Raw genomic sequence first — 1,124,123 nt, 5'->3', positions numbered from 1 at the left:
CGACCCCAGGACCCTGGGATCATGACCTGAGCCAAAGGCAGACACTTAATGACTGAGCCACCCAGGCACCCCTGTTCATTTTAATTTTAGACAGTCTAGAGACAGTATAGTGGTTTCTTATTGTAGTTTTTATTACATTCCCTTGATTACAAATGAGGGTGAGCTTTTTTTTTTTAGAGGTTGAGAGAGAAGAAAGTATGATAGGGATGAGCAGAGGGAGATGGAGCAGGGCTCGATCTCACAACTCCAAGATTGTGACCCCAGCTGATACCAAGACTGTGCTGCCTAACCGACTGAGCCACCCTGGCATGCTGAAGCTGAACATATTTTTATATCTTACTGGACATTTTATTAATCCCTTTTGTCCAGTGCCTGTTCAATTTACCTATTAATTTTTCAATTAGTCATTACCTTAGGGATTTGTAGTTTTAAAATATATGTATATTCAAAATATGAAACCCTTGTCAATTAAAGTGTAAAACATGTCTTCAACTTACTGCTCACCTTTTCACTCTCTTAATAGCATTCTTTGAGCAGAAAATTCTAACTTAATGTAATCCCATTTATCAGTCTCTTTCTTTTGAGTGTATTTGAGATGTCTCTTCCTACCTTGGGATAGGGAAAGATATCCTCCTATGTTATCTTTCTAGAAGCTCTATTGTTGGGCTTTCATATTTAGATGAGGTATTTGCTTCTGGTGTGAGGTAAGCTCAAGTTTCATTTCTTTCCATAAATAACTATTCCACTGACCCAGCATCATTTATCCTAAACTCTCTATAGTGCAAACTTGATAATTACCAAGTGAAATGTCCTGTTAAGCATGGATCTGTTTCTGGGCTCTCCTTTCTCTCTATTTGTCTACTGCACTGTTTTAACTACTTAAATTTTAAAGTAAGTCTTGATACATTTAGTATAGCAAATCCTCCCAACTCATCTTCATCAAAAATTCTTATCTATGCTTTGCCCTTTGCATTTCCAAATGAATGTTTAGGTAAGCTTATCAACTTACAAACACACATACCCACGCATACATCAGTTGGGATTTTGATTGGAATTACTTTGAACCTATAGTTCAAATAGAAAATTAATTGCATTACATTATGAGACTTTTTATTTAAAAATATAGTATATCTCTCAATTTATTTGTCTTCTTTAAGTTCCTTCAATAATGCTTTTGAGTAGAGTTCCTTAAACCTCAGCATGCCTCAGAATCACCTAGATTGCTTGCTCGGGTCCTGATTGGTGGGTCCTCATCCCAGGGTGTGAGTACATCTGCAATGGGACCTGAGTATATGCATTTCTAAGAAGTTCCCAGGAGACGCTCATGATGCTGGCCCTTGGACAATATATTGAGAATCACTAATTTGTGATTCCTAGAATACTGGACTTGTATAAATTTTTTAAAGCTAATTCCAAGTTATTTGGAATTTGGGAAAGTATTTTAATTTTGTTTAAATTTCATTTTCTCTCTACTTTTGGTATTTTTAATATTAACTTTGTATCCATGGACTTGATATTCTCATTTGTTAATTTTTAAAAACGTATCCATAGGTTGTTTGGGTTATCTCCGCAAACACTCCCCAGAAGAGTGTCAAAGTGCTAATTAGCCTCTCATTTCTATTCCATTTTGTAAATGAGTGAAGGTCAGGGGTGGCTTACATGTCTGACTTACCTCTGGACTTCTTCTTCCAGCATCTTGGTCTAGTACAATTCCACAATCTTACTACCTCTCTGATGCCTTTAAGCAGACACTTTATATTTTGTCCATATGTTCTGACTGTCCTCAGCAGGAAGGTTTCTCTGAATTACTTTGCTACCTATACCAGAACATGCCTGCTTCCCGTAACTGGAAAACAAGGTCTTCTAATCCTTCTCTATAGACTAATCTTTATTTCCTTCTTGAATACTCTTCTATTAAACCCCTCACATCAACCATTTGCCTGGGATTAATAAAATACTCTATTTAAAATACCCTCTAGAGATCAGTTAACAGAGTAAAAAAGGGAATTAACAAAGGTGGTAAAGATAAATTTAATGATTCAGTTTTGGCTGATATTGGTGTTAGAAATGACTGGTAACCAAATACATTTTCAAGTGATTACATCTTATGTATTAAATATTTTGCCTACACCATTCACTGAACAAGAGTCTTGGGTAAGTCCCTTAAGTTAAGCCTCAGTTATGACTTCTGTAAAATGCAAGACAGAAAAGAACTAATATGGCAACTTCTAGCTCTACATTATAAGCCCTATAGAATAAGAGCAAAAACCTACTCTAGGACCTGGAGAGATTCTCTTTATATGGTGGTACTCTTATAAATGTTGGTTGAGTAAAAAAAAAAAAATAAGTATTTTAATTGATAAGTGACTTTTTCTAGTTTATTGTCCTTTCTGAGAACTGAGAGATCTTATCTCCAGAGCCTTCTATCTAAGAATGGTAGTCCCCTTCTCCCAGCTGCCCCTCCCCCATAGAGAATTGTAAGACATGGAACATGTAAAGGCATACATTGGAACGGAATCATGAGGAAGGAATTTCTTGTGATTTTTTAGAATCTGGGGTGACACTGTATGCCAGTGTTTCTGCAGTTTGAGTTTGTTTACAAGGGCTGGAAATATTATATGAGTTTCATCGTGTCTAAACTTAAATATCAGTTACATTACTGAGTGTTTAATAGACTGGTCATAAAAAAACCTTTTCATGAGAAGGTGAAGATGGTATGATAGGAAGCAGAAACAATGTTAGGTAGAGCGATTCATGTCACATGCCCCCATACCCTTGCACCAATGCACATGAAAGAGACATCACTAACTGGATCCCAGTGTAATCAGCAACATTCAGTATAAGCCTGCTACAAATCTTAGAGGAGAAATGCCAGGCCAGGAATTAATTGTTCAGTAGTCCTCCAAGACCACATATTCCTAGCACTATTTGGATGAAATCTGTTTAGGAAGGTGGCTGGGAAACAAGTGATTCCAATCTGTAAGTGAAGGCATGCCCCCAGATTTGCTAATACTAATTTTGAGATTTTCACTTTTCCAAGTGTTTCTGGCTACAATGATTTTTAGGGGCCAAAGAGTTCAAAGAGATAACCATGGTAGGCAATAACCTTGAATCTTTCATTCTAATGAAGGGATGGATAAACTCCTAACTGCTCCCTTGTATCAGAATTAAATCCTTCATTGGTCTCTAGAAAGAAAGAATAACTCTGACTCAGCTTTTAGATTGTCATTAGTAAAACTGATTGGTAAGGTATCTTTCCAATTCAGTTCAAGACTAACAAGTAAAACTGAACTCTTGGCCAAACAATCTTCACTATAAAAGTGCAAAAAGTTTCCACTATTGGTATGACTTAGAATGCTCTCAAACTGGGGGAAATTGGTTTAATTTGGTGAACTTTTGGCTCATTAATGCCACACATCAATAGGATGAGTCTTACTGGTAAGTGAAATCTAAATTCTTACACCCCCTTTCCTCTATCTTTACCACTAACCAAAGATTAATTTATCTGCTTGGGTCTTTGGGGAATAGTCTTCTTATTGTATTATGTAAGAAGGTTGAGGAAGGAACACCATAAAATTAATTTCACAACAAGATACATGCTCATTGAGTATCACTGAGTCACTTGACACATAAAAGTATAAGAGGACCATAGTTGTTTAGAGAGAGAGAGCTGCTCCAGAACTTTGCATTCAGTAGTATATAACGTTATTGATGAAAATTTCTATAAGTATCAAGACCATGTTTTTTTTTCCTTTCTCAAAAACCTGTTGTATAAATTGCAATGTCAAAACTAGTAGATAGAAGACATAAATAAAGAACCATGTGAATATAGAAAATGGAACAACTTATTTATTTCTGAAACTTTTAGGGAATTTTTCCCAGGACTCTTGAGTTGTGTCTTAAAGGATGAATTGAATTTTCCCAACTTGGGAGGAAAGAAGATCATTTTATACAGGCAAACTGCATAGTCTCCATGGCTTCTTGGCACATGTCCTAAATTTCATTGCCATTTAAATGCTCTATCCATTGCTTATAATCATGCTTGGGAGCTGAGGAAGCACTGGCTTGTCCATCCTCACAATTCATTTGATATAGATAAGCACACCTTGCCTTGCCAGTTACTGTCCTTTGCACTGTCTGCTGGAAAAGCAGGGCCATCTGTTCTAACAGACGTTCCCCAGATAACGTCAGCAACGCCAAGGGCTTTTTCTTTCTCCTCTGACCTACTTAGTCTTCCACAATTCAACATCTTCTCCTCTTTGTTACCATGTTGTGTGAGCACTCATAGTTTGCTCCCTTCTTTTCTGCTCAGCATTGTTCTCTTTGCTTCTAGGAAAACTTAGCCATGGAGCCAATGTCAGTTATTGTGCTCCTACATCCTTTTGTAATCCATATGCAATCATCTGCTTATTAAGGTTAAGTGAGTTCAACTGATATTATAAAACCTGATTAATAGCAACATATGGATAACACTTCTGGTTAATTGAATTTTCAGGTTAGCTGAGGGTTAAATGGGAGATTTAATAAAATTGCTTAGCACTTATCTTTATCTGTTTTATGGCACTTATCACATATAGCTGACTTGGCATTTTTCAAGTTTGTGTCCTATCTTTCCTAATAGACTGTGAACCCTTTGAGGGTAGAGTCTGGGCCCTATACTTGTCTGTGACTCGATGTGGCCCAGCAGATAGTGTTTTTAAGACTGTTACGTTGTCTTCAATGTATCATCATCATCTTCAGCATCATCACATTATCACAGTTGTGTCATAGCTACTAGCACAGACTCTGTAGCTAGCCGTCCTGAACTGGGATACTGCCTCTGTCATTTACTAATTCTTTTCTTTAAAAAAGATTTTATTTATTTATGAGAGAGAGAGAACGTGAGGGGAGGAGCAGAGGGAAAGGGACAAGCAGACTCCCCACTAAATGCACAGCTTGGTGTGGGGCTCAATCTCACGACCCGAGATCATGACCTGAGCCAAAACAAAGAGCCAGATGCTTAACTGGCTGAGCCTCCCAGGCACCCCTGTCATTTACTGGTTCTATGGGCTTAAATAAGTCTTTTCACTTCTTAGTGCCTCAGTTTCCTCATCCATGCAACGGGGATGACAATAGTAATTCTTTCACAAAGCTGTTAGGAGAATTAAATCATTATAATGAGATACTTTATAAGCAAGCACTTTACTAAGTGTTCTATATGCACAACCCCATTTGATGTCAAAGGAAGATGCTATTGTTAGCCCGTTTAACATATGAGAAAACTGGTGGGCAGAGAAGTAACTTTCTCATGATCATGTGGCTAGTAAGCAGTAGAGCCAGGTTTGCATTAAAGAAGCTTGATTTGGTAACCTACCTTCTTAACATAAAGCTCTTTTGGAATCACATTTTTGCATTTTCAGAAGGATCATACTCTTGGATCTGCCTAACTGTGGGGAAACCATTTACTAACAGTGTATGTCCAACATGGCAGGGAGCTCTGCTCGTCATAGTAAATGAGGAAGCCAGGCAGACAAAGGCTTCATTGTGACCTCTGGCCTGTGTTTCTAAGACTGTCAAAGTAGAGAACACAGTGAATCACTTATTAGCCTTAAAAATTAAGCATGTCACTTGCACTCACATTTCACTGACCAAATCAAGTCACATGGACACACATATTTCAAAAAAGATAGGAAAGGACAGCCCTACCGTGACTCAGAAGGCAGAGAGCTAGAGATACTGTGAACAGCAGTAGTTACCATACCCAAAGACTCTCAAATTACCAGGCAAAACCTGGGCACTGAGGCATAGAGTTAAATGGGAAGGTGCACCAACTAAAGAAAGTTACTTTCTTACTCTGGAGCAGACTTTTTCAACCTTGGCCCTGAGTGTATGCTGAACCAGAGGATTCTTTTTTGTGGGGTGGTGGTCTCAGCAGCATCCCTGATCTCTGTTCACTAGATTCCAGCAGCACCTTGCCTCCTCCAGTTGTTACATGTGAAAATGTCTTTACTCATTGCCAAATGCCCCATGGGAGGCCAAATCACTCCCAGTTGAGAACCACTACTCATCAGTGACCTATTTGTATCCACAGCTGTTGAGTCCCAGAAAAACTCCTCATACGATGACCCCATTATATAAATGAAGGATGTATGGAAGATTTTACAGATGGGAAAATAGCCGCAGAGGGTCAGTGGCTTACAAAATAAAGTCATGGGTTTCAAGTTGGCACAGGAGCCTACATCATCAGGATCTTTGTCAAGGCTTCTTTTTGCTATACCCTATTTCTAAGTCCCCTGACCACCCCCTTTTTTTTTCAGTTGTCTGCAGTGACTTTAATACTCTGCAAAGTTCTTCAGTGAATCTACCTCAGATTGTCAGCCCCTGTAATTTTCATCCTATTTATCTTTCTTGGTTCTCTGTGGAAGTAGGGAACAGCTGGTCATCATGTTCTGTGTAATAACTTTTCATATATTTGAAGACTATTATTAAACCATCCCCAAGCTTCTCTTTGCTGGGTAATTGTTATGCTCAGACATGCTCTAGGAATTGTGCAAAGCCTGGGAGAAGATAGAGTCTCCAAACTAACGTTTGTGTATTAAATTTGAAGAAAAACAAATTTTGACTGAAAATATCAACTGAAAAATAAGGCTAAAATCTGAAACTATCAGGTTTAGTTTTCAGCATTTTTTTCTTTTTTTTTTTCCCTGTTTATTTATTATAGTTACTGTAGCTGACCTGGAAATTTTAATTTATTACTGTGGAAATTAATGTCCTAATTAAGATTTTATAGTACTTTTAATCTTAATGACATTTTAATAGAAATCCAATGATGGACAAGATAGTGCATCTCTGCTTGTCACATCTCAGGACATGACCAAACATAATCCAATTAACTGCAATGGCACTGATGAGAGGCCGTGGTTTGAAACAAGGCTTTCCCACAATAATATATAACTTGGACAATCACTGATAAGAAGACTACCATTTTTTCCATGCCTTCCATCTGTAAGGCCAGATGCTAAGAGGTTTACAAGAATTATCTCATTTAATCTCATTAACTCTAAGAGGTAGTTGCCAATATTATCCTTATTTTTCAGAATTAGAAACTGCAGATCAGAGAGGTTAAGTAATGTGTCCAACATCACAGAACTGTTAAGTGGTAGAGTGAGAGTTTAAAATCAAGGAGACACCAGAGCCCATGGTTTTAACTGTAATAACACATGACCTCTGTGCAAGCGGGAGCCATCTCTTATTAATTTGTCTATCCTCGTGTCCAGCTTCTGGAGTCAGTTTTCAGAAGCATTTATTGAATGAATAAGAAAGTCATGAGTGACAGAGCAGAAATGTGGAACAGCAATGTGGGCTATGGTTTAGAGTATTATGAGAGCAATATGTTTTCAGGCATCACTATTCCACTTCACCCCAGCCCGCCCAGGGTAGTTTAGATGCCATCTCTAGGATTCCATACTATCTTGTGTGTGTCTCTATCCAGGAAATGACCTCACTGCATTATAATGCTATCTATGTGCCTGTTTTTCTTGCTAGAGCACTGATTCTCAACCTGGGGAAAGTTGGTTTCCCAAGGGACCTTTGAAAATGTCTTCAGACATTTTTGGTCATCACACTGGGGGCTGCTACTACCATTTAATGGATAGAGGCTGCGATGCTGCTGAATATCCTACAATGTACAAGATAGCTCTTTATCATGATTATTTACTCAAGATCTCATTATTGCCAAGAATAAGTAGCCCTGTCCTACAAGGGAAGCTCCTTTATGAAAGCTTCCTTGTGTTCAGGATCACCTTTGTGTCCTAAGAGCCAGCCACAGTGCCTGACATATCACTGGAGCTCAATATACATGTATCAAAGGAGTAGAGACCAAGAAAATTCATGACTGGATGACAGAAGGAACAAGGCAGACTGGGTCTCATTTTTGAAGAGTGTCAGTAATCACCTGGGTCCTACAAGAACCACTGCCAGTTAATGTGAGACTCTACCAGGCTAGGAGAACTTGGGCATGATGAGTTCTGATACAGCCCATAGGCATTTGGTATAAGGGAAGAGTAGTGAGTTACTACTTTGGTGTATTAATCTATGTTTTCCCCCTTTGTCTTATTTTATAATCCTTCCATTTATATAACTGCTAAAATATTCTGTCACTCCTGCCCTCAAAGGGGCAAGGCAACCAGAACCAGAAAATAAAAGAATAAAGTTTCTAGCTCTGGAATTTCAAAAGCCAAGGTTCAAGTATAAGTTAAAAAGACTTAGAAAAATATAGTCAGTCATGTCCAGTTTCCTTGTTTCTGACACTAGATTCAAAAGTCCTCTGAGTAGAAGGAGAGAAAGAAGTATCAGAATGGTCCTAGGAGGTTAGCAGAGCCAGACCTGCCAAGGCCCTGGGATTGGGGAAAGGAGGATACAGCAGTGATCTCAATGAGACTAGATTAGAATGAAATTATCTCAGAAAGTGCCAACATGGATGGATGATAATGATCCTTATCAGTTTCTCCCCTACCATGGTTCCATGTGACCCTGGGGGAAAGGAAGGGGGGGGGGCATTCTGCATTGAGTGAGTTCAGTTTCTACAAAGAAGGAAAGTTCAGAACAGAAATTAAATTCAATTTAAGAAAAACATAATTACATTTCTTGTCTCCAGTCTTGTGGTCTACCATTTATAGTTGCTACAGAAGTTGATCAGATAGCAATAGCATCTCAGCAGCAATCTTGAAGTCAAGGGCAAGCTCTGTATATCAAAATGGGTTATTTTTGGAAGCGAAGCCTGACTTCACTATTGAGGGGATGGTATACAAAAAAAATGATCAACTCAGAACTTTATTCCCTAAGAGCAAGGCAGGATTCCTGACACCAGAACTGCACTGCAAGGAGCTGACAGAGCCTGGGAAGTGAATGAAGTTGTTGAGTTCCCAAACTCAGGGACAAGGTCAAGCTGAATTAGCAAGGGCAGAGACCCCATATGGTGCTCTGAGCATGGAATGTAACCTGCTAAAGGTCTTCTTTCAAGAATCATCCTTGGCTGGGTGCCTGGGTGGCTCAGTCATTAAGTGTCTGCCTTTGGCTCAGGTCATGATCCCAGGGTCCTGGGGTAGAGCCCCACATCAGGCTCCCCACTCCATAAGAAGCCTGTTTCTTGCTCTCCCACTCCCCCTGCTTGTGTTCCCTCTCTTGGCATGTCTCTCTTTGTCAAATAAATAAAATCTTTTTTTAAAAAAAATCATCCTTGACTATAATGAATGAGAAGGGCAGAGTTTAGAGAGAGGGTGACATGGCCTCAGTCCTGGAGAGAAGGACTACAAGCTTGAGAATACTTGTCTAAATGATTCAGTCTTTGACAAATGAATCTTAAAAAAAAAAAAAGTGTGAATTACCAGATAAAAAGTGCCCATAGTATTCAAATTGCATTTTAAAAATCTAGTTTTTTTAAAAAATCTTTATTTAAATTCAATTTAATTACTATATACTATATTATTCGTTCCCAGGGCAGAATTCAGAGATTAGTTATAATACTCAGTGCTCATTACATCATGTGCCCTCCTTAATGCTCATCACCCAGTTACCCCTTCTCTCCCAACCTCCCCTCCAGCAACCCTCAGTTTGCTCTTTTGTTTTTTTAAGATTCACTTTGAGAGGGGTGGGTTAAGGGCAGAGGGAGAGGAGAGAGAGAAATAATCCTCAAGCAGAATCCCCACTGAATGCAGAGCCCAACGTGGGACTCAGTCACACAACCCAGACATCATGACCTGAGCTGGAATCAAGGGCTGGCCGCTTAACTGACTGAGCCACCCAGGCACCCCTCTTGCTGTTTTTATTTATTTTTGTTTATTTATTTATTTTTAAAGATTTTATTTATTTGATAGAAACACAGCAAGAGAGGGAATAGAAGCAGAGGGAATGGGAGAAGAAGCAGGCTTCCCGCCAAGCAGGGAGCCTGATGCGAGGCTTGAACCCAGGACCCTGGGATCAAGACCTGAGCCGAAGGCAGATGCTGAATGACTGAGGCACCCAGGCGCCCCACCCACCCCCTTACTGGTTTTAAACTAAGAGTCGTATCATTAAAATATTAATTTTTCTGTCAAGTATTTTTGGTACTTAATAATTATTAAGTAATCTGACATTGGGGGAGGGGCTCCAGGAAGCATGACTGGAAAAATATTTCTGGAGTCCCTTTTGGGCTGATCCAGTCATGTAAAACACATTCTTTTACCTTTTCTTTTCTTTTCCTTTTTTCTTCTCTTTTCCTTCCTTCCTTCCTGCCTGCCTGCCTGCCTGCCTTCATATCAAATTACATGACAATATCCTTTCCCACCCAGCCCTCCAAAAAAGGGTTAGAGGAATTTCCTCTATCATTGGCATGTCCTTCAAGGGCCCCTAGCATTGATCCCATTTCAGTCTCTCAAGCCTCGTCACTTGACATTCTTCATTTCTCATCCTATATTCCTTTGTACTGGTCTTTGTGAGTTCTTTGACTACTATAGTTTTTTGAGTTTGGACCCACAGAATATATGTTCATGTAGAACTTAAAAAGGTGGACTTGGGGCCTCTGTTGCTCAGTCAGTTAAGTGTCTAACTCTCGACTTTGGCTCAGGTCATGATCTCAGGGTCCTGGGATTGAGCCCCACATCAGGTTCCCCACTCAGTGGGAAGTCTGCTTATCTCCTTCTCTCTCTCTGCTCACTCTCAATCTCTCTCTCAAACAAATAAATAAATCTTAAGAAAAAAACCAATTTGGACTTACTTGAACTAAGGGTCTTTGTAGATATAATGGAAGCAAGGATCTTGAGATAAAATCATTCTGGATTAAGGTGGGTCCTACATTCAACGACAGGTGTCCTTATAAGAAACAGAAAAGAATAAGATTCAGAGACACAAGCAGGGGGTGCCATGTAAAGATGGGGGCAGAATTCAGAATTATAGATCTACATGCTAAGGAATGCCAATAGTTCCTAACAGAAGCCAGGAAGGTGTGAATGGAACTCTCTTGGAACCTCCGGAAAGAACCAATCCTACTGACCCCTGTATTGACATAAGTACTGTAGACTTATAACTTCCAGAACTGTGAGAGAATACATTGCTATTGTTTTAAACCATCGAATACATAATAATTTGTTACAGCCACCCTCGCAACTAATGTGATTTTTGTTACATGTTCTCACTTCTCAGGGCCAGGACATATTGCTCTAATTTCCATCCCTTTAATCCCCTCTCTTCAGGGACTTTTAGTTAGTTTTTAGCAAACTTTCTGTAAAGGACCAGATTACAAATATTTTAGGTTTTGAGAGCCATGTGGTCTCTATCACAATGACTCATCTCTGTCATTGAATCAGGAAATAGTCATAGGTTTCATGTAAACAAATGAGCATGGTTGTGTTTCAGTAAAACTTTATTTTTAAAAGTAAATGCTTAGCTGGATTTGCCTGTGGACAGTACCTTGCTTATGATTGCTTTTGGTTATTCCTCAGATCTCAGCTTAAATATAATTTCTTCAGGGGGCACCTGGGTGGCTCAGTGGGTTAAGCCTCTGCTCTCTCTCTGCTTGCCTCTCTTCTTACTTGTGATCTCTCTCTGTCAAATAAATAAAATCTTAAAAAACATAATTTCTTCAGGAACCTCACCTGATCTCTTTAGGTCTCTATATCTCTTATCCCATTTGTGAATTTTTTTTTCCAGCTTTACTGCAATATAACTGACATATATTGTGTAAGTTTAAGGTATACAATGTGATGGTTTGATACACGTATATATTAGGGAATGATTACCACAATCAAGTTAGTCACACCTCTATCATCTCACATGATTACTTTTTCTTTTATAATGAGAGCATTGCAAATCCACTCTCCTAACAACCTCTGAGCATACAATATAGCTATTTTAACTATAATCACCATGTTGTACATTAAATCCCCATAACTTACTCATAACTTGAGTTTGTACCCTTGGACCACAACATTATAAGTGGTGCTACTGAATGATACACTTAAAATGGCTAAGATGGCAGTTGCAATTTACAAATATGCAAGAGGAATTAATCAGATTAGTTGTGGAAAGAAACTAAGCCAGGCTGGAATAAAAGAGAACAGAAGATAATGGATCATAAAAAAGGACCTCAGAGATCAAGAAGTTCAATACCCCTGTCCCATTTTATGGAGGAAGGGACCAAGGGCCAAGGTGGCTCTGTGGAAAGCAAACTGGATTTCAGATGACCTGGATTCAAGCCTGTCTGGACCACTGATTTGCTGTGTCCTTAGACATGACTTTGGTCCACATCTCTGACTAAAATCTGTGAGTACAAACTGCGGTTGCTCTATTGTCCTGGCTTTTGGTTTCAATCTGGATTTTCTTCTGGGTCTTCTAGGCAAATGTATTGTTTGCTTTTAGTGAAGGGGCTTTTCTGGCTAACTTTACTGATTACTTCCCTCTGCTTAATCTCTAGACTCACTCCAAATTCCTGTGCAGTTTTGTGTAAAGGTGACTTCATTAAGAAACGCTTGCTTGGCTCATTTTGCTTCACACATGTTTCAATTCTAGCTTCAATGGATGCAGACATCTAGCTTCAATGGAAGAAACCAGAAAGTTTAGCATCTACCTAAACTCTGACTCAAACTCACCTTAAAATACTCAGTCAATTGACTTCTAGGGGTTTCAGTTTTCCTAAGAATAATGGACACAGCAACCTCTCTCTCTCTCTCTCTCTTTCTTTCCCTTCCTTCCTTCTTTCCTCCCTTCCTTCTCTCTCTCTCTCTCTCTTTCTTTCTGTTAACTCAGTAGATTTTTGTGAGGATCAAATTATTAGGTGAAATTGAATCTACTTTAGTGGACTGATGACAAAACAAAACGAAACAGTGGTTATGTCTGTTTGGTATTTTTCTATCAGAGGGGATGCTTCAGAGGACAGAGACTCTCTCTCTGCACGGGCAGGCAAGGAAAATGAGTAAAAATTCCTGTAGATTCAGAGTGAAGAAGATGGCTCCCAGTTCTGGTTCTGTCACCATTTACCTTATGATGCTGGGCAAATCACATGTTCTGCACTGACTTGTTTCCTCATCTGTAAAGTGAGGAGCACCGAATGAGATCATCTTATCAGTTTCTTTTTCGCTCTGACAGCTCATGATTTGTGTACTTCTCATGCTTAGCTCTGTGCCTTACACATATTAAAAAATTAATAAATGTTTACTGAATTGAATTTAGTTAATTGCTATTTATTATTAGTCAAGTGTCATTAACTCATCACATCATTTAGGTTTCTGGAAAGAAGTCTGGTACTTTTTTATTATTCTTAGGAACATGCAGATTACTCAGAGTTGGTGGTTGTAAAGATGACTGGAAATAAGAGTCATAGTGATAATAATAAACACAGATCAAGTGCTTTTTACGTTTTAGAATTAAAGTTTTAGTTCTCAGCACACATGAGATAGATATATATGCAACTAATGAACTGTTGAACTGTTGAACATCAAAAACTGATGATGTCGTATATGTTAGGTAATTGAACATGATAAAAAATAAATAAACAATAAAAATAAAGAAGATATAGACATTAACTCCATTTTACAGATGAGAAGATGGGCATGTTTATATAACTGGACACGTTCATATACAGGTTCACAATAATTGACCAGAGGCAGCAGCTGGTAGAGCCAGACACTGAACTTTGTTTAATTGGGTTCCAAATGGGGTTGCCACACTCAACAAATAAAAATACAGGATGCCAAATTAAATTAGAATTTTAGATAAATTATGAATAATTTTTGTAACCTAAGTATATCCTATGGGTAATATATTTTTTACCATTAGCTTATAGACTCAGCAGGTAAAATAGGTTCACCTGGAGAAAAATTGAAACAGAATTCTTGTTTTTTTTTTTTTTATTGGAAACTGTCAGACTGATGGGCAATCAGGGTAGAATTCAGTAGTAGGTGGTTAAAAAAAAAAGACATAAAATGAATAGTTTCCACATTAGGAAGATGGCCCCACATGTTGTGAAACTTTCTTTTATCCCATATCTCTTACATTGAAGGGTTTTGTGTCTTAATTTTCTTTTTTTTTTTTTTAAGATTTTATTTCTTTATTTGACGGACAGAGATCACAAGTAGGCAGAGAGGCAGACAGAGAGAGAAGAGGAAGCAGGCGCCCCCCCCCCCCCCCAGCAGAAAGCCCAACGCCAGTCTGGATCCCAGGACCCTAGGATCATAATCTGAGCTGGAGGTAGAGGCTTTAACCCACTGAGCCACCCAGGAGCCCCTTAATTTTCTCTCTTGAACACCGTCTCTGCTTCTTAGCTTTTCTGTTTAAATTGAAGGATGGAACAAATGGGAATTTTTTTTTTTTTTAATTCACACGAAATCTGGAATGATGACTCTGAGCAGACGCACGTGCTCTTGGGGATCATTTGAGAATGTTGCTCCCGTGTGCTGGAGCTGGAATATCTGATCTGTCTGTTGCTATGACAATGGATTCTTGTTAGTGGTAATGTAGAAATTCGATCTGTACATTCAGAATGAGGGCTCGTGTTCCAGCCTCTTTGTTACAGTTCCAAATCTCATCAAGTTGGAGGTGTTCCACCTTAAATCTAAGAAATTGAATTTACAGCAGGAGGCAGTGTATCTCACTGATTGACGCTGGGGCTCTGGAGGAAGTTGGTCCACTAACCAACACTTTAACTCAATTTCCATCACTGTGAAATGGGCATAATAATAATTTGTACTTCCCAGGCTTCTGTGAAAAGGATTCAGGAGGGGATTTATGTAAAATATTTAGCACAGTGTCCGGCAGTCTTCAATAAAGGCCTCCACTGTGGTTATTTTTATCATTATTCCTCAATTCAAATAGTCTAGTTCAGGGAATCTTAGTGAAGGCTCATAAAGCCACGCAGTTTATCCACCACAGGAAAGAAGCAAAGTTAAAACCGGAAACCGGGGACCAGAACCGGGAAAACGAGGGATCTCACACTAGTTTACCAATCCCACTGCGGGAACTGGGGCCGTTTGTCTGAAAACTTTGAACCTCATTGTCTTTTCTGTCAAACCGTAATGATGAGTAACTTGGCCCTGCCCTGCCCTTCACCATGTTGAGATTAAATGAGATCATATATGTGCACTACCTCAGGTGTCAGGAAGTGCTAGACAAATGTAGAGAATGCCTCCTTATAAAGAGCCGCCACTTTTCCCTTCTGTTAGCCTGTGCTCCATCATTCTAGCATTTCTTTCCTCAGATTCAGGAACTGATCCTTATCTGTCATGAGACAAGGCGACTCTTTGCCCTAGCCAAACACAGGCACCATAGTTTTTGTTTGTTTTCATGAGAGGTTTGTTTGTTTTGCTAGTTTTGTGGTTTGGAAAGTTCTGTTCTTTTTTAGGTATGTCAGCTTGGACTAGGCTCTTTGTGACTCAGTTACTTTAGCTATAAAATGGGCTGAAAAATGTACTTAGCTCATGAAACTGTGGTCAAAGTTGAAGAAGATAGCATGCCGAAAGGATTTAACATGACAGAGAATACTCTAAAAACTTAGATAATAATCATTATTCAAGTTCTTTCTCTACTTCCATCTATTTCTTACAGTGTATAGTACTATCTATCTGGTCTCAGGTTGGTTTTTCTTGCTTTTTCTTGCTTTTTAGGCTGCAAGAATCTGTAGCTATAACTTGAGGAGGCTACCAATAAATGCCATGCTTTTCAAAAAACTCTGCATCTGCCCTCCACATCTAAGCTCCATAAATCAGGAACTGCTACTCCACTTCTTAACACATAACCATATGCTTTATATCAATGCCTACCTACATACATTAAAACAAAAATCCTGTTTTGAGAAAAACTACCTTCAGCAAGCAACAAGACAAAGAACTGTATACACAGACAGTGTTCTCATATATTAGATTTAAGACATATCATTATTTTTCCATTTTCTTTATTTGGGACCTCTGTCTAAAACTGGGTGCTCTCCACTTGGATTCTGCCCCTGGTGCCACTTGCTTGTGATTATTGAGCTGCCGGCAATTGAGAATATTTAGTTTAATTTGGTTAATTGATGGCTCTTGGCTATTAAATCAAGTCCTTTCTGTTTCATACTATTAGGAGAGAAGTTTCTGATTCCTGTTCAGATCCTGACTGCTTCTCACTGCATTCTGCAGGGACAATGGAAGTTCATTTTTTATTTTATAGTTTTTATTTATTTATTTTTATTGTGTTATATTAGTCACCATTCAATACTTCATGAGTTTTTGATGTAGTGTTCCATGATTCATTGTTTGTGTATAACAACCAGTGCTCCATACAATACATGCCCTCCTTAATACCCATCACCAGGCTCACCCATTCCCCACTCTCCTCCCTCCTGAAACCCTCAGTTTGTTTCCTGGAGTCCATAGTGTCTCCTGGTTCATCTCCCCCTCCTACCCCACCCCCCTTCATTTTCCCCTTCATTCTCCTAATGTCCTCTTTAGGATACACCTTGCTTCCTTGCTTTCTGGCTCCCTTGTGAGAACAGAACATGGAGTGCCATTGTGGGGACAGACTGAGTTTCCCGAGCTTTATCCTCAGTTTTCAATCTTCTTCTCCTCTCATGCAGCAGCTCCCATGTATTTATGATGTCCTAGAAGCAGTCAGGCCTAGTCTGAGTGCCCAGCAAAGGCAGACAGCAGGCATCAGATGGTGGTTTGAGGTGGGTCATGTTTTAAAATCATCGGTAATCCCAAGTTGCTATAGTTCCATGGCCAGTGCCCAGACAGTAGTTACTTATTCAAGTCCTGTCTCTAAGCAACAGGAAACCCAAGTCAATTTAATTTTTACAGACTGAATTTTGAGTCATATTCTTTGAAAACCTGTGAGCATTCTTTCTTAGAAATTAACCAGTAAAATTAGGTTTGTAATAGTTGAGGTGATATTATTTATCTTTACAGCATCACCACAATTGGCCCATTGGGGATAATTTTTCTCCTGGTTCAAAAGTCATTTTTCTAATGATAAAGCCCTAGACTATCATGAAGTTAAAATCCACTAACTACCCAAGACATACGATCAAGACATTAGGACTATCACACGTTACTGGTGGGAATGTAAAATGATACAGCCACCTTGGAGAACTGTATAGCAGTTTCTTATGAAACTGACACACCATATTATCCAGCTGTTGCACTCTGAGGTATTCATACAGAGAAATCAAAATATATGCCTATCCAAAGATCTGTATACTGATGTACAGCTTTGCTTGTAACCGCCCCAAACTGGAAACAGCCAAAGAGTGCACAGCACATGGACAGATAAACAAATTGTGGCATATCCATAACATGAAACACTACTTAGTAATGAAAAGGATAAATTACCAATGCATACAACAGCATAAATGAATCTCAAAGGCACCATGCCAAGTGAAGAAATCTGAAATAAAAGAGCATATATTCTGTGAGTGCATTGGTGTGAAATTCTACAACAGTCAGATCTAATACCAGTGGTGACCTGGGTGAGGTTCATGGGGGAAACGAAAGCAGAGGACCCTGAGTCAGCTTCGTGGGATAAGAGATAAGTTCTTTATATTGATTGAGACGGTGTTTACAAAGGTATATACTTGTGTCAAAATGCATCAAAACAGTTGTATTTTGTTGTAGGCAAATTATTTCAGTAGAATTAATTTAAAAATAAAAATGTCATTAAGACACCATAAGCACCATAGAATGAGTTTTCAAATAATAAGGTTACTACTTCTATATTCCTTATCATATTATAAACAGGTTGTGTATGTGGTTGGACTCCGAAGCATAGATTTCTGCAAGAGATTTGAATAAACTCTAAGGAATGAATATGGCAGGTAATCCATGTCTTCTCACTGCTTTGTGTTCCAATAACACAGATGTGACATGCTTTTGTTGGTCGCTAAATCCCTAAGGAACAAGAAACACCCTAGCATGTCCCAAATCTATCATTTTCATCTTAGATAAAACATATGTTATCATTTCCTAGACTTTGTGATCCACTGCCCAGAGCAAGCCTCGTGGAAAGAACACTTCATTTTTTAGTCCTTTTTTTTCCTGATTAGGAACACCAAATCTCTTTATTATTTATGTATGACTCAAGTTATTTATCTTTCGCTGGGGAGATTCTGGAAAAGGGACCTTGAATGATCTGTCAAAGTAAAACTTGGGCAAAGCAAGGGGCTCTATTATGGATTATAGTTTCTGAGAGCAGTTTTGGGGATTAGAAGTTCTAGGTTCAAACCCCAGGTATGTCACTTAAAAGCTACGTAACTCAAGGCAAATGACTTATTTTCTCCAAATGTCAATGTATATACTTGTCAAAGGAAGAGGAAAGATACACAAGGTGGAATAAGGGTTAAAAGAGATGATACATATGAAGCAGGCAGTATACTTTTTAGCATATGATGGGAAGGATACTTTTTTGTATGCTAAAGGGCTAGGAGAAAATGAGGGGCTTATTAACAAGACAAAATATGGAGGGGAAGGCAGGTAGAGACAATGAGTGTTTTTGATTAGGGAAAGACTCATTAGGTTTCAAACACCAGCAGCCTGACGTTTTTACATAACTTTTCTCTCTTTAAAGCAGAGATCTATCCTGGCTCTCTGAGAAGGAGAGACAGATCAAGAGCAAGCAACTTGGAAGGGCATTTGCCAGTAATTTGCTCACTGACAGGCATCTTTTGACAGGGAGGATCAAAGGCTAAAAGGAGAATGCCTGCCAAGGCTTTTGAGAGAGAATGGTCCAGAAAGCCTGTAAGGTTTTTATTTTCTTTACATATAAGATTTCCATGTGTGGAGATGGAAATCTTCTCAAGTGTGAAGATATAATCAAGATTATATTAATTAGTGGTGGAAAACTCTAATGCTTAGTGAGAAGATATCTCTAAGTATTTATGGTTGTGTTTCTTTAAATTGTGCCTTAGATCAATTTTTCAAATACAGGAATGTGATATTAGTTGATGATTCTGGTTAACACTTTAGTAAAGAATTTCTACTCAAAATTTAACTAAGTAGCCAAGTGCACATTATTCTCTTTATTTGATTTACCTCAGGGTAACAGGTGGGGTGACCACGCAGTCCTAACCCACCTGTCACAGCTCAGCTAGGGGAAGGGCCCACTAACTAGCTCCAGAACAGATACCAGAGGGAAAAATTAACCACCAGCCGGGACTTTGAAGTCTTGTCAAAAGAAACCTGAATGTAAATGAGAAGAAATATTAACAGAAGGGCAATTTTGTTAGTTCTAGTATAGTCAATTCAGCTGGTTAGAGCAGGGGTCGGCAAACTTCTGAAAAGGGCCAGGCAGTAACAGTTTTCAGCTCTGCAGGCTTTCCTCTCTCTTCCGCAACTGCTCCGCTCTGCTGGCTTTGGAGGAAAACAGCCGTGGACACTGCATAAACACATAAATGTGGCTGTGTTCCAATAAAATGATGTATCTACCCTGACATTTCAATTTCATATTATTTTCACATGCCACCAAATTCTTCTGATTTTTTTTTTCAACTATTTGAAAGTATAAAGACTCTTCTTAGTTCATGGGCTATGCTGAAACAGGTGGTGGGCTCAGTTGGGCCCATCGGCCGTTGATCGCCCACCCTTGAGTTGGGTTTTAGAAAGCACAATTCATAGCCCTCGCTGATGTGTTACTGGGGTGGTGGAGGACAAAATCTTTATCTCCATTTACAAAGAAATGTCATCTGCCTTTCCTGCCTGATGCTTTTCAGTGAAGCTCACTGTGTCATTCAGAAAACCCTCTTCTTAACCATAACATCAAGGGCAAGTTTTCCAGGAGTCCTCTGATAATTTGAATACTTCAAAAGTCTTCCCAAAAACACTTGCCTTGTAAGAACGTGGCTATTGGGAAAGAATTTTCCCACTCTCCCAGGGGAAAAAAAAATCTATAGAGCTTAATACAGTTTGTACCCAGGCAGCTCTCGCTTAAAGCTAATTTTTCTTCCAGAACTTTAAATTTGCAGTAAGTACATGCAATTTAGCTGGAGTGGCAGAAAGCTTATAAATCAGACCACATCACTCTCTGGCTAAAATCCCTCCAATGGCTGCATTCTACACTTACAATAAAATCCAAGCTTCTTACAATGACCTGCCAGGTCCTGCATGACCAAACCTTGGCTCACTTGTCTAATATTGTTAATACTCCTCTCTCCCTCTGCTTGGTACTCACCAGTCACGCTGTCCTTTTTCCTCTGCACATCTGGGCCTTTGCACATGCTCTGCCCTATCCCTGGAATGTTCTGTCTCTCATCTGTACATTTCTGACTCCTTTTCAGCTTCTAGGTCTATCTCAATACCGGTTTTCTTTTCTTTTCTTCTTTTTTAATTTAAATTCAATTAGCCAACATAAAGTACATCCTTAGTTTCAGATGTAGAGTTCAGTAATTCATCAGTTGCATATAATACCCAGTGCTCATTGCATCAGGGGCCCTCCTTAATTCTTTTTTGTTTGTTTGTATTTTTAAGATTTTTATTTATTAATTTGACAGAGAGAAATCACAAGTAGACGGAGAGGCAGCCAGAGAGAGAGAGAGAGAGAGAGAGAGATAGGGAAGCAGGCTCCCTGCTGAGCAGAGAGCCCGATGTGGGACTCGATCCCAGGACCCTGAGATCATGACCTGAGCCGAAGGCAGCGGCTTAACCCATTGAGCCACCCAGGTGCCCCCTCCTTAATTCCTATCACCCAGTTACTCCCTCCCCTCACTCCCCTCTCCTCTAGTGACCCTCACTTTATTTCCTAGAGTTAAGGGTCTCTCATGGTTTTTCTCCCTCACTGATGACTTCCCATTCAGTTTTCCCTCCCTTCCCCTACGATCCTCTGTGCTGTTTCATATATTCCACATAGGAGTGAAACTGGAGTATTATTTTTCTCTGATTGACTTATTTTGATTAGCCTAATAGCCTCCAGTTCCATCCCTGTTGATGTAAATAGGTAGGTATTCATCCTATCTGATGGCTGAGTACTCTTCCAGCGTGTGTATATGTGTGTGTGAGAGAGAGAAAGAGAGGGAGTGTGTGTGTGTGTGTGTGTGTGTGTGTGTGTACCACATCTTTATCCATTCATCTGTTGACGGACATCTGGGCTCTTTCCATAGTCTGGTAATTGTGGACACTGCTGCTGTAAACATTGGAGTGCACATGCCCCAGTACAAACTACAGTTGTATCTTTGGGATAAAATGCGATTGCTGGATCAGAGGTCACTCTATTTTTAACTTCTTGAGGAACCTCCAAACTGTTTTCCAGAGTGGCTCTACCAGCTTGCATTCCCACCAACAGTGTAAGAGGGCTCCCCTTTCTCCTCATCCTTGTCACCATTCGTTGTTTCCTGCCCTTTTCTCTTTTTTTAGAAGAGAGAGGACAGGGAGAGAGAAGGGCACAGGGAGAAGAGGAGAGGGAGAGGGAGCAGGAGAATCTTAAGCAGGCTTCACCCCCAGTGCACAGACCCCAGGGAGGGGCTCTTGTCTCATGACTCTGAGATCATGACGTGAGCATAAATTGAGAGTTGCACACTTAACCGACCGAGCCAACCAGGTGCCCCTGTTTTATTTTCTTGATAACATGTGTCACTTTTGAAATAATCTTGTCATTTGTGCATTTGTTTCCTTGTCTGTCACTCTCCACGTACATGCCAGCTCCTAAGAGGGCGGAGCCTTGTCTTGTTCACCCCCTAGCCCTGGGGCCTAGTGCAGATATTCAATAAACATTTATTAAATGGAGAATGAATGGCTATTCTGGAAAGCCAAAGAACCAGGCCTTACCTTACCATGACAATGCAGACTAATCTTATCCTTTGATCACATCTTGGGTAGAGCAGACAGATGAGAAAGTTGTGGAGGTCTTCTTGGTCAACAAATGTCAACTCAGATTTATACTACTTTCTTGTCCAAACTTCAAATTCATTATTAATGTACAACAAGTTGATAAGTTTAAGTTTCCTCAAATATGTCTATGGCCAAGAAAATGGACAATATATTGCGCAGTGAGCTATTGATTTATAAGCCCCCAGCAGACATACACATTATTCTGAATACATAATTACATTGCAGGCAGCACATTTTTCACCTGGGATGTGGCACATCTAGATAAAAACTAAGTATGCTAAGCTGAGTGCCTTGTCTATATCTGGGTATGGAAAATGCATATAAAATTAGCAGTCCATTAAAAAATGAGCAAAATGTGGGATATGGTTATAAAGAGGTGCTTGCATCATCTGGAGTAGGAAAATGACAGAAGCAGAGCCTTGAAGCTCTGGCTTCTTTGAAGCATTAAGGTATGTGTCAAAGCTATTAATGTCTTAGGCTTCAGTTGACTTTTCAGAGGTAACAAAGATGGAAACTATTTGTTTATCAAAAGCACATAATGGGGGCTCCTGGGTGGCTCAGTGGGTTAAGGCCTCTGCCTTTGGCTCAGGTCATGGTCCTGGGGTCCTGGGATCAAGCCCTGCATTTGGACTCTCTGCTCAGCAGGGAGCCTGCTTCCTCCTCTCTCTCTGCCTGCCTCTCTGCCTACTTGTGATCTCTGTCAAATAAATAAATAAAATATGAAAAGAAAAAAAAAAGCATGTAATGATCGAGTAGTTAAGAAAAGAGTCTTTTAAGTCAAATAGCTGTAGAACTTGGGTCAAATCCCTTAATGTCTCTGGTGCTCTGTTTTTCTCAACTACAAAAAGAGGAGAGCAGTAATATTTATCTCGTGGGTTAAATGAGATGATGCAGGGAAGTTCTACTACCAGAACATAATAAGTAGTCTGGTAATATTAAGTACCAATGCCTTTGTGTTAGTGCACCCTCAGAGTAACTAAACTCACCTACTATACTGATGAAAGAATATTCAAGTGAAAGACGACCGGGGTGTGAGTGCTCATTCTTCCAGTTCCCATGTTACGTGAGCAGGTTTCTTGCCCTCTGTGCGTTTGAATACAGAATCTATTTTGATTCAGTCTACAAGATCAGTTGACCAGCAAGTATTTTCTGAGCATCCATGCTCACAAAAATAAACTTTTTGTAAGCTCATGCAGTCAATTGCCCTCCATTTTCAGAAAAGACTAACACTACCCCCTACTTTGTGTAGTAGAGTTTATTTTTTAAAAAAAGCTTAAGATTTGTTTCTCATTCTCAATAAAGATACAGTGCAGCTTGGAACATAGGACAGACAGACATGAAAAGGTTAATATTATGAAGGAATGTAGGAAACCAAATCAGGAACGACCTGATCCATACTGTGATTTGTTCTCCATAGAGAAAGGGGAGGCTGATGAAGCCTGGAGGAGTTATAGAGGACTCTGTACATAGCGAGACTTAAGTTTTGAAAGGTATAGGATTTAGGTAGAATGAGGACAAAGTAAAACACAATTAGGAAAGAAGGAACGTTATTACCAAAATTGAAATGCATTTATCGTAGAGAGTGACAAGTAATACAGATACAGCCAGTCTTAATAATGCAAATGATAACAAATAACATTTTTAAATGGAGTCAAGTTTAATGTCTGTACTTATGACAAGTAAGGCCAGAAACAAAATATCTGGGACACCTGGGTGGCTCAGTCTGTTAATCTGCCTTTGACTCAGGTCATGATCCCAAGGTCCTGGGATCAAGCCCTTTGTCAGGCTCCCTGCTCAGTGGGGAAACTGCTTCTTCCTCTCCCTCTTCCTCTACCCCCTGGCTCCTGCTCTTTCTCTCTCTTTCACTCTCTCTCTATATCAAATAAATAAATAAAATCTTTAAAAATATATATCCACCAGACACCCTGCTGAGCTTATTATTTTTAGCATTACCTCATATAGGCTTTCCAACAACTGAATTCTTCAGGACTCTTTAGGTTTGTGAGTGACATTGAATACAAGCTAGCTTAGCCATGAAAGGAAATGTTTTGACTCTCATAACTAAGAGGTCTGTGGAGCTGAGTTTGTGTCCAGCTGGATGGAGGGCCCAGACACCATCATTAAGACTCTTGTTTTGTTTTTCCTCTACCTCAGGCAGGCTTTCCTTCTGAGGTAAGAAATATAGATTCCTGCAAACTCACACTCACCACCAACCGATGTTGTAGCCGCAGTGGAAAGGAATTGCCTTTCTAGGTATCTTCAGGAGTAATGTTCGAGGGAGAATTCTGATTGGCTCAGCTCGAGTCCCATGGTGGCCAATCACTGAAAACCTGCCAAGAAACCTGCCCAAATAACATGTGAACTGGACAGTGATGGGTCAGACCTCAGTCTGCCACTGTGATACTATGGTATAATAAGAAACATGTACTTGGTCTTCATCCCTAGTTCTTGGCACAGAGGTTCTGAAGTCCTTAGAATTTCCTGAGGGGTTGGTATGAGAGGAGTGTCTTTCCTTACTCATAAGTCTCTTTCAACCATGCCTGGGTTTATGTTAGTGAGATTAACTGGGGACCCCAAGCCCCTAGGTAGGTTCAGGATGAAGGCTAGTTGCCAGAGAAACTGACCCTGTGATTAAAAGGTTGGGACTTTTGGTCCCAATCTAGACCTCTAGAGTTAGGAGAAAGACTAGGGATCTAGTTAACTTACCAGTGGCCAGTGATTTAATCAATCTACCTATGAAATGGAACCAGTATTTAAACCCTAGATGAAGGGGTTCAGAGAACTTCTGGGTTGGTGAATGCATCCATATCCCAGGAGGCTGGTGTATTTCGTACCCCATGGATACAGAAGATCTTGTGCTCAGGGTCCTTCTGGACCTCACTCTATGTACCTATTTGTATCTGGCTATTCATTTGTGTCTCTTATAATATTCTTTATCATAAATGGCTAATGGTAAGTAAAGTATTTCCAGAGTTTCCTGAATTGTTACAGAAAATTGTGAAACCCAAAGCACAGATCATGGGAACCCCCAATTTGTAGCCAAGTCAGATAAAATTATGGGTAACCTGAGAACTCACTACTTGTGATTGGTGTCTGAAATGGGGGGCAGTCTTATGGGACTGTACCCTTAACCTATGGGGTCTGTGCCAACTGTCCACTTAGTGTGAAAATTCAGTTAAATCATAGGACACCCAGTTGATATCTATAGAGAACTGGAGAATTGTCTGATATGGAAAACCCACATATTTGGTGCCAGAAGTATTGTGTATAGAAGCAGATTGTAGTATCCCCTTAAGTGACTGAGGGCAAATTGAGCTGGTCCATCGGATTACACGACGAAGGTTCTCCATAGGAAGGAGGGGCCCTATTAGCACAAAAGGATTGAATAGAAGCTCTAGGCAGGCAAAGACCACAGCCATTACAGCAGATGCTGTGGCATCAGTGTTGACAACTTATTGTTAACCCAGTTTTGCAGATGAGGAAACAGAAGCTTGAGGTGGTTAAAAGATAAGAAGTGCTAAAACCAGGAATGAACCTAGGTCTCTCTGTCTCCAGAACCTGTGCTTATCACCATTATGTCCAGATGTGGTTAGAACACTTGATGGTTATTTCTGAGGGCTGTGGTATCATTTTCTTAGTTTTTTTTTCTAGTAAATTTTTTCTAGTAAATTTTTGTCATTTTTTTTTTTTTTTTTGCTTTTCTACCTGTACTTTCTCCCACTGTTTGAGCAATTTATCAAACCCAAGTCTCATCTCTGACTGGAGAGGCTGAAAACGCCAGAAATTTAATTTTCCAGCTGGGGTACAGGCCCACGAGCTAAGCTCTCACGTAGACTCCCCCAGACTTTCTCTCTGGCAAACGGGGCTCATTGTAGTGAGGTGGTGTTTTTGGGAAGGGCACTAATTAGCACTGGACTCACCATCTGTGACTGGCCTGACTGTGACAGCATGTGGGGTATTCCCAGGCCTGATATGTGAATCTGGGTGCTGTTTCTGACCACTTTGCTGCTGAGTCTCTTGTTCAGCCCTCCCAGTGATCAGGGGCTACCCAACATCCTTCTGATGAATCATTTTCTGCTTAAATGAACCACAGTTTGTTCTTGTTGCTGGCAACTTGGAGCCCTCTCTGATCTACATACATCCAGAGAGAATGGCGTGGCTTCTCCCTCTCTCCTCTGGTGCTAAAGGACTAGGACATTTTTGAATCATTTATACTGTCTTAATGGCTCCTCCTGCCTCTCCTTTTTTCCACGTCTGCCCCACCAACATTTTCTAGAGACCTTGCTATTCTAGGGTAAAATTCTGTGCCTTTAGAAGCACCATAGCTTCCCTCCCATCTGTTCTAGTCTCTTCCAGTTCTTGTGAAATCACCTGCTTTGTTTAATTCCCTCCCTGGCTTCCCTCTCTTCTGGGAGTACTTTTCTTCCATGCTCCCAACCCTTTCTTTCTAGGTTAAAGTGTCTTTTAAAAAATTGTAATTAAAAATAACTTTGAATCTGACTGCCCCAAGTTCAAGTACAAACCCATAGGCACAGATCTGGCCTTGAACACCTTCAGGAACTCAACCCCAACCTCATTACAGAAGATGTGACTTGGATCAGTGGCTGTCTTCCCTGGAGAATTAAAATGGATGCTCTTTTAGATAGAGGTTTGCTCCCAATAAATATGGAAGCTTTGGGGCCAACGCCTCTGAGAGAAGCTTGCAGGTGCCCTGACCAACTTTGTAATGGACTTGACCTGAAACGCTGTGTTTATTTGCTGTTTCCTGAAATAAGCCCTGCTCAGCTTCAGGGAGTTGCTTGAGGCAATGTAAGCCAGCCAGAAAGGGCAGGGCAGAGCTGTCTTTAAGTGGAGATTTCAGGGTGAATTTCAACTTCACCCTTACCACTGACTATATCCCCCTAAGCTTGGATGCTCCAAAAGCCAGGCTTAATTGGGGCTCTTTAACATAATTTAATACTTTTCTTTTTAAAGAAGAAAGATAAAAAGTTTCCAGAAGGGAATATTGAGCTCAAGGTATTTAAAGAAATTATTCTTTGAGGACACAGATCACTATCTCAGCCTCCACAATTCATTTAATAAAATGAGATTAGCATTTCAATATAATACTTGTTTTTTTTTTCTCCCACTTCATTTCTCCTCTGTTTTTTTAAGAACAAAAAGGGGTGAGGGAGATGCAGAAAATAGAAAACTGAAACTGTAACCTCATAGTGAATGAAGGGGGTAGTCTCTGGTTCTTGCCGCGGGGAGCCTGCAGATGTTACCCTCTGCCAAGAAAATTTGCTTTCTCTGTCTGTCGTTAGCGCTGGAATCAGAGATTCTCCAGTTGCACAAGCAACAGAAGGCTAGAAGTTTGCAAGCCAGACACCTGAAATACACACTTCTGCCAGGGAAACTGAGCTCCTCATCTCTGGTGGACAAAGCACGGTATTAGAAACCAGGATTGGAAATAAGCATAAATCGTCCCTCTGGCTGGAAGGAGCTCCCAGTTCAAAAGACAGACGGGGAGTTGATAGGGCTTAATTTCACAGTAAGCTTCGTACTCCCACTTACTGAGCATTGTCTTATGCCAGCAACTGTGTCAGCTAACTTGCAGATCATTTCATTTAATACCACCCAAAGCCCTATTACGTATGCTGCTTTTATCTTCATCTTACAGCTAGGAAAACTGAGGCTCCAGGCAGACAGGTGCCTCGTACCAGGTCATAGAACTAATAGTCCATCTAAGAGAATGAATTCAAATTCAGATGCATCTAAAGGCAAAGTCTGTGTTCTATTAAACTCCCCTTGGGTACCTGCAACCAGGTTTGGATCTTGAGATGAATAGAAGATGCTTGCTGCCCTCTGGGTGTTTATATTCTAGTGGGGAGGAGGACAGTAAGAGCGCATAAAGCTGTTACACGGAGTAAAGCCTCGTGTCATAGGATTGTGCAAAGGAATGAGGTATGAAACTTCAATGGGAGGAAACACTACATTTGTCTGAGCAAATGACATCGGAGTCGTCTCAGATGGTAGAGCTGGTTCTTCAGACGGAGCCGGGTGTTTGATAAAACCAGAAAACTCAGATTTCCAACCAGAGAGGATTTAAAAATGTTCACCACTCATTCTCCCCGCTTGTTAGGGTCATGGTGACATTGGACACGGGGCTGATCAAAAGCAGCAGCAGGAGAAGCAGATCAGGTGGGACTCCTCGCAGCGCTGTGCCAGCCTAAACAACGGCAGCAAGTAGACCCTGCGAAGAAAACAGAAAAATTTTCTTGTCTTTTTACTCCGAGGTATGACCCACAAATATCACCAAGGACAAATACTCTCATAGGGAACCACCATGTCCCTTAGGAGACATGGGTGTTCTCCCATTCGCAAGCGCATTCCCGCTGACGAGGCTGTGGCACCTCCGGTAGGAGAGTAGGACCTTTGCAGACATGACAGGGTTGCCTGTAGGTTCCTGCACTCTGCCTCAGATAGGCTGCTGGTTAATTCTTTCTTATTTTGAAAGTCAAAGCCATTGTAGACTTTGCATCACATTCCATTCCTAGAACCTAAGAAATCAGAGGTTTGGCCCAGGAATTGTCTAGGTATCTACCCATTCTTACCCCAATCAGTGTGGTTTTGTTGAAAGATAAAAAGAGTGTTGTTAATTCCATCATCCCTTAAACACGCAGATATTTAAAAGAAATTTTAATGATTACAACAGGAATTTCCTCTGAATTGGTAGGAATGGACGCAGTATGGCTATAGACAGTTAGCCTCTCCTTTGCTCTTACCCCTTGCAGCAGAGTCAAGTGTGGGTGTCATATTTGGGCAGGGGATGTAGGTGTCAACCGAGAATTCAGAAGCTGTTGCTCTAATGGCGAGCTGATACATGATGGGCATGTGTGACATGTGTGACTCCAGTAGTTTCTTGGTTTGAGTCAGATTTACAATTTCTTCGGAATGATACCTAGAAAGTTACTCTCTGATCATTGTAAACATGCTCTACACTTGCTTCTCCAGCACCAAGGAAGAGGGTGTGGTTCCTAAGCAGCAGGGAGAAAGTCTAAGCTTGGCTGTTGCCATCTGCCATCTAGATCAATGTCACAAGATTCTGCAAGAGGAAAGGCATTAAGGTTACCAAAAAATCAGAAGGATTTGAATGGGGGGAGGGGTGAACCTCCCTTTGTTCTGTCATTTGCTGAGTCTTGTACTGGTAATGTTTTAGATGGATAACCAAAGCCAATTTCCCTAGACATAAAGGCAGGGAGGATGGGCCAACCTGGCTTGCAGCATTTCACATGGCCATGCCATGCTCCCGTGTAGATTTGTGGGCCCAAGAGGAGTTTAAAAATAGGCTGTGAGGACCACAAGGGGCCCCTTCCCCTTAGCAAAGTGAACAAGTTGTTTCTTACTTCCAAAGCAGGTTTTCCCAGAGTTATATAGGTTACCTTGTATTTGAGTGGAGACATATCCTCAGAACCTTGCTCAAGAAGATCACTCTGCAGGCAATAATAAATGAATGAGTGAATGAATGAATGTCTTTCATACTCCCAATTCCCACTCACTCCTTATTTTTGGAAGGTTCTTCAGGATAAAGGACCCTGACTGTATTTGAGTTCAGTGGAATATTTCAACCAATCAACCACCAAGCATAATAGCAGCCAGTCAATTAATTAAGGGACAAACCAAGCACAGATTCATCAAAGCCACTATTCTGCTTCCTAATTAGTACTCATAATCACTGTGCTGGGTTTTTTCCTCCAAATTCATCAAGGTCTGATTTAATTGTCACAAAAACCTGAATAGAAAATTAAAATTGTTAGGCATTTCAGGCATTCTGGCTGAAAGTAGGGATGATGAGGCTTACCTTCTTACTTGGGACGTGCTGATCAAAATTTATGATCATTTTTGGATCCTTTTGGTGTGTGTGTTGGGAGTGGGGGATGGTTAATTCCTATGGTCTAGATTTCTAAGTCATAAACTTGAGGAGAGAGTGGTGGGGATGCCATTCATTTTCCTCTCCCTGAGTACAAGGATCAGATATTCCATGCGTGGTGGCATCAACTGTTGGCATTGATAGCCAAGGTTCTCAAAGGCCACTTCTCCTGTGAGGGCTTCTTGATGACATGCAGCTGGCCTGAACTGAATGGATCTGTTTGAATCTCTAATGGCGAGTGTGTAAGTTGGTCATCTCACATGACGAATAGAAAATTACAGATGAAGGCCTTTGGTTCTTTTTGTCTCTTAGAAAAGAGAAATGGAATTAGATGTAGGTTCTGTTTCTAAACATTCTCGTAGATTCATCCCGCCTTCTCCATCACTGCCATTAGGGACCAAGATCTCGATGACCAGGTCAATGCGGGAACTGCTTATGCTTTCTTTGCTTTCCCGTCCCCTTCGTCCCCTTATCCATTCTTCGTTGTGAAGCTAGGGTGACATTTTACAACCTAAAGATGATCGTGTCTTCCTTGTACTGAGATGCCTTTTGTGGCTTCCCCGTGGTATTTAGGACAAAAGCTCAAGTCCTTATAGCCTAAAGTACCCTAACTGGTATGTACCTTGTGACTTCTTCTGAGCCTACACTACTCCTCTGACTTCCCCCTGCTCCTTACCAAAAAAATGCATGGGTATGCATACACATCCACATACGTGCACCCACAGCTCCCAGCCATGGGCAGTGGTGGAGGGAGGGGATAGACAGGACAACAAAGGCATTCAAAATTGCCCTTTCCATAGTTGCTAATGCTCTTCCTGACATTTTTTTCCTCTTAAAGCACAGGTGTGCTGAATTAGAAAAATCATAATCCTTGGCTTACAAAATTCTCTTTACATTGGTACTAGTTGGGAAATCAGAAGACCTACAATAATTTACATTTTACCCATGTGATTCTCCACTGTTCTGATGTCCTGCTTTCCTCCATCCAAAGGAAGCTATCAGAATCCTGAATTGATCTTTCCTCTCTCTCTCTCCTTTTCTTTCTATCATATCGGCATATTCCTAAAATGTATATAATTTAATAATAGCTTATTTTATTTCTAAAAATGTTATCATGATATATATGATTTAAAATTTTTCTTTTTTAACTTTTTTTTGTGTGTGTGTGCTTTTTTTGTTAACACTGTATTGTTAAGATTCACCCATCTGGTAGTAAGTTCCTATACTACACTCATTTTGACTGCCATGCTCTCTCGAATGAGCATACCACATGAATTTATCCCTTCTCCTGCCAATGAATATCTGGGCTACTTCCCAGATTTTGTTGTTATCTGATTAGAGCCACTGTGAGCTTTCTTATACAGGTTTCCTGTTATGTTAGACTTTCTCTTTGGTATATATCCTAGGAGGGGAATTGTGCTGAGTTCTAGGTATATGCATGCTGACTTTATGCTATAATGCTGTTATCCAAAGTTCCTCCACTAATTTTTATACCATAGCAATGTATGAAAGATCCCTGGTCCCTTACTCTCCATTGGCAGAAATCAACAAGTTCAACAATCATATTATCTTTGATTAGTGCTATTATAATTGTGTAAATTTTTTATTTTATTATGATCTTCATTTACATTTCCTGGTTACCAAAAAGGATGAATTCTTTCTATCTTCCCTATGTTAAGTCCTATTCAAACTTCAGGTTCAACTTAAGTGCACCTCCTTACATTGTCCTTTTTAAATTTTTCCCTCATAAATCCAAGTCAGTTCCTTAAACATTTGGTACTCTACGAATCTCTGGGCAATTTTGTTGTAATGAGGACATCTCAATATTATCTTCTTTGTCAGGAAAAGCCCCTTTAACACAGATAGCCTTAACCATATGATGAAGAACTAATGTGAAATCGGGGCCAAATAATTTCAGAAATGGGAAAACCCTGAGGCACCTGGCTAGCTCAGTCAGAAGAGTTTGCAACTCCTGATCTCAGGGTCATGAGTTCAAGCCCCACATTGGGTGTAGAGATTACTTAAATAAAAACTTAAAAAAAAAAAAATTAAGAGGAATGGGAAAATCCATGGAAGTTGTTTGATAAGATCCTCTTGTATTAATTTGAAAGTCGAAGAAACCCAATTTAAACTGCCTTTAGGACAAAAGGAGAGTTCATCAACCCATGTAACTGGTATTTCCAGAGGTTGAGATTCAGGTCTGGTTGGATCAAGTCATTCCTATAAAATTGCCAGGACTCCGTCTCTGTGACTGTCACTCAGCTTTGTTTTTCTTTGTCTGTGTTTGTTCTCTCCTATTGTGGATGGCTTTTTTATGCTGCCAGGTAAGACGGTCCTGGCATCTTCAACTTCACATCCCCAATTTTGTAACTCCAGAAGGTAGAAGAGTTTCCTCTTGATACATAATAATACCAGGAAATAATCATAGTAAATAGCATAGCTAACATTCCTAACATTCCTTAGTTCTTTACTTTGTGCTCCTGGCTTTAGCTTATTCATGCATTAAGTTACACAGTTCTTTGAGAATTCCCAGTTGTTATCTCTGCTTAGAAAACTGAGATCTAGAGAAGTTAAGTATCTTATCCAAGTTGACACAGTCTGCAATTGACAAAGCTGGATTTCGAAACCAAAGAGTCTCACTGGCTCTGCTAGGGTCATATTTCCTGAATTCCTCACTGGCCAGAGGATGGGACGCCATGATTGACCCTGCCTTCGCCTTATGGGCACCCCCAAGTCAAGGGTAAGGGTGTGTAGAGGACCACTAGATTCCCACAGAGAAGTTCCGCAAAAGAAAAGGGAAAGTGACCAAAAACTAGGAGATAAGAGTTCATTCTGGGAAGACAGAACAACAGTAGCCACCGCAGCCCACCACGTCTCTCATAGGAGACAAGGAAATGTGCTCCAGAGGGAGGAAATGTCTTTTCCAGGGTCTAGAGCCATGGGAAGGTTACAGTCAAGACACAAAGCTAGAAACTCTGATTCTTTTGCCTGCTTTCTCCGTTGGGCCCCAGCTGCTTTGCAAAAGAGTAGAGCATGTGTTTCCAAGGCCACAAATATGAGAGATGCCTCCCAACCCCCAGGCTCTCTGCATAGGGCCCGCAGTCCATCAGCTGAGTGTGCTGGTCTGAAATAACCATGAAGGGTCTACAACACACAATTTGAAGAGGCTATTTCCCAGCTCCTACCCTGAAGTGTCTGTAAAAGCTTTAACGATTTCCCACTGCTTCCATGGTGACAGCAATGGGGTTGACCAGCAAGTGCACATGCAGAAATGGGCGGGCGTGCAGTTCCTCCGTTTGCCTGAGCACATACCTGACACATTGCCGTGCCTGTCACTTACCATTTTAGAGCGATCCGTGCTTCTCAGCATCTGACTTGATTGAATTTCCATAGGAAAAAAAAAATGGTAATTCCTTCCTCGGCTTGTCAGAAGCCCTGCCTGGAGTTAGCAGCAAATGTAATCTGTTCAACACACGAGAATTTCCCTTGATACACGGAGTAGTTGATAATGACAGTGATTCACTTCCAGCCTCCCATCCCTCTCCACATTGCTTTCTTCCATCCATTTCCACGTTCACTTAACCAATCACCAAGGCAGTCCTGGCTGGCATGGGTTAGAGCGATAGAGGAATGGGCTAGTACCACTTTCTGCGTTGGGTCTAAGAATCTCGAGTGCAGAAATTTCTGCCGCAGTTGAGTTCTACAATTGAGCAAACTCCGTTAGCAAAGAGTCCTCCTCTGACTTTCCTGTGGGCTCAGAGAATCCTGTCCCCGCGGGAAGCCTGGATGGTCTGCAGGGAACAGGAAGACCCCTAGCAGGAAAGCCAGGGGACTGATACTGGCCCTGGCTCCATTGTCTCATTATTCTTAGGATCTGAGCCTCTGATTCTCATCTGTAGGGTGGAGCCCTCAACCCCTTTGAGCACAGAAGACATAGAAGGCAAGCATCAAGGCCTTGCAATTGCAAAGTGGGGGTTTGTAAATTGTATGTGTTAGCCTGGCCTCGGGAAATTTATGGCATTTCATACTGCTCTTTGTTGGAGCCAAGAAAACATTTTCCAAAGGACAAAACTTAAAAATGTTTTGGCTTTCGGTTTGTGTTCCATGCTAGCCTTTCTGAGTAATCTGCATTATACCGTATATTCCTCCAGGTATGACCTCCAAGGGGAAGCCTATATAATGTCAACTGCCTTGAGCATTGATAGCAGTTATAGTGTTTTTAAATAAGGTAATATTTAGCTGGTAAAGGTGAGCATTTAGGATTAACTCCCTTTCCTCACTGAGATCCAATTCCTTGTGAAAACATCCAGTGGAAAGATTTATGACTGAAGGTATCTCCTGGGAAGATTTACTCTGGAAGTTCAGGGTTAGGGCAGATGCTGACAAAGTCACAATACAGCTTCTGAAGAAGGACTCAGCTTGTACAAGAGTTTTCAACATGAATAAATCCGTATTCTGTGAGGGGCAACGACACTGTTCTAAACAGCAGCTTTAGTTCATATGACAGTATTCACACGCTTGCCTCCCCAACCCGCACCCCAGGCCGCTGCCGGCAGACACGTTTCCTAGGCTGCAGTGAGCGGTAGACTTGACATTCACTCATCCCATGTCAATTACTTTCTGAGTATGTACATACCATGTGCCGGGGTCTGGGCTAGCCTCTGGGCCAGTAACCCTGAACAACACAGGTAAGGCCTGCTCATATGGAGACGTGGCCAGACAAGTAACAGACCTCCAGAGATGTGTCCTCATCCCTGGAATTTTCTAATGTTATTTTATATACCAAAGGGAATTGTGCAGGTATGATTAAGTCAAAGATCTTGAGCCAAAGAAATTATCCTTATTATCCAGTGGGCTTGATATAATCACAAGGGTCCTTAGAAGATGGAGGCAGGGGCGAAGAATCATTTGTAGGCGCTTGACAATGAAAGCAAGAGCATGAAATGATGTGGGGAAGTGGCCATGAGTCAAAGAATGCAGGTGACTTCCGGAAGCTAAAAAGGCAAGAACTGGATTCTTCCCTGAAGTCTACAGAAGGAACGCAGCCCTGTTGATACCCTGACTTTATAGGACATTTAGGATCCCTTAGCTCCACCCACTAAATGCATGCAAAGGCCCAGAGGCAAGAACACGTAGAGTGTGTTGGAAGGACAGTCCATCTGGAGGAATGTTTTTGTCCCACACCCTGAATTCGTAGGTTGACGCCTAACCCTCAAAGTGATGGTGTTAGGCTAGGGGGTTTTGGAGAAGGTTATAAGGTCGTGAGGGCAGAGCTCTAATGGGATTAGTGCCCCTATTACAGAGACCCCAGAGAACTCTCTTGCCCCTCCTGCATGTGAAATAATGGCCATCAGTGAGAAGGCAGGTTCTCACTAGACACAGAATCTGCTAGGAGTGTGATCTCGGACTTCTAGCCCTCTGGAACTAGGAGACATAAATGTTTGTTATTACAAGGCACATGGTTTATGGGTTTGTTTGTTTGTTTTAGCAGCCCTAACAGACTAAGATAAGTAGGTTGCTTCAGAAGCAAGGAGAGGGAGTTGGGAGAGGAGACTAGGAAGAGGGAGAGCCTTCTGTGTAAGGATGGCAAGTGGTGTTAAGGCATATGGCTTCTATTCAAAGGAATTCAAAGTGATCTCAGTTATCAGTGCAAGGCATATTAACTTCATGTGTTCATTGGATAGTTGACTTTAATGCAGAAATTGCAATGGATTGCAAGCAAATTACAGTGAAGGAAAGAAAAGGAGTAAACAAAATAAAAAGAAAGATCAAAATAAAAAAAGAAAGAAAAGGTCAAGTAGTTTTCTGTTGGATTCTTTCAACAGACTCTGTGTTCAGGGGAGTATGCTTGAGATTCTCTCTCTTTCCCTTTATCCTTCCTCCCTCCAGCCCTGTTAAATAAATCTTTATTTAAAAAAGTAATATTTATGATATTGCTAAGAAATTTTTTCTGTGTTGCAGAGTGCTTTGCAAAATAGTTTTTTACATAACTTACCTCCATGTAGTTTTCCCAAGTCTTATAAAGTAGACAAGGGTTGTTTCCATTTTCCAGAAGAGGAACCCTGACCCCAAGGATAGAGCCATTAACTGGTGAACACTGGTTTTATCCCTGGCTTTCTGTTCCTGACCCCAGGTTGTTTCCACCACGTAAGAGGGCCACTGCATAAAAGGATAGAGGGTTGGAGATCTTCTCAACCAAGATATTGATTTTTTCATTTATTTCCAACAATTCCTTACGTTTGTGTGATGATTGGGATTTTCTGAAATATTTTCCCAGCTGACATATATTTGATCCTTCCAATAACCCCAGAAAGGTATAGAGTCCCTTTCATGGAGTGGGGAAACCAAGGCTCGGGTCTTGTGTGAGATCCCAAGGAATATGTTTTCTGACTCACAATTCAGTGTTGGTTTTTTTTTTTCCCTCCAATGTTATACCATTTGTCAAAGTTTTTTATTCTAGAGTTTCCTTTCCATTCATATTTGTTTTATGTAAATCTTATATAGTTTAGATTTCAAGACCTAATGCTAGCACATGTGTTTTTAAGCAGGCAATTTGCTAGGCAATGACTCATACTTAGTTACAGCTAAGGAAGCTAGTCTTTTATTACATCAATCACATATCCTCATTGTTGGGACTAGGTAGATTAATATGGTTCATTTGATGGAGCAGTGACATGCTGTTTTAGCTGCACTAATTCTACATAACTTTGATTGTGCATTATATTGTTTAGTTAGGAGAAAATTACAGAGAAGCCAAACTCCTAGAAGGCACTTAGAGCAAATTGTGCTTTTCATTTTAGGTCAGATTTGAAGATGTCCCTAATAATGTGATGGAAATCTGTGAGCTCCCCAGAGGAGACACTATCATTTCATTCTGCTGCCCCCAGGAACTGGAGCCAGCCACAATCATCCCAGTAGCTACAAAATATAATCGTTGTTCTTTTCTTCTCTTCTCCCCCCAGTTTAGATTCTGCAGAAGTTTCTCTTCCCTCATTTCCCATTAAACCTTGATTGCTTAGAAAGATATTCATGAACATCTGCCCAACACTTTGTAGCTTACTGAACAGTTAGTTACATGCGATGTAGCAGCTTGATAAGATCTTGTCCCCATTGTTTGGATGAGCTCACTGAGTTTCTGGGGAGTTAAACAGGGTGACTAAGATATCACAGTTCTGGCAAATTCATTGGGCTTTCTTTTCTTTTTTTCTTTTAAGAGTTTATTTATCTGACCGACAGAGATCACAACTAGGCAGAGAGGCAGGCAGAGAGAGAGAGGGAAGCAGGCTCCCCCCTGAGCAGAGAGCCTGATGCAGGGCTCGATCCCAGGACACGGGGATCATGACTGGAGCCGAAGGCAGAGGCCTAACCTATTGAGCCACCCAGGCACCCCAATCATTGGGGTTTCTGAGAAAAGTCCTCTGGCTTCCAAGTTTGGGATTGTTCTATTACTTTGTGCTACTGGAGTCTCTAGGTTCTTTTAAGTGGACTGGGAATTTCATAACCTGAGTAAAAAGAAAGCACTCCAGTTTGACATGGTTTGGTCCCAGTTCTGAATCATGGTTCCCATCCCGAGAACTCAGGAAAGGAAAATAGTAACACAGAATAGAATGGTGGCAGAAGCCAGACACAACCAATTAAAGGAAGGAACTGGAATCTGGAGCAAAGTGGGGAAATTCTAATGGTAGCCATGCATTATTTCTGGAGCCGTTCCAGTATGTTAGCAATAGCGTTAAGCATATATGTGCATTATCTTTGTTAGAGCTTCATAATGACCCTAGGTAGTCAATATTATAATTACCCCCGTTTTCTACAGGAGCCATTTCAGGCCTGGAGAGGTTAAGTAACTTGCCCAAAGTTAGACAAGATAGCAAGCTGGCAGGCTGGGACGCAAGCTCGATCTGTCTGACTCCCAAGTCTGAGCTCTTCATCATTCGATTACACTTGCTGACGAGGCACCAGGAGATTGAGATCATTTCCCAGGCTCCCTACTCACTCATCAAGGTTTCCCTGACATACCATCCCCCTTTCTAGGCTCTCAGAGATTAATGGGACGGAGAACGATATGTCTTCTTTGTGTATCTCTCAGCGGTGCCCATCCAACTGGTGCAGGCGTCAGAGCCAATCCTGGACCTCAAGATGAGTCAAAACACCACAAAGAGGCTTTTTGGGCCTTGCCTCCCTGTGATTTAATATCCCGGCACTTACCCTTCATCAGCAGCTCTGGGCAATTGGTCAGGCATTTAATAAACGCATCAACTTACTTTGAATTCTTGAGCACAAAGGGAAAATAGATATAAGCGCGGACAGATTTATTACGGTCTAATTTAATAAAAATGTCAACAAATAAATGCACATTTAGCTGGGAAATAAATATCGACGACGAGGAAAGCTGACAGTGGAGTAGGTTGTAAGAAATTAACATTAAATGGTTTGGGTTGACAGTGACTATAAAACAAAATTGTACCTTGGAGACATCTCGAAACAGTTTAACAAATGTGTGCTTCGAACGTGAGAGGAGGCAAGTGAATCCAGGCGGCTTTGATGGAGGACAGGGGCCCACAGAGCTGTGGAGAGCCATCCCTCGTGTTCTGTCCCATACGTCTGCGAGATGCCGCTGGGCGCAAACCAAAACCTATAATCTGAGGGTCATTTCTTTGAATTTCCCAAGCACCTACTACGATGCTGGCTATAAAGGAGAAACTCAATAAAATCCTACTCCCTGAAAATATTTATTTATTCAATGAAAAATTAACTGAGCACCTCCTATCTGCCAAGGTCTGTGCATCAAGGAAGAAAAGGGAGCAAGAGGTACAGGAAGGGGAGGTTGTCATTTCAATGAGAAAGATCAAGGCTGGTTGCAGTGATAAGACGACGTTTGAGGAGAGTTGCCAGACTTAGCAAATAAAGATACCAGTGGCCCAGTTTCATCTGAATTTTAGACAAACAACAAATACGTTTTATTTATTTTTTTTAAGATTTTATTTATTTATTTGACAGACAGAGATCACAAAGTAGGCAGAGAGGCAGGCAGAGAGAGAGGAGGAAGCAGGCTCCCTGCTGAGCAGAGAGCCCGATGCGGGACTCGATCCCAGGACCCTGGGATCATGACCTGAGCCGAAAGCAGAGGCTTTAACCCACTGAGCCACCCAGGAGCCCTAACAAATACGTTTTAGTGTAAGGATGCCCCCAAATTAAATGTCCCAAGTATTGTTCTGTTTCAAATACTGTATGTCCTATATCACTGTTTACCCAAAATTCAGATATTACTGGGTATCCTATAATTTATCTGCTGACTATGATTTGTACCAAGACTAGAAGCTATCTGAGTGTCTGTCTCCTTGTCTCCCGCACAAAAGCGTACCAATGAGGTTTTTATTTTCCTAGTAAAAGGATTTTGCAGGAGCCCACCTAATAACCTAGAACTTCCTAGTTCCCTTCACTCTTTCATTGGAGTGAGTTCATGGCCGTCCTTCCTTTTTTTTTTAAAGATTTTATTTATTTATTTGACAGACAGAGATCACAAGTAGGCAGAGAGGCAGGCAGAGAGAGAGAGAGAGGGAAGCAGGCTCCCTGCTGAGCAGAGAGCCCGATGCGGGACTCGACCCCAGGACCCTGAGATCATGACCTGAGCCGAAGGCAGCGGCTTAACCCACTGAGCCACCCAGGCGCCCCATGGCCGTCCTTTCATAGCATTGCTGGTCCACCACCTAGGCCCTCACCTCACCCCCCACATAAGCTCCTGCTGAGTGAGCCCCCTGGTCATCCATTCAGAAATCTCTCTATGCTTATGAGGCTCCACTTTCTGGTATGAATCTCCTCAAAGTCTTTTTAAAATAAATTCTGTACTTTGGAATAATTTCAGATTTACAGAAAAATTGCAAAGGTAGTACAGAAAATTCTCCACCACACCTCACCCAATTTCCCCTCGTGGTAGCATCTCCCATTGCTGTGGTACATATTTCAGAATGCCGACATCAGCACTGCCATATACCCTTTTATTTATTTATTTTTTAAGTATTTATGCTGCCAAAGCGAGCACACCATATACCTTTAATTAAAGTCATGACTCGATTCAGATTCAGACCCACTAGTGGTCTACTAGTGATCTTGTTTTTCATTCCAGGATGGAAGCCAGGACACCACACTGAATGCCATTGTCATGTCTCCCCAGTGTCCTCTGGTCTGTGGCAGCTTCTTGGTCTTTTTATATTTTACTTGACCTTGGCAGTTTTGAGGAGCACTGGTCAGTTCTGCACTTTGTAAAATGGAACTCAACATGTGCTTGTCTGATGCTTTCCTTACGATGACACAGGGGTTAATGGCTTTTTTCTTTTGGGGGGAAGAATGCCACAGAGATGAAGTGTCCCTCTCATCCTATCACATCAGAGGACACATGCTATGACCTTCTGGCTGGTGAGGTTAATTTTGATCACTTGGTTAAGGTAACATCTGCTGAGTTTCTCCATAGTAAAGTTACTATTATTCCCCTTTCTGTATTCTTTTCTTTGGATGCAAACCATGAAGTCCAGCCTACATTCAGAGAAGGTGGGGGATTAAGCTCCACTTCCTAGAACAAGTTTCATTCAGTCAGTCAATCGATTGATTGATTGATATCAGATATCAGTATTTTATTTTATAAAATAAAATAATTTTTTAAAAATTATTTTAAATTTTTAATTTTTAATAATTTTTATAAAATCAATTTTATAAAATAAAATAAATTGATTTATAACAGTAAAAATCAAAATGAACTCCTATGTATTTATTTTATACTTTGGGTTATAATCCAGTACTATACTACTTATTTTTGTTTCGAATTACTCCAGCTTTGGCCACTGAGAGTTCTTCCAGGTGAATCCTGTGTCCCTTTGACATGCCCCACCCTTGTGGTTTTCAAGCAGATCTTCACTGGCAGGCATTGCAAGATTTTTCCAGGCTCGTCTTGTGTTTTCCCTGACCAGCCCTAGATCGAATTATTTCAGCAAGGAGCCCTGCTTCCTTTTATTGGTGCATGGCAATTAAAAGAAGCAGAATCTGGGCAATGGGTACCCAAAGACACAAAACAGGGGCAAGAGCATTCCTTCTTCCAGGAGGACTCATGAACCGCCTGCACCTATCATGTATTACCCAGGGGACGCCAGCAGAGGTCACCAAGTGACTGGATTGGGGGTGTGACGGTCTTGACAAATTGGGGGGTAAGGACAACTTCGCATTCTCCCAGTTGGAGCTGACCTTACAGGTAGGCAGAATATTGTCTGTGTAGCATGGTTAGAAAGGGAGTCAGAAGACTCTCTTTTTCCCTACCCAACGCCAAGATATCGCCCTTCCTATAGATAAGATGCTTGAGATTTCTGCATTGAAGTCCCAACCCTTCAGTCTTTTAAAATAGTTTCCAATTAAAATAAAATCATAATTTGTTTCATTAACAGTTACCTTTTATTCCCCTTTAAATTTTAGATAAATCAAATGCCTCCACTGGCATCTCATTTGATCATCTGTGAAGTAAAAGTTTGGACCAGACTGGATGTCTTGTGTATTCATTCACCAAACTTGCAATGTGCCAGGTAGAGTTGCATTCAAGGAATACTTCTAGAGTTTAGGCTTGGTCAGACAGGTCATCAGCAACCCCTAAATGTTCTCGACACGATCTGCTATATGTTCTTTATGGTGCTGATGTTGGGGTCATACTGGTTCCCCATATGGCAGAGAGTAGCCCTGGGCATGGGAAGAGGAGGCAGGAGCCTGCTGCTGCCAGGAAGGCTCAGAGTGAACAGAGCCCAGTGCTCACTTGGCAAGGGAGATTCTTCGCCTGCCAAAGCCTCAGGCCATAATCCCCCAAGGATCTTAGGGAGTAATTAGGAGGAGACTGCTTAAGATGACTGATTTTAATTTTTTAAGAGCCTTGTCATTTGTGTGCAGAGCTGGGTTTACTGACCTGTCACATGCTGACTTTCCAGCAGTGAGATTGGGATGTGCTGAGTCATCTTCATACCCTCCCCTGGGGTGTCTTAAAATTAATAGCAAGGACTTTTGATAGAGCTGCCCAGGGCTGGAATGTTCTGTTACTACTGCTACTACTACTACTACTACTATTACTACTACTGCTGCTACTACTACTATTACTACAACTGCCAATTAGAGCAAATGCTCTGTAGCTCCTACTGTGTGCCAGACACTAAGAGAAATCTATATCTTTATCTATACATCTCACTGACTTTTCACAAGCACCCTCTTAAGTTGGTTCTATTGTTATCGTCCTTTTAAATGTTAAAAAAATTGAGGCACAGAGAGGTAATGTCACCTGTCCTAGAGTCACACTGTTACTAAATAGCAAAGCCAAGATTTCAACCAAGGCAGTCTGGCTCTAGATTTCTGGCTTTTCACCATATTCTGCACTGCTGATTCAAACATGCCTTCTCTCCTTTGCCTTCTGGGAGAGAACTCTCTCAAATCACCACCAGGATCTGTCCTATTTCCTGTGCCTCCACAACCCTACTCTTCAGATGCCTTCCCTACCAAGTTTATTTTTCATGGGCCATGCTCATAAGCTCTCTCCTATACCCCCAGTGCCCTCATGACCTCCTGGGGTCTTTCACATTTGTTGACTTCACTTTGCCCTGTTAGTACTGACTTTGTGGCATTTGATATATTGAGCTGATGTGATGAGGGAACTAATTTTTCTAGGGGAATATTCACATTTCACAACAGGATGCCTAGCTTAACTGAAAAGAATACTTTCTAATGACGGAATAGGAACTGATAAAAGGCAAATAATAAGGATAGTAATAGTAACACCACCAACTTAGCTAGACATACATGAATGTAGCAGCTAATCTTTATTGAGTGCTTACTTTATGCCTAGCACTGTGCTAAGAACTTCACATAGATAATTTCACTTGATTCTCACAGTAATCCTAGGCAGTTGCCACTGCCAGAGAGCTTGAGTGGTTTGCCCACGGTCACACAGCCAATACAAGGAGGAGCAGAAATTTGACTGGCAACAGTGAGTCCCCAAGAGCCTTTCTCCTTAAGCCTGACACAGTACTGGCTACAGTTCCCCTCAGATGATACCATACTGCCAGACCCAATTTTTAGAAAAAGATTTATTTATTTTAGAGAAGAGAGAAAGAGCATAAGTGGGAGGGGAGAGGCAGAGGGAGAGAGAAAATCTCCAACAGACTCCCTATGGAGTGTGGAACCCGATTGTGGGGCTCACTCTCCCCCGCCCATAGATCATGACCTGAGCCAAAACCAAGAACTGATTGCCCAACCAAATGAGCCACCCAGACACCCCTGCCAGACCCAATCCTATCTAATTAATCCCTATTCAAAAACTGTCTGTAGAGGAGGACAACTTACACATTTTATTTCCTACCTATTATGGATTAATACTTCTGTAAAATACAATAACTATGAATTATACAATAACATGCCTGGATATCCTGTCTATGTCAACTTGTTAACAAACTCTCTAAATGCTTTCTCTTAATTTTTGTACTTACCCAGCAGGCTTATAACAGCTCATGAGCTGACACTAGTCTGTGGACCATGCTTTGAACAGCACTGGTCTAACTGCATTCTTTTCAATAATACGGTTCCTCAAATGTCTGTTTAGATATAATTGAATTTTTATTTCTTTGTAGAATTTGTTAAACCTCTTCTTCCAAGTATCAGTTATTAAACCCATAGATTTTAGGCAGATTTGAAGCCAGACAAATCTGGAATCAAAACTAAACCTACCTATCTGTGTGACCTTGAGTTACAATGTCAAACTATTAATTTAGAGTCAGCATTGCTAGGAGAGAAGCTAAAAAAAGACTTCTTTTAGCCCATGGAGTCAAGTGGATTATATTGTTAGTTCTTAGCCCCAAAGTAAGAGAGTGCATTGCTGGCGGGGGCCTTGGAGGCCTAAAAGGTTATTGTAGGTCATTGATAGGGGCTGAATTGTTGGAGGAACACCAGCTAATTTTCTGGAGATTATAGGATTGGAGAAAGTTATTGCTGGACAGGGCCTTAGGGGATCAACCTTCCATTTAAAATTGGAAGGATAGGGCTGGTCAAGAGGTCAGGGTTAGGACATCTCTTAGATCTGCCACTCATTAGTGATGTGGTTACCTCTCTGAACCTTGGTGTCTGCATCTATACAATGGACATGGAAAGGCCCACATTATAGATTATACCTGTAGATTAGTCTCTCACACACATCATTGGTTCTCTAATTTTTTTTTTTTTTTGAGACAGAATGAGAGAGAGAACAAGAGATAGCATGTGACCAGGGAGGGGCAGAGAGAGAACCCCAAGTAGTTTCCATGCCCAGCACAAGCCTTATGTGGGGTTCAAATGGGGCTTGATCTCACAACCCTGGGATCATGACCCGAGCCAAAATCAAGTCAGATGCCTAACCAACTGAGCACTCAGGTGCCCCAATTGGCTCCCTAATTCCCAAGGGTTCAAAAAATGTCTTCCTTCAAAAGACTTTAATTCAGTGATTCATTCATTATCTCCTTTGCACCTGTGGTAGGTGGTGCCAAGGAGAGCAAAAACAGACATGTTCTCCATCCCCATGGAGTTAAGGTTTGATGGGAAATACAGATCCTGATGAGCTCCCTACACCAGGTACCATAAGTGCAACAGCAGTGTGTTCAGTTCCAGCCACTTTGAGGGACATCACATAGGGATGTGATTAAGTTTGGGTGGTGAGGCAGGCTTCCTGAAGAAGCAGCAGCTGATCTGAGATCTGATATGTGGGTAGAAGTTTGGGCAAACAGGAGAGAGCAGAGTAGTGTAAGCTGGTAAAATAACATGACTGGGTCTCCATGTTGCCTGCTGGGAGAGGGGCAGGGTACAGATTTCTGGGTAAAGTGGCAGGCGGAGAGCTTGGAGGGGGAGACAGAGGCCAGGCCAGGGGCATGGCCATGCTGAGGATTTGTCATCCTCATCCCAGGGATGGGTTGGTGGTTGAGTTTCCTGAAGATCAACTTGGCTGCAGCGAGGACAGCAGAACCTCTTCACAAGCCTGTGTTCTCAAGAGTCCTGTTGTTCTCAGTGTGAGGTACAAGCTCTGCCTTCTGCCTTCCTTTTCCTTATCAATCCAGTTCATCCTTACCTTTCCAGCCCCCAGACTCAGACCTGCCTTTCTCCTTGCTGCGCTTTCATTGCTCTGAGGCAACTTCCCCCTACCCTTGTTGGCAACCTCTCTGCCCTGCTTTATCGTCCTCATACATGTGTTAGGTTCCCTCGTCCTCCGGTCGTCCTTCCCCTAACCAGCCCTCAGAGAGATTTCCTGCCTCCACAGATTCTTGTGTATGCCAACAAGGACAACCCCCATCTAGTACGTAATATTTTAAAATTTTACAAAGCCCATTTGTATTTGTTTCTCTATTAACTCCTTATTATAATCTCATAAAATAAGTAGGACAAGAATTATTATCCCCATTTGCTAGATAAGAGAACAGTTCCAGAAAAGTCTAGAGACTTATGCATGGCTGCGCAGATTGTAGGTAGTAGGGCTCACACTATGAGTCATGTCCTATGATTCCAAACTCCTTGATTTTTTTTTTCTGTGCTCACTTAGGATTTATGATGATTGTTGGCTGTTTTACGTTTAGCAGCTTTATTGATAAACTGACATGAAGTTAGTTTATCCAACAAAATAACACCTGTGCAATCATCACTCCTAAAATGTTCCTTGTGCCCCTCTGAGCCCCTTCCTCCTACCCCTCCACGCTCTGTGACCCCTCACCAGGCAATCCCTGTCCTGTGTTTTATCACTATAGTTTACATTTTCTATAATTGAATAAAAATGGAGTCATACAGTATGTGGGCTACTTTTCAGGCTTCATCCACTCAGTGTAATCATTTTGGGATTCATCCATGCTGATGTCTGTATCAATAGTTCATTCCTCTTTATGGCTGATCAGTAATCCATCATGTGGACATGTCACCACTTGGCTATCCTTTCACCTGTTGCTGAACATTTGGTGGCTTCCAGTTTGGGGCAATCACAAATAAAGCTATTGTGAACAATGGCATTCACATGGACTTTTTTTTAAAATTTATTTTCAGCATAACAGTATTCATTATTTTTTCACCACACCCAGTGCTCCATGCAGTCCGTGCCCTCTATAATACCCACCACCTGGTACCCCAACCTCCCACCCCCCGCCACTTCAAACCCCTCAGATTGTTTTTCAGAGTCCATAGTCTCTCATGGTTCACCTCCCCTTCCAATTTACCCCAACTCCCTTCTCCTCTCTAACTCCCCATGTCCTCCATGCTATTTGTTAGGCTCCACAAATAAGTGAAACCATATGATAATTGACTCTCTCTGCTTGACTTATTTCACTCAGCATAATCTCTTCCAGTCCCGCCCATGTTGCTACAAAAGTTGGGTATTCATCCTTTCTGATGGAGGCATAATACTCCATAGTGTATATGGACCACATTTTCCTTATCCATTCGTCCGTTGAAGGGCATCTTGGTTCTTTCCACAGTTTGGCGACCGTGGCCATTGCTGCTATTGTTGCTTTTCTCTTGGATAAATACCTAGAAGTTGATTGGCTAGATTGTGTATTTGGTGTATGTCTTACTTTTTAAACAGAGTGGAGTTTACCTATTTTCTAAACTGTTTTATGAAGTATTTTTACCACTTGGTTATCCCACCAGCAAGGTGTGAGAGTTCCGGTTGCTTCACATCTCTGCCAAAGCTTGATACAGTCTTTCAAATTTTAGATGTTTACATAGACATGTTGTCTATGTAGCATCTCATTTTGGCTTTATTTTGCATTTCCCAAGGGACTAATGGTGTGCATTTTAAAGGATCCCTGCCTGTTTAGAGCGCTGATTCCATTCAGTTTTAATAATAAATTTCTTTAATTGCACATGTTATTAGATTTGTTAATACATGTCATTAGATTTGTTTGTGATCATGAATGAGATAGTCATGAATGAGATAAGGGAATGGCTCTTTACATGTATCTGATATGGTCCCGCTATATACATTCATCAAGAGTGATGTTTATCCTGTTGTACAATCTTTCCTTTATAGAAAACTACCTTTTCTCTACTAGATGGTGAAGAAAATGTCAAGTAAAAGCCCATGTCTGATTTATTTTTTTTAATCTCCTAAATCCGTCACAGTGCCATGCTTATAGTAGGAAATTTGTGAATGTTTAATGACTTGAATTCATGTGTTTATCTATGAGAGCTGGCCCTGTGGTAGCTGTCCAAAAATACTTAAAAGACCAAAAGAATGAGTGAATTTTGGATCTTGTGCTATGTAGCCATGTTGCTCTGTTGGCCTCAGATCCTCAATTCTCTTATCTCCCTATTGGACAAGTTTGATTACATGTATTTTAGGTCTTTCTAGTGTTAGGATTCTATGGTTCTAAGTGTTACCAATATCCCCAGACTTTAGCAACTGATGATAACAAAGTAAGGTCATATTTCTTTGAATGCTCAAATTATGCTAACTCTAAATCACACTCAGATGAAGTCTGGACCTTAGATTTCTTACCCCAAATCTTCCATGGATACTTACTCTGAGAATCATCTGACCACAGCTGAGAAAGATGCATCTTACAAGAGGGCCTAGAGTCCTCTTCCTCCCCAGGCTTTGCAGAAAAGTTTTACTTTACATTCAAGTTAAGAGTTTCCCACAATTGAAATGCACAATAAGCAAAAACTTTGCTCTAGATCTTTGAGATGGGACTATTAGGAAGTGCTCTTTCAGTTGAGATCTGCCAGAGAGGCTGAGTTGGGAAGAGTGTGAGTGTCATATGAAGTAGGCCTTCTGTTCATTCACGTGTGCCCAGACCTCTAATCCAATCTTCCCATAGGGGTTCTTCTCTGGGCTATGGTAATCTTCTGTTCATTCCCCTGCCTCAGTTATAACCAACCCATCTTCAATCAGACACCTTCTAATAACATTAAACTTTGAAGGGAAGGTGCCCCATACCTTTTCCTTCAAGAAACCTCTTTGGTTCCTTTGTAAACTTGTGTGCAAATAAATCCCTAGGAAAAGGGTACCACCTAATTGACTCTCTACCACCACTGAAGCCCTAGCATGTGATTTTTCAGAATGGGCCCTATGAACTATGTATCAGAGTCCTCAGGTTCTCGTTTGGGATTCTTTGGCCTTACTATTGAATCTCTAGAGAAAGGCACTGGAGTTTTGTTTAATGTACTGGGTGTTTACTCTGCATGTGACACATTCAAAATGGCTTTAGATCCCCACCACCACACAAAATTATGATAATAAGACTCCATTTTCTTCCCCCAACAGAGACCTGGTGGTACTTAGCTTTCAATTCTGTAACTGAAAGTTCTACTCAAGTGGTTCATATTGAAAAGGTAGATTGACCTCTTTTTTCCCCTGCATCCTTCATCAGTAAGTATTAAGTGAGTTCCTGAAAAGCTAGACAGTGCACTAGGAACTGGGCTTCTGCTGAGAACAGGGCAGACACAGCTCTCAAACTCACTGAGCTTATGTTCTAATTGGGGGAGACAAGGAAAGAAAGAAAAGAACAAGACAGCACAATAAAGGAAAGGAACCAAGAGGTGACAGCTAGGTGACTTAGGGGACGGACAAGGAGCACAGTCAGAGTCAGAACACCTTCTCTGAAGAGGTCGTATGGAACAGAGTGGAATCTGACACCAGACCTGAGAGTCAAAAAGAGAAAGTTCTTTGTTCCAGAAAAAAGAAAGAAGCCCTCCTGGCTAGGGTACAATGAAAGAGAGGAAGAAAAATGGGGCACCTGGTTGGCTCGGTTGGCTAAGTGTCTGCCTTTGGCTCAGGTTGTGATCCCATGGTTCTCTCGTCTTGGCTGGGGATGCTTGCTCAGTGGGGAGCCTACTTCTCCCTCTACCTGGGGGTCCCCCTGCTTATGCTCTCTCTCACTCTTACTCTGTCTCTCTGACAAATAAACTCTTTTTTAAAAAGAGAAAAAGAAAGAAAAAACAGATACAGATTCAGTCATGGTAAGGGATTTAGAGACTAAAGAGTGGTAGGTCCTCTTTGCCTTGTGAGAAAGAGATGGAGGGGAGTATATAGAGGTGGGAGAGAGGGGGTTGGGAAGAAGAGGACAGGGGATCCCTTCTCCTCTCTGCAAGGAGTATTGCAAAGATGAGCAGAGTAGCCAGGGAAACAAGTGAGGTGCCCATATGGCCACTTTATGGAAATGGCAAGTGAATTCCTTATCATGGAAGGTAATTAAGCCAAGAGAGTGAGAGCAGGTCCAAGAGTCAACACACTTTATTTATGGAGATAGAGAGAAGGAAAAGATCTGGTGACAATGCTGGGAGATGAGATTAAAATAAATGTAAAAAGGGTTGGCATATTGACTGTGTGACCTTATACTGCTCTAAAATTTAATTTTGTTCAAAGACTCATATTAAATATGGAAAGTCTGTTGCTCTTTAGAGTCATCTAATATTCTGAACAATGTCCTTGCAACAATCAGATCATTTTAGTTCCATGGCTGTGCTAAAAGCAATGTTTATTTCTTAATTTCTTTTCATAGTACAGTAACTACCTTTAAATCTTTTGAGAAGTCAGGTCTTTTTGATGAGGAAAAAATTACTTTTTCTTGTGGGATAAGTTACATTTTGTTGTAATAATTACATAATTATTGCTGGCAAAACCGTCTTCATCTTCACTTGGAGGTTTGCATATTAGACGTCATAACCTTGCTTGTTCTCTTTTCCCAAATTCTTAAATGAGAAACCAAGGGAACTCTGAGAAGAAGGTCAACATCTGTGGTAAATTATTGGGGTGGTCATTTAGTGAGAGGGCCTATGTGCTAACCTAAGACACTGAAAATGTTTATCTTTTGAAATTATTTATTATGGGATGATCTGTGCAAAGACACTTGAAATATTGCATCTAAAATATCATTTGTATTGCTAACTAATAGAACCTTCTGGTGGAGAACATTTCAAATTGTATATAACCCTGGCAGTTAAATCAGGTAGTTAAATCAGGGAAGCTTCCTGAAGGAGGTAGTGACTCTAGACTATTAAGGTAGTAATTCCAAACTCTGATGTTCACAGGGGCCAACCAAGTAACCCAATTGTATGAACCAGGACCCACTCTGTCTTTTTAGCCGAGACCTTTGGTAGACATGTAGGTAGAAAACCTTTTATTTTCTTCAACTGTACTATTACATAAAACAACAGTTGACACTTGGCCTCAGTGTCTGGGAACAACAAGGAGTGATGGAGACTCACAAACAGGAGATTGCCTGGGACCTACGGGGACAACCTCTACCTGGACCCAGCTGATTTTTACTTGGAAGTAGTGTCAACCTAGTATTGTCAGATCATTCCATCTCTTCAGAGAGAAGCTGGAATTCTAGTTTTTTGTTTGTTTGTTTTTCAGTGTAAAATTATCATCCTTTTTATTAGCAATTCATTCAAACACTTTAGACTCTTCTTAGGCCACCACCATGTGGACCAAATCAAACACACTTACTTGTTGGGACTGTTTAGACCACTGGCCTCCGGTTATATCCTCTGTTCCAGGGGAATCACTGTGTTCCTCCCCAGTTCACATGTTCTACTTCTTTTCCTCCAAATGCAATCTTAGCTCAGTGGAAATTTGCAAGAAAAGCAAACAAATTATGTGTTTATGAGCTCAAAGACAAGTTCTTGCTAGATATTGGAATTTCTAAGAAAGGTCAAATTTGGAGTCTTATAAAATGTTGTCTCTATTACTCATTCTTGAAGAAGCCCGGTTTTATTCACAGCCATGGCTCTAACTTAGTTTTGAAAAATACCTCCAGCTCTGAGAAGAGATATTTTATGTGACATGGTAGCAAAACTTGGATATTTTCCTGTTTAGATTTATGGCTATTTCTTGCTCTCGGAAGGGCTGCTGCTGGCTCTATCAGTGAAATGGTGAATTGTCTCTGACAGCAATGAATTCACTCAATGTACTCTTAAACCTTCCCAATTACTGGCTTTTTCCTAAGCCTCAGAGTACATTAATCATGTAACCAAGAAAAGACTTATTATGACCTTCTTTTGTATTGAGTTTAGGTATATCCTATATGTGAAAAAGCTATCTGCAGATGTGTTTGGTATTTTCCATGAGAATTTAGGTAAATCTAATAAGAAATGGAAATGGGAAGTTGAGAAGGGAAATTAAAACCTTTTAAGGATAGGGCAGGGTCATCATAATCCCATTTAACTTGGGTGGATTTAGTCTTTGTGGCAAAGAGAGGCAGAAAGCTTAAGGAGAGAGTTCTGCCTGTCATTTTGATCTCAGCCAAGAAGGAGTGAAGGCAGACAGGAATCCGCTTCTGTTCAGTTTGTTTATGTGCCCATGTGCTTCCAATGTGAGCATCTTATGGATAGTACGAAGGTAAAAATTGTATCATTTGGGGGCGCCTGGGTGGCTCAGTGGGTTAAGCCTCTGCCTTTGCCTCAGGTCATGATCTCAGAGTCCAGGGATCAAGCCCCGCGTTGGGCTCTCTGCTCAGCAGGGAGCCTGCTTCCTCCTCTCTCTCTGCCTGCTTCTCTGCCTACTTGTGATCTCGGTCAAATAAATAAACAAAATCTTTAAAAAAATAAATAAAAATTAAAAAAATAAAAATCGTATCTTTTTTAGAAAACGTGACCCATAATTACAAGCCAAGTCCATCACTTGACACTCCATTGGGGCAATCTGGATATTGCATAAACTGTTACATAAATGTAATGAGTTTTATTAAGCAGAATACTTTGGTGTCCAACATGACACCTTCCTTTGGTATTTTTCAGGGATATACTTAATCTCTTATATTTATCACTTTATATGCTGACTTTAACCCACTGAGCCACCCAGGCTCCCCTATATGCTGACTTTAGAACCTACCCTCTATTGAGATATTTTCTGCAATATTCTCTGTCATTCTCAGTCATCATCATCATCATGATAAACTCTACCATTACTGTCCCCAGCAGGTGGGCCAGTCCACGTCTGTCTTTCTAAACAGAACGTTGCTGCCATTCATACTGGAAAAGTGTTTGAAGAGACCACTTTCTTGGGTTGATTCATCGGAGCATTAAAAAAAAGACTCATACAAGGAATGATTCTTTTTTTCCAATTTCTCATAGGCCATTTTTATTTGCCACCAAACATGAACTGCGCGCTAAGTGTTGGCCATTCATAGGAACATGTTTCTTGCTTGGTGAGCATGCCCAGTGCGTCATGCCATCTTTGCTCTCTATTTACTAAGGGTCTGTCACAGGTAGAAGTAACCACCTGTTAAATGCTAGAATAGCATTCCAAAGTGCATTCTTCAGGAAAATAGACTAGTTTTTTGTTGTGGTCCCCCCCCACCCCAATTTAAATGTGGTTGGGAACACGTGATCAGAGGAGAAAAAGTGAAAGAGAAACCATGAAGTTTTTAAGAGGAATTTGGAAAGTTCAGTTGCATCTAGTTATTCCGAGTACTAGGTGGCCATCAAGGATTCATTGAATTCTTATTAACTGTTCAGTGTTGTGTTAATTTCAGTGAAAGGAAAGAAGAAGGATCTGACAACAAACCTGACAGTCTAAAACAATGAAATAGCAAAAGAAGTGCACAGTGGAGTCATTATTTATCACGTGCCTTGTAGCTTAAAAAGCACTTTAAAAACACATTACCTTCTCTGACTCGCTCAATTACTTTAAGACAAAGATTATAATACGAATCTACTAGAAGCAGAAACTGAGGCCTCGATGAAGTACAGTAATTTGTCCAGCTAGGTACCAGCTTAGCCTGGGTTTGAACTCAGATTTTGGCTGCGTACTCTAACCACAGAAGTCCAGAGGATGCGTAAGCGATTGGTGTTCAGAGACCATTCTCCATCAGGTCTCTCAAATTTTTTGGTGCCCGACACACAGAGGCACTGACTGCCTTTCTGATATACTCTCTTTTCAAGGATGTTAGTAGAGCACAGAGCCTTGGAAGATAGAGCTTGTGTCTTCCTTGAGAGTATAGGGTAGGTTTGTTTACTAGCCAGTGAGGTAAAGATAATGTCTTCCTGTAGGGCAAAAGGTCAGGCTCATTCAAAAAGAGTCATGATTCTCCAAGAATCACACTTTATGGACTGAAGGGATATTAGAGGTTCTAAAGTTTAACACCCCTCCTCCTTTTTAAAAAAAGCTGCTATATTGAGATGTAATTTAAATACAGTAATGTTTACCAATTTGATAAATTTCATCAAACTGTACAATACTATCACTACCAACATAATCAAGGTAGAAAGAATTTCCTTCGCCCTCAAACGTTCCTTCCTGCCCCTCTGCAGTTAATTTCCTCTCCTAACCTTCTTGCCCCTGGTCACTACAGACTTCTGTCCTGTGAGCTTTCTGTCTCCACAGCTTTGCCTCTTCTGAGAGTCTATGTAGACGGAATGGTCCACAGTGCTCTCTAATCTCTTTTACTTAGAAGAACTGCATTTGAGTTGAGTTCCACCTGTGTTTTGGTGGGGATCAGTAGTTCATGAGTATTTCGTTTTTATTTGCTGAGTAGCAGTATATGCATATACCTCAACTTGTTTATCCATTCACCACTTGAGGGTCATTCAGATTATTTCCAATTTTGGGGTATTGGGAACCAAGCTGCTTTGGATATATATGTAAGATACTGTGTATAAGCATATATTTTTTTTAAAATTCTCTTAGATAGATGAGGATAGGACAACTGGGTTATATAGTGATATATTTTAACTTTATTTTTAATTTTTTTTAAATTTTTAAATTTTTTTACAAACGTATAATGTATTTTTAGCCCCAGGGGTACAGGTCTGTGAATTGCCAGGTTTATGCACTTCACGGCACTCACCATAGCACATACCGTCCCCAATGTCAATAACCCCACCACCCTCTCCTGAGCCCCCTCCCACCAGCAACCCTCAGTTTGTTTTGTGAGATTAAAAGTCTCTTATGGTTTGTCTCCCTCCCAATCCTATCTTGTTTCATTTATTCTTTTCCTACCCCCCAAACCCCCCACGTTGCATCTCCACTTCCTCATATCAGGGAGATCATATGATAGTTGTCTTTCTCTGATTGACTTATTTTGCTAAGCATAATACCCTCTAGTTCCATCCACGTTGTTGCAAATGGCAAGATTTCATTTCCTTTGATGGCTGCATAGTATTCCATTGTATATATATACCACATCTTCTTTATCCGTTCATCTGATAGAGATCTAGGTTCTTTCCATAGTTTGGCTATTGTAGACATTGCTGCTATAAACATTCGGGTGCACATGCCCCTTTGGATCACTACGTTTGTATCTTTAGGGTAAATACCCAGTAGTGCAATTGCTGGGTCATAAGGTAGCTCTATTTTCAACATTTTGAGGAACCTCCATGCTGTTTTCCAGAGTGCTTGCACCAGTTTGCATTCCCACCAACAGTGTAGGAGGGTTCCCCTTTCTCTGCATCCTCAACAGCATCTGTCATTTCCTGACTTGTTAATTTTAGCCATCCTGACTGGTATGAGGTTATATCTCATTGTGGTTTTGATTTGTATTTCCCTGATGCCGAGTGATATGAAACACTTTTTCATGTGTCTGTTGGCCATCTGGATGCCTTCCTTGCAGAAATGTCTGTTCATGTCTTCTGCCCATTTCTTGATTGGATTATTTGTTCTTTGGGTGTGGAGTTTGCTAAGTTCTTTATAGATTTTTGGACACTAGCCCTTTATCTGATATGTTGTTTGCAAATATCTTCTCCCATTCTGTCAGTTGTCTTTTGGTTTTGATAACTGTTTCCTTTGCTGTGCAAAAGCTTTTGATCTTGATAAAATCCCAATAGTTCATTCTTGCCCTTGCTTCCCTTGCCTTTGGCAATGTTCCTAGGAAGATGTTGCTGCGGCTGAGGTCGAAGAGGTTGCTCCCTGTGTTCTCCTCAAGGATTTTGATGGATTCCTTTCTCACATTGAGGTGCTTCATCCATTTTGAGTCTATTTTCATGTGTGGTGTAAAAAAAATGGTCCAATTTCATTTTTCTGCATGTGGATGTCCAATTTTCCCAACACCATTTATTGAAGAGGCTGTCCTTTTTCCATTGGACATTCTTTCCTGCTTTGTCCAAGATTAGTTGACCATAGAGTTGAGGGTTTATTGCTGGATTCTCTATTCTGTTCCTTTGATCTATGTGTCTGTTTTTGTGCCAGTACCATGCTGTCTTGATGATGACAGCTTTGTAATAGAGCTTGAAGTCTGAAATTGTGATCCCACCAACTTTGGCTTTCTTTTTCAATATTCCTTTGGCTATTCGAGGTCTTTTCTGGTTCCATATAAATTTTAGGATTATTTCTTCCATTTCTTTGAAAAAAATGGATGGTATTTTGATAGAAATTGCATTAAATGTGTATATTGCTTTAGGTAGCATAGACATTTTCACAATATTTATTCTTCCAATCCAGGAGCATGGAACATTTTTCCATTTCTTTGTGTCTTCCTCAATTTCTTTCATGAGTACTTTATAGTTTTCTGAGTATAGATTCTGTGCCTTTTTGGTTAGGTTTATTCCTAGGTATCTTATAGTTTTGGGTGCAATTATAAATGGGATTGACTCCTTAATTTCTCTTTCTTCTGTCTTGTTGTTGGTGTAGAGAAATGCAACTGATTTCTGTGCATTGACTTTATATCCTGACACTTTACTGAATTCCTGTACAAGTTCTAGCAGTTTTGGAGTGGAGTCTTTTGGGTTTTCCACATATAATATCATATCATCTGCAAAGAGTGATAGTGTGACTTCTTCTTTGCTGATTTGGATGCCTTTAATTTCCTTTTGTTGTCTGATTGCTGAGGCTAGGACTTGTAGTACTATGTTGAATAGCAGTGGTGATAATGGACATCCCTGCCATGTTCCTGACCTTAGTGGAAAAGCTTTCAGTTTTTCTCCATTGAGAATGATATTTACGGTGGGTTTTTCATAGATGGCTTTGATAATGTTGAGGTATGTGCCCTCTATCCCTGCATTTTGAAGAGTTTTGATCAGGAATGGATGCTGTACTTTGTCAAATGCTTTTTCAGCATCTATTGAGAGTATCATATGGTTCTTGTTTTTTCTTTTATTAATGTATTGTATCACATTGATTGATTTGTGGATGTTGAACCAAACTAGCAGCCCTGGAATAAATCCCACTTGGTCGTGGTGAATAATCCTTTTAATGTACTGTTGGATCCTATTGGCTAGTATTTTGGTGAGAATTTTCGCATCTGTGTTCATCAAGGGTATTGGTCTGTAATTTGCTTTTTTGATGGGATCCTTGTCTGGTTTTGTGATCAAGGTGATGCTGGCCTCATAAAATGAGTTTGGAAGTTTTCCTTCTATTTCTATTTTTTGCAATAGTTTCAGGACAATAGGAATTACTTCTTCTGTAAGTGTTTGGAAGAATTCCCCCAGGAAGCCCTCTGGCTCTCAGCTTCTGTTTTTTTGGAGTCTGTCAATCTCCTTACTGGTTATGGGTCTGTTTAGGTTTTCAATTTCTTCCTGGTTCAGTTATGGTAGTTTATACATCTCTAGGAATGCATCCATTTCTTCCAGATTGACAAATTTGTTGGCATAGAGTTGCTCATAGTATGTTCTTATAATTGTTTGTATTTCTTTGGTGTTGGTTGTGATCTCTCCTCTTTCATTCATGATTTTATTTATTTGGGTCCTTTCTCTTGTCTTTTTGATAAGTCTGGCCAGGGGTTTATCAATCTTATTAATTCTTTCAAAGAACAAATTCCTAGTTTTGTTGATTTGTTCTATTGTTTTTTTGGTTTCTATTTCATTGATTTCTGCTCTGATCTTTATTATTTCTCTTCCCCTGCTGGGTTTAGGCTTTCTTTGTTGTTCTTTCTCCAACTCCTTTAGGTGTAGGGTTAGGTTGTGTACTTGAGACCTTTCTTATTTCTTGAGAAAGGCTTGTATCACTATATATTTTCCCCTCAGGATTGCCTTTGCTGTGTCCCACAGATTTTGAACCATTGTATTTTCATTCATTTGTTTCCATGAATTTTTTCAATTCTTCTTAAATTTCCTGTTTGACCCATTCTCTCTCTAGTAGGATGCTCTTTAGCCTCCATGTATTTGGGTTCTTTCCAAATTTCCTCTTGTGATTGAGTTCTAGCTTCAGAGCATTGTGGTCTCAAAATATGCAGGGAATGATCCCAATCTTTTTTTTTTTTAAAGATTTTATTTATTTATTTGACAGACAGATCACAAGTAGGCAGAGAGTCAGGCAGAGAGAGAGGAAGGGAAGCAGTCTCCCTGCTGAGCAGGGAGCCTGACTTGGGGCTCGATCCCAGGACCCTGGGATCATGACCTGGGCCGAAGGCAGAGGCTTAACCCACTGTGCCACCCAGGTGCCCCATGATCCCAATCTTTTGATACCAGTTGAGACCTGATTTGTGACCCAGGATGTGATCTATTTAGAGAATGTTCCATATGCACTAGAGAAGAATGTGTATTCTGTTGCTTTGGGTTGGAATGTTCTGACTATATCTGTGATGTCCATCTGGTCCAGTGTGTCAGTCAAGGCCTTTATTTCCTTGTTGATCTTTTGCTTGGATGATCTGTCCATTTCAGTGAGGGGAGTGTTAAAGTCCCCTACTATTATTGTATTATTGTCGATGTGTTTCTTTGATTTTGTTATTAATTGGTTTATATAGTTGGCTGTTCCCGTGTTAGGGGCATAGATATTTAAAATTGTTAGATTTTCTTGTTGGACAGACCCTTTGAGTATGATATAGTGTCCTTCCTCTTCTCTTATTATAGTCTTTGGCTTAAAAATCTAATTGATGTGAAATAAGGATTGCCACCCCAGCTTTCTTCTGATGTCCATTGGCATGGTAAATTGTTTTCCACCCCCTCACTTTAAATCTGGAGGTGTCTGGTTCTAAAATGAGCTTCTTGAAAACAGCATATTGATGGGGTTTTTTTTTTAATCCATTCTGATACCTTGTGTCTTTTGATTGGGGCATTTAGCCCATTTACATTCAGGGTAACTATTGAGAGATATGAATTTAGTGCCATTGTATTGCCTGTAAGGTGACTGTTACTGTATATTGTCTCTGTTCCTTTCTGATCTACTACTTTTAGGGTCTCTCTTTGCTTGGAGGACCCCTTTCAATATTTCCTGTAGAGCTGGTTTGGTGTTTGCAAATTCTTTCAGCTTTTGTTTGTCCTGGAAGCTTTTTATCTCTCCCTCTATTTTCAATGACAGCCTAGCTGGATATAGTAGTCTTGGCTGCATGTTTTTCTCATTTAGTGCTCTGGACATATCATGCCAGTTCTTTCTGGTCTGCCTGGTCTCTGTGGATAAGTCTGCTGCCAATCTAAAGTTTTTACCATTGTATGTTACAGACTTCTTTTCCCGGGCTGCTTTTAGGATTTTTTCTTTGTTGCTAAGACTTGTAAATTTTACTATTAGCTGACAGGGTGTGGACCTATTCTTATTGATTTTGAGGGTGGTTCTCTGTATCTCCTGGATTTTAATGCTTGTTCCCTTTGCCATATTAGGGAAATTCTCTCTAATAATTCTCTCCAATATACCTTCTGCTCCCCTCTCTCTCTCTTCTTCTTCTGGAATCCCAATTATTCTAATGTTGTTTCTTCTTATGGTGTCACTTATCTCTTGAATTCTTCCCTTGTGGTCCAGTATTTGTTTGTCTCTCTTTTGCTCAGCTTCTTTATTCTCTGTCATTTGGTCTTCTATATCACTAATTCTTTCTTTCTTCTGCCTCATTTATCTTAGCAGTAAGGGCCTCCATTTTTTATTGTACCTCATTAATAGATTTTTTTATTTCAATTTGGTTAGAGTTTAGTTCTTTTAGTTCTCCAGAAAGGGCTTTATCTCTCCAGAGAGGGTTTCTCTAATATCTTCCTTGCCTTTTTCAAGCCCGGCTAGAACCTTGAGAATCATCATTCTGAACTCTAGACCTTACATATTACCAATGTCCATATTGATTAGTTTCCTAGCCTTTGGTACTGCCTCTTGCTCTTTTTTTGTGTGATGTGTTTTTCTGCCTTGTCATTTTGTCCAGATAAGAATATGTGAAGGAGCAAATAAAATACTAAAAGGGTGGCAAAGACCCCAGGAAAATGTGCTTTAACCAAATCAGAAGTGACCCCAAGTCATGGGAGCGAGGAAGGGGAGAAAAAGAAGTTCAGAAAAAAAAAAAAATTAAAAAAGGAAAACAAATAATGGAAAACTATAAAAAAGAAAAAAAAAATATATATATATTAGACTGGCAACTAGAACAGGGTCACCCACTTAATTTGGGGAGTATTTTGGTCTCTTAGAAGAAACTTGCATGGAGCACTGGGTGTAGTGCAAAAACAACGAATACCATTACGCTGAAAAGAGTTGGAAAAAATAAAAGAAAGAAAGAAACTACCTCCCAAAATTTTAAAGAATGAAAAACATATATAAGAGTAAACACAATGAAGGGATGCAATATGCCTATAAAGATGAAAAAATTTTTTTTTTAATTTCTAAAAAAGTAGTTGAGAAAGTAAGTTGGTTGGGAAAATAAAGAAAAAAAAAGTGGGGAGAATTTGCTCAGGCTGGAGACTAGAACAAGCCCGAAGCTAGATTTAGGGTATATTTTGATCTATTAGAAGAAGTTGTACCCCAAATTTTTTAGAAGAAAAAACCCTATGTGTATACAAAAAATAAAGTTAGATACAATGAAGGATAAAATATGACTATAATAATGAAGGTTCAAAAAAGTTTTTTTTTTAATGAAAGGTATTGTTATGATAAACTCGTTAAAAAACGTTAAAAGAGGAAAGAGTAAAAGTTTAAAAAAAATTTAGCAGAAGAAAAAGGGAGGGAGACAAACCATAAGTGACTTTTAATCTCACAAAACAAACTGAGGGTTGCTGGGGGGAGGGGGTTTGGGAGAAGGGGGTGGGATTATGGACATTGGGGAGGGTATGTGCTTTGGTGAGTGCTGTGAAGTGTGTAAACCTGGTGATTCACAGACCTGTACCCCTGGGGATAGAGTATTATGCCTCCATCAGAAAGGATGAATACCCAACTTTTGTAGCAACATGGACGGGACTGGAAGAGATTATGCTGAGTGAAATAAGTCAAGCAGAGAGAGTCAATTATCATATGGTTTCACTTATTTGTGGAGCATAACAAATAGCATGGAGGACATGGGGACTTAGAGTGGAGAAGGGAGTTGGGGGAAATTGGAAGGGGAGGTGAACCATGAGAGACTATGGACTCTGAAAAACAATCTGAGGGTTTTGAAGGGACGGGGGGGTGGGAGGTTGGGGTACCAGGTGGTGGGTATTATAGAGGGCACGGATTGCATGGAGCACGGGGTGTGGTGCAAAAGTAATGAATACTGTTATGCTGGAAATAAATAAAAAAAAATAAATTAAAAAAAAAAATTAATTAACTACAAGACTAAAGAATCATGGGGAGAAAGCCATGAATTCCATGCTTTGCTTTCTCCTCCTCCGGAATTCTGCTGTTCTCCTTGGTAAGTGAACCTGGTCTTGGCTGGATTTCTTGTTGATCTTCTGGGGGAGGGGCCTGTTGTAGTGACTCTCAAGTGTCTTTGCCCCAGGTGGAATTGCACTGCCCTTACCACAGGTCAGACTAAATAATCCACTTGGGTTCACTTTTAGGTGCTTTTGTTCCCTGAATGCTTTCCGTAGAGTTCCAGAGGACGGTAATGAAAATGGCGGCCTCCCAATCTCTGGCCTGGAGGAGCCGAGAGCTGGGAGCCCCACTCTTCAGTGCGCCCTCAGAGAAAAGCACTCAATCACTCCCATCTCCCTGGCCTCCAGCTGCGCTCTGAGCTCACCCAGACTGTGACCAGCTCAAGGTAACCCCAAGCTAAGAGCTCATTTCTCAGCTCTGTCTCTGTAGCCGGCTTTCCCACTCTAGTACCTGTGAGTTCTGCGACACTCAGACACCCCCGATCCTTCTGTGACCCTGCAGGACCTGAGGCCACGCTGACCCCGTGTGGGCTTCACCCCGGTTTAGCCTCTGGAACAATGTCCCTCACTGAAGCAGACTTTTAAAAGTCCTGATTTTGTGCTCTGTTGCTCTGCGGCTTGCCGGGAGCCACCCCCCGCAGTCTATCTTCCTGTCATTTTGGATTCACTTCTCCACAGGTCCTACCTTTCAGAAAGTGGTCGATTTTCTGTTTCTAGAATTGCTGCTCTTCTTCTCTTTGATCTCCCGTTGGATTTGTAGATGTTCTCAATGGTTTGATAAGCTATCTAGCTGATCTCCTGCTACCCAATGGCATCAGAGCCTGCTACTTCTCCACCGTCTTGACTCCTCCCTCCTTAACTTTATTTTTTAAAATGGCAAAGTGTGTTCCAATGATTATACTATTTTTGCATTCCCTTTAGAAATCCATGAGTATCCCAGTTGTTCCACATCTTCACCAACACCTGTTATGAAGAGTTTTTTCAACTGTAGGGGGTTACACAATGATATCTCATTTGTGATTTTAATGTGCATTTCCCTGATGACTGATGATGTTGAGCCAGCATTCCTGGGCTTAGTTGCCAACTATGTGTCTTCTTTGGTGAGGGTTCTGTTCAAATATTTTGCATACTTTTGAAAAATTATCTTGTTTTATCTTTTTACTAAGCTGCAGATGTATATTTGTATATTCTGGAAATAGGAATCAGATGTGTGTTTTGCAATTATTTTTTCCCATTCTGTGTCACACCTTTTCATTTTCTATATAGCATCTTTTAAAGAGGAAAAATATTACTCTTGATGATACCCAATCAGTCAGTGTTTTTACCTCTGATCTCTTTGCACTTTTTGCTACCTTAAAAAAACAAAAACAAAAACAAAACCCTTGGCTTAACTGAAAACCGCTTATATTTTCCTCAAGAGATGTTATAGCTTTAGCTTTTCCATTTAAGTCTGTGACTCCTTTTAAGTGAATTTTCTACATGTTACATGAGCTAAAGGTTCAGGTTAATTATTTTACATCTCCAATACTTGCACGCACTTTTATTGAAAAGATTATTCCTTTTCCACTGAATTCCTCAATAATTTTGTTGCAGATTGATTGATCATGTAAGTATGGGCCTATTTCTGGACAGTCTATTCTGTTCCATTAACCTATATATCTACCTTTGTACCCTACTATATTGTCTTGATTATAATAGCTTTGTGGGAAGGTGATATGATCCCTGCAGGGAAGGTAAGGCACTTGTCCCAGGTCACACAGCAAGGCAGTATCCAATCCAGGGTTAGCACTGACATATCCTTAATCCCAATCCAGTTCTCTTCCCTCTTCCCCTACATTGCTTCATGGTACCATTTCTTCCTAAATTCCTACCCTTACTCAATTCCTCTATTGCAGAGGAGAGGTAAAATGTAGTGACGTGTTTTTATGCTAAAAAACATGAGATTTTTGCATTCTATTTAATCACATACTCTTTGATTGAATACAAAACAGAATATTTTTCTCCATTCCCTTTCTTCACCTCCCTCAATAGCCATGTCAGCTTGACACTAGGAAAAGGAATCCTGTCTATCCTCTCTCTATGTCTCTGGGGCATGTACCTCCACTGAATGGAATGGATTGCAGCAAATCAGAAATGATTATTGCTCCATGAGGACACAAGCCAACAATGGCATAAGGTGGGCTGGCCAGTCGAGTCTCCAGAGTCACACCTGGGAAGTTTTCTTTGGCTTCCCTCCTTAATCAAAACTTCTCAATAGTAACAGATGGCCGGGACAATATGGTGAGAACAGTCACATGAGTCTGCTTCTCTTTCCCAACTTTCCTGTCAGTAGTCAGCAAACATGAAATTTAGGACATCTGACAAATCACCAGACATGGGATTCCCAAATAGGTGTTCACTCTCATGCATTCTCTCCACTTTGGAATGACTGCTTCACCACAAGGATTTGCAGAGACCTCAGGCCTTCTTTCTCAGTATCAGGAATGCTGGCCATATGGATGGTAGGAATCCATCCATAGAAAGAGGATCCAAAAGCAGCCTTCAGTGGAATGTAGGCTCCAGCTGAGAACTGTGTTGCTTGAAATAGGTATCTGAACCAAGTTTTATTCAGATGCCATTACCACTGCAATTTTGTGCTTCTTTGTATTTAAGCTCTCAGTCTAATCTCTCCATCCTGTCTTCAAAAACACAACTAAAATATTGATTGAAAATTTTGTTCTCTGGTGGAGAACACAAGTGCGTGCATGTGCACGTGCACACGTGTGTGTATGTGTGTGTACGTCTGTGTAACCTGCTGGATGGGGATGGGGTATTCAAACCTGCATTTTAATGAAAAGATTTGAAAAAGAATTAGTAAAACCAGGAGGAGAAAACAAAAGAAGGGTAATGTATTTTAGAAATATATTATGTGTTATCAGTCAAGGAAATTGATTTCCTACCTTTTCATACCTAAGATAACCCTTTATTCCTTCCCCTCCCTAAATAAAGAAAAAGAAAATCAGTTTAGTATAGATAGTTTATGGAGTCTCATGCATTGACAATTCATTGTATTTAACTGCTAAATAGAGTAAAATCTCACTTAACTAAAGGACCCTTAAGGATAGCATTTTAGTTATTTTACTTTCCTGATTGAGAGTTTAAATAGAATCTTCCTCTTCAGCTTATGTTGAAAAACCTTCCAGAATGTATGAATATGCTTCCCTGTCTTCATAATGCTGGCGAACGTAATTGCGTTCTTCTCATGATTCAGGATCTAAAGACTTAGGGGTCATTTGGAAAAATGCATTTCCTCATTTAAGGTAATAACAGTCTAGTGAAATTGTGAGAGTTCCATTAAGAGAGCGAGGATTCCAACCCTCAGTTTCCTGATTGTACTAGGAGGGAATGGGGCTGAATTGCTGGCTTCTTTGCTACATTGTGGAAAGCTCCCAGCTTTCTCTGTATAATGCACAGCCTGAGATGGTGTACAGAGTTTATTTCCAAACCATCATACCCGTGCAGGAGGTGGTTAGGACCCTCCTCTTTTTGTCCATGTAGAATCTAAGGCTGGAGAGGCTGCATGTCCTACCTGAGGTTGTCGAGTGAGTTGGGGGATAAAGTCTGCAGCAAATTCAGAGGCCGTGCTCTTTCCTCAGACTTCTTTCCACTGGCCCCAAAGTTGTCAAGTTTCAGTGATCTCTTGCAACTTTACTTTCCCCTCCCACTGGCCTCTGTGCCCAGAAAGATTCTGGCTTTGGCTTGCCCTCTTTGGGTAATGAATCATGCTAAAAACTGTCCCCACCCAATAGCTACTATCTCAGGACCTAGTGCCAGCTAGCTCTAATCCGAGTATGTCCCTATTTTGGAAGCATACAGAGAAGTCATTAGGGCAAAGCGTGTCATAGCGGCAGAAAGGTCAGGGGAATTCGGGGGTTGGTGGTCTTCCCCATGTCCAAATACTACCATCTAGTCAACCCAACCTACTCTGCATATAGAACCAAGTGGTCGGGTGCCAGGGGGCAGGGGTGGGGCTACCAAGAGTTTCTTGCTATACATCATGTCCCAGAGCTCTCAGTTCTGAATAGGACTGGAACTTTGCCTCCTTAGAATGACAAGGGTCCCGTGCAACATCTGTTGCTCCAGAAAAGGAGACCAAGTTGCTAGAGGTCAGCCCTCTCTTCCTCTCTCTTCGTTAGAGCAGAACATGCATAAAGTTGGAATTTATTTAGGACGTTCCTAACAGCAGCTAAGCATGTCACATGCATGCAAGAGAGATTTTGGTTGGCTCATTTGTTTGCACTGTAACAATAATTTTACCTGCTGCACTGAAGGGCACAAGCCAGGGGGCATTTGAGACCCTCTGCAAGGCCTTCCTTTAGCGGTCCTGAACTTGGCTCTTGATGTTTGTTCCCAGGTTTGGGTAAGTTTTAGGGAGTTGTCAGATTGCAAAACAGGGGCTGGAAGTTTATTTTTCATCCTGTTTTGTTCTTTATTTTTAAAAATTAAAATATTAATCTTTATCACAGAAAATTTGAAAGAAACACGTTATAGAGGAAACAGTAATTGTTTTAAAGTGCAAATTCAGTCATATCATTGTGCTGCTTAACACACTTAAATGGTTTATATTTACACTTAGAATAAAATCCAGACTCCTTCTTGCTTATCCCAGGGTTCTGCACATAGGTGTCTTTCATTACATCTTTAATACATTTTGTATTGTTAAGAGCACCATTTCATAAGAACTCTGCAGTGAAAACAAACTAACAAAACTCTGAAAACCTCATTGCTGTAACTTCATTGTATCATATGTATATATCATAACACACTCATTTCCCTCAAATTGAACAACTGGGTGGTTTTCATTTATTTTCTTTTATAAAGAGCACCAAGAGGAACATCTTTGTGTGTAAATATTTATAGGCATTTTTTGATTGGAAAGACTGTAGCAATTAGGAGACTGAGCAGGTCATTTAAATGAGGTAATGGATGAAAGCACTTAACCGTACCTCCATGAGCATTTTCATAATGAATGTAAATTGCTCTACTTTCAGATTCAGTTCATGCCAGTACTGACTTTAGGAATAAATTGGCCATCTCACAGTATGACTGAGATCCAGCTCTCTAACCAGTCTGCCTCCCGATCCTGCCATCTACGCTTGTACACCTTACTGGGCCAAAGTTTGCTGTGGCCGTTCTTCTTAGAGCCTGGGTCCAAATCCTTTGGGGAAGATACACATTGGTCTTTCCTTCCTTTCCTTGGTGGTTACTTGGCATCATACCAGCTGGGTGGGGGAAGTCCTCTAGAGGCAAATGTCCCAGGAGCACACTCACAAGCACGTCTTCAACAGTCTCATGGGAAGGTATTATTAAAATAAATTATCTAATAGTTGAATTGATGCTTTGAGAGAAGCCTGATTTCTTCTCTCTCTTTTTTAAATATCTCTAAGCAGGAGGCTTTGTGGGAGTTTGTTTGCATTTGACAGGGCCAGGAAAGGATGGGAAGGCAAAAAAGAACTAGTTGCTTTTTTAGTTGTAGCTTGTTTTTAAAAAATCCTGTTCACTTGCAATTGGATTTCACAACTTCATCCTTTTTTTCTGTTTTGTTTTATATTTGTTCTGTTTTGGAAAATGCTTTCTTTACTCTATCAAGTAGTAAAAGAGAAGAACATCCTTATAATAGGAAATGATGGGGAAAGAGAAGGCTCTGAAGTATTAGCAGGAGAAGTCAACTGGTTATTTTGAGCCAAAAGAGAAACCGAGATCCTTCCTGACCTGTCTAAGCCAGTGTGTTCAGCCCCAACTTTCTACTTCCAAAGCCTACATCTAAGGTCCTGAACTCAAACATCTACATGATCTAGGTAGATGACTTTAAGGTAGTCAACCAGGTTGGGACAGAGGAGAATAGAAGGATTTTTTTTTTTTAAGATTTTATTTATTTATTTGACAGAGGGATCAGAAGTAGGCAGAGAGATAGGTAGAGAGAAAGGGGTAAGCGGGTTCCCCGCCGAGCAGAGAGCCTGATGCAGGGCTCAATCCCAGGACCCTGGGATCACGACCTGAGCTGAAGGCAGAGGCTTTAACCCACTGAACCACCCAGGTATGCCTGGAAGGATATTTCTAAAACATGGTGCAGGCCTTGGGGTGCCGGGATGATGTAGCTGGGTAAGTGTTGGGCTCTTGCTTTCCGGTGAGGTGGTGATCTCATGGTTGTGAGATGGAGCTATACGTAAAGATCCATGCCCTATGCGCCCAGCCATGGGGCTCTGTGTTCAGCATGGAGTCTGCTTGAGACTCTCTCTCCCTTTCCCCCCATGCTCAATCTCTCTCTCTCAACTAAATAAATAAATCTTAAAAAAAAAAAAAAAAAAAAAAGGGATGCCTGGGTGGCTCAGTTGGTTAAGCAGCTGCCTTCGGCTCAGGTCATGATCCCAGCGTCCTGGGATCGAGTCCCACATCGGGCTCCTTGCTCCGCAGGGAGCCTGCTTCTCCCTCTGCCTCTGCCTTCCATTCTGTCTGCCTGTGCTCGCTCTCTCTCTCTCTCTCTCTGACAAATAAATAAATAAAAAATCTTTAAAAAAAAAAAAAAAAAAAAAAAAAAAGAATGCCGGAGGCCTTAACAAAACACATCTACAAGCCAAATTCTGTCCATATACAGGAGAGTGCATATCGATATCATTATATATTCTCAAGAAATGTGTGTGTCCTATATTACCCAACTAGGTATGTATCTATAACCAGACTATCCTTGAGTTTTTAACCTTAACCTCAGCTTATTCAAGAAAGCAGTTTGTATTATTAAACAGAATGCTTAGCTACTTTGTCAGAAGCATTTGCATTTGTATTAATACCTCAGTTTGGGGCTGCTTCAAGAACAATGGGGAGAGGCTTAGGAATACCTATTAACATCCTACACAAGTTTTGTGGAATGTACTTGAAAAATGGAAAATGTTTTTCTGTAATATTTAGTTCTTCTGTATATCTATGTAAAAATGTAATTACAAGCATCTTCTGCTTAGCATCAAATCACTACTCTATTCTTGAAAAATCTGGTATTCTATACAAAAACACTAACCAGGAGCATATTTGTTATTATTTTAAAATGGGAAAAATTATAATGCATTATTCATCAACCCCAAATTTACAACAAATTTACTAAAACATAATTTAAACACACATACATATACATGTAACAAATTATCATTTAGGATATCAAATGCCTAAAACATTGCTTCTTGATAACCAAATTGTCAATATGATTGTTAGCAAATGTTTATGTACAGAACATAATAATCTGATGCCTCTTTGCACTAGCAACATTCCCTTTGATGATAATCAGCTTTAAAAAATGTGATTCTGATGTTCCACTGTTTGTAACTGGAAAGTAACTTGAGAGTTTTTTCTGTGCATTGTCTTGTTAAAAATGTAGTATTGAGTATTTAAGACTTAAATGTGAAATTTTCATATATAAACAGTAGTGAAAACCACTGTATGGAGAGATATATAAGTTCTATGAATTTGAGTATAAAAAACCAAGACTTGTGTGGTACCTGGATGACTCAGTTGGTTGAGTCTGACTCTTGGCTTCAGCTCCAGTCCCGGGACCCTGGACTGAGCCCAGGTCAGGCTTCATGCTCAGTGGGAATTCTGCTTGAGGATTTCCTTTCTCTGCTCCTTCCTCTGGCCCTCCCCCTGCTCATTCTCTCTCTTCCTCTCTCTAAAATAAATAAATAAATCTTTTAAAATAATCTTAAAAAAAAGAAGAGTTTTTACCTTAACAAACATTAACTGTAGAGGTAAGCTTCAGGGCAATGACCAAATGAGCGAATGCTCATAAGCAAAATGATATAAAAAAATGCCATGTTAGGGGTCTAGTACAGTTCATGACACTTGGTTAGTTCTTTGATAATATTACAGGTATTATTTTCTCGTAATAAATTCCACCAATAAATTCATTAACTGGGATTACGTTTATATTTCCATTGTGAATTTAAAATCTAATTCATTTTAAGAAACATTTATGAGCCTCATTTGTAATCTGGGTCTAAGTTCTCACACACAGTAAATTGAAGGATGTATCTGGGCACCTTCTAGATTAAAAAACAGAAAAAAACAAAACAAAACAAAAAAAACAGTCAATGAGGACTAGTCTGAGTGTGGTTTCCTCTTCAAAGAAACAAAATCCAGTGATCAAAAATCAATTAAGTTCAGCTATGGCAAAGTAAGCTCCTAATAGATCTATTTTGCTGCAGATAATAAATTCTGGACAAAATATAAAACCCACCTACTTTAAAGATCTGAGAATAAACAAAAGCTGGCAGATTCTAGAGAATAATAGATTATTTGCAAAAAACCATTAGCATAGGATAAATTTCCTATTAATATGAATTCAAGCCTGACTTCAGGCATGGTTGGTACCATGTACAGCACCTAAACTTTTGATAGGAACACTATAGCCTTTCTGGCCTGAAGAACCAGAGAACAGACTTCATGGAAACCTAATCATTAAGAAGTAAAGAGGGGATCCTTGAAATGAGGGACTCAGAAGGAGAGGAAGAAGGAATATTATTTATGTAAACTTTTCCAGATCCCTGGCTGATCCCTGAACCACACATATCTCTGTCATACTGCAAACTATTTAACTAAGGAGTAAAAGAACTAAACTGATTTGAGCCACATCCCTACAGACACAGTTTTAAGTTGTATTTCAACCAAGTAAATTGTCTCATAAAATAAACAAACCAAATGTGTCAATAATTTTTGGAATTATATATATGTATGACTGAATATAACAGAATTCAGTCTCCACATCATAAAATTACAATGCCCAGAATACAATCCAAAAATTCCTTGACATAAAGAATAAGAAAACATGACCCATTCTGAAGAGAAATGACAATCAACAGAGGTCAACCCTAATATGTCTCAAGTGTCAGAATTAGCAGACATTTTAAAGCAGTTATTATAACTATAATTAATGAGGTAAAGGAAAATACAGTCCTGAATGGAAAGATATAAAATTTCAGCAGTTAAACAGATGATATAAGAAAGAGCCATATAGAAATTTTAAAACTAAAATAACAAATCTGAAATAAATATACAAAAAAGAATAATTCTCATCTTTAATGCAAATCTTTTTTTAAAGATTATTTATTTTTTTTTTGATAGAGATTCAACAATTTTATACAGTATTCAGTGTCCATCATGACAAGCGTTCTCTTTAATCCCTGTCACCTATTTCACCCATCTCCCCCCTTGTCTCCCCTCTTATAACCATCAGGTAATCAGTTAAGAGTCTGGTTTGGTTTGTCTCTTTTTTCTTCATTTCTTCATTTGTTTCATAAATTCCACATATGAGTGAAATCATATGGTATTTGTCTTTCTCTAACTTACTTTTCTCCATCTCCTTGTCAACACTTGTTTCTTGTGTGTTTGACTTTAGTCATTCTGACCAGGGTGAGGTGATATCTCATTGTAGTTTTGATTTGTATTTTTCTGATGTTGAGTGATGATGAGCATCTTTTCAGGTATCTGATGTGTCTGTTGGTCATCTGTATACCTTCTTTGGAGAAGTGTCTATTCATGTCTTCTGCCTATTTTTTAATTGGATTTCTTGTTTTGCAGTATTGATTTTTTTTTTCATTCCAGTTCATTATATATTTTAGATGTAAACCCTTTATTGGATATGCCATTTGCAAATATCTTCTCCCATTTAGTAGGCTGTCCTTTAGTTTTGTTGATTGTTTCCTTCACTGTGCAGAAGCTTTTTATTTTGATGTAGTTCCAATAGTTTATTTTTACTTTTGTTTCTCTTGCCTCGGGAGACAGAACTAGAAAAATGTTGCTATGGTTAATGTCAGAGAAATTACTGCCTATGCTCTCTTTTAGGATTTTTGAGGCTTTAGGTCTCGTATTTAAGTCCTTAATCCATTTGAGATTATTTTTGTGTACAGTGTAAGGAAGTGGTCCAATTTCATTCTTTTGCACATAGCTGTCCAGTTTTCCCAACACCATTTCTTGAAGAAACTGTCTTTTCCCCATTGTATAGTCTTGTCTCCTTTGTTGAAGATTAATGGGCCATAGAATCATGGGTTTATTTCTAGGCTTTCTATTTTAGTCCATTGATCTATGTGTCTGTTCTTGTGCCGGTGCCATATTGCTTTGATTCCTGTAGTTTTCTGGTATATCTTGAAATCTGGGATTATGATGCCTCTAGTTTTGTTCTCTTTCAAGATTTCTTTGGCCATGCAAGAGTCTTTTATGGTCACATCCAAATTTTAGGATAATTAGTTCTAGTTCTATGAAAAATGCTGTTGGTTTTTTGATAGGGATTGCACTAAATGTGTAGATTGCTTTGCATAGTATGGACAGATTAATAATATATGTTCTTCTAATGCATGAACATGGAATATCTTTCCATGTGTTTGTGTTTTCTTCTATTTCTTTCATCAATGTTGTGTAGTTTTCAGAGAATAGTTCTTTCACCTCCTTTGTTAAGTTTGGAGCTCAATTTGACACCCTAGGTAATAGTGTTCTGAGAAAGATTGAGAGAAAGAGAATGAATAAATGAATGAATGAGTGAATGAATGAAAACATACAGTGACTACTGATGTATTTTTGTTCTTAAGCATAATAAATAAAGTGTAATGATGTATCCATGGACTTGTCTCTCTGAATTCATGTGTCACATTTACAGGTATATCCTGTTCTCGTTCTCTAGTGTGCAGTGCTTCTGACTTTTTCTTTGATCATTATTTTTTCTTCTTTTTCATTGATCATTATATATTCAGCTGCATGGTTTTCTGTCCTACTACCTACACCACCATCCCCTTCTACTGTATCATTGAGCCCCAAGACCACCATTGCCTTGGAACAATTTAATTCCCCCATGCCACAGAATGCACTACTTTTGTCCTTCTTTGGTTAATAGGAAAGTTTTCATTCTTTTGAAGACCACTCCTTCAGAGGGAGTTGCCATAGCATCATTGTTGGTTTGTTAGTAATCTAGTTTTTTTCATTTATACTACAGTTCTTGACCTATAAGAGGGCATGGGTGAGTAGTGGAGCAAAGAATGGATGGGAGTTTGGTGAGAGCCACACTTTCAGATGGAGGAGCTGCTTTTCAGTCTGGATCAATGCAATGAGGGGGTGGGGGGGGTGTGCGTGCGCACTGCACACGCATGCACACACAGATGAGTGCATTTTTTTTCCCTCTATACTATGATGTTTTGACATTTTAAAAAATCTTTCTGGCTGGGAAGAGACTGCCACTCCCTGGGCTAGGCAATTTACTATCTTCCTGAGACAACAAAGGGCCCAGTCAGGGAACATTCCTTTGATATGCAAACTAACTAATCCAGAGCCATAGGTCCACTATCTGGCCCATGCATCCCAGGAAGTAATCTTTCTCTGTATTAATCATCCTACACCAGGTACAAAACAACCAGGGCTACCCCTACAACTGAAAGTGCACTGAAATTATTCAAACCCTGTCCTGCCTTGCCTTTCCCAAGCAAACCCTAATAAAGCCTGGGGCCTGAGCGTTTTCCCTGTTCCTATCTTCTGCCTTCTGTTCACTTCATGTCTTTCCCATGGGACCCCATGTGGTATGCTGTGCCTCCTGTCTCCAAGAACTGTGAATGTAGTAAACCCTGTTTTTCCTAAACCTTTTCTTGGTCTCTGTGGCAGAACCTGACTCACCATGTCAAAAAATAGTAACAGTCACTCTATGGGGTTCTTTTCTCTCAGGGTCTTTACTTCCCCTTTTCCCAAGCTGGCCTCTTCCAGGAGCTCCTTATCCATCAGGCTTATCTGGATACCAACTATAGTCTAGTTTGAAATTCTTAGCCACAGTTCTCCTTTGTTCTCAGTAGTTTTAGAGATGTGGCTGGATATCTGTTTTTGGTTAGACTATTCCATGACAAAGAACATATAGAGAGACATTTCAAGAAGTTTCACTTAGAAGTCTGGCTTTCCCAGAGCATGCAGAAGACTTCCGATTGGAGGTATTGCTGGCCATAAAGGAATTATGGGAATACAGAAGAAGCAGTGACTATATTTCATAAGGGAAGTTAATTTTTTCCTACATTCAGGGTCTCCAGCTGGGATTGATAAAAGAGAGATTAACAGGAGAAAAGCATACAAAAATTGTAAAAAGTAATTTTTGCATGTACACAGGAGAGACTTCACAAGAAAAGTGAAGACCTAAAGAAATGGTTAGGGTCTTGGGGCACCTGGGGGGCTCAGTGGGTTAGCCCTCTGCCTTCAGCTCAGGTCATGATCTCAGGGTCCTGGGATCAAGCCCGGCATTGGGCTCTCTGCTCAGTGGGAAGCCTGCTTCCCCCACCCTCTCTGTCTGCCTCTCTGCCTACTTGTGATCTCTATCAAATAAATAAATAAAATCTTAAAAAAAATAGAAAGGAAGGAAGAAATGGTTAGGGTCCAAAATTTATATGTTAGGTTAGACAAAAAGTAGTGAACTGTGGAAAAGTGACAACACAAAGGGGTTTGGGCTAGGACTTAGTTATGGAAAACTAACTAGGAAAGTAAGGGTTAGTTTAATAAGGTTTATTTGTACAGATTTCTTTTGACCTGCTCTCCATCTCTGGTAATACCAAAGTCTTCCTTCTTCCTGGTACAGGGAGGGCATCCTTCATATGGGAGTTATTATATCTCCTGCTTTGAAGAAGAAGAAAAAGGAAAGTCAGAGTATGCATTTTGTATCTATTGTTTTTCAAGTGCCTTTAACTCAAAATAGTCAATATTCCACGGCAGAATATTTTTGGGTGATGTGCTCTGAATCCCTACAATTTCCAGCATTCTAGGGTGCATTTTTTTTTTTCACATTTAATGTTTCTAGAATTTTCATAGGCCATTTAGTTTCTCACCATCTATAAGAATGTGATAGTAAATCTAGAAGGCATCATGTAATCCATAGTGTCTTAGAATTGAGGAAATACCATACTTTTAACAAAGGTTGGGTGGTTAGTGAAATAAGGTTAGTGGTGGTGGTTATTCTAATAGAGAAAGTGTCATCTACTAGACTTTGAAGGATAGTTGAAACTTTGTCAGATGGAGACTGACATAGAGGGTATTCTGGGAAGAGAAAATAACGGGAGATGACCCAAACAGAGATGGTGAATTTGGGGCTTTTGAGGCTTCGTAAAATGTTTGGATGAATAAGATGGGTTTTACAGATAGAATGGGATAAATTTGAAAACCTATGTATTTTAGTTTATATTGGCTGAGAATTGAAAGCTAAGAGCATTTATTTTCACCTGACATTGGAACAACTAAAGGGTTTTAAGTTGGGGAATGTTTTTAATACATTGAATTTTTAGGACACATTTGAGGCAATAAGATCAATCAGGTAGTTATAGCAATAATCAAGCAAGAGATGATGAGGATTTGATCTAGAAACAGTCAGAGAAAGACATAGGAAAATGGTGATGGAATGAATCCAGAGAGAGATGTGGTAAAATATGCATATGGAGGGTTCTGGGGAGAAATGAGGTAAAAGATGAATCAAGAGTTTTTATCTTGGAGACTGAATAGATGATGGAACCATTTATTGAGAGAGTAAGTAAATACAAGAGGAGAGGTAGGCTTAAGGTCTTAGAGTATAGTATGAAAAAGATAGCAGTAGACTATATGTATGCAAACTTAGAGGCATCCTAGGTAGCAAAGAATTAGATAGTATGAAAATCTGCAGAATTTCTTGGAGAGGGATTTGAACTAAAAATATGATACATTCTTTATTTTAGTCTGTCATAATTGGGGGAGGGTCTCCTATATGCAAGTTTCTACTGTAGGTGCTTATGATACAAAATGAGAAAGACCCAGCTCCTGGGGTGCCTGGGGGGCTCAGCTGGTTGAGCAACTGCTTTCAGCTCAGGTCATGATCCTGGAGTCCCAGGATTGAGTCCCGCATCAGGCTCCCTGCTCAGCGAGGAGTCTGCTTCTCCCTCATACCCTCTCTCCTCTCATGCTCTCTCTCTCTCTCTCAAGTAAATAAATAAAGTCTTAAAAAATAAATAAATAAAATCTTTAAAAAAAAAAAAAAAAGACTCAGCTCCTGGCCTGAAGAAGGTCACAAGAGGTAATACATCAACCCATCTGCATTTCTCATGTAGATAATTAGTAGTATAATTAAGGTGTGATAATGTCCTGAAGGAGACCCTGTTCATGCTGAACATACATATCTAATCAGCTCTCAACATTACTGTGCAAACAAACCCACAACTTCCAGCATCAAGTGCCTGCCACTTCCAGGGGTGGGGGCAGTTTCTCTGGCAGTGGGAACTTTCTGAAAGTGTCAGAAGGTTACCACCATCTCCTCCACAAGTAACTCTCCACCAATAACTGTGAGGCTCGTCCACAGTTGCTTCACAGTTGGGATAACAGTGATGCATATTCTATGCTGCATCACATAGTTGTCATTGAGCTTGAGCCCTACTTGCCCACAGGACCACTCTGCTGGTTAAGTGACCCTGAATTCTTGCAGTTGGCTCAGCACTTTGTTCTGCAGAAGCTTGTAAACATGGCTACAAACTCTGACATACCTTCATTAAGTGATTGGATTTAGATCCCTACCCACTGAATCTGGCTGAGTTTTAACCTGTAGATTGTGGTGGAAGTGATGCTGTGTGACTTTTGAGACTGGGTCATAAATGACCATGCAGCTTCTGTCTGGTTCACTGGAACATTTGTTGGAACTCAAAACTACCATGTGAGGAATCTAGTTTCCTTAAGGCTGCCATACTGGAGATGTCACACTGAAAGACCACATGGAGAGTCTGGAGACTCTAAACATATAGTGAGATGCCCAAAGAGCCCCTAGCTCTTTATGTCATTCCAGTTGAGGTGTGAAACATATGAGTGAAGAAGCCTCCAGATTATTTCAGGCCTCAATATGGGAGTGACCCCCAGTCATCCCAGTCTTCTCACTTGAATTCCTAGACATCATAAAGCAGAGACAAGCTATCTCCACTGTGTACTGGCTGAATTTCCAGCCTGCAGGATCCATGAACATAATAAAATGGTTGTTTTACACCACTGAATTTTGGAATGGTAATCAGAACATTGACCTAAGAGACTTTTGATTTACATGGTCAGAACATCATGAACATATGCCAACAAATTTGACAATCTGGAAGAAATGGATGCATTCCTAGAGATATATAAACTACCACAACTAAACCAGGAAGAAATAGAAAGCCTGAACAGACCCATAACCAGTAAGGAGATTGAAACAGTCAAAAATCTCCAAACAAACAAAAGCCCAGGGCCAGACGGTTTCCCAGGGGAATTCTACCAATGATATGACATATCAGATAAAAGGCTAGTGTCCAAAATCTATAAAGAACTTAGAAAACTCAACACCCAAAGAACAAATAATCCAACTAATTCCTATTGTCCTGAAACAGTTCCAAAAAATAGAAATGGAAGGAAAACTTCCAAACTCATTTTATGAGGCCAGCATCACTTTGATCACAAAATCAAACAAGGATCCCATCAAAAAAGAGAACTATAGACCAATATCCGTGATGAACACAGATGCGAAAATTCTCACCAAAATACTAGCCAATAGGATTCAACAGTACATTAAAAGGATTATTCACCACAACCAAGTGGGATTTATTCCAGGGCTGCAAGGTTGGTTCAACATCCGCAAATCAATCAATGTGATACAACACATTAATAAAAGAAAGAACAAGAACCATATGATATTCTCAATAGATGCTGAAAAAGCATTTGACAGAGTATGGCATCCCTTCCTGCTCAAAACTCTTCAAAGTGCAGGGATAGAGGGCACATACCTCAATATCATCAAAGCCATCTATGAAAAACCCACCGTGAATATAATTTCAATGGAGAAAAACTGAAAGCTTTTCTGCTAAGGTCAGGAACACGGCAGGGATGTCCATTATCACCACTACTATTCAACATAGTACTAGAAGTCCTAGCCTCAGCAATCAGACAACAAAAGGAAATTAAAGGCATCCAAATTGGCAAAGAAGAAGTCAAACTATCATTATTCGCAGATGATATGATACTATATGTGGAAAACCCAAAGACTCCACTCCAGAACTGCTAGAACTTGTACAGGAATTCAGTAAAGTGTCAGGATATAAAGTCAATGCACAGAAATCAGTTGCATTTCTCTACACCAACAACAAGACAGAAGAAAGTGAAATTAAGGAGTCAATCCCATTTACAATTGCACCCAAAACTATAAGATACCTAGGAATAAACCTAACCAAAGAGGCTAAGAATCTGTACTCAGAAAACTATGAAGTACTCATGAAAGAAGTTGAGGAGGACACAAATAAATGGAAAAATGTTCCATGCTCCTGGATTGGAAGAATAAATATTGTGAAAATGTCTATGCTACCTAAAGCAATCTACACATTTAATGCAATTTCTATCAAAATGCCATCTATTTTTTTCAAAGAAATGGAACAAATAATCCTAAAATTTATATGGAACCAGAAAAGACCTCAAATAACCAAAGGAATATTGAAAAAGAAAGCCAAAGTTGGTGGCATCACAATTCCGGACTTCAAGCTCTATTACAAAGCCATCATCATCAAGACAGCATGCTACTGGCACAAAAACAGACACATAGATCAATGGAACAGAATAGAGAGCCCAGAAATAGACCCTCAACTCTGTGGTCAACTGATCTTCAACAAAGCAGGAAAGAATGTCCAATGGAAAAAGGACAGCCTCTTCAGTAAATGGTGTTGGGAAAATTGGACAGCCACATGCAGAAAAATGAAATTGGACCATTTCCTTACACTACACACAAAAATAGATTCAAAATGGATGAAGCACCTCAATGTGAGAAAGGAATCCATCAAAATCCTTGAGGAGAACACAGGCAGCAACCTCTTTGACCTCAGCTGCAGCAACATCTTCCTAGGAACAATGCCAAAGGCAAGGGAAGCAAGGGCAAAATGAACTATTGGGATTTTATCAAGATCAAAAGCTTTTGCACAGCAAAGGAAACAGTTAACAAAACAAAAAGACAACTGACAGAATGGGAGAAGATATTTGCAAACGACATATCAGATAAAAGGCTAGTGTCCAAAATCTATAAAGAACTTAGAAAACTCATCACCCAAAGAACAAATAATCCAATCAAGAAATGGGCAGAAGACATGAATAGACATTTCTTCAAAGAAGACATCCAGATGGCCAACAGACATGAAAAAGTGATCCACATCACTTTGCATCAGGGAAATACAAATCAAAACCACAATGAGATATCACCTCACACCAGTCAGAATGGCTAAAATCAACAAGTCAGGAAATGACAGATGCTGGCGAGGATGCAAAGAAAGGGGAACCCTCCTACACTGTTGGTGGGAATGCAAGCTGGTGCAACCACTCTGGAAAACAGCATGGAGGTTCCTCAAAATGTTGAAAACAGAACTACCATATGACCCAGCAATTTCACTACTGGGTATTTACCCTAAAGATACAAACATAGTGATCCGAAGGGGCATGTGCACCCGAATGTTTATAGCAGCAATGTCTACAATAGCCAAACTATGGAAAGAACCTAGATGAATGGATCAAGAAGAGGTGGTATATATACACAATGGAATACTATGCAGCCATCAAAAGAAATCTTGCCATTTGTGACAACGTGGATGGAACTAGAGGGTATCGTGCTTAGCGAAATAAGTCAAGCGGAGAAAGACAACTGTCATATGATCTCCCTGATATGAGGAAGTGGAGATGCAACATGGGGGGTTAAGGGGGTAGGAGAAGAATAAATGAAACAAGATGGGATTGGGAGGGAGACAAACCATAAGTGACTCTTAATCTCACAAAACAAACTGAGGGTTGCTGGGGGGGAGGGGGGTTGGGATAAGGGGGGTGGGGTTATGGACATTGGGGAGGGTATGTGCTATGGTGAGTGCTGTGAAGTATGTAAACCTGGCGATTCACAGACCTGTACCCCTGGGGATAAAAATATATGTTTATAAAAAAAAATAAAATTAAATAAAAAAAATCATGAACATTTTCAAGATAGCTGAAAATTGGAGTATGAAATAATTCATCAAGGGAGAGAGTAGAGCTCAATTGTTTTTTTACCATGCAGAGATGATGTGCTTTATCTATAGAAAGAGAAGGAGGAAGAGGAGGATGGGGAAGAGGAGGAGAGGAAGAAGGAGAAGGAGAAAAGGAAAAAGGTGTAGGGTTCTTGGATGGCTCAGTTGATTAAGCATTTGACTCCTGCTCAGAGTCCTGGGATTGGGTCCCAGGTCAGGCTCTCACTCAACAGGGAGTCTGCTAGTCCCTCTCCTTCTGTCCCTTGCCCTGCTCCTGCTCTTTCTCTTTCTCAAATAAATAAATAAAATCTAAAAAAAAAAAAAAAAGTGTGTATTCTTTGTATATTCTTTCTCCCAAAATAGGACCAGGCTCAATTGATATTAAGAACATTGGCTTTCAGGAAGTCACATGGTCTGAATTAGACTAATAAATTACAAAAGAACTACGAAGGGGCCACTGGCTAATAAGTTTTCAACAGCGTTTTTTAAATAGTTTTTGTGTTTTATCATTGGTAATGTACCTACATTTGGTTAAAAATATATGTAACCTGAAAAAAGACACTATAGCAGAGATTCTGCGTGAGGTAAGCTCTAGATTCTATGTGGTGTGAACATGAGGTGAAGGGGAGGGGATAGTTCTCAGGTGATTGGAAATTATTTCTGTGTTGGATGTGATATCTGTCACATCCAATCACCTGGTGCCTGTTTAGGATCAGACATATGACAGCAGGTGGAAGCGTGCCTTTTGATCCCGAAATGGCAACAGACCCTCACGTCTGCAGCTTCATCTGACAAATTTGGCAGGAGGAAAGAGTTCTGGAACCAGAAGCATCTGCCACTGAGTTGGGAGAGCTGAAATAAATGATTTTATTAAAGCTGTTTCCTCCCACTGCTATCCAGTGAGTTTACTATGGACACAAGACTAAACCCAAGCATGTTTATCAATATGAGGATCCTGGGATCATCTGTCCATGTCTATCGTGCTTCTGAGATTCCATTTGACTCAGTCGAATCCACATCAGTTTGAGAGACATTTCCACAGTGTGTTAGGTGTGTGTATGTCTGTGCTGGGACCATGGAAGAGACCTGAGCAAGACGTAGTTCATGCCTTCCTGATGGCCATTCCTCATTTAGTCATTAACCAGGGATCTCATCACTGGATGGGAAGTCTTATGTCACACTGGATGAATTATAGTTACATTAAAAAAAAAAAAAAAAAGAACAGTTCAAATGTGGAAGAAAATACATGTCACTCTTTGGTACCATGGTAGGCAATCCTTTTACTCTAAGAAAAGGTGGAGAAATTCACAAAGGTAAGAGATGAGTTTGTATATGAGTGAACCAAAGCTACTGTATGTCTTAAATCTAAATAAAAAAGGAAATGACAATCTGAGGAAAATGTTTGAAAGAAATATTTGGTTAACTTCCTGAACTTATGGAGAAATCTTACCAATCAACTACAAAGAAAACCACATACACACACACACACACACACACACACACACACACACACACACACACAACAAGAATGAGTAAAGAGCATGAAAAAATAAATCATTCAGTGAAACTGTAAGTGGTGGGGTGCCTGGGTGGCCCAGTTGACTAAGCATCTGACTTGGTTTCAGCTCAGGTCATGATCTCATAGGTTGTGAGATGGAGCCCCGCTGTGGGTTCCACTTTGGTTGGGGAGTTTGCTTGAAGATTCTCTCTCTCTGCGCCTCCCACCACACATGCATGTGTGCTCACTCACTCTCTCTCTTTGTCTCTAAAATAAACATTTTTTTTTTAAAGTACAAATGGTTGGGGCACCTGGGTGGTTCAGTGGGTAAAGCCTCTGCCTTTGGCTCAGGTCATGATCTCAAGGTCCTAGGATTAAGCCCTGCATGGGGCTCTCTGCTCAAGAGGGAGCCTGCTCCCTCCCACCCCCACCACTGCCTACCTTTCTGCCTACTTGTGATCTCTGTCAAATAAATAGATAAAATCTTTTTTTAAAAGTACAAATGGCTATTAAATGTATGAATAAGAGAAAAGAAATAAATATGCCACATTCTGCCTGTCAGATTTGCCAAGGTTTCTTAGCAGCAATAATATCCAGGAGGTGAGGGCATGTGAGGTGAGTAGTTTCACACACTGCTAGTAGGGACAGTATTTCTGCAACACTCTGAAAAGAAAAGTGACAATTTGTGTTAAGATATTGAAGGAATTCAAAAGATTTTTGATTCGGTGATAGCACTTTTGGGAATCTGTCCGGAAGATAAAAGAGATGAACATAAAGATTTATGTAAAGAATAATTATCTAAATGAGTTTTATTATAAAAGAAAAATGAAAACAGTAGACTGCCTCCAAAGGGCATGGTTAAATAAATTTTTACATGTACATAGAATATAGTGATTGATAGAAGTTAAATTTTAAGGTAATGTTTGATAACATAAAAAATACTCTTGTTAGAACACTGATTAATGGGGTGCCTAGGTGGCTCAGTCGTTAAGCGTCTGCCTTTAGCTCAGGTCATATCCCAGGGTCCTGGGATCAAGCCCTGCATCTGGCTCCCTGCAGCGGGAAGCCTGCTTTGCTTCTGCCTCTCACACTCTCCCTGTTTGTATTTTCTCTCTCACTGTGCCTCTTTCTGTCAAATAAATAAATCTTATTTTTTAAAAAAGAACACTGATTAACAAAATAGAAAATGAAAGAAGAACAAAATTTATTAAATTGAACATGTATTTGTAAATACTAGAAACAAATACACTAAAAATGTCAGCATGTTATGTTAACAGGTAATATTTATTTTCTTCTATTTAACTCTTTTTAGAGTCCCAAATCTCTACAGTAAACACTGAATTAGTTCTCTATCACTGTGCAACAAATTACCACCACTTTAGCTGTTGAAAACTAAACCATGTATGACTTCTTAGCTTCTGCAGATCAGAAGTCTGAGGTTGAATTAGCTGGATTCTCTGTTAAAAGTCTCACAAAGATGAATTCTCACCTAGAGCCCAAAGTTTTCTTTCAGGCTCAGTCAGGTTGTTGGTAGAATTCGGTTCCGGAGATTGTAGGACAGAGGCCCCTGTTTCTTGGCTGGTCATCAACCAGGGACCACTCCTAGCTCCTAAAGGCTGAGCACAGTTCTTTCCCAAGTGACCCTGTAGGCAGTCTGCTTTCCGTTCAGAAGAGCTAGAGTACGTGAATCTCCTATTCTGTCACCAGCTGGAGGAAATTCTTTGCTTTTAAACGACTCAAGTGACTAACTAGGTCAGGTCTACCTGGATAATTTCCCTGTGTCAAGGTCAACTGATTTGTGAATTTATTTACGATGGTCTGGCTGCCTTCTTAGAATTTTCCTGACCACTAGTAGGACAAGCATATACTAGTAAGTCAAGCTTTGGGAGCAGACTCCTTGGTTTTAAATTCTGCTTCTGATTGATCATGTGGCTTTGGGCAAGTTACTTAAACTCTCTGAGCTTCAATTACTTTTAAGATCAGAGAGGAGGAGGAGGAGGAGGAGGAGTGGTGGTGGTGATAACAGTCTCAAAGGATTGTTATAAAATTCATTGCAATTTTAAAATGTAATGACATTACTTAATTTGGCATGAAGTGTGGTTTATTAGTATCAGTATCAGACAATGCAAAGCAAAATATAAAATCCCACAAAAACTAGTTAGGCAGAAAATAATTTGACCGTCCACAAGAGAAGGCTTCACATTATTCTCATTCTCTCTTTTCTAGTCATTGGTGAGGAGCCTATTTATTTGCTACCTCAGTGTAGCGAGATGAAGCCGTGCAATAACCCTCCATCGCCGCAAACTCTTTTTACTTTTCTTGACGCTCCGCTTCCATGTCCGGTACAGAAAAATAGTTTGTGCTTCCCCATCGCTGGAAAAACCTTATAAAAATGCATATATCACCTAAAGAGAGAGAGCAGACATGGCAGTTAGCCATGACTTGTGTTATTTTGAAAGTTCTGTAATGGGACGCTGGGGGAAAGGTATAGTAATGGGGGTGGAGGCTGTGGAAGTAAAAGAAGGAAGTGCCCTGGTGAACTGCCAACTCTTACAGGTATCAGAAGGTGAAGAAAGTCAGAAAAACATTAGCTTCTGGAGGAAAAATGTCCAAGAGATAGAAGGAATACTAGAAGCTTATTTCTTAAAAGGCCCTGAGTGTGGGGTAGGAAAGGAGACTACCATCCCTACAAAAATATCTCAGTCGGTTAAGCGTCTGCCTTCAGCTCAGGTCATTGATCCTGGGGTCCTGGGATGGAGCCCCAGGTCAGGCTCCCTGCTTGGCAGGAAGCCTGCTTCTCCTTCTCCCTCTGCCTGCTGTTCCTACTCTCTCTTTCCCCTTATGCTCTCTCTCAAATAAATAAATTCATAAAAAAAGAAAAAAATATCTTGGAGAAATGTCATCCTGCCTCTGTTGTTCAGGTGGCTCAGTGCCTCATTGGGGTTTATTTCTGGTTCTTAGGAGGTTTTACCTGAGGAGACTTCTGCATCTTTTGTTAGGAGCCCTATGTGACAAATCTAAACCTGCTTCTTCAGGTCAGCCTCCTGAGGTTTCCAGGGTGGAAGAGGGGATAGAGAGATGTTGAAGACAGACTTTGCCTGCTTCGGGTCAGCCTACTCTCTGTGGCAGGCTATCTCTGCTCACTGCCCCTCAATCCCACACTTATTTTCACTCATACCCAACTCCTGAATGCTGTCTCCTTTTCTTGAGCGAGAAGAAAATGACTACAAATAGGTCAGGTCTGCTCTTGGATTTCCTGAAAGGCACGACATACCATGGCCAGGTTGCTGCGTACTGAGAAAAGACCTCTCCTTATCCTTCAGCCCGAGCTAATGGAATCATGGAAGCAGGTAGCCAGGTGAATGAGGCCAAGATCTCTGACAGATCTCTGTGGATTTTTACAGAATTGGTATTTATTAGCCCAGAGTGTATGTTTAGTAAATACCTTTGAAAAGAATGAGTGAGAATAAATTATGACAGCTCCTAAAGATGAATGCTCGAATACTATTAATTATAAAAGTTACTCTCTTATTGTGCATGAGAATAGGGCTATTTGAATTTGGATTGAGTAAAAAAAAGAATAATGTCTTATAAAATATAGCAATAGCTGGGTTTTCTCATTTTAGTTTTGTTTTTTTATGTACGTAGTCTGTGCTAAATACTGAGCTAGGTGCTTTATACACATGATCTTAGTTCATCTCCACTAGACTATAAACTGCAGGAGGACAGAGACCAGACCTTCACTAGTGGCATGGTGCCCTCAGTGTCTTGTGTAGAGGCTGAGCTACAGCCGGAGAGAATGTCTGTGAATTCCTTCGACATATATTGATGGAGTATCTACTGTGTGCCAGAGCAGCTGAACCAATAGACACTGATGTTAATTCTCAGTACCAGGCAATTTTCAGGGCACAAGACACGCAAAATTCCTGACCCTCATGGAAAATAGTCCTTAAGTATGAAGACTAGATGCATATTAAAATTCTCTCTTTGCCACTTATTAACCATGTGACTTTGGGCAGTTATTTCATATCCCTGGGACACTGTTTCCTCATTTGTAAAATAGACTTGATAATAATAATACCTAGATCCTAGACTGGCTTGAGGATAAAAGAACAGTACTTGGCCTATGGTATGCTCCTAGAACATGGCAACTACAGTATTATTTTTTATAACAACCACTCTATAAGAATTAGGTAAATGAGTATATGAGTAAGTTCTTCCAACATCTCAGATAGATGTATATTCTCCATTTCATGAGTAAGAAATCTGAACTGGAGAGGAGTTAAGTCCCTTGCCCCAGGTCCAACATCTGATGGTAAGGAACAGAACTGTGATTTGCATCCAAGACCACATGGCTCCAAAGTCCATTCTATTCCATGCTATTGCTGTTACTGTCTTTGTATGAATGGTAAATGTTGACAAGCAGCATAAACACTTGGGACAGAAGTCCTGAGGAGAATTAAGGCAAGAGGGCAAAGGCCGTGTTGTTTCGTTCTAAGAGTGGGGCCAGGGAAATTAAAAAAAAAAAAAAAAAAAGTACTGCAAAACTCCACCAGGGTCCAGCTGCCCGTGCGAGAGTATGACTCAGTCTAGCTGTTAAGCATTGTTGTGTGCCAGTTGGAAGTGGTCTGCGTTTTCCTCATGTGACAGCTGGTCTTGGTAGCAAGGAATGCCTCGAAGTTGGCATCACAATTCAGCCCCGAAAACATTTGACTTGATTCACAAATATGTAGCTGAAAAACTAAAGCCGGAGAGATGGTGGGCTCAGAATAGAGTCTGAAGAGCAGGCATAGGAGAAATGAAACTTGATTACTCTGTTTTTATAATGGAAGGTGCTATGTCTAGGTACAAATCTCCAGTTTACTAATGTATACTTTTGAACATGTGCTTAAGTACAACAGACACTAATTCTCTGTTGATGTTGTTTTTGACCAACTTACAGACCTTGTTCTTGTGGGATTTGTAAAGTGGTCCCATTCAGGGTATAGTTATATAGTGGTCCCATTCAGGGTATATACAGAGATAATAGTGAGTCTTGTTTAGGTTTTCTATGGACTTATCTCAAGTGCTGCTTACTCCAGAATGATTTATTTGATGCATTTATCATCCATTCACTTGTTCACTCAGGTATTTACACAATTTAATACATATTTGCCAAAGATCTACTATATAAAATACCCTGGTGGAAAGCTTGAACAAGGTCCTTGCTCTTATAGGATTTGCATTATATTAGGGAGACAGATTTAAATAAGCAAGTAAATCAATAAGCAATAAATCAAAAATACTTACAGAAAGCAATCATTTCTATGAAAAAAGAAAATACACTGTGATACCTCTCTGAAATGGCATTTGAGCTAAAAACTGAATATTGGGGTAGGATGGCCATGGGTAGAGCTGAGAGAAAAGGTGCCATGGGCGGTGCAATAAGACTTATAACTCTGTAATAGAAAAACAACTCATTTTAAAAGTGGGCAATAGACATGAATATATTCCTCTAAAGATATACAGATGGTCAATAAGAACATGCAAAATTCTCAGCATCATTATCATTATCTCCCTGAGAAAGTCAATCAAAACCTCAATGAGATACCACTTCCCCTCAATAGGATGGTTATAATAAAAAATATAGGTCATAACAAGTGTTGGTTAGGACATGAAAAAATTGGAGTCATCATACATTGCTGGTAAAAAATATAAAATGGTGTAGCCACTTTGGAAAAGAGTGTGGCAGTTTCTCAAGCATTAAACATAGAGGTACCACAGGTTTCAGCAATCCCATTTCTAAGAATGTACTCAAGGAAAGTAAAAACATGGCCACAAGAAATGTTTACACAGCATGTTTCATGATACTCAAGTAGAAATAATGCAAATGTTCATCATCTGATGAATGGATACATAAATTGTGGTATATGTATACAACAAAATATTATTTTTTATTATAAAATAAATAAAAATAATAATAATAAAAATAAATGTAATGATTACATATGATAAAACTCATATGAACTTGGAAAATATTAAGTAAAAAAAAGCAGTTACAAAGGACCATGTATGACATGATTATATGTATATGAAATATCAAGAACAGACAAATCTGTAGAGGCAAATGTAGATGAGTGGTTGCCTAGAGCTAAGGGAAATAGGAGTTTGGGGGATATGGTCGAGGGGAGAGGGATTTCTTTTTGACATAACGAAAATGTTCTAAAATAGATTGTGATGATGGATGCACCATTCTGTGAATATAATAAAGTCATTGAATAGTGTACTTTAAGTGGATGAATAGTATGGTATATGAATTATAGCTCAATAAAGCTGTTTTTTTCCCTCACAAATTTTTATTTAAATTCTGGTTAGTCAACACACAGTGTAATACTAGCTTTAGGTGTAGAGTTTATCTATGGGTGCAGATAAAGTTATCAGGTGTAGATTCATCACTTAGACACAACACCCAATCCTCATCACAGGGGCCCTCCCTAATACCCATTGTCAGCAGAGCAAGACTAGAGATATGTAACCAAGTTAGAAGGCTGTTGCTGCTATCCAACCGACAGATGGTGGTGGCTTGAATAAGGGTAATCTGGTTACCCCATCCACTACCCCAAGCCCAGGCAAAAGTCATATTTCTCTCATTTATTCCCATATGCCCACCTACATCATTATTACCTAGGGCATTGCATTGACATGATCCATAGAACTCTCTGTCTCCCTTAATACACTGTAAATTTCCCATGAAGGACTCTGCTCTTATATTTTACTTCCCTATAGCTAGAATGTCTGTACAGAGTAGGAACTGAATAAATATGCAATGAGTTGATCTGAGGCAATAGTTGATAGCGTTAAAGATGTTTCAGATTTCTAAAAAATATAAAGCTTGGTAAAATTAAAACTGTATCCATTTCTCTCTCATTTTCTCTCTCTCACATATTGATCTAGAGTTCATTTCAGAAAGTTTACCTGGAAGAGAGAATGATCCACAAAAAGAAAGTCTTAGGGGTCAGAATGGAAGGGAGTGAAAGAAATAAGACCATCTCTATTTGTAGACAGCATGATTATCTATACAGAATATCCGAAGGAATTTATAAAAACAACTCCTAGGACTAAATAAATGAATTTAACAAGGTCCTAGAATATATGGTGAATGGACAAAAATCTGTTGTATTTCTATGTACTAGCCATGTACAATAGATAAATTTTAAAATAATATTTACAATGGTACTCAAAAATAGAATATATTTATATAAATATAAGAAAACACATTTAGGGTTTTCATGCAGAAAACTACCCCCAAAAATGTAAATGAAAGATCTAAGTAAATGGAGACATTATGTTCATGGTTTGGAGAACTCGACCTAATTAACATGTAATTTTGTTATATTTTAATACAATTCTATGAAAATCATAATGGGCTTTTTGTACATGTGGTAAAGCTAATTCTGAAAGTTATATGGAAGGAAGAGAACTAGAAAAGCTAAAACAATTTTGACAAAAACAAGTAAAGTTGAAGGAACCTGTTTTAAGATCACTTAGAAAGTATTAGTAATTGGGGCGCCTGGGTGGCTCAGTGGGTTAAAGCCTCTGCCTTCGGCTCAGGTCATGATCTCAGGGTCCTGGGATCGAGTCCCGCATCGGGCTCTCTGCTCAGCGGGGAGCCTGCTTCCTCCTCTCTATCTCTCTATTTCTCTGTCGTCTGCCTCTCTGCCTGCAGATCTCTCTCTGTCAAATAAATAAATAAAAATCTTAAAAAAAAAAAAAGAAAGTATTAGTAATTGAAAATGTATTATTGGAGAAGGAATATACATATAGGCCAATGGAATGGTATAGAGTCCAGAAGTAGACCCACACCACCATGGCTAATTTTATTATCTTTAGTTAACAGATTTATTGAGATATAATTTACATACTATAAAATCCATTCATTTAAACTCTACAATTCAGTGGCTTTGGAAAGTTTACAGAGAGGTCTGATCATTATCCTAATCTAACTTTTGAAGACGTTCATCACCCAAAAGGAATTTCACGTCAGTTATCAGTTGCTTTACATTTCCCTGTTTGGTCAGTTAAGTTTTTACAAAGGTGCAAAAGCAATTGAATGGCGGATGGATAAACTTTGCAACAAACGGTATTGGGGCATTTGAACTTTCATACGAAATAAAAATGAAAGACGAAAAAAATGTGAGTCTTGACCTAAGCCTCACACCTTATTCAATAATTAAATCACAATGACATCATCAATCTAAATATACAACGTAAACAAAAAAATTACAAGAAAACACACACACACAAAATCCTTCCAGACCTAGAGTTAGTCAAAAAGTTCTTAGATCTGACATCAAAAGTATGATCCATTATAAAACTGGTAATTTGTACTTCATCAAAATTCAAACCTTTTTACTCTGTAAAAGATACTGATAAAAGAATGAAAAGACAGGGTAGAGATTTGGGAGAAATGTTTACAAAACATATTATTTGACCCAAGACTTGTATCCAGATTATATGAAGAACTCTCGTAACTCAGTAGTAAAAATAGAGAAAGGAAAACAAATTTTAAAATGAATGAAAGACTTAAACTTTACCAAAGGGATATACAAATGGCAAGTAAACATACGAAGAAATGTTCAACATCATTAGTCATCGAGGAAGCACAAATTAAAACTCCAGTATGATAGAGAACCACACGCCTGTTGGAATAACTAAAATTAAAATACTGAAAATATCAAATGGTGACTAGAGTAACCAGAACTGTCCTACGTTGCTTGTAGGAGTGAAAGATAATCAGCCACTTTGGAAAAGAGTTTGGCAGGTTTCTTACAAGTTAATCATATGACCCATCAGTCCTACTCCTGAGTATTTACCATAGAGAAATGAAAACTATGTTCACACGAAAACCTCCTCATGAATGTTTATGGCAGCTTCATTCATAATTGCTCAAAATTGGAAGCAATTCAAAGCCCTTCAGTGAGTGAATGGGCAAACAAACGAGTATATCCATATAGTGGAATACAGTGCAGCAACAAACCAGTGAGAAATGCACAACCGGATCAATCTCAAAGGCATCGCACTTGAGTGAAAGAAGCCAGGCTCAAAGGTTACATGCTCGGAGTACCTGGGTGGCTCAGTGGGTTAAAGCCTCTGCCTTCAGCTCAGGTCATATCCCAGGCTTCTGGGATTGAGCCCCACATCAGGCTTTCCGCTCCCCCTCCCCACTCCCTCTGCCTGCCTTTCTGCCTACTTGTGATTTGACAGACATGTCAAATAAATAAATAAAATCTTTAAAAAAAAAAAGTTACATACTCTATCATTTCATCTACAGGACATTTTTCTCTTGTTTTTTTTTCATTGAAATATAGTTAACATGCAGTGTTATATTAGTTCCAGGCGTACTATCCAGTGACTCAGAAGTTCTGTTCAATACTCAGTGCCCAATATGATAAGTGTACTCTTAATCCCCTCATCTGTTTCACCCATCCCTCCACCCACTTCTCCTCTGGCAACTACCAGTTTGTCCTCTATATTTAGAGTCTGTTTTGTTTTGTTTTGTTTAATTTCTTTGTTTGTTTGTTCAATCTCTTTTTTTTGTTTGTGCTTTGTTTCTCAAATTCCACATATGAGTGAAATAATATGGTATTTGTCTTTCTCTGTCTGACTGACTTCACTTAGCATTATATCCCCAGGTCCATGTTGTTGCAAATGGCAAGATGTCATTCTTTTTCATGGCTGAGTAATATCCCTGTGTGTGTGTGTGTGTGTGCGCACGCGCGAGCGCGTGCATCTTTCTTCTTTATCTGTTCATCTATGGATGGACACCTGGATGGCTTCCTTATATGACACTCTTGAAGAGACAAAATCACAGTGAAGGGGAACAGATCAATGGTAGTTACAGGTTAGGATTAGGCACAAGATGTGACAACAAAGAGGTGGCTAAAAGAAATTTTAGGAGCAATGAAACTCTTCTGTATTCATACTGTTGTGGTTTTAAGAATTTATATACGTGAAAAAAAATTTAAAAAAAAGAATTTATATACATGGGGTGCCTGGGTGGCTCAGTCATTGAGCATCTGCCTTCAGCTCAGGTCATGATCCCAGGGTCCTAGGATCAAGTCCCTCATTGGGCTCCCAGCTTGGCGGGAAGCCTGCTTCTCCCTCTCCCTCATCTGCTCCCCTGCTTGTGTTCTCTCTATTGCTGTGTCTCTCTCTGTCAAATAAATAACTAAAATCTTAAAAAAAAAAAAAAGAATGTATACATGTCTTAAAATTCCTAGAATTTTACATCAATGCAAAAGTCAATTTCACTGTAAATTAATTTTTAAATAAACAACAAAAGGAAAATAGCTTTCTTCACTTTCAGGAGCTCTGGGGCCAGACTCACCTAGCATTTGATCTAGGTCTGCTACCCATTCCCTGGGAGAATTTAGAGTCACAGCTTACCCTCAGTTTTCTCATTTGTAAATTGGAGATGATAATGGCACCTGTCACGTGGTAGGAAAAATTCAACAAGAGTGATGCCTGGCACGTAGCACAGTACTTGGCACATGGTAAGAGCTCAGTAACATTCAGCTGGTGTTCCTGTTGCTCTTTCTCTGCTCTGTACAGCTATCATATTGCAGAGAGCAATGCCAATTAAAAAAAAAATTAGTCTTGTATTTTAACCCTTAAAATGTTACTGTCAGGACATTTTGAGAAATAGCAACATGGAGGCAGCACTGTGGTATTTTATCCTAAAATCGTATCCTAGGGCTAGGCAAGGTGCAGGTTGCTCATCAGTGCCCTCAACAAACAGAGGCCATTGTTCTACAATACCTCCGTGTGACTGATTTAGCTCCATCTAGAATCTCTGATCCTACTGTTCCCTTGTTGGTTAACCTTGGAAGAAGGTTCAACATAATAGATCAAAAGAAAGTCTTTTGAGAGGTCCTGTGCATCTTTACCCTGAGGATGTTTTCCGAAAGCTAATAAGAATTACCATTGCTATTCTGAGTGTGTGTGTGTGTGTGTGTGTGTGTGTGTGTGTAAGCATGGCAGTCTTCCAGACTTCTCTGCCAGTATCTCACAGCCACAAGAGCCTGGATTTTAAGCATTTGGATTTCCAATTCTTATCTCCCAGAGTTTGGCATTGAGAACCCAGGACAGCTTCCTATGTAAGTGCCTGATGTCACTGATAATCTATAACTGATAGAACTGGGATTCCTGATGGAGTATGTCCAATCGCTTAAGTTAATAGAGAAGCTTTATCATGTGTCTCTAATCTTTGCCATCTGACTTGCAGTCCTGTTTCCCCCCCCACACACTCTGAGCTGGCAAATTTCCCTCCACCTGCAATCTCCTGGGCTAGAGCATCTCTCCAGGAGGCAGCAGAGGGTCAACTCCTGGGCCATCTTGTTACCTTCTAATCAACTCTAATAGCCCTCCATGCTTGCCACTTGAGAATTGTATTAAATAGAGCTTCCTGGTGTGTATGTTAGCATTTGTTTAGAAACATGTCTGTGATGGGCGGGCCAGGAAGCTGCAATGTTGGCTCTAGAGAAGGAAGTTGCTCAGCCCTGGACCAGTCTTTCTTCTCTCCCTCCGGCCTCAATTTTCACAACCAAGAGGGTTGAATCAGGTTGTTTGTATGGTCTCTGGCAATTTTAATATTCTAGGACTCTAGTTCACAGACAAGTTTTTGTTGTTAAAAAAACTCCTTGCACTCTGAAATACACATTGATTAGCATTCTTCATGTTTTTTTCTCCCAAAATAATGATCACATTTAAATGGAGTGAGGAGCACTATAATGTATGTTGCCTGATTCAGGACGGTGACAAAAAAATTAGCTCTTGAACTATCAATAAATGGACACTAGCTAGTGGTTGTGGTTCAAGGTAGATTTGACACCCACCGTAAACTGAGGAATTTGGGGAACATGTTGTTCATATCAGAAGTGGTTGAAAATGCATTAGGTTATTTCAAGGGCATGTATTCTCTACTAGGAGGTGGGAGTGGAAAAGTTCGTAGTGGCGGTGGTTAGGAGAGAAGGCTGGGGATTCACTAACCTCAAGTGACAGCACAATCATAATTATGCAAACCTCCCTTCATGCTCAGAGGAGAATGTGCTAGCTATTTACCTTCCAAATCTACTCCTGAGCCAGAGGGGCATGGAGACAAGCAACAGCACCTTTAAATTAGAAAGGAGTATCTGAATGGCCTTGCTCTTGCTTCATGTACAGCTCCCAGCACCCGAGATCGAGGAGGAATGACAGAATGAGAAGGACAAAGCCTAGATTTGGTCTACTGGGTCCAGTGGTTTTCTTCAGAGCCAAGCTTCACAAATCCACATTCACAAATGGAGACCTTTCCTGGACCGCACTTACACACTGGTGAGATAAACTCTTGTCCTCACCTCTTCCTTCAGTTAAGAAGGCTGGAGGACCAGTGTAGTGTAAGGAACAGTCGCTATTACTGGAAAACAGGAGGTTGGGTTTTGCTCTGTTATTTATCAAGTATATGACCTTGGAAATCATTTAACCTCTATAGTCATTTTTTGATTATTTGGTTGAGCAGGTATATACTGAATAGCTCCTGTTATGCCATCCATAAGCGCCAAGATAAAATGAGACATTCTTCTTGATTTTATTAACCTGAGAACCTTAATTACACTGGTAATTACACTAGTTGGCATTTGTTGAATTGGTTCCATTTCAGGTCACATGCATTTTATGTAAATTATGATACTTCATCCCTAAGAAAGTTATTGTTATCCCCATTTTGCAGAGAGGGAAACTGAGATTCAGGTAACTTGGGCAATTTATTCAAGAACACATAATAAAACTAGGACGTTCCGTCCAGAGCATGAGAATTTAACCACAGTGCTACAGAGTATCTTTTTATTGGCAAATCTGAAAATGCACATAATACTCCTTAATTACATATATTTTGTATATTTGTTCAACTGACAAAATAGAGGAAATTCTGGTCAGTTTGTCTTTCTTGAAGATTGTTATGAGGATAAGAAAAAAATTGAGAATGTGAAATTGTGGATAAAGTAAAGGCCCAGGAAAATTTAAGCTCTATATCATTATACAGTGAACATTTATATTTTGATAAGCCAGAGGGACACTCATATGGAATCTCAGAATGTTCTATATTCTAATCCTGTGTTTATTAATCACTGAGTCTCTGACGCTTGTCTTCCTAAGAAGTCAAACAGAAAAAGCAATGACATGGTTGTCTCGGAGAATATTAGAGTTGCCACATGCCTTATGAACTTTGGAATGCCTTAAGAGGCAGCTTCTAGATCCTACCACGCAGATACTCTGCCTTGTAGACTGGGCTATTGGAGTCTGCCACTTTAACAGAACCCTTGCTCTCATTCACTGATTCAGAGAAAACCCAAACCATCCTTCGAATCTCCCATCTTGTTCAAGTTCTTCCCTTTACAGATTCAACCCAAGGCAGCGTGACTTCTAAGGAAACACCCTTCACAAAATACTCTCTTGGAAGTGAATTCACTGATTCATTAAGTATTTACTGAGTACATACTATGTGCCAGGAATGGTTCCTGGTGCTGGGGATACAAGCAGTGCACGCGCTTGCCCTCATGGAGCTGCCGTTCTAATAGGGGAGATGGGCAGTCATGTGATAAACACATGGGTAAAGGATATGGTGAGTCTGGTACCCAGGAAATGCAGGTATATGAAAGGAACTTCAGCAGAGAAAGGAGATAGAGTGTTACAGGTGGGGCCAGTCTTCCTCATAAAGTGATGTTTGAAAACAAACATGACAGTGGCAAGAGAGAATGGCTCTATGGGTAATGGAAGGAGTAGAATCTTGGGAAGAGGGAATAGCAGGTACAAAAGCCCTGAGGCCAGAACATGCTGGGCATCCTCAGAGAACAGCTCAGAGGTTGGGGGCTGATGCATAGGATGTAAGCTGTACATGCCTTCCTGATTCTCAAAAACAAAAATCTGCACCTGCTTCCAGATCCTCAATTTCTTAACCTGGCATTTAGAGCCTTTTACACTCCTGCTCCAAACTCCCTTTTGATCTTTTCTCATCTTGAACATGAAAGCTGAGGTCAGGCTGACCTTCTCTGGTTTTGCATGGCCTCCCTCCCTTGGGGTCCCCTGATCTCTGGGCTTTCTAACTTTCTCTAAGGTAGTGGTTCTCACAGTGGGGAGTTTTGCCCCCAAGGCATAGTTGGCAATGTTTCCAGACCTTTTTGGTTATTACAGTTGTGGATTTTTACTCGCATTTTTATTATTATTATGTTCAGTTAACTAACATATAATACATCATTAGTTTTTGATGCAGTGTTCAACGATTCATCAGTTGCATGTAACACCCAGTGCTCATCACAACATGAGCCCTCCTTAATACCCATCACCCAGTTACCCCCCACTCCCCTTTCTTCTGTAACCCTCAGCTTGTTTCCCGGAGTCCAGAGTCTCATGATTTGTCTCCCTCTCTGATTTCTTCCCATTCAACTTTTCCTCCCTTCCCTGTGGTCCTCCGTGCTATTCCCTATGTTCCACATATGAGTGAAACCATGTAATTGTCTTCCTCTGCTGACATATTTCACTTAGCACAATCCCCAGCAGTCCCATCCATATTGATGTAAATGGTGGGTGTTCATCCTTTCTGATGGCTGAGTAATATTCCATTGTGTATATGGACCACATCTTCTTTATCCATTTGTCTGTTTAAGGGCATCTTGGCTCCTTCCACAGTTTGACATTTAGTGGGTAGAGCTTAGGGATGCTGCTTAACAGCGTGTACATGCACAGCATGCACAAGACAGCTCCCCACCACCAAGAATTATTTGGACTAACATGTCAATAATGTGGAGGTTGCAAGACCCTCATTCTTCAAAGTCAGAGCCTCCTTTGTGCAGCGTCTCTAAACCCCATAGCCCACCTACCTGATTCTCTCTCTGAATTGTGTGGACCTTACAAACTACCTTTCATCGTTTCATCTATTCGGACATGATTATATGCACAGGTTTTGGAATTATACAGCATGCATTTCATTTTCAGTTCTATCTAGACAATCTTAGGTATATTCTTTAGCTTTTCTGATCTACTTTTTTCCTTATCTGTAAAACAGGAAAAATACATTGTTGGAAGGATTAAATGAGTTAATGTGTATAAATCCCTCTACCATACTGCCTGATGCAGAGCATAGTAAATATTAGTTATTACTGTGATTGCAATTCTTCAGTTTCCTGACCTGGTTTGTATGACCCTGGAAGCCATTGATTATAGCTTATAGCTCTATACCTTATCCCTCCTTGCATCCCCAGGGCCTTATGAATTAGAGTTGTTTACCAGAACTTTCCTGGTAACGGTGAGGTATGAGTAAGACTTCAGTATCTTTCCTAACGATGGGCTCTAAACCTGGGTGCGTAGGGTAAGTGCATCTCCCTCTGAGAAAATAAACTGCACACTTAGGTCAGTGAATAAACTCTTCTAGCTTACCAAATACTGATTCTTGATCCAGGACAAATCCATCACTAGGACTGCACCTGAGTTTTCAGGGATAGCTTTCCTCTTTTCTGTGTTAAGGTAAAAAAGAAAGAGAAATGGTCAGAATAGAAAGTTAAGCACTGACTGAATCTGATAAGAAATAGGACCCTATGGGGCATTGCTGGACGAAGGAGTAGAGAGAACTGAGAAATGAGCTGAAGACAGAATGAAAGCTGTTCATTTAGAGAAATCCTACGCCTCCTTCTCTTTTTTGAAAACGGTCCACTTGTATAATTTCAGTGGACGCTTGGTGGAAAACACATCTTTGTTTTCTCTCTGCTCTTCAGTTTGCCGTCTAGAGATGGGAGCAGTTAAACAAGACAGAGGCTAACATATGTGTGCAAATACTCATGACTTCACACTCCTCTAATTTCTTTGTTTGGAAAGTCAAGATTTTTAGCTATGGAGCTTGCTGATCTTGGGAAATACTGGGCTGCAGAAGGCAGCAGAGGACTGAGACCTTGCCCCTTCCCACCTTTGACACAGGACTTCCAAGAGGCATCAGGAAGCGATGGGCTTTTTTTTTTTCTTATTGGCAGAAACAGGGTCGAAGGGGATGCCTCCGACTGTGGAATATATATGCTCTGAAGGCAGCCATTCTTTTTCAGTTCTGAGGCCACCTCTCTCTGTTTGTCTGTCTGTCTCTCTGTCTCCCTCTCCTCCTGGGGACTTCTTACCTGCCTTCTGGCCCTCTCTTCACTGTCCAAAGCCTGCTCAGCCTTCGTCATAACTTAAATGTCTCTTCCTCAGGAAAGTCTTCCCTCACTGCCCTTGGCAGTTTGTCTTGCTCTCATTCACTTCACAGCACCCTCCACTTGTCCTTCATAACATTTACCGCAGCGGCGGTACATGCAAATCCCATCAGCCTCTACATGGTAAACTCCAACGACAGCAGTAACCGAGACTGTCGTGCTCACCCCTCCATTTTCTGCACTCACAACAGTGCCCGGAACCTGGTAGTGTCACAGTAAATGTTTCTTGAATGGACCCTTGAAGTGGAAATTAAAAGGCTTGGGTTTTAGGCCCTGCTCTGTCATTGACTTGCTGTGTGACCTTGAGCAAATGTTTTCTTCCATAAAACACTTCACAGCTACAAACGTTTTAAGTGCCTGATTCTCTTTGGTCCTCCTGAGACCCAGGAGCAGATAAGGGCTATTTTTTTCCACATCTTTGTAGATGAGAAGACCAAGACTCAGAGGTTAAATACTGGGTCCACGTTCACACAGTATTCAAACTATGCTAGAGCAATGCCTCAGTTTCCCCACCTATAATGTGAAGCTGTTAAGTTCGGTAATTTCGGAGATCCCTTCAGAGTCCCATTTTGTAAAAGTTTGCAATTCTGATATTAAACTGGAACTAGTAAAATAGACTGGCTGGGGTGGGGATGGATATAGGAAGATCATTTTAAAAACGATTATCATGTTGTAGGTCTAGGAATATGAGAGCCAGGGGACAGGGCCAGCAGTAAGAAGGTCCACTCATATAAGATGTTGTATCTCTTCTCATTCCGACTTATCCAAAAAGTTAAATGACTCCAGCGACTTTCAGCCGCTGGTACAGCACTTACTTTATAAGATTTGACAAAGATCAGGCAGGAGTCAATCATTTGCCAAAAGCTAAATGATACATTCTGCATGTGGCATATCATTTATGGTCACTCTCACTCATTCCCCTTCCTCCCCACCCACATTATTTTGTCTCCTTGCTCTGGCATTTCCTGCTATCTGACAGCAAAGCAAATGAGCTATGCCCAGTGAGGAGTGAAAGCACAACTCCTGTGCCTTGCTTTGCCCACTGCCTCTATTTAATCGTGCATGACTTCCTGAGTAATTGGAGATGTTGGATGGGAAGTGAGGAATGTGCAGATTCTCCAGCTTTCTCAATGGTCTCCATCTGGCTTTGAGGAAGCTTGGATTCAAAGCCACCATCGTAAGCAAGGACGGTAATGCTGTTGACGCGCAAGGTGAGAATGAGCCACCAAGAAAATGGGTGGGCGAGGCTTTCCCCAGATTTCTAGATCTGGCATCCCTGGCAGTGCAGACTGTGGGTGCTAACCAAGCTGCTGATGCAGTGGCTTCCTTCTCAGCTCAGTCACTAACTCCTGTGACCTTGGTAAATTCACTCTCTGGGGCTCAGTACTTCTCCATCTATAAAGAGAAGATAATGGAGCATTACGGGGGTTCAGAGGCTTAATTATTGTTTGCAGAGGACTTGGATATTCTTGGATGAATGGCGCAATCAAGGTGCTGTGCAAAATATTATCATTTTGCATGTCAGTTAGCAGGATGGCTTACACCTGTCATTGCATACTGGGCGAGTCTTAATAGAAAAGTTGCTATAGATATAGAAAGAGGAAGAAACAAGGGGCCAGAGAATGGCTCTCCAGTGGAGATAACAGCTTTTCAGTCCAACTGACCATCCTTCAAAATTCTCATTATTCCTAGGGTTAGGTACTGTGGCAGATTAAAGATGGCCACAAATTCTTTGGTTATCTTCCTATCAAGAAGCATTCCCCCTACCCTTGAACCTGGGCTGGACTGTGATCACTTCAACTACTGGAGTATGGTGGAAAGGACATCAAAGAGAGCCTAGTCTTGCAGCCATTTGTCTTGATCTCAGGGAGCCCAGGGGTTTCATGTGAGAATTCCAACTAGTCTGTTGGAGTGTCCAAGTGAACTCATCCTGTGACTACAAGGAGTGTGGTCGTCAAGGGACTGGGTATATGAGCAAAGTTTCATGGACCTTCTTGGAGCTCTAGGTCAGTCCAGCTGCTGGCTGAACACCCCTGGGTAACCCAATCAATGCCACATGGACCCTAAGAATCATCCAGTTGAGCCTCGTTTGAATTTCTGATTCACAAAATAAGAAGATATAATAAAACAGGGATTTGGATGTGCATCATGTGTGAATAAGACTGGAGCTCATGGCCTTTCCATGGCAATACCCACCCTCCTTGGCCCATCTTTCCTTAGGGCCTGCCCTGGTACATGAGGTATTGACTTGATTTTAATTCTTCATTTTTGGGGGGCTGAGTACTGCCCAAATTTCAATCTTATGCAAGTGCAGAATTGTATGTTGTCATTCAGTAGTCAATAACATGAATTAGCTCTCAGATCAGAAGTGATCATCTCTAATAATGATCACTAACTCGTATTGAACAGTTCTCTGTGCCAGGCTCTCTGCTTTATCTCTTTGAATCCTCACCAGGACCCGTGAGAGATGTACTGTTATCTCCTATAAAATATGAATTAGGTCCAAGATCACCTGGCTGGCTCACCAAGACTAGATTAGTCCCATTCAGGTCCTGTGTTGACCAGTTCTCAGGATGGGTGGAGCCACAAGTCCCTGTACAATCAGTGGTATGGGGATGCTACTGTTCTAAGCCAGCTCTGTTCAAGGAGCTGATTTCAGTAGAACCTGGGCAAGTTGCTGCTTGTCCTGCCCAGATCAGTGATTTGTTTCCCTGTGGTCAAACTGCCACCAGTCTGAGATGCATGGTCCTCAAGGAGCAGGAACTGGGCTCCTGACCCCCGTACCAATTCCCAGATTGGTCGCCGTGGAGGTGAGGCAGGCGGTTGGGGCATGCTGACACCTGCTCATGGGCTACAGGTGAATCTGAGCTTACACACTTACACTTGGTAGGTGAACTACAGTATCTTCAAAGGGTCTCAGAGATAGAGGAACATTAAGTAATGATTTTTCCAGACCCATAATTTCAGACAGGTGAATTATTTTTAACATTCTTTTATGGATGATTTATAGATGTCATCTACCACTACCCTCTCCATTGCTAACTGCTCTGCACTGCACTGGCTTTCCTTCTCTTTCTCAAAAACGCCAAGCTAACCTTGGAACTTGCTGTTTCTTATACCCAGAGTACTCTCCCTCCACACCTGTCCAATTGGATTTCTTTTATTTAGCTCTCCCTTTCAGAACCCTTGCTGTGTACAGGGCACTGTCCTAAGACTTTATATATATTCACTTATTTAAACCTTTGTAATCATCTAAGGAACATGAGGCACAGAGAGGTTAAGTCACTTGCCCAAGGTCACACAGCTGATAAGTGATAAAGCCAGGATTTGAACTCAGATTGTCTGGCTCTGGCACCCATGCTCTCAACACATCCTGTGCTGCCTCTCCTTCCTAACATTCAGTCCTGAGCTCAAGGTCACATTAAACTGTTCTTATTACACATTCCACACCACTTACCACAATCTGAATTTGCCATATTTGTTTGTTGTTGGTTATCTGTCCTCTCCTCCTCACACATGTACACCCCGTGAATGTGGGTGTGTTGATTTGTCCTGTTTACCACCATATTCCTAGTGTCTTTGGTAAGCAGTAGATAATAGCTAAAAGCTCACAAATTGAGTAACTTTGTGGGGGAAGTGATAGTGTCCTGAAGTCAATATGATCCCTACTTTGTTTCCTTTTTCTCTCTTTTTCACTCTTTCTTCTTTGCTTTTGCTCTTTCTTGGAGAAGTGGTCCTTTCGAGTGGGAGAAGCACAAATCTAGCAAGAGTAGATCTGGCTTTGAGTCTGTTGGGTCCCTGCCAACTGCTGGTGGGAAGACCTGGGCAGGCCAGCTAGCCATCTAGAGTCTAATTTCTTCCCTGAAAAATGTGGGAAGGAGGGGCTTCCCCCTTTTTTTCCAGGGCTGGTTTGAGGCTTAACTAGCAGTTATACCAGTCTTAGCTCATGTGACTCAAACCAAGTCTGCCAGGCTCAGTACAAAGCCTGTGACATGGATTGTCTTATTTAGTGCTCCTCAAAAACATGAAGAAACTGAGGCAGAGAGACATTTGGTATCGCGTCAAAGAATCATATTTTGAACCCACGCTGATGTCTGATTCCAAAATCCAAGCTCAGAATCCCCAAGAATGCGTGTCTAAAGTGCTATGAAAAATGGTGATGATTATCGTTGGTATGAAACGCTGCATAATGTCGAAGTGGTGGTTGCCTGTTGGGGCTAAATCTATAGCCAAAAGCAGCGCTGTGTTTGGCCCGCTGTGGGTTGAAGTTAGCATCTTGTAACAGATGTGCTTCACCCCGGCAGGGGGCTGACAGGATGATAGACTGTTACTCCCAAGTTGGCAGGGTGGGCAGAGACAAAGCAGGAGAGAAGAAAAATAAAAAATAAGGTTAAAACATCTGAACGTTTCCCAGAGCAAATGCTTCCCTTTCCTGCCGAGCATTAGCTGGCATTTAAAGAAAATTATGTAACTCTGCAAATTCCATATAATAAATTGGCTTACAGCTGGTACAGTATGTTTCATATCTTTTTAAAAACTAGAGCAATATGTTGGTAGAATAAACACAGTTGTACTTCAGCACGTAAAAATGGAGATAGATATTAAAACGCCTGTTTCCTGTTGTGTAAACCAATAGGAGGTATTAGAATCATTTTTCCTGATTATAGTAATACATGTTGCTATTGAAATGAACAGCTCACTTACAAAAAAAAAAAGTCATGAGGATTATTAGCTTCTTTGCATGACAGTAGTTCCTCATACATTTTTAATGTTTTAATCTGGAAAGCTCATTGACATTTCATGTTGGAAAGACATAGAGTGCCGTGTTGCAGTGCGGGCACGTGGGGACTAGAGCATGTCAAGATGGCAGGCAAGGAGCATTGGGGTTGGGAGGCAGAAAGTGCTGATTTCAGCTGTGGTCTAGGCTGAATCAAACATTTTCATAACTCAACTATTTACTTATCAATACGGCACCTTAGGAGGTAATAAAAACTAACATTTCCATAATGTGCTATAGTTTTAGACAGACTGGTGTGTACTGCCACCACTCTGAGAAGCATGGTTCTCAAGGAGCAGGAACTGGGCTCCTGACCCCCGGTACTAATTCCCAGATTGGTCGCCGTGGAGGTGAGGCAGGTGGTTGGTTCAAATAATTTCATTTGAACTTGGAGTCTATTATCCCCATGACAAATGTAGAAATTGACAGGCAGGGAAGATGTCATATGCCTAAGTTCTTGTCATTAGGTCCCGGAGATCCAGGATTTGAACCACTGTCTTCTGACTGCAAGATGTGTTGAATTACATTCTTCTCTGATACTAATACTATTTTGTCTGATTCCATGACAGGGAATAGGAACAAAAGATCTGGCCTATGAATCCAGTGATATTGCTAATGTTTTTAACATCAGGTTAGCTGAAAAAAAAAATGTAGTTTGTCTTTTCAGAATAGTATATAGCATTTTTGGTGTTCATTCACTCATTCATTCATTTCATTCATTTATATATGGCACCAATATTTATTTAACATCTGTGTTAAATATTTAACATGTATGAACATCTTTAATGTTCTTAGTTACATTATCTATGTTAAAATAAATGCAATTGGAGGAATATTATGCAAAAATAAACGAATGAGGTAAATCTCTATGGAGTGACAAATCAAGATTTCCAAAGCTTATTGTTTTATAGAAAAGGAAAAATGGGGGCGCCTGGGTGGTTCAGTGGGTTAAAGCCTCTGCCTTCAGCTCAGGTCTTGATCCCAGGGTCCTGGGATCAAGCCCCGCATCCAGCTCTCTGCTGAGCAGGGAGCCTGCTTCCTCCTCTCTCTCTGCCTGCCTCTCTGCCTACTTGTGATCTCTGCCTGTCAAATTTAAGGAAAAAAAAAAAAAAGAAAGAAAGAAGAAGAAGAAGAATAGGAAAAATGCTTACAATAGATATAATTGATATACCTAAAAAATCAAGGAAACAAGAATATGTATGTTTGTGTGTGTCTATCTATTGAGAGATACAGCTGTACATACAGAAAGCCAGACACACACCCACATACATACACTAAAAACTGGTCTTAAAGATTACATTTCATCCAAATGGTTACCCACCGTTGGTTGGTGGGTGGAAGGTTGGAGGGTTAACGTAAACACAATAGACAAAAGTTCTGCTTTATCTCTGCTTTTTGAATTTTTTACTCATAGACCAAAATTAAAATAAAAACTGTTTCATATGTTACTGTAAAGAACACTTATTTCCCAGGGGTAACAGAGGAGTCCAAGCTCTGCATCTCAGTCGGTTAGGGCCTGCTATAACAAAGTGGCATTGACTGGTGGTTCAAAAATAACAGAAATTTACTTCTCACAGTTCTGGAGGCTTGAAGTCCAAGATCAGGTGCCAGTTTGGTTGGGTTCTGGTGAAGGCCTTCTTCTAGGTTGTGGACTACTGACTCCTTATTGTAGCCTCCAGGGTGGAAAGAGGGCAAGAGAACTTTCTGGGGTCTCTTTATAAGGGCACTATCCCATTCATGATCTAATCACCCCCAAAGTCCCCACCTACTAACACCATCACATTGGGGGTTAGGAGTTCAGCATATGTATTTAGGGCAGGGGCACAAAGATTTAGCTCACTGGACTCTGAAATATATAGCATGGTTACATCTTCATAAAAAACAAGTTTTACTCTGGACCCCAAACAACCTCCTTTTTTTGTCTTCTCATACTAAAATGGCTAGAAGAAAATGGAAATTACCAATAGTATATTAGTTTTCTGATAAAAGAAAATTGTTTTCTCATTTTAAATAGTTACGTTTTCTCGTAGGATCCTTTCATATAATTTTGGAGCGCTGGTTGGATAGTATATGACATCAGCTGGGCTAGGGAAATTACACTATTCTTGAGCCATATTGTGATTTCAGGTGAGTTACCTGTCACTTGCCAACTTCAATAACCCTTAAGAAAATTGAGTGACCATGGGGGTGCCTGGGTGGCTCACTAAGTTAAGAATCTGCCTTCAGCTCAGGTCATGATCCTGGGGTCCTAGGATCAAGTCCTGCATCGGGCTCCTTGCTCAGTGGGGAGTCTGCTTCTCCCTCTGTCCTTCATCCCACTTGTGCTCCCTCTCTCAAAAAATAAAATAAAATCTTTAAAAAATTAAAGTTGAGTGGCTTTCAGTGGAATAGATTGAACACAGAGATTTACCTCTGTTCTTTCAAAAAAAAATCACATGAAAATTACTAAATAAGGCAAACAAATAAAAATATAAGTGAATACAGCGGCAGCGGAGGGACCTCATTCCCATGTCCCTTCAGAGGAGCTGGTGTGAGCAGTGTCGCTGGCTGACAGGTACCAGCTGTTGTACTTCTAGATCTACTGTGTTGTTCACATTGAGATCACATTCCTGCTGGGATGCTTCCTGGCCATAACAGACGGTGGCGAGGGAGATGGAACCAGGCCATCTATGCCCAGTATAGGACTTCTCCCATGGGCTTCTCTGCCTGGGGGTTTCCACTGGCCTGGCCACAGCTGCATTAGAACTGCCCCAGAGAACCCTCCTACACTGTTGGTGGGAATGTAATCTGGTGCAATCACTCTGGAAAAGAGCATGGAGATTCCTCAGAAAGTTGAAAATAGAGCTACCCTATGACCCAGAAATCACACTACTGGGAATTTACCCTAGAGATACAAATGTAGTGATCCGAAGAGGCACGTGCACCCGAATGTTTATAGCAGCACTGTCCACGATAGCCAAACTATGGAAAGAACCTAGATGTCCACCAACAGATGAATGGATAAAGAAGATGTGGTGTATATATACACAATGGAATATTATGCAGCCATCAAAAGAAACAAAATCTTGCATTTTGCAACAATATGGGTGGAACTAGAGAATATCATGCTGAGCGAAATAAGTCAATCAGAGAAAGATAATTATCATGGTGATCTCTCTGATATGAGGAATTTGAGAGGCAGGGTGGGGAGTCCTGAGGGATAGGGAGGGAAAAAATGAAACAAGATGGGATCGAGGGGGAGACAAACCATGAGACTCTTAACCTCAGGAAACAAATTGAGGGTTGCTGGGGGGGTGGGAAGGTAAGGATAGGGTGGCTGAGTTATGGACACTGGGGAGGGTATGTACTATGGTGAGTGCTGTGAACTGTGTAAGACTGATGATTCACAGACCTGTACCTCTGGGGCAAATAATACATTATATGATAAAAAAAAAAAAAAAAAAAAGAACTGCCCCAGGGTCTGGGCTCTTCCTACCCACCTTGCTGCCCTCCCTCCTTCCTTTCAGAAATGTCAGTATGCCAGCACCATTCACAGGCTTTCCCTACCGACTCTGCCTTGATTTCTCCCCCCGCCCCCTTACCCTTTACAGATGTTTCCTCTCATCGCTTCAAGTCTGACTCTATCTTGTCACCTGCCCCTCAGAGGACCTGAGCTGACAAAAAGCATAAATGAGACTTAAATCCTTGAAACGATGACAACAGGAGTGGGGATTTCAGCGATCTTCGGTCATAGTTTGGAAGAGGGAAAGTAGACAAATGAGTAGTAAGTGACTTAGAGTGCTATAACATTTGTGCCATGGAGACTGGGGTGGGAAGCGTGTGATTCAATCTGAAGAATTCTAGAAAGTCTGAGATTAACAGCATCATGTAACCTTCATGCTTGTGATTCAGGATGGGGCTAAAATCAGGGGGTTGATGGAAAGTCTGCAAAAGGAACATTTATGAGACATCATAAGATCCTTCACTCCTCTCAGCTAGGAAGGAAAGAGATTTAAGCTCTTTAATTCAGAAAGGCGCTCTACCCCTGGGACATAAGGCACAACAAAGACAGAACAGGATGTCTCCTTAGGTGAGAACATGAGAATTTCTACCACTTTCTTACCATTAGGTTTCCAGAATGCTGGCACCAGCCTTATGTAATGCAGGCAGGAGACTGGAGGCTTTCTCTTGGAAAAACCTGTTTATGGAAAAAATAAAGTGGTACTGACTTCAAGAGGTCCCCCAAGGAAATTCAAGGCCCTTGCTTATTCACCCTATAACGCTCTGCTCAGTCACACATAGTTTTCCATCAGCTTTTTAATGCCTATCTCTTAAGTATGGCTCAACAACCAACCTTAGCCAGATATGAAAACATGAAACAAACAAACAAAAAGGAATATAACAGAAAACAGAGACATGACATAGAACGGAATAAAGCCTAAAACAACACCCCAAACATAACTAAAAACCCTTAGATAAGAGAAGAAATTGCAGCTGTGAAACAAAAATGTAAAAAAATTTTAAAAAATGTTTCTTCTTTCAAAGAAGAAACAAGTAATGTAAATTTTTAAAAATAGCATAGCAGAAATTATGATTTCAATAGAAGAGTTTTTTTGAGGATTTTGTAGGATTTTCCCATAAAGTAGGACAAAACTAGAAACTATAAGAAGAGATTTATAAGCTGAGGAATTTGTGTAAGAGGAATAACACCTGACATCAATGAACTCCAAATGGGAGGAGAGATAAATTGAGGGGAGGAAATAAGAAAAGAAACATGGAAAGATTGTCCGCAAAAAGAGTGCGCCTGACATTCCAGATGAGAAGTTCCCAAGTGCCAACCGTAACAATTGCCAGACGTACATACAGGCTTTAGAACACGGGGGAGAAAGAGTTTTCTCTGCTGCCAGGAAGAAATTGGGAATGATCTGGCTTAAAACTGCCCTCCAGGGGAGCCTGGGTGGCTCAGTGGGTTAAGCCTCCACCTTCAGCTTGGGTCATAATCCCAGGGTCCTGGGATCAAGCCCCATATCCAGCTCTCTACTCAGCGGGGAGACTGTTTCCCCCTCTCTCTCTGCCTGCCTCTCTGCCTACTTGTGATCTGTCAAATAAATAAATAAAATCTTAAAAACAAACAACAACAACAACAAAAAACAAACAAAAACCACTGCCCTCCAACATAATTGCAAGTTAGATGGCAATAGAATGATACTTTCAAAACTCTCCTCAAAAGTGGTTGGCTACTTAGAATTGTATGCCCAAAGCGACTGCAAGTGAACATGTAAACCAACAGTATTTTTAGGGAAGCAAGTTCTCAAAAAAAAAAAAAATTCTATGTACCAAGACCCTTTGTCAGAAAGCTATTGGACAGCAGCCGCCCAGCACCTCCCCCTGCCCCCACAAATGAGAGAGAAAATCAAGAAAAAGAAATGAAGCAGAGAATTCAACACAGGAATGAAGAATTCTCAGATGGCGGGGAAGGGAAAAAAACAAAACCAAAACGGGGTACCATCTGCATAACAGGCTTAGAAAAGAACAGGCTGAGATTAGAACTCAGTGGGGGTGGGGGTGGGGAGGCGTTTTTCGGGAGCCATATCTCCAAGAGAAAAACAAACAAATGAAGGATGAATTGACTAGGTTTACTGATCTGTGGGACTCAACTGAGGATCAGGGATCTGGGGGGCAGAGTCTGAGATACATATGTAAAAAGCTAAGCAAACAAATGAAAGCAGCCATTAGTAGCTCCTGAGAACATCCGTTTTGTATCAGAAAAAAATTCTGTGAAACACTGTGTGCTACAGCTAGGCACAATAACTGGAGAGAAAATGATGTGAACACTGCTACTGATTAGCCTTAAAAAGTATTATGTGGCTTCACTGGGAGGATGGAGGGAAGGGACTGGTGTGGGAAGTAAGGGCTTCAGAGAGCAAGAGCACCAACGCTCTTTGAAGGAAGTCAATAAATAATAATAGAAATAGGAAATAGGGGCGCCTGGGTGGCTCAGTGGGTTAAAGCCTCTGCCTTCGGCTCAGGTCATGATCCCAGGGGCCTGGGGTGGAGCCCCACGTCAGGCTCTCTGCTAAGCGGGGAGCCTGCTTCCTCCTCTCTCTCTCTGTGCCTGTCTCTCTGCCTACTTGTGATCTCTATCTGTCAAATAAATAAATAAAATCTTTAAAAAAAAAAAAAAGAAGAAGAAATGGGAAATAAATCAAGAATGGCAGTATAAGCATGCTATCTAGAACATGGAAGATAAATAACAGAAGAAACATCAGCGATGTGGAGGCAGCTTCCTGTGAGAGCTAGAGCTAGAGGAGCAGGGCTCCTTCCGCGTCTAAGCCTTGTGCTCTTCCTCACCTTCTAAACCACACAGAAAGCCACTTTGATAAAATTAAGAAATAGATGTTATAAAAGGCATGGATTAGAAAAAGGAGGGGAGAAATATCCCTCCCTGTCACCGAGGATTTTTCGAGGTAAAAATTTCCAACTTCCCTATCCCCTTCCTTTTCTTCTGATGTGCTCTGGGGAAGACAGTAAAACAGACCCTTTCAAGATCAAAAGTTCTGAATTTAGCTTCTTTGCTTTGTTTCTAAAACCCATGAAACTTTGTGTGCACTGTTTGATTTTTTTAAACAAAAATCTTTCATTTTTTGGTGAAAAATCAATGATCACAGCCATCAAAATGGAAGTGCTGATCTTAGTCGATGTCCTGTGTATGCAAATTGTCCACTGGTAATACAATAAAAAAAGATTCGGTAATTCACTATAATATGAATGCAGAAGAGAAAGGCTATTAAGGTCTTTCTGTGAGGCAGACACTGGGCTGAGCACTTTCTATTCACACTGTCATTTAATCCTTACAATTCCAACAAGTACTTATAGTCCTCACCGTCTTGAAGGCTTCCCAAGGCGAAGAGGGTCCAATTCCACACATGTTACTCCTCAAAACTTTATGTAACCTGCCAGTTCCTCAGACAGTAGTAGCCAAAAGAGGCCTGCTACCTTAATGTGATTAGACCTCACCATCTAACTCAGTGCTCGTAGCAACTTTGGAATGAATACAGTGCAAGAATTCCTTTCCCTGTTTCACAAACAAGAAAAAAAAATGCAGTTTAAACAACTCGAGGGATTTGTTAACAGATCCCCAGGGTAGTAAGCGACATTGCTGGAAAGAACCCCTGTCTTTCAGCTCTGAGACCCCAGGAGGTTTATTAATTAAAGAGAGAGACTTTTTTTTTTTTTTTTTACCTTTATTATGGTGAACTTACATGCTTCTGCTCAAACTGGGATATCCCAGAGAAGCTGTGTACCCAACTCACACACTTGCATTCTTTGTAGATGTCAAACCGGGGAGAATCTGCAGCTCTAGTTCTCTGGACCTTGTTTGAAATACATATATATATATTTTTTTTCTTTTTGCAGTGGTGTGCCTTTTTCATATAATGGAAAGTCAGAATTGTTCCAATCAACCTAGACTCATTTCTGGTAATTTATACCCTTACACATCCAAATGTCATATTTCTAGCAGGAGCCTGAGAATGACAATCACATGTAAAATCAGAATGCTCTCCAGGTCCGTTGTGTATAACTGGTGAGCAGGGAGCTTTGCAGGGGAGCTCTTAAATTCCAGAGCAAGACTATAATTAGCTGTAATAGGGCCCAGAGTAACTTCACTGCCATAATTCTCAGCAGGAAAACAATTACATTGCAGCCATATAACTAGACAGACATGCTGTAAATACAAAACATTCTCTGGAAATATATGCTCTATATTTCTAAATACATGGAAAATTAAGTCAGACACTTCCTTGCTAATTGTAATTCAATGCAGTATTATTTTCTTTTCTTCAAATTTTTTTCTTTCCTTTCCCTTCCTGTATGGTTTCCTGCCCAACTTTAGAGATTCTATTTTAACGTGTATGTTTAAGAAAGGCATATCTCATTTAGGAAATATAATAAGGGAAACAATGATGAATTTAAAATCTGGCATGTTCCAGACAGGCAGTCTGGGGCCAAGAGAGCCCTGGTGTGGAATCTGGGAGACTGGATTTTTTTTAATTGGCATGTAATTGACATACAACATTGTATTAGTTTTAGGTGTGCAACGTATAATTCCATCTATGTATATATCGCAAAGTGATCACCACAGTAAGTTGATATTCATCACCACACAGATTCACAAATATGTGTGGGTATGTGTGTGTGATGAGTGATTTTAAGATCTCTCTTAGCAACTGTCAAACATACAGTGCTGTATTGTTAACTACAGTCACTACACTGTACATTACACCCCCAGGGTTTATCTATCTTATGACTGAAAGTTTGTACTTTTGACCACCTTCACACATTTCGCCCACCCCTGCCTCTGGCAGCCACCAATCTGTTCTCTGTGCTTTGAGTTTGGCTTCTTCTTCTTTTCTTTCTTTCTTTCTTTCTTTCTTCTTTTTTTTTTTTTTTTAGATTTCATTTATTTATTTGTCAGAATGAGAGAGAGCACACAAGCAGAGGGAGTCGCAGGCAGAGGGAGGAGCCTGATACGGGACTTGATCGCAGGACCCTGAGTTCATGACCTGAGCCAAAGGCAGATACTTAACCAACTGAGCTCCCCAGGCATCCCCAGTTTGGCTTATTTTTAGATTTCACATATATATGAGATCATATAGGACACATCTTTTTCTGTCTGACTTATGTCACTTAGCATAATGCCCTCAAAATCCACCCATAGTATTGTTAATTTTTTGTTTGTTTGTTTTTGGGATTTTTTTGTGAGTGAACAACATTCTAATACACACACACACACATACACCATTTTCTTTATCCATTCATCCATCCATGGACACTTAGGTTGTTTCTATGTCTTAGCTATTGTAAATAATCCTGCTGTGAACATGGGGTGAAGATGTCTTTTCGAGACAGTGATTTGGTTTCCTTTGGGTAAATACCCAGAAGTGGAATTGCTGGCTCATATGGTAATTCTGTTTGGAATTTTTTGAGAACTCCATACTGCTTTCCAGAATGACTATACCAACTTCATTCCCACCAGAAGTACACAAGGGGGTCCTTCTTCTCCACCTCCAATGCTTATTTTCCTATCTTTTCCATAATAGCTATTCCAGCAGGTGTGAAGCAATATCCCATGGTGGTTTTGATTTGTATTTCCCTGATAATTAGTGATGTTGAGAACATTTTCATGTACCTGTTGACTATTTTATGTCTTCTTTGGAGACACTGGATTTTTTTGTCTAGGCCTGCACCTGACTGAGCCAATCATTTTATCCTGAAGCCATAAAATGGCAGCTTATTTATCAATTCCGACAAACAGATGACAGATATCTTTATTATAACCTGTACAGTATTTGTGGGGGAGGAAATGAGCCGACCTTTAAAAATCAAGGGACTTCCTTAAAAAAAATCTTAATTCCTCGCTTCCTGTGACAACATCAGAATATGTGGCCCCAGTGGGTTCACAATCCCTTAAGGCAACTGTCAGCAGGAAATGGGTAACAGCTGCTTCCTTTGGGTGAGGCATCCGCTCTCCAGTTCACCATAGAATTTACCCCCTTATTTGCTCATTTAAATGATCCACCTTGTAATCACTTTCCTCGCTTGCAAAGAGGGGAGGTTGGCTTGAATCTTCCAAGTTGGACCAGTTACATATTCATTCAGCTTTTTTAAAATCTAGAATTTTGTAACAGGTCTAACTGAAAGACTGATTTAGAATTGACTAAATCATATAAGGATTTTTTAAAAGCCTAAATTATGTATTTTTCCTCTTTTCAGTTTGGGTTCTTATGTTGCTGATAGTCTGTTTTTACCCCTAGGAGCAAAATAATGATAAATCACGGATACCTGCAGAAATTGCAGTCTCTCTCTGCATGAGAATTTACACCACGTTAAATGGATAGTTACTTACACATCAAGCTGTTTAAGCACTTGGAAATCTTTAGCTTTAGTGGGGTTAAATCAGAACCTTGACATCATTTTAACAGTTTTATCTTCCTACGACCTCCAAGGATCCTCTATAATCCTAAAATCATAGTTGTTCCAAAGGAACCGTTTCCTCCTGCATTCTGCCCTACAAAGACTGTGCAGCAAAGAGCTTCCCAGGCACCAAAGAGGGAAAGAAAAAATTTCTGAGTTCAGATGTGCCAGGTTCGGTCCAACGCACAAAAGCCTTGGTGCTCTTGGCCCCACCTTGACCCTACTCAGGTCTCCATGCAGAGAAAATGACTAATGAAGATGGAATTAGATTTCATTGTGAAAAAAGTCACAGTTTCAGGGTTCTGAGGCTAAAACAACCCCCACCCACCCGCCATGACTTGCCATCAGGATGGAGAAGGGCATGGATGATTTTTACAAATCATCAACACTGTGAATATCTTTCGTTCAGTTAGCAAAATGGAATTCTCAGCGGCCAAGCTATCTCTTCCAGCAGGTTGACTGAAGAAATGGACTTCTATAAGACTTGGGTGAAATACATTATTACTCCCTAATTAATTAAAATAACTTATCTGTGGATTATTTGGGGCTCTCTCTGGTGCCAATAATGTTAACTTCAAATACTAATTGTTTTGTTTTTTCCTTTTCAGTTTTCATGCTTTTGTATACCTTTTTGCTTTTTACCACCTTAGCACATAGAATAGGATCTTCAGCACCAGACTGAATGGTTTTATCATTTTACCATTATCTCAAATCTTTGTCAGTGAGGTCTTTTTCTTGCCTGTTTGTTTGTTTTTTGATATGTGTTATCAGGCTAAGGAAGTTCTTTCTACCCCTGTATGCTAAGAGAGTCTGACATGAGTGGATGCTGAGTTTTATTTATTTTAATTTTTCAGCCCCCAAAATTACCCTCTGTCTGATTGCCTTAGTAGCCACTGGTTCCTTTCTCTGTACTTAGAGTTATTTTTTAAATTTTTTTTCCAGCATAACAGTATTCATTATTTTTGCACCACACCCAGTGCTCCATGCAATCCGTGCCCTCTCTAATGGCCACCACCTGGTTCCCCCAACCTCCCACCCCCTGCCGCTTCAAAACCCTCAGATTGTTTTTCAGAGTCCATAGTCTCTCATGGTTCACCTCCCCTTCCAATTTCCCCCAACCCCCTTCTCCTCTCTAACTCCCCATGTCCTCCATGCTATTTGTTATGCTCCACAAATAAGTGAAACCATATGATAATTGACTCTCTGCTTGACTTATTTCACTCAGCATAATCTCTTCCAGTCCCATCCATGTTGCTGCAAAAGTTGGGTATTAATCATTTCTGATTGAGGCATAATAGTCCATAGTGTATATGGACCACATCTTCCTTATCCATTTGTCCATTGAAGGGCCTCTTGGTTCTTTGGCAACTGTGGCCACTGCTGATATAAACATTGGGGTACAGATGGCCCTTCTTTTCACTACATCTGTATCTTTGGGGTAAATACCCAGTAGTGCAATATCAGGGTCATGGGGAGCTCTATTTTTAATTTCTTGAGGAATCTCCACACTGTTCTCCAAAGAGGCTGCACCAACTTGCATTCCCACCAATAGTGGAAGAGGGTTCCCCTTTCTCCACATCCCCTCCAACACATGTTGTTTCCTGTCTTGCTAATTTTGGCCATTCTAACTGGTGTAAGGTGATATCTCAATGTGGTTTTAATTTGAATCTCGCTGATGGCTAGTGATGATGAACATTTTTTCATGTGTCTGATAGCCATTTGTATGTCTTCATTGGAGAAGTCTCTGTTCATATCTTCTGCCCATTTTTTTTATATGATTGTCTGTTTTGTGTGTGTTGAGTTGGAGGAGTTCATTATAGATCCTGATATCAACCTTTTGTCTGTACTGTCATTTGCAAGTATCTTCTCCCATTCCGTGGGTTGCCTCTTTGTTTTCTTGACTGTTTCCTTTGCTGTGCAGAAGCTTTTGATTTTGATGAAGTTCCAAAAGTTTATTTTCGCTTTTGTTTCCTTTGCCTTTGGAGACAAATCTTGAAAGAAGTTGCTGTGGCTTTTATCGAAGAGATTACTCCTATGTTCTCTTCTAGGATTCTGATGGATTCCTGTCTCACATTGAGGACTTTTATCCATTTTGAGTTTATCTTTGTGTACAGTGTAAGAGAATGGTCGAGTTTCATTCTCCTACATATAGCTGTCCAGTTTTCCCAGCACCACTTATTGAAGAGACTTTTTTCCACTGTATATTTTTTCCTGTTTTGTCAAAGACAACAAAGAGAAATAAAAGATATCCAAATTGGCAAAGAAGAAGTCAAACTCTCTCTCTTCGCAGATGACATGATTCTTTATATGGAAAACCCAAAAGACTTCACCCCCAAACTACTAGAATTCATACAGCAATTCGGTAACATGGCAGGATACAAAGTCAATGTACAGAAATCAGTGGCTTTCTTATACACTAACAATGAAAATACAGAAAGGGAAATTAGAGAATCGATTCCATTTACTATAGCACCAAGAACCATAAGATACCTGGGAATAAACCTAACCAAAGAGATAAAGAATCTGTACTCGAGGAACTACAGAACACTCATGAAAGAAATTGAAAAAAGACACAAAAAGATGGAAGACCATTCCATGCTCTTGGATCAGAAGAATAAACATTGTTAAAATATCTATACTGCCTAGAGAATCTATACTTTTAATGCCATTCCAATCAAAATTCCACTGGTATTCTTCAAAGAGCTGGAGCAAATAATCCAAAAATTTGTATGGAATCAGAAGAGACCCCGAATCACTAAGGAAATGTTGAAAAACAAAAATAAAACTGGGGGCATCACATTACCTTATTTCAAGCTTTACTACAAAGCTGTGATCACCAAGACAGCATGGTACTGGCATAAAAACAGACACACAGACCAGTGGAACAGAGTAGAGAGCCCAGATATGGACCCTCAACTCTATGGTCAAATAATCTTCAACAAAACAGGAAAAAATATACAGTGTACTTAGAATTTAACTTGACTTGCCTTGGATGTACTCTTATGTCTGGCTTCTTTTCATCAGTATAAGGTTTTTAAGCATTCATCCATGTGTTATTTGTGTCAGTAGTTTATTACTTTAAAAAAATTTAGATATAATTCACATAAAATTCACCATTTGAAAGTGTACAATTCAGTGGTTTTTACTATAGTCACTGTGTTATGCAACCATCCCCACAGTTACAGAACATTTCATCACCCCAGAAAGACACCTCCTACCCATTAGCCATCACTAGCCATTACCCCTCCTCCTATATTCCCTGACAACCACTGATCTACTTTCTATCTTTATGAAGCTGCCTCTTCTGGACACATTATATACATGCAGTTACACAATCACGGAATCTTTTGTATTCAGCTTCTTTCAGTTGGTATGTTTTCAAGGTTCAGAGTGGATGGGAAACTTCATCTAATCTTTTTTTCCCCTTGCATCTATTAAGATGAGTCATGTGATTAGTTCTCTTTTACTTGGTCAGTATAATCAACTACATTAATTGAAGTTTAATGTTAAATTACCCTTGCATTCCTAGGGATATCTCAACTCAGTCCTGGTTTCTTTCTTTTTATTTTTTAATTAACATATAATGTATTATTTGTCCCAGGGGTACAGGTCTGTGAATTGTCAGGATTACACACTGCCCAGCACTCACCATAGCACATACCCTCTCCAATGTCCATAATCTTACCACCCTCTTCATACCCTACTCCCTCCAGAAACTCTGTTTGTTTTCTGAAATTAAGAGTCTCTTATGGTTTGTGTCCCTACCAATCCCATCTTGTTTCATTTTTTCCTTCCCTACCTCCCAAGTCCCCCACTTTGTCCCTCAAATTCCTCATTTCAGGGAGATCATATGATAATTGTCCTTCTCTGATTGACTTATGTCACGCAGCATAATACTCTCTAGTTCCATTCTCATCATTGCAAATGGCAAGATTTCATTTCCTTTGATAGCTGCATAGTATTCCATTGTATGTACATACCACATCTTCTGTATCCATTCATCTGTTGATGGACATCTAGGTTCTTTTCATAGTTTTGCAATTGTGGACATTGCTGCTATAAACATTTAGGTGCATATACCTCTTTGGATCACTACATTTGTATCCTTAGGGTAATTACCCAGTAGTGTGATTGCTGGGTCATAAGGTAGCTCTATTTTCAACTTTTTGAGGAACCTCCATGCTGTTTTCCAGAGTGGCTGCACCAGCTTTCATTCCCCCCAACAGTGTAAAAGGGTTCCCCTTTCTTCGCATCCTCGCCAACACCTGTCATTTCCTGTCTTGTTAATTTTAGCCATTCTGACTTGTGTGAGGTGGTATCTGATTGCGGTGTTAATTTGCATTTCCCTGATGCCAAGTGATGTGGAGCACTTTTTCATGTGTCTGTTGGCCATCTGGATGTCTTCTTTGCAGAAATGTCTGTTCATGTCTTCTGCCCATTTCTTGGTTGGATTATTTGTTCATTGGGTGTTGAGTTTGCTAAGCTTTTTATAGATTATGGATACTAGCCCTTTATCTGTCATTTGTAAATATCTTCTCCCATTCTGTCAGTTGTCTTTGGTTTTGTTAACTGTTTCCTTTGCAAAAGGTTTTGATCTTGATGAAGTCCCAATAGTTCATTTTTGCCCTTGCTTCCCTTGCCTTTGGCAATGTTTCTAGGAAGAAGTTGCTGTGGCTGAGGTCAAGGAGGTTGCTGTCTGTGTTCTTCTCAATGATTTTGATGGATTCCTGTCTCACGTGAGATCTTTCACCCATTTTGAGTCTATTTTTGTGTGTGGTATAAGGAAACGGTCCAGTTTCATTTTTCTGTATGAGGCTGTCCAATTTTCCCAACACCATTTGTGGAAGAGACTCTCTTTTTTCCATTGGACATTCATTCCTGCTTTGTCCAAGATTAGTGGGCCATAGAGTTGAGGGTCCATTTCTGGGCTCTCTGTTCTCTTCCATTGATCTATGTGTCTGTTTTTGTGTCAATACTATACTGTTTTGATGATGACAGCTTTGTAATAGAACTTGAAGTCCGGGATTGTGATGCCATCAACTTTGGCTTTCTTTTTCAACATTCCTCTGGCTATTCAGGGTCTTTTCTGGCTCCATATAAATATTAGGATTATTTGTTCCATTTTATTGAAAAAAATGGATGGGATTTTGATAGGGATTGCATTAAACGTGTAGAATGCTTTAACTAGTATAGTTAAGTAGCATAGACATTTTCACAATATTTGTTCTTCCAATCCATGAGCATGGAACATTTTTCCATTTCTTTGTGTCTTCCTCATTTCTTTGAAGTGTACTTTATAGTTTTCTGAGTACAGATTCTTTGCCTCCTTGGTTAGGTTTATTCTTAGGTATCTTATGGTTTTGGGTGTAATTGCAAATGGGATCAACTCCTTAATTTCTCTTTCTTCTATCTTGTTGCTGGTGTATAGAAATGCAACTGATTTCTGTGCATTGATTTTATATCCTGACACTGTACAAGTTCTAGAAGATTTAAAGTGGAGTCTTTTTTGTTTTCCACATAAAGTATCATATCATCTGAAAAGAATGATAGTTTGACCTCTTCTTTGTAAATTTGAATGCCATTCATTTCTTTTTGTTGTCTGATTTCTGAGGCTGGGACTTCTAGTACTATGTTGAATAGCCATGGTAATAATGGACATCCCTACCATGTTCCTTACCTTAGCAGAAAAACTCTCAGCTTTTCTCCATTGAAATTATATTCACGGTGGGTTTTTCATAGATGGTTTTGATGATATTGAGATATGTACCCTCTATCCCTACACTTTAAAGAGTTTTGGTCAAGAAAAGATGCTGTACTTTGTCAAATGCTTTTTCAGCATCTATTGAGAGTATTATATGATTCTTGTTCTTTCTTTTATTAATGTATTGTATCATATTGATTGATTTGTGGATGTTGAACCAACTTTGCAACCCTGGAATAAATCCCACTTGGTCATGGTGAATAATCCTTTTAATGGATCCTATTGGCTAATATTTTGGTGAGAATTTTCACATCTGTGTTTATCAAGGATATTGGTCTGTAATTCTCTTTTTTGATGGGGTCTTTGTCTTGTTTGGGGATCAAGGCAATGCTGGTTTCATAAAATGAGTTTGGAAGCTTTCCTTCCCTTTCTATTTTTTGGAACAGTTTCAGAATAGGTATTAATTCTTTAAATGTTTGGTGGAATTCCCCTGGGAAGCCGTCTGGCCCTGGGCTCTTGTTTTTGGGAGATTTTTGATGACTGCTTCAATCTCCTTACTGGTTATGGGTCTGTTCAGGTTTTCTGATTCCTTGTGGTTCAGTTTTGGCAGTTTATACTTCTCTAGGAATGCATTCATTTCTTCCAGATTGTCAAATTTGCTGGCGTATAATTGCTCATAATATGTTCTTATAATTGCTTATATTTCTTTGCTGTTAGTTGTGATCTCTCCTCTTTCATTCATGATTTTATTTATTTGGATCTTTTCTCTTTTCTTTTTGATAAGTCTGGCCAGGGGTTTATCAATCTTATTAATTCTTTCAAAGAACCAGCTCCTAGTTTCGTTGATTTGTTCGACTTTTTTTTTTAATCTATTTCATTGATTTCTGCTCTGAACTTTATTATTTCTCTTCTCCTGCTGGGTTTAGGCTTTCTTTGCTGTTCTTTCTCCAGCTCCTTTAGGTGTAGGGTTAGGTTGTGTACTTGAGACCTTCCTTGTTTCTTGAGAAAGGCTTGTACTGCTACATATTTTCCTCTCAGGACTGCCTTTGCTGTGTCCCACAGATTTTGAACGATTGTGTTTTCATTGTCATTTGTTTCCATGAATTCTTTGAATTCTTCTTAAATTTCCTGGTTGACCCATTCATTCTTTAGCAGAATACTCTTTAGTCTCCATATATTTGGGTTCTTTCCAAATTTCCTCTTGTGATTGAGTTCTAGCTTCAGAGCATTGTAGTCTGAAAATATGCAGGGAATGATCTCAATCTTCTGGTACTAGCTGGGACCTGATTTGTGACACAGGATGTGATCTATTCTGGAGAATGTTCCATATTCACTAGAGAAGAATGTGTTTTCTGTTGCTTTGGGATGGAATGTTCTGACTATATCTGTGATGTCCATCTGGTCCAGTGTGTCAGTCAAGGCCTTAATTTTTTTGTTGGTCTTTTGCTTGGATGATCTGTCCATTTCAGTGAGGGGCGTGTTAAAAGTCCCCTACTATTATTGTATTATTGTTGATGTGTTTCTTTGATTTTGTTATTATATGGTTTATATAGTTGGCTTCTCCCATGTTAGGGACATAGATATTTTAAACTGTTAGATCTCCTTGTTGGACAGACCCTTTGAGTATGATATAGCATCCTTCCTCTTCTCTTACTATAGTCTTTGGCTTAAAATCTTATTTATCTGTATAAGGATTGCCACCCCAGATTTCTTTTGATGTCCATTAGCATGGTAAATTGTTTTCCACCCCCTCACTTTAAATATGGAGGAGACTTCGGGTCTAAAATAGGTTTCTTGCTGACAGCATATGGATGGTTTTTGGTTTTTTTTTAATCCATTCTGATACCCTGTGTCTTTTGATTGGGGCATTTAGCCCATTTACATTAGGGTAACTATTGAAAGATATAAATTTATTGCCATTGTATTGCCTGTAAGGTGACTGTTGTTGTATACTGTCTCTCTTCCTTTTTGGTCTACTACTTTTAGGCTCTCTCTTTACTTAGTGGACGCCTTTCAATATTTCCTGTAGGGCTGGTTTGGTGTTTACAAATTCTTTTAATTTTTGTTTGTCCTGGAAGCTTTTTATCTCTCCTTCTATTTTCAATGATAGCCTGGCTGGATATAGTATTCTTGGCTGCATGTTTTTCTCATTTAGTGCTCTGAATATATCACCCCAGTTCTTTCTGGCCTGCCAGGTCTCTGTGGACAAGTCTGCTGCCAATATAATATTTAACATTGTATATTACAGATTTCTTGTCCCAAGCCACTTTCAGGATTTTCTTTTTTGTTCTTTTTTTTTTTTAAGATTTTATTTATTTATTTGACAGACAGAGATCACAAGTAGGCAGAGAGGCAGCAGAGAGAGAGGAAGGGAAGCAGACTCCCTGTTTTGCAGAGAGCCCAATGCAGGGCTCGATCCTAGGACCCTGGGATCATGACCTGAGGAGAAGGCAGAGGCTTTAACCCACTGAGCCACCCAGGTGCCCCACAGGATTTTCTCTTTGTCACTAAGACTTGTAAGTTATACTATTAGATGACGGGGTGAGGGGTGTTCTCTGTGCCTCCTGGAATTTGATGCTTATTCCTTTTGCCATATTAGGGAAATTCTCTATAATAATTCACTCCAATATGCCTTTTGCCCCCCTCTCTCTTTCTTCTTTTTCTAGAATCCTAAATATTCTAATATGTTTCATCTTATGGTATCACTTATCTCTCAAATTCTCCCCTCGTGGTCCAGTAGTTGTTTGTCTCTCTTTTGCTCAGCTTCTTTATTTTCCATCATTTGGTCTTCTATATCACTAATTCTCTCTTCTACTTCATTTATCCTAGCAATAAGAGCCTCCATTTTTTATCACACCTCATTAATAGCTTTTTTTATTTCAGCTTGGTTAGATTCTAGTTCTTTTATTTCTCCAGAAAGGGCTTTTATTTATCCAGACGGGGTTTCTCTAATATCTTCCATGCATCTTTCGGGCCCAGCTAGCACCTTGAGAATCATCATTCTGAACTCTAGATCTGACAGATTACCAATGTCTGTATTGATTAGGTCCTTAGCCTTTGGTATTGCCTCTTGTTCTTTTTGTGAGAGTGTTTGGTGAGTTTTTCTGCCTTGTCATTTTATCCAGATAAGAATATATGAATGAGAGAATAAAATACTAAAAGGGTGGCAAAGACCCCAGAGAAATGTACACTGACCAAATCGAAAGAGACCCCAAATCGAGGTGAAAAGAAAGGTGGAAAAAAGAAATTTTTAAAAATTTTTAAGAAAAGTAAAAAAAAAAAAAAAAAAAAAAGAATGTGTACACACACACATACATACACTAGACTAGTGAATAGAACAAAGCTACCCACTTGATTTTGGGTGTATTTTGGTCTCCTAGAAGAAACTACCTCCCAAAATCTTAAAGAAAGAAAAACTTATATATATACAAAAATAAGAGTAAACATATGAAGGGGTGGAATATGACTGTAACGATGAAAGTTTTAAAAAATTCCAATAAAGGAATTTATACAATAAGTTGTTTGGAAAAAGAAAAAAAAAGGAGAGATTTGCTCAGGCTGGAGACTAAAACAGAGTGCTGTTCTAGATTTGGGGTATATTTTGATCCATTAGAAGAAATTGTATCCCACAATTTTTTAGAAGAAAAAACCCTATATGTATTAAAAAAATAAAGTTAGATACAATAAAGAATAAAATATGACTATAATAATCAAGTTTTAAAAATATTTTTAGAAAGATATTGTTAAGATAAACTAGTTAAAAAACATTAAAAGAGGAAAGAGGAAAGTAAAAAAATTAGAATAAGAAAAAAATAAACTTAAAAAAATTTAATTAATTTTGCAAGATGAAAGAATCATGGGGTGAAAGCCATGAATTCCATGCTTTGCTTTCCCCTCCACTGGAATTCCGCTGTTCTCCTTGATCAGTGAGCTTGGTCTTGACTGGATGTTCTTGTTGATCTTCTGTGGGAGGGGCATGTTGCCGTGATTCTCAAACGTCTTTGCTCGAGGCAAAATTGCGCAGCCCTTGCCAGGGGCTAGGCTAAGTAATCTGCTTGGGTTTGCTCCCGGGAGCTTTTGTTCCCTGAATGCTTTCTGTAGAGCTCTGGAGGATGGGAATGAAAATGGTGGCCTCCCAGTCTCCAGGTGGAGGAGCCGAGAGCTTGGGGCCCCACTCCTCATGTGCCCTCAGAGAAAAGCTGTCAATCACTCCAGTCTCCCTGGTCTCTGGCCACGCTCCAAGCTCACCCAGCCTGTGACTGAGCCTTTCTGTCTCTGGCACAAAGCCTCATTTGGAGTCTCCAAACCCAGCAGATCCTGCCACTCTGCTCTTCCAGCGGATGAAGTTTGGTCTCCCCGGATCTGCCAATTGTGGGGTTCCTGTTCAAAGAGCAGTGGTTCGACTGTGCCATGGATCACAGTTTAAGGTAAACCCAAGCTGAGAGCTCATCCCTCAGCTCCATCTCTATAGCCAGCTTCCCCGCTCTGATACCTGCGAGCTCTGCTACACTCAGATACCCCCAATTCTTCTGTGACCCCGTGGGACCTGAGACCATACTGTCTTCGCAAGGGTTCCAGCCCCACTTAGCCTCGGAGTGATGTCCCTAAGTGGAACAGACTTCTTTAAGTTCAGATTTTGTGTTCTTCTGCTCCCCTGCTTGCTGGGAGCTGGCCCCTGCCCTCACAGTCTATCTTCCCATCACTTTGGATTCACTTCTCTGCATCTCCTGCCTTTCAGAAAGTGTTTGATTTTCTGTTTCTAGAATTGCTGCTCTTCTTCTCTTTGATCTCTTATTCAGTTTGTAGGTGTTTGGAATGATTTGATAACTATCTAGCTGAATTCCTGCGACCTGATGTCATCTCAGTCTGCTACTCCTCCACCATCTTGACCCCCCCACCACAGTTCTCGTTTCTTAATTAAACTGCATGCCTAATTCATTTACTTCTAGCCTTTATTTCCAAAGTGTGTATTTAGGGGCACTTGGCAGGCTAAGTCAGTAGAACATGCAACTGTTGATCTCCCGGTTATGAGTTCAGGCCCCATGTTGGGTGTAGAGATTACTTTTTTAAAAAAAGGAAAGAAAAGAAAAATAAACAAAATGTATATTTAAAGCTGGTTACATATATTCCTAGTAATTTTTGCTGTCACAAAACCCTGAAAGGTTTTATATGTAATATTTTAATTGACATTCAGTTATAAATTCTGAAATTTTCTAATTTCTATCATGATTTCATATGGACTCTTAATGATTTTAATATGCTTTTGAATTCTCAAATATATGTACATTTTATATTTTTCTGGGTTTTTAAAAAATATTTGGAATTTTAACTTAGTTGCATTGTGGTCAGAGGATTTTTTTGTTAACTAATCCTTTTAATTTGTTGACTTTCATGTTAATTGTGTTGTTAAGATTTTCTGTATCCTAATTTTCTTTTTAGTATACTTAATCTACCAATTACTGAGAATATTCTTTTTTTGTTTTTTTAAAGATTTTATTTATTTATTTGACAAAGAGAGAGATCACAAGTAGGCAGAGAGGCAGGCAGAGAGAGAGGGGGGAGGCAGGCTCCCCGATGCAGGGCTTGATCCCAGGACCCTGAGATCATGACCTGAGGCAAAGGCAGAGGCTTAACCCACTGAGCCACCCAGGCACCCCTAGAATGTTTTTCATTGTGGTAGATTTATAAAAGGCTTTGGCAAATCTGCACATTTTGATTGTATACATTTTGAAGCTATTAATTAGGTCCATATCAGGTTAGAATTATGTCTTTCTGATGAGTAGAAACATTTATTAACAGTGACCCTTTTTATCTTTATTAATGTTTTTTTGCCTGATGTCTAATTTGTCTATTATTAATATAGTTCTCCTAGTTTTCTTTTATTATTTTCCTAATGTATACATTTTTCATATTTTCCCTTTTTATATTTAAGTTCTTTTGTATTATTAACTATAACTTACATTAAAAAGAAATATGAAAAAGAAAAAAAGGGGGGGAATCTCTTCTGTAGTTGCAAAAATATCATATAGCTGGGGTAACACTTCAGAGATGTCCCAAGTGGGTACGGTTGTCTGACCCCATAATGCTGCGCCACCAAGACTACCTTCAAGGAGAAGGCCATATACTTGAGTAAAGGGCAAGTCTTGGGAAGGGGCACAGCTTTGAGCATCAGCAGACAACACTTCTAGATAGTGATGCAATAGCTAGCTCTATATTGAAGAGTGAACTGGGGTATAGGCACAGCCTCCACTAGGTAATTGTATGCACTCTTCAGACCTGCTTGCTTCATATAATAAGCTCATGAAATGGCACCAATTCCTCCTGGATTCTTTGTTATTCTTCCTCGAGAAACCCAAAAAGAGCATGATAAGTTGCGTGGACTGCTGTCTCTGTTATGGTAGCTGGTCTGAGAGTCAACTGTAACTCATTTCTTTCCCACCCCTTTCTCCTCTGGGTAGTATATCTTTTGCTTAGTTTCTTACCCAGTGAGATCACAGACCTTCTTGGATAACTCTGAGCCTCTGCTCACTCTTTGCAGGTTGGGACAGCTGTACTTGTCTATGGACCTTCAAACTTGGCAAGGGAATACCAAGAGATGCTCTTGGAGATCACTTGGGTGCCAAATATACCTTTCCCTGATGACCATTTGCAGAATGGTGACACTTTTTTGCCTGTTGGGTTGTTGGTATAAGAAGCCAAAAGAGATAGGGTGGCAATAATAACTTAAAGTCTAATAGAACATTTATAGTGTCATCTGCTGGAAGCACTGCACTCTTAGAACCAGGACCCATAAGTTTGAAAAGCATGAATTTTGGAAAATGGTATGCGCAAATTCCCCAGGTTGGTCTCTGGGAATGATAGTTAGCAGAACCACTCCAACTCCATTTCTTAGTTCCAGGACCCACATATTCTACCTGTTGTGGGCATAGCAGCATATAATAATCATTGAATTAGGGTGTATTTTGTGTGTGTGGGGGGGAAAGCCTCTATTAATAAATAGGTTACGATGAAATAAATAGAGTGAGAGTTTGTTGGGGGAATAAAAACTCAGGCAGGATCTCTGTCTCTCCATTCCAGCTCTAGCTTTCAGCCTCTACCTTCCTACTGGCCAGTTTGGACGATGAGGTCTTGTTGGGTATGTCCAGCCCCCCAAGCCCTTGGGAGTCTCTGTCTTCTGGCCAGGGACTCAGGCATGGTCTTAGACCTGCCACCCTTGGGAGAAGCAGTGGCCTTGGCTTTGGTCCTCTTCTTGGCCACATGGACAATGACCTATTTAGGAATGTGGTTTTCCTTCTTTTTGGTTGGAGAAGCAGCACCATTCTTGCCCTTAGGGACCACAGATTTTGCACTCTGACTCCCAGTTTTTGTCTTCATGTGGGCCTCACCACTTTGGCTCTTCCTTCTGCCTTCGACCTTTGTATCATCTCTAAGCTGGCCCCTCAGGTGTGCCTTCAAAAGGCCATTCTATCACTGTGTCAGGCCATCAGCTTTTAAGAGTAAGGTATGTGCAAGACCATGCCTTTCATTTGCCCATTGCCTTTCTTCATTGGTCTGAGGCAGTGTTAATGGAATCCCCTGCTGCTGGACCAAACTTTCTGGGTCTTCATATAGTGGAGCTAGTTGAGAACTTATGGGAAGGAAAGGCAAATCCATTACCAAGAGAATTTTTCAATTTGCATCAAGGTGAATTGCTATGACTTCCAGGTTGGAAGGAATCCAATGGAATCAACTTATCACCAGAGAGTTGGCTAATCTGGAATGGTTGCTAGATTAAAGCCTCAGTATGGTATCTTTTGCTGGAAAGTTACGCATTGGCATTGGCAATAGCTAGATCTGCCTTCCTGAGTGGCTTCTCTTACTATTGGGCTAATGCCTGTCCTCCATCTCAACCACCATGACTGTTCCATTTGTGGTAACACTGTACTGGCACTGAAGTGGTCAGTGACAGAGGTTGGATGATGTCACCTTGCCAAGTCATCTGGTCTATTTCCTTGCCAGTACCTCTTCTACTGTGATACTCTCTGGTCGTTATTAGTATCTGAATCAAAGATTTTTACTATCTGTTCCTACTCCTGTAGTTCATCCACATACTTCTTCCTCATACCCCTTTGGTCCTGATCTTTGAAACTTTCTCTCTCCAACCCACTTTCTTCCCAAACAGAGTGGATAACTATTAGCATCACCTGTAACTCTGCCCACTGAGGGGAATTCCTCTCACCATTGCCTTTCTGGGACATTCCTGAGTGAGGCAGTAACATACAGTCCATTTTCAGCTTGTATTCACATAGTGAGTGTTTGACCCATGAACCATGCTTAGCCTTTTTCTCCTCTGTTAGCTGGTCATAAGGGACCTCCCTGCAACATGGCACTAGATGTGAGTGGAGGCACTAGAGAAGCACTAGTATAATACATGTGGACATTGTGGAAATCTAGGTTATCAGCTTGTACTTCTTATTTATGTCTTATGGCCCTGTTCATACTTGATCCATAACCACTGGTTCATTCATTCATTCTTTCTTTCTTTCTCTTTCTTTCTTTCTTCCTTCCTTCCCTTCTTTCCTCCCTTCCTTTTTTCCTTCCTCCCTTCCTCCCTTCTTTTTAAAAATATACCACAATTTATTTCTTTTAATATTTCATTTATTAGAGAGAGAGAGAAAGAAAGAGAGCAAGAGTGAGCACAATCAAGGGTGTGGGTATAAGGAGAGGGAGAAGCAGACTCCCCACTAAGCAGGGAGCCCAATGTGGGACTCAATCCCAGGACCCTAGGGTCATGACCTGAGCCGAAGGCCAATGCTTAACCAACTGACCCACCCAGGTGCCCCTAAAATATATCACAATTTAGCTAGAGGGTATTATGCAAAATAAAGTCAGTCAGAGAAAGACCATATGACTTCACTCTATGTGGACTTTAAGAAACAAAATAGATGAACATATTGGGGGAGGGAGAGAAAAGAGAGAGAGAAACAAACCATAAGAGACTCTTAAAGATAGAGAACAAACTGAGGGTTGATGGAAGGGGGGAATGGGGTAGATGGGTGATGGATATCAAGGAGGGCACCTGATATGATTAGCACTGGGTGTTGTATGTAATTGATTTATCACTGAATTCTACTCCTAAAACCAATAGTGCACTGTATGTTAACTAACTGGAATTTAAATAAAAATTTGGAGAAAACAAATATAAATAACTAAAAAAATAAAAAATAAAAAAATAAAATTCAAACTAAAAAAGAAATACTACAATTTACTCATGTATTTCCCTCTTAGTGAGAATTTGGGATTTTCCAATTTTTCCAATTACAATTTTGGTGAGATCCTTTGTACATATCTATTTGTTCACATATGCAAGAGCCCCTCTAATAGTATATACCTAAAAAAGAATTGCAGTAAAATAGGGTAAGTGCATTCCCAATTTTATTATGTGTTTTATTTCCCTGAGTTCTACTAGAGTTGAACATAAATGGCCAATTATTGTTCTTTTTTCCTATTCATTTCCTTGCTCCTTAGTTTAGTGAAAGTTTTTCTTTAATGTTTGTACTGATGTACTATATGTCAGCTAACTGACATAATGTTTGTAATGATGTACTATATGTCAGCTAACTAAACATAATAAAAAATAAAAAAAATAAGAAACTTCTACAAAGCAAAGGAAACCACCAACAAAATGACCATACAACTTATTTTTTCTCACTCCCCACCCCCTGCTTCTGGCAACCATTAATCTGTTTAATGTATTTATGAGTTTGGTTTTATTTGTTTTGTTTTTAGAGTCCACATATAAAAGAGATCACATGGTATCATTCCTTCTCTGACTGACTTATTTCACTTAGCATTATGCCCTTGAAGTCCATCCATGTTATTGCAAATGGCAAAATTTCATTCTTTTTTCATAGTTGAATAATATATATAGTAATATTAATAGATTCAATAATAATGTATGTATATATGTCACATATATTATGTATAATATATATTTATAAATGCATACTTATTATATACTTTTTATATAAAATGTGATATATATATTAACAATTTCTTTACTCATTTATCCATCAGTGCACATTTAAGTTGTTTCCATATCTTGGCTATGGTAAATAATCCTGAAATGAACATGAGGTTGTGACAATATTTTCATTTTCCTTGGATAAATACCCAGAGTGGAATTGCTGGATTGTGTGGTAGTTCTATTTTTAATTTTTTATGGAACTGCTATACAGTTTTCTTTAGTGGTTGCACTAGTACACATTACCACGAACAGTGCACAAGGGTTTCCTTCTCTCCACATCTTTGCCCATACTTGTTATTTCTTGTCTTTTTGATAATGGTCATTCCAACATATGTGAAAGAGTATCTCATTGTGGTTTTCATTAGCATTTCCCTGATGATTAATGATGTCGAGCATCTTTTAATGTACATGTTGGCCATCTGAATGTCATCTTTGGAAAAATATCTGTTTGGATCTTCTGCCCATTTTTAATTGGATTGTTTGGTTCTTGATGTTGAGTTGTATGAGTTCTTTATGTAATTTAGATATTAACCTCTTATGAGACATATGATTTGCTGTTGTTTTCTCCCATTTAGTAAGTTGTATTGTCATTTTGTTGGTGGTTTCCTTTGCTTTGTAGAAGTTTCTTATTTTTTTTATTTTTTATTATGTTTAGTTAGCTGACATATAGTACTTCATTAGTTTTTGATAGTGTTCAATGATTCATCAGTTGCATATAACACCCAGTGCTCATCACAACATGTACCCTCCTTAATTAATCCCTGTCACCCAGTTACCCTGTCTCCCCACTCCTCTCCCTTCTGTAACCCTCAGCTTGTTTCCCAGAGTCCAGCATCTCTCATGGTTTGTCTCCCTCTCTGATTTCTTCCTATTCAGTTTTCCCTCCTTTCCTTTGTGGTCCTCTGTACTACTTCTCATGTTCCACATATAAGTGAAATCACATGATAATTGTCTTTGTCTGCTTGACTTATTTCACCTAGCATAATCCCCTCCAGTTGCATTCATGGTGATGCAATGGTAGGTATTCATCTTTTCTGATGACTGAGTAATAGTCCATTGTATATATGAACCACATCTTCTTTATCCATTCTTCTGTTGAAAGGCATCTCGGTTCCTTCCACAGTTAGCTATTGTGGACATTGCTGCTATGAACATTGGGGTACATGTGTTCCTTCTTTTCACCACATCTATATCTTTGTGGTAAATACCTAGTGCAATTGCTGGATCATAGGATATCTCTATTTTTAATGTCTTGAGGAACCTCCATGAGGTTTTCCAGAGTGGCTGTACCAACTTGCATTTCCAGCAACAGTGCAAGAGAGTTCCCCTTTCTCCACATCCTTGTCAACATTTGCCATTTCCTGTCCTGTTAAATTTTCCCATTCTAACTGATGTAAGCTGGTATCTCTTTGTGGTTTTGATTTGTATTTCCTTGATAGATAGTGATGTTGAAGAGTTTTTCATGTGCCTTTTAGCCATTTGTATGTCTTCTTTGGAGAAGTATCTGTTCATGTATTCTGCCCATTTCTTGACCTTTTAGTTTGATGTCATTTCACTTGTTTATTTTTGCCCTTGTTTTGGGAGTCAGATTTAAAAAGTCATCACCAAAACTTGTCAAGGATCTTACTTCCTATGTTTTCTTTTAGGAATTTCATGGTATCAGGTTTTATATTCAAGTTTTTAATCCATTTTTAATTAATTTTTGTGTATGGTATAAGATCTCATTCTCATGTGCCTGTCTAGTTTTTCCAAAATTATTTATTGAAAAGACTGTGCTTTCTCCATTGTATATCCTTTATTCCTTTGTTGTAAATTAATTGAAAATATGTGTAAGTTTATTTCTGGACTCTCTATTCAATTCCATTGATCAATGTGTCCATGTGTTTTTATGCCAATACCATAATATGTTGTTACTATATTTTTGTAATAGAGTTTAAAATCAGGGAGTGCAATGCCTACAGCTTTTTTTTCTTCCCCAAGATTGCTTTGGCTATTCAAGGTTTTTTTGTGGTTCTGTACAAATTTTAGGATTGATTGCTTTTTTTTTTTTTTAAAGATACTTATGTATATATTTATTTGTTTGTTTGTTTGTTTGATAGAGAGATCACAAGTAGGCAGAGAGGCAAGCGGAGAGAGAGGGGGAAGCAGGTTCCCTGCTGAGCAGAGAGCCCAATGCGGGACTCAATCCCAGGGCACCGAGACCATGACCTGAGCGGAAGGCAGAGGCTTAACCCACTTAGCCACCCAGGCACCCCAGGATTGATCACTTTATATATGCGAAGAATACCATTGGCATTTTTCAGAGATTGCATTGAGTCTGTAGATAGGAAGAAGCTGCTGTGGTTGATTGGGTAGTTATGGACATTTTAACAATGTTAATTTTTCCAATCCATGAGCATGGAATATTTTTCCATATATTTGTATTGTGTTCAATTTCTTTCCTTCCTGTCTTAGAATTTTCAACATGCAGGCCTTTCACCTCCTTGGTTAAATTTATTTCTAGGTATCTTATTCTTTCCGATGCAATTATAAATAGGACTTGTTTTCTTAATTTCCATTTCTGATAGTTCATTATTGGTATATAAAAGTGCAACAGGAGTGCCTGGGTGGCTCAGTGGGTTAAAACCTCTGCCTTCGGCTCAGGTCATGATCCCAGGGTCCTGGGATCAAGCCCTGCATCCGGCTTTCTGCTTAGCAGGGAGCCTACTTCCCCTTCTTTCTCTGCATGCTGCTCTGCCTACTTGTGATCTCTCTCTCTGTGTCAAATAAATAAATAAAATATATTTTTTTTAAGTGCAACAGTTTTTTGTGTATTGGTTTTGTATTCTGCAACTTTACTGAATTTGTTTATTAATTCTTACAGGTTTTTTAAGGATTTTCTATATATATTATCATGCCATCTGTAAAAATTGACAGTTTTGCTTCTTTCCAGTTCGGATGATTTTTGTTTCTTTTTCTTGCTTAATTGATCTGGCTAGGACTTCTAATATGATGTTGAACAAAATTGGAGAGAGTGGGCATCCTTGTCTTGTTCCTGATCTTAAAGCATGAATATGATGTTACCTGTGAGCTCATCTTAGATGACTTTTATTTCACTGAGGTATGTTTCCTCTACACATGATCTTTTGAGTTTTATTTTCTTAAAGATTTTATTTATTTGAGAAAAAGAGAGAATACAAACAGGGAGAGTGGTAGAGGAAGAGGGAGAAGCATACTTCCTGCTGAGCAGGGAATTGGATGTGGCGCTCAATGCCAGGAGCCTGGGATCATGACCTGAGCTCAAGGCAGATACTTAACTGACTGAACCACCCAGGTGCCTCCTTTTGAGAGTTTTTGTCTCGATGTTAAATGGTTGTTGAATTTTGTTGTGCTTTTTTCTACATCTATTAAAATAATCACATGATTTCTACCCTTCATTTTGTTAATGTGGTCTTATCACATTCACCGATTTGCAGATGTTGAACCATCCTTGCATTCCTAGAATAAGTCCCACTTGATCTTGGTGTATGGTACTTTTAATGTGTTGTTGAATTTGGTTTGCTAATTTTTTGTTGGGAATTTCATCAGGGGCATCGGCCTATAATAATCTTTTCTTGTGACCTCTTTTTTCATTTGATTATCAGAGTGATGCTTGCCTCATAAAATGAATTGGGAAGAGTTCCTTCCTCTTACGTTTTTTGGAAAAGTTTGAGGATTGCTATTAATTCTTTGAATGTGTGCTAGATTCACCAATGAAGCTAATGGCATCTGGACTTTCGTCCAATGGGTAGTGATGACTGCTGATTCAATCTCCTTACTAGTAACTAGTCTGTTCAGATTTTTATTTCTTCATGATTCAGTATTGGTAGGTTACATGTTCTTTTAGGAATTTACCTATTTCTTCTAGGTTGTTCAGTTTGTTGGCAAATAATTATCCATAGTCATCTTTTATGATCCTTTGTATTTCTGTAGTACAGTTGTAACATCTCCACTTTCAGATCTGATTTTATTTGTTTAAGCCATATCCCTTTTTTTCTTGATGAGTCTAGTTGAGGTTTCTCAATTCTGTTTATTTAAAAACAAAACAAAAACTTATAGCTTGATCAATCTTTTCTATTATGTTTTTAGTCTCTCTTTCATTTATTTCTGCTCTGATCTTTGTTATTTCTTTCCTTCTGCTAACTTTGGTCTTTTCTTGTTCTTCTTTTTCTAGTTCCTGAGATTTAAGTTCAGGTTATTTATTTGAGCCTTTTCCCATTTCTTGGTGTGGGTCTGTGTCACCATGAATTTCTCTCTCAGAACTGCTTTTGCTCCATTCCATAAATTTCAGTATGTTATAGTTCCATTTTTGTTTGTCTCCACATATTCTTCATTTCTCTTTCAATTTCTTCTTTGATTCATTGGTTGTTCAGTAGCATGGTGTATAATCTCCACATATTTGTGAATTTTTCTAGTTTCCTTTGTGTAATTTATTTCTAGTTTCATATCATTGGAGTTGAGAATGATGCTTGATACTATTTCATTCCTGTTGGGGCACCTGGGTGACTCAGTTGGTTAAGTTGCCAACTCTTGATTTCAGCTCAAGTCCCGATCTCAGGGCCCTGGCATCAAGCCCTGTCATGTCTCATGATCTGTGGGGCAGGGGGTAGTTCAGTTTGAGGATTTTCTCTCTCCCTCTTCCTCTGCCCCTCCCCCAACTCATGCTCTCTTTCTCTCTTAAATAAGTAAACCTTAAAACACACACACAAACACACACACAATTTCATTCCTGTTAATTTTATTAAGAGTTGTTTTGTGGCCTAACATATGATCTGCTCTGGAGAGTGTTCCATATATGCTTGAAAAGAATGTTAATCTCTTGCTTTTGGATGGAATGTTTGATATATATATTTGTTATTTCTATCTGGTCTAATGTGTCATTTAAGGTTGATGTTTCCTTACTGATTTTCTGTCTAGATGATCTATCAATTGATATAAGTGAGATATTAGAGTACTGTACTATTACTGTATTACTATCTATTTCTCCCTTTAGGTTTGTTAATATTTGCTTTATGTATTTAGAGGCTTCTATATTATGTGCATATATATTTACAAATGTTATATCCTCTTGTTCAATTAAGCTCTTAATCATTATATAATGCCCTTCTTGATCTTTTTTGACTGTTTTCATTTTAAAGTATATTTTGCCTGGTATCGAGATAGCTACTCAATATTTCTTTTGTTAGTTTGAATGGAATATCTTTTTTTCTTTTTTTTTTAAGGGAGAGAGAGAGTCTTTTTTTTTTTTTTTAAGATTTTATTTATTTATTTGACAGAGAGAGATCACAAGTAAGCAGAGAGAGAAGGGAAAGCAGGCTCCCTGCTGAGCAGGGATCCCGATGTAGGGCTTGATCCCAGGACCCTGGGATCATGACCTGAGCTGAAGGCAGAGGCTTAGCCCCCTGAGCCACCCAGAAGTCCTGGAATATCTTTTATCACTCCTCCTTTTTCAGTGTATGTGTCCTTGCATCTAAAATGAATTTCTTGTAGACAACACATAAATGGGTTGTTTGTTTTCTTTGTTTTGTTTTATCCATTCAGCTACTCTATGTCTTTTGTTTGGAGAATTTAGTTTCTTCACATTTAAAGTAATTATTGATAAGTATAGCTGTGTATTTATTGCCATTTTGTTAATTGTTTCCTGGCTTTGGTTGTAGTTCCTCTCTACCTTTTTCTCTTTCTCTTTCTTTGTGGTTTGAGGACTTTCTTTAGTGGTATGCTTACTTTTCTCTTTAGCTTTTGTGTTATTTATATATATTTTTTCTTTTTAGTTACTATGAGGCTATATATAACAACTTATATCTGTAACAGTTAAAGTTAATAACAACTTATTTCTCCCTCCTAAAGTTCATTTTCACTCTATGCTTCAGACTTTATGTTTTTGATGCACAATGCATGTCTTCTAATCTTGTGTATCTCTTACCTAATTATTGTAATCACAGTTGTTTTTACTGTTAGTGTTTTAACATTCATGCTAACTTTATAAGTGATTTCTCCACAACCTTGACTATTTATTTCCCTTTCCAGTGAGATTTATTCTTTCATATATTTTCCTGTTGCTAATATGTACCTTTTCTTTTCAGCTTAAAGAAGTCCCTTCAACATTTCTTGAAAGGCGTGTTTAGTGGTGATGAAGGGTGAGAGAGGGAGAGGAAACAATGCAACAGGAGTCAATACTGCCATCATTCTTGCTATCTGGTCTTGCTTATCTTAGGAACTCTTTATCTCTCCTTCAATTCTGGATGTTAACTTTGTCAGGTAGAGTATTCTTGGTTGGAAGGTTTTTTTTTTTTTTTTTTCTTTCATCACTTTGAATATATGGTGCCATTTTCATCTGGCCTGCAAAGTTTCTCCTGAAGTCTTCTAATGGTCTTATGGTAGCTCCCTGGTGTATAACACATTGCTTTTCTTTTGATGCTTTTGTGGTGCTTTCCTTACCTCTAACTTTTGACATTTCAAATATAAGGTGTCTTGGTGTGGGGGCTGGGGTTCCTCTTATTTGGAACTCTCTTGGTGTCTAGATCCAGATATCTGTCTTTTTCCCCAGGTTGGAAAGGAGGGGATGCCCAGAATTTGCACCCAGAAGGAGAAAAAGAAGGCAAAGTGACAGAAAACTTATTTGAAGAAATAATGTCTAAAAACTTCTACCTCACCATGGATTGTTTTGGGACCTTTCTAAACTTATGACTTGGAGGTCTGAAAGAATCCAGCTCATGATAGACAGTTCTGTCTGCATGGTTATTTAATGTTCCACGATTGGATTCTCGGTCTTTACCAGCAACTAGTTGCATGCCAAGAGAAGCTTTTTTATTTATTTTTTATTTTTTAAAGATTTTCTTTATTTCATGGAGAGAGACCCAGAGAGAGAGGGAACATAAGCAGTGGAGCCGGAGAGGGAGAAACGGGCTTCCTGCTAAGCAGGAAGCCTGATGTGGGCCTCGATCCCAGGACCCTAGGATCATGACCTGAGCCTAAGGCAGCCACTTAATGACTGAGCCACCAGGCACCCAAGAGAAGCTTTTTCAATAGTGAATAGCTTTCTGCTTCAAATGATATGGACTTTCTCCACAAGCCTGTAGTGTTGACGATACAATTCTTCTTTGAAGTGTATCATAACACTATACAATAGCTTCCCACTTAAATATCTTTAAAACCTAAAGACTGATAGCATATGTGGCCCACAAGTCAGGGCTGTTTGCATGATGTCATGCCATGGACCTGCTGGAGAGACCTTTACTGCTCTGAGCCCACTTAATGGAGGCAGCCTTTGATTTAGTTGATCAATTGTTCAAAGGGACGTTCTTAAGTGTGACAGCTATCATTTTATTGCATGTCAGCTCCAAATCTACTTTTCATCACCCTGTTTGTGATATTAGAGGTATATTTTATAACCGTCTTTCTTTTGCTAGCTCATAGGTAGTAAAGCTTTGCCAGTAGAGAGTGGTGGAAGGTGTTCTGGTTCTGTTTGTTTGTTTGTTTGTTTCCTTTTTGTCTAGTTCTGGTGTGCTTTCCTTGCATCTTTCCCCTCTGGCTCTTAACTAGCGTGTATGACATCCAAGACATTCCTTGATTTCAATAAGTATGGTGGTATGATAGAGTAGCAGAGGCCAAGTGGCAACACTTCTAAATACAAGCTGGCTGCACCTTGCAACCATAGAGAGCAGCAGGGACATACTGGTAATTAGAATGCCTTGACCTTCAAAGCCCTTTGGAAGTATTTAACTGATTGTGTTGTCCCAGTAACAAAATTTATGGACGACTTGCTAGCATATTCCTTGATCCATATAACTAAAGAAACCTCTAGCTCTGATAACAGAGATCTTGGAGAAGGACTGTGGACTATCATAAATTTAAGCAGGTTTTGATTCCAATTGCAACTGCCATCTCAGATATAGTGTTTTTACTAGGACAAAATGACATGGCCCTTGCATTTAGTATGCAGCTATTGACCTGGGTTACTGTGTTTTCTCCATACCAATTTTCAGGGACCACCAAGAGGAGTATGTTTTCTCTCTGCAGAGACAACAGTATATCTTTACCTCTTGCATCAGGGTTACATCAATTCTGCTCTCTGCCATAATATAGTCTACAATGAACTTGATATTTTGACCTCTACAGAATACCATACTGGTCTACTACTACATTGTACTACATTGTATACAATGTACTACTACTACATTGGTTATATTATGCTATTTTTATCTAATAAGCAGGAAGTAGCAAGTAATTTGATGCCTTGAAAAAAAATATGAATGAGAGGGTAGGAAATAAAGCCCATAAAATTTCAGGACCCCACCACTTCAATGAAGTTTTTTGGGGGATTTATTCATTTGGAATATGTCAAGGTCTATCTGCCAAGGTCAAATACAGGTTGCTCAGTCTTATACCACATACCATGAAAAAAGAGGCACGATGCTTGGTAGACCTTCTTGGACTTGGAGTCAATATATACCACAGTCAAGTGTGCTACTTCAACCTTTCTACAAAGTCACCTTGTATAGTTGCCAATCTCAAATGGGGAACAGAGCAAAAATAAAAGCCTCGGCAGCAATCCTAGCCTGCATTACAAGCTGCTTTATCACTTGGGCCTTATGATCCTACTGATTCAATTATACTTGAATTATCTGTGGCCACTAGGAATGCTGTATAGAGTCTCTGACAAGCACCAATAGATCGCAGCATAGATATCTACAATGTTGAAGCAAACCTCTGCCCTCTTTTTCTGATCCCTGTTATCATTTGGAGAAAGAGCTTCTTGTTGGTTGCTGGTCCTTGGTAGAGACTATATGCTTAATGGTTTGCACATCAGATGACTATGCGACCTGAAATTCTTGTCGTCAGCTGGGTTTGTCTGACAAACCTTGCCATAGGTTGGGTGTGCATACAATCAACCTATCAAGTGGAATGGTAAATGAGAGGCTGAGCTCAGACAGGTGCAGAAGGTATAAGTAAGTCATGACCAGATAGCAAGAATAACAGGAGTAATGACTCCTGTTGCATTCTCTCCTCTCCCAAAATCTATGTCTATGCCTTGTTGGGGAGTTTCTAAGAGTCTTCTCTGCAGTGGATGCACTTTGGGGGCACTCACATGAGACCCAAGTATCTTTAAAGTCCTTACTCATTTAGGATTCAAACCCTTAGAAATAAAGTTTTGCTTACTCCACCAGGTGAAAACTGACCAGCTTAGGTTCTGGCTGAAGGCCAGGAAAATATGGAATGAACAGTGGAAGAGGGAAGTCACAGACATCAATTCCAGCCTCTGTGACCCCTTACAGAAACAAGGACTGTTTTCTCTTTGCTTGTTATATTTGTATATGCTAATCATTTTCCTTCTTTTTTTTTCCCCATTACTAATGTTTATATAACTTTCTGAGGTAAACTTACAGTTAACAGAATATTCATCAGGACTCCAAATTTGAGGAGTCATTAATATAGTCTGACATGGATACAAAGATTTTGTGTCTATTTTTCTGGGGCAAGAGTGAGAACTTCATTTGTACAGAGGATTGCTGTATCTTGTAAGGTAGAACGTATTTGGTTCATTGTACCTAAGTTTAAATATCTATACGAAAATGCATAGAGAAGCTCAATCTTCAAAGGGATGAACTATGCCTGAAACCTGTTTATAGCCTGTCAACTCCAAATCTATTTATCATTGCCCTGTTTCTAGTACGAGAGTTGCATGTTGCAGACATTTCTACTTTGCCAATGAGCATGATGTTAAACTTTGCCAGTAGAGTGCCTGGGGAGTCACTGCACGAGAAAGGGCCTTCTTTTTCTGTTTCTGGTGTATGTTCCTCGTTACTAGCTTCTAGGTGGCTGAACTGGTATGTGGGATGCCTACTAGAGCTCTCTCCCAGTGAGTTTCTGCTAAATCTTACAGGAAACTTGTGAATTCCACAGGCTTCAGCTGATTTCCCAGGGAATTCAACAGTGCCTCCTACTGGCAGCTTCCCAGAATGCTTTCTTGGTAGCCCAAGAGGCAGTTTTCTCCTTAGTCAGTCTTAAAAGGCTGCATCTCAGAGATGAGTTTCTTTGCCATCCAATGGGTCACAGCTGCACTCTCTCCACTGAGATCAGTATCCTAATCTTAGGTGGCCCTTTTCTAAATCCTTGGGTACTTGCCTCAGCTCTAGCTAAGTAGTAGCTGTTTCTGTATCGTGATTCCTGTATTTTTCCAAGATCTCTTTAGCCCTTATTAGCCAAAACATGTCAATAGCTAATTCCCTATATCACATTTTCCTGAGTGAATCCTAAACTAATACACCAGGTTTAGAAACTACTTCTCCCAGAACCTGTGCTCCCTCCTTAGGAGGAGAAGGTATAAGAAGAAAGATTTTGTTCCTTCCTTTGGAGGAGTATCCTGAAAAGTCCCACTCCACTGAGCCCCTAAAACCTTCACTGATGTGGTAAGATCCCATATCTCTGTAGGGTTTAATTTTCCACCCTCTGTCTGGTAATGTGTTCTATCAAGTCCCCAAATATACCTATTTACTTCTTGCTTATCTAAACCAGTTAATATGATGTCATCCACATAGTGTATGACCACATGGTGAAGGACCAGTGTCAAATTCTGCAGAATGTCCAAATTGTTGAGATTCAACAGTGGGCAAAAGAGTTAATATGACTCTGAGGCTAGACTATAAATGTATACTGTTGTCATTTTACCCAGATGTGAACTTCCCCTGATCTTCCTTCCTGATAGGGATGGAAAAGAATGCACCCACTAGACCACTGGCTATGTTACATATACCTGGGTCTGTCTTAATCTCTTCCATCAAGGTTTCCACTTTTGGCACAGCAGGTGCAATGGGACTAATGCTTTCTTGAGTATGCAATAGTCTACTTTTGCTCTCTAGAATCCATATGGTTTTTATAGGGACCAAATTTTAACTTATGAATTAAGTAGGAAAAGTAATGAGTGCATTATCTCTACATACTTCAGATTTTAAATTTGGCATCTTTGCTATGGGATCCCACCTGCTCCACCTCTTTAATACAATTTTTGATTTATTGTTTTAGCCAGTTTCAGAAGTCTTCACTTGGCCTTTCTTACCATGACAGGACAAGGAACTAATATGGGGACTCTCTCAGCTACCAAGTATGCTTTTGCTAATTATACAGTCACAGACTTAAGACATATCCACTGGTTGGGTCCATGGACCAAGTACATTTATTGGTAACCAGATCTGGGCCAATGTTCCATTTATTACCTGGTTCTCCCAATATGCTTCCACTCAAAAAGCGGGGGGGCATGATGACACTTAAGTTCCCCAGATATCAGTGCCAATTCAGATCCTGTGTCTGACAATTCTTAAAATATCTGAGTATCCCTCTTTTCTGGTATACTGGATTAAATAACAGTAAATCTTTGAGGGAAAGAACTGTATACACTGGCTAAAGTATTGTTCCATCCTCCCTCCCAGGGACCTGGCACTATTCAATAATTAATTCTTTTCTCAAAACTAGTTTGGATCTGAAAACTAGGAAAGGAACATTAGTTTTTCTTTGGACAGTGGGCCTCAGTATTTTTTATATTCTTTTTATTATATATTATAAGCCCAGAGTTGGTAAACGTATTCTATAAAGGGCTAGATGACAAATATTTTAGGCTTTATGAGCAATAAGGTGGCAATCACAACTAGTAAGATCTTCCATTGTAGGATAAAAGTGGCCATAGACAGTATATAAATGAATAAGCAGGGCTGTGCTCCAATAAAACTTTGTTTATGGATATTGAATTTGAATCATACAATTTTCACATGTCATGAAATAGTCCTTGGATTTTTTCAGCCATTAAAAGGTGTGAAAAACATTCTTGGCTCATGAACTATATACAAAAACAGGTGGTAGGCTGGATTTGACCTGGAGGCCTTAGTCTGTTGACTTGTGGTTTAAGCACTGCCATTGTTGATTGCCCACTTACCTTGTTCCTAGGGATGCTCTGTTCTTTTGACTGTTTCTGTAACTCTCTGCATATGAGACCTCTTTGGCTATCACTATAACTATAATTGCAATATGATAATTGTGCCTTGATTCTGATAGTCAAGCATGACCACTTGTATTTATTATCATTCTCAGTGCTATTAGGGAGTCCAGTTTGTAAAATAATTTCCTATTAGCTCTGGTCTGGAAAAGGACAGTCACCAGTGAACTTCTCGACTCACCAGTATTCCCAAGTGCATTATACTACATGATATCCTCCATGTTCTCTACCTCCTCACACAGAGCACAGTTTGCTATTGGTTTTTAGCTTTATATAATAAGTATCCTCCAGGCATGCACACACGTTTTTTAGCCTTTTTTTTTTTTTTTTTTTTTAAGATTTTATTTATTTATTTTTTTGAAGACAGAGATCACAAGTAGGCAGAAAGGCAGGCAGAGAGAGAGGAGGAAGCAGACTCTCCGCAGAGCAGAGAGCCCGATGTGGGGCTCGATCCCAGGACCCTGAGATCATGACCTGAGCTGAAGGCAGCGGCTTAACCCACTGAGCCACCCAGGTGCCCCGTTTTTTAGCCTTTTGATCTCTCTTTTGATCATCTGCCATGATAGTTCTGGCATTTCTACTTCACTTACTTTAGGCCAAACTGCGAAGAGCCATTCTAACTCTGTGTTATCACTGTCTCCTTGGGTCTTTGCCAGAATATTCAATCCTTGGTCATGGGAGTGGATTTCTATGACAGAAACTCCTCCTTCTCCAATTTAATGTTCTATCCCCCTTATCAGCAACACCAGGATTCATACCACATATATTCTCTCAACTCCTGCTGATGCATGTTGGCTACCATGTTGGTTATGATTCCTTCATTCATGCCAGTTGTACCCAGTTAACTATTAAATCATCAGATGTTATAAATCATAATCTCTATGAGACTTAGCTTTCCATCTATAAAATAATGTTTATCTTCCATGATGTTTATTTGAGAATAACAGAACTCTGTGCTAAGGAGTTCTATAGAAAAGATTCCATCTTTATGGAGGGCAGAAACCCAGGCTTAGAAACTATACATCTGAGAAAAATGCTCAACTTACTCTGTTTCTCCTAGTAGAGACTCTTTTGCTGCTAAAGTTGCTGGAAACAGATATGAAACTAGCATCACATACAATGTGTGCAATGCTACCCATGAACCACTATCTCTGCCTTCAGCACTTGTTTATTCTTCATGCTCACCAGAAAGTAGAGTCCACATGCCTATGCCCACACATCATTCCCTTCTGAACAGAAGGCCCAAGGGAGCATGACTGACTGAAGAAGCCTGGATGAAATGACTGTATCCTACTTCCTAGGAAGTCTGGGGAAAAAACTGGTTCTAGCTTCTACCTTGGGAAGGCAAGACTCATAATATGGGAAAGCCCACAAGAAAAAGAAGGCTTTAAATGGTGCTGAGTGGCTACACATATGACAAGAGTGTACCAGAAAAGGAGAGCTATAAACAGTAGAAACTTAGTACTCAAATTAAGTAATCAAGATAATCTCTAACCTCCTCCAGCTCTCACATTCATTGCTGCTATGATCCTAACAAGAGCATGTCTTTGTATTTAGAGCACATGGACAAATAACATAAAATTAAGATATTTATAAAACTCTTTGATATGATTTTATAAATTTGGATGTCTAATTCCTTTTAGTCCCAAATGCATGTACACACACACACACACACACATTTATATAACTAACCTGGTTTGTCTGATTTTTAAAGCTAATGAATAAACTTACTCTCTTGTTCATAAGGAGAACTTTTAGGTTACAGGTAAGATTATTTATTTATTTATTTATTTATTTATTTATTTATTTATTTCAGCTTTGGAATTCAGCCGAAGCTGAATTTTTGTTTATTATTATAATTTTTTTATTGTGTTATGTTAGTCACCATATGGTATATTGCTAGATTTTGATGTAGTATTCCATGATTCATTGTTTGTGTATAACACCCAGTACTCCATGTGATACATGCCCTCCTTAATACCCATCACCAGGCTCACCCATCTCTCTCCCCCAAGAATCCTCAGTTTCATTACCTTGTCCATTGTCTCTCATGGTTCATCTCCACCTCTGATTTCCCTGCCTTCGTTTTCCCCTTCCTTCTCCTAATGTCCTCCATGCTATTCCTTATGTTCCACAAATAAGTGAAACCATATGATAATTGTCTTTCTCTATTTGAGTTATTTCACTTAACATAATCTCCTCCAGTATCATCCACGTTGACACAAATAAATATTGGGTATCCTTTCTGATGGCTGAGTAATATTCCATTGTATATATGAACCACATCTTCTTTATCCATTTATCTGTTGAAGGGCATCTCAGCTCCCTCCACAGTTAGGCTATTGTGGACATTGCTGCTATGAGCATTGGGGTGCATATGGCCTTTCTTTTTACTACATCTGTGGTAAATACCCATTAGTGCAATTGCTGGATCATAGGGTAGCTCTGTCTTTTACTTTTTGAGGAATCTCCACACTATTTCTGAAGTGGCTGTAACAATCTGCATTGCCACCAGCAGTATAAGTGGGTTCCCTTTTCTTCCCATCCTCTCCAACATTTGTTGTTTCTTATCTTGCTAATTTTTGCCATTCTGACTGGTGTAAGGTGTTATCTCAATGTGGTGGGATTTTTTAAATTTTTATTTTATTTTTAAAATTTTTATTTTATTTTTTCAATTTTCTTAGATTCATTGTTTATGCATCACACCTAGTGCTCCATGCGGTATGTGCCCTCCTTAATACCCACCACCAGGCTCACCTAACCCCTGACTCTCCTCCCCTCCAAAACCCTCAGTTTGTTTCTCAGAGTCTACAGACTCTCATGGTTCGTCTCCCCCTCTGATTTCCCCCAACTCACTTCTCCTCTCCTTCTCCCAATGTCCTCCGTGTTATTCCTTATGCTCCACAAGTAAGTGAAACCATATGATAATTGACTCTCTCTGCTTGACTTATTTTACTCAACATAATCTCCAGTCCTGTCCATGTTGATACATAAGTTGGATATTCATCCTCTCTGATGGAGGCATAATATTCCATTGTATATATGGACCACATTTTCTTTATCCATTCATCTGTTGAAGGGCATCTTGGCTCTTTCCACAGTTTGGCTACTGTGGTCATTGCTGCTATGAACATTAAGATACATATGGCCCTTTTTGCTCGACATCTGTATCTTTGATGTAAAACCCAGTAGTAAAATTTCAGGTCCATAGAGTAGCTCTATTTTTAATTTCTTAAGGAAGCTCCACACTGTTTTCCAAAGTGGCTGTACCAACTTCCACTTCCACCAACAGTGTAAGAGGGTTCCCCTTTCTCCACATCCTCTCCAACACTTGTTGTTTACTGTCTTCTTAATTTTGGCCATTTTAACTGGTGCAGTTTTGATTTGAATCTCCCTGATGGCTAATGATGATGAACATTTTTCATTTATCTGTTAGCCATTTGTATGTTTTCTTTGGAGAATTGTCTGTTCATATCTTCTGCCCATTTTCTGATGTGATTATCTGTTTTTTGAGTGTTGAGTTTAAGGAGTCCTTTATAGATCTTGGATATCAGTCCTTTGTCTGTTCTGTCATTTGCAAATATCTTCTCCCATTCCATGGGTTGCCTTTTTGTATTGTTGACTGTTTCCTTTGCTTTGCAGAAGCTTTTGATCTTGATGAAGTCCCCAAAGTTCATTTTCTCTTTTGTTTCCTTTGCCTTTGGAGACATGTCTTGAAAGAAGTTGCTGTGGCTGATGTCAAAAAGGTTACTGCCTATGTTCTCCTCTAGGATTTTGATAGATGCCTGCTTCACCTCAAGGTCTTTTATCCATTTCAAGTTTATCTTTGTGCATGGTGTAAGAGAATGGTCAAGTTTCATTCTTCTATACATAGCTGTCCAGTTCTTCCAGCACCATTTATTAAGAGACTGTCTTTTTTCCACGTATATTTTTTCCTGCTTTGTTGAAGATTATTTGACCATAGAGTTGCAGGTCCATATCTGAACAACCCCATTTATTTTATTTTATTTTTTTTCTTCTCCAAATGTCATAGTTTAATATAGTATTGCATTCTGAGCTAGGTGAAGGTAAGTCCATGAAAATAATTCTTTTTTTTTAACATTTTAAATTTTTATTTATTTATTTTTATTTCTATTCAGTGTTCCAGAATTCATTGTTTATGCACCACACCCAGTGTTCCATGCAATACATGCCCTCCATAATACCCACCACCAAGCTCACCCAGCTGCCCACCCCTCCCCTCAGTTTGCTTCTCAGAGTCCACAGTCCCTCATTGTTTGTCTTCCCCTCCAATTTCCCCAGCTCACTTCTGATTTAAATTTTCCTGATGGCTAATGATGATGAACCCTTTTTCATGAGTCTCTTAGACAATTATATGTCTTCTTTGAAGAAGTGTCTATTCACGTCTTCTGCCCATTTTTTTGACTTGATTAATTGTTTTTGGGGTATTGAGTTTGAGAAGTTCTTTATAGATCTTGGATAGCAGCCCTTTATCTGTAGTGTCATTTGCAAACATATTTCCAAAGGCAAGGGAAACAAAAGTGAAAATGAACTTTTGGGACTTCATCAAGATCAAAAGCTTCTGCACAGCAAAGGAAATAGTCCACAAAACAAAGAGACAACCCAGGGAATGGGAGAAGATATTTAAATATTTTAATTTATAAGGTGAAACAATTCTAGTCTCAGTTATTTTTCTGTGCACTTTCTCAAAACCTCCTTGGCTACCTATTCAATTAAAAAATTTGGAGATTATTCAAGGAATTTAAGTTTTAGATTACTTTTTCATACATCAAGGTCACTCAAATCTCAGCTCAAATATCTGATCAGTTATCTTTTATCCCTCCACCAAAGCTCCTAAAGATTACAATTTACTCCTATAAGCACAAGCCTTCACTGAGAATACAATTCTTAACTGGGGAGGGGGGCATCCTCACTAGTTGAAAATCATTATTTTAGCCCATCTTACTTCTTCATCCTTTAGCAGCTTGGCAAAATGGAAAGGGTATGGCTTGTGGATCTAGGGAAGACTACATAATATCCATTCTTCCTTCATTCTTTCTGTTAGATTCTGGAAGCAAGTGCCCACACTCCTTTGTAGCTGGAAGTAGACAAATCAAGAGGAAGTTTTTAAGAAGAGCTTCTGAGAGGTTATCTTAAAAGGAACTGACTCACCTGGGAGGCTTATCCTTTTTGTACCTTGCTGTTCTCCTTTTCTCCCCCAGGAATTTGGAGGTGATGGCTAGAAACTCTTGCATCCATCTGTGTCCTTGAAGATAAAAGCAGTGCCATGGATGACTAAACAGAAAGATAGAAAGATCCTGGGTCCATGGGGACTTCATGGAGCTGCTATACCAGCAGTGTGTAGCTTACCTCTAGACTTCTTTTTTTTTTTTTTTTTCCCAATGAGAGTAAACTGCTACTCTTAAAAACAAAACAACCAAAAAAAAAAAAAAAAACCACCTTTTTAAAGCCACTGTTTGTATTACTATCAGCCAAACACATTTCTTAACCAATAAAAACCATATTCAACCTGGTTAAAATCTCTTGGTCTATGCCTCTCTAGCTATAAAGTTCTGAGTCCATAATTTATATACCTGAGATTCATTTTTATTATATATAAAATTGGGGTGCCTATTTTATTGGGTTACTCTGAGATGTCAGTGAGCTAATATATAGGGAGTATACTGTCCAGTTCCTTGTACAAAGTTGATTCCCGATAAATGTTAATTCCTTCTGACTTTCTTTTTGTAGTTTCTCTCATAATGGAAACTTTGGGAGCAATAAAATCTTCCTAAGGGGCTACTGACTCACAGGACAAAAATGAAATTGTACATCGTAAAGTTTTGTGGGAAGCATATTTTGTTTAATTTATATAAAAATTAGTTGACTTTATATAGTATATTTAAACTTTCTATTAATAAGAACATATTTGACTAAACAGACTACCTTTTTAGTTAAGAAACATGACACTGCTAAAAAAATAATAAATTCTCTGAAACTGGAGGGCCTCAAAGGAAGGCAGCTGACCAGGGACCTAATTTCAAGCTTGTAGTAGGAATTAAAATTCAGATCTGGGTTGTACTACACTAATTTTTCTTAGTCTTTCAAAATCTATGGACCCTAGTGGTTCTCCTTATTTTATACTCTGTATATTTTATACTGGCCAAGAAGACTTTGCAGACATTTACTGACCCTCAGCTTTACTAAGCATTATAAAAATAATAAGTATATATGCTCCCCTTCATCTACCTTTTCCCTCTTCCTCCCATGGAGAATTTTTTCAGTACAGCACAAGGATTAAGAGCACAGACTTGGTGTTAATGGATCTGGATTAGGAATTACTAGATAAACACATATTAAACCATACTCACACAATTCTAACATTGACATATTGGGCAAGGTGGTGGGTCATTTATGGAAGTATTTTGTATGAAGAAGACTTCTCACATTATATCTTGATATAGCAGGGGGCTGTCTTCTAGAACCCTTGTAGAGACTGATGTTCTGGAGTCTACTGGAGTCTAACTGGAGTCTACTGGAGTCTAATCACAGAAACCTCTGATTTCCTATCTTTCATTTAGGGAAAGAACATATTTAGTGGTAATAGCAGCACCAACAGTATCAGAGGAATAATAATAGCCATAGTAACTTCCTTTATCCTTTTCAAAATCTGTTCACTATGGCTTTTATGGAGGCATGCCACCCAGATCCCCTTTCAGGGGAGAACCTCCTGTGAGGAGTGTAATAAACTGAAAGCTTCCAGCTGTATGGCTTTTGGGATCTGCACACAGCCTTAGAGCCAGACGATTCCTGTCCAATGGGGCACCTTCTCTAATAGGCAGTCTGTGTTCCAAGCTCTCCCCTGGCCTGCCTGAGACTTTCTCAGAACTGCACTGCAGGATGAGGCTCTTTCTCCCCAAGTGGCCTTTCTTCTGTCTTCCCTTTTACAGGTGTCCAACTTGCACTGGGGCCTGAAGGCTCTTCTTGATCACTCATGTTCTCTTTCTGCTTTATTCTTCTGTATTAGTTTGCAGGACTGCCCTAACAAAGTATTACAGACTGGGTGGATTATACAAAAGAAGTTCATTCTTCCACAGTTCTAGAGGCTACAAGTCCAAAATCAAGATATTGGCAGGATTGGTTTCTTCTCAAGTGTCTCTCCTTGTCTTGTAGATAGCAGCCTTGTCACTGTGTTCAAATGGTCTTCCTTCTGTGAGTATGTTTGAGTCATACTGTCCTCTTCTTATAAGGGCAACAATCAGCTTGGATTAGGGCCCACCCTAATGGCATGGCCTTAATTATCTCTTTGAAGATAAAAGCCGATATCCAGGGGGTACCTGGGTGGCTTGGTCAGTTAAGCATCTGTCTTTGGCAGAAGAAAGAGAAATTAAGGAGTTGATCCCATTTACAATTGCTCCCAAAACTATAAGATACCTAGGAATAAACCTAACCAAAGAGGCTAAGAATCTATACTCAGAAAACTGTAAAGTACTCATGAAAGAAATTGAGGAAGACACAAAGAAATGGAAAAATAGTCCATGCTCCTGGATTGGAAGAACAAATATTGTGAAAATGTCTATGCTACCTAATATATATACATTTAATGCAATTCCTATCAAAATACCATCCATTTTTTTTCAAAGAAATGGAAGAAATAATCCTAAAATTTATATGGAACCAGAAAAGACCTCGAATAGCCAAAGGAATATTGAAAAAGAAAGCCAAAGTTGGTGGCCTCACAATTCCGGACTTCAAGCTCTATTACAAAGCTGTCATCATCAAGACAGCATGGTACTGGCACAAAAACAGACACATAGATCAATGGAACAGAATAGAGAGCCCAGAAATGGACCCTCAACTCTATGGTCAACTGATCTTCGACAAAGCAGGAAAGAATGTCCAATGGAAAAAGGACAGCCTCTTCAATAAATGGTGTTGGGAAAATTGGACAACCACATGAAGAAAAATGAAATTGGACCATTTCCTTACACCACACACAAATAGACTCAAAATGGATGAAGGACCTCAATGTGAGAAATGAATCCATCAAAATCTTTGAGGAGAACACAAGCAGCAACCTCTTCGACCTCAGCTGCAACAATGTCTTCCTAGGAACATCGCCAAAGGCAAGGGAAGCAAGGGTAAAAATGAACTATTGGGATTTCATCAAGATCAAAAGCTTTTGCACAGCAAAGGAAACAGTTATCAAAACCAAAAGACAACTGGCAGAATGGGAGAAGATATTTGCAAATGACATATCAGATAAAGAGCTAGTGTCCAAAATCTATAAATAACAGCAAACTCAACACCCAAAGAACAAATAATCCAATCAAGAAATGGGCAGAAGACATGAACAGACATTTCTTCAAAGAAGACATCCAGATGGCCAACAGACACATGAAAAAGTACTCCACATCACTCGGCATCAGGGAAATACAAATCAAAACCACAATGAGATAGCACCTCAGACCAGTCAGAATGGCTAAAATTAACAGGTCAGGAAATGACAGAGGCTGGCGAGGATGCAGAGAAAGGGGAACCCTCCTACACTGTTGGTGGGAATGCAAGCTGGTGCAACCACTCTGGAAAACAGCATGGAGGGTCCTCAAAATGTTGAAAATAGAGCTACCTTGTGACCCAGCAATTGCACTACTGGGTATTTACCCTAAAGATACAAACGTAGTGATCCAAAGGGGCATGTGCACCCGAATGTTTATAGCTGCAATGTCCACAATAGCCAAACTATGGAAAGAACCTGGATGTCCATCAACAGATGAATGGATCAAGAAGAGGTGGTATATATACACAATGGAATACTATGCAGCCATCAAAATAAATGAAATCTTGCCGTTTGCAATGACATGGATGGAACTAGAGGGTATCATGCTTAGCGAAATAAGTCAGACAGAGAAAGACAACTATCATATGATCTCCCTTATATGAGGAAGTGGAGATGCAACATGGGGGGTTTGGGGGGTAGGAAAAGAATAAATGAAACAAGATGGGATTGGGAGGGAGGCAAACCAGAAGTGACTCTTAATCTCACAAAACAAACAGGGTTGTTGTGGGGAGGGGGGTTGGGAGAGGGAGGTTGGGTTATGGGCATTGGGGAGGGTATGTGCTGTGGTGAGTGCTATGAAGTGTGTAAACCTGGCGATTCACAGACCTGTACCCCTGGGGCTAATAATACATTATATGTTTATAAAAAATAAAAATTTAAAGAAAAAAAGAAGCATCTGTCTTTGTCTCAGGTCATGATTCCTGGGTCCTGGGACGGTCCTGGGATTGAACCCAGCTTCAGGCTCCCTGCTCAACAGGGAATCTACTCCCCCTCTCTCTGCTATTCCCCCTCCCCATCCCTCTCCACCTGCTTGCATGCTCTCTCTCGCACTCTCCCTCTTCAATCAATCAATCAATCTTTAAAAAAAAAAAGAGAGAACCGATATCCAAATTCACTCATGTTCTGGAGTACCGGGATTAGGACTTCAACATAGGAATTTGAGAAGAGCACTATTCATCTCATAGCACCTTCACAGGTATTTCCTTCAGTAAATCTCGTCTTGTGCTTCTCCTTCTGTCATGCATTTGCTTCCCAGGACCTTAGTGACAAACTAACAAAGATGATTCCCCCAATCTCCCAAACAATCCTGTTTTAGAAGTGAAAGGTGAAATAACGTCAACAGGCTATCGTTACTAGATTGTGGCCAAAATCTACATCTTTTCTCAGCCTAATGCAATTTTCCCAATTTTCCTGGAGCAAACTATTTGTTTCACATAATTGAGCAAAGATGCAAAATTTTCCCTCCAGGCCTTCTTACACTGAACTGGCAATAACATTCTATAGTTTGGTACATCTTTAACAAACTCACATTTATTTATCATTCTCTGTACTTTAATTACTAGTAGACTTTTCTTTTTATTTTAAATGAATACCATCTCTAGACCCTTGTTTCGAAGGCTGGGATCTTTTCCCTCTCTGTTCTCCTACAATGTCTAGGAGAGCAACTCACACAGTAGGTACTCCGTGAATACAGCCGACTTTAACAACCACTGAATGTGTGCTTGTTTTAACCTGCATCCCTAATGCCTAACGCAGCACCTGACATAGAATATTTCTCAATGTACATGTATGGAAATGGAAAACTTGTTAATATTTACTGAGCAATTACTGCATGCTAGACATGGCATTTTCTCCCTTCAAACCTGTGATAGTCCCTTGCTAGGAGGTTTTGCTATGAAGTCCATTATTCAGACGTGGTTTGAGGAGATTCTCTTGCTTGTTAATGCCACATAGTTTGTAACAGAGCTAGAATATAAACCAAGGTTGTTCAATTTAACAACCACTTTACACTGCAGAACCTCTTCTGTTGCTCAACGGCTTTACTAACACAAAGACTGTAGAAGAAAACTAATTATAGGTAATAAATTATCTTTCAAAGCTTGGAAACAACTCCTTGGCCTATATTTTCTAGTCATACAAAGTATCATGACTCATTAACAGCAGGAGTCCCCTTGTTGTGTTCACAGGATTAGTTATGGTGCTATAAGGTATCCTTGAGAGAAACTAAAAATAGTTCTTCAAGTGAAGAAAAACTTTGGGGAAGGATTTATAGGAAATAAAGTTGACCTTTAATTCTTTCTTTGGTATTTTTGGTCATGGACCGTTTGATGTAACAGCTGGTGGAAAATTAAAACTGTAGTCAGATTTCAAGTTTTTCATTTGATTACCTTCTAATAGGACTCTGACCATGGTCAAAAGTAAGTGAGACAACAGCATGTTTTATTCAAAAAATAAAAAAAAATTTTTTTGAGGATCTAACCAGGAAAGGACACAGGGTGGGAGCTAGCAAGAGTCCAAAAAGGAATCACTTTCAGTCTGTCTTCCAGGAGTTCGAGGTCTTGTGGAAAAGACTGACACATAAATCATATATCTGAGCTAGTTTTTGGGTGGCCTCTGTATCTCAGACACTGAGCTGAGGCGGGCCAGGACCAGAGTGATGGAAGTTAGGCACTCATTGTGGGTGTAAAGTTTACAAGGTGCCCCAAAGTCAGTACTCAAGAGAAAAAAACATTTTATGTATTATTCTTAATCTCACAAAACAAACTGAGGGTTGCTGGGGGGAGGGGGGTTGGGAGAAGGGGGGTGAAGATATGGACATTGGGGAGGGTATGTGCTGTGGTGAGTGCTGTGAAGTGTGTAAACCTGGCGATTCACAGACCTGTACCCCTGGGGATAAAAATATATGTGTATAAAAAATAAAAAATTAAAAAAAAATCAAAATAAATGCAAGCAAATCCATAGTGGAAAAATACCAAATTTTTAATAAAGGCAGCAACGGGCACCATCCAGGTGGCTCAGTCTGTTGAACGTCCGCCTTCAGCTCAGGCCATGGTCCCGCGGTCCTGGAATCAAGTCCCTCATCGGGCTCCCTGCTTGGTGGGAAGCCTGCTTCTCCCTCTCCCTCTGCTTGCTGCTCCCCACCCCCACACTTGTTCTCTCTCTCTCACTGTCAAATAAATAAAATTTAAAAAGAAAAATAAAGAAAGAAAGAAAAGAAAAGAAAAGGAAGGATGGATGGATGGATCAGGATTACTGATTTTTCCTTTTGCCTCAAGCTCATTTCTCAGGCAGACAACTGGAAATTTGGAGGAAAAATGTTTTTCTTTAATGTAGTGGTTAAAAGCACAGGTTTCTGGCTCAAGCACACCTGAGTTTGAAGATCATCTCTGATGCTGATCCACTGTGCTCTTGGGAGACGGGCTTCATCTCCTGAGTCTCTGTTGGCTTTTTTCTGAAATGGTGCTAATAATACTTAGCTCCTAGAATCGTTATTTTATTTTATTTTTAAAGATTTATTTCTTTATTTGACAGACAGAGATCACAAGTAGGCAGAGAGGCAAGCAGAGGGAGAGGGAGAGGCAGGCTCCCCACTGAGCAGAGAGCCTGATGCGGGGCTCGATCCCAGGACCCCCAGGCGCCCCTAGAATTGCTATTTTAAATGAGCTAATAATGCCTGTGAAAAGCCCAACTAACGTATTTGATAAATGTTATCTACTCTTCTCATATCGTAAGTGACAGGATGTATTAAACTATAGCGATATGTATAAATATATCATGCGTTGGGATTGCAACACTGGGAGGCATTTATACTGGGGTGTGGACTGCGGGGTATTAAAGGTTTAACAGAGACAGTCGTCTTGAATCTTGAGGAAGGAGTAAAAACTTGACAAGTTAGAAAAGCCATTTGAGACCAAGGAAGTCTCTATTATAAGAAGGCATGAAATCGTGAATGTAAATGGCAAACTGTGAGTAGAGCATATAGTCTGTAGCGTATGTGAGGAGGGAATAGAGATTCGGACCTGGAGTTCTGACTATTCTCTATTTAATGGAAAGTGCGAGAAGGTTTCTGAGGTAGGAAGTGCCATATACTGATCTGACTTTTAAAAAAGATAACTAGCCCCAGGAGGAACAACCGATGGCCAAGTTGATGTTTTCAGAAGTAATAAACCTTAATATACATGGATATGGAGAATATTTCATAGATTATATGAAAGAAGAAACTGGTTTGAAGTTACATTTACTACAAGTGATATTTTTAAATGTTCCACTAAGGAGAATAGTAGATCAGATTTTCAAAATTTTAGTCATAACTGGAGGATTCAGGAAGACTCAAAATTCCTGTTTCACAGAGCTCTGTGGTATCTTGAAGAGAATGTGGTGCCGGAGATGTCACGTAATTATCCTGGATTGCCAACCCAGGGCTCAAGCAATGATTCTGCCTAAAGCAATCAGTTTGCGGGCACATTCTAACTTGTTTTCCTACACCTAGATTTTTTTCAGGTCTTCGTTATTCTTAAAATAACATTATAGCAAAATTAAGCAAAATGTTAAAAAAGATTATCCTTGGTCTCACCACTCTGATTACAACTCTTTTATCCTCGAGGCTTCCTGCTGTTTCAGTTGTATGTATGTGCGTTTTCACACAGTCACAATCAAAGCATATGTATCATTTGGCATTCTTTTTTTTCTTTTTTGTCTAATGTTTTATTATAATTTTCATTTTTTTCCCTAAAAAATACATAATCCAATAATAATCAACTCCCTCCTCACTAAAAGGATGGGTAATCTATTATAGAAAATAGAGTGGTGAAAATATCTGGATTTGGAGTCGTAGAAATTAGGGTTTGAAACCCAGCTCACTTTTTACTAGATGGTTGAATTTGGTGAAATTATTCGCGCCTCCATTTCTTTGTCTGTAATATGTGTGTTTCTCGTGTGCTGGGAGGTGGACACGAGACCTAGGTTTCATAAAGCGCACCTTTCCAAGCTTACATTAAATGCTTAGTCAAAGGTACCAATATTATTATTCCCATCAGTTACTATACCAGCGGTACCATTTTATTGATTCCAGAAAATGTTTATTAAAGGCGTACTGTATACTAGATGCTGTTCTCATCACTGTGGTGAAAACCTCAGGGTTCATGCCTTCCAGGGACTCTCCATCTAGTAAAGGCGATGGTTTGTGTAACTGGATGAGTGCAGTGAAGCATGTTAAGTTTACTTTTGGTATCTCTCTCCTGCTTCACACGTCCTCACATCCTGGTTTTTGTGCTGTCTTCACTCGTCAGCAGCGGGTCTTTAAAAGCCCCTTTGCAAATTCCTTGAGTCCAGTTATTATAGGTGTAGGATGCCCTAGCTTTTACCCTGAACACTTTCTGTGAGGAGGGAAGCCACAGAAGATAGCTCTGTGACTAAAAGAGCCGGCGCTGCGGGCTTTCAAACACTAGCTTGGCCACCAGCTATGTGTGAGACCTTGAGAGAATTTCCTGACCTCTCCGAGCATCTCCAAGTTTTAAGTCCCCATTGAATGGGGATGGTACCTGCCTGTGGGTAATTTTGAGCCTTAAATGAGACAATCCTTGTGATGCTCTTTACTCAGGCACGATGCTGACCGGAGTCAGCATGATGCAAACGGAAGTTGCCCTTATAGTCAATATTTATCTTGTAACTCTGAACGATCCCTGGTTTCCCCTCATCGGTGTGTTGCTCTGACTCATGAAATGCTAGTGCCTTGAGAAGTAAGAAGAGAGGTCCTACCACACCCAGAAAAGAAACATGACACCTGATGTAGTTGGCAAATGCTACTTTGACTTGACTTCCTTCATGATTTCCTGTTTATACCTTGTATCTTTCTCAGGTTTATGCCTCTTCACTGATCAGCTGTCCCTCCGTCCTCTCCACCTGTCTAATGTCCCTCCAGTCAAGATCTGGTATGTGATGGGTCTGCTAAGCAACTCCCATTGCAATCTGGCCAGATCTGCCATTGGCTTCGCAGACCACACTGGATATTCTGGATGCGCTTCTCAAAGACCATACATGGTCCATGTACCCACCACAGCCTCTCCTTGGCCCAACAGACCATCTCAATTCCATCTGCTCCTCCACCTGCTGGGAGGTTGCTTTTTGATCTCTGCTTTTGATGTTTTCGGTAGCAAAGAACAGCTGAGTGGCAGAGTGGCAGTAGGGAGTTGATTGTCCTGGGGAAAAAAAAAATTAGCTCTTTTTCTTGGTGTTCTTTGGCCTGTACAGTGTCAATGCCTTGCTAATTCCTGCTACTTTCCATGTGCATGCTCTCCGTAATTACAGTTACGTGGGGCTTGTGGTTCAGTGGGCAGGTGCTCCACCATCTGTGTCCTCATGACATACACATATATGTGGAAAGTTTTTCAAAATTTTATTTATTTATTTGTTTGTTTGTTTATTTATACAAATTAGGGGAGTACCAGAGGGGGAGGAAAAGAAGAAGGAAAGAATGTTGAGTAGACTCCCTGCTGAGCTCAGAGCCTGACATGGGGCTCGATCTCAGGACCCTGAGATCATGACCTGAGTGCAAACCAAGAGTCAGTTGCTCAACTGACTGAGCCACCCAGGAGCCCCTAACTTTTTTACTGACATAAAATTCACATAACATACAATTCACCATTTTAACCATTTTAAAATACAAATGCAGTTCGGTGACTGAGTTCATTCACAGTGTTTTATGACCATCGCCGTTATATGGTTCTAGAACATTTTTATCCTCCCATTGGAAGAAATCACGTTGCACTTCCCACTTGTTTCAGTCCCTTGAAACCATTATCCGCTTTATGTCTCCATTAATTTGCCCATTCTGGACATTTTATATAAATGGAATAATAAAATATATGGCCTTTTGTGTCTGACTTCTTTCATTTAGTGTTATGTTTTCAAGGTTCATCCATGCCATAGCATATATCACTCCTTTGGTGTCTGAATAATATTCTGTTGTATAGATATACTAGATTTTATTCATTTACACATCAGCTGATAAACATCTGAGCTCATCCCACCTTCTGGCTATTGAGAATAGTGCTGCTGTGAACATTCCTATACATATTTTTCTAGTGGATACCAGTTTTGGGGTGTACAGCTAGGAATGGAATTGCTGGAATGAGATTTGCACTTCAATATTTTGTCACAATTACGTTTACTAAATTCACAGAATCCGTCTCTTTTATTGGTAATTTAATCTCATGAGATTCCAGAGCTCTGAAGGAAATATTCCGTTCCATTGGTATGCTGGGTCTCAAATTGGCATTCTGGAAACATTTTCTGGGAGAACAAATATCTTGCATTGAGGTAATATTTGTGTGACTCACAACGACAACAACCCCAAAAAGAACCCACATCAAACATGCTTTCCAAAGAAAATACTGTACGGAGAAAGCATTGGTGAAAAAATTACACAGCTTTTGAAGTCCAAAAGAACAGTTCTGTTCTGCCTGGTTCACCATAGCCAGAGAATAATGGAATGCAGAATCCTTTCTTTTAGCAATTTGGAACTGGCTGGCAGTCTTCATTTTGTTGCTCTCTCCTCCAACAAGCCAATGAATAGATGAGGAAAATGGATTGGAATGAGTATTTGAATCACCTCCTAATTGTTTTACTCAGTTCAAATGGCCACAGTTATCATACACATATTTTTCTCTATGAAAGAACCCCCAGATGATAGAAAACAGTCATTTTTTAACAGATTCCCTCATTTCCTCATTTTCTGTCCCATAAATAAACGGGCACATAGTATTCTCCATCTACACTTGCATTTTGTTATTGGTTTCTAAACCTAGATCAAACTCTCCTGGTGAAGTTTGATTTTATCTGCTTAGTAGAGATCGAATCTAATAGCCACTGAATACATGCTGTTGACAAAATATCATTAATGTGCACTCAGGCAAATGCCTATGCAATGAAGGGGCATTTTAATAGTGGCATGCTGAATAATCAATTCCACTTTAAGACACAGATCAATATTATCTTGGAGATGTCTAAATAGCCATTAAATATGAACAGAACAGGTCTAGCAAGCAGAAAAATGAGAAAGAAGATTGTTTTTGACAACAGCATGAGGCTTCTAATGATTTTGAATGGGACATTGACCTGTCTGGAAAATTAACTGTTATATTTTTCTCATTGATGAGTCTAAATTAGTTAAGCTTTATTTTCATTTTTGTTTTGTTATGGATTTGTTTTCTGCTTTTAATATTTTATTATTCTAGGGGTGCCTGGGTGACTCATTTGGTTGGGTGTCCAACTCTTGATCTCGGCTTAGGTCATGATCTCAGGGTCCTGGGATCGAGCCCTCACACCAGGGTCTGCGTTTGGCAGGGAGTCTGCTTGGATTCTCTTTCTCCCTCTGCCCCTCCCCCTCCTCTCTCTCAAATAAATAAATAAATCATGAAAAAAAATATTTTATTATTTGAGAAAAGAATTAGTATTCTTTTAGATAGATAGCCTATCTCCTGGGGATTTACAGTTGTTTTTTGGTTTTTGTTTGTTTAATTTTTTTAAAAAGCTTTTTGTTTTATAATCGTTTTAGATTTATACAAAAATTACCAAACTAGTAAGAGAAAATTACCAAACTATATGTACCTATATACATCATATCTATTTCTCCCTATTATTAGCATCTTACATTATTAGTATAGTAGATATGTCACAATTAATGAACCAATAATATATATATATTTTTTTTAAAGATTTTATTTATTTATTTGACAGACAGAGATCACAAGTAGGCAGAGAGGCAGGCAGAGAGAGAGAGAGGAGTTAGCAGGCTCCCTGCAGAGCAGAGAGCCCGATGTGGGGCTTGATCTCAGGACCGTGGGATCATGACCTGAGACGAAGGCAGAGGCTTTAACCCACTGAGCCACCCAGGTGCCCCGAACCAGTAATATATTATGGTTAACTAAAGTCTATTTTATTCAGACATCTTAATTTTTAATCTAATGTCCTTTTTCTGTTCTAAGATTCCATTAGATACCACATTGCATTTACTTGTCGTGTTTCCTTAGATGTATCTTGGCTGTGAGTTCTCAAACTTTCTGTTTTTGATCATTTTTGACAGTTTCTGGTACACTGCTCAGGTATTTTGTAGAATATCCCTCAAATGGCATTTGTTCAATGTTTTCCTCATGATTAGACTGTGGTTATGGGTCCTCGGGAGGAAGATCACAGATGTAAAATGCTGTTCTCATCACATCATATCAAGAGTACATACTCTCAACATGACATCACTGCCGATCTTAACCTTGATCACTGGGCTGAAGCAGGGTTTTTCAACTTTCTCCACTATAAAGTTTCTCCTTTATCTCTCTTTATATACTGTGCTCTTGGGAAGAGGGGACAATGCCCTGCTATGAAGAGTTATGCTTCATCTCCTTGAGGGGAGAATATGTACATAAAATGTTTGGAATTCTTCTATATGGGAGATTTGTCTCTACTTATTTATTTATTAGGTCAATCATTTATTTATATCAGTGTAGACATGTTAATATTTATTTTAGACTTTGGGTTATAAATTAATATTACCTTATTTAATTTATTATTCCAATTGTTCCACCTTTGGCCATGGGAGCTCCTTTAGTTGGCTCCTTTGTCCATATGACATATCCTCAATACTGTGTGTGTGTGTGTGTGTGTGTGTGTGTGTGTGTTGAACACTTCCTTACTTTCTGGCAAGATGCTCCAGGCTCGTTTTATATATTTCTGGCCCTAATTCTAGAATCAACCAATTCTCTAAGATCCTTTGTTATTGTTTTCCTAACTGGAAAATGGTATTAGAAACTAGGATCTGGGTGTTAGGCATACTTATTGTTAAAGGGTGTTGTTGCTTTTGGACATTCTCAGATGACAGAACAAGGAAATATATGCATGTATACTAATCTGTGTATGTTTACATATCTCTAATGATTTCTGTATACATCCATCTTTATCTGTATGAGTTCATACTGATCTCTCCATCTCCAATTCATTATTGCAGGGATCATTCTAGTCTTCTCTCATGCCTTATCTGAAACTTCTCACTCCAAGAGGGAGAAGCCAGACTCCTACCATCATTCCTTTACATAATTGTTCAGTTCCAGTAGATATTCAGAGTGGCTTCATAATTGTTAACTTGTACTCGCATGAGAAACAACTTTATCAGCTATAGAACAGTGATTATGTACAGTTCCTTTTGCTTTTAGTCTTACAGGCTCTACTTATTTGTAGCTATTTAAGTCAGCACCTTCTTCCTCCACTTCTTCCATTGAGAGTGTTTCACATATTTGTAATGCAATTAAGAGTCTCTTGTCACAGTCTCTATTCCCTCCTGGGATCACCTGGTCTCCTAAATGATTCTTTAAATTTGCATACATAAAGTTTACTCTTTGTGCTGTGCTTTGTTTCTATGGATTTTGACCAATGCACGGTGTCATTTATCTACCATTATTGCATCCTACACAACAGTTCAATCAACCTAAAAAAAATCCTCTGTGCTTCACTCTTCAATCCTCCTCCCACCAAAGTCCCTGGCAACCACTGATCTGTTTACCATCTCTGCAGTTTTGCCCTTCTCCAGAATGTTACATAAATGGAATCATCTAGTATGTAGCCCTTTCAAACTATCTTCTTTCATTATCAGTATGCACTTAGGTTCATCTGCGTCTTTCCATAAATTGATAGCTCATTCCTTTTGATTGATGTATACCATTGTATTGCATATATCTATGGATGTACTAGTTTATCCATTTCCCTATTGAAGGACATCTTGGTTGCTTCTGGTTTTGGTGATGAATAAAGTTATGATAAACATATGCCTGTAGGTTTTTGTGTGGACATATCTTCAAATTAATTGGGTAAGTACCTAAGAGTGCAATTTCTCAATTATATTGTGACACTATGTTTAGCTTTTAAGGAACTGCCAAACTATTTTCCAAGTGGCTATGCCATTTTGCATTTCCTTCAGCAATAAATGGGCATCCCTGTTGCTTACCTTCTTCACCAATAATTGGTTTGTCATTTAAAATTCCATTTTGGGAGCACCTGGGTGGCTCAGTCAGTTAGGTGCCCGAATGTTGGGCTATTGATCAGTATATCAGGGACATGAGATCAAACCCTGAGCCATGCTCCACACTTAGCATGGAGCCTGCTTGGGATTCTCTCTCTCCTTCTTCATTTCCTCCCCACTTGTGCTCTCTCTTTCCCAGTTTAAAAAAAATCCATTTTAATAGGTGTGTAGTCATGAAATTAAATTTCATTCAGTGACCATCTATATTCAGTGGAAAAATACACACATTCAAAATATATGTGGGTTTATAATGGAATCATTTTGATTGTTAGAGGCTTCTCTGTTTATAGTACTTTTTGCATCACCAAAACTTTGCATTTATCTCATTTTTTTTCTTTTTTCTTTTTTTTAATTTTTTTAAGTTTTTTTTTTAAGATTTTATTTATTTATTTGACAGACAGAGATCATAAGTAGACAGAGAGGCAGGCAGAGAAAGAGGAGGAAGCAGGCTCCCCACTGAGCAGAGAGCCCGATGCGGGACTCGATCCCAGGACCCTGAGATCATGACCTGAGCTAAAGGCAGAGGCTTTAACCCACTGAGCCACCCAGGCGCCCCTCTCATTTTTTTTTTTTCCTAAGGACCGAAAATACGGAATAGCATATTGGTTACTTCCTTTAATTCTGGAATGAAGTAAACAGAGTTTTAATCTAGACTCTACCAGTTACCATTTTTGAGACTGTGGGTAAGTTATGAACTTGTCCTGTTTCAATTTCCTCATCTTTAAAAAAGGGACAGAAATGGAACTCAACGAGTAAAGTTATATGAATTTAATGAGTGAATGGGTAGAAAGCATTTAGCACCCAGATGATGGTGACCATAGTGTTTTTATTGTTATTACTGTTTTGCTGCTATTGTTCTTCCTAGTACTGCTATTCCTACTACTGCTACTGGAGGCTCCACTTATTTCTTTAAACTATACACTGTCAGTCCTTCGCTTTTGAGCTGCACTGATCATTTTCACCCAACCATGCCTCATAGAAATAGAATAAACACACTTCACATTCATTACATTTCTTGCAGCATGCCTTTTTTTTTTCTACTCCAAAGAACAGGGTGGAATAGATATTTGCAAAGGTAACCTAAGTGTTACAACTCATTGGCTTTCTGTTATTTCTTGTATTACTAATAATTTCTTACATTTGCTCAGTGCTTTAGATTTTGCAGAGTGCTAGCTTCACAGATATTATCCCATTTGCTTCTTGAAACAGCTTTCTGAGGTAGGTAGGGCATGCTTATTAACCCCCAATTTGGGGGAGGTGAGATAACTTGCATGACAGGTAAGGGCAGAGCCTGGGTTTGAATCCAGGTTCTCTGTGTCCCTGATTCAGTGTTCTCCCCAGTAAACCAGGATGAATCCGAGTGAATTGAAACAGAATGAATATCCAGATCAATGTGCCTGGGATAATCACTGGTTCCTATTAACTCTGGTTCATCTGTACAGGTTCATGGGTTCCTGGGCAGGGACCTTTACATAATTTTCATTGCATTTCATGGCTTTAAATCAGCGGTAACATTACCAATACTCACTTCATGCTAGCAATTTCCTACAAACAATCTACTGTGTGCAGACTGAGATTCTCCACTCCACTTCTTAAGCATTAGATTGCTCATGTTAAGGAGTGTAGTAGCCACATGTCTGCGTTCTGTCTGGGATTTACACCAACTTTCCTTCCCCACTGCATATCTAAGTTATAGGGCTCAGCTCCCAGCAGCTTTGCTGGTACTATGACTGCATTTTTCTGGTTCCATCTGATAGTTCACAGGTGGACATTTGACCAATGAGATACCCTCTTCTCATAAAAAAGACTTGAGGCCCAGAGACAGCAAGTTGAGAAATCCAGGGGATAGATATTATTTTCTAGAGAAGCAGAGAAGCAGGGAGCCCTTCTGCAGCAAGGAGGGAAAGAAGAAGCAGAGCAAGACAATGAGATGAAAAAGAGATCAGGAGAGGGAAAGAATAGATAAGATCTAGTAGGATTCCATTCCCACCTTCCAGTGCTTTCCAGAGGTCTTGTAACATGCCCTTCATTACTTCCCAGGTATGTCTTGAATGTCTTGATTCTTTAAAATCAGTTTCCTGCCCCACCCCTCAAACTTGTTAGTTAGGTTGGTGTCTATTACTCTGAAAAAGCAAAGAACATGAATTTACACTGGGAGTGAAATTCTCCCGATGCAAAAACTTCCTTTTGAGCAGCAGCCAATGCAACCTTCAACAGCAGCATTAACTTTCAAGTGTAATGGAGCACCACTGAGTCAGTTTGTGGATTCTGCACAGCAGGGGGTACTCAAAGTACTTAATAGTATTTCCACCTCAATGTGAACAACCCTTCACAGCATCCCAGAATCTCAGCACAAGGGGGCACTTACCAAGTAAGCTCTTCAATCCTTTGCCCCCGTCAGAATTTTGTCCTTCCATCTTCCTGCCGATTTTTGGTCTAAATCTTCCATGGCTGGGAAGCAAAGCATAAGAAAGGAGGGAGTATGGACTTAAGAGTAACACAGACTCTTGTTCAAAACCTCCCTGGAGGGGTACCTGAGTGGCTCAGTGGATTAGAGCCTCTGCCTTCCTGCTCAGGTCATGATCCCAGGGATCCTGGGATTCAGCCACTTTGAGCCCCTCATTGAGCTCTCTACTCAGTGGGGAGCCTGCTTCCCCCTCAGTCTGTCTCTGCCTTCCTCTCTGCCTACTTGTGATCTCTCTCTCTCTCTCTCAAATAAATAAATAAAATCTAAAAACAAAAAACAAAACAAAATAAAACAAAACCTCCCCTGGAACTTTCTAGCCTTAAAATCTTAGGCAAATTATTTGCCTTCTTTTATCCTGCCTTTCATCACTTGGAAAATGGTGATTAAAGCCTCCTCCTTCACAGGGTTTTTTAAAAGAGAATTTTATGAAATGAAAGCATGCAAAACATCTGCTACAATGCTTAGTACATAGTAGATACTCAATAAATATATCCATTGCCAGCCTTTGCCAGTAATTCATTGATCATCTTCACAATGAATGAGAGATTCCCATTCTGTCGTCTATAGCATTTCTAAGTAAAATATATATGCCTGAGTTTGAAAGACTGAGATAAAATCCTTCATCTGTGGCTTTCTTATGTATCTCATGATGAGATCTGATCATTTCCACATATTCCTTTAAACTGAGGAGTCGAACTAGTGGACATTTGAGATGACTTTAGAGTATGAGATACTGTAACTATAATGTTCACACTTAAGGTTGATTTTATTTATATTAAATCAATCAGTACTCTCCCCTCATTCTGTTGGCTTGTGAACACTAAGTACTTCTTCATTCTTTGTGGTTTCTTTCCTGTGGCTGGGAAATTATTGCCTCCAAAAGAAACTATTTCGAGTTTTGGAAAAGTATAATTGCCGAGCCTCTCTGTGCAGTCAGACAAAATCTGCTTCCGATTATTTAGTACCAGCTTTTCACTCCTTTTGGTCAGTGGCGCTGGTCCCAGAAAGACAAGATCACGCACAAGAAGCTTCCCTCTTTTCATGTCAGATTTGCATGGACATGTCCTTGTCATATCTCCGTTTTGTTTCCTTGTGTAAGAATCTGTGTTAGTTCTTCAGCTGCTTTCCTCCTCCTTAAGTCCCCAACGTTTGGAATTTGTGAAGCAATAAAGGTGAACTCTGTTGGAAAATAAGATTCTGGCCGGTTGGAGCATTTGGAATGCATGACAGTTTTAGAAACGACCTTTTCTGCTCATAGTCCATTGATACTGCTGCAGGACCTGGAGTTTTGGGTAAATATTTTCATAGCTTAGACTTTTCTTGCACTTCAAGCTTCACTCTCTTCTTCCTCCCGCTTGCCTCCAATCTCTGGGCTTCCATCCACTTAGACATTCATTGGTTGATTTACTCATTGAATACTTACTGAGTTGCTACTACGTACAAAACTCTCTACTAACTCTGATCTATATTTCAACGTTAAAAATATATATATATATCTGAACCTTGCCCTCAAGTCTCAGTTTAATAGAGGTGGTAAGATATACACACATACAAACAAAACCCAAGATAAAATAATTAATAGCATTGTTCAATATTTCTCAAACCACAAGTAGCCGCCTATTAGGCGGTTATGGAATCAATCAGTAGTTCATGACCAGCATTTTTTTTAATGAAATAAATTGAATAGAACATATTGAAGTGAATCACAGATTAAAGATATGTGTTGTTTTATGAAACTTTTATTTAAATTATAAGGAAGTTGTGTGTAATATATATATGTGTAATATATGGCTTTAAAAAAAGTTATACACTCAAAAGCTTGAACACTAGCTTAGGAGGGGACAGATAGAGATATTCATCTCTAACTTAATGTGCATATGAATCAGCTAGGGGTGTTCTTCAGACAGAGATTCTGATTTGGTTGCTATAGGGAGGGGACTCAGATTCTGAGTCTGGCAGGCCTGTGATGCTGGTGGTGCTGGTCCTGTAAGGAGACAGAGTGCTACATAGAGAAAAACTATTTCCTTTGGAAGAACCTGAGAAAGCCCCTGAAGCCATTCATTTGTGACTTCAAGAGCCTTCAAGGAATGAAAGGAAACAGGATTTCGCCTTCCCTTTCTGGTTTTTGGTTTTGGTTGATTGATAGAAATCCTAATTGAACCCATTCTTCTCTAAAGACTGCTGCTGCCAGGCTCCCAGGCATTGAATGTTGAAACCAAGGGACCAGATTAGCTTCAGGTCAGTTACTGTGAAAAGCTCCACTGCAGTCCCTGAGGGTTGGCCCCCAGTTTTCTGTTGTATCTCAAACACATGTACCTTTCCATACAGTGTCCCCTGCAATCAACAGCAGAGTACTTCCGTATGGCAAGCTTAAAAGAACGGGGTTGTGAAGAGTTTCATTGATTTCAGCTTTACCTGCCACCACATTTCATCAAGCTTGCATCACTTGCATCTGGATAGCTGCCTTGAACTCCTAATGGTTTTCTCTGCCTGCAATTCCTTCCCTTTCTTCCCTCCCCTTTTCCGCCTCTCCCTCACCTCTTCCCCTTTTAATCCATTCTATACAGGGACATATTGATCATCCTAAAATGAAACTTTCACTATTTTCTTTTACTGCTTAAAACCCTTCAGTGACTCCCCATCACCTAGGCAAGCTCTCTGGTCCTGCCGAACTTGTTTGCTGCTCTTGTAACATGTCCTTCTTCATCTGTCTTTATGACCTCTCTCCCTCCCCATGCATGACCTCACTTTTCTTCTTCTTCTTCTTCTTTTTTAAATATTTTATTTATTTATTTGACAGATAGAGATAACAGTAGGCAGAGTAGGCAGGCAGAGAGAGAGAAGGAAGCAGGCTCCTCGCTGAGCAGAGAGCCTGATACAGGGGCTCTATCCCAGGACCCTGGGATCATGACCTGAGCAGAAGGCAGAGGCTTAACCCACTGAGCCACCCAGGCATCCCTGTGATCTCACTTTTCCGGATATCTGAATCCTTCCTATTCCTTGGGATTTTTGCTTCAGTCCTAGCTCTTTCATGAAGCCCCACCCCCCCTTTTTTGGGGGGAACCCCAGAGGGAAGGGATGTCTCCCCCCTTTGCTGATGTCTCATCACAATACTGCTGAGTATAGCTTGTGTCCTGGTATGCGGCACAGAAAGAAAGCACAGGTTTGGCAGTAGAAAACCAGGGCTAACCAACTGGATAGGTGTGACCTTGGACAAGCCATTTGTCTTTTCTGAGCTTCAATGCTTCCTTTAAAATAATGATAGGATTGGAGACAAAGATCTCCAAGTGTCTGCCCATGAACCCAGTAATGGGAACATTTTGCTAGAATTTGTTTCCCTCGAGGTCTCCGTTCCTATTCTGTAACTTTTTAAAAAGAGTAATGTTTCTTGTTGATATCAAATTATTTGTTACCATCTTTTGAAGTGTCTTTTAATTTTAAAATTCTCACCTGTACTTATTGTGTCTTCCTTACTCCTATCAGGAAGGAGGGTCATTTTATGGTTGGAGCCCGGAGGCCCAGGGAGGGCCTAAGGGCGCGCAAAGCACAGAACACAACTTGCGACCAGGGAAGGCCCTATTGATTCAGGACACTGCCTGGCATTGCTCAAACTGAGTGCTCAGTAATTATTTGTCACTTGAGTGGAGGTTGTCAAGCCCATCTTTTGCCAAGACAACTCCTTTCTCCCTGGAAGGAGGAGCCCCTTAGAGTCTGTTGGTTAACGGGAAAAGTGCTTACTCTGGGAGGAAGGCGGGGCAAGCCGGAACGAGCTCTCGCCGGGAGCCCACATATTCCCTCACTCGGTGTTTCCGAACCCCATTCTTCGCCCGGGAGAGGTGAGGGGGTTCAAGGATACTTGGAAGCTGTCCCTTTAGTGGAGACACGTAGCCGCCTCCGGCAGCGGCTCCCGGCTCCAGGCTGATCCTGCGGAGTGGAGCGCCCCCCACCCCCCACGCCCCGGGTTTCGCTCAAGCTCTCTCCGTTCTGCAAAGGGAGGAGGGAGCTGGGGGAGCCTTGCACACCAGTCTTCCCGGAGCTGCAGACGAGGAGCCCTGCGCCCTAGGGAGCCTCTCGGCGGCTTCCCCTCCTCAGCTGCGCGGGTGTGCAGGCTCTCCCCGCCACCCCCACCCGCGGCTCGCCCTTGCTCCCTCCCTCTAGCCCGGCCGGCCGGAGCGCGCACACCGGGGCTCCGGCACGTGGGCGCGCGGGAGGCGGCGGCCGCTGCTGCCGGAGCCCAAGCCCGAGCCGAGCCCGAGCCCGAGCCCGAGCCCGAGCCGGCGAGATCGCCCTCCATGCTGCGGGCTCTGCGGTCGCCTTCCGCTCAGCCCTTGGCCCAAGCCCAGCCCCGCGAGCCCAGCAAGCGGGTGAAACAGCGGAGGGGAGGAGGACTCGGACAAGAGGAGGGGCGCGGCGGGCTGGGGCGAGCCGGGCTCTAAGCAAGGGGCGCCGGCAGCCCGGCTCTTTCGCTCGCTCTCTGCTCCAGCCGCTGCTGGGGGTTCCAGGCAGCGCGATGCCGCTGTGCTCCTTCTAGGCGGCGGCCAGCAGAGGCTTCCTGCAGCCTCTCGGCCCACGCCGGCCCCCGTTCCACCGGCAAGTCCCCTGTCTATCCCAGAGGACGCGCCCGGACGCTCGAGCCGAAGCGAGCGCGAAGTCCGAAGTCCACCCCCAGCGCTGCCAACTTCCCCGGGAGCCCCTCTCCCCACTGCAGCCTGCGCCAGCCCTGGGAGCGATGCGCCCCCAGCCGGGCGGCGCGCCCTCTGCCAACTCGCCACCCATGGGATCGACTGCCCTCGGCTGCCCCGCTTGGAGCGCGTAGCCTTAGCCTCGTGGCCCAGGAGACGAGCGAGACACCCAGGCGTTTCACGGATTCCACGCGCGCCAGTCTGCTGGGGTCCCCTCCGGGGGCAGCGTTCATACCCCGGGGTGAGTAGCCCCTTCGCGGCGGCGAACCTTTCCGCCAGCTAGTTGCTTGCGGGGATGGCAGAGAGACACGAGAAAGTTGAGCCCCTTTGCACCTATCCTGGGATTTGGCAGCGAAACGCTACATTGGTTCCCCCAATCCGATTGCCTTCGGGGTTTCCCCGACTGCTCTCACGTCTGAACCAAGGAAGGAGACCCCTTACGTTTCCATAGGAGAAAGGGGGCTCCCTAGAGCAGGCCACTGACTGTTCCCCACCAGTGAGCCATTTGGGGCTTTTCTGCCGCCCGCGCATTAAGCAGACACCCAGCTAAGCGCTTGGAGATCAACTGCCGCCTGGGCGCGCTCGGAGATCATGGGCAGCCCGGGCCCCTAGGGGAGGCTAAGCGCGTTTCATTAAAGAGTAGTGACTGCTGGGATATTAAGGAAGTGTGTATGTGTGTGATTGGGAGCCGGAAAGGTGGCCATGGGAGGAGGCTCAAGGGAAATGTTTCTGTTGCTGATGAATTGGGTACACCGAATGCCTCGCGCCTCCATGAGGGTTTGTGGGCGCAAGATTTAGGGTGGCCGGACAGAGTCCAACAGGTGGCCTGCACGAGCTTCCCGTGGCCAGGCACATGGGAAGGGAACCGCAACTGAACCGCATCTAGGGGCGCATCTGAACATGGGCAATGAAATGCGCTCTGCTCTCAGGCCCGATTTGGGCTGAGTGTGTGAGGCATCCAAATGCCTCCTGTCGGAAAACAGCGGCCTCATTGTGTGCCTGACTGAGGTTTCAACTTGCAGGCAACTGAGGGGCCATTCAGCCCGAGCGACGTGGACTTGGCTGGTCCTCGGACGCGAGCCCCTGCCCTTCTTCTTCGGTCCCTGGTGGCGGGTATTCCCGCTCCCTGGGCTGGGCAGCGAGCCAGACCCCAGCATTTTGTTCCTCTTTACTCCACTAAAGGGAGGGGGAGTTGCGGGAGCACTGGGAGCCGCGCCTGAGTATATTCTTCACCTGCCTCCTGCACTTTCCTCCTGTCTCGGAGAGAGGGCTCCAGGTGGGTGGAAAGGGCGTGTGTAGGTGGTGTGCCGGGATGAGTGTGCGGACAGGTTGAGTTTGAGAGCTGCCCTGAAAGAAGCTAGAGAGAGACGAAGTGCTGCCCCCGCCCACGGAGATTGGAATTGGGAGAGGCTGTGGCTCAGCTTTGAAAAAGTTTCTTGGGAACTCGCCATCCTTTGGTGTTGTCCAATGTCCAGAATACTCTGGGTCCTTAGAGGGACTGCACTCCGGAGTTAACATCTTCTCGAGCCTGCTGTGGAACCTCTCTGCCCCTGTTTGCCCAACTGTAGGTCTGGAAAGTGATTCCTGATGATGGCAGAAACTCTGGGATTTCTGTCTATAAGGCAGGTACCTAGAGATGGGTGGCGTTGGTAGATGGAGGAGCGGCTTGGGGACGAGGTGGGGGGGGGGGTTGTCTGGAGGCTGCGTGCCAAGCGGATGCTCAATTTTTACCTAGATCTTGTCTTTTGAGGTTAATGGGCTTTGAGAAGACTGGTAGACATTTAAGATGCTGAAGCTTTCCCAACAGCCCCTTGGCGCCGCCACTCCACTGCCTGCTCTGGGTGTATGGAGCCGCGCGGATCTCAGAAATGAAGTGATCAACATTCCAAAACGCAGAAGAACCCTCCACTGCTAGCTAGGCTTGGCCCCATAACTTCCAGCCCAAAGGAAGCTCTGGGTACTGGAGCTGTTTGGCCTTACTGTTTCTACTCTGCAATCCTGTTGCATCTTCCCCAGGGTGGGGGTGGGGGGTTTCATTTCCCTGCTGCATCCTGAGAGATCCTCCTCACTGGGGCTCTCTGGCAGCAAATTTCCAAGAACTTGTAACTGGCCACAAGTGTCTTGTGGAGGGCGCCGGCTGACTGAGCGCGGGGCACAGGCTTCCTAGCCAGCAGTGTGCCCCCTGGAGGCTCCTTGTTGAGAGGGGAGCCGGGAGCTGGGCAACAAGAAGAGAAATGGGCTGTGAAGTATGGTGCTGGATAGACTGAGACACACAGACGGAGGCAGAAAGAGAGGGGAGTCCGAGAGAGACACACATATACAGAAGCAAAAGGAGAGAGAAAGAGACAAAAGAAAGCTATAGGGTAGAGGGGGCAAAAATAGGGGAGATGTGTGGAAAGAAGGAAGAAAGAGAAAATAAATCTGAAGAAAAGAGCCTGAGAACAGAAAGCATCAGGGAAAGGAATGGGAATCAGGGTGGCAGGAAAGAAAGAACAGAACAGAGGGAGGAAGTGGGGAGGCATTCTCTTGTCTTTAATTTTTACAAACCACGCTGCCATTCTAAGGAAGTTGACATAATCCACATCCTTAAGTAGCCCTTTACTAGCGTTCCTTTCTCTGGGGAGTCTTGAATTATGCAGAAATCGGACACACCGGCTTGGAACCCAGCTGTACTAGAGATGACAAGAATGAAAGAAGTTTAGATTCTTGGTAAATGCACAGACCCAGGAGCTTATTTGCCTTCCCTGTTTTTGTTTTTGCTTTTTGTTCTTTCCTTCCTGGGTAAACACAGGAGTAGGGGGGCGTGTTTCATGGACTGTGTGTGCCAATGTTTCTCTAGCCCCTGTTTATGGAAAAGTCTCCTGCATAGCATCTGAGAAAAAGCACTTACTAGACCCACTCCCTTTCGAGTCTGATCTGGCAGGCACTGGACTGTGCTACTTTTAATGACCACCCAGGCCCTCCTACAGCAGGTGACCCCTGAACTGTGCTTTTATAAGCATGGCATAGACTGTATAGTACCCTTTTCTCATTTGTTCCCGTATTTCCTCCTAAGAGGCATAGCTTTCTGCCTCCCTCCAGTAGCCCACCCTTTCCAAAACAAGCTCATTTCTTGTGAATTTCTCTTGCTAAAAGGCCAAGGCCAAGGATTGCTCAGCCAGGGTCACCTTTCCACGAACCTCATTAATCACAGGAGCTCCAGGGGACAGCGGCAAGCTCTTCTGGCTGACCTTGTCAGGGTTAGCCACGACTAACAGGTAGTGAGCGCTCAGCAGGGCTCTGTCTTGGGCACTCTCTAGACACTGCCTATTTAACAGGAAAACTATTTCATCCAAAAACTCTGCCAGAGGCACTGTTTTTATCATCAGGATTTTAGAGTTGAGGAAATGGAGACATTAGAAATGAGAGATCTATTAATGAGAAGAATTAGAATGCTTGTTATAGATATATTCATTATAATATTAAGGTAGATATTCTCATCCCAGAGAAAGTATAGCAGTTGGCCGGGGTCCAGCCGCTGGAAAGCAGCAGTGCTGAAACTGGAACACAGGTTTGGGGACTCTAATCTTAGGTCTTACTTCTGTGCACCATAATGGTTCCTAAGCCCAACACTCCGTTCCAGACCGATGGATCCAAAGATTCTTGGAGATCTTTCCTGAGGACTCTCTCCTGCTTTATCAGTGGAGGATAAGGAGAAGTGGCTGAAAAAAACAAAGACGTGATTTGCCAGACATCCCATACCAGTAGGTGCCAGAAATGGGGCCATCACCCTGAGAGCTTGGATCTCAGTCCGCCCTTGTCCCTGGTCAGACTGGTGAAGATTGCATCTGGCTGATTGTCAAGCTCACATGAATGTCTCAGTTGGAACACAAGTTCCGGCCCCCACTAGAGGCTTCCCGAATCCAAACCCTGGGGGCAAAGAGCTCATTTTCATCCATGCCCCCGGTCTACATCTGCACATTACTGTTCATCCCAGTCCTAGCTCCTGGATTCCGATGTTGTAGGCCCCTTTCAAACAGCTTTGAGAGCACGCCAAGCCCTTCCTGCTTCCATCCAAACAAATACCTAGAAAGTCATACACCCCATGTATTTGTAGATCTTGCTAATGTTCCACAGGTAAGGAAACAAGCTGGTCAACCCAGAGGCAACTTTGAAAGGTCTTTGCGAGGTATAGCGATCACCCTGATGTTTGTGGTACTTGGGTTTTTTTCCTGTGCCACGTTGGAAGCCATTTAAGGAAACATCAATTGCTCCTCAGTGCATCAGTGATGGTATTTGTACTAATATTTGACACAGAATGACACTGTGAGCCAGGCCAATGTGCTGTTGTGTCAAAAGTGTCAAGCTCCGTCTCCCAATTTAGTGGATCTTGTCGTGGTGTAAGAAAAAACCCTTTCCTCCTCTTCATTATTACATGGTTGACTCCCTCAGACGAAGTCAGTGTCTCCTGCAGGTAAAAAGGACCCGTCACACACGTTCTCTCTCTTTCTGGCCCACTTAAATTGTTTTCTCTGTGACCTCAACATCTTTTCCCTTCTATTTCATTGAAAAGTGGCCAGAGGTGCCAGACATCTTGTCCAGCAAACCGTTTTGTCATCTTTCCCTTTTCAGATCCAGATTTATTTTCTGAATCTGATGCTTTTAACCCTGACCTCTTATTCAAGGATGGTAATTGAGCCTCAGGTAGCTTTGATAAGCGATTGTCTGATAACATGTGTTTTAAATAATGACTGCCCTTCGAATAGCACACAAATCAAGGAATAACTCCATTTACAATGTCTGCATCTTTAATATCCTGGGAATGTTTTGCCATTTTCATGCTGAAAGGCTCCTTTTCTGGCATAGCTGGCAGTGGAGAAATAGAAGCTAGAAGGAAACACGGTTAGTGATTAAGACTCTGGTTTCCCATGCAGACAGCTGGGGGATCGAGGCTTACCTTCACCTTGCTAGCTGTTGTCACTGGGGTCTGCTTATTGAACTTCTCCAAGCCTTCTTCTCTTCACCTGGACATTGAAGACAATAATAGGAGGCCCCTTCTGTGTATGCTGCCAGGACTTAACTTCATCAGTGACTGAAGTGCTGAGCACAGCATCTGGCATGTGGTAAGGACTCATCTATTAGCTAGTGTTTGTTCAACATTCGTCCTGTGCCAGGCTCCATTTAACTGAGGCTGAAACTGACAACAGAGACAGAGGTTAAGGGACTTGCCCATGTATCACCCAGATCCTAAGGAACAGAGTGAGACTTGAAATCCATGTCTGTCCTTTTAAACTTCCCCACGCTCTTACCGTGGCATTGGTTTGAGTCCCTGTTCCTTTCTTACTCATGAAGAAACAGTGTTGCCTATGCCACCTATTCTGGTTTGTATTTTAATTAAACCCACTAGCCAGAACATTAAGTAGAGCAAGCCTAGGTTTGTATTTTAATTAAACCCACTAGCCAGAACATTAAGTAGAGCAAGCCTAGGGATCTTTTGAATTTGGTGGAACAATTTTTAGGCTGTTACTTCACCTCCAAATACTGGCTTTTGGTTTTCCAGTAAGAGTTTCATTGTGCGGTAAGTGTTCACAGCTAGCCTAGGTGGCTCAGTCAGTTAAGTTTCTGCCTTCAGCCTTCTGCCGGCCGTGATCCCAGAGTCCTGGGATCTAGTCCCACACTGGGCTCTCTCCAGGGGAGCCTGCTTCTTCCTCTCCCTTTGCCCTTCCCCGTGGTCCTTCTCTTTCTCTCTCTCAAATAAATAAATAAAACCTTTTAAAAAGAGAGTTTCTAGCGACTTTTGCTTGGTTAACTTTTTCTTGTTTGTAAGATCTCAGCATAGACATTGCTGCTTTGGGAAAATCTCCTTAACTCCTCAAGGGCTAGGTTAGAAGTCATTATAATGTGTTCCTCTACTTAAACTGTAGTATGCATGTCTGTTTACTTCTGTCTATATGCTACTTGGTCTACATATAAACTTCTTGAGATTAAGAATCTGGTCTTAATTGAAGTTGTTTCTATAGTGGCAGGACGGTGAAATATAGAAAACTCACAAAATAGTTTTGAAGGGCCAGCTGAACCTTTGAGCTAATTCTTGGTGGCCCAGAAAAAGTGGTCATTTTCCTTAAAAGACAAGCATCCCACCATCGGGATTGAAAATCGGGAGGTATCCTGTGTCTCCAGAGGCACCACCAGTCCTTCAGATGGGAGGGGGAGTGTAGTGGTATCAGTGGTTGTTGATTAACTACTTTGGTAGCTTTGGGCAAGTTCCATGGTGATGTTGCTTAAGATGTAATTAGAAGGGACATTCTGATTTATAAGCTAATGTGATTTTATCTGTATATTTAATTAGTTGCTCACAAAGACACTTTTGTTTCTCAGCCCAAAAGTTTTGAAAATTAACAGACTTTCAGTGTTAGAACCAAAGTTAGAGATAATTTAGTTCTACCAGCTTGTCAGAGAGAAGGGAAGATGGAGGCCAAGCATGCTTGCAAGCCTTTCAGCATGGACTCAGCCTGGCCTTTGCAAAATTCCAAGATAAAGCCCATGCTGAAAAGGAAGGAAGGAAGACTGACATGGTGTGCTGCCAGGGCAAACCCCGGATTTTAGAGAAGCTTGAGAGCGAGCCTGTTAGGTCCTATGTGGGTAAGGTCACATGGGCTTCTGGGATTCCCAGTCTCCTCTTCAAACAGGGAAAGGTGGCTTCAGAGCGATCTTCCATGGATGTTCAAGTGTGGTATTTCAAGGAGATTTAAGGACATATGGAAGTGCATTGCCAAGCCTCTGGCTGAGGGCTATTGGCAAAGTAATGGTTCAGATCAAGGCTCCCCCTTCATTCATATATATATATATATATATATATATATATATATATGCACACACACACACACATACATACATATATATAATTTTAAATTTTTTAAATTTTTTATATGTTTTTTATATATATATATTTTATTTATTTATTTATTTATTTATTTATTTATTTATTAAGATGGGGGCATAGTCCCCTTGGGACCCTTCTCTCTCCCTCTGAGGTGCTTTGGTGACTGAAAGGTCACCAGAAAGGGCCAGCCTAAATACATCCTCTGGCACAGAAACAGGTGCACTGTACTCTGACATTGTTAACACACAGATCTTTATCACATGGTGTCAATATTAGGGAAACAATAAGACACAGATCATTGGTGCAATATATTGTGGATGATCTTTGGGAAATATTATAATCAGGGGTGACAAGGCAGCAGAAACACCTCAACATAGCATGCTCCTCGCATCCCCAGGGGCTTCCCAAACCAATCCGAAGTAACAGAATTGTGATTATTCAGGGAGAAAAGGCCCCGATAAGAATTCTCTTTCTCCTCAACCATCAACAGGCTGAGGTGACTGGTGCTATTTCTGACTTGGTGTTCAGGGGCTGAGTGCTAGGGAGAGGCCCTTTCTTTGTACCCCTACCCCCAGAACGAATTGCTCCCTTTCCTGCCCCATCTGGGTTCCTAAAATCCCTCCATTAAGAGTAATTCCTGGGGCGCCTGGGTGGCTCGGTGGGTTAAGCCACTGCCTTCGGCTCAGGTCATGATCTCGGGGTCCTGGGATCGAGTCCCACATCGGGCTCTCTGCTCAGCAGGGAGCCTGCTTCCCTCTCTCTCTCTCTCTCTCTGCCTGCCTCTCCATCTACTTGTGATTTCTCTCTGTCAAATAAATAAATAAAATCTTTAAAAAAAAAAAAGAGTAATTCCTTTGGGCTTCAGATAATTTTGAAATTTTTCTGTGGTCCTCTATTAAACCGTGAAAGTTTCTGAGTAGGGTGTCGTTTAGCTACCTTAGTTGTCTGACCTCAGCAGAGTCATTTTGATAGGCACTGAGGATAAATCCTACCATCACCACCACCGCCACCTATTACTAGGACTTCTTCTATTTCCTCTGGTACCATTGCCATGTGTATTAGGTCCTACCGTGTACTGACATGGTCCTGGGTTCCTTCCATGTTTTTCTCATTTCTGTGCCCAGGAGCCAGTGCCTATAGTTATGTATACAGGAATCATGATATTACCATAGAGAGGATAAATATGCCGAAAAATTGAGGCAGGATACAACTACAATAGTAAAGGAAAAAAAAAAAAAAAAGGTAGTCTGAGCAGGAACATATTGGGGAACAGCAGTGCAAAAGGGGCAGTTTGAGGGTTAAGGTTAATATGTATCTTCACTGCCCACAGTGCAGAGCAAGGCTTTGAACCCAGACTTTTCTTTTCTTTTCTTTTTTTAAAGATTTTATTTATTTATTTGACAGACAGAGATCACAAGTAGGCAGAGAGGCAGGCAGAGAGAGAGGAGGAAGCAGGCTCCCCACTGTGAGCAGAGAGACCGATGTGGGACTCGATCCCAGGACCTCAAGATCATGACCTGAGCTGAAGGCAGAGGCTTAACCCACTGAGAAACCCAGGCACCCCGAACCCAGACTTTTCTTATTTTCACAGGGAATACTGTTTCCAGTTGACTTAGAAAAACTCTGGCTTGAAAGGAGCTTAGGGAACATCTCTCTTGTCCTGTGGCTTTCAAATGACTGTAATGGACATCAGGAAACATATTTTAAACCATGCTTATCTAGTACGTAGCCACGCACAAGTGACACAGAGGTTTAAAAGAACACCTTTACTAGGTTTATTTTCTGATATTTCTTATTTTGTTCTATTCTATGACTTCACACGTATCCACGTCCAGACACACCATGCTCACAGATATAATTGAAACACCAGTTTCAAAAAATAATATTTACCCTTACTATGGGTGATATACTCAGATGTTTTCCATTCTATTCTAGTTAATTATTAAAAAATTATGCTGTGACCCACAAAATTAATTTCATGACTCTAAGGGTGTGAAGCCCACAGTATGAAAAATACTTACCTAATCGGTAAACATAGATTTTTAGAGGTGAAGAAAAGGAGGCCTGGGGAGGTAAAGGCATTTTCCCCTGGTCCAAGGTTGGGTGGCAGGCTAGGGATGGCGGCGTCAGACCCAGGCTGCCAGTGTCCACTCTGACCTCTGAGTAGAAGCATCTTTGGCTTTGAATGCTGGGCCATTACTTAGCTTCAGTGTGATAGCAGATGGTTATCACTGAGGTTGGGAATAAACAATTGTGTGTTACTGAGACTTCTACCAGATGCTCTCTAGGAGATAGCTGCTAAAAGAACCTTCCACACAGAAGAGAGAGCAAGTACACAGGCCCTGAGGAGGGACTGTGAGTTCACAAAGGAGAACCAGCAAGGAGGCGAGTGGTGCTTGAAGTAGAGACTGTAGTAGCTCATGTTTTCCTAGGAAAAGAGATGCTTAAGGCCAACATGTACGTATGTGGCAGAAATACAATGTTCCATCGAAGATTTGAAGAAGGCTATCTGGCTATTTCTCAACTACAAGAAAGAGATTTATTTTTCTTTATGTAAATATACAGAGTTCAGGATTTTTCACTGAAACTCTCTTACCTATAGCCCTGGTGTCTGAAAGAAGCAGTTGTAGCCAATAAACAATTGTTCAGTGAAGGAACATACAGTTGAACAAATGAATGAATGAGAGTGAACTCACTGGTTTGGCTAGTGTGAAAACAGTGCAAGAGCCTGAGGCAGCTCGCTCCTGATGGGCAGAGAACTCAGTGACATTTGTCAAAGAAGCTGGTTTCCTCTTTTCTTTTCCTCCTCCTCTTCTTCTTCTTCTTCTTCTTTTTAGTTTTTATATAATATTCAGGGATTCGTCAGTTGCATGTGACACCCAGTGCTCATGGCATCATGTGTCCTCCTTAATGCCCATCACCCAGTAACCCCCCCACCCCCAGCCTCCCTCTTTGCAACCCTCCGTTTCCTTTGTTTCCCAGAGTCAAGAGTCTCTCTTGATTTGTCTCCCTCTAGATTCTTCCTCATTCAGTTTTCCCTCCCTTCCCCTATTGTTCTCTGCACTATTCCTTATGTTCCACATGTGAATGAAACCCTATGATAATTGTCTTTGTCTGATTGACCAATTTCACTTAGCATAATCCCCTCCATTTCCATCCAAGCTGATGCAAATGGTGGGTGTTCATCCTTTATGGTTTTATTTTATTTTTATTTATTTATTTATTTTATTATTTATTTGACAGACAGAGATCACAGGTAGGCAGAGAGGCAGGCAGAGAGAAAGGAGGAAGAAGGCTCCCCACTGAGCAGAGAGCCTGATGCGGGGCTCTATCCCAGAATCCTGAGATCATGACCTGAGCGGAAGGCAGAGGCTTTAACCCACTGAGCCACCTAGGCACTCCATCCTTTATGGTTTTAAATGGTCAGTTGGGAATATCCATACCAGCCAAAGGAGGGAGGAAATTTTACTTTGTACTCGAAGTTGTAAATTTTTGTCAGTTTCCACTGTTTTGAATGAAACAGAATGAAATGAACAGCCTGGAGAGTTAATCCCAGGCAGGTCTCCCCTTCCCACTCTGCCTCCTGAAGCTTTTGGTGTGCTTGTCTCCATCAGCTCAGAGAGAGGGAGAGAGAGAGAGAAGGTGGACTGTATCAAAATGCTTGAAATGTATTAGTATATATTTTTTTATCAACTGACATATTTTTAACAGCAAAAGTATCTCTTAATTCTTAGCAAGATCTTTATTTTTATACATCATAGTGAAGAGTGTTGCAGAACAGTGTAGAGTAGGATTACTTGATTTTGAGAAAATATTTATATTGGATGTTTTCTGTGCATTTATTTTTGTTCACAAAATAAAATAGCGATGAAGAATGCTATCTGTTGGGGTGGGAGTGGTTCTTTTTCAGATGCAAAATCCCTCAGACTGACATCCTTTTTGTATGGGAATTGGACCAGCCGGCTTGGAAAGAGGGCAGTTGGGATAATATGATAAACCAGCCCACACGTTCGATCTTAGCTCATCAAGGCTGCACCAGGATTGACATTTTCGTACAGTATGGCTTGATGCTCTGATTACAAATTGGTCCTGAGTAGCTAGATTCTTTGTAATTTTATTCACTAAGGGACGGTGCTTGTATCATTAGGTCTGTTTTGCTTTTGAAATCTGGAGGAGGAAATAGAATTCTGGTTCCCATCTCTTGCTTAGGAATGTGATAGAGGCGGAGACTCCTACAGGAACAAATGCTATTTATTATATGCAAAATTAAGAGTTTCATTTTCCCTTAAGGCAGTGGTGATAACACTTCCCCTCCCACTTCCTCCAGGAAGTTTTGCTGTGAACAGCTTAAATTGTAGTTTTAAGAAGGGTATTGGGTTTTGCTATTTCTCCTCATTGATTTTACTTATAATAAATGGATCAATTATTTTGGAAAAGAGAGGGTCTGTAATTTTATCTCTCTTGTGGTTGTTTTCAAGAATCCTGTTTTTTTTTTTTTTAAGATTTTACTTATTTATTTGATAGAGATCACAAGTAGGCAGAGAGGCAGGCAGAGAGAGAGAGGGAGAGAGAGAGAGAGAGAGGAGGAAGCAGGCTCCCCGCTGAGTAGAGAGCCAGATTCGGGGCTTGATCCCAGGACCCTGGGATCATGACCCGAGCTGAAGGCAGAGGCTTTAACCCACTGAGCCACCAGGCGCCCCAAGAATCCTGTTTTTAATTCAATTGTATGAACTTTTTTTTTTTTTTTTAAACACATGAAATTACAAACAATTATTTTTTGGTCAAGGACCTTTTGGTGCTTGGGGTTCTGGGAGAATAGAAGACAAGTAAAGACAATGTTTTCTGTCTTTGGGGAACCTAGAGAAAGCACGTACTTACTCAGAGCAGACTGAGAATAATAAACGATTGTGTGTCATTAAGACTTAAACTGGATGCTGTAGAGGGTGAATCCCCAAAGATCCAGAGAAGGAAGTGATTCAGTAGGAGGGACATAATCGGATGACATTTCCAGCATATCACCAGAGAACCTTCATATAAGGGAGAGCGAACATAAGATTTTTATTTATTTATTTGACACAGAGAGATCACAAGTAGGCAGAGAGGCAGGCAGAGAAGAAGGGAAGCAGGCTCCCTGCTGAGCAGAGTGCCCTATGCTGGCTAGATCCCAGGACCCTAAGATCATGACCTGAGCCAAAGGCAGAGGCTTTAACCCACTGAGCCATCCAGGTGCCCTGAGCGAACAGTTTTTCTATGACTCTGATTACATCAACTGAACTCTTACAACATGAAATTAAAAATAAGTACCTTACGCTTTCATTTGGCAGACTATCTCAGAGGGTCCATGTGCTTTAAAATACCTAGATCATGGTTCAACCTAGGTGTCAAGGCACTATTAGATTTAGAGTAAGGAAGTCTCTAATCCTCCAAGTACCCACCCCCAAACCCCAGAGAAAACAGTAACAAACCTTGAGCAGAAACTCAGGTAGGAAGTAATAAGGGAGGAACAAGTGAGAAAGGCCAGAATTGTTTTGAGGCAAATACTTACATAGTTGTATACCTGAGAAGCAATCAGCCTTGAGTATGCCATTTGGAAACCAGAAGGCAGGGAAACTGAACTTGACTCCTGCATGAAATCAGGACCCGGAATGGGACCAGGTGATCCTGGGTTGGGAGCCTCCCATGGTTTCCAGCAAAAGCAACCACAGAGCCTGTAGGAGGAAAGCATACCCTATAGGAGATTGTAGGAATCCCACAGGTAAAGATTAAAAAAAATGATCCCACAATCAAAGGTAATAAAAATACGTAAGAAAACCAGCCATTACTAATCAGGGATAGCATAAAGAAAACCACAGAAAACAGACCTAATCCCCTGAGATTTTTACTTACTGGAATTATCACATATGGAATATAAAATAAAGAGGTATGGATCCTTAAAGAAATTAAGTTGGTTATTTAAAATGTTAACCTGCAATGACAGATTAAGTTTGTTATATGTTTAACCAGAACCCTGGAAAGGGAGCAAAATGGAGGAGACACAGCATATGGAGAGAAAATGTCTGGGAATTTTCTAAAACTGACGGATGATTTCAATCCACAGGTACAGCAAGTACAGGCAAGATAAATAAAAAGAATGAATCCATACGTAGACTTGCTGTAGTGAAATTGCAAAACATAACAAAACATAAACACAGAATGAGAAGGTCTAGAAGCATCTAGAGAGCAAAGGCAGATCATCTACAAAAGACCCACAATTAACATTGACAGTGTGCTGTTCACACCGGGAATAGTGTCTTCAAAGATTTGAGAGAAAATAACTGGGACGCTACACTTGTTTCCCTTCTAATAATAAGAACAAAATAAAACACATTTCCAGACAAATGGCACTTCGCTGCAGCAACTACAAAAGAAAAGTAATCCCAAAAAGAACCCTCTCTCTTTTTCTCATCAGTCTCATTCAAGCCTTATCGATTTTATTAGACATTGCCAAAAAAACTGACTTTACAGATCCTTTATATTTTGTTCTTCAAAAGATACATAAAATGAAGAGCTAAAACACAAACTGGAAAGTTGGGTTTTTTTTCAATATATGTAAGTGATGAAGTAATGAGTACAATATGTAAAAAGTTACTGCAAAAGAACAAGAGTAAAATAACCTAATGGAAAAATGGTTACAGGGCTTCAATAGGAGTTACTCTGAAAAGGAAGAGCATATGATATAGAGATGTGTGAAAAATTGCAAAATCTGATTAGTAATCAGGTGAATGAAAAATGAGTCATCGGTAAAATATTGTTTATACTTGTTAGGTTAGGAAAGATGAAGATATCTGAAAATAGGAAGCATTGGCGAGAACTTCAGCACGTTGTTTTGAGAGTGTGGAGTGCCCATCATTTAGAAATTTAGTGTTTTCTTGTGAACTCAGACATTGGTGTACTCTGCACAATTCTGCTACTTCCAGATACTCTTGTACATGTGATGCAGTTGACACATACCATAAGATTCATAAAAGCATTGTTTATGATAGTAAGAAAATGGAAATAACCAAAATGCTTATTGTTAGGAGGGTGAATAAATAAGCCGTAGGAAATTTATGCAGTGGATGATATGGCAGAAAAAACAAGATGGGTCTTGGGATAGAGATGAGTCTTGGGCTCAAAACACTGAATAATAATTACATTACTTATGGGATGATATTATTAATAACATTTTTGCCTTTTGCTCAAAAATAAGCAACACTAAACTTTTGTTGTTTGTACCTGTGTGATATCTTTTACATATATATTTAAGAAAAAGGAAATATAAAGTTAAAAGTAGTGTATGACAATGGTCTCCTTGAGGGGGCAGCAGAAGGATGTAAGGGGAAAGGTGCATGACCAGTGGAGTCCGGAGATGGCCTGACTTCTAGAAGCAGAGGGTTTAGGGATTTGGCTGCCCTTTGCCTGAGGAAGTGTGGTTATTAGAATAGATTGACTTTGGGGGCACCTGGGTGGTTCAGAGGGTTAAGCCTCTGCCTTTAGATCAGGTCATGATCTCAGGGACCTGGGATCGAGCCCTGCATCGGGCTCTCTGCCCAGTGTGGAGCCTGCTTCTCCCTCTTTCTCTGCCTGCTGCTCTGCCTGCTTGTGATCTCTGTCTCTCTGTCAAATAAATAAATAAGTAAAATCTTAAAAAAAAAAAAAGAATTGTTTGGCTTTGGGCAAGAGAGACTCTCCCTTGATTAGCTGGCTTTTAGATTTTGCTTGGTCAATTTGTATGAGCTTAAAACCAGTTCCTTGCGCTAATGGATGCAGAATTATCAATCTTTTCCTGGGAGGGTCTGGATCTTTTATTCTCCCTTGTAAAGTAAGTCTTATACCTTCCATTTTAAAGGTGTCGTGGTTAACCATTTGCTCAAGAGTTGACAGTTCCTTAGTGGGAGAACTGGGATTTGAACCTCTGCACTCCCACTTCACAGTCTGCCATAATACAAGGTATATTATATTATATCTGAAGTATAGCACATATCATATTCCATCTTATAAAGTTATAGTAAGGTTATCCTGATTAGAAGTCTTAGGACTTTTCCCTACCTTGCTGAAGCTATCTTCACTAATGTCACTTGGTAAACTGGCTATAGTTATGCAAACCAGAGGCCCAGGCACTCCCTAACATTTCTCAGTATTTCCCCCTACCTCTCATCAGCCAGAGTCTTACCATTCCTAAACAACTTGACCATTTACCTCGGTCTTTAAGAAGGGCAGATCTGATCCTGTCCCTTCTTGGCTGTCTTAAACTTGTCTTGTTCTTTTCATTCTGTCTTAAGGTAAGAATCGAATCCTTCCCCTACTTCTCCATCTTAATGCACACCTGTCTTCCCCTCCCCCCGGTTGGGTTGACCTTTGGGGTTTTTTCTGGGCACAGGGCCTTTCTATGTGCCCTTTGATTTAAAAATCAAACGCTTGACTATGTTAGCCAGTACCCTCCCTGGTTATGGTAGGTGGTCCACAAACCTTCAGGTCATGCCTCCTAAATTCTTGACGATTTTAGCTCCTGGTTGGCTCTTTCACTTTAATTAAAATATAACTTTGGTCATAATTCTTGATGATTGCTGTTTCTGTGCAGATAATTTCCCCCAATTCCTGGTCAGATCATTAGCTTCTCCTCCTTCAGTGAGTGATCTTACTCTCTACCTCACCTTGTCTGACTGCTACCCTGGACCTATCCTAGGTTTCTGGTTCTCCAGAATCACCTGGAGGACGTTTTAAATTTTAGCATGCTGGGCCCCACGCTTAGACCTAGTAAATCTGGAGTAGGGCTGGAGAATTTATATTCCTAACAGCCTCAGAGTGATGCTGATGTTGCTAATCTGGGGACCACAGTTCCAGAACTGCTGAGTTACGTCTCGTTCTTGCAAACAACTGCACTATTTCCATGATCCGAGTTCCAGCACCTTCTCTCTAACTGCCACATTGTAACTCTGCAGCTCACTTTTCCTACTTGTAGTAGCTTCACTCCAATGATTCTTTGACAATCCCTGTCTCTAATCAGATGTACAAAAATGGAGAGTTTTGTAACAATCCAATGCATGTGATGTATGCAGCAATTAGGATGAGTCATTCAGGAGTGGTGTTATTTTCTCTGTGTCAAGTTTGTTTGAAATTTCTGGAAATTGCCAGGGTTCTACCTTCTTTTCTCCATATATATATTAGTCTAACTTAAAAAAAAAGGGGGAATTGTTAAGCTCCAGTAGGCCGATGTTATAAAGCAGATGTAACATATATTAATAAACTTGGTTCAACTTAGGGATAAACATGTTAAACCAATACATATCCATACACACAATTTACTGTTGGATTTTTATTGTTTCCATCAGGCCTTATTTGATTTCATCTGTGTTCCTTCACAATACAGGTATTTCACATATTTATCACATTTGTTTTTATTTTAAGACAATACCAGAAGCCATATTACTCGCTTCCCGAGATGAATGAGAAGACCATCTGTGTGTTGGGTGATGGTATCTTACATTTACATGTGTTGTGGTGTTGCTTGCACAAAGGATTTCACATCATTCTTTTTTTGTTTTAAAGATTATTTATCTATTTGGGAGAGAGTGAGGGTGAGAAAGAGTACATAGAGGGAGAAGGAGAAGCAGATTCTCTGCTGAGCAGGGAGCCCAATGTGGGGCTCGATTGTAGGACCCTGAGATCATGAGCAGAGCTGAAGGCAGAGGCTCAACTGACTGAGCCACCAGGCGGCCCGCTTTCACATCGTTCTTCAGTACCCCCTGTGAGATGGTTAGAAAGCAGGCTTGTTCCTCCTTTAGGAAAATGAGGACTAGAAAACTCAAGCAGCTTGTCCAACGAGACAAACTCAGTCAAGTTGGACCATATATGGACCTTCTGCTTCAAAACCCAGAATTCAAAACCCCAAATTCCTATTTGGATTAGAGAATCCTAATGGTTGAAGAAACTCCAGAGATTGTTTAATTTAGGAATCATGAGCGGATATGAAAACAAATGGTGTCAGCCACCGAATATGATAAAGACCTCAAAATCAGACTCCAGCTGATAGTCAGTGACTATAGACTACGAGCTATTATGGTATAGCCCGTAGTGTTCCATAATAATATCCCTTACCCAACAGGTACAGTTAAGTTTTGATTTACCATTACAGTATCACCCAATAGGAGTATTGCCTTATCTTCTGATTTTCAAAGGAAGCAAAAAATACGGAGTTTGAGTTATATATTTTCAATTTGAAAATGTTTGTACAACTCACATTAGAAGGAAAATACTATGTGAGGCCAAATTTAACATGTCTGATTTGTCTGTGGGGGTGTCAGTTTGAAACCTGTGATCTAAAATTATATTGCAGGTGGGAGGTATTCCTTCTACAACAGTCTTAGCATCTGGTAGTTTGGCCTTTGCTCAGATATTTTTAATGATGTAGAATTTTCTTTTTTCCTTTTTTTTTTTTTTTAAAGATTTATTTATTTGAGAGAGAGAGAGGGAGAGAGCATGGATGGGAAGAGGGACAAAGGGAGAGAAGCAGACTCCCCATTGAGCCTGGAGCCTGACGTGGGGCTCCATCTCCTGACCCTGACATCATGACCTGAGCTGAAATTAGAGTCAGATGCTTGTGCTCACTTCGCCAGCAGACATACTTTAAAAAAAAAAAAAAAAGATGCATAACTGAATGAGCCACCCAGGCACCCCATAATGTAGAATTTTCTTTTTTTCTAAAAAAAGATTTTATTTATTTGACAAAGAGAGAGATCACAAGTATGCAGAGAGGCAGGCAGAAAGAGAGGGGGAAGCAGGCTCCCTGGGAGCCTGATGCAGGGCTTGATTCCAGGACCCTGAGATCATGACCTGAGCCAAAGGCAGAGGCTTAATTAACCCACTGAGCTACTGAGGTGCTCTTTCTGCAAATGTAGAATTTTCTGTAACTTCATGTGTTTGGGTTCATTGTTGGTCATCTCACTGTTCTTGGGTTACTTATCCTGAGCTTCTTGGTCTTACTTATATCCTGTGTCTATCCATGATTCCACAGGGATTTCTTTCAGACATTTCAAGAAAGTACCTTTATTTTCCCTTAACTTTTCTCCACCCCCCACCAATCTTCACAAGCTGAACATTCATAGTCTTTCAACTATTCATCCTCAGGCATGGTGTTTAGAGTCTTTCTAATCCTAGCTGCCTTCTTCTGGATGTTCTCTAAATCTGTTAAAATTTCTCCTAATCAGAGTAGCCCATAGTGTTCCATAATAACATTCCTTACCCAACAGGTACAATTAAGTTTTGATTTACCATTACAGTATCACCCAAAAACATAGATTTTTGACATAGTTTTGAAATTTTGTTTGGAGCAATATGGCCAAAAAATGTGGTCTTTGTCGCAATATTTTTGTATTTTATTTTATTTTTTGAAGATTTTATTTTTATTTGACAGACGGAGATCACAAGCAGGCAGAGAAGCAGGCAGAGAGAGAGGAGGAAGCAGACTCCCTGCTGAGCAGAGAGCCCGATGTGGGGCTCGATCCCAGGACCCTGGGATCATGACCTGAGCCAAAGGCAGAGGCTTTAACCCACTGAGCCACCCAAGCGCCCCTTTCACAATATTAAATTCAGTCTTCCAAGTGACCCAGAATGATGAAGGTCAAGAGGCATGTGTGATCATGAGATCACTGAGAAAGACAACACTTCTTAAGATATCGTGAGCACAGCAAACCTTCTAAAGAAGGGTCTGCCTTTGAAAGGTTCATAAACTCATTAGACTTGTGATGGAGCTGGTCCTCACAAGGGCAATGTTCTCTGTGGCTTGCTGTAAAGACTAGACTCTTGAGTTGAGAGTCAGGAACTGTGGGGATGTTTTAGTTACATGCTTGTGAGTGATTCTCCTAGATAATGTTGTAAGGCCAACCAGTTCCTAATGAGAGCCTTATTTTATTAGAAACCTGCTATGTGCCAAACACATAGATGTCAAACCCACATAATAGAAAACAGATGAATGTGATAGTGCCTGTGGTTAATGATTCAAATAAGTGATAGTTGTTTTTATCAATATCATTAGTATGTTCAATATGTTACTTAGTCATTATAGGAGATATTTACTACTGCCATTTTATAGAGAAGGAAGTGGACTTAGGTGAAGTCCTGGGACCACACAGCTCACTAGCATCAGAGCCTGGGGACTTACACACTATACCGCGTGTTCCTCCTCCCCCTCCTAGTACTTCCCCTTGCAGCCAGAGATGGACTTGGAATGAGGTATAACACTTTGTTTCTTTTGAATAATTGTCAAATTATTTCTCTGGTGATTTGGCAATGGATTTAATTTTGACTCAGATGCAGAAATACATGTTCATCCTTGTCAGACATTTATGTGTGGTATTGGCCCTGTATTCTACTCTATTTGGATCATGTTAAACTTCCGAATTTTATTCGTTGTATTAAACTTGTGCCATTCACACATTTGACAGGCAGTATTAGACTTCTAGGACTTTTTCCTAGTTTTTGATGAACAGATTTCTAAAGGGGACACAGAAAAGGGGGAGGCAGCAAAACAGACAGAGCCTTGGGGCACCGTCTGAGAGATGCTTTCATTCTGGTAAGTTCCCATCTTTGTATCAATCATGAATTAAAGTTCTTTGTGTATGGTGGGCTGACCTGATATACATTTACCATCCTAATCTTATCCTAATCTAATATTTTTTTTCTTCTCATTCATAAATTTACCAAGAGATATTTTGGCAGATTCTTTACTAAAACCTATAGATCCCACAACTACTCATTAGTCTGTAAGACTAGTAAGCTTATTTAAAATTCAGGTGACTTTGGTATGAATTGTTTTTGTTGAACTTAGAATGACTTTAGTTATCACTGGTTTGTGACACTGACTTGTTCTTATTTGGCTTGAGAGAAGTAACATTTCTTTCACATAAAGATTCTAAAATGACGTCAACTTTTTTTTTAAGACTTTTTTTATTTGACAGAGAGAGAGAGATCAGAAGTAGGCAGAGAGGCAGGCAGAGAGAGAGGAGGAAGCAGGCTCCCTGCTGAGCAGAGAGCTCAATGCGAGGCACCATCCCAGGACCCTGAGATCATGACCTGAGCTGAAGGCAGAGGCTTAACCTACTGAGCCACCCAGGTGCCCCAAAATGATTTCAACTTTTAAACTGACTTCAGGGAGAAGACAAGGACTGGGAACCTACAAAGTTTTGAAAAAAGCACAGTTGTTACAGTTAGAATCTGGGCACTTGTAACAATTTTGTATAATCAAATGCCATCAAAATAAATGCACAGGGGCGCCTGGGTGGCTCAGTTGTTAGGCCTCTACTTTTGGTTCAGATCATCATCCCAGGGTCCAGGGATCGAGCCCCTTGTAGGGCTCCCCTGCCCAATGGGAAGCCTGCTTCTCCCTCTCCCACTCTCCCTGCTTGTATTCCCTCTCTTTCTGTCAAATAAATAAAAAAATAATCTTTAAAAAAATGAATGTACAGATGTACTGCAAATAGAAAAGATATTTTTATATGATTTAGATAAATAATAGTTTTGGCGTGGGAGGATTGTTCTAAGAATGTACAGAAAGTAAATGCATTACTCATTCCTTTGCATCCTGTCCTACCATAGGGCAGGGAGTTTATTTAAACACAGACCAGAGCTGGTTTGTTCCACATATAATTTTCCTATATCTGCTGGGTGGTAAAAGGAAACCACCCTGGAGAGATGCACGAAGGGCTGCATTTCATCTAGGAGGAAAAAAATAACCTGTATTTGTCCCTTTTAATTAGTGTATGAAGAACAATATTCCTCCGAAGATTGCGTTTCTAGTCTGTATTTATAGAACAGCCTCTTTAAATGACAGTTTCCTTGAAGAACGCGAACTTTAAAAAAAATCTTCATACTTTACATTATGAAGTGGATTTTAAAAGACACTGAACTTAATAATTTGTGAACAGTTAAGGATCTTTCTCTATTTTATTAGCAAACTCTGAGATGTCCCTGGGCTACTTCTGGCCCTCGGCCAAAGTTAACAGGTGAGTCCAAGAATCTGTTGGGTGTAGGTGTTTTGTAGTGAAACCCAATTGCCCTTGAGGTGGGGTGTGTGCTCCCTGGTTTAGTGTGTGCTCCTTCACACTGTTGTATACATTTGTTGTCTCTCAGGGGCCTCTGGAGGCATCCGGTGGGTAACCCCCGGGGTTAGAAGGAAGGAGGGGGTGGTCTTGTGGATGTAACTGAGATGTGTTGATGATAACCCTTCTATGGAGTGCAACCTCCTGGGGTCCCATATTTCAGATTTTGAGTTTTGAGTTTTTTTAGACTGGACTCAGTTCTTTGATAATTTTAGAGCTGATTAGCATCTAAGTAAATACAAGCACAAGAGGTGTTGATTAAATATATACACAGAATTAAATAATAGATATATTTATTTGCAATGATGATGATAAGAGACCATCCCATGGAATGCTTTTAGGGAAGTGGGTGGTAAAAATACTTGCCAGCGGGAGTTCTCCATTTTTGAGTTTGACAAATTATCCGTGGATAGGTGCGCGCATTTTTTTATATGCTCTTTGATCTATGTACATAAGCACCCTGACAGCTTCAGTCTTGAAGTTGCTATGTAACTTTGAAATGACTGTATTTGTTTGTGGTAAAGGTTTGAGATCCAAGCTCTAAAATTTTAAAAAAAGGAAAACATTCTTCTGTTCAAACAAAAGCTAGGGTTCAACTATTTTTTGTGTTGCCTTTTTGACTCATTTGATGCCATCTTTTCAGGCATTGCAGTCTTTGTTTTGTGGCCTGACTGTCCACAGGCAATCAGGGATAGTGCAAAGAACTTTGAAGTCAAGCCTGTGGCCAACCATCTGACCCTGGGTAAGCCACATGATGTCTTCCAGACCTTGTTTTCTTTCTACTTAATGAGACTAGTGGCCTTCCCTACTGAGATTTTATGAGGATTAAATGAGATAATGCATGTAATGTCTGTAATAATAATAATAATAATAACAATAATGTTATTTTCAATAACACTAAGCATGTTCTCCCACTTTCCTTCATCTCATTGCCAAAACTGTGGCCCGAAGGACCATTTGGTCTTATCTGGCAGGACTTAATATCTATTTAACTTCCCCCTGCACTGCCTTACTCTCCACATCCCGGACAACTAGAGTGATATATTTCAAAAGTAAATATGATCTGCCCTGTTCAGAGGCTCTCCATTGCTCTTAGAAACAGTCTACAGGTTTCTGCAAGGGTATGGTCCCTGCTGCCCGCTCAGCCTCATCAGTTATGCTCCCCATGGCTCTCATCACTCAGGGCATCCTACCTGTGTTATTTCTTTTCTGTGTCCTGCTCTGCCTCGCTGTCCCCTTCCCCGGGGGACCCTCACTTAGGCTAGTCTTTCTTCTCAGAAGATTTTCTCCCATTTCCAGCTGGTTAATACCTACCCGTTTTCCAGATCTCTCCTTCTCTCCAGCTACTTCCCTTTGGTCATGACCCCTAGCCTCGCCAGGCAGATCTGGTTCCCCCAACCCCTATCTCCTAGTGCCATCATATTTAGCGCAGTTATAATTTTATATTGATTTGTGTGATGAATCAATCACTATCTTACCTGCTAGATGAAAACTCCATAAGGTCAGGGACTAGTGGAAGCATCCACTAGTCCAACTGCTGGTCCAAGGCATCCACTAGGTGGATGCCTTATGATAGCAGACCCTTATCAGTATCTGTTGAATGAATTAAATTGTGAGTAACAGGGAATACTTACTCTCTTTACAGTGAAGCCTTATAATGGCACTGTGAGGCGGGCATCATTATTCCTTTTTCTGGAGAAGGAAACTGAGGTTCAGAGCATTTTTAAAGTGTTTGGTTCATACAACACAGCACATTGGTAGTGGTGTTGTAATTTGCCTTCAGGTTACCCTGGGTCTAATCCTGTACTCTTAACCTCTAGCCTTGACTGCTTCTTAGACGACCAAGTGTAAGTGCTCAGTGTCGTTGCTCTTGTTACTTTTAGAAACTATTTTATTTCAGCTACCTCTGTTTGTTTGGTTTGTTTGCCTTCGGAATACATGAGTTTTCTTGAAACCTTCTGTAATTCAGGGTCAAACATTATTGAGTGCTGGGAGGGATCAGGCTTTTTACTATGTAACTTTGGGAACGAAATCACTACACAGTTTCTCACAATGGCACACAAAATCGCACACAATTCTTTCTCATTGCAATATGTGCAAAGGACTATGAGAATTTATGAGAAAGTCTGCAGAACTCTGATTGGGAACAGGAGGTGATGAGAGGCTTCACTGAGGGGGTAATGTTTTGATGAATGTCTGTCATTTCCCAGTGGACTGTGAGGTCCTCAAGACCATGGACAGATTTCCTTTTGTGAATTAATTTCTCAGTTGTTGATGAATATGGTTCCAAGGTGTACTCCTGTGTGCATCAGTGCTTTTATTTTTTAGGAACAAATATGTACGAATACGTATAATGCCGGAATCACCCAAGGTCCAGATTTACTGCCTCTCTCACCCATCCCTAAGTGTGTATCTTTTGGCCCACATCACATTTAAAACAGTTTTGAATTGACATGTTTTTAGGCAGAGTTTCTCCCAAATCCCTACCACTTCGCCAGAGTCCCCAGCATGCCCTGCTGTCTTGCACTGATTTGATTTACTCATTGATATTAATTACTTGGTCCCTTTTGAGTTTGCAGACCATGTATGAAGTACCAGGGTAGAATCCTTCTTGGATCAGGGAAAAAAGCACCATATTCTGGGAAAAGAACTGAACTAGCCTTTGGAATCCCAGACTTGCTCTTGACCTAACATGGCCTTGAGTGCTTCTCGGATCCTGTTTCCTCATCTCTAAACTGAGAATAGTAATCCCTGCACTGTCTTTCTCACGGAGATGTTGTGAAAACCAGATGAGATGATGGACCTGGGAACAGTGATTAGAATGAGACATGTTCAAGAGTAAGGGGCTTTAGACAGAGCAAGATGGCTATGGACAGCCTGCCCTGTAATTTTTGGTACCCACCACAGAGAGAGGACTAATTAAAAGGGCAAGAGTTACAGAGTGATGACACAGAGGCACAGAAGGAGAAGATACCCTGCTTCCAGTCACCGGCATGAAGGAGGAGAGAGGAGGTAATAGGAGTTTGAATGGAGTTCCAGAAAACTGTACAATTATGCAAATAATCACACTGCATTGTATCATGTTGTTTCTGGAGCAGCATGTTGTGGCATCAGTTATAAAGTGGACCAGAATGGAGTTCCAGAGAACTGTACAATTATGCAAATAATCACACTGCATTGTATCATGTTGTTTCTGGAGCAGTATGTTGTGGCATCAATTATAAAGTGGACCATTAAACATTCTATTTTTAAACCACTTTATGGTGTTAAAAAAAAACTTTATTCAAAAGTGAGCTTCATTTTTATTTTCAACAGACAAGAGTGAGGAAATATAGTTTCTCTAGCCTTAATTTATAACTGAAAGTTTATCGATAATGCATTTCATTTCATAAAGCTTAATTTCATGCTTAGTAGTAGTTGCCGAGTTGTCTGTTGACGATTTATACACTTGTAATTATTTCTAACCTCCTACTTATAATTCTCCCTCAACTTCGTGCACTTGATTTTTTTCCAGATACAGTTTTTGGCTTACTGTCAGCCTCATTTCGCAGCCATGAAAGCTGGCTAGAATCCAGAGAAGTAGGTGACATACAGCCACATACCTCTGAACCGTGATGGGGACACACATTAACCTTTGTCTCTTCAAGGCAAGGGACTGCTGGGGTGCACAAGGCCCCTGTTGCTACCTTTCCATACAACATGGTGTATTTTCTTTGTGATTCACCCTGAGATGTCCTCATAGCTCATGGAGAAACGTTATTAACTTTAATTTACCAAAATTGAGTGCTCCGTGAGACATTGAATCAAGCTGCATTCTCCTAGCTGGTAAACACATTTATTAAAACAAAAAGATTAGTAACTTACTGTGCCCTACCTGGGTGGATTCACATAAACCACGAAAATAACATTCTCATAACCCGGGACTCGATACTTCATTTTATTTCTGTTTGTGCTGTTCCGAGACCAATTCTGTGAGACTAATAGAACTATCAGACCTCTCAAATCTAACATCATAAAACATTTTATCGTGGAGTCACTTAATTTGTGGGGGAAACACATAGTTGGCCCTTTCCTCTAAATCAGGGCACCATCCAGCATGTTGTCAGAGCCGAGCATGTTCTAGCTAATGCATAGTGATTGGTAAATTAAAAGGACTGTCTCTTAGAGTTCTTTCTTTTCTGGCAAGAATTGCACTGTGCCTTTCTTATCCTCATGTATTCATGAGCATGCCTGTGTGCTAGCCCAGGTCATTTTGTGTTCTGGTAACCCTGATGATATTTCTGAGAACACACTGATTCTCTTTTACATAACTCCATTTAAAAAAAAAAAAAAAGCTATTTCCCCACCTCCAGACTGTGAGTTAGTCAGGAGCTGGTGTTCAGTTTGTTAATGTGTATGGTCCTAATAGGAGCAGAGTGCTGGGTAGATAGTTGGTGTGTAGCTGATGGTGGTTAAAAACATCAGTGGTATTTGTATTTTTCCTTTTCATAGTCACAGTGGGGGAAAAAAAAACAATAAGAACTGCAGTTTGATGATTTAAACTTAGAAATAATTTCACCACCTGGTTGGAATTCACATCTTGGCATTTGTTAGATTACAACGTGTGTATGTAACGATTAAGAGCGTGGGCTCTGGAGCTAACTACACCTGGGTTCAGGTGTTCCTTCTGGCACCTACCAGCTGTGTGCCCTTGTGAACTCCACTGCCTCAGTTTTCTCATCTCTAAAACGGGGGCCACAGTAATAAAGAATGCTGATCTCCTTAGGTAAAACAGCCCTGAACAGTCTCAGATCTACATACAGAAGTCTGAGTGGACTGAGGCACTTTACTGAGAAATGGGGTGCACCCTTTGAGACACGTGAGAAGGTTACTTGGAGTTCCAGAAAGGGGGAGGGGAGTTCAGGCTGTACTTGGGATGACACTTATTTTTTATTAGAAGAAGCTCTTTCCCTGTTGCTGGATGATAGTCTTTTATTGCACAGGTCAGTCTCTCCTCTTCCGAGGTCCCCTTGGGTGACTCTCCCCCAACCATGGGGGACTACCCCAGACCCCCTCAAAATTCTTGATATGTTGGCCAATGAAAGAGATAAACTGTGAATGTCACCTGAAGCCTGGTTAACCTCAGCAGGTGCCTCTGGAGTTGCCACAGGGATTGAGTAGGAGGATGTTGACATAGAAGTTCCCAGCACACAGTTCACCATTCAGTAAGCATCACCATTAGATTTATCAGTGACCCGTCTATAGGTGCAGTTGGATATGACTAGAATTGGTATTAAAACATCACTGGTTTTTGAGACATGCAGAGTATTTTTTAGGTATACCTCATTAATATAAACTAGTTCCTTGAAAAGCTGTCCAAGGAGTGGCATTTACCTCACCTCGAATGGCAACTCTATAAGCTTAATTAAGTTAGACATGAACTGGACACACTGGTGAGGAGAAGACGTCCACCATAAGTCTAGAGTCAAACTGACCCTTCCTCAAAACACTCAGATCTCAGTTACATCTCAGGTTTCCAGGGTAAACGCACAGTTGGATGTGCATGTCTGTCAGTCCTTTTCTATAGGACGTGGTACAGACACAGGGCTGTCAGTGTGTATTCTGACTCAGTTTCTAAACAGGGTAGCAGCCAACATTCTGGGCTGGGAGACCAGAAAGGTAGGTTGAAGTTTAAGTAATAAGAAAAAGGTTCTATGATCATGAAAGTCTTAAAGCTAGAAGGCACGTCAAGGGCTTATTATGTCTGTAGGAATAACGAGCTAGTATTTATTGAGTACCTACTATAGGGTAGACGCTGCACTAAATGATTTTCGTATATTACAACTTAGTTAATTCTTGCAATAGCCCTGCAAATTAAACGATATTTTACCCATCTTCTCTGTGCCAGAGCCATGCCGAAGGTTTTGTATATATTACCCCATTTAATCTTTATAACTGTCAGTGGGGCTGGTGAACTTGGAAATGGAAAGACTGAACCTTAGAGCACTCGGGTGACTCATTCATTCACAAATAGTGACTAAATGGCAGAGCCAGGTGGTAAAATCAAGTGTCTTTGAGAGCAAAACACAAACACTGTCTCATCTTTTGCTTACTGTGGGTGACACAAATGGCTTTAAGGAACACACGCCAAGTTGTACAGGATGTTGGGTGGGTGTTCTTCAGAATCTAAGTTCTTAAACTCCCTGTGTACACTTGCCTGACCTCTGGAGCCCACCCAGCTCTGGGCTGGTGTTGTGTGTCTGCTCCTAACTCAGCTGTATGGTCTTGTAAGTGAACACATTGAATCAAAGTTCCCTCTAACGGTTAGCTTCTTAGCTTCGTTCTGAGTTATGTGCAGAGCCAGGATAAAACATCCGTGACAAAATGACTTTCCTGATCGCTAATCATCTCTCCTGAATTTACTGTTTCCTTACGCTGTTGCCAGGGGAAGGACAGTCTCTGCATTCAGGTTGATCCCAGTCATGGAGAATTTTATTATTACAGGAGTGAAGTTTGCAAAAAGGTAATTTGCAAGTGTAGTTTCTCATTTCATGTGGTCTGGGGTGAGGGTGGCTTTTTTTCTCTCTCCTTGTGGATATGATCAATTCTGGAAGGCTAATAGCCTTCAATTTTATGCTTTTATTGTCTTCAGGGCAGTTGGTGGTCACTTTACTGTGGTATTTGGTCATGGGGCTGTGGTTGAGAAACTTTCCAAGATGGGATAAAGTCTCTGGTTTGTCCAAAACTTTCTTGAACCGAATTTGCATTGTACTACTTAGACCTTAACCTTGGAGGGAAAATATTGGCAGTATCATAGCCAAGGGGCTGCAATTAGTATTTTAGCTATGTGTAATACAGAACGTGACTGTGTTACAAGTGATTCACATCACCTCTCTCTGTCCTGTCCATTGCCTCTTTTCCTCTTTGGTGCTTATTTATTTTACTTTTCTCTTCTTCCTTTCAGAATGTAACACATTTGTCACAGGTTATAGTGATGCAAAATAGTGATGCTTGTATTTATTAATTCTGTAGGACTTTCCGGAAGTCCACAGTATTGGTGCTTAGACCTTGCGTGTAAGAGTGCATGTGGACAAGGGTGCCACGTTCTTTGAATTGTACATCAGCGGTGTGCATATTTCACTGACAAGAATAATTATGGTGAGACGTTCACCATCAGGAAGTAAATGACTAAATGCATTATTAATTAGTAAAGTGCTGTATTTTAATACACACTCTTGCCTTTCTTAACCTTCTTCTGAACCTCAGGTCACGTGATTTCAGCTCCCAAGCTTTGTTGACCTCTAGATCTTAGTAGCCCTCAAGTTACTCTTCATCTGTTACCAAATGCATTGGGTCAAACAGCTTCAGAGCCATTGGCTCTGCAGCCGGGACCCAAGGAAACTTCCGTGAGGTAACTCCTGTCATGTCTCTGCACATAAATTTCATCAATCTGACCCACAAGCAGTTCCCATCCTGCTCTTTGGCATCTCCTCCGTCAGCCTCTCTATATCATTACCACCACCAGCGGCAGCGTCAGGATCTTCATGCCTGCTGATGATTGAGCCCTTATTATGTATCACACGTGGTGCTAAGTACCTTTCCTAGCTGTGTCATTCTGCAGGGCACATATTAATTTCCCCTCTCTACAGATGAGACACCCGAGTCTGAAATGACTTGAGCAAGTCCAAACAGTCACTAAATGGCTGCTCTGGGATGGGACATCTCTTATGTTTGGTTCTGAAGCCTATGCCGAAGTGTCACTGCATAATTATACTGCTCTTGTCTCCCTCTTGACTGTCACCTTCCCTTTCCTGGGCATACCCGGGCTTGTTGAAGAGGGACAAAATAAATGCAAGGCTTGACCATGGTGAAAGGTTATCCTCTAGCTCATGCACTTCCCACCCAGTGGGGATGTGCAAGTCACATCTGGACTATAGGTTCCCCATCTGGAAAAAAAAAAAAAAAGGTATTTGAATGAAATGATGCTTACTGTCCCTTCCAGTAAAAATTTCGGTGACTTTTTTGACCTCTCTGCTAACCCACTATAAAAAACAACAGTCATAACTTTGATTTTCCTAAAATTGCTCTCTGATAATGATATTATCAGCTGTGGTACTTTATACTTTGCAGTGCATCTTTGCTTAATATTAATAATAATAATAATAATAATAGTAGTAGTAGTAATAGTAGTAAGCATACTCACAGGTTTCACCTCTGTAACACCTGTGTGCCAAGGACTTACTTTATTATCTTCATGGTGGCTCTCAAGGTTGGTCTTCACCTGCGCGGCTTTCTTGAAACCTCCCTGCGTGTTACAGGAGTCCTTTCAATACTTAGTGCTTTATTTCCCGTTTCCAACGTCGGAGCAGCAATATGTATTTCCTTAGGTGTCCAGAGTACCCTGCCTGAGTCCGTGAATGAGATTCATATTGTCAGGAGCAAAGCGAAGGTGGAGGGACATTGTTGATTTGTGGTTTCTCCTTGTGCCGCCACCGCCCCCCCCCCCCCCGCCCCCCGCCGACCCCGGACCTGTTGTAGAGCAGCTGAGTTGGCGGGCTGAAAGGATAATGTGTCCAGCGCAGAAATCTCCTGCCTTGCCTTTGTTTCAGAGCCGCAGAATTGATTTTTGTTCTTTTTCCTTAGTTTTGCTTTGTAGTCATTTAATACTTCAATTAAACTCTCTTGTTATTGGGATTAAAACCATTGTAACTGGCCCTAGTTTTTGATCATCTCACTCTTTGAAGACATGACAGTACCAAACTTTCTAATCTCGGGGCTGAAGGAATTGCCACGGAACCCGATGCTTCAGAGTGGTCATTCTCAACCAGCGAGCGGGGCTGCCAATCGGTGGAGAGTTTCAAATGCAAATTCTAAAAATAATGTTATAGCCAAGAAATGAGAAACAGTGAATAGAGTTTTGTTAGCCAAGTTATAGAGAATTAAGCTGTTTAAAATCTTCTTGATAGGTTGGGCAAAAAGTTAAGTATTCCCAGCCAGAGGGGTTCCTCTGTCCACACCGAGTTTTAGCATGTCAGTGATGTGATTGGCTACGTCTCCATTCAGGAGAAATATGCGAGGTAATTTTCAGAAGCACCATTTGTAATGGCAGAACCAAACAGAACTGGGGAAAAAAAAAAAAAACCATCAAAAGGAGAGTGGCTGAATTTAGTCAGTGGGCTATCATAAAGTGGGGTATCACTGTGCCAACGGTGTGAATGAACGGCGGTGTGGATATGATTGAGAAGATCTCCAAGATACATTTCAAGTTAAAACAACAATATAAAGGGCCCAGTGAATAGTGTGAAATCATCACTTGAAGGCCTCAAGTCAGTAACCAATTAATGCCTATCCCGAATGCCATTTCAGGCCCACAGAAATATAACCTTTAACAAGCCAACATGAGAATTTGCTGGTCAGCACTTAGGTAGTTTACTCAAACGCCCCTTCTGTTCCCCTTAGGAGGGTGACCTTGACTAAAACAATAGATTCTTTGCTAATTTCTTTTTTCCACAAATTCCACACCCTCTCTGCCTTGAGAAGCCTTTTCTTTTCTGTAGCCCTTTGGAGCTTTCCTCCACTTGCTAGACAGGCTTGCTGCCCGATTCATGAATTGATTAATAAAGCTAATTAGGTCTTCAAAATTCACTCAGTTGGATTTTTGTTCTTTAACAGTAATATGATTCCGTTAGTATAAAAACAGTCCTCAAACCTTACAAAAGCAATGGACATCTCCCTCTCTTTCTCTCTCAATTATAATCCCTCTCTCCCTGTGTCATATGTGTACATAGACTTTGCTCTTCTCCTGGAAGGATACATAAGAATTAGGCCAGAAAGGTTACCTTTGGGGAGAGAGACCGCAAGAAAAGAAACTCAAGTTTTTCACTTAGTACTTTTTTGCTTTTGAAAATTGCCTAATCAGTCATCCAGTCATGTATTCAACAAATATTTGTTGAAAAATTACTGTTCCAGGCAGTGTAATGCTCTCTACAACAATGGCAAGACCCCAACTTTCAGAAGGCTAGGTCTACTGAAGAAACAGTAATAAGAAAACAGAGAACGGAATTCCAGAGAGTTCTAACAGCTAAGAAGAATTAAAAAATTAAAGATTAATAGGGGAAGGACCATTTTAGATAGCATAGCCATCAGCTCTTGCCCTTTAAATGCTCCATAAAATAAAACAAATAAAACCACCTGAGTGATGCCTCACCACAGGCATTTATCCTGGTGCTCAATTCTGCTCATCAGCTGTGACTACAAAGCTGTAACCTGGGCGTGGTTGGGAAGCCTTGGGTCAGTCTTCTGGGTTTGCGGGTTGCAGGTTGAGCTCAGGTCCACTCTGTATTTGTCCACTGCAAGGCCCAGTCTGAAAGCAAAACAGCTACTGCAGGAGGCTTTTTTTGTGTTAGAGGACTAGAGTGCAAAGAGCCAAGCCAGACTGTGCAAGCCCATTGAAGGCCTTTGTTTGCATCATTGCCTGCTAAGGCCCCACCGTCAAAGTGAGTCATATGGCTAAGCCTAGTGCCAGCGGGGTGGAGAATTTACTGCATTCATGGGAGAGTGCATGGAAGTGAATATTTGTTGCAAAATAATTGACACTGTAAGTCAAGGCCACTGTGATAGTTGAGCTGGGAACAAGATCACTGAACATGCTGAGATCTAGGAGTGAGGGTGAGCGGATCTTCCTAGGGAGAGAAAATAATAAGTGCACAGAATTATCATCTAAACCATCAACTGGAATTGATGGATCAGATCATAGGCCTTTTTTTTTTTTCAATCTTTTCCATAAAAGTAAATGCAAATAAATAATCATTCAAGAAGGAGTAGTAGGATTTGAAAAAACTCTTAAGAAAGACTGAATCTAGAACCCATTAGTCTAATTTTCTGCGTAAGAGAACATTCATGGTCATTAATGTAGTAGGGCATGAAATTCAACAATTCAGAGTCACCAGGATGCCCCTGGGGCCATATGCAGGATTCCAAAGTGGATAACCAAAATCTGTTGAATGACCATTAAACCCCCCACTCACAAGAAGTGTTAATTTAAAAAACAATAAAAAGATGGTTTTGTGAGGGTTTCCTTCAAAATGTTGTCCTGAGATTCTCAGCTCCCTCCTACCACCAAGTGGGAGTGGTAGAGAACATCTCCCTCTCACCTCAAGTCCACCAGGAAGGTCATGATTTGTACCACCTGGGGCAGAAGTTGAGAGATATGGTTGTCTGAAGCCAGACCCTTTCACCTGTGAAAACTCATGCAGCCTGTGGAGGGGGTGCTGCTCCTGGGTATTACTGTACTCCCTTCCTTTGGGGTCAGGGGTGCAAAGTCCTGGAGCCACATATAGATCTTACAGCATGCCCAATTGGCCAAGGGTCATTTAAAAGGATTCCTGCCCAAGAGGGCAGCACACCAGCGTGAGGGGACCCTTACTGGGAGAGTCTGGAATGTTTTCCCAGGGGCAGACGCTATGGGACAAATGCTCAACCAGCCAAAGGAAGTCCAGTGGAGGCACCTAGCAAGGAGAGCCCATGACTGTGCCCATGGGAGAGAGAGTGTGCTTTCAAAATCTGCCAGGTGCAGGGACGGGAAAGCCATCAAAGGACAGTACAATCCATGGGAAAGTTTTCATCACTCTTAACTCTCCCAGTTCCTCCCACATGGACTTTAAACAGGTCATATGCAGCAGCTGTTGGAAGGGAAGTCGGTAAGCAAGAGGGGAGGGAAGCCAAGGGCAACCGCAACCCATTGTCAAAGGCAGATGGCCCATCCACAGCAGACTGTGGCTGGTGGGGGAAGGGAGAGAGGCCCTACCTTTGAGAGAAGAAAGAAGTGTGTGCTTGTCCGCTGCGCCACACTTGCTCATTTCTCAATCAAGACTGGTATTGAGTTGGAGTGATAAAGCTTTTCAAGAATGGTCGGAAAATGTTGCTGGACTGCTTCTGTTTTTATCCAGGGTAGCGCTTCAGCTGTATCACAGAGCAGATTTTAGAGGCTGTGGTAAGTCTGAAATAATCTGCTCGTTTGATTACATTTTTTGAATCTTGTCCAATCTTCTGGTTACATTCACATTCATTAAAAGATAGAGATTGAAGCATTGGGTTAAGATCTTGTTTTATAGACATTATTCCCAAGAACTCTGTAAGGTAAATATCGTTATGCCCATTTTACAGATAAGCACCACTGAAGCCAAGGGGAGATTAAGTGATTGTCTGAGGTCAAAGCATAATCAGTGTCAAAGCTAGGATTCAACTCACAGCCAGTCCATCTGATTCCAGAGTCTGCGTTCTTAGTGGATTTGATTTCTCTCCCTCAGAGTAGCCTCGGTGGTGTATGTGGGGAGTGATCATACTCACCCAGGCTCTCTCTCCAGCCTCCAGACCAAGCAGGCCCAGCTTCTTCAGGTACCGCTTAGGGTGTGGTTTCAGTCTTCCCCCATCCTGCTCACTCTCCTGACCTTATTCCCGTGAGTCATGTGTGACCCTGTGCACGTGTGAATGCTAAAAATTGTATTGATCACAGATGTGCGTGACTCAGTAGGTGCTTCAGTACTTGACCATCAGCGGTTGCAAGGGATTGGGCAAGGGCCTGCCGCAGGCACAGTGCACGGGATCCCCTGCTGGGATGTTCCCCAGAGTGGCTGAGGGAGACCCTCCACGGGACACCCTGGGGAAGGCCTAGTCATTGCCTCCTTATACAGATCTCCTGTTCCTTGGATTTTATGAGATGGAGAGAGAATTTGATCGTGACAAAGCATGAAAACAAAAACAACAGCTCTCTCTTTCCCCAAGAACTTTCTAATAATACTGCAAATAGTTTTCCTATGTGGCCTCTCGTGCATTCACTCGCTTATACCTTTGTCCAAGCTTTGGTTCACACAGAGGATGCTGCTGGAGTGTGTTCCCTGTACCAGCCACAGAGGTACAGTCATGGATGAATAGGGATGTTCCCCGGGGAGCTCAGAATCTAGACTGGGAAGCGGGTAAGTCAGTCAGTTGCCATGCTGTGGTGGAAAAAGTACTAAGTTGAGGTGTGAACCAAACGCTGGGAGAGCATCCAGAAGAGGTAGCTGGGAGTGTTCAGGAACGTCAGACTGTGTTAGTCACGGTGTTGGACCTAAATTAGAAAACCAAAAAAAAAAAAAAAAAGAAGAAGAAGAAGAAGAAAAAAAAAAAAAAAACCCAGCAAAACTGTCAGAGGCCCTCCTTTCAAGTTATGCCTTTTATTTTATAGGAAACTGTTGATCTCTGAAGGGTTGGGGTAAGGAATGCTGTATCTTTTGTATAGAAAGACCTATCTGACCTTGAAGTGAATCACTCCAGAAGTTCCTCTTGATTTGCATGTTGTCTTTTCATAAAGGAAAGCTTGAGTTGCTGGGCCCAAGGCTGTGTCTCTGATGCCCTTCTTAGCTCTGCTGACTGGCCTGTAGTGCTTTCTAGAAAGATGGACTCATTTATGACCTCTGCCATGTGCTTGCAGAAATAATCAAATAGCTACATGAAGACATGTATTCAAGAGTGTTCACTGAGGTATTGCTTATAATAGTAACAAATGAGGGTGCCTAGGTGGCTCACTCAGTTAAACGTTTACCCTCAGCTCAGGTCATGGTCCCAGGGTCCTGGGATTGAGCCTCACATCAGGCTCCCTCCGCAGCAGGTAGCCTGCTTCTCCTTATTCTCTGCTCCAACTTGTACTCTCTCTATATACAAATAAATAAATGAAAAAAATCTTTAAAAAAATCAAAATTACAATTGAAAATATCATAAATATTCACAAATAAGAGATTGACTAGATACATTGAAGACCACACCATAATGAAATACCAGACTCTCCTCTTAAAAAGATGAGTTGGATCTGTATGTATTAACTAGGAAGAGTGTTCACAATACATAAAGTAAAAAAAAAAAAAAAGAAAAAAAAGAAAAAAGATACCAGCTTTTAGAAGTGCATGTAATACTATATTGTGTGTGTGTGTGTGTGTGTGTGTGTGTGTGTGTATTTTAATGACTCCATATATGCACAGAAAGTCTACTGGGATGGATTCCAAGCTGTGAACAGAGGCTGTTGTGGGGGAGGTAGTGTATGAGGTGCCTGGAAGGGGATTCACTTTCTCTTTTAAGCACACCTGTATTTTATGCATTTTTAATTATTTTTATAAAGAGCCAACAAACTAAAGGCATATTCAATTGCAGAAAGAAAAAAAAAAAGGAAATTTAGAAGAGAGACTTGTATAGCAGAAGGACAAAGTGGCTGCAGGTGACATGGTTCTTCTCTAGAGCTTCAAATGAAAGCCAGTGTTGAACATACCATCTCCTGCCTGTAACCCAAAACCTTTCCTCTGCCCAGATTCTCCAGTTTCCAGCCTTACTGTAGCCCTGGAAGAATCTGTTTCTCCTTATTCTCTTGCTCTTGATTCTCCAACCAATTGCAAAAGGTGTTTTGGGCATTCTCACTTTTTCCTTTGACTTTTATTACTCTTTTATGATGCTTTGCCCTGGCCTATTGGTATGCCTCTCTTTTGGTCTGTGCCCTTTATACATTTGTACTGGTAGAAGACTGATTGTTCTTCTTTTTTAAAGATTTATTTTTTACTTAGAGAGAGAGAGAGAGATATTGAGCAGGGGGAGGGGCAGAGGGAGATAATCTTTCAAACAGACTCCAGGCTGAGCGTGGAGCCTGATGTGGGGCTCAGTCCCGTGACCCATGAGATTGTGACCTGACCTGAGCTGGAACCAAGAGCCATCCAGGTGCCATCAGACTGATTCTTCTAAAGCACAGGATAACAATTTTGTCTCCTTATTAGAAACTTTAAATAAATCCTAGTTGCTCATGGAAAAAATGCAAATTCCCTTGCGTAGCCCTTAAGACCCTACATGATGTGGTCTCACCCATCGTGTCTTCTCATATATCTGACAGAAGACTATGTTTACACTTTTTTCTTTCATCTTTTTGTTTGTAACACTTGCTTCTCCTTTTTATCCTACCATATAAACACTTAATGTATAGTACCCTGCATTATAGTTATTGTAATTATATGAATCTCCTTTTTTCATTCATTCACTAAATCAGTAATTCTTCATAGCATGATTTCAGTATACTTGGTATTGGATAGAGCAGTGAATAAAACAGACCACCACACCCTTGTCCCCTCCCCAGACCCAGGCAGAGCTAAAGGAGACAAGCAAATACAAGTAGCACTTGGGAGAAGCCCTGGGAAGAGAAGGATAATGACAGTGGTGACAGTGGGGCAGGAGGAGAGAAGGTGTTATTTGGAGCAAGTTGCATTTAAGTTCCACCTCAAGAATAGGAAGGAGCCAGCCAGCCATGGCGTGAGTGGGAGTAGAGCATTCCAGGCAGATGGAATATCAAGTAGGAGTACATTCAAACTTCCTGAAGCAAGAAAATGCTTGGCTGCTCCAGGCTCTGAAATAGGATTTCAGAGGAAGGAGGTTGAGGGAGAGAGTGGCCCAAGATGCTGGGAAGGTGGGAGTCTTCGAAGTCAGGCCTTAAAAGTCCTGTAGTGAATTTGGATTTCAGTCCAAGTGCAATGTTCACGGAGGGTTTTGAGTAGGAAGGTGAGATGATACCTCCCATTTATCCCTTCCTGCATTCCCCTCAGAACCTGGCACGATGTCCTGCATGTAATTGTTACGATGTCCTGCATGTAATTGTTGCTCAGTGAGCACTTGTTGCCATATTGAGTGATGAGCCTGTGATTGATTATAGAATTAGTTGCACTTTGGCAGGGGATGAATTTAGTTCTCCTGATCAGTTTTTATCCAGAAAGCTAGATAAGTTCATAAAAAGGTAACTTTCCTGGTAATCTCCTATTTCAGTTCATTAATCATATACTGAATGATGGCTCTGGCTTTGCTTTGAAAACTTGCAAGATGATCTCTTAAGTATTCTGATATTTGAACTTTCTTTTAAATCACATGGAGAAGGGCACCTGGGTGGCTCAGTGGTTAAAAGCCTCTGTCTTCAGCTCAGGTCATGATCCCAGGGTCCTGGGATCGAGTCCCATGTCGGGCTCTCTGCTCTGTAGGGAGTCTGCTTCCTCTTCTCTCTCTGCCTGCCTCTCTGCCTACTTGTGATCTCTGTCTGTCAAATAAATAAATAAAATGTTTAAAAAAAATAAATAAATCACATGGAGAAGTTCTTTAGTCTTTCTTTACGGAAATACATTTACATTTTTGGCATAGAAATCAGGGGAGTGCTGTTGTTTTCTGAACCACACAATGTATGTTTGCTGGTGGTTTATTTTAGCACATAGGTGGATCCTGGCAACTTGTGGATGAAGAAATGAGGTCCAGAGAGTCAAAGTCCCTGTCCAAAGGCATCCAGTTAGTTAACATTCAGATATCCTGGATCCCTACTATGTTCTGGCATGTTGCTACTTCTAGCGTTCCTCTTTGTCGGGATTCATCTGTAAAGCACCGTAATGTCGATAAGCTCAATGCCTGGTAAATACTTGTATTATGATCCTGAAAAAAATAGCTTGAAAAACCTATTCAAGAAGAAATAATTTGAAGAAATAATTGAAGAAAAGAAATAATACATGAATAAATAATTTGAGAAATTTGCTCCTCTTTACTTTGTGGTTAGGGATGTACATGAGTCAGGAGTCTGTTCCAAGAGATAGAAAGCAAATTCATAACCAGGACTATATTGGTGTCCATTGGGAAGCCATGGGAGGTAGAGCTGGCCTCAGGTACTGCAGGGTCCCCAACACTTCAGGACCTGCCCTCTCCGGCTCTCACTTCTTCCTGGGAAAAGGCAGCACCTCCTGTTTGTTTGATCCAATGAATAGAGAGGGAGAGGGGAACAGTTCACTGCCATGGAAGAGGAAAGTGCTGCTTCTGGGGAAATAGATACAACCTGAGTGTTGGTGACTCCATATTGTAAGGACTGACTGTTCAGACTAGCAATCATGATAGCAAATATCTGTGTAACACTTGGATATTTCCAAATGCTTTTGTGTATAGTGTATTATTGTATCTTCATGAAAACCCAGTAGGTTTCCAGGAGGGACAGCGATTTGGTTGTAGGCAAGTAAATGAGGGAAGGAGTAGTAGGAGATAAAGTCAAAAGCATGTAAGAAGTAGGCTGTGGCAGAGGTGGGTTGGTAGTGTAGGTCTATCTAAGCCAGAATCCATTTTTTTTTTTTTTTTGCATTTTGTTTTGTAGACCCTCTACTGTAGCAAATTTTTTTTCACGTGTACATTTGATTTTTATAAACAGGTGTTCTTTGGAGTCAAGTCTTCAAGATATGGAAGATAACTGAGATAGGTAACAAGTTATTGACACTGGTTTTCTGAAATTGCTGCATTTATGCATTGATTTCTTTCACAAGCATTTTTAAATGCCTGTTATGTTCCAGGCACAGTAGTAAGCATTTAAGATTCAAAGGTGCATAGGGCAGGGGCAACTGGGTGGCTCAGTGGGTTAAAGCCTCTGCCTTCGGCTCAGGCCATGATTCTAGGGTCCTGGGATCGAGCCCCACATTGGGCTCTCTGCTCCTTAGGGAGCCTGCTTCCTCCTCTCTCTCTGCCTGCCTCTCTGACTACTTGTGATTCTGTCTGTCTAATGAATGGATAAAATCTTTAAAAAAAAAAAAAAAGGTGCATAGGGCATAGTCATTGCTCAGGAGAGACCTCCAGGTGGTTGGGGTAACAGATGCATAAAAAAGTGATTTTACCAGTGGCATAACTGCTAATGATACTCTGTCCCAACATGGCACATGATACAAAAAGGCAGGGAGCTTGTCTCTGGGTAGTCAAAGAGAACTACTGAAGGAGACGACATTTGGACTGAGTCTTGAAGAACATGTAAGACCTAATGCCTTTTTCTAGGTCTTGGGGTTAGGAAATGTAAGAGGGATACTACAAGCCAGGGAACAGCATGTGCAAAGAAAGGCAGGAGGAAAGGTAATCCTGTGACCAAAGCATGGGATGTTGGGCGGAGAGGTGATGGTGGTACAAAAATAGAATGAGTGTGATCCGGTCTCCTCACTCCAGAGTCAGCTTTAACAATTACAGCATGCACATGGATGACTTCTAGAATGCTTGATAAAAATTGGACTCCTTGATACTTATGCTTTAACTCTCAAGTTTTCAACTTCTTCTTTGAATGCATTTTGCCATAGAGTTAGCACGTAAGGATGGAGACAATGAGTAATTTTCCTTCAAACTCCAGGATGTCGGGTTTTCACTTTGCTCAAAATCCTGGGTCACTTCCAAGATATTTTTGTGCTTTTGGAAGTTAGCCTTTCAGCTTTTTTAGAGGACTGTTGTGGTAGAAAGCTCTTCTCACAATTTTCTCACAGTTGCTACCCATCTGTAAATGAACTCTCTCAATTAGGGATCATCTGCGTGCTTTGTAACATTCTCATTAAAAATAAAGCAGAAATCAAACAACAGGGGCCATTTTTTTCCCCTCTGTCTCTGTTGTTTCTTGTGGCTGGAATCAACACAAACTTAGGGGTTTAAACAACACAAATGGACTCTCTTACAGTTCCGTAAGTCAGACGTCGAAATTCAGTTTCATTGAGCTGAAGTTAAGGTGTCAGGAGGGCTGGTTTCTTCCAGATACTCAGGAGGAAATTTGATATACTTGTGTATCTAGTGGGCACCTGTACTCCTGTACGTATGTTCTCTTCCTCCATTCAAGACACGTTGCTGTAGTCTTTGCTTCCATTGCCACATAGCCTTCTCCTTTCACTCCTGTGTTTATCTTATAAGGGCCCTGTGATTATGTCAGACCCACCCAGATGATCCATGATAATCTCCCCATCTCTAGATCTGTAATTTGATCACCTCTGCAAAATCCCTTTTGCCATGTAAGGTAATTTTCACAGGTTTCAGGGATTAGATAAAGGACATTTTTGGAGGCTATCATGTGAGCCTGCCAGGGTCCCTTACCAGCTTATGAATCTTTTGATGGTGGTAGTTCTCTAGTTATCTTCTTGACCATATTGAAGCCATGTATATGTCCGTGGTTGAAAGTTAGTGTACAATTTTTTTTTTCAGTTGGCATCTAAGTGCTTTTAGATTTGTTGTGCAGAACAATGCATATAAATTCAATGACTGATGCTTAATATCACTGTTTGTAACAGAGTTTCTCTTTTTTGTAAAGATTTTATTTACGTCTTTATTTTGGAGAGGGAGAGAGAAAGAGTGAGCACATGAGTGGAGGGAGAGTCAGAAGAAGAGGTAGAGAATTTCAGGCCAAGTCCATGTTGAGTATAGAGCCCAAGGTGGGGCTCGATCTTATGACCCAGAGATCATGACCTGAGCTGAAACCAAGAATTGGGCACTTAACCAACTGATCCACCCAGGTACTCCTCCTTATAAGAGTATCTTAAGACATGCTTGAAAATGAAGATAATGCTTAGTATAGGGATACTTTAGTAATTTTAGAGAGAGAAAAATGTCCACTTTCATTTTTTTATTTTTGTTTTTTTAAGTTTTTTGTTTGTTTGTTGCTGTTTATTTACTTGACAGATGGAGATCACAAGTAGGCAGAGAGGCAGGTAGAGAGAGAATGGGAAACAGGCTCCCCACTGAGCAGAGAGCCCGATGTGGGACTTGATCCCAGGACCCTGAGATCATGACCTGAGCTGAAGGCAGAGGCTTTAACCCACTGAGCCACCCAGGTGCCCCGAAATGTCTACTTTTAAAGAACTAGAGTGACCCACCCTGTTATTTACCTGAAGGAAATGAAAACACTAATTCAAAAAAAAATGTATTCCTCTGTTTATTGTAATATTATTTACACTAACGGAAATGTAGAAAAAACCCAGATTTCCGCTGATAGAGGAACAGATAAAGAAGATGCAGTGGATATATACACAATAGAATAGTGCTCAGCCCTAAAAAAGAATGAGAGCTTGCCATTTCTGACAAAGTAGATGGACCAGAGGGTATTATTCTAAATGAAGTAAGTCAAACAGATAAAGACAAACACCATATCATTTCACTTGTGTGTGGAATCTAAAACAAACAAACAAATGAACAACAACAACAGAAAAGCAGAAACAGACTCGTAAGTAAAGTGAACAAACTGGTGGTTGGCAGAGGAGAATGGAGGAGGTGAAATAAGGGATAGGAATGAAAAGGTATATACTTTCAGTCTTAAATATATAAGTCATGAGGATAAAAGGTACAGCATGGGGAACATAGTCCATAACATTGTAATAACATTGCATGGTAACTATGCTTATCCTGGAGCATTGTATAATGTATGAAATTATTGAATGAGTGCATCATACACTTGAAACTCATAACATTGCACGTCAACTATACTTCAGTAATAAATTTTAAAAAAGAACTGGAGTGACTGGTTTCTCATGATTCTCCATGATGTTTTATAGTACTTCATATCTCTTTTAGGTTCCTAAGTCCATCTTACATTAAAGCTTTTACATATATGATTTATCTTCTTACTAGACTGTAAGCTTCTTGGAGACAGAGCCCTTTTTTGATTTATCAGTGTATCTCATAGAACACTTAACCTACCTAAAATATAACTAGGTGCTTTGCATGTGTTAACTTTTTTAATGCTCATGAAAACCTGAGACAGAGGCTCAGAGAAGATGCGTAACTTGTCCCAGATGAGGCAGATAATAAGATACAGTGCTAATATTCCAACCCACTCTGACTCCTGCACTCTTGCTTTTATCAACTCCATTATGTTCCTCTTTCTATTGCACTAAAGTATATGCTGAATGAATAATAATTACTGCCTTGTAGCTAGCACAGCACTTTCACATACATTAGATTATTAGATCCCCATTTAAAAAAAAAAGGCAGGCAACAGTCACCTGCTTCTTTATTTTAGAGATGAGCAAACAGGCTCAGAGTGGTCAAGTGTGTTCACTCACTTGATCTTCATTCATTAAACAGTCATTCACAGTGCCTCCATGAGGTGCTAATGTTGGGCGAGGCCTTGGGAAACAGTAGTCAACAGAGAGAAAAGGAATTTACGTGCGCTGGGGAATCCAGTGTTGCCTGTGCCATGACTCTTCCACAGGAGAAGTAGTGTTTTGTAGAACAGATAACAGGGGCCATCAAATCTATGGCATCACAAAAGGTTCTCTGAGCAGGGAATATTAATCAATGAACTTTTGCTTTTCCAGTAACAGAAACTCTATTTAAAATAGCTAAAACTCTCAAGTATATATTGGCTCATATTGCTGAAAAAAAATCTATGCATATAAACTAGCTTCTGGATTAGATCTGGAAGTTTATATGATGCTATTAAAACTCTGTGCTGGATTAATTTTTCCTCCATGGTTAACAAAGATGGCTACGAGACAGTTAGATGATTTTATTTTTCTTACTGTTGGAGACCTAGAAGTGAAGAGGACAATTGTTTTCTGATAGCTCCAGGAAACATAGTTCTTTAGGAGGACTCGGTTTGGCTCTATGTGGACCACATGTTCAAGCATGATGCTGGCCTAGGGTTTAAGCTACTCTTATTGGCTTGATGGAGTCAAGTGTGGCTGTTTGTTCTCTGGAGAAATCAGGTTTCATAGTTGATATTTGGGGAGGGACAGTTTTCTGAAGGGCAGATTTATTAAGTGGACCAAATTAATGGGTATACCCTACAGGGTCACATAGTTTGTATAGGCATTTATGCAATAACATGAACGATGTATTACTCAAAGTCACCGTACTATGCAAAGTCAAGCAATAAAAACCACAAGGCTTATGGGAAAAATGGAGTTAGGGACACCACAAACAAATTTAGTTGGTTATACATAAAACAATAGATCTAATAAAAATAGGAGCATAGCTGTGTCCATAAATACTTCAGTAAATATGACACTTTATCCTGAGCAACTTTGTCTGAAATTTGCTTTTGGAGGTGGACGAAGGATAAGTTTCTCCTTATGAGTTATTGTGAAGTGGTAGAAGAGGGTAATACAGATTTGTGGGCTTTCGCAGGCTTAAAGCTTGGAATACGTTTTTGTGCTTTTGGGAATAGGTCGTTAGAGGCATACATTTATAAGTGATACTTATTTCATCAAATTGAAAATTTGATCCAATGTATACCTTTCTTCGTTAATTAATCTTGGTAACATTACTACAAATTCTTTTACAGCTCTCTCATACTCACTTGTGTCTTCACCCAAAAGCTTCACTCTTGAAAATTTGTAGAGATGTGGTGGTAGTGGTACTGCCACTTCTAGCGAAAGGGGCCATTTATGTAGGATTTGGCAATTTCTGCTTAAGGTCTTTTTGTATAGATGGTGCTTTCTCTTTGATCATGAAAAGGGTTGTTTCTGATTTTCTTTTTTCTTTCCTCTCCTCTCCCTTCCTCTCCTCCCTTTCCTCCCTCTTTCTTCCTTCTTTCCTCTTTTTCTCTCTCATTCTTTCTTCCTTCCTTTCTAATTTTTCTGTCTTTCCTTCTTCCTTTATTTTCTTTCTTCCTTTCTTCTTTCCTTACTCCCTCCCTCTACCTACCCCCTTTCTTCCCTTCCTCTTTCTTTTTTCTTTCTCTCTTTTCTTTCTTTCTTTCTTTCTTTCTTTCTTTCTTTCTTTCTTTCTTTCTTTCTTTCTTTCTTTCTTTCTTCTTCCTGTTTGTTATCCATTCTATATGCTCAGTAATCTCTTCAGTTTCTTTAGGCTGTGTCCTTATTGAATTCAAAACAGTTTGAATTATTCTAGCTACAAACCATTTTTTTCTCTCTCTCATTGTCTCTGATGGTCTACAGTCTTGATTTCTTTATGCCCACTGCTCGGGGGAGCAACATATTCTCTTGCTTTCTAATTCTTATTTAAAGTTTTTTACTGAAGATTTAAAATTCTCCTTTTGCATGTACTGGCATTTTTGAATCTGGATACTTTGCATAAATATAATATTGAAAGAGTGTTTCTTCATGTAGGCAAGTTCACAAGTGTGAAAGAAGAGTGAAACACAACATTGTAGGATAATACACACAGTGAAGTGATTGCTGTTAGATATTTGAGATGTATGTATTTTGTGCCTTCTTGCATGGCTGGACTTACCTGGATGGAGTTTCTGTGTTCACCTAGTATAGTGTGTTTGGTGGACAAAGTTCTGCATATGAAAATATCAAACTTGTGTTATACTCAGATTTTTTTCCAATATATCAATTACAATACATCTGCTTTTTCAAAATAAACATTTCAGAACAACTGACTATAATTGAAAGAGAAGAGAATAAAACTTAGCCTTCTAACTGCCACTTTTTACTCTACACAGCAGTGTTATTAGGGCTAGCAGTTGTGTGAACACTCGATTTCAAATAGGATGAAATTAACACAGAAATGCCAGAGCCTAAGTGTCTAATCTTGTTCCTCTGGGAGCTTACAAGGCTTTACATTTATTTTTGGATTTTTATAGCTATTGTTTAAAATGCATTTGCAACATTTTGCCTTTGCCTTTGCTTATAGAGCCATTTCATGGCATATTAAAATATAATTTTCACTATTTTATTACCAAGTTTCTAACAAGTATCCCTACTTCATCATTATTTTTTCCCTGATTATGAAACACATTGCCAAAAGACAGTTTATTCAAATGAAGTGCACTAATAGAAGTTGTTACTTTAGTCAATAGTTACTAAAACATGAACCATATCTTTCAAATATAAGCTTTTCCACCATTGAGGATTTCAGAAATAAAGTGGCAGAGACTCTGAAGGTAGTTCCAAAAGAACTCTTAAAGTCAATTAAACTTCTTTGGGGGAAAGTTGTATTGCAAGCTTAGTTTGAATGAACGTCCTGAATCTCTAATGTGTGTTACTTTTACCATTTTATAATTTCTGAATATGTTTCTAAGATTTTATTCCTTCCCAGTAAAACCAAAGTGACAAAACTTGAGCAACGGGTCCATATTTTAATCCTTTGTATATTTAACAAAGCCCAGTCTGGTATCTCATACAGAGTAAGTTCACAACTGATGAACTTGGCTGCTTGGCTGGTTTGTTGGTGGCTTTCTAGTGGTGTCCTATGCGTAGAAGTTACTCAGTGAACATTTGAAGCTGTGACTCTTTTACTGTTGAATATAGTATTTTTTTTAATATAGTATTTTGTAAGTAGGTAGGATTATATTTAAGTGAGGCAATCAGTGGAATAAAATAAATTTTTCATTTTGTTTTTTGTTTCCTTCCTTTGAATCTTGATTATAGAAATGTGAGCTTGTAACACACTTCAGCACATAGCAAATTTCCATAGCAAATTCCATTCCATAGCAAATTTCCTGCAACTCCTATCTCTTGTTTCAGTATATTATTTCCTTTTTATCTCCAAATCCCAGGCTTATTTCACTCCCCTTGGAGTTGCTCTAAAGTGCCTTTATGTGTCCCTACATTTGCACATATTCTGATGAAATACATAGTACTAGTTTGGAGGCTGGGGGGTTTTAATTCTCATAAAAATCATGTGCTATTATTTATCTTTTTTTTAATCAACAGTGTTTTTGTGATCTGTCCAAGTTATTGTTTTAAACTTAGTATTGTTTCTGAATTATATTTCGTAATATGTTCTTCACACCTTAAATGATCGACTTTCTTATTGATAGATCTCTAGCTTGTCTCCAAACCACTCTTGTCAAACAAAATGCTGTCTTTGTTGAATATCCTTGTACATATCCTCTTATAAGCCTCTTAGGAACCAATGTGAGAGATTCTATAGGCCAGATATTTAAATGTGAGACTTCTGATCCATAGTCTATATTCATACTTGTCATCTAAAAACAACCATGTTGACTTGTTAATTTTTAAAATTTTTTTTTAAATTGTTATTTATTTATCTATTTATTTATTTATTTATTTGACAGAGAGAGAGAGATCACAAGTAGGCAGAGAGGCAGGCAGAGGGAGAGGGAGAAGCAGGCTTCTTGCTGAGCAGAAAGCCGGATGTGGGGCTTGATCCCAGGTACCAGGAATCACAACCCGAGCCGAAGGCAGAGGCCTTAACCCACTGAGCCACCCAGGTGCCCTGACCATGTTGACTTTTGATAAAGTTATTCTAATTCACATTTCCCAAATCAATGCTTGTCCTCTCACATCCTTGCCAATGCATGGTATGACTTGGTTTTCCATATTTGCCTTTACAGTGAGTAAGAAGGGCTATCAGATTATTATTTTAATTTACACTTTACTGATTAAAGGTAAGTCTGAGTCCTTTCTCATATTTAGTGTACACTTAGGTTTTCCCTTTTGTGAATTTTCTATTCATGTACTTTTGGGTGGCTTTTAAGCATCCTAGAGAACATATGTTAATTCACTGAAAGAAAAAAAAGCTACCTTTAGACTTGTGGGGATTAAAACACAAATAAAATGCAGATAATCTTAGTAGATTTGGGTCATTATGTCCAATTTTTTTTCTATCTGTAGGGCAACAGTATAGACAAATTCTGGATTCCCTATTTCTCCATCTGATTACAGCATGGAGGATTATCTCATGGCATGACACTGAGGTCTTCCCCTAAACAACGTGACACTGTCACTTTTTGAAAAGACACGTGGGAAGCTTTGTGGCATTCAGAGTCATATTGTGTTGTCTGCATAATGGACTAACTTTTATGTGTTCTGGCAGGATTTGATTTCAAATGGTTAGAAAATGCTCTCTTTGTGGAGCCAATTAAAATAGTGACATGGATAGTGCATTATTTTTCTTCCTCTGGAGTGGAACTTCTGTCAGAGTTCCTGTATCTTAATTGGCTCCGTTTGAAAGGAGACTTCGAAATCCCCCACTGCACTATAAATGTACTTATTTATCCCATGAATTTCCATCTGGTGCCTTTACAATGATTGTTGAAAATTACTTGTCTTACTCCTCGTTGGGAAATGAGGTGCAGTGTCATTTGAATTGATGATAACTCTACCACTTCAGCTGAGGGAGCATTCCAGTATAATGGGGGCTGAAATGCAGTTCCAGTCGGTGCAAAGGGGAAAACAGGATTCTTAGAAATGCAGAGTGCACTATGAATTAATAGTAATTCATTAACATTGATTTATAGCAGTGATTCTCGAACTTCCCTGTATTCACAAGGCACTGCAGAATATTTACTTTGACCCCTCATTGGAAGAGAATGAGAGACCTCAAAGGACTCTGAGCAAGATAACACTATATGAAAGAGTCAGTATGACTGATCAAAATGTCTCACAGACTTTCTAAAGCTCCTAGAATTATTGCCCAGCTGACTTCAGCCATTCTTTCGCTCAGTGCTGTAGTTTGAGTGTTAAGGTTTACATGCTCTGGCTTATCTAACTGCCTATATATTTAAAATAAAATCATGGAATGACTTTAGCTTTTATTATGTATTCAGCTTCCTTGAGGGGTAACGTCTGGCTTTCAATTCAGTGAAATGATGGACTGTTCGTTTTAGAAATGGGACAATACATCATCTAGCTAGATTGTGTTAGAGGTGAGGAATCTGAGACTCTAAGAAACCAGGTTTCCTGAAAGTGGAGAATCATGCTGATCTGTTTTTTAAGTTCTAGGAAACTCTTCAAAGAGAAATTTGTCCTTCCTCCCATCTTGTGGGAGACTTTCCTGATAAATTGGCCATGGAGTCACGTGGGTCTTCTTATTCACTAGTGGTAATTTCTATCCATCATAGAGCCCGGCAAACCCTCAAATGAAAGGAAATGGAAATAAGTGGTTCTTTGGTGTGATTTTTTAAAAAAAATTTGTCTATGTTCAGATATTTTATAAACTGAATGATAAACTAATAGATATTTTCAATTAATTATTCTAAATGTTTGTGTTTCTTAGACTCCTTGATCATTAGGGTCAGTCCAGCCCATCTGGCTAGATAAAGAAAGACTACAAGAGTAATAGTAGTTAGGGGCGCTTTGGTGGCTCAGTCTGTTAAACATCAGATTCCTGATTTCAGCTCAGGTCAGGATCTCAGGGTCATGAGATTGAGCCCTATGTGGAGATGGGCATGGAGCCTGCTCTCTCTGATTCTCTTTCTCCCTTTCCCCCTTCCCACCCCCTGCTACATGCTTTCTCTCTCTCTTTCAAAAAAGAAGGAAAAAAAAAAAAGAAAAGAGTATTAGTTGTTGTTAGTGGCTTATACTTCATATACTTGAAGTCCAGGGAGTCCTTATGGGTTACAGGAAATGGAGGTCCCATGGAGAGGAAGGGCTAAGTGGATGGAGCAGGGAAGGTCAAAGAGAATAAACTCCAGATTCTTCACATTTGTTTTAGTCAGAGCCATTCAGTTTTTTTTAAGAGAGAGAAAGTGCAGAACCGGGACAGGGTGGGGGTTGGGGGAGGGATTTGGGGGAGGGGTAGAGAGAGAAGGAGAGAGAGAATCCCAACTACTCTTTTTTTTTTTTTTCAAATATTTTATTTATTTATTTGACAGAGAGAGATGACAAGCAGGCAGAGAGGCAGGCAGAGAGAGAGGAGGAAGCAGGCTCCCTGCTGAGCAGAGAGCCTGATTTGGGGCTCGATCCCAGGACCCTGGGATCATGACCTGAGCCAAAGACAGTGGCTTAACCCACTGAGCCACCCAGGCGTCCCCCCAACTACTCTTAATACCCAAGTGTGGAGCCCCACACAGGGCTCATCTCAGGACCCTGAGATCATGACCTCAAGTGGAATCGAGAGTCCACTGCTCAACCAACTGAGCCACTCAGGCACCTCCTCCCCGTTTTTTATTTTTTTCTTAATGTGTGTTTGGATTTTATTTTACAAAGAGTTTGGTTGCCCCAAAGAAATTGAAAAACTGCTGAAGTTCATTTAGGGAGAAGGTAAGTTGAACAAGCCGGAACTAGTTCATTATTAGTAGTAGTTTCAGTAACTGTCTTAGGTTAGTGAGTATGGACCTCTTATCTGACAAGAGCTCTTCTATGGAAGATGATATTGCCCCTGAGAGTTCTGAGGGATAAAATAAAACCTTAAGTCTCAGTTTTTTGAAAAACAATGCACAGGGCAACTCTGTATAAGTAAGAATGACCTAAAATCAGAGGATTCATTCTAGAGCTGGAAGGATTAGGTAGAAAGAAAGAGATGGAGGGAGGGAAGAAAGATGTGAGATGGAAAGGGAGAGATCTTGTGACCTCTCTGAGCTTCAGGTCTGTCATCTGAAAATTCATAGATGAGCATCTGTTATTGTGAGGCGTTCTGAAGATGAAATGATACAGTGTATGAAAATCGTGTATGGAAGTATAGGTATGTATGGAAGGGAACTCGATCAGTGGGAATGCCCTTGGTGGGAAATTAAAAGTACCATTCCTCATCCTATTAAAGCTTGAAGAGGCAGAGAAGAATAAGTGAAAAAAATTTCAACAGAATTTAAAGAACTTTAAAAATTTTAAAGTGATACAGATTTAAAACATGAATACCTTGGAAGTCAGTTTATATGAATTCATAGATGAATATTGAACTGTTAAGTGGTACTAGAGTCATATTCCTAATTCCAGTGACCTTTGGGGTTGCTCTTGAGGACAGGAAATCTACCTGCTGGGTGACTGGTTTGAACTAGTACAGAACTCCTATATTCTTAAAGGTTAGGATCTAGAAAGGACTTTTTCATAGACTGTAAAAGCATAGTCACTGAAGGTATTCTGTATTTGTCACAGAACACAGAATAGGGAACTGATAGAACATGATGAAACTAAGCAACCCAGAAAGAATAAGACAGACGAATTGTCCCAGATTAATAACAATAACACTCGTTCATTCTAAAATTAATTCATGCTGAAAATAACATTGCAACAATGTCAAACATCTCCCTCTCCAGACCTCAAATACCAGGAAAGCTGGGCTAAAACATTCTGTCTGGTGTGGAAATGAAGAGCATCAATTGTTTGGAATACAATGTGTGGTTGTAGCAAAACTACAGGAATAATATATGACAAACAGAAGAAAAAAGAAAAGTAGAACACAAAAGAAAGAGAATCGAGTTACCATCATCTTTTGGTCTTGCCTCCTTATCATGTCCTCTCTGTGGCTCCAGGCTATGCTATTACATACTTTCTCTCACAGAGATTTTGCAAATCATGAGTATGAGAAACTGTAGTGAGGCAACCAGCCTCGGTTCCCGCTCCAGAGAGGCTCCAGCCCAGTGGGGAGACATCAATACAGAGGAGGCAATGTGGTCTACAGGGCCCAGGTGCCATGCTTGCTGAAGCCACGTGCTGTGTGTGCCTTTGACACCCCCCAAATTCTGAGAGGTTGCAGTAGGTTTCCTGGAGGGAGTCATATGTAAGCTGTTACCTCAGAAAGGAATAGAAGTTAGCCTGGAGCTCAGGGAAAGAGGGGTAGAAGTGGATAGTGACAGATTTCCAGGCAAGTCTGAAGACAGAACTAATTGCTATTGAATAATGTTTGGAGCCTAGAGAGTTTCAGGGTTGAGGCAAGAGGTGATGCTACAAAGGGAAATGTGATGGGCAGACAGTACTAGCCATGCTGACAGGATTTGGAATGAGCGAGTTGTTAGTGAGGTGTGGGAAGCAGGGGCGAGTCATGATCCAGCTGGATTAGGACCACCAGCTGCAGCTGGGAGAGACCAGTTAGAAGGCGGTTGTGGCGATCTGGGCTAGAAGCACGATGGGGCGGAGTTTTTGTGGGACAGTGTTGGTCTTGGTTATAAAATGAGATGCCAGAGCCCATTTTTTATTTGTGTTTCATCTTTTTTTCTGATCCCTTATCTCCAGTATCTATAGAAAGTTATATGTTTAAAAATGGTTTGAAAATGATAAAGTTAGACACAAGTATCAGCTATTAATAAAAAAGTAGGTTGAAATGGGTCAGGTTATACGTAGTACTTTGAAGTCAGGTGTTCTTAGCTCTTGGACTGTTGAGAGTCTTCACATGCATTTATTTTTTATTTAGTAATAGAGAATTCTATTTTTCTCAGTAGTCAAGATATTCAAATTGCTGGTGGTAATATAAATGGGTCTGTCCATATTAGAGGACAATGCATTATGCATAGTGAGTTTGAAGTGATTTATATCCTATGATCCCTATACCCACTTCTGGCTATACGCCTCAGACAAATTCTCACACAGTTTGTGTAAGAGATGTCTGTAATACTGGGGTATACATCATACTACTGTTTGTGATAATACATGGTTGAGGAAGCCACCTAATGGGTCATTATAGAAAAACTGGTAAATAAATTGTGATTTATTCACATAACAAAATGCTATAGAAATCTGTGTGTGTGTGTGTATATATATATATATATATATATATATATATATACATACATACATATGGACAAATTGAAAAAAAAATCAATTAAGGCCAAAAAAAGGAAGTCTTAAAAGAATATACTATGATATCATGAATGTAAATTTTGAAACTCATAAATCAAAATACTTTTGTTACTTATGCATATGTACATATGTGGTAAAATGTACACAAAGACATGAGGATACTCAGACCAAATTCTTCACCAGTCTCTTTAAAGATATCCCCACAGTCTTTAATATATTTATCTATAAATAGCAAGATAAGTTCCACCAGAAGATGGATAGAGCTATAAATTAAGCCTTTCTTGGTATAAATAACCTGACTGTTCCAGATATTGCTATGATTGCTGTTCTTTCCCTTGTATTTAGTGCTTCCATATACCACATATACATTTATGTGCTGGACTGGCCCTTTGGGAGTTAGCTAATGTTTCCTCTGGGAATATGAAAGCAATATTTGTCATTGATGACAGCATCTGTTTGGAATATGTGATCGTATTTTCTCTCTTTCTCTAGAAATGTGCTACTTAGGAAATGTTCAATAATGAAAAAAAGGATTGTGAATAGTGTTGCTTTTTGGAACAAAATGCATTGTTCCATTTGCAGAAATGTCTCTTGTTTAGTCTAAATTCATTCTGTTGCAAATGTTAGAAACTGAAGTCCCCCGAGTTTTTTTTTTTTTTTTTAAGATTTTATTTATTTATTTGACATAGAGAGAGAGAGATCACAAGTAGGCAGTGAGGGGGAGAGGGAAGCAGGCTCCCCAATGAGCAGAGAACCCGATGTGGGCCTTGATCCCAAGACACTAAGATCATGACCTGAGCCGAAGGCAGAGGCTTAACCTACTGAGCCACCCAGGTGCCCTGAAGTCCCCCGAGTTTAAGACAAAATGAGAATTATCAGCTTGATTCCTGAAAACCTGGATGATGTTTTATTAGGCGTGGCTAGACCCAGACATTTACACGTTATTGTAAGGTCCGTCTCTGTGTTGGGCATCACTCCCAAGCAGAGCCCCAAACTCACATACTCCCAGCTTAGCCACCAAAGCGGCCAAAGACCATCTCTCCTGCAAGGAAGTCTCGAGGAGGCTTTGGATCGGTTTTCTTTGGGGCACAAGCCCCTTTCTGAAACAATCGCCGTGGTACAGGAATTAGTTGGGGTATCTGGTCAGGCAAAGGAAGTTTGAGGCACTAATTAGAAGGAATAAGGAAGGAGTATTTCATTAAAGGGACTGATGTGGTCCAGGGCCAGGTCAAGTGACCACATGAAAACTGTAGATGCCGTGGAACAGCTTTAATTCCCTTTTTTTCATTTTTCTCCTTCACACGCCCAAATAAAGTGCATAATATATAGGCGATGCATGTTTTAAGCAGTCTTGAGTTTTGCTGAGGCATAATTGACTGCTAGGAATGAATGGACTTTCCCCAGGTGAGACTCTTCTTTCCAACACTAATATTCATCATCAGTAGCATTTGGCTGAATGAGAATTAGGGAAGCTCCTCTAAGAGAGGTACCAGAAATTGCCTTGTTCAATGATGGGCTTAAAGATGAAACCCGTGCTTTCCCACTTCAAGAACATTAGCGATCGGAGCTAGTTCATTAGCTGTCTTAATTTGCGCAGATTCTGATGGAAGACGGGAGGACCCACCTTCATCAGAATGCTGCCAGAGTGTGATCTGAGTGCAAGGGAGCTCTGCTATTAAAAGCCCAGTAATGACTTGTGTCGGTTTATGCAGATTGGCTCTGCTGGGTTACTCTGTGCCCTGCACTTGGCAATGCCCAGATAACATTTAAATCAGGCACTAAGTGTAATTAAGTACCACCCTCAGCATAGCTCTCCTTTTAAGACATTTTTATTCACCATGATTTAGAACATGACAATTGGGTGAGATTAAAGCAGCAAATTGTGCCTATAAAACAAACCCCTGAAAATAGCAAGGGACTATAAAATTTTATAAAGGGAATACTGCACATGCCTCCAATCCGATAAAACTTTTGTGAGCTGGGAGATTAACTGTGAAATAAAAGTGAGCCAATACAGTATGTGCCACATCCAGGCTATAAATTGCATATTATTGTTTAGTATAACTTTTGTGTTCCCTCCCCAAATGACTCCTTTGCCTCTTGAGAATAACCCAGACAGCATGCAATTAATTAACCTTCAAGGGAATCAACTCAGGAGACAGTGGGGCCGTTCTGAGGGTGTAAGGGATTTGGGTGACAGTATCATAATGCAACAGTATCCGGTCTTTAGGGATATCTGTGGTTCTTACAGTTGCTACTTTGGTTTCCTTATTTACTCCGTTCTTGTTTATATCCTGTCTGTTGCAAAGGATGGAACTGATTTCTCAGGCTCTTGAAAGCGATCTGCTTTTTGCTGAGGGTTCGGTGTTTTATGTCTACATGGTACTTGAATACTCAGCCACCCCAGCACCTCTTTTTAAAAATAAGGAAGGTGAGGACACCTGGGTGGCTTAGTCTTTAAGCATCTGCCTTCGGCTCAGGTCATGATCCTGGGGTCCTGAGATGAGCCCCTCACGGGGCTCTCTGCTCAGCAGGGAGTCTGCTTCTCTTTCTGCCTGTTGCTCCCTGTGCTTGTGCTCTCTCTCTCTCACTCATTCTGTCTCAAATAAATAAATTAATAAATGTTAAAAAAAAAAAAAAGCTGAGTTTGCAAGCATTGAGTGGCTTGCCTAGGTTCACATGGTAAGGTAAGGGGACGCTGGATTCTCCTTCAGGGATAGTCATGCCCTGTTCGATCCTTCTGTCTAAAACTTGGTTTTCTTCTGTCGAAATGGAAAAAATGTATAGTTATTTTTTCCTGATTATAATAACAAAAGATTCTGTTTTAGAACATCTAGAAATTCCAAAAATTATTTTGAAGTAAATTAAAAAAAAATTCATCTACAGGGGCGCCTGGGTGGCTCAGTGAGTGGGTTAAGCCTCTGCCTTCAGCTCAGGTCGTGATCCCAGGATCCTGGGATTGAGCCCCACATCAGGCTCTCTGCTCAGCAGGGAGCCTGCTTCCTCCTCTCCTCTCTCTACCTGCCTCTCTCCCTACTTGCCATCTCTCTCTGTCAAATAAATAAATAAAATATTTAAAAAATTCATCTACAATCTCACCAATCAGAGATAACCACTTTTAAGATTATATTCTGCATCACTCTGGCCTTTTACCTATGTACAGGAAGAAATATAGATGAAACTATTTACTCAGAAAAGTAAGAATAGTCTTTTTTAATTCATTTAATACATTTCTTGAGAAGATTTTTCCAAAAGTATGGTTTTTAGTAATTTTATGTTACACCCAAATAATATGGCTCTTTAATAATTTGTTTAATTATTCTACCATTGTTTTATTGCTGGTCCCTTTTTCCCTGTGTCCAGATATGGAAGACTTTTAAAAGTAAAAAATGGCTGGGAGACACATGAAAAATGACAGAATATTGATGGAACATAAATCTTTTTAATGTTTCATATCCAGAGTAGTTTTATGTGAAACAATTGAATCAAGTTTTATGTGATAATATGCAGGATTTTCACACAGGATAAGATTAGATAATATTATTTCTACATCAGGATAGATTTATAAGTTAAGGAGATTTTTTTTTATTTGAATTTGCTCTCCTGCCAAGTGTGTGCTGGCTTGTAAGTATCAGTCTGTATAACTTAAAAATACTACGTCTGTCACTTGGCCTTCTACAGCGGCCATTCATTCATTCATTCATTCATCTGTTTTTTCTTTTACATCCTTGCCTTCTGAGCATATGCCAAGCACCAGGGTGCTGTGGACACATGAAAGATGAATATGACATTGTCTTTGCCCTCCATAGTTGATTTGTTAGCTGAAGAAGTGGGTAAGTGAACAATTCACCATTACAAGGCAGAATATCCTTGGAATAATGGCAAGGCATGGCTTCACAGCCTGAAAACAAATGAGGGTTTTGGTGGACACTGGATAGTCCAGGCCAAGAGAAAAACAAAGACACAGAATAGTCAAGATACCTAAAGTGCTTGAGGAAAGCTGTCATATTTGGGAAAAGGTGAGTGTGGAGGAGAGAAATAAGAGATGTCAGACCATAAAGATGAGCTGCTTTTATTTTCCACATTTAAATTCAAGGAGATAAATATCTTTTTACCTGATTCTGCTCGTGCCCGTGATTCAGGTGGGCAACGAGGGATTATCAAGACTTAAATGAGCTGGAGACGAGGGAGTTGTTAGTTCTAGTCTATTTGTGTTATTTAATCTTATATGGTAATATCTCTTGATCTTAACTTTCTTTTTTTATTTGTTCTTATTTATTTTTAAAAGATCTTATTTACTTATTTGAGAGAGAGCTCGAACAGGAAGGAGAGGGAGAAGCAGGTTCCCTGTGAGCAGGGAGCTCGACACAGGGCTCCATCCCCGGACCCTGAGATCATGACCTGAGCCGAAGGCAGATGCTTAACCCACTGAGCCACCCAGGTGCCCCTTAACTTTCTTTTTTTACATATAAGTTCTGCTTCTCAGGGGTGAAGTGGAAATGGCAGAATACAACCTAATACTTAGATATTGTCACCAAAGAGAGTGTCAGTAACTCTTGGAGTTTGCACTGAATGTATTTTGCAAATTTAGGTTTTCCTTTCTCACAATCAGAAAGCATAAAATTTAGAGTAATACTTCAGTTAGTTGGATTAATGGAGACTCTTTGAAATTATTATTGAAAGAGAAATGCAGCTTTATTACTTTCATATACATAATTTGAATTAAGCTAATAAAGAATTGCTTAATAGATGCCCTGATGAACCTGCTGTAATGAATACATGAAAATAATTTGTAATTAGAATAATAATTTTATGCAAATGAAAGCTGACGAGGCTTTCAAGTGCCTGAAGATAGTTTGTTTTCTGAAATAGGATAAAAATACCTCTTAGAGTTATACACATACTGGTTCTTGCATTTGCATGGTTCTCTCTCATTTTTCAAATATAATACTTTTAAAAAACCCTTCTCATTTGGTCCTCACAAAAGTTGTGATCCCCATAACGTAGGTTAGGAGTTTTAACCTCATTTTATAGATAAGAAGTCTTAGAGACATGAAGTTAAATGATTTGCCGTAGGTCATAAAATGAGTAATTGATGGAACGGGGCCTAGAGTGTAGGGCCTTTGATTATTAGCATACAGTTCTGTATCGTAGTTTATACTATTAATTTTCTTAGTATTTCCTCTTTTACCTGCTCGAGTATAAATGGCCATTAGTACCATGTGCTTTGAATTTTACGTAAATTCAGGAAGCAATAAGGATCAAGGAGCCTTAATTATATTTCTAAAAACAACATGAATGGTATGGTGCTCCCTTATGACTGCCTCAGTAATTTGAATCAAGCCCATAGAATCCAAATTCTAAAAACAAAGCTTTACTCCTTTATTTTTAGGATTAAATTGGCATTTTCTAGATTTAGAGAGTATCACCATAGGTCTTAGGTATTAGCAAGTTGGAAATTCTTGGGGATCCTGAGTGAATCAGTTGGTTAAGCATCTGCCTTCCGCTCAAGTCATGATCCCAGGGTTGTGGGATCAAGCCATGCATTGGGCCCTCTGCTCAGTAGGGAGCCTTTTTCTCCCTCTCCTTCTGACTACTGCTCCCCTTGTTTGTGCTCTCTCTCTCTCTCTCTGGCAAATGAATAAATAAAATATTTTAAAAAGTTGGAAGCTCTTTAATTACATCATAAAGACTGTGTCTTTTGAAAAGTTGGAAAGTCATCCCAAGTATCATGTTTGTAAAGAATATATTCCAGAAAGAAAGAGATAACTTTATATTCTTACTTTTCATCAGTTGCTTTCATGAATGAATATGGAGTAGTGAAACTTTCAGAGAATTGCAATAATTTGGGGGCTTTCATTTAGACACTAGTTTGAAGACTGATGAGATCCATTATTGCAAAGTTAAGTAACAAGATGTAAGGATAGGCACTTCAAACTGACATGTTTTTAAAGAATTGCATAAATATAATGACCATTATATCAAAGTGATTTTTACACATTTTAGTAAAAATGTTGCTGTCTTTGAAATATACAGATCTAAAGGGGGGAAAAAAAAGCAATACCATATCCTAAAAATATGAGCAATTTGGAATGTCACTGTGTTATTTCCTTGTTATATTAGAGAATTGGTATAAGACACTTCTTCCTTCAGGTCTATGCATCAGGTTTGCTGCTTGAAATAATGGGTGTATTGCTTGTTCTTCTATGTCTTTTATATAAAAGCTGGTGACATGCATACTCATTGCAGTGTTATGCTTAGGCTGCAACACACTGTTTTTGCAGTATTCTAAGTAGCATTTTAAATTCCTTTGCACTGTACAAAGCTCTTCTCAGCTTCTAATATAATACTTTCCCATCTGTCTGTCTTCCATGACAACTTTTGAAGGGACAAGTGGAATTTATTTTACAATGAACAAAAGTATGATTAGGGTTCTGGATAGGATGGAGTGACTTGTGGTAGAATAATGCTGTTGCTGAGGACAACCAGAAAATTTGGATAACCATTTAAAAAATTATGCTTAAATGCATCAGAGAATTTTTGAAGTAGTGAGAACTAGAATGGCTAGAATTTCAGAGGTTGTAACACCATGAAAAGCTGAGCTGATGACTGATATCTCCTTTTTCTCTAGGGAAGATGTCCCACTTCTGGCCATGGGTAGGAAGTAGAGAATGGGGCTTCTGCCCAGGCAGAGGGCTGCTAATAATGGAAAAGGAAACTCAGAACTTTTGGTGGTCTTGTGAAGTGGAATAAAAGAGAAAAAAAAAGTGGCTCAAAACACAGCCTCCTTTTTCTTAATTATCTTTGCTGAATTCTGAAAATAAATGGGGGGGGGCAAGAAACAAAATAAAACAATCAAGAATTTCTGGAAAGTATCACTGGAACATCAAAGATTAGTGTTCAAGAACTATTGGGGTAATGATCCTGGTGATCATACTACTTGTTGAGGTGGAGGCATTCAAGACTGCAATGTAGGGGGAGCAGACTTCCAGAGGTTGGTTGAGTCTTAGTAAAACAACAGCACAGCCTCAGAGCATATTATTCTTTGATTGGGTAAAGGTGATCAATTGGGACTCCTTCTGCCTAGCAGAAAAAAGGGTAAATTTTCTCCAGCTGAAGACAATGTGTTCTACAATTTCTTTTTCTTTTTTTCCATTTTATTTTATTTCTTTTCAGTGTTCCAGCATTCATTGTTTATATACCACACCCAGTGCTCCATGCAATATGTGCCTTCCTTAATACCCTCTACCAGGCTTAGCGACCCCCCCACCCCCTTCCTTCCCAAATCCTCAGTTTTTTTCTCAGAGTCCACAGTCTCTCATGGTTTTCTCCCCCTCTGATTTCCCCCAACTCACTTCTCCTGTCCATCTCCCCATGTCCTTTGTGTTATTCCTTATGCTCCACAGATAAGCAAAACTATATGATAATTGATTCTCTCTTCTTATTTCACTCAGCATAACCTCTTATAGTCCTGGCCATGTTGCTATAAAAGTTGGGTATTCATTTTTTCTGATTGAGGCATGATACTCCATTGTATATATGGACCATATCTTCTTTATCCGTTCATCTGTTGAAGGGCATCTTGGTTCTTTTCACAGTTTGGTGACTGTGGCCATTGCTGCTATGAACACTGGAGTACAGATGGCCCTTCTTTTCACTACATCAGTATCTTTTGGGTAAATACCCAGTAGTGCAATTGCAGAGTAGCTGCATAGGGTAGCTCTATTTTAATTTTGTATGGAATCTCCACACTGTTTTCCGAAGTGGCTTCACCAACTTGCGTTCCCACCAACAGTGTAAGAGGGTTCCTCTTTCTCCACATCGTCTCCAACACATGTTGTTTACTGTCTTGTTAATTTTGGCCATTCTAACTGGTATAAGGTGGTATCTCAACACATGCAAAACAGATAATCACGTCAAAAATGGACAGAAGACATGAACAGACACTTCTCCAAAGAAGACTTACAAATGGCTAACAGACACATGAAAAAATATTCATCATCATTAGCCATCAGGGAGATTCAAATCGAACCTCTACAATTTTTAACACAGTGCCTTACATTCATTTAACTGTAAGTGACAAAAAAATACCAAGACAAGAAAACCATCTATAGAATATATTCACAGGTGATCTGGAAATTGGTGTTAAAAGACAAAGATTTAAAAGTAACTGTGATTAATGTGTTCAAGAAGATAGGGAAACTGAGTAGCAATGGATAAAAACATGGGTACTTTTGCCATAGAAGGACCATCTATAAAAACAACTGAATGGAAATTGTAGAACCAAAGAATTTAATACCATAAGTTAATTACTTAGTAAATTTATCTTATAGTAGAATACAAGAGCAATAATCTGGTAGGCAGCTCAACAGAACCTGTCCAACTAAAGCACAGATGAAATAAAAGAATGTTGATAGATAGAGGAAGGATAAGAATTGTAGAATGTAAATGTCTAACATACAAGTAATTGGAGTACCAGAAGTAAAACAGAGGAAGACAAAGTTTTGAGATGGTGGTATAGAACATTATTTTCTTGTTCTTTATCCCAAACTCACCTTCTCCCATGAATACAGCAAACCTACAGATACATATGGACTAGTTCCCTCCGAAAAATGACCTGAAGGCCAGGCGAACAGCACCTCTACAACAAAAGGGTCACATTGAGACAGGTAGGAGAAACAGACACATTGTTTTGCAAGAAACCCCATACCAGCTGTAGTGACCCACATTTGGGAGGGATTTTTTTTTTTTAATTTTTTATTTTTTATAAACATATATTTTTATCCCCAGGGGTACAGGTCTGTGAATCACCAGGTTTACACACTTCACAGCACTCACCAAAGCACATACCCTCCCCAATGTCCATAATCCCACCCCCTTCTCCCAAACCCCCTCCCCCCAGCAACCCTCAGTTTGTTTTGTGAGATTAAGAGTCACTTATGGTTTGTCTCCCTCCCAATCCCATCTTGTTTCATTTATTCTTCTCCTACCCACTTAAGCCCCCATGTTGCATCACCACTTCCTCATATCAGGGAGATCATATGATAGTTGTCTTTCTCTGCTTGACTTATTTCGCTAAGCATGATACGCTCTAGTTCCATCCATGTTGTCGCAAATGGCAAGATTTCATTTCTTTTGATGGCTGCATAGTATTCCATTGTGTATATATACCACATCTTCTTGATCCATTCATCTGTTGATGGACATCTAGGTTCTTTCCATAGTTTGGCTATTGTGGACATTGCTGCTATAAACATTCGGGTGCATGTGCCCCTTTGGATCACTACGTTTGTATCCTTAGGGTAAATACCCAATAGTGCAATTGCTGGGTCATAGGGCAGTTCTATTTTCAACATTTTGAGGAACCTCCATGCTGTTTTCCAGAGTGGCTGCACCAGCTTGCATTCCCACCAACAGTGTAGGAGGGTTCCCCTTTCTCCGCATCCTCGCCAGCATCTGTCATTTCCTGACTTGTTTATTTTAGCCATTCTGACTGGTGTGAGGTGATATCTCATTGTGGTTTTGATTTGTATTTCCCTGATGCCGAGTGATATGGAGCACTTTTTCATGTGTCTGTTGGCCATCTGGATGTCTTCTTTGCAGAAATGTCTGTTCATGTCCTCTGCCCATTTCTTGATTGGATTATTTGTTCTTTGGGTGTTGAGTTTGCTAAGTTCTTTATAGATTCTGGACACTAGTCCTTTATCTGATATTTCGTTTGCAAATATCTTCTCCCATTCTGTCAGTTGTCTTTTGATTTTGTTAACTGTTTCCTTTGCTGTGCAAAAGCTTTTGATCTTGTAATATGAAGCTTCCCTCTGAGGAGTGAAGTGTTGTGCCCCACACTAGGTATCCCAGTCATTGGGAACTGCATTGGAGATACGAGCCCCCAAAGTAGCCATGAAAAAAAAATGGAGCTTACTTCCAGGAGAACCATAGGACTATAGGAAATGCAAAAATCTATTCTTAAAGGCCTCCCACATAGACCTACTCTCCTCACAACCTAACACAAGAGCAACAGTTTGAAAAGCACCTAGACCATATGAGAAGGAGACTTATTTGTTAAAGTGTCTGCCTGAAAGTTAGGAACCTGTTAGGATTTTTGCCAGGGATGGAGGTGCTGGTAGCTGCCATTTTTGCATTCTTCTTTTGCCTAGGTAGTGCTGGCACTAGAGGCCATTTTCACAACACACTCTCTAGCCTTTGAGTTCTCTAGCCTTTGAACCCCTCCCTGCATGCCACAGCCACAGACTGCCTCACCACAGCCAGTGGGTATGCACACTCCTTGAGTGCTCAACTCTGGTGGCCAGGGGAGATTGTGTTTCTGGGTCTCATGGGTTTGAAACAATTGAAGAAACAGTCCTTGGCAGGCTACTTCTTCCAGGCACTGCACAAATAGCAGACTGAAACATACACCCATTCTTCATTTCTTCATTATTTTCTTGTTCAGAGCTTTAGCCCAAGGGACAGGCTTCATATATCTCACATATCCCAGAGATTCAGAGGGGCCCCCAGGGAGCATGGGCAGGGACACACCACATTGGCATGCTCCCTTGGCCTTTCCATTAGCTCATTGATACTTTCAAGAAAGAAGCTTACATCTAAAGCCATGATTTTTGCAACCATTACTCAGGAGATACCTTCATACCTCCTGGTCTGAGCACAGCAGGTATGTGTGGTATATGATTGTGGACTCAGGAATATGATTGTGGACTCACAGGACTCTACATATTTACATACCTTAGAAGCTGCTGCCTGCAGATTTGGCTTATTGTTAGTCTAAAACTAGGCAGTGTCTGAGATCCCTCCCTGTGGAACACTGATTCATCATAGCATACCCTTAACAACTGGGAACTGTCAAGAACAAATCAGGCTATTTAGACAATCACAAAGGTTTGAGAAACAACAAGACTAGGGCACCGTTGAGTGATAAGGTTAATCTCTACATGAGTCTACTCTTTCAAGTCTGAGAAATAGTGGTTTTGCCTAATACATAGAAACAAACAGAGATTTAAACAAAATGAGGAGATAGGAATATGTTCCAAATGAAAGAATAAGACAGGAGCTCAGAAAAGAACCTGATGATATGTAGATAAGTAATCTCCCTGATAAAGAGTTCAAAGTAATGGTCATAAAGATGCTTACTGAACTTGGGAGAGAATAGGATGAACACAGGGAGAACTTCAAAAGAGATAGAAAATATGAGAAATTACCAAATGGTACTTGAAGTTGAAGAATGAATTAGCAACCTGGAAGACAGCACAGTGAAAATCACCCCATCAGAGCAACCAAAAATTGTTTTAAAAAGTGAAGATAGCTTAAGGGACTTGTAGGACAATATCAAGCAGAATAACATTTGTATTATCAGGGTGCCAGTAGGAGAAGAGAAAGAAAGATATAGAAAACTTGTTTAAAGAAGTAATGACTGGAAACATTTCTAACCTGGGGAAGAGAACAGACATCCACATCCAGGAAGCACAGGAAGTTCTAAATAAGATGAACCCAAAGAAATTCATATCAAGACATATACTTAAAATGTTAAAAGTAAAACCAAGAATATTAAAAGCAAAAGGAAAAAAACAACTTGTTATATACAAGGACTATCAGGTGACTTTTAGCAGAAACTGTGCAGGACAGAAGGGGGTAGTATGATACATTCAAAGTGCTGAAAGGAAAAAAAAACTTCCAAGAAATAATACTATACTCAGCAAGGCTATCATTCAGAATTGAAGAGATAGAAAGTTTTCCAGACAAGCAAAAACTAAAGGAGTTAATCACCACTAAACCAGGCTTCAAGAAATGTTAAAGTGACTTCATTAAGCTGCAAAAAAATGGCACTAAATAGTTATAAGAAAATATGTGAAAGTAAAAACTTCATGTAAATGAAAATATACAGTAAAGATAATATATTACTCATTTATAAAGCTAATATGAAGGTTAAAACAAAAGTAGGTTAACAATAGCATAATAATTAAGGGATAACAAAATAAAAAGATGTAAAATACGACAAAAGCACAGCATGTTTAGGGGGAATAAAAATGTAGAGTTTTTAGAATGTGCTCAAACTTAAGTTATTATCAATTTAAAATAGACTTACATGTATATATGATGTTATATATGAATCTTATGATAACCACAAAGCAAAATCTATAGAATGTGAACATAACACTAAAGGAAATTGTCAAGCCACAAGAGAAGAAAGCAAGGGAGGAAGAAAGGAGCAGAGAAGAACTATTAAAAACAGGCAGAAAACAATCAAGAAAATGGTGATAAGTACATATCTATCAATAATTACTTTAGATGTAAATGGACCAAATTCTCCAATCAAAAGACAGAGTGCCTGAGTGGATTAAAAAATGTGACATGGATGGGACTGGAGGATATTATGCTGAGTGAAATAAGTCAAGTAGAGAGAGTCAATTATCATATGGTTTCACTTATTTGTGGAGCATAACAAATAGCATGGTGGGCATGGGGAGTTAGGAGAAAGGAGTTGGGGGAAATTGGAAGGGGAGGTGAACCATGAGAGACTATGGATTCTGAAAAACAGTCTTAGGGGTTTTAAGTGGTGGGGGGGGTGGGAGGTTGGGGGAACCCGTGGTGGGTATTAGAGAGGGCACGGATTGCATGGAGCACTGGGTGTGGTACAAAAACAATGAATACAGTTATGCTGAAAATAAATAAAAAATAAATTTAAAAAATGCGACTCATTCATATGTTTTTAAGAGACTCACTTCAGAACTGAGGACAGACTAAGAGTGAAAGTAAAGGGATAGAAAAAGATAACTCAATGCAAATGGAAGCAAAAAGAAAGCTGGTACAGCTATGTTTACATTAGACAAAGTAGACTTTAAAGCAAAGACCTAATAAAAGACAAAGAAGAATATTACATAATGATAAGAAAAGGTTGTAATAAGAGGATACAACATTATATATATTTATGTCCATAGCATAGAAGCACCTAAATATACAAAGCAAATATTAACAGAACTAAAGGAAGAAATTGAGAGCAATACAGTAGTAGGGGAACTTAATACCCCACTTACATTAATGGATAAATCATCTAGATGGAAAGCCAATAAGGAAACATTAGTCTTACAGTAGACCAAATGGACTTATGGATACATACAGATCATTTCATCCAAAAGCAGCAGAAAATACATATTCTTCTCTAGTGTGCATGGAACATTCTCTAGGATACATCAGATATTAGGCCATAGCACAAGTCTCAGTAAATGTAAAGAGATTGAAATCATGTCTAGCATCTTTTCTAATCACAGTGGTATGAAACAAGAAATCAATTATGGGAATAAAACTGGAAAAATAAAAAATATGTAGAGATTAAACAACATACTATTGAACAACCAGTGGGTCAATGAAGAAATCAAAAGAGAAACTTAAAACAAACAAACAAACAAAAAAACCTGAGTGACAGACATTAAGAAGGGCATGTGAAATGATGAGCACTGGGTTTATATGCAACTGGACCCTACATCTGAAGCTATACTATAATGGTGGCTAATTGAATTTAAATAATAAGACCTCTGGATACGAGAAAGACATGAAATTGGAAATACAAAAGTCAAAAATCTATGGGATGCACAAAAGCATTTTTTTGGTATAATTGCAGGATACTAAATCAATTTACAGAACTCTCTTGTATTTCTGTACACTAATAATGAACTATCAGAGAAATTAAGAAAACAATCCAATTTACAATTGCATCAATAAGAATACCTAGGAATAAATTTAATGAATGAGGTATAAGATGTGTACATTGAAAACTACAGACAATGATAAAGATGAACACAAATAAATTGAATGACATTCCATTCTCATGAGTTAGAAGTATTAACGTTGTTAAAGTGTTCATACTATTCAAAGCAATCTGCAGATTCATTGCAATCCCTATTAAAACTCCAAAGCCATTTTTCACAGAACTAGAACAAATAATTCTAATAATTGTATGGAACCACAAAAGACTCTGGATAGCCAAAGTGATCCTGAGAAAGAAAAAAAACTGGAGGCAACACACTTTCAAATTTCAAAAAATACAGAGATCTAGTAATCAAAACAGTGTGGTATTCACATAAACAGACACATAGATCAATGGAACAGAATAGTGTCCAGGAATGAACCCAGACATATGACAAAAGAACCAGGAGTATGCATTGGGAAAGAAACAGTCTCTTCAACAAATGGTGTTGGGAAAACCAACAGGTACATGTAAAAGAATAAAACTAGACACTTTCTTACACCATTTACTAAACTCAAAACAAATAAAAAAACTAGCATGTGAGACCTGAAATCATAACACTCCTAGAAGAAAACAGAGGCAGTAAGCTTCTTGAGATCAATCTGAGCTATGTACTTCTGGGTCTTCAAAGGCAAGGGAAACAAAAATGAACAAGGGAATATGTCAAACTGAAAACACTCATGTGTAGGGAAGGAAGCCATCAACAACATGAAAAGGCAATCCTACTGAATGGGAGATTTGTGGAGTATATTTGATATATTCTATAAGGGGTTAATATCCAAAATATATTCCTACAACTCAACAACAACAATAGAAACAACCCAATTAAATAGCTGGAAGGCCTGAGTAGACATTTTTCAAAGAAGACATAGTTCAATAGTTCAATAGGAAAAGATGTTCGACATCACTGATTAGCAGGAAAATGCAAATCAAAACCTTAATGAAATATCTCTTCACACCTGTTAGAAGACAAACTGTAAGAGACTCTTATTCATAGGAAATAAACTGAGGGTTGCTGGAGTAGGAGAATGGGGTGACTGGGTGATGAACATTGGACATGTGTTGTAAAGAGCACTGGGAATTATATAAGACTGATGAATCACAGACCTGTATCCCTGAAACAAATAATACATTATATGTTAATTAAAAAAAAAGAATAGCTCTTCTCAAAGAGACAAGTTTTGGCGAGGATATGGAAAAAAAGAACCCTTGTACATTGTTGGTGGGTATGTAAATGAGTGTAAATTATTAAATAATTAAAAAATTGTTGTTCCACTACTGGGTATTTATCCAAAGAATATGAAAACACTAAAGTCAAATAGATCTATGCATTTCCGTGTGCGTAGCAGCATTGTTTACCATAGCCAACATATGAAAAGAACCTAAATGTTAATTGGTGGATGAATGGATAAAGATATGATATATGCATATATACATGGAAAAGGGCATAGCCTGTATATTTATGTGTATGTTGTATTACTTAGCCATATATAGGAAGAAATCTTGCTGTTTGCAACAACCTGGATGGAACTTGGTGATATTATGGTAAGTGAAATAAGTCAGATGGAAAAAAATGCTATGTGATTCACTTATATGTGGAATCTAAAAAGAAACCAACAACAAATGAACAAAGCAAACTGATGAATATTCATAATCTTTTCTAGAATAAAGGAAAAGAAGGAATATTATCCTTATTTCTTGATTCTTTAATGCAAAAAACTGGAAGAACTTTAATAAAGTTATGAACCTAGGTATTCTACTCTCTTATATAATAATTTAAAAGGAGTTTTAACCCACATAACAATCTTTATTAGGAAAATGAAAATCATTTCCTTATACACGTTTGAATATGTAATCTTATTATTCAAGACTGATTTGTGTCCCTCATCTTAAAGAAAAAAAGGCCAATATAATTGTCACTACATTTTAGTAAATTTTTATACAAGTGGTTGAAGTACAGAGAACTCTATGATTCCACTGAGTTCTATGATTTAAAGATCTTTTGATGATAAATGTCTAAGAGTGCAAAGTACATTGGTTTGGGATTTAGAAGAACCAGGTAAAAATGATGCCGCAAATTAACTGTGACCTTAGACAAATAAGCTAATTTCTTAGAGCCAGTGTTTCTTCATCTGTCTGATGAGGACACTGGGCTTGAAAATCTTTAAGACTCCTGGAAAATCTGATGAAATTCAAGTTGTCTTCCCATTCTACCTTATTGAGAGAGGCAAGTGGCAAGATGTAGAGATATTTTTCTAGGCATTGAGTTGCCATAATTATTAGCACCCCAGGAAAGCTATCCTAGGAATGATGTTGCTGATTTCCTTTGTACAGTGATGCTGACAAGTGGGCCTTGACAGTGTGAGTTCACAAGCTCTTGACTTATTCACCCAGTTGTTTCCAAGCTGGTGGGAAAAGAGGGAGGCACTGAAGGCAACACACTCTCTAAGTCATAATTTCCAGGTACCTGCTTTGATAAAAACCCTTATCTGTACTAAGAGATTTTTCTCTGCCCACGATTCTCCCATTCTCCCATACACACTACTTTTTCTTTTGTTGTTATAACAATGTCAAAACTAACTGAGGGTTTTGGAGGGGAGGGGTGTCGGATGGGTGAGCCAGGTGGTGGGTATTATGGAGGTCATGTATTGCATGGAGCACGGGGTCTGGTGCAGAAAAAATGAATGCTGGAACACTGAAAAGAAATAAAATATAAAATGAAAAGAAAAGTTTCAAAAAAAAAAAAAAGAACAGGGAAAAAAAATGTCAAAGCTATTGAGTCTCCTCATTTTTGCCAGTGTCTTCAGGTAACTTGCTGATAGCCACCTGTGAAAACTGACTGATGTTCACCGATTTCAGATACTTTATTTTGAACTAAGTGACACAAAGTATTTCCAAACAGATCAGAACCATGTGGTTATACATTTTCCTCAATGATACTTCTAACCACAAGTATTTGATCGACTATTTAACTTAATGCTTTTTCCAGCTTTGGTGTGGTCGATTTACTAATACGGATAGTACGTATCACACTCTTTCTCTGGAATAAATTGCAAAAATCTCAATATCACTCTTTTTAAGTAGTAGTAATTGTATGGTGTGCATCTTAACTCATTTTATCAGTTTACGCCAGAGGCTCTTCCATAATCAGAATACACATGACTAATTTGCCTTCCTTAGACAAATTCTCTTTTCTAATGACACATGCCATGTTGGTGCTGTTTTCATCGATGGTTTCAGCCTCTGTCTAAGGGAGGCGATAGGGGTGGGGATGCCAAAAACAGCTGTGTGAGGGATGCTTTCAAAGGAGTCCATTTAAAGCTAAGGAAATGAAATGATTTTGGTTATGCTCTTTTCCTGCATCCTGCAACCTTGCCTTGGGGATTTCTATGGGAAAACAGTTACACAGTGGTTCCTAAACCATAGCAGTGAGACACGTGTGATACCTATGTTCATTCCAGATGCCAATAAAATGATCCGTAGAGGAAACCTGGGAATTCATGCATATATGTAAACATTAGTTTGTCGTCTTCTTTATTTTCTAGGTAATTCTTGAGTGATTTTTTAAAAAAAGATTTTATTTATTTATTTGACAGAGAGAGATCACAAGTAGGCAGAGAGGCAGAACAGAGAGGTGGGGAGGCAGGCACCCTACTGAGCAGAGAGCCTGATGCAGGGCTCGATCCCTGAGATATGACCTGAGCTGAAGGCAGAGGCTTAACCCACTGAGCCACCCAGGCATCCCTCCTGAGTGATTTTTAGATGCTGCTACTTTACCCACAGTAATTAAGGTACTTCTTACATTCATTTGGTGGGCAACTCATCATGGCAGTCTGTTCCTTATCACTGTTCAGGGGACAAAGACCTGTCTTTTGGCTGGACATCTGTCAGTATAACTTTAAAAAATATGTTTAATAAGCAGCTCATGATTCCATATCTGATATACATTTTATACTAAAAAAATTAAAACTGAAATCCAAACAGTTGTCTTCTTGACATGGAAGTTCTGCTTTCATCCCAGTAATAATTACTGACACCCTTTCTGCTATTTCAAATACAGATGACTATGATTCTGTGGTAGCAAGATACAGTCCCAACCCAAAGGCATTCTTTTCTTCATTATAACCAGCCCATTGCTCCCTTTCTCCTGCCCTGTTACTTCCCACAAAGGACAATCACGTTTATTTCCCCATCTTCTTTGCCTTCCATACTTGCAACATAACTCTTTCCAAATGCTTTTATCTTCTCCTTATTTCTACCTCCTACTTCTTCTTCTTTTTTTTTTTCCTCCTACTTCTTTTAACTTTTTTTTTTTTTCTGGTATAATTGAAGGAAACGAAATCTCCTTTATAGGTGTTTGTTGTGTTTCCTGTGTCCCTACTTAGCACTCATATTACACGTGCCCTGAGAGCCTTTGCACTACACGTCAGTGCCCGGGGCTGTATCCTCTTTAGTTCATCTTCTCTTTTATTTATTTATTTTTTAAACTCAGCTGGGGCTCCTTTGTTGTTTGTTTAGAGGATTTTTTTTTCCAGATATTCCAGATTAGGGATGCGTATGATATACTTGCTCAGTTTACTGTAAGTCCTAGATGTTCTTTCTTCCCCTTTGATTGGTGAATTATACGTTGGCAGGTAGAAAGTTCCTGAGTTTCAGACCTTCTGTGAATGTAGTCTGTTGATGCTGTGGCTTCCAGTAATGCAGATGAAAAGTCTGATGCGTGTTCAAGTTTTGTTTTCTTTTTAGGTGGACATGTTTTTTTTGTTTTGTTTTTGTTTTTGTTGTTGTTGTTTTTTTTTTTTTGGCCTGGCAGTTTATAACATTTTTTTAAATCCTAAAACTTCATACATTTTGCTAGAATAAGCCTGGAATTATGAGTATATGTGTGTGAGTGTGTGTGAGTGTGTGTGTGTGTGTGTGTGTGTGTGTGTGTGTGTTTCATTAGTGCTTTCTGGAAATCACAAGCCCTTTCAATTTCAGGTTCAGGAAGGTATTTTTGTTTAGGTCTCTGTTTTGTTTTCTCTAGTATTGGCTACTAGGAATTAACCACTATTATAGCCTTTCTGCCATCTATTCTTTTTTTTTTTTCATTTGTATTATGTTGCATCTACAATCTTAGTTTCTTGGTATTTTCCTTTGTGATTTCCACATTTTATTCTTTTCTTTTTGTTTTGTGCGTTGAGGTATCACCTGTATTCCATCTTCTGGACCACTAATTATTATCTCAGTAGTCAACTTATTCTCAGTTTTAATTCTTTTACTGAATTTCATGGTTCAAAACTGTGTTTTTAAGTTCCAAGATGTCTTTTGATACTTGCACTTGAATCTCTCTAGAAACTTGATTATTTCCTATTGAGGTGCGCCCCTCTTTTGCAAGGGTGCACATTTACCTGGCCCACTGCTCTAGTTTTGCTTGGCCTCCCAAGAAGGGAAGGCATTTTTCTCTCTTGACTCAATGGGACTCAAGTTTAGTTGTGACAATATTTTTAATTGTACCTAACCTGTATTTGGTGGGGGTGAGGTGGGGTGAGATTTCTTGCCTTGTGGGTAAGGGGCTTAGGACTGTTAAACTCCTTTTACTACAATATTAGGAAGTCATTTTACAATCTGATCTCCCCCCACACTCCAAACCATGAGAGTAGGGAAGAAGATGTATTATGTCCATTTAGTCTCTTCTGGACATGGAGTGCTCAGGGAGTCTTCGCACTCTCAAAATGGATAAAGTTGAACTTCCTTCACCCTACTCTGCTGTGCTGTAAAGATCTGGAATCACCATGCTTTATATTGGGCTCTGAAGGTCTCTGGCATTTGCACCGAATTTGTTTGAAGTTCTCTCTATGGGGATTTCACTAGATTCTGAGTCCTACTAAACATTTGATAGCAGCTGCTGACTTTAGAGAGGCAGATGGCTGAGCTGATGGTGGTGGACAAATAGTATAGGGTCATGTTTTTAGAACACTTGCTCGGTTCCTTTATAATAAAAATTTGTAAATTTGTAATTTTATTAAAAATTTTAAAACCCAGTATGAAAAATAACAGTAAGTACTAGTAGTAGTAGGCTGCAAGTTTCCGCATTCTGCCTGCCACAGATTCCATTATATAGGTGTTAACTTAGAACTGAGAAGAAAAAATTCTGGAGATTTGATTCAAGTAGTGGCTTTGACATTAATCAGCTGATACTGGACAGATGGCTTAATCCCTCTGTGCCTGCTTCTTGTCTGAAAAATCAGAGTAATCATAATAATGCCCTTTTGAAATTGATATACTTAAAGGGTAGCTCCTTAGCCTATTACTCTCTTCTTCCCTCAAACTTGTCTCTTAGAATTACTTTGTCCGTAGGGTTAGTTTAGCAGTTCTGCTTGTACTATAGGACTTTGTCTCTCCCAGAAACAGCTGGTGGGGTCAGGAGTAGACGGTTGACCCGTGCTGGATTAGATGAAAGCAATTTGTCCTGAATTGGGAATTTAGAGATTCTGTTAGTCCCAGAAGGCTACCTGAACAAAGGGCAGGCTAACATAGATGTAAGGATACTGTCTTGGGAGACCAGCCATCTCAGCCATATGTAAAGAGAAGCCAGGGAGTCCACTGGCACACAGACGAGAGAAGATGAATCCTAGATTGAGGGAGAATGACAGAGGAAGAATATTTCCTTGGTTCCTGAAGATTTTCTAGTTCTTGGATGAGTTCTTCCTCAATTGGCTTGACTGAATTTTCTGTTCTTAGAATTCATGAGTTTTCTTCTAGGTTAGATTTACTTCTACTGATTTTCTGTGTCATTCCAAAGATACTTACCATTATAACTGGCCAAGTGAGTATACGTAGAAAGTAGTAATGAAAAAATGTGTTGGAAAATTATTAGAATCATAATGACGAAACCTCTCCTTGCTCTCCTGGCCAAGTACATATGCTTATATATCTATAATTTAGATAATTTATGTGTATTTTTATTCATTTCTTTTTTATTTGTATGTATTTTAACAGCATCTTCACTTTAAATTGCGGCCATTCAGCTTATATCAATGGTGTTCCTTTCAGAAGTTGGAGAAGTTTTAGCAACTAATTGAGCTGGTCACATTTTGGAATCAGTTTCCTTTTTCTTTCTCCAGGATTTCCAGAATTGCAGGGAAAGTGGGTGAAAAAAAAGCCAGTATGCTGTCTAGCGTCCATCTACTACTCACAGATACTTCCTGTCTGAGGAATCAGTCTCCTTTGGGGAAAGGGTATATTTTTCCATAAAGGAAAAGCATGTCCACATAGAGAAAAGTTGTCTCCACTTTGACTGGTTCTCCTAAACTTGTATCTCTATAAGAAAGAAAACATTATAAAATTCATGTTTCCTTGGAAGTCACTATATTAGTGCTCCACAGGGCATGGAAAAAAAAAAAATCCAGAGATAATCCCTTTCGCTCCCTTTTCAGTCATTCATCCAAGATGGAAATAAGAAGAAACATCATCCCTAGCTGTGTGTCTATCAGTGTCCAGTCAGGAAAACAGAAACTGCTCAAAGTGTTTCAACAGAAAGGATTTAATGGCGCAGAAAATTCATTCCCTAGGTGGCAGAAACCTTGAAGGAGCAATCAGGGGCATGAGGCCATTCAGGGATTAGTAGGAAGCTTGAAGAGGCAAGAGGGAGTATCATCAAATCCTGTGGTCAGAGTCCACAGGAACAGGAACATGGGCAGGGCTACCCTTGTAGGAGTTGGACTGAAGGCTCTTGGATCCAGAAAGGCTAAGTGCCTTCCAGAGAAAAGAAACCACACAAGACAGAGTAAGAGAGGAATAAATACTGACTTCCCTCCTTTTCTCACACTCCAGTATCTCTCATTGGATGAAACTGCCCGCAAGGCAGTTGGCCAGAGAGCCCATGGAATGTAATTCCTTGAGAGTCAGAGCAGGAAAAGGGCAAGAAATGGATCTGAGAGCTAGAAGGCAAAGTCTACCATATAGCTCATGAAATGACTGAAATATCAGTCATCTCTGAGTCTTCCTACTTACATTTCTTTCAAGCTTAAATCCAGGAGGGAGATTTCAGCTTTTGAAATAGTCTTTAGCAGGTGATGGTACTACCTTTATAGGGAACATGGGAAATATACAGGGACATTTGTTGTGGTTGTTGTTGTTGTTTCTACAATAATTGTGTGTGTGTGGGGGGCGTGTGTGTGTGTGTGTGTGTGTGTTTATGTCTGTGTGTGTGTGCAGGCTACTGGTATATCTAGAAGGCTATAATGCATGGGACAGGCCAATACCATAAAAAAATTGCCACCTCCACAAGCTAGTAGCGCCCCATGGGGAAATGTGGTGATTTTGTGTTCCAGTCTTCTGAAGTGGAAAGAGCTGCCTCAAGAAGCAGCCGGTGCATGGATGTTAGAGGATGTCAACTAAAGGCTGAATAACCCTTGGTAAGAATACTGTAAAGAGGTTAAAGACCTCAGACTGTGAGGACAGAAGGTGGGGTTTGAGTTGGATGTGACCTCCCAGTCTCTTCTATCTTTAAAGATTATTTTTTGTAATTATGAAAATAACAATGTTTATTCATTGCCTGTTATGTATCAGCCTTTGTGTTGAATGCCTCATATATTATCTCCTAATCCCTTCAATAAAACATTGAGGAAGATAAGCGATAATGTTATTCTGTTATTCACATTTTATATATAAAGAAAGTGAAATTCAAAGGAGTCAGTGGACTTGCCCCGAATTGCCCTGTTAGAAGTGACAGAGGAGGAACAGGGAGGGACCCAAATCTGACTCTAAATTCTGGTGTCCTTTGCCAGAGGCTTCCCTGTTCTGGTTCCTATTTATCCTCATCTCTCTAGGCTTTGATTTTCCCCTTAGGATCTGTGTTCTGCATTATAATTGTATTATCTCTTTGCCTTTCCTCATTGTGCCCAGGGCTCAGCTGTACAGGAAGCCATTCAGGAGAGACTCAGTTTGGCCAACTATCACTTGGCTTCTCGAATGTTAATTTCCTGACCCGTGACCCTGCTGTTTGCCCTGGTGCCCTGGAGTTTATTCATGACTCAGCCAGACTATATTTTGCCTGTCATGACTAAGAGCCTGCTGTGCTGACCACTAGCAAACTGGGATTTTCAGAAAGTTTCTGTCTTGGTTGTGCTTTTTCTTTTTTATGCAAATAGAGCAAATGGAAGTTAGTACACCCACGATCCCTGTACCTTCATTCACTCACATAAATGTTTATGGCATACCCACTGTGTCCTAGGCATGTACATGAACACAGATATCACCCCTTACTCTCCTGAAGTTGATGGTCTCCATGCTGTGCTTCACAGTGGAACCTTCTAAACTGTCTAGTGCATTAGCTACTAGTCACATGTGTCTCTTGAGCTTTTGCAGTGTGGTTAGTGGAACTGAAGAACAGAATTTTCAGTATTGTTATATTTAAAATTTAAATTTAAATTCTGTATTTGGACAGTGCAGGTGTAGAGGGGCAGATAGAATATTATGAAAGGGGTATACATACTCATTGAGTGTTTATGGAGTATCTGCAGTAGGCCAATCTAGGGGGAGAAAGAAAACTTGGCAGATTGGAGTCCACAGATGGGGAGGGTACAAACACTGAAATAGCTCTCTGTCTTCTATGTAGGTTGAAACATAGTTTAAAAGCAAAAGGGGGTCGGAGAAAGTGAGGGAGTGACTGGCAGGCTGGAAAATCAGAGGCTGTTTCAAGGACAAGAAGAGTTCTGAGTTGGACCTTGAGAAATGGAGGAGCTGGCTGGATGGAGAGACAGCATTTCTGATAGGGAGGGTTTCTCAATCTGGGTACTACTTTGGGCTCAGTGATATTGAGTGATAGATATTTTGGGCTGCAGAATTCTTTTCCATGGGGCCTGTCATGTGCTTTGTAGAATGTTTAACAGCAGCCCTGACCTCCTCTCATTAGATGCCAAGAGCACCATAAGCCTCATTTGTGACACCCCCAAATGTCTCCAGTCCTTGTGAAATAGTCTCTTGAAAAACAGAATAAGCTCTGGTTGAGAACCTCCAACGTAGAGGAAATGCTGTGTGAAAGCCACAGGTGTTAAATGTGGGAGTGTGAGTCCGATGAGCTGGGAGGGATGGAGCTAAGGAGAGGGAGCGCCTTGCTGGGGTGTGGGGCCAAACATGGCAGAGCTGCAGACAACATCCACAACATCCGCGGAGTGCAACCTGTGTAGTAAGCAATAGAAAGCCAGTGCAGGGTGCCTGGGTGGCTCAGTGGGTTAAGCCGCTGCCTTCGGCTCAGGTCATGATCTCAGGGTCCTGGGATCGAGTCCCACATCGGGCTCTCTGCTCGGCAGGGAGCCTGCTTCCTCCTCTCTCTCTCTCTGCCTGCCTCTCTGCCTACTTGTGATCTCTCTCTGTCAAATAAATAAATAAAATCTTTAAAAAAAAAAAAAAAAAAAGAAAGCCGGTGCAAACTTACGTAGAAGAGCGAGAGGATGGATTTGGTTGTTTGGAAAGGCGAAGCCGAAGTGGGGTGTTTGCCGGAGGAGCAATTGGAAGCCAGCAGTATCAGGGCTGACATCATGGGTTGTGCCAGGCACATAGTGAGGGCTTGACTGAAGGCTGTAGGAGCTGAGAAGGTAGTGGGGCTGGCTGAGGTACTCAGCGGCATTGAAATAAATGAAGCCTTGCAGTGACATCTTGATGACATCTGAACTGATGGACACATCCTTGGAATGACAGACCTTGAAGACATTTATGTGATTTTTTTTTTTGTTTTGTTTTAACTCCATGTTCTCCATTTTATGTTTTCATTAGAAATGGAACCCTTCGGGCGCCTGGGTGGCTCAGTTGGTTAAGCAACTGCCGTCGGCTCAGGTCATGGTGCCAGAGTCCTGAGATCAAGTCCCACATTGCGCTCCCAGCTCTTTGGGGAGTCTGCTTCTCCCCTCTCATGCTCACTCTCACTCTGTCTCTCTCTCTCAAAATAAATAAATAAAAATCTTAAAAAAAAAAAAAAGAAAGAAAAGAAAAGAAATGGAGCCCTTTTCCAGAGTGATTTTATGTGTGGATTTATTGAATTGTCAGAAAATATTGTTTTTCTTACTTTCAGGTTTATTGTTATATTGAGACAGAGGGTAAGAGTGTGATTTTCATCTCGATTTATAAGAAATTCTGATGAATTTGAATATATATGTTATATATGTATATATTGTGATATGTGGGTATAGTAAGATAAATGTTAGCTATCTTCATGGACAGTTTGATTATTAGGGAGCAAGGCTTATAATTACTTTATATAAATGTGTCAAATCAGAGAAGACATCAGTGAAAGAGTGGAAATACTGTGGCTTTTAGGTTTCTGCTGGTGTTAGAAAACATTTTGCTATTGTGTTAATTTCACTTGTAAGTCATGTGATTAGTTCATTTAAACAATCTACTGTAATTTAGAACATGGAGCAATTAGCACAGAAGGGCTTATAAGTTGAGGTTCTGAATATTCAGGGCCAGAATGATCTCTAGGGAACAGACTAAGTCCTCCCTGAGACTGTGGCAGCGAATGAGCCAAGTGAATGGATAAATAATAACACTTACACAGCATATAGATACATGCATTATGTATACGAGCAAAAATATCTGCTTGATTTTCTTAGGTTCAGTGCAGGAAAGCAATGTCCCCAGAGATGTTTCTCTTTTCTGAGATTTAAATGCTTAATGGCATAAAGTACAGCCTTCCCTGACTGAATTCTCATCCCTTTCCCATTAGTCCAGTGGTTTAGCTCTTAATTTATTCTATCTTGTACATTTAAATCTCTGTAAGTTAAACCATGAACTGTATATATTAGCATACAAGGAATTGTGTATGGGATCATTATTTCCTTTAGTTGGAGAGTAAGAGAGTAAGCTCCTTGAAGGCAAAGACCATCTCCAGTATGTTCTTACGTGAATCTTCTAGAAAACCAATTTGGATGCCTTTGTGTTTTAATTCCTCTAATGCTGCAGTTTGTGGTTAATATACTTCATTGTTGGTCCGGCCAGTAGGTTGTGTGTATAGAGATTAAAACAAAGCCAAATGCCAAACTGTCAGTGAGTTGTGGTTTTTATGGTAGAACTATGATCTGTTGTTTGAGGTAAGTCCATAAATCCCATGAAACATTCCCTCTGAGTTTTCTAAGACTATTTTTTTAAGTGCAGCCCATAAAATATTTCTTGGTCAGTTCAAGTATTTTTGTTCAAAAGAAAGTTTTCCTTGTTTTATAATATAAAGCATTTGGTGTGTTCTTATGGGAAAGTGGTAGTTATCTATTTGTTTGTTTGTAGTGGAAGAGTAGTTGCAGAACCTTTGGACTGTAAGATGCTACTCCAGAAAGATCCATATTTTTGAGAGAAGATAGTTTTCTTTTTACCTCTTAGGCTTATCTTTGGGTGGGTAGGGCCTCAGGGGCCAAACATAGATAATTAGGAAAGAAAGCCGGATTTATTATGAGAGACAGAAATAGCACCTTGTGTTAGTAATATGTTGGCTCTCTAGATGTATTTAATTGAAATTGCTGTGTCAGATAAAAATTCAGATTTGGATGGATGAACCTGCCACGGGCAATTGAAGACCCCCGTAAGAGTTCTGAGAGTTCTGTCCTGTTTTTAGAATTTCATCTCCCAGACTTGCTTACAGTTAGGCCACATACTCCCCTGGACTTCATTCTTTCTACTCACAGCAAGAAATTGCAATTGGTATCTTGCCACTTTGTGGTTTACCTTTTTTTTTTTTTTTGTCTTGTTTTTGGCGTCTTGAAATTTTTCATTTATTTCCAGATCTTCTTTCTGGCCACTGAAAAGCAACACCCACCAGAGTTCTATTTTAAAAGGTGTCTGTGTAGCATAAACAGTGGCTGGATAGTAAATCAGCCTGCTCGCATTTTGTTTTCATTAAACCTCTGGCCTCCCAGTGTTGGTTGGTAGAGTGGGGAAGACTCATGGGAGGCAGACAGAGGCGCTGACACGCTGCTGTTGTGAAAAATGTGTTCTCTGCACGCAGTAGCTACCAAATAACTTTTCTATCCCATAATTTCTTCCCGCTCAGGAAGGTCCGATGGCAGCTGGACCCTGGGCAATCTGTCCCATCTGTAAGAAGTAGATAAAACACAGAGCCATTTACTTGAACACGAAAGAAGCATCGAGATTATCTAGCTCATGGGTTACCATTTTGATTTTGGTAGGACTCCTGAGTGGGTAAAATCTTTCATGAAAGAATGATGTTTGAGACAATAATGCTAATGATAGAAAAACATATTGAGTGCTGTCCAGTGCCATAGTTGTTCTTATAAGGAACTGGGGTGTGTGTAGGATCATGGATGCGCTAAAGTCACATAGTTTCTGAGAAACGGATCTGAGTCCTTGCTGTCCCAGAGCCGCCTTCACCAAACTCTCCACCTCTAGACTTCTTTATGTTATAACCAGGTTGATTATACATTTTTATTGCATTAGCCGTTGCCACTCAGGTAACTTATGTGAGCTGGATACATCTTAAGAGTATTTATTTATTTATTTATTCATTTATTAAAGATTTTATTTATTTATTTGACAGAGATCACAAGTAGGCAGAGGCAGGCAGAGAGAGAGAGAGAGAGAGAGGCAGGCTCCCTGCTGAGCAGAGAGCCTGATGTGGGGCTCGAACCAAGGACCTTGAGACCATGACCTGAGCCGAAGGCAGAGGCTTTAACCCACTGAGCCACTCAGGCACCCCCCTCTTCTTAAAAAATATTTTATTTATTTATTTGACAGAGAGATCACAAGTAGGCAGAGGCAGGCAAAGAGAGAGAGAGGGAGGCAGTCTTAGGTGTATTTAAAGAGAACTTGGCCATCCAGTCATGCACTCCTAAGTGTAGAGCTGATAATTGGCCAGTTACTGCAAGTCTGTAAGAGCCAGCCGGGCCCAGTGCTAAGAATGGAGGTATTTCTCTGCCAATCGCAGGAAACTCAGAGACTGATGCCAGGGATGATGTGATAACGTTCTGATTAGAGAGGTTGTACTACGAAGTAAGAGAGAGAATATGAGATGAAGAATGTCCATGTTACTGTGTTTTAGTCTGTTCAGGCCACAATAATGACATATCACGGATGGGTAGCTTATAAACAATGAACATTCGTTTCTTAGTTCTGGAGGCTGGGAAGTTCAAGATCTAGGTGCCTGCAGAGTTGGCGTCAGGTGATAGTCTGCCTCGTGGTTGATAGACGGCTCTCTTCTCCCTGTGTCTTCATATGAGGGAAGGAACAGAGGAGCTCTTTGGGGTCTCTTTTATAAGGGCACTAAACGCAATCATGAGGGCTCTACCCTCGTGACCAAATTAACTTCCACAGGACCCACCTGCTAATACTATCACTGGGCATTAGGTTTCAACATAGGAATTTGGGGGAGGGGGACATGAACCTTCAGTCTGTCGTACACTGTTACCTGTAAAGGGCAAGAAAAGAACTTATTCTGGTGATGAGAAGAACCAAATTATTGAGAAGAACCAAGAGATGATGAATGTAGTGGGTTAATAATGGAAACTAATGTGTTCAGCGCTACTGTTGGCTAAACTTTGAGGTTAATATCCCCACCCTGTTCAACAAGGGTCTTCAGTCTTGCTGACTAGCTTCCATTCCCTAATGCCTGAGTGTATGATTGTACATTCTCAGTTGACAGAAAAATTGAGGAGGGGGAGAGAAGAGAGGAATAGAGGCAGGGAGAAGAAAAGTGAAGATTAAGAGGAAGGAGGAGGGTGGAGAAAAGGGTCCAACGTCTTTGGGAAAGATAAGCATCTTGTGGGGAATGCACAAGTAGTAAAATATATGAGTGAGCATCTTGGGCCCCAAATGAACATCAAGTATGCATAAACATGGCAACATGGCAATGGATATTCATCATTACTTCATGAAAGCATTATTTTCCTTTCTCCCAGACTTCACAAATAAAACCATAACTCTGTAATAGTCATTTGATGGAAGACTTTCTGGAATGTGTGATCCTGGCAAGTGAATAGATGTCTGTGGGCCTCAGTTGTCTTGTGTAAAATGAAAGGGTGCAATGAAATAAAACCCCCTTTTCAGTGCTAATATTCTCTTCTCTCTTTCCTTCCTGTAGGCTTAGAGGTTGGTCATTTATTGTTATAACAGTTAATTTATCCAGGGTTATTACTTTCATTAGAAGTAATTAACAAAGAATGCAGATGCGCTGATATTTTTATTTTCACTAAAGATAATGGGGATATTAATTTAGGATTGTACAATCTCCAATAAAATTAGCCATTCTAAATTTTAATGTCATTGCTTTAAACTAACGAAGCCATGTGTTCCTGTACTTAATTTTTTTTTTCTTGTCAGATGCTCTTTCCTTATGCTCCTTTATTTCTATGCAGAAGCAACACACCTTTAATAATTTGGACTTTTGTCTTGCTCTTTAAAAATAAAACAGAAGCTTTGCAAGATATCTTGTAGAAGATTGTATATGTTATTTCAGTGTTGTTTTTCTTCTTCTTCCAAATGTCAAGCCAATTTTTAGAGTATTTTGAAGGGTTTAGATGCCTCTCTCTCTCTGTACCTACCTACCTATCTCCCAATAGCGTAGGTATCCTCCTTTGCTTGGTCAAATCAGTTATGTTAGTTTACTCTCATACAGTTACAGTTAACCTTCCTAACTTAAGTAAAGCTAAAATGAAGAATTGAATGTTGATAAAATCCGTAAAAAATCTTGGGAATGAGAAAACAATATCCCCATGAAAATAAGATATATGAAAACTTTTGCAGTAAAGCATGGATAAAAAGATGAGGCTTAACATTATCAATGATGTGATTTTGTTGGGCAAAGAGGTTTTTCTCTGAGTAATTTCCTTTTAAAGTCTGCTTTTTCCTGATAAATTCCACTCAGTGCTAGATTGCAGGTCCCAAGGAGCTACCAATAAATCATTATGTTTTCCAATAAATGCTCTTTTCTGTTTGTCATTTAGCCGGTGCTCGATATAATAATCATCTGTGAAAGTATGGCATATGATGTCTGTTTCACAGAACCAGAAACGATGTCAGGATTTTAAAACTAGCACCCAGTTCCATGCCTGGAAATTGGCAGACACTTGAAAGGTACTTGTAGAATAAACCTGGATTCTTACAAGGAGACACGTTCCTTATAGAATAAATTGGGCCAAGAAAGAAGTACTAATCCATGGTCTGTTGTTTAGAAGGCTGCTCCAATGTCAGTCTGACGTCATCATGATAATTTCTTATTGAAGGCAGTATGCTGAGGACGAACATCCTCAGACCATGAAAAACCAAATAAACCGCCATGTGTTTGTACTCTAAAGTTATTTTCAATTCTTAATTTCCTTAGAAAATTTCCATCACCAAAAATGGGTATTCGTCTGAATTCTGCCTTTAGCATGTCAGTAGAGAAATATAATTAATTAGAAGAACAGTCTGTTTGAAGCCTAGGTGGTCCACTTCAATGCTACAGAAACACTGAAGTATTTCTCCACCTATCACCTTTGGACCATTGAAATCAGAAGCAGGAATAATGCTAATTATAAGGTGGATTCTTAGGATCTACCGAACTTTGTCAACACAGTGTTTAGAAGCACATTCAGAAATCTGTGTTTTTAACTGGTTCTCCCAGGGCATCTTCAATTGCTTAAATTAAATAATCATCCCCATGAAGCACCATTATTGTGGCTTTAGTTCGGTGGCCATCCTGGGAACAAAGTAGACATTATCACGACTATACTTTGTACAAAAAAGTAGTATTTTCAGCGGGAGAACCGGAAGGTTTGTTTTAGACTCGCATGACTCCTGTGTCTTTAGTAAAATCCTGTGATTTTTAGTTGCAGAGGTAACTGCTGGTGGGATTAAATCAAATGAAAGGGAAAAACAAAGGAAGGACATTGGGATGCTTGAGACTGGTTGTCTTTGTCACTGCATCTAATGAGCAAAACAATGGCTTGATCACAGTGAATATGTGGAAGGCAAGTGAGAAGGGGCCAGAGAAGCATGTTTGGCAGGTAGGAGGTATGGGATGTTCTATGGCAAGCTTAGAAGTTTTCATTTCATTCTTTAGGCCATGGTGAGCCACTGAAGGTGGAGCAGGGGAGTGAGATGATCAAAGCTTGTCTTCAAAAAGCAAAGAAAGAAAGGCAAACTATCAAGTGAACTGCAAGGGAGAGGGCAATACGTTTGAAACTGCAAGAGATTTTTGTTTGCATGCTTGAAAAGAAAAGGCCTGTGCATGCCTGAATTCAACTGAGAGCAAAGGGCTAGCTGGAGAACAAAAACAAAACATCCCCAGGTCAGAAGAACACCCTGAGCGCGCAGGTCCTAATCAAAGCCTCCAATTTCATCACTTCTCATCACACTCCCAGGTTCCTGTTGGAGGACAGCAGTTTTCCTCTAGACATTTTCTGTGTTGTTGAGCAGGCTTCCTCTTTGGGATTGTTCTGAAGGCTTGTTGGTTGACTCTGTAACCTCAGAACCTTGGCTTGTGATTTGATAGTTTTCCAGGGAGACTTTGTTGGGATCCTGCCCTGGCCAGAATTTTGCTTTGATTATGGAGCAGTTCACTTGTCTGGTAGCCTTGGCCAACAGTTGCAATGGATACATTTTTAAATGCCACTGGAGAAGGATGGGTAGGGAAACAGTAGTGGTCGTCTCTCTCCTACCACCCCCATTAAATCAGTCCTCAGGAACTCAGAATCTCTTAATTCTTCGAGGAGAGGCAAAGGATCATTCATTCATTCTATCAGTCATCCAGCAAACATTGAACATTCACAGTGTGTCAGGTGCTCCCCGAGGTGTTAGGAATATGGGATTATGAAATAAGAACATTCAGTATCAAATGTGGAGGGACAGGCATTTACCTGACTAATTATTAGTTACTATTTTGTTCTTAGTGTAGCATCATACATTTTCCATCTGGCCTTTTGGGTCCCAAGGCTTCTGTCCCTGACGTAGTTTCCGGGTCCATCTTGCTCTACTCTGTTCATGTTAAATACGCCATCACACTGCTCTTGTTTCCACCAGCACGTTGTCTGCACCAATATCCTCTCCACTTCAGAGCTTTTCTATTTGCCCGTTATGCTTCCAGGAGTGTTTTTCCCTCTCCCATTTGTCTGGCCAGACTCCACTCATCCTTCAGTATTCATCTCATACTGTTATTTCTCCAAGGATTCCTTCTTTGTCCTCCAAGACTAGATGTTTACCTCTTGCTGTATCTTTTCATCACTCCCTCTGCTTCTTTTCATAGTACTTATCAACAGCATAATTGATTACTTTCATGATTGTTGCTGAATTTCTATTTCTTATTCTAGACTCTCAGCTTCATGTAAGAAGGGATGGAGGCTGTCATTCATTGCAGTAACCTCAACATACTGCCCGGTCCATAAATGGCCGTCAGTAAGCATTGTTTGGATAGTTGAATGAATGAATGAATGAATGAATGAATGAATGGTGGTAAGGGCAGTCACTCCATACACATGCAGCATAGAGGGGGCATACCAAACTCAATTTTGGAAGCATTAGTGGAGACCTTGATGCCCATCCTTTAAACTTAGTATCTACTTACCATGCAAAACAATGCCCTGTATCTCTTCAAGATCCTAAATCCTCAAACCACAAACTAAACCCTGTTGACTCTATTTACTAAGATGGTAAAAGCTGCTACTATCTTAGAAAGAATAGCCATGAAAGTTAAAATCCAATGGTTTTGCATGTAAATTTTAGTTACAAGAAAATAAAATAACCAAAAGGTTTTTAATCAATGGATATTTCCTAGAGAGTAAACAAAGTAATCAATGATTATTTCTTATGGCTCATCAATTTACAAATAATCCTTCCAGATATTAAGTAAACCTTTTACTACCCAATTTAATAATTTTAACATAATTCCTAGAGACTAGTATTATTATTTGCTTAAATAATCTTAATTTTCTATTAGTATACCTGCTGTAATTTATCTCACTTATTTTTAAATTTTAAACATATCTGTGTTATTATCCACCAACTCAAATCATATTCTGACCAGACTGTGCATTTCAATCTTTTCTGTTTTCTTATTCTTTAAATTGACTATCATCTTTGACATTTTTGTTCTTCAATAATTTTTGCTTGTTATTAGCTGTTAATGCAGTTCATAGAGAAAATTATAATCCAAATTCCTGAAGTTGAGACATAGTTGCTGCTCTCAATATAAAGTTAGAATCCAAAGGATCTATTTAGAATATTAGTTGGACAATGTATGAAGCCATAAAACTGATACATAATAAAAAAATTTCAGTTGAACCATTTCTCCAGATTATCATAGACATGTCAGTAATTAATAAAAATTGGCAGTCAGTAAAGACTGTGAGGCAACGAGACAAGCCAGATGTGGGCAGACTGAGCACATTGGATAACATTTATTGATGGTTGTATTTGTTAGCAAACTAACTAGATATATTTTGAAGTTGGAAGACTTAGGGTTCCATTCACTGAGCAAATTTACTGAGTAGTCTCTGTGTTAACAACCTTTGTACTGGGCTTAATTGAAAATAGTGAAAGGAAAAAAAAATGGGAAGAGGACTGATCTTTTCTTTTGAGAATCTGAAATTTGTTTAGAATAGTAAAAGCACACATTGTCTGGCAATTGGTAGATGCTTAGAAAATGATGTATTAATTAGTAAAAATCATTATCACAAAGATAATGGATAAATAAATGATACTGTGAGAAATCACTAAGGAAGACTTCCTAGAGATGAGTTTTGAGCAAAGTGTTGAAAATATAAGAGCTTACAGGTTATGTAAGGGCTTATAGGGGCAAGGCAGGGCCATGACATACTTGAACTTGCCTTTAATGGGAATACAAATTCATATACAGGTTTCAGTAAGCATTAGTTTAGCTAATAAGGTAATGGCAGAAAAAGACTGAGAAATCATGTGGGCTCGGCAAATGGTCGATGTAAAAGTAGGTTGGATAATAAAAATTACTAATTTTTAAGAAGTTTTGAGGACTTATGCATATAAAATATAAGTCCCTCCTTCTTTGATGCCTGAATATAACTATTGTGTACCTGCTTCCCATTTTTATATATTGCTCTCGAAATTTCCATTAGATACGTATATTTTATGTTCTTGCTCTCATAGGGTATGTAGCATTTTGTATTTTGCATTTCTCATTTAACTGAAACTCATAAACATTTTCTACATTTCCTTATAGTTACAATAATTTAAATGTATAAAATTTCATCATGTTGATCTATTGCAATTTACTAAATCATTGCCTTATTGTTGCATATTTAGATTGCCTCCTGATTTCATTTTATTTTTAGTAATGCTGTAATAAATACTGTTATACATATACTGTTTTTCCTTCCATTCAATTATTTTTAGAGTACATATTCACAAAAATAGATTTATTGGATCTGAAGGTTAGAATATTCTTATAGCATTTGCTGCTTGCCATTCTGATTTTGGAAGGATTCTGCCAATTTTGCTCTGCTGCTAACAGTGTATATAGGAGATTATTGTCCTCCTATCTGTGTCAACGGTAGGTTTAATCATGAGAATTTTTTTTTTAATTTTATGGGCTTAAAATTACACTTTAAGTTTGATTTAATTATGGTTTCTTTCTTCCTTGTGAAGATGGTAATTTTCTTAATTTGTTTGCTTATTATTTGTTTTCACATTCATGTATTATGTATTCCTACTCATTTGGCTTTTTGGCTAATGAACTCTTTTCTTTCCCAGACAGGAGAATTCTTTAAAGGCTGTAAGGTTTTGTGTAGGGCCAAGGGAAATTATTAGGTCAAGGTCAGAACAGGAAAATTTTTTTTGTTCTCCCCATTTGAAGCCTGAACATATCTTAATACATAATAAATAACTAAACAAGCTAATGCCATGGTGGTTGAAATGGCTGGTAGTGGGTCCGCTTTCTTGGACTTCCCACTTCCTTGGCTGCAGAAGCACCTCAGAAAAATGAGCATTCACATTCTTTTATGGTAAGGGATGCATACACTTGAAAAAAATAGCCTACAACTGACATTCAGATCACAAATTAAAGATGTTTTAGACTAGAGAGACTATAGAGAAAGTCTATAAAGAAAGTTTCACTATAGATTTTCTGAAGAATCTGGCATGTAGAATATATTTTCCTTTATCCATTCAGTGAGCCCTTTATAAAGAGAACATGTTGATTGCTGGGAAGGATACAAAAATGAGCCAGGTTATGATTAAACCGTGAACAAGTTTTCTGTATTGTGGTGGAGATAAGATATGTACACAGCAACATATGGGATTATGAGAAAATTCTCTAGCTAGAGAACAAGTACATTTTATTTACATATACAAGAGGAAGATAATTACTTTATTGAGGTTGTTGGGGGGAGCTGAGGTTATCTCAGAGTATTAATAAGATTCCTGTAGGAGTAGAGGTTACCTTGAAGTATTAGCAAGATTTCAGTAGGAAGGATTCAGCGATGGGAGGGGGGTATTCCAGGAAGAAAGGAAGAGGAAAGATGTAGCTTGTGGCCACAGTGTGAGGAGAGATGCTGGAAGGGATGGACAGAGTTGAGATTAGACTGGACATCCTTCAGGGAGAGGGACGGGGCAGGAAGAGTCCTTGGAAGGCAGAGGGAGAGGTGGAGTTTAGGAATATTAATTTTCATCCCTTGGTCTGGGAATGAACATTTTGAGGAGGAGGGTAGCAAGATCAGAGCTATCTTTACACCATTTCTAGCATATTTCTTTTGGAGATAGTGGATTTTCCTTTTGCAGCTTCCATACTTACAGTTTTTCAAGAATGTTCTGGAAATTGTTAGAGACATGAGAAAGAATAACATGACGTAGTGAAAAGAGAATCGGACTGAGCGTCAAGAAGCTGAATTATAATCACAGATCACTGCGTCCTTGCGGGCCAGTAACTCCATCTCTCTGGAGTTCAGCTTTTCTACATGTATTGTACATTTTGCTTCTTTATTTATTTAAAGTAGGCTCCATGCCCCGGGTGGGGCTTGAACTCACGATTCAGAGATCAAGAGTTGCATGCTTTACCAATGAGCCAGCGAGGGACCTCCAGCTTTTCCACCTATAAAAGGGAAGAATAGACTGTATAATTTTCAAAATTCCTTGTAACTTGAATGTTCTAAAATCCCAAATGTGCTTTGAGAAACCTTAAAATACCTTTCTATCTATTTATCTGTCACATGCATCTTCATTATATGTATACACACCTGAAATTTTATTTTGAGAGATTAGTTTCATTGCATTTTAGCTTTTCAATATTTGCGGGTTTTCTCCCCATATGAAAACGACACAGGGGTGAGATGCCAAAGTGTTTGGCTATTATGAGTTCAGAGTGTTAATTACATTAACCATTCTCTGTATAGCTGGAGGAGTAGGGAGGAGTCTTGTGAAAAGGAACTCTCAGCCGAAGGAATATTAAACAACCAAACACTTGCCTGTCACTGATGTGCATTCCCATGTATTAAATTGCTTAATCATCACAATCCTACAACATCTGTACTATTATAATCTTCATTTTAAGATGAGGATGCTGAGGCACAGAAAGACCTAATTACTTCTTTAAAGATGCACAGCTCGTTAGGGCCAGAGCCAGGATTCGAACCCGGGAATCCTGATTGAGAGTCCCCATTTTTTTCCGCCATATGGTACTTCTTCTTGAGGGTCTATGGAGGGAAACATCTGTGGAACTGGCTTCTGTCCATGGAAAGCACAGAGATGGCAATCTCCACAGGAAATGAGGAGAAGAGTTTTGAAAGGGCAGATACAGTCATGCCAGGAGTGCTCTTGGGACTTCAATATTTTGCTCAGGAATGTCACTCTCAGAACTGTAATTACAGCTGATCAAGACAACATCAGCCTTTCTCTTACCTGAACTGTATGTTACAATGTGGAATCATAGTTCTGCCCCTGTAGCCTGTATTGATTTCACTTCGATCTGCAGTGGCATGGATTTGGTGGTTATCTTGAACAAGACCAAGCATTCTGGCTGTGAGAATGAGCATCATTGGTTGTTGTCTTTGCAGTTTCTGGGTCCTATTTAGGGGCCACTGCTCCTTCCTGCATCTCCCAGTCCTGCGCTTTGAAAGGTCAAGCTGTAATCAAAGTCCTAGTCTTGTGCCAGTTCCCCCTGGGTAACAGTTATATAGAGAGGTGAATTTGGTCATCAGTTAAAATAATTTCATGTGGCTGTGCTTTATGTCCTATAAAGTGCCATAAAGATAAAAGGGTTGTAATTGTAGCAGACTTAGTATTTATACTTCAAGTGGCCATTACGTGTGAGTTTCCTCGGTTAAAAAGTGCTGGTTGAATGGTCAAGATCACAGCTTTGACAACAAACAGACCCAAAGCTCCAGTGCCTAGATTTATTCTTAACAGTTGTACATCATGAACAAAATGGGATTAACATCCACACTGGCCCCAGCGGTTTGTAAAGCTTAAATGGGATAGTGCATGCAAATTGCAAGAGCCCAGCCCCACACGAGGACGCCATACATCATAGCTTTTTATGATAGTGGTGGCGATAGTAATAGAAATACCCGTCTAAAGCAAAAGCCAGAAAAAACAATAGCACAATTAAATATGTTACCTGGCACATACCTGAAACTAAATCTATCACTTTTAAGCGGAAAAAACATACAAGGTAAATTTTAAGAAAACAAGGTCATGTCCTGAGACTTGAGAAACTCATTCTCTTTGACCCAGTTTTTTCTCCCCCACATGGAGCACTCAGTTCTAAGTTAATAATCAGGGATTAAGGGAAAGGCTTATATACTAAAATAGTCATTGAAAGTTATTTTTAACAATGACAATTAGAGCCCAAATGTCCAGCCATAGGCGAAGGCTTTCATGTGTTAGAATACAACTTTGATGTGATAGGATATTTATTGTGTAAAATATTTAAAAAGTTATAACTCAAATGGATATGTTATAACAAGGAACAGTATATATTAAATATTTCAGAGAAAAGGCAAGATCCTACTGTAATTTTAACATATTTAAATATATTTTTGCTCTTCAGCTAGAAATGGGGTTAAAATAGTAATGATAATGCGTATGTTAGAGAGTTTTTGTGAGGACTGTACAATGATTACTACATTCCTAACATATAACACATACTAGTTTTATCATTGGATGTTGGCTAAGGTTAAATTATTTTCCTTCAATGATTATTTAAGGAAATAATGATTAAATTAATTTTATTTAAATGTCTCATATATTAGCCATTCTTCAGGGAGAATCTGTTATGTTCCAGGCACTGAATAAGATCCTGGGAATACAAAAATGATTAAATAGGGCCCCTGGGCCATGAAGTTCACATTCCAGTGAGGGGGTGGTGTGTGTGGGAGGTATAAAAATAAAGGGGCAGTGAGATATTAAAATAAGATAAAATAAAGCCTTTAAAAATAAAGGAGCAGTGAACTTAGATCTAACTATTTAAATTTATAAAGTTAGCTTCTAGAGTGGCCCCTCTCTGACACTTGAATTACAAAATAGTATTCTTTGCTCCCAGCTGAATCAGTTAAACAGTAGGAAATAGGCTGGGCTTCAACCCCCCCCTACCCCCCACCCCCGCCTTGCCCTCTCAGGTGACTGTGTTGGTGCTGGTTTCTTGTGCTGGTTTCAACCTGCTTAAGTTTACACAGAGTCCCTGAAAATAACCTTGAAATGCCCTGAAATTGACCATGAAGCTCAGTAAATAAGATTTGGTGTCTATAACCCTGGACAATGATTATTTTGCTCACCAAGGTTTGAGAAATACTCAACTAGATTAAATAATAGAACAAAGAAAAAATCTATAGGCAGTTGTCTGGATAATTCCTCGCACTGAGTGAGAGATGGATGCAGAATTCGAAAGTATTTCTGTTCAACTGCAGGATTTTATCCATTACGTTTTAATATTCAGTCTCTGTAACTTGAATGCACATTGATATTTTTATTGGTTCTTATGGGCATTACATAAAATAATACATAGGAAAGCATCTCACTCAGGGATTGGTATGTAGTAGATGTTTACTAAATATAATTGATCTAAATATCAATCTTGCTTGATCACATCCAAAAGCATATTGTCCTTTGAAAACTTACAGAGGAGAAAGTGCCTCCTGCTTCCTGTCTGTCCTCATTGAGGTCCTGCTAAATAACTCTGAGTAGCAATCTCTCCCAAGTGCTTGGCCATCTGTCTCCTCATTCTCCAAAGTTAGGGAATCAGCCCATGAGCTAAATGGCATATGATGGGGCTCCCCTGGGATACGGTGGATGTCAGCACAGGGTTCTGGACAAAAGTGAGGGGCCCAGTAGAGAGGCAGGATCTTTTCTGCTAGCTAACTGCACATTTCACTGTTTTGCTCTAAATGAACAAATGTAAACCGTGGCTGTAAACACTGGCCTAGGTACAGGAGAGAAAGCATCACCTAGTCTTCATTCCATAGGGCATCATTATTACCAGTTTGCCCATATCTGATCCTTTCCACCTGGGAGTTCAGAACTCTTCAGCTGCGAATTCATAGTTGATGTTCCTGTTCTAATCCCAGATTACCACACCAGGACAGCTGGAAGGGACAGAAAGAGAGAAACTGTTCAGGGGGAGGAAATCATTAGCCTGTTGTGAGTTACCAGGACTGATGAAAAGTCCGATTAGGAAAGGTTTAAGCTGCCAAGGGGAAGCCGATGATATGCTGTGGGAGTATTATCTTGAAAATTTCCATTCTGTTAAACTTGCCCGAAAATACTTTAACATTCACCAGAGACACAGGCGTGGTGTCTTTTATTCAAGAACTGATACCTTTCTGTAAAAACAAACAAACAAACAAAAACAAAACAAAACCAAAAAAAACCCCAGATTTTTTGAAGATGGATTTTCAGTGCCCGCTGTAGTCCTGCATTGTAACTAAATGTGACCAGGGGAGAGGGGCCGTCTGGGTTCACATTCTAATGTTTTGTTTGACCAGTTACTTTACCTCTCCATGTCCCTTGCTTCTCTGTAAAACAGGGCCTATTAAAACAGAGATGCTGGAGAATCTATGAGTTAACACTTAGAATCTTGCAAAGGCCAAGCACTCAATAAATGTGACATTATTATTATTACTGTCATTATTATGATAGGTTGAAAGCTTCCCAATACCAGTGGATTTAATCAGTATCAAATCTCCCATTAGTAAAATTTTTATATTATTAAATACTTGAGAAAATACTTCTCAACATTTTGCAAGTTGCTTGTAGGGAAAAGAAGTTCAGTTTATTTTATATGCACCATCCTTTGCTTGTTTGACTTTTATTTCACTGTCAAGATTTATAATGATTTGTCATAAAATTTATGGTTTATAAAATACCTTCACATGCATTACTCTCTCTCTCTAAGTCCCATAAGGACACTGAAGCTGAGGCCCTGGGAAATTTGGTTATTTAATCCACAGTCTCTCTTTTTTTTTAAGTTTAATTTTATTTTTCAGTGTTCCAAGATTCATTGTTTATGTACCCCACCCAGTGCTCCATGCAATATGTGCCTTCCTCAATACCCAGCACCCTTCCCCCCACCCCCTCCAAACTCTTAAGTGGTGATCCTTTTTTTTTTTTTTTTTAAAGATTTTATTTATTTATTTGACAGAGAGAGATCACAAGTAGGCAGAGAGAGGAGGAGGCAGGCTCCCTGCTGAGCAGAGAGCCCGATGCGGGACTCAATCCCAGGACCCTGAGATCATGACCTGAGCCGAAGGCAGTGGCTTAACCCACTGAGCCACCCAGGCGCCCCAAGTGGTGATCCTTTAAGCCTTGCACCCACATCTTCAGACCCACATTCATCTCTCTGTTATGCTGAGTGGAGGGGAGCCTGAGAGAGGAAAAGAGCATAGGCTTTGGAGTTGTTAGAATCTTGCTTTGAGTTGTAGGGGTGCTCCTTACTATATGGGTGGTGGTCACCAAGTTGCCTGGTTTCATTGAGGCTCCATTTCCTTATCTGTGAAAGTTAGAGGGCCATACCTTCTCTAGCCTTGCTGTGTAGATGAAAAGCCGACTTGATTCCATGTAGGAAAGGTGCCTGCCCATGGCCATTTCGTGGTTAAAGACAGTTTCTGTTCCAGTTCCGTACAAGCTGATGCAAATGTTGGGAACTAGAGGAGATTGTACTAAGTGAAATAAGTCAAGTAGAGAAAGACAATTATCATAGTGTTTCACTTATATGTGGAAGGTAGGAATAGCATGGAGGACGTTAGAGGAAGGCAGGGAAAAATGAAGAGGGAAAATCAGAGGGGGAGATGAACCATGAGAGACTGTGGACTCCAGCAAACAATCTGTGGGTTTCAGAGGGAAGGAGGATGGGGGGATGGGTGAGCCCATTAATAGTTATTAAGGAGGGCATGTATCGCATGGAACATTGGGTGTTAAATGCAAACAATGAATCATGGAACACTACATGAAAAACTAATGATGTACTGTCTGGTGACTAACATAACATAATAAAAACAAAGACAGTTTCTGGGGGAAAAAAAGATAATTTCTGCCTTCATTTCTTTAGTATTGATAATGTACTGGGCATAGTGCTGAACTCTCCTTCCTTCCTGTCTTTCTTTCTTTCTCTCTTCTTCCTCCATCCTTCCTCCTTCCCTTTCTACCCCTCCCTCTCTCCCTTCCTTCCTCTCTCTCGACCTAATGAGTATTTCATCAACAAGAGCCTATGTCAGAATGTGATTCCAGTTGCACCATGACTTCTGTGATCCCTGTGATTCCATACCCAGCCAATCGTGATGACTAATGCACTTCTGTGAAGAAGGAGAAGAGATAGGAGGGGAGGGAAGGTAAGAAGGCACAAAGAAAGAAAAGCCAACCTCCTCCAGTCTTAGGGAACTTGTAAAATGCATTAGCAGCTAAGCAGCAAGGGGAGTTTTCTGAACAGTGATTTCATCTCTTTGCTCCTGTGAACTAGTTGTTCCAGACATAAAAAGAGAGGGAAGGCAAGAACATGCGTTCAGTGGGTAAATGGTGCACTGCACTACACTAACCTGGTGATGTTTTCCCATTTATTCAGAATTAATATTTGGTTGTGAAACAACTGGTTGGTCTAAGGGGTCTTTGGATTAGACGGTGTGCTCCTGGTTCTTCATTAACATAGGGTGCTAGGATTTTAAGGTGAGATGATAGAAAAAGCCGGAGAATGTTAATGTCGCTAGAAACAGGCAGAGAGGTGCAAGGTGTTGTCTGTTCATACAGTGGTGATTATTTTGTACATTGATTTCGGGGGGGTCTTAATAGATCAGGGAAAGCAAGTAAATTATTGCTCAGACACTTGATTTTTTGAATAACAGTGAATGTTGAAGGCAGCTCCAGTGAACAGATCTATAAATACAGAGGGGAGGGGGGAAAGGAGATGGGCAGAATGAGGGAAGGAAAGTAGCGATACAGGCTTCTAGTTAGAGAATGAATAAGGCACAGGGCTGAGAGGTACAGCATAGGTAATGTAGTCGATGATATTGTAATAGTGTTATAGGGTGACAGATGGTAGCTATACTTGTGGTGAGACAGCATCACAAATAGAGAAGTTGAATCACTATGTCATACACCTGGAACTAATGTAGCATAATGTGTCAACTGTACTTTAAAAAAAAGAAAAAGAATAAAGGAAACTCCACTGAAAAGGTGAATCCTGCTGCCGTTGTAAAATGCCATCCATTAGCCATTCAGGAGACTCTAGCTCTAAAATGTACCCCAGATCTGCCAGTCACTCTCCAGGGGGGGTGCTGCCCCACCATGCCCACCATCTTTGTTTCTTCATTGGATTACAGCATTGGGCGGTCAACTGGATGGAATCCCCGGGACTACTCTTTAAGCCCTCATTATTCATTTTCCACCCAGCAGTTGGAATGATCTTTTATTAACATAAATCTTATTCTCTGCTTTAGAATCTTCCAATGACTGCCTATATTTCTTATTGCACTTGCAATAAAATCTAAGTCTGCTGGCATGGTCTATAAGATCTGACAGAATCCAACCCTCTATCTCTGATAGAAGAGACTATTACCAACATCATTCCATATATTCTAACCCTCTTTGGCTTTCTTTCTGATTCTAATGGGCCAGATTTCCTTCTGGCTCATGTCTTTACATTTGCTGTACTCTGAATGACTGGGTCTTTCTTGGCATGTAGCTCTCAGTCTGTGTATCACCTGTTCAGATAGACCTTCATTTCTGCTCAGTGTCAGGAACTTTATCTGAAGAATCCTAAGTGAAGTTCTGTTGTTCATTTATTCACTTGTTTATTATCTCTCTCTCTCCCTCAACCACAGTACAAACTCCATGAGAGTGAGAATGATGTTTATGTCTTGCTGCTGCCATGCCTGGTGTTTAGAAGGCATTCTTAAGAAACTATGCTGACTAGCCAAATGAATGAATGAATGAATACAACTAGACCACAGGGATCCATGAATAAATGGATGATCATAATTAGACTATAGGAGTGTCAGAGCAGGACCTGAGCCTTGTCTGTTTCCCTTGTACTATTTTGCATACAGGTGCTCAGACAGTATCTGTTCACTTGGACTCAACTAAGAAATTTATTTTCCTGTTCAGTGAGAAAAAGTGTGAGAGGAAATTTCAAAATATGTTTTGATATACTCTTCGGGGAGGAAACATGCTTTTCAGGTAACTAACCATCCCCATTTGCCTAAAATTGATTTTCAAGATGCAGGATTAGTAGGTTACCCTCATGCTTTCCCTGACTTTAGAGTCAGAAAAGCCTAATATATACCATTTAGGAATTGCATTTGGCTGCTAATAACAGAAGCCAGAAAATAAACACTTAGAGATTACTCTTTCACGTAAAATGCATTCTAATGAGCATCATACCAAACACTAATGATGTACTATACCTTGGCTAATTAAATTTAAATTAAAAAAATTAAAGTAAAAAAAAATACATTTCAGTGTAGGCACAGCAGAGCTGCATGGCATCCTCAAGGTCATTGGTGACCCAGAGTCCTGTTTCTCGGAACTTCACCATCCCTAGTACATGACGTTCAGTCTCAGAGCAACCTCTTGTTCTATCGTGCCTGCTTGGAGCCTTCAGCCCTCATGTCTTCAGTCCAGACAGGTACCATGCCAACTCTCTGTCCTCTTAAGGAGACTTCCTGTGGCTAAGAGCTCGTGTTTGCATCTCACTGCCTCTTTGTAGCTAAAAGAGAGCCTGGATAATATGGGATGATCTTTTAGTTGGGTAGATTGCCTCTCTGGATAATTCTTAGTAACATGTTACTGAGAGAGAGAGACTGGTTAGTGAGTAATAGACACTTAGAAGCCTCTGCCATATTTGGATTCATTATTTTTATTTTTAAGGATTTTATTTATTTATTTGAGAGAGAGAGAGAGAGAGCACAAACAGAAGGAGAGGCAGAGGGAGAGGGAGAAGCAAACTCTTCACTGAGCTGGGAGCCCGATGGGCTCGATCCTAGGACCTGGAGATCACAACCTGAGCTGAAGGCAGTGGCTCAACATTCTGAGCCACCCAGGTGCCCCTGGATTCATCACTTTATTGGTGTTTCAACCTTATGAAGGCTGTTGCATTTCTTGGTGCCTGTTTCTAGGCACTGTGATCATGAAAACAACAGTAATAGCAAGATCTCGCTTCCTGTGTATTGGGTTCCATTCCTTGTTGGGAATCTTACGTACAGTAATTTTGCAAGGGGTGTGTTATTATCCTCATTTAGATGAGAAGAGTGAAGTTAGCAGGTAGGGATGAATCTGAAATTTAAATTCAGAGCTGTTTGACTCAACACCCATCCTTTCTGTTACCCTTCAGGTTCTATCTCATTGGATACACAGATGAAATGAGAAACTAAATGTGAACTGAATTGCTTGACATGTACATTTCTGAAATAAAGTAGTATCTCTGTAAAGACATTTTTGAGTTTTCTAGAAGAAAATGTCCATGGTACCGGGGTGCCTGGGTGGCTCAGTCAGTTGAGCATCTGACTCTTGGTTTCGGCTCAAGATCATGATCTCAGGGTCATGAGATCAAGCCCCACATGGGTTCTGTGCTAAGCGTAGAATCTGCTTGAGACTCTCTCTCTTTCTCTCCCTCCCCTCTGCTCCTCTCCTCCCCTGCAAATAAATACATAAAATCTTCAAAAATAAAAAAGAAAAGAAAACGTCTATGATAGATGCATATAGAAAATGTTTTGATGTCATCTCTCAACTAAATGAGTCTGATGAACAATTTCTCCTTTCCCCACCCCACCCCGGCCTCTCCTGCTGTAAAAGAACTCTACCAGGAAGTGAGTTGGCACAAACTGTTGTTGGTTTTTTTTTTTTTTTTTTCATTTTCTATTTATTTTTATTTTTATTTTTTCAGTTCTGTCCCCAGTGTAAAGCTGGAAGACCTGGCCACTATTTTTGAAATGTCATTTGAAGGGAATGATAAAGTCATTTCTCACTCTCTTCTTTTCAAAATATTTTAGAGGTGAAGGAAATCTCTGAACTGTTGAAAGGAAATGAAAGTCCCCTGGTATTGGGCATGGATGAACCAGGTCCTTCCCTGAACATGGGCAATAAACATTTAGGTAATGCAATGGATTTGTTTGGCATTCATGCACCTCTAAGCCTGTACCTGAGCAAATGGGCCCCCCAGCCCTGTTGTTCCATGTTCAAGGGGGTTGAGATTTTTAAAAATGCATGAACTTTTAAAAGAGCTTTCTTTTTTTTTTTTCCTGAAGCCTGCTATAGATACTGTTCTCCCTAATGTCTTGTAAATAGCTGATGTTTGATTCCCCTAAATTGCACCAGACTTTTCTCATCCCAGAGCCTTTACAAGGGATTTCCCCCCAGACACATTGAATGCCTTTTCAGAGAGTGATGGATGTATGTATTTCCAGGGAATAACAAATCAGAAGTAAGCAGAGGGAATATACATCGTCTCAAGCCTCAAAGGAAACTGTTAACAGGTGAATTAAAGATACCTGGTTTTGGTAAGCTGACTCATAACCTGTTTGGGGGTCCACTTTGGAGGAAATTGAATGGAAGATTTAAAAGCCAAACTAGCAATTTTTTAAATTTGTCATTTATCATCATCTTCCTTAAAAAAAAAAAAAAAATTCTTGGTCTAGGAAAAAAATGTGGGTGAGACATAATCCTAGGGGTAAAATTTCATACAAGAGTATGAGGTAATTGAGTGAGAAAAGCCCTGGAATGGAATCTTAAATTGTGTTAGTGATTCAGAGTCATGAAAATCATCCTTAATGTTAATACTTATCAAGGGCTTCCTAGATCCCGGACACTGTGCTAAGATCTTTAAAGCATCCTCTCCCTTAATTCTCCACATAGCCAAAATAATGATGTGTATTCATCAGTGATATCACCTGTATTCATCCACGAGGGAATGGAGACCCAAAGCGGCTTCATACTTTGCCCTCCATTAGCAAGTGGTTGAGACTGGATTTAGATGCACTTTTGTCTACCAGGGCATTGTAGTGTATTTGTGTCGCAGGGCTGTCCTAACACACAGCTGAAACTACAGAGATTTACTTCCTTACAGTTCTGGAGGGACCAGGATCAAGGTGCAGGCTGCGTTTCTCAATCTCCTTGATCTGCACATGGCCGCCTTCTCACTTTGTCCTCACGTGGCCTTTCCTCTGTGCGTGTGTGCTCCTTGCCTGGCTTCCTTTTCCCGTAAGGACACCAGCCCTGTTAGATTAGAGCTCCACTCTTATGACCTCATTTAATCTTAATTACCTTCTTAAGGGCCTGATTTCCAAATACAGTCACCCTGGGGATTAGGGCTTCAGTGGGTGAATTTTGGGGGAAGTGTGGACCCACTTCAGTCTATAATTAGAGCCAATGAACATACCCAGTTTCCCCAGCTATTCTGATAATAGGACTTTGATCAAAATCATTATACTTCTCTGGCCCCCAGTCTGTCATGGATTTAAAAAAAAAAATCCTTTTTAAAATAGCTTTATTGAGGTATTATTGATATACTATAAAACTACACTGATTATTCAGTTTTTGAAGACTTCTCTCATTCTAAAACATGATTAAGAAAAAAATACGGTATAATTCATCAACATATTCAGACATTATTGGTACAGATTTAAAATGGGGTCATTCTGTGGGCTCCCTGGGTGGCTCAGTTGGTTAAGCATCCGACTCTTGATTTCAACTCGGGTCTTGATCTCAGAGTCATGAGTTTGACTCCATGTTAGGCTCTGTGCTGGGTGTGGGGCTTACTTAAAAAAAAAAATAAGTAAAATAAAATGGGTGCATTCTAAGGGTAACGCTTATGAAGGTGGGGGAAGTACTGTGACCCCCTTTAGGGCTGTGTCATTACTTCACTCTAATTGCCATCTTCCCATGGTTTCATTGGCCACTCTGTTTTTCACAAACAAAAGCATTCAAGTTTTCTTCTTCCTTCTTTATGACATTACCCAGCAAACAATTATTGCTTTTTTGATGTGTGCCAACGCATTCTTTCTTCAAGCTTAAACTCACCGAATGCTTCTTATGTGTGGGACACTCTTTGAAGGGCATACATTCACTGTATCTGATTTAGTCTTTTTAATAAGCCTATACCATTGTGCATGTGGGGGAAATTGAACCTTTTGGTGCTTAAATAATTGGCCTCAGGTCAGTCAGCTCGAAAGGGTAGAGCTAGTATTTGACTTCAGGTCTGAGGCGCAAGCCTGGATCTTTAGCTTTTAAGCCACAGAGATGAACGGCCTCTTGTGCTCTTGTAAAGACTCTGATGCCTTCACCTGCTCTCGTGGTTTCGATTTTTGTTCCTACTGACTGCCTCTTCAGGATATCTGTACCTCTCCTTTCCCCTTCCTTCCCCTTGCTGGTTCATTTCATCTTTTACCATGTACACAGTGTGAAAGAGAGAGTTCTGCCTCTGTTTCCCTCCCAAGTTCAATTGCATCGCCTGCTGTAACCTCTCACCGATTAAATAGTGGTAAATGGGGAAACCATTGGCAGATTCATAGGAGAAAGCAGGTTGAGAAGGGCAGTGCCTTTTGGAAGGATGCGGTTTTTTTTCCCCACTGACATTACCTGGACTTTCGTATGCAGTTGCTTTGTGCCTTCCATTATTTTTAATTTCAGCTTACAATTAGACCTCGCAAATTGAATTGCTTTCTCCGAGGAGCTCCGATTTCTCTATTTGGCAAGTAGCACAGCTCCTCCCCGCCATTGCTCAGCTGAAATTAACATGGTTGATTTTGTTTCCTTGTACTGCAAACTCACCTGATCAGTAGAATCATGACCGCACTTAGTAATTGCTTCCACAGAGTCTGTAGGGAGAGTGGGTATCAGCAGTGCTCCGCCTGATGAGAAGAATGGAGGTTCTCCAGGGAGATACACAAGGAGCTTTAGGCAACGATCTTGGGGATTAAAGAGAGCTGTTCCTTTTCGCTTGCACTCAGAAGTCTTGTGGCGTTTACAAAAGCCATGAAGGGCCCTGCTGTTGTAAGTGTCTTCTTTAGAGTCAGGATAAATTCAGAGACTTGGTTATTTATTATGGCTCACAGATGCTGCAGAGGGACCATCTTAACCCTGGATAGTCTCATTCAACCTCGGCTTAGCGCTGATTATATTTACTGGTGAAAATGCAGTACTTAGTCAATTCTACGGTACTTCATGTTTCATCCCAAAAAGAGTTGAATTGATTTTAGTTCCACGAATGAGAGGGGGATTACTACACAGGGTGCAAAATGAAAGCCAGTGCAGCCATACAAGGGGGTCGGTGTCAGGTTACCGAAAGTGTTCTGGAATCTCAGCCTTAGATGGTCTGTAATATCCTTTCAACTCCTGTGATTAAGGGTCACCCCCCACTCCCGGCTCTCAGCATTCCCTGTATGGTAGTACCCTACGCCTCTGTAATATTTATGAACCTGATGGTCCCTTAAGACCTTAGTCTGTTTTATGTCTCTATGCCTTTGTACTTCCTCTCAGGTATTTCTGGAAAACCATTTTCTTTGGTCTTCTGCATGGTTGATTCCTAGCTACTCTTTAAGATACAACCCAAGCATTACCACCTTTCTGTATATGAACATCTGTCTTGAGGATTGAGTTGGGGGCTCTACTTTTTTACCATGTGTACTTCTACAGTAGTACCTGTCACATTGTTTCGTAAGTGTTGGCTAGCTTATTCTTTTCTCCATGTGTGAGATCCATGACAATGCCCTATTTATTTTGTAAATCATGGGTTGAGGACAAAATAGGCTTGTGAAAAATGTTGTTGAATAGGTGAATGAAACAAAGCAGCCACTAATTTTTTTGTGTTTCTATAGAACTATTAAGTTTAAAAGACATTATTTTGATGAGCTTTGAAAATTTCGATAATACTTTTCTATGCTTTACAGCACCTAATTTCCTCTTTTATGTACTTTGAGGAATCCTGTGTACATCTTATGGAGTATTGTCAATGATAACATATATTAGTTTTTAAGAAAGTCAGAAGGTAAGGTACTAAAATTTAAGAGTTAATATAAAGTAATAACCATCATGCAAAACTTATTTCTGTAGAAAAAGATTTTGTATTTATAATATCAGCTAGAGTGGGTAAGAAAATCTCTGCCACTGGTGAATGGCTGGATCAGTCAGAGAGAGCTGCTACCCCTTTCATCTACAAATTAGGAAGGTTTTCCTAGTAGTTATGGGCACTCAAGAGACCTCCTCTCCAATAGAGGGCACTGCTACTCCATAAGCTGTGATGGACCCCCACAGATGAAGACATCAAAAGAATTGGTCTAAATGCATCACAGCTGGCTACTTGAAATTATGATTTATGTTCAGCTGGAGCCCAATTTGAAGAAGTTTTAAGCAAAGGGGAAGATGTCTACCTGCTCATTTTGCAGGCTCCAGTCTTGGTACATGCTATGTTGCAGCACTTTTCAGGTGAACTGGGGAAACCACTGCCAAGCTCTCGGAGCCTAGTGTAAGAGCCTCCCACGTTGCCCCTGCTTGGTGGATGAGTACCTCTCTCTCTCTCAAGGAACCCACATTTGCTGAGCGCATTTCTACTTTGCTTTCTCTTTCTAATAATTTCAGGCTAGGTCTGCCTACTTGGCCTCTGGCTACAGAAGGAAAGTGAATATAGAATGTACATGATTAAGAGTCTCATTGAACAGGCTCGTGAATGCCTTTTCTTACAGACCTGGCGCTAGGCGTGGAAGGACCTCAGCCTTCCTTTCTCGCTTCCTCACTTTTATTCATGCTGTTTTCTTAGCTTTGACTCCCCTTGCCCCTTCTCTGCCTGCTCTCTCCTACTGGTCTGAGACAGCAAGCCCGAACACCCACAGAGGATTAAATACTCCATCCTTTGTACTCCCCTGGCTACTTTCTTTCTTTCTTTCTTTTTTTTTTTTTCTTTTTTATTTATTTGTCAGAGAGAGAGAGAGAGAGAGCGAGAGAGCACAGGCAGACAGAGGCAGAGGGAAAAGCAGACTCCTTGCTGAGCAGAGAGCCCGATGCGGGACTCGATTCCAGGACGCTGGGATCATCACCTGAGCTGAAGGCAGCCGCTTAACCAACTGAGCCACCCAGGCATCCCCCCTGGCTATTTTCTTATAATTATTGTGGCACTTGCTTTATCTTGCCTTATGTCATTATTAGCTATTTACGTGTCTCTCTCCCCTGTAAGACTATAAATACCCCAAGGCAGGAGCTGGGTCTTACTCATCTCTGTACTTCTCTGGCACTAAGAATGGACCTTACGGGGCCCAGTAAACATTTGTCAATTGGAGATGCATGTTTCTTGGGACTGTACCACGGGCACCCATGGAAATCAGAGTAACAAAATCGTCTCAGCTCTGTGGAATTTTTAGAAATCTACTTGTCTACATGGGTTGATGAAAATAGTGGTTGAACAATGACTAATTTTGTGATGGGCATAGAGGTTGTACTCGAATTTAGGAGATGGTCTTTGTTGACTTTGACATACAGCGGTATTCAGCGGTACTCAGCAGTTGTACTTATTAATATGCTTTCTTATTATTTCTATATTAATATGCTTTTTCATGAAAAAGTTGTCTTAGGGTGGTGGCAGAAAAGGCAGTGCAGTGACATGCTTTACACCCTATACAGCTCTTGCCAGACACTTTTGACAATTCTTTAATATTTTTTTCCCAGTTACACCTTTTATTCTATGTGACGTGACAAGTCACCTGGGCCTCCCTGTTCTTCCCTGACACCATCTTTTCAATGAAGCCATAGCGTCTCATGGTAAATGCGTGATGGCAGACGCCCTGCCAGTCGTCCGTCCCTGGAATTGCTTGGGAGAACCTTTGGCTTTCATCATTGTTTCTTACAAACCAAAACCTTGACCACAAAAGTAATGTGTGCTCAGTGTGAAAAACAGGAGCAATTTACAGAAGTACAAATGCGGTGAAAAGTGTGATTCTTTTCTTTCATGCGTTCTCCACATCCTACTCTGACCCCTAGAAAAACACTGCTTTGGTCATTTAGCACTGTTTATACATGTGCACATGCGCACACATACACACACACACACACACACCTCCCATTTTATCTAATGACAGAAAACTAATCAACCCTAGCAAAACTCTTCTTCCAAGTTTAAGTCCTGATAGTTCAGCATCTCTGTGGCTTGTCTAAATGCTGATGTTTGAAAGAGAGTCATGGTTTCTGAAGTGGAAAAAAACGAACAAACAAACAAACAAAACAGCTGGACTCTATGGGGTATGTTCACCCTAGAATTTTCTAGGATCATTCTCCCTGGGGCCTGGGTCTAGGTTCACCCTAGAATTTTCTAGGATCATTCTCCCTGGGGCCTGGCTCCTGGGAACCCAGTAAGGTGCTGACAGTCATATTTGGTCCTTGGCTGGATTGTTTATGTCACTATCTGCCGGTCTATACAAGGGCCCTTCAAGTATATAGATATCCTTCCTCCTGTGCTTTGGAGGAACAGTTCTTCAAGATATGGGGAGCTAGGTGGGGCTGATTGCCTTCTCACACCCCTGCCCCCATATGGTTATCCCTCTTCAAGCTCCCTCTTTCCTTGATCGAGTGAGAACCTCCTTTGGAAGTGCTAACCCCAGTACAGAGGGAAAGCAGGTGGCAGGCATCTCTGCTCTTAAACCTTGTACTTACCAGAGAGTTCGATTTCACCATACCCTTGAAGTTAACCTTGGTGGAGAGAGCGGAGTACAGGGCCCTCGGAGGTATGACTGGTTTGTCATATTCTTTTTTTCCTTCCTTGTTCTTCTATGTAGGGAGAGGTGTCCTGCCCACCCACATCTTCTGGGATAGAAAACAAACAAAAGATGATTTTGCAAGTGTTGTACACATGGATCTGAGCTTTAAAAAACTGAAACATCAGGATTTAGATTTCTTTTTCTATCTGTAGTTCTACAGTGATATCTTTACCTTTATAGTAATGGAGTACTCGAAGTGGAGTAATGGTGCAAAAAGGAGTTTGGGGGAAAGCTTACTAATTGCTCACAGAACTGTCCAGACCCGTGTAAGATACATATGGGCACATATATAATGTTTTTGTTTTATTTCTGTTGGCTTTTTACATATGTGGGATCATACTTAGCATATTGTCTGTGAGGTGCTTCTTTTTCTTTAGTGAAATGTTACAAACATATTTTAATTGCTGCATAGTATTTCTTAGTATATTAGCCTGCTTGGATGGCCATACAAAATCCTTTATTTCCTGTCGTTTGAACCATAGGAATTTACCTCTCACAGCTCTAGAGGCAGGAAGCCCAGACCAAGGCACAGCAGGGTTTGATTTCTTTTTTTTCTTTTTATTTTATTATGTTATGTTAGTCACCATACAGTATATCATTAATTTTTTTTTTAATTTATTTGACAGACAGAGATCACAAGTAGGCAGAGAGGCAGGCAGAGAGAGAGGAGGAAGCAGGCTCCCAGTATATCATTAATTTTTGATGTAGTATTCCATAATTCACTGTTTGCATATAACACCCACTGCTCATTATAACACGTGCCCTTCTTAATACCCACCACTGGGCAAATCCGTTTCCTCACCCACCTCTCCTCTAAAGCTCTAAGTTTGTTTTCTGGAATCCATAGTCTCCCATGGTTCATCTCCCTCTCTGATTTCCCCCTTCATTTTTCCCTTCCTACTCCTCATGTCTTTCATGCTCTACCCATGCTCCGCATGTAAGAGAAGCCATATGGTAATTGTCCTTTTCTCTTTTTTTTTCTTTTTTATTTGTTTTTCTTTTTTATTAACATATCATGTATTATTTGTTTCAGGGGTACAGATCTGTGAATCATCAGTCTTACATAATTAACAGCACTCACTATAGCACATACCCTCCCAATGTCCATCACCCCACCACCCCATCTCTCCCACCCCTCTCCCCTCTAGCAACTCTGACTTTGTTTCCTGAGATTGAGTCTCTTATGTTTTGTCTCCCTCCCCAGTCCCATCTTGTTTCATTTTTCCCTCCCTTCCCCCCACAACCCCCCACTGTGCCTCTCAAATTCCTCATTATCAGAGAGATTATATGATAATTTTCTTTCTCTGATTGACTTATTTCACTTAGTACAATACCTCTAGTTCCAGCCATGTCATTGCTAGTAGCAAGATTTCATCTTTTTGATGGCTGCATAGTATTCGTGTGTGTGTGTGTGTGTGTGTGTGTGTGTGTGTGTGTATGTGTATACCACATCTTCCTTATCCATTCATCTGTTGATGGACATCTAGGTTCATTCCATAGATGGGCTATTGTGGACATTGCTGCTCTAAAGATTTGGGTGTATGTACCCCTTCAGATCACTACATTTGTATTGTTAGGGTAAATATCCAGTAGTACAATGATTGGGTCATAGGGTAGCTCTATTTTCAACTTTTTGAGGAAACTCCATGACATTTTCCAGAGTGGCTACACCAGTTTGCATTCCCACCAACAGTGTAGGAGGATTCCCCCATTCTCTGCATCCTCATCAACACCTGATAAATGTATTTTTCTGCTTGACTTATTTCACTTAGCATAATCACCTTCAGTTCCATCCATGTTGATGTAAATGGTGGGTATTCATCCTTTCAATGGCTGAGTAATAGTCCATTATATATATGGACCACATCTTCTTTATCCATTCATCTGTTGAAGGGAATATCCGCTCCTTCCACAGTTTGGCTATTGTGGACATTGCTGCTATGAACATTGGGGTGCATATGTCCCTTTCACTACATCTGTATTTCTGGGGTAAATACCTAGTAGTGCAATTGCTGGGTCATAGCTTTCTGAGGAACCTGCATACTGTTTTCCAAAGCAGCTGCACCAACTTGCATTCCCACCAACAGTGTAAGAGTGTTCTTCTTTCTGGTGAGCTCCCTCTTCCTGGCTTGCTCACTGTTGCTTAGCCTTTCTTGCATGCACACAGAGAGGGAGCAGCTCTCTGGTATCTCTTTTTGTAAGGACATTTAGTCTATTGGATCAGGACCCCACATGACCTCATATAACTTTCATTACCTCCTTATAGACCCTATCTCCAAATACAATCACATCGTATATTAGGCCTTTAATATATAAATTTTGGGGAGACACAGTTCAGTCCATGGCACTTAATGTAGAACATTATAAATGCCTTCTATAGGGTGAACATTAACTATTTATTACATATGTTTTAATACTGTTTTCTAGTCTGTCACTTGAAACAAAGAGGCAACCCACGGAATGGGAGAAGATATTTGCAAATGACAGTACAGACAAAAGGTTGATATCCAGGATCTATAATGAACTCCTCCAATTCAACACACACAAAACAGACAATCATATTAAAAAAATGGGCAGAAGATATAGACAGACACTTCTCCAATGAAGACGTACAAATGGCTATCAAACACATGAAAAAATGTTCATCATCATTAGCCATCAGGGAGATTCAAATTAAAACTACATTGAGATATCACCTTACACCAGTTAGAATGGTCAAAATTAGCAAGACAGGAAACAACATGTGTTGGAGGGGATGTGGAGAAAGGGGAACCCTCTTACACTGTTGGTGGGAATGCAAGTTGTTGCAGCCTCTTTGGAGAACAGTGTGGAGATTCCTCAAGAAATTAAAAATAGAACTTCCCTATGACCCTGTCATTGCACTACTGGGTATTTACCCCAAAGATACAGATGTAGTGAAAAGAAGGGCCATCTGTACCCCAATGTTTAATAGCAGCAATGACCATGGTCGCCAAACTGTGGGAAGAACCAAGATGCCCTTCAACGGAAGAATGAATAAGGAAGATGTGGTCCATATACACTATGGAGTATTATGCCTCCATCAGAAAGGACGAATACCCAACTTTTGTAGCAACATGGATGGGACTGGAAGAGATTATGCTGAGTGAAATAAGTCTGGCAGAGAGAGTCAATTATCATATGGTTCCACTTATTTGTGGAGCATAACAAATAGCATGGAGGACATGGGGAGATAGAGAGGAGAAGGGAGTTGGGGGAAATTGGAAAGGGAGGTGAACCATGAGAGACTAGGGACTCTGAAAAACAATCTGAGGGTTTTGAAGGGGCGGGGAGTGGGAGGTTGGGGTACCAGGTGGTGGGCATTATAGAGGGCATGGATTGCATGGAGCACTGGGTGTGGTGCAAAAATAATGAATACTGTTATGCTGAAAATAAAAAATAAATTAAAAAAAATTCTGGTAGTTTTCATCATATAAAATTTTCTTATATCAAAAAATCTATAATTTTTGATTTGGCAGAGGCATCACAAAATGTTCTGATAATCCAGTGCTTCCCAAAAATTACACAAGGAGAGACCTCATCATGGCATTCATTAGTAGCCTTACTTCTCTCCATGCACCCACATTCACAAGGCCCCACACAGGTCCCACCTTGTGGACTATAGCACAGAGCAGAAATGCTTAGAGTGCCTATGGCCATAAAAACAATCAGAAAAAAAGCTAACTGAATGTAATTCAGCCTGCTTCTCATATGCAGAAATTGGCAAAAACTCTCTTATGTCTCCTTAAATTGTTATTGTTGAGTTAGTGGCTGTTTTGTGGGTTGTTGAACTGCCCTCATTCAGAATTGCATTTGGAGACTTCAGAAAGGCATCTGGCCCCCTGAGCACCAAGTTCCAGTGGACATATCTGGAGACATCATCCTGTTTCTTTCTTTTTCCTTTTTTATTATGAAAACATACAAAATTAGGGAAAATAGTGTAGTGAGCTTTGTGACCTCATGACCCAAACTTGGCTCCTCCCCACCTTCTTTCTCCCACTGCATTGGATTATTTTGAAGCAAGTCCTGAGTGTTGCATCCTTTTTTCCGTCACTATTTCATCCTGTAGTTGCCCATATTCTGTACTTTGCTGACACTTCCTCTGTGGTGTCATTTAATATGTTCCTCTGCATACCTTGTAAATTGGTAGTTTGTTCTGGAGCAGCAGTTCTCCAAGTGTGGTCTGGGGACACATGTCAGGGTGTCTCTGAGACACTTTCAAGAGACACATGAGGTCTAGACTGTTTTTACAGTAATACTGAGATGTAAGTTGCCTTTTAAATTCTCATTCCCTCACAAGTGGACAGTGGAATTTTCCAGAATTTGTGTGACAGGTGGTATCACAACAGATTGGATGCAGAAGCAAGTATGAGAATCAAGTTCTTTTCCATAGAGCCAGACATTAAGGAGACTTACACAAATGTAAAACAATCTAATTTTCTCATTCAGTTGTTTTTGTTTTTGAAAAATAGCTATTTTTTTAATTGGGTTATGTTAGTTACCATACAGTAAGTGAGTGCATCATCAGTTTTTGATGTAGTGTTCCATGATTCATTGTATGCTATTTTTCATATAAATATGCTATTTATGTTAACATGTGATGGTTTCATTATTGTTATTTTAAAATAAATTAGTAAATAATTATTTTAACATATTTGTGTCTTCTCTCTCATTTACTAATGTTTCAGTTACTTTTTTAATATCAGTATAGAGTCATGAATATTTATTTTATACTTAGGATTACACTCCAATACTATTATTTTATATATTTTGTTGCTCAGAATTTTCTAGCTTTACTATCGGGAGTCATTTCAGTTGGCTCCAGTGTCCCTTTGACACACCTCCATCAGGTTTTTGTTTTTTTTAATGTTTCCTTATTACACGATTCTTTAGGCTCACATATTTCTTGCCCCAGTTTTGGAGTCAGTCATTCCTCCCAAGAGTTCTGGTTCCTTTTATTGGTGAGTGCCGTTAAAAACCACATTCTGGGTGCTAGGTGTGCTCATTGCTACCCTGGTGGTATTTCTTCCAGATCTCTCAGCTAATGGGGAAAACACACACACACACACACACACGTATATGTATGTATACACACATATATGTATATGTGTGTACACATGTATATATACACATATGTATACAAATATACACACACCTAACCTGTGTGTATACATGTAACTGAATATTTCTTCATGTAAGCATCTGTACGTGTATTAATCTAAACATGAGTTTATACTGGAGTCTCCAAATCTGTTCTCAAATGAATCATTCTAGTCCTCCTCCCTTGCTTGTCTTACTCTAACACTGAGAAACTTGTCTTCTAACATCCACCATCCACTTACCTAATTGTTCTGTCCAGTATACAAGTGTAGCTGTATTAGAATTAATGCACAGTCTCTTGGGAAACAACTTTATCAACTAGAGTATGGTCTGCTATGTGCAGTTCCTTTGATGCTTAGTCTTAGAGACAACACTTTTCCCCCAGTTCCCTTTAGTGAGGCTTCATATATTTGTAATATAGTTAGATTCTCTTGTCACAGAATGCATTGTTTTCTGGGATCCCCAACTTCTTAAATGATTTTTGAAAATTTACATACATTAAGCTTCACTTTCTATGCTATAAAGTTCTGTGAGTTTTGATAAATGGATGGTATCTATCCACCATCACAGTATCATACAGAATAGTTTCACCACTGCAGAAATCCCTTCTGCTTCAGCTCTTCAACCTTTGCCACCTTTTGTTTATCACATAGATAGTTTGGGAAATATTTTCTCCAAGCTTATGGACTGTCTTTTGATTTTTTTTTTTAATGATGTCTTTCACAGAGCAGAAATTTTAACTGTAATAAAGTCTAAGTTATCAGTCTTTTCTTTCATGGATTATACATTTGGTGTTGTATCTAAAAACTCCTTGCCAAACCTAAGATCACTTCAAATTTCTCCTGTTTCTTTTGAAAGTTTTATAATACTGCATTTCCTATATAGGTGTGTGATCCATTTTGAGTTCATTTTTTTGTCTCCCTCCCAATCCCATCTTGTTTCATTTATTCTTCTCCATTTTTTTGTAAGACATGGAAGGGCTGAGTATAAATTCAGATTTTTGTATCTGCACATCCAGTTGTTCTAGCATATTTGTTGAAAAGACTACCTTTGTCCTTTTCTCTTTTGTCAGATATCAGTTGGCTATATTTGTGTGTGTCTATTTCTGGGCTTTCTATTATGTTCCATTGATCTGCGTGTCAATACTGTGCTGTCTTGATTATGATAGCTTAATAGTAAGTCTTGAAATTGGGTAGTGTCAGTCTTCCACCTTTGTTCTTCTTTGGTATTGTGTTAGATATTCTGTCTCATTTGCCTTTCCATTAAACTTTAGAATCAAAATAACTTTCTCTTTCGAGATTATGTTTTATAATACAAAAAATTGTAAAACATTCATGTGATTCAAAAGTCAAATCTAGAAAAACCCACTTTTGTCCCCTCCATTCTTTTTGTTCCTTGCCCTACTAGATGTCTTTAAACACACACACACACGTGTGTAAGTTTATATATTGTATATATACGTGTGTGGGTGTACATGCCAGTGTCTGTTTCCTCATTACTTTGTTAATATGCTTTTCAAACTTAGGGATTTTTTTTCCAGTCTGAGAGGTGAGAAACAGGATCTCAGTATAGTTGTAATTCACATCTCTCTCATGACTGAGATTGAACATCTTTTCAAATGTTTAAAAGCCATTTGCATTTTATTTTTTGTGAATTCTCTGTTCATAGCTCTGTTCATTTTTCTATGTTGATGGTCTTGTTCTTTTTATTTTCAGAGGTCTTTATTTATTAGGAATGTCAACCATTTGTCAGTCAGGCAGATTGCAAATATTTTTTTCACAGTGTGTCACTTCTGAAAGTTTATCTTGAAGCTTGTAGCAAGCACAATTTTTTTTTTTCATTCCATAAATCCTGTGGGATAACTATCCCTTTGTCATTTAAAAATAGTCATGTTTAGTCTATGTGGTTTAGTATGTGACTACCCTTTTTTTTTTTTTTTCCCCACAAAGGTCAGGGGGAAGGAAGGAAACCCAGAGGTGGTTACATGATTTCTGTCCTACTCCTTCACCCAGACCTGGCCAATTAGGTAGCACATCATTCTAGACAGAGTGCTTTTTCTGGCAATGGAGTGGGGCATGGTCCCACTGAGATGACAGGAATCCTTTTGGGGTAAGTAACATGCTATTGGGAAGGCCTCCCAACTTCTTCATCATGAGTCTGGGCTGCTAAGAAAAATGTCTTCTTTCTCTTTGAAAGAGTCAGCCTAAAAATGAGGCCAAAATAGAGGAAAGAAGAGAAGAGAGACAAGTAATGAAAGAGAGAAAGATGCCTGAAGATAATTTTTGAACGTTTGGATCTAACTGAACCTCCATTTCAACCATTTCATTGTATGAGCCAGAGAATTACAAATTTCGCTTAAACTAGTTTGAATTTGTTTTTTTCTTAGTAACTAAAATCTGACCCATTAAGACAAAGTTGCTTGTTTTCAAAGGATGCTGGTTGCTATCTTGATGCTCAGTAATACTGGTTCAGATAAGCAACTGTATAATCATGGAAAGTAACTGACACATAGAATGTTATTAAAATTAGCATGGCATCACAGAAAGTCTTCCAATTAATGGGTAAAAGTGTCTAATTATGTTTGTCATTAATTCAGCTTTTTGGTAACTATGAAAGTAAAATAAAAACAAAATAGAAATCTCCAAACCACTTGCCTGTTCTTCTGTAAAAATGATTAATTATGAATATCAGGGCATCATTTATCTTCTTCTACTTCTGCTAACACTTTGATTGTAATGATGTCTGATCAGTTGTTATGTGAATCTTTTCTCCAAACTGATTCCAGATTTATAAACTCCCTGTAAAAGCTTCCAGTTTCCCAGGGTCCATATTCTTTGTAGTCACCTTGAAAGCTATGTCTGTATCACTTGTTCCAAATTTCAGATGATCGACTTCTATCCTTGAGAATAGGTCTGGTTAAAGAGAGATGTTTGTACAGAGATAGTGTGTCATATGTGAGGATTATGTTTGAAAGTCTACACATAAGGTAAAAAACACATATGCTCATAATTGACCTTGAAAAACAAATAAGAAGTTTCCATTTGGAACATGACAAATAGCCTCTCAGAGTTGGGCACAGCCATTTTTTCCTTCAGTTTTGCACCAGGTGGCCATTCCTCTGATTAGGTAAAATACTTGGCATTGGCCTAAGTGGTATGTTTCAGGAAAAATTCATATCTTTAAATACTAGACTGGCACTTATGCTGAGGTAACAGCAAATTTGTGTTTTCCAAATCATGTGTACACTTGGGGTCTATGCTCATTGAGTCAGTCAGCAGGCAGAATCTTCCATTTTAAAATTGTTGTCTTTCTCTCTCTCAAGTGTGTACATTAGGAGTCTCAAATTTATATGGGTAAGTCTCATGGATTAAATGGCTATGAGTCCCCCCACAGTCCAAATCATATGTTGAACCCCTAACCCCCGATGCCATGATATTTGGAGGTAGGCCCCCTTGAAAGTAATTGGGGTTCAATGAGTTCATGAGGGGGAAGGACTTACGATGGGATTAGTGGTTTTCGAGGAAGAAAGGGAGATCCCTCCCTATATGTACACTGAGGAAAGACCATGTGAGCACACAGTGAGAAGGTCACTGCCTGCAAGGCAGGGAGAAAGCTCTTGCCAGAAGTCAATGGTGTTTGCACCCTGATCTTAGACTTCCATGACCCAGAATTGTGAAAAATATATTACTGTTGTTTAACCCCCCCCACACACACACCAGTCTATAGTATTTTTTTATAACAGTTCAAGCTAAGATAAGTGGTATGAGTTAGTTGAACTGGGTGACTCATTCCTTCTACCCAAGGCAAGGCCAAATCGAACAGAAGAGGTGACTTCTGATTCAAGGCAAGACAGTCTGATTTTCTTGCGTATAAATACAGATCTGGGAGTTTAGTAGGTGGACACTGACCAGGGATGCTACAGCTAGGACATGATGTGGCCCCAAGGTTTGCCTGTACCTTTGACTCTCAGTGGCTTCCCAGTCCTTTGTGCCAGTCTCACAAAACACAAAAGCATTTCTTCCCTTGACTTAGTTCCCCTGGAGACCTGTATATTCTTCTAATATGTAACCTGTCTATTCTTCTAATAAATCCTGAACCTACTGTCTCCTCCTACATACATAGCTTGGCTCCAGGTAACTTGAAGTGAGTTTCTGTTGTGTTTAAAAATCCTTGATTTATGGAATGCCACGCTTGGAATAAACACAACTGATTGTTATTAGAATGGTATGAATACCTTCTAGTAGGACCGATATTTTGAAACTCAATATTAATTTTCTCTGCAATGTTGAATAAAAGGCAGTATTTTGAATCAAAAAACACAGTCCGCTCATGGACTTGTGTGTTGATCCTGAGTTTGTGTTTCCCTTGACTTTATAGTCCTTCTTTGCACAGAGCCCTGCCCCTTCAACTGGCTATGGCAGCTTCCCACTTTTCTAGATTTCTAAAATCTTGTATTTATTTTAACAAAAATTATGTCACCCTGTATTTCCCTTCTTCATTGTAAATTCTCCATTTTCCTTAATTGGGTTCTTCCTACACTTAGTGCATAAAAGCTAATCTTAAGCAAGTTCGTTAATTGCCAGAGGGTGTTGCTAAGACTTCATGTGTAGTTTTATTTTTATAAACAAGGCTGTTTATAACATATTAGAAGAAAGTTATGACTCAGGAATCCTGGAAAGAGGCATAATTCATTAATAGAAGTCTTTTTACAATGGTGCAGGGAAAGAGTAGATGGTATGGTGGATATAAACGAAAGAAAGCAATAATCTCTTAGCACTATCATTTAGTTACTTCTTAATTGCTTCTTACCAAAACTTGATCGGGGAATTTTCTCAGTGCTGCCATTATCACATTGTTAACAGAACATAAGGAGGTGCAGGTGCCTGCGTGGCTCAGTTATTAAGTGTCTGCCTTAGGCTCAGGTCATGATCCCAGGGTCCTGGGATAGATCCCTGCATCGGGCTCCCTGCTCCGTGGGAAGCCTGCTTCTCCCTCTTCCACTCCCCCTGCTTATGTTCCCTCTCTCACTGTCTCTCTCTCTCTGTGAAATAAATAAAATCGTTAAAAAAAAAGAACATAAGGAGGTAAAGGACAGTGATTTACCTAGGTTCGCCTGCCCACTTGAAAACAGCATCATAAGGAGGAGGTTTTTGTGTCATAAGAGTATTTTAGGAATGGTCATCCAATCCGTGCTGCTTGATAGCTGGGTGACATTAGTTATTTCAGACACAGAATGTTTCCATCATCTTACTTTGAAAATGTACTAACTTCCCTTGGCCTCAGTGAGATAATATATATGAAGCACTTGGCATGATCATTTTTCAGTCTTAACAGCTGTTACCAAATTCTAATCCACAAATTGCCCATCCCTGCTGCCTTCCACATTGTCTCAGTGGCTGAGTAGTTTGATCGTTATAGAAAGGTATGGGATACGTGCCACCTTCTAAGTGGACTTTGAATAAAAATTAAAGGGTCAAGTTGTAAGGCCCATAGCTGTTTTTACACATTACCTTCCCTTCCATTTCATTTTGCCCAAATGAGGCTATAACAGTGAACAATTTTATTATAACCCCTTTCTCCATAAATGTGTAACCTTTCCACCCCACTTAACTTCCCACTGAAAAACAGAGCTCAGAAATATTTCATGGATGTACTCATTGTAGTGATGAGATGAGAGACTTCTAGGAAGACCAAATGGCTTTTTGTGTTTCATCCAGCCTCCCAGGCAGTGGAGACCCAGAGTCCCTGGCAAAGCTAATTCGCTCTCCAGAAACCCATTTTTTGTGCAAACCCAGGGTTCACAGAGGACCAGGAAAGACTCCTATAGGAATTATACTGACTCTTCAGGACATTGCTGTCTCTTTTTTATCTTTGATGTTCTCCTGTCTGGAGTCCTCACTTTTCTTTTTTCTTTCTTTCTGGTGATTTTTTATTTTCATTACAGTATACCTAACATACAGTATATATTAGTTTCAGGTGTACAATATAGTGATTCAATAATTCTGTGTAGTACTCAGTGCTCAACATGATAAGGGTATCCTTAATCCCTTTCACCTACTTCCTCTAACTCCCCCACCCCATCCCATCTCCCCTCTGGTAGCCATCAGTTTGTTCTCTATGGTTGAGACTGTTTTTAATTTCTTTCTCTTTGTTTATTTGTTTTGCTTCTTAAATTCCACATTTAAGTGAAATCATATGGTATTTGTCTTTCTCTGACTTATTTTACTCAGGATTATACTCTTTAGCTCTAGCCATGTTGTTCCAAATGGCAAGATTTCATCTTTTTTATGGCTGAGTAGTATTCCGTTGAGTATATACTCCACTTCTTTATCCATTCATCTGTCAATGGATACTTGGGCTGCTTCTAAATAAATTTGGCAATTAAGTAAATGATGCTGTATTAAACATAGGGGAGCATGTATCTTTTCAAATTAGTGTTTTCATATTGTTTGGGTAAATATCTGATGGATCACATGGTAGTTCTGTTTTTCATGTTTTGAGGAACCTCTGTACTGTTTTCCACAGTGGCTTCACCAATTTGTATTCCCACAAACAGTTCACAAGAGTTTTTTTTTCTCCACATCCTCACCAACACTTGTTTCTGTTTTTGACTTTAGCCATTCTGACAAGTGCGAGGTCAGATCTCATGGTGGTTTTGATTTGCATTTCCCCAATGATGAGTGTTGTTGAGCATCTTTTCATGTGTCTTTTGGCCCTCTGTCTGTCTTCTTTGGAGAAATGTCTGTTCGTTTCTTCTGCCCGTTTTTTAATTGGATTCTATGTTTTTCAGGTGTTGATTTGTATAAGTTCTTTATATGTTTTGGATACTAATCCTTCATAGGATATATCATTTGCAAATATCTTCTCCTGTTCTGTAGGTTGTCTTTTAGTTTTGCTGATTATTTCCTTTGCTGTGCAGAAACTTTATTTTCATATCTCCTCCCCTCTCCTGGCAGCTCTGGGTTGGCACATGAGTATGGGGCCAATTTAATGCTTCCTCCTTGTCTGTGTGGTCTTTAATTCTTTTCATCAGTGTTTTATAGTTTTCAGAGTGCAGGTCTTTCATCTCTTTGGTTGGGTTTATTCCTAAGTATCTTACTATTTTTGGTGTAATTGGAAATGGGATTTTCTTAATTTCTCTTTCTGTGACTTCATTATTGGTGTATAGAAATACAACAGCTTTCTGTACATTGATTATTGTATCTTACATCATATTATTTGCAAGTAGTGAAAATTTTACTTCTTTGTTACTAATTTGGATGTCTGATTGCTGTGGCAAGGACTTCTAGTACTAAGTTGAATAAAAGTTGGGAGAGTGGACACCTTTGTCTTATTTCTGACCTTACAGGCAAAGCTGTCAGTTTTTCCCCATTGAGTATGATATTAGCTGTGGGTTTTTCATATTTGGCCCTTATTGTGTGTGGTACATTCTCTCTAAACCTACTTTGCTGACAGCTATTATGAATGGATGTTGTACTTCATCAAATGCTTTTTCCGCATCTATTGAAATGATCATACGATTTTTAATCTTTTCTGTTGTTGATGTAATGTATCACAGTTGATTGATTTGTGAATATCAAACTACCCTTGCATCCTGGGAATAAATTCTACTTGATCACAGTAAATGATTTTTTAAAGGTATTATTGGATTTGGTTTGCTAATAATCTATTTATTTATTTACTTATTTGAGAGAGAGAGAGAGAGTTCAAGCTGCAGGGAAGGACAGAGGGAGAAGGAGAGAGAATCTCAAGCAGACTCTGTGCTGAGCATGGAGCCCAGTACCAGGCTCTATCCCATGACCCTGAGATCATGACCTGGGTTGAAATCAAGAGTCAGACTCTTAATGGAATGAATCCAGGCTCCCCAATGTGCTAATATTTTGTTGAGGATTTTCACATCTATGTTCATCAGAGATACTAGCCTGTGGTTCACTTTTTTAGTGGTTTCTTTATCTGGTTTTGGTATCAGGGTAATGCTGGTGTTATAGAATGAATTTGGAAGCTTTTCTTCCTCTTCTATTTTTTGGAGTACTTTGAGAAAAATAGGTATTAACTCTTCTTTCAGTGTTTGGTAGAATTCACCTGTGATGAAGCCATCTGGTCCTAGACTTTTGTTTGTTGGGAGTTATTTTATTACTGCTTTGATTTCATTGCTGGTAATAGTCTGTTCAGATTTTCTATTTCTTCCTGATTTGGTTTTGGGAGGTTATATGTTTTTAGGAATTTACCCATTTCTTTGGATTCCTCATGTTTCTTGGCCTCTTGGCCACGTGCTTTGGTCTGTATAGGTTTGCCCTTTTTTTTTTTTTTTTTTAATTTCACATATAAACCTGAGAAGAATAGAACATGTATTCTGTTTGGCAAAGCAATTGGCTCTGTGGCCTCCCATGGAAGATAATGCCTATGCGTATAACAAGCATTCTGAGCATCATCTCCATCAAGAAGTGGTAACTGGAACCTTGAAGCCTCTCTTAGGAATTTTATTGATGATTACTTCTGGTGACTTGAGGAAATCAGGGTATTTTTCATAAAGACAAGAATTTGGTGATGCTAATTTTATTATAGTTTCAAATACAATTAGAGTGTTACTAGCTCATCCATCTCTTTGCCCAGATACACCATTCAGTCTAAGAATATGAAATCAGCCACTTTGTAGTGGTTTCCTTTAGATTTTTGATGATATAGATTATTTAAAGTGAGTAAAATTCCAAAATGAAGGATATACTCTTGAACACTCTGAATTCCTTATGTGTTTGTGCTAACAGATACACTTAAAAATTGGGTGGAGGCTTTTTCAGCTATTTCTTCTTTCTGTTTCTCCCATTGTCATCACTTGTGGTTAGAAGAGGACTTTTATCCATGTTGTTATGTTCTGATTCCCTGTAAAACTTGAAGGTGATTTTTAAAAGTCATTTATCTGATTCACCAAAGAGATTTCTCTTTGGTTCTAAGAATTTATACTCACTTTGGCCACAAACCCATGACTGCCATCTCATTGTGCTCTCCCGCACTTCTTTTAATCTCTAAGAGAATTGGTTCAGAATCTCTGCACAATACAGAGTAAAGAGACGTGGGAAATAATATTTTTCTTATAATGCTACTGCCTGCTTAGATCTATTTTATTTCTTCTAGGACACCATTATGTGGACCTTGCCTTTTTTTGTTTTGTTTAATATTCAACCTTTCCTTGAGCTGCTGGTAACTAAGTTTGATTTTTTTGTTCAAAAAGAATTCCATTGTTTTCAGTCATCTTTGTAGATGTGATTATTCAAAAGAATATATTTGAAAATATGGCATGTAAGATTATTGAGTCATGAAATGGTCATATTTACTTTATTTGTACTATTGTGTTTTTTTTAAGATTTTATTTATTTATTTGACACAGAGAGAGAGAGATCACAAGTAGGCAGAGAGGCAGGCAGAGAGAGAGGGCGAAGAAGGCTCCCTGCTGTGCAGAGAGCCCGATGTGGGGCTTGATCCCAGGACCCTGAGATCATGACCTGAGCCAAAGGCAGAGGCTTAACCCACTGAGCCACCCAGGTGCCCCTATTTGTACTATTGTTAATGAGAACAGCAACTAACCTTCCTTGAGTGTTTGCCCTCTCCCAATGTCTGGGCCAGGTGTGTGCTCTGTGTCTGTGGATGTGTATGCATGTGTCTGCAAGTGTCTGCAAGTGTGTGTGTGTGTGTGTGTGTGTGTGTGTGTGTGAATGAAATCTCACCTCCTTTTTAGAAAAGATATATGAAGCTGGGTGTAATTACAGTTTCGTTTTGACAGATAAGGAAACAACATTCAGAGTGGTTAAATAGTTTACCCAGTGTCACATATCTAGTTAGTACATAGTGGACTCAGGACTCAAAATCATGTTTGTCAGACAATGAGGTCTTACTTTTGATGACAGCATGCTGCCCTATTGATGCTTTGTATTTTGCCTCAAGGCCCAGGCTTGGGTCACTGTAGTGGTTGAAAGATGCTGTCAGTTTTTTGACACTCTTCCTATTGAGGGATGGATCTCTTTCCTTCACCTTGGACTAGCTTGCAATGTCATTGACAAGTGCGATGGAAGTGAGGCTAGGGTAGTTCTGGCCTCACCTTTAAAAGGACTGGCATGTTCTACTTTGACCTCCAGGAGTTCTGAGCCAGCATTAGAGATTCAATACCCTGAGGCCTCCTTGCTGTAATGAAATTCAAACTACATCAATGGAAAGACCATATGATCAGAGTAGCTGCACAGTCAGTCCTCACTTGTTCCAGACCCTCGCAAAACCATTTTAGCTCAGATCCCAGACCTGATGGAGCAGAAATGAGCTTATTCCTTCTATCCTCTGTCCTAATTCTTGACCAGTAGAATCATGAAATATAATAATAATTTGTATCAAGCCATTAAGTTTTGGAGTAGATTGTAATGGAAAATAGATAAACACCCACCCCCTTTATGAATGATACAGTCTTCAAAAGCAGGAATGCTGTCTCATTCATCTTTATACTCCCAGTTCTTAGTACAGTATCATTCATGTACTTGCAGCTCAGATAACTTTAGTTGATTAAAGGAACAAATGAGTAGATGGAATGAAGCTACAAAGAAGACAGGTACCCCAGTATCATGCAGCTTGTGTTCTAGATAGTGTGGGGAGAGACAGATAATAAGCAAAGAAATACTCTTAAGGTGGAGTGAGTGCTATGAAGTAAAATAAGGTAGGGTCAGAGGACACTTGCGCAGAGACTGAATGGGTCATATAGTAGTACCTGTGTGTCACCTGGATGGTGGCTTTGGGGCAAAACCCCCAAAATTTGGCATCTCTGTTATCACATCTCAGGGCCTGGAAAGGGGATGGTGCCAGAGCAAAAAGGAAGTCTGGATGGAAAAAGCATGGGTTAGGACGTCGCTCAACAACATCACTCTGCGAACATGTGTAATCTCACACTTCCACACCCTTGCAAATGTAGTCCTTTGCATGGACTGTTCTTAGCTGCTGAAAGCCTCTCATCTTTATCTGGTCAAGTTCAATGTTCCATTCTCAGACACATAAATTTCTTCCTCCGCTGCCTTAGATGTTTGTTTTGACAGCACCTTTCTCTAGTGCTTGCTCATCCCTCTATTATAAAAGCTGTTTATGTAGCATTTTCCCCCAGCTGTTTGAGAAATCAGTGAGAGTAAGGGATGTGTGTCCTACCTTCATCTCCATGGTGGCACTTCCTACAGTGTTTTGCTATAGCAGATGTTTAATATGCTTTTCAAAGTGAAAAACAAAGGAAAGAAATAAGAAGGGAAGAAACCATGCCTCCTTAACTTTATTTATGTAAGGTCTGGTCATCGAATGTATTCAATAAATAATTGATGAATGAATGAGTGTGTGAATGAATTAATTAGTGCATAGCTAACATAGCACCATTTTCAATTAGTTTTCATCATGAACAAGTTCACTTTTGTCATAAGATCTCCCTTATTAAATTCCTAGTGGCAAACAGATTTCTGCAAGTAGTATTTTTATAATGGATTAAAAAGACCAGATCACCCAGTGATGTAAACAATGGTCATCAGATCATGTCCTCAAGTTTTGTACACTTAATTTAATTAATGTTGTAATGGAAATCAGATCTTTCCAGTGTGAAAGTTGCTCCTGGAAATAACATGAATTTTGAGAAGCTCATGTTTGTTTCCCCCCTACCTGTTCACATATCCACCATCAGTCCATAGCGTATAGGTATTTGAGCCCACTAACCAAAATACTGCCAAACAGAAAATGCTAATTTTTAATACTGAAAGTGCTCAGTCTATATCTAGGAAACACCTGATGGGGTGAGATGCCTTATGTGAGAGATCATACCTATCAGTCGTATTAGATACAATCCCAAGAAAGATTTTCAGAAATACATTTTCATCACATGTGCCTGTGGTCTCTTTCCAGGTCATGGCTATACTTAAAACTTAGCTTTCTCCTATAAGTTTCTAGAAAGTTGTTGATTAATCAGGAGAACATAATGGCATTAACTGTGCAATTCTTATTTGAGTAGCTCTTTGGATTACACAGGGGTAGAGTATGGTAAAAAGGCATCAAATATGTTGCTTTTGCATTAATATAGACATGGATTTTGTTTGTATCATTCCATTATATCACACAGCACAGAATAGCTTAGATATGTTAATAGATACCCCAAGTGCCACCTCTCCCTTTTAAGTACCATTAACTGGCTGAAGTACAAATTTAGTGAAGGTACAAAGCTAATGTCTGATTCTGTGGAAGAAAATGACGTTGAATGAATTGACAAGAGTTAAAAAAATTAATGATTCTGATTCAATACATTTGAAGAATTAAAGCCAGAAACTTTAAACTGGGACATTAGAATGAATGACCGTATCATTTGCTATATAAATATCAGGAACTGAATGCTTGTTATTTGCTGTTTGTTTAATTGGTTGGTTTCTGGCTATAAAGAGAATATTGGGCTCACTCTAATTGATTAAGTACCTTGTTTCCCCATATTCTTTAATTTTGGATTCAAGGCTTGTATGTAATCCATTTGATGGTTTTATTTGTTTTTTTTCTGTCGTGCAACTTTGCTGACTAGGAATTGGTTTACTCTTTCATGTCTGAAGGCTCTGATAAATTGAGGAGCTTGGGCAGACAGCTCTTTTATCCAAGAATCCTTACTGGGCTGGTGATATTGCTGAAACCTGCCTTGACTTAAGAGCCTGCAGGGAGGAAGAAACAAGAAAAAATTTTTTGCAGTGACCTCAAGAAACACACACACACACACACACACACACACACACACACAGAATTCACTCATGCGGCAGCCTGTGCCAGAATAAGAGGATGAGAGTAGGCCTGTTCTGCTTTGGCTGATGAAAGGATGGTGAATTGATAAAATGATCAAAAGTGACATTGCAGGCCAACTAAGAAATATCAAAGGAGACTGTACTGCCTATCAGTCATGGGACTCAAGTCCACTGGGGCGCAGCTCCACAAATGTTTGCTGAGTGATTACAGAGAAACCATAGTGGGTGGTGTGGCAGGCCCAGTGATAACACTTGCTAGGTTTGTCTGTCCCTTGGTGTTCTTGGCTGTTCTCTTAACTTTGCCCTTGACCTTGCCCTTCTCATTCCCTTTGTGTGGTTGTCACCACATTCTAAGGGATACAAAGTTGCATGAGACACAATTCCTGCCTTCAAGGAAGTCTCAATCTGTTGGAAGAGATGGAAGTAGAACTGGAAATATTTATCTGTATGTTTTGTTTTGCTTGAAAGCAGATTCTGATAAAATCACAGGAAATCAATGGGGTGTGGAGGCCTTGTTACATTAATAAATGAGCTGTGATTTTTATTATTGTCAGAGGATATATATTGTATCTGATTTCTTCTATTTTTGGAGTGCCAGTTAATTAGAAGCTTTACTAATTACAGTTCCAAGCAGCTGGTATCTTTCTCTTTCTGAGAAATTCATTTTCCATCCCGTCTTTTGCCTGTGTTAGTCACACATATCAACTTAAGGCTTTGACTTACAAATCTGACATGAATATGGCAAAACACAGTGTGTTCTTTGGGATTAATCTGTAATATTTTCAAGATCCACATCAATTGAATGATCTGAACTTATGAAAAGACTGTATCTTCCAGCTTTCCAGAGGAACACAGTATCTGGGGAGTTGATTGTGTTCTTGGATGAAAGAGAAAGGAATTTGTTGTAGGGATAAAGCAAAGGCGGTTTCAACTGAGAGCTGATATTTTTTTCTTTTTTGTTATTTTTCTGGCTGCTTTGAGCAATTCATCATTGGAGGGTCCAGCAGTGTCTTTGGTCTTTCCTGTGACAGAAACCTCAGCCAGTGGAGGAAACCGATGTTAATGACCCATGCTAATGGTCAGTGGTGTCCTTAGCTGGTGTGGAGGTTCTGGCCCTGGCAGCCTACCTGCATGTCAGTGAAAAGTGGCCCCGGTGGTACTGTTGCAAAAGCACAATTCCTTATAAAGTGTTACCCCTTTGCCTAAAAGGTTCTTCCCTACGTATTCTACTTGAATAAATCATTCTGGTTACGTGGACCTCTACTGATCTTGCCTGCCTAGAATCCATCCCTCCTTTCGGTACCACCATTTTGCTTTTCTTTGGAGAGCCACTTCTTCCATCCTCAGTGCCAGTCAGTGGGAAGTAGCTTCTCATGGTGTTGCACTGAATGGCATCTTGATACAGACTTCTTGGGTTTGTATCCTAGCTCCATCAACACTGTCCCTTACCATCCTGTCCACATGCCCATCATCTGTTGTGACCACACATATGTGTTCTTATCCATCTGCCTGTATCGCCTCTCAATTGTCTGAGATTGGGTGTTCGTTCAGTTGCCATTTTCATTTGGGCAACCTGAGCTTCTCCCCCAGAGCCAGGATCATGAGAGGAGCTCAGAGGACTAAATGAAAAGCCCCGGTCCTGGATAACGATGGGCAGCAGAGCAAGTGGACATTGTTCATGCTCCCTCTAAACTCTTCAAAGTTCAGTGAAAAAATATTTTCATGGTTTGATGTTTAAAGAACCATGTCTACTTCCACCTAAAAATAATCCCATTATTTCTCAAGCTTCTTTTTCCTGGCAATATGTTTTCTCTAATCATGCTATCACTTAGCATTCAGATCATTGAACAAATGCAGTGTTTCAGGTCGTCCAACACTTTGGAGATTGTTAATGGACTCAAAGCTGTGCTGATGATGGCCTTATTATTAGTTCAAAGTTTTTGTTTGGTGTAGATTGGTCTTTTTGACAAGTTGAAGACTTGCGAACTCATATGCTTTCTGTTTTTTGGCATGTATTTGTGATGGGGACTTCTTGAAGGTATTAACAGAACTTCTATCACAATTACTCTGTTGTAAATAAGATTATTTTAAAGACTCATTTTCCCCTCCCCCATAAGGATTAATTGTCAAAGACAAAGGAGAATGGACCAAACTGGGATGTGAATTTTTCCTGTTAAAATATAGTTCACTGAAAGCTGTGCTGGTCAAATGCATGAATGTTATCTTTGGGGAAGAAGAAAAGTGAAGGAGAGAAGAATTTAGAAAAATTACAATTCACCCTTTCACTGTGGTAGAATAATAAATTTTCTGCACACTTCTTTTCATTGTTGTTCATTGGCCTTAATGTGCCGATGTCTTCCATCCCAGATGCTAAATCACAGCTCAGTGCATTTTTAAGTGCTGGAGGCAGGGTTGTCTGGGTGATAGGGGAAAAGTCCCATTTCATAGGGTCTGGATCTTGACATCAAAATGACATTTTTCGTCTCACTGATATTTACGTTTTATATGAATTGACAGATGCTTTTAGTAATTCTTCTCTGACTTGAGTCAGTTGATTTCATTTTGGGTTTCAGTATGCTAAATGTCCAAACCTTAAGATGGGAAGAATTCCAGTTATAGTGTAATGGATAGAAACATCAGGGAAATGAAAATAGTTTTAGTACTGTTATTTAAGGGTTTATTATTAGCATGCATTAACATATATTTAGTAAATTGAAAACTCAGTGTGCTTACATCCTTGGATCTCATCTTATTTAGCTTGTTTAGAGAAGAAAATGTGTTTTGAGCTCTTTAGTCTTGCTACAACTGTGCTGTAACAAAGCAATTTTAGTAGAAAAAATGGATTTGGATCACAGTTTCTTGTTGAGTTTGGTGGAATTTGTCGGTTAGGAAAAAAATTGCCTTGCTGAAAATGTGTTTGCTTCTCTGCTTACAAGTTCTAATCTTGGTTCTGATATTATTTGAACAATTGTCGACAAGCCTCTTTACCTTCCAGTAGTTGGGAGTAAAAACATTCATTCTCAATTTTTATTTTGTTCTTGTACCTTTAAAACTTGATTAAAAGTCAGCAGGTTGCTCAGAGTTCTAAGTGAATAGACATTGTCATTAGCTCTTTGATAATGTTCTCTGTGTTCTATAAACCAAGTAATCAGGTTTAGCTTGTACTTGTTATGTTCAAGTTCCCAGAGGGTTTACTAATGAAAACAAAAGGCAATATATGTTGTTGCAATAAACCATCATTTTGCTTAAAATAATTTGAAAATGAAAATTTTAGCCCCATGTGCCACAGCTTTGACATTAGAATCTCTGGGTTCCTCTCTGTCATCATTTTAGCTATTGCAAGTCAGGGTGAATTAACCAAGGTCATGTCTATACCAACATTTTAATTACCTGGCTTTGTTGATGGCTTGTTGAAATTGCTTTCATCTGGCAGCTGGAAACACAACAAATTTATGGTAGGGAGTGCTACTCAGGATTCAAGGCTTCTTCTTCTTCTTCTTTTTTTTTTAATTTAATTTCTTATTTATTTTTTTTTCAAGATTTTTACTTATTCTTTTTTTTAAAATTTTTTCAATTTATTTATTTTCAGAAAAACAGTATTCATTATTTTTTCACCACACCCAGTGCTCCATGCAATCCGTGCCCTCTATAATACCCACAACCTGGTACCCCAACCTCCCACCCCCCCCACTTCAAACCCCTCAGATTGTTTTTCAGAGTCCATATTCAAGGCTTCTTGATGTGTACTTCTTGTCATAGGAAGCCCCCCCTTTTTTAACATTTAAAAAGTATACTGTATTTTATGATTTAGAGAAACACTTGCATATCAGGAGTGTTTATTGTTTAGAGACTCCAGTGATTTATGACAGTATAATATTAACTCTAAATCAGGATTCCTTCAGTTTAAGCACAGCCTCAGGAGTGGGGTTTCCTTGTATTGTAGGATGTTTGGGAGCAGGTCTGGCCTTCAGTCACCAGATGCTGGTAGCATAGTCCCCACCCTCACTTCTGAGAATAAAGTATGTTACCAGACATAGCCAAATGTCCTCTGGGGAGATGGGAAAAGAATCACCCTAGATGGAGAACTACAGCTCAAAATTACAATTTTATCCAGATTTTATGTTATCATTTCATTCCATTTTTTGTTACCCCTTTGGTGTGTTTTTATATAGAGAGTTAAGATTTTTATACTTTTCTCCTAAGAAATGATTCTCTTTCTTAGGTTAAAAAAAATTAGTTTTAATTTCTACTGATACTTCACCTTGGAGTATAGCTCTTATATTTTATTTAAGCTGTTTTGATTACAGGTAGATTATACAGATTCAAGTTTTTAGAAAGAATTTTTTAGCCGTTAAGAACAAAACAACAAATTATTCCTCTATGGTGAAGACTTCTGTCTAGTACATTTGGTAATATTTGAATCAAAACCCAGAATAAAAATGCTCAAGTGAGGACCTTCCCATATTGATGTACCCTTATCTCTGAATGTGAATAGCATGCTTCATACAAAATTCATAACTTTAAATACAGTAATAATATAAATTATTATAATGGGGGCTGGTAGTCATCAAGCATTGATTGCGCTGGGCACTGTAACAGAGTTTTACTTACACTGAGTCATTTAATGCTTGTTTAACTACCCGGAGGCCAGTATTACTGTTGTTTGTCATTATTTTATGTGGAGAGAATAAAGAAACTTTAGAAAAGTTTAGTCATTTACCCAGGGTCAACTCTTGGTCACGGTTGGCACTACGACTTGAACCAAGGGTTTCAGATTTTCAAAGATCCTGCTCTGAATTTCTGTGGTGTTCTGCCCGCCACTTTCTTTTTACTGCTGCTTCTCCTCAGGCTAACCGTCGTAAAACGTTCCAGACCCTCATTGACTGCCACTCTCTGTTTCTTGGCTTGAAGGTTTGCCTTGCTCCTTCTTGGACTACCATACCCACACTTGAAGCAAGAAGTGTCAGAGGGTGAACACCCATGCTCCTTCAGCAACTCTCAATTAATGACTGATGGGAGTGGTAATACATACCTTAGGTCCCTCAACCCTAAAATGAGATCACTCTTAGCTGCTCTGCTAGGTTCCAGGGTTTTCCAGAAGCATTGAGTCCATGATGATAGTGTATTTGCTGGCTAATGTACCCTTTGTTCGCTGCTTTCCCTTTCCTATATTGCTCCCCTCCTTCCCCGACCAGCCATTCACTTCCCAAGTAAACTACTTACCCTGGGATCCTTTATATCAAGGTTGATTTCTGGGGAAACCCACACTGAGTCAGTTATCTTTCCAAAAATTTGCTTTGCTGGAGAAGATGATACATGATTAATACGGAACCCACACTAGAATTCAACATTAATGGAATAAAAGCTTTTACATTTATATAATGATAGAGCAGCAGTTGAGATATTTTCAGCTAATGTATCACAGTGTGTTTCTTATGTTGTAGTATATTTGTATATTACATTGAAATTCAATCTCCCAAAGTGTAAAGCCATATGTTTAGCCTAAATAAAATGCCATATGGAGACTGGGTCTCATTAACAATCAGTTTCTCAACTTCCATAAGGTCTTTGGTGACTTTGACATTTTTTTTTATGAGTTTTATTTGTATCCTATTTCAAGCCATAGTATCTGAATACATACTATGTTTTCAATGAATTCCTTCAAGGACTATGCTCTATGGGGTGTGCTTCTTACTCTTAAGAAGCTTGCAACCAGGAGCACCTGGGTGGCTCAGCCATTTAAGCATCTGCCTTCAGCTCAGGTCATGATCCCAGGGTCCTGGGGTCCAGCCCCGAGTGGGACTGAGCCCTGAGTCAGGCCCCCTGCCCAGGCTGCTGCTTTCTTCCTCTCCTCCCCACTCGTGCTCTCTCTGTCACTATCTCTGTTTCTTTTTCTCAGCACATAAATGAAACCTTTTTTTTTTTTTAAAGCTTACAACCGATTACAGGAAACAAAACTGTACTCTTGAAACAAATTGAAGACCAATTGAAATAATAACATAAATTTTGAAGTTTTACGATTTACAAAGCACATATAGTGTGAGACAAGCCAACTGTATAATGAAAAGACTCTGAGGCAGCAACCTGGTATATTAGTATCCTAGGGCTGCCATAAAAAATAGCACAAATTAGGTGTTTTAAGACACAATAATTGGAGTCTAGAAGTCCAGACTCACAGTATTGACAGGGCTCTGCTCTCTCTAGAGGCCCTGGGGGAGGGTTACTCCTTGTTTCTTCCTAGCTTCTGGTGGTTTGCCAGCATTCTTAGCTTGTAGATGCACCACTCCAATCATCTGTTGCCACATGGCATTCTCTTTGCGTTCTTGTCTTCACATGGCCCTCTTCTTCTAAGGACCCTCACCATATTGGATCAGGGTTTCATTGTATTCCATAAACTTCGCCTTAACTAATTACCTCTGCTGCACTCTGTCCAAACAAGGGTACATTTTGAAGTAATGAGGGTTAGGGCTTCAACAATCTTTTGGGGGGGCACGTAGTTCAACCCATAGCCCCAGGGTTGTGGTTCTACCCCTGTTTTTAACTAGCCATGATTGCCTTGGGCAAATCCATTAGCCTCTCTGTCCTCAATTTTCTCATCTATAAAAAAAGAGGTATAGTTAGAAGTCTCAGATCTGAGATTATTTTCTTATTCCTCCTAGCCATCTTGAGCTATAAGCAGAAAAGTCATTATTATTATTTTGTTACCTGACACACTCAGACCGAAGAATGATACCACTTCTTGACTGCAGATGGCGGATTAGAGCCCATCAATACTCTTGCCCAGTAGCAAGTAATTTCTCTACATGACAGTCTCCTTTCCAGTGTAAATGATATCAGTATGAATAACTCTCATTCACTGAGCACCTACTAAGATCGAGGTATATAAATCTCAACTCTTAAAGTGTGTCCAAATCACTTGGGGATCTTTAAAAAAAGCACAGATGGCTAGGGCTAGCCATCACAGATTTTCATTCAGGTGGTTTGAGGTGGGGCTCAGGCATCGAAACATCTTTTTAAGGTTCTCCAGGGGAAGCTAATGTGCAGACACGGCCGCAAACTCCTGATCTAGTCCCTGTGCTAGATTTCTGTACAGGAATTAGGTAGAATCTTTGCAAGATACCTTGATATATGTTTAAAATCAGATCTTTTGTCTGACATAATCAGCAACAGTTGATGAAACAATCAAACGTGCTATATTGATACATCAAATAATTTAACTTAAAGCCTATAAATATACATATATTTGCCACTTTTTAGATAGAAAACCAAGGCCTTTTCTTTGAGGCTATGCCTCTTTATTGGGGGTACAGGGACTTTTTGTTCTTGTACACACTGTATCCACAATGAATCATTGGTGTCTTAATGTGCAGCAAAAATTAAGATATTTACAAAGACTTCCAATACCAGCCAGGATGGAGTAACAGGTATGAGACTTATTCTCTCACTTGAGACAACTAAGGGGGCATACAAAATATATGAAACAGGATTTTTCAAGACCTTGGACAATAGGCAGTAAGTCATGATGATGCATGAGAAACAGGAAACAAGTAAGCAACCTCTACATTTGTCCCAATTTACTACCTGGATTGAGTTTCTGGGATCGATTTCATGGGTGGAAAAAACTAGGCAGAGTGAGCAGAGGAAATAGAATCAGGAGCCCAGTGAGGCCAAGACAGCTCAAATTTGCAAAGTAGAATACAGGACAGGAGAGAGTTACACAGAGATTGAAGAACTCCAGGGATCTTTAGTAGACAAGTACATTTAAAGAGTTGTAACTACACTCCATATGTACAAGGAGCAAGAGAAAAGATTGATCATGGTAGGATACAGAAAAGATTTTGTAGATCTATAATATCTATAATATGTTATATATATATATTTAAATTAAATTTAATGGAGAGAGGGAGATCACAAGTAGGCAGAGAGGCAGGTGGGGAGTGGGGGAAGCAGGCACCCTGCTGAGCAGAGAGCCCAATGCAGGGCTGGATCTCAGGACCACAAAACCGTGACCCGAGCTGAAGGCAGAGGCTTAACCCACTGAGCCAACCAGGCGCCTCTATACTATACTATAATATATATTATATTAATATACTTTGAATGTTACTTAAATTATATTGTATATTATATCATTAATATAATACAGAATTGTAACATTATGTTACATAAATTATGTTATGTATTTAATATGGCCAAAACTTGGAGACAAGGAAATTAAAACATTAGAGATGAAAAATATGATGGGTGGAAATGCAACAGATTAAACATGGCAGAAAAAAATATTAATGAACTTAAAGATAGCAATAAAAACAAAAATGATCTAAAATGAAACAGAGGAAATATACTAAAAAAGAAATCAAAACAACACCTACATACACACGAACATATATATATATACACTCTATACATTTTAAAGAAACAACTAAAATAGTACAAGCTATAGTTCAGAAGGCAGCACAAGAGATAAAAATCGAATCATCAAAAACATCTATCAAAAAAAAACCCCAAAGCCAGAAAAAGAGGGAAAGAATAACAAAGAATGGATAACACAAGTATTAAGATAATATATTTTAACTCAACCATATTAATAATCATATTAAATGTAAGTTGTCTAAAAACTCTAATTCAAAGAGATATTGTAAGTTTAAAAAATAACATCCATCTGCATGCTGCGAACAGGAAAACCACTTTAAATAAAAAGCCCCAAAAGGAAGAAAACCCAAAAAAGGAAGAAAAAAAAATTAGACTTTCTCAAAATTAAGAACTTCTATTTGAAAGACATCGTTAAAAGAGTGTGAAGACAATCCAGTGTGGGAGAAAATATTTGTAAATTGTATATGTGATAAAAGAACTGTATCCAGAATATATTTTTAAAAAACTCTTACATCTTAGTAATAAGAAAACAAAAAATTCAGTTAAAAAAATGGGCAAAAGATTTGAACAGATAGTTTACCAAAAAACATGTAAGGGAGGCAAATAAGGGTATGAAAAGATTATTAGTGTAGTCCTTAGAGAAATGCAAATTAATGCCATGAGATACCTCTAATACCACACTTATTAGAGTGGCAAAAATTTAGAGAAGAATGACCGTGCCAATTCTTGTCAAGGACGTGTACCAACAGAACTTTCATACACTGTCAGTAAAATGTAAAATGGTGCAACCACTTTGGAAGACCGTTTGGCAGTTTTGAAATAAGTGAAACATGTATCCATTCTATGACTCTGTTGTGCAACCCCTCATTGTTTACTCAGAGGGAATCAAAATATATGTTAATGGAAATATTTGTACAGAAACATCCCGGGCAGCTTATTTATTATGGACAGAAATGGGAAACAACTCAGTGTCTATCAGCCAGTGAAGAGATAAACAAAATGTGGTATACCCATGAGATGCAATGCCAATTGGCAAGAAAAGGAACGAAATAGTGCACAAGAAAACACACATGGATCTCAACAAAATCATGCTGAAAGAAGTCAGCCCCCAAGACAGAATATATGTTCTACAATCCCATTTATTTAAAAAAACAAAACAAAACAAAACAAAACCAAAAAAACCCACAACTAGAAAATGTGACCTATAGTGACTGAAAGCAACCCACTGGATTTTGCTAGAAAATGGAGGAGATGGGGGGGGGGTCCTAGGAGGTGGAGGCAGATGGAAGAGATCACCAGGAGATTCAAGGAAACACCAACATGTGATATAGTTGGGTTCATTAGGTTTGTGCGACGGTTTCATGCGTATCTGTAATGCCAACCTCATCAAATTGTACTGTTTAAGTATCGGCATTTTATTTGATATGCTACATTTCTAAATTTATATAACATGTGCAGTTGTCCACACTTGATTTTATAAACCCACCTTTATCGAGTCTTTCTGGAACACACAGTTTTTGGCAAATCAGCTCCTTTTCACACTCAAAGTACAGTGTTTCCTCTAATATTTAATTATGTTATCTAATCAAGATGGCAAGCAAAATGACACGGGTGCAACTAGAGGGTGTTATGCTAAGTGAAATAAGTCAGAGAAAGACAATTATCCTATAGGCTCCCTGATATGTGGAATTTAAGAAACAAAGCAGAGGATCATAGGGGAAGAGAGGAAAATGATGAAACCAGAGAGGGAGACAAACCATAAGAGACTCTTCATCTTAGGAAACAAACTGAGGGTTGCCGAAGGGGAGGGGAGCGGAGGGATGAGGAATGTGCGTGATGGACATCGGAGAGGGTATGTGTTGTAATCAGCAGTGGGTATAAGACTGATGAATCACAAGCCTGTACCCCTGATATACATTATATGTTAATAATACATTATATGTTAATTAAAAAAAAACTGGCAAGCAAAATTTAAGATATGCTAGTGAAATTAGCATACACTGTGTTAGGAACAAACAGGATGCCTGGTAAGCAATCAGTTTCTGATAGCAGGAGGCACTGTGGGGCATTCAGAACCTTGTTCAGGGTATCTGCCTATGGACCAGCACCATCAGCATCCTCTGGGAACTTTTTAGAAATGCAAAATCTCTGTCCCCAGTCCTAATTACCTAGGTGAATCCTATGCACAAGGAAAGTTGAAAAGCATTGCATTTGAGAATACCTACTAGCTTTGAGAATGCAACATGTTCTGCCATTAGGTCATACCTTTATTTTCCTCTTATGGAGTTGGAGGACTTTAGTTCCCAGTATTAGTTAAATAGGGAGTGATCCCCTTAATTTCTGTGGTTATAATTTTTATTATTTTTAGATCAGGCCTAATGAGGAGTAATCATCGTTAATCATCACCGACTTTATGTATACAAGTCAGTGAATTTTGAAAAGTATATTCAGTTCACAGTTTCCACAATCAGGATATAGAATAGTTCCATTTCTTCATCAAGTCTCCTTGTGCCTCTGTGAATTCAGTCCCCTACCCTTAATCCTTGGCCTTTGCAATCACTGATCTGCTTTTCTCCAGCTAGAGTTTTGCATTTTCTAGAATTTCATGCACAAGGAATTACCTAGTCTAGAGTGTTTTGGGTCTTTATCACCTGCATATGCTTTTGAGATTCACCAGGAGTTGGTACCTTTTATTGCTGAGTAGTATCCCATTGTATGGATATACCTTAGAATTGGTGGTAGGAGGCAGGCCTGAGCCTAGTATTCAGGGAACCCAGATAGAGCCATGGGATCCTGTGTGGCTGCAGAGGATACACCATGGTGATGACCTTAAAAATGGGCCCAAAAGTTGGAAACAGGGATTCTTGAGGAGGGTGTGCACATTTGCTTCTAACCCAGAATTCCAGGTGATACTCACATTGTAGAGCAAGGAGTTGGTCAAGCCATCCATTCATCACGGGGCTCTGAGAATCCAGAAGTTTCTCTGAAAATTTCAAAATCCTCATCTCTGGCCATTGAGAGATCACTCTAGGTACACCCCTTCTCTCTCTCTCTCTCTCTCTCTCTCTATATATATATATATATATATATATATACACACACACACACAAATCTGAGGTTTTAGATAATTCTGGATTAAATAATTCAGGGCTCTCTGGGATTTCAGTTGTCATTTTTGATTTATAACTGACTTGTGGTCACTATCTATTGCCTCATTGATCACATTCCGAGACAGGTTTGTATCTGTTCCTCTGATTTGGATCCCTGTTTGTAAAACAACTTTGGGAGTTGCTGCCCAGTCTCCATTCATTTTCTTCGTTTATTCACCCCTCCCTCTTTGTCCCCCACTATTAAGCAGTTTTATTTTGTGTTTCTTTAAATATTTATTTTGACAGCAGTTGTTGATATTAAGCTCTCTCTCTCTATATTATAATATAGAATGCCCTTTGGAAAGGAACATGAAGAGAGAGGGACTGAACAGTTTACAGTTTACTTGAAATGCTGTATATTTACCTAAAGTTCTTTTAGTATTACACATTATGTAGTATATGTGTAGAGGTGTGTGAGGAAGGCCAGACCAATCAGTAGGAAAACAGAGATGCGATGTGTTCTAAGGAACCTTGTCACACAATGTAAATTTTGGGATGAATTTGTGTCTAAGTGCTTCTAATAGAAGTTATTTGAAAAGGTTACTCTGGAAACTCAAATGGTTATTTTCTGATTTTAATGGACAATCCTGACATTTAAATAGTTTTGTTCCATTGGTGCATTTCACCATTTTAGGAAAGTTGCATCTCAGTTTCATTATGATTTTCAGTTGAGAAACTGAGTCAAACCTCAATTCAGGTTCACTAAAGTCTTAAAGTTACCTTTTCTAAGCACTCTCTTCTGGTGATAATGACTAGCCATTGGACAATGTTAGCAGAAGTGTGAGATCCGTGCTGAAACGAGAAAGACAGAAATAATCAGAAGATTTGCAAACAATTAAGTACTGAATTTGAGGTCTGTCTTTGAAAAATGCATTTTCTTTTGCCCGCTACTGAAATCTCACTTCCCTAGATACCTTGCAAAGTATTCTTGATGAAATGCAGTACTTCACAGGCATCATTTTCCCCCTGTATTTGGGAATACGCATTTTGGTATTTTGGAATGCCCTGTATTGGAGAGCCTACTTAGAGCCTCTCAGGAGATGCACTTAAGGTTTTCAAGATTTCTGCATTAGGTATTTTAAAGAACAAAATAAAATCCAGGGAATATAGCTTGTGAAGTGGAAAGTCTGAAACAAAAACAATTTGATGACTGTCACAGACAAAGCAGCTAGTCCTAAAGTATAATTCAAGGTTTTTATAAACTCCCAAGTTGTAGGTTACTCTTTGGCAAATAAAAAAATGCATTCTGAGTCTAGAAATGGTTTAATTTGAAAACTTAAGTTGAGGAAAGGAGCACAGAATCTGCACACATGGGAGAGCTAACATACATACATTTTTCGGTATACGCATATACGCACATAGAGCAAACATTTATCATTTATCCAACAAATGTTTGTCACATACCTTTAATGTGCCAGACCTAGACTTTGATCTTCCTGAACTTAGAGCATACTGGGAAAGACTTACAATAAACTTTACTTGTCATTGAAACGAGTCTTGGGTAAGTATTATGACCGGGGCGGCACCTGCCAGTACAGGAACATATATCAGGAGGAAATAGCTTAGTTTAGGAGTCAGAAAAGATGTCCTTGAAGAAATGGTGTCTAAATGTATTGTTTCTGAATAATATCTTCCTTCTACTTAACTTCAACCTCCTGGAGAGTGGAGAGGGTCATTCAGGGCTCCATTGCCTGTTCCTGTGGACCCTGTGGGCCATGTGGAACCATGGCCCTGCCTCTCTAGGTTTGGATCTTTCTGGCTTAATTAAAATTCCATGGGAAGAAGATCTGAGAGCTAGAAGATTTTACCAGCAGGTGGGGGTATCCTGTTTAAGTTCCATGATGGAATCCTAGATGTTTCTCCTTCATTATTTCCCCCCTAGGAGAGTTGCTTCCTGAGTCGCACAGATGCCATGCGTGCTTCCGTGACAACCCTTCTCCCAACTTTATATTAAGTAGTTAAATAATCAGAAACAAAAATTAATAACAATGGCTGGCGTATAGCGGGTTTGCTTTATACCAGCCACTGAGCCATGCACGTTACAGAAGGGTCCCATGGTGTATGCCTTTAACTGTATGCACCCGCTGTTCTTCCCTTCTCCCAAGAAAAGGAGACAGCTAGAAATAAAAAATGTATGTAACATGACTTGATGCTGCTAGTGGTTCCTCTCAATGAGCACTGGTCCAGAGATAGATGTCTTCAGCGACTTGGCACCTGCAGAGCTTGGACAGCTTGCTGAGAACTGTATGTGATTTCTGGGGTACAAATGATATTTTGACCTATGCAGATTTTCACTTTATGAACTAACATTTGAACACAGAGCCCTTGTTGCTCACACCCCGCTTATTGCCTTACTTCATTTCATTCTTCCAGCAGTTCTGCAAGATAGACACACACATGTCTCTATTTTGAGGGGCAGTGGAACTATGGCAGAGAAGTTAAAGAACTAGTCTGTCAACCTAGTAAGGGGCGGGGGCAAGATTTACGCCTCACAGATTCCCCAAGGCGTGCTGCGTGTGATATGACCTTCTTACTGTCAGCGGTTTGTTAAGAAGCCTGGAGATTTTGTTTGGAACCCTAACTAATTGTGCTTTTCATGCCAGTGGGGAGAGAAAATCCAGAGGGGAGATGCCTGCCCTTTGGTGCCGTTTTAGGAAATGTCATCAGGGAAGCAATGAGCCCCGATTGAGCTTTGCTGAATGGGGAAGTTTCTCAAAAGAACCATGGAGATATCCGAATGTGTGTTGGAGTGGACACTTGGTACACTCTGGCTTGACTGAAGGAGAGCGGGTGGGAGTTGCCAGCTGAAGCCAGCAGCCAGACAACTTACGACAATATTGACCCGGAGTGAACCCCCCAGGGAGCGATTCCCCCCAGGGAGTGGGGACTCCGTCCAGATGCAGAGCTGTTGTCACCATCGCTCTTTGGAACCTGGCTTCCACCTGGCTGCAGTTCGAGGCAGCAGGTTCTCATTATGCTTCAATTTTTTTTTAAATGCGTTCTTGAAATTGAATTAAATTGGCTTCCTCCATGGTGTGTGTTGATTTTGAAATGATTTCCTGGTGGTTTTTGTTCAAGATCTTCCCCTGCAATGCAAAGGTTCTCAGGGTAAAATGGGAGATCCAACCGGATGAGAAGACAATGTATGATTTTCTTACCTTTTAACTCAAAGATTTAACTCAAGGATGCTGCATTTTGACCAATCACAGGTTTTATTTGCTCAAGTGATTTTGCTTTCCCTGCTGGGATGGCCTAAGTCAATTACCCTTCTCTCCCTGAGGTGTTAATGGTCGTCATTGGCACAGCAAAAACATTCCTACTCTCCTCCAACAAAATTGCCCATCTTCTTGAAAGGATTGTGTTTTCCCTGGACACTGAGATCTGCTCTCCTTGGGGGAATTGGAGATGAGGGTCAAGATCCCCTGTCAATGTATACCAGGAACATGTTCATAAAAATGCCTTCTTCCCTTGCATTCTTGAGACGGGATCAGAATTGGTAAGCTCCGAGTAGTTGTCATTTGTTTTTTCTTTCAGTTCATCTAGTCAGCAAATAGAGATTGGGCAACTACTATGTGTCAGGTCCTTAAGAGAAAAAAGAGACAACAATCCTACCCTCCGTGAAATTGTACTTAAATGGGGAACACAAACACCACAAACAAATAATCAAACGAGTATGCGAGCCGGGGCTAATTGCCAAAGAGAACCCATGTGCGGAGGGAAGCGGGTGGGTGGAGTGGTCCTGGTGTGTGGGTGTGTGGGAATGGGGGCTGCTCGCTAATGGAAATTCTAGGCGGGTCTTTGGAGGAACATTTTCCAGAGATGAGGAGGATAGTGAACGCAAGAGGTCTGGTGTGTGAGGAGGCTAGCAGGGAGGCCAGGGAGGTCAGAGCAGAGGGACCGGATCAGGAGGGGGAGAAGTAGCAAGTGCGTTCAGAGCAAGATGTAGCCTTCTTGGCAGGGACCCTGGCTGTGCTGGGAGCTGGCCCTCCAGGGTGTGGTACACAGGGGATGCTTCTCCAGGGTGTGCTACACAGCTGCTGGCTGTGGTACAAAGCTGTGGGAAATAGAGGCGTGATGTCAGTTATGTTTTAACAGGATGTCCATGGCCGCAGTGTTGGGGATGCTGAAGGACGTTGAGGGTGGAGACAGCAGGGTGGTTTAGGAGATGGTTGAGGTAATTCCAGCAAGAGGCTGGGTTGAGCCTGGACTGATAAAATGGAAAAGTGGTTTCCAGGGCTGGGTTATTGGAGTGATCGGAAGAACGATCTTTAAAGTCAAATGAAAATGTTTCCATCACAGAGGTGTATGAAATTTACTGTGGCCATCTTGACAAATGACCTTCTTTAAAATGGAATTTGTATATGGATTTAACTACATGAAGTGTTAATGAAATGCCTATGAACACCCAGCGAAATGGAAGGACTCTGGGAAATCTTCTCCTAAACAAGTTACTTTCATCTCATTGATGAAAACTATAAAGACATATGAACATATGTTCTGGTATAAATTATGCTTATGTGTTTGTAAGAAAACTAATGTTATTGAGTGTCCACCAGCTACCAGAGTTGGCGCTGGGTATTTTCCATAAGCAAGCACATTTACCCTTCAGAACAACTCTGTGACAGCAGTTTTCAAAATTCTTGGTTCTGGGATCCCTTGAGACTTTTGAAAATCACTGAGACCCTGAATGAGCTTTTGTTTATGTGGGTTGTATACACTGATATTTACTATGAGGTTTAAAACTAAAACTTAAGGTTTAAAACTAAACATTTAACAGCGATTAATGAATTTAAAATAATAGCCCATCATATGTTAACAAATAACATATGTTTTATGAAAGTACTATCACTCACAAAATTTAAAAATTGGTATGAACTGCACTGATACACATTTTTGCATGTCTCATTAATGTCTGGCTTAATAGAAGACATCTGGGTTGTTGCATTTGCTTCTGCATTCACTCTGTTGTGAGGTATTGTTATGGTTAAAGTGAATGAAGAAAATCTGACCTCATACAAATAAACAGTGGAAAAGGAAGGAGTGCCTTAATATTCTTTTTAGATAATTGTGAATATTGTCCTTTGATACCAAACTAAAACTCAACGAGTGGTGGCTTCTAGAAAGTTAGTTATAATGTGGAATCTGAGGTAATGTTAACTTTTTTATTCTATTAATTTAAAATCCATTGATCCCCTTGCCTATTACCCATGTATGATGTTGTAACATCATACATTGGTCCCTTAAAAAATATTGCCTCACTGAATTATGCAGGTATATAATCGGTGACACATTTCATTATGTATTTTTTAAATGTCACATGTGTCTCACCAGCAGTCATATTGGAAAAGTCTTTATGTTTTAGGAAGCTCTCAAGCCATTGTGGTGTCAAATGTAGGTTTTTCCAAAATTGGTAATGAATGCTGTCATTTGTTTTCCTTGAAGTGACAGGCTTGCTTTTTTCATTTTCAGGAAAATTTCTACCACATATCCAAGTCCCAAGAACCACAGTGCGTGCCAGTTGCTATTTCAAGTGAAAATGAGGGTCTGTGGAAAAGACTGCTGGTTTACCTCACACCTCAGACAGTTGCCCAGATGCTTCTCCTTGAGACGTTTTTTAAACAGTGTTTCAATGGGCAGAGGAAGTGCTTCTGTACCACCCATTTTGTCACAGAGAACATTAAAAAGATAAGCATCCAAGGGTCGAAATTTATTGTTATTCATCCTATTTACTGCTTCATTCAAGGCATTTGTCTGGGAAACCAACCTTTCCTCTTCTCTCTCTCAGTCAGCACTGAGTGGCGAGAATATAGTGATTACAATGATAGCTTGGTTGGGGCTGAAGTGCCAGCAGTGGTACCTTCCAGGGCTTCTGCAGTTTCAGGGCAAATGTCAACCCAATGACAAAGGCAGAGAACATCTTAGTATTCTTATGCAATAGTTTTGTCACTGCAGACTCCTTGACAGGATCTGGGGATATGGTGCCTATGCGCCAGCCCCCAGCCTAATGGGGCTGGGGCCACACTTTGAGAACTGCTATGTGCAGTATATGTTTTACAAATGAGGAAACCGAGCCTTCGGAGAAGTGAGGCAATTTGTCTCAGATCACATGTGTTGTCAGAGGCAGATTGGGGACTCTCACTCAGGCCTGTCAGACCCACAGTTAGTCTGGAACATCAGTCTCCTCTGTGCCTCTCTGCCTCCTTACCCACACAAGACTAGGATTTGTGTAAAATTTTGAAGGAAGTATGAACTTGATTGTTCAGAAGGACGCAGGGATCTGGATGAGAAGAATAAAAAAGGTGCAACAGCGAGGGACCGGAATGGGCCTGGTTTATGTGGCAGATGAAGAGAAGATGGAGACGGAAGTGGGGCCCCCATGGGCCATTTCTTTTTTTTTTTTTTAATTTTTAATTTTTTATTAACATATATTTTTATCCCCAGGGGTACAGGTCTATGAATCATCAGGTTTACACACTTCACAGCAGTCACCAAAGCACATACCCTCCCCAATGTCCATAACCCCACCCCCCTTCTCCTAACCCCCCTCCCCCCAGCAACCCTCAGTTTGTTTTGTGAGATTAAGAGTCACTTATGGTTTGTCTCACTCCCGATCCCATCTTGTTTCATTGATTCTTCTTCTACCCACTTAAGCCCCCATGTTGCATCACCACTTCCTCATATCAGGGAGATCATATGATAGTTGTCTTTCTCCACTTGACTTATTTCGCTAAGCATGACATGGGCCATTTCTAAAGACAGTGTTGGATGGGAGAATAGGATGAATTGATGGAGGACCTGGTTGTCAGAGTGAGCTGTCCAACCTTGACTTAGAAAGGTTTCTAAGGTCTCAAACAGCACAGGGGATGACAGGAGCATTAAACTGGCATTAATGGTGGATGTTTCACCAAGGAAAAGAGAATGGGGTCAGAGAAAGTCTTGAAGGTAATTGTGGTTAATCATTACATGGTAGTGGCTTGAGCCACTGTCAAAGGGAAAGAAGAATCAGAAAAATAGAGCAGAGATGAAGTACCAGAGTGTAGTAATCGGTGATGGGGAAATGCAGAGGAAAATGATCTCATTGGATTCCCAGCTTTCAAGTGTGAGACTTCAAGGGAGATGTGACGTTTCTCAGAGGTTGGTGGTGAGGATGCTGATGGTTATGGTGAACCTGTGATGGTGATGTCAGTGTAGCCAACTGAAGATGTCCCCAAGTATTTTTTCTTTTGAGGGTGTTGTATTGAGGTTATGGTAGGTGTCTAGATGGATTCCTTGCGAGTGGGTGGCCAAGGGCTTTATAAGGGAAGGTGCCTACTGTTAGGATGGAATGAAGAAGAAGGGCCAGTTTAGGAGAAGGGGGCTGAGACTTGAAGGTGGGTGCACGTTGGAGCTGGAGCTGTCACCATTGTCACTGTCACCATACATTAGTGATGGTAATAGTGGTAGTGGCTAACACTGAGATCTCATTACATGCCATGCTTGACATGCAGTGGGTCATCTGATTCTCAAGAACACTTTAAGGAGAGGATAGGTTTTAGTCCCAGTTTTGTTTTGTTTTGTTTTGTTTTTTAAGATTTTATTTATTTATCAGAGAGAGAGAGCAAGCACAGGCACACAGAATGGCAGGCAGAGGCAGAGGGAGAAGCAGGCTTCCTGCTGAGCAAGGAGCCCGAAGTGGGACTCGATCCCAGGACACTGGGATCATGACCTGAGCCGAAGGCAGCTGGTTTAACCAACTGAGCCACCCAGGCGTCCCTAGTCCCAGTTTTTGAGATGAAGAAAAAACAGGGTTTAGAAACATTAAAGATTTGTCCAGCATCAGACAGCTAGGGAGCTGGGCCGGCCAGTCTTGGACCGACCCGCAATCTCTCTGCCTCCAGCATCATTCCTCCATCCCGATGCAATCTTAGGGAAAAGCAGGACTGGGACACATTCAAAAAGGTCTGTGTAAAACTTACAAACGAAGCTGGAAATATGAGAACTGAGGAAGACTGTCTTCATAGGACGTCGTGTGAGTTGTCAGCAGAATGATGATGTTGGAAGCAAATGGCGGAAAGTGGGGGGCTGTGCCTAAGGAAATAGAGCAAAATGGACTGCTCATGGGAAAGGTTTTTGCATAAAAGAAAAAAAAAAACCCTAAAAGAGCTTAATGTTGGCCTGGCTATTAAATGAAGTGACTGAAGGTTTATGTGAGAGGAGGCTGAGGTTAGTCAAAGGACGATGGGAACAGTGTGTCCCATGATGGAAGAGAAAGAATTAACAGGTTGATGTGAGAGGAGACGGGTACAGGGGAAGCCCGTAGGGGAAATAGCACACAGGGTGCAGGGAGAGGGGCAACCTTGGCATAAATGAGGGGTCCTTCTCCCCAAACAGCAAGGATAGTGAAGAATTAATTATTATAGAAAGTAGGATTAGCTAAAATGGATAAAAAAATGTCTGGTAATCCTAGGCCGTCGGTGTGTGGGACTTCAGGAAGGATAGAGATGATCTCTTGAGATGAGGCTAAAAACTGAGTTGTAAATCTCACGGTTGAAGGGGACTTTGGATGGCAGTGCTTTAAATGATCCCTCTATATTGTAATTAATTATTTCATCATACACTTTTAAGGGATCTGCTGATTCATAATCCTGACCTTCATGTCCCTTTCTGTCTTGTCTTTGTTGGCCAGAAGGATCCCTGCTTAAAGGCAGAGACCCTACTGATTGTTTCTGGGTGCTCCTGGGTGCTTAGAAGCCAGACTACTGCCTGATACATAGTATGGACTCAGAAATAGTTGTTCTGTGAATGAATGGATGAAGTCATCTGATGCTTCCTTTCCCTTTGTTCCTCTACTCTTTCCTTACATTTGGGTAAAGCTCTGCAATTTGTAAAATGATTTTAATTTTTTCAGTTGTGATAGTGAAGCTATGACTTAGGAACACTGTTATCATACCTGTTTGAGAGCTGGGGATACTGTCTCATCTAAAGCCACAGCACAACATGGTTGTCTGTGGCCTGGACTTTAGAGTCAGCTCCAGTCTGAGCCCCAGCTCTGCCATTTATAAGCTGCATTTCTCTGGAAAGTCTCTTTACCTCTCCTAGTGTTGGAATTCTCATCTAGAAAGGGGAGAAACAGAACTATCGTGTACAGTGATTGGAAGGATTAAATAACATAGTGCCTAGAAACTATGTAACACAAAACCCGGCCCAACATAGGAATTTTGGGATAGTGTAGATAGTGACAAAATGGGGGTCATGATAACACTGCCTAACTCGTGGTCGTAATGAAGATTAAGTGAGTAAATATCTGTAAGATGCTTAGAATAGTGCCTGGCATATGTAAGTACTTGTTAATACGAGGTATGTATTATAATCGTTAGGGTCCCAGTGTCAGTGAATTGTCCCCTAATTTCTTCTTGACCATCACTGCTGAATCATAAGTAATGACCCCAATCTCATTTACCTTTGTTTTTGCCTCATCCCTTCCCAGATACTCCAAAAGGATCTGTTATTTAGTAAACACCCTTTCCTGTCCTGTCTTTTTTTGACTTTGCCGGAAGGAGCCCCAGAATGTCTAGTGATGGGCAGAAATAGGGGAAGCATCCAGGATTTTAATATTCTGATGAGTATGTCATTTGCCCCATCCTTGTAAATGCTACCTGAAAACTGTTATTTACCCTACATCACACTTCATTAGACTCCTTCTCCACCTGCCCTGAGTTCTTAATATTGAGAATCCTACCATGCAGGTGTCCTGCTCCCATGTCAAAACCCAAACAAAGAAACCACCAAAAGCGGTTTCAGAGTAGACACGTGAAAACATCCTGTTGAAATGCTCTCAAGATGATGCCTTTTTTGTAGGTGACCCTTGTTCTATCTCTGCTGGTTCAATCCAGAGGTTTCTGCACCCGATTATTATTTTAGCTTATCACTATCAACAGAATGAACGGAGTCCATTTTCACAATTGTTGCTTTCAAAATAAATTACTCGGGATGAAAATCTTTGCAGGGTCAGAAAAACAGATAAATATTCTCAGCAGGATGTAAAGATGGGCATGGAGCGCACGGTACTGTGGATTTAGCTGTATAACTTGGCCAGAGGTCCTCGGAGGGAACATGTCTGGAATCAGAGAGGGGACCCAAAAGAGGCATTTGTTGTAAACTCCTCCTCAGTTGTGTGAGGGGCTTTTCATGCTCATCATCAAGGTGACGTCCCCCTTGATATCTGAGCCCTTGTTTATAGAATTAGAAACATTTGGTACAAAAATCTTCTAATGGAATGAGTGTCTCTTGTACAAATGAGATGTCCATTGTCAAGGACTGTTGCCAAAACTGCATGGCTCAGGTACCTCCAGAATGTGGTCCAGGAAACCTGGGGCCTGTGTTTGTGCCTTTAGGATGTACTGCCCATCTGCCAGAGTCCTTACTTATTCGGAAAAGCTTTGCTAGGGACTGCAGTGTTCTGGACTTTATGCCAGGCAGTGAGATGTTAAGAAATGCCTGGATGGGAATCTCCATCGGCCTGGGGAGCCAGGTAGGTGGGAAGCTGTCATTTAAAGGTGTGTTGGATCATTAACAGAATGCTGGGGGAACACAAGAAAGAAGGTGAGAAGAAGAGGAAAGGCTCTTTTGAGCATACGGTGTGAGCCAGGCATGGTGCTGTTGCGTGGGGGCCCGAGAGGAAAGCAGGGAAGTGGGCGTTCGGTCGAAAGTTAGGCTGGGATGGAAACTTTACCTGGAGGTGAACCCAGGGCAGAGGTTGCTGAGGGAAGGCTGGGAGGGAAGGGCTTCGGGTGAAGCTGAGAAGACTTCGGGCATTATTCTGCCCAGGAGTGGGAACCACCCATGACCGGAAAAGTACATCATTAGATCTGTGGTCTTCAAGCTCTGAGGGTAGCATGGAGGAGGAGGTGGAGACGGGAGGTGCCAGAGTGAGAAAGTCTCCTGAGGAGAAAATGACAGGTGCCCTGGTAAGAAATAATGAGAGCAGGACAGTTGTGTTAGGGGAGAGAAGGGCAAGGACAATGGATTGAAGCAGCGGGAGGTGTACAGAGAAGGGGAAGTTGGGACATTCCCGTGTCCTGAGGGAATGGGGGCCTATCGTGTTAGTTTCCGTCCCTGCAAGGAGTATGAGAATGTCTCCCATCAGGATGGTTGTGATGATTAAATGAGATAATTTATGTGAAACCTTCAACATGATGCCTAGTATGGGATACTTCTCAGTAACTGTTGTCTTCTCTTCAACTTCATACCCCCCCCACAGCCCCCACAACACATAAACTCAGAAAACTATAACCTATTGACATTTTAAAAATCCTGCCCCATATTTAATTATATTTCTAATGCTTGCAACATAATTTTTGAAGTCCCAAAACATTGCTGTTAAAATAGAGAGACTGCCAACATACAAGTGACTTTGAATAGAATTCTTTCCCAGAATACTGGAGGAACACTAAAGGTTGCTCTGTGTTTGTAAGAAACTGGTAATGTACATCATGTACATTTCTTTTGCCAACTATTGAGTAGTTTGTCCTAATTTTTTTTAAGTACTTCTCTAAGTACCATGTATTGCCAGATGCTGTTCCAAGAGAATTAATTGCCATAGCTATGAACTGCTTTTCTTGGTCTGTTAGTGGACGGCCATTAACAATGAAAACATGGCTGGTCTGGGGTTGGCAAGCTTTAGGTTTATAATTCAGCCCAGGAAAATGATGAAATCGGCATTTGTTGTTATTTGAAATGTTTTTATAATTAGAGAAACAAATCCATATCCAAACTTTAGGGGCAGAAAGTGAAACCTGTTGTGAAAAAAGCTTGGACATCTTTTCCAAAACTTAGTAGATATCCCCTTGCCAGAAGCCAGTTTTTTGGGCAGATCTCTATGCCGGTCAAAGGAACAGTGTCCTGGATACTCCTTTGCATGCCTGCGCAAAGGTGACATGCCTCCGGGTCATCTCCTTTGGTTTCAACCATCCTCAGCTGGGCCCCAGGAGAATTCTAAGCTGCACTTGGTAGATGTCCAAGTCAGTTACCACCAGTCCAATATGCTTCAGTTTAGCCAAGATTTCCATTAGCAGCTTGCTTCTCTACTCAGGAATGTTAATGCCTACCTGCTCTTCCCCTGGGACTTCTCTCTTAGCACCCGATATTGCCTGTGTAATCAGGATCTCATAGAAATGAAAATTGGAGTGGCGTGGTGGTAAGAAATTCCTTAAGAGTTATAAAAGTTGAATGCTAATGAGGCTTATTAGCTGTGTGACCTTGGGCAGGGCAGACCCCTCTAAGTCCCAGTTTGATTACCTCTAAAATGTGGATAGTGATGCCTGGTACTCAAGGTTGTCGGGAAATTTAAATGAGATACTGCGTATATGAGCTGCAGGAAGGAGGTCCGGCATATACAGTTGCTCAACAAATGTTGACTCACAAAGAGTTTATTTAAAAAAAAAAAAAAAAAAAAAGCTCTATCTAAGGAGTTGTATGTTAGAGGACCGAGGTGAATATTCTTTCTGAGCTACCTATGTTACGAATGTCAGATTTCCTTGGAAAGAAGCCTGAATTCAGAACTAACAGGATCAATTGAATCGGAGACTTCTAAATATTCATTCACACTTATCCTTTGGGCTTCAAGAATTTTAGCTTTGCAAAATGCCATGCTAGTGAGGCAAAATGCCTTGTTACGGCAACAAATTCACTAGTGGAAATACCTTGCTGACTTTTGGCAGTTTATCTTTCAGTAAATATTCTTAAAAATAACATGCATGAGAGTTACAACAACTGCCACTTTTGAGAGCCTTTTCTGCTCTAGGCATGGGGCTAAACTCTTTACATACGTCTTCCCACTTACTCTCTGCAACATGGTGAGATGGGGGTTCCCTTCTCAGTTTTACAGATGAGAAACCCTAGGCTCAGAGAGGCTGAGGAACTGACTTCAAGTCATACAGATAACGAAAGTAAGACTTGAACGACAAAATGTGAGATCCTTTCTTACCTACTGAACCTCTGCCAGAGCTGCCGAGAGGGTGATCCACAGGCCAGGGGAACTCTGTATGACATATGGGTTAGGTTGTAGATTCGATTGGGTTCTAGGTAGTGGTTGAATAGAGCCAGATGCTATATGAGGCTTGGGAAGGGTGGCTGAATGGAAGATAAATGTGGGTGGTGATCACTCCCAAGGCCTTTGTGAAGGTTGTACATATGTTCTTCCCCGGGACACCTGCTTGAGGGGGTGAGAGGTTCTGAGTCCTACTTCCACTCTGCTCATGAGGCTGGGCCTCTGAAGGGCTGTGGCTACCCTGGGGATGGGTACCATTTTCTCACCTGCAGGAACCGAATGGGTAGCAACCCAGTGTCTGCTCATTTCCCACCCACCTGGCCAGTACTCCGTCAGCACCAAGAACATGCAGTCACAAGAGGTAGGAATGAAGAAGGTTGAAAAGGGAACAGAGACCCATTCTTTAGCAACTGGAGTTCAAAGGAAGGTCGCAATAAAACAAAATATTTTGGAAAGAAGAATCAAAGGCAATTAGATGTCTTCAAGGACTATAAACCCACTGAGTAGAGTATCGATCTACTATTTGAGAGGCCCATGACGAAGCTGGGGGAAAATTACCTCTTACAGAAGAAACATGCTCAGACACCCACTAAGTAGCCACGAGCATATGAGAAACTGTAAATATTAATGAAGTGACAGGGCAAGCATTTCAAAAGGAGCTTTATTCTCAGAGTATCTTTTGTAGAGGGGAGAAAAAAATCTTTACGCTTGAAAGGGATATATTTTCTCTCCTGTATACTGGAGTTTTATAAAGCACTGCCTCCTGCCAGACCCTACAATGGACTGTATGTTCTTTTGCAGAGAGGCATTTGAGAACCTATAAAGGCGGGTCAAGCCTAAGGTATTATGAATTTATAGTAACAAAGGAAAGAAAAAAAGAGACAGGCCAAGACAATGCAAGATGAGCTAAGGCTGCCGTATTTTGTGACATGGTGGCATTATCAGGGAAAAATGAAAAGAGTAGTGGGCCGATGGGGCTGATGTCTGGGGACACTCCGTGTAAGGCAGGGGCTTGTAAATGAAGACATGGTCACAAGGAGAAGGCTGAATTAATGTTTTGGCTTCTAACGCTAGTGAAAAAGATCATCTGTATAAGAGGGATGTTGTAGTTTTTAAAATCAATCCCCAAGAAAACATTCTAGATAATTAACAAAGTCAGTTTTCATCTCTATCTTTATTTCCATGTATCTTTGGAAAATTATTGATATATGTTGGTCTTTGCTTTGGCCTGTAAATTAAATAATGTCAGCTGTGGGATTGTCTGCAAATCAGCTTGTGGGATTGTGATTTCCTTATATTTATTGACTAAGTGTGCATCCATGTGTTTGAGTTCCAGGTTTATCAACTGTTAGGTGACAACAATCATATAATAATATAAGCCTGCTTTCTCTTCAGGGTTGTCATGAGATTCGGTAGCATCAGGAACTTGCAAAATGTTATGGCTGGAAGAGACCTTCTGGGTTATTTGGTCTCTGTTCTTTGTTGGAAGCATGAAACAGCACAATGACTAAATGAGACAATTTATTTATTTATTTATTTGTTTGTTTGTTTGTTTGTTTGACCGACAGAGATCACAAGTAGACAGAGAAGCAGGCGGGGGGTGGGGGGAGCAGGCTCCTTGCCGAGCAGAAAGCCCGATCCGGGGATCAATCCCAGGACCCTGGGACCATGACCTGAGCCGAAGGCAGAGGCTTTAACCCACTGAGCCACCCAAGTGCCCCTAAATGAGATAATTTAATGTGAGGTACTCTTATTTATCCTTATTCCTATGACAGGGCCGTGTTTTTACTGTTGTCAAATCAGAATGGTGAGTGGTGAGTGGTTTCCTGCTGGGGCTCACTGGTTTCTGAGCTGCCCTCTTTAGACATTTCCCAGTAGTGGTTCTTTTGTCAAATGTGTCACCGGGAAATGATTGAAAATGGGCAGACCTACCTAGTAATACAGGTCCCTCTGTGTGTGTTGGGGGGAGGGATAAAAAAACAGATACTTCCTGCTAAGAATGTTTATGTATTTTTTAATACAGATTAGGATTTAATTCACCTACCATGTACACTTCACTCATTTAAAAAGTGTAGAGTTCAGCAGTGTATGATATATTCATAGTTGTACAATAATTGCCACAAGCACTTATAGAATGTTTTCATTATCCCAAAAAAGACACCCCAGACCCATTAGCCATTACTCCCCATTTCCCTCCCCCACTCCAAGCCCCTCTTTCATGTAATCTCTTTCATGTCTCTGTAGATATGCTTGGACATTTTGTACAAATGGAATGATACAATATATAATCTTTTACAACTAACTTCTTTTACTTAGTATGATGTTTTCAAGGTTCATATATGTTTTAACAGGTATCAGTACTTCTTCCATTGTCGTGACTGAATAACATTCCATCATACGGATATACCATGTTTCATTTATCCATTTATGAGTTGATTGACATTTGAGTTATTTCCACTTGTGCCTCTTATGAATACTGCTGTTTTGAACAATTTGTATACAAGCTTTTTTTTTTTCTTTTAAAGATTTTATTTATTTATTTGACAGACAGAGATCACAAGTAGGCAGAGAAGCAGGCAGAGAGAGAGGTGGGGAAACAGGTCCCCGTTGAGCAGAGAGCCCGACGTGGGGTTTGATCCCAGGACCCTGGGATCATGACCTGAGCCAAAGGCAAAGGCTTTAACCCACTGAGCTACCCAGGTGCCCCTGTATACAAGCTTTTGTTGTGGACATGTTTTCATTTCTCTTGGGTGTATATTTAGGATTACAATTGCAGGCTCATATGATAACTCTGTGTTCAACTTTTTAAGGAATTGATTGACTTTTTTTCCAAAGTAGTTACATCATTGTTTTCTGCTTTATTAATTTTTGCCCTCTTAATTTATTTTCTTACTATTTTCTTTATTCTGTTTGCTTTGCATATGATTTGCTCTTCTTTTCTACTTTACAGTGATGGAAGTTGGGGTCACTGGTTGGAGACCTTTGTTTTCTAATGTAGTTGTTTTCTGCTATAGATTTCCCTCTCCATGTTGTTATAGATGCATCCCACAGGTTTTTGACACATGGGTTCTCCTTTTCATCCTGTTAAAATGACCTTTTAAATTTCTATTTTGAGGGCGCCTGGGTGGCTCAGTGGGTTAAGCCGCTGCCTTCAGCTCAGGTCATGATCTCAGAGTCCTGGGATCGAGTCCCGCATCGGGCTCTCTGCTCAGCGGAGAGCCTGCTTCCCTCTCTCTCTCTGCCTGCCTCTCCATCTACTTGTGATTTCTCTCTGTCAAATAAATAAATAAAATCTTAAAAAAAAAAATTTCTATTTTGATTTCTTTTTTTAACCAACAGTTATTTAGAAGTATATAATTTAATTTCCAAATATTTGGGCAACTTTAAGTTACCTTTCTCTTATTAACTGAATTTTTAGTGAGAAAGTATATTTGGTGTGACTTGAGTCCCTTTAAGTTTATTCAGACTTTTAGATGGCCCATATATAGTCTTATCTTGGTGCATGTTTTGTGTGTACTTGAGAAGAAAGTGTATTCTATTGTTAGATGGAATATTCTATAAGTATTAGGTCAGGTTTTTGATAGTGTTGTTCATGATTTCTATAGCATTACTGATTTCTACCGATTCTGTCATTTATTGAGAGGGGAGTGTTGAAAAGTCTGGCCATAATGGTGGATTGAAGGGTAGTGTTTTTAAGGTTTGGATAATATTCATTTATTCATGACTTTATAGTGCTAAATGCTGGAGATGCAAGGGTGAGTAAGGAAACCGCGACTCGTAATCACAGAGCATACAGTAAAGAACAACGTGCACCCTTACGATAGCTCTGAGTCAACTGCGTTTGCTTTTTCCTATTTCTACTGGTCCTCCTTAGCCTGGTCTCTCTTACTTCATACTCAGGTTTCTGCAGATACTCCTTTGCTTTTTTCCTTCCTTTCTCCGAGACATTTTGTCCTCCTCCTACTGTATGGCTAATCTTCGAAGGACAGTTGTTACTGTATTCATCCTTCCTTGTTGGTCCCGACTCCATGAACACAATGGCTCATGGAGTGAGTCATGCTTAGATGTCATTGACACCTTGTATCTTAGAAAAAAGAACTCTTTTCTTTGGTCCACTTGTATTTTTCTAGCACTTCATGTCCAAGCTTCTCCTAGTTACTTTTGAGGTAATCCTTAAACTAGCTCTTCCCTACTAATCCTAACTTTCTAACACCTCTTGGTATAGCACCTCTTTGTTGTCTCCAGGTACAAGTCATTTCTCCATCTCCTGATCTTTGCATTAGATGCCGTTGTTTACGTGAGATTAAATATCTTCCTAACTAATAGGATGCCTATCAGAAGTTAATATTTTTAAGGGCAGAGTTCATTCGTCATTCAGCTTTCTCTCTCCTCACGGCCATAACTGGCGTTCCCCACATCATTTGGGTATGATCGTAGTAGGAAACCAATAACGTTTTCATTGAGCTTAATTCAAATACTGTTCTTTCCTCTTTTTTACAGAGAGAGACTGAGTACACATGTGCGTGCATGAGGTGGGGGAGGGGCAGAGGGAGAGGGAGAATCTTTAGCAGGATCCTCATCCAGCAAGGACCCTGACGCAGGGTTCCATGTCACGACCGAGATCATGATCTGAGCCAAAATCAAGAGTCCCCTGCTTAACCGACTAACCCGCACAGGTGCCCCTGTTCTTTCCTTGGTTTAAATCATGTGCCACCATTTCTCATGGAAAAATCATTACCAAAAGAATATACACATAATATTTGTATTTCAGTAAGAGCATACCTCTTAAAAAGTTAAAAAAGCATACCACTTTGCAGTTTTAATTTTATGACTCACTAGGGGGAAAAGTACTTCTAAAAGGAAGAAAAGAAGCTACTCATCCAAAGTTTTAAATTATTTAGTCTTCAGTTTTAAATACCATCTCAGAAAATTTAATGTGGCATCTATTTTTAATCTTTAAAAATTCTTCTCTTCAGCCAGGATCAATTTTTATATCATCCCAACACACTAGAAGGAAACAGTTCACTATACCATAGACTTCTTTGAACATTTACACCATTGCTCATATCAGCAGGAGGCTTCTTGGAATTCAACAGCAATTTTTGTGACCATATATGTTTTATACAATGTTGCACATTTTTTTCCCTCTTATTCTGCCTTAGGTTTTCAAAAGAAGGGGAATGGAACACTCCTCATCTTATAAAAAATGAGCATCACCCTCTGGTCTAACTCAATTGTAGGGAACATGTTTTCATGATAATATGAAAAAAAGGGAAAGAACATTTTTTACACTTTACCACAGTGTGAGTACAACTATATATTAAAAATAATAGTGACAACAGAAATGACTGGATTTCTAGAAACTTCTGGAAGTAGGAGAGGAAACTTAGTGACTTAGGGTTTGTCAAAGATTTTTAATATGACACAAAAAAAGTAAAAAAATATAAAAGAAAAAATTTTACTCTTCTTTTTAAGATTTAAGTTATTTATTTGACAGAGAGAGACAGCGAGAGAGGGACTATAAGCAGGGGGAGTGGCAGAGGGAGAAACAGACTCCCCCAGAGCAGGGCGCCTGATGTAGGGTTGGATCCCAGGACCCTGGGATCATGACCTGAGGTGAAGGCAGACGCTTAACGACTGAGCCACCCAGACACCCATTTTTGCTCTTCTGAAAAAGAACATGGAGAACATGAAAAGGCAGGGTACAGACTGAGAGAAAGTATTTACTTACCAGGTATGAAACAAAGGATTTGTATCAAGTCTATATAAAGAACTTTCATAATTCATTAATAATAAGGAAAGCAAACCAGTGATTATGGGACAAAGATCTAGACGGGGTTCACCAAAGAACGTACACAAATGGGAAAGAAGGTTGTGTAAAAAAGTGCTCGACACCATCAGTCATTGGGGAAACACACATGTAAGCCACAAGGAACAGTCATTACACATCCTAGAAAGGCTAAAGTTAAATTTAAAACAAATCCTGAAAATACAAGTGTTCTTGAATATGTGAACAACCAGAAGTCTCCTTCATAACCTGTGGGAATGCAGAACGGTACTGGTGCTTTGGAAAAGAGTTAAACAGTTTCTTAAGAAGTTAAATGTACATTCACATAGCATATGGCTGAGCCATTGTACTGCTAGGTATTTACCCAAGAGTGAAGCAAACATATGTCCACACAAAACACCGATACGTGAAGATTCACTGGAGCTTTTTTTGTAGTAGCCCAAACCTACAAACAACAGAAATAGCCAGCAAACAACAGAAATACCCAGCAAGAGATGAGTGGATAAACACATTGTGATGTATCCATACAGTGGGGAACTTCTGAGCAAACCATGGGTGCATACAGTACCATGGGTGAAAATAAAAATAATTGTGGTGACTGAAAGAAGCCGGACGAATAAATGAGTACATGCTGTGGGCTTCCCTTTATATGAAATATGGGAAAATGCAAGCTAACCTATAGCCATGCATAATTCACGTCAGTGATTACCAGGTTTGGAAGCCAGCAATTAGAGAGGGGTAGGAGAGGGAGAGGACAGGGGGATACAAAGAAATTACTGGGTCTGACGAAGGCATTCATCATCCTCAGTGTGGAAGTACTTCCATAGGCGTGAATATATGTCAAAAATCACCACACTGTACCTTTGGAATATATGTGGTTTAGTTTATGTCAATTACAACTCAGCAGATCTTTTAAAAAGCCAAAATAATATAAATAAGAAGGCTAGAAAGGAGCACTTTGCAGAGCATTTTACTTGGGAAATTTCTATCAAACTTAACAACCTGGTACATTTGCTCTTAAGGACTCTTGCAAAACTTGTGATATTTCTCTAGATCTCCATCTGCCTTCCACCAAGCTGTGGCAATTTAAAGATGTTTCTATATTCTCAGAAACCAGTCTATTATTTTTAACCAGAATTTAGAATTGAGTCAAGATGGCTTGACTTTTTTTTTTTTTTTAAAGTAGTTAATGGCTTTTTTAACCTTCCCTTCAAAGCCATGTTGGCAGTTTCCCGGGCCAGAGGCAGAGATGTCTGGCAGTCCTGTCATAGTGCTGTCACAGCCTTCTGAGGAGTGGGCAGAATCTCCTAACACCCACCTCTGTCTGTTACGAATTGGTGACACATTGGGTGGCCTGATAGGGTTGGAAAGATGTGACTAATAAGGAATGTACATCATTGCAGCCTTCCAAGGATTGATGAGTGAATAAAAATTGAAAGCCTATTAAACATTATCTGAGAAATAGGTCTTAACATCCCCACCCCTTCCCTAGCCTCCAGCTTGATTTTCAAAGATGTTTTGAAGCTGATGTGGATAAGAACAGTTCATCTCTCTCCTCTGTTTGGAATGACATCAGTATAAGAACATCTGTATATCTTCCCATTTTAGGAACAGTATCACACTTTTTAAAAATAAAAAAAAAATGCAGAACACATTGAAAAGCACCCTGTGAATGGAGGTGGTTGTGTTATATTTATGTAAAATGTACCTTCCTTCTGGAATGCCTTCATAACGACACTTAGGGTGAAAGAAACTTCTAGAATTTGAAAAGTAATACATTTTTTACTTTAGAAGACAATTTACATTTTATTAAGAGTTACAAGTTATGTTTTTTTGTTTTTTGTTTTTTTCATGTACAACTTAGCTGTCTTTCTTCATGTCTTCTTTTTGTGATAATATGAGTACTTGGGCTGATACCTCTCTCCATGGTGTTTGGCCATGGAGGCTTACTTTAGATATTAAAATGACATTTTGATCACTTGTCAGATGACAAGAGCCCATTAAAAGTTTTTTAAGGCATTTCAAGGACACAGATATTTTACCTTCATATGATCTTCACTGTACTTAAATAAGAAGATGTATTTCTACATAACAATTATGTGAAAATACTAGGTAAAGGATCTACTAGGCAGAATGATTTTAATAAAAACAGGTAACAGTGGAAACTAAGACATTTTAATTTTTATAACCACCATACACTCAGCATTTTGGAATACCTTCAGTTGTCTTCAAGAAGTTTTTGATTGTGCTGAGATGCTCAGAAAACCTTTTCAACTTCTGTAATCTTTTATTTGCAAACGATCTACCAAGGTCTTATGGGCTTAAAAAAAAAAAAAGTTAAAGCCTAAAGAATCCCAAAGGGTTTCTGCAAATGCAAATGTTGTTAAGAGGAAGGCTGTGGCTATTTGTGCCAGGATTAAATTAAATCCAACTGTGTCTTTAATTAGAAGTATCTCCAGATCATATCAACACTACCGCATCCTAAAGCCCTCAACCTAGGTTTTAAGATGCTAGCTGACACTGAATCCCCACATAGCTTTCTGATGGGGTTTGCCAAGTTACTCATGGCCAATTTCAGTCAGTGAGGAATGCACGTCTAGCAATAGGATTTGGCTAGTAGTTTCAAGTGTGAGATAAAGTTCTTTTCGGGAACTGTGAGGAGTGTGAGTGGTATAAATCAGAGCATAACAGGGGCCTATAGTTTTCCTGTGCTTCTTCGCTTTTCTCATCTGGGAAGTGAGGTTTATGACAGTATCTGCAATTGATGACTTAAAGTGTTCTTGACAATGTCCAGTCCAGAGTAAGCATTCAACAATTGTGAGTTATTCTCACTTAAAAACATTTTTTACTATGCATAGGCATAGGCAAGCTTAAATGGTGAAGTTTCTTCAATACCTTTTGTTCCCATGTCTTTGTATAAAAATTCTTGGGGGTTAGTGCTTCTCAAAGTGTGTTTTGAGCAGCGTTTATTCTGCTTGATCAATGAATATGTTTCATGTGGGGAAAAAAGGGACCTGTGATTAAATGAGGTTGGAAAACAAAGCTTGCCCAATAAAGCTAATTAGATTTTATTGCTACAAGACTTCTCAGAGCCTTGACTATGATGGTAAGCAGTAGGACTGTTCAAAAGGGCTATTATGTAGAACTTATGTGTTGAGGTCAAAACCTTTCCTAATACTATTTGTCTTTCCTGGGACCTTAGTTAAGTAAGAATCACATTTTGTTTAGCAGACAAGGGATAATTGCTAAAACACCATACGTTCAATTAGCCCATATTTTCCCCATTCCTATAATATAGAGGAAGCCATTAATGTGGGTGACTCTGAATTAATTTGAGACTATGTATGTTTAGCAGTGGGCTTATGGCAGAAGCAGAATCTATCTATCTATCTATCTATTTATTGAAGAAGTGGAATTTTTAGCATGGGTGTAGAATTTGGGAGCAGTTCAATTTCTTTTAGATGCAAGTAACTAAAATAATCAAAAATGACAAACTGCAAGAATATTTACTATCTGATTTTATAAGCAGTCTAGAGATAGGTTTTAAGGTTGGTTAATCCAGCAGTAAAGTGACTCACCATGGACCCAGGTTTTTAAGTTTTTTTCTCTACCATCCTTAGCATGTTGGCATGTCCTCTTATGTGGGCTGCCAAGTTCAAAGCAGTTCAAAACATGCAAAAAATAAACAAACAAACCAAAACCTCAAAACAGTGACCAATTCAAAAACTGGAGCATCTAGTATTTTTTCTTTATTCAAAATGAAAAGATATTTCCAGAAATCCTCAAACAGATGTTGCTTTATACTTTATTGGTCATATTTGGGTCACAGGTCCATGCGTAAGGCATGGAGAATAAAAGCACCCTGACTGGCTCAGAATAATCAAGATTACCACCCCCTCCACCCCACCCCCGCACCCCCTTGCAGCCAGGGGGGAGTCTAGCCTCCCTGAAGGATGTGGCCATCTAGAGGAGGGTAAACAAAAGGAAGAAATGACTTAAATAGGCCAAGGAATGTTGTTACAATGTTGCATAGGACTCCATTTTGTTAACCCATATGACATTATGGGTGCTATTTTCAGATATAGTAGAATTAAAATAGTCATGTGGGATATATAAAAATGGGCTCTGTTACATTTGAGGGGGTAAGAAGCAAGTTCAAAACTGAGCCTCATTTTATACTTTAAACCAAAGAACACATTCTTAATTTTTGCTACTTCTAGCAAGTTTGATGGTTTTGGTTTATTAGTGACAATTAACATATAAAACTGAATTTGCAGTTTTGTAATTAAGATGAAGATATGTATGTTTTGCATTTCACACCACAGAGCTAAACCCACCCAGTACTCAAAAGGAACTCGCTCTGATCATCACGCACATCAGCAAAATTTAGAAACAGTATTTGGGGCTGGAGTCTAGACAGATTGAATTCTTTTATCCCCTGCTATAAAAATTACCTAGCTTTTAGCCAAAACCTATATACTTGTCATCCTAAGCATCAAATGTCCTAGTATGTGTAAAACTTCAAAGTTAAAATTCACGGATGTGGCATGTATTTAATTAAATATATAAAACAGAAAACTCTGTTTCTGGAACTGTAAACGGCTCCTTTTGTACACCAGAGTGAATTCTCTTTCCATGAAGCAGAGTTTTCATGCTTCCCATCTGTGAAGTGGGTACGAATGCTCACTGGTTTGTGAATTAGGCATTGCTGGTTGTATCACTGTCAGGGTCAAAATGATGCTGATCGGAAATGTTTTTGACAGGTTCTGCTGATCGTTGTTATCCCCTCAAAGTTACCCGCCCCCCCCCAGAGTTGGGGGATTGAGACAATTGAGTGAAGAATTTCTTTGGTTGCAAATGTTCTTTCTTGGAAAAAAACACTTTCTGGCTTCTAAAGTTCCTTATCAAATTAAGCACAGTTTTGAAGGAGAATATTTTTTTATTTTTTTAAGATTTTATTTATTTAACAGAGGAAGAGAGAGTGAGAGAGAGAGCACTAGTGCAGTGGGGGAGGGGGCAAGGGGGAAGGAAAGAGGAAGGGGAAAGAATCCCAAGCAGAACATGAGCTGAGCTCAAGCGCTCCATGCAGGGCTTGATCCCATGACTCCAGGATCATGACTTGGGCTGAAACCAAGAGTTGGAGGCTTAACCAACTGAGCTACCCAGGCATCCCAAAAGAAGGCATTTTTAAAATAAAATATAAGAGTAAAGGAATTTTTCCTTCTCCAACCACTGCATTTTATCTTATTATGTTCAAATGATGATGAAAATAATGAAAGCAAATTATATATAGCTTTTCATTTTTCCAAAGAATTTTCACATTAAAAAAATGTCATCCTCATCACAACTCTATAAAATAAGGCTGTGTTTTTAGTAAATTGATAGATGAGAAATCCCAGGTATGAAAATAGAAATAGGTTTGTCTCTATTCTCAGAGGCATTGCATAGGTTGGTTTAATTTAAATTTTGGTATTTATGTTGTCCTTCATAGTAAGAAAGACAAAGAGGTTTTATTGTCATTTTTTTGGTACCCATTTTCTGGCTGGAATAGCTGAATTAGGGAGTTCAACAGTAACTCACCCAGATTTGTGTAGCAACTAAATAACAGAAACGTAGGAACTCTTAGAGAACAGCAACTATGTGGATTTTAAGACTTCTGAAGTAGCCTTATCTCAGTTCAAAAGCTAGCTCTGCTGCCGAATATGTGTGTCCTGGGGTAAAGAACTCAGTGACTCTGGGTTTCAGTTTTGTTCCCTTTAAAATAGGAAGAGGTATACACCAACCCTCTAGATGATTATGAGGATTTAATGAGAACATGCCAAGATGTGCTTTAACACATTGCATGGCGCATGGAAATCTCCCTTCGTGCTTGGTCCCTCTGGGGTTTCCGACGATTCCTTTGCTGTAAAATGCTTAGAGGCACTGTTCTGGAAATTAGAAATTGAAATTATCTTAGCAGTAGCTGGTATTCTGACTTAACTATTGAATGGGTAGAGTTTCCTTCAGATGTGGAGATGGTGGCATGTGCAGAAATCTTGAATTTTGCTACTTCATAGGCAGTTTGAAAATTCACTTTGATATTGGAACATGTATCTCTCTTGGGGTCTGTCACAGAGCACTCCCAAAAGCGGTCAGTCAGAGATATCTGGGTATGCTTTAAACACACACATGCACACACACACACACACACACACACGCACACGCACGCACACTGGTGGGCGCCTGTGCATGCCGTTATAGGAGAGGAGATGGTGGGACTAAGAAGTGTTTACAGGTGTCATTAGGCGTGAGTTCAGACCCGTGCAGTTCTTCCAGCTGCTCTGACCTTGTGACTCTGCACAGCTGAACTCCACCAAGCAAACCTGCATTTGTATTCTCACCAGGAAAGTTTTGGAAATGTTTTTTCTGTTCCTAAAAATCCAGCCTGTACATTTCCCCCATGGATAAGGACATGAGTTTGTTAGTATTGTCACAACCTGACCTATCGTTCTGCCGTTTTTACTTAAGAATTTTACTTTTATTTGACTCCTGGGTAAGCAGAAAAGATTCCTTCTTCTTATTCTTAGAGGCAAAATGATCACCCACGGTATTTCTGAAAGTTAATATTCTGAGATTGAGAAATAGAGTTGAGGAGTGCCTGGGGCCCCGTGGGTTAAATGTCTGCCTTTGGCTCAGGTCATGATCCTAGGATTATGGGATTGAGCCCCACTAGGGGCTCTCTGTTCATCGGGGAGCCTACTTCTCCCTCTCACACTGCCCCTCCCCTCCCCCATTCGCGCTTGCCGTCTTATGCTTGCTCTTTCTCAAATAAATAAAATCTTTAAAAATAGGGGCACCTGGGTGGCTCAGTTGGTTAAGCGACTGCCTTCGGCTCAGGTCATGATCCTGGAGTCCCGGGGTCAAGTCCCGCATCGGGCTTCGTGCTTGGCAGGGAGTCTGCGTCTCCCTCTGACCCTCCCCCTTCTCATACTCTCTCTCTCTCAAATAAAATCTTTTTTAAAAAATAAATTAATTAATTAGGTAAAAAAGAAGAAAGAGAGAGTCTTAGACCTCTGTAGTTAAAAGAGGCTTTGGAGACCACCTAATAAGATGTCATTATTTTAGAGACGGGGAAACTGAGGCTTGGGTGTGTGTGTGGTAGGGACATTTCTCAGTTAGTAGTCAGACCGGAGCCCAGGTGTCCTGATTTTCCATCTACCGAGATTTCCATAAATGACAGGCTTCCCCTTTAGTCAATACCTGTTAAAAATTAAGAATGAAAGGATTCATCAGCCAACCACTTATTTGCTAAATGGAGAAATGAGGCTCAGAGCATTTCATCAGAATCCTATAGGCTGTTGATGGCAGAACTGGGGAGTCGAATCCAGATTTCTAGACTCCATTTTAGTGCTCTCTCCAATAACATGGCTTATGCAGATGTGCCCGTAATGGGGATTCACGCTCACCAGTGATGTTCAAATGCTCCTATTGCCCTATTCTTCCTGGCTTTCTGTATCTCCGATCTAAGCCATCCTACACGCAACGAGAAACCTCTGTGACGACCCAGGTGACACCTAAAGATGATGAATCCTTTACCAAGGTGATTCATAGCCCTTTTGTGAGGGATGAGGGAGCTTGAGAGACTCTGCTTTCGTTTACTTTCAAGCCACTTGTTTGTCTTTCTGTGTGTCTGGAAGAGTCAACAGTAATCACTCTGCTGATGTATGATCTGATTAGTGGTGCTGGGGCTGCTGCTCTCCTCGGGAACAATAAATCGCACACAAGGCCTGCCCCATTCTCTGCGGTGATGCTTGGGAGCCCTCCAGTGTAGCCTTTGGCAGTAAATTCGGCTCATCCTCAAGCTTTCAACTACTGTAGAAACTGTTTTGTACCCTCACTTAAGGGCTTTTTCTTCAGAAAAATTGCTTACAACTGTTATAATTTTATAAAGTGTGTATATGCCTTATGTCTAAGTTAGAATGTCTAAGTAAGGATTCTCAAGTTGAAATACTGTGAGATACAGCGAGAGTTTTCTTTGTCGGGCCTCATTGCTCTTTCGTTCTCTATGCAGTTAGTATCTTCGGAGTTGGCGTTGTTCTCTCCGGCATCCAGTTGGTATTAACGGGAGAGATAGGCAGACTTGAGTTCGCAGTTCTGCTCTGCCATTTGTTGGCCGTGACTCCAAACGTTGTGGACCCCAAGCTTCTCAGTCTGTGAAATGGGGACAGGAAGAGCACCTATCTGGGAGAAGCTTATGATCGTGAAAGGAAATAAGACCACACCTGACATTTAAGAAGTGATCCATGAATGGGCTGCTGCTGCTAACGATAGTTCTGACATGTTTCAGAGGATATAGACTTTCAGTTATGAGATGAGTAAGTTCTGGGGACCTACACGCAGCATGCTGACTGTCTTGAGTAGTAATGTATTATATATTCGGAATTCGCAAAGAGTGTAGATATCAAGTGTTCTCTGCATGAGCTCGTGTGTAAGAGTAGCTATGGGGTAACGGGTTGTGGTGATCATTTCACAGTGTGTACCTTAAATATATACAACTTTTCTTTGCCAGGTGTATCTCAGTAATGCTGGAAAAATAGTCAGGATATGTTTTATATAAGTACTTTCGAACCTTCATCGAAGTAAGAATAAATAATGCCTTATGCTTTTTTTCCATCCTTCTCCCCGACCCCAGAGCTTAGTGTAGAAGCAGAGCATGAATGAAAGAGCATGTATTTAGTTAATAAACAAATTTATTTCCGCAGAGTCCGAAGTGACATTCTTCTGGGATACTTAGATTTTATTTGAGAGGATAAAATGCACCCACTTTTTACCGTATAGCTAACAGCTAATAATCGCTTATGTAATAGACATTGTCCTAGCTGTTGAGAACACAAAGGACAAATTTCATGTCCTCAGTAAGTTCCTACCTGGTATAGCTAAGCAGATGTTAATCCAATATAACATTTGTTGACACAGAAATAAGCATAAAAAATCAGGTGTTATGGAAGCCCAGACAAGTGAAGTAGGAGTTAGGGAGAGAAGGGCAGTCGAGAGGTGGAGGGAAACCACTTGAAAACCTAACAGATGATTGAGTTAGGAGACACAGCATTATGTCTAGGTATGATCAAAGTAAAAATAATAGTGATAATCGGGCGCATACATTCTGATGCTCTTAGAAATGTTATGAACAAAATGCTTATTTTATGTAGTTTGAATTTTGAGCCGCCAGTAATCTTGCTTATTAAATGCCAGCTCTGGTGTTTGATGACATGCACACCCACTCTCTGAATGGGAAACTTGAATGCGTGTCATCTGTGCTGTAAGCAGGTCTAGAGGAATTTAACTTTCTATGTTACTTTTAGAAAAAGAAAAAAGTGACGATTAGCAGTTCATCATCAAGGATCCATCCATCTCCAGAACGCGGTAAATCTTCAGATCCACTTATTCTAAACACGGAGATGTAGGAGATCCAGGAGTGCCGACAGGCTGGGACGGATGAGGGTGTTCGGGACAGAGGAGGGTGTTTTCTTGTGTTTCAGTCTCACCATCCGCCTACAGACTCAGAAATGGCATACCAATGGTCCTGAGTAAATAACATCAAGTCTTTGCAGGCGTTCGTTGAAACAACAAAAACAAACTCTGTGTATCTTCTTTGTTATTTTTTCCTACACATTTATTACAGAGAAAGTCCTCCCTTCTGCCTCATCTTGGGCTTCTGGAGAGTACAATTTCCAGCAATATTTGCATGATATAAACTTCCTTTGCTGCCTGTCTTTGTGGAGGCTCTTTAGGTTATAAGTCACAGATGCTGATTTTAACTAACTTAGTCCCAGAAGAGGTAATTTATTGGAAAAAATACAGGGGTATTACATATAATTTAGAAGCAGGAAGTTCAGTGAGGCCTTGGAAAGGGCTGGAGGAGAGTCTGGCTTCGGTGTGTATCTGCTTCCTGCATCTGTCTTTCGAGAGCTGAAAGGGGCTCCCCAAAATGGTGCCCTTGGCTCTCAGCTTCTGTGAGCACCTGCCATCCAGATTCCAGATTCCCAGATGAGAGAATCTGATTGATGGAACTTGAGTCACGTGTATGTCCCTGGTTCAGTGAGAACCTCATTTGACACAAACCTGATGGCAGAGGCGTGTGAGTGTGTGTGTGTGTGTGTGTGTGTGTGTGTGTGTGTGCATATTTGCATATGCACAGACTTAGCGTGAGTAAGTCATGGGCCAGGCAGACGACCCAGATGTTTTCTCCTCCAGAGGAGGACATTCCAGATACCAGACATAGCTGTGGAAGGATGTTCCTGTAGGAAGGATGGAAGGAAAATGTACAGGCATTAAAGAATAAGGACAGGTTCGGGGTGGGGGGGAGGTTTAATAGGCAAGCTTCCAGGACTAGCAGCTGAGACTCCAGCTTCCTTGCAGCCTTCTGTGAGTGCTTTGTCAGGGAGTGTGCCCAGGGGCCAAATCACTCAGAAGGAAGGCTTACTGATTCGGGATGTTCTCCTCAGAAGCAGCTGCCGAGTTAGCTCTGTCATTCAGAACCAGAGAGAACATGCCGGCTGCAGATCTCCCAGAAGCCTCTGGTGAAGCCCTTGGCAGGGAAGCCACATTCTTCCTTTCTCCGCCATCTGAAATCTCTGATGGGCAGTCCCGGCAGGAAAATTCCTGGTTTCCCTTTTATTTCACTGAGACGGTGCCACTCGAGGAACAACACTAGGGCTCCAACTGCATATCACAGTTGACATTGGGGATGCAAGTGTTGGGGGAATGGAATCATAAAGATACTTCTCTTCACACATGGATTGCTTCCTGAGAAGCTGCGCAGAAATCAGACTTCTGTTATTCCAGTTGTATTTTCTCTCTGCCTTGCAAAGTAATTTTTGAGACACTTCTGCATTTCTGATTAACCTTCTGCTAACAGTAGCTCTTCATGCTTTACTGCCTCAGGCTCTCTGTTCCTTGGTCTTTCTTTTGAGTAGAAAAATGATTGATGAACATCCTGCATATCCAACCTCACTACTCCTTTACTCCATGTTAGTGTCTCTGAGTGTGTGAACCTAATGATACCTCTCTCCCCTCACGAAGGTTCCTTTACCCCATCCCAGAACTTCTCTGGCCTTCTGTGAGTTCTGGTGTTCAGGCTCTGTGTTCCTTTCCCTGTTAGTGGTCTCACTCAAGCTACCTCTCTGTGCTTTAGTTTTTACCTCTGTGAATAACACTACATGGGTTCCTAATAAGTATTAAATGAGATCATGTGTGTGAACCTTCTAGAACACCACCTGGCATACAGTAAACCCTCAATAAATGTTAGTTTTTTCAATTAATGCCGTATTTCAAGTATGGCGTCATCATTTGCCAGACTTCCATGCTAGACTGTTATTTCTGATTCTCTTCCCTGCCATCTCCCAATCAATGATTCATTACAGTCTTTGTAATTATAATGATAGTAATAATAACAATGTTCAGTGAGTATTGAGCATTTAGTATGTGCTTTAAATTATACTGAGCACTTTACACCATTAGCTTATTTGATCTTCTCAATAACACTGTCTTTATTTCATTTTATTTTTTTAAAAGATTTTATTTATTTGGCAGAGAGAGATAGAGAGAACATGAATGGGGAGAGGAGCAAGGGGGGAGGGAGAAGCAGGCTCCTTGCTGAGCAGGAAGCCCAACTCTGGACTCGATCCCAGGACCCTGGGATCATGACTCTCAAACAACTGAGCCATGAGGGAGCCCAACACTGTGTGTGTTTTAAAGATGAGAACTTGGAGAGATAAGATAGCCTGTGTGACATTACATAGCTATTAAGTGGCTACAGTCTATATTCAGTGCCTTCTGATTCCAAAACTCATGCTATTAACAACCATGAGTCTCTTTAGCCAAATACAGCCCATTTTGGTTCTGTGTTATCTCTGAAATAGATCCCCTCTCTCCATTGCAGCTTCTACAGATCTCTCTTCTCATCTTAGGATAGGTTTCTGTATGCTCTCTCTGCCCCCAGGTTTTCCTTCCTCAAACCATCCTCCAACCTCAAAGTTATTTTTCTAAAACATTTAGTAGATTACAAGCCATCCATTACAAGCCATTTACGAAACATGTCACTCCTTCACAACCATTATTCCCAGTCTACCTTTGTCTTTCAGTCTTACTAGATCATCATTGATTCTTCTAATGTCTGTGTGCTTCTTCTCCTCTGCCCTTTTGTACAGACTGTAGGGTCTGTCTTAACTGGCCTCCACTCTCCTCACTGGATTAACTTGCTGGTCTTACCAGACCTTGTTCTTGTATTCTACGTTCCCCATAGCATTGCCTAGAGAAAGAAGCCAGTAAATGAACTCAACCTATGTAGAGACTGATTAAGTAAACTCCCAAAGTAGATCTCTATGTATTTTTGTAGAATAATTTTTAAAAATAAGTTTTTCTTTCTCATTTGTAATCTTTGTAAGTTTGGGTACATTTGGTCATATGTTTCCTTAAAAATGGGATTTAGTCTAGTAACTTCAGACCTAACATTTCATAAAAAAGTTTGGGGCTCTTCATGAAAGCATTATCATTCTTTGAGAGGTAGGGTTTTTGTGTTTTTGCTGCATAGAAGATCTAGGAGGCAATAATTAAAGTGATTAACAAGAGAATACTGGTGTTTAAGTAATCAGCCTACCAATTATTCATTAGAGGTCTGTACCTCCTAGATAGGAGAATAGTTATTTTAAACACATTTCATTATATCTTGGATCTTATTTTCAAAAGATGAATTATGTTGGAGAGGCCTTGTAAAATGGAGGGTGGTCAGAGGAAAAGGTACTGGGAAGGGAGTCAGGAATTTGCTTTCTTATTCAGATAACTTGCAACAACAAGTATGTTGTCTGCCACTCATAACCTCTTATGAACAAAACCATACCCCAGATCCTACATCAGGGTTGGCTGCATGGACCTTGTGACCCTGTCCTACACCTACTCCCATCTCATGGCCCATTGGACAGAGAGTAGTCACCTAAACTGTTCTAAAGCCTGGTTAAATCATGCATGGGAAGAAGATTGGGGTTCAACAGACTTTTTCTCTCAGACACATGAATTAAGAAATACTGAGATAAGACAGTCAGCCTAGAAGGAGCAAATGCTGAGTTTATGATATACAGAAGTGTATTTTAGAGACTGCCTCCCTCAGAATCAGCTCTTATTAAAATGCTGATTCTCAGGTCCCATCTCTATATTTCAGATTCATGGTTGACACAGACGGAAGGGGATATTTAAGAAAACACTCTCACCTACTTACATTAAGGTTTACTAATCCAGGCTATATAGGGAGTCTTGGAGAACTATGAAGATACATGGGCAAACTCAAGTTGCCAGAGACAAGCAACATGAATAGAAGGAAGCACTGTGGAGACAGACACTTATCCACTACAATTTATTGCTGTAGCTTCTTTGGATACAGGAGACCGGTTATGGCCAAGCTTAAAGATACCACCAATTCATTGGAAGCATATAAAATGTATAAGGGAAGGATGTATAAGGGAAGGATGGAAAATGAGGCTCAGAAAAGGAAGGAACACAAAGAAACTGTTGAGTAGCTTTGGGATAGGAGCAGAAACTAATGATCTTACCAAGGCTGTCTTCACTGTTGATACGCACGAGCCCCAACCTATGTTTTCCCATCTTTCTGCCTCTCTGGTCAAAATTCATCATCTGGAGAGGTGGGGATGGTAGAGTAAGAGTTTCTATTGGCCAAGCATAGGTCATATGCCCATCCTACTGTCAAGAGAGGGCAGAACAACCTGATAAGCCAGCCTCATTACATCTACCCACCATGAAGGATAGGCATTCCCCACAATGATTGGGATATCCCCGAAGCATTAGAAAATGGTTGCTAAATATCTCCTAAAACAACAAATATCCTATGGAAGATCAAAACTCATATTGGAAAAGAGAAACGCCCATACATGGAGATTGATATTAATGAACGAAAGTCTTCAAACTCCTGTTACTGATAGTCTAGATAGGGATATAGAACCAACTCCTGGGGCTTATTTTTCTAGAGGCCCAATGTTCAGATTTTCCTTATTTCTCAGATATGTTTCTCATTCTGGTCAACACTCATTCAGCCCAAATGTGTGTGTGTCTCTCTTCAGTTTGTTGTGGCTAAAAGTGAAATAAGACTTCTGAGCTGTACCCTAAATTGCTGACTGGGTCATGGGCAGTAAATATCTGTCTCCTTGGGCCTCAGTTTTTTCCATTTGTAAAATGAGGAGGTGGGCTTATTAAGCACCCCCCACTCTAATCTCTGCAACAGTAGTACTTATCTTCCCTTGTATTTCTCCGTCCTGCTATTTACGATGACTATAAATGCAGTCAAGGAGTTGCCAAATTCAAGAGGAAAATAATTTTAGGAGTTTCTTTAATTTTGTTTTGTTTTGTTTGGAATATGCATTTGACAGGCTTCTCTGCTCTTACCTGGTCACACTCTTGAGTTTGTCCTTCAAAAGAGAAATGAAAACAATATGGCAGTGCTTCAAGCTGACCTGAAGTACTTTGGCGTACATGCTCACTGTCTGGCTGATAAATGGTGTTCATGTTGGATGTTGGTGCCTACAGAATTTCCATCTTGGAGAAGTCTTGGGAACTAAAACCCCCAGTAGTCACCCCAGTGCTAAGGCACAGTCTACTACTTATGAAATGCTTCCTTGTATTTTTCCAGCTAACAAGAAAAATCCTTAAGTTTGTTTTCCTCTGCTTTTAGTGGCAACAGAATTGAAACCTGTATCTGCCTCTTGAGTTTCTCTTGAGAATTATAAAGTAATCTCTGAAATGGTGTGTGTTACTTTGACTATAGAAAGTACATTTGCGGGCGCCTGGGTGGCTCAGTTGGTTGGACGACCGCCTTCGGCTCAGGTCATGATCCCGGAGTCCCGGGATCGAGTCCCGCATCGGGCTCCCAGCTCCATGGGGAGTCTGCTTCTCCCTCTGACCTTCTCCTCGCTCATGCTCTCTCTCACTGTCTCTCTCTCAAATAAATAAATAAAAAATCTTTAAAAAAAAAAAAAAAAGAAAGTACATTTGCTTAGGGGGCTAAAAGATTACTATAACCTAAAAACATAGGTTATTACTAAAAACCTATGTTTTAGTTATTATTACTAATAACTAATAGCTATTATTACTAATAATTAATAAAGGTGGGGTTTTTTGAGCTGTATTTTGAGCTCTTTGGAGAAAAGAAGGAGTCGTTGCATCTGTCTTGTGTCTAAGGCAGGAATTAAAATCTTTGTTGCTTACAGCAGCTCAGCAGGACATAAAAGGATAAATTAGTCGGTGTGATGGGCAGTGGACAGGACTGTGGAGGACACATGCCCCATGTGAAGGAATGCCTGAGATTCAGCACTAGTCAATTTTTTTTTTTTTAAGATTTATTTATTTTAGGATGCCTGGGTGGCTCAGTGGGTTAAGCCGCTGCCTTCAGCTCAGGTCATGATCTCAGGGTCCTGGGATCGAGTCCCGCATCAGGCTCTCTGTTCAGCAGGGAGCCTGCTTCCCTCTCTCTCTCTGCATGCCTCTCTGCCTACTTGTGATCCCTCTCTGTCAAATAAATAAATAAAATCTTTAAAAAAAAAAAAGATTTATTTATTTTAGAGAAAGAAGGAGCATGAGTGGGAAGGGCAGAGGGAAAAGGAGAGAGACTCTCAATAGACTCTGCATGGAGCCTGACACGGGGCTCCATCTCATGACCCTGAGATCCCAACCTGAGCTGAAACCAAGAGTCAGACAACCCCACGGTACCACCCAGGCACCCCTAGTACCAATCAATTCTTGCCCTTTGAAAATGCAGGTTTTGTGTTGCCTCATCTTTTTTTTTTTTTTTTTCAGGATAACTTAGAATTTGGGTTATTTGTATAAATTCTCTTGATTTCTAAATGTTGGTGTCCATTTTACCTAAAATGGGAAAATATTTAGGTCAAGTAATAGACATCCATAGTCTGGATGTCACTAATTCTAAACTCTGTTCTGAAGCATCCCTAGTATGTGGAGTAGAAGAACGAAAAAAAGTTCAGGCTTCCAAATGTTGAGATGAATGGTGTTAAAACTTGATTCATGGGAATTAAGACTGCACTTACTGGGCTGAGCATGGAGTAAAGTATAGAATTGTTAAATCATTATGTTATATACCTGAAACTAAAATAACACTGTAGGTTAATTGTATTTGAATTAAAAGAAAAAAACAAACCCTGAACTATTTCTAGTTATTGGTATGTTCAGCATGATTCAGTTGAATTATGTGAATGGTTGATGAATTTTTTTGCATTTGATTATTGAGATCAGTGGTCAGAGAAAGGTATAATGAAAGAGAAGCATGGATCGGCCTTTAGAGTCCCAAGGCCTGGATCTGAATCCCAGCAGACTATAACTTAGCCAGATTGAATGAGGGTAACTTACATGACTTCATTAATTTTTTCTTCATTTGTAAAATGTGACAATAGTTCAAATATTATGGGTATAGGTAAATATTAAATGAGATAATATATGTACAACTTATATGCCATGTGAGCCTTTTTTGCCCTTGACCGGACTCCATTTCTAAAGCGTGGGCTAACTCAAAGCACACCCCAACTCACCCCAATTTGGGATGGTCAAACCCTGCTTATTGTGCTTTTATTCCAACAGATCTGAGTCCCCATGGCCTTTTCCCTTCTAGACTGGCATTGTGCCCGGAAACAGAACCTGAGTCCTCCATAGTTTCCTTAAAGACCCAGCCACACTTAACATTCTGTAGACTGGTAACTTGATTTAGATACTTTGGGGTTGCAGGCCAGGGCTCACTTACACTTTCCTGTTCCTTTGTCTCTCTTACTCTCCATCTCCTCTATGTCTCTGAGTTCTTGCAACTTACCCTTGACTCACCCCACCATGTGTAGATCCTGGGAAGTACAATCCCTCCTCCTCTTCCTCTTCTGTTTTATTTATTTATTTATTTATTTATTTATTTATTTATTGTTTTGTTTTACACAGAAAGTGGCCCCACTTGGCTAGTTTGCCTTCCCCATCCCTTCTGGAACTCTGATGATTAAAATGTTTTTCCACCTGACCCTCAATTGACTTGCCAGGGTTCTCACCATTCGTACAAAGCTCTATACATTCTGTCTTTTCCCTGTGTCCCTGCATTTCTTTCAGCTACTGATTTCTGGATCTCTGATTATTCCCTTTTTCCCTGAGACATGCTTGGTAGTTTGCTTGGGGGTTCACTCCTGACTGATCTCATCAATTTTTAGCTTTTTAATTATAGATCTCCAAACTGGTTTCTTCCCAGAATTGATCTCCAGCTTGGACCCCATCCTGAACTGCACACTGTTTACTTAACACCTCCCTTTAGATATCTAATAATATCCATCTGAGATTTTACTTGTTTAAAACTGAACTGAGCTTCCGAAAGTGCCCACAAGAACCTTTCAGTGCTTCCAGTAAGATAGGATGTCATTTAGCATCAAATGCTGATCATGGGTAAAGTTATATGATGACTGAGAACGGGTTTTCAGATTTACCAGTGTGGGAGGTATTCACCAATGGAGAAAGAATCAAAAGCCTGGTTGGATTTAAGAGAAAATAGGAGAAGGATTAGAGATAACAGTGGTGACAGCTCTGAAGAGCTTTTCGGTAAAGGGAAGTTGTTGCTTGGGAAGAGAGGTAGACTCAAGCCATTAAAAAAAAAAAAAAAAAAAGTGTGTGTATTTTCTCCTGACTAGTGCCATGGAGGCAAACAGAGACTACAGGCCTTTGAGGCTTCACAGGAAAATAGTCAATCTTCCTACCCCTAAAAATAAGGTACAAGAAAGCCACACCTCCACAGTGGGTTGTCTCTACAAGTAGGATTGACACTTTGGATTCAGTTCTTAAGTAGCCAACGCTCTAGGAAAATTTTGAGATCTGATTAATTAAGTGCAGCCTGATTGGGTCCTTTGTCTTCAAATACATTTCAAAACCTATTCATAGCCAAAGTTTTTCTTTCATGCTTTAATGTGATTGCTAGGTGAATTCAATTGAGTTCTTTGAATGATGGGAAGGAGAGACAGTAGTTGGAAGTTCTCTTTAATGGGTTCATGGTTTGAATTTAGAATATTTGAGCCTGATGATCCATGGTCAGGGGCTCCTGAAATAACAATAAGGCAGACGTCACACTCTGCTGTCATCTTGCAGTCTTCTCAAATGTCGTGGTGGTGAGTGAAACCTTGCATTTCAATAAATACATTTGGACCTAATTTCTGCCTTTCATGCTGTGCAAGAACTGTCAAATTTGAAGTGTAATGACTGTATGATTTCTTGTAATGGCACCAGAAAAAAACCCTGAAAAACAGATTTGAATGTCATCTCAGTAAATTCTCTGTGGGATGCAGGCCCATTTACAGATTACTTTCCCTTTTGGCTTTCAAACAACAAAGCAGGAGCACATTGCAAGGATGTGAGTATGAAGTGTCTGAGGGAGAATAGAGAGAAGGAAGCCTTACAGAGCCCAGACAATTAAAATCATTGACATTATTTTAGGTGAACCACCCCATTTCCCTGACAGAACTGACCTGCAGCGGTGCCTGAGATGTATGGTCTTTGGCTTGAACACATTCTCTCTCTCTTACATTCTGATTTGTTTGGTGAAACAACCATAAATCCTCAGTTTTCCCAAACTGATTTGGTCTTCCTATGTTCTGCTCCATTTTCCCTGTGAAATAGTAATATGTCCGAGAAATCCTGATGTTTTAACATCCACACCAGATGCTCAGTCCTTCATCAGATCTCTCTTGATTTTTGGATTGGCTAAGTCAGTTGATCTTGAAGTAGAACAGAATGTGCTGGAATGGAGAGGCAACGGATTGGAGTTCTAATTCCAGCTCTGTTAAGATGTTAAGTTGAACATCTTATACCTATAGACTTTATTTTCCTCCTTTTTCAAATGAAGGAATAAATTGGACATTTGCAAACTATGCTCTCTTGAGTGCCAGGATTTTTCCAAGATGGCTCAGAAGTCACCATGGGGTTTGCCAGCCTAACAGGCAGGGTCTTTTCCTCAGCTGTCACTTAAGTTTGTGTTTGGACAAAATCCCCCTACAACTTAAAATTTGAAAGTCAGAATCTTGGATAATCTTTGTGAGTTTCTTCTAAGTTCAACATCATATATGTGTAGCTCTTTGTTTCTTCATTAAAACAGTTTTCAGCAAAACCACATGTTGTGAAGTGTGCATTTGTGCAATTTTTTTTTTTTTACTAAATTCAGTTAGCCAACATATAGTATGATGTAGTGTTGAATGATTCATTAGTTGCGTAGAACACCCAGTGCTCATCAGATCACATCCCTCCTTAGTGCGAAGTGTTGATGATGCTGTATGGTGCATCTCCTAGAAGGTGATGACATACTTGTAATGGCTTATTCCTTCTGCTCTGGAAGGTCCATAAGGGCAAGGATTGTGTTTATCTTAATCATGAGGAATTGCTGGCTTGTAGTCCATAACATAATATATAGCAGATGCTCAGTAAATTCGGGATAGATGAGTGAATAGGTCGATGGATAAACACATGAACCCCTTTCTGATATTTTTGGCTTGAATTCTTAAATTCAATTCTGAAGCCTCTTCCAGTGACACTTTGTATCAGCCCCCTTTCCTTCTGCTGCCTTCTCAGTTGGCAACTTATAAGAATTACGCCTGGGATATCTTGGAGCAGTTGCCTCTGGGTGAACTGTCCTGATGTCCCAGGTGAAGATCAGAAGACTTGGGAACCAATATAAGTTACAATGTGGGAAACCATTGTCTTTAATAGCAGATATGAACAAGATTAATAGAGAAGTAAATGTGAGAAGAACCTAGTACTCTTTCTATGTCTCTGTTTATGTTTATCAATCTATTCATTTATTCATTCATTTACTCATTTAACAGACTTTAATTTTCTCTCTCTCTGTTTTTTTTTTTAAAGATTTTTTTTATTTATTTGAGAGTGAGAAAGGGAGAGAGAAAGAGAGAGAGCGTGAGAGGGGAGAAGGTCAGAGGGAGAAGCAGACTCCCCATGGAGCTGGGAGCCCAACATGGGACTCGATCCCGGGACTCCAGGATCACGACCTGAGCCAAAGGCAGTGGCTCAGCCAACTGAGCCACCCAGGCGCTCTCTTTCTTTTAAAAAAAGATTTTATTTATTCATTTGACAGAGAGAGAGGTCACAAGTAGGTAGAGAGGCAGGCAGAGAGGGAAGCAGGCTCCCCACCAAGCAGAGAGCCTGATGCGGGACTCGATTCCAGGACCCTGAGATCATGACCTGTGCTGAAGGCAGAGGCTTAACCCACTGAGCCACCCAGGTGCCCCTAAACTTAAATTTTCTTCTCTGTGCTTGATCCTATGCTAGGGAATGGGGAGTTCACAGTCTTTGTTTTTATTTATTTTATTGTTTTAAGTTTCCTTTCTTTCTTTTTTTAAAGATTTATTTATTTTAGGAGAGAGAGAGAGAGAGACAATGCATGAGCAGGGGAGGGGCAGAGGGAGTGAATCCTGAAGGAGACACCTTGCTCAGTGTGGAGACCAACTCGGGGCTTGATTCCAGAACCCGGAGATCATGATCTGAGCCCGAACCAGAGTCCAGTGCGTAACTGATCCCACCACCCAGGCACCCCAATGGTCTTTGTTTATAACTTTGTTTCTTTTGAGGTATAATTACCATGTAACAGTGCATAATTTTAAGGGGTCCAATGCATTGATTTGCTACATTTATATATTCCAGTAAGATTACCACTGTAGTATAGCTAACACCTCTATCACATCCCATAGTTATCATTTTTTTTTGTGATGGGAACAATCAAGATCTAGTCTCTTAGTATCTTGAAAGTTTATAATACAGTATTGTCTGTAATCACTAAGCTGTGCATTAGATCTTCAGCACCTATTTGTTTATGAGTTTTAGGTTTGTACCCTTAAACATTATAACCACTTCTCCCGTCTCTGAGCCCCTGGTAACTACCATTTTACTCTCTATTTCTAGGAGTTCAGCTCATTAAGATTCCATGTACAAGTGGCATCATACAGTATTTGTTTTTCTCTATCTTATTTCACTTAGCATAATGCTCCCAAGGCTCATCTGTGTTGTCATAGAAGGCAAGATTTCCATCTTTCTCATGGCTGAATAATACTTCAGTGTGTGTGTGTGTGTGTGCACGTGCATGTGTGTATGCATGTGTGTGTGTGTGTAAAATGATATCTTTATCCATTCATCCATTGATGCACACTAAGGTTGTTTCTATATTTTGGCAACTGTGAATAATGCTGTAGTGAACATGGGAGTACAGATAGATATTTCCTCAATATCCTGCTTTCATTTCCTTTGTATGTATTACCAGAAGTGGCATTGCTGGATCCTATGATAGTTCTAGTTTTAATTTTTTGAGGACCTACCATCATGTTTCCCATACCGGCTGCACCAATTTGTGTCCCCACCAGCAGTGGGTAGGTGCTCCATTATCTTCACACGCTAGCCAGCACTTGTTTTCTCTTCACAGTCTTTTAAGCGAGGCACACATTTGCACAGATATGGTACCATTGTGAACAGGTGCCTTTAGAAAGATAATGTAAGAATGCTTCGGGAGCCATGGGTGAGTATTTCTCCCTGGGTAGGAATATCCATTAGATGCTCTCAAAAGCAGAATAATGCCTAAACAATTCCAACCTTTTTGGTAGGCAAGCCAGGGTGGGTACAGTATCCTGCATGATATAATAAACGTGCATTTCCCTCTGTTCTTCCCCTCTGCCACCCTCCCCATTCAACAGTCCCTTCTCACAATTGCAGAATGACTCCTGGAGCTCAGGAATACCGTGCTTTTGAAGGTTGCTTTAGAAGAAGACAAACCAGCCAGAGTGGTGTATGGAGGAAGTTCTCTCTTGACACATCTACTTATTTAGTATGCAGGGTTACTCCTAGAGGCCTCTAAGCAGACACCCCTCATGTCTCATTGTCTAGAACTCAGTCACACGATTGCATCAAACTGCAAGGGAGATTCGGAAGCTGAGTATCTAATTTTTAGTGTCTTAAATGGAAGGCCAGCAAGGAAGAAAGTGATTGGAAATGGCTGTTGAGCAGACAACTGGTTGGATCTGCCAAACCAGAAGAGTCAGGAAAGATAGTACCAGAAAAGGTGATATTTGGTTGTTTTGAAGGACTTGCTAGAGCCTGGAGAAAAAGTAGGGGAACCTTCTAAGCAGAGAAATGAAGAGACTTGAAAGGATATGGGGACTTGAAAGGATATGAGGTTATAGAAAGTCACCACGTGTTTGAGAAGCAGGAGAAAGTTACATGTGGCTATGGGAAGTTGCCCTGGGGAAGATGGCATGAAACAGCACTGAAAAAAGAGAACTATGTAGACTTGTATATTGTGCTAACGACTTTATAGGACATTTTGGTTATAACTTCAAAGGGAAATCTGTTCCTGTTGATAACCCTAGGACAATATTGGGGGAAATTATGTGGAGGAAAAGCCATCACAACTTGCCCCTAGAAATCAATTTTGATGAGAAATAAATGATTGAATTAGCTGAAATGGGAATACAGGTAAATAATATCTGTGTAACGGATGATTTTATTTTAATCAGGGGATGTATTTTAGCTCTAGTCCTAGGGCTTTGAGAAAGTTAACTAACATGAAAGAGCATTGTTTCAAAAATCCTCTATTTTTAGAAATGCTATTAGCGAAACCATCAGCTCTAACCTTTTCCTTGTTCTCTCTATGTCATGCACATTAATTAACACTTCCACCCTAAAAGAATGTGTTTCTTCCCATGCACTGGGAATGATATTTTAGAAGCATGCTTTAGATCAGAGACCTCAAGAAAAATAAATAAGATCATTTAAAAATATTCTTTGCTGCACGTAATTTCCTGTTTAGACTTTTTTTTTTTTTTAAGATCACAACTAGTTAGAATTTATGATCTGCTTTATGTAGGGCAATGAGATTGAAACTTAACTTTTGCAAGATCTTTGAAAAATAATTTCATACCAATTAAATGGTATACAAAAAATGTGGGAGAACTATGATAAATACTAAGGAGAATAAAGTTTTAAACATTTTGGAAGTTCCCTTTTGCAGGCAGTTCAGATGGAATGTTGAGAGAATTCTTAACTATTATAAAATCAGGATTATCAAGAAAACCCTAACCAGGGGAAATATAGCATGATTAAACTGTTGTTCATACTTGAATCAATGAATCTTCTTTGTAAGATTTATGGTTTAGTTTTTGCTAATTTAGGTTGGTTTTTCCTGACTTGGTAAAAAATGATATCTATTTCCTTGTAACCCATGCATATTCTGCTAAAAGTAAATTTGCATTGTTCATTTGGCGTCTTCCATGATATTGCAGATTTTCGTTGGCTATTAATATTGCAGAATAATCAAACCACTATAAATTTGCCCCAGTCTTTGAAAACCTGTAATTAAACTTTTCTAGACTATTCTTGCAATTGAGACCTGGTAGATGCCTCCACTTCACATCAATTAATAAAGGCCTCACAAAAAAACAACACAGAGAAAGCTGATTAAAATAATAGCAGCAAGAAGATAACAATTGCTCTTCTACCAGTGACCCCCCACCCACAATTTCTAATTTTTTTTTGCCTTTTTATAGATGTGAGGACCTGTTCTAGTAATAATTCCAATTCAAAATGTAGAAATAAGAATTTTAATAGGGTGTTTTACAACAGTATATTAAACCCTTTGAAAATATGGACAGTAAGTAAATTATGTTTTCACTTTTCAATAAAGGGCTTAAGGAACTATTTAGAACTGTATTTTATCACCAAATGCTAGAATTTGGAACTATATCCCATGTTTCAAAAGTTGGTATAAAATATAAAGGATACACAGAAACCAAGTTAGTTTTAAATGGCTAGATGGATATGCCAATCAAAAAGTGATGATATAAATGAAATTACTAGGGTTTCAAGAACCTCTGAAATTGAGATTCAGAAATTGAATCAGAAACTCTGAGTTGGACGGAGGCTCAATGCTCAGCTCCGATCTGGGAAAATGGAGTCTGGAGAAGCTCACTGATTTGCCACAGTTCATTGAATCCTAAGTGGCAGGTCAGGATCATGTATGAAGCACTTCTGAATATGGTAAGAAAGTTAACGAAGTTCACTGCTCTTTGTATAAAGCCACCTGGTAAGGGAATAAATTCACATTTAGTTTTTAAAACCGTCCTGACCTCACATATCTGAAAGCTTTCAGGAGTCTTTTATTTGGTATCTAGCCATGAGGATGAACCTTTTAGAACACTGAGAAAGAAACCTGTGCATTTGTCTTGAACTCTGACTCTCAGATGGCTCCCATATCTACTTTAACATTTAACCTTCTCACTTATGAACTTGATTACCTACTTATAGCTGGTAGTTTAACCCTGTTTTATGGATTCAGGGACAGAAATGAGACAGTAATTGTTTAGTGGGATTTTACCCCAAATAAGAGATTTCTTATTTACAACTGTGTGTAGATTTCCCAGAATCTTGCCTGCCTCTCTCTTTATTCGTAGAGTGGTAGAAAAAATCAACTAAAGATTTAACAACTTGAAGTTGTGGACTCACAGTTTTTACCTTTTCTGTCCAGGTCCGTGTTTTGATTTGAGATTACTTGCCTTGAAGCTACGTCTGTCACTTACTGTATGCCTTTTAAGCAAGTCACTTTTTCCTAAGGATTAATTCCTGTACTTATAAAAGGCACTAGTAGCAGTAACTGTCTTAAGGGTGTGAGGAGTAAATAAGATGATGTATTTAATAAGACTAGCATTTTTTTTATTAATTCAGCTGATTTTTATTGGACCTACTGGGTGTCAAACTACACTCATAATGAGGGCTTATGTGAATATTAGTTAGTATTGGTAATAATATTCCCTTCCTAAACTCAAAAGTTATTTATTTGAGCAATACCATTTTTAAGCCAGAAGCAATTTTGGTCATTATCTATGCCAATACTCTCATTTTACAGTTGAGGAAGCACAGGGTGGTTAATTGGTTTCTTAGGGTCATATAATACATAATTGGCAGATGAGTATAACCATTAAAATATGGTCCTTATATACATGCAAACCAGGTCAGGATCCCCAGCTTGCCCTTTAGTTGTTCTGTGACCTGGGCTGCTGACTTCACTTCTTGACCCTCAGTATTCTAATTTGCAATTTGGAGACAATAATGGTCTTCATGGAATTATTATCAAAATTAAATTTGATAATTCAGCAGAATGCTCAGTAAACATTAACTATTACTCTGCTGTTCCTTTGTTTTCTTGAAATTAAGGATGTTATAGTTATTCATTCATAAACATTTGCAGCTGTAGAATTCTCCAGATAGGTGCCCATATTTGTTTTGTTCTCCATATCCAGTGCATGCAAAAGCTCCAGTGTCGACCTATTTGATAGCATTTTGTAGAAAAGAGTTATTTACAGGCAATCTCATTTCTCCTGAGCCTTATCTGGACTTGCAAATATTTTCCACCAAGTCTTTGGAATATGATTATGCCTGTAGTTGAACTAGTTATGCATTACTGGAACATGAAAAATGAAGGTTGGAATTTTTCTCATAATCAGATTTTGTTAATTGTATCAAATCACACGTGTTCTACACTACAAGAAACAAGAGAAGGACTTTCTAGATGTCATACCAGCTCCTCCCAAGTGTGCTGCAATCTGTGTTTCTCTGTGTTTCCTTCCCGTGGACTTTTCTGGGTTCTCTGTTAGTCTCTTCATTTCTCATTCTCTCCTGCAATTTTTTCAGTTTCTCTTTAATAAAAAGATAAATATTAACAACTGGCTGGTTCATTCCATATATTCTTACAAAAACTCCAAAGGAGAACATCTTTTTGGACCAGCTAATTACCACTGTTTTTCATGGGACAGAGTTTTCTGTGGTTGTTTTGTTGTGTTTCCAACAAGTGTTCCACCTAGGTCTCTAAACAACAATGCGTTAAAACCCACCGGTTTGACCAGGGCCTGCCGGTTGTTCAGGGAAAGGCCAACATGCTTCTTTAATAAGCAGGAACCTTTGGGTGAAGCAGCTTCCCATTCTCGGGACAATGAGTAAAGTTGGAGCTCTGATGGGCATGAATTACACACTTGGAAATTTAAAACAGAACAAAGCTTTCTTGAACTAGCCAATGGATTATGAACTAATTTCTTATCGGTGATAATGGTAGAATAAAGTTTGATAAATAGTGTTTAAAATACTTCCTATGTCTGAGGTTCACGGCTCCAAGGAAGTTATAGAGAAATATAAATTTGGGGCATAATGCATTTGTTTCTCTTACCCTAATTCAGCCTTGGTTAAATATGTAGTTTCTAGTTGGCTTGAATAGAAAACAGCTCTCAACTCACTGTGGACATTCTCTTAGAATCAAAGGACTTCGGGAGCTTTGGCAGCACAAAGATCTCGACAGGGCTTTGGAGCTGTAGCTTTGTGTCAGAAGGACTTTTGCCACTGATTTCATTCCAGCCCTGACTCACCAGCTATCAGAGAGGCGATGCCCTGATTACTCCCAGTGCATTTCTCACCCTGACGCATGTGAGTGCTAATGTGGGACCGTGCACGTGTGTGAGAACGTGTGAAAATCTGTAGATGCGAGTGCCTTTGGAAAGAATGTCTTTCTTTGTTTTCCATGACCTGGCTTAAATGAAAAGGAGAAAGGGTTTGGGGAAACATTCATGATATATTTCTGCAGCTGTTGGAGATCTTCTTCCAATGAGGAGCCGGTTTCCTTGGCAACCATGTTGTAAGTCACTCCTTATGGTCTTGCCCAATCTTGATAGAATACAACTCAGCACTAGGAAGTGTAATAGGCTTCTTTGAAGAATCTCAACCTCCTTTTTTTTTATTGTGGTAAAATTCATATAATGCAAAATTAATCATTTTCACTATTTAAAAGTGTATGGGTCAGTGACATTTAGTACATTCACTATATTACACAACCGTCATTACTATACCTTTTTCTTAACGGTTAAAGAAACCATACTTTATTTACCTTTTTTGTTTATTCATATGTTTTATTTTTGTATGTATTGTGGAATGCTTTTCAAAAGAGTAATACCTTCTAAATGTTTATATAGGATATAGATGAAGGAATTTTATAGACAATTTTTTAATATAAAGGGTTGTACTTATGATCTACCAAGCTAAGAGAGATGGGGAGAAAAGAGAGAGCTATTGAATGTCGCCTTGCTTTTTGACTTGTGATTTTTTTAAATTATAGTTTTTTGTATATATTTTTTTGGGGGGTGCTTTTTTTTTTTAGTAAAACCCATACTCTCAAAGAAATTGCATGAAGTAGCCTCTTATTTTTGGACCCAGTATGCCTCACTTAATGTTGACTACCACCCTCCATTTTTTAAAAAAATTTTATTTATTTATTTGACAGACAGAGATCACAAGTAGGCAGAGAGGCAGGCAGAGAGAGAGAGGAAGGGAAGCAGGCTCCCTGCTGAGCAGAGAGCCTGATGCGGGGCTCGATCCCAGAATCCTGAGACCATGACCCGAGCCGAAGGCAGAGGCCCAACCCACTGAGCCACCCAGGCGCCCCACCACCCTCCATTTTAATTAGCAGTCATACCATGTTTAATCTTTGTTGCGGCCGGCATGACAAATCGACCAGGAACGTGAGGGTAAGAGGATGGTGAAAAGAAATCAAGAGACAAAGAGATGGGGGCAGGAGGAGCACTGAGGAGGATGTCCAACAGAGCTGATTTTATTCCACATCTTACAAGCATTTATAAGGCAGATCATGATAGAAGGAGTAACCGCAAGTTCCTATAACAAGTTTTACATGAACTACAAACAAATCTCAAGATGCCAGGTAGTCACAGCTAATGTCATTAGCTACTATTGATACAAGAAGTTACAATCAACCAGGGAGTGGATTATGGGAGGATCAGGAACAACAAGGACCAACTAAGAATTCATGACCCTGACCACATTGTTCCCTTCCGTAGGGAGGACGTGTGGGAAGTCACGTAGGCGAGCACACGACACAGCACAGACCTTTTCTCAGTGCTACTCAGGCTTTCCTGTCTAACCCTTTATTAAGGCATTTGGACTTAAAGGGAGACACAAGTCAGGGCCTGGTTTGGTTCTCATCTCAAGCCTCATCGAGGCCTCCAACAAATCTTCCCATGCAAAGAGCACCCACAAAGAAGTTAGGAAACTGCCACTTACTGATTGAATAACTTCAAGTGTGACAGTTTCCTTCTCTGAGTCTGTTTCCTCCTTTATAAAATGAATGAGATTTAGTCACTCAGCAAAGATCCAACTGTGTCCCTGGCTCTATGTCATCAATTGGAGATACAGAGAAAATAACAGAATCTATATTGTCTTTTTTGAAGGATTGTGGAGAAAACTGCTATAATAAAGGAATTTCTTCCTACTATAGCATTGTGCTGACACAAAGTATACTACTGATTATCATCATTATTAGTCCCTCTGTAAGTTTTAATGTGAAAAAGAAAAAAAAAAGAGACAAAAAAACTTTGCCCCAAGACAATGGAGATTATCCACTTCACCCTGGCCACCTAGAATCCTTATATAAGGATAAACATAATTCCTAGATGACCTTCACATTGGGATGGCTGTCATCAAAAAGACAGATATCTGGAGCACCTGGGCGGCTCAGTCAGTTAAGCATCCAACTTTTTTTGTTTTTTGTTTTTTGTTTTTTGTTTTTTTTAAGCATCCAACTCTTGATTTTGGTTCAGGTCATGATCTCATGGTGGTGATATCATCAGGCTCTGGGTTGAGTGTGGAACTTGCTTCAGATTCTTTTTCTTCCTCTCATCTGCCGCTTGGTCCCTGCTTGTGTGCTTTCTCTAAAATGAAACAAAACAAAACCAAACACACAAAAAACAAACAAAACCAAAACAAAACCAAAACCAAAACCATGACAGATAATAGCAAGTGTTGGTGAAGATATGAACATACTAGAACCCTTGGGTTGGCAATTCTTCCATGTGTTAAGTGTAGTTACCCTAAGACCCAGCAATTTCACTCCTCAATTCATACACTTAGGAGAAATGAAGACTTATGTTCACATCAGCACCTGTGCATGAATGTACATAGCAGCATTATTTCATAATAGAAAATTTGGATATAATCCAAATGTCCATCTGCTGATGAATGGATAAATAAAATATGTTATATCCATTCAATAAATGTTATTTAACAATCAAAAGAAATAAAGTACTGATACATGCTATAACATGGATGAGATTTGAAAATATTATGATCAAGGAAAGGAACCAGACATAGAAAGCAATAAACTGTATTATTTCCTGTATATGTAATATCCAGAATAGTCAGATTATTTATAGAGACAGAAAGCAGGTTGATGGTAGCTGTGAGTTGAAGAAAGGGAGAAGTGGGGAGCGGCTGCCAGTGTACAGGGATTTTTGGGGGGCTGATGGATATTTCCTGAAGTTAGATGTGCTGATGATTCCACAACTTTGTGAACGTATGAAAAACCATGGAATTGTATAATTTAAAAGGGAACTTTTCATGTGAATTATGTCTTAATTTTAAAAATTCTAAAAACAAATAAAGGATAGAGTGGTTTTTACCTCACAGTGGTTTTACCCTTCATCCATCTTTGCAGAAACTTTGAAAGGAGGGCACTACCCTTAGAGAAATGTTTTGAAATTAACACTCTATCAATCAGAATTCAACCAGAGCAGCAGAAACCCTAGATGATAAATGAGGAGATTCCAGTTTTACAATCGTGGAGAGCTGGTTACATGGGAAGCTGTTGCTTTGGTATCTTGTACTGGAGTCTGAGTCAGCCAATCAGGGAGTCAGAAAGGAAAGATAGATGTGATGTGGGGGAAGCAAGTGTAAACCGGAAACTTCAGGGTAGGCGGTGCCCCAGAGAACAGATGGACCCATGTCAGTTTCTCGCTGCTTCCAACTATCCAGGTGAGATGTCTCATATAGCCAGGGTTGCAGGGATGGGGATTCTAGGTAGCACAGTTCTGGTTTAGTTTACTTGGTGCACAAACAGATATACCACAGTATTAACTGGATTAAAGAAAACAGATGGAAAAATCATCAGAGGGAGGACCACATCCCCAGTCGGAGTGAAGTCATTTTATCCAACACATGGTATAAGCTTAGTAAGTATTAGCTAGCATTAGCTTTTTGGAGATGCATGTTCAGTGTAGCCATCCATCAGAAGGGACATTGGACAACAAAAATGTTTAGGAAATGAATCAGAGGGAACCTTGGCAGGATCCAACCTGCTTACCTGACAGAGAACGGCTCTGACTACAACTGGCTCTGTGAAGCATACAGCCAACCCCCACATACTAATGGACTCCAACTTTCTCTTCATTTCACTCCACTTGTCTCCAAAAGCCCATGGAGACGTTTGGTTCATACATTGTTATAGCCCTGCTGGTTTTTCGTTTGTTTGTTTGTTTTAGATTTTATACTTATTTATTTGACAGAGAAAGAGAGAGGATAAGTACAGCAGGGGGAGTAGCAGAGGGAGAGGAAGAAGCAGACTCTCCATCAAGCAGGGAGCCCGATGTGGGCCTCAATCCCTGAACCCCAGGATCACGACCCAAGTGGAAGGCAGATGCTTAACTGACTGAGCCACCCGAGTGCCCCATTCCCTATTGTTTAGTAGAGTACGTAGTGCATGGTCAGTAAATATTTATTGAATTAATGAGTGATAAACACTGTGTAAAGTGTATGTCACTTAACAGCAACAATTTTGTGGAGTAAGTTTTGATTCACTGAGGATCTGAGAGTTTGGTGAACTTGCACAAAGACAGAGGTTTTGAAACTTTTTTTCATGTAATTCTAAAGAAGACCTTGGTTGGGAGCCATTTTACCAATCGTTGATCTGCTTTGCAATTGTTCTTACTGGCTTATGCATCAGTTTCCTGTGAGCTTTGCTTCTGCAACTCAGCCTCAGTAAGTACAGATAAATTTAGAAATTAGGCAGCATCATTTCTGAACCTCTTTGGGCTTCGAGTCTGACCTGAGATGGTGACAAGTTCAGGTTCGTCACCTTGTGGGTCTACCTTGTCAGGGGGGGCGCTCTCTGTTTTTAAACTCCAGAAGATGCACTTGATCTTGTACCATAGAAGGTATTTAGTAAATACTTGTGGAATGAAGGAAGGAATGGCTAGGTAAAGTACTTTCCAAATGTGTTTTGATAGAACACATGTCCTACCGCTGATAAATCATCAGTGGCTTCTTCATTCATGAAGGACACAGGAAGCATGATTTCATTTTTTAAATCATTGATTAGCTTCAGGCTAATCATCTGGTGACTATTAGGCTCTGAGAAGGTGAGTGATAATCTTTCTGCAATTGTGAGCAATTCTCCTCCAGATGCTCCAAACAGGTCCCCTGCTGAACTCTTTTAAGGAACAACGTGTATCTTCCTTCTCTAAAAGGAAGTCTGGTTTCAGCCTGTGAATCATTAAGTGCCTTTTATACCATAGCTATCTTATTCCAATAAACCTTAAAAACAGTTGGTTTGCTTAGTAAATATTCTGAAGACAGAAAGTGTGCATTTTCCAAGGGGATCTTCTTTATTACTTGATGATAAGTGGGGTCCTGATGGAACAGTGCTGTAAATATCTCTATAAATAACCACCATTTTCTCCTTTAGTCACCGCTATTGCACAATGCTTTTATGCGGAGAATATGCTCATGTTATTGAAGAAGAGCTCTATTTCGTAGTTAAGAATTGTCTGCAGATCACCAGAATGCGGCTTTGAGGATGGCATGCATTTGAAAAATAAGATTATAAGAACTAAAGCCAAGATTATAGAGTCTTTTTGACTGGGACGAAGGAATAATAGCAAATGCTTCCAAGGGCATCAGAAAGCACCTCTCTTTTCAGAGACGTTGCACACTCTTTAGCTTCCGAGAATTGCTGTGCACTTCCTTCAGGTTTCCTAGGCCCTAACAAAGTGAGAGGCACTTGAACTTTGCCTTAAATCTTTTGTAGTGGACCTTAGGCAAAAATATTAAAATTCTTACTGACATTGAGTGCACTGAGTTTCTTCAATAGCTCAAGAGATGAGGGCAACATTTTTCCAAATTTTAGGATTTATTTTTCCGAGGAATTTTATGCTTGATCTTAGCCAAAAGTCTAAGAAGCGATTTTTCCAAGGAATCTTATTTATTTATTTTATTTTTTATTATTTTTTAAAAAGATTTTATTTATTTAATTGACAGACAGAGATCACAAGTAGGCAGAGAGGCAGGCAGAGAGAGAGAGAGAGGAGAAAGCAGGCTCCCCGTGGAACAGAGCCCGACGCAGGACTCCATCCCAGGACCCTGGGATCATGACCTGAGCCAAAGGCAGAGGCTTAACCCACTGAGCCACCCAGGTGCCCCGCCAAGGAATTTTAAATAAAAATCTTAACATTTGCTGCTTTTTCCTGGAAGAGTATTGTTGGGATTAAATCACAGTATGAATCTTCAGTAGTCTAGGCACAAAATATAATCGATAGCCCTATTTAGAGCAGGTTGATGATGTCACGTGTACTAATTTCTTTTTTCAGATGAAATATATTCAACTCTTTTCATCCTAAAAATTCATTTAAAAAGGAAGTTGTACAGTGTCATGACCTAGCGGTTTTCAAGTTTTTCATCTGAGAGATACAGAAGGTGGTAGTCGGGTGAGGAAGGGAACTATCTTGTCAGTGGTGGCCCAGACCTATTCTCACCACCTTCTCAGCTCCTTTCTCCAATATTCTTGGTTAGCATAACGTCTCTTTTTACTTTTTTACGGTTTGGGGGTCTGCCTGGTATGCCATTAAGAACAAAAAGTTTCCTCTACTCAGTAAGGAAGTTTAAAACTCAGTGATTAAGAGAAAAATTTTAAAAATTTAAGAGACTTAAATCGTCCCTTCTCCTTTTTCAGTACTAGGGTTGTGGGATTCTGGTGACAGATTTAAGGAAAAGAAGCAGTGTAAGAAATCTAGCAGTGAGAAGTTAGATGACAGACAAGTAGAATCAGGGAAGAAAGCTAGTTTAGGGCTCTGGTCCCAAGAAGGTCATTAGATGCCCCAACACAGGGGCTTTTAACCAGGACAGTAGCTTGGTGGTTGCATATCATGTCAATCCTGATAGTAAAAAATATCCACAAAGGACCATGAAAAAGCACACCACTAGGACCATTAGGAAGACAAATTTACGTGGGTCTGTGCAAAAGAATCATAAAAGGACTGGCTGTATTCTGGCCTTTGCGAGGATTATTTTTTCTTCTTGTGGACAAGAGGAATAAATGGTAACTAATCTGTCACTTGGTAATAGAGAAGAGAAAATGAATCAGTTACACAGAAGTTTCCCAATTTTAAGGGAGTATGCTGTCAAAATGGAAGATACTCCTCAACCTGATAGTACATTTGCTTTCTCTTCATTCCTTCAATTGCTTTATGACCTGCTGTGTAAATATTTGGGCTTTGTGGCTCAGAAGAGAAAGCTCTACATCTTCTGCATGGGAATTATGAGAGGGTGATTTCAGGGCCCAATTTGGTATTTAGCTGTTTGCTCCATCACAGAGCAGACCTCTTTGGCTCTCATCTCAAAGGTAGGTCGGATGAATGTCGGCTGACTAGGGGCTGCATTATTTGTAATTACCTGTACGATCACAAACATGATGTTGCTGATTCCAGAAGGGCCATGATCCATCTCAGTCGATAAAATCCGAGATTCACAGGGTCTCAGAATATCCAGGCTCTTACATGTTAACCACCATGCTCAAATATTATTTATTGCATGTGAATTTCCAAGTCTTTTCCAACAGCTTCATTCATATTTTATTTTTTTAACTTATAGAAGATAATCTTATTTATATGAGTATATCACTTACATTCCCCTAGAGGAATTCTTTACCAGCCCTACCTAGATTACCAAATCGTAAGCAAAGAAAAGTGGAATGATATCTAAACATCTTCTTGACTTCAGTAGCCTCTGAGTACAAATAAGTTCACAATGGGATTTGTATTTCAGACATGCTGATTCCTGCTCATACCTGTTCGTGGCCAGCATCCTATCAACTGGAAAGGCATTTCTGGAGAGTTCTGAAAGTGCTCCAGTGGCTTCTCAGCCAGCTACATTCATGATGTGGTAGCACCATGTTCTTCTTTTGCTTTTCCTCCAGTGTTGATGTCCTCTACCGGTGGATTCATTTGTTGGTGCCTCTCTACTCCACCTCTCCTAGCATCCACCATGAGAACATTAAATGTTACAAAGTGGCGTGTCCTGAAACTCTGGAAGTTTCTTGTCAAGGGATTAGGTCAGAGCTTTGTGACTCTGAAAAAAATAAAGAGAATGGCCCTCTTCTCCCATCAGTATCACTTCTGTCCCCTGGGCTACACCTGCTTTGTTGCGCCCTGTGTCTCCCGGGGTCTCATGTGAGAACACCCTCCTTTGCTCCGCCCCAAAGCTTTCTCTATGATTTGGGGAGCTGGACAGGCTTCACTACACTGCCCACTCAATCTCAAGGATTTGGTGCATAAACACTTGCTCTTTCCAATAAATGAAACAAGATGGGATTGGGAGGGAGACAAACCATAAGAGACTCAATCTCACAAAACAAACTGAGGGTTGCCTGGGATAGGGGGCTAGGGAGAGGATCGTGGGGTTATAAACATTGGGGAGGGTAGGTGTTATGGTGAGTGCTGTGAAGTCTGTAAACCTGGTGATTCACAGACCTGTACCCCTGGGACTAATAATACATTATATGTTTATTAAAAATTTTTTTAAAATTATAAAAAATAATTTTAAAAAATCATGCAGAAAAAAAAAAAAAACTAAAAAAAAAAAAAAAAAAAAAAGAAAACAAAAATAACCTTGCTCTTTCCAAGTGCCTTTCCTGCCAGTGAATTAGGTGAAGGTGTGTGGACCGGGTCTTCACCTACTTGTTCTCAGCTTTGATGGAACCGACACCACCCTTATCTCTGGAATTGCATAATTAATGTGTGATAGGACAGCTCTTGAACTCACCATAGTACAAGGCCAGAAAGACGCACACTCGGGTGAAACCCCAGGTGTGCTCACGCATGTCATCTCCAGAGTGAGTTGTAGAGGGATGCAGGAGACTCGGGAACCGGGGGAGGGGGCGGGTGGGAACAAGAACTGCCCATGTTTATCTCTCTGCTTCCTTAGCTTTGGTTCACCTTCAAAGCATTTCTCGTGCTGGCAGCAACATTGAGAAATTACACACCAACCTGGCAACCGCCTTCCACATTTTTCTTGTAACGATTTGTGCTTCTTATTGGGGCATGAACACCTTGGGTTCTGTCCAAATGGTGTTCGGGACAAGTTTCTTCAAACAGTGCCAGGATGAAGCCGTACAGCCTGCTTGGTGCACAGTAACCACTTACGAAGTCATTTTGTTCCAGTTCGCATGGCTTTTGTGGCTGTATTTTAAACACAGCTTGGAAGCCAGTTGTTGTATTGGCTGTATTTTTCCCTTATTATGAGGTCTTTATTTGTTCACACTAATTTTCTTTGGAAGCCTGTGTGATAGCTAGTTCATCTTCGTTTTGACTGGCATGCTTTCCTTCCTGCCTCCGTGCCTCTCCACTCTGTCTGTTTTTCTTTCTGATGATGTCCTTCTCTCCTAGCTTCTTTCCATCCTGTTTCCCTTCCTAATATCGTCATTGCTAACATCCTCAATTCCTTGAATATTTCTTCCCCAATCCCTTGCTTTCCTGATCTTACTCCTTCCACCCTCCCTTTGTTTTTTTTTTTTTTTCTTTGAAGATTTTATTTATTTATTTGACAGACAGAGATCACAAATAGGCAGGGAGGCAGGCAGAGAGAGAGAGAGAGAGAGAGAGAGAGAGAAGCAGGCTCTCCACTGAGCAGAGAGCCCGATGCGGGCCTCAATCCCAGGACCCTGGGATCATGACCTGAGCCGAAGGCAGAGGCTTTAGCCCACTGAGCCACCCAGGTGCCCCCTCCTCCCTTTGTTCTTGACACTTGATTTTAGAAAAATAATTTCTACGAATTTTCCCTTTAAGGACCGTTTCACATCTTAATCCATACTCTAAGTCATAGATTTTTTTCATATTATTGTAGTGTGAGATTTTCTCCAGTGGTGATATGGTAAATGTCTTTCCAGACTCCTTTTTTTAGCAAGATCTCTGACAGTCTTTCCTACTCCTGGGTTATTCAACTTTGCGTTAATCCTATCTAAGAGATTTAGGAAGGAGGGCTACCTTTTGAATAGGGAAAAGGATGAGGAATAGGGGTGGGATGGGTAAAGTCTAGACAAAGTAATGGTAGAAGGAACTGGGAATGATCACCCAGGTGAAGAAAGAAATGGGGTTGAGCCCCACCTATTCATTTGGAAGAGGATTTCATTTGGAAGGGGATTCTACTTACTCTGTGGGACTCCAGAGAGTGGAATATGGAACAGAAGAGTACAAGAAAAGTCAGCGTTAGGTCAACATAAGGCCACTGTGTAATAAGAGGGGTTGAGTGAGAAAGAAACGGACTTTCTAATGAACTGTTGACTTCTCCATCAGTAGCAACATGTCTCTGGATAATGCAGCTGGATGGCTGGGGGCATGGGATCCTATAGGGGTAATGGTTTAACTTACTCTAAGGCCCCTTATAGTCCCAGATGCTATCGTTCCAAGGCACTGCCTCCTTCACTGAACCTCTGGGGAATTCCATTAGCATTGGCTTCTTTCCATTCTGACCATGCTTAGCACTAGTTATCTGCATCTTTGCTCCTGAGCACATTCAATGAAAATGTTGAATATATATTATCTCTTCTTGTTATTTGACTATTATATATGCCTACTTTTTGTTTCTTCAATAATTGTAAACACCTTGAGGGTTAGGAAATTCTCATTCTTTTTTTTATTTAAGGCAAAATTTAGACATTATATTGAGTTACATTTGAAGTAGGGTTTCTTTCTCTCTTTCTTTCTTTCTTTCTTTTTTTTTTTTAATAGATCAAAGACTATACTGTTGTGGAAATGTGTTTGAATTTAGCAGGCATGCCCTGATGAGTGGAAGCTTTTTGCACAGTCTGTGCTTACCATGCAAAATTCAGAAGCAGAGATATTAAGACTGTTAAAACAGTTTTCTTGATGCTAACCTTTTTGAGCACAGGAATATATGCTTGAAATTTCAAACCCAGGATGGGCTATAAGAAATTGCTGGTGAGCTCTTACTAAGCATGAAACTCATGCAATTTTACAGGTAAAATGTTGGCTCTATGGTGTCAGTTATCCAGTGCATTCATTTTAGTAATGGGGAAATCAAGGCACAGGGACATAAGTAACTCCCCCAAAGTGTCAATCTTAGTGCCTGGAGGAAAACCGTGAACTTGGATCTTCTCATTACCTTCCCATTGTTGCACCTTGTATTACTGGTGTGGTTTTCATGGTGTACTGGGAGCCCTTCACAGGTTTGCCATCAAGTTTTAATGAAGTTGTAAATGTGTGTCTGTAATAAATGGGATGTATACTGTCATCACAAAGGGTATTTGGTTGTCTTCCTGCATGACCAAGACCTTACATCCAGTTAAAAAATAATTCGTTTTCATTTCTGTGTGCCACATACTAGGCCAGGTGCTGAGAGCCCAGGGTTCCAGATGACGTTAAGGTATGCCTTGTCGCTCTTCTGCAGTTGTTTCCAGTGCTAGATGTATCATAAAGTCTACTTAGATCAGCATTCCAAGTGAGAGTCCAGCTACAGTGATATCTGTTTCGTTGATCACAGATAATAAAAAATGATTATGATAATGGAATGACCAAATTCTGCCCTGCTGGTTGACTTTATGTATAATAGTTAAACAGATTTTTTTCAAACATCTCTAAACTTATTTCGTGTGTGTGTGAGTGTGTGTGTATTATATCTATAATAAACACACATATATATTCTGGAATAGTTGTATATACATATATGTATATGTCTGAATATATATACATGTATAATTGTACATTATGTATATAATTATACTTAAACATACAGTGGTTATATATTAGGTTTCTACACGTATGCTTCAACAGATTCTAGTATATTAATTCATTTTACTAGAGAGAAGTGTTTCTACAGACTTCACGTAATTTGTTCCCTGCAAAAGATGGAGGGAATTTCTGGGCCTACAATGCTGCCACCTGGCAGTAAACACAATTAACAATTCACTTACCTTGCCAGCTTTGAAACCAGGCAATTCTTGGCAAATTTTTAATTTGAAGAAATTTGCATTATTTCACATTTTGAACCCTGGGTATTTGTTATGACATTCTTCCAAATTTGCATAATTCAGAGTTGCATAAAATTAGACCACAGTATTTTCCCAGGAGGGTGAAACACACACAAAAAATGTTGGGAACTTTGAGCAGGTGGTGCTACTACACACAGAAGTAGAAGATATATTCCTTGTTCTTCCGTAGCTTCAGCTCTGTAGGAAAACCAAACAGATACATATGAAACCCATGAAAACAATCCGGAGCAATGTTGCTTGGTCTTTATGCTATTTTCGCCCCTTCTAAAGAGCCTTTTCAGACATTTTTTTTCCCACTTGGCCTTCTACCCCCTTAAAATGTGTATCATGGATATACTATATATCTGGTTATGGGCTATGTGCCTCTATCTGTGCTTCACCCACAATTAGAGTACAATTTTTCATTCCCCACAAACCAATTTTCATCTTCATAGGAGCATTATTTCCCCATTGAGAATGTATGATTTAACATAATCCATGCTTAAATATATGATAATAAAACAAGTGACAGATTAATTATATACAAGATCCTGAAGGATCAGAACAAAGACACAGGCCTTAAAGAAAAAAATTATAGATCAATGGCTATGGAATACAAGACAAAATCTGCAAGATCAAAATTAATCAACATGTAATTAAATATCTATAAAACATTGTATCCATTTCATTTCAATCGCAAACTTTTGAAAATTGGGTGACATTTGAAAAAATAAAAATTTGTAGGTAGATTTTTTTCACTTCTTAGTCATCCCTGAGCCTGAATCAGATTCTCAAGCATGTCAAATGAGGTACCCATAACAAAGAAGTTCAGAGGCTGAATTATTTAAACATTTCAAAAACTTGATAGCAATAATACATATTTAAAGTGGTATATGGGTACCTTTACTATGTGTGAGAGAATGTTGGGTGGTGCTTCTAAAAATAGGCTCAGGAAGGTTTCCTGATAAAAGTGAAATTGGAACCAGATCTTGACTGCCCATGTGCCAGACATGGCACAGAGATGACAGAGAGGGGGAGAGGGAGAGGATGACAAGAAAAAGGTAGACGTTCTCTTTGTGCTTAAGTGTTGTTATCTTTATATATATGTAAGAGAAAAAACACTTGACAGAATTATCTTCAGTTGAGCAGCTCTTTTTACGAACCTCCAAAGGCCATATGTTCATTGCACAAACTGAGTTCTTAGCAAGTGTGAAACATACGAGGCTGTACACACAGACCTACCATGTCAGCAAAGAAAATAAGGAAGCCTTGTTGATGTTTCCCAACAGAATCCTGTTACTTCCCACAAGCCCAGTTTAAGGATGTTTTTCATTAGGGGGGAGTTTTGGGAAGAGGTGAAAATCTCATGATTTACAACAGAAGATAAAACAAAAGTTGGATGTAATATAATTTCTTTCAGAAATAACTCTTGCCTTTATTCTACTTATATTTCAGCAGATTAGTTTAGTGATTGTTTGAAAGTTCCTAAAAATTATAAGTTAGGATTGTTAGTGCATTTTGACATGAGGTCTGTCATCTTGAGTTTTTACCAAAGAATGCCCCAGTGGCCTGGTCATCATGGCCTGACATAATCCTGTTTTTGACAGGTGGGGTGTGGGAATTGTTCCAAATGGAACTTGGCTTAAGTAGGAACATTGGGTCTGTATTGATCTTCATTTATCCAACCTCATTTCTGGTTTTTTTGAAGTTGCTTCTGGGAGGACTATAATTTTATGGCTAAGGTACAAAGGATGCCTTGTGTTTGAGAAAAGTTTGCTGTGATTATGATTGAAGTTTACTACCATAGAATTTCAGGTAAATGGAGTTGAACTAAATTAGAGTGGTGGTAACAATAATAGCTTGCAGTATGGGTCATTCTGACTTTTCTGAAATGTTTTTGGTATTGTTATCTCATATGCATCTTGCAAATGTCCCCAGGAGTGGAAAAGGCAAGGGGTAATATGTGAATTCTAGATCCCATAAAAAGTAAACATGGCAGTGAAGTAACTTGCCTAAAATTACCTAGCTGACTTATCACTTGAATTCCTTCTATTTGCTTTCGTTTAAACTGTGACTTTCTTGCTCTCCTGTATTTCTCTTTGTCCTTTAAGAGGACATTTGTCCTGAGTATTTCCAAGGGTGTTAAAATGAAAGTAAAATCAATCATTATACCTAAAGGGCGCCTTACATTTGAATTTGACATTTGGCCCTCACTTTTCTCTTCTGACCCCACAGACATGCGCCTCTCTTAAATCTCCAGTGATCTTTTGTTGCCCTTCTCGCCTCTAACTCCATTTGATCAGGGCCAAGTGGAGGGTTTTTTACGTGCTGTTACCCTACAGTGGTAACCTTGTCTCCCTACAGGCAAATGATGGGACATATGTGGAGCTCTGCCTAGGCTGGTCATCTATTGAACGAGGTTGAGTGTAGCATGTACTGATCTCACAGGACTGCGGTGAGGAGTGAAAGGAAAGTTGTTGCATGTGAAACATCTAACATGGGATCTGGTCCATAGTAAGTCAGTAATTTAATGCTAGCTGTTCTTATTAGACATTATTGGAACCGAGAATAACATTACCCAGGAAAACTGAGAATTAAAGAGTGAGTTTTTAGTGGAAGTATCACCTGTAGCCTAGTCAGTTGGGAAGTAAACATTGTTAGATAGTGAACAGAATGTCCCCAGGAACTTGGCTCCTAGAATTTCGAGTGGCCAGGCTAAAAGAAGAGGATTCATCCTGCTCTTACGGCAGAGAGCTTGCACTGGTCGAGAGATGGACATGAGTGTGCCCCTCTACAGATGCTGGCTGTGGTGTGCATCTTTTCCCAAAGAAGGAACTCTTTCCTGAAGGATTAGGACTGTTTTAATGTGACCACTGATAAGACTTTTTCAAAGAGCTCTTGGACTTATTTCAGTGGTTCTGGTCACAGAGGAGAGTTGCCTTGAAGTAGGAATTAAGGGTTTCATTTACTTTATTAGGAATAGCATATGCTTAATATGCATATGTTAATATGTTTTGGCTCTATTTCTCTTGATCGCTAACTCATACTGTGTTTTTTTTGATCTATAACACCTTGAGGCATTTGCTAAATGGCCAAATATTACAAGTGGTCTGGTTTTTATTCAAGTAATTTTTTTTCATATTCTATTCACCTCAAAAGAATGGAAAATATATCAGCCCATAAGATAAAATTTTGATATGAATGTCCTTTTTTTCTTAAAGATTTTGTTTATTTATTTGACAGACAGAGATCACAAGTAGCAGAGTAGCAGGCAGAGAGAGAGAGAGAGAGAAGCAGACTCCTGCTGAGCAGAGAACCCGATGCGGGGCTCAATCCCAGGACCCTGAGATCATGACCTGAGCCAAAGGCAGTGGCTTAACCCACTGAGCCACCCAGGTGCCCCAAATGTCCTTCTCTAAATAAGAGGAAAAAAATTGTAATAATGGGATCCCGAAAGCTAACCAATATATGAAGATCCCAGAATAGAGTTTAAAAGTGGGTAAAGTGATACAGTCCATCACAGACATTGTGGCACACATCCTTGTAGAGCACCAAACTTGGCTTCATACCTCATCAGATATTTTTTCTTCTCTGATTTAAGCAAGGTATGGGAGAGAGGTTGATTACTGTGTAGATCCAGTCACTGTCTGTCAGTAGTCATTGTGTTGCCATTTCTGATTCAGTTTCTCTCCCAGACTTTTCTGTGCATCGCTGGCAAGTCAACAGTTGCCTGCATTTCCATGTTCTGTCTTCTCCTTCCTCCTCCGTAGGTTGACTTGGTAAATAATTATGTGTGGTTGCTCATTATCTCTTCCCTATTTAAAGCACATACTTTAAGAGGTGAAGAACAGGCTGAAAATGTTCCTGTAGAAAGCTTTCAGCTTGCTGAGATGCATTGTTTTCACAGAGTAGTTTCCTGGTTTCGGTTTTAAAGTTTATTTTTGGCTAATTCTAATAAAAGAGTAGCCAGTTTGATTTCGTTTTCTAGTTTGCAGAAAACACTGGATTGACAGACATGACAGACATTGAGAGAGTTAAAAATAACTAGGACAGAATGAAATTGAATTTTAGAGCTAGAAGTGGGCATCATCAAGTTCAGGCCTTTTTTCCTACCAACAAAGAAGTGCAAGTTCATAGAAGTTAAGTGCCTCCCCCAAGGTCACACCCCTACTGTGTGATTGAACTGGGACATGAACACCTATTTTTCCATTTGTTGACTGTTTTTCCACTATCAAAAAGAGTTATAATGTACCATGCAGGACCAGTGGTATAAAATTTCCATTCCAGGGAAAGATTTGCTTATTTAGCCATTCTAGTTCTGTCCTCCACCTACTTACTCCTCCTTAATTCTTATCATCAATTAGTATTTATTGATCCCTCTCTGTTGAGTAACGACTTCACTGCACAAACTGGTATTATTAGCCCTCTTGGAGATTACAAACTAAAAAGGACAAAATGAGAAAATGTAGCTATAATTTAAAACCTTGTTCCTCAGAACTTTACCAACCTTCCTCTTATCTTCTAAGATAGATCATTTATCATGACAGTCAATTCAACATCAGGAATGAGACTCCTAAAGAATGAAAAAGAGGTTTCTTGTCCTCTCCCTTTCTTCTGTTCATTATTGCCTCCTTTCCATTCCATTTCCATTCATTACTTCTTATGAAGAACTGATTGATGGGTTTGTTGATTTCATCAACAAATATGTGGTGAATGTCAACTATTTGTTAGTCTTAGGCTGAACATTGGGAACTAGAAAAACAGGAGATACAGAGTCCCCATCTTCAGGGCTTACCACCAACCATAGGAGAGGACTGATGGTTGGTAGGGTGACAAATTAGGACCTTATAGTGATAGCAGTGTTTTCTGTGTTTTTCACAGCATGACATACACACAATGATAATATCGTATAAGAAATTACAGGGCTCTGGTGGTGATTTGGAACTCTGGATGAAGTTATTTCTTTAAAAAAAATTAATTCCTTCCTTCCTTCTTTCCTTTCCTCCTTTTTCTTTCTTTGTGAGAGAAAGGGAGAGAGTAGGAGAAGGGGGATGGGGAAGAGAATCCTCAAGCAGATCCCTGCTGAGCACAGAGCCCGACACAGGGCTTGATCCCGGGACCCTGATATCATGACCTGAGCCAAAATCAGGAGTTGGATCATCAAGCAGCTGAGTCCACCAAGTGTCCCTGGATGAAGTTTCCTCAGATAGAGGTAAGTGAGTGGTCAGTCCTGACTGTCTTGGCTTCGTACAGACACCCCAGGGGTGAGGGAATCAGCTGGTTAGACAGCACTGCAATAATTAGAGGAGATATTTTCCTGAACCAGGAAAATTAGAGTAAAAGTGGAGAAAAGATTAGCCTGGGAGGTTATTTGGGAAGAAAACTGGTATGACTTGGTGAGGGACTGATAATGTGGGGGAAAAGTATGTAGGTAATGGTCTGGTTAACCGAGATGGCGAATGTTCAGGAGGTGGGAAGGGAGGATGAAGAAGCTGTGACTACCCCTGAACCACGCCCTTGGGTGCGGTTCAGCCACGATGCAGTCCACTCCCCTGGAACCAGAACAGGGAGAGAATAGGGTGTGGCCCCAGCTTGAGTGGGTCTGGCTTGGTTTAAACTCTTCTCAAGTCTGACAAATAAAGGAAAAGCTAGCTCTTCCAGGAGTTCTGCTTTGGCCTCCGAGTCCTAATGTGACTATTTATTATATGGTTGATACTTAAAGAGTCAAGTTTTAAATAAGTAAAAAACCAAGGTTTATAAGTTTATAGGGGAGGGTGATGAGTTTTCTTTTGATGTGGATGGTGGTCCCCTGAGATGGAGAGCTGAATGCTGAAGATGTACTGGGAGTTTCCACAGGAGATAACTCTACAGGGAAGTGATGGATGAAGGAACAAGCAAAGAGACAAGATGAAAAATGCAGTTGTAACTGAGAAGTCAGCCAGTTCTACCCAGAGCTCTGGGTGGCACTTTATAGTCCTACAAAATGCAGCAAGAGGTCTGGGCCTTTTTTCCCCCACTAACCAGTCATTTACTGCGGGCTTCCTTGATGGTGCAGGGTCAAGTCAGGGCTACAGCTGTGAGCCGTCCACAGCTAATACTCCTGGCAGCCAGGGGACAGTGGGATGGATAGACAGTCATGAAGAAGGGATCTAGGTAGAGCCTAGGGTATTCACCACTTTGCTAGGCTATCCAGGAGGCAGTTTACACAAGGGTCTGGGGATCAGAAGAGAAGCCTGCATCAGAGAAGTGAACTTGACATCCATTACAGCATAGAAGATGCTTACAGTCATGGATAACAGTGAAGAAAGAAGAAAGACTAGAACAGAACCTTGGCCAATACCAAAAAGTGGGCAAGGTGACAAAAAAAGAGCCCTGGACACAAAGAAAGAGTGTCTATAGAGGTTGGAAACTCAAGGGAGATTGGTTCTCGATGCAGATCTATAGGGTCCTGGATATGAAGAAAAAGTTTCTACAGAGGTTAGAAATTCAAGGAAGATTGGTTCTAAAAGCCAGGAAGAAAGGCATACCTCTGGGGTCCAGTGTTGCAGGAAGGACTTGAAAGTCTCCCCTGGATTTAGAAACCAAGAGACCACTGTGATTTGAAGGAGAGCTTCTGTGGGACCCTGGGAGCAGAAGCCAGGTTGTGGGAGAGAGGAAAGAGAAGAAGAAAAGATAAAATGAGAACGTGTGATGCAGTGTGTGCAGACAGCCTTCTTCAGAAGTTTAGCTCTTGAAGGAAGGAGATGGGGTGAAGTAGAGGGAGTGCACAGGATGGAAGGTTCTGCCTTGTTTTATTTTAAGAAGGGAAAGATTTGGGCATGTGAGCGTGGTGACAGGGAGTAGCAATAGCAGGGTAGTGGGCTGAGAGTCTGAAAAGACATGGGTGAGATGAGGAAACTGGAGAGGGTGATGGTCAAAGTTCAAGCACAAGTGGAATGTGAGGTCGCTGAGAATTTTAGCTGCTTAAAACTGGGAAGAAACCTAAATTCACGCAGTGAGCAGCTCTTGTGAGAACTACATGATAAATGTTGGGTATATTGGCAGATGGATTTCGATTTGAATCTCCATTATCAGAGGCGGTGCTGGAAAATCCTCCCCCACCCCCCTCCACACAAGCCTTTCTGAAGCCACTGGAAAGTACTTAGAAAATGTTTTAAGTTTAAGAGGCAATACTAAGAATGCCACCTGTAGTGAGTTCCAAATGTCATCCCCTAGCTAGAATAATTCAGTTTATTTTAACACGCATGGTTTATGCGCCAACTGTGAGTGAGGACCAGAGACATATACCACAAAAAGAGTGGTGGGTTTGTACTTGAGATGCTAGGTTCAGTTCCTGATATAGTGAGGACTCTCACGGAAAATTCTTTTTTGTGAGGCAGTTTTTCTCCTTGAATCAAAATCATTTCCAGTGTTTAAAAATATTAGCTCTATGAGTTGGGCAAGTCAACCTTTCTGATCTTCTATTTCCTTATCTTCAAGATGTTCTTTGATGATCTAGAGGCCTCCTTTAAAAAAAATTTTTTTTTTAATTGAAGTATTGTTGACACACAATGTTGAATTAATTTCAGCCATCCAACAAGAGTGATTCAAGAACTCTACACGTTAAGTGAGGTTCCCAACAAGGGTAGCTCCCATCTGTCACTGTGCAACCCCATTACAATACCGTTCACTATATTCCCTGTGCCGGACCTTTCATTCCCATGACTTTCTTATTCCAGAGCTGCAAGTCTATATCTCCCACTCTCCTTTTCTACGCCTTCTTTGAGTTCTTATGCTCTGGATTTACAATATGAGATCTTTCAGGTGTAACTTAGAAGAAAGAGTGTTGGCACATAGAAATTGTCCCCAATTTTCCTTGTGGTAATTAATGCTCTTAAATGGGATTTAGAGAAATTAAGTGACTTGCCAAAGCCCCATAAAGGGACAGTGAGCAACATGGTGGGACCAGGTGGAGGCCCCATCCTTTACTTTTGAGCTCCTCTAGCTGGGCGAACATAATCCTGAGCAAAATAGGGATACCCACAGCAACAGGGTAAACATGGACCATCTCCCAGAAGGCATCCATCTACATGCTATTCATGACTTTAAAACTCTATTTTTGCATTAAAATTAAAAATGGCTTAATAGGGGTGCCTGGGTGACTTAGTGGGTTAAAGCCTGCCTTCGGCTCAGGTCATGATCCCGGGGTCTTGGGAACGAGCCCTGAACTGGGCTCTCTGCTCAGCAGGGAACCTGTTACATACTCTCTGCCTGTCTCTCTGCCTACTTGTGATCTCTATCTGTCAAATAAATAAATAAAATCTTAAAAAAATGACTTAATAAAGAAGAAAATAGACCTTTCAGGTAAAAATGAAACTGCAAAGACATTTTGCCATTTACGAAATCCCAATTTTCTGATGGTGTCAGAGAAAATGTAGACGTGCGTGGGGATTTTTCAGCACTGCCTTTCAGGTTACAATTCCAGGCTGTGAGGACACCTATTTTCTCTCTCCTGCCAGTGCAGCTATTTTGGTGCCAAAGCTTGCAAGTACTTTCAATAAAACTGCAATATTTCCAGCCCCCAAAGAAAAGTAAGTTGTAGAAGAAGAGGGCATGTGAGGTTGACCACTCCATCTGGGAAGACCAATGAATCACCAGAGGCTCCAGCCCAATCAATGCCTGCTGAGAAATTTGGACATCAGACAATGCCCCGAGTGCTCCAGGGGGTAATGAACAAATGTGTACAGTGGTGAATAGATCGATTCCTAGGATGAGCCCTATTAACATAGCCATACAGCGTGAAACATAGTTATTATTTGGGACAGGATGGGGCACAAGCAGATAATGCTCACCCCAGTCATCTCCTTGATATGATAGAACTGGATAGTCTCTAAAGTGGGGTTCTCACCTGGGATGGAAGTCAGCAAGACTACTCAGATGCTGGAGGCAAACATGGAAAGTTTTGTATTTATCTATTTTGACTTTATCTTTTAACTTTTGTACGTTTTCTAAAATGTATACTATGTCAGTATAATGGAACATATGGCTTTACCAGAAAATACATGTGCTGGGATTGTATCTCAAATTCGCTTTAGGCATAGCTGCAAGATCAAAAATCTGTAGAGATGTATCTCTGGGATAACTTTCTGTGCTTTGATAGTATGTTAGTGGAGCCCCCGTGTTTTGTAGAGGACCAGTGGTTAAAGTCAACTGTTAGGCGCTGAACTGTGAGTCCTCATTTCTTACTTCATCAAAGAGAACTAAAATATGTCAAAGATGGGCATTGGTAATTATCTATTTTGCACTCTTTATCTAATCGGCTTCTTGTGAATGGACGTTTCCACACTAGGCCCTTGGAAAAACCATCACTTGATCGATATGTTAATGTGACAGAGGCCCTGCCAACTGAAGAATATTGTTGCATTTTCAATTGGAGTTACAGAGAAGCAAGAAAAGGAATCAAGGAAATTGGACAAAGAGATCTGGCTAATGCAAATAATATTTCTTTACCAGGAGCACTTAGTATTGGTTTTGTGCTTTCTATTTTAAGGTTTTTTTTAATTTTTTATTTATTTTTTTTTATTTTGTTTTGTTTTTCTCAGTAGGAATTACTCATTTTAACTAGTAAGATGATAATTACTTTCTTTCATGTAACACCTTATCATTTATAGAACATTTTTATGCTATTTCATCCCCATAAACACCCTGCTAAGTAAATAGGCTCAATTTGAAATTCCCACATGGTGAAATATACAGACTGAGTCTTAGAAAAATTAAGAACATTAAACAGAGGTCCTTAGAGCTCCTGACTGGGGTATTTTCTGATGCATTGTACTGCAGAGAAAGAGCAGTGCAAAGTAGATGATTAGGAAAGTGCTCTCTGGTGAGACAAAGAATTAAGTACTTCCATTCTCTTCCCTCGAGCGTCCGATCACCTACCTTTGCCGTTTTGTTATTGTCTTCCTTTTGCTATAGAATGACAGCATTGTAACCTTAAAAAGTCCAGAACAGCCTTATAATTTTAATCCAACCCAAACATATCTAGCCACAGGAGATGTGGGAGGAAATACTAATCACTAAAGCACAAGGGAAGATAAAGCAAGAGAGAGACTATACGGAGGAGAGCATGGAAGGGGAAGGGTCTGGTTCAGTTAAAGAATTTACTAGAAGGATGAAGGAGGGTACTTCCCACCTGTAGCAACAAGACTTCATCACAGCTGAAGGTAAGCCTCTGCCTGTTTCTTCTCTTCCACGTCTGTTAAACAGACAGGCACTGAATGCTCAGCCAGAAAGGGAACCTGGAAGGATACCCGAAAATATTGAAGGTCAAATAGTCTTTGACCTTTAAGTGCTTAGTCTTGAGTTGAGGAGGTGAATCACAAAAAGTGAAGCTGGGAGAAAACCAACCAAGGCAAAGAATAACAGAGAAAAGATCACTAAAGTTGGAGTTAACCTATATGGTTTCATTTTTTTAAATAGATTTTATTTATTTGTGACAGGGAGGGAAAGAGAGAGCAGGGGTGGTGGGGAAAGGTAGAGGGGGAAGGAGAAGCAGACTCTGTGCTGAGCAGGGAGTCCCCCCATGTGGGGCTTGATCCCAGGACCCTGAGATCATGACCTGAGCCAAAGGCAGAGGCTTAACAAACTGAGCCACCCAGGGGCACCAGCTTGTATGGTTTCAAACAGTCCTAGCTTTGCTGTATGTGGGTTGAGTAGTCAGCACTAAGTGTTTCTGCTTTCTGGGTCTGAGTATCTCGTTAGGTTCTAGGAACAGCTGGAATTGGCATCTCCAGAATTTATTTCATTTCAAATTCTTATGACTTATTCCTTGATAAACCTAAATCATTTGTGCATATGAAAATATTGAGGAAATGAAAGAGAGTATGTTTGCGTTCTAGAGAAGGTTTGCAAAATGCTGATGTGGCTCCCATGTCCCTTCCTGTGTCCATGGGGATGCCTCTCTTGGGGCATGGTTGTATCTGCAGATAGGCTAGAATCAGTAAGGGTTTAATGAACCATGGGGGGAAATTGTGCTGATCCCTGACTGAATTTTGACCAGTCTTTGGCAAAATGAGGACATTCAGAAATTACAAATATTATATTTAAGTTTTGATAATATTCTGAGATGATTGTCAGCCTACATTGGTATTATAATATTCTAATCTTTATAAAATGATGGTGAAATTAATAAACACACACCTACACACACATACACACACATCACCATTCTTTACTAGAAAATTAAAAAGACATCTTCTTTCTCTTCCTTCCCCACCTGTGGATTACTGAGCCCTCTTTTCTTAGGATACTAACAAGTTCCTTCTGAATTTTCTTTAGTGGCCTTTCCTTGACAGAGTAAAGGCCAGGCCCTTATCCTGGAGTATGAGTTTCCCCCAAGCTGCTGGCACGGAGTAGCACAGACCAAATGACTTAAAACAGCACGGATTGATTTGCTCACAGCCTGGAGGCCCAAAGTCTGCAAGCTGTCCGCAGGGCAGGACTCCTCCTTCACGCTGCTGGTTGCTGGTAATGCTTGGCCAAGTTTGGCTTGTGCCAGGTCTCTGTTGTGCTAGGTCTTTGCCTTCTGTGTGTGTGTAGGGGGGGCACTGCCATTTTCCCTGTGAGTCCAAGTTGCCTTCTTCTTAGGAGGACACTGGTCATTGGATTATGCCTCCTCCTCCAACCCAGTATGACCGCATCCTAAGTTAATCACATCTGCAGAGATCCTCTTTCTAAATAAGTTCACATTCTGACGTTCAGAGTAGACATGAACTTGGGGGTACTCTCTTCAACTCGGTACCCCTCGCGTGGAAGGTTCTTCACAAGTTTGTGGTTCACAGTCTTAGGCTCCATCTACTTCATCCCATTCATCCTGTGTTTTGGGGGTCTGTGGTTGTTTAGCTATGGATGCTGGATTCTGCCTCCAAATATGGTGCTCTCTGAATGCGGCAAAGACTGAGCTCTATATATTTCAGCAAAAGAATAGAAATGAAATTTAGGTTGTTCAGAGAGTTTGAAGAGAAACCTCTATCGTGTTTTAATTATATTAGTGGAACCAATTGGTGAATAAAAAGAAGGTAAAGGAGATGTCATTTTTTTCTGAAAAGTAATAAAAAGAAAAATAAAGATACCCTGTTGTCCAATCAATCCTTTTTCCTAATAATTGAGTCTAAGGAGATAAGTTAGAGGAATAGGAAAGAATTTGTGTGCCAAGATATTCTTTAGGGGATTATTTTCAACAGCAAAATAATTGAAAATAAATGAAATGGTCCATGGTAGGGAATCTGTAAATATATTGGGGTATATCCATTTCTGTACCCATTAGAATTTATGATGGCAGAATTAAAAAATATGTTAACTGTGGGAAAACACAATAAAATCTCAAATAAAAAACTGGAAATGAAGATGTACCGTGTCATCCCAGTCATTTAAAGCAGTGGTTCTCAGTTGGGGGAGATTTTTGTCTTTAGGGCACATCTGTGCTGTCTGGAGACCCTTCTGATTATTATAGCTCAGAGAGAGGAGGACAGGGCTCTGGCATCTTGCGATTGGAAGTCAGAGATGCTGCTGAACTTTCTGTAATGCCCATGACCACTCCCCACAACAAAAACTTATCCAGCCCCAAATATGCCATGGGGGAGAATCCTTGATTTAAAGCATCATTGCTTCATCTTTCCATTTCTGTCTGTCATCTTTAAAGTAGAAATAATCATATGCACTTGGTAGGGTTACAGTGACAATTGTCGGATAATATAGGGAGAACACTAGGACAGCGACTGGAACACAGTTCCTCATTCAGGATGTGCTCGTTGTTCACTATTATCTGTCATGGTGCAAAGAAGGGGAGATGTAGCAGATGTAGCAGAATATGACCTGTAAGACTATAGGCCTTATCAGTGCCTTCCAGCCAAAGATCTTCGGGAACATTTTGATAGTTGAACAAGTTACAGCCACGGAGGACACAAGCCATGGAAGATCATGGGATAGCTTGGCATGAGAAAGGACCTATGATAGGGTTTGGGTTTCCGTTGAGTGACTTGTGGGAGGTTCTCAGGAAGCAAGGGGTTCATGCTAGATTGGGCACTGTCAGAAAGTGGGGATGGTTCTGTCACTGGGCATCTTAAATTGACCTTACCTCTAGGATGAGTGGACGAGGGTGAGTTGTAATCCATAAAGAAGTAGCTGTCATCCGCTTGGACTGAGAGAGGGAGTGCTTGATTTTGTGCGGGAGGCGCAGTGACCTTGCAATAGTCTGTGCCCACAAAAAACTAAGAAGTGCCTGTTTTGTGTCATTTTGTCATGGTCTCAGTGTAATCGTGTCTGAGGCTGGTATTCCGCAAGGTGGCTTATTTCCAGCAGGAGAATAGCGTGGTGGGCTAGGAGTGTCAGAGGCTGCTCTTGCTTTTGTTCTCAGTCCTTTTCATTTCCTTTGCAGTTTTAACTATTTTTGAATCTTTCTACTTTGAACTTAACATTACATTTGTAGTAAGAACAAATACACATTAATTAAAAAATAGTAAAAGGCATGATCACAGTAAAATGAGGCAGGTCTACAGTATTGTAGAATGAAATCTCAGACCCAGGGGCACCTGGGTGGCTCAGTGGGTTAAAGCCTCTGCCTTCGGCTCAGGTCATGATCTCAGGGTCCTGGGATAGAGCCCCACATCCGGATCTCTGCTCGACGGGGAGCCTGCTTCCCCCCCTCTCTCTGCTTGCCTCTCTGCCTACTTGTGATCTCTGTCAAATAAATAAATAAAATCTTAAAAAAATAAAAAAGAAAAGAAAGATCTGTAAAATAGGGAGAAGGAGACAATTATAATTTGCATTCTTCCCAATAATATTTCATGACCTGTGCTATGAAGGAGTTTGGGGAAAAAAAGTGTAGCTCTTTTTTGATACCCTCTTTGGGTGGTTCTCTTTATGTACTATATAGAAGCTGTAGGAAAGGTTCTTTGTGGTAATGGCTTTTTAAATGAATTACACATGCAGAATTGACTCGGTTCTTAAAGGTGTGTATCAAGTTTGGATGGCATTATGTATCAATCAGTTGGATATTGATAGATAGAAAACAAAATGTTCTTTGTCTTTATTCTTTTAAAGAAGAGAGAAAAAAAACCAGATGATGCACGTGAAAGGATATATGAATGTCTTCAGGGTCTCACATTCAATAACGAGCAAAGAAAAAAATTAGATTTTCCCTCTTTCACATTTTCCAGTAACATTCAGAGGAAGAAAATTAAATTAAGCATATTTATGCAACAACCCAAAGCAAGAATCTTCAAGGACATCTTTAAAATATACATGAATTCTCTTTATATTCTGAATCCTTTTGAAAGTGGGTTTGGGGAGGCCTATTGAATTTTGTAGTTTTAGTTACTTTGTAGTCCTTATTGGATTTTTAAATGTTAAGAATAGTGTTTTCCCATTATAGTTATTTCCAATGATCCAAAGGTCAAAAAGGAAATGGTAAAACCGTTTGTCTAATTTTAATCCCAAGAGTCATTCCAGATCTAATCTAATTGTAATTTGTGGGAGGTTTTGTTGACTTGTTTCTAGCTTTAATTGGTGTGAATACATTTACTTCCATACTTGAAATATTGGTCTTCAGTATGACATGAGAAGGTTATGCTACACGAGGCCAAGGTCATGGCTGCGTTTTCTCCCTCTGCATCATCCTGGGTCCTGAGCTCCATATGTAATTGCTCAGCAGTTTGAATGAGAGGACTCCTCCAGTGGAACCCCAGGGATTTTTTTATATCAGTGATTCCTTTTGTGTGAATCCAGTGATTCAGAAAAGAAACATTTTGTATTCCTTATCCTTTCATAGAGACTTTGCAACTTAAGCTCATCTTCTCTTCCAATTTTTTAAAATTTTTTAATTTTTTTACCTTCTATCACCGATCTCTTTCACTCACTCATCACATTTGGTCTCAATTTTTAAGTAGCTCAGATCTTGAGATAGTTTCCCTCCCGCATTTCTTATCTTCCAACCAGTTCCGTTGGAGGATAGCTCCGTAAGTGATTTTTCTAAAACATGAATCTGGATCCTTACGGTCTCCAAAACTTCAGATGACTCTCATTGCTTCGAAGATGCGGTCTTCACTTTGTAGCATGGACTTGAAAGCTCTTCTGTCCTTACTCTCAACCTTTTTCCCTGGCTTTACGCACCCTCCCTTACTCTTCCACAACCTTTGCCCTGATAACCATTCATTCAGCCAGTCGTTTTTCTGTGTGCCCGTTGCGCTGTCTGACTGTGTCCTTTCCATCCCCTTCCCACATTCACTGTATACTTGTCTTCACTTATTTTATTCCCTTTTCAACATGTCATTCTCATTGTTTTCCATCGGGAAAAATCTACGTGCCCTTTTTTTTTTAAAAATTTTATTTATTTATTTGAGAGAGAACATGAGAGAGGAGAAGGTCAGAGAGAGAAGCAGAGTCCCCAAGGAGCTGGGAGCCCGATGCGGGACTCAATCCTGGAAGTCCAGGATCATGACCTGAGCCAAAGGCAGCTGCTCAACCAACTGAGCCACCCAGGTGCCCAATCTACGTGCCCTTTAAAGCCTAAAGGTTTCCAGGGTGCTGGCTGTTAAGTGTCTGCCTTCTGCTCAGGTCATGATCTCAGGGTCCTGGGATCGAGCCCCTCACCTGGGCTCCCTGCTCCCTGCTTCTCTCTTTCCCTCTGCTGCTCCCCATGCTTGTGCTCTCTCTCTCAAATAAATAAATAAAATATTTTTTAAAAAGCCCAAAGGCCCTCTCTAAGCAAAACTTCCAGGGTTCTCCAGATTGACCTCCTTGTTCTGTTTTCTTTGTGCTGATAGTATTTTGCTCTCCCTCTGTTTTGAAGGTCTGGGATACGTACATCTTCCCCGTGTCCTTGGCATTCCCCTGCCTTTCTTGCCAATGAAAACTTCTCGAATGTAAGAGATTCTTTCATCTGTTTGTCTGCATATTTCTCACACCACATAGCACGTGCCAGTGTGGTTACAGAGGTGCAGGACATGGTGAAGATCTGAGACAAGGAAGTTGAACAAGTGCAGGAGCTGAGGCAAGAAGACTTTGCTAATCGGTCGGGCATACTGTAGAGGCAAACTGGGTTTCTTTTGTCCGGATGATAGAAAGAGGGCAAGAGAGAATATTAGCAAAATACACACTAGGTTCTGTGATATTATTGGAGCACTGTGGTCAATGTAAAGTGCCTTTTGAATATTGGTCCCCATGGGTCATTGTGCCCCACCTTCAAAGTGTGGGTTAGAAGCAGGTGTGGGGGCATTTATGGCCAGAAGGAGTGTGGTTTCACTCTGGCTCATAGGCTTTTCATAATGAACAAGTTTTGTTCTACATGTATTCTGATGGCCTGAAAATAACACTAGCAAAATATCATTAATTAGGACATAGGAAGATATGACCCAAAGGGTCCCTTCTAATTCAGAAATTCTGCAATCTGATACCACTGAGAGTTATTGAAAATGTTAGGGTTAAGAAAACTCTTGCCCTCATTACTTGGGATGATTTTGAGGGGAAAGGTCACGTTTGAATGAAAACCAGCATAATAAACATAATCCCTGACGTTGCATCAGGTTTTATGTTAAGCTTCATATATCTTGTTTTAGAATTAATGGATCTAGGATTACCTGTTTTTATGTTCCTGCTTCCTTCTTAATAATGATGTCAAAGTACTCTGATTTTCCGATGGTTAGAATAGCTTAATATTTGCAAATGGTTGTGTGTGCATGTGTGTGTGCGCACGTGTGTGTGTGCGCACGCATGTGCACGTGCTGCTGGAGAAGGTTACTAAACCTAATAATCATGTGACATTTGAAAAAAAAGTCATATGAAAGGTAAAATTACTAAGCACCAAGCTAAAGCTCTTCTCATTCTTTTTAGTTTTCTTGAAGTTTTTAAAGATTTTATTTTATTTTATTTTATTTTATTTTTGAGAGAGAGAGAGGAAGAGAGAAAGGCAGAGGAAGAGGGAGAGAATCCCAAGTGGGCTCGATGCAGGGCTTGATCTCAAGACCCTGAGATTATGACTTGAGCCAAAACCAAGAGTCAGATGCTTAACTGACTGAGCCACCCAGGCATCCCAGTTTTCTTGAGGCTTTTAAAATCAAAAGGCCTTGGGGCGCCTGGGTGGCTAAGTTGGTTAAGCAACTGCCTTTGGCTCAGGTCATGATACTGGAGTCCCCAGATTGAGTCCCACATCGGGCTCTCTGCTCAGCGGGGAGTCTGCTTCTCCCTCTGACCCCTCCCCTCTAGTTCTCTCTCTGTCTCTCTCAAATATATAAATTAAAAAAAAAATCTTTAAAATCAAAAGGCCTTTTTGGTTATTTTTAGTGGATAAAATGTAGTATGTGCTTCTATATTCTGAGTTGCACGGGGGTTATAAGAAATTAGAAAGAATTAGGAACCATTCAAATAACCATTTTGTTCAGAATTGCTTCAACACCTCAATGGATTATTTTTTCTATTTATATTTTGTTATAAATACTTGTCTGTGAATATATTTCAATGTAAACACATTCAGTTATACCTGCACCGAAATATTCCAAGTTCTTTGTAGTTATCTTCCTTTAATGTCATTTATATAATTACTTCTATATGAGGCATAAAAGTTGTGCGGTTTTTGCTTTTTCATTGCTTAGGAGCTCTAAAAGAAATAAGCAAGACTATCCAGTTGTGTCGAGCAGGTGTTTCTGGTATCCCACTAAATAATACATTTTCTTCATTATCATAAACAAGTATTATTAGCGTTTTGGCACTGAGTAAATTTCTGGTTAATATTAAGTCTGGAAATAGGTTAGCTATTCTTAGCATTTCATTTGGCAATATGGTATCTAGCTTCAAAAATGCTAAAGCTGGGTTCAGATTTGCTTTGAAATCACTTGCGGTCTATCATTATGCAGTTTACTTCCTTTCCATGTTGACTCAAAAATGACATAGGCTTTGTGAGCCTATCGTGGACTTCCATGATGCTATTCCATTTTATTGTAGTATTTTCCACATGTTGACTCATATACTTAATTGAGTAATTACTTCCTGACTATAGATTTTCTCTAGAATATACATTTCTTAAAGGAATGAATAGATTTTTCTGGAACTTGGACACACTGGGTAGCAAACTTGACTCCAGACATTATCTGTGCCTTTGCTTATCAGATTATTGTTATCCAAAGGTAATTTCCTATGCATATTGTTATATCACAAGGAAAAATCATGAGAAATGTGTTTAGGTTAGCTTTATATTCTGTATGTGACTAAATTTCATCTATTATTTTGACTTGTTTTGGTTCAAAGATGATTTGACGACTCACCTCCACAATAGCTGGTTCTAGGAGCTATTTTTCTAGAAAAAAAAAATCAGCAAAGTAGAAGTGTCCAGTAGATATCTCACACTGGACCTCCATCAGATTAAAATGTTTCATCAGCGGGGTGGGGCATTTCACTAATATCCAACATGTTTCTAATTTCCTTGAATAAAATGTCAGGGGCATTTGGCTTATCTCCTTGTATTTAATGAATGATGAAACAAACATGTTATCAGATGGACCTACAATACTTGGAAAGAGTAGTTTTATCTACAAACCCTTGACTCACTTGACTCACACACAAGAAGATGGAGACGTTCAAGGTGACCACTAGTGAGGCTGGATTCATTATTCAGTCTTTGCCTTTTCCTGTCATCCATTGTATTCTCTAGCTCACCATAGAATCTCAGGACAAGAAAGACCTTTCAGGTCCCCTCTTCCTACTTCTACATTCTCTTTTAACAAGTAAGGACACAACTCAGGTAGGGTTAGTGAGTTTGCTGAGGGCAAACCACTGTTAGAGACGGGACCACAGTTGGAAGTTCCCATTATCATCTGGCTTCTGCCTGTCAATCTGACTTAAGTTTCTACTCATTTATCCTCTCTCACTTCACGGTAGACATTAAAGCTTTCTTGTGTCTTGCACACCTTAGGCTCATGCCTGCCTCAAGGCTGAAAGCTCTTGGTTTGTGTCTGTCTCAGATGCACTGTGTGAGATGTTTGCCTGGCTTCTCATCGTTTTGCCACATAGTCATACCACTTCTGTTCCACTCTGTTTCCTTAGCCTTTAGTCTCCTGCTTTGTCCTATTAATTAGAACCTATAAGGTTATTTTATTTCTTATTTACTTATTATTGCTTGCCTCCACCACTGGATTGTGATTTTATAGGTATGGAGACTCTTGTTTTCCTTTTACCCCTCGTTTGTAGAACAGAATCCAGCAAAACATAAGTGTCCAGTCAATAATTAATAAATGGGTGAATGAGTGAATGAATGAACCCATTCTTATAGTCCAGTGCAGAGGGGGCAAGTGCCTGAGCCTTGGCTTAAGATGGGACTGGTAACTTAGCCATTTCCATGAGTGTATCCTTGGCTAGGCAATTAACCAGTCCAAGCTGCAACCTTCTCAACTGAAAAATGGACATAAAATTAGTATCTTCCTTGAAGGTTTTGTGAAGGCTTTGTGATGTTTATAAAGCATTTTCCAGAAGCCTGTGACATAATAGGTGTCTCATTAAGCTTTAATCACAAATAATATTCTATAAGTTATTATTTATAATATATTATTTATAACTTATAAATAATATATTATTTATAACTTATAAATAATAACTTATAAATAATATATTATTTATATATAATATATTAATATAAATAATATATTATTTATAACTTATAAATAATAACTTTATAATTATAAATATAATATAATTAACTTATAACTTATAAATATAATAAACTTATTAATATAATATTTAATAAATATATCTATATAAATATGAGTTATAATTAAGTTATAATATAACTGATAAATAATTTTATAATTCTGTTACTCTATAAGTCATCATCAGGTTACCTCCAGAAGGGATTATATATTTTAAAGCTCATTATGAGCTGACATCAGCAAAATGGCAGAAAAGAGTTTTCTCTTGTCTTCCTCCTCAGAGTGCACCGATTTGGACAGTCACCCGAGGAAGACAACAACTTTGGAGAAAAGTCAAAGTGCTCAGTAGAGCAGTTCCAGAGCACTACTGGAACTAAAACAGTCACATATTGAACACATTGAAGAGGTATGAGGAACTGTTTTACTTTACCTCTGTCACTTCTCCCTTGAGGTGGCACAGATCATTGCCAAGAGAGACCTTCTTGGCCCACAACTTTCCCCTGGGCAAAACTTAATGAGTGCCTGGTTTCCCCAGCTGTGTGAGATGCTGCCAATGAGGCTTATTTTGGTTTTGCCTCATGCAGAATGCTGTGATGTGCTGTGCAGCTGGGAGGTGGTGGTGGGGTGCTGGGAGAACAGTTATCAGGGCTCTGGGGGAGCATTAGAGGGACACAGGGCTTACGAACCAGTTTGTAGACTCCATCAGGAAGCCCATCTGTGAGCCTCTGGGGATACCTCATCTGGAGATCACCTCAGTGGCCAAGTGGCCACAGAGGCTCCTCATGCCTCACCACTTATGATGATTCTCTACCCTCGGCCTTGTGTGGGCCCCCTAGGGTGGTAGGCGCCAGCCTCTGCAGATGACTGGTCAGTATGCACAGAAAGATCCCCCTGCTCTGTAGGCTTGGGTGAAAACACACTCACTTGAGGGTTCAGCATCGTCCTAAGGAAAGCAAATAGGAAGCTGTCATCACCTAGCCTGTCTCTGCAGGATAGGGAGAGATGGCACAGAATCTTAAGAATTCCCACCTAAGAGGGAACAAGAAGTATGGAAAAGACATATCCATAGAAGGAGTCCAAAGAAGTCCTGAACAGGGCTGACAGAAGGTATTTCTCTCCTGAAGCCTACATTAAGAAAAAAGAGAATTCCCAAATAAACAGCCTGACTTTATGCCTTGTGGAACTAGAGAAAGAACAAACTAAGCCCCAAGTTAGCAGAAGGAAGGCGATAATAAAGATCACAGTAGAGATAAATGAAATGGAACATAGGAAAACAGTAGAAAAGATGAGTGAAAGTAGTAATTGGTTTTTTGAAAAGGTAAACAATATTGACAAAACTTTAACCAATCTTATTAAGAAAAATAAAGAGCAGATAAATAAAATGATAAACAAATGAGAAGGTATTAGAGCGGATTCTATAAAAATGACAGAAGATCTTAAGAGACTACTGTGAACAATTATATACCAACAGATTGGATAACTAGAAGAAATGGATAAATTCCTGGAGTCATATAACCTAATAAGACTGAATCATGCAAAAATAGAAAATCTGGACAGACCAATAATGAGTGAAGAGCTTGAGCATATAATACAAAATCTCCCAACGCAGAATAGCCCAAGACCAGATGATATCACTGGTGAATTTTACCAAACATTAAAGAGGAATTAATTCTAACCCTTCTCAAACTCTTTCAAAAACCTGAAGAGGAGAGAACACTCCCAGATTCATTTTATGAGGCCAGCATTACCCTGATACCAAAGCCAGGTAAAGATACTATAAGAAAAGAAAACTGTGAGTCAGCATTCCTGGTGAATATGGATGCCAAAATTCTTGACAAAATACTAGTAAATTGGATTACACAATGAACGTAAATGATCATACACCATCATAAAATAGGACTTACCCTCAGTGATGGTTCAACATCCACAAATCAATGAATGTGATACACCATGGTAATGGAATGAAACATGAAAACTATATGGCCATCCCAACAGAAGCAGAAAAAGTATTTGAAAATATTCAGTACTTTTTCATGACAAAAACTCAACAAATAATAAAGGCCATATATGACAAGGCTACAGGTAACATCGGCCTCAAAAGTGAAAGGTTGAAAACAGAACAGGAAGAAGGCAAGGATGCCTATCACCACTCCTTTCAACATAGTAGTGGAAATCCTAGTAGAGGTGGAAATTCAGTAAAAATGCAGGATATAAAATCACTGTACACAAATCAGTTGCATTTTTACCCACTAACAATGAATTATTAAAAAAAGAAATAAAGGAAACTATCCCATTTATATCAAATAGCATCAAAAACCAATAAAAACAAAACCAGAAATAACTTAACCAAGGAGGTAAAAGATCCATACACTAAAATCTGTTAAGAAAGAAGTTGAAAAAGACACAGATAAATGGAAAGATATCCTGGGTTCATAGATTGGAATAATTAATCCTGTTTAAATGGCCATAATTCCCACACTATCTGTGTGGGATAGATCCATTGCAGTCCCTATCAAAATTCTAATGGCATTTTTTTCACAGAAATAAAACAGTCCTAAAATTTATATTGAACCATCCTAGCACCTTCATAGCCAGGGGAATCTTGAGAAAGAAAAAGAAAGCTAGGGGCATCACACTTCCTGATTTCAAACTATTGCAAAGCTGTAGTCATCAAAAACATTATGGTACTGGCATGAAAGTGAACACATAGACCAGTGGAACAGAATTAAGAGCCCAGAAAGAAACCCATGTATATATGATCAACTGATTTTTAACAAGCAACCATCAGTATTTAATGGAGAAAAGACAGTCTTTTCAATAAATAATGTTGAGAAAGTTGGACATTCATTTGTGAAAGGATAAAATTAGGCCCCTATCTTACACCATTCATAAAACATAACTAGAAATGGAATAAAGACTTCAGTGTAAGACTGGAAACCATAAAACTCCTAGAAGTAAACATAGGGAAAAAGCTCCTTGACGTTGAAATAGGCAATGATTTCTTAAATACGACACCAAAATCAAGCAACAAATGTAAAAATAAACAAATGGGACTATGTCAACTTAAAAAGCTTCTGCAGAGCAAAAGAAACTATCAACAAAGTGAAGAGGTACCTTACAGGATAGAAGAAAATATTTTTAAGCCATATATCTGATAAGGGGTTAGTATCCAAAATATATTAAAGAGCTCATATAACTCAATAGCAGAAAAACAATCAGATTAAGAAAATGAGTAAAGGACATGAATGGACTACAAGTAGCCAACAGCTCCATGAACAGCATGAAAAGACGTGCAACATCGCTAATCATCAGGAAAATGCAAATCAAAACCAAAATGAAAAAAAAACGCCTCATGCCTGTTCAAATAACTGTCATCAAAAAGACAAGAGATAATGAGTGCTGGTGAAGATGTAGAGAATAGGGAAGCCTATTGTGCTGTTGGTAGGAATGTAAATTGGTTTATGTCAAACAGTATGGAGGTTGGTCAAAACTTAAAAATAGAACTGTCATAGGGTCCAGCAGTTCCCTCTTTTGGTTATATATTCAAAGGGAATAAAATCACTCTATCAAACAGGTATTTATCCCCCCCCACTCATGGTTCACATGATACACACATGCACACACATATGTCCGTGCTCAGTGGAATATTATACAGCTGTAAACAAGCAATGAGATTCTGTCATTTGCAACAACGTGGATGAAACTTGAAAACATTATGCTAATAAGTAAAGTACATCAGATGGAGAAAGACAAATACTGTATGATCTCACATGTGGAAGCCAAAAAAGCTGAACTCACAGAAAAAGAGAAGAGACTGGTGGTTGCCAGTAGCTGGGGGTAGAGGAATTGGAGAGATGATGGTTAAGGGTACAAACTTGGTGTTAAAAGATAAGTTTTGGACACACTCATGTACAACATTAACTATAGTTAATGGTACTGTGTACTTCAGAGTTGCTAAGAGGGAAGATCTAGATGTTTCATCCCACACACCCACACAAAGAAGAGTTTGTGGGTTAAAGCAACAGAATCTGATGCTATCTATGTGAATGATTCACAGAATTAAGGAAAAGCTCAGAACCAAGTTCAGAAAAGAATGGGAATTTGAATGAAACTGTGATCTAGGTACCCAGAACTTGAGGGAATACCATCTCCTGTTGTGTTGTTGTTTTTCTAGGACATGGGTCAAGATTCAGATTCCAGGGAGAGTGACTCAGATCGATGAAGTTTTGTTAGGAGTAGTTGAGGTTCCTGCTGCATACTTGCCATCAGTCTGTGTCAGAGAGGACTGGGCATCCCCAGACCAAATCATCAACTCCTGTTGGAGAATGTTGGCAAGTTCAGAGCCCCAGGAAAGCAGCAGCCACCTTGGTCAAAAGTCTTGGACATCTGCATATTTGGGAAGCAGTTGAAGGTTTCTTTTCCTTGGTGAGCAGTAAACCATGAAAACGGCCGGGCTGATTTGTCAGCAAGCTCACATCCCCAGAGCTGTGTTGGCGAGAAACCTCTTTAACGATCGTGTGTGTGTGTGTGTGTGTGTGTGTGTGTGTAGCACTGAACTATGCAGGACAAGCATTGCCTCAAATCAATACTGAAGCCCATTTAATATCCAGCTAGGTGACAAACCGAATAACTCATGAAAAAGTTGTCAAATGTGTGTTCCCACCTTGGTATAGCTTTAGAGAATTAAGCAGTAGGTTTTTTTCTGTTTCTTCCCTTTTCAAAAAATTGACAGTTGTTTCGCAAAAGGGGAGCTCTTGGTAATTGGATTGTTTTGCAGTTAATATTTATCGAGCATTGTAGCAGAAATTTGTCATTCTTTTTGACTGTTCAGCATCTGAACCTTATTCCCATGTTTGGAAAACTCACTTGATGATTCCAGGTCAGAGTGACAACCTTTCTTCCATTGGAGAAGCTGAAACTGTTGGCTGCTTGCTTTCTCCATACCCTTATAACGGAGTGGGTGTCTGGCCTCCAGTCTGTCCATTGGCTGTGCCAGCCGCAGACCTGGACTATGAGCTCGTGACGTGTTGAAGCTGGGGCGCAGGGACTGCTGTGGGGGCAGGGTTCCTGTTGTGTTAGCCCCATTCCTGGAGCAATGGCATCAACACCACTGTTCACTGCTGCTCTGTCCCTAATCGTGAGACAGTCTTGTGGCTCAAGCTCCCTTGTCTAGTGCTGGAGACAGCAATAGCAGTGATGTTCTTACCATAACATCCTGTCACTGGATTTGGGCTCTAAATAGTCAGTCTTCAGCCCATAGCAGATTTTGAATCCTCCCAGGAAGTCTTCAAGTTAACTAACACCCTCCCGTCAAATTCCTTTTGTGCTTCAATCAGCCACAATTGGGATCTGTTTGCAACTAAGAACCCTGGGGACACCATACTCAATAGCGACTTTTGCTCCTTCATTCATTTACTTACAGATTCCTTTATTGCTTAATTCATTTATTCAAAATATTTTTGTTGAAAGGACAGTTCTTGCCAGGCACTGTGCTCGGGGCTGGGCCCCTCTGGTTAACAAGGTGAAGGTTACTGTCCTCATGGAACTTCACTTTTGCAGGGGGAGACAGGTGCAACAATTAAACAGACCAGATCAAATGACCCAGCAGGTGAGTGCCATGGAAGTACCTGAAAAGGATAGTGAGATTGCAAGCAATGCGTGTGGACTCAGGGACAGGCTTTCTGGGAAGTTGTGTGTGACCTGGACCTTTAGAGACAGTCAGGAAAATATTCAGGTGAAGAACGTTACAGGCATGGGAACAGCAAGTACAAACCACCTGGCCATGAAGGTGAGAGAGTGGGCCAGTATGTCCAGCCCCTTGCCCAAGGTCACCCATCTCAGAAAGTGCTGGAGCCCAGGTTTGAATCCAGATAATCTCCTACCAAGGTTTGTTTTCTCAAAAACTGTAATTTGGAAACTAGAGAAACAGAACCAGGGAAGCTAAGAGGTTAAACTGATTAACATTAAAAAGGGCAGGGGGGTACGTGGTGGAGAAAAGCAGGATCTGTGACAGAAGAGGAGGAAGAAAGGAAAAACCCAGAAAGAGATGAGTTTTGGAGAAAAGTCTTTCAGGAGTCTGGAGCCCATAAAAAGAGATATTTGGGGATGAGCAGACGGAGGGGAGATGAATGTGCTGGGCAGATCGGCTTTGACAAGAAAGATGCAGTCTCGGCTCTCATGGAGTTGACAATGTAGTGGGAAGATGGACATTGAATTAACAAGTAATCAGCACTTGCCTAATTATGAGTAGAATGCGAACACCATGCAAGATATTATTCAACTATATTGTAAGGGGACTGGACGTTGTCTAGGAGTGGAGGTGATCAGGGAAGGATTTTCTGAGGAAGTGACATTTAACTGCTCAGAGTATAGAAAGGGGATGAGAAGATTGCAAGCTGAGGTACAGAAGATTAATGACTTACCCTTGGCCCCATAGCTCGTTAACGGCCAAGTCAGGGTTGGAACTCAGCCTTCCTGTACTCTGGGTCTAGAGTGATGGAAACTATCTCTACTCTCACAGTCACACACACACACACACACACACACACACACACACACACACACACATATCTGCATATATGGACACCCAAGGGCTGCATTCTCTCTTGCATCCTTGGCCTGGGGGTGCTTCCTACAGGGGAAGCAATGATTGTTAATGACATTCTTGGTGCCTAGGATACTTAGATCACTTTATCAATCAAATGTGGCATTTGGTGGCAGTCCTGCCACCTGTCTCTTTTCATCAGTGTCAGAGACTCTTTCACTGCAGGCCACAGGTGCCAGCTGTCAGCCTGAAATAAAGTGGGGTCTGCCCCAGGATAAGTGTGCCTAGGGAATCGTGTCAGATTGAATTTCTCATCTGACAGCCCTTTCTGAGTTTGGAACTCAAAAAGGAAAAATAAACAAATTATGGATGAATAAACAAACATGTGGTTGTTGATGAAGCATCAGGCTGGCTGTTACTGGGGGTTCATTAATCACTGTGCCTTTTTCTCTCCTCTCTTGGTCCTGGTATCACGTATGGTTTATCTAAATATACATGAGTTTAATAGGCATTAGCGTAATTGGGCAACTAACCAAAGTGCTGTTACTCTGGCAATGATTTTTCTCATAAGGCAGTAACTGTTTCCTATCGGGGCTGTTTTGATTTGAGAGTTGGAGAAAGAAGGGGAAGGAAATGGAACAGTTTTGCTCCCGTAAAGCTGGGTACTCTGGTAGGCGTATCATATATCCACATACTATCTCTAATCCTACTCGGATACTGGTGACAAGTAGACATCATTATTCCCATTTCACAGATGAGACAAGTGCCCCCTAAGAGTTTAAATTGTTTGTATAAGGACCCAACTAATAATTGTCAGAACTGGATTTAAACATGAAATCCAGGACACCTGGTTTGCTCAGTTGGTTAAGTGTCTGTCTTCTGCTCAGGTCATGATCCCAGGATCCTGGGATCGAGTCCCGCATCAGGCTCCTTGCTCGGTGGGGAGCCTGCTTCTCCCTCTGCCTGCTTCTCCCCCTGCTTGTGCTCTCTCTCTTCTCTGTGACAAGTAAATAAATAAAATAAAAACAAAATAAACAAACAAAAAACAAACCATGAAATCCTATTACTGTCTCCCCTTTATCATTATACCTCCTGGTTCTCGTCATCACTTTTATACTTCGTGTCACCGTCATCACCCAGATGAGGCTGCAATATTTGAGTTTCAAACAATGTCAGCGTCATATCACATTTAGCAGAGATGAAAATATCTCATGCCCCCAAACCAAAAAGAATTTAAAAGCAGCTTAAATCTTTATCTTGGTCTTGAAGCGTTCGTAAGAAGGAAAACAGAGCGTGTGGCATAGTAATGTGTCTAAGAGATACATTCCATCCATCTTCCCCAAATCTGCTCATCCCCGAAGTTCTCATGTGAGTGCTCCAGCCCCCCAACCCGGGATCTCACTCCAAAATTCATCCCATTCAGGGCCTTCCTTTTTCCCTCTGCTTGTAGATGCAGGTTTTTCTCCATCAGGGAGTTCCATGCTTCTTTCAGTGCAAATTATTTTAACCTTTTTACTTTTTCCAGTTCTATTTCTTTCCTTCCCTAAGTATGGTTTGTTGAGAAAGCAGATCTTGGTAACACATTCCCTGGATTCAAGCCTTGGTCCAGCCCTTTTTAGCTGTGTAATCTTGGGCGAGATACTTGACCAGTCTGAGTCTCAGTTTCCTCTTTGGCAAAGAACAGATAATAATATCACTGTCCTGGGACTGATTTGAGGAGTAATAAACGTGTAAAGTGCTTACAACAGTACCAGATACAACCAACCCCTAGGAAATTACTAGTGTTGGAAAATTAGCTACCATTCCTACTGCTTTTATCCTGATCAATTCATTAGGAGCCAAGTACAGGAACCTAGTAGCAGGCCTATTTTCCTTACAAGGTGGGAGGTGGAGAAACTCTGAATAGTCTCGTGGAATTTGGGGTGGGGTGCTCCTAACACACTTACACTACCGTGATCATCATACATTTCCATAAATAATCACGGATATTATTTAAATCAACAAAGTTATATTAGCATTAGTAGTTATTCACAATTTAAAAGCCAACAATATTAGTATCATACCAAGGTTTTTCTGAGTAGCTCAACATTCATGGTCTCACACATTACCTCCCATGACCTACATCATCCAATTTTTTCAAAGATTTTAATTATTTGTTTGGTTGTTTATTTATTTATTTGTTTATTTTAGAGAGAGAAGGGGAGGGAGAGTGAAGGAGCAGGGAGGGGCAGAGGGGAAGTGAGAGGGAGAAAGAATCTGAAGCAGACTTTGCACTGAGCCGGGAGCTTGACGTGGGGCTCTATCTCAGGGCGGCCAGCTTGCAACCTGAGCCAAAACCAAGAGTCAGATGCTTAACCAACTGAGCCACCCAGGAGCCCCATCTTCTTGAATTCATGCAATAACTCTTTCAGGTAGATCTCATTACTGTCCCTATTTGGCTGATGGGAAAAAAGTCAGGCTGTAAAGAGATAAGAGGTAGAATAACTTTGCTAAGACAGTGTTTTTTAATCTTTTTCATGTTGTGGCACACTTAGAAAATGAAAATATATTGGGCTAAACTGTGGTGGAAATAAGTGGCCCTAAGAGCTGAGAGTCACTTGTAATCCATTATCAGTGTGATGGCTAGAATGCCATGTTCTAAGGGAAAAGCAGGGTAGCGACTCAAGTCTATCCAACCTCAGAATTCTTGGCGGATGGAGTAGCTCCCATTGGATCAACCATTCCCCAGATCATTACAAATGACGGATAGTGCGTGTGCAGTATGTATGTATGTATATATAAACTACATGAACACAATGGAGAGTGACCTAAGGAAGATAGAAACTGGCAGGGAGTTCATACTTGCAAGAAGGGCATGGCACTGAGGGAGTTCCCTGTTTTTATGATTTTACTTAGTGTTTTTACTGCTGTGTGAGCTAAAACCTGCAATCTTATTGGTATGAGGAAGTGAAAGAGAGATTTTGGGGCCACTTAAGAAGCTGGAAAGTGGAGGAGAAAATCTAGAAAGGAGAGCACCTTAAGGGAAGCCTTGTGATCTCTGCCCAAATCACTGGGTGACCCCTCAGTCATTTAAGTGCAAAAGCTAAAAAAATCCAACAAGTTTCAGCGGATGCCATAGTAGAGGCAGGACTTGGAGTTTAAGTCAAGCTGAATGTCTGCTTAAATAAGCAAATGGCAACAACAGCAAACACACCTATTCAGAGGAACATAATAGAACCAGGCACATATAATCATGGACAATATCCAGGATACGATCCAAAATTACTAGATACAGACATGTGAGAAAATAGGAAAATGTGGACATACTCAAGGCAGTGAACAGAGATAACCCCAAGGTGACTCAGATGTTAGAACTGGCAGACAAGGATTTTAAAGCGAGTATTCTACTTATGTTCAGGAGTATGGAGTGAAATGTGCTCGTAGTGAACAAAGTCCGTGCTCTCCATCATCTTGCTATGCTGCCTCCCAGATTTTTCTCAGTATACTCTTTTCCACATAACAGGTTTGAAAAATAAAGGATAGAGAAGTTCCTTGCCCAAATTCTTCACGGAGTTCAGAGTTGACTCCAAAGCCCAGGTATTACAATTATCCTCTCAGTAGAATTTTCTCTTGAAGTGAAGAGCTCACATGCTATAGTTGATCTGCCTTGATTTGACTCACTTCCTAGCTATATAACCTTGATAAGTCATTTAATTCATCTAAGCCTCATTTTCCTTAAATAGTTGCTGTGAGAATTATTCATGCTATTACAAATAAAATGCTTAATGAAGTGCTTGACACATAGTACGTGCCTAATAACATTTTAGTTATCATCACCATCATCATTATCATTGCACACCGACTCCTATATGGATTCCTGCCTTACTGGTGTAATTACCCCATCAAGCAGTCAAAAGGGAAAAATTTTGTCAGGAATATCTGCTCCTGGATTGCTTCCTGTATTTATTCAACATTTAATAAGCACTTACTTCATACAAGAAGATGTGCTTGATATAGAGGAAATATAGCCCCATGTAAGACATTGTCCTTGCTCTCAATAAACCATAACAAGTTATTTTGAACATTACATAATTTGTGTAGAGGGAGAACCAAGAAACCCTAGAACTGCATTTTTTTTTCTGATTTTTAATATCTGGCATAGATGAGCTGATGAAGATTTCAAGAGTGCGTGAATCCCCTTGATGACAGTAATGAGAAGGTAGTTTTCTGGTCCCTGTTAGTGCTCCTTTATTTGGGGGCCACTGGATCCTACAGGAAGTTGAAGCAGGTTATGGAATGCTCCCTGGAAAAATGTAAATGCCTACACAGTTTTAGAAGCTACTGTGAGGGGCTCACTGACCCCGGAAATCTATTCACAGACTCTTTGTTGCCGAGATCGTGATTTCTATGATGTGAAACTGGCTACCTCAAGGCAGCGCATTTTACTGTTGAACAGCTCAAAGGTAGGAAAGACCTCTTCTTCACTGAGATTCGTGTCCTTGAACTTTCTGCTCATTCCGTGGTCCTCCTTCTTTCCTGCAGAGGGCAGTCTGCTGCCTTCTGCGGGCCAACAGCCCTCCAAGAATTTGAAGGCCTTTAATGTGTTCTGCCTTGGCCTTCTCCAGGCTGAATGTTTCCATTTCTCACAGGGTTAGTCCTTTCTCTTGGGATCCAGACCCATTAATAGCCTGGGCTCTCTATAATAAGTCTGTAAGTTGTTTCCTTTTATCACAAAAGTAATATACATTTATTGTAAATTAAGGTAAAACCAGCTGAAAACCCAAACAAACCAAAAATGATACAGTTTTGTATGAAATGCAAAGTAAATGTATTTGTGAGCCCCACTTAGGCAAGTTACATTCCTCCAAACGACTGTCAAGGGTTTGTGGATGCTAGACAATGTCTAGGTGTATACTGTACATTTATTTATATATACTTACTTTTTTTTTTCTCAAATGGAATCACTCTGTGTACTCTTTTATAACTTTAAAGAGCATAACCTTTTATAGACATTGTTCTATCTCTGGCTTTTGATTACCTCACTTAAGAAAATATTTTCTTATTTTACTTTTTTATTTTTTTTTATTTTTTATTTTTACCCAAATGGCATCAAAAGTTAGAGTCCAGAATAAAACACAGGTTTTCATTATTCAACTTAGAATCACGGCTCTTGTAATAGTGATCATCGTTTCATTTGTTCAACAAATACATATTGAGGGTAGAGAGTACTATGTGCTGGGACGCAGACCTATACTATGAAGCTAGGAACTTACCCTCGAGAAACTCACAATTTAGTGGCAAAAATGGATAGCCCACCCAAATGGATATTCCTTCGGTGGTAGCCGGAGCTAACAGAAACATCTAAGAGTTTTGTAAATACCAATGGTTTTATTCCGATTTTGAGTGTGAAACATAAGCCATGTATACAGACAAATAGAAGTTGCATAGAGATAAATTTTATAAAGTTCTTGTTTTAAAAAAAGAACTATCAGAACTGTCTACAAATGAAGATTTTGGGGAATGATGAGGTCCATGTTACTGGAGATGTTCAGAGCTTGGAAAAGAATGTTGAGTATCAAGTGGAGGGACACCTCAGTGGCTCAGCTGGTTAAGCGTCTGCCTTCGGCTCTGGGGATGATCCCGGGGGTTCTGGGATTGAGCCCCCGGTGTTGGCCTCCCTGCTTAGTGAGGAGTCTGCTTCTTCCTCTCCCTCTGCCTGCTGCTCCCCCTGCTTGTGCTAGCTCTCTCTGTCAAATAAAGTCTTAAGAAAGAAAGAAAGAAAGAAAGAAAGAAAGAAAGAAAGAAAGAAAGAAAGAAAGAAAAGAGTACCAAATAGAGTAACTGGTATACAGCAAATATTCAGTAAATATTCATGGAGGGTTGAGAAGGAAGGAGACAAGGAGAGGAAGATAGGAAAGGGAGAGAATCTTCATTCATTCAAAAGTATTTATTGAACAGCTGCTCTGGGCCTGGCTCTGTGCTAGTGACCAGAAAAACGAGAGTAGGAACTGAAATGATCTCATTGACCAACTGAATTTATAGAATGTAGCAAGGGTCACATACAAGCAAAGAATTACACACGTTTAACTGCAGGTGATCGGAGGTTCTAAAGGAAAAGCCTGGCATGTTCTGAAAGCATGTGTAGAGGGCAGACCTAGGCTGAGGTGTGAGGAATGACTTAAGAATAGAGGTGTATGTGGGAGCTGGAGAGGGGGTACTCAGGCATCCGTGTGGAGTGTGTAGGTGGAGAGCACCCGAAACCCTCAAAGCCTGCAAGAAAGGCCAGTGTCACCGAAACCCAGAGAACGGGGTGGATGGTGAGTTAAGTGGGAGCTGGAGAAGTGGCCGGGGCAGCCAGCTAAGGCAGAGTCGTGAAGTCCTCTGTGAGCAATGGGGGCTTATTATTTTAAACAGCAAGGGAGGGACATGCAGAGATTTGCTTTTTACAAGATGATTTTGGCTGCATTGTGGAGAGTCATGGGGAGGGGAGATAGAGGCAGATGTGAAGAGCCCAGTTTAGGTGGGACAGCCCAGTTCAGACATGTCAGGGTGGGAGTGTGAAGAGTGACAGTGGGGATGGATAGAGGGGGGCGCATTTGAGAAATTTAAGAGGTAAGACGGGCATGGCATCTTGGCGAAACTGTTGAGGAGGGGGTGTTTTCGGCGGTAAGAGGGTGACGAGGAGCGCTCTAAAGTTTCTGGCTGGTGCATCTGAGTAAGCAATGGTGTCCTCGGAGGCAGGAAGCACTGGATTGCAAACCTCAAGGTCAAGGAAGAAAAAAATCCTCATTTCTCTTTAGCATATGTTGACTTTAAGGTACTCTGAGCCATAGGCATGGTTAGATATTTTGGATATTTTATTTAATTCATTCTCATAATCATTTTATAAGTTAGATACCATTTTACCTGTGTTCCAAGCAAAGATATCAAGGTACTAAAGATCAGATTAGAAACCCAAAGTCCTTCAGCGACTTACGGTGGAGCTGGGTTTGGAAGCCTGGTCTAGCCAACCTCCAAGGCGCTGATATTTCTACTCTGTTTTTCTTGCTGAGAGTTTAATCAGATGTTTGTCAAGTAGTTAAATTGTTGATAAATATGAAGGCTCTTTTTCTAATGGTATTTTGAAGCCTTAAAAAAATAACATTATTTTTATACTAATAGGGTTATGCACTCCCTGATTTCTCCTTTCTCAATTTTTCTAGAGATTTAAATAGGAGATCGATGCTCCTAGCTTAATCAGAGCAGGTTTTCATGCCAAAACAATGCAGCCACAGTGACTTGAAAGTGACTGTTTATATAATCACAATGAAATTATCTTATGAAATGCATCAGCTACTACCCAGACTAGTTATAGCTTTCTACAAAATGCATAGCCGGCCAAAGCAGCTGAATCATTAGGACAGAACTGTCCATGAATACCTTCTTTAGCCTATTGATCTGGCAAACTGAATGTGGTTGTCTCCTAAGTAATGGAGTGCTACCATTGTGATGGGCTTGTGTGGACTCTGAGCATACTGGGCTTTTTAGATGTAATCCAGCAAAACCCTTCCCTTTTATCAATGGGGCCCACACAACCTGGCAGAGAAAGTGACTAGAGCAGGAGATCTGGTAACAGAGCTGGGCCAGGAAACCATCTTTACACACTCCATTTCCTTTTCATTCTGTCACCAAATGTATGCTCTTGTATAATTTAATTGTTCAGACAGTCTACTGGTGTTGGTATTATTAGCCCCATTTAGCAGATGAAGAAGCTGAGGCTCAATACTAGTTTAGTATTAGCACAAACACCTAAACTCTATGTATATAGTTTATATATGCATACATTTTTAAGGATCTTAGAAATGACTTATAATTTATATTTATTTTTATATGGTTCTTTCAAAAAAAGATGGACCTTTCTATGTAAGAATGGGAATGCAAAGGGAACTTTTATGACTTTCCTCAAAGTCTTAGAATCTTAGAAATACTGTGATCTTTGAACCCAGATCTAGATAAGAATGGGACTCCTCCACCCCCTGGTTTTGAACTTTGATAAAGTGACCTTATGTCCCTCAGGATTTAGTTTCTTCATGTGCAAAGTGTGTATTAAAGAGTTCAGCTCCCAGGAGCACCTGTGTGGCTCAGTCGGCTAAGTGATCAACTCTTGATTTCTGCTCAGGTCATGATCTCAGGGTCCTGAGATCCAGCCCCCGTTATGGCTCCTTGCTGGATGTGGAGCCTGCTTAAGATTCTTTCTCTCCCTCTCCCTCCCCACTGGGATGATCTCTCTCTCTCAAAAAAAAAAAAAAAAAAAAAAAAAAAAAAAAAGTATTCAGCTCCCAGAGGGAAAGAAACCTCTTGAAGAGGTTCTTTTGAAAATTAATGCAATCAAGATTAAGTTAAAGAATAGCATGCTAGAGATGGAGGTGGAAAAGAGCAGATGGATACATTTTTAACTCTGCCTGCTATCCCCCACAGGCACATGTTGGTTTTGAACACAGTGCTATGTTGTTCGCTGGGACACCAAAAGCCAGTAGAGAGAGACACTGGAAAGACAGAGAAGGAAAGCTGAGAGCACAGGCTCACCAGCTCTAGGAACTTGGGCGAGAGCATGATCTCTGAGCCTGACCTTTCTTACCTGTAAAACTTGGAAGATGGGACCTGCTTCCTAGGGTAATTGTTAAGATGTCATAAGGTGATACATTTAAAGGTCTAGTGCAGTGCCTGACATACAGACTGAATAAAGACACGTTGCTTATTGGAGCAGGAGTTAGAGAAAAATACCTTCTATTGGAGGTTTATTGCTATAAATTCCCATCTCTTGCCTTGACAAATTTATTCAACTGAATTACACTGTTTTTTGTTTGCATCATTCAAGCAAGAGCAAATTCTGATTGGCTTCCCTGTCGTGTGGACCAGAGAAATCAAACTGGCTCGGTGCCCTCTTATACAATGAGCCACAAACCCTCTCTAAGTCATCTCATTAGCTCCCCTGTGATATTTATGAAGACTGGGATTTGCTAATGATCTTAAATGGGGTTAGGATCTTTAGCGTGTGCTGGAGAGAATCAGGGGACCTTAAGAGACCTTAAATGCAAATCTTTACTGAGCCATTTTTGGGTTATCAGTTACCCAGTGGGGTGTCTGACAAATACAGTATGGGGTCTTATTCCCCTATTGTCTATGTGATGGGGTACCATCTGGGCTCCTAGAAAGAGACATAGTCTCTAAGATTTGGCTGAACTAATTAGTCAATGAATAAATTATCAACACCGACAAATGCAGTTCAAACCAGAAGTGACCGTGGGTTTTTAAATTTTTATTAGTTCAGCTGGGTCTCTGTGAAAGAAATTTTTTTCCCCCTAAGGAAATGCATTGCATGAGACTGGAAGCATGGGCCCCTCCTCTTAAAAAAAAAAAAAAAAAAAAAAAATCCTGACTTTAAAAAGAAAAAAAAAATACTAGGTGTTGAACTGAAGTGAAAAGTAAGATGCTAATAAACATGTGAGTTCCCTAAACTAGAGACAATCCACACTTAGGTTACATTAAATAGGTACTCATTTTCTAACCTGTCCTTCTGACAGATGCCTTTGTAAATTTCCAAAGTTTGCATATGTAAATTTTTTGCTCAAAAAACACTGATGGCTTGCTTGCTTGCTTGCTTTCTTACTTTCTTTCTTTCTTTTTTTTTTTTTTAAAAGATCTTTATTTATTTATTTATCAGAGAGAGAGAGGGAAAGAAAGAGAAGGAAATCACAAACTGGGGGAGGGGTAGCAGGAGAAGCAGGCTCTATGCTGAGTTGGGAGCCCTATGTGGGACTCGATCCCAGGACCTTGGGATCATGACCTGAGCCAAAGGCAGATGCTTAATTGACTGAGCCACCAGTTCCCACTGATGACTTTCTATTATTAAGGTACATAACCTTTGATCAGCAAACTTTTATAATCAGTCATAAGAAAGATGGCTAGTTTTTAGTCCGATGCTGTGTATTGGACACTTTGCTAAAAGCATTTCTATATAAATTAGAGTATTTAATTCTTGGAACAAAATTATGAGTTATGCCCTATAACGATCCCTCTTGTTTCAGTGAAATTACAGATGTAGAGAGATAAAGTAATTCATCCAGTGTTAGCCAGGTAGCTAGCATATGGTGGAAGAAGAATACAAACATAGAAATCTTGTGTTCGCTCTACCTCAGGGAGCAGCAAGTGATGGCCCATGAGGTAGGAATGATTCTAGACTTTTCAATGATTAAAAAAAAATCAAGGGGCGCCTGGGTGGCTCAGTGGGTTAAGCCGCTGCCTTCGGCTCAGGTCATGATCTCAGGGTGCTGGGATCGAGTCCCGCATCGGGCTCTCTGCTCAGCGGGGAGCCTGCTTCCCTCTGTCTCTCTCTGCCTGCCTCTCCATCTACTTGTGATTTCTCTCTGTCAAATAAATAAATCAATAAAATCTTAAAAAAAAAATCAAAATGAGGACAGTATTTTGTGGTATGTGGCAGTTATGTGAAATTCAAGCCTAGTGTCCATAAACGAAGCTGCATTGGAACATGCTTGTTTGTTTACGTATTCACTGTGGCTGGTCTCTTATTACAGTGGTAGAGCTGAGTAGTTGTGACACACACCATCTGGCCTGCAAAACCAAAAATATTCACAAATATCAGAAATGCTCCTAACCTCTGATCGGTCTTGACCCAGTGCATAACCCAACTTCCCACCATGCTGTGATACCTTTCTTGACTTGGGTTTGCCCACAGATCTTCCTTTACACCCTTCATTCCTCTTGTGCTTGCTCCTGGAACAAAACTGAATGCCACCTCTACCTGTTGAAAGCCTCTTAGCCTTTCCAGGTCCAGATCAGACATCAACTTATTTCCCCTGTGGATGTGTAGGTTACAAGCAAGCAGAAAACAAAACTCAAATTGGATTTTTAAAAAGACAGTCTCTTACCTTGTGTAAGACACATCCAGAAATTTATCTCACATCACACGCACACACTTCCATCTAAGACAAAGATGATACTATCAGAACATGACTCATGCCCTTCCTGCCATACCCAGCCTTTCTCCCCAAAGTTTCTATTTCACGCCACTTAGTCCAGAATGGACCGGTAGAAAGGGTAGGTGTTTTAACCTCCACAAGAAAGACTGGTGTCAGGACGATTGATTGAATTGTTTAGGTCCTGTGTCCTACTGTCCTCTGGCTAAAGTCTGCGACCAAGAGAAGGATTCATGCTCATTGGAGGTGGATTAAAGCCACCTCTGAATCAGGCTAAAAGGATAAGCTAACCTGGTTGGATTAAGTCAGTCAGTATCCACCTCTCAAGCCAGGGGTCGTTCAGTACCACTGCAATCACGGAGGTGAGAAATTTGGGATGTGATGAAGAAAGAATGGGAGAATCATTGCTAGGAAGGACCCACAGATGCCTGAAGCATCTCCCTGCCCCCAAAGTCTTCCATGTTTCTGTCTACCTGAGCTCACTCCTGGCAGGCAGAATTTATCTTTCTTTCCTCTCCATTTCTATAGCCTTTCCCATCTGAAGGCTTGAATCCTAGTGAGTTGTATATATTCTGTCTTTCAGCTGCTAGCACGTGGTACTCTTCAAATTCTCAGAGTCTGTTATAATTATTGATTCTGGTGCCAGAGGCAGGAAACCCACTTACCTAAAATTTCCCTTTTAAGGAATCCTTGTCTGGTTTTTAAAAGCATATTTTGTTGTCTCTTTTAGGAGGGTGATGAATGTTGCCTGTGATCTCTCAGGCTTCTTTAGTGTTCATTTCTGGGTATTTCTCCCCACTCTCAGCCTCTTGAACTGGGTAGGATGGTGACGGATGGGGACAGAGTTGAAGATAGTGGGGAGGTCAGGGACAGAATGTACATCAGGAACGTCCCCTTCATGTGCTACTTTAAATAAAAGTTGGGGATTTCACATTTTAATAGGGCAAATTAGAGATAACCATGTCGAAAAGCCACACCACCATTTTTCTCCACATTAAAGTGTCAAAATCAAAATCTCTGGTGGCCATGCTCACCAGAAGGCCGGGGAGCACTATTTCTGGCGATAACACAAGCCACCGTCAACAGCAGACTAGGTGAATAAATTGTAGTATATTTACATAATGGAAATCTACACAGCAGTGAGGAAGAACAATCTACAACTCGACTTAATAACATGGGTAAATCTCACGAATTTAATTTGGGCCCAAAGAATCAAGTCATAATAGCGCATACTATATATGATTCCATTTCTACAAAAATGCAAGCCATGCAAAACGACCTTTTGTTGCTAGAGGACAGGGCAGTGGTTCTCCTGAAAGAGGATATGAGGGTAACTTCTGGGTGCTAGTAATATTAATGAATGAATGCATTAATTATTTTGCCTAATTATTTGCTACAGAGTTGTGTTGGAGATGATCACGAGAGGTGTCTTTTTCTCTGTGTGTATTGTATTTCAGTATAACTGAAATTAAAATAGAAAAAATAAAGCCATGTCAGGTATGTTAAAACATCCTCCTGTTCTCTGGTTTTTCTCCTTGCCTCTGAGGTGGGGTGGTAGTCTGAACTGAATGTCACATTTGGGGTAGGGCTTTATCTGCCTGGGGCTGCGGGTAGCCTGTCTAGGAATGGGTGTCCTTCCTGTATGAGGAACAGAATGAGGACTTTAGCTTACTCCAGACTGAGGCTTTTGCCGAGCTAACCAGCTATGGTTTAAGTACTAGTGAACTTCCCGGGTCGGAAGCTCTTGTCTGACATAGCCATGTGTACTCCGCCCACAGATCAAAACTGCCTGCCACCTTGAACTTCGCTGAATCACTAAGCCTCCCCATGTTGGTGGTGGTTCTTTCTCAGGATGAAATGATTTGTCTGACCTCCTGAAGTTAAGCTTTTCTTCTCTCCTTGATGGTTAAGGAATAAGGAATTAGCGGGTGTCCACTGTGTACCACTCTCTCCCCTCTGGCCTACTGCTCCTCACTTTGGGGTCTGTAGGTTCATAAAACGTGCGCTGTGCCTTCATCTTCCAAGGTCAGAGAGCCAAGTAATTGGGATACAGTGCTTCTGAGAGTTTCCACAAACCGAGCAGGAAGACGTGAACTTATAATTAAGGTCACTTTCATCGTCTTCACTGTGAATACTTCCATCATACATTATACTGCATCGAAGTGGGTGTTTTCTGATTCCTGAGAATTTTTTTTTTACTGTACTGTAATTTACCTATGAATGCTTTATGTTAATTGGCCTTTAGGTGTTCCTGTCTCTGCCTTTGAACAGGTCAGTCCCTCCTAGCTTTTCATCATTTTCCTGACCACACTGCAAATGTCCTCCATGTATCAATGCCTGCCTTGGTCTCGCTGGTCCTTGGCATGCATCGTGTTGCAAAATGTGGTTTCAGGGATGCTGAATGAGAGAGGGAATGGCTGGCTGTTTGCTTTCTGCTCTTTGGTATTTCACTCCCCTTTGCATCCTGGTGCTGTAATGAAGTATCATGTAGAGTTCCTATAGGGCTGATAAGCCACCCTCAGCCCCTAAAGATAGCTCTGTCCCTGCATCACTGCTTTCCAAGAAAATCCCTGTCATTATGCAGAGTGTTATGCATTTCCTTTCAAACCTAGTCATTTGCATTTTTCGCCTTTGAAAAGGCAAATTTGCTTTGAAAAGTGTAATGAAATGTGCCCGAATGAAAAATGGGCCCTGAGGATGGCTGGTGCCAGCATGGGGCTTTAATTAAATGATTAGATGGCAATTTGATATGACCAGCTTTTGAACTGCATCATGTTATCATTTAGCTTTGGGAGGGGAAACGCAACTTGACCTTTCGAAATACTGAAAGATAATATGAACTTTGCCTCCAACCACCACAGAGCTATGTACAGAAAAGCTTTTTTCTAAATCTCTGTTCATTTTTCTCTGACCCCGTTCTCCCAGTTCTCATGGTACCTCACTCTTCCGGAACAAGTCTCAATCTTTAATGGCTCCGTTGCTTTTTGTTGTTGTTGTTTTGTTTTGTTTTGTTTTTGTTTTTTTGTTTTTTGTTTTTTTGCTTTGTATTAATTTCACTTATACCAAAGTGTTTCAGAATATGAAATATATTGCTTCTAGACTATAACATCTACTTCCTGAAAAGACTGTTCTGTAATATTTCACTTTGTTTTCTTATAACTTCAAATTATCTTAAATATTTTCCTAATACTACATGGGAATGCTGATTTTTCTTCCTTTGTTATGCAGTAGAAACATTTTACACTGTTTATTACATAGTTCTCATGGAACATAGAATTTTTTGAAAGCAAAAAATGATACACATTTTTTTGTGTACATATTCTAATTACTGTGAATAAAATAGTCATTGCATTTAAAAAAAAAAAAAAGAGAGAGAGCTACCTTTTTTCTTCCCTTCTCACTTTCTAGGGGGCCCATTGTTTCTTCAAAGCACAGCTCCCTTAGCAACCTCTCCCTTTATTGAAGCTCTTCTTAATTCCCCAAGACTGAGTTAGTCGCTTCTTTCACTGTCCAGAGATCTGCAGACTCTAGCCTGCCTCTTTCCTGTTTTCACAAGTCAAGTTTTACTGGAACTCGCCCATGGCCATGTTCATTTATTTACATGTTGTCTAGGGCTGCCTTGTGTTTCTGGTGGCAAAGTAGAACAGTTGCATCAGAAACCTCTGCCTCCAAAGCCTAAAATATTGACTCTCTGGCTCTTTGAAGGAAAAGATTTCCCAGATAAGCATTTCCTTTAGTTGGTCATACCCAACTAGTTAGCGGCTGTAAATTCTATGAAGCTGTAAGTTCTATTAGGAACTCCAAATTTTGCTCACCACTGACTCTGTGGCACCAAGCGGGGACCTGGATCACAGAAGCTACTTAGGCAAATTCGAGCTGCACATGGCAGCAGTGACAAGTGGGTGTGCTCATGGAGCTGTCTTGTCCACGGAAGTGCCTGGTCTCGACCAGGCACTCAGGAAATGCTTGTTGGCTGGGTATCTCTCCTCCCATCCTAACACCTGGGCAACCAGGTCTTCCTGTATGGGATTTGCACCCACCAATGGATGTTTCTCTTCTCTGCCAGGTTTAATATTAATTTTGCCCATATGCATTAAAATGTTAAATTGATGCTTAAGTTTGACCTCATTATCTCTGTTCATTATTTTCACCTGTAGCGAGTGAAGGCTTCATCTGGTCTAGGCACTGTGCCTAGAACTTTACATCTGTTGCTCATCAAATTGTTGATGCCTTTGGAGGCAAATATTCGTATTATCCCCACTTTGTAGGTCAGAAATGGAGGCACTGTTGGGGTCAGCAAATAGCCCAGTTTCGTAAGTCTGGTCAAACTGAGACCTAAAACCATGATCACTGGCCACTAAACCTCTCCCTTCTCTACCATCCCAACTACAGACGTCCCACCGTGCCCATCTGTTGGTGAAGGAAAACAAAGCATTATTTCAAAGAGTGTTTGAAAGTATCTCTGGCTCATCAATAATTTTAGACTATTTCTTGGTAGTTTATTGCTTCTTGAACTTTGCCTCCTGAAGAATAGGACCACTTTTGCTTCCCACGTCCTAAATCGGCAGATGACTGAACTTGTGGAAGGATATGTATGCACACAAAGGATATGTGTGCAAACACACACACACACACACACACACACACACACACAGAGTGTATAGTAGCTAAACTGATGAGATGTGAATCAGTGAAATCAAAGATAAAATGGACCCTGCTAAGATATACTAGTTCTATGCAATAGCAACTTGGAATCCCCTTGGTCAGTGACCCAGGTCTGGGCTAAAGCAATTCTTAGTGCCCTCTCTGTGAAACAGGAATAAGAGACTATTATTGGGGTACATTATGGTTCTCTTTTCAGATAAAATGATAGATTGTAAAGCCTCTGAGACATGGATTTTGTTTGACTAAATGTCTGAGCTTTCCCTGACATAAAATTAGCTATCATGCACTCTAAGTATTTGATGATTTAATAAGTGAGTTCAGGGAGCAAAAACCATTTAGAACAGTGGCTGGATCAGAATAACTGCTCAATGAATGTTATTATTATTAATTTTCTCTAAATTATTTGAAGTATTCTTGAACCAGGGTTGGCTTCTAGCTAATTATACACAGTGCAACATGTAATATTTCAGATCGGGACATTTGGGGCATTTTGGTTCTAATATTATCTCTGCAAACACCTTATTGTCTGTGATATTGACGACGTTTTCATCTTTCTGCTTCTCCTTGGTGAAAAATAATTGCTTCCCATATTATTAGAGCTGTCAGATACGACGCTAGTTGTTACGAGAGGTGATTTGGGTCAGATATTTCTGTTGCATGTTAGAGCGTGTGTGGGGGGTGTTGTATAGACACACATAAATGAACATGCTGCTTCTATCTTTTTTGGGGATCTTGTGCTCTGATATAGCAGTGCATCAACATTCATGCATCAAAGGGCTTATAAGGTTGGAAGGCTTATAAGGCTTATAAGGATGGACGCTTCTGAACAGGCAAATAAGGATAAAAATCAATTAATATTTGTCCCTTAATTATCTCCTCTTTGCTCGTCTCTGAAAAGAAACTGGGGGTGTAAGAAAAAAGGTATATGAATGGTCCCTGGCCTAAAACAGCTTACTGGATTAGCTATAAAAGCAGTTACGTGACAATTAACTGGCAGTGTAAAACTTAAGGAATTAAGTGTAGAATGTACGACTCTGATGGTGAGCAACAATATAATTCAAAAGAGAAGGCATCAGTATTACCATATTGGAGGAGGCAAACGTTGAAATAATTGCATTTCCACTGTAAAGATGTATAAGGCTGTTTTCAGTATCCCACTGAACTTGCCTCCTTGCTATTCTTTTCTCAAGTTTTCGCAATACCTTCCACGGCCTGGGCCTTCCCTCTGGTCCATCTGGGGTGGGCGTGCCATAGGCTCAAGTGCTTGTGTTCATGATTTAGATCCTTCTCATCATTTCTTGTAAATCTATCACAGATGTTACCAGCTTACAAGAGGTGATTTTATTGACTTGGCATCTGGTTTGTTTAAAACTAGATTATTTTTGAAGTTAGGAACCACTGTGACCAATGGAATAATGAGTTTAAAGAAATCAAGACTGGATTTCATCAACTTCGAGGAAAAGAAATTAAAACTCTACATGCATGGAGATTTCTTTTCTGATGGGTGATGCCTGCTTGTATCTTGATCTTGTGTAGAGGATAAGGAAGGTACTGTTGTTTACTTTTTCTCATCCCCGGAATACTTACTATATTAGACTTCTAAGGCTGCCATCATATATCATGGCAAACTTGATTCATTAAAGCAACAGAAATTTATTCTTTCGTGGTTCTGGAGGCTATAAGTCCAGAAACAAGGTGTCTGCAGGGCCATGCTCCATCTCAAGGCTCTGGAAGAGAATCCTCCCTTGTCTCCTTCAGCTCAGGTGGCTTCAGGCATCCCTTGGCGGTGGCAGCCTATCTCTGTCTCCGCCTCTCTTCAGGTGGCTTTCTCTATGTGTCCCTGTGTTTCTCCTCACTGAGTCCTCTCTCTCAGAAGATGCTCTATGCTTCTCTTCTGAGTTTGTCATTGGAGTCAGGGTCCATCTGGTTAATCCAGGATGATCTCGTCTTGGGATCCTTCACTTCATTACATCTGCAAAGACCCTTCTTCCAGATAAGGTCACATTCACAAGCACCAGGGATTAGAACTTGGGCAGATCTTTGGGAAGCTACAGTTGAACCCTATTTGCTGATTCTCCCTGCTTTTTGGTCCACACAGGCTCTGGAGAGGAGCTACCCTGTTGCTAGCATAGCCTTGCTGAGACCCGGATGTGAAAGGGCATTCACAGGGTGACGTGAGAGGGTCTTGACTAAGTGGTTTGCAGAATATCTTTAAAAAAATTATTTTATTTGCTCCCCTATTGATGGGGAAAGTCTGTGTAGAGGCCACATGGAACATGAAAAGCAAAAACATTTTCCAGTCTTTATAATTCAAATCACTTCTGTTAGATTAACATTTTATCAAGATATTCAGTGACTTTTTACTTTTGCCAAAATGCTAGTTCTCTTCATTACTTGAGATATCATCTAGAACATGAGCTGTGAAATCTGTATTTTTTTCCTTCCATTAGATATCAGATCTGAAGAGGAAGTTTGATTTCTGATGAATAGCGTTTTTCTATCTGACTCATGTATTATCTTACTGCCTAAATGTATAGTATAGGATGAGGCTGTCAGAGGCCAGAGGGTGACAGGCATGTCACCCTTGTTTCACCAATTGTAGTCCCAGAGCCCAGTACAGTGCCTGCCATATAGTTGATATTCTGTACTTTTGTTGGATGAATAATGTTCTATGAAAATCATATTTTCAAATGAATTAAATGGTGTGTTTTGAGTCAAAATCTGGCTACTCGTTATTGATTATACTCCAGTATAGTCTCCCCCCCCCGCACTTATTTCAAACTTCACATGCAGATCTGCAGAATCATTTTGATCAATTCTCCATATTTGATTTTGTTCTTTAGTTACAATGTATGAAGAGAGATCAGGGAGGATACCTCGGTTGTTTAGTGAAATTTTAGAGCACTAGGCATAGAGTCTGAAACCTTCGATTTCTGTCAGGAATCTTGCTAGTTTTCACACTTGTTTGTGATCTTGAGCAAGTACTCAGTGTCTCTCATCCTCTACTGGCCTGTATCCCTCATCCATTCATTCAACAAATATTTATTGCATTTCTGCTAGAGGCCACGTGCTGTTCTGAGGGCTGGGCATAAAGCTGTGAATAATAGAGACAAGAGTCCTTGCCCTCAGGGATTTCAACTTCGTGTGAGGAGAGAGATTATAAACACAAAAATAATAAGATTTTAGAATATATTGGATGAGTGCTATAGAGAAAGTAGATCAGGAAGGGGATAGAGAACCCTTGAAGTGGAGAGGCAATGCCTTTTTGAGTAAGGTTGTCAAGGAAGGCATCACCGAGCAGTGGTATCTGGTTTAGGTCTGAAGAAGTTGAAAAGAGGGGCTTGCCTGTATTTGGGGGGAGTGTTGCAGGTGGAGGAAAAGCTCATGGGAGGTACCTGTTCTGGGTGCTGAGTCTCCCTTCATTACCAGGACACTCATTCCCAAAGCTTCTGGAAACTCTGCTGAATCCTCTGAAAAATGCTCTTGATGGAAGAGAGCAAGAGAGCTCCCTCCTCCAAGCTCAGGCTACCTTCCCAGGGCAGCCTGCATGCTAGCACTAGCTCATACTGGAGCTGTAAAGCCAGGTTCCCTTGCCTCCAGGCAGGATTATGTTTCTGGAGCTCAGATGTCTGAAATGGGATTCCCTAGGCCAAAACGGAGGTGTCAGCAGGGCCACGTTCCTATCTGCTGGCTCCAGGGGAGAATCTAGTTCCTTGTGATGTCCAGCTTCAATGACTGCCCTCCTTTGCGGTGGCTCTCTTCTTCCATCTTCAAGGATGACAAGAGTAGGGCCAGTCCTTCTGCCATCAGATTGCTCTGACCTGGCTCTTCGACCTCCCTCCTTCTTATTTGAAGGACCCTTGTGATTAAATTGGCTCTACCCAGGTAATCAAGAAGGATCTCCCTATTATCCAATTAGCTGAATGATAACCTGAACTCCATCTGCTCCCCCAGCTCTCCTTTGTCACCTAATATAACATATTCACAGGGTTCGGGGGTCGGACAAGGACATCTTTAGGAAGCCAGTATTCTCCCTATAGCACAGTTGGGAACACGAACCCTTCATCTGTGCTAAGTGGAAGGCAAGAATGGGTCCTGATGGGGCGAGGTAGGTCAATATGATATTAAGAACTTTTAGAAGTTCTTTCCTGATGACTTCACTTTTCTTAGTAAAGTAGGAAGGAGGGTCAGTAATTGAGAGGGGCCTGGGCTTTAGAGGAGAGAAATGATGAAAGTCCTCTGAGAGAGGGGACAGTGACATTGCTAGGCAGTCCTGCAGGCTCCGATCTCTCCTCCCTGCCTCACAGGACTGTGGTGAGGGCTGCGGTGAAGAAAGAAGCATAAAGAAGCAGTTTTTAAACTCTGAAGCTTAGTATTAATAAAAGTTAATATTCACTGATTGCTTCTGTTGGGGTAGTTCCTGTTCTTGTATTTTACATGTAGGAACTAAACGAATCCTCCCAAAAGGCAAGGAGCTACCTATGATTATTATCATCATCCCCATTTTACAGATAAAATAACTGAGGCCTTAAGAGGTGGGGGGCATGCCCAAGGCCCCACAGCTGGGGAAAGGCAGAGACAGGGAATAAACCCAGGCCGAAACTCAGACACTTCTCTCCTCACCATTTTCGCCTTCCTCCATCTAATTCTCGCATCCAGGCTCCAACCAGACTTTGTGCGCCTTGAGGAGTCAGACCAGTGTCTTCTACTCAGAAGGAGGTAAAGTTGCCCCAATTAACATAGGCCAACAGTGAATATCTCTGACGGTATGTAAGCACAGTGACAATCATAAAAATAGTTAAAAACATCCACCTTGGAAGCAGCGTTTGAGTCCGACCTCAACCCTGTACTACAAAGACCGTGCATTTAGTAACTCCAAGCCTCAGTGTCTTCTTCTGTGGGATGGAGATCATTATATCAGCCTCCAGGGGCTGCTGTGAGGTTGAAGGGAACTCATGCATGGAGAAATCCTGTGCCTAGCACTTAGGAAAGATACATACGCATGAGGGGCTATTTTGATAAATTAATACTGTGTGGAGAAGGAGTTTTCCTAACTCGAAACCAAGTTCTTCGCACAATCACATGGCAGGACCTGGCTTGTCCCCCGGTGCTCCCACAATGCGGGAGTTGACTCTCCCAAGCCATATCCTTCACCCTTTCTTCTCTCTGTACTTCATTTGCCACAGCAGAACTCCAGTGAATGTAATTCGAGGTCAGCCAAAATACAAGTTTGCCGCAAACGGTGGAGCGCGCATTGTGCCTCGTAGCTACGGTGAGGTCATTTATGGGTCCCTGGCCTCATTTCTCAGTTTAATGTGACATAGTTTAGCGCATCGATCAGCCTCTCTCTGTCACCTCTAGTTTTTCTTCCTATTCCTTGGTTCCTTCGTTTATCCTCCTTATATTTACGAGCCGGGCCCTTCGGGTGCCCTGAGCCGGCCCCGCACTGTGTGCCTCTGTCGTCAGCTCCACCCTGGGTTTCTCCAAGCTTTAATCCTGGGTTCAGCCTGGGGAGCGTGACAGTGGCCTTTCTGAGTACATCCCAGATTTCATACAGCTTATGGTAGGGGGCGGGGACTGACTTCTCTTGGTGCAATCTTTCTCTTTGGATGGTCTTTGTTGTCCTAAGATGGTCCAACTTTATGGTGGAGAAAGACATATTTGGTTTCCTTGTTTGGGCTTTTGAGAAGAATTTGTTCAGCTGCCTTTCAAGTAATTTCTGGTTGCTAGAATTTCAGTAAATGATGAGTATGCCATCAATGTCTTAGGAGATATTTTTTAAAAATGTGATTCGGGGGGCGCCTGGGTGGCTCAGTGGGTTAAGCCGCTGCCTTCGGCTCAGGTCATGATCTCAGGGTCCTGGGATCGAGTCCCGCATCGGGCTCTCTGCTCAGCGGGGAGCCTGCTTCCTTCTCTCTCTCTCTCTGCCTGCCTCTCAGTGTACTTGTGATTTCTCTCTGTCAAATAAATAAATAAAATCTTTAAAAAAAAAAAATGTGATTCGGGGGACGCCTGGGTGGCTCAGTTGGTTAAGTGGCTGCCTTCGGCTCAGGTCATGATCCTGGCATCCTGGGATCGAGTCCCACATCGGGCTCCTTGCTCGGCGGGGAGCCTGCTTCTCCCCTCTGACTTTGCCTGCCACTCTGTCTGCCTGTGCTCTCTCTCTCTCTCTCTGACAAATAAATTAAAAAAAAAAAAAATCTTTAAAAAAAAAAAAGTGATTCGGAAGTGTTAGTAGTATACTTATAATAGAGATATTTTCTATTAGCACTATGTGCTATGTATCCGAAAGTATACTAGGCATGATATATATTCATTTGTTTCACTCTTCCTAACAGCTTCAAGTAAAACAGATTTTTAAATTTTTTTTATTTATTTTTTATTTTTTTGAGGAAACTGAAACTCAGATTAACTGATTCTGTCAAGGCCACACAGTAGTCGGTTTCAGAAGGCCCTCATCTGGACTCTGAGACTGTGACACTCAATTCCCAAATCCTTGCCCTAACCCTAGGACTAGAGAGAGAGAAAAGAAACAGAAGTCAGCAACTGTGGATCAGAAACAATGGTCTTGCGGCGGTTTCCCAGAACGTAGTATAGGATCTGGCGTTCTCCCCGGCCCTCCCCGCCTCTCCTTCCGCTCTTTCCCCTTCCCTTCTATTCCTTCTCCTTCTGTCTTCTTTTCTCTCTCTCCCTTCTTCCCTTCTATCCTCTCCCTCCCTCCGTGTCTCTTCCCTTTGTTTCTAGGTCCCTTTTGTTGCTCCACAACTGACAGAACATCCATTTCCTTCTGGGGAACCCTGTCAGTTTCTTGACCTGGTCTGCTGAGGTCCAGGGGAGGCCCTCCCGGGAGCTGACGGAACATTCACTTACTTCTGAGTTCTCCCTCATGCAGGGGTAGGACACCAGTAGTCTTGGCCCCAGACCGACCCCAAGGCCAGGCCCTTGTCAGCCTTGTGACCTTCTCCCAGCACGAGGTGAAGAGAGGTCCGGCCTGCGTCTGTCTCCTGTCAGCCTCCAGCCTCGTGATCTTCCTGGAGCGAGTCCTCTGATGAAAATAGTAACGGCCTGGACACGACCCCCCACTCACCCCAAACAATAATTTTCAATACAGTCTAGTAAGAATTCACAGTCAGGAAAAAATGAAATGTGGCCAGAAGGAGGGAGTCCTGATCAAGATGAATCCATTTTAGCTCACTACGCTGAAAGCCTGACATCTTAGGGCACCTACATTTGGGTTGTTTTGCAACCAAAGGCTTCCACAAGAATGGTAAGTAGGTACTTTCTTAATATCTGCATAGCTAAATGCTCTCACACAAGGTTCCTGATAGGACAGAGTTATAATCTACCTAAGGAAACTCTGGCTTCTGTCCCCACATGCTGAAGTTGACACTCACAACGAGTAGTAGTTTTCAACTTCCGTACTGGGTCTGGGGGCCCCTTACTCCGTTTACCATAACCTGGGATTCCACGTCTCCCTTGGGAGGACTCAAGCATTTTGAGTGTGTGATGATGGCAAAATTGGGATGGGGGCTACGAATGGTTTTGGAGAAAATCTAAGTAAGAAATCAATAATTAGAACTTTCAGGAACACAGTTATTAGTTCTAACTTTTTTCTATCAGTTTCCCTAACTGAAATTTTTAATGTTATAATTCATGTATCAAGATGATCAGATAGCAACCCAACTTCCCTTTTGCTTGCTGTAGTTTCCTCCTTCTAGTGTCTTTTGTGAAATAGCTACAATTTGGGGAATTATGCCTTGCTTAAAGACACAAGTAAATATGCTCCCCTTTATTTGCTTTAAAATTTATCTTCGTTTTCTATTTTATTATTCCATGTATTTTATTTTAATTTTTGAGCAATTACATCTCAGTGAGTCTTTAAAAATGATGTTCCATGGCTGATGAGTATTTACATTTCTTATTTTAATTCAGCAGTAGCTTTAATTTGTATACTTTCAATGGGAAATAATTTAAAATGTTTCCCCGAAAACAAAGTATGAATCTCACTATAAATATTCAGGTAACCATTTGCTTTCTTCGGCATTTAACTGGCTGGCAATTTCACATGGTGACCCATAAATAAGCATTGTTGAATGTGTGTTGCTAAAGATGAGTGAAGATTAAAAACCCAATTAGCCATCCTGTACGTTGCTTGCCTCCTATCACATGGCAAGCCTCTCCACTGGGCAGAAATGAAGACTGAGAGTTACCAGTTACTTCATAAAGTAGGCAACTAAGGCATTTCTTAAACCAAATGTGGGTATTTTGTCTTGTTTGGGTATTTTTTAGGTCTGTCTGTTGCAGAATCACTTTTTGGATCCTTGCTTTAATCCAAGCCTTTTGGGACAAGTGTAGATTTTCAATGAAAAGAGTGTTTTTTAAACACATGAAAACAATGTTATGTGATGTGGTAGAGGCTTTATGCACATATATTTGGTAGGTACATATTTTTTAAAAAATTTTTTAGGTACATATTTCTTATGAAGAAAATTTCATGCAAGAGTTTAACAGATTGATAGAAAAGGGAGTAAGCAAATATGATCTGAACTTTTTTTTTTTTTTGGTCTGAACACTTTCTAATCAGTATTAATGGTGATAACTACAGCCATTGTTAAGTGCTTACTATATGTCGAATGCTTAATTGCATTTAATGATTGTGACATCTAATGAGGTAGGGACTCTTAAAATCCCTATGTTATAGATGAGAAAACTGAGGCTTCCAGAGGTATATGATTTGTGCCTGGTCACATAGCAATCAGAGGGTAGGGTCGGAATTAAAACCCAAATCTGCTTTAGAGCTGATCTTTTTTTTTTTTTTAAGATTTTATTTATTTATTTGACAGAGAGAGAGATCACAAGTAGGCAGAGAGGCAGGCAGAGAGAGAGGGGGATGCAGGCTCCCTGCTGAGTAGTGAGCCCGATGCAGGGCTCTATCCTAGGACGCTGAGATCATGCCCTGAGCCAAAGGCAGAGGCTTAAACCACTGAGGCACCCAGGCGCCCCAAGAGCTGACTTTTACAGCCAGTATTTTACTGGCTGTAAACTCATGATGCCTATGGATGCCTATGGTGTCTCCGAGCACCTGGAAAGTGTGTTTCCCTTGGGAGGTGGTTCTGAATCGTTCCCTGCAATGTCCTCACCTTGTTCCTAGGCTAGGGTGTAACTGGGCTTTGGCCTTCAAATGACACTGACATGACTCTTCCTGTCCCTCCGCTGAACTGAATCCTAGTGAGGACTCCCAGTGTCCTCCACTTGATACTGTTCCAGTGGTTTCTTCACAGCTATGGTACCTCGAAGGAAACTTGCCAGCCTGCATGGTAGGAAGCCTTCGGAGGTAGTCGCGGGAACAGCAGGAAATGCAATTGTAGCAGAAAGCAATGGGTTATGCTTCAGTTGAGTGTGGCAAGGCTGAAATGAGAAAGTGTCCTGAACCATCCAGAGAAATTAGGGGGGTAAAGGCATGGGTCACCACCTGGGGGCATCTCTCACAGTTGGTAGAATAGGTGCTTGATTGAGCTTGTACTGTGTGTGCCAAACTGTGATAAGTGACACGGGAAGACACAAAGGGACAGGAAATCTTGGCTCTGCTACAGGGGAGGGTTTTAAAAGACTGATTTCTGACAAAAACCACCAGGTCTTACATATTGAAATCATAATGCTGTCTCTTTCAGTGTAGCCCCCTTAGTGATCCATGTCTTATTTCAGCAACGCTGTCAATGCTCTGTTGCAAAAGCTCGTTGAAAATGACTTTCGGAATTGTGTGGAGACATACAAGAAAATCTGCCTCCATTCAGAGCAGGCCTCAGTTTTATTCCCCGGCTTAGTCGCCTGCCTGGGTTTGAACCGTTTCCAGTAATCAGTGCTCACATTCAAGGACAAAGGCTTTCTATCATCGTGAAGATGGACAAGAGGGCCTTACGCCCCAGTGAGGCAATATGGAAGCTTGCCTTGGTATCCTTTGTAGCGACAAGCACATCAGCCAACTTATCATACATATTCAACAAAAGTTTATGGGCTTGAATTGAAAAAGAAATAAAAAATATTATTTTTCTTAATGCTGGTATTATCTTGAATAACTTGGTATCTTAAAGCACATGCTTTACTTCAACAAGCTTTGAAATTTATGTTTATAATTTTAATATATTATTTTAATATCCCTGAAGCAATTGTCTAGTTATAACCATACCTGATTAAAATTAGACAAAAATTCTTTAACTCCCCTATACTCTGGATGTCTCCCTGAGTCTTTGGTTTGGTCGAGTGTTGCCCTTGTTGGCTCGCTAGATGATCTAGAACAGTAACCGTGGTGATGATGATGACATTTTTTGAGCACTCACTCCATGCTAGGCATTGTTCTAGTTATAGGTCATGTATTGTCTCACTTAATCTTCACAACTACTATAGGATGAAAAAAAAAAAAATCATTGCTCTTATCTTCTCATTCCGGAGCTAAACACACAGAGACATAGGGAGTGGCCTGTACAGAATTTGATGACTGATAAAGGTGATCTTTTACCCAGGGAGAACCCAGCCTTCCTTATTCTCCTCTTGGCTAGTACAGTGATACATTCAGTAGGTGCTCTTTTAACAACAACAAATCCCTAAAAATTTAGTGTTTTATTCTATTTTATATAAATAATTCATCTTCCTCATATTAAAAAATGAGCCTAAAAAGTCACCTGGAATTGAAGCACCAAAATGTTGATGCTTTGAGGCATGTCATCATAGATGGTGGGGTTTTGTTCTTAATTCCTACCCCCACGACATTCATCATGCCTGACCTCACTTCCACCGGGGCTATCTGTAGAGGTACCTGCTCTCTGACGGCTCCTTATTCCTATAGTCAGAGAAAACCATCTAGATCTGTTTTTGCTTTGCTGTGACTTTATAACCAGGGTGGTGTTTCTTCTTTAAGACAGTTGGGCATTTCTTTCCAGCTTAAACAACTTTTTCACCATGAAGAGGAGGAAGGGGAGGAAAGCAGAGAAAGATACTTTTCCTGGTATGGATGATGGGCTGGCTTTTATGTTCAGCAACAAATAGAGATTTATCAGTATAAACACTCTGTTATGACTCCTATGGCTCCTCATTCCCTAGATCAGAGTTCTGGGCTTCCAGGAAGGGAACTAGGAATGCACAGGGAGTCTGTGACACAGCTTGGATGGCATGCTGAACTTAGGATCCCAAACTCCAAATCCCCTAGGTCACATGGCCAGAACCCCTGTATTTCTGCTGATGGGCCAAGACCTGGGATATTGGCCCAGCTCTGCTAAAGAAAAGACATTCAACCCCTGCCCGAATACTCAGCCTACCCCAGCTACTCACGCAGGTGATTACCAGTACAGATTTCATATTCCTCTCAGGCCCCCAGGATACCCAGCTGTAGGGCACTGTAGCAGACTTCTCTGTGCAGACCAGTGAGTTCTGGAATTGTTCCTGGCTGCCTGAATGCAAGAAGTGAAAACTCTTGAGGGCAGCTTTCAGTAAATGGGCGCAGAGTCCCCACTCTCTACTGCTCAGACACTCCACTTGTGCATCTCTGTCCTGTACAATAGGAAAAGCTGAGTGTGGTGGTGCACAACTCTTTCTGATTATTGTTTATCTGAATTTAGACCTTGCTTCAGCATCCTTCCTTTTGTTTTAAGTAGACTTCCAAGGTACACACGGCTCACAGCTCCTTCCTCTAATGCATCCTAGTCCTTAGCCTACTTCGTCAGTATCAGGAGGGCTTTCTCTATCCATGATCCCGGTCCACCCCCAGCAGAAGAGGAAGCTCCTCTCCTAAGGATGGTCTTTGCCCCCGGGACTGTCACAGTTCAGATCCTGTCTGTGGCTAACGCTGCCCAATTGATAACATCCCCAGCCATCAAAATAGGGAAGTTCTTCTTTGTGTCTCACTCTAATTCTCTTTCCACATCTCTTAGCTGATTGTAACAAGTATGAGTAGAAAGACTTGAGACATAGGGAATTTCTCTGCCCAGTGATCTCTTTGTGAGATGATAGATTTGCATCTTTGAATAAAAGTACCTTTTAAAAAACAACCATCAAATGCTTGAAGATCTTATAAACTTCCTAAAACAGCATGTATTCAACTAAAACACAAGCTTCAAGAAATTTCTTGATGCCAAGAGAAGCATCCGGAAGTCCTGCATTCCATATATTCTTGTCAAATGCAAATAGAACCATCGCCCTGTTCATAAATGCTCACCGAGTCAAGTGAGCATGATGTCAGCCTCCTGAATGTCAGCATGCATTGCAGCTATAGAGAAGGCAAATTTTGATATCTAGCTCCCAGTTCAACTTTTTTTTTTTAAGATTTTGTTTATTTATTTGACAAAGAGAGAGCACAAGTAGGCAGAGAGGCAGGCAGAGGGAGAAGGAGAAGCAGGCTCCCCACTGAGCAGGGAGCCAGATGTGGGACTCGATAACATGACTGAGCCACCCAAGCACCCCCTCCCCAGTTCTACTTTTGTATCTTCCCTTGCCAGTTGTGAAATCTGGGGCAAGTCTCTTGACTTATTTGGGTCTCAGGGTCATCTACAAAACAAGGCTCATACCCTTGCTTACTAATGGGGTTGAAACCATAAAGAAAGAAGGCAACTTGTGGGATAGTACTTTATGTACTATGTAATGTAAGGCAGGGGCGCCTGGGTGGCTCAGTGGGTTAAACCTCTGCCTTCAGCTCAAGTCATGATCTGGAGGTCCTGGGATCAAGTCTCGCATCGGGCTCTCTGCTCAGCAGGAAGCCTGCTTCCTCCTCTCTCTCTCTTTATCTGCTTGCCTCTCTGCCTACTTGTGATCTCTCTGTGTCAAATAAATAAATAAAATCTCTGAAAAAAATAAAAAATAAATGTAAGGCAGTGGCCAAAAGTTTTCATGACAGCGCTTTGCAAACAGTCTTGTGAACCACATCAGCAAGTTGCAGGAGGCAGTGGGAAGCTGACTCCAGGTCCGTGCACCATTGTTTGATTTGCCTGTTCTACCTAAGACCAGCTATGTAACTCTGTATGGTGTGAAACCTCTCTGAACCTCATTTCTCACATTTCTGAAACGGAAGTGACGATAATGGTTCTCACCTCTTGGTATTGGGAGAATTCGCTGAAGTTGGTTAGCATGAGGGTAAGTGCTCACTCAAGGTGGCCGCAAATAAATACTACATCAGTTTTAACACCAGCTTGCATCCGATTGCCCCAGACTACAGCAGACGGTCACCAAGTTAACTTCCTATGATTCTGTCCACTGAGCAAGTTTTAACCGGTGGTAGTTTTTGGCAGTCTCGTGTTTTCTTTTCCGTTCTTTCATAAGGGAGGTTTCAGTTTTCTAATTGTCCCTATATCTAGATCTATATCTGTACTTTATTTTGTGCAGCTCTGCCTTTGTCATTTTACATACTGGAGCTCGGCTGTGATCATTGGTGGGCACTCCTTCCTGGAGCACTCCTCTCTCCTAGAACACTTGCTCGTTTCACACACACGGAGTTGAGAGAGTACGAATTTGCCGCTCGTCTGAGCACCCAGTGGAGGTCGAGCTGCCCTGGAAACTGAGGCTGAGTTACCCCTCGCCTGTGATGAGCGTCTCTTCCAGGGAAGGTCTGCTTCTCATCTTGAGCCCTGGGCTTAGCCCAGGAAGACTTGCTGCGCTTGGAGGGACGTGTCCTATGTCATCCTCGGAGGGAGAGGAGCATGTTGTGAAACCAGCTGCCATGAAATTGAATTACAGGTGTCGTATTCTTCTAGCCTTAAATTGCTCCATTTTACCATGGGCTTTTCTGTTTGTTTGGAACAAATAACTGCAATTTACCAGGATGCTAAGAGATGAGGGTAGGAGCAGTCAGAGGTTGTTTAAGGTGTCTATAATGATGGAAAATTACTCCTATCCATTTCAAGTATGGTTTCTCTCCCAAGCCACCACATTTAAATGTGAAGCGTGGAAATGCCTCACATTTTAATTCTCCTCTTTCAGCACAACTCTCTTTAAAGGCGCTCCAGGTTTCTCTAATGTTCTTAACCACACACCCAATCAGTTTTATTTATTATCCTGTGGAATACGTTCAGTAATGACTTCTGAGGCGGCCAGGAGGGAATGGACAATTTGCTTTCACTGCCTCCATCTCCTCAACCCATTTCCTCTTAATTTGGTGGAGATGGTGAGGAGCTTCTGGGAAGAGGAGTCACATGAACACTTTAAGGAGGAGAGCTCTCAGACACCTTTCTTCTTCCTCATAATTGAACATTGTCAGAAGTGATTTCTCTGTCTCGCCTTCTTTCTTCAGTGCCTTTTAGCTTTCTAAGGAGTGTTACTGTTTTCTTTTCAAGAAGGGATGTAAATAATGATAATCTCTGCCTAGGACCATTCACAAACAGATAACTGCCTCAGTGTTACCGGGTGGTGCGATAAGGTGGTGCTGATGATCATTTCTTTTTCCTTTCTAAGATTTTATTTTATTTATTTGACAGAGAGAGATCACAAGTAGGCAGAGAGGCAGGCAGAGAGAAAGAGGAGGAAGCAGGCTCCCCGATGAGCAGAGAGCCTGATGTGGGTCTTGATCCCAGGACCCTGGGAACATGACCTGAGCTGAAGGCAGAGGCTCAACCCACTGAGCCACCCAGGTGGCCACGATGATCATTTTTATGTGACACAGTCATACAGGTGATTCTCAACGTTCTCGAAGCTGAGCCAAGGCATTATGGGAGGCTGACCAAAATGAGTATTTTTTTTGTGGTCGTTCTAAATTTAAAAATAAATGGTTGGGTTTCATAAATGATTAACAGTCTATCGGTAATATTTGAGATACTTCTCGTGAAAAGACACTTGGAATTAGGTGGGGGATTTGCTTCAGTTGTACTCCATGTGTTGATGTTTTCTGAATCTAGTTTTGAGCTACTAATGGTTTTAGTAATTTCTTTTGTTATACCAATGGAATGTAAAATGGAATTGTAAAATTCTCATAATAAAGGACAGAGGAATTTTACACTTGCATCCCTCCCCTTCAACCTATTTCTTACTAGTTAAGTGTGTGTATGTGTGTTTTACAGAAGTTTTTGCGTGAATACACATATATAAATTGGTACAGAGAGTAATATATAGTTTTGATTTGTAATTATATAAGTAAATGGGATAGTATTTTATTATATTTTTCTGTAGCTTGTTTTTTCCACTTAATGCTATATTTTGTCACTCTGTCCACATCAGTACATATAGATCTAGGTCAGTCTTTCTGAGAGCTGATTATTATTCCATGTTATGGAGGTACTACAATTTACCATATTGATGGCATTTACATTGCATTATTTTCCTTTTAAAAAAAAAAAGATGTTGCTGTGGACATCTGTGTATGTATCTTTTTATGCATATACATGTGCTAAGGCTCTAGTGTAGACATGTAGTGTTTAATGCAACATTACATTATTGGAACCTGCTGGATGGTCATCCTAATGATGGACTAACAATGGTTTATGTAGACAGTACTAACAGATAAAAATTTGCAAAAACACATAAATGTTGGCTCATGGGTTTGTTGTTGGGCAAAGGTGTTACATTAGAATAAAAACATAATGGTGATTTGCAAGTGTTTATTTGCCTGTGAGAAATCCTGCAGAGCTGAGTATGCACACTTCAAATGTGAGAGGACTGTGAAATTTTATTTTAAAAGAAAGTAAATAAAAGAATCTGTGGTAATCAACTTCTGGATCATTTTCTATGAGAGTGAAAATGAGTATGTGTTTAAGAATGGTCAAGGGACATTGAGTTTGAATTGTTTTTGTGTATTAGGCAGAGAAAGTGTGGCTTGAGGATCACATACTGCATGTATGGGAATGAGATGTGGAGCCAAATAGCCTGGGTTCGAACCCTTGGCCAAGACACAGGAGGCTTTGAGGCCTCTGGTCTCTCATTATTTCTAAGCTTCTTTATAACAGGGTTAACCATAACCTGCCTCTTGGAGTGGCCATGAGTATGAGAAGAGCTAGCATAAACACTATCACCCGTTGGGCCATCAACATTATATTATCTAGAAAGTACTATTACTCTAAACATTGTCCTTATGATGTTGGCCAACTTACTTTACACTTGATCTTAGCCAAAAGGCCGACTTACTTTAATCTCACAATGTTTGCACTTTGCATACTACTGAATAGGAATATAATATGTTAGAAATTGATTCCATAATAAAAGGAAGCCAGATTGGATCATCTCAAAGATCCATGGCAGTTTTTCTGTTTTATTTTATTTTTTATTTATATTATTATTATTATTATTATTATTAGTTTTAGTTTTTCTGTTTTCTATCCAAAGGAAGTCGTTCTTCCTTTTGAAAAAGTGCACGTTTATTCATTGTTTTTGTAAGCCCCTTCTTTAACAGGACACACACACGTAATATAGATTAGGTTGACGACCCCGTAAGTCTCAGCCCTTCCAAGACAGAGCCTAAAAACAGTCAAGAAGTGACTATCTCAGTCTAGAGCAGTTTGGGTGTGAGAGATTCCCTTTACCTAGGACAAAAGGTGATCCGTTAAAGCGCCTCCCCCCTCCTTTCTAAGTCCTCACCCCTTTCCGCCCTTCTGCTCACGCATGCTCTGTCAGAATGACCCTACTATTGCATGATATGTGTGCACCACAGTCTATTTAGCATATTGGTGGACATTTGAGTTGCACTATTTTGCTGTTACAAAAAAAAAAAAAAAAAAAAAAAATGCTGCTGTGAACGTCTGAGTATATGTCCTGATATGCGTGTATGTGTGTGCTCAGTCTCTTAGGGTGGACCTAAGGACCTATGCCTTCAAGCTATCTCTCCTGGTAGATGCTGCTTTTATAATTACCATTATTCCCTACTTTACAGCAACAAAGAAACCACTATCATTTATTAACACATTTATATTCCAAACATTTTACATACACGACTTTGTTCATTGGTTAGTTGACAGTTGTTCGTAGAACGCAATTTATGTGCTAAACACAATTCTAAGTTCTGGATTGTAGCAATAAGCAAAATACCATTTCTGGCCTCATGAAAGATCCATTTCCGTGGAGAGTCCCAGAAAATAAATAGATAGAAACCGGATACTAAATTTTTCTTAATATAAATTGGTATGAGGAAAAATAAAGCAAATAGTGTTGACAGATGCTAATTCTAGAGCGTTGTCGGGTGGCACCTCTCTGAGCACTGGGACTTGAACAATAATTTGAATGATGTGAATATATCATAGATTATACACACACACACACACACACACACACACGCACACTGATGCTTAGGGAGGTTAAGTATGTATCAGACATGTTTTTCAGTAGCAAGTAATGAAGCATCCATTGAACAGTGACCTAAACAAGCAGCAGGTGATTTTTCTAATATGACAAGAACTCTGGGGAAGGAGGCAGCTCTCGGCTCTGATTAAGCAGCTCGGCGACATCAAGGCTGGCGGCTCTGTGATTTTCTTACCTTCTCTTGGTGGTCTTAGTGGGGCTTTCCCAGGCAGCGTTCCACATCCCAGGCAGGGGAAGGGAGGAGGGAAAGCATCTATTCCATTCCTTTTTCTCGGGAAAAAAAAAAAAAAACTGGACAGATTTCCCCTGTAGTTGAGAAGAGTAGTGCTCCCTGGCTGCCCTTGGCTCTGAAGAAGACGGAGGAAGTGAGTGTTTCATTCTTACCTTCCTCTAATGGAAGAAAGGAAGAAAGTGGAAGCGCGTGCCGTCTTTGTGTTTACTTTGCGGTGAGTTGCATTCCCTGCGGCACATCTCTCATCAACCAGGTCTGTGTGCAGCAAAGTTCTACTCCTCTAATCTGTCTTTGTCCAGTTCCTTTGGAATGGTCATAGTCTCTTACAGGATGTAAAGGAGGTGACACATACCAGTGACAGCTCCTTCCCAAATACCAGCAGTAGCAGCACTGTTTGTTGTGTGGTTAGTATTGGGATAATGCTCTCTATTCCTCCCACGATAATTTCCAGGCATTGGGATGTGTCTGGCTCCACTTTTCCTCTCATCAGCCTACCATTTCATAAGAGTTTGCCCCATAATGATGAGCAGTTTGTGGCTAATTCAAAGACCAGAAACATGCTTGCAGGTGTGATTTAGATATACTGGTTGCAGGGAAAATATTGAAATAACTAATTTATCTTCTGAGGAAATACTGATATGCTGTTAGTTGGGAGCTTTCCAAGGTCACAGAATCCTTCATACCCATTGAGTGTCCTCCAGTTTGCAAACTGTTTTTACCTGCATTGATTCATCTGCTTTGCATAGCTTTCCCGGGAAATAATGCCGTTCTTCTTACAGGGGTTAAAGTGATACCTAGAAAAATCTAAGTGGCTTAAAATGGTAAAGCAAGCTTATCATTCCCTAATCATGTGTTCTTCACTCTTATAAACAAACAAAAACACTCTACTAAAGCTGATTCAGTTACCCCCTTCAAACAGATGAGTGTCCCGAATCCCGTCCGATGCAGAAATCCTGAACTTTCAAGTTGGTTAAATGGGGAATCATCTTTGTCGCAATTTACACGTAATCATTTGTACTGGCCTATTCTTAAAGTCCTTTGGGGTGAAAGATTATATCATCAAGTCTTTTAAAAATACTTTCTGACATTTTCTAGTTGGAGGACAGAATAATACAGGCTAGTTGTCCAAATACAAACTAATATAGAAATGTTTACATGACACGGTGAAATTTCTCTTTATTCATGACTCCAAAAGATAACTACCACTAGAGATTAGTTTATATCCTTTCAAAAGTTTTTCAATAACTATTTGCAATGGTTATTTTTTTTTAATTATTCTGGTTATCAATATTAATGGAATATGATAGTGTTACAACTTTAGTTACCTAACACTATATTATGAACAATATATTGTTGTCTTTTCATACCAGCATATCTACATGTACCTATTATTATTATTATTAAGATTTTATTTATTTATGACAGAGAGACATAGCAAGAGAGGGAACACAAGCAGGGGGAGTGGAAGAGGAAGAAGCTGGTTTCCCACTGAGCAGGGAGCCCGATACAGGACTCAATCCCAGAACACTGGGATCATGACCTGAGACTTGACCTGAGATCATGACCTGAGCTTAACAACTGAGCCACCCAGGCACCCCATATGTACCTGATTATTTTTAAAGCTATGTGGTATTATTTAAGAATGAAATACAATTCTTGTAACCAACCCCCTAATAATGGCCATTTCATTTTTTCCCAAAATGTTTAATATCATAATAGGTATTCTTGACCATTGTATCTTTAAGCAGATATTTAGCATTTACATAGAATAACACCCAGACATGCTAATAGTTAGAAAGTAGGTGCGCATTTATGATTTCATAGCTGTTACAAAATTACCCTCCATCAGTAGTGTGTGAGAGTGCCTATTTCTTTACATTCTTACCAGCACTAGGTAGCTTGCATTTTTAGGTCTTATTAATGTGAAAGACAAAACAATTATACATTTATTTTAATTTGCATTTGTTGGATAAACTGTGATTTCAGGAAACTTTCATATGGTTTTGGGTCACTATTTCTTGTCATATTTATGCTTCTTGCCCACTTCTCAAGTAGGTTATTTCATTTTTTGATGAACATTTTTAGATGTTATAACTATGAACCTTCCATGGGGCACCAATGTTGTCAATCTTTTCCTCTCTGTCCTTTGTCTTTTAACTGTGTTTATGGTCTCTTTTGCCATCACAATTTAAAAATGTTTCTATAGGCAAACAGGTCACCTTTTTCTTTCTTAGTTTCTGGCCTTATGCAGTGAAAACAGTCTGAATATACAGTATTTCAAGCTGGAAATCTACTCAGCATGGAGCTTTGACGGTGTGGGGCCTCGTCAGACTTGAGTAATTACCATTACTTGGCTGATATTTACCCACACCCATTTGCAGTGTAGTCCAAACGGGGATTTAATAACCCATAGCATATTTGCACAGACTTTCTCATTTTCTAACCATTTAAAATTGGTTCTGAGAAATGAATGACTTATTTTTTAATATAGTCCCCTTTGAATCCAGCTATACCCTGAGAAGTTTTTTAAGGGAGAGTCAGTGGCTCATTTGCGACAGTATGGGTATAACTGAAGGTCTTGGAAAGTTTCTGGCTTTTGTTTTGCCCAGATGTTCTCTCTAATGAATGAAATTGTAGGGTCAACCCAAACTTGTCAGTGGTGATAGGTTTTCTAAGTTCAGGAAATTGGAATAAAAATGATTAGGCAAGAGGATGCCTGGCGGGGCTCAGTCTGTTAAGCGTCTGCCTTTGGCTCAGGTCATGATCTCTGGGTCCTGAGATCAAGCCTCACATTGAGCTACCTGCTCAGCAGGAAGCCCGCTTCTCTCTCTCCCTCTGCCTCTCCCTCTGCTTGTGCCCTCTCTCACTCTCTCTCAAATAAATAAATAAAGTCTTTTTTAAAAAATGATTAGGTGTGAGGGGAAAAAAAAAAAAAAAAAGCCTTGGTATTTGGCCATCCAGCTAAATCTGAAAGTTAGGGAAAGAGAATATGTATTCTCTGATTATGAGTGTGGTCTTTGAAATCCTGTAGGTCTGGCCCTGAATTCTGGCTTCTCCACTTAATATTTATGTGGGACAAGTTACTTGGCTTCTCAAAGACTCAGTTTCATCCATGAAACAGGGATCATGCCTGCATGTCCCATTACCTAAAGAGCACTTATTTGATCATTTCTGACGTTCATTTCACTGTTGGTTGTAAAAATCTGGGTGATCTGTTATAATGTCAGTGTGCTCTGGCCTCAGATTTGGGCAGCGTTTAAAAATCATAACAGAAGAAAGTGACAGAGGTGAATAAAAACTGAGTAAAACTATCATTAATTTGGCATTTTATAATCATGTTCTCTGTGGTGCTCGATTCCTGCTGTCTGCTAAAGTAGCCCAACTTTTCATTTTTAATTTATTTTTTACCTCTCAATCTTTCACGCCTTAAAACTGATGACATCTGAATATTTCTCAAACAGTTACTACATATTTATGAAGAACAGTTAATCTGTGCAAAAGTAGAGAGAGAGGAATCATAAAATTTTAGAACTAAGTGATTTCAGACTCATGTACAGTAGAGGAAATTGAGACTCAAGCATGTTACGTTACTTGCCCGGCATCAGGTATGAATAATACTGGTAAAAAATGACTTCTACAACATTGAAATGTGACATGGGAGTCTTGTTGGGTTGGTTCTGTTGTGTCCCATCTAAAGGTAAGGGTGCAGGGTGACTTTCTCTTCACTTTCTCCAGGGCTTCAGGGGCCATCCAGGTGTCTAGGAAGGGTGTCTCCACAGGTGACAATACATGGGTTATCCTGCAGTGTCCAGGTTACAGATAATGTTAGGCTCCCATTGGCCAACCAACAGCAGTGAAAGCATGGTGTGCTAGCAGTCAGTGTGGTGTTCCCTGCGGGACACAGCCTGGGAACCCAGCTCCTGGAAGCCTCAGCCAGATGATGAGAACTGTTCATGGTGACAGAGTAGATAAGATATAGAGTTTGGGGTGCCTGGGTGGTTGAGTCGTTAAGCATCTGCCTTCAGCTCAGGTCATGATCCTGGAGTCCTGGGATCGAGCCCTGCGTGAGGCTCCCTGCTCAGCGGGAAGTCTGCTTCTCCCTCTCCCACTTCCCTTGTCCCCCTCTCACTGTCTCTTTCTCCCTGTCAAATAAATAAATAAAATCTTAAAAAAAAAAAAAAAAAAAGATGTGGGACTTTGCCTGCCTGTTCCCTAGGTGGTGGTGGAGGGTAGGGGGCTGACAGTGGACCCCTAAAGGGGTCCGTAAGACAGGAGGCCTATGGAAGTGGCGCCTACCCCTTTGATATGCCCTTCAGGTCGGATCCTCCTATCTAGGACTTCTCTGACTTCTTATCTTCCTAGGAATACCCATTCTCTCCATTTCAGCCCAGGATGTCAGTTCTAGACCCCAACAGGGAATTTTTCTCTAATTGAGTACATCCTCTCTTAAATCTATTTTTTTTTAAGATTTTTATTTATTTATTTGACAGAGAGAGAGATTGAGAGAGAGCACAAGCACGGGCAGCAGCAGGCAAAGGGAGAGGGAGAAGCAGGCTCAGTTGGATGCCGGGTTTGATCCCAGGACTCTGGGGTCATGACCTGAGCCAAAGGCAGACGGCTTAACTGACTGAGACACCCAGGCGCCCCTTATATCTATTTTCTGTGTCCATGAGACATCGTCTTTCCCTGGGCCTGGCTGTTGACTCGTCTTCGTGGTCTCCGGACATTTGTGCTGTGTCATCCCTCCTGGAGGAAATGACTGTGGAAGGCCTCCGTGATGAATGAAGAGGGCCCCAGAGAAAGAGGAGAATCCTGAGAACAAAAACACGTTTGTGTGTGTTTCAGCAATACCGCTCTGCCCTCGGCAACACTGACATCCTCACCATCACCACAACCACAGTCAAACAAGTATATGTCTTGATATCTTACTGTGAAATTGCCAGCAAATAGGATAAATACATTATATCATGTTACTGCAGAGTCCCTGTAGTGTCGGTCCTATTATTTTCTCCATTTAGTTAAGTGAGAAAACGGAATCTCATGGGGATTAATAACTTGCCTAACACAGTGGTTCTCAATCAAGGGATATTTCGTTCCTTGGGGGCATTTGTAATGTCTGGGGACATTTTTGACTGTAAGGAATGGGAAAATGCTGCAGGCTAAATCTTCTTCAGTATACACATAGCCCCTCCAATGAGGAATCCTCCAGCGCCAAATGTCAGTAATGCCCAAATTAAGAAACCCTGGCCTAATACGATGTATTAGCAAGTTGAAGAGACTTTTATTATGAAGGGGTGGTAAATATTTATTAAATCCTTGCACTATATCCAGATATTCATGTGTTATTTTCTTATTAATCTGTTTATGTGATAAATTGTAGCAATATAATTTTAAATGTTAAAACCATTCTTTCAAAAAAAAATTCTTTCATTCCCAGGATAAATTCCTCTTAGTCCAGTTTGATGCCATTTATATGAAAATTTTAAGCCTACAAAAAAAAAAAAGAAAATACCATGGGGGCACGTGGGTGGCTCAGTCAGTTAAGTGCCTGCCTTCAGCTCAGGTCACGATCCCCAGGTCCTGGGATCGAGTCCTGCATCAGGCTCCCTGTTCCGTGGGGAGCCTGTTTCACCCTCTCCCTCTGCTGCTCCCCCTGCTTGTGCCCTCTCTCTATCTCTCTGTCAAGTAAATCAATAAAATCTTTTTTTTTTTTTTTCAATAAAATCTTTTAAAAAAAAATACCATGTATATTTTATGGACATTTGCATATATAGTACAAGCATTTTTAAAAACCTGTAGGAAAGAGACATGTGCCAATTTCAGAATAATAGTCACTTCCATGAAGGAAGGAAATGGAACTTAATGGAGTGAGTTCTTTAACAAGATCATACCCCATTTTATTTCTTTAAATATACATCTGAAGCACCATGTAAACAATTGTTAAATCTGGGAGTGAGCACGGGGTGCCTGAAGCATTATTTTCTATATCTTTGGATATTAGCAACATTTTATATTTGGAAAAAGAAAGAAAAAAGAAACCAAGAGCTATTTTTTTTTTTAAAGAAGTAGAGCTAAAATGATATAAATGGCTAAATAGTAACTAGTAAGTAAATACCAAATAGGATTCAGACAGAAGTGTCTTTAGAGCCTACGGTGGAAATTGCCATACAACGCTGCTTCTGACCCCGGGAGCCAAGGCAGGACAAGGTCAGAGGAACAGGAGCTCATGGTCTGCCAGACACTCTTCCCAGTAGCTGATACAGTCACTCATTTCATTTCCCTCCTAATTCCTACACTGTAAGTGCAGACTGTCCCCAACTCCTGATGTTTCGACTTAATAATTTTTCGACTTCATGACGGTGCAAAAAGGATACACATACCATAGATACCATACTTCAAATTGTGAATTTTTAAAAAGATTTTATTTATTTGTGAGAGAGAGAGAGAGAGAGAGAGAGAGTGGGAGCACACAAGCAGGGCAGCAGGCGGAGGGTGAATCAGGCTCCTTGCTAAGCTGGGAGCCCGATGCAGGACTCGATCCCAGGGCCCTGAGATTACGACCTGAACCAAAGGCAGACGCTGCGCTGACTGAGCCCCCCAGGTGTCCTGGTAGACTGTGAATGTTGATTTTTCACCAGGCTGGTGATAGGTGCTATATGATCCTCTCTCACACTGCAGGGTGGGGGTCAACAACCACTACACTTCCCACCATGCTGCTCCCGTACAACCGTTCTGTTTTCTGCTTTCCGTACAGAAGTCAGTAAATTACACGAGACCTCCAATGCTGTATTACAAAGTCAGCTTTGTGGTAGATGACATTGCGCACCTCTGGGCTAATCTAAGCGTCCTGCGTGTGTGTAAGGTGGGCTGGACTCAGCTCTGACGTTCAGTAGGTAACCTGTATTAAATGCATTTTGACTTACGATATCTTCACCATGTGCCAGGCTTATCCGGACATCACACCCTCTAAGTCCAGGAAGATCTGTACTCTTCTTGTTGTCGATGAAGGCTTGGAGACACAGGCAGAGCACGTGCCATTTGGAACACGTGCACTTAGTGTTGTTTGTTCCTCCTCCTCTTCCCCAGGGAGAGACCCTGAATCAGGATTCACATGGGCCCCGGGAAGAGTATGACGTCATTCTCTGGGCGTCATGCTCAGCACTGCCTTCCCCTCCTCTCGTGTTTCCATCAACCACTACATCTTCCCGAGTCCTCCCTGCACCTCCACCTGCACTCTTCTCAATCCCTCACTTGCTTTTTGCCGGCTCTCCCTGGGGTCCCTCCTGTTCATCTCCTCTGTGCAAGCAGAGTAGCTTGAAAGGCAGGTTGGATTTCCCACCCCCACCCCCATTCAGGGCATCACATGGTTCAGGGAGTAAGAAGACAGTCTTTAATGTACTTACAGATCAAGCATGATCCTCGGCTGTCAGGCCCTTTCTTGCTCTTCTTCCCTGAGCTTTCCCGCCGCTGGGCTGAGCACCGTCCCACTGCAGGGGCTTAACACACGCTGTTTCCTATGCAGACAACCACGTTCACAGGGCCCCTGGCCCCACGCCATTCACGTCTCCTGCCCTTGGCCAAGTTGTTGATTCTCACCCACTGTTGAGTGTTCCCGTGGAGTGTTATTTCCTTAGGGACTTTACTGTATCTTCCAAATCTAGGCAGATCCGCTGCTATACATACCTCCCATATGATGTCAAAATCCTTCAGAGCACTCACAACTTTAAATAAACAACCATTACATAATCACTTTCAAGTTGCTCAAATATAACACGAGTTCCAAGCGTTTTTTTTTCCCCGTTCTTTCTTTCTTTGTTTTTAAATTGCTGTATCTTCAGGGCATAGCACAGTTCCTGGCTTGTAACTCAGTTAAGACACATTGAATAAGTGAAGGAGTGAATGGGTAAGGGAGTGAGTGGGTTTGTCTCTGTTGATGTGCTGCCAGGGCTGGAACGGGACTCCGCTCTCCCTTCACCTGCGGCCTGAGTTTGTCTCTTCTTGGTGTCATAGTGTGTGGATCTGAGGGACAGGAAGCTAGTCCAGAATGGCTGGACTAGGGAGGGTCAGGTTGCTATGAGGAGTCCAGCTGTGGAGGCTGGTGGGCCAGGAAACCAAGGAAGTCAGTAGTGAGGAGTTACAGGTGAAGGAGGATGTCTTCATGGGTGGGGCCGCCCCTATAAAGGGTCAGAATGCACACATCTAGAAGACCAGGAGATGGTATATAGTTCCTTTATACTTGGGGGTTTCAGTTGTGGTTTCACTTGTCAGACCAATCAGTTCTAATCATTGTTGTGCATAACAATCACCTGGTGCTTGCTAAAAACGCAGATTCTTGAGCATCTTTAGAAAACCATTCTCAGGGGCTCCTGGGTGGCCCAGTGGGTTAAAGCCTCTGCCTTTGGCTCAGATCATAATCGCAGGGTCCTGGGATCGAGCCCTGTATCGGGCTTTCTGCTCAGCAAGGAGCCTGCTTCCTCCTCTCTCTCTCTCTCTCTGCCTGCCTCTCCGCCTACTTGTGATCTCTGCCTGTCAATTAAATAAAATCTTAAAAAAAGAAAAAAAGAAAACCACTCTCAGTCAGAAGGCTAAAACCAGTTCCAGGTGTCTGCTGGGTCAGGTTGGCGGGTGAGTGTGGAGAAAAGGACCAACACTAAAATTCCTTGGGCCAATTACAATTTTTGGAACTAATGAAACACACATCATGGCAAAGGTCTCAGGGACGTGGTGACTGCCGTGTTGGTGGCCGGCCTTTCAGCTGGAAAGACAACGCACAGTCACTGTACCAGTGACATGCAGTCACCTCTCGTGCGTGGTGACTCCTGCTTTTAATTCACACACGGCCAGGCTTAATGTTGATTTTTACCGCCCTGGTCTGACTCAGCCCTCACATGGTGTCCACAGCACCCCTGGCCTTGGCTGCTGACTCTCCCTTCATGAAGCTCTCAAACCAGAGTCACTGTGAATCCGCAGACCTGTAGAAATACAAGCATTTTATGTTATTTTTCCAAGTTAATCTTCAGGAGCAGAACTGTTTCTTTGGAGATAATAGGAGGGGGAAAAAGATGGAGTTATGAAAACAGAGTTAAGGGGAAAAAATGATAGAGCTCCACAGCTGTCTTAAAAAAAGACAGTATATTTACAGCAAGAAAATCATTATTTAAAGACCCGGTTAAAAAAAAACAAAAAATGCGGCCTCTCAGATGGCCCATTAGGTCATAAAGCTGGCCTCTTCCTGATTTCATTAGCATGTCGCACAGGGTGTCTCCTCGGGGACTTGTATTTTCTGAGGCAGGCAGGGCTTCACAGCTGGGCTGAAAATGCTGCCACATTATTTTTGAAGGCAAGAAACTTGTGATTCCAGTCTCTCCCAGGATTTTAACTCTCTTGCCTGAACAGATTGACACAACAACAGATGGTCCACGTTGAATCATTGCAACTACCATGGATATTAAAGATCAAACTCTTTGGAATAACAACTAGTGCGTTAGGCTTTGTAGACCAACGTCTAATGGAGGTACACCTGTGAAAAAGACTCCAGGTTCTAGAGGGGAGCTGTCTGCTTCTGAAGGCGACACAAGGCTCGGCACACAGCAGGGCTCACTAAATGCCCGAGGTATGTGATGAATTCGGTGGGAGAATCCACATGACTGTACCAACAGTCTCTGGTTAGGACAGCTCAGGTTTTCTAGGAAGCAGACTCTGAGGTGGGGAATTGGCATGTGGGGATTTTCCTAAGTAGGACTGCAGAATCAATACCTGGAGGAGAGGGAAGAAACCATTCAATACTGAAAGGATTGCAGGGAGCAACTGGGATCCAGTATAATTTTCGAGAAGCTTCTGCTGACTCCACGGGGAGCTATGAAGCTGGGGTACTTCTTTACAATTATCCCTAGTTGAGAGGTGGAAACTGAGCCTTTATCCACCTGCCTGGACCAGGCGTTGGATGTAGGCTGACTCACAAAGACAATTCTTAAAGAGGGTTTACAGCTGAGGGCTGTCTGCTGGCATCACTCCTGACAGCTAGAGGAATAAATCCTTCCTTCCTAAACAGGGATCTGGTAGCACCCGTTGTGGTATGCTCTTTGCTGATGTTGGGGTCCCCCTGAGGCTTGCTCAGCTGAGACTGATTATGGCCAGGATACGCACTACTGGTGATCATGACCAGTTTAGACCTCTCAAGATTCTTGTCAACTGCACAGATGCCTCTCAAGGGCATGGGTTTAGTGCATGGACTGCAAGTGTGATCCCTGTTTTCCTAATTCCTTTGGACCTCTATAAAACTTACTCAGATTTGGAAAAAACAAAAACAAAAAACAAAAAACAAACTTAATTATATTCGGTTGGAGAATGCAAAAATAATTCTCAAAAAACCCCACAGAATCAGGTAAGCTTATTTCCTCCAGAAGATATCAGTACCACATGCTGGATGCCCTGGAATGTAGATGGTCTCTAAACTGAGAAAGAAGAGTGGTCAGCTGCAGGGAACCAGCCATTGAGGATGGCACCTCAAGCCAGTGGTCCAACTCACAAAACCCAAAGGGGCAGAGCAAACTCGAGCTTAGTCTGGATCCTTGTTCATCTCTGGAGGATTCTATCTGGCTCATTACGGGGGTGTGGCAAGAGGAGGAGGGATCTCTGTAGTCCAGCAGATGGAGGAGGGGGAATCTAGCTGGGGAAAGCTCCAGCCGGCTGGGGAGAGGGTTAGATCTGAATAAGGAGATTGGTCAGAGCCTGAGAGAGGCTGTGTGGCTTTGCCCAAGTGAAGAGAACTGGAGGCTGTGTTCCTCGTGGTGGGTGGAAAGTTGCTTCTTGGTGTGCCGCCCATCATACCCTCTTCAGTACTACTTATCATTTGTTTCACGTGCACATAGGCTTTGCTGCCCCTTGAGAGTTAAAGAAACAACTTTTTTAGAAGGCAAGGACAAGGTTTCGCTTCTTTTACATCCTCCTTAGTACTTAGAAGAGCTCACGGATAATTCTCAAACCGTGCGGGGCTGGCTGGCTGGCTGGAATGAAGGAAAGGCAGAAAAAGGGGAACTAAAGGAAATGGGAGACCTTGAAAGCCTTCATTCTCCTGGAATGCTCCTCCACTCTTCATGAACGTACTGAATGTCTGTTTTGCTTTAGTCTGAAGCTTAAATATCACCCCTCTCTTTCCCAGTTCAGATGATGTCCTCTGCCCCAAAGCTGTTTGTCTCTCACAGTACCTTGTCCTTTTCCTTGAAGGCACCTATCACAGTTTATAATGACCAAGAGTTCTGGGTGTTTCTCTCTTTGTTTTCTGTTTTGCTTCAGTCTTTTAGGGGCGTGAGGACAGGGCTTAGTGTATTTCTCCATGCTGGGCTTTGTGTTTGATGCATGCCCTTTTTCAGTACATGTTTAGATGACTACATGGCATGAAACAGACTAGAAAGAACTTTTTGCTTTGGTGAGTTAAGGAAGTAAATCAAACCTTAGAAAGTTCTCAGTGGCTGGTTTTGTCGTACATCTCAGCTTTCTGTGAATGAACCCAACCCACATCTACTTGGACACTGAAAACAGTCTTTTCTGACCCTACCAGACTCGTTTGTGCTTGCAGGATGGTAGGATTTGAGGTGCCCAGAGACCAGGTCTGGACACGGCTTCTCACCACCCTTACTCTGGCCATCTCTCTCCAGGTTACCGCTTGTCTTGCTGTGTGTATGAGCTGTCGTTTTTTGTGTGTAATTAACACTGCCCATGATAAGAATTTCTTTGACAGGTTTCCCAGTCATTTGAGTAAATTTAGAGACCTAATTACCACATGCCTGAACTCTAGGCCTGGCTTTGAGGCCACATCTATGAGATATAGCAAATGAATGACTCGGTCCGCTCAGCTTTCTAAGGGTGAGTCTTTTTTGAAATTATGATGACTCCTGTCTCCACAGAATTTCAAATGCCAACGGTTGAGATTGATCTCTGAAGTAAGGATCTTCCACTTTGCATGCTTAACACAACCCTGAGTTTTGCAGTTTCCTTTTTGCCCTAAACAGACACCCCCTTCGACCTCCCAGTGAAAACAGATCCTCCCTTGCGAAATCCTCTGTAGGAGATTTCAGTTCATTTTGTTTTTCCTTTGTTAGTAGTATGGAGAAAAGAGATAGGCTGCTGAACGATTAGTGAGAGACTGCTTGCATTTCTGAAACATTGTTTCTTTTTTGTCTTAAAATGATTCAGACTTTCAGATTCTTACAGGAAATACAGATCAACAGTGATAATAGTATGTGCCAAATATTTTAATACACTGGGCACTGCACAGAGCCCAACCATGGGTGTTAAGTCCTCTTCCCATTCCTATTTTGCTGATGAGAAAACTGTCTTTGTCTTTAAGCAACGTCCCTACTCTCAGCCAGGGCTGTGACTCAAACCCGGTTCTCTTGGACTTCAAAGCTCATGCTTTCAGCACTGTGATACTCTCTTTGTGATATGGAATGACACAGGCACTCATTCTCAGCCAGAATTATAATCTCGGAAAGAGAGCCCCCATAGAAACAAAATTTTCTCAGATTTCCAAGGAGGGAATGGTTCTGGCAGATATAAAAACCTTATGTTTTAAAAGAATGTCAAATTTGTGCTGATTGCAGTTTTTGGCAGATTTGACTCTAATGATAACCACATGTTGCATTAATAGCCCCCAGAGTCACTGGGCCCTTGTACTATTCTAGTTGGAGCAGCTTTCCATAGAAACCTAGGGCTCAGGTTTCCTTGTCTAGTCTGATTCCTGTTCCCTCTGCTGACATCTCCCTAATCTGTCGATGGCTATTGGCTGCTAGTCTAGGTGTAAGTGGGTGAAAATTCCATGACCTTCTTCACTGACCTGTTCCTGTCCATTTGTTAGTATCACTAGCACTACTCTTCTTTTTAGAAACACAAGCCATCTCTTCTTGTATGAAGACACTGTCAGCTTGCTAGTAACAGTAATTACTCACATTTGTAGAACATACTCCACTTTGCAGAGCACATTTGTGTACTTGGTTTTCATTTGACCCTGACTCAAGCAGGGCAGGGATTTATTTACCTCTACTCAGCGAGTATTTACTGTGTGTCTCCTATTTGCATAAAAGTATCATTTCCATTCCGCAGATGAGTAAATTGAGTCTCAGAGAGAATAAATCACTTTCTCTACATCTCTCAATTCTTATAATGCCAGGATTAGGGCTTTTTCTAAACCTGTCAGTGATCTGAAGTTTGAAAGGCATGCCTTGTACTCACTTTCCTAAACTATGGATTATATAATGTTAAAAGCCTGCAGCTCCCAGGGAGAGCCCGAGTATCATTTCATGTATGTAGCAGTTTCTGTTCTCATTAATCATCAAGTAATTCTATTGCATTAAAGGACAGGTTTTTTTTTTTTAACATTATGCTTTTTTTTTTCTTTATGGAAACTCCTTAGAATGAGTCACAAAGCACTCACAATCTGGCTATCGCCTGCTTCTTCAACCCAACACTACTACCCCAGCATTTTCACTGTCTCCCATGCCTTATGTTCCCTCTCACTTCATTGCCTTTGCTGGTCCTTCTGACCCCAAATCCCTGCACCTTCCCATCCTTCCTGCCTAGACTGCAGATCTCAGTTTCATTGTCAGGACCATACGGAAATCTCCATTAGCACACTCCCACCAGGACCTCTGGTAGAGGCTCTCCTGGCACCAAGCACCTCCTCTCCATTTTCTTGATCAGAGTTTAATATTACAGATGTATTTATGTGAATAGTGTTGCTTAATATTTAAGTCCCCAACCAGCATGAAAGCCCTGGAAGAGATGCCTGGTTTGGCTCATCACTGGGTTAGCTCTTGAAAAGGTTGTCACCATGCATCTGCCCAGAGTAGGTGAGTTGCTCCAAAATCAGATACTTGGGTGGGTGAATCAAAATAATGCTCACCAATGTTGGCACTTTAATGTAAAATGAGGTTAAGTGAACAAATGCTGTATTATTTTTTCTAATGCAGCAGTAACAAATTAGCATATATTTCCTGACCTGAAACAACACCCATTTACTGTCCCATTGTTTCTATGGGTCAGGAAACCCAGGCGCAGGGTAACTCAGTTGGGTTCTCTGCTTAGGGTCTCATGAGATCAAAGTCAAGGTGTTGGCAGCCTGGGCCATTATCTGTGGGAGGATCTGCTTCTAGTCTTGTTCAGGTTATTGGTACAGTTCAGTTCAGTTGTGTGTGGCTGCTGGCTCTTGGCCAGAGATCACTCTCAGCTGAGATTTCTCTTTGCGGTGGTTATCTCCTGCCTTCCCCTTCAGCCTCATTTATCTGACTTTCTCTTTTTCCCTCCTTTTCTGGTTCTTAGAGGTCATGTGACTAAAGTGGACTACCAGGACATTCTAGGATAATCTCATCACATTGATCTCTGCTAGGAATGAGGACATGGACACAATTGGGGAGCCATTTTTCTGCTTACCAGAAATCCCAAGTGCCTATATATTTGTATGATTCATCATAATGGCAGTTGTGGTAGGAAGGCATTTGTGTGGATTTCCTGCCACTTCTGTGGGCGCCATAGAAATTCGGTAGTTTCCCTATGAATGGAGCTCATGAAATTGGGGGCTTCATGGCTTTAAACAACTTGAAATGATGGGATTCTCACTCCATTACTTTTGAGTGGTAACAGTGCACATTAACGCCTTCATTCCCAGTGGAGCAGGAGTGCCGGCTGAATCAGATTCATGAAATGGACAAAGGAGAAAAGTGTGTTTCGTGGCAGACACCTGCCAGCCTCAATCGATGGTCGTCCCTTTGGAATTGTCTCTTACTTACTTGTAAATGCTTTCCCTCTTTCATGTGAATACTTCCTTGGGTGTTTGCCCATGGCCATAAATACTCCTTCTCGAAAAAGGAATCTTCTTACTTTGGACACTACAGATTTTCTCCCTTGTGTTCTCAAACCTTTGATGTTCTTCCTCTTTTCTTGCAGTCAGGAGTGAAGTATGAAGGCACCACAGGGAGATAATTATTTCAGAGAAAACATAGAGGTCATTTGTTCGTTCCATTGATTTGTTAATTTCATTCATTCATTCATTCATTCATCCATTCATTTCCTGTATGAAATCTTACGACCAAAGATTGGAAAATATTTTTTGTTTTCCTCTTTTGTTTATCCATCCTAGAGATGATGCATTCACTTAAAATATACATTATCAGGTCAGTATGGGAAATGTTATAAGGGTTCTTCTGCTTCTGATTATTTTCAGTGCATGTTAGCATATTAAAGAGAACAATTAGTTACCAAACTTACTTCAATCTCCGATCTTCTTTTTATTTATTTATTTATTTATTTATTTATTTGACAGACAGAGATCACACAAGTAGGCAGAGAGGAGGCAGGCAGAGAGAGAGGAGGAAGCAGGCTCCCCACTAAGCAGAGAGCCCAATGCGGGGCTCGATCCCAGGACCCTGGGATCATGACCTGAGCTGAAGGCAGAGGCTTTAACCCACTGAGCCACCCAGGCCAAACTTACTTCACTATGATCACACTCCCTTAGTGACACTTAGTAAGATGCAGAGGCTTTAACCCCCTGAGCCACCCAGGCCAAACTTACTTCACTATGATCACACTCCCTTAGTGACACTAAGTAAGATGCATGGAAGCAGGGTTGTGGGGAACCTGTGGGACACGGTGGGCAAGAACACAGAACAAGTGGGGGTTAAGGATGCCCAAAAGTGCAGGAGGATTCGTGGAGGCTGGGATGAGCAGGGCGTCAGACCTGCCAGGGTTGGTACTCATATTCCGTGCATGCCCTAGAAAAACTTGCAACACTGATGCACCATTTTGAGGGATGGTAAGGATACACCTTGTGAAGAGCAAGCAGAGCTGAGTCAAAGGTTGAAAACAGAGACCAGGAGTAGAGACACTGAGAAAGTATGGGGCTCAGGCTACGGGATGCCGTATTTTATTCTCTATGACAGAGTAGCCAAATCACCAAGAGCCTAGATTTATCTAAATAACTCCATGCCCTTGCCTTCTGACACTCCTTCCGCAATGTCTCTTTGGAGCTTCCACACTGATCATCAAAGACGTTAAAGTTGACCCTTAAAGAGTACAATTTCATATCAAATCAAAGGAACAACCATTTTTGGAGCGCTTCTATTTGCCAGGCCCTACACGGGGTATGCCGGCAGCAGGCTGGTGGGGTGGATAGTAGTAAGATTGAACCATGTGTCCTGACCACAGAATCTTAATGGAATTGTTGGTAAAGCAGCTGGAAGTCCTATATCTCACTAAGGTGCAGCTGTTTGTAAGGGCTTGTTCAGAATAGAACACGGCCACTCCTTTTTCCCGTGCACTGATGTCCCAAGAGAAAGCAAACTTGACTACACTGGAGGGGAATTAGGAGACTTTGGTTAAGGACTTGACAGAAACAGCTAACTGCCAGAGAGACCATATTCTCATAATTTGAAATTTCACTTATGAACACACTTCCCAAACATTCCTGTCTCTGGTAATTGCATTTAATAGGCCCTCAGCCCTACAATCAAAACAACTCAAGAGTCCATTTTGAGTCTTTGATTTTCTTAACCTGAAGCTCGCTGATCCTTTTTCACTCTCCAAAACGTCCCTCAAAAGCTGTCCTCCTCCACGTGCTCTGGCGTCTCTGTCCTGGCTTGGCTCCTCGTTATCCGGTGGCTGGTTTATGAAATAACCTCTCATGGTTCTTGTGACTTGCACTTCCGCCAACTCCAGCCCCTCTCCCCTGCTGCTGCCAATGATCCACCTGAAACGGAGACCTGATTACGTCACTTCCTTGCTGACAGCCCTTCTGAGATTTCTTGCTCTCGGCTCAAGCACCAGGCTCAGGGTGGTATTTATGAAGCCCTTCCTGACTTGGTTCCAGTCTGGCCTTCCACTTCCATGGCCTGCCAGAGCTCACGGCTCACCCCAGTCTCTACTCCATCTGGTCACTCTGCCCAACCCTCCCCATAAGGCAGTTATCTGTGCTCAAAATGTTCCCTTCTCCCTCTCATTTCTTCTCCAGCAAACTCCTAATCATCTTCCTGGATGGGCTTTTCTGGTTCATGTCTGCCTTCCCTCCGGCATACCTCCTTCCCTCATCAATATTTAAATACATGTTGTTAGCATCCTGGTGGGATGATGACAATAAAAATAATGGCAACTTCTGTTAATTACCCTTATGTCCAGCTGGACTGGGCCCCACAGTGCCATTGTCTCCAATGGCCTTCCACGATGGATGATAGCAGAAATGATCCTAGGCAATTAGACTTTCTGGTGCAAATGTCTCTCTCCCTGGGTTCTGATGCTTTCCTTTCCTCAAGCTTCTGCCATGTTGCCTGGTCCATTCTAATGGGTTCTTAAGGGTGTTTTTTGGGTGAGGGAATGAAAGAGCAAATGCATGACTCTTAGAATTTAATAAAAGCTTAGTTGGGTAGGGGCGCCTGGGTGGCTCAGTGGGTTAAAGTCTCTGCCTTCGGCTGGGGTCATGATCCTAGGGTCTTGGGATCGAGCCCTGCATCGGGCTCTCTGCTCAGCGGGGAGCCTGCTTCCTCCTCTCTCTCTCTGCCTGATTCTCTGTGATCTCCATCTGTCAAGTAAATAAATAAAAAAATCTTAAAAAAAAAAAAAAAGCTTAGTTCGTTTAAGTATAGAGTTTATATATGTATTGTTATAAAAAATCATGTGAGTTTGAATTTTTTTTGTGCTAGAAACAGTCCATCCAGGGAAAAGGAAGGACTGAATGCAGGGATGAGTTCAATTTATATTTCTTTGTTGTGTATCTCTATCAATTAGGAATGGCGACAAGTAACTACTACATGAAGAAATGTGGAGATGGCGAGTGCTGTCATTAGTTCAGGAGTAGCATCTCTATAGTTCTTTTGTTTTATGCCTGTTCATCTTGCCTCATGGTCACAATATGACTGCTGTAACTCCAGACATCACATTCCACTTTTAAAGCACAGAGAAGGAGAAAACAGTGGTGGTTTCAAATATATATTTGCCTTTTATTTGAAAAAAAATGTTTTATAGGAGTCCCCATAAAGCCCCTGCCTGCATTTCATTGGTTTGAATCATGTCTCAAAGTCACTCTGACTGTCAGGGAGACCCAGAAAATGTATCCCACTTGGGACTCGGTATAGATCCACCTTGAATGAGGTCAAGTTCTGTAAACAGAAAATGAGAGGAGCTACATAAGAAGTAGACCTCTAATTCTGCCAGCCACAGCAGGTCTGCTACTCTTCTCAAGTGGTCAGACTAACTTCATGCTTCCGTTGCCATCCTGTGGTACTTCTAGATTTTCTGTTGTCCAAGAAAGGAGATATTCAAAATCATAAGAGATGGAGTGAGCAATATTTTGAAGATTTGAAAATGCTTGTAGGGGTAAGAGTGATCCCTAATCATTAAACAGGCAGTTTATATAAATTCCTCAAGCTCCAGTTTCCTCCTCCGTAGAATGGGAATGACAATGATAACATCACAAGATTAATGTCAGGATTTAAAGAAATAATACACATTCACTCAGAATACCAGAAGCATTCAATTATTTAAGCTGTTGAAGGTATTATAATTTTTATCGTTTTTGAAGAGTGCATTTTTTTCTCCAATCGACAGTAGAAGTTTACTAGTGAAATATGGAACCAGTAGACCTATCCCTTTCTTCCCATTTTTAAATAAGTAAGAATGTTGAGTATTTACTTACTATCTGCCAAGATACTTCTTTCTTCCTTCTAGTGGGATTTTGAATCTTTGTCAGTTTTGTTGATTCAGTCATCCTAAGCAAAATATCCATCTAGGGACTTGAAGTAAGAGTTGAGCCCACTGAAGTCAGTTGCTATTCATTTAACTCAATGTTGGCAAACTTTTTCTATAAAGAGCCAAATTGTGAATATTCTAGGTTTTGTAGGTTGAATTGTCTCTGTCATTATAACGTTGAAGTAGCCATAGACAATATGTATACATTCTGATAAAACTTTATGGACCATGAGAGGTGCCTGGGTGGCTCAGTGGGTTAAAGCCTCTGCTTTCGGCTCAGATCATGATCCCAGGGTTCTGGGATCAAGCCCCACATCCAGCTCTCTGCTCAGCAGGGAACCTGTTTCCCTTCTCTTTCTTTGCCTGCCTCTCTGCCTACTTGTGATCTCTGTCAAATAAATAAATAAAATCTTAAAAAAAAAACACATACAAAAAAAACCCTTTATGGACAATGAAAAGTAAATTTCATGTAATTTTTCTGAGCTATGAAATGTTATTCGTAGATTTTTTTTTAACCATTTAAAAATGTGAAAACCATGCTTAGCTCATGGGCCATATGAAATTCCATGGCTGTCTCGATTTGGGCAATGAGCAATTTTTCACCAAGCCCTGGTTTTACTTAGTGTCATTGCTGTCTTTTCTATCATGCTAGGTTAAAGTTATCATTCACTCTGTCATCCTGAAACCTACTTCCTAATTAAATACTGTGGATTTTAATATTGCCCAGTGGAATTTCAATGCACAAATTACTAACTCCTATTATTGAAATGATAGCATAGGATTCAAAAGCAATGAAATTTATTTTTGCATTCTGTCACTAGATGATGTAGCTTTAAATAAACATAACAATATAATTAGAATGTTCTCAGTTTATGAAGAAGCAAGAAATAATATCACACCCTCAACAGGTGGTGAGCGAGATTTGTATGATTAGCCGCCCCTGTATGTCTACCTCATCTCTTGTGGTGTTAGGCTGGGCCTGTAAAAGGCAGGACGAAAATACCCTTGCACATTTTGCAACATGAAGAAAGAATCATGGTTTGACTTGTAGAATTCCACCGGGAGTAAATAAATGCCAGACTGATAGCTCGAGAATGAAAATGAGACCATGTTTGTTCCTTCCTTTTGTTCAATTTCTCCACTCTTCCAAACCAATTACTCAGGCCCCACCACCACTTCTGGGCAGCAGCCTTGAAGTCTTGAAACTCATTATGTCAGGTTGAAAATGAGAGACAACAGCTGTCAGAGGCAGCATTTGATGCCTTTGACTGGTTTCCATGTAGCAAAAAAAAAAAAAAAAAAAAAAAAAAAGGCATGCTTGCAAGATGTGCAGTGGACAGGATTCACCATTTCTTTAACTAAGGGTTCTAAGTAGCTCTGAAGTAGCATTGCTTTCCCCTAATCTTTTTGCTCAAAAACATCCCTGGTTTGTTTTTTTCCTACAGCTACAACATTATGTTTAATATCAATAGTGGTGCTGAAACAAGGCAGCCACAGAATTTCTGAATTTGACATAAAAAGATTTGAAAAATATCCATGCTTTCGTAAAGATATAAAGTTCTGTCAATTTTTCTTATTCGTCTATCTGTATTAGGGAAGGAAAGTAAACGTATGATCTTACATGGTATTGTAATAGGTAATTTGATGTTTCTGGGATACAGTGGGATTTCCACATGAATCAAGTATGAAAATAAGACTTATGGCAATGAATGTGTGCATTATCGTTTTACCTGTCTGTTGACTTCTATCTTCTTTTGGTCATAGATGGTTTGAGACATATTCTACCCTCTGAGCCATAAGGCCTTGCCAGTTTCCAGCCTCGACATTTATAGGACTGCCCCATTCAATACTGGCTAACATTTATTGAATGCTATAGCAAACACTTGGTGCATCTTAACAGTTTATTCTTGCCACAACCCTTTGTGATAATTATGATTATGGTTATGATTCTCAGTTTTAAGATGGGGGAGCTGAGACAATGTCAGCGAATAATTGGCTGGAGTAAATAGAGGAGCCAGATTTCAACCCCAGCGCTTAGTGACGCTTTGCTGTGCTTTTCACCACCACTGCACTAAATCATCTGTGCTTCTGTCTCAGGAGAGCAGTTCTCAAACTTGAGAATGTCTCAGAATCACATGGAAGACTTGTAAAACCCATCTTCAACGGTTGTGATGTAGTAGCTCAGGCCTGGGACCCAAGCATCTGCATTTCTAAAAAGTTCCCAGTGATGCTGATGTTTTTGCACACGTCTAGAACCACAGTTTAAGTCACCTCTCAGATCTATGCTGTGATTCTCTTTGTCTTTGTTTAGTATCTGTGCAAAGCCTTTGAAGGTATAACATGCTACCCAAATGTAAAAAACAAAACAAAACAAAACAAAAACTACGATGTTCTTTAGAGCATTATCTGAGCCAAGAAGGTGCCGTTTCATGGGAATGCACTATATATAGACACACACACACACACACACACCCCTACAAATGGTTTGATACTTTCGAGTTCCATTTCAACGTTTTCACTGCTTGGTACAGCTTACCTGTGCCAAGGGAGTAGGAGGCATCTTCCTGGGATTGGCAGGTTAATCTCTTAAGGACCAAGCTGTTTGTTGGAATCAGCACAGGGAGGCACATGACCGTGAGTGTGAATTCAGACTCAAAGGGATCACACTGAAGGGAGCTCACAGCCAGCAGCGGCGGGCGGGGGGGGGCTGCCGGGAAGGTTGCTGTCTCTCGGGTAGAACCCTGAGCTCAGGAGAGAGCAGGAAGTGTGATTAAGATGCTCAAGAAAAGATTACATGATTTGCTGAAGGAGAAAAAAAGCAGCACCTAGGTAAAAACTCTTTTGAATAAAGATTATTTTTCACAGGTGAGGGTCCACGTGTGTTGATAAGCATTCTTTTAGACTCTCTGTTCATGTTAACTGTTCCCTACCTCCCCTTCAGAAACTTTTCTTTATATTCAGTTATGGAATACTGGAAATACCTCTGATGTGGTAAAAAAAAAAAAAGAGCTGCATACACTGAAATGGTAAGTGTCAGCCAAGACAGACAAATATTTTGACTTTTTAATTTTTTATTTACTTATTTATGAGGTATATTTGACATACGGTATTCATCAGTTTCATGTATGTCACCTAGTGACTCCACGGTTCTGTGTTTTGTGGTGCTGACCATGATAAGTGCAGTTACCCTACATATGTCAGCATACCAAGTTATTCCAGTGTTACTGACGAAATTCCCTGTGCTGTCCGTTACATCCCCGTGACTTCTTTTTATAACTGGGAGTTTACACCTCTTCATCCCCTTCAGCTGTTTATCCCATTCCCCAACCCCCTCCCCTCTGGCAACCACCATTTCTCTGTATTTAAGAGTCGATTTCCAGTTTTTATTTGTTTTTATTCTCTTGGACTCTACATGTAAGTGAAATGATATGGTATTGGCCTTTGTCTGACTTAACTTCACTTAGTGTAATCCCTTCTAGGTCTATCCATGTTGTTACAAATAAGAATATTTCATTCTTTTTTATGTCTAAGTAATATTCTGTTGTGCACGTGCGCTCGTGTGTGTGTGTGTGTGTGTGTGTGTACCGTATCTTCTTTATCAATCATCTATTGATGGACACCTAGGTTCGGGCTATTGTAAATTGTGCTGCTACAAGCAGGGGTGCATGTATCTTTTCGAGTTAGTGTTTTTGTTTTCCTTGGATGAATAACCAATAGTGGGATTATTGTATCTTATGGTATTTCTATTTTTTTTTTTAAAGATTTTATTTATTTGACAGACAGAGGTCACAAGCAGGCAGAGAGGCAGGCAGAGAGAGAGGAGGAAGCAGGCTCCCTGCTGAGCAGAGAGCCCGATGCGGGGCTCGACCCCAGGACCCCGGGATCATGACCTGAGCCGAAGGCAGAGGCTTTAACCCACTGAGCCACCCAGGCGCCCCGGTATTTCTATTTTTAATGTTTTGAGGAATCTCCATGTTTTCCACAGGGGCTGTACCATTTTACATTTCCATGAGCCATTATAAGAAGATTTCTTTTTGTCTTTTCGCATCCTTGTGAAAATAAAATTCATTTATTTTAATACTAACCATTCTAACAGTTGTGATCTCTCATTTCAGTTCTGATTTGTATTTCTCTGATGATGAGTGATATTGAGTCTTTTCATGTGTCTTTTGGTTCTCTGTAGGTCTTCTTTGGAGAAATGCCTATTGAGTCGTCATCTCACTTTTAAATCCGATTATTTGGGGTTTTTTGGGTGTTAAGTTATATGAGTTCTTTGCATATTTTGGATATTAACCCCTTATCGGATATGCCACTTGCAAATATATTCTCCCATTTTGTAGGTTAACTTTTCATTTTGTTGATGGTTTCCCTTGCTATGCAAAAGTTTTTGGTTTGATGATTTTTGACTTTTGACACTTCATATGTCAAAGCATCAGCCTTGGCTCCTCGTTGTCTACAGCACAGAGAATAGAGTTAATAGTATTATAAGAACTTCATGTGCCGACGGATGGTACCTATATGATTGTGGTGAGCATTTCACACTGTATATAAATATTAAATCACTGTGTTGTACACCTGAAACTAAGACAATATTGTTTGTCTATTGTCCTTCAATTGAAAACATCTAAACTGCTGTCTTAGGTGTATCAAACATTTACTGAGGTCTTACCAAAATGTCCGGGATTGTGGCAGGCTCTGCCCTTAAATAGGTATTTTAGATTCTTTTCCTGTACTCAGGGTCTCACCCTAGAGGACTTGAGGTTTTATATAGAGGATTGTTAGTGAAAGCATTCCAGAGAAGACAGAATTTGAACTGAGTCTGGAAAACAAGTAAAAGTTGATGAGGGACAAGAAGAAAGGTTTTTGGTGTTTGTTTTCCATCCGTTCAGGAGCTATTTATTTAGCATCTAATAGGAGGCTAGGTGTTATTTCCAGTTCTGGAATAAGTAGGTTATAAGTTGTGGCATTTGTTATTTGGAGTTCAGAGTCTGTTGGAGGAGACAGACATTGGACAAAAAAATTCCACAAATATGGCACTTGGGTGGTTCAGTCGGTTAAGTGCCTGACTCTATTTTGGCTTGGGTCATGATCTCAGGGTCATAAGATCGAGCCCCATGTTTGGCTCTGTGCGGAACATCAAGACTGCTTGGGATTTTCTCTCCCTCCTTTGCCCCTCCCTGCTAGTTCTCTCTCTCTCTCTCTTTCTCCCCAAAAAACAAAAACAAAAACAAACCACACAAAACAAAAACTCTTCGCAAATAATTACTGTATTCCCAGGATAATACAAGTTAGACAAAAATATAAAGGAAATACAGGGCCCTATGACAACGTAGCACATAAGAGGATGATCTAATCTCAGGGGTCAGAAAGATTCTGGCTCAAACTGAGACCTTAAGAGAGGGGAGACCAGGCGGCTGGATCACAGGTGAGAGAAAAGTTTCCAGAATGAACAAAGCCTTAAGACTTTAGTTTAGTGCTTCAGAGCTTAGTGCTTAAAGTTTGGCGCTTCAGAGGAAGTACAAGGAGGCCTGTGTTGCTGGAGAGAGAGGGGGATAAGGCTGAAAGGTAGGCAGGGCGCAGCTGGGCCTTGGGGCCAAGGAAATCGAGATACAGATTTTAAGGAGGAATAAATGTGGTCAGCAGTCCTCAGGGACCTTTTAGGTAGGGGATAATCTAAAAGTTCTATTTTTTATTTACTTATTTCTCAGCTTTAGTGAGATCTAATTAGCATATAGCATTGTGCACGTTTAAGGTGTACCACATGGTGATTTTATATGTATATAGAATATTTATAGCAAAATGATTAACACTAGCTAACACCTCCATCTCATCCCATAATTTCCCTTTCTTTTTTGTAGTGAGAACATTCAGGATCCACTCTGTTAGCGGCATTCCAGTGTATAACATAGTATTATTAGCTATAATCGCCATGCTCAAAGTTCTATTTTTTAATCTAGACTTTACTACTACTATTATTATTTATTAATAATAATTTGGTTTCCTCTTGATGTAGAAGAACATTGTTCTGAAAATTATAGCTTGTCTCATCTATCCTGAGGGGGAGCCAATCTCTTTTTATAGATCCCTTTCAGTAAGATTTCCTGATGATCCAGATGACCCACCAACCTTTGAGAGTCACCGAACCGAAACGATTTTGGCACATGACAGAGTCTCAGTTCAAGTTTGTGAGGGAACAAACTGATGGTTTGGTTCTGGAGAGGATCAGACTGTCCTTTACTTCCCAGGAGCAGCATATTCTCTGGGAAGATTGCGTGTTGCAGTGAAATACCCATCACATTGCAGTGCCCTGTACCTACTAGGTGCTCACTAAAAGTTCCTTGAGTGACTGTCATAAATTTGAATAAAGTCACAGACACTTTGCAGTCATCTTTGACTCATACTTCTTTGTTCTGAACCCAAAAACAATGTTAGGTATTTCATGATCAAAAATACTGCTAAGCATAAACTAACATATTGTTGAAATAAAATAGAAGTTGCCCATTGTTATATGCCTGTTGTTGCTTTCTGGCTGGGGCCTGGATACCTTGTGGCTGTCCTCACTTATGGTCACTCCAGAAGGAGGTTTTCTTCTTATTATGCTAAGTCCCTTTTACATAAGGGGTAGAATTCTGATCTCTCCAGAGACATGCTTGTTGAGGAGGTTGGGGGATAAGGATTGCAACTTTCTGTCTTGCTTTTCTGCCTTGCCTCATTTCTGTCTCTGTGTGAACATGGACACTGTTGTGTCATCTTTCCACCTCCCTTTGGTTGAATCTTCAAAGCTCTCGGAGTTTCCTTTCAAATTTGCCATATGCCTCCGAATTTTAATTTTTATCATCTTCCCACAAAATACAGGATTCCCTCTGCCCCCTTTTTCTGGGTTGGATGCTACTTTCGAATTAAGACCAGAGTTCTGTCATTATAAAAACCAAACCGAATCAGATAGAAACAGAGCACTTGAGACCCTGCTCATCTCTTTCTTACTGTTCTGTGCACCCTCTGGAGAACAGATCTTCCTGGTTGGGTACAAGTTACTATACAAATGACGGCAGCTCTGTTCTTTTTGTCGGCAGCTCTGTTCTTTTTGTCAAGGAAGGTCAGGATCCAGCACCTGAAGCTGCAGATATAGGAATGCAGGTTAGCTCTTCGTAAGGGAAAATTTGATGAGAACATTGAAAAAATAGCATCACTCATCTCTGGGAATCCTTCCTTTCAACAAAGGGGAAAGTAACCTAAACACATTTTCCTGTCATTCCTAAACACTCATTGGTGAAAATGTAATGCCAAGAATAATCAGAATAATCAGGAACTCCCCCCGCCCCACCCCCGTGCGAGGTAAAATGAACTAGAGTTGACTGGAATTGTCACACAAGTCCACGCTTTGTATCGGTCGACTACTGGGCATCACTAACCTCCCTGAAAAGCAGTGGCCTAAAATCACCAGTTTACTTGTGGTTCCAAACTCAGAGCAAAGGGAGGCTCCATTCCCTGTGCTGTAAAACGTCTGGAGCTTCACCTGGAAGGATTGTAAGCTGGGTTCCAATTGATGGCTGGGGCTGGGATCCTAGGTAGAATCAGGCGTTTTTAACTTCTGTATTTGTGAATCTTTGACATGGAAGGCCTTCCCTGCCCCTCTGAGCTCTTTGCTGGAGGGAGCAAACAAAACCAGTCCTGAGGCCTGACCCAACCACCTGGTTTATCAAAGTCTCCCTTCAGGCATGGGTATCAGACAACTAGAGATAGTCCGTATACCCCTGAGCCCACAGCAGTCATTCAAACAGGGCAATTCTAAGCCTGCTTACCCGGCTTTGCCTTGTTCCTTCTGCACAAAAACCCGCAAAGAAGCTCTTCCTCACATTTCCCCTCACTCCCTCTGCCACCTGAGCAACTCTGGGGCTTTCCCCCAGAGTTGTGACCCCCAGCGCAGTGTGACCACACCTCCCATTTCTAGCATTTTTGGAGTGTCAACTTCTTCCCTGATGGACAGTCACTTCCATGTCTTTGTGTCCTATCGTACTTGGTTAAAACAAATCCTGCATACGTTTAAAGCAATCGGAGTGTGGCTTCACCTTCAAGTCTAGTGGTTGTTGTTGGCTTTGGGTTAGAATATCTTTCTGGTGGATCTTCTGCAGTTGTAAGTACACAGCATTTGATGATCTAGCCATGGAAGTAACACAGCATCACCTCTGTCACGCTCTCACTCTGGTTCAATGAGATTGAAGGTCCACCCGGGTGGAGTGGTTCAGTGGAAGGAACACAGGTTCCACCATCAAATGAGAAAAGTATCAGGTCACAGTGCAAAAGGCAAATGTGGCAAGAGAGATAGGAGAGCGATCCATCTTTGGAAAATACTATCTGCCCCAAGGTGTTCACTCCATGTATCTTTCCTGAGGAGTAATGGAGACCATAGCAGTGGGAGAATAGGAAGGACCACCACACACTAGAGGCATGGGAGACCTGATATATTTTGGTGAAGACCTCTGGAGTCCAGAAAGACTTGGATTTAAATTCTGGCTCTTCTGAATGTTTGCCACTGGGGAACTCATTAGCTTCTCTGAGCCTTAGTGTTCTCATCTAGAAAATGGTTGCATCGGCATCTTTCTCATTGGGATCTTGTAAGGATGAAATGAGACATCCTGTGTAGAGCACCGAGTAATACCTAATATATGCAAATGAACACTATTCTTCTTCTAGTTCTTCTTCTTCTTCTTTTTTTTTTTTTTTTTTTTTTTTTTACATTTTATATAGTTATTTGACAGAAAGATGGAGAGAGCACAAACAGGAGAGCTGCAGACAGAGGGAGAAGCAGATTCCCTGCTGAGCAGGGAACCCAATGCCGGTCTCAGTCTTAGGACCCTGGGATCGTGACCTGAGCTGAAGGCAGGTCACTTAACTTACTGAGCCACCCAGCCATCCCTGAGCACTATTCTTATTGTGCGGGTTGATACTGCATCTGTATTTTACATCTTCTAGGATGTGAGCTCTGAAGGACAATGAGCCACCACTCTGACTACTAATGGCAGGAAGCAAGGTCATATTTGGTGAAGAAATGATAAGTTGCACATTTTATTTTGATGGAAAAAGTTCTGGTCACAATGGTTGGAATTAAGTTCTAGCCCTACTGTTAACCAGCTAACCACCTGGTGTCTTTATTTGTAAGAAACAATCAGTAGTCACTTCCCTGTCCCTCTGTCCTCAAATGAACTTTGGATATAATTTACACATGGTTCAATAGCTGTCTTATAATTATACTAGTACAGCCCATCTTTGGAATCTTGGTACAACAGCATCAACAAGGCTGAAGCACATGGGTGAGACCCCAGAACTTTTCTTGACACTGACTTGACACCTCGAGCTGTGATGAACATTTCACTGGAGTCAGGTTGACTGTGGGAGCCGTGCTCATTTACAGTCATGTGTTAGATGGGAGAGTTGGGGGATGGAGAGTAACTTACCAAAGGCCACATAGCCATTGGGGGATAGAGCCTGGGTTTGCATTCAAGCCCTCTGAGCCTATAACCCAGACTTCATGCTTTGTGCCAGCCTCTGGTCCAGAAAAGTTACACTGAGCCCATGCCTCAGCCAGTCTTCTTACAGGTACTATACTGGGGAGAGTTAGGCACCGTGGTTGTAGTCCATCCCTGTTCCCTAAAAGCAATCTGTCTGTACCTGTAGAGTGAGAGTGCCTCCTTCATAAAGAAAGAACTTGGGAAAGCCCCTGTGCACCAGAGGAGGAAGTCAGCAGCACATTTTTTTTGTGGTTTTTTTTTTTTTTACAGTAGCCTGAAAAAGATGTGGGATCTGCTGAGTTCTTAACTAGCTTTATTTGCATGATAGCAAGCCATAGTCTGTCCCTGTCTATTAACATTCAACGATAAAATGGGTTCAAAGCCAGCAATGTGTCCTGTCCTCTGTATGTTTATTTAATGGATGGGTTTGTTTTAATTTTATTTATGGGGCATTGGAAAAGTAAGGGCTGCCAAAAGGTAAATCTGAGGTGTAGGTATATGGACAAATTTGCCTTGGTGTTGATATTTCCAGATTTTTAATAGCAAATAGAGATATTTTATCCATGATTTTGGAAGGAGTTAGAATTTATGACCTGCCAGTCTTTATGGTTGAGAGATTGTTAGAAGAGTGATTATATGGGGGAAATAGTCCTACTAAATATAATAATAATTGTTGAGCCATTATTGAATGTTGCTTGTGTGCTGGGTACTACACTAAGTACAAACACATAAGAACTCATTTACTTCTTGTGACACCCCAAGGATATGAATACTGCTTTTAATCCCACTACACTGCAAGACAATGGAGGATCACATTGCTAGTAAGGGGTGGAGCCTAGAGTCTCTGTTCATTATTGTAATGCCCCAATAATGGGTCTGTGATTAAAGGAGCGAGACTGATATAAAGCGAAGGTCAAGCAAAGCTTTATTTCGTGCCAAGCATCAAGAATCTAACTGAATGTTCAGGGACGCACCTCTTACAAAAGAGGGCGACTGTTCTCTGTTTCACAGACTAGCTTTTAAGGGCAAAGGCCATGCAGTCGGGCCTGGCCACGCACAGGTGGCCAATGAGATTGTAAAACACACAGGAAACTCCACAGTGATGCTAGGTGACCAATTGAGTTACAATTTACCCTAGTAGACATTTGAACCAGCCTGTTACACCTTGATTGGGATTGGCGCCCAAAAGACTCCCAAAGGGCTCCCAAAGGGCGGGGCCCATACTCCCTGGTAACCAGGGAGACAGTATGCATCTCCCCACTGATCGGATGTCTCCACCTGGCCTGACCCACCTTTGTATCAGGGTTTTGTTACCTGAAGCTGGTTTCTGGGACTTGTCTCCAAGTAAATCCCCTGGGGGGAGGGGAGCAGGGACAGTTTCTAAATAGGTCCTTACATTTATCACTATTCTGTGCTGACTCCCAGGACAGCGAAAGAGCCAGAGTATTTTATCCATTCTACCCAGAGAGTTGGGGATATTATATATTGGGTTGCTAAGTTTGGGAGACTTGCATGAGTGACTTCAGTATGCCTCAGATTTTTATCATCAGCCTGTTCAGGAATCCAGGAGTTAGAACAATGTTCCTGGAAGTCAATTTTTCATCATGGAGCGCACCACTCAACATGGAGTACACTTGAACGATAACAGAAAGTAGACCGTGTGGGAATTTGTTCCTGTCTTCATTTTAAATGGGCCCTCTCAGCTCTTAGCTGAGAATTTACTCTTTCTGCCAGAAAGGCCGTTGTGTATGCTTCATGAAGAAGTCTTAATGTTACTGGAGCTTGGCTTCAGCCTACATACAAATGCACAGTGTTCCAAAATATATGTTGTTTGCTTGAATCTTAGAAGATGTCCCCCATGGAGAGAATATTATAATTTCTAATTAGGGGTACCGAGAATGAACCTACCTTCCCTAGTAGCATCGGGAGACACGATGGAGACTTGCTCTTCAAATGACCAAGTTGTTGACTCTACAGTTCCATCACAAAGGCCCTCCCTCTATTATGTCAGTTGCTGGAGGGTCTTACATTGATATTTGAACTTTCCTATCATCCATGCACAGTACAGATGACTTCACAATGCAAAATCTGAGGATATATGGTTCAGATGGAAACTTATAACTGATGGTGTTTGTGTCAGGGGCTGCCTCGAGATAGGACTAGATTGTTTTATGTGTTACCGTGACTGTCATAGCCTCGGGCACTGAAGACGCTGAGTGCTTTTCATAAATATGAAGCTCTATGTAGCATAATAATTCTATAAAGTGACGAAGTTATTGCACTTTAACATAATAAGCAAATTTCACAAAAATAATTTCCTCCATTTTAAAAGATCAACAAGTGTTGGCCAAATGTAGAATTCTAATGTCAGCTCATCAGCTATGTCCCCTGGGGTGACAAATCTAGTCATGTTACCTACATATAGTCTGATCTGAAAAATAATTTTAAAAATACCTTTTATTGTCAGCAAGGAAATCACTTAGGAAAAGACAATTTTGCTTTGAACTCAAAGCTTATTTAAAATTCCATGTGGGTGTTTCCTGAGAAAATTGCTGACAACTACAGTTTCTCTCTGTGTGCTGGGGTCTTCTATTGGCTTACATTATAATCAGAAAAATGTGAAAGATTTTCATTGAGGGCATCGCTGTGAGACATGATCCACTCATTTCATTACCTCTTGGTGGCATTTCTTCCTCTGTGCTGTTGATCAGTATTATGGACCTTAAATTGCAGGTCTGGCCTTTTGGATGAGGGTACCTTGAAGGGCTTCATGCTGGAAAACACCTGTGGTGTACAAGCCAGTGTGTATACAATGCCTCTCTACCCTATCAGCCTTGTTAAGTCCTGGGATTTTGCAGAAAGCCTAGGAAAAACACCAGCTCACACTGTTCACCACTTACTTACTGGGATCCCCTAATGACAGGGCGCACAATAGAAGATGGCTGTACAGTGGACAAAGTACAGACATTCTTTTTTCTTTGATGATCTCATGAGAAGTAAAATCTGAGCAGTGACCATGTCTTCTGTGCAGCCGTGGGCTCACACTCCTGAGGTGAAGTAAGTGAATAATATGAAATAAGCCTTCTGCATGGAAATGTGGTATCTCTGTTTTTAGGATATCTTCCCCTGCAACTAACACTACATCCCATACCCCAAATGAGCGAATGAACTGAGATTTCTGCTGGATAAAGAGAAACCTTAGTGGCTGAGACTAGTTTACCAATAGTTGGGGCCCTGCCCCCTTAGTCCCTTTGGAAATGTTGCCCTGAGGTTTTCAGTAAATTTTAAATACAAAAACTCTGATAAGCAGTTGCCTTGGAAAGAGATAAACAGCTGTGCCTTTACCAGCCCCTGTGGAAATTATCATTTTGTGTGTTTGTCCCCCCTCTAAACTAAATTCTTCAAGGGTGAGCTTAGTGCCTTCTCTATCTGGGTGTCTCTTGCCCAGCATATAGCGTGGGGCATCAATAAATGATGGTCAAGGTGACTTAATGTGATTTGGGAAATTTGATTTTTTTTTTTAAAATGGTTCCTTCAGTGATTTGTTTTTCTTAAATTTATTCAACAGACATTTATTGAGAACATAACTAATGATTAGGGAAATGCAAATCAAAATGACAGTGAACTATTATTTCACACCTGTTAGGGTTGACTATTATAAAAACAAACAAACAAACAACAAACTCAAATGAGGTAACAAGTGTTGGCAAAGATGTGGAAAAAAGGGAATGCCACGTGCTGTTGGTAGGAATGTAAATTGCCATAGCCGTTATGAAAAATGACATGGAGGGTCCTCAAAAAAATTAAAAATAGAACTGCTATGGAGAGATGCCTGGGGGGCTCAGTCATTAATCGTCTGCCTTTGGTTCAGGTCGTGATCTCAGGGTCCTGGGACTAAGCCTCACATTGGGCTCCCTGCTCAGCAGGGAAACTGCTTCTCACAAAAAAAAAAAAAAAAAAAAGGACTACTATATGATTCAGCAGTGCCACTTTTGGATGTATATCCGAAGGAACTGAAGTCAGGATCTCAAAGAGGTACCTGCAGTATTATTCACAGTAGTTAAGATATGAAAACAACCTCTAAGTAAGTGTCCATCACTGGATAAAGAAAGAAACTGTGGTTTATACATACACTGGAATACTATTCTGCCTTTAAAAAGAAGTAAATCCTGCCATTTTGCAGCAATATGCATGGGCCTGGAGAACACTATGCTCAGGGAAATACACCAGATACAGAAAAACAAAATATTGTATCATCTCACTAAATGTGTGGGGTCTAAAATAATCAAAGTCATAGAAATAGAGAATAGAATGGTGGTTGGCAGGCCCTGGGAGGAGGGGTCCCATTGGAAAGTGATGGTCAAAGGCTACAGATCTTCAGTTATACAACGTAAGTTCTGGACATGCACTAGATAGCATGGTGCCTAGGTACTGTCGCCTTTAAATCTGCAAAGATGGCAGACCTTATGTTAAGTGTTCTTTCCACATACACATAAATAATGGTAATATAAGGAGGTGGGAGGAAACTTCTGGAGGTGATAGAAAGGTTTATGGCCTTGATAGAGGTGATAGTTTTGTGTGTGTAGGGTGTACACATATTCACAAGCTCATGAGTTGTATACATACATATTTTTACGTGTCAACTATATCTCAAAAGTGATTGAAATAATAAGAATAATGATGACAATGGATTAGGAGGGGAAAGAGAAAGAACTTATTCTGTGTTAGGCTCTTAGCTAGACTCTGAGGGTATAGTGATAAACAAGACAGAATCCCTGCCCCAGTAATGGAATTGCCCGGGTCCTCTGAAGAACTGATTAACTCATTAGAACCTGACTTTAAATCCTTGACAACACGAAAGTGCTTTTACTCTTCCTTAGAAGTAAAATGGCACAGGGGGAATGCTGAAATGTTTTAATGTCTTCTTGCTATTCACTCTTCCTCAAGACAGGAAAACTTTCTGCTACTGCTTCAAATGAAATGAAATCAAATCAAATAAACAAAACAAAATGGCATCATGAGCAACCAATGAAAGCACACTGACTTTTCCTACCCTGTAGCCAGGTTCTCTCCTTACCTTGGGGTACTTGAAGCAAAGGACCAACGGAGGCCCACCCGCTAAGTGTATAAAGATTCAGTTATAAGTCATGTGAACAAACTGTTCATTAGAGTTGATTTTATCTTTCCACCTGGACAAATAACGTCTTCATGAAAAGTTGAAAGACCAGGTCTAGATTTAGGGTTCTTGGACTCTGGAGTTCGGAGCCTGAACCATGGTGGTGCGTGTTGCTTCCGCCCAGGGCCCCCGGCTACTCTTTCCAGCTTGGGCACTTCCCACACTGTGGGGGACCTTGTATGCCCATGTGTGAACACCCCAGTCCACCGTGCTTCTAGGTTCTGCTAGCCCTGCCCTTGCTTCCCTCTACACAGCTGCTCTTTGGTGCCCTGTTGTAAGAAAGCACATGTTGGCTGTTGCCGGGTAGAGTTGGTTGGGCCACAGGAGAATATGAGAGGGACACTTGCAAGATTTATTAAGCTCTCAGAGCCCAGAGAGCGAGTCACCCCAGGCTCTGCATGGCCACAGGCGAACACACGATGGTGGTCCAGAAGCAGAATGCAGGGGTGAGAGAGAGAGCTTAGAGTTACATGGCCTTTCTTGGAATTTTCTTAGCAAAGGCAAGGCAGGACGGGGGAAACAGTTCGGGATTGGCTAATCTGAGTAATTTCTGAGGGCTCTAAACTACAGAAATGGCCTCTAGTCACATGGCACCTGTCCCTGGGATGATTTAGGGCCTAGTGTATAAGAGTTAGATAAGGAGGTGTTCGGAGTATGGACTCAGGATGGGCTGGTTTGCACGTCAAAGACATGCTCTTGGCTGCACCCTTTGTTATCTCTAGGAACGGGCTAGCCTCAGGAGAAATAGTCTATCTCCAGACAAAGTTGTTTAAAGATGTCAAAATATCATAATATACAGAATATTTAAAAAGGAAAAGGTGAATAACTTCCAACACATGATTTCTTGGGCCTAGAATGCACATAGGTGGCCCAGTCCACCTTGCAGAAGAAGGTCCTGGACAAGAGACCAGCAGCACAGGCCTGGGCAAGGGGCTCGGGCATATTTGGGCCAGCAGTTCCGGGACCTCAGAGGTAGAGCAGAGTCTGGAAGGTCTTGGGCCCCAGGTGGGCATGGTCCCTTGCCCTGTGAGAGGAATGTCCTTGAAGGAGGGCTCAGCAGAGGACCTCTGAAACCTGAAGCACCTCTTTCTCTGTTCTAAGGAAAATCTGCCTGAAATGGTGGTTTTTAGGTTTAAAAATTAGCAGGAAACTAAGACATATATGAGGCTCTAATATATGAAACAGCTAAGAGAAAGGTACTCCTCTTGATATCAGTACCAGAAGCTTACAATGAGCCCTGATTGGTTTTCTTCACTGGATCCATATTCCGTCTTCCCTCTCCCCTTTCTGTCTTTCCCCACACTTCTTACTCCCATTCCATCCCCCCAACTTAATGCCAGATGTGCCTTTGGGGACCATGAGGGCTCTGACTTTGGACTTGACCAGTGATTCCAAAACTTAAACAAGAATCAGAATCTATGGAGGGCTCATTAAAACACAGATGGCTGCCCTCCCAACTCTCGACTTTCCATTTCAGCAAGCCTGGAATGGAGCCTGAGTATTTGCCTCTCTGATAAATTCCCAGGCCATGATGGGGCTGTGGGTCCAGAGACCCAACTTTGAAGACCCCTGGGTCAGAGACGGTGGCTCGGAATCCAGCTAGTGCTAATTCTCACGCGAACTTTTGGAGCTTGTTTGTCTTTGCCTCCCGTTGAGATGCCCTGCGGAAATAGTACAACAGGAGCAGGCTTTGTTAGGCAGACTGCAGGATCAGATATGTACTTGGCATGGGACATGATGCTCTTCTCATGGTCTTGTTTCTGAATGCCAGTGACAGAGAGTGGGAGCTGGTATACAAACGGTTACGTGTGACATTTGGGGAGGGCCACGACAGTCTACTTGTAGAATGAAACATCTGAAACAGCTGCCAAAGTAAATTATTTTGAGACGGGGCGTGGGGGAGGGAAACCTTCAAATGAAATGCAGTTGAACAGGGAGAGAAGTTTTTGTCACTACTTTTTAAGTCAAGAAAAAGAGACTAATTTGTTTTATGGGGGAACTGGCTGGATCTCAAAATCTTGTCAATGATTCAGAAACATGTTATTTTTAGCTAGAAAACTGTTTTCTATCCCATCAATTCATTGAAAAATGTTATATTTTACTTTCAGATTGTTGAGGACAACTTGGGATCTGAGTAGTGTCTCTCTAGCTCATACTCTCAATTTTGATCTGTTGATGTTTTCCATTTAAACAATATTCTTGTTAATTAACAATCCAGTTTCCAAATACTTACGTTCTGTAGGAGGTATTACTGAACATTTAATTTGCTTGAGCTGAGTATTATTTTTCTATTAGAGAAACGTATTGTTTTGGCCAACAATTACATTTTTTAAGTGCAACATATCGAGTTGAGGAATACATGATTATTAATAAAGAAACAGCAGAAGCAGCTGATTTATTTGAGTAAAAATAAAAACACATAAATACCACATGCAAGGACAGAGGCAGAGCTGTATCCTCATGGCTGACCCAGAAGGCCCATTGAGGAGGAAGATAACTGGTCAAAAATCCCTAGGCCCTTGTTAGGCCCTCGGTAGCTCAGTACTTCTAAGGAGCCTAAATTACATGAGAAGCTATGACTAGTTTCCCTGACATTAAATCCCCAAACTGAAAGACACAGAGGACACCGTATGGGGTCTAAGCTTGGAATAAAGGGAAAGAGGATTCAGATGATGTTGAGGGCAAAATTATTTCCCACTGAACCCACCCCACATTCCTCTGTTGAAGTACTAACCCCAGTCCTTCAGAACATGACTGTATTTGGAGACAGGGTCTTTACAGAGGGAATGGAGTTAAAATGAGGTGAATTAGGTTGGTTCTAATCCAGTAGTAGTGGTGCCTTTACTAGAAGAAGAGATTAGGACACACACACACACACACACACACACACACACGGAAGACCACATGAGGACACAAGGAGAATTTGGCATCAACAAGCCAAAGAGAAAGCCCTCGAAAGAAACCAACCCTGCAAACACCTTGATCTTGGACTTACAGTCTCCAAAGCTGTGAGAAAGTAATTTTCTGATGTTCAAGCCGGCCAGTCCTAGGGCACTTCGTTATGATGGCTCCAGCAAACTCATAGAGATGGGTAGCCTAGAAGTTGTGTTTTGGGGATGAAATGTCCTGGGCTCCTGCCTCGCTCACCAAGGAGAGATGCACTTCTCCCGTTCAGGCCTCAGCTGCACTTCTTGTCTGCTTATGCCCTTCTGCCTTCTGTCATCTCCTTCCTGTGAGGCCAGCCTGCCTTTAGTATGCCCTGCTTCCCGCGGACTATTCTGTGCCTGCCCCATGGGGTACTTGCTGCGCCCATGCCAGTGCAGAGTACACTGGAATGGGCATGAGACTTTAAGAAGCAGATTCCTAGACTTGTACCCAAAGAATCTATTCAGTAACAGGGAGAGTCTGCATTTGTAGCAGCCCCGTTGGCTGATTCTACAGGAGATCCAGGGGAACTTCTCGTGATTACAAATTGTAGACCATCCAGCAAGAGGAAAAGCAGAATCCTACAGCTTTCCCAGAAAAAGAAAAACAAAAACAAGTAGGGTACTCTTGTATGCTTCTATTCGATATTTATTATTTCACTTCTGTTACCTCCCTGCTTGAAATCATTCTGTTGCACTTAGAATGAACTCCACAGTCTTTGCCATGACCGAGGAAGCTCTGCAGAGGAGTGTGCCCCCTGCAAAACACCCTCATCATGGGAGGATGTCATCCTTGAGGAATCACTGAGCAACCCTCTCCTGATTTCTGATCTTTTGCCCTACAGGTTCCCTCTGCTAGAATGCTTTTCCTTTCCAGCCAAATTCCACTCCCCCCGTAATTTAGCTTCAATGTCCTTTCCTCCAGTCTAATCACTTCCCCCATTCTTCCCTCTGACAGCATCTATTATTATTTTCCTCCGTAGTAGGCATCATAACTTACACTTGTGTTTTTATTTGTACAATCGATTGTTTATTTCCTGCCTCCCCCAGTAGCCTGTAAGCTCTACAGGACTATCTTGTGTGTGGGTTCACTGCTGTCATCCACACCTAGTAGCGTGCCTGGCATGAGAGAAAAGCTACATGAGTGTTTGCCGAATAGAGACAAGAAGGAGTGCATTGAAAACTCCAGGGACCGTGAGCAAAGGTGCTGGAGGTCTTCGCATAGCTTGGAAGGAAATGTGATTCCCACCCCCCACCTCACCTCCAGCTTGAAAGGTCCTTCTCATCAGTTCTGATGATGCGTATTTTCAAATTCCCTTTCCCTCCTCCTCTGAGATGTCTGACCTGGGCAGAGATTGGCCAGAGGGCTTACAGGAAGTCAGTTACCAGGTGGAAATGGGAACTGAAAGTAGCCTTGTCCAGCATTTGATACATCTGGGCACACTGCCGAGATTTTTGACAAGATAAATGACTTAATGATTTCCACGGATTCTCATTCCAAGTCAGTGGGATTGATATAGAGGTGGTCAAAGCAGCTTTTGAATTGAAATCAATACTATTTAATATCTAAATTTCATTTTGAAATGTGACTAAGGATAAGCTAGTGGATTTTTGTTAGAGGTAGAATTATTTTTAAAATAACGATCCTCTGGGCCCCATTGATTTTCCAATTACTATTATAAGGGGGGAAAAACCTGCTGCGGATGACCCCACAAGCTCTTGCCTTGATTTGCATATTAAAGATGTTTTGATATTTTTCAAGTGGAAGATCAAAGCATTAGGGCTCCATTAGTCACTATATTAGGAACAAAGATAGAAACATAGATTTTGTTTTAATTTGAAAGCAAGTGGCCTTATCTTATATTTCAAGTTATTAGGGTCTCAGGGAAGTCCATTTTTATTTTGCATGCTTAAATAGATTAAGAAAGAAGAAGATTAAGCAATTCTCTTGAATTAGTGTCTTCAAAGAATAAATAAATGGAAAGCATCTTAATTAGTTATGCCAGTCCTTATTTCAGGGTAAGATGCTATTTGATATTCATAGCTAGAGGCAAAGCACATTTTAAAAATCTACAAATATGTGTAGTTCTTAAACATAATATTTGTGTTTCGGGGGGGTAACTCTTATTCCAAATGTATCTGACACCTGTAACTTGCTCCCTTCTGTAACAGCACTGCAGTTACTCTGTTAATACTTCTATTACTACTAGTAATACCACCACTGTTTTTGCGACTAGTAATGCTGCCGCTATGACTGCTATTAAGGATTGTGATAATATTCCTGCAATTTACTCGTAAACAAAGACAGTGTTCCTAGTCTTGCCTGAGGTATTTGTACGATCACGACAACCAGTAAGGTCAGTACTATTCCTGTTCCTGCTGCACACTGAGAAAGTTGCAGAAAGATGGAGTAATTGGCCCAAGGTCACCCGGCCAGTGAGTGGAGGAATCTCAGTTCATGCCCAGATCAGCTTCAGTAGAAAGCTCGCGCTCCTTCAAGTCCTGCATGCCATCTTTAATAGGAAAGATAACGACACTTACATAAAGCAAAGTTTGGTGTTTGTTCTTCTTCTATCCTTCTATCCTTCTGTCATGCTACCTTTTCAAAGGATTTTGAACTGTTTTATGCTCTATAAGCTGGGTGAATAAACCCACCTCTGAAAGCTAACGTACATACATTCTTCACTCCAGCCAAATTGAATTAATCCTGTTTCCCAGATTGTGCGTGTTCCTGATCCTGGTTCTGGGAGCACACGTGGCACATAGCTAAACAGAGATAAAAGCCCATTGCTTGCAGTTGGTGGTGGTGGGCGTGGTAACTGGAGCATTAGGGGAACCAGAGGCTCGTTAGCTGGCATTCATTCCATCAGGGGTGAACCCTCACTGCAGATGGGAGCAGCAGCTCTGAAGTTGGCTCTGTGGACTGGAGCTGCTTTAGGCATGAAGCTTCAAAGGCCTGAAGATAAATCTGCAGAGTAGGGAATTCACAGGCAGATAATGGGAAATTGACTCCAGAGTTACAACATTTCAGGAAGCAACTGACACTGAAGACATCGGAGACACTTGAGAAGGGCCCTGCTGCTCTCTTGGCATTGGCTGCATCCCGCCACTTGCCCTTCATCCTTCTTCTAATGGCCTCCTGATTGATCTTGCTTTCCAGCTTGCATCAGGACAGTTTTGGCCTAGTCTATATTTCACTGAGGGTATTCTAACAGAATTAAGAAAGGAAGGAAATCAAATCACACTACAATAAAAATTTGGTAGCTCTCAAGAATAGTCTTCAATTTTTTTCTTGTTGCTCATTTCAGGGTGGGGGGTGTTGTTTGTGTTTTGTGTGTGTGGTTTTTTTCTTTTTTTTTAATGCCCAGGGGCATCTTCTCTGGTTCACGAAATCTCTTGAACTCAGAGTCCAGGATACATGATTGGGGCCCCGCCCTGCACTTTTTTTCTGGGCTATTAAGTCATATGTGATGGCACTTCATGGCTATTAAGTGGTGATGACTATTAGGTGATATGATAGTGGTTCGGGTCATGGGCTCTAGTGTCAGTTGGGGCTGGATTTGAATTCCAGCTTTTTCCATTTATTGAGGGCAACAGCTACACTGTCCTCCTCTCTAAACCAGGATAGGAATGATACGTACTCGGGTGGCTGTCGTGAAGATCTTTTGACAGAGGGCAGATTTATCCCTTAGCACATCTCTAGCACAGCCTGAACATTCATTCATTGTGAGCTGCTATTGTTATTATGTTGTTGTTGTCGCTGGAATGAAGGATCCCTACTGATTGTGTGTAGTCCCCAAGTTCACCAGTGACTGCTAATATTTCATCCCATTTTCTAAAGAAGTTCGCTGGCAGCATTTCTATGCATTATGGCATCTTCTCTCTTGGCATTGATTTTGAATTCAGAACCAAAATCAAAGTGACAAATCCCTTTAATTTTTTTTTCATTGGAGGTCAAAAGCCTTTCTTTCATTCACCGACTTGTTCAAGCAAGGTGGATTGTTACTGCATTCTCCTGGGCACTTGCAAGCTTGTTACAAATGAGTTGTCTGGTGGATTTAAACCTCTCTTCCTTTCAGGAAATGAAACTGCACCACTTTACTGATCCAGGCCATGTATCTAATCATTTACCATAGCTGAGAGCCAGGAAAAATTTGGTTCTGCTCACTTGACGCTAGAAAGGAGAAATCATTCTCCCTAACTTCTGCCATCCCGAGATAAAATAGAAACACGTATTCCTAGATTTTCACCCTTCAGTGTGAGTCTCATCGCCTGGTGGGGGAGAGGGGGAAGATAAATGAATGGATTCAATTTTATTTTAAGCTTTAAAATGGAGATCTTTACTAAGGTGTCATTTACCATTCTCCCAGCCGGGGGGTTCTCCAACTTGCGCTGTTCAACCACCGGAAATTCGTGGATGGGGGTGGGTGGGGTGAGGGTCATTCTGATGCCATCTCCGCAAGAGTTAAGGGTTCTAAGACCATCTCTTGGATTCTTGGCTGTCCTGGGGGGAATCCAGGAAGGCTGTCCTTTTTTCTTCGCAGTTACACCAAGGGTTTTTTTCTTTTTCCCTATTTTTGCTTAACCTTTGTCTCTTTCAGGGCTGGTACTTTGCAGGTGCATGCTGATCCAGCCATACATTTTTAGAACTATTGAAATAGTTTCACAGTGGTTAATCAATAGCCTCTATTCTAAGAACCCACCCCCTTCAAGGGCCCCTTCCACTGCCTGCCCTGATCTCTTTCCCAGAATGCCCTGCCCTCCCCCCACCAATCCTTTAACGGAAGTATTGGCCCCTGGCCTGGCAGGAGACCTCCAGTCCCTGCTTCTGTTCTGCAGCACCCTCCGTTCTTGGTAAGTTCTCTCGCCACATGGCGGGGTGGGGGTTGGGGTGAGGTGGGTGAGATGGAGGGGTAGGGGGCATGTAGGTGCTTCTTCTTTCACAAAGACCATTCTGGCCTATTAAACCTCGAGTCCAAATTCCCACCAAAGTAGAACCTCTTGTCTCTTTTCTTGGAAACCAGGGTGGGCTTCATCTTCAAACCCTCCCAGGAGGTGAGGGAAAATATTTCATTTCTCCTCTCTGGTGCATCAAAGAGCAAAGCAGTTAAGTTTTCATATTAAAGTTGTCTGAACCTCCTTCAAGATTCTGTGAGAGGAGCTTGTTTGGTTTCTGCTGAAGGGAGCTGCATCACACTAAGCCTCCAGACTGGCAGAGCAGTGGAACAGAGTCATTAAGGCCTTGCTATAGTAAAATGGGAGGAGCTTGATTACTGTCAGAATGGGGACAAAACTAGAGTTCTAGAGATGGTGGGCAAGATGACAAACCTCACGTGCGAACACTCAGGAAGTAGGTGAGGCACAGCCAGGGGAGCACACTAGTGAACCTGCAAATTCAACTGGGCAGGCATGTGAGGAAGGGACTGGCCAAAAAAAAAAAAAAGTACAAATCTTGGGGATCATTCAAAAGGGAAAAGAGTGGGGATTAAGCCCTTTTAATATGTCATGTTGGAACATTATTTAATGTGCCAACCCATGGGTTTTTGAGTTATCTAAGGGAATGGTCTTTTTCTTTGACTTGGCTTGTGCATTTGATTAAAAACTCGGGTTTGGTGAAGTTATGTAATAAATTGTAGACATTTGTCCAGGAGAGCTGCTTTCTCTCTCCCCAAGGTGATGATCTGACTGCTGTCTAGGACATGAGCCAGGTTTGAACCTTTTCTTAAATTAATTAATTTATGAGAGAGAGAAAAGGAACGTGTCCTCAAAGCAGGCGGAGGGACAGAGGGAGAGAGTGAGAGAATCTCAAGCAAACTTCCTGCTGAGTGCAGGGCCCAGTGCCGGGCTTGATCCTAGCACCCCTGAGATCACAACCTGAGCAAATCAAGAGTTGTACACTTAACTAAGACACCCAGGTACCCTCCAATTTTGTATCCTTAACAATGCTATTACAAGATTTTTTTTTTTTTTCAAAATGATGGTTAATTTCTCTATTGATCTTTGAGCCAACATATCTGATAGATTGTTTCCTAGGGCTGCCATAACAGATTACCAAAATGTGAGAGGCGTAACACAGCAGAACTTTGTTGTGTCAAGGTCTGGAGATGAAAATCATGTTTTCATTGTCTCAAATCAAGGTGTCAGCAGAATCATGCTCCTTCTGAAACCTGTCATGAAGGCCTTGCTTGCCTCCTACTGGCTTCTGGTGGGTGCCCAGGAGCCCTTGGTGTTTCGTGGCTTGAGCCGGGTCACTCCAGTCTTTGCCTCCATTGTTGCTTGATGTTCTGCCTTTGCCTTCAGATTGCCTTCTTTTATGGACATTAGTCACAGTGGATTAAGGGCTCCCCCTACTCCAGTATGGTCTCACTTTAACTGATGACACCTGCAATGACCCTGTTTCCCAGGAAGGTCACCTCCTGAGGTACTTAGGGTTTGGACTTCAAGATACCATTTTAGAGGAAACAACCCATAGCAACCAACTTGCTTGTCATCTCATTCCTAAATTAAACGATGTCTTTAGTATATGTTAATTCTATGTCCATATGAGAATCACATCTTTAACATTTGGAAACCGTACCTTGACCGTCTTTGGAGGTTAAGACGAATGTTGGAATGAGGGGCGGGTGTGAGATCAGCCTGGCACTCTTGTGGATATTGGATCTTGACCACTGGCTGGAGAGAAGGAAGAGATGTCTCCAACCCACTGTCAGGTTTGTTCAGCAGGAAGTAGAAGTGTGTCCCGCAATACCACTTATACTGCCCCACCCTAAAACCCTTATAAACACAAGGAAGATTCATTAACACCATTACCGGATTACTACATAAGTTTTATCATGGGATGTATATGTTTGTGGACTTTTCCACAGGTAAAATGTCCTTATGGGTTCCAAACCAATGGAGTTCACAAAATGTAATGCCTTACCAGACTGCCCCAGCTCTCGAGCCTCCCGTCTCCATGGCTGGGAATGCTGATTTAGCTTGATCTCTGCTGTTCGAGGAACCTGCACATATGTAGTACCTTGGACGGGTGCCCCCAGCCTATTCTCCTCCTGCTGGACTATACTTCTCATGACTCCCAGTCTTTGGGGAGGTTCATGCTTGTGTTCTTTGGCTCCTGTGGCTTGGTTTCATAGTCCCTGCCCCCAGACCTCCTGCATATTCATTGCTAGTGAAGTGTTCATTACACATTAAAGACACAACAACTATTTGAAGAAAGGAGCAAGGAGGTTACGGTTGACGCAGATGCTGCAATAATCCACTTGCTTCTTTAGACTCTTATCTTTGACATAGATCTCTAAGAACTGCCAGCTTCTTCTTGGCAGGCTTTTCCTGCTCCCTTGAACTGAACTGGCCCAGTCTATCCTCTGAGTTATGGCTCTGACACCGCTTTGAACTGTGGAATCATCGTCTATTCATAGGCTAACAACTGTCTAAATTGTTAATCCGCTACCTTTGAAATGAATATCCTCACACTTCCTCTAACTAGGAATGCATATTTTCAGAAAGCCAAGAATCAGCATAGACAAAAAGGCCAGTTTTCCTTACAGATTCAAATTTGGCAAATTTTCCTCTTTAATGATTTTGCTTTGCTTAAGTTCAAATATTTTACTCTTTGGTCCACTTAGAAGCTTGATGAGTTAGTTAATTAGACCCACATATATTATTATAGACTCTGAGAGATTTAATTAGAAGGTGCTAATGTGTAAAATCAAATGTGCGCCAATGGTTTCTTAATTTTTCCCAAGTTTAGATGGAATGAATTACTGGTACTTACCATAACTTTGGGGGTGTTGTAGAAATTCTGCATAAAGTAGCAATTAGATTCTCTGTTTATTACATACCATATTAATCTTCAGGTTAAGATTTAACAGTTGGAAATTTAATACAGTAATTATTTTGTGGCTTTTGACAAACTAAATATTTACAGAATTATAATTTAGTGTGAGAATATACCGGGTAGCTGTTAGCATGTCAAAACATGTTAGGCGGCTCTTGCAACCTGTCTGTTAGTGTTAAAACCCAATTAATGTGTAAATTAACTTTAAATATATTTTTGTTGAATGTAGAATCAAATATGGAACTGAAAGAATTTTTCAGACTGTTGATGTCTAATGAATCTAGGTGATTTAGTATCTACTCAACTGTAGCTCTAATCTATAATAATAATTGCTTTGATGTTATGTTATTACTATGACCATGTAGGGATTTGCCAAGCATTGTGCTAAGTGCTGTACAGACAACATCTCATTTAATATTTGGCACAAAGTTGGGTTGGAGGTACAAATTTAATGCCTATTTTATAGTTGAGAAAACTGAGGCTCTGTGAATTAATTTAATTATGCAAATAGCTTACAGCTCTCCTGCAGATGGTCCAAAAAAAAGCCTGGACTTGAACCCAGAATTGCCTGACACCAAAGCTCATATTCTTAGGTCTTACTCATTACTGCCCGTTCCAGAAAATGCTGTTCGTGATATATATTGCCATGGCTAGTTTTATGTTTATAGCTCATTCACATAGTTTTATTTTGCTGTTTCATTTCTTTACCAAACAGAATCATTATTATCCCGCATATCTTATGAGAAAGACATTAAGGGGTGGCTCAGTGGGTTAAAGCCTCTGCCTTTGGCTCAGGTCATGATCTCAGGATCCTGGGATCAAGCCCCACATCAGGCTCTCTGCTTAGCGGGGAGCCTGATTCCTCCTCTCTCTCTTTCTCTCTCTGCCTTCCTCTCTGCCTACTTGTGATCTCTATCTGTCAAATAAATAATAAAATCTTTAAAAAAAATCCCTTTTAGAAAGACATTAAAAGTGTAGTGAGCAAAAATATCCATTTTTATCATGGTGGCTTTTTTTTTTTTCTTTTAAGAGATTTAGGGATGAAGGAGAGGGAAGGAAATTAATTTATTTGGGGCATCTATTGTATTCCAGAAATTGGACTAGATACTTTCCATATTAATGCCTGTAATGGCTTACAAGCTTTGATCTCTTATCCAAACCCTTCTTGTGTTTCAAAATGTAGAATTTGTTGTTATTGTTGTTACGGTTGTTGTTTAGAAAGGTGAGACAGTATACATGTCCTAGTGGGATCTTGGGCAACACTCTGTCATCCCGACATGTACTTTTTTTATGTCGACAAAACACAGGAAACATATGTAAATAGAATAAATGAAGACTATCCTTGGTGCCATTGTTGATTCAGGTCACGTTTTACAGTGAGACAAGTTCATGTCCGGTCAGGTTGGCCACAAAATATGTTCTGGAAACCTTTTCTTTTTAGAGCTTTTGATTTCAGAATTGTGGACAATGGGATGTGGGTTTGTATTCTCCACACATAGTTCAGGAAACTGTGGCTGAGACAGCTTCAGTGACATATGCTTCAGCCACATGGCTCGTCAACAGTGGAGGAAGAATTGGAACTTAGATCTTGTTCAAGTGAGAATCTCCATTTGATTGCCATGGTCTCTTTTTGGAAATGTCCTTCAGGATGCAGACGGGAGAATTAATAGTTTCCTCCAATGCCATGCCCTGTGGCCCTGAGATGCTAAGCCAGTCCAGCCCCCAGTCTGGGTTTTCCAGGGGATTTGGCAATATGAGCACAAGATCAGTATTGTGCAAGGTCTTGCTCATCTCTGCCGATTCTGCTGATGACCTGACCTGTGTGTGCCGCACCGCACTCTGTGCTTTTCTTGCTGACATGCCAGCCCTGGAAGAACACAGAGATATATGGGCATGAACAGACTCTTTAAATTATGGCATAGGCTTTAAATTAGATTAGGCATTTTGTTAATAATTTCTACAGCTAACTAGTAATGGCTCTGATCTCTTTTGGGTGAGTGTTCCGGGTCTCATCACCTTGTCCCACCTTTCTTTCTCAGAGAGTGCTTGGAGATAGGAGTTGAGGAGTTGTGACCTCTTTCAGTACTCAAATCTTAAGATGCTTACAGATCACCTGGGATCTTGTGAAAATGCATTAAACATATCAGTAGGTGTGGGACATACCTGAGATGTTGCATTTCTCATAAGCCCCCACGTGATGCTACAGGTCCATGAGTGGCAGTGACTTAGCTTGACTGAATGCAAGTTAGGTAAGTAGAGGTCCTCTGTTCCCTTGGTCAACAAGGCAGAATTCCTTATTTACTAGTTTGCTGTGATGGGCATGGTGTTAGAGTCACTTACCTGGGCTTGGCGTTAGAGTCTTTGGTTAGTGTAATTTGTATCCTGGTCTCCATTGCCTTGGTAAAGATTTCGTGAAGCTTTATAGCTGGATGGGAGCATGTTGGCTCTTATCTGCTAAAGACCCCAGGTCTCCATGCTGCCTCCTATCAACTCATTCTTGCCTTAAAGAGCAGGTATTTTAACCTCTCACTGACTCTCAATGTAGAGTTCATGCCACTGGAGAACTAAAGGTGCTTTGAGTTGGCAAACTAAACTTTACTTCTGAGCACAGTGAGCCACAAGTTTAATCTGATGTAACTACATTTCAGAATTTTAGAGGGAAATCACAAAGGACCTCTTTCAAGTGTATCATATTAGGTGGAGTGCCAGAGCCCCCTGTTCCTACCACCCTGCACAGATCTCAACTTACCTAAAATACCTCCACACCTCAAGGTGCAGAATTGAACAGTTACAGCAGAGGCTGTGTCCCATAAACCAGAATGTCCACTACCTGGACCAAAGAAACAGTGCCTACCCTGGTCCTTACCATGAGGGGCATGCATAGGCTGAGTTCTCTAGATTCAGTGTCTGAGTCACTAAATGAGAACTTATCTCCATAATTTGATTTTTTATATGTACAATCTGAATAATCCTTAGATCCTTCTCTGTATTCTTTTTTTTTCTTCCTGTAAATCTGGATTTCTCACCAGGCAGTTGCTTTGGACTGACTAGTACGAAGGTCACATACACAGGAAGACAGAAGACAAAAGCTTATTAGGACCTTTCAAAATACTGCCCCCATTTATAATAAATTTTAGCTCTACCCCTGGATAGGTTCCATTTAAATTATTTAAATTATAGATTTATTTTATAAATTTATAAATTTATATTTTCATAAATTTTTTTATAAAAATAAAAATATAAAAATAAAATATGTAAGTATATATTTATATATAAATAATATATAACATATAGTATATATAAATATAAAAATATAAAAATAAAATATATAAGTATATATTTATATATAAATATATAAAAATAAAAATATTAAAATTATAAATTTTAATAAATTTTTATGAAATTATAAATATATAAAAGTATAAATAAATTTATAAATTTTATAAGTTTAAATTATAGATACAAAAACATATCCCTCTCAAATATATTTAACCTCATAAGGAAGTGGAGTTTACTTATTTAGTGTTTACTGAAATATTAGGAACTTGGGGGAGAGAGATGTTGCTGTCAACTGTGTATGTTATAAAAACCATATCTATTTCATACTTTTATTTACACATTTGTGTCTGATTTCTCTTTGCTCCTTTTACCATGGTTCTCCAGGTGTTATATACCCTTTTGGCAGATAATCATTTTTAAATCAAGTAACATATTAAAAATTATACTATTATCTATAAAGAAAGAGTTTTAGTCTTCAAGTTGACAATAGAGCATGAGCATTTTCTTTTTCTTTTTATTTCTTTTCCTCATGATTGGAGTGGATTTTATTGCTGCTGCCCAGACACCGGAAGGTTTAGTCTCTCAAGGGAGTGGTCAGTGGTGAGGTGACTCCTGTGCTGAAGAGGACTGAGGCATGCTAAACTTGGACAGGTCCAGGCTGAGGTCTAAGAAGGTATACAGGGTATAGTCATGGTGCTGGAGGTTCCTGTACATGGTGTTGTCGAACAGCTTGGTGGGGCCGGCATCTTGAGAGGGCTTCTGTGTGTCATCCTGCTGCTCCTGACGAGGCACCAAGTCTTGTCCTTTCCCTCAAGTTCCAGGTCCGTGGTCTTCTCCTCAAAAACTCCTTCTTAGGAACAAAAACTGACTTCAGATGTTGTACTGGTACCTGACCTTCCAAAATGTCCTCTTTAGCCTTCAGCATTTCTTCCTTTACCTTCTTCCTCGAATTTTCCTTGTTGAACAGGGAAAACGCTGCCTCCCCATCACCTTCCGGTACTTGTTTTTCCAAATGTCTCTCTGGTCTCAGGAGTTGCTTGCAGCTGTCCTGCTGCTCTGGTTCTTTCTGACAATTGCACAGGTGGTGGGCTGTAGACATCTGGCAGTGTAGACAATCCTGACTTTGTATGATCAGGTAAGTTTTTTTTTTTTTTTAAGTTCAGGTGGCTTTTGGCTTTATCTTTTTCACTTGATCTGAGCATTTTCTCTGTTTTTTTCCTTTACATTTTGCTTCCTAAATTCTTTGTCTGCTTTTAACATGGGTGTTGTGGTTTTTGATTTAGTGTCTTTTCTGTCCTCTATTGGCTTCATGGTGGGCCCTTTCTTCTTTGCCTGACAGGGCCTCTTTGGAGGAGTGAGTTCTGGCTGTTCTGCTGTGGCCAGGTCTTCTCTTTTGCTGACACTGCAAATTGGGGAGCTCTATTTGCAAGGGTACAGGAGGCCCACAGTTTTGGAAGCCTTCCTCTCCCCCTGCTCATCGTCCAAGGATCAACCTTGGAGCTGTCACCCTTCTGGTCAGACTCTGAATCAGAGGAGCTGGACAAAGAGGACGATGAATAATCTGTCCCTCCCCTGTTCTCCTGAAAAGTTTGAATCTGAACCGTTTTCTTAATAGAGGCAGAACTTTTTGAGGAAATTCTATCAAAGTCTTTCTTGACAAAAATTCTGGAAGCCCTTCATCTGTGAATAGCATGCTATCATTGAGACTGGGGTTAGGGCTTGCTACCGTCTTGCTGTGATTCACAACTGATGGGTAAGAACTGGCTGAAGACTAGTTTTTAGACAATTCAGTTACTATTGCGGTGACTAGTAGTTTGCCTCTCTCCTTTGGTTCCACTACATTTTTTGGTGGACTTTCCTCCTTGGAATTTGGTGGCAGTCCCTTTTCTTTCTTCCGTGATTCTTTGGAGCCCAGACTGTCCTTACTGCAGCAGAAGCAAGGCCACCATGATGGTCACGTGGGGGGAGGGCTGGGCAAGGGCCAGGCAGGCCGGAGTGATTATGAGTATTTTCCATATCATTCAGTATACATGAAAGTTGATTTTTTAAGAACTTCATAGTATTCCCACATATAGATGGCCATGCAGTGCTTTTCCATTGCCCAATTGCTGGATGTTTCTGTTTTTCACATGTTGCTATCTTCCTTCATGTTTGATTTAAAATCAGAGTGAGATTAGAATATTTTAAGGCTATTAATATATATGAAATTTTATGCAAGACACTTTGTGTCAACTAACTCTTGAGTAAGTTTAAAAGTGAGACACTGTTTGTCTTTTAAATTTTTGCCAATTTAGGGCACCTGGGTGGCTCAGTCAGTTAGGTGTCTGCCTTGGCTCAGGTCATGATCCTAGGGTCCTAGGACTGAGCCCTGCACTGGGCTCCTTGTTCAATGGAGAGCTTCCTTCTCCCTCTCCTTCTGTTTTAAATAAATCTTAAAAATTAAAAAAAAATTTTTCAAACTAATGATGAGGAGTTATATCACTATTGGCTAAACTTTGGTCAGCCATCACTGATAGGTTTTTTGCAGTTTTTATTTGTCCTTTGAATTTTTATCTATATTTCTTTTATAGACAATAATCTCTTATTTCTATGTCAGATAAATATTTTCCTTAATAGTTTTATCATCTGTCTTTATTCTTTAAAAGACATTGCTCATTCTTAAGTTGGATAGTTGTTCTTTAGTATTTTTCTTCCATTTTATGTGTGTGTGTGTTGTCATTTGTTTCTGCTTACTTGTTTGCCCCTGACATATGTTTTGCTTATTTTATGAGATAAAGATCTGCTTTGATTTTTTTTCTCAAATTGTTTTTCTAAATGCTGGAACAGTTTTAGAAAATTGTTTAGAAAATTGTTCCAACATTACTTATCGGAAGTATGAATCCTTTGTCAAGAGATAGAAATTTCACCTTCAACATATGTATTTATAGCGTTTATGTATTTGGGGGCCTTTAGGTCCCTTTCTTTGATCTGTTCCTCAATCCTTGCAGTAGTACAAGACTAATATTTTACAGGCTAATATTTTAGAAGCTTGGAATGGTTCTAATACAGATCAATCTAATACAGATTCAATACAGATAGAGCATAACTCTCCTTGTTACTCTGTTCTTTCAAAGTTTCTCTGCTTTGTATTACTATTTATTTCTTTCAGTGAAATATACAATCTTTTTTTTTTTTTTTAATTAATTATTTATTTATTTATTTGACAGAGAGAGATGACAAGCAGGCAGAGAGGCAGGCAGAGAGAGAGAGGAGGAAGCAGGCTCCCTGCTGAGCAGAGAGCCCAATGCGGGGCTCGATCCCAGGACCCTGAGATCATGACCTGAACCGAAGGCAGTGGCTTAACCCACTGAGCCACCCAGGCGCCCCACAATCTTTTTTTTTTTTATTTGAAATCATTTTAAATCTCTAGGGAGTTATAAGAATCAGACAAAGAAGTGTATGCCCTTTACCCAGATTCAGTTTTCTTTAGCACTTCCCCATTTGCTTTAGTACCCATTTGCATGTGTTATTATTTCTTTTTTATTTGAGGAAATGATGTGATTTTTAAAAATTATTTATGTTCTTCACTTAAGGTAGTTTGTGTATGTTGCACCCCTTAATATTTCAGTGTTTACTTTCTAAGAACAAGGATATTCTCTTTTTTGATCATAGCATATAACTTATCAACTTCAGGGAATTTCATACACAACCTTTTTATCAAATCTACACTCCTTCTTTCAGATTTGTCCCAGTTTTTCCGGTATTGTCCCAATAATATTATTATGATATTAATAGAGAACTATTAATATCATAATAATGATTTAGATAACTAGTCTGGATTGTTGGATTTGTCCTGTCTGCTTAGTCCCTTTTAGTCTTTCTTTGGCTTTCATGTGACTGACATTCTTTGATGAACACAGACAGTTATTTTCTGTAGTGTTCTGTATTTGGGGCTTGAAGATGGTCCCTCATGAGAAAGATTCACGTTATACATTTCTAGTGAGAATACTATGGATGTGATATGTTCTTTCCAGCATATCACATTGGGATCACATGATGTGCACCTGCCTTTCGTGGCTAATATTTATTGTGGCACCAGTCAGAGTATCGTCCATTTCTCTACTACATATTCAGTGCCTTTCCCCTTGCATGTAGGAAACGTTCTTCAAAAAGACATTCTGAGACCTTTATCTTTGATGATTCTGGTCTGAACCAACCTTCATGTAGTTGCAAACAGTGATTTCCTGAACCCCATCCCCTCCATATTTATTAGCTGGTACTGGAGCAGAAGGATGAGCCCTGACTTTTATTTGTAAATGTACCTATTTGTTTTCAATGTGGACCCATGGATTCTTATTTAATAAGAATAATAGGTAGGTTAAAGTATCTCAGTGATCTTAATCATTTTGATGCTAAATTTGTCCCAGACTCAACCAGCTGGAACCAGTTGAAGGTGATTCTTGTGTTCTTTTTGTTATAGTCTGTCATTCTTTGAGCACTATGGTTTCTTAATGAGGTGTAAGTGTATATGGTGATCATGAAAAAGCTTCATGATATATTGCTAGGCAAAAGAAAGCAATGTACAAAAAATACATACATAGTATTCTACCATTATGAAGAAAATGGGAAAATAATATACACATTCACGTATTTCTTGACAAGGAAATTCTGTAAAGATAGCCCTCAGGAATATAGAAAGTGGTTACCCACAGTTGGCAGACAAATAACCAGTGAAGACAAAAGTGGTGGTGAGATTTTTATACCAATGTCTTTTTTACAAAATTATTTTGAACCATGTGAATGTCTTAACCTTTGGAAAAAAAAATTATAAAGGTTAAAGCATTTATCTTCTCTTCTGTGATAGTTAATTATTCAATCAAATACTTTATGATAAAGTTTCTTACTATAGGCTGACCTCAGAAATTGGAAAAAATATAAAATAGAACTTATTAAAAGTACCTGGGAATATGTGTATGTTACGGGGTTAAAGGATATAGCTTAAAGAATACACTCAGTCGTATTATAATAATATTGTGTGGTGTTAGTTGGTAACTACACTTGTGAGAAAAATATGTATGGGTAATATTCACAGCAACATAAGTAGTTAATGATGTTGGTACTCTAGAAAGAGATACATAATTCTACCTAGTTAACTGTTATTTCCCCCAAATAAGTTTGTGGCAGCAAAGTCGATTAAGTTATATATTTTTTTGAAATCAGAGTATATAGTTTTCTATATTCTGGTACCAGATGTTCCAGCTCTGGAGTCAGATATTTCTTCAAAGAGTCCTGTTTGGGGAATGATATTTAACAAACAAAATCTGGCTTCTGGGTGGCTCATAGGTACTAGGGCATGATTGCTTTCAAGCCCATTCAAAACCAGTTCAGTTCCAGAAGTTTCTTACTTTGACAAATCACTGATGTCTTCTAGGACAAGAAACTGATTTTTGAAGCAAAACAGGGTCCTTAGAACACTTTCGTATTTCGTATATTTTAATCGCCCTTTCACAGTGAAAACCCTGATCCCATTTTAAATACATTCACTAATTTGCTCAGTTCTATAACCCATGTAGTTTTGGAACCATACCTCCATTAAACCAAACCTTCTAAAGAGAGTTCAATATTTGATAGCCGTTACTTATTTTTTTTCTTTTCACTAGTTGAAGATGTATGTGAAAGTTCTGTGTTGAAAAGTTACCTACATTGGTTTTCTTTGCTCTCTTCAGTGTTATTATTCATTTAAAATGCAGTTGGGGTTCATTAATTAGTTTGTGTTTAGTGTTTGTTTAGTAGTTAGTGTTTTAGTTTGTGTTTAGTTTTATTTCCATTGTTGCTGATTTAATTTTATTTATTTATTGCATATGTAGGATATTAACATGATTCTAAAAGTCAAGAGCATACGAGAAAAGGAGGAGTTTTGAAGGGTCTCTCTGTCCCTTATACCTCTCATCTAGCCCTTCCCCCACCCTTGGTAGGTAACCAGTTTGATTGATTTTTGGTTTATTCTTCCTCTTCTTTCTTTGGAAAAATAAGCGGGTGCATGTATGTTTTCTTATTTTCCTTTGTTTCTTACACAAAGGTAGCACAATATTTATAATCTTTTACTTTGCTCTGTTTACTGAAATGTGTCTTGATAGTTATTCTCCACGCAGTTCATGGAGACCTCCTTTCATCTTCCTTGTGGATACTGTGTTCCCCATTCGTCTGAGTACCGTAGCTTATTCCACTCATCACCTTTATGGGCACTTAGATAACTGTCAATATTTTGCAATTATGCATCATGCTGTAATGAGTGACCATGTGCATATATGCTTTTGTATTGTTGGAGATATTTGTTCAGGTGTATTTTCAGAAACATGATTGCTGGATCAGATAACAAACACATACTGAGTTTTATAATCCATGCACATATTCTCCTCTGTTGGGGTGGTTACTCTGAATTTCCACCATCGATATATGAAAGTGACCCTTTTCCCATGGATTTACCATGTTACACGTTGGATTTTTGCTATTCTTATGGTTGAGAAATTTGCATTTCTCTTAGTAAAAGTGAAATTGAACATCTTTTTGTATGTTTAAAAATCATTTTGAAATCATCTTGTAAAATATCTTTTGCCTTCTCTGTAAATTTTTTTTCATTCCCTCATTTTTTTTTCTTATATAAGGAGTTTATTTGGTAAATAATGTAATTTTAGAAGTAAAAAGGAGATACTCTCTGATTTTTTTCCCAAATTAACATTGATCGACACTCTGTTTCTTTTTTAAGATTATTTATTTATTTATTGACAGAGCCAGAAGTAGGGGGAGCAGCAGGCAGAGGGAGTGGTAGGTTGCAGGCTCCCTGCAGAACAAGGAACCTGATGTGGGGCTTGATCCCATGACTCTGGGATCATGACCTGAACCGAAGGCGGATGCTTAACTTACTGAGCCACCCAGGCAACCCAACACTGACACTTTAAATAAACATTATTAATATTTCCTCAATGTTTAAAAATTATAAATGTTAAAAAAAAGTAACAGAATATTATTGAAATACTTTTTCCTAATTTTTCATTTGTGTTTTGACTTTGCTTAGAATGGTTTTGTTTTTGTGTGAGAAAACTTTTCCCTAGTTATACTGAGATATAATTGACACATGAAAATTTTATTTTATGTACTCATATGCACCAATCTCTCTTTTTTTAATTGAAGTATAGTTGATACACAGTGTTACATTAGTTCAGATATATAGCCAGTTCTCTATGTTTATGGGTCTGTTTCTGCCTTTGCTCATTTGTTTCTTTTTTTTTTTTTTTTTGGATTCCACATGTAAGTGAAATTGTATGGTATTTGTCTTTCTCTGTTTGACTTATTTCATTTAGCATAATACCCTTTAGGTCCATGCATGTTGTCACAAATGGCAAGATCTCATCCTTTTTTATGGTTGAGTAATATTCCTATGTGTGTATATGTATGTGTGTGTGTGAGTGTGTGTGTGTCTTTATAGGTTGTTTCCATATCTTGACTATCAAAATAATGCTGCAATAAATATAGAGGTGCAGATACCTTTCCAAATTAATGTTTTTGTTTCCTTCGGGTAAGTACCCATTGATGGAATTCTTAGATCTTACGGTATTCCTATTTTTTATTTTTTGAGGAACCTCCATATTGTTTTCCATACTGGCTGTACCAATTTACATTCCCACCAACAGTGCGCAAAGGTTGCTTTTTCTCCACATCTTTGTCAACATTTGTTACTTTCCTTTTTGATATTAGTCATTCTGACAGGCATAAGGTGATATCTCATCGTGGTTTTGATTGGCATATACCTAGTAGATGTTGGACACAAAGCTAATGTTTAAAGATTTTAAAACTCTTTACCCTCAGGTAGACTGGAATATGTATAATTCTGCATCTCATCGAAAATTCCCTTTTTATGGATCTACTTCAATATTCATATAAAGATATTAATTATTATTATTATTTTTTTTACCAAAGCACTGATGGCAATTTCCCTACTGGTAACAGATAAATAGAAAACTTAAATCTTTAGCAGTTGATGCTGCATAATATTTCCAAGAGTTTTATCGAGTTGTAACCATGTAATTTAATTTACCTATAATTCAAAGGTTCATTGTCTTTTTTATGGGAAAAAAAAAAATCTGTCAGTCAGGGAAATACATAATGCCCACAGAGAGACATTAAATTTTTCACTGTGAAGACAAAATACTGTGTATGAACCCATAACCCATTTCCCTAGCTCATCCTTATTTGACACATTTAATGAAAATCACTGATGGCTCCAGGTATCATAAACTACTCTCTAAAACAAAACAGAGAAGTTACAATACTTGCATATTTCACATTGAAGGAGTGATGAAAACTTCACTTCAGACATTTATTCTGTGATTTCAATAAGCGTAGTTAAAATTTTAGCTCAGGAGCCATAAATCACCATATGCTCTGTTCCGTCTAGGCCTGGACTTGGAACCTTGGATGTTGACAGAATTATCATATTAATTTGAGCTTTTCCTGGGTGTTTCGATTTAACTTTTGGTATTTCTTTTCCCAAAGACTTAAAAAAAGCCTTTCATTTAAAATGCATTACTTAGGGAACTCTTTTAATGATCTCACTTCCTTTCATTAAACAGGCAAAATCACATTTCTTTGAAACATATCTGCCCAGAATTTGATTATTGAATGGAGATGAGTAATTTTTGGATGTGTGGAACATCTGTCGGGAATTTTGGAAAGGAATCGCCAACTCCGCTCCTGTGACTGATTTCCTATGAAAGCAGCAAAAACATTCTATCAGGGAGTAAAACTAAAGCTGTCTCCATAGGGCAGTTATAAAATGCAGGCGAAAGCCGGGGCAACTTACAGCTTCCTAAATGCCTGATTTCATGGTTTGCCGCCCTCCCTGCTCCTCACCCCGGACTCCTCCACGGGACCCTCCTTAATGCGCATCTCTGATCCTCTCATTCCTTTCTTCCCAAAGCTTTATAACATCCCAACACCTACTAGCCAAAGTCCAGATGCCTGGATATGCGACTTAAAATCCCCCACAATCAGCTTGATTCTTCTCTGCAGTCTCACATCCTGCCACCTGTGCCCCATTCTCTGACTCTAACCCGTTGGCAGCCACAAACTCTTACCTCTCCTTCTGTCTCTCCACCTCCACACCCATGTGTCTGCTCTCTCCTTACCCTGCAATTCATCCCCGCCCCAAGGTCTCCATCTCCAGTTCCCCTAAGTCCCCTGCAAAATAGTCCCTGATTTTTCCGACTAGATGTGACCTACTCTATGTGCTTATTTTTATATTTTTTTCATAGACATGAGGATTTATGGTGTACATAGTACTTTAGTCTTTACTCTTTCCATTTAATACTGTTTAAATATCAACTGAGCATGTACACCTCTTTCTTATTTTTTAGTATGCATGTCTTTATTCAACGATTTTCAAGAATAAACTAAGAATGCTATTTCTTTTTTCCTCCTTAATTAAAGATAAAACTAAAGCCTTAGAGAAAATCGAGGGAGCTGGGAAGAGGGCTGTACTGTTCCTTAGTTTTTAAAGGGCTCACTTTGTATTTTTAACAGCCACATTCTAACAAATCACATGGGCATGCCATAATTTAATTAACCGATCCAGTCATAATGGAGATGTTAATTGTTCCTAGTTGTGGTCTTAAAAAAAAAAATCCATTAAAAATAGCATCTATTGGGACGCCTGAGTGGCTCAGTGGGTTAAGCAGCTGCCTCCGACTCAGGTCATGATCCTAGTGTCCTGGGATCAAGTCCTGCATTGGGCTCCTTGCTCAGTGGGAAGCCTGCTTCCCTCTCTGCCTCCGCCTGCCACTCTGCCTGTTTCTGCATGATCTCTCTCTGACAAATAAATAAATAAAATCTTTTTTAAAAATAGCATCTATTATAAAATACTCTTAAATGTGTATATTGGAGAAATTGTGCAAGGGTTATCAGTAGGATTAATTCTTAGCAGTGAGAGTACCTACTATTTTGAATTAATGATTTATGGTGGTATCTCTTCACCACCGTCCCCTCTCCTCGAGGCCTGTTGGCTTCTTGACATCATGTATTTATTCATCAGGCTTTAGGCAGAGTGGGCCCAGCCTTTAGGCTTTATGGGCCCAGCATGCTTCCGCTGCACGACTCTGCTAGGCAGAGTCCTTTATTGATGTAACGTTGTTCAGTCCTCAGAACAACCTGATGGTGTTGGGGATAGTTTTTTTCATTCCACAGATGAGGAGACTGAAGCTTCAAGAAGTGAAGTTACTTGCAAAAAGCAGGTTGATTTGAACTGGGTTCAGGAGGTTGCCTGTGAACTCACTCAGTCACCCATAACTATGGCGCCCTCTTCCACGTAGCCAGTCCTCTGACGTGTTTGCTCAGTGATTATGCCTGGAACAGAACATGTAAACTTGCACAGAAAAGAAAACAAATGTTGTTCACATAAAGGGAAGCCATTTCTGCCTTCAGCCACAAATTGTTCTGGCGATTCTACTGGTTATTTTCCTTCAAGATATTTATCTTCTGGAAGAAATCACTTAAAAAAAGATCTCTTTTGTGTTTGGTTAATACCCGTGTTTCCATAAGTAAATCCCTGTATAAACAGTTTGTTTGCAAGTTTTTAGGAGGAATTCTAACTATATTTTTTTTGATAGAAAAACAGACAGAGGGAAGGTGTAAGGGCCTATTTAGCCAGAGCGGCCCCTACCCCGGTTGAACGGCCATTTTGTGGTTTATGCAGTAAAACTTAAATTGACCCTGCCCCCCCCCCCCCAGGGGAACTTACTTAAAGACAAGTCCCGGAAACCAGTCCCAGGTAACAAAGCCCAAATACAAGGGTGGATCAGGCCAGGTGGAGACATCGGATCCGTTGGGGGGATGCATACTGTCTCCCCAGTTACCAAGGAGTATGGGCCCTGCTCTTTGGGCATCTTTTGGGGGCCAATTCTGAACAAGATGATAGGCTGGTTCAAATATCTACTAGGGTAAATTATAATTCAATTGGTCACTTATGTGTGACCGAGCATGACTGTGCAGCTTTCTCTGTGTGTTACAATCTCATTGGCCACCTGTGTGTGGCCAGGCCCAACCACATGGCCTTTGCTCTATAAAAGTTAGTCTGTGAAGCAAGAGAGGTCACCCTCTCTGTAAGGGGCGGCCCTGACTGGTCTGTTTGATGGTTGGTTTGATTCTTGATGCTTGGCATAAAATAAAGTTTTGCTTGACCTTCGCCTTGTAACAGTCTCGCTCCTTTAATAACAGACCCATTATTGGGGGACCCAACATTGGAGACCCATCAAAGGTTTTCAAGATTAGAAAGAAAAGTTTAAGACATTTCTTCTTTTCTAGAATATTTACCAAGCTTGTGTTACATGCCTGTGTTGTTCTACCAGTGGGAGGAAGAGGCAGGGGTAGAAACGTCTGGAACAAAAAGTAGAATGTTAAGTACATGTATGGATGCACCGGGTGATCCTGAGTCGCTTTAGAGCCTCAGGAGAAGCTTCCTCTGGTCACATGGGAGTAGCAGTCTGATGTTCGGGGTGAGAGTGAACTGGGTTTGCCTGGCATGAGTGTGGTGGGTTAGAGGTGGCAGTGGAGGGTGGGAGGGAGAGGCTGGACATCAGGAACAGCAGGAACACCATGTGCAAAGGCCAGGCATGGCGTGTGGGCACATCCCAGGATCCAGAGGAAGATGTGTGATCTTAGTACTAAGGATAGGAAGAGTGGTGCAGGAAGAGGCTGCCTTCAGCCACTGAGGGCAATGATTTTTAATACAGTAGCTTTATTGACATGTGACTCACATACCATATAGTTTTGCCCATTTAAAATGTACAATTCAATGCTTTAGAGAGCTGTACAACCATCACCTTGGTCAATGCCAGAGTGTTTTCATTGCCTTAGAAGGAAACCCTGTACTCATTGCTTGTCATTCCCCATTGCCATCTACTCACTCCCCCATCCCCTTGCCACCGCTAATACACTTTCTTTCTCTATGGATGTACCTACTTTGGACATTTCATATAAATGGACTCACGCATGATGTGACCTTTGTGTCTGGCTTCCTTCATATGGTATCAGGGTTTGAAGATCCAGCCTTGTTACAGCTTGTATCAGTACTCCTTCCCTTTTTATTTTTTCCAAATAATTTCTGAATGTTATTGCCGAATAAGTGTTTGTGATATTTTATCTTTGATGTGGTATAGTGATTTCAGCAGTTTCTAACATGCCTCAGAGACTTGAAGTCCTAAAACAAGCTCACCTTGAAGACAGTTGAAATGTGAACTCATATCCCGGTTATTGTTATTCTTAAAACACTTAAATATCATGCAATGGAATTATTGTAAATGGCCAACTGTGACCTCTAAAATAGGATAGCACACATTTTCTCCTTTGAAGAAATAGTAACTCCTGCATTTTTAGTGCTAAATTTTTTGCAGTCTTATCAGAGAATGTAAACATGACACATTTTATAACTTCAATTAAAGAACAAGGATTTACATAGTATTGGTACACTTTCTCAATAATGGATAGAAATTTGTTTTAGGGACAGTATGTGGGGAATTTTTTGTGGGCCAACATTCAAAACCTATTGCTATTGGAAGAAATAAGTGGAATAATGTTACCGTCTAATAAATGTTTTTAATTGTTTCAGAACGTAATGCTATAATCTTGCCAGGATTTTTTTATTTCTTCCATTTTCTTTTTTTGTTCGATCATGCCAAAATAAAAAGATAGAGGTACAATCAGACAGCAATTACTTTTCTTTCCTTGTGATATGAAAAACTCACTCTGGAAAATAATCTTCTGCTGTCAGATTACTATGAATTGCACAGTGAAAATAACCGTACAACAGTATAGTTTGCCACCTCAGCTGTCACTTCTTTGTTCCTTGGCTAAAAAAGCTCATGTTTTTTCCCTAAGTGCAGCCTTGTGGGAAGAGCACAAAACTAGAAAGAGCCAGGGAAAGGTAGAATTTAAATTGTGACTCTTTGCCCACACACTGTGAGACTTTGGGGAAGTGGCTTAAAGTTTCTGAGTATCCACATCCTCACCTATGAATTAGGAATGACAACATCTCTATCATGGGATTCTTGGAAGGGCCGGGTCAGCTAGCATCTGTAAGTTAACAGATGCTAGCTGGAACACAGTAGGAGCTCACACAAGGGCAGTTATTAAATAAGGAAGACTTTGACTCCAGGACACAAATGGTTCTTGAATTGTTTTAGGTCTTGCCTCCCATGTTAAAATAGTGTCCCTATGTTGCCAAGCAGTATGCTTCCTATTCTTATCACCCAACCCATCAAGTATTAAAATTAAAGTTAAAATTAAGGCATTAGAATTAAAATCAGAATATGAGGGGCTCCTGAGTGGCTCCGTGGGTTAAGCCTCTGCCTTCAGGTTAGGTCATGATCTCAAGGTCCTGGGATCGAGCCCTGCATTAGGCTCTCTGCTCAGCAGGAAGCCTGCTTCCCCCTTTCTCTGCTTACTTGTGATCTCTCTCTCTCTCTCTTGATCTGTGTCAAATAAATAAATAAAATCTTTAAAATCAGAATATGAACTCCAAGAGGCCAAGAACTTCTCTGCCTTGTTAAATGCTATCTACAGTTGAGATTTGAGTAGGTATCTCAGTACATACCACAGAAATCAGTGTGTTACGCATCTACTACGTATCAGGCTCTGTGGTTAGCTCTGTGGGTGATGAAAAAAAATAGCCTAGCACCCAGTCACTGTTTTCAAGCAACTTGGAATACAAGTATTGGCTAGGCTCCTTTAGGAATTGAGATGGGCTCAAGTTATCCAGAGGAAGTGTGAGAACATTCAGGCAGCTGTCAGAGATGCTCAGGAAGGGGCCATGGAGACCTGGCCCATCATGTGGGATACACAGTGTGTCTTCAACTGTCTAACAAGGTGGATTTTTTTGAGAGGCTTTGCCATACTCATGTCTTATGTCTTCTGTCTTTATCTCAGCTTCCAATCTGATTGCAGTTGCTGCTTCTATTGATATCACTTACCTACCTCTCTTTCTGACTTTGAAGCCTCTCAAAAGAGAAGGTCTAGCTGACTTTTGGGTTAGAATCCAGTATAGAACATCTCTGTAGGAACAGTTTTCAGGACAGATCCGCTGTGGTTTGCTGCTGCTAACTTTGGCTTCCCCAGTGATCATGATTCAATCAGTTGTGGCCAAGGTGGGGGATAGGGGGTGCTCTGGCTTCCAACCATGGCAAACTGAGTATTGGGAGGTGTAGGAAGCCTAGAGATTTCCAGGCTTTTCTCTGCAGACGTGAATGGATAGCTATCAGTACAGCATAGTTTGAGCTAAATGTCAAGAGACTGAGACAGATGAAGCATGCCTTGTAGAGAAGATAGCCCACTAGGTGAGTAATCAGGGAAGAAGGGGGGTAGAGTTTAAATCACAGACTGTGTCTCATGCCCTGCGGTGCCCACAGGATGCATTCAATAAATGTTCGCTAAGTGCGTTGTTGGAGGAAGAGACATTTGGGCAACTGCATTGAGAGGGTTAGTAGAGGAGAAAGAAGGAAAGAGATTGGAGATTGGAGATTTCCAGCCGACTTAGCTGATTTTTAGTACCTCTCTTCCACTTTTGAATTGGCTGTCTGGATTCTCCTTTTATTTTTATTTTTTTATTTTATTTTTTTAAAGATTTTTATTTTATTTATTTGACAGACAGAGACCGCAAGTAGGCAGAAAGGCAGGCAGAGAGAGAGGGGGTGGAAGCAGGCTCCCTGCTGAGCAGAGAGCCCGATGTGGGCCTCTATCCCAGGACCTGAGATCATGACCCCAGCCGAAGGTAGAGACTTAACCCACTGAGCCACCCAGGCACCCCTGGATTCTCCTTTTAATCTCTCTTGCAGATTGAGGTATATTTCTTGTTTAAAGAATCTCACAATGCTGCAACCATGGTTCTTGGGAAAACTATTTTAGATGGCAGAGTGATTCCCAAAGTGTTTCCCTATAAGAGGTTTTTTGTGTGATATTCATTATTTTTATAAGAATAAGGAACTCTGTGTTCAAATGAATTTGGGGAAAAAAATGCTAGGTTAGGCTATGCAGTGGTAACAAGTTAATCCCCACATGTCAGTAGCTAAACCTGGAAAATGTTTCTTTCCTACTTTTGGAAGTTCTGACATACCTGGAGGGCTTTCTGGGGAAGCTGGCTTCTGTGTGTTGGCTTAGAGGTCCATGGCACTCCCGTCTTATGGTTCTGACATTGTAATAGCATAGTATTCATGATGTCCTCATAGGAATTGAGGTAGCTAGAAGGTGACACAGGAGATTTCCCCTGCCTCAGCTTGGATGGCACATCCAGGCACATTTCGTTGGCTGAAACTAGTCTGAGAACATTGTCTAAAGGCAAGGGGCTGAGAATCTTTGTCCCGGAAAGGTAGGAAAACCTACATGCGAGTGAGTGCTATCAATCCCTATCCTTCTGAGTCAAATTGTATCATATTTTCATAACTGCAGGGAGGCTTTTGGAGATTTGGAATGGTAACCTTCCTTACCCATCTTCAAGATGGGTTCATTCTTTGCAGTATTTCCTAAATTCATTGGCACGTAGAACTCTTCCTTCATGGAGCACCTTGAACTCTGCTCTTCCATTGGACATACTTTGATCAATATTGCAATAGATAATTTATACATGTCCTTTGTCATTGCTGCTGTGAGCTTCAGTTCTCTGCATCTTCCTTGTAGTGGTCTTATTTGTAAACTTTTATTATCATGGAAATCACTCTCAGGGTGCTACTTGCTTCTAAAATTCTTAGCAGGATCTCAATGTCTCCAAAGAGCCCATTCGGAAAGGCAAAGCAAAGTGTTGGAATATAGCAGAAGTGATTACTGGGTGGGTGACAAGGAAAGAATTGCTGTCTACTGGTAGTTTTGTTCATGTTGTTTTAACAGCCCACTAGTCCTTTATTTTAGAAGATAGGAGATGAAAATATTATCACTCATGTGAAATAACAGCTGTCACCAAGTCTCTTTGAACTGCTAAGCGACATCATCATCTATAAAGGAAATAGTGGAGATGGTGACTCTACTCAGCTGTTGTTAGATCAAATTTGGCTGGGCTTTCAATTCTTCTAAGAACAGTTGCTGAATTCCTGATAAATCCAAGTCCCATTGATGGGCTCTGAAGAGGGCACAAAGAAATATATAACTTAGTTTTGTGTATGGTAAGAAGCTGTGAATATGTTTTGCTAGATAGATTGTAAATATCTGTGGGAACAGCTGTTTATTGAGGTTGTACCAGGTGCCTTCAAACATAATAAACTCTAGGACCATGTTACGGAGCAACAAATAGACATGGTGGTAATTCTCATAAAGGTTACAGTTTATTTGAGACATATTAATCAAATAATCACAACTGCATAAAAATAATCTGAGATACATGTTCTGGGTGAAAGAAAAGTCTGAACTTTCCAAACAGCCTGATGGAGTCTTTGAAGTGCAATATTTAGTCTGCGTTCCAAGGATAAGGAGGGACCAGAAATTTCAGAGGCGGTAAGGCCAGAATTTAAACATATTACTTTGTGAAACTATACACTTTAAATCATGCAAATCTGCCCTTTCATATGAAAGAGTTTTTGAGCCTACGTTCTTCAAGGACTTTGTCCTTAGAAAGACCTAAATGAAATCTGTTAAGTTCACTCATGGGCCTCTTGGTGGCCTCTTCCGAGAAGAATGCTACCATGTCCTCCCTAATACCTGTGTTCTGTTAGAGTTCCCATGGTAAACTACCCAAAGGGGCAGTTGCGAGAGGGTTAATGCACAGTGCAATATGGCTCTTTGGGAAGAATCTGACTGATGGTTTAGACCAGAGTTGGACAAACTTTTTTTTTTTTTAAGGCCAGATAATAAATATTGTAGACTTTGCCTATCACGTGGCCATGAATTAGCTCTGCCACCATAGTGCAAAAACAGTGACAGACAGTACATAAATGAATTGGTGTGGCTGCCAATAGAACTTTATTTGTAAAAATCAAGTGGCAGACTGGATTTGGCTCATGAGTCTTGGCAGAACAGTAGCTTAATCCACAATTTATGTATACAGGATTTTATCCTCTATGAGCCAGCAGGAATTTTTCCTCAAATGAGGAAAGGCATTTTGGTGATATCCTTTTGGTATTTCAAGCAGGTCACCAAATGCAATGCAATTTTAGGAACATCAGAAAAGATTTTTGTGCTTACCATCAAAAATAGTCTTTATTCATTTTCATGCAATGTTTCAAACTCCCCTTCAGGTGCATTATCTGTTTTACGTATTGAAATCCAAGTTGGGAACCAAGTTTTCTAAAAGGAAGGTATACTTTAAGGTAGTTTGGATTTAACATCGTGATGTGAAGAAAGGCTTTAAGAATGAGTTTCGAATGAATAAAAAGGCACTCTGAAGACCTGTCCGCCCTGGGTGAGGTGAAATGGAATGTTGCCAGTTGTAGTACGGCTCTTGCTCCACAGCTTTTATGGGTCTGACACTGATTCCTCTTTCACTAGAATATGATGACAGTTAAATAGCAAATATCATGATTATAGTTATTTCAGCTTCCTCTTCAATGGGGAGGATCGCATTTCAAATTGCTATCCATTCCCCATGCAACCTCACTCATGGTAGGTACTCAATAGGTTGAATATATATTTTAAAAATTAATAAATGAATGAATGAACAGATAATGGCAAAGGCTGTGCTACTTTTTTTTTGTCAATATCAGTCACTATTCAAAGTTTAGGTGAAAAGAAATAGTTGTACTTGCTGACTTGTCTTTATATATATTAAGTATATACATGTACAAATATATACAGGTATATATTTGATTGGCTATCTAGAAAGACAGTGTATTTCTACTTCCATTTCTTCCGAACCTGCCATAATTTCTGGGTTCAATGATTGTTGTTGATGGCCATGACGCCAATATGAAAGATGGCGTGGAATGTGCACTCAGCCCAAAAATAGCCTGTGAACATTGCTCTATGACTATTTTTTCTTTAAAATCAGCTGATTTTTTATGGCTTTCCTTTTTCTGTTAAAAAAAAAAAAGAGTACAAAATAATTTAGTAAATAGCACATGCATTCTAAAGTCAGCCACAACTGAATTAAAATCTGATTCTTCAAGTTACTGGCTGTGTGACCTTGGGCAAGTTATTTTTCCTCTAACAGCTCCAGTTTTTTCATATGTGAAATGATAGTAATCAGAATTTTCAGCTCATACTATTACTATGATGTTTAAATGAGAGAACTTGATGCTTTGCCTTAATAAGTGCTAAGAATGTAGTAATTCTGCCTAGAATGTAGTAATTGCCCAACAAATATTTGCTATGATGATAATGATGATGAGTTCTATCCATCAGGATATTATTTTTTTACTTTCTTAAGCTTCTGTACATAATGAAGTCACTGGTACTAGATGAGTCATTAAAATGTGCATACCACATATTATAAGATCTCAGAAAGTTATGGAGATTTTTTTCCTTGGAAGAGATTTAATATTTCATCTGAATCACAGGATAAAAATTTAATAATTCTCTTTCACAGGGAAGAGAATAAAGCATGATGCTGTCCCAAACCTACAGTTGCTTGTCAAAGAAAGACTGTCTGTTAATGCCGCCCATCGGAAGGACACACCATTCAGCACAAAAGCACATGCTGTATATACGGCTTGTTTAATTTACTTTACTATGTGTACACTGGAGGGAAGTTGGAGGGAAGCTACAAAAAAAAAAAAAATCACACATTTTCCACATACCTTTTAGGTTGTTCTGATGTTTATTTATACGAAAATTTAAAAATGAGTTTATTAAGCCCGCCATTTTCACCGTCGTCATCTGCTGTGAATTTGAACATAAGCAGATTCTACATTCATATTGTCTGGTATATTTTATGTTGGTTAAGCAAAATATTGTGCTAAAATGAATATAAAGCAGGAATAAGCACAAGTCCTATCTAATGAACTAGTATAAACAAACAAAATGGGAATGATGCAGGAACAAGTCGAGTTCAGTAAGCAATGAGCACTATTTAGGAACCCAGTCAAATGGTTATTTTCCAATGATCAGGAAGCTCTAGTCAATGGGATGGAACAACCACTGATAAATACACACATACACACATATATGCACGCAGACAGGCAACATTCTTAGAGTTGTCCTTTGTCATGTGTTCGTCCGTTCAAGATGTATTATTCACTGGCCCATTCTGCATGGCGAGTATTGGAGATTCTATAGTAACTGAAGCAGATGTGGTCTTTATCCTATTCTCTAGCTTGCCCTCTAGCAGGGGAAGATGATTAGTGTCAGGAGAATGAAGTCCAGGGTTCTACAGGCACATTCAGCTGCCAGCTCAATTATCTTCTCCCAGGAATGAATTTAGAAGCCAGCTAGGGAATAATAAACAAGTGGGAAAAATAGAGAAGAGAACAAACAATGATCATTGAACTAACAAGAACAACAAGGGGTGGATTGTTTCCCATCTCCCATCTCCCATCCCCCATCTCCCATCCCCCACCTCCCATCCCCCATCTCCCATCTCCCATCCCCCATCTCCCATCCCCCATCTCCCATCTCCCATCTCCCATCCCCCATCCCCCATCTCCCATCCCCCATCTCCCATCTCCCATCCCCCATCTCCCATCCCCCATCTCCCATCCCCCATCCCCCATCTCCCATCCCCCATCTCCCATCTCCCATCCCCCATCTCCCATCCCCCATCTCCCATCCCCCATCTCCCATCTCCCATCCCCCATCTCCCATCCCCCATCTCCCATCTCCCATCCCCCATCTCCCATCCCCCATCTCCCATCCCCCATCTCCCATCCCCCATCTCCCATCTCCCATCTCCCATCCCCCATCCCCCATCTCCCATCCCCCATATCCCATCCCCCATCCCCCATCTCCCATCTCCCATCTCCCATCCCCCATCTCCCATCTCCCATCTCCCATCCCCCATCTCCCATCCCCCATATCCCATCCCCCATCTCCCATCTCCCATCTCCCATCTCCCATCCCCCATCTCCCATCTCCCATCTCCCATCTCCCATTTCTGCCCACTATCCACCTTCCGTTCCAGGTCCACTTGCTAGGGCTCTGGATCTATGAAGTCAGAATTTTTTTTAAATTACGTTTTACACACATGTACACACACACGATCACATTTTTCACTATCTTGTTCATACTGTCTCTCTACCTGGAATGTTACACTTTGTTTTCTCTCTGTCACAAATCCTGTCCATTCTTTAAAATGCTCCTCTGCCCCCATGAAGCCTTCGCTAAGCACTTCGACCCTCATAGACCTCTCTTTTAACCTCCCAATTCCCTACAGTTGAATAGAACATATCACACAATTTGGCGTTTAGTTACTAGTTAGTGTAACTGGTGCTTAATTACACTCTGCCACATACTTTTAGTTTTTCATTTGTTCAACTATAATATGCTAAAAGAGTTCTTTTTCTCAATTAGGTCCTTTGGGGAGATTGAGTGGGCAGCTGGGAGAGATGCACAGAGAAAGGAAATAGGAATGAGCTAGGGTACCTGTCTACAAGGAGCTTGATATTGATTAGGGGCTCTATGTCATAAATGTAAATTACTATGGGTTGAATTGTGTTCCCACAAAAGATAGGTTGAAGCCCCAACTATACTAAAGGTTGCTTTAGTATTAAAGAATATGACCTTATTTGTAAATAGAGTATTCACGGATGTGATCAGGTTTTATTGGATTAGCGTGGGCACTAATCATATATGACTGGTATTCACAGAAAAGGAGAATTGGATGCAGAAACATTACGGAAATGCCATGTAACCATGGAGACAAAGATTGGAGTGATGTGATGGAATGCCAAAAATTGCTAGCTACACCAGATGCTAAGAGAGAAGACGTGGCCCTGACAATACCTTGATGTCAGACATCTCGTCCATGGAACTATGAGGGACTATAGATGTGTGGGTTTAAGCCACTTACCATGTGGTAGTTTCTTATGGCAGCCTTAGGAAACTAATACATACCATGATGATACCAAGGAAGGACATGAGGGAAAAATGGGCTAGTTTCATGATTTGGATGTTCTGAGGAGAAAGCAGTCATCCCTGTAGGGAGTTGACAGTATATTGAACGATGTTTCATGGGTGGGGCCTTGGGTCTTGAGGTTTAGCAGGGTGTGAACATCTAAGATGGGAAGAAAGTTGAAATTATATTACAGTTTGGATCGGTAGGAGTAGGGCATAGAAACATATTATTAGAATCATAATACAGATTGCATCCAGAGAGAATTAAGTGGTTTAGTTTTGCTAAAGCTTTTTGTGAGTAGCAGAAATAGTAGCAGATGAGCCTGGCAAAGGAGACTGTGATTAGACCTTAGAGGGAAGTGCATCAGGGACAGAATATGAAGATGTATCACCATTTACTCAGTAGCTAGAGAGAATTACAGAACAGAGAGTGACGGACATATGTATGCTTTGGGAAGACAGTAAAGGTTTTCAAGCCTGAGTGTGTACCACGCCCCCTGGAGGACTCGTAACACAGATTATAGGACTACATCCTTAGAGTTTCTGATCCAGTAGCTCTGGGCTGGGCCCAAACATCTGCATTTCTAGCAAGTTCTCAGGTAATCCTGATAACTACCAGTCCAGGAAGCACCCTTTGAGGACCACTGGTGTAGAGAGATGGGAATTTGAAGAGACATGAGGCCAGGAAACCCTTTGGACCTTGATGCAATGAGCAGACAAAGATGAACAGGAGCTGGAGGAGTCTCCACAGGCATGAAGAGGAGGCAAGAGATTTCTCGCAGATGGGTTTCGGGCATCTCATTGAATGGAAAGGTTCAGGGAGACAGGAGGCAATCGCTGTTCTAAATCCTTGATTCTGGGAAGTTATTGTAATGCTTTTTTTTGTTGTTGTTTCTTGTGTGTTAGTGTTATTATTCTCACTAAATTAAAAGCTTTCTGAGGTTAACGACCATGCCATTTTGGCAGGTTCATAACACACACACACACACACACACACACACACACACACCACCTTTTTATATTCGGTATAATAATAACTAACATTTTAAGTTGGTCAAGTTCCCCATGTGGACACGCTGCCCTCTTCTAAGACCTTCCACAATTATAAATGCAGGTTTAAAAAAAAATAATAATAACTAAAATTCATCAAAAATATAAATTACCTGTTTAGATTACCTGTTTTAAACTTTACCACCAATCAATCAGTTGGGTATTGCTATTTGTTTTATACAGGGGGAAACGGAAGCTAAGAGAAGTTGAGTAACTTACCCGAGGTCACACAGGAACTAAGGGTCCCAACCAGGATTTGGACCAGGCTATCTGATTCCAGAGTCCATGTGCTAACCCCTACATTATAGTACCTCATTAGTGAAGAGCTGATATCTAATAGATGCTGGGTCATTTTATCTATTTGTATTATATGACAATACATAGTCATAAAGAAAGATTAGATGATATAATAATGAAGATGATGATGATAATAATTATAATCAATTCATCCATAAACCCACTACCCAATAATAGGCCCTGCTAGCATGTTAGTGTATATCTTTTCAGATCTCTCTCTAAGCCTGCACGTTTATACACGTGTGGGTGACACTACTGTGTAGGCTGTTTCGTAACTCAGAAATTAGCAGCACCCTGAGCAATTTCCTCATCAATAAATATACTCCTATAATGTTAATGATGATTTATTTTTTATGGCATAATTTATTTATCTGTTTTCATTAGATAGGCATCTAGAAATACGTTCTGACATGGAGACTCATTCTGTCCATGAATGATTCTTTCTTTCTTTCTTTCCTTCTTTCTTTCTTTCTTTGACAGACAGAGATCACAAGTAGGCAGAGAGGCAGGCGGGGGTGGGGGGGCGCAGGCTCCCTGCTGAGCAGAGAGCCTGATGTGGGGCTTGATCCCAGGACCCTGGGATCATGACTTGAGCTGAAGGCAGAGGCTTTAACCCTCTGAGCCACCCAGGCGGCCCTCCATGAATGATTCTTAACTTTAAGTGTTTACCCTAGAACCTAGAACTCTCAATTTTGTTGGAAAGGCTAAAAGTCATGCATTTGAATTCTCCCATTTATTAGATGAGAAAGCCAAGGCCCAGAGAGGTTAAGTATCTTTCCTACCTTCACAGATTAGAAGAACAAGAACTGTTATCGTGCCGTCCATCCATCTGTCCACAACTGTCTCGTACTAATGACTGTCTTGTATGTACAAGGCACTATTCTGTATATGGGGAATACAGCAGTGACCAAAACAGACTAAAGACCATTCTAGCATTGAAGCCAGCATGATGGAGGGGAAGGAGTATTGCTAACCCAGTCTCTTTTTTATTGGCTGATATTGCCAATTTTCAAGACAGCTGGTTTCATATCTCATATCAAGGATGCCAACCAAATAAAGCTGCTCAATGCTAGGCATGATCTTTTCCTCCCTGAATTTCTACCAAGGGAAAGCCGCTGGTGTAGTCTGCTAAAACACCCCCTTCTGGGGCAATTTTCATCCATTGCCAGAGGTATTTAGGTCTGCCCTACCAATTTTTGTTTTTCATTTTATTTATTTATTTATTTATTTTTTTGCCCTACCATTTTTTTTTTTTGTCCTACCAATTTTTAACAGTCCTTCTCTCCTACCCAAGTCCTCACACTTGAAGAAACATAATTTGTTTCTCACAAAAGACTGCAGTCAAGCTGAAAAATGCTTTCTTTTGTTTGTCCATGAGCTGAAAGATGGGGATGGCAGAGGATATGCAGGTGTTTCTTTTCTCACAAATTTCCAGCAGGGATAGAATTGTATGCAGAATCTAGACCCGAGGGATTTGCTCTAAATTCCTTCTTTCCTTGGTCTGATGAGCATTCCCTCCTCCAAAACTTTTGGAAGCATTTCGTCAATTAGTACAAGTCAAGATTGTTACTCTTGGGGCGCTTGGGTGCCTCAGCAGGTTAAAGCCTCTGCCTTCAGCTCAGGTCATGATCTCAGGGTCCTGGGATGGAGTCCCACATCGGGCTCTCTGCTCAGCAGGGAGCCTGCTTCCTCCTTTCTCTCTGCCTGCTTCTCTGCCAACTTGTGATCTCTGTCTGTCAAATAAATAAATAAAATCTTTAAAAAAAATAAAAGATTGGAACTCTTAGGTATAAACTATAAAAAAGAAAATTATTGATTCATATATGGCATCAGGCCATGTAATTTGGAGTCAGAACAACTGGGTTAAAAAAAAAAAAAGTACAACTGGGTTTCAGATCCCTACTTACCAGATACAGACGTGGATGTATTAACTTTGTTAAAGCTTGGCTTCATCATCCTTCAAAGAGGGCTAATTATACATAGTTTGTATAACTCTGAACTTTTTTTTTTTTTTGACTCTGAACTTTTTAATAATAGTGCTTACTATGTTTAGTTATATCTTGTGTCACTTTGCTAGGTGACCAGCTGTTCCCCTCTCCCAGATTAGAGGGAGTATTTTGGGGATGTGAAAATTTCAGTGCTAAATCCAGGCAAGTCCTAGACAAACCAGGATGTGTTGATCACCCTAAGTTAGACAGTAAACATTAAGAAAGCGTTTAGTGGGTAAAGTGTCAAGGTCATAAGAGATAAGGAAAGATGAAGAAACCATCTTTGATTGGGGGAGACTGAGATACAACAACTAAATGCCATGAGATGACCTGCATTGGGTCCTGGAACACAAAAGAGTTAGTTTGTGGAAAATGAATGAAATCTGCATGAAGTTTGTAGTGTAGTGCAAAGTATGCCTGTGTTGATTTCTCAGTTTTCATGCACATACCATGGTTATGTAAGATGTGGATGTTGGGGGAAGCAGGGTAGGGTATATATAGGAATTCTGTCCTCTATCTGCTGGTTTTCTCCCCTATTGGACTGCATGCTTTGGGTAGGCAGGGACTGGGTCTTTCTTGCTCTAAGCACACTGCCTGATGCATTGTAAGCACTTGATAAATATTTTTTGAATAAATATAATGTAAATTAAATTAGTTAGAATGTCGAGTTCAGAGAATAGCATATCGTAAATGCCTAATAAATGTAAGTGAGTTTTGTTATGTTCTTTCTGTGAGGCACTCTTTAGTCTTAGATGGTTTATTGGCAGCTTTTATTTTTGTGACTGCACGTTCTACATGTTTCCAATGTAAATTTTATAAGATAATTAGTACGACATAATGGGTAGCATTAGATAACCATTCTGTTATTTGGGGGATTAGGAAACTTCAAAGGAATTCTCTCTTAAGGTGTTTCTTATACTTTTCCTTGGTGAGTCTTTCTGTTTGCTTTCTTGCTTTGAAATGCTAATGTCATGATTCCCTTTTGTCTTGTGCATCTTTTTAATTTGGGTTTCAATTCTACCAGTTATCAGTACAGCCTAAACCTTCTGCCAAAGCTTTATCAAAGCTGCTAAGCAGGTAAAATTGTAAGCCAGAAGAGGAGAGAGGGGTGACAGTTTGGGTGGTTCTGTGAGAACAGAAGAGAAATGCAGTTTGCTTCTCTAGTAGTCTAACACCGTGGACTGTGAAGTGATTATTTCCTGTTGATTTCCATTGGGCATGTGTCCCCTTGCTCGTTAATAAACCCATCTTCATACTTGAAATAACATCAAAGGATCCCAAAACGGTTATCTTGAAGCACAGCATTTTGGTGTGCAAAGTGTCCAAATCATGTCTAAGAACACTGGTAGTATGGTAAGGGGAATCATCTAGAGAAGTATTAGAACTCTAAGAAATGTGCTTTTTAATAATTAAGAATAGGGGCGCTATTATTTATTCAGCATATAATTCATGTGAGGCATGTGATGAAGTCCCAGAACCTAAGTCAGGTTCGGTGGGGTGAGGAGGTTCGGAGCCGACGACTAAAGAAAGAATTCTTAAGACGTCATTGGTGCAAAAGGTGATTTATTAGAGCACGGGGACAGGGCCCGTGGGCAGGCAGAGATGCGGCTGCCCCGGGTTGTGAGGAGTGGTTGGTTATATACACAGGAGTTGGGTAGGTGAGGACAAAGGGGTGTTCAGAAGGGCTATTGGGGCAAAGAATACTATCAGGATATTGAAGGCTTAGTTGCTATCGAGTAAAGACAATTGGAAGTCTGGTGGAATGTTACATTCCTGCTATCAAGCATCCTTGTTAATGAGATTTAAGTTTAGAAGAAATTTAACTGCATTTACTTTTCCTTCTACTTCCACCTCCTTCGGTTTTTATGGAGGGGAGGGTAACATTAGGCTTGAGGAACTGAGTTCTGTGCCTTTGGAAATTGGGCTATTGATAAGGTAACTTCTTTGTTGTAATCTCAAGGAAATTTGCAAACCAAGGGAGACTCCTGTCTTGCAGGATTGCGATCTCAGCAAGTTAACTATTTATCATTTTATGGCAGTCAGGGGTGCCTGAGGAATGCTACACACATGGAGGGGAACAGATGAAGGGGGGGTGCAAGGCGCCAGCTTTTGCTTTGTCCTCAGCCAGCCTCCTGCTCCCTCATCAGCATGATTGTGTGTTTTGAGCTGTATTATCTCATTTAATTCCCTTACAGTTTTCTGTGATGAGGTTTTCTTATTTCAAGTGGAAGGCTGAGAGAAATTAAATAAGTTGTCCACATTTCCAGAGCTAGCCAGTCACAAAATTGAAATTTGAACCTTACTGTGATTGACTCTGAAGCACATTTTTTCTACTACGTCATGCTGTAGTTACGAGTTTAATAAATATGTACCATGGATATATATTTTTTTCTGCTAAGATCTTTGCCAACGCTGGTGATTCTGGAGAGAGTGAAACAAACACAGATCATGCCCACACATCACTTACAATTTCCTGAGTACCAGACATTAATCTATTTGTACCTCCAACTTTTCAGAGTTTTATTTTGAATACTGAGTGAGAGGTACAGTGCTTGACATATAGAAAAAGTGTTCAGTAGTTGTTAGCTGGCATTATTGTTACTAGATTACAACACAGATGTGTAAGTATAAATTTTGTTAATTGCTGTGAAGCAAAGGTACATGGAATTGTGAAAACATACTGAGGAGGACCTGATCAGAGTCTAAAAGGCGGGGGTGAAGAGGGTGGGCGGGTGTGAAGGCTTACTGGAGGAAGGCATAAAGGGGAAGAAGAGTTACCTGGGCAGAAGGAGCAGAGCATGCAAAGGCCCTGAGGCAGAAGAGAAAAGTCTACATTTAAGGAAGTGAATGCAAGTGATGGAGCTTGTAAAACAGGACGACTTGCAATAATTTTCTCTGCAGTGTTTCCCCTACACCAGGCATTTCTCCAAGTCTTTGTCTTCCCCTGTTGGCACCTTCACAGTTCTCAGATCCTATATCCTAACTCTATAAGCAGGCATTTCTGCCTGTCAAATTTATCTAAAATGAAAGGTACCTATACAAACCTACTTAGAGACTTATCTTGGGGCACAAAGAAATCTTGCTTCTATTGTATTCCATCTTTGCAGATTCCATCCATAGATTAGGTAGCAGGCTGATGGGTACAATTTAAATTCAGGGAGACAGTTCTGTCTTGAAGAGAAGAGATAATTGGGAATGAGTCATTGTCTTTTTAAAGAGCAAACAGTGAGATCTAGAAAATTTGCAGACATAAGTCTTGCACGTGCTAATTCCCTGCCAATGTAGATAGAGTGTGCTACCTGCAAAGGGATGTCCCCGGGGTATCAGAGACCAAAAATAATCATGTTGAAAGAAAACGGGCTTGTAAGGAACCTAATACTTATCTTGTCATTGTAGTAGACATATTGCATCTGTAGTGACTTCAGGGGACAGAGAAAAGGGAAACGTGCAAGAAATGACTAGAACAAATACTGTTTGAGGAGGGCTAATGATTAAGGAGGCTTCCTAAAAAGAAAATGAGATAGGACAGAGGACTTCCTGTGACTATCATATCTGAAGCTACTTTCAGGTCTGATGTGCAGATTATTCTGGTCATGGTCAAATGAAGAGGACAGAAACCAGGAACAATGACTTTTTAAGTAAAGTTTAGAGCTGGTGACATATTCAGAATCATGTGGCTGATGAGGGGGGATTCTTCCCGAAAGTCAAATCCTGAGTTTAACTGTGAGAAACCATTAGACAATCCCAAGGGGAGAGACATTCTACAAAATATCTGACCACTGCTTTTAAAAAGGGTCAAGGTCTTGAGAGACAAGGAAAGACAAAGAAACTATTTTTGATTTGGGGAAGACTGAGGAGCTATGACAACTAAATGGAATGAGATAGCCTGAATTGCGTCCTGGAGCACAAAGAAAATGTTAGTGGAAAACTAATGAAATCTACATAAAGTTTATAGTGTGATGAAGGGTATCATGCCTGTATTGATTTCTCAGTTTTCATATCTATACCGTGGTTATGATGTACGATGTTGATAGTAGCGGAAGCAGGGTAGAATGTAAACAGGAACTCTGGACTATATCTACAATTATTCTGCAAACCTACAAATTACTTCAAATTACAAAATTAAAAAAATATGTGGCCACACAAAAGACATATGGCCAAAGCTTCCATCTTATAGATAAGGAGACTGAAATTTGCAGAGCCACATGTCTACGTAGAGCCTTACTTGGTTACTTAACTCTGTTGGACTTGGAGAATATGGAGATAAGAAATATTCCCCACACAGGGGGATCTATCCTGGGTTTCTGCAAAAGACTTGGAGTATCCTAAAGGGGTCTTTCCACAGTACTACATATTGAGGCTGTTTTAATATTTTTTCTATTTAGAGTTTTTACAAATGTTCAAAAAGGTGTCTGCTAGGTAAAGGCCAAATCTTTAACATGGTCTATAGAATGCTTCTTCTTTGGCCTCACCACCTCCCCAGATTTACTTCTCTATAATCCACCCATTGTAGTCTTTCTCCAAATGTGTCCTGTACGTTCCTGCCCCAGGACACTTTCATCTGCCTGTAGAGTGGCATCCCGGCTCCCATACTCACATAGTGCTGGGATTCCATCTTCAGGCCATACCTTCCCCTAAGGAGCCTTCCGTTATGGTCTATTCCACCTCCTATTCCTAAGAACCAATTAGTCCATCAATTTTTTTTTTCCCTCTCTGGTATCCTGTGCCTTTCTAGTGAAGCAACCAACTCAGTTCAGCTTACATGTTCATTGTTTTGTGCTGTACAATACTACTGTTAATACATACATTAGTAGCTGACAATTTCTTCCCCATTTTGTTTTAATTCCCCATTTTTTAAAAGATTTATTTATTTATTCAAGAGGGAGAGGGAAGAGAGAGAGAGACAGGTAGCATGCAGGAGTTCAGGGGAAGGGGCAGAGGGAGAGATACCCAAGCAGACTCCTGCTGAGTGCAGAGCCTGCCATGGGGCTCGATCTCATGAGCCATGAGATCAGGACTGAAGCTGATTCCAAGAGTTGAATCCTCAACTGGCTGAGCTATCGAGGTGCCCCTTTATTCCTCATTTTAAAGATTTATTTATTTGATAGATCACAAGTAGGCAGAGAGGGAGGCAGAGAGAGAGAGGGGGAAGTAAGCTCCCCGATGAACAGAGAGCCCCATGTAGGGCTTGATCCCAGGACCCCGGGATCATGACCCGAGCCAAAGGCAGAGGCTCAACCCACTGAGCCACTCAGGTGCCCCTTATTCCTCATTTTAAAACAATATCTCAGATACTATTCTTTATTTTTTAATTATTATTTATCTGAGAGAGAGAATGAATGGGAGAGAGAGAACATGAGCAGGAGGGCAAAGGAGGGGGCAGGGAAAGGGAGAAGCAGACCCTGCTGAGCAGGGAGCCCGACATGGGACTTGATCCCAGGACCCTGGACTCATGACCAGAGCCAAAGGCGATGTTCAACTGACTGAGCCACCCAGGCACCCCAATTATTCATTATTTTTAATCCTGGTATGCTTCACCACCCCCCTTAAGTATCCTGAAACCAAAAGTGCATGCAGTGTGCCTCCATTGATAAAATGAGTAGTATGTTTCTTGGGGGAGTTTTCTTTTTGCATGGCAGTGTTTAACATGTGCCATTTATCACGAATTCATGTCTAGATTCCAAGGCTCTATCAGAGTAAAGCCACATGATAGACATTTAAGCTACCTGTTAAATAAATAAATTATGAGATGCAAGCTGGACAGTTGAAACAATTGTCTGAAAACCAACTGGGCAAGTAAGGAAAAGTAATGTTTAGAAATCCAGCTTAACCAGATTGAAATACTCATTGGTTTTCTCCTTTCAGCCCTTAGACCTTTTCGGGTATCCATTGAATCTCCTTTTACTATGGAGAGAATAGTTCCCCTTTTCTGTTTCACAGTCATGAAAGGAAAAGGAAGTAACATATCACAGGAGATATATTTGCAGAAAGGCTTCAGCTGACTCTTGTCATGACTCCTATATAAAAGAAAAAAAAAATAATAAACCACTCTAGAAATGAAAGAGATTGATGTGCAGTCCCTTCAGATTCTTCCGAATGGGGCCTTTGTGAAGATAAGTTACAGTGAGTGTCAGGCCATTTGTAGGTCCAGCAGGTTCCAGTCTAAGAGTTATTAGTGAGAGAGAGTAGTGGAGAGCAGAGCCTCAAGACAATGGAGAGGCCTGTCATCTAGGCTTCCCGTGGGGTTTCCATTGGCCAGTGGCAAGAGCAAGAAGTGACACAGAGATATGCTCCATACAAATCTTCTCTTTCTTCTCTTTTCCTCCTCTCCCTTCGTCATTACCACCACCATCTTTATCATCACCATAATCATCACCATCATTGTTACCGTCATCACCATCATCTTCATCATCTCCATCATTTGTTTCATCACTTATATAGTCTTTGGACAAACACTGAGCAGACCATTAACTAGAAGGTTCTACTGGGACAATCACTGCAGTGCTATTATCAGAGGAAGTTTTACTGAAGTTTATGAATCTTAAGCTTCGGTGTAAAGTGGTAGCTGACAAACAAGAGCTTCTTCCAAGAATGTCCATTTGATTCTGTGTTGATAATTTTGTATTCTTTTCTTTCTTTCTTTCTTTTTTCTTTATTTTTATTTATTCACTAGAGAGACTGAAGTGGGGGTAGGCAGAAGAAGAGGGAGAGAGAGAATCCCAAGCAGACTCTTTGCTGAGCTCAGAGCCCAACATGGGACTTGATCCCACCACCCTGAGATGATGATCTGAGCCCAAATCAAGAGTCTGACACCCAACATACTGAGGCACCCAGGGGCCCTGATTTTTGTATTCCTTTTCCTAAAGGGTATACCCTCCAATTATATAAGCTTTAGGCCCTGCAAAATCTGGATCTGCCCCTGATTATAACTGCTCAATAGAGGAACTCAAAAATGTCTGTACTGAGTACACAACAGCCTGGATGACATGTTTTTATGCCTTGGCAGGAGCCTGCTCTACTAGCATACTACATACCAAGTAGACATGTATTAGATCCCTGTGAAATTAAATCCACTGATGGTGATATCTGCCACTTTATGCTCATCTGCATTTGCTATCAGGGCTACTGAATTCAAAGATCTAGGTGGTGTATTGTGCTCAGGATCTTTCATCCTGCTGTTAGTGACCCACTCATGAATGTGGGCAGATGCATGCCTTCATTTCCATTTGGACGACAGTTTTAATCTCCTGTAATTGGGGCATCTACTGTTACATCTTATATCAAACTATTTTAGGGCTTTTAATATCCTCTGCTGAACCTAGTACCATCCTTGTGGAGCTTGTTCCCATGACGTGTAAGCCTCTCATTTAGGAATGCACTGGCTGGAGGCCCATTTCAGTTTTAGAGTAGCCTGTTAATAAAACTTCAGCAGACTTGGAATCTCAATTCAAAGAAGTATTAGAGCTTCTTGGGATTTTTCTCTGATACCTCCGATGTGTAAACCTCAGAATGTTCTCTCTTTAAAAGATTTTATTTATTTATTTATTTGAAAGAGAGAGAGAGAGAGAGAGAGAGAGAGCATAAGCAGGGGGAGCGGCAGAAGGAGAGGGAGAAGCAAGGCTCCCCGCTGAGCAGAGAGCCCAACTCAAGGCTCTAGCCCAGGAGATGACCTGAGCGGAAGGCAGACATCCAACCAACTGAGCCAACCAGGTACCCCTAAACTGCAGAATGTTCTCTATTTCCTTTTGAAATATTGTTTCTTCATGGTTTACTTCCCAGCACCAGCTCAGTGTTAGGATCTTTAAGAGTATTATCAGATGTGTATATCGGGGGAGGTCACCCTCATTATCCCTCTATAAATAATGGACTGATTAAAATATCCACCAAAGACTCATAGATAAGTGGGACTAGCATTGGTGGCCTAGACCAATAGTGCCTCCAAATCAGGCTGATTTACCCATACAGTAGCATGTGGAGTCTCTGGAATGAATTGATTGCCTTACAGTTGGTCAATCTCTTCCAGTCTCTTAACCTTACTGGTAAGATTATTCCATCCTCATTGTTTGGAATGAATGAGTAAGGGGAGGTGGAGCATCAGAATTTTTCTTACTGATACTTCTAAAGGAGCAGATGTTGCCATTTTATGCAGAAAGATAAAAATGTCAGAAGAACAATGGAAATTAGGAGAGCGGGAGGAGAACATTGCTCCTATAGTGTAGATCAAGTTCTTTAATTCGCTCAACAATAGGCTTGATGCTACTCATTTATTTATTCACTCATCAACCATTTATTCAGTATTTCTTTTCTAAAAATTTTTATTTATTTATTTGACAGACAGATCACAAGTAGGCAGAGAGAGAGGAGGAAGCAGCCTCCCCACCAAGCAGAGAGCCCAATGTGGGGCTCCATCCCAGGACCCTGCAATCATGACTTGAGTCGAAGGCAGAGGTCCAACCCACTGAGCCACCCAGGCTCCCCTATTCAGTATTTCTTATATAAAATGTTGTAGACCTTCCCACACTTTCTAAGTGTGGAAAGATACACATTTGACTAGGGTGTGCTTTTCTATAAAAGATACACTGTTGAGAAATGAAGCATTTGCTGCTGGGGATACAAGAAGCTTCCCTATGAAACAGAAAATCTAATGGAAAGTAGAATGAAATAAACATGGAAGGGAGGAAATATCTTAAGTACTGGGGAGGGGGGGAAGATTTTAGAAAAAAAATAGTAGCTTCTGATTGTGGATTACATCATTTCACAAGGCAGTAGTAACCTTTGGACTAACCCTTCAAGAGTGATGGGATTTGGTCAGGTTGACAGTGGCAGCCAGTGTCAGGCTAGGGACAAGGAATATATATATAGGAAAGCAGACAGATAGAAAGGGCTTGATCAAAATGAGGAGTAATGACTGGTTTGGTGCCCTTATAGAAATCAAGTGAGGCAAAACCAAGAGCCAACCATTCCAGTGACACTAATGTGCTCTGGTCTTCTGTAGAATTGTCCCAGGTAGACCGCTTTCCCCAAAGCTGAGAGTTAGGTTGACTCAGAATTTTGAACTTAGAGTTAAAAGATTTCTCTTGGGGGCACCTGGGTGGCTCAGTTGGTTGAATGTCTGACTCTTGATTCCAGCTCAGTCATGGTCGCACAGTCATGGGATTGAGCCCTTTGTCAGACTTCACACTCAGCACAGAGTCCACCTCAGATTTTTTCTCCCTCTCCCCTTCCTCCCCTTCTGCCCCTTCCTGCTTGCTTGCTCTCTAAAAAAAAAAAAAAAAAAAAAAGTTTTCTTGTTGTGGTAGAGCATAACAATAGAACTCTAATTTTTAAGAAGTATGTGTCAGATGCCCTGAAAAGAGTGTTGATGGTCTTAGCCAGTCACTGTGGGATTTCATCTATCTGTATCTTTATGAATTTATGTTTATATTTATTTATGTGTGTGCATTAGTTATTATGGTAGTGTACACTTCACAGTGGACAAAACTGAGGAACAGAAGAGAGTACTTGTATAGGGCCACATGGCTAATAAAGGACAGAGCCAGGAATTTGACACAAATCTGTATGACTCTACAGCCCATGTCTTAACCGTAATCAGTTTTTGTTGCACAGTAGAATAGGTTAAACGTTAACATACTCTAAGTGTCTTTCTGGAAGAACAAGCGTGAAGATGTGTTGCTTCCCATGTTTCTAATTGCACCCTCAGACCGTGGAACAGAGCCATCTCGTTGCAAAGATCCACTGCCTTAAGAAAATGAAATTGGATGGCACCTGCCTCTCGTTCAGTCACACAAATCGGGGCCCAACTGTTTCACCTTGATTTTTTTTTTTTTCTCAACCAGATGGAAAATTGGGCAATTCCTCAATTAAATGTCACCAACCTTCTTGCGTCTGCAGCAGCAAATGCCTCATTTCTCAGGGGTTTGGCAAAATTTCACTTCTCCAGGATCTCATTTTCCTGGCTCATGACTAGAAAAGCAGGGGCAAAGACACAACTTTCAGCCCCGCTGTTTTTTTGTTCCTTATAACAATGTCTTAGCAAAGAAAGAGCAGTGTTACTCCTTGAAAAAAGCTTTTTTTGTCACCTGGTGCATGACCGTGGAAACCTTCGGTTCTCATTCAGTGTTTCAACCCATCTGGCGCTGACTGAAAGAAAGAGATTTCTCTTTGTATTGTAAATTAACAAACTAGCCCTACCCTCTTTAGAGCCAGTAAGAAAACAGGGTAAAATCCAGACTCTTTAGAAAGGGATCATTACCATGTGTAGAGACCAAGGTTTGGCATCCATTTCAATAAATATTAACAGTACCCCAGCAAGTTTTGTACTACAGCTTTGGAGCAAAAGAAAGCAAATCCCAGATCTGTCAGTTAATCAACGAACATTTATTAAGTGTATACCAAATGGAAAACACTGTGGAGAACACCAAGGATTTTTCAAGAGGACAGTGCCCCACAGGACCCTATAGTCTGTCTAGGAAGAGAAGTTAAACATATTGCAGGAAACAGGGACTCTGTGTTTTTATGTGCTCAAGGAAACACTGAGTACTCTGCATTTTCAAAAAAGGGGGATATTTGCTCTGGCCTGGAGAAATCAGGTAAGACATCTTGGAGAAATCAGAATTGGGTCTTTGAGGAGAGGGGAGATTCAGAAATTTGGTGAGGAAAAAAGAACATTTCATGTAAGAAGGAGTAGTGTGTCCCAGCCTAGGGCTGTGAGCACATTAGATGCTACATAAAGGCTGTTGAATGGATTAAAATATAACTTTATATTTCAGTTATGCTCCTCTCCTGCCATGTCTGATGGTTTCCTAAGTACTTTCATGTGAGATCAGAAGATTATATGACATGGTTTTTAATATTTAGAGAAAGACGTTCACAGAGAATGGATTAGTTCACCCAGCAAGTTTTATTTGAATTAGATTGAATTATGAGTTGGCTTAACTATGAATGAATGGAAGCTTGGGACCCAATAGACAGATGGTACTTCCTGCTTTTCCTTGTTTATGAGATGGAGTAGCTATTCGCAGCTCTCCTTACTGACAGCTATTGTATTATAATTATGGCCGGTTCACTGGGAAAAAGGTGGGACCATGGAAATGGCTCAGTGGAAGGCATGAAGAAAATTAGAAGCATTCCATAAATGGAAGTTTTTTTTTTCCTTGAAGAAGGACTTAGCATCATTTTTTTTTTATATACAGTGTATCATTTTATGGAAGCAATACATGTGTATTACAGAAAATTTGTGAATACAGATAAGCAAAATAAAAATTTATCACATCCTGGGGTGCCTGGGTGGCTCAGTCAGTTAAGCTTCTGCTTTCAGCTCAGGTCATGAGCTCAGGGTCCTGGGATCCGGCTAAGCCCTGTGTCTGGCTCCCTGCTCGGAGGGAAATCTGCTTCACTGCCCCTCCCCTGCTCATTCTCTCCCTTTCTCTCTCTCTCAAATAAATAAATAACGTATTTTAAAAAAATGATCACATCCTTATCACTGAAAGATCCAAACTGTAATACTTTAGTGTAATATTTCCAGGTATATTTTAAATATATAAACATATATATTTTAAATATATATACACACACACACACACACATATGCACACACATTTTTAAAAGTTTTCACAGCATGAGATAATACTATATATAATGTGTGATAATCTTGTATTTTCAGTTCATAATCTTCGCTTTTCATGTGGATTTTCATCTTATCTAATACCCAGATGTCATTCTCATTTCCCCAATTGACTCAAAAATGTCCTTTAAGGCTGGTTTTCCTAAATCAGTTTCCAGCTCAGGACCACACATGCATCTGGTTGTCGCCATCCTGTCTCGTTCAGTTCAGGCTGGCATGACAGAGTGCCCCAGGATGGGTGTCCTAAACAACAGGTCTTTATTTTCTTATAGTTCTGGAGGCTAAAAGTCCCAGGTCAAGATTGGGTAGGGTCAGTTTCTGGTGGTGGCTCTTTTCCTTCCTTGCAGATGGCCACTTTCGTGGTGTGAACTCATCTCGCCTTTCCCCATGTGTGCTCAGGGGGAGTGCGCTAGCTCACCTGTGTCTCTTACAAAGACATTAACACCAACCATATGACTTTACTTAACCTTAATTACTTCCATATAAGTCTTATCTCCAAATACAGCCACCCTGTGGTTAAGGCTTCAATACGATTGTGGGGAGAACCAAACACTGAGTCCATAATAGGTCCTTATGACTCTTTAATCCAGCATAGCCCACTCCCACTTTTCTTTTGGACCTGATTTGTTGAAACTTCTTAATCTTTAAAAACCATAAAATTATGTTTTGATACTTATATATTGCTTATAAGGTCCTCGCAGTCAGTATAAGAACTCAATATAAGACAGTAATCTTGATACTAACAGGTCAACATTAGAATTTTGTTCCTATCCAGCTACCGACTCTCTTTGTGGCCATGGGAACATCATTTCATTTTCTTGGGCTTCATTTCCTATATTGGACCAGGATTTTTGAATCAGAATGTCTAAAGAAGGGGCATGAAATAGGTTTACATTAAATTCTTCACGTGACTCTGAGGCAACTTTAGGAACTAGTGTAGTAGATCATATTTTATGACTTGTTTTTAACCTGTGCTTCTGCTCCACACTATATATAAAAGCACAGACTATATAACTCTCCTTATCACAAACCAAATTAGTTTTTATGGTTTCTTTAATAATGCACCACAAATTTGGTGGCTTAAAACCACAACAGTTCTGGAGGGCAGAAGTCCTAAAATCAGGTCTTCGCAGGGCCACCTTCCTTCTGGATGCTCTAGGGGAAAATCCTAGGTTTTCTAGGTTCTAGAGGCCACTTTTCATTCCTTGGCTCATGTCCCCATCCTCCATCTTCAAAACCAGCAGGGTAGCATCTTCCAGTCCCTCTGTGTTGGACCTTCTTACCTCTCTCTTATAAAAACTTTATCATTTACCTTGGTCTGAACTAGGTAGTTAGTGCTAGAACTTGGATCCCCTTTAAGAACTTCAGCAAAATGCAGTGCTCCGCCTTGACACCAATGTGATCTGATCACCATCCCGGGCAGAGGGAAGTGCCAGCCACTGGGCAGTAACATGATGGGGAAGGGGTTGGGTGAGACTCAGGATCCTAGGCAACAGGAGACTAAGAACCTGTCCTGGGAGGAATGGAGGTGGTGGAAGGCAGGACCACATGTAAGCCAAACTCAAAGCCTTTGGCACATTCCATTGTTTCATTGCACTTCACTTAAAAAACACAGATGAGAAGGTCTGATTAAGAAATTGAAGACAGCACCCACAGAGCATTAAAGTCCCAAGAGCAGGGGAGTATGGGGCTTTGTGTGACAGCACTGGGTACACACCGATGAAGCTGGCCCAGACTCCTGGGTTCTTGACTTAAGCTTATCTTGGTGAATATTGGAGCCATGTTCTGAGATGAGGGAAGACTGAAAACGAACCATTTTGTAAGGGCAAACCAGTTCTTCAGTTTCACCATGCTAAATTGCAGATGTCTTTGATATATCCGGGGAAGGATGTCAAGGAAGGAAATGCAAAGGTAAGTATAGAGGAAGGTTTCAAGGCTTTGAAATGTTCAGGGTCCTAATATGATAATTTCATTAACTCTTTTTCACAAAAGTAAAGAACAACTCGAAACATGTAGATGTTTGGATTCTAGGTAAACCCAAACTTCCTATATAGTTGAACAATGTAGGGGTTAGCGGTGCTGACCTCCATCTTCATAAAAGTTTTGAGTCCCCACAACTTCACTCCTAATAGCCTACAGTTGACCAGAAGCCTACAGTTGACCAGAAGCCTTACCAATAACATAAAGAGTTGGTTAGCAAATATTTTGTATGTTGTATGTATTATATACTGTATTCTTATATAATATATTTGGGGCACTTAGGTGGCTCAGTGGGTCAAGCCTCTGCCATTGGCTCAGATCGTGATCTCAGGGTTCTGGGATCGAGCCCCACGTCGGGCCCTCGGCTCAACGGGGAGTTTGCTTTGCCCTCTATTTCTCTGCCTGCCTCTCTGCCTACTTGTGATCCCTCTGTCTCTGTCAAATAAATAAATAACGTAAATAAAAAAAATATAATACAGAGGAAAGAAAATCGTTTTAAGAAAATCACAAGAGAAAGCATGTTTATTGTACTGTATTTATTGAAAAAAAAATCCACATAGAAGTGGACCAGCACAGTTGAAACTGTGTTGTTCAAGGATCAACTGTATTTGACTATCTCAGATACGTTGGCAAAACTTTGTATTTATTTGCGTAAATGCATTTTCAAAGATCTTTCTTTTTCATATAATTATCTATATTCATTTTTCTATTTTTATTACTCTAGACAATCAGTTTTCTGATTTCTAAATAGTATTTTTGGTTCTCAAGTAAATACTAACTTGAATTATTCTGATTTTCAGCATTTGGAATTCTCAATCCCATTTTGAATATACATAGAGGGACACTGGACTTTTCTTTTTTCTTAAACTAGAATAAAAGTGTGCAACTGGGCCAGATCCTCTGGCCTCATATATAGTTTAAACAAGAACATGCTAGCCAACATGCTTATTTTTCTTATTTTTTCCCTCACGCACTCAGTACATTTCAAAATGAAGCTATTTTGACCTCTCTCCCCTTCTGTGGTATGTGAGTTAAGAAGAATTTAAAATAAGAGTTCTATGCTCAAAAGAGTTAAGAGATGTTTGCCTTCCGGAGAAAATCTCTTCCCCTGTGCTTTGCCCGTAGCAGTGCCAGCTTCCATTTATCTCTTCCCACCCGCCTCACAGCAGGGTTCAGCCCTTAGGCTATTGCTTTTCTTTTCTTTCTTCTTTTTCTTAAAGAACAAAATAAGGTAGTGTCTGATGGTTACTAGATGGATGGGGTAGACCAGACCTCCGATAGATGGATAATGGAGATGGCTCCTCGGGGCAGCATGACTGTGTATTTGATATTTGTGTAGGGCACCTCTACATTCTCTAAGTTGGGTTTCTTTCAGATGACGTCAGAGAAAACTAGAAATGTCTTTATTGCAGGCACTGGATTACTATTGTCTCTGCTTTCAGTTAATGCTTCAGCCCGTGGAGAGCAGGGACATAATTAGAAATTATGTTAAAACTGAATTTCTTCCTGTAGATGAATATGGATCGGAAGACTGTTAACTCTATGTCCATCCAGTCCTAGTGGCCTATCTTTAAAGAACTACCTGTCTTGTGCCTCTACTGTTTTCAGGTGGTGGTAAAGAGAGGATGTTTCAGGGGACACTTTTTAGACTATTTGTTGAACTGAGTCCTCTAATAAACTTAATTGATCTAAAAATTAGACTCAAACAAACACGCTGGCTTGTAAATAAGAGGCAGTCAATAAATATTTGTAGTTCTTAAATTAGGCATGAATCTTTTTTAGACTCAGAGCCATACATGCTAGTTCAACAGCCAGGAGGGAGTCTGAAAAGCTAATTCAGCATGCAGGTAATAAAACTCACCAGGAGTAAAGCATGATAGTAGATGCTTACTAGAATAAAAAAAGAATAAATAGGTAGAATCACAGCTCTGACTTCTAAAGAGTACTAAAGAACACAATAGCATACCAAATTCCTTAGAATTATATTTGTTTTTAAAGCTGGAAGGAAATTTATAAAATCACCTAGTCTAACACTTCACTTCTAGAAATGACAGTGTGGGCTGGATTCATCCATCAGACTTGGTGAGAAAGTTGAGGTCAGGTGCTGTTTTTTATCCACTATCCAATGATACCAGTTGGGCTTGGTTTGAAAGTAGCTTTGGAAGTAGCCTTCTTGCTGTATCCATGGAATGTGAGGACTGATGCCTGCTTAGTGTAAGAGGCTGTTCAAAGCAGTTTCATCAAGCGAAAGTGGAAAGTAGCTCATCACCAAGTAGCTCTGAAACAGTGCGAGTGGCTTATTTACACAGATAGTCATTAAAATGACTGAATCTGAGATCCATAGAAAACAGTCTGGATGTCTAGTAATAAGGGAATGATTAAAAGAACTCTCTTTAGCCATCAACAAGGAAGCTGTAGAATATTTCATGATGTAGAAAAATGTTCATGGTGTAGCATTATGTAAAAATATACACTAAATTATGATAGCATCCCATTAGTATATGTACTGCCTATCATTTGATGCAGAAATCACTTCTTCAAACCTATCTATCCAAAGACAAATTTGCCAAACGATTAAAAGATGCAAACAAAAAGCTATTTGTTGCAACAGTATTTGTAACAGCAAAAGATAGGAAACAATCTCGAAGTCCCTCATTAGGGACATCACTAGGGACAAATGAGGAATTATGTTGATGTCATTGAGATCCAGGGTATTCGGTATAGGAAATGAAAAACGGCTGTATGGCAGATGGGTTTAAATAAAATCACGATCGTTCTGAATCTGATTTGTAAGTATCATTTTGAACTTAGGATGACTTTCTCTGGAAACAAAACGTAGTTAGTAGGTCTGTCCTCTGAAAAGAGGGGAAAAAAAAAAACTGTCATTATTAAGTTAAGTCAGCTTCTTGGAGATGTGAGAGATCCAGGTCTGAAGGGAAAAAAAAAAAACCTGTGTGAGTCAAATGTACAACATCTTGTCATACCAGAAAGCAGGCCCACTCTTAAAGGCTCCTGAGAACATGTCAGAAAGCATGGAGGACCCCACTTAAAGAGGTTCTTGTTAGCCGAAGATAGAAGGATTTCAGCTTCAATAAGGATAATAGTTGGGATGATTGGAAAATATCAAATATGATTAAATCCATGCATTCCTAAGAATGCTAGAAAAAAAAAATCCCAAAGGCTTATTGGTTACCTTTTGAGTGTGACTGAGAACCAAGCCATTATTCTGAATGCTAATAAAGGGAAAGAAACAAGGAGTCATCTTGTCTTTCTTGTACAGATGATGTCTTATCCTCCAATAGCTGATAACAAGAAGATGCTCTTGGATGGTAAAATGGTAAAGCTGTACAAGAGGAAGGAAGAGATAATATCACCATTTTACAATGCCTAATGAAATAACAGATCTACCGAATGAGCATTAGGGTTACTAACATTACGAAAAGGGGCGACCAAACTATATGTGCCTCTTGATAGAAGACACCACCACAAATGATGTATACCTTCTCCCACAAATTGAACCTGATTCTAATTAATCCCTTAGATAAAGTCCTCACTTATATTATTTCATTAAAAAAATATATTTTATTTATTTATTTGAGAGAATGAAATGGGGAGAGATCACAGAAACAGAGGGAGAAGCAGATTCACTGCTGACTGAGTGGAAAGACTGATACAGGCCTCGATCTAAGGATCCTGAGATCATGACCTGAGCTGAAGGCAGCTGCTTAAGTCACTGAGCCCTCCAGTGCCCCTCCTCACTTACATTAAATTAAATACAGGGAACAGAGGGATGAGTTAAAGAATACCATTAGGATAATACTAGTAATAGCTATACTATGCTAAACTTAAGGAGACCTACAAGCTAACTTTTCCAGAAAGGTTTATGAAATGGGGGCATCTGGGTGGCTCGGTCGGTTGAGCATCTGACTCTTTATTTCGGTTCCGGTAATGATTTTAGGATTGCGGGATGAGCACTGTGTTGGGCTCTGTGCTAGGCATGGAATCTGCTTGGGATTCTCCCTCTCCCTGCCCCTCTGCACCGCCCCCCCACTCCTGCTCATGCAGGCACACGCACTATTATACTCTAAAATAAATAAATAAAATCTTTTAAAAATTTACATAATAAAAAGGTGAAGTGAGAGTAGGAAACCAAAGATTAAAAGAGACTTAAAGGGGCCCCTGGGTGGCTCAGTGGGTTAAAGACTCTGCCTTCAGCTCAGGTCATGATCCCAGGGTCCTGCATCCCCTAGGCATCCCCGCTCAGCAGGGAGTCTGCTTCCCCTCCTCTCTCTCTGCCTGCCTCTCTGCCTACTTGTGATCTTTGTCTGTCAAATAAATGAATAAAAATCTTAAAAAAATAATAAAAGAGACTTAAAAACAGTGAGCCTCAATATTAAGTTAATATGCATGTAAACCACCTGAGGTCCTGTTAAAATGCAGATTCTGCTTTCCTTTGTCCGTCTGGGGTGAAGTAGGGGGAGGTTGAAGTTCTGCATTTCTGACAAGCTTCCAGGTGATGTCTATGCTGCTTTCTTCTCTCCCCGCCAACCCCCCACCCCCCCCACCCCCCGCCTGGAACACACTTTAAGGAGCTTAAGATTTAAGACAAGCATTGACCCATAGTGATGTGTGGACCTAAACTTTATTCTGAGTCAAACAAGTAACCTAAAAAAAATTTCATGAGAAATTGGAAATACGGACATTATATGTGGATATTTAATGATATGAAGGAACGTTGTTAAATTTGTAGGTAAAATAATGGTATCTGATTATGATTAATGAAAACTACATTTACTTTATAAAAATACATAATGGAACATGTACAGTTGAAATGACATGATGTCTGGGATGAGAGGAAGGGGTAATGGTAGGAATGAAATTGACCATGATTAATACTGTGCTGAGTGATGGGCACATTGGACTTCTTTGTGCCAGTGTGCATACTTCTGTGTATTTGGGCAATTCGCCATGAGAAGAGTTAGTTTATAAATACCTATTGCCTAGTCATAGAAACAAAAGATTAGAAGCATAAAGGGCAAAATGTGAGAGTGGCTATAGATGATCTTTATTTTCTTCTGTGTGCTGACCCATAGTTTCCAAATTCCTCCAAGTGTGTGTGTTATCTTGAAAATCAAGCAAGTTCTTTGATTTCATTGAGGGAGAATGCCCTGATAATTGGCCCAGCTGAAATGATGATGTGTAAGGAACAAAGCCACGCCCTGGCTGGAGGAACACTCATCAAATAAATGAAGGTAGCTTCCCAACAAAAAAGAGAAAGCAGGAAAGGGAGAGTAGTTTATTTCGCGTCTCCTGCTGAGGAGCTGTGTGCCTTGGGAGAGAGTTTGAGGGGACAGTTTGAGGACGCAGCCCTTTAGAACTAAGGACTTGAGAGTTGGGGGAGAAGGTTTGGGGAATCTCAGTGGAGTTATTTTAAACTTGTGTCGGAAAAGGCGTCTTAGAAATTCAGACCTGTCGTAAACACCAGACTGTGCGCTCAGGGAGCATCACATGGATTTGGCTGTCCTCACGCGCCTGTTGGCAGTGGCTATGCAAGGCCAGCAAGGTAAGAGAGTCCGATGCTTTTAAGACCCACAGACTTTGGAAGCAACCAGGTTTGAGTTCAAAATCCCAGCTTTGTGGTTTAGCTGTTTTGTGGCACTTACTTGACAAAGGGCTTTGCCCCCTTTAAGCCAGAGTTTCTCCATTTGTAAAACAAAGATGCAATCCTGCTGCTTCCCAGGTTAGGTGCACAGGGGCTGGAAACTGTTCCATGCAATAAATAGAAGGTGTTTTTGTGGTTATTGTCAGTAGAAAGGAAAATCTCCACACCTGCCATTTCAACCAATCTATGAATTATTTCCTTGGCTTTTATCATTTATATCTCTTGCTTTCTCCTTTTTAGCTGTTAATGGACACCAGATTTGGCTCTTCCCCCAAAGGAGGGCTGAGGTGTTCTCAGACTATCAGTTTTTGTTTTTGTTTTTAAGATTTTATTTATTTGTTTGAGAGAGCAAGAGAGAGAATGAGAGTGAGCATAAGACGGAGAACGTCAGAGGGAGAAGCAGACCTATGCTGAGCAGGGACCCCCCCCAACCAGGGACGGAGACCACCCCCCCACCCCCCATGCGGGACTGGATCCTGTGACTCCAGGATCATGACCTGAGCGGAAGGCAGTTGCTCAACCAACTGAGCCACCCAGGTGCCCTACTCTCAGTTATCTTTATGCATATGGTTGCTACAAAACTGTCAGGGTCCTATATTTTCCCAAGAAGCTCCTGAGTCAGTAAAATCCTATAGGAAATGGAAGCTCCCCTTACAGAAAAATTATCCTGAAATATTAGCTTGGGCTTATTGTTAGAGTAATTTTAAAAGTTAGGCTTTGGAGCAACATGCAATCCAACTGCCTGTTAAGTAACTCCCTGGAATGTAAGGTGGGCCAGAAAGGCAGCAGTGGAAAATGAGAGCAGGTGGGAAATCTCGGGTCCGAGCCTTCCAGGGCTTTGGATGCCGCGCTAATAATAATGGATTGACATTATTCGGCAGTGAGGCACCTACTGAAAAATTTTCAGAGGAATTGAAGGTAAGATTTCTTTGGTTTTGGGTTTTTGGATGGCTGGATTATAGAGAAGGCTTAGGACTACCAAGAGGACACCCCTACCTTTAAGGTCAGAGGACTGTGGACCCAAAGTAAGAGGATGGAAGAGAGGATTATTTGAGTCCTATCTAAGGTAATTCAGATATTTGTTTTTTTGTTTTTGTTTTTGTTTTTTGATGTTTTGTGTAAGAGACTTGGGAGCTGCACCGATGAACTGCACATACAGAGAAGGGCTTCTGGCAAGGACAGTTACGTAGCTTTGTTAACGCTGGAATATATGTTGGTTTAATGAATGGAAATAGTAAGATCATAAAGCCTGTATGAAAGTGGGGGCAATATGGTGAATTCAAGGCGGATTCAAGTGTAGCCTGAATATAGTTGTCTGAGTCTTCATGTGTAGAATTTGGTGTTGTAAGTATAAAGACTGGAAGACCGGAGAAGATTTTTTTAATACCAAAAAATGAGTGACCTATAATAATTGTTATTAAATGCACTTAATTGTGGTAGAAAATTGGTGTCCTTATCTTTCTCTGGGAATAAAAAAGACATGCGAAAAGGCCACCCAAACACTCCCTGTGTCTCTGCACTCTGTCTGGACTCCCAGAAGAATGATTTAAAATCTGTTCAGGGTTTCATCCTCACCTAAACCAAAGCACTAGTCTTATAGACACATTTTAAATTTTTGTGAGATTGTCAGTGGAAAATAAAATATCCTATAAAAATGTATCTATAAGAATTGTACTCCATGCAAAAACACTCTACCTTTTCTTGGTAAAATTTTCCAAAAGTTCATCTACATTATTCCAAACTGTAGAGACTGTGCCTAATCTATTATTCTTTAAAGGTAAGAGAACCTAATCCTTGGCCTTTATCTGAGGACCCTGGAGCTTAAAAAAACAAAACCAAAAAACAAAACTGCCCAAACCAATATAAAACAAAAAACACAGGGAGAAGAAAAAATAAACAATTAGTGAAAGAGACAGAGACAGGAGGTTAATAAATCTGTTAGGTGTTGTGCCTGTATCCTATAGACTTGCTTCCTGATTTCTTTTAGGATTTACTTGTCTCTTCAGGCTTGACTTTAGAAGGTTGAACTAGATCTTTCCTCAGAATAGCAAAGGTAGAGAGATGATTTTTCCACATCTGAACTCAAGTCTAGAATGGGAACTCCTTATTTTCAGCGTTCATAAAGAAGTAAAAGGGATAAAAGGGGACTTCTTTGCGAGGAAGGTTCTGTTATCTCTTAATTGAGGCTGAGGGAGCAAGCACCGTTGGTGTTCAGTTTCTAGTTACAGGTACTTTACAACTCTATCTTGCTATATACCCGTGCACTGCCTAACTGCTGTTACCGACCAGAGAAACCCAATAAGGCTTGTTAAAGGGTGTGTTGAAATTCACAGAACAGAACTCCTGTCCTGAGAACCAGGATTTCCCATAGTTTAAGTTTCTGCTTGAAGGATGAGAAGAAAAGATCTAAAAATGAACCCACTGTGTGAATATTAATGAATTGGGCCCCTGAGTGGAAAAATAAAGCTATTTTCAGGGAGTAGTGTTAAAATGTAGGAATCCGTATAAATTTGAGCTGTGCCAGGTGGTAGTAGAAGGCCAAGGCATAACTGCTGTTAAATAATTGGTAAGAAATAGAAAACTCAGAGCTGGAGAGTTTTATTTTTAAAGCAAAGGCAAGATAAGAAGCAAAAGCAAGAAATATCTAATGGGTTATCTGGATGATTCCACAGATGATCTAACAGATTTGGGGACATGCACTGAAGTGCTCTTCTAAGCTACATCAAAACGTGTTTTAGAATAACTCCTTTGTAGAAGCTTAGAGCTGGAAGATATCTGGTGATCATCTATTACCAGCATTTTCCATTTTCATTAACTGGTAAAATTCTTTTTTTATAAATCTTACTGATCAACAAATATCAGATCATTGTGTTGTTCAACCTAGATTAATGTTATATGTCAATTATATCTCAGAAATAACAACAAAAAAAATCACATTGAAACAGGTGTCCTGCCAACAGCCTTATTTTTCCCTTCTCCCCCTACAGTGGTCTGAAATGCCTCAAACTAAAAATTTCATAAGATACGGCCATAATGACCCCACCTTCCCTTTTGTTTCATTTCATAAATGAAATTTAAAAGCCTGGTTTGTAGAAAATTCAGGAGGGAGCAGGTGGCTTACCTCCTGGATCTCCTCTCCTCTCTGTTCCATTGCATTACACTGCTGCCCAGGGTCTCTATGTCTATCCTTGGACAGATGAACTGTGTGGAAGAATTAGGGATCCAGCTCTTGGTCCTTAGTGCTGACCTAAATAAAAGAGAATGAGACCTGTTTCTGCCCAGGAAGAGCATGCCGTCTAAATGAGCAGATACAGAAATAAAACAGGGGAAGGCAGTCAGTTTTGCCTGTGCTTTTAGTTATGACTGTTTTCTTCATATAACTTCTTGCTTGAAAGCCCCATATGTTCAGCGGAAAGAGCTGTTCAGAGGCTCTGGTGCACATGGCTTGTAAAGTCTAAAACCTTAGGGAGAGAGCAGTTACCAAGGGCTGGAGTGAAGACGAGGAAGCTTTCAGGAGACATTTCACGGAAACATGAGGACTTGGCCAGGTCTGGAAGTAGAATTCAGGTAATCAGATAGAAACACTTCCTCATCAGAGCCTGAGAAGGAAACAAGGAGGGGAAGTGGAGGGATGATAAAAACAAAGGCTTATTTTTTTAATGGTCTTGGCTCTTTCTCGGAAATTGTCTGGTTTATCTAATTATCTTATTGTGTGTTTCTTGCAGCCCTAATGTCAATAACAGGCTCAGTGACCTTGCATATCTTGATGGTAGCCCCAGCGCCCAGCCCAGTGTACACGGAGGATCTTGGGGTATGGATGAAAGACTGGATTAGGAGGTTGATAGACGTTGGACTGGACTGTTGCCATCGGGTCAGACTGAGGAACTAGCATCGCCAGCATCCAGAGATTGGAATTAGCCTGTTGAAAGTTACTGAATAGAGAAGTGAAAAAATTGTATTGATACAGACAATGATAATGTAACAGTGGAATTCTGATGGACTTGGGGCAGAAAAAATGGTGATGGAGATAATGTTACTTAATAAGAGCCCTTTGTAATATTCCAGACATGAGTTGATTCAGGTGGGTGTTAGTGTGATCGTGTAAGAAGAGTACAGAACGTTTGAGAAAGAAAATCTCATGGAGGCTGGGATCATGAGATCTTGTGGCTGGTCACAATAATTTGAAGAGGTGACTGGATCACCATCTTGATCATTTTCAGCCTGAAACTCCTCTCCAGATTAAACTGGGGTGGCAGTCTGCGTACGTAGCAAGCCAAAAGCGCGTGTAGGCTTTGGGGTCTCCACTGGGAAGGAATCCTAATCTGTTTCACTATTTAAAAACCTGGAACCTTTTCTGCATCTATCCTTTTGATGTGCAAAACATCATAGACCAGTAGATCTCATTCTGGATGTGGGTGCTTGTTTTAGTATGAACTTCTAGAAAGGGCAGAGCTCTTCTTTTGTTGTCAACATGCTGATGTGAGGAGAGAGTTAGATCCTTGAGAAATCAAAGAGGTCGTTTTCTGGCATTACTCTATTGTCTTGGTTTTTATTTCAAGATTTACAGGTTTCTTTTGATATGCTTTCTTCTTGCTTCATGTGTCTTCCCCTCAAGACAGGTGTGTGTGGGGGGGGGGCATTCCGCCTGCTTTCATTGCTCTTTTCATCCTTGTTTTTCTTTCTTTAAAAGATTCGGGGACTCCTCTTCATCTTCACTCTTCCAAATGGTACTCCATTTACCATAGTTTTATGCAATGCATGATATAAAAGTTTACTACTTTATTGATCTCAAAATCAAACCTCTCAATCAAAAGGAGAAATCAAAGGAATTTCTAAGAAGTTTGAGGAAGATAGAAATGAGAACGACTTGTTTACTCTCCCCTGAAGCAGTGTCAGACTGTGAAACCACTTCCCAGATTTTCCTAAAATGGCTAGCTAGCTATGTGATAAAGTTTGACACTTAGCATTTTTTGGTGCTGTAACATAGGTCCCACATCAGTAGTAGATAACCATACTCTCCACCAATTCCTTCCCACCTCTTGGGCATTTTAATTTTTGCTCAGAATTTTGTAGGCTTTACAGCAATGGAGCACTCTGAACCTGGGCATATGTATCTGAGTAATAAATGGCAAAAGGGCTAGAAAGAATAGGTTTGTCATAGCTCTCATTAGGTCACTTGCTAGACACTGTGATGTAACTTCTGAGCTTCCATACAAGATCACAATGGCTTTATAGAGGACACAGTGAATAAAATAACTGCTATTTATTCTAGGTTTACCATGGGCTCAACACTGGGCTCAGTGCTTTACCTGTAATATATCTTTTACAACTTCTAAGGCTCCATAGGAACAATGTAATGATTAGCTTCATGTTTGGGGGAAAATACATTATTTATTTATTTATTTATTTAGGGAGAGACAGCAGTGGGGGGGGCAGAGGGAGAGAAAGAATCTTAAGCAGACTCCGTGTTTAGTGTAGAGCCTGATGAGGGGCTCGATCTCACGACCCTGAGATGATGATCTGAGCTGAAATCAAGAGTTGGCTGCTCAACCAACTGAGCCATCCAGGCATCCCTGGGGAAGGTACATTCTAAATGGGTAAGGCTACTCAGACGACACACACAGCTAGTTTCTTGGACTGGTTTCCCCTGAAAGCAGTACCAGAGACAAAAACTTGTGGTCAGTATTTTTCTTGGGAAATGATTCTGTGGCTCGGGAGTGGAGTGACAAGGAGTGAGGGAGAGAATTTTGTGTGGAATGTTACTGATTTGGACACTACTAGAAATATGTTCTCTGGTCTTGCTGGAAGGATGTTTTGCGGGCTCTAGGAGAGGCATCTCAAGACCATTCACCTTGTGGATGAAAGGGAAGCATTATTTCATTAGCTGTTATCCTACACAGACTTCACATAATAGATTTCTGAGGGCCAAGTGGTTTCTCATTGGCGTTCCCCAGCATGGCATCAGAGAGGTTCCAGGACAGATACTTAGAAAAACCCTGTGTTCATCTGTGCCACTGTAAAGCTGGCTGAAGGCTGCTTGAAAGTGTTCTAGCCGTGGCTGGAATAAAAGGTGGGTGAAGATGTTGAGTGGCAGTTGAGTTAGAACTTGGTACAGCTGGTTCTGATCCTGTTGACTTCACCCCAGGCCACTGTTATCTTGAAGGGCAATGGTGGACTCTGTAGATTTGCTCTTCTGGGGTACGTTTGAAGGATCCTCTATCATGATGGAACATAACCTAGGAGGGGTTCTCCTTCAGTTCTTCCTGTGCTTTCCTTTCCAAGTTGCTGCCTCCGGGGCCCTGGTTCAGCACCCATTCACCCCTGTCCTGTGAAGTGCTGTGCATCACTCGTGTGACCTATCCCTTCCTGTAATAACATCTATTACAGTCCCAGTCTGATGGGCCTGGAGGAAGTGTGGAGTCTGGAGTCCAACCTGTGTTGTAAATGTCCTGCTTGAAGCAGTATGACATTGGGCAAGTCGTTTTCCCATCTCTGAGTGTCCACGGTTTATTTGCCAGAGGGGAGGTATAATACCTACTTAACACAATTATATACGAAAGGAAAAAGGATTAAAGGGGGGGAAAAAGTCAAAGGAAACACTTGGATAAGGGCCCTTCCCTCTCCCCTCCCTCCCTCTTTTGCGCCTTTTCTGGATCTTTAGTTAAAGAGGCCAATTTAGTAGATTCTAGATACATCTGCAGCTTAATGTGACTTCTCTCTGATAATATTTTGGCTTTAGCAACTGCTGTACTGAAAAGAGGTAGTAAGAATTAAGTCCCTATCTGACAAACTCTTCCCATCCTTGAAGACCCATCTCGGATTTTGGTGCTCAGGGAAGCCCTCCAGATGGGTTGCTTCAGCACACACTCAGCTGCTCTCTTCCTCATTCTCCCAGTAACCAACCTCTGTAAGCCCAGTCCTGTATTCTTAATATGGGAATGGAAGGAGGGCGGTTGAGCAACTGCGGCCATTACCTACCTCTGCTAGGAACTCCACAGAACTTCACCTCCCCCTCCTCACCAAGGTCTTCAAATCTTCATCTCCCTTCATGACTCCTTCCCACCCCACTAGCCATTCAGTTTCTGTTCCCGGACAGAGGGTTGGCTGTAAAGACACAGCTTCAAGTTCTGACAGGATTTGTAAGATTTGTGTGGTGTGGCCTCAGGGTAAAGCATCTAAAAGACAACTGATCTTTAGAAGTTAGAAAGATTAACTGTTCACTGTCATTTTAAATTTACCTTATTTCATTAAACATCTGCGTGTCTTTTTAGCTGTGAGTTACTGCCTCACAGGAAGAAACAAAATAATAAAAGCAACTCCTTTGTTACCTGGTTCTAGGGAGTACCCAACTCTAGGCAAGGTAGCAGAGGAGAAAGTTTCTGGCCTTGCCTCTCTTGAAACTTGGAGATGCTGCAGTTTGGAAACTGTAGTTTCCTTTTTTAAAATTTGAAAATATTATGAAGATAAGTAAATGCCTATGCAGTTGTAAGAAATTATGCAGAAAGATTCCCCTCTACGCTTTGCCCATTTTCATTCACCGGTAATATTTTTCAAAACTAGCATAATTTTTACAAGAATCTTGCCAGTCCGTCCTAGATTTCTGCAGTTCTGCCTCAACTCATTTGTGTGTGTGTGTGCACACACACCCTAAGTTTTGTACAGTTCTTTCACGTGGGTGGGTGTATGTATCACTTCCGCAGACAGGCGACTGAAAAGTTGCAACCTCCTCCTAGTCCTTTATGTTGCCCTTTTATGACCATGACCTTCTGTTTCTTCCATGCTTCCCTGTACAATCCTGGCAGCCATTCACCTGCCCTCCATTTCTAAAATTTTTGTCATTTTAAAAGTGTTCTATAAATTGAATTACATGTGTAACGCCTGGGCCTCTCTGTGGGTTCAGTGTCTGACTCTTGATTGCCTCTGCTCAGGTCATGTTATCAGGGTTGTGGGATCGAGTCTCACAACAGGCTTGGTGCTCAGTGGGGGAATCTGAGACTCTCCCTCCCGCTACCTTTGCCCCTCCCCCTGCTCACATGCTTGCTTTCTAAATAAATAAATAAGAAGAAATTGAATACCTGTAGTTTGTGACATTTGTGATTAGCTCTAATGCAGCATGATTCTGTATAGCTTCACCCAAGTTATTCCGTGTATTCATTTTAGTACTGTTCCTTTTTATTACTGAGTATGCTACGGTATGCACTGTAGTTTGTTGAACCATTCATCTCTCGGGATTCCAATGTATAGCTGTTTATTAGCTATTACCAGCATAGCTATTACCAACAAAGCCACTGTAAATATTTATGTACGAGTTTGTATGAGCATATGTTTTGAATTCTTTAGAAGAGGCAAGGTACATAAAGAAGTTAAATGCCCAGGAATACAGTTGCTGGGTCATAGAATAGTTTCATGTTGATTCTTTTCTTCCTTCCTTTCTCTTCCTCTTCCTCTTCCTTCTTCCTCCTTCCTCTTCCTCCTTCCTCTTCCTCTTCCTCTCTCTCTCTCTTTCTCCCTTCCTTCCTTCCTTCCTTCAGTGTTTTTCCAAAGTGGCTGTGCAATTTAAAATCCCACCAGCAATGTATGAGTGATCTAGTTCCTTAGGATCTATGCCAGCATTTGGTGTTGTCACTCTTTAAGCCTCATGATATGTGTCTAAGCAGTATCTCATTGAGCTTTGGTTATTTCTCTAATGGCTAATGGTATAGAGCATCTGTTCATGTGCTTATATGCCACTGCATACCTTTTCTGGTGAAATATCTGTCTTTCGCCCATTTTTTAATGGTATTGTCAGGAATGTGTGTTTACTGCTATGTAAAGATACATAGACATGTATCTTTTGCTGGGTGTGTGCTTTGTAAATGTTTTCTCTCAGTCGTCTTCCAGTCCTCTTTCAAATGTAACTTCACATATCCAAAGCTGTTTGTTAGTTTTAATGGGACGCAGTGCACCAATTTTTCCTTCTATGCCTTGCGTTTTTGGTATCAAGTTTAAGAACTCCGGTCCTAGATGTTACAAGATTTCTTCTCCTTTAGTGCCCATGGTTCTTGGTCACACCACTTCAAAGACTGAAGAGGTAGACCAGATGAAGAGTGGTGGGCAGCAAAGTGAAGTTTACTGAGTGATAGTCAAGTTTATTGAGCAATAGTACAAATCTCCTGAAGAGGGAGGGAACCCCAGAGGGTTGCCATGGGAGTTTCCAAGTCTAGGGGTTTTATGGGCTTGTTAGTGGGATGTTTTAATCTGATTAACCCTCCACGTGCCTGTCGCCCAGTCAGATTTTTGTCCTCTATCATGTGGGAAAGGGTGGAGGGCTCCTTCCAGGGTGGTGTAAAATCCTTTTAAATGTAGTGTCCTTTTAGGGCAGGGGAGCTCCTCTCCCTGCCTGCCTTGCTTCCAACTCTACTTCATCATCATAGACTCTAAAATTTTTTCCTAAAGATTTACAAATTTGTTTTACATCTCAGTCTGTATTTTGAGTTAATTTTTCTAAAATTGTGAGGTTTAAGATTTATATTTTTGCTTGTGGATATCCTGTTGTTTCAATAATGTTTGGTGAAAAGGCTATTTTTTTTTCTTTCCCCATTGAGTTGTACATTGGCTAAAAATCAGCTAAGTCTATTTCTGTGGGTGTTTTTCTGGTTTCTCTGCTCTGTGCTGATGGTCAATTGCTCAGTCCCCCCAGCAGTACCACGCTGGAATGATTATTATAGCTGTGTAGTAGACCTTGCTGTCAGGTAGAGTGATCTTTTACTACTTTGACTTAATCAGTTTTTAGATACTCAAGAGCTGTGTCTTCTCAATTAAATTTTAAAATAATCTTGCCTATGTCTACAAAAAGGGAACTTGCTTGGGATATGATAGGGATTGCCTTAAGCCCATAGATAAATGTGGGGAGAATTGACACTTTTGCTACATCCATGTATTCCAATCCACGAATACCGTAATTTTAAAATGTATTTATGACTTCCTCGATTTCTTCAGCATTTTATAGTTTTTTTAGTATGTAGATTCTGGACAAAACAGATTATGCCCAGATGTTTTATTTGATTTGGAGTGATTAGAGGTGATTCTGTGTGTTCAATCTAAATTACTGTATGTTACTTGTTAGTATATAGAAATGTGATTGATTTTTGTGTGTGGATCTTAAAACCTATGACCTTGCGCTTAAATCTTCTAGCATTGAGGTGGGGAGGGGTATCTAAAGGAGATTCCTTGAGGTTTTCTTCATTTTATCTCTTACTTTCCTATCTGTCTGCTCTTTATCATCTTGACTTGTCTTGCTGCAGTGATTAGAACTTATGGTACTGCTCATTAAAATTGCTAAGAGTGGACATCGTCAAAATTTGAAACTTCTGCGCTTCTGATGAATTTTTAGAATATAAGTGAGTTTCGGTGGGGTATGAGGTCTGGAGCGGAAGACCAAGAAAGAATTCTTGAGACATCTTTGGCACAAAATGGTGGTTTATTAAAGCACGGGGACAGGACCCATGAGCAGAAAGAGCTGCTGCCCCGGGGCTGTGAGGAGTGGTCCATTATATGCTTGCAAGTTGGGAGGGGGTCAGGGATGGCTTAAGTCTCTAAGGAATTTTGGAAGCAAGGTTTCCAGGAATTTGAGGGGCTGGCTATTTTTGGGAAAAAAGGTTATTCATTACTGCAATCAAACCTTTGTCCTAAGACCCTTTAGATGTATATCAGTGGGCCATATGCTTGGGAATGATTCTCAACACTCTCTTGGAGGGTTTAGAGATAAAGGAAGTTTCCAAAGGAATTGCTGAAGTAGACTTACAGGATCCTGGTTGGGGTAGGGGTCGGTCAGGCTAGGATTGCCTTTTGCTCTTAGCAAAGCCTTATGGTGGAGGTAATGGAGTCCCTAGAGGAATATCACTTTACCTGTTGCAAGGGCTGGTCAGTGGGTAAGGAAATTTAATAATTTTTTTTCTACCTCTGTTTCCCACATCACTTTGAAAGACATACTTTAAAAAGAAGGTGAGAAGACCACCTAGAGAATGGAGAAAAAACAAATTTTGTAACTCCTATCTGAAAAAGAACTTGTATCTAGAATGTATAAAGAACTGTAACAGGGGCACCTGGGTGGTTCAGTCAGTTCAGCGTCTGCCTTCGGCTCCTGTCATGATCTCCAGGTCTTGGGATGGAGCCCTGAGTCAGGCTCCCTGCTCAGTGGGGCATCTGCTTCTCCCTCTCTGCCTGCCCCTCCACACTGCTCATGTTCGCACTCTCACACTCTCTCTCCAATGAATAAATAAAATCTTTGAAAAAATGAAATAACATAACAACTCAATAATAAAAGCCGGTTTAAAATGGTCAAATTATTTGAATAGAAGATATAAAGATAGCCAATAAGCACATGAAAAGATGTTTATCATCATCAGGGAGATGCAAATGAAAACCAGAGTGAGATAATGCTTTATACCCACTAGAATGGCAAAAATTATAAGGAAAAAAAAAAACAACAACAGAAATGGCAAGTTTTGGCAAGGATGTGGAGAAACTGGAACCCTCACATACTGCCTATGAGAATTTAAAATGGTACAACTGTTTTGAAAAGCAGTCTGGCATTTTCTCAAATGGTTAAACATAGTTACCATGTGATCCAACAACTCTACTCTTAGGTATATATATATCCAAGAGAATGAAAGCATAAAGCATGTCTTTATAAGACCTATGCAAACGTTCATAGCAGCATTGTTCATAATAGCTGAAAAGTGGACATAACCTGAATATTAATGAAGAGATAAAAAAAATGTTACCTGTCAATACAATGGAATATTATTTGTCATTTAATAAAAATGAAGTGCTGGTATGTGCTACAACATGGGTGAACCTTGGAATTGTTATACTAACTGAAAGAATCCAGTCACAAAGGATGCTACCTTGCATAATTCCAATTACATGAAATTTCCAGAATATGAAAATTTATGGACATGGAAATTTATGGACATGGAAAATATGGTGGTTGTGACAATAAGGATTTGTGGAAGAATCTGGAAGAGCCTCGTGGTCTGCAGTTTCTTTTGGAGTAATGAAAATATTTTAGAACTGTAATGAATGCACAACTCTGAATATACAAGTATCCATTGGATTATATGCTTGAAAAAGATGATATGTGACCTGTGTCTTAATAAAGCTGTTAAATGCATAGGAACTTCCAAAAATTAATACATTAGTGCTTAACTAGGCCATTTTATAATACTTTTCATACATTTTTTTCTTGCCTTCCTACAGTTTAATTGAACTTTTTCTTTTTTTTTTTTTAATTTTCATCTTGATTTGTTTATAGTGTATTGGAGTGCATCTTTTTGTGCAGTTTTTGTAGTAGTTGCTCTCATTAATATAATATCCACAAAAAAGTAGACTTAAAACAGTCTACTGCTATCAGCATTTTAACACTTAGAGTGAGATGTGGGAATTTCACTTCTGTTTGGTCTCTTTAACTTTAGCACTTTTAAATAGCATTATCTTGCATATCAGATATTATTTTAGCTGTTGTTGATGAAACTTAGGAAAGGGATAGTTCACTTTATCCCATCTTCGTATTCCTGTTCCTTCTTCCTGATAATTCCTGCTACTCTTAAGATTTCTTCTTGTTCCTTTCCTTTCTCTTTGATGCTTCCTTTAGTCATCCTTTAAGGGTATCTTTGCTAACAACAAAATATTTTATTTTTTCTTCATTTTACAATGTTCTTTTTTCCCTTTCTTTCTCAAAGGATCAGCCTGATAGGGATTTCATGGTTAATAGTTGTTTTCTTTTAACACCTGAAGAAATGTTGGCCTTTATGGTTTCCGGTGAAAAATCTGTGCCTGCTCTGCTTGGTATTTCCCTTGAGGCAATGTAGTGCTCTCTCTGGCTGCTTTTAAGATTTTATCTTGGGTTTACACAGGTTTAATTATGATGTGTCTTACTCTGAGTTTCTCTGACTTTCCCCTGTTGACGGAGAAATGTACTTACTTTGTAGATACGTTGTTTTGTGTCTTTCACCAAATTTGAAAATTTGAGCCTCCCTCCCCCCACAATACTCTTTCACTTCCTCTAAGTTCAGGACTCTAGTGATAAAAATATTGGCTCTTTCGTCATTACTTTTTAGTTTTTGAGTCCCTGAAGCAACATTTTTTTTCTTTTTTTGTTTTGTTTTGTTTTTGTTCTTTTTATATTGTTAAGATGGGGTTGATTCTATTATTTTGTCCTCCAGATCATAGATTCTGTCCTTTGTCATTTCTATTCTGCTATCCATGCAGAATTTTTTGTTGCTGTTACTATATTTTTTCAGTGCTATAATATCTGTTGGTTCTATTCTAGAATTTCTTTGAGATTTCCCATTGTTTTGAGAGTTTGATAGTTGAAGGTTTTTTTTATGACAACTGCTTTGAAATCCTTGTCGTAGAACTCCAACCTTTGATTCATCTTGATGTTAGCATCAGCTGATGGTCTTTTTCTCATTCAAGTTGTGATTTTCTTGCTACGATGGGTAATGTTTTATTGTATCCTGGACATTTTGTCAATATGTCAGGAGAATCTAGGTCCTATTTAAATATTTAATTTAGTGGACAGTTACTTATAGAAATTTCTGAAGAAATTAAACTTGAAAATATTTGTACCTTTCTGTGATATTTGGAGCCATTCTGTGTGTCTTGTGGATCCTTAAAGTTGAAATAGTCCCATAACCTCAATAGGTGGCTCAGTGGGTTGAGCTGCTGCCTTCGGCTCGGGTCGTGATCTCAGGGTCCTGGGCTCTCTGCTCGGCGGGGAGCCTGCTTCCTCCTCTCTCTCTCTCTGCCTGCCTCTCTGCCTACTTGTGATCTCTCTCTGTCAAAAAAAAAAAAAAAAAAAAAATTAAAAAAAAAATAAGTAATCTTCTATAACCCAAACATCTAAGATCATCTCTACTTTCTGGGGCTGGAGATGAAAGCCAAGGAGAAATGGAAACATTTGAAAAGATAAAGCGTTGGAAACTATACGAAATAAGTAGATATTATATGACTATTTAAAAGAATAAAGCAGATTTGAAAGAATAAAGTAGATTAATCTGTACTGGAATGGTAAAATAGCCATGATTTTTTTTTAAAGATTTTATTTATTTATTTGTCAGACAGAGATCACCAGTAGGCAGAGAGGCAGACAGAGAGAGAGGGGGAAGCAGGCTCCCCGCTCAGCAGAGAGCCCAACACAGGGATCGATCCCAAGACCCCGAGATCATGACCCGAGCTGAAGGCAGAGGCTTAACCCACTGAGCCACCCAGGGGCCCCAAAATAGCCATGATTAAGTGAGTGAATAAAATAGAATTGCCAAAGTGCATGTAGAAAATATAAGAAGGAACTGCCTTATTTGTTTACGTTCTCACTATGGTACACAGAACAAAGGTAACCGGTAAAGATCCCATATTCCGTGTGTGATTCCTTTTCCATAAACCTGGGCTGGCCTTGTGACTTGTTCCTCATCAGTGGTTTGTCTAAGGTAATGAGGTGTCACCACTATGACTAGGAAACAAGAAATTATAACTTGTGTTTTCCTAGCAGATTTTCTGTGTTGACGGTCCTTTGGTGGATTTGGTGAAGCGAACTGCCTTCTACAGAAGGGCACATGGCAGGGAGGTTCAGTAGCCTGAAAGCAACTGAATCCTGCAGGCTGCCCCATGAGCTTGAAGTGGGTCCTACATCTGTTGAATGTCAAATGAGATGCCCAACTCTGACTAACATCTTCATTACAGCCTTGTAAGAGATGCTGAAGTACAGGAGCCAGTTAAACTGTGCCCATATCCCTAGCCCCTAAAAACCATGAGATGAGAAATGGTGGTTGTTTTAAGCCACTAAGTTTTTAGTAATTTGTTATGCAGTTATAGGTAACTGATACACCCACCTATTTTTTATATTATCATAGGCAGTGGAAAATTGTCAATTTTTACATTGTCCTTTTTTATGTGGTAAAGAGGCTCCCAAGAATATGTGTTATGTTTTTCATAGATCCATGTTCACATATATGTAATAGGCTCTGTGTTTAGTTTGACTTTCTTTATGTCTGATCTGCATAGCACCATATTGGAGCAGAGTGGTCTCCAAATGATGCATTGACGTGGTAAAAAATAATAGGAAAGAAGTAAGAGCTAAAAATCTGAAAAGACTTTTTTTTTTTTTTTAGAGTTATTCACATGAGAGTGTTACTAGGTTAAGTAATGGTACAACTTAGTGTATCCATCAGTCTCTAACCAAAGAAGACCCTCACTCCTTCTAAGGCCCTTACAAAAGAATAAAATTGGCATAAAACAGAATAAGCATGGTAAGGGATATGGCTTTTTTTATACTTTATTAGGGGTGTTATCACCTGGGAACGTCAAAAACACTATTATCACAGAGATGAGAAAGATGTCCAATATATCAGCAGATGTTTCTAATACTTGGGTACATGCATGTGTTTTTTATTTATTTCTTTAGCATAAGATGGACAGCATCAAGCGTTTTAATTTCTTACAGAACTTTTCTTTTTGTTATTAGGAATCCAAAAACGATGATGTTTCTGATATCTAATTATTCAGCATCTTCATTTGTTCTGGTTACAATAGTGTTTTTCTTTGACCATGCCTGTTAGATCAAAACCACAGCTTTTACAAAAGATAAATTAGGAATTGGCAGATCGTTTTTCAACAAATATTCATTGAGCAACCTACAAAGGAGGGAGAAAATACAGATGGGCTCTGCTGGTAATTGAGAGATTTTTTAAAAGACTATCTTTGGTATTTTTTTGATAAGACATTTGAATATCTTTTCAAAGCAGCTCTTACCCTAGAAGATCAGGCAAGGATTGCCACAGTCTACCTTGATTTTAGAGCAAAGCACTGAAATTCTTCGTTCAGAAAAATGAAGGTGAGATGATGGACTGGCCTACTGAAAGTTACATTAGACATTTTGTATGATGCAGCACATGTCATTTCTAGCTCATCGAGTTAAGGTACACAGGATGAAACCTATTTAAGTTCATGCAGTGAAATCTCTTATTTTGCGTAGGGTCTTATCTCCTGGGTGTGGCAGGAGTCGAATAGGAACATTCCAGGAGAGAAGCCAGGGAAAGTTGTGTGTTTGGTGGAAAGACTCTTGTTTTAGCACAAAAGTGGTGCCCCAAATGTGGGAATATGCCTTTGTCTTAGCTGGAAATGTTCTCTTATTTCTCTTTTAACGTTACTTATAAATGTCTTTATCTTCGGTATTTTGAAAACAAAAGTTTTTGAAGCCTACCATTGTGCCATTTTGGTAAACGTCTTTTAATTACTTAAATTACACAGCGATTCTGAACTGAAATAGTTTTGTATATGATAATGTTTGGTGACTCAAGCCAGCTGATGTATGCGTGCGGATTTGAACAGTTTGTGAGAATTTTCGGAAGTCACACATGTAAACAAATGTTGATGCTTAGTTGCTTAGCAGTATTATGTCCATCCTAGAGATCCTCTGCAATTCTGGAGCTTTGTCTAGTAAAATAGGCTCCCCTCTCCCTATTTCTTTTGTAGAATGGCATTATAGTTTCACAGAGTAATACATGAAACTTTAAAGATCTTAATTATTTTTAAGTAATGTCTACACTCAAACTGGGGCTGGAACTTACATCTCCTTCAGGAACTCAGTGAGAGGCCACAGTTTTGTGTGTGTGTGTGTGTGTGTGTGTGTGTGTGTGTGTGTGTGTAATTTTTTTTCCCTCTATGACAGTTGTCCTTTGATGTACATTTATAATTCCAAAGAGGCAAAACTATGTTGAATTAAATGCTGTTTTATTTTTCAACAATGCTCAAAATGTTTTAGCAAGTAAAATGTGATTTGGTAGTTTACTCAAAGGCCATATTTACTACTTTAATTCATGACAAGGTTTCTATGCAACTCCTAACAGAAATCAGTATGTATGTTTGTATATATAATTCAATAATTGGATTGGATTTTCTAGATTTGGTGAGTTTTAGCTACTTCTTGTTGAATCTCAAGAACTTACTGTGAGTACAAATCCAGATTCCCTTGATGTCAGAATAATTAGCAGGGTTGGATAGAAAGTAATGTGTAAGCCCCCACTTCTACTCTAGACTTCATAAATGAGAAGTGAAATATTGGCCCATAGCGTGTCATGCCCAGTTCTGACGTTGAATAATGTTATTCTCCTGTGGGTGGTAGTGATAAGTTATTTTGATGTTCCAAAGAACTTTTAAAATTTTTATTTATTTTTATTTTTATTTTTAATATATTTATTTAACAGACAGAGATCACAAGTAGGCACATAGGCAGGCAGAGAGAGAGGGGGAAGCAGGCTCCCTGCCCAGCAGAGAGCCCAACATGGGGCTCGATCCCAGGACCCTGGGATCATAACCCCTTGATCCCATGACCCACTGAGCCACCAGGCGCACCAAAGAACTTTTTTTAATTTGAGATTTCAGGATTTGAAATTTCTTTCAGCACTTAGTGGGCTCTAAGTAGATGGTGGATGCATTTTTATTTCATAGTTTAACCACAATAATTTTTTTTTTTTCCATTTTCATGATGTAAGGGATGTAAAAACGTTGAAATGTCTCTTCCTTCTATTGAGGAATAGCCTGTCTTTCCACAGATGAAACATAATAGTGCTTAAACATTGAATAAAAAAAGAACCAAAGTGTAATTTAAACTTGATCGGATGATTTCAATTCTATGACCCTCAGCAAAATTCCATCATAATGAATGATAGGAGGTATTCCACAACAATATCAGGAGATAATTTATTATGATACACTAGGTCTGGAACTACTACAGAAAATCTCTAAAATCAGTAGGTCACATTTGGAAATGTTTCAGGAAGTCAGCTAAGACGGAATATTGTTTTCCTTCCCAGCAGTCTTGGAGACATTGAAAGTATAATTTAAATCTCTTAGAAAATACTCATATTCACTTTTCATTGCATATGAATATGGCCCTAATTGCTCTATAACCATTAGCAGTTATATGATTTTTTTTAAAAGTATATGTGAATAAATACATGCTTAATATTTTGTTTTTTCCTGGATATCAAAAACATCCAAAATGAATACAATGAACCATCAAGCCCTTTTGAAGAAATTTCACAATATTTTATTGAGTATCAATTTAAAATTGCTAATTGTACCTTGTTAAAATTGCTAATTGTACCATATTAATGAAATTTTGCTGGACCAGATACTGGCTGAATTTTATACCAGAGAAATTTTAGAAGTCTTTCATGTGACATGAGAAGAGTTACATTTTAGTCTCCATATAAACTCAGACTCAATTCCATGGGAATTCCTTAGGTGCAAAACAGTCTAACACTAATTGTACTCACTTGGATTTGCATAATGCTTGGTAATTTTCATAGCTCTTTCTTATCCCATTTCCCATTTGATCCTCACACTATGCCCAAGAGGGTAGTAAGATGGGTATTATCCTCTCTAATTTGTAATCCCCTTGTTGAGTTGTGGTCTAAGAGGGACTTGCCTAATACTGAATCCTACTGCTGAGATAAGGTTCAAGTGTATTTCTTGGACTTCATCCTTGTCCTATTCTGATTTGAGGTCACTGGGGTATGGATTAATCAGTAGTGTCTGTGCTTTTGATTGGGTTCTATGGTTATTTTTTACATCAGTATCCATATGGGGTTATGATTAAATTTTTCATTAAATTAGTTGATTTTGACATTAAAGAAAGTTTTTTCTTTAGGGAATCATTAACTTATCAAGGTCCTCCTACTGTAAATGATAGGTATCAGAATAATACAGCATAAATGGTAAGATCTTTGAGTGTTTCTAGAGCAAATCCTTAACTTGATTACCTTGATCCTTGCCTCGGCAGACTTTTTAGTTTCTCCAAACTTTGGTTTCTTCATTTTAAAGGAAATGATGCTAGATTAAATGGGATAATTCATATACGGTATGATATAGAATAAGCATTGAATAAATATTAATTGCCTCTATTCCTTCTTTAAAATGTGTTTTAACCCAGTAAGGAAGAAGATAGGTGGAATATTATATAGATGAAGTATTTTACACATATTTTCTTGTACTCTAATAAAAAACAAGTAACCTACTGAGAGTATGTGTACCTTTCTCATATAAATGAGCAAACAAACTTGTTTCTAATTTTTTGGCAGACTTATGAAACCAATTAGCTTGGTAACATATATTCAACTTTAATGGGCAAGTAAATAATTAATGTTATTGCCTTTGTAAATTTAGCTTTTCAGTTATAAATTAACATAATTAAAAGAGTAATGTTTCAGTATGCATTCTACTAGCCAAATTTAAATCAAGCAATTAAACTGTAGGTTTTCTGCACCAAATGAGCTCAGCTCATAATGAGACAGATGACAGACATAAATTTGTTTTTTCATGGTCAGGTTCATTACAAAAACATGAAGGAAAATACTTGTAGTATGTGTAATCAAGTAAATTATTCTAAGCACCATAAATTGTTTTTCTGGGTCTTCTACCTTAAGCTCAGATTTTAAGCACTATCATTTCTTCCTCTTGCTTTCCTGAAGAATGATCTCTTCTTCTGGTAGAAGATTGCTTCGGTTTATATGCTGGGGTACAGATTAATAACATTAACATTAACATAATAACATTTGCATCAGAATGTTACTCGGCTGTAACTACTTAGAGTAATCCAAATCTCGTGAAGAGACAGGCTTATGTGTGGGGACAGTGCCTCAAAACCGGAGTGGAGATCATATACATGAAAGATTAAGTCATTTTGCTGACTTGGGTTTGAAAGGCCAGCTATGTTGATAATTGTCCATTGGTGATGGAGAGAAGGGTCTGAGGGGGTCACTGCTGTGCTCTGAAACCCACTTGAATGTAGAAAGGTATAAAGCAGTAGTTTGTATTCTCCCTTAGAAGTGAAGCAGGTGTATTTTTCCCCTTTGAAATCAGCGCTGTGGAGTACTATCAAGCAGATTTTAATCTAAGACAATATATTTTGGGACTGCATTGTTCCAGGCTGAAGGAGTAGAAAATGGGACCTTCTATGGGGAGATGATTGAACTGAAGACATTTTTAATCTTCAAGAAATACTGGTATATAATGAGACATGCACTGACTAATGATCTATATTTAACAATTCACCATGTTAAAGCACACTACTCAAAGTAAAATTGTGGGGCATATTAGAATGGGCATGTATATCCCATTCATCTCTTTTTGGAGATAAACACAACTGCTTCTCTTGGCCCACTGATACGTCTGTAAAGTTAATCCCCCCTTTAGTGATGTCGAGTTTATTAAAACCCATTTTTTAATATTTATCTTTAATTAGTTCTATCTACAGTGATGCATTATTTTAGCATATAATATCTCTGGGTGAAAGATTTGAATTGTTTGTTAGTAACTTTTGGGAAATGTGTATCCTAAGGATTATGGTCTGTTTTGGTTACAGAAGTAATTTCTTCCCCTTGATTGCCATGTGATAGGGTCCTTGCCAGCTTAGGTCTAATTGAGAGTTTTTCTAAATAGCTAGTTATTCCATTTTATTTTTCTGGGCAGCAGTTTTCTTTCCAGAGTCACTGCCCATTATTTCTGACACATATTATGGACATTTAAAAGCAAATAAAGTTGGAAATCACAAACTAACTTATACTTCTCATTAGCCCATCAAATTACCTTGGAATAAGTCTATAAGTCACCAATTCTAAACCTTACTTTGAATTAGAAGCTGTAGACCTTCTCCCTAGGAAAATAGAAATAACAAGATGGGGTACATAAATTTTGGAGCCCCTAGAAGCTCTTTCCTGGTTTCAAGTTGAAACCTCTATAATCAGAATTACCAAGACTGTCAGTTCTTTCTTTATTATTCTGTTCCAATTCAGTAGTTCTTTGTAAAATGTTCTAAATTAGAACTCTTATTGTTCTAAACTAGACTCTATTAATGGTCCATATTGGTCATATTAACTTAAATTTATGTAATTTCTGTTTTGCAAAATGCTGGTAATTTTCCCAAGTTAAACCAAACACCACCTGTTCCTTGAAGTATGCTATCTCTCTCTCTCTCTCCTTTTTTTTTTTTTTTTTTTTAAGATTTTATTTATTTATTTGAGAGCAAGAGGGAGCATGAGCAGAGGGAGAGGCAGAGGGAGAAATAGACTCCCGCTGAGTGGGAACCGAGATGAGAGGCTTGATCTCAGAACTCTGGAAGGCAGACACTTAACAGACTGACCCACCCAGGTGCCTGAGGCTCTCTTCTCTTGAGTCCTCAAGTGAACCAAGAGTAGGGTAACCTTTCTCCGTCCTGTCCCCTATCAACTCCTATCCCACTTCATAGATGTAGCTTTCATTCGAGTTCATATGATCAGCTGTGTTGTAGTTGTATTTCCACCATGATTTTTCAGCTTCTTCATGGAAACAAATTCTGGGATTTTTTACCACACATTTTTATTTATATCATATTAATAGTAAATATTGTAGAGTCATGCCTTTTTAAATTAGAATACCTGAAATAAGCAGGTTTGGGAACTGACATGGTTGCCTCTTAGAAGGTGCACCACTCAGCTTACTAGGGTAGAAAGCTGTGAACTGTAATAGTCAAGTAGCTTCAATTGTTTATCGTGATGTGGGCACTGGTTGCTATATTTTATAAAAGATAATGAAGAGTGTTGTCTAATTGATGAAATGGTGTTTAGTAGGCCACTTTAGAGAGTTTGTTTTGCAATTAGAAAACTAATCTATTCTGAGCCAACCAGTTACTAGGACAGAAAAAGAGGAGTAAACAAGATACGTGCCTTTTAGTAAATGTTGTTTAATTTTTATGTTAATTTTAACAGTTATAAGTTAACTACTTTTTACTGTTTGCATTCTGTAGTGTATTATTTAAGGACAATGAAATAACCTTGTGATGTACCTCCATATAGGTTTTAAGAGCTTTTGCTATGGAATCAGTAGTTGGAAACTTTTGCCTCCTAATAGCTATACAAATTTGGGCAAATTGTTTCATTTATGGGCCTGAATTTTCTCAGCTGTAAAATGGGAATATAGTCATAACTGAGTACGGTTTATGAGACTCGCTGTCCTGTACATCTATCAAATATTAAACAAATACAGTCTGTTATGAATATTAATAGGGAAGGTTATCTCATAATATCTTTATGATATGTCCTTAATTTTATTTATTTGAAACAGACTTTTAAAACTTCTAATTATATTTCCTTTAAGGATCTTGAGGGCATTAACACCTTGGGCAGTGTTAAGATCCAGAGCTGAAATTTCTACCAAGTCTTACTGTCTTTCTAAGTAAATGTATTGCTTTTTGCTTAATAAATTTTGTTGAGCTATGTATCTACACAAATAGAAACTCAAGAATATGAGGGCTCGTCAAGCTCAGTGTTTAGCTTCACTGTGAATGAGTGAAACCAACATGGGAGAGCAGTGAAATGCACCATAGTATAATTTTTCAGGTTTGTTACCTTTTGATATTCAAGAAGTCCATAAGGTATTGGGACATATTGAGAATGATTCCTTCACAGTAGCCTAGTTATTTCCCCTAGCAATAATCCCACCCTATTCTTCAGTGAGTATAGGCATTGGTGTGCTGATAAACCTGCTCTCCAGAAAGGGACACCTTGTCTTATAGCGTTGGCCAATGCTAACAGTGTAAATATTCCCAACATGTTTGGCTTCATGACTTAACAACTAGCTCACACAATTTCTGGAAACAGAGCATGACTCTTGCTAGCTGGCTTCCACGTATCATGCTAGATCCTTTACTCTCATCTCTCAGAGCCATCTTTTACTTGCTTGCCTGTTTAGGAAGTAAAATTCCCCTTCTTTTGGACACCTTCTTTCTTCTTTTCTCTCCCTTCACATCTAGTCTTGCTGTCTGTGTGGGCTTCCTTTCGGACCCTGTGCAGATTTCATTCACTCAGTTTTGGTTCTTGTCTGATTTTTCAGTGGTGGGGTTGGTCGTGCAGTGGGAGGAGGAGGTGGGAGAACCATGCAAGTCTTGCTAGAAGTCTTGCTCTTTCCTTAACTTTACAAATAGTTTAATCTATTTAAATTCCTTCTCGTAGCCTGTGTGGTTTTGTGTGGCCTCATCCCAATTTATTTTTTCATTGTGATGGTTATAACGTTCCTTCCTGACAATGTGTAACTCCTTCATTCATGTAGGACTTCTTTAAGTTCCTTGAAAGCACAGTGTTCTCTCTTCTAGGCTCTTCTGCAAGGAGTTTTTTTCTGCTTAGGAAGGTCTTCATATCCCTTTTCCTCTTCTCAGGTTTTCATCTAGGTAAACACTTTTCAGCCTCAGAGCTCATGGACTCTCCCTTCTCTGTGAGGACTCAGATGAACATTATCCTTGGGTGATCCCACACAGCCTGGTACTGAATTCTGTCAAACCATTTTTTATGTCTCACTCATTTGTCAATACTTGTCAACACAGAGACAAATATTTGAAAGACACCACACATATAGAAGGCAATTGAGAAACCGTGGCTGTTGAGAACACTTATAGTTTAGGAGTAAGGAGATCTTGCATCATTTGGGGCAAATCAGAAGATCTTTAAGACTCAGTTTTCTTCATATATACAATATTGTGCATTCCTCTTCTTGCATTCTCAGAAACTACTATCTTACCCGTGGTTTGGGGATCAGTGTCAAAGTGTAATATTTAACAAGTCCCTCTGTGTCTAACTTCCTTTAAGACCTGAGAAGTATGTTGTACCATGGTTACAATTGTGGATCCTGGATTTAAGCCATCATTAACACAAATCCCAGCACTGCTACTTTGGGCAAGTTGCTTGCTTTCCTCTCCTGTTTCTTGGAGATGCTGATAGAACCTTCCTAGTAAGCTAGGGAGCAGAGCTGAGTCAATACATGTGCATGGGACTTGGGTCTTTTTCACGCACCTGTAATGGTCTTTCCCTCCTCTCCTTACAGCATGCTTCATGTACTTCCTTCCCTGGGTTCTGGCAGACCGCACGGCCTTGGGTTGGGTATCAGCATGAGCACAAGGACTTTGAAATAAGCCTGAAGCTGTTTCTTATTCTCTCATTTCCTCTCAGAATTGAGCTTCCTCGTGTACATTGACAATTTTATTTTTCAAATAAGTACTCTTTCCCCTATCCAAAATAACTTTTCAAATTAATATAATGATTTGTTCCATTCTGAGGGGTAATTATCTGTAATGTTTTATTTTTGGAGTAATATCCAGTAATTTTCAGAAGCTGGAGCTTGTCATAAGATCATTGAAAGATCAGTAATTTTCTTCTCACGACTCCAGGAGAATGGCTCCATGGATTCTAGTCGTGCTGGAGAAGTGAGTGGAGTGTGCTGGTTGCCTGTTGATCCACATGGTGAGGATACGTATGTGATGGAGTGTCTGAGATTGGGTTGGGGTAGGGAGAATGAGAAAGAGAATATGTCAGTGAGAAAAACTGAGTAGGAAAAATGGTTCCAGGAAATAGGACATCCTTCCACTACTGAAGGAAGGACATTACCTTTACATGCATAGAAACTCTGGAGCATCCCTGGGCTGGTGAACCCACCCTCCTCACGGATGAAGGGAACAGGAGTGGGAAAGAGAGTCTAAGTCTTCTACAGATCATCGCCAAATCTATTTTGATGTCTTTTTGAGGGTATGCGGAGCAAAGATCCTACCTTCTGTTTCCACTGTGCTGACAACCAAAGGCCAGAAGAAGCCAGACACAGAAGGGTGGCCAGTATGGCCCATGTGGCTGGTGCACGCTAAGTAGGTAGAAGTGTAGAGCACATGACAAGACCCGTGAAATGGGCCACATCTCAGATCTACTAAACTGCAGGGAGGATTTTATTCTGAAGTCAGTGGGAAATCTTTGGAAAGTTGAGGCTGAGGAGTAGAAATGGCTTATTTTTAAAAACTTAATTCCTGCTCCAGGGAACAAAAGGTATGAGATCAGCCAAAGATGCATTGATTGGAGGTCAGTGAGAAGGTTGTAGAAATATTCCAGACAAGTGGGGATGTGCTTTTAGGGGTTCGGTCTAGGAGAGGGGAGTGGTCCACAGTGCCTGGAATGGCCTCCTCCCTGGGGGAGGCACTGCAGGTAAGCTGCTTAGTGGCAGTGTGGCTGGCTTCTCAACAAGGTGATGTGTGGCTTTTAGTGTGACAGGGTTTAGAAAAGCAACCACAACTCATCCTTTATGATGTGTAGTCTGTGTGTGTGCACGTGCATGTGTGTTTGGACAGGTAGAGTGTGTAACATTGCCCTAAGTTTCTCCCTTGAAACTGGAGGCTAGAGGTGGAATTCTTGGTATGTTCTCCTCTATAACGGTGAACAAGTTCAAGGATTTGACCCATTTGTTTTCCTTCTCAATAAAACATTTTCTCGTCTTAGAAATTTCTCAACTTAGAACTTTGAGTAAGTGAGATGCAAAATTAAGATAGACGTTTTTGGACTTCAGCCAAATGGTTCATGTAAGTTCATGAGCATCACTTGGTGCCAGATGGCTAAGAACAATTATCAGGCACTTCTTTCAACTTTAATGTTTTCAGAGAACTTTATGATAAGCCACTAATTTAACTTCACATTTGCCTAGTAAGAAGTGAGGGAAAAGTAATAGCCGGCTATCTAAGGCACAATTATGTAATTCATACAGCTCTGTGAGTTCTTAATAAATACTGAGTGGTAACTTAGCTTGTGCTATAGTGGGAAACAGATGGTTCTGCAAGGTTTGGGATCGGCAAACCTGTATTTCTCGGTACTTCATACCAAGGCTTCAGGAATTGTTATTATGATTTTATGTATGTTTTAAAAATTGAAGCAGGATGCTAGACCTGTCCTGTAATCTTTTCTCCTTTCCAAAGCGTGGATATTAGTATGTCTCTGTTGCAGGATGGAAAACGTGGCTGCGTGAGTCGGTGGGTTGCTTCAGGTTTGCAGAACAGGGATTTAGCTCAAAGGTTTGAGTGACTCCATAGTCCTTGTTCTGATGTTAGGTGACAGCTTTCCTTTCTTTGTTGAGGTGACAAGCCTGTTCCTTTCCCTGTCCAGACACTTGGCCGGCCTGTCATGTATATCTGTGTTGTTTTATAAACTTTCCCTAATCTCCCTCTTGATGGGGCTAAATATGTTTCTAAATCTAATCTTTCTGGTTTCTAATGTGATTTTGGAGAAAGCTGATTTCCAATGCAATGGTTTTGCAATTATAGTAGTGTCATAGCTTCTGTGCATTTAATTGATGCAAATTCAACTGTACGTGCATAGCAAATGAAAAGAGAAGCATTTCCATTGTTCAGAGGAGTCTGTGCCCCAGTCCATGCAATGTGCATATGCCCCCAAGTAAGAGAGGCAATATTCTCTGCTTTCTTCAGTGTCTGTCCCAGTCTCTGATGCTTCTATAGGGTAAGGATTTCATCTGAGTGAGGTCCTCTTCCTTAATAATACGTACTTCCACACTACGGGACCTGAGATGAGTCCTTGCTTCGTTTATTGTTCAACCAAAGAAATGTGTGCTGCAAAATGGAAGAAAAGATTTCCCCCGCTGGATCTACTCATTTAACAAAAACTAAATGAGCATTTATTATGTAGCAGCATTGTGCTAGGTACTAGGAGTACTGCCAGGGACACAGTGAACTACTGAGATAGATGACCTGCCCTCACAGAACCTAGAGCTTGGCGACTTCTGAAATCTCTCAGTTAACATACTGCCTTCCTAAGGTATTTTGAAGCATGATGTTGGTTTTATGTGATTTTTTACTTGGCTGATTTTTACCCTGAAACCCCTCTGTATAGCCACTTTGAAGACACTGTGGCAGTTTCTTAGAAAGCTAAACATCTTTGTACTTGATGATGTAGTGATTGTGCTTCTTCATATTTAGCCGAGGAGCTGAAAATATTTGTGCATAGAGAAACCTGCTTGTGAGCGTTCAGAGAAGATTTATTCATAATTGCCCAAACTTGAAGACAACGAGGTGTCTTTCTGTCAGTGAATGAGTAAAGAAACTGTGGTCCATCTAGACAATGGAATATTAGGCAGCACTGAAACAGATGAGCTGTCAAACCACAAAAAGACCTGGAGAGACTTAAATGTGCATTACTAAATGAAAGAAAGCGATTTGAAAAAGGCTACACACTATGAGCTTCTAACTGTATGCCATTCCACAAAAGGCAAAACTATAGAGATACTTAAAAAGATGAGTAGTTGTCAGGGATTAGAGGGAGGGAAGAAGGGAGAGAGTGCAGAGGACTTTTAGGACAATGAGACTATTCTGTATAATACTGCTAGAGTGATGAAGACATTTCTTTCAACATTTATCAAAGCCCATAGAATGTGTAGGACCAAGTGGGATCCCTAAGGTAAACTGTTGACATTGGGTGATGATAATGAGGATGGATTGATGTAATGGTTCATTGATGATAACCATGTAGCGGTGGTTCAGGATTTTGAGGATGGAAGTGACCGTGCATGCTTAGGGACTAGAAGTAAATGAGAACTTTCTGCCCTTTCTGTTCCAATTGGCTATCAACTGAAAACTGCTGTAATAATCTATACAAATACACCGCTGGTTCTCCTCTCAGGTACCCCCACATAAGCCACGACTCTATGTCCTACATATTCTTAACAGTTTCTTGATAATATAGTGCAGGTGTGTCGTTGTGCCAGGATCATAGTAGTATTTGGGAAGATGCTGTTGGGGGTGGCATGATTTGGAAAGAAGGGAATTGGGCATTAGAGATCTGGATTCTTGTTACTTTCGTGAGCCCAGTCACTTTTGTGACTTTGGACAAGCCCCTTTCCTCATCTGCAAAATAGTACTATTCTACCAGCTGACCTCGAGGACTCTGTCCAGTTCTTTTCTTTGAAACATTTTTAACTAAGTGATAGGGACTTGGTCCTAATTATTTAACATTATTACAGTAAAATCCCTTCAAAGTCATGAATTACAGGTCATATCTTTGTTCCTTTAAAAATAAAAAAAAAAATATTTAAAGACATACAGATCAACAGTCTCACATTGGGCTGTTCTGTGGTCTTCCCTGTAGGGCAGATTCCTATTATCTCTTACACAGTTCTTTGGAAATGGTTGCGAAAATTGTTCTTAGATTTATGGTTAAAGTAAAATCATTTTACATTGTAGGAAACACTTTGCTTCTAGAGGTCACTTTGGAGAAAGTATTCAGTATGACCTAACAGAGATAACAGGAAAGTCCTTTTATTTTGATTGTTTATAATATTTTATGATACAAGGTTATATTTTTTTCAATTAAGGAAAATGATAAAATGAATGACTGTGTATCCACCACCCAGCTTGGCAAATCCTAAGATTTTGCATATTTGCTTCCCAGTTGTTTAAGTAATAAAATACTAATGGTTAAAGCTTCATATGGGAAAAAAGTGTTTACAAAATAAATTTCCCATTTCTGTCTATAACGTGAGTAACACACTCATTAAGAGCAAAAAAAAAAAAAAAGGGGGAATTAATGAGGTCAAAATCCTTCAGGATTTTACCACCTAGAGACAACTATTACCATTTTTATCACCTTCCTTTGTTAAACAGATGCTCTGTGTGCTTTTTGTCTGGCAAACAATTTTATTTCATTATGGAAAATTTAAAAACATTTTTAAAAAAATTTTATTTTATTATGTTGTGTTAGTCACCACACAGTACATCATTAGGTTTTGATGTAGTCTTCCTTGATTCGTTTTAAAGTATATTTAAAGTAGAGGGAACAAGGTAATGAAATCCTAGGTAACCATAAATCATCTGGAAGACTTACCAGTTCACTGGCAGTCTTGTTGTATACATCACCCAGACATCACTAGAACAAAATCCTACCTGTAACATTTCTTCCTTAAATATTGCAGTGTTCAACTCTGAAAGATGACATCCTTTTTGTAAATAAAACAATGTTGTTATTATAAGAAAGATACCAGTCATGATTTTGTACTGGCAAGTATCTAGTCTTTTTTGAGTTTACTGCTCATAATTGTTTTTTTCACTGTTTGTATAGCAGGATCTAAATTTTTTATCCATTCAAAGTGACTGTGTGTTTCTTTTCTTTCTTTTTTTTTTTTTTAAAGATTATTTATTTATTTATTTGACAGAGAGAGATGACCAGCAGGCAGAGAGGCAGGCAGAGAGAGGGGAGGAAGCAGGCTCCCTGCTGAGCAGAGAGCCGGATTCGGGGCTCGATTCCAAGACCCTGGGATCATGATCTGAGCTGAAGGCAGCGGCTTAACCCACTGAGCCACCCAGGCGCCCCTGACTGTGTGTTTCTTAAGTCTTTCTTAATCTTTAGGTTCCGGCCACTCTTCATTATTCTCCTTGTGATGTATTTGCTGAAGGTGATCTGGTTCTTTATCCTGTAGACAATTCCAGAGCCTGGATGTTGCTGATTGTATCCTGGTGTTGTGTAAACAAATGCCTCAGACCTTGGATTTCCTGTAAACTAGCTGCTTTCATTGGGGTTGCAGGGTTTGGCTGGAATGTTACCTACGTTAAGCTATTGTGCCTCCACATCTTCCTTTTGTAATGTTAGTAGTCATTGATAATTACTACCTAGATGCATTATTTCATTAGGAGTTAAACCATGATGGCATTCCAATTTTATTATTTTGTTTTAATTTTTGGGTGAGAAACTTCTACAAATGGAAACTTCCTTTTTCAGTATTTGATTATAGGATATATAAGGAAAGGCAGGACAGAAGGTTGATTGTCATTTATTTACTATTTTCAAAATGATGATTTGGTTTTCTAGCATCTTTCAAAGGTGACCAATGAAATTTTTTTTCTTCTTCTTCTTAGTATCATTGTAAATGTACTGATTTATATCTATCTGTGGTATTTCATTTCTTTCCAGTATTAGGATCATTGGTGCTCTAATTTTCTCATGCAGAATTTGGATTTCTTATTAGGCATGTTGCTGAGTTCATAGGCTATTCGCATTTCTTTTTCTGTATGCTTCCTATTGATCTCCTTGCCTATTTTTCTAGGCACTTACTAGCACTTTTTTTTTTTTTTAAGATTTTATTTATTTATTTGACAGACAGAGATCACAAGTAGGCAGAGAGGCAGGCAGAGAGAGGAAGGGAAACAGGCTCTTTGCTGAGCAGAGAGCCCTAGCAGGATTTGATCCCAGGACCCTGGGATCATGACCTGAGCCAAAGGAAGAGGCTTTAACCCACTGAGCCACCCAGGCACCTAGAGACCTTCATTACTTAACAAAAACTCTGATAATCAATTAATGGCTTGGGGGATGGGCAGTAATTCTGCTCCTCTTACCTTTAAATGATTTGGGTTTATCCAGCTCCTCAGTCCTTCCCACTTGGCCACCACAGAATTACCAAGGAAGTGGTGTAGCTTGCTTTGGAGATCAGTGAATGAAGGAAGTCAAACATAAATGATTTATGTCCGATCTCAGACTTATGCAATGGCTCCCTATTCTAGCCTTTTTGGGGATGACTGCTCATAATTGTTTTTCACTGTTTGTATATCAAGATCTAAATATTTCATCCATTAGAAGTGACTGTGTATTTCTTAAGTCATTCTTAATCTGTTGGTTCCCATTAGTCTTCATTATTCTCTTTGTGATGTGTTTGTTGAAGACGAACTGGTTCTTGATCCTGTAGACAGTTCCACAGCCTGGATGCATACTTTGTGCCTCACAGAAAGAAACATGACATAGATTTGACGTTCTCAATGACTTGGTGTAGTAGGCAAGACACAAGCCTACTGTTGCGCATATTACTATTTTTCACTTCTTAAATTCCTTGTAAGAGCCCCTGAGGTTTGTTATGTCCATTTAATAGGTAAGAAAATTCATACCACTATGAATTATAAATACATTACATTAATTCAAACATAGCATCATTGTGTTAAAATTACTCCTCAAAAAGAATGCTTAGTTAGAAATATGTATTAGGACTTCTCTCTTGCAGACAAGCACTGGGAGGTAGAAAAGCATGCCCAAAGACACAGAGGGTGGGGCAACTGAGCCAGGAGTCAAACCCAGGCAGGGATCTAATACTTTAAGCCTGTATGACCTTTGTAGTTTATGGTATCAAGGCAAAATAGTGTCCATGTTGACAGCCTTCTAGAATGATGTGGGTTTGCTAAGCATCCATTGGTGTTCATGGTGGCATAATATCATGGATCTAACTTAGCTATGTCACCAAGAATAAGAGATTGGACACGGTGTTCCAGGGATGAGGTTATGCTGCCTGATACTTTCTTTCCTGGGTTAGTATCTAGAGGTACCTGGCAAGCTGCCACTTAAGATGGCCATTGGTAATTGAATCACTGGTTCACTGAAGTAGGTACTCCAGCTGTATCTCCACGATAACGTATAATGTGGGGGATAGGTAGACTCACCATTGTCTGGGGTTGAGGGGAAACAGAAAGCCCACTGTCTGGGCTGGAGGCCACAGAAGATAGCATGCTGCCAATGTGAATTCCAGAGGTATCTATAAAGTTGGGTGATCCTTGGGCACATGTGGAAGTTGATAGAGAATTTGACTGAATGCATGAATCATGAGAAGATCAGTGGTATTTAGGGAATCCTGTATGTATGTATACACTTGCTATTAGGCTGGGAACAAGGACTGCTTCTCTGGTGATGGTGATAAATTTCCTAAAGCAACGGTGGGACCTGTATTTGTAGATCTCGAAAATAGCAAATGTGAGCCCGGAAGGAATAGTGGGTAGGGGCACATGGAAAGGGATGTGGGTAGGTATGTATCCTTCTATGAATGCTAAATTTTAAAACTGCATTTTGGGGCCACTGTTCTTTCTACCTACAGACTGTCCGTGTCTGACCCATTTGATGAAGTTTGAGATAAATCATTTGTCAGCTAGCTAAAGCAAAACACAGATCAACAATTAGCCCAGATGCTAGCAAATTCTTTGAAGTTTCATTATAATATTCAGTTGAATTTCTTCTAGAATCCCCTTGACTTCTCTATTCAATTTTAAAGGCTAACCAGGTAAGGAATTAAGGTGCTAATGAATTGGCAAGCGACCAGGTACCTAAACGTTGTTGGACGTTTTCTGTATTCCTTAAAATCCAGTGACACAAATTTTCTTTTGTTATTCCCTAGTATTTGATTGTTTGGTGTCCAGATGAGGAATAAACAGCAGGCTTCCACATCCAGCCCAAAGGTATTGATTGCATTTACAGATGAGCGCCCAGATCTCCAAAGTATTTTATGTTTCATGGACCCACTGTTGTTTCTGTAGTGTCAGCTGGTAGGATGTGTAATTAACATTTTATAAACTGAATCCCATTACCAGCAGTGACTTGGTTCCCTGAATCTGCCCAGAAAGCATCTGTTGCAAGCTGTGGGATGATCTCCTCTATGGCTTTGCAAGAGACCTGCCCTCTGCTTTATCTGAGTGCTTCCACTCTCCTTGGCAGAGACCCAGCTGGGCCAGTTTTCACAATTACATTCTTTAGGAGACTGACTTTGGAGTTAAAACGGTGGCATTTCCGGGGCGCCTGGGTGTCTCAGTGGGTTAAGCCTCTGCCTTCGGCTTTGGTCATGATCTCAGGGTCTAGGATCGAGCTCCGCATCGGGCTCTCTGCTCCAAGGGGAGCCTGCTTTCTCCTCTCTCTCTGCCTGTCTCTCTGCCTACTTGTGATCTCTGTCTGCCAAATAAATAAATAAAATCTTTAAAAAACAAACAAACAAACAAACAAAAAACGGTGACATTTCCAAGTGTCAAATCCTTTGTGATTTTCAGCATATTTGGGAAACACCCATAAGCTCCAGGGTAGGTTTCTGAGTTTAGATCCCGCCTGTCACTTTCTAGTTGTGTGACTTCACACAAATTACTTAATGACTTTCTAATATGCAAATGGAGGTAATGAACACATTAGTAAAGCATTGCTGGCCACAGGAATGCTGTGTGCAGATCTAGAGCCAGCCTTGGACACAGACATGGTGTCTGTATCATCCCAGGACTTCTCCACTTCCTGGTAAAACCCAGCCTAATTCAATAGAGCAGAATTCACAGTTCATGCCTTCCCCCTCACACACTTCCACCCAGAAATCTTCATCAAGAGCCATTTGTAGAATTCCTAGTATCTTTATGTCACTCTCCTACTCTCCTTCGTCCTGCCTTCTCTAGGGTGTATGCCTGGGTGCCTTTGTGGATCAGTGCCTGTGTGTGTTCTCTGCTCACAGGAATCACTGTTAACACAGCCCAATCATTAGAGAGGTGCGGTTCACACTCTGCCATCAGAACAGCCACTAATTGATAACTTTTGAAAAACGACATATTCCCTGAAGCATTCAAGGCTCCCCAACAGGCAAAGATTACACCCACCTCGACGATTAGCACTCGAACCGTGCAGACGCTGGTGATAGAAGACACATGTTGTTCTTTCTTGACATTATTCCCTTTGACAGTCTTCCTCGTATATCCTTTCTCGGTTTATTTTGCTACAGAATGGCATTAATCCCATCATGTTTTCAAAGATTTAGAAAAAACTGCTTTCTGCAGCTGTGTCATCTGAGCCCAATGCCTTCTAGACCGTTGCATTCATGTAGCAGCTCGTTAATGAATAGAATATGTACTTGTGGATTTGGTGACTGCTTTTCATTTCTTTGCTGAAGGAGGGAAATAAACCAGGATCAATTAAGAAGCACTGTGTGCTGGATGAGAGCTGGGGATCAAACAGGAAATTGGCTTGTCTCTTGAGAACACCAGGAATTGAGTTCTCTCTCTAGATCAAGCAGAAATTAGGCTCTTTGTAACACCACACTCTATGTCACTACTTGAGTCAGTCAACAGCTTTGTAGGAATTTGCCATGTCTTCCTGTATCTGGGCGGAAGTTAGGAAAATTGCAAAAGACAATAAAAAACTGTGGAAATAAAAGCTCCACGAGGGTAGGAATAAAGTCATTAATAGTCCTATCCTTAACAAAGTGCATAGTCAATATTATGTACTAAAAAGAAAAAAAAATCTGTTAGTAAATGCATTTCTGAGCAAATCCTTCAGTGACTTAGCATGGAGTAGAAGTAACTTTTCCCTGAAGCATCTTAACTTTTTATTACGCTGTGATATAGCTAAACCTGAAAGGTAGATGACATATTTTTATGCTGTTACTACCTGAACATAGACAGTTTCTTAATATCAGTTAGGAGAAGAGAAAGAAAGATGCATTCAGATAGGATGGAGACTTGAATTCTCAAAGCAGTCAGCAAAATTTCTTCAATAACTCCGTATATCATTGTGCTGAATGATAGCCTTGTTTGCTTTCAGAGTTGTGTTTCTTGGCTTTGGAATGTGGGAATAATTGTATACTGTGGCCTTGTGATTATCAGTCTGCTGTAATACTAGGGCCAAGATCATCTCAATTTGCTGGTCGTCAGCAAGAGGATAAGAAATGAATGGGAGAACTTGAGTTGCTCATGTTACAAAGTTCTCCTGTCTGCCCTTAGTATGTGGGGGCAGTTGAGGTAACGGCTTTCCGGAGAAAGTCATCAAGGGCCACCAGAGCAATTACATATGCAGAAAGGTGGGAAAGATTCAGGCTCTGCAGGCAGGTAGATTAAATCATGAAATTTGATGCAGAATATCAGCCTGCTGCAATAAAAACTAAAAATTAAGAGCAACAGATACCTATTGAGTACTTAGGCCATGCCCAGTAGCAGGCAACTGACCTCTGTAACCTTGTTTGATTTTCATAAATCCCCAAAGAGACTGGTGTTTCTGACCTCTCACCTTGACAGAGAAATGTGATAGATCGGTGGAGTGTCTTGGTTAGTTTCACAGTGGTGGAACCAGGGTGTGAATAATACTAGGACTGTCCTGAAGCCTAGTACTTAAACATTGTACCCTGCTTCCTAACCAGTCCTAGACTTCTTTCCTTTGTAATTAAAGTCTCCCTCCTACTGAGTAATCTTCCTTTCTAGCCACCCCGTCTCCCCCATGCCCCTCCTGAGCTGGGAACTCTTTTGGGGGTCATGCATTTTAAAAGCCCAGCGAGCAGTAGGCTCTCAGGAAGGTGAAGGGATCTCTGAACCGGTGTTCAGTGTGTTCATGGCCCAGTTCGATTCTGCTCCATGGTCCTTTGATTCCTGTCCCACACCTTTTCCCTAAACACATATCTTCTCTTGCCTTTATTTAATCTTGGATTCCTCTTTTTTCCCCCTGTTCTCTTGGGGAAGGAAGGCACTGAGAGTTGAGGTGGGGGGTGGTACAAGAAATAAGGGCATGGAAGAAAAGGCAGGGAAAATTGAGAAGGACAAGGTGAGTTAATAGTGAACTTGCAACATAAGGATGTAAGCAGAGCCGTCCCACTCTAGGCAATATATTCTCTTAAAGAGTTTGTAGAAGTCATTTTGGGCTTTTCAGATACAATCTACATCTGTGTCACATGCCAAACTGTACCGAACCTATTCCTAACACCAGTAGGTCTTCACGTAGTTGTTGTTACAGTGTCAGGAAAGCTAAACACAGATGCTTTTGACTTTGACCTGGCTCAGCCACTTATCCTCTGAGGGGCTTTGAGAAGGTTTATGTCAACTTCCTGTTTGTTCATTGGTCCGGAAATACATCTTGAGCTCCACATTGGTGCTGGGCTATGAGTGGAGTGGTGAAGATACAGCGGGACAACAGAGAAAAAATGCCTTGCCTGCATGGAGCTTCTGTTTTATAGGAGCAAGGGAGCTGAGCAAGGAAACCATGTCGTCTATGAGCAAGTCTTCACCAGGGGGTAAGCAGAGAAGGGGGAATGAGGAGATGTGGTCAGGGTTTACTATTTTAAGTAGTTGTGAAAAGGTCACTGTGGAAGCAAGATTTAATTGATGAGGGGGAAGACAACCTTCTGGGTAAAGGGAATGGTAAGTCCCAACACTCAGGTAGAGCTACAGGGATAGCCGGGAGGCCAGCACAGCTGGAGAGGAATCTGTGAGGGAGAGGGTAGGAGGTGAAGAAGGTGGTAACACAGCTGTGTCCCATGGAGCCTTTTTGGCCGCTGTAAGGACTTTGACTTGGCTTCCAAGGGAGTGGGGGGTGGGGGGTTGGGGGGCGGTTGAGTAGGAGAGTGTCATGGTCTTACTCATGGGGTTGAGTCGAGAATAAGAATGACCGCCATGGTTGGAACATGCCTTCTGTGCAGCCTTAGAGATCTGTCCTGATGCCCGAACATCAGTGTTAGTGAAGGAGCAGGTGAAAGTGGTTTCAGCCTTCACTTTCTGGTGAGAAAAACCACCAGATTTTGAAGAGGATCCGGGGAATAGATATGAGAGATGAGAGTTAAGGTTGACTAGCAGGGTTTGTGCCTGACCAGCAGGGTGAATAAAACTGCCATTGAGAAGAAAGAGATGAGGAAGAGCGTGAGCCTTTACTTGTTTTATTCAGATGGGTGTTGTGTTGGTGATGGAATCAGGACTTCACTTCGGGCATGTCCTGACATGGCAACTGGAATTCCAAGCGGACTTGTTGAGTAGTCGATTGATAGGGGAGTCTGGAGTTCAGTGAAGTAGCCAGGCCTGGAGACTGTCTCAGAGTTGTCAGTGTATGAATAGTTTCTCAAGCCCCGGAGCTAGAAGACGCCCCCTGATGAGTGTGTGCCCAGAGAGAAGAGGCTCAGGACTGAGTCCTGGGATGCTCTCACCTTGAAACTGTGAGATAGAGAGGATCTCACAGAGGCAGGAGAGATGGAGCGGCCGGCGATGACTGCCAAGTGTGGTATCTTAAAAGTCAAGTGACGGAACGATCTGAAGGCGGAGAAGTGATGCAGGATCCCCTTGTCTCATTTTAACCTAGACTATAGCGTTAGGCACATTGTTTGTGTTTATTAAGGATTTGCTTGATTCGCTGGTGGTAATAGACCCCAGGTAATGAACTATCATGGGAAAACCCTTTATCGTCTCCGATCTTCAGTTTCCCTAAAAGGTAAATGAGCAAATTTGGCTAGTCCTGTCCTAAAAAATTTGCCAGCCGGGATATAGTGTGACTTTTTCTGCTTTTTTGTGATTGCTTGAGTCTAATCAAGATTGAATCAATCCCGCTCTTATTTGTTTTTATGCCAGTCAGGATGTAACGTGTCTTCTGTGTAGCATCTTCAAGCCGAATTGTCTGGAATTTCAAATCCCTGTTGAAGTTTCAGTTTAGGTTTTGTTTATGCATATCTTCTTTCTCTTGTGATTTCTGTAGACGTGGAAGAAACCTCCGTCCTCAGAAGGCAGTACTGGAACCTGTGTGGAAGTTAAGAAAACTGTCCCCTTGGTGGTGGCCTGAGGAGATTATCTCAACCCCAATGTTGCCCTGAAATTTGTATTCAAGATTCAAGAAGATTAGGACTGCTAAGGTATGGACGTTTGATTGTGAGACATGACACAGAGTTTATATTTATATATTATATATATGTAATTTTTTTTTTCTGAAGGCAAACACATTTAAAGGTACTTAATCATTTTAACAGCCTTTTCCTCCTCTTCATGCCTCGTTTCTCTTTCCTTTCTCCCTTCCTCCTCTGAAGGAATGATCTTAATCTCTTTTGCTACCAACTTCTGGGATATGGTGGGATGAATAAAGGTGCAGTGAGAGAAACTGAAGTCCGTCCGCATTGTCTCAATGAAGTGACCTGAGGAGAGTAAGACAAGGCATGGGGAGAGGTTTGTGCAGTCGTCTCTGATAGAAAGAAGAGGGAACCGGAGGAGACCACCCATGTAATGGGACTTCAGGTGCAGAGATGAGTAAAGAAGCCATTCTTTGGAATATGTGATTAATTCCTGTTTTCACTGTCCAGAGGACACTCGAGGCAAAGCTTTGTATTATCTCTTCAGATCTTGAGGAGGCCCTGTCTTGATGTTTCTTTTGGCTATATACCCATGTTGGGGCAGACTGAGATTGAGTAAGGAGGTTCCATTTGTTCTTTTCTGGTTGCAGTGAGAACCCACTGTGCATGTCTATCCATGTACCTGCATGTGTATAAGGCCTATGCATTGTGTGTGTGTGTGTGTGTGTGGTGTGTGTGTGTGTGGTGTGTAATCTCTCTCATCCTCTCTGGGTAGGGAAGAGAAGGACAGATGGAAGGAGGACAGGGCGAATCCCACAGAACGGCGTGTTGATTGTGTCTCGGGCATTGTGATGTAAGCTTGGGGGAGAAAGTCCCATGTACAACTGATGACCAGCATCCGGAAGAGGGATTTCTGTTCTGGGAAACCAAGAGGAGCTCTCTGTAAAAAGGTTTTCTGAGACTCCGTAGTAAGGAAGGGTTAAGGGTTGGACTCATTCTCAGAAATCGTGGAGTTGGGTGTGCCTGGGTGGCTCATTGGGTTAAGCATCTGCCTTTGGCTCAGGTCATGATCTCAGGGTCCTGGGATTGGGCCCCACATTGGTCTCTGCTCAGCAGGAAGCCTGCTTCTCCCTCTCCCACTCCCCCTGCTTGTGTTCCCTCTCTCGCTGTCTCTCTGTCTGTCGAATAAACAAATAAAATCTTAAGAAAGAACTAGTAGAGTTGACATCATCTCCCACACAGAACAGTGGTACCGCGTACACGCTGGTGACGAGCCCCAGGGAGGTGTGGTTTAACAGCCTGGAACCATGTGACCTATCAACCAGAAAGTCTAGAATGGCTCCGAAAGTTCCATTGATGACTCATTTGTTGTCATTTTAATTTCCTTTGAAGAAAAATAAAACCCTCATAATCCCAAAGCTCTGGAAATTGAGAGAACAACTGTAGCTAAGGTATTGGTTGGCTCCCTTCTCAGGCACAAAGGCCTCCCCTGGGTCATCAGCTGTGCAAGACCGAGGTCCAGCGCTGACGAAAACGAAATACATTATAGCCTTAGGTCTGTTTTCACTTTATCTCTGACTTTCTCCCTGTTGAGAGAAATGTGGTATATACTTTCATTGATGATGAAAAGACCTTCCTTTCAGGAGGAAGCACATCGACTTTCTCTCGAGTTTTTGTAAACTCCTCCGAGGCCCCTGCTGAGGTGATTGAGCTCTGATGTTCACACTGCTCACGGTACTTCTGGAAAGAGTGCTGACGGACAGGTGACAACGTGACGGTGGCATTTCAAACTCCTCTTTTCCCTTTATTCGGGAGATTTAAATTTTTTTTTTTCAAAGAGGGGAAAAAACCTCCTTTACAAAGGGTGCCTTTAAAGCAGTGTAAGTCTAAATAGTATTTATGAATTCATTCCTCATTAATGTGGTTTCAGAGGCTAAATAAATAATCAGGAGAAAAGAAGAGCAACCCCTTTTTTGAGTCCTCGCCCCAATCTCAACATTCTGTGTGAGAGACTCAGAGTTGTGGTGCGGCCCTCCGCTCACAAGGACTTGATCTGTTGGAAAGGAAAGCTGAAAAGCTGTTCTGTGCTTGTCCTAAAAATTGAGAGAAGCTTCGGGGTCAGGGCTGGGATTTTGAGGACTGAGTGCTTGGCTTTGATCGTGTCGATCTTTAATTCAGAATGCCTGTGTTCTCTCAGGGATACTACCTAGATGCTAACTACTTAAAACATGACTTCAGTGGAGAAAGTTTTAAAGGACATGGCCCTAAACATGTTCCTGGTTTCGAGACCAGTCAGCCCTTAAGGGGAGAAGAAAGCTTTTTCCCGTGGTTGGCAGAGGCCACAGGGAGAAGAATGTCCCCTTTGCTGGGCATGTTCCTCACTCGATTGGGCGAGATCTCGCTGTCAGGTATGCAGGTATGTGCACGCTCCTGCTCACAGACCAAAACTCAATTTCCAGGAAGGAAGGAGGAAATGAGGCAATGTTGGGACATCAATCTACCCTAATGTTTCCTGGCTTCCATGCTCCGGTGCCTTCAGCAGATTTTTCAGATGTCTCTTCAAGTGAAGACAGTGTAAATGAGTGGCTGTGTTCGCAGACTTTAGAAAAGGCAAATCAAGCTTCTGTATGAACAGTAGAGAAGCCATTTAATTTTTTTTTTTTTTTTTTAAGCCAGTGCTGCTCAGAGCGTTGTCCAGAAACCCGCAGCATCAGCGTCAGCTGAGCTAGTGACAGTGCATGCAGATTCTCAGGCCTTTCCCCACACTTCAAGGGACTGGAACCTCTTGAAGTGAAGTCCAGGAATCTGTGTTTAAACCAGGTTTCAAGAGAAATCCTATGCCTTGCTGAAACTGGAAAACCAATGATAAATGTGGTGCCTGGTGTCTGAAAAAGGGAGTTTTTAGAAAATCTTAGATCTAAAGATGAGGACACTCTAAAAGAATGGATACACCTAAGTGCAGGGGTATACGTATATATAATCACTCACACACACAGACACGTATATACAAATAGACATATATGGCACTGAAAGGGAAAATAAAAACATTTTCAAATGCCAAATCAAAGTTACTGAGGTTTGAATCATGGCATCTGAAATAACAAAAAGTGGAAAAATAATAATTAAAAGTAATCTGAGGATTGCTGCCATTCTAAGTAAATGGATCGATGGAACAGAATAGCATTCTGCATTAGACACACACGGAGAGTCAGCTGTTTCACTGAGAGCACCACATCATTTCAGTGGCATAAAAACACTACTTCAGTAAATAGTGCAACAACTGGGTATTTACTTGAAAAATAAAGAACCTAAACGCCTACCTCATCCCATACATACAAATCAATTTGAGTCCAACTGAACACTGAAACATAAAAGCTAAAACAACAAAGATAGTAGAAGAAAAATGAGAATACCTTTGTAACTTCAGAAGGCAGAGGCTTTTTATAAAGGACACAAAAGCACAAGCTGTAAGAGGGGAAAAAAAATACACTGAACTCCATGAGAATTAAAAACATCTATTCAGCGAAAAACACCACTGGGAAGATAAAGAGATGCCTCACAGACCGGGACAGGAGATTTATAACACGTATATCCGACATGTACTTGAAGAGGTGCTTGGTACAACAAGATACAGAACGGCCAATGAACAGAAGCAATGGTATTTAACCTAACAGGCCTTCAGGGAAATGCAAATTGAAAACACAGTAAGACACGGTTACACGCCTACCAGAATGGCTAACATGGGAGGAGTGCCAACACCAAAACCTCAGAGGAGATGTGCCAGTTCTCTCATGGAGAACTGGCAGATATGTAAAATGCTCCAAGCACTTTGAAGAATAATCTGGAAGTTTCTTCGAAAGTGACACAACTGCCTTACCTAAAAGTCAGCGCTTCTAGTCCTAGGTATTGATCCACGAGGCTTGAAAACCTTTGTCCACATGTGTTCATAGGAGGTTTTTTTTTTTTTTTTTTTAATAATCCAGTACTGAAAATTAGCCAGATTTCAACAGGAAAAGGGAGGAACTTGGGTACATTTGTAAAATGAACACTATTTTGCAATAAAGAGGAACTTTATACAGATGAACAGAATAACACGAATGAATCTCAAAAACAGTATGATCAAAATTAGTTAAAGAACAAAAAATACTTCATGATTTCCATGAAATTGTAGAGTAGTCAGAACTTCTCGATGATGGTAGAAATAGTTCAGTGCTTGAGTCTGGTATGATGTAATCACCTGAGGAAGGTACATGAGGGAAGATTCTGGAGCAACAGAAATGTTCTGCTGTATCTTGACCAGCATTTTCAAAACTGATTAAGTGGCAAAGTCACTAAGCATCTTAGTGTATGTAAATAATGTCTATAAAAATGCCTATAATGTTTTTTTAAAAATCCCATTTATTGAGGGCTTTGTCAACAGTGCCATTTTTACTATGCATCCATTCATTTAATCCTTAGAAGCATTCTAGGGCTGGTTTGACTTTTCCTAACTGACAGACATGGAAGATGCTGCTGAGAAATGAAAACTAGCTCCCAGTCCTATTACTCTCCCAGTCCTATTACTCTGTTGCAGAACCGAATTCAAGAGGAGGTCCTTCCTTTTGTCTGGGAAACATGTCCTAACCATCATGTTATATCTTCAGAATAAGAGTCCCTGGCTGCATTTTCATTCCAGATCAATGGAACTCCCAGCCTCCGCGTCTCTGTTTGGAGGACGGGGATGATTCTCATGCACGCTTGATAGAATTACAGTGACAATTAAATTAAATTATACTTGTAAAGTGCTGGTATGTGCTGGTTCCTTTTAAGCCCTGGATACATGTGAAGCTGCTGGTTTTGCTTTAGAGCTCCCAGGAGCCGTGGCAGTCCTGAGCGAGAGAATTCACGTCCTAATCTATTGTATGTGGCCTGAGTCAGTGTGCACATTTGTGTGTTCACTTAACTAACAATGAAGGCAAAATGCTATAGTTTTTTTAACAACTGTGTCAGTTGCATTACAAAAATTTAGAAACACTGGGAAGAGTTGACCCTATTGCCAAAAAACAAAAAAACAAAAAAACAAAAAAACTCAACAGTTTAAATAATATGCAGGAAACGGTATTGAGGCAGAACTGTCATTAAATGTGCATATTACGGTTTATCTGTCTAGGGTGATTGAAAGGGCATCGGAAGCTACCTAACATGGTTAATGGATATCAGCAAGGTTAATTATCTTGGGAACATTGAAGAGCTGAATTCCTTTGTGTACTTCCCTGATTTGTGATACTGTCATATTATTTTTATGACACTTGGGCATCCGTCTTTATTTGAGCTGTGCTTTTTAAAGTCTCCATTTCCATGGTAGAACTTCAAATCCAGAGCTATTATGGATACGTGTAAGCGAACAGTGCTTTTCCTATAAAGGACAAATTAATCAGTTTATTACCAACCTGCTATGTAAGTAGAAAATCTCCATACGCCTCCAAAAGATGTTATGAAAGGGAGATTTGAAACTGCTTTTTTGTCCTTGTTTCTGATCGTCACCACTAAGTGTGGGAAGGTGGGTGGCTTAGGAGAAGAACCCTTCAGATACTCTCAGGGTGTGGGGTATCTGTGAGGGGCTGGGGGGTAGGGTTGAGGGTGTGTGTGGAGGATAGGGGTGTGTGTCTGTGGTGTAGATGTGGGTGTGTGGGGGGTGCGGTGTGTGAGCGTGCATGCAAACATGTATTTCCCCTTCTTAGTCTAGTTTTGTGCAAGCGTTGGTGTTGCTGTGGATCACTTTTGTACTTACCTTTTACCTTTGGAAGTGAAATGGTGTTTTTTGTGCCTCCCAGCACATTAGCAGAACTGTGTGGCTAACTTACCAAGTCTTATGACCTCTCTTCTCGTAGTTTCCTTCAGCCCTCCCTGGATTTCCCCTGAAATTCATCATGCATCAGCATTTCATCTCTGGTAATAAATATCTTAGTGTCAGTCATGAAAGCATCAGCAAAACTGCTTCCTTCTGAAAGGCAAAGGATCCTGCTGGGGAATCCACAGCGTTGCTTTCTGCAGCTGGCTTTGTTTCTTTATTCAAGCCATACATGCCAACCACAATCAGGAGCCCAGGGCTGGGGCGGGGCTTGTTGCTTGATGTCCACTCCTTCAGTTCTTCATGACCTCATATGGGAAATGGGAGTTGAGATCACACAAGCCTGAGGTTATCCTAGGTTTGGGCAAATGGTCATGTTTCACTTAATTCCAAATAAATTAGTAACTCCTGGTGATACAGCCACATACCCCGGGCATGTTGGACACCTGTCTGTAAGGATCAATTCGAACATGGACCATGAAGGCAGAAACACATGGAGCCAAAGACATTATAAAATTTCTACACAAAAATTGAATTTTATTTTTGTGTCAATTGTTAAACATTTTTTATTCAGTTTAAATTAAAAACAGTTAACCCATTTCTCCCACCTCCCACTGCCAGCCTCTTGCCATCACCAATCTGTTCTCTCTGAGCTTGTTTTATTTTTTTGCTTTTTATTTCTTAAGTGAGATCAGAGTGTTTATCTTTCTCTGTTTCACTCATTTTCACTTGGTATAATGCCTTCAATCTCTGGCCACCTTGTTGCAAATGACAAGATTTCATTCTTTTATAGGCTGAAGGATGTTCCCTGGTATATATATACCTCAGCTTTTTTATCTGTTCATCCATTGTAGCCATTTAGGCTGCTTCTCGATCTTGTCTGTGGTAAATAATGCTGCAAAGAACATGGGGGTGCCTGGATCTGTTCACATTAGCACTTTTGTTTTCTTCAGATAAACTCAGAAGTAGAATTTCTGGATCATATGGTGGTTTTATTTTGAATGTTTTTGAGCAACCTGCATACTGTTTTCCATTGAGTTTGCATGAGTTTGCATTCCCACCAACAGTGCCTGAGGGTTCACATCCCAACACTTGTTATTTCTTATCTTTTTTGGTACTAGATATTCTGACAGGGGTGAGGTGACTTCTCACTTTGGATTTGAGTTTTATTTGCCTTACTATTAGTGATGTTGGGGATGTTTTCATGTCCTAGTTGGCCATCTGTAGGTCTTCTTTGGAAGAATGGGTATTCAGGTCTTCTGCCCAATTTTTAAATCAGATTTTGTTGCTGCTGTTGTCGGAGTTTTTTTTGTTTTTTGTTTGTTTTGTTTTTTTTAAATCTACTTTGAATTTTAACCCCTTATCCATTATGTGATCTTCAGTGATTTTTCTCCCATTCAGTCTGTTGCCTTGTTATTTTGTGGATGGTTTCTTTTGCTGAGCAGAAGCTTTTTAATTTGATGCAGTCCCACTTGTTTGTTGATGCTTTTGTTGTATTTGTTCTTGGTGTCATGTTTGAAAAATCATCACCAACACCTATGTCAAGGTGTCCACGGGGTGGCCATCACAAAATCTGGGGCCCTAGACCGGTGCACAAGCTCCTTCCCGGGAGCTCCTGGAAAGCTGGAGCGAGACTGGAGAGTGTCAAGATGGCATCACAGCCTACGTTCCTTGAGACCAGCCCCATTAGGCCACTTGGTTGTGCCAAACTTGAAGCCTGCTTCTCTGTCTGAAGCTCCCAGACAAGCAAAGTGACCTCCTTCACAGAAAGACTTAAAGGTCATGGCTTGGCTCCCTGCCTGTCTGTGTAGTGCCCTGGGAGTGGTAGCCTGCCGAGAACCATCTTGCCAATTACCTCAGTCCTGTGAGACCCGGGAAGGCAGATTCCTCTGTCCCTCAAACCAGGGAATCAAAAGGAGTCTCCTGGGTGCTAGCTACAAAAAGCAGACCCCAGAGGTATGTCAATCTCCCCTTCCATAGAGGTGTCCTGGAACACAACAGGAAGAGCATGAAGACTGTGTTCACCGTCTGAAGTCTGTGGAAGCATTCCAGTCAGCCCCTCGATGTGTGTTCAGTGAGAAGCCTGCCCCTCAGGCTGTAGTCATGGTGAGCAGTAGACCTCCACAGAAAGACCAGCTGCTGGGTCTGTTGCCTCTTGCTGTGTGCTCTTAGGGAGGTAGCTGTTCATGAGTTCTTTCTCTGTTGGTTACAGTCCTGTGGGACCTACAAGCCCAAGTCCCACTGGCCATGAGCCATGCCATGCAGAGGGGTCCCCTGGCAGCCGTCACAAAAATTGAGGCACCAGACAGGTATGAGCTCCTTTTTGGGTCACATCAATGATAGTTTCATGTGATCAGGAACACAAGTTCCCCTGGCCTCTGGTGCTAGGGGATCTACTCCCTGAGCAGCAGCCACTGAAATTGGAGTACTAGTTGCACTTAATAAAGGCATCCTGTCAGGTGCCTGAGCACAGCAAAGGGAGAGTGTGAGGATAGACACCTGGCAGTCACAATCCACAGGGAGTGTTCTCGCAGGCTCCCAGGTGTGTGTGTTAAGTTAGAGATCTGCCCCTCAAGCCAACGTTGGAGTATAAGTAGGTGAACTTCCTTCATTTGAAGTATGGGTACCATCAGCTAGCTCTGAGCTGAGCTCTGAGACAGGTGAGTTGGAGCCCATAGGCCCTTTGAGAGATGTTTCTCAGATGCTGATGTCTTAAGAGTCTTTAGATAAGAGTCTTGTGGATTTCAAAATGAGATATTTGGGAGGGCTTATTTCTTAAGTATATATCATATATATATGATTTTATGTATTTATTTGAGAGAGAGAGAGCTTAAGCAGGGAGAGGGGGAGAGGGAAGAGCAGACTCTGTCCTGAGCAGGGAGCCTGATGTGGGGCTCGATCCCAGAACTTCAGAATGGACCTGAGCTGAAGGAAGATGCCTAACCAATTGAGCCACCCAGGCACCCCGTCAAGTACATGTCTTAAGAGCTGGTGTGCATGACGTGATTTGAATCCTTTGTTCCTCCGGGCAAAGCTCTGAGTTTTGAGTTCCCTTCTAGTTGTGGACCACCCTTCCAGGTATAAGGTTTATGGTCAGACAGTGCCCTAGCCTCTCCTACTGGTCTTGATGTAGTTTTCTTCTCATTTGCCTCATGTGTGTTCATCACACCACCAGCCTTTAGCAATTTTGAGAAAAATTGTTCTATATGTAGTGTAGACTCCGTGGGTTGGTGGCAGGAGGTAAGTTCAGGATCTTCCTGTGTCCCCATGGTGAATGGTATTTCTACTTGTTGGATTTTTGTGCTCATTGTATACCACGAGATGTGAGAACACCATTCAGAAAGGCTTCTTTGGGATATGGTCTAATTTTTTCTTTTATTCTAGAGGTTTTTTGGTTTTTGTTTTTGTTTTTCTCTACCTCAAGTAGTGGCTCTTAAGAGGCTATCCCATTCTATACATGGGGAAATTGAGGAACAGAGATATTGATTTCTGAAAACCACCCTGGTAGAATGAGAAACTCTGATCTTCGGGTTAGGCCCTCAAAATGCAGGTAATGGGCCCTGCTCCATTCACAGAGTGTTTTACCCTGCCCTGAAGCATACTGACTACTGGAAAGCTGCTGCCATGGTCTTTGATTCTGCTTCCAACGTGGTAGCACCTTTTTGCCTGTCTGTTTTGTTTCTAATTCAAAGAGCGCCCATTTTAGGAATCATCTCCGTTTGACAGTTTCTGAAGTAAAAGATGTGTTTCTCCCCTTGAGCATGATGTTTTGGAGTCTGTTTGTTTACCTGGGCTGAATTTTACCCAAGGCCTTTGAAACTAACGAAATCTGAGCTGTGGCTGTGTTCAAAATCTTGTATAGATTGAGGTCTTATTTGCCAGGTTAAAACAGAGGACGCAACACCAGCACTCCCACTGACAATGACAATGACAGTGACAAAAAGGCCATTTTAACTTTTCCTGCAACTGGACACGCTGTTTTTATAACTATGCAAATAGAGCCTAGGTTAAAAATCTGTGAACTGCAAATTCCTGTCTACAAAAGATCTTTTCAGAAAGACTTTCTTTCCAACTTGCTTATTCTTTCCCTTTGCCACTGAAGCCATCCCCACTTTGCCATTTCTTCTTCATGATAATGTTTTTGAAATGTTCACACCAGCATTTTCTTCACCTTTAGCGTGAGTTGCAGAGTGGTTGGATGCCCATCCTATATATCTGTTGTGAGGATCAAATGGGAATAATTGAGAAAACTACCTTGAAAATCACCCCTGAAGAGCTGTCTGAAGACCTCATTGTCCAACACACAGTCTTCCTGCTCCATTTGGTCTGTACCGCAGCTCCGTCTGCTGTCCTCCCTCTTCCTGTAACCCCAGCCTTTGTACGCACTTGAAGTGACCTTCTCCATTTTTCCAGAAATAGGCCATGCCCTTTTAAATCACCACTCCTTTGTACCTGCTGGTCCTTTTGCCTAGAGTCACTCATCGCTACTCCTGGACCCCAAAAAACAAAAACAAAAACAAAACAAAATAACCCAAAACTAAAAAACTGAAAAACTCACATTTTGAGATCCAATTCACTGAAAGCCTTCTGGGACTCCCCTGAGCTATGTGTCACTTCTTCCCTTTGACTTCATGACATTTTTTTCAAACCTTCGTTGTAACTACTAGGATGAAGAGAGGTCAGTATAATTGTGTTTAGAAGTTACTGTCCTTCTAGTTCCCAGCTCTTCTTGGAAAGTAGTAGGTAGTCAACAGACATTGGAACTGAGAGGGTGCTTAAATATATTGTAGAATGGATTCAGTTTAAAAATAGGTCACTTCCTTATGGTTTATTGGTTCTTTTTAGATTTCTAACTTTTGGTTGTTTTCTATTTTTGTTTTGGCTTCTGTCTGCTTCTCCAGATTTTTCTATCTATATAATCTATTCTAGAATTTTCTTTATATTTTATTTTCTTTTATTATATTTTATTTTAGAGAGTGTGCATATGGCAGATGGGGAGACAGGAGGGTCAGAGGGAGTGGGGGGAGAGAATTTCAAGCAGGCCCCATGCTGGCATGAAGCCCAACGCAGGGCTTGATCTCAAGACCCTGAGATCATGACCTGAGCTGAAATGAAGAGTCAGACACTTACCCAACTGAGCCACTCAGGCACCCTTAGAGGTCTTCTATTCTTGTTTTCTTTCTAACTACACTATCTATTCTTGTTATCTGTCTCACACAGCACTGTGCTTTACAGTCTTTATTAAGTCTTCTCCTGACTACAGGGCTGGGGCCCATCTTACAGGTTCTAAATTACCCCCTTTCCTGTGCCCTGTGCAGACATCGCTCTTTAATCCTAGCTCAGGAGCTCTAGAATCCTCCCCAACACATCACTCCAGAAAACAGCTGATTGTAGCATGGAAATGAAAACCTATTTGCCATTCTGGGCTGGAAGATTTCCTTTCCAGAGAGCTTCCAGTTATTCTTTCCAAGGTCAGGACCTGTTTTCTTACAGAGTAAATACATTTAGGTACTCCTTGCCTTCCCTGTATCCAAAGTATAACTCCTTCCTGAGAGGTTATGGGTCTTGTGTTTGGATCTTGGAAAGATTTAAGAAGCTATCCATTTGATCAATTAGACTTGGGAAGCCAAGAATCACTTGTGCAACATTTTACTACGTATGGGATGTCTGAAGAGCTATGTCTATGGTTTGAATTTGATATAAATCAATGTTAATGTCCTTGGAAATTAATCAGGTTAAAAAAACTTATTCTTTTAACAGAGGATTTTCAATATTTTAGACTTCTGAAGGCTTGATTTAATTGCATAGCCCTTTTGATTGTGTTTTGTGACAGGTGACATCTTATCTGCAAATAATGTTTTGATGTCATTATTGTTGGTCTAATAATATAGGAGAGTCTGATGAAAAATTGATATACAGCCATAATAAAGCTGATAAAAGCTCCCTTCTCCAGAAACAGAAATTTAATCCATTCATTGTGGCCACTAATTTTCTGGTACCTTTCTTCAATCACATGACATTCTATCAGTCTCTACAGTGAAACCACAGAATTTCTTCTTCCAATACGATGACCACATGTAAAAATGCATGGTCCATATATAATCTCAGGGTGTGTTTGGATCCACTTCATCCATGGGTTAAAAATTAAGAAGTCTTCCTATAGTGACATAAAAGGCATTCGTACCCTAGTTTTAATGAGTTTGTGGCTTTATTCTTATTTCTCTTTGGGAGATACAGGACACAGATAAAATAGGAAGAGAGGCCAAGGTTCCATATTAAGCAAGTATGTGACCTATAGGAGAGATTATAAATGTAGAAAACAACCAGAAATAGTCTTTGGCATTTAATGATATTCATGGCATTGATCTCTGACCTTTTACTTGAAGCTGTGAGATTGAACTCAAGCAAATGTTTCTGCTTCCCTCTGTATAGTTTTTGGTCAAACCTCAACTGGTAGAAAGGATGGGAAAAGGGAAAAACTGTAAGTAGGACTTCAAAATATCTTTGGAAGATGTATAAAGGAAATGTCATTTTTTGATACATAAAACCTAGTTCGGTAAAGACATCAGAGGACACCCCTCAGTAGATGATCTAAAATTGGGAAATATGACAAAGTATGAGCCTAAAGGAGGAAAGAAGAAAAGAGAAAGGATTAATTAAAAAATCTGCCTGTGGTGTGAATGATTCACCTCTTTTCCATTGCCTCTCATTAATAAAGCTGATAAGATCCTTCTGCCCTTAGCCAAAACAAATTGGAAGGGTCTTTTCTGAAGACACTGAGTGAGCTTCCAGAGGGACGATGTAGTGGCTTAGCTGTTTAGTTGGATGGATGTCCTCCTAAGAAGATCCTTTGCCTTGCCTTTCAAGGGCATCCCAAGCCCGAGATTAGTTTCCTGCCTGTCCATCTTTGAGGAAAGTCAGCCAGTGCTGCACCTCTGTCACACTGGCAGAATGGCCAGCCAGGTAGCCATCTGAGTCCTAGGAAGAACCTTGTGGTGATACCTGAATATAAAAGACTGCTTTATAGTAGGTATCTTTAACTTAGCTCAATTCAATTATATATGATTGATAAAAATATTGAGAAACATAGTTTAAGTCTCTGTTCTTCCACTCAATAAGAGCATGTTCTACACTGATAGTGAGATGGGGCACATATTTGTTAACTTATTAGGTCCCCCATTCTTTCATGCTTTCCAAGGTGACCATCTCACTGTATTGAATATAACTTGGCTATATGAAGATGTTCAGTGTAATAATAGATTAAAAATATATAAGGCAATTATTTCATGCTGTGTTGAGCTTGATTTCTTCTCTAGAGCAAGATCTTTGTGATATATCTATTGTGAAATACTGGACATATTTCTACTAGTGTTTCAAGGGTCATTTTGACTGTACATGAATTTTGCATCAAATATGGGTCATTCTATTTTCTAATCCTCTGTAGGAGGACTACACTCTAAAACAGCAGAGGGAATCTCATCTCTAATAAAATAGTTAACGCAATCTCCCTATTCCTTTTTTTAAAATCAGTTTTCCTGAGATAACCTATTATAAGTGTATAGTTTGAATTTTGCAAACATACATACTAATGTAACTATAGACATGATCAAGATGAGGAACATTTCCACCACTAGAAAGTTTCCTTAGTCCTGATGTTTTTCTCCTCATGTTTTTTTGAGGAAAGAGTGATCTTTACCTTTTAACTTATAAATGGCCATCCATGATATAGTCTGTTTTCTCTCGCTTCGTTCATTCAGAATGATGGTTTGGGGAAATATCCATGTTTTTGTGTGTATTATTAGATTGTTCACTATTATTTCTCACCAGTACCCTTGAATGAATATATCATATTTTGTTCTTTTTTTATTTTTATTTTATTTATTTATTTATTTATTTTTTTTGGTGCATGTCTGGGCTGATTCCAGTCTGGTAATATTAAAGAATCATGCTCTTAGGAACATTTGTGAACAATTCTTTGTGTGGATATAAGTTTTAATTTCTTAGGGTAAATATCAAGGAGTGGAATTGCTGAGTCATGGGATAGGTGTATATTTATTTTCAAAAGGAATCACCAAATTGTTCTCCAATGTTTTTCATTCCTACTTTATATCCTCACAAGAGATATGTAAGATCCAGTTGTTCTTTCTGCTAACAATTTTGCTAACCTTGCTAATTTTAACTATTTTAGTCAATATGAAATGGTATCTTTTAAACTTGCATTTCTGTGCTGAGTAATAATATTAAGCACTTCAGGTTTTATTTATTGGTCATTTGTATCTCTTTTGTGAAGAGTTTGTTCAAGTCTTTCACCCAGTTTTTAACTGCATTGTCTTTTTCATTATTTAGTTATAGGAATGATTTAAATGTTTTGGATATAAGTTCTGTGTCTTTTGTATCCTACAGATAGGTTCTTCCAGTTTGTTACCTGACTTTTCATTTTCTTCATGGTGTTTTCTGAAGGGCAGGAGTTTTAAATTTTGATGAAGTGTCTTTTTATTCACATTTTCATTTTAGGGTCTGTGCTGTTTGAGTCCTACCTGTGAAATCTTTGCCTGAAATAAAATCACAAAGATATTCTTCTATACTTTCTTCTAGAAGTTCTATGGCTCTAGCTTTTACATTTAGTTCTGTGGAATGAATTTTTGCATTTTGGTTATTTCTAGCTTCATTTCCCATCATTTCCCATGGTAACTTACACATTCATCCATAGCTGGCTAGTTTCTCCTGGTCAAACAAAGGCTGTCCTTCTCTAACAGGTTTGTTACTCTGCTCGCCCTCCTTCTGACCTCTGCACCTCTTTTTAAGTATGAAATCATTCTCTGGAGTTGCTTTTAGATTCCTTTGAATCTATAGCTCTTCGGTGAAGATCTTTAAAGAAAGGTATCCACTGGGTTTATCTGGCTAGTTTATATAATTGTGGCAGGAGTGACATTTATTCATGTTTTTCTACATCAAAACTGTAAGTGAAACATTCATTTTCCTATTATTAAATAATAAAAAAAGAATCACATCGATGAAGAAAACCACTTGCATAGCAGACATCATGAAGGAAAGCAAGTATTGCTAAAATGTATAACCAATGCAAAAATAGATAATGTGAGGGACAAAGGAGTATATTTTAAAACATTCTTATCAGTATCCTTAAAAATAGTAAAAGGTAATCCATATTGAAGAGTAGTTAAGAAACAGAATAAGAGGGGTGCCTCGGTGGCTCAGGGGTTAGAGCCTCTGCCTTTGGCTCGGGTTATCATTCCCGGGGCTTGGGATTGAGCCCTGCATCTGGGTCTCTGCTCGGCAGGGGGCCTGCTTCCCTCTCTCTCTCTCTCTCTGCCTGTCTCTCTGCCTACTTGTGATCTCTGTCAAATAAATAAATAAAATCTTTAAAAAAACCACAGAATAAGAGATATCTCTTGTATTTAGTTGTTTTTTTTTTTAATTAATGAAAGGGTTGTGAAATAAAGTATAGATCTAGGTCATAGCATATTTAGTGGAAATAAAGAGTCAATTATAGTAGATAAACCCCATTGTAAGTTCTCCAGAGATAACAGATATGGGAGGTGGGTGTATTTGATTATCAAAGAAATTTTAAAATATTATTCAAGGGATTCAATAGGTTGAATTTATATGTCACAAACCAAGTGACCTAAATAGGAATTAAGCACAAGTTCCTAATGTATAAGATTCCATTTTCAAAATTCTAGGACTAAAAGAATTTTAAAAGCTTTGGATGTGAAAGAGAAAAACAAACCTTATACAAAAAGAAATTATTTTTAAACTGGTATCAAACTTCCTATCAATAACACTAAAGTCAAGAAGACATTAGACAGTTTCTGAGGGAAGAGTATTTTGAGTCTAGAATTCAGTTCTGAGGCTGACTATAAGTGAGAACAAGATAAAGGTGTTTAAATACATCAGGATAACTAGACCTCTCATGTACCCTTTCTGAATATATTCTTCTGAACTGACAATGAAATTTAATATTTCTTAATGATACCAAGAAATGGGGAAACGAGAAAAAAAAGCCCCTTCCAAAAGTGAAAGCTAAGGTATACAGTAAGTGTAGAAAGTGTGTGGTTAAAATTAGAGAAATCAGGACCTCTAAGAAGGATATCTTCAAGAAGAAAATTGGAGCAGATGATCATAATCAGTTTTGCCAAAGAACCAAGTGATGTGATATGAGGAAAGCATGTGTGTCTTCTCTAAAGAAATCAGACTGAACAAGAACAGTAGCAAAAACCACATGAAGAAACCGTGGTCCAAATAAGAAGCATAAAAACAACAAAGAATCCAGTTGTTTGGGGGTACAACATTTAATTCAGAGCAATAAATGGCATTTTAGTATATTCCCTGGTTCTCCAATGGACAATTTGTATCATCATAATAAACTCTTTTCTAACTTTAGTATCATCTTTTAGAGCAAACATACAAGTAAGTAAACCAAATCTTATAAGGCTTCCTCTACCCGCCCCCCCTCCGCCTTTTTTTGGGGGGGGGGTTGTTATTATTTGAGAGAGAGAGGAAGAAAAGAGAGAGCACACAAGCTGGAAGGGAGGCAGAGGGAGAGGGCCAAGCTGCTCCCCACTGAGCAGAGAGCCCGATAACAGAACTCAGTCCCAGGGCTCCAGGATCATGGCCCCAGCTAAAGGCAGACACCCTACTGGCTGAGCCACCCAGGAGCCTCAAAATGTTACAAACCTTGACAGTGAAAGTAAGAGCAAGGTTGAAAGATGACAGTAGATAGGGAGGCAAGGGAAAGAGAGATTAAAGGGAATGTGGTAACATGGAGCTCTTTAACAAAAGGGGAAGATGAGATATTTTTTCCTTCAAGGTTAATGAAACATGACAAAGTTTAGATGTATTACTTCAGTTACAAGTAAAGCCACAGAATAATAATAAAAAAAAAACTGGGGGAGGGAGGAATAAGCTAAATCCTTATATTTCAGAGTTATAATAAAATACGTGATATCATAAAAAGGTAAATTATGAGAAAGGAAAAGAAGCCTAAAAAGGAGTGTGGGATAACCATGAATGACATACTGAAGCCTCTAAATATGGTCGACTTGCTTCTCGGAAGCCCAAGCTGGGAGAGTGAGGCAGTCAGCTGTGTGTTTCAGCATACTTACATTTTCCTCTGTATTTGTATTCTTTTGGAGAAAAATTAAATAGAAGTAATTCACTCTGACTTTCAGGTAGATGTTTACTGATCCTTAAAGACTGACTTTGTCAAAGTATAATATTCAAAAAGTATAAACATGACTCTTATCCCAATAGGTAATGAATATATGTCAAATGTTTTATCCAACTCATTAATAAATGTGAATAAAGGAAGATAGAAAAGCTGCATCAAAGAGCATTTTAAAGAGCAAGGAGCAGGGGCGCCTGGGTGGCTCAGTGGGTTAAGCCGCTGCCTTCGGCTCAGGTCATGATCTCAGGGTCCTGGGATCGAGTCCCGCATCGGGCTCTCTGCTCAGCGGGGAGCCTGCTTCCCTTCCTCTCTCTCTGCCTGCCTCTCCGACTACTTGTGATTTCTCTCTGTCAAATAAAAAAAAAAAAAAAAAATTAAAAAAAAAAAAAAAAGAGCAAGGAGCAGAGAGTCTGTAGTGTACCGTTAAAGGTGTGTGAAAACAGATTTGATCAGAGACAAAAGAGTCCTATAGAGAAATAAAACTGTAGCCTTGGAATAACCTTTTCTATAGGTCTTAAGGTATGGTACAAGTAACTTCTCAAAGTCTGACGTTTAGTGAACTAGTAAATAGCAAAGTCAAACACTGGTGAAGTCTCCTAGAGGGTTAAATAATCCTTGGGTAAGTTTGTTGAACAGAGTCTAGGTCTACCTTTGCAAGTAGATATTTTATGCTCTTGATTGCCAAGTTTTAGACAGTGTTTGTTTCTGAAAGCTCTCAAATACTCCCATGAAATTTTCCCTCACCCTCTTAACATCTGATTTCTTCTCTCCTAGTCTGTTCCCATAGCATCTCTCTATTACAACAAATGGCGACTTTTAAAAATTGTTAGTTTTTTCTTGCTTGCTTCATTCCCCCACTAGAAAGCAAGCTTTCTGCGCACAAGCCTTCTATGTAGTAGATTCTTAAGATATTGATTGAATTAATGGTTGGCTTAAAAAAAAATATTGGCTGGTTTTATAACACAGAGACAGGAAATTAGAGATAAGAACATAGGAAGAGAAAGATCAGTAAATAAATAGCCAGAAGGGGAAAACTTAAATCTACAAAATCTGTTGATGTGGCAGTTTGTAAGTTGTCCAATAAATAGCTGGGAGAAACTGTTTTTTAATGCAGTTACATTCAGATATTCGAGAAATAGAATTCAGATAGACATACTCTCAGGTTAAATGCCTTATTAAAGCCTCCTGTCTTTCTTAGATCTTTCATAAACTTTGCATCTTCATGCCTGTCTTTCTTAGATCTTTCATAAACTTTGCATCTTCATGCCAAACATACTCCCGAATGAAACAAAAGAGAAGATTTCACGGAGAAAAGGCCCTCCCATTTATTTCATACTTGGTGTTAGGAAATGGAGGCTGCTGGCACTTTCTGGTACTTTCTGAAAATCCATAATCATAAGGTTTTTTGTTGTTGTTGTTTCCCCCTGCTGCTAGAATGGCCTCTTTCCCACACAGACCATATGCAAACATTGGCTAGTCTTGTTTCAAAGCATATTGGGCTTTCTAGCCAGCCTCCAGAGTCTAAAGGTTCTACCCACTCAGGAGAAGTGGTGTGGTCTTATTAGCTGTTGGGCCTCCATATTTGTGTCTGTCTGACTAGGAGGTGGTTTCTACCCCACAAATCCAGGGTCTGTATTTGAAGCGTCTTAGAATTGCCTGTTGCTACAAATGGACCATGGTCTTTCAAGTTAAGCTTGCAGTGTACTTTAATAAATGAACCATGCCATGATTTGGATGTTACCGTTCAGATGATCTGTTGCTTGGTCCTTGGATAAAGCATTTCAGCTTCTCTCAGGATGCCAGAGATGGCTCTTGGGTACCCCTCTCTTGGTCTTGGGTAACCTCCTGATGAACGGCTTGCCAATTTAGTCCTTGCAGCACACGCTTTTTAATTTCTGCCTATCTTGAGTCTGATCACTATCTGGTTCTGCTCTGGAGGTCAAGTACTATGGTTTCAATACAGAAGCCAGAAATGAGGGGGTGTGGTAAGGCAGGGAGCTTGGGAAATGGGAGGCCAGTGCCCTGCCTGAGAGAGACTAGCGCTCCTCCGCTCCAGCTGGATGTTGGGGATACCCAAGTGAGCCTGTGGTTTCCAAGGCTGTGTTAGGAGATGCTGGAAATGCAGATTTTTCACATGCAATTGTTAATTTTCAGAATGGTTCATGGACGAAATGAGATGTATTGGCAGGCTCCGTTCATGTGGGAGCGAGCTTACCCCCAAGCCTGGGCCTTGACCCTTCTAGATTCCTACCTAATTGGTCTCCTTGCAACCATCCCTGTCCTCTCCTCTGTTCTTCACACTGCAGCTAGAATCTTCTTTTTAAAAGGCAGACCTAATTGTGTCTTGTCTTTGTTTAACACCCTTTGATGGCTTCCATTAAGAGCTGGGGTAAAGGCCAAAGTCTTTATCATGGTTTATGGGGCCCTTTGCGGTCTTCAGGGTTCTACCCCATCCACATGGCACCTCATTCTTTCCATCCCCTCTCAGTGACTTCTGGTTCATCTAAACCAGCACACCAGCACCTCCAGCTTTTGCCAGTGCTAGCCTGCCATGAGGGATGCTTCTCTACCCTTCTAGAACTGTTCTTTTAGGACACGTTTTAGACACCTTTTGAGGCTCAGCTTATGCTCTAAGGGACCTTCATTAACTCCCTTCATGAGACTGGTTCCATTTCCTTTATATACATCCAGCATAACCTGATTGCCCTGCATCATCATGTCCATAGAACCCTAAATTATCATCATAATTTTGGGACATTGTATCATTTCTTTAATGGACAAGATGATGTTTGTCTTGTTCGTGCTTTATCTTCGGTACCTGGTACAATGTCATGTCCACAGTGTAGAGTTTGTCAAATGGGCATTGATGTGGCATTAAATTAACATTGCCTGTGGTAAGCATGGGATACTGTGAGGGTGTAGGATTTTATAAAAGGGGGAAGATGATCTTAAGCCTGGTGGTTTCTTGGAGTCTGGTAAAATCTCTGATTTTGAGAGAAGAGGCAATTCTATGTAATGATTTTGCTGTTTCTGGTGACAAACTTATTTTCCTTTTGGAAAGATAGGTCTTTAATTTTTCTTTCTTTCTTTTTTTCTTTTCTGAAAGGCTATCACTCGTCTTTAGATTTCTTTTGTGACCTCATGAAGACTGGAAGGGCTCTCAAGAACTCAAATCCATTGTCTAATTTCATGTAGGCCAGTGGTTGAAAACTTCTGTACCTCTCGGGCTCTTAACATAACTGGCATAGAAAAATATGATGCCGTCAGTAGGTAAACATTTCTTGAAAAGAAAAACATAAAACAGTTCATTACTTGCATTTAAACTGAGAACAGGGAAGAACATAAACCATTCAGGTGCACAATAATATGAACAGAGACGCATCAAGGGCAGCCAGTGGGGAAAGGTGGTAAACAGAAGGGGAGCCAGAGAGAAGCTGGGAGGCACATACAAGAAATTCTTTAATTTGTCTGGGTTTTTTTTTAGGTTTTTTTGTTTTTTGTTTTTTGTTTTTAATCTATTTGCTCCCGCAAGTGACATAGAACATAGAAGATGAAGGGCTGAACTTCTGACCGCGTCAAATGCCGTTTACTGACAGTATTATGGGATAGAGAAAGGAGCTAAAGAGGAGATAGCCTAAATGCACATGATAGTTCCCTGAAATGCATGTGACAAGTCTCAGCTGGTATGTGCTGTGTGTGTATAAAATACACATAAGCTTTCCAAGACTTCGTCTTTAAAAAATGTAAAATATCTGTAGTAATTTTAGCAGTGTATTGATCCATGATTCCCCTCTCGTATAATTCACCTGTTTCTGATATAATAATTCCTGATTACATGTTGAAAAGGGAAATTTTTTTCTATCTCAAGTTAAAATACATCAAAACTCATTTTACCTTTTCTTTTTACATTTTAATATGGCTGTTGAAAAATTTGAAGTAAGGTGTCCCTCATGATCTATTTCTGTTTGACAGCACTGACTTAAATAATGGCTTGGGAGTATATGATTTGTTGAAGAAAATGCAATAAAAGTACCCTTTGACCAGTTAATACATACCTTGTTCAAAACTAGAAATTTCACGGGTCTGCTGCACCTCTTGTATTATTTACCAAAATATGTCAGGAGATGTCTCTTTCTCTCTCTCAGAGAGTTAGAAAATGATCTTGGTGCGTTTCGATTAGCAAAACAGGGGGAAAAATGCTATAATCTCTTTTTTTCCAAAGATGACAAACCTCTCTGGGTATAAACACAACTTGATACGTATTTGTCAGTTAATTTTTCATAGCTAACTTGCTGTATTATCTTGTTCAAATGTTTCAGTGTTTCAGTAGCTCTGCCCGTGTATACCTTTATATTGGCTCTGTGAACTGAAATGTTTCATTTTGCCACAAAGTCCTACTAAAATAACTGTTGCAGGCACTGTCATAGTGAGGTGAATCAAAATTAATTTTTTCTTTCTGGCAAAAGTAGGGCATTTGTTCCTTGTAGACTGAATCGGAATCTAGGCTATGATGTGGGGGGGGGGGTTGTTTTGTTTTGTTTTATTTTGTTTTAGTGTACCATGGTTTTTCATAACTCTTCTAAAACTGAATTTACATTGTCTTTTATTGTCTCCATAAAGGAAAACAATTAGACATCAAGTCTTTAAGAAAACAAGTAAACATCAGTGGCATTCTTGAAGGGTCTGAACCGCTCTTTGGAACTGGATTTTTTTCCTTATGCTTCATGGGATCTTTACATTGGAAAAATGAAGGCAGACCATTGGATAACCTTGGCTTTGTCTTGGCTAATATTTTCAAGGCCAAATCAGTGGAGAGGCATTTGCACATCTGGACATCCAGGCCACTCTTACGACCATTTAAATTGATCCCTGAGCTAAGTTCAGTGCATCTGTATTTTCTTAGCTCCTTGAAGTGACTCCAACATGCTGCCAAGTTTGAGAACCACCGCTTTTAATTTTATTTTTTATTATTTTTAAAAGATTATTTATTTATTTATTTGACAGAGGGAGAGACACACAGCGGAGAGAGAGGACACAAGCAGGGGGAGTGGGAGAGGGAGAAGCAGGCTTCCCGCAGAGCAGGGAGCCTGATGCGGGCCTCATCCCAGGACCTGGGATCATGACCTGAGCTGAAGGCAGACGCTTAATATCTGAGCCACCCAGGCACCCCAGAACCACCGCTTTTAAGATTATCAAACCCCATTGTTTGAAACACTTGGGAAGCAGCAAAAATGCTTTTGACACGTCCAGATATTATGAGGAATCTCCGTCAAAGCTGCTCTGCTCTCTAAAGCAGGGCTGGGTCTAAAACCCTCCCACTTCGCCTCTCTCTGGCTCTCTCCAGGGTTAGTCCCTGGGGGAGCACAAATTGAAAGCCTTGGATATGGGGGCGCCTGGGTAGCTCAGTGGGTTAAGTCTCTGCCTTCGGCTCAGGTCATGATCTCAGGGTCCTGGGATCGAGCCCCGCATCAGGCTCTCTGCTCAGTGGGGAGCCTGCTTCCTCCTCTCTCTCTGCCTGCCTCTCTGCCTATTTGTGATTTCTCTCTGTGTCAAATAAATAAATAAATAAAATCTTAAAAAAAAAAAAAAGCCTTGGATCTAATTGGAAATCTCACTTTTGCAGCTCATCCCCATTCAGGGACTTGTCTAAGGACACCTTTTTCTTCTCCCTTTTCTCCTTATACCTCCACTTTGTTTCCTGTAAGAGAGGATGGCGGTGAGTTTGGGAGCAAAAACATAATTCAAGCCCCGTGTTTTGAATTGGACTTGGGACCTTACCTCTTGCCACCCTCTTTGCCTTTGACCTCAAAGCCCTTGGAGACAGTGAGGAAGAAGACTAATAAACTCCTGAACCACCAAGTATGGTTGATGGACTGAATAAATAATGTCTGAGGAATACATATGCTACTGTTTTTCCTGTGCGTGCAGATGCCCCTTGGAATAATGGAAAAGAAATCCATTTCCACGTCCTGTACACATACCAGCTATATGTCATTATGCATTTTATCTATCAATAATGGAAATATTAAGAACTCTTACTGAGCACTTACTATCTGCCAGATGCTGCATTTAGTGCTTTTTATGCATTTTATTCAAGTATCCTAAGAACCCTATGAGGCAAGGATCATTAATTATCTACATGTGACAAACAGGCAGAAAGGTTAAGTAACTAGATGGTTTTTATATTTGGCTGTCTGTCTTTAAAACTTTGCCCTTAACTGCTCAACGTAACTGCCTCTCAATAGATAACCAATAGAGATTGTTTTCTTTCTTTCTTTCTTTCTTTTTTTTAAAGGTTTTATTTATTTATTTATTTATTTATTTGACAGACAGAGATCACAAGTAGGCAGAGAGGCAGGCAGAGAGAGAGAGAGAGAGAGGAGGAAGCAGTCTCCCTGCTGAGCAGATAGCCCGATGCAGGGCTCGATCCCAGGACCCTGGGATCATGACCTGAGCTGAAGGCAGAGGCTTTAACCCACTGATCCACCCAGGCGCCCCAAGATTTTTTTTTCTACTCTGTTTAAGGGATCTTCATTTGAGGGGCCTGAACGCCACTGCCCTATAATGCACTGCTTCTTACCCCGTTCCCTGGTTTCCTAGTGAGCTTTGGCCGTAGTTCTGTTACTAGACGTGGCTCCTTGGACTACCAGTCAACAGTAGGAATGAGGCTGGACGCAAAATGCACAAACACAGGCCAGGCTTTAGTGGGGGCAGTGCCTCTGGCAGAAGGGAGACCTGTCACCCCTGCAGTGTTAAAATGGCTCCTAGAACAACAGCCAGGGAAAGTTTTAATGGGCCTGAGGCAGGAAAGGAGTGACATCTAAGCGTATGCGGGCGGGTGGAATGCAGGGAATTGGGCACGCAGGTGCACTTGGCAGACCGTACTTCTAAATACACTGTTTCAATTGCATGCTACCTCTCCCCACCCCCTTGATTGTTAGCATTTTAATTAAAGAAGTTGGTGAAAGGTCAGATTGGGTATCCATCTTCTCTCTGACTAGTCAGAACCAGTATGAGCCTACTCCTTTGTGTTTTGCACGTCAAGAAAAGTGGTAACAGCCAGGCTGGAGTGTCCAGGGTATACCGGGACCTGTCCTCATGTCCCTGACTGTCTCAACTCAACCCTCCTATTAAGGAAGGGGTTAGAAATCCAGTATCTGCAGGGATAAGTTGGGGGATGCTACTCAGTGAAATGGGTCAGGTTTGCATATTAAGCATTTACAAAAGTTCTGTAACCTCATCCTAGTTTTCTGAAACATAACATCTTTGCCCAGCCCTTTTTCTTCCCTTGCTTTTGTTGGAAATGTAGCTGTCAAAGTGTTTGTCTATTTTATTATCTTATTTTTATTTTTTTTAAAGATTTTATTTATTTATTTGACAGACAGAAATCGCAAGTAGGCAGAGAAGTAGGCAGAGAGAGAGGGGGAAGCAGGCTCCCTGCTGAGCAGAGAGCCAGATGCGGGGCTCCATCCCAGGATCCTGGGATTATGACCTGAGCCAAAGGCAGAGGCTTTAACCCACTGAGCCACCCAGGTCCCCCATGTTTGTCTATTTTAAAACAAACAAAAGATACTTGGAGCAAGAGAGTAACTGACCATAGACGTTAGACTTCCGCGCCAGGGAGGCAGTAGGGGTACTCTGGGGTATATATGTTCCCTCTGAATGGAAACAGCCCATGGTTCAGTTCTAAAAGATTATGGGTGGGCCTTTGTTGCCAGACTTAGAGGATTTTTCAGGAGAATATGGAAGATTCTATTTTTATGTGGAATAATCTTGTTTTCAAAGTTGACTTATATGGTACAAAAACAGTGCAAAGGCCAAACAGATTATGTTTTCAATCGAGTTCTGGGTCTGGGCCTCTAGATGACAAGCTTTTCTGTCAATGGGGAAGAAAGAAAAGCCGGGTTAAAAGCAGGACAGACCTATTAATGTTGTGAGCTAGGCCTAGAACCAAAAGCACACCGATTTCGCTCCTGCGTAATTTCTGCAACTTTTGGTACATTCATCAGCTTCTTGGCCATTCTGTGTCCTCGTCAACAGGTGGCTGCTGGAGCCAAGTGGCTTTCTTCCCTCTTCGCCGACTGGCTTGTGCTCTCTTGCCAGTGACCAAGAAAGTTGAGGGGTGGCAGCAGGCTTCTTGCCAAGGCTCAGTTTTTCATTCATCATAACTTGATAAATACTTTGCCTCAAAGCTGCGAGTTTCTGGCAAGACCAGAGGCAGCCAGCCTCTGAGATAAGAGGCAGCCGAGGGTTGCGGGTTATGTTTTTGCTTTGAATGGTGGGAGAGCCTTTCAAAGAGCTATCCAAAAAAAAATCACTTGCCCTGTCAAAATTCTATCTGATTGGCCAAATGTGCATTGACCTTTTTCACATTTAGCATGATATTTCCTCCTTCTAGCTATTTCCATTTACTTTTAGCCTTCTAAGTAAAATGGCAGAGTCAGGAAGAGATTTTTTTTTCTTTCTAAAAAATTAATTAAGTAATTTTATTTTATTTTATTTTTTCAGTGTTCCAAGATTCATTGTTTATGTACCACACCCAGGGTTCCATGCAATACGTGCCCTCCTTAATACCCACCACCAGGCTTTTATTTCCTAAAGATGCTAGTGATGCAGCCCCTTGGTGTTGCAAATTTGTGAACTGAGGCCAAGAGAGAACAGAGTTGTGAAGGGCACTCTAAGATTAGCCCGCCTAGAAAGGATTCTTCATGACTCATAGTTGCTTCATTTTTCAGGGATTCCCAAATCTGGCTGTGCAACAGAATAACCATGAAGAACATTAAAACCCAACTATGCAGCTCACCTCAGGCTTACTGATTTAGAATTCCAGATGTGAGGACTGGGAATGTGTTTTTTCCCAGGTCCCTGGATCACTCTCAGGTAGTCCTCCCATGGAGAGGTAGTTGGGAATCATTGGCTTCTGCTGGACTCCACACCCAGGTGAGTCCCAACTGAATCCTGGTATAGATATTCTTAGGACTCTTGATACTGATGTTTCTTGGTAACACTGGGTTCTAAGGCAGAGTAGTTGACTTTTGCCTTCAGAGATAAATTCAAGAGTTTAGAAGTTGTTATACATTGTGTGGAGACGGTTCTCATGGATGTCTGATGCTTGACAAATTTTAGTTGAAGCATGCTCAAAGATTTATTGTATTTGAGATTCTAAATGATTATGCGAACAACATTCCCGGAATCTCTAAGGCTAGAATAATGAAATATACCAAAGTTACTGGAAACAGATTTGTTCCTAAGGTGCTTAACTTTGGTCTCTGAGATCTTTAATATCTTCTCTGGCCATGAATGATCAGCCCTTGTCAATGCCGTGATAGTTATTAAACAAGCAGTACAGTTTATGGAGTCTAGACCAGGTGCTGGTACTAAAGGCTGTTAGAAACTAGACTAAAGGCTGTTAGAAATATCTCATGTAGACCTTACATGGACTGTGAGGCCTATTATTTTCACTATTTTGCACATGAGAGACTAAGACTCGTATAATAAAATTTATGTCCAAAAAAACATAGTTAAGAATTCGCAGAGTCAGGTGTTGACTTTGAAAGTTGACCTCTCAGCCTTGGGTCTAGGTCTGACGGGTGACTGTCCACTCAACTTCCTTTATAAAAGACCTTCAATCCCACCTGCTCAGAACCTCCATCCATCACTCACTCTCACCTCAATTTGGCCATGGACTCTACAGCTGCTAGAATGTAGTGTTTAGCTAGATGAAAAACATTTTTCTACCAAGCATGCAATCAGAAATAGAAACTGTTGTCTGTAGCATATAAACAAGAGAATTTCTTCATTCTGGGTATCTTCATTGTGGGAACAAAGCATTATTCTGTAGCTTTGTTTCACTAACCTACTCGTGACTTTTATAATGCATGCTGTAACACAATGGGTTTTGAAAATGGAACTTTTAATTAAGGATATATTAAAAGGATCTATAATTAGTATAATAGTTAGGTACATTAACTAGGTCCTTTGTATAACTCATTGTTGGCTAGGAAATAGGGTACAACCAGTCTTTTGAGTGTTTGAATTTGAGGATTTTAAAATAATATATCAAAATATAAACATCTGAATTTATATTCAAAGTTTGAAATAATGTGAATCACCCACATTGATAGGCCTCAAGAAATGCATAATAACAAAGTTGGTGATCCACACGAACATTAAAGCTTGTGTTCTGAACTGACACATGCTGTGTTTCACCATTTCCACATCTGTAGAATGACTGCATTGGCTCTAGCACGACCCTTCCTCTAACCTTTTAGGAGTCCGCATCAATCCTGGAGATTGTGTGAAATCCCCCATTTGGGAAAGAATGGCTTTCTTCTGTGGAGTCCAAAGAAAGAAGTTTCCTTTGTTTTTCTAAAGATTTTGCTCCTGCATAATTTCTGCAACTTTTGGTACATTTATCAGCTTCTGGGTTGATGGCATGCCCAAACTGAGAATGTAGGAAGGTTTAGAGAAACTGTGGATAGTTCTGTACTCTGGGCCCAGCAGTAGCAGGGGGGTACACCTGCTTCTCATCCTGGAGGGGCAAGAAAAGTTGGTGAGAGGACTAGTTAGCCCAACCCTACTCTTCTTCTGCTCCCTGATCACCTGCTAATCATCTGGTCCTCAAGAGGGTGTTCACTGATGATGCCTATACAGACCAGCACACTGACTCTCATTTCCACTATTAAGGGAATAGTAGAATCTGTCCTGGGTATTTCACAAGATTATTTGGAAGATCAAAGAGCCTTATAAAATTATGTCATGTGCTATCTATATGAAATTTTTATAGCTGTTGATCATCAGAATAGAATCATAAGGTAAAACTGTGAATCTTTGTTAAGGAATAAAAATAGGTGAATTTTTATTTTATTTATTTATTTTTAACTTATTTAATTTAATTAATTAATTAATTTATTTTTATTTACTATATTTATTTTATAAAAAATGGTGAATTTCATTGATTTTTTTCTTATGCTCTGAATATCTACTGAATAGTGGGAAACATTTCACCTTTAAATTTCAAATTTTTACTTATCAATTCTTTGATACTAGGTTTTAGGCAAAGGAAAAAAATCAAGCCACAAAAAGTTAGAATCCAATCACTATATTATATGCTTTTTCTCCCAACTACCCATTATAAATGAAAGCTATCATACCTCTTGCTTCAAGAGGGGTGTTAATTTTTTAGTTTGTAATGATCATTTTCTTTGGAATTTAAATACTGTGTATGAAACATTTAATAGAATTATTCTTCCTGTTAACTATAGATGGAATAAACATTGAGCAAATAAAATTCATAAAACATAAAAGGGAAATTAAGTCACTAATCTCCCAGCTGCAGAAAGAATTACTCTGTATTAAATATTTACACACATTTTTTTAATAAAATGGGAATTCATTGTTGTAACATTTTCATTTGATAATATTATAAACATATTTTCTGTCTTTCAATATTGCAACATAATTGTAATGGCTCTATTAGAATTCCTTAATGCTGCTATATATGTAGATTTTTGAAAAGTGTCTTTGATTATCAAGAATAGGTGACATTTTCCCCTTATTAAGTACTTAAGGGAGACTGGAGCTTGAAAAACAATAGGGAATTGTATTTTCTTTTAACAAATGAATGAGTTCTTCAGCAAATTTAGTTTTCAGTAAATGTTTGAGTCGGTGTGATTCCCTGCATTAGATCAGTTTAGACATATCATTAAATCTTTAACTCATTTTCTTCAAGTGCCCCACAATAAGATACAATAATTACATAAAGAATAAAACTACCTCAGAAAGGAAAATGTGTCATCATCTTAATCTAAACTTTTTAGAGATGATAATAGGAAAATAGAAGCAAATAAACTATCTTTTTAATAGGGGCGTATTGATGTGCAGATGATCTGGTCCAACATCAATCTTATATATACTAATTTAAAAGTGTTAAATAATTGATCTTTTGACTTTTTCTATTAAAAAACCCTCTCCATTTCCTGTATTTTATTTCTTCAATTCATTTATTGAAGTAATAAAGTAAAAATGCTACAGAATTATATTTAATCAAGGTATCTTTATAGTCTCAAAGATGTTTTGGTTATAATCATATTAAATCAACAGCGAAAACAAATTAAGTCCAATTCTTATTGCATTCAGTTCACAGAAGAGGCTGTCTCTTAACTTATGTGCATTTTTTAAAAAACTATATTTCCTGAGATTAAGCATTTTTACTTTAAGACCCAGGAGGAGAAATACATGACCATTCTTACGCAGCTCTAAGTAGCATTTCTGCCGTTAGTCTTTTGCTAACAATGAACTTGACTTCTCTGGGTTATTTCTTGGCCTCTCCTCCATTTGCACCCATTCTCCTGTATGAAATCCTTGTTTTTATCATTTGAAGCCACCTCCCTTATTTGCCCAGTTTTTTGCTTTCAGCTTATCTCTAGGATTTTTGGTTCTTGCCTCAAGCTCTTCTCTTAGATAAGAGGTCAGAGACCTAGTTCTCCAAGGAGCCAAATAGTAATCTAGCCCGAGAGCAGCCTGAGACAATATGTAAATGAATGGCTGAGTTCTAATTAAACATTTAAATTGTGGGGCACCTGGCTGGCTCAGTAGGTTAAGCCTCTGCCTTTCGCCTGGGTCATGGTCTTGGGGCCCCGGAATCTAGGCCCATGTCGGGCTCTGTGCTCAGCAGAGAGCCTGCTTCCCCTTCTCTCTCTGTCTGCCTCTCTGCCTGCTTGTGATCTCTCTCTCTGTCAAATAAATAAAATCTAAAAAAACCCAAAAAACAAAAAACCAAACATTTATTTTGCAAAGACACACAGGGCCTTTATTTACCTTTGGGCCTTGTCTTTGATGTTGGCATCGAATCTCTTTACCATGTGTATTTTTTTTTAAGATTTTATTTATTTATTTGGTAGAGATCACAAGTAGGCAGAGGCAGACAGAGAGAGAGGAGGAAGCAGGCTCCCCACCGAGCACAGAGCCCAATGTGGGGCTCGATCCCAGGACCTGGGATCATGACCTGAGCTGAAGGCAGAGACCGCACCCACTGAGCCACCCAATCGCCCCTACCATGTGTATTTTTACATGTGAATACCTCCATCTTTCTATGTCTGCTGTGAAGAGTTTTGAAACTAAGGAATCAATGGCCAATGGCCAAACGTATCAAAGGTTGGGGGTTTGTGTTTTATCCTGAAGACACCCTATTGACTATTTTGTTATGGGGAGGAGGAACAAGCTCATAAAGATGGAGAACAATAAAAACTTTTTTTCTCTTTCTAATTCGGAAAAGAGGAGTATGCTCTTTGTTGAGTTAATGGATGAACTTTTCAAATTGCACTCAACTTAACAGCCTGATCATCATCATCAACCTAGCACACATCCATTAAGTGCTTACTCTCTTCCTGGCCCCGTGCTAGGGACTGTATGATCGCCTTCAAAAGTGGATCTCAGAGGTATGTGCTCTTGTCTCTATTTTATGGATAAGGAGGCAGCATCAGTCAGTTGCCCAAGGGTGCCAAGGCTGGTGAATGGCAGAACGAATATGACATCCATGCTCTTCCACGCTTAGCTGCTGCTTATACTTGGCCGTCCTACTGTGAAATGAGGACCGCGTGACCCGGAAGAGGTGGGGAAGCTACTGTGTATCTGTACTCTAGATGTAAACCCTTTCCTTTGCTCTTTCCTGTAGGGCCCTGGATTTTGGATCATGTGTTTCAAGCCTTTAGGCAAAGGGTTTTCATGAAGTTTGAGTTTTTTAATATTCCTAAATATAACAGCTATTTAATTGGTAAGTGCAAAGTTTAATGGATAAAGATGGAACTATTTTTTTTTTTCCCTGTGGCCTTAATTCCTTTGTCAGCCTCCCAGTCTACTCCAGCCAAATTTAGTCAGATTTATCCATTTATTATTCATTTCAAGTCATCTTCAGATGTTTTCTCCCCTCCTCTATTCCTTCCTAGAGTTAATGTTACTAAGTTCCACTACTTGGCGCACATTCCCTAGGCAAGGAAGTGTGAGACAAAACCTACATCCTATGGACTAGCACAGTGGGTGGGGGGAGGGAGGGGAAAAAGCGCCCCAGGAAGTAAGGAAGCAAACACAAGTGAGGAGATGAACTGGCTGCAGTTAGACAGATAAACACAGATGACTCCTGCCCATTGGCCAAAGCTTTGTCTACCCTTTGGGGTTTTGTCAAAGCTCCTCACCAGGCAACTGTGGGGGAAGCTACATCCCACATCCCAAGAGCAGTCCTTCACTTGGCATCTGGAAGAGAATAGGCAGAGCCCTCTGTGACCTGATGGTGTTGGGCTTGGCAGCCACAGATGTTGGAGCACCTTGGATGTGGTGCAATGGAGGGTTTGCTGCAGCCCAGCTCTCATGGGGGGATGAGGTGGGATGTGAACAGATGAGGCCAGGTGGTTGTGGACACAGCTCTCCACTGAGCAAATGGCCAATGACAGGGAGGCAGGTGGGACTGAGTAAATCTGAGGAGGACCATCAACCAGGTCCCATACCAGGACTTCCCATGTATCTCAGCATCTGCAGAGAAGTAGCCAGACCACTTTTTAGGTTGGACTCCTTGTTTCTTCTGGCTTGCTCTGCTGAGATGGACAGTCATCCTCTCGCGTCCAACCATGGTCTCTGAAGAAATGCTGCATTACCACTCCTCTTTGTTTTGACCTGGGGGGCTGGTTTCTCTTTTCAGCTGATGCCTTTTACCTGCTCAGGGGATGGAATGTTTTACTGTTTCTCCAAGTTGTTTTGGATGTGTGGGAAGTGACTTCTGTTCACCTCGCAACACCAGTATAGGGCAGATCTGAAGAACTCGACTGGCCTAATTCCATGCAGGTTTTGGGCCACAATTGTCCTCTACTCTAAAATTCTGAAAACTGAATTGGATTCTGTAATCTCTACACCTACAGGGCCTGAAGGAGGAGCCAGGCAGGAGTTTATTATCACATCAACTTCTTTCTTTCTTTTCTCTTTTTTTAATGAGACTTCTGTTCTCCTCAGCTAAAGAATTCGCTTTTCTAGATTTGGCTGGTGGATATTGGGGCGGGAACGTATTCAAGCTTCTGTCTAAATTTTCCTGTCTAAGGTAGATTTCAGAGACTTATACACTTAACAGTCAAACATTTTAATTCTTTTTTCTTTCAAGGATGATGGTACACTTTCTTCCTTTTGCAGAATGCTGAATTCCATTTTCCTGGTAATAGATCATAAGAAAATACTAAGGTAATTGGAGTTTAGGGAAATAGTAGAAAATATATATGTAATCTCACCACTTGTGTATACAAATTGAGGAATGAAATCTGCTCCTGTTGAGGAACTGGGTTAGGGCTTATACTTCTTTGGGAAACCATCATTTTCCCTGGAAAAATCCACTAGTTTGTCAGTGACCTTGGCTTCCTGTCTCAAAGTCCATGACAGACACCATCATTAATTAAACACACACAGTTCTCTCTATAGGGAGATGTCTTCAGTCCTCATTCTTGCTCACTGTGCTTTCTCCACCAGCATATCTGTTGGGTGCTAAGCATAATGGCTTCTCTGCCCTCCCTACCCCCCATTTCTAACCTCAGGTACTATATTCCATGGACTACTTATGCTGAAATTTACTCCCTTAGCCCAAAGCCATGACCAGGCATCACTCAACAAGCTCTCAGAAATAAGCATGAGCTGATTTCTGGGTTTGGAATCTACCAGTGCTATTATCAAAAGAAATCATTTACATTTTCTGCACGTCTGAACTTTGCCTGCCTTGGAGAATGGCAGGGAAGGAAAGCTAATACAATTTGATAAAATGGCTAAAATGAGTCTATTTACAGTCCTGCAGCTTTTAGAGCTGAGAATTTAAATATAGCCACATAGTCACCCATAAATGTAAATGTATGTGTATTTGGGCCGAGAATGGGAGCTGAGAGTCGATTTTGGACTTGAGGTTCAATTTTCCTGCTGGAATAAATATTGAAGCTTAGGTTGACTACATTGAAAATTCTATCAATTGTGGGACTGGCTTCTTATTCTCCTTTAGTTGGATTTTTTAATCCACAGGATGTGAATGTCTGTTGTTGTTGTTTTTTCCCCCTCCCTTTCTTTTCTCTCGGCCTTTTCAGCTTTGTTCCCTGCACCCTCCCTTGCAGTTCCTTTCCTGAAATGGCAGTGAACCCTGGTGTCAGCATCATTGTTTTACAATGAGGGAGCCCACATTTCTGACAGTTTCCATCCTGCTCCTGCCCATGCTAGAAATACCAGAAGAATGGCAGACATGGAAATGCCTCCCATTTATATTCATTTGGTATTTGGTTCTAGTACCGAATATGAATGGGTATTGAATTTTATTTCCAAGTCAATATTGAACTCAAATGTCAGTCATTTGTAGAGGGTACATTTTAAGTAAGCATTACCTCTCTGGTCTTTTCAATATCAAATCAAAGCGTATCGGCGTATGCAAGTTCGTGTTGTGCACAAGACCGTGTGCCAAGCTTTCCAGGGGATGCAGCAGTAGACAGAATTGGGTCCTGGCTCTCCAAAGTTGCAGTGCTCTTTGGAGAGGCAGAACACATGCAACTGCCTTCCTAAATTCATAAATAACTCAAAGACTGTAGTGACTGATATGGAAATCTCTTCAGTTAAATCCTCTGGAAAATGGACATGATAATGTTCTTTTATTTTTTAGAGTTGTGCCGATTGGTGAAAAAAAATGAGAGGACATAGGAATTTAGTTGGGTCATGAAGAGAGGTTTGCTATAAAGAGATGGAGAAAAGACTTGGCCAATGGACACTCCGAGGGGCAGAACAACATCCCCTTATGTTCCCTTTCCCCTTTCCTCTTGCTTCTCAACATTGTGTGAAATAAAAACTCCAGAGGCAAAAAAGGACTGATCCAGACTCAGAAAGAACCAGCTTAGCAAGGAAATTGTTCAGCCTATATCCTCTAAGCAAGGTAGCCAAGTCCCATTTGAACACTTCTTCCCTTGACTTTTAGGACTTGATCTTTGTGTTGCTGGACATGCAAGATGAGCAAGCCTGAGTCCTTAGGTGCCTACGGCTCACTGCCTGGAAATTTGCTGGATCTTTCTGGTTGCATGTGCGAGCCTGCAGGTGCATGAAGTTGTAAGACTGCTCTACACTTCCATGGCATTGAGAGTTGCCTTTGGCTTTTGTATCCAAGTTTTAGGTATCCTCCAAGTGTTGGTCTCTAAGGGTAAATGCTTCCAGTGGTTTGAAAGTAGCAGGCAGACAATTTGAGGAAGATGTGCCATTATATTCTCTAGATTACCCACTGTCTTTTGTTTCCAGTATTGCTTAATTGTGAAAATTTAGTACTAGATGTAAAGAAGAAGAAGAAAAAAAAAAAGACTTAGGTGTGCCTGAAGAATTCAGGATGAGTACATCTTACAGAACTTTCAGGAAGAGTTCAGGAAGTGTCAAACATGTTTTGGATGCACTGAAAAACCTAGAATGTCAAATCAGCTTTTTTTTTTTTTTTTTTAAATTTTTTGCAAATCAACGTTTGTAATTAAAGTCTTTACTTTAAAAAAAAAACATTTTGGATGAAGATGCTAGAATTATGGCAAGGAGATAATATTTTTTTTTTCCTCTTTGACTTAGCTTTGTGTGAAAAATGTTTCTGTAGTAATCGGCGCTTGGCAGTTTCTCAAATGCTTAGATTCTAGCGTCTCTTTCTCTTCCCGTGTCTGTTCCTTGTATTGCCTTTTCGGGATTATCATAGGTTTCTGGAATTTAATTTATTATTTTTAAAATTACATGTGATGTGTTTTTTTGGAGTAGTGTTGTTGGGGTTCAGAGTGAAGAGCCAAGAAAAAACTCCTGAGACATTTTCAGTGTAAAAAAGTGGTTTTAGTAAAGCTCGGGGACAGGACCCGAGGGCAGAAGGAGCTGCTAGCCCTGGATCATGAGGGGCATCTGATGAAATAATTTGGGTTTGGGGGAAGTGAAGATAAAGGGAAATTCCGAAAGGATTTTCTTTTTTTTTTCTTTTCTATTTTTTTTTTTTAAGATTTTATTTATTTATGTATCAGAGAGAGAGAGAGAGAGAGAAAGAGGCAGAGGGAGAAGCAGGCTCCCTGTGGAGCAGGAAGTCCGATGCGGGACTCATCCCAGGACCCAGAGATCATGATTGAACTGAAGGCAGAAGCTTAACTGAGGGGCCCCCAAAAGGATTTTTATATGCTAAAGGCTCACAGGATTCTGACTCCTTGCTATTGTCAAGCAGGGCTTGTCTTTCCTGGTAGCAAAGCATTAGCAGCAGAACAGCTGGGAGTGTCCTGGAAGAAGGTTATCCTCTCTGCCTGTCTCAACTATTTGTCAATGGGCTGCAGGTTATAAGGACATTCACTTTTTTTAAAAAAGATTTTATTTATTTATATGACAGACAGCAATCATAAGTAGGCAGAGAGACAGACAGAGAGAGAGGGAGAAATAGGCTCTGCACTGAGCAGAGGGCCCGACGTAGGTAGGGCTCCTTCCCAGGACCCTGGAATCACGACCTGAGCCAAAGGCAGAGGCTTCCAGAGCCACCCAGGTACCCTAAGGACATTTACTTTTGTCTACATTTCTTTCTGCCTTTGTTTCCCAGAACACATGCACCTTGTTTTCCCTTAATAGGTCAGTGAAGTATATCACTTGAACGTATCTTTTCAAAAAATACTAGCTGGTGCTTTATAGGGACATAAAGTACTTGGGAGAGGCTGCAGTGGCCGCAGCTTCCAGGGTGTGCGGGTAAAGCTGAGGTCACCCCCAGCCTCCGGAGAGCAGAGCTCGGTGACATTACGGCTTTGGACTGAACACAGTTGGACGCCCCACTTGTCCGCCTGACTGAGTTTGGGAGCAGAAATTTTAGACAACTGTGGACTCTGCCCTTCATGCTTATCCATACAGTACTCAAATCCCTTCCAGTGAAAAAATCAATTTAGTCGCACCGAGAGAGCAGTGTTCTTCCTGGCCACTGGGTCCATCCCCCTAGCTTGTAAACAGTGCTCAGACCTGCACCGTGAAGGCACTCACAGCCACCGCAGGCTCCAGCAATCCTCCGGCTTGTCCCCAGCAGGCTGGCCGGCCCCCACTCGGATTCTGCAGTCGGACGTTTTGGGCCTCGTCTCTGATCTCTGGTGTTGGCTTCTGCTGGGCTCTAACAGAGCACACCGGCACCCTGCTGTCCCTCTCAGCTCACATGTCCGGTTCATTTTAGAGGGTCCTTCCTTAACTGACAAGCCACATTTGTGCCTGTAATGCCGAGTGCGTTGTTCGCCCACCTTAAATAAAGACCACCAGAGACGCAAGTCAAAGCCAAACAGAAAGGGTCGTTTATTACGAGTTCTAACCCGGACCTCGCGCAATCGTTGCCGGTGACGCTGAGAGGTCCCACGCAGAGTAAATGCAGGGTTTTTATAAGCAGGTACAAACAAGTTTTGCAAGGAGTACGAACAAGTTAAAAAAAAATCATACCTGGTGTTGGTTGATTGGTGTTGGGAGCCCGCGCGCGCATCAAGCAAGCATTGGAACAGAAGCGAAAGTAGCTAGTTAGCCCCCGCATTGAGCAAGCACTTTTACAGAAGCAGAAGTAGCTGGTTGATAACTTTCCGGCGTAAACAAGTTTCGGGTGGGGTGAGGTTTGTCCAGGCCTTTCCTGCCCCCGGTCACTTGTCCTGTGGTATCGAGTATTCTCATAGTGCCCGGAAGGTTTCCTTCTCAACGTTTTGCTGTAATTAGGAATTATGTGCTCCTTTGCTTGGTTGTTTGCTTAATCCTATTTTCCTAGGCTAGATTTCAAGCTCTTCCAGGGCAGAACTGTTCCTCTTTTCTGTTATATTTCTCAGCAGCTACTACTGGTCCTGTCACGTGGTAGCTGCTTATAGAGATCTGTTACTGGGTGGATGGATGGATGGATGGACAGATGGACAGACGCACAGGTGCCTGGATGGAAGGGAGGAAAGATGGTTCATCTTGGCCCATTTCAGGGAGGCAGGATGGTGGTGTATTTGTCACACCACAGTGCATGGATCGATGATCCGCTGAGTCTCTTGGCTGTGTGACCTTGAGCAAGGGGTTTAAGTTCTCTGTGCCTCCAGGATATGGAAGAAACGCACATAACAGAATGATTTTTTTTTTTTTAAAGATTTTATTTATTTATTTGACAGAGATCCCAAGTAGGCAGAGAGGCAGGCAGAGAGAGAGAGAGGAGGAAGCAGGTTCCCTGCTGAGCAGAGAGCCCGATGCGGGGCTCGATCCCAGGACCCTGAGATCATGACCTGAGCCGAAGGCAGCGGCTTAACCCACTGAGCCACCTAGGCGCCCCCATAACAGAATGATTTTGAAGAACAAGGAGGTCATCCACGTAAGGCACTTAAAAAAGTACCTAGCACATAGTAAATTAGAAAATCATTGCTAAGATAGAGGTACCCAGATGCCTCAGTTAGTTAAGTGTCTGGTGCAGGTCATGATCTCAGGGTCATGAGATCGAGCCCATGCTGGGCTCCTTGCTCAGTGCAGAGTCAACCTGAGATTCACTCTCTCTCTTTCCCTCTACTACTACCCCACCCACCTGCACACACTCTTTAAAAAAACAAAAATGGTAACTAAGATAAAGTCATTTTTTTTAGACTATCTGGTTACAATAAGTAAATACTAAGTATTAGACTAATGTAGAGCAATATTATTGATGCAATTTGCAACATGCTTTTTGTCATCAGATGGAGCAAATTAAAATATTTATTAATTCCTTGGTGAATGTAGAATTTAATTTCCTTCCTCTGACGTTAAGTGTCACTCCCTAAATGAATAAGTAGCTCCAATAAAAATCTGAATTTTTCCTTTCCTAAAACTGCATTTTATGACAAGTGAGGTAATGTCATGGCCCCTGAAAGACTTAGAGCATGTTTGTTTTACTTTTGAAACTTAAAGAAAACCAATACATCTTGTGTGTGCTATTAAGAAAAAAAAAATCTATTTGATCTCATTTGTTCACCCAATAATCCTTGTAGAGAGATTCACTCTCCCCATTTGACAGATAAGAAAACCAGACCTGGACTGATTGAATGAACTGCCAATTCAATATAACAGAGATTTATTGAACACCTGCTCTGTGCCAGGTGCTCTGAGAGATAGAAAGAGGACCGGGGCTCTGGTTGGCCTCCCAAGTTGTTGAGGTTCAGCAGGAAGGAATATAGTGTGTGATGTGCAGGCATGGAGCTGCTGACTCAGAGCCTCCCCCCACCCCCGCCAACCCCCTCCCTCTGCATGTGCTGGAGGCAATGAGCGTGTTCATGGAGGAAGCCAGGCTGAGAGCCGCAACCCTTGTAAATGGGAATCAAAATGGCTGACATGAGGAACATCTGATCTTCAGGCCTAATAAAGAACTTTTGGAGCATGACAACAATTCCTAAATCGCTGAGGCTTCCCCACTTCCTCACTGTCAAAACAGTAAAACTAATTGCCCCTAGGCTCCTTGATTATCTGCAATCCAGCTGCTGCTTTGACCACTTGAAAAATGAACAGGCCCCCCACAAGAGGTTTGTTTCCAGGAAATGGTGGATTTCTTGCTGAGTAGGTACCCGCCTGCTGACTGTACCTGGTCAGGCCTCCTCTTGGGCCCCTGGTGTTCCAGGATCCTGGGTAAGTTGCTAGCAGTCTTCTTGTCCTGTGTCCTTCTTTATATAGCCACATATTTTGTAAGCTTTTTTTCTCCCTTGAGGTAGAAAAACAACAGTTTTCATTATTTGAGCTTCTGCAAATCACTGAAACTCACTGAACTTAATTTCCTCACCTGTACAATGGAAATAATAGCGATCTTAAAGTCTGCCTCTAAGGCTGGTTGACACTGGATCAGTAATGGAATACCCCTTTTTTCTCACCCCCTTGATTTATATTCTTCTTGGAGGGGAACAAACTATAAACAAGCAAATGACTGTAGAAGATGTTCGGTGCTGCAGTGCTGTGCAGACATTGAGGAGGGGCTGGAGAGAAGATGGGCAGGGGGCAGTTGCTCATAGGGTGAACAGAAGGTCTCTCTGAGACAGTGACCTATCAGAACGTGAGCTCTGGTGGAAATTGTTCAATGTAGACCTAACCAAACAGCCATCTGTGCAAAGGCCCTAAGGTGGGAAATAGGAAGGATGTTGGTGTGGCTGGAGCTGAATGAACAAAGGGGAGTTGGTAGGTCAGTCATCAGGGAAAGAGGGAGTGGGGGGTAGACCCAGATCACATTGAACCCTGCAGGTCTTGGCAAGAATTGGGGGTTTCATTCTAAGTGAAGAGGAGACTCATGGAAGGTTCTGGGCAGTGGCATGACATGATCTGATTGACGTTTTAAAAGTAGGACTCTAGGAGCACCAGAGAGGCTTAGTCAGTGAAGCAAGCGTCTGATTGTTGATGTGGGGTCCAGTCATGATCTCAGGGTCATGACATCGAGCCCTGCATCCGGCTCAGTGCAGAGTCTGCTTGAGATTCTCTCTCTCCCTCTCCTGCTCTTCCTCCTGCTTGTTCACGCATGTACGCGCTCTCTCTCTCTCTCAAAATTGAAATAAAGTATAAATATATCACTCTCTTTTTGGGTGGGAAGTATACTGTGAGGAGGCAAGGTAGAACGAGAGCAGTGTTTGTGTGTGTGATAGATATAACGTTTCTGAGATGTTGAACTGAGTCGTCTAATGGGAATCTAAGAGTTCTAAGGGTTTCTGAGAACTGAAGATGGATTATGCGTATTGGTTGGTACATTTTCCACTTGTGGATTATGAGGGACTCTACAGCCAGGACCTAGAAAATCAGCACAGGCCAAGTCTGAAGGGAGGTAGAGTCACCAAGTCAGAGCTACCAGGGCTTGAACCTGCTAATGACCAGTCCATACAGGCGTCACCCACTTTAGACACTAAGGGTCCTGAGAGGACGCACCCTCCCTGTCAGGTTGTCAAAAAAGGGTTCTTTTGGATACAGTCCACGATTAAGGACAATCTATGAAATAAGGTATAATTGCTTAAAGAAGACTAAGTTTCCAAACAGAGAAAAGATGAACTTCTGTCACAAAGGGAGATTTGGTACTTGCAGATGGGGACTAGAAACGAGAGGAGATCAATTATGGAAAATGGTCACACTTTCTTCTGCCCACAGGATTTGCAGTGGGTACACTTTGACCCCTGGTAAATAACAAAAGTTTTTGGCATAGAGTCTGGACCTAGTGAGTACCTGGTGAACGTTACCCCACAGGCTCACACAATAGTCAGGAAAGAATTGAATGTAGGAGGACCATGCCACTCGTCGGCACTTTCCCCAGAGAGCCAGTGTTTTGTGATAGTCAGGATGCCCAGAATGAGAAAGTGTCCTTTGTCCTCTCTCTCCAACTATTGACAATCAAATGGGGCCAGAAAGCCCCTCTTTTGTCCCTCTTGCTCCTGCTAGCTACCGTGCAAGGCCAGGTAACAAATAAAGAAGACACACAGCAGAGCATCAGTCACACCACCAAAGCCATTCGTTACCCTAGGCAGAGACCAGCACCCTGTTACCCTCTCGCCCTGGCTCATGACCGGGCCATAATCACATCCTATCTCCCCATAAATCCCCATGTGGCTCTTACAGGAGAAGAAATGACTGCTTTTCCAGGGTTCTCCACAAATGCTTTCTCTTTGCAGTGCTTGGAATTAGTATTTGGAAGACTCTAGACATTTATAAAATGTTGCCAGACACTATCCATTAGGGATGCTCTTAAGCCATCTCCAAGCTGGGGAATAAGCTTCTCCTTCTTCTGTGAATGAGTGGCCTGTCTTAAGATCTGTCTGATTTCCTTGGGCAGGACTTTTTTCTTTATTTAAAGGTTATGTCCTTGTGGCTTCGGCATCAGAAACAGCAATGGGTGATGCCTCATGGATGAAAATAGGCTACCAGAGCATGTTAATCAACAGTGCCCATATCTGCTCTTTTAAACTCAATGTTCCAAGACGTAAAAAGAAAAGATGGAGCATAGCTCTGTGCTGTGCTCAGTGGATTCTTGCAGAACTGATGACATTTCAGTCTTAGTCCCTGGCGGGTTTGTTAATGCCAGCCCGTGGCACTTATTGTCACGAGGAAGTGGAGCCTTTCACAGTGTTCTCTGCTGACCTGTCAGCCCCCTTGATTTTGGTCACTGGATCTGAGCTGCTACATTCTTAATTAGATCAAGATAGGATCTAATTTCGGGCTGAGGTTATACTAAATGTAGTATGATATCCTGGGTTGAGTCTTGGAACAGAAGGAGGACAATAGTAGATAAAGTGGAGGAAATGCCAATAATTTCTTTAGTTAATGGTAACGGCTTAACTGAGAAGTACTGTTCCTATGCCAATTTATTGGTTTTGATGAACATAACATGGTTATGGGACATGGGAGCAGTGGAAGAAGCTGAGGGACAGGTATACAATGGCATACTGTACTCTCTGTGCAACTCTACTGGAAGTCTACTTTTTTTTTCCCACAATGAAAAGTTAAATAAAGGGGTACCTGGGTGGCTCAGTGGGTTAAGCCTCTGCTTTCGGCTCAGGTCATGATCTCAGGGTCCTGGGATCAAACCCCGTGTCGGGCTCTCTGCTCAGAAGGGAGCCTGCTTCCCCCTCTCTCTGCCTGCCACTCTTCCTACTTGTGAGCTCTTTCAAATAAATAAAAATCTTAAAAAAAAAAAAAGTTAAATAAAAAAATAGGTCTCATATAGAGGGAGGTGGTTTTGGGATCTTATGCCTTTCCGATTTACCCTTGAGGCAATGTCCCTGAGCACCTACATTTCAATGAGAAGCATGTGTGGAAGAAGAAGAATGTGCAACTCTAGAAGCCGTGTGGCCCAAGCCGTAAGCAGTCAGTGACGCTGCGAGGCCGGTTATAGTTGGGTCTGCAGTGTGCGGTTAGGAGACAAGGTAGGAAGGAAGTCCTCCACAGAGCACAGCTGGTGATAGTAGACTCAAAATTGTAGCCCCTGCTCCTGGATGCACACATCTACTCTCACCCCAGGAGTTTGAATGCATTTGTTTCAATCATGTCCCTGCAGTTTACTAACTGTGATATTGACGAATTCCCAAACGGTCCCTGGTTGTCCATTTCCTCAACATAAATGAAAGAGATTGGGTTTCATGGCCCTTAAGGATTTGTGAGCTTCAGAATGCTCTGACTTGCTGACCTACATGCAAAGTACTTTTTAATTGAAATGTTACCATTCAACTTTTCTATCCAGTGGAAATCCTTTCAAGACTTAGGGAAAATAACCTTTGGATCTATAGGGAGCTTATGTGACCTGTGAGCTCTCATCCACATTAATTTTTTTCTCTGAATAATCCTCCCAAATCCTTACTTCTGACTAAATCTCTACCAACCCCAGAAAGTGTGAGTGGTTGTAAGAGAAGTTTTTTTCATAATTTATCATCAAATTTTCAATAGTGACTTTTTGCAGGTATTTGTATAGATCAATTTTTATCTTAAACATATTATTGACAATACAGGAATGAGGAGAGATTGACAGAGACAAGCTCTTCCAAAAGGAGGTACATATCACAGGTTGGCTTATAATGGAAAAATCACTATTACCTTACCGAATTTTATCCTAATTAATCAGAATGACTTTCTGATTCATAGATCAATGTGATTTTGTCTTGTTTATGTAAGTTTAAGTATCACCTTAACGACCCCTGAGTTATTCTTATAATGTTTGATGTTGGCAAATCAATATTAAGCAGATTAGGATCAACTGATATTAAAATTTAAAATTTCTGAATCCTGGAAAAAATTTAACCAATGTGGATAGATTTTTGAAATTTCAATAATACTTGATTACACTTTATTACATAAGACCAAAATTTGGAAAAAAAAAATCGTGTTCAGTTGCCAAAAAGATCAGTTCCTAGTGTGTAGTATAAAATTACTTTTCAATTTTTTTTTACTAATCTTTGCAAGACCTTGAGGATAGGTATAGTTCTTCAGTGGATTAGTGTACACAGAAATACACAAATACCCAAATTAATGCCATTTCTTTTCTTCATAAAAATAAATGAAACAAGCAGGTAAGCACTTGTTCAACTGAAAGGGATAAAACTGAAAGGAAAAATAATCGTCATTTTGCTAAATGCTGTAACATCCAGGAAAAATAGGGTGAATCAACCAAGTCAGTACCTACGCCTTTACATTTGTTTTAATACACAGATTAAAGTGATGTCTTCATACATTATTGCTTCCATGCATAGAGTCATTTCTCATTCCACCATTCCAGTGCCCTTTTAACTAATTTTGATGCAGGAGTCTTAGTGAAATCCTGAAATTCCCCAAACTATGTTAAATATCTAAATTTATTTCCTTTTCCTTCAAATAATGAAGTAATAACTTCTTTTATAGTTAACTTGACCTTTAATCATTATCCCTCTGATAGTAAATTAAAAAAACACTGTAGTTTTTAAATGATGATCAATCATATGGAAAATTAAGTTCTTTGTATTGCACCTGCAATTAATAGTTCTGTAACTTTACAAAGTCAGGAAACCTTGTTAAGTCTCCATTTTCTTAGGCATACAATGAGCTTAAAGTCTTGCTGAATTTACATCAGGGGCTTAATGGATTTCAGAGGGCACTGTAAAATACACAGAGCTATATTCTGGGCAGAGTAGTTCATCTGGTGTTGATTGTGTGCTTACTGTGTGCCAAGCTCTACATTCATGGTGCACCAGTGAGCACGGCAAAATAGTTAATTAATTAATTTTTTAAAAAGGATCTGGGGATGCCTGATTACCTCAGTTGGCTAAGCATCTGCCTTTGGCTCAGGTCGTGATCCCGGGGTCCTGGGTTCCAGCCCTACATCAAGTTCCCTGCTCAGCTGAAAGTCTGCTTCTCCCTTCCCCCCACCCCTGCTTGTGGTCTTTTTTGCTCTGTCTAAAATAAATAAAATCTTGAAATAAAAATTTAAAAAAAGGATCTGTACTCATGGGGTTGCAGTTGCAATTAGGGAAGACAACCAGTGAGAAGTCAAGTAAGCTATTTCAAGCAGAGATGAGAAATGTGAAATAAATGGAAGAGGGTAACGGGTTTGCAGAAGGGAGAGGCTTACTTGAGGTAAACGGTTGCAGAAAGCTTCTTTGAGAAGATGAACTTTGGTTTAAGATCCAGTAGTGAGGGAATACGTGGAAAGAGCATTCCAGTGGAGGAACAAGCTAGGTTTAAGGACTGAATAGTTGGTTGGTCCAGAGCATACTGAAGTTCGTGGAAGACGAGTCCGTGGAGGACTTGTGCACAGTCCATGCATGCATGTGCACAGGGACCAGATCTCACTGGGGCCTCTACACCAAGCTGTTCTGGAGTCCTGGATAAGCTTTGTGATTGTGTTACCAATCAGAGTTAATCCATCGATGTTCCCAAGAATAAAGTACAGAGGCAGTGGTCCTACGGGGCAGCTGGCTTTCTTGATTTGTTCAAGGCTTGTTTTCTGTTGACACTTTATTTCGTAATAGCCACAGAGTTAGTCAGAAGTGGAATCTATAGATGAAAGCATAATGTTCCAAGGTAAATATTTCGCTTCTTCCCAAATTCTTCCTTCATAACTCATGTTAGTTGATGATCGTGATCATTATTTCTATCTTTTAAATAACTCCTTATGAACAGATAAAGAAGATGTGTTCTATATATTTATATATATATCATATATATAGATATATGTATATATCACATATATGACATATACATGTAATATATGGAGTATATGTCACACATGTGTCACATATCATATATAGAATATACATGGCATGTATGTCATACATATATATACATATGGAATATATGGAATATATATGACATATACATATATGATATGTCATACATATGTATATACATATATATGATATATACATATAGAATATATGGAATATATGACATATACATATATGTCATATATATGTATATATACATTTTTATATATACATATATATACACACATATATATATGGAATATGACCCAGCCATCAAAAAGTATGGAATCTTGTTATTTGCAATGACATGTATGGAACTAGAGAGTATTATGCTAAGCAAATCAGTCAGAGAAAGACTGATACCATATGACTTCACTCATATGTGGTATCTAAGAAGTAAAACAGATGAACATAGGGGAAGGGAAGGAAATATAAAATAAACACACAGAGGGAGGCAAAACATAAGAGACTCTTAACTCTAGGAAACAACTGAGGGTTGCTGGAGGCGAGGTGGGGCAGGTAGCTGGGTGATGGACATTAAGGAGGGCACGTGATGTATTGAGCGCTGGGTGTTATATGCCACTGATGCATCACTAAATTCTACCCTTGAAACTAATAATACACGATATGTTAACTAAATTGAATTTAAATAAATGTAAAAAAAAAAAAAAAGTATCGCTTTCAGCTGCTTCCCCCTGCCAGTGTCTTGGTTCAGTCCATCATCATTTCTCTCTTGTACCAGTACAGGCTCTAAAGTTGCTCTTTGCAACCTGTCTTCCAAATGAAGTCTGAAGTGCCTGGTTCTAGAAATCACATCTGATCATGCTGTTGCCTTCTCCATTCATCCACGCTCACCTTCTCCCAACTGCTTAAAACCATTGTGTGATTTCAATTGTCTTTGCATGGGACATGAAGCAGTTCATTTTCAGACTTTGCACCACTGACCACCCCCCACCCAGACATGTATATGGGCTCTTTCGTGCTTCTCTAAGTGGCATACTGGGCCCTTCCCACCCTCTCCCACACCGCTGCATATATATTCTTCCTTCTACATAGAACACTTTGTGAATGTCCATTCCCAAAAGGCAGTTTGTTTCTCTGTGATTCCAGAGCCTCAGGGATCTAATGTGATAATAACCAAATATTCTTGTTGTTTGGTTAATTCTTTGTTCTGCCAACTAAAACCATAAGCCTCTCAAGGTCAGGGACCAGGTCTTGCTTATCTTTACAGCTGTAGTACCTATGCCTTGCTCTCACAAAACAGGCTGTTCAAAAATGCTTAGTGACGGGATGCATTTTAGATCACGCTATTATGTCTTTGGCTTTGGCCAAAATTTTAAAAGCATGAAAGCACCTGTTCTGTGCATTGCTCTCTGTTTAATAACCCATTCTGCTTTTGTTTCCTTACCTCTAAAAGGGAGATGGTAACTCCTGTCTGGCAGTGCTAAAATGATTGCCTGCATCCGCTGTATTAAAAATGATAAGTACAGTGCCTTGTGACTGTTGTCACTAACAGCACTAATAATATAATCCTTAGGAGGAGGAATAAAGAATTGAGGACATGGTTTCTGCCCTTAAAACTTTAACTCACTGCCAGAGCAAGATCCGTGTGTATGATGAACTAGCAGCCTACCTGATTTTGAATTAAGAAGTTCCAGAATACTTTGAAATTTTGATGTATTACAGCAATTCAGAGAAGAAGAAAAACACTCAGGGATGAGGAGAAAAATAAAGATGCTAATGGCAATGTCTGACAGGTATTAAGCTAATATTCTGTGCCAGGCTAAGTGCTCAGCTTTTCACATGGATTATATCATTGACTATTTGGAGTAAACATAGGAGTTGGGTCCTTTATGTATCTCCTAGATAATGAGTCAGAAGCTCAGAGAAGTCCAGTAATCTGCCCAACACCACACTGTAGGACATGAGGGGAGACCACATTTGAACCCACGTATTCTGGCTACAGAGCTCTAGCTTTGTTCTATGGCTTCTGCGAAATTATCCACAGGCCATGGAAAGAATCGAGCTTGTCATTAAAAAGGTGTGGGGGGGGGTCGTCATGGGAAAGAGGGGTATTCCTTGTGAATGGGGGGATGGATGAAAGTAGGTTACTGGGGTGGGCGCAGCAGAGCCCTTAGGAGTCTGGAATGCAGCCTTTGAAGTTAATCTGAGAACAAAGAGATCATATGAAACAATAATGAAAACATGATTATCAAACGTTCTCTCCCAGGCCTTCATCATGTTCTGGCTAGACTCCTCTGTGGTAGTCTGGGTTTTCCACTTGCCAATAACGATCCAATCCATTCTGTAACCTAGTGGGATGGGCATTCCAGTGATGGTATTCTCCCCATCTCAAGGTCTTGCAAACAAAAAACAAAACAAAACGCTACTACTGTGGCTTTCTGTTGCCTCAACCCCTCATAGGCTTTGCCTTTGTGGTTGGGGACCTGCCCTTTGATCCACTTATGGTTTTCACTGTTGGAATTGGCATGCAAGAGGTCGGTGATAATTCAGGTGTGAGATACAAACTGAGGGGTGGAGTTCAAAGTCTGAAATTGTGGAGTTTCTGGAGTCTTCGGAGGTTTAGAAGGCCGCACAGTAGGGGATGATACCTGGAGTGGGGAGAATGGGAAAAGCATGGTGCTAATGGGTGTTGTGAAGAGCCCACCAGGGGACTTTGATTTCCCGTGGGAGTGGCCGAAAGAAGACGTCCAACAAGGCTTTCTGATTTCTCGTCTGAAGTTCCAGAAGGACACAGATAACAGTTAAGGTTTTAAGAACAGAGTAGGTTTTGTGGGATGGAATGCAGACAAAGGTTGAGCTATGGTTGCAAATGGACTCTAGGGAGCTGCCTCCTGCCCGAGGTTTGGGAATAGAAGTGAAAAAATCAAAAAGGGAAGGAGGAAAAGGAAGAAAAACAGTGAACCTCCCCGGAGAGATGAGTTGGTGTAGGGAAAGAGTGTGGTTTAGTTACGATGGGATACATTGAATGGAGCAACAGTAGAACATTCGTTGGTGACAGATAGTTACTTCGATAATACCACCATAATTGGTAGCCTAGAATTCATTTGACTGGTGAGTAGGGGAAAGACACGATAAAAATAACCTAGAATACTTAGAGTGAGTTGTATATAGGTCTTACTCACTAAGTTTTCATCAGTCATGTACTCCTGCCTGTTTCCAGTACACAGGCCGTCCTTGAAGGGTTTACTATGCATGTCAGTCCTTTCTGAATGCAGAGAAAAGCAAAAAGCAGTAAAGCAAGGAAGTAGTAAAAAAAAAAAAAAAATCGAATGAATAGAGAAAAGAATTACAAATGCATCTAGCTCTTACTTTGGGAGAGCATTCTATTCAGGAAAAAAAAAATATGTTGTGTGTCTTACTGTCTACCAAATCACCAACTACAATAGGTTTTTATCACCAATATAGGCTCGTTTCTGTTGTGCACACAGAGCCAGTTTTAATCAATCATATTCTTGTTCTCCGGCAAAGAATATTATCCAAAGATGTAGTAATTAATCTGGGAAAATGTATCATTCTCAGAGACTGGCTCAGTGGAAAAGGAAAGGCAACAAGGAGTTTCTGGTTTTAATTTATCTTTTGAAAAATAAATAGGGAGCCAGTAAGTACATGTACGTAAAAGAAAAATGGAAATATGCTCCAAATAAATTCACTTGGAAGTCTTGGGCTCAGAAAGATATGGTGTTATTTAGACTTTGTATGAAGGTTAATTAATATAATTTTGTTGGTACTAATCAATAATGAGGAAAGTAAATTAAATTATACTTAAAGGATACAGAATTACTTTGCTCTCATTTGGAAGAGGAAAGATTAGTGCTCATCAAATGGACACATTCTTAGCTAAATATGCACTCAGATGGCTGTTTTTCACTGGTCATTTCTCTTATTTTGGGAATAAGTAAAAGAAATTGCTTGATTAGCATAAGTAGAACTGCTGCCACAGTAATCACCTTCCACTGATTGGTTGCAATCTTGATTTCTCTTGGTTTCTGCTTAGTGCGGTGGGTGTGGAATTCAGTTAAGAAACATTGTTTTCAGTGGTGGTAGTGTGCTTAGTGCTTGGTGACAGCGTGGCTACTCTCCTGAGTTCACAGATTTGGGATGTCAGTGGTGCATTCTCCTATTTGATCATCTCCAGCCAGGCAAAGCTGTCTAGTTTTTGTGCTTAGAGATGCCAGAGTCAAATCTCAGGACAAAGTACATAGAGTTATTTACTCACAGGTTTGTTCAAAGAAATATGCCATAGATAGAAAGAATGGTAAGAAAAATAGGGTAGAGACATCTCCAAGGAAAACCTGATGCCATTTTTTTATATACACAAGGAGATAAAGAATCTTGAAAAAGAATAAAATCTTTCTGTCCCATAGCAAACTATGTTCTGTTTTTGAAATCTTAATTTTAATGTAGTTCTACTGTTGTAGTTACTGTGATTACTCTTTTAAAAAAATGACGTGTGTGATTTTATTTACTTTGGGGAGCAGGTGAAGAACTCTGTGTGTTTATCCTTCAAGACTCAGGAATTATTCGTAGTATAAAGTAATAATTATTCTGACTGATTTCACAGACCTTTAGAAGTCTGAAGTCTTTCTTTATCTTCTTACATTGGAGGCTGAAAAGATTGTAGTAAAATGTTTTGTAATCATATGTGAAAAAGATATCCATTAATTGTGTTTTTCTCTTTCTAACTATGGCTGCCTTCAAAAAAATATTAGTTCTCCTTCAATACCCACCTTTTCAGCTTGGGATAGTTATAAGATGACAAGTTATCAAGGATTATGCTAAAAAAAAAAAAGGATACTGGGACCCCTTTTTTCTTTATCTCTAACCAATGATATACACTATGAACAGGTCTTTGAATGCTGGCTCTAAAACAAAAATGAATGAATCCCAGGTAACCTTTTCTAAATTGAGATATTTAAAATGGGGTCTACCTGGGTGGTCTGAAAAGTGGCCATTCGGTCTTTTTTTGAGCTAGATAAAGAGCAAATAGACGCTTCAGAAGAACAGAGTTGTTACTTGATCATAAGTTCTCCTGAGAGTGTTGCATACCACTTATCTAGGGAGTTTGTTTGTTTAATCAACTTTATTAAGGTATCATTTACATGTAGTACACTGCTTTCATTTTAAGTACACTGTTCAGTTTTGTCAGATGTATGCATGCATGAAATTACCACTACCACCGTGAAGATAGAGGATATTTCCATCATACCCATACCTTAAATCCTTATGCAGCCTACTTCTCTACAAATCCCGGGGGACCAGCGATCTGATTCTTGTCAATGTAGACGAACTTGGCAGGGCAGTCTTGTAAGTATACAGTATTTGTTCAATGCAGAACATTGACCAGTTTGACAAGATGCAGAGAGGAACAATGACATTAAGGGTAGGGAGGCCTTAGTGTGAATTTTATGTCCTTTGTCTAAATAGTAACTAAAGAGAGTGCTTTTTGATAATGCTTCAAGGATATGAACATGGAATGAGAAGATTTATAATGAAATAGCTTGCCCTGTTCTAGTACAATGTCAGTTAATAACTAGCATGTCAAAGACTTAGTTCATTGAGTGCACTTCAACAGAAATACATGAATACGAAAGCAGTCATAGCAATCCCCTCTTACAAACTAGAGAGGTAGGTCTCTATAGATATGTATCTCAGGTTAGTCTTCTTTGACTTGCTATATACCTGCCACAAGTGTGTAAGTTAATTTCTTAATGTAATTTTATCTATATGGGTAAATGATAAATGTTGCTCTCCAGAGCGTTAGTTTTCCTCTTCTACAGAGTGCTGGGCTCAGCTAATAAGTGCAAAACACTTAGCATATGTCAGGTCACATACATGCTTAACGAAGGGTAGTGATCATTAATACAGTTGAGTGGTCTAGCAGAGATCAGATCCCACATTTACTTGAATTTGTTAGTGGTTGTCAATATATATTGTTTGAGTTTCTAGCAGTGTCTCACATTTCACACTAATTTTTTTTTTTTTAAGATTTTATTTATTTGACAGAGATCACAAGTAGGCAGAGAGAGAGAGGAAGGGAAGCAGGCTCCCCCTGAGCAGAGAGCCCGATGCGGGGCTCCATCCCAGGACCCCGAGACCATGACCTGAGCCGAAGGCAGAGGCTTTAACCCACTGAGCCATCCAGGCGCCCCTCACACTAATATTTTTCTAAAAGCTCCAGTGCTCTGTCACTCTTCTTAGAAGTGAATAATCAAGGCCAGGTTCAGTCTTAGGCTGATAAATAACAATCCCTCAAATCAAATAGAAATAAAGGCTGTTGATATCTTTCCTGCTGTCATCATTGCTTCCTTGTGGTGCTATTTTTTTAACACATGTATAAGCTTATGTTTTAGAGACATTTTGTGTAGTTCATTAGGTGTTGACTATGAGCATTTTAATATGTACGCACACTTCTGATGCATGCATATACATTTAAATTTTTTTAACAAAAATAATTTGTACCACATGTGTGGACTTATTTTTTTTTTTAAATTGAATGTACTGATAACATATTTGGCAATAAATGCAGTTGTATTTATCCATTCCTCTTTTGCTATGTATTTGAATTTTTTTTTTCTCTATTAAAAACAATGCTTCTGGGGCACCTGGGTGGCTCAGTGGATTAAAGCCTCTGCCTTTGGCTCAGGTCATGATCCCAGGGTCCTGGAATCGAGCCCCACATTGGGCTCACTGCTCCGTAGGGAGCCTGCTTTCTCCTCTCTCTCTGCCTGCTTGTGATCTCTGTCTGTCAAATAAATAAATAAAATCTTTAAAAAAAAAAAAAAACAACAATGCTTCTATAAACCTTACTGTATATAGGTAATTGCATACTTGGAGGATTTGGTGACTAAAAACATCACTTCTAAGAAAACATCTTTGGATCGAATTATGGGCGGGTTAGGCTTTTAAAGATATTCATGAATTGTCCTCTATAAAGATAGTGCAGTTTATTCTACCCCTCCTGCCCAAATGGATGCATATAAATAAGTTCCCGATTTTCTAACTTTTTCATATATTGCTGCAGTTGAACATGCAAACATAAAAAAACACAAGAGGATATATTCATTTTTTCTGGATTAGTCAGTGAGTACAAAGAGCTCAGCTAATCATTTCTGAGCCAAAGAATGGTAATTTGGAGGACATGTGTCTGGATTTGTTCTAGATAAACAAAGTGTCCGTCTTTGCATCTTCCCTAAGTTATTAGGAGGGAGGATAGCTCTTACAGTAAGCTCTTTTCCAGAACACAAAAGGGTAGGGAGATTTCTTGACCTTTGCGGTTTTCCAGGAGCCCAGGGCTTAGGTCCCATTCCACATTGTTGGTTCAATGCAATCCCAATTAAAATCCCAAAGGATACTTGTGTGGAAATTAAGACACCGGATTCTAAAATTTATATAGAAATGCAATGAGCCAAAAATAAGCAAGGCAATTATGAAGAACAACAAATTCTAAGATTTAACATTATAAGTGTTAAATAACAAAATTTAGCCAAGCAAATTTAAAGATATAATTGGCTTTATTAAACGATTTATGAACCCGGCAGCTCTGCATCTAGCAGACAGTCCAGTGAGTGTCTGGAAGGGTTTTATAGGAGGAAGGTGGGGGCACAGAAGTTAAAAGCAAAAGACAAGGGTTTTTCCAGGCAAGGCACCTTGTAGGGTGCAGATGCCTTCTGCTTCCTTTGAGGGATGAAGAGGCTCATGTTGCAGACTCACTGGTGCTGCTGAGCAGTTCCTGACTGATGGTTGAGAATAATTTCTGCGGGAGCTTGAAACTCATAATGTATTAAGCACTGTTTTGGGAACTTGGTCTCGGTTCCCAAAACAGAGACAGCATTTTGGCCCTTGAGAATTTTGGTTTTGTTTCGTAACACAAATTATTAAGACCTATTATAAAGCCCTACTAATGAAGGCATTAGAGTATTGGTGTGAGTAGGACAAATGAAAAGAACAAGCTAGAGAATCAGAAACAGACCCGGTCACCTGATTAGTGACTGTGAAAGACTGATTCACGTAAGGACCCTGAGTCTTCCTCCCTTCCGTTCTCTTTAGTCCTCTGACATGTGATTGAGGTTTTCACGCCGAGGGGTCAGTCTTTTTCTCTGCCTCTTGAATCTTGGCTGTGTGACGGGCCTTGGCCAGTGAGATGGTAGCAAGTGTAACCTGTGCAAAGGCTCGGGGGAAAAAACAAAAACAAAACCCCACAACCCTGTTACACGGCCACTGGTATTTACTCTTGGCCAGCATGAAGAGGCATCCAGACTAGGCTGTTGGTTGAGCTACGTAGAGCAGTGCCCGGTTACTCTAGTTGACCCAGCTGCGGCCATCTCCTAGAGGTAGAAAGCTGGCGTGTCAAGCAAGTCTTAGCCAGATTTCAAGGGAAGACCAACATTTAAGGAATAAAAGGGGCAGTTAACTCAAGGAAATGAAAAGTGGAAATGGAATGAGATTGAAATAGTACTTGACTTGGTTTAGTAACGAAAAATATTTACATAGTCAGAATAACAATTAAGAGCTACATATGGATTTTATTAACGATGTAGGGAAATGATACCAGGAGGAAGAAGGAGGGGACCTGGGTGAGGGTGGGAAGGTGGTGGTGAGAGTTAAGTCATCATCTTTCACAGGAACAAATCAGTGAGTAATAGCTAAACATGGAGGAGCAGTAGCCCTAGTAGTGTACTCAGGTGAATCGAAAATACGAAGGCAAATACCAGAAGGAAAAACTGAAAGGGTTGAAAACGTGTCTCTGGGATGTGGGAGGCTAGGGAAGGATGACAAGAGGACAGATGTTTTTTCATTTTAAGTCATCTTTTTAGTTGGTCTTTTTTTTGGATAAAAAATTTTTTTAATAGTTGGCATCAGGAGCTATCTCTACTAAGCTCTCTGAAAACCTTGATATTATAATGTATCCTCATGTTTTCATTGAATTTTTTTAATAGTTGGCATCAGGAGCTATCTCTACTAAGCTCTCTGAAAACCTTGATATTATAATGTATCCTCATGTTTTCATTGATTCCTTTTTTCCTCTCCTGTCTGAAATTCATGAGATTACTGAAAACATCGCAAGTCTGGGGCCCTAGTAATGACGCTTTGATTCAATACAAATAAAAGGAGTACAGCTGATTCTAAAGACCATCCCATCCCTACCCCTTGAGTCCCTCCACGCCTGCTAGTTCCCTGCCGCCGAGAATTCATTACGTCTGTAAGCGGAAGACAAGACCAGCAGGATAAGAACACAAGTGACGCAAGGATCACCAGCCCGTGGTGATGCCAGTTACATCAAAAACACCTAAGTGACCCAGTGCTGCCTGCGGTTGCCCTAAGGCTAAGATTGGGTCCTGCCTTTTATTTCTTTGGAAGAGCTAATTATACAAAACAATAAATTACACAGTAAACTGAGTTTACACAATAAACTGGGATGCATACTTTAATACTCAGTATGCTTATGTCCTCCAATAGGCCTTCAAACACCCATTCAAGGAATTCTTATTCTCCACGGATTCTCACTTTTTACATGTTTTTCCTTTTAACTCCGTCTCTCTGAATTCTTTTATTTGTAAAATTGAAATTTAAGTCCTTTGGTTCAAATATTCCAGTAGTGGTGGTGGTCAGATAGTAAAATGACGTGATTTATTATACGATGTCTCTTTTGTTTCCCCTTCATTTTTTTTTTTTTCTATCCTCAGTCTTTAGCTATGTATGTGTTGTTTGTTTTGTTTTTTAAATCTATGCATTGATATCTTTTTTTTTTTTTTTTTTGCCCTTGATCAAATATGAAGGCCTGCCATTGTCTGAATTGTACAAATTAACTTGAAGTTCAGGATATTCCAATATTTAGCCTTCCCCAAGGAAAACTTGGCAGAAACCATGTGTTTCATTTATAACAAATTTCACAAAGGCCCTCTCTGGTGGGACCTCAACAAATGTCACCTCTATTGTGGGTCTTTTAAGAACTCAGTGGACTGTGGTTTTTACAAACCAAAATAAAATAGCAGTACCTCTCATGTGCTTTCTTTCTTTCTTTTTTTTAAAGATTTTATTTATTTATTTGACAGACAGAGATCACAAGTAGGCAGAGAAGCAGGCAGAGAGAGAGGAGGAAGCAGGCTGCCTGCTGAGCAGAGAGCCGGATGTGGGGCTTGATCCCAGGACCCTGAGATTATGACCTGAGCCAAAGTTAGAGGTTTTAACCCACTGAGCCACCCACGCGCCCCTCTCATGTGCTTTCTTGACACTGTTCATTACTGCTGTATGTTCCAGAACTCACTCAGGACTTGGGAGTGTTTTTGATCTGTACTGAATAGCTGTGATTAGATGGGGAATAATGAGCCACAATAGAGGCATCTGCTTCATGATTCTTGTAACTGGCCACTCTGATGACTACCAGTATCACTGGGGTCCTTGGGGTCAGAATATTATCCTGGCAAAAATATTCATTTTCAAATGTATGAGATTCACTCTACTTCATGTATTTACAAATATGTGTTGAGCATCCCCTCTACCAGGGCTGGAACTGGGGAACTGACCATAATAAGGGAAACTGATCATAATAAGGGAAACATAATAATAAGGTACAAAGTGAAGGTCAGACACGTGGTGAGGACTGTCCGAGTTCTAAGGTATCAGGATCACAGTTGGGGGGAGGTGGGTATTGAAAGGGACTGATCACGATCTGTCTGTGCTGATACCTGCCTAATACTCTTGTTGCCACGTGCTCTGTCGGCTGTTGAAGACACTGCTGAATCACCCATCATCCCTACCGTTCAAGTACAGCTTTTCCTCAGCTCTTCATAAAGTGCTTTGGGGCATGTGAAATCCTCCTGCTGTTCAGACACCTTTAGCACTAAGGCTCTGTCTGGTTTGAAGGTGCTTTGGGGCACATGAGTTGTTTTGTTGCCCTGAGTCACTCTCCGACTGTGTGCAGAATGCCCTCTCTGCCTACGTATAAAGCAACAGGTTTTCTCCTTAGAGTTCTGCTCCTTCCTTGGGCTCTAGCCTACAGCTGATACTGAGGTCCTCTCTGCTTTGCGGTCTTTCTAAACTAACACCAGTTTGTCGCGTCTGCATTTGTTGAAGGGCTCCCCACTTTTTATGAATGTTAAATCTCTTTACTCCTTGCCTTTCCCTCTATGCCTCATCCTAGTTGGGGATTTTTATCTAATTGGGGGGGTGGAATTGGAAGCCATCCAGATAGCCGGAGCCTTTACTTAAACTTCTTTTCTAGGAGATTGTGCTAGGCTTTTGAAAGTCAAGAGCCTGGAGTTCAGTTTTTTTCTTCATGGTGTTTTTTTCTGTTTGTTTGTTTTTTGTTTTGTTTTCTTCTTCCCCTCAGAAGCGTGGAATATAGATTGGCATGGGCAGTGCTTTAATGAAAGACAAGGGGTATAGGAGATCAGGCTTAATAAGGGTTTGTGTTTCAAAATATTTAATCAGATCTGGTTCGTTGTGCACCTAATCTAATGCAGATAAAACAATGGAGAAACCAAGTTAAATGACAACAGGAGAGGGAAACATACTTCACACCATGGTGTTTGAAGATGGCTTGGTGAAGGAAATGGAAGCTTACTTGGATACTCTGGTGGGTGGGGGGGATGGGTGTGACTTTAATGGGGTGGATTTTGGCAGAAGAGTGACTGGAAAAGGCTTTCTCAGAGAAGAGTTGAATAAAGAGAAGAAATCTGAGGGGACCTAGGACATGCATGACAGTAGTTTCCTTGGGGTCAGAATATTAAAAGCATTCTGTCTAGATTTTAGTCTCTACAAATGGGTCCTTGCTGTGAAGCCGCAGGTGACTTAAGCTTTCTCTGGCAGTTTTCTCCTAGGTCAGTGGCAACGATGGTGGAACCTATCACGTGGCCTTGTATGACAATTAGGTGCATTATACACAGTAACCTGAGAACAGTGCTTGGAGCCTGGAAAACACTACACATTAGCTGCTGGTAGAATTTTTACAGGGAAAAGGAGGGAAAGCTAAGCTACAGAAAGTTCGTGAAGGGCTTTGAAGGAGATGAACGTACTGGCTCAAGATGGCTTAGGGATGGCAAGCTGCTGAATTTAAAGTAGTGATTCTGAAATAACCCTGCATGTAGGCATGACCAAGTAATGAGATCCCAGGCTACCGTTTCCCCCGACAGTGGTGGTGATTTAGTGGGTACAGGGTGTGGCGAAAGATGTTAGGTTTTTAAAATTATTTTTTATTATTTTTTAAAGATTTTATTGATGTATTTTAGGGCACTAGCAGGGGAGGAGAGCAAAGGGAGAGGGACAAGCGGATTCCCTGCTGAGTTCGGAGCACAACTGGGGGCGGGGGCTCAATCTCACAACCCCAAGACCCTGACCTGAGCTAAAATCAAGGGTCAAATGCTCTACAGACTGAGCCACCCAGGCCACCCTGAAAAACGTGATGGTTTTCAGATCTGGGATTGGAGTGAGGCAAGGGAGGTACCTAGGGTGCAAAACAGAAGGAGTCCTCTCACCTCCCTGTGGACGTGTTTGTGCGGTGTTGGCCCTGAGAGTGGGCGCCTCCTTCAATTTTTCCCTCTAGAGACCTCATTCACTTCATTCTGGCCTGGACCTGATGCTGGTGGAGCAAGAAATTATTCATTCTTTCATTAGACAGATTTCTTGAGTACCTGCTGTGTGCCTGGCATTATTCCAGATTCTTGGGCCTGCAATCAGTGACCTCAATGGACAGAGATTTAGCAAGAGAGATAACAGAATAAACACAAGAATTAAGTAAATCGTATAATATGTAAGAATATATTCTGTGGGGAAAAAGGGAACCTAATAAAGGTAGTAACTCATTCTTGGAGAGGCTGTATTCTAAAGGAAAATTCAAGCCACTTCTGAGGTCTGATTTCCAGTCTCTACTCCCATTCATCGGGAATGGTTTCCTGAAGCGTCCTGTATGGTACAAGCAATCCGACACTACCTCCTTCCTCAGCTGGAAGTGTGTTCTCGAAGCCACGGGCAGGGTCCACCATGGGTTCAGTCAGGAAGAAGGGGGTTACCCTTTCCATCTCTTTGCCTCCTCTCACATACAATACACCAACATTTTTAGCTCTTTCAACACCTACCATTAAGGCAGCCTCTGGCGTACTTGTCAGTGACACAGATGTTCTGTGTTTTTTGGAAGCTAAAAAACCTCCAGTTGTTGGAGAAGAGTCTGTGAGGAAAATCTAAAGGCAAATTGACTGTAAAATATCACTGAAATGAGAAAGCAGGCTGTAATACTAAAAAATGTAGAGAAGAATCATGAATTCTATGATCTCCTTAGTATTTGTCACGCCCAAATGTCATAGAATTTTAGAACTGGAAGGGGACCTTGGCGATCATCTTGCAAAGCAGATATGAAATGAGCGCTAGGAAATGATGAGTGCAAAGATCATTTAATTAAGAAAATCTCCTTTGTAAAAAGAGTGATAAAGGGAGAAAGCCGCTATTACTGAAAACAGGAGCCCACGGCTGGGCTTATCCATCAGAACACATGGCAATTAGTTGTTTGAAGACAAAGCAGAGGAGACTAAGGGCACAAAAGGACAAGAATAAATCAGGAAAATAAATGAGCTGCTCCCCCCAACCCAAGAAAAGAGAGAGAGAGAGAGACATGAAGCACTGGGGTTTTGAAGTTCATTCGTTAGGTTCTGTTTTATGCCATTTCTAACGTACAAACAGAAGAACATGTTATTGAGTGCAGGATATCTTAAAACTCCATATGACAGCAATTTTTTTTTTAATACTACATTAAGTAAATGAGCCACAATTAAAGGCTGCTGATTCTGTGGTTGGGAGCACTGGGGAAAACACATTTGAGCATTTGCTCATTCATTCACTGGTTATTCATTGCACAGCAGCTAGGTTTCCTTTAGAAGATACTGACAAAAAGAGAATGGTGCCTGCAGTCTGCCTAAGTCCAGGGGTGGTTGGTTTCCTTCCTGGTATTTAGGAAAAACCAGCCTTTGGCGGTTTTGCCACATTCTGTTACCTAGCGTGGAGCTGAGCTCGGACAGAATTGTTTGGCTTGGCTAATTCAGTTATTTTGTCCAAATGGTCATGTGGACCCAGAAAGTTTTGTCCTAAAATGTACATCTGTTCCATTAATAGTGGCACCCTAATAGTCCATACTCCGGCTTGGCCAGAGAGAATGCCAACCGAGGAAATTATCTAGCAAAGTGCTTAGCATGTAGTAGGTGCTAAATAAGTATTTGTTAAATAATTCAATAAGCTGGTGACCCATCTGACATGTATTTTAGACAGAGGCAAAAAAAAAAAAAAAAAAAAAGGCATCTGCTTAGAAATAACTTCTTTGGAAAGTTAATAGGTTTATGAGGGCCCTATATTGGGGTAGATAAAAATTGTCTAGATCATAATATGTGCTATTATCCCTACTGGACACCTGCCATTAATTCCAGGTGCTTGCCAGTGAACACAGCAGACAAAGATACCCATTCTTCAGGAGCTAAACAGAAGAGACAAAAAACTAAAAAACATAATTACTAAGTAGATCCCGTTATGTCAAAAGGTGATACGTGTTACGGGATAAGCAGTAGAGCAGGATAAAGATGGTAGTTCACGCTTTCGGATGCCCCACTTTAAAGGAGGACTCAGCTCAGCTCTAAGAATTTGTCTCCTGTCGCAATTCAAATTCATCAGGAGTGGTGACTGCGGTAGCCTTCTTTACAATTGAAAACCTGATAAAAATTGAAAACCTGGGGGCGCCTGCGTGGCTCAGTGGGTTAAGCTGCTGCCTTCGGCTCGGGTCATGATCTCGGGGTCCTGGGATCGAGCCCCGCATCGGGCTCTCTGCTCAGCGGGGAGTCTGCTTCCTCCTCTCTCTCTCTGCCTGCTTCTCTGCCTACTTGTGATCTCTCTCTGTCAAATAAATAAATAAAAATAAATCTTTAAAAAAAAAATTGAAAACCTGGTAGAGTTAACTTCAGAAAAATGTTTTGTCAAATAATACGATTTTGGATATGTATGAATGTTGTACTTTTCATGGGAATGTCCTACACAAAATAAGGATCATCAATTTTCACAGTCGTCCTGTGAATTAGGCACATCAAAAGGTGAATTCTTTCTATCCCATTTTTTTTTTTTTTATCATGGCAAAATGCATGTAATGAAAAACTTTCCATCTTAAGTGTGTAGTTCAGTGGCATTAAATACATTCACAGTGATGTGCCTCCATTTTCATACTGTCTTCATCTGGAAAAGTTGGAAACTCTCTACTCTTTATTAAATACTCATGCCCTCCCCCAGTCCCTGGCAAGCACCATTCCACTTTCTGTCTCTGTCATTTTGACTACTTTATGTATCTGGCATAGGTGGGAATGAAACAATATTTACTCTTTTGTGACTGATTTATTTCACTCAGTGTAATGTTCAGGTTCATCTGTACCCTAATGTATGTTAAAATTTTCTTTTTAAGGCCAAATCATCATTGTTTGTGTATACCACATTTTCATTATCCATTCATCTGTCAGTGGACACTTGGGTTGCTTTCCTAGTTTCACTATTATGAATAACGCAGCTCTAGACATCAGTGTACAGATACCATAGGTTTGCAAATACAAATATCTGAGGCCCTACTTTTGGGGGTATATACTCGAGAGTAGAATTGCTGGGTCACAGGGCAAGTTTCTTTTCATTATCTGAGGAGCCCGTCTTACCATTGTCCACAGTGAATATGCCATTTGCCTTCCCGTCAGCCATGTGCAAGTGTTACAATTACTCCATATCCTTGCTAATACATTAAAAAAAAAAATCTATCCCAGTGCGTGCGAGGTCATATCTCAGCATAGCTTTGATTATATTTCCTAATAATTAGTGATGTTGGGCATCTTTTCATGTGCTTATTGGCCTTTGTATATATTCTTTGAAGAAATGTTTATTGAAATCTTCTGCCCATTTTAACATGGTGTGTTTTCTTGTTGTTGGGTTTTAGGAGTTCTCTCTGTATTCTAGTTATTAATCCCTTATCAGGTACACAGTATGCAAATGTTTTCTCCCTTTTCATGAGTTGCCTTTTTTGCTCTGTTGATAGTGTCCTCCAATGCACGAATTTTAAAATTTTCATGAAGTTCAGTTTCTCAGCTTTTGTTTTCTTCCTGGGCCTTTGATGTCCTATCCAAGAAATTCTTGCTAAATCCAGTGGTGTGAAGCTTTTGTCTTATGTTTTCTTCCAAGACTTACAGTTTCTGGTCTTACATTTAAGTCTTTAATCCATTTTGACTTAATTTTTATATATGATACCAACCAAGGATCCGCCTTATAGTTCTGTATGCTGAAGTCCTAATTTTTCCAGCATCATTTTATGAAATGACTGTCCTTTGCCCTGATGGATTATCCTGACGCCCTGTCAAAAATCATTTGCGTATGTTATGGTTTATTTCTGGATTCTCTATTCTGTTCCACTGGTCTAAATGTTAATCTTTCTGCCAGTACAATACACAGTTTTGAATATTGTAGCATTGTAGTAAAATTTGAAATCAACAAGTGTGAGTATTTCTTGGTTGTTGTTTATCAAGATTATTTTGGCTATTTGGGGTCCTTTGAAGTTCCATATGAATTTTGGGATAAGATTTTTATTTCTGAAAATAAATTTATTGGGATTTTGATAGGGATTACATTGAATCTGTAGGTTGCTTTAGATAGTATCGACTAACATCAAAACAGTATTAATACTATTAAGTCCTTCAACCTATGAACATGTTGTTTTTCCATTTATTGAAGTTTTCTTTATTTTAATGTGTTTTATAGTTTCTGTTGTACAAGCTTTTTCTATCTTTGGTTAAAGATGAATTAATTTTTATTTAGTAGATGGGAGCTAAGTGGCAGAATCTTGGTTTTATAGAGTAGATGATGTTCAGGGTGATAATTTAGAATCACCTGATTTCTATTATAGTAATTAAAGCTATATCTTGTTGAGATGACAAAAGAAAAGATTATCAGGTTCCTGAAATCAAGATCCCCACTTTTAGTTTAATATTCCAGTTTTGAGGGATGCCTGGGTGGCTCAGTTGGTTGGACAACTTCCTTCGGCTCAGATCATGATCCCGGAGTCCCGGGATCGAGTCCCACATTGGGCTCCCAGCTCCACGGGGAGTCTGCTTCTCCCTCTGACCTTCTCCTCGCTCATGCTCTCTCACTGTCTTTCTCTCAAATAAATAAATAAATAAACTTAAAAAAAAATATCCCAGTTTTGAGTCCAGAGTCTAGATTTTTAGCACTTACCCTTCTAGTGAGAGATTAAGCACTGAAGGATGGATTTGTCCCTATCAAAGTAACAAAAGGTGATTTAATAAGGGTGATGGTTTCTTGATTTATAATATGAACACATATTTGAAGTTTCCAGAATATATGTGTCTGGTTTCTAGACATCATCTTCCTAAGACTCATGATTCAAAATATGTGAGGTATGTTACTGTCTAAAACCCCACGTTCGTAGAATATTAATTTCATATGCCCCAATAATTGGTTTTACGTGTCTAGTTTTCTCCTTTTCTTTTTGCCAGAGTTCCCTTCCTCCTCCCACCTATTTCCTTGAGAGAACATGAAGGACACAAAACTTTGAGATGTGGCTCATGACTCTCACTTCCACTCTTAGCAGCTATGCAGGTGCACTGCCGAAGGCAAGAAATCACTGGCAAAGCTCAGGGAGATAGTGAAGCTGTCAATCAGGATCAGAGCTCAGCAGGAATCAACCAATGGGTCTTGGTGCTCAGTGGGAACCAGCCAATCACTTTCACAGCTCCGCTGCAGGAGAGCCTGGCTGGCAACCAGAGGGCCACAGAGGGGTTTGGGATTCCCTGTTAGAGTTCCATCTGTCTCTCCTTCAGAAAATTGTAAAAATAAGCAAATGATAAGCTTTAATACAATTTAAAAGTGAATCATGATAAAGTTGTCAGATTATCTAAACGGTAGAAAGTGACTTCTAAGGATTCAGGATAGGAAAAAACAAAACAAAACAACCCTCCCCCCACCAACAACCAAAAAACAAAACAAAACAAAAAACCCAGAGATCTCCACTTCTTTTTTTCAGTGGGTTCCTATTCTTCAAGAAAGGTGAGCCTAAGGGAGATATAGGGCCCAGATTTGATCATGTTGGGGAATTTCTCCAAAAAGGTCATCATCTGATGGTGATGCATTTGGATACTTGACCGATGTCCTAGAGGTGATATTTTTGTGAAATTTTGGCATTCTCAATCAGAAAATTCTAATAATGGGCACACTCCCCTAAAGAGCTCTATTGGTTGTTTATGTCAATGGGGATTGACAATTTTTTTTCCTGTAATACTCCTGATAGTATATATTTTAGACTTTGCAGCAAGGTTGCATCTGTGTTGCAACTGTGCTGTCATTGTAAAAGGAACAATAGACTATATGTAAACTAATGACCAAGGCTATAGTCCAATAAAATGTGATTTATGGACACTGAAATTTTAATTTCCTATAACTTCAACTTGTCATGAAAGAGCCTTTAGGTTTGTTGTTGTTGTTTTAACCATTTAAGCAGTAAAATCTGTTATTAGCTCTTAGGTAGTAATTGGCTGATTCCAGTCTCTTACAATCTAATCAACACAATAAATTTGTTCTCAATAAAATGGAAGCCTAATTCTCCCAAGCACGTTTGTGGAGAATGGTACCTAGAGTTTTATGCCTCGTGATTCTCTCTTTTTTAAAGGGCTTTCTCAAGTCACCAGCATCTCAATAGTCTAGCCATTCAGGAGCGCCTGGCTCCTCCCTGATTTCCCTGTGGGTTAGCTTAATTGGAACACTTAAGCTACATTTTATTCTCTTCTCCAATTTTCTTTGTTACTTTGTGAAAATGGTTAACAGGACTGTTCAGTTTAGTCCTGTCTGCAGGATGCATGGCTCTCCCTTGCCTCTTTGTGGGAAACACATTCCTTCAGCTTGGCCCCTATGTCCCAGTATGCCTGACCACCTTACAGGCTAGTCATAATGGCATCTCAGAGAGAGAGAGAGAGAGAGAGAGAGAGACAGAGAGAGAGTAGAGTATCCCCTTGACTACCAGTTGAAGACTTAATTTCCTACTCTTGTTACAGGATCTTCTTTTTACCAGATATACCAGAATGTCCACTCCCTTCAGAGGAAACCCAATCACCCACCCACAGAGAAGAAGCCTCATTCTTTGATCTGAACAACTAAGAAGTTTAATCTTTCATACTTAATATGATTAATCAAGAGTGCTTTTCTGGGGCATTGATTTTATTATTTGTTCAGCTTCATTGAATTATAATTGACAAATGGAATTGTAATATATTTAAAGTATAATGATTTGATACATATGTACATTGTGAAAAGATTCCCAGCATTGAGTTGATTGATAGATCCATCACCTCACATATTTACTTCTTTTTTGTGTGGGAGAACATTTAAGTTCTGCTCTCTTAGCAGATTCCATTAGACATTACAGTGTCATCAAGTGTAGTCACCAGGTTTATAGTAGACCCTCAGGCCTTACTTAAAACAGAAAGTTTCCCTTTCCTAGCCTCTCCTTTTCCTCCACCCACCTTTCCTAGGCAGTGATTGTTTTATTGTTTCTATGAATTCAACTTTTTAATTTTCTTTTCTTTCTTTCTTTCTTTCTTTTCTTTTCTTTTTTTTTTTTTTTTTTTTTTTTGAGAGAGAGGAAAGCATGAATGCAAAAAGCATGCAGGCTCCATGCCCAGCATAGAGACCGATGTGGAGCTCAATCTCATGACCCTGAGATCATGACCTGAGCTAAAATCGAGACTCAGATGTTCAACTAACTGAGCCACCCAGACAACTCATTTCTGATTTTATTTGAGTGCTCTCTCTTCTCTGAGTCAGGCTGAAGATTTGTCTATTTCTTATTTTAAAGAAAATTAGCTTTTAGTTTTATTGGTCTTTTCTGTTAATTTCTAGTCTATATTTCAATGATTTCCTTCTTCAACTTTATTTCCTTTTTTTTTTTTTTTTTAACCCCTACTAACTTTAGGGTCAGTTTGTTCTTGTTTTTTCTAGTACTTTAAGTATAAAGTTAGGTTGTTTATTTCAGATCTTTTTTCCTCTTAACTAGGCATTTATCCCTCAAAACTTCCTAGAATTGCTTTTGCTCTATCTCATAAATTTTGGTATATTGTGTTTTCATTTTCATTTGTCTCAGGATAGTGTTTGATTTCTCATTTGATTTCTTCTTTGACCCATTGATTGTTGAAGAGCGTGTTGATTAATCTCCACATATTTGTATATTTTCCAGTTTTCTTCTTGTAATTTATTTCTAGTTTTGTATATTTGTGATTAGAAAAGAAAATCCTTGATAGGATTTCAATCTTCCCCAAATCATTAACACTTGTTTTTCAACCTAATATATGTTCTGTCCTCAGTGTTCCATTGTGCCTGGGAAGAATGTGTATTGTGTTACTGTTAGGTGGAATTTTCTCTCTATGTCTATTAGGTCCATTTAGTCTAATGTGTAGTTGAAGTCCAGTGTTTTCTTATTTTTCTGATGAGATGATCTATCCACTTTTTGCAGTTATATATAAGTTTCCTGTTATTACTGTATTGCTATTTATTTCTCCCCTGTGATCTATTAATATATGCTGTATATATTTAGGTGCTCCAGTATTGGGTGCATACATATTTACAAATGCTTTATCCTCTTGATTAATTGACCCTTTTATCATTATGTAATGATCATCTCTGTCTCTTGTTACAATTTTTATCTTAAAGTCTATATTGTTTGATGTGAATATAGTGATCCTGTTTTCTTTTGGTTTCCATTTGGGTAGAGTATCTTTTTCCTCCGCCTCACTTTGTCTATGCATGTCCTTAAAGCTGAAGCAAGTCTCTTATAGACAGCAAATGGTTAGATGTTATATTTTTATCCATTTAGTTTAGTCAATCTGTGACTTCTCCTTGGAGGATTTATTCCATTTACATTTAATCATTGATAAGTACAGACTTACTGTTGCCATTTTGTTAATGTGTGTGTGTGTGTGTGTGTGTGTGTGTGTGTGTTTGTAGTTTTTGGTTGCTTTATTCCACGCGTGCTGTCTTCCTTTGTTTTTTGATGATCTTCTCTAGTGGTGTGCCTTGATTACTTTCTCTGTATTTTGTAGGTGTTTGCTGTAGGATTTTGCTTTGTGGTTATCAGGAGGCTTATATAAAGTAAACTATAGTTATGACAGTTTATTTTAATCCAAGAAAAACTTAACTTTATACACATATTATAAAAGCTCTATACTTTTATACTCTCGCCCAACATTTTATTGTGATGTCACAATTATATTTTATGTTGATATTGTGTATCTACTAACACATTATTGTAGTTATGGTTATCTTTTAGTACTTTTCTCTTATAGTCTTTGTACTAGAGTTATGCTTTTTTGTTACCATTTATTGGGTTTTCTTGTCACATTTAAATAGAGAGTATTCCAACTTTGAATATGTATTTTTTACTAACAAGTTTTATACTTTAATGTTTTTCTGTTCTAATTAGCATCTTGTTCTAGTTATTTATTTAGCTTCTGTTCTAATTATTTTAGCTTGAAGAACTCTTATTAACATTTCTTGTAAAGCTGGTCTGTGGCAATGAAATCCTTCAGCTTTTCCTTCTCTATAGCTATATCTCTTTGAGTTCTGAAGGGCAACTTTGTTGACAGAATATTGGTACAGTATCTTGGTTTGCAGTCTTTCTCTTTCAGCACTTTGTATCATACTATTCTCTTCTGGATTGCAAAATTTCTGCTAAAAAAACCTGCTGATTGGGGCACCTGGGTGGCTCAGTGGGTTAAGCCTCTGACTTCAGCACAGGTCATGATCTCAGGGTCCTGGGATCGAGCCCTGCATCAGGCTCTCTGCTCGGCAGGGAGCCTGCTTCCCCCTTCTCTCTCTGCCTACTTGTGATCTCTCTCTCTGTGTGTCAAATAAATAAATGAAATCTTAAAAAAAAAAAAAAAACCTGATGATTGTCTTATGGGGGGGGGGTGGTTCCTGATTGCCTTTAGGATTCTCTCCTTGTATTTAACTTTTGGCAGTTTAACTGTAACATGTTTAGGGTAGATCTCTTTGGATTTATCTTATTTGAAACTTTCTGTACTTCCTAGATCTGAATATCTTTTGCTTTCCCTAAGTTAGTAATTTTCAGCCACCTTTCTTTGAATAAGTTGTCTTTCCCTTTATCTTATTCTGGGGTCCCTATAATGCATATATTGGTTTAAAGGGTGATATCTTGCAAATCCCTTAAGCTATCTTTACCCCCTTCTTCTTCCTGTTCTCCCCTTCTTCTTCTTCTTCCTTTTCCTCCTCCTCCTCCTTCTTCTTCTTTTACTTCTGCTTCTTCTTCTTTTCATTTTGCTCCTCTGATTGGATGACTTTCACTGCCCTGTCTTTAATTTCACCTATTCTTTCTTTTACTAGATCTAGGCTATTGTTGAAACTGCCCCATCAACTTTTGCTTTTTTGTTTAGTTATTATGTTCTTCAGTTTTATGATTTCCACTTGATATTTTCTTGTTTTCTCTTTGTTGAAATTCTCGCTTTATTGATGCATTGTTCTCCTGGCCTTGGCAAGCACCTTTTTGACCATTATTTTGAAAACTCTATCAAGTAATTCATGTCTGTTTCATTAAGATAGGTTTCTTGTTCATCCTGTTTTGTTTTGTTTTTCTTTTTCCCCCTTGGGAGTATATTCCCCAGTTTGTTGATTTTCCTTGATTCTATAGTTTTCTGCATATTAGATAAAATAGCCACCTCTTCTAGTCTCAATGGACTGGTCACATGTAGGAGATGAAGTTCATCAATCAGCTTAGCCTGAGCTTCTGCTTCCCACTCAAACCTTTTGATTGTTCAAGTAAGCAGCTTTGTTTTTAGTGGCTCCCAGATGTTGGGGTGTTCCCCCAAAGGTGAGGATCACAGCCAATGACTAGATGCAGGCTGATAAGAAGCCAGATCCCCAGGTAGCATCTAGCAAAGTATGCACTTAAATCCTTTCCAGGGTGAAACTGGAATATGAGCTTTCCTGCCTACTGTCTCTGTGCTGAGTCTCAGTGTATAGATATGGGGGGGGGGTCTTGTGTGAATTTAAAAAGTGCTTCTTAGTTTGCTATAGTCCTGTTGTAATTATGAATGCAAGCCTTGTTGGCTTTCCTAGCTCAGTAATTTCAGGGCTTGTACCTGGGGTGGCTATTATAAAAATTGGGCTATTGCGTGTATGGAAAACTTCTTACATGGAGATATTTCTGATTAGTTTTATTTATGCAGTAAGTTGGAGGGTAAAGTTATGGGATGTGCCTCCTGGCTCTTTTGGACTCCAAGGAGGATCCTACTGCAGCTCCTAGATGTGTTCCAATAAGGAGCCAAATCCTTGGGAAGCAGCTTGTAAATCAGCCACTCAAACTTCTTTTAGGGAAAGATTCAGAGATGGTCATTTTTGGCTGCTCCTTATGTGCTGAGGCCTGTGGGGATAGCCACGACAAGTCTTCCTGCACAACAGACAACAGTATTTTTTTGTTTGCTATAGTCTTATCAGACTTGTGAATATAAGCCATATTGGTTTTCCCTTAGGTGATTGGAGAGTCCATCCCTTACAGGTTGGGGTCCTAGATATGTGATCTGAACCCTTTACTCTTTAAAGACAAGTTGGGAGTTGGGTGTTCCCTCAAGGCTATATGGTGCTATGCCATGATTTGTGTTAATGGCAAGAATGTGCCTCAGCCTTTCTTACCCATTTTGATATAGGTATTTTCTAATTTGCTTTATGGATAGGAATCATTCAATCATTGGAATTCTCTCAGAGAAACTTTTTCGATGTGTTACTGTAATTTGGATATGTCTTTGGAAGGAGGGAAATTCAGGAGCCTCTTCGGCTGCCATCTTGGTCTACAGTCAAGCTCTTCTCCACACAGACCTTCATTTACACGATTATGTTTGCTAGTTTATTTAAAAAGATGAAAACTCACGAATATTCAGTTAGAAGAGACTCATAGAATAGTGTGTGGACTGAGGTGGGGGCTTTCTATCCTCCTGGCACCTCCATATATTCCCAACCCAGAAGCTCCATGTGTTGTTACATTTTATGTCATAAATGGTTCCTGTGAAAGAAAGTTCAGTGATTTGCCTTAATGGCTGCAGGAAGGAAGAGTGACAGCACTCATACTGTAGGCATCCCAGCCCTGGCATATATCCTTAAGAAACTACTATTATCAAAAACAGGGCCAAAAAAACAAAAAACAAAAAGAGTCCCAGAGGCACTTCCAATTTCAAGTGAGATAATATGCTATAAAGGTAGACCATTACCTGAATATTAAAATTTTAAATGGGCATTCATTTGAGGTAAAATATCTGAGCATTAATACTCTGTGTGAAATGTATATTTAGTATATGAAGCTTTCCTATTTTTATTATTGTTGGGAAATTATCAGCTATGTTATAATTTAAATAATGTACATTGGCATGGGGAGAGACAAAGGTATTATATTCTATCTTAGGAATTTAAGGTATTTTACATATTTGGGCCATAGTAAAGTAACACAGTGACAAAATAAATAATTGGAATGTGAATTGATATACTTGGAGTGATTAATATTATAATACTATTTAAGTTTGTTAATGATATTACTTTATTTTTTATTTTCTAAAAAATATTTTATTTATTTATTTGAGAGAGAGAGAATGAGAGAAGAGAGGTCAGTGAGAGAAACAGACTCCTTGGTGAGCAGAGAGAATGAAACTACTTTAAATCAATCATATGAAAATACCCTGAAGAAATTCAGCTCCTTTAATGTCCTGGCTCTGCCTTGACTGCTTGTTTGATTTTGAGCAAGATAGTTAAACCATCTATGGCTCAATTTTCTGAACTCAAAAATGGAAATGATTGCCCAAATTCCATAGGATTGTTGTGAAGAAATGAAGTAATCCTGTAACACATATTGAGATACAGTAAGTGCTCAATAATTGTACTAGTGGTGGCAGCAGAGGGGATGGTGATTACAATCATGAACTCACAAGGAAAATCTAAAACATGCCACAGAAACAAACAGGTCATATCCATTATTGCTCTATTTAATGTTCTTTAGGGAATGCTTATTTCTCTAATAATTAGTTATTAGCAATCCCAGTTTTGTTGCAAATAGTTGTTGACAAAATTATTAACCAGTTGATTAATCTTTGGTTTTGATCTAGCAACCTCATTCAAAACCTGTGCTAGCCTATTTCACAAAACCATTACCATGTTCAAACAGTAAAACTCTTCATTAGTCTTACCATGTGTTTCCATATACTTAGCATTAATCATTGTTTAGCTGGGTAAACAGGGGCTTGCATTTTATTCTTGATGCCATTAGGGAAATCAGTGTAAATGAGAAATTTCATTTTAAAAAGCCCTCAAACATACCAGAGGCTTTCACATCCAAATGTTACATGATATCATTTAACATTCTTTTAATCAGAAGTCTGCTTTTTTGTATAAGAAAATTGTTATGACTTATTTTTTGTGGAAGAATTGGAAAATGAAGGAAAGCACCAAGGGAATTAAATCATTCATAGACTCTCCACATCTAGTAATAACCACTGCCAGCACGTTGAGACTATGCTGCTTTTCCCCCCTCCCTATGAGTATTTATACATATGTTTTTTATGAGTTCCTTTTTTTTTTTTTAAGTTTGTATTTATTTGACACAGAGAGAAAGAGCACAGCAGGGGAAGGGCAGAGGGAAAGGGAGAAGCAGACTCCCTGCTGAGGAGGGAACTGGACTTGGAACCTGATCCCAGGACCCTGAGATCATGACCTGACCCAAAGGCAGACGCTCAATTGACTGAGCCACCCAGGTGCCCCCTTTTTTTAAGTTCTTAACACTCAACTCCAAATCTGTTCTGTATCTTGTTTGGTGATACTGTGGCTGGGACTGGGCAAAGTAATCTTCCTTTGCTTTTGGTTCCCTGATAGGTCTTGCAACTGGGAGAGTAAGAGGTAAATTGAGGTATGGTAGGGAGGCAAAGGACTTACTTTCTTATATTTCCTCATTATTTTGTCAGCTGTATCACACCAAGGGTTTACTACCCTTGGAAGCAGTTGATTCCTATGTTGGCTCATGTTATTTTCCATATTCTCATGCTCCCAGAGTGAAATTCAGGCACCCTTTTCTGAATGAGGGCTGTGGTTTGTAACTTTGTGGACCTTCCCTTCAGAGCTCTGAAGTTACCATCACCAGCCAAGATGAGCCCCGTCCCCCAGAAGTCTAGATCCTAGATCCTTTGGGGGTTCCTTGGCTATTCTCATTTCTGATAGGGCCAATTTCATTGGCTGCCTCTGTTCAGTGTGGTTACTACCATTGTGATGCCTACGCATTGCCCTTTGCCTCTCTAGTGCTCCTGTATATCTTCAGCAGTTTTTTATTTTTATTTTTATTTTCTTTCTTCCTTTTTTTTTTTTTAAGTTGTTTACATTTGTCACCCTACAGTACATCATTAGTTTTTGATATAGTGTTCCAGGACTCATTGTTTGCATCTAACACCCAGTGCTCCATGCAACATGCACCCTCCTTAATACCCACCACCAGGCTCACCCATCCCTTCACCTCCCTCCCCTCTAAAACACTCAGCCCGTTTCTAGGAGCCCACAGTCTCTCATGGTCATCTCCCCCTCTGATTTCCCCCACTTCATGCTTCCCTTCTTTCTCCTAATGTCCTCCATGTTATTCCTTATGCTCCACAAGTAAGTGAAACCATATGATAATTGACTCTCTCTGCTTGACTTATTTCACTCAGCATAATCTCCTCATCCCATCCATGTTGATATAAAAGTTGGGTATTCATCCTTTCTGATGGCTGAGTAATATTCCATTATATCTATGGACCACATCTTCTTTATCCTTTCGTCCGTTGAAGAGCATCTCAGCTCTTTCCACAGTTTGTTCAGCAATTTTCATAGATTAAATTCTATGAGTTAAAAGAATTGATGGACCCTGACATGCTCACGTATCATGTTTCCTAGCTGCTTCTTTCAGTTTTCATCCATTGCTTGAACATGACTCATGAGACCCAGAACTGTCGTTCACAAGCCAACTTGCCGCTTGCTGCTTCCCCGAAGTGCTGACATTTAGACGGTAGTGTCAGGGTGCTGCCTGCCTGCTAATTGGTCCATCGTTTCAGTATCGCAATCTCTGCATGTCATGTTCTGATGCAACTTTTAATATGATAGGCATTTAGTGCTCATTAAAAAAAAGGGTAAAAGTATTGAGAGTAAATCTACACCTGTTGGTCATGAGTTTAACTGCAATTTGGGGGAGAATGTAGAACTCAGGAAAATGTAAAAATTGCATTATGAAGGAAAGAACAAAAATGAGTCATGTGACCCAAACTCTAGAAGTACATTATTAAAGATAGTGTCTGATAGGCTACGTATAATTAGGTATGTATTATGTATTTTAGTTCTTTGGAAGTAAAACCTGTTTTAGCACAGCTGAGTATGGCCAAAATAGCTTCTCACACTGAAGTCTTACCTGAATTTTGCATTTATTAAAGAAGGATCTTTCTACCTTTTGTTAAATTAAAATGGCTTGTGGACTGGGCAATGCTTCATAATCTACCCATATACTTAATCCTGTCTGAACATCTACACATGCCATCAGTCCTCTCTCAATGAATGGTTCTTAATAGGCATTTATCTAGCTAGTCCTCCAGTGTCAGGCATGTATATTGTTTCTAACTTTCCAATATAAAAATGAAGCCTTTTAAACCTCTCATAGGTAAATCTCTGCATAAATTCTTAAAGATTCCCTTAGAAAATTTGCCCTAAAAGTATAATTGAAGGGTCAAAGTGTATAGATCTTTTTGTAGCCTTTTGATGTAGGCTGCTAATTTGCCCTTGAGAAATGGTGTCCCAGTGACATTTCCACTAGCAATGAATAAGGGTATGCATTTCCCAGCCCTCACTAATTAATTTGAAGCAACCATACAAAGAGTTGGAAAACAGTTTTCTCACCTAATTTACAGCACTCTCTTGGATTATATTTTTAAAATTATCTGTCGAAGTCCTGTTTGTTCCCACATATTAAAATCTCCATTAATTATTTAGAATCAAATCATCTTTATTTCCATGGTTCTTTTTTTCCTCCTTTTCTTTTTTATAGCTGTATGAGGGTTGACAGAGAGCCAAAGGAGTAAAAGTGATTAATAAGAATTGGGGAGTGGAAAATCAAGGCGAAGTAGAAGGATGAAGCACTAAATTGTTCAGTGAATTTTAAGCCCAAAGCTATGAAAATTACATGTATTTTTCTTTTGCTTGTAAAAAATAATTATATATGATTTTTTGGGTCCCTATTTACTTCAGCATATTGGTTCTTATCTCTCTCATGTTCTCTTTCTTTCTCATTTATTTTCAAATAATCAACTTAGGTTACCCCCAAAGACCTAGTCAGAAAGGTAGGAACAAGTGGGGAAGGATGTGTCACAAGAGGGCTGTGACCAAACACCACAGACCAGGTTGCTTCTTAAAAAGAGAAATTTGTATCTTCCGAGCTGAAGTCCAAGATCAAGGTAGCAGCATGATTGTGTTCTCTGGTGAGAGCTCTCTTTCTGGTTCCTAACGTGCTTTCTTGCTTTGCTCCTGTGTGGTGGAAGGGCCTAGGGAGCTCTGTGGAATCTCTTTATAAGAGCATTAATCCCATGTCATAGGGGCTCTCCTCTCAGACATGAGCATCTCTGGAAGGCTTCATGTCCTACTACCATCATTCTTGGGGGTTAGGATTTCAACATACGAGTTTGTCAGGGGGCAGACCTCAGCAAGACAGGAAGGAAGGATGAGGGAACGGAGGGGGAAAAAGGAGGAAGGAAAACCTATCCTTCTTTTCTGATGTCAAGCATGCTGACTTTTACTTCTTCCCTCCTGACCTCACTATTCCCTCCCCCGGTTTCTTTTTCATTCCTTTTGTAACTATAACACAAATATTAAAATTCAGATAGCTATTACCTATATTAAGAACACCGGAATCTGTTGTTGTTGTTGTTTACCCTCTTCAGGGCTGTGTTTATTCTTACATTCGTTCTCAAGACAACCGTGTATGTGTGTGTGTGTGTGTGTGTGTGTGTGTGTGTAAGAAACAAAGGAAACAAGAGGCGATCTTTACGGATAAGGACAGGTGCAGACGGTAGATAAGTAGGCTTGGACTTCTTGGAACAGGTCCAAATCGAACCCTGGCCTTGTGAGTTGTGTAAATTGGGTATAGATGATGGTGTTTACATTTACATTGGAAATCAACTTAATGTTTTCTTTTTCACTCAGTAATAGTTTGTTGAGTACTTGGATCGTGAGAGACTATATTAGGCACTTTGTGTTGATTAAGTCACTTAATTTTCCCAGTTGTCGTATGGAATAGGTGCTTTCACGTTCCCCACCATGGGAATTAGGAATCTGAGACTTGGAGTGGATGGAAGGAGGGAGTGATTAGTTCGACTGAGATGTGACTCTAGCATTTGGATTCTTGCTTCTTACTTAGTTACCTTCAAGAAGTGGCTCTACATGGCCCATGCCCTCTTTGTGAAAGGGCTAATGGTTTCCTTTTTGTTGTCCACTGAGAACTCAAATGGCACAGATAATTATAAGTACTGGCATTTTACCTGACATTACTAGGAAAGTTTTTACAGTCTTATTTGAGGTGTGACAGAGTCCTCTTTTGTGCTTCAAGTTTTAGAAAGTTAGAGACTTGTGATACATTGAGCATGACAAATGTGTTGAGAATCAGGACTTTCTAGATGGGTGCTGTCTGACCTCTTGGGCACAAAGGAAAGGTAGCATACAGGTAGTAACTCTACACCTCAACACAGACACACACACACATACCCATACGCTCGCACGCACACCTCTTCTAGTCTCAGTGAAAAAGAAATAATAAAGGCCTGTGAGTCTAGACATGATCTTTGAAGGCTTTTTGACTTAACATTAGAGCATTTTGCCATTTGAGTGGGCCAAGAGCTTGAGATGATGCTGGCTTGCTTTCCTCTGTGTAGTCCAGTCACTTTCAAAGAAGTATGTCTAGTTGAGACCCGAAGAGTCTCAATCTCTCAAAGAGATTTCTGATTCATTTACTTTGACTATTGGCTCAAAACCAGTCTTCTGACAGTTTTTGACTCAAGAACAGCAGCAGTGCCTGTCTTGCAGAACCTTGAAGGAGTAAATTAAATGAGGTATTCATAGTCCTTTACTTAGTACCCCGCACACTTGGTTTTCAGGAAATGGCATCTATAAGGCAAGTTACTGCCTCTACTCCATTATGAGTAGTCCTGTTAGTAGAGGCACAGGTAGAAGACAGAAAGAACACTGTACTGGGAGTCTAGGAACTCCTTAGTCCCAAGTTTGACTGTTGCTTTTTGGCCTTCTCACCTTCAGGAAATTACCTCCCCATGCCTTGATTCCTTCTTTTTTGAAATAATAGCATTGGAGAATAAAGCACTACTATAGTGGTATATGGATTTGGGGAAGGCAAAGATGGAGGAGAAAGGGAAGTGGAAGAAGCAGCACCAAAGGGAAGTCAATTCAAATTTGCACAATTTAATTTAAAGCCAATAATAGTGATAGTTGTTGGTGATTGTAAGGAAAAAGACAGTTTGTTTATAATAAAGGCAATGGGTTATTTAAAAAAAAAAAAAAAAGATGGCGGGCACCTGGGTGGCTCAGCAGGTTAATCCTCTGCCTTCAACTCACGTCATGATCTCAGGGTCCTGGGATCGAGCCCCTCTTCAGGCTTTCTGCTCAGCAAAGGGCCTGCTTCCCCCTCTCTCTGCCTGCCTCTCTGCCTACTTCTCATCTCTCTCTATCTCTCTCTCTGTAAAGTAAATAAATAAATAAAATCATTTAAAAAAATGATGGCACTGGATTAGCAATAATTTAAAGCCTTTATAGATGATTTCCCCGCCAAAAATTTAGAAACGTTATGAAGTCAGAGCTCTCTTTCGGTTTTGTTTTAGTGGCCTCAGTGCCTTGCACACAGTAGGTGCTCTAGTGCTGAGTGAGTAAGTGACTCTTTAATAATTGCCATTGATCTTTCTATCTTACTGTGTAAGGGACATAAACTCCAAACTTGTGTCCATTTTCTTGTGTGTGTGTGTGTCTGTCCATGTATGTCTGTCAGTTTTCAAAGCTTTGTGGACTTCAGGTAATTGGGCTTCTTAAGAAACATAACACCTGCAGGTTTATTTTAATGGTCTAGCACTCTACTAAAGGCTTACTAAAATAATATGATGTAAATAAGATGACAGAAAATATAAATAAATGGAAAGACAACATGTGCTCATGGATTGAAAGACTTAATGTTGTTAAAATGTCCAAACTACCCAAAATAATCTACAGATTCAGTCATTGCCTACCAAAATCCCAGTGATTTATTTTGCAGAAATAGAGAAAAGCATCCTAAAATTTATAGGAAATCTCAAGGGAGCCCAAAGAGTGCAAGCAGTCTTAGAAGAACAAAGTTGGAGGCTTCATACTTGCTGATTTCAAAACCTCAGATACAACAATAATAATAGGGATTATTAGTGGCATAAAGATAGATCTACAGAGAGATGGAACAGAATACAGAGCCCAGAAGTAAACCTTCGCATACATGGCCAAGTTATTTTCAATAGGGTACCAAGACTATATACAATGGGGAAGGAAGATTTCTTCAGCAAATGGTGTTGAGGTAGAAAAACGAATTGTATCCTTACCTTATGACATATACACATGTATTAAAGACCTCAATAGGTACACCTGGGTGGCCCGGTCAGTTAAACTTCTGCCTTTGGCTCAAGTCTTGATCTCAGAGTCCTGGGATCTAGCCCCACATAGGGCTCTCCACTCGGTAGGGAGTCTGCTTTTCCCTCTCTCCCTGCCCATCCCCTCTGTGTGTGCTCTCTGTCTGTCTGTCTCTGTCTCAAATAAAATCTTTAAAAAAGAAAAAAAAGAAAGAAAGAAAACCTAAATATAAGACCTGCAATTATAAAAATCCTAGAAAAAATGTAGCAGAGATGTTTAAGACTTTGGATTCAGCAGTAGTTTCTTGGATATGACACCAAAACAAAGGAAACAGACAAACAATAAACAAATGGACTGCATCAAACTTAAAATTTCTGTGCATCAAAGAAAATATCAAAAGAGTGAAAAGGAAACCTATGATGTGGGAGAACATATTTCCAAATTATGTATCTCATAAGAGTAAGTATCCAGAATTTATAAGGAACTTCTACAACTTAATAACAACAGCAAATATATCCAGATTAAAAAATGAGCAAAGGACTTGAATAGACACTTCTCCAAAGAAGATTTATATATGGCCAAAAGCATATGAAAAGATGCTTAACACAACTGATCATAAGAGAAATAGGAATCAAAACCACAGCAAAATACCACTTCATGCCCTTATCATGGCCACTGTCAAGAGGACGAAACATACCAAGTGTTGGTGATGATGCACGTATATTAGAATCCTGCACTACAGGTGGGAATGAAAAATGGTGCAGCCATTATGGAAAAGGGCATGAAGCTGCCTCAAAAAACTAAAAATAGAATTACCATATGATCTAGCAATGTGATTTCTGGGTATATAGGCAAAAGGATTCAAAGGAAAGTCTCGAAAAGCTATTTATAGGCCAATGTTCATTGCAGCATTGTTCATAATTGCCTTAAGGTGGAAATAATCCAAATATCCATTGACAGTTGAATGGATAAAGGAAGGATATTAATATATATGTATATATATACTATATGTATATGTAATGTTAATAAACATTTGTATATGTATGTGTGTGTGTGTGTGTATATATATATATATATATATATATACTATGCATAATATTCCTTCCTGTGAGGGGTGTGTATATACAACATGATACATACACCACACACATACATTGATATTATATAGCCTTTAAAAAGTAGGAGAGTAAAAATTTTTGTCACATGCTACAACATAAATGATAATATGCTAAGTGAAACAGAGGAGTCACAGAAGGCCAAATACTGTTTTATTCCATTCGTATGATCTATCTAAAGGCCCTGAAATCATAGAAACAAAAAGCAGAAAGGTGATTTCCAAGGGCAAGGGGAGACAAAGAGGTAATTAGTAAATAATGGGTATAGAGTTTGAGTTTTATAAGATGAAAAATTTGCTTTTGTTGACAAGATGAAAAAGTTGCTGCACAACCGTGCAAATATACTGGACTGAATTGTAATCTAGAGATTAAGGTAAATTGAATGTTGTGTTTTTTACCATCATAAAAAATGTGGCACATGATGCACAAGTATACAATAGAGTTCAACTCTTCTGTTTATGTTTAAAAATAATATGTTAGGTATTTTGAAAAGCTTAGAAACCCAAAGCATCATCTTTGTGCAAGCCGTGGCCCAGAACATAGTTGCAGCAAACAGGTTGACATGTGTTCTTCACTCCCACTGTGGTAACAAGGAAGGTTCCATTCCCATGCACAACGCCAAGATGTCTCACACCGACATTAAAGGATAACCATGGGAGATTGTGGTTGGAAACCCACAGTTTAAGAGGAAAACCCCTAGTCTGTTGGTAAATGTGCCAACATCATAGGACCATGGTGATTGCAAATGAGTCCGGTTTGGAAGGTAAAATGCAGTGAATGTTTTCTAAGGAGAAAATGTGTTATTAAAATCAAATAAATGCTTCATGCTGCAGGACGGAAGTGTACAAGCCCATAATCCCCAAGGTTGTTTTTGTTTGTTTGTTTTTTAATCTAATAAGTGCTTTATCACTTTCAGTTTTCTCAGCCTGAGCCAGGCATGTTTGGGAGTTATTATGAGATTTGAAAGAATGCTGAGTTTTTGATCTTGTCGGGACTGAAAGTGCTTTATAAATGTCAGAGTTGGTGTGTGGGAATCTAGGACACTGCTTCGGTGTGTACCTTGTGAGAGTCAGCTAATGAGGCCACAGGAGAGCCACCGTCGGAGCGACTCCTGGAGTGGTCCTGACTTTGAATACAGCTCTCTGGGTCCACTCAGTGAGAGGATTTCACGATGTTGTTGTTGTTGGAGTTGCTGTATAGCCAACAGTATCCAGGCTTAAATTACCTAATTCTGAGCACTGCTCATTTACATTGACCTTAAAGATGTTTTTTTAAAACTCTGGGCACCAGGGCACCTGGGTGGCTCAGTGGGTTAAAGCCTCTGCCTTAGGCTCAGGTCATGATCCCAGGGTCCTGGGATTGAGCCCCGCATCGGGCTCTCTGCTCAGCGGTGAGCCTGCTTCCCCCACTCTAATTCTGCCTGCCTCTCTGCCTACTTTGTGATCTCTCTCTGTCAAATAAATAAATAAAATCTTAAAAAACAAACAAACAAACAAACAAACTCTGGCCATCTCCTTATTAGGAAAAACCTCACATAAGGGTTTTCTTTTTCAAGCATTATTATTAAAATGGCCTCTTGGCCATGACCCCACTCAATGCTGGACTCATCCTGGGTCCATTCCTTATAGTGGATTAGCATTCTTTGATTCTGCAGAATTTAGTACTGTTTTCAGCACACACTAGGCTTGAAATACTATTGCAGTGAATGAATGAAAGCCAAACAGGCTTACAGTTTTGAGTTTATCATTATGATCCTTGTTTATATAGCCTCTGCTTTTTGAGTGATTCTGACCTTTATGGTGGCTCTTGAGTTAATTGAAAGAGATATGAGGCTAATGATAAAGTGTTGCAGTTGTAGTTTGGTTTTAGTGCTGAGATTCCTTGACCCGTAGTGATCAAACTAAGGCCATGGAGAAACACTCATTTTGGAAGAGCCCTTCAAAGTCTCTTCTACAGCATTCCATTTAGAGAAGAGGTTTGTGGTTTCATATAATAAGGTTACATCTCCAGGGTTTTGAAGACACAGATCAGCTGACTACATCATGTAGGTCACCCAGGGGTGTCAGGATCAAGATAGGAAAGCAGAGCACTGGAGGTGTTCATGAATGATATAATGAAATAGAGGTTCTTTTGTTTGTTTTTAATTAAAAAGACTGCAGTTTAAAAGTGGTTGGCCTGGGGCGCCTGGGTGGCTCAGCGGGTTAAAGCCTCTGCCTTCGGCCCAGGTCATGATCCCAGGGTCCTGGGATCGAGCCCCGCATCGGGCTCTCTGCTCAGTGCAGAGCCTGCTTCTCTCTCTCTCTCTGTCTCTCTCTCTCTGCCTGCCTCTCTGCCTACTTGTGTTCTCTGTCAAATAAATAAATAAATAATCTTTAAAAAAAAAAAAAAAAAAAAAGTGGTTGGCCTTAATACCTTTGGTCATGGGCAAGGAAGAGCTCTGCTAGGTTCTTCTCTGTCCTGGGCTTAGTAGTGTGTTCTACAAAAGAGTGGTTATAAATGTTTTAATTGATGTTTTCTATAGAAAGTGGATTCTATGGTCAAGCAAGTTTGGGAAATAATGTATTTAACAAAGTAAGATTGTTCAAAGCTTTGATACACTTGTATTCCTCAGGACTTTCTAGAAGAGTGTCAAACAATGCATCCTATACCAATGAATATGATCATAAAACCTTTTGATAGGAATTTTCCAGAAATACTGTTATAGAAGCCACTTGGGGAAACCATACTCTAATTTTGAATATAAATGCACATGTACTGTTATCCACATATGGTTTCTGTATTTTCTCTTGTATTCCCACTACTATTTGTTTAATCACATTATGTCTACGCTCTCCTTTTAAAAAATCTCTTAATCTCTTTGGAGAGCAAGCCTAGATTGTAGGTACTTAGAATATAAAATTTTCTAGATCACTGAGTTAGATAGGACTACATTGTAATCATCTTCTCCAGTTTACCCTATAAGTATAGAACTAGAAAGGAGTAGTTCTTGTGTAGTTTGATATTAGTCATTGATAAAGGGTAGCATCAGAGGGACAAGTTTGGAGATGTTGACTACACTACTACGAATTCATGAAATTATAGAGATCTTTAATGGTTATATTTCCCAACATCAATTTATTATTCACTTATATGGTCACCCACATTTTTTAAACATACGCTTCAGACATGATGCTTTACAAGAGAAAAATGTAGATGGAAAAAACATAATCTCTGTTCCCATCTGATTCTTGAACTCCCTTAAAATAATATAGAACTCAGGAAGACATCCAGGTAGAAGTGAGCTTTTCATTTTTTTGGTGGAAATGTCTCCATTTATCCATTAGGAGACCAAAAAGTCAGGTAAGGAAGTAACATGCCTGATATCACAGTTAAGTAATGGAAGTGTAGAGTACAGGATCCACATGTTTGGATTTAAGCCCACTGCTCCATCTAGTACTGTGATATAAACATGAAGGGGTAATTTTTTTAAGTGTAGTGATTAAGTCTGTTTGACTGGAGATACAGACTTATCCAAGTTGGAAAGAATACCAAGAAAGATCCCAAGATCTTTGCTTACAGCTATACAGCTATACACTTAACCTCATGACTACACTGGCGGCTATTGGAGATATCCATAAAAGCAAAAAGTGTGGTTTGTGGGAAATTGTCATTGTGTCTTCTAATTCTGACCTTCTGATCCTAATTTACTGGGTCGTGGTCAGGGAAGTGGCCTTTTCCATCTAAACAACTGTGATTAAGCCTGTGTCTTCAGAAGATAAATTTATTTAAAAGTGAGGGTTTAAACCTCTCTCTGACAGGGGTGACCAGCAGAGATCTTTGTGTTATGTAGTTAGAATAAAAATTCCAGTCCATAGGGCAACTAGATGGCTCAGTCGGTTAAGCCTCTGCCTTCAGCTCAGGTCATGATCTCAAGGTCCTGGGATCAAGTCTTGTGTTGGGCTCTCTGCTCGGCAGGGAGCCTGTTTCCTCCTCCTCTCTCTCTCTCTCTCTCTCTCTGCTTGCTTCTCTACCTACTTGTGATCTTTCTCTGTCAAATAAATAAATAAAATCTTAAAAAAAATTCCATCCCAAAAATATGGTTATGATGCTAACTTTATAGTTCATGTGAATCATGGATTAGTCCATCAGAATCATCTCTAAGGGCTTGTGATGTGTTCAGTAAGATGCTAAGCAAGGTAGGGTTTATAAATATGGATATAAGGTATCTTATTGAAAGAGGTCACACTTAAATAACCATGGAGGTAACATACACTCATTATACCACATGAACTAGAGTGGCTCCTGGGTTGATACCACATGATCATATGGCAAAAACGTGGTGTAGACAGTGGATTGAGTTTAGTTTCCTACATTGTTAAAACCTTCTATGTATTTGTCAGCATATGTCACCTTGACAAGTTCTGTTATTCCCCCTGAGCCTCAGTTTCTTTATCTGAGAAAAGGGAACAGCTGTCACTATCTCATGGAGTGACTCTGAAGAATAAATGTAGTTATACAGATGATTACACATGACATGTCTGGCAATCAGAGATAAACTTTGGATTGTCTTTGCCTTTATCTGTAAAGGAACTTAAAATTGGAAAGACATTATCTCAATGAAATAACAAGATATGGTTTAAGCAACCACTCAAAAATCACTGGAAGAGATTTATAACGAGAGTAAAAATTTCTGTCAGATGTGTTTGGCAGTGAGTGATACAGAAATAGAAATTATTATTTCTAGCACTGTGATCTCTAAAGACCAGAGGAAAAGTCCCAGAATATATAGGAATGCTAAAGCTTGAGATATTCGCTAAACACATGTAATTTTTACCTAAGTTACATCCATTTCTCATTTGTAATTGCTCATGGACTTTTGCTGTAGTCAGTTACCCTTCCCCCATCACAGTAAGAGGTGAAGCAAACACTCATAAGGCACACTCAGTATAGACTGGTCAGGACTTGCAGATACCCAGTCTTCCCCAGCCACCCCTGTTACTTTCTTCCTAAAGCCTTAGATTCTGAGAGCTACTGCATGATCTTGCATTGTGTTCTTTTTAAGGTTAGGTGGGTGAGAGGATTCTTTAGTTGAAAGCAGCAGATACCGAAGAGGCAAAGAGAGTAGTACAAAGGTAAAAAAAAAAAAAAGGTTACAATGAGTATCAGAGTAATGAGTAATGTTGAAGAATAGTGGAAGACAAGGTTTAAAAAGTCAGATGAAACTAGACTGTTCAGGACTTTGTAAGATAATCACATAGGCTCCATTATATACAACAACACTCTATTGTAATGTCAGAAATGTACTGAGAGAGTAAATGTCTATAAATTTTATTTTTTTTTCCTCTGTGTCTGTGACTTTCCTAATCAATGTAACAATGACCTAGATTCTGTAGAGGAAATTATATCTCCTGAGACTGTGACTTGAATATATTTTCTATAAAGATACAGGATGGTCACCTTTACCCTAAATGAAATCCAGCACATTTGTAACATTTTTGCAATGTCAGTACCTTGTTAACTTAAATAGATCCTAATCCCCCAAGTGTAGGTGAGGATGTATCATGTGTCAAGAAAAACAATGGGCTAGGAGGGAGTAGGATTCTACTGGTAGCTTCATTACAGATGAGCTGTGTGAACAAGGGCATGTATTTAATCATCTCTAGATCTCTGCTCATTTGTTCAAGGGAGATATTCTGATCTGCCCTATTTTGCTGAGTCATCATGAGGCTTTTGTAGGTTAATGTATAATTCTCCCTTGAAAACCATAAGGAGCTACTTGTTTCTGTATATATGTGTGTATATGTATAAATGGTAATACCTTATGGAGAGTATAATTAAAAGATAATTCAGTAAATGTTCCATGATCTCTCAGTATGCTTGAATGACCTTAGGGTACTTGATCTTGTGACTCAGATACTGATGAATGTACTGTCTCACAGAATTTAATCTCCTTCCAAAAAACTTTCTCAGAATGCAACAGCAAAACAGTAGTAAGACAACACCAAGTGCTCAGTGAACATTCCCTCTCTTTGAGATGCTTGGTGATTTTTTTTTCCCCAAATCAGTTATTTCTTCCATGTCTGGTATTATGCTTAGTTCTGCAAATATACTTATTTTTCCTTAAATAAAGTTATTTTTTCAAATAAATTCCTTTGGTTTAGAATAATTTTAGGGGACGCCTGGGTGGCTCAGTTGGTTAAGCAGCTGCCTTCGGCTCAGGTCATGATCCCAGCGTCCTGGGATCGAGTCCTGCATCGGGCTTGCTCAGCAGGGAGCCTTCTTCTCCCTCTGCCTCTGCCTGCCATTCTGTCTGCCTGTGCTCACTCTCTCCCCCCCCTCTCTCTGATAAATAAATAAAATCTTTAAAAAAAAATTTAGATTTCAGAAGAATTGTAATGATAGTATAGAAGATTCTTGTATACCTCACATACAGTTACCCTTTCCTTGCACATAATTCTTTAATGTAACTCGAAGAACAAACCTACAGGATGAATATTGTCATCTTGTTGTTGCTAATAAGTTTAAGATTTCTTTGCAGTGTTTTTGTCTTTAGAATGTTTGTCACCAAGAAAGTTACTTAGATTATCTACTTTGTATCTATATTCATGTCATCAGTTTGATACAGAGTTAAATTCATTTGCTTTTTGTCTTTTGTGCTAGATTAGGCTTTCAAATCATTTTAAATACTTCTAGGTTTAGAATTAGAACTAGATAAAGAGTTGCATTGAGAAAAGTCTGATTTCATCTTTATTTTTTCTACCTTGTTCTAGTAGTTCCATAAGTAAAGATTTTATTGTTTTCTAATTTATTGATAGTGTATATATTCAAATGTGTGCTACAGATGTATACACATATTTATTCATATACTTGTATGCATACATACACATGAGTATGTCCATTTAGACACATTTAAATGTATATACATGCTTAAATTGACCCTTATTTTTTTACTCAAAAAGTAAACATGATTGATACTCATTTACACCTTGATAGTTTTACTTAATAGTGTATTTTGGAAACCACTGCCTATTTTTCATAAAGATTTTCTTGTTTCTGTGTTAAGGCTATTTAATACTCTATAGTATGAAGTTATTATACTGTATTTGACCAGTCTTCTATGGTTAGACATTTCAGTTTTTCCCAATATTGTGCTGTCACAATTAATGTCACAATGAATATGTCATGAAGTTTTGTGCATATGTTTAATTCTTATGGAAATATATTTTTAGATAAACTCCTAGATTAGTGGGTCAGAAGATGAATTCATAAAGGGTTCTGGTAGATATGCAAAGTTTTTTTTCATAGAGGTGAAATCATTCTCTCCGGCTGATAGTATATAAGATTATTGGTTTCCCTAAGGTTTCAGCAACATAATTTTTGTTTAGACTCTTACTTGTGGCCAGTCTGATAGGTAAGAAATATTTAAAATATTTTTAATTAATAGATGATGAATGTGGTTAAATGGCTTTATGCAACATTTTGGTAATTGAATTTTTGCCAAGTAGAGGATATCTCTACATTCAACCTAGAAGTGTAATAGATAGATCTTATGTACTATAGTTTTGAAAATGGATAATTTTGTTCATTTGAAGAAAAGCTTTTTCTTTGTGTCAGTTTTTCTTAGAGTAGTTGTGTGGCGCATATCATATAGATAATGTCCAAAAGGAACAAGTCAGTTTTTACATGAAAGTGCATTGTATTATTCAAAGGTGAATACCTAGGCTCTTGAAAAGATCGATAGTTTTATGTGTGTGTGTGTTTTCTTTTAAAGTCCTTAGTCACATGTTTACAGGCATTATTATCAAGACAATTAAATGGTAAGACCTCAACTGAAAAGTTTATTATATCAAAAAGATTTTAATAAAACATACTTTCATTGGTGAACATACCGCTTGGAGCTTGCCAACTATGTTTTATTTGAAATGTAATTACAAGAATGATTTAGGTCAGAGAAGCCTCTGCTTGCAGATGTCCTTTGGATATTTTAGTTTCCACCATTTTAAAAATGGCAAAAATCAGCTGAATGAGTATGTAGACCCCTTTTACTCTTAAGCTCTCATAGCTTTAATATGTTTGTGGTTCAGTCAATGTATTTTTTTTTAAAAAGCAGTGCATTGTAACAAGACAAAAATTTGGTAAAGTAGCCAGGAAGAGACATGGCTTTTGGTCCTAGCGCTGTTCTTTAAAACCTAAAACAAGTCATTTTATATTCCTGGATGTTAATTTTTCCCATTTCTTAAAAAATAAAAAAAATATATTTATTTATTTAACCAAGAGAAAGAGAGAGAGAGAGAGAGAGAGGGGTCACAAGTAGCCAGATAGGCAGGCAGAGAGAGAGGGGGAAGCAGGCTTCCTACTGAGCAGAGAGCCCAATGTGGGGCTTGATCCCAGAACCCTGAGATCATGACCTGAGTCAAAGGCAGAGGCTTAACCCACTGAGCCACCCAGGTGCCCCATTTTTTCCCATTTCTAAAATGGGAGCAGTTTAGACTAATTGATTCTTAATGTCCTTTATAGTTTCAAAATGTATTCTTGATTCTAACTATACTATCAATCTTTATTTTCTATGTTTAGCCAGTGGCACTTCTATAGGGAATATTTAAGTCTACATCAAAATTAGATTATTGTTGAACTTCCAAAATCTTCCCCAAAAGTACTTGAAAATCAATTGCATATAGTCTGTGGATTATAATGTACAATAGAAGTTTGAAAAGTGTGGGATGAAGAGGCTACTATTCCAAAATTACAGGTGGAAGCCAGAGGTAGAGAGAGAGAGAGAAAACAAAACAAAACAAAACAAAACAAACAAACTTGTTTATTGATCCATCTGCCTTTGTTGTGCTTATCACTATAGGAACTAGTTACCTTGATAATTGTCTTTTTTGGTTCAGAAAAATCAAAAAGTGAGGTAAGAGAAATGGTCACTGTGTTTACTTATATCACTTTATTTAAGCATTTTTGAGACCTTCCACATAAAACATGTTTTTAGATTTTAAAAAAACCTAGAAATAAAACTCAACATTATTAATAAGCATGTGGCATAACTTGAAAGGGAGAAAATAAAAAATACATGAGAAGAATTGCACGCATAAATTCTAAAAATGCAAATTTACCATGTAAGGGAATACTTAGAATACATGGAACTATTCCAAGAAGACTTCTTAGATGAGGACAACTTAGTGCAAGACTTGAAGTGTGGGACTGCAAGTGAATCGGTCTGCTTCTTACTACAGACTGAAGCTCCATTTTTTTCCCCTCCTCTAGTTTGGTTATAAAGTGATCCAGTAGAAAGTAAATGAAATCAACTTCAGACCTATTCCGGGTTTAGTTGCTGTATATTGATAAATAAGCAAAATAAAGTCATTTGTGTTAGGTGACTCTGAAACTTGTGTGATTTCCTATACATCCTCTGCCTTTGGAGTTGATGGACTTAGCCATCATATTTCAGCACCTTGGAGAGTTACCGCCGGTCAAAGGTTTTTGAACTATGTGGTTCCATTGAAAATGTTGACTTCTTGAAGGGTAATTTTTTTCTGACTTTCTATACCCAACAACTGTACAGGTACCTTAAAATATTTACCAATTTCTCTACAGATAAATATAATTTCATTGTTGCCCTTAAAATTATTTCACTACTCATTTTTGTACATATGTTATTTTGCCCTACTGCTTTTGCTTCTGTAAAGATAAACTGTGCTAAATTTGAAATATTAGATTGGTTTGTTTCTTTAAGAGTCTTTATAAAACCAAGGCAATAGTTATTTTATTCCCATATGTTTCTTAGGCCACTACGCATGTGTCTTCTAAATTATACCTAGCACCTTCAAAATGAGGTATGAGCTTTTTCAAAAAACACATGCATTTGATACAGTTTTATGACTTGTATGTTGTTATACTAGTCTCAGACTCTTAAGTACCTTTTGTCATGGGGATGAGGTACATATATTTTGAGGAATTCTGGAAAAAAATATCTTAATGATAAGAATTCTGGAAAAAAAATTAAAGCAGGTATAATCAAATGAATGCAATACTTTAGTACTAGGGGTTTTAGTGAAATATATTTTCATTTTAAAGATTACCTAAAGGAAAATCCTAATCTTTTAGAAGAGTATAATATTACCACACATTCACAGATCAGCAAGAAACAATACCAGCCATGAGATTTCTAAGCTATCCACCAACTTTTTTTTTCTTTAACTTTATTTTTAAACCTTTTTTTCCCTCCTCCCACTGAATTTCTAGTACAAGAAATAGATGTGGGGTAACCTTATAATGGATTTTAAATTTCCTTAACTTTAAGTATTCCTATTTTTGCACAAAAATCAGTTCTGGTTTATCTCTATTTGCATAGATAACAGCTAAGAAAGCTTTAACCTAGAGATACTTGATCTTTGGAACTCTGATAAATTTAACTCCCTCAAATTTTTTTTCTTTCTTTCTTTCTTTCTTTTTTTTTTAGTGAGGCAGAGTATAAATAAAGGTAAAAATAGATATGTTTGAACATATAGATTGCTCTGGGCACTATAGGTATTTTAACAATGTTTATTCTTCCCATCCATGAGCATGGAATGGTCTTCCATCTTTTTGTGTCTTCTTCAATTTCTTTCATGAGTGTTCTGTAGTTCCTCGAGTACAGATCCTTTACCTCTTTGGTTAGGTTTATTACCAGGTATCTTATGGTTCTTGGTGCTATAGTAAGTGGAATTGATTCTCTCATTTCCCTTTCTGTATTTCCATTGTTAGTATGTAAGAAAGCACCTGATTTCTGTACATTGATTTTGTATCCTGCCACATTACTGAATTGCTGTATGAGTTCTAGTAGTTTAGGGGTGGAGTCTTTTGGGTTTTCCATATAAAGTATCATGTCATCTGCAAAGAGAGAGAATTTGACTTTTTCTTTGCCACTTTGAATACCTTTTATTTCTTTTTGTTTTCTGATTGCTGTTGCTAGGCCTTTGGTACTATACTTTCAATGCCATTCTGATCAAAATTCCACTGGCATTTTTCAAAGTGCTGGAACAAACAATCCAAAAATTTGTATGGAACCAGAAAAGACCCTGAATTGCTAAGGAAATGTTAAAAAAGAAAAATGAAACTGGGGGCATCATGTTGCCTGATTTAAAGCTTTACTACAAAGCTGTGATCACAAAGACAGGATGGTACTGGCACAAAAACAGACACATAGACCAGTAGAATAGAATAGAGGGTCCATATATGGACCTACAACTCTGTGGTCAAATAATCTTTGACAGAGCAGGAAAAAATATACAGTGGACAAAGGCAGTCTCTTCAATAAATGGTGCTGGGAAAATTGGACAGCTATGTATAGGAGAATGAAACTTGTCCATTCTCTTATACCATACACAAAGATAAACCCGAAATGGATAAAAGACCTGAATGTGAGGCAGGAATCTCTCAAAATCCTAGAGGAGAACATGGGCAGTAACCTCTTCAATGTTGGCCACAGCAACTTCTTTCAAGTCATATCTCCAAATGCAAAGGAAACGAAAGGGAAAATGAACTTTCAGAACTTCATCAAGATCAAAGGCTTCTGCACAGCAAAGGAAACAGTCAACAAAACAAAGAGACAACCCACAGAATGGGAGAAGATACTCGCAAATGACACTGATATCAAGATATCAGTGGCTGATATCTTGGCTGATATCCAAGATCTATAAAGAACTCCATAAACTCAACACTCAAAAAACAGATATTCATATCAAAAAATGGGCAGGGGTGCCTGGGTGGCTCAGAGGTTAAAGCTTCTGACTTCAGCTCAGGTCATGATCTCAGGGTCCTGGGATTGAGTCCCACATTGGGCTCCCTGCTCAGTGGGGAGCCTGCTTCTCCCTCTCCCACTCCCCCTGCTTGTGTTCTATCTCTCACTGTTTTTCTCTGTCAATTAAATAAATAAAATCTTTTTTAAAAAATGGGCAGAAGACATGAATCTCAGACACTTCTCCAAAGAAGACATACAAATGGCTAAGAGACACATGAAAAAATGTTCACCATCATTAGCCATCAGGGAGATTCAACTCAAAACCACATTGAGATACCACCTTACACCAGTTAAAATAGCCAAAATTAACAAAACAAGAAACAAGTGTTGGAGAGGATGTGGAGAAAGGAGAACCCTCTTACGCTGTTGGTGAGAATGCAAGTTGGTGCAGCCACTTTGGAAAATAGTGTGGAGATTTCCTAAAAAATTAAAAATAGACCTACCCTATGACCCTGCAATTGCACTACTGGGTATTTACCCCAAAGATACAGATGTAGTGAAAAGAAGGGCCATCTGTACTCCAATGTTCACAGCAGCAATGGCCACAATCACCAAACTATAGAAAGAGCCAAAATGCCCTTCAACAGACAAATGGATAAAGAAGATATGGTCCATATATTCAATGGAATATTATGCCTCCATCAGAAAGGATGGATACCCAACTTCTGTATCAACAAGGACTGGACTGGAAGAGATTATGCTGAATGAAATATGTCAAGCAGAGAAAGTCAATTATCATATGGTTTCACTTACTTGTGGAGCATAAGGAATAACATGGAAGACATTAGGAGAAAAAAAGGAATAGTGAATTGGGGGAAATTGGAGGGGGAGATGAACCATGAGAGACTGTGGACTCTGAGAAACAAACTGAAGGTTTTAGAAGGGAGGGTGTTGAGGGGATGGGTGTGCCGGGTGGTGGGTATGGAGGAGGGCACATATTGCATGAAGCAGTGGGTGTGGTGCATAAATAATGAATCTTGGAACACTGAAAAAATAAAATTAAATTTAAAAAATAGAGATGTTAATCTTTTGACCCATACATATCAAGCAACAGAGAGAGTAACAGCTGCCTTACTAATGTAAAAACAAGTATGTATCTCTATGGATATGTATGTGGGAGGGGAGGGACTTTTTTTAAAATATTTTTTCATCTATTTATTTAATATATTCATCATCAAAATAATGGCTGAAATCTTGTAATGATTAGCTTAATACAGAAAAGAATCTATTAATAGAATTTTAACTTTAATATAACAGTGTTATGTTTACTAAAATGATACCTTGATATCGTCATTCAAACAACATGGAAGATACTACATCAACCACTGCCTGAAGAAGAAAAAAGAAAAGAAAGAAGAGATAAGATGAGTCAGATTTACCTTAAGGCTGGCCAGAAAGAAAATTGTCATACATTTGCTATCACCTGACTGTTTTAGAGGATGGAAACCATTTAACGGAACTTAACCTTATCAAATTGGAAGCTGGGCTGGAATAACGTTATAGCCAACAATTTCTATTTGGCAAAATTTAGTTTAGCCAACTTCAATTTACTAAATTGGAATTTTGCTGAAATGGCTACTGTTGCCTAAACCCTTCTCTCAAGTCTTGATGAGGTTGACCTGAGTCTGTGTGAAGAAGGCTGGAGTCATGAGTTGGATCTTATAGTATTCCTTAATCACTGTTTATACAACTACCCACAGCTTTTATTTTGTAGTTTAAAAAATTCTACCCATGGGTGAGATAATGGCTTGTTCTTTATTCTTTCTGTACATACATTCATTCTGGAATATCAATAATAATTGGGTTAATATATTTATATGGTTTCCATGCTTATCCATGTCAGACCGTAGATTGTGTGAAAGAAAAGAAATGTCCCATTTTTCTCAGCTTCATTGAGACGTGATTGACATATAACATTGTATAAGTTTAAGGTGTACATTGTGTTGTTTGATAAACATATATTTTGAAAAGTTAACCATCAGAGCATTAACTCCATCTCAGTCCCATCAAGTAATTACCATTTCTTATTGGTTCTGAGAAAACTTCAGATTTATTTTCTAGCAACTTTCAAGTCTGTAACATAGTATTATTGACTATAATCACCACGCTATACATTAGATCCCCAGATTTTCTTCTCCTTTAACTGGAAGTTTATAATCTTTGACCAACATCTCTTCATCTCCCCCATGTCCCTGCCCCTGATAACCTCCATTCTACTCTCTGAGTTCAGCTTTGTCCAATTATATGTATAAGTGATATGACACAGTATTTGTCTTTCTCTGACTTATTTCACTTAGTAGAGTGAGTGTCCTCAAAGACCATCCATGTTGTCACAGATGCTATGCTCTCTTTATATTTAAACCACTCACATTTCCATCCTCATTCCATAGTACCTAGTAGAGTGTTTTCTATGTAGCATGCTCGCCGCTCTCCACTCACAGATGCACTTACTGTCCTGTCTTGTACTTTCCCTCTTCCTTGCTCCCTCTTTTTTTCTTTCTTTCTTTCTCTCTCCTTCCCTCCCTGTTTCTTTCTGTCTCTCTCTTTCTCTCTTTTGTAACACTATTTGGTTTACATTTCCATAGCTGTAGTTCAAGAGACCTGGATTCTTCCTTTGTGAAATGTATTGAATCCTTAGCTACTTTAATTTCTTCATATTTAAACAGTACTCACATCTATTTACTTTTCCCTAGAGGAGCAGAGAGTAAGGATAATATTAGGTAAGAGTTGTGAAAATGGCATAAAAAATAAAAAAAAACTATTTGGTAAAATTAAAAAGCTAAACATATTGATCATATACATAGACATATAAATACATACATATATGTATGTGTGTGTGTGTGTATATATATATATGCAAATTTCTTTAATTGAGACAGAATTTCCATTTGGGCAATCAGATCCTAAATTAAACTGACTTACTATGTTAGAAAAGCATTCTGAATCTGATTGTGTGTGTGTGTGTGTGTGTGTGTGTGTAATTCCTGCACTGAGAAAAAAATACTTCACACATACTTTAGGATCACCGTGTCTGTTAAATGAGACCTTGTGATTTGAATAGCTAACCTTCTTTGAGAAGTGGCTGCAACTCTGTAATACTTTATTGAGGTCAGTCTAAAGATAGAAGCCAAGGCCTTATTTATGTTGCTATCTTTTAGTGACACAGCTACAAATACCATTTCTGCCATCTAGATCTTAGCTGATTTAAGGACAAGTGAGGCCATCCATAAGAGTTAGTAATGGTGGAAATACTTGATTATCTCATCTGCTTCTGTAGCTTTCAAAGTTAGCCCCATATAAGGGAAGTATTTTAGATCAAAACATGCAGAGGTACAATTCACAATATACCAAGGCAACTAATGCACATTTTGCTGTGGTAGCAACAATGCCAATTTAGAATATAATGTTTGTCTTTAAATTCCTAGGGGTGGGATTACTATGTTTGAAGTCTTAGGGTGGTTCAATTCCTCTATAGAATTCTGGAGGTAGAATGTAGGACAAAATAAAAATCCACACATTGCTGCCTTCAGTTAAAATCTGGTATCATTTTTATCAGTATTTGAGAATTTGCACATATTGGAGCTGCCATGGTGATTCAAAGTTTGGGGAAGGAACATTTCCAGTTTTGTTATTTGCTTTGCAAAGCTTGGCCTTTAGGAGTATGTATTTTTGGAGTTTTATTGCTATAGGATCTGTACCTTAGGTTTCCAATTCATACTTCAGGGTTCTAGATAGGTATGGGGGTTTGTTCCATTTTGATATTGTGAGTGTTTGCATGTGCTTAAATCTTAATGTGCCCTGATGTTAATGGATTCACTCATGTATCCAACAGAGTCTATTAAGTAGACCAGCTTTTTGTGATTTTATCACTATAAATCAGAAGCTTCAGGTATAGGCATGAAGTATCTATAGAAAATAATCAGAAAACAGGATTGTTTCTTAAAAAAAAAAATAAGGGATGGTATGAAAGGTGGACTAGATTTGCCAGTTATGGATATGTAATAACAGAGTAACTACAGTAATCACAACAATAATGAGAATTGCATTATGTTTATTATACTCATGCTTTTTGAAATTATCAGATTATAGGGAATGAAATTCCTAGGGGTAACAGTAAAACAAAACCATCAGGTTAATAGCAAAACTTTTTCTTTTTTTTTGAAAGTTTTGAGGTATGTTTTAAGCAAGTTACACACATTATCTACTAACCCTCATAACCAAAGTGTGAATTAAATCATGTTGTTCCTGGATGCAGACAAACTTCATAGAGATTAAATAATTTACCCAAGGACCTTCAGTTACTGTAAAACAGGCCTGGTACTGAGAACTAGATCAGACTGACTTTCAACGGTATTATTTTACTCTTCTCATTTTCTAGAAAAACTGGTGGAGACCACTGGTTGCTAAAGCTGAAAACTGAAGTCTGTGTGAACTGGGAATGTCCTAGGAGCTAGGATGTTGAAAAGGTTGCACTCATTCTTCATGGCTCCATATAGCAGAACTAGGACCCATGAATAGATGTTGCAAGCAGGAAAATTTCAGTTCTGGTATTTTTATTTTAAAAAAAAAAGGGGGGGTGGTTTCTTGCAGAAGAAATGAGCTTACTATCATCACAAATGATTGTGCTCACACTGCAGACAAAAGTCAAATAGAAGAGGTTCTCATGGGGGAAGAGATCTTGTGGTAAATGATTTCCAAACTTCTATCCACTGCTCAGATTCCCTATTTTACATGTGAAGTATTTGTAAGTGTTTATTGATGGAGACAAAGCAGAAGATAATAATTTCTACTTCTTGAGAGTCCTACATAGGGAGATTTCACTTCATGCTACTCTACTGAATTTGTTAACATTTTCTTTTTCTTTTTTTTTAAATTTTATTTATTTGACAGACAGAGATCACAAGTAGGCAGAGAGGCAGGCAGAGAGAGAGGGGGAAGCAGGATCCCCGCCGAGCAGGGAGCCCGATGTGGGGCTCTATCCCAGGACCCTGACATTATGACCTGGGGTGAAGGCAGAGGCTTAACCCACTGAACCACCCAGGCACCCCACTAACATTTTCTTTTGGAGGAAAGGAGGGGCAATCTTTAGGTTCTAACCCTGAACACCTATGTTGGTTTTTATTGGAGATTATGCTCTGGGAGGTGAGGCACATTTGATTCTTTTGGTAATAGATAATTTCAGGTAGCAGTTGGTATTTTGAAGAGCCCTCAAGTGAAGTAAAGTGGTTGCCTTTTGAAATGGGATTCATCTGGACTTTTTTCCTAAAATTTTTACATTGTACATCTTCTTGGGGAGCATAAAAATGGACTGCTCTCCTTTAATGTTAATTGAAATTTCAAAGCAAATAGCATTTTTAAGTATATACCAACTAAAGCAGAAAGAAGATAGTTATTTGACTTTTAAGGAGACATTAAGTAGTAACAATAATACATCATTTGATTTCATTGGAAATTGTTGGGCCCATCTACTTAAAATAATTTTTCCCCTACATACTTTGAAAAATAAAAGACCATTTAGGTCACCTTTCTGGTCAATCATGTTTTACTTACTATTTGTTTTAATGGACTTCCTACATCTTAAGGATTTTCATATGATTCCCTGGTCAACCACTACCAACAACCCCCAATCCTCCCATGTATTATTATGGAGATATTTTGCTTTTAATGTAAATAATAAAATAATTAGGAGAACTATAAAAGTAGCATTTTTATTTCTTTGAAAGAATATAAAGAGGGTGTGAGTGGTTGAGAGTGGGCAGTTTCTTCTTACTTTCAATGTACAAATTTATCAGATGGGGGAGAAAGTTGATAAAGTGTATGGGTAGTAAGGAGTTTTGACTCTTTGAATGAACTCAAAGTAATAGAACCCACAGTACAGGATTGTGAAAACTCAGGGCCAGTTGGACAGATGGACTCTGAAGAAGTTGGCATTCTCTTAAAATAATCAGTGGTGATTGCCCTGTGGCTGGTGAGAGTGATAGGAGCATAAGAAAGTAGATGCTATGAGAGATCCATAGTACCACATAGAAAGCCCCACTTTAAAAAAGGAAGGCTGCTATGAGGTAAGAAAACGGAGTTACACTGGGGTGGTTTAACAAGGAAGAACAATACCGGAATTCTAAAACGAGGCTATTAAGGAAAGTGAGTACCTGGTTTTTGATTGTTCAAGGTTTGAGTGGAAAATCCATAGAGCAGGATTTCAGAAATTGGGCAAGACTTTAGACCTGTTGATTTTCTAAAGCAATATTGATGCAAATGAGGTAGAATCATGGGAAATAAATTGGATTTAGTTTGTGCTGGCAAGGGCTGGAATACTGTGTTTACAAGAACAGAGAGCATGGGGCTAACATTAGTGATGCCATGGAAGAGTAAACAGCAGGATGTGGTGACAGATTGAATGCAGAGGGGGAACCTAAATGACATTACTGGCTTGTGGCTAACGTGACGACAAAGCAGCAGGATGTAGATTGTGTGACAGTTGCTTTCTGTCCAAGGACAGACACAAATGGAACAGTAAACACAACAAGGCATGTCTTTCTAGATAAATCAACATATGGGATAAGGTATGCATCCAGTGAAGATTGGGGCATACATTAAAATTAAGATTGGGGCATACATTAATTAATTCAATTATGATCTATATCTTCTTTCAATTCTGGGGTTTTGTAAATGTCAACATACAGAATTTGTGAATTTGTGTTAACATAACCATTCTCCTTTATCGAGTGTTCACTTACTATAAAACAGGCACTGTGCTAAGTGGTTTTTTTTTTTAATGCATTGGTTTATTTAATCTGTGTACGTACTGTTTTCACCTCCACTGTGTGGATAGCAACATTGAGGTTTGGGAAGGTAAAGACACTTGTCCAGAGTTACAGCCAGTAAATGGTAGGGCCAGAGTTCAGTTCATCGCTCAGACCCAGATCCATTCTCTTTAGAATTTGGCAGCCTACCTCGTAATTAACTTTCTGATCATGACCTACCCTGGAGGCAAAACCATTATTTTTCAATTAGCTTTTGAAGTGGACATAGCATAAAAAATAGTGTCCCAGACTAAAACGGAAGGTATTTGAGCCAAAAAACAAGGATACAAATGATCAGAAGCACAGATAGATTTTGAGTGTTCCAACATGACATCATCATTATGAATAACATCTACACGCCATTGAAATTTATTTCCAAATTATGGTGGTTTTTTGTTTTTAAAATTTTTTTTAAAATTTTAACGTATTTAATATGTTAACATAAAAATTTAACATATTTAATTAACAAATTAAAGTTGTTTCAAGGGTACAGGTCTGTGATTCATCAGTCTTACACAGTTCACAGTGCTCACAATAGCACATATCCTCCCCAATGTCCAAATTATGTTTTAGCTCTGATTGGCTACATTTCCATTTTGTGAAATGGCAGTTTTATAAGAACCAGTAGGTACTGTTATATCTAGTCTATCTCAAATGAACCTCAGAAATTGCTATGGGAAAAAGATTGTTATCAAGAAAAAAAAAAGAAAAGTCCCCATGACTGCAGCTCTTGGTAGAAATCTCTCTCCTCTCTTTCTCTCTCTCTCTCTCTTTTTTTTAAGATTTTATTTATTCATTTGACAGAGAGAGAGAGAGAGAGAGACCGATCACAAGTAGGCAGAGAGCCAGGCAGAGAGAGAGAAGGATGCAGGCTCCCTGCCAAGCAGAGAGACTGATATGGGGCTCAATCTCAGGACCCTGAGATCATAACCTGAGCCAAAGGCAGAGAGGCTTAACCAGCTGAGCCACCTGGACTCCCATTGGTATAAATCTCTTAAGGAGTCATCATTAAAACCAGAAAATAAGGATATAAGGATAAATTATATTTTATGTTAGGCTCCTTTGTTTTTATTGAGCAAGTCATTTAACCTCTTTGTCTCTATTTTATCATCTTTGTGCAAACATCTTCATCACTGACCAGCTAATTGAGAACCTCCAATGCAAGCCTCTTAAAGCCACTAATACATCACTAGGCAGGTGTCATACAGGGGCCCTTAGTTGGGCAGTTTTCTATTTTCCCTTGTTTTTTCAGAGTTCAGAGCTTGGTGAAGTTCTGTATCCAATGAGAGACCTGCTTCTTGACTGAAATATTAATTTCTTACTACACATAAAAGTGGCATGCTGTTAAGATTAATAGGCTGTTTGCCAAGCCCATGGGACTACAGAAAATCTCTTACAAGCTCAGTCTGTTGAAAGGACTATTACTTTTATTATCATTAGAATTATAATCATTTATCCCAGTAAGGCATTAAAGAATGCACACTGCTATTTGAGAATCCAAAGCAGAAGAATATACAGCACCATGAAATGACATTTGGAGTCTCTCTTAATTTGTCTTCAGGATCACTTACTCAGCATCCTACGGGCTTGCTGTTATTGCGAGATCAAAAATAAACAATGTGTTAAAAGAATAAATGCTAAGTTTACCTGTAGTTTCCAAACTACAATTTCATTTTTGATTTTTTTCCATGCTATCATTAAAATTCCTACTGAATTAAAGGGATTGAGTGGCGCCTGGGTGGCTCAGTGGATTAAAGCCTCTGCCTTCCGCTCAGGTCATGATCTCAGGGTCCTGGGATCGAGCCCCTCATCAGGCTCTCTGCTCACCCCTCTTACTCTGCCTGCCTCTCTGCCTACTTGTGATCTCTGTCTGTCAAATAAATAAATAAAATCTTTAAAGGGATTGAGGATCAGTATTTACTGAGTAGTTACTATAGCTGGCAGAAGATAATTTTTGATGTAGACCTCCAAAACAGGGAGAAACACAAAAATTATTTAAGATAACTGGAAAGCTGGGACAGACACTCCCATCTTTTTACTCAGTTTGCCAGTTTTATAGAAGAATAAAATGTATACCATGTGATGATTGAATGATTTCTACTGTGTGTGTGTGTGTGTGTTAGGGAGAAAGCTTGTGAATGGTGGGGTTGGGGAAGCCAAAGGGCAAGGAAGAGAGAATCTTAATCAGGTTCCACGCCCAGCACAGAGTCACACATGGGGCGTGGTCTCACAACCCTGAGATCATGAGCTGAAACCAAGAGTTGGATGCCCAACCAAATGAGCCACCTGGATGAGCCATTCAGGCACCCCAAATGATTTCTACTTTGCTAAGGGAAAGAAATGAAAAGCTGCTGAGTATTTAGGTCATTGATTTGAAATTATTTCATGCACGAGTACTGGAATTAGGATATCAGCGGCAACATTCACTCATTTACTCTTCAATGGTTTCCTCAATGCTGGGCTTGTCGTATGCACTTAGCAAATGTTTAGTGGTCCAATAAATGAGTTCGGGAGGCCCAGCACAGGTACTAATTATCATCTGTATCACCAGTATTCCTAATACACAAGATATTTAAATATGCAAATATTTCTTAAAGTATAAGTACCAGCTTATGAGTATCCATTGCATGGAAGTAATCATCTGTGTACAATTTGTCCCACCTAAACAAGGGGTGAAGAAGACAGAAGCCAAGCTGAATTTGATATTTTGAGTAAAAATGTTTGAGGATGGAGAAAGAAACAGGTAGCCTGGAAGAGGAGTTGTTTCAACAGAGAAGATACAGGAAATAATGAGGGCAAGGAAGGATACTGAATATGGTTTGGGACACAACAAATGTGAGATGCCACCATGATATCCAAGGAAAAAAAAATCTAGTAGGTGGTTGCTGATGGTTAGATTCAGTCATAATTGAGATAGGTTAGGTCCCTTCTATGCTTTGTTGAAAAGCGGGTCCTGGGAACCTATTAATAAAATTGAATACAAGGTAACATTGGGAGAGTTTATTGGACTAGAGGATTTCCTAGACCAGGATAAGAGGCTCAGATTATCTTGATAATTTGGACTGAGATTGAGAAACTAGACTCATAGGAAAGGGTACAAGACCTGTCGATTCATATGGAGTTGAAAAGAAGGGTAGTACCCTGGTAACCCCAATTACAGGCTTAATTCTCTTTGGTGGGAGCAGGACTTATGTATCATACAGATATTCCAATCAGAAGGATGGAAGGATTGCTTCAGAATTTGGCTCTTTTCCTCTTCCCCATTCCAGTTATCATAGATCACCCTCAACCTCCTGTCTTGGGTTTCTGAGTATCATGGTCTTTTCTTGACAGCCTGAGTTATGGTATAGCTTCAGTAATGATCCTTAGAGGCACTGTTAGTAGCTTTAGGAAAGCCCCTTAGGAGCGGTGCCAAAAAGGAAGTCCCCTAATCTTGGCTAATAAGAGGAGAGTGAGTATTTCAACTTTCTGCCAAGGAAAGGGACAACCAAGAGTAGAGCTAACACTAGTCCACATCCAAAGTAGTTGAAGGTACCCCAAAGTTCCCCCTTAAAACATCCATTTAAAATCCTCATGTTTTGCTACAGTTAGCTTGAGTATTCATGATTTTTTAGAATGATTAATAGTAGATTAGAAGTATCTTAGAGGAAGCACCTATCCAGTGAGTGAAACGCTTCAGGATCCCTGCTTAAATATCTCTGTCTGGATGCCTCAAATATCTGCTTCTAAAAACTCATTCACCCTCAGTTTCAACTGTTGGGCAGATGCCTAAAGTTGAAGCTGAAAACCCTCTCTGTGTACTTACCCACGGATTCTTGTTCTGCCTCTTTCGAGGTCACAGTTTAACAGTCCGTCAGATACAGGTGAGTCTTTCACATTCCATCCGATGACTTAACGTTATTAACTCTGCTTCCCTGAGAAACTAATGGCAACACACTGTTTCTTTAACTTCCACAAGCTGTGTCATACCTGACATACAGAACATGTATCACTAAGGCTCTACTTGTCCCAAACCTGCCATGATTTGGCAGACCATGAAATCTTAATGAAATCATAGCCCTTTCTTAGTACATTAGATGCCTATTAGAATCTCCCCTAATAAATATGTCACGTTTTGTTTTAGGCAGTTCTGGGACTTTGTATTGCCTTATTCACAATTCACTTTGTGGATATTTATTGAGTAATATTGTCTGGGGTTCTTCCTCTACATTTCCCTAGCTCCCCAGTGTTTTCTCTCCCATTAAAAGGACCATTTATCCCATCAGAAGAGTATAAAGACAAAGATACAGGAATTTTCTCTTTATATGCACATAATAAATGCCTTTTAGCTCATCTCTGACGTCTGGTAGCTGGCGATGAAGAACTGTTGTGAGATTGCCTGAAAGACATTTTGATGCATTGTTTTCCCCTCTTTGGAGGATAATATGTATGTTTTCTTGACAACAGGAAACCAGAGAAAACTTGCTAAATTACAATTTATTTTGCCTGTCCTAATGGAAGCATGGAAACATTCGTAGCCAAAGAGAAAAATATCACATAACAAAGATGAATATAGGCTATACCCATTACCTATGTAAAATCCTAAGATTTGCTCCAGATTTTATTCGAGAAAGGCAATTATTTGTGCAATGTCTTAGCAATAAAGTATAATAAAATGAAGTAATAAATGTTAGATTTGAAAGCTCCTATAACTTCCAGTAATTAAGCATCATAATGGGAATGTTCCAACCATAACTCGACTGTCAGTTACTCTGTGTATGGATTTCCACTTACTTCAGCTACATCTGTTGATGAACAAGGTTGTCGTCAAGAGGCGGGCATTGAAAAGCTAGGGCATTTAGTACTAGTGAAGGGGAATAAAATGTTTAGAAGGTGTTCAGAGGTACCTCTGAGTATTTATTCAACTTAAAGCTAGTCAAAGCCTTGAGAGATGCAAGAAATCGAAGGGCATGGAAGTTGGAAACAGTATTTGTGTGTGCACCAACAAGGAACACATGGCCGTGGGCAGATTCAGTCAGATAAGAACACGGTGCCCTACTTGTGAGGAGCTTAAAACTGGATGCTTACATTTTCCAAAGACAAGTGTGTTTGGGCTACCAAAATTATTTGTAAGAGATGTTGAAACTTTTTTTCCAAAATGACTGTGCCATTTTGCATTCATATTAGCAGTGGATGAGAGTTCCTATTGCCCCACAACCTTGCTAGCATTTGGTGTTGTCATTGTTTTGGATTTTAGCCATTTTAATAAATGTGCACTGATGTTTCAGTTTGCAGTTCCCTAATGACATAGAATGTTATTTTTTCATATGATTATTTACTATTTGCCTGTCTTCAGTGAGCTGAACGTTCACATTTTTGCCCAGTTTTTAGTTGGCTTCTCCATTTTTTTATATATATTACCATTTATGTTACATATAAGTGTTATTTATAGTATATATAAATACTGTATATATTATCTGTATGTAGTATGCCACATTGATACATGTTTTATGTGTCCTATTATATATATAATATAAATATAATTATAGCACAAAAATATGTAGTTGCATATATGTATATTTGTCTACATATATTTATATGTATTTGACATATAACCTTTTATTAGTTTTAAGTATGTGTAATAATGATTCAATATTTATATATATCATGAGATTATTATAGTGCATTTAGTTAACATACACCACTACCTGACATAGTTACAAAAATCTTTCTGGGGATGAGAACTTCAACCTCCATCTTAGCAACTTTCACAGTGTAATACAGGCTTATTATAGTGATTGTTTTGTCTCTTTTTTTTAATTTTTAATTTTTTATAAACATATATTTTTATCCCCAGGGGTACAGGTCTGTGAATCGCCAGGTTTACACACTTCACAGCACTCACCAAGCACATACACTCCCCAATGTCCATAACCCCACCCCCCCTTCTTCCAACTCCCTTCCCCCCAGCAACCCTCAGTTTGTTTTGTGAGATTAAGAGTCACTTATGGTTTGTTTTGTCTCTTTTCTTATTGTTGAGTTTTAAGTTTGGTTTATGTATGTTGGAGTCCAGTCTTTTATGAAATAGGTGTTTTACAAATATTTTCCCCTAGACTATGGCTTATCTTTTCATTCTCTTAACCTACATTTAGTAATGGTTTTAAAATAGTAAATTCTAGACCAGAAGCTCAAATTAATATTCTAGATTAAAGCAGAAGCATAGATGGGAAGCATAAGCCTAACCCAGTTGTGCTCTACCCCACCTCCTCCATGGGGTGTATCATTACAGCCTTGCACTGGGCCACACAGGTTGGGGAAAAAAAAAATAACAATATTGCTGTAGGGGCGCCTGGGTGGCTCGGTGGGTTAAAGACTCTGCCTTCCGCTCAGGTCATGATCTCAGGATCCTGGGATCAAGCCCTGCATCAGGCTCTCTGCTCAGCAGGGAGCCTGCTTCCTCCTCTCTCTCTCTCTGCCTGCCTCTCCACCTGCTTGTGATCTCTGTCTGTCAAGTAAATAAATAAAATCTTAAAAACAAAACAAAACAAAACAATACTGCTGTAAGCACTTAATGAAGAAAGTATTTGAAGAGAATTCATTTTGATAGCTAGAAGTCCTTCCTGGAAGTTTAAGCCTTGGGATATGGAAGAACTTTTAAATTGTCAGAATAACCCAAAAAGGGAAAGGTAGTTATAGATAGTGGATAGTGTAGCCAGATTTAGCAAATAAAATGCAGGCCACTCAGTTACATTGGAATTTCAAAGGTACAACCAATAAGTTTTTAAGATAAGTAAACCTCAAGCAATATTTGGATCATGTTTTACAAGAACACAGTCATTATTTGTTTGAAATTCCAGTCTAACTGACCCTCCTATTTTATCTGACACCTTAGTAGGAGATATTTTTTTAGTCCTAGGAATGTGCAGAGCGGGGTGTCTGTTGGGTAGAAATCTTGAGTTCCAGGCTTCAAAAGAGTACTTTCAAGTATCTTTCAAGTGATTAGGATTATTTCTGTCCTCACATCCTCAACCTCTCTTGAAGAATCTGAGTGACCTATTATAAATGCATTCAGAAAAACCAGTCATAGTTTAAGTGTCCCTACCAATGAGCATCTTCATTTAATTGAAAGGATAGTGATATATTTAGTGGGGGATTTTTTAGTAATAATTTCTGATGTTTGGAATTATCAAAAAAGATGACTGAGGCCCACAGTGATTCAGGAAGAGGAAAGTTTTTCTCAGATCTAAAGTGTGATACTTTTATAGAGTGTCGCCAGTGTCAGTGATCAATTTCTTTGCTAATATCTGATTTTGCTTTGCAAGAACATACTATCTCTGCTTTTGGTCCATGAGGTTAATATGAGCATGTCTGGCTGTAACAGTCACAGGATTTGATTCTGTTTGCTTCAGTCTTTGGCTCATGGATGGGAATATAGTCAATTGGAGACAATTTCTAGGCTCTTGCTAGAGAAAGCTAAGAGCTCATACATTTCTGCTGGGTTTAGGCTTGGTAAAAGGTTGTTAAGAGTCTCCTGAAGTGGGGCGCCTGGGTGGCTCAGTGGGTTAAAGCCTCTGCTTTTGGCTCAGGTCATGATCTCAGGGTCCTGGGATCGAGCCCCAAATTGGGCGCTCTGCTCAGTGGGGAGCCTGCTTCCTTCTCTCTCTCTCTCTCTCTTCCTGCCTCTCTGCATACTTGTGATCTCTGTCTGTCAAATAAATAAATAAAATCTTAAAAAAAAAAAAAAAAAGAGTCTCCTGAAGCCACAGTGCTACGAAATGGAATCTGAGTATAACATCTTCTGGAGAGGAACAAAGCCAAGGGATGGAGGAACCAGGCAGGGTTATCATCATCTGGTCCCTTGAGTCCAAACCTATTCTTGATCTTCCTATTACTGCCAAGAGAGTCCTGATACAAGACCAGATAGGTGTATTCTTCCAGTGATTTATGGATATGAATAGATTTTTCTAGAATACCATTGAGAATTATTTATACGCTAAAGTCTATACCCTGATAGCATATAGCCTTTCCCTTCACTAGCCCTCTCTGGTAGGTTTTACTCAGAGAAAACATTTAATGAGGAGGCGGAGCCTATCACTGACCATGACTGAAACACACATTTTGGAAAAATAACACGGAGCCATTATTGAAAATCAAATTTGGGTAACTGTGCATGTGGCCTGGTTGACCTGAGCTCTATAATTTTATTTGGTACACAGCTTTTTTCTCAGGCAGAAGATCAATCATGTTGTACCATGTAAGTCTTGGATAATTTATATCAGAGCAAAAGGAAAAGGAAAAAAAAAAAAGAAAAGAAAAGAAAATGAAATGAGCAAGCAAGGGAACATAGTTATCCATATCTTAAAAATATATTTTGACCCTTTGGTTTAACCTGTTACCTTTACAAGTTACTTGCCAACAGGGAAGTGAGAAAATGGGACTAGAGAAATAGAGCCAAGTATAAATATGTATTTCCTGAGCACAAATGTAGCTCAGAACTTTGTCAGAGAGCGAATTCTTCTATTGATTATGAATTAACTCCATTTTTTTTTTTTTTTTGAATTAACTCCATTTCTTAATAGTGTAGGTTAAAGTGCAACCCGCTCTGTCCTCCAGTGAAAACCACTGTGATTAAATAATTCAGAGTCTTAAGGACTTTGATTAACATGAATCTGTTATATAAAAGTTCATTAGAAAGCTGGATGTGCTTCAAATAACATGATTATGAATTGGATACTGTTTTATTTTGTATGAGGCATTTTATTTTGCTGACTTCTTGATTAATCTGAGTGCAATGGTTTTTCCTTTGTATCTTCTATTAGGGAAATTAGGAAATCTAGTGAGGAGGAGAAAGGTTTTCATGAAGTCTGTTCTATCTTACCTTTTCATTCAGTGTTTCTTGAGTCAACAAACAGTTTGGTGCATGAGACAGAAACATGGTGTGAAATTTTTCTCTCTTGGGAAAAAAACATACATACTTGTTGATTCTATAAAACACCAAAGCACCTTTTTAGGAAAAAAAATCATTTTAGAAAAAGTGATTAAAGGAGCAAAGTTTGATTGATATTATCTTTTGAAATATATCCTTTCCCATTCTCTCCACCCCTAGTCAGAGATTTACAAATCACTAAGTGATTAAAATATGAGTAATATTATGCTCCTCATAATGTACTAAGGAATGAGACAAGGTCAGTGCGTGTCCTATTATACACTGCAGGAAAACCTCATTTAGTTTGTAGTGGACTCCTTTGGGTTTAGTGCAAGGTCTGTTATTTCAGCTCTAGTGAGTTCTTAGGCTGCAATAGTTACCTTCAGCACCACCTGAAGTTAATAATACCCGATAATCATTTTATAACTACAACTCAATTACACGTGTATGTTACTAATTTTATATACATTATTTTGAATGCTCCCCCTCCCAACACAAAGAAACAAGATCATAACTAGAAAAGCCATGAGTGTATATCTGAGCCCAAATTTCATTTTATTTTATTTTTTTGAAAGATTGTATTTATTTATTTGACAGAGATCACAAGTAGGCAGAGGCAGGCAGAGAGAGAGGAAGGGAAAGCAGGCTCCTCACTAAGTAGAGAGCCTGATGCGGGGCTCAGTCCCAGAACCCTGGGATCATGACCTGAGCCAAAGGCAGAGGCTTTTGGCTCTGAGCCACCCAGGTGCCCCGGAGCCCACATTTTAAAGCAAAATAATTTTTAATAAAATCCTGACATTTTATCCCTAAAGGGAACACCTGCACTGATAAATGTCTGATGTGTAGGTGCACTGAAGAAGTTAACTGAAGCAGCTAGCAGCGTCACTCTGTCTGTTCTTACTGTTTTCCTGAAATCTTAACTAGATGTGCTTTAAACCAGAGTGACCCTGTCCTGGACACTTGAGAAAGGAAGGAAGGATTCCGTTAATAACTACGTTAGAGCAGCTAGTCTAAACTAGAATGAAGGTGGTGAAATTAGATCTGTGTTCACCTTAATTATAATGCTGTCAAAGGTAATTGTTAAATTGGGTACCCATTCAGTAATTACTTACTGAGCGCCCGGACGTGGGCGGGATACCGGAGATGCAATGTACAAAAGAGCAGCTCCTACCCTTAGGGAGATTACAGTCAGGTGGGGAAGCTAAGAACCAATTAAGTTCCCAGGAGTAGGAGGAAATGCTATTAGAGAATAAGAGGAATGAATTACCTGCTCCATTTTGTATTGGTGATTTTACGTTTTCTTTGATTTTATTTGGTTGAAGACTACAACCCACAGCTTTCTACAATACACAGTACTGGAGTCTAGATCCTCTCCCCTGGTTGGGGCATCCGTCTCCCATGCACGTCAGCTGCTCATGGTTCACAACTGCCCCAAATCTCTGCACCCACGTAAGGCTGACTCCTGTGGTTCAGGCCCTCTCCCTTGGATCAGGCCAAGGCTAGACTTCATGGGAGATGGCCCCTTGTCACTACTGAGTGTTTGAGATGTGGCTAAGAACTTTGATCCTCACTAATACTAATCAATTAAAATTTTAATAGCCATGTGGAGATAGCACACGTTTCTAATAAAACATGTAAAGCCATGTCTCTCCACTTGCTAAAGTGTCCCCCCAGGACCGTAGAGAGCCAAGAGACCTGAGTTAGGCTGGGGCTCAACTGTGATTTGATGGCCCATGTGTTATGATGCCAAAGTGTGAATGTCCTACAGTCTGTTCTAGAGAATTGTTAATGGAAGTTTGAGCTGATTCTCTTCCTACAATATTATTAGTCTTATGGAAGAAGAATATCTGGTCAGTCGTTTCCTAGAGCTTTTGGGTGAGGTGCTGGGGTTTGGTCTGTAAGGAGAGTGACAATTCTCTTGGGCCAAAGGCATTCCACATGACAGCCTAGAACATTTTTCAACAACAGCAGCAAAAAAAATATGAGGCGTCTGTGATGACCTTATCCATTCCAAGGACCACTCCAGTGGAGCACCTTTGATTTGGAAATAAAGGATCAGATTTGGTTAGTGCATTGGGGAACCGATTACCACAAAACAGTGGATGATTCTTTGTTAAAAAGAATCTGATTTGTATGAAACTAAGAAAAGAAAAGCAAAACCCAAACAAACAAAACTGCTATCACGGTTCCGCTGTGAATGTTGAATAGATGGTTATGAAAATGCATTTGTGTCCATTAGAAAAAAGAGAGTTTTTATTGCTGTGTGTACAGAAAATGCTTAGGAACTAAAACCCCTGAAAGTAGTTCATGAGTGTATAGTGTGGCTTAGAGACACTGGCTTTGCGTCCAGGCTTTTTCACCTGCTTGCTGCGGAATCCAAAAAAAAAGTCATTTATCCTCTGAGCCTCAGCTTGATGAATAGAAGCAATTATTTTATCTAGTCCTCTCATGGGGTTTTGTGAGATTTGAATGGGGTGACAGACTGTTTTGGTCCTATGCACTGTTAGGGAAACAAGCTTCTGTAATAGCGCATTGGGGCTCTTTTGATTTGTTCTTTATTTGTGTTCTGTAGGGTTCATTGGCCTCGATCTTATTAATCTAGGTTGTTGCAGTTTCAAAGAGGTAAAGGTTCCAAGCAGGTAACCTCAAAAAGTGGATCAACCAAGTAAGGCTGCGGGGACCTTGAGAGGCACAGTCTGGAAGGTACAGCCCTTCCCAGTGCCGTCCTGTTACTGCCTTGTGAGCGTGCACTCCAGGCTGCCAGTGCATGTTTAATAAGTTAAAGGCTGACTTTTCAAAGAAGCTGTGGGACACAAAAGGCTCATTTATTGTCCATATCGAGCCTGAAGACCACCAGTTTGCAACTTTTGCCTCCTTCCAAAAAAGGATTTACGATGAATTATATTCAAACAGAATATAATAGGGGAGAAAAGCAGGAGAGGGAATCAAAAGAGTAGAATAAACTGTTTTCTGGTGATCAATAAGAATCTTTTAAGCTCTATCTGGCTGAATGCTCTGGGAGATGCTAACAAAATAGAAAACATTGTCTTTGACCTCAAAGAACACACAGAGTCCCTAGAGATACATGCAGATGCATGAAGTCTTAGAGAATGAGAAGCAAAGATATAATTCGGTGTGATATGGAGGTCAGCGTAGACCAGGGCCACTCAAAATATGGTTTGCAGACCAGACCGGCGCCAGGCCACACTATCTGTTACTCATTCCTGATGAGATAAGAACCCAGATGGAGAGTAAGTGCCTCGAAACTTCCAGACCAGATTGACAAGTGTGTTTTTTTGTTCCTTGAATCTAATGAAAAATTGAAGCTTATGTTTTAGAGATCTTTGTCTTATTTTTTCATTTTCATTTTCCTTATAGTCATTATATTTTATGAAATGATTAATCAGCAAGTTGATTTAAAAAAAAAGCAAACAACAACAAATTGTTGCTATGTTGAGAATCAGTGATAGATACCAGTATTTGAAAAGTTGAACAAATAACTTGCTATTGGATGTGAATTGTTGACTCTAGATTATTTCACTAAATGATTGATTCTTTAAAAGCTAATGAAGATGAATCACCTTAAAATGGATTTATTATAGTTCACCAAAGCTGTTTCACTCTGAGACTTAGCATAAGCTGTCAAATATAAAGAGAGTCAATGGTATTTAAGGGAAAACTTAACCAATTCTTATTAAACCATTGAGAAATTGAGATTAGCAGAAGTTGGAAATTTGAAACATTTGAGAAACAGACATTCAGCTCAGTGACCTTGGTAAGTTCATAGCTTACTGGACAGTGGAGATTCATAGTGCAATCGGATTTGGGGAAGAAGAGAGAGGGAGTCTTACTTAGCTAGTGTTTCAAAAAAAATTAATCATTCAGCAAGTTGATTTTCAGCAATTCCATTTAATTCCAGTATTAGAGAAAGCTCTGCTAAGAAGGTAAGGTAAATCACAAATTTCTTTCCCTGCAGTGTTGACATGGAGGACGACTAACTCATTATGGGCTTACAGGGAATACATAGGCACAGAACCCGAAGAACAGATGGACAGAGGAAGTAGCTAGGACAGAACCATGCATCAGTCCCATACTGTTGGCCATTCCAACTTTTCTTTAAAAACTTCTTGAACATTTTCTTCCATTCTTTCTTTTATGCATCATTTGTTCTTACTCCTAAAAATTTAACATTCATCAACTCCTAAATTAAGAAATTTCCATTTTGTCTGTTGAGGAAGCGAATTCTCAAATTGAATTCTCAATTGCAGGCATCTACTGAGGCTTTACCTCGCACCAGTCACTATAATTGTAGTTTCTGGAAATAGGTTCTATGAAGTAGGCTTTGCACAATGTTTATAATTATTTAAGCTCTTTCGCATTCCCCTTTTGTACTGTTCTGTCCTAAATCAAGTAAGTAGGGCAGAGTGAGGACCCTGTTCCTTGGGGCTGGGAGGGATGGGCTATGCCTCCACATGGTAACCTCCTGGGGGGTGTGAGCCCTTAAAGCCACTCTGAGGGTTTCTGTGTAGGGGTGCAGGCCAGTGCAGGTGTCAAAAGCCAAGCAGGCGTATATTCACAGAAAGCCTGTATACACAAGTTCATAGAAGCTTTAATCATAAGAGCCAAAAAAACAAGCAATCTAGATGTTCTTCAGCAGGTCAGTGCTTAAATAAACTGTGGTGCATCTTTAATTTGGAATCCAACTTAGCAATAAAAAAAACAACTTTGATGGATCTCCAAGGAATTAGACTAATTAAAAAAAGCCAATTCCAAATGGTCACGTGCTGTATGATACCATTTTTACAATATACTTGATGTAGCAAAACCACACAGATAGAGGTCAGATTTGTGGTTGCCAGGGGCTAGACATGGTGGGGGGCAGGAGTGGGAGGAAGATGTATGGGATTCTGAAAGGATAACATGAGGGACGTTTTAGATTAACTCTGATGGTATTCACATGAATCTATGTGACAGAATAGCATGGAGCTAACTACATATGCAAATGTATGTAAAATTTGGGAAATCTGAATAAAATTGGTACCTTACACTAATGTAACACCATAGTTACATTTTGTAACACTATAGTTTTTGTAAACTGTTACTTTTAGGGAAAACTGAGTAACCGTTATGTGGGATCTCTATATTACTTCTTATACCTGTATGTGAATCTGTAATTACCTTAAAATAAAACATTTCTGCCTTCTTAAGATAGTATTGACATAGAATTATGAAAGTTTGAGATACACTATGTAATGATTTGCTCCAGATAAATACTGTGAAATGATTACTACAATAAGGTTACTTAATACCTTAACTACACTCACATAATTACCATTTGTATATGGTGTGTGGTGGAAACATTTTAAGATTTACTTTAACAACTTTTAAATGTAGAATACATTGTTGTTAACTATAGCTGCCATGCTGTCCTTAGATATCTAGAACTTACCTATCTTGGAACTAGCTGCCTTGGACCAATATCTTCTCATTTTCCTCCCAGCCCTAATAACCACGATTCTACTTTATTTCTGATTTTGGCTTTTTTAGACCCCACTTAGAAGTGAGATTATATAGTAGCTGTCTGTGTCTGGTTGATTTCACTTAGTGTAATGTCTTCAGGGTCAATCCATATTGTCACAAATGGCAGGATTTCACTTATATGGCTGACTAATAGTCCCTTGTATATATTTACCACATTTCCTTTATTAATCCACCTGTCAGTAGGTGTCTAGGTTTCTTTTCATGTCTTGGCTTTTGTGAATAATGCTTTAATGAACATTGAGGGTACAGGTATCTCTTCGAGAGAGTGATTTCATTTACTTTGGGTATATGCTCAGAAGTGAATTGCTTGATCATGTAGTAGGTCTATTTTTAATTTTTGAGGAACCTCCATACTGTTTCTTTAAGGGTCCGCACCATTCTACATCCCCATCAATGGTGTACCCAGGGCTCCCTTTTCTCTAAATTCTTGCCAATGTGGTTTGTTTGTTTGTTTGTTTGTTTGTTTTTGTTCATTGTTGTTTGTTTGTTTTGGTTTCTTGTCTTCTTGATAATGGCCATAAAATAAGGTGTTGAAATAAAAGAAGAGCCAGCTAGAGGGAGGAGGACATTCAGGTAGGAGGGTTGCCCAGTGCAGGGTGTCAGAATCAAGTAAGCTATGGAGGGCATTGAATAGAAATAGCATGTGGTAGAATAGAATAGCATGTGGTGTCACAGCCTGAGAAGATGAGAAAGAAGTCTGTGTTGGCCAGGGTCAGGGGTGGCTCTGTAAAGGATGTCAGAGCCTAGGAGGCAAAAGGAGGGTGTGTACACAGGGTGATGAGGATGTTAAAGTTGAAGGAGCATGAGAAAGTTGTTCCCATGAGGAGGTGGCCTGGTGTGATAAGCAAAGGAAGGAAGGTTCATACATTCATACATGTAGTCTTATGTGTGGAGAGGGTGAAGGTGACTGACCATGTGTGAGGGTGGTCCATGAGAAGATGTCACAACTTGAGAAGGTTGTCCACGCAGGAGGACAGCCTCACATGGGGTATGAAGCCCTAGCAAGGTGAAGAGTGTGTCTCCATGGGAGGGTGGCTTAGAATTGGGAATCATGTGAGGAGAGCTTCCATGCAGTACAGCGGTACATGCAGAGTGAGGTAGGTGACCGGGAAAGCAGCGGTGAGGTGTAGTGTGAGGAGAGAGTTGGGGCAGTGAGGGGGGATTGGTTACATTCAGGAAAATTCACTTCAAAGAAGTGAATACATGAAAAACAGTAAGAACCAGATTTTTTGGAGACAGGGCTCAAAAATAAGGAAAAGGAGAAAATTAATATATACTCACTGGTATTGGATTAGATTTAGAAGTAATACTATATTTTATGCCATATTTATATGTATATATGTGTTTTGTATCTGTGTCTACTGAGATGGACTGGCAGCAAGGACACCCCAATAGCTCTAGACATACATATCATCCAGCTGTTGGCTTCTGCATACCACTCTTTGCTAAAAAAGAACTAGGGCTGCCTGAAGAGATGGCTGATTCTAAGCCTAGAGCAAGGAAAGCATAAGATGAGCTTGAAGCATCTTATTTTGCAATAAAGCAAGCAGAGTGCTCAAGAGATGCCCAGAGGCCAGCTAAAGGGGCTTGTACTGAGTAAATCTGGGACAGTAATACTAACAGAATAAATTACCATAATGGGTTATAACCCATTGAATAAACACAGACATACAGACACACACACACACACACACACACACGTGAGTCCATGGTGATATAAACGAGTAAATTGCTGAATTTGATGAATAATGAGGAACAGAATATTTACGTTGCTTCACAGCATCTCCCCCTAAACTTGTTACTGAGTTTAAAGAGCCCTTTTTCAGTCCAGAAGCCTGGCAGAATCAACCCTAATTAATTCAGCCAAGTGACCAAAATTAGTAACGGGAGAATTATAATTATGTGTCACCTGGTAGGATGCGGTAAGAAGAGAGCATCACAGACCTTAATCTAATGAAGAGAAAACATCAGGCACACCCACATGGAGTCTTCAAAAGCTTCTGAAAGTTAAGAAAAACATAGAGGAATTCATGCAGATCGAAGGATACTAAAGACACATGCTACAAAAGACTTTGTGGAACGACTGGAACAGTGGTCAAAACTAGAATGTGAGGATTAAATGGTAGAAATGTATCAGTGTTAATTTACTGACTTTGATGGATTTGTGCTATAGGGTAGAAGGTCCTTACGTAGTAGAAGTAAGAGAGTAGCGTGTAGCAAATATATACTGAAGTACTCGTTAGTGATGGGGTATTGCGTTGACAGCTTCACTTTTGAACGGTTGTGTTTTTTGACTTTTTAAAGTTATTTTTCCCATATTTGTAATATTTCTGTAAGTTTGAGATTTTTTTCAATCTTAAATGAGTTTTTAAAAAAAGAATATAAAACCCAGAATTACTCAGGAAGATATTAATAGCTCATGCTTAGATATTAAGAGTTCTAAATATTAGCATGAAACAAATCTTTTGTGCTTTGTAGTTGTGTACCTGTGACATAATCTCACTTAAACTCTTAAGGAAATTTTCATTTCTTCTTCACACTGTGGGTTTTTTTTTTTCAAGTTTTTATTTAAATTCCAGTTAGTTAACACGCAGTGCAATCATAGTTTCAGTTGTAGCACTTAGTGATCCGTCACTTACATGTAAGACCCAGGGCTCATCACAAGGGCCACATCTTCTTTATCTGTTTACCAGTGGATGGACAGTTGAGCTCTTACATAATTCGGCTATTGTTGGTAATGCTGCTATAAACATTGGGGTGCATGTATTCCTTCGAACTATTGTATAGTTAAACAATTGCTGAATTGTAGGACAGCTCTTTTTTTAAATTGTTTATTTTTAAACTTTTTGAGGAACCTCCATTCTGTTTTCCAGAGCGGCTTCACCGGTTTGTATTACACCATTGGTAGAAAATTTTAGTCATTGTATGAGAACTGGTATAACCTCTATGTGTCCATTATCTGGCTTCAACAATGATGAATATATGGACATTCTTGTTTCATCTAATCCTCCTCTTTCCCCCAAAAGAGTTATTTAAAAGCAAGTCCAGATATCATATCATCATTAAATGTTCTGATGTACATCTCTATATAATAATGTCTCTTGTGTATTTTCTAAATATCACTATCACTCTTTAAATGCAAGGTTGATAATCTCTCAGTATCTTCAAGTAAACTGTCCATGTTACAATTTCTCCATTTGTCTCATAAATGATCATTATACTCGCCTTGATCAAGTTAATCAAGGTCCACCCACTGCCTTTGCTTAATTTATTACTTAGGTATTTAATCTGGAAGCATTTCCTCTTTATTTTTTCGAAGGATTATTGCATTCTAGAATTTCTCACCTCCTAGATTTTGTGGGTTTCAGCTCGATAGTGTGATCTCATGTGCTTATTTATCCCCACTATTTCCTGAAAACTGCCATTTATACTAGATGCTTCCATGGGATTGAGGTTCTAGTTTTTGGCTCATTGTGAAAGTGGTTTATGTGTATCTTGCTGCTCTACATTAGAAGATTTTTTGTTTGTTTGTTTTGCTAAATTAGTCATCAGGTTTTCATGTTATTAGTTCACTCTCTTCATTTTAAAACTCCTCATAAGGTTTACCTTATGATTTTATAAGCGATTATTATTTTTAAATATTTATTCATTTATTTAATTGAGAGAGGGAGAAACACTGCGCGGGAGAGGGAGAAAAGCAGATCCCACTTAAGTGCAGGAGCTCAACGTGGAGGTTGAATTCATGACCCTGAGGTCATGGCCTGAGCTAAAACAGGGAGTCAGAAGCTTATTCAGATGAGCCACCTGGATGCCCCTATAAGCTATTATTATTACCTGGCTCTTATTATTTCAACAAGAAATATAAAATGTTGGCAGGCGAATTTATTACTTCTCATTCATTTATTAGCTGGTATTTTTCCTCTGATGAATAACTTTATTGAACAACTATTTGGCTACCCTAAGGAGTCGTTCAAATAAGAAAGAATTTATCTTTGATTTTCCCTTTGTGGATCATCATCTGGTTTTTTAAAAGTAAATGTTGTTATAGAATATTTGTTAAAATTGATGAAAATACACTAGAGAAGTAGACTAGTGTGAAGCAAATGCCAGAGAGAAGACTATGAAAAGGCTGCCTGATGTTTTGTTTTGTTTTTTAATTTAAAAAAAAAATTTATGGACTTTCTGTCTCATTAGCTAGCCTCCCAATATAGCCATGCCCCTCCCCCTCCTCTCCATCCTTGATGTTAGCACCTGGCGGTCACTCTCACTGGGAATACAGTGGTGCACCAAATGTGTGTTCTCCATCAGCTTTCAAAAGAAAAATGAGGCTACAAATACTCTCTAAGTTAAATATTTAAGACTTTATTAATGTGGGACAAAATAGATATTGATCGATGAAGCTTGGGGGAAAATGCAGATCGCTCACACAACCACAGTGACAGGATTCAGATTATAATATGTTTATGTCTGATACATTTAAATAGAGGCTGCCTTTCCAACTTGCCAGATCTCTAGCTTTTTATTCTGAACTGCGGTTTGCCTCTGTTGTCTGTAAAAATGTGGGAGGGTTATCAGCTTCTCGCTGTTACATAGATGATCCGTCCACTAAACATAATTCATGCCCATCGCCAAAATCGCTCTTAATGTTTCTGTGATCTCAATATTTCATGTTGTTTACATTTGTTTGCTCTGCTTCCTTTGGAGCCCTCCCTCGTCAGCTGTGCTTGCATAAAACCACATTTTCATCTCTGCCTCACAGACAGTGGCAGCAGACTGATGTTTGAGAGGGAAAAGAACTCTAAAAGAGTAAAATTCTGTTGAAAAAAAATCAATAGTTTGTTTTCTGTTTGGGAAAAAAAATAAGGTTATGGATTTGTTCTCCCCAGTAACACACAATATTGACGGGTTCCATTAAAGCCCGTGAGAAATTTGATTTTTAATGGAGTTGCTCTTCCACGTATGCTGAGCAGATTGATTTAGGAAGTTGTTCTTCACACCAACGCAGGGCAAGTGTGGGAATGCAAACAAGGGATATGCGGAGGCTAAGAACTTTTTCAAACCCACGTGCAAAGGATGGAGTATCCCTATATTCCAGTACGTTTAAATATATGAAGTTATATTTAAAACAGTTTTGTTTAAAACATCGTGTCTGGTTTCTGTGCTTCATTTGAGCCAGTAGGGTAGTGAAATACCACAATGTAATTCAGCACGTCTTTTCGTTAAAAATGGCTTTGCGCGTTCTGGGAGTTTCAGCACGCCAGACCCCAGAAACACCGAGAATAGCAACCAATCCCCGGATATCGCCCGCTCACTTCTTAGTAATGACCACTTTAGGCCTAAAACATATAATTAAGCTCGAGTACCGAGCCTCTCAGTGAAGGATATTGCTAAGGAACCAGTCTGCAACCAACTTAATTAGCATAAACAAAAAAAAGCACCACTTAGGCTCACAGTCCTGGGGCACCAGTGGGCCCCTTTTCATTTGAAGCACTCTATGAGCAATTTTGAAAAGAGGAAGAGATAATGAAGACGATTACCTTGTTGCCCTGTTAGCCACACTTTCTAGTCCTCACACTAAGTCAGGACTGAAAAGAACAAGAAATTAGAGGATCACATTATCCTTCTTTCATATGAATTCTAAAAGTCGTGAATTGTTAAGTAGATTTTATTCAAGATTAAATAAGCATTCTGTAGGGGCCTAATCATTAGAAGCCGCCTCTTTGCTCCTTCCTGAGCTTCCTGGGGCCCTCAAAGCTCACAGTAAGACTCAGAGTAAAGGGAGCCCCTGACTTTATTCAATAAACAAACTCTTGAAAATTTCCTCAAAGAAAATTTTTGGCAAAACAGATTCAGTAGTAGTTTCACACTAGCTCTTAAGAACTACTAAGTGCCTTTCATAATGGGTGCACACAGTGGGTGATTATCCTCGTGAGGTGTATGTTCTCATCAGAGCAGACAGAAAATAATCAGTGTCATAATCAGGAAGAGAATGGTGACATGACAGAGAATAATGGGGCTGGAGGGTTTGTTTTTTTTGTTTGTTTGTTTTTGTTTTTAGATATTATGGGTCTTAAAAAATTTTATAATTTTTAAAAAAATTTATTTATTTCAGCGAGCACTAGTCTACTCCTCTAGTGTATTTTCACCACTGAGAAGGGGGCAGTCAGGATGAGGACCGAAAAGTAGGTTGGAGTCACAGCAAGTCAGTGCCAGTTTTGATGGAAATGCATATCCAATTGCAGTGCAGTAATGATCCTGATTCTCCAGTTGGCACTGAGCAAATTTCTAGAACCTTTTGTGTTCCCTATGCTCTGAGCCTACAGATTCAAAGACAGACAAATGATACAAGGCAAAAAGCTTTGGCTCTCATAGTGGAAGACTTGGAATTCAAGCCCTGATGTTGTATTTATCAATTATATGATCTTGCACAAGTAATTCTCTCCTCCAGTCTCCGTAATGCAATTCCGTAGGAATTAGGATAAAAATTGCTTCATAAGGTTATTGTGAAGAACAAGGTAGATGGTGTATATGTGTTACCTCGATGCCTGGTTCATACAAAGAACAATCCATTGAAGATGTAGATATTGTATATTTTTTTCAAATTCTCTGAGAAGTGCATTAATATTCTTTTAATCAGAGAAAGCCAGAATCATAAGATTATTTTTAAGAAAGAAGTATGTAACAAAATATATGTGTGACTAATATGGCTGTCCAGTTGATAAGAAATATTTCCTGGCCCAGTACCCATCCGGGTTTTAAATTTCAGGCCTGTAGATTTTACACATTAAAAACTCATTTTATGTGATGTGGCTGTCTCTAGGCTCTTCTGGAATTTTAGAACTATAATAAATGTTGAAACTTTGATTCATTCTCCTACGTGGCTGTTCTTGTATGATCATGAAATTCAACAGTGTCAGTGTGGATTTCCTCTTTTTTGGAATTTACTCTAAGGTCAGATAAAATTTATAAAGCAACTGAACACTACCTTTGTCACCACTGGTATTTCCCAAAGACAGTGAGGGCCCTTTATACAATGAAATCTGATGTTTATAAAAAGGAGAGGTGACAGTTCTTCTTACGATAAATGTGGGAAAGTTGTGAACATCACAAGGACCACAGAGAAAATTGATGATGTCAAAATTCAGTATATAAAACCCCAAATAATTTACTTTACCCAGAGGCAGGGGGACATGGAAAGAATATTCTGGATTAAGACTTGGTGCCCAGATCCTGTCTTGCTGCTGTTGAGCTGTGAGACCCTGAACAAGGTTCTCACTACTCCACTTCTGTTTGCAGGAAATAAAAAAGATAAATAAAAAAGAAAAAGAGATTTAACCAGGGTTCATTTTGTCTGTAAAATTTTACCAACGCTATGATTCTGTAACAAAATCTAGAAATCTCTTTAAGGAAGACTCAAGTGTGTTTTAGTGTTTGTTTACAGATTATTAACTGACACAGAACTGGAAGTTGGGAGTTAGCGATCAGGGAAAATTAAAACTCTTTTTGTTTGGAGTCAATTCCAACAGAAAATGAATCCAGACTGAAAATAAAGCATATCTGAAATTACAGAGTAAGTCGATGGGGAAGTAATGGTAATAAAAAGACGACTAAATATCTTGTTGCTCTTTTTATAGACACTTAACCAAGAGCTTGAAAACAGGCTTTGCTCTGGAGAGAGTTTAATGATTTCTTTTGCTTTAGTTTATTGAATTTAGCTTGATTTTATGGTTTACCAAATTACTCTTATCATAGAAAACTTAAGTTAAAATGTTATTAAAATATAAACCCATTTTAATTTAATAAACTTTTTGTATAAATAAGAAAAGCATATCATTAAAGGATCTCTTCATATCTTAAAAAAGCAACCATCTATCACATTTTTGTCCTTCCTTCTCTTTCTTTGTTTCTTTTTTCTTTCTTGTATATAGTTTGTATCCGTGTACCATAGGTGGCAACAGTACAAGTTTTTTTATTTCATAGCAGTGCCCAGAGCAGATCTAGAAACACTGTCATTGTATAATAATTGCTTTTATATATTTTTTAAAAAAGATTTATCATTGTATAATAATTGATTTTATTTATTTATTTTTTTAAAGATTTTCTTTATTTGAAAGAGTGAGCAAGAGAGAGAACATGAGCAGGGGCAGAGGGAAAGGGAGAAGCACACTCACCTGCTGGGCAGAGAGCCCAGTGTGGGGCTCCATCCCGGGACCCTGGGATCATGACTTCAGCCAAAGGCAGACGCTTAACTGACTATGCCACCCAGTTGCTCTTATCATAATTGCTTTTAGGGCATCTGAGTGGCTCAGCCAGTTAAGCATCTGCCTTTGGCTCAGGTCATGATCCCAGGGTCCTGGGATGGAATTTTGCCTTGGGCTCCTTGCTCAGCAAATGAGCCTGCTTTTCTCTCTGCCTCTGTGTGTGTGTGTGTGTGTGTCTGATAAATAAATAAAATCTTTTTTAAAAAATTGCTTTTAGAGGGGAAGACCATCTTTGCATGCAAAGGAATCTGAAGAAGATGTTAATAGACGTTCTGGTCTTTCCCCTCGAACTCTTCTATTCTCTCAGAAATGACTGCTGTTCATCAGTTGGAAATGGGGCTTTCCAGACCTTTCGCTGTGGATTTTTTTTTTTAGCTCAATACTATGTATTGAACTTACCCTTTAATATTTACCTTATTCTGTTTATATTACTCCCCCATGACCCTTAAACCATAATTTATTCAAACTCTCTTCTCAATAAGGTCTGCTTTTGAAAATGACATTAAGTTTAGACATGAAATTAGTAACCTTGTTTTACTTCAGAATTCTAGTTTGAATATGTTTACATGCATTAATTTTACACTCATCTTGATATTAGTGTTTTGGATCCACTAACACAAATATGTGGGATGGGAGTGAGTAAATAATGCCGATTATGGCACGGAAGCAGCTGCGGACCTCCAAATAATTTGTCCTTTTAAAAAAGTGATACTAGAATGAGAACTTTAATTGTGAAGAGAATCGGAGACTAAATTACACATGCTGGCAAATGGAATTACTTTTTGGGCTGTTCTACTTACTAATATTATAATGCATGAGTATTCATGCAACTTTTCTTCTAAAGAACCCCTAATGGCAGAGGAAAGCAGTGGGGGACCCCATGAGGCTCAAACTTAGCCTCAAGCAGTCTGCCAAGAATCAGGAAATTACTTTGAAGTCTGGTATTTTATCTTAAATATTCATGCAAAGTCTTAGTTTAATAAAAAAAAAAAACCAAAACCAACAGGGCATTTTAACTTACCTAATATATGGTAAATTTGCCACTGTTGCAAAATGCAGCATGTTTATCCCATGGCTTTGTATCCTTGCTACCGTGCTGTGACATACCCTTGGAGTCCTGGGGCCTTAGTTACTACAGACAGAGATTCTCTTAGAAAGTGCAAAGACGAGAAGTATCTGGCAAAATCACTAACGCCTTGGCTTTTCAAATAAAATATCCTTGTAGTGCACTCAAACCTTATTTTCCCACATACATTTGTCAAGGCTTTATTCTTGGAAAGTAGCAGAAACCTACACAACTGTCTGTTATCTTATAGAACCAATGTCCAGGAATAGAGCAGGGCCAGGAAGCAGTACAGATGCACAACTTGGGTTCTGTGCTTTTCCGAGCCTGACTGCTTTCTTTTCTCTGAGCATACGGCCCATCAGTGTCTATGTCTTTGCTGACCATCACCCAGGATATGGGACCTCCCCACTCCTCTTGCAGGGGGAATAGGCACCCCCTATTCCAATAACAGGAGAGGGACATCTTAGTGACTCAGGGGGTTAAGTGCCTATGTTTGGCTCAGGTCATGATCCCAGGGTCCTGGGATTGAGTCTCATGTTGGGCTCCTTGCTCAGCAGGGAGTCTGCTTCTCCCTCTGCCTGCCACTTCTCCTGCTTGTGCAACTCTCTCTCTCTCTCTCTCTCTTACAAATAAATAAATAAAAAAAACTTAAACAAAAACAAAAACAAAAACAGGAGAAAAAACTAGCATTTTTTCAGTCCCAGTTTTATATTCCCAAGAAAGACACTATGTGTCAAAATCTGTCCCCAGTCATGGGTATCCTTGAATTGGGGCAAAAATTCAAAACAAAGTAGAGAATCACGAAAGTGAGAAATGTATTATCAGCATATTTTCACGCTCTTGTAATTGACTCCATTGCTTCCTATTGGTGTAGAACGTCCCACCATCCGCAGTACTTAGTTTGGGGCCTATGATTGTCTAACACCTGTGTTGTATACCTCAGGTTCCCAGGTCCCCAGAAACTCAAGTCAGCTACCCTCAGTTAAACAAGGGAAAATGGCATAACTTAACGGTTTTCTAGCTGAAAGTCAGGTTCAGTATGGTGTTCTGGATGCAATTCTGCAATAATTATTATTTATACTTGGACAGCTTGCTCAAGAACAGACTTAATCAATGTTTTCTCTAACTTCAAAAGAATCAAAACTTTTTTTGAATGGTTAAACTGCATAAAGCAAGATCAATGAGTCACAGTCTGGGAATAAAATGATAAAAGCTGCCTTACTAAACTCTTCTATCATTTTTAATGAGTTCTCTCTAAGTTTGTTTGAGGGAGGAGAGGTCTATGTAAACTATCCAATTATCTGCAAGTGGTATCAGTTTTCTTTTTTTTTTTTTTTTATACCTCTAGTTCTATTGGCTGGGAACCCAACATCACTCTTGAGTAATACACTGATGGTTGGCCTATGTGCCTCGTTTCTGACTTTAAAGGAAATGCTTTAGAGACTTAACCATTTATGACTATGTTTGCTCTAGTTACTGTTTTTAATAGATGCTATTTGTCAGGCTAAGGAACTTTTTGTTTCCAATTAGAAATAGTGGAAATTGTGTTTTTGTTTCTTTCCCCCTAAATATGTATTAAATTCTCTGAATTTTTGGTATCAGCATAGATAAATATAGGAATTTTTTTCTCTAAATCTGATGTTATTGTGAAATTTATGAATTCTGTATCATTAAGCCATTCTTGCCCAGTTGGGAGAAACCCAGTTTTAGTGTAGTTTCTATATTACACTGATGGGTTCCTTTTGGTAAGTTATTTTAAAAATTTACATATTAATTAGTATAATGAACCTCTAAGTTTTCTTTCTCATAATATTTTTCTAAATTTGGCATCAGTCTCACACTGAATTGTACCTCCTTTTCTGCTAATTGGAAACATATGTGTGAAATTTGGATCTCTTCCTTGAGATTTTGATAGCACTCATTTGTGAAATCACTGATTTTGTTTGTTTTCGTGGAGTGGGAATGGGTTATTGAGTTTTGGTGAATTATTTTTCTAGCTATTTCCTTTGGATTTTCAAAATTATTGACATGTAGTTATGGGTGGTACTCTCTTTCCCTTCATAACTCTGGTTTTTCTGTCATTATATCCTGTTTTTATCCATAATGGCTTTTTTTAGATTTTCTCTTGCCTTGGTCAGTTTTGTCAAAGGATGGTTTGTTAGTTTTTCCCAAAAATCGACTTTTTGCTCTACTGATCTTTGGTATTCTATTTTATTAATATCCAATATTTACTATCTCTTTCTACTTTTCTTGTTTATGTTGTTACTTTTGCTAAATTTGCAAGTCAAATACCTGGTTCAGTAATCGAGACTTGTTTTCTAGTAAGTTATTTCTTTGCAGAAATATATATTTATGCAGTACTAAAAATATTTCCAGTTCACAGGAGATGCTTGCTTTATTCACATGATATCTAAACATGCTTTCAGGTTGGCATGCATTTATTCACTCTGGAAGCATTTACTGAGTACCTGTTGTTTGTCCATTTCTCTGTTTTGTAAGTAGAGAAGACATAACCTCAAAACTAAAGAAATCTGTACTCTTTTTCATTTAAAGATGGACACTCTCATTTTTATTTCATGGAGATAAAACCAATATACAATAAAATGTATAAATCTTAAGCATCCCATTCACTAAGTTTTGGAAATTATATATAGCCAGAGATCTAGAACATTTTCCCTCCAGGAATTTTATTTTAGCCCCTTTCCAGACCCAGCTCCTCAGGAACATTGTGGTTTCTGTCATCATAGATGAGTTTTGCCTGTACTTGAATTTTGTACGAATGGAACCATGCAGTATATATACTCATGTCTTGCTTCTTTCATTTAACATGTTGTCCTGGATTAAAAAAAAAAAATTGTTGCTGCTATCATTTGTTTTCTCTTGGTTATGTAGTATCATTCCATTCTGTAGATATATGATACATTGTTTACCTTTTCTCCTATTGATGGATATTCGGTTGTTTCCAGTTCTGAGGAATTTTAAATGAGGTCGCTATAAACTTCTTTTGTAGCCTTTTGGTAGATGTACATTTTCATTTCTTTTTTGTAAATATCTAGGAGTGAAATTGCTAGGTCAGAGGGTAAATATATCCTTAAATTTTTAACAGTGGTTCTCAGGATTTGGTCCACAGAACTCTGGGGAGCATAAGACTATATTGCATGGATTTCATAAAGTCAAAGCCATTTTTATGCAAATACTAACATGATATTTACCTTTTTTACTGAGTTGACATTTATAGTAATGATGCACAAAGCAATATTGGGTAGAAAAATGAGTGAAGCCTTATGTGATCATGCTATTAATGTATTATTCTCCACCACACACTCTCAGTACAGCATTTTCAGTTGAGGAAGCCCTTGATGAATCAGTAAAAATCATTTTATTAAATCTCTACTTTGTAGTACTCATCTTTTCAATAATTTGTATGATGGAATGGGTATAACACAAGAGGCGCTGCTGAATACTGAGGTATGCTGATTAGCTCGAGGAAACATACTTGTGCAGTTGTTTGAGTTACTAGCTGAACTAGCAGCTTTTTTCACAGAGCATCATTTGTTACTGACAGACAGACTGATTATTCAGACTTGTGTACTCTGCAGATACTTTCTTATATAGCTGTCACTTTAAGGAAAATAACTGTGTTGTCAGTGATAGAATTGGACATTTTTCAAGCAAAAATTACAATTTCACAAGGACGTATTAATCCCCATCAGCTTAACAACTTTTCAGGATTTTGCTCTTTTCTGATGAGATTGGTGGTCATGGTAACAAATGTGATAAAAAATTGTATAATAAAATGAGTTAACATTTGGAAGATCCACATAATTCAGAAGACCAGTGTTTTCCAAATGGTCACTGCCTGATGTTATAGAATTATGCATGAGGTAAAGATGAATCTATCGTACAGGATAGACTGATGGATTTTAACATAACTGCATAGAAGAAGTTTATTGATGTGGTTTGATTCCACTTCCTAAAAAATCTATGACTGAATGTTGGTTTAGTAACAACAAAAATACCCATAATTACTGAAAAGGCTATTAAAATGGTTATTTCTTTTCCAACTGACTTTCTGTGTAAGGCAAGATTTCCTTCATATTCTTCAACCTAAATAATATCAAGAGAATGCAGAGAAAGAGAAGAGAATCCAGCTGTCTACTCCTAAGTCAGATTTTTAAGAGATTTATAATAATGTAAAACTTCTACTAATTCCTTTTGTTTTGACAAATACTGTCATTTCTCATTAAAATATTACATATATTGTCATTTTTAAGTGCATTGCTAAGGAGATATTTAAAGTTTTTATCTAAGTTCTGATATAGTAACTATTGATTTATAATTACTCTATAAGAAGCCTCAACAAAGGCTTCTTGGGCTTTTTAATAATTAAGAGAATAAAGGGGTCCTGACTAAAAATTTTGAGAACCAACATTATTTAAGAAACTGCCCAACTGGTCTTCAGTGTGATTATACCATTCTCTATTCTTACCAGTTCTCCAACATTTGCTATTTTACTTTAAAAAAACAAAAACATTCTGGAGGTGTCTTATCTTAATTTAGTTTCAGTTTGGTTTTCTCTGATTTCTAATGATGTTGAACATCTTTTCTTGAGTAATAGCCTTTCCTGTATCTTTTATACTTTGTATATTAAAGTTTTTGCCTATTGCTTTATTGGATTAATCATTTTATTCGGTAGAGTTTGGTGTCTGTTGTGGACATAAATTCTTCTTTAGATAAATCCTATAAATGTCTTTTTATCCTATTCTATACTTTCTACTCATAGTCTTAATGTCTTTTGTCTTTTGGGGAGCAGTATTTTTAAATTTGATTAAATCTAATATATCCTTTTTTTCCCCTTCTGTGGTTTCTGTTTGTCTACCCAGACATCACAAATGTCTTCTTTATTTTCTCTAAAAGCTTTATGGTTCTGGGTTTTATTTTTAGATTGGTGATCCATATTGAATTAGCATTTCATGTGCGGAGCAAGAAAAGGGACAAAGATTTTTTTTTTTTTCTATATGGCTATCTAATTTTTCTAGCACTAGAGAAAAATTTTGAGCTGAATTTTTGAGCATCTCTGTTGCTCAAGTCTGTTTTTAATTTTTTATGCCTCTATTTTATATTAATAACTATGGTCTTGTGTATTGTAGCATTCTAACAAGTTCTGAACTCAGGTAGCCTAAGCCCTCTCAATTTGTTCCTTTTTAAAGACTGATTTATCCAATACTATTTGTGTTTGTAAATGGATTTTTGGATAGTTTTATTTAGTTCTTCAGGTAGCCTTCATAGATTTTATTTCGTTTTTTAAAAGATTTGATTTGTCTATTTGAGAGAGAGTGAGAGAGAAAGCACTAGAGCAGGGAGGGTCAGAGGGAAAAGCAGGCTCCTCGCTGAGCAGAGAGCCCCTCGTAGGGCTAGATCAGAGAGCCCCTCATAGGGCTAGATCACAGGATGTCAGGATCATGACCTGAGCCAAAGCCAGATACTTAACTGATTGAGCCACCCAGGCGCCCCCTTCAGGGATTTTAATAAAGATTGTGTTGACTGTATATGCCAAGGTGAGTGTAATTTTAATTATTGAGTGTTTCAAACTACGAATTTGTATTTTGATATCCATGTTTAGGTCTTTTTGCTTTTATTCAGTATTTTATAAATTTCAGTATAATTGTCATACATATATATATTTTTTTCTTTTTTTTTGTTAATTTGTCCCAAGGCCTTTGATTATTTTGGTATTATTTTAAATATTTTAGTTTGATTTTTCCAATGCCCATTGTTAGTAAATACTGATATTGTAAGCTATAATACTGCTAAATTTATTTGTTAGTTTAAGTGGATTGTAGATTCTTTGGGAGAGATATATAATCATATCATCAATAAGAAGCCAAAAGTTTTGGTACTTCTCTAAACTTTGTTCTTTATTTCTTTTTCTTGCTTTATTGCACTGTCTAGGAGTGCCAGGAAAATTTTGAATAGAGAACAAAATATGAAATATAAGCTACAAAGTGTTGTTTTCATGAAACACTTTGTACCATGTCTTCTTGACCCTTTAAAATGGTCCTGAAGGTATTAAAATATTCTAATCCTATTCTACACCTAGCTCTGTTATTATCTGTGCAAATTTCAGTGAGTCATAGAGTTTATTAATCTTGATTTTCTCACAAGTAAAATGGAAATCAAATCTTATTTGATTTTTTTGTGTGGAGCTAAGTTAGTAACAGGTAACTTGGCACTTGGTTAATCACCTACTAAATGGTAGTTTCTTTAGTAGATGTAGCTCTGTCCTGTTTAATTTTAAGTCTTCATGTTTTTGAGGTTGCAGAAACCTCACCATTCTTCCTGTTCAAAGGCTTCTCTTAAAATCCCTTCATCACTTGGTTTTCTTCCTAGCCCTATAATGTTTCAGAATGGTTTCTCTACTCTGAAGCCTTCAATCCTATCCTGATTATGAAGACAATTATAAGTTATCATAACTTATGCCTTTAACAGGGCAAACCAAAACATGAAACTCTTTGGTAGAAGGATTGGCCTCTATACCTAATATTTCTGACTTGCCCTGTGTGTCTGGGTGTTCTAGCACATTGCTCAAGGCTGTCCAGAGGTATAGTTCTAGTTTCCCTCTGTGGGCACATAGAGAGTGACCCAGCACTGTGATGCTGGGTATTCTGATGCTCCTTTCCCCTCTGCCTTCTACAGCTCCAGCCAAGGCCATCTCCAGAGACAGTACCTGAAACAAACCTCTGCAAGAACGCAACTATATGTTGATAAAGTTTTAGGTCTCCTGATATAGTCTCCATCATGGAAATTGATAAAACTTAATGCATATGATAAAATTTAATTCTGCCAAATTTGACCAAGACAAATTTAGAAGCTCAGATTAGAGTTCAATCATTTAGGTTGTCTTTTCTTTGTTTTTACTTGTGAATTATTGAAATTCACAATCTTATTAAGAAAAATAAAGCAGTAGTACTACTGAAGGTGATCAAAAAATCCTACATTATAGTATAAGTTAGTTGGTAGTGTTACTGAACCCAAGTTCAGCTGCCATCAATAGAAATATCTTTACTCAAGATATGAGTTTTTGATTGGAAAGGAATTTGAGCTTTATGCAGGAGGCTGGCAACCTGGGGAGAAGGCAGACTCTACTCCAAATGTGAACTCTGAGGTTTTGGGCTGGCCTAGGGCTTTTTAGAGGGGTTTATGGCAGTGAATCAGCAAAGGAAGTGCACTGGCATGCAACATTTCTTGATCATGTGCAGACCTGATGAAGCCCGCTACAAACTTTATCTCATTGCTTGGAGGTGGTCAAGGGGTCTAGTTCTTGTTCTGTGATATTCTGCCAAGGAGGGCCAGGTCTATAGATACACAAAAGGAGGTCAGTAAAATCATTTGTGTGACCTGAAAAAGAAAAAACAAACAAACAATGCTGGTCTAATCATAAAGCTAAGGGGGCTTCAAACAGACGTGCTGGCTCTGGCCTTGTAGACAAGGCCAGTGGTCTGCAAATATCAAAGAAAGTGAAATTATTCTTCTGCAAATCATGGGTCTTCTATCACCAAATAAGGAGTGTGTTCACTTGAAGCAGAATAACCCTTGGTATTGACTGGAGTGCTACTACAGAAAGTATCTTGAATGTTGTCAAGTGCTAGCTGTAAGAGTGGAACCCAACCAGCCCCCCCGCAATTGAAAGACCCCTCTGTGGTCACTGAGTTATTTGTGAAGGCCAGAATAGGATGAAAGCTGCTCCAGCACACACTGTGTGTAAAGGTAAGACTTGGGAGCCTAGAGCCAGAGGACCTGGGTTGAATCTCCATTGCTCCCTTTAGTAGCTGTGTGGTGCAGAGCTCATCACTTCCTGTCCCAAAGCCTCAGTGGAATAGGGACAGTGACAGTACCTCCTTGAGTAGAGCTGTGGGAGGAATTAAGTCACCTTGTGCAGTGAGAGCACTTTATAAAGCACTTGGCATTCAAGAAATGTTAGCTATTGTTAGTTTCAGTCCACGGTCACCTAATGATGGGAGAGACCACTCTCCTTTCCTCATACTGTCTTTATCAAAGCAACCACCAAAAGCACAAACAGAAAACGATGGTGTTCTTTCTTTATAATAACCGCCCAACACAGGCAATAGTCAAATAATTTGTTAGATTTAAACGTGTCACCTCCCTCACTAGCATTGATACACTAGTGTGAACTAAAATAAGGCATTTCCAATGGTGGTACTTTCTGGCCAGAAGGAGACAATCTCAGCCCCTCTTAAGTTACTCCACACCTGCAAACACCTACTCTAATGGTCCTCCCTGTGAAAAGTCCATGGATGAGAGTTTTTGGAGGAAGATATTTCCAGTTCCAGCATTTTATTAGAGAACATCAAGGGTAGGGGAGGTTATATCAGGCCTGACCTGCTCGAGAAAGCCCTTGGCAGTTAGGACTGAGATTCTGTGACCTTTTTGTGGTGGGAAAAGGGTTGCCAAGCTGCCATCCTGTCTGGGGGCGTCTTGGAGCTTGTGGGGAAATAAATGGATTGGCCTAGACCTTTGTTTTGGTCTTACCAGATGCCAGGAAAAATCATAATCTCTCTGAGGCAAAGCTTTCTTATCCTGGGATCTGTAGGTAGGCCTGGGCAGGGAGGAGGGGGTGTTTTAAAATTAAACAAACATATGTGTGCATTTGTATTTCACTGGCATGGTATATAGCTTTTATCAAATACTTGAAGTGGTCCCTGATTCCAGAATATTAAAAACCACTATTTTGGAGCATCTTTTAGCTTAAGAGTAAAAGATATGTTTGTATGTGTATCTGTGACTTTGTTTGCCAAGGAGAACAGTCCTTGCAAGCTATTTTGGTAAATAGACCATGATCCAAGGGGCATGTCCCAGAGAACATGATAGATTCCTGCCCTTCCCTTGCTCACAGTCTAAAGTTAGCTTGCTTTTTGAAGCCCTGGCTCAGGGAAATTTTGCAACAGGTGCAAGGGGTAAGCCCATGAATTGCAATATTTTCCAGATAGCTTAGGCCCAGGCAGAACACCATCACTAAATATGACTTACAGCAACTTTGGACTTGAATTATGACTGAAAGAGAAAGGAAGAGATCCAACGTAAAAGCTTTGTTTTCTTTCACTAGCAAAAGCAAACTTCAATTTGTCTTGGCGTTTCCCAGTCAAATCCAAAGATGAGTTCCCCATTGGAACAACATCCACAAGAAAAGCACAGGCACTTACCAGTTCCAAAGCTCAGAAATGCCTCATGCTTTTTTGCTTTCTGCTAAAGACAGTATATTTCTGCTTGTTGGCAGCCGGATGCTTACTTGCTTGTTTTTAACGTTCAAGAGGGATTTAATGCCAGTTGCCTTTTAGATCAGGGGAAGATGAACTGAACCAGGGCCTATTTTTGTAAATAAAGCTTCATTTTTGTTTTAAACATAGCCACATCCATTCACCTATTGTGTCTGGCTACTTTTGAGCCCAATAACAGTGATGTTAATAGCTGCAAAAAGATGATACAGCCCACAAAGCCAAAAATATTTAGTACGGAGCCCCTCATGCGGGGGGGGTGGCTGGCCCCTGATTTAAAGGGTAAAAGATTGTCCTAGAGAAATTCAGCATTTTCTTTCCTTAAACCTTTTTGTGTGGTGAGTTTCTCCAGTTGCTCCCCTTAGAAGATTGGTGAAAATGGGGCCATTGAGGAGGTAACGGGGTGGGGGCAGCTGTCGAGGACAGGGGGACACAGGATCGTTTACTTGTCTTTGCCCACATGCATTGTCGAGGATGAGGCGTCCTAAGGTCCTCTTCTTTCCTTAGCCTTCCCCTTAACTTGCAGGAAGCAAATGCAAAATAATTGCTGTGCTTGTTTTATATATTTATAGTATGTCTTTCCTCACATATAGAAGAAAGAAGAAAAACACCAGCAGGCTGATTTGAACGCGTTTTTCTTGCAAGTCAGTAGGGAGCGAAGCCAAGATGAGCGTGAGAGAGAGATTTTGACAACATGGGAATCTCCCTCCCAGCACACTGTCGGCTCTTAGATGCCTAAGACTTTTCACACTTGGGATCAATAAAGCGTCTTCCTCCAGCATAACTTATTAATCAGACTCTGGTGCAACTCTGTGATGGGATCTTTCCATTTTCCTGCCTGAGCTAAATTTATTTCTCTTCTGACCTTTCAAAGGGTCTAATCATCTAGAAGAAAAGAATTTTTAGCACCCTTCCTACCATGGAAGAAGCGTCGTCTTGGGTATTTGCTATGCAGGACACTTTGAAAATTTGACTTTGGAATGTTTTAAAGTGGGAAAGTATTCACTGCTGGCAAACGGAGGTGAGTCACTTGGGGGTTATCAGAGGATCCCAGAAGAGTAAGAAAAATTGATAAAAACATTTTTAAAAAGTCCCTGTAGCTAAAATTAGTTGCTTGAGTGCTGCTGCTACAGCTTTCTAAGGTTGTCATGTTCTTGTCGGGAGTGTAGGTAAATGAGGAGACCCAATTCTGTCCTTAGTGAGGATTGCACAGATTTCCCCGGCTGTGTACAATGTGGGCCAATTTGGTCATGTTGGAGCCCCCTCAGCATCCCCAGGGTCTGGCTATATTCACCTGGGTGTGGGGATGCCTCTGGGGGCCTGCCTGGAATGAAATAAAAAACCTGAATTGAGCAGTTGCGCCCAGAGCAGGAGGGGGAGGCCTGTTCCCTGGGTCAGGCTGGGCCACGAGGAGGGAATGAGGCTCTCAGTTCAGACACAGAGTTTCAGAGGATGCTGGAAACCTAGGCAACTCAGATAAATGCTGTTTTAAGGCCATATTTTCTTTTTTAAGATTTTATTTATTTTTTTAACAGAGAGAGGCACAGCAGGAGAAGGAACATAAGCAGGGGGAATGGGAGAGGGAGAAGCAGGCTTCCCGCTGAGCTGGGAGCCCAGAGCCGGGCTCTATCTCAGCACCCTGGGATCATGACCTGAGCCAAAGGCAGATGTTTAATGAGCATCTGAGCCACCCAGGCTCCCCAAGGCCATATTTTTAAAAATAATTTTTAATGTCCCCCACATGCTGTCTCTCTCTCTCTCAAATGTTTATAAAGAGATTAAGCAACACAGGACATTTTATGCAGTCAAGTTCTCTGATTGTAGAGCTTTCATTAGCTTTTTATACCTGGTTCAAAACACAAGAGGTCAGATGGCAAGTACATAAAGGAACGTGGGGTATTCCTCAGCCTCGGACCCCAGTGGGGCTGCTGAGCACCACAGGATGCTGGCAGAACAAACCAGTCCTGCTCTGAGTTGGGCAAGCCCAAGCACTAGATCAAGATGGCTCTTCAGATGGTCCTTCCTTCTGGATTCCAGTGCCTGTGCAAAAGGAACAGATCACAGTGACTAAATACCCCAGCCTGGCCTCTGCACTCTTCCGCTCCACTGTGCTCTTGCTTCCACAGACACAGAGACTCAGCCAGTCCAGAAATTTCCCCCGTGTTAGACCTGGCCCCCCTCTTCTCCTGCAGCCTTGGGGCCCCACCATCTATAAAGCATTTTCAGCTCTGGTGCCTATAACATTAGAGCAAGTCTTGCACATGAGAGAAGTCAGCTGGGGAAGGAGTGTACTGAGGGGTACGGTGTGACTGCTGCTGGGGTTCAGCAAAGTGTCCGTGGACTCAGGGCCCTGGTGTCCAGGACTTGCAAATTCTTTAGGGAAAAGAAATGCCCTGATTGTAAAAGGCTGACAGCTAAAACAAAAAATAACTCCAGCCAAGTAAAACAGAGGGGAGGGCAGATCTGATATCTTCTCTTAACCCCGTGCTCCCCTGGTGCTGGCTCCCCCGATGAGGCAAGGATGGAGATGGGCGGCATGGGGTTTTCCATCCTGAGGGTGTAGAGAACTCAGAGAGGATGATCTGAAGACCTTTGAATTGGAAGTGGTGCCCACAAAAAACCAGGGCAGGGGGGACTCAGGTGAATGAGATGAGAGCTTTGCAGTGCCCGCACCTGCCTGCTGCTAGCTTGCCCCTTGCACATTATGATTCTGTGTTGGGGGTCTCCTCTGCTTTATTGAGTAGCATTCTTGAAGGCTCCGTTTTGTTGTGCTAGCCTCAGTATGCACGGACCATGTTCCAAAATGGAAAGGAGATGAAGCTGGGGAGTGACAAAACATTCTATCATAGTTGGCATGTTTGGCGTTATTTTAAGGAATGAAAATAAGTTTGAATGAGGTATCCCTGCCCCCACTCCTGCTGGTCCTTTCTTTGTGAATAGATGTGCTTGTTGTGGTGCCATTTTGGTTCAGTCAGTGCTTGACAAGGTAGCAGCACGTTATGGCCCCTCAGAAAGCCAGACTCTTTATCTGAACCTCAAATAAAACCATGAGACTGTCATTTATTCAACACTTGCCATGTGCCAGGTACTGTCCTAAATTCCTTATGTACACTGGCAATTCTTAAAATCATCCTGTGTCAGGTTGAGGCCTTATTCCCATTCTTTAAATGGGTGACACTGTGCTCAGAAGGACTGAGTGACTTGCCTCAGGTCCTGTAGTGGCAGTAGTGGTTTCAGCCCAGCTCCACCAGAATGTCAGACCCATTTGCAGAACCATTTTGCTCTAGCATCTTCCTTGCCCCAGCCAGCTCAGCTCTGGACACAGACTGACCCTTAGGGCATGGCAGCTAACACACAGTCTTTCTCACTGATATATAGGGAGGCTTAACATCTATTGGAACTGTACTTTTATTTTGAAAGACACCTTGGTGCCATCATTAGGTAGTCAACAGCTCATTTAGGGGCAGCTTAAAATTACAAAAGAAGACCGGTGATATTTATTTGGTTTTATAAAAGGCTTTGGATTTCAAAACCTCAACCACAATTTTAAATTTTTCATCAGCATAAATAAGTTCACCCTGCAAAGGACATGGTAGGTTGGCACCGTGTACCTACTTTCCCGTCCTCTGGTGTGCCCTTCAGTGCTGCAGAGGGGCGTTTCCTGGGTTGTGACATACCACATTTCCCCATATTTTTCTTAAACAACTAAGAGCCATTTTAAAACCCTCGGTAGACGTTTGAATGGATCCACTGTCCACTTTCAATGGTTACAGAGTATGTGTGAATTCATTCTTGACACGTTCAACAAACATTTTTTGTGCACCTCATACTGTTGTAAGAATGAGGGCTCTCTCCCTATGGGCCTACACTTCAGTAATGGAAATGAGGAATAAGTCCACCTAAAAATGGACAGTGGATATGTATAATAAGATATATGCAGTGTCCACTCGCAATTGTTGATATCTGGAATCAATAATAGTGATACAGGAGCATTCCAAGGCATGGGTGTGCCAAAATGGACATGACATTCCTCTAGCAATGAATAGTGAAGTGTTTTCAGATTTTTGTTAATAATGCATGAAGCAGTGAGATTATCCTTGTGGATGCCCCTTTGCTTCCATGTACAAATGTATCATTGTGAAAGATCTTAGAGAAGTTTCAAAATGGTGGATTATGTTATTTGTGAGAAGTGAACACCTTATGGTTGTTTGGCCTTATTGATGTAAGGCCCTGCCACACTGAGATTTTTCTAAACTTTAATAGCTTAACAGATTTTAGTCCAGAGGGTAAGGAGATAGAGAGTGAGAGGAGTCACCGTCCTGGGGACATGTCATCTACCCCAAGACAGTGTCTATGCTGGATTCCAAGGAGCCTCCTTTCCCTTCTAACACCCTTCCCTGTCTGTTCCTTGCTTCTCCCTCTGTTATTATTAATGGCAAGCTGGCTGCAGTACAAGCAGTGTTATTGTTGCCTCTGTGGGCCCTTGTCATATTTTATTCTGAGCCTGAGGTTTTGCCGATTGTTAGCTGCTAACAGGTATAAAAATAGCCTACTTGTTGTAATGAAGGACATGAAAATGCAAAGTGGGTCTGGGCTCTCTGAGCTGGCCTGTTAACCTTTGCTGGATTTGCTGTAGAATATTGACTGTAGCATAATAAAACTTGGGTGAGTAGAGGGAGGGCAGAGGAAAACACTTACCTATCACAAATGATAGATCAGTTTTACCCTTGGAAGAGGCGGGAAGACACTGAGTGGTTTGGCCATCAAGCTCATTTATTTCCCTGCCTCTGCTTTGAGAAGTAGAGACTGGATCTCTTCTTCTCTTTGCGATAATTAGGTTGTTTTCATCTCGGTGAGGGATGCTCACATTTATAAGCAAGCTAGCTTTTGCTATTACGCTTAAGAGATATAAGGGAGGGGCGCCTGTGTGGCTCAGTTGGTGAAGCGTCTGCCTTCAGCTCAGGTCATGATCCTGGGTCCTGGGGTCCTGGGATCGAGCCCTGCATTGAGCTCGATCGGCAGGAAGTCTTCTTCTCCCTCTCTGTTAGTGCACTCTCTCTCTCTTTCTCTCTGTCAAATAAATAAATAAATAAAATCTTAAAAAAAGAGAGATGTAAGAGTGATTGCCCATCAGTGGATCTTTCATATCTCCAGTACTTGTATCTCAGTTGTACTGTAGGTGAGGCACTATGTTGTCCTCATAAACAAGTCACATGTGGTCCCTGACCTCATGGAACTGTACTCAGATCTGGGTATCTTAAGCATCCATTTGCATACATGATAAAGCATTGGACTGAGATACATGGCACTGCAGGAAAGGATAAAGGACTGTAAGAGAGGGAGAACCATGGGTAATAGCTTCAGAATGGAATGTTGGGAAAGGTGATGCTGAAGCTAAAACTTGAAGATAAGCAGGAGCCAGTCCTGTGAAGAGTGGAAGCAAGAACATTCTGGCAGGAGGGAAGGCATATGTCCAGGGAACTGAGATGGGGGAGAGACCAAAAGAAGGTCATTGTGACTGTATTGAACAAGGGAAAAGGTGACAAGAAGTCGCATGCTTAGGTGACCTGCAGTGAGAGCCTTGGAATCATTCTAAAGCTTTGGGTTATTATTGAAGAGTCTTATTAAATGATGTCTTACTAAAGATGTCTTATCAAAGACATCTAAAACATTGGGTTATTATTGAAGAGTTTTAGATGCAGGGTTAACATGATGGAATGACATGTTTTCTCAGGTTACTCCAGCTGCTTTGGCCTGTGTAGACTGGAGTGGGACAGGGCTGGGTGCAAGAAAACGACTTGGGAGGCTTTCACTACCATAGAGATGGTGAGAGCCTGGTCGAGTAGGGTGGCAAAAGACATGGAAACAGAAAGAACCCAAAATGTATTTTTTTTTCATGCAAATAAAGAGTTGGTGATGGGTTGTAGGTGAGAAGTAAATAAGAGGGAGGCCTTCTGGGACATAGGACTCCAATCACTATTATTTTATGAAGTAATTCTTGATATGGTCATTTTGTGGCAGTTTCACAAGTGATTTTCAAACCTATCATCATGGAAATTGTGAGTTGTTTTTGTCACTTGCCTTTCTCATGACAGTGATAGCCACACCGTTGGTTCTTGAACAGTGTGGAGGTTGGGGGTTGACATCCCTTAACCAGTCAGAAATCCATGTATAACCATAGACTCCCCAAAACTTAACTACCAGTAGCCTACTGTTGAGCTGAACCCTTACTGATGACAAAGACAGTTACCCCATTTTTTTTATGTTATATGTATTATGTATTGAATTCTTACAATAAGGTAAGCTAAAAAATTTTTATTAAGGATATCATAAGGAAGGAAAAAAAATAAAGTACTTTCTTTATTGATAATATAAGTCTATGTCTTCCGTTTACAAGATGAATCATCTGTCTGTACGTACCCATATCAATATTATATGACCCAACACACAATAAATGTTATTTGTATTACTAACACTAGACATTGGAAGTGAAAAGATAATGTGAAGAATAAACTCCTATTTATTTACAGGTCTAAGAATTCATGCACTGGTAATGAAGAAGCAGCAGTATGATTGCTTCATGGTAGCCTAGTGTAATTGATAAGATTCTTTTCACGAGAGCCTAGTCTACACACTGGTGAATGAATCGTTATAAAATTTTTATGGCATACAGTATAGCAGGTGTATTCATAATACAGCACCAGAAGCATTGTTACAGTTTTTTAAACCATTTACCTACGATGTTAGGCTGATGAGCAGTTGCTCCAATTATGAAAGAAAAAGACACATACGGTATGGTGATGTCATTCTTTGAAAGCACAGTTATAAAACAGTAAGAAAATGAAAACCTTATTAATTATACATTAAATACCACTCACCTTATCCCTGTGTAAGGATAGGTGGTTTATTTTACGTCTTTTTTTTTTTTTTTGATTGATTTTGATGGATTGATTTGAGGCGAGGGGAGAGGCAAAGGGAGACAGAAGAGAGAATCCTCAAGCAGACTACCCCATGAGTGTGCAGCCTGATAGACACAGGGCTTGATCCCATGACCCTGAGATCATGACCTGAGCTAAAATGAAGAGTCAGCCACTTAACTGATTGAGCCACCCAGGCCCCCCACTTCCATGCAAGTCTTGCATAAAATGTTCTACACGGTGATTATATAGGTGATGATAATACACAAATATCTCCTATAGTTCCTGCCATACAGTCATTAGATTTTTACATGAAGACACATGTAATACACTTATACCAGGTAAGTTTACTAACTATACAACGTGATGAATATTTACTATTCATTAAGTGGAAGGTCTTCATCCCCATTGTCTTTATGTTGAGGAGGAAAAGGAAGGGTTGTCTTTTGTCCCAGGGGTAGCGGGGGTGGGGAGGGAAGGCAGGCAGGGGGACAGGCATGCTAGGTGTAACTTTATGGAAATAGATGGTAACTTCTTTTTTTTTTTTTAAGTCAATATGAAAAATTTATTCTTTTTAAATTTTTAAAAAGATTTTATGTATTTTTTAAATTTATTTTTTATTTTCAGCATAACAGTATTCATTATTTTTGCACCACACCCAGTGCTCTATGCAATCCGTGCCCTCTATAATACCCACCACCTGGTAACCCGACCTCCCACCCCCCCCCCCCCCCGCCCCTTCAAAACCCTCAGATTGTTATTCAGAGTCCATAGTCTCTCATGGTTCACCTCCCCTTCCAATTTCTCCCAACTCCCTTCTCCTCTCTAACTCCCCATGTCCTCCATGCTATTTGTTATGCTCCACAAATAAGTGAAACCATATGATAATTGACTCTCTCTGTTTGACTGATTTCATTCAGCATAATCTCTTCCAGTCCATCCATGTTGCTACAAAAGTTGGGTATTCGTCCTTTCTGATGGAGACATAATACTCCATAGTGTATATGGACCACATCTTCCTTATCCATTCGTCCGTTGAAGGGCATCTTGGTTCTTTCCAGAGTTTGGTGACCATGGCCATTGCTGCTATAAACACTGGGGTACAGATGGCCCTTCTTTTCACTACATCTGTATCTTTGGGGTAAATACCCAGGAGTGCAATGGCAGGATCATAGGGAAGTTCTATTTTTAATTTCTTGAGGAATCTCCACACTGTTCTCCAAAGAGGCTGTACCAACTTGCATTCCCACCAACAGTGGAAGAGGGTTCCCCTTTCTCCACATCCTCTCCAACACATGTTGTTTCCTGTCTTGCTAATTTTGGCCATTCTAACTGGTGTAAGGTGAAATCTCAATGTAGTTTTAATTTGAATCTCCCTGACGGCTAGTGATGATGAACATTTTTTCATGTGTCTGATAGCCATTTGTATGTCTTTATTGGAGAAGTGTCTGTCCATATCTTCTGCCCATTTTTTGATATGATTGTCTGTTTTGTGTGTGTTGAGTTTGAGGAGTTCATTATAGATCCTGGATATCAACCTTTTGTCTGTACTGTCATTTGCAAATATCTTCTCCCATTCCATGGGTTGCCTCTTTGTTTTCTTGACTGTTTCCTTGGCTGTGCAGAAGCTTTTGATTTTGATGAAGTCCCATAAGTTCATCTTCGCTTTTGTTTCCTTTGCCTTTGGAGACATATCTTGAAAGAAGTGGCTGTGGCTGATATAGAAGAGATTACTGCCTATGTTCTCCTCTAGGATTCTGATGGATTCCTGTCTCACATTGAGGTCTTTTATCCATTTTGAGTTTATCTTTGTGTACGGTGTAAGAGAATGGTCGAGTTTCATTCTTCTACATATAGCTGCCCAGTTTTCCCAGCACCATTTATTGAAGAGACTGTCTTTTTTCCACTGTATATTTTTTCCTGTTTTGTCAAAGATTATTTGACCATAGAGTTGAGGGTCCACATCTGGGTTCTCTACTCTGTTCCACTGGGATCTGTACTCGAGGAACTACAGAACACTCATGAAAGAAATTGAAGAAGACACAAAAAGATGGAAGACCCTTCCATGCTCTTGGATAGGAAGAATAAACATTGTTAAAATGTCTATACTGTCTAGAGCAATCTATACTTTTAATGCTATTCTGATCAAAATTCTACTGGTATTCTTCAAAGAGCTGGAGCAAATAATCCTAAAATTTGTATGGAATCAGAAGAGACCCCGAATCGCTAAGGAAATGTTGAAAAACAAAAATAAAATGGGGGGCATCACGTTACCTGATTTCAAGCTTTACTATAAAGCTGTGATCACTAAGACAGCATGGTACTGGCATAGATGGTAACTTCTATCTGACTTTTTTTGTTTTTCCATTTCTCTAAAAAATGTATGGATCTTTCTGACACTGGTTGCTTAGCTTTCAGTGCCCTTACCATAGAAGGGTCTGTGTCATAAAAGAAGTCAAAAGCAATCTTGAATAAATAGAGTGTCTCATGTCATTTCATTTTTAAACACTGCATCTTCTAAGTCTTTTTTCTCATCGTCTGGCACTGTCTCAGAAGCATTTATCCCCATCAAGTCGTCTTTTGTTGATTCCTCTTGTGCAGTGTCTGTGAGCTCTTGAATTTATCCTAGGTCCTTGTCTTGAATTGCTTTACCCCCACCTTTTTTTTGCCACACCCACATATTTTCATGATTTTATGATTTCCTTGATCGGCTCCAGTGTAAATCTTTTCAAGTCATATACAACATCTGGACATAGTTGTCCCCAGCAGGAATTGTTTGGCTTGATGGCTCTTGTGTTTTTTTTCTGGAACAATGATGGCATCTTCGGCAGCTAATTCTTCCAGATCCTCATGATGTTCTCTCCATGGAGGTTCTCTACCATAATCCTCTCCATAGAGTACCTTGAAGATCGTTAAGATCCCCTGGTCTAGAGGCTGAATTAGAGACATTGTGTTTGGGGGCAGATAGACCATTTCTGCACCTTCACTATTGAACTCATGGGGCTCTCGATGGCCAGGGCGTTGTCTACCTTCAAAAGGCAGTCCCTTACTGACAGGTACTTCCTAACTTCAAAGACAAGCATCCGTGGAACCAATCCAGAAGAAGGGCTCTCATTGTCCAAACCTCCTTGTACTACCCAAAGATTGGCAGCTGATGGTTGTGTTTTCCCTCAAGGGTCAGGGGTTACCGGTTTATAGCTGAGGACTATCCTCATCATAAAGCCCAATGCATTTGCATAAAATAATAAAGTTACTCTGCCCTTTCTTGCCCTAAGTCTTGTTGCTCATTTTTCTTCCTTACTAATAAATGTCCTTTGTGCCATACCCCTCTTCCCCATAATACAACACTTTCACTTGCATTAAAAACCTGCTCTGGCAGATGCCTTTTCTCTTCCATGATTTTCCTAACGGCATCTGGAAACTTGTCTGCTGCCCTCTTGGTTGGCAGAAGCTGCTTCTCCTGTTATCTTGACATTTTTAAAAAAAGATTTTATTTATTTATTTGGCAGAGTGACAGAGAGCATGAGAGGGGAAAAGGTCAGAGGGATAAGCAGACTCCCTGCCGAGCAGGGAGCCCGATGCAGGACTCGATCCCAGGACTCTGAGATCATGACCTGAGCTGAAAGCAGTCGCTTAACCAACTGAGCAATCCAGGCGCCCATATCTTGACAATTTTTAAGCCTGACTTTTTAATAAAATTATCAAACCATCCTGTGCTGGCAGTAAATTCTCCCACTTTAGAGCCTTCGTTTTTCTTCTGCTTGAAGTTATCATAAAAAGACTACATTCTTTCTGGAATCATACTAGACGCTATAGGTGTGCCTTTCTTATAGCAATCCTGCACCCACATAAAACCTGCATCTTCAATATGAGTTAAAGAGGTATATCGCAAAAATGTGAAGTTTTTGTGTCTGCGATGTAGTTGCTGTATGATTTCACAGATTTCTGGTTTTTACTGTTTTGTTTTTTACAATGGTCTGTAGACTGGATTCATTTATGAGTAACTGTAGCTGCAGATCTCAGTCTGAGGAGGTATCAAGCAATTCAGCTTTTTTGGGTCGTGTCATGACTTTTCTCTGCTTCCTAGCCTCACCGGTGGTGCTCTGTATGTCCTGTGGCGTTTGTTTGTTTATTTTTTTCTCTTCTTTTTTTTTTAATCCTGTGATTTTTTTTAAGGTGTATGTTACTATGCTAAACATGATGAAAAATATGCAAGAACTGGGAAGGTTTACTTTTTTACTACAGTATACAGTTCACTGGAAGGAAAAACTCTGAAGTGATTAATATCATGTGGCATTTTTTAAAAAAATATTTTATTTATTATTTTATTTGTCAGAGAGAGAGAGAGAGAAAGAGCACGCACAAGCAGGCAGAGTGGCAGGCAGAGGCAGAGAGAGAAGCAGGCTCCCCTCTGAGCAAGGGGCCCGATGCAGGACTTAATCCCTGGGATCATGACCTGAGCTGAAGGCAGTGGCTTAACTGACTAAGCCACCCAGGCATCCCTCAAATGGCATTTTAAGTGAGTTCTTGTAACACTTGGAGTCACCCTAGTAACAACAAGAGTTGATTACAGTGGTACAGTATGCACTACAGTTAATTTTATACAGTTAGGACTTAATACAACATCTTTACCTTTGCTTGCATTTCTCTGGACAACAAAGAGTACCATGGGTGATTTGTAAGAATGTACATGTTACGATAAATTTTAATTTTTAAGTAGAATTGTGTACATTTTAAGATACTAAATGATAAAATAGCTTTGTATGTACATACATGAATTCATAACATAGCTAGTTTTTTCTTAAATGTTTCAATATTTCTAGGCTGTGTGGTTCTTGTGTAAGCATTTTCACATTGTCACAAATCTCAAAAAAAAAAAAAGTCCCAACATATTTATTGAAAAAAAAATCTGCATATAAGAGGACCTACACAGTTCAAACCCATGTTGCTCAAGGGCCAACTCTAGTTAACTTTTCAAAAGTTAATTAGGAGCCAGAAGCACCCAATGTTGTCCTCTAGTGTTCCTTTATACAGTCATGTTGCTTGACTTTGGTGTTTCTCATGCATTTGGAAAAATGGCAGAGATTGAGTTTTCATTTTGAAGAATATCAAAAATCTATCTTCCATGTATAAACTAAACCAGTCCATTTCAAGTGGAGGAAACTTCATATGGAAACTATTAAAAATTTCTGTGAGTAGGTTAGACGGTACTTCTCAAATGGAGAACACGTTATCCTTCAGAGGACATTGGGCGAGGTCTGGAGGTGATTGTCACAGCTGAGGGGGTGCTATAGGCATCTAGTGGGAAGAGGCTGGGCATGCTGCTAAACATGTCAGGACACATGGGATAGCCTCCTACCCCCCAGGGCAAAGAGTTATCCAGTATAAGATGTCAGTAATGCCAAGCTTAAGAAAACTGGAACTAGAAGGATATTTGCTGGCTTGAGGTTATGCATGTAGCTAGAGAAGGCTTAATCTGTGTCACTGATTATAGTCCATTATGGGCAGGGTAGGAAACACTAAGGGTCCTTAGTTCTTTTAAACATCAAGAAACCTCAGGGCGCCTGGGTGGCTCTGACAGTTAATTGGTCAGTTCTTGATTTCTACTCAGGTCATGATCTCAGGGTCATGGTGATCGATCAATCTCCCTGTGACTCAGTAGGGAGTCTGCTTGAAGATTCTTTCTCTCTTTCCCTTTGCTCCTCCCCCTGCTCTCTCTCTCTCAAATAAATAAGTAAATTTTTAAAAATAAATATCCATAAACCTGTAACATTGTCCTGAGAATTCAGTTCTATGAACTTTATAATATAAATTTTATTTTTTAATTTTTATTTCTATTTTAAAAAAAATTTTTGTTTATTGTAGAGAGAGCAAGAGTGTACTAGTTGGAGGGGTGGGGGGCAGAGGGAGAGAACAGATTCCCTGCTGAGCACAAAGCCTGATGCAAGGGTTGTTGCCAGGACGCTGAGACCATGACCCGAGCCCAAATCAAGAGTCAGCTGCTTATCCAATTGAGCCACCCAGATTCCCCTATAATATAAATTTTAAAATTTATGTGGAAAGTCAAATGTAGAGGTATAGACTCTATTAATGAAAATGTAAGGATTTAGTTAATAGCTTGTATTTCAAATTTAGATAATTGTTAACAAATTACTACAGTATACAGTTCATGACTTTTACAGTTCATTAACACTTAGAGTACACACCCAATCGATCCCTTTTCAAATTTCTTGCAAATTGGTTCTCTGCTCTTTTTCTAGTTGTTAACATGACATCATAAGAAATAATTCCCACAAATAACTCAGTGATGAAATGGACAAAGTGTATGAATAGACAGTTCTGAAAAGCAATGCGCTTCGGTAATATGAGATGCAAAAATCAAACCATTTTTGCATATCAAATTCACCTACATTTTTAATTAAAAACAACAACAACAACAACAAGAAAACCAAAAATATCTAGAGAGTAGGAGAGGATGTGGTGATTGATGTTTGCATTTTGTATCCACCAGAATCCATTTTTCTTTTTTTTGGGAAGAGTGGTCAGGAAAATGCAAGTGTTAAATTTTTTCATGAGAAAGAACTATCTTAGGCTGTGTCCAAAGTCATTGTGTTATTAGAGAAGACAGAGATAAAAAGTTTTGAAAGCAAAGAGAGAGCACATCCTCTATTAATTCCCCTGGATGAGAATCTTGAAGAAGCTACTCCAAGAGGAGAGTGTGGCTGTACATTTAGATAACAACTATGGTCCCAGATAGGACCATGTCACAATGGCAATCCAAGAAATAATACATAGAGGTATCTACTGCTGGGTAGCATCCAAAATAAGTATTTTTTCTTCCTTTTAAAAAAATATTTACTTATTTATTTGGGGGAGAGAGAGAACATGCATACGCAATCAGTGGGGATTCACAGAGGAAGAGGGAGAAGCAGACTCCCCCCCACCATCCTGCTGAGCCTGGAGCCTGACATGGAGCTTGATTCCAGAACCCTGTGAACATGACCTGAGCCAAAGGCAGATGCTTAACCAACTAAGCCACCCAGGCGCCCTTCTTTCTTGTCTTACAACAACAACAACAACAACAACAACAAAAACCCCACAAACAAACAAAACAAAACCAAAACCCCAAAAAACAAAAAAAACCCAACAACAACAACAAAAAAAACATATATGGTACTCAGGTGTGTTCGCTAATGCATTATCTAGTCTTTCTTTCTCCCAGATGAGATGCCACATTGACCAGTATATACCAACTTCAGCAGTTGTTTGTGTTTTAATGAGAATGAAAAAAAAAATCCACATTGGCTAACAACTGGCAACAGCATTGTACCCCCCAGTTTTCCTCTTGTGATGCTGAAAACTGCTCATCCAACAGATTGTGTTTGCAACAGCATTGTATTAATAGGCATCCGATGCCATTATCACTGGAAACCCATAGAGTGTGTCTGATTTGGGAATAAGAGCACACACATAACAATGTGCAATTAGAGTGGAGACTTTTAAAACATTCACCTGCAGGTTTAAGCCTGAGAAGCAGTTTCAGGAATTCTTCCTGAGCCGTAGAGACTTTTGAATATTTTATATTTCAGAAGACCTCATAATGGCATTTTTGTTTCCTGGTTTTCAAGTTGACGTTTATTCAATGTAATAGAAAGCCAGATTTTGGGAAATGTTCCTTCTCTCTTTGGGTTCTGTAGTTACATAGGGCAGAGAAGAAATAGTTTTAATGCTCCACTGGATATTTACAGTTGGGTGATATTTTTCTTGTTCAGGGTCTGAATATACCCTGGTGTGCTGTTTTAAAAATCAATCATAGATACATTTACATAGTTAGTAAAAGCACAGGCAATTCACAGAAGGGGCACATTTCAGTGTTGGAAAAAAAAAAAATTAAGAATGCTGTTCCTACCAGTAGCATTTTGGACCCAATCTGTTTTGCCTTTTTTCCCCCTTTAATGCAGAGAAAGTTTTATAGTGAATTAGTTTTCCCACTGCATTGTATTAATTGGAATCAAAAGTCAATATTAGAGCAGACCCATGGAGCAAGGTTGTTTAATTAGGAGGCAGTTGCCAGAATTAGAGATATAGGTGTTAGTAAAAACGTCATATAGTGTTACAAAGTGAAATTTTAACCAATATGTCTATTCCACATTCAGCGGACATACATTGAGTATATACAGAGTTCTAGAGACTGTCTAGGTGATGTGGATGGAAACATAAAAGTGAGGGAGAGGCAGAGGACCTTATATGTTAGTATTCTCCAGAATGTTACATTTAGAACTACAAATGTTGAGCTCTAATTCCAGGATATTCTTTTAGGGACTAGGTTATTAATGTAACTGTTATAAGCCTGGTTTTCCTGATTTATGCAAAAAAAAATAATAATCTGGCTACTTCTTTCTTTTCCTTCTTTTCTTTCCATTCTTTCCTTCCTTCCTTTCCATTCTCCTTCCTTCCTTTCCATTCTCCTTTCTTCCTTTGCTCCCTCCCTCCTTCTTTCTCTCCCTCCCTCCCTCCTTTTGTTCTTTCTTTCTTAGATATATTTATTTTAGGGAAAGAGAGAGAGTACATGTGAGCCAGGGATGGGAGGGACAGACAAACTTCCTGCTGAGCGGGGAACCTGTGGAGGGCTCCCTCTCACCATCCTGAGATCATGACCTGAACCAAAATCAAGAACCTGACGCTTAACCAACTGAGCCACCCAGGCACCCTTCTGCCTACTTATTTCTTACATCATTTTTTAGTGATAATTAAGATCAAGGAAAAAGGAGAAACATTATACATGGAATGTAAAGAATGGTTATCCAGTGGAAATTTAGGATGTTGTAGTGGGATTGATGAGTGGGTATCCTGTGTTCTTGTGTGTAGGAAACAGGGTAATGGTAGCAGTAGTGGAAAGGAAGGTTAGGAACAAAGTTGATTCTTCTTCATTATTTATTTTTAATTATTTTACTTGAATATAATTGACATAAAATGTTACATCAGTTTCAGGTATAGAACATAGTGATTCCATTCTTACCTATGTAATGTTGTACTCACCACAAGTGTAGCTATCATCTGTCCCTGTGCAGTGCCACTCTAATATCATTGGCCATACTCTCTGTGGACTTACTCCTTCTGTGGCTAAAAGCCTGTATCTGTCATTCACCTTCACTTATTTTGTCCATCTTCCCATCTCCCTTTCCTCTTACAGTCTTCAGTTTGTTCTCCGTATCCATAGGTATGACTCTGCCTTTCATTTGTTGAGTCCTTTAAGATCCCCCATGCATGAAATCATATAGGATTAGTCTTTTTTAGTCTGGCTTATTTAATTTAGGATGATATTTTCTAGATCCAGCTATGTTTTCACAAATGGCAAGAATTCATCTTTTAATGGCTGTGGAATATTCCTTTGTGTATGTGTGTGTATCACATTATCCATATCCATTCATCTGCAGTAGATGTTCAAATTGCTTCCATGTTTTGGCTCTTGATTCCTGTTTGTTTGTTTATTTAAATTCAATTAGCCAACATATAGTACATATTAGTTTCAGATGTGGAGTTCTTAATTCAGTTGCATATAACACCCAGTGCTCATCACATCATGTGCCTTCCTTAATGCCCATCACCCAATTAATACCAAAATTAAAGAAACACATTAGTAATAATACAGTAACAGTAGGGGACTTTAATACCCCACTCATAGCAATGGGCAGATGATTTAAGCAGAAGATCAATAAGGAAACAAGCAAGGGCTTTGAGTGAAACACTAGACCAGATGGAATTCACAGATATATACAGAGCATTCCATCCTAAAGCAACAGAATACATGTTCTTCTCAAATGCATGTGGAACATTCTCCAGAATAGATCATATACTGGATCACAAATCAGGTCTCTACTGGTACCAGAAGATTGGGATTATTTCCTGTATGTTTTCAGACCAGAATGCTTGGAAACTTGAACTCAACCACAAAAGGAAATTTGGAAGGAACTCAAATACTTGGAGGTTAAATAGCATCCTACTTAGAAAAATGCATGGGACAATCAGGAAATTAAAGCAGAATTTAAAAAATTTCATGGAAACAAATGAAAATGAAAACACAACTGTTCAAAACCTTCGGGATGTGGCAAAAGAGGTCCTAAGAGGGAAGTACATAGCAATACAAGTTTTTCTCAAAAAATTAGAAAAGTCTCAAATACACAAGCTAACTTTACATCTAAAGGAGCTGGAGAAAGAACAGCAAATAAAGCCTAAGCCAAGCAGAAGAAGTGAAATAATAGAGAACTATGAAATAGAAACCAAAAGAACAGTAGAACAGATCAGTGAAACTATAGGTTGGTTCTTTGAAAGAATTAATAAGATTGATTAACTTCTAGCCAGACTTATCAAAAAGAAAAGAGAAAAGACCGAAAGTAATAAAATCATGAATGAAAGAGGAAAGATCACAACAAACACCAAAAAAATACAATTATAAGAACATATTATAAGCAACTATAGGCCAACAAATTAGGCAATCTAGAAGAAATGGATGCATTCCTAGAGATGTATAAACTACCAAAACTCAACCAAAATCTCCCAAAAAACATGAGTCCAGGGCCAAGTGGCTTCCCAGGGGAATTCTACCAAACATTTAAAGAAGAATACCTATTCTTCTGAAGCTGTTTCCAAAAGTAGAAATGGAAGGAAAACTTCCATTCTCATTCTATGAGGTCAGCATTATCTTGATCCAAAAACTAGAGACCCCACCAAAAAGGAGAATTACAGACCAGTATCCCTGATGAACATGGATGCCAAAGTTCTCCAAGATAATAGCCAGTAATATCCAATAGTACATTAAAAGGATTATTCACCATGACCAAGTGGGATTTATTCCTGGGCTTCAAGGGTGATTTCTGTTTATTTTTTGAAAAATAATTGCTGAGTGACTGCCATGTGCTAGGCCCTATTTCAGATGGAGAGATATGATAGTGAACAAAATAGACCTCTCCCCCCCCAAAAAAAATACAGAAAAGAAAAGAAAAGAAAAGTTTTGTATGCACCTTATATTCTATGGGGGTGGAAGGGTCTTGACAGAAAATAAATATCTAAAATATATGAGTGTCAGATTTAAAAAGAATAATGCAGGAAGAGTAATATGGAATATATGTGCTTTCTAATGTAAATCTAGAGGTTAGTTCTAACTTCAGGCATGGCTTGATCCAAGAAATGGATCAAACAGTGTCATCCCCCATTTATTTCTTCATCTTGTGCTCCTTTCTTCATTGTCTCATTAAAGTAATTGCAAGAATTAAGAACTTCCATTGCCAAAAAAAAACCCCTACCAATTTCAGCAGGCGAACATATGTTTCCTGTAGCTCTAACATTAATTTAGTATGTGACATTAACTCACACATGAGTCTTAGCATGATTTGGGACTTCTCTCTGACATGAATCAATCACAGGAGATGAGAATATGCTGATAGCATAGGGGCTGGGTTTATGTGACCAATTCATAAGCAGTGGCATAAGCCCAGTCAAACCAAGCAAATTGAAACATGGAAGGCCAGGACCTGTAAGCAGAATGAGAGGAAGGCAGAATGAGTATTTGGAAGGCAAAAGCAATAGGCATGTAATACACTCTGATTCACTTATTAAAATTTTGATTTCTGAAGCAACAGAAGATATAGTTGCAGTATATGTGCTGTCTGTGTAGGGGGAAGGGCCGTTTATCCTGTGGAGCATCTTATCTCCCACAGTTAGCATAGTCCTGGGATGTGGTAGGCACTCAAAGTTTTACTAAAGGAACAAGCAAGTGAGTAAGTGAATGGCTTAGAAGCAAGTGAGTAAATGAATGACTTAGATACATGATTGTGGCTGCCTTGATTAAATAATACTATCTTTGCCAGCATAAGGAAGATTGTAAGGCAGCTGTGTGTATTTAACTGCCTCATAGAACGAACAACGAAAAGTGACTTAATTGGTTGTAATAGGGTTGGGTACTATCAGATACTCAATTGAATAATTACTGGTTTGGGCCAAGGGATGTTTTTATCCTTTACACTGATTCTCTATATGTGGTTTATATTCATTCTTTTTCTTTTTCTTTTAGAAAGGAAAAGGGAATTTTCCTCTAAAGAGGGAAATTGGTATGCTTCTATCTGTCTACACTATCTGAGACATTCTATTGAATATTTACAACTAAAATACTTATTTTTCATAAAAGTAGGTTAAACTGGTAAATATCTTAAGTAAGGAAAATATATTATTTCTGGATATTTCTCTACATGATATCACTGACATTTCTAGAGATTTTTTGTACTTCAAAAAGTATTGGGGACAATTAAATTAGTGTTGCTAGAAAGATAAGAAGGAATACTTTCCATTATGCCCAATAAGAGATTCCACATTTCTTAAATTATTCTCCAGAGAACACTGTATATAATAGGGACATTTAATTAATTAGAAACAAATTCACATAGGTGGTTGTTGGGGAAGGTAGTTATTGTTTCTCCATGACCATGTAAATGCATTGAAGAAAGGTGATCATCATTGGTCCTGAGGAAAGGGTCACATATGCATTTCATTCATAAATGGTATTTAAAAACTGAAAAAATTAAGTTGTATTTCTTTGCCCCAAATTGGGCTCTACTCTGGTTTGACACTATTAGCAGGTCAGTCTCCTGCCCCTCTTCTTCTTTTCCTTCTTTTAATTAAGTTTTATGATACCAGGCCTCACATTTAGGTCTTTCATCCATTTTGAGTTATTTTTGTGTATGGTGTAAGAAAGTGATCCATTTCATTCTTTGGCATGTTACTGTCCAGTTTTCCCAGCACTGTTTGTTGGAGAGACTGTCTTTTCCCTATTGCATATTCTCGCCTCCTTTGTCATAGATTGGTCCTGTAAATATGGGCTCTCTATTCTGTTCCGGGGATCTGTGTGTCTATTTCTGTGCTAGTGCCATATTGTTTTGATTACAACAGCTTTCAAGTGTATCTTGAAATCTGGGATTGTGACAACTCCAGCTTAGTTCTTTTTCCTCAAGATGGACTATTCAGGCCCTTTTGTGGTTCCATACAAATTTTAGGATTATTCTAGTTCTGTGAAAAATGCTGTTGATATTGGGTTGGTGGTTGCCTTCAATCTGTAGATTGCTTTGGCTGGTATGGACATTTTAACAATTCTTCCAGTCCATGGTTATGTTAAGTCTTTCCGTTTGTTTGCATCATGTTTAGTTTCATCAGAGTTTTATAGTTTTCCGTATATAGGTCTTTCATCTCTTGGTTAAGTTTATATTTAGGTGTTTTATTCTTTTTGGTGTAATTATAAATGAAATTACTTTCTTAATTTCTTTCTCTGCTACTTGATTATTAATGAACATAAGTGTTACAGATTTCTACATATTAATTTTATGTCCTGCAACTTCACTGAATTCATTTATTCTAATGTTCTTTATTGGGGCTTTTGCATTTTTTTTAATGGAGTCTTTTTTTTTTAATGTATGGTATCATATCATCTGTAAGGAGTGACGGTTTTACTTCTTTATCAGTTTGGATGACTTATTTCTGGTCTGACTGCTGAGGCTAGGACTTCTGCTGCTATGGTGAACAGTAGTGGTAAGATGGATATCCTTGTCTTGCTCTAGACCATAGAGGGAAAGCTCTCAGTTTTTCACCACTGAGGATGATTTTAGCTGTGGCTTTTTCATGTATGACCTGTATTATGCTGAGGTACATTGCCTCTAAATGTACTTCATTGAAAGTTTTTGTAATGAACAGATGTTGAATTTTGTCAGATACTTTTTCTGCATCTATTTGGATGATCATATGATTTTTACCTTTAATTTTGTTAATGTGGAGTATCATATTGATTAATTTGTGGATATTGAGTAATCCTTGCATCCTCAGATTAATCCCACCTGATCATGGTGTATGATCCTTTTAATGTATTGTTGAATATGCTTTGTTAATTTTTTGTTGAGAATTTTTGCATCTATATTTATTAGGAATATGGGCCTATAGTTTTTTGTTTGTTTGTTTGTTTGTTTGTAGTATCTTTGGTTTGGTATCAGGGTAATGCTAGCCTTGTAGAATAAATTTGGGAGCTTCTCTTCTATTTTTTGGAATAGATTGAGAACAGAAATTAACTCATCTTTATATATTTGGTATAATTACCCTGTTTATTCTTCTGGTCCTGGACTTATTTTTTTGTTAGATTTTTGATTATGGATTCAATTTCATTACTAGTTATTGGTCTATTCAAATTTTCTATTTCTTCTTGATTCAGTTTTGGGAGATTGTATGTTTCTAGGAATTTTTCCATTACTTCTAGGCTATCCGGTTTGTTGGCATATAATTTTTCATAGTAGTTATTTTTTAACAATCTGTTGTATATCTGGCATCACCCTCTCTTTAAATATTTGTTTACCCTTCCTTGTTCTGTTATCTATTCTTCCTAACATATTTTTTTAAATTTTTTATTTTTTATAAACATATATTTTTATCCCCAGGGGTACAGGTCTGTGAATCACCAGGTTTACACACTTCACAGCACTCACCAAAGCACAAACCCTCCCCAATGTCCATAATCCCACCCCCTTCTCCCAAACCCCCTCCCCCCAGCAACCCTCAGTTTGTTTTGTGAGATTAAGAGTCACTTATGGTTTGTCTCCCTCCCAATCCCATCTTGTTTCATTTATTCTTCTCCTACCCACTTAAGCCCCCATGTTGCATCACCACTTCCTCATATCAGGGAGATCATATGATAGTTGTCTTTCTCTGCTTGACTTATTTCGCTAAGCATGATATGCTCTAGTTCCATCCATGTTGTCGCAAATGGCAAGATTTCATTTCTTTTGATGGCTGCATAGTATTCCATTGTGTATATATACCACATCTTCTTGATCCATTCATCTGTTGATGGACATCTAGGTTCTTTCCATAGTTTGGCTATTGTGGACATTGCTGCTATAAACATTCGGGTGCACGTGCCCCTTTGGATCACTACGTTTGTATCTTTAGGGTAAATACCCAATAGTGCAATTGCTGGGTCATAGGGCAGTTCTATTTTCAACATTTTGAGGAACCTCCATGCTGTTTTCCAGAGTGGCTGCACCAGCTTGCATTCCCACCAACAGTGTAGGAGAGTTCCCCTTTCTCCGCATCCTCGCCAGCATCTGTCATTTCCTGACTTGTTGATTTTAGCCATTCTGACTGGTGTGAGGTGATATCTCATTGTGGTTTTGATTTGTATTTCCCTGATGCCGAGTGATATGGAACACTTTTTCATGTGTCTGTTGGCCATCTGGATGTCTTCTTTGCAGAAATGTCTGTTCATGTCCTCTGCCCATTTCTTGATTGGATTATTTGTTCTTTGGGTGTTGAGTTTGCTAAGTTCTTTAAAGATTCTGGACACTAGTCCTTTATCTGATATGTCGTTTGCAAATATCTTCTCCCATTCTGTCAATTGTCTTTTGATTTTGTTAACTGTTTCCTTTGCTGTGCAAAAGCTTTTGATCGTGATGAAATCCCAATCTTCGACCTCAGCCGCAGCAACATATTCCTAGGAACAACGCCAAAGGCAAGGGAAGCAAGGGCAAAAATGAACTATTGGGATTTCATCAAGATCAAAAGCTTTTGCACATTTTTTTTTTTTTTTTTTTTTTTTTTTTTTAGTATTTACCATGTTATAGAACCTGTGCCAAGTATTTTACTACATCAGCTCCTTCTGTCGTGATGTCTGTTAATCTTACAAAGTTTGTTCTCTTGGTTGATTGTTAGTGATTATTGCTTAGTGGATTCTTCCTTGGAAAGACTTTTCCATTTTAATGGTGATTTTTGTTGTTGTTGTTGTTGTTCTGACTCAGTGGTTTTAAACTTGAATGTGCACCAGAATCACTCAGAAGGCTTGTTGTTAAAACAAATCACTGGCCTCCTTTCAGAGTTTCTGACTCATTTTTTCTGGGGTCACATCTAAATATTTGGATTTGCAGCAAATACGCAAGCAATGCTGATGGTGGGGGACCATATTTCAAGAGCCACTGCTCAACCTCAAAGAAGTAGTTGGTTATGATCCAAATCTGCTTGGTGGTGTGAGGAAAAAGTGAAATGTGAAATAAGAAGTGCTGAGTTTCACCCCAGTTCTTTGAGCCAGGGTATAGATTACTAATTTAACTTCAGGCTTTGGTTTCCTGAATCATTAATTTGTGGATACTCATGCATATCTTCTGAGGGCATCTGTAAGGATGAAAGTCAGGAATAATGTAATATCCTTTTGAGTTGATAATATCATATAGAAGAAGGGTGGTGGAAAACAATGGATAGAGCATTTAGATCACTGACAGGACCAGTTAGTGGGAGTCTGCTGCAGATGGAGTTTAAATATAGAATGATTCCCTTTCCTTTATTTATTCAACAAATATTTATTGATCAATATTTATTTATTGATCAGTAATGATCAGTATTGATCAGTATCAATAATATACTTATTACTCAGTAGATGCTAGTGGAGAGAGGCAGGAGTGAAGAAAAGAGACAAAAACCTATGCTTGTGTAGAATTTACATTCTAGGGGGAAAATATAACAAAGAGGATAAATGTACAATACATTCTGAGCTAAGAAGTAAAATGAAGGAAAAAGAAAATGGAGGTGGCTTGGCCATAGCTGTGTGAAGAGAAGCAATTTTAATTTACACATAATGCTTAGACTCATCTCTTGTGGAGCTAAATTAAAATGCAGAATCCCATACTCTACCCCCAGATATTTCCTAATTTACCTTTCGGCTGGGCTGGACCCTGGGGGTTGCCCATTGACTGAAAGGTTGTCCTAAAGCAAATGGGCTTGGACTTCAGAGTCTGACTAAGAACCAGTGAGCTGGAGGGTAGTAAGAAGGTTTAGCAGTGTAGATAGAGTTTGAAAGGAAGATGGACAGGGACTGAAAGGGAAGACACAAAGAGAAACAGTCAAGACTAAAATCCCTATGTCAGAGAGGTTGGGAAAAGCTCAGGCAGACTGGCTGGGTAGAAAGATGGTAGGTGGTGGTGGTTGGGGAATCCATGTGTGATTTGGGCTCTTCCTTACCTTGGTGGCCTTGGGCACATTACTTAGCTTCTTGAAAACTTCGTTCCACAAAGAGGGTGTGTTTGTGTCTGTGTGTGTACACACACATATGTGTACCTGTCTTCCTTGTTGGTAGCCTTAGTGGTTACAGATTATACATGCCGAACTCCAAACCAGGTATCTAGACCATAGATGGTAGTGGGGGTGATCGTGATTTGAAGGCATAGGAAGCTGTGGTAGAATAAATTCTCAAAACACAACCTGAACATGAAGAGGACCCAAAAGGATAAAAGCAGGGTGGATCTTGACACTCAGTTGTGTGCCTTAGAATATTTTGACGATATAGGCATGTGTTGGGGGAAGTTCTCATGGTGGGAAACATCTTGGAAACAATCATTTGATTAGAACTCCTGGGAGTTGTCTCCCCCTGGATTATTTTACCCCTGTGTTTTGTGAATTGTTTTCAAAGATCTCAGGGAAACCAGTGGTTCTGAGTTCATCCCTTGTCATCTACGATATCCAGCATTGTAGAAGTAAGAGTTTTCACATAGTTTCATTTGTACCATGTGAGCTGTGCTCTGTTCCCAGCCAGATGGATGTTCCATCCATCTTCCAGGATGGAAGAAAGATTTCTCTGCCCACCTGAAATTAACTGTGTTTGGAAGCCCTTCTGGGTTTTGTTGTTACCTATTCTGAGGGTTTATTTTTTACAGTAAACCTTATGTGGTATATTGGAGAACGTTGTCACATTTAGCATTTGTCCAAAGGAGAACCAACGAAGCTTTTTATTTCTGAGACCCATTGTATCGCCAACGTAGTGAAAAACAGAGAATGATAATCTCAGTGTTTTTGTGCTTTTGTGAGATTGAAGATCAATACAAGTGCCATTAGTTTTTTTTCCAGAGATGAATAAAAGATCAATTTGGATTCTAAGATAAACATGTCTTTAATCTACTTTTTTCCTGACATTTTTTAGGTATCCAACATTTGCTACAGAAAATGTGTTTCATGCTTCAGTTCTGGCTATGAGAATGTCACTCCCTGATTGAGTCTATTGGATCTATAATCTGGTCCCATGGATCCCATTTTCTGATCTTACACCACTGTTCCTTTACATGACATATCTATTTTTTTCTCCTATGGTAAAAGCCATGCAGACAGTTCCTTTTTTGTCTCCATGGCCTCTGAGTACAGAATTGGGCACGTTATTGGTGTTAGGTAATTACTTGATTAGATTGTACTGATTAAAACAAGGAGTTAGCGTTCTTGTTAGTTCGCCTTATTTCCTCTGCAGTGAAATTTTCCAAAATGCATTCTATAGAACATTAGTCCTATAATACGCTCCATTAAAAAAGAGTCTGTGTCCATATTAGCTTAGGAAATGCTCTGTGTGCTAGTCCGTTCTTGGATGTTCATAATACACATTGGATACAAACTCTGAAAATTCCAACATTAAGGATTCTATTTAATGTATTAGCTCCCCACATGATTTTGACTAAGCATCTCTTTTCTGTTGCTTCATTCTTTGTGCTGTGAGAACTCTTCGGGAAACTCTGTTTTACTACTACCTTATTCTTAACTTACTTCAAGCTTTTCAACATCATCTCTGAAAAGTGTTTCCTCCTTTCACAAACTGTTTTAATAACACTAATATAATCTCATCGTTATACTCGTGGTTTGCTCGGGTCAGCTCTTAGCTGTTGGTGAGAATATCTCTGAGTGCACATGTCTTCCCAGTTCATGTGAATATTGTATAGATGCACTCCCATGCCCACTCCATGCCCAAGCCAGTTAGTCAGCCAACCTGTGGACATAAATAGTTGTAGTCTATCAATACTGTGTCACAGCTGGCTAAGGGCATGGTTGATAAAAGAGCCTAGATTTTCTGGCTCCTTTCAGGACTATTTTATTGTGGTTCCCCCCGCCCCCTTCCTCCTTCTTCTAGGTTTATGGAGGTATAACTGACAAATAGTGTAAATATTTAAAGTGCACAATATGGTTTGATATACATATACTCATGGTTTGGGTTTTTGTTTTTGTTTTTGTTTTTTGTATATTTTGTTTCTTAGCTACCCAGTATCACAGGCAGGTAAAAGCAACTTGCATTAGTTGCTTGTCTACATTTACCAGAGGCACTTGTGGAGGTTAAAGAGTTTTCTTTTTTTTTTTTTTTTAAGATTTTATTTATTTATTTGACAGATCACAAGTAGGGAGAGAGGCAGGCAGAGAGAGAGGGAAGCAGGCTCCCTGATGAGCAGAGAGCCCAATGCGGGGCTCGATCCCAGGACCCCAGGATCATGACCTGAGCCGAAGGCAGAGGCTTTAACCCACTGAGCCAACCAGGCGCCCAAGCTCTGAGAAGTAAAAATTCTGTCCCCATTCTTTAGTTGCATATGCTGGAGTTGGGAAGGTTTTGGTTGTCCCCATTTTTTTAGTGAGTGGCATGGCCAGAGTTCCCAGATACCTAGACAGAGCCAGCTCTTTGCCCTCTACCATGCATGTATTTTCCAGCCCCATGACCTTGGACAGGTCATTTCTTTCAACATAAATTTCCTCACTGATGTACTTAGCTGATGATAATCCTAAAATACCACATGGGGACATTGTGGAACTGGAGTGAGATGTAGTATGTGTGAATGCATTTTATAAATTATAAAGTGCTATTTAAATTATATTAGTCTATTACTTACATAAAATATTAAATCGTGACACCACTCTACTTCAATTTCATATTCATTAATAGGAATGAGAAGCAGTTTAGCATAGCAATTAAGAATGCAGTCTTTGTCATCAGGCAGGCCTGAGTTACTCCCTTCTGTATTTCTTACCCATTGGGTGTTTTGGGAGCATTTATGTCTCATACCTTCTCATTCCCTCACTTATAAAATGGAGGTAATTTCAGGACCTAATTCATAGAGTTGTCCTAAAGATTAAATTATACATGAGAAACACTTAATGACAGTGCCAGGTGGAGAGTTAGAGCTTAAAAAAGAATAATAATTGGAATTATATTTATCTTATTCATCTGCTAATTTAACTAGCCTAATAAGAGACTTGTCTAAGTTCTCTTTTCCCATAGACACTGTATAGGGGACTACCCATTTATTCTTTAACTCCAAGTTTAATTTCTTTTTTTTTTAAATTTTTAAATTCTTTTATAAACATATAATGTATTATTAGCTCCAGGGGTACAAGTCTGTGAATCACCAGGTTTACACACTTCACAGCACTCACCATAGCACATACCCTCCCCAATGTTCATAACCCCACCACCCTCTTCCTTCCCCCCTCCCCCTAGCCCCCCTCAGTTTGTTTTGTGAATTAAGAGTCTCTTATGGTTTGTCTCCCTCCCAATCCCATCTTGTTTCATTTATTTTTTCCTACCCCCCCAACCCCCCATGTTGCATCTCCACGTCCTCATATCAGGAAGATCATATGATAGTTGTCTTTCTCTGATTGACTTATTTTGCTAAGCATGATACCCTCTAGTTCCATCCACGTCGTTGCAAATGGCAAGATTTCATTTCTTTTGATGGCTGCATAGTATTCCGTTTTATATATATATATATATATATATATATATATATATATCATATTATATATATCACATATTCTTTATCCATTCATCTGTTGATGGACATCAAGGTTCTTTCCATAGTTTGGCTACTGTGGATATATTCCTTAAGATTTTTATTTGAGAGAGAGAGAGAGTGCCTCAGGTCCTCCCAGGATGCTGACATCATGACCTGAGCTGAAGTCAGATGCTTAAGGGACTAATCCACCCAGGCGCACCATGCTTACTTTTCTTAAAAAAAAATTATTATTTGAGAGAGAGACAGAGATAGAGAGAGCACAAGTGGGAGGAGAGAGAGAAGTAGACTCCCTACTGAACAGGGAGCCTGAGTCAGGACTTGATCTCAGGACACTTGAAATTACAACCTGAGCCAAGCGGACGCTTAATCGACTGAGCCACCCAGGCACCCAGCTTAATTTCTTTATTAAAAAAAATTTAAAAAATTTTTTGTCCCTTAAAAAAAAAAAAAAAAAAAGCCCTTGATAGTTCTCTCTCCCAATCCTGAATCGTTTTCAGTTTACAGGTTTTCTTTCCTCCCTGATTTCTTCCAAGCAGTGTGTTCCAGATCCGTGTGTATCTAACTTTACCTCTTAGGGCTGAAGCATCCCTTCTTCCTTCTCTCCTTTTCCTCCTCCACTTTCCCTCTTATTCTCTTCCTTGGAAATGTGTTGCCTGATGTCCTACCCATTTAACAAATAATGGTTAGTGTTTCATGGTGCTTGAAGTTTCCAGTTGGAAAAAAAAACATAGCTGTATCTTAGAAGCTGGAAAGACATTGCTCTTGAATTTTAAGACACAATTTTGAAAGAGAATATCAAAATGGAACATAATTTATACTTGGTTTTGCACTTTTTCTTCCTTACTTTATTTTCCTCCATTTTTCTAGAAGATGGCTCTAATAGTCTCTTGAGGTTTTCACCAAAAAGACTTGCTTACCAATTCTAGAACATATTAATAAATACAGAGCAATACAAAAACTGGACCAATGAATAAATAGAAGCATAATTTATGAGTTTGGGTTTACAGGAACCGTTTCCTTTCCAAATGAGATAAAAAGCTCCGCTAAAGGTAATAGCCTGTGGCTGAACTCATTGTTACTTCACGAAGAAACCTATCAACTCGGTCATAATCCACTTACTTGTCAGTCATGTTAAGATCTTGGCTAGAGGAAGGTTTTAGCCTTTACATTAAATATAAATTGTAACACAGACAGAGGCGCATGAATCAAAAGAAGGAGCCATCTAGTCAGAATGATTGCTCTGCTTCTTATTAGTTACTATTTCTCTGAGGTTCAATCTCCGGCCGCAAATATTTAGATAATGCAGAGGCTGGCAAACTATGGCCTTCCCTGGGCCAAATCTAGCCTGCCCTATGTTTCGCTAAGGCTCATGAGCTAAGAATGGCTTTTATGCTTTTAAATAATTGAAACTAGAAAAAAAATTCTTGATACACACAAAAAAAATGCATGAAATTCCAAAGTCCGAACTCATAAAAAAGAAAAAAAGTGTGATGGGTATGAGACATGCCCACTCACCCTATGCACTATCGATAGTCACTTTCCTGCCTTAACTTAGCAGCACAGACTAAGCAGCCTGCCAAGCCTCACCTGGGTCCTCTCTGGTCCGTACTGGAAAATGTCTGCCAAGCCCTGAGATCGGACTAACCACACAGGGTTTTTGTGAGATGAAGAGAGAGACAATCATTAAAGCATCTGACACACAGTGGGCACTCAGTAAGTGTTGGCTGCTAGTATTACATATAAATATTATGTTAAAAAGAGTCTGTGCATCTTACCCAATTCTGATTATAGAATGTAATGTCCTCTAAGGTCAAGTTCCCTGAAAGAAAGCTAAAGACCTCAGAATGGCTGTGGAAATCAGGTTTGAGGAGGGTGAAGTTGAGGCTGAAGGATGTTCTATTTCAATGGCTTATACAGTTGGTTCTTAACATTTTGGGGTACTGGGCACAGAGACTGTTAAGGTAGTAACTTCCTTCATTCAGTAATTCTCAGGGACAGATTTCCATTCCTCAGTGCAGACTCCAGGTTCAGACTTATCTTTTCTCTGCTAATGCAACTCATTCTTGAATTAGTAAATGCTGTTCAGCATAGCTTCTGTAAAAAATGTGTGTACAAAATACAGCACAAGTCATGGAATCCTGGGATTTTTTTTCCTATTAAATATTTAGGCACCTGTTCTAACATCGTCATCCCATACATCCTGGAAATCTTGGCTGACAGTTCGTGAAATTCTTCAGAAATTGTAATTCTGTGATCACTGAATGGGTGATGAGATGGCAAGCATTCCCTCATAATTAGGTAGAACAAGTTCTTAGGGAAAAAACCAATTTAGTTAAAACCTTAAAAAATAATTAAACAAAAGTCTTAAGTCTTGAGGAAGGTCACTGTATTGGTGAGGAGTTTATTCTAGTTGAACTTCAAGGATATAGGATTCAGGGTATTAATTAATGTAGGAGTTTACAGGTTTTGTTTTGAAACTTAGTCTACAAAGACTAAGCCAGAGAATAAAGTTTAGGTGGAAATTTCATTGGTCAGTAAGCACCTTAGGTATTTAGGCAGAGCTCAGAGTAAATCAACATTTACGTGGCTTTGGTGGAATAGTAGTTAGAATAGCTGACTTGTGAGTAAATCAACATTTTAAGATTAAATTTTATGAATGAAAATTATTAACTGCATTATAAATATTTTGTATGAAGATCGCCAACCAACCAGTCCTCTGATCATAACTGGTGAACAGTTCAACCATAGGGCATGTCCTCGAGAGCTGGCAGTGTAGCTTGAACATTCAGACAGCGAAACAGTAACAATAACAATAACAATGGGGTAAGTATGACAGGAAAAACGCAGAGAATTTTGTGGAGCACAGAACAGGAGACTTACTTGTGAATACGTAAGGAGGGGAAGAAAGACATGGCTTCCTGTAAGAGGGGACTTGTAAGTTGTTTCCTGAATGTCATACAGGAAGTGCAAGGTGCAGATCACCCAGTGCCTTGTAATCCTGGTTAGGAACTTTACCTTGTATATCTAAGGGAAATGAGAAGCTTTGAATTATTTATGCTATGATTGAGATCAACAGTGTCTAAGGATTAAAGAATGCATTTTTTTTAATTGAAGTAAAACTTTAATTCCAGTATTGGTGACCTACATTAGCATCACTAGTGATTGAGTAATTCTATACGCTAACACTATATGTTAAGTGTGCTCTTAGTCCCCTTCACCTATTGCATCCCTCCCCCAACCCACCTCCCCTCCAGGAACCATCAGTTTGTTCTCTATAGTTAAGAGTCTGTTACTTGGTTTGTGGGTCTCTTTTTTTCCTTTGCTTATCTGTTTTGTTTAAATTCCATATATGAGTGAAATCATATGGTGTTTTTCTTTTCTTTCTCTAGTATTACGCTCTTTAGCTCCATCTAAAGAGTTGGAAAGGGCAAGATTTCTTTCTATTTTATGGCTAAATAATAATATTTATGGCTAAATAATATTTCAGTGTGTGTGCACACTGCGTGTTTGTGTGTGTGTGTGTACACCTCTTCTTTATTCATTCATTAATCTATGAGGACTTGGTCTGCTTGCATAATTGGCTATTGTAAATAATCCTGTAGTACACATAGAGGTGCATGTATCCCTCTGAATTAATGATTTTATGGTGGTTTTGTTGTTGTTGTTGTTGTTTTTCGGCGGGGGGGGGGGGGGGTGCAAATAGCCAGTACTGTGATTGCTGGATCATAGGGTAGTTCTATTTTTGACTTTTTGAGAAACCTCCATACTGTTTTCCACAGTGGCTGCATCAGTCTGCATTCCCACCAAGTCTAAGAGTGTTCCTCTTGCCAACATCTGTAGTTTCTTGTATTGTTAATTTTAGCCATTCTGACAGGTGTGAGGTGCTATCTCCTTGTAGTTTTGATTTGCATTCCTCTGATGATGAGTGATGTTGAGAATCTTTTCATGTGTCTATTGGCCATCTCGATGTCTTTTTTGGAGAAATATCTCTTCATGTCTTCTGCCTATCTTTTAATTGAATTCTTAAAAAAAAAAAAAAAAAAGAATGCACTGTTGAAGGGTTGAATGGACATAGAGAAAGAAAGTGGTGGCCCAAACTCAGATGAGTGATACTGGAGACCTGGTTATAAAATAGGTTTTAAGGGAGGATCTATTGAGGAAATGATATGAATATGATCTTCTTGCTTAGTAAGTGGACTAGAAGGACATAGTTCTTCTTTATATAGTTGTAATGATGAGCTTAGGTCTATAAATGGACCAACTAAATTATGATGAAATTGGAGTAAGTCACTATGAGGTTAGCAAAAATGGTGGTAGACTGATTCACTTTGAAAATAGTTTCTTGTTACCAAAGCATGCCTATGTTCTGAATGTAAATACCAAGTAATGGGATGGCAAAAAAAAAAAAAAAAAAAAAAAATCCTTGTGCAGAATTTAGCAATATCTACTAATAATTAAGTACTTACTAAGCAGAACCACAGTAAGCACTCAGTGCATGTTAGTTGTTGCTTAGTATGTTCAGGCCACTTTTATTGATATTATTTTATTAAATCCATGTACAGTCTCATGGGATGGCTGCTCTTCTTCCCACTTCACACATGAAGACTCAAGGATATGAGAGTTTATGTAACTTCCCATTTCCTCCCAGCTAAGAGTAATAGCATCAGGATAATAATCTGGTTCTGTTGAAGTCCATCCCAGGCAAAAGAAATTCTAACTCCTGCAAATCATAAACATGATGACAAGGACAACATTTTCCCCTATTTTGATTTCACATACCTAGATATAAAGAATACTTTGAAATTCATGGCATTAAGACTAAAAGTCTACAGTTTCAAAATCAATAGATTATTTCCAAAAAGTCTTGAAATGCAATGAACTTCAAAAATCTGGCCAGAACCTCAAGTGCATTTATGCAGTGTGGAATTATATTTTGACGTAAGTTCCTAAAAGTGAAAAAGGTTTTATTGACAGTCATTATATCACTACACACTGAAGAAGTTTGACTTCACCTTTTACATGGGGCCTCAATGCTGCTGTAGCTCATCTGATAATAGAATCTTTAAGTGTTTCTTGAAAATAAAATATTGATGTATGACAATGTCTTAGAGAGGATTAAATGAAGTGGCTCAGTTCCCACAATCTCTTATAAATGTGTTAAATGGAGTGGTTAAAGAATTGACCCATTTCTCTAACTATAAATAGAAACCTTTGCCAATTCATTGTTCTACAACCTAGGTCTAGAAATTTACAGATGTTACAGTGATTATTCATGGGTAAGTATTTTCCTTAGAGTCTTCACAGAATGTCTTTTATAATTTCAGTCTTAGGAAGCTGATTCTGTCTGCTCAGCAAGAGAGATATTATCTCTCAATTGCATACTCCCTCTAACCAAGCTCATGAGAGTGAGGTTTACATTAAAAATATCAAAATATCAATTTGTAAATTTGCAAGGAAAAATAAATGGTGCATGGATCAAGAGAGCTACATCTTCACTCCCTTTAGGAAGGTCTACATAAAAAGGGAACATAATGAGAAAGATAATTAATATACTGGAGATCAAAACAAGAGTTAGGTAGAAAGGATTCTTGAGTGACAGCAGACTAGGTCAGCCCAACAGAAACAGTCTCCTTAGTTGGTCCCAAAGGACAGAGTTCTCAGAACAAAGGCTATAAATGCCTTGAGGGTCAGGACCCCATCTGCCTCATATCTGTCATCTTTCCGAAGCCTGGCATAGAACATACACTCATCAAGTGAGAGTAGGGTCCATTGACTAAGACACCTTCATTTAGCGTTGGAATGAATTCTGTCTTCTCTTCTCCTTTTGTTGATCTTTTTTCTTCTATGCATCCATCGATGACCTTTTGAGTACCACATTCTTTCATTAGAAAGGCCAACGTAGCATAGTTGAGGGTGAATATGCTTATCAGGTAGCCAATTTGTGATTTTATGCTGACCTGTGCATTTCTGTTTTCATCCAATTGGTGTTTGTGCTTCTTACTGTTTCCCAGTTTGGGGAGTGAAGAGCAAGGAGGGCATGGCACTGCAGCTACTAAGAACATTTTCCATAAAGTTTATTTCTACAAATCTGTTGCAACAACACTCCACGCTATTCTCTAAGATAGGATAGTAATGCAGTTCAGCCAGATTGGCCCAGTCTGTTGCTTCTAAGAGCTTCTGCTAATTACGAGAAATGAGACTCAGGTTATTAAAGGGCTGTTGAAGATGATCAAGACAGAAGCCTTGGGGAAAATCACCTTGTCATTGAACCCTGCAATCCACTGAATTTACAGAAGTGTTTTACTTCCTTCCACTCCCACAGATAGTTAATGAGCCCTTGCTCTGTTAGGCCAAGGTTGGAGGTGTATAAGACAACTTTTGCCTGAATTTAACTTAGAAAGATATCACTTTATCTTTGGACTTACTTTTTTAGTTTTTCAAACAGCCTTATTTTTTTTCCATTTAGTTTAATTAACATAATACTTAGAAATCCTTAAAAGAATCTTTGGATTGCATAAGAGGAGGTAAGGAGAAAAATAGATAACCAGACAATGCTACTTGGTGAACAAACTATGTTTTAGGAGTTGACTCCCAGCAGAAATTATCCAAGAGAGTAAAAAAGTGGTAGAGTGAATCATGTCCTCAAACCACATCATTGGTCCTACGAGTCAAGACAGGTATCAGGAAATGTGAATCTTTTGCCAACTCCTATATTACCTGTCTCCATGATTCTTGTCATTTATGTTTTTCATGTTAGTAATGAAGAAATTGGACCTGATGATCCCTGGTCTCCTTCTACATCAGAATATGCAATGTTCCACCACTTGTGAGAATTACAAAATATGCAAAATTCTCTTGTCTGCAATCTACTGCAAAAATGATACCAGAATGTTTGGTTTGTGCTTTATTTTTTCCAGTTTTGGCGAGGTATAATGGACAAGTAAAATTGTATATATTTAAGTTGTATGACATAATTTGATATGTGTGTACATTGCAAAATGATTTCTATAATCAAGCCAATTAATACATCCATCACCTCACATAGTGTGTGTGTATATATTTATATTTATATATATTTGTATCTAATTTATCTATATATTTATCTCCCTATATATAAGTTATATAAATATATTATATATCTACATAACACACATAAGTCACATTTTCTTTATACTTTCGTCCATCTGTGGACATTTAGGTTGTTTTCTTTCCTGTATTGGCTGTGGTAAATAAGGGTTCAGTGAACATGCGGGTGCAGACATCTCTTCAAGACCTTTGGTATACATTCCTTTAGATACATATACGCAGAATTGTAGTTGCTGGATCATAAGGCAGTTATATTTTCAGGTTGGAGGTGAAACTTCTTACTGTTTTCTCTACTAGCTGAATCGATTTATGTTTCCGCCAACAGCATTCAAGGGCACCCTTTTCATCACACCCTCACCAAAGCTTGTTATTGTCATTTTGATAATTTTGATAAATTCTTTTTGATAAGCCATCCAGACAGGTGAAGTGATATCTCATTGTGGTTTTGATTTACATTTCCCTGGTGATGAGTTATGTTGAACAGCTTTTCATATATGTGACCTTTTGTATATCTTCTTCGGAAAAATGTATGTTCAGGTCCTGAGTTGTTTTTTAATCATGTTTTTTTGCTACTGAGTGTTACAAGTTCCTTATATATTTTGGATAATAAGTCTTTACCAGATGAATGGTTTGCAAATGTTTCTGTCCATTTTATAGGTTGCCTCTTCATTTTCTTTCTTTTGCTTTATGGAAACCTCGCAGTTTGATGTAGTCCCACTTGTTTATTTTTGCTTTCGTTGCCTGTGCTTCTGATGCCATTTCTATGAAATTGTAGCCAAGACCAAAGTCAAGGAGACTTTTCCCTATGTTTTTCTTCTAGTTTTACCTTGTCAGGTATGCAATTTAAGTCTTTAATCCATTTAGAGTCAATTTTTGTTTAGATACAGGACTGAGTTGAATTTCATTCTACATGGGAATATCCAGTCTTCCCAGCACTGTTTATTGAAGAGACTATATTCCCATTACATACTGTTTTGATTACCATAACACTATAATACAGTTTGGAATCAGGAAGTGTGATACCTCCATTTTTGTCCTTCTGTCTCACAGTGCATTGGTTTTTCAGGGTCTTTGTGGTTCTGTACAAATTGTAGTATTGTTTGTTCTAGTTCTGTAAAATATGTCATTGGAATTTTTCTGGGATTGCATTGAACCAGTTGATTGCTTTGGGTAGTATGGATATCTTAACAACATTAATTTTTCCAAACCATAAACCTGGATCTTTCCCCTTATTTTTGTCTTCTTCAGTTTCTTTCATCAGTGTTTCATATTTTTTAGCGTACACATCTTTCATTTCCTTGGTTAAATTTCTTTCTAAACATTTTATTATTTTTGATGATAGTGTAAATGACATTATTGTCTTAACTTTTGATCATTTATTGTTAGTGTATATAAATACAACTGATTTTTGTGTATCAACTGTGTATATTGCAACTTCACTGAATTCTAACAATTTTTTGTTGCAGTCTTTAAGAGTTAGAAAGCCATATATATATGAAGATCATGTCATCTTCAACCAGACAGTTTGACTTCTTCCTTTCCAGTTTGGTTGGCTTGTATTTCTTTCTTCTTCTTCTTCTTCCTAATTGCTATGGCTATGACTTTAAGTAGTATAGTTATTATGAGTGGGCAACTTTGTCTTGTGTTTTATTGTTGTTGTCAGTGCTGTGTGTGTGTGTGTGCGTGTGTGTGTGTGTGTATGTGTGTGCTTTGTTTTTTTTTTGGAGGGAGACTTCTGATTGATTTATTCAAGTATAGTTTACACATGATATTACATTAGTTTCAGGTATACACCGTAGTAATCCAACAACTCACTACATGATGCTGGGCTCACAAGTGTATCTACCACATGTTACCATCTAACGCTATTATAATACCATTAACTATTTTCTCTATGTTGTACCTTCTGTTCCCATGACTTCTTTATTCCATAACCAAAAACTCTATCTCACACTCCCCTTTACCCATTTTGCCCATCCTTGCATCCCCTTCCTTCTGGTTAGTCACGTTTGTCTTAATCCTAATTTTAAAGGGAAAGCTTCCCATTTTTTGCTGTTGCATGTGATGTTGGCTATAGGCTTGTCATATATGGCTTTTATCATGAGGAGGTATGTTGCTTTTATACTTAATTTGTTGAGTTTTGCTTTTTCTGTATTTACTGAGATGATCATATGATTTTTATCCTTTATTTTGGTAATGGGGTGTGTCACATTCTTTAATTTACTGTGGTGAACCATTCTTGCATCCCAGGGTTAAATCCCACTTGATCCTAGTGTATGGTCCTTTTAATGTGCTGTTAAGTTTAGTTTGCTAATATATATATTTTTTAAGATTTTATTTATTTATTTGACAGAGAGAGATCACAAGTACACAAGTAGGCAGAGAGGCAGGCAGAGAGAAAGAGGAGGAAGCAGGCTCCCTGCCGAGCAGAGAGCCCAATGCGGGACTCGATCCCAGGACCCTGAGATCATGACCTGAGCCGAAGGCAGCGGCTTAACCCACTGAGCCACCCTGGTGCCCATTTGCTAATATTTTATTGACGATTTTTTTCATCTGTGTGTATTAGGGATTTTGGTCTTTAAGTTTCTTTGCTTGCAGTGGCCTTATCTGGCTTTGGTTTGAAGGTAATTCTGGCCTTATTAAATAAGTTTGGAAGTGTTTTCTCCTCCTTTAATTTTTTGGAAGAGTTTGAGAAGGATTAGTATTTTTTTTTTTAAATTTTTGGTAGAATTCACCCATGAAACCATCTGGTTCTAGGGTTTTTCTTGTTAAAGGTCTTGATTACTACTTCATTCTCCTTACAAATAATTACTCTGTTCAGATTTTCTTTTTCTTTATGATTCATTCTTGGTAGGTCATAGGTTTCTAGAAATTTATCTGTTTCTTTGAGGTTGTCCAATTTATTTGTGCATACTTGGTCATAATAGTTTATTTTTATTTCCGTAAGATTAGTTGTAATGTCTTCTCTTTGATTTATCATTTTATTTATTTGAGTCCTTTTTTTAATCTATGTTAGTACAGCTAAAGGTTTCTCAGTTTTATCTTTAAAACAAACAAAAAAAACCCTAAAACTAAAACAAAAACCCCAAAACCTCTTTGTTCTTCTCTGTTGTTTTTCTGGTCCTTCATTTATGTGTTCTAATCTTTATTCTTTCTTTCCTTCTGTTAACTTTTGGCTTAGTTTGTTCTTTTTCTAGTCCCTTTATGTGTAAAGTTATGTTGTTTGAGATTTTTTTCCCCTGTAATGCAGATATTTAGTACTATAAACTTTCCTCTTAGAACTGCTTTGCTACATCCCATAAATGTTAGTATGTTGTGTTTCCATTTTTTTTCCTCAATATACTTTTTTGTTTTTCCTTTTGAATTCTTCTTTGACAGATCGATTCCTCAGCAGTGTGTTGTTCAATTTCTACATATTTGTGAGTTTTTCAGTTTTTGTCCTGTTACTGATTTTTTAAATTAATATAGCATGTGAGTGGGGTGGGGGGGAGACGGCAAAGGGGGAGAGAGAGAATCTTAAATAGGTTCCACACTGAGCACTGGGCCTGGCCCAGTATTTGATCTCACAACCATGAGATTATGACCTTGGCCAAAATCAAGAGTCGGACACTTAACCAACTGAGCCACCCAGGCACCCCCTCTTACTGATTTCGAGTTTCATGCCATTGTGGTCAGAGAAGATACTTAATATGGGTTTAGTCTTCTTAAATTCATTAAGACTAGTTTTATGGCCCAATTTATATATATCTTTGAAAATGTTTCAAGTACACATGAAGAGAACATGTATACTGCTACTGGTTGAAATGTTCTGTATATGTCTAATGGGTCCATTTGGCTTATAATGTTATTTAAAACCACTGTTTCCTTATTGATTTTCTGTCTGGATAATTTATTCATTTTTTAAGTGTGGTATTAAAGGTCTCCTACCATTATAGTATTGCTGTCCATTTCTCTCATTAGTTCCTATTAATACTAACCTTATATGTTTAGGTGTTCCAATGTTTGGTGCATATATGTTTACAATTATTATATCCTGATAATTAATAGACCAGTTTATTATTGTAGAGTGACCTTGTCTCTTGTAACAGATTTGACTAACTAAACATCTATTTTGTCTGATAACACTGTAACCACTCCTGATGTCTTTTGTTTTTCATTTACATGGAATATCTTTTTTTAATACCATCCCTGTCCATGTATATGTATCCTTAAAGTTAAAATGAGTCTCTTGATGGCAGCATATTGCTGCATCTTGTCCTGTCTATTCACTCCCTCTGTGAATTCTTTTTTTTTTTTTACCTCTGTGAATTCTTTTTAGAGAATTTTAATTCATGTACATTTAAAGTGATTATTGATAGGTAAGGACGGATTGCCATTTTGTTTGTTTTCTGACGCTTTTGTGGTTCCTTTGCTCTTACAATCTCCTTTTGTGATTTGTGTGTGTGTACGTATGTGTGTGTGTGATAGTGTGCTTTGATTCCTTTTTATCTTTTGTATATCTAGTGGCATTTTTTTCTCTTTACCACAAAGCTCATATAAAACATCTTATAGTTATAACAGTCTATTTTAAGCTGTTAACTACTTAACTTTAATTGCATACAAAATCATTCTATGCTTTTATTTCTCCCCCCATTTTATGCTTTTGATGTCATACTTGACATTTTATATTGTTCATCCATTGACAAATTATTGTAGCTATAGCTGATTTCAATGCTTTTATCTTTTAACTTTGAATCTAGAGTTTAGAGGGATTTATGTGCCACCAGTAGAGTATTAGAGTATCCTGACTTTGACTATATATTCACTTTTATCAGTGCTTTTTGTACTTTCATTTTTCATGTCATTAGTTAGCATCCTTTTGTTTCTATCTCAGCTCTGAGTATCATTTCTTGTAAGGCAGGTTTAGTGGTGATAAACTCCCTCAACTTTTTGTTGGCAATGTCGAATCTTATTTATTGCCAGCAGTATTCATTATTAGTTAAATACTAAACATTTACTAAGCAACTGCTATATGCCAGACACTATGCTAGCTGTGGGTTTGCCCAACTATGTGTCTTTCACATATGTAAATGAATTCCTTCTAAAGATCAAATAATTTGAAATGTATAACATTGCATTTCCCCTTGCTGGCAACTTTCCATTTTTCTGGTGTACAGTTGGTGGAATTTGGTGTTGAATTTTGAGACTTGGCCTTTGGTTTTAAGTAGTATTCCTCATTAAGGGGGCTTATAATTAGCTTGGAATTCCTGCATCCAACAGTTGTATCTTGTACCCCTGAGCACTGATGGGACTATAAAAATAAAGATGAGCAGTGCTAACATTTTCAAGTAGAGGCCTTTTTTATTTCTGCCTAGTATAGAGTGTCTATCGTGAAGTCTGGCCCATTTTTATTGATTATTAAATTTTATTTCCAAACGAAAATGTGATATTTCCACAGTTTTACTTTCAGCAAGCCTGTAATATACTAAGAAATTATGGACCAGAAAGAATTTTGGAAGAACTGATCAGTGTTTTGTGTTGAAAAGGAAAGAATGCATGAAACCATCTGGGTAATAATACCAGTATTTGCTTTACTGTATTTAATTAATTTCTCATAAAAAGATCTATTTATAGTATGTTTTATTACTAGTCACATTAATTATCAAGTATGTCAATTCCTTCTCAAAATACTGACATAGCTTGAGAATCCTCCATTTTGTACCATGCATATATTTGAATTTCCAAAGCAGAAAATGACTTCCGCTTAGACACTGTGTCTGGCCAGTGGAGATATTCTCAAAACTGTGGGGATTTGTCACTGAGCCAGACTTCCTTCACAGGAAAAGTTCTCTTAAAAATCAACCAGATAATTTTGCCTTTGTCCAAAGAAAAGCACAGTTGCATTTGTTTGTCCAAAGAAAAGCACAGTTGCATTTGTTCTGTTTTGAGGAGGCAAAGCTGGGTGAGTGTCATTTGCATCAGATATTATTTGTGAAATGGACAGCTGGCATTATATACTGTCATAATTTCCTGCTATTAGTTTAACTCAAATTCAACTGTTTTGAGCTTGTAGATAGTCATACTTTTCTATACTTAAATAATGCCTCATAACACTTTTTAAAGAATTTTCCCTGGGCAAGATTATGAATGTCTTGGTGCCCTATAGCATCCATGGGTCTTTTGTCTGCCTTCACTTTTCCTCAATTCCCAAGTTAGTCTCCTCAGTTCCTGTGGTGCAGGTGGGACTGATTCCTTCCTTTTAGTCTCCAGAACTGTCGTAGGAGCCAAATTTGGCCAATTTGAGAACCTCATCCCCTGGTCATAGAGATTTGTTTAGGGATAAGGATACGGCTTAGAATCCTTTTCTGGAAAAGATCTTTTATTTTTCCTGTGGAAGTAAACTTGGGAGTACCTATGGGTATCTTACTGCCCAACAGAGAGAGCAAAATGGAGAATGAAACCCAAGAGAAGCCTCGAGAAGGAGAGGGAGAGAGAGAGCCTCTATTGTATTTTAAGTGCTGTACTCTATACCCCTCAAGATCTGTCACTTGAGGTTATAGTTATATGATTTAGGACCCCCTCTTCTTTCCTTAGGCTAATTTGAATGAGTTCTGACTGCTGTCACCAAAAATTTCCTGGTAAATATCTCTTTCCAGATTTGTGCCATAACTCCTTTATGCCTCTTAATGACCCCACAGGAGTATCGCAGCTTAGCCTGCCTCCCAAGTAAGTGACACAGCAAATACTCTCCCTTATAATCATAGCCTCCTACCTTATACCTCAGACCTTAAGGTCTTTGCCAAGAGCCTGACATGATAGTTTCTCACAAAATCTCATAAATAAACATGCTTATTAGTTTTGGGGAGTTATTTACATTGTATAATAGAACTCACTATCCTGAGTAGTTCAATATCTTATGTCAGAAAGCTTAAATGAAGTCTTTATACCCAAGGTAAAGAAAATGGGGTTATATGCATGTTGTTGCACTTGGGTTAAAAAAAAAACACACACGCACAATGATTCTGCATTCACTTAAAAAATAAATATTGTGCACTTCTTATGAGCTAGGCACAGTGGAAGGAACTCGAACACAATAGAGAATAAGCAGTTTCTGCCCTCATAGATAATAATCATTTTCTATCAGGACATTTTGACATGAATCAAATAAAAATACAAATAAATGTGTAAGCACATCTATGCTAAGTATTGGTCTTTGGGTCTGATTAAGGCGGGGGTGGCTGTTGGTTCTGGGTGTTCAGGGATCACTGAATCCCAGAGCAAATTATAATGGAGTATAAATTTGAAGGTTGAATAGGAGTTAAAGAGCTGAAAACATGAGAGTGAGGGTAACTTCCAGGAAAAAGAAAATTCTCTCCACAAGGAGAAAACAGCTTTGTAAGATTCTCAGGTGGGAAGATACATGATCTCTTTGAAGAAGAGAGAATGGCAGCAGATGAGACGGAGGATATAGACAAGGGACCAGAGGAAGCCAGGCCTTTTAAGTCATGGTGGCAGTTGTTGTCTTTACCTTTCAGGCAATGGTGAGAAAGACATTTAAGGAGTTCAGTCCACAGAGTGACACAATTAGGCTTATATTTTAAAAGTTATCACTGCGACTTCATGATGTAAGTCTGGATGGTTGTTAGAATCGCCTGAATCACTGGTTTCCTGTCCCAGGAAGAATCAAAGTTTCTGGGGGTGGGCCCCTGGCTCTGGTTATTTTGAAAGCTCCCTCCAGATGATTCTATGATAAAGCGAGGCTTGAGAATCACAGCTGTAAATCAGGTAGTAGATGGAAGAGCATCTGTGATAAAGAGACTCTGTGAGCTGGCTACTCAGTATGATGCAAGGTTATCATTGTGCCCCTCAAACCTAATTGTGAGTTACATTAATGGAAACATACTTCTTGAATGAACGATTGGTGTCTCTGCCCCCAAATGAGACCCGGCACACCTGAGAAGTTTGTGCACTTCTCAGCATCAAATTATAAAAGGAAATTTGCCAAACTGAAACATCCCCAGAAGATGATAAAAGGAATCTGAACCATAATGAGTAGAAATGATCCAGGGGCACCAGATACATTGAAGTTGTAATAAGTAATCCTTTTCAGTGGGTGGTTTAGGACCTCTGTTTCAAGTAAGTCAAAGACTACTGTTTATTTGTAGGGGAAATGTGAGGTCCAGCTACTTCCCAGTCTTAGACATCGGAAATGATGGCAGGAGATGGTGCAGACAAGAATCCTTGCCCTCCTGGAGGTTTTGTTCCAACTGAGAGTGAAGTTTTCCCACTCATAGGATCTTTAAGATCAGAATTTTAAACTGACCTTCATGGTTAGCAGCTTTAGAATCTGTATGAATTACAGGGAGATACATTTCTGCTATTAATTTTAGAACATTGAAAGTAGAAATCTCTGAAAAGCAAGGAGGTCAACATCTGTGGACAGATTCCAGCAGAAATGGCCCTTGTAGAATCGCAGGACAAGGATGGAAAGGTGTAATAGGAAGAGGGCTGTTGAGTGATCCGGTCCACTGATCTCAGAATCTCTCACAAAACTGAAAACCAAATATGATAGTAGTAATACTGGAGCTCACACAGTTTGAGCATTTACCAGGTGCCATCCAACCTAAGTGCTTTATTATGCATTATCTCACGTGAAATTTATGACACGCGTCCTGCAGATGAGGAAAAGGAAACCGTATCAAACTATAATTTTTAGAAGTTAAAAACATGACTCTTACAAATATAAAGTAAAAAGACGTAAAAAAAAATGTAATATGACTTGATTAATGAAGGTTGCAGTAGGATGGTAAGATGGGTTTCAAAGAAGAGTTGAGGAGCTCTTTGTTTACCAGGTGCGTTAGTAAAAGAGTGCTAGCATGAGACTATTAGATTGGCTAAAAAAACTGATTACTGTTGTATAGGGCAATAAACCATCACACTTGGGATTATTTTATCTACTGGCAAGAAGAAATTTGTATCTTTTTTTTAAGATTTTATTTATTTATTTGACAGAGAGAGAGATCACAAGTAGGCAGAGAGTCAGATGGGGCAGAGGGAGGGGGAGAAGCAGGCTCCCTGCTGAGCAGAGAGCCTGATGCGGGACTCGATCCCAGGACCCTGAGATCGTGACCTGAGCTGAAGGCAGCGGCTTAATCCACTGAGCCACCCAAGTGCCCCAGAAATTTGTATCTTTAATAGACAAAAGCTTCAAGGTAATGCAGCTTCACTATATTTGGGACCTTTATTTAGTAGTGACCAGTGAAGTCAACAAAGCACCTAATTTTTTTTTCTTTTCTTTTTTTTTTTTTCTGGGTTTCAGGAATAGAATTTAGTGATTTATCCTTCGCATATAACACCAAGGGCTCATCATAACAAGTGCCCTCCTTAAAAACCTGTCACCCATTTAGCCCTTCCCCCATCCGCCTCTGTCCATCAACTGTCAGTTTGTTTTCTATTGTTAAGAACCTCTTATTGTTTGCCTCCCCCTCTTTCCTTTTCTTTTTTTTCCCTTCCCACACATTCATTTGTTTTATTAAGTTCCATATATCAGTGAAATAATATGGTATTTGTCTTTCTTTTGGTTAATTTTGCTTAGCATAATATACTCTAGCTCTATCCACATCACTGCAGATGGAAAGATTTCATCATTTTTGATGGCTGAGTAATATTTCATGACGTGTGCACGTGTGCACACACACATTATCTCTGTCCATTGATCAGTCGGTGGACACTTGGGCTCTTTCCATAGTTTGGCTATTATTGATAATACCGCTGTAAATATTGGAGTACATGTGCCCTTCAAATCTGTATTTGTATCTTTTGGGCAGATGGCTAGTGGGCTAATTGCCGCATCATAGGATAGTTCTATTTTTAACTTTTTGAGGGATCTCCATACTGTTTTCCATCGTGGCAGCACCAGTTTGCACTCCTACCAGCAGCGTAAGAAGGATCTCCTTTCTCTGCATCCTCGCCAACATCTCGTTTCCTGTGTCCCTTAGGTAATTATTGCGAGTGCATGTTATGCAATTGCCACATAAAACTTTGAAAGAACATGATTATCTTCTGGCCTTGTTTTCAAGTATTAGATGATATTTCTTAACCCTGGAAGGGTTAAGTAACTTCTCAGGATTTTCAAGCTGCAGTAATGAGGCTGGGTCACACCTGCTCTTTGTCCAAATACCCATACTGAAATGAGCCATATAGCAAATACCGGGGGGGGGGGGGGGCGGAGATCTTAGGAAAATATCTTTCGAATCCCATCACCATTGTTCTGTCTTTGTATTAAGTCTGAACTTGTTTTTTTTTCCTAGTTACTTTACGTTTGTTTGTTTAATTGATTCCTAAAACAGTTCTAAACCATTCCAAGTTAACCTCTCTTCCTATTTTGTTCCTGCAAAAGTAGTTTGGCATACTAAACATGATTAATAAGTAGCTAGTGGTTCATTAGCCCCTTGCTACTGTTGGCTCTAAGACAAAGAATCTGGAACCCCAGGTACAAACTCGCTTCTTTAGAATTTACTGCTGCTGTATCCTCAATAAGTTTCTTCCTCAGTTTATGGGATGTGTGCATGTGTGCGTGTGCGTGTGCGTGTGCGTGTGCGTGTGTGTTTCTGGTTGTTGTTAACTTAGGATGTCACAGTGACCAAAGATGGGATTGTAAATGCTGATGGTCTCCTATTTTTAGAATGGTAATCTTGAACTCTTTAGGTTTGGAGGGAAAGTCCAGTTCTTTGCAAATGGCACTTTTTTCAACCTCCTGTAACTGACTGCAGATTTCATCTCACTATTTCTCTTTCCTGTGAGTTAATCTTGAGAAAAGACTTAAGTGATAGGTTTTCAGGATAAATGAAAACTAGCTATGCAGTTGGCTTAATGTTCCAATAAGGCATTAGGACAGTTGCCTGTGTTTAAGGTCATAGACCCCTATTAGGTAAAGGTAAAGTGGCAGAAAACTTAACTAGTCAATCATATGGTTTATTTCAGGAACTCAAACCAAATGTGAGAGTACAGTTTTCTTGCTTTTTAAGAGAAAGGACCTGATTTTTGCTCCACTGTGAGAAAACTAAGTGGGTATTTATAGGCCCTGTAGTAATATATCATTTAATAAATATATATTGTTTAATGTAATTTATAGGCCACTTTATGTGGTTATCTCACCAAATCCTCAACATTTCCATGAGGTAGAGTACATCATTGTCTCCATTTTACAGATGAGGAAACCGAGGTCCACAGGGGTTAAGTGAGCTGGCCAAAATTCACAGCCAGTCATAGAGGCACAGTTAAGATCAGACCCAGGCTAACTGGGTCCACAGTAGACCACAGCCTACTGCTGTGAAGGTCAGATGGCATTGCCTTTCACATGATTCTGGGATAGAGAAAGCACATAGACAATTAGCTAAAATCCTATTTTCTAACCTCAGCTCCAGCATTAACTGTCTTTGCAACTCTGGATGAGTCATCTCATCTGTCTGGGCCTCCATTTCCCTCTGTAAAATGAAGGGTAGAAACAATTTGGATTGGATGGTCTCTGGGGTTCCTTCCAACTCTAAAGTTCTCTGATTCTATAATTGCATCTTGACCTTAGAGGCCCTCATGCTCCCCTCCCCATACACACACATGCGCCCTGCTTCCCAAGGCAAAAATCTAATCCTGCTGTTAAGTGCTCATCGCGATTTGATGCAAAACTCAAGACTCCATCAAATCCTATCATTTACGGCAGCCCCTCGGGAACACACAACGCGTTTTAAAATCTGGCAAGCTCGTTCTTTAAAATAAGTTGCTAATAGGGTATGATTTTAGGGGGTAAAATATTAATATAAAAAAAAACCCCACTGCAAAACAAATGAGGTTTTCTAGAAATTATCTCTTTTCTACGATGTTACCTTGACATTTTAGTTTTGACTCTTAATATGTGGGGTTTTCAGTGTGGGAGAAGAGGGGGATCCCCTTTGTATCTTTAAAGACTTCCTCTTGTTTCATGGTAAGAGGAAATGTCAAAGGTGGACGACAGAATCCTGCAGAATGGACACAAGACATCTTGACGGAATGTCATCCAGGAACAGTCACAAGTGTGCGGAATTAGTACATACTCTGGTTATAGGTACATTGTTTTCTCCTTTCTATTTTCTCTGACACCCATCTCAAGAGCAGGTGAAATGTTACTTTCCTGGACCAGCACAGTTAGAGTGGAGAGCAACAAAAGTGCCCCAAAATAATTGCATTATTTTTAGTTGCATCAGTAATAGAGTCACTTGTGAGGACGAGGGGACAACTCCGAAGGCCTGAACCAACATAGAAATGCAAAAAATAGGGCTCCCTCTCCAGCAGTCGAAAATGTGAGCAATGACTGAGGCAATGGCAGGCGGGGAGATGAAATCAGAATTCACCTTTCTTAGCTGTAAGAGGGCTCGTTCTCGGGGCTGGCAAGAACTCAGTGGGCTCACGGGGGTGAGAACACAGTTCTCACCCAGTTTTAACCAGAGAAGGTTAAAAAAGGAGCAGCTCTGAGCAGAAGCAGACTCATCTCCTGACCTTAGCCCCACCGAGCAGAACCCGGAGAATGGCCGAGCGCTTAGCATTGGTTCTAGAAGCACTGTTCTTTGTCGTTGTGACTATGAGGCCAGCAGCCGCCATGGGCGCTGCTGCCTGGGAGCGAGTCTGTGCTTGACACATGTGTTTCCCATTGATAGCTGGAGACAGCCCAGTGGCTTGGGGTTGGCCTGACAAAGCCGTATTGAAGTACAGACAGAGTACGGTTTCAAAGCAGTCAGAAAAAGAACGGGAATGCTGTTCAGGAAATTCTTCAGGCATGGGCAGGGACTTGGCTGCAATTCTGCAGTTGGAAAATCTGACTGGGGCAGCTTCTGAACACGGGCTGGGCCTGCTCACACTCACACTCGGCGGGCTGAGCGACGGCCTCCCGGGCACGCTCTGGGACTCTGGGCGATTTTCATCAGCCGCTTTGGGAAGCCGGGAAGAGAGGTAGGACACTGTGAAGTCCTTGCATTTTCATGCTGCGCTTTCTCAGCCTGCTGTTGGTTTGCAAGATTGCTGAGTTTTCGGGCTCTGTGTATGTGTGTGTGTGTGTGTGTGTGTGTGTGTGTACATGTACAAGTTAGAGCTCCATCCCTTCAACATCTGGTGTGGGGTGAGAATCATTTTTCTCGCCCCCAGCCTTCTTCAAGATCCAATTTTCAGCAGGGCAGAGACACTTTGGAAAGTTAGGATTTTGCTACCAATACCAATGTGAGAGAGAGAAGTAGCTGAATTCTCGAATGGTCACCCCCCTCCAACCTTCTGTAACTTATCTGCATGGAAGGACACTTCATTGGCAGGACAGATAATTATGGATGAAACTGTGTTCTTTGCTTTGTAGGAGTTTTTGAGAGGGGCTTTTTTTTTTTTTTTTTTTTAAAGCAGAAAATAGCTTTCATTTTAGGAAGGAATCAGGGTTTGAAGTTTCTATTTTGGATTACAGTTTCAGAGTGTGGGAGAGATACATGTGTGTGAATTCTTGGCATCTTTTATTATTATTATATGGGATTTTGGCTGTCATTAAGGAGCCCAGTGACATGTTTGCCTAGAAATATGCTGGATCAACATTTGTGATTCTGTTTCTGTAATAATTTCCAACTTTTCTGAGTTTAGAAGTAACTGGCAGTTTTACTCTGAGAAAATAGAACTGCAGAGTAACAGAAAACAGTAGTTTATTCAGAATCATTGTTAATATATAGCGGTGTGAATTTTAGTTCATTAATTGATTGATTTTTATTTTACACCTTCCTGGAAAGAGTACTTTACGAAAAACCCAAATTTTAAAATAATCCTTTCTCATGCATATCAGCTACTATGCAATATAGGTTTTTACCATTCCCCCCCCCCCCCCAAAGCTCTGCCTTATTCTATGTTTAGCATCTAGCGATTAAGAAACTGGTTCAGCTGAGAAAGGGCTAGACTGAACCTCACCACAGCTCTCTGATTACTGGCAACGCAAATCAGTGACAGCTCTGGTGCTCTCCAAAGGGGACTTGGCCAAGAGTCTGTTTGGGGAAGTAGATGAATGAATGGATTCAGGTGCGTGTTTACTTCGGTTTTCAAATCTCTCCGCGAGTTGCTAATAGTAAAGATGAATGGGTGAACAAAGACTCAGGGGCTGGAATTCTCCAGGTCCTTTTCTGTATAAAACGTATGAGCAGGCAAACCTCGTGTCCCTTTGGTGGAAAGTCCGCACCCAGAGCCAACCATTTCATTTTCTCTACAGTTTTGCCCTTGGAGGAGGGAACTCGGGAGTGATGGACAGCAGGGCTTCTTACTCTAAGACACGGCACACAAATATTTTCTTCTTCAGCCTCCTCTTTGGGTTGGGTTGGGTTGGGTTGGGTTGGGTGGAGCAGGTTTGGCACTTGCAAGGGTGTGGTGGGATGCCGGCATAGACGGGGACTACATTTGTGTTTTTCTTAAGTGCCTACTGGGTGAGCAGAATGCCAAGACAGATTAGGAACTGACATGAACTGGAGCCAAGCCCACTGCCAGGGAGAAAGGAGACTCAAGTGAGCTCTAATGTCATACTCCGTCTAAATTTAGTGCGCGTCAAGCGCTGAGCAGAGCAGGCGTGAAATGGCAGCTCTGGTTGCAGGATTATGAACGGCGGTGCCTAAAACTTGGAAGAAACTTTATAGTTTCCCTTTTTTCGAAGTAGGGGAGGGACAAGTCAGACTCCCTTGACATTCGAAAGGAGAAAGAAGGAGGTGGGAGGGTAGAGGAGAAGAAATCCAGGACAGAGGTGTGGGCAGCAGGGGAGAGGAGTGGCCACACCACACACTGGGCAGCCAGGGCAGGGGGAGGATGTGGTGCCTAGGAATGGGACACGCCTACCAGAAACAGCGCGAGCCAGCGGGCACGGATCCATTGGGCTTGAAATGTGTGGATAAACCGTGGCCTCACTGAAGAGAATTTTACCCTCTGCACAAGGAGAGGCCCCATGGTCAGTCTGCCCTGCTGTGCCTTCTGGAAGCAATCAGAGAGCACATTTTGTAAGAATAGCAATGCCCAAGGGTTCAGATTTCCTAAGCAAGGAGGAAGCAGGCTCTTCGGGCTTTATTTTTAACCCGTATTTCTTCCATCCAGAGATAGTCCCCCTGGGGGTGTTGAGTGAACGGACCAGGTGGAGATGGGTGAGTGATTGCCCTGAGCAGTGTTCGAGGGCCTGCCCACGGATGCTTCAACAGACTTTTTCAAAATAATATAACATGGTACATCTGCTTTGTTTTAATGAATGAATTTACTTAAATTATTATTTTAAAAAATTTTAGTTTAAAAAAAAATCTATCCAAGGTTATGTATCCCATTTTTGGTGAAAGGGTTTAATACTAGTTTCATAGGTTAGGAGGTCCATAGAAGCGTGGATTTGACCATTGGGAAGGGACTTGGGCCATCCTGTAGTTCAGAATTTGAGTATGAGTAATTGGAGACCTCTTTTATAAGGGGGAGGATTAATGGATGCCCCCATTGTTGACTTAATTATGGCACTGTACTGTCATTGAAATATGTGTGGATGAGAGATACCTACCTAGATGTTACCTCCCTCTCTCAGTCATTCTTGAACAGATACAGCACTAAAATAAATTTTTGAATTAAATATAGAGAAACTCATCTAATAATACTCAGATTATCAGCAATCATTTTTTACATAGAAGATGCACTACTGGAATTTAATAAGGACTATACCGTGAACGTGGGACTAACAGTGACCTTGGAGATCACTTTGATTTCAGCCCTCTACATTCTTGCATCCTAGTCAGATATTTGATTCTTCCGTGGTTCTTTTCCCTTCACATCCACCTTCACTATATCCTTTTATTTGCACCTTGAAGGAATGTGCTATTTTGTATTATATCACATTCTGCTCCTTTCTCTCTTCTTGATGAGAATGGAATCACTTGTTGCCTGTGTGATCCTACAGTTAAGACAAACACAGATACCAGAGTTGTATGGGAGGAGCCATTGGTTGGGAATGGGATCTGTATTTTCTAGGACAAAATTCATGCAAATAAGCACATCAAAAGAGAAACCCAAGAACATATTTGATGTAGAACTCTCTGATCTCAGGGAAGATTTGTGAATCCCTCAGGGGGCTCCACAGAAAGAAATGCTGATCCTGGTTGGTTCTGGTTCTGTGGAAGGACCTCTGCAGGAATCTGGGGAAGAATGGCTGTGGAAACACCCTGTCTGCATTTCTAGAATTTCTAAGGTAGCCCAGCCACTTCTACATTTTTTGTATATTGTAGGTTTGCAAGAGATTTAATCTGAAAAGAGAGTTTTAGTGCAATGTAGGTGAAACTTGAGTTTGTTTGCAAGTAATAGAACTTTGCTCACAGAAGTCTGAATGTGTAAGTCCTTCCTTTAGGCATGTAGAGGTGTGGACCATGCCTAGACAGAGCTGTTGTGGCTTCTCCCCAGGGACTAAAGCTGCCTTTCTCCTTCACCATTCTTGGCTCTTCAGCTGAACTTCCCTTGCTCGTGTCCATGTATCATGTTCAAGTCAGGGAAAAGGTGGCAGGGCATAATGGGAAAAATACCTCTTCTCGTGAGACTTGGCCCCTTTAATCAGCAAAGGTTCTTCTCCCATATAGACTTCCCCTCTCATCACGGAATACACACCTAGAACTGAATCATGTACCCACTGGCCGCATGCAGTGATATTATTGTAATGGATTAAAACCAACCACATATCACTTTCTGGGAATGGAGTAGGAACCCACGAATCTAGATCACCAGTGAAGACCAGGGAGGAGGTTGGTAGGATAGTCATTGACAGTTTTGGCCACAAATGCTTAAAAAAAAAAAAAGGAATAAATAAATACATTTGAAAACCACTGTTCTCATAATCCATTTCTTCCACTTCAAAGATGTGAACACTGACATCAGGAAAGTGGGCACTGAGATCAAAAGATTGTGTGAGAGACACAGGCAGTCTGAGACCATAGGCAATATTTGTTCCTTGACTGTAAATCTGGTGCGGACTACATGTTCTATTCATTGGCTCAGTAAAGGCCACTTAGTGATACTTCAGAAGCCTGCTGCCAATAAAAGGGAAAGTGATACTGTAATGAAATCTTAGTATTAGAAGGTTCCTCATAAATCACCAGCTTCATGGTTTCTCAAAACCTCCAGAATCAGAGTTTCAGAGATTAGAACTGGGGAGTCTCTATATTTTTAAAAGCTCTCCGAGTTATTTTTTTGGAGACCAGCTAGACATTGGTGTGCAGAACTGAGTTTCTGACCACCACCATGGCTAAATCAGTATCCACTGCAGGGATTCCATGTATGGCCTTGTGGTCAGGTACCAGCTCGAGGTGACGGCCATGTCTCCTATCACAGAGAACCTCACTACACTACGAAGCAGCTGGGGTCTTGTTTCTGACCTCAGGCCTCCTCAGACTGGGCCAAATTGGGTGTCTGTCCTTTGTAACCTGTGGCCATTGTCATGGGCTCTGGAGCCACGCTTGAGATCAGTGGTGGTACTTGGTACAGAAATGAGGCAAAGAAAGGGAATCAAGGTAGAGGTAGTCAGAAATCTTGGGATAGATCCTGACTTCACTCATCACCGGAGCTCAGTGTTCCCACGTGTAAAATGGGATCAGATGCCTCTAGAATATTCTCATTTTCTCATAATCTATGATTTTTGTAATTCTAAAGCTCTCCCACTTCCTTATAAATGTCTTTGTCTTCCTTTCCCGAGGCTGGGCATCTTGCTTTATTTCATCTGTCCCTCATCTTTTCCTATGCTCTTCTCTTTGTCCTTCTTGAACACATTCTAGTTAACTTCCACCAGACAAAAATATGACTCCCTGGACTCTGTTCCAGTCAGCCACCAAGTCCATATTCCATGAACAGAGAACACCAAACGTCTATTAACCAAGGGAGAAGAGAGTGATTTTATGGGAAAAGCAGTGCACTAGGAAAGAAGAAAGGAAGATGGACTGATATTATAGCAGAAGGAGATAAACACACACACACACACTTAATACTAACAGAGAGCATGACAGAAACCAGCAAAGAATGAAATATGCAAATCAAGATGAAAAGTATGGGTACCATCAGCAGAGGAGAGCAATGTTTTATACCGATTTATCCAAGTTAGTTTTCCCGTGTTGCCCAAATTTCTCAACAGATTCCACGGTCCTCTTTCTTTCACCTTTGCTGCCACACAGAAAGGTGATCGTCTTCATTATCGTTCCAAATTTCTGTTGCCAAGTGTGAACAGCCTTATATAGAGGACATCTGTGGCCCCTGGCCTGCTGTTGGAGAGGTTTGCAGGACTCCGGGAGGAGCGCGTGACCACAGTTCACTAAGTGTATAAATCCTGTGAGATTGGTCTGCTCAGAAATCTTTGCGTGTGGGCGGGTGTGGAAACTGTGGCTTTATTCTTCTTCTTAACCGATAATGCAGTGGCACCTATTAGAACAGTTTCCTGATAAAAACTATATTGCCGGGGATTAGAAACTCCCTCCTTGTTCAGACCACTTTCTTTTGCCAAGTGATAGGATCAGCTCTCGTGAGGACCCTGACTTCCCAATAGTCTATTTCTCAACTCCTGGGAAGCCTACACTTTGCTACTGGCTAGAGTGGAAGTCTTAAGCCTCTGAAACTGTTCTTCTTGAGCTCAGAGTGAGCAAACACCAGTTTTTAGCTTGTTTGCCCAAATGAACGTTGGGCACCACCCCATTGTCCTAACTCTGGGTAGGGTTGTGGTGTGGGGCATGGCGTGTTCAGTGAGAGAAGATTGCTTAAAGCCGAGGAACAGCCAAGAAGCAATGCCACTCTGTGTTCCTTTCCTTCCTGTTCTCACCTGGGGTTGTCGGCCATCATGTCGCTTCTCTGGACTCTTTTTAGCTCCTTCTCTCTTTCTTTTTAAAAAATTTCATTCTATCTTCCTGTTGCCAGTTTTCCTCTCTATTGAAAATGTTTCTTCTCTGTTCTTTGTTGGTTCAGACCCAAGTCATCTGCTTCCCTCAGTGGTCAAGAATGTTGGGAACAGGGTCTGCTCATAACTTGGACCTTGTAATGACAGACATGAACTCTGAAAGTTGGACATGACCTTCAGAGATTTGTACCATCACTTCTGTTGTGGACAAAGAGGATGCACACAGCAGGTCACAAACTGGAAGTCTGAACCTCTACTATTTGGGATCACAGAGTGTTTTTTTTTTTTTAGATTAATTACAAAAAACAATTCTGAGATATTATGTACAAATATAGATAATCTAGAAGGAGCTGAAGAAGGGTTTCCATGGTCTGGTGTCCCACAGCTTGACACTTAGTACAATCTGAGCAGTTCCTGTTTCTTTGAGAGGGTATGTGTCCACTCTATTTACTAACCACATCTTCTGATCTCTAGGTGTTTAGAATAATAGTCTCTCAATAGGGTTTCTGTCTGAACCACAGAAGATAGAAAGTGATTCGAATGACCCTTATTTTTTTTTTCAATTCTTTGAAGGATGGTGCATAAAGTACCATTCTAGATACATATACAAGAAAGCAAGGCATTTTGACCTTACTCTCCTAAGAGGGGACTGTTGAAATGGGTAGATATCTGCTCAGCAAAATGCAGTAGGACAGCATGCCTAGAGCACAGGTTTTGAAGTCAAGTATACTTTGGAGCAATCACATCATAGACTGGTACATGGGATTTCAAATTTTACATGTGACAGAAATCAGAATGGTCACTGCTTCCGGGGATGGGGTTAATTAGGAAAGGGCATGACAGAACTTTCTAGGGATATAGAAACAGTGCCTGCTTTTGTTGACTATTATTTACACAGATGTACAGATTTGTGAAACTTGACCTGAGTAGTTAATATCTGTGTATTTCACTGGAACTCAGTTATAGCTCAGTAGACCTGTGTGTGTGTGTGTGTGTGTGTGTGTGTGTGTGTACATGGATGAAGGCATGCAAGGCACTTAGCCAAATACATAATAGCTTCACTATTATTGTTAGCATGTTTGTTTCTGGACACCTTGAGTAAAAAAATAATAACATGGCTAAAAATGAGAGGAACAGTATTTCCTTTCAGACCACAGAAGTCTTTGCAAATATTCGAGAGCACAGCTAAAGATCCTTACCAAACACAATTGTCAAGGAAGAATCTACTGGATCAATGCTAATTTTATGCAACTATCAAATCACTATAAAAGGATTTGCCTCATTTGTTGTAGCTGTTTTTCATGATGCTGTGAAAGTTTGCGGGTTTCAGAGACTTCAGAGAGATGGCTTATTACCTGGGAAAACCGTCTGTACTTAGGGAATGCGTACCCTGCCTGAAATACAGTAGTTGCTGTAGTATTTGTAGCATTGATGAATTGCCTTTTTTTTTTTAATGACTTTTGTTAAAATGAATATCCATATTGAGAAAATCAAGCTCAGACTGTTACCAAGAACAGGTTTTGAATGAATCCTCATGCTTTTCTGACCAAGTATACACATGGGTGTGGAAGCCTTTAACACAAGAAGTAAGAGACCTGGTCTTTCGGCAAGACACTCCAGGTTTGAAGTCTTGCTGTTTTTAACACGCCGAGTGAGTCTGAGTTGGTGATTTAAGCTCTCTGTTTTTCAGTTGCCTCAGTTGTAAAATGGGAATAATAATAGTACCTACCTCAGAATGATAGGACTGTGAGGATTAAGGAAGTTCAGTAAACTATGTCAAACAGTGTCTGTTACATGGTAGCCATTACACAAAGGTTGGTCATCAGTGTAGCGTTCTGTCTTTGTGCTGGCAAACCAATGGCTGTGTTGTGATCTGCCTCTGGTTGTTGTTCAAAAGGTGTGTGCCTGGTGGTTGATGAAGGTGACGTCAAACAGTTGAAAAGCCTGAAGCCGGGAATTTGTGGGGAACATGTGGTTATGTCTTGGGCCCGCCTTGGCCTTGTTCCTGACTTACCCTGTGATTTTCCTGAATCTGGTTTTGTCATCTGTTAAATAATGATTTGGGTTCCCTATTGCCTGTGTTCCCTTCATGCTTGGGTCTCATTGTCTGGTCTTAAGTGTTTGAGTTCTGGTCATTATTATTTTATTATATTGCTTGGTCCCCAAGGCACAGAAGAGCTAGAGTGGCTCGACTGGGATTGTCATTATCTGCTTCTGGTCGGAGTCATCGCAGGCATTGGAGGGTTGGCCTTGTACAATACAGCTGGTTTGCTGTAAAAGGATTGTGACTCCTGTTAAGAAAGCTGTCCATCGGGGAGACCATGGTGGATAGATGTAGCTTCGTTTGCATGTGCAAATGACATCATTAAAATTGCGGTCAGGTGTTTGAAATTATTTGTCCTCTTTAAGGGTGTTCAGTTCCACATTCCCTTCTACTCCTCAACCTGCCACATCAAGAACTACATTTAGCCAAACTTCAGGGACCCCCAAGGTTCCTTCAAGTCCACTCTAACACTACCTGCTCCATGAGGTTAACATTTCCCAGGCTTTTAAAAATTTAACTTTCTCTGCTCCCCACTCCATCCCTGGACAACTGATCTGACTTTTCCTTTTTTTGGTGGTGGTGGGGGGGAGGATCCTTTATCCATCATATTCATCCCTGGTAATCTAAGTATAATATACTTTGGCTTTCATGTTTATTGGTCTCTCCCATCACTGCCTCCTACCACTGCTGTGAGATGAGGCATCTGTGTTTGAGCTCATTGATGTATTCCAATTGCCCAGAACAGTCCCATGGGAGCGGCTGAAGGTAAACAGATTTTTCCAGTAGTGCCATCACTTACGCCATTTTCAGTGCACGTCACGCTAAGTACACATAGATGATAATTCTAAACTCTTTGGGTTACGTTCAGGGAAAGGCAGGTCTTTGCCACATTCCATGCTCAATGGAAAGAAAACTGGACCTCAGTCTGAGTCAAGACCTTAACCAACTTATTAATTAGAGCTGTCCTTGAGAACTTTCCTTTACTCTTCAGTACCTTAGGATCTTAATTTATGACATAGCTTTAATCATATTCATCTCCCAGAGTGTTGTCAGAAATGTATGAGCTCATACATCTAATGATGCCTGGTACAAATATGTGTATGTGTTTCAAAAATATATTTCCATCTACAGCTATCTCAGCGGACTTCCTTCAGACTTCTAAATGTCAGGGACAGTGAGAATGGTCGTAATTATACTGAAATATCTTCCAGTTCACCAGAAATAAATATTTTGAATTTAAATATAAGGCATCTCATACTTTGGAGGAGAACTCTGTTAATATCTATAAGAAACAGTACCCCTCTCCCCCCTACGTCATAGCCTGACTAAGCAATTTGATTTCTCAGGACTTCTCTGAGAGGAGTATTGGGACATACAGGAAACATGTATGCACTATTCCTGGTGCTTTAAATAACATTCATTTACAGGAGACTTAACACTTAATCACTATGCCCTATCTTTCCCCTGAATTCCAGACTCCTTTCAAAGTGCCTTTGGGATACTACCCACATGGATTTTTCTGTACATTTCAAAATCAGTTTAACTCAACAATGGTTTCTCTTCCCCCCCCCCCCGCCCCACTCTATTTGCCTCCTGCCCGTGAGCCTTCTATGCCCCATTGTTCCCCATCATGATGGGAATGGAACTATCCTTTACCCAGGTGCACACAACAGATCCTTAGCATTCCCCAACTGCTCTCCTTTTCCTGCCCTCATTCTTTGTCTCTGGTAGCAGTGAACCCATTAGCTCTACTTTCCAGATAGCCTTGAAATACAGTACTAGCTTGCCAACTTCTCTTTCACCGCTGCCCTGGTCTGGGCTCTTGTCCCCCTGACCCTGGGTGATAGCAGTAGTCACAGGGGCCTGGTTTTTCCACCTGCGTTCTCATCCCAGGAGTCTGTCCCTTATAGACCAGCTGGAGTGATTGCAACATGAAGATCAGATCTTCTTTCTCTGATGCCTCGGTTTTCTGATAGTTACCCTCTCAATCTGTATTCTAGTTCAGGGTTTCACTGTGGTTGGTAAGACCCAGTGTGCATCCCTTCTGCCTGCACTCACAAGCTGATTGTCAAACACTTTCCCCCTTCTTTGCTCTGGGGTCTAGCCACCTTGTCCTTCACACTGCCCAGTAAAATCCCACCTCTGGGCCTTTGCACTTGCTTATATTGCTTCCTCTGACCAGAGTGCTTCCTCCAGATGTCCTTATGATGTACTTTCTTACTCGTTGATGCTTTTTCACAAATCTCTCAACTACAGAGTTTTCCCTGACCCTCCTAGAAACAGGAGCCTTCCACTCATTGTTTGCCCCCCTTTTCCTGCTTTCCTTTATTCCTTGCAAAGACTTTTTCCCAAGGCTAAGTTTAAAATTACATATTTGTTTATTTTCTCTTTATTGTTGCCTCCACTAGACTGGAAGGTCTAAGGAGCAGGGCATCTTTTTACTGCTAATGTCTAGTGCCATATAGGATAATATCTGATAATGATTTATTTGTTAAAATAAGCCTTGGAAACAAAAAATTATTGGAAACAACCTCAATGTTCATAACTAAGGAGTTGGCTAAGTTAAATATCCTGCATCTATATAATGTAAAACTGTTTGACTTAAAAAAATACAAATTTCTCTGTTTTCATGGGACTATCACTTAGCTGTATTAAGTGGGCCGAGTTAGATTCAGAACAATAAAGAGCATTAAATTTGCCCTTCTTTGTGTAAAAAGGAAACATTTAAATGTGTGTATACATATTTAATGTCCATATTGAATTAAGCCTGTTATGTGTTGAACATGGCTATAAAGATTTTAAAAAGCTGGTAATAGCTGATTCTCTGGAAGGAAGCTAAAAGTGTGAAAGAAAAACTTTCTTGAGGGGCACATGGGTAGTTCAGTCGATTGAGCATCCAGTGGTTGGTTTCAGCTCAGGTCAGGATCTCAGGGTCAGGAAATCGAGCCCCACATTGGGCTCCACACTCAGTGGGGAGTCTGCTTGAGAGGCTCTTTCTCCCTCTCCTTCTGTACCCCCCTCATGCATACCTCTTAGTCTCTCTCTCAAACAAGTAAGCCTTTAAAAACATTTTTTCTTGACTTTATACTCTTAAGCCTTTTTAAATTATGCACTTGTCTGCTTTTTTTTTTTTTTCAGAAAAATTGTTCAACACTTCCTCCAATTCTAGAAAACTGAAATATGGAACCATAACTTTTAAATTAATCCACAAATATCCTTAAAAAGAAGCTGCCATTCTCAGTTCTTAGACCATTTCACACATACAAGCATTTACTCTCATGGATGAATTTTACCGGAAAATAGTGTTGATTATTATATCATAACTAAAAGAGACGAGTTTGTTACAATTGTCTAAATTGTGCCAAGTATTAACAAACCAAGACTAATGTGTTGTATGGATGGCTGAATGAAAACAACCCTAGAAAACAGATAGTTTTAAATCAGAGACCTCAAAATTAACATGGCTAATGGAAAACTATTTATGTGCCAAGTTAGTCCGAAATGACTGTGATTCCTCCCAGACTCCAGATATGTGATGCAGCTGTGGGAGAATTTGTGCCTATTTCCATAAATTGGTTATAATCGTATACAGTTATGTGATTTGTGTTTACTTGTAAATGTGATGGAAATATGAACACACAGCTTCATAAGCCACAAACTCTGGCTCACTTGATTGGTATTATTTATATTAGTTTTGAAGAAGATGATAGAATTATTATTATGGGCCATTTTAATTCATTACTCCTTATCATAACCTACAAGCTGAGGTGTAGTGGGGCCACAAACTTTCTTCAGACTGGTCCTCCTCTGTCCTGAGCTCACTAGTGCCCACCTCGCCAGCCACCCTGCTTAATCGAAGCAGGCTCTTCAGGCCAGAATGCTTGCTATGTCCTCTGCTGAAAAACATGTTCTACATCTGGCTCTCATCTTTATCATCACTTTGTCAGAATGGCATCCTGTGCCCAGAGTGGGTACCCTCCGTGCTCTACTGTGAAACCTTCTTCAGTTTCTTTCTAAGAACCTTTCTTAGTTATAAGGGCTTAATCTGTTTACTTGAGTATGTTCCATCTTTCCTGTGAAAGTACGAGCTTGAAGAAGGCAGAAAAGCAATCCTACCCATTCTTTTGAAGACCATTGTATCCCTAGGATCTGCTCTGGTACTTGGCACATAGTAGGTGATCAAAAATATTCTTTTCTTGAAAATATAGATTGCGATTGGGGATTTCCTCGAAGGCCAGGTCTGTCTTCTGCCATGTTTCTTCCCTCTCATGTGTAGCTTTTACAGAGTTGTGCTCGTTGGCCCTCCCATAAATTCCCTTATGGAACAAGACACTTGTAAAGTCTAGTGGGCAGAGGAGCCTAGCAAGCATTAGTAAAATGCATGTCAGTGCCTCCTTGTTCTCTACTCTACCTTAGTAGAGCAGATCATGGCCCACAAAATTTTATAGGTCCAAGAGAAAAATCATCAGGAAACTTAATGGCATTATTTGTGTCTTTAGAAAGGTTGTAGATTATTTTTTAATCATCTCTCAAAACAGAATGCGATCCTCCGTAGTAGAAGAATAATGTAGATTTAGTAGATCTTGTAGATTTAGTAGATTTTGTAATCATTCACTAGGTATCTCTTTTTTTTTCTTTTTCTTTCTTTCTTTTTTTTTAATTTGTTTTTTATTTATTTTCAGCATAACAGTATTCATTGTTTTTTCACCACACCCAGTGCTCCATGCAATCCGTGCCCTCTATAATACCCACCACCTGGTACCCCAACCTCCCACCCACCCACCAATTCAAACCCCTAAGATTGTTTTTTAGAGTCCATAGTCTCTCATGGTTCACCTCCCCTTCCAATTTCCCGCAACTCCCTTCTCCTCTCCAACTCCCCATGTCCTCTATGCTATTTGTTATGCTCCACAAATAAGTGAAACCATATGATTATTGACTCTCTCTGCTTGACTGATTTCACTCAGCATAATCTCTTCCAGTCCTGTCCGTGTTGCTACAAAAGTTGGGTATTCATCCTTTCTGATGGAGGCATAATACTCCATAGTATATATGGACCACATCTTCCTTATCCATTCGTCCGTTGAAGGGCATCTTGGTTCTTTCCACAGTTTGGCGACCATGGCCATTGCTGCTATAAACATTGGGGTACAGATGGCCCTTCGTTTCACGACATCTGTATCTTTAGGGTAAATACCCAGGAGTGCAATGGCAGGGTCATAGGGAAGTTCTATTTTTAATTTCTTGAGGAATCTCCACACTGTTCTCCAAAGAGGCTGCACCAACTTGCATTCCCACCAACAGTGTAAGAGGGTTCTCCTTTCTCCACATCCCCTCCAACACATGTTGTTTCCTGTCTTGTTAATTTTGGCCATTCTAACTGGTGTAAGGTGATATCTCAATGTGGTTTTAATTTGAATCTCCCTGATGGCTAGTGATGATGAACATTTTTTCATGTGTCTGATAGCCATTTGTATGTCTTCATTGGAGAAGTCTCTGTTCATATCTTCTGCCCATTTTTTTGATATGATTGTCTGTTTTGTGTGTGTTGAGTTTGAGGAGTTCATTATAGATCCTGGATATCAACCTTTGGTCTGTACTGCCATTTGCAAATATCTTCTCCCATTCCGTGGGTTGCCTCTTTGTTTTTTTGACTGTTTCCTTTGCTGTGCAGAAGCTTTCTAGGTATCTCTTTTATTGGGGCAGCGGGAGAAGAGGAAAACACGTGTTCTTCTCCTGGAGAAGAAGCCTGTTGAAATCAAAACACTGAATACCGGCAAAGCAAGGGCTTACATCAGTATTAGCCTGGACTCCTTACTCAGCCTCACACAGTTTGCCAGCTCTGTGAGTTTCTGCCCCAGGCCCTTGCATCTTTTTTAGATCAACTGATGAAATGTAAGAACTGGGGCAGTATAGGATTGTCTAGCAGCTATTTGGTACCAATTAGATTTAGGAAGGAGGTCAATGGGGTATAGAATGTATGACTGCTTGAGTACAATCAGTCAAGCTTTTGTGTTAAGACGTCAAAGCTTGTCAAAGAAGTGGGACTTAGCACTCTGAAGCTTAGTGTTGGTGAGCTTAAGCTGAACATAAAATTCAGCTTCCTTAATTAGAGGAGAAATAGCTACTGGGTTCAGGGACCAGTTAGGCTGGGTCTGGCTTGAGGATCTTGTGAGGACTTCACCACGAATGTGGGGTTTGTACAAATCCTCCAGCAGTGCCTTGACTGATGTTGGGCATTTATGAGGCCATTCAGCAGTGTCATAGGCATCAGAAAGTCCCTAAAGTATGGGTGGTGGCTGAGGTGGCCGAAGTGAAACAGAGCCAGTACAAGCGGTTGTTCATAAGTCCAGGTCATTAAGACAAATACTGCCCTTGAGACTGGCATATTAAATTAGTATCAGGCCTTGAGTCTGTAATGTTACATGATCTCAGATAAGAACATTTGAATGTGTGGAACCATGAGGTTACAGCTCTCATGCTTTAGTAATATGCCCCTCCAAAATGTCCTGCTTTGAAAACTCAACATCTATTATAATATAATATATAATATATTATAATAATGAATGATTAATAATAATATATAAATAAACAAAATAATAACATGCTATATGACATATGATATATGACATATGATATATGATATATCATATGATATATAATATGACATATTATTTATTTTATAATATATAATAGCAGTAGCTATTATATTTAGATTATATATATTATATATAATCTACGTAATTAACCCATGACTATATTATGGCATTGCCTTGACTATCTGTAGTTCCTCCCTATCTAATGGCAAAAACAACAAAAAGCAGGAGAAAGTTCTGTATTCGTTTTCTGGAAAATCTAACTCTGTTGCGTTTTGTGTTCAAGAAATAGATTATCTGTGTCAACTGGCTATGTTTATGAACAAGTGAACACTGAAAATAGCCCCATAAAGGAATGGACTCATGCTTTGGATTTCAGCCTACTTTACATCAGTATAATCATATGCGCATTTGGAAAGGAAGTCAATGTGTGTCAATTTTTATTCTTTTACTTGTGACCTTACAGCCTTTTGTTCTTGGAAGAGTCTTGGCTTGACTTTTACTCATTCATCAAATAACTATGTATATATATACATGCGCACATATAATTTCATGTAATTACACACATAAGCACACCCTTGTGTAGGTGCTACTGTAGTTCAAAGAACATATACTTACTTATTTTTTTATGTATTTATTTTTGAGATTTTATTTATTTGTGTGTGAGAGAGAGACAGCAAGCCAGCACAAGTAGGGGAAGCAGCAGGCAGAGGGAGAGACAGGCTCCCTGATGAACATGGAACTCAGTGCTGGACTCAATCAGCCCCAGGACCCTGGAATCATAAGCTGAGCGGAAGGCAGAAGCTTAACCAGCTGAGCCACTGGTGCCCTGGTACAAAGAACTTTTAAATACTTAAAAGCATTTAGGATATTTTCAGAGGGATAACCTATATCATTGTAAAACATGTTGTAGAACAATAAAGAGGTTCCAAAGACTGATGGACAGTACTAGTCTTAGGATTCCCAAGATGAGAGTGTAAATTTGCAGAGAGAGGAACTCCTTTGTAAAATTCACATGCCTAGTGCACCCCAACCCCAGAAGGTAAGTTGAGATTTCTTTTTCATGACAGAGAATATCTCTGCATGTTTAAAAACTAAGATGCCGAAGTTTGCAAAAGGTGTAATATTCAATATAATGCTGAAAGAGGACAGTAGAAATGAAAATTCCAGGGTAGGAGCACAGTGAAAATGTGAAGAATGGCAGAGTTAAAAAAAAAATGTGTGTGTGTGTGTGTGTGTGTGTGTGTATTATATATATATGTGTGTGTGTGTATAGTCATGGGAGGAAAATGGGTGATCTCATGAGAAATAGTGCAAGTAGAGGCAAAGGCTGGGCCAGCAATATATCTCTATGTTGGATCTAAATTCATGCTCTCAAAGCATGGTCTCTGGGCCACAAGTCTCAGAATCGATTTTAGTACATGTTAAAAACACAGGTTCCTGGGATGCATAGACTTACTGAATTAGAATTTCTTGGTATGGGGCCTAGGAATGTGCATTTAATCAATTTCTGCAAGGTGTTCTTACCTACTCAAAAGTCTGAAAATCACTCTCAGCGAAAGACAGATAACAGTACCACCCACTGTGCTCAGCTGGGGAGGGGGGGTATCTCATGGCGGTGTCACACTGAGGTCTTGACATATACCGGGGTCCTTTGTGGGCAGGAATAGAGAAGGATCCAGGTTTTGTGATGCCAGAAGCCTAGTTTGTTGGGCTGTTTTAAGTGGGGGAGAAAAAAACCTAAAAAATTAGCAACACAAACAAATTAAAAACATGAATATACTTAGAATGAGAAAGGAAATTAAATTATTAATTTTTAAAAGGCTTATCATGCAGTCTTGAAAAATAATATTGTGAATAATTAACTGACATACTTTTTCTACACTTTTTTGGTTGTGTAGCCTTTGATAGCTTCTTCATATGACAGCTGTTTGGCACTATCACTTTCTTGCACAGACAATAGAAAGATCATTGTCTCTTACAGCAATTTCAAAGAACTGAGGTGTTTCAAAGAATTGCTGGTTGTGATGTATAAAACATGCAACTTTACATACAGAATATAAACACAGTGCGCATAACCTGTACACATAAAAATTCTGGCTCTATTTTCCATGATTCCCATTTAAAAAATGGGGTAGAGCATTTATCATGTTATATGCTGAATTGGATATATTCTTGTCAGGAGAGAATTTGTTTTGACTAGGTGTCAGAATTGAATCCTACTTAAAATTTTACATATCCGATGATTGAAAAAAAAAAAATTCACCTAGCTTCTGGCTTTTGCACTACCCATGTATTTCTGGTGCTGGCCATTATAGAACACATTTACGTCATATTGTGTACTTTGGTCCTGTACCTTCACGACAGTCAGCTTGGTGAGTTGACATCAAAGACGGAGGAAGAATTTCTGGAAGCATTCCTACGCTAGGAGGGCTAGATATAAGGTACCTCTACAAGGAAGTTTCTGCAAATAATACAATTTTTTTTTCTTTTTTTTTTTTAAAGATTTTATTTATTTGACAGAGCGAGAGAAATCACAAGTAGGCAGAGAAGCAAGCAGAGAGGGAGAGGGGAGGAATCAGGCTCCCTGCAGAGCAGAGAGCCTGATGCGGGGCTCGATCCCAGGACCCTGGGTTCATGACCTGAGCTGAAGGCAGAGGCTTTAACCCACTGAACCACCCAGGCACCCCTCATACAAATATTTACTACTATACCCAAATCATAGGAATCCCCAGTTTGCCTTAGCTGGAACTCCTAAATTAATGGAAATCCTCCAAAGACACCCAACAAAAAGGGGGTTTGAAATGTACAAGGTCTTAACTAGTTGCAATTAAAACATCTTACTTTAAACAATTTTATAAAAATGGATGATACTGTTAATGCATTACTTAGGGCGCCTCCCAGAGTCATGAAAGGGGCCTGGTGGTGAGCGGACCTTAACCTTCAGCTTCATTCCCTGGAGGGTTTTCTACTGGGGAGGATCAAAAAGAAACGCAGAGTGGAGATTATCTTTCTTCTTATGTTTTTATCATCTCAACATGTTTCAGTTTTGCCTTGAAAAATTAATGTACTCAGCATATCTAAATTTTCCTTTTCTATGTAGCATAATTAATAGACCTCTCCATTTCCTTACGTTTGGTTGGCATGGCTTCCTTTTTGCACCATTTGTACAAAAATTGCTCTCTCCCTTCCCTGTTCTTTCTTTTTTCCCTTCCCTTCTGAGTGGCACACTGGTGCATTTTTGTTTTATGTGGCTCATTAAAGTAGACAGTTGGTGTGGTGGAGACTCTAGAGTCCTTGTGACAGGCAGAACAGCTACTACACACGCACAAGGGATCTAAGTTCTAATTCCCATTCAGCTTTTAATTTGTTGCCTGATGTGAAAGAGAACTACTTCCCCTTCCTGGCTCAATCACCTCAGCTAGTCAGTAAACATGGTGGGCAAAATCTGTGGTTCCTAGGAGTCCAAGTTCTCTTCCAAGCCCTCAGAAAGCTCTGCTTTTTTCTTTTTTTTTCTTTATTATATTCTAGAATTTGTTTCAAGCTTTTTGTCTTGAAATGGTCATACTATTAAAAAACAGATCAAAGGCCTTTTTTTTTTTTTTTTTAGAAGTAGTAGTCCCAAATACTTGGCATAACCTAAAGAAAATTTTCCTTTGACAATTCTAATTCCATTGTAAAGCTCAGAAATTGAATTTGTGTTTGTCAGAAGTTTATCTTAGAACCTGATGCATCGTCAGGCTTGAAAGACATTGTTCTAGACCAGTGGTATGCGACCTTGCCTATACTTTAAGATTGCACGGGGCCCTTTAAAAAATGCTGGTACTTGGGTCCTACCTATGGGACTATTATTGAAATGACCTGAGCATGTAGTTTTTAAAGTCTCCATGGCTTTCTCTGATGTACATCCAGCATTGAGAAACCCTAATAGAGGTAATCACTGCATTCTGTCAATATCTAATATCTAATTTTTGCAAGAAAAATAATCAGATGTGATACCCATATTCCCAGTCTCTTGTAAGTATTTACTGAACATGTCATTTCTACTTTATAGCTAAATTAAGTAATTCCTGCACTGGTTGGGGCAAATGTCAAAGAAAAAGCAGCTGGTGTGGTACCAATACCTCTAGCTTCTCTACCCCGTTTTGTGAGGAATTTCTCACTGGTCACCATTCCTGTAAGAGTCCAGTACTGTTGCTCTTGTCCTTTCCCTACCTCAAACCCCATTTCCATGTGCAAGGGGGTCAGCTCTAGTCTTCAATCAGCACATTCATAAAATTAGTTGGTTGGAAATAAAAGACCTTGCAGATAAGATTTTAAGATTCTTTGCTCATTTCCTTAACTTACAGAATATGTTTTAATGGAAAAGAAAGGCCTAATTTCCTGCAAAATTAGGAGACAATCATATCCCTTCTAACTGATCTTGATGTGTACAAAAAAAAAAAAAGAGTGATGGCTTTATTGTGTTGCCATGTTGTTATAACAGAGCCCCAATCTACAAAATTCTGAGGAGCTGAGTTATGAAATGGAAGGTCTCGTGTAACAGGAAGTTCACTGCTTGCTTGGGAACCCGGTGCTTTGGGAGCCTAGAGTGAAAATGTGCAGTAATACTGAAAATGAATTCTCCCATGGTGTTTGGCTTAAACTTTTATACACCCCCAGACAGCAGAAGCTTTTACAGTAGACAGGAAATCATTCATTCGTTCCTCATTTGTGCATTTGTTTTTTTCACTCATTCATGCTATACTCATATATTTAAATAAATACTCATGTGTGGACCTGATTTTGGCACTAGAGTAGTGTCTAGAATAAGACAGATGTCCTATAGGACTTCACTGAGAATTTCCATTGACCATAAATAAAAATGTACTGGGTTTTTCAGTGGAATTCCATGGATGTCCAAAGGCCTTGGGTTCTTAAGGGGATTTTAGATTTTATGTGTACATTTTAATGATTATCTAAAAACTGTAAAGTAATCACATTCCAACCCATCTGAAAGATGACCTAGTAACCAAGGATGTGATGTTAGGAACCCACATTAAGTTTGTCACCATGGTCACTTTTGTACCACATAGGACGCACTTAATTGATATATTTTTTTTAAAAGATTTTATTTATGGTACGCCTGGGTTGCTCAGTTTGTTAAGCAGCTGCCTTCAGCTCAGGTCATGATCCCAGCGTCCTGGGATCAAGTCCCACATCAGGCTCCTTGCTTGGCGGGGAGCCTCCTTCTCCCTCTGCCTCTGCCTGCCATTCTGTCTGCCTGTGCTTGCTCTCTTTCCCTCTATCTCTCTCTGATAAATAAATAAAATATTAAAAAAAAAAAGATTTTATTTATTTACTTGACAGACAGAGATCACAAGTAGGCAGAGATGCAGGCAGAGAGGTGGGGGGAGGCAGGCTCCCTGCCAAGCAGAGAGCCTGACGTGGGGCTCGATCCCAGGACTCTGGGATCATGACCTGAGCTGAAGGCAGAGGCTTTAACCACTGAGCCACCCAGGTACCATTAATTGATATATTTTTTCAATATTTTTATTTATTTAAGAGAAAAAGTGAGTGGGAGAGAGGGAGAGGGAGAGAGAATCTCAAGCAGACGCTATGCTGAGCCCAGAGCCCCATGCAGGGCTCAGTCTCAGGACACTGTGATCAGGACCTGAGCCAAAACCAAGAGTCAGATGCTAAATGACTGAACCACCCAGGCAGCCCACAAATTTAATTGCTGTTGACTAAGACGAAAATAAATAGAAGGAAGCTTCATTCTTAGGGAATGCAGGATGCTTACAAGAGGGCCAAATGAAGTAAAGATCTCTGAATAAAGGTTGTGCAGATATTTGCATGGAAAAAAAGCAGTCGGGGCTGTGTTGTCACGTGACACATGACAGAGTAGGGGTGATCTACTCTGAGGATGCTGTGCTAGAGCCCTGGGTACCGCATGATGCCACTTAGTTTCAGGAAATCATCATCCTTTGTGGGAATCCGTTACTGTCCATTTTGAATGGTACCCATTAGTAGCTTTGTTTGTATTTAATTTTAAAACTTGTTTGGCTTTTAGAGTTTTATGGAAGTGATAAATTTACTTTGATTTGTGTTGACACCTAATTAGTAGTGCTAGTATAAAGATCATTTTGTCAACAGCAGGGATTAGGGGAAGCTTCCTTACTTTAAGGGGGATTAGTCTATTACTTAATACTGACAAATATTTTTCTAACTTATCTCCCTGTACTATAATCATTGCTTAATGAGTTCATTCCTCCCATTAGCCTGTAAGCTCCTGGAAGGCATATTCACATCTTCCTTGACTTTGAGCCTCCTATATGTTTATTAATTAAATGAGTTGATTGAAAATAATAAGTAAGTTAGTTGATTGACCACAACTGGAATTGTGTAACCCCTCACATCAAAGTACTGAGGTTTCTGTCAAGGGAGGCATTTAAGCATAGGCTATCACTTGAAGAATCCTGAGTCCAGTGAGGCTTACTCTGTGCCCATCAACATCCCTTTGAATTGTAGAGTAGGGGGAAGATGAAAATTGTTATGTTTTCCCCTGCCTTTCTGGCAGTACAGAATGATTGCATTTAAGATCATTTTACCCCCCTAATAAATGCCTGAAGAGTACTTATCATACTAGCACGATGAACTCCTGGCACTCATTTATTTTCTCAGACAAATTCCCAATTTTACCCTCAGGATTTGGGTAGGTGGTGGAGTGTGTCCCTCACAAAGAGGTTGGAATTCTAGGAGTTGTTTGGAAAATGGCTTCGTAGGGGTTCTGTTCCTCCCATGGTGTGTGTGCCCGTGGATGTCTCAGTACACATCACGAGAGGTGGCTGCGTAAAGTGAAAGACTACAGCGTCCACAGGAGCCACTTTTGTCCAGAGGAAACAGATTTTTGGAGTTGTCAGGAGGGTGGAAACGTACAGACAGCAGCCCGCCATATCTCTTCATCAGCTGATTTTTTTTTCTTTTCTTTTTTTTTTTTCTTCCCCTCTCAGCCGTTTAATGTGAGTGCCTCTCTCTCGCCTCGTTTATTTCAGATGCCTCAGGAACAGTACACACACCACCGGAGCACCATGCCCAGCTCCGAGGGGCCACAGGTATACAAGGTGGGCATTTATGGCTGGCGGAAAAGATGCCTGTATTTCTTCGTCCTGCTCCTGATGATTTTAATACTGGTGAACTTGGCCATGACCATCTGGATTCTCAAAGTCATGAACTTCACAATTGTAAGTAAAAACACACGTTTCTTTAGCCCTTCTCAGGGGAAGGGAAAGTGTGGACCAAGAAGGAATGTGGAAAAGTGGTGGTAGTAGGATTCAAATATCTTGCAAGCCTGGCATTTGATTAAAAAATATTTCTGTTCTGATTACATGGGGGGGTCTGCCTCTTTCTAATCTCTTTCCCTCAGTGGCTGGGAATCCAAGTTAGAGGCATTTCCCTCCTTTGCAGTCTCTTGGATGCTTTCCCTCCATTTTGATAACTGTGATTCTGTATCCTGTAGTTTCCAAGCCTTTTGGGTAAATCATGCAGGAAGAAATATGGGCCAAATTCAAAGAACTAAGTTTTCCCAAATTTTGGGAGGGAGTGTAAAAGGGTTTTTGAGGTAGAGGGGAGCGATATCTGAGCAGAATAAGGCTTTGTGGGTTATCTAAGAGTTGTAACTCCCTGTACATACCTGGTAGCTCACTGCTGTAGTTAATTAAGATTCTCCTTGGGTTTTAAAAGGCCAGTTTTCTTTGCCACTGCCTGAGTAGGATGGAAATGAGGAGGGGGTAGCTATGCTTCACTTTTTAAAAATTTTTTTTAAAGAATCTGTGCTTATGCTTCTTTGAAGAAATTCTTGTTATTGGTGGCTAGGGGCACTATGCATATTGAACATTTATTGTTAAAGTTCAAATGAAAAGAAAATTCTGGAAATATGATTTCTGGAGTTATTCTGAGTTTCCCACCCCCCATCCCTGGATTGCCTGGAGATTCTGGCAGTATAAGTACTTTTCACTTTGAGTGAACGCATAGTGGGTAGTAACCTGCTGCCCTGAGATGGCCTTCATTTCTTGTGATGTCAGAAGGAAACAATTAGGTTGCCAATAAAAATAATCCATTTGATAAAGAAATCTGACCATAATGCAATTAACAAGCAGGTTTTTCATGTGAAAATCCCCAACAGGATAGTGGATTTTTGCCTTTTCTGGATTGTAAAGTTCATCTTTATCCTTAAGCCAATCTGCGTGGTTGTACTTCCCTGCCTTCGCGGAGGCGATGTCTTCCGCTTTGGCTCTTTCCTGCATCTTCCTGATGTTCCAGAGCTGCCTGATAAAACCTTTGATCCTCCTGGAGCCCCATTTATCTATTTCTTATTTTCTCCTCACCCTGGAGAATAATTTTTACCCGTGTTTCGCAGACAAACTTTGAGAAGACTTTATGGCTTTAAGATGTGTCTGGAATCCATCTGGTACTAAATCCAAGGGACCATAATTGCCCTCTGTTGATGTGCATGTTCTGGGATATTTTTATTTATTTATTATTTTTTAAAGATTTATTTATTTTAGAGGGAGTGTGCACGAGTGGGGGGAGGGGCCAAGGGACCAGGAGAGAGAGAAGCCTCAGGGAGACTCCCTGCTGAGCACAGAGCCCTACACTGGACTTGATCCCAGGACTCCCAAGACCTTGACCTGTAGCCAAAATCAAGAGCTGACCCCTTAACCAGTTAAGCCACCCAAGCACCTGTGATGTTTTTATTTTATGTGTCAAGAACTTTTAAGTGGAAAGCTTTTGTTCTACAGTATTAATTAAGACAAAATTGAAGCTAGGGCAGTAGAATGGAGAATAAAAACATAAAAGACATTTAAAAGATGGTGTTGGTGTACCTCAACTAGGTTGTAGGAGATGAAGGATTGGAAGAAATTCTGGAGCATTCCCAGATTCTAGCTGGTGAGAGAATTGAGTGGTAGAGTCCAAAAAGCAAGGTAGAATTTATTACTTTCCCATTGGAGCTTAGCTGGAACTAATGCCCCCCCCTATAGCTTTTCTCTGTGTTATTTGGGCTAGTTCTATGACTTTTTTTTTTTTTTTTTTTTTACCTAGTCTGATGTGAAGTTAACTTCTAGAACCTGAAAGATTTGGGGGTGAGAGTGGTGGGGAATATGAGCTCAAATCTTGAAAATTGTGATACTGTACAACTATGGATTCTAGAGGGTGTTTTATCTGGCAAGCTTAATAGTGAAAAGTATATGTAAATGTATACTGAGTGACAATTCACTCTGATTGTATGTGAGCTTGGGGAGCAATATGACAGTAAGGTAATAATCTATTTGAAATAGGCTATTTCCTGTAGTTAACTGAATTGATTGCCAAAGTTGGGAGTTCTTAAAGCAGTACCAAACCAAGTCCTTACTGAGGTGAGAATAATGCCATTATTAGCCATAATTGGTGCTTTATAATCGTAATGCATTTGAGCACATACAGCTGAAGTGTCAGAAAATTGATCTTTCCCTGCAAGTTAAAGGCATATTTTTCCATCAATCACGGTATAAAACATATTCTTTTAGAATTATAATTCTATTCCACAAATAGTAATTTACTGAAAGTGAAGATCTTGAGAAAGAATGAAGTATTAACCAATTTTATATTGGAGTACATTGGCTAAAACAGCAAGGAAATCAATGGGATAACAGTTAAGCATTTTATGCAGGAATTTTAAAATATTGTCAACAGAAAAGAGTGATTTTTTTAAACCTCTGGAATATTTAATGATTTGCAATTTAGGAAAGTTCACAGTATAATCAAGCCCTGTGAGTAATGATGAACCAAGAGAATGATGTCATAATGAAAGTACTTGGGAGGAGGACTTGGCAACTTATCCAAGATCGGATATCCAGCATTTTACGTTGTGGTCAGGCTTGTGTTCTGTGCCATCCCCAAGGATATATGCTGGAAGATCCCTTCCATTAGAGCAATCTGGAAAAATATCCCAATCCAGTTTTCTTGGTCCCAGAGGTAAATCAGAAGACAAATGATTTTGCTCTCCTCTGCTCCTCACTGAATATTCTTGTGTTTGTTACAAGGCAGGAGAGCAAGATGACACTTCAGTTCTCAATTTTCCCATACATGGAGGAGTGTGTGGTTTCCCTGTACTGTGAACCCTCGTAATTCAAACTATCCTGGTTAATCCCACACTGTGCTGTACGAGGGGACTACTATTTACTGAATTTTGTCTGTTAGTTTATTCTATTAGTTACAGTGCTTGACCCTTAAAATATCTCTCATTGAATTTTCACTTTGGTGGGAGTAGGAAAAAACACTTAGGTATTGTCTCCATTTTAATAAGAAAACAATGTTCAAAGAAGTTAAGTGATGTGCTGAAGCATACACAGTAAAAGATAAAAGAGGTAAATAAAATAAATAAACAAAATAAATAAAATAGGTAGTGTTTGACTTCAAAAGTAAATAAAAGAGGTAGTGTTTGTTTCAAAACCCAACCCTTTCCACCACACTGTACTCCTCCCCCTAATTGCTGTAATTATCCAACACTTCAATAAAGCCATACAGCTGCCACAAGTCTCACTGTCTTTGTGGCCCACCATCTCTCATCTGATCACACATGTCCTTTCTGTCTGAAATAGCCGTTGACATTTTCTGCGTAGTTTCCTGATAGTTATGAATGTTCAGTCCTCATGTCATTTCTCTTTGCACCGTACTTGTTGCCCCTCTCCCTCCACAGTCTCAGCCTTCTGTCTTATCCCTGTGTTCATGTAAACATTGAACATAAACTTCATAATAATTTATATGTCATGGGGTGACATGCAGACTCAGTGAGTTCATGTGTGTTGAGCATTTATGGCAGCCTCTGACCCACAGGAAGTCTTGATGTTGGCGACAGGAAGTCATGAGAGACCCAGCACCAACCATAGCGTGGTGGTTACCCTTAACCAGAATCTGGAGATGGATGCTTTAGACATAGATCTGGCTTCTGCTGCTTATTTTGTCAAGTCCCTCAGCCCCTCCGTGCTGTGGTTCCCTGGGAGTAATAGCAGGACCTATCATAGGGTTGTTGTGAAGAGTACACCAGGGGATGAGTATAAACTATTTAGAATGGAGCTCAGCACCTAGTAATAGGTAAGTTATGTTAGTGTTTGCTATCATCATCCCCATCGTAACTTTTCGAAAGTTTGTTTTGTGCCCGGCACTAGGCTGCTACCATTTATATTATTACTGAATCCTTATGCAAGTAGGTAAAATTATGGTATCAACTGGACAAGGATGGGGAGAAGCTCAATAACTTGATTTGTGATCGCATAGCTTTAGGCAGAGTAAAGGTTTGAATCCAAGCAGTCTGGCTCTGGAACCTGGTCTCTTAGCCATCGTGATATATTGTGGGACTGCACAAATGTCCTAGCATGGGAAGGCGGGGGTGGGGGTGCTGGCTGGCTTCATCAGTGGAGTGTGCGACTCTTGATCTCAAGATTGTGAGTTTTAGCCCCATGTTCAGTGTAGAGCTTACTTTAAAAAAAAAAAAAAAAGAAAGAAAGAAAGAAAAAGAAAAAAAAAAATCCGAGCATGAATATCAGGGAAATGGATGCCTACCTGGCCATGAACTACATCACCTTTTTTCTCTGAGACTCAGGATAGAAATGAACACATTAAACTAGGTATCCTTAAGACTATAAGGTAACTTCCTGTTGGCACACTATGATTTTATATTTGGGGCTTTGCCTTGACCATGTGTGATCTCACTCCATAGAGGCGGCTGCTGCTGCCAACACATTCTAGCAACCCAGTCCAAATAATGTGGCCTCAAAGTTCTCCCCGCATAAGTCCATTTTGATCATCTGCAATATCATTTAGCACAAGTGGTTATTGAGTGATAAGATTTAAAAGGCTTGGGAATTATCAATAGATGTTGTGATCTCTTAGCACAGTGGAATATGAAGTCATTCACTGTTAGACAAGAGAGAAGCTTGGGAGTTCCCCTCATCAGACCCCCTCGTTTTGCAGATGATGAGCTCAAATTGGGTAGTGAGGTTGCCTGATCCAGCTGTGTTGCCGTAACCATGCCAGGAACTTCTCAGGAGCAGGGCTCATGCCCTATTTATCTTTGTGTCCCTAACCCAGTGCCAGTATACAGTAGGCTCCCAATATGTGCTTGTCAATTAAAAATTGCCTTTCTGAAGATCACATTCATGAGATACTGAATGCCCAGTACCCAGTCAATGCAGGTCACATGATAAGTCTTCCATAAATTATAGTGTTCTATATATCTCACTTAATAGATAACTTCGGTTCCTCTTTCCATTCATTAAAATTATAAAAGTCAAACCATTTCTCTGTGGTTACACAAGAAATGGACTTCTATTTGTTTAATAAAAACCTTAATGATTTCCCCCTATAGTCCTCATAAAAACCCTGTGAGCTAGGCACCACCATTGCCCTTATTTTACAGGTAGGGAAGTGGAAGCTCCAAGAACTGTGGTAACTTGCCCAAGGTCATGCCGTCAGTGAGCGATGAAGCCGGGATTGGGTCACAGGGAGTCTGGCTCTAGAGCCCATGCTTTTAATCAGTACACTATGCTGCCCATTTTCCAAGTGCTATTTTTCATGAAGACAAATTGAATTTGTTCAGTGCAATGTCTAAAACATGATTTATTTACCCTAAAGGAAGATAAAGATCCACTGAGGGTCAGAGGAAGGCATTCTAATACTTGTAAATTGGACACATTGTAAAAGAGTAAAAGCCAGAGAGAACGGACAGTGTGTTCCATAACTCAGAACACTGACATTCATCTGTTTGGAGAAGGCTCAAGGAGCTTCGACCCAGTCAAACTGACTCAAGTGGAGGGGAGTGAGGATACACGTGCCCTGGGAAGGGGAGAGGAGTCTCACCGGCACGTGGGAGCCCATCACAGCGGAGGGACCGAGGGCACTGGCAGAAACTGAGGCTGCTGTGGGGAGGTCCACCCTCTGGTTGCCCCAGACCGCGTGGCATCATGCCCTGCGACATTCGCTTCTGTTTGCAGTCTGGGTTCCTTCTGCTTTTGTTGTTCCTTCAACTAACCCCCTGTGTTAATTCAGGTTTTCTGCTTCTTCGCCACTTTAACATGTATTATCTGTCCTTGACCTTCTGTTTATAATGATCTTTCTCTCTAGCTCCTCCTCTACCCGCGCCCATCTCTTGTTGTTCCCCAAATGACATCCCAGAGAAGGAACTGCATTGGCCTGGATGTTGCACATCACACAGTAACCTGTTTGCATGCCTAGAGGCTGAGGAAGACGCCCCATCATCAGCTGTAAGCTGCAGGACAAAGCCACGGTCCTCAGAGTCCCGCTCTTTGAGCAGCCCGGCCAGGTCTTCCCTCCCATTAGGTCAGAAATACACTTGAAAATAGTATCTACATTTGATCTATAAACACTATCCTTTTAAAGCTTTTTCAATTTCTTCTCATTTATTCTTGAAGCCTTTCCAGATTAACCCGATGGACTCCCTCTTCTCTGTTCTGCCGTACCTGCTGTCAGGCAGGGGTAGGGTGAGGCGGGGAGGACATTCAATACTGCATTTATTTATTTTCCTGGCCCTCTCCCTTGCTAGGCTGCAAGCTCCGGAGACAGGAACCTTAAACTATTTCATATTTGAATCCACAAGTTTAAACACCTTGCCTAGCACGTAGTATTTAGAATGTTTATTGAATAAATGAATGGGAAAGAAAAATCATGAATAGCCCGTCACTTTAAATTAAAATGTGTAAAGATGGGTTAATAGAGCTTTATATAGCCCTTAAAATGAACTATTAGTTCATTTATTAAGGTAGACAGATCATAAATGAGATGAGTACTGGAATTTGATTATGAAAAGGTATTTTTAATACAGATACTCCCTTCTGTGTATCAACTCCCTGCTACATTTTAATTACATGAAAAGAGAGGGCAATAATGGAACGTCAAACAGAATTGAAATAGGAGGTGTCATCCCAGTTAATACACAGATTTGCTCAGCAAATGAAAGGAAATGATATTATTGGCTTTAGTCAGACTTTTCATTTAACACTGTTAATATATTGTGTGTGTGAGAAGCATTCACTTCAGCTTCTAGACTGAGAACATCACGCTGTGACCCTCAGTGCTTTGACTCTTGTCACTTTCTATCCGTTAGCTCAAGTTCTTCAACCTGAAAAACTGTCAAGATGTTATTTTTTTTAAGGCGGGATGAAAGTTGTAATGCAGAAAAAAACAAAAGACAGAAGTTCATTCTGTTCCATGATCCGCCCTGGGATGTGGCTCTGCAAGGTCCTGTTTGCTTAGAAGCCTACTGGGTTTTGTACCTTTATAAGAATGAGAATCTTCAAGGATGATTTTAATCATTGTAACCGCTGCAAAATGCTGTGAACCAAGCTTGTTACAAATGGATACAATTTATCGGCCATATTTGCTTCAATTCAGTCCGTATTTCTTAAGCACGCTATTTGTGCAAGACACCATGCTTGTTTGGACAGTGGAGATTATAATAGGAAAATCCTTTATTTTAATAGATCAGAATATACTAGAAAGTAAAAAGAAAAAAAAAAGCTTGTGTGTGATATTAATCCATTCCCAAAATGACAAATATTTTAAGGGAGCATCAAAGAAGCAATCGCTAAAGCTAAAAGGCACTGGAAGATTTCTTGAGTCTTAAAGGATGGGTAAGGCCTTTTGAGTCATGTTTATAGTAGGGAAAGCACCATGATTGTAGCCTGGTTGAGGTGTGTTCAGCTTGGTTGGGAAGCCCCAGACACTAGGGTTCTGATATTGAGAACTCAGGCCCCTGCAGAGAAAAGATGGGCTGGGGAAGGAGAAGCGTGGACGCCGACGCCGAGAAAGTCCAATCGAACGCAAATCATAGACACTCTTGAGAGGTCAGACTGAGAAACTTGAGTTCTAATTATTAACAAATGACTAGTGCAGTGTTAGCCTAGTATATGGATAATATCCATGATTTTTGCCACTTGTTACTGTTTTCATATACTCAAAATTCCTTTTTAATGATTGTAGAATTGAGAACAATAAGGAACGTCAGCAGGCTCCCTGGAAATATTTTTCTCTTCATAACATCACACATAGCTGCTCACACGTGGAATCTGAGATCTTATAGGTCATAGGGCTGTTCTTCAGTTCTGTTACTCAGAACTCTGAATGACTCTCAAAATCAGAAGTTCTGACGAGATCTTGGAGCTCTGTTCGCTCGCACTGAGGCATGAAGCAATTGTAGGAGAGAAGTTCTGAATCCCAAGAGGGCATGTTACCACAGAGATCTTGCAGATCCATCCTTCCACAGCAGGCAGGGGTTGTTCCGACTGTGGGGCGGGGAGCAGGGGAGAAGCCACAGTAAATATGAGGAGGTTTCAGGTCATTTGAGTTGCCTGAGCATCATTAGTTAGGGTTTCTGAGCTTGGAGTGGCTTTGTAAATACATTATCTAGAAGTGCACTAATATGAAATTAAAGTGAAATAATATTAAAAATTCAGTTCCTCGGGGCGCCTGGGTGGCTCAGTGGTTAAAGCCTCTGCCTTCGGCTCAGGTCATGATCCCAGGGTCCTGGGATCGAGCCCCGCATCGGGCTCTCTGCTCAGCGGGGAGCCTGCTTCCCCCTCTCTCTCTGCCTGCCTCTCTGCCTACTTGTGATTTCTGTCTGTCAAGAAAAATAAATAAAATCTTTATTAAAAAAAAAAATTCAGTTCCTCATTCACATGAGCTACCTCACAGATAGTCAACAGCTCCTCTCCTCAGGAGACCACATAGAAAACATATCCATCACAGCAGGGAGTTCTCTGTTATAAACATGACCAGAACCTGCTAACCTACCTTTTGGTGTGTACACTCAGACCTTGAACAAAAAAGTTTTTCACTTCTCTCCATACATTCATTATTGTGTTTTCTTTCTATGTCCTAGACAATTTTTAGGACCTGGGACCATGGGATTAAGGTAGAAAACCAAAAAGCAAACACAACTCCATTTATCAGGAGGATGAGAAGAAAGTTTCTCATAATCTCATGAACAGGTGGCCCCAAATAACTGGTTAAAATGGCTTGTTCCTTTTCCATACACCCATTCTCTGTCCCCTCTCTTCCTTTTAATACTCCTCACCAGGAAGGTAGTGAGACAGTGATAGGTTTTTCATCTTGCCTGTAAGAAGCAAGGTGGTCCTTTTCTGGGCACACAGCTCTATTAAGGGCAGAGGGTCAGGGACCATTTCTAAGCCTTAATCTTCTCAATCTGTAAAGAAAAAAAAAAAAGTAGTTTGGACCGGAAGAAATACAAGGTCATCCCTCCAGAGCTTAAGTAGTTCCTCTAATTACTGGATCCTCCCATATTCCTTGACTCAGAATGAGAAAGATTGAATCATTTTTTTTCCCTCTAGAAGTGTGTGTGTGTGTGTGTGTGTGTGTGTGTGTGTGTTCACACTGTGTTTAGATAAAAATCCAAGATGCTAAGTGCCAGGAAATATATCTCATATGCTGTTTAAAAATGTTAAAACCTTAATCTGTTCAATTATTTAGTGAGTAATTGGTCTCATTATCTATTATTATCCAACAAAGTACCCCAAAACCTAACGGCTTGATGTAACAGCAGTAATTAATTTTGTTTAGGAATCTCTAGTTTGGGTGAGACTCAGTGGGAATGGGTTCTCTCTGCTCTCTGATGTTGAGCCCCCGAGTTGGGAAGACTCGGACTAGGGTTGGCTCAACAGGTAAGTCTGGAATCATCTAGAGACATGTTTACTTACATGTATGGGCACATCTTGAAAATGGGACTTCAGCAAGCCAGGTAGTCTACATGTGGTCTGCCATGTCAGCTAATTGGGCCTCTTTTCCACATGGCAGCTGGGTTCCGGAATGTGTGTTTCCCTTACACATGGTGGGAGTGCATAATCCTGCTCCAACCTAGACTCGGGAGTCAGGCAACATCACTTCTTATTTAGTCTGGTGAAGGCAGACACAAAATCCTTCTAGATCAAGGAACGGGGCACATGGACTCTACCTCTACACGAGGGACTTGAAGGTTCTAGAAAAGCATGTAGGATGAGAGATTGTAATGGGTTGAATGGTGGCTCCCCAAAACATATGTCCTTGGCTTAATCCGGGGAACCAGTGAATGTCACCGTATTTGGCCTGATCTAAAATAAGGATCTCAATATGAAGAGATCATCCTGGATTACTGAGTCAGGCCCTAAATCCAGTGATCAGTGTCGGAATAAGAGTCAGGCGGGGTAAGAGTTGATGGAGAGAAGACAGCAGGCAGTGCGGCTGGCTGCAGAGGCAGAGAGACGGCTGCTGCCAGCACAAGGGATGTCAGGTTGATTCTGGAAGAAGAAAAAGTCAAAGAAAGGACATTCCTCTAGAGCATCTGGAAGGAAGGGCATCCCTCCTGACAGCCTGATTTCAGACTTCGAGCTTCCAGAACTGTGAGAGAATAATTTTTTTAAGCCATCAGTTTTATGGTAATTTGCTATGACAGTCACAGGAAACCAGACCAGAGATGGCCTTGGGACCCTCTTTGGGAAGTAGTCTGCCACAGCCCAATCAACACCACCTGTAAGCCATGCGAACCCTGCACCCTGTATGGAGCACAGTGGGAAGTGCTTGCTGTGTTAGCTCTTTCCTTTCTCACCAGGACCCTTTGAGGAGGTGCTGGGAGAGACAAAGCACGGGCTGCCTGCTTAGCCTGCCTGACTCCCTCAGCTGCTAAGTGGCAGGGCCAGTGTACAGATCCTGGTGTGTCTAACTTCAGAGTTTGGGCTTTCAGCTTTCTTTAGAGATGTTTACTGTCAAAAAAAATACATGTCGTTAGCTAGTAATATATTTAGTTGTATCGTGTCCAATGGCCATGGTGGTTAGTGTGTAGTAAGAGTAAGGAGGAATGGGCACTTTGAAACCGCACTTCAGTGGGGGAGGTTGGGTGGCTCAGTCTGCTAAATGGCCGACTCTTGATTTTGGCTCAGGTTGTGATTTCGGGCTTGTGAGATCAAACCCCATCTTAGGCTCCAGGCTGAGTGTGGAGTCTGCTTAAGATTCTCTCTCTCCCCCTCTGACCACCACCCCCACTTGCTTTCTCCCTCTCTCTCTCAAAAAAACAAACAGACAAAAAACCTACTTCAGTACTGGATCAGCCATTGACCACTCAAGCAATTTTATCCTCACAAGTATTTTAAAGAGTCAGACTAACTACATAACTGGTTCTTGTGTTCTAAGAATCCTGGTTTGTTTGCTTTTTGAGTTACTTTTTTGCCTTCACTAAGCCACATGTAAATAATCTAACCACTGTTGCTTTGATAAATTAGGAGTTAAAGACTAGAAATGAATTCCTTGGTAGGAACATAGCCCTTCTATTTCACAGAGAAACCTTCTGGCTGGAATGCTTATGTAAAGAAAATTATGCGTTTTGACCAGACTTTAATTATCATCCAAATTAATTAAATGGAGGAGTCTTTAGCATCTCTTAAAATTTACTTTTCTAATAGTAGGTACTCTGTTTATTGCTTTTTAAATTTTTAAAACTTTATTTATTTTTAAAAATTTATTATTTATTTGAGAAAGAGACAGACTGAGAGCACAAAGATAGGGAGCACCAGGGTAAAGTGACTCTTTGCTGAGCAGGGAGCCTGATGTAGGACTGAATCCTAGGGCCCCAGGAATATGACATGAGCTGAAGGCAGATGCTTAAGTGATTGAGACACCCAGGCATTCCATAATGCATTTTTTAAAAAGATTTTATTTATTTATTTATTTATTTAACAGGTGGAGAGAGAGACAGAGAGAGAGATCACAAGTAGGCAGAGAGGCAGGCAGAGAGAGGGGAAAGCAGGCTCCCTGCTGAGCAGATAGCCCGATGCAGGGCTCGATCCCAGGACCCTGAGATCATGACCTGAGCCAAAGGCAGAGGCCCGACCCACTGAGCCACCCAGGTACCCTCCATATTACATTTTTTAAAAGATTTATTTTATTTATTTATTTTATATAGAGAGAAAACATGCATGAGAGGTGGGGAGGAGGCAGGGGCGAGCCCAATGTGGGGCTTGATCCCAGGTCCTGAACCAAAGTCCAGGGTCAAATGCTTAAACTACTGAGCACCCAGGTGCTTCTTTGTGTTTACTGTTAAAGAAGGGGTTAGTGAGTAGAATTTGGGAGCAGAGGTGTAAGCCCTTTTTAGTGTAAAATATGTGAGTAAAATATATAGCTATTTAGCAAGTCCTTGCTATGACCAGACATTGTGAAGGCCTCTGGTGTGTGATTGCCTTCTCAAAAAACTAACAGTGGAAAGATCCATGGAATTGTTATCTTTACCGTGTTGGCGTAATCATCATTTTATTTCAAAAGGCATTTTTAGGTACCTGTTATACTCCAAAGGACACAATAAAAGAAACCATCTCCACTCTATCCCCGTAGCATCCTTACTCTTATAAAAGTTCTTCACACCTTTGGAAGCCTGTTCACACCTATTGTGTTATGTGATTCTTTACAAATGGGAGAGACATAGCAGGGATCATTTAATTTTACCCTTTTTGACTGAAGGGACTGCGGAGGCTCAGATCTGTGTAAGGTCTCATGTCTAGTAAGTGGTGTAGTCAACCTCCCAACTTGAGAATACATGAGAATAAGAATGAACAATGAGCTGTAGAACTCAACCACAGTTGCCTTTTCCTGTTTGAGGCAAGTCATGCAGCCATTGTTTATGGGATATATGGAAAAAGACTCAGCACATTCCTGTTCCTTAGCTGGCCATTAAATTTGGGCCAGGGAGTTTGGGCCATTAATGCATGAGACTGTGATCAGCCACGTTAAGTAAGCATGCTTTCTCTCTCTGGCAAATCTCTTAATTCCAAGGTAAAAGGGGGGAAGTATGTCCCTAAAGCCTGAGGATAGAGGAAAGTGATCATTTGGGTCACTTAGTCATTCAGTGGGTTAAACCGGCTTTCTGAGGTACATAGCTGGTTGCTGTCTCGGAAATGAATGCTTTACAGTTCACATAAGGAATTTCAGATTTTCTCCATTGAAACCTGCATTACAGTTTGGCAAGGAGGGTTTCACGAGAGCGGGGATAATTTGTGTTTGTTTATTCACTGGTGGAGAGCCTTGTGCTTCTGACTTTTGTGGTTTTCTTTGAAAAAAATAGTTTCCTGGACCCAATTAGGTGAATAGCTCCTGTTTGAAATCATCAGTTCTTCAAATCCGTTGTTTATCTAGTTACTATCTGGTTATAGCCTAATGAATGAATAACAGTCATGTACTCAACACGTGTTTAATGATCTCTTCCTGTTGACTGAGCACCATATCAGGCGCTGGAGGTATGGCAATGAACAAAAGCAAATGCCGTTCCTTCCTGAAGGAGCTGGCTGTCTTGTGGGGGAGGCAAGTAGTGAGCACGTGATCAAACAGATCAAGATGTAAGAATACCATTGTGATGAGTGGATGGGGTAAGAATCTATGAAGGGGGAATCTGGCATAAGCAAAGAGGGGACTTTCAAGACGAGGTGATTGCACAGATGCCAAAGGTGAAAGTGAACAAAGGCAGGCAAAGGAAAAAGAGATGTTGGCAATCTCTTGCTTTACTTGCTTTATTTAAGGGCCATTTGGCTTCATCATGGCTGAATTAGGGACCTCACCTATGAAGGTGAGTATAGACTGTGATTCCCCTCACTTAATACAAATAACTTCTGCATTAAAAAAAGGAAGCTTGTTTACAATAGTGCTTTGCTTTCTTCATTGGCACAAAACAGTATTTGACCCCTCACAGGTGCATTGACTGCACAACTGCCAAGTGGAAGATTGTTGTTAGTAGGATGGCATTTTTGAAATTATTGTTTTTATTTGTGCCAGGCATGGTACTGAACTTAATTTCCCCTTTTACCAGATGAGAAAGTTGAGGCTTCAAAGTGAGGTCAAGTCACTTTCTCATGGTTGCAGTAAGCGACAGACCTGGAACACAAAGCCAGTGTGAACCCAGAACTCCTGATAATTGTACCATGCATTCTCCCGTGATACCCTGTTCACTGAAAGATCATGGTCTTTGTTCCTCAGAGCCATTAGTCTCCATGCTTGGACCATTCCAATAATGTCACAAAGAGTCAGCAGCAGGGTACATGAAGAATGCTGATGGTCTGTAATAGCCCAAAGATGAACTGATTTCTAGAACCCTCTTAATGTCTGCCCATTATGATGAATACTTATTACTCTCAACTGGTGGAATGCCTCCCACACAGTTTATTGAGAAATTGTCTTCTCTGTTTTCTAATGGACTTTATTGATTTTTTTCTCTCATATTGGACAAATCACTTATTGAACTCAGAGGGGTTAGGCGGGCTCACACCCAGGAGACTTAATTATTTTGGAACAAATCCTCTCACTCCAGACTGTCCAGCTTCTTGACTCATTGTCCAGAGTTGTTCTGAAGCCACGGTGCCCACCAATGCTTTAGAAAGATCCTGTTGTGTGAAAAATACAGTGTTAGAGGCAGTGTGGTTAATGGGTTTAGAGAAGTCAAACTCAGGTTGGAACCTCAGCTCTGTTACTGATGAGCCAGGAGATACTAGCAAAGTAGCTTAACTTCTCTGAGCCTTGATTTACTCATTTATAGTAATGGGATTCCTAATACTGGCTTTGCAGAGTTCTGATGAAGATTTAAACAGAAGGTACAGCTGGGTCGACATCAGTAAATGCTTGCCATTATTAATGTCAACTTGACCACTTGCAGAATTGCCTTGCAAAGAGAAGATGTGGTTGCTAAAATTTAGCGGAGAGTCATAGGCTCACTTTTAAAGGAATGACTGATGGCATCTTAAAAGCACGTGCAACTTGGCTGTGGCTGAAAAATCATCATTGCTGTAAGAGTTCCAGTCACGCAATATTTTATATGTCCATGTTATTGCTGATTCAACTTAGAACTGCCTGAAACACAGGAAACTATAACCTTTCTAATGAATGAGACAGCCTGTAAAGGAGCAAGCTACTAAGTAAACAAAGTAATTGTGTATCATGAGCTGTTCCCTGAACGAAATAGAGACGCAACATCGTGCCGGAGACCCAGGTGAGCATATGTCTCCGTGAAGAGGCAGATTTTAGTAGAAGCCTGAAGTATGGGATTGCGGTAGCTGGGGACGAGGCTGAGGGAGGTTGCAGGAGGAGTGAGAGGGAAGAGCAAAGGCCCTGATGGGAAAAGGCACTGCCTAGACAGTGTCAGTGTGGTCGCAAGAAGGAGTTGTCATTCAGTCATCACTGTTGGAAGGCAAGCTCTGTGTAGGAGACAGAAGGGACAATACATGTGACACTTAGGTCCCTGTTCTGCACTATGTTATTCATGAGAGGCCAACTGACCTTCAGTGACTCATCAGTGTTTGGTATGATGTGATGCTTATGTAAAGCGGCTCAAAAGTCCCACCCTCTTGGAAGCCCTGTGGCTTTCACTGGTCTGTTCAAAGCCAATACCCATGTCTGTCAAGGAAGATCAATTGTCCAAATGCCCTAGAAATCATGATAATGGCGTGATGGCTGCTGACCTCGTAGCTAGTCTTGGAGATGGTGCCACTGCAGAAAAATAATTCAATAATGGACACACTGGGGGACGATAAGTGAATATATAATACGTCTGTTTTTTCTGAGTCCATAGCAGCCTTAAAGTATTGTAAATGGACTCTACTCTCTAATCAGGGAATTACAGCAATCTATTAATTGCTATTTTTGATTATTTGCATTTAATTAAGGAGTACTCTTGAGAGAATAGAGGACAACATAACCTCAAAATATGGCTTTGCATCTTGGTAATTGACTATAATTTCTGTTTTTACAGCTTTTCTAAATTGTTTATTTCTCCAGATGTTTCCTAAAACTATGATTTTACCTCTTTCCTTTCAATGGGTGAGCAGTGGTTTCCCATAAAAGCTTATATGGTTTAGTTTTCTGAACTAAATTAAAGCTTAATTAGCCAAAAATCCATATCTGTGATGTGTTTATACAATTTATGAAAGCATAATTAATTACAGTTAATTGCATAAGTAGCTTTTCCATGCAAACAATAACCTTTTCTCTGCTGACCTCTAAAAGTCAGATTTCAGGTTGTCTATGTTTTAAACTGCACCCCCCTGCCATGTAATACTTAATCAGTTTGCATAATTCTCAAAGTATTACTTTTTTCTTTGATTTATGGCTTTTATCATGGAAGTCAGTGATTACCTCTACAACCCATGTTTCATGTTTTGAAAATGCAATGAAAAAAAGTGCTAGAATAGCGTTGCTTTTGTTTTGAGGAAAGCCAAAAAGAAAAATTAGACATATGATTTTGATATGTTCTCCAAAGCCCACTACCTCTCATAAAGTTACAGAGGCTTTTTTAGTCTATTTGAATGACAGTTCAAATTACATTGATCAGCTAACTGTCAAAAAGAATAGCTATTATTTTTTAAATCTCCTGATATTTCCAGGATTTGTCTTCCTGAGAAGAATGATAACTTCACCATACACTGTGCCGGATTCTCTTGCTGCCAGAAGCTATTCCCTTTGCAGAAGTCTTTAGAAAACCGTATTTAATCCTAAGGAATTATTCTCTGAAAACAAGCCTTCTCACTTGATTGGCAATTAAACTTTCTTATTAGTTCCCTTATCATTCCCCTAATAAGTCTTGCATATAAATTGAGGGTGGTAAAATTTTCCCTTTATTCTCTCTTCCTTGTTCATTTTCTGGAAGGGGTGGGTGCTGTTTTTCGAGCTCTTTCTGAAGACCCAAGGGCTTCTTTCCCAGGAGCTTCCGGCAAAACTCATCATCTGTCTTACTGGCCTGAATGGTGTCATGTGCTCATCTCTGGACCAGTGACTGTGGACGTGGGACGTGATTATGATCACTGGCTTGGGCCAGAGTCACAAGTCTGGGAGCTAGTATCCCAGTTGTATAGGCTGTGCAGGGAGGTATGGGAGCAAAAAGAAAATTAGGGTCATACCAAGTAAAGGGATGGAGATTAGTGGGAAGGCAATCACAGGCGCATCTCACAAAACCGAATGTATTGTATTTTAATGAAATTGTAACAGTAGAAGCCTGAGGAACCTCTTGACTTTAGAGTGACTTTTGCTTCAAGATGGTCAGTGTATGTGCATTTTGAATGTGAAAAGTGTTCTTCCTTGCTAGATCTCTCTAAGGTTCATTAACAACCAGTATTATAGAACCAATTCAAAAGGAACATGTTTTCAGTGCCTATCTTATTATTAGCTTCAGGGCTACATTTTTTTAAATGCATAATGAAATCCATGGAATATTTAGAAAGAATGTGGCACTTTGAAAAATTGGCTTTGGGGGCTGTGCATGGCTTATAGGGGGAAGGAAAAGTGTCTGGCAACTGCATGAATTGAAAAACCTTTGGTCCGTCTCTAGGCTGCAGTTAGCCATAAGTAGTTGAGGAAAAAAAAAAAGAGAGAGAGAGAGAAATCCAGTTCGGGACTTTCAGAGGATCTACAGAGGCTCAGTACCCTTTTTAATCTTGTACACAGACTATAGGAAGGTCATTTTCCCCTATGTGTATGAAGTCAGCCTCCCTACCTTTATGGGGTTTTTGCTCATTTCAGAGAATAAGAAATGGGAACTGGCTATTGTTAGTGACAGGACAGTGCTTCAAGAATAATGAGAGTCACTCCTCCTTTCCCTAAGGACTGGGAAAGCAAAGGTACACACAGACATGGTAGCTTTTTTTAAATAGCTATTATTATCATTTTCTCTCCAGAACTCTGTAGAGTCTTGTCATTATTAAAGTCAGGGTACTTGAGTTATGGTCTGGGTTTTGTCACAAGCTCTGGGACCTTGGGCATACACTCCTTGTCCCCTCTGGGCATCATGGTACATGTTGATAAAATGGAGAGTTTCAAAGGCATTCAGAACCAAGTTACATCTCAGATGGCTTTTATCTTTAAAGTTGTAAACATCTGGAATGGGGAGATGTAAAACAGGGCCTCTTGGATTAAAAATGGCATCTTACTTAATCTCTCTTAACCATCTACTAAACTGTAGATGATAGAACAGAGAATGAGGAATCGCTCCATCATGAGAAGCCAGGAATGGCAATCGGTCTCTTACCAACCTCTTGGAGGGATTGTTGGGAACTTTTAAGGTTTATAAAACTGCATTAAAAGGACACAGTTAAAGGTACTTCCCTGTCAGGCCATTGTAAGGACAGAATTCCTTCCTTCTCCAGAAAGGATGTGCTTTTCCTTTGGACCCATATCTGTGCCCATACTGGCACATACACATGCTTATTTAATATGTGTACATATATACAAATGTGCACAAAGAATACACATATGTGCACATACAAATAGATATACGTATATGTACACCAACTAGTGAGTGGCTATAATCCCAAAATAACAACAGCCAGAAATAGGATAGAGCCAAGACATCAGTGTCTTGGGAGGTGCAGTTTCCAGGTACAAAGCCCCTTAAGCAGGAGAAGGTACAGGGGATGCGAATAGGCATGTCAGCCGGACAACGTCCTTCATGAATTGCGTGTTCAGAGTTGTGAGAGATGAGCACCTTCGCAACCCCTGGGGGCACAGCTGAGCAGCCCTGTGAGAAGGGCATTTCAGTCGGTGCCCATGGGGATGGTGTGTGTCTACACCGCGTCTACACCGCTCTTTCCTCTTGGAGTCAGTAGCGGCAATCCAGAGTCTGTGATGAAAATGAAAGAATAAGGAACAGAAGCATCATTTTGAACATGTGGCGAAAAAACACACTTCTAAAAATGATCTACTTTACAAACCAGAGGAAAGGTTTAGAAAACTGAGGGGCGGGAAGTGGTGGAACAGGGAAAGGCCATTGTGATTTCTCCTCAGCAGAGGAATGGAAATCCATAAAGACAGGTCAGGCAGACAAAAAGCTCCGAGAATTGAAGGAAATGACATAGGAAACGTTGTAAGGGAACTGAAAGGGCAGTAACAGAATTAAAACCCAGTTCAGAATCACTGCAGAATTCATACTGAGAAAAAGTAAATCGGCTAAGTGAAGAATAAAATTGAAGTGCTTTCCTGGAAATGAATAAGGAAGCAGAGTGATAAAGCAGAAGAAAATTAAGATGATTACTATGGTGGATAGAGACCGAGTTACAGGAATTTCTCCGAATTCTTACAGAGATTCCTGAGGAAAAGAGCAGAATGGAGACTATCACTTCAAAGCCACAATCGAAGAACATTTTTCTGAGCTGGATTTACTGAATGATTTCATTGAGAACCATATAAAACAAGTGGAAAGACAACCACACTCAACGACACCCAGGCAAAATATATGTTTCCAGTGTAAAAACAGAACAATCTTGTAAAAGAACCAAAGTGACGCTGATCAAAGAATTCTCCTTAAGAGGACGGCAGCAAAGAATGGAGTTGAAAAATTAATCCCATGAATGTTATAGTCAGAGAAGCTGTCTTTTGATGAGAAAATGAAGACCCATTCTCACGTGTTGTAAGCCTCACAAGACCTCCCTCCCCTCCCCTGTTTGCTCCTGCCAAGTGAAAACTTAAACAAATGAACCCCAGTGAGAGAGACTATGACATAAAATGGCTGCCGGGAGAACTTTGGAAGCACTTACATATGAAAGATCTCTACACACTTGCTGAAAATTATAAAATGCAATTCTAAACAGATAAGAAGAGATGCAGTCTGTTACATAGTCTCCGAACCAATATTTTTTGCATGTTCACGTATGCCATGAAGCTACATTAACCAATAATTAGAACGCATCTTTTATATTAATCTGAATGTGCTGTGCCTTAAAAAAGAGGCAAAGACCAAAAAAGAGGCAAACTGGGGATGTAGGGACAGGGACAGGAAGATGTTAATTTAGGCAAAATTCTGTGTATTATATACAAGCAAAACAAAACAAAACAAAAAAACCTACCATTTCTGGTTTTACTTTGATAGTAAATAAAAACCAAATTGAGCAAAAGAATGTTAAAAAAAAAAAAAAGAAAGAAAATGTTAGGGTGCCTGGGTGGGTCAGTTGTTGAGCGGTCAACTCGATTTCAGCTCAGGTCGTGATCTCAGGGCCGTGGGATTGAGCCTCACGTGGAGCTCTGGGCTCAGTGAGGAATTTCCTTGAGATTCTCTGCTTCTCCCTCTGCTCCTTCCCCCACTCGTGTTCTCCCTCTCCCTCTCCCTCTCTCTCAAATAAGTGGATAAGATCTTTAAAAAAAAAAAGAAAGAAAGAAAGAAAGGAAAACCTTAACAGTGTATTTCTTCTAAACCTGAGGTCAGGGGAGGAAGAAATTATAACTAAGAAGCAAGGCACAGCACTCAATCGACAATCCAGCATGAAGGGTATTCAGATTAATATAAAAGACGCGTTCTAATTATTGGTTAACGTAGCTTCATGGCATACATGAACATGCAAAAAATATCACTTAGTCTTCGATCTTTGACAGGGACATTTAGACATTCCCCCACCACTCCCTCATACAAAATGCTAGGTTCCCACTGCGTTGTGGGAACTGCAACCAAGCAGGGATGTGGGGGTAGCCATGCCCTGGGCAGAGCCACTCTGGCAACGGGGTCTGGTGGCTTCCACTTGGCTACGGTTGCTGTGGTACACTAAACTATTTCTGGTGGTTCCGTGTCTGCTTGGTGCCACAGTGTGAACATTGTGCCAGGGACACATAGCGTGACTTACCTAAGTCTGACCTTCAGAAATGCTGGGGAATCTCTACCCATAAGGCAGAACCAGTGTCTGCAGTCCTTCGACACTTTAAACGCTCCCCCACCCTTAAATGTGGGGTTTCCCAAGAAGCCCTAAGACCTGTTCTGGCTTTTACTGGTGAGAAGCTGGGGCTTCTCTTCAATGTCTTCAGCATGTGGAGTCTGTACTGTAAGCTTTAGCACATACTTAAATTTACTACTTTTTATCTTAAGGTTTGAAGTGTCTCTTCCAGGGAGAAGCTCTATACTAAAAAGCATAGAGATATACTAAATATTTTAGATATACTAAAAAGCATAGAGGCTAGATGACTAGCCTCTTTGTTACAGTATATTTCTCACTTTTTTCAGGGCCTTTGTAACGTCAATTTTTAAATGTTGTCTAGTACTTTATCTCCCTGAAGGTGGGGGGTAAACCAGATGATTCCCCGGAGATACCTTCCTGCTCTAAGATCTGTGTTTGTGGGGGCCTCTGTGTGTGAGAGGATTTAGACTTAACAAAAGAGGTTGAAGGTTATTACCGTCTTCGGGACAAGGGCTATATATTGATGATTTTTTTTTTTTTATCCACCCCAGGGCTTAGAACTGAGTCATGAACACAGTTGATACTCTATAGAGACCCAGCTTTACCGCAGTATATTTCCTCATGGCACCTGAAAGTACAGGATTAAATTGAAGAGGAAATTGTGGGCTTGGGATCTGGAGTCATGAGATCCCACTGGCAGCTCGGCATCTAAGGTAGCCTAAGACAATGCACTTAAGGTTCTCTGGCTGCATTTCTGCTTCTGAATAGAGGTTTGAATCAGATCAGGAACTATGGACTGCTGGTTGGCCCACCTGCCTAGCAGACTGTGTTATGGGGCCTCCAATTGTCGTTAATAGGAAAATCCTTTAGAGGAGGTGGGTGTGCCTTGCATTCTGCCAAGGCCCACACCACCCCCTGCTAGGTGACACCAGCACACGCCCCTCCTTGATGCTCGCCTTGGTGGCCTTTGCAGGCATTTGATAGTAACCCTAAAGAGCTTTTCTACTCTGCAGCCTCGGGATTGTTGGTGTGCAGAGGTTTTGTGTGTGTGTGTGTGTGTGTGTGTGTGTATGTGTGTGTGTGTTGTTTTGTTTTGTTTTTAGTAGACTTTGGAGGTTAAAAACTATTTGACTAATTAGAATGGATTGATGTGGGAAAAAACTGTCAGCCTAGGAAGACACACCAGAGAAATTTCAAATGGGTTTGAAAATGGAAATAGAAAAGCTGAATCAGTCTACTTGTTTTCAGGTGCCTTCTCTTCACAGCCATTAGTTTGGCCTGAACAACACCAAAATGGTCCTAATGGCCCCAGTCACAGGAGCTATTACAGGTTGTCTAACTTGGTTAAATTCTTTTCTGCTTTAAATTGTTAATGATTCAGCATTTCACGGCTCAAGTCAGGTGCTCTCCGAGGGCGCCTTCCTTAAAGGTCACTCACTCTCCAGAAATCAACATCCAAGATTAAGATTGCAGATTCTGCTCAGTGACCTTGGGAGAATAATTATTTCTAAGATACAGAGCTAGGAAAGCTCAGCTCCAGAGCAAGAGAGCCGTGGTTGGTGTTGCCAGGAAAAGCAGAGAGGCTGGTGAAAAACCAAAGTGCTGGGAGGAGCAGGGACTGTGGGACTGAGCATCTCTCTATGATATAGGGAAGCGAGTTGCCACCAAAGAGGATGGCGAATTCCTTGTGCACCAAACGCAGTGAGGGACTGCATGTGGCCTTACCTGCTTTCAGCCTCTCCAGAGGCCCAGGGAGTAAGTAACACTGTTACCACAATGTAACAGACAAGGAAACTGAAGAAACCCCACTGTCTAAGAGAGATTGGAGGGTGTGCACATGTTTCTAGAAGGGCGTATAACTATTCTCTGCACACCGGTGCCCAATGAATGATTTATGTGTTTTATTCATTTATCATGATGTTCAGGTGTCTGAAAATAAGCTTCCTGTAAATGTTGACATGAGAACCCTTTTGTCACCTGCATCTGATTGTCAACGTGAAATCTACAAGGCTGAAACATCCATGTTTGAGAGCGAGTGTAGGTGGTTGCAAGATGTTTTATTGATTGATTGATTGATTGACTGATTGACTGACTGAACTTTTTAGGAAGAGATTATCTCATGTCATTAGTAGAAATAAACAAACAGGGTGCCTGGGTGGCTCAGTCGGTAAAGCCTTCAGCTCAGGTCCTGATCCGAGGGTCCTGGGATCCAGGCCCACATCTGGCTCCTTTCTCTGCAAGGAGCCTGCTTCTCCTTCTGCCTCTCTCTCTCTGTCTCTGTCTCTCATGAATAAATAAAATATTAAAAAAAATAAAACAAAACAGAAAAAGATGGGGAAGGGGAGATTTTGTGGACCAATAGAAAAAGAGTGATGAGAAAGTATAATACTAAAGTAGTCAGCAAAGTGGTATGCACTTCAAAGTAATTGGACTCTAATTCCTAAGATTCTGTGGGAGGCCAGTAGAGGATTTATTGTATTTTTTTCCTGCTTGCAAACCAGCAAGTAGATGATTCATGTACTGGGAGGGGGGAAACAATGATTTTTTAATGACATTTAGTTACCAGCTTAGCTTTCTATTTTTACCCTTCCCTAGTCTCTGAGCATGTTTTTCCCTTATTTAGGAAACCTGCAACTACAAATATGCTCAATTCATTCTCTTACCTTTCTGGTAAATATATAGAACAATGCCTATATTATCATGCCTGGGGATTGTTTTAAATAGGACTGAGAACAATATAAACAGCTACTCCTCTGGTGTTTGCATCATGCAAAACCAAACATTTTTTAAAAAGATTTTATTTGAGAGAAAGAATGTGTGCATGAGTAGCGGGGAGGGGCAGAGGGAGAAGCAGACTCCCCACTGGGCAGAGACCCCCCAACATGGGGCTCAATCCCAGGACCCTGGGATCATGACTTGAACCAAAGGCAGATGCTTAACTGACTGAGCCACCCAGGGGCCCCAAGGTTGTCTTTTTTTCTAACTCACTCTAAGAAGTGTTTATTTTTAGGAATAATCTTGTATAATATAATTTGGGGAATAATATAATCTTTAACATTGTTTTATACTGAGGCAAATCGCTTTAGGAATGATGTAGGGAACGCTGTTAATTCCTCTCCTGATGCTTACAAAGAGTGAGTCATGGCCGAAGAGCAGAAACCTAAGGCATGGGTGGCATGAATTAAGGTTCCTTCTCAAAAGCTGGAGAGCAGGGAGAGACCCAGTCAGGTGTGTGACGGCGGTGAAGTTGGACTGTACCATCAGCGAAGTGGGGATGTGAGAGCCTAGATTCAAAGTGCAAGCTTCCTTCTCTGACTGTCACAGACTTTCTCAAGAACCCAGGGTGTGCAATGCTGACTCCGAGTCAACATTTTTTATCTCCTGCAGCACTGGGGAAATTGATCTCCTTTTAAAGGTTCTTCCTGTTCCTTCTGAACTTCCTCCTCCATTTTAATGGTCACAACTGTAATTCAGGTCCACTTTATTTCATCTAACCCCTACTAGCTCCTGTGGGCACAGTCTTGCCCAACAAATCCTTAAATGCTACTTTGGTGTGTCACTCCCCCACTGCAGAATGGTCCTCCGTCCCCAAGGGCCAGCTGTGTAAAAGAGGACATTCCTCTTGTGACTTGGAGGGGTCTCTAATCACCCTGCCCTTCCAGCTGTCCATTGGGCTTTCTACCTTCTCTAGGGGTTGTTCCCCCATTTCTTTTCGGGTGACCAGATCACTATCCCATGAATGAATGTGCTCTTCTGATCTCTATGCCTTTGACCCTGATGCTGACAGCCTTTGACTCACATTTAACAAAAGATGCAGGACACTACACTAATCTGTCTTGCATATGTTGAATTGTGCCTTTCTTCATTTCAGGCTGTCATAGGATGACTGCCACTTCCGTTTCCCCATTACCCTCCATCCTAGTGAAAATACCCTGTGTTTTCCTTAGTCTCTAAATAATTAGAAAATAAAGCAGTATTCATAATGAACAGCAGAGGTCTCAAGACAGCTGAGGCAAAGTTGGGCACTTTGAGTGTGTCAACAGCGGGGAAACTATATTCTCTTCTGGGCCCTCTTTGAACTTGACCTAGCTGACTGTGTGACATTCTAATGGAAAAGAGCAATACTATCACTGAAGATTGTTCACAAGGTTTGCCATAATGGGCTTTATGTTTAGCATAAACATAAAGCTAACTGTGTAAATCTGTTATTTAAGCGGCGTAATTTACTTCAGCACACCCTTTAAGAGACTGGTGATTCAGTAAGACGAGATGGTCTATAGACTTCAACAATGGGTAGCTTTACTATTGTTCTCATCCATAATAACCAACTCTCTTCAGCCCATTAAGGCATTAGTCACAGCTCATGTGATTTACCTTCCCCAAGAAGTCGCCTTCAATTCCCTTTAGCTTTCCTCTTACCTCCTCCATTTGGGCTGCCCAGAAATCATGGCAGTATAGATCGTCACCCTTCATATTGACTTGTAGACTCTCGCACATATTTCTTGCCAACGATGTGTATACATCAACCAATGTATGAATTCTGTGAAGGCAGGAGTAACAATTCACCCAGAAAAATGCATGCTCTGGGGACATAGGGCTATTTTAGTTAGTTACCTCAGAACTGTGGAACTTAACTTTCCTCCTATGAATTAAATATCTTTAAGCTTTTAAAACAACATTCAGCATTCTGTCATGGTACTGGATACCTTCCATTTACTGTGGATAGGGTGTTAAAATTTATTTCATTCATTCTCAAGGCATCTCTTACAAGCTAAAAGAACTTGTGCATTTATGCCCCTGTTCTATTCCCTTCAGGTCTTTCTAGATTCCAATCATGTATCACTCCATAGCCCTTCTGTTATCAGCCTGAGACACCCTAATGAAGATGACATTTTATAAAATGTACAGAAATGGGGTGATTTGCATCTTCTTTTTGTGCCATCCCAGAGGATCAGAATAGCGATTCTTGATCATTAGAGGTATTTGGTGTTTAAATGAAGAGTTAACAGTTGATCATAATTTAGCTGTCTAGACATTAGAGCAGGTTTCATTTCTGTTGGTGTTAGCATTCATGTCTTTTAGATAATTCGCAGGAGAAGAGTATACTTTGCTCTAGAAGATATCTGTAAGGGAGGGTTGCCAGTCCAATTACATCTCCAATTTCTCATTTCTTTTTCTTTAACCTCTAATAATTTTGTTGGACTTTTAAATAAAAACATGATCTCATACTATTTTTATATCTATCCTCAGTGAATGCTAATTTTGGTTTTAATGTTCCCCTTTTAGTATCTCTTCTATTGATTTGGTAGGAGTTACCTTTAATCACTTTAAAGTAAGTAATGCATTAAGACCGCCCAAGGCTAGCCTATATTTGGAAAAATCACTCCATTTAAGAATTAGTTTAACAAGAGCCTATTACATATTTTACTTTGGAAATTCACCAGGATTCTTTCCATCTTTGTGAAAGCATTTATTATCCAGAAGAAATTAGACCTAATTTTAGAGAATGCCACAGTGAGCAAAACTTCCTTAAATTTCCAGAAATGGTCATGGATCTGACTATAATAATGTTTAAGAGTCCCAGAATTTTAGCACCAAAAGTGAATGGATCGCTGTTGTAATTAGGATGTTAACCTCCTTCAGCTATCTTCAAGCCATTTCCACAGTCAAACGAGGCACAGACATAGGGGGCTCTGATTAACTCGGCCAAGAGGTCTCATCCTTTCGTAGATATTTTTATTAGGGTTTGTGTCCTGTGAGTGGCCCTAGAGAACCACATGTCACTCTGTGGTCAACATGGAGGGTTAGCTATGTCTGGAGAGACCAATCAGACTGTGTTGCATTGCTGAGGAAGAAGATCCCAGGTCCTCAGATACCTCTCTTTCAAAATAGTTTTCTGAGAAGGGGACTCAAAAAATTTAATAGAAGCTGCAAGAGGAGAAGTGCTGTCAATAGATCGGTTTATTCAGGGTAGGCAGTGACTATGACAAAAACAGTATTGGGTGGGGACTGAGAGAGAGAGACGAGAGAAATAATCCAAGAGGAAGAGGGGATAAAGTCCAAGGAGGGCAGATGGTTTTCAAAGTGCAGCAGCACACATCGGTATCCTCAGTGTCCTGAGAATTCCTGTCACTCCCTCGTTTTAAATGTCTGTCGGGGGCATCTGGATGGCTCAGGTCATGGTCCCGGGGTCCTGGGATCAAGCCCCCCATTGGGCTCTCTGCCCAGTGGGGAGCCTGCTTCCACCTCTCTCTCTGCCTGCCTGTCTGCCTACTTGTGATCTCTGTCAAATAAATAAATCTTAAAAAAAAAAAAAAAAAAAAAAAAAAGCCTGTCGGACTGAGGGGCTGCCTTACCCAGAAACCGCATCTCAGGGAAGCTATGGAACAGATGCGCCCGCTCCCCACCACCACGCACAAGGTCTGGCTTGGTATCAGTAACAGGTATTGGGGATCTTCAGAGCTGCCGGGAAACTAACAAATGAGCAACCACAGCACAGCACAGAAGTAATCTGTGGGGTAATTACTGCCAGTCAGCTTGACTTGGCGAAATAGTAATAGTTTCCTTGATCAGCAGCTATTGAGTTTCCTATCCTTCTCCTCCAGGAACAACAGAAACCTAGCAAATTGTCTGTGACCTTTATTTTTCAACATGTGGCTTATTCATTGATGGGGGGAAAAAAGAGAGAGAGAGAGAGAGAGAGCTCGCGAGCAGGGGCTGTAATTTTCACCAGAAAGGCAAAAAAGAAAAGGAAAAGAAAAAAAAGAAAAAAGTCTGAACTGTTCCTTAATGCAAAAGCCTCCTGAAGCAATGAAGAATACAAAGTAGCACTTACTTTCTGCCCACCAACCGGTGACAGCGTACCACCCCTCCAGCCAGAGATAAGAGCCATTTCAAGTCAAAATTCACAGATTCAAGTGCCAGTCAACTCGAGAAGGGCAGTTTTAAATAACCATGTGGGACGCATTTGAAATGAGACACAACCACACTGAACATTGAACTCACTCACGATAGGACATTGTTCTTCATACTTTTTCTAGAAGCCTGTGAGTGTGTGTGTGTGTGTGTGTGTAAACTATCAAATACAGAAAAATGACAAGAGGAGGGAGAAACTCCTGAGGTTTTGTTTTTTTTTTTAAAGATTTTATTTATTTATTTGACAGACAGAGATCACAAGTAGACAGAGAGGCAGGGAGAGAGAGAGAGGGAAGCAGGCTCCCTGCTGAGCAGAGAACCCGATGCGGGACTCGATCCCAGGACCCTGAGATCATGACCTGAGCCAAAGGCAGCGGCTTAACCCACTGAGCCACCCAGGCACCCACTTCTGAGGCTGTTTAACCAAAACTCACCAAATATTTCTATTTTACCCCATTGGTTTATCATGCCCCCGCCCTTCCGCTCTCTTCCCTCCCTTTGTATTTCTTTCTCTCTTTCTCTCTCTTCCTTTTCCACTCCTTCTGTTTCTCTCCACCACCTATATATGCTTTTTTTTTTCCAAAACAACCATTTGAGAATAAGTCAGAGATATCACTCCTCTTTGCTCTTAAATATTTCAGTGTACATTTCCTAATGAAAACAACATTCCCTTATATAAACATAGAATAATCCAACACCAGGACACTTAAAATTGCTTCAATTCTTTTATTTAATCCACACCATTGTCCCAGTAAGATCATTCATGTTTTTTGCACCACCTCTGAAAACAATAAGAACATTACCTATCCTCTAGCCTGACTCCTTACAGACACTCAAAACCTTGACAGCGAGCAAGATGGTTGCTCTTCTATAATAATCTCAAGACTATATGTTATGTCAGCATCTTCCAAGGCATGCTTCATAAAATGCTTGTTCCAGGAAATGCTTTGGAAAGTAAAGGTTTTGAGTTCAAAGTTGGGGAAAACCTTGAATAATACTTATTTCACTTCCATTCTATTCACTCTTTGGAGACCTACAGAATTCATTGGCTTATAAAAGGCTCTGACCATTGACATATTTATATCATGAGGAGATCTCTTCATTTGTTTAGCCCAGAATTTCCCTAAATTAGTGACCCCAGACCATCCATTTGATGTCTTCAATTATATATTGAGTTCACTTGGGGAAATGCTGTTACCTATTTTCACAGGATTTATTTCACTTCAAAAATTCATTTCTCTTTTATTTATTTATTATTTTATTTTATTTATTTATTTATTTATTTTTTCAATTGAGAGCTAGTCAACCTTCTTTTAGAACTTTGAAAATGACTGCACTATAACCAAAAAGTAAGATTTATGTTTAAAATATTCTTGATTTTTCCTTTAAATGCAGTAATAAATATAAAGTCTGTAACTTCACAGCAGTTTCTTACTCCATGAGGCAAAATCTAGAATCTCTGACAGATAAATCCCCTATCAGTGATTGACAGAACAGCTAGTTTCTTACTTACCTGGAATACAGTGGCAGAGCAGGAGTTGGGGAGGAGGGAGGCAGGGGAGTCCGGGAGATGAGGGCTGTGCTCCTCATATTTAGTCAAGATCCCAGGGGGCACCTGGGTGGCTCAGTGGGTTAAAGCCTCTGCCTTCGGCTCCGGTCATGATCTCAGGGTCCTGGGGTTGAGCCCCATGTCGGGCTCTCTGCTCCACGGGAAGCCTGCTTTCTTTTCTCTCTCTCTCTCCGCCTGCCTCTCTGCCTACTTGTGATCTCTCTCTCTGTAAAATAAATAAAATAGAATCTTAAAAAAAAAAAAAAAAAGAAAGAAAGAAAAAGAAAAGAACCCAGGCTGAAGGCAGTTTTGTCATTTTTATTGCACGACTCCCCAAATCACCTTGGGTGTTACATCCGGCCACCAAAAGGGAAGTGAGAGAGTGTGAAGAATTGAGAGGGAGATTTGTATGGGGCTGGCCTGAATCCTTTATGGGAACTGCAAAATATGAAAAGTGAATATAGATCTTTGGTGAACAATTAGCTGCCTCTAGAAACCTGCATTGGTGGCTCTCTCTGTGATTCAATCAATTCTACATTAATGTTACCTCATCTCATTTGGTTCTTGCACCAGTTCTCTTGAGACCAGTACGGCAAGTGTAAATATATACCTTCCTTTTACAAATGGAGCAACTGAGCCCCACCATAACTGACCGGAGTAGAATAAAATGGTTTCTGGGGCCCCTGGGTGGCTCAGTGGATTATTAAAGCCTCTGTCTTGGCTCAGGTCATGATCTCAGGATCCCGGGATCAAGCCCCGAGGCGGGCTCTCTGCTCAGCAGGAAGCCTGCTTCCTCCTCTCTCTTTTGCCTGCCTCTCTGCCTACTTGTGATCTCTCTCTGTCAAATAAATAAATAAAATCTTTAAAAAAATAAAATAAAATGGTTTCTGTGTGTCAGATTTGTTTTGAGGGGTTCTTAAGCAAGTATTTTTGTATTTTTTTAAATTTTTATTTTTTAAATTTCTTTTAAGTGTTCCAGAATTCATTGTTTATGCACCACACCCAGTGCTCCATGCAATACGTGCCCTCCATAATACCCACCACCAGGCTTACCCAACCCCCCACCCCCCTCCCCTCCAAAACCCTCAGATTTTAACCTGAATTATACTTTTTGGGGGAGAGATAAGGGTAACTTAGAAGGGATTTATTGAACTTGAAATATTCTCCTAGTTTATTAATGACTTATCAGTGTTTCAAGGTGCTCTCTTTTGAAATTGTTTTATAAAAATAGAAGTTTTTTAAACATTTTTAATGTTTAAATAATTTCCATTTGTTGATAGATGATGGTGAAAGCTTTGAGTCCCCAGGCTCTCCTTTGGTTCCATATTAGCCTTCGAACAAATGAGAACTGAAACTGATTATCATTGAAAAATAATGACAGAAAGATAGAGCTGACCTCTCCAACAGTTTTCCAAGACATATACATATCTTTAAACCACCAAGATAGAAAATAAAACATTATAGAGGAAAATAATTACAGGTAAAATCCCAAACCACTACTTTAAAAAAATATAAATCAGTATCATGGGGATAATGAACTTAATAGCTACTATTTAATTAAACTTTAAGCTAATTAGTCTAATTAATTCATCTGATGACATCTGAATATTGCCAGCATTATTCTGAATCTTCAGAGCATGGTTTTGAAATTTGGAGGGAGTAATCTAATGATGCCTAACATCAGTTGTTTACTCCTCAAAATAAATTTGGTATTTAAGTCTTTTTTTAAAAAGATTTTATTTATTTATTTGAGAGAGAGTGAGAGAGAGCATGAGAGGGGAGAAGGTCAGACGGAGAAGAAGACTCCCCATGGAGCTGGGAGCCTGATGCAGGACTCGATCCTGGGGCTCCAGGATCATGACTTGAGCCGAAAGCAGTCGCTTAACCCACTGAGCCACCCAGGTGCCCTAAATGTCATATTTAATGGATGCTGAACTTCCATTTACATGATAAAGCTTCTCCTGATTCTTGCAGAAGGCTCCTTTTTCTCCATCCTAACAGCTCGCCAGCTGAGTACTCTCACAATGCACTGTGTTGTCCCATGAAAGCATGTTATCTCAGTCCTAAAGTAATGATTTATTATGATTTACGCAATATCTGCCTAGCTTCCATAAATGATGGCAAACCCCACGAAAGCAAGGATTGCTTCTGTCTACCAAGCGCAGCAAATGGCAGGCATTCAGGAGATCGTGGACTATATGAACTACTGTTCTTGCAGAAAATAAAGCCGGCAATGCAGTTTGGGGTGGAAACCCTGTGTACTGATGTATTCTTATGTTTAAGGCCAGCAAAGTGTAGGCTTAAGCAGCCACTCCCTAGCAATGATGTCTATTAGTTACCATTATTCTTTGTCATAAAAATAAACCTCTAATTACCATACTATCCACAATCCCCCTTCGAGGAATATACCCCAAAGGGGTGAAAACAGACACCTTAAACAGATATTTGTACACTGCTGTTCATTGTAGCTTTATTTATGGTAGCCTCCAGGTAGAGGCAATCCAAGTGCCCATACCCAGATAAATGGATACACAGTGGGTTGTATATAAATACAGTAGAACATCACTCAGCCTCAGGAAGTAAAGCAGTTCCGACACCCAAGACATGAATGAGCCTTGAAGACACGCTAAGTGAAATAAGCGAGTTACAAAAAGACAAATTTGATTCCACTTAAATAAGGTACCGAGGCAGATTCATTAGAGAAAGGAAGTAGAATTGTGGTTGCCAGAGGTGACGGGAAGGGGAAATGAGCAGTTATTGTTGAATGGGTATAGAGTTTCACTTTGGCAAGATCAAAAGCATTCCAGGGATGGATGGTGGTGTTGGTTACATAAAAGAGTTAGAAGCCTGGATCCCATGGAGCTATATACAGAGCATAAAATTTACCATCTTCACCTTTTTATGTGTATTTTACCACAGTTTAAAATATTCTTTTTTCAGTTTTCTGTCCAGCATTCTATAAATCTAGCCTTGAGTCTAGATATCTCTAACCTTATTACCAGCAACAAGCTCCTCATGTGTAGAAATTCTGTGTTTAAAAAAAAAAGAAAAAAGGAAATTTTTCCTGTCATTTCCCCATCACTTTACATAAACAAAAGAATAAATTCCTTCAATTTTTCTGTCGTTGTCACTTACTAGCTCTGAGCTCATGGATAATCAGTTTATATTCTCTTGGCCTCTGTTCTTCACATGTGAAAGGCAAAATAACCCTATTTGGTGTACCACACAGAGAACAAAACAAGATGTGGTATGTGGAAAAACTTTTTTTTTTTTTAAAGATGTTATGTATTTATTTGTCAGAGAGAGAGAGAGCACAAGCAGGCAGAATGGCAGGCAGAGGCAGAGAGAGAAGAAGCAGGCTTTCCGCTGAGCAAGAACCCAATATGGGACTCGATCCCAGCACCCTGGGATCATGACTTGAGCCGAAGGCAGTGACTTAACCAACTGAGCCACCCAGGTGTCCCAGAAAAACTTTATTAACTAAACTTCTATACAAGTGAAAAATCATTATAAAACTTTATCATATATCAGTGTATGATGTAGATAATCCTAAAGAATAAAATAAAATCCCCTGTAACATCACCATCATGGGAACTACTTTGTTATGATTCATCCCTTTTTGTAATCTTTTAAGCCACTGAGTGTCTACTATGTACTAAGTATTTGCATCTACTTCAATTCCATTACTTAGTTACTTGCCCATATACCTATACATGTATTATTGTATTCTGCTATTCTTTTAACAATGGATTATTAAGAACAACTATCATGTGGCACACAGTATTCTAGGTTCCAAAGATACAAAAAGAAAAAAGGAAAAAAAATTTTCCCTGAGTAAGGCTTGTGTTCTTATATTGTGTCTTACATTAAGCAAGAGAAAAAAGGAATTTCATAGTATTTTTGATACTGATAATTGCTAAGGAGTAAAAATAAGTCCTAGATGAAGATTAGAAAATGTCATTCGAGGAATGGAGTAAAAAGTTGAGATAGTCCAGGAGGACCTCATTTGGGTGATTTTGAGGAAAGATCTGTAAAAAGTGCAGGAGTTGAACATGCAGATGTCTGAGCAAAAAGCATTCCATCAGAGGAACCAGCATGTGCAAAGATCCTGTGGTAGAGTATGGCTAACATGTTAAAGAGGCAGAGAAAAGTGTTTTACTGGGTAGCTGATGAAGTGTGATGATAGCTTGGATAATAAGGATAAGATCAGAGAGTTAGCAGGGGTCAAATCATGAAGTAACTGTAAATCAGAACAAGGTCTGAGCTTTTATTCTGGAAGGTTACTTCTAAGCCACCTCTAAGGCAAAGGAACAATGGCCAGATTTTTTTTTTTTTTTTTTTTAATTTACTGGCATGACTATGGTAACTGTGACAAGAATGCACTGCAGTATTTCCCTGATGGCTAATGATGATGAACATTTTTTGTGTGTGTTTGCTAACCATTTGCATCTTCATTGGAGAAGTATCTGTTCATGTCTTCTGCCCATAATTTGACTTGATTATCAGTTTTTTGGGTGTTGAGTTTGAGAAGTTCTTTATAGATCATGGACATCAGCCCTTTGTAGTGTCATTTTTAAGGAGAGCACGTATTGAATGGAGCACTGGGTGTTATATGTAAACAGTGAATCTTGGAATAGCACTTTGAAAACTAATGATGTATAGTGATTAACATAACACAAAAAAATTAGAAAAAAAAAAAAAAGAAGAATGCACTGCAGAAAAGCAGGGGGAAACAGGGATGAGGTAGGAGTTTATAATAATAATCCAGGGAAGTACAGTGATGTGTACCAGGGTGGTGGCAAACTAGGGAGGGAGATATTTTTTAGTAGACTTGGCAGGATTTGCTGCTGGAGAGGATGCTGATTGTGAGGAGGGAAAAAAGAGCAATCCAAGATGACATCAGTCTCTTTATTTTGAAGATTTCTTCAGGATAGCTGAGAACACTCTTATAGATAAAAAGACAAAGCAACACCTGAGTACAAATGACAAACGGTCTCTCAGAAGAGCTTGTTTTGGCTAAACGCGTCTGTTGTTCAAGATAATTTCCCTGTGTTTGAACAATAAGAGTTCCGAAGTTTGGGCTCAGCCAGGTCTAGAACCCATTCCAGGCACCACATTTGTGGTCTTATGTGTTCCGTAAAGCTATTGGTGGTTGAAACTTGAACCCTACCCTCTAATTTTCTGTTCTCAGTGGAAATTCTATGGGGGACATCTGCTTTCAACTCTCTTTGCAGGGTCCTGTGGGTTCATCTCTATTCCCTCTGGGTTTCAAATAGAATTGCTACAATAGTAAAGAAGTTAATGTGCTGCATGGACTTTACCAAAGTCCAGTTCAGACGCTGAAAATGCTCTCCTATGTAATCATAACTTAGAGATCTGTAACTTGATCAGTGCATAATTGTATTTTGTATTTCCCTTTCTTATTTAAAAAAAAAAAAAAAAAAAAACGTAAACACAACCTTCTAGCTTACAGCAGGAGTTGACCAGGCTGCATTTACGAAAGCTAGAGAAACATGTTTTTCAGGTACTCGCTCCTCATCCAAAGAATATCTTACCAAAATAACTTCTCTGCAGTGTTGTGATTTTTACGACTGGACAGTTTATTTTTTGTGTTTTGTAGTGTTAACACTCGAGAAGCAGACACTCACTATACAGCTTAGTTGTTAAGATGATTGTGAGCTAATCTCCACTCCAGCCGCTCCCTAGCCCTATGGTAGCACGCCTGTGTTTCTTTCTACTTCTGTGGACTTCAGTTTTGTTATCTGTAAAATGGGAAGACTAGTGCCCATTTCACAAGATTTTTGAGAAAAGCCACGGAATTAACAACAAGGAAGTGTGTAACAGAACCTTAAATTGTATATAGACCGGTTGTGGTTTTATTGCAATCTTAAATTTGGAGGAGGTATGTAAGGAGAAGGCAAAGAGAAGGGCTGTGCTGGTGTCTCTCTTTCTCTCTCGAGTTGGGTAGAAGCTGTGTGTTTTATGCTTTTCTGGAGCTGCTGCCCGAGCTGCGGCATCACTGGAGTGAGGACCATTTCAATAGCTTAGGAGGTTTGGGTGGCTGAGCACGGTACGGGGAAGAAGTGTTTTCATCACAGCTCACTTGCAAGCATTAGATTCCACCGTGAGTGTCATGCATGCTCGGACAGATATATGCCTTTGTGTCAACACACATGTGTCTCTTTAGGCTCAAAAGGTGGCCTTCACATTTCATACCGCTTTTCTGGTGCAGCTACTACCTAGGTCATCCGTGTCTGTGTTGAAAGGCTCACATTGTTAGAGAAGTCGTGGGATCATAGCATCTTAGAGCTGAAGACGATCTACAGAGAGTTTGGTCCTTAGCAGTAAGGGAGCCCTGTTAATAGTTTTGTGTGTGACTCTAGAAGCAGTCTGCTTGGGACTGGATCCCAGCTCTGCCACTGAAGCCTCTTTGATTTTGGCGAAGTTACTCTCTCAGTTTTCTTATTCATAAAATGGAATAGTAAGAGTGTGTTCCTCCTAGGCTTGTTGGAAGACTGCTAGAATCTGTGTACCACACTTAGCGCTTAGTAAGAGTTTGGTGTGTCTTTGTTATTAATATCTGAAATGTTATTTGGATATTCTCTCCTCTAGGTCCCACTACAAGTTGAAGTATGCATGCTCTACCACCTGGCATCAGGAATGTTACATTTCATAAGCAGTAATAGCGGGGGCAGGAATCAAACTCAGATGTGTCTCATTCCAAAAGCCTTGCTCTTGGCCACATGGTGTTCACTGGTCATTCTCCAAGTGTTTAATTAGTGCGTCTTAGATGTTCCTCTGGCACATTTCCATGTCCTTCTCTGTAAACTTTCCTCTGCCAAAAGAAGCTGGCTGAAAAATGGTAACGTTGTTTTGCAGCTTTGAAAGATTTGCTGGAGCTTACTAGTGCAGGGTAGGGGTGAGGGGTTGCGGAGGCGGGTAGGAGGATATGTCAGAAACAAGTAAGATGCCTACAAGGTAATACACAGGCATAAAAACAAAGAAAATGCTGAGGACCAGGTTTAATAGAATCATGAGAAGGTCACTTTTGTGTCTTGATTCACTAGCAAATTAGGGTTGAATTTTATGGAGTGATTCTGTCTCCTTTCATTCTAATGCCAGTTGGTTTTTACTCAAAACCTTAACCTAAAAATTGTGCTTTTCAAGAACTATAACAGAGATGGGTGTGAGGGCTGTGTTAAAACAAAAAATAATCCAAATTAAGAACACTCAGTTTTATTTGTAATCCTAGCAATAAGACTATTTTATATCTATCTATCTATCTATCTATATATAAAATTTATGCACTTGTCAGAGAGTGAGAGAACGAGAGAGAGACAGCACAAGCAGGGGGAGTGGCAGGTTCAGTGTGGGGAGCCCAATGTGGGGCTCCATCCCAGAACCCTGGGCTCGTGACCTGAGCCAAAGGCAGACAGGTGCCCTGAGAATGTAACATTTTCTAAATCCAGTTAAGGTTATACTGACACTTATATTTAGTTTGTTAACTCACCGAAGTCTGTTCACCGAAACAGGTAAACCAAAGCATTTCTCTCCTCTTACTCTAGGTCACTGGTACTGGCAACTTACATAAGAAATTGTAAGAATTTTGAAAGATCATAGCACAGCTTTGGGAGGAAAACATCACTACATTTGCATCCAGTTGATAAGGGCGTCCCAGGCACTGAGATCATGGTGAATAGCTATATTTAGTATAATGGATTACATTCACAGCAGCCACCCAACTCTTCCCTGTAGGTAACAAGTCCACCAGCCATTTTATTAGGGGTTGTTACCAAGAAGATAAACATTCGTGAATGTCACCCGATTCCGGAGACTGATGATATTTTAGTAAAAAAGAAGACATGGAATCCGAAAGGTTAACTATGATCCTGTCACAAAGCTTGAGCTAAAACAGTCTGTGCTTGCCACTGAAATTCATCCACAAGAGCAATAGGATGCTCGGGGAGAGGGATATTTCCTGGAAGGACAAGATTCCTGGGGCTTTGCTGTCCCAGGTCTGCTGGGAGACTTAGACAAGTCATGCCCTTCCTAGCAACCTTGATTCTCTGGTCTTTAAAAGGGAACTTTTTGATGGGGTCTCAAGGGATGTTGATCCAGGGCCCATAATGCAAAACATAGATGTGCTCCGGATGGTCCTTTGACCGTCCCTTCACATTAGAAATGTCCATGTCACCTTTCCCGTGGTCTGCAACAGCAGTTTACTCCTCCAGTTTTGGAACAGATCATGGTTTCCAGATGAAGCACCAGATGCCAGATGCAACAGTTGGCTTGTGTTTGCGGCGTAATCATGTATTTTTTAAGTGTATTGTTAAATGCCAAAATTGTACAAATGTGGCAAGAGACTCAGTATGTGTGAGAAAGATGTGGGGACCAAGATCACCTGAGTATCAAATCTCTAATCTGTCTTGCTCGCTGTGGAGTGCCTGGTGTTTCTAGCCTGTGTGGGTGTACATCTATATGCATGTCTGTGGCTGAGGTTGAAGCATTTGGATCAAAATATCGTTTAAATATGTCCACTTACAGCAGACCTCAGAAAGAGTCAAAGAAGTAGCGCCTAGGGTATAGTTATTTCCAGTACCCAAATGGACCATGTTCTCCCTTACTTCTAAGCCTTTGAGTACATGGTCTCTCTTCTGATAACAATGGTTTCCTTGACTTTTTCTTTACTTCCTTAACTCTTAGTCTTATACTAACTGTTAGCCCAGAAGTCCTTTCTGCCAGGAAGCGTTTCTTGGCCCTTTAAATCTAAATTAGGGGACACCTGGGTGGCTCAGTGGGTTAAGCCTCTGCCTTTGGCTCAGGTCATGATCCCAGGGTCCTGGGATTGAGCGCTGCATCAGGCTCTCTGCTCAGCAGGGAGCCTGCTTCCTCCTTTCTCTCTGCCTGCCTCTCTGCCTACTTGTGATCTCTGTCTGTCAAATAAATAAATAAAATCTTTAAAAATAAATAAATAAATCTAAGTTGGATGCCCCCCCACCCCGCACCTCCTGTAACAGCATTGATTTTCCTACCAACGCCTTTCCCACACTTAAGGGTGACTGGTGACTCAGCCCTTCGCCACTAGGAGAGGAATTCCATGAGATAGAGAAACTTATCTATTCCTTTTCCTGAGCTTCTCTTGTGTGCCAGTCACTGTTCTGGGCAGAAAGATAAAATAATAAACACATGTTTGATAATTGAATAAATACACAAAGAAACTTTTTAAAAAGTTAAATGCCAAGAATCAATAAAATCCTCAGTTTTACCTATAGAGAAGAACACTGAAAAGGGCCCCTAAATAAAAGCAATTAAAAAAATAATCTTAACAAAATGTCCTAGCTTTTTTTTCCCCCCTCTACTGTTATTGTTAATGGCATCAGATATGATGGGGTAATTTGTAAGGATACTCAGTTCTAGGAAAATGTGCTCAAATAGAAGACTATATAAATAAAAGTTGCTCCATTTTTTTTTTTAAAGATCTTATTTATTTATTTATTTGATAGAGACACAGCGAGAGAGGGAACTCAAGCAGGGGGAGTGGGAGAGGGAGAAGCAGGCCTCCCGCCGAGCAGGGAGCCCCATGTGGGGCTCAATCCCAGGACCCTGGGATCATGACCCAAGCCGAAGGCAGATGCCCAATGACTGAGCCACCCAGGTGCCCCAAAAGTTGCTCCATGTTTATGTGCAAACTCTGATAGTCACTCTAGGTCTTGGGTGATGAGAGAAGGGGTGTGGCCTGGCCTGGACAACAAGTCAGGAATGAGTGGCAGGGCTTATAGGTGTGAAAACCAGTGGACCAAGATGTGGTGTTAGAGTACTCAGGTGAGGTGGGAGGAGTCAGGAAATGGATGGAGGAAGGGGAGACAGCAGGTCAGCGAGGCAGGGAGAGAAAGCACACTGACTCTGGGCAGGCAGCATGCCTTCTGGTGTGTAGTGGGAGGATTCAGGAGTCCAACCAGACATGTAAACCATTGAAAATAACAGGAGGCTGCTCAGATGTCTGGGTCAACAGGGATCCGTGCCCAGAGGGTGACCCGCAGTGGGTAGAGCAGTAACCCAGGAATTCACAAGGTCTGATTCCAGCTTTCCTAGTAACGAGTTGTGGGACCTTGGGCAAACCACCTCATTTGTTGAGCTCCATTTTCTCTACCTACAAAATGAGTGAATTGGCTCACCCCTAAATGTGAAGTCTCAGCTTCTCTCTGGGCAGTAGGCAATGGGATGCCATGGTTGCTTGTTGGCCAGAGGGAGTTTTTGAAGCAGGAACCCAAAGAACAACTATTTCTGTTTGCAGCCCAAGTGAGTCTCAAGTTTGGACAGTCCAGAGCCTAGGAGTAAGGGAGAATAAAGTGAATGGGGAAGAAGTGACTGTGAGGTCACCTAGTCCTTCACAAAGGTCCTACATTTGAAGTCAAAATTAAAATCAGTGGGAGGAAAAGTTACATTAAATTGGACAATCAGAGGCACCTGGGTGGCTCAGTGAGCGAAGCATCTGCCTTTGGCTCAGGTCATGATCTCCGGGTCCCACGAAACAGCCATTAGGCTCCCTGCTCAGCGGAGAGTCTACTTCTCCCTCTCCCTCTGCCTCTACCCCAGCTCATGCTTGCTCATGCTCTCTCTAATATATAAAATCTTAAAAATATTGGACAGTCATTATTGGTGTTTTCACAATATATCTGGGTCAAGGTCTGGAAGAGTGATTCAGGAGATTGTGTGGGAATGTCAGTGCCAAAGGAGGGTTCATGGCCATCTGAGCACTTTCTCTGGACGAGGTAAGAGCTTCTCTTAGCCTGCAAGAAGGGAAAGGAATTTGACAATGATTGTTAAGCTGGGAATAGAGGCGGACTTCCCATTTTGGGTTGCAGGAATGCCTTGAGCATAAAACTAGTGCTTTATATGCTCAGCGTGATGGATTTAGATGCATCATTAAATTAAAAAGGGAGGAAAAAAAACCCCTACAGACATCCCCATCTGCTGAGATAATCACCAGGCACTGTGCTAAGTGGTTTCCAGTTATGAACTCACACGGTTGCCCAAACTACCCTCCCTATGGGTCTTTTCATCCCTACCTCCATTGTATGAGTGAGGACAAATGAAGAATTAGGGCGAGTAAGTGGTTTGCCCAGGAACATTAAGCTAATTAGAGTTGGAGTGTGAACTCCAAATGCTTAGATACAGAGACCTTCCCGCAGCGATGATGACTAACATGTTTTTTATTCTAATAGGTGTAAAATTGGTCACAAACCTCCATGCATGTTAGTGGTACCACAGTTATTTGACTTCCCTGAGCTTACACATTCATGAATATTCTTGAAGGCCCCATGCTAAGTCCAGTGGTCAGGCAGCAGTATGATCTGGGGACCGTGGAGTAAGTGTCGTAAAGAGGAGTGAGGAGTTCTAGAGCCAGACTGGCAGGGCTTACCTTCTGGCTTCTGACTGTGTGCCCCAGGGCAGGCCTGCTGGCCTTTTGAGTCTAGATTTTCCTAACCATAAATGGAGTGGTAAGGATTAATGAGTTAATGTATTTAAAAAGGTAATACAGGTATTACCTAGCACACAGTGAAAATACAGCACATAAACAATTGTTGAAATCATTGTCCACATTATCACAATTGATGTATTTAAGTATAAATAGTATAAATAAATGTAAATATAAATATAAGTAAAAATATAATGTATAATAATATACTTGTAGATATATAAATATTTATAACTAAACAAATAAATAAATAAGTTTAAATATCTGAGTTTGTGACTTTTAAAATGTGCACTGTTGAAAGAGTCAGATAAAATTCCAGAAATGTGGTGTCTCAGTTGTAAACGCGAGGTCAAAATAGCTCCTCAGAATGTGGTCATATGCCCAAATGAAATGAAGGATGTAAAATTGGTTTCTGAAACACAGATCCTCGTACAGATGGTGGTGATACCTTGCTGTGATGCGCTGCTTAGGGTTCCTCCACTATTGATAATTTGGAGGTGTTCCAGGTCACGGGGGAGTGGGGTGCTCTCCTATTAGAGTGCTGATTGTTCCTTGTTTGATTGTTATTATTTCAGTATCAACCAAAAGCATCTCAGGTTCATCCTACTATTTCATAAAAAATATTTTAGTGCTACTAAAAAGTATCAGAATGGTCCCCAAATTAAAGTGTGTTTATCCATTGTGTTTTTCATTTTTGTTATGTTTGAGGATGTATATAGCCATTAAAAGTATAGTTTTTAAGGAATGCCATTTATAAGCAGTCAAGAGTACACATCCAGATATCGAAGAGATTCTGGGATTTAACAGCATGGGAGAAATGTCTAACGTTAGGCTTTCAAATCAGGAAGGCTTGTGGGAATGAGCTTGACTCTCCTTTCCCTCTTGTTCATGCTCCATAATAAATGGTCCTATTGTGAAGTGGGTTAACGTGAAAGTACACGAGCCTCCTGCTTTTGGGTGTGTGACAGCTCCAAATGGTATTGTTTAAAAAAGAGCGTGCTGTGTTTAAGTCTGAGTATAATCAATGTATGGTGACATGTCAAGGTTGTGGAAATTCAGGCTACGTTTTCATGTGCAGTATTAAACACTGCATCCAGAAACAACTGCTGTCTCTATTGTACTACACCCTCCAAGATGATTAATGTGCTTTTAGCTTAAATAATTGGGAGGGGTGGCACCTCAGGGAATGCTAAACATATTTTTAATTGCTATATAAATATGTCATTTCCTTGCTAATTCAAGTTATGCATGGGAGGTTACATAATGCCAGAGGGCCTCCAGTCATGATGTATTGCACCTAGAAGCTGAGTTGAAGGACTAACAGGGCCCAGCTGAAGATAAAATATTCTTTGCTAACTCTGTCTTAGCAGATGAAGAATAGATGTAGGAGCACGGCATTACTTTATAAAAGCAGACTTATTGTTTGGCATAGAGTATGGTCCCTAAATAACTTCCTGAAATGTTGGAAAGAGAATGTATTATCAGAAAGAAAAAAAGTGCCCCCGAGCAATCCCAAGAACAGTTCCCTCATTTAGGAGAAGGTACACGCTGATGGAGAAATGGGCATCGTCTCTTCCATGAAGGAGATACACAAAATGGTGGAGGACATTAGCGACCCATTGCCGACATTCACGTTACAGTCTAAAACTGACCTCATCTCTGACAGCGAAGGCCCCTTTAACGGCCAAGTCTTGTGCTCTGCTCTTTCCACTCTAACTCTTCTTAGGGAGAGGAAGAAGAGAGAGATTCTAACTAAGACTCAATAGGTATGAAGCTGGGCTGTTATCTTTTCAGCATCAGTGGATATGATGGATTCTTTAGCCAGAAAAGCCATGGAAGTTGGATTTCTTGTTCTGTGTCTGCAAAGAAATTATATTCCGATTTTGGAGTGAACGCTTTTGTTGGTGACCATGCCACCAGCCTGTTATTCTGAATGACCATTAGAAAATAGTGATAGAAAGGTGAGATGGTTATTAAGAAATACAAACTGTGAGTAAGAGAATTATCTGCTCCTTTAAAAAGGTTCCTAATGATATTTTCCTTGAACACTTCTATTTGTGTCATGGACCCTGGATCATTAAAAGAAAGACAGTCGATGGATTAAATATGGAAGGCACATTCATTAAATGACCAGGTGCCAGGCGAATGGCAGTCTTTCGCAAGCCCAGTAGTCTGATATGGACAGCAATCAAATTGCCATCAGATGTGCTCAATCACTGATCATTATTTTATTTGCAAGGACATGGAGGTATCCTTTAATTTAAAGCTGGGATCAGAAATCAATTAATGACTGATTGCTGTTTCTTCTACAAATTGATTTTGGATTTGGCAGCCTGAAGATCCTGTTGTGCCAAAATCCACACATGGACCACATTAAAATACAGCTAGGAGCCTGGATCAGTTAATTAGAACAATTCCTCCTCCTCCCTCAGAAAAGCTCTGGTTTTTCTTAACAAAGTAAGTATAACTTGTAAATTTCCCTCACTTTCAATCTTGGTATCCTTCCATAATTTTATTAATCTATAACTTTTAGCAGCTGAAAAGGAATGATAGAGACCCATTTGTATTTTAAGTAATTGCCTAAACATTTCTGGAGGTGAAAACCTAATATAGATATTATTTTGAAATACAAAATACTGAAACCGGAAGGTCCCATGATAACCTTGTAAAGTATCATGTTACTTGCAAATCTACTGAAATCTTATCACATATGCATACCTGAAATATTGCTTTGACTCTGTAATGCGGGTGAGAGAGGAAGGCAGGCGAGGTTTGTATCTAGAGGGAGCCTGTCACAATACTTGCACATACCCGCCCACAAAGGCATGCATTCAATCACTCACATATTTGAAGAGGCACAAATTTCTGAAGCCTACTCTCCCCCTGCTTCTCCAGAGATAAGCTTTTCTTATGTCTTTGTACCATGCGCCTGCTAGTGTCTACCTCGTCTGGGAGGACAAATAGGGGCTTCGCAGATTCTTCCTTCTGTAAGACACTGCTCCGTCTGGGATGATGCCCTGAAGGGCTTGCCCAAATCTGGGCAGCTAGCAGGAATTCCTGATCCTTGTTCTACTGGTTAGGGGAGTCATTTTTGTGTCCCCAAACCAGGGTGGTTCCTCATCTCATCCAGAGATGGGATACCTGCTGCAGAACTCTCCTATGATTAAAAAAAAAAAAAAACAAAACTCTTGCTCGTGACGACGGGACTAACTCCAGAAGGATACAGTTCCAAGGACATATGGGACATTCTGGACATTGTTTGTTTTGTCAACTGTAGTATAGCATAATGATTAAGAGCAGAGACTCCAGAGCCAGACTGCCGTTACTTTCTAACTATGTGACCTTGGGCAAGTTATTTAAATTCCTAGTATCTCAGTTTTCTTAGAATAATAATAGTGCATCTATTAGAGGGGTGTTATATGACTAAATGAATGCGTAGTTCCCGGCACATAGTAGATAGATCGATCGATCACACACACACACACACACACACACGCAACATTACTATTATCATTTTTTTGAAAATGTACAGGGTAAAACATTTAAAAAAAATCTAAGTCCTGTATGTTCTTCTTTGATGACACTTATTTCTTAAATTGTGGGCAAAACTAGTATTTTGTGCAGTATTGCTTTAGCTGGTTTGTTGTTATTATTTGATATTCTGCCTTTTAATCCATAGTTAATATCTAGTGCTTTATATAAACTGATCAAGAAAGCATAGCAGGTAACTCCTATTTGCAGCCTGGGCCCTTTTTGCACACATATACTGTGTGCTGTCTTTGGGGATTTCTCAACTATAAGCAAATTTAGGTTATACTGAGGAAAGACTTATCCTTCTGTGGTTTTTGTTGCAAACTCTGTGTCCCTTGACATATGTCTTACAACATTATCCTTACCATGGCAGTATAAAAAAATCGAGTGGCAATAAGATACTCACGTATTTACTCCATCCACCCACTCAACAAACATTTATTGAGGTCCTAACATCAGAAACAAAGCAACAAGGAATAGACAAGGTCTTCAGCTTTGCAGAGCCTGTGGTTTGCTGGGCCAGGTCGGCACAGAACGCACATGATGAAACAGAGTCATAGAAAAGTCATAGAAAAGTGTAGGAAGAGGACAGGGAAGACCTACCACAAGAATTGAGATAGAATCTAAGCAGGGGCTTTACAGTGTTGTTGATCTACACTCCCAGATGTTATGGGTGTCGGTCTTCACAGGACTCCTGTAGGCTACATGCAAAGTCCATGTTGTCTGTGGTGTGAGGAGAGAGCTTGTACTGGCCCGTGGGAGCCAGTTGCTAAGTTCTCAAAAATGTTGCCGATTGAGTCAGTTATTGAACCATGATTAAAATTGAATTATTTGTAAGTGTACAGTTAATTGAAATAAAGGTAACTGGTACTCAAAAGTCCTCACCTTTTAATTTTCCTGGATTTTATGGTTATTTGGGCTGTGGCATCTACAGAGTGGAAATACTACACAATGGTACACCCCTGTGCATCTCCTCCCAACTCTGTGTGCAGTGAAGACATGTTGATAGTTGATAACTTAAAATTGGCCACGATGGGGGTATTTACGCCATGGATGTTGGCAGACACTATACATCAGAGGGCTTGTTTTGTTATTGTTGTGTTTTTGTCTTTGCTTGGTGAGCCTGTTTTTAAATATTTCTTAGCACAGCACTGTTGTGTACTTAAGTGCTTGACATCCAGAACACCCATCTGACAACCCTCCTGCCCCCAGCCCCGGCTGCTGTCCCCAATCTGGAGGGCTGGTAGCAAGAGGAGGTTATATGATGAACTGAAAGGAGGCAAAACCAGGGGACTGGTAACTTTGCATCTCATACCAACTTTGCTGCTCATGAGTTTTGCATTCTAGGGATGTCATTTAATAAGTGTTGATTCCAGGGGTGCCTGGGTGGCTCAGTGGTTTAAAGCCTCTGCCTTCAACTCAGGTCATGATCTCAGGGTCCTGGTATCGAGCCCTGCATCGGGCTCTCTGCTCGGCGGTGAGCCTGCTTCCTCTTCTCTCCCTCTGTCTACTTGTGATCTCTGTCAAATCAATAAATAAAATCTTAAAAAAAAAAATAAGTGTCAGTTCTTGGCATCAAAAAAGGTGTGGACAGGATCTGATTCCTGCCCTCAACTAGGCTGTATCCTAAGACAGACATGTGTCTAACTAATTACAATTAATTCTGATCTAATGGTGTTTTGGGGCTAAGACAAGTAAGACAAGTGTCATATGGGCCACTTGAGAGAAATTCATTCAGATGTGATCGGTGAAGCAGGACTTGAGCAGAATGCGCTGGCTCTTGGTAGGTGGAGGGACACCTGGGCAGGTGTGACAGAGTCATGCCTGGGTCCAGGATGGGGACCCTCTGGGGGTTTGTGGTGGGTAAAATAGGATTATAAATTAGAATCAGATTGTGATCCTAAAAGTAAGCTGCTAACAAAGCTTTTAAATTACTTTTCTGCAAGTGGCGTAATGATGTGTTCTGTATTTTGAACATACTAACTTTGACAGCTATAGAAGGGATGAGTTCAAAAGATCAGTGCGCCAGAAAATGCATGGAAGACCAGTATGAGAATTACCAAAATAGAAAAGCAAGATTATGGGTGGGTGGGGATGCTGAAAGAAGTAGGTGATAGCTGACCAGTGCTTTATCCATCCATAAAAAGAGCAAATACTATTTCTGCTCACCGGGGCCACACCATGCGACTTTTCAAGACCCTAGGCAGTTTTGCTTTTGCTGGCCTCTTCCTCCACAAAAATATATTGAATTATATTTTATAACTCTCTTGTTACAAAACCCAAGATACTAATAGTATGATGTATAAATTACTTTCTTCCATCTGAAAGTTTGGGGGTTTTGTTCCTTCTGATTTTATAAGAAGTGAAACCATTTTTGTGGGCTTCTCAAAGTACTGTGGGTCTTTGGCTTGGTGCCTGCTGTTCTTAAAGCAGAAGTTGTCCTCTGTCTCTGCTCCATTCATAAAGTCAGTGAGCAAATGAAGGAACAGTTGGGTACGCTCTTAGAAGATTAAACACTCTACAAACTTAGAACCTTTTTAGAATTCTTGTTGGATAGAACAAGCTTGAGTAATCATACTCCGGTGATTACTTCCTTTGTTAATTGGGTATAACAGATTGGAAAGCACAACACAGGCGTTCAGGAAATGTGTCTTCTCTTTATTCACTCTATGATAACTTGTGTGGTCGTGCCGACATTGTGCGTGGTAGGTATGTGTGTGCATTATAGAAATGAAGGAAGACCAGTTAAATGGGAACGAGCAAAGGCTGTTTATTCAGAGCTGGCTACAGCAAGGGGATCAGCCATCATCACTTGTGTTTGGGCAGAGACTGAATGGCAGAGACGGAGGAGTAGGAAAGCATGAGGTAGGCGCTGACTGAAGGCTGTTGGCATGGGGAAGTTGTAAGTGGGCTTACTTGAAGTGAGGCTTCTCTGTGATTGGTTAGAAGAGGATTTTTTGGCTTTCTCTGATTCGTTCTAAGTTGGAAGTGAGGACAAAATCAGGGAAGCTGTCAGTCATTAATTAAGCTCAGACCATTTGGGGATAATGGTTAAAGAAATTACTGTTTCACCTCCTGCATTGTCACTGGAGATAGCGATATGACTTCCTGCACATTGGACTTAGAGCCGGCTGGCTTCCTGAGTTTATTGTAATCAAGGAGTTGGTTTACTGGGAAGGTTGCTTACAAGTGCGGGTCAAAGTCGTATTTGTATGTATGGTCTGGCTGCGGTCCATTTACATATTCCATCCTTGGGACATATGTACCAAGTCCTGTGCTCTATTGTATCTCCAGTCCCTTTACAGACCCTCTGACGAAGGGACTTTAACATTTGCAGAAAAGAACTGAATCATAGGAAGATGAGTTGATTTGGTAACAAGAGGCAGGGTTTCAAATACACGTGTGTTTATCTCCCAAGCCTGTGGGTTCATAGTCCTCACTCCCAAACTAGGAAGTGAACTAGGGTGATCTGGGGAGTCTCCTCGGGTACAATTTCTGGATTCAGAACTTGATCCCAAGAGTCTCTTCTCTCAGTCATAACTGTAGTGGGTCCACCAGAGCAGCTATTTCCAGCCCTTCCCCCCACGCCCCAGGACACCATGATAACATTAATTAATTCAGGGATGACCACAGGATCTTGAATATATTCCTATTGCTTCACGTAGGATGTGAGAATCTCAAAAGAACAGGAATCAACTTGCCTGGCCCACTGAACACTTGCCAGGAAGCCAGAGCCCTGGAGGAGTTCGGCTTCTAGACCTTCCCTACCACAGCAAGCCATTTTCCCGGGCATGATTTAATTTCATGCACAGAGAGAGATCGGGCGTGGGCGAAGAGAATGCGCGATCATGTCATTCAGTCTTGTCTGCGAGTTCTCAGCTTCTCCCCAGTGCTGTAGAAATGATTAATTCCTTGGGAAAAAAGCCAAGAAAATCATGAAAATAGCAAAAATATTTCGACTGCAATTGTGGAGCACATAAACTTGTCACTGAAGTGATGAGAAAACTGCGGGGTCGCTTCTCATTAGTAGCAAAATACTTTATTTATATATGTGGTTTTGCGTGCGTTGTTATTACTGCCTTGTGGAGGGTACTAGACGGCTTTGGGCGTAGGTAAGGCAGGCGATGGAGAGACACTCAGGGAAAATATTTTATGCCCTTGTTGGGCTTCTCAACTGTGGGATGATGAGCCCTTTGCCAACAGTATTGATCGGTTAATATGTAGTGAGTGTTCCCAGGAGTGAAGCGGAGTGGAACGTACTTTACCATGTGGGGCTTTCTCGCCTCTGGATGGTACTACTGAGGCTGCTTCAAGACGCAGGCATGCACGAGAGATAGGAGGGGATTATCATAAAAATAATGATCCTTGCCATTGATATATTAGCATGTGGCAAGGCCTTCTGCTAAATGCTGTCCATGCATTATTCCATTTAACCTTGACTGGCTTTGTAGAGTTAAGTTACTATCATGGCTCCTACTTGAGGTAACTGAGATTTGGAAAGGTTAAGTAACTTACTGGTGCCCAGAGGTCATAAGAGAGAAATCCAGGACTCAGACGGAATGTTGTCTCAGAACCTTACGCACTAACTGCAACTCTCCTCATGCCGTGAAACAAAGAAGAGTGTGGCCAAAACAGGACTGCACAGATCACTCTGGTTCGAGGCCTCAGGGGTTTGCCCTAAAGGAAGGGGGGTTATTGGTCAAGTTTTCACTCTTGCACCAACCTGAGTGGCTTGCCCTTGGGATATATAGTCAGTATTCACATTCCCTGTAAAGTCTTTAGAGAGATGGTTTTCATGAGATGGTGGTTGGGGTGGGGATGGGTGGGGAACAAAGTTTAAAAAGAATAAAAAGATTTTTTTCTAGTTTATTGTCTTCATTTTAGAGCGGAGGTCGGCAAACTTTTTCTATAAACAGCCAGATGGTAATAACACTTTTCGACTCTGAGGCCCACTCATGGTTTCAGTTGTGTATTCTTATTTTTATAAACCTTTAAAGGTATAAAAATCATCCTTAACTCGTAAGCTGTACAAAAACAAGACCAAACACAGGGTTGGGCCGACGAGCAGTACTTTGCTGAACTGTCTTCCAGAAGATAAATCCAAAGTTTAGAAAGGGAGAGTGAATTGCCTAATAAGGCCACTCGTCCAGGACAGGAGCTCGCATCGTCCAGAATAACGTACTGGACCCTGTTGAGCAAACTGAGCAGATGTACATTCACCGTGTGCCGTGGCTTGCCAGACAGAGAGCTAGGTGGCTGGGGGATTCACACCCGTAGAATGAGGTTCCTGCCTTCTCTAGCAGCTTAGGGTCTGTGCAGACAAGACCCAGAACCAAGAAAAGTTAACCAGCATTACAGAACATCCCCCCGCCCCCACCAAGTAGTACATACATCATTGCCAGGAAAGTGACAGACACTTTAAGTGCAGAGTTCTAATGAAAGAGGGTGAGGTGATTTCTGCGATCGCCTACCCAAGGGCAGGAGCAACGTTGATGAGTTTCTGGACAAAGAGATCTGTTGCTTTCCTTTCATCCCGTCTATTGAGAAATGGTTTGGAATCCATCGGGAGGCTGGCCCAGGAAAGATTTACTGACATAATGCCCTTATAGTTTAGAGCCAACATTCAAACCTTTTTAAGCCCTTTTTAAGAGCTAGTCTTCCTGGTTAGATAAATATCTCCCCCAAGGCCCTACCTGAAGTTTCCCTCTTGGGTCATTGCTTCTGCATAGGCATTAAAGTCCCTAATTTAGTATGCAGCCCTGTACCCAGGGAAACTTGAGAGGAGCAAGTAACAGGATTGTGGACATTCTCATTCACAAGCGAATGTTCCTCAGACAGTACTGCCATCCAGACAGGCTCTAAGAGAAGGTGCAGTTATATTGAACTTGAAGGGAAAAAAAGAAATGGAAGGCCGGGAGTGAGGAATGTGGTGGGGGTGGAGGGAAATGCAGGCCTCCCTGCAGGTTCTTCAGAAACCTGTCTGTTTAGAACTGGAAAGACTTGTCACGTGGAATGTTCTGTCATGACTGCCTCAACATCTGACTGACAACTGAGAGAAACAATCAATGAGTTTTGATCTACTTCTAATATTCTAGAACTAGGATTGAATGTTCTGTACTGAGGGTAGTGGAACGTTCATTAGTCTGAGTCATATACCTCTTTCTGTTTGTTGTCTGTATGGTAGACACAAGCCCCATAATGCTGCTTAAATTAATTGTCATTAAAACTCCAGTTCCTCCATTACACTAGCCACATTTCAAGGTCCGTGTGGCTAGTGGCTATCCTATCGGGCAACACAGAGAACATTGCCATTCTTGCAGAAAGTTCTCTTGGTGTCTCTTCTATATGATATTTGAGCTTTTATATATTTTCACACTATTTTTTAATTTTTTTTTTAAATTTTATGGTGTTATGTTAGTCACCATACAGTACATCATTAGTTTTTGATGTAGTATTCCCTGATTCATTGTTTGTGTGTAACACCCAGTGCTCCATGTAATCTGTGCCCCCCTTAAGACCCATCACTGGGCTCACTCATCCCCTCCCCAACCCTCTCCTCTCTAAAATCCTCCATTTGTTTCCCAGAGTCCACAGTCTCTCATGGTTCATCTCCCCCTCTGAATTCCTCCCCTTTATTTTTCTCTTCCTTCTCTTAATGTCCTCCATGCTATTCCTCATGTTACACAAGTAAGTGAAACCATATGATAATTGACTTTCTCTGCTTGATCTATTTCACTCAGCATAATCTCTTCCAGTCCCACCCATGTTGATGCAAAAGTTGCGTATTCATCCTTTCTGATGGCTGAGTAATATTCCATTGTATATATGAACCACATCTCCTTTATCCATTCGTCTATTGAAGGGCATCTCTGTTCTTTCTATATTTGGTTATTGTGGACATTGCTGCTATGAACATTAGGGTACAGATGGCCCTTCTTTTCACTACATCTGTATCTCTGGGTAAATACCCTGTAGTGCAATTGCTGGGTCATAGGATAGCCCTATTTTTAATTTTTTGGGGAAACTCCACACTGTTTTCCAAAGTGGCTACACCAACTTGCATTCCCACCAACATTGTAAGAGGGTTCACCTTTCTGCATAACTTCTCCAACATTTGTTGTTTCTTGCCTTGTTGATTTTGGCCATTCTAACTGGTGTGAGGTGGTATCTCACTGTGGTTTTGATTTGAAACTCCCTGATGGCTAATGATGATGAACATTTTTTCATGTGTCTGTCAGCCATTTGTATGTCTTCTTTAGAAAAGTGTCTGTCATGTCTTCTGCCCATTTTTCCACACTATTTTAATAATCAGCCTGCTCTTACTAATGTATAGTTCAGACAAGGTTGACACAGAGGGTTGCTGAACCATAAAGGTAAGTATTTGTTGGGCGCCAGTCACTGTTCTGGAGTCTGGGACTGTATAGTGGAACATCACAGACAAAATGCCCTGCCTTCAACGAGAGCACGCCCTAAGTCTTTTGTCATCTAGGCTTTTGTTGTCTTTGTAGCAGCCATATTATCTATCTCCAGTTCCCCAAACCTCAGCAACCTTCTGAGTAGCAGGCCCACCAGACCAAGGGTCTGACTTTGGAGGTTCAGAAGGTCCAGTGAGAAACGGCGGCCTAAGAGAAGACACGCCTGTCTGTGAGCCTGTGTGCTGTAGCTTTGCCAGCCAGCTGTGGTAGTCTCTGTGGGCTGCTATCACAAACACCACAGACTGGGAGGTTTATAAACAATAGAAGTTTATTTCTAACAGTTCTGGATGCTGGGACTTTCAGGGTTATGGTGCTGACTGATTGGATGTCTGGTGAAGACTTCTGGGATATGGACTGACAAAGTTTTGCTGTTCTCTTACATGATGGGAGAGGCCAACGATCTCTGTGGACTCTTACACTAATTTATTCATGAGTGTTCCCACGTCATTATATAAGCACTATAAGCACCTCTCAGAGGCCCCATCTACCAATACCATCACCTTTTAGGGATTAGAATTTCATTATAAGAATTTGGGCAGGGACACAAGCATCCAGACCACAGTGCCAGCCTTGCTTACACCATGATGAGTCTTAAGATCTTGTACTTGGGACTTGCTCCAAGTGTGTCTGAAGTGAACTAGTCTGATTGTCTCTGCTGTAGGCAGGTACTTTAGTCACCAGGGTCTAGGCAGTGTGGACAAGAGAGCAACAAAAATGGCTTGTGAAGTAAACTTAATGATCCAAGTAATGGTGACTCGTCCATTGTCCCTCTCAATGTGCCGTCACATCTTCCTACTTTGTGTGGATTTCATACATAACATTTCCATATGGTCACTGTGTATCTGTCTTTACCACTGGACCATCCTGTATCCTGGGGAGGAAGGAATCACAGATGTTGGATTGCTCACAGTATTCCTGGTATCTGGCACATAGTGTAACACAGTAAGTATTTGTTCTTAGCATTCTACGTTGCCAAATGTGCCATGAATATATTTTTTCTATAATCTCACACAGTGATTTCTAATGTCTATCTAATTGATCACAGATTCCATAGAAATTGATAGTTTTTACATGAAAAAGAGGTGTGGAGGCAAACATGTTTGAGTAATACTGCTTTTGATAAGTAGGTTTCATTACTGTAGACCTTACCCCATTAAGGTGGTCATACAGTGGTTCTCAAAGTTCCATGAGCATCAGACTCAACTAAAGGACTGTTAAAACACAGATCACTGGCTCTACCTCCAGAGTTTCTGAGTCAGTAGGCCTCGGATGGGCCTGAAAATCTGCGCTGTTAACAAGTTTTCAAGTGATGCCCATGTTTGGTCCAATGACCACACTTTGAGAAGCACTGTAGAGGTATGCTTTTGACTCTTAAGGAAAAAATACAGTTTTCACCAATTCCCAAAACTTTACAACTAAAGGTCTTCTTAAATCTAGAGTTCTGGCTCACTTTAGGATATGCTGACCTAGTTCATACTCAAGTGTCGGTGAATTATAAATTGATGCATCCACATTATAAAAAGGACATGTGGGCAGAGAACTGTCTGAAGCACAAAGAACATGTTGCTGCTGGTAGAATTCAGACCTCATTCCAAAATAATGACACACTTTTAGGGTGGAGTATTAAAAAAAATCACCTACTCCCCTTAGTTATAAAGCAAGGTTGATCACAACCCTAGTCTGCCTGGAAAAGAACCTGTTTATAACTCAGATGATCAATATTATTATTTTTTAAAGCAACTCCAGTGCTTTGTATCTGCAGCTGTACTCGTTTAAACACACGTTCCTTGGCCCTGACAACGTGCAGCTTTTTGCCTCTTGGACTCTCCTGTGGTTCGCAATGCGTTATTCATAAGTCTGCTGAATTCCAAGTATTTGAAGGAACAGATGTGGACCTAGGGGAGTAATCAAGTCTTGCTGGTATTGCTCCAAAAGGCAATATATTTATGTATATTTATACTTATATTTATATATGTGGCTGTGTTAGGATGAAGAGCTACATCTGGGTCTTTAGAGGTTTAGAGACACTGAAAGGGCAGTAGTGGCTGTAGGATGGCCTAGTGCTCTGTGCTGTGTTATGCTTATAGATATGTTACCAGTCACTCAACTTGGCACTTACTACTAAATCCCCTGACCCTCCAGGTGACACAGAAAACATATAAGACCTATTTCTTGCCTTCATGGAGCTTATCATTTGGGAAGCAAGACATACTCTGGAAGTCCTTAGAGCTGAGTTTCCCAAATCTGTTTGCATAGCAGCTTAAGCAAACAAACATGCAGATTCCCAAGGCCCATCCTAGACCAATGAAATCAGACATCAAAAGGGCGATCCCAGAGAATATGTGTTTTTAGTACGCTCTCCTGCTGATGTGGCCAGGTAGAACCAGAATCCACTGACTACCTTTAAAATTCTTGAATATTATTAGATGTTCTGTTGTACACTATTGTGTTAAGTTCTTCTTAGTCCATATGTCCTATTTCATAGAGTCATTACGGTCTAGTCTTGTTCTTTTATTCACCAGTTCGACTGCAAGGCAGGAAAGCTGGGCTGAACCCTTGTTCCTTCAGCTACAGAGAGGTATGTAGTCTAGAGAGGGCAAGCTGCAAACACAGCTAAAGGACAGTGATTGCATTCTCATAAAGCAAGGTACTATGATAGAGGAAGCCATAGGTGGTGTCACACTGCAGGAGAGGATCCGGGTTGGTTTACTTACTGAACACATATTTATCTAGAACTTAGTTTATCCAGAACGTGTACTGTGCCAGCTATGAGGGATATCATAAGCAAAACCTGTGGCCCCTGCCTTAGGGTCCAGTGGAAATGCCCACACAAGTTAAGCAGTCATGGTCTTTTCTTCTCCCTTTAAAATAATTGTGATAAAATACACGTAACATAAAATTTACCATTCTAAGCATTTCCAGCTGTACAGTTCAGGGGCATTACACTGATTTACTGTGTGGGATAAGCATCATCACCACTCATCTCCAGAACTTTTCCATCTTCCCAAACTGAAACTCTGTTGCCATTAAAGAGTAACTCCCTATTTTTCCCTCTCCTAGCCCCTGGCACCCACCATTCTACTTTTTGTCTCTATAAATTTGACTACTCTAGGAACCTCAAATAAAATAAGATAATGCAATATCTGCCCTTTTGTGACTGGCTTATTTCATTCAGCCTAATGTCTTCAAGGTTCATCCATGTTGTAGTGTGTTTCTGGATCTCCTTCCTTTTTAAAGGCTGAATAATATTCCTCTGCGTGCATATACCATGTTTTGTTGCTCCAGTCATCCACTAGTGGACACTTGAGTCATTCCCACTTGCTGGCTATTGTACATAATGTCACCGTGAACTCTGGTATACGATTACCTGTTCTGACCCCTGCATTACATTCTTTTGAGTCTATCCCTGGATATGGAATTGCTGGATTATATGGTAATTCTCTGTTTAATTATTCGAGGAAATAAGCCATTTACCTTACCATCTCTGTTCGTCCTTCAGTCCATTGTCACCAGTGAAGAAAAGACACAGTACTGCATTTCAGGCTCCAGAATAAGAAATAGAGACAAGATTTCAATCCTGGGGTTCAGTGGCCTATAATGTGTCCTTCTGAATCACAGTTCCTCCAGCCTGGTACAATTTTCCATAATCTCATTGCCATGCCCCAGAGGAAAAGCTGCTGATTTTAGGGAACTCAAACTCTGTTAAGGTTCAGCAAAGGCCTGGGGTATAGAGACTGGGCAGTTCTAATCTCAGTTTTGCTCCATAATGTGTGGCAGCCCCAGGCAGGTCATTTAACCTCCACAATTCCCCCTATCTTCTGACTCACTGAAATGATGGTAATAACCTCTCTTTGGAGCTAGTGTTAAGGAAATGCATCATGATAGAGTAAGAGGTGTTCACAAAGCCTTCTGTCGGATGTTCGCTTGGCTGCACAAGACTTAGATTTGACTATCTTGCTCCTGTGTCTTTGAGGCCATATCGAGAACTGGGATCCTCAAGTGTATTGCTCCCAGCCGAATTTCTTACTGCTTTGTAGGGCTTGAGCTCCAGTCCTTGGTGTTCATCTGCAGTCCTTGCCCTTCAACTTCTGATCTGTGGATGGTTTTTCTTCCAGATCTTTGCGGAGAGGATGGAAAAGCACCTAGAGAAGGGCTTAAGATGGCCTGCTGTGTCTCATTTTCCCAATATGCAAAATTGACTGTGGACAATATTAAAAATGTAGCTTCCATTCTCTTCAGCTTCTGTGTGTGTGTGAGTATGTGTGTGTCTGTTTGCACAGCTGTGCATGCACAATGTTGCTGTTTGCACGAGTGGTTTGTTTTTCACACACCAACCATCTTTGATACAGAACCTAGCACTTTTTTGCGTTTTTCAGGGAAATTCCAGACACACACAGAGCATTAGAGAGGAATTCAGATTCTGCTGAAGACTTCATAGGGGAGCCAGAGTGAGGAGCATCTCCTGTAGCAAAGACCTGGATGTTTGCATCAGCTCAGTGTTCCCTCCTAAGTCAGTTCATCCCCCTGAAATCACACCGGGGACTCCTCCCCTAGCCCTTCCTTTCTTCCAGCACACCCAGGGTCTCTCTTCTAAATCTCCTCCCTCCTGCATTCACCTCTTTAATCTCAAATGCCCCCTACCCACCACTCCCTGTGTCCTACGTGTCCTGAAGCAGCTCAGTTATCCCAGCCCCCACCTCAAGGGGCTTTTCTACCTGCACCCTTCTTCTGAAGGCAGCAATAGATTTCATATATTTTTCTCTTACATATGTAAAAAGGGTTTGATGCAAAACCCTGATGATTTTTTTTGTGTATTGAGGAATCTTTAAAGTTATCCTTTATAATATTTTCATAAAAATGTGTCGCTTCCATCTTGGGAAGAAATGCACGCCAGTGGACAGAAACCTAAGCTATCCCCCAAGATCTGCTCCCTGTATGCATGCCTTGTATAATTTTCTCGGTGTCGGTGAGGGCAGAACATAGGCTATATGTGATCATGCTATTATGTTACATAACCAAAGGGGTTTTGCAGATGTAATGCAGGTTATGCCTCAGCTGGTTCTGAGTTAGGCAAAAGGGGCTGTTATCTCTGTGGGACCGACCCTATCTCTTGAGACCTTTTGTGTTGTTGGGTTTTTTTTAAAAGATTTTATTTATTTGGCAGACAGAGATCACAAGTAGGCAGAGAAGCAGGTGGGGGGAGTGGGGGAAGCAGGCTCCCCGCTGAGCAGAGAGCCCAATGCATGGCTTGATCCCAGGATCCCAAGACCACGACCTAAGCCAAAGGCAGAGGCTTAACCCACTGAGCCACCCAGGCACCCTCTTGAGACCTTTAAATTGAAGCATGGAGGTCAGAGACTGTGTGACGGAGGGACAGGGAGGGAGGACATAGCAAAGAACTGAGGTAGCTTCCCGGAGCTGAGAGTAGCCCCCAGCAGTCCACAAGCAAGAAGACAGGGGCCTCGGTTCCACAGCTCTCAAGGGTCAACTTCCCCCACAACCACCTGAGTTGGAAGTTATGGGTGTCTCAGAAAGGGAGGCAGCCCAGCTTGGTTTCAGCCTGGTGAGACCCTGGAAAGTGAACCCAGGGGAGAGCTGACTTGGATGTGTATGTTTCTTGTTTTGCCAAAGAAAGAGCATTTTATTAAATGTACAGATACCTATCCTCTACCACCACCATTGTTTCAAAAAGGCAAAACTATTCTGACAAGCACAATGAAAGGAAAACCAGCCCAAACAGTCATTGCCTGTGGTTGCATAAGGGATTTCCACAGGTCAGTGGCTGAAATCAACACCCATTTACCATCTCACTACTCGGGAGGTCAGAAACCCAGGCACAGACTTGGGTTCACTTTCCAGGTTTTTGAGGTTTCTTTGTGAACAGTGAAAGCACCAAATCTAGAAATCAGAGTGAAAATGTCTCCCCTTCAGTCATTGATTTTTTTTTTTTTTCCTTCCCCAAAGCTCACTTCAAATCAATGTCTTCACAAGGGTTTCTGGGTGTGTCCCCCCCTTGAGAAACCTCCTTCCTCCTCACAGTGAATTCTTAACACCTGTGCCTGAGTAATGACTTCAGTTTTGTTGTCATGGTGGCTCTGAATCCTGTGTAGTTCATTGTTCCCCACTTTTTGTCTTGCCTCCCGTGCCAGAGTCCTGAAGGTGGGACCACCGGGTCTAGTTCCCCTGTCTCCCACCGAGCCTAGCCACGTGCCTGATGCACAGCAAGTGCTCCTACCTACTCTTGGGTTGATTGATTTTACAAATCAAGGACCCATACTCCAACGAAATTAAGTCAAGCAAGTCATCTTTTGATTCTTTACCCACTCTTGTGTTTAGATGTGACCTGCTGTATTTGGCCCCATCTTTGCTAAAGAGACAAAAAGAGAGAGAGAGAGAGAGGAAGGAAGGAAAAGAAAGAAGGAAAGGAAGGAAGGAAGAGAGAGGGAAGGAAGGAATGAAGGAAAGAAAGAGGAAAAGAAAGAAAGAGAAAGAGGGAAAGAAAGAAAGGAAGAAAGGGGAAGGAAGGAAGGAGAAAAAGAGAAAGAGAAAGAGAAAGAGAAGACTTCTGGGCATAAATCCCTCTTTCAGAGAGAGAAATAATTTGAGCAGCAGCTGGTCCGTGGCATTAAAGATTGAATGACTGTAATGTGTTCAGACCATGGTTGGCTTGTTAGGAGTTCTGTGTAAGGCAAGAAATAACCTGAGAGCCACAGGCCTTGGACACAGCAGGGAAGAGCATTGTCAGTGGTGGCGTCCTTCCTTGAGGCGTCCTGTTGTAATTCCCGGGCCGTTAGCGCAGACACCCTTCAATGGCTTCTCATTAACCGCAGGAAAACCTCCAACATCGCATGCACACCCGCTCTCAGCCCCTTACAGCCTCCTCCCCGCCGCTGTCCTTGCGCCGGCTTCTGATGGAGTTTCACTCACCCAGGAGCTGTTCTGCCGTGCCCGGGGCTTTACCCGCCCTCTGAATTTGGCCCATGCGTTTGCCTGTTCTGGAGTGAACTTTCCTACAACCTCTCCCCCAGTCTGATGCGTCTAGGGATTCTGCAATTATCCTGCAAGACTCCGTTCTGGGAGCCCTTCCATATGCCCTCCCGTGACCTCCCCAGGCAGTGGACTCCTTCCAGAACTCTGACTGCTTAAATAGCACACACAGCAGCCCGATGAGGTGGACATAAACCTTATTTTTACAGAAGCTAAAGCCAGGTCTTTAGGAGGTTAAATTACTTGCCCAGAGCCCCTGCTTACAATGTCAAGGCTCTTTTCTTTACCTCTGAGCTGTGCCACACTGCCAGCTGGGCCCCCACAGCTTGTACCCGGCCCTGGGGGAGCTCCACTGTTGATTCAAATTTGTCTCCCGTGTTGGTCCGTGAGTGAGGTCAGGATCATGTCCCCACCACCTTTATGCATACCTTTAGCTTCTCCTGAAATGTGGGACACGCCTGAGCCGAGTCAATGAGAAGTTCGGAGAAAAAAAATAGCAAAAGGAAGCAGATATGAAGGAAAGAAACCTCTAGGAGAAATTCTCATCTCACAATTAAATTTTCTCTGGTGAGGCCAGTAACAGCCCCATTTTCCATTTCCTGCTTCCTCCCCTTCTGCAGACAGATAGTTGCACTGTCTCTGTACCCAGCCTTGCAAGACCGGTGTGGCCTTTGACAACTCAGCCAGTCTAAACTTTGGTTTCCTCATCTATAACGGGCAGCAATCATAATAGTTGCTACCTCTCAGAGTTATCCTGAAGATTAAACACAATCGGTGCTGTCCTTTCCTAGACGGGAAAAGGAAAATTCCAAGAAAGAGCCGCACACAGAGTGGGGGACATAAAGTAGAGAGAGAGCAAGTCCATTTCTTTCTCAGTTGTATGGGTTTTATTGGATCATCGATGTTTAATTCCACTTATTTAATAAATATTGGATAAAGTCTGCTATCTGCCACTGCCGGCGTTTGGAGGAATGGTTTTAAGACATTCCACTCCCAAAGCTCATTTTCACAAACTTTCTGCCTTATGGCATCGTATATAACACATGTGGAGAAGAAAGATCTTTTCCTCGACGCGGCGGCGGATGGCATTTAATGCTTGGTTTGGGGGATATAAATGTCCAGCTTGGGGATGGTGAAGTGGGGAGAGAGGAGCGGAACAAGGTAGCATGTACGTGTTCCTTGGTATTACCGTTGAATATGTAATGTGAGATTGTAGAGTCATACACGGCCCGATAAAATTCATCACTGCCCCCTTAACCCTGTTAGCCTTTCAGTGTTAAGTATGGCTGTTTCTCGGCGATTTCAGCATTTGACAAGGGCTAAGCGGCATCCAGGAAAAGCGAACTGATGCAGCTGCCCCGAGACTCTCTGGGCTTGCACTGATGGGGCTCACGATGGAACCGACATGAGAGGCTTTATACGTAGTTGATCTGCCAAATATAATTTATTTATATGCCAAATATAATTTATAGAATAATATAAATATAATTCTTGAGCAGTAATCCCCCCTGGTTTTCATGTTTTCAACACCCCCTATTCCTCTCCATGCCCCTTCTTCTCTGTGTTTTCCATCTCCTTACTTCCCCCAAACATCTCTCACCTTGAGGCATTTACTCCTTTTCCATTCCAGAGGAAGCTGTGCCCTACCTTTTCAGGGCCAAGACCTGTGTGTCTAGGAAGGAAGTACGGGAGGAACCCAGAGCTCCGTGCTCAGGTGCACAGCCTGCCCTTGGAGATTTTAGGCAGGTCCCATACAGCTCTGCGTCTTAGTGTCCGTTTCTAGGGAAAAGGGCCAGTGACCCCTTTCTTGCTTGCAGCCCTAGTCTGTGCTACTGTGTGTTTCCCCCCAGTGAATGGAGCTTATATCCTCTAGGCAGCAGGAAGACACACAGCCAACAGCACCGTAATAAAAACTACCTAAAAACGTACTTGAGATTCTTCTATCCTTAGAAAGAAATGAACTTTCTTGGACTCGGACAGTGCAGCCTGAAGTCTGCTTACTTTCTCACTTTGCTTTGTCTGCAGCTCGAGAGAAGCCCTTCTTCTCCGCGCCCCTCCCCCCCTCCCCCTGTCTCACCACCTACTCACTTAGCCCCTAGCCCACTACAAACCCCAACCTTCCTCCCTCCCTCTGTGGAAATTGTTCTCTGTGGATCGCCAGTACTCTCCGCATCCAATAGCCTTGGTTCATTTTTCCTTCTCCTTGATGTCGCTGTGGTATTTTATACTACGTTGGTCACATTCTTGTGTTTAAAGCAATATGAACGTGTTTGGACATTGTCTCTGTCTAACTAAGGGCCCCCTCCTTGTTTTGTTTTGTTTTGGTTGGTTGGTTGGTTTTGTTTTAAGATCACACACTTTCGGTCTCCCGAGCTTTGGAGCATGGCACACACGTGGAGCTGCTCATTGCTTTTTATTTGTTGACTCCCAGCCAATCTCCAGACCTTACTGGACCCTTGCTTGCAGGATTTTCCATTTCCTGCTTCCTCCCCTTCTGCAGACAGATAGTTGCACTGTCTCTGTACCCAGCCTTGCAAGACCGGTGTGGCCTTTGACAACTCAGCCAGTCTAAACTTTGGTTTCCTCATCTATAACGGGCAGCAATCATAATAGTTGCTACCTCTCAGAGTTATCCTGAAGATTAAACACAATCGGTGCTAGTCTTACCTGTTCGTGTACTAAACCGTTATCTTTATCTGCCCCACACCACCCTAACCCCTAGGTTACATTTTCTTGTTTGGTTATTTTTTCCTTTTGCTGGAACAAGAAGCAGGGGTCCCCCTTTCAACCCTGTCATTGTGTGTCCTCCACCTTCCCCCCACCTTCTCCTGCTCTAGATCCCACCCACAAATACTAAATCAGTTTTACGGCAGCACAGTTGTGAAAGCTTGGGAAGTAAGATGTTACAAGTGTGTGGATGTTGGAGTTGGCAGACCCTCGCTTGAATCCTCATTCTGCTGCTTGCTAGCTGGGTAACTTGGGTCTGACTTCCAAGCCTCTTTGAGTTTTAAATATCCAAATGGTCACAGACAACATGTAGAGCCTGTGTAGGGATTACAGGTCTCAAGCCCCCCAGTGCAGTGTCTAGGACAGGGCTCTCTCTCAGTAAATGGTAGCAGTGGGATATTACATCAGTGTCCTGTTCTCAATAACCCAAGTAATGCACTCCTAAGAGCTTTGCTGGACAGTCAAGTTCATCCACAGTCTGGCTGCAATCTCGCCTTTCAGCCACCATTGCTGTCTCCCTTCCTAGCATCCTCCTGCGTGAGTGGTGTGACCCACATCAGGGCCTTGGTTTTCTCAGCCTCTGCCCTGCTCTTTTCCCAAGTCTTCCTTTCTGGAATCCCAATCCCCTCTCCTTTCCTCTTGACCAATCCCTCTTGCTCTCCCGGGACCTGATCAAGTCTAACTTGATGAAATCAAAAGATAGAAGGGATCTAGACCTCACTATGCCAGTAAAATTGGAACTCTGTCCCTTTTAGTATATAAATGCATTACATTAACAAATGATTTTATAGTATTAGACATTATTTTAAAATAGTATTATTTATACACACACACACACACACATTTTTTGATGGCTTTTTCTTTGTTGCCTGTGTTGCCTTTATAATTCAAGATGAATGTTGAGCCGTTGCACACAGAAAAGCTCAATAAACCCTTGTTGGTGATTTCCTAGGTTCGTTTTCATGGACTTTTCAGCTTCTGTACCATCTGAACCTTCGGTCGCACCATTTATTTCTTGGCCCCAGCACAGAACCTCTCCCTCCAAGAAGTTCCATCTGCTTTGCAGAAATTAGCTCATGAGTCATTTCCTTTCCCACCCTCCTTGTAAACTGTGAAAGCAGGTGGGCAGCCCCTCTGGGTAAGTGGGAAGTAAGGGTCAGATGGAGCACCAGGGAGTTGAAAGTAGGCTCAAGTTTGTCAAATCATGGCTTAGATTATTATCCCCAAAGGTGCATTGAGAAATGATGCAGGGAGAGCTCTCTACGGGAACAAAGAAGGTGCTTTGGAGCCAGACAAGGCTGGGCTCAGATCCTGGCTCTGCCTGTTACATGCTTTGAAACTTGGGACAAGTCAGGCCTCCTCTCTTGGATCTTGGTTTCCAATCTTGAAAGTAGAGAGAGAATAATATCTGCCTACTGGACTATTGTAAGGTTGGAGAAATTGTGTAAAAAGCTCCTAGTATGCTTCCTGGCCCAGTGTAGACATTGAATACGGTTATTCTTCAGTCTCAGAGGTGTTTGGATGCCCCCCAAAGAGAAGGCTGCCGAAATCCCTGATGTGTGTGCCAAACACTTGGCGGACAACTTCTCATCTATATTCAGGCCTGTTGTCAAATCATTTTTAAAACTTGATTATTTTGTTCTTCTTGATTAACAGGAAAACGTGATAAAGTACACCTGTGAGTTAGGACTGTTTTTGTTATTTCCTGTCTGACAACCAGTTTAAAAAAAAAAAAAAAAAAAAGTCTGAACGTTACCTTTGTCCCTTTACTTTGAGATTTTAAGAGGTCAATTTTTCTGTTCCCTAAAGAGGAGAATTGAGTAAGGCAGTCTGGAGTTTCACTAACATTTTTGAGTTGGGCATTCAGAATGGCCCTTGATAGGATATTTCACCTTTATGTTTTCTGTTCACTTTTTATTTTTTTAGATTTTACTTACTGATTTGACAGAAAGAGAGAGCAGGAATGGGGGTGAGGGGCAAAAGGGAGGGAGAAGCAGACTCCCTGCTGAGCATGGGTTCCCAATGTGGGGCTCGATTCTAGGACCCTGAGATCACAAACTGAGCTAAAGGCAGTTAACCGACTGAGCCACCCAGGCGCCCCTCTGTTCATCGTTTTAACGTGACTTATGGAAATGAAATGTTGAAACATTAGACTAGGTGGGGGCAGGGTGGCACTGAACTTGGCCACATCCTACTTGGGTGAGACACAGGGGTGCAAGGGCTTTAGTTCCCTCATCCTTTCCATTCCTAATCACGAGCATGACGTTTAGTTGACCAGACTCCCAAGGATTAAAATCCGTGTTCATATATGAAACAGCTTCTCAAACCTCTAGTACTTTATAAGAACATACAACAGGACAGCCATTTTTCTCCACCCATGTTTCTAAACTAAGAAACAACATAGAAATAAAAATTACAACAGATGTAGATGTTTTGTGCTTTATGACAACTAGCTTGAGCCTCAAAGAATCCTATGAACCAGGTTCTTTGTTTTTCCCTTTCACAAATGAGGACAGGGAGGCACAGAGATTCTAAGTTACTTTTGACTGAAGTCCTGGATAGTAATCAGAGGTGTTAGTTTTCATGTGGGCAGTCTGTCTCCAGAGTCCATGAACTTGGTGACCATATGGAGAAATTCCATGTTCTACTATTGACTCATTCCTTCCTCTAGCACATGTGTAGTAATCATCTACTGTGTCAGGTGGGTCAAATCATGGGGAGTGCCAGAAGGAACCTTACAGGCCTGGTTCTTGCTCTTCTGGAGTTTATAGGTGGGTAGTTGAATAAAACATGTGAATGAGGGAATAATATAATTGCACCTAGGGACAGATGCTGTAACTAAAACTGGCAGGTGCTGTGATGGGGGAATAAAGGGTCAGAGGAGGCCTCTGTATGAACGGAATGATCAAGGAGGACTTCTTGGAAGGGGTGACATTTAATCTAAAACCCAAGAGAGAAGGAGGTAGCCTAACACGTTGTGACACCTCAGCTTAGCTCTTAAATAAAAACACAGGATAGAAGACCAAACCTAACACATTACTTTGGAGTCAGAAGGCATTTCACCCTTTAAACCCAGCAAGGCAGGAAAAGCGTCTCACAGCAGAATGGAGGTAGAGGGTTGTCCCGTCACAGCTGAAACCCTGAATTTCTTGCAGTTGCTGAACAATCACATCCCTAGCATTTACCTTGTTCTTGAGCCTTCCCAGCCTGTATAGCAGATGCTGTCTTTGCTGGCCAGGACAGTCAAAATGGATTTCTTACAGGTTAGCCTCCTGGAACTGCAGCAAGAGAATTGGGGAAAGAAGCCTTTCTAATAGAATCAAGTATTTTAGCAAAGAGTTTGGGACTTAGATATGGAGAACACAGTATATAGATTTCAAACTTGGGGGCATATGGACCTCTGCTTTAAAATGGTGCTGGATGAGAGAGAAAGCCTCTTCCTTTGGATTTAGGTGATACAAAATGTGTGAGCTTCCAGAAACCTTCCTCTGTCAACTCTCCTCCTCCACAGGGTGTATAATACGGTGTCCTGGCAGTCCCATTCTCTGCTCCCAGGATTTCTGAAAGACTATTTTAAATACTTTGAGTAGTATCGGTATCAAACTGCCCCTGAGAACTGAAGGAAAAACCCATAATGAGACGGCTCGGCAAACATCTTTCATTATAGTTTTCTAGTTTCCGAAAGCAAGTTGCTTGTGGGTCTATACCGCCCACCATTTTTAGACGGCTTCCTTAATTCTGTGTCTTGAATTTAAAATCTCAACCTATAAAAATAATTTTAAATGTCCATGTGTAGGGTATTAGTTAAATTATTAAAATTCTATAAAGTTTAACAGTACGTCTTTTTTAAAAAGAATGGGCTAGATTAGTTAACAATATCATAAAAAGCTATTCCTGAGACAACATGGACAGGAAGTGGGGGCTGGGCAGGAGGGGCCCGCCTACATTTTCTGTTAAGGACGGGATAGGATGGTAAATGTCGTGGGCTTTGCAAGCCATATGGTTTCTGTCACAACTCCTCTTCTCTGCTGTGTTGGTGTGAAAGCAGCCGTAGATAATATGTAAACAAATGAGCATGGCAGCATTCCAATGCAACTTTTATTTACAAAAACAGGCGGTGGGCCCACAGGCTGGGGTGTACGGACCCTTATTATAAACTACTGAGAGCGTGACATAATTCTTTATTAAGCAATAATTAAATATTTGGAAGGATGTATACCAGATTGTTTAACGTTGATTATATTTTCAGAATGAAATAATGGAGTGCTTTGACCAAAATTTGATAATCTTCAAGTAAGCAATAACTGCTTTTATCATCAGCAGAAACCATGAAGGTACTTCCATTTTGAAGAATAATACATCAGACTTTACACTAATTCTGGGAGGTTCAGCCCAAATAAATAGTCTTTAATCATATTCTTACTATGGCTTTAGAGCGATTGCTGGTATCTTATTCTTTGGCGATATCAACCGGATATATAGAATTAAGCTAGTTAAATTTACTCAAGAACAGAGCATAACAGCCCCCAATCAAGAGCAAGTTTTCAGTCTTAAAAAATGTTTGGATATATCAGGTGACGTTCTGGCTTTAATTATACTCTGATCTTGTATTCTGTAAAAAAGATAAACCCTGATGCAAATCCTTAGGGAAAGCAAATTTTAAAATATAACAAACCCTGAGATGTATAGCTGGTCTGCTCTTTCTCTACAACCTCTCTAATTGTGCAATAGCAGGGCATTGGGTATCTTTGGCATGGCAGTGTCCTAGATTAGAAGGTGCCCTTACTTTCTTCTATCAAATGACATTAATAAACACAGCTGAAAGGAGAAAGCAGGCTGCCTAATCGTCTGTTCTGCATGGTTATCTTTTGCCTGATGGCAATGTTGAAGATGGGATTTGAGCACTGGATCAGTGGTTGGAAATGACTGAGGTCTCTTGTGATCCTGAGGTTTTCTGATTTCATAATTGAACTCTTGATCAGACTGAAAGGACTCTGAAGGGTTCAAATCCTTGACTGTTTTTGAGATGAAATGAATGGATGTAATTTATATTTGAGGTCCACTGTCCAAGTCTAGTTGACAGAACAGGAGAATTAACATGTAGTTCAGGTTAGTGCTTATTTTGATGAAAATGGAAGCAGAAACTCAACTTCGGGGCATTTAAGGGTCTGCCCTCTTCTTGACTCCAGAATCCTAGGGCAGACACTTCTCCCATCTCATAATGTTTCTGGAGCAGTGAAGTCTGCATTCCCAGAATGTTAAAAACAGTTAAATGAAGCAAAGCTATGGTTTCTAGATACTCTTAAGTAGAGAAAATTCTCTTTACAACTTTTAGCTAAAATAGGCTTTGTATTTTCAAATGCAAAATCAGGGGTTAGCAAATTTATATTTAGTCACTATATGTCTCATTGTTTATTAAGTTGCTAGGAAAAATATCTTCCTATTTTAGAGAAATTATAATCATTCCATTATCTCTCCACAGTTATAATGAAATCTCTATTAAACATCCTTGGGCATATATGCCTTTCCTCCTTTTAACTCTACTGGAGAAATTTCTAGAAGGGGGATAAAGTGCTTTAACATGTAAATTTGTTTGTTTATTCACAAATATGTAAGAAGGGCCCCACACTATGATAAGTACTATGTTACAGGAGTCACTAACTTGTGTGATCTTGGGAAAACTGCTTCATGTCTCTGGTCTCTCATGTCCTGTTGATCTTATAAGAAAATCATTTACAGGAAGTTCTCAGCTTCAGGCGGATCCTGGGAATCCATATTGTCAAGTTGCTTTCCAAAAGCTTAAAGCAAATTTGCAATACTATCAGCAGTCTTAGAGTACACGAATGACATCATAACTTCTACCAGCAAGGGCTTTGTGTCCTTTTACAATTTTAGTCATTAAAATGAGTGAAAAATGGCACCTGATTTATTTTTTCCTTTCTTACCTTATTAGTAAGTTGAAAGAATGAACAATTTTGACTCTAAGTCAAATGCAGTTTCAATTCCATATCATGTTCTTAGATTTTCTTTGCTTAAAAAAAAATTTTTTTTAATGGTAGGAAATAGAAAGAAGGGCAGAGGAGAAAAATGTTTTTTTTAAAAAAAAAATTCATTTTAGGGGAGAAAACTATTTGAGAAAACTATTTCCACAACATATTGCACATTGATAACGCTGCAATACTTCCCATATTTCAATTGAATTACTTCATCTCCTCCCCTAAGCAAAATCCTCAGTTTCTCTGTTTTTAACCCTTGTTCCAAATGCCACATGTTTATTTCCATCTCCATTTCACTTTTGGAGATAACGGCCCCAGCAGCAAGCAGTAGCATACCTCCCTACTCATTAACAAATGATTGTGGACACTTCTCAATGCAAACTGCTATATAACTACTTTGGGATAATGATGACAAGAATCCCTCACAGGAAAATGGAGAAAGCAAATGAGTTATTTGAAGTTTGCTTAATATTTATAAGTGATTTTCAGAGATGGCCTTGGGTGTTATCTCTGTCTGCTCAGGTTGCTGTAACAAAATATCACTGACTGGGTGACTTCATAGAAATTGGTTTTGTCACAGTTCTGGGGGATGGGAGGTCCCAGGTCCAGGTCCCTCAGAGTTTGCTTTCTGGTGAGAACTTCCTGGCTCACAGATAGCCGCCTTCCAATGGTGACCTCACATGACCGGAGTAAAAAGAGAGCTCTGGTATTTCTTTTTCTTTTTGTCATAAGGGCACCCGGTCTGTAGGATCAGAGCTCCACATTATGACCTCGTTTGACCATAAACACCTCCTTACATGTCCAGTATCCCATACGATCACGTGTTTGGCTGATGGGGAAAATGGGGGAGGACAGGGGTGGGCAGGGCTTCAATGTATGCATTTGGGGAGAGTCAACAATTCAGTTCCTAGCAATGTACACTCAGAAACTGAACTACTGCTGGTCTGGAGCTCAGCTGTCAATTTCACAATACGCTTTCCTGTCCTGAAAGCATCTTTGTCATCTTTGTTCTATAAGTAACAGAAGTGCTCCTTTTCTTTGCATGAAATAGATTGAAAAATTCAAGACTGGTCTTGGATGACTTCTGTCCATGGCATTATCAACATAAGAGGCAGTAATGAGGATCAGACAAGATCATAGACTCACATACCTCGAAAATGATCCACACAAAACTTACACCCAGAGATTCAAAAAGATGAGGAGCCTTTCCACGGGTCATTCTGATAACCCATTATCCATATGGTCCTAGAGGTCTCTGACAAACACAGAGTGCTCAGGTTGGTAATGGGTGGGATTGTATTTCAATTGAAAGTTTGCATGGAAATGAATTCCAACTCTAATGGAAAAGTCAACATCAGTTAGGACATTTGTGATTGCAAAAAAACAGAAATTGATGCTAATCAAAGGGATATAGGGGGCTCACAGAATCAGTGGAGAGGTGAGGGCTTGATTGTGACTAGGCCTGTGACTCCCAACAGCCACCGAGTGGGATGTACCCCCCACATCATTTGCAGGACATCCACCCCTGCTGCCCGAGGGCACAGTCTCTACCACCATCATTTGGAGTGTATTCAGACTGTCCTGTGGCTTATGAGAGTGCCAAGAAGGAGATTCCCAGTCGTCCTATGACAGATCATGCATTTATGCTTCTCCTGGACCAAAAAGGAAGGATCTGGCCCCTCTATCTTCCGTCAGGAAACATGGGCCCTATCTCCACATATAAATGGGGAATATTTCAAAATAGAAAGTGCTAAGATGTAGGATATCCCCCCAAAAAAGCAAAACAGACAAACAAACAAACAAAACCCAGCAACTAATATCTGCTATAGTTCCTAGCCTACGAGCTTCTACAGTTGAAAATGTTTTGTGCTGAGGTGGGTTCATTTCAAGTTCATGTTTCAGCTTTCCCTTAAGGCCTCTGGTGCACTGCTAGACTAGTGTACAGTGGGCATTACCATTTATTTTCCCATTATGTTCCCTTTCAGAATGAAATCTCATGTTGAATTCTCTTCATGTTGATTCCAGCCTTCTATTCCCATTGTGGTTCTGGAAAGGAATAGCAACTGGGGCGCTTCAGAAGAAAAGTAGACCTTATTAACCTACCTTGTTAGCTTACTACAATTAAGAGGCATCTCTCAGTGCGTTCTCTGGGCTATTTTTCCAACCACCCACAGAATTCAGACACATTTGTCATTCGTGATCTTGCTACCAAAACATGATACAGAATTGGATCGATTTTCTTGGGTTCACTTTTTTCACTCGTGGATTTGACTAAAATGGGAGTAACAATCGAAATTACCTTTCCCTGCAACAGCAAGAGATGCATTTACTTTCACCAAAAGAATGAGAGTTTGTTGATAACAATGTTACAGTCCCAGACTATGTGTCTGTGGAGAATTCTTAACATCCTACCTTCTGCTGGACAGCCCTTGGTCCTCAACCATCACCAGTATAGCCACAAAAGGAAGTTGAAGTTCAGGAACTGATGTTCTGTTGGTGAGATAGCATCTGGTTCTTTATTTAGTCCATGACACATGCACCTCCATCACGTTCTTTTTTAGGATCAGATTTACAGTTTTTACAAAACAAGAATACTGCCACTCACCATGGCATCTGGCTGCTATTCATGGATCAGTTTAAGAATGTGATAAAATTGCCCTCGTGGCCAACAAGAAGTAATGACAAGATGGTTATGGGTCAGCAATGATATGGCCCTCAAGAAGCACAGGGAGTTAGGGATTTGTGGCTATCATTTGTAACATTCATTGGTTTCACAGACAGATAAGAAAAAACAGAAAGCCATCTTGATCCATGCTCTTGATCTTTTATTGAACTATTTTTAACACCGCTTTCTGGACTAAGACCTAGGCCCATTTCCATGGTTACACAACAGAGCAGTCTTCCCATTTCCAAAACTGATAGTTGCCACGGTGAGTGTATGTGTGCGTGTGCACTGAACATTGCAAATAAACTGGTGGACTAAAACAGTGGTTTTGATTTTCTTGATCCTTGCCAAGCATAACTCCATACCAGGCAGACAGGACTCTTGTCCCATGGCTGTGTCCCCATCCCCCCACCTCAGTCTCTCTTCTCTCCAACACCTGAATACCGTCCATTGGTCCCAGCATATCTCGCTTTAGCTTTTTCAACTTCCTCCCATAGTAACGCCACCAAATATATTTACTCAGCTTGGCCCTCAAGCTTACCATTTTTTTTTTTTTTTCTTCACAATGCTCAAGTCGTCTAAGTATTCCTCATATCACACTTCAGTTTGAGTCCAGGGCACTGATGGACCTATCATGACAGTTTGAATAGAGCCAAATATAAAATGTCGAAGAAATTCCCGCCATGTGACTTTGCATATGAAGATGTTTAGTATATTATAAGTGCAAGAGAAGCTATTTCTTTTTTTTTTTTTTAAGATTTTATTTCTTTGACACAGAAAGAGAGATTACAAGTAGGCAGAGAGGCAGGCAGAGAGAGAGAGGGGGAAGCAGGCACAGAGCCGAAGGTAGAGGCTTAGCCCTCTCAGCCACCCAGGTGCCCCAAGAGAAGCTATTTCAAAGGTGAAGCACATAATATATAGGAAAAGCATGAGAGAAGCACAAAATGAAATTTGTTCTTGGGGCATTTTCACTAAGCCCAGACCATTATGAGTTTAGAGAATATTAGAAGAATGTTCTACAGTGTTCCAAATAACTCATGTTACTAATCTGTGTGAATTTCACAGAGCTGTGAATTTCTTTGCCTGATAATTTCTATATAATTTACATAAAACTCAATCTCAACTGAGGCCAGATTCTAATTTCAATTTCTACCTTACAAAGAAACTTATTCTGCCTCAGCATACTGTCACAGCAGTGTTGAGGATTTTGTGGAGATGAGAAACCAATATGGTATTTCCATCATGGTTTTTTTTAAAAGAGATTCTGTGCTGTGTGATTGCCAAGACAATTAGCTGCAAGCTACAGTTACTATCTCTTGGAAATGAAATCTCCTACCCACTGTAAGAATTATGTTATTCCTCAGTAGTATTGACAAAACGAAGAGCCATTTTGGATGTTACGATTCTAAAATGGCTGTCTATTGGTGATCCATGCTTCAAAGTGGTGATGACTTAATTCTAGTCAACTGACATTTATGGCTTTTAGGATCTAGGCTGGGGCTTTCAATTCTGCTCAATCAGGTGTCTGCAAACAAGCATCCGTTATGTTTAAGTTTCCTGATAATTTTCTTTGAAACCTGTTATTCCCCTAAATAACAAATGCTTAGTTCAGCAAAGCCTTTAAAAATGAAACAAAACTCAAAATAGGACACTTGACAGAAAACTTACAAAAAGGCGCAAAGAAAAGTACTTGGAGGGGTTTAGGATGGCAATGTCCTAAATTCTCTCAGGCACTCTAAACTGTGGTTAATAAAGGGGATAATAATGCAGCCTAGATTGCAGAGCATCTCTAAGGGTTTTCTACCAGATTGGGCAAGTTAAAGCATCATAAGAATTAGGTCACAGAACTAGATGTGTTTGTGGTGTGGCAGGAAAAGCAACACTTGGACGCATCGATCTACAGATCTACAAGCACTGTGATCTGGGATAAGTTGCCGATCTCATATTAGCATTGGCTACTATATGTATAAATTAGAGGTACGTTTGTTTGATTAAGGAACTTTTCATCTGTACGCAAACATTGATTGAGTCCCTGATATGCATGTGACTGTGCAGAAATCATTGGGGAATCAGAGGACAACACAACAGAAATCTGGCCCTATCCCTGCCCTTATAAAGCTTATATTCTAAAAAGGCTTCACTGCAGTAAATACTGTTTTTCTATCCCAGATGTCTGCTGAAACAAGCTGCCCATTAAGATATAAATAAAACCTGCAATTGTATGCACACTAATTCAGCATCCGTTTTGGTGTCTTTAGGATTCCTGAGGGGGGGAAGAATTAGCTTTATTTTTTCCACTTCTAGCTTTGAATTCTTGTTTTTGCCCAATTACTACAGTTAATGGATCTTCTCCCTTTTGTGCAAAGATTTTATTTATTTTAGAGAAAGAGTGTGAATGGTGGGGGGAATAGGGAGACAGAAAGAATCTGAAGCAGACGTGGCACTGAGCGTTGACCTTGACACAGGCTTGATCCCAGGACCTGGAGACCATGACTTGAGTCGAAACCAGGACTCAGGATGCTCAACCGACTGAGCCACCCAGGCGCCCCAGGTTCCTCACTTTGAAACTCACACTGTCCCTGTTCTGTACACCCAGCAGATTTCAAACCATCAGTCCCTAAAGTTTCACCAATTTGAGACTAGGAGTCCAGCAAATGGTTACGTGTGATTTAGGAGGACACAAATAGCTTACATCACAAGTTATTTAAAATTTAAATATTAGGGCGCCTGGGTGGCTCAGTGGGTTAAAGCCTCTGCCTTCGGCTCAGGTCATGATCCCAGGGTCCTGGGATCGAGCCCCGCATCGGGCTCTCTGCTCAGCAGGGAGCCTGCTTCCTCCTCTCTCTCTGCTTGCCTCTCTGCCTACTTGTGATCTCTATCTGTCCAATAAAAAATAAATAAAATCTTTAAAAAAATAAAAATAAATAAAATAAAATAAAATTTAAATATTGTTCTGTTAAAAGTCCTTTGGCGGGAGCCCCCCAGAAATTCCCAGCTGGCTCCGTTTTGCTGCAGGGTCTGCCTTCCCCCATATTGCTAAGCCCCGTTGTCCTTCAGTCCACATCATCAAGCACCGTCTCTCAGATACTCCTCTGGTTGAAGGCAACTCTGGTACTTGTGGAGAACATTAACATTTCCCCCGTCCCTGTTTATTTCACTGGTGTTGGTGTTGGTCACTTAGACAACAGAGTTATCTTTGTTTTATTCCAAAACTGCTGATAGCTCTCTTTACGACTGCCAGTGAATTTTACGAACAGAGATCAGGAGGACCGTCCCTACGGCAAAAGATACCGAGCCACATGTGTGATTTTAGTCCCATGCCATCATCTTCCTGTGCGTACAGTCGCCTCTGAAGTGGAGCCTTGGAAATACAGTATGAAGGACATAACTTGAGAGGAGGAAAGCGGGTGACCGCCTCAGCAGACAGGTCACATCTCAATAGCCATAGAGTTTGAATTGCTAAAATGGCCCTTAAGGAAATGAAGAGTCTTTGGTAGCACTTGAAGTCCTCCGCCGGGGCCTGAAAAGGCCCACTATGAAATCACAGATGCTGCTTACAGGAGCCTGGGGAATTCCTTCGCATACCCCGTATTATCTTTGGAAAGTTTTCTGATGAGGTTTAAAGATAAATCCTAGTACCCAGCGAGCGAGGCTTCACCTGGCTTCACACTTGGGATAGATGTGCAATGACGGCGCGTGCCCCCTGCAAATGGCAGAGCTAAGTACAGCCTCATGTGATGCCAGGCCCGTGAAACATACACCCCTCACCCCCACCCCAGCCGGAAGTGTTTTATCAGCACTCTGCTAATGTGGTTTCCCACGAAGGTCGGGAAGTTAAACTTATCACCCAGAAGCCAGGGTTGATAGTTCATATCTTGATCTTATCACGGGGCCTCTTTTTCCCATTCCAATTGCTTTTCAAGGACTCTCAACCGCTCACTTGGGGGAACTGTTTGCAGTGAGGAGACACCTAAGTAAAAATAAAAATCAAGCTGTGTAAGGCAGAAACACGAGGTCCAAAACGGTATCGCAGTTTGCTCCCCAAATGTGGACTCTGACCCTTCCATTTCTGTCATTGATGGGACCCAGTAACAAAGTCACTTTTTTCCCCCCTTCTCTCTTTGGTTCTGGATCTCTGACATCAGAATGCAGCCCGTTTTCCAACAGGCAGCTGGCAAAAGGATCCTTTTTTGCCTTTCTCACCTTCCATTCAGATATAATCGATGGCAGCCACATGACAGCAGCCTTGTAAAGGAATCCACACTGGGAATAGAAAGGGAATCCCTGAAAATACATACATACCCTTAGTGTTCATAAGCAAGGTAGCTTGATCTGTCCCCAAATCTCCAAATTCACAAATACTATGGGATAGGATTTCTTCAGTTTCCCTACAGTGAAGCAGAGTATCTCAGCAGCATTCCTGATAGTTTGGGGTGGGTGAGTCTTGGTTGTAGGGACTGCCCTGTGCCTTATATTATAACATGGGAAGCCGCATCCCTGGGCTCCAGCCCCGTAGACACACAGCCTTCCCCTTAATTGTGATGACCAGCATTATGTCCAGACATTGCCAGATGATGTCCCTGCGGGGCAGATTCTCCTCTTGTGCTGGTCCAGAACCACTGACGTAATGTGAAGCGGACCTGTCCTTCTGTAGGTTGCTGGGTTGACAGGAAATGGTGTGCAAGGGGAGACCAAGAAATCTGCATGCTGGGAATACGAAGAGGCCTGCGGTGTTTACTCACAAAGTGATTGATTTACACAGACACCAGACTTGCAGTGTGGGACTGGTCTTAGTGAAAGTGCATGAAGCTCCATTTCACAAGGGTCATTAGAAGCATTAAGAATGGGAACTGTTAAACTGGCAGGAGGTCGGGGTCTCCTGGATTCCCAGGCACCTTGGAGGTGAACGTATGCATGTCTGACATCCTTTCTTGCTTGAATGTCATAATTTGGATTGTGAGGATTTTCTCTCTTTCTGGAATAGTGCCTGGCCCTTTGTGTGTGTGTGTGTGTGTGTGTGTGTGTGTGTGTGTGTGTGTGTATAGTTAAAGGGAAAGAAAAAGGGAGGGAGGGTAGCATCTCAGGAATAGCACCCAAACCAGTGGTCACATAGGCACAGGCTGAACCTCAGTATCCTTGAATTAACTTGATGGTTGTATGCCAAGCTGGGTTCAGATTTTGATGCTGAAAGCCTCTGAGATGTGTCACCTTGGCAAGTGCCTTTCCTGTTTGGTGTCTGTAAGGAGGGCCTCTCAACAGTACATGCCTGGTAGAATTCATGGTGACGATTACATAAGGTAATGTTGAGAAGTGTATACCTGCGACGTGATACCCAGTTCATGCTAGCTCATAAGACTGTGTCAGCATCATTGTTGTCATTGTAGAGTGTGAAATGGGTTTCTCCAGGATGCCAGGTACAGAAAGCAGGGTGAATCATACTCTTGGGTAAAGGGCACATTTTCACTGCGGGTCTGAGCAGGGTTCTCCCCTTATTTTGTGTGTATTGTACTTACCACCTTTCACGACCACACCCTACTTCTACCCCTCTTCCCCCAGCCTAGGAAAGCATTCCAGTGTAGTGTTCAGATGTCTTTCTGTTTCTATGTTTTTATAAAATGGATATTGTTCTGTACGCAGTTACCTTCAATTTGTGTAAGTGATGCGAAGCTGTATTCGGTTTTCCCCTCCTCTTCTCTCAGCCTGCTTGCTGCTTGTTCCTTTACACTTACACAATGGTCAGCGATGTCCATCAGCACATTTTACCTCTGCGTTCTCCCAGTAATGAGAACCCAGGGGCCTCCAGCTCTCCCCAAATAATGTAAGCATGCGTGTCCTCATTTATAAACCTTTACGAAACATGTGAGAATTTATTTGGATATCTGTGGTTCACACATTGCCGTCAGACAGGAGCTGGAATAGGAGAGCATTTCAAATTTTCAATCTTGCCGCATGGACACCGCTACTGCCTGTGGTTTCAATCAGAGTAAGAACATCGAGGTATCAGGAGGCTGACAATGCCATACACATCTATGTGGTGTACATTTTATATGCTGTGTAAGAGGCTAGATGTTTAAGTATTGGGGGTCCCCAAGACCACCCTGTGGTTTGGTAATCCCCTAGAGGACTCAGCATACAGTCAGACACACAACTGCGTTATATTTCAGCAAAAGCCCACTACTAAAGCCCATGAAATCAGCAAAGGAAAAGATGCACGGGGCCAAGTCCTTAGGAAACCACACCAGCATCCAGAGTTCTCCCTCAGGGAAGCCCTTCTAGGGCTCTCCAATCCACCAGCTCTGACCACACCTATCTAAATATGTTCCCAGACATGGAAACTCACTAGAAACTCGTGAACAGGGCATTTTTAAGGGGCTGGTCACACAAGCAGCCTGGGGATTGGAGGGGGATAGATACAACAAAATTCCAGAAGGAAAGCAGATATTCAGCCAAAACCCTTTTGCCTGTACACATAGTTTAGTTTAGACATAGTGACATATTCTTATCAGTCCTGGGAATGGTGGGAACCCTCCCCAAGGACAAGTTCTCAGACACCAGCTGAGCGCCAACCTCATTAGCAGGCCTTCTAAATGATCGCATTCAAGCCTGCTGTGTTAACTCTTTCCGGCACATTTATTTTCATTGTCTGTCTGTGTGTATGTTGGCAGGAAAGCAGATGAGAGTCTCTCTTTTAATGAGGAAACTGAGGCTTGGAGAGGTAGCCTTCCCCAGACCACAAAGCTAAAAAGAGAGCCAAAGTATACCTAAAGCTTCCTAGAAAGTAATTTTTTCTTTAGCTCACCTTTGAAAATGGACACACTCTTTGCCTTTAATTTAGTTTTGTTCAGTAATTAGACATACAGGATTTGACCATCTATACCTCTGCCGAAAAGAGCCTGATCTGTTATTTTCTTACGCTAGAAGACATTTCTGGGAGAAATTTTAATTAAGTTGACATAAGTATAGGGTGTGGCCGTCAGTACGGTCTGAGCAAGGGGCATTTTTCTTAAAACTGCTTAGGCGATGGATATTTTGAACCACAGAGAGCAAAACCTAAAATTTGTGTTGCAGGAAGTACAAAGTCGGGCTGAATCCGGTCTTGCAGTTCATTTAAAAAATGTTCCCTCTTTTTTGCAGTTCTCTGTAGTTGGGAAAGAACTATGCTCTTCGTGCCGAGGGTTCTGTGTGGTTTATTTCCATTGTAGGTGTGGACACCGGTGCATACCAGGGGTATACTTGCTAGATGCCATCTAACTAGGAAATAGTGGATCTGGAATTTGAATCAGGCAGGTGCCAAAGTCCTAGCTTATCCATGCCTTCTACTGTCACGCCAAAACACTCACAGCCGTCCGGAGTGAGGCTGGTCGGGAAAGCAAGTGACCCAGACCTCAGCAGGGGAGTAAAGGGCCAAATTGGTGGACCAAGTACAGCACTGGCTTGGCGTGATCTCCTGTTTCTTTGTGCTGTAGACCTCTTATTTCCAAAAATGAGGCTAGCAGTGTCTTCCCTATCTACTGGACAGTATTATTCTGGGGGCTAGATAAGATATCAGATGTAAGAGTATGTGAGCAGTTAAAAAGCGCCCATATCGGGTATTGCCTCTTCGGTTGTGTGTGTCTTTTGACAAAAAGTTCTTTCATCCAGGGCATAAAACTGAAAATTCCAGGAGTGGGTCTATCAATATAGGGGCCGAAGTGATGTCAGCATAAAGTGTTTTTTTTGTTTTTGTTTTTGTTTTTCCTGGCCATCTTTCAGGCTCCATTGTCCTTCCTTCTCAAAAGGGTCTCTCCTTGTGCTTACAGGATAGTTAGAGCCCCCACAGACTTTGATGTCTCTGAGTGTTAAATGTCTCAGGAAAGACAGGGGCAGCTGTTTACATAGCTCAAGCTGAGATTCCCAGAATTAAGAGTCATGGCCCGTGAGTGGCTTCATTGGGTATCATGCCCGGCCATAAATCACTTCTACTGGGACATGTCCAATGCTCACTGGCTCTGACCCAGCCACATGCCACCCTCGCAACTGTGGGTAGGGCTGACACCATCAGAACTGCTTGGAAAGGCAGTGTGTGAGGTGTGGGTCTCCAGGTGGCCAACACACAAGAAGGGTGATTACACTGGTCATGAAGATTTAGTGGCATCCTTTCTGTGCCCCAAGGGCACAAAATAATCTTGTTAAAACATCACAGATCTAAAAAAGCAATGTGTTTCACAGCCTGGCTGGTTTATAACAGGCAAAACTGAGAAGCGCATTTTGGCTCGTTGTGTTTAGAGGGAGGACAGCTCCTGGTAGACCCCCCCCCCATGCTGCTTACTAAACATGCAGACCGGAAATGCGATTCACCAGAGGGAATCCCTCTCCGGCCTCATTTAGGGCTTTATTTTTCAGCTCTTGTCATATTGGCCCACTTAGGGAAGGGTAACTATATAAGGTAATTACGAAGATAGTATTTAATTAGTTTTAGTTTCAAATCAAGGTATTTGCTGCAAACCTGGCTAGCGATGCTGATGGACATTAATGAATGAAACCCTGTGATTAAAACATCTGTCACTGTCAAGCGGGGTCGATTCCGGGTGGGGATTGGCTCCTCACTGGGAACATGATGATGGCCACAGAAAGCCAAATTAGCCAAACTTAATGTTCCCCTAATCATTAGGCGATTGAGCTGACAGTGATTGGTCACAAACATGCGCCGACGAGCAGTAATGAAGTTGCTACCAGATCAGTTCAGCATAGGTTTTTCAGGCTAATTAGCTAGACAAAAATGTTAATTTAATCAAAGAAACATGTATTCATTAAAGGTGTGTAAGAGAGCTGGAGGAGAAAATTGGCTCAGTCATTGAGGAGGTAAAATTATAACTGCCAAGCAACTCATCTGGGCTTCGCAAAATCATTCCTCAATTTACTGTATCTCTTAGGAAACAGTCTGGTTACACTTGAGCATATCACGTGACCATTTTTCTTCAGATCTGATTATTGTAAAGGAGAGATCATCTGCACAGCAAATGTAGAATAAAAGCAAACGGTTATCTCATTTTATCCCCAGAGGATTAACTGATTCCTCTAGAAATGTTCTTTTACTTTGATTCATGGACTGTCAGAACAGAAGTCCTTGTTAAGAGGTGTCTGGTTCATGTCATTCTATTTTCATCAAGAAAAATGAGGCCCAGAAAGGTCTACCATTTGCCCCAGACCACACAGCCTAGCACACTTTATTTATTTTTTACTGTGTTAAGTTAGCCCCCCCTACAGGGCATCATTAGTTTCTGATGTAGTTTATGAATCCTTGTTTGACACCCAGTGCTCCCTACAATTTCAGTTCCAGCCTTTGATCTAAGACTCTCTGTGTCGCCAGTGGGTACGTACCTTGTGAATTCAATGTTGCAAAAGGTATCGCCTCCTTCTGTCACTAGGGTAAACACATCCTGTGACATGCTTTTTACAGAGGGACTGTTATCTCAAAAGATTATGATCTAGGCATACTCGTGATTGAAGGAAAATGAAAAATGTATCTGATGGACAAATACAATTAGACTGTTTATTTCTTGGCACGGGACGGTACATGTGAAAGTGCTGGAAGAAATGAGATACCAGCTCCTGTCACAGCAAGTACTAAAACTATTTTCTGTCCATACTCCGGACTTTCTCTGGCAAGCGGTACAGAGACGCGGACATTCCCTCACAGGTTCGTATCCTCTGACCGGCAAATGGCACCATTCTCCATGTGTGCTACCACCCAGCAGCTGTTAACTGCCCAAGAAGTTAATTTGTCCATTCCTCCACCCATTTATTAATCCTACAAATGCTTCTGAAGAGGAGAAGGGGGAATACTGTTCACTGAGGCCTTTGGAGACTTCTCTCTGAGTTGAAAAGGAGTCCCCGGGCTCCCCATGTTTGTCTCTGCTCTTTCCTGTCCAAAATGCCTTTCATCCTCACCTTGAGCTGGTGAACTCCCTTCATCTTTACATGTTTGTTTGAATATGCCACCCTCTAAGTAGGCCACCGTGAATCCCATGCCACCTAGGGAGCCTGCTTGCGTAGCTGCCCCGGCACTAGAACCTTCCATTTATCATGGCAACTGTCATTCAGACTTAAAGTAGCCTTCTTGATTACCAGCCTCTCTCAACAGACTAAAGTTTCTCAAAATGTGGTCCAGGCACACTGACATCAAAATCACCGGGATTGTCTGTTACAAATTCAAATTTCTTGGCTATTACCCAGATTTCATCAGAGGGGAAAAAAATATAAAGTAGGTTTAGCAAGTTTCTTAGGTGATTCCTATGCCCTATAAGTTCTGAAAACGCTTGCCTATCCTCAGAGCTCCCTGAAGAACAGACAGATACATGAAGTACCCAGTGTGCACTTCTGGGCTGGACGGATGCATGAATAACCGAATTCTGATCCTAAGAAAACAGCAAAAAATCACATAGTAAGAATAGTCCAAAAGACTTTGACTTAGAGTTTTGCTAAGATAGCAAAACAGATACCTGTTGCTGCCAAAGTTTAGAAGGAATAAATATCAGAGGGTAAAAGGGTACTGAAGATCATCCAATCGACCACTGAGACTCAGGGGAGCAGATGGAAAGAGACTTGCCTGAGGTCACCAAGCACGTTCACAGAAGAGACCGAATCAGAACCTGGGCCTTCAAACTGCCTTTCCTGTTACAGGTGCTCCCGCAGCCGTGGTCTGCATGGTGGGGAGCAAAGCTAGTCTTGCTGCCCCAACCTCTGAAGCAATCCAAACTCTCTCCTATTTTGTAAATAATTAGAAACAAATCCATTTTTTTATAGTGCCTGGATGACTGCTGTCCAGCTCTCCCCCGAGAGATTTCTTCTTTCTAGCTAAGCCAACTCAGATGAGTCTAATTCATAGAGAGGTTCTTCTTAAAATGTCAGGATGCTGATGACTTCCTCTTCACAGTTAGGTAGCCCTGCCTCCTGGAGCTTCGCCCACTATCATTTCGTCCACCGGGCCCATCTTTTATTTATTCCCATTCCTTTATTACAGTTTTTGCTATATTCAAATACTAAACATTTTCCTTTGAACTTTAAAAGAAAAATAATGGATTCATCCTGAATAGTCGTGTATATGGAATCTTGGGTTTGATGGGCTATGTTTTTCCTTTAATGCACACTTGAAAATATTATTTTAAATGCCATCCTCGCACCATGTAAGTCGTCTTATGTATAATCAGTGGTACGTGGCATCACACTTCGGGATAAAACCTCCTCATTATTTCATTTGGGTTCTGTGATCTTCCCATTATTCCCCTAAGGGGAGCACTCCTAAACTTCCAAAAGAAATCTTTTCATACTCTAATTTAAATGAAAATAAAGATACTATCCTAAGGTCATCTTAATTCCTCTTTGATATTATCTCCGACAAGGCACCTTTGACAATCTTCTATGTTAATATCATGCCCAGAGCTATTTGGTTATTTTAAAGAAATGACAGATGGCACAGAGGTTGCTAAGGTAGAAATTAAGGTTTCTTTGTATGTCTGGCAAATTTCATAGCATATGAAGGCTGTTTGGTTGCTGTGATTAAACAATGCAGACAGTGTTGCATTCGCATCTGAATTTTACATTATTTTCAAGAAAACAGAAACTTTGTAACAGATGGAAATGATTGATAGTTATCTAGCAACAAAAGGGAATCCTAATTTGACTGCTAGATATTTAAATCTGGACTAAGAGGAGAGGGCGGTTTAGGGAAAGATGTGGAGATGGCTAATGTCACTTTTTTGGAGAATAAAGAAACTGTGTGTGTGTGTGTGTGTGTGTATGTGTGTATACTCACATATAAATTCTGTATATGTGTAAAAATAAATATAAAGAAATATCTAGAAATATGTATTTTTTAAAATAAGGGGATATATACATATTTATATTTTTCTATGTGTATATATATTGTAACTTTTGCAGCTGATAGCCAAGTTCAAGGTTGAGAATCACCGCTTGGACCCTTTACAGGGGGAAGTTTGAATGAGCACTCCAGATCATTTCCAGCTGCACATTTTCTAGGTTTGACACAGAGAAGCCTAGTAGAGTCCTGGCAGCCAAAAGAAAACTCCACTTAGAGGGATTGCGGGCGTATGCTGAAGCATGCATCCTAGAGGATGAGTCCGGAAGGCTGCATCTACAACCTGGAAACGGTACCACATTCAACTGGGAATTTAAGGATGTCCACGAGTGTTTTGAATTAGGACAGCTTATTTGTCAGATTTAGGGAGGGTAGGAAATAGAGCATTTTTGGGAAACCATAAATGAGTTAATGTCATGTTCAGGACAGGCTGTGAATTGGCCCCTCAAAGGAGGTTTGTAGTAATAACCTGCTGCAAAAATTACCACTGCCTTTTTGGCTGTTTGCACCGTATGCTCCTGCTCTGAGAGCTGGCATTTTCTGGCAGTCGCTGTAGCTTAAGCACCTATTATTCCATGAGGTGGACTTTGGCTCCGCTGCCTCTGTGCTTTCAGGTGGGCAGTTGGCAGCAAGAGAGGGAAGCCTGTGGGAAGTTAAGTAGGGATGGCAAGATCTCTTTCAAATGTTTTCACGTGCAGCGGCAAGGGGCCCAGAGCTAAAGAGAGGGGTTTATGTTTATGAGGGATAGAAAGGAGAGTTCCCCTCAGCCTTTCTCTCTCTCTCTCTCTCTCTCTCTCTCTGTCTCACAGGAAGCTTTCCTGAGCTACTCCAACTCATGCCCCACCTCCCTGTTCCTGTTGTTACTCAACTGAGTCGTCTTCTCTTTCTCATTTCTCACGGGGAACCCTAACCAAACGATCCCATTTGAAATAGTCTACATTTTGGAAAGTCCCTTGTACCCCTTATTGCGCTGAATTCCGTTGTGACGGCCAGATAGGCTGATCATCATCGTCGCTTCCAGAGTCGTTGCGGCAGTAACACTGCTCATAGCAACTTAGATTTATCGAAGGCATTTTAGGTGGCAGATGCTGTTTCAGCTTTCCAGCAATGGACTCTTTATTTAATCTTCAAACAGCCCTGGGAGTTTCCTTTATTTCCTGCATTTGAGAGGCACTGAAGACAGGAAATGTTAAGGAAGTTGCCCAAAGTCAGAGAGAATGCTTAAGCCTGGGATTCAGTCTCCATGGCCCATTCTTTCTTTATCACCACTGGGCTTTCTTTCTTTTTAATTTTTTATTTGAACTCAATTTGGTTAATTTATAGTGTATTATCAATTTCAGGAGCAAAATTTAGTGATTCGTCCCTTACCTACAATAGCCAGTATTCACCCCATTACGTTCCCTCCTTAATATCCATCACCGAGTTCCCCCATCCTCTTACCCACCTCCCCTCCAGCAACCCTCAGTGTGTTCCCTGTAGTTAAGAGTATCTTATGGTTTGCCTTCTTCTCTGATTTTATCTTATTTACCTTCTCTTCCCCTGTGTTCCTCTGTTTTGTTTCTTAAATTCCACATATGAGTGAAATCATATGGTATTTGTCTTTCTCTGACTGATCTCTTTTACTTAGCATAACACCCTCTAGTTCCAGCCATTTTTGTAAGTGGCAAGATTTCATTCTTTTTGATGGCTGAGTAATATTCCATCGTGTATTATACATACCACATCTTCTTTTTCTATTCATCTGCTGGTGAGCATCTGGGCTCTTCCCATAGTGGCAGAGGAGGAACAACAGCTTGTCTTTATTGGGAAGCTAGACTGTTCTGGGCTCTGTGCCAAGTCTCTTTGAGGTATAGTCCCATTTAATAACAATAATCCAATGGGGGGTATGTGTGTGCAGAGCTCTTTCCAACCCCCTTTTCTATTTGTGGAAGCTTAGGTTTAAAGAGGCTATGAGTTGCTGAGTGTCACGCAGCTAGTAAGTGGACCGGTTAGGGTGCTGTTCTCTTAAGCACCGTGAAGCCATTGTTTTCAGGACATACTTGATATTTATGTGGCTGGTAAAAAAAAAAAAAATAGCATTTATTTGAATATCCTGATGGGGAAGCTTACCTGTTTCTCAAGAGAGATGAATTTTCTCTGGTTTTCTTTATCTAGGGTGGGGGTTCTCCATTATTTTCTCATTGTTGCTCTGCTAAGGAGCCAATTCAGGTCTTTATTCATAATCACCCCTCCCCCCATCTGTGTTAATGCACAGATATACTCTATATCTGTTTATGTACTGGATGTATACCTCTGCTTTATGTGTGCGAAGAGTAGGAATCGTAAGCTACCACACACCGATTTCCATTCTGTTGGCAAATATATACAATCTAGCCCCAGATTAGAACACATGGCTGAGTCTTTCCAAGCCCCCATTTTTTAAGCTACTTGGCTCAAGCTCTTGAAAAGAAATGCACAGTAAAATTTTGAATCAACTAAAAGCTCACCAACCCAGATGCTCCACTTAATTAGCCAAGAATCCTTCAGGTTTGTGCCCTGATTGAATACTTTGCCTGTGTATCACATTGCTCTGAAAAAAATAGGAGTGAGGGAGATTTGCCACCTTTGCCTTTCACTCAATATTTTGAGATCCAGAACTTACAGGAGACCCATCAGACAGAAGATTATTTGCTTTTATTTTTATTGAGGTCAAATACACATAACCTAAAACCAACCAATTTTGAAGTGGACAATTCAGTGGCATTTAGTATATTCAAAATGTTGCATTACTGCTATTTCTGTCGAATTGCAAAACTTTCTTACCCTCTCAAAGAAAAACCTGTACACATCAAGCAGTCATTTCTCATTCCCTCTCCCTTCCAGCCGCGGGCAGCCCCCGAGTCTGCATCCATCTCTGAGTATTTACCTCTTCCAAATGTGTCCTATGCATGCGGTCATTTAGTATGTAGCCCTTGTGTCTGGTTTCCTTAACCTAGCAGCTTCCTTTTATGTTGTAGTGTGTATCAGTGTCTTATTCCTTTTTGTGGCCAGGTGGTATTCCTTCTCATGACTAATGCCACATTTTGTTTATCCATTTCTCGGTTGATCACCATATGGGTCGTTTCTACATATTGGCTATTAGGAATCATGCTGCTTTGAATAACTTGTTGATGAATTTTTGCATCGGTGTGTTTTCAGTTCTCTTGGGTATAGAGTGGAATTGATAGATCACATGCGAACTCTGGGTTTAACATTTCGAGGAAGTGTCAGACTCTTTCCACAGTAGCTGTACTGATTTGCATTTCCACTAGCAACCTAAGAGGTGTCCGATTTTTCCACATCCCCACCAACACTCATTGTTTGTCTCATTTATTAGCCCCCTCCTACCTGAAGTGATAACACAGGGTAGCTTTGATTTGCATTTTCCTCATGACTGATGATGTTGAACAGGATTTCCTGCACTTGTTGGCCATCTGATAGATCTTCTTTGGAGAAATGTCTTTGCAAATCCCTCCTCATTTAAAAGTCAAGCTTTTTGTCTTTCTGTTGGTGTTAAGAATTGGTTATACATTCTGGATGTTAAATCCTTATCGGAAAAAAATGATTTCCAGAGGTTTTCTCCCCTTCTGTAAGTTTGTCTCTTCACTTCACGGTGTCCTTTGAAGAACAATAGTTTTTAATTTAGGCAAAGTACAATTTATTGATCTTTTTCTTTTGTTGGTTGTGCTTTTGGTATCTTATGTAAGACACTGGGATTTTTTTTTTTTTTTTTAACGGACTTCTTGCAGCTATTCCATCCTTAACCTGAAAAATGGAAACTTAAGGTCTATGATTGCAGGCTCTGTAGTAAGGTGGGTCAGCACTAGTTTTGGTGGAAGTGGCCTTGTAGCAATGAATTTCAAGTTAACACATCATCGGCCCCTACTCTAAATAGAATAAAGGTCCTCTGAACATGTAGAAGATGAATCTCTGACGAGTATAGAACATGGTCATGGGTATAGCTTTGGAGGCAAACCAATCTTACTTTGAATCCAACACTTATTCACCAACTCTGTGTCATTGGGCAAATTAATGAACCTCCTGGTCTTCTTGTTCTGTAAAGGGAGGATAATACTCTCCTTCATGAGGACATTTTATAAATCACTTAATACAGCATGTGGTACATAGTACATGCTTGATAAATGTTATGGTTAGCTATTATATCAATAGGCATTACTTTATTCTTTTTTTTTAAGATTTTATTTATTTATTTGTCAGAGAGAGAGAGAGAGAGAGAGAGCAAGCACAAGCAGGCAGACTGGCAGGCAGAGGCAGAGAGAAGCAGGCTCCCCGCCGAGCAAGGAGCCTGATGTGGGACTCGATCCCAGGATCCCGGGATCATGACCTGAGTCGAAGGCAGCACCTTAACTGACTTAGCCACCCAGGCATCCCTGTATTACTTTATTCTTGACTAATCATTATGTTTGATACAAAACCAGAATGAATGATCATTCCCACATTTGGTGTTTCTGCATTATGTGCGCAACGGCTCTCTTTTACTGTGACTAATTGAAAGATGATTGCACAGATAAACCTCCTGCATTTGCAACCAAAATGTGCTGTTGCTATGTAGCTCTGTGTCTTTCCTCACGGATTTTTAAAAATAAGAAGCCTATTGGTCACCTGTATAAGTATAGGGAAAGTTCACCTAGAAACGTGTGTGGAATCCTGCCAACGCTGTTCTCTGACCTCAGTTCCCTGCAATGTATTAGTACGCTGTCATCAGCCTTGGGGTTAATTTTATGCACTCCCTGAGTGCTGCAAATGAGTGAGTTGTTCATGGTCACCCACGTTAGAAATGGCTGATTGGGATGGGAGGTATGACTTGCGACTCTGTGCACTGTCATAAGAGCACTTTCCTAACTGTGAAATGAACTTCTTATCCAAGCAGGGAGGTAGCGGGTTGCTGTTTGAGAATAGAGAGCTGCTAAATGTGATAGTCGGCTTTGCCCCTGAGTCATGGTGCCCTTTCTGGGATGGCAGGAGCAATCAAGCCATGTTCCACAGGATGAAATAATGGATTTAGCTCAAGATGTGGTGTCAGGGTTGTGTCTTGGGAGGGCAGATAGTGATCAAGTGTAATTGTGCTAAGAAATTGTGTATTGTTTTTCTTTATTTTCTGAGCTAATGAAATACATTCAGAATAGTAGTGTATGTTCTGCATGTGTGACTGAGTTAAGAAAGGCTGTCCCAATACTCTTAACCCGAGGAGTCTGGCAAATAGAGTAGAAAGCATTCCAGTAGAATCAGACTCCCCTGTTTTAAACCTCATCTCTACCGTCCCTCACGGCTAGACATTTTCACATGTCCCCACATCTCTGGAAGTAGTTTTCTTAACTGCGCAACGAGAAGATTGGAGTCAAAAGATGGCTTTTGTGGTTGTTAAATTATTTCATTTTCAAGGGCAATTCAGATGCACCACAGGATAAAATTCAAAGGTACAAGAGTGTATTTCAGTCCACAGTGTGTGAACATTTTCAGAGCCCATACCTGTCTCTTTCCATTCTCTGTTATGAGCATTTTCCTAAGTTTTCAAGTCAGCTTTGTAACGATCCTTTATGCCCTTGCCTTATCAGCACTCTTTCCCTAGCTGTCCATCCAGGTAAAAGCCCTTTGTGTTCTGCTATAAATGCTCTGAATTTTATTCATTATTTAAGATAACAGATACAGTTTGAGCACTTACCTTGACTCAGGTAACTTATAAGGTGTTAGGAATATGATGGAGAAGACAGACAGTGTCCCTGCCCTCATGGAACTTAGGTTCCAGAAGTGAAGTCAAATAGCAAACAAGGCCACAAATGAAGTGACTTCGGAAGATGGGTGGCATTTCTGAAGGAAATGGACATCCTTGGTGGAGCAAAAGAGAGAGTAGACCCACTTTATAAAGGATGTGTATGGTGATACAGATAGCCTTCTTTCCATCATCTTATAGACTATTTGCTCATAACATATGCTCAAATTTAAGACTAATATTGTAAAGGATAGTAAGACTTTCGCAGGCCCTTGGTAGGAGGCATGACTGAATTCCTATCAGAAGTGGGTTTGCCAGCATGAATCACCCATAGCAATGCCTGGTTGTGCAGTCGTCCCACCTTGGGAGTCATTAGACTGAACCTCTGTCGCCCCTGCCTGGGACCATGAGTGGTAGAGAGTGGATCATGCTGATTAGAGGCTGAACTTGTGGTCATCTCTTGCTGTTCTATTGTAGACTAGTATTTTCCTTTGCTCTGCATCACTGCTGATTGTGTGTAAATAACACCCTTGTGACATGCAAAGACTCTAGGACCAAGAGGGGAAAACCCTTGGCATGTGTCGCCGTCTCTGACACTAACTTGCTGTGTGTCACTGAGAGAGTCACTAACTTCTCTGGGATTCACCTCCTCAGATATGAAAAGGAGGGGGATTATTTGACATGCAGTGGCTTCTAGATTTCATCCCCTGAACCATCAGTAGTGCGGAACACTGGATCGGGATCCCGAGAGAAAGACTGCCACAGATGATTATGTCCACCGTGGGCAAGGGCGAGGTGAAGTCTATATTCTTGATTTGCACTTGCTGATCCCAAATGAGATCATCTCTCTAGTCCTCAACTAGCTATAAACATCTTTTACCTTTATCAATGAGAATCTCAGTTCATTGAGATTTTCTGCATATTAAAGATTAGCCTAAATAAAAGATACTTGCTGATTCTTGGAAGCCTCACCAAGTTTTTCAAAACTTTTTCTTTCGATTCATGTGCCTTTGTTGGCTTTTCTTTCCAGCTGCCAACTAATCATTATTAAAGGAGAGCCTGTCACTGTCAGGCTTTGTAAAACCCTCAAGAGCCCGGGAACCCGGCTCAGAAAATTGCGCCTCTCTCCTCGGGGATAGACAGGCTGCCTCGGCTGCAATAGTTCACTTAGAAGCTGCCTCGGCTTCAGATGTGTGCTGACACCAGGGACAGTTTGCACTTTCAGACATGGGCCCCCAACAATGTCTGCTGAAGGAACACAGCTGGCTCCGGGGGCTGAGAGGCTTGCCCTGTTCGGAGAGATGATTCTAGTTGGAAGCATTGAAAAAGACGCTGAGCATGGGAATCTCTCTGTGCCTCCCCCACCTCCAACCCCTCCTCCAGACCTCCCTGCCACCCAAACAAATGTTTCTATTAGAGGAGGGAAATGGTCTTCGTCTTCAGCGCCCATAAATCGCTTGTCCTTTCTGTAGCGATTGTGGTTAATTTCATTATCGTATATAATGGATGAGGAACATTCAGCACGAAAATGTATCTATCCACTGTAATTACATCAACATTTTTAAGCTTAAAAAAAGTGTTACAGAAAGAACTCATTTCGCATGTATAACCAAGAATGCTCCATGTGTTTTTACAAGAGGATAATAAAGACATAAATGGGATAGATGGGGCTAAGTAGTTTTACAGATGGTAGTTGCATATTAAAGATTAAATTGCTGTCTATAAATAAAACCACTTTTACAGTAACTAGGTTACTGCTTTATCTTAATTTAGGTGTAATTGAGAGCATTAGCGTTCTTCATAATAGCCCAATGAATGTTCCTGCAGACTGTAAACAGGACTCCACGGAATGCTAACTGATGAATTTGCTTTGCCACAGAGAGGCCCTAACCTAAAAGGTTACTTTAGAAACTCTCCCGGTTTCCAGGCCTTATCTTTGACTTCTGGGAGCCAGAGGATTTAGAAAGCTCTTATGGGGCCGCCTACAGAGGTGACACATATCGCACTTTGTGTTATGTGTTTGTGTGCGTACTATGCACGGATGATGTGTTTTGGTCTCCCCTGTTGGTTGCTTCTTTTGTATTTTTATCACAATTACTGTATCTGGCCCAAACTAGAGCTCTTTAGAATCTCGACCTTCCGTCCTCCTGGAAAAAGAGAACCAGAGAGGCAATGTGGCTACAAAATAGAAATTGACTTTGCAGTGTACTTATTTGATTTGAGGATGAGAAGAAAATGTGAAATATAGAGAATATCACGCATCTGGGACAGGAAGGGAGAGGGAGAGCTTTATTGCACTGTCACTGCCCTCAGTCTGGTGTCCACGAGGGAGAAGGAGACAACACAGAAGCGTGATTCTGAGTGTGGTCAAAGAAGCTAGACTGCTGGGTTTAAGTGCTCCCTCTACGGTCTGCTGCCTCTGTGACCTTGGGCAAGTCCCTTAATCTCTCTCTGTATTGGTTTCCTTCTCTGCAGACTAGCATCATAATAGCATCAGTCACATAGGATCCCGGTAAGAATTAAATGAGCTTATTCATGTAAAGCGGTGGGAGTGATCCTGACAATTGTAGCAGCCCTAACACAATGCCGCCCACGTGCCTGCGCACACAATCACATTACTTGTACCGTCCTGTGCACTTGAGATAGTCTCATTCATTAACTCCTTCACTGATTATTTGGGACGTGCAGGCTGTATATGTAGTATGCTAGCTGCTAGACATGAAAAAATGAAATCACTCTGTTTCTAGGGACTCTTAGACACACGCAAATTCCAAAAAAGCAAGAGCCTTCTCATTCTCGTCCAGCATCCTCAGTGCCTGGCACACAGTTGGTGCTAAGAAAGAGATTTGCTGAGGGGATGCACTGAACCAGCTAATCCAAGGTCCCGAGCTCCATACCAGCACCACAGGAAACACGGATGTAAAAGATATTACCCCTAAGCAAACAGTCTTAGTTTTGTCAAAATAAGGAGGAACAGGTGCTGGGCAGCAAAAATAAATATCTCTTATAGATGCAAGATAAGTTAGGCATGTTTGGGAAAAGGTGTCCTAAGGCAAAGTGAGTCCCAAAGACATTTGCCTTGGGGTAGGGAGAGGATAGGAGAAACTCACTGTAAGCATGAAGATTCTGATGGACCATAAGGGTGGGGAGAGATCCTATGGCGGAAGAAAACCAAGTCGTTGCTACGAATGCAAGGTGAGAAAGAAGGAAAAGCCCAGACTTTTGGCCAACTTCAGGACTGTGGAGGAAAACAAACCTTACTCAAAAGCCCCTTTTTATTTTCTAGTTTTGCAATGTGTTTTGTGATTTTCCTCAACAGGTTTACTTTCCCAATTAAATTTATGGTGGGCACCCACTCAGAAACATAGTCCGGAGTGAGAGAGAGGGACAGATGGCCAGAGTTCTGCCTCCTCTCCCTGGTCGGAAGAGCTGGATCAAGGAAAATTCTGACTGAGTAGGAATAGTGTGCAAATTAGCCCTTGGTAAAATTCCTGGGATGGAATGATTTTATGAGAGTGAGATAATGTGGGAAAGAATACGAATCCCAGGCTCCTCACCGGAGAGCCCAGCTCTAGAATTAAGGAATGGTAAGAGTTGGCCGACCTGGAAGGCCTCTCTAACCCCTTCATTTTACAGATGAGGAAACCGAAGCCTGAGTACATTAAACATGTGTCTTAAGGTTATGCATCAAATAGTGGCTGACCTAGGGCTTTATAGTCCCTAGGTCTCCATAAGCAGAGGCAGACACCACACATACTATTCCCAAAATAGTATCCAGAACACCTAACAGGTATTAAACAAATACAGATATGATTCCAGAGATGGAACAAGGTAACTTTGTAATTGCCTGCAGAGAATTTTACAGTGTTTTGTCATGGGAATCCTATGGAATTACAAAGATAAATTTTTTTTTTAAAGATTTTATTTGACAGATAGAGATCACAAGCAGGCAGAGAAGCAGGAAGAGAGAGAGGAGGAAGAAGGCTCCCTGCTGAGCAGAGAGCCTGATGTGGGGCTCAATCCCAGGACTCTGGGATCATGACCTGAGCCGAAGGCAGAGGTTTTAACCCACTGAGCCACCCAGGTGCCCCACAAAAATAAATTTTTCAGTGAAGTTAATTTAGTTCTGCCCACCAGCAAATCCTTCTTGAGAGCATAAGATGGGGAGGAAGATTTTGGGCCGATTGTCCCCACAGAGATAGAAAATTGGGATCTGACCATTTTGGACATACTGAAAGGGAAATTTCTGTAACATTAATGCTATTGCAGTGTAACACACAAATGAGTGCTTATTTGGTATTCTAAGAACACAGCAGTGTGACCAGGAATAATTCATACTTCCTGAATCCCCTAACTGAATTTTCTGGTGCTGCTACGGTCATGTTGCCCTAATCGAAATTCATCATTCTCTTGTAATGTTGGCATGCCTTGTCAAATATAAATACCCTAATGGACAACCTAGATGTTATTTTTAAGAAAAAGTTATAACATTAAAAAATTTTGAAAGTAACAATCTGTACCTTTTATTGAATGCTTACCATAAGTCATGTATCATCGTAAGTGCTTTACCTCCATTATTGTGTTTAATTTTCATTACTGCCCTCTGAGGTATATATATATATTTTTAAGACTTTTTTTTTAAGATTTTATTTATTTATGTAATAGACAGAGATCACAGTAGGCAGAGAGGCAGGCAGAGAGAGAGAGAGAGGAAGGGAAGCAGGCTCCCTGCCAAGCAGAGAGCCTGATGCGGGGCTCGATCCCAGGACCCTGGGATCATGACCTGAGCCGAAGGCAGAGGCTTTAACCCACTGAGTCACCCAGGTGCCCAAGACTTCAAGTTTTAAGAACACTTAAGGTTCACAACAAAACTGAGGGAAAGGTATAGAAATTTCCCATATACCTGTGTCCCCACACTTGTGTAGGGCCCCCCCACTACCAACATCCTCCACCAAGGGGTACATTTGCTGTAACTAATGAACCTACATTCACACATCATAATCCGCCAGAGTCCATGGTTTTTGATACGGGTTCATTCTTGGTGTTGTACATTCCATGGACAAATGTGTAATGATGTGTATAGGATATCACTGCCCTAAAAAGCCCCTGTAGCCTTCCTCTTCATTTCTCACCTCTTCCCCCATTCCCCAGACTCCTGGTGACCAGTGATCTTCTTACTCTTTCCACATTTGTGCCCTTTTTGAGTTGGAGTAATACCATACGTAGCCTTTTCAGATTGACTTCTTTCATTTAGTAAGATGCATGTAAGGTTCCTCCATGTTTTTTCATGGTTTGATACCTTATTTCTTTTTAGCGCTGAATAATATCCCATTGTCTGAGTGTGACATGGTTTCTTTATCCATCCACCTACTGAAGGACATCTTGGATGCTTCCAAGTTTTGGCAGTTGTGAATAAGATGCTGTAAGCAACCTTGTGCCAGTTTGTGTGTGTGTGTGTGTGTGTGTGTGTGTGTGTACATGTAGGTTTGTAACTCCTTTGGGTAAATACCATGAAGTGTCAGTGCCGGATTATATACAATAAGAGTACGTTTAGTTTTTTTAAGAGCCTACCAGATGGTCTTCCAAAGTGGCTCTGCCATTTTGTATTCCTACCAATGATTGAAAATTTCTGTTGCTCTACATCCTTGCTATTAACTGAGGCTGTCAGTGTCCTGGGTTTTGGCATTCTAATAGGTATGTAGTGGTATCTTGTTGTTTTAATTTTCATTTCCATGATGACAAGATGTGGAGCATCTTTTCATATGCTTATTTGCCATCTGTATATCTCATTTGGTGTCTGTTAAGGTCATTGGCTCATTTTTTAATCAAGTTGTTTGTTTTCTTAGACATTGGTTTTAATCTCCATTTTAAGGAAAATATGAAGGCCAATGAGACTAAGTGCTTTTGGTCAAGGTCAAATTAGTTTTCGAATCTAAGAGACAGAATTCAGACCCAGGTCTGTCTGAATATAGGTCTTTCCTTTTGGTGTCTACTCTATTCTGGCTTGGAAAAATCCCATTCTATAACACCCTCAACACTACTCATCCTTTCTCTGTTTGAAGTTCCCCAGTGAGTGGAACTTGGAACTGCATGAGCTGCAACTATCATTGAATAGTTCCAACTATTCAAAACTCTGTCCTAATTCCACACCCTGAAAGCCCTTCTGTTCACTTTCCAGCTCTGTGCATTGACTAAGCCCTGCGCCATTCTTGTTGCATCAGTTTGACTAGCTACCTGAGTCTGCACAAAGTAAAATGAGATCACATTAATTAGAACACTCTATTGGGGATGAATTATATTGATTTCTCAATCAGAGTGTGATGACAGAAAGCAGTTATTTAATTTATTAATAGGGTCTTTGGTACAACACTAAGCAGCAAGCTCTCCTTGGTACACCACTGGCAATGCTATCTTTTCACAGAGTATAGCAGCATGAACTGGAAAGATAGGCTTCAGATAACCTCACATTGCCTGGATATTCTCAGGGCATTTCAGAATATACACAAACTTAAAGTTGCCCGTTCTAAGGATGGGCAACTGTCATGGCGATGTAAATTGGGGGGCGGACAGGAATGCTTCAGATGTGCAAGAAGGCTTCAAGTCCTTCCTTTGCTTTTCTCTAAGGGCCTTATTAAAGCACTCAGAAAGTCTGTACATGATTGAGCCCTCAGTTGCTAATACTGTGTCCAAAAGATCAGGTCAGTAGGATTGAGTAGACTTTACTCTAAAAAGGGTGGTATGATCAGATAAGTTGATTAAACTAAATAAAGCTGGTTTCTTTACGTCTTCTTAATTTCTAATTTATCTTTATTTGTCAGACTATTTGGGTCATGTTGGTTTCAAACTAGCCTGTAAGTTTTAGAAGGACAAAACGGACTCTGAATTTCCTCACCAGTGAATCTCCAGTAACTAGTAGAGCACCTGGCACATTCAATATGTGTTTGCAAATTGGATGAATGACTTAATTAATTAATTAATTAATTAAGGAATGAAGAAAAGGGAGTTAGGCAAGAACGAATAAGGAAGAGGCTTAATAATCCACAATAATCCATCAGGAGGAAAGAAATAGGAAGATGAAGAGAATAAAAAAGAAACTTGACTACGTACTGCCTCTGAAGCTAGGCCTACTCCAGATTCTATGTGTACAAGGCTAGAGTTATTTAGACTCGTTAAGATGGATGGTTATATTTATTTTTAGGTTCTAAAAGCCTGAAATGGTATGTTCTCCAGATGGGAGGGAGGATGTGAGCATCTGGGAGCCAACTTATTGTGAGCTTGCTCTTTTCACTACCCTTCACACCCCAGCAGCTGGTCAGATCAGCCCTGTAAACACTTGCTACCATATTTCAATACTGTTCTGTTCTTATTCCCTCAGAAAATTTAGGTGGCCTGCAACTTTGATTGCCTTTTTTTTTTTTTTTCCTGGAGACTGGATTTGCCTCCTTTTCTGGCAGCTTGGCTGTTTTGATTGCCCAAAACAGTCCATTTTTCATTTCCACAACACCAGTGGGAATCCAGGTGCAGAGCAAGGAAATGTGGACAGGTGTTTAAAGACTGGCGGGGCTCTAACATGGTGTGCTGTGGACGCTGGGTGGTAAGGCTTGATGAGAATAAAACAGCTAAAGGCAGGGTATTTGATTCATCAAGTTCTTAATCCGGTGTTAAATAGTCAACCAACACTTACTCTCCACTTTCCCTGAAAATGCAAATAGGTCAGATAACAAAGACAGTATACAGCAAGCTGAGACATTCACCAGAAGATCACTTGGATTAACTGTGACTCCTTTTGGAAAGAATGATTGTGTTCTAGATTAAGAGATTAGGAAAAAAAAAAAAAAGAGAGAGAGAGAAAAAAAACCCAACATTTTCGTTGTTTTCTGTAATTATTGAGTGGCTAGGAGAATCTCCTTGCTCACAAAGCACTGGCATTTGTTTTCAAGTCATATAGGGTAGATATTTTGTGGAATTTCAGTTTTTTTTTTTTAAAGATTTTATTTATTTATTTGACAGAGAGAGATCACAAGTAGGCAGAGAGGCAGGCAGAGAGAGAGAGAGGAGGAAGCAGGCTCCCTGCCGAGCAGAGAGCCCGACGCGGGACTCGATCCCAGGACCCTGAGATCATGACCTGAGCCGAAGGCAGCGGCTTAACCCACTGAGCCACCCAGGCACCCCTGGAATTTCAGTTTTTAAATGAAAACAAATTCAGAGGAGTGTGGCTGGAACTTAATGGTATCTCTCTTTATATCTATAATTTGGAAGAAACTTTCTTTTTATATTAAGGTAATGAAGACACACTGTAGAAATTTTTGAAGAACAAATGAGCAAAACATAAATAAAAATTTACTCAGAATTTCTTCTTTCCTGAAATTAACCTCTTTTTTCCCCCTAGATAGGCAGACAGATTGGTGTAATCTACTTTTTTTTCTCTTTTCCCTTCCATTTTTTTTTTTTTTTAAGTGAGGTCATACTATTTTCCAACACATTTTTCAGCTAAGAATTGATGGGCTTGATCAGTAGATCAGTTTAATGCCATAGATGTTTTGGGTCTAGGCTTAGTGAGGCATTTGACAAAGTCTCTTATTACATACTTGTGGATAAGATGGAGAAATATAGTCTAGATGGCAGGACAATTAGATGACTTCACAGTTGGCTGAACAGCTGTACCGTAAGGGCCTTGATTAATGCATGGATATTAACGAACAGGGAGGTCCCAGTGGTATTTGAACAAGTATGTTTAGCAGATCATATACTCAGTCACTACCCAGGAATACACCTCCTTAAGAGACTTTTGAGAAGTGTTGCATCTGTCTGCTCTGAATCCCAAAATCTTAACAGCAGTATTCAAGAAAGTCCATGAGCTCATGACAGAGCAATCTTCTAAGAATGGAGTCATCAAAGTAGAGCTGGTGGGCTTGGAGTTGCTGTGGACATAGTCACAGGCACAACTACTGTGGACTGGGCTTTGACTTGGTACAAAATCTGGAGGTGCTTTTAAAACAAAGGATAAGACAAAGAACTGAAAAGTTAGTTGAATCAGTATTGAATGTAGTACCGAGTTGAATAAATAGTTAACCTGACTGTGAACTAGAACATCAAACTACAACATGGTACGTGGTGATTATTTACACTCGATTTTATCTGCACAGAGAAATCATTGACATACCCAACTAAGTATGGCTAACAAGAATGTCTGTACTTTGTTCCTTCGTGGATAATAAAACACTTGACCTTTATTGAGCTTTTAATCTGTACCAGGCGCTGCTGAAGACTTTAATGACTTATCTCATTTATTCTCCCAAAAACCCTGTAGGACAAGTATTCTGGATTTATAGATGAGAGAACTAGGGCAGAGAGAGGCTTCATCTCTTGCCAGAGGTCACACAGCTGGTACAGGGTATGATATGGATTTGAATCCAGGTGTAGGTTACCACATATAGGCACAGTACCTTCCCTTTACTGCCTCACACTGCCTTATCCACTCTTCTTCTCCTGTGTTCCCACTGCTGGAGGCTAGTACCATGCTCATCTGGGTTCCAGGGTCTGCTTCTTGGCTTCTTGGCTTCACAATTCTTCATTCTCATCACAGAAAGCTCAAGGTCCCTGAAGTCCTTCAGAAGCCAGGCTTGAGGTACAGCCTCTCATTTAAGGTTTTCTGGCATTTCCTTGTCACACGATGCTTGCTGTTGGCGTAAGACAGGCTACAAGTCTCTGCATTCCTCTCTGCCCACACTATCAGCTTGCTTTCTACCTGCTTTTCAGATTGTGCTACACAGTTAACAAGCTTTTTAAGTTACTAGCTTTTTGACAGGAAAAAACAAAGTCCCCTCTTATACGTGGAACGCAGCTCCCTAATTCTGCAGGAACCAAATGTTCTGTGATAGTTTCTGAGTGACCCTCACAGTAGTTTTCAGAAAACACAGCAAATCAACAGAAGTCAGCAGGGCCCTAGGCTCTTATTTTCAACATTTATCTTGAATTGTAGAAGAGTTAGAAATTATTTTAAATAATGGCTGAGGGCTTCAAAGCCAAGATACTGCCATGAATGATGCAATCAAGATTCAGATGAACCATGACTTGTTGAAATGAGCGTTCATATGAACAAGGTGAAAGGTAATTTAGGGAAATGTGTAATCTTGTATTTATGCTGTCTCCAAAATAGTTGTACAAGAATGGGATAAAGGAGACCATAATTAACAGTACTTTATGTGGGAAAAGTTAGATAGGCTGATTTAACCGTAAATTATTATGAAGCAACTTAATCCTGAATTACAGTAAGTAGGATAATTTTACTTAATGACTGAACATTCCTCCTTTTAGTTATACTGTTAAATAGTAGTTCAAGTGTTTTTACCTCATTTTGAAGATTGCGTACTGAAAGTATCCTTGCTGAGCTGAAATTGTGTCCTAGAGTAGGCAAACAGAGTAGCACTGTAGTATATGAAGGGAGGCTCAAGAAACTAAAACTTTTTATCCCAAAGAGAAAAAATAAAAATCAGAGGAGAAATAAGATAACCTACCATGGGAAGCAATGTCACCTAGAAGAAAAAACAGAATCATCCATAGATGTCTCTAGGGTAGAGCAAATGGATAGATTTGCCCATCATGGGAACCACATTGCAGCATCCAGTTATAGAACTAGATGTTTTACTAAGTAGCGAGTACCCTGCCATCAAAAGTATCCAGTTAGAGACTGGAGGATTGTGTATCATGAGTGCTATGAAAGGAAGTATTACACTTGAACTTGAATGTTCACAGTAGCTTCATTCACAGTAGCTGAAAACTGGAGACCACTGAGATGTCCATCATTCAAGTGGGTGGATAAGTCAATATTCCCAACCAGGGGTAGTTTTGCTCTCTGGGGAAGACATTTGGCCATTGGAGACATTTTTGTTTGCCCCAGTGGGGAAAGGGAATGCTCTAGACATCCATTGGCTTGAGACTGAGGAGACTGCTAATAGTCCTGTGATACAGAGGATGAGAATTATCTGGCCCCACATGGTAGTAAGGCCAAGGGTGAAAGATCCTGGACAGTGGGATTGCTTGGCAGTAAAAAGTAATATGTAACAACATGGGGGAATCCCCAAATCCTACACAAAAGAATAAAGACAGATTGCATGATTCCATTTGCACAAAATGCTAGAAAATGAAAACTAATATATAGTGACAGCACATCAGTGGTTGCCTGGGGACAGGGTGTGGGAGGGAATAGATGGCAAAGAGTCATGAAGAACCTGTTGGGATTGAAACATTCTGCATCTTGATTGGGGCCGTGTTCTCACAGGTACATAGAGTTGACCAAACTCACTACATTGTGTACTTTAAAAAAAGATGCATTTGAATGAATTTAAATTGTACCTGAATAAAATTAATTTTTTAAAAGGGTACATTACATTGGGAGAGACTGAATTCAAGATCTCTTATTTTTGCTTCTGTCTTGCAACTCCAAGATGCTATTATTTTACCATTCAGATCCATTGTGTTGTGCATCTAGTGGACATATAAGAAATCTGTATTAAAAACTTAAAATATCAGTGTGGGTCCAACCATGAGATAAAGACCATGTGGGAAGTTAAAGAAGAGAAGTTTAATGTAAAGGGTTGTGTAAATGCTGGTGAAGGAGAAACTCAAAGACCTAAGGAAACTCCACATGGTACCCTAGGACTGAGGGAGAGCACCTAAGGAAGGCCAAACTTGGAAGGAAACCCTCTCTCCAAGGTTAGGGTCAGACTTTTTAGGACAAGGTGGAGTTCCAATCACTGGACAGCAGAGAAGTTTGCCTGTTGGTCCAGATCAGTGGCCTATAGTCACTGGTCAAGCATCAGGCAACCTTCTGGAATACAGATGGGGTACAGTCAGTTAAAAGCTGGTGGCATAATTATGCACAGAGAGAAGGTCCCAGGGAACCAGGGAGCCAAACATAGACCTCCAGAAGAAATTATGGTACAGGGGTAAGAGTGGGGACCTAACTGATGGCAAGAAAGTGGATTGTGGACCAACAGAGAGAACCAGGACTTGGTGAGGGCAGGAGACACAGAGCATAGAGTGTCCCCATTAAGAGAGCCACTGATGGGCTATTGTAAGGCCAGGGAGAGGCTGCAGTGTTGCCAAGGGTCTATGTACTCTGGGCACAGGGCTGGATCAGAGTTCTACTCAAAGTCCTCATACCCACAGTGCCTATCCACTGTAAGACAGACAAAAAGAGCAAAAGACCTTCATCCCTATGGTCCCCTCCAGCAAAAAACTCAACAACATCTTCACCATAAAGAAGGGCTTCCTAAAGAAAGTGAGGCCATTATTAAAAACCACGTACCAAAGAACAAATTTGGAGTTGAGAGACTTAACTCATACTTGCACACTCATTGTTATGGGTTGAATTGCACCCCTCCAGAGAGCTAGGTTCAAGTCTTAAGTCTCAGTCCCTATGATTGGGTCCTTATTTGGAAATAAATAGGAAATAGGAGAATATAATCAAGTTCAGTGAGGTCTTTCGGGTGGGCTCCAGTATGACTGGTATCCTTATAAGGAGATAAAATTGCTCTGTGAAGACAGTCAGGGATTGGATTGCTGTGGGTCAACAGAGGCAGGGATTGCATTCATGCCAGGGATGGAGGCCCACCACTGGAATCACGGGAGGGTTCTACCCAGAGTCTCAGAGGAGACATGTTTTACTGACACTTTGAATTTGGACTTCTAGTCTCCAAAACAATAGGAATAAGTTTCTATTGTTTTGAGCTGCCCAGTGTGTGTTTGTTACAACCCTGGAAAGGCAATACAGATTTCCGTACCAGTGGGGTACCAGTTAAGTGGGGAACTGCAAAGATGGTTTTGGATTTGGGTAATAGATAGAGGCTGGAAGAACTTTGAGGCTCTTGATTAAAAAAAACTCTAGATTTCCCCAAAGAGAATGTTGATAGAAATATGGATGTTTAAGATGACCCTGGTGAGCATTTAGACAGAAGAAGGAGAGATGTAGAGAAATCTTTTACTGTCTTAGAAAATGCCTATGTTGTCGTGAAGAGAGTGTTGCCAGAAAACAGGTGCTTCTGGTGAGATCTTCTAAATGAGGGGCATGCCATTGGACACTACAGGGAAGATGATTCTTGCCATAAAGTGATGGCAAACTCACCTGAATTATGTTCTGCTATTGGAAGGAGAGTAGAACTTAAAATCAATGAGCTTGGGTGTATAGGCGAAGAGATTTCCAAGCAAGTATGAAAGGTGCAGCCTGGTTTCTTCTTGTTGGGTTGCTCAGTTGTTAAGCATCTGCCATCAGCTCAGGTCATGGTCTCAGTGTCCTGGGATCGAGCCTTGTGTCAGGTTCCTTGCTCAGCAAAGAATCTGCTTCTCCTTCTGCCTCTCTCCCCCTGCTCATGCTCTCTAAATAAATAAATAAATAAATAAATAAATAAATAAATAAAATCTTAAAAAAAAATGCAAAAGGAAATAAGTTGAGGAAGGAACAATGAATCAAAAAGGAAATAAGTTGAGGAAGGAACAATGAATCAAAAAGGAAATAAGTTGAGGAAGGAACAATGAATCAAAAGGGAACTCCTGGGGCAAGTGGAAGCTAGAAGAGGCAAGGAAGCTTCAACCCTAAACGTTTCAGAAGAAGCATGGTCTTTAGGTTAACACCTTCATTTTGGACTTAAACCCTCCAGACTGTGAGATGACCCGTTTCTGTTGTTTTACAGCCTTAGGAAACGGATACACATGACAAGTTTCATTCATCAGTGCAAATTTTGAATTAAAGCACATTTAGTAATTACAGTTGCTTTGTTAGAATATAGGCAAAATTGTGTTTTATATATTATAATAAAAAAAAACCTACATCAATCCAAAAATAATTTGGTCCTAGTGAACATGTCTTGATTGGAGCCACTGCCTCAGGAAATATTTTCTGTTATTTCCAGTTCCTAGGTTTTTGCATTGCTCATTTATCTACAATTTACTGGAACACAGACCAAAAGCACATTTGTTAACTTTCTTATTTGCTTTCTCATGTGTGACAGTCTGTGTTTAATGATTTTACCCTACTTGGAAGCTGTGTTTATTCTAAATAGTAAAGGCTTCAGTATAGACGCCTTGTTTTTCTTTAATAATATAAATAGTCTGTGATGATCCTTTTTTTTTTTTTAACCTGCTTACTTTCTTCAAGTTAGTCACCACTGCTATACTTCTAGTCCCCTAAAATAATTTCTGGTATATATAAAAAGCTGACTTGACATTTGCTGATTAAATATAGGCTAGTTATTCAGGGGAATTTTAATTAATTTTACAATCTTAAAAAGTTAAGTAAACAAGAAACCATTCCAATAAAAATCACAAAACAGTAAATATTTGACACATCGATCCAAAAATATACCAAAGATCACATCCCTGGATAGGATACAAAATAAAATTCTTGCTATTTTAACCCCACTGTCATAGATAGGACTTTGCCTCAAAGTCCCTTGCCCTGTGGTATCTGAGGCTAGGACGCACAGAGTAACCTCAGAAGATTCAAAAACAGAATCACTGCCCTGTGACTCTCTTAGGTTGTGATAGAAAAGGCTGCTTCATGGTTGGTTGGGAGACATGCATTTCCCATTTGGGAGCTCAGGAGCTGCGAGACGACTGATACTTCTCACCTTGTTTTCTCATTTGAGGTATGTGTGTGCAGGCAACGGAATTCGATCAGCAATCCATACCAGGCTTTCCTATGACCTAGCTGGGTGGGTTTTGGCACCTTGATAAATATCTCTAGCCTCAGATTTCTATTTGTAAAATATTGTGTATATGTGTGTGAATATGTGTGTGAATATGTGTGTGTGGTGTGTGTATGTGTGTGTGTATGCATGTAGATGTTGTACAAATTAGATGAGATGATTTAGGGGCGCCTGGATGGCTCAGTGGGTTAAGCCTCTGCCTTTGGCTCAGGTCATGATCTCAGGGTCCTGGGATTGAGCCCCACATCTGGCTTCCCGCTCAGCAGAGAGCCTGCTCCGCGCTCCCCCACCCCCGCCCCGACCGCCTGCATCTCTGCCTGCCTGTGATCTCTGTGAAATAAATAAATAAAAATCTTTAAAAAAAAAAAAAAGTGAGATGATTTATATAAAGGATATACATAGCTATCTTATAAGAACACACTTGTCATCATCACCATCATATGTAAAATAGGGACAGTGGTGATTTACCCTCAAGGGTATGATGGTTACCACAGGGGAGAACCTTTGTAAAGTGTTGAATCCAATAACTGGCACATGGTAGGCTTTCAGTACATTTTAATTTCTTACTTTCTCTCAAAACTTAAAACTGTTTAGGAAGATGCCGATTTTAGCAGGGGGTTGTTAGACGCTAAGGTGTGTGTGTGTGTGTGTGTGTGTGTGTGTGTGTGTGTGTGTGATTTAACCCGAAACAGGAAGAAAACCCTTGCAGAAAACATTAAGAGATTATCTTATTTTACACTCGACAGATAGCATAGAAGAGGTGGGAGGGAGCTCTTGATTGAGTGCCAAACTCAAAGGAAAAAAAAAAAAATCAATCCTATCCAAGCATCCCAGCTGATAATCTTTTATGCCCTTCGTCACCCCTTCTGACTTCCTGTTCTTCCTTCCTCCTACTCACCATTTCATAGGTATATAATTATGTGTACATTTTGGAGGTCACACTCTTCTGAATGCTTGGATGTAGAGACATAAGATAGACAAGCTCCCTGCTTTCAAGTGTCCTGTTGTCTAGAAGAAAGATGACAGTCTAAGTGACGGGTTTATATTCTATTTTATTCTCAGTTATTCGGTGTCTTAAAATAATGCTTCTCGAAGTTTGGTGTGTGTGTGTGAATCACTTAGAGTATTTGCTTAAAAAATAATGTCTCTTAATTTAAGAGACATTGGACAAAATGAGAGTTGAGACATGTGGCAGGCATTTCCCATTGTGTCTATGTGTCCTCAGAGGACTTGTCTTCCCTGGGCCTCAGAAACTAAGTCAGTGAAGACACAGGAAGATACTAGGACCCTTTTGTGTGTCTTTAAAGAGTCTCTGTTTCCCTCGTCTTTTCCCAGCTATGTCTGCTCTCTAGAACTGTTGGCAAATACGTATGAGCTCTTTGATAAGTACTTGGTGATTTAAAGAAGGAGATAAAGTGCATGTAAGGCACCGTGACTGTACTAAAAGTTAGCCCAGGCCAGTTAACATCTTGACATTTTTTAAAAGTGAGTCAGTTTTTTGACGATTAACTACACTGATTTGGAAGGGCCTAAGTTCAGTTGGATAGCATGTGTTTACCTACTTGTTTCCTTCTGCAGGTTAGCTAGGATTTCCTTTCTGTGTCCCCTGGAGGTTCGAATTCAATCAAGAAATAGGCTTAGAGGGAAACCTGTTTTAGAGACACCACCCTCTTTCCAAACCACACTACCGAAATGTGTTTCTTTATTGCATATGGCACCATTATAATGAAACCAAAGGCACCGCTAATGGATTGATACCATCAATAAAACCTCTTATTTGGCTGAGGTCTTTCCTTTCAAACCTGAGCTGAAGGTCAATTAGAACAACAATGGGAGGCAGTTAATTTCCTGTTTATAAACACAGACTAGGAAATGCACTACTGATGGCTGCATTTCAAGGAGGGGGACAGCTGTCCTCAACTGTGGGCAGTCCAAGATGATGTCATCTATAAGGGTAGAGAGTTCAGTGTTCTGTGTATGTCAAGTGAATGATGAGTTATTAAGATGGGACCATATTAGATCTGTAAGTCTGAAGTATAGGAAATATAGACCCTGCCTTTGAAGAGCTTAAAAAAATTAGATGTAAAATCAAGACCTAAAAATATTAAAAGATTTTGAAATCGTTTTCATAGTTGTGTATATGCTAAGTGCTTTTGAAGTTCAAAGAAGAGAAAGATACATTATCTAATAGACAGTGTACTGTAATTCACTGAAGAAATGCGATTTGACCAGGACTTTGAAGAACGAAAAGGGTCAGAGATACAGTCTCAGTTTTGCTAAGTGAGTGAGTGAGTGAATGAAGGAAGGCAGGCAGGAAGGAAGGAGCGGTATTCTGGAAATCATTCATTCTGTAGTCTAAAACAGTAGAGCTGAGAGATTGTTCACTCTAGGACACTATAACCTCAAATTTCTAAATTGTGAGGGATGTCATAATAGCATTCTCTGTGGTATGCTCTGTAGGATAATAAAGATGGTTCATGAAAAGAAGTTCTTTAGCCAAATATATTTTCAGAATACTGGGATAGTTAAACAGAGCACTTTTACTTTAGCCCTTTGAGAATTTTGAACAGTATGCCTTGTCATTTTCTAAGAAGTTAATAGAGCATTTCCCAACATGATTTGGCCAAGAAAGATGGAAATTAATTATATATTTGTGTGTTTATACACACACCTACCAATAGATAGGTAGATAGATACAGAGTACAGATTTTATTTTTCCAGGTCATCTCCCAGGGAAAGTATTTCTAGGGAATACTTTGAGAAGTGTTCACAAAAATATTTTTTTCCCTAGGCTGTTACTAAATCTCCAAGTACCTTTCAGTGTGAGCTTTCTCCTAGTCCAGATTTTTCATTTTTTATGACAGTTCTTCTCCTTTATTATGCCAATTCTAAGAAGCCTCTGAAAATATCAGAATCCATGGCATACGATGTGCATCGCATTCTCAAAAACATATTGTTTTTTTAATGGTAAAACAATTATATATGCTTAGGCAATATGACGTGTCTGGACTTCCTTGTCTAGTTAACCTAACACATGTCAGAATGAATACCCTATTCTCAGGCACCTGGGTGGCTCCGTGGGTTAAAGCCTCTGCTTTTGGCTCAGGTCATGATCCCAGGGTCCTGGGATCAAAGCCTGCATCTGGCTCTCTGCTCAGTGGGGAGCCTGCTTCCTCCTTTCTTTCTACCTGCCTCTCTGCCTACTTGTGAACTCTGTCAAATAAATAAATAAAATCTTTAAAAAAAAAAACAAAACACCCTATTCTCATTGGAGTTTCTATAACAGCATAGCATTATCAGAAATTCTGAAAGAGAGAAAATGAAATCTTTCTATTACTGTCAAATGAGAGTAAACATCAATATAACAAAAATCAGCTAAAATAAAATAATTTTAATTTTTGACTAAAGGCAGCTATAATGAAATTGAATTTTCTTAGGAAAAAAAAGCTTCCATCTTACAAATTGCTTTTCATATGTAAGATATTGTTAGGAAATCCATTATGGCCCTGGGTTTTTCACTCCATTTTTCTTGGTCCTCTGCCTTCCTACTTCTAGGACAGACAGGGACTCTACTCAGGAGTTATTTTCACAATCATATTTCAAATAATTATATCTCAAGTCACCTTTATTATAATATTCTTTGGGACTTTTAGTTCCATTTAGGAGAAAAGGAGTCAAAGAGTGGGAATCCCATACTTACTGACTTTCTTTTCCTGAAAATGTCCTTTGTGATTGACCAAGTACACTTCCTATTTCCTTCCTTCCGGGATAGGTCCATTTTGGATTGTCCTTGGAGCTCTATCTTCAGTCAAGAAAGTTTGACCCTAATTGTACTTTGAGATCTTGAGCTACCGATTTGTTAGTTGTTAAAAATATGATAGATTTGGGCCATGGGTAGCACTGTAGGTAAAGGAAGAAACACATGAAAAACTGTATACAGTAGAATAGCATCATAAGCAAATTTTATATAGCCAAGTTCAACTATATAATGCTGTCACAAAGGAAGAGAGTGACAAGGTTGGAGGAGTAGTTAAGAAGAAGGAAACAAATAGTCTGTATTCCTCCCCCTGTTTGAGTTAGACTTTGGCCTTTGGAGTTCCACAGACCAGGAATCCACAGCCAGAATACAAATAGAAATGAAAAAAAGCGCATTCTGAACTTGTATGTTCCTAAATGTCCAGCTTCGGGCTTGAAGGGGAAATATAAGAAAATTTCAGAGTTACCTTAGATTACATATGTGTATATTTTTTTCTTTTTATCTTATCTGCTCACTACTGATACCTTTCCCTCCTTGAGATGTCACTACTGACTAATTATAGAGCTGAAGGAAACTCAGAAGATCATTTAGTGTAAGCATCCTTGTTCGCTCTTGGGAAAATCAAGACCCACACATGGAGGAAATGACTTAATAAGCTAATCTGCATCTGAGGAAGGTAGATAGAGTTTCTGACTCTTTAATTCTAATCTAGTGTCTTTCCTCTGTGTTTAGAAACCAGGTACCAAGCTTGTTAGATTTTTGTGTAAAGGAATATCAGGTGGACTTCGAGTGTCTGGGATAGAGGCAGCAGCCGAGATAGAAGTAAGAAATGCCTTCTCGTATGAATAAAGCACAAGTGTTTAGAATGTATACACTTTTCTTTGTTTTCACAGAAATGTTCCTAAAGAAAGGAAGACTATAATGTAATTTATAGACTGTGAACTTATGCAGAATTGTGAATAATGGGCAATTATGAGTAATATACATAATATTCTGATTCATCAAGTTTATAATTTTGAGAAAAGTTAGCTGTGAAGTATTAAGTCCTTCTCTCTCTTCTTTCAAATGCTTCCCTTCACTTGGAAAGATGGTACGGATATGTTCAAAGAGAGTGACCGGCCCTGGGAAACATCAGAGTAAAATGTATATTAACAGTGGCAAAGAAAATGTGTTGACTTTTCCCAGAGAAGTCCTTTTCAGGGAGCAGAATATAATGCTTGGTCCCTGAGCAAATGAACAGTTTGTGATAAGGTTCTATGATAGACTAGGAGGCACAGTTTTTTGTTGTTGTTGTTGTTGTTGTTTTTAACCAGAACTGCATATCTCTTTGAATGAATTTACATAGAGATGATACCATTTGCATTGAGGTCAGTGTGGTGTTTATTAGAGGGAATGACAAGGAAGAATTGATATCTTTGCCCCTCCCCCTTCCTAAAAGCATAGGGCCTTGCATGAGTCACTGAGTTTCTGTGTTTCATTTTTCTCTACTCAAAGTGAGGGTATAAAAATTGCTTAACAGATGACAGTGATGATGATATATTTAAGCTACATTTATCACATGCCAGGTATTGTACTCATCACTTATGCGCACTATCTCACTTAAAACTCACAGCAAGGAGTGCCAGAGTGGCACCGTCGGCTAAGCCTCATACTCTTGGTTTCAGCTCAGGTCGTGATCTCAGGGTCATGAGATTGAGCTCCGCCTCAGGCTCCAGGCTCAGCATGGAGTCAGCTTGAGATTCTCTCTCTCTCTCTCTCTCTCTCCCCTTCCCTCATATCCCTACACCTGTACAGGGCCCCATGCATGCAAGCTGTTTATATATCAATCAATCAATCAATCGATCACTCAATCAAATCTTTAAAACTCACAGCAGATCTGTGAAGTAGCTACTACTAGGATATTCATTTCACAGATGAGGGAGCTGAGTCTAAGGAAAATGATATCGTTTGCATCCAAATCATCCCACTAGGAATTGGAAGACCCAGATTTGAATCTATGCTCATAACCACCATGTTGTATATGAAAGCATTTCGAGAACAGAGATACACAGAAATGGAAGGAACTCTTTCTTCGCAACATTCTTAAGTACTCTTGTTGAAATCGAGATAGTGGCAAGAAATGTACTTGATTGACCCAATCTCTTTTTTAGGGACAGACTTAAAGTAATGGAAAAAGTGTGCCTGGAAGCCTCATTGTCATAGAAACTGATTACAGATTCATCATTTGCTTTTACTTCCTCCTCCAACTATCCTTCCCCTGAGCAAATGTGACTTGTACAACATACTACAGTTCACAAATGTTCCATGTTATGTTTGTCAAATAATGTAATGACATTTAGGAGTGGGCAGAGTGTAGGAGAGGTGACTGGGCCCCCAAATACTTGAAAGGCTTTTGTATTGCTATTGATTTTTTTTTTAAGTCAAAACTCAGCAGTTCCCTGGATTTAACATTAATTACAGCAGTTTTCTGTAGTTGAACTGAAATGCTACGTTGTATAAGGTCATTCTGCACGTTTTCGATTTGTTGAGCTCTGTTTGAAACAGTCTCCAGTGCCTAAGTTGCAATATGAGTATGAATTGGATGTCACTGGAGGCTTACTCATAGTGCAGGAAATTTATGGAGGCATATGTTTAAGAGAGGGGTCAGGATTGCTCCTTCTAGGGGAATGGCCCACCTAATGCCTCATAATGCTGCAGTCATGTCCTTAGAGAGTTCTCCCCAATAGTAATGTGTGCATTAGTCACTGAGAGACAGTGAAATGCAGATTCAAATTCCATGGGTCTGGTCTGGGGCCAGGTGATACTGATACTGCTGGTCTACCACTGCATTTTGAGAATCAAGTTAGTTGAAGGACTCTTCTACTATTTATACTAGAAGGAACTGAGTAGCATGTCAACTTGGGAAAAACAGAATCCTTGGACAACTTAACTACAGCTAGTTGTAATAAGTTCATAGGAATATTAGGAAATTGGCAAAAATTATGGCAGACATCTCCTGAAATACAAACATACCCCATGTGGTCACTTCTCTCTCTCTCTCTCTTTCTCTTTTTGTAACTCCTATTCCCCAAGTCATACACTGTTCAAGCTGTTCTCCCCCAGAGGTCTCTGAGAACATCTCTCTTCCTTTTCCATATGGTCCCATATTTCTAGGACTTCTCCCTTTTTCTCTTTCTTAGCCCGTGTTGAAAGTTAACTGTGGCCTGCCCCATACTCTCACAGACTTACCCTCATGCTGGTGCCAATCTAACCAATTCAAAGCCTTTATCCAAAAACAAATGATTTGAAGCAATTGGATGGAGAGGGATTTGGGAGCGGGAGAAATTCCCAGTACCCTTGAGATGATGGCATGATGGCGTTGGTAACGGAGTACAGTGGTGGGGCTCACTGAAGAATTGCCCTCTCTGCCCAGCAGATAGTCCCTTGTACTTGCAGCTCTAGACTGCCCAGCTTCCATGCTAACTGAGATTTTCTGTTCGTTTCAGAAGTTCTTTGTTGGTACGTTTGTAAAGAAAAAGAAAGTAATATACTCATTCTTTCCCCTTTGGGACAATATCTTTCAAATCTCTCATTTCTGTGTAGTCTCCAGAGCTTTCTCTGCAGCCAGCAATGTCCTATACAAGTTGTAGATAACACCGGAAGGCAGCTTAAATTATTTTTCAATATATTCTGAGAGTGAAAACGCCAAGTCATATATTTTAGCGAACAGATACAACTATAAAAATGCAGTGTTTCCTTAACTGGAGAACTATAGGGGAGGGACGAGATGACAAGGGAAGTCATCTCATCTCTGCTCCCAGTACAGACTCTAGGGAGCAAAAACGTTCCAAGACATAAACATATATAGCCCTTGTCTTCAACTCTACTTTCACAACATTTTACAGACACTAATTAAACTGCCTACTACCTTTAAGAATAATGAGGACCACCAGGGGCATCATGGAAAAGCTTTTCTCTATTTCTGGTGGTGCTGGAGTCATTCACCTAACTCTCCCCATGGTCAGCAGGACAAGGCAGGGCAGTGAAAATGTATGACTAAGGGACTGAGGGTTCACCCCTCTTGGGTTGAATAAGACCTGGGTCTGAATTCATGCTAGCTGTGTGGGCTTGCACAGCACAGAGGATGTCATGTGCTCTCACATTTGGTTTCCTCATTTCTCTGATGGCGACTGCCGAGTAGGATAAATCTTACCATGTAGACACGGCTGACTTCTTTAGGCACAAGGGGGCACAGTGCTCACGATATTTCTGAAACACCACAAAAGTATTTCAATTTCTTTTAAAATCAGAAGAAAATGAACTTAAAAACAAAAAACAAAGAAAATCACTTCATATGCAATGCCTTTATGTCTATATCCATGTAGTCGCAAAATGTATTTTTATGGAAGAAGGACCACAAAGGCAAAAATGCCTGGAACTCCCCCAAAAGTCACAATGGACCCTAATAAATCCCTTAGCACAGTGACTGTCACATGGGAAGCATGTTGGGGGTTGGCAGATGTTTTCTGCATAGGGCCAGATAGTAAATATGTTAGGCTTTGCAGGTAAGACGATCTCTGTTGTGTTGTAATGACTCAGCCCTGCAACTGTAGTGCAAAAGCCCCCATAGATGGTATATGAATTAGTGGGAACAGCTCTGTTTCAATAAAACTTTATTCATAAGGGGAGGCAGTCTGGTTGTGGTTCTTAGGCCTTTGTTTTGCTGGCGTATGACCTAATAATTATTGATATTATTTAAATATTAAATACATTTTTATTTTATTCATTCAGTTGTCTCTGAACTATCCTGTGAAGAATGTAAGCTAAAGGGGTAAAGAAGTAAGTGATAACCTTGGGGTATTCAAGATAGCCAAATAGAAGAACCCCATTAAAGTCTCTGTTATTCAGGATTCCGCTAACTAAAACAGGCCATCACATTTTTCTTCACTATACTAGAGAAAGAAGTCAAGCATAAGGTAACAAAATCTATGGTCACGCCTCGATGTTCCCAGAGACCGCTGTATAGGGAAAAGTAAAAACCCTCATAAAACAAACCAGTCTCTATGGAGGAGCAAGTGTGTGTGTATACACGTCCATAAAGACAGTGTGATACAACAACATACCCAGTTGTGCTCTGCAGCTTTCCATTGTAATTTGAAACCCCTCTCCCTGTGATTCCTTTGGCAGATTAGGTAGTTGCTTAAAGACAGAGGTTGTTGGGGCACCTGGGTGACTCAGTGGATTACAGCCTCTGCCTTCAGCTCAGGTCATGATCCCAGGGTTCTTGGATCGAGCTCTACATTAGGCTCTCTACTCAGAAGGGAGCCTGCTTCCTCCTCTCTCTCTGCCTGCCTCTCTGCCTACTTGTGATCTCTGTCTGTCAAGTAAATAAATACAATCTTCAAAAAAAAAAAAAAAGAATAAAAAGAGGTTGTTTAATATTTACATAAGAGGGGCAGGAAGATCTTCCCAAAGACAGGCGGTGAGCATGATGACCCCACTCATTAAAGATACGTACTTGACTATAGCAAAAAAGGTCCCCATCCAGTCTCTTGAAGCCAGAAGCTTACTTCATTTCAGTCTGGCACTAAAAAGCAAATGGCTACATTTGTTGCCAGGGTATATGAAGTAGTGATGGCTTCTAGAAGGGAAAAGAAGGGGAAAGGACGTAACCTTTAGGAGGAAATTTGACCTCAAATGCAGAGTCTGCCACTTAACCTGGTGTTAGGCAAAGTAAGTCTCAGTTTCTGTAATTATCAGCTGGGCTCAAGAATATGTATTTATACATCATGCATGGCAACTGAGAGGGTTAATTGATATTTTGCTGTAACGGCCCCCTGTTGATTGATTGACTTGAAATAGGTCCTCAGTGATTGGTTGCACTTAATCAGTCCTGGGAAAAGAAGACAGGAGGGAAGGGACAGTCTAGAAAACACCTAAAACTTTGGGCCCTAGAATTTGAATTTCTCCTCTGTCCAATTACTACCTGTATCATACTACATATTTTTATTCTTCTTCTTCTTCTTCTTTTTTTTTTAAGGTTCATTTATTTATTAGAGAGAGAACAAGCAGGGGGAGGGGTAGAAGGAGAGGGAGAAAATCTTCAAGCAGGCTCCCCACTGAGCATGGAGCCAGACATGGAGTTCCATCTCACTACACTGGGATCATGACCTGAGCCTAAATCAAGAGCCAGGTGCTTAATGGACTGAGCCACCCAGGCACCCTTATACTGCACATTCTTCTGATCCCGAGTTTCCTCATCTGATAAATTATGAATGGGTATAAATAGACTATTCCTCATAAGGCTATGGGGAATACTAAATATGAAAAAGCACATAAAGCCTAGTATAGTGCAAAATGCTGGCATATCATAAAGTTTTATCTCCTTCCTTCACCTCCTCTTCCTCTTCATTGCTTAGTATGTGACACGAGTTTTTTGAGGGGGGTCCCCTTGAGACATGTGTCCTTTAAGAGCACATGAGCCCTCTTAAAACTTGGGTATACTAGAGCTTGTTTTATTTATTTATTTATTTACTTACTTACTTATTTATTTTGTCCATGTGTGCATTTTCCTAGTATACATGTTCAAGTTTTCACCCACTTCTCGGAGGGATCCACAACCTCAAAGACTTTACAAATCATATCATTATACACACAGGCTGTTTGCTTTGAGGGCCTCTGCTGTAGCTTGTGTCATGACTGCTTATGGTGATGATCCTAGTTATCAAGAACTTGTTCCCTTAAAGTAGTACACCATAAGTGACTCTTAATCTCACAAAACAAACTGAGGGTTGCTGGGGGGAGGTGGGTTGGGAGAAGGGGGGTGGGGTTATGGACATTGGAGAGGGTATGTGCTTTGGTGAGTGCTGTGAAGTGTGTAAACCTGGCGATTCACAGACCTGTACCCCTGGGGATAAAAATATATGTTTATAAAAAATAAAAAATTAAAAAAAAAATAGTACACCATATTTAAGAAGATGCCCAAGGATATATAGTGATGTGTTTTAGTGAGATTTCCAGATACTGAAGAACCAATTTTCATGTAAAAGAAATGAAATTAATCTAGAGATGTGAATTTCAGTACTTTGGAAAAATCAATATAAGTAAACTAACTCATTCCCCACTGACTTGGGGTAATTATCACCATGGTAAAAACATAAAATCCAATAACTAATATGTGTTTACCATTTTCCAGGGGATTCTCTGGAAAGTAACTTATATGTACTATGCCATTTGGTCCTTGTCACAGCCCCAGGATAATTCACAATTGTGCCTGGTTTCTTGATTGAAATCAGTTCTTTTGTGGGTTGGTATCAAGTGGCACTAGACATCCATTTAACAGGACCTGGAAAGCAGCTGCCAAAAGCAGAAGTGACTCCATCAGCTATTGTCAGTAATGATGACTTGACTCAGCTTGCTGTAAGGAGAGATGTGGAAAAACCCATCCAGAAAAGTACAGACATGGTGGGTCAAGTGGAGGTCTGTAATGCTGCTAGGTCTGGCGTCTCCCAAGTTCCGATGGTTTAATAACTCCAGGAAGTATGATGGGTCCTAAGGGGAGGCACATTTTCTGAAGCAATCAGCTTCTACCGGGGAATTACCTCTAAGCTGTGTGCATGACTTTGAAGCCAGGCGAGGGAACCAAGGACTTTGAGAAAAGAAGTTGGCTTATATAGGGAAATGCCCCCTTTCTGGATGTGATCAAACTCTTTTTAATTCATTTATTTCTTGAGCACCTTAGAAGAAATGAAGTAGGTATATGTTCACTATTATCTTCTCAGCTTACTTCCAGGATATGATTTGAGAAGAATGCTAAAAAAGAAGAATATTCCATAGTCTATGTTGTTAATTAAGTCTGAATGATTACTATAAAATTCACAAAGTGGCTGATGTTTTAAGATTTTTTTCTTTTTATGAAAAAAATGAATTTTTTTAGATTCCTTTATGTTGCTCTGAATTTTCTCAAAAAGTTATTTTGCCTAGCTGTAAATTGGTATCCTATCCAAACATTTGAACATGAACTAACATAGAATACCCCAAAAGGCACCATAATAAGCATTAATTTGATTCAAATTCTGTTCATCTCCACTAATGTTAAATGTTGCATTAGAGTTTTTTGGTCACAAGCAACAGTTTACCAGTTACATTTCCTGAAGGAAATGTTTGAAAGGATACTGAATCACTCACTTAAAGAAAAATCATCACAGCGGAAGTCTATAGAAATACATTTGCTTGATCGTCTCTGGGGAGCTCATTCAAAAAGCTGTAAACCTTAATTTTTGGATATTGAATTTGATGAGTTCACTTCCTCAAATTCAAATTCCTAAAAGAGGGAATTAATTGAACGGTGTTAGCTGGGAGAGTTCTCACCCTTCACTAAACTGTGAGAGTCATTACCATAGACAAGCACAGCAGGACCTGCCTGGGAGGGAAGAAAGATACTCTTTAGAAGAGAAATTAAATAGATCTACCATACCTGTGGACTGGAAAACTGAGTAGTACCGTATCTTAATGCCATTTCTCCATTTCCCCTCAAATTGAGTTATAGTTCTAATGCAATCACAATCAAAATGCCAGAGATTTTTTTTTATGATACTGACCTTATTTCTAAATTTATATGGAAGTGCAGAGGAGTAGGAATAGACAAAACAGTCTTGGAAAAGAAGAAGGTTGAAGATCTCATATATATATGAGATACACTAAGTTTATACACTAAGTTTAGTGTAAAGCTGCAAAGACACAAGGGAAGATAGTAGAAAAAGAACTGACAAATTTGGTGATAGGTTGGAAGAGAAAGTCCAGAAATGGACTCAAGCATATATAGGCAACACCTATACAGTAAATTGATTCTTGACAAGGGTGCCACAGCCATTTGATGGGCAGGCAGAGGGCAACGTCTTTTCTATAAATGGTGCTGGTGAAAACAAACTCAGCTTTTTTTTTTTAATATTTTATTTATTTATTTGACAGACAGAGATCACAAGCAGGTAGAGAGGCAGAGAGAAAGAGGAGGAAGCAGGCTCCCCACTGAGCAGAGAGCCCGATGTGGGGCTCGATCCCAGGACCCTGAGATCATGACCCAAGCCAAAGGCAGAGGCTTAACCCACTGAGCCACCCAGGCGCCCCCAAACTCAGCTTTTAAACAGAGGAAACTCAGCCCCTGCCTCACCCTGCACAGCAGAATTAATTGGAAATGGATCATGGACTACAACTGTTAGATTCTAGAAGCATGCAGGGTTGTCTTCGTGAGTTTGTCACAGCACAGATGTCTTAGGACATTAAAAAAACACTGAAACATAAAAGAATATATAACTAATTAGACTTCATCAAAATAGAAACTTCTGACCAAGAGATACCATTAAGAAAAAGAAAAGGCAAGCAAGAAACAGAAAATATCTGCAATATCTACACATATATATTTGAGAAGTGATTTATATCAATACATGAAAAATTGCTACCACCAGTAATAAAAGACAACTCAAAAACTGGACAAAAACATGTAAACATTGGACAAAAGATTTGTGAGTGGCCATTAAGCATGTGAAAAGCTCTTCAACATCATTAGTCGTATCCAGATTAAAACACCAATGAAATAGTATCCTACACACATCCGAATCACCAGAGTTAAGGGTCTGGATAGCTGGGATTCTCCTGTGATATTGCTATGAGTATCAACACTCATAGAAAACCTGTTTTGGGGCGCCTGGGTGGCTCAGTGGGCTAAGCCGCTGCCTTCGGCTCAGGTCATGATCTCAGGGTCCTGGGATTAAGTCCTGCATCGGGCTCTCTGCTCAGCGGGGAGCCTGCTTCCTCCTCTCTCTCTCTCTGCCTGCCTCTCTGCCTACTTGTGATCTCTCTCTGTCAAATAAATAAATAAAATCTTTAAAAAAAAAAAAAAGAAAACCTGTTGTGTATTTTTCTATGAGCTTAAACATATATTGCTTCTATGACCCAGCAATTCCCCTTCTAAACAGCTAAGAAAAATGAAAATATGTGCCCACAAGGAGACTTCTTAAAAAAACATTTATAGCAGCTTTTAAAGATAACCAAAAAATGGAAATATTCATCAACAGAAGAAGGATAAATTGTCGTATGGGTACACTCAGCAGTGAAAGAACTACTGATGTAGCAACACAGATGAATAAAAAAAACACACACTGAGGGAAAGACACACGAAAGGACATCCTGTGTGAATCCCTTTATGTAAACTGCAAAACCAGACAAAATGAATCTGTGATAGAAATCAAAACAATGGGGGCGCCTGGGTGGCTCAGTGGGTTAAGCCTCTGCCTTCCGCTCAGGTCATGGTCTCAGGGTCCTGGGATCGAGACCTGCATCGGGCTCTCTGCTTGGCAGGGAGCCTGCTTCCCCCCTCCCCCTGCCGCCTACCTCTATTCCTGCTTGTGATCTCTCTCTCTCTCTGTGTCAAATAAATAAATAAAATCTTTAAAAAAATCAAAACAATGTTTGTCTGTAGGATGTAGGCATTGATTGAAAGGAAAACAAGGGGACTCTTAGGATATTTGTTGAGATGGTTCTTTCATCAATATGTGTGTGTTTATCAAAATCTCTTAAATTACAGACTTACAATCTGTGCATTTCACGGAATATAAATGTTCCTGTATGAAAAAGGAAGAAGGAGGAAGATGGCTGGTAGAATTCACATAAACTTCTCTGTCATCGTTACCACTGCCATTTACCCAGTGCCTAAATTTGATAATTCCCCCTAAAGTGTCACTGAATGTTTGGGGGGCATTTCAGCCATGTCCTCTCCTCCCAGCAACTTCCCAGCACTTTACCGTCTTAAAGGATGTATGGCTTTTCATGTTTTTAAAATTGGTTTCTGTCTCTTCCAAGAGACTGCAGATTTGTAGGGAACGTCACCTACATCGGTGGTTGTCAAACTTTAATATGCACAAAAATTACCCCAGGAGTTGCCAGGTCTCACCCGGCAGATAGAATGGTTTGTTTAATTTGGCATGGCCCAAGGAATCTGTTTTTTAAATAGCATTCCAGGTGCTTGTCCAATGACTACCCTCTGAGAAACACTGATCTGTATCATAGCTGAATCATTTCTGCGGTATCCACAAGGCTTAACTTCTGTTTGCCAAGAAATAAACTGTTTAATAAACTAGATGAGTTCAGATGACTCCCTCTGATGCCAGTTTTGAACGACAGCTAGTCATTTTGGCTCATTTGTTTTGTGTGACACTATTAGAACCTTCAGATAGCAATGAAAGAAGGTATCCTAAATTAAAAGATCATTTTTCCCAATGCTTTCACTTTACAGGTGTGGAAGCTGAGGCCCAGAGAACAAGAGTTTCTCAAGGCCTTTTAGCTTGAGGTGAACTCCTGCCTCCTGACTCCTAGCCGCATCCAGTTCCCCCTATCCAACCACTGCTTTGTCAACGTGGGAAAGTGAAGTGGTTCTCACGTGGGGGTGATTTTGTCCCCTAAGGGACATTTGGCAATGTCTGAGGATATTGTGGAGCATCACAAGTTGGGGTAGGGAACATGATAGCTACCACTGAGTGCATAGAGGCCAGGAATGCTGCTGGGTGCCTCCCCCACTGCCATTCCTCCCAACCCCCTCTCCCTGCATAGAACAGCCCCATAGCCAAGAACCGTTAGCTCCACTCCCCCCCTCCCCCCGCCAAGTGGTAACAGTGCAAGGTGGATAAACTATGAGATCGTCATGGTAGAGATGTATTCCCAGATCGATTGTCTTCAGTGTGACTCAGCCTTGATTGGGTAAAACACCATGTGTCAGGGTCTCCTGCAGGTGCTCTGGAGGCCATGCTGTATGCCTTTGCACACTTGCCCTGGCTCTAAACCTGCTGGCTGCAGCCACTCCTTTCCTGGAGGCAGCTCAGCCTGACTCCTTCATGCTTCCCTGGCAGTTGGTCTCATCTCTTTGACACAGCATCTGCCAGCATCAGGCCAGGGAGTCCTGATTCTGGGCCACCCCAGACCTGCACACCGCTCTCTGTTGAGCTAGGGAATGCTCCAGCTGGCCGTGGGAACAGCAGCCAGCTGGGTTTGAAAGGATTTAATTTGGGTCCTGGTTGAAGTTGAAACCAGTTTAGAGATGTACTCTCTCTAATCTGGGTTCTTTTTTTTTTTTTTTTTTAAAGATTTCATTTATTTATTTGACAGACAGAGATCACAAGTAGGCAGAGAGGCAGGCAAAGAGAGACAGGGAAGCAGGCTCCCGCAGAGCAGAGAGCTGATGAGGGACTCGATCCCAGGATTCTGGGAGCATGACCTGAGCTGAAGGAGAGGCTTAACCCACTGAGCCACCCAGGCGCCCCTCTCTAATCTGGGATTCTTAAAAGGATAATTGGGGTAAAAGGTAGAAAGTAAACCTCTTAACTCAGGATATAAGGAAGGAAAGATGGATGTTTATTGTGTTCCCAGAGCCCATTTGGCCTATGTTGCTGTGCGATTAGGGTAACATTAACCTGCCGTATGTGACTTGAGTCTCGGGGGTTCAGCACTTACTAGCTTTGTGACCTCAGGAACTTATTAAACTGCTCAAAGCTTTAGTCTCCCCAGCTATGAGATGGCACAGTAATCGTGCCAAGGCTGTAGGGTTGTTATAAAAATTAAATAAGCTAACATATACAGAGAAAGATTGCAGTAGTGACTGGCGTGCCGTCAGCACTCACCAAATGATAGCTATTAGCTATTATTATCCTGCACCATTAACCTGCAGAATATGCCAGGCTCCACCAGTCTCTGGTGATGCAGGACATCCTCTCCCCATCCCTTCCTTTCCATACCAACAGTGTGCTGGCACAGGTCCTTCCTGCCTTAATTAATGCAACTTAGAGGCTCTCCTCAGGGCACCCCCATCCATTATTTTAATCATTGACAAAGGAGTCCCTCCCCTGTCTGCACAAATCACCTTTCAGCTGCATCCACCATTACCCCTAACTACCTGCCTCACTTGAGCCGACCTCCCTTACCCACAAGCCCATTCAGAGATGCACCCCCCCTCCCAGCCCCACCACTGCCCCCTCGTGTCATGTCTTCAGATGTCAAAGCTCTATTGGTGGTTCAGGCTTTGGCTTCTCCCCAGACTGCCTGGTGATGGAATAGGTCAGAGCACATCTGAGTTCTATGCAACAGGAGAAGAAAAATCTCATTGCAACTCTTTATTTTTTTTGTTCCTTATGGGCTACAAAGCAGCCTCTCTCTTATTTAGAAATCTGTGCTGACTTGTTCTACCAGCTGATTCCTCTAGCCTGTCTCTCCAAAGGGACTTCGATCCATTCAAAAGATAGGAAGGGACAAGATACTCTACGAGGCCCCTGTCTTCCAGCTCCTCTGCCAGCCAACACTGGGAGCTAGTCCCACTGCAACCGGGCAAATACTCACAGACATACAGACAGCTACAAACAACTCTTGGAGCATTGGATATTTCCTGGCAGCTTCTGACCCCCAATGCAGCATGCTGAAATTATGAGGAAGCCTGCTAGAATCCTAGAAGTTTGAGGCAGGAAATCCTTGGGGAAGGAGGGGGCCAAGCCTGAGAGAGGCAGAAAAGAGAAAAGAAGGACACGCAGGGCAAGCAGCATGTTTTTAGAGTAGGATGTGCTGGGGCCTGAAGGTTAAGTTCCCGGGGACTGCAGAGTGAGAAATCAGAGGAGAGAAGCAGTCCGTCCACGCTGTTGTGATTTGCCTCGCCTGCAGGCAACAGTCAGCTCCGGCCTCTTCCTCATTGCTAATGTCCAAGCAGGCTGGGTTAGCCCCAGTCTCTCCGTGATTTATTGCCAAACCAAGCCAAGAACTGGACAACTTCCAAGAAGTCTCCTTCGTGACTGGTTCTTGAACTTGAGGTGTGGGAGGATAGCCTGGGGATCTGCAGAGATCTGCAGGCCTTTCTGTCTCTTCTTGGTTTGCATTTTAACCCAGGACAAACAGTCAGTTTTGAGTTAGCCTTTGAAAATTAGTAAAAATCCATAAATAAGTGGGGGGGGGGGGTGTGGATAAAAAAACATTCCAGATGTGAATTGAATGTACAAGGCAGGCGCAGCCAAAGTAGAAGCAGAGTTACTGTGATAGAGTACCTAAAGAAGGGAGTGCATGAGAAGCAATACAATACTCCGTGATCATCTGTTTTTACCCCAACATCCAGAAAGATGAACTTCTAGCATAATCATTCTCTTTGAACGGGGCCATTAGGAGACCTGAAGTTGAAAACTTTTGAAGAGAGGCCGTTGGAATTAATTTCGAGTTGAGGGCATAGAAGAACCATATCTGGAACCGGAGAAAAGAAAAATGCCTTCGAGAAAATAGGGCGTAGTGTAATGCTTGTGTAGCTAAATGTTGCATACAGGGGAATTGGAATGCAGTGAATGGTAAATCCCGAACTTCTTCAGCAGGATCGTTGTAGAGGAAAATTGCCACCTGAGGGAGGAAGCCATCCTGGCTGCTTCAGTTATAAGGATGACTCTGGGAGTCCTAATCAAATACCATCTGATAGGTCCACTAAATCCTTTCATTTTAAAAATACACACCCAGACCAGCTGAAATTGCCAATTTAAGTAACAGGTTAGTCTCAAAATAGATCTTAGAATAGAAAGAATAGATCTTATTCTTTCTTTCCTTCCTCCCTTCCTTCTCTCCTTTTTTCCTTCCTTCCTTCCTTTTTTAAGAGAAAGATGTTTAATTGACAACAAGAAGCTTTGTTGGAACTCACAATATCCTTGAGTGGCAAGCAACAACTATTCCAGACATTGACTGTTAATTCCATGAACTTAGAAGAAAAAATGGAAAAAAAAAAAAAAGGAAAACCCATACAATTGTCCATGTTAAATGAACTGAAAAGTAGTTTGAAAGAACATTTCAGACTCATTGCTTTCTAAATTCTGTTTTTACTTTTAAGGAATCCTTTGGTATTGTTGAGCCCCATTGAGTAGAATGGAATTAACAAAATACAGTATTTGTTATGTGTATGTTTTTGTACAGTGCTATGGTGGTACCAGTCCACTGAACAAGTAAGACTTGTAAGATGCACTCAGACAGCAAGATGATTCTCTCGAACACAATGAAACCTGTTAGAACCTACTCATTCTACCACAATGTTTCTCCTGTCCTTGAATAATGTAGGGCAGGCCCCATGACTTTTCTGGTCACAGTCATATAAGGAAGTCTTCAGAACATTTTGGGTCATGAAAACAATCTCATTTCAGTAACTCCTAGGAAAAGAGGGGAAAAAAGGGCAGAAAAGTCTTTCTCGATCACAACTACTGTAGTTGATGCCAGTGGTCTCTGCTCTTGGTCTCTGCTAATAGGGCTTTCTTTTCTGAGGACCTCCTGGGGACCTCTCACTAGCTGATGCCTTCATACTAACAACTGCATCTTCCTGATGGCCATGAACTTCTAGGAGTGTGTTTGTTTAGATTTTGTCCTTGACCCTTGGTGTCCATTTAAAAGAAAGGCCGTGGGGCGCCTGGGTGGCTCAGTGGGTTAAGCCGCTGCCTTCGGCTCAGGTCATGATCTCAGAGTCCTGGGATCAAGTCCCGCATCGGGCTCTCTGCTCAGCGGGGAGCCTGCTTCCTCCTCTCTCTCTCTGCCTCTCTGCCTACTTGTGATCTCTCTCTGTCAAATGAATAAAATAAAATCTTTAAAAAAAAAAATAAAAAAATAAAAGAAAGGCCAGTTGTATTAACCACATTTTTTTGTTTTCACTCCTCTGGATGCTCTACATTTGGGGACTTTATAGCATTTATAGCATTTCTCAAAGTGTGTTCTCTGGAATACTCATCCTATAGACAGTTCACAGACAGTAGAGAAGAAATGTTTGAGTCACATACTCCTGTGATCTCTTGATCAAACTGCCACTGCCCATCTAGGGAGTAGACAAAATATAGAGGACAGTGAAATAAAGGGTGGGGGGAGCTCAGCACAGGAAGAACACCTGGAGAAGAAGCCTGGACCATTGGTGGGATGGTTGGGGACTAGAGTCTAGGGTTTGAGTGCAAAAGATGCCCTTGACCGACTATGTGAACCTTGAGTGTCATAGAGCACTTCTGAACCTTATTTCTCACATAGAAATGATATTTCCTACCATAGCAGTTATGACAACCCCGTGTTATATCAGATTTCTCCATTTTTGTGAGCTCTCTTTAATTTCTGAGAGTACTTCACTGAGACTGATGAGAAGCATGTTAGCAATTTGAACAGGCTCCCTTCCCCAAGCTGGGAGATAGCCTGGGTTACACACCCTGATAGTGGTTACTATCAACGATCTCCACTCCCCCATCTCCCATGAGGTCCTTTTGAGTTGGAAGTATCTGTGCTGGCTGGGATGCTCTGTTCCCTTCCTGTTATTCTCAGCCACAGGAATCTTTGTGGAAACTCCTGAAACTACTGAGGTTCGCTTCAGTCCTGACAGGAATCTATGTAGCCATCCCATTGGAAACCCCATCCCCTGGGTATATGTGTTCAACCCACATGGGGGAACCACAGCCCCTCCATCCACTTTCCCCACCTTGCTTAGTCACTCTCCACTTGGATTCCTTGGAATCAAAAACTACCACCTGTTAGTCCTTTACAGTAATCCAGCCAGCTCCCTCAATTGTCTTCAGCCAATACAATGGTATAAGAATAGTGAATATAGAAAAGGTACTTGGGAAACAGTTTCTGAAAGTCTTGGCTTGATTCACTCCTTTTCTTTCTTCATATAAGTGTGTCATTCTAGAGAAGGTAGAAGGCACAGCTGACACAAAGCACCCACTCATAGGCCACTGACTTCTATTAGTCAAGTGCCAGATTCTGGTCTCCTGGTTCTCCCAACACTTTGCATGAAGAAGGCCCTGCTTTGGCCCAAATACATGAAGTCACTCTAACTTCAAAGCTGACACCACCAAGCTGCTGTCTTGATGAGTGTGTTGGCTCAGGAGGAGCCCCTGTGGATGGAACGGCCAGCCCTCCAGCTGCCTTGCCCCACACTTCCCCACTCGTTGGCTGAAGCACCAGCTAGACAAGATGCTATCAAATATGCCAGCCAGTCAGTAGTAGGGGAGTACTCTGGCGAACGTGCTCCCTTGATCCCAAGGGTTGTCTGCTAGTCATCGTTTTGGACTTAAATTGAGAGTACCATAAAAGGGCTTTCAACTACCCGTGACAGCTGTGCCTGGATTAGAGAGATGCTCTTGGCTGGTAGATAATGGGAAAGTCCAAAGAGAGTGAGGCCTTGATGGATATTTTGGTTCTCCTTTTTTCTGGGATTCCCTCAGTTTTGGAGGAACATGAAATTGGCTTCTCCTCAAATGGTTTCACTCATGGTGGCAAAACGGCAATAGCTGTTCCAATGGTGTTACCACACACCCGAAGCATGAAAGAGCTCCTCTCTCTCCCCCACCCCCTCACCTCGAACAAAACCCAAGGCTTCCCTCTGATTGGACTAATGTATTTCTCATGCCTAACCTGAGCCAGACACTGTGCAAGGGGAATCAGATGACCCTGATGGGTTCGAGTCCACCAGGGTCTTCTCTGGGAACTGGGAAAGGAGTCACATCTACTCATACTGCATGGCTGCTAATACACATGGTAGGTGGACACTTGCAGTAGCTGCTCTAATAGCCTCTTTAGGTAACTAGATTTTAGGGGGAGGGAAATCAACATTTTTCTGAAACTCAACTCTCCTCCAGGAATAACACTGGGTACTTCACTCACCTGGCAATTTCCACTGCTGGAAATGTGTTGTGCATTTTAAAAATTCTGATTCTGAAGAGATTAAAGAACTTGCATAAGATCTTAAGAAGCCCGTTAGGTACTAATGCTCAGACTGTATTGCTTTCAAAGACCATACCTACAGAATACTATGTAGGTAAAAGTTTGCAGTATTCCCTAAGAACTGAGTAAGAGGAACGCTAAAGGAACAGAAAGATAGCCCAGGGAGCTAAATCCAACCTACCTACTAACAATTGACATGATCATGGTTTTGAACCCAGTTCTTAATCTCTCTGGGCACTGATCTTGTCATCTGATAAATTGAGAACATGCTAGGATGGATTCCACGGAAGATGATTGAGATAATGCCCATGGTATCAAAGCCTAGAGAAGGTCCATAATAAACGTAAGTATTTTTTGTTCCTCTAGAGTATTGGTGTTTGAAATTCCACTATTATCCTTTATTTCTATAGCTTAAAGTTCCCTTCATTTAAAAAAATTTTTCACATACCCTTAAAGTCTAATGCATTAAGCTAAGGCCTCAAATTCAGAAATCTACCAGGACTAGAAATAAACACTAGAATAAACACAGAGACACAGAGTAAGACTGTTGGGAGGGTCAGAGGGCTGGGGTGCTCTGGACCTAGAGTCCCCGTTTGAAGAAGAAAGGGCCTACTCAGGCTCGGTCACTTGTAATCATGTAGGAATTTGCGGCCTTATTCCTAAATTTTATGATTTTCAAAAGGAACCGACAATCCAAATGCCTTAGTTTTTGTTTCATTTTTTTTTTAAAAATTTAATTTAAAACTCTAGGTGCATTTAAAAGAACTATATCTTCTGGCCCAAAATACCCCACAGGCACCTACTTTGAAATATTTGCTATTTTATGTCCCTTGCTGTTCACAAACCTGGGGTTTTCTTATCTGCATCTGTCAGAAGAGGGAGATAATAATAGTGCCTACCCCTCCACACGGGAATTTAGAGCAGAAGAGTGGCAGTGTTTCTACAGTGAGTCTCAAATGTGTTGCAAAGGCAAATCAGAAGCAGACACTGCTAAAGAGGGTGTCTGTTTTAAGAGTGCCTGGGGTCAGGCACACCTGGGCTCAGACGACAGGGTGGGGCCCCAAGATCAGCTTTCTCTGCTTCCCTTGCCCTCTACTAGCAAGTCTGTGAAGAGACCTCGGCATTCTGTTGCCTCATTAGCCCTGACTTATCACACACCACCTGCTTGGGCCCCCTGCTGGACCCACTGCATCTGGTGACTCAAGAACCAGCAGAACTCACAGAGCAGGCCATCTGGTCCCGGGCCTCTTGCAGGAGACCTTTCCTCCTCCAGGCTTCCAAGCCTGGCCATCGCAGTCTCACTCTCGAAGCCTTAATGACGTATCAGACTGGGACGATCAGAACAGCTGCTGGGACTGAGTATCAGTCTTTGAGACAAGATCAACTCCAGAAGACCTAGTCTTAGACTCCAGTGCCATGGGGTAAAGGAGCTGCAGCCCAACCGATCACAGTGACTTGGGTTCTGGCTGGATGTTTTCCTTAGTGAAAATCTCGAAAAAGATGCCAGAGTAGAAAAGGCTTAAATCTGCATTGATACAGTAAATATGAGAGCCACTGGCCACATGTGAAGCTCTGGAGTTCTTGAAGTGTGGTTTGTCCCCATCTGCATGTGCTGTAAATGTAAAACAGACACCAGATTTTGAGGTCTTAATACAAAAAAAGCAAAAACAAAAACCCCAATTGTCTCATTTATTTATTTATTTATTTTAGTCTGGTTGCCTGATGAAATGAGAATAGTTTAGCTATATTGGGTTAAATAAAATGTTCTATTTCATTTCACATTTCCTTTTTTAATGTAGCTATTCCAAAATTTTAAATTATATATATGGCTCGTATTGTATTTCTTTTGGACGACACTGCTTTAGACCTGTCTATACACAGAAGTTATTTCAGATGCACTTTTAAGTCACATTACTTTAATTATTCAGACTCTCATGTAATTAAGAACAATCTAAATATTTTATGTAATCTTTATTGTATACTATACATTACAGTAAGCATCCTGTATTTATATGCACATACTGCAGAGTGTTATAAACAAATACTGTGCATTCTGTATTTTAACTTTATGAGCAACTAAGGAGATGTTCTCTTTAACAACAACAACAACAAAAATTATTTATTTATTTTGGAGAGCAAGTGCAGGGGAAGGGACAGAGGGAGAGGGAGAAAGAAACTTAAGCAGACCCCCCACTGAGCCCTGAGCCTGAAGCAGGACTTGATGCCAGGATCCAGAGATCACAATCTGAGCTGAAACCAAGAGTCAGATGCTTAACCGACTGAGCCTCCCGGGTGCCCAGCAACTAAGGAGATTTTCAGGAGTCATTTTTATTTTTTGACTTAGTCCCACTTTATGCATTGACCTTAGAATTTAACATCACTCTTGTCCAGTAGAAAGAGCATTGTATCAGGTGTTAAGTATCTAAGAATATTCCTTGATCTACAGGTCTACTTTCCAAAAGCATGTTCTGTAGGTACTTTTTTCTATTATTAGGGATGGGTTTGAGGTAGCCATAGACATACTGTCTGTCAAAGGTGGCCTCCTCATGGCGAAAAGCCCATGTCACAGTGAAACTGACCTGAGTCTGTCTCTTTTGTTTGTCAAGTCACCTCAAATACTTTTTTTTCTAAAATTCATGCCCTATATTAACAGTTACTGAATTTTCCTTAAATAAAGAACCATGAAGCAGGAGTGCCTGGATAGCTCAGTGGGTTAAAGCCTCTGCCTTCAGCTCAGGTCATGATCCCAGGGTCCTGGGACAGAGCCCCACATTGGGCTCTCTGCTTAGCAGAAAGCCTGCTTCCCTCTCTCTCTGCCTGCCTCTCTGCCTGCTTGTGATCTGTGTCTGTCAAATAAAATCTTTAAGAAAAAAAAAAAAAGAAAGAAAGAAAATGGCAATACTATCCCCTACTAGTATTTCTCTTTTTTCCCCATGGCTGCCAGAAAACTCAGAGATAAACCCAGTCCTTAGTTATAGTGAACTCTTAGGTTTAATAGGAAATCATCCTCTGATAAAAGATTTGAATTTTTTTTCTTAAATTATATGTAAAGTAGCATACATCAAATATTATTTTATAAATACCTTGCGTAGAATGAGGCTACCTTTCTTCTTTTATTTTTAAATTTTACTTTAATTTTTAAAATTTTAATTCCAGCATAGTTAACAAACAGTGTTATATGTGTTACAGGTATACCATAGAGTGATTCCGCAGTGTATCACTCAGCACTTACCATATATTTCACACATCTTCTTCCCACCTCCCCTCTGGTCACCATTCATTCAAAGTCTGGATTTTTTGTTTGTCTCCCTTTTTTTCCTTTGTTTGTCTGTTTTGGTTCTTAAATTCCATGGATGAGTGAAATCATATGGTATTTGTCTTTCTCTGGCTGCCTTAGTTCGCTTAGCTGAGTGTGTACTCTCTAGATCCATCCATGTTGTTGCAAATGGCGGCTGAGTCATATTCCTGTGTGTGTGTGTGTGTGTGACATCTTCTTTTACACTTAGATCTAGATTTGACCTTAATTTTAACTGTCCTGTTTCAGGGACTCCGTGTCAAAAGAAAAGCTCTATTGCTCAGAGCTCTTACTCTACCTGATGTTGTGAATATCCCGCCTACAAATACGTTTTTAAGTGAGGCATAGCACCCAGCTGGAAAAACAATAGCATGTGGTAGACGTTTCTTTCAGATGCCGTGCTGCTGCACTAAGGACTGGGGAAGAGTGTTCAGAAGGACTCAGAGGCTTTTCCCAACAACATAGGAAAAGGGTCTGTGGCTTGTTGAGAACGTTTGATCTTCATTTCAGCAGAGGGGATGGCATCACACATGACCACATTTGTCGTCCTTGATTGAGTGTATGGCCTTGAATTGGGCCCCTGGGAAGGTGACCCATCATCATCCTCGTGCCCTAATTGGTATAGGCTGGTCTCTCAGAGTTTAGAGCAATTCTATGAGCACTAAACATAATGAAGCATGCTGTCCACTTGAGGAACCCACCTTGCCTCAGCATTTCCTATCCATGGCTTTAGTTTCTCCATAATTCTGATTTCAGTACTTTGAACCCATATGCCTCAAGCTCTAAATTTTAGAATCCCGTTCTGGAAGGTTGCTGGTACATCTTTGACACATTACCGTCTCCCTTGGTGTTCGCTTCTGATCTCCTCCAGGAGCTGGCTAGCTAATGAGGGCAGCCTCCATGTCTGATTCATACTTTTATTATTTCCCTCCGAACCCCTAGGAGACATGTTCAGTGCCAAGCACGGTATGGCATAGTGTTTCCAAGCACAGCACTTTGAGTTAGATGGGGTTTGATTTCAATCCAAGCCTCACCATTCATTGGTTATTTGCCCTTGGGCAAATAGTTTGCTTCCCAGACTTAATTTTATTGTTTAAGTGTGTGGATAATGATAGGAGCCACCTTGGGGGTTGTTGTAACCCGTCAATGTGCATAAAGCATTTAGCTCATTGTCTGGGATACCATAAGGGATTGATAGTAATATTTTTCATCATATTATTGTTACTGTGTTACAAATATTGCCATCAAATAATTATTGAATTAATGAACAAAGTAACTCTGACTCCTGTTGTTGTTGTGGTTTCTGGCAGAAAAGGGTCAGATGTTCCTTCTGCCAATTCTTTTATCTCAGAACCAGGGGTTGTAATGCGTGCTTGGTAGGCTCTGGTGAATAAAAAGCTTTGTGCTGTGTTCTCTTTAGAATAAAGATCATTTCTAAAGTCAGAGTACAAAGATTATGTTGTAAACGAGTAAGATTGGAAGCACCTTTAAAGCCTCTGTGGGTAATCTGAGAAAGTATCAACAGCTAAAAAGAAAAGTAAAGTTTACAAAATACTTTCCAAAATGCTTATGTGCACGTTACCCATCTGCCCTCCGAGCAAGAGGGGGAGTTAGGAAGAGCAAGTAAGTGTTCTCGTTTTGGTCAGTTAGAGAACTGAGATTTGGCAATATTTGAATCATCTAGGGCAGGGTTTCTCAGCCTCAGCACTTTGGACATTTTTGAACCAAATAATTCTTTATTGGCGGCGGGGGATGGGGGCAGAGTGTCCAATGCATCTCAGGGTGTTCAGTGACAACTCTGGCCTCAATCCACTAGATACCATTATCTCTCTATAAGGATCCCCCCTTCCCAAACTGTGACAATGAGAACTTTTTCCAGATATTGCCAGATTTCCACTTGGGGAGCAAAATAATCCCTGGTTGAGAACCATTCGTATAGGGCCAAACCACAGTGAGTAGAAGAGCTTGGCCTAGAAGCCTGTCCTCTTTCCTTTGATATTCATAGGAGTAGGTGTAGAATAGGGTGGGACCAAAAAGACAGAAAGAAGGTGAGCCTGGGAGGTCTAGCCTTTTAGCATCTGCCTTTGGCTCAGGTCCTGATCCCAGGGTCCTGGGATCCAGTCCAACATCAGGCTCTCTGCTCAGCAGGAAGTCTGCTTCTCCCTCTCGAACTTTCCCTGCTAGTGTTCCCTCTCTTGCTATCTCTCTCTCTTTCTCTCTGTCAAATAAATATAATCTTTAAAAAAAGGTCGGGGGCAGGCGCCTGGGTGGCTCAGTGGGTTAAAGCCTCTGCCTTCGGCTCAGTTCATGATCCCAGGGTCCTGGGATCAAACCCCGCATCTGGCTCTCTGCTCAGTGGGGAGTCTGCTTTTCCCTCTCTCTCTACCTGCCTCTCTGCCTACTTGTGATCTCTGTCAAATAAAAAATAAAATCTTTAAAAAAAAAAAGGCAGAAAGAGTCCTGTGATTTGGAAATGGAGAGCTAGCAGAAGGGATATGCAGGAGAACAGAAAGAGAATCTCCCAGAAAGGTGGATGAATGGGGGAAAGCTAATGCCACTAAGCAAAAGGATAAAAGCATTTCTGTTACAAACTTGGGCCAGAGGTGTTTGTATCTGGGGTAATGTTTCACAAGCCTCCAGTGACAACTACATTTGTATGATACGTACAAGTTCTTGCCTGGAGTCTTACTAATATTTGTACCAGCATTTTTTGGTGAGGGGCCTCTCAAATGTTGATGGGAATCAGCTCTTCCAGGATCATCTCAGCCCGCCCAAGTGTCCATGCTTGTCATCACCATCTGGTTGGCCTACTTGGGCCTTCTAAACAGTGTATAGTCATTTTCCCCACTGACTGGTTTTGTTCCAATATCCTAGTCTTATGATTACCTGGTATAATTTACATATTCAAATAACAGGGAATTTTTATCAGAACATTTGGGGACAAGATTGTTTACTTGTTCAAAATTCTACAGCCCAAGACCAATTAGAGTGATTTCAGAAAAGCTCGTCCAAAGTCACTTCCAGAGTCTATTTACTTACTAAATGCAAGGGTTAGATTCACCCCATCAAGGTTTTTTTCTCTCTTCCCCTTCTCTCCCATGTACCGCATCAATTGTTATATTAATATAACAATTAATCAATATAATATATTAATATAACAATTAATCAATATAATATAATTCTTCCTTTTAACTAAGGGTTCAGCTTGAACCCCTCATTGGAGGCATTACTTGAGGTATCTCATTTGGGGTTTTTGCTTGTTATCTTAACTAATGTGTTTCTCCCCCCAGCCCCAGTGTTTTGTTTTAATTAAAAGCTTCGTGAATCAAAGCTATACACTTGACCCATTTCCTTTTCATTTCTGTCTCTTCCATAGGCCTTTTACTTACTCTGTTCACTTGCTTACCCATCCAACCATCCACCCATCCATCCACCCATCCACCCACCCCACCAGCCATCCACCTACCCATCCATCCATCCATCTATCCATCCATCCACCCAACAAGAATGTATTATGTTGTCTGCTCCAGGTCAGGCCCTGAGCAAGTTCCCCCAGTGCCTTGAGCCCCATATTAAATAATGGCTTGGGGAATTACATTTGACCTAGGTGTGTTTCACATGTCCGACAAAAAAATACAATTGTTTTTTGTTGTTACCCAGCAAATGACATCACCTCTAGAGTATTTTTCTAGATGCTAGGTGCCCTTGCTTCCACTGTACTATTTTATGCAAGCATGTCCATTTGGCTTGATGAGAATGACAAGGACTTTTTTTCCAAGTATCCCTGGGATCCATTCCCAGGCAGTTGAGACTACTGATATAGAATAGAGTAAGAATCATTTTATGAAAGCTTTGGGACCTTTTAACCAGATGTATGCTACTAAGAAACTAAACTCTCTAAGGCATTGCTCATCATCTGTAAAAGTAGGGAATTGTACTTAATGATTGCTAAGGGGCCTTCTGGCTCTAAAAGAGTCTTGAATTAATGGAGGAATGTTGAGATTTTTATGTGTCTGAGATGTTCTTCCTGATGACTTAAATGTCTGGGTTTCTGCAAACACAACTCTGGAGTGAGGGAAAGTCCCTATTTTAATTCATCACTTGACATTTTGCATCATTCTGTTCCGTGGTCACTTCCAGAGGGTCTGACTAACTTAGTCATGGTTCAGCACTAACGGAATGGTAAAGTGGAAAAAGCACTGGGTGAGGAGTCAGGAGACTTAAATCCAGGTTCCAGTCCTGCCGTTAACTACTTGTACAACTGTGGGCAAGTCGTCGTAGACCCCGAGCTCCAATTTCTTTTTCTGTTAAATGGCAAGTTTGGGTTCCATGACCTCTAAGGTTTCTTCTTGCTCTGAAATGCTTTAGTTTTATGTCTAGATATACATTCAGTTATTTCCTGATCTGATCTGATATGAAACAGATTCACCAGTTAGATGTTGTTGAGTGAGTCTCCCATATTTATCATGGATTTCATGAAACATGAGCAGTGAATGGGGTCAGAGAGATGTGCATTTTACTGCATGAGTTCTGCGCTGCCCAGACCAATCCATGTCTAAATCCACTGCCATATCTGACCACACACTGGTCATCAAAATTATAACAGCTCATATCTCTCCATCCTAGTGAAGTGCCCCTGCTAATAGCTTCCAGCCTTGGGCTGACCATACCCTTAGGTTCAGGAATTCCTGTCTCTCCCTAGGGCCTTTTATCTGTTGTCATTTAACAGAGTGGATTCACGGCTCAGGTGTGACCTCCTGTTTATGAACACTTTATTAATCATGACAGTTTTATTGATTTGGGACAATGATTCAGCTTGGACCTCTGGACTGAGGTCCAGCCCTGACACTCCTTAGGATGCTGGTCTATCACCATAACCAGTGTGTGGTCTTCATTGCCTGTTTATGAGTCAGAACTGGACTTCTGGCTCCATCTCCTTTCCTTAGCTAAAGTGTTTTGTTTGCTCCCTCCCTCCATTTATCCAACAAGAATTTATTGTGTCTACTTTAAGTCAGGCCTACAGGAAAAAAAAAAAAAACAATGAAATATGGTGACTACTTTCAAGGAGTTCACCCACTCTTGGACAAGTTCATAAATCAAGCCACAGCTTCAAAATCTATCACTACCTGGTGCTTTGATAGAAGAGCTGGTTCACGGTAATGAGGATAATAGAAATGACTAACATTTCAGTGCCTTTAATGGTTTCTTGAGTAGTTTCTCAAAGTATATTAATTCTTCTGTAAAACTTGATGATGTTAGATATCATTATTTCACTTTACAAAGGAGAAGAAAATGACTTGGCTTCCGTGATTTGTCAAGGATAGCACTTTTACTTGGAAAAATTATTTATTGACCTACTACTGTGTGTTAGGTATCGTTCCAATGGTAAGTGATGCAATGTCTTTCTTCCCATGGAGCTATGATCTGGATCAGGGTACCAACCCTCCCCACAGGAACAAAAGGAGTATTAGGTATTAAGCAGTGGACTGGTGTAGACAGAGCAAGGGTGCTATTTTTGATAGCCTGGTGAAGGAAGGCCTCATGAGGGAGAGAATATTTGAGCAAAGACCCAAAGTAAGGGAAGAAGCCAGCAGTTCAGAGAACTTGGGGAAGAGTATTCCAGACAGAGGGAACAGCAAGTATAAAGGCCCTGTGGTTGGATCCATTTGAGGTATTCAGAGACAAGCAGGAAGGCCAATGTGGCTGCAGTAGACTTAGGTTCTTCTGACTTTGCTTGGAGCCCCTGAGATCCTGGGCTTGTCTCCAGCAGAAGGCTTTCTTTTCTTATAGGCATGCTTGAAATTTAGGAGGAACCAGACTGTGACATTTTTAGAAGACAACAAGTCTTGGTGTCTGACTGTGAAGGAAGTCACCCTGAGGTTGAGGAGAAGGAATCAATACAAATTGCAGTTGACACAGGATGCCCATCTTAAATGCTTACTGATTCCTGCCACGCACAAGGGTTGTCCACAGGTTACCCGTCTTGTGTCCTTGCGCGTGCCCAACCTAAAGGAGAGGGACGTCCCGGAGTCCTGCAGTTTCATTTATATATGGAGTCAACCTCAGGAGAAATTCAGGTTCTTTCTTTTCTTCTGTGTTTTTACACCTCTATCTTGAGAATAGTAGCCTCTGTAACTAGTCTGGCACGTTGTGCATGCTGCTTGGTGAGTAAAGTGTGTCATGACTCTCAAAATAGATGCCAAGTACCACTCCGTCCATTTGAACTGAGAGGCTGCTTCTCTACCTACCAGACCAGCTGCTTTGTTTCACAGGTCCCATTTCCATGTTGCTTTTGTTTTTTTTGTTTTTTTTGTTTTTTTTTTTTGAAACAACTGGTTCAGCAAGCACATTTCTAGGTACCGAATTTCAGTAAAGCCCTGCGGTTCATTAGAGTGTTTCTCTATTTCGAGATTGCAAAATTTCGAGGAGATGACAGTGAGATTTGGGGCACCTCCACTAACATTCTTATCAACCTGGGGACAGAGCTTAGAGTAAGTGTCATTCCACCATAACCCAGACGTTGGAGCTAAATCCAGGTGACAGAGGGAATGACCTGATGCCAGTTAGAATGGCCATCGGGGCCTGGATGTTATGTATTTCAGGATTTGAGGCTTAAGTCTAAGGCAGCAGAAAGAAACTTTGCGAACGCTTCCACGCGTCTGAAATTGACATCCCAGAAGCCACGTCTTTCCGAGGATACAGAGGATACAGAATCTAACCCCGGTGGGTCTCACGTGTCAGACCTGGCCCTAAGGGAAATAACTCCATGGGCTTTAGTCTGGATCTGCTAAAGAACTCATTCTCTAGTGCATGACGTTATTATGAAAGAAAGGGAAAACCTGAAATGATCCTAACCTTAAAAATCTCTGCCCTTAACAGAAGGCTTTCCCCCCCCCCAAAAGACAGAGCATATTAAGGCCAAACTCCTTTCTACTTTTAACTGAAGCAGAGAAGTAACATTTACAAAGCACCCACAGCTTTCCACTTTCTATACCAAGCAACTTTAATGTAGTTGAGTGCTCTCACCCATCTACCTAGGCACCGTATTTATATTTTACAGAAGAGGAAACTGAGGGGCACAATGGCAAGTGACCTGCCCAAGGTCACACGGGTGATAAAGACTAGAACTGGCCTACGAATAAGGGTCTGTTGCTACTCCAATTGCTATTGTACGTTTCTGATTTAAAAAAAAAAAAAGACATTTTTAAATTTGCAGTTAAGAAAACATTGCATTACTCCCTAAGCTAACATCTTCATTGTAAAATTACTTGTTAGACTGTGCATTTTTTCGAACTATTCATACTTCCCCCTTGTTCAGCCACTCCGAAATGCCTTTTTTGTGTTTCCCAGACCTGGTCTCATTCTTACGCACACATCAGTGATGGTGACGTATCCTTTTTTTTTTTTTTTTTCTAAAAAAAAGCTTGCCCATTACAAGGCATTGTATGATGAGAAAGGTGGCTTAGATGATAAAAAAAATAAAATAAAAATGATTGGTGAGTTTTCCCAGCACCCTCTGGATGGCATGAATAACACATGGCCGTTTATGTTAAAAGGTTTCCTTTTACCTGAGCTTGGTAATTTCAAGGGTCATCTTGGTTAAATTAGATTTTAATTCTGAAATATTGTTGCTGGAAATGTTCCCACTGGCCAATTCCTATCTCCTGAATAATAGGATTTGAGCCCAAATTGAAAGTGCTAGTAAAGTTAATGAGGAATAGCAGCCACATAACCTTTGGGAACAAGTTCTTTTTCTTTTCTTTCTTTCTTTCTTTCTTTCTTTCTTTTTTTTTTTGTGGTTTAATATAAGAGTTTTACAAGTTTAAGAAGTCCTTACCATATTGCTTGTATCTGGGGTTCCTGGCAGTGTACTTCAGATGAATGTTTCTCGGTCCATTTTAGATCTCCTCCACAGTACCTTTCAAGTGTGACCCCAGGGATGCTGTATTCTTTCTACTCATCTTATGCATCTCTTGCTTCCTGTATTTTGAGCAAAAGAGAGGGAGTTTCCTTGCTAACCTCTCAGACACACTCGTGTTAAAGAGAATGTAGGAGAAAGTGAATCTTACTGTGTCATCCTTACAATCAAAGCATTTAGAGAGCCACTAATACCAACAGGCAACTCTCTCAAGACGTTTGTATAAGCATGTGGAATCTATAGCCATCAAGAAGGACCATCTCCCTTTCAACTTCCAGATGACTGCTGTAAATATCAACTCAGACCAAACAGTGCCCAGCAAGTTTACGTGGTATTAACTAGTTAATTTCTCAGCAACCTGTGGTAGCCCCATTTCCGTCAAGGTCAAGGTTACCCTAAGGTCTTTGTAATTGTGACACTGCTCATTCTTACCTGACTACATTGTCATCTTGAGCCTGGCATCCAGTTCTGGGAGAGATCCATGCAAAAGTTCTAACTTGGGGCTTGCAAACGTCTGATGCTGTCACGTGATGGGGTTTCCCTCGTGGGATGCAGAGGGAACAGTGGTGGCTCTTGTCCCCAAACGAGGGCTAAGAAAGTCTGATGTTCTCTCTGAGCGGTTCACATCTTTAAGAGGTGAGTGGTGCAGGTAGAGGTTATAGAGCATGGGTGAATTCTTTCTAAAGGTTTCTTCTAATTCCGAGTCATGCTCACTTGCTTTGTTGCGACAGTTCAATAATCTGAACGTAGGGATAAACTTCTCTACTTCGGTATTAGTCAGTGTTCTGCAGAGAAATAGAAAATAATGGCGGAGCGCCTGGGTGGCTCAGTGGGTTAAGCCTCTGCCCCTGGCTCGGGTTGTGGTCCCAGGGTCCTGGGATCGAGCCCTGCATCAGGCTTTCTGCTTGGCAGGGAGCCTGCTTCCCCCTCTCTCTCTGCCTGCCTCTCTGCCTACCTGTGATCTCTCTCTCTCAATCTGTCAAATTAAAAAAAAAAAATAGGCTGTGTGTGGACATGCCTGTGTAGCATGTGTGTATAGAAGATTTATTATAAGAAATTGGCTCACACAGTAGTGGAGACTGTGGTCCCAAGAGTTGCAGTTAGCAAGTGGGAGCCCCAGGAGAGCCGTAATGTAGTTCCCATTGGACTCCTGAGGCTTGAGAACCAGGAGAGCTGGTGTTTCAGTTCTGGTCTAAAGGCCAGCACACTGAAGACCCAGGAAGAGCCAGCGTTTCAGTTGGAATTTAAAAAAATTTCCTCTTGGGGTGCCTGGGTGGCTCAGTGGGTTAAGCCTTTGCCTTAGGCTCAGGTCATGGTCTCAGGGTCCTGGGATAGAGCACCGCATCGGGCTCTCTGCTCTGCAGGGAGCGTGTTTCCTCCTCTCTAAGCCTGCCTCTCTGCCTACTTGTGATCTCTGTCTGTCAAACAAATAAATAAAATCTTTAAAAAAGAAAATTTCCCCTTCTTTGAGAGGCAGTGAGCTTTTTTGTTCTACTCAGGCCCTCAACTGATTGAATAAGGCCTGTCACATGAGGGAGAACTCTCTGCTTTACTTGGTCTCCGAATTCAAATGCTGATTGCATCCAGGAGCCCTCTCCCACACACCCATGGAATATGGTGGACTAGATATCTGGTCCCCTCCACAGCCCAGTCACACTGACATATAAAATTCCCTTTCACAGCTACTCTCTTAAAATAAATTTTAAACAATGGTTGTGATTGGTTTTGCTATGGATTTTTAATCTCCTCTACTGTCTGCTCTTCTTTTTTTTTTTTTTTTTTAAAGGTTTTATTTATTTATTTGACAGAGAGGAATCACAAGTAGATGGAGAGGCAGGCAGAGAGAGAGAGAGGGAAGCAGGCTCCCTGCTGAGCAGAGAGCCCGATGCCGGACTCGATCCCAGGACCCTGAGATCATGACCTGAGCCGAAGGCAGCGGCTTAACCCACTGAGCCACCCAGGCGCCCCTACTGTCTGCTCTTCTTGCCCGGAGAATTATCCTCATTCTTGGTTTCTGAAGATATTCGGATGTTAAAGAGTCCCTTCTTCAGAGGCGGTTGGAGAGATGAGGGTAGGAGCCGGCATGGGGATTCAAAGGGAGTGAGGTAAATGGAATCCCTCTAACCATTTTCAGTCTCTTATTATTTAATGATTTAATGATTTGTAGTTAAATTTATTCAAGTACTGTCTTGTCCAGAGAGGGAGGCAGTCTCCGTTCTGGCAAGCCCAAGAATGCCCCTTCTCCCTCATTGCTGGCTGGAAGACACTGGCTGAATGGTCATCCCTTCCGTTCCTTCAAATTCAGGGCAAACATTGTGCTGCTTCATCTTGCCCCTTACCTCGCTTGTTCTCCGTCCTCTTGACAATGGCAGCTCCACCACCGACCCTCTTTCTCCTTCTCACACAAGCTTCTCGGAGCAGATCCCATCAGCGGAGTGCTAAATTGTGTGTGGTAGAGTGTGGCTGCAAGGATCAGAGAAGGCGGTCAGGAAAGGAGGAAGGAGATGGACGCGGGAGCCGAGGGTCAAGCTGGTGGATGGTTCGGCACAGGGTGCTGTTGAGCGTCTACAGTGTGCCAAGCGTCATGCTGAGCAGACCAAAGACATGCGCACATACACACTCAGTCCTCAGAAAGGGATACCCCGACCCCCCATTTCAAAGATGTAAAAGGCTCAAGGAAATTCACATGACTAGTAAGTGGTGGGATCGGAAACCCAAAATAGATCTTGATTCCAAAACCTACAGTCATGTTCATTGTGCTCCCAGAGTTCAGACAGACAAAAGAAGCAGGGAGTGCATTCCAAGACATTATTTCAGTTGAGCAAAATCACAGAATCTATTAGCAAGTCATTTATTGGAAAATTATTTGGGGAATTAGTTGAGGTAGTGAATTTATCAAAGTTGGGTTCAGACCTTTCGTTAAAGTCTTATTGGAATCTATATGAATTAAAATGTAAGTCACTTCCCATCATGCCCTTCCTTAATGCATCCTGTTGGCATAGATGGGATAGAAAATAAAAATCAGACTCTCACATAGCATCTTCTCCAAGGTGCTCTGTTGATCTTGTCCCTTCCCACCTATCTGAATTCATCTCCTACTGTTCTGGTCTTCTGGAGAGCTAAATGTGACACCATTACAGTCACATTGGCCTTCTTTATATTCCTCAAATGGGGCCCACTGGTCTCCCTTGCCTTGGATCTTCCCAGACTGGCTCCCTCACTTCATCTGGGTTTCCCCTCAGAGACAACTTCTGGAACCTTCTGTCTGAAGTACACCCTACCTTTCCTCCTCACCAAAGCTCCGTTCTTGCTCTGCCTCCTCCTTTCCAGTACTTCATGGCTCTGGCTGGCTAATGCTGGAGGAAAAAGACACCAGCGCACACCTTTGTTCTCTGAACAGATGGTATTTCCCAAGGCTTCAGTGATCCCCTATGCTGTGTTGAGGTGTTTTTTTTTTTTTTTTTTTTTTAAGTTTAAGGCTGAAGGTGACTGTGGAAATCAGTCACCCATCTGAACGTTGTAGGTTGTATGTGGTCCCATCCTTTGGAACGCCAATTTGGACATCAAACCATGACCAGAGGGCCAAATTAATAGGTGAGACAGCTCTAGTGCTGGGAGTACACGCAATAGCCTTCTTTTTATTTCTGAACTTCTCCTTAGAACTTTTCTCACAAGTATCAAAAAGGCCCTGGGCCCTTTGAAGCCGTAACTTGAAGTCTCATAAAAGACACTGTCGTGTACAACTGACAACTTTTCCTAATGAAATAGAGAGAAGGCAGGACAGGCGGCTCCCTCGTGACCGATGGCCTGGTGGCAGAATCTATTTTGGGAGGGATTTTCGCAGCATGCGTCTTTAATATAACTCAGGCCAGCGTCTTCATCGGGCTTTGCTGGTGGGACGTGCTTGGTGAGCAGCAGGGATCGCCATGGCTGGCATTTCCTCGGAACACTTGGCATAGGGTTCATCGTATTTCCCTTATTTCCTTTTGTGCGTCTGCCTGAGATAAACAGGTCTCCCTCCTTTATCAACAATAGCTCAGGATTCATAAGCTCGCATCTTTCACCTGGGACAGGGGCTGTAACAACTTGCACTTTATTATCCATCTCTCATCTTCTTCCCTCCAAACAATCGATAGATTCACCACCGAGATCTCTTTTTAGAGGTTGCTTACAATTTGCTGTTTCAGAACAATGTGCTGGCAGTAGTTGTCATGCCTAAATCCTCCCCAAATCTGGGCATGCGTTTGGAGGAATTGGGAAGAGGTTTAGCAAGCATTTTCTGGGCAGAACTTCAAGTCACACAAGATGCCCTCATGGTGGCTGCTGGGAGTCAAGGGCCCCAGTGCCCAAGGACTGTTATGATTTCTGGTTGTCTGGAGAGTGTCCTGTTTCCTGCGCATCATAATACAGGACTTTAATGAGTGGAGGAGACTGTAATGTTTATGCTGTCCAACTACCCATCATGAGGTCAAGGAAACAGACTGGCTAGGCTTGCTTATCTGAGTTTGCTTTAAAGCTCTCAGAAGGGTCAGGGCCAGTAACCAAGTGCTCCAACCGTAGGATTCCTTGAGATGTGTTTGCATTTCCTTATACACATTCTTGAAGATACGCATTAATTAACATCCAGAGTATACAACAATCCCCATGGTGATCTAGCTGCTTTTCCGGATGGCCAGCAAGCACAGGACTGGTCCGGGGAGCTGGTACCTAGCAAGGGCTCGGTGATGTTTTAGCCAGACCTGACTTCCTTTGGGAGCTCTAGTCACAGTTCTTTGTGGCTGAGAGAAGACCTTTCATCCAGTCAGTCAAAATTTACTGTCTATCTACTCTGTGTACAAGGTATAACAGGTCATTAGGATAAAAAGACAGCTAAAATGCTGCCCTTGTCTGCTAGAAACTTTCATTCTGGAGGCGAAAGGAGAATAGAGCATGGTCAGGCAGGCTCTGGCCATTCTAGCATCTACTCCGAGAATTGCCTTATGCTCACGTTTCACAAGCTACAACGAATCCCAAGGCTCAGACCATCATAAGTGAGCGGGGAAGTACAATGATGCATGTGCCCAAAGACAGAGAGCTGCACCATTTTAAAATAGTGGCTGCTCAATCATCTCCTATCCCCAGCTGACTTTGCTGTTATGCCTCCGTGGACTTATATAGCTTGGGTGAAAAGTGAATGTTTGTTGTTTGAAGCCACTGCAAATTTTGCTGTCTTCACCATGCGATAGCCTAACCTCTCCCAACTGATACACATGGACTCTCTGATTTAATCCTCGATTTAGAAGATCTCATTATCTTGGCTATGTAAGGAAGAGTGAGAAGTAGAAAGACCACTAATAAGTTAATGGGTGGAGCTAGCAATTAACCCGCATGCTCTGATTGCAGAACTCATACTCATAGCCCTGTGATGAAATGCCCTGTGTGTCTGTCTGTGTCTCTGTGTTTGAGTTAGTGAGGAAAGCTTGTTTTGAAAGAACTGGAAAGAATCAAGGAAGGTTTCCCAAAGAAACTGGTACGTATGCCCTAAAGGACAAGTAGAAATAAAGTAATGGGAAAACAAAGAGAGTTCGCCTTATCCCCCATGTGTATGTGTGTGGGAGGAACCCCGTCTTTGGCTCCTGAACCCCCAGGAAAAGCATACAGTGAAGAATGCCCATCCATATATTACTGCTGGCAACCAGGAAATACCATGGCCTTGGATCTGTAAATCATTAAAATAAGCTTTATGAGATGTGAGAAATCACAGTTCTTACCCACTGAGGCAGCAAAGTAAATGGACAGCTGTGTATGTCTTATGGCCCCCTTCTCTCTCCCTGTCACCTCTTTGTTCTTCCCTCCTCCTGTTCCTTCTCTCTCTGTCGCTCTGTCTCTCTTCCTCCTCCCCCTCCCCCTCCCTGCTTCTCTCTCACTCCTTCTGTCTCCCTCCCCGCTCTCTCTCTGCTCCCTCTCTCCAGTACCTCTCCTCCCCTTCTCTCGCCCTCTCACATGCACACACACACACAGCACACACACACACACACACACACACACACACACACACACACACTGTTCTAATCAACCCATGTACTTCTGACTTTACGGTAACTTAGCAATAATGAGGGGAAGGAGAAAAAAAAACTACATGATAAATTGATATCAGTGGTAAAAAGGAAAGGAATATGGATGAAGTTGAGATCATATAGCATCTGACCCAAATGATCAGAGGCTGTGACCTAGACACTGAGGGGTCATCTGGTCCTCTCTCTTGCTACTGTGTTAATCAGGCAGCCCTGGTGATGGTCCCATTTTTAATGATCCCCGATAAAGAAGATCACTAGCAACCACCATAGCCCAACCCACAATATAATTGCCTTGGCCACAGAAACAGTTTCCGTGTTTAATTCAGCTCTGTCTTCCTCTGGGCTCCTCTTCCTTCTCTGTGCTTGGTCCTTGATGACCAACGCTTGCCAACCTGATCTTTAGTCATTCCATATCAGGTATAGACAAATAATAGGGTTGTCTCTGATTGGAACTCTCTTGAACCTGCTAGCTCTTTCTCCTAGCATATATCTCTAAATGGCTTCTCTGCTGATTTGGAGAATTCCAAAGCATGTAATACCACGTGTCTCCAGACACGTGCAGCTGTGACCACAGTCCAGTGTTAAAGCATTTCTGTCCCCTCAGCAGATTCATTGAGCCTATTTCCAGTCCCTCTTCACTGCCCATCCCAGACAACTGTTCACCTACATCTGCATCAGTTTGTCTCACCAGGCATTATGTAGAAATGCAGTCGTGCTGCATGTGGTCTTGTGTGTCTGGCATGTTTTTGAGGTTTATCCAAGTTGTAGTGTGTGCCCGCATTTATTCCTTTTTATTGCTGAACAGTATTCCATTGCACATAGACATAGAATATGTTATGTATTTCTTCATCAGTTAATAGACATTCGATTTATTTCTACTCTTTGGTTATTGTGAATTTTACTCCAGTGAACATTTACATGCCAGTCTTTGGGTGAATGTGTTTTTTTTCCCCCCTAAAGATTTTATTTATTTGACAGACAGAGATCATAAGCAGGTAGAGAGGCAGGCAGAGAGAGAGAGAGAGAGAGAGGGAAGCAGACTCGCCGCTGAGCAGAGAGCCCAATGTGGGGCTCGATCCTGGGACACTGGGATCATGACCTGAGCCAAAGGCAGAGGCTTTAACCCACTGAGCTGCCCAGGCAGCCCTAGAACAAGGTTTTATTTATCTTTGGCGAGTAGCTAAGAGTGGAATTTCTCGGTCATATGGTAACTCTAGGTTTAACTTTTTAATGGTCAAACCTTCTTGCAACATTCAGCCCAATGCTGTGTTCCCACTAGTGGGGTGTGAGAGTTCCTGTGTGTCCATATCTTCACCATCATGTGTGTGACTCATGTTTTTGTCCCCATTAGCCTAGGAGCTAGAAGGCAGACTCCATCTTCATGCCTCCTTGCTCGATACAGCCCAGGGCTGGGTACACATTTAGAGCTTAGCGGTGTTGCAAGGGGCATGGCGGGGAAGGACTTTTGCTTAGGAGTTAATGTGTTGGGATGTTGGAGCAATCATTTTCTCAACTGTGAAATGGGCTAACAGTGTGAATTAATGGACATAACATCAGTGAAGTGCTTTCTCTAATGCTGATGAGAACAGTAGCTGTGGTATCATTGGTTTATATTTCTTTGAAGGCACACTCTCTGAACTGTCTCTGGTTTAGCCTCTTTCTTTTTGGCTTTTGCAGTCATGTATTCAGATATAACATGGGACACCTGGTGGCACAGTCAATTAAGCATCTGACTCTTGTTTGCGGCTCAGGTCATGATCTCGGGGTAGTGAGATGGAGCCCCACGTTGGGCTCTGCAATGGGCATGCCTGACTAAGATTCTCTCCCTCCGTCTCCCTCTGTTCCTCCCCCCACCCTAAAAGAAAAAAGAAAGAAAGAAAGAAAAAAAGACAGACTCTACTGGGCTATGAGACTGAATCATGAGGGACACGCTATTCCTCATCTCAAAGAATTTGAAATCTATCAAGGAAGTGCCTATCTATCTATGCAGTGCCATGTGACTGATGCCCTTCTAGAGATGCACATGGGATGTAAGGAGATCTCAGGCAGGGGCCCCGGACCCAGATAAGACACCTAACCACAACCAAAGGACTGGAGAGACGGACAGAAGGGCTAGAAAAAGCATGACCGGCCAAGGGAAGGACATTTGCAAAGACTTGGTAAGGGAAAGAGTTTGGAGAAATTGCTAGCATGTTTTGTGCCGGAGTGAAGGAGACAAGTCTGGAGAAGTGTGCCACTGTCTCATGAAGGAGGTGTTAAGTATGACATTAAGGAGTTTGCTTTTTGCCTGTGCTGCTCTGTTCTGTCACACTTTACAGGCTAAGGAGATCCAGAGAAGATGGTCAATATGTGACTGGCAGAAATGTCCATTTACAGACTGAAGAGAGCAAAGCTAGAGGCGTCTCAAAATCTCTGATACTCAGATGCAATGTTTCTTACCCTCTTTTTTTTTTTTTTTTTATTGCCTCTCCTCCCCCAAGAGCACTTTTGGACAGATTTTTTTCCCAATAGTTCACCCCATCATGAAATTTTAATAGTACAGGTGCTCTGTGAACATACTCTATACCAACACGTTATTTTTGCATTATACATGAAAGAGTAAGGTTTTTCCCAACTCCCTCAGTCACCAATTTTCACCCATTGGGGACTGTATCACCCAACATGCCAATGAATATTCTGGTACATTGTGATCTGTTCGAGGGACAAGCCTAGGTTCTAACATTTTACAGTCCCCTCGGCACCCTTCAAAACACAGCATTTGAAATGAAGACCTTCTGTTATTTAATAAATACTTGCTGAGTACCTACTGTGGGCCAAGCAGTGTTTTAAGAATTGGGACTGCAGTGAGCATACTTCCACCCCTCATGATGCTTACGTTCTAAAGCGATCTGCGCAGATAAATTTAGTTCTCTCTTTGATCAAAACTAAATAATACCTGCCATGAAAACTCCCCGTCATGATACAGGCTCCCAACTTGCATCCTAGAATAGGACTTGGCATTATGTGCATGTTGGAAATAGGCTGAAGGGATTAAAAACCTGTTTGACACTAACAGGAAGCAAAGTCAGAAGACCAAGAGATAATACTTTACTTAAATCGGCACAATACGAATTCCCAGCTTCCCTCCCACAAAGGCCAGCAGGGCATTTTACGTCTCGGGGCATTTTGGACATCCCAGTGTTTTGCCAGCACCAATGGGAAGAGCTCTGGGGGTGCCAGTCACCACCTTTCACTGGCATTAGCCGAGAGAACTGGGGTCCCAAGCATATAGTCCATTTAGGTCTGGGAAAGGGACCTCTCTGCCATTCCTGTGGAGAGGAAACTTTGGAAAGCTGGAGCCCTGCATCCAGTTCCCTCTGAAGCCCTAACCACCCCCCATCCTGCCCCAGGGACACTGGCAGGACAGTGGTCTCTGGAAGTCACGGGATTCACAAGTCTCTTGTCCACCCCCCAGTTGGAAAACCTCTCCTCTCCTTCTTGTCTCCCTTCCTAACTCACCTAGCACTGTCCCTTCAGTGAGAGTTACCTTTTACAAAAGAAACCCCACTGCTTTTAGGCTACCTCTGCTTCTTTGCTCTCCAAATCTCTAAGACTTGGGGTGCCTGGGTGGCTCAGTGGGTTCAAGCCTCTGACTTCGGCTCAGGTCATGATCCCAGGGTCCTGGGATTGAGCCCCGCATCGGGCTCTCTGCTCAGCGGGGAGCCTGCTTCCTTCTCTCTCTCTGCCTGCCTCTCTGCCTCCTTGTGATCTCTGTCTGTGAAATAAATAAATAAAATCTTTAAAAAAAAAAAACAAAACAAAACCTCTAAGCCTCATAATTACAAAGCCTAGGAACCTATTTGAAATGGTGAGGAAAAGAGGCAAGGGACCAGCGTGAGAGATAGGAAAGTAAGAAACAGATTAATATTTCAGTCCGTTGTGCCACTCTGAAACCTCTTTCTTTATCCTGTACTTTTACAAAAAACTGTTCAAAACAACCAACCAGTGTGGACCAGATAATAAATAAAGGGCAAATGTCATCATCCTTGGACTAGCCCAGAGGGAGATTCTCCAGATTTTACCCACCTCTGCTCCTGTACTGTATCCCAACCCCCAGACCCTCTCTCCCCCAAAAGACCTTCCAGGGAGTCCCCTCTAAATTGGACTGGGAAAATACTGAGATCCCCTCATATATTTGTGAAAACTCCCATGAGCCAGGCTTGTGGGTCAGCCCTAGCATACAGCAGTGTGGAGGGCTCTGAGGCCGTGACCTCACTGGGAGGACAGTGGGATCCTGACCTCCTGCCTTCATTCTGAGTGTACTTTATAGACTTGAGGACCACTGGTTGGACAGAGCTGGCTCCCTGCAGGCCAGCTTTCTGGCTGCTAGAATTTTTATGCTTGCCTTTAAGAATACTGAAGTTTTACCATTTGAACAGGGAAGTGGGGGAGGGCGGAGGTCTCTTTCCTCCTAATTACTTTGGGAATGACTGTGAATCTTCTAAATGTCTCTTTTGCATCTTATTGGGTGGGAAATTTTGCTTTAAACCTGACCTAAAACTCCTATCTTAATAATACTGATAGCTTCTTATGTCTGCAGTTAGAGGTGAAATGGTTTTAAACAAGGTGATTCTCAAGTTGTTTTGATGTGTATCTCTTCCAGTCTGATTGTTCCAGAGCCAGAAAGGAGACTAATGTGGGAACATATATAGCTGGCCACTCTAGTCTGCTTTGTATTGTATTTAGGAAACACAGGCCACTAACATAAATTCACACTTTTGGATAGACCTTTCCCAACAAGACTGTTGCATAGACCTAGGGAGTGGGAGAGGAGATGGGGAGAATGAGGTGATGGTTCTCAAGCATCGGAAGAACCTGTAACTGAGTGAAATGGTAGAGATTTGGCAAGTTCATGATGCGTTTCCTACCAAAAGAAGTACTTAAGTACAGGCATCCATTGCCTGTTGGATTACAGGAGTGTTTCTCAAACATCCATCCTTCTGGTTTCTCCTTCACTGTTCTCTGTGTGTCACCTGTGTTCTAAACCATCTCAGAGGATAGGACAGGGAGGGCCTTCTTTACTGACTCCCCATGGCTTGCAGCACGTGACTACATACACAGTACTCTTCCCATAAATAGCAGAGGATTCATTTTGCTTATGTTCTGTGGCATGGGAAGCAGCTGGGTTGTAATAAGTCACCTCTGGCCCAGTAAGTTGGAGTAGAGATGTTTGACCATAAGAACAGAGGGCCTTCTTCTCCTATCCTCTCTACCATTGCTGAGTGCCCTCCCCAAGCAAGTGAAAGTCAGAGTAGCTCTAGGAAGCCCAGCCCTTACAGAGATGACTTTTACATACACTACATTAGGTTAAAATAATGAGTAAGAGCTTATAGTCTGAATTGGAAAGACTTGAGTTCAGATTCCTGATCCTGTTGTCAATTAGCTATGCAATTGTAAGCAAGTTACTTACCAATAAATTTTCTCACTTGAGAAGTAGGGAACATGAAGACTATCTCATAGGATCATTGAGTAGATGGCATGAGACAATATGTGCATAAGCATTTAGTATATGACATAGATTCTTGACAAGTGTTGCTTTTTTTAAAATAAATTGGTGAGAACTTAATACTTTAGAACAAGTTTTTAAATTACAGTTGCTATTTACAGAAAATGATAAAGTACAGACTAGCAAAATGAAGAAAATAAAAAGCACTCATTTTAGGCATGCAAAGATTTTCAATATTAAGATTTAAGTGTATTTCTTTCTAGAATTTTCTACCATGAAATTTGTTTCAGAATTTTTCTTATGTGCATATATGATTATATGTATGCATGTGTGTGAATATTTATATGTAGCTAGATAAAAATGGCATAAAAAGCAGGTGTTTGGGTGGCTCAGTCCATTGAGCATCTGACTCTTGATTTGGGCTGGGCTCATGCTCTTGGGATTGTGGGATTGAGCCCCATGTCTAGTTCCATACTCAGTGTGGAGTCTGCTTGAGATTCTCTGTCTCCCTTTCCCTCTGCCCCTCCCCTCACTCATGCTCAATAAATAAGTAAATAAATAACATCTTTTTTTTAATGGCATAAAATATACATACATATATCTTTATTGATGATTTCATTTATAATCAATTGTGCACATTTGCCCATGTTCTTAACTATTCCTCTACAGGACCTACATCATGTTCTATTCTATCATATTCCATTATTTTAACATGCAACTTTTAGGTAGTTCTTAAGTTTTAATTTTTTTTTCTCATAACTGGCATAGTGATGAATAACTCTCTATCCAAACAATTTCACATTTATAGGATTATTTTGTAATGGTTACATTCAAGAAGTAACATGTTAGTTTTCAGTAACAATTAAGAAGATGAAATGAAGCATGAAAAGCACAGAGTCTAGGAATGAGCACCTAGTAAGCCATCAGTAAATGTTAAGGGTAGTGGATCTGTATACTGTAAGAGGAGAGGGAAATCTATTTTATTTGAAATAGGCTTGCTAATTACTCCAGATATTATCTTCTATGTAAGAATGTTTAGTAGTTCTTATTTGTTTTATAAACACATATTGCACAAACCAACCAGATCCACGAGTTTATAGATGTGTTTCTATGAAAAGTTCTGCTTCTCCAGCTTATAAAAACCATCTAGAATAAACCAAAACAAGATAATTGACATATCCTTTGTGGGACGGGGGCAGTGGAGGAAGGTTGGGTAGATATTTGTTTTTACTTTTTCCTTTTGTTGTGGAATCTGCTTGCTGCTGGTGTTACATGAACATACCCTCCAGTCCGATGCCTCTCACGTTGGGTCTTAATGCCCAGTCTGGGGCCCTTTTGGCAGTGCCATCCCCATAAGGACCCAAAATAGAAATATACAGATGGCATGCTCTCTCTGAAAGGATAATATTGACCTGAAAAATCAGTTCTCCTGCACAGGCTGAAGTGGTGTGATGCAGGAGGGAGGGGGGAAGTGCCCAGTTCCCACTTGGTCATTCAGGACCCCCCCAGAGTGGTGTCTGTCCTGCATGCATTGATGGCTGTGCCAGAGCAGAGAAATGGGAGACACCGGTGAGAGACTTCAGGAGTCTGGGAAAATGTACCTTCCTGAAATAAGCCGGGCGGGAACTGGCGAAGTGGAGAGCATATGGTTCATAGAGTCACTGAGGGGAGCAGCTGTTTGCCTTTAGCCAGTGGTGGCCATGGGAGAAGGCAGGTTCCGATTTTCCAGGGCTTCCCATTTCACAAGAAGTTGAAAACCTGGAGTTTTCATTTAAATCTCTCAATTTTCATTTTTTTGATGAGAGATTTTTATTTATCTTTTTTACAGTTTTTATTTTAATACGTTAGTGAACATGTAGTGTTATATTAGTTTCAGGTGCATAATATGATGAATAAAGTTACTGTATGGAAAAGAAAGAGACATGTAAAGCACTTTAAAGTTAGCTCTTTAGGGTATTTTAACATTTAAATAATTATAGAAACATTTTCCTTCTTGGGATTCACCCCAGAGCCCATACCTCAAACCCATCTCTTCAAGAGCACACCAAAAAAGGTTGTGTGTGGTGCATAAAATTGCACACCAGAACCATGCCTGTGTGGACAGGGACACATTGCAAAACAGCTTTGCAACTATTTCTCCATCCAGTGGTCAATGAGCTTTTAAGGAATTTTGTCTTTGTGTGCATGGTGTTTTTTTTTTTTTTTTCACCTGACAATGCATTGGGGAAAATGTAGGAATAAATTGGTAAAATGTGTGTGGGGGGGGGGGCGCCTGGGTGGCTCAGTGGGTTAAGCCGCTGCCTTCAGCTCAGGTCATGATCCCAGGGTCCTGGGATCGAGTCCCACATCGGGTTCCTTGCTCGACAGGGAGCCTGCTTCTCTCGGCCTCTGCCTGCTTGTGCTCTCTCTCTCTCTCTCTATCTCTCTCTGACAAATAAATAAATAAAAATATTTAAAAAAAATGTGTGTGTGTGTACATACACACAAGCATGCACACACACATGCATATCCTGTTCTATTTCCCTGGAGAACCTTGACTGAATCAGATATGTATCCACACTTATGTGGCAAAGAGGAAACGTGGTGGAGGGACAGGGAGAGAATCTAGATCACTTTGAATGTATCTTGTTTTGTAGATTTGACTTTGGGGCTTTCTAAATAGTTCACAAAACTGTAACACAAAATTAAACATTCAAAAAGCTGTCATGATAAGATATGGAGAGGAATGAAATGAGTATTCTTGACTCAACAGCAGGTTGGTGGTATAAGCATACAGAATCGAATTAGTTCAAGTGGCTTTGAGATCCAGTCATTTGCCTGTACCTATCTAGAAGGATGTACTCTAAAACTTTTTCAAATTTTAAATTGTTTTTCTTAATCATAATTTTAGAATAGTAGTGGCCCTATGTATTTTGGGTTAAATCAAATGAATAATCATTTTGGTATTGAGAACACAGATTTTTAGTATGTAAGAAAGGTAGTAAAGTTGTAAGATCCATGAGATTAAATGAAAAGAGTCCTGTCTTGACTTTGAATTGAAGTTTAATGGGTTAGGGCACCTGAATGGCTTAGTCAGTTAAGCATCTACTGCTTACCAATCTTCGATTTGGGTCATAATCTCAGGGTCCCGGGATTGAACCCTGCATTGGGCTCTCTGCTCCATGAGGAGTCTGCTTTTCCCTCTCACCCTCCCTCTGTGCTTTCTTGTTCTCTTTCTATCTCTCAAAGAAATAAAATCTCTTTTAAAAAGTCTAATGGGAATTCATGGTGTATTCTATTTTAAAAATACAGAGTTTAGTTTATTTTCTAGCTCAGTCCATAGAAACAAGTGTCAACCCAGTAGAAATGAGCACCCAAAGTTTCTAAAGTTTCTGTGGTTTCTAAACACTAGTTGCCACAAAAATGAACCAAGTGTTTTTACTAGAAATGACTGGTTCCAGGCCTGGGACAAGACATGTCTGGAATAACCCTGGGTCATGTTGTCATACCAGAAGCGAAAGGGCCATCAGACATGGCTGGATCATATTAAAAGACTTAAGGGCTAACTTGAAGAGGTTCCTACTGAGCAAGGGTAGGGAGGTTAGAACTTAAGTAGCAATAAAAATTGTACTGGAATGAAACAAATTAAAAATGTCTGTAATGATACATAAAAAACAAATGAAAAAAAGAAACCTAATCAGTTGTCTTTGGAAGCTACTAGGTGACCAATATTTTGAAAGCCCAAATAAAGGAGGACAAATCACTCACCTTTTCAGGTTTTTATAAACTATAGTTTAGGGTGAATTGTTGATGAAATATGATTTCTCTTTGTTGACTATCCCAACTAATAAATTAAGAAATGATATAATTATTCTTTTCACCAATTTGAAATCCCTAGTGAAATAATATATCCTCTAGGCAAAGATCAACCATGGGTGATGACATCACAACAGAAGACATTTGATGCCTCTTGATAGAGTATGTAATAGACAGAAAAATGCTATCCACTTCGAAGGTATCAATGTCCTCATCTCAGAAACCCTGAAAATATTACATTTCATGGCAAAGGAGAATTAACATTATGGATAGTATTATGGTTGTTAATCAATTGTTTTAAAATGGAGAGCGTGTTCTTGATTATCCAGGTATGCCTGATGGAATTACCAGGGTCTTTAAAAGTGGAGAAGGGAGGGGGAAGACTCATCGTCAGAGGGATTGGACATAAGGTAGATTCAGCCAGACATTATGGACTTTAAGATGAAAGAGGCCACAAGCCCAGGAACATGAGCAACCTCAAGAAGCTAGAAAAAGTCAAGAAATGAGTTCTTCCTTTGAACCTCCAGAAAGGCGTGCAGGAGACCAGATGGTACCTTGATTTTCATGCTTTGTGTCCTGAGTCAGACTTATATAGAATTGTGACATAATACATTTGTGTTGTGTTAAGCCATGGAGTTTGTGGTTATTTGTGATGGTCGCAATAGAATAGTAATATATTCCATTTCCTGGAATGTATTCTTCCTAGGAAACAGAGCTTAAATCTCATCAAGCCTCTTGATCTAACTACCAACTTACAAAAAATATAGGGGACAGAAGAACACACTTTAAGAAACTATGGGAATGTTCAGCCACATGTAAATGCTGGGAAAGGCTATTAGAAAAATGACATGTTCTGTTCATCAAATAAAGGTTATGTACATATGTGGATCCGTGAGAAGAAGCAAACTGAGGAGATTTTTAGGAGATGACCTACTATTTCATGTATCAACCAATTCTAGTAGGGAACTTGATTCAAGGAAACAAGTCTAACAAGAGAAAATAAAAATGAAATCTGAACACTGATGCTGTTATTTTATTATTTTTGGATTATATTGGATGCATTAGGATATTAGATGATATTAGGGTATTAGATGATATTATTTTAGTATTTTTTGTGGTAGAAGTGATGGTATTAGGGTTATATTTAACCAAATGAGGTAGGTATGGTGGGTATACCAGATAACAATAGCCATAAATGGATCATTGTTGAAGGTGAGTGATAATACATAGGTGTTTGCTATTGATCCTTTCGATTTTTTTATGTATTTTACTATTTCTGTAATAGAATATTTGTAAAAATGTCAGCAACTAATTTGACCTCTTTAATATTTTGTGAGCAAAACACAAAGTGTCCAAAACTAGATTCAACCAACAGACTGCAGTTCGCAATTTTTGCACAAAGTTTTGGAAACTGGACCATGGACTTTAACTGGGGGAATTATCTCTTTATCGTTTCACATTTATCTCGTGCCTCCATTCTGTCTGCAATACCTAGCAAAAGGGCTTTGACTAGGGGGCATTACAGATTGCTTGGAATAGAATTTTCTCAGAATAAGTGAGCGAAGAGGGTAATATGCATAATTGCTTTGAACAAAACCTCCTAGTATTTTATTGGACCCCCTCTTATTCCATATCTCAAAAAAAAAAAAAAGGCAGTAACTTTGTTTCAATTTTTGAAAGCCTGAGGTTTTTTGAAATATTGGCTAATGGCATTTTCTCCATTATCTTTGTGCTTCTATTTCAGGATGGAATGGGGAATTTGAGAATCACAGACAAAGGTCTAAAACTAGAAGGAGACTCCGAATTCTTGCAACCTCTCTACGCCAAAGAAATCCAGTCCCGACCAGTAAGTACTTCCATGAGAAAAAGGAATGGTGGTTTCTCTGGCATCTAAATCTGGGGGAATTTATCAGCCATCAGCTGCGTATAGAGCATCATGGGAGGGAATGGTAATGTAGGTAGTAGGATTTGATCAAATCACAAGTCTTGAGCATAATCCCTGCTGTGGTACTGTACACAACTGTGATGACCTCTCTGAGCCTTTATTCCTGCCAAAGGTAGGTGATAACCTCTGTTAATGAACTATCGTAGGTTATGCTGCAAATACGCCGAGAAAGGAAATGTGGAAGTGCTTTAGGTACTATACAAATCCAAGAAAGTTTTACTATCTTTTTTTAATTGTCAAGTGCTTTAAATACTGCCTTTGGAAACATAGAAGTAGAATTTTGCTTTTCATTAAGACTTTGGACAGTGTAGCCAATGTTGGTTAGAATCACTCAATATGTCAACAACTGCGCTCTAACATAACAGTCTAGCGTGCATGCTATGTTCCATGCACTTTGTTGTTTTGTGTGCATTATCGTTACCGAATTTAATCCATACACCAGTCCACAGGGTTGGCAATTATTGTCACCTCTGTTTTACAGATTACAGAATTGAGCCTTAGAGAAGAGCTGTGTTCAGAGCCACATACTTAGGAAGTAGTAGAGTAAGAACTTCAGGGCAGGAAGTCCAGTTCTGAAGCTTTTCTGTTAACTAGAGTCCACTACATAAACTTTTATGCTCATTCTTTGTTTTTGTCATGAGAGAAAGGATTTCTAGATATTTTGCTTTTATTAACCAATATTATCAAAAGTAATTTTTGTTTTTGAGCGTGGGTTTTTTTTTTTCCCAATTGTTTCTTTGACTTCGTTTGGTCTTTTGTTTGTTGGTGGAGTGGTGGGATTTGCTGGTTCAAAAGGATTCTGAATGCATTAGCTCTTCTGGGGTTGGTTCAGGTCCCCGTGCAAACAAAAAGTAATATAAAAGGTCCCTAAAACCTTATTTGCATAAGTCTGCCTTGATGAGCATAATTAATGAAATTCAGCAACTTGGTATAGTGGATAATTTTATCTGAATGTTATCTCAACTACTGAATGCTATTAACCTGGGTGAAACTACTGAATTGCCAGTACGTTTACTTCCTTGTGTGCCTAGTAAAAGGGAGGGAGCCATGATGTTAAAATTTTCAAAGAGAGCAAATCAGTTCAGCCACCCTATTGGTGATTATAAAATTTAACTGGAACTCATCACCCACTGGGTTAGGCACTGAAGTACCAAGGGTACTATAAATATATCCATCACCTTGAAGAAATCATATTCTGGAAGGAATCATGAGATAAAGCTATAAGGAGAGTCAGGTGATGATTCTATGTTAAATAGAATGGAGACAGTTAATTTCAAGCATTTAAGAAATCACCATTTTTTTTAACACTTTATTTATTTATTTGACAGAGAGAGAGAGAGACAGCATGAGAGGGAACACAAGCAGGAAGTGGGAGAGGGAGAAGCAGGCTGAGCAGGAAGCCTGATGCAGGGCTCAATCCCAGAACCCTGGGATCATGACCTGAGCCAAAGACAGACACTTAACCGACTGGGCCCCCCAGGTGCCCCCAAGATCACTATAAAAATTGCTGCAAGTTATATTTCTCCCAGCCTGGCAAGCTGGCTAGTTAAATTATCTTCTGAGTTATTAGTTGTACTTCAGATTGATTTTATCAGTGTTAAACTTTTTTTTTTTTTTTTTAGTATTGTTGATACAATGTTATATCAGTTTCAGGTGTATAACATAGTGATTAAACAAGTTGATATATTATGCTATTCTCATGACAAGTGTAGCTACTATTAGTCAACGTAGTTACTATTAGTCAAGGTTCAATATTATCATAATATCATTGGCCATGTTACTTATGCTGTGCCTTTTATTCCTGGGATTTATTCATTGCAGAACTAGAAGCCTGTGCCACCCTCTCCCCTTCACTCATTTCCCCATCCCTAACTCGTCTCCCCTCTGGCAAACAGTTTGTTCTCTGCATTTATAGATCCAATTTAGCTTTCTGATAGTTTATTCACTTGTTTTTTTCACATTCCACATGTGACTGAAATCATATGGTGTTTGTCTTTCTCATCTAGCTTAGTTCACTTAGCATAAAATCCTCTAGGTCCATCCATGTTGTCGCAAATGGCACGATCTCATTCTTCTTATGGCTGCATAATATTCCTCTGTGTGTGTGTGTGTGTGTGTGTGTGTGTGTGTGTGAACACTACATCTTCCTATTCTGTATCAAACTTATTTAACTTACAAGTTTGGACCGATAATTTCTACTAATGTCAGCCCCCCTTATTTTGTAAAGGGCCTAATAAGCAAATATTTTAGACTTTTTTTTTTCCTTTTCGACAACTCCTTAAAAATGTAAAAAAAAAAAAAATTATATTGAGGGCCACCAGACAAATAGACTGTAGATTATAGTTTGCCAAGCTTCTAAACCATATTAGCGATATTTCTATAAATATATATATGATCTGGCTAAAATGCATGTGGTACAAGGGAGAAGATTTTGAAGTCATGGCTAAAATAATTGATATGTTGCATAAAATACCCTGAGAGAAGTTTCTTTGATATTGAAATTAGGGGCGCTTGGGTGGCTCAGTGGGTTAAAGCCTCTGCCTTCGGCTCAGGTCATGATCCCAGGGTCCTGGGATCAAGTCCCGCAACGGGCTCTCTGCTCAGCAGGGAGCCTGCTTCCTCCTCTCTCTCTCTGCCTGCCTCTCTGCCTACTTGTGATCTCTGTCTGTCAAATAAATAAATAAAATCTTAAAAAATCTTAAAAAAAAGATTTTTTAAGTTTTTACTTATTTATTTGACATAGAGAAAGACAGCAAGAGAGGGAACACAAGTAAGGGGGAGAGGGAGAAACAAGCTTCCCGCCAAGCAGGGAACCCAATGCAGGGCTCCATCCCAGGACCCTAGGATTCTGACCTGAGCCGAAGGTAGACACTAAGCCCCCTGGGTGCTCCATAAATTTTTTTTTAATTTTAAAAAAGGAATAGAGGAGGACACCTGGGTGGCTCAGTTGGTTAAGCTCTGCCTTCATCTCAGGTCATGATCTCAGAGTCCTGGGATCAAACCCTTCATCGTGCTCGCTGCTCAGGTGGACATTCGGCTTCTCCCTCTGCCTCTCCCCCCAGCTCATGGGCTCGCATAACTCTCTCTCTGTCTTTATCTCTCTCTCTCTCTCTCAATACATTTTAAGAAAAGATTATTTTAATCTTGAAAAATCAGTGAGTTAGGCTCAGTGCTTTCATATCACCATTTAAGGAAAATAAAGTGTCAGAATTCACTGTTTTTCATTGTTCTTAAGAAAGTATTTTCCTTCCAAAAAATAAATAATAAATAAAGCTCTTTTAGCTTAAATGTTTCTGACAACAAAATAAGTATGTTCTCTCTGAAGGGAAAAAAAAAAAAAGGCATCAGAAATGCATATACAGTAAAATCCACCGCTATGTTCCATGGGCTCTCACCGAAACAGTGCCCATATCTGTCCCCTTGTCCCCTCTCCCCCAACACATGCCGCCTGAGGGCTCCAGCCAGCATCCTGCCCCACCTGCACCACTGTGAGTGCCTCCTCCCTCTCCACCACCTTTCTTTCATAGCCTCAAAATCCAAATCGTAGCCCAAGTGGGCTTTTTAAAATGTCACATCTCTCCACCCTTTACCAAGGATTCTGTTAGCTTCCCACTGCACCTGGAATGAACTCCTACCTCCTTGCTAAGGGCTATACAGTTCTCTCCTAGATGTTTTTCATGGGGGGTGCCTTGTGTTCATCCTGTTCTCAGTTTAAATGTTGCCATTCTAGAAAGACCTTCCTTGCTAAGCACAACAGCCATAAATAAAACATCACCCTGTTGTGTTTTTTTTTACCCCTTTGTAACTGTCATCATTTGACATTCATATTTGCTCAGAAATACAAATTGGCAGAGCGGGAGATTGTGCTAGTATATTCCCTAGTATATTTTCCTAGTATATTTTCCCTAGTATATTCCTGAACCCCCACTGCTGTATCTAGCACACACTATGTGCTCAGTAGATACCTGTGAAATTGAAAAATAAATTATAAAAATAAAGTATCACTTAAATCTATCTTGTAGGGTCAAGCACAGTTAACAGGTCAGTGTACTTTTTTAGGCATTTCTCACAAGGATATTTTTAAAATAGAACCATACTTTGCATACTCTTCTTCTTGCATACCTTTTTTTCCCTCCAAATAATACATTAACAGTAAATTTTCTGTATCTAAATAATATTTAACAGTTTAAGAGCCTTTGTGAGGCAGAATTAACATGGAATAAATTATACCTATTTAAAGTGTGTATTATGGTATGTTTTTGCATAGATATTTACACATGAAACCATCACCACAATCGAGGTAGTGAACAGATTACCCTGAAGACTTTCTCCCATACCCCTTTTTAAGCCCTCCACCCTGTCCACAACCAATGTGTCATATGCTTTCCATCCTGCCCATTACTTTGCATTTCTTAGAACTTTTCATAAATGGACTCATATAATTTTCATATCTGAATAATTTTAAGAATGCATGTCTACATGGTTTTATCAAGATCTCTTAACCATTTATTTAATATCCAACTTCAAGAAGAATTTTGCCTGTAATTGGGCTATCTTGGCTTTCCTGGGTAGAGCAGAAATGGCTCAGGGCACAGACCTTGAATATTTCCCTTTTAGATGATATTAGAACACTGAGAAGGGACTAGAGAAGAGCACGGTAGGCTTAACAGCCAAGGTAGAATTAGTTTCTTTGGATTTTCACAAAAAGTGAATTGAAAAGGCAGACGAATGAGATCACAACCTGGTAACTTAGTCTATAGGGCTCCCCTTCCGTCAAAGCACAGGGTAATTGCTAACTGAACAGAATTGGGGTTCTGGGAGCAAAGAAGGTGAGGAAGGATTGTTGGGTAGGCAACCAATAGAATTTGCCTTATAGATGGATTCATCACCTCACAGGGTGCTTGTTTGACCCTCACATGTAGCATTTTCTCCTTTCCCTCCTGGCAGTTGCGGCTCGTTGGTTTTTTTTCTGATACATCTGACCATTGCTTCTAGACCACCTCTGGGAGGCTCTTCTCAGAAGAAGTATTTGCAGTGTCATTTCCCTATAGATCACAGCTGCCTTTATTTCTTATTGCCATCAAAAAGAGATTAGTGCCCAGTTGAACAAGATTACTCAGCCCCTCTGAACGAGGATAACTAATGAAGTAATACTTCATTCTGCTTTTGTGTTTCATTGATCTGTGAGGAATTGGGATTGGTTAAGCAATCCACACAATGTTTCATACTGTATCAGATTTCATTATTGAAGGTTGCAGTCCTGTAAAGTCACGACAAATTGATTAGTGTGATAGCAATCACTCTAGAAGATAAATTAATGAGAAAGGGTTCATGACTACAAAAACTTCCGTTAGGGAATTGAACGAAAGTCCCAGGACGTGCTGACTTTACCCACATGGATGCATAGTTTCTGTAAGTATTGTGCAGCTCAGAAAACAGATTGAAAAGGACATGCACCAAATTAACTATTCTACCGTGACATCCAAAGACCAGCCTGTCTCTAAAAATACTAATTGAATGCATTTAGCACAGAATGTTGTAGAGTTAGGGGAGTTATTGCCAAAAAACTCTGTTTCTAAATCTACATTTCAGTGTGATAGGCATCTTTTTAATTGCCAAATACAACTACAAAATTTTGGCAAGATCTACTAGTAGATAGGTTGAATGAATGAAAACTTAGGAGACCTTTACTCTTAGATATCATTTTGAACAAAAATGGTGAATCCCATCTTTGAAGAGACTGCTTATCTTACTTTCCACGATGCTGCAACTAGATGGTACTTTAATGTGACTTATGTGAAGTGACAAGGAAAGGCCAACTAGCATTTCTCGGGCAGCTACTCTGGGTATGCTGTGCGGGAAAGCTACACAGTGAATTTTTTTCTATATTCACTTCATACTATACTTGGGGTGGGTCTAGGGGTCCTAGCCCATTGCTTATATAGAATTTACAAGTTTAGGAGAGGAGGAGTAGAAAAAGAAGTTGGAGAAGGGGTTAAAAAAAAAAAAAAGAAGTTACTTTCCAAGAATCAAGTAGGAAATTATTATATAAGACTTGAGATTTATGTCTTTTAAATTTCCTTATCCTACAAAAACCCACGTATTTTAAGATGTCCTTATTCACTTAAACCTATGTGATCATTATCATATTATATTTAAGTGGGGTTTTTAAAAGTTGCCTGTGCCAAGAGACAGTACCGCACCATGGTTAAAGCCATAAGCTGTATTGTTGAACTCAGATGGTAGCAAGTGCTACCATTAGACTGATGAGTGACCCTTGAGCAGTTTCTTAATTTGGCAAATCCTTGTTTCCTTGCCTGTAACACTGATATTAATACCTACATCATGGTGTTTGTCAGTAAGATCATGTTTGTAAAGTGCTTAATATAGAACTTGACAGGAAGTGAGTGTTCCCAAAATGGTAACTCCTGCTCTTGCCCCCTTCTGATGGGGACAATGACAGCGACGATGACCAGGACAATGACAGAAACTGTCACCGTCAGCATCATTATCGTGTGGCCCCCATCTCACCTGTTGTTTGACCTTGCTCCGAACCAGATGGTCTTTCCTCTCTTTCTCCAGTGTTGTTTTAATGACAGACTTAGTGCCCTCCCAGGGAACGCATTTCATATACAACAGCTTTTAGCTTTAAATTTTTCTTTCACTGAGTTACACTCTTCTGATGTTCAACTCACCTTTTTTCTCATTCTTCTGCTTAAACTGTTTTATTAGTGGCACAGTCTTTCTTTTAATTTTTTTCTTTTTCCAATCTTTCTGAAAAAAAAATAGTTTTATAGTACATGCCAAGTACATTAAAAAATGCTTTTATACTTTGATCCAGTAATGACATTTCCACACATTTTCAATCAAGAAAAAGCCAACTGTCGTAAAATATTTCAAAATGAAAACACACACACCTGCCAGTGCTGTACAGAAACCAGGCTAAGGACTGGTTCCTATGAAAGTCTGAATTCCCCATATAAAATTGGGTTTGAGGGTATCCAGGTTATGAAAGTTTAGAAGCTCCCGTATTCTCCTTGAAAGTCTGAGCTGGTCATCCTCACTGTGCATGTTTATATTTGGTTATGTTGTCTCTTGTTTTATGGAAAAATGAGCTTTTTAAATTCTACTTTTTATTTTAGTATGATGTGAATTAAGATTTATTCCACCAGCCTGAATTACCAAGACATATGTAGGCTGGAAGGTGAAAGCCTCTAGAAGTCAGTTAGACCAATCACCTCATTTAACAGATAGGGCCCCAAAGGCTCAGAAAGGTGGGAGGATATACCCAAGTTCTACCTAGTAAAAGAATGAAAATGCAGAATTGCAGTGTTCTTCCATACCAACACACTGTATGGTAAATGATTTTCTCACGACACTGTTCAGTACAGTAAAGTTGAGTTATACATGGCCATTTCCCTCTTCTGAGGAATAATTTCCTGGAAGGTATATTAATTTCCTAAGGGATTCAAAAGCACTCAAAAAAGGGAAACTGGAACAATAGTGGATAATGCAACAAGAGCAAGCTTCATTATGCCTCATCGAGTCACTGAGAGGATATTCTCTACTTCAGAAACTTATTGTGAGGTAACTTCAGTGACCTACTTTATAAAGTATTAAGTAGCTCTTGCTGTGAAAACTTATGACACAAGTTGCAAACTAAATCCATCCCACAGATATAATTTACTTGCCTGACACAGTATTTTTCTTAATATGAATTTTTTCTAATATTTAAATATCTGGAGATTGCACATTTTTTTAAAAAAAATCTACATTTTCTGATCTTAATTTAAAAATTAAAAAAACAAACAAAGTAAAAACACACACACACACACACACACACACACCAAAATCTGGAGAGTGATTTGGTAGTTCTAGGGGCTGGAGCTGAGTAGAAGCTGCCTGGGCATTTGTTCTCTGGTGGGCCTCAGTCTCCACCAGGCACTATTGTATCCTACCCAAACTTAAGCCATTAATATGATGGGTCCCTGCCACCCTGATTTATGAAACTGAGAATTCATGGATCTTGTCCTGCAGGACTTCAGAAATTAAGTTGACCTCTTAAGAGTCATAGTCACTCAAAAAAAAAAAAAAAAAGATTTATAGACACTCATGACTCGCTATTCCTCACTATGCATTTGGTTGCTTTCTTTTTTTGCCCTGGTTTCTCCTAGTGGTCAGGCTCCTGTGGGTTTTGAAATTGTTTATAAGCCTGGCGACATGGGATAGCAGCAGCAGGGCTTCCTGAGGCTGAGGCTCTGGCCCACGGTAGCCATCCCCCTTCCCGAGTCTTCTAGAACATGCCTTCTTTTTATCTTGCTCCTCTCACCACTACAGAGCATGACTGGGGAGGAGGCAGACTGTTGAAAACTGAGAACCAGCATTCTCAGCCTGAGACAAAAAAAATAAAAATAAAAAGTAGCATGAGATGGCAGACAAGTGTAAGCTTCGGCTAAAGAGGCTGGGTTGATGATTTAGTGGCCTTAAAAGGAGCCGGGTCTCTGGTTAGTTTAGAAACCAAACGAAGGCTGCGGTGGCTTCTTCTCAGTAAGCAAAACAGCTTCAACTCCCAGCTGAACATATTGCACATAAAACAGTATGTTCTATGCCGCTTGCATGGAACATGAGCATCTTGCTGTCTTTAATTAAGAAGTTAACTGGACCATGAAGTATTGCCCGAGTAAATAAAAGTGATTTGTACTAAGTTGGAGGGGTGCATACGACATCTTTGCATTTCTTGGTTCACACATAAATTATGGAGATTATTAAAAAATGGAAGGGTCATCTATGAGCCCATCTGCCCTATGAAGCTGATCGCCATTCCCGAAATATATCTGTTTGTGTATTGTAATTTATTGTGGACAATAGTGTGAACCAGCTGCTTACTCATTTTTTTTTTTTTTTTAAAGCAGACAAACAATCTTAAGTAGATCAACGCTTTACACTGTGGTGGGTTTGTTTGTTGATCCTGGGAAACAGAGAGAGTGGTTCATACGCTTTTGGTTGCTACAGAATTAATAGGGGCTGATAGGGTTTTTGTTCTTCCTTTAATTTGGGAGAAATTGACTGCCTACTTTTCTTAAATGAGGGTCTTGCTGGAAATATGAGTTACGGAGGTCTTTGGTCCCATCTCACTTGGAACATAATATCCAGTTTTGGTAGACGTCATTCCAAATTTCACACAAGGCTGAGGACAGACGTCTGATTGTCTGATTTGAGGGCCACTGGTCAGGGAGGTGGCCCCATATTTTTCTTTCTTTCCTGTTGTGGTCTCCACAGGTCCACTATTCAGATCTCATTTATTTAAAGACTCAGAAATGTGTATTCATGCCAGGCCCCTACTGCAAATAGTCTGTGCCCATTCATGCTCCACAAGGATTTCACATAGCTTATAAGAACTACTTACAGTCATATAGTAACCACATATATGATGGGTTAACATCGGGAAAAATAAAAATTAGAATAAAAGGCAGAGGTGGGAGCAGTGTAATAGAACACAGGAGACAGGCTAGAACATCAGTGTACTTGGTCTTGCTAAGCCTGGAGTTTGATTTTAAGTTTCTCAACAGAGATGCACAGTCCGTTGGGTGCAGCCTTCCATGGGTGCCCTCTCAGATGATACAACATCCAGGATGGAGAGGACAGATAAGGCTGGCGGCTTAGTGTCCTAGAAAGTACACCAGATTCAAAGTGAAGGAATCTGAAATTTCTTCTTATTGTCCTGTGGGTCCACAGTGAATGCTTAGCAAGTCATTCCTATTCTCCCTCAGTTTCTTTCTCTGAACTAAAATGGTGGGACATGATCACTGGTTTCCTACAACTTTTTTTTTTTTTTTTTTTTTTAAACCATGGGATCTTTCTTAAGCCAAATTTGTCTGTGACCCCAAAACCAGACAAGATAGAAGCTCAGCAGCTGGGTCTGGGCGGGGGCTGGAGGACTGCAGCCTGTTGCCCCACCCACCTAGGCTCCCTGCCACCAGCCACATGATGCCTGGGCCATAGGGGGTTCCCCACACCGCAGTCTGAGAACTGCCAGACTGGATGAAAACCTAGCCGTGCTTCATTTAGGTCTCTGCTTAGATGGCACATTCTCATGGATGCCTGCTTTGACCACTTCATCAAAAATAAATCCCTTACCTGGTAGCTTTATTTTCCTTCATTGTAGGTATTACATATGAGTTACACAGGTATATTTTTTCCATCTATTAAATGTATTCTATTCTATAATTATATATTTACCTATTTCCTTCCCCTATTGCTATATAATCTCTGTGATGGCAGAGACATAGAAAAGTAGTTACCAAGTGATGTGTAAGTGCAGACTCTGAGGGGCGCCTGGGGGGCTCATTTGGTTAAACATCTGCCTTAGGCTCGGGTCTTGATCCGGGGGTTCTGGGATCAAGCCCTGCATCGGGCATCCTGCTCAGCAGGGAGCCTGCGTCCCCACCTTCGCTCTGTCTGCTGCTCCTCTGCTTGTGTGCTCTCTCTCTCTCTCTCTCTCTCTGTGTCAAATAAATAAAATCTTAAAAAAAAAAGAGAGAGAGCAGGCTCTGAAGCACCAACTTCCTGGAGTAATATCCTGACTCTTCAGCAAATTTCTTCACTTTTTCTATGCTTCACTTCATTTGTAAAATTTACATTGATATTTGTAAAATGGTGCTACCTCATAAGTTTATTACAGGATCAGAAAAGTTAACTTATTTTACATAATTATGTACGTTTTACTGCTTATAGAACAGTGCCTTGAGTGTAGAGCACTATATGAAATTTCAACATAATTATTTATTATTTGCTTTGTTTACCACTACGCCTTTGTCTAGACTAGTCCATGTTACTGGTAAAGCAGATTTGTGTGTAAGTGTCTGTGTGTGTGTGTGTGTGTGTTGCTTAAATAAATGAATGAATGTTCTATTAGGATACTTCTGGTTCAAAGATTCTATAAAAGCTTCCCATCTCGGGTAGAGAGACAAAGACAAGTTCTCTTTTATAGGACCTTCTAGATTGATTATCTGTACCAGCCACACACCACGAATCCTATTATGTCAAAGAGGACATGAACCGCTCTACAGCATGAGACTTTGGGAAAGCGGGACAGACTAAGTGGAAGGAATAAAAGTGGTGTGAAAGGTACTAAAAGCCCATCTTTCCCTACTTTGCAGTTCGGCTCAGCTATAAGTTTTGATTCATGCCATCCACAGGCTAATGAAAGCTCCCAAGAGTGGAGCTATGTACTACAGACAGTGAAGTATAAGGGAATAAAATGAGTCCTCCCGGCCCCTCACATCCTTGAGCTTCTCTTCATCATCACAGTGGCACATCAGCGTTGTCTAACTCCCAGTTTCGGGAACATCCCAGCTGCCTATAATGACTCTGGTGCAAGCCTGCTCTGGTGCAAGCCTGCTTAGTTCCTAAATAACACTGAAAAGGCAAAAGTGCTCACCAGAGTCTGCAGTGGTTTGGCTTATATTCCTTTCATGGTAGGAGGAGTCCTACTTCAGGGAGGAGGCATCTCACAGCCCATGATGCTTGCTGAATATTTGGGGAGTATAATGAGGAGAAAAGCCAATTTTCAGAAGAAGGATGTTTTAATACATTCTTAAAAGTTGTATTGTTCTTCACCCCTAAACGGGTGGCAAAAATATCATTTTAAAAAAATTGCTTCGGGGGCGCCTGGGTGGCTCAGTGGGTTAAAGCCTCTGCCTTCGGCTCAGGTCATGATCCCAGGGTCCTGAGATCGAGCCCCGCATCGGGCTTTCTGCTCAGCAGGGAGCCTGCTTCCCCCCCTCTCTCTCTGCCTGCCTCTCTGACTACTTGTGATCTGTCAAATAAATAAAATTTAAAAAAAAATTGCTTCGATCAAAACATGCTCCTCTCTTGGCAACTTTCATTATCCCCAGAAGCTTGCAATTGCTGTGGGTATGTTGCAATGTTGTTGTTCTTAATTTTTAAGAACTTGTTCATTTGTCAAAAAACAGTGATAATTTTTTCAGGAGATGTAATTTCAGGGGCTGAGAGAAACCCCTTCTTTGCCATATAAAATTATAAGCAAATACTTAACTCTTACTTTGATTTTCTGATCCCCATCAGTGACAGGATATAGCCTTTTGATCCAGTGCTCTGTAAATTATCACCAGTGATGTTTGAAATGGCAGTTGCCTAAATTATGAGTGTGGGACTTTCCATTTCCAGGGATGATTCTGTTTTTATCAGCAGTGATTCTGCCTCTAGGCAAATACCAAATGGTCCACGAACTAAACGAGGCTTTTAAGACTAATAAATATTTTGCAGATGTACTTGTTGCATTTTGGAGAGAGAGGAAGAGGTAGACTGATAAAACCCACCATGTTGAAAGAATGGGACCCGCAGACCTCTCTGTTTTTTTCCCCTCGCTATGTGCTCTACCTATAAAGCCACAGCTTTCATTTTGGAACATCGAGAGTAGGGAAAACCAAAAAAGTGGCATCTCTACAGTAACAGATAAGTTACAGATGGTCTGATAATTGCAGTTTTCCAATTTCAAACTGTGTAGATTGGTTTTAGCACTTGGTTAAGACTTAGGCAGTTGTGTTGAGAAATACGAGAGAAATGTTAGGGGAAGATGAATTATCCTTCAATAGCACCCCATTAACAGATGAGAAACGCCTGCGTACGCACTCATATCATTGGATGGATGTGGAGTTTCCATGTTTGTTTCTCACTTCAGCTGTGAACAAACCAGAGTTTTTCATTTCTTAGCCTTCTTGGTTAACTCTTGGCTGGTCTGACTACGCAAGCTTCCTGAAAGGTGAAAGGTGGGGTTCACTCCCGATGTAGTTGACTGCTGTCACAAGGCTTCATTCAAACACCAGATGTTTCTTTCATCACATCTTAGTAGTGCTCTGGTTATGGAGATGCCGGAAGAAGTTTCATGAGAAGGAAACCAAATGGGATGACATCACAACAGAGTTACTATAAAAAGATGGTCAGAGGCAGCATCATTGTATTTAGTGCAAGACAATTCCCTGCTCTCCGTGGGTGAAGGTGGTGGAAACTGTTTCTCTCCAGGGTTCCTACCACCACAGCTGGCCATGGTGTTCATGGTCATGTGGGATCCAACAGTGTTGATTATCTGGCAAGATATGTGGTTTCTATTTTTGTAAAATCAAAAAGTGTGTCATTTAAGAATCACCCCTGAAAGAGTCTTAAATCACAAGAGTACACTTTCCATGGCTCTGTGTGTCTAACCTTGTACAGTAAGCTTAAGGCCAGGAAAACACTGAGGTTAGGGTGATGGAAGCAGGAATAGGCCCTGCAGATGCCTGGACTATTGTGTCCAGGTACTAACAATTTGCTACCAGGATATGGGCAGTGGTTAGAGAAGTTTAAAGCATTGCTGAGTGCCTGTGGGATTTTGCTGTGTGACTTCAATACATTTTAGAAGATCTGCTGTTCTGGAGATTAAGTGAACTCATAGGTGCAAAATCACCTAGGAGAGATCCCTGCCCATGGTAATTGCTCATAAATGTGTGTTGAATTTGAATATAAATAATATGTGATTAGGTTGTCGTGTTTTAAAAGCTAATGGCTACAGTTCGAATGTAAAATTTTCTCATTTATTCCTTACAATAATTCCTTAGAAGGAACCTATTATTCTGATCTTCTCTTTAGAGATGAGCAAATACAAGGGTCAAGGGAGAAGACACCCCTAATTTTCCAACCCGCGTTGTCGTGAACACCCATAATCTCAACTGTGATGTGTATTACCTTGGGATAGTAAGCAGTACTTAGATGTTGGTCTGTGCTGTTTACCTGATCTTCTTTCTCTGCAAGACTTAAAAAGTGCAGGACCCTTGTCAGTTTCATGAAAAGGAGAGCATCTTATTTTCCTTTTGCTGTCAATTGCTGTCTCTCTGGCCATTCCTTGGACCCCTTCACAGGGCCTCCATTCTATAGGTCTGCCTCACACAATCACAACTTTCTTTGGACGCCATTTTTTTCCCCCATTCAAACCCCCAGGATCTCCCTACACCATTACTTTTCTCTGGCCGTCCATTCTGTTAGAATGATATTACAGTATCTATTCAGAAATAACTGAGGACCCATGGGCTGATTAGGTCTTATTCTAGGAATGTGCCCATGTTGGTCCAAATATCTTAAGTTCTATAGCTGTGATTTTGTCCAGAGCCTTACACTACAAGTTACTGGCTTCTCATTCTGAACCCATCAAGATGGAACAAAGATAAATTTATAAAGATCTACAGAAATTCCAAATTTCCCAAGATCTGGTCTTTCTTCTTTTTTTTTTTTTTTAGGTTTTTTTTAAAATTTTTTTTAAATTTATTTTTTATTTTCAGCATAACAGTATTCATTATTTTTGCACCACACCTCCCACCCCCTGCCCCTTCAAAACCCTCAGATTGTTTTTCAGAGTGGATCTGGCCTTTCTTAACTCCGGTTCCTTATCTGAAACTATAGAACACAGAAAATATGAGTGACTGTTTTATCAATTCTTCCAATTCTTCGAATAGCCTGTAGCATCCTAGATTCATAGGAGAGAAGTTCATTTATTATACATAGTGGATGTCTTAAGGTATTAGAGCTTAATTACCTCTGGGAACCCCTTTGGAGAAAGGATTCTGTTGTCTTCATTCTAAATTCAACTTCCCTTACAAGTTCTTCAAATATAATAAGTATAAGACCCCACTACCATGCTTATTCCTTAAGCTATCTCTTCTTTTCTTATCAACCTGAACTGACATATTTATAATAGTACCCTATAGTGCTGTAAGTGTTTTGGGAGAAAATTTTCTTCTTCTTGTAAGATGAACACTTTTCTTTCATCTCCTTCAGGTGTTATGGTGGGCGTGCAGGTCAGTCAGTGTAACACTTTTAATTTATATATTTTCTTGGTCCAGCAGTCATTAATAACGGCCTATAGAATAACTGAATGTCTCTCTTATCATCTGTATAATTTATAATTAGATGCAGACACTGTATTTCGACACCATCTACATGTTCATCATTCTGGGTGTTTTTACAGTGAAAGTTCACATGGTGAACTTGTCTGGTCCTACCCCCCTCCATCCAGCCATCTGGTATGCCCCGCACTACCCGAGCCCTGTATACACATGGAACTCTGACTTCCCTATGTTTTCAAAACCGTGGTGTATCTAACCTTTCTCTGTGTTCAGTCTTACTCTTGCACTGCTCTCCTGGTGGGAAGCACCTGAACCTGCTCTTGGCCTTCCTGACTTCTAAATCATCCTTTTGGTTGTGGGCTTGCCCTCAGCTGGTTTGTTACCCCCAATTCTGCTTCTCCAACCTTAATGTATACCTTCTCCCTTGACTGTGGTGGGATGAGCTCTCCCTGTTAGATTCTGTAGATTCCAGCCATCCTGGATTATCACCCTCCCTGGATTCCTCTAGTGTCTGTGTGGTAATACTCTCTCTGGATATCTCTGTCCCGTTGGAAGACTTGAAACAGGGTGATTGTGAAAGCAATATAGCACAGTAGCAACCTGCATGTGAATTCAGAGTCAGACTAAAACTGGGTTTGAAGCCTGGCTCTGCTACTCACTCTTTGTAACTTGGGCCATATTACTTGATGTCTCAAGCTTCAGTTTCTCCCTCCATAATATGGAGTAACTATAGTATCATACAGTTGTCTTGAAAATTAAATGAGAGGACAGACAGGGTGCCTAGAGTAGTGCCTGGCACTTATCCCCTGTAGATAGGCACTATTAAAATTAAAAGCTTTATGGTAGAAGAAAACCCAGAGACAGGTCTTGAAGGATTGGTAGTTTGGGCACCACTGTGTCGTTGAAAATACAAATAACATTCCTTATATTCATCTCCATTTGTTAATTCCACTTACATTGGTCAGATGACTGGTTTTGAATTTTACCAAAATTGCACCCTTTGAGCCGAAGCAAATGGAAAGGGAAATCTCTCTTTCCCAGAAGTCAAAAGCCATTTTCTAAGAGGTGTCTGTCCAACCCATACATGCAAATGCTGCTGTGATGGTTTCATCAGCGGTTGTTCAGAATATTACACACCAGTGTTAGCCTTAAAGAATGATACCGGGGCTGTTGCCTCCTGGTTCATGGGGTGTACCCACAAGGAAAAATAGAAACAAAAGCAAAGGTAGGTAGCCCCACTTGGCACAGTTGATTGACTTTAATAGGTCCTGATTATGCTGCTCATATTCCATGAAATTAAAAAGCTTACAAATGTTATGAGCCATTACCCTTCCATTTAAGGGAGCTTATGACATGTTAGCAACATTTAATGAAATTCTTTTCAAAATGCCATCGGCAGACTCACTAAGATTCCATGTTGAAATTCAACTTGAAGAATTGTCTGGGAAGGTTTGTTCTCTCCCTACCTGTCTTTGTAGTGTAAGGAGCCCACCTCAATCCCAAGAGAAGTTTCTCATCAGTCAGAGGGTGTTCTGTGTGTTTCAAGAAGTGTTTCTGCTTTGGCCATGAGAGTGTTTTCCAGTTTAAGAGGAGATTACAAAGACTGACTTGTTTGTGTTTGTGCTTACAGTGGGAGCTCAGAAGAGCCTGCATTTTCGCACATTGACAAATTTCAAAGCTTAAGTCCTTTTCTATTCTATTTGTTGAAGATCTAAAATATTTTAGCAAATATTCAAAAATGTTTTTGCCTGCCCTATCTTCAGCGAACTCTTACAATATAATTTGGGAGATAAGACTTGGTGCAAGAAGACAACTAAAGCATAGGAAATGAGATAAATCCTAGATTATATGGTACTGAATATTTGTACAGTAAAAGTTCAAAAAATAAAAATATTACAGTCAGTCGAGGGGAAATTTTTATAAAGTATAACGATGAGTAGTGAGACACAAGTTATTTAAGAAGAATTAATTCTTTCTGCTAAATCTTGCATATTAACTTTGATGATGGGGATATTTCATAGCCATATCCATTATTTTGTCTCTGATTCAGAAGGCTTACTAGCCATGTGTTTCCTGTACATTTTCCTTAAATCGTTTTGGCAGTCTTTAAAGGTAGATCATTTCAGGGGCACCTGAGTGGCTCAGGGGTTAATCCTCTGCTCAGGTCATGATCTCGGAGTCCTGGGATCGAGCCCTGCATTGGGCTCTCTGCTCAGCGGGGAGCCTGCTTCCCCCTCTCTCTCTGCCTGCCTCTCTGCCTACTTATGATCTCTTTCTCTTGTCAAAGAAATAAGTAAAAATTTTTTAAAAATAAAGGTAGATTGTTTGATCTTCATTTTATAGGTGAGAGCTAGCGTTAAAAATAATTAGGTAATTCTCTCTCCATATAGCATGTGGAGCAGTCGGAAGTCAAATCCAGATATGAACAATCCCAAAGCCTGTTTTCTATCTTGCTATCAGTCTGCTTTGGAGAACAGATTATATCAAGGCAGTGCCCATCCTGTCCCACTGCCTTGTGAGCTCCTTGCAGGCAGGAGTCCTCTCATAGGATTTATTCATTTGTCTTCCACAGCACTTAGCACTCAATGCATATGTGTTGAACATACATGTAACTGATCTGTTAAGTGAGCACGACTGGTCATTAAAATACAATTTTATTTCTGTCTGCACTATTCCTTTGAAGCATAAGTTAAGGGTGTCCTTCTCCTTTATCCCTTCTATGAACACTCGGGCACTTCCTACTGAATTTTCCACCCATTTAAAAATTATATGTGTCAGCGTGGTATTTAAAGGGATGATGCTTTAAACCTCATTCAGAATTAAATATTTCGGTTTTTTCCACCTAGTTATTCTTGACTGGTACCTTCCCACTTTGAGGAGCAGGAGCAGGGCTCTTTCAGCTGCGTCTGCTCTTACCTTCTGATTTGCGAGCTGCTAGCTCTGGTTCCAGAACCTACTTAGGATAGTGGTCGTGATAGAGGATGGGCCAGTTGTTACTTGTCGAGGTGGCTTTGTGCCCCGTGGGACTACTAGATGGTTCAGCTGACTTCTTCCATCATGAGGCATTTTCTGGATTCTTTTAAGCTTCTCAGTTCTAGAAGCACAATGCATCTTGTACAACTCCTATGAACAAAAACAGGCGAAGCATTTCATTCCTGGACAGGGTGCTTCATGCCACCCCACCCCCCCGCCCTTCCATTCCACACAGAAAACACTTGTCTCTCAGAAAGTGCCCTTGGATAAGGCTTCTCCTATCACCAGGACAGCTCCTTCTGTCCCACTGGGCCCATGCTTTATTTCTGAAAAGTAATCTACACCCCTTCCCTGACTGAGTCTGAGAGCAGCTCCATACCTCCAGTATACTCTCACATCCCCTGGTGATGGGAACATAAAGCAAGATCTGAGATCAGACTCATTCAAACCTCTTATCCCTGGGCTTGAGGTTGGAAAGTAGCAGCCCCTTCAAAAATATCTATTTGCAAATGCCCTCTCCTCCAGTGTCTTGATCTTTGCATCTTGAAACCAGTGAGGATGTTCATGGGTATTTCTTCCATCAATTCTGCTTCTTTTGACCTGTTATCTTACTTTGGAATCTCGCCATCAATTAAGTCTTAGGCCTGGTTGAAACCTTATTTATTTATTTATTTATTTATTTTAAGATTTTATTCATCATTTGACAGACAGAGATCACAAGTAGGCAGAGAGGCAGGCAGAGAGAGAGGGGGAAGCAGGCTCCCCACTGAGCAGAGAGCCTGATGTGGGGCTCAATGCCAGGACCCTGGGATCATGACCTGATCCGAAAGCAGAGGCTTACCCTACTGAGCCACCCAAGCGTCGCTGAAACCTTATTTATTTATTTATTTTTTACTGAAGTGTAATTGACATACAATATTAGTTTCAGGTGTACACCATATTGATTTGACCTTTGTCAAATTGACCTTTGACATTGCAAAATAATCACCACAGTAAGTCTGGGTATCATTTGTCACCATACGAAGTCACAACTTCTTTTCTTGTGATGAGAACTTTTAAGATTTACACTCTTAGCAACTTCCAAATATAAAATACAATATTATTGACTGCGGTAACCATGTGCTATGTTACACCCTTATGACTTATTCATAACCTAAAGTTTCTACCTCTTGATCCCCTTTGCTTATCCCCCAACCACCCTCGTCTCTGGTCATCACCAAGTTATTTCTGTATCTGTGATTTTTGTTTTGTTGGTTTGGTTTTGTTTTCTAAATTCCACATGCAAGTGAATCATATGGTATTTGTCTTTCTCTGTCTGACTTATTTTACTTAGCAGAATGTCCTCAAGTTTCATCCATTTGTCTTAAGTGGCAAGCCTTTGTTCTTCCTTCTGGCTGAATAGTTTAACACTATAAATATATACCTTCTTCATCTGTTCATCCATCAGAGGACACTTAGTTTACTTCCCTATCTTGGCTAGCATAAATGATGTGCAGTGGACATAGGGGTGCATATATCTTTTTGAATTAGTGTCTTTGTTTTTTTAAATAAATACCCAGAAGTGAAATTGGTAGATCCTATGATGTTTCTTTTCTTTTATTTCTTTTCTTTTTTTAAAGATTTTATTTATTTATTTGACAGACAGAGATCACAAGTAGGCAGAGCGGCAGGCAGAGAGAGAGGGGGAAGCAGGCTCCCCACCAAGCAGAGAGCCTGATGCGGGACTCGATCCCAGGACCCTGGGATCATGATCTGAGCTGAAGGCAGAGGCTTTAACCCATTGAGCCACCCAGGTGCCCTAGTTATTTTTTTTCTTTTTTTAAAACTTTTATTTTTTATTTAAATTCAATTAATTAACATATAGTATATTATGAGTTTCAGAGGGAGAGTTCAGTGACTCATCAGTTGTATGTAATACCCAGCGCTCATTACATCACATGCCCTCCTCCATGCCATTTCCCAGTTACCCCATCTCCCCGCCCTACCTCCCTTCCCACAACCCTCAGTTTGTTTCCCATGGTTAAGAATTTCCTGGGGCGCCCTGGAGGCTCACTCAGTTAAGCATCTGCCTTCGGCTCAGGTCAGGATCCCAGAATTGGACTCCCTGCTCAGTAGGGAACCTGCTTCTCCCCACCTCCCTCTGCCACTCTCGAGCTTGTGCACTCTCACTCCTGATCTCTTTCTGTCAATAATAAACAAACAAACAAACAAATAAAATCTTTAGAAAATAGAGGTTTGTCTTATGGTTTATCTCCCTCTTTGATTTCATCTTGTTTTATTTTTCTATCCCTTCCCCTATGATCCTCTGTCTTGTTTCTTAAATTCCACAGAAGAGTGAAATCAGATCATGTGATATTTCTACTTTTAATTTCGTGGAGAACCTCCATAGTGGCTGCACCAGTTTACATTCTCACCAGCAGTGCACGCAGTGTCCCTTCTCTCCACATCCTTATCAACACTTGTTATTTCTTTATTGAAAATGGTCATTCTGACAGGCTTGAGGTGATGTATCATTGTGGCTTTGATTTACATTTCCTGAATGATTAGTAATATTCAGCACCTTCTCAGGTACCCCAGGGTCTTTGGCCATCTGTGTGTCTTCTTTGGAAAAATGTTCGTTCACATCATCTGACCATTTTTAATCCGATTATTTTTGTTGTTGTTGCTGAGTTGTCTGAGTTTTTCATATATTTTGGATATTTACTCTTTACCAGAAACATGATTTGAAAATACGCTCTCCTGTTCAATACGTTGCCTTTTCATTGTGTTGATGGTTTCCTTCTCTCTGATGTGGTCCCACTCATTTATTTTTGCTTCTGTTGCCCTTGCCTTTGCAGTCAGATCCAAAAAATCATCACTAAGACCAATATCAGGAATCTTCATAGCTTATATTTCCTTCTAGGTTTCAGGTCTTATATTGAAGTCTTTGTGTTCATGTTGTGTATGGTGTAAGATAGTGGTCTAATTTCCTTCTTTTGCATAAAGCTGTCTAGTTTGCCCAACACTATTTATTGAAGACACCATCCTTCTGAGTTTATGTTCTTGGTTCCTATGTTCCTAATAAATGCATGGGCTTATTTCTGGGCTCACTGTTCTGTTTCATTGATATATATTTTTATGCCAATCCCACACTTGTTTGATGCCTATAGCTTTGTAGTATAGTTTGAAATCAGGGAATGTGAAGCCTCCAGATTTTTTCATCTTTTTCCACATTGCTTTGGCTATTTGGGACCTTTTTGGCTCTAGACAGATTTTAAGATTGTTTAATTTTGTGGGAAATAAAAGCCATTGGTCTTTGGATAGGGATTGCATTGAATCTTTAGATTCCTTTGAATAATATTGATTCTTTGATTAATGAGTATAGAATATTTTTCCATCTGTGTCTTCAATTACTTTCATTAATGCCTTATAGTTTTCAATATATAGGCCTTCCTCTCCTTAGTTAAATTTATTGTTAGGTATTTTATTTCTTTTCTTGTAATAGTAAATGGAATTGGTTTCTTAATTTTTCTAATAGTTAATGAACTATTTGTGTATAAAGAACTATATTTGTATATAAAAGGGCTATATTTGTGTGTAAAGAACTATATTTGTGCATAAAAGAACTATATTTTTGGATAAAGATACACAAAGTTTTGTGTATTGATTTTTAGCCTAATGTCTTATCATACTTGTTTTATAGTTCTAACAGTTTTTCAGTGGTTTTTTTATAGTTTCATATATCAAATCATGTCATCCTCAGATAGTGACATTTTTACTTCTTTTTAAATTTAGATGCCTTTTTTTTTGTCTTTTTTATCTCTAATTGATAGATATGGCTAGGACTTCTAATGCCATGTTGAATGAAAATGGCATCAGTGTGTATCCTTGTCTCATTTGTGATCTAAAAACTTTCATCTCTTTACCACAAAGTATAATCTTCACTGTGAACTTGTCACATGTGGCCTTTATTATGTTGAGGTACATCCTGTCTGTATCGCCTTTTTGGGGAATTTTTAGAGTGGATGTTGAATTTTGCCAAATGCTTTCCCTGATTTTATTAAGAAGATTATATAGTTTTTGTCCTTTTTTTTTTTTTTTTTGAATTTGTGGATGTTGAACCACCCTTGCATCCCTGAAATAAATCACACTTGTGGAGAAAGATCCTTTTAATTGTTGGATTGCATTTTTGAATTTGGTTTGCTCATATTTTGTTGAGAATGTTTGCATCTGTGTCCATGGGATATTGGCCTATAATCTTTCTTTCTTTCTTTTTTTTAATGATATTCTTGTCTGGTTTTGATATCAGGGTAATGCTGACCTCAGAAGATGAGTTTGGAAGAATTCCTCTCTCTTCAGTTTTTTGGAAGAGTTTGAGAAGGTTGGGTATTAAATCTTTGCGTGTTTAGTAGAATTCACCAATGATGTAAAGCCATCTGGTCCTGGACTTTTGTTTGTTGGGAGAGTCAGTCTCCTTACTACTAACTGGTCTGCTCATATTTTCCATTTTTTATGAAACTTTATTTTTAATATTCTCCTAAAAAATTTCTTTAATTGATTTTTCAGGGTTAAATGAATAGGAGTGCTGCCTTAACTAGTTCTGTTCTATCCTGTAAATAGGTTCTTGATAAAATGATGGAAGGAAGAAAGTGTTTATGCCCATTTGGGATGCCCAAGTAAGTAGAAAGTGAAACAGTGATTTCAATGGCCAGAGGAGAGGCATTTCTGCCTTCATGCCTTTCCTTGCCCCTTCCTTCCTCTAGGCCTCGAGAAGCACAGTGACTTTTCTTCTTGTGAGACCTAACTAAAGGAGAGACCTAACTAAAGGAGAGAAGCTAGTGAGCTTCTGTGAGCCTGTTTTGGTGTACTTCCAGAAGGAATCTTGTTTAATCAATTTTCCATGGCTTTCTCAGATCCCCAGGGTCTTTGGAATAATACATTTGGCATAACTGCCTTTGAACAAGGTAAGCTAAGTGGTTGGCTCAAGGTGATTACACTGGATATGAGGATGATGTCATTTAGGGCAATCCACTTTATTTTCTATTTTTATTTTTTATTTTTTGAAGATTTTATTTATTTATTTGACAGAGCAAGAGTACGTACAAGTAAGGGGAGCAGTAGGCAGAGGGAGAGGGAGAAGTAGGCTCCCCACAGAGCAGGGACAGGACCCTGGGATCATGACCTGAGCCAAAGGCAGACGCTCAACCTACTGAGCCACCCAGGAATCCCTCACTTCATTCTTTTAAAGGAAGAAAGCAAGCCTGCATGCTCACTTGCTCTCTCAAATAAAAAAAAATCTTTAATAACAGTGTGTAAGGGGGGTGCACACCTTGGTGACCTAGTTGGTTAAGTATCTGGCTCTTGAGTTAGGCTCAGTTCATGATCTCAGGGTTGTGGGATTGAGCCCCATGTGTTGGGCTCCTTGCTCAGTAGGGAGTCTGCTTGGGATTCGCTCTCTTCCTCTCCCTCTGCCCCTTCCCCTGTTCATACGTTTTCTCTCTCTCCCTCTTTCTCTCTTTCTCAAATAACTAAATAAATCTTTTTTTAAAAAGTAAAGAAAGAAAACAAGTATTTGAAGAGCAGATGAGAAAATCCCAAATAGACTGACCAGACTGGCATTGACTATGCCCTGCTTTTGTGTTTGTTACCTTCTTTCTGATACCTTATTTGGCTGACTGACTCTATTATCTTGGAGTATTCAAGGATGAGGGTCCAGAATGACTTTGACTTTCTGTGCCTAGAGACTTCCCTTTCATGACTGATTGGAAATACCACCTGTGCGTTTCCTGCCATTTCACTTTCTCATCTCTGTTCTCAGACTTCTGTGATTGTTCTGTTCTCAGTTTCTTACTCAGAACAGGCACTTGACAAGTGTTTGTGGACTTAAGGTGAATTAAGTTTGCAGAGCTCATATGAAAGCCACCTTCATTTCTTCTTGCCCCGCATTACCTCTTATGTAATACTTAAAAAAAAAAAAAAAGTCTTTGCACTGCTCCTGTTTGTTTAGTATTGTTTTACACATTCAGATACATTTAATGGCACTGAGCAGGTGCTCCATAAATTATTATGGAATAAATGGGTAGGGGAAAAAAGAAGGGAGGGAAGGAATGGAGGAAGGAGAGGAAGGAAGGAAAAGAGACCTGCTCTCTACCGTGGTGTCTTTCCCTTGCCCAAATTTTCAAGGTTTGTACTATCCCTTCATCATTTTCAATTTCTCTCTTCGATTCTTAATTCTTGTCTAAGTAATTCCTAACTGGAATTTAATTCTAATCGAGCTATAAGTAGCGAATAATCTCATATATTAAATTCTGTTGGTATGTGTATTATGACAAAGTACTATCAGGGACTGGTCCATATACACTATGGAGTATTATGCCTCCATCAGAAAGGATGAATACTCAACTTTTGTAGCAACATGGACAGGACTGGAAGAGATTATGCTGAGTGACATAAGTCCAGCAGAGAGAGTCAATTATCAAATGGTTTCACTTATTTGTGGAGCATAGCAAATAACATGGAGGATATGGGGAGATGGAGAGGAGAAGGGAGTTGAGGGAAATTGGAAGAGGAGATGAACCATGAGAGACTATGGACTCTAAAAATCAATCTGAGGGTTTTGAAGGGGCAGGGGGTGGGAGGTTGGGGGTACCAGGTGGTGGGTATTATAGAGGGCTAGGATTGCATGGAGCACTGGGTGTGGTGTAAAAACAATGAATACTGTTATGCTGAAAAAAATAAATCAATTACAAAAAAATCAAAATAGTAGTTTTTGGCCCTTAGCAGAGCCTTTGGAGAGACCCCCCACAAAGAGTTCCATGCCATCCTTCTAAAATCATAGCAACGAAGACACCACTTACTCTGCCCATATTTGTGTCTGACCTTTGTGTGTTGAGTGGTGCTTCTGAGAGTTGTAGGAAAAAGGGAAGGGGGCCAGCTGGACTTGGCATACTTGGGTCTCCCTCTTTTTATGAGTTCCTGATCTGACACATGTCAAAAGATGGATTTCATTTAAAGGGCAACAAGGCATATTGGAAAAAACACAGTATTTGGGACCCCATCGGTCCTGGATAAATGGCTGAACCTGTCAAAGCTTCATTTTCCTCAACTGCAAAATGTGATCAGAGCTCATGGAGTAGAGAATCATATAAGCACCATGTAGAACATAGAATAAATAATATATTCTCTCTTTACATACATAGCACCCCTTCAGAACATGACTAACAGGTCCTGAATTTGCCCAGAGCTTTTTAAACAGGATTTTGACCCTAGACTCCCAGCTCCAAAGTTCATGTCCTTGACCATGACGTCATATTGTTTCATCATCGCACACTTGGTACGGCAACAAATAAAGCAGAAGTAATGTATGTACGTAAATCACTGAGCACAGTCTGTAGCACGTGTCTGGCCCTGAGATGATAGGAAGCTATTATAATTCTTATTTATTTTATTTATGATTTCTCTCCTTATTTAATTGCAGGCTTTTTAAGAATTACAAAATTTTCTCTGAGAAAAGTAATTGGTACACTAGATGTTTTTTGTTTGGCTTTGTGTTTCCTTCCACTGCTATGTCTGTGGCAGTTCTGTGGAAGTCTTCCAAGAGATGTCTTCCCTTTTGCATGTATACCCTCAGCCAAGCCGCATGATGTAATTTTACTCTTTTTTAATTTTTAAAATCTCTTTGCCTAACGTGGGGATCCTATACTCACAACCCCAAGATTAAGAGTCACATGCTCTATGAACCGAGCCAGCCAGGAGCCCCTAAACCACATCACTTAAGGAGACATTGAACTCCCATTTCTCCCTGAAAACGTGCTTAATATTCCTAGACCTTAAGTGCTTCTGTGCCTTGGTAGACCTTAAACTCGTGATCAGTTTAAAAAGTCTCCATCCTTACTTTGCATCCTAGTCTGCTGCTTGGTCTCCTCACACACCAAAGTGCTGGTCAGATCCTGCTGGGCCACATTGTCCACAAGAGAAGTGGTCATGCTAACGTGTATTCACCCATTGGCCTTGTCACCAGCATGCAGGCCATACACAGCTTGGGTGGCAGTGAGTTGTTCACATTTGCCACAGAGATGTCTTGAGCTCCCCCAGCGTGCTGGGTGGGAGACCCTGAGCTCAGGAATTTCCAAAGATTAACATTTTCTTGTTCCTGTGGTATTAACAGTCTAGTTGGGAGGGATAAACAACAAAAAACAAGCATCACTTGCTTTGAAGAGCTGCGAAGAAGATGGAGTATAAGGAGATGTTGACAGATGACTGAGGAGGGTCTAACTGAGGTGATGTTGTCAGATAATATTTCTGAGATCCAAAGATGGTAACTGTGGCAAGAGCCAGGAGGAGGATGTTTTGGACCAAAGAAATATGAACGCACAGCTCTGAGGCAAAAAGCTTGATATGCTCAAGGAGCAGAAAGAAGGCTAGTGTGGTTGGAAAGGTAAAAGTTGTACAAGCTATGTGCACCTTGTTGGTTATGACAACTATGAGCTAGCTGTGTAGGTAATGTTGCTGGGCTGGAGCTTTATCCTCAATGAGCTAGGGAGTCAGAGGAGGATTTTTAAGATTTTTTTTTTCATTTTTTTTAGAAAAGGAGAGAGAGAGAGAGAGAGAGAGAGAGAGAGAATCTTAAGCAGACTTCATACCTGACACAGAGCCCAAGGCAGGACTTGATCTCATCACCCTGAGATCATGACCACCCCAAATAAAAAATCAGACATTCAACTGACTGAGTTACCCAGTCGCCCCTCAGGGGAAGCTTTTAAGCTGAAAAAATATGTATGCTGTTTTTTGTGACTGATATGTAGAAAATGGACAGCAGGAGGGAATACCAGGGGGAGCAGGGAGATTGGAGACCTGCCCAGTGGTTCAAGAGAGAGGGGATGGCAACTTTGAGTTGGAATAGTGGCAGAGCAGATGGGGAGTAGAAAGACATAGAAGTATTTTGGAGGTACAGTTGGTTAGAGCTGTCGAGACAACCCCTGGGAGCACAGGGAGAAGAGAAAGAGAAGAATCAGTTGTGATTCTTGGATTTCCATTGGAATTTTTTTTTTTTTCCAAAAGTGTGTTGGTCTTGCTGAGATCATAAATTCAATCCTTACCATGGATGGAGGGCAGTGGAAGAAGGCACTATAAGAAGGAAGGGAAATGAAATCTCCTATTTATGGAGCCCTTAAAGTGTGTCAGGGACCCTGCTAACCTTGCATATGCTATTTAATCTTCTACTTTATGGCAACCATGCCAACTAAAAATCAGGACATACACCTTTTACATACAAGGAAATGAAGCCTTAGAGAAGTTAAATAACTCCCCAGAGGTCACAGACTTGGCAAATGAGGAAATCAGAAATTGAAGCCAGATCTTTGTTCCTCAAGTCACATCTCGTTCTACAATCGCATGCTATTTTGGAGGAATGAGGTAATGCTACATAGCTCTATGTTTTATTCCTTGAAAGGTGACTAACATTATCCTTGTCATCTGTTGAATATTCATTATAAACTGGTTAAGTGATAGACTTTAATCATCACTACAAACATTTGCCTTTATTGAAAGGACAAAGGTTTCCCAGACTGGTGAACTTAAAAAGTACGGTGTATTTCAAGATGGGTTGGTCGCAACAGTAGACATAATATTAATGGCAAAGTTTGGGGAGGGGGGCAGAAACCAGGTTCATTTGCATGCCTACTGAGTGCAAGCATTCCCTCTTTTCCCCAGTATACTTGCAGCCAAATTGGTGATGCAAAACATACTTTCTCCCCATCCTTCTGGAATATTTAAAACTTTTAAACACAAGCCACATTAAAGGTTACTAAGTTCCAGGACTGATTGCCAAATAGTCAGTATTGGAAGAGTTGAGAGAAAGGGAGAGAATTCACTGTACACTAAGCTGGTCAGAGGATTCCATTCTGTGTTTGGAAAGATGACTTCTATTCTCTTTGGCTTTGTATGTGTTTATAACATGTTCTGGGTCAGACTACTCTGGGCCCAGGCCACTTAGAGTTTGAGCAGCTTTCCCTTGGGCAAGTGATGTAGCTTCTGTGGGAAAGATCATATCGTTATCAACCAAAAGTTATTAAAACTTTAGGGAGGAGTTAACAAATTATAAGACAATAGGTTCACTTTAGAGGGACTGTGTGTGTGTGTATGTATGTGTGTGTGTGTTGTTTGTGTATCAGCACACACAGGAAGGCATATATGAATGTGTGTGGGTGCTTTGGGAAGAAGCTGAGGATGTTAATTTTTTTAATGCCTTTCAGCAGAGTATGCCATCCCCAGACTGAAACAGCCCCTGCTCCCTCTTTTTGCCCTAATCCAACCATTTCTCCTGTGTACAATAACTGGCTTGCCTTTCAAGGTAATTTAGTTTGTGGTGGGTATATTAAACACAGTCACCTTTGAATGCTACATCCAAATGCCAGAATTTATCACAATGATTTATCTGCATTATAGGAGGGCGACCTGACTTTCTGGAATCAGCTTGTCTAAGTGAGACCAGTTTTCTGGAAAAGATTAAGTTAAGCACTCTTTCAAACACTGTCAGGTAATGTGCATTACACATATTAATTCATGGATTGCTTCTAGCAACCCAGTGGAAGTTGGCACTATTATCCCTCTATTACAGGTAAGAACACAGTGAGGTGAGCTTCAGGGAGATGGAGTAACTTGTCTTGAAGCTAATAAGCTACACAACCAGTGCTTCACTTAGGCACTCTGAATTTAGAGCAAGCCTTACCCTCTAGTCTGTGCCGTCTCCTTCATAATAACCCACCTCATGACCTCTGCTTGGCTGCCTCAAAGCACTGACTCAAAGGAAAGAATTTTCCAGAGAATCACGGCAAATCAGGGACAACTGCAGAGCAAGAATTCCCAAACAGGAGACCCGAGGACTAGTCCTCCATCTTGGTAGAGTAGAACCTGCGGACAGTGGGACCTCAGTATGTGAATTCAGGAACACAGGGACAGGTATCCAAGACATAGAACCAAAGCCTAAAATCTAGATGAAGGCAAGGCCAGGTCATAGATACAGAATCCAGAGGAGATTCTGATTCTAAGAAACGTCTCTAGGCAGAAACATCTGCTTTTGTATCAGCAAGAACCCTGGCTGGCTTTACCTAGACTAGGATTTCTCAACCTAAGTACAATTGACCTTTTGGGTCTAGAGATCCTTTATGGTAAGGAGGTGTCCAGCACCCTGTAGGATCACTGGTCTTTACCCAGTAGATGTGGGTTCCGCCACTCACATACACCAATCATGGCAATCGGGTGCCTCTGTTGACAAACACTGGTGTAGATGAAGAAAGAATGCAAGAGAATCCATTCATTCATTCAACAGATGCTTCCCAAGTGCTACTCAGTCTTAAATATCATGTGATTACGGGTCCTTTTCATTGAAAAATTCAGGAAAACAGCACTCCTGAATTATAGTACTTGTCTGGAAACTTTGGACAGTATCGCGCCATCATGGAGGACATGTGCTCCGAGTCTAATCCATATAGAGTTTGGGCATCTTTTCTTCGGGCAAGTCACTAACTCTCCTTAAGCCACAGGATCCTTCTCTGCAAACTAGAGATAATAGTAATAACTCACACATGGGTTTGTTGTGAGGATTAAATGGGATAATAAAAGTAAGAGGGTGGGCCAAGTGCCAGTCTCCTGACTCCACACACAGTAAGTCTCCGAGTGATCCTTATCGGAGGTGACGTCTGTCCTATCTACCGGGACCCAAAGATAGTCTTTGATGCTCTGAGCGGACAGTTGCTGAACCCACTTCAATGGGTTTGCTGTCAGGACAAGTGTCCACAAAGTGGCCAGTGAAGTGGCTGTTCTATAATCACAGGGAAACTTGTTACAGACTCTGGAAGGCCCTGCGGAGTCTGTCCAAAGGGTGGACTGGCTCCATTTCCATCGCAGTTTTGTCATTAAGGGATTTAAGAGATTAACAGCATCTCTTCAAGAAGCAGCTTGGAAAGCTCAGCTGGGTGTATTCCAGTGAAGAAGGATTTTCTAAATTAATTCTTCTCTTTGGGAACATGATATGTGTGTATTATAGAAATGAGGAAAAAAGGAGACCTCAACTTTAAGTCAACAAGGAGTGGTTACCTAGTGGAAGTGATAGCCCCTGGTCTAGTTGATATTAGCAAGAATATCAAAGGGAAGCAGCAGGAAAGGTGTATCATTACCTGAAATCTGAAATTTCTACCACCTCGCTAGTAAAGACTGACTCTCTAATAATCCTCAGCTCTGTAAGTAATTTCCTGTGGGAACTTTGAGCAGCTCACTCAACCTACCTGGATATCAGTTTACCTCCCAAATAAGGGAATTACTTGAGATGATGAAATTCTGTTTCCAGTCATTTATTTCCCTGCAAGTCTGAAATATCCAGACATGGATGGTAGTCTCTCTACAACCCACATTTCTCCTAAGCCTTCCAAATAATCCAAAGTGAGGGCTTCCAAAGGTTACAGAGCAAGGGGTGGGCTGTGGGTGACCAGAGGAGGCATTTTTCATTTCTTAAAAGTAGAATTTTCAGAATTGTAACATCCCCACTCTCATGCCCCACCCACAACCCCAAATGGGGACAGAACAGTATTGTTGTAGCAATTGTTTGGGGACCAGAAGAGGAATCCAGAAAGGGATTAGGAGAGAACAAAAGGACATTTAGCAAGGGGGAAGATAAAAATGACTTGTTCTGCATTATTGGGCATCTCAGTTTTGGCCTCTGCATGAGGCTCTCACAAAGTGGGTTTGCCATCCCACCATCTTGAGAATGTTGAATTGAAAGGTTTTCAGGTACACATGTATGCTGCCAGCAGCCCTAGGCATCACCGCTTACCATTGTTGGGCCCATGAAGACATTTGCGTTTTGTTCCCACCCAGTGCGAAGTAAACATGGTGTTGGCATGTCGGCAGAACAGAACAAAAATAAAGGTCAGGCTAGTTTTACAACATGGCCAAGAAGGTAAAAGGTAGATTTTTGAAAAGGCCAAAGAAAAAGTAACTATGCTAGACAAGGACAAAGTATCCCCCATAAATATGGGCCCGGGATGTTCTGTCAGGAGGCTAATGGCGCTGATGATGACTGTTGATATTCTGAGTTACAGATTTCAACACGTATGTGTACAAAGCTAATAATAGTAGCAGTAACACTGATCATTCCTTTTACCACTGACCATGTTAAGTTGCCTTTCCTTTGTTTCTCTTAATCCTAACACTGAGAGCTGGATATAAATAGCCTCACTTTTTAGGAAAGGGAAGATCTGAGCAACATGAAGTGACTTGCCTATAGTCCCACAGCTGGCAGGTGGAGTCTTCTGGTCAGGTGCTGGCACTCCCCCGAGCTCTGTATCTGTTGCATCTCCTTGGAGCACGTTAGTTCCTTTGACTGTGTAATAAGGAGGCTGGACCAGATAGTTCTTTGAGTCTCTCCTTTCTTTACTATCCCATCATTCTAGGCCATATATATATATATATATATATATATATATATATATATATATTAAATTATAAAATATAATATAAAACATAAAATATATATATAATAGAATATTTAAAATATATATATTTTTAAATTTAGATGTATCCCATGAAACAAAATACTTAATAATATAATGAGACTAATGTGTGCTTTAACACCAGGGAACAGTGGATTATACCACCCAGTCTTTATCAAAGAGTCATTTCTGCTGCTACAGAGAAAAGAAAAAGAAATGTACAAAGAGCAGTGGATTAACATGGAGTCAAGAGCCTTTGGGTTGCTGGTTTCAGCTTTGCCACCACAGCCATGGCTGGGACCAAGACCATAAGACTCTTGAGGCCTGAGTTTTCTTATCTTTCAAATGGGCATCCCACATGCTCAGCTTGTCATCCAGGATCTGGAGTTGGAAGCTTGTGTGCCTAGCAGAGTCCTACACTGGAGGGTGGTGTAGAGGGTGTCGGACATTGAGGTCACAGAGTAAAGGTGATGAGGAAGGGGTCCAGAGCAGAAAAACCAGCTTCAGCTCCTGGTTCTATAACTAATTATCCATTATGTCACATGAGTGCCAGCTTCCCAATTTGAAAAATAGGGACATTAGTCTCAGTCAGCATTTCTAAAACTATGTCAGGGATTCTTCCAAATGTCTGAGTGGTATCCCTTTAAAAAACACAGCATACTCTATCCCCCTCTTAGACAAGTAGTGTTTGCCTAAGTCCAAGAAGCTCTGCAATAGAGAAACACATTTGATTTTACTTAATTTTACTTGATTTAAGTAAATTTACTTAATTTACTTGATTATACTTACTTGCCAAATTAGGTTGACCATGGGACTCTCTCTCTCTCTTTTTTTTTTTTATTGAATCCTTGTTAACATCTCATAAAACATAATTGGGAAGTTCAATATTGGATAGTGTGGTTCTCTGAGAAATTATTTATAGAAGGAGATTCTGACATACCTGCTGTCAGAATTCGTGTTACATTTCTTCTCTTTTTCTCTCACAGAAAATTAACTTTGCCTCCTCCATTGGAGGGCCAGCAGCCATGTATACATCTGTATGGACATGTGTGTATTTTATTAGCAAGCATTTTGAATGCCAGTGTGCCTACTATGGTAGATTCCATGCACAGTGGAAGAACAAGTATAAAATACAGCTCTTGGGGCGCCTGGGTGGCTCAGTGGGTTGAGCCGCTGCCTTCGGCTCAGGTCATGATCTCAGGGTCCTGGGATCGAGTCCCGCATCGGGCTCTCTGCTCCGCAGGGAGCCTGCTTCCCTCTCTCTCTCTGCCTGCCGCTCCATCTACTTGTGATTTCTCTCTGTCAAATAAATAATAAAAATAAAATCTTAAAAAATAAAAAAATAAAAAAATAAAATAAAATAAAATACAGCTCTTAACCTCCATTGTGGACTTCATTATCTATGGGGGAAGTCCTACTGCTAAATGATTTCCAGATTATTCCATTGACTTCTCTGGCACTAAATGCAATAGAAGGCAAATAATAATAATAATGATGATAATGATAATAATAATGGACTGAAGTGATGAGAGAAAATGTTATGGAAGAAATGAAATGTTGTCTAGACCTTGAAAATTTGTGAAAATACGATGTCATCAGGTAGGAATAATATGGAACAGACATGAATGGAGCCAGGATTTGAAGGGCGGAAAAGTATCTGAACTAGTGGACCCTAGCAGCCATCCTAAATTATTAAGCAAAGATATAGCATGGGGAAAATGCATTTTAATGGAGACAGAGCTGGGAGGTAAAATCAGCAGGAGGCCTTTGGTATAATCCCAGGATAGGTGACTGGCTAAAAGTATGGCATTGTCTTGCAGGAAAAAGTACATCAGATTTCAAGCAAGAAAAATTGCATTTGTGTCTTCCTTTTTTAATTAAAAAATCCCCCACCTTTATTAAAACTTTATAATTAATGTAACGATTTATTTAAAAGTAACTGTTTAGTTTTGGGTACTGTCTGCTGGAGCTACCCATTTCTCCTCCACAGAGACAATTATAATGACCAGTGTCTTGTGTGTCCTTCCAGAGCAAGTTTCTCAACCTCAGCACTATTGACCTTTAGGTATAGATAAATCGTTGTTGTGGGGACAGTCCTATGCATTATAGGATATTTGGCCTCCTCCATAGCCACTACCCACTAGATGACAGTAACAACCCATCCTCCTTAGTAGTGACAACTGAAAATAACCTTGATAATGGCAGATGGCTGTTGGGGGACAAAATCACCCTGCTTGAGAAATGCTCTTACAGAGATGTTGTACAAAGAGGAATCCTTGTACTAAAGGATGGAGGTAATATGGATAGGAGTTTTGTATAAATGAAGAATGAAAACTGAAAATTAGCTTCAAGGACTCAGGCCTATGTAAATGGAAAAAGACTAGAGTCTCTGATCATTATGATTCTTTTGGTGGCAGGTATCAAATATTCAGACTTAAACTGGCTTATCTAAGGAGGAAACCGATTTGCTCACCTGACAGATGGTCTCAAGGCCAGTCCTGCTACAGATTTGGTTGACTCATAGTTAGCTCTCAGTGTTATCATGGGCTTAATTCTTTCTGGACCCTGGGCCTATCGCCGTAGCACTATGCTGGTTCCCTTCCGGGCGATAGGATGGTTACCACCAGCAACTGTGTCTAACTGCTTCCGTATTTGTGTCCAGTGGTCAATAGATAGACTCACTAAAGAATGCTTTTTTCTCCAGGAACCCTTAGAAACCTCCTCTTCATGTATTGCTGATCCCAGTTGCCTTAGCACCCTCTGCTACACTCTAGGCCCTGAGCCTCTTGCTGACAGTATGGGTAAGATCAGCTTCATGGAGCAGATATTGGGGTTTTAACCATGGCATCCCCTGCACAATCTTTGAAGGGAAAGAGATCATCAGAGAAGTGCGGCATATAGTGAATCTGGGGTAGTGCCTCATGCGTTTTGAGCTCATCCTCATCATTCAAATAGATTTAGTTGTTTGGGTTAGTAAAAATCCCAAATTGAATAGAAGCTGGTTCTTGAAAACATACAAAGGAGGAATTTGCTGAGCAAGCAAGGGAGACAAAAGAAATTATGAGAGACTGAAGACTATAATTGTGGAGGAATTGAATATTGGTAACTAAGTTATGGTTTGAGAGATTGGGTCTTGCTCGTAAACGGGGCTGACTTCGCCACCTGCTGGGCATGTGCTCTTAGCCAAGTCACTTCTCTGTTTGTCTTCCTTATTTATAAGGTTAGGAGAATAAGCCTTGCCTCTCAGCTCTGGTGTGAGAATCCAGTGAGGCAGGGAGCCCTCCAAGGGCGAGCATTGGAGAGCTTTAATGAACGGTCGCTGGTGGTGGTGGGTGATGTGATGTCACTGAGCTGGGGAGCAGAGAGGCCACTGATGAATGGAGCAGATCCTGTGATCTTGTAGGGGCAGTGACTGCTCTCAAGCATTCAGGAGAGCTTGAAGTTATGTTCTAAAATTCCTTATCTCTGGGTAAGCATCGCAGCACTTTAAAATTTACTTCTGCTCTGAGCTATTTAAAGGTACTTTCAACTTGGAAATTGGCTAGACCAGACCGGAAGTTATTCCCGTCCCTGTGTCAAAAGACAATAATCAGTTGTTGAAACTCCTAAGTGAATACATAAACCCAGATATGGGAAATCTGTGTCGTGCTTTTAGGAATAGTAATGTATCGTGAGCATTTAAATATAGTATCGCCTTGCACAAGGTACAGTATCCTCTTTGATCATAGATTGTTGCTAAAGGAAAACATCTGTTCCATGGGATTTTTTTTTTTTTTTTTCAGTAAAGTAGGATGTAGAATACATATGTCCATCAGCAAAGCAGGATGTATTCAGATTGTCAGCCTAGATGCAAATGTGGTATTTTATAGGCCTGGATTTTATAAACCTATTTACTATTTAACATATGTGGCTACAGACTTTCATTCATTCCATCAAGCCCACATTTGTCAAGCACATGTTACATGCAGGGCGTGGACTTGGCTTGGTGCCTATACTGATATTCCTGGGTTGGGTAGAGGATGGAGACCTGGAAGCGTTAGCATCTGATGGGCTTGTATTCTACTCAAAAAAAAAGGATCTCAAAATAGGATGTGCTAGACAGAAATATGTGTTACTTTGTCTAGCTACCTCGTTGCACTATGCCATGTTCACTGTGTCTACTTTCAATGGAGACATCAGTTTTTCTTTGGTGGTGTTATCTTTAGGTACTTTGTTCAAATTCTAAATATTCATTAATTGCTGCTCCAGCTCTTGGCTTTCTGTGCCATTGCCTAAACGCAGAGCTCAAGGGCAGTTGGACTGAAAATCTTGTGTTGAATTCTGACTTTTTGCTAAACAACTCTGCTTCACAGGTAGACAAGAAGTAATTACTGGCATCAAGAAATTGACTGTCTCATAGGCGAGGGGAAACCGATCGCCAATAACAGTTATCAGTTATCATCATCATAAAAACAATAAGCATTGAAGCCAGGAAGCATTCCAAATGTTCTACATACATTCCCTCATTCCATCTTCACAGCAAGCCCCATGAAGTTTCTACCATTACTAGATCAATTCCACAAATGGGGGAAACCGAGGTGCAGAAAATATAAGTAAAAGGTGTTACCCAGAATTAGAGCTGAAGCCAGGATTTAAAGCCACTAAGTCTCTCTCTTATAGCTCATAACCACTGTGCTTCATCTTGTAAGTGTACTGCAAGGTTGTAAGTGCACAGATCCTAGCAGAGAAGTACAGATAAATTGTATTTCTTATCTGTGTAAAGAGGGAAGCCCTGGAAGGGGTTGAGTAGTGAGATTTGATCCAGTCTTTAAGGATAGGGAGGATTTGGTTGTACAGAGCTGGGGAAATGGGCATTTCAGGTAAGGATGTTTCCACTGTGAGCAGACGGGGAAGAGATGCTGGTAATTGTTGCACAGGCTACTTGCTTTGGTGATAAGCTGTAGGATGGCTTCCCTCCCCCGACCCTCCCCCAACCTTACTGCCATCACTGATGCCTGTGGAGGGCGAGCCTGGGACACACAGGCAGCCCCGTGAGAGCTGGCTTTATGTCCATTGATTTATCCTCAGATTCCTCAGACCACAGATACATCACCAAGCACTCCCACTCCCAGAGTCAGTGAAGGGAGGTTTATGACTCAATGTTATTCATTTGCTTGTGCAGACAAGTGGCTTCAGTTGTGGAGGAGTCGTTTGAGATAAAACATCACTATTAGATTCCCTCTTTTGGCCCGTGGTTGCATTTGACTTAAAGCCCAAACCAGGGCTTGCTGGACAACTTGTCTGTGGGGCAAAGAAAGTCCTTTTTAGCAAGTGGGAATTTAATAATTGGGGCACAATACTTTCAAGGGCAGTGTAGAAGATTTAGGAATTAGCATGCTGCATAAACATGGCGCTTGACTTATCCCATTGTTTTTCTGCTTTTATGAGTCATCATCTTTCCTTCAATGATGAAAATAATCATGCATAAAAAGAGACAAGTCAAGTCTGTCCTTTCTGGCTCCCCCCATCCTTGACATATCTGTCCATGGGGAAGAAGGCAGGGGCTTTGCTATTTTGTGTTCTTTATCTCCAATGCCTAGAACAATGCCTGGCACATGGTGAACTCTGGTAGTCGTTTAATGAATGCAAGTGTGAAATGGAAAGAAAGGAAGGATACAAGGGAGAAAGGAAGGAAGAAAGAAGGAAGAAAGATGGAAACAACACATGTTCATTCAGTTGACCATATCACTGTGCCTTCTAGCTGTAAGACACACATCTCTCCTGGTCTAGCGGCCTCTCCCTCAATGCTTGCTGATAGGCGCCATGTCCTCCAAACATAGCATGTACCTCTTGTAAGTAAGTCTTCCCTTCTGTGAATCTGCCATTCAATTATTAAAAGTAAATGCGAACTTAGGCCACAGACAGACAAGCACGTGGTTTTTGTTTTGTTTTGTTTTGTTTTTTTAAAGATTTTTTTTTTTATTTATTTGACAGGCAGAGATCACAAGTAGGGAGGGAGGCAGGCAGAGAGAGAGGAGGAAGCAGGCTCCCTGATGAGCAGAGAGCCCTATGCAGAGCTCGATCCCAGGACCCTGAGATCATGGCCTGAGCTGAAGGAAGAGGCTTAACCCACTGATCCACCCAGGTGTCCCTAAGCACGTGTTTTTAACTCTTCTTCCTTCTTGATTCCCTGAAGACACAGGGAGGAGGGGGGAGAGCCTATAGGGCGAATGTGTAAATACTTTCCCCTTGGTTACCAGCTCAGTAAGCTAGGTCCTTTCTGCCTGGGGTGCTGTGCCAAGAGAAACTTGGAAAATGATGCTGAGCCCAAGGGAGAAAGTGTGCATTTTTCAATGAGCAATGCCTGCCAGCCTTAGGCACAAGAGTAGGAGGACCTGTTGGTACCACAGTTTCATGGTTGCTATCCCAACCCTAGTGGATCTAACATCCCGTGTTTGTGTTTCTGATTAACTAATTTAAAGCAAGTGTGCTTCTGTTAATCATCTGTCTTTTGTTAGAACCAAGTCCAAACAGAAGAACTTTTCCCATCTACCATGTAGATATGGTTCAAGCACAAACAGATTTGGAGGCCTGTGAAGGGGGAGAAATCTCCTAACCTGCTTAAGAGTAAGGATCAACTCATTGGAAAAGAATATCCTTTTGTTGTCAACCTGGGATATCCCCGTTTCTTAGTTCTCTCTGAGGCAGCAGTAATGTTACTGATGATCAGAAGAGCACCAGCCATTTCACAGCAGAGCTCAGGTATCCTCTATGTTCACCGTCAGCCCAAAATATTTTAGGTCTTTTGGTTGCTTATTTGTTAGTTCACTTGTTTTTTCCAGAATCCCCTTTCAATCTGTTAGTTTATCTAAATGCTTACCAAACCTAACTTCGTATTTAGGTTATCCCACCTTAAAGGATACCAAACTATACAAATGTATTTGTTCTTTTAGATGCTCTAAAGTCACTTGTTAGCACACTTCAACAAAGGCCCCTGGTTTTACCCATTTGAGGACCAACCTATGACCATCCTGTTCATATCTTCATACCAGCCACATAACATAAAAGTTTCCATTTTAGAGTATACACTTCAGTGGTTTTTAGTATATTTGCCATATTGTATAACCATTGCTACCATCATATTCCTGTACATTTCCATCACCCCCAAAAAGCAACCCCATACCCATTGGTAGTCACTCTCTGTTCTCTCTACTCCCTCTCCCAACTCCTTGGCCAACACTAATCTGCTTCATGTCTCTATAGCTTTGTCTCTTCTCTCTATTTCACATAAATGGAGACATATAGCCTAGGGCTTTTAGTGTTTGGCTTCTACCACCTACCATTATGTTCTCAGGGCTCATCCATATTATAGCATGTACCCGTACGTCATGCCTTTTTGTGGCTGAATGGAATATCCTCTTGTTTGGAGGTACCACATTTTGTTTATTGATCATCAGTTCTTGGAAATTTGAGTTATTTCCATTTCTTGGTTATGCTAAATAACATTGCTATACATATTCCTGTGCAAGTATTTTTGTGAACATCCATTTTTAGTCTGGGGTATTGTCCCAGGAGTGGAATTTCTTGGTCATATGGGAATTTTATGTTGAACTTATTAAGGAATCACCCGCCAAGATGTTTTCAAAAGTGACTGTATGGCTTTACATTCCCACCAGTAATTTATGAAGTTCAAGTTCTTGTCCTGATCACCATTTCGTGTTTTTTGGCTGTTGTTTTTATCATAGCCATCCTAATGAGTATGAAGGAGTATCCCACTGCAGTCTCTGTACACATTTCCCCAATGACTAATGATGTGGAACATCTTTTTATTGACTTACTGCCCATTTGTACATCTTCTTTGGAGAAATGTGTATTCAAATCTCTTGCCCACTTCTTCATTGGCTTATTTGTCATTTTATCACTCAGTTATAAAAATGTATATATATTCTGGATATGAGACCCTTTTAAGAAATGTGACTTGGAAATATTCTTCCTCATGTGTGAGTTGTCCTGATAATGTCCTTTGGCACAAAAACATTATTACTTTTTGATGAAGGCCAGTGTATCTGCTTTTTTCTTCAATTGCTTGTGTTTTTAGTGTCATGTCTAAGAAACCTAATACCTTGTCATTTACACCTTATGGTTTGTTGTAATTGTTTATAATTTTAGCTCTTACATTTAGGTTTTCAGTCCATTTTTAGTTGATTTTTGTATATGTTATGAGACAGAGGCCAAATTGATTCTTTCGCATGATATCCAATTGTCTTGGCACCTTTTGTTGAAAAGACCACTTCTTTCCCCACTGAATGGTTTGGGCATCCTTGTTGAAAAATAACCACATTGTATGGGTTTATTTCTTGTCCCTCCATTTAGTCTACATGTCTATTATTGTGTTAATGCTACAGTAGGTTATAGTAATTTTGCAGTAAGTTTTGAGATAGAGGAGTTTGAGGCCTCCACATTTGTTGTTCTTTTTCAGGATTGTTTGCTATTTGGAATATTTTACCCTTTATTATGATTTTTATGTATCTATTTTTGATGTTTAAAAAAGAAGTCGGACTTCCTATAGGGATTGTGTGGAAACTGTAGATCATTAGCTATCAGGGAAATTGAAATCAAAACCATAGTGAGATACCACTTTATACAAGTTAGAATGGGAAAAATTGACAAGGCAAGAAGCCATAAATGTTGGAGAGGTTGTGAAGAAAGAGGAACCCTCTTCTACTGTGAGTGGGAATACAAGATGGTGCAGCCACTTTGGAAAACAGTATGGAGGTTCCTCAAAATGTTAAAAATAGAGCTACTTTATGACCCAGAAATTACACTACTGGGTATTTCCCCCAAAGATACAGATGTAGTGAAAAGAAGGGCCCCATGCACCCTGATGTTCATAGCAGCAATGTCCACAATAGCCAAACTGTGGAAGGAGCCGAGATGCCCTTCAACAGATGAATGGGTAAAGAAGATGTGGTCCATATATACAATGGAGTATTACTCAGCCATCAGAAAGGATGCATACCCAACAGTTGCATCAACTTGGATGGAACTGGAGGAGATTATGCTGAATGAAATAAGTCAAGCAGAGAAAGGCAATTATCATATGGTTTCAGTTGTTTGTGGAACATAAGGAATAGCAAGGAGGACATTAGGAGAAGGAAAGGAAAAATGGAGTAAGGGAAATCAGTGGGGAAGATGAACCAAGAGAGACTATGGGCTCCCAGAAACAAAGTGAGGGTTTTAGAGGGGAGGAGGGTGGGAGGATGGGTGAGCCCAGTGATGGGTATTAAGGAAGGCACATGTTACATGGAGCACTGGATGTTATATGCAAACAATGACTCATGGAACACTGCATCAAAAACTAACGAAGTACTGTATGGTGACTAACATGACATAATTTAAAAAGAAACTGTAGATCAATTTGGAGAGTATTGCCATCTTAACAATAGCAAGTCTTCCGATTAATGAAAATCAGATTTTTTTCATTTATTTAGATCTTTAATTTCTTTCAGCAGTGTTTTGTAGTTTTCAGTGTATGTGTCTCAAGCTTCTTTGGCTAAATTTAATGCTAAGTGGTTTATTATTGTTATTATTCTATTATCAGGGGAATTGTTTTCCATATTCTTTGAAGCATTAGGTATTTCTCCTTTTGAGGATTCATCTTTTCTGCCTGAAATTTTCCATTCCTTAAGTCAATAGAATGTTTATTTAATTGTCTGAACAGTGACTTACATATCTAATATCTAAAACACTTTAATATAGGTAATAAGGAAAAACAAAGCAAAGCAGATGCCAGGGATGGGCCCAGAGTCAGGCTCCATAAACTCCTGTACCTCCCTCCAAATAAGCTAAGCCTAGTCAGACTTAGTGTTGTTCCTTAGTAAGGCACAAAACACCATAAGATTAAATTGCTCATGGTTATTTGTCACTGTCCCTTCTTTGAAAGATTCTTTACCAGAATTTATCCTTTCCTGTAATTTTCCAGACTCACACTATCCTCATAGCTGACTGAGGTCATCCCTTCCTTATTGCCCTTCTGCTGCCATGTTCCAGAGTTTTCCATCCACCATTGTAGCTATCTGTGTACCAAAGGAATCTAATGCTAATCTCCAGAGCCGGGGAATTACACGGGGTTAACAATGGCTTAAGATGGCATCCAGCTCATGGGGCCATTGTCATGAGCTGTAACTTCATTTGGTTAATGCTTGCACCCCTGTACCTCCTCTTTCTTGCTGGAGTTTGTCCTAAATAAAGTATCTGTGACGTGAACAACGTCAGAGTCATCTCTTTGGACCCAAGCCAGTTTAAGGTAAGGCAAGAACCAATGGGAAGTCAAACTATGTGCTTTTGGTTCTTGGTTTGGCTGAGACGTATGTTGGGCCTTTCCTAAACATCTTCCTTTTTGATGGACCACTACAAAAACAAGGACTTCATATGAGAAGTTTTACAAACCTAGAGGAAGTTTTCACCTTTCTGAAACTACAGTTAGAGGTTATACGCCAGAGGGTCGTGTTTATAAACACTGAGTTGTATGAATTTGCTAATAATCATTTGTATTGTTTGGATACCCAATTTCATAGGGTCTTACATTAAGAAGACTGGGGATGATAGTGTCATCTCGGTATGTCTCCTTTAATTGCTCATACTTCTTCCACTTTTAGTGGTTTACTATCTGTGTAGTATACATGCCTTTGATTTTTTTTTTTTTTTCCTACTGGTGGGTACTCTTTCTTGGAGAAAATCAGCCATGGTTCTGAATTTCCCATCTGCAGAATATTTCTGTCTTTTAAATATTTTCCTAAGAAACCATCACTTGGTTGATCATTTTCCGCCTGCAACCTGCGTAGTTACATCTGCAGCTGAGGACGATGTTGAAGACTCCATAGCAACACCATCTGTCGTTCACAGAATGTTTTCTCTCAGACAAAAAAGGGAGGTGGTAGTTGTAATTAGGCACATTGCATGCTGGGATCAGAAGCTGATCTGATTTATCAGAATTCCTGCCCCGGATATATCCTACTGGGCATGTGGGTATTCATAAATTGGAGAGAAGTTAAAACTTAACACAACTCTCATAGGTTCTGGTTTTTCATTCTAGCACAGGGGTCAGCAAACTATAGACCATAGGCAAATTCAGCCTGTGGCCTTGTTTTATAAGCTAAGTTTTATTGGAACACAGCCATGCCCATTTGTTTTTATATTGTCTATGACTACTTTCAGGACATAGCAGAACTAAATAGTTATGACAGAAACTATACGGCCTGTAGAGCCTAAAATATTTACTGTATGACCCTTTTGTATAATGATTAGAAGAAGATTTTGTGTTATTGCTGGATCTGTATGACCTTCATGTGAGGTCCATGTCCATTTTAGATTTACAACTATTAGCTAACAACATAGTATCACCACCTCCAGGAAGTCTTCCGTGATACTTCCCTTGTGTTCCCCATCCACTTGAGCATAAGGCCATTTTCCTGCTGTCCCCTAATATTGTGGTCAGGTTTCTAATACTGCATATATCTTATTATCTTTAATAACTTAATATCTAAAACAAAAAATTTCTGTGACTTCTATTTTCTCTAAACCTGGGAAAATTCTCACATTATGTCCTGATTTAGAAACTAGTCCAGCAAAAAAGGAAACTCATTTTGGGGAAAGGGCTCTACCTTATTTATATCCCTATTAGTTTTTAGGGCAAAGAATGAACTCAAGAAATTATTGAAGGAGCGAATGAATGGATTGAATGAGTTATTAATAAAAAGAACAAGCTATTATGTGATTCTGTTTTAAAGGCAGTGGTTGATTGTGTGGTCTCTGGATTCCAGTTACTTGACCCAAAACTCTGTTTCCACCACTGTGAGCTCCAAGTCTTTGGCCAAGTTACTTATCCTCTCCCACTAAAGCTTCCTCACCTGTAAGACAGAGATAGCAATATTATATCCCTCTTATGTCATTGTGGAGTGCAAATTATATTATCCATGTGAAGCTTCACCACAGCACCTGACAGGTACTAAGTACTCAATACAAGGTCACCGTTACTGGTGATTCTCACCATTTCCTTTCATCAGAAGTCAGCTCCATCTCATGTCACATACTTCCAAGTTGTGACTTGCATAGAAATACTTGTGTATTTGTATGGAGATATCCTTCACACAAATAACCAAAGATTTTGTCTCCTACTCTGTGTCAAACTGACTGCACTGATCACTGTAGGTAGAAAGATGAATCTGATATCATTATGATCCCTAAGGTTTGTTGTTGTTTTTTTTTAAAGATTTATTTATTTATTTGACAGACATCACAAGTATGCAGAGAGGCAGGCAGAGAGAAAGGTGGAAGCAGGCTCCCTGCTGAGCAGAGAGCCCGATGCAGGGCTCTATCCCAGGACCTTGAGATCATAACCTGAGCCGAAGGCAGAGGCTTAACCCATTGAGCCACCCAGGCGCCCCCCTAAGTTTTTTTTAACAAATGCTTAGTCATAGAAGGGCTGGGCGTGAGAGATGGCTAGTCACTGAGGATGACTGACCTTGCTGGTGTGTTTTTCTGATGAGAGAACCAAACCCTGAGCAAATGAAAGGGCGCCCTTTCTGAGGAATTTCAGATAGCAGTCACAGAACCCCGTGTTATTAACAGAAAAAGCTCCACATCCTCACTATGCCTGGAGATACTGTTTCTGTCTGCACTTGCAGATGATCCTAGAAAAACACAACAATAACAACAATAACCACAAAATCGCTTAGGTATCCTGACTTGATGAAAAGTTTGCTACTCATTGGTCTTCAATTGTTTGATTCAACTCACAGTACCCTGGAAGGCAAAAGTAGGCATTTAGTGGGTGAATGCCAATGACATTTGCCATACCAAGAATAAGAGCTCCTTTTCTGAACTCTGATAGACAATAGTTAAATCCCAGGTCTGCTTTTCACAAGCTAGATCCCACTGGGCAGCCCCTTCGCTCCCACTGCCCCCGTTTCAGTTTTCCTATCTATAAAATGTGAATGGTCATATTATCAATTTTACAGGATCAAATATGATAACATGAAGCGTTCATTAGTGCCTGGTGTATAGTAAGAACTAGGTAAACATAAGCTTTGAAATGGGGGTAGAAGTTACATATGGAGAAGAGCAAAGACCATTTCTAGATTTTGTTTAGTTATACAAAGTAGGAATGCATTAAGGTGGGTGTTTTTCTAGTGGAAGGAAGATGAGCAGTGGTCTTGGTTTTAGCCTCTAGCCTTAGGGATGCTGGTTCATTTTCAAAAGCTGCCCTGAATCTCTTAGACCAGGAGGTTTTGCCTCATGACGCCAGTGAGCTGGGACTCCCCCATCTGCCACCCTCCCCATCCCTGGGCTTAGTCCCTATGGGGCTTCTCCTGGCTGTGCAATGGGAGAAAGATATCTACCAGCCAGACAGACGTGTCTCGTTGGTACTGTTAAGCTTGCAAAGTGGAACTGGGGTTCAATACATGTTGGTACATTAAAAAAAAAAAAATAGGGGCACCTCGGTGACTCAGTTCCTTAAGCATTAGACTCTTGATTTTGGTTCAGGTGGTCGTGGGATCGAACCTCACGTCAGGCTTTGCTCTCAGCACAGAGTCTACTTCAGATTTCGCTCTCCCTTTCAGATGGATAAGTAAAAATCTAAAAAAATGTGCTGTCTCAGTAGATAATGAAGCTACTTCTGAATTAAAAAAACTATGGTGGCCCAAATATTTCCACTAGAGACAGAAGAGAACAATAATTGAAAACACAGCCTTGAATATAAGAATTTTGAAATTTGCCACTTTCTAGCACTAAGAAATAGAGCAAGAGTCCTAACTTTTCCTCCGTTGCCTCATCTCTAAAGTGGGGATGCAGCTGCCTCTGTCTGGGCACCATGAGAATGAAAGGGCTCTGGGTGGTTCCAGGTAACAGTGGTTGTTGGGCAGGATACTGGGTTCCCTAACCTCCATGGGAAACAGGGACGTGCCTTTCCTACTTTTGAGTCTCTCAGAGATCTGTGCCTTTGTAAGGGGCTTTGCCTTCCCCAATATGTGTCAAGAGGATTTCTAGCTCTAGAAATCTGAAGGTACTAAGGACACCGCATTATTATAAAGCTGTGTCTGTGTCTAGCTCATGATATTAATCAAGCCTAGGGAGTAAAAAATACCACTCTCTTTGTATTTTTCCCTCCAACAGGAGAGTAACAAGGTCAATATCCAAAGTTTCCATAAAAAGCCTCCAGTGGTAATAGAGGTCAGATGTGAGAAATATACATATGCAAAAAAAAAAGAAAAAGAAAGAAAGAGAAATATACATATGCATTGCCATGGTGATGGAGTTAGGATTCTGTTATGAGCTTGTTTTATTTATGGTTAGTTATTTCTATCAGTTTTCTTTCATCACCTTTGTTTTTTCTCAAATTACAAAACAATTAAAGAATTTGGCAAGGAAATGGAGCCAGATGTAACAGTTTCCTCTTACATCTCATAATAGAAGCAAACAAGCTGTAATGTAATTTTTCTTCCCTCCACCAGAGCCCCACCCTCCCCCAAATTCTCAGCTGCAGAGCAGTAACAAAAACCCTTTGGAAGTGGAAAAGCCCCGATCCTTCATGGAATATAACTAAAGTTAAATAATGTCGCATCAGCCAGTTGGAGAGGGGAATCTGGAGAGAAAGACTCCCTTTTCTCAAAGTTACTGTTGGCTACACCCAGGAATCCTGCTAAGTGCTGACATGCGTTTCCTTACCATGGTGGCATTAAAGCAACTGTGAGCTCTATCTCTACCAGGATGAAGGCGGCTCGGCTCGTGGAATCCATTAAACCAAAAGACTATAATAGAAATTCAGAGAAGGAGACAATTTACAAGCCATTAGCAAGTTAATAGCGGATAATTGTTAGAGTTTAGGATAATACTTCTTATTTTTTCCTCCATCCTCTCTGTTTCAGGCAAGTGAAATTAACTGAAGGTAATTTCAATAAGAAACAATATAGGGGAGCGAAGTGAGGCTGACATTGGCTTTGGAGTTAGACTTCTGATCACTTGCACTCTGATCACTTGTCTTCTGCTTGTGGTTCTCTAGATGAACAAGTTTACACCCTTAGATGAGTCGGTGTACACCCTTGATCCTTGTCTTCTCTCCTGGAAAACAGATGAGGCATAATCTCTATAATTAATGAGACGGTTATTAGCTCTTACTCTGGCACGTAGCATATACTCAATAACTGCTATTGCAATTATTTATTAGCTGTGGAAGTTCAGTAACAACCTCATTAATTAGGATTCACTCCAGGGGGAAAGAGAGAAACACACAGGTAAAGCCAGTCTTAGTGAAAGAGAAGAATGAATTAAAGAAAATGTGGAGAGATGTTTCACTCAGTAACTCCTGCCGGTGGACAGAACGAGGAGTCCTCCCTCGTTGTCTCAGTAGATAAGGTGCTGTCTCAGTAGATAATGAAGCTCCCGTTGACAAGATTTGATTCTTCTACATTTGGTTCTTTTGGAAGTCGGCTCTAGCCCTCAGTGTTCTGCAGATGGCGAGGTCAGAGGGGATGTCCTCTGAGGACCCCTTCAGATCTGTCTTCTAGAGATTCCCCTAGGATTGGTCTAGGCCATTTGTGAAGCCATTTGTAGAAATACTCATCTTTCCCTTAATAGGTCAAAAGAAAGAACGTTTTTTCACTTGAAAGCAATCAACTAACACAATAGCAAGAGCCTGGCTGCAATTTATCTGACCTTATGTGAGTCCAATAAGCAAAGTAGTGAAACTCTTAAGAAGGATTTTCTGACTAGTCAGGCTTAGATAACTTAGTTTTGATGAGTTAGAAACATAGATCAGAATTGCCCCCATTGGGATAGGGGTCACTGGCACATGCTTCTCTGAAAGTAGAAATAATCAATCTGATGGTATTGAATGGACTTCAGCGGTTTTCCAGTGTCTGAGCAGGTTCCTCAGGTCACTTCTTCCAGCAGGGGTCCAGTCTGCAAATGGACCGATTTTTGTTACACATCACATACTTTTCCCTTTGGTATATGAAGATGTGGTCGTATGGAAAGAATGCTAAATTTAGAATCAATAACTTAAGTCTAAATCCCAGATTCCATGTCCATGATCTTAGATAAGTTATTTTACTTCTTTCATTGAATTGAAACTGCTTTGTCTTAAAAATAGGGATAATATTACTCATGTTAAAGGATCAGCATGAGGATTAAATACGACAACTGATGCAGAGCTCGACATATATGTGTTGTGCTTGGCAGGTGCTTGATACATGGATAGATAGATATGCATTTATTCTTTTTATTCAAGAAGTATGTACGGAGTATTTGTCATGTGCAAGGCACTGGTTTAGCTACTTGGATTACATTAGAGACAAAAACAGACCGAGGCCCTCTGTGTATAAAGCTTACTTTCTGATGGGCAGAAATAGACAAGAGACAACAAACTTAGTAAAATAAGGAGATTATGCACTGTGTGAGAAAGTAATAATTGTTGTGGGGTGGGGAGGAAAATGTAGCACAGTATACAGTATATGAGGAGCCAAAGTGAATCGGAGAGGTTGTAGAAATAAGTAGAATGGTCAGAGTGGACCTCTTGAGAAGTTGACATTTGAGTACTGACAGGAAGGAGGTGATGGCTATGAGGATATTTGCCGGAAGAGGGTTTCAGGCTGAGGTACAAAAGGCCCTGAGGCAGGAACATGCTTATCATGTTGAAGAACAACAAGGAAGCCATTGTGGCTGAAGGAGAGTGACCCAGGAGACAGTAGCAGGAGAGAAGTCCAGACAGCCAATGGGACCAGACCCATGTAGGGCTTTGCAGGCCGTTGTAAAATTTTATTAGCTTTTACTCCGAGGGCAAGGGTGGAGGAGACATTGAAAGATTTTTGAGTAAAGAAATCACATTATCTGACAGTTTCAAAAGAGCCACTCAGATGATAACTTTTTTAAGACACCAGTGGTACAGGGAGTGGGAAGAGGGAGGCAAGGATAAAAGCAAGGACCACGTAGTGGCTCCTGGTAGTGTTGGTGGTCTGAGCCATGGGGTAATGAGAAGGGATCAGATCCTAAATAGAACACAACGGTCTATCTTTCCACTTACCTTTAGTTCTTGGATTGTAATAACAATATTTACCTAGTTAACTTTTAGAGAGTTATTATCAGGAAAAAGATAGTGATGAAAGACAGTTATTAACGCTTCCTCTGAAATAGTCACTGTGTGAGGCACCCATAAACCCTATGAGGGAGATAGAACCCTTAACTCTTTTGTATCAGATAAGGAATCTGAGGTGTAGAGACACCAAGGGATAAAGTCAAGGGCTCAGGTCTCCTGAGTGGTGGAACTGGAACTCAAACCCAGGCAGTCTGAATGAAACCCACACCTTCTGCTGTGAGGGTGGCCCACACAGTGTGGGAAGTTCTCTAAAGACCCTTCTTGCCTTACTGCCTCAGGTTTTTCAGACTAAATCAAAGAGAGGTTTGCCACACTCAGTATCTTTGTCTAGAATCGGTGTCACAGTATGAGGAAGTTAAATGTGATGCTTAATGGCAGAAGAAATTTGTCCTTTGAGACGCTGGTGTGTTGGTTGGTTGGCAGATTGATTTATTAGAAAATGAGGTAAAGTAAGGAACAAAGAATTCTCTGAAAACACTTTTTTTCTTAACTCTTATGAGGTCACATTGCCTTTTTTTATTTTAAAGATTTTGTTTATTAGAGAGAGTACACACAAGTTGGGGAGAGGGGCAGAGGGGAAGGGAGAAGCAGACTCCCCGCTGAGGAGAGAGCCCACAAGAGGCTCGGGGGCTTGATCCCAGGACCCTGAGATTATGTGGGTCATATTGATTTTTTTTTTAAAAATGTGAATCAGGGGCACCTGGGTGGCTCAGTGGGTTAAAGCCTCTGCCCTAGGCTCAGGTCATGATCCCAGTGTCCTGGGATCGAGCCCCACATCGGGCTCTCTGCTTGGCGGGGAGTCTGCTTCCTCCTCTCTCTCTCTGCCTGCCTCTCCGCCTACTTGTGATCTCTCTGTCAAATAAATAAATAAAATCTTTTTAAAAAGTTAATCATGTAAAAATACATGTGATGTACATGTGAAATATGTGACATGTACACATAAGTGACATCAAGTGTACCCATGCTGACATGCAGCCACCTCCAGCAGTCATCTCCAGACTCTTCCTTTTGCCAAACTGAAACTCTGTACCTGGTAAACACTAACTCCCCCTCCCCCTCCCCCAGCTGTCAGCAGCCACCACTCTACTTCCTGTCTCTCTGACTTTGACTTTTCTGGGTACTTCATACAGGTAGAGTCACACAGTAGTTGTCTTTTTTGTAACTACCTTCTTTCATTAACATAATAGCCTCAAGTTTCATCTATTTTGTAGCATGTGTCAGGATTAACTTTCTTATAACTGTTGAATGATATTCCATTGTTTGTATACACCACATTTCATTTGCCTGTGTATCTGTCGATGAATCAAAATATATTTTAAAGTTCTTATAGCACAATGAGTTAACTGCTTGAATTTTAGAGGTTGCATCATTTTGTAATCAAGCTGGGACTCAAAGTAGAAAGTCTCTGTCATGCCCCAGAACCCAGTAGAGGAGAGATCTGAAGGCTCCGACTCAGAAACTGATTTGTCTAAATTAACAGGAAGTCCCACAGTTCACAGAACAGAAATTTCTGTTGACTTTCCTTCCACAGACTCATAAATGTAGAGTGCTTCCCACTGTACATTTTCATCTCATTTGTTATGTTTCATTTGTCGTAAATTAAGCTAATCATTTTGTTTGCACAACAGTTTGCTTTTTTAGGTTGTATTTAGGTTTAGTGAAAATTTTACTTTTCACAGCGAGTAATAGATTTGTTCAAATATTAACCTTGGGCATTGTGATTTGACAGTTCTTCAAAGAATGTATAAAACTAATTACAAGTGAAAGCCATTTCAATTTCAATAATTAAAGAAAAACCTGCCAGCCCTGGATTATTCTCTTTCAACTCATATCATAGACCTGTCCATCATTATGGTCCCACACATGCCCGTTGACCAAATTACATGAATCAAAGAAATGAACATCTCTTTTTTATTTGGTGCTATATTCAGACTTCCTTTTAAACTAAAATTTACATAAACTCAGTTTTTAAAAACTAAAGGATTTCTACCAAAATAAAGAGATTTCTGTTACTTACTTCTAAAAGTTACTTACATGGATTATTTTAAATGTTTTAAATAACATTCTACTTTGTATTTGATTATTAGGATAAGATCACACTGACTTTAAAGGACCTACCATGTTATGGAATCAAATCTCAGCTAGAAGGAATGAATCTTAAAATTTATCTGGTCCCCACACTCAGCCCAGGTTAAATCCATATGGTAGTTAGTGGTCCTTTAGCCTTTACTGGAATGACCTCTGCCCTGTGTTACTCAAATTGCAATCATCTGTGTAGGCATGCTGTAGGTCCTTCCTAGTTTTACTAAATATTTTCCTTTTATAGGACTCTGTTTTCCTTTGATATTTTCAAAAAGAAATTTAATACTATGTGAAAAGCCAGCATGATGTCCCAGGAATAGAAGGAAGGCACAGAGAATAGCTACAAATAGTGAGAGAGTAAGCTTGAGACCTACTCTGTCTTTGACAAAAATGGAAATGGGAAAGTATTGCAGAGGTATTAATGACATCGTGGGCCCAAAATGGGACAGTTTTTAACATTATGAAGGGTAGAAGAGAGTCGAAAGGCAGTGACTCTCACATATGTAGCACCATGCTTTGCGGCTCCCAAAGTTATCTTGTATACCCGAGTCCCAAACTTGGAATAGGAATTTCATCCCCAACCAAGTTGACAGAAAACTAATCATCACACTACCATTTGTAGAGCATCATGCAGTATCATGATTAACAGAATAAGCTGAGACTAGGTAAACAATTCATTCACAGTATGATATACAACTTTTTGGAATGTGTAGACCCCTATATGTGACAAATGCAGTAATTTCCCGAAAATTTGAACTAAGCAGCTTAGAGATGGTAGTCAGTCACTGATATGTGTTGGTGATGATAATGATATTACATTTATTATTAACCACGTCAAAATAATGGCTAACACAGAGTGGAGCAGGCTGTCGTTGCTTTTCTGACATTACCCATCCTTGTAATTACCTAGAAAACAGCATCATGTTTTTAGCGTACGGGTGTAAAAGCTGCGTGCGAGAGGAGTTAATTCATGTGTTCCGGTTTATGTGAAGCTTCTAAGAGGAAGGATAGAATTCAAACTCAAGTAGTCTGATCCCAGGGTTTGTATCATAATGTTTAATTGACCCTAATCCCTACTCTACCCCCACTGAACCAGTGAAAAGCACTGTTGAATATACAGGGTGACCATAAGTTCTGGGAACAGGTGACTAATTGACTTATTTGAACACTTAAGTGACCAGTTAATACTCGTATTTGCCTGATTAGACGGTCACTCAGATGGGTTCCAACAGGATCCTGTGGGAGGTGGCAAGGGACTTCCTTGTCAGTCATGTCTCAAACTGGATTGAATTATGCCGCATTTGAGATCTTCTGATATGCTCTAAGTACAAGTTTCTTCAAGAAAAAACAGACGAATCTATCATCTGAAATAATGCATCACAGATACAAGTGCGGGGTTCAGGAAAGTGTGTTACCACACTACATTTACAGTTTTTTGGTTCATTGAATTCTGCATTGCTAGTGAGAAACAACACATTGAACAGTCATAATGTCATTGAACACATGATGTATAGTAAAATATTACCATGAAGCCATTTTTATGTGTATGCATCAGTGTTCACAGATTTGAGGACCCTATTGTATTTACCATCTGGTTGTTGGCCTTTTTCTGTCTCCTGCTTGGAGATAGTGTAGGGTTGACTCTGAACACAGTATTTCAGATGTGCTCCCACTGTGGTGAAGTGGGACCGTCTTCCTGTCCTTCAACATTGGAGGTACTATAATCAAAGCACATCGATCTTTCTGTCAGCGAACTAACTCAATGAACTCATGTTGACTTCAATACTCATTCATCTACAGACCTTTTTCCTACCTACCTTGTATGAGACACTGTTTTAGGCATGGACGGCACAGTGGTGAATAAAACAAAGGCCCTGCCTTCCTGATCTTTTATCGAAGTAGGAGGAGATAGATCACAAAAAACACAACCAAATAGATACATAACAGCCATTAGGTTGTGCTAAGTTAACAGAGAAAAAGAAAGCACTTCTGGTTTTTTTGTTTTGTTTTTTTTTTCCAAAGGCCAGAGAATGAAGAGGCTGCCAGGTGAGCCAGGTGGGTACCCGGCGGTGGGGGCGGGGGGGAGAATTGCAGCCATAAGGAACAGGAAGTGCAAATGCCCTTCTCCCCCGAGCCTGTCCCAGGAAGGGGAAGGCAGCTGATTTGCTTGAAGCATAGAAGGAGGCACTGTCACTGGAGTAGAAATGACACTGAGATTGAGGAGAACCTGGTCGGGAATAAAGATTAGAGAGATAGGCACAGAACACATCACATAGAGTCTTGTAGTAAGGAGTCTTAATTCAAGCCTTAGTTGTGATAGAAAGCCACTGAGGGATTTTTTTTTTTTCTTCCATGGGAGTGACATAATCTGTTTGAATTTGGAAACAATTACTCTGGCAGCTTTGGGGCTAATAGACATTAAGAGAGCACGAGTGAAAGCAGGGCAATCAATATGGACTACAACAGCTATTCTTACATGTCCGAGATAGGTTGGCTTTTAATTATCTGTTTTCTTTGATTTATAATTTAATTGCAGTCAGAAAATATGTTCTGTATGACACTGCTTTTTTTTTTTAATTCCTCTGTGAACTAGCCCAACATTAATTTTTGCAAATGCTTTCATGTATTTGAAAATCGTGTAGCTCCTCTCTTGGTTGTGTGCAGATTTCTCATATCCATTAGTTCAAACTGGTTAAGTATTATTATTCAGGTCAGTCATATCCTTGCTATTATTTGGTGGACAGAGTCTATAATTTTTAAATAGAATTTTGTCAAAATCTCACACTACAGTTTGCCAAATTTACCTCATGCTTCTGACAAGTTTTAATTCATGGTTTTAAGCTACCTGTTAAATAGTTACATGTTTGGTACATAATTACATGTACAATGTATAGTTAAGTGTCTGGTCATGACATGTATAGCTCATATAACTTCTTTGTAGATTTTTAATTTTACATGTAGTTCCTACTTATGCATTAATGCTTTTTGCTTTATATACTACTTTGTCTGAATTATTACTGATACACCAGCTTTCTCTTAGTTAAATATTTGTGTGGAATATATTTTGGCCATATTTTTATTTTCAACCTTTCCAAATATTTCTTTTATAAACAACATTTTCTTTGATTTTGTATATACATATTTGGATTTGTTTTAATTTATACCACCTTGGTGGTTTCTGTTTCTTCTCTATTCTCTTTGCTTTTTTTTTTTTTTTTTTAACTTTTTTCTGGTGGATGATTTTTTTTTTTAAAGATTTATTTATTTATTTGACAGACAGGGATCACAAGTAGGCAGAGAGGCAGGCAGAGAGGAGTGGGGGGAAGCAGGCTCCCCGCTGAGGAGAGAGCCTGATGTGGGGCTCAATCCCAGGACCCTGGGATCATGACCTGAGCTGAAAGCAGAGGTTTTAACCCAGTGATCCACCCAGCTGCCCCGATTTTTTTTTCCTACTTCTTTTCTCCCTCTTATGATCTCAGGACCACAGGTTATATTGCAGTTAATTCAATGAACACTTTAATTTTTTTTGACCACTTTTTTTTTAACATGTATACTTATTAGGTAATTACATTTTCCCTCTTAAGTATGATACAGACATCAGTTCACTTTACTACCCACCAGTCTTCCTTGCACATACTCCTCTTCTGTGGTCCTTCTTCCCTGCCCCAAACACAGACCTCCCAGCAGGAGTTTGGCTATGCTCTCTTATTTCATAGAAAACTCTTGAGGGTCCTTTGACTTTCTTGAGCTAAGCAGACAATCACTCCGGCCTGCGTCGAGCACTCTGCGCCTGCAGACCTGTTGCTGTAGCCTGTTTTCCAGTTAGTGTCTCTGTTTATGGCCCATGAAGATGATTATCCATGTTATTGTGGTAAAATACACATAATGCAACGTAAAACTTACACGTTAGTCCATTTAAAGTCCATAATTCAGGGATGCCTGGCTGGCTCTGTTGGAAGAGCATGCAACTCTTGATCTCGGGGTTGTAAGCTCAAGTCCCACATTGGGTGTAGAGATTGCTTAAAAACAAAATCTTTGACAAGGAGTGTACATTTTAGCAGCATTAAGTGCATTCATGATGTCATACAACCATCCGCACTGTCTGAAGTCATACATCCATTAGTCGTCCACAACTTCTTTACCACCCAAAACAGAAACCCTGTATCCCTTAGAGTCACTCCCCAGTACTCTCTCTCCCTAGCCCCTGAAAACCACTAATCTAATTTCTGTCTCTATGGATTTACCTATTCTGGACATTAGTATAAATGGAATCATGTAACATGTGACCTTTTGAGTCTGGCTTCTTTCAGTTAGCATCATGTTTCTGAGGCTCATTCAGTTGTAGCATATATCCACACTTCCTTCCTTTGTATATCAGAATGATTTTTCACTGTATGGATAGCCCACATTTTGTTGATTCATTCATCTTTCAATGGGCATTTGGGTTGTTTTTACCCTTTGCTTATCATGAACAGTGCTACTATGAATATTGGTGTATAAGTTTTTGTTTGAACACCTATTTTCATTTCTTTTGGGTATATACCTAGGAGTGGACTTGCCCAGTCATTCGGTAATTGGATGTCTAACTTATAGAGGAACTGGAAAACTCTCTTTCTCTAGAGGCGGCACGATTTTACATTCCCACCAGCAATGTCTGGTGGTGCCAGTTCTCCACCTCCTTGCCAACACTTATTGTTTTGGGATGATGATGACGGTGATGGTGATGATAACGCTGATGGTTGCCATCCTAGTGGCGGTGAATAGTTATCTGATTTTTTAATCCAACTATGATTGACTCGTTTTCCATGTGCTGCTGTCATTACTGCGGCTGTTCTTACACTGACATCGTTCTACAGTAATGGAGCACAAGTGCATGACCCAACATTTTAATTCTGATTAGAACCTCCTATCAATTCTAGCCATGTTTTTCCAGTGGACAACTGAGTTAAGTACCCAACGTACCTAACTACATGATACTATTACTTTTCTGCAGAATGGAGAAGGAAATGTATTTGTGAGCCAGTACACACTTACGCCAATTTAATCAAAGTTTACTTCGGCTGGTTTCCAACTTTAACATCTCCTCTTTGCCATCAGATGAATATAACGCAGACATTACTTAGTTCAATGAAGGCAGTAGAGAATGCATTTGATTTTTCTACAAGAACTGAGCTTTCTTTTCAGAAGATTAGTGACAACGACAAAATCACTTCTCTTCTCTCCCTTTGACCTGCCCAAGAAATTAGAAATGTCTGACCTGCCAAGAAGGAAATTAAAAGCACACAAAAATAATTTAGAAACTCACATATTGCCTATATTTTTCAATACTTTTTTATTTAATAATGTCATGTTCTTTTATTAATTTAGTTTTATGTTTTATATCCATAATATTCATTATTATGAGCATATTGTATATTCATGATTTTTTATGGTTATGAAAGTAATACATGCTCACATCTTTTTTTTTTAACAAAAAAATTGAAATCACATTTTTCTGCCCCTTCTTAAGAGCTGTGAGAACTTGGCGGTCATGGCGTGAAGGTCCCAGGACTACATTTGAATTATGAGCCTGGGTCCTAGGTCAGATTCTGTGTGACCTGGGGATTATTGCTGCTTCACCCTTATGTGACTCTGATAATTAACGTCGATACAAAGTATAGACACTCTGCCTCGCATATGAAATATTTTGTTTGAACTCTTCCTTTTATTGTCTGCCTACCCTGCATGAATTCCCCATGCAGGCGAACTTGGTCTAGGACTCTGCATGGAATTAGTGTTTTCCGTCCTCACTTTAAATCAACAGGTACCTAGCTTGTCCTCTCCATTCTCCACAAGCTGGGCTCTCCATGGTAGCTGGTGAGAAAGACTTCCGTGTGAGGAGCAGCCTCTCCTGCTGGGTCTTTAGACAGCTTTTGTGTAGTCATGATGCCTTTCAATACCTCCTTAGTCCCACCACACAGCCGTCGACCCTGCCTAGACACAAAATGCTACGCAGGACCCTCCTCAGTTCTCTACTGTCATCGGTTCCCATTCCTGCATGTTCCCGTAACAAATGCTGCACATCTTACACATATTCTCTTACTACCCACAGCAACCTGAGGTGGGCTCTCTCCTCCCTGCACTTCACATGAGGAGACAGAGACCCAGGTGAAGTTGCCCACCTGCTTCACGCCACCAGCATGGGGGAGAGCTTAAACTCCATGCCCGGCTCACCTGCCCCAAATCAGGCTTCTCACTGCCATGGGTGCAGCAGAAGCATTCCATATCCTAATAGCTCTGCCATTTTCTCAGGGCTGACAGAGCTTATCAGTCACGGACATCAATGATCTAACACCCTTTCAAAAAATAGATGTTTAAAAATACACATGTGGCTGCGAAATTATAGGTGCTATTGTAGTTCATCTCTTCGGCTCTGTGAGGGAGGCAGTACTGTAATCCCTATTTTGCACATTCTTTTTTACGTAATTTCTTCCTTTTTTTCTTTTTAAAGATTTTATTTATTTATTTGACACAGAGAGAGAGAAAAAGAGCAGGAGCAGGAGGAATAGCAGGCAGAGGGAGAGGGAGAAGCAGGCTCCCAGGGAGCCTGATGTGGGGATTGATCCCAGGATCCCGGGTTCATGACCTGAGCCGAAGGCAGACAGTTTACTGACTGAGCCACCGAGGTGCCCCCCCCCCCCATTTTGCACATTCTTATTCCCATTTTCCAGTTGGGAGGTTGAGGCTGTGTGGTCTAGGGATACTAGCTCAAAACTGGGATCTCAGCTAGGGGCCTTGTGCCTCCAAAGCCTGACAGAACCATGAGGACACACCACAAAGAAAGACTCCTGTCACCCCAAGGTTAGAGGCTTGGGCTGTGTCCCTCAGATTTTTTAAGAGGTGAAGCCTCCACCAAATCAGTCCACATTGGGCTGAGCATGTATCTCAAACAAATCACACCACAGTGCTCCCACAGCATAAGCCAGTGCTGTGCCTCGACCGTGTCTCTCTCCCCGGGTTAGCAGTCTCAGCCTCCGCTTGCACTGGTTTTCCTCTGAAAGGCTCACGTCATCGTCATCTTCACTCGGATTCCTCCTGAGAGATGCTTTGTGACTTGCTGGAATGTCACGCACCCTTCTGTGAAAGGTCAAGATCCGACGCGAAAGGCGCTACTGATGGAGGGAGGGAAGCACGTGCAGACCGGGCTGAGGAATGTGCGGGGGCCGGCCACAGAGCCCGGACTTGTGCTCCCAGACCTCAGGGTGCTCTTGGGCCACTGCAAGTTCACCACGGGTGGGAGCGCCCTGTTTGCACTCATGGCCCAAAGCCAGACAAGTGGGGCCTGTAGAGTTTCTGTGGCAAAGAGCAACAGGGAACAATGTTTTGTCTCTATCCCTTTGTGTAATGTAGTATAGAAAAGCCTTTGTTTTCTTTTTTTTTTTTAAGATTTTATTTATTTATTTGACAGACAAAGATCACAAGCAGGCAGAGAGGCAGTCAGAGAGAGAGGGGGAAGCAGGCTCCCTGCTGAGCAGAGAGCACCATGCGGGGCTCCATCCCTGGACCCTGAGATCATGACCTGAGCTGAAGGCAGAGGCTTAACCCACTGAGCCGAGAGCACCATGCGGGGCTCCATCCCTAGACCCTGAGATCATGACCTGAGCTGAAGGCAGAGGCTTAACCCACTGAGCCACCCAGGCGCCCCTAGGAAAACCTTTCTTGCTCAGGTTGCTGGTGAGGTTTTTGTTGTTGTTGTTGTTGTTGTTTTTCTTTTTTTATTTATTTTTTATTTATTTTCAGCATAACAGTATTCATTATTTTTTCACCACACCCAGTGCTCCATGCAATCCGTGCCCTCTATAATACCCACCACCTGGTACCCCGACCTCCCCCCCCCGCCACTTCAAACCCCTCAGATTGTTTTTCAGAGTCCATAGACTCTCATGGGTCACCTCCCCTTCCAATTTCCCCCAACTCCCTTCTCCTCTCTAACTCCCCATGTCCTCCGTGCTATTTGTTATGCTCCAAAAATAAGTGAAACTAATGCTGTCATGTTAGAATCAGCTTGCCCTCATTGGGGAAAGCCTGAGGTGCCTCCTTGCACGACAGTCTCTTTCTGTGTCCTGCATCTCCCTCTGTGAAGATTTCCTTAATTCGGCCAACCAGCACTGAAGTCTTCCTTCCATCACAACTTAGGTCCCTTACAGCTCAGACTACGCATTCTAGGGCAGTAGAATAGGAGAGAAGTGCTCAGGTCTGGAGTCCTGAGTCCATTCTCTCTCTGCAACTCACCAGCAGGTGGGCCTAGGCTGCTCATGGCCCCCACACTTATCCTCGGTCTTCTCGTCTTCTCATCTATAAAATGGCAATAACCCCTGCTTGCTAGAATTAGAGACATTAGCCGGTCCGGCAGGTCTTACTGGGAGCCCATCATGTGTCTCATTCTCTGCCAAGCCCTTTAATGCTTTTAAAGAGATAAAGCCAGAGCTATCTGAGTCATAGCATAGGTGTTTAAAGCGGTCAAGGGGTTCCTGGGTGGCTCATTTGGTTAAGCAACCGACTCTTGATTTCGGCTTGGGTCATGTTCTCAGGGTCCTGGGGATCCAGCCCTGTGTCAGGCTCTGCGCTCAGCAGGGAGTCTGCTTCTCCCTCTCCCTCTGCTCCCCTCTCTCTCTCTCTCCCTCCTTCCCTCTCGTTCTTTCCCCCTCTTCCTCTTTCTCTGTTAAAGAAAAATCTTTAAAAAAATAAATAAATAAAGCACTCACTAAAGTAGCATTTCCCAGAATAGGTCCTGCAGTGTTTTCTGTTCACATGTGGTTTAAGAAAAAAAAAAAATTCTATGATTAAGTAAATCTCAGAATTGTTGGTACACAAAGCTAACCAAATTATGTTGATGTAGGACTTCTCAGAGCTGACCATTCGCCAGGCAGCTAGAAGGAGGGGACGTTATGTTCAATTTCCTAGGCTTTTTGCCCAAAAAAACCTTTTTGGGGGGCAGATTTTTATTTTTAAGAGTGGCTACTCACATACTCTGGATGAGTTTTCTACAAAACACGGGGAAATGTCAGAAGGAAGGTTCAGGCAGTTACTGAAGGTAGTATTTTTCTTTTTTTTTTTTTTTTTTTTTTTTTAATATACTGTGAAGATGAATTGTCACCCAAGACAAAATACAGGAGAGTGTCCTGGACATTGATAACTGCCACCTGCATAGTCTGTCTCTGATCTCATAATGCTTTTGGACTATTACTTGAGTGCTAGTGTTGTCTTTCCAAGTACAGCAAATACCATTTAAATGGCCCATAAGAGGAAAGAGGGTAGACAGATCTATCAGCTCTTCAGGCATATCACAAACCACAGGAAGAAACCTGGTACTTATTGATATAAGAACTGGCAGATAGAAGAAGAGAGCAGGAGGCTCAAAGACCGACTCAGGTATATTTGGGAATTGATATATGATGAAGTTGGCACCATGTATCAGGAGAAAAAACAACATTCTCTTGGGAGATAGTGCTGAGGGACAAGGCTTTCCTGTGGATACCCACCTAAATGATATACGAAAGTGGATTCCAGGGACAACAAAGACATAGTGAGAGAAGTAAAACTTAAGTGTTTGTCCGAAGAATATATAAAGAATAAAGTGAGGCATGAAAGCATTTCTTTATACAACCCTAAGAAACTCTCCTTAAGAAGAAACAATTAAAAAAAGAAGAAGAAGACGAAGAAGAAACAATTTTCTTGCAACAAAATTAATTTAATCAGAGGACAGCGTGGGCAGAGGGAACACAGCTGATAGCAGAACGGGGGACCTGTTTCCTTCCCTCCTTTGCTCATCAGTCTCCAACCGCATCGGCCTTTCTCTCTGTCCCTTTTATATACCTTATATACCGGCCTCCTTCCTGCCTTGGAGCTGGTATACTGGTCAGTCACTCTGCCTAAAATGTTCTTTCTTGTCTTGACTCACCGAATTCCTACTCATCCCTGGGAACCCTGCCAAAATGTCTTTCCCTTGGAAAGGTCTCTCCTGACTGCACCCTGCTTTCACCTTCTACTTTGTGTTCATTGTACTCCTTGCAGTTGCAAGTAGATAATCATTTATGGAGCTCTTAACTTCGGGTCCCTCTCCCCAGTAGGTGGTGTGTAAGCTACAGGGGAGCACAGGTCACCTGCTCAGTACTCGGCACAGTGCTCTATGCCTAGAAGAGACCTTCAAAATGTTAATAGAATGAGTTGAGGAGGGACAGTTGACAGAGGATGTATTCCATATTGCATGCCACCTGGATGATACAAGCATAGAGAAGGTTCTAGCATACCTTATCTTAACCTTTATGTCAGCAAGAATTTGGGGTAATTACTTGTGCCCCTGCTTTTCTCTGTCATCTGGAAACCCAACATCTCAACTCTCATTTGTATCACCTACAGTTCCTTGTACTGCATTAGATAGTACGTAGATATTCCTTGATTATATCTCTGTACTGCTTTCCTCCCACCGTGCTCGGTTTTCTATATTTGGACTATCACCATCAGCCATGCTTAATGACTCGCCTTTTGAAAATTCTCTTTGACAGTTGGGTCAGCCTTCATTTAATGACTTCTTTTGTTGACAACTCTCATTCTCTGTTGACTCTTAACTCGATCTAAGCATTCAGTTATTCAGCAAATATTTATTGAAAACCTAGTGGGTGCCAGGAATGTGCCAGGCCCTAGAAATCTGGCAGTCCCCTTCCAACGTTGACATGCTAACATGACACCTCAAAGGAATCACTGAGCAGAGCAGCTCAACTTAGTTAAATATCGAGAGGGCCCCAAATGTACCCAAATTTGGGCACAACGCAGAGAGTGACTGAACAGGAACGCGACAGTGCCAAAGCTGGACCAGTTCCCAGTTTCATTGGAGTAAGTGCTTCAGAGTGTACCTTCATTATCCAAGACTAGAAAACTCTTCAAAACAATAGAAATCTATCCAATCGTCATTATGGAGAGATATTCTTTTTTTTTCCTCTCTTTAAATTTTTTTAAAATTTTTTATAAACATATATTTTTATCCCCAAGGGTACAGGTCTGTGAATCGCCAGGTTTACACACTTCACAGCACTCACCATAGCACATACCCTCCCCGATATCCATAACCCTCCCCCCAAAAACCCTCAGTTTGTTTTGTGAGATTAAGAGTCACTTATGGTTTGTCTCCCTCCCAATCCCATCTTGTTTCATTTATTCTTTTCCTACCCCCTTCACCCCCCATGTTGCATCTCCAGTTCCTCATATCAGGGAGATCATGTGATACTTGTCTTTCTCTGATTGACTTATTTCGCTAAGCATGATACCCTCTAGGTCCATCCATGTTGTCGCAAATGGCAAGATTTCATTTATTTTGATGGCTGCCTAGTGTTCCATTGTGTATATATACCAAATCTTATTTATCCATTCATCTATTGATGAACATCTAGGTTCTTTCCATAGTTTGGCTATTGTAGACATTGCTGCTATAAACATTCGGGTGCATGTGCCCCTTCGGATTCATTATGTTTGTATCTTTAGGGTAAATACCCAGTAGTGCAATTGCTGGGTCAAAGGGTAGTTCTATTTTCAACATTGTGAGGAATCTCCATGCTGTTTTCCAGAGTGGTTGCACCAGCTTACATTCCCACCAGAAGTGTAGGAGGGTTCCCCTTTCTCTGCATTCCTCGCCAGCATCTGTCATTTCCTGACTTGTTCATTTTACCCGTTCTGACTGGTGTAAGGTGATATCTCATTGTGGTTTTGATTTGTATTTCCCTGATGCCGAGTGATGTGGAGCATTTTTTCATGTGTCTATTGGCCATCTGGATGTCTTCTTTGCAGAAATGTCTGTTCGTGTCTTCTGTCCATTTCTTGATTGGATTATTTGTTCTTTGGGTGTTGAGTTTGCTAAATTCTTTATAGATTTTGGACACTAGCCCTTTATCTGATATGTCGTTTGCAAATATCTTCTCCCATTCTGTCAGTTGTTTTTTGATTTTGTTAACTGTTTCCTTTGCTGTGCAAAAGCTTTTGATCTTGATGAAATCCCAATAGTTCATTTTTGCCCTGTTTCCCTTGTCTTTGGCGATGTTCCTAGGAAGATGTTGCTGTGGCTGAGGTCAAAGAGGTTGCTGCCTGTGTTCTCCTCAAGGATTTGGATGGATTCCTGTCTCACATTGAGGTCCTTTATCCATTTTGAGTCTATTTTCATGTGTGGTGTAAGGAAATGGTCCAATTTCATTTTTCTGCATGTGGCTGTCCAATTTTCCCAACACCATTTATTGAAGAGGCTGTCTTTTTTCCATTCGTTGGCCATAGAGTTGAGGGTCTATTTCTGGGCTCTCTATTCTGTTCCATTGATCTATGTGTCTGTTTTTGTGCCAGTACCATGCTGTCTTGATGATGACAGCTTTGTAATAGAGCTTGAAGTCTGGAATTGTGATGCCACCAACTTTGGTTTTCTTTTTCAATGTTCCTTTGGCTATTTGAGGTCTTTTCTGGTTCCATATAAATTTTAGGATTATTTGTTCCATTTCTTTGAAAAAAATGAATGGTATTTTGATAGGAATTGCATTAAGTGTGTAGATTGCTTTAGGTAGCATAGACATTTTCACAATATTTTTTGTTCCAATCCATGAGCATGGAACATTTTTCCATTTCTTTGTGTCTTCCTCAATTTCTTTCATGAGTACTTTATAGTTTTCTGAGTATAGTTTCTTAGCCTCTTTGGTTAGGTTTATTCCTAGGTATCTTATAGTTTTGGGTGCAATTGTAAATGGGATTGATTCCTTAATTTCTCGTCCTGACACTTTACTGAATTCCTGTACAAGTTCTAACAGTTTTGGAGTGGAGTCTTTTGGGTTTTCCACATATAGTATCATATCATCTGCGAAGAGTGATAGTTTGAATTCTTCTTTGCCAATTTGGATGCCTTTAATTTCCTTTTGTTGTCTGATTGCTGAGGCTAGGACTTCTAGTACTATATTTAATAGTAGTGGTGATAATGGACATCCCTGCCGTGTTCCTGACCTTAGCGGAAAAGCTTTCAGTTTTTCTCCATTGAGAATGATATTTGCGGTGGGTTTTTCATGCATGGCTTTGATAATACTGAGGTATGTGCCCTCTATCCTTACACTCTGAAGAGTTTTGATCAGGAAGGGATGCTGTACTTAGTCAAATACTTTTTCAGCATCTATTGAGAGTATCATATGGTTCTTGTTCTTTCTTTTATTAATGTGTTGTATCACATTGATTGATTTGCAGATGTTGAACCAACATCTCCAAACAGCTTTGTAATAGAGCTTGAAGTCTGGAATTGCAGCCCTGGAATAAATCCCACTTGATCGTGGTGAATAATCCTTTTAATGTACTGTTGAATCCTATTGGCTAGTATTTTGGTGAGAATTTTTGCATCCGTGTTCATCAGGGATATTGGTCTGTAGTTCTCTTTTTTGATGGGATCCTTGTCTGGTTTTGGGATCAAGGTGATGTTGGCCTCATAATATGAGTTTGGAAGTTTTCCTTCCATTTCTATTTTTTGGAACAGTTTCAGGAGAATAGGAATTAGTTCTTCTTTAAATGTTTGGTAGAATTCCCCCGGGAAGCCGTCTGGCCCAGGGCTTTTGTTTGTTTGGAGATTTTTAATGACTGTTTCAATCTCCTTACTGGTTATGGGTCTATTCAGGCTTTCTATTTCTTTCTGGTTCAGTTGTGGTAGTTTATATAGTTTATATAGTTTCTAGGAAAGCATCAATTTCTTCCAGAATGTCAAATTTGTTGGCGTAGAATTGCTCATAGTATGTTCTTATAATAGTTTGTATTTCTTTGGTGTTAGTTGTGATCTCTCCTCTTTCATTCATGATTTTATTTATTTGGGTCCTTTCTCTTTTCTTTTTGATAAGTCTGGCCAGGAGCTTATCAATTTTATTAATTCTTTCAAAGAACCAGCTCCTAGTTTTGTTGATTTGCTCTATTGTTTTTTTGGTTTCTATTTCATTGATTTATGCTCTGATCTTTATGATTTCTGTTCTCCTGCTGGGCTTAGGGTTTCTTTCTTGTTCTTTCTCCAGCTCCTTTAGGTGTAGGGTTAGATTGTGTAGTTGAGACCTTCCTTATTTCTTGAGAAAGGCTTGTACTGCTATATATTTTCCTCTCAGGACTGCCTTTGCTGTGTCCCACAGATTTTGAACTGTTGTGTTTTCATTATCATTTGTTTCCGTGAATTTTTTCAATTCTTCTTTAATTTCCTGGTTGACCCATTCATTCTTTAAAAGGATGCTGTTTAGTCTCCATGTATTTGGGTTCTTTCCAAATTTCCTCTTGTGATTGAATTCTAGCTTCAGAGCATTGTGGTCTGAAAATATGCAGGGAATGATCCCAATATTTTGATACTAGTTGAGACCTGATTTGTGACCCAGGATGTGATCTATTGTGGAGGATGTTCCAAATGCACTAGAGAAGAATGTGTATTCTGTTGCTTTGGGATGAAATGTTCTGAATATATCTATGATGTCCATCTGGTCCAGTGTGTCATTTAAGGCCTTTATTTCCTTGTTGATCTTTTGCTTGGATGATCTGTCATTTCAGTGAGGGGAGTGTTAAAGTCCCCTACTATTATTGTATTATTGTTGATGTGTTTCTTTGATTTTGTTATTAATTGGTTTATGTAGTTGGCTGCTCCCACGTTAGGGGCATAGATATTTAAAGTTGTTAGATCTTATTGTTGGACAGATCCTTTGAGTATGATATAGTGTCCTTCCTCATCTCATATTATAGTCTTTGGCTTAAAATCTAATTGATCTGAAATAAGGATTGCCACCCTTGCTTTCTTCTGATGTCCATTAGCATGGTGAATTGTTTTCCACACCCTAACGTTAAATCTGGAGGTGTCTTCGGGTCTGAAATGAGTTTCTTGTAGGCAACATATAGATGGATTTTGTTTTTTTATCCATTCTGATACCCTGTGTCATTTGATTGGGGCATTTAGCCCATTAAGATTCAGGGTAACTATTGAGAGATATGAATTTAGTGCAATTGTATTGCCTGTAAGGTGACTGTTACTGTATGTTGTATCTGTTCCTTTCTGATCTACTACTTTTAGGCTCTCTCTTTGCTTAGAGGACCCCTTTCAATATTTCCTGTAGAGTTGGTTTGGTGTTTGCAAATTATTTTAGTTTTTGTTTGTCCTGGAAGCTTTTTATCTCTCCTTCTATTTTCAATGATAGCCTAGCTGGATATAGTATTCTTGGCTGCATGTTTTTCTCATTTAGTGCTCTGAATATATCGTGCCAGCTCTTTCTGGCCTGCTAGGTCTTTGTGGATAAGTCTGTTGCCAATCTAATATTTTTACCATTGTATGTTACAGACTTCTTTTCCCGGGCTGCTTTCAGGATTTTCTCTTTGTCACTAAGACTTGTAAATTTTATTATTAGGTGATGGGGTATGGACCTATTCTTGTTGATTTTGAGGGGGGTTCTCTGCACCTCCTGGATTTTGATGCTTGTTCCCTTTGCCATATTAGGGAAATTCTCTCCAATAATTCTCTCCAATATACCTTCTGCTCCCCTCTCTCTTTCTTCTTCTGGAATCCCAATTATTCTAATGTTGTTTCATCTTGTGGTGTCACTTATCTCTCGAATTCTCCCTTCGTGGTCCAATAGCTGTTTGTCCCTCTTTTGCTCAGCTTCTTTATTCTCTGTCATTTGGTTTTCTATATTGCTACTTCTTTCTTCTGCCTCATTCATTCTAGCAGTGAGAGCCTCCATTTTTGATGGCATCTCATTAAGAGCTTTTTTTATTTCAACTTGGTTAGATTTTAGTTTTTTTATTTCTCCAGAAAGGGCTTTTATATCTCATGAGAGGGTTTCTCTAATATCTTCCATGTCTTTTTCGAGCCTGGCTAGAACCTTGAGAATTGTCATTCTGAACTCTAGATCTGACATATTACCAATGTCTGTATTGATTAGGTCCCTAGCCTTCGGTACTGCCTCTTGTTCTTTTTTTTATGGTGAATTTTTCAGCCTTGTCATTTTGTCCAGATAAGAGTATATGAAGGTACACGTAAAATACTTGCGGTGGTAAAGGGTGGCAAAGACCCCAGGAAAATACGCTTTAACCAAATCAGAAGAGATTCCAAATCATGGGGGCAAGAAAGGGGATAAAAAGAGGTTCAGAAAAAAAAAAAAGAAACAATTTTTAAAAGAAAATGAGTAAAGAAAAAATATAAAAATGAAAATACATATATATATTAGATAAAGTAATTAAAAAACGTTAAAAAAGAAAAGGGTAAAAGTTAAAAAAAAATTAGCAGTAGAAGAAAAAAAATTGAAAAAAAAAATTAACTGCAAGATTGAAGAGTCATGGGGAGAAAGCCATGAGTTCCGTGCTTTGCTTTCTCCTCTGGAATACCGCTGCTCTCCTTGGTATTGAACCTGCACTCCTTGGTAGGTGAACTTGGTTCTGGCTGGATTTCTTGTTGATCTTCTGGGGGAGGGGCCTGTTGTAGTGATTCTCAAGTGTCTTTGCCCCAGGTGGAATTGCACCGCCCTTACTAGGGGCCAGGCTGAGTAATCAGCTCGGGTTTGCTTTTGGGAGCTTTTGTTCCCTGAATGCTTTCCGTAGAGTTCCGGAGGACAGGAATACAAATGGCAGCCTCCCAATCTCCGTCCCGGAGGAGAGGGCTCAGGGCCCCACTCCTCAGTGTGCCCTCAGAGAATAGTGCCCAATCACTCCTGTCTCCCTGGCCTCGGGCCGCGCTTTGAGCTCATCGAGCCTGAGACGGGTTCAAGGTAACCCCAAGCTGAGAGCTCACTCCTCGGCTCTGTCTCTGTAGCTGGCTTCCCCATTCTAATACCTGCAAGCTCTGCGACACTCAGACACCCCCGATCGTTCTGTTACCCTGTGGGACCTGAGGCCACACTGACCCCGCATGGGCTTCACCCCAGTTTAGCCTCTGGAGCGATGTCCCTCAGCGGAATAGACTTTTAAAAGTCCTGATTTATTGCCCCATTGCTCCCCTGCTTGCCAGGAACCGGCCCCTCCCCCCGCGGTCTATCTTCCAGTCGCTTTGGATTCACTTCTCCGCCAGTCCTACCTTTCAGAAAGTGGTTGATTTTCTGTTTCTAGAATTGCTGATCTTCTTCTCTTCAATCTCCCATTGGATTTGTAGGTGTTTGCAATCTTTAGATAAGCTATCTTGCTGATCTCCTGCTACCTGATGTAGTCTCAGCCTGCTACTTTTCTGCCATCTTGACTCCTCTGGAGAGATATTCTTAAATAACATAAAAAATAACCAGGCTTTGTTGTTGTTTTTAAATACTTGTCCTGCTCTTAAAAGGGTCAAATCAGAGCCAACTAAAGCATCCTGTTCAGATTAATAATGAGAATAGGGACATTGGAAGCTTGCTAGAGGTAAACTTACGAACTTCCCCTGGGAGATGGCTTTGATGACAAATCTACGTAAGTGTCATATTTTTTTTTCTGGTCAGATTAAGAGCTAGAGCCACTAGGAAGTCACTAGGTGCAACCCACCTGAAAAGAGGTGGGGACTTCTGATGGCAGTGTTTTCTATAAGCTCCAGGAAAGAATGATAGTGTACAGAGAGCCCTGGAAGGAGGATTGTCTATGAGAGACCTATACACCATTGTTTATTTAGTATTCCTAAAGATAAAATCCATGTAAATGGTTATAAGGGAGAATTTCCCATTATGTTATCAATCCCAAAGTGAAATCACATGTCCGTAATGGAGTAAGCTAGCTGCCTGCTCAGAGATGGCTGGCTTCCCAAAGTCTCTTCCCAAAGTTCTGGATCTTAGAATTTGGCAGCTTGAATATACCTTTAAAAAAACCTAAGCTTTTAAAAATAGTTGTATTTATGCAGAAAAGTTGTAAAGATAGTGCAGTATTCCTATATTTCTCATAGTCTCCCTTATTACTAATATGTCATTAATTTGGTATTTTTGTCAAAATTAATGAACCGGAATTGACACATTGTTACTAACTACAGTCCATTCTTTATTCAGATTTCCTTAGTTTTAACTAATGTCCTTCTTATGCCCAAGAATTTCGTCCAGAATGCCACATCACATTCAGTGTTTATGTTTCTTGAAAAGGCTCTTCTTAGCTGTGATAGTTTCTCAGACTTTCCTTGGTTTTGATGACCTTACCAGTTTTGAAGAGTACTGGTCGTCATATATTTTGCAAAATTACTTTCAACTGAGACTTGTCTGATGTTTTCCTTATTATTAGATGAGTGTTATGGGTTTTGAAGATAAAGATCACAGAGGTAAAACATTTTCTTTTCTTTTTTTTTTTTTTAAGATTATTTATTTATTTATTTGACAGACAGAGATCACAAGTAGGAAGAGAGGCAGGCAGAGAGATAGGGGGAAGCAGGCTCCCTTCTGAGCAGAGAGCCTGATGTGGGACTTGATCCCAGGACCCTGGGATCATGATTTGAGCTGAAGGCAGAGTCTTTAACCCACTGAGCCACCCAGGTACCCCTAGAACATTTTCTTCACGTAAATCAGAGGCTCATGCTCTCAATGTAGCTTATCACTACTGACTTTGACCTGGACGAGTTGGCTGATGCAGTGTTTGTCAGATTTCCCCACTGGGAAGTTACCTGCTATACTCCTTGAAAGGAAGTCACTAGGTGCAACCCACCTTTAAGGAGTAAGGAGTTAACTATGAAAATTGGCTGGAATTTTTGTACAGGAAAGATATGTTTATTCTCTCCTGTTTGTTTATCAATCACTTATATCAGTCTGGGCTAATAGATATTTATTTAATGCTTTGGGTTATAATTCAATACTGCATTCTGTATTTTGTTGAAATTATTCCAGCTTTGGCCATTACACACTCTTGGAGTTGTCTCCTGTGTCCTTTTGACCTCCTCCCTTAATGATGAGGTATTTTTCTGTTTGGTTTCTTATTTGCTCTTTGAGCACTTCCTTTCTTTCTGGACTCAAGATGCTCCTGACTCATCTTGTATATTTCTTGCCTCAGTTCTAGGATCAGCATTTTCCAAGGGGCCCTCATCATGTAGGTTTTGTTTTTTCTTATCGGTTGATGAAATATTTTGGTAGCCACTATGCCAAGCACTCGACACATGTTGTCTTTCTCAATCCTCCTATCAACACTATTAAGTTGCCTTTGACTTCATTTCATAAGTATAGAAACTGGGGCTCAAAGAAAAGAAGTGACTTACCCAAGGCCACACAGTTAGTAACAAAGTAGAGCTGCGATTCCCGCCAAAATCTCTCTGACCCCAAAGCTCACACCCTGAACCCTGGCTGCGGAAGGGCCAGCCTCCCTTGTTAGCGAAGTTAATGCCAGATGGAATCTGTGCTCTTTTAAACTATCCTGAATGGGTGGAAGCTGGTGAACCGTACTCTGGAAGGCATCTGAGAACTCTAGCCACACTGGTCCCTTCCTTCTCCGAACTTCACACTGAGAGCTAAAAGCCTCCCATGACTGTGGAAGGTGCTTCTGTATGTGCTGTGTTGTGGTTTCCTCCATTTATTTAAATGCCCAGATCAAACTGTTAGCTCCTCAGAGAGCAAGCAAAATCTACTACCAAGTATGGTTATCAAAAGAAGTGACTTCTAGGAGCCATATCCCTGGGGTGACAGAGCTGCCATCAAAGGCAAATATTCAAATTGCCACCTTTCATACCAGGAAAGGATAGATGTCCGCGGAAGGGATATCATGTTGTTTTCATGATTATATAGCATCAATTCAGTCTCCCCTGGGCAAGGAGCTTCTCAAAGATAAAGGTCTAATCTTTCCCATTCTCCAGGGCCCAAGACAGTGTCTGTGTTCTAGATATTCATGTAGTATGTATAAAATGCTTAAGAAAGCTGTTGGGTCCTGGGCAGAGCCTACTTGTTCTTGATTTACACACAATTTTAACCTGCTTTCTTCTTAAGAAGGCAGTAGTATAAGGGGGCTCTAGAGGTGAACAGACTGTCAGCAGAGAGAAGTGGTAGTGAGTCTCTGCTTCATCCAAAACCCTTTTGATGGGGTACCTGGGTGGCTCAGTTGGTTAAGCATCTGACTTTTGATTTCAGCTCAGGTCATGACCTCAAGAGTTATGAGATCCAGCCCTAAGCTGAGGTCTGCAATGGGAATGGAGCTTAAGATGCTCTCTCTCCCTCTCCCTTGCTCCCCTCCCCTCCTCCCCTGTTCTCTCTCTCTCTCTCAAGAAACAAACAAACAAAAAAGATTCAAACACCCCACTGAAAAAGACAGTGAATGGAGAACAGAAGTGAAAAGGGGTAAGCATACATGGTCACAAAGAAAGGGAGAGAAAACAGTTGAGAGAGAATGATGGAGAAACGTAGATGAGAGCTAGACATGGCTGCGGGATTGAAAGCCACACCAGGAAGTGAGTGGGACAGGGCCACTTACCCATGAGGCATTTTAAGTGCAGTGTCTGGGTCCTACAGAAGTCAACAGTGACCTGGATTGGTCAAAAATCTGCACTCACTCAGGCTCTCCATCTATCCCCAGCTCCTACCCACAGTGGACCTGGTTAGGTAGTAAGTACCTCTTCCCAACCTCACAGAAGATTAGAAGATGGTTCTCTAGAAAATTTGACCAGAGCACTTGTGTGACTCAGTTGGTTAAGCATCTGCCTTCAGTTCAGGTCATGATCCCAGAGTCCTGGGATCAAGTCCTACATCGGGCTCCCTCAGGAGGGAGCCTGCTCCTCCCTCTCCCTCTGCCTTTTCCCTCTGCTCATGCTCGCTCTTGCTTGCTCTCTCAAATAAATACATAAAATCTTTAAAGGGAAAGAAAAGAGAAAGAAAGTTTGGCCAGAGGACCTCTGGCACAGATGGGGTCAGGGATAAGGTATGTAAATGGGTTTAACTGAAAGTCTATCCCTGAGCAGCAAAATGCCCAGCCGCCTTCCCCTCTGACACTCAGCTCTCCTATATCAAAAGTTACACCCACCACTTTCCTGGCAGGAGTTACAGATTTCTTTTTGGATGAGATTAGCCCACGGGTACTGACTGCCCACTGCTACTGACATCTGGACACTCTCCAGTGAATTAGCCAAACCCCCACTACTGTGCCCTGTGGAAAGTTCACCCATCTAGAAACACAGAACTTCCAATCAGCTTTTTTATTCTCATGGAAGACAGAAGAGCACATCCATCAAACAAGGAAGGGATGGCATAAAAAGGAAGGATCAGAGAATAAGAAAATGCTCTTAAAAACTAAGATTATGATAGTCAAGCTTAAAAAAAAAATTAACAGAATAATTGGAACTTAAAGTATGACCCCAAAATTAGAAACTAAAGAAAAAGGATTAAAGAGTAGGAAGAAAAAAAGAACATTTAGAAAATAAAGCATTTTTAAAAAATAAAGCATTTATGGGCTCCAGAAAAAGAAAAAAAAATTGTACAAGAAAGGGAAGGATATACAGTTAAAGCTGTGGACAGTATATGCATAATCATAGTAATGTAGATTCTGAATATTGATTTTACCAAAGTTGTATGGAAGAGTCCATACTATTGCAGAAGTTCAGTGGATAACGTCTAAAGTTGATAAATCAAGAGATAGTGTGGAAGCATATTCGGGTCCACAGGAGAAGAAACCTGTGGAGGAACATTCTGGCAAGTTGAATGCTCTTGCAGTCGTAAGAGCTATGAGCCATTGCTCTTTGACTGGAAGCGTTACAATACTCGATATTTAATACTTGTTTTGATACAAGAATAAATGATACTTTTTTTTTAATAAGTCACACTGATTTTAAAATGTCAGCCTGATGGAGCCATTTCGTGTTCAAGTAGCCACGTGCCTTGATAGCCTCTCGAGGGCATTGTAGAACAAATAATGTCCATGTCAGTGGTCTTGAGTCATCCAGAAAAGGTTTGATTTTGTTCTGTATGTTCTGCTCCAGAGAGACAGATGTGACAGGGATTCTGCTGCGCGCTCTAGTTATTTGGGGGAGAGTACCGATGTGGATGGACTGTCCTCCTCTCCCAGTGTGGGAAGAATGGTGGTGCTGGCCTCCCTTCCCCATCTCCCAGTGGGGCTCACCCTGTGTCCAGAAGAATCGAGGGCTGACTGGCCTCAGACTGACTTGACCTGGTCCAGAGCTCTGATCTTCATCAGACGCTGTGGGTCTGCCAGATTCCTTTCTGCCCTGCAGAGCGGACCTGCCAGCAGTTTCCTGCAAGCCCCTTATCCTCATCCTCGGCTGGCTGCATTGAGGTCAGTTAGTGAAATTCACCAGCCCCAGGGCAGAATCCTCTGTATCAGAAATTAACCTCCCCTCCCAGGGAGCCTGCAGTCTTGAGTAGGAGGAACACAGACAGGAGAGCATTTCCCTTCTTCATTCTAATACTGCCAAGACCCCAGGGATGCTTTGCTTGGCTGGTACGTGCCCGGTTTAGTGTCACTAAGCACAGATAGCCAAATAAAAGTCACACTGCCCGGCTGCCACGAGAGGCAGTTTGGAGTCTGTAAGCTGCCTCATGCATCTTACCTGGTAATTTTTTTGTTATCAGGGTCTCTGCTGGGAAGATTGCAGCAACACCTCCCAGGCTAGAATGAGGCTTTTTGTTTAAACCCTGACGTAGCAAAGACTGATCTTAGCATATTAGAACAATTAATGGTAAATTATTATAATATTTTGACACATTAATAAAAAGGAATGGGTGGCTTTCTTATATCTCTTGCTATAAACCTTAAGCAAAGCTGTTGGGAGTTTTTTTTTCTGCCGTGGGATTATTTGAATAATATTAAGGGCAAGCAAGTAACATTTGAAGAAACTGGGATTTGAAAATTAGTGGTTTGCCAGCCGCACAGAGGAAGATCCTCTGAAATACGGAGATGGAAGTTGCTGGAAATAAAGAAACCCCTGACGACTGTCCAAATGGGTTGTGAAGATTGGTAATGCAAAGGGAGGTCTTCCTCATTTCTCTCCATCTTTCCCTCCCTCCTTCCCCTCCTCCTCCTGCCTCTGTCTGCACTCCCCCCCACCATCCCGCCACTCAAGCAGTTTTGGCAAATGAGGGGTGGGGACTGCTGGAGGACTTACTGTGTGCATGACGCTGGACCATGTGTGTTTTAATCATTACATAAAGAATTTAGTAATTTCAGTAATAAGTGAATTGTAATAATTCAGCCATTTTCGTGCCATTGTACATATCAAGAAACCGAGGCTTAGAACTATTACTTTGCCTATGGGCACCCAACTGGCAAGTGGTTGAGTGGGGACCGTAAACTAGGCAGGTGGACGGACTCCCAGGCTTCCGTTGCAAGCGTGGCACTCAGTGAGTGCCCAGTTGTGTCAGCTGTGAGCTCGCTGATCCTAGCCGTGTTGACGGTAGAGAGTGTGCAGAATGACCCACAGAGCACTTAAGTGATTTGCTCACACACCAGTCAGTGGCAACAGAATATATCCCATTCTTTCACACCACGTGGCTCTTCCCTCTGCAGCGCCAGCTTGCCGAATAAAAGAATTAGTACATTAACTTCTAGAAACCTATAACCTCCTGTCCGGGTCCCAGGTTCTGAATCCTCACATTACTTGAATCGATTTTAAAGTTTTAAGTAGAACTTTCAAGGACTGCCAAGTGCTATGCCAAAGAAACTATTTTAGGCTAATATTTGTTACATGATGGACAGAAGATAGAAGCCTATGACAATAGTAAATTTCTTCTTCTCCTAGCTAATTAGGAAACAAAGCAAAAAGTTTACCGTCAGGCAGAATGTTATCTTGAAGCCATTGTGGGGGATTCCAGTGAATCTGCAGTTGCCCTGATGAGACAGAAGGCACCGTCTCTCTCCCTGACACTGGGACAACAGCACTGGCCCGAGGGGATCTGGTTCTGCAGGGCCTGGATGGATCATGGGTGTAGGTTTTCCATTTTAGAAGTTCACCTTGGGCCAGAGGTGTTGTCCTAGGGTCAGGGAGGGAGATGGTGGCTTCTGTTTCATTAGGGCAACCCCTGATGCATTGGAGTTTTCCACAGGGGCTTGGGTGAGGGAGACGGGACACTGGAAAACCATGCTGGTGGCCGCCTTGTCCCCAGTGGCCAGCCACTCTGCCACGCGCAGCTGCTAGGCTGAGCTCACGAATCCCCTCCTAGGCCCTGCCAGCTTTAGAAGGAAAAAGACACGAGACACTCATCCCACAAGCTTCCTACCTCCATGATCTCCTTTTTTCATTTCGTAATGGTGAAACTTACCGATACTCTCTTTAAGGTTCAGCTGAACCATTCACAAACTTCTCCTTTGCTTCGCATGTCACAGCCTCAAGCTATGAATAATCTTACCCTTCAGGAAAGTTCTGCATCTACTCTGTTTGCAGCTCCTTAATCACCTGGGATCGGTCTCTGCCTAGTATTATTCGTGTGTCCATCTTACTGATCCCATTAGAGCCTAAGAGGATCTAATTTAAAAATAAAAGGGAGTCTTACTCATCATCACTTTCCGCACCGCTCTTAGGACCATGGTTTTTCTAGCTCGGGACTCAGTGGTATTATAGAATTTTCGGGCAGATAAAGGCCATGTGGTAACAAAGGTTTAGAAAGAAGAGAATGACTCCCCACATTCCTTCCTTCTAATAACAGCTATTTGGATCCTGACGTGCTCTAGCAGCATTTCATTCTTTAGTTTATGGCTTTGGTTTACTTCAGAAAAGGGAGAACACCTCAGTCAGGGGTTGACAAACTATGGTCTGTGGGCTAAATCTGGCCCCTCTACCTATTCTCATTTGGCCAGTGAAATAAGAAGACATTTTACATTTTTAAATGATTTGAGGGGAAAAAGGAAGAACAATATTCTAGGATACAGTGAGATTATGTTAAATTTAAAATTATTTGAAATTCAAATGTCACTGTCCATGAAATAAGTTTTGCTGGAATGCAGCCAGAGCCATTTGTCTGTGTACGATCTGTGATGGTTTGGCACCAAAACAGCAGTTAGGAGTTGAGTAGTCACCACAGAAACTGTACATCCCACAAAACCCAAAATATTTACTATCAGACCCTTTGCAGAAAAAGTATGCCAGCCCCTGTTCTGAGTCATTCTCAGAAATGTCTGCCACTGTGTGCAAATGGCCCAGGGTGCTCTCTTTGACAAAGGAAACATTGGATGAAAGCCCAGAGAATCTTTTGGTTTGGATTGCACCTGGATTCTCACAGCAGGTGAGGAGACCTGAGGGGCTGACCTTGGGTATTTTCCACTCGCTTTCTGCTCTCCTATAAGAACCCTCCATCGTTCCTCTGGAGAAATTACAAACTAGAAAGTGTGAAATTAGGAGATTACCAGTCATTCCTGATCATTCTATGTGCCAAAGATAACTCACATCTATAGTAAGATCTAAGGGACTCTTTGTCGCTGGGTTGCCTCTGATTCAACTGTGTGTGTGTGTGTGTGTGTGTGTGTGTGTGTGTGTGTGTGTTAGGGAAATCTATTTTGAGTGTGTTTCTGTGGGTCTCTTCAGAGGAAATCCATTTTGGATGAATGCCAGTTCTCATGTATGTGGGGATCATGAAGACATTTGGAGTTTCCAAATAAAGACACATCAATTAGCACTCAGAGAGACCAGTTCAGCCCCTTGGAGAGTTTTGGTTTCAGTGCTTTGTTTCAGAATTTGCCATTTACATGTGTTTTTCTTCTTTTCTTATTACAGGGTAATGCCCTGTACTTCAAATCAGCCAGAAATGTTACAGTGAACATTCTCAATGACCAGACTAAAGTGCTAACTCAGCTCATCACAGGTAAGAAACTAAAGACTTGGCAGTGCCTGCCCCTCGCTAAGCGCCCAGAGAACATAGAGCCTAAGACTGAATGCAACAGCACGTGAACTAATGAAGGAAATGCACGCTAACATGTTTTACAGCACGGAGGAGAGGGTAGCATATGTGCCATGATTCTGCTAAAGGGTAAAGCCTCATCATATGTACACATTTAACTTATGCAAACCCAACAATACTCATTTAGAGGGGCAATAAGCTATTTTTCATGTAACAGGGCTCCTAAATAGAAGCCAGCTGTTTCATCTGGTGCTCAACGACAGAAAAGCTCTCTGCTCCCATGCTGGAGGACAGGCTGGCTGGGTTGGATTAACAGAGACAGCATAATATACACAAAACCCTGCACACAGACTTTATGGGGTGTAAAGGGGTTTTTGAAGGTAATTTGAATCCATACCATGTTTGCTCTGTGTCCTGACTTTGAACCTGACTCAACTGCAAAAATGGAGATGTAGCTCCATTGATGATGTGTGTGTGGTCGCTTTCATTACAGCAGATCTGCACCCACAGGGTTTTCAGCCGCATATTCCTACAATTGAAACGAGGTTTGGTTATTCACGTCACGGCCATAACAAGAGGCCTGGGCCTTACGGTCACAATAATACGCTGAGTGGTAGGATCAGTGCCCCCAGCGTAGGTTATGAACCCGGTAAGCAGGAGCCATTATGCATGCCCGCGGGGGTCGGGAAAAGAGGTGTGCGTCCGAGTAGCACTGTGGGCGGCAATGCCATTTGTTGGGCTTCCGGGCTGAGACAGAAGTGTACAGATGGACATTCGGAGAAGCCCATTGCCCAGACACCCTGAAACGTTCCTGTGATTAAAACATCTGGCGCCCCCGCTCATAAACACGCCAAGGGGAAACAGGTGCCTTGTGCCCCGAGGCTTGCCGGGGAAGGGGTGTCTGCGCCCTGCAGGAGCACGCGGCCCCTGATGTCTGGAGGCTCACAACCAGCGACCAGCGGGTGACTGGGACCATTTCCCAGCAGAGGGAGGAACCGCCTCACGGCGCAGCCTGTAATCCGTAAACACATTGTTCCGGGCGCCCCCGGATTGGCCGCCTTGCTTACAGAGCATCTGGCCCGCAGTCACAGTGCTAAATAATTAAATAAACAGCTTCAGTAAGCAGTGATTTAAGCAGCGTGAGGGAAAATTGCCTCCAGGAGGGAGATAAATCCGACCTCCCGTTCCCGGATTCCTCAGTTCAAAAGGAAGTTACTTAGCCCGGGGACCATTGGCCATCTATTTGCCATGGGAGATTCGGGTCACTTGAGAGATTGTGTTTTGGTAAAGCTGGCGGTGCCCAAATGACTATTCTTCCGGCGCTGTCTCTACCCCTCCCCCTCCACCCCTACCTGTCCTTCTCCCTTCTCTCCCCAAAGCCCTTCCCCCCTCCTCCCGGCTCCCTTCCCCGTTCTCCCTTTCCATTCTGCCCCGTCCCTGCCCACGCGTCTCTCTTCTCTCTCTCTCTCCCTGTCTTTCCTCCTCCTTCTGTCTCCCACATCTCTCCTCTCTCTCTGTCTCTCCTTTTTCTCTTCTGTTTTTCCTTCCGTCCTTCCTTGTCATCTCTCTTCCGGGCTCCTCCGTCCAAGTTAGGCCCTCCTGGCGGCTGAGACACCTCTCAGAGCTCTCACAGCGAGGCCCAAGTTAGCTCATATTAAAATGAGACGGGCAAAAAGCCACTCAAACAGCAGCTGGCAGGAGCCTTTCAAGATGATCACTAGAGAGGATAATAGATGGTTCAAAATATAATTCTAAGTACATAGACGCATGCACGCTCACCCTCTCCAGTTTTCCTTCAGGCTTCTCCTTTTGCATGGATGCATGTGGTGGAAAGCACAGACAGAGTAGCTCCGGTAGACAGGGCCTGCTAAAGTTTGTTCTCCTTGGTGTCGTGCCTGCCCCAGAACAAACGACTGCTCTCGTCCAAGTAGCCAGGTTGATGAAGGCAGTCCTGAGGATCAACACTCCTGCTGACCTCAGGAAGGTCTCAGAGGCCCAGTAGAAATCCCAATGTTAGCAACTCGGGTCAATTTTTCTCATGGAAGAGGGCTTTCCGTGACAGTGAAGTTGCCAGACAAGGTCAAAAATGCGCATCTGGCCTACCCTGTGGCTGATTTAGTGTCCTCTCCGTAGTGGCCCATAGACGAAGCCCTATGGCCTGCATGGAGAAGGGTTGTAGGCGAGCCTTTCATGGCATCTCACCAAAGCACGCAAGGGTATCAGGATCCAGGGAGCTGGGAGAGAGGAATTAGGCAGGATGACCCCCTTCTAGCTCTCAGATTCATGGCCCTGGCATAACTGGGGGCCAGCTGGTGTGTCCGGATGGGTTCCAGTCCTCCCGGTGTAGGAAATGCATTAAGGAAGTCCTCCGCACATAGCACCACACACTGAGGGAGCTTAGCTGGAGAGTAGTTGCTGGTTACAAGTAATCGTTTTTTCATCCCAGAGAGGAACAGTGGGTCCACTGAGGGACCGCCTCAGCAGTCTCCAGCTCCATTGGCATTTCCCTCCAGAATTTATCTTTCTTTCTTTCTTTTTTTTAAAGATTTCAGCCACGTCTGGGACATTTGGCAGCCCCAGGTAAAATCAACAAAAGGACAAGCCATCTGCACCATTGAGCCAGCAGTTGCTCTGTGGGGTTTTGGCTGAAACTGCCAACTGCAGAGCTTTATGTGTGCAAATGGCTCTGGCCCTTGGTAGATTCCTTTTTGTGTTCTGAGGAGCCCTGGAAAGCAAGATAACTTAATTGTGTTTTGAGTTCTCTGATTGCTTCATTGTCTTTAGGACATTCTCTTGAATGTCTTATAAACCAATCCTAAGTTCAGAGCAGACTGGCTTTTCCCAGGCAGGTGTTCTCGACACCTCAGGGGCCTTATCTCATGATACTGCCCAGTTCCATGGAGGCAGAGGCCAAGCATTTTTTGTTCCCCACTCATACCCCCCTTATGCCATTGACTAGATCCAGAGTGGCAAACTGTACTCTCCGTATGCCTATCCCGAGGTCATTCATTCATTTATTAACGCTTCTTCACCTCCTGATCCCCAATCTCCCCGCTAAAAAAAATACAGAGTTAACAATCCCCATGTATTAATAAGTCATATAGATTTCACTTACAGTTTTGGTGTGATCAAGAAGTCAGCCACATCTGAGCCCTCCCCGAGTCACCTAATCCAAAGTCCTCACTTTCCATCTCTGTTCTTTCAGGATTGCACTCTGGTCCTTGTTTCCAGCTTTCCACTGCCCCTTCCCACCCATCCTCCCAAAGCAAGCCCCGCCCCTAGGGCTCCTCCTGTTTCCAGTTCAACACTCTTCTCTCTCCAGACAAATACACATCCCTGTTCTTCAGAACAATTCTGAGAGCTTAGTTCCAGACCCAGATCTTCCAGGAGCTGACCTAGTGACCTTGACAGACTCCTTAGCTCTGCTCCCACTTGTTCTTCTCAGCTACAGCACAAAGGCAGTCATGGCCAGGTCCCATGCCATTTGGAAAGTCTCTACCATGTCTGTTTCAATTTCCCATTCATTCAGGAGCCTTTCCCGTGTCCTTCGTTTTGTCCGAGGGCTCGTGGGGGATGTATTGGCAGGGAAAGAGAACTGCCAAATTGGCATGATTGATTACGTGAATGAGGCAAGGGCACTGGGAGGTGATTGTCATTAAGTGTTTTCAATGTGTTGGGACCCTTGCATTAGAAAAACGGTGATGAGTTATGATCACAATGATGATAATCACTAGAGCAGTCCCCTACATTTCACACCACTTTCCCACCTAGAAAGTTGTTTTTATAAACAGAATAATTTGATCCTTTTAATCTTTCGATGACATAATAGAATAGATAGATGGTGCTAGTACACTTTTATAGACGCAGAAAAAAAGGTTCAGAAAGATCGAAGGATCTTCCCAAAGTCACTTTACTAGACAATGAGAAAGTTGGGACATAGTTCTTCTGATTCTTAGTCTGGTGATCCTGCCAATAAGAACAGCAGCCCTAGATGTCCAGGAGTAGTCTTGGAATCATAACTCAAACCTCTGTGTTCTCGTGTTTGAACATAAATAATCTTGCAGAACATCAGCACCCGAGAAGGCCACTTGGTTGGTCATGAGGGATCAACAGAACACAAAAAACAAAGACAATTCTAATCTTGTCTGAATACAGACAAAAATGGAAACATTTATCCAAACCACTAAAGTGACCGAACATCCCTCAATCCTGGTTACTATCAGTGACTGCTGCTTCTTTATCCATTACAGCCTTAGCATTGCTCTGGTCTTCCCTACCTCTAGAGAAGAGATAGATAAAAGATAGATAACATGACAGTTGTAAAATTACTCCCACTTTCCAATAGCACTTAATCCAGAGCAAAGCCTTGTTTCCTTGAACCAAGTCCCAAAATAACCTAACATAAAACCAAATAATTCTAATAAGTTTTTTTTTTTTTTTACTGAGATGCCCTGTGTGGTTGCCCATGGTGTGTGTTCTCCATCACAGCAATGAATAATAAACTCAACTTGTTCACCTATACCTGTGTTCCTCTTGGTCTTTGCCTGGAAGGCATTGAGGGCCCTTCCCTTTCACTACTACTTTTTATAGTTAAGTGACACTGTCTTGAAAAATAACCAGAGACAAAAATGCCCCATCAGAATCCCCTGTGGAGTTTTGGGAAAATAAAAGATTTCTACTCCCTAACCTCAAAATTTTTTTTTTCCCTATGAATTTCCAGACCAAAAGATAAATTCCTTTTGATCTGAGTGAGGTTCGGTGAGGATGATTACACCCCCAGGTTTCTCTGATGCATTTTTGCAGAGCAGCTTTGAAGAGGCCCCTGAACTTGAGGTATTTAGGTAGCTCTAGCTCAGAGAAACCAAAAGGTCTCCTCTTGTTGTTGTTTTTATTGTTTTAAAAAAATTATAACACACTAACATTTTATTTTTTCCATGGTACCCCAAACTCTGCAGTTTTCTGAATCATTAGAGTTTAAATTTGTGTCTGTCTCCATCAGAAGATGCCATCATGATAGCCCGGCTTCAAGAATGGCATCTGTTGTCCTATGATAAACCCTTTGAAAATTTATTGAATGAAATTCTAGCATAAAAGATTTGACAACTTTCTAGCAATTAATAGCAATATATTCTAGCCTTTTCTGCCAGGAAATGATCTATATACTGAGGACGAAGACTTGTCTGGTGCCACATGCAGCCACTGGGTTAAGAGTGAGACAAACTTCAGTTGAATTTAAAGCATCCTTTCCAACGGTTAGAGATGTTGGCCAAAAGAGAAAGATGGCAAAAGATACACTGATTACTTCAAGAGTGTTGAGCTTTCTGTGCCTTGATAGACTTAAGCCAAAATCTACAAGTATTTGACAGGAATTTGGTGGTTAGCTAAGGGAGATCTCATCCAAACATTAGTCTGAAGAAGGGACACGATGGCCTTTAAAATCATAGCCTGAAAGCATATGATAAAAAGTAATTGACAAGACATGGCTAGAGTCACAAGACTGACTTTCACAGTTGCCTCCTAAAAACCAGTCCACTTACATTCAAGGCCAATATAGTCTTGTCATATGTATGTGTTCTATGAAAAACTCTTTGTAAATGAATGCAATGAGACTAACCTCTCTCTCTCACTCCTGCTTCTAGGTCCAAAAGCCGTAGAAGCTTATGGCAAAAAGTTTGAAGTAAAGACAGTTTCTGGAAAATTGCTCTTCTCTGCAGATAACAACGAAGTGGTGGTAGGAGCTGAAAGATTAAGAGTTTTAGGTAAGAAAACCTTAATCCTTTAGTTGGTTAGATGCCAATGCATGCATTTTAGAGGAAAAGTAAAATGGTGCCTAGAAGAGAGATTTAGGTCTATTACCTGGATTCTCTTAAGGCAAGGTCGATGAACTCCCCTACCCCTCACCTTAGAACTAGGTTTCCCGCCCGCCCCACCCCCACCCCCACCCCCGCCGTGAAAATGTCTCAAGTCTTGTGTTTTTGTGGCATAACTCCTAGCCCTGAGCTTCAGGTAGGAATTCGTGTTCATGCTGACAAGTATAAGGGAGCACATCCTGTCCTCACAGACTAGTGGTCTTGGAAGAAGCAGTCAAGACCTATATACGTGATTCAAAGATTCCTAAACCTGACTGTAAATGAAGAATCATCTAGGGAACTTCTGATGAGTTTAGGTTCACAGATCTAACCATGACTCACTGAATTAGCAGCTCTGGTGGAAGGGCCCAAGAATTTAATTCTGAAAAGATGCACAGGGGTCTCTGTGGGGCCGCTAATGGACTCCTGGGATGGGAGCTCACAACAAAGTAGTCTTCTGTGGCTGTATACTGAAACACCGTAGTGTGGTGGTTTAGGAGTCCAGGAGCTGGAGCTAATCTTCCCCCCATCCCTGCTCTGTCACCGATTAGCTGTGTGACTTTGGGCAACATACTGACCTCGCTGAGCTGGTTTTCTTTACTGCTTGGTTGACCCAAGAACATCTACCATCTCAAGTGGTCCCTAGGGCTGAATGAGTTCCTCTTGTATCAGCCAGGTGTTTTGAATTCGGTGTGTTTCAGTTTAGAGCACAATGCTTTTCTTCCTCCTCAAATTTGTCCCATTTTCAGATGAGTAAATGAAGGCTTGACGAGGTAGAGAAACTTGTCCAAGGTCAAGTGACTGTTCAAATTCTTACCCATGGACTCCAGCCTAAGTGCACCTAAATGCACATAGATATGGTTCTCAGACCTTAGCCAACCCTTAACACTTATTTCTCTATTATGTGTAGAGATGGCACTTTCTATATTAGTTTTAGGTTTTAAGGGACAGTGGGAGAAATAAACACAAAAACTTCAGGCTCTCCTTTTGTTCCAGAATACTTTGCTATACCAGCTGTAGAATAATTGCCCAGCAGAAAATGTGGTGGTTATCTCATGCTCAGATCATTCTATACATATGTGGTTTGGCACTTTCTGTTAGTGCGTTGGCACTTCGTGAGTCACCTCACTTCTTTAAAATCTGAATCTTTGGAAGGATTCAAGATCATTTCAGGTGTCCAAGCACTTCAGCTTAATCTTTGTGTATGAAACTCCAGGATAGTATCATTTAAGAACTCTTCCCCCCACCACCCCACTGTTGAGTAGATGAAGGACTAGAAGGTTATTGTAGTTTTTGGTTGCTTGAAGGCAGGTGGATATTTTTGTTGTTGTTGTCATGGCGTCTGCTTGTGATATTTTACTTAGAGAACAATTTAGGACAAAAATCTGTCTCTCTCCATCATTAGGAACATTTGCTTTTTTTATGTAAAAATGTAGAAAGGAAGCATCATAAGAAATACCACTGCTGCTATCAATGCTACCAAGATTAGGAAATGACCACCCCACAAATCTCGCATCAACCTACTCAGTGAAATGAGCCTGGTGTGTTGCAGAAATGAGCTTCCTGTCAGCTGGGATTCAGCCATATGGTGTGGAATGAGAAGTTTAGGCAATTTCATTTTCAGCTTAATGAGAAGTTTGTCTTTTTGAGTCATCGGACTGAGCAGGCTCTTGGGAGGTTTGAATCTGGATGCATATTTCACGGTGGAGTCTAACATAACTGGATGTGAATCTTCGCTCCCACCCTTAGAATCTGACGGACCCTACTCAAGTCTGTTTTTCTCTCTAAGCCTTAGTTTCCCCATGTATAAAACAAAGACAGTGGAACAAAATGGAGAGTGGAAGAATGGATGGATATAATAAGAAACATATGGAAAGGAATCAGTTATTTCTGTTGGTAGTTGAGGACGAATAGCAGTAGAAAATCATAAGGAATGAGCCTAAGAAGATAATGCCTCCAGAATATAGTAGATTAACTCAATTGTTTATATTGTTTTCTGGATAAGTACACCCACCTCTTCAGTTTTCAGGACAGTGACTTCCTTGTGCACACTCAAAGGATCCTGAATAGTCTGACAAAGGGACTAGAAGTCATGCTTCATAAAGAAGGTTCAACTATCTGGAAATTTTTATCTGGCAAGGGATATGGGGGGCAGGGATCACTATGGGTGGGTCATAATTACTGATCTATCATACATGCACATCTTTCCTGAGGAAAAGAGAGCAGGCAAGAGTAAATAGTGGAGTGGCTGAGAGTATAGGTTGTGTAGTTGACATCGGTCAATAGTCCTTGTTTCTGTCATCCATCAGCCAGGGCCTTAGGATGTCACTTCACCTCTCTAGGTGTCCTTCTGTGCTGTGACATAGTATAAGAATGCTTGGCTCTTGGTGCGCGTAGATGGCTCAGTGGGTTAAGTGTCTACCTTCTGCTCAGGTCATGGTCTCGGGGTCCTGGAAGGGAGCCCCGCCTCAGGCTTCCAGCTCAGCAGGGAGTCTGCTTCTCCCTCTCGCTCTGCCTCTCTCCCCCACTTGTGTGGACTTTCGTTCTGTCTCCCTCTGTCTCTCCCTCTGAAATGAGTAAATAAAATATTAAAAAAAAAAAGAATGCCCGGCTGACACAGTGGTTGGGAAAACTACACGACACAGTGTATGGAAAGCGAATAACACAGTAAGTGGTACACAGTAAGCACTCTATAGATGCTAACCGTCAGGTTGGTGATGGTTTCTGTTGGTTCACTTGGGCTTCAGGGGACCCATCATATTCTAAAACTTTATGCAATCCTATATGCTTGCATAAGAAGGTACTCAGAAATTGGCAGAGAACTTGTGGAAGTATTCCTATATCCATTAAGTTTAGACTAGTGGATTTCCTGGACATAGGAAGAGCCAGAAGAAAAAGAGCCTTTAGTTGCCAAGAAATACTACACTGCCCACTCCACCCAGGTGCACACGAGGCTGGTCTCGCTAGCATGTGTGTTCTCAAGTCAGACTTACATGATTGAAGGGTTGAAGGCCTGGGTTGAATTCCCAAAATTAGAGGATCTCTTCCTCTACTCAATAAGACACCAGCTCTGAAAGTATGGGTCCTTGAATGGGGAGCATCATCTCTAGCCTACTCGTTAGTCTTACAGACTCTCAATCTCCACCCAGACCTAATGAACCAGAAACTCAGGAGTGGGGCCCAGCAAGCTGTCTTTGAACAAGCCTTCCAGGTGATCTGATGCATGTGCAAGCGTGAGAACCACTGACCTAAGACCCTCCCAACTTTGTCCCAGCTTTGCAAGTAGCTTTCAGTTGAGTTCAGGCTCCGCTTTGATCACTGTGCTCCAGAAAAGCCTCAGTATGAATATAGCTAACACACGTTAAGGGTTTACTCTGTGCAAAATGCTAAACTAATCACCATGAATAGAGACACTGGGTAGGAGGGCCCTGGCTTATCACCTTGATGTACAGAGGAACCAGCTGACGCACAGAGTGATGTGAAACGTGCTCAGAGTTCTACAGAGAGAAACCAGTGGAGTCGCGATCTGAGTCCAGGCAGTCTTCCCACTGTACGTGTGATTCCTATCCCGATCATCTTCCCTGAGCTCCACAGTAACTCTGCACCACGAGGAGAGGGAAGGAGGACCAGGCAACTGTTTTCCAGCTGTTCCTCCCTTCCTGGCTTCTAGTTACTCCACTGTTGCCACAGTCCTTCAAGGTCTCTGACTTTTCCTCTGCTTCCCTCATTAGCCCTTCTTTCACCTTGTTAAGTAACCTGGACTTGCCCTTGGCATTGGCTGTGGACTCCCTCCAGGCTCATTTCCTTGTTTGCCTCTTCACGTGTCTGTGGGCAATCCCACACTTATAAACGGCTTCAACATTGGCTCCTTTTCAGCTGACCCCACATCAGTATTTGCTTTGAACTGCCTTCTCACTTCAAATTCCAAATTCCCAGCAAGTAGCCTGTACTTTCCTGCACAGAGGTCATTCCAGTACTTCTCCTTGTGCAGTTGGACTCAGGTATCTTCCAGCAAACTTCCTGCCTCGCCAGAGCCCACTTTCTAACTCTACTGATAGGGGCTGTCATTCTCCTAGTCTCCTGGTGCCCGGGTCCTCTAGTCTCTTTGTTTTCCTGCAAGTGCCGGGCCCTGTCTGTCTTTATATAGCCCTGATGTCTTTGCCATACTGCAAAATGTTCTCTTTAGAATATACATAAGAAAATTCAAGACTGTAGTCAGGCCCATCTCTTTCATTACCAAAAGGGTATAAGTTAGTGTGCAAGATAAGGCATGATATTGTTCAGTTTTAATTGCAGAACAAAGTTATTAAATATGGGGCAGGAATGATCTTTAAAAAAAAAAACAAAAAAAAAACAAGAAAATAGGCAGCATAAAAGTCAGCACATCCAAGAGGCAACTTCATGGCGACGTCAGGGAAAAATAACTGATTTTCATTAATGACCAATTTCATTGAACAATGAATTGGACATTCTAGCATTTATAAACAAAGTGTAATTATAAAATGTTATTCTAATTGTTAATTAGGTCTATTTATACTCTAGATTAGTTTTTTAAATATGTCCTCTAGATACTACTTGATGCTAATTATCTGAGTTACATTATTATCGATTGAAAAACATTTTTAATTAATTTTAAAGCCATTTAAATTAGCAGAAGATTTACAGAAATTTACATGTGGTCTGATGCTAATTTTTTTAGGAAGACATCAGATGATACATTTAGCCTTTTGAATTAGTTTTTGATGAAACTTTCTGTTGCAACCTGGCAATTGATAATTATGGTGAAAGGAGTGGTGTATTTTTCATGGTGGTCATTCATTAAATAGATGTATGTGTGTGTGTGTGTGTGTGTGTGTGTGTTCATCATATAGATATATATATCTAGAAATGTATATATATATATATATTCATATATATATGTATATGTATACACACACACACACACACACACATACCTGAATATATATATATATATCCCTAAACACCCTAAATCACCACAGCTGGCATCATGGAGATACAAAGATGTGTGTCCCTGTTCACACTCCCTCAGAAAGCTCTCTATCCCTTCAGCGAGACGAGACACACATGCAGAAAACAGACTACTTAGAAGTTTAGAAGTAAAGTGACTAAAACTACAGAATCCGGCTGCAAACGGCTACAGAGAGTCTAGATAACTGCTTAATTGAGAAGTTTTGAACTAGACCTTGAGTACACATGGCCACATCAGAACCTATAGGGGGAATGTGTGCTTGGTGAATGACAACACATGTTTATAGTCAGGACTCAATTGTTTAGGAGGTGGGGAGACCAGTTGCCTCTTGTGGTAGAAAAGTCCATTAGTAGTTGGCTTTAGGCTAGATTCAGTGGCTCAAATGAAGTAACCTCAATTCAGTTTCTCCCTTTCTCTGAACACCTATGAGGTCTGTTATACAACCATGCATTTTGTCTTCAAAAAGCAGAAGGGGTCCTTACCTTCTGAATGCAAATCCAACAGAGGCCTGAGTTTTCCTCTTACTAGACTGGCATGGGCCATATGCCCATCCCTGAACCAGTCATTGTGACCACAGTGATGGAGTTTGCTGGTGAGCAAGGCATGGGCTGTATCTCACCTAGAGCTAAGGTTGGAAATGACCAAGAATGAGCTGGAGGGGACCATTGTCCAAAGGGAAATAGGGATGTTGTTTCCAGGAGAGGGAATGGACTCTGGGCAAAAACCAGAAAATATTCATTAAATCAAATATATGACCAATATATATGGAGATTCTGATGGCCATGACTGACCATGGTACCCAGGAATTGTGAAGACCAGCAGATGCTTTCCAAGCTCTCATCCTCTTGCTCACTCATCGGCACAGACATGGGTCTCCTTGCTTCATCACCAGGCATACTCTCACCTCCCAGCGCTTATGTTTACTGTTCCCTCCACACAGAATTCTCTTTTCCAGTCTGCATAGAGGACCTCTCCTTTTATGGCTTAAATGTCACTTCACCACACATCCTTAGCTGCCTTATAAAAATAGCACATTCCTGATTTCAGTGTTTGTACCAAGAGTTGGCAAAGTAGGCCTGTGGCCCAGTGAGGCTAAAAGCACCGCCTAGTTTTGTAATGTTTATTGGAACACAGCAGTGCTCATTTACGTATTATCTACGGTTGCTTTCACACTACAACAGCAGGGTGGAGTAGCTGAGATAGATCAGATGGCCTGCAAAGCCTAAAATATTTATTATTTGGCACTATCCAGAAAAAGTTTGCATATTCCTAGTCTGTGTCTTTATTCCCTATTCATCTTCAAGGCAGATATCACAACATGCATGGTGATGATAAAATGTTTATTTCATGTGAAAATATGCTTATTTTCATCCTCTCCTCCTCATTAGAATATAAGCTTTATGATAGCAGGAACTTTTGTTTTTCAGAATCTAGAACAGTGTTTGACGCATTGTAACTGCTCAGTAATATTTGTTGCGAGAATAGATGGAAAGATTTTGAACACTGGAATGTTTGCTAACCAATCTGATTGTATAGAGAACAGGAGGGAGGGAGAATATGCACCCAAGTTAAGAGAATATTATTATGCTTTTGTTGAGGATTCATAAGGACCTAAACCAGGATGGAAAGAGAAGCGAAGACAAATGGGAAAGAGCATCTTGAAGTAGAACTAATGAAATTTGGCAACTAAATGCATGTGGAGGGTCAAGAGGGGAAGTCGGGGATGGCTCTGGTGTTGTGCACTGTGTAGCAACATTAACACAACTGTATCAGAGCAACAAAACAGGTTTGGGATTGGAGAGAAATGGTTCAGCTTTAAATGCCCTGGGTCTTGCTGCTTGAGCACCTAAGGAAGAGGCCAGGTGTCCAGTGGGAAATGCCAGTGACATTGGTCCACTAACAGGGGGTCAAGAGCCATCCATCCATCCATCCATCCATCCGTGTATCCTTGAACTCAGGGGCTCCAAAGAGGAGGTGTTCTAGAAGGGCATCCCAGAGCAAGAACTCAGAGATGCTCCTCAAACAGAGCCCCCAAACAACCCCTCGCCCAATTTTTCCTTTGAGCAGACCTCCAGAACTGCTTTATCAAGGCCGTGGCTGCCTTTCTGGAGGCATCCTTGGATGTTGAGGTCCCCATCCCATGTTCCCATGTTCATATGCTTTTTCTTATCTATTCCACCTTTCTCCATGACAAGGAACTCAGTGCTTTAGAACGTGACCAGCTGGTTCCACCATACCTACAGCCAGGTGATGTTGGCCATGTGACTCTAATTACATAGGTCATGTGTGTGGTTCTAAATAAACAAGCTCACCCCGTTTTTCTTTGCCCTCCATCTTTTCCTGTTTCTCTTTCTTTCTGAAGTATCTCATCCATGAGTGGAAGGAAGCATGAAAGAGGTGGCAGGTTATAGTGAAAATGGAACACTGTGCCTTTTACATGGTGGTGAAGTCTGAGGAAGTCAGACATTGATCCTTGAGAGATGAGAGCCTACCAGTCTAATAGGGACATTTGCGTGACAAGTCAGAGTAGCCTGGGACCGGCCAGGGCCCTCTTTCTGCTTGCCCTCTGTTATCATTACCAGAGATAATCAACAGGAGATCCAACTATTTAAAAAGAATTGCCTGTTGTAAAGTTCTCCTCCAGCATCTCATTCCAGACTTGGTTTATTATTTACAGGAACACAGGAATAATGTACTCGATCATAAAGATTCATTTCCCATAAATAATGTAGCGAGAAAGCCAAGTAAGTATAAGAGTCTCAGATGAACAACCCCAACCTTCATAAACCAGAGCTACTTAATGAGAAAAAGCACAATTCTACAATAGAGAAATAATAATGGGGTTTCATCTGAAATGCTACTGGCGTACAACTGTCATAATTCTCCAAAAAGTAAAAAAGAGCCCGGCCAAAAGCCTCAGTGATTGTACTGCCTCGTTTCATGCACCCAGCCACCCATGGGCGCAGGCATCATAAGCTGCCACGGTTCAGGGTGCACCTTCATCCCCCAAGCTTGCGGGCTTGAATCCTGATGCAAAAGCATTTGCTGGGCCCCACACACTTTTCCCTTTGGCAAGAGGGAGATGTGATTTAATATCAGCGGGATGGATTCATCGTACTGTGTAGACATTGCCATCTGTCCCAGCAGCATTGCCTTAGCAGACCTCCCCAGTCGCTGAGCCATTGTCTCCCTCGCTCTCACGTGGGGAGGAGGGTGGGAGGAGGAGAAAAGGCAGTTGGGGACATTGGAGAGCTTTCTAGTTTGATTAAAGAGTCGATGAGGTTCACTCCTTGGCTGCTTCCAAAAGAACCAATTCCAGCACTTACTGAGGGGGGGTTTGTTTCAGCTTTTTCATCTTCGGAACCAACACGACTTGAAATTCTCCACCGAGCTACAGCTAATGTGCTTTTGGGCATCTGTTGGTTTGTTTTTATCATCAGAGTTGTCTTCTTGGCAGTTCATACCAAGAGCAGAGTATTTTCAAATGAGGAAATAAAGTTCTGCCAGGACATCCTCAATGTCAAAAGACTGTCCATATAGTCCAGGTGTATTGTTGCCTTTCTCATTAATTGTATTCACTCTTGCAGAATATTCTTATTCAACCCAAAGTCACCTGAGTTGATACTCTCCCCCTCTCTTCCCAGCAGAGACCAAGGGGAGTGTTGGTGTTTCACAGTGACACCAGGAATTTAATGAGATGACAATGTGAATAAGAAACTCTCGGTGTGCAGACTGGGGAAGGGAATTAACTTCATTCTCCTTTATTGGAGGGACTTGAATTTAATTCTGCTTATTTGAGTGGGAGAAAAGAGTGCTAAAAATACTTCCCTCAGCAACTTAGGCTTCTTCTCCCACCTTGCTTTATTTTATGCTTTTGCTATGTACTACTCTTCTAACCTTAACCCCTTTTGTACCCTGCCTTCTCTAGGAAGAATGGGTAAAGGTGGCAAGGGTGAATCTAAACAAAAGGAGTGAGGAGACAGAGAGAGGAGAGATTATTCAGAACCCTTTGGGGCACAGGATAGAAGCGAATGCCTGTGTTCCCTTTGTGACAGTAGGACAGCAGCCTGGTTAGATGGGTATGGGGTTTCGAGACAGATTGCCTGGACACCTCTCCTGGCTTTCTTGGCACAACCTTGGGCAAGTTTCTACATTCTGAAAGCCACAGGTTACCCATCTTTAAAATTAGGGTGTTACGAGTACCTGTGTCTATTGTATGAAAAGTTCCTAGCACATGCTAAGCACATATAAGTGCCCACTATTATCAATGCCCATTACTATTGTTCCTTATACCCGTTTCTACGGAGCACCATTTGTGCAATGATCACCAAACAAAGCTCGATGCGGAGATGTAAGGACACAGCCTAAAATTCTCTTGATCTCAAGTAGGTCATAGTCTAGTAGGGGTGTCAAACCGCATATGCAGTGAAATATTGTATAGCGCTGGAAATGTTTCTTAGGAAGTTAAATAGAATCTAGAAATTAGCACTTGGCTGCCGTAGGTGCTAAGAGGACTCCCCCGTAATGCTGAAGAACAGGGGCAGGATACCAAGCCAACAGAGGTGGCCCAGAGAACATCCCAGAGGAGAAACTGAGGGAAAGTGTAAGGGGGGAGGGGGCTTGACTTAACAGATTCAGGGGAATGTCCCACAGCCTCGCCACGGGCAGGGTCATCAGAGCCACAGAGGAAGTGGAGTGAGCTGCTCTTGTTTTTTTCCAGCAAATAAGCACACTGGGATTTATTTTGGGGGAAGATATTGTTATTATCAGCAGAGCATAGACAAGAATCACTCACTGCCCCCAAAGCCCGAGTTAAGGAGACACTTTCGAGTTCTGCTAGAGCCTGGCCAGGATGCCCCCTCTCAGCAGTGTACCATGCAGGATGTGGCTGAATGGTTAATGGAGGTATTTCATATGATTTTGATTCTGTGAGCCAAAGAGAAAAGTGTACTTTGACAATGGGGAGTTATTTATGATGCAAGAACTCTCCCGGGTCCAAAAAAAGAAAGGGAATGACCTCAGCAGGAAGGTTCTTGGCATTATATAAGCCTTGGTGTAGGCAGTTCTCATTTAAGTTCTGTTGCATTCAACAAATTGAGTGCCTATTGTGGCCAGCTGCTTTGCTGACCCAAGGACTCCGGGGACCCCTGCCTTTCCGGATTCCATAGCCAAGCAAGAAAGACAGTTGTTTTTACCATTTACATGAGAGGAATGTGACTTGTCATAGGAGAAGTACCAGATGTCATGGAAACATAATATTAAGAGTTATTAACCTCATTTTGCCAGTAAGGGAAGTCTGCCTGAAGGAAATGATGTTTCAGTTGAGACTGGAAGGATAAATGGAAGTTCATTCAGGAAATGGGGTCAGAAGGCTGGGTGTGGAGGGACATGTACAAAGTCCTGGGGAAGCAGGACCTTTCAGAAGAAGTTTTACAACTCCAGCTCAGTCAGGGAGGGAAGGTCAAGGAGCAGCGTGCCCAGCCATGAAAGGAGACAGGCTGTAATTATGATAGTTAGCATTTATTAAATGCTTACTCTCTGCCAGATACCACTGGAGTTTCTTTACATGGGTTAACTCACTTCTCAAGACGGGCCCTCTAAGATAACTTTCATTATTATGCTCATTGTACATAAGAACAAACGGACCAATGCAGAAGCAAGTTCCCCAAGGTTGTGTAGAAGTTCACTTGTTGAAGTGAGATGCAAATCGAGATAATCAGACTTCAGAGCCTTCATTCGGTTTGTTTTTTTGTAACTTTGTTGAGATGGAATTCACATATCCTACAATTCCGCCGTTTAAAGTGTGCAGTTCATATATCTTTTAACATATATCACGTCTATGTAGCAACAAATATATGTGTTCATGTCTGTTCCATCCGTATATATATTTGGTATGTAGGTCACGTGGCATATGTGTGTATGCTATACATACACGCATTGTACAAGTTGCATAAATATACAAACGCTATGTGTACGTGGAACATTGTGGAGTTGGGTGTACCTGTGCAGCTATTATAAAACCATACTGTCAACGTGGCTGCTGTGTGTCCTAGTAAAGTACTTAGTTGTAAGGATAATGCAAAGACATTGAAGGGCTTCAAACAGGGCAGCGACGGGATTTGCTTCACAATTTATAGGACGGCATGAGCAGGATGAGCTGGGAGGGGTAGGTCGGACAGATCCATAGCTTATGGGACCAGACACATCTGTGAGGTCTCTGCTTGGAGGTTTAATTCAAAAAGACATTCCAAAGAAAGAGCGGTGCAGCCCGCTCTGCAAGACCTCCCGTGCCCCCAGACAGCTCATCTTGCCCATTTTTCCTCTCATCCCCAAGGAAACAGGCTGAGTATACGAGGAAGGGCAGGCTGGTCCCAGTTGGACAGAGCGCAAGCATGGCCGGTGAATTCTAAAGGCAATTCATTGTTCTTCCCACTAACTTGCTTGATGGGAGCTGATCAGAGGTCAGAGCACATTTAAAGTACTTGTATTGTATCATAGGCTTGTGGCAGAGATTGCATTTAACCAAACAAAGGAGAGAGCTGATATGAAATCAATATGCAGAGTGCCTATGAGCTATGGAGGAAGGTAATGTGCTTTTCTTCCTTGGCTGTTAAATGCATCTCAGCTGCCAAGGAAAATGACTTTCCCTCTCAACTTCCTATCTGTCTAGCTGACTGGTTATTGGGAAGTGTTCAGGCTCTAGTGCTTCAGCTGTGTTTAATGAGAGCATCCTTGCATGAGAGCCTGAGCAAGTTCTTCTGGCCTCATTCTTCCTCCCAGGACTCTGAAAATATGTCTCTCCTTAGCACATTCAGATCACAGATGTCTGCTGGAGCAAGGAAGGGTGCCAGGGCCTTGGATTTAGAAGGCGTGGCCTCTCATTGCCTTTGGGATCGGGCACTTATGCTAAAATATTGGATGCAAGAAATGTACCAGAGACACTCATGTGCGAGGCTGTGCACCCAAAAAGGGGCCCAGAACATGGGGAGCCACACAACTACCAAGGAGAGGCCTTCCTTGAGAAGTAGAGTCTTGAATTAGCCCTGGCAGGATTGCAGTGGGTTAAGTTCAGGGAAGCAGGGGAAGCCATTCTTATTGGGAGGAGACAACATCCAAAGTCACTCCTACTTTTCACAGGACAGCCTGGCAGTTGAACTCCAGTTCAAAATCTGAGTCCTATCATTTGAACAGCTGGGGATAAAAAATGAATTATGATATAGGAGTTGAATTGACCCGTTGTTAAAAGAAACCCTTTCCTCTTTCTCTGTCCATCTTCTTCCTGCCCTCTTTCCTTTTGAGATCCTCAGACAGACCAATTCCAAGTGTGAGAAGCCACTGTGGGGGAATATCTTTGCTACCACAGATCACAAGCGAGCTAACACGAGAGCAGACACGGTCGTTGGGAACTGAAAATATAATTCCCTTCCGCACAGTAGCATTTAGTTAGATCAGAATTCTTGCACAGGATTTTTCTGGTTTGGGGTTTGGTTTTGTTTTGTTTTGCCATCTTATTTGAGTCTCAAAACCACCCTTCAGGATGAGGGGGGAAAGAAGAATGAAAAGCAATCACCATCTTAGAGATTAATAAGAGATGGAAGCCTGTGGAAATAAAACCGCCCACCTGAGGTTACACAGTGAGAATGTATTTCTGCTTTGATGTCGTGCCCTACAGTGGGGTAAGTCACCCCCCTCTCATACCTCTTGTTGGCAGTGGTTAGGCCACTGCTCTGAGGATGGCCCTTTGCCAAGGACCACTAGGGATGATACAGAAAGTTCTAAGAGATTGATTATGATCTCTGAATATTTGCCTGATAGGTGGTCATTCTAAAGCGCAGGTTTTCTTTTTTCTGCCCTAGACCCTTTTGAAAACATTGGACCTCTTCTCAGAATTCTGTTTTTAACCCATTATACCAGATGACCAAAGAAAGCCAATGACACACAGTTATCAACATATAAAATACAATTTTGTCATATGATAATTTAGGTATTTGTTAAAACATCTAAAAAGATCTAGTTACAGGCTGAATAATTACCATCATTTCAAAGTAGTGATGAGTATAAATGATGTTTTGAGATGTGTGCAACAACTTCACCGTGATAGGAGGTGATCTGTGATTTCTATTGGTGACAGAGTCCCAGAGTGATAATTAGTACAGATCATTTTCTACATCCTAATCAAAGGAAATGCTATATTTCAGTTAAAGATTAGTGAAAATAATGATGTAAAATCTGCTTTTTCAGACTTCATAGACCAACTGAATTCTGTCTCTCTGTGAATCCTGGGCATCTTGGGGGTGGGGAGTGGCTGCTGCTGTAACGCTAATGCTTAGTGAACACTCACTATATTAAACTGGGGATTTAGCTAGAATATAACAAGAATCAAACATGATTCCAAACTCTGAGCTATGTCTGCCTCATATCCTATTATATCATTCATAGCATGTCATCCATGTTTAGTATCGTGGACCGCCTGTCTCATGCGGAGCTCTGTCATTTATTTCTGGGGATGGAGTGAGCCTGGAGCTGGCAGGGGGAGCGTGTTACAACACACTAGGACCAGACAGTGGTTCTCAACATGGACAATTTTTCAACCCCCGCCTCAGCCCAGAGATAACATGACAGTGTCTAGAGATATCTTTGGTGGTCACAGACGTGGGGGGGTGGGGTTGCTATCGTCATCTGCTAGGTGGAGAGCAGGGATACTACTCAGTAGCCTGCAATGCACAAGACAGCTCCCCACGACAAAGGATTCCCTGGCCCCAAATACAGAGTTTGAGAAGCTCTGGGCCAGGGAGAAGGTATAGAGAACACTGAGGTCCCATTGTAAATAAACTCGAGTGTCTCTGTTTCTGTGCTCTCCACCCCTTGGAAGGCTGTATATCCTTCTCCACATTGTAGGTCCCATTCGTTTGCCCTCCACGGTGCTTGATGTCAGGCCATACATACAGCAGGAGCTCTGTGTTAGCCTGCAGTGAGGGGTGACCCTGTAGCCTCTCTGACTTAGGGCTTGGCCCCAAAGAAGTGGCAGAAGCCAGGAACTCAAGACAGGAACTCTGAGGGAGATGGCTTTTTGGCATGGGGAGAAGACAAATGACCCAGGTAGAGCTGGAATCTCGGCCTCCTCTTCAGACCAGTGTGATGTCCTGTTTTGCTCTGTGAAGTCAGGGAGGGAGCAGCCTGGAGAAGACGTCCCTAACAGAAGGTTCCGTTTCCTCGTGGTAACAGCATAAACTATGCCTGTCCTAGAGGATGATAGCCATTCCTTTATTTATATAATCTTGTAGTTAAAGTAGAACTTAAAAGACATTTGTGAACTCGCTGACATTGTTAAGCACCTATGTACTTAGCCCTAATGTGTACTTAGCGCTAATATGTACTTAGCTTTATACCCTTCATATTTACTACAATGCTTGTTTTTGATGCTTCCCCTACATTTCTTACCATTAAGAACCAGGGTTGTTTCCTCCATTGCAAAATCTTGTTATTGGGACAAAGGATAGGCTGCATCTGTCATCCAAGGCATTCAAAATGGCAAATGCTAAGTTGTGTGTTATGTGTTAGAAGCAGGCCCTAGGAACTACCCTAGTCATACAGGTGTCATCTCAGTGTTGGACCTGTTTCTTTAAAATTCTGAGATGTGTCGAAATTGGTGGCATTTCCTTCTCTTCCTTTAAGGCTGCTTTGGCCCAAGCCTGAAATGATTCCTCAAGTTATGATCAATTGCCTGGTAGGAGGATGATTTCTGTGGGGCCTGTGGGTCTCTGAAAGTCCTTTGCTCTAATGGATTAGAGATATGTCAGCTCCATCCATTTAGTGAGCTTTCTCCTTGAGCTGTTTCCATTTGTCATGAAAATCTGGAAAGAGTTTTTGCATTGCCTGAGTAGGAACATTCAGAAAAACTGACACTGGACTTATTGATTTGTCAGGGTCCAGTGTCCCTAAATGGGACCTTTGGGGAGCTTTGGAAATATGTATAGAGAGAATTTAATGACTTAGATGAAAGTCTTGCTCTTAATCTTAAATTAATCATATATAGTTTACTAATCTGACTTTAAGAATGCATACTTATGAAAGGGGCAGTTTGTAAAGAGTGTAAAGTAGTCTTTATTGATCCAGGGGGATTCTCTGATCTGGGGCCATTTCTCGCTAGCATTTGCACTTTGCCGTCTAGGTTGAAAAGCTCATTCACCTCTCATCTGGTCTTCATGATGGACTTGAGCCATAGGCCGGGAAGTGGGTTATGCACACCGTATAGATGCAGAAACTTAGCCCAGAACAGTTAAAAGGTTTAAAATCACATAGTAAGTTTGGTGGGAAATCCAAAATCCGGATGGTAGAGGATGTGTTTCTTAATGTACAGGAGTTTCAATCTTATTCTTCCATTGCTGACGAGAACTTGGACTAGGGTTTATTTTTAAGATAAGAGATAGCAAAAAAATAAAAATAAAAATAAACAGAGTCAGGCATCGGTGGGCGCTTAAAGCGGATTCCCATCAAGCAGAAGGTATCCCCAAGACAGCTTTTGTCTTTTCCTTCTTCCATTCTCTCAGCTGTTCTACCCCTCCAATCTCCAAACCGCAGAAAGTAATTAACCAGAATGTTTTCAAGTCTGCTTACTCAAAGAAGGGGGCTACATGCAGGCCCCACATTTGATTCAGTGGAGAGGAAGAGGGAGGAGGTATGTGTGAATGTATCACAGGATAGGCTTCTGTGGGAGTCCTCAGAACATACCTTCCAGACCTCAGTCGGGTCTCAGTGTCAAGTCCTACTGCTCCCTGATTACTTGAGGTGGGATCATAAGCAAGTCAGCGGCCCCGCTGAGCTGGGCGTGGGTGGGCAGTCCTGCTTTTCCAGATAGTCGCTGTAGGAATTAAGTAATATAATCCATGTGCAGATTACCACAGTTCCTGAGATATACAAAATTCTCAATAAATTCACTATTTTTTATCATTTAGAAAGTTAATCATCTCTGTCAAAACCTCCATTTCCCCATCTGCAAACGAAGATAAAAATAGTATCTAACGTGTGTTGTTGTTGCGGTTATGAAATAGCGTAGGGTGATGAAAGCACCAGGAGTACCGTTACCAGATCATTGCTCTTCTTGGAATCCTGAATGTTTCCGGGGCATCTGGGTGGCTCAGTCAGTTACCTTTGGCTCAGGTTGTGGTCCCAGGATCCTAGGATCGAGTCCACATCCGGCTCCCTGCTTGATGGGGAGCCTGCTTCTCCTTCTCCGCCCTCCCCAGCTCGAGCTTTCTCTTGCTCTCTCTTGATTAAACAAATAAGATCTTTTTAAAAAAGGAATCTTGAACATTTCTGATAAGCCAAAGTTAATATTTAAAATACCCATGCAAAATAATAATTATAAAAGAGAAATTCTAATTCCTCAGTATAGCACCCAGTGCAAATTTGAGCAATAAAACCCAGAGTAATGCTGTAAAAAAAAAAAAAAAAGAAAAAAATCTAGCAAAGGAACACAAGAATGCTGTTCTTTGCCCAGTGAATCACATAATGGGAAAAAGTTGGGCCAAGCATGAGATCATAAGGGAGCCAAGGATTGCTAAAAACGTTCGGGGCATCATAAGGAGTCAATAAATAAGAGGAGAGAAGAAGTGGTACCACAGAAGGGTGAGTTCATGCTTTGGAAAAATATGTTCACAAGGTTATGTAGCTGCCCAGACAAGGTGAAAGAGAGAATTCCCCTGGGAAAATCAGTAGTGTCAAAATCATAAAGAGCTTTTCTGCATTTAGGGCTTATCAGATGTAAATAAGCTGAAGGGCCCATAGAAGGCCAACCATCACCTTCTTTACCTTAACTTCCAAGGGATGTTAAGTGGAAGGGCTGAGAGAAGGATGCAGAGATGCAGTAATCCAGGCCAGGGCTCTTTTATCTTAAAGGGCCAGATGGTAAATGTTTTAGATTTGTGACCACAGGTTATTTCTCCCAACTCCTCAGCTCACCGTTGTAGTGGGAAAACAACCACTATGCTTGCTTGACTGTGTTCTAACAAAACTTTATTTAAAACAAAAAAAAAAAAAGTGGAAAGGGGTTCAACCCTAGGATTTTAGTTCACTAGTCTCTGGTCTAGGCTATGGTTCTGTTACTTTTTCATCGTCCCATCTTTGAAATCTGATGTCACATACAATTTCCAAAGACTGAAAGTCTTTCTCTGGACTGGGAGAGGTTTGAGAGCATGGACTTCCTCAACACTGAATCTTCTGTGCCTTTTGTTGTACTTGGCCCATAGTAAAGGAGGGATGGGTAGGTGAATGACTGGATAGACAAAGCAACACATGGATGGACAGATAGACAGTGGTTTATGTCTATTGCTAAATAGGAACGTCATTCACCATTAACATTCACAGTACTCTTACTGTGTTCCGGGCATTTTGCAGAGTGCTTTCCCTGTGCTCTGTCATGAACAGCAAGGCCCTACAACAAACTAGGAGGTAGATACTATCCTAGCTCATCCAGTATTAGTGCTAGTACTTGGTGTAGTCCTGGCCTCGTTAGACGCTCGACCTTAAATGAGTCACTTATACTCATCTCCACTCCCTTCATATAGGTGTGTGTTAGAATTTAAATGTCTGTATGAAAATCTCCATCAACTATAAAGGGACATTAAAAGATGAAGTTGCGACAACGTGGATGGAACTAGAGGGTATCGTGCTTAGTGAAATAAGTCCATCGAAGAAAGACAACTATCTTATGATCTCCCTGATATGAGGAAGTGGAGATGCACCATGGGGGTTTGGGTGGGTAGGAAAAGAATAAATGAAACAAGATGGGATCGGGATGGAGATAAACCATAAGAGACTCTTAATCTCACAAAACGAACTGAGGGTGGCCAGGGGGAGGGGGGTAGGGAGAGGGTGGTGGGGTTATGGGCGTTGGGGAGGGTATGTGCTATGGTGAGTGCTGTGAAGTGTGTACACCTGGCGATTCACAGACCTGTACTCCTGGGGCTAATAATACATTATATGTCTATAAAACAAATTTTAAAAAATTAAATTAAAAAAAAAAAAGATGAAGTTGCTTTGACCAAGCTCTCATGTGTATGAACACACCAAAGTGGTCCAGCATAGGAATATTGGACCCTAGGTATGTACTGCCCCAGCTGGCCATGGAGAAATTAGCCAATATTAGAGCTAATTGGGGGTGGAGGTCTGTAGATGATTGTTAAGCATCTTCTCTCTGGTCCCTAGGCATCTCCCGACCACAGTAGACACGAAATAAATATGGACTTAAAGGAGGAATGAAGGTATAAACAAAGAAACAAACAAAGGAAAAAATAAGTAAAAAATTCACCTGCCCAGACTAGGAAGGACAATATGTCCATAAGATGTTCTGAGTGTTAACTTAATAGGTAGCCCCAGAGACGGGCATATAGATCACAATATAAAATAATGGGAAATTCCTGATCTACTTACCACTGCCTTGAAAACTGGAACATTTTCATAATGGATCAGAAAGACATTTTTCAGGACAACTTGGTAATTCATCTTTATTTTCTTGTATACACAGTACATTCCATTTAAAAAGAGATGCTAATGCATTTACACTAAAGCATATGGATTTACAGCCTGGGATAAAATATATTCATGGGTAGTATACCTTAATCCTGTTTATGGAAAGGGAAGAATCAACTGGCATCAGATTAGTATTGATTAACTGTCACTTGGATTGACAGAGCAGCACAAGATACACTTAGCAAATACCCAAACCAAACTATAAAGCTCTACAGATTTGGGTTTTGACACATGCTTTTTTTCTTTTTTCTTTTTCCTCTAAAAGATAATCGGTTCAACATTTAAGAACATACTCTTTGGCACTGAATAATTCAGACCTCGTGGACACCGTTTTTTGTTGTGGTGGTGTTTTGTTTTGTTTTGTTTTTCCTCCTGTGTAACATCAGCACTGCTTACAGGAATAGAGGAAAAAGCTGTAAAAGTCTCACAAAATGTGCTTGTCCCTGGACTGTTAAACAGAGAGAGGGGGAGAGAGGGAGAGAGAAATGCTAAATACCCTCAAAGCTGTTTTAGATCAGTTCAGCCCAGAAGGCCACTTAAGCATACTTGCTTTCACAACTCTTTTCTGATAGTGAAACTCGACTGGCTTCTGTTGCCCTGTGGATTTCCATTGCATATTGGGCAGGTGTTTGAAGTGGAGTCATATGGGATTGATGATTTCTTGCAAAAGGCAGACTTGTTTGCAGGCCCCAGAGAGCGGTTCTCCTTGCTTTCATGATGTGGAGTGGTAGGGACAGTCATGGCATGGACTTCTCCACCCAAGAGGAAAAGCATGCATTATTGAGGGGGCTTCCAATGATAAGTGACAGAAAGCAATCTTTTTTTTTTTTAAAATATTTTATTTATTTGACAGACAGAGATCACAAGTACACAGAGAGGCAGGCAGAGAGAGAGGGGGGAAGCAGGCTCCCCGCCGAGAAGAGAGCCTGATGCAGGGCTCGATCCCAGGACCCTGGGATCATGACCCAAGTGGAAGGCAGAGGCTTAATCCACTGAGCCACCCAGGCGCCCCCAGAAAGCAATCTTAAGCAGGGTTGAGGAAAGTTGAAAAGAAAAGAAAAGAAAAGAAAACCGAAAGAAGGAAGGAAGGAAGAAGGAACTTGTTCCCTCACATCATCGAAAATTCCAGAAAGGGCCAATTCTGGTGCTTTTGACATCTCATCCTAGGTGCAAGAGTTTCTCTGGGAAGTGCCTTAGCAGACAGTATCTCGAGGGACAGATGGTAACACCCTTGTCCAGACAGCCATAGCAGTTATTGTGGGAGAGAGGGAGGTGATGGGCCCTGCCTGGGTAATGTGCTCTCAGAGCAAATAGTCTTTCTGGGGAATCTGATACTCTGATTGGCCAGCCCGGTTCACATTCCCTTCTGTGTGTTTGTGGGGTATGTGGGAAGAAACACGTGATTCTCAGCCCTGGTAGACTGACCCAAAGCAAATAACTGTCCTAGTACTGGAAGGAGAGTGAGGGAATGTTTAACAGTCAAAGATGTTGTCATCATTCAACCTTTTTCCCTTGCCTCATGTGCAGGTAGGACATCTTCTCTTAAAATTATTTATTCAGACTTGGATTCTTGCTAAAGTCTCAATGATTTGCCGCGGCGAAGGATACATGAAAATGTAACTACCTTTTTTTTTTATTATTTTTAATTGCTCTTGTCTTTTCGCCATAGCTCTATTGCCTAACGCTGCTTGAGTAGCAAGTCAGGTTTTAACGCCTGTTATAAAATGTCAAAGTCAAAGGGCGGTAAGATTGTGACAGTTGCCATAGCTTGGATTTAACATAGCAAACTAAGTGAACTGGAAAGTCTCAACCACCATTCACCACCCTTCACAAATGAAGAACTGCCTCCCCAGTGGTATCTTCTCTTCAAAGAGGCTGAGCTCACTTCAGGCTGTAGATCTACGTTCAGTCAAGTGTTTTGAGATCTGTGTGAGGAAACCTCCCAGAATGCAGGTGTTAGCCCTGCCCCTCAAAGGTCATGTGACCTCTTTTTTCTTTGCTCTGCTCACTCATTTTTTTCTCGTGGAGATGCCCTTTCTGACATACCTTTCAACATGGCTGCCAGCCCTCCGTCTCTATTTGAAGGTTAAAAATGGAAGCCAGGTGACTATTTTGTCTAGTTTCTTATCTCAGCTCTATCAGTAATTAGCTTTGCAACAGCAATAAAATGACTTTTATTCCCTTAATGTGACTTCAAAGTCCCATAATAGTCTGGTAGGAAATTCTATCTCCATCATGACTGGTTGCTATTACCTAGTCTCTTATACCTCCTATTTCTCAACCATCAGATTGTCATGAAGATGAAAGGGAGGGACAATCTCTGTGAAAGCTCTTAGCATGATTGTCAGTTGAGTGTGAGTGCTGTTGGCTCGTACCTGTCATTCACAGAAACTGTCCTCTGGGTTGCTTGGTTTCAGTTTTCAGGCTAGAATCTGATTGGTCAGGGGTGATGGGTTGCACTTCAGACAGAAGCTTCTAGACAACCCCTCAGCAGAGAATTGGCTATAACCAGCCATCACTTTTCCTTGGTGGTCTTTTCCTGGAGGAGGAGATTTTTAGAACATGTCTCTGTTCCCAAGCTCACAATGGAAGAAATAACATGTTCAGCAAGAAGTTAGGGATGTGCTCTGCAGCTAGATTTGCCTAAATGCCCATCCTGGTTCCCACCGTCACTCTCTGAAACCTTTCTTGTTTCAGTTTTGTCATTTGAAAACACGCATTTATAAGAGTATGGACTTCCCATGGGTTCAGTGAGAATTAAATGAGTTAATCTATTTGAAATGCTTAGAAAAATGCCTGGCAAATAGGAAGCGCTTAATAGATATCAGCCAATGAAATGACTTTTATTCCCTTAATGTGACTTCAAACTCCCATAATAGTCCGGTAGGAAGTTCTATCTCCATTGTCACTGGAATCAAGAAAGCATATATGGTGTCAAGAAAATGTCTCTCCCTCTCTGACAAATAAAACAATAAAATATTTTTTTAAAAGGATGGAGGAGCGCCTGGGTGGCTGAGTCAGTTCAGCATTTGCCTTCAGCTCAGGTCATGATCTCAAGGTCCTGGGATGGAGCCCCCACACTGGGCTCCCTGCTCAGCAGAGAGTCTGCTTCTCCCTCTGCTTGTGCTCTCTCTCTGTTAAATAGATAAACAAAATCTTTTTTAAAAATATGGGCAAGACTATTCAATCTTGGTCCATCGAGATTACTTCTGCTACCCTCATTTTTCCAGCCTGTGTGGTCACTTGAAAGGACGTCAGCTGTCAACTTGCGTGCCATGGAGAGGGCCCAGGAGTCTTTGCTGAGGCTGTGGACTCCTATGCCAAGGGTCCTGTCTTCCTGGGGCATGACACAGCTGTGCTCTCTGAGAGTTTGCCACCTCTCTAGGGGTGACTGTCCTCAAAGGACCTTACATCTTGCAATTATTCTAAGTCAGGGGCAAAAATCTGCCTCTCATCTTGGCATCCCTCCAAGGCACTCTTCTCTTTCCCCTCCCTGGGAGGGTAGCCAGCATACTCTCCACTCGGATTAGGCCTTCCCCACGGAAAGGAGTAACTGCTGATTTAAGGCAGCTCTGCTTTTGATCCACTGAAAACCTTCCATTGTGTAACTTAAATGCGTCTTGCCAAATGGAGGAAACCATACCCAAAGCTCTCTACGGAACGATTCCACTTTTATGTCATTCTGGAAAAGGCATCACTGTGGGGCCTGAGAATAGTGGGAGCCAGGAGTAGGGGCTTGAGGGAGAGATAGACTACAGAAGGACAGTGCAAGAGAAGCGAATTTTCAAAGTGCTGAAATTCGCTGTGTTGGTTTATGGCAGTAGATACATGACTGTCTGTATTTGTCAAAACTTACGGAACTATGTACCATAAATAGTACTTCTTTATGGAAACAAACAAATATCAAAGATATGCAGAGGGTCTGACTATCTGTTTGAAGTTGAGAGATAAAAATATGGGGAGAACAGGGGCACCTGGTGGCTCAGTTGGTTAAGCTCAGGTCATGATCTTGGGGTCCTGGGATCGAGCCCCAAGTGGGGCTCTCTCTGCTCAGTGGGGAGTCTGCTTCTCCCTCTCCCTCTGCCTGCTTCTCCACTTGCTTGTGCTTGCACTTTCTCTCTCCCTCTCTTTCTCTCTCAAATTAATTAGCTAATTAATTTTTTTAAATATGGGGAGAACACACACAAATCAATATTTTTTAAAAATTACCAAGCCACAGACAAAGAGGCAGACTAAGCCTGATCATGTCATTGTAAAATGTTGGGCTTTTTGTTGTAGGAAAACAGGAACTTATCAAAGCTTGCAAACCAGACAGGAGACCTGGTACACTTGGGTGCTGGGAAATTGCACTGACTGAAATAAACTAGAAAGGTTGCAAGAGAGCTGCTAGAAAGAAGGCCAACTATACCATGGAGACCACATAGCTACAGCCTTAACAATTTACTTTCCTGGACAGAGACATATCAGGCTATCACAGTGGTGTAGCTGCTACCAACCAGCTCAGACCTCTCCCCTGTAGAAGCTTCTGCTTCATTCCACAGCTTCTCTTGCCTAAGGGAAATTGAATTCAAAACATCCAAGTTCATGTTCCTTTTCTAGAAAAGAACAAAGGCTCCCATGACATGGGCCCTCCATTGTGGTGAAGGTAACACACATGAACCATCTCACGAAATAGAATGAGTGTTCATCCGCTATATCAGTTATGCATGACGGAAGCACAAAGAAGAGGCGATTAGTGACAGTTGAGAGAGGACCAGGGAACATTCTGTTATGAAGGAGGAATTTGAGCCAGACCTTAAAGAATTTGATGCACTAAAAAAACAAACAAACAAAAGTACTTTCCGGCTGAGAAGATGGAATGGGAAAACCATTCTACTTGGTAATCGATGAAAGGATACTTCACAAGAAGTTAGAGTGAGTGGTTTCCCACTTTTGATCATTTGGCTTATGGCAAAAGAGTTCTATGTGAAGAGTATGACCATCTTAAAGGGTCAGTTGGCTTCTCTCTCCCTGGTCTTGGGGGGGAAGGGTGTTGAGCCATAGGCAGGGCTGAGTAACAGAAGTCTCATATGGTGGCTCAAATGAATAACTAGGGATTTGGTTTTCTCTCATAAGAAGAAGTCCAGTGAGGGGCACCTGCGTGGCTCAATGAAGCACCTGCCTTCAGCTCAGGTCATGATCCTGGAGTCCTGGGATCAAGCCCCACACGGGGCTCCCTGCTCAGTGGGAAGCCTTCTTCCCCCTCTCCCCTTGCCCCTCCCTACTGCTTGTGTTCTCTGTCTCAGATAAATAAATAAAATATTTTTAAAAATTTTTCTAAAAAGTCCAATGATAGACCATTGCTGGTGGCTTAGTGACATCTGGTCAACATATCTGAAATCCTCTTTGCCTTTGTCTAATGGTTGGAAGATGGCTCTCACAGCTAGAGATTATGTTGATAATCAGAAAGAAGAGTGGAACCAACCATATCTGTACCTTCTTATGAAAACAAAGATAGCTCACGCAATGCCCCGCCCCAGTAGGTTTCTATCCATGTAGTTAGACAAAACCATGTCCTAAGGGCCACCCCTAATTTCAAGGGAGTCTGGGGAGGCAGTTATTTGGCTGGGTACTTTGCTTGCATGAATAGTAGCAATATTTTGTTGGCAGGAGAAAATAGATGTTGATAAGTAACATGCTATGCATAAGGTAAGGTAAAATCATACCATCAAAATTCCCCTTTAAGTCACCTGTAAAGTACACCTGTTTTGAGGCTTGCTTTCATAATGAGATGTATTCTGAAATTAAAGCATTAGAGTGTTTTAAAGCGTGGAGACCTGCCCTGCTTTTATTAAGATTTCAACTTGCTGGCCCTCACTTTTCAAGTCCCCATCATCTTCATCCCCTGGAAATGACTTTCTAAGTTCGTCCAATTATTTTTCAGACAGTGTTTCTCCATAGTCCTCAATTAATGTTTCAATTTCCTTCTCTGTAGGAAAGCACCACACCCCACTTGTTTGGCTCTGGGAACAGCGTGTTCCACATGATTTTCAAGGACCAGGAAGTCCTTAAAATCATGTGTGTGTTGTGATCTGAGGTCTCACTAGCATCCATGGAGTCCCAGAGTCCTGATTGCTGTCCCAGAGGGAGAGCCACTTGGAAACTGAGATCTGGCCTAAGGAAGCAGTGTATTTAGGGCTCCCATCGAACATTCACTCCCAGGTGGAAGGGGAGGCAGAACCAATGCTGTCCTTAACTTGACCATGTGCAGTTCCTATCTATTCTGCCCCCCATCCCCCTGCCCTGTTGACCTGATTCTGGCCACCTGTCCCCAGAGGGGACCTGGAGGGGAGTACTGGTAGAGTGCCCATCCTTCATGGGACACACAGTGTGAGTCTCCATGGTGTCCAGTATTCATACACCGTCCTAACTCAGAGCTTGCTTGCTCTGATGTCCCATCTCTGCAACACAAACCCAACGAGTTGAAGTTATTTGTTTTACTCTGTGGTTTTATTTACTATAAAAAAAAATAGTATAGTCATAAGAAACTGAAATGAGGTTGCTTGCTGCTTGGATGATTCCTTTTATATTTTCCAGTTTGGGCTTAATGATACGCCGAGCATGAGTTCTGGTCTATTGGTTTCTAAAGTAGAGTTTGTTTAATTAAACTACTTGTCTCTTCATATCTTGCCAGAGTATTTTTTCTACGTGAATCTTTAAATTGCTCTGCGTTTTCACATTCGACAAAACTATGTAAAATGTGCACCTTGATGGTATGGCCGGCTCAGCTGGATTGTTAGAGTATTTGAAGGGGAACCCATCTTATTTTGCTCTTCCGCGTGGTTGCCATTCAAATTATTTAATGATATTCTTCTGTCTTTCTGGCTTTATCGTCTGTCCTTATCATCAACATCATCTATTATAATAAATCATATATATTATTGAGTGACCACTTTGATGTGCCAGGTATGCACAATACTACATATGTGTGTATGTAGCTACATATATGTATATAGTACTGTTATTATCCCCAGTCCACATGACATACGTAAATATGTGTGTGTATACACACACACAAAGTAACCTACTGTTATTATCCCCATTCCACAGAGTGGAAACTGAGGCTTGAAGAAGCTAAATAATTTGTCTGATGTCCTATTCCTCTTCACAGTCTTCCTGTACAACTGTGAACTTGTTACATTTTATTCAATATACATGTCTGCTAATGTCCCCACTCTAGATGAGCCCAAATATCCACATTATGTGCTAATGTCCCCACTCTAGATGAGCCCAAATATCCACATTATGTGCTAATGTCCCCACTCTAGATGAGCCCAAATATCCACATTATGCCTAGCTGCATCCAAGCAGCTGAGCCCATGTGCCTCTACCCAGCCTGTGCCACAGAGCAGCCTAGGCTCTTATAAACGCTGGTTACCAACCAGAGCTGGATCTTTAAACTCTGATATCTAATATCCAGTCTTACTATAGTTCTTCTGTCAAAAATGTATAGATCTTGCTTATAATCATTTCTTCTCTTCCCACTTCCCCCTGCCCGCAAGAATCCGCCTTCAGTTCTTCATAGAATGGCTCCTATGATCTAAATGACCTCCATGTTGCTAAATTTCATGGACATTTTTAATTCCTCTCCTACGGCTAAGCACCAATTAGCGTAGGTAATGCCTTCTGCCTTTTTGAAGGACTTTTTCCTCTTGGCTGTCTGTGTTACCTCATTCCTAATCTTCTTCCTCCCTCTCACGTTTCCTTTGATAGTTCATGTTCCCATACCCAATTTAAAATGTCGCAAATCCTTTAAAATTCTGACGGTGACTCTCCTTTTATTTCACTCTCACCATTTCTTAGATCATATCACCCATTCTCTTGGTGTCCACAATCACCTGTATTCCAAAATTCTCTATACCAGTGGTTTAGAACACTCCCTTGAGTAATGTAATATACTACGTGAACATCTGAATCTGGAAACTCCATTGATAGCTTCAGGTCCCCAGAAGCAACACTGAACTTGTGCTATGCCCCCAACCTTGAACATGTCTTACCCCCTTCACCCCTCATGTCATCCTTACCACTACCTCCTTAGTAGTTCTCATGTTCACCCTTGCCACTTTTCCCATTATGAGTTACTTAGTTTAGGCCGCCTTCCTTTCTTCCCTGGTAACTGATGTAGTCCTGTGGTTTGCGCGCATTTGCTCTTGATCCCCTATCCTGCATTTTACAGAGTGTAATCAGATCCTGTAACTATGGGAATTAGATTTGGTTGGAAAATAACAGGCAGCCCAACAAACAGTGGCTTAAACAAGTCAGGGGTTTACTTTTCTTACGTAATAATGATTCCAGAGGTGTGATCTGTAGGGCTTACAGCAGAACAGCGTCATAAAGGAATCAGACTCCTTCAGCCTTCTTCTTTGCACACCTTCAGCAATGTCACTTTTGCTCCTGTGGTCACATCGGGCTGCTGTGCCTCAAAGCATTGCTTCTGTATTTCAGAGAAGAGTAAAGAACAAAAAGCCTTCTTTGTCAGGCTTTGCTTTTTTATTTGGGAAGAAAATATCTCCCCAGACACTTGTACCTACATTTTACTGGCCCAGACTGTATCACAGAGCCACTTAGTGCCACAAAGGGAGTCTGAAAAGTTCAGCCGTTGTGTTTCCAGTCTCTGTGCATGGACAAATGCAAGGGAGGATGAACTGTGCTTAAACCTGGGCAGTAGGGGGCACCTGGTTGGCTCAGTGGGTTAAGCCTCTGCCTTTAGCTCAGGTCATGATCTCGGGGTCCTGGGATCGAGCCCCAAGTCAGGCTCTCTGCTCAGTGGGGATCCTGCTTCCCCCTCTCTCTCTGACTGCCTCTCTGCCTACTTCTGATCTCTCTCTGTCTGTCAAATAAGTAAATAAAAAAAAAAACAACTGGGCAGTAGGTCCATAGTATATGCCATAATACTATTTAAAAAACAAAACAAAACATGTCTCTGAGCATCATCATTCTCTGGTCTTTATCCTTTTAATGGTTTCTTATCCTATTAGGTTAAAATTCTCAACCTTTGACATGGCCTGAACGTTTCTTTGTGACTTCACCCCTGACTACCTCGCCACCCTTAGCTCATTCCAGTCTCTTTCTTTCTAGCCTAGCTACATACATCTCCTTAAAAGCAGTGAGCTGGCTCTTGTGTCCTTCCTCCTGGTACCCTCTCTCTTCCTGCCTCCATCTAAACCATCTCTCCTGGACTAACTCCTGCTCTGTCTTCAGATCTCAAGTGCCTGTCATTTCCCCAGAGAAGCTCTCAAGGTCCTCCACACTAGGGCAAGATGCCTGCTCAGAGCTCCAGCAGCTCACTGTCCTAATCAGAGCACTTACAACAGTGCTTCTCAGCCTTTTATTTTTTTGGTATCACCCTTTTAAGGGATCATCTCAGACGTTTTTTTTTCCTACTCACTTCCCTCTGCAACTTATGTATCACAGATACACCATGTATCATTATATGTATATCTGGGCTTCATACTTAGAGAAAGATTTCTTGTGCTTCCCAGAACCAATTTTTGTACCCTTGGGAGCTGCATCACCCTCATTGAAAATACATGATTTACATAATTGTAATTTAAAAAATCAGCTTAAATATGTTCTCTAGCATCTCTCTGTCTAGCCAAATAAAAGTCCATAAGGGCAGAGATCAGATCTTCCCACTCAGTATTACCTTAGTACCATGTGAGGCACATAGTAGGTAATTATTAGTTATTTACAGATAGTGAATGTTACCGCACCTAGAATGGCTAGAGACTTTATATATTTCTTGAAATTTTTCTTTGTGAGCTCATAAAGAGAAAAAGTCTGAATCTGTTTTCCCCGCAACCATTTATGGAGTTGGCCCTCCATAAATATTTGTTAAGCGAATTAATTATCTGTACTTTTTGGGCAGATTATCTGTCCTAATTCCTAAAAAGAAAATATTTGGTATGTATCCTGGAAACGACTTGTAACGACTACAAATGTTTTGCATTTGCGGCTTATTAATGGCCACCAGCAGGCCAGGAGACACAATGGGATTACTTTACTTCAAGTGACTTTTTCCACTCAAAATTTCTGTCTCACATCTGTCTGTTGCTCATGTCGGAAAGGTTTTCAGAAGCTGACAGCCACCTTCAAAGTGCTTAGCCTTGAAATTTGTGAAAACTCTGCAACTTCGCTGATACTCAGTGCATTTTAAATCTTAGATGAGACAGAACCTAACTCACTTCCTTAAAAAGCATTTTTCAGTGCACATTACCATTAGGAGAAAACCAATAATTCATATTATGAAATAAATAAAAAACCACTGTTTCTGAGGATTTTCCTATGATCAGTGCTCCCACAAGACACTTAAACCTACCCATGGATAACATGCTATAGAAACCACTTTTCAGGGCACCTGGGTGGCTCAGTGGGTTAAGCCGCTGCCTTCGGCTCAGGTCATGATCTCAGGGTCCTGGGATCGAGGCCCGCATTGGGCTCTCTGCTCAACAGGGAGCCTGCTTCCCTCTCTCTCTCTCTGCCTGCCTATCTACTTGTGATCTCTCTCTGTCTAATAAATAAATAAAATCTTTAAAAAAAAAAAAGAAAGAAACCACTTTTCAGGAAAATAGGCCTCAGACATTATTAAATAGTAACAGGTAGCCATGTTCTCTAGCACAGACTTAGGCAAAAACCCTGTGTGTTTAGAAAGCTTTTAACCAATAGGAGATATATGAATATGTATTTAGCTGAAACTTTGGAGTCATTAGAAAATCCTCTTACACAGAAGACAGTGTTCATTATTCAAGGGATCACTACATTATTCATAATTTTTAAATACTGCTTGCTTTTAAATACTTTGGGAAACTTGAAGTTTCTTTGTTACGTGACCTACACCCTCATAAGAAAAATGTAGTTGGATCCAGAGCAGCTTTCTTCTTAAGTAAATGTAATTTCAGTTGCAATTAAAATACCAAGGATGGGGGTGCCTGGGTGGCTCAGTGGGTTAAAGCCTCTGCCTTCGGCTCAGGTCATGATTTCAGGGTCCTGGGATCGAGCCCTGCATCGGGCTCCCTGCTCAGTGGGGAGCCTGCTTCCCCCCCCCCTCTGCCTGCCTCTCTGTCTACTTGTGATCTCTCTCTTTCTCTCTCCCTCTGTCAAATAAATAAATAAAATCTTAAAAAAAAAAAATACCAAGGATGAAAAAAGCTGTATTTCACTGGAGATGTATAAGTTGCCATGGGCCCAACTGACTTTGAGTATTAATCATTTGGCTTTGACCATCTATTTCCGCTCTTCCCCTGGGCCCTCTGGTGTCCGTCGTTGTCTTCCTTGTCCAGCCCATCACCAGATCCCATTGGCTTTCCACTTAAATGTCTCTTAAAGCCGTCCATTTCTCCATCTGCTCTGCCAGTTCTCACAGTCCCACCTCATCTGTCCTTGCCCTCCTCAAGTGTCTTTTCCATGACACAGTGTCTCAGTCAGCTGCTGCTGCTGCCAGGACAGACCACCAGAGACTGGATGGCTTGAGCAATAGGAATTTCTGACTCTTCTGGAGACGGGGAGCCTGAGATCAGTATACCAACATGGTGGGGTTCCAGTGATGATTAGAGTTTCAACATACGAATTTAGGAGGATACGAACATGCCGACCATAACCCACTGGCACAGTGATCTTTGAAAAATGCCCATTTAGGGGCACTGGGTGGCTCAGTTGATTAAGCATCTGACTTTAGCTCAGGTCAGGATCTCGGGATCCTGGGATCCGACTCCGCTTGGGGCTCCCTGCTCAGTGGGGAGTCTGCTTGTCCTTCTCCCTCTGCCCCTCCCCCGGCATGTGCACACGCTTGTGTGCACTCTCAAATAAATAAATAAATAAAACCTTTAAAAAGAAAAATACCATTTGGATCAAGTCAAATCCCTGCTCAAAACCTTCAACATGAACTGCAAGGTTCTGCATTACCCAGATCAGCCAACCTCGCCAGTCTCATCCCATTCTGCTCACCCTTCCAGAATATGGTCTAGCCACACTGATCTTTATTAACTTCCACTTCCCAACCCTGATGTCTTCGCATTATCTTTTCTGCTGCTCCTTACCCCTCTTAACTAGTTCATTACTAGTCACTTAACAAATGCCAACAAAACTTCACTTTCTCAGGGAAACTTACATGCCAGAGCAGGATGCAACCCCAAGTGATATTGCAAAGACATTTTGTATTTGCCTTTCAAGTCTTCATCACTATTTGTAACTATTACATAGTTTTATCTGTGAGATTATTTAATAACTAATTATTTAAACTAATAAATAATAAACTAAAAACTAAAAATAAATAATAAACTAATAACTAATTATTTTAACTAACAACTTCTAGAGCCCCCTGCTTAAAACATATTTATTAAATAAATTGAATGTTGGCTTTATCAAACCTGTCATGTTCCTCTCCTGGTCCTCTGGGTTGTTCCAGCCAGGTTATCTGGAGGATTATAAAACAGCAAAGCTGAAAACAGCCTTATAGATCACCTAATCCCTACCCCCATTTTGTCTAACAAATGGGGAAGTAAGACCAGAGGGCAAATGCCAAAGGTCATAGTATAAGCTCATAGAAAATCAGGACTAAAAACCAGGTCTTTGGTTTTTCAGTTCCATAATATGTTAAGAAATCAAATCATTTGTTCTCTTAGGTTTCTTATCACCGTTTCTTAGATTGAAATCCTTTCTCTATTTCTTAATGTAATATTGGTATAAAAATATATCTTTATCAAGTAAAATATGGTGGTGGTTAAGGGCTGTCGTTCAGTTTATATCTACCCAAGCAACATGAATTAGAACACTTAAAATGTTTTGACTTCATACAGTGATGATTAGATATTTTAACTCTGCAGTTTGAAGCTGGTGAATATTTGGGCCCCATGATTTAAGCCCAAAGATGAGTTTTGATCTGTGTTCATTAATACAAAACATTAATCATAATTATGCCAATCTTAATGAAAGTACCTCAAGAAAGAACTTACTGGAGCAAACTCCATTAAGCTAGCTTAATTTCTTAATCAATGTTCTAAACAGCACACTTAAGCCATTTCTTACCTTTTTGAAAATTTTCCTTAAAATTATCATCTGAGAGATCATTTCTCCTCCATGTACACCAAAGATTTGATTCATCATCAGTTATTCTAGCTCCAAGTTACTGTCCATAACTTCTAGCATAGTATTTCTTTCTCTGTGCCTAATGCATCTCTCAAGTCCAATTTTCTTGTAGCACATTTTTCGGATGTGACTCTTCCTGCCAGGATTTGGTTCATGGCTGTATTTAACATGTACAGGCTTAGGCACTTTAGCATTTATTATTATTTTTTATAAAATTGAATTTTCCCCAGTCAATTTTTGAAGTTTTAAAGAGTTACGAACCAGGTTTTTGTTTTTTCAGTTAGTTTCATCTGTAATAAATTTTGCCATTGACCATTTTCTGTGAGGTTTATTTTCTGGTGGGAGTAGTTCTTCCCAATTAAATGCAGGTTGAATTGGGCAAAAATCTATTAGCTTTTATTTGTTTCCTCCTTAAACACTGAGAAAATTTTTAGGTTTTTTTTTTTTTAATATATATTTCAGGGTTGCTCTTTTTTCCTGGTAGGAAGTGGAGGTGGCTGAAGACAGTCATCTGTTTAGATTAGATTGTTACCTGATGAAATTTTCGAGTGGAGGGAAGAACAGTTTAGCCCTGATACTTCTCATCCTGTCTCTTATTTTACAGCTGAGGAAGTTAAAGTTTAGAGAAGAATTCTGATTTGCATGAGATCACAGAGATAGGACTGGATTTCAGGTCTCTTCACATCCAGGACACTTTGAGGGGGAAGTCACCAAAGTTGAGTATACTTTACTGAGAGAAGCTGACTTTTTGTTACTATGGCAATGGAGTGCATTTGAGATTTTTTTGACAGACTTACCCCCTACCTGTACTACAAGGGGAAAAATAAAAGCCATTGAGCTGATCTTTATGGTGATTCAAAACACTTTAGATAGATCCTGTCACATGCTTTATAAGTTCCTAATTGATTGTGTGGAATTAAGTTATTGGGCAGAGAACCAGCTAATGGAAACACATTGACGAAATCATTTTTGAGGGACATTAATGGAACTTAAAATAAAGCTGAAATGGCTTTATGGATTTTTCACTCAAACTGTTTATGAACATTTATCGCCAGTAAATTATATTGTGTCAAAATAAGGAATCAGTAGGTATGGCTTTAATAGAAACCTTTTGAAATAATAAAATTGAGAATAATTTATCTTAGAATGGATAGGGGATAGGATGGGAGAATTCACCCTGATGAATGTTTGTCCACTCTACAGCTTTGGGGAAAGTGAAAAATGGTGTGAAAATCAGAAGCCTGATAGGACTTGGACAGAAATGGTCTTTGTGAAAGTATTTATAGCCCCTCTCATTGCACATGTGAATTGTTTGTAGAAGAGAGGGGATGGGAGATTTGGCAAGCGTTATTTGAGGGTATAAACATTGACATTTGTTTGTATCTCATAAAAAGATGAGCAAGTAGAGAGTGATATGATCTTGCTGAAAAAGATGGTCTGAGTAGTGGTCACAGGCATTGGTTCTATAACAAAGAGAGTCCAAATTCAGACTCTCCCTCTTCACTGCTCAACGATCAGGAAATTTCCTGACTTCCCTGAGTCTTAGATTCCACATCCATAACAACAGAGACGCATTGTCCCCACCTCATAGGGTTATTCTGATGATCACATTAAAACAGTTTCAATAGTCTCTAGTTCATAGTAAGTGATTTTAGAATGTTATTTTTTAAGAGTCATAAAAGACCTGGGTAAGGGAGGGAAGAATAGGATTCATAAATATTTTAGTGTGCTAGAAGTATTTTATTGACTATCATCTGCTGATTGCTATATGCCAGAGATCTCATTCACTCTCCGAAGACCCCGAGGAGATAAAGTTACTATTAATATCCCTTATTCTCAGAGAAGGAATCTGAGCATCTTAGAGATTGGGTTTCATGCCCAAGGACACTTGGATTATGAGAAATTGTGGTACATTCCCCTGAGAAGTCATATCTCTGAGCCTGTTTTCCAGTATGGGTCCCCCATGTGGGCCCCGTCACAAAAAAAAATCACAAATTCAGAGGGCATTGGGTGGATGGTGGGAAGTAAGGGAGCCTGACTGTCTTGCCCTTCACTTTCATCACATGTCCAGAGCCTGTCGATTACCTACGTCCTCTAACTGTGAGAGCCCAGATCCTTGGGATTTGGGTCTGGCTTGCCATTTTGTGGATACCACACTGTCCAGACATTCAGAAAACAAGGCACGAGGGCATGATGGCTACAAGTCGGTCCTAGAGTCAGATGCCTGCATGTGAATCTCAGCTCCAGCACTCACTAGCCGTGTAACCAAAAGCCCTGTGTTTTTTTTAGCCCCACTTGTGTTGTAGGAGAGGTAGTTTTCCTAGTCTGGCAAAGATACTACAAGCCTTGATCTCATTTTGCTTTAAAGAGATGCTTGTATGTAGCCCAAATGATATTCTTTTATTAAATAGTTCTTTTATTTTAAGAGGTACTGTTAACATAGGTTGGATTTTGGACATTCATTAAACATGTCATGTGATACACTATGAGTTTTATAACAGTAAATTAGTACTCCCATAGAATTGGTAGAACCAACTAGAAATAAGTCTAGTCGAAATCTTCAGAACCTAAAATTGAATCTGTCTTTATTTTGTATATGGCCTTGCCCCTGTTCACATAGAGCTTAAGATCTTATTGAAGAGATGGGATGAATGTCTGTAAGGTAATAAAAATCCCAGGTAGTATGAGCTCAGTGCCACATAGGTGTTGTAGCTGTGTTACAGATATTTGTTGAGAACCTGTGCTGTGCTAGGAAATGGAGATAGGACAGAGAACAAGACACACTCCTCTAAGACACCAGGCAAATAGGATTGTCTATCTGAGAAAGCTGAGGACCCAAGTTCAGGTGTTCAAAGGAGAACATGATCCTTGGGAAAACACAGTGAGCACCTGTAATGTGTTGCATTTATGTAACCTTTTTTACCCTTGGAATTGTTCTAAAAGGGTGGCCGAGCTAGCTGCAACAGAGTAGTTCCTTCTTGAGCTAGTCTGGCCAGATGTTAAGTAGCAAGTGTGGCCAGATGTTATGTAGCAAGTGAGGTGTTATCAGTGTATCTGACAAATAGAGGAACAGGCTTAGCACCAAATGTGGGTGGAATAAAGAAAATGGTACAGGCCTTTGAGGTCCATTTTACGTAAGAAAATGTCATTCCTCATTTTTGGATAATTGGACTGAATAAATGCAATATATATCATTATATGTGTACATATTTGCATAGTCGAAAGTTGGGAAATAGGTATTCTTTGGCTTCAGAAGCCTTATAAAATGATAGGAGGGTGCATGAGGTATCAGTGAAACATAAAGCTTCACAACATTTTAATACCAGTTCAAATACTGAAGGGTGTCTATGAGCAGTACTACTTGCCATATGGGTAAGTCACACAGTTAAGACTGATTTCAAAAGAGGCAATGCTCTTGCACTTTTCATAGAATTATTAGTAGAGAAGGGGGAGATATGACGGGGGACTAAAAAGTGTATACAATGTATATAAACAGAAATAACTGCCCTAGCCTTAATCAGGTGTGTGTTTCTTTTAATCATTAAAACAAATAAACAAAAAGAAAAATGAAAACAAAACAAGAGCCCTCAAACCCAAAAAACAGGTTCCAAAGGCTAAGAATAAGCATTTCTAAGAAATTGAAAGGGAAGGGATCTCAGAAGAAGCCCCCGTTGACTGCAGTAGTGACAGATGGGAGCTGTTTGGTAACAGATTTGAGATGGTACTGAGAGGTAGTGGCTGAGGCCGTGCCCTTGGGTCACAGACACTTTAGAGCCACCTCCCAATGTGTTACTCATGGTCCTGTCACTTCTGCCAGCCTTTTTGACTCACGAGGCATCCTCCACAGAACCTTTGGTCCCAGTGCTCCTCAAAGGGTCACAAAAATGTTGGAGACGTGGAATGTATGTTCTGCAAAACCAGATTTAGTATATGGGTAACAAAAGTTACATTATAGTCTATAATCCACCCCAATCTTACTCAGTTTTTATATTAGGTAGGGTTCTTCAGAAAACCAGAACCAATATGGATGTACATGTAGGAAGAGATCCGTTATAAGAACTTGGCTCATGTCATCATTATCAAAGCTAAGAAACCTAGCGACCTGCTGTGTGTAAGACAGAGACTCAGGGAGGCTGGTGGCATAATTCAGAGTGAGTCCCAAGGCTCACTAAGAACCAGTGGAGTCAGTGGGGTAGATTCTATTTGGGGTCTCCGGGCTTGAGAACAAGGGGTGGTGAAGGCAGGGGAAGATTGACATCCCAGCTCAATCAGTTAAGCAGGAAGGCCCTAATTCTCCTTCCTCCCCTTTTTGTGCTGTTGAGGCCCTCAGTGGGATTGGCCAAGGGCTGGGGAAGGCCAAGGGCTCTGCTGCACCCATTTTATCACATGCCCCTCTCATCTGGAAACACCCTCACAGACACACCCAGAAATCATGGCTAGCCCGATATCTGGGCAGGTTGACACATAAAATTAGCCACCACATTTATAAAGAACACAATAAAATTTAAATCGCAAGAGTAAAATAATATATGCATAATAAAACAACATTCTTATGAAATTTACATCAAAGCTGTATATAATGGAGACTAGGGATACATTTTGATCTATTTGACATGATGTGGTTTGGGGTCTTAAAAAGTCAAAGTGTCTACAGGCAGGAAAAGATCTTAAATGTTCACATACGAAATGCCTCTCTGCCTACCGCAACTGTCTGTAGGGTTGTTGCAGGGGAGAACTGAGCTACTACATATGAAGTGTGTGATGGTATCACTCAAAATGTTAGCTTCGATTAATAGTTATCATTCACCAGGATATTCTTTTAAATGACCATACATAATGTCAAGTCAAGGCATTATTTTCTGATTTTATTTGCAGTAGTCTGTTACTCATATCAAAGAGATTAAATACTTTTTTAAAAAAGATGAAATACTTTTATAATTGCTACACAAGTTCATTCAGCTAGACTCATCAGTGTGCTAGGATAAATCTGGATTTGGAATAACCGTGGTTAATGGAGGATTTCTAGACCTAATAATGCAAGAGGATTCTAGAAATTCTCACACGAATACAAGATGTTGTTCTGCCCCTTTCTGTGGCATCAAAGAACTACACCAAAAAAGGTATAAAAATAAACACCTTTCCTTCAAAGAGCAGGATATCGCCTGGCTAAGTTTAATTGAAAAACTAATATCCACTGCAATTGTCTGTGATAAACTGAGGCTTAAATGATTTGAAAACAGTCTGGGAGCAGACAAATCAGATAATCACCATCTTTATGGCTGAGAAGTTTCAGCTGGTGATGACAAGCTCTAAAGATAAAAGCTTATTGCAAAGTCAAGAGCTAAATGTCTAGAATGGGTCGGGGATCAATGTGGAATAATTCTCAGAGTGTAAAAAGCAGTGAACGTCCAACGGTCTCTCATAGTGTTCTGTTTTGTTTAACTTTTCAATATAATAGCACAGAACTTTATCTCTGTTTCCTTGTTTCCTGACACTTGTTTCCTAGGCATCATTAGATGGAGACCGGGCAGTGATAGGGTGTTTTCCACCATCTCCCCGCTGCCGAGATGCTAGATGTGGGCTGTGATTTGTGCCCTGCACTGCAGTCAGGGGGCTTCAGGGGCTGCTTCTCAAAACATTTCCAGTTGGGGGACTGTTAATAGTCAATGAGAGGCTAGAGTTAGGTGGTAGTAAAGATGCCATTATTTAGGCATCTTTTTTTTTTTTTTTAAAGTCAACATGGTATTTGCCTCTTGGCCTCACTCTGATCTCAGCAAGAACACTTTCAAAAGAAGTTCCTTATTTTTTCAAAGCCTGTTTGCAGGAGTTGATTCAGGGCTGCCCTATCAGGGGAGCGAAAGCCAAGGGCAAAATGTGTGCTTTGAGTCCTGTGAAGGATCCACCCTCCGCTTAGCTCCATTCCCTGTGCTGATTGTGCCCCCAGGTGACATGTCCAAAGTCTCCAACCTCTGTTTGCTTTTTTCTTTTGTTTACAGGAGCCGAGGGCACAGTGTTCCCTAAATCTATAGAGACACCTAATGTCAGGGCAGACCCCTTCAAGGAACTAAGGTAAACTTCTGACTATGGTTTGCATTGATTAGTGGCTATTTCCTTTGTCTAGGCAACTGGCTGATGGCCCATTTTGAGCATTTGGAATTTAACAGCGTCATAACATGAATATACTGATTTGGGAGAGATTAGAAAGGATGTAAAGATAAGCTACCTCCAAGAGAAAATTCTCTTGGAAAACTTAAGATTGAGGGTTTGGAGGAGGAGGTTGCCAGCCTTGTAATCATGAGATTGGGGATTGATTCATTCACGGTATTTGTTTCCTGCTGTGTTTTGTGGTACCCAGACCCTAACCAGTCAGTACTTGGTGCTGATCAGCCCAAAGAAAAGTCATACCTAAAAAAAAACTGAACTCTAAACACTGTATGGAATTTTGTTTATGTGTAATAAGCTCTCTGCCACTTGAGCCATTATGGTACTAGAACTACTTTCTGTGAATATTTCATGTACTAGTGTTAATATTCAAATATACACAATTGTGCTGCCTTTAGCAAAAAAGGCACTGAGATGCTATGTACTTAGCACCAACAACTAAAGAAAACAAAAAAGAACAATGGATACATATAGACAAACAGTTAAAGATATGACCCCAAAACCATTCCAGCCACTAAAGGACCATCCCTGGCTCAAAAAAGAAACACATAAAAAAAATGGTACATTGATCCAAATATAGCTATATTTTTTGCTTTACCCTTATGATTCGGGCAGGCTGGGAGCCAGAGGGGGCACCTGCAAGACCAGCTAAGAGGGTCCTTAGCTTTGTGCAAAATTGAAATCAAGTGAGAGCCGGGAGAGTGAAAGCAGAATTTATTGAATAGCTTGATTGACAGACAGAAAGTAACTGATGGAATGGAGTGTCTGGGAGACTCAGAAAGGAAAGGCAAAGGAGTCCCATTGTCACTTGGGGTTACAGGCTTCAGAGTAGGGTTTGATCAATGGCAAGCATCCAGGTGAGCAACAGGTGTCATTCCACACATCACTGAAGGTAGGCAGTGTTGATGCCATCATCGGCCAAGGTTTGTTGGAAGCTAATGTCCTGGGACATGTTTGGGATCCAGCTTTTCTTAGATGTTAGGAACCTAGGACAAAACTCAGAGAATGATGAACTTTCTGGCTTCCCCCTTGAAGGGAGAACATTTCCTCTTTGGCTTATTCAGAAACGGGGCCTGGCAGAAAAACAGCAGAGACGGACCCATTCTGAAGCAGAGTCCCTTCAATTTCTCTCCCTCGCTTATAGTCATGAAGAATTCAGCGAATACTGGGTTTCTTCATTTCTTGTAGTTCTTTTAAATAAAACCCATCATAAATCATCGTAAATAACATTGCATATTTAATGGTAGACATCAAACATTAGCAAATGTGTTTGGATTATATGAGCCGTGTCTACTCTTCTGCGACACAGCCCTGTGATCTGTGGTTTACTAAAACAGCAACAGCCATGTTGGAGTTTGTGTTTCCCTAAACGGAAGCACATTCTCCATAAATGGAGAATCTTATCACCTCGTGATGAAGCCCCTAGCATTCTTGCAAAGCCTGTGAGGCTTTACAAATATAGGGAAATACACTGGGCCAGAGGAAGAGGATAATTGGTGGAGAAAGAGAACATTCTCTTATCAAAATCCCATATACAGTAGGCTGTATTTTTCACATTATACGCCACCTTGCAAGGCTTGACTTTTCCCTAGAATCATTGCTTCCATCTCCGTGCTGCTGCCTGCCAGAAGTTACCTTGACTCTCCGCTAGCCAGCTCCTGTGGTTCATATTAAGTACCAAAGATGGAATCTTTTCAGCAAATCTACCCAAGGAGTAGATTTCTGAGTCCTGTATTTTAGGACTCAGAGAGCAATCTTGTTCTCTGAGAATTCAGTGAATCCTCGTGTGTGATGTGAGAGCCCTTTTGAAACAAGCTAATATGTGGGCTGGTTCCCTTCCTTTTCACAGACCTCCTTAGAAGCAGAGTTCTTTTTAACACAACTAGTTAGTAATTAGTGCTGATCAGTCCAAAGAAAAATGCTGTCTAAAAGAAGCCGACCTAGGGATGCCTGGGTAGCTCAGTCGGTTAAGCATCAGACGCTTGATTTGGACTCAGGTCCCCATCACGGAGTTGTGAGTTCAAGCCTCATGTCTGGCTCCACGCTCAGCAGGGAGTCTGCTTTCCCTCTCCCTCTGCTCCTCCCTCTGCACTCTCTCTTTCTGTCTCTCAAATACGTAAAATATTTTAAAAATAAATTTAAAAAATAATAATAAATAAAAAATAAAAGAAACTGACCTCTAAATATAATACAGTGCCCACCCCCTCCCACGCCCTGGGAATAAGCTCTGCATTACCACGGAGAGCTTACCGTTACCTACCATGGAAGGCAAGGAAAATGTAAGGGTCAAGAATTTAAGCTAACTTTGCTTTAAATGGAAAACTAAATTTTCTTTGGATAAAAACAAACCCAACCCACATCGAACAAACAAAAATACAACTCTCCAAGCATCAGCCCATTTTAGAGATCCCTATTGTGAAAAATTGAGAACAGATGATATGCTCATATAGTGTAATAGCTGTACTTACGGTCATCTGTAGACCCTATGGAAAACCCTGGAAACTTGCCTTAGAAACAAGTGAATCTCCAAAATTACAAGTGAATCTCCTAAGTGCAATAAATAAGAACTTCTGGTAGTTGCTGCATTTCCATTGTTTATTCTAAAGTTGTAGGCATATTCTATAGAGACTAGACATAAAATGTTCTTACAGGAAACATAAAAACACTTTAATATGGAATTCTGCAACTGGGGGCAATTCTTTGCCCCTACTCAAATTGTGTTGAGGGTTGATAGCCTGAAGTGAGTCAGGATCTAGAATGTGATAATTAGCCCCTTCATCCTTAGATTTTTTTAATTTTATTTTAATGGCGCTCTTGTGGAAGAATGTGTGACCAACTGAAAAGTAATCCAATGTAGTACATACATTAGCCCAGACCAGTGCGTCTGTGGATGTTTCACATTTGTCAGCAAATGGTGCCCCATTTTACTCTGTGCTATTGAATGGTACTCACCTTGGATACTGATAAACAGGTAATGAACGTCTTCTGGCCTCTGGCTCTACAGTTGGATCAGTTGTCGTGATCCAGCTCGTTTGTGCTGGTGTGTCTTCTAGTCGTAGGAAAGTAGAACAATCTGAGGGAGATCCCTGGGTTTATGCCAGCAGGTAGCACTGTGTAGGTGAAGCAGAAGTGGTTCCCTCATCAGGAGCAGCACCACAGAGGTGAAGTAGGACAGAGCTGGGGCAGATACCTACAGCAAGCAGACTCCATAGCCTTGAGCTAATCCAGGAATACTGATGTCTGCACAAAGTCACGTCCATTTTGCCTCCAAACTTTATTTAGGCTCCCATTATTTTACCTTTTATTTTAAAATAATTTTAGATTAAAAGAAGAATTGCAATAATCATAGAGATTATTCCTCTATACCCTTTACCTAGTATTTCTAATGGTAACATTTTACATAACCCTGGTGTATATATCAAAACTAAAAAATTAACATTATAGCCCCATAATATGTAAAATTGCTTTAAAGGATGCAGTCACCCGAATGCCTTACAGATCCAGAAAATATGTAGAAAAAGAGTTTAGCAGAAAAGTTATTTGTTGAGGCATGAATGAATAGATCTTAAAAACTCCCACTGCAGTTTAAGTTGGAATGTTTTTAATGAGAGGTGTTTGTTTTGTTTTGTGTTTTAAATCATGTTCTCTACCCAGATTTTCTTGGTCTTACTTGTCAATGGGAAGCAAATTGAGCTAAAAGACTATAGGTTATTTGCACATAAACCATCTTCTGCAGTGAACAAGCAAAAATTAAATCCATGTGTGTCCTTCCCTTACCCAAAATATCAAACATGGGAAAATTCCGTCCGCTTTAGAGATCTTGTCTGTTGGGATAACTTGTTTCTTCCAACGTCTCTTTTGGCTTTTGAAGGTCTTTTTGTTTGTTCTCTAATTTATTTTTGTTGTTGTTGTTTAGTTGTTTGCTTGTTAATGTAAATTTGTTAGAAGCAAATTTCAGGCCTCCCGCACATCTTCTTAGAAGATCTCAACCCTCAGCTCAAAGAGTGGTAGCTTCCTCTCTGCTAGAGTTTCAAGGTTCTGTTCACTGCTTTCCTTTTCGGAGTTACTATAGTTACTGTATTCACTGTGTTTGCTTGAGATGTTTGTAAATAATCCAGGGTTGAGTTGAAAATCACAAAAGAGGGTTGCTTCTCTCCAGACAAATAATGAGCCTTAGCGAGGTCTGAACCCAACATCCAGCTCCGGCAGTTTGTTGAGTTTGCCCCTGCAGGACAATTCTGAAATAATGGCATGTTGCTCCAGATTCAAGACTCTACTGAAAACATCTACCAGGCAGTATGCCTATCTCTTGAAATCAGAAAAACTAACTTGGAATGGAAACTGGATTTTAATTCATGACCTGAAATTTGCAGTCTGAATATATTAGGTGTTCGCTTGTTCATTATTTCTTTTTCCTGGTGTCTGTATATTATAAAGACAAGTGGAAAAATCCCTTATCTCAGGCTGTGCGTGATCTGAGATGGGAAATAGGCCATTTAGTTTTGCATATGTATTTTCTGTAAGAACAGAGGCTACCTTTGAATGCCTACCTTGCTCTAAGGATTCTTTTCAACTGTGAAGCTTCCCTGTAAGAGTCGGATCCTACAAGAATAGGAAATAGACTGTGAAATCTTATTTCCCAGACATATGTCAGGGCAAATGTAAAAAATGGGAGATGGTTGCATAGACCACTGAACACATATCACCAACTCTGTTCCTCTAGATATCACTAAAAGCTTGGAAGTTACCACAAAAGAACAAGAAGCCAAAAGGTCTTTATAAAAGAATACTTCATCAGCTAATGTGCAGATGTGCTCTAACTCTGCCTACAGTTATGACAAGGGTGATGACCTGATTTCCATTTCATCATAGCTCAGGGAATTGTTTTCCAGGTATTTTTTTTTAACACTTATTAAGAATCAAGGCATCTGCTAAATACTTCAAATACAGAGATAAGTAAATAAGTCCTCAACTGATTTGTAGTTAAGGAGAGTAAGATAGAAAGTCACCCCAAAATACAAGGTAATATGATAAGTGGTAGAAGAGATAGATTAGCAAAATCAGAGGAGACACTGGGAATGGCACACAGGATTCTACCTGAGAGGGTTAGGTGAGGCTGTCTGAAGGAAGGGACATTTGAGTTGTAAGTTGAAAGAAAAAACAGTGAGTCTCAGAATTTAAAAAGCATGGTTCCCTAGGTCCACTTAATGCAAGGACAAATGGGCCAATAGATTTCTGCAGCTTCCATGAATATTACTGTGTCATTTACAAAAATGAGGTTCTGTAATTTCCTTATGACAGTTGTGTTCTTTAATTAATCATGTGAAGGCGATTTCAGATATGATCACAGAAGACTTTAATGATTGTTAGAAGTTTCAAAATTCAATGCATAACATCATTCAGAACTAGAACAGCCACTAATATCAAACCCATTCTGCAGCCTCAAATAAATAAGGCGTTTCTTTGTTCCTCTGGGTTTTTCCCCCCTACAACATTACCAGAGTTTTAATAATAAAGAAGAAAGATTCAAAGATGTATCTGGTACTCCCAGTATGCACTTGCATATTCTGTAGGATTTTTTTCTTAATGGATAGATACTAATCTGAACTCCTTTGGGAATGTGTGAGATTTAAAGTCTGTATATATCACAGGAAAACAGGGATTAGACAGCACTTCCAAGTTGACAAAAATGAATTTATTTCCTTAAATTTATCTTAGAATGGCTGTAGCCAACTAAATATTTATTTGATTCTCAGTGATTTATGAATTGAAGCTACCAGAACAGTCTGTCAGAGCATCACAGTTCAATTAATATTTGGTCATACGTCTCCCTTCCTTTGTCCCCCTCAAAAGTCACAATAGCAAATTTGGAGAAGCAGTCTGATTTTTGAATTATATAAATATAATATCTATATTTATTCTATACACATATTTTATATATATGTACATATGCATATGTACATGCATTAAAACATATATACACATACGTATGTATTTTACGTATATAGGCCTATAGAGAGATTGAGAGAGATGCAGGGAGAGAGAGGGGAGGGAGGGGGAGGGGCTGTATATTGTGCTCCAAAGCTATGGGTGCATGGGATATGGGGCAATTAAAGAAAGAAATCTTTAAATTTTCTTTAATAAATCTTTAAATAAATCTTAAATAAGTTATAAATTTATTAAATATTAACAAATTAATATATTATATATAATAATATATATTATATAAATAAATATTAAATAAATACTAAATCTTAAATAAATATTCTTTAATAAATCTTTAAATTTTCTCCTCATGCAACACTTTGCAGACATGCTCGGTACCTATTTTGCTTGTATGAGATTCACAATTATTCGATCACAGAGCGTGAATGTTGAAGTTATTCAAAGGAGAGATGAAAATGTGTAGTGGTCCGATAATATCACAAGGTCTCAGGGGTCTTCCAAAATAGAAGAGTCATGATGCAGTGTCCATGTTGATTAAGAGCCATGCTTTGAAAGTGTCCTGCACTGGGGTTGAGTTTGGCCCCAAAGCCAGTCTGCCTTGTGAACTTGGGCAAGTCTCCTAAGCTCTCCTCGGCCAGTGCCTAGAACATGGGAAGAGCTTAGTGGACATTAGTTCAACAAATGTCAGCTCCCAGGAGGAGCAAGCGACCCATTTTCATGGGGCTCTGGTCCTCAACCAGGAGTTCCCGGAGTGTTCAGTTTCAACAGCCAATAAAATGTTTGTGAGACCTTGGTGACCAACAGTCCTTTCTCCTTGAAGGACAACACCAGAAGGCTGTTGTATACATCCATCTACCATTAACAACATTTTATAAGAAAGGATAAGGGTATTTCACTTAATAGATTAGAGAGGGCATAGCCTTAGGATGGAAGACAGCCCATAATCGGCATTCCTTGAACAGTAACGATGTATTATCATGTTGCCCCCATTTTCTTTTTGTCAGAGACACTAGTGACTCTGTCAACTCCTCAGTCATCCTGCAGTGCCTGCCCAGAAAAAAACAGATATCTGAAAGCCACAGGTGAAGGCTTAATGAAGCCCCCCTGATTCTAAGTTTGCCTTGTTTGAAAACTCACAGTAAGACACCTTGCCCATCTTTGAAGATCTGTGAGTCCATATATATGTCCCTCTTTCCCCTTTTCCCCTCTTTCCCTCCCTCCTGTGTTTCAGCATCCGTTCATCCTTCCCTTTGTTTCATTAGCATCGATACATAGACTGAATTGATCTACATAGTTCTTTTTTTTCCCTTAGTTTCACCTTTCTCTAGGTGACCTTTTCACCACAGCTCTCTCAGCATGCAGGAGAAACAAAAGAGGTAAAGGAAAAGGGAGGGTGTGGTATTGGAAGTTATTTCCATCTTTGCCTTTGCCTTCTTAATCAAAAGCTTGTGTTTTACAAATGTGGTAAATCGTAAAGCTACCAAACCTAGGCGTCTCACAGGCATCGCCTCTGTGCAGTAGAATTCTGCCATTAGAAGCCAGGGAGGGATAAATGGAAGAGAACATCCTGGGGGACAAGGATTCTAGGATATAGAGCAAGTCCTACCCCGACAGGGAGAGGAAGTTAAAAACCCATCTCTTCTGATCTCTGCTGAGTTGTAGGAAGAAGATAGGAAATGCAGGGAAAGCACGTGGTGAAATATATAGCCTGATGACCTTTATTCTCGGAGTCACAGAGGGAAGAAACCAGTTAGATTTCGAGGACAGAAGCAAAGGGTCATCGAGCATTTTCATTTGAGACTTTGGGAGGATAAGGGATAGGGTGGACTGTCATGTGGCTAGAGAGGAAGAGGGGGCTGGGTCAGCACTCTCAAATCTCCTTCAGTTCCTGGGAGTCTGGGGGTCATGCCAGTGCAGGGAAGAATCCACATGGTGTCCCGGTAAGCAGTACCGATCGCTAATGATGGTGGTACAGGCTGGCAGGCTCCTGGGCAGCTTCTCTGCAGTGGGACGGAGGGCTCCAAAGTGGACAGTCCAGTCCAAGGGTGCAGTGAGAAACATACCCAGACCTCAGGGCCCACAAAGGCCATTCAGACCTGGCTCAGTGGGCGCTAAGTGAGCACAGTAAGAAGTACCAGAATTCACCCCCAGAGGGCTAAGAAGCGTGGGCTGCTAGCCTAATACCAATCAGGACTCTATCTCCTGGAATCTGCACCTTCTTTGTTCCTTTCACCAGGATGTCCCAATGACCTCAACCCCCATGTCCATTATGATATCATAAAGAGGGAGGAGATAATTATTTATCCTCATGAGAAAGGTAAAATGTTTTAATCACAGAGAGGATGCCATAATAAATTTAGTGTTTCCTAACCCTCGGTAAAGATAAGTTGGAGAGAAAAATTAAGTCAGGTAAGAATAAAGAAATGCCATTTGCTCTCACTGAGGAACACAATTTATAAATCAGATGGCCTGCAATACGGGAGATTATGCCAATCACAACATCTTAACTGACTGCCTGGCTTCAAAGGCCCTGAGTCTTCCCCTCTCTGTCTTGTAGGGACCGTTGGGTCTGATCAAAGGGGAAAAAAAAATGCTTTCAGAATCCATCATCAGGTACCTGCTATTAGTGATTTAGTCTCTGTAAGCCTTGAATTAGCATTGATTGAAACTATAGTCCAGCCCCGATGCTTGAAATTTACTCCCCAAAAGCATTCCTCGATTTGTAATCTTCTAAACCAACAAAATACTGGAGGAAATGCCTTAATAGCCAAAACATTTCACATGCCTCTCCAAATGATTCCCAGACTATCTCCGAAAGCCAAAGTCATCAGCCTTGTGCAGTGAGGCACCTCACTGCCTAAGTGATTGTCCCTTAATGGCTGGCCCATTTTCATCTGAACTCGAGAAAGGCAATGTGACACATCATTATCATTCTGAAGGGCAAGTGGCTTTTATTTAAAAATTAAAAGTATACTCTTTAAGTTAATTTTTAACAGAAGGGGTTAAAATGTGAAAAAAAATTATTCAAAAGATAAACTCGTAACAGAGGGAGGGAATATAAAATTGGACTTCTACCCATGTCAAGGCAGGCGTGATATCATAAATTAAGTGCTAACCTCTCGGTCTTTTAGAACAGAATGGGCATGTGTGTATGTTTGCCAGAATTCCTGAGTTGGGACTACCTTCTGCCTCAAAAGGAGCACTGCGACTTTATTACTGTTTTTATCTTGATTAAAATGTCAGCAGCTGCCATTTATTATGTAAAGTGTGTGGGGTAGATTGTTCTCTTATTCTTGAAAAACACACAATTGCTTTTGAATCTCCGTTTTTTTTCCCCTCAGTAGGATGGCCCTGCTGGGTGCATAGACAGAAAATCTTGCTTAATTACACCCTTCATGATTTTGGCTTGAAGCCAGCCTTGTTTTATTCCAATTATAACCTTTTCAAAACAAAGAGTAATGGGAGTTGAAAGGAACAAGCTGACAACAGTTTTTACCTGAAGTAAGTTGGGAACTAGAAGTGAATCATAAAAAAAGAAAAAAAAAAAGAAAGAAAGAAATCAGCCAGTGGATATCTTTTTTTTTTTCTTTCTTACTCCAGAATTTTCCACGGTTTATTAGAATAGAATATAAATGAGATCGAGGCCATTAGATCTCAGAGACAACTCTATAATCTCGCTGGATTTCCTGACCACGGACTATGGGCCAGTTTGGGCCAAATGTCACTCACTAGTTTGCTATCCTTTGGTGGCTCCCACTGGCTCGAAGATGAAATTTCAAAAACAAAGCACTCACAAGTCACCTTCAAGGGGTTGATGTGGCCGTGGGTGATGTCCTGGCTTTTCATCGCCCATCACCGTTATCCCACTTCCAACCTTTCCTCATTTTTGTTTCTCTCTCTGTTCTCCTCCTCTCTGTTGGCCCTTCCTCCCATTGAACTTGTGCTTCCTGCTCTCGCGTTTCAATTTCTAAACATACTTAATTCTGTAGCGATTTCCTTCTATAATACTCTGCATTAATTTCACAGATGTACTATCCAGTCTTTACTGTGTGATTATATTAGTGATCATTTCAAATTTCTTCTGTTCTTTGCTTTTTAAAATTATGATTCAGGTCTCTCTGGCTTTTTTGACTGGGACTTTTTCAAGCGGCCGATGATTCTCAGATGTCTGTTTTTAAGAGTAAAGCCCTAAGAATCTTTTGACATGTTTTGTGTGCATTGAGGCTTTTGGATGGTGAGCTTCAAGGTAGGATGGTCAGGCTGAGATTTTTAGGTGGGTGACCCCAGATATAAGAATATGTATGCCTCTTCCCTTGGACTGATCAGTTTCCCCAGGACACTGATTCGTGTCCTAATCCCTTGCTGGGGATGAATCTGGGGGCCAGTATGTTCCGGCTGAGCCTACAAGGTCTCCTTCTTCCATATGTAGGTTTTCACTTCATTCCCTGTTTTTAGGACAGCACTGTCAGCCTTAACTATTCTTGTCTCACAGAGCCCAGAATTCAAGTCTTCCCTAGTGAGTGTCCTAGTCCGTTTGGGCTGCTGTAATAGAATATCATAGACTGGATGGCTTATAAACAACAGAAATTTATTTTTTCACAGTTCTAGAGGCTGGGAAATCCAAGATAAAGGTGCTGGCAGGTTCCTGTTAAGGGTCTGCTTCCTGGTTCATAGGTGGCCATCTTGCTGTGTGCACACATGGCAGAAGCGGCTGAGGAACTCTGGGGTCTGTTTTATAATGGCACTGATCTCATTCGTGAGGGCTCCACCTGATCACGGCCCAAAGACCCCACTTCCTATTACTATCACATTAAAGATTAGGATTTTGACATGTGAATGGGGGGGAGGGAGGACACAAACATTTAGTCCATGACAGTAAGGGTGTCCTGGTCACCTGGATTTATACAGTGGAGAAATGGCCTAGGACTCTGACAGTTTCCTGTGGAGCCCTCAACCCGTCTTCTGATTGCAGTTCCACCAGACTCTCCCAGCCACAGAGGCACTGGCTTTCTGTTCCTGCACCTGGCAGGGATTATGCAGCTTGAGCTGGCTCTTGGCTTGGTCTTCACCAAACCCAAGGCTCTCTGCTTTCAGCCCTCTGTCCTCTGCTAATGAGATCACTACTTGTGGGTTTGCTTCTCAACTTCCAAAACTCGGTCATCATCTTTCTTCTACCTTTATTGCTTCTCTTTTTCTTGGTCCTTCTGGGTCTGTGCCATTTGAGGGTCCTTTTACAGTCATTACATTAGCGTTTCAGGGAGGATTAGAGGTAGACCATGTGTTGAGTCCAATGAGAAGTCCTCTCTCCTCCATTTGTAGACTTCAGCTATTCTGCCTTTTCTTTGTTTCGCCGGGAGGGCCCGGAGCCTTTCCTTAGAGCCTTGTTATTCCTTGGTCTTGAAACATTCTTTGGACTCTTTCCACATGATCATATGTTTACTCTCAGCTTAAACTGCACTTCCTAAGGAAACCCTTTGGGGCACACTGCCCCCTCCCCACCCCAGCTCATATGGCCTACCTGTTACAAACACACACAGCCCCTCCACTTCCTCTCAGGATTTCACCAGCTGAGATGTCTCCCACATGTGCGTTTGCCCACAGCCACAAAGAGGTTCAGGCTAGGGGGATCATGACAAATGTCTTCTCTCCAAAAGTATGTGTTCAGCCACCAAACACACGAGTAATGGTGTCCTTGACATTTGTTTGTCAAGGAGAGCCATCAAAGTCTCCGGGAACCTCTTATTATCCCATGCCTTTCTTTCTTCTAGCCATACTAAGTCATTTCCAAAAGAGCATAATTCATTCCTCTTTCTCTTACAGGCAGGCTCAAAACTTTAGATTCTTTTCTCACCCCTGGGTTTTATCATAGACACAGTCCAGCAACACTGTACTTCACTTGAAGTCTCCAGCCTGCAGTTCCTACTTATCTTCTCAACTGCGGGTGATTGTCATCCACAGAGGAACATAAGTCCCCTTTCACCCAGTTACGTGTGTCATCGTCACTTCCTGTTCACCAAGGGAAATGAGATTCCAGGTCTTTGAGGTGTTTTTTTTTTTTTTTTCCCCAAAAATACAACCTGAGTCATGAATGATTATTTTCCTGGCCTGGCATCTGAGCTCAGGCACACTTACTCCGGAAGAACCAGCACAGAGCAATTTGCATCCTTTGATGATCCAAGCCCCATGCTCCTAACCCTGAATAGAACATAGACACTAATAAATTCAGGGTCTCAAAAATGTGAATTATAGTCATTTCACACTTCGTGGCAGCTTCATGCTGAAGAAATAGCTTAAAACTTAATTATAATGCTTGTCCCTTCATTAAGTGCAGATGACATTCCTCAGATAGATTTTTGCAGTGACATCTGAGGAAAGGAGTTCAGAAACTTATTAGTTATTCATGATGGAGAATATTGACTGTGTGCTGATTAAAGGAACGTGGTGACACCCTTCTTAACACGGTGCATCTGTCTATTAGTTTATGGTTCTCCCTGTGGTCCTCATGGAAAGTTCTTTGGGAAATAAAAAAAACACCCTTCAGTCTTTGAGAGACAATATCTATAGAAAACGTGCTTGACAAGTGGGATTAAAATGGAGAGCAGGAGGCATCAGGCCTCTCTGATTACCCACTGCTGCAAATGACTGGGCTGCATGTTGAGGACTATTTGTGGGCTGCAGCCATAATGGATTGGACACGTCCCCCTCTCGGCACTTGAGGAGCCATTTACAATGTATTCAGTCCATCAGTGGCTCGTTCTGAAGCTTGAAATCCATCCATAGAGAAGGATGCATAGAAGGTTTTGCCTCCTGTCACATAACAGTACTAGAGCTTGAGTTGAGCAGTGACTAAATTAAATGAACAGGCAAAGGCACAGTCTTCCTCTCTTTGTGCAGGCTGTGGTATTCTTACAAAAAGAGAATTTTGCTTCTTATTCCGATGACCTAGAATGCCTAAGGAGTGAGGGCAGTAGAACCCAAAGTGAGATTGCACAACATAAGAAAGCAGTTTCTAATTCTCTGAAGTGGGGAATTATCTCCCTTGATAGTCATGAGCTTCTCACCACTGAGAGACTCAAGGTGAAGGGTCTGTCATACCAAGACTGTTATAGAGGTGTGTCATGCATCAGGAGGGAAAATTTTAAGTAGATTTTAAGTAGATTTTAAGCAGACCTTTCAGATCTGCTCTTACATTGAGATTCGAAGACTTGGGCTTCAAAGTACTGCTCATGGATCTGATTTTACCTGGGACCTCTCATTACATTTAAATTCCTTTTAAAAGCTATACTCAGTGAGCTGACCTTGGACATATCCTTGAAGGACAGAGTCTGAGACCAACATGGATTGATCCCTTTTTGTTTTTCCTTGTTGTCTGGGTGTTTGAAGGACAATTCAGATTCTTCAGATTCTTGCCACGCTTTGTAATTTCAAAGCATTTTCATAAATACTCCTTTAAAAACTCCTTAAAGGGGGACAGGAGCACCTGGCCTCATCCCCTTCACACAGATGTGAGGACACTGAGGGGTTAATATACACCACCTCTCTGTTTGGTTTAATGAAAAGACCCTCTCCTTTCTCAGAGCTCACTGGGATTTTGAGGTATTAATCTGAGGGAAAGAGTACACAGTAAAGCTTAGGGGCAGAACTTGAGCGCCTGACCACTGGACCTTAGATCCTGGCTTTGTCACCTGCTAGGGTACGCCTTGGGACAAAGTTTTAAGACCTCTATTTCAGTTCCCTCATTCGTGAACAGTGGGATAAGAGTAGCACTAACCTCAGAAGGACTTGTGAGAACCAAATAGCAAGACATATGTGAATAACCTCAACCATGAACTGGAATGCAGGGCTCAGATGTTAGTTTCAGGGACTTGGGTGTTGAAGCAGCAGATGATTACCCATTCTTTATTATGGCCAAGAGATCTGTCCCACTGAGGGGTTAATTTTGCTCTGTGCTTTGCCTCCCATAGACAATGGTCAGCAGTGGGTTAAGAGCCTGTTTTATTCAAGTTAGTATAATCAAAACAATAAAAGTGTGAGGCAGTCAAATTGACCAATATTCATAGTGAACCTTAACCCAACTTTTGAAGTTTTCTTAGAGCAAAACCACTTGCCTTTTAGGTGAAGCTGTGAGAAAGGCAAACTTTTTCCTAAGGAAAGGGAAACCGAGACTTTGCACTACACAGACATGATGAGGTGGTAAGCATTGTGGTTATGGATGAAGGGATGAATGTTTTAAGCACTCAGACGCCAAATACCTCTTGAAATTTTTCTGAATCTAGTTGCAGTATGGTGAGGGACGGCGGATGGAAACATTTTTTAAAAAGGAAAAAAATATAGTGCTTAAATATCAAAGTGTTTTTAAAGTCCAGTAACTCCTAGGGCATCTGGGGGGCTCAGTCCGTTAAGCTATACTGACTTTGGTTTCCACTCAGGTCATGATCTTGGGGTCGTGAGATGGAGCCCCTCCACATAAGGGCTCTGAGCTCAGTCAGGAGTCTGAGATTCTTTCCCTCCCAATCCCTCTGCCCCCCGCCCCCTGCAAGCACTTGCACACCCTCTCTCAAAAAAAAAAAAAAAAAAAATCCACTAACTCTCCCACTATACTGACCAAAATACTACCCCTCCCAGCTTCTTCAGCCATTTCTAGAAAGGAGACATAGGCTTGGATTAGCTTCCCTGGAGGACACACCAGACAGAAAATCCCAGAAACAGGAAGCCTCATCTGGATACCTTTCATCCTGGTTGTTGAATGCCACCAGGGATCAGTGGCTGTCTCCTAACCCCAGCAGGGGAATGAAATGACGCCTGAAATCCTAACGAGGTTTCTTTCTTAGTTTTTCACATCGATTTTTTTATATCCTCCTAGAGCTTGCCCCTTTATTTTTACATATTCATAAGGATTTTGCTCTTCCATTAAACATTAAGTTGCGCCCTTCTGTGGTCTAGTGTTTCCTTCCCCCGAAGGCCAGAACGGGTCCCTATTTTTCATGTGGCTTCTGTGGATTTTTATCTCATCACCATAGGTTACTATCATTGAACACATTCCCTCTTACAGGCAACCCATTGCTGGGCCAGATGAACCTGCAAGCTAGAGTGGACACTGTGGTTTTTCTAGTTGGATTAATTTTCTTGGGTAATAATAGTTAGATACCCTGTGGCCATGAAGAGCAAACCTCAGCAGTTAATATCAAAGGGCTGGTATCACCTGACCAGACACTACTAATGGGGTCTAGTGGATGAATAGCACACAGGTTGAAATTCTGTTTCCATGCGTTCTCTGGAGCAGCACTAAGACAGTGCTGAAGTGTCTTGCCTTGAGCAAGGCTGATCCTTTGGTTCACCAACACTCCCATGCTCCAGCAGAAAAACTTGCTAAGATCTGGGGACACCACCTACAAAGTAGGACAGTGGGAAGCAGGCTCAGAGTGTCATTTCACAAGGTGAACCCATCAGGAGTTTTTGAGATGACATTTGGTGCCAGGATCGGGCACTTCACTGGCTAGGGTTCTAGCTAGGCTATCTAAATAAATATAACGCGCATGAAATCTTTCCTTCTACAAATACTCAAATGCCTACTGTCCATTGGACATAGGTGCCAGGGAGATGATGATGACTGAGACAGGCATGGCCTTTGCCCTCATAGAGCTTACTGTCTGGAAGAGGAGACCTTAAAGACCCAGGCAAGAAGATCAGCATTTAAGGAGCACATCCCTAGGCCTAGAACCAACCTACCTCCTTTGTGTGTCTTATCTCATTTAATCTTTACATCAGAAGAAGCACCTCTGGAAGGAAGCTCCATTATCATCCCCATTTTCTGGATAAAGGACACAAAACTCACAGAAGTTCAGGGTCTTGTACATAGGTATTCAGGGAGCCAGGAAAAACAATCTCACTTTGCCTGCCTGATTTTATACTCTTCCTGCTAAACCATACCACCATGCAAAAGGAATCTGCTCTCTTGGCACACCTGGGTAGCTCAATCAGTTAAGTGTCTGACTCTTGGTTTCGGCTCAGGTCATGATTGCACGAGTTGTGGGATCAAGCCCTACATCAGGCTCCCTACTCAATGGGGAGTCTGCTTGGAGAGTCTCTCCCTCTGCCTCTCTCCCCACTCTCTTTTTCTCTCTCAAATAAATAAATAAATAAATAAATAAACAAATAAATCTTTTTTTTTTTTTAAAGAATCTGTTTTCAGCTAGGGGACAAAAGTAATTTCAATGTCCTTATTTCATTTCTTATACTTTCAATTGCATTTATTTAGAAAGGCTTTCAGATTTTCTGATCAGGAAAAGTAGCAACACGGTAACAAAAGCCAAAGTTTCAACCTTCTGGCCCATTGCCTTAATGAGATTCTGCCACAAGTGAGATGTCCCTTACAAACACAACCCCCCACTATGGAAAAAAAAAATGCAGGCAGTTACAGACCAACAAAATTTTACTTTTCAGTCACAGCCAGCTAACCGTTGAGCCTTATCCCAGAATGGAGATTTGTTAGAGCCCACCAAAAAGCACGAAACACCACTCTTCATGTAATTATTATTAGTAGTAGTATTTTGTTCACTTATTTATTCTTTGTCTGCCTTACGGGGTTGTAAACTCTAAACCAGCAATCCTCAGCCTTTGCTTTGAATTAAAGCTACCTGAGAAGTTTAAAAATAATCCTGGCTCTTGTTCCCCATCCCAGAACGATTAAATCAAATTCCCTAGAGGTGCCCCCTGAGCGTTGGTATTTAGACCAGCCCGGTGACTCTAGAGTGTTCTAGAGTGTTGAGCGCTGAGTTCCCAGAGGACAGGTCCTGTGTGGTGTGTCCTCATCGCTGTATATGTTCTGAGTATTACAGACTCTGAAACAGAGCCATGCCCTGCGTGGATACCCAGTAAATGTTTGCTGAGTACCTGAGTACTCAGGTACTTTTCCTGATCAGAAAATCTGGAGGGGTGGACGGATGGGTGGGTGCGTGAGTGAGAATAACAATTACCGGAACTGAGTAAGTTCTTAGAGTACCTATTAGGTAATAGCCTACAGCTGATCTTGCAGTAATTCAGTTTCTACATACTACTGTGCCAAAAGGAAAAAAAAAAATAGCCAGAGGTTTTAGATAAGTATATGAAAAAGAACACAGCAAACGGCACGGTGCTCACATCACCTAGAAGTGGACTTTACATCGCCTTCCTTAAGACTGCACTCATCTCGAATCTTGGCACACTCCCATCTCCACGGTGCTGGCAGCCGTTCCATCAAAGGTAATGGTTCATTATTATTTCTTCGGTGAATCATGTTTGTCTGAAGGAAGCAAAGATAACAAAGAGGAAATTATAGTTTGTGTGGAGTGATACGATTGCTTGTAAACTGAGCAGTAAAAGGGAAATGTATTCAAGCAATTGAGCATTCTTTCTCTGTCCTCCAAATGCAAAAAAAGGCGCCTAGCAAGCAGTTTAGGCCCTCTTCCCATTTTAATTGGGGGTGGGAGAAAGACAGGAAGTACCTTCCACACCTGGGCAGCCCACAATTTCCTTGTTACAGCCTTGATCCCACCTCCGGATACTTCTGTGGAATGCCAGGGCCTTGTTGGGTGCATCAGTTTTTCTTGTGGCTCTTATACACGTGAAAGTCAAAGCGAGTATAGAGAGCAGTGGAGAAAGCAGCATCAGTATGGATTTCAATTGGCGTACTCCCTACTGCTTTGTCAGTATGCTGCTTGGAAGGTCGCTCAGATTATCCTGCCCTGTAATATCTGCTTATGAGTGATTATTGCAAAAACTGTTTTTGACAATTTGAGAAAACGTAATGCCCTTTCTAAGGTCCTCTGCCACGTTGCCTGATGACCTCCAATCACCTCTGATTTTGAACTTGTCTTCTGTGAAAGTCTTTGGTATAAGACTGAGTACTTCCAATAGACCATATGACTTTTGTACAGGTTAGGAAAAGGTGCCCCTTCCTCATGACATATCCATGTGTGAGAAAATTGTCATAATGTGGTAATTTTTTTTTTTTTTAAGAAAAAAACACTTATAGGGCACCTGGGTGGCTCAGTTGGTTAAGCAGCTGCCTTCGGCTCAAGTCATGATCCGGAGTCCCGGGATCAAGTCCCACATGTGACTCCCAGCCCCACAGGGAGTCCGCTTCTCCCTCTGACCTTCTCCCCTCTCATGCTCTCTCTCACTCTCTCTCTCTCTCAAATAAATAAAATTAAAAAAAAAAAGAAAGAAAGAAAAGAAAAAGAAAAAAACACTTATTGCCAAGTACTGGAAAATTACAAGTGCATAAACCTGTGACACCTAGGATTTGAATTGCCCCTACACACACGCATACATATGTGTCACTCTTGAGCAGTGCGTGACCAGCACACCACATACTCTGAAATGTCCTCTCCCCATCTTACTCAAGTTTTCCCTGTCATGCACATTGATTTAAATTTGGATCTCTGCATTTTTCATTTAATTTCCACTGAAAATACTACTCACACATGGATGGCTCTGGTATGTGCAGATTTTACTAAAGTTTTTTTTTTAATTTATTTTATTTTATTTTATTTATTTATTTGACAGAGAGAGATCACAAGTAGACAGAGAGGCAGGCAGAGAGAGAGAGAGAGGGAAGCAGGCTCCCTGCTGAGCAGAGAGCTCGATGTGGGACTCGATCCCAGGACCCTGAGATCATGACCTGAGCCGAAGGCAGCGGCTTAACCCACTGAGCCACCCAGGCGTCCCTTTACTAAAGTTTTAAAAAAGCAAAACACACTAAAATTCAATAGTACCTAAATACTCTCGTTCCCTATCTCCTTCTAACTGCTCTCTCCCTCTCTGTCTTTCCTTCTTTCTGCTCTACTTTCTACTCGCTACCCCTAGCTATCTGGATTCCGTCTGATGCCTGGCAATTAGTTTAATGATACTCTTGGTAACTGGAGTTCCTAGAGACCCCGTGCCCTTGGGGGTCTTGTCTTTCCCTCAAGCTTCACATCAAAATATCTTCCCAAACAAAGAAAACACCTTCCCTAAGAAATTCTGGAGCAAGCACTAAGATTTTTTTTTTTTCAAAGATTTTATTTATTTACTTGACAGACAGAGATCACAAGTAGGCAGAGAGGCAGGCAGAGAGAAAGAGGAGGAAGCAGGCTCCCTGTAGAGCAGAGAGCCTGACACAGGGCTCCATCCCAGGACCCTGGGACCACGACCTGAGCCGAAGGCAGAGGCTTTAACCCACTGAGCCACCCAGGCGCCCCTACGATTTTTTGTTTTTAATCTTGCCACACATATTTAATCGGGAATTGGAGTTGTTCAATACGCAGGTGGTTTCTACTTGGTAAGCATTCTATAGGCTGTAAGTAGGGAGGAACCAGGCAGGGAGGAGAGCTCCTAAGAGCTGAAGATGCAGATGGCCCATGGAGATTCCCTGGTCCCGTCCTGTCATGTTATGGATGGGGAAGTCTAGGCCCACAAGGGGAGAGTTGCCTGCCTTGAGCCCCATAGCGAAGAGGGGTGCTCAGTACGGGAAAGAAAGTGTCCTGATTCCCAGGTCTGGATTCTTTCTGGTACTAGGCTACCTCTCAAAACTTTTCATCCACACTTTATATTCTGCCCACATGCCAGCCTGCTCTTACAACTATTAGAATCTTGCCATTAGACTCAGACCATCCTAAACCTGCCACTTATGACCGGGGATTTACCGTCTCTGGCTTTGTGTTTTCCCACTTACCACTAAGTAAGAAAATCCAAGTGGAAAGGCACTCTTCGGGTTTCCGAAGGCTTTTAGTGTTTTAGCGTCCTGTGCTTCATTTACCCAACCATATAAGCATATATATACGAATGCTTAGATATTCCAAGTGCAAAGATGAATAAATCAGAGTCCCTGACTCAATGAATAAACACATCACCTACTAAATGTGAAAGCCAGTCCTATAACAGGCTGTGTAAAAGGTACCAAACAACACAGATGGACAGACCTAAGTCCTGCGTATCCAAGATGAGTAAGAATTCACTGGAAAGAGGTGAGAGCCATCTGGCAGGGATAGGTGGCAGCCCTTGGCAGAGCGTGGAGACTTGAAAACATATGCATGGTATGGGAGAAGTGTGCTGGGAATGGCAACAGAGCATCCGGGACAAGGAGCCACGGGAGACAGTGCTGGAGGGGTACACTAGGAATGGATGATAGAAAGAATTGAATGCCATGGTAATAAATTTGGATTTTAACCTATGGATGATGGGGGAGAGCAAACATAATCATAAGATAAGAGGAGCACGACTGTATTAATCACTACAGTGATGTTTTTAACATTTGACTGTCATCTATGTTCTTGATTTATTTCTCAGTTTGGGACTACTGATGAAAAAGATTCTGGTTCTAAGCTGTCCTCCTGAAAATGGATTGCCTCAAATAAAGTAGCCAAACCGAATGCTGTCACGAGGGTGATAATGTATTCTCAGCAGGTTTTTATTTAATTGAGGGCTTGCGTAATGAAGGAGTTCACTGTAGCTAAAATAACATGTTCCCTGCCACTGGATTTAATGAAAACCTGCTTCAAGTATATATAAAAAGAGTGAAAAGCTAGGTGTGCTTTTCTGTCTGGTACATCTCCCAGCACTTTACTTACTGAGGATCAAATATGACACACGTGGCCGATTTATTCAAGGATATGTAATTTTCAAAAGAGAGAAGATCATTGGGAAATGTCAGTCCAAAACAGATGTCAGAAACAGATACAGCACCGGGGTTACAGTCACAAGAAACACCTTAGTTGTAAGTCTGCAGATCTCTCCTCATTGAGAAATACGATGTCACATTTTCTCATGGGATGTGACGTGTGTGAGGTTTCAAAATAAATTTCAAAAATAAAATTTTGGAAGGCGTCCATACAAGTGTACATGTCCGATAGCTTCCGGTGTGGGCCAGTACCAAGAAGAAAATCTGTAGAAAACATTTATGCTGGGATAGTAAAAAGCCAACACAAAGGGCTTCAACACAAGGTGCTTCACCCCTGTTCTCCAAAATCAACTGGCATAAATGTAAAAATCTTTTCAGCTCCCTCCAAAAAGGCAGTATCTCCAGCCTATGCCACAGCTGCCTTAGAGGTTCAACACAGTAACCAAGACGTGGGCGTGGGCCGTTAAAGTGCTGGGCAGAAAACTAACTGGAAATGGAGGAAGAAGCCAGCATGTCCAACTGGGAGGAGAGAGAGAGAACATCATTTGACCAGCAGGGGCTGAGTTGTCCTGTGGCTTTGAGGTAGTAGGGGTCAAGGGCTGGGGGAAGCTTAGTTTTACACCCATTTACATGGATTTAACTCAGAATCCCCAAGAAGTCAGAAGGTGTTAGAACAATTGACACATTTCAGTGCACGAGATCAGTTCCAAAGCCTGCAATGGAGGAAAAGGCCCGATTTCACTTGTGTTTCCCTGATAGTGGGGAGTGCGGGCATCTGAGTGAGTGAGAGTCGGGCACAAGTCTCAAAAGCACTTCCACCCACTGTACAGAAATGTTTACCTCTAGGAAGGAAACCACATGGGACAGGAAGGAAATACCTGAATATCATCAATCTATAAGGTTTTACTGACTTGATAAGCTATGTCAACTCATGAAACAGACACAGATCTTCCCATCGAAGACTTTCTAGATTCCCTTCTTTTTGCCTCATATAATTCCACTCTGAGCTTAAGCATCACCTCCTTATGCCTCACCCTGTGCCCTAATCTTTTATAGCCCCACATTTCGGCTCTGCAGCATTTACTTCTGTTTCCTCTTGCACGTTCACTTTTAGGCATGTTTTATTCATTTCTGTATCCCTGGTGAGCCAAAAGCACCACGGAGGCAAGTCAGCTTTCTTTCTTTTTTACCAACAATGTCTACCACAGTGCCTGCCTAACACATCATAGTAGTTATTCACTAAATACTTTTTGAATGTGAGATAAACAATGAGGATTCATTAGAGCCAGCTGGCATCGTTCACCCTAAGAAAGGAGATGGGTAATCCTATAGACACAATTATATTTTGCTAGATTAAAGCAGCTCACACACTTCATCGTGCCTGACACAGGTCCAGATGTCTTTACTCAAAAAAAAAAAAAACCAACTCCCTGAGAATTTAATTAACAAGAACAACAAAACCAGCACCCAGACACCTGCACAGTGCTCTCAGCTTTGGGGTCATACAGACCTGAGTTAAAACTCTGGCTCAGTCATGCACTTAGACTTGTCACACGATCTTCAGCAAATCACCTAACCACTTGGATGCCTTACCTGTAAAAGAAAAATCTTATGATTTCATTTTATAAGGCTTCTCTGAGGTTTGATATATAAACCATAGTACCAGCATAGAGAGACATTTAAAATAATAGAATGTTCCTGGGGCGCCTGGGTGGCTCAGTGGGTTAAAGCGTCTGCCTTCAGCTCAGGTCATGATCCCAGAGTCCTGGGATTGAGCCCCACATCAAACTTGCTGCTCAGCAGGGAGCCTGCTTCCTCCTCTCTCTCTCTGCCTACTTGTGATCTCTGTCAAATAAATAAATAAAATTTAAAAAAAAAAAAGAATGTTCCAGACAGTGCAGCAAATTTTAATTCACTTATTTACCAGTTGATTTGCTGCTTGCAAAAACTATGATTAAGTTCATAATCCAGGAACAAAGTCCATTTTATTTACTCTTCTGTGTTACCAAGCACAGGGCAGGGCACATAGTAGGTGATTAATAAGCACTGGATGGATGGATGGATGGATGGATGGATGAGTGGGGGCGGGGGGCTGGGTGGGTGAATGAATGAATGAATGAATGAGTAGATGAATGAATTCCCAGGTAAGACATTACAAATTGCCAAACTATGTACTAATTAGAGTAATTTATGGTCTACATTAGAATACTAGTTAAAATACTAGTTAGAGCACTTTATGGTCTACACTAGAGTTCAGGCCATCAAGGGTAAGCACAAGAACGGTAGAGGTAAGATGATGAAGTAAGAATGCTGTGACAAGAAAGAAAGCATAACATGGTGGGCTTCCAAGTCCATGTGGTCATGGTTATGGTACATTTTTTGGAGACTAAATAGCCTTTCATACCCTGACCCATTTTGCTCTCTTTCACTATGGACTCCAGAAATGGTGAATTCTTTTTGTTAATTAACATATAATACATTATTTGCTTCACGGGTACAGGTCTGTGAATCATCAGTCTTATACAAGTCACAGTACTCACCATAGCACATACCCTCCCCAATGTCCATAACCCAGCCACCCTATCGCTTCCTTCCCCCTCTCCCAGCAACCCTCGTTTGTTTCATGAGATTAAGAGTCTCTTATGGTTTGGCTCCCTCCCTGGTCCCATCTTGTTTCATTTTTTCCCTCCCTAGCCCCCCACAGGCCCCCACCCTGCCTCTCAAATGCCTCATATCTGAGAGATCGTATGATAGTTGTCATTCTTTGATTGACTTATTTCGCTTAGCATAATACCCTCTAGTTCCATCCATGTCATTGCAAATGTCAAGATTTCAGGGGGTTTTTTGATGGCTGTATAGTATTCCATTATATATACACATATATATACATGTGTATATATATCATTTCTTCTTTATCCATTCATCTGTTGATGGACATCGAGGTCCTTTCTATAGTTTGGCTATTGTGGACATTGCTGCTATAAACATTCGGGTGCGTGTGCCCCTTTGGACCACTACATTTTTATCTTTAGGGTAAATATCCAGTAATGTGATTGCTTATATGGTAGCTCCATTTTCAACTTTTTGAGGAGCTCCATACTGTTTTCCAGAGTGGCTGTACCAGCTTGCATTCCCACCAACAGTGTAGGAGGGTTCCCTTTTCTCCACATCCTCACCAACATCTGTTGTTTCCTGACTGGTTAATTTTAGTCATTCTGACTAGTGTGAGGTGGTATCTCATGTGGTTTTGATTTGTATTTCCCTGATGCCAAGTGATGCTGAGCACTTTTTCATGTGTCTGTTGGCCAGCTGGATGTCTTCTTTGCAGAAATGTCTGTTTATGTCCTCTGCCTACTTCTTGATTGGATTATTTGTTATTTGGGTGTTGAATTTGATAAGTTCTTTATAGATTTGGGATATTAACTCTTTATCTGATATGTCATTTGCAAATACCTTCTCCCATTTTGTTTTGTTGTCTTTTGGTTTTGTTGACTGTTTCCTTTGCTGTACAACAGCTTTTGATCTTCATGATGTCCCAATAGTTCATTTTTGCCCTTGATTCCATTGCTTTGGCTATGTTTCTAGGAAGAAATCGTTGTAGCTGAGGTCAAAGAGGTTGCTGCCTGTGTCCTTCTCAAGGATTTGGATGGATTCCTGTCTCACATTGAGGTCTTCATCCATTTTGAGTCTATTTTTTCGTATGTGGTGTAAGGAAATGGTCCAGTTTTATTCTTCTGCATGTGGCCGTCCAATTTTCCCAACACCATTTGTTGAAGAGACTGTCTTTTTTCCATTAGACATTCTTTCCTGCTTTGTCAAAGATTAGTTGACCATAGAGTTGAGGGTCTATTTCTGGGCTTTTTATTCTGTTCCATAGATCTATGTGTCTGTTTTTGTGCTAGCACCATACTGTCTTGATGATGACGGCTTTGTAATAAAGCTTGAAGTCTGGAATTGTGATGCCACCAACTTTGGCTTTCTTTCTCAACATTCCTCTGGCTATTAGAGGTCTTTTCTGGTTCCATATAAGTTTTAGGATTATTTGTTCCATTTCTTCGAAAAAAAATTGATGGTATTTTGCTAGGGATTGCAAGGAATGTGTAGATTGCTTTAGGTAGCATAGACATTTTCACAATATTTTTTGTTCCAATCTATGAGCATGGAACGTTTTTCCATTTCTTTGTGTCTTCCTCCATTTCTTTCATGAGTACTTTATAGTTTCTGAGTACAGATTTTTATCTCTTTGGTTAGGTTTATTCCTAGATATCTTATGGTTTTGTGTGCAGTTGTAAATGGGATCAACTTCTTAAAGAAATGGTGAATTCTTTGCAGATTCTCAATTTCATTTTCTTCCCACTCAGTCTTTGAATAGTCCTCTGCCTGGAATGCTTTGTATAGCCCCTACCCTTTGTATAACTGCCCCTTTTCTTTGAGTCTGAGTTTAGGTATTATTTCCTCCTGTGTGGCTTCTCCGAACCTTCAGACTGATTCCAGTCTTGAACACAATCATAGCAATTACTCTTCTGTGTCATGTGTCCATGCTGAAGTGTCCCTTTCCCCCTTCTAGGCTTCAGAGAGACAGGGACACCATGCCTCATTCACACAGTCCAGACTCTAGGACATATGAATCATATTTATTGAATGAATAGCATCATTCTAAGGTGGAAAGCCTAAAAGAACATTCAGATTGTTCTAAGAGAAATAAGAAGGTTGGGGATGGTTGGAGCTTAAGGAATGCCTTCAGTTTTTAGTTTTTCTTGAGGGAACAGAGAGTCAGATGAATGAAAATACCCAGTAAGCCAGACTAGAAGTGAAGGGCAAAAGCGAGAAAGCAGGGCTGGAGTGGATGACATCTCCAGAGAAGAACAGAGGTGAATAAATATATACATAAAGTTAGTGTCCTCCTCAAGGATTTCTTAAAAGGAGCTGACAAGGGAGTTCCTGTCAAAAGCCAAAAAGGGGGAAAAAAAATGGTTCTCAAAAGAGGAGAGATGGTTAGATCCTGCATGTGGAATGAAAAAGCCATTAAAACCAAGGGCGTGTGCTAAAGGAAGTGGGTCCTGGAGCGGAGACAACCGCTACCACACCGAAGTGGGGAGAAGGGCTCCAGCAGCTGGACCGGGCTGCTCGGCCAAGGGCAGCTGTTAGTGAGATGAGTCAGACTTCTGACTGTGAACAGCACTGTAAATGGAGAGATGGAAGACAGTGGAGAAAACATTGAGGAAGGGAGGTATGAGCTAACAAGTCTCTGGTGTTCTTCTGTCTTGAAATCTTTGTTGTTTGGCTACTTTCATTCAGGGAAGCGGAGTTGGGCATGTATCACTTAGGACACTTTTGGGGTATTTCCCAACCGTTTGACCAAGTGTGCTCTGGCACAGTTGGAGAGGAAGGCTATCAGCACTCCCCATGAATATCTCTGTGCTTGGTTGGGGGTCGTTCCAAGGAATTTCAGAATTTCCGTGTCCCCCAAACTGCCAGCTCGCTTGTGTGCTGCATTGGAACCCTCCTGTCTCCTTCCTGAACATGTGGCTTGTTGAGAAGTTGGTACTCTGGTTGGGAAGACAACAAGGATGTTGTCATTGACTTCAGTGTCTTGTCAGCAGCCAATTTCCGCACTAGCTACTTAACGAATGTTCACTGAAGTGACGTCAACGTGCGCTCATATTCTTTTTTTTTTTTTAAGATTTTTTTTATTTATTTGTCACAGACAGAGATCACAAGTAGGCAGAGAGGCAGGCAGAGAGAGAGGGGGAAGCGGGCTCCCTGCAGAGCAGAGAGCCTGATGCAGGGCTTGATCCCAGGACCCTGGGATCATGACCCGAGCCGAAGGCAGAGGCTTAACCCACTGAGCCACCCAGGCGCCCCGCACTCATATTCTTTTAGGCCATGAGGCTTGACTTTAACATTCTTTCCTCCGTGTCGGTGAAAAAAACACTTTAGAAAGAAGAGTATACATCCATGAATTTACTGAGAATAATGGCTACAATACACTAAGCACTGTACAAAACCTTTCATCGTTTAAAACAATTCTAAGAGGTAGCATTTTTTGTCCCCATTTCCTTGATAAGGAAACAGACCTGGAGGAGTGTATAAGGTCATGCTGTAAGTAAATGGCTCAGCTGCCACTTGAACTCAGGCTTTTCTGAGTCCAAAGACACCAGGCTAGGCGACGCCTTCTATGATCAGCTCTTCCACCAGCATCTCCAGAACAGAACATCAGGATTATGGTAATCTCCAAAGGCACTTTTCTCCTGCTTTTGTCCTCATTTGCCCACCAGCTGTGACAGAAGCCAGGGTTGTTGTTAGCACAGACACTGCCTCATTTGTCAGGAGAACTCCCGATAGTCTCCTCTAGGCAGGCTGGTATCTTCTACACCAGCGGCCCTCAGCTGTCTTCATCCTTAAACAGGGTCCCCACTGAACACAGAACAGCCACCATTCTTGACACAAAGCTTACCCAGTTGCTAACGGGTGTATAAGTGTCCAGGGGATAAAGCTCTACCTGATCACTCAATTTGCTTTAGATTCACCAAGCGATAGAAGCCTGGTGCTTCAGAATTAACCAATTTAATTAACTCCTCTGAGGAAGCGGGAATGGCTTTTCTGAATCTCTGCTCAGCTGTGCTTTTGGGAATTTTTACAGGCAAAGCCAAAGCCCCACAGGAATTTAATCCAAAGGACTTCCCAGGGCCAGTCCTTAAAATTGGCCATTTCTTCTTCTCATTATGAACCCCTGTCAGGACCGAACAACGCAGCTGTGATGTATTAACGTGTCTGATTCCTTCCGGGGACAGCCCCATTTTTAAATCTATCCCAGGCTCTAGGCAGATTTCTGCAGGGCCCGTCCATCAGAGGCACCTGCTCTAGTGATCAGCGGCTCTGGGAGCTCTCACACACCTCACCGGACAATGCAGCAGACCCCTAGGAGCTGGCCCCCGAAGGAATAATGAATTTAGGGAAACACATCACTGTGACAAGTGAAAAGGCAGACTAACAGAAAAACAGGGATGACCAGAGGCTGAGGAACACAGAGACAAAATTTCGGGAAAGAACCCACATGACGGTAGCACCTTAGGCGGCTGTAGCTTCTCAACCCCACCTGGCCACCCCTTGCCTAGTAAAAGGAGTTGGCATTTGAGCACCTCTGGAATGTGGGGCTGGCAGGGATGGTTCCCAAGGATTGCACAATGGCCTTAGCTCTGGATCTAGGCAATCTGGAAATCCGTAGAATTGAAAAGACGTACATTCAAGTGGAACAAACCTCCTTTGCTTCCCATCTTTCTATTCCATGTTCTTTTCTTCTCCTCTTTAAACAACCATTTAGCAAGGATCATGAAACAGATCGAAGAGGAAGGGGGTGGTGAGCTGTTTATCGGAGGCAGAAAATTCAGCTTGTGCAGGCATCATGTCACTGAACCGAATAGCTATCGGAGACTCTTCCCTCAACTTTGAATGGACCCAAAATGTCACTGTTATCAGAGCTGCACACTAAAGAAGACAGAGATAATATGTCTGGTAAAACAGGCAGCCCCAGCCGGGAGAATATATAACACTTCCATTCACTGACCCTCCTCTCCCTCCACATCCGTGTGTGTCATAAATCGCTATTTGCTGACAGGCTAGGCTGATAGGAACTCAAGGCTGGTGCCAGCACAAGAGAAACAAGCCAAGAAAACCAGCTTACCTTAGTGCCTGACACTGTAAGTCCTGCCCCTCCCAAGCTGATCGCCATTTTGCTGCCTAATAGAGGGAGGAGAGGTGATAACCATCATCATTACAAGATTAATTCCCAGATACGCGTTTCAGCACATGAGTGACCAGAAGAGAGAGATTCAGCTGCTATAGGAAGCGTGAAGAGTCCTGCTGACCTCCTCCCAGCCCTTCCCAGTGCGCACCCACGCATGCACACTCACCACTTCCTACAGAATATTTCAGACTTGAATTGTGTTTATAATTATTTTGAAGATTTTATTTATTTGTCAGAGAGAGAGAGAGAGAGAACACACAAGCAGGCAGAGGGACAGGTAGAGGCAGAGAGAGAAGCAGGCAGGGAGCCTGCTACGGGACTCGATCCCAGGACCCTTTGATCATGACCTGAGCCGAAGGCAGCGGCTTAACCAACTGAGCCACCCAGGCATCCCTTGATAATTATTTTGAAATGTTTGCTATTCTTAGAACAGTTCTGGCACATATAGATATTTGATATTTAAATCTCTGTTGAGTGATAAAGCTCTCCTCAGGCTTCTTTGGGACAACGTGACACACGTTTATGGATCACCTTCTCTATGTGCAAAACACTATGGAATTCACAAAATTTGAAATCCCAGCCTCTGTACCAAGGAAAGAAATTGTTCGGGAAGAGCGGTCACCGTACTAGAAAGGAATAGGAGGGATGGACAAGATGTTCAGAAAACTCAGATGAGGCAAGAAAGTTTGGGAACAGAGTTGCAGCAAGGGTGGCGTTGGAGTTGGTCATGGAGAAGGGTGGGAATTGGATCTCCAAGGAGAGGAAGTAGGAGGCATCTTCCCTGGATGGTAAGACAATAGTGATACTAAAACAGTGAGTGAGGTAGACACATGGAAACCCTGACTATCCAGACTGAGAACGTGGGGTTTCTGCCTCTCGGTTGGCAGCCAGATGATGTCATCGAAGCTGTTTCTGGAAAGCATATGCCAACTTGATGTGTAGGAGACGTTCTGAGTAGAGAAGCAGCAAGCAGGAAAGAGGGTGGGAAGATGATTCAAAACTCAAGAAATAATTCAAATCCAATTCCGTGTCTTAAAGCACAGAAAGAGTCATCAGTGAATGTCTGTTTTTCCCAATAACCAGAACTATCTGGAAGAGGCACCAAACACTTGCTGTTATTTATGGCAGCTTGGAGAAGCAGACTAGAAGTGGAATTTTGGCTCGATGCTTATAGTCATCTGTGATATCTTGGTAAAAGATTACCAATAGATCATCCTCTCTTTACTTGTATCAAACAGCAGTTATCATTCCCAGAACATAACTTCTACATTTAAAAAATAGGGAATTTTGTAGGGTTGCCTGCCTGGCTCAGTCCATTAAGCATTCAACTCTTGATCTCAGCTCAGGTCTTGAGCTCAGTTCAGGGTTGTAAATTCAAGTCCGGCATTGGGCTATGCGCTAGGTGTGGAGCCTACTGGATAGATAGACTCTTTTACAAATATGTAGCCATTTAGTCCTCAAATTGTGCACTCCTATGAAGTAACTGCCATATTAGCCCTATTCTGCAAATAAGAGATCCAAGGAACAGAGAGGTGAAGTAACTTACCTACAGTCACAAGCTAGGGAAGAGTAGAGCTGGGAATTCACATCTGGGTATCATGGCTTGAGTCCCTTGCTCTTAACCCACTGTTTCGTTTCATTTTATTATTTAAACGTTGTGATGAAACCAAACAGGTCATGCTCAAACGACAGTGGGAATAGAGAAGAGAAAGGGATGGAAGGGACTGTCTAAAAGTATGGCACATCCCTTGAAGACAGATGGGGATGCATGAGGGGTAACAAAGGCATGACTCTATGCAGGTGAGTCTTGCCACAAGGAGTTTTTCTGGAAAGTTAAGAAAAGAGGGTGTTCTCAGGGAGAGGGGTGACCAGAAATGAGATTGAGCATGTACGCTGGCGAGTTTTTTAAATAGAGACATACAGCAGGCAGCCTTGTGGGAACACCACTCAAATATGAAAGCCATCTGCTTAGTCATGACAGTTGGTGCCTCGAGAGTGGAAGTTATTGTCAGGAAAACAATTATAAATAGAAGACATGGCCAAGTCGTTAGTAAATGCTTACATTTTAAGAAAAGCCCACAATAAATAGAGATAGGAAGAAATTTCAGGAGCACAGGAAGAAGTGGTTCACGGAAGAAGGTTCAAGTGGAGGAAATGCCAAGGAAAACAGTATCAAGAATGGTACACTGCATTTGGTAACTTGAAGGTCAGGCTCTGTGGGGGAAAAAACAAGATGAATGATAAAGTCAGAAGTTATGGAGATAGCAGGAGACTATAATCTTTGTAGGTCAAAACGGGACCCAAGTTGCCATTGTGGACAGACAGGAACTGCACCGTCCACTTGGTCCTTGTGGCTGTTTAAATTTAAATGAAGTACAACTAAAAAATTAAAAATTCAGCTTCTCAAGCACAGGAGGCACATTTCAAATGCTCAGTAGCTACACATGGCTGCTCGACTGGACCACACAGATATAGACCATTTCCATCATTTGCAAAAAGTCTTATCTTACAGATTTGAACCGAAATAAGGATCAGGAAGCTTTCTCTGTAAAGGGTCAGATAGTTAAGTCTTTTAGGCTCTGTGGGCCATGCAGTCTGGGTCATAGTTATTCAACCCTCCTCACTGTAGCTTGAAAAGTGACATAGTAAATTCACGAACAATGAGTGTGGCTGTGTTCCAGTAAAACTTTATTTGGACAGCTGTACCTGAATTTTGTGATTCTTACATCATGAACTATTACTCTCCCTTTGATTTCATTTTAACCATTTAAAAATGTAAAACCAGGACGCCTGGGTGGCTCAGTGGGTTTAAAGCTTCTGCCTTCAGCTCAGGTCATGATCCCAGGATTCCTGGGATGGAGTCCTACATGAGGCTCTCTGCTTGGCAGCGAGTCTGCTTCCCTTCCTCTCTCTCTGCCTGCCTCTCTGCCTACTTGTGGTCTCTGTCTGTCAAATAAATAATAAATAAAATCTTTTAAAAAAATTAAAATAAAACGTAAAATCCATTCTTCGCTTGCATACCATACAAACACAAGTGTAGGTGGGATTGAGTCACTGGGCTGCCGGCTACCAGCTTCTAGACTGTGGATCTCAGGAGCAGAAGCAGCACATGCCTGACCATCTGTGTGTGCTAGATTGGCTGGACACGTGAAGTATAAAACGAATACACATCAGCCCTGAGTTTCCTCTGCTTTTCATCATCCAAATAGATAATGCAAGTCAGATAAAAACACACATCAAAATTACATGAGCTCTGTTAGAATATAAAAAGGGAGATGGTTAATATATAATGATGAAAAGGAAATTTTGATGTGTAGCGTTCCCATCAATATGCTGGAATCTCCACTTGTGACTAGCTAACTAGATGTGTTGCTATATAGAGATCAAATTAGATGTTCAATGTAAAAAAAAAAAAAAAAAGAAAGAAAAAAAAAAAACCTCTCCTCTTTAGCCCAATTCCCTGAAATACCAGTTATCTGTCATCTTAAGCACTGATTATACCAAGACTCAACAAGGCCCTCCAAAAAGAAAAAAAAAAATCAGTTAAGTCACTAATGACCTTCCTCGTTTATGAGACATGGGTAGTAAAGAGTTTTCTTTTACTCTACCAAGTTTCCCTCATTGACAGTAGCTGCCACAAGCCAGGATATAAGAAAAGTCATGCTCGACCCTTAACCTCTATCTTGGATGAGGGGTTGGGGACATGGGGCACAAATACTTGCGACTGCCATATGACCACCAGGATATGGGTGTGGAAAAAAATACTCAATTTGGAAATATTTGAAGCACTGACTACTATACATGAGCTTATTTTTTTGCCTTTTATTACAGAAAAATTTAAATAGATACAGAAGAAAGAAAATGGTATAATGAGCCCCCGTGTCCCGATCGCTCAGCTTCAACAGCGACCAACACGCGGCCAATCCTTACTTCCCTTTCCCATCCCCATGTTATTTAGAAACAGACCACTGACATCATAACCTTCAAGAGCTTTTTTTTTTTTTTTGACCAGTTTCTAATCCTGCCCCACGTGCTTCTGTTGTTAGACGAGAAATGCTTCTCAATTGTTCAGTGTTGTTTAGTGTGTAAAGTGAAGACAAAATCAGAGGAAGCTGTTTTTGAAAAGGTTAAAGTGGTTCATTTAAAAAGAAGGTTGAGCCTATCACACTTGCACGCATCTGTCCGAGGACGTGGTTTATAATGTGTGCTCCTCTAAGTACCATGCTGTGTCGTCAGGCCCAGCTAGCAAGTCACACCACACACAAGCCTGCCACCAGACATCGTGCTCAGCATAGTCACCTCCTTTCATCCAGATCCCGGCAAGACATTACTGTCACACGGCAGGCTGAGGCACAAGTGTGCTTAGTGATAGACCTGAGGCTAGTCAGCCTCGTGGGCGGGGGAGGCGATTACAGGAATAATTTACTGCTTTAATGAAGCATGGCTTCCGATGCTCCTGAGCTTCCTCTACCTTATTCAGCATAATTCTGATATTCCCTTTTGGAGATTTTACTTTGTCTACTCAAGTTGTTTCTAAAACCTGAGTCCAGTAGCTACACAAAATTTGGATTCATCTGCCAAAAACCATGAAGAGAGATGTGGAGGGGAATGAGTGAGTTCAGAGCTGATATTTCTGACCATGGAAATAGAGAAGGCGGGAAATCTTGTGACATGGCCTGACCACCTGGAGCAAAAGAGACCAGGGCATCCTGCATCCCCAGACTTGAGCAAAGAAATGCATGGGTCTCTCTTGCCTTTTATTGTGGTGTGTGCAGGTGACTGTTCCTTGCTGTGTCTCCTCACAAGACTTTGAGGATAACATGATTCCTGGTCAAGAAACAAAAGCAGAATCGTCCGTTTCCCCAGTGGATTTGGATGAAAACTGGCAAAGCAGACACAAGTCCAAGAGGAGGTACTGGAGAGGAACCTCAAGGGATCACCCATGAGATGGCACATATATTTTTGCTGCATGAAGGTCACGTGCTCCTATCCTATCAAGCTATAAATGTCACTACTACCTGAATAGACTTATTTTATGGGTGAAAGTGATTCTTCTGTTACCCTGCTTCTGCACCAGTAGGTTGCTCAGTAATAAATATGTGAGATCTTTCATTTAGGAAAGAAAAAAATAAAAGAAGGTGAAGAACATGAGTCTGACCTCAAAACCATCATTAGGATCTTCCATGATAGTTTCATTTCTGTCTTGAGAAATGGGTAGGAAGACGGAAGTGAGAGTACGAAAATATTCTCAGCCTCAGGAATGTTTGGAAGCAGTTACACATTTACATTGAATAAGCAAAATGCTGGGGATGTGAGTGCATGTGCCGGCATAGGGTAGAGATGACGAGGAGATGGTTTCGAGGCGGGAGCTCCTGGCCACTGACTGGCTGGTGGTCCCTGCCTGCTCATGTCTCTCTGCTCTTGTTTCTCAGCAGGACAATCAGAAGGAGAGACTACCAGAAACTGCCATTTATTTAATGAGGTTAATTGACATATCACATTATATTACTTTCAAGCATACACCATAATGATTCAGTATTTGTATATATTGCAAAATGATCACCACGTAAGTCTAGCTAACACCTGTCATCCTCCATAGCTGTAACTTATTTTTCTTGTGATAAGAACTTTTAAGATACTCTCTTGGGGTGCTTGGGTGACTCTGTTGGTTAAGTGTCTGCCTTCGGCTCACGTCATGATCCTAGTGTCCTGGCATTGGGTCCCACATCTGCCTCCCTGCTCAGTGGAGAGTCTGCTTCTCCCTCTGCCTCCCCCTGCTTGTGCTTGTGCTCTCTTACTCTCTCTTGCATAAATAAATAAAATATTTAAAAATAAATAAATACATGCATACATATATACATAAACATATAAATAAATAAATAAAATCTAAAGATCTCAGCAACTTTTGAATATACAGAGCAGTATCATTAACTGTAGTTACCACGCTATACATTACATTCCCATGTACTTATTTAAGAAATTGCACTTGATAGCTCGTCAGTGTTTGGTTTAACATATGTATTATGGGGGCGGGGAGGGTTGTGGTTTTTAAAATTTAAGATAGCTGCCAGTATTTGAAATTGGGAGGTTTCAGATATCTTCTGGACCCTAATTTCAACATGGAAAGAGTTGGGAATCTCTAAATAGAGCTGTTGCCTTCAGAAAGGATGAGTGAGAAAAAGGAAGGAAGGATGAAAGGGAGGAAGAGAAGAAAAAAGAAAGAAAGAAAGAAAGAAAAGGAAGAGAAGAGAGAGAGAGGAAGGAAGGGGGAAAGAGAGAAAGAAAGGACACAAGGAGAGGAAGGCAGGCAGGCAGGCTGAGTGGACTCTTATTCTCCCGAATTCCCCACCACTCCTTACTGTCTTCCCAACAATGAGGCAGAGGACCAGCTGCCATTGAGAATCACTGCCCTTGCAGTGACTTCTGACATATTGTACTCACAGTCCCTGCCTCATCCCTGGAGACATTTGCAATTACAACCTGGACTTCATGAACTCTAAGGTCTCCAGAGGTCCCGTGGTTGTCTGGTAACTCTAACATCCCCAACAGCTAAGTGGCACTATTTTGTCTCATTAAAGGTTTGCAGCAGTGGGAGCTTTGGTGTCCAAACTGTGGGACTAACCTTTTCACCCAGGTCACTGTAATTTTCAGAGGAAGTGCTGACTCCTGGATTTGAAAGTTTAGGTGAGCATAGTGCAGTCCTGCCTCCTGTTTAATTATCTCCCTGCTTTTGCTTTGCCTTGATATTTAGCCATTCACTGAAGATTTTTTTTTTAACTTCTTGAGCACAAATACTCAAGTCTGAACTCTAGCCAAGTAAAGTGTTCTGACCACTTGCTTTATCATCCTCTGTTGTTACAGACTAACAATTTCAAAAACTTCTCTGAAATATCATTTGCTTTTCACACTAACCCTGTGAGAAAGATGGGACCTATATCATTCATTCCATTTTACAAACTTGAGGGGAAAATACCATGTTCATTAAAAAGATTTTTAATTTTGTCCTTTTTCTTAAAATCAGACCCTGGTACATTATTTTTAAAGCTGTTTCCTAAATACAAAAATAAAAACGTGTTTACTTAATTAAAACATCATTCTCCAAGGCCTAAAGACTTCCAGACTGTACTAGTCTCCCTCCCCACTGAGACGTAATTGAAGATTGATATGATACATTTTATTAATTAAGCCCGTCTGGTTTTCCCACAGAGAAAAAAGGAATGTGTCATCTTTGATGCCAGCTGATTTAAATAAAAATCCATTTGGATTTAGCCCGTTCATGCTGGTGCTACACCAAAAGACCAGGATGTGAAATGTGAAACATTTACCTTTATTTCATTCTCTGTAAGAAAATTTGAGTTTTTGTAGGAAAATATGTGTTCTTTGTCAGAGCACTGAGGAAATGGGTATTAGGCAGGATCGTATCCTTTCTTCCTGATTGACTGCAAACCAATCGAAAGAAGTTGAGTGGTATCTTCAAAGGAATACAGTTAGCAGAGTACCCTCTCTTTGGTTTCATAGGTCACTGCTGGGTGTGTGTGTGTGTGTGTGTGTGTGTGTGTGTGTGCGCGCATGCATGTGTGGTGGTTAATTTTAAGTGTCACCTTAGCTGGGCCAGATATTTGGTCAAACATTATTCTAGATGTTCCTGTGAAGGTATATTTTTAGATGAGATTAACATTTAAATCAGTTGCCTGTTATAATGTTGGTGGGCCACATCTAATCAGTCAAAGCCCTTAATAGAAAAAGGTTGACCTTCCCAGAAAAAAAGAAAAGTCTGCCCGCAGGGGCACCTGGGTGGCTCAGTGGGTTAAGCTGCTGCCTTCGGCTCAGGTCATGATCTCAGGGCCCTGGGATCGAGTCCCACGTCGGGCTCTATGCTCAGCAGGGAGCCTGCTTTCTCCTTCTCTCTGCCTGCCTCTCTGCCTACTTGTGATCTCTCTCTGTCAAATAAATAAATAAAATCTTTAAAAAAAAAAAAAAAAAGTCTGCCCACAGACTACCTTTGGACTCAAAGGGCAACACCTCTCTAGCCTATCAGCCTACCCTACAGCCTTAGAACTTGCCAACTTTTATAATCCTATGAGCCAATTCTTAAATACACACACTCACACAGATATGCACATCCTATTCGTTCTTTCCTCTAAAGAAACCTGACAAATGACAAATACAGTGTATGTGTCTGTGTGCTATACCCTAAAGCCATTAAGATGCTAAACCAGGAGTTAGCAAGCATTTTCTATAAAAAGCAAAAGGTTTTGACTTGCATTGGATCTCTTTTGTAACTACTAAGATCTGTTGTAGCTCAAAAGCAGTCAGAAAATGTGAAAAAAAAAGAAAAGATGAACGTGCCTGTGTTCCAGTAAAACTTTATTTGTAAAAATAAAGGTTTTTTATCTGTAAAAATACAGATTTAAATTAAAATACATTTATTTTAATATTAAAAATACAGATTTAAATCTGTAAAAATACAGATTTGACATGCCATAGCTTTAGACCTCCCATCTACACTCCAGAGGTATTGTATGACAAAACCATTGTAACCATTATTGATTGATAACTAAAATATTGAAAACTCACCATATAGCCAAGCATTTTATGGCATGTAATGTGCATACATTTCAACCACAATTCAATTTGAGTTATATAATACAAATATTTAAGATAAAGAATCCTTATTTTTCTGTAGCAACTTCCTATCTAATTTTAGCTCTCATTCCACCAGAGTGGGACAGAGTGACAGAACTTAAACTACCAGCTGGGACACCCAGAATAACTTCCCTAGGGCTCATTCTGTACAAAGGGAGCATGTCCATATGGCACTTGATATCTTCATCCCACTGATATCTAATGTGGTATCCAGTGTGGCGTCCATTATCTCATGGTCCCTGGTCATCGCAGATCACTATGAGATATACTGAGTTCTGGTCTGTGAGTCTTCTTCATGTCCAAAGATGCTTTCTGCTGTCTGCATCCCACTCTTGATAATTGTTCTATTCTTGCATTACATGGTGGCAGAAAAACTCCTTAAAACAATTTGTAGTCTTACTGCCTGAATACATCCGTTAGTTAATCTTACCCAGAGTCTTGCCCTTCCTGGGTTCTTCCAACATTAGGATATTTTGGATAGCACAAACTTTTCTCTCCCTTTTCCCTCTTCTCTAGGCTCAGCTCATGGAACAGAGGGTAGGAACAGGCCATTGCCTAACTTGTCACCCTCTACCTGTCTTTCATCCCTCCCCAAGTATGATCAAATTTTTTTCTGGTCCAGAAATGAGAAAAGCTCACTCTTCCTCATCATGTCTTGAGTTATTTCCAATATCTTCTCTACTAAGCTTTTCAAAACACAAATTCTACCATAAGACTGGTAAATTCTGTACCATAAAGACTCCTATTTTCTCTGCTTTCTCTCATGGTGTTTCTTCTCTGAGACAGTGAGCAAAACCAGCCTGGCTCCTGGATTAGAGGAATGGCCAGAGTAAGAAAGAAAATACCCAGATAAAACATGGGTCAATGTTTGACAATACTGTCCTGTCACATTGAATCCTCACAACACCCAGAGTAAGGTGAATAACTGTTTCATAGAACTAGAAGACTAGAACTGAGAGAAAACTGGACTATCTGCTGCTATAGTAGATCTAAGAACTAAAAGAAGGTGATCCTCACGTCCAGAGTCAGGATTCTGAACTTCCAGTGGGGTTATGTTAATCCAGTATTTACATAGGATTTTCTGCTCTTGAAATGGACTATAATATGTGGAGTCACAATTTTTCTGTGAGTCAGTATCAAAGGAAAATGAGCAATACAGAGTAGTTCTTGGTGACAAAATAAGTGGTATAATCAAGGGCTACATATTTATAGAAAGTAGAGATTACTACGAGTTAGGGTAAAGCTTTCATAAAGAAATGGTAGTTAAGTTCAGTCTTCAAGGGAGTAAAAACTAATAGGATTCAGTTGGTAGGGACATATAATTTATGGGAGGAATTCTGTATCTTCCTGTCTTAGAGACAGATTCTGATCCATGACCATCAGTATGTATCCAGTCTCTTGAGATGAGCTAATGGTTTTAGTCACCAGTACCTACCCCAAGGACCTGAATCATTAATACTTTCTTCAACCATGAGACCTCTCAAGTAATACCAGTTGGTTCTTCACTATATATCCCCTCTTTGGGGTACTTGGGAAATTTTAAGAGGCTCTTCTCCTGGAGACTCTATAGAACAGTCCTGGTATGGCCAGGAAGAGGGAAAATTATTTCCCTAGTTATACCATTTGGTCATTGCCACTTCCATAACCAGAAACACCTAGAATTTATCATTGAGATCTTTAGTTTACCCTAGTACTATCTGTAAAACTAAGCAGTGGTTAATTTTATTTGAGGAACCGTCCCCCAAAGTTATGTGGAGCATCATGGAGTCCTGGGCCATAGGCAAATTCTAAACTTTCAATATGTTTCCCCTCCAGTTCTTGTTTTGGCAGCTATTTGTTCAGTTGTTTTGGATAGAAAAACTGTCCTTACACGTGCTTGGAGTTTCCAAACTCCCTCTTTACTATTCCATGTTTTTTGCTAACATAGAAAGCAACCAACAGAAGACAAATTCCTTTCTCAAAAGATCAGCTCTAAAAAATAAATACTTCTGTTTTTGTGAGCCTATTTTAGAGCTAAAAGTGGAACATCTGACTCATTGTTCGAGGGTCTCCTAGAACTCCCTTCTCTCCCCTGCCTTCACGCACATATACACACACGGAGACTTCACCATTGCAGAAGGCCTAGAAAGCCATTCTTGATTCCACAAGTTGAGCTTCTGGCTGTTTGTTTTCTGGACAACAGATGGCAATTGACAATTATGTCTTTTCTATTTCTGAAGGTCGCTTGCATGTTTAAAAACTGATTGCCTTAGGGAGTGATGGCTAAGGAAGATGGAATTTCTTTTTGAAATGATGAAAATGTTCTAAAAGTGATTATGATGATGGTTGTACAATTCTGTAAATATAATAAAAGTCATTTAATGGTACACTTTAAGTCAGTGAATTATGTGGTAGGTGAAATTATATCTCAATATAGCTGTTTTTTTTTTAATTAGATTTAAAAAAGAAAGAAAGAAATGACTTATCTTTCTGGGACCCATGACTATGTGTCTGAGGAGATGTGTGGAAACTAATAGGAGGTATTCTGTTGCCCCCAACCCTGTACTTTGTTGTCTTCCCCAGATGTTTCCTGTACTATGAAATTCTCTAGGCACCCCTTGTCTTTTCCCCTATATCTCATACATAGGTGCTTGGCCTAGAGAATTTCAGTTTATCTTTGTGAAATAGTTTAGTCATAAGTTATTTCCATTAAGTTTTCTTTGATCAGCTAAATGTGAGTTAAGAACCCCTGCCATGTATTCGTATCTTTCATACTTTGCCATAAGTGCCTTCTCACTAGACAGTGACCTTTGTAAGAGCAGGAATCATTTTCATCATGTCCCACTATTAAATCCGCAGGCCCCAGAACAGTGCCTACAGGACAGTACAGTGTGGGTGGATGAACGGATGGGTGGATGGATGACTAACTATAATATACAGTTTAGGATTTTATTTTCATGAAATAAAAACTGATGGAACTTAGAAAGAAGATGGTTTTCCCACTTAAGTGGCGAGAGAGAGAGGTGAGGATGTTAGTATTCAGATCGGTGATTTGGTTTTTTTCAGAATCTTAATTTTTTTTTTGAGTGTTGTGTAATGAAGGTTTTCTCTGGGGATAGTAGCTCATCCACATTTGCTATTATAATTGACCTAGCTCTGCTGTCCTGCTGTTCTCCCTGCTTGTTTATAAATTAGTGAACATCTTTCAACTTGGTGGGGGAGCTGTATTCTCACACAGAACAGTAAGATGGCAGCGTGTATAGGACCATTTAGAGACATCATTGCAGCTCAAATGGGGTGCCCCACATTTTCTTTAAAGGCATGAAATCACTCACCAGGACAGGACCAAACAGAATGAGAGCTTATTTGCAGGACTGACAATTTTTAAACAGGCTAGAAGCAGGGATAACATGTTGAAAAACTGAGGAATTCTCTGAGTGACTGCTTCTTTCCTTTCCATCTGTCTCCTCCCTAATGACACCTGTAATGGTCTAATGGTGCCACCAACTCAGTATCCCAAATCCAACTTCAAAAATATGCCAACTTTTTACCATAATGTATCAGTAGGAAGGTATTTCAGACACTACCTCAACCGACGTGCTATGTGATGTATGAGTGCCTTCCACAGCGTTCTGAACAGATGGTATGCAGTTTGTTCTTTGTGCATTTCTAGCGATGATTACTCATTACTGTAGGAGACAACTGATTTCCCTGTTGGATGATGGCATAGGAAGTTCATTTCAGAGGAGCAGAGTCTTCAAGTATGCGGGTCTAGAGACACACGAGCCTTGGAGTCATGGCTCTCTGCTCCTTACCAGCTGGGTGTCCTTGGGCAAATGACTTAACCTCTCTAAGCCTTATTTTTCTAACTCTACAAAAGAGGGGGGGTCTATAATATTTAACTCATTATAAGGATTAAATGACAAAACATATACAAAAGCATTCAGTGTGTTGCCTGACACGTAGGAAATATCCAATAAGTAGTAGCTTAAAAATAAAAAAAAAAACCCTCTCAAAGGGTGCTAAGACTAATAGTTGCATATAAAGGTCAAGAAGAAAATAAACTACAGCTACAGTGATTGCCAAAGTCATGCTTAGTATCTTATTCTAACATATATGGCATCCCATGACTATACATGGATTTGAAAGAAGGACCCTAAACTCATTCTGAATTAAAGAAACTTAGGAATGAGGAATTACTAAGCAAAGACAGTGATGCGTGGGAAATTGCTTGATAATTGTCTAGATAGAGGGTGTTTGTGTGTGTGTGTGTGTGTGTGTGTGTGTGTGAATCATGACATAGAATGGGCTACTCCGTTTTCTTAAGAAAAAGTGGAACAGAAAAAGGTGAAAACTTTTTAAAATTTCTGTCTGTGCCTCTTGGTCATCTAGCTTGCCAAGCACCTCTTTCTGCTGTACCAGCTTGTGAGTACCACTACACAACACAAAATCAAACAGATCAATTCATTTGAAAGAAAAGACTATTTCTTTTTTTTTTTTTTAAAGATTTTATTTATTTATTTGACAGAGAGAGATCACAAGTAGACAGAGAGGCAGGCAGAGAGAGAGAGATAGAGGGAAGCAGGCTCCCTGCTGAGCAGAGAGCCTGATGTGGGACTCGATCCCAGGACCCTGAGATCATGACCTGAGCTGAAGGCAGTGGCCCAACCCACTGAGCCACTCAGGCACCCAAAAAAGACCATTTCTTTATTAGCAGTACCTACATGCAAAGTTTGATAACTCCAATTGTGATTTTGTTATTTTTCTACTTCTAAGCATGAAATTACCTAGCTCATCAAGGTGTAATTGGAATCTCTGCCTGATCTCTAAAAGCAGTTGTCTTCTTCTTCTCAAACAAAAGACCATTGTTCTTGATTTTTCTGAATTATCTCACATTATAATCAAGCAGTGGTATCCTTACAAATAAGAGAGCCAAGGGTTAGGGCCTAGCTCTCAATTCAGTAAGCCAAAAAAAGGGATGAGGTTTTGATGAAAGATAAGTTAGCACACAAACCTGTTTCTTCAAAGTGACTATGTGCTATACGGGACAGAGCTCTTAAGAAATACGTGAGAGTACTTCTTAGGTGGTCAAGGACTTCTCAGCATTTCTCTCAATGGCACTGGTCCAGATCTCAGTTAGAGTCACTTACCTAATTTAAAGCACATCTTGTGCCTGTGGGCTGAACATAAGTGTGACATGAAATGAGCTTCCCAATAACCCAGGAGTGAGGACCCTGAAGTTTTAGGACCATTACTTTCTGGTCACCAGCTTTTCATCTTACTACATCACTGGGTCCAACTACAAAAAAACCATTTAGGTCTGATTCTTTTGGATGGAGACATCTTCAAGCTCAGGAAGAAGATAAGGCTTTTCTTTTCTTTCATTTTGTTTTTGTGTGTGTGTGTGTGTTTTGTTTTGATTTGTTTTGTTCTATTTTTAATGGAAGAACTTTAGGGAAACCGAGGTTTCTTTCCTACAATAAAGTAAGGTGATTTCTAGAACAATTTTAATGACTGGTTTTATTTCTACTTAACCCTGTCCTTTGGAGCCCATTATTTCTTTACCTGGTATACTCATAATCCCAGTCCCTGATTCTCTTTATCAGGATAACTCCTACTTATCCTGAAACACCACCCATTCCTAGACTTCCCCCAGCATCTTAGTTCTGTACCTTTGTAGGTAGCCTGCACTATTATCTTGTAACTTACATTCTTGCTCACCTATCCCCAGGAGACTGTGCATTCCACCTTTGTACCCTCAACCTACTGGCACTTAATAACTTCCTAATAATGGATTTGTTGAGTACCTCTGATGGAAAGCAAACTACCCTGGTTGAAGTATTTATTTTTTTACTCAACACTTAATTATTGAGTTATTATACTTAAGCAACAGAAAATTATAAGGGAATGAGGTTTCAAAACTAGGAGAACTGAGAGAACAAATTGTAATTTAAAAAAATTGCCCTTGGGAATCTTAAATTAAACCTATAGTACATGGTTTTATATGTTCAAACCTGTGTAATAACTCTAATGCACTCAAAGGTTTGATCTCCACTGAGTTAAAAGAAGGAACAAAAAGCTATATAAATGCAGAGATCTGGGCAGCCAAACCATTCAGTATATAAGTAACTATTAAATCACCTTTAGTGATTTAATCGTTGAGTATAATATTCCTGCTCGCCTCAGAGGTTTTGTTTTGTTTTATTTTTAATGTTAAGTCTACAGTCTGAATGCATATAAGGATATTTAAGAATTAAATAATATGATAATTATAAAATACATAGCATAAGTCCTAGTACCATGTGAATGCTCACTAAATGCTTGCTCAACTTAAATTTAAATCTTACTTGATTGGAACTGTTTCAGAAAGTTATAGAAAAGAAGGTAGCCACTTGCTTCTTGATCATTGTTACTGTGGCTTCACTGGCTGCCACTCCTAGTCCTGGGCCTTGGCATCCTGGAGCCCAAGAAGCAGGAGTTTGGTTTTAATGACACTGTTTATGTTGGATGCATGAATCATGTCACTGGACCACATGTAGCCAGGCTTTATGCCAACCATGGAGGCAAGCTGCGTGGGTGAGGCAAACATTATCTCCAGTCTTGGGAAACTCTCGATCATGTATGAAGGACATAAGTTGAATAAGGAGTGTCTTTTATGGAAGAAGGAAGTCAGAGTGACAGAGAGCCCTCTACAGTCTAGTCTGTGCAAAAGAAGTCTTCCCTGAGGAAGTGGTATTACGGTAAGTTAGTAATTAGCCAAGATAGAATGGGAGACAGAGTTTATAGGGGAGTAGAGGAAGATCTAGAGAAAACAGCATGAAGAAATGAAATAAGTCTAATCTACTTGGAATGTTGAAAGTGGACTTGACCTTTGCCGCTCCCACCCTGTCATGGGTGCCTTACTAAACACAATCCTTGGTTAATCTAATAATCTACCTACCTTCTGTCTTCACTGAGGCAGCAAACAATAGCTAGAGAAAAATATAGTCATAGAAAACAGTCTTTCTCTAAGGTTGTGAGCCCTAACCTCGGGTGGATTTTAAGTGCAGTCCAGATATCCTCCCAACTTATCTCAGTCCATTCCCTGTCATGGGCCCCTAGAGAGATTCCTCAGATGTCTTTCTCTCCAGACTTTCAACGGGCCTCCTTCTCTTCTTTGTTTCCTTTTACCAGGAAAAAAAAAAAAAAAAAGATGCAATAAAAAGAGAACTTACACACATTGTGACTACATCTAGCTACGTGTTTATCATCTACCTTCCTTCAGTTACCAGAAAATCATCTCTCTAAAGCATCCCCTCCCCTCCTGCAGGAGATCCCCTTTCCCTGGCACCAGTTCAGGGGTATCAGTCCATCAATTGACCACCATCTCCTCCCCTGCATTTTCAACTTTTATACTCCCATCTCCTAGCGAAGGAAAACAAAAGAAAAAGAAACCTTCCCCTAAACTCCGTATTACTCCTGGATGGGGCTGCCACCCCATCTCTTCCTTTCCCCATAGGAAAACTCCTTGAAAGCATTGTCTCTACTCTCTGTCTTCATTTGCTCCCTTCCATTTTTGTTGATTCACACGAGTAGGCTCTCCTGACCACTCCAGAGCATGCTTTCCACATGTATCAGTGACCATCACCAGAGGCGACTTTGTTTTGAAACTAGTAGAGCTTAGGCTTCAGGGATCCTCATTTTCACAAGCCCTTTCAAGGTCCCGTACCTAGTCCCCAAGAGATAAGGCCCTATATGTAAGTCCAAGAGTCCGCAAATTGTATATGCTTTGGATCCCATAAAACCTGGATTGACCCTTCTCTTCTGTGTTGCCATATCTAATGGTCAGTTTCTTTAGTCCTTTTCTTACTTCTGGCAACAGCATTTGATATGGTGTGGTTTCCTCATTCTTAAAAGTTTCCTTGCTGCAGCTGCCCCTTCTCTAGGTTCTCTTCCCATTTTGCTGGCCTCTCCTTCTAGATGTCTTTGGCTATTTTTCCGCATCTCCTTGTCCATTACTGTTCACCAGGACTCAACCCAGGACATTATCTACACTCATTCCCTTGATGGTTTCATCCAGTTTCATGGTTTTAAATTCCAGCTCTATGCTGACAACTCTCAGTTATTGATGTCTAGCCGAAACTTTTCCCCCCAAATCCAGATTTTGTGTCTAAGCAGTTACTTGCTTTCTCTGTTGGGTATCTAATAGATATCTCAAATGTGAACTTTGAACTCCTGATTTTTTTCTGCCAGCCTAAACTCTTATGATCTTTCATATCTTGGTAAGGAGAAATTCCATTCTTCCTTTTGAAAAAAACAAACAAATAAAAACTTCTCTTTTTTTTCAAGCTTTACATTCAGTTTGTCAGAAAAGTCCTGTTGCTTCTCTTAAAAATAATGTCCAGCTCCTATCATTGTCACCGCTGCTCTCCTGCCCCTTGCCTGGATTATTGTAATAGCCAGGGAGCTCATCCTCCTGTTTTACACAATTGACTGTTCTATTTTCTATATTTCAGTCAAAGTCACATCATATCCTTTACTTCCCCTAAATCATCTCATCAAGGTGAGGCAGGGCACCCAGGGAAGACCAGCTGTTGGAAGAGACCATTCATGCTTTTAAGGAGGAAGGTTTTTATCCTCATTGAAATGGAAAGCTTCTGAAGAGATTTGAAAGGAGACTTCCCCAGATTCTCATTCTACAATGATGTTTTGATAATACATTCAGGCCTGGGAGAACACAGTCACAGGATTCCTAGTACCTTCTAGAATTTAAGAACTTGGAGATATGCAAGAACTACTGTTGTCCTTTATGTTTACAAAGAAAGCTAAAAAAACGATAGCATTTGCATGTGTTGGCTATGTTTGTCTTTTAAATAAGGTGATGTTAAACAGATTCACTCTCTCTTGATTCTTTATACTTTTACTAAAAGGTAAATCCAAAAGAAATTCACATAGATAAATTGAAATCCATAGAACCAATGAACATCCCCCCCCCTTTTTTTAAGATTAGGGTTGTGTGTATGATCTGAGTCTCAAAGCCTCAATGATCTTGTGCCCTCTGTTGGCCTTACTTATGAACATTACATGTTTGGGTAAAGTTCTTCTTGGTTGAAATTTCCCGATTCTTCTCTGGCTTTAGAAGCATTCTTGTTGGGTGTTACAGAATACTATTAGAAGTAACTAATATAATTATAACTAATATAATAATTAGTACTTGGAGTGATTTACACTCCAACTCTTGTTTAAAACAGTATTTAAGGGCTAGGTGACTACAGTTTGCTACATTCATGCCAGTGGGCCCTCTGCTTTGGTCAGTTTTCCCCTCCTAAAGATGCAGATCTGTATTTCCAGTACTCTTAACTCATTTCTCAGCTCAACCTCCTTTTCTCCATGAACTCTTGTACTCTTTAATCATAAATTCTACCTGGGCAAAATGTGGACATTTTCCCCTCCTTAAGTCTTCCCCAAACAAACTCAGGAAGAAGCATATTGAAATGCAACCTAGTGAGGGGCGCCTGGGTGGCTCAGTGGGTTAAGCCTCTGCCTTCAGCACAGGTCGTAATCTCAGGGTCCTGGGGTGGAGCCCCACATCAGGCTTTCTGCTCAGCAGGGAGCCTGCCTCCACACCCCACCCCTGCTCTTTCTTTAAAAAAAGAAAGAAAGAAAGAAAGAAAGAAAGAAATGCAACCTAGTGAAACCAAACTCAAAAGAATCTAAGTTTCTTTGGAAAATGATTCTCAACAACAATACAAAACAGCAATATGCTTTTTGCTTTTTATTCTTCAGGATACTTCAGAGTCAAATGGGCTTTATATAACTTCCTTTTCTGTAGGAGTTCTATTTGAGGGGAAGTTAAATATCCAAAGTTTAATAAAGTCAGACTTTACTGTTTTGATTTAGATTTTCTGTTATTTCTGTTACTATTGGCGAGAGGCATTTTTCATGGGTCTCCTGTGTTACTGCATGTCTTATGTTTAGCTTTCAACTCCAAAGTCACTTCTCAAGGAAATTTATATGATGAACCACTTTAGGAAATAGATAGCATCTCCTCCAGAGCAGAGAGCAGCCTTACTAATCTACAGTATAATAATAATATCTCCCTCCAGAGCAAAGAACAGGCAAATTATTGCCCATTAAAAAAGGTTTGGGTTCCCTAATCTCAGGGCTCTCCTCCTGTAACATAAGCCACTGCATTTGCAGATACCCATTTGGGACCATCTGTATTGCTCCACACACATTTGGGGCAAGGAAAGTTGACAGAGGCATGATGATGCTTATGCTACTTATTGTGCCATGCGTAAGAGTTCCTTGTCTCTAACCTAGGCATCTCATGTCTTCTGCCAGCATCCATGGAACTGTAGCAGGTATCTTATTAGCATGCAGTTGGGGTGAAACCTCAGACTCTTTATAATTATTGACAACTGTGGAAAAGATACTTTTAAATAATATTTTGTAAAGGAAAAATGCTGCTTTAAAATCTACTGTGGGTGATTCTGGAACAGGATACGTATATTTCTAAGTTTGCCAAGACTTCATTGTTTTACTTTACTCAAGTTGTCCCTTCTTCCTGGAATTTCCTGCCTTCCACACATTTTCTAAGCCATTCAACAGCTGGTGACTGGCAAGTTTTGTGAATAGGATTACTTCTTAATATACATTTAGTAAATTAGTGGCTCAGACTAGAAAACTGATTGAAATAAAAGAATTCAACTTTGATAACATTTTTTTGCTATACTAGATATCAATTCTAATAAGGAATATGCATGCATCCCTTTGTTCAACCATTATTACATATGTTATTTGGGCCAGGTACAGTGTTGGATCTTGAGGATACAGAAACAAGGAATTCTTTATACTATAAAGCACAGGAATAAATGAATGTAAAATAATGAAGTAAAGATCAGATAATATCTGTGCCAGAATGGATTTTATTATATTCTTCCACCATTAATACTTCACAGAGAGCAAGGTTTCCACAAACCATGGCTTTGTACTGTGTTTGTGATTTATATAAAATGATACGATATCCTATGATCCCAAACCACTATCCCCTCTTGGGTCATTTCCATATGCAGAGAGGGGAATGAACTATGTCTACCAGAAGGATAAGTGAATTAGTAAGAGCTTTAGTTACATATGGAAGAAGACCTAACTCAAACAGACTTCTAAGAGAATGGTGGGGGGATAGGGGAGAGTAGTAGTGACTGGCTCACATAACTGGGAATAATATGCTTCAGACATATTTTTGGGTGCAGGCAACCCAAATGTGTAACCAAAACACCTCTAAACTCTTCCCACTTTTGAGCTATTTTCCCTGGTGTGAGTTCCATTCTCAGGAAGGCGCTCCTGTAGTTCCATCAAGATGCCTCCAGGCTTCCATCCCACCCTTTAACTCACTCCAGAAGAAGAAAGAAAGAATCTTTTCTCAATAGTTCTAATAAAAATCCTTGAATAAAACCCCAGCCCAACTTGGATTGCATACTTATTCCTGAACCATTAATGAGCAGCCAAGAGAGTACAATACTCAAGATTGGCCAGGGATGAGTCATGTCACTTCCCGGGTTGGAAGTAAAGATAGAACCATCCAAATCATACTGCCTGAATATGAGGTGTAGATACTCAAAGAAATTATGGGCACTATAACTAGATAAATGGAAGCAAACAGAAAAAAAAAATAATAGACCTTGCCTACCTCAAGGTCTTTTTTATATTCAAAATGCTCAAATGTAGAAACTATAAACATTTCTTGAACTCAACAAATACTTATAATAGGAAAGTAGGTTATTTAAGTCTGTTAGTAAAGCAGGTATCAATTAAACAATGATTGACAAGATAAAGAACAGTGTCTTCAAGTTTATATTGCTTTAAGTGTTGGTCTGAATTGTATAACATCATTCAAATATAGTTAAAGCTAGCTGCACATTTCCCCACAATTTAGTATCTTTTTAATGCAGCTAACAATACCTGGAAGATATCTATGTAGCTCTCCTTCAGATACTGCCATTTATCTGGTGGTAGCTTACCTAGCTCAAAAAAATTATGAGGTACTAGCTTCAAAACACACCAGCTATTTTCTGTTAACATCAACCCAAAGAACCAAATCTGATGTGAAAGTGTGAGATAGATTGGAAGAAAAGAAATGACATTTTAGTTCTTCCTTGAAGATATTTAATTTATAATAATCCATGCATAGTAATGATTTGGCAGACTTTTATTAAAAACTTCTACATATCAAATGCTGTTATAGGCATCCTTAATATGATAGTTAGTCAAAGTAGGTACTTCTTTTCTCACAAGTTAAAGTGCGAATTTATAAATCAAGCCATCTTCTTTTTAAAATAATTTTATAGGTAGGTTACTAAGAAAATCCACTTGTAATCATAGAAATAAGAGTATGTATGGTAGATTAAAAATATCTTCCACCTTTCTCTGGGCTAGATTTGCACAGGCCTGCCCTTATCAGGAACTCCATGATTTGCTTTCACCAATGAAGTATGAATAAACTTCAAGAGCCATTGGCCATTGACTGGTTTGCCATTTTCTGTCCCTTTTTTTTTTTTTTTTTTTTTTTTTTTGGTAAGGAGGCTCCACACATAGTGTGGAACCCAACACAAGGCTTGAACTCACCACTCTGAGATCAAGGCATGAGCTGAGGCCGAGAGTCTTGATATTCAACCAAGTAAGCACGCAGGTGCCCCTCTCTGTTCTTCTCTGCCATGATATCAGTGCATTGTTTTTGTAAGCCATTGAAATTCTGGGTCCTTGTTCCTGCACCATACCCTAACTTAAGCCAGTTGATAACAAATCCAAAGATTTAAAAAGATAAGGTATCAGCTTAAAAGTGATTACCATTTTGATCCAGAAATCAAAAGAGCCTTGTTAGCCCCTCCCACCAGAAAGTCAGAGGACTATGGCCTATACTAATTAGGAAGAACTCAATATTCTGAGTGTTGGCATTGAGCTGTGTGTGACTAGTTTGCATCGATCCTGCCCAGACACTGCATACCCCTCAAAGAAGATGAGTTTCTTTGTCATGATTCTGTGATCACAGGTATTGAATAGTCCCTTATTAATTTACTTTAAAGAACTCTAATATTTGATTTTGTGTCTTGGCCAGTCCTCTACTAGTGATGTGACTTAGATCGTGCCCTTCACTACTATTTTATAGTACCTTGTTTTTATTCATGGTGAGTTCAAATATGTTTACTAAAATACTCCAGTCAAGCTGGTGCAATCATATTCAATTTTGTCAGAAATTCCAAAGTAAAGTTCACTTGAAGGATAGATTTAAACCCTATTTTTCTCCAATTTCTATGAAGGAGGCTGTAGTATAATGCATTGTCTATCTTCTGGGTGTAAAATCTCAAATTATATGTTTCTGTAGCAGGTACAATTCCAACCTGGAATAAAAAACAAATGGACCTTTTTTTTCATTTCTGTAGAACATCAGTTTTTCTAGATAGCATATATTTATTATTTAATTCAGTATAGCACTATCTGCCATCCTTCTCACTCTGGTTGTATGTCTCAGTTTTAGTCAGACTAATATCTTGAGACGGCTTCTGGGTAGTGGCACTTGAATCCTTGTCCTTCTCCACTTATAGTGACATCTGCCAAGATGCCTTTATTTCTCCTGATCCTCTCTCATTGGTTCTGGCAGTATCTTATTGCATCCCCATAATCCTGACAATAAGACCCAGCACTCCATCTATACTCCGTGTCACTTTTCTGCTGCACTTACATGGTGGAAAAAATTTCGCTCCTTCCTGTGCCCTGCTCAGACGCACACTAAAATGCCCTCTCTGTCTGTTGGACCCATCAGGCAACAATTTCTTCTTGGGTTCTTGGAAAAGGATCACCTTGGAAAAGGATGAGGCTACATTTCTTTCTGTTCTCAAAGTCTCCAAACTGAGCTGGAGGCTTCAATGGTCTGCCCTATCCTGCACTTAGACTTTCATGGGGCATGAAATAGACTCAGAAATTCTTCATTGTCTGAACTTTCTTCTTTTCTTGTGACTTACCCCTTTATTTCCTTCCTCTGAGAGAGTGTTGGTCAAGTTTGATGATATGTTACTTTGACTCTTCAATTATTCTTTAAGAAACCATTATTGGGGTGTCTGGGTGGTTCAGTGGATTAAGCCTCTGCCTTCATCTCAGGGTCCTGGGATCGAGCCCCACATCGGGCTCTCGGCTGAGCGGGAAGCCTGCTTCCCCCTCACTCTCTGCCTGCCTCTCTGCCTACTTGTGATCTCTGTCGAATAAATGTATAAAATCCTTAAAGAAAAAAAAAAAAGAACCCATTGTTTATACTCTAACCTAGACCTTTTGAGATCTAAAAGCCAAGAACGTATCTCGTTACCTGCATACTGCTCTATCATTTTTTTAAAAGACTTTATTTATTTATTTGACAGACAGAGATCACAAATAGATAGAGAGGCAGGCAGAGAGAGAGGAAGGGAAGCAAGCTCCCTGCTGAGCAGAGAGCCCCATGTGGGGCTCAATCCCAGGACCCTGGGATCATGACCTGAGCCGAAGGCAGAGGCTTCAACCCACTGAGCCACCCAGGCGCCCCAGCTCTGTCATTTCTTACTTGAAACGGTTTGTATAGACTACAATATCTGTTACCTGAATAAGGAGAAGAGTTACAGAATAACAGGAAGTAACCAAAAAAAGCACTATCAATATTATATTAAGATATTCTATCACAGATAGATATATAAAAATATATACATAGTCATAAACAAAACACAGACTTTGGGGTCTTGGTAGCATGACTTTTGATCAAAAGCCAGACATTTTTATATGAAAATTAGTATTTGTTTTCACTTGTCTTTCCATCTATTCCTATCTGCATTATAGGGTGGTGTTTTAGAGTGTAAGTCTGTGCCAACCAGCACATCATGAAACAATAGGTTTCATGCCTGTTCAGTAAAATTATTTCTTTAGACTCACATCATCTTCACCCACTGTAGTTTTTATTCTTGTAAAGAATGTTTGAATCTATTCCAGTTTTATACATTTTAGTGCATTATCAGATCTTACAGTGTGACGCACCTTTTCTGTTTTAAAAAGTTTCATGGTTATTCTAGATAACAGGCCCTTGGGCTAACACAAAACAACAAACCCAAAATGAACACAATCAAATGAATATGAATTAGTTCCCTTATTTATGAATATTTATCTATGAAAATAAACAATTGTGCCTCTCCCTTTAGAGATGAACGTAACATGAGAAGAATTCTGAGCTAGATTATTGGACACACTATCAATGATGTAGATTGAATCACCGTGGTAAATGATCATGACAGGAAGACCAAGAAATAATGTGTAAATGTCATTTTTTTTTCCACAAACGAGAATTGTTGTGTACTTGAAAAAGCACTTAATTGAGGACCTAAAAGGGATTCTAAGTTTGGCTCTGTCATTTATAAGCAATTCATTTAATTTCTCTAAGCTGTTATTTTCTTCAACAATAAAAAAAGGAACAGTACTGTCAATGTTTCCCAAAGTATAGAAAGCATACCACTGGTGTCACTGGAGATAATAGATTGGTAGGTGGTGATTCAACAAGTATATATGTTATGCTATGCTCACTCCAATGTAGCTACAATCTGTCACCATACAATGCTATTATTGTACCAATGACTGTATTATATCCCTATGCAGGACCTTTTATCTCCATGACTTACTCATTCAATAACTGGAAGCCTATACCTCTGACTCGCCTTCCCCCATTTTGCCCATCCTCCCTCACCTCTGGCACTTTATTCTCTGTATTTGTGGGTCTCTCTCTACTTTGTTTTGTTTTGTAGGCTCCACATAAAAATGAAACTATATGATATTTGTCTTTCTCTGTCTTATTTCACTTAGCATAATACCCTCTAGGTCCACCTGTTGCTGCAAAGGGCAAGATCTCGTTCTTTTTTTTTTTTTTTTTATGGCTGAGTAATATTTCCTTGTGTATGTATACTTTTTAAGCAAAGAGATCAGAACTTTTAAATTCAGAACTTTTTAGCATGTAATAGTTTCCGGCAAAAACATTATTGTATTTTTATTGAATTAATTATTTGGTATCTTCTTTGGGGCAAGGAATATTGATTTTCCTTTAATGATAGTAGAGCCAAGTAGCCTTTTAAAATTTAAAAAAGTGTTCATTAAAAAATGATTAGTAGGGGCACCTGGGTGGCTCAGTGGGTTAAGCCGCTGCCTTCGGCTCAGGTCATGATCTCAGGGTCCTGGGATCGAGTCCCGCATCGGGCTCCCTGCTCAGCAGGGAGCCTGCTTCCCTCTCTCTCTGCCTGCCTCTCTGTCTACTGTGATCTCTCTCTGTCAAATAAATAAATAAAATCTTTAATAAAAAAAAATGATTAGTAAATATTAGGGCAGGTGTGATGTGCATGAATAAATTTTTGGCGCCATTGGCTTAATGACCTAAAAGGACTTTTCAAAGAGTCCAATTTATGTTTTGTTTTATCCTGGTTTGGGTCTAGGTGAAAGACGGCATTCTGTAAGCTAGGTTCTCCCCCTTCGGCTTATGAATCAGAGTGCAAAGTGTAAGATAAGCTTCAGAATATAAACAATACCCATCTTCTAGAACATCAGCCTTACTTGAAGTTTATAGCAGCCACATACATACATAATAAATATATAAATAGATATATTCAGAAACGGATGCCAAATTTGCATTAATTTGCAGGATAAAACCCTGGTCTTCAAACACATTTCTTGCTTGTGTTTGAATGGGCAGAATTGAGCAGATGGGAAAGTCATCAGAGTAGATTAGTTGGTATAGAATATGGAACGTCTTTAAATTCAGGACACGATGCAGAGATCACCAAAACCACATGGTGACAAAAACCAGGAAGAGTTTGAAATTTCAGAGCATTCCCATTGTGAACACAGACGTGAACTAGCCATAAATACACTTTGAAATTTGATCAGAAGGAGCAGAGGGTTTTAGTAAGGTTGAGTTATTCCCACCTCCCCACTCTCATTTACTTAGTAATGAACATCCTCCCCATGCAAAAAGTATTGTAGTGAAAGAAGCCACATGCATACGAAGTACATAGCACTTAGGGTCAGGGTAATTTGAAGCGTCGCCAGCTCTACCTTGGGAGAAAATCTGGAAAGCAGCAGAGGGGAAGGGGTTTGTGCTGAAGACAGAGGGTAAGCCTGAGGTCTTGGGGGAAAGAATTCAGAGTACTATGAAAAGCATTACAATGATCCTGTACCTATGAGAGCTTATGGGAAACTGGTTTCTTTTCACCCAAGCCACAACTTCTATAAACTCACATTCTTGCACACCTGTTATTTCTCTCCTTTTTTTCACCCGTCAGCAACACAGGGAGGCAAGAAACTTTGGGTTTAGAAAGAGCAGAAATCCTGTTTAGGTGATCTGAGTTATGGGCAAAGACTGGAACAACTGAAACTTCCTGTTGCTTTTATTATTTCCCCCTACTCTGGGGAGCCAGGAAGGGAGTCAGCATGGAATGCAAACTACTTCTCTGAACCCCACCTTCACAGCCCGCCAACCATTAGAGACTTCTGATAAAAGAGCTTGAGAGGCTTATGAAGAAAGGATCCAGGCTCTTCCCTCTTAAAGCTCTCACTCGGCATGACAGCTATGGCACCTGGGGAAAGTGTGCTTGCTTCATAAGCTCCATTTTGCTTGTCAGTCTTCTCCACTAGGAAATACAGGTCATAATCTGGGCCTGATGAATAGGAAGTGCCTGTGTTATGGAGATTCTTGATTCTTCTCTTGGGAGCTCTGTCACTGGTTTCTCGAGTAGTGGTAGAAAGGGCCAGGAAGCTTACTTTTTTTTTTTTTTTGAATGTGTGCATATTTCTGTATAGACCAAGTCATGACGGAGAACAAATACTCAGTAAACACTCAGTGAGCGACTGAATACGCTCACCAATTCTAACACCCTTGGAAAAACCAACCCAAGTGTTGCCTCTCTGAGAGAAACAATTTTTTTGGCCTGGGGGCAGTATGACTTGGTTTCACCAGACACTTTAAAACGTACCTTCACTTTCTGGGGCACCTGGGTGGTACGGCTGGTTAAGTGTCTGTCTCTTGGTTTCGTCTCAGGTCCTGATCTCAAGGTGCTGGGATTGAGCTCCATGTCAGGCTCTGCACTCAACATGGAGGCTGCATGAGACTCTCTCCCCCTCTTTCCCTCTTGTGCATGTTCTCTCTCTCTCTCTCTCAAAAAAATGGCTCTTAAAATAAATAAATAAATAAGAAGTACCTTCACCTTCCAGCTCTGAGGAATACTCTTAAGAGGCTTCACAGAATTTGTCCCGTAGAGGTGGAGTTCTAGAATGTCCTACTTTAGTAAACACTGCGCAGACAATATTATGGATGGCTTCCTGCCAGATTAGCATTAAGTTCCTGCAAATGTATCTTTCGATATCTCCCTCACAGAGCAGTCAGAGATAAGAGGGAAAATGAAACTGAAGGAAAAAAAAAAATTTTGATGCAAGCGGCTCTGGCAACCATCAGCATCAGCCTAAGTGCTCTCTACTCCACTATATTTTGCCAGAGGATGACCCTCTCTGTTAGGAGTGGTAATTGCTGAACTTTACTTCTTGCTGTGACTCCAGGGAAAGATGGTCCCCAGGCCCTGACCTGATTTTGCTCAGTGAGAGATCCCTGGGAGCAACTATTTTCACTTTAATCCAGCACATACACTTTTTTTTTTATCAGATTTTATATTTTAATGACTTCCTGGAACTCCCCAAAGCCAAATACATCAAAAATATGTATCTCTGCAGAGGTGTGATAGGCTAATAGTCTGTCCGGTGGTTGCAAATGAAGGTAACACTATGGGCTTGGCAGATCTTTAAGAAAACATTTAAGATGAGCTGTTGGTATACAGGCATGCTATGGAGATCAGATAAGATAGTATTATTTTATCAACTTACATTTGATAAAGTTTATGTTTCCAGCCAAGGTAATGTTCCCACTTACCTGTTCCAAGTAGTTTCCCTATTAGATAAAAGCATGTGATGCAATGATTAGAAACTAGGCATATCTGGGGCACCTGGGTGGCTCAGTCAGTTAAGCATCTGACTGGCTGAGATTGGGTCATGATCTCAGGGTCCTGGGATCGAGCCCTGCGTTGGGCTCCCTGCTCAGTGGGGAGTCTGCTTGTCCCTCTCTTCCTCTCCCCCACCTCCTCTCCCCCAGTCCTGCTCGCTTGCTCGCTCGCTCTCTCTCAAGTAAGTGAAATTTTATCTTTTTTTTTTTTTTAAAGAAACTAGACAGATTCAGGTTATATGGGGAAAATACTATAACCTTACTGGGTTTCCTCACAGAATCTAAAAAACAAGTATCCAGTTTCTTAGGAAATGCTAGAACCAGGGAGGTCTGGGCTCTGCTCCATAAGTGGTCTCTACTCCACTGTATTTTGCCAGAGGATGACCTTCTCTGTTTAGGAGTGGTAATTGCTGGAACTTTATTTCCTGCTGTGACTCCAGGGAAAGATGGTCCCCAGGCCCTGACCTGATTTTGCTCAGTGTTCCGCCTGCTCCTCAGTCCACACGGCATAATGAGCCCAGGTCTTGATGATGGACACCAAGCTCTTGTTCTCCTCCCTGAGCAGTACACATGTGTCCTTCTTGCGGTTTATTTACTGACACTTTATTGTGTGATTTTGCTCTTCAAAATGGCACCCAAGCATAGTGTTAAGCTGCTGTCTGGAGCTCTTCAGCAGAAGGAGGCTGTGCTGTGTTTTGTGGGGAAAGTACGTGTGTTAATAAGCTTCCTCAGGCACGAGTTACGGCGCTGTCCATGAGTTCATTGTTAATGAATCAACAATCTGCATATCGCATGTCTTCAAACATAAAACAGGGTTATTGATCCATTGACCAGAGGCTCACAGGAACCTCACCTGTATTTCCTCTAAGAGTAGCAGTTCAGTATTTGCTCTCTCAGTGTTCACAGGGACTTTATAGGCCACAGCTCTCCTGAATAGGGAGACTAGAATGCGTGCATTAATTTAGTTGAGACTTCAAGAGATTTTCATGCCTGTTTGATTGGATATAGCCTATCCCATACATGATGGAGTCAGTAAGTAGACATAGACATAGAGAGAGGTTCACCTGAAGCATATTTGTTTTTTCCAAACCAGCTATTCAGAACACAAAGCTCTGATGGAGAATGTGCATCATTGCAATAATTGTTTTTGATCCCTTGTCTTTTTTTTTTTTTTTTTTATTTCCAGCATAACAGTATTCATTATTTTTGCACCACACCCCGTGCTCCATGCAATCCGTGCCCTCTATAATACCCACCACTTGGTATCCCAACCTCCCACCCCCCCTCCCTTCAAAACCCTCAGATTGTTTTTCAGAGTCCATAGTCTCTCATGGTTCACCTCCCCTTCCAATTTCCCCCAACTCCCTTCTCCACTCTAAGTCCCCATGTCGTCCATGCTATTTGTTATGCTCCACAAATAAGTGAAACCATATGATAATTGACTCTCTCTGCTTGACTTATTTCACTCAGCATAATCTCTTCCAGTCCCGTCCATGTTGCTACAAAAGTTGGGTATTCATCCTTTCTGATGGAGGCATAATACTCTATCCCCAGGGGTACAGGTCTGTGAATCATCAGGTTTACACACTTCACAGCACTCACCAAAGCACATACCCTCCCCAATGTCCATAATCCCACCCCCTTCTCCCAAACCCCCTCCCCCCAGCAACCCTCAGTTTGTTTTGTGAGATTAAAAGTCACTTATGGTTTGTCTCCCTCCCAATCCCATCTTGTTTCCTTTATTCTTCTCCTACCCACTTAAGCCGCCATGTTGCATCACCACTTCCTCATATCAAGGAGATCATATGATAGTTGTCTTTCTCTGCTTGACTTATTTCGCTAAGCATGATACGCTCTAGTTCCATCCATGTTGTCGCAAATGGCAAGATTTCATTTCTTTTGATGGCTGCATAGTATTCCATTGTGTATATATACCACATCTTCTTGATCCATTCATCTGTTGATGGACATCTAGGTTCTTTCCATAGTTTGGCTATTGTGGACATTGCTGCTATAAACATTCGGGTGCATGTGCCCCTTTGGATCACTACGTTTGTATCCTTAGGGTAAATACCCAATAGTGCAATTGCTGGGTCATAGGGCAGTTCTATTTTCAACATTCTGAGGAACCTCCATGCTGTTTTCCAGAGTGGCTGCACCAGCTTGCATTCCCACCAACAGTGTAGGAGGGTTCCCCTTTCTCCGCATCCTCGCCAGCATCTGTCATTTCCTGACTTGTTTATTTTAGCCATTCTGACTGGTGTGAGGTGATATCTCATTGTGGTTTTGATTTGTATTTCCCTGATGCCGAGTGATATGGAGCACTTTTTCATGTGTCTGTTGGCCATCTGGATGTCTTCTTTGCAGAAATGTCTGTTCATGTCCTCTGCCCATTTCTTGATTGGATTATTTGTTCTTTGGGTGTTGAGTTTGCTAAGTTCTTTATAGATTCTGGACACTAGTCCTTTATCTGATATGTAATTTGCAAATATCTTCTCCCATTCTGTCAGTTGTCTTTTGATTTTGTTAACTGTTTCCTTTGCTGTGCAAAAGCTTTTGATCTTGATGAAATCCCAATAGTTCATTTTTGCCCTTGCTTCCCTTGCCTTTTGCGTTGTTCCTAGGAAGATGTTGCTGCGGTTGAGGTCAAAGAGGTTGCTGCCTGTGTTCTCCTCAAGGATTTTGATGGATTCCTTTCGCACATTGAGGTCCTTCATCCATTTTGAGTCTATTTTTGTGTGTGGTGTAAGGAAATGGTCCAATTTCATTTTTCTGCATGTGGCTGTCCAATTTTCCCAGCACCATTTATTGAAGAGGCTGTCTTTTTGCCATTGGACATTCTTTCCTGCTTTGTCGAAGATTAGTTGACCATAGAGTTGAGGGTCTATTTCTGGGCTCTCTATTCTGTTCCATTGATCTATGTGTCTGTTTTTGTGCCAGTACCATGCTGTCTTGATGACGACAGCTTTGTAATAGAGCTTGAAGTCCGGAATTGTGATGCCACCAACGTTGGCTTTCTTTTTCAATATCCCTTTGGCTATTCGAGGTCTTTTCTGGTTCCATATAAATTTTAGCATTATTTGTTCCATTTCTTTGAAAAAGATGGATGGTACTTTGATAGGAATTGCATTAAATGTGTAGATTGCTTTAGGTAGCATAGACATTTTCACAATATTTATTCTTCCAATCCAGGAGCATGGAACATTTTTCCATTTCTTTGTGTCTTCCTCAATTTCTTTCATGAGTACTTTATAGTTTTCTGAGTATAGATTCTGTGTCTCTTTGGTTAGGTTTATTCCTAGGTATCTTATGGTTTTGGGTGCAATTGTAAATGGGATTGACTCCTTAATTTCTCTTTCTTCTGTCTTGCTGTTGGTGTAGAGAAATGCAACTGATTTCTGTGCATTGATTTTATATCCTGACACTTTACTGAATTCCTGTATAAGTTCTAGCAGTTTTGGAGTGGAGTCTTTTGGGTTTTCCACATATAGTATCATATCATCTGCGAAGAGTGATAATTTGACTTCTTCTTTGCCGATTTGGATGCCTTTAATTCCTTTTGTTGTCTGATTGCTGAGGCTAGGACCTCTAGTACTATGTTGAATAGCAGTGGTGATAATGGACATCCCTGCCGTGTTCCTGACCTTAGCGGAAAAGCTTTCAGTTTTTCTCCATTGAGAATGATATTTGCGGTGGGTTTTTCATAGATGGCTTTGATGATATTGAGGTATGTGCCCTCTATCCCTACACTTTGAAGAGTTTTGATCAGGAAGGGATGCTGTACTTTATCAAATGCTTTTTCAGCATCTATTGAGAGTATCATATGGTTCTTGTTCTTTCTTTTATTGATGTGTTGTATCACATTGACTGATTTGCGGATGTTGAACCAACCTTGCAGCCCTGGAATAAATCCCACTTGGTCGTGGTGAATAATCTTTTTAATGTACTGTTGAATCCTATGGCTAGTATTTTGTTGAGTATTTTCGCATCTGTGTTCATCAAGGATATCGGTCTATAGCTCTCTTTTTGGTGGGATCCTTGTCTGGTTTTAGGATCAAGGTGATGCTGGCCTCATAAAATGAGTTTGGAAGTTTTCCTTCCATTTCTATTTTTTGGAACAGTTTCAGGAGAATAGGAATTAGTTCTTCTTTAAATGTTTGGTAGAATTCCCCCGGGAAGCCGTCTGGCCCTGGGCTTTTGTTTGTTTGGAGATTTTTAATGACTGTTTCAATCTCCTTACTGGTTATGGGTCTGTTCAGGCTTTCTATTTCTTCCTGGTTCAGTTGTGGTAGTTTATATGTTTCTAGGAATGCATCCATTTCTTCCAGATTGTCAAATTTATTGGCGTAGAGTTGCTCATAGTATGTTCTTATAATAGTTTGTATTTCTTTGGTGTTAGTTGTGATCTCTCCTCTTTCATTCATGATTTTATTTATTTGGGTCCCGTTCTCTTTTCTTTTTGATAAGTCGGGCCAGGGGTTTATCAATTTTATTAATTCTTTCAAAGAACCAGCTCCTAGTTTCGTTGATTTGTTCTATTGTTTTTTTGGTTTCTATTTCATTGATTTCTGCTCTGATCTTTATGATTTCTCTTCTCCTGCTGGGCTTAGGGTTTCTTTCTTGTTCTTTCTCCAGCTCCTTTAGGTGTAGGGTTAGGTTGTGTACCTGAGACCTTTCTTGTTTCTTGAGAAAGGCTTGTACCGCTATATATTTTCCTCTCAGGACTGCCTTTGTTGTGTCCCACAGATTTTGAACCGTTGTATTTTCATTATCATTTGTTTCCATGATTTTTTTCAATTCTTCTTTAATTTCCCGGTTGACCCATTCATTCTTTAGAAGGATGCTGTTTAGTCTCCATGTATTTGGGTTCTTTCCAAACTTCCTTTTGTGGTTGAGTTCTAGCTTTAGAGCATTGTGGTCTGAAAATATGCAGGGAATGATCCCAATCTTTTGATACCGGTTAAGTCCTGATTTAGGACCGAGGATGTGATCTATTCTGGAGAATGTTCCATGTGCACTAGAGAAGAATGTGTATTCTGTTGCTTTGGGATGAAATATTCTGAATATATCTGTGATGTCCATCTGGTCCAGTGTGTCGTTTAAGGCCTTTATTTCCTTGCTGATCTTTTGCTTGGATGATCTGTCCATTTCAGTGAGGGGAGTGTTAAAGTCCCCTACTATTATTGTATTATTGTTGATGTGTTTCTTTGATTTTGTTATTAATTGGTTTATATAGTTGGCTGCTCCCACGTTGGGGGCATAGATATTTAAAATTGTTAGATCTTCTTGTTGGACAGACCCTTTGAGTATGATATAGTGTCCTTCCTCATCTCTTATTATAGTCTTTGGCTTAAAATCTAATTGATCTGATATAAGGATTGCCACTCCTGCTTTCTTCTGATGTCCATTAGCATGGTAAATTCTTTTCCACCCCCTCACTTTAAATCTGGAGGTGTCTTCGGGCTTAAAATGAGTTTCTTGGAGGCAACATATAGATGGGTTTTGTTTTTTTATCCATTCTGATAGCCTGTGTCTTTTGACAGGGGCATTTAGCCCATTAACATTCAGGGTAACTATTGAGAGATATGAATTTAGTGCCATTGTATTGCCTGTAAGTTGACTGTTACTGTATATGGTCTCTGTTCCTTTCTGATCTACCACTTGTAGGCTCTCTCTTTGCTTAGAGGACCCCTTTCAATATTTCCTGTAGAGCTGGTTGGTATTTGCAAATTCTTTCAGTTTTTGTTTGTCCTGGAAGCTTTTAATCTCTCCTTCTATTTTCAATGATAGCCTAGCTGGATATAGTATTCTTGGCTGCATGTTTTTCTCGTTTAGTGCTCTGAAAATATCATGCCAGCTCTTTCTGGCCTGCCAGGTCTCTGTGGATAAGTCAGCTGCCAATCTAATATTTTTACCATTGTATGTTACAGACTTCTTTTCCCGGGCTGCTTTCAGGATTTTCTCTTTGTCACTGAGACTTGTAAATTTTACTATTAGGGTGACGGGGTGTGGGCCTATTCCTATTGATTTTGAGGGGCGTTCTCTGAACCTCCTGAATTTTGATGCTCGTTCCCTTTGCCATATTGGGGAAATTCTCCCCAATAATTCTCTCCAGTATACCTTCTGCTCCCCTCTCTCTTTCTTCTTCTTCTGGAATCCCCAATTATTCTAATGTTGTTTCGTCTTATGGTGTCACTTATCTCTCGAATTCTCCCCTCGTGGTCCAGTAGCTGTTTGTCCCTCTTTTGCTCAGCTTCTTTATTCTCTGTCATTTGGTCTTCTATATCACTAATTCTTTCTTCTGCCTCATTTATCCTAGCAGTGAGAGCCTCCATTTTTGATTGCACTTCATTAATAGCTTTTTTTATTTCAACTTGGTTAGATTTTAGTTCTTTTATTTCTCCAGAAAGGGCTTTTATATCTCTCGAGAGGGTTTCTCTAATATCTTCCATGCCTTTTTCGAGCCCGGCTAGAACCTTGAGAATTGTCATTCTGAACTCTAGATCTGACATATTACCAATGTCTGTATTGATTAGGTCCTTAGCCTTCGGTACTGCCTCTTGTTCTTTTTTTTGTGTTGAATTTTTCCGTCTTGTCATTTTGTCCAGATAAGAGTATATGAAGGGGCAAGTAAAATACTGAAAGGGTGGCAGCAACCCCAGGAAAAAATGCTTTAACCAAATTAGAAGAGATCCAAAATCGTGAGGAAAGGAAGAAAGAAAAAAAAAAGAAAAAAGAAAAAAAAAAAAAGAAAAAAGAAAAGAATTAAAAAAAAAAAAGGAAAACACCTAAGAAAAATGTAAAAAAGAAAAAATATATATATTAGATAAACTAGTAAAAAATCGTTAAAAAAGAAAAAGGTAACAGTTAAAAAAAAAATTTTACCCGAAGGCGAGAAAAAAAAAAAAATGAAAAGAAAAAAATTGAATTAACTGCAAGACTAAAAAAAATCACAGGGAAAAAGCCATGAGTTCCGTGCTTGGCTTTCTCCTCCTCTGGAATTCTGCTGCTCTCCTTGGTATTGAAACCGCACTCCTTGGTAGGTGAACTTGGTCTCGGCTGGATTTCTTGTTGATCTTCTGGGGGAGGGGCCTGGTGTAGTGATTCTCAAGTGTCTTTGCCCCAGGCGGAATTACACCACCCTTAGCAGAGACCCTGGTGAGTAATCCGCTTGGGTTTGCTTTCAGGAGCTTTTGTTCCCTGAGCGCTTTCCGTAGAGTTCCGGAGGATGGGAATACAAATGGCGGCCTCCTGGTCTCCGGCCCGGAGGAGCCGAGAGCCCAGGGCCGCACTCCTCAGTGCGCCCTCAGAGAACAGCGCCCAGTTACTCCCGTCTGCCTGACCTCCGGCCGCGCTCCGAGCTCTCCGAGCCTGCGACCGGTCCAAGGTAACACCGAGCTGTGAGCTTACTGTCGGCTCTGTCTCTGTAGCCGGCTTTCCCGTTCCAATACCCGCAAGCTCTGCGACACTCAGACACCCCTGATCCTTCTGTGACCCTGCGGGACCTGAGGCCACGCTGAATCCGCGTGGGCTTCGCCCCGGTTTAGCCTCTGGAGCAATGTCCCTCAGCGGAACAGACTTTTAAAAGTCCTGATTTTGTGCGCCGTTGCTCCGCCGCTTGCCGGGAGCCGGCCCCTCCCCCTGGGGTCTATCTTCCCGTCGCTTTGGATTCACTTCTCCGCCGGTCCTACCTTTCAGAAAGTGGTTGTTTTTCTGTTTCCAGAATTGCTGTTCTTCTTCTCTTTGATCTGCTGATGGATTTTCAGGTGTTTGCAATCTTTAGATAAGCTATCTAGCTGATCTCCGGCTAGCTGAAGCAGTCTCAGCCTGCTACTTCTCCGCCATCTTGACTCCTCCCTTGATACCTTGTCTTAAATTCATCTCAGATTGTTGGTGTCAGGCTTGTGTTCACTATATCTGCATCCATGATTACTTGGGGCTGAAGGTCTGTGCTCTTCTCACTGGAGAAAAAGAGCTTGTATCTCTTAGAGCTCACTGTTCACAGGCCCGGGAAAGGGATCCCTGAGCCATGACAGTTGACGTTGGTCCACGGCCGCTCAGCCTTCATGGTTGTGAAGCCCCATGAAAGCATGTTACGTTCATTCTAACGTGTCTGGTCAGTCATCGTATTGCCTGTCGTCCGTCTCGGACTAAAAATTAATTAAGAGGCAATGACAGGAAGGGGAAGGTGGGAATAGATAAGATGAATAATGAAGATTAAATTCAATGGAATTACTGTAAATTGACGGACTCTAGACTAAATGGAAAGGACAGGGGATGAGAATCTTTAAGGCTCATAGAAGCTCATCAGCAAAGGGCAATTTGGTTCCTCGAGTTGAATTTCAGTCTCAATGCAGACCATGCAAGGGAACAACTGAAGAGAGAGGTAGGTGCATCTCACAGCATATTTAGGATTTAAAGACTGTCTCTTCTGTGGGCGAGACGGGGCAGGCTCATCGTGCTGGTTTCTCCCAATCCTCAGTGACTAAGCCACATTCCCGCGCCACTGTCAGTCTGGCCTCACTCAACAAACATTTCCTTGGAGTGGCTCAGAGATCCAGGCAAGCTCAGACTGGGAGATGTGGTAGAGTGGGGCGTTGGAGTGTTGGGACCGTGGTACGAGAAGGTCTGGGTCTGAGCTACAGCTTCGCCACCCATTAACTGTGTGGTCCTCTGCCAGTCAGTTAACCTGTCAGAGCCTCACTTTCTGCGACTGTAAAGCAGAGATAAACATGGGTACCCACGTCGTAAGGCTATTGTGAGGATTAAATGAGCTAATCCGCATATCGGGGCTTTGCCCAGTGCCTGGCATGGATGGAGTCCTTGTCGGAAAAGCAGAGGGGGGCTCCTGTGCCAAGATGTCCTTAGCAAAGGAAGAGGAACAAGATGAGGTTGGTGAGGGTCCTTCGGGGCCTCACGGGTAGCCAGAGTAAGGATTTTAAAACTAATTCTTAAGTGCATTTAGGAAATTTTCGCCTGGTTTTAAGTAGGATGCCGACAACATTGTTTAGAAGAAAACAGTGTTTGTTCTGAATAGATTTTCTGCCATCCACAGTCTTTTTTAACTAAAAAAATTTGCAGGACAGCATCAATATTGGGATTCCCCTTCCGTGCTGACTGGCCACTGAGCAACCCATCCACCACCTCCCCCCATAGTGTTCTTAAATACTCTGTCAAAATTTCCACTGGGAGCCACTAACCTGGCCTGTGGATGAGGCTGATAGTCCTGGTGTAGGGATCAGTAGATACAGCTGCTATCTGTCGTGTGCCTCCCCGTGTCAGGCTCATGTGCATTTTTTTTACGATTTTATTTATTGGAGAGAGTGAGCAAGCACAAGCTTAGGGAGATGCAGAGAGAGAGAGAGAAGCAGGCTCCCCGATGCAAGGCTTGATCTCACAACCCTGAGATCATGAGCTGAGCCAAAGGCAGCCACTCAACTGACTGAGCCACCCAGGTGCCCACTCACATGCATTCTTTTATTCAAACCTCACCACTACCTTCCAAGGTCTTCTGGCCCCCTTTTCAGGGATGAGCCACAGAGGCTTGAAATCCCACAGCCAGGATTCCAGTGTGGGCTTTTTCTGTTCCAGGGCAGGCTCACTGGCTTCTCACCCAGTTCCAAAGGCAGCTCGAAGAGAGGGTCCCAGTCAGTCAAGCTGTCTTAGTTCTGCCTCATGCCTCTGTGCCTCGATTTCCATGTGAAAAATGAGCATAACCCCACCATGTCATGGACTCAGGTGAGAAAGTGCTGTAATATTCATATAAAGCAGCCAACCTGGGACCGGACAGAGAGGAAGCCCTCCCTGGGTTCCACCATCTTCTGCATTTTGCTGTGTTGACTGTCTGCCCGTGTGCTCTTGGCATCTAGTGCACCGAAGTAGTAGAATGTTGTTTCCCTAGAAGGCTGCTCCTTACCATTCCTGGGCTCCCTTGTTGGCTCTGAGATGGTGTGTTCTGCATGAGGAGAGCACAGCACAGCCCTACATAAAGGGCTGGTCCCCTGGTTCACGGGACGGCTCCTTCCACCCTTGGCAGAGGCTGGGTGGGACAGCTCTGTGCATACATGTTCACGTTGCTAAGCCCCAATTCCTCCTAAACTAGTTTTCTCCAAATTATGCTTTTTAATTAAACCTTTCAAGGTTTAATTAGGAAATGACATGAGTCATCTTTGTTTCTGAAAATGTATTTGTGGTTTGGCTAATTATGTAGTGAGATTTAATATGGTTTCTCTTCATGTGTGAAATTAATACATTGAGTATTTAAAAAAGGGAAACATTGAAGGCATTTTCACCTGGGCTTTAGGTTGACAGCAAATGGGTAGTTCACGGGAGTCCCCCCACTTGAAGCAATGCTAGGAAAAGCCGGGCCGGTTTTCAGTGGTCAGTGTAGGTGAGATGCCTCGAGACATGCCCTTTGTCTCTTAATGGGTAGCTCTGATCATGCAGCCTCTAATGGTGCCTTACTGCTTACAGGTAAAATCTCAGTTCCTCTTCAAGGTACTTGAAGTCCAATTCCATCTCCCCCCTGCCTCATACAGCCTGATCTTCAGCTATATTGTACTCTGTCATTCCCCAAACCACCGAGCACATTTATGCCTCAGTGGCTCTGTCCATGGTGTGGCCCTCCTCATGCACCCTCATCCCATCTCTTCCTGATATAGTCCTCTGCATGGGTATTAAGCCTCCCTTTTTCTGTGTTCTGATGCATTGACATCAAGGGGCCTTGCTGGGAGGTACGGACCTGGCACACAACTCACCTGCCTGCAGGCATACCTGATGTGTGCAAACTGACAGATCCAGAGTCCATACTCCCCACCACCACCTTTGTTAGGCTTCCACACTCTGAACCAGTCTTTCCCTGCCCTGTCACCTGAGGGCCACGGCCACACAGCTAGGGACAGCACCTACACCCCAGAGCCTGCTACAGTTGGTCAAGCCAGCTAAGCCTACCCCGCCTGGACCATTCCTGCCCGTAGGAACCGCCCTAAAACTTCTCGCCCCCAGACTGACCCTGATGCTTCCCCATGTGGGCCCCCTGCTTGGCACTCCTCATGTTTCAAGGGAGTAAAGCAAACCCTCCCTTCATGACCGCCATTTTTGCGTCTTCATGCCTATTAAAACAGCATCTTTCTTTCTGGGCAGCCTTCCCCTTGCAAAGGAGGTTCCTTCTGTGCACACAAACATGTCTGTTCCTTCATTTGAACTTTCCTAGATTCTACGTCTCATTCATTTCAACTCCCAACACTTAGCACTGGACCCAGACTTTTGGGGATAGTATATATGAGGAGTAAGTGGATGAGTTGCAAATAACAGCCTTCCCATCTGAGTCCATCAGTAGCAGGTGAGTCAGAAAACAGTTCAGTATGCCTGCTCCCCTGCTGTCTTCTCCAGTAGGACCAGCGCACTGTGGCTTGACAGCTGACAGCACGGGCTCGGCATCCAGTGTCTACCTTGCCCCCCCCCCATCCCAGTCCTGCCATCCTGGCTTTGGACAACATATTTCACCTCCATGTGCTTTGGTTTTCCTCATCTATAGAATAAGGACAATAATAGGTTCCAACTCCAAGTGCTAGAAAGATTAAAAGGAAACGGTCCCCAAGTCTTTGTATGAACTCTTAACCTCTGCCTATAATGTCGTTTTCTGCCATCCTGAGCCCTCCTTACCTTTGGCATCACAACTCATGAGCTACTCCTTTAGGGACACCTTCTGACTTCCTTAACTAGGGACAATCTCCCCGATTTACACTTCTTTAACTCCATGCATTTCTCCTTAGTGGTATTTGCTGTGATACTTCTTAATTGACAGTTGTGACTTTTGAATAATACATAACTTTCCTATCAGACTGTGTGTGAGTTGGGGTTCTCCAGAGAAACAGAACAGGATGTCTACACATACATGTATAGGGGTATAGGGAGAGGGGTGTTTTTAGTAATCGGTTCACACAATTATGGAGGCCTGACAATTTCAAAATCTGCAGGGTAGGCTAATAGGCAGGAGACCCAGGGGAGTTGTAGTTAGAATCCAAAGGCATTCTCTCCTGGCAGAATTCCCTCTTCTTCTAGGGAGATCAGTATTTTTCCATTAAGGCCATTGACTGATTAGATAAGGCCCACTCATAAAGGGTAATCTACTTAGCGTCTACTGGTATATTAACCTAAAGACAGGAGAGCAGGATTCAGTCTCCTCGGGCTACCTGTTGAAGTAGGAGGGAAGCTAGGGCCCTACAGGGTATACAGTACCTAAATGCATAAGCCTGATGGGTGGTAGTTCTTCATCACTATCCAAATGTTTAGTAGTGTTAAGAAACAAATAGGAGATAGGACCCAGGATTTTTAAGACGTGTCATCCAGTGAAAGGAGAGTTCTCCCAGCATCCCAAGTCACAGCTATCCTCTTAAGGTCTCTAAGGAAGGTAGGCAGTAGGGAATGGATGGACAGGTACACTGAGGAAACCGGATTAGCATAGGCCCTGGGCACACAGGACAAGGCTGGTCAAAGAAACATTCTATTGCTTGCTGTAGGTTTGTGTTTAGACTTTAATAAGCCAAACTTGTAGTTGGGTCACAAGATCCCTTATTTACCTCTGAATTAAAAGGGTCCCTTTGAATTCTTTATTTCCAGAGTCCTATCTAGAGAGAGACGCTTTCCAAGGAAGGGGGGTTCAGACGGGCTACAACTCCAGCTGCACTGATTCCACAGGTTTCGGTCTCTGCCCTGGTCATTCCAGGAGCTCGGTCCCCTAACTTCTCTCTGAGAGGGGTTGAAGAGCGGCAGATCTTTGAGATATCATAGTTGTATTCATTACTTTTATCGAACCTTCCCATGAAGAGTCACCAGGCATTAATTCAACAACTATTTATTGAACACTGTGTGGCAAGCAGAAGCTACAGACCATAAAACTAATAAACAGAGGTCAGGTAAGTAATAGGGAAAAATAGTAGGATGAACAGGATGCTGAGCTTTGGGGCGGGGGGAGGGAGTGAATCCTAGTGGAAGTGGTGGTCAGGGGAGCCCTCTAATCTACTGGCATTTGGGGCAGATGTGGTCCAGCCACAGAAAACAGTCCAAAGGCTCTTTGTGGTTGCAGGCTTTGTTTGGTGAGCATGATGAGGCAACAAAGGAGCCCCATGCACGGAGGCATTCTGGATGGTTATAAGAACGAGCTTTGGGGGCGCTTGAGGCGCTCAGTGGGTTAGGCCTCTGCCTTGGGCTCAGGTCATGATCTCAGGGTCCTGGGATTGAGTCCCGCAACAAGCTCTCTGCTCAGCGGGGAGCCTGCTTCCCCCTCTCTCTCTGCCTGCCTCTCTGCCTACTTGTGATCTCTCTGTCAAATGAATAAAATCTTTAAGGAAAATTTAAAAAGATTAAAAACAACACAAAACAAAACTAGAGCTTTTGCTTTGGCTGACTTGCTTACTTACCACTTGGGGGTTTTAAGCCACACAGTGAAATGAGGGCTACCACGTATCAAAGACAAGCCAGCAGAGGGCTGTATTCTCCTCCAGAAAGGTTTGTTTATTCTCTAAATTCGCTCAGAGGTACCTTTGGCTCATAAGGCTGGCAATCCAAGGATCGCTTTGGCCTAGATGTGCCATCACCTTCAAAAAAAATTTGGCTTCTGTGAAAAGACTGTGAGGGGCAGGGAGGAAAGCAAAAGCAGGTAGAGAGGCTCTTGCACAATCCAGGGAAGGTAAGATGGTGACCCGGCCACAGTGGTAGCACTAGGCATTTTGAGAAGAGCTTGGATCCAGAATATATATTGAAAGCAGAGGGCACCTGGGTGGCTCAGTCAGTTAAGTGCCTGCCTTTGGCTCAGGTCATCATCTCAGAATCTTGGGATCCAGTCCTGCATCAGGTTCCCTGCTCAGTGGGGAATCTGTTTCTCCCCCTGCCCCTCTCCCTGCTTGTGCTCACTTGTTCTCTTTCCCAAATAAATCTTAAAAAAAAAAAAAAAAAAAGTTAAGCAGCATTTCCTGATAAACTAGCGTGTGACTATAAGAAAGAGAAAGGAATTAGTGATAAGCCCAATGATTATGGCCAATAATCATATGGAAAAATGAGGTTGCAGTCCACAGAGATGGGGAAGGCTGTGAAAAGGGAAGGACCCAGAGTCCAGGGAACAGGAATAAGGAGTTTGGGTTCAATGTGTTATGTCTGAAACATCTGTGGCTATCCAGGTGGAGAAATTCAGTAGGCAGATACACAACTGTGGAGTTCAGAGTAGAGGCCTGGGCAGGAGATGTCAATGTGAGGGTCATTCACTCAGTTTTGGGTAAGCAGGCCAGGACACTGGTGGAAGTCATCTGGGTGGTCAGACTTGAGGTCAGAGAGAAGAGAAACTGCTACTGAGATAAGAAAATAACGAGATGTCCTGTAAGCCAAGTGCTGGAACATTCAAGGAGGAGAGAGGGAGGACCCATTAATGTCAAATACAGCTGAGAGAATGACTACTGACACTAAGAGTGGACCATTGACTTTGTCCTCACGATGGCAATGGAACATTGCCATTTTAGGAGTTTTGATAGTTTTGATAGAAGAGAGAGAGAGAAATTAACCAGCAAGGGTTTTTTTTTTTGTTTGTTTGCTTGTTTAAGATTTATTTATTTATTTATTTGACAGATAAAGATCACAAGTAGGCAGAGAGGCAGGCGGGGTGTGGGTGGGGGGAGCAGGCTCCCTGCCAAGCAGAGAGCCCAATGCGGGGCTTCATCCCAGGACCCTGGGATCATGACCTGAGCCAAGGCAGAGGCTTAACCCATTGAGCCACCCAGACGCCCCTAACCCGCAAGTCTGTATGCTAATGAAAATGATGCATGAGAGAAAGGAAAACTTATGCTATAGAGAAGGAGAAAGAATTGCAAAATGATTTAGTTAAGGAGGGGAGAGATCTAGAGAGTAAGTTTAGGGCTTAACCCTGGGAGCAGGGAAAATCCATGCACAGTGAAAGCATGTGATTATGCGAGAATAGACATAGGTTAGTTGGGTGCTGGGAACATAGGGAAGTTCTCTGCTAATTGCTTCCTATTACACTAAGAAAAAGACAACAAAATCCTTGGCAAAGAAAAAGAAGACACGGGGTGCCTGGGTGGCTCCATGGGTTAAGCCTCTGCCTTGGGCTCAGGGCATGATCTCAGAGTCCTGGGATCAAGCCCCTCATGGGGCTTCCTGCTCAGCAGGGAGCCTGCTTCCCAGTCCTCTCTTTGCCTGCCTCTCTGCCTGCTTGTGATCTCTGTCTGTCAACTAAATAAATTTTTAAAAAGGAAAGGAAAAGAATACACTGTCTTTTGATTCCCATGTCTCCCATGCTGGACTCCTGAAGAACAAGGTCAATGCACTGATCACAAAAGTAATGGGCGTCTGAAAAATAGGATTATTATTATTATTTTGAGAATGTCTGTATGATCCTTATATACCTTGAGTCCATGATAGCTTATTCCTAGAGCAACATCACAGGGGACAGGCCAGAGTAATTGAGAAGGAATTCCACAACGGGAAACTGGTCTCACAGTCTACACCATCATCCCTTGCCAGCCCTGCGAGGCAGCTAATACGCACTTGTTTCCAGCGCACACTGCCAATACTACAGTCTACAGAGCGGTCGATCCTTCTCCAACCCTCTCTCTGGTTTTTATTAGCTATGACAAATTCTGCTGGGGAAGGGAACAGGATGGAAGAAAGAGTCTAAGCATCCAAGGCCAAGTTTATTTGGGGGCTGACATGGGGAGGAGGGAAAGCTGTGAACACTCACACATTAATAAATTTTGTCTTGTCACAACTATAATCAAAGCCTTGATGACAGTGTTGTCATAAAATCTATACAGCCACTACTCTGGGCTTTGGGTTCATCCTGTTTCCTGGGCTACAAGCTCAGAATTCACCACAGTAAATTCTTCTGTGGCTGTTCAGCTCCCCTTATCATACTGTGTTTTACTACCTCTTCTCAAGCTTAAAATGCAACATGTACTTTACACCAAATATAGAACCTCGGAGAAGGAAGTGTGGAGGTCATCTTATCCAATGTTACATCCAGTTCTGGAATTATTCTTGTCACTTCCTTGACAACTAGCCATTCGGACTTTATAAACAACCTCAGCTGTAGGCCTCACCATATCATAAGGCAGCGCATTCCATTTATGGAATGTTTTATGTTACAACAAACTAAATCTCTCTCCCCTCTACTTCTAACCCTTCTTCTCTAACCTCCGGGGCTATACAGTACAAACATATTCTATCGCCCTTTGGCAGAGACTCAGCCATCTTGTTTCTTCCACTTTGCCCACTAAATAACCGGTCAGCTTCTGAATCACAAATACACCCACATTCAGAGTAAAAGCTTTTTGCGTAGTCCTTACCTGCTAATAAATTAAACATTAAAGAAACTATATCTACTTGTAGTGGAGTTCCAAGGAACCCTTTGCTTAGAAAGGATTATAAAGCTCCTTGAATGCCAGTACTATCAAATTGAATGGAAAGATTAGAGCTGGATGAAATTATATTTTTAAACACTTCATCTCTCCTAGATTTCTACAAAGTATGAAAGGGAAGGCACACCATGATTATTGTAAATTGAGAGGCAAGAGAAGGGAGGGAGTCATTGACCTTCATCCCACTCGACTGTAATCTCAATCTTTCTTCCTTTACCTGTTTATCTAGTGCCTGCAGATTCCCATCTATGAGCTAGGTATTAGGATTTCCACAGCGAGCATCTCTCTACTCTCTATTCAACAAATGTTTATTTGGGACCCACACGTTGCTAGCACCATACTCCCAAAGAGATATGGCAGTGAATAAAACAATCAGGTAAAAATCCCTCCCTTTTTGGACCTAATAGTCTAGTGAAGGGGCAAAAACATAATCCCACCAATATATGTAAAATTGTAGTAGTTACAAACAGTATGAAGAGAGGATTCAAGATGCTACGTCAGTATGGAATAGGGAACTGAGCTAGTCACATGATGAGAGAAGCCTCTCCTGAGGGAAGAATGCTGAGTTGGGTTCTTCAGATGTGTTGGAGAAGGTCCTTGGCAGAGGATCCTGCTGGTAAGCAGTCCGTGGGAGAAGAGCACGGTGTGTGTGAGAGTGGGTAGGAAGGCTGTGTGGAAGATCAAGGTCAGAGATGAAACTGGAGAGTTAAGAAGTATACAGGTAATGCAAGGATCAGTGGGCCATATTAGGAATTTCTATCTTTAGCCTCCAAGCAGCCAAACAGTGAGGATTTACGGAAGTGTTCCAAGCCAGGTATGTGTGTGTGTGTATAACGTGATCTAGTTTCTGTTTAGAAGAGATCACTCTCCTGCAATGTAGAGAATGGATTGGAGGGAACCAAGGTGAAGACAGAAAACTATACAGTGGTCCACAGGAAAGATTTTAAGGGTTGGACCAGGATGATTGCAATAGGTATGGAAAAAAGAGGACAGACTTAAAGAGATCTAAAAAATAAAACCAGTGGGTATCATGTGATTTGAATTTAGAAGTCAAGAGAGAACAAGAGGGCTGTGTAATCCCTCACCAGTCTACCCCTTGGACACCTTGCCGGCCATCTATTATGGAAGATAACCAACTGCTTACCACCAGGCACTGGTCATTGGTACTTAACTGAATGTGATGCTCATCTAGGAGGCTTCACCAGTGCTATGTAACTTCTGGATGGGGAGCAAGATGGACCTGTAGCATACGAAAATAGCATAACTGGATGTTTAAGTGATAAGGTTTTCTAAAAACCTTGTTCAAATAGGCAGGTTAATCGCACTGAAGTTTTAGAATGTTGACATTTAGAGAATGTAAGTACTGAGTCCCCGTTTGGGATTTTTTGCATCCTGGTCAGACCTCACCCCGAACAGAGAGAACCACAGTTACCAGCCCCAGCCCATCCACTGGGGGGATCTGGAGCAACTTGAGAAATCGCTTCTTAAACATTCTCCAGCTGGAGACCTTGCAGAGAGCTTTGCTGAGAATGTCCTTGATACATATCACAGTGAACTGTCACTTCTTTAAGGTTCATATGCGAGGGTGCTTGTTTTTACTAAGCCTTTCACATAGCGCTCTGCAGGACATCTGCAATGTCAGGAAAGTATCCTAGCTGGTGAGTAAGAATGGCGGTGCCACGCACTGGGATAGTAAGTACTGTAAGAGGAATATCATGCTTGAACGGGGGGCTTGTTGAGTCTGGATGTCTGAGATGAAACACAATAACAGAAGGGCTGATAAACAATGTCTGGAGTTACAAGGAATTGTCTAGCATGGTGACGCCAAGAATGATAGCTATCTCAGGGAAGGGTCAAGCTTGATCGGGGAGTACTGTATATTGGAGGCATGGTCTTATAAAACCATTTCTCTAAGAAAGACTGGGCTAAGACTAATAGATGGTCTTAGAACCACTGGGGCATCCAATTCAAGCTGTCTTAGCATAGAATCAGTTGGTTATAAAGAAGTCTATTCCAGGCAGGTTATGGAAATGTATTAAAAAGAAACAGAAGGGGCACCTGGGTGGCTCAGTGGTTAAGCGGCTGCCTTTGGCTCAGGTTGTGCTTGCAGGGTCCTGGGATGGAGCCTTGAGTAGGTCTTCCTGCTTAGTGGGGAGTTTGCTTCTCCTTCTCCCACTCCTTCTGCTTGTTCCTTCTCTTGGCTGTTGCTCTCTGTCAAGTAAATAAGTAAAATCTTTAAAAAGAAAGAAAGAAAGAGGAGTATCAGAATCAAAAGGCAGTTGAGCCTGATTGGTTCCATAAATAGGAATTGGGTCTCCATCTGGAAGTAAGGCAGTTATCTCTTTCTTTGACAACAACACAAAGTGCCCCTCCCCTACTCCAAACACCCAGTAAGTAAAGGGAGTCTTCACATAACCCACAGCAGAAATTGTGGGAGCAGAGCAGGCCTGACCAAGGGACTAAAGTATCTGTAACACAGTATAATTAATGATCTTCCAATCTTTGAAGGAAGAAAAACCTTTCTCCTTTATAATCAACTCTTAATTATCTTGATGGTTTATTAATTTGCATATCCATATCTCTCCTTGGTTAATTATTAATCTTATACTTTGTCTACTCTCTTGTCTGTCACCAACCTGGCATCTAATAAAATCCAGCACTAGATCTTAAGATTTTCTTTTCAAATTTTCGTCCTCTCCCCCGAGTTTCCACTTCTTACCCCCTCCCTCCACCCCAGAGTTTCCACTTCTGGGTTGTATTTAGGTCCCTGTTTGATTTTGTTTTCTAAGTGTTACCTTTATGCAGCAAATCTTGAAGATGGCTATGCTTAAAAGTTCTGAAAATACCTAAAATACTTCTCACATTTGCATCCTTGATTACTGTGACCTTGCCCATCACAACAGTTGTAAGGGTGCTAAACCCCAGCCCAGAAGACAGCGGCCCACTAACATGTTCATCTTGCCTGAGAGTCCCACAGGCCAGCGCCTTTGCTCCAGCACATCCCTGCTTCTCATGCTTAGTCATGGGCAACATGAAGACATAAATCTGGATGTCATCTCCCTTCACGCTAACCCCCAAACCTGTCTGACCGCTCTCCCTTCTGTCCGTCACCCCTGGCTGTGTCTTCTGAGCCTGAAACCAGAGCGTCTCTCTACACACAGTCCTAGCCTGTTGCTCCCTGTTGATCCCCCTTGAGAGGACAGATCCATCCTCCTTTCCTTGGTCCAAAAGGTCTTGATGGTCTCACCTCCTTGCCTATCTTTCACTTCTACCCATCCCCACCCTTACCCTACTCTCCGAAGTCCCTGTGCTTACCCCACCTTGAGCATTCTCCTTCCCCTTCCCATCTCCTCTTTCTTCTTGGGAGACTTTTCTACGGTATTCCCCCCCCCCCCCGCCCCGCGTTTGCTCATGTCGTCTACCTCATTCTATTTCTCTGAAAGTAGATGCTTTCTGCTTTTTCAGGTGTTAGTGTATAGGTTTGTCTTTTTCAGGAGAGGTTGTATAATGAGCACTAACTTTAGAACCAGAGTGCTGAGGTTCAAATCCAAGTTTTGCTACCGACCTAGCTGTATGGACACTGGCAGGTTACTTAACCTTTCTGTGCCTCAGTTCCCTCTTATACAAAAGAGGAACAGTGATTAAGAAGGACCTTACTATAGTGTCAGTACAATGCATCATGCGTAGTAAAGTCTCAGCAAGTACCCAGAGAGGAGACAGCTGATAGTCAGTGTGCAACATTTGATTAATACAAGTACAGGCAGATGTGAAGGAATGTAGATAGACGCATACCACCTCCCGGTCAACTCTTTAATACCTAAGCACGCAAGAACCCCCAAGTTCTTAGGCAGTTCAGACTGTTGGGAAACATTCAGCAGAGGTTGACAAAAGAATATTTATTAAAATAAAATATAAATAAAATATAATAAATAAAATATAAAAAGCATATTATTTCCATGCATATTCTAGAAACTAAATTCTTTTCTTTCTTTAAGATTTTATTTATTTATTTAGAGATTGTGTGCAAGCATGGAGAGGGGCAAGGTCAAGCAGACTCCACACAGAGCTGGACACTGGGCTCTGTCTCACAACTCTGAGATCCTGACCTGAGCTGAAATCAAGAGATGGAGGCTTAACTGACTGAGACACCCAGGTGCCCCCCTCCACCCCACCCCGCCCCAACCCCAGAAACTTTGAAGTTAGATTTAGGTATGAATCTCGTCTCTGCTACTCATCTATGTGTGCTATAATATAAATCTCTTTTTCTCTGTCTTAATTTCTTCACATATAAAATGGGAATAAATTGACCAAGATTATAAGCCACAGACTAAGTAAAAGTATGTGTATAAATCACTCATCACCGTGTAAACAAGGAGGGTAATCCATGTATTCCCCTTTATGAATCACCTTCCACCTTTTACACAAGTTTCCTTTCGATGGAAAAATATAGAAGGGAGTTTGAGAACATAAGAACAGGTACAGGTTTTCTCTGTCTCAGGAATATTAAATTGTTTGACTCCATCAATGATGAAATAGCTAATATCTCTGAACCCTTGAAATGGGCCAGACATGAAGTATCTTACATTCAAGTTCCCCAAATCCCATGAGGTCAGTAGTAGTATTATCCTCATATAGGAGATGGGTAAACCAAAGTTTGGGGAAGTTTTTAAAAACCAAAAAGTGAATAGAGACAAGGAAGAATGATCTCAAGGCAAATGCCTGTTTTGAAACCAATAGTGACATGCTGTTACAGAATGAGAAGGAAGTGGTGGTCTCAACAACAAGATGGAAATATTTTCCTTTGCTGGAAAACTGGGCTTCTCACAGTGATGGTACTTTCTTCCTGCTCACCTCTGAGTTCCTTACTAAAATAAAACCCCATTTATTGCAAGAGGTAGAGGTACTTCCTAGGCTTGGTATGGGTGGAAGCCTCATTCTTCTTCATCAGGATCCCCCAGAGCCCTTTGGAACAGTGGTTGACATTTTCCTGTAGTAGTTATTCGTTTGTTAGCCCACCAGTTGCCTAAAAACATTATTTTGCCAATGTCACTATGTACAGCAAGCAACTCTAGGGCTTCTTCCCTGGTTACCCAGACCTCAACCCCAATAATAAACATGCTCCAAAATCAACGGGCTTGCAGAAACATCCCTTTTATAGCCTATTTGCACCATAACTGTTGGAAATTACCTGATGATTAATGTCATCTAACCCAGAGAACTATATTGCAATGAGGTTCAGGATTTATCAATAAATATGATAATAATCCTCTATCTTTGTTTACATCAGTAATTAATGTAGTTCAGGAGGGAGCCCTGGAAACCTTGTATAAGCAAGATTTATCCCCACTGGAATTGATTACAGCCATATGTCACCATTCAAAAGGTAATTGGAACATTTCATTAGAAAGTAATTGAAAAAAAGATTTATTTTAATTCCTTGTAATAAATAATCTTGATAAATACCATTGTTAGCAGAGATGTCTGTACCATGTAAAGAATATGCTTTACATCAAAATATAGTATATACTATATATCTTTCTTGGATTTTTCTCAGAAGCTTTTACTTACTTTGCTGTGACTGAGTAAAGGAAAGCACATTATTACCCTGTGACCTTTCCTTTGAGAACAAGACCTTCTTTTTATGGCCACATGCCTTTACTATTCTTATGGGTTGCTTTACAACAAGACTCTGGTTTATTTTCTGTTTCTCAAATGAAAATCTCTTATGTGTATGAACAGTAAGGTTTGGAGCAAAACCCTAAGAGATGATGATTCTGGACTATGAGGTCTATCACTTTGGCTAAGTGGAGATGATGATAGGACAAATCTCTTAGGGTTGTAGCAAGCATTAAAGGGGATGAAACACATTAAGGATTTAAGCCAACACTTGGACTACATCTTGAGTGCTTCTTGCACTCAAGGAATATTACAAATAGTACTATTCTCATCTCTACAGTGTCTTCCTACCCTGCATCTTTTAAGGATAGATTCAGAGTTCTAAGGTGAGCTTTTATTTAAATCACATGGTAAAAGCAGGAGTGAAGGGAAAAGCATTTTTTTGTCTTCACTTTCCTTTGTTTTCTGATAAAATTGACATACACATGAGAAGAGAGAAATGTGCAATATTGTCACCACAAGCTATAGTCCCTGCTAAAATGGACTTCTAACCCCCACCCCCTCCACTATAGGCTCTGAAGTATAAACAGATCAAGACTCATTGCCAGAGTTGTGCAACTTTGTGAGCATCTATATGCTTTAAAACCATTCCATTTAATTCTTCAACAAATGGAGATGAAGAGCAAAGGCCGTAGGCCGATTGAAATTAAATCATACTTTTATGTATGATTTAATATGACAGGGAACCAAATGAATTATCAAAGTAATGGCAGAAAAGTAAGTACTTTTGTCCTGTATCTCCACTAACCAACCAGGCTTCAGAGCTTTTCTTCTCCCACTTCCACAACCACAGCATGCTAGAATAGGCCACACCTCTGCTGAGTACCAAATGAACATCTCTTTTTTGGTAACAGCTCTATAAAACATCTATTAGAATCATCCTTACTGGGGCACCTGGGTGGCTTAGTCAGTTAAGCATCTGCCTTCGGCTAGGTCATGATCTTGGTGTCCTGGAATTGAGTCTCGAGTCGGGCTCCCTGCTCAGTGGGGAGTCTACTTTTGCCTCTCCCTCTGGCCTCCCCACCCCCGGCTGGTGCTCTCTCTCTCCATCTCTTAAAATAGATAAAATTAAAAAAAAAAAAAAAAAGCATCAACCTTACCTTCATTAAGTTGAGGCTCAGAGAAGCTTAGGACATATCCAAGATCACACGACTACTGAGTAGAATGTCAGACCCCAGAATGCGTGTCTACATACTCTGCTTTTTCCAGTGCGGTGCTTCTGCAGTTAGCAGACAGAAGCCATGGGCCAAACTCGACACATCTTCCTAGACAATGTTTTGCCTGAAAATTTTAAGGGAGAGGCCAAGTTATGTAACCAATGATGAATTAAATCATTATTTTTCCATTACATAGAGATATATGCTGTAGAACACTAAATCATATAACTTTTTAAGCTGACTGCAAAAGACTTCACAGAAGCACTGGCCTTTCAGTGGATCCTGTGCCCCACAGAAACTTATTCATCTTCTATGACAATTGCTAATTGTTATGATATTTGTTTTGAGAAAGCTACCTGGAAGCCTACCAGTCCTGGTTACTGGAGGCTCACCTCTGTGAGTTCACCAGAGATTTGACCATGTACTTCCCTGGATCATGGGAAAGTCCAAAAACATAGCAGGTTCTCTATGTACTAGTAATGATCATTAATTAAACATTCACAACTCATTCTGAACCATGCCCTCAGGTTTGGTCAGGCTCCAGTATAATAAATATATATAATATAATCCTCCCGTTCACCATAGTGAGCCTGAGACCGAACCATTGGCCTCTCTCCATATTGCTTTCAGATACAATTTCAGGCTGCCTGTGTTACCAGTTTAACTCAGAGAAGAATGTCATTACTGTCATTGAATGAGAAGTGGGAGCGTGGAAATGTACATCATTTCTTTGATATTCAAATCAATTATTTAGTTTCTCTCACATGAGAAAGCATCTCTCCGTGGGAAGAATGGGAGAGCCCAGAAGAACAATGAAGAGAGCTCCCGTGGGACGGGCCGTTCTGATGGCTGTAGTTTCCTCTGCAGTCACCCTGGAAACCCCAGCTGCTGAGAAATAGGATTTGCTGCACAGTCCAGGCTTCTAACCACCCACTCTTCGGAAGCCTGGTAGACTCCTAAGGCATGGTATTTGTGATCAGTTTCTCCCCTCGCAAAAGTCATTGATGGATTCTACAGAATCTGTTGAGATTTTCCCCCTCTCAGAATGACTGACATTCTAGTAAATCTTGTAAAAGTCAGAAACATACCGTGGAGGAAGAATGGACTTCTTCACCCACCTGCCTCTGAGCTTCTTGGATTTATATTGCCCTTGGCGTTCAGGCTTTTTGCCAAGTCTGTGATATTGTCACTGTGTAAACCAGGATGCCTCTTGTGGATGGTGAGGCGTTAAGAACACCAGAGGTGATTAGAGACGCGGAAGAAAGGCAATCGCCTGTCTCAGCCAGTTTAGGAGGGAGTGAATAGGTGGGACAGAATATTGATCTAGATGACTACAGTAACAGCTTTGTAACAGTCCTTTCACAGAGACTGGTAACCCTACTGAACTTCTCAAAAACACTCTGCCCCTTTTCTAAGACCAAGCATCCAGCAGATGGTGGTGCTTGGACTTAAATCCTCATACTGAATCTCAGGCTTTAAATCTAAATATAGACACTTTATATATATACTATATTCTTTCCAAGAGATTTAGATGAGTATATTCATCTAATTGGGGGGGGGAAATGGTAGAGGGGAGAAACTGTGGCCCTCATAGAAAATCTAAAAGATAACTTATTACAAGGGACAAAATATGGCCTTAACAGCACAAATACAGAATGAGATGGTTACTGGCAAAATGGGTCACATACTGAGGGATTTTTTTTTTCCTGTTCTAAACTCAGTATGAGATAACACTAGGGTGACCACAAATTGTAATGTCATTGGACTGCACTAAGTGGTCCAGAAACATATGGAGAAGATAAGGGGAGAGGCTGGTTGCTTGGGTCCCAGATCGCACTTACAACAGGAGCACTGTGTTCAGTGATAGGTGATAGAATCTAAGAGGGACATCCATTCGACAACAAGTTATTGAACAACAGGCAGTGTCCTTGATGCTAGACATAAATCTAGTGGAATTACTGCCCTTCCAGAGCTTAGTCTAGAGGAAAAGATTAAATCAAATAAACAGACAAATTATTACAAGTTGTGTTCAGTGGCAGGAAGAGCTGTCACGGAGTGATAGAAGGGGTCAGGGAAGGCCTCTGTAAGGAAGTGGGATTTAAGCGAAACCAGGTACACCAAAAGGAGATTAGAGGATGGGGCAGGTGGACCTCCCATCTGCTCCAAGCAGGATGACCAGGAGGATGGTGCCAGTGTATCCGCTGGAGCATCTGCTGAAGATTTTCTTTAGCCCAGATAAAGAAAACCTCAGAATAACTAGGGTGCTTGTCTTTATTTGGAATATTAACCTATGAAAGTTCCAGATCACATCACCGATTTTAGAATGAGGCTTCCATCCAATAGGCAGAACTACTTCTCAACATTCAGAACCATAGAATATTTTAATACCTACCGGCTAGGAAGCAGGGGGCCTGGGTCGGATAGACAAGTCTTGAGGCACATGGTCCGGACCATGACATTTCACCTCTCTGAGGCCCCATGGCTTTCTTTCCCAAATGCGGTTGGTACTGAATACCGGATGGAACAAAATGAAAAGCATGAAAAGCACCCAACATGCAGGGCATGCGGTATGCATTCACTAATGGTATGTGAATCTAAATCTGGCCCTGGAACAGGACTCTGGGCTTTCACTTGAGGCCTCTGAGGTTCCTTTGAATCACACTATATAAAAGTTTAACTCAAAAATAAAGGATGAATCACAAGGATTGCAGGAGAATGAGGTCAGAGGGAGTATTTTGCATTTTTTTTTTTTTTCTGAGAGAGCAGAGCAAGGGCAGAACAAAGGGAAAGGGACAGGCAGACTCCCCATTGAGTGAGGTGTCTGACCCTTGGGGCTCCACTGGAGGACCCCAAGATCATAGCCGGAGCCAAAGTCAGATGCTTAACCAACTGAGCCATCCAGGCACCCCACATTTTTAAGCTAAAAACTGAAGGAGCCATAGTGTTAAACATGGTGGTAACCAATAACATGCCCTAAAAGTTGCCTGGCATCAAAATGTCACTCAGTGTTATTACATATACTCAATATACTTTAAACATACTGGCCCATTATACTGTTACAGGTCAAGTTCACCAAAGTGGCTGTTGGGTAAAATATGAGAGGAATTCTTAAAGCACTTTTCTTGAACTAGGAATTCAGCTTTGAGCTCTTGAAGATTTTAGAGAGCCAATGAACTTAAGATCAACGAAGAAATTGATCAAGAAATATACACACTCCTTGAGTAAAGAATCCCAATGATTTGCTGCAGGTTCATATACACAGTATCATCATATCAGCAACACAGAAATACAATTGGCCAGGGAAGTACATTGGACCCCCAAAGTAGGTACGGCAGGTCTTCCTTTTATCAAGGTTTATTAACTTAGCTGCCGTCTCACAGCTTGGGTTACTTTTCAGCCAGGAGCAATACCATAACCATTCTCTTCCCATATGGGATGGTAGCATTCCATATTAAAGTTTCTATACTTCTGACACACACAGAAATCTGCTAAGTCAATCTAAGCCAGTAGTTTTCAACCATCACCACACAGAGAAATTTTTTTTTTTTAAATCTATAGATGTCCTGGCACTTTATTTCATTTGTGTGGGGAACACTCCCCATGTGATTCTGACTCAATTGAAAATTTCTCTGCCATGGCCTCAGCCAATTCAAGAGCTCCCCCAAAGCAACCACTCTAATGGACAAAACCACCACCAACTTTACAAACCCCACCCACCAGCTTTTTCTAAATTGTGTCCCTTTCGAACGTAAGTTTTTCTATGTCATTTTTTCCCTCAAACCGAGAACACCCACAGTAATCCTAGGTATTGTTATTAGCGGGAATATGCTCAGGCTGGCGTTAACCCTCGTCTCTTTGAGATACCACATATATTACTTGGTTTTTATGATGTTTTGAAGGTCGCTCCCTAAAGTAACAAAAGCCATTGTCTCCATTCTCCGAGGATGGGAGCAAAATATGATCTAAAAGCTTGTCTAGGTTTGGAAGTGATTAATGTAGATTCTTATGATGAAGGAAATGAAAACGAGAAATCTGGATAAGTAATCACTGTTTCCACAAAAACAATTTCAACAAAAAATGAGCTTGAAACGGAGAGAACAAACTGATAATGCCAACAGCAAATAAATTATTCTCTGAGTTTTAAAAGCAGACGTTGTGATAGCATTTAAAGTTTTGTGGGGTTTTTTGATTCATGACACTTCTGAGTGTAACCAAGGAAGAAAGGGACACAGTTGCTGTGCCATGCTTTACAGGTACTTGAAATGGAATTTGAGTAGAGAAGGAAAGGTTACAAATGAATGTAGAAATGTGCCAGGAAATGATGGTTCAATAAAGAAAACATTTCTCCAGGGCTTCATAAACCTAGGAGACACAACCACATTTCTCGTTGTCATGTTCCCTGGGCCACACAAGCACTGTGAAACCACCTCAAAAGGGCAACAGAGTGTGGGCACTTTGGAATTCTGGTCCGGAATTTGCTTCACCTCTGGCTATAGAAAGAGAATATTTCAGAGGAAATGTTCACTATGATTGGATGCCACCATCGTTACTTGGTGGAGACAGCTAGTTCTTGCCATGCACCTGCCTAGTCTCACCAGTCAAAACAAGTCCACAGACTCTGACTAGGTTTTCAAATATGTCTTTTGCATTGTGGACAGAACCATTAACTCAGCACTACAAAAATACACTGCCAACAATGACCAAACATACCTCCCATTTTTCCGTCTCTAGCCCTGCAAGTCCACATTTCCACTTAAAATCTCCAACCCCCCAATTCAACATGTCTTTGAGCCACTGCATCATCAAATCCAAGTCACTGTCTTCTCCCACCTGGATAACTCCTGTCTGCTCTCTTTCCATCTTCTTGCCCCTCTACCCCACTTATATCCACTCGGTAGCCATATATGTAAACACTTAAAAAAAAATTGTTTGTGTGTGTGTGTGTGTGTGTGTGTGTGTGTAGTATTAGGGTTCTCTAAATAAACAGAATCACGAGGAAAAACATGTCCTATATTATATCCTATATATTTGATATATTTAAAAAAATTGGCTTGCACGATTATGGAAGCTGAGAAGTTCCAAGACCTGCAGTTAGCAAGTTGGTGACTCAAGACAGTCCATGGTATAAGTTCCAGTCGGAGAGCAGGAAAATTTTCTCTTGTTCCATTCAGGTCTTCAGCTGATTAGATGAGGCCCACCCACCTTAGGGAGGGTAGTCTCCTCAGTCTACTGATTTAAATATTAATCGCATCCAGTAACACCCTTATAGACTCAGAATAACGTTTGACAACTGTCTGGGCATGCCACAGCCCAGTCAAGCTGAGCGCAAAATTCACCATCACTATCATTGTTGCAGCATGAACATTTGATCATGTCGTCCATGATCACCCCTCCACCACCAACCATGTTCTCCCCTACACCACCTCTCCTCTTTAAATCCTTCATCTCACCATGTTCTGCAATGTCCTGCCTGACTTACCTCCTCCTATTAATACCACATTCTCTATCAGTCTTCTTAGAATTTCTTTTCACTTAAAAAAACTATTCTGTCCTTAAAGTCTTTAGGCATGTGGCTCCCTCTGCTTGACACACTCATCTCTCACCAGGCTAACCCCTTCTCATCCTTCAGGTGTCAGCATAAGGCTTCCTAGGCTCAAGCTCTTCCAGGACCTGGTCCGCAGCTATAAGGTCCTTATAACTTCTCCATCAAGAACACTTCACCGCCGTAAACAAGTTGCTTAATGTTTCTAACTCTCCGTAGCACATAAACCCACTAGGGTAAGGATTAGGGTTATCTTGTTTACAACTGTGACCCCGGCATTTTGCATGTACTAGGAATTCAATAAATGTTTGTTAACCAAATAAGTGAGTCAGTTCTTCATGGACCTTGGAGACCAGCCCCAGACACTACCAGTCTGGGATATAGGCCTCTTCACTGTGTCCCTTAGGCCTAGAGTAATAAATGTTTATTAAATATGTCACCACGCTCTACACTGGAAAAGAGGGGCTGATTCAAAAGAATGTTTTTATGATGGTCTGACTTGCCTTTTAGAGAAGCAAACTTCAAAACAGTTTTGCTCTAAAGGACAAAATATCACTGCTTTTCTGAGAGAAATGGCCTTCAAATGAGAATATCCAATCCATTTCTTAAATCTGCAAAGCAGAACCCTAGAATATTCTGCCTAGATTTTTCAACTCAGGGTTTAAAGACAGAGCTATCTCTAAAATTCAACAGCTTCATTGGTAAAACTTAAATACCAACTGCAGATATGAGGGGCTTGAATTCAAAGTAACTCACTCAACTTAACAGTAGAGCCAATATAATTAGAAAAGCCCACATTTCTCACTTTTTATTTTATTTTATTTCTACTAGTTTCTGTACTGGAAGTTAATTCCAGTGAGTACAGTATGTTCAAATCAAAGCAGCCATTTAAAATGGTATGATGAGGGGCACTTGAGTGGCTCAGTAGGTTAAAGCCTCTGTCTTCGGCTCAGGTCATGATCCCAGGGTCCTGGGATCAAGCCCCGCACTGGGCTCTCTGCTCAGCGGGGAGCCTGCTTCCCTTCCTCTCTCACTGTCTGCCTCCCTGCCAACTTGTGATTTATGTCAAATAAATAAATAAAATCTTTAAAAAAAATAAAATTGTATGATGTGGGATGGATTTATATTGTGCCAATTCAGCTAAGTTAGATCTATGTTTCCTGGATTTCCCTGTACTGAGTTAGCATGGCTGTGTGAGGCTTGGGGGGTGGGAGGTAAATAGCAGGTATCTTCCTTTTATCCTGGAAAGTCAGTACAGGGCACCATGCACTGTTGGAGGTCACCTGCCAGCTCACCCTCTTAGTGTGAGGCAGCAGCCAAGTCTTTAACCCCCTCCAACTCACGCACCAGCTCCATGCTTTGCTTTATAAAGAAGGGCAGCAGCTTTTCCACCACTGAATCAGAACCTTTGAACTGCTGCCTGGGACAGTGTCTTACCACTTCTTCCTGGTGGGTTCCAGCTCATCCTCTCCCCCACTTCACATCCATCTTCCCTTCCTGACTGCCTGCTCTGTTGACTTCAGACCCAGGATCAGACACTAAGTCACGTTAAGTTCCTATAATGTACCGATATATATATATATATTTTATTCACAGAGGTTCTCTTTCTCTGATTGAACTCTGATCAATAAACTTCTAGACGGTTTTCTAGCAAACTGGCAACCCTTAGACCAGATCCGGCTCTTAAAAAGTTGGCACATTCATGGTATAAAATAGTAATAAGCTACCAAGTTTTAAAGTTGAGGTGATTTCACTCTACAGTTTGAATTTCCATCTTCTTTTGAAAAAAATCAGACACTCGGACCTTTGGTGCAACAGAATGGTAGTCTACGTACCCTGAGCAGCCCATCCCCTGAAAACAACTGAAACTACAACAGAAAAATATCTTTAAAATATTTTAAATGTGTTGAGCTGGAAATTGCGGTTTTCCAGAGTCCAAGAACTAAAATAGGATGGGAACCTAGAGAAATAATCTGAACATCGAGCCCAGCTATAACTTTACAGATTTTGCTACACTAGATGAAATTCAGCTACAGTTTTAATGGAAGCAAAATACGTCTCAGGGCCCACCTGAAGTGGGTAGCCTCATTAGAGACCCCACAGTGAAACTTGGACCCCAGTGTACCAAACCGTCAGTGTAATAGAATTCAACCCATGTAGTCTTCACTCCAACCCTTCCACCCAGAAGACTGCAAGGGAAGTTACATATTTTGAATCTCAGCATTGAAAGGAAGGGAAAGAAAACACTGCTCCAAAGTTTAGTAACTCCAAATTGGCCCTTACTCTGATTTATAACCTGAATGTGTATTACCAGGGTGGTTATAAAACCTCAAGCAAAGAAACTGGTTTACAGTGGGCACCAATGGTGGCACCAATGACTGATGGAAACAAATGCAAATCCTCTCTAGAGAAAAGCATCCTAAATACAGGTCTCAAGTACTTTCTGAGGATTAAGAAAAATACGAACCTGCAGTTGAAAAATATGAAATACTCAAATAAGGCACCATGAGCAGGAAAAGCAAGCAGGGAAAAAAGGCAGCCAATGTAAACCAATGGAAGCTTCCAATAGAAGACGTATTAGAGAAAGGTATAAAATAAGTATGTTAACTGTGAGTGAAGAAACAAAAGACTGAATTGAAAAAGTAAAATACAAAGAGAAGAATGACAGATAAATAAGAAAATGAAACAATTTTCAGAAATGAAAATATAGTCTCAAAAAGTAAAACTCTAATGGATACAAAGAGAAATAGATGAAAAATGAGACATGAAAATATATCTGAAAATTACCCCCAAACAGGGAGACATATATTACAGGAATGCTCTAGTAAGAACGTCTAATTCAAGTTTCAGGATGAGAAGAGTAAGAGAATGGAACAAAAACAATTTAATATAAGCCAAGTATTGTCCAGAAGTGATGAAGGCACAAAATTACAAATTTAGAGAGAGTTCCCTCTCCCCCCAAAAATCAGGTAGAATAAAATGAAATAGACACATCAGAATAACATACCAGAGTACTGAAGATAAAAAGCAGGAGAGAAAAAAATCAGATAGAAGTTGTAGAATTAAAATTAGACTGACAGGGCGCCTGGGTGGCTCAGTGGGTTAAGCCACTGCCTTCGGCTCAGGTCATGATCTCAGGGTCCCGGGATCGAGTCCCGCATCAGGCTCTCTGCTCAGCAGGGAGCCTGCTTCCCTCTCTCTCTCTCTCTCTGCCTGCCTCTCTGTCTACTTGTGATTTCTCTCTGTCAAATACATAAATAAAATCTTTAAAAAAAAAAAAAATTAGACTGACAGCTGACTTCATTACTAACCACAACCATGAAAACGAGAATACAAAGGAGTATCTCTAATTTCTCAGAGAAAATAACTAGTTGTGCATCTAGCCAAAATACCTCCCACAAGGGAGGGCACAAAAATTAAATATTTATTCCAGAAAAAAACACAAAATTGAAGATTTTCCCCAGCAGACCCTCACCAGAGGAAAATAGCAAGGATTTTTTTTTTAATGTTAAAAACAAAGGCAGTTATCATATGATCCCACTCATATGTGGAATTTAAGAAACAACACAGAGGATCAGAGGAAAGGGAGGGAAAAATAAAACTAATAATAAGACTAAACAGATAAACCTTAAGACACTTTTAATCATAGGAAAGAAATAGGGGTAGGGTAACTGGGTGATGGATATTAAAGAGGGCATGTGATATAATAAGCACTGGGTATTATGGAAGACTGATGAATCACTGAACTCTACCTCTGAAACTAATAATACACTATATGTTAATTAATTGAATTTAAATAAAAAAGAACTTCAATCATGCAAAAAAGTTGAGAGATTAGTAAATGAATCCTCATTTACTCTTAGCTCAGATTTAACAATAATCAGTTAAGTTCATACATTGTAATATATTAATTATGCAATATTTTTATGTCTAAAACAAAAAAAGGAGATTTTAAGATGACAAAATAAATGAAGAAAATACAAAATACATGGACATGTAAATGAACACTGTATCAACAGTAATCTTGATGGATTAAAGAATACAAACCAAAATATATAACAATAGGACATAAATCAAGAATAGTGAATTTGGGCTACTAGATTAAAAAAGAAAATCCATTAAAGATTCAATATTATTAAGATATCAATTCTCCCCAAAATTGATTTATGGGTTCACAGTCCCAATCAAAATCCTAGCAGGCTTTAAAGATCCATATGGAATAGGAAAAAATATAGAATAGCCAAAAGAATCCGTTTTCCTTTTACAAAAGTTAAAGGACTGACACTGCCTGATTTTAAGACTTATTATAATGTTATAATAATCAAGACAATTTGATATTAGCAGGAGCATAGATAAATAGAACAGAATAGACTTTAGAAATAGATCTACAAATAGATGATAAATGGACTTTCTTTTTTTAGTGTCTTTTTTTTTTAAGATTTTATTTATTTATTTGACAGACAGAGATCACAAGTAGGCAGAGAGACAATCAGAGAGAGAGGAGGAAGCAGGTTCCCTGCCGAGCAGAGAGCCCAATGTGGGGCTCCATCCGAGAACCCTGAGATCATGACCTGACCCTAAGGTAGAAGCTTTAACCCACTGAGCCACCCAGGCGCCCAATGGACTTACAACCAAAGGACCAGTGCTCTTCAATGGGGAAAGGGTTATCTTTTCAATAAATAGTGTTGCAGCAACTGGATAAATCCATTGGGAAAAAGAGAACCTCAATACTATTCTTAAAAACTAATTCAAGATGTATCATAAATCTAATATAAAAGCTAAAACTATAAAGCTTCTGGAAGAAAACATAAGAGGCTATCTTTGTGACCTGGGGTAAGTGTTGGTTTATGACAGATGTCACAAAAAATACTAAATATAAATTCATCAAGAGTCATTGTTTAAGAAAGGGAGGGGGAGGAGGAAAAGGAGAGAAAAGAAAAGCCTAGTCATGGAGTGGGAGAAAAAACTTTGACATATACTATATACCAACCTGATAAAGAATTTTTACACGAAATACATAGCAAATCAATAAAAATACAAATAATCCAACTGCAAAAATGTTAGGCTTAGGATTTAAACAGAGCCCTCCCAAAAGAACATCTTTGTGGCACCTGGGTGTCCCAGTCAGTTAGGCTTCTGCCTTTAGCTCAGGTATTGATCTCAGGGTCCTGGGATAGAGCCCCCATCGAGCTCCCGGCTTAATGGGGAGTCTGCTTCTGCCTCTGCCCCCCACCCCGTGATCTCTCTCTCTGGCACGCTCTCTCTCTCAAATAAATAAAAATCTTAAAAAAAAAATACTTTGAATAGCCAATAAGCACATGAAAAGCTGCCTAACATAATTAGTCATCAGAAAAATGGAAACCATAGTAAAGAACCATTTTCAAGCCATCAGAATAGTTTTACTTTACGTAGTTTTACTTGCTTACTAAAAAGTACTTTTTACAAAGTAACGAAAGTTTTACTTTACTACAGCCGTTGATTGTAGGAATGTAAAATTGTGCAACTGTCTTGGAAAAGAGTTTTGGCAGTTTCTTACTGTATTTTTCTACTGCTACATAGCCTATTACCCTAAAACTTAACAGCTTAAAGCAACAGACATTTATTAGCTCATAGTTTCTGTGGATCAGAAATCTGATTGCAACTTAGTGATGATGCCTCTGACTCAAGATTCATGTGAGGCTGCAATTAAACTGTTGCTTCAGAGCTATATCTCTTTGAATACTTGACTTTGGGACGATCCATTTCCAAACACACTCCTGTGGCTGTTGGCAAGATTCATTTTCCTGTAGACTGTGAGACTGAGGGTCTTGATTCCTCATAAGCTAATGGGCTTCCTCAGGTTCTTAGGTATCTTCATCGGACAGCTCTCAAGATGGCAGCTTGTACCCCTCAGAGTGGTGGGGGGGGGGTGGGGAGAAGAGAGCACAAACCCAAATGGAAGTCATAGCCTCTTTATAACCTAATATCATAACATGTCATCACTTTTCATAGCCTACTTATGTAGAAGCAAGTCACTACAACCAGTTCATCCTAAGGAGAAAATCACATAAGGGCATAAGTATCAAGAGGCAAGGATCATGAGGGGCCATCTTAGATGGCCTTAACAAACTTCTTAAACACACACCTATCCTATAACCTAGTTATTCCACTCATAGCTACTGAAGAGAAAGGAAATCTTTATTCTCAAAGAGATCTGTATGATAATGTTCATGGTGGTCTGTGCAAAAGTGCCCCAAACTGGAAACAACCAAATATTGACTAACAGGAGACTGGATAAAGGTACAGACTTTCAGCTATAAGCTGTAATTTCAGTAAGATGCGTAAGTTTTAGATCTAATATACAGTATGGTGACTATATAATACTGTATTGTATACTTGAAATTTGCCCTGAGAGTACATCTTAAATGTTCTTAGAACAGTAGGGGAAAAGGGAAATATGTAGGTGATGGATATGTTAATTAGCCTAACTGAGAGATTTATTTTGTAATGTATATGTGTATCAAAATGTCATGTAAAGAACTACAAAAACAACCAGAGAACAATTAACAAAACAGTAATAAGTACATACCTATTAATAATTACTTTAAATGGTCTAAATGCTACAAAGGACAGAGTGGTACAATGAATACAAAATGAAGACCCATCTATTTACTGCCCACAAGAGACTCACTTTAGATGTAAAGACACATACAGATTGTAAATCAAAGACTGGAAAAATATAGTCCATGCAAATTGAAATTAAAAAAAAGAAGCCAAGGTAGAAGTATTTATATCAGACAAAATAGACTTTAAAACAAAGACTGCAACAAAAGACAAAGAAGGGCATTACATAATTAAAAAGGGGTCAATCCAAAAATAAAATATAATAATTATAAATATCTATGCATCCAACATAGGAGCACCTAAATATATAAGCAAATATTAACAGAAACGAAGGGAGAAATAGATAGTAATACAATAATAGTAGGGCACTTTAATGCCCCCACTTACATCAGTGGATAAATCATCCAGGCAGAAAATCAAGAAGGAAGCAGTGTCTTTGAATGACATATTAGATCAGATGGGCTTAACAGCTATATACAGAACATCCCATCCAAAAACAACAGAATATACATTTCTTTTCAAGTGCACATAGAATATTCTCCAAGATAGACCACATGTTAGGACACAAAACAAGTCTTCATAAGTTTAAGAATCATTGAAATCATAGCATTCATTTTTTTATCACAATTTCTAATATAAAACTAGAAATCAATCACCAGAAAAAAAAAAAAAACTTGAAAAAAACACAAACATACATAAGCTAAACAACATGCTACCACACAGCCAGTGGATCAATGAGGAAATCAAAGAGGAAATCAAAAACATATGGAGACAAATGAAAATGAAAACACAATGCTCCAAAATCTTTGGAACACAGCAGAAGTTCTAAGTAGGCAATTTATAGTGATACAAGCCTACCTCAAGAAATAAGAAAAGTCTCAAACAATTTAACCCTATACCTAAAGGATTTAGAAAAAAGAACAAAGCTCAAGGTTAGTAGAAGGAAGGAAATAATAGAAAGCAGAAATAAATGAAATAAAGACTGAAAAAAATAATCAAAATTGATAAACCTTTAGCCAAAATCATCAAGAAAAAAAGAGGGCACAACCGAAATCAGAAATGAAACAGAAGTAACAACCAACAACCAGAAATACACGGGATTATGAGACCTCCATGAAAAATTATATGCCAACAAAGTGGACAACCTGGAAAAAATGGATAAATTGCTAGAAAAATATAACCTTCCAGAACTGTATCAGGAAGAAAATAGAAAATCTGAACAAAACAAAATTCTATCAGTAATCAAAAAACTCCCAACGAGCCAAAGTCCAGAACTCAGTGAATTCACAAGGTGAATTCTATGAAGCATTTAAAGAAAAGTTAATACCCATTCTCCTCAAACTATTAAAAAAAACAGAAGAGGAAGGAAAGCTTCCAAATATACTTTTAAAGGCAAACATTACCTTGAATACCACAACCAAAGATGCTGCAAACAGAACAAAACAGAAACAAACCAAAAAACTATAGGCCAATACCCCAATGAACAGAGATGCAAAAATCCTGAACAAGATATTAGCAAACCACATTCAATAGTACACCAAAAGGATAACTCATCATGATCAATTGAGTTTTATTTCTGGGGATGCAAGGACAATTCAGTATTCATAAATCAGTCAATGTTATACACCACATCAATAAAATAAAAAGTAAAAATCATCTTATCCTAATAGATGGAGAAAAACCTGTGACAAAATTGAATGTCCATGATAAAAACTCTCAATGAAGTGATTTTAGAGGGAACATATCTCAGCATAATAAAGGCCATATATTAAAAACCCACAGGTGGGCGCCTGGGTGGCTCAGTGGGTTAAGCCACTGCCTTCGGCTCAGGTCATGATCTCAGGGTCCTGGGATCGAGTCCCGCATCGGGCTCTCTGCTCGTCAGGGAGCCTGCTTCCCTCTCTCTCTCTCTCTGCCTGCCTCTCCATCTACTTGTGATTTCTCTCTGTCAAATAAATAAATAAAATCTTTAAACAAAAAAAAATAATAATAAAAAAAAAATAAAAAAAAAAAATAAAAACCCACAGGTAATACTGTCCTCAATGGTGAACAACTGAGAGCTTTTCCTCTAAGTTCAGGAAGAAAACAAAGATGTCCACTCTCACCACTTTCATTGAACATAGTACTAGAAGTTCTAGCCACAGTGGTCAGATAAGAAGAAGAAGTGAAATGCATTCATACTGTTAAAAAATATATATTATTTGCAAATGACATGAAACTGTACATAGAAAACCCTAAAAACTCTACCAAAAATCTATCAGAGGCACAAAACAGATTATTAATAAAGTTTCAGGATACAAAATTAATATACAGGAATCTAGTGCATTTCTATACCCTAAAAATAGAAATGAAGAAAACAATTCCATTTACAATTGTGCCAAAAAAATATATATAAGAATCAACAAAGGAGGTGAAAACTATACTCTAAAAACTATAAAACACTGATAAAAGAAATTGAACATGATACAAAGAGAAAGACATACTATGCTCATGGATTCAAAGAATTCATATTGTTAAAATGTCTCTACTACCCAAAGTAATCTACAGGTTTGGTGTGGTCCGTTTGAAAATACCAACAGCATTTTTTTCAGAACTAAAAGAAATAATTTTAAAATTTGTATGGAATCACGAAAGACCCTAAATACTCAAACCAATCTTAAGAACAACATAGCTGTAAGTATCGTAATTCCAAATTTCAAGAAATACTACAAAGCTGTAGTATTCAAAGCAGTATGGTATTGGCACAAAAATAGACACATAAATCAATGGAACAGAATAAAGAGCCCAGAAATAAACCCATATTTACATGGTAAATTAATCTATGACAAAGGAGACAAGAATATACAATGGGGAAAAGACAGACTCTTTAACAAATGGTGCTGCGGAAACTGGACAGTTTCATGCACATTAATGAACTAAACCACTTTCTTACAGCATACACAAAAATAAAATGGACTGAAGCCCTAAATGTGAGATATAAAACCATAAAAATTCTAGAAGAAGACATAAGCAGTAATTTTCTTGAAATCAGCTTTACCAACATTTTTCTAGCTATGTCTCCTCAATGCCAAAGAAACAAAAGCAAAAATAAACTGTTGGGACTATGTTAAACTAAAAAGCTTTTGTACAGAGGAAACCATCAACAAAATGAAAAGGCAACTTATTGAGTGGGAGAAGATATTTGCAAATGATACGTCTGATAAGAGGTTAATATCTAAATATATAAATAACTTAAACAATTCAATACCAAAACAAAACAAAATAATCCAATTTAAAAAATGAGCAGAGTACCTGAATAAACAGTATTCCAAAGAAGACATACAGATGGTCAACAGTCATGTGAGAAATATTCACCATGACTAATCAATGCAAATCAAAAGCATAATGAGATATTGCTTTATACCTATCAAAATGCTAGAATAAAAAGACAAGAAATAACAACTGTTGGCAGAATGTGGAGAAAAAGCTAAGACATTCATGAAGACCAAGATAAGAGGACTTGCCTTATGAGATAGAGGACTTTAAAAGTCTTTGAAAACTGTAATAAGGAAGCTAAAATAACTAATTATTGTCACAGGGTCATACAAATAGAATAGTGAAACAGACTAGAAAACCACCAAAGAGACCCATAGGTATATGGCGATGCCATACTACAGAGCCAAATAAGGTCTTTTCAATGTATCTTGAGATCATGGATCTGCATCTGTTTCAACCCCAACATCAGACCATACACAAAAAGTAATAGCTGATGAATCAGAGACTTAATGAAAAAGCAAAACCTGAATGTGAAAACAGCATATTAGATCTTTATGGCCTCAGTGTATGGAAGGATTGCTCAAACAAGACTCAGAAAACACAAACCCTAGAGAAAAGATCATAAATTTATCATTAAAATGCAAAACTTCCTTCTTAAAAACATGCTAAGCACAGACTGAAATAACACAACCACAGACTCAAAAAAGAAATTCTAAGTACATAGAACTGCTAAATAATTATTTTTCAGAATATAAAGTATTGTTAAAATTCACACATGCAGAATAACAACAATAAAAACAATTAAAATGGACAAAAGACATTTCACTAAAGGAGAATCCCAAATGATTTACAGACAAATGAAAAGATGCTTAACTCCATTACTAATCTGGGAAATGCAAATTTTAAAAAGACAATAGCATCCCATTTCACACTCATGTCACACTAAAACATTATCAAATGCTAGCAAGAGAGTAGAATATCCAGCACTCTATATACTACTAGTGGGAACTATATACACTACACTGGTGTACACAGCTTACATCTAATAAAGCCATAGTTATGCATACTCTAGGAGCCAGCAATCCCACTCCACATTTTCCTAAAGAAAATTACACATGGGCACCGGGAACCACATACAGAATATGCATAGATGCACTGTTTGTAGAAACAAAAACCTGGAAGCAACCCACATGTCCAACAGAGGGATGGACAAATCACAATAGAGAATGCCAAGGAGACTGAATACATTACAGCTATGTGCTACCACATGGAGGCATTTCAGGAATCCAATGTTGAGGGCAGAAAAGTCACTGGAGAATACGTTAAGTGGAATTGCTCTATGTCAAGTTCAAAAACACACGGTGGTAAACAATGCGTTGTATAAAGAGGCAAGCCTATAGTGATATTATAACAGGAAGCAAGAAAACAGCAACACAAAATTCATAATAGTAGTAACTCTGGAGAAAAGGAAGTGGTAGGAAGAGGAAAAAGAGCTCCAATGATGACCAAGGTCATCAGTAACCTGCCGAATTTAGAATGGAAGCTGCCCCCTGTAGAAAGCCTTTCCATCACCTGCCATGCATTGTTGTCCAGAGACTTGTTTTCCTCACAGCTTCCATATGGGTCTCTAATTTATAGCACCTGTCTCGTCTTTGTGGGCACCTCAGCTCATGACCTTTGCTTTAAAGCAATGGTTCTCAAAGTCTGGTTTCAGAACCAGCATCTTCAACCTGCCACACCTGCAGGTGTTTAGACCCCTCTCTAGACCTCTGATATCCAAACTCTGGGGGTGGAGGCCTGCAGTCTGTGTTTTAACAAGCCCTCTGATACTCAATTTGAGAACTCTTGCCCAGCCCCGGGACCACCCTGCCTGGCTAAAGTTCCATTTTGCGTCTTTTTCGGTCCTGCCATAAGAGGGAAGCACTTTCTTCTAATGGAAGCGGTAGTCCTTTCCAAGACCCAGCAGGACCCTCATAGGCCCCGATCAGAAGGGAGCCTCCTCCCATTTTTTTTCTTGCTCAAGGCCATTTTAGCCATGGTGCTGTGACTGGTTATCTAGGGTCAGAAGTTGACATCACAAGCTCCATACAGGCCCCACAGTGCTCTTGTAGGATCTTTTTCCCCCACAATGGAAATATTAACATTAACAAATAAGGAGTATCTATCTTAATAAACTATTAAGTCTACCTAACAGCCAAGGACGTTTAAGGTAGGCTGGGAAACAGAATACAGTTACCTTTTTGCCTCTCCTTCCAGAACACTGTCATTTCTCCCTTACTGTAGCTTTCACAGTAGGAGACAATTTCAGAGAAGCTCTCTTTCTTGGCTCCCTAGTACTTCCAAGGCTGAGAGAGGGAAAAAGACTGAGGCCCCTTCTCTGTCTCAGGAGCCCTCCTGCTGATCTCAGAGTCCACAGGAAGTGAACAAGAGTAAAATGAATTCTAATGCCCGTCTAAAATGCCGGTGCTTCATCTGATAAAGTTCTCCTAGCTCCATTTTTTTTTTTCTATGTCAAGCTCTTTTTAACCCCAGCTATCTTTTTGTATGAATCATTCCGTTTGAGTGCTACATACCAAATATGAACACGTGCACCCTCTCCTGAATTTGATGTCACTGATGTCAGTTTAACGTTTGAGAAATAGTGCATACTGGAAAGTCTGCGTCACTGAGCCTTACATAGTACCATCACCCTACCCTTACTGACAGATACTGGTTTTGGAAATATAGGCACTAATTCCATTAAAAGGTGGCCTTTTCCTGATAGACAGGAAAGAAGTCCAATTTTTCTGGAAGTGATAAGTTACAGTGGACAATATACTGGCTAAACCTGGGTTTGAATCTTGCCTCTGCCCTTTCACCAGATGTACAACCCTGGGCAAGTCTCCTACCTCTGTGTCCTTGTGGGCACAATCAAGACGATGAGTACCGAAGTCAGAGGATTTTTGTGAGGAATAAATGAGATAATACATATAAAGCTCCTGGCGCAGTGTGTGTCACCTACTGAGAAGAGAAGGGACATATTCCCAATGTACTTCAGGAAACAGACCCATGTGTGAAGTACACTGGCAAAAAGGAAGAAGGAAACATGAAATGTGGGAGACACTCAAATAGTCCAGGTTAGAGATGAGTTAGTACACTGAGTAGGGAGAAGTTGTAAGTTAACTGGTCAAGTAAGAGAGGAAAGAAGGAAGAAGGTGAAAGAGAAGATGGCGTGAGGACTGTCACCTGGGGAGGGTGGATGACAGGAGTGCCATTGAGAAAGAGGATGAACATAAAATCTTAAAAAATGAAACGGGGGGTGGTGTGTTCCTGGGTGGCTCTGTCATTAGGCATCTGCCTTTGGCTCAGGTCTTGGTCTCAGGGTCTTGGAATCAGACTCCCTGCTCAGCAGGAAGCCTGTTTTCCCTCTCCCACTCCTCCTGCTTGTGTTCCCTCTCTTGCTGTGTCTCTCTCTGTCAAGGAAATAAATAAAATCTTAAAAAAAAAAAAAAAAAAAAGGAGGGGGAACAAAGTTGGAGCGGAGGAGAAATATTACCGGAAGGGAAACTTACACCATAAAGGGCAAGGTATCAGCATGAGTAAAAACCGAAGATATTAGAAAATGCAGGATAAACTGTGTAAGCCAGCCAGACTTTATGGGAGAGAAAAAAAGAAAATAACACAAAAGCACCCTCATGTTTCAAAAGTGAGAGGATCATGTGCAGAGGAGGAGTTGAACTGAGTTGGATGAAGGTCCGAAGCAAGACTATGCCTCACAGACGTCACTCCCTCTTGCTCCGGTGTCAAGACCCCCCCCTCCCCCATGTGTGCTGATGTTAGAGGCAGAACCACCCCAGCTCAGCACCCACTTGGTGAAGGTCCTGTGAGGAGCCAGTAGGGACAGGGGGATTTTTGCCATCACAAAGGGTGAGGTCAGAAAGGAAAGAATGAGTTCAGCAGAAGCTCAAGCCAATCTTTCACCAGGGCTCTAGACCTCTCATTCCTCTTTAGGACTCTGGTTGAGTCACTGCAGGGGAAATGCAAACACCATGGACAAGCGTGGAAGAACTGTCTCTTGGCACCTGTGGGATGGGGCCTAGGATCGCTCAGTGGTGGTGTCCCTACTGGTCAGCTCATTCTTTCTGCCACTTACTGAAACCCTAGAGGGTTGGCAAGGAGTGGTGGGAGCAGAATGGAGAGCCAGCAGTTGGCAGAGAGGATGTTGTTCCTCGTTAACATGTTCTAACCATCCGGAAGTTGGGGACCCGGAACTAAAACACAGGAAACTCATTAGAATCAGAGCTGTTTGAGTCATGCTGAGGTCCGAGCTTCCTAAGTTAGGATACCTTCTTTGTGAACAGAGAAGGGGATCCTTGTCCACTGCTGTTTGACAATAGTATTAAAATCTAGACTATTCAGGGGATGGTTAATGTTTTTCACATAAATGGATTAGGCAAGGATCTTTCTAAGGAGTATTAGCCTGTTTTGCTATCATAATTAACATGGAGTATAGCTGATTCACCTTCTCTCCTTTCTTTTTTAATGACATATAAGAAAATCCACTCTTTGGGGGTACAGTTATGTGAGTTTTCACAAACAGAGAGGGCCCTGTAACCGGCACTGCAGTCAAGATACACAACAGTCATATGATCAAAACCTCTCCTCATGCTGCCCCTTTGCCCTCAAATTCCTTACCCTCTCCATTCCCCCACAACCTATGCTCTTCTCCTTCTTCTTTTGACAACCAGTTGAGTAAGGCCTGAAATTTCTTTATGATTTGCTGATATAATAACACCAACAGCAGTCATGGCAATAGTTAATACATATAATGCATTTCCAATGTGCCAAGCACCATTTGAGACACTTTATAGATGAGAAAACTGAGCCTTTGAGAACTTCTAGAAAGGGAAGAAGAGTCTTGTCAGGGTCACAGTGTGGCAGCCCCAGTGCTTACATTAGGTCTGCCTAACTCCTAGGTCCCTTCTTTAAACTCTGTCTAATTCTGCTTCTTTCTTTGAAGTAGAAGGAATATCTACCAATTTGAGAAAGCACAGTTGAGACCCAAGATCGCTTTACTCTAAAAAGAAACAAAACTTACATAAGAATTTGGTTAATTATACCGATAGAGCAATAATTGAGTTGGTGTAAGAGAAAATGAAGCCAAGATCCTAGAAGACCTTCCCGGCAATCTTTTCAACATGCAATGAAGATAAAGCCCAGATAGGTAACTTCCTCCCCGATCAACTTGACCGGGTTTGTAAAGCAAAGCTGGAAAGCTTTCCTGATCAAATACTGAAATGCCATTTTGGGTCAATGCTCTGAGCAGCAACTTCCTCTCAAATTTACCAAAAGAAAAAGAAAAAAAAAAGTGAACTGGGGTTTTTAATCTTCATCTTGTGGGTATTTCAGGTTGGAGTCCCCGACCCGGTCTCTGGTGATGGAGGCCCCCAAAGGAGTGGAAATTAATGCAGAAGCCGGCAATATGGAAGCCACCTGCAGAACCGAGCTGAGGTTGGAGTCCAAAGACGGAGAGGTAGGGGCGAGACGGATGCAGGTCCGGAGAGACACAGAGCCAACGAGCCAACCTTCCCCACAACTTTCCCAGACTCCCTTAGCACGGAAGTTGATCCTACCTTTCTCACAGGAGGAGCCAATCAGAAGGTTTCATGTCTGGAGCAGATATGTTAAACAGCACAGTTGTAAGCCTAACCCACTACCTGTAAGAGTGAGGACTCAGTATTTGTGAAGTGCTGAGGTAATAGCGTAAACTACCAGGACAGAATGACGCACTTGGCTATGGAAATGAATGCGGTTTCTGAATTCTCCTTCTCTCACCCAAAAGCAAGATTTAGGTAACCAGCCTAATGAAGCTGTATGTCGCATGTATCTGGCTCAAGCTGAACGTGATTTGCTTGTAGTCCTTTTTAAATTTTACCTTGTATGTTTCTACATTGAGAATGGAGAGCAGGAGCCAGTAGCTATCCCCAGTCAGGACAAGGCAAAACTAAAACGGGGTAGGAGTAGGCAACGAGAGGAGGGAGGACTGCTCATATTCCTTCTTCCACCGGATATAATGCCACTTTGGTGCACAGCATAGCTAGCTGCTTACGCTTGTGTAGACAAGGTCAGCCCAACCTCCAGGAGAAGAGGATTACACTGCGGACTTTTAAAAATGTCTTCATCATGTTCAGAAGTGAGCCTTTCAGTTTAAGGGTTTTAAATGGAGGAAAAAATGGTATATATTTTTTAAAGCAAACCTGTGTTCCACTTTTCATATCTGCTCAGAGGTTATCCATCTCCACCTGCTTGTGTGCACCAAATCCACCTCTTGATTGGTCATTTGCTGTATTTGTTTTAAAAGAGCTAGTCAGATAAAGCATTCACTTATCAAAACGGTCTTTCAAACAGCCCCAAACTCCAAATCACACACATTTAGAAATAGTGACTACATTACCTATGCAGATTATAGCTCTCAGAATCCAGATTCCGGAGGAACTGATTATAATCTGAACAGTCATTTAAGACTGGAAAGTACTGCGTATTCGCAAAGTCTTCCCAGGCACACAGACCTAGCTGAGGGTCTGAAGACCCCAGAGGAAAGATACGGTTAACCCAGCATTTCCAAATTGATTTCACTCTGGGATTCACTTCATCATCTGCATGATACACCTTTGCACACGCTTTTGCTAATATAGACCAGCGCGCCATTGTCTTGGTAGAACGTAAGCTTCTATGAGGGTAGAGATTTTATCTGTCGTGTTCAATGCTGAATTCTCAGTGCCTAGAATATTCATCACATAGTAGGTGCTCATTTAGGTTGAACATTCATCTCCTGTCTCTGAATGTCAAGAGAACAGATGGCAGCTTCTAACTACTCTTTCCTTCCTATTCGCTCTCTTTAGATTAAGTTAGATGCTGCGAAAATCCAACTACCTAGACTGCCTCACGGATCCTACACACCTACAGGAACGAGGCAGAAGGTCTTCGAGATCTGCGTCTGCGCCAATGGGAGATTATTCCTGTCCCAGGCAGGAGCTGGTTCCACTTGTCAGATAAACACAAGTGTCTGCCTTTGAGAGACCATCCATAGTGGACGTTGTCGGCAGCAGAAAGGCCATTTTTGGCTTTAGACCCTGGCTGCCAGCTATTTTTATTAGAACACAGAAAGCCTATCAAAGACCTTGTGCGTGTGTGTGTGCGTGTGTGCGTGCGTGCGTGTGTATGCGTGTGGGTGGATATAAATATATATAAATATATATAAATAAATATATATATCCTCTGTATAAAATGAGGTTTCAGTACAAAAGGAACCATGGGTGACCCTGTGATACACCGTCATTTCCATGTCAACCCCACCACCTACATGATAAGATCAAAAACACTGATGCAGGCCCAACATTCCTCACACCCTTCCAAATCACACAGTATATCAGACACTTAACCGAATATTCACCAACATGTTTGAGGAGCCACGTGTCTTCCCTTTTAGTGTCATTACAGGGCAGTGATGGCGGGAATCTCCAAGTCACGCTCGAGCAGTGAGACCCTTGTATTGAAATAGACATTTCGTTTCCATTTTTAGCTTTAGGAAGGCTGGCCCACATCCCCCTTTTCAAGCGAGGGATGGGGCAGTGCCACAGAAGTCAGCTGCAGGAACACAAAAGGCCTGTTCTCCCTTCACGGCCAAACGTACTGGGGCTTTTGTAGTTGCATGAATGTGGAGGATGAGTTTCAGTGAAGTTTAAACTGCTCACCCAACTCCTGCTAGCCTCCTTCAAATATCATGTATTATCCCACAGTCAAAATAGGAGTTGTAACTCAGCACAAAATAGGATAACAGCGGCTCCTCAGTCGGCTGGAAGCGACTCCGTGGCCTGACGGGCAAAGAATACGTGGGTGGTGTGTCTCTGTTTAAAGGACAAAATGGCTCCAAGTCTGCTTCATCCTCACTTCTGACTTTATCCAGCAGACTCCAGCCCCAAGTGATCGGGTCCATCAAAACCGTTAAGAAAGGAACCCCTACCTGAAGAGAAGCCATTGAGGGACAGAAACCTAATTAAGAACAGCATAGAAAACCTAATTAATTTTTCTATGTATCCTGGGATTGGTAGGTAATTTGGAGACTCGCCTTTTCTTTCTAAAGGCATGCACAAACTCTGGCTTCCATCTTCTTCTATATATGTTTGTTGGGCTATTCATACTCCTAAGGTCACCGTTATGTTTTCTCCAAGAATAGTGACCCAAGAATCACAGATCTGAAATGCATGCCCCCAGAAATGGTCATTGGAAATTAATATAAACTGAGTCACACGTCTCTCTCGGGCTCACTGTGTTCCCACGGCCCAGCAGCATCATGACTTGATACGTGGACGCGGCTCCCCGGTTCCCGCCATCAGCTACCTCTCACCCCTCCACCTTCATCTTCGTGCTCCAGGGTCACCCTGGCCAGCTCTTGTGCTGGGACAGGGGATTACACCATCTCTGTTCAAAGAGGGGGAAATGTGCCTATGCCTTAAGTCAATGCACTCAGCAAGGAGAAGCACATCCTGTTTATCTTATTGTTACAACTGTAGTTTATTTTGGGTGATTGGAGGGGAATGGTTCAGCCATGAGTGGGCCTCTTAAAAGCTGGTAGACTAACCAAGTGGCTGACAGAAGTGGCCTCTCCGGAGCCCAAATGGAGTCATAACTGGCTTAGACGGTCCCGGACGCCATTTGCCAAGCAGCGGCCCCACGACCCTAAATGAGGTTGTATTTGTAGGCCCGAATGACATTTGTGTTTTCTTCAAGGTTTTAATTTTTCTTACTTCACAAGCGGGGGGAGATTTGTCATTGGAAATGAATAACAGATTTGATATTTTTGAGAGGACACTCCAGCATCAGGCTGAGGTTTGCATACAAAGGATATAAAAGTAAGCTGTGTGTTGCTTAGTCACTTAGGAGCGGGTGGGGGCCAAAATGGGGGAGGGGGGGTCCTAGCCTGACCAGCAGCCCTGCTGGCTTCCAGACCCTATATTCCCTCCAGTCACTCCTCCTCCGTAACCCATGTAGAAGAATTGAGTTGTTCAAGGGCAACAACTGCTACTTAGTTTGTAGCAGTAGAGGCTAAAAAGGAAAACCCTAAGAAGGTGCCAAGTTGCTTTGGATTGGCATTATTTTTATCCTGTAGGATCCCACTGCTAGCATCTGCCTATATTACATACAGGGTTTTGCCAAATAGGAGAGCCGCCCTCCACCCCCCGCTTGGCTACGAGGAACATCTTCCCCATGTCATTCAGACAAACAATAGTAGCAGTGAGGCCCTCTGTGGCTAAATACCTTAACAAAAAATGTTTTTGAGCAGACAGACCATCTTTGTGTTTTGCCTCCAAGCCCCGCTTGGCTACGAGGAACATCTTGCCCATGTCATTCAGACAAACAATAGTAGCAGTGAGGCCCTCTGTGGCTAAATACCTTAACACAAAATGTTTTTGAGCAGACAGACCATCTTTGTGTTTTGCCATCCCAAGTACAGAATCTATGGATGACAAGAAAAACAAAAAGTTCCCTAAACCTCTTTCCTCTGATTTTGTTCTAATCATCATAGGAAAATCTGAGATCAGAACCTTGGGGATTTTATGCCAATAAAACATAGTGATATCCTTTGCAGAATTCAATCCTAAAGGGCATCAGATCACAAATAGGAAAAAATAATAATAATAGCAAACCAAGAATGAAATCAAGCACCTATGGGGGACAGACAGGATAAAAAAAAATTCTGATTTTCATTTGTACTAAGTGACTACAAAATGCCAGGTAATAGGCAGGAAACCTGGCATGAACTAAATTATGTATTTCAGTTCAGACTACAGAAATCAGTAAAATGCATTCAAAGTTCCTCAATGTACATTTTGTTCTCCCAACTTCCTCCAACTAGAATATTTGTCCATGGTCATAAGAGAAAGTTTTAATTCTGGGGGAAAAAAATCTTCTACATTAAAATCCGATAAACTTTCATTTTAAAAAGTGAGATTCTTTCTAATCTCTATATATAATATCTTCTAGACAATCACACTCCAGCATATTAAACAGCAGGTGGCATGACAAAAGAGTTCAAGTGAATAAATATTATAGAAGTTCTAGTGTGCTAATAGCCTTCAGAAGATTTTTTAAAATTAAAAAGTGATCTCCAAGTATGTTTAGCACTCCGTTCTATTTGTTATGTGTTCAACAAGTCTTAAAAGTTCAGTCTTAAACTACTAGCGTATGAGAAAGGTTTTCAAAAGCTCTTATGGTGGTGTCTCTGCAGGTAGAAACTTGGTATGAGGCTTTCTAATTGTTCCTTTACCCAAGGGATCAATCTTATAAACTTGAATTGGCTTTAACTTCTTTTAGGTCAGTTTCCTTTGGATGATTTTCATTGTGTATCCAGCAACCATAGACCAAAGATTGCTTAAAGTTTAATTCTAGAGCAGGGGTCAGCAAACTGTGGTCTCTAGACCAAACGGGGCTCATCACTAGTCTTTGTAAATAAAGTTTTATTGTAACACAGACAACATCCATTCATTTCCATGTTGTCTGTGGCTGATTTCATTCTATAACAACAGGGTCGGGTAACTGTGCCAGAGACCTCATGGCCTACAAAGCAGAAAATACTATTTGGAGCTTTCCAGAAAAGTTTGCTGACCCCAACATAGAGGTCACTTGTGCTAGGTGTTGGACACAGCTGGAAGGAAAGCAAACTCCACAGTAGCATGGAGTCACCCTACATTTCTGTGTGTGCTTAGGAATATAAATTCTTGCCTAAAGAAGAAGATTAGCCTTATGTTTTGAGTAACAGTGATCCCCTTGTCTGAGAAATGCAGGTTCACAGGATTTGTGGGAAAAGGGAGGGTGGAGTCAGGGGAAGACTTCGTGCAAAAGGAAAGCTGTGCTCCTCCAATAGTTTTTTCCTTAGGACCCTTAATTAGAGAATGGTTCCTTGGGTTGGTATCTTGGAGGGCCAGAAGAAAAGCAGAGGTCCTATGGTTTAAATTTAGAATTTCTAAAGGGACTGTTTTTGCAGTGTTATAGGTTTTCCACCTCACCATCACATATTCCAGAAAGATGCTCGTTCTGTGGTCCTCCAGAGAGTATCTTTGACCAAATGTGTCTTGTGAACATCCATCAATTAGTTATTTACACCTCCAGTGCACTCGCCATTCCTGTGTCCCCACCTGGCCTGAAGGGTTGGTGGGACCAATAAATAATATTGGAAGAATAATAAATATGGGGGGAGGAGAAATACTGGAAGCAGCATCTTAAAATATATAGGAAAAGAAAATATAGTAAACATCTTTCATGAAAGTGTTTAGTGGGGAAACCAAATCAATGCCAGTTTGATTTTGTTTCCAAGATTTTGGGTCTTTTTTGTTTGGTGTAGCAGGAGCACAAAAAAAAAAAAAAAAAAAAAAAAAGACCTATTTTGAATTTTTGAATTCCTACATCTCTGCCTTTGTGTCATAAGACAAGTTCCTACCAGAGATCTGTTCCTTCAGTCGACAAATCTACTGCTAAATCCATTCTCATATTACTGAAAAAGCATCAGTAATGAATGAATCTTTGTAAGCATGAACTTTCTTGTCAGAAGACTTTTTTTTTTTTTAAATGAAAACAACCAGGAGCATTTACCAGACCCCAATCAACATCACTTACAAAGCCCTTCTGCATTTTATCTGGATTCAACCAAAAGAGGATTAAATCGGCAACACTGCCCTCCGCAGAAGCAGCTATGTGAGAATATCTTGCTTTTGTTGATTTTAGGCAAAAGGTAGCATGATGTTTGGACCAGATTGGTGAACAGATCCCTGTAAGCTCTTGATCCTTATTTTTTCAGGCTCTGTGAAAGGTGAGAATCTCATTGAAGTTGTAAACAAAACAAGATGGTTCTCTCTCTTTCCCCTGCACCAGGAAATCTTAGGCCCGAAAAGGATAATGAAGCACCTCCTAGAATGATACGTTTGCATGGTGGCCCACTAGCAGGTTGGGGGTTGGGGGGAGTTATAATAAAAGAAACAACCTTAGAAAACAGGCCTTTTATCTCAAAGATAAAAATGTCTCTCTTTCAGTCTTTCATCACTTTTTCCTCAGGGGAAGTTTCCCCCACTTCCACCTTATTTCCATTAAAATCGTGGAAACTACTGCATTGGGATGTCAGATGCATCTCTTTCTTTGTGGCAATCTGAATTTAAAATTATACAGTTGCCTCTGAATTTCTCATTCACAAAGCTAAACCCACTGATAAGAGATAAAGCAGTCTGAAGCCTGCTGCTTCACCCAGCACACCACACCACACACATTAGCCCTTTCAAAAGCAGTGGGAATTCTGTGGTTCTTAAAAGCTTTCTTCATAACAGAGTCCTTGAAATTTCCCAAGTCAGGGCTGGATGGGCAAAGGGAAAATCACTATTTGCAGGAAGTCTTTGTTTTGAGTATTGTTAGTGCACAAGTGTAGGGGGAAAAAAAAAACCCTCCAGTTTAGGGGGACCCATGTTCACATATGCTATTTGCTTTGGTTTTACCACACACACACACACACCATACACGCACTTCTTGTTACAGATACCGACAGAGTAGGAAATTGGCACCTTCCTTTGAGAAAAGAGAGCAATTCTAGAATGTGGGGCCCTTTGATGCACTGGGTGGTAAGGTATCCTAACAGTATTGATGGTATCCAGTCCATCCCTTAACAGTCTCAGTGGTCCAACAACATTGCTAACTGGTTCTCCATCACAGCCCAACAAATCCTAATAGCAGTTCCTTGTCCTTGTGTTTGGCCATTGGAATAGAACAAAGGAGAACTTGCTCTAGGCAAGAAGTTTATTTAGAGTCCAAATTCACCGGTCTATAGAATAGGAAGCCAGAGCACCCCCAAATTCTCCATTAGGCATGTAGACACCCTCAGTAGCAAATGAGGGGTTTTGGTTTCATCACAGAGTGCTAGCTGAGGTCAGATAAATACAGCAAGCATGAAGACGGAATCATCTGTTTTACCTAAAATTTACTCCACGTACTAGGTAGGCTAGTAGTCTCTCTGTTGTCAATGTCTTCACAGTCTCCTCCTACATTTGGGTTATCCTGGTGAAATCAGAGTTAGCTCAGACTTCATCTGATGTGAGAAATTACTAGCTGAGCACTTAGGTTACACAGGAGCAGTATAGCAAAGGAGTATCCTAAGGCAAGAGGGTGGTATTTGTTGACGAGGAAGATGTTGGTGTATTAATCCCCATATTCATCCAATTCAGGAGATTCTAAATTTAGAGGTTTTAGGTTCTTTTGAGAATCTGAGCAAAGTTCTCAATCTTGTCCCCAAGCATCCCACCCACAAAACTTTACAGAAGATCAAAGCAGTTTTCTTGGACCTGAAGCCTACTTTAAGATATGACAAAAATTGGATTCTGTTCTCCAGTAATAATTTTTATTAACTGATATTTGTTGAACACTATTTGCTAGGCATTGTGCTAAGTGTTTTATATGCATTCACTTATTTCACCCTCAACACAATCCTTTGAGTTAAATTCCATTGTAGTTCCAATTTATGGATGTGGAAACTGAGGTTTTAAGAGATTAGGAAACTTGCCCAAAGCCACTAGCTAGACAATGACAGAGTAGAATGTGGGTCTAACTCTAACCTACTATGATATGAAGTCACCAACATGTCAAACTATTTTTCCAGCTATTGAGAAGTGTCTCCTACCAGCTTTGAAACTAAACCTTTTGGATGGATAAGGCTGTAAAACTTTTATTTCCCTTCTCTCGATAGTCTCTCATCCATGACAGCACCTACTACAAAAGTAGAGATACCTGCAGTGAAAATATAAGTGACCTGTCTGAACAATAGCATGTGAAACAAAAAAAACAACAACAACAAAAAAATTGTTCTGTGTGTGATTCTTGTTAAGTCAGACTTCTTGTCCTTACAAAATGAAAGCTGCGTGGGTTATTAGCCTTACATTGAAGAGAAAATTATAATCCTCAGTGATCTATAAGCACGGGCTAAGCAAGTCAGCATTTCCGCACACATACATCTCCTTCTATTCCTCACTTCAAAAGACAAACATCTTATTTTAGGTGAGGTCTTGGTTATCATACTTCATGACCTTTACTTGTTAGCAAAACTTAGGGGAAGAATCAAGAAGAAGGGAGCTCCGTCTCTATTGTGGTCTCTATTTCCCTTTAAGAAGATAGGACTAGCCAGAACTCAGTTAGCATTATGCATTCAATACCCAAACTTGCCACTTTGGCTCTACTAATGGCTTGAGAACCATACCCCATACCTTGTCAATCATCACTAATGGGCCATAACCCTCTCCATTTTTGGCAGCAATTCTTCTTGCCCAAGCTCTCAGGCCATCACTATCAGTTGATCGGAATAGGAAATGGGACCCATTTGCCCATTCTTGTCTGAGCTGTGGCTCCCTTTGACCTTGAACCTATATGTTTTAACTGGTGTCCTAGATTCAGCAGTGAGGTTGGTGGCATTCCAGCTACTAAAGGAGAAGATGAGTACATCTGAAGTTTCTTACAACTTGGTGGCTTTGGAGCACTTTGATCTTCTGAGCAAAAGGACTAGGGTTTGATATGTAAGAGCTAAAAGACCTAAAATCATTTTGAAGAATTAACTCAGCCAGGGACCATCTGAAGAGATGATAAACCAGGGTGCCCATGTTAAGGTCCTAGTGTCATTCTGCCCCCACCCAGAGCTGAGAGACCACAGCAGCAAAAGAGACTGGGATTCATCCTGCTTTTCTTGCTGGCTCAACAGTACATTGGTGATCCACTGGGTGGCTGGAGACAGTGCTTCCCACTGTTCCCAACAGACAACAGCCCCAGTGCCAGCCATGGTCCTCTAATGCTCCCGTGTTTCAACCACCACATAAAATCTGAGTAAAGGCATGAGCTCCAAAATGTAAAACCCTATCTTAGGGTAAGTTATTCAGGAATTTTCTTTTACTGGTGTATGTGTTCCAGTGGCAAATCAGAATTGGATATCCTTAATGAGTCTCGTGGAATGAACATCACCAGAGCCAGAAATCAGATTCGCTGGGAAGAAGGGAAGATGTAAGCAAAGTAAAGGGAAAAGTTGGCACACCTGAATTTGCGGTGGACACAAAATTAACCTAATTTGTATCCAGTGTTATGGTGAGTAGGGAGATGGAGTTTTTATGTATTAGCCACAACCTCACTCAAGTTTCTCCCTTTTGAGGACACAAAGAAGGAGAAACACATCTCTTAAGGAGGGCATGTTTTAAAAGGCAAAGGTAGAGGCATCCATTATCACGCTGGCTAGATATACTCCTGGATAAGCCAGATTCTGGTGCTTTTAACAGAAAAAATGAGGTCGTAGAAGTCCCATCTGCTTGGAGATTTTGAAAAAGGAACCCCATTCCCATAAAACAATTGATTTCAGCCTTTGGGTTATTTTTGGGTTTGTTTTATTTTTCTCTGGGTTTGGGTGTGATGTAAGAGGAAGAACTTTAGTTTTGTTTTGTTTTAAGTAACATCGATCCTTGCACACTCTATGCAAAAATTTTGTAAGCATTGCAATAATGCTATGAACTACAAGGAACTATTTTAACTTTATTACACTTTCTGTATAAAAAAATTTGTATTTAATATTATTTCAACTGCAGTCTTGTAAAATATATTAATAAAAATAATGATTGGTAAGAAGGAAAGCACCCTTGTCCACTTCTTTAGGGAATTCCTCTTTCATAGTTGATAAGTCAGTCACTCCTATCGACTTTACCTCAGAAATAAGTTTTCAGATTAACTTCTCTTCCGCATTTCTTTCATCAGTGGCCTGACAGGCTGATTAAGCCACTTTTGTCTCTCTGGAAGAGTTCTGCACAGGCTGCCTCATAAAAGAGAGCGTACTGTAAGTGAATACATGGCCTGGAATTGGGAAGAGTCCCCAGAATTTGGAGCAGGTCAGGACAACAGCCAGCCTCTACTGCTCTCCTAATGACCTGCATAGGCTCCTTTGCTACATTTTACCACACCCCTCTCTGAATTAGTGAAGAAACCTGTCTGACTGGTCAATTTTAGGTAAAAATGTTTTCAATTAGGCTACCTTAGCATTCCTGGTTGGCCTATGGATTAGCCACCTTTGAGCCAGGGGCCCATTCTTGGTCTAATCAGCTTCCATCATCATCCAAAGAATACCCTAGCATTGCTACCCTACATGGGGCCATGAGTGAAACAATCGATGGTAGAAGGCATCTTGGCAGAACCACTCTAATCTACCCATCACAGTCAATCTTCCATGTTGGGCATCTCACATCTCCTGGCCTTCCACAGTGCTGAGTTTTTGCACATACTATTCCATCCACCTAGAATGCCCTTCCATGTAGCACCAACCCACCCCAAGATATCATCCTTCAGGATCCTAGTCCCTTATCCTCTTGTCTCAGTGACCTTCATCATTCTTCCCCAATTCCCCTATTAATTTGTTCTGATTTTTTTCCATAAGTCTACACTGTACTATCCTTATCTATTTACCTATCAATCTGGGACCCTAGGATGCTTATATTCATTTTTAAAGTTTATAAAAGAGTATTGGCATATCTAAATTGATCCTCACGTTATAAGGTAGAGGAGTCATTTCCTCATCTAGAAAATCTAAGATAAATTTTACATATCCAATACATGATAGAACGAGTTTCCCTTCCCAACTGTATTTTCATAGTAGGCTACAACTCATGAAATTCAGCTCCTGATTACAAATGACACTAAAGCAACATTACAGAATCCTCAAGGGAAAAGACTGTTATAAAAATTTCATTCCCAGGCAGGCTGCAATTTATCCGGGGAGTGTGTGGGGGCCGGGAGGTGGGGGGAATATACCGGAAGAAAAAAAAATTCTAAATCAAAGAGAATGAAATCAGAAAAATCACCATTCAAGAGACCTGATGCACTGATGGACAAAATGTTGAAG

The 1,124,123-nt window shown here is 40.5% G+C and overlaps 1 protein-coding gene and 1 pseudogene across 4 annotated transcripts; one reads left to right on the top strand and one right to left on the bottom strand.

The window, feature by feature from the left end:
* Nucleotides 1-164,495: 164,495 nt before the first annotated feature.
* Nucleotides 164,496-1,116,527, top strand: SGCD (sarcoglycan delta). Of its 4 annotated transcripts, XM_032337204.1 has the most exons (9): nucleotides 164,496-165,150; nucleotides 541,869-542,022; nucleotides 740,324-740,512; nucleotides 892,400-892,501; nucleotides 968,780-968,867; nucleotides 974,543-974,662; nucleotides 1,012,391-1,012,463; nucleotides 1,112,579-1,112,702; nucleotides 1,114,072-1,116,527. In XM_032337204.1, exons 3-9 carry the CDS (start codon nucleotides 740,324-740,326, stop codon nucleotides 1,114,243-1,114,245), a joined length of 870 nt encoding a protein of 289 aa, XP_032193095.1. In that variant the 5' UTR covers nucleotides 164,496-165,150; nucleotides 541,869-542,022; the 3' UTR covers nucleotides 1,114,246-1,116,527. The 4 variants fall into 4 exon arrangements, with proteins under 4 accessions (XP_032193095.1, XP_032193093.1, XP_032193092.1 ...); XM_032337202.1 differs by lacking the exons at nucleotides 164,496-165,150; nucleotides 541,869-542,022 and adding an exon at nucleotides 718,409-718,705; XM_032337201.1 differs by lacking the exons at nucleotides 164,496-165,150; nucleotides 541,869-542,022 and adding an exon at nucleotides 720,637-720,897.
* Nucleotides 462,366-470,325, bottom strand: LOC116587238 (annotated as a pseudogene).
* Nucleotides 1,116,528-1,124,123: the final 7,596 nt, after the last annotated feature.

The sequence above is a fragment of the Mustela erminea genome, chromosome 3 (assembly GCF_009829155.1).
Source record: "Mustela erminea isolate mMusErm1 chromosome 3, mMusErm1.Pri, whole genome shotgun sequence".
Taxonomy (NCBI): Eukaryota; Metazoa; Chordata; class Mammalia; order Carnivora; family Mustelidae; genus Mustela; species Mustela erminea.
Note: the sequence above shows the minus strand (reverse complement) of the source record. Positions and strands in the feature narration are given on the sequence as shown.

Coding starts and splice junctions, on each gene's coding strand:
- SGCD (XM_032337201.1), top strand. CDS start 720,769: ATGCCCAAGGGTTCAGATTTCCTAAGCAAGGAGGAAGCAGGCTCTTCG. Junction 968,868..974,542: donor GCTAACTCAGCTCATCACAG/GTAAGAAACTAA, acceptor TCCTGCTTCTAG/GTCCAAAAGCCGTAGAAGCT. Junction 1,012,464..1,112,578: donor GACCCCTTCAAGGAACTAAG/GTAAACTTCTGA, acceptor TGGGTATTTCAG/GTTGGAGTCCCCGACCCGGT.